The sequence below is a fragment of the Myodes glareolus genome, chromosome 17 (genome assembly GCF_982192425.1).
Source record: "Myodes glareolus chromosome 17, mMyoGla1.1, whole genome shotgun sequence".
NCBI lineage: Eukaryota > Metazoa > Chordata > Mammalia > Rodentia > Cricetidae > Myodes > Myodes glareolus.
Window position 1 is genome coordinate 1861044 of NC_142042.1, and position 1153433 is coordinate 3014476.

At 41.0% G+C, this 1153433-nt stretch overlaps 2 protein-coding genes and 1 long non-coding RNA gene across 4 annotated transcripts; 1 reads left to right on the top strand and 2 right to left on the bottom strand.

Annotated features, from left to right (window-relative positions):
* Positions 1-13208: 13208 nt before the first annotated feature.
* Zranb2 (zinc finger RANBP2-type containing 2) lies at positions 13209-26754 on the bottom strand. Of its 2 annotated transcripts, XM_085677498.2 has the most exons (11): positions 26456-26754; positions 24833-24885; positions 24632-24740; positions 23652-23734; positions 20949-21025; positions 20394-20528; positions 19555-19724; positions 18207-18293; positions 16375-16533; positions 15370-15444; positions 13209-14890 (listed from the first exon to the last, which is right to left on the bottom strand). In XM_085677498.2, the coding sequence occupies exons 1-10, from the start codon at positions 26509-26511 to the stop codon at positions 15411-15413; spliced, it is 963 nt and encodes a 320-aa protein (XP_085533624.1). In that variant the 5' UTR covers positions 26512-26754; the 3' UTR covers positions 13209-14890; positions 15370-15410. The 2 variants fall into 2 exon arrangements, with proteins under 2 accessions (XP_085533624.1, XP_085533623.1); XM_085677497.2 differs by lacking the exon at positions 15370-15444 and having other exon boundaries at positions 26456-26748.
* A 204681-nt stretch (positions 26755-231435) lies between these two features.
* Negr1 (neuronal growth regulator 1) lies at positions 231436-935878 on the bottom strand. Its single transcript, XM_048453517.3, has 7 exons — positions 935530-935878; positions 642225-642457; positions 512259-512384; positions 455906-456037; positions 380010-380130; positions 365277-365428; positions 231436-235045 (listed from the first exon to the last, which is right to left on the bottom strand). Exons 1-7 carry the CDS (start codon positions 935685-935687, stop codon positions 234921-234923), a joined length of 1047 nt encoding a protein of 348 aa, XP_048309474.2. The 5' UTR covers positions 935688-935878; the 3' UTR covers positions 231436-234920.
* Positions 696101-698154, top strand: LOC148119307 (uncharacterized). Its single transcript, XR_015735237.1, has 2 exons — positions 696101-696193; positions 697474-698154. It is a non-coding gene; the product is annotated as an uncharacterized LOC148119307 (long non-coding RNA).
* Positions 935879-1153433: the final 217555 nt, after the last annotated feature.

Here is a 1153433-nt window from a genome sequence, read left to right on the forward strand (position 1 = left end):
AAAGTAAGGGCGAACAATGCTGATTTCTAATCACGTTTGGCTGCCATTAAATTCTTTTTGTATTTGTTTTATTTAGGAAAAATAATGCTTAGCAATGAGACCCACAGCTGGAAAAGAATAGGGATGAGCTTGTGTTTTAAGTCCTCTTCATATTACTACCTTATTTACTTTGAACCAATTCTAAATTCATATTGGGAAAGTATTTTTCAAGGATAATGTCAGTTTAAAAGTTTAACAACAGCTGACCTCATTCTTGGATGTCAAAGCAAGCAAGCACATGGATGAGAGTACACACTAAATTCCATCATCGAGTGAAATTCTAGTATAAAAATTTTAAGAGCATTTTAGAATTCATTCATCAAAGAAAATAATGCCACCCTATAGTTAAATAAAAAATTTCCTATTTACTAATTAATAGAATCATAAATTAAATTCTATTAATTTATAATATTGTTTAAATATTAATATTTATATCAAATCCCACTCTATCCCCTGCCCTACCATGTGCACTCGTGTGTGTGTGTGCGCGCGCGTGCGTGTGTGTGTGTGCATGCGTGTGTGTATGTTTGCATGGAGGTCAGATTTCAACGCTGTGACTCCTGGTGACCATCTCCCCACACCCAAGCACTGGGGTTATAGCACAGCAGCTAGGCTTTTACTCAGGGGTTGGGAATCCCAATTCAGGTCTTCATGTTTTTATGGCTAGCAACTCTTATTTACTGAGCCATCTCCCCAGGTCCCAAAGCTTACTGAGAATGCCCACAATTTCTCTTCTTCACCTTCACTAAGTTTCAGTAACCCCTTTCTTGTTACAACATTTTTCCATCCCTAGTTATCTACCTTTTAGCTGTTCACCTTGCAAATAAACAACTGAGTCTCTGATGGTTGGTTTCCTGTTGACACTTTTTGCTAGCTGTAAGAGTTGGCTGAGTTCATCTGAAACAACACTCCCCTCTAGTGACTGAATGGCAACATGCACTCAAAAATTTTTAACCTTCATTGCTGTGGCTCTATAATAGAGCTTGATATCAGCAATGCCTTTATTGTAGAGGATTGTTTTGGCTACTCTGAGTTTTTTGTTTTTCCATATGAAGTTGAGTATTGTTCTTTTGAGGTCTGTGAAGAATTGTGCTGGGATTTTGATAGGGATAGCATTGAATCTGTAGATTGCTTTTGGTAGGATTGCCATTTTACTATGTTGACCCTACTTATCCAAGAGCGTGGGAGATCTTTCCACTTTATGCTATCTTCCGCAATTTGTCTCTTCAAAGACTTAAATTTCTTGTCGTACAGGTCTTTCACTTCGTTGGTTAGTGTTACCCCAAGATATTTAATGTTATTTGTGGTTATTGTAAGTGGTGATGTTTCTCTGATTTCTTTCTTTGCCCTTTATCATTTCATATAGGAGGGCTACTGATTTTTCTTTTTTTTCCTTTGAGTTGATCTTGTATCCTTCATTCAGCAACTGATGGAAGCATATACAGAGATATACAGTGAAGCACTGGGCTGAGCTACCAGAGACTAGTTAAAGAGAGCGAGGAGCGATAATATGAGTGAATGGGTCAACACCATGGTGGTGATGCCCACGGAAACAGCTGACCTGAGCTAACGAGATCTCACTGATTCTGGACTGATAGCAGGGAAACCTGCATAGGACCAAACTAGGCCCACTGAATGTGAAAGACAGTTATGAGGCTTGGGCAGTCTGTGGTACCACTGGCAGTGGGACCAGGATTTATCCCTAGTGCTTGAACTAGCATCTAGGAGCTCATCCCTATGGAGAAATACCTTGTTCAGTCTAGATATGGGGGGGGGAGGCTTAGTCTTGCCTTGAAATGAAGTGTCAGACTTTATTGACTCCCCATGGGAAGCCTAACCCTTTCTGAGGAGTGGATGGGGGAAGAGGTAGGGTGAGGAGGGTGGAGTGGGAGGAGGAGAGGGAGTGGGAATGGGGATAGCTATAGGGATAAGAAAAGTGTATTAGTCTTAGAGAGACCAATCAACACATTGAAGTTTCTACAGTTATCGAATTTAACATTAAACCCTTGATTTTCAAAAGCCCCACAAAGGGAAGGATTCAGATCTCAGAGGATCTTTGTAGAATGATTTGTTTTGTAGGTGGCATCCTATAACTTAGTGAAAATTATACATTGTAGTGACTCTGAATTGTACTTGCTTCCTACTGTGGACACTTGGCTGTCCCACTGGGAATTCTTGTCCTGAGGTTCACACCTCTTTCTATCTCTTTCCTTTTCTCAGACCTGCTTTTATGGCTGTGTTCACTGTAAATTGACTTGCTCTGTGCTTGTGTAATTTGCTGGTCAGTGATGGGGATCACATTCTCTGGTTCTGATTCTAAGGGTACTTCTTTCAATCTCCTGCCATGTCCTGAATTGCCCATGGTGGGTAGACACTCCTTTAGAGCCACCCATGCTGTAGACATAGTCACCAAGTTAACCATTTCAGGACTGGCTTGTGTCTGCTGAATACTTGTGTTTCTCCTTCATGGGGTCTCTGCTCTCTGGACAAAGTTGAGTTGTGAAACATGGATCAGGGTGTGTTCTTCTGCGTCTCTTCTGTGGCCCAATTGTGAGAATCTCTTGTTAAATCTGTGACTTCAATCACTGGCACCTTTCAACTGTAAGGCTGTGTCTTCCTCGTCCCTGCTGTCCAGAGTCTTCTCATGAAGGCTGAGCAGCAACCTCATTCTAATAACAGTTCTCACTTTCAGGCTTCCCTTTTTCTTTTAAAATTAACCCCATTTGGTCTTGAATAAAATTTAATTGAAGTGTTTTTGATATTTTAAAACTAACATTTATTGGCATCTTCAAGGCAGTGTGACATTGGCATAAAGAGACATTGCTCTTGTTAAAGTGTCAAAATGTCTTGTGATGGTTTCAGAAGTAAAGCTTATATGTATATCCCTGAGCATACACTATTCTATCCCAAATACATGAAAGGAACTAAGGTAGATATAAAAGTCAGTGAACGTTCTACAACCATACAAACGAAATAGATATGTGTGTGAACTCTTTATTACATATACACACACCACAGTAATTCAATGCTTTTTTGTCACTGGTGTTAAAAAGAACAGTCTCCAACAAATGCTATTATGAAATTTATTATGATACTGCACAATTGCAATCTCAGCACTGGTGAGGCTGAAGCAGGAGAATTTCCATGAGTTTGAGGACTCTGGTGAAGGCCACGTGACAAGATCATGTCTGAGATAACAAACCCCTGGATCAACACAGATTATCTGCATAGAAATAAAAAATAAATATGAGCCTTCCTACACATAGAATGAATACAGATGTAAATGCATGTTTGAGGGCTGGAGAGATGGCTCAGTGGTTAAGAGCACTGGTTGCTCTTCCAGAGGTCCTGAGTTCAATTCCCAGCAACCACATGGTGGCTCACAATCATCTAGAATAAGATCTGGTTCCCTCTTCTGGCATGTAGTCATACATATGGCAGAATATTGTATACATAATAAATAAATAATCTTTAAATGCATGAACTATAAATCTACACTAAAATAAAACATTTTCATAACTCTTCTCCAACAACACTAGGAGAAGCCCTGTAGCATATTTTTTTCAGCAGCATATGATCACCCCTTTTGGCCAATACCCCTGAAAATCTTTCATCCTTCTTGAATGCTAATAATCTGACCAATTATTTCTGAATGTTTGGTAATTTATTTTTACTGTCAATTTAGCTGTATTTAGTTGCCTAGGAGACACACCTTTGGGTATGTCTGCAAGGGTACTTCTAGAGGATTAACTAGGAATGGAAAACTGGCTCTGGGTGCGGGCAGCTCTACCTACTGAGGGCCCTGATAGACAAGGGAAAGGAGGAAGCTAGCCGATCAGGAGCATTAATCTGTTTCCTGACTGTGAAGTCAATGTGACCAGCTGCCTTGTACATCTGCTAGGGTGACTGCACTGAACAATGGATTGTTTCCCCACCCCACCCGAAACAAACAAAAAAGCTGTTGTGTGTTGGAGAAGCTGAATTGGAAGGTGGATCTGCCCAATCCTGTTGGAGACCAAATTAAGACAAGTTCCTCAGATGCTAGATGCTAAGATTTGATGTTTGCCCTGTGGGGTTTCAGTCCCACTTTTCTCCAGTTTCCCATATGGCCCCTTCCCCCCTTTTAGAATGCAAATGTTTATTCTGTGCTGAATATTGGAAAATATTTAACTTACATTTTGATTTTTGTAAGGTATGATGATTTGAATAGGAATGTCCCCCATAGACTCAAAAGCATAGTTTGTCCCCCAAAGCATAGTTTGAATGCTTAACCCATAGGGAATGAGTGACCTATTAGGTGTGCTTTGTTGGAGTAAGTGTGGTCTTGTTGGAAGAAGCGTGTAACTGTGGGGCTAGATTTTGAGGTCTCATATGCTCAAGCTAGGAATAGTGTCAATTTCACTTCTGCTGCCTGCAGATAAGGATGTAAAACTCTCATTTCCTGAAAAACAATAACTGTCTCAAACCAGAAGAGAACAAAATATTTAGGGCAGTATTTTTGGTTGGTTCCTGGTATAGAAAACAGACATAACTGTAAATTAGTGGAACCTTATTAAACCTGAAGTTTAATAATACTGATTTCCTGGACATTACCTATGTACTTATAAATAAAACAGGATGAGGCATAGGGAACTCTACTGTGAGATATTTTTGTACACCGTAAGATGTGTCTCTGCCTCAGACACCTTCTGATTGGTTTAATAAAGAGATGAATGGCCAATAGCTAGGCAGGAGAGAATAGGCAGGATTTCCAGGGAAAGAGAGGAACTCTAGGAAGAGAGGTCTGAGACACTAGTGAGACACTGACACAAAGTCAGACGTACAAAATGGAGAGGTAAAAAGTTACATGGCAGAACCTAGATGAATAGAAATAGTATAATTTAAGTTAAAAGAGCTAGTTGGGAACAAGCCTAAGTTAAGGGCCAAACTTTCATAATTAGTAAGTCTCCATGTCATTATTTGGGAGGGGGCTGACGATCCAAGAAAGTCCAACAAAAAAAGACCTGCTACAATTTGTGTCCAATGTACATGTAAATCCACATAGGACCTGAGAAAGCTGCAAAAAGTTCTAAACATGGAGCTAGACACAGTTTTGCAATAACTTCAGACTCTCATGAGTCTTGCTGCTTGGGGGCATACAGAGGCATGGCTTCTTTAAGAGGCTTTGCTGTTCAGCTGTGCATTTGAGCTGTCAGCTTGCTACTTGATGCTAGGTAGCTCAGACACAGCAAAATCCCAGAGCTGGGACAGTTTGGTGTGGCTGGGATGGTTAGTTAGGTCAAGTGTGGTAGGGTCAGTCACCAGCACCATGTGCTAGTTGAGCCAGGCAGTAGGTGTTCTAGCTGTTTAAGATTTGTCTTCCAACATTAATCTGACCACTTTGAACCTGATAGAAGAGAAAGTGGGAAGTAGTCTACAAGATATAGGCACAGGATACCAGTTCCTAAGCAGAACCCCAGGAGCTCAGACAATAAGAGAAGCAATGAATAAATGGGACCTCCTGAAACTGAGAAGCTTCTGTAAAGCAAAGGACACTGTCAGTAAGACCAAAAGGCTACCTTCCGACTGGGAGAAGATCTTCACAAATCCCTCATCAGACAAAGGTCTGATCTCCAAAATATACAAAGAACTCAAGAAACTAGACACTAAAACTCTAACTAACCCAATTAAAAAATGGGGTACTGAACTGAACAGAGAATTCACAACAGATGAACTTCGAATGGCCAAAAGGCACTTAAGGTCATGCTCAACCTCCTTAGCGATCAGGGAAATGCAAACCAAAACAACTTTGAGATATCATCTTACACCTGTCAGAATAGCCAAACTCAAAAACACCAATGATAGCCTATACTGGAGAGGATGTGGAATGAGGGGAACACTCATCCATTGTTGGTGGGAATGCAAACTTGTGCAGCCACTGTGGAAATCAGTGTGGCAGTTTCTCAGGAAACTGGGAGTCAACCTCCCTCAGGACCCAGCAATTCCACTCTTGGGAATATACCCAAGAGATGCCCTATCATACCACAAAAGCATTTGTTCAACTATGTTCATAGCAGCACTATTTGTAATAGCCAGAACCTGGAAACAACCTAGGTGCCCCTCAATAGAAGAATGGTTAATAAAGGTGTGGAACATATACACATTAGAGTTCTACTCAGCGGTAAAAAACAATGACATCTTGAATTTTGCATGCAAATGGATGGAAATAGAAAACGCCTTACTGAGGTAAGCCAGATCCAAAAAGAGGAATATGGTATGTATTCACTCATATGTGGATTCTAACCATAATTAAAGGTCTTTGAGCCTATTATTCGTGATCCTAGAGAAGCTAAATAAGAAGGCGAACCTGTTGAAAATCATGTAGCTATCTGCCTGGAGATTGGAAATAGACAAGAGTCCCAGGTAACCTCGGGTGCATGGGGTGGGTGGGAGGGTTGTTGGAAGGGGAGAGGGTTAGAGAGAAGGGAGTAGGGGAGGAATGGGGAAAGCTAGGTGGACTGGGATGGGGGAGGGAGGAAGGATGGATATGAGATCAGGGAAGAATATATCTCAACTAAGGGAGTCATTTTAGGGTTTACAGGAGACTTGATTATAAATGGGATCCCAGGTCCAAAGATCCCCAGACTGTTGTCTAGACAGAGGAGAAGGTGCCTGAACCGTCCTTGGCCTATAACCATACTGATGAAGATTTTGCTTATCACCATAGATCCTTCATCTGACGATGGATGGCGATACAGATGGAGACCCACATTGGAGCACCGGACTGAGCCCCCCATGGTCCAAATGAGGGGCAGAAAAAGGAAGAACATGAAAAAAACTCAGGACCGCGAGGGGTGTGATCACCCACTAATACAAGGGGACTGATCTAATGAGAGTTCACCAAGGCCAGTTGGACTCGGAGTGAACGAGCATGTGATCCAACCAGATTTTCTGAATGTGGCCGGATCTCTGAATGTGGCTGGTCCGGAGCCTTTCTGAAAAGCCACGGACAATGACACTGGGACTTGTTTCCTCTGCATATGCTGGATTTTTGGGATCCAGTCTGTTCGGATACTCACCTTCAGGGACCTGGAAGGAGTGGGGAGGAACTTGAACTTCCCACAGGGCTGGAAGCCCTGACTGCTCTTAGGGATGAAGAGGGAGGAGGAGGGGGAGGGTGGAGTGGGAGGGTGTTGGGAGGAGGGGCGGAAATGAAAACTTTCATAATTTAATAAACTTTAAAAAAAAAAGATTTGTCTTCCATGATCAGACTATAGGTGCGTGGCTGCGTACATGTTAAAAGTCAGGCCCATACAGAAAGAAACCTCTTAAATACAATGTTTAAAAATATGCTTAGGTGCTGAAGAAAGAAAATGGGTAAGACAGTGACAGAAAAAGTAAGTCTTTTTAAAAGAGAAAGTAAAGTAATATAAAAAGTCACGTAAGGATGAGGGCATCTGGGTCCTCTTTGGTGCTTTGTTGACTCTGAAGTTTTAAAATGCTAATGAAAAAAACCACCATCTGCTGATACTGGATTGTGGGGGAGAACTACTGTATTAAACCAACCTATGTATTTTAAGGAAGTCCTAACTTTAGAATGGAAGTCTGAAAATGTGTTGCATCAGGGGAGAGGTTATTCCTTCAAAATTAATAAAGATCAGATTTGAATGGGGAAAATGCCCTGAAAGTCTTGCTTACAGACATAAAGAAAAACCCAAGAAAAACAGAACAGGTGACATACATACTGATCCCTCAACATGGGAAGAGCTCAGAGGCTGAATGAGACATGATAAATCTGATTGGTTAACTGTTCCTACATGCCACTCTTTCATATGGCATGGGTGGAGATTTACATTGCAGTTTGGTTATGCACTCCAACTGGGCTTACAAAGTTGACAGATGCCCTTTACCTGTTCACAGAGCAGAGAATCTTTAGTGCTTGTGGCAAAGTTAAACATATGCAAGAAACTGCCCTTGCCTCAACTGCTGACAGCATGCTGTCCAAACTGGAAAAGTATAGAAGGCAATCACCTAATTTTCCCAAGACAAGATAGGACAGCCTTTCTAATATTCCTGCTTCACAGCAGTCTGTCAAACATTCTAGGCATGTAGGCCAAAAATGGATGACCCAACATTGTAGAGGAAACCTGGGTGACTGTCCAAGCAGCAAGATATCTCTGCTGACAATTTTTTACAGTTTTGAAAGTTGTTTGCTCTGTACTTCCTGTTTACTCAGGTAATACATCCTTGCATCTCTAATGGAGTTGAAGATTATAGTTTTACCGTTTTGTTACCAAATTCAGAAAACTCAAGAGATATAAAGTATATAAGGTTAGAGGCATAAAAGTTTAAGTTATCTAATAAAATAAGGTTTAAAGATATTTTTAGGTTGGTAAGACAAATTATGATAAAAAGTGGTTTAGGCATAAAACTTTGGAATCAAGATAGGCTAGATTTCTTCAAATTTGCCAAATACAAATCAGCCAAATATTGTAAATGTATTTTTTTTCCCCTGATAATTGTTCTTAAACAGTTTTACTGTGTTGGAGTTAAAAACCTTCCTTTTTAGACAAAATGAAAGAAGTGTTGTGGAATTGTTTTATACACTGTAAAAATATGTCTCTGTCTAAGGCACTTTCTGATTGGTTTATTAGAGTTGAATAGCCAATAGCTAGGCAGGAGAGATTAGGAGGGATTTCCAGGGAGAGAGGAACTCTGGGAAGAAGTGGGAGATGCCATTGAGACAATGAGGAAGTCAGATGTACAGAACGAAGGAGCTAGAAAGCCATGTGGTAGAATTTAGGGTACAGAAGCAGGGCAATTTAAGTTCCAAGAGCTAGTTAGGAACAAGCCAAGGCTAAAAGACAAGCATCAGTAAGTTTCTGTGTCATTCTTTGGGAAATGGCAGTTCCAGGGATTCGGATATAAAAAGACCTGTTATAGTCTGTCTTTGCAACCTTTCTGTTGTATGGGTTTGGAGCATTTCTCATTATCTTCATATTTAGTTCCAATGTTTGTATTTGTAAGGAGGGTACTAGCAACCAGTACATAGCCCAGAAATGTTTATTATATATAGGTGCTATTCTCACACAAGCATGCACAACTGTCAATGATCTGGATTGGACACACACAGTTGTGACATAAAATTTGAATTCAGTCACCAATCATTGCCTTGACTCAGAGTAATTGATTTCTGTTGGATTAGCTAAAATATGGGTTTGCTATGGTATGTTGTCAGCTCTAAAGAATCTACAATTACTTGGGTTAACAGTCCTTCTGGATGTCTATTGGGGATTAACCTGATTACAGTAACTGGTGGGCAAAGATTCATCCTAATTATGGGTGGGACAATTAGATAGGCTGGGAACCCTCAAGAAAGAAAACTAAGTAGCAGCATGCCCTGTGGCTTTTTGTTCATTCTCTGTGCTACTAGCTGCTTTGAGATCATGCTGCCCTGACTGGCTATATATTGAATTCCATGAAGCTATTGTTAGGGTATTTTTTAATCACAAAGACAGAAAAAGTCTATATTCCTAAATAAGTACTTAAAATAGTGTATAGGTCATTTTGCAGTGTTCTTCAGTAACTTAGGCCACATCAGTTGGTGGTAGTTTTCCTAAGTCGTCTGTCATTTTCTACTTAATTACATCAAAAGGAAATCTGTATTTACCTCACCTTGCTTAGAGCTAGCTTTTGCTTTATATTCTGAAGGTAAAGATGTGCACCGTGAAACGGCCTTCAATTCGCTGATCTTTTATTATTCACAGCTTCCAAATACACTTCAGAAGCTAACTCATTTTATTCTTCAGATTTTTTTCTCTTCCCTCTTACTCAGAACCCGTTTCAATAGTTTAGCAGACAGGCACAACTTTTCATTAACTGGGGTGTTTGCAACATCACTACCAATACTGTTTGGCTTTCGTTACCCATGTTTCTCTGCTGTACTTCTTTTCAGAGTATGCAGGATTACCACTTTCTCATCCACAGGTTCATTACCTTTTGATTCCATTTTGAGGCCGATTTGGGGCTCAGTATAAATTAGCTTACCTTCAAGATGAGCTGGATCACTCAGTGCACCATACAGCCCTCTTGAAAAAGTACATTTCAGCTTCTCCCTTCCTCAATGGCATGTTAGTTGCATACTTTATATGAGACCCACCACAGATTATGCTTGCTAAACATTAAGTATATTCATATAGATGTTGTCCTATGCCATCAAAACTCAATGACAAGAGTATTTCACAGGCTTTTTCAGAGACCTAATGGTGAATTCTTTTAGCTCTTTAAGAGTAGGTTAGTACCAATCTATACTGTATTTTACGTTGCATGCTTGGCTTGCCTTGCATCTGCTAAATCAGTTGTTATCCTCTGCATTGTCCTCCTTAAAGACCATCTTTCTTTATTGCTGGCTTCCTTACACTTTATTATTCCAGCAACATGAAGACTGCTCTGGTACCTGCATGTACATTAGTGACACCTGGGGTTTATCTATTACTAATTTGCCCGGTAGCTTGGGAGCACTTATCCGGGTATCTTTCATGGTCACATATAGCAACTATTGTACTTGCAGGCAGCAGGGTCCAAACTCCTGACAACACACTTATCAAGCAAGGCTTCTCTGAAGCAGTCTCCTAACTCCACTGCTACAGGTCTCACTCACACCATTTGACAGTTCTTCCACCTACTTTCCTTTCTGCTGGAAGGGGAGATACATCAATGGACACAGGCCAATCTGAAAGAATTCACTAAATATAAAATAAGTGTCAAGTGTAGGCCCATGGAGAGATGAGCACATGGAAAAACAAGTCTTTCTTAGGGCTATTCTACATTCTGGAATAACATCTCCAACAAGAGGTACATTTTGCTATTTCTTCACTGGTTAAGTACAACTATTATTTAAAAACGTTAAGGATCAAAATGCACAAACTAAATGCTGAGGTTAACATTCCCAGGGAATGTAAGCTTCATAGATCAGGAGAGCGCCTTCCCTGTGTTCTTTTAAACCTAAAGCCCTATTCCATAGGGAGAAAAACAAACCTAACCCAGTGGAATAGGAAATAGTTATATGTGGTGGTTTGAATAAAAATGGCCCCCACAGATTTACAGGGAATGGAATTATTGGAGCTATGACCTTGTTGAAATTGTCACCAGGAGCAGGCTTTGAGATTTCAGTCACGAAAGTCAGGTCTAGTGTCTGTTACCTGAGGATTCATATGGAGAGCTCTTGGCTTCTTCTCCAGCACCATATCTGCCCACACACTGCCATGCTTCCCAACACGATGACAATGGATAAAACCTCTGAATTATAAGATAGCTCCAATTAAATGCTTTCCTATTTAAGAATTGTAGCCATAGTGTTTCTTCACAGCACTAGAAATTCTAAGACAGTATGACCTGGGCAGAATCCCTCAAACTGTCATCAATGACAAAGTGAATGACAAACTATCAAGACTAGAGGAGAATAAGGTGAATAAGATTGCACTTGTGAAGCTGAGGCAGGAGCACATGGAGCCTGTCTGGCCACATAGCAATTGTCTTCAAAAAACGAAGCCAGGATTTCATAGCAGGCCAGGGTATACTGGCTCGTTTTTCTTGTCAACTTGATATGATACAGTGTCACCTGGTAAGAGGTCACCTCAATTGAAGAACTGCCCAGATCTATATTGCCTATGGTCAAGTCTATGAGATATAACTTTAATTGATGACTAATGTGAGGGGCCCAGACTACTAGGGATGGCACTATCTCAGAGCAAGCAGACCTGGGGTATGTAAAAAAAGCTAGCTGAGCACAGGGCCAGTGAGTAGACAGTTAGCAAGCAGTATCCTCCATGACTCCTGCTATACTTCCTCAGTTAAAGGTGATGCTGCATGGACTAGCAAGCAGTCCTGCCTTCGAGTTACTGCCCTCCCTCCTAAGTTGCTTTTGTTCAGAATGTTTTATTACACAGCAACTGAGATTAAACTAAAATTGGGAGCCATTTTTCTTCAGCAAGCTAGTTGTTGGTAGGCTGACCCATGCTCATGTAGCAGTGATTGGCCTGTGGGTTATTTAAAGAGAGGGCATGAAGGTGGGAGGGGATCAGGTTAGTAGGGTCCCAGGGACTTGTGGGTGGATGTGGTCAAAATCCTTGCATATATGTATGAAAACTACTGAAGAAGAAATATGAAAAAAAGAAAAAGCAAACACAAGACATAAATCACTTATTTCTTAGTCCTAACAAACATGGACCCACACAGTATCAAGTACTGGAAATGGGGAAGTAGCTTATGTATATAATCTTTGCAACTTTTCTATGTAACACAGTTATCCCAAAAATGCCGACTTAAAGCTTCTTTTACCAAGTTACTATCCAAAAAAATATGTGAACTGTAGATGTTAATTTAGTTTTTTTATGTTTTAATTTTTTAAAATTTTTTTAGAAAGTAATTTTATTAATTAATTTGTTTTTTAATAAGAAATAATACTGAAATTTGGCATTAGACCTGGTTTTTAATTGCATTGTATTTTAATCTTACATGACTGCTGTAGTCTGGCTGGTGAGATGGCTCAATGGGTAAAGTCCTGGTCATCCAACAACATAGGACTGATGACCTGAAACAGCCATGAAAGTGGAGAGAATGGACTCCACAAAGTTGACCTCTGGCTTCCACTTCCATTCACACACATGAATGACAGAAAAAGTGTTATTTTCCAAAAATAATACCATTTCCAGGTCAATAAAACCATAATGGCATTCTTATTTTAAAACGTTTAACACCTGGGTCAAAACAAACAAAAAACCCACCAAAATTTAGGAAGCAGAGTCCTCCTTATCCTCTATCAGACTCTGCAATAGTGGTCCTGAGCTCCAGGCAACCAGGACATAATAGATTGGCAGCAAGCACTCAATCATCTTCCCAACTGTGGCCTTGTACTGACACCTTGTTCTGAATCCCAGTGGAAACACAGGGAACCTAAAAACACTGTTGAATGAGTAATTCTAGGACACTGATATTCTCTAACTGACCCCAGGGAGTGAAGTATACAATGTCCTGGTAGTAAGCCAACACAGATGCAAAATTCTGAGTAACATCCCTAAGCTGTTACCATGTTTGTTATGTCTGAAAGCAAGGATGATAAAGCAATCAGAAAAAAGCAATTAACAAAAGAAAAACCGCTATAATCTTAGAAGTGAACATTCAACCAGAGATTAAAATTTTCTAGTTTATTTCTAATAACCAACACTTGATGCTTGACTCACAGATTTTATTTACATTTGTCTACATTATCATTTCCCTATGAAATGAACTAGTACAGCTCAATTAAACCAAATCAAATCATAATCATCTCAACTGTTTGCTTGTAAACTCCTATTAGCTAAATTTATAATCTTGTATCTGCCTAGTACAGCCCAAGTTTTAAATACAGAAAGCACAAGAACAAACGAAGGCTAACACGTCGATCTAGAAGATCTGGGCAACTGAGAAAGTCGACTTTTGAGAAGTCTGAGGCACAATTACAAGAGAGTAAGAGCTCGTGTGCAACCTACAGTAAATGCAGCAAGGAAAATAAGACAAAAAACACAGGAAATCTTGTAAAAATATTACGAAAATATTTCTACATACGATATTCTGTTTTTATCTTTAGATCAATTGAGGTGAAAAACACTCACTTTAAAATAAAAACATTTTGTTTCATCTGTCTCTAAACATCTTAGAATGCTTTACTTATTTAAACTGCAGCAGACAATACTAAAGGAGGGGAAAACAGGAAACACAATTCCTGTAACAAGGAGCTCCAGCACAACTGCTGGTCCCTTGTATACTTACCTTGTTTGCTGCGGGAGAGACTTGTTAGGAGAAACCTTTTAACTTTTAAACCAGAGAACAAAATGGATCTCAAGTGACCAGATTTTAATTTTAGAAATAAAACTCTGAAAGCATTTTAAGCCATATGTTTTTTCAGGTGATAAAAAAATTTTCCTTAAATCAAGCAGAAATAAGAATTCTGTTACTTAGATATCTACAGTATTGAAAAAAAAAATCAGACATCTCAAGGCAAATCACGTCTGTCAGCCTGTCACTGAGAAACAGGCTTCAAAAGCTTTCTTCAATTTGCTCATTAACTATGATTTGGCCTTTTTTAAACCTTTATCAATCAAGCACAGTGTTTGTTAACTAGATTTTAAAAATATCCATATTTCTTAAACTTTTATTTCAGAGACATTCTGAATCAAGATGGATAACCTACTCCTCTGAGAATGCTAATATCCTCCTGCATTAAAAGTGGTGCAGAGCTGGCAGAGATAAGGATTCTAAGGCACCCTCAGTAGAGAGAACTCAAAGTTCCCGGTTGTCAGCTTTGCGATGTAGTTAATTTCTGATAAGAAATTACCGGCATAAGTAAACATAACCAGGTTGACCACTCCTCCCATATGAACATGAATTGGTTATTCCAACAAGTTTATTAGCCTTGCCTGCCCACGTGTCTGGCGTCCAGGCAAGCCCAGGCAACCTTGTCTCGGTCAATAGGACATTTAGAAATGAAAAGGACAAAGAAACAAAGTACTCTGTTACAGCTGTTTTTAAACGAAGCGAATGGTTGTAAATAATGAATAGAGAGCATCTGTCTGGGGAACAGTATGGCTTAAAATGCAATTTACTTCAATTTCACAAATAAACACAGTTTACTGTTTTGAAAAGCAATAAAGGCATGCACCTCTACTAGCAGATGTAGTAGCACTTCTGACCAAATGAGACATCAACTTCCTAAAAAATATGCTTCATGCACTGTATTCAATGTTTTTTAAAGATGTAAATTTTAATACATTATTTCTTTTTTGAACTTGAACGGGAACCAGAATGAGTTGATCCAGAAGACGACCTGTGGTGCCTGTAAGACACAAGAGAGCAGCGCAATCTGTAAACAGCACCGAGCTGAGCAAACACCAGAAAAGAGCAGAGCAAACACTAGGTATCTTGATGCTGGCAGGCGTAATTAAACCTAAGATGGCTTATATACACTTTTGGATGTGAGCCCAGAACTGATGTGATTTTTAACTCAAAACTTTCTACAAGTTAAGAATAAACACTCATTTCAAGTATAGCCACCTCTCAATTATTCTAGTAACAAAGGGAAAGCCTTGAAAAAAGTCTGCAATCATAGACATGTACAAGAAAGGCATATAATAAAATCAATGTCAGCTGTACCACAAAGAGCACACCAGGTTTCTATGTACATAGCGAGGTTTCTGGTGTATGAGAAGGTACACTCAAAGCAGTGAGGTTTTGGAAGTCTAGATCACATAAGGTGACTGTAGAGTTAGCTAACGTGCTAGAGTCATGCAGCCAATAGAGTAAGTCAGTATCAACCTGGGCAAAGTGGTGGTGTTCCGCAGGGGCTGGCCCTGGGCTCAGGGTTGTTTAATGTTTTCACCAATCACCTGGCTTATGGAATAGAGAACATTTGAATTAAGTTTAGATAACAACTGGGGCGGGGGGGGGGAGGTTATATGTGGCTAAGATAAAAATTTGCAGAAGTGGTAAGAAGGCATCAGAATGAATTTCACTTAAGTACACAGTAATTTTCTTGTAAAGAAACAATGTACAGAAAGTGTCAACGACATCTAACTCTGAGTGCAGGAACAACATGATTCCCACCCACTGACTCTGGCTGTCACCAGACTCTAATGATCATTCTTTTCTTTCACAAGCTGGGAGGACATGGAAAATTTGCTAAGATACAAATGCAGCTACAAATCATAAGACACTGAGAACCAAGAGAAAATTAGTGAAACCGAGTAATCAAGTCTGTTGCAGGCTGACTATGCACATGACAAGTGCATTGTAGGTACAGGCACCCAGTGAAGGTCCTTTTCAAAACAGAAAAAATAGATCTGGACTGCAAGATGAAAGAGGTGCTAACTACAAGGAATAATTTCCAAGGGCATAAGAGTCACTTGCTATGGAAACGCACTTATATGTATTTAAATGAGGACAAATTCCAATGATCTTGCAAGTTAACCCTGACTAGGTTCCCTAGAATCCCTACCATTTTGACTATTTTAATTTAAAAAACAAACACATGTAAGTTATTTAGACACACAGCTTTTGGATTTCAATCTTTAAGAACAAAAATAACCGAGAGTTGGCTATAATATATACATGGAAATAAAAATTCAAACAATAAAATGCTCAGAGAATAGTCTGTCCTATAAGTTTTTCTAAAGTTAATAACAAGATAAAGTACTCTGATTTCTGAAGTTTAAAGATAAAAAATATAATTGAAAGAACAAAGGAGAACCTAACCCTTGCTTAGAAAGTCCATCTATTCCATACATGTAAGAACTCCCATTCTTATGCTACAGAAACCCAAACCTTTCGGGTGACCGTGATCTCGTTCGTCTTTTTTTGCGAACAGCGGGTGAAGAAGGTCTAGAGCGACTCCTCTTCCTGTCTCTCTCAGGAGATGATGAAGAACTCGAGTAAGATCTTTTTCTTGGGGAGGAAGAGCCCCTGTGGGACCTGGAGCTGGATCTTCATTGATTGAGAGACAAAGCAGACGTTTCATTAAGGGCAGAAGTGCAGACTGTCCAGTTCCCAAAAGCAAACAGGACTGTCTATGAGAGCTTTGTAAGGAGGAATACTTACTGCTTACTCAGCAGAAGACTTCTGGGTCAACCTTCAACATGTTCTATTTATGCACAACCATTTTATCTTTAAAAAATTCTAAATATTTACCCCTTGTAATTAAAAAGCAGCTTACTGAATTAAGACAGAATAATTTTATAATTGCTTATAGCTTTACAACTTAAAGTATATAATTAGTGAAATCAGACGTAACTTCAATTCGGTGACTTTATGGTCAGAAATTAGATCCTTCCACTTTAGGAAAATCCACACTATGTAAAATCTACTGAGGACAATGAACTTAACTTCTTACAGGTAAGGTGCAGCAGAGAACCGAGGAACACAGCCCAGAAAGACAGAACACTATGTTGGGAAGTAGTCAAAGAAAATGGCAGCTTTAAAACTTGATTTGTGCTTAAATCTGTGCTATGAAATATGAAGTTGTGACATTCACATTTTAGATGGAAGTAGATGTAAAAATTTATAAATGCAAATCTATCCTCATTTACATATTTTGGTTGAAGGAATTTAGCTCAAACTTCCCAAAAAATTCACCTTTGGGCTTAAAATAAAATGAGAAAGCCCAAAAGGAGAATTCTTTGGAAAGTTGTAAGCAATTAAAATGTTTGGGAAGGATCTGAAGTCCTACAGTTCCCAAAGGGACCCACCAAGACTCAAGGGTTTGAAGGAAGCCCCGACATGTCAAGACACATAAGAAAGCACCTGTGCTCTACTGTACTGGCTCAGTGAGGGCACGCACCACTCTCCTCCTCAGTGGGACTCAACGGTAGTTGCCCTCAAACGCTAGAATGGGCTCAAGTAAGTGAACCTTTCTCCAGAAGAGCTGTTAGGAAACTTCAATGTGAATTCCCACAAGTGGGATTTTAGAGGCTTTCGTGTTAATGCTGCGTGCCTGCAGTAGACAACAATACAGTGACTTAACATAAAGGCAGCATATTTTGATGAAGTACAGAAATTTTTTTCAAGAAAGCAAAAAAAACCCTAGCGTTTCAATTGCTTCTTTACCAATCATTTCCCTTTGATATCTGAATAAACCCAACTGAAATGTTTACAGCATGGCTTATATCACATATGAGCTAACATCCTATTTGACTTAAGTTTTAAGAGGGATGATTGTTACACAGATAACTTATAATAGTCTTTAAAGTCAGGGAGACTGAGTAAACACATATAGCACTCAGTAGAAACCGAGATAAAAATGGCAAAGCTGTTTCTGCAAACAGCTGCCTGTAAAAAATCTATTCTGAAACTGCACACTGGACTAGTCTTCCTTTTTGTTTTAGCAATAACACATCATTTGTATGTCAAATTTAATAATGACTGTAAACATAATTTTACTACACTAGCTACCTGGTGGCCTCACCTCCCCACATTACACATCTTGGCTATGGATGTCCTGGCACACACTCAGAGGTGAGATTGAGCTGAGGCAAGGGCACCAGCTTCCTAGGGCTAAAATACAACTGCAAACAGAAACCGTGGTGAGGGAAAGCAACGGAGACTCCAGGAGCCTTAAGGACTTTCCTCTCTGACTTACAGAGAGGGGCTACCTCATTCACCTTGATTTCGAACCACGAGATCTGGAATGTTCTCTGGAACCGGAGTGAGACCTTGACTGCGAGCTGGAAGAGCTTCTTGAACGGGACCTGGAACAACACGGAAGCATTTTTTTTCCCTAGGACCACATTTTTGAGCTCTGTGATATGAACACTGAAAAAAAGACATATTAAAAGTGCATTTTTCACATAAAAGATGTCTATGCAAGATACATATTTTTCCAAGCAAAATACTCAAAACAAGGTTTTTTATAATAAAGATTAAGCTTAAAATTTGTTACAAAACAAAAAACAAAACGAAACAGTGCTGACTTTCTGAACCAGATTAAATCTAAGGCCCCTGGACTGTAAGCAAATGAGCACCACGAGCTCAGGCGTTTCAGTTTACACGAAGTTCTCCACAGTGCTCAGAAGCAGGAAACACTAACTGCTGCATCACACCTTTGACGGCTACTCTTCACTTGTCTGTCTTAGAGAATTAAAGGTACAACAAACCTAGCAGTGCTCTACATTAATTACATTACTGGCAAGAGTGTAGAATCTGGGAAATATAAGATTTATAGTCTGAAAACCACAAGTGACATCTCTGACACCATCTTTAGTTTGTCCCCACAAATAGGAACTGTCACACTTTTATCTAAAAATTACTTTTTTAAGGAAAGGGAGGGATTTGAGTTGAGCCTAGGGCCCCATACATAGATAAGGCTCTACCACTGCTGTGTATTCCCCAGCCTTCAAAATTACTCGTAAATAATATTGTTAGACTTTACCATACTAATTACGTAGTTGGTAACACATTTTATTCTTACATATGATTAAAAATAATTAGCCATTAATTCCGAACTGTATAATACATTTTTATAAATTACTAAATACATATTTACAGAAACCTAACATCCTGCTTTAATTTCTGGATACTTGAGAAGCATTAAGTACCCAATGGCTGGATTTCGTCCTTTATTCAGAAGAATACCAAAATAAATTATCAAAAATTATTAGTGTCATTAATGGCCAGAAATCTCCAGCTAAACCTCTAACACACGTAAACAAATACCCACTTGATAACGTCTGAACACACGCTATCTACTTAAATATATCATCACTTACACAGTGCTTTAGAACTTAAGTTACTCTAGTCAAAGCCAAGGTGACACAGAACAAGCAACTTCTAAGGTTTGAAATTTCTGAAAATACAAGGCAGTATCTGTAGGGTACAAAGATAAAGTCTAGCTAAGGTGACTTGACTGAAATACTTAAAATAAAAGGCGTATTTAAGTAAAATAAGGTTTATAAGTAGAAAGTTAGATACTGACATTTTGACTGGTGTTACCCTTGGCCTGCACCCGTTTACCTGGACCTGGACCTTGAACTTGAAGGGGAGGATGAGCGTGATGAAGATCTCGAGTGAGATGATCGAGACTTTGAGCGACTCCGCCTATTGGCTTTCTTTTTGTTACTATCTTCTTCTTCACTGGCATCAAGATTATATTTTGAGAGATCAGCATCATCTTCATCCTCATCCTAATAAAATTTTAATTCTATTTAGATATTTACATATTAATGATACCCACTGAAATAGATGAAACTTCATTATACAGGACATTATCAGATGATCTGTTACCAAATACTTCAATTTAAACTTATTTTCAATTTGAGGGCTTACCTACTAAACTCATTTGATAGAACAGACTTGAGAACTGGGCAGACAGTCTAGGCAAGATCCTAGAAGCTACCCCACTGGCTCTCAGGACATAAACAAACTGTCACCAATTTTTAATTTTGGCTGGAGTCCTTGGTCCACCACTACCAGCCTTTTTCTCTTCTCTCTGCTACAATAACCATTTGCTTGGTTCTGTGCCCCTAACACTTCAAGTTGCTAATCACATTGAAAAATAGGCACCCACTCTTCCATGAGCTTGGCTTAGAAGACTAAAAGATAATATATAATAAAGAGATAGACACGTACCATTTGCTTCTTAAAACACAAAACCTTTACATTCTAAGGTCTGCACTTGAGAGCCAGACCAAAACTCATACTATGGTGCACTCCTTACCTCTTTACCTCAAGACCCCGCCCCTCCCGCCCAGGCCCAAGCAAGTAGTGCTGCAAGGGTCCAGGTGTCACCAGAGGTACCCTGTGCTTCAGAACAGTTCCAGTAAGATAAAGCGGAACGAGGGCAGGGTCCTCACCTCATCCAGCTTATACTTAGACAGATCTTCATCCTCATCCTCTTCTTCTCCCTCTGACTCTTTATCTTCGACTTCCTTTAATATAGATGCAGGACCAACTGCCTTCCCCCTGTATTTTTTCTTTTTACGTCCAAACTAGAGAAAAACAAAAAAAAAAATTTCTTTAGGCTGAAACACATGAAAATCATTTTATTTTCTAACACTATTTGTGCCCATGTGGAAAAAAATGTTGAAATTTGAGCCTGTAATCCCTGCACTTGCAGGTGGAGATGGAGGATCCCTTACTGGTCAGCCAATCCTGCCAACAGTTAAGTTCTAGGTCAATGAGAGAACCTGTCTCCAAAAACAAGATAAATATACCAATAGAGGAAGACTTCCAGTATCAACCTACAGCCTCTACAGACGCACAAGGGCACATACATGCCTACTACCATGTACTCGTGCAAGAGCATACACACATACACACACACCTCTTCTGAATTCTAGGCTATTCTATTTATTTTTATTATTTCTCTAACTTAAAATGGAGTCTGTGTACATCTACTGAGAGCTTACCTCATCATACTCCCCATCAGACTCTTCTCTTTCTATGTATTCAACATTTTCTCTTTCATTAAAACCACCGCCATATCCTTTAAAAAGAGGGCAGAAATTGTTGCAACCACTCAAATAACAAAATTTTTATGCTCATACTATTTCCAAGTAACAGAAAACAAAAACCTAATCAATGGTAGTTATTTATACAAATAATAATTAGTAATCTTTTACAAGGTAAAAATCCTGACAGAGAATAAGTCAGATCTACTTTAGTTGTAAAGCCACAGTAGAACTTACAGACCTTTTCAATTTAAACATTTCCCATGACAGGTCACTCATGAAAAATATATGCAGAACATCTTCTGCTATGACAAAGTTTTAGATGGACTTTCCTCTCCAGTATAACTCTTCAAGAACTAGGCTCATAAGAACCAGGATTAAACTTAGTATTTATCTGACAATGCAGACTTTGAAGGTAGGGTTAAGATGAACAAAGGACCAGGAAGCATTCAACTGAGGGGCACATCCTGATGTGGGCAGCACTAAACTCTTCAAGAGACCAGGTCTTAGGGGGAAATCACAAATCCAGTTAGGATATAATGAATTTGACAATTACACAACAATATAAAATAAGTAGCTTTATAGGAAGGTCAAAAATATCACATCTGGAAAAAACAAGTTTGGGTATTACAGTTCATCTAGTGTTACTTAAGACTTTGGGTTCAGAAGAAAATACACAGAAAACAAAGGCAAGAGAAAGGGTCCAAGGTAGATCTTTAAGGTGGAATACAGAATATAGTGAGAAACACAGAGCACTGACAGGAAGGAGATAATCAAAGTAGAACTTGCAGAAGGCAAAGCTGCCTCTGTGAGTTAAGAGGTAGAACCCCAGGAAAGAAGGAAAAAAACACCGAGAATGTTATGTAGTAAGTGTCATACATATTAAGAATTAAAAACAAACAAGCAAGCAAGCTAAGTGGGGAAAGAAAAGCTGGAAGAACTTGATTCAAAAGATCGATCTACCACTAGGCCCCTGATCCCCAGAAACCAAACAGGGACAGTGGTGTGAAGTTAGGGAGAAAAGGCAAACAGGGAAACAGTTTACCAACTTAAGAGCCTCTCATGCCGAGTATGAGCACTGTCTGTGACACAATCACATCTCAAGGAGATAATAGCTGTGTCAACTGCTGGCAATGGAAAATTACATTCTGCCAGAGGTTCAGCACCAACATACAGAAACAACAGTAGTCAACAACTGGCCAATACCACCTACACAATGATGAGGCTTTGGGACCCGTTCCCCAAAGCCCAATAGCTGACACACGTACAAAGAGTTTACAGCTCTTTGATAACATGATGTTCTCACAAAGGGCACCACCGACTTGAGTCACAGGACATGGAGCTATAAAGCTGGTGCTGGTCTGAAAGTTTTATTCTTACCGGCTAATTTCATAGTGGCAAAAGTTCCTACACTCACTATCCAAGGAAGAAAAAATAATTAACAGCCTTAACTCAGCTGCAAACCCTGCTAGTCATAAAGAGAGGCCTTTCCAGATATGCCCCATGGTGCAACAGGAACACAATGTTACGGGGTCGGATAGGATTCACAGTTCTTTCTAGCACACAAGCAAAAAAACACCACGGCTCGGTAGGTCACAGGACCTGGGGGGAGCCTGATACAATTACTCTGAAATATGGACACAGTTAAGGGATATATGTTGCCAAGAGATAGACATTAATACAGAAGCCAGCAGGCAGTCAATGCACAAGAGAACATGTGGAGAGCTTCCCTTTGAGCGGCACATGTATACCACATCCTTCCCGCTAAGACTCAGTGATCACCAAAGGTCGTGCAGTACACTGTGGCAGAACAGTTATTTGATGGACCCAGCTGCACAGCTGAAACATGAACTCACAGTGGCTGTGATTGCGGACACACTTAGTCCCAGCATGGATTGGGGAGGGGCTGGGAGGTTATTGATGGCCGCTAGGAAACACCTGCTCCATGTAAGCTGCATGCCCACGGGGCGTCACCAGGAGACCCATACACACAGTCAGCCCTAACGGTACTCAGTGGTTTAAAAAGGAGAGAGAGAGCACATGGGGCTGAGGAGTTAGGAGAGGAACTGGAGGTGAGGGAATGTCCGGCCTGCGAATTCCATCAAAACACATAGGCACATGTGAAATTTGCAAACAAAACCCCAACAACAACAGAAAAGAACTTACATCTTATGCTCTGTAACTTGTAGTTTTAAAGTTTTCTGGTAATTCAGAAATGTGACGAAGACTATGAATAAGTTTTACAGTATGCCTTTAAAGGTGTTTTTTACCTATCTGTCCCACTAGAACACATGCTATCATTACCAACCACCACACATCTAAACTAGGAGAGGGAGGCAGAAAAGCATTTCTGAAAGGACCCTAAGATTCCAAACGCTAGGGCAAGGCTGCCTAACACTGCTTCATAAACCCCAAAAAAAAATTGTTTTGAGTGCTAAGGGAAAAAAAATCCCAGTGAATAAATCAAGCATGGTGGTACATGCTTGTAATAGTAGCACACAGGAGGGAGAGGTCAAAGCTATTCCTGGTTATACATTAAGTTTGAGCCCAGCTAAGGCTACATAAACAGAACACATACATAAAACAAACCAGACAGATTGTGCTCTGTTGAGAAGGCAGTATTCCTTTAGAAATTGCGATTAGAATGTGGCTCTATTTTACCTGTTCTTTCTTCTAGCTTAGCATACTTTGGAGTATTACACATGTTACACTCCGATCTTCTGGCCCAATTCACATTACTGCAACTACAATTGTAAAAAAAACATCAAATCAGAAGGCCCCCAAACACTGAAGAAATATTATTAAAAGAATTATTCAAAAACTCTTTGGTGAAATAGCTAGTACCAAGCAATGTTCACTAAGTAATAAAAATTAAAAAACAAAACACAACATTGTTCTAGAGAACATGGATTCCCACAACAGCCTGAAGTAGGCAGAGAACAAATCTATTCAATATAAACAATACTCTGTGAAGTGACATAACTAGAGATTCGGCGACCCGGGGGAAAACACTAATTATCATCTCTGAATCTACCTTAAAGAGTAAGGGCTTACCTTTCAAATATGGCTACCGTTCTTATTCCCCTCTAAGGACCCCTCTGCAGCACACTAAATCCTGACTTACATTTGTTGCTCAACAACTCCTTGTACAGATTCAAGGTCTATCTATAGGACCAGCGTTTTATCTAAGATGTTTTTCTGGTCTGGTGCTTTTTCATATATGTAGGATTTTTATCTCATATATGAAAAAAAATCAATACAAAATGAAATCTAAATTTGAAAGACAAAAATATTAAGAAACATAACAAGAAACATTTTTCATGGGAGGCAATTTATGCTTCTCAAGTGACTTTCATATTATAAAGGGGCAATTATCACTAACAGGAAGTAGACTACACAGTGCCTTTACTGTCCCCATCCCTTTGGTTATCAGCTCATAAACACTCTACCACAGCAACAACTGCTAAGACCCCTGAAAGATAAACATTTCCTCTTCACTATACTTAGATGATGACCAATAAAGTTGTGGCTGAAAAGGATACAATGTTTTGTCATGTAATTAGTAAGAGTTCATCGTATTAATGAATGGTGATTGGAGGTATTTTCAATTGTGGTAACAGACAGCAATCTGAAGCACATACGTTTTGCATTGCCAGTCATTCGCACTAAACAAGCCCCGGCTCTTCTCTGCCAGTGTCTTTCCTATTTCTGTGCCCCCAGCTTTCATCATCTTGGCCTCAGTTGTTTTCTCTGAAAACAGACAAATAATGCAAGATAAACCCTGGGAAGTGAAGAAATGATCCACACAGACATTGGTAAGAGACTTGGCCATGAGCACTCACCTCGACCACATCTGTTACAGCTTGTTCTCCTAGCGAAGTTCACATTTCCACACCTGTAAATAAAATGAAAAGCACTTAAAGGAGTAATTCCTAAATATTAAAAATGTCCACATTTAAACTGTCTTCACTACATCCTGGAACACAGACCAAGCTGACCCCATCATGTTCATGAGCATCATTTGAGAGAAACAAGGACTGGATAAAAATCTCAACCTTGTATTGTCAACAACAGTAACCACTTCAGGATTTACCTTTCTAACTCCAGACTAGCACGTGTCATTAGCTACATTAAACTCCCCTGTTCCAAAGTGCCATCTGACTCTTCTTCAACAACTAAGGTACCAGAGATGGAAAAAGAACACCGAATTAATTCTCAGTTAAAGCTGTGAGGAACTTTAGAAGCACAATCCTAGGGACGGACCCACCAGGAAACACCAGGTATAGAGGCTCCGGAGAACTGATGCAGAGTCGGATGTAGGATGTTAAGAAAAATCATAGGCTATGTTAACTAAAAGTATACATTAAACAGTAATTTGAGTAGTATAGTGCTTATCAAACCTAAAACATCGAAAACCAAATCAAACTACAACCAACGGAGTCAAACATTATATTAAACACTAAAGGTTTTATATTTTATACTTACATGACCTTACTGATTACCAGTTAATGCATGTTAGATGCTCCAAATCGCATTTAATGTTTAAGTTAAGAAAAACAAGGGACCATCCGATTTAAAAAAAAAAATGAGTATGTCAATGGAAGTTTAACACTAAACTGAACGACTCCATCCAACTTTTAGGTTGCTTTTCTGTTAAAAAAAAAATATACAAGATCCAAGTAACCCTGAAAATATGTTCTGAAAAAATGTTTCCCTGAAGCATATATTCAGTAAAACTAACGTTTGTTTCTGTCAATGAGTTTAGGTGCACAGGACTACGAACGAAATATCTGAGTTGTGTTTTCAGTAAGAACACAGAGAGCACATTTTCTACAAGTCACGGAAGGCACCAAGTCAGAGGCTGGTGTCCTGATCTCTGAATGGTTCCAAAGTGTCACGCTGTTCCCTGTAATGTCCAAGAGGATCTCGGTTCTACTCTGCTAGACGGTTATCAATCAGGTGAATGTGAATACCGTCATTTCCTTGCTTTCCACTACACTACCTATGTTATTTCGGTGTTAACTGTAAGCGAGCCGAAGGGCTTCAAGTTAGACGCTCGGCAGCAGAGAGAACTGGGAGGCCACCCGGGCTTCCTCCAGCTAAGAACACGAGCTGGTACAACCAGGGAGATTTCCACTGCCACCAGCCGAGCACTCCGGCTTCAAAGCCACGTACGCGCTCGGGCCTCTGCCTCCGGGAAGGAGAGTGCGAAAAAAAAAAAAAAAGCCAAAGTCACTGGGAAGGCTCAGCAGGCCCGAGAGCGCAGCAGCCGAGCTCGGAGGAGGGCGACCGAGCGCAGAGAGCCGAGCTCCGGGCGGGGGTCACGTGCGGCCGCCCGCGACCCGCTCAAGGCCGGCGGTGACCGTCCCGTCGCCCCCCATCCCCACCAAGGCCGTAAGCCCCGCCGCCGCCCTCACGAGAGCCGCCCCCGACCCCACGCCGCCCCGCCGCCCCGCCGCGCTCACTTCTTGTCCGGGCAGATCCAGTCCCCGTCACTGACTCGGAAATTCTTGGTCGACATCTTGGACGCCAGCAGCACAGCCGCCCGCAGCGACGTCCCCCACCGGAGCCGCGGGGCCTCGCGCCGGGGCTGCCCGCGCGCCGCCGGACCCGCCCTCCGCTGTTGGGAGTGGGGAGACGAGGGTCAGACGACGAAGGCCACCCGGGCCGCGAGCCTGCCGCCGCCGTGAAGAAACGACGCCCGAGACCCCGCCGCTCGGCCCGAGGCTCTGCCCCGAGGAGGCCTCACCGCGTTCCTGAGCAGGCGCTGAGAAGACAGCCCGGCCTGGTGGCCATCGCCGCGTCGCGGGCGCGGCGGAGTGTCCCGTAGACTTAAAGGACCCCGGAGCGGTGCACTTCCGCTTCCGGGGCGGGGCTAGGGCCGCGGAGGCGGAAGTGACTCGGCGGGGCTCGGAAGCATGGGCTTTGGCGTTGCCTAGGGTTCACAGGGGCGAGCGATAAGGTGGGCGGTTCGAGTCTTTGGAGAAGATAATTTATTTTGAATTTTGAACAGTTTGAGACTTAGTCCAGGGCGCCCTGGGTTTCACTGTGTCGTCCAGGCCGACCCCGAACCTCTACCATTCTTCCGTAGGCCACGCCATCACACCAGGTGTTTCTCCTGTTAGGTCCAGCTGGCTTCGAAATTTTTGCGTAGCCAGGCTGCCTAGTATTTTACTAGAAAAGTCGTGTTAATAAACGAAAGCAACTCTCATCTTTGGGATGTTGTTTAAAAACTTAGATTTTAAAATATGTAATCTGTGTAAGAGATATGCCTGGCACAGGCTTATCTAAAGGGAGCTAGAAATATCTGAAGGTTTTAGAAATAGGACGTTGTCAGTAGTGATAACGATTACCGGTGTCTTCTGATTCCATCCCACTACCTCTTTCCAGACTTAACGCTGGCCCTTACTTTGAATTTATTCTCTCTCTTTTTAAAAGATTTAGTTCATGCACCATATGCTTACTTTTTTAAAAAAAAAAGTGAGAAATAGGAATAATTTGCTGTTAGAGAGGGTGGTTTATAGTTCATCATGGTTTCTGAGTCTGCAGGCCGTTGCACGTAGCTTACCTTTGTTTCAGTTACACATACAGCTGCCACGTCTTTGTGACAGTTAACTCCCCAAGCCCACCCACACCTTGTTGCTGTAATTAACCCTCATGTGAACATTCTTAAGTTAACTCCCAAGCCCCATGTTTTGCCACTGATCAGCACACGTGAACATTCTTAATGCACGAGTTCTGCCACTTACATGAGAAAGGTTTTCTAGCATGTAACTTATGCCTAGGAGAAAAACTTAAGCTACGATTTGGTTTTAATGTATAACACCTTTGATAATTGTAATATTTTGGTAATCTCAGTTGAAAACTGTTGGTTATCTTTATTTTGATAGTTGTTCACATCTTCCCAATTATTTTGTATTGTATAATCACTGATTTTTTTCCCTGAATTTTTATCCTGGGTAATGTGGAATTTTTATTTCCTTTTAGCAAGCAATCCTTGCGTTGGCATCACAGGCTCAGGCTTGCGTGTGAGTACTGGTTCTATATCAGTTGACTCCTCTGAGTATTACTGTGCTTTAAAAAAAACCATTTTTACATGTGTGGGTGTTTCATCTGCATGTTTGTCTGTACAACACATGCATGCTGGGTGCCCTCAAGTCAGGAGTAGGTGTGAATTCCCTGGAACTAGAGTTACAGATGACTCTGAGCTGGGAATCGAACCTGAGTCCTCCGAGGGAGCCGTCAGTACTCTGAACCACTGAGCTGTCTCTTCAGCCCGTGCTGTGCTGCTCTCTTGAGTCTGTCCTGTACCTAAGCATTGGATTGTTTGGGTACCTTAGCAGTACTTTTAGCTGTAGTTTATTACATGAATCATTCCCATCCTGCTTTGATTTGTTCTGCAGACACTCAGTTGAGATGTGAGTGCAGAACTTGAGTGAGTGTGAGTTCATACTAGAGGACACGCTTTTCCATCCATTTTTTTTTTTTCCATTCTGCTCACATACTCTGTCTTGCAGTGTTATTTTTTTCTGGTCATTTTGTGAGAAATGTAAGAGTTTAAGGTTTCCCTTGAAGTTCTGGCAGCTTGTGATAGCTATAGCATTTGACCAGGGTCCTAACATAGGGTGAAGTGGTGAGGGAAAAGAGAAAGGGGTGGGATTTTTTTTTTTCCTCCACACTTAAGACTACAGAGATTTCCTTTCCTTGCTTTTATATAGAAATATAATTTCTCCTATACTCTCACTCTGTTGATGGGAGGAGAGCTGTGAAGCAGTTTAGTATTTCCTTACAAACTGGTAGCTCACAAATGTGTCTTTCCCCAGTTCTTATGGCTAGAAAAAGATTACAGATTGTGCTGCTACTTCAGACTTACTAGCTGCCCAGTCAGCTACAACAGAGAAAAGGAAATGAAGCAACTGTCAGTGAACCCATACCACTAAGTTTCAGCCCTCTCTGCTGCTATTTGCCCCTTCTTATTTCCTTCTTGGTGCCCACAGATAAGGAAGGTCTTTGAGTATTTTATCCAGGTTTTCCTTGTGATCAATGGAAAAGAGAATTATAGTGCGCCTGCCCCATCCTCTGTTGCTGTGAGTCAGGGAATTGCAAATTAAAACCATAATGAGGTGCTAGTACCCATCTATCAAAGTGAACAAAGGAAAGCTCAGGTAGTCCAGGAGTTAGAGGATGGCTAGAGCCCCCGTGGACTGCAGGCCGTGTGGTCCTTCATATGGTTTGACTTACGCTATTTTTGTCTCATCACCCAAGGAGACTTCACAGGTTACCCTGTGAACTTTTCTTATTCTGATGGTATTTAGTACACTTGAGATTCTGGGGTAGTGACAGTGAGATAGCATGAAGGTGGAGGACTTATCTCTACAGTGTACAGTGTCACTAAGCTATGGTGCTCAGTCTGTTAGGTATAGTCAATGTGTTTTCAGCTTATATTAAATTTGTTATAGGATATTTTCAGTCCAGTGAACTTTATGCAACCTCAGAACAAGTCAAGTAGCATTTTTCCCCTTCTGGAAAATACTTGTCACACTCTACTAAAATCTGAACAAATGTATACACTATAACCCTAAAACTCCTCAGGGTGTTCCCTAAGTCCTGCAAATGTTTCTACTGAAGATGCATGTAACAGTGTTCATTATTCATGATGTTCCCAGTTGGAAGTTTGTCTTTCTCAATGGTAGCCAGAGTAAAGAAATAATCATATAGTTGTTTAGTGAACTACAACATGCAGCAGTAAGAGTGACACTGAAGCCACATTGAATACTGATTGTCACCCAAAATACAACATTGAACTGGTAAATCCATACACAAAATGGAACAACATTGAACTGGTAAATCCAGACACAAAATGGAAAAGTCTATATCATTCCATTTATGCTAAGTTCAGTAACTTCAGAGTTAGTCTCTTACAGTGCTTACCATTGAGAACTGGAAGGAGATAGTGACTGGAGCTAGTACAATGGCATGCAGTTACTTTAATAAAGGAGTGAGTGTGGCTGGTAAAGCTTCTGGGAGAGTCAAATCAGAAAAGTGGAGACGGATTTTTCTGTCCCTCCTACCAGCTCCCAGATCACAGCATGAGACCTTGTCAATTATAAAAGCCCAGCCAATAGCTTAGGCTTGTTACTAACTAGCTCTTACAATGTAATTCATTTTTTTTTATTAATCTTCTTTTTTGTCTTGTGGCTTTATTATCTTTACTCTGTCCTGCCCATGCTGCTTTCTTTTCATCTGGCTGGTGACTCCCCACTTCGTCTTTCCAGTGTCCTGTGTGCCTGAAAATCCTGCCTAACTGTTGGCCGTTTAGTTTTCTATTAAACCAATGAGAACGACACATCTTCACAGTGTACAAAAAGATTGCTCTACAACAGAAGAGTCCTTTACAGTGAGTCTGGGATAGAATAAGTACAGTTGAAGGGTATGTCTGCCAGTAACCTCAACAGGTGAGTTCAAAGACCATAGGGGGCTTTTCAGGGAGGGACATTCCTAGAGTAGAGAGTGAATTTCTTTGTATTAGCATGAAAGAAAAATCCAACTACCCATTATTTTTATTCTAATTCTTTAATTAGTAATTTTGTCCCATCTCCTGAGTACACTTAACCTATCATGGTGAAAAATTCAGAGTGAATTATCCATGCAAGTTAGTGTAGGGGTCGTCCTTCCACGCCACCCACATCCCACCAGTTCCATATTGTCCTAGGGGTTAAAACATAAGACGCACACACACAGATACAGAGTTCCAGTCATCCTCAAGAAGAGAATGCCCCTTTATTCAACTAAATCCAGGGTTAAAATACCTTTGGCCCCAGTAAAGGAAAACTCCTCCCACCCAGAGGGGGCTGGGGAAACTGGCCTCTGTGGGAGTTTTTCCCCAGGCAGGTGGTCGAGGGTTTAAGGCAATGTCAGACAGGTTAGATGGGCCTTGGCGCCTGAGCTTCTTTGAGGCAGGTTGAGAAATTACCATTTTAAAGTAAAATAGATCCCTCAGGCTAATATACCAGGCTGTAGCAGAACCAAGGACAGAACTAGCAGGAAGCTTAGCTGGTTAGTGTAAACATTATTTGCATCCTGTGTTTTGGTCTCAAGGATCAAGGAGGACAGGTTCCCACAAGTTAGTCATACATGAAGCTATATTTATTGATTGATAAATAGTCATTCAAACAAGCAAATCTTGGTCTCTAAGAGGTTAATCAGGTATGGTGAACACATTTGAGATTCTGAACTTACATAATAATAATAATAATAATAAATCTATTTTCTCTGTTAGGGCTCTCTCTACTTGCCAAGAACCAACATCAGAATATTTGCTTTAACCCCTGCCCCCAAAGCCAAACCAGAACAGACAAAAGAGCATGGACAAGTGTGTTGTGAAGAGTAGTCTCGTGGAATGCTGAGGTAGAAGCATCGCTCAGGTCTGAAAAGGGCTAAGAGAAGCTCCTGTGCTTCACTAGCACATTCATCTAAGACAACTGCTTATGTCCTTAGTTTACAAGATTCTCAGGCTGCACTATGATGCTTAGACCCGAGCAAGCAGGCTCTTAGCTTGTCCTGACCCCATGTGTGTTTTGGAAAACCTCCTTGTAGAGATCCCAGTCTCCTGTGTCTTAGCCACTCTAAACTGGGTCCTGTGTGGGTCCTATGTGATAGAAATCCTGGTGTCTTTCATTACCCTATGGTAGTAGTGATGGGGCCCTTAGGTTTTGAGGTTCTCCGGATGCTCTCTTGTGTATGGTTCCAGCAGATGGTCCGTAAGAGCTCTGGGGCTGGCTTCTGTGAGATGAGCTAGCGATGCATGGCCATGACAGGCCCTGGAGGGAGGCTTGATTAAAGTTCCCACTGACCAGGGCAGAAGTTTTTTTGTATTTGATGGGGTCATACAAGTTTAGACCACTGAAATGGTATTGATTAACTGATTGATAAGTGATATATTAAGAGGCATGTATAGTGGGCAGGCCACTATGCACTTCTGTGAAACAGAGACTGATAATGGGGTTCAACCTGAAGATCCGAAAAGCAAAGTAGCCAGCCACTGGCTCTTAGCTCAACCTCAGTCTGAAATGGCGATCCTGCCTCCAGGAATCTCAGAATGAGGCTGTGAGTGAAAGCTGTCTCCTCCCGTTTTATAGTCCTCTCAAGGTCTTAAAGGCGTGTACCTCAGTTTCAGTGGCAGACTAGTGTGGCTATTGGGATTAAAGTGTGTGTCACATTGCCTGGTCTGTAAGGCTGACCAGTGGGGCTGTCTTACTCTCTGATCCTCAGGCAAGCTTTATTTATTAAAATACAAATGAAATGTCATTATACTGCTGATCTTTGGACCTGAAGTCACCTTTGTGAGGTTGTGTGTGGACTCTCCTCTTTCCCCAAGGGAAATATAGGTAGTCATAGTCCCTTTAATTTGCCCCTGCTGCCGTTATTTCTGCATCCAGGGTTTCCAGGGTTTCAAGTGGCATGCTGGGTAGCATTTTTTTTTTTTATGGTCTTTCTTGTCTCTTCCCAGGGCTTTTCCTGACTGTGGTAGTGCAAAGATCAGTTTGCCCCTTCCAGGCTTCCCTTTTCTTGCTTTAATTGACACAGTATCTCCCTGCCCTCCCAGGTGGTTGAAAGTCTTGTTCAAATGATGGGCATTGCTTACCTAAATAAGAAAGTGCTTCCTCACCTGCCTAGGGCCCCTCACCTGTCCTTACTATTGGTAACTGTGGAGAGAGTCAGGCTCCCAGGTGGCATTGCAGTATTCAAATTCCAGGGTTGCCGTGAGTGAGGCCCAGAAGTATCAGAAGATGTGGATGGAAGATGAATTGCTCTGCAAATGTAAATGCTATACATTCTATAAAGGCCAACAATTATGTTTTCGCTCATTTTATGGGTGACACTTGTGTTTGTGGTCCTCCTCCACAAATTCCTTGACAGTGTTCTGGAGGCCATTGTAAAGTGGCTCACATACTGCACAGTGAATGTTGTGGGATATGTGTAGTGACTCAGTAGGCACCGAGCAGATGGCATCAGAGAACCAAGAGGCGAAGCAGCCGTACTGTCTAACTAAAAGAGACTGTAAGAGAGTGTCACTGGATAACAGTGCCACCATCTTCTCCTTGCAGTAAGAGCTGTGAGATTAACCAGGAATGGTGTTTCCGACAAAAACAAACAGGTTCCTTCTGGGAATGGGGAAAATTTTCATTTCCTGACTCAACAATAAATAGAATAGCCATGCAGTGCATTTTTCTTACCCCAAATATTTATCAATGGGTGGTCCCATAGCTTGTAATTAATTTTATAATCAAATTGTTGTTAGAGAGAGCTCCTTCCAATGTCTTGGATGTCCTCATAGCATTGCTGGGCAAGGCACGTCTGCTAAACAGGTCTGCACTCCTCTTCCGCCCAGACTCCAGTGCAGTATCTTGCCTGTAACTGTATATTTCCAAAGGGTCTGCTTGCTCTGGTTGGTCTCTGTGCACCCGTGACCCAGCTGATTATGTAAAGTATTCAGGGCCATGATGACTGCTAGGCAGTGCCATTTGGGAACTATCACACAGGGAGAGGTAGCTTGTTTTATTTTAGTTAATTGATCTTTGTGTTTGTGTGCTGAATAGCAACTTAACACAAAATTAGCACAAAAATTTAATCTCACAGTTTATGTGACTGAGAAGGTTGGGAGGGGCTTAGTTGGTTTTTCTGCTCAGTGTCTCACCATGCAGCTATCAAGCCGGTTGTGGCAGCTGTGCTGGCGGCGAAGTCATGGGTGAGCAGCTAGCTCATGTGTTTGTGCCCCACATTGGGCGCAAGGCAATGTACTTATCTAATTATTTTTATCAATAAAAGACCAGGAGTCAGATATCAGGTAAGAACCTGAAAGATCAGAGAAGCAGCAGAGCAGCCTCCAGTGGCTTCCTACCTCTTCCATCTCTTCCTCTAAAAAGGGCCTAAATCCTCCCTAAGCCCGGTCTTAATTTCTTCTTCAGGCCTCTAAAACCTCTGTGGTTAACCTTGGTCAGCTAGTGGCTAACTCTGCCCTCTGATTCAAAGCAAACTTGGTCAGAGTGCAATCAAAATATCATACTACAGGGTAGATTTGTAGTTGCAATCCCCGCTGAAGCTTGGAGTCTTTTTCTCAGGTATTCTGGTTTTTGGTTTTATAGAACTCTGTCTTTGAATACTGAGGTCATCGTTTTCTTTGCAGATTCTGGCCAGGGCTTTCTCGCAGCTCCTAGAGACGGACCTCAGCCGTGCGTCATGTGGCCCTCTGAAAGCATGGAGCTTATTGCTCCGAAGCCAACAGGAGAGCTGCTCCCAATTCTGCTACTACTGCTGTTGCAGCTGCTTACAACAGCTATTATCGTTGCTAGAGTCTTATATTCAATGTGACATCATAGGCGAAATGATTCTATTATGTTTGCTGTACTACATAACCCAATAAAAGGAGGAACATCCCATTATACTCCTAAGTGCATCAGGAATCTTAAGAGCCATTTTTAGGTCTCACCAGCCATGGTTCTTGAATGGGTAACTGCTGTCAGCACATGAAATCCTTCTTAAATGGATTGTCTGCTTTTTTCTTTGACATTCTTTTGGGAACAGCCACTTGGTTATTAGTGTCCTTAGTATGAATTTCCAATGTGAACTTACATTGACACTCATGTCTCACAGACTTCAAAGGGACATCTCCGAGCATGTTTTGTCACACAGAGTTTTCCATATAATTTAAAATAAATGTACTATAAGAAATGATTAAAAAGTGTGTATTTAATGTAATTTATAATTGACATTTCAAAAAGCCAGTGGTAGGAGACTGGACCGCACACATACTTCATAACCCTTCAACTTAACAGCGTTTTCTCATTCTGTAGGATTCATTGGTGGAATTTATTTGCCAGCTGGTGTTTCAGAGTCCTTTATAAATTAATTATAGTATTTACTAGCCGTGTGGAGGTGAAGAAATCTAATTAGGTCAAGGAGGCTGGCCCTGCTGGAGACCCAAAAGCAAAGCCCGGAAGGTGTCAGCTGCAGATCCCTGTTGTGCTCTCATGAGTACATGTTTAGGGGGTGGGTAGTGGAACAGCAGAAAGGATACATAAAAGTTTACAATAAAAATTGATGAAAATGATTGAAGCTGTCTACCAATAAATAAACAGACAAAATTGGAAAACCTTATCGCTGACCAAGACCTCAGGTTTTCTATTACAGTGTAAGAACTTGATGTGCAATGCTAAACGCATAGTCATGAATTTACTCCCTTGGTCAGTGAACACAGAGCTGGTTGTGGTAGGTAAAGAGGATTGTATCACAGTCTCCTAAAGGAGCGCAAAGATGGCAAACATGTCTGTATAAGCATGAGGAAACTGGGATTTAGGCAGACTTAAGGGTAGGGGAGATCGATGCATTGATGTTACTCCATCACAAGTGTTAAACAAACAAACTTTAAAGGGTTGGGAAAGGAGCTAGGTCACTAGAGCACAGCGCAGGAGTGAGCCTGGGACGCTGATCTGGAGGCCTTGCCTGGTTGCTGAGCCTTTTCCCACAGCTCCCAACCTCTGACACTTTCACCATTCTCTCTCTCTCTCTCTCTCTCTCTCTCTCTCTCTCTCTCTCTCTTATGAAAGACCTTTGAGAAAACCCATTCAGTGTTGTAAATAACCTAGTTTAGCATTTACATTCTTATAAGGGGTTTCCAAGTTACCAGAAATAAAATCTCAAAATCGGGCGTCAAAACCCTCAGAATTTACTGGGGTCGGTCGTAAATATAAATGAATGGCTAAGGGCCAGAGTAAGACACTGGGGAGTGAGGGGGACTGTGACAGACTATTTGAGAACATGAAAACAAATGAAGTTTCAGCTGAAGCAAAAGTGCCCACTGGATGATCATATCAGGCCAGTAGTTGCCCCTGTATCCTGCTTTTAGAGTTGTTTCGAATTTTGGGGTACAGAAACGGATCCAAGAACAGGAGACTGTGTGACAAACTGCATACAATATTCTTCCTTCACCTGAATCAGTTGGGGAGGTTCTGGCCAGCATCCCCCCCCCCACCCACTGTCTCACAGGCCCCCAGTATCTTTCCTGTCTGTTACTGCTATTCTTTTTCATTTGCTGTAACCTGAGAGGATCAGAACAGATATGGAGACTTTACAGACAGAAACTACAGCGAATAGATGAACTGTAGGGGTTCACATCCATCAGCGCTCTCCAGCTTCTAGTCTGTACAGGAGCTGTGTGGTCAGTCCTGCTGAGACCCTGCCTGCTCTAGCACGACTCTAGGACTCCAGGCGGTTCACACTTCTTTAGCCTCAGGCACAGTTTTGGATTTCCAGGCCCATGAAGCACAGTCAGAATATCTAGTCTCCTGATGAGGAAGAGGAAAATTAGCTTCTCCACAGGCCATTCACTTTCTTTCCTAGAAGGGCACCCTAGGGAAAAGAAAAGCAAGCCGACAGTCTGGTTGAATCCTTTGGTTAACAGAAAATCCAGCTGAATGGAAAAAAAAAAGTTTTAAAAAGGAGGTTTTGTTTTGTTTTTCCAACACCATCCTGAAGGGGTCCCCTGGAGCAAGGGTTAGTGCTGAGAGATGTTTGATTGCACTGCAAAACTGCTAGACTGTTAAAAAAGAAATTAACCTTGGATTGGGCGTGGAACTAGCAAGTAGTTGACAGGATTTAACCATAGAGAGAATGGAGGAGCCAGGAATACAGATAGAGTGATGCACAGGAAGGAGTAGGGAGGGACTTAGAGATTTCTGGTCTTTTTGGTTTGCGGTGAGTGGAGAGACGCTTCTCTTGTTGGGTCTTCAGCCAAAAAAGAAGGTCAGCCGGTAGCTTCTCGACTTCTCTGACTCCAGAGTCTTTAGAGTGATAGAGACTTAGTTAAAACCCACATTTGGGGGTCTTCACCAAACTGATACTGGTAGAACAAAAAAATCCCATCAGGGTGCTGACTCTGAGACCTTGGGGCACAGATGGAAGTTCAAATATCAGCAGACTTAGGTGTGGCTGCTCAGCTGACAGAGAAACAACAGCTTAGTTCTAGTCAGTAAGTCTGGAATCTGTTATCTCATGCAGCATGGTTTCCTGGAGGGTGTCATAGGATGTCACACCACTGTATACCTCTAAGATGTAAAATGGAGATGTTTCAGAAATCACATGCTCCAACTTTGTGAGACAGTGCAAAACCTCTATAGAAAACTTGCACATCATCATAGATCACAGGAAGGTAGGATCTGGAAGCAGCCACCTTCAACGTGCCAGAACGTTCTCTGCTCTGTCTTTGTCTCTTGGCTGCTAGCACTCCTGAAATGAGTAATAAAGTTTGAGGCTGTCTCTGTTTTTGTAAGATTGACTTGAAGGCTGATCCAGGAAATACCAGTCAGAATGTAGAATTTATTTGGGAACATTGGGAGAGTTCTGTCTTCAGTGGAATTGCTAAGCTGCTGTATGTGATTGTGAAACCTACTTTTTAGAGGGTTTGCCCACAGACGAAGCTATGCAAAGATAGTAAAGCTGATAAATGAGATCAAGGGAGAGGCACAGGAAGGGGAAGGAGAGAGGGAGGTGGAATACAGCTCTTGAATGTCTGAATTAAGCTTTGCATAAGTCATGTCTGCTCATTGGATGTTCTAGTCACACAGACCAAATTTGAGTTTTTCCTTTTGATTGAAACTCAATTGTACAGGATTCTGCAACTTGGGACCACAAGTTCTGATTAATATTACAATGGCATTTTATATTGGCTGCACCGAGAGGGTCTAAGGAATCAGGATTTGGTAGCCTGCTAGGCAGGAATGGCTCTCAGGTGTTTCTGTGATCTGAAGAATATACATATTGTAAATATTTCCTGAAACAGTGGGCACTTATCAGATCTAATTCACACATAGCCATTATTGAATTTTAAACAAGATTTCAGGCATTATAGTAATATTTTAAGCATCTTACTCTATCTACTTATGAAGGAATATTCTGCCTTATTCTTTTGCTAGATTTACTTTATGTGTAAACTTATTTGGGACTGTGTGACCAGGTCATAGGGTGTCTTATTAATTTGGCTTTGATTTAGGAAGCAAAACTCTAACAACTACTTTTTAAAAATATTTTAATTGTTTCCGTTGTCTCTGTGTGTCTCTGTGTATATCTCCAGTTCCTCATAGACAGGCAATGAGTTTTATGTCCATAATTGTGGGAACTGGAATATAGTTGATGCTCAATACTTTTGGAACACAAAAAGAGAAGATTTTTTTCCCCATAACTGACCTATCTTTCTGTACAGCCAAGGTTTCCTTCACTGTCTTCCAAATGTGCGTAATTATTTTACTTGGTTTGAAGCAAGTGGAAACATCTGCAGCAATGAGCTGGCTCGCTCACACTGTCCCATAGTGTGGTCAGTGATGAAGATCCCGGCAGTTTGGATCTAGAGAGCTCGTTCTGCCTCACGATAGCCTTGCAGCCACAGCTGAGGCCCAGGCACCACCTTTAAGACTCCTTGCCTGGCTACAGTATTGAGGACTGTCTGTAGAACTGTTGGCTGGGGATCATCTAGACACAGTCAAGGGCCAGGTGAGTGCCTGCTCTGTGGTCACAGTCATTGTTATTCCCTAGACCTCACACTCATCAAAGTGAAATGGGGACAATACTGTTTAAGTATGTGGGTTTTACATGAGTAATTCTCGTAAAATGCCTGGCAACAACACACTATTAACAATTTTAATAACCACAATAAGAGTGTTGAATATTTAGTATAGCACATACTTGGTAATAACCCCTGTAATATTTGTGTTAGCAGGAAGACATCCGTACCAATCTGCATGGGTTCTAACCCAAGCTGCACTGCCCATTGTTTGAGTGACTGATCCTGATCAGGTTATGTAATGTCTCAGGATCATCTGTAATAAAAAGAGAATAATGATAGCATCCGCTTCCTAATGTGGTTTGAGGTTTCATTGCCAAGGTCCCTCTAAAGTAATAAAGGCAACAGCAGGCGAACAGCACACAGCCAATAAACCTGAGCTGCCGGCACCTCTCTCAGCGTCAACCACTGCCAGTGGAGAAAGTGATTATGTCTGCTTGTCCGGGCTGAAGTGTGGTAAAACATGATAGGGCTCATGGAAATAGCTAGTCAGTGGTGGGCACCTGATAAACACCAGCTTTCTTCTCCTGTTTTTGATTCAGTAGACAACTCAGAAGTTTATGATGCTTTGGGGTTGCAGCATGAATGTCAACCTTATCTGTGTGTGATTACAGGACAGAAAAGATGGGTGGAATTTTACCAGTGACATGTATTAAACATTGTTCATTCAATGGACTAATTCATTGTCTGGTTTTCTTCTAAAAGTGGCTTCATCAAGAAATAGCCAATAATTATTAATTCTTTTGATTCTGGTCACAGATAGGGTGATTTACTCTCTGCAAAGGAAGATGGAGAAATAGGTTATTTTTTCAAGTTTTTGGTGGCAAACCTTGACACACAGCCTGCATGAGCTGCAGGAAGGTGCTGTCAATCACAGGGTAGCCAGGGAGCTCAGGACTCATTACTTCTGGTTTACTTCCAAGACTTACACCCGCAGCTTTCTAATGAGCGTGCCCTTTGGAGACAGCTGGCACTCTGCAAGGTGCAAGCCTCGCTGAGCTGCTTCTTGTTTCAACTAACTTGTCTTCATGGCTCTGTTGGTCAAAGTCTTAAATGATGTGAGAGCCTTTGGTTAAACTGTAATTGGCTGAAACAGTTTTTAACAGGAGCACACATCGATGGACCTGGTCTTCAGAAGCACACATTGCTGGACAAAGAATGTCAGGATTCAGGACAGGATTCAAAGAGCTTGAATGGGGGGGGGGATCTTCAAGGCATTCATTGAAGAAGTTTATAGCAGATAATAAGATGTGATAGGCAAGAAGTCCAGCAGGTGGCAGCTTAGTAACATATAATCACAGGTCGTTGTGGGTACTTGGTGTTCAAGATCATCTTTTCTTAGAAAAATCGCAAACTATGTATCTTAAACATTGCATATTTATTGTAAATTTGTGTGTATATGTGTGTAAAAGTTAGCACATACCATCTCTGCCTATGATCTATGCTAGTTTAGAAAATCAGAATTGTCGTGTGAAGTTACCCAGCTGAAGGGACATTGAAATTTTCTGGGATTTTTCTACTGTATTTAAACTAACACTACATTATTTTGAAGCACATATATGTATTTTCCATGTTCAAAGAGATGGCAGACTTGAAATCATTTCTCAATTGATCACTTTGAGAACTTGGCTGTAATTTTAGTACTTCACACGTATTTTCTTTAACGGTTAAGGTATTCAGGAAACTAAGGGATACAGCAAAAGAGGCTGAGATGCTTAGGGAAGCAGAATGAAAAGGCAGTTTTCCCAACAAGTTTTGGATATATAAAAAAGAAAGGCCAATTAGTTCTAAGATACAAACTCCAGAACTTGGCTTCTACTTATGTGCATTTATCAAAATGTCCGGGTATTGGGATCATCCTGATTCTAGAGCAGAACCCCACAGCGCCTGCCAAGACAGCATCAGACCATCGCACATGTGGTTGTTTAACTGAGCTTGTGTTACAGCCTTTGCCAACAAACCTGTACTGTACCCTATTTTACCGGATGCCAAGACCTGATAGAGTCCTCACACAAGTAAGACATCGAAAGTGCTGTGGTTTTGACATGAACTGGGTTTGTATTTTGAGAGCCATCAAACAAGGATTGTGTGCTTACACTTTTCTAATAAAACAAAAGTCCTTCTGTGGAAGGCCATTCTAAAATACATCATAGCTTTTTAAGTTTGTAGGTCTCATGATATTCGTTCCAATTTCCTGGTGACAAACACATAAGAGTTCCCTAGGAGATGTGTGGTTCTGGGTACTCACATGTCACTCAAAGTGACCAAGGTTCAGAAAAACATCACCACCGTTGTTCTGCTTTCGAGACTCAGCTATGGCACATAGTTCAGTTTTGTTTAATTGAAAAGGATAAAATTTACAAAGTCCAGTTTATTTAAGTTAATGTGACAGAAGAGGTTAGTATGACTACTAAATGCTCCTACATCAGCCTCACCCACATAATACTACAGAAGAGATTTCCATCCATTTCAGGACAATCATAGAATTTGGGGTTTGGAAGTTATGGTGGTTTTAATAAGAATGGCCCCCAAAGGCTCATCTATCTGAAGAGGAATTAGGAGGTGTGGCCTTTTTGGAGTAGTGTAACCTTATTGGAGGGAGTGTGTCACTGGGGGTGGGCTTTGGAGTTTGAAAAGTTCAACCCAGGCTTGCGGGTTTCTCTTTCTGTTGCCTGCGGATCTGGATGTAGAGCTCCCAGCTACTTCTCCAGCAGCGTGTCTGCCTATGTGCCACCATGCTTCCCGCCATGATAATAATGGACGAAACCTCTGAAACTGTGAGTGAGTTCCAGCTAAATTCTTCCTTTTGTAACAGTTGTCTCAGCTGTGGTGTCTCTTCACAGCAATAGAACATTGACTAAGAAATAACTGACATTTAAAGGTACTCAGCTCAGATTGTAGGAAAGGGAACATGCCGAGGCAAGAAAGCATGGGAAACATGAAAGTGTAAGACAGGAAAAGGCAAGAAGACATGGGTAAGAAAGAAGGCAAGGGGACCTGGGTAAGACGGGAGAAGGCAAGAAGACATGGGTAAGACAAGGGAAGGCAACCAGCTAAGATCATAGACATCAAACACTGAAGAGCTTGCAGGGCTGCTCTAGAAAATAGGGAGCTAGTGACAAGCCCTGAACATGTTTGAAAGGATATGGCCTGATACATGCATTGAAGAAGTTATCCCTGGGCATGGTGTGAAAGTTAGTCTGTTCTAGGGATGGGTAGCACATGGTATGTTCAGGTCCTGTAGCATCACCATGGAGGGATAGTGGAGAAAGACAGATGTTAGGATGGGTTTTCAGAAACTGAAATGACAAATCTTGATGGTCAGTTTCCAGGGAGAGGCAGAAATTAAGGAGAAAAGTCAAGATAAACTTAGCTAGGTCTAGGTCATACGATTAATATCGAAGTTTAGATAGGCGTTTACTGAATCACATTCAAAAGTTTCTGAAAATCATAACATGAGGCTCTCCAAAGTCATTGCCAGTGGAAATGCTGTGAACTTTTGTGTCCTCAGACCATATGCTTGGTTCTAATCCCTGCACAATGGTGTTAAGAGATGAACCGTTGAGGAGTAATTAGGCTTGAATGTTGTCATGGGTTCTCACGAGGGGATTAGTGTCTTTACAAGAAGAGGCCAGACAGACAGCTTTCCCTCTAACATGTCAGGATCCAGCAAGGAGGCAGCTGCCAAAAGCAGACCCTTGCCAGAACTGGAATGTACGCATACACTAACCCTGCATTTCCAGCCTCCAGAACTGAAGTCATGAGATGTGTGTTATTTGGTCACAACAGGCTGAACAGACTAGACATATCAAATTGTTAAGAATTTATGAAGGCCATACAATCTCTGACTGATTCTGAAATCTAACCTCTTCACTGTTCTGCATTTAGCTCTGTATCTGGTTCAGGGAATATAGAAGGAAAAGCACTTTTTCTAGGGAGGATAATGTGTTCTTTAACATCTTGAGGCTGAAGGACCTTGTGGGTTAGGCAGTAGATACATTCAGAAGCGAGCGGGAAATAACAATCCAGTTTTGAATCTCAGGAAATAAACAGAGGTCAGAAAGTTAAGGTTTAAGAGATAGTGAACAAAGTCAGAATAGCGACTCTGAAGGCCCAGGAAGTAGACTTAAAGTGAGAAGGGAAGGGAAGAAAATTGTTCTGACAACTCCTGAGGCTGTGGAGCAGGAGGGGTCAGTGGAGGATACCGAGAGGGAACACGTAGATGGGAGAAAACTCCTTGTAACTGTGGCACGCATCCACACAAGCCTGGGAAGAGTTGCTTCCTCTCCTGTGGCCACATGTTGAGCAGAAACTTGGACCAGAATCAGCTGTCTGTTGTTTCTGTAGAAGCCTTATTATAACTTAAACTTCTCATCTCTAGTCTCTCTTCACATTGACTTTCACTCCACATAGATCGTGTAGTCATTTGAGGCCGCAAGCTCACACCTCTTCCACGGTCCTCCAACCTTCCCATGAACTCCTTGGCATTATGAGACCGGTTTCACTCCCGCCATTTTCATGTCTCTGTGAAAGGTCAGCTTATGGAATGTGTTTGAAATTCCCGTGGCAGAGCGTGTATCTCTTCCCGTATCTCTTCTGCTCGCCCACAGACTTCACTCACAACATAGTCTAGACGCATTATCGATATCCTGACACTGCAACCATGCCCCTCATCAACATCTCACAGTCAAGAAGGAAGCCTGTGTCCGTGTGTGATTAGTAACACGATGGCGGCGTGTTATAGGTGCTGTGATGTGGAAAGTCAGAGCGGTTGTACCTGAGTTAAAATGGGAACCGTATCATTCAGAAGTTTCTGGTGTAAATTCTGATCCTCAGAGCGGGCATTGAGAACGAATAGAGCAGGTCTCACTGCCGAGGGCCTGTGCTGTCTTTATTCTGCAGCCTCTCCTGTGCTCTTCCTTTTCAGCCCATTCCCTCTGTGGACAGACAATCTCATCACATTTTCAGCTTTGTGCTTCGTAGATCATTTTCCTACCTCAGCAAGACAGGCAGTGTCACACCCTTTCCTTTCCATCTCTGCCTCAAGGTCGTTTACACTCATGGCTCTGCCCTTCTCCCTTCTCTCCTTGCTGGCCTCATCACTGTGACAAGGTGTACCTGACCTCCTGCCTCCTCTGAGGTGACTTGCAGCTCTCAGCATCATTATCTTCTGCCCTTCTGACACAGTCACTCTGCTTTCTTGACTTTTGCTCTTGTCCCCAAACTTCTACCCCTGGCGAGATGTTGCTTGGAAATTATGCCATTTATTATATGCTCAGCTTCTGTCTTTTTACAAGTTTCCTTTCCCTTCAAAGCCTGTGAAGTATTCTCTATCCCAGATTACATCCGTGTTCTCTCGTACCCTTTGCCTGTTCCTCCTTAGTTCATGTTTACTCCTTAACAGCCTGGCACTTGACTTCAAGTCTTGACTGAACAGTAACTGATCAGCACACACACTATGCATGTGTTCAATTTTCTAGTTGTGTGTATGTTTTCTCGTTTCCATACTGTGGTAGAGCTTTTGTCTCCATCTTACCTGTAGCGGAAGGTGGAGTGCAAATCCAGTCACAAGGAACCTGCCCTTAGAGCAGTGGAATTGGCTAGGCCATACTTACACGAGGACTGAGGCCGACAAGATGCCTTAAATTTTGAACTCTGTGGGTTTCTTTCAAAGCTCAATTGCACTTTGTTGACATTTGATTTTCAGAGACTGTGCTGCATCATGGGTCAGTAAGTTGAATATCCCTGTCTCCCTCTTTGCTTACCCCTGCTTCTTATGGTATAGGCACAGTTTGGGAGTTGTCCCACTGCGTACAAATCATCATTATTTTATGACCTGTGTGAAACATGGTGCTTAATTGGTCCAGGGGATCCAAAGACTTTTAGAGTCTAGACTTTCCCCTATGATAGACAGATTTACAAAGCAGAAACTTGGCACAGAGGAAGTGATGGGAGTTTTTTTTTATGGATTGTAGAGATGAATATTTTTATAGGTGACACAGGGAATTCCTTGCACACACATAAAATATATTTATGATATTTTTAAAGATATTTGTTATTACTTTTTAAATTTTTCTGCGTCTGACTGACCCTCACTGTATGTGACTTTCGTCTTGTAGCCTGTGAGCTCATTTAACAGTGGAGGGGCTGGGATCTCAGTCTCCCCACTCCCTTGGGAACTTGCTCTGTAATGCTGACATTCAATATAGCCAACCTGATGCTAAAATGAACCATTATCCCACAACACTGCCGTGCCTTCCATTCTCCTCACACCCCAGAGCCTGGCTGATGCTTCCTTTGGGTCGAACGTGCACGCACAAAGCACTTCATCAAAAATTCTCTGCATTTTCTGTTAAATTGTGCTTACTCTTCTTACAGGAATTTTCCCCTAGGTACTTTTTTTTTCAAATAATACATACAGTATTTGAGGTAAAGCAAAACTTTGTAATAAGAAACTTTGTGACTATAAAAACCGAAAAAAGAATATTGAAGCACAATTTGGAAAAATTATAAAGCAAAAAAAAACTAGTCTTAATATTAAAATCAAAATTTCCAAGAGCCAGTGCTACTTAAATGGGGCTTCTTTGGTGCCTACTCCATAAAGCGGCTATTTTACCATCAAAATCTTTAAGCAGAGGAGCTGGGGAGCTGGTTCTGATGGTAAAGCAAGGAGATCTGAGTTCAAATCCCTGATACCTGCATGAAGAGCTGAGCTGCTCACCTGTCATCCCAGAGTGGAAGGAGGCAGAAACAGGAAAGTCCCTGGAGCTTGTTGGTCAGCAAGAACAGACAGAGCTTCAGACTCACGGAGAGACTATGCCTCAAAAATAAAGTGCAGAAACAATTGAGAGAGTTAAACTGACATAATAAGTTAAAAAATTCCTAAATTATGTTCCTTGGAAATTTTATCTCTTACACACACACACACACACACACACACACACACACACACAACACACACACACACACGCACAAGCACACACAGTGTAAGTCATGGTCTTTAGTCCTGAACATTTAGTTTTCAAAGAAACAATCTCTTATATTATACTTGTTTACTTAGAATTCTTCCGTTTCATGTCTTTTTGGTGTGTGTGACCCACTGAGTTTAATTATGTTTCATTCATTCACTAATCAGCTTAATTAGGGTTGTCTGCACCCGAGCATGGGCAACTTCTCAGTAGCTCTACCATTGTTTCCCTCAGAGGCCATTAATTGCCAGTTCTCCTCATGGGCAGGGTGGTAACTCACGAGCCTTCCCCTCTGTGAAGACATGTTCAGGGGCTCAGTCTTGTCTGGTAACCTCAGCTGCAGTAAGTTCATAAGGGCAGAGGCCACGTTACATACAAAGACTGTCTTGCACAGTAGCCCCTCCCCTGCAGCTCTTATGCTGGTTCTTCGGCAGGGCTCCCCACTCAGTCCTCCCAGGGAGATCAAGCAGCCGTGGCATCTCAAGTTGCAGGAAGCCTAGGCACCTCCTCTCCTATTAAGGCTGGACCAGGCACCCTGTAGGAGTGGGTTCCGAAAGCAGGCAGCAGAGTCAGAGAGAGACCCTTGTGTACAGGGAGCCTATGTCAGTCTCAGGGTGACTTCTTAAAGGGTCTTAGACAGCCTTGGGGGGGGGGTCTTTGCCATTTTGTCCTTGCACTCTCCTTCAGTCCAAGGGCACCAATGATGTCTGCTTGTATTTCATAGTCATTCCCTTATCGTAGCTGACAATTTGTTGTGTGAAGCTTTCCTTGTTTGTCTCTCAGCGTGGCTTGTTTCCAGATTGGATCTAGGCTGACAGATTTGGTGTCAAGCTTCCAAATGTATTGCTGGGATCAGTGTCCTCCTGGCTTTGTCTCCCTTGGGTCGTAGCCAGCTTAGCCAAACTCCCTTCATGTGGTTTCACATTTATCTTATGATGATGAGGTCAACATTCCTCTTTCACAGAAGCCACAAATTCTAGCAGTTTGCCTTGGCTTCCATGCACACCACACACCCACAGTGTGAGCCGAGGACTGGACTTCTTCCTCTCTGCTGATCTGGACTCTGCGAGAACCACATTTCAGGGCATGTTACTTACAACACACTGCTTTTACCATCGAATTTTACGTCAGTTTTACAACAAAGGTTTACGGTTTCAAGTGGCATTAACTCACCCTAAATCAAAGAGAATTTACTGGTTCATGACCCCAAGAAATCCACAGGTGAACCTGGATTTGTGTGCTGTTTCATTCTGAGCTCAGAGGATATGCAGAGGCTCCCCTGGGCTGTCCATCTTCCCATGTTGGCTTTCCACATGAACACAAAGGATAGAACAGCTCCAGGCTTCTGAGCTTCAGGCACAAAGCAGTCAAGCCAGAGTTTCCCTTTTCTTGAAGCAGACATCTCAAGGGTTGCTTTCATGGCTGAGATGTAGGATATTTGTGAATATTACCCAAGTAGTGTGTGGAAACTGCATGCGTGTGTCAGTATGTGTGTGTCAGTATGTGCGTGAAAACCGCATGCATGTGTCAGTATGTGTGTGGAAACTGTATGCGTCAGTATGAGTGTGTCAGTATGTGTGTGCAAACTGCATGAATGTGTCAGTATGAGTGTGCCAGTATGTTTGTGTCAGTATGTGTGTGTTAGTATGTGTGTGTGTGTCAGTATGTGTGTGGAAACTGCATGTGTGTGTCAGTATGAGTGTGTCAGTATATGTGTGGAAACTGCATGAATGTGTCAGTATGAGTGTGACAGTATGTTTGTGTCAGTATGTGTGTGTCAGTATGTGTGTTAGTATGTGTGTGTGTGTGTCAGTATGTGTGTGCAAACTGCATGAATGTGTCAGTATGAGTGTGACAGTATGTTTGTGTCAGTATGTGTGTCAGTATGTGTGTTAGTATGTGTGTGTGTGTGTCAGTATGTGTGTGCAAACTGCATGAATGTGTCAGTATGAGTGTGACAGTATGTTTGTGTCAGTATGTGTGTGGAAACTGCATGCGTGTGTCAGTATGAGTCACCCACCACCACTTTTAGCAATGAACACTGGCTTCTTGTCAGTTTGTGTGCCAAGCCTTGTTGTCCAGGAGACGGAACATCCAGACTATTTCAGAATCTTCTTTCTAATCTCAAGAGTACTGTGTTGACTAATTTTGTGTCAGCTTAACCGTACCGTAGTTATCTGGGTATCTGGTCATGTGATAATTTTGGTGTGTTTGGGAGGATGTAATAGCCTACCTTTCACCTGGGGTAATAATAAAGCAGATTGTCCTGAATGCGAGCAGCCCCAATATAGGTAGCTGGTCTCCAATGGGGTAAAAGATAAACTCCATGCAAGTAGAAAGGAACTCTTTCAAGTTGATGGCTTCAGTATGGACATCAACTCCCACATTCTTTGGACCATAACTGAAACCTCGCTTTTCATTAGCAAGACTGATCCTGGTTCCCAGACTCAGACTGGAGCTGCTCTCTGGCTCTCTAGCTACAGTCTTGGGGGCGTCTCAGAGCCTATGATGTGATCCAGTTCCTCATAGTACATTTCATTATATGTGTGTGTGTGTGTGTGTGTGTGTGTGTGTGTGTGTGTGTGTGTATTTGGGAATTATAGGAAAAGTACAAGATAGATAGATACCTCAAATCCACTTTCCAAAAACATTCTATGCATAAACCTGCACCAGCCATCCACACGAGTTCTTACTGCTCTACACATTCTCATCATATGATGCTTTCAGGACTTTTAATTTTTTTTTAAAGTAAATTTTATTAAATTATAAAAGTTTCCATTTCCGCCCCTCTTCCCAACACCCTCCCACTCCCCCCACTCCCTCTCCTCCTCCCTCTTCGTCCCTTATGGCAGTCAGGGTTTCCTGCCCTGTGGGAAGTTCCAGTTCCTCCCCCCTCCCTCCAGGTCCAGGAAGGTGAGTGTCCAAACAGACTGGATCCCCAAAATCCAGTATATGCAGAGGAAACAGGTCCCAGTATCATAGTCAATGGCTTTTCAGAAAGACTTCGGGCCAGCCACATTCAGAGAATCCGGCCAAATTCCGAGAATCTGGTTAGATCACCTCCTCGTTCAGTCCCAGTCCAACTGGCCTTGGTAAACTCTCATTAGATCCGTTCCCTTGTATCAGTGGGTGATAGCATCCCTCCCAGTACTGATTTCGTTTTTCATGTTCTTCCTCCTTCTGCTCCTCATTTGGACCTCGGGGGGCTCAGTCCGGTGCTCCAATGTGGGTCTCCGACTGTATCGCCGTCCTTCGCCAGATGAAGGATCTATGGTGATAAACAAAATATACATCAATATGGTTATGGGTCACGGCCGATTCAGGCACCCTCTCCTCTGTCCAGAGAACAATCTGGGGGATCTCTCCTTGGACCTGGGATCCCATATATAATCAGCCTAGGTGCCCCTCAATAGAAGAATGGTTAAAAAAGGAGTGGAACACATACACATTAGAGTTTTACTCAGCGGTAAAAAACAATGACATCTTGAATTTTGCATGCAAATGGATGGAAATAGAAAACGCTTTACTGAGTGAGGTAAGCCAGACCCAAAAAGAGGAACACGGTATGTATTCACTCATAAGTGGATTCTAACCATAATTAAAGGTCTTTGAGCCTATTATTCGTGATCCTAGAGAAGCTAAATAAGAAGATGAACCTGATGAAGATTATTTAGCTATCCACCAGGAGGTAGGAAAGAGACAAGAGTCCCAGGTAACCTCGGGTGCATGGGGGGGTGGGAGGGTTGATGGAAGGGGAGAGGGTTAGAGAGAAGGGAGTAGGGGAGGAATGGGGAAAGCTTGGTGGCCTGGGATGGGGGGGGGGGGAGGAAGGATGAATATGGGATCAGGGAAGAATATATTTCAACTAAGGGAGTCATTTTAGGGTTTACAGGACTTTTAATTTTAAGGTAGGAAATTTGTACTAGATCTTGCATCCAACACTGTGGTTTGAGTTGGGAAGCCATGTGAACATGATAGGTGCTGCACTGGAATGAGGGGAAGGTCTGAGTTAGGAGGGCAGTTGGGATGCTCTTATGGTCAGCTCCAAAGAATAATGTGGCACTAGACTAGCTAATCAGAGGTGCTAGAAATGGCGGAGTTGAGGTATGAATTCTGTAGCATGTGTCTTCAAACAGCAAGATTGTCGATGAGCAAAGTGTGAAGTTGATGCAGTTATCATGCTTGTACTTAGGTAGCCGTCGTGATAAAGTCTTAGTTGACCTGAAAAGGTGGAGGAATGTCACTGAGACTGTTTTGATTCTCAAAGACACTACTTGACTTATTAAGCCACTTACCAGCCTAGTGTTTGAATTTTTGACCCTCCTTTTCTTCCAAGACTTATTTTCACTGCTGGTGTTGGAAGATCACTCTTGGAACATGTGGGGTCTTTCTGGGAAGGAAGACCTAGGGCAGTGATGGGCAGTTAAACCTCCTCTGCCTCAGTGAACTCGGTCTGAAGAGAAGCCTTGCTGCTACCCAGACCTGACCGTCACGGTGTAAGGAGTGACAATGGCTTGGACTCACCTGGTCTGGGAGTTCGGGGAGCCTCAGTTATGTAATTGTGAATGTGATTCTGGTCTGGGTGTTTTCTTCTTACACTGACATGACCTGTGTTTTCACAGAGCTCTCACTGTTTAGAGACAAGTGCAGGGGGAGGGGCACAGATCTGCCCCAGGACCAGCACCCACCTTACCTGAATCACATCACAGCAGAGGTGTGTTATTTCTCTGGCTGATTTATTTGTAGACACTCCTGGGTTGCTTGTCTAGAGGAGCCTATGCAATTATCCTGTGGCCGCATGTGCATTTCAGCACAGCCTTTCAGAGAGAGGCTGGGTTTAATATCTTTAGTGATATTTCATCTGCCGCTGTATCAGGAAAAGGATGGCTACTCATTAAACTGTTTATATTGCTTCTTCCAATGGGATGGCTTTGACAAATGCTTCATCTTAAATTTGTTCTTTCCAGGACTGCGCCTGTGCTTTCATAGCTCACGGGTGACGCTAACAAGAAACAGAATTAATAGTATCTTATATTTCCAGCTACTTTAAAATTTACAAAGCATTTTTTGCATCTATTATCCTCCATTGCTCCATGAGTGAGGTGTTATTACTTTGTTTCACAGATCAAGAAATGCGGGCTCAAGGACATGCACAGTATCACGGCTACTGGTTTGTGGAGATCAAATCCGATTTCCTAGTGTGAGTGAGGCTCAGTGCCATTTGGCAGTGACTCTGCCCTGATTGTCTTTTGTATCTGGCTGCCGGTTTTCCTATTATCCTTCCACTGTTAATATATTCTTGCCAGGTGAGGATTATGTGTATATTGAGTACATAGCATTTGACAACAACAGCAATTCTCAGAATTAACAGGTTAATTTACTAACTGAATGCAGTCACACATTCACAAGTTCACCTTCTTGCATAAATTGTGCCTCTTATTGTCTTTCCATTTGCTTCAGTAATCCTTGGACAGCGTCACCGTAACTCTCTGGGCAGTTAGGGTTTGGCCAATATGACTGAACACCTGTCATGGCTCCTACGCGGCACTGGTAAGAACTGTTACCATGGCCTGACTATGTCATTCAAGAGTTGGCTTCCATCCTAGTCTAAGAATGGAGTCAACACACATGCAACCATTTTTCTCAATCCTTTTTTTAAAAGTTGAAAGTAGATTCTTCTCTCATACTATACATCCTGATCACAGTTCCCTCTTCCTCCACTCCTCCAAGCCCTCCCCGTCTCCCCTCACTCCAGGACCCACTCAGTATCCATCTAACTTCAGAAAAGAGCAGGCCTCCAAGAGACAACAATGAAGCACGGCAAACAAAATACAATCAGAGATGAGATTAATTTGCTAATAGAGTCACAGGCTCAGAATAGAGGAACATTTCAAGGTGGTCCTGCTCTCCTGGCATGGGGATCCTCTCTGTCTTCCTTGGAGTAGTAGCCAGCGTCTCTGCTGTGCTCTCTGAGAACAGTCCCTCGTCCCACTCAGTAGCCCTCACTTATGATTTATTTCTGGCAGCACTGCATGGTTTTCTCTGCTGCCTGAGGCTCAGTGTGAAAGCCAGTCGAGGTCCTGCCGCACCAGCAGCAAGGGTGCTGATGAGACCTGTGCTGTTTGGGGCACAGTAGTCAGCTTTCTCCCCCGAGAGACTTTGCCTCTATTTCCTGCTTTCATATTCTTTAAATGAATCGCCTTGGCTTTTCTTAGTACCAAACTGAGTCACCATCAATTCTGCGCACGACAATCAACTGGGGAATGTTTTCAGAATGAGAATTTTCAGACAGCGCCCTCCTGAAGTGTGTAGTTTAGCCGTGTAGGGTGGGCACACGAAGCCAAATGACAGCACATTTCAGGTGACACGGATGCAGGCAGAGTCCACACTGGACTGAAAGCTCTTGTTCAGATGCTAGAACTCAGATTAAGTTAGCACTTGTTGTGAAAATTGCTGAGGGTAGAGAGGATTACCCAGTGACTCCCAAAGGTTGGAACCTCAATTCCTCCCCTCATTCAGCAAGTCACCCACAGAAATCAATATATACACTGTGAGCTCTGGGATGATAATGTCCTCAGGACTGAGGCAGAGAAATCGCATCTGGATTCCTAAGTCTTGTATATGGCAGACATTTTCAACAGCCTTCAAAATAAATGGTGCCTACGCTGTATGTCTCTATGTTCCACATTCCTCCAAAGTTTACAATTTGGAAGTTTTCTTTATTATAGGCATGTTCCTTCCTAAAACAAAGGTAAAAGCAAAACCAGTAGTCTCTGCTCTAGTTGGTTGGGTTTAGAAAAATAATAATATTGAGTCACGCTAATGTACTAGATTTGAAGGAAGAAATTCTGAGTTTTACTTCTCACTTGACTCACAGATACTCACCGATGCAGTAGGGAACCTGCGGGGCTAGGGAGGACGCGAAGAGGTTCAGAAGCATCATTTTGAGAGTACAGGAAAACAAGTTTATATGAAATTAAACTTCATGATTTTAGAAGGTTATTTTAATATAAATGACTGATCTTAAATCTGAAGATATCTTTATGTCCCTTTTATTGGCCTCTACAATTTCTCATCCTAAACTAAAACAATTGTAAAATGTACAATCTATGCAATTCCTAACACAAAAGTTTACCTTTTGAAAAGAGTCTGTTTAGGATTAATCGAAGTCCAGATTAAAGCACTTCAACAGATTCATCTCTAACAGGCATTGTATATTCCCTCTGCCTAAAAGTCCTTTAGGGATCTTCGCCTTCCTGCTGTAGAAAATGTGCGCCTATGAAAAGGAAATTAAAATCTGTGACCATGAAAATGTAGACGCTAACATTTCTTCTGAATTAAAACTTCAGTATACTTAAATAATACACCATCTAAACCACCTAAATACTTTTGAGTTCAGATAAACATAAAAGTGTATTTCAAACATCCATCCATCGTTCTGACAGCCGGGATATTTTTGTTCAATAAACATATGCCTCTGAATATCACTTATTGCTAGAAGGAGACAATGACAGCATCAATCTATTCCACTCCTTTTTCTGTGGATATAAGATCTGAGAAGATGCATTTCCATAAATAAGTAGCTAGAAGTGGAGCATCCGTTTAGCAGAGCCACTCGAGCCGTTGAGCTCCTTCCAAGTTCTATGCCCACAATCACATCACTATCTATCATCAAAATTATTTTTAATGATCTACCAGCTGTCAGCTCAATTAGGACTTCTTTCAACTTTATTAAAGACAAAGAATTGAAACAATTTCAGAGCCATTATTCAGTTATTAGAGTCGTTTTCTTTCTCAGCACAGTTCCAATATTTTGAGCTGTACTACTGTTTGCAGCTAGAGATTTTCCCACTTGCTGTCAACATCCATTAGTAAAGTGGCCAAGGGTACGATATACGCCACCCCCTCCCCCTTTTTAAGTGTGACAAAGACAGGAGCAGCCAGCATGAGTATTCTCAGGAACGCATCTTAAGTACATAATGTAGAAGTTATTTTTTGAAATTACTCGCACATCCATAGTGTACAGATTGCAGTTTGAAATATGCTGGTCTGAGAAGATAGTTATTACTCATATGTGAAAATAGAGACAACTGGGAGCCTGCAGAGGCAAGACCTCCTTCCCCAGGCTCCTCAGCATGCGCTGTTGCAAGTAGAGCCTGTCCTTCCATGCTTGGACTTGGGTGTAGGCTGTGTCTGTGATGTTGAATGACTGGCTCATGAGGCTAAGTCATTAAAGGAAAGTTCTGTCTGATCTTGGAGACATACTGCGCAACAGCCAACCTGCAAAGCAAGGATGCAAACAGCTCTTTTAAGTAATACTTTTCCTTCCCCTCCTTTTGTATTGGCTCCCTTTCCCCTCACCAATTAAAGGTCCCCCTTTCCACCTTTCTTATTCATATCACTTAAATCCTGTTATTCCCCTCTCTAGTGTTCTTCCCATTGTCCTTTTTACTTTCCCTCACAACCTACCCCACATCCTCTCCTCAGGGAGGGTAAGGCTTCCAATGAGGAGTCACCAAAATCTAGCACATTACTTTGAGCCAGGACCAAGGCCCTCCCCACTATATCTAGGCGGAACAAGGTATTCATCCAAAAAGAATTGGTTCCAAAAGTCAGTACAAGCAGAAGAGATAAATCCTGGCCTCACTACCAGTGGCCCCTCAGTTTGCCCCAGCCATTTTTGATTCCACCACTGTCAGACTAGAGTCGGCAAATTTCTATTAGCTCAGGTAAGCTGTTTCGGTGAGTATCGTTTTTATGTGTAATTTTTGAACTTTTTTTTTAGTCTTTACAGTCTGGATTTTAATCTTCTGTGGATGATACGTCGCTGATAGGAGTGTCACTTGTCCTGTGGGTTTCCTCTTCACCCTGTTGGTTGCTTCTCTAGCTGTGTCACGAGTTTGTAGTTTTATGGAGTTCCCATTTGACGGTTTGTGGGCTTAATTCCTGGGCAAATGAAGCCCTATTCAGAAGGTGCATCTGTTTCTTGGAGGGTATTACCTATGTTTATTCTAGAATTTTCAGGTTTCACATTTAGGTCTTTGATCATTTTGGAGTTCGTTTTTGTGCAAAGTGACAGATACTAGTCAAATTTAATTGATTCTACATTCACAACTTAATTAAAATGCAGCCAGAGATAGAGTTTTATATTAGAAATATTTTTTCCTTAGAATTCAGAAAGCCTTTTCTCTTAGCTTTTTCAGCTTTCTATACTACGGTCTAGGAAAGCCAAGATTAATGAACTGTGGGTGCATCCGTGGGACAGTGTCTTGTTTGTTAACTGATTTAGGTGAACCCAGCCTACTGTGGGTGGCAACATTACTATGGGTGGTCCTGGGCTGTGGACGGAAGCTAGCTATCCATGAGGCTGTGAGGGAGCCAATAAGTAGCATTCCTTCATGGTTCCTGCTTGAGTTCCTACCCTGACTTCCCTGGATGGACTATGACCTGAAGTGTAAGTCAAATCAACCCTTCCATCCTGTAAGCAGCTTTTGCTCATGGTGTTTTCACAGCAACAGGATGAAGCCAGGACACCCTGCTTTGCTAGGTTCTGCTGTCTCTTCCTGCAGTTGTTCAGTCGGACGCTCACTTGAATGTCTGATGATTAGTTTCCATGTATGAAATTTTTGTGTCTTATCCTTCATGTTTTAAAGCTTATGAGGAACTTTGATATTGGTCTTTTAATCATGTGTTCAACTTCAGGGGTACGCTTTCAGTATGACAAGTTATTTTTACTATTTCTGAAACATTTATGTTATTTTTGTTAAGTTGGGTAATTTTTTTTCTTTCTCATAAACTCTTAGTTGGATGTTGGGCCTCCAGAAACAATTACAATTGCCCAATTTAAACATATATGTTCTTCTGCTTTCCATTCCTTTTCCTTTACATTTTCAGAAGAACATCCTTAATTTACCACCTATCTTTTTATTGACTATTTTCAATTATTTAAAAATTCCCATAACTATTTCTTTTCTTCAAGCTTTTTCCTCCTCCTCCTCTTCTAGTTTAAGAATTATTCTGATGCTATGGATACACTCATTCCTCTTATCCCCATAGACATATTTAAAATTTAGAAAGAATTTCTGATTACCTCATTTTCTCTGATTTTATCCATTCTTTTTCTTTACTTTGATTTATGTATTTATTTCTAGAAACTTCCTCGTATCTCTTCATACTTTGGCATTTAAACCTGTTTGAGGTAGAAAGATCTGAATAAAAATTTCTGGTTCTCTGTGTGGAGGGAGCTTGTGGATGACTGCAGAGCCATCTGCTTTGCAGGGGGAGGAGAGCTCTAAAATGTCAGCTCAGAGGATATTTTCTCTCAGGTCTCTAAGTTTCCCTGCTGGAGAGTCTTCCACTTTTCCTGGAGGGCAGAACCCAGCTGGGTTCATTTGGACAAATTGGTTTGTTGCCCCCTGGGGTTGGGTATGCCAGTGTTTAGTAAGAAGCATATTTTATCACTACCTCCAAAACAGGCTTCATTTTTAAAGTCAATAATGCTATTGTTCTGGGGTGTGGAGATCCAAGCTCATCTCTAACAATGACACAGGCCATGTGGTACAGCAGAAAAGCAAGTCTTCTGGGGATACACTCTGCCACCATCAGTCCTGCTTGCCCAGCCACCTGGTTTTGGAGCTTCCTGAGATGTTTTGGGAATTCTTCATTTGAATCTTTGACTTCAGATGTTGATACTTAGCTGTGCCTTTTCATGGTTGATGTGGGATTCCCCTCTGTATACTGTTAATACCATTGATTAATAAAGAAACTATTTTTAACCTGTAGCAAGGTAGAAGTTAGTTGGGGAGGGGGCAGACACAGACGGACCAAACTAAGCTGAATGCTGGGAGAAAGAAGGTGGAGTCAGAGAGAAGCCATGGAGCTGCTGCTATAGACAGACTTGTTGGAACCTAAATACTGGAAATGGGTTAATTCTAGATGTAAGAGCTAGCCAGCAATATGCTTAAGTGATTGGCCAAACAGTAATTCAAATAATATTGTTTCTGTGTGATTATTTCAGGTCCGAGCTGCCAGGTGGCCGGTTAACAAACAAGCAGCCTACCTACTACACACAGTGTTGGTATCTCTTGTCTACAATCTCCACTGCCTCACTCCTTCTCCTTTTCTTTGTTTTATTTGGTACATTCCTCATTCCTTATGCTTATGCTAATGGTATTTCTGAATTAAATGTGTTTAATCATGTTTAGCTCGTATTCTGAAGCTTCTCAGAATATGAAGCCATTCCATTAATTATATCTCTGTCAGTTACTTTTTAAATCTTAGGATTTTGAAGTCTTCAGTGAGCATGTGCTCCTATGCAAAAACTTAACAGAAACACACTTCTTTATTCTTGTGCCTTGATTCATTAGCCTTAAGAGTGGTCGGAAAGATGGCTTAATATTCAGGAGCCTTTACTGTATTGTCGAGGACCTGAGTTCAGTTCCCAGCACCCACATTGGGTGACTGTAACCATGTCTTACTCCAGCTCCAGGGCATCAACACTTCCCCTAGTGTTTGCAGACACCCCTGGGTACACGTGTGCACACACGCGCGTGCGCGCGCACACACACACACACACACACACACACACAAATTTAACAAAAAAGAAAGTGATGGTGTAAATTTCTTTTCAGGAAAATGGAAAACATTTAAGGAGCTGCACTGATAACTCTAGAACGCAAGGAACAAAAGGGTGGCCGCGAGCTGCTTGGCTCACTGACAGTCTAGCTGGACTACTCAGGACTGGATCCTGCTCCCCTGTGACTCTCGCATCCCTCCCAGACAGCCAGATGCCCACACTCACACCGCAGAAGCACAGGGAGTCCTGTCACTGGGAGTTGTCACTGGGAGCTGGGACTCTCTCTGCTTCTGCTGGAGTCAGAGCCCAGAGTGTAACCATGCCTCAGCAGCAGGAGGCACCAGGTCAACATCACTGGGAAACCAACTGCCTGAGAAGGAACTCCAGCCTGCGCTTGCCCTGGACCTCGATGGCCCTTTTGTGCACCTCCCTAAGCAGAGTACATGTCCAACGCATGCACACACACTCATACACACTTACACTGACACACATAAACACATACTCTTATACTCACATATTCAAATTCACACTCATACAGACATTTACACACGCTTCCCTATACATGCACGCACTAACACTCAACCACACTTTCACACACACACACACACCACTGTACACACAATCACATACACATACATACTCATGCACACTCACACACACTAGAATGGATCCATGCTGCCTGGGAGGGACTTGTGGACTGCATTCCTCGTCATCTTTCATACTATCCAGAACACACACACACACACACACACACACACACACACATTTACACATTCACACACACACACACGTACACTCTCATACCCACTTATATGCACACTACCATACACACACTGCCCTGCCTCCCATGGCAGAGCCCCATGGGAAAGCAGCTGGCAAGGAAGCCTGTCAGATGCAGTCCTCAGGCTCCAAGTTGTGCTGTGATACAGAGGAAATTCCAGAAGGCTGGGAAGGCTTCAGGGAGCCAAATGACTCCCAGCCAAGGCAGACGTTTTAAAGGAAAAGGCAGCAACCGACTTGTGAATCTTACTTTCCATGAAGGCGAATCTACCTGGCATTTCCTCCCAGTGAGGCACATTTCTAAACACATTGTGGGTTTTTTCTTTTTTTTAATAGTCAGTGAGACTTTGAGAATAAAGTCTGAACTGCCTGTGGCACAGAGGTCTGGCACTTTTCCAGTTGTGCAGAGCACGTTACTGGTGATGATATTTCATTGATTATTTTAGCATTTTCAGCACTTTTCTCACTCGGGCTGTTTTTATTGACATTTGCAGAATTTAGAGCAAGTGTATCAACTTAGTAGGTTGCTAAATGGGATTTTCCCATTGTCTCAGATTTTAAGTGAGGTTTAAAAACTGAGTTTAAGAGTTGTTAACTTCAAGGCAGGCAGTGGTGGTGCACACCTTTAATCCCAGCACTTGGGAGGCTGATGAAGGTAAATCTAAATCTCTGTGAGTTTGAGGTCAGCCTGGCCTACAGAGAAATTTCCAGGATAGCCAAGGATTTTCTTGTGAGAATCCCCGTCTTGAAAAATCAAAATAAGGAAGAGATAAAAAAAAAGAGTTGCTAAATTCCTCACATTCTAAGATCACTGCAAAGGTAGCCAAACTTAGCTTCAGACATGGATGAGGTCCAGAGGGCTAGAACTGGGGCCAAGGCTGTCAGTATACCCTGTGTGCCTCTCCCACCCCAGAGTGTCCTCCTCCGGCCCCAGCACACAGGTGAGTGGAAGGGTGAGCAGGTTTCCTCCTTGGGTTTTGTTTTGTTTGTTTGAGGCATGGTCTCTGTGTAGGCTACGTTAGTCTTGAATTCACAGATTCTTCTATATTCACTTTCTGAGTTCTGGGATTATAAGTCCACATTAGTCCACTGTTTTCCTTCTGAAACTTTATTATTAAGGTATGTTTTTTAAATGAAATATGTGTATTTTTACTACTTAAGCAGATGGTGAATAGAATACTGATGATCCGCCTGTAATCTTAGAAAACAAGAGTGTCTGAGTGTGTTTCTCACACTCCTACCTCAGGGAATTCAGCCCGCCATCCTCCTGGTAAGAGGCTAGTGCTTTGAAAAGGCAAGGGGAACACTCACTTCTTCTTATTTTATATATTTTCTTATTTTTTGCAATTATGATTAAAGCATTTATCTGATGTGGGATTTCCCTCTGTATGCTATGAATGTTTTATTGCCATTAGTTCATAAAGAAGCTGCTTTGTCCAATGGCTTAACAGAATATAGCCAGGCTGGAAAAGATATACAGAGAGAGTAGGCGGAGTCAGAGAGAAGCCATGTGCGGAAGGAAACAGATGCCTGGGAACTTTACTGGTAAACCACGAGTCTCGTGGTAAAATATAAAATAATAGCAATGGGTTAAGTCAAGATGTACGAGATACATAGAAATACATTTAAGCTATTGACCAAACAGTGTTGCAATTAATATAGTTTCTATGTGATTATTTTGGGTCTGGGCGACCGGGAAATGAACAAGCAGTCTCCACCAACAATTATCCTTCTCCTTTCTCCCTCCAAACCCTCTCATGTACGTTTTCTCTCTCTTTCAATTTCAGGATTTTAATTTACTAAATATATCACTTCCATATCTTATTCTTATGCTCACGGCAGAGGAAAGAAGGCTGTTAAGAACCGATATCAATGTGATAAGCAGGTGGGGTTTGGCCCAAGGCTCATGGTGTCTGTGCCTTGCCTTGCAGTGGCCACCCTTCCCTTAAGCATCCACAAGTATTTGTCATACACTGGCTAATAAGGACAGCTAAGCCACACTTACCAGCTGCTTGGGCCTTATTTTCAAGTGTACAGATGAACAAAAGGGAACTAACTGGGGGCCACAGCAGTCTGTAGTTCTACAGAGCCCTAATGGCTGGGATCAAGGCCCAGGCGCTGGTTATGAAGTATAGTGAACCAAGAACTCACACTCGTTCTCACTAGACTTAGTAGGAGAGGCAGGAGAATGACTGGAGACAGTACGGTCAGCTGCCATGTGAAAGAGAGAGAAAGCCTCCTCCATCCTTACTGCAGCCAGGGCTTCTGACCAGGGACGAGAACACATGTGTGTAGACCTTCACCTCTTTCCACGCTCTCCTGTGACCCAGTTCGGAAACCAAACCTGATCACCAAGGCCAGAGGGTAAACTGGGCTCAGGTTGGACATTAGAGGTATCTTCTAAGAGACCCTGCTGTCTGCCAACCGAGCAGTGCTCAGGAGCGGTTGAAAAGTCCAGGCTTCCACAGTGCAGGGGTCGGTGGAGTGTAGTCCTTCCTCCCACCCACCATGTAGACTGTTCCCACCGTGAAACTGCTGTCTTTTCCTCAGTTGAGATGCTGCTTTGCCTGCCCAGTGGCTTCTCACTTTCCAGGTTCCAGCATCTGCTCGGGTCTGGCTGAGTGTCCTGCTGTATAGTGTGCTCTGAATTTCTAGGAACCACTGAGTCCCACTGGGCCAGGGCTCAGAAAAGCCTGGTGTTGTCTGGTTCATGGTAGATACCCATGGGCTTCACTGTGAGACTTATCCAGTATCACCTGAGAAATGAAAACTGTCTTCAGATGCTTGTTTTGAAAAGGTTCCTCAGTATTTTTCATTTTAACAAAAGCTGGTTTATTGTTTTTTAATGCAGCTTGATGGGATTTAAATTCCTGTTCCGTCCTCATCTTAGAGCTGCAGACACAGACGCATTCCAGGAAATACCCTTTCTAGACTGACATGGGATCTGACTCGATGAACCAAAAGCTCTTGTTTTGGAGAAGTTCAGGCCAGGCAATTGAAACAGGATGGCAGGCTGTGTCCAAGGAAGGCAACTCTAACCATTAGCCAGTCTCCTAAGCAGTTTTGCAGAACACAGTGAAAAATAAAGGAAAGGTTGTACGTGCTTGCAGTAGGGATGCTCTGCTGTGCCACCTCATTCTACCCACTCATCTGCTCTGTAAGGAGACAGCACTATGATCTGTAGTTCCTAGGCCACATAGCTGAGGCCCAGAGGACCTAGGGAGTCTGTGCACCTCCCCTGTGCCAGTCATGGCAGAGGTACGATGTAAACACATTGCACTCGACTCTCTGGCTCATAACCCTGATCATCACTCTCCTCTGGTGGCTGGGAAATGTCTTTGTCCAGGAGAAAAGGTGTCTTTCAGATGAATTTTTGGAAAATAAATGTCTATGCTTTGCACGGGGAGCTTACAGTTTGGCACTCTACCCTCGTTTGTAGAGGTTTAGAAGCCCCCAAGACACTCCAGGTGGCGCTGTGGATATTGACATGTGCTTACTATTGGGTCTGTTGTTCATTCTCTGGTGAGAATAATGACTCACTTGCACGTGTACATGTATGTGTGTGTACATATGTGTCTATATGTATGTGTAAATATATATTTATATATATATATACACGTGAGACCTATGATTGGCTTATTGTTGGAAACAAATTTTAAAATATTGTAATACAGCTGGGTGTGGTGGTCCATGCCTTTAATCCCAGCATTCCGGAGGCAGAGACAGGCAGATCTCTGTGATTTTGAAGTCAGCAAGGTCTAAAAAAAGTTCAGGACAGCCAAGGCTATTGCACAGAGAAACCTTGTCTAAGAAACAACACATACACACACACACACACACACACACACACACACACACACACACACACCCCCATCATGTGTTTTAATAAGTGGACACAGGCTATTTTGAAGGGGATGAAAACCCCAGATAAGGTATGCTTCTACTCCCTGTTTTACATGTATGTGTGATTTCCTCAGGATTTGTTTTGTTTTGGAATAGTGACTGGAGTTGTCTTAACTGAATGTGAATGTGGGAAGTGCCAGGTGAGAAATCCAACTGAAACGCTGTCACAAGATTCTTTTGTTTTCCTGACAGCAGGTGTCATGTTCTCTCAATTCCCGACTTATGGAGTGATAAATAGTTGGGAGATGAGGCTGTCAGTCACCATTATTACATTCAAGCAATTATCTTTTCTGATGGCTTGGGATGTTAGCCATGAAATTTAGGTTCTGAGTTGTGGAAGCAAAGAAAAAGTAAATAATAATGATAATCATCATGATGGTGATAATACAGATGTGATCAAAGACAGAATAAGGAGTAGGAAAATCAAGGGACTGCAAAATAGGAAGAACGACTTTCTGGTATTTTCGAGACTATTAAAGGAAACAGAGTGAGGGAGAGGTGGACCAGGCTCCTAACGCGATGGAAACCAAAGCAAAGCCTGCAGGGAGACTAAGGATGATGAAATGTTATTTACGGCCACAAGCATCATCTCCCAGATTTTCCGCTTCGGTTTCTCTCCCACTGTGTTTCTCCTGCACTTTTCGGTCCTGTGGGAGCTCCACGCATGTTTTGGAGGTGTAGCTAAGGACGGGTGAGTGAAGTATACATCTTATTTAAGTTCAGCGGGGTTACATCTGTGTATTTCTCATCGTTACTGCCTTCTCACTGTGGCACAGCCACGCTTCCAGACACACTCATGGGGTCAACTTGATGAGTGCAGTTACTCCCTGGTTGTGGCCAGAGATGAACGATTATGTGACGTGAGTACATATTCAGGCTCTGAGCGAGCCTTGAAGGCACGGGTGTACGCAAGAGAACCAAGGTTGGAAATGAGCAGAGCTAGCAGCTAGTCTACGGAACATCTTTCTTATACTGACACACACACACACACACACACATACACACACACACACACACACACACATATATATAAACTGTGATTGGATTCCTCAACTCCTATCAGTCAATATCCTCACCTGTCAGGCACATACTCAATAATACACCATAAAAACTTATATTCCTGGCTTTTGGAGGAGATAGGGGTTTATATGAAATAGAATCTGCTAGAATGGCTACAAGCCACCTTGACTCCAACCTGAGACAGGTGAGACAGGAGCGATAACTTTGGAGGTGCATGGCCAGGACCTGGTTTGCATCTGTGGATGGCTGTCTGCATTTGAACTTGGGATGAGCCACTGATGGAGTATTGTCAGCATGATGGCAGGAGGTGAGTTTACAGTTTTCAGAACAATGAACCGCTCCCACAATGCCTTCACAAGGAAGCCAGAATGGGGACAACAGCTTGGTGGGATGCAGAAATGGGAGACCATGAAATACAGCAGGAGGGTCATTCATATTTCCATACACTTCCGCCCACATTGACACATCTCACTACAGAGCAGTCTTCTCTATTTATCTGACACTCTATCACCAAACTCTGACTTAGTGCTAGGAGGGATTCTCCCGTGCTCACAGGCTACCTATGGGCTGGTCCCTATGGAAGCAAGGCCCAGCATACAGCACCTTGACCCCTCTACTCTAGGCTTTAAGTTTTCTTATGAAGATTTGGGCTCCATGTATACCTCAAAGCCACACCAATCCTTACTGACCCAGGGTGGGTCCTTTCTAGGTCAGGACCTTGTGGCTGAAAGCTGCAAGCCCACAGTAGACCCACAATGGAAACCATAGCCCTACGCTGTAGCCAGTTAGTTCTTTGTGGCCCCAAACTCCAGTGAATTCAAGGTCGAGCTACTCTGGAAGGTTCTGAGTTCAGGTTCCACAACCATGGACTCCAGTGTGCCACAGCATCTCCTCCAGGTCTCTGCTTCAGGATCACCCATACTCTGTCTTCCTGCAGACCCCACCAGCCCCCACTTCCATTCCTAGGATGAAGTTTTGGGGCCGACAAGTCTGTGCTTGACCACAAGATGCTGAATGACACTGGAAAACTAACAAGATAGACCTACTTAAAAGTTTACACCTATACTTTACTTGACAAAACCTATAAAACTGCCTTTTCAGAAAGCCTGGGGAGCTGCATAACAACACTGAGAGCTGGATAAAATCAGAACAATAATACATAAACACAGTGAAAAATTAAAAATGCTAAAATCTTATGACAGGACCAAATGACTATTCTGGAGCTGACGGCCGCAGAGCTTGGGATGAAACTATGCAGAAAGTGTTTGTCGCCTACTCAATTGAGCAGAAGAATCAATAACTTTATTTTAATTTTTTATTTGTATTAGTGTTTTGCCAGGGGTGTCGGGCATATGGCTGCTGGGAATCGAACCTGGGTCCTCCAGGAGAGCGGTCAGTGCTCTTAACCACTGAGCCATCTCTCCAGCTCCTCAGAATCAATAACTTTGAAGATGTATCCCTTGAAATTGCCAGCCATGAAGCAGGACAGGAGGAAAAAAGAATGAAAAGGTAAAGAAAGCCCACAGAATATATGTGGATATGGAGTGAATATAATCTGTACTATGATCAGACTCAGAAGTAAGGACAGAGACTTTCCAAAGCCAGAGGAGAAAAAGTCATCTTATCTGAGGGAGTGGTCAGCAGAAGCCTTACCATCCACAGACAGAGAGGGGTGATAAAGTGCCTAAGGGAAAGGTTGCCAAGGAAGATACTGAGAAAGTCATCAATCGAAGACCCTGTCTTAGATAAACAAAAGCTAAGGCCATCTCTGGCTGCTGGACCTGCTGACAAGAAATGCTATGTGCATCTCAAGACATGAAATGAAAACCTATGTTACAGACATTAAAAACCATGGAAACAAAGAACTCACTTCAAAGGCCAGAGTGACACAACTTCAGAGCGTCTCGATATTTCAAGGGCGATGCCTTCATTTATTCCACTTATAGCCCTAATGCATGTTGTGTAAGGAAGGAGCGGAGGGCTGCCTTCCTCTGCCCGGATCCCTGGCTAGTTTACACCTGAAATAATTACACGGAAACTATATTCTTTTAAACACTGCCTGGCCCATTATCTGTAGCCTCTTATTGGCTAACTCTTACATATTGATCTAACCCATTTCTAATAATCTATGTAGCACCACAAGGTGGTGGCTTACTGGGAAAGATCCTAACCTGCGTCTGTCTCGAAGAGGAGAGTCATGGCGACTGCCTGCCTCTGCTTTCTTTCTACTACAATTCTGTTCTGTCTACTCCATCCACCTAAGGGCTGGCCTATCAAAAAGGCCAAGGCAGTCTCTTTATTAACCAATGAAAGTAACAATAGACAGATGACCCTCCTCCATCAAATGCAAAAGGTGAGAGACGAACATGTTAAAATAACTAAAGCCACAATAACTTGTAAGTAGATTTGCAATATATAATAGGCATACACTGCTGGTTGATGCGATGGCCCAGTGGGTAAAACTGCCTGCTGCTGAGACTGACAGCCTACCGTAGATCCCCAGGAAGGAGAGCCGACTCCTGCAACTGTGTCTCCTGTAATGAGGGCCCATGTGCTAGTGAGGAGCCTGCACTGCAGTTCTGGAATAAACTGTTCCTCTTACACTAGGGTAACAGAAATATACCATACAATTATGAGGAATGCAACTTGCTATAAAGACTATGTAGTCACGTGCTTCCTGTTTTAGAAGTGTGTCTTGAATGACTGAGAGGAGTTCAAGGAGCATCAAGGTCCAGAGTTCAAACACAACAAACTCTCCCAAACTGTAAATGGAGGCTGAATTATTTAGGGCCTTGCCAATCCATTTAGTCAGGAAAACTGGATCTCTCCCTGTCACATTTAAAGAAAGACTCTTATTGAAGGCATGGTGTCCTCTTTTTTCCCCCATCTTTTGGTTGCCTGAGGAATTAAAAGAAAATCTAATTTAGGAAAGCTTTTCTGTCTTAAGGAAAATCAAACTCTCAGTATGTTGGAAAGCATCTTTGAAAAGTGATCTCTATCTGCATTGCAATTTTATTGAAAATATGAAATATTGAGATTTTATGCATTTAATTTACAGTCTACCCACTCTATAGAAATAACAGTACGATATATGTTAAACCTAGTGATTTGTTTTCTCCTAGAGATGAATAAATTATCCTTGGGCAGTGCCTAATGGAGGGAAAACACCTCAACTTTGTATCGATGCTATAGTTCAGAAGAAGAGTTCATTTTAAATCCTATCTCTAAATTTGGTAATTGGTTGAATGTTGTGATTAAACAGGATATTTCCAAAAATACTCAGGACACAGATGAGCTTCTCATTCTGTTTTTACTTAGTTTCACGGTCTACTAATGTCCCTGGGCTTCTCTGTTTATGTTCCCTTGAGATTTACAGCATATGTTGAAACTGACAAAGGCACAGTAGTTTTTCTGGGTGTGGTTGGGAGGACATGGGAGATTAGCATGATGACCAATGACAAGACAGTAAAAATGTAAGTTATAACGAGGAGCATCATATTCTCAAAGGGTCTCTTCGCTTGACAGTGGGCTTTTTGCTTATTTCAGACTCCCCATTTGGTTGTCCACTGGATGAGATTTTGTTTTTATTTTAATATTATTATTTTTTTTCTTTCTCATCTGAAATGCAGCATAGTGTTTTGTTGATCCACTTCCTGGACTGATCTTTTATTGACCCACGCCTTTCTTTATAAAATAGGGAATCTCTTTTTCCTTTCTCTTCTTGCCTGACTGATGCGATTTCTCCTGCTTTGGCTTTTATTTCGAAAGGTGGTTGAACCAAGAGGAGCATATCTGTCTTCTTTTCCCAGATTGGTCTTCAGACAGCAGCTTCCGTTCTGGCACCCTTTGCCTCCAACCCTGTGATGTAGCTGCAGTCAGCAGTGAGGTAGTCACATGCTTGTCTTCTCACTGCTCTCCCCAGCAGGGGCCATCGCACAACAGGCTCACACTTCTGCTTTGTTCCTCCAGTTCCTCCTCAACTCATCCTCTTTACCCTGCATCATCATTAGCTCACTCCTCTCTAGAGGTAATATTTCACAGAAAACACAAGCTATAAAATAAAATGGATGAATTTCTTTAAAGTTCATGAATAATATTGCTCCTTGAGAGACTTCACTCATAAGATGAAAAGATAACCCATTTGGCAAAGGACTGCTAGACATATTAACATGTTTTTAACTCAATTAAAAAAAAAAACCACAATCCAACAAGAAAGTAGACAGACGATTTGATTAATGCTTGACCAGGAAGATCTACAAATGATGTCACTAATCATAAAGATAGTGAAGATTAAGACCATGATGAGTCATTAGTGTGACTGGATATGCTTGCGCTATTGTAAAAATGAAAATTATCAAACGTCCTGAGTGTTCAGCAGGTGGAGTGGCTGGGATGCTCCGACAGTGTTGGTGGGAACACAAATTGCTTAGTTCAGGATTCAGAAAGCAGCTTGGCAGTGTTAACAAGTGCATACCATAGACTGAGAAATTCTTCTCCTCGTCTTCCATGTAAGAGGAAAAAAAGTGCATCACAAATTATTACCACTGATAATGATAGCTGGGAAAAAATAGAGTGGGATTGGAGAAGAGGAAGTCGAGGGAGACGTGGAAGGAAGACGTCTAAGGAACCTGATCCAAATAAACGTCCATTATTGCTCAGTAAAAGCGCCATTGTTACCTCCATGTTCTCCAAGCCTACTGAGCAACAGCAAGGAAGGCCCATGGCCCATCTTAGAGAATCCTGCTGGGTCCAAGAAGCCAGACAGGAATCTGTGCTGTGCAATCTCATTTACACCACGTTTTTAGAGAAGGTAAAACTGTAACAATGGGAAGCGGATCCGTGAGCCGGGAATTGCAGGGCCCAAGAGCACTAGGAGCTCTGGGGAGATGGAGTATTCTACAGTCTGCGTGTGGTTATGATCATCCACTCCATACATGTGCCAGAATCTATTCAACTGTATCTGTGAAACCAGTCAGCTTTTCTCTAAGTTTCTCCTTCCTTAAGCTGTTTTGATGAAGGGATTTTTATCATGGATAATTTGAGAAACCAGGAAATGCACTTCACTTTACTGTTGTATTTAGAATAGAATAATAGTATAATTGCACAAGAAGTGAGAGATCAGTCTGTGCTGCCCAGTGGATGCCCACACATGTGAGATGGTGACTGAACCCTAGCGTATCACTGCCCCTCCCCCCACCTGCTACCAGGTACCCCTGTGACATGGTGACTGAACCCTAGCGTATCACTGCCCTCCCCTGCCTGCTACCAGGCACCTCTGTGACGTGACAACACAACATAGCTTCTGGCTTCTTGATTTTAATTTTGTGGGATTACATGGAAGCTTCATTTCATACGTGGGGCCTTGAGCTGCATAACACTGGGCAGGGTTTGTTCATTCATTGTCTGAAAGCTATCTCTGTATTGTTCACACTATTGACTGCTGTTCAGTGCCCTTGGGATCAGTGCAATGGTCTTGCTTTCATCCCCGTAACCTCTGCTATCTTTCTCTTTCCCTTGCTTAGTGTTGTGACTAGGGGAGTGTCGATTTTACTGAATTTTAAAACTGCATTTCTGTTTGTTGATTTATTTTTTACCATTGATCTCTTGCTTATAAGGTGTGTCTTTGTTTTCATTAACTACATATTTGAACTTTTCTTGAGATTTATCATTTGGGTCTCCGAGTCAGGCAATGCCCTAGCAAAGATGTTCCCTGCATTAAAAGGGTTTCATGATGGAAATACTCTTAATATTTGATCAAAATGATCGCCACAGTGTTTGGAACTTAAACCCATATTGTTGGTGTCTCCCAGGACTGTGGTCTCTTATGTGGGAGTCTTTCTCTGTGCTGTGATTGCCATTAATGAATAAAGAAACTGCCTTGGCCTGTTAATAGGGCAGAACTTAGGTAGGCAGAGAGGACTGGCCTGAATGCTGCGAGAAAGAAGGACAGAGTCAGGAATGCCATGGATCTGCCACCAAAGATAGACATGCTGAAACTTTGCTGGTAGGTCACGACCTCGTGATGATATACAGATTAATAGACATGGGTTAAATTCAGATGTAAGAGTTAGCCAATAAGAAGCTAGAGCTAATGGACCAAACAGTGATTTAATTAATACAGTTTCTGTGTGATTATTTTGGGGCTAAGCTAGCCAGGCGACTGAAATAAACATGCAGGCCCTCCACCAACAGGTCTAGGAGCTTTCTATTCTTTTTTTAAATTGATTTTATTGAGCTCTACATTTTTCTGTGCTCCCGTCCCCCTTCAGCCCTCTCCCATGGTCCCCATGCTCCCAATTTACTCAGGAGATCTTGTCTTTTTCTACTTCTCATATAGATTAGATCCATGTATGCCTCTCTTAGGGTCTTCATTGTTGTCTAGTTTCTCTGGGATTGTGAATTGTAAGCTGGTTTTCTTTGCTTTATGTCTAAAAACCATTGAGTGAGTACATATGTTTGTCTTTCTGGGTCTGAGTTACCTCACTCAGTATGATATTTTCTAGATCCATCCATTTGCCTGCAAATTTCAAGATGTCATAATTTTTTTCTGCTCTATAGTACTTCTTTGTGTAAATGTACCACATTTTCCTTATCCATTCTTTGGTCAATGGGCATTTAGGTTGTTTTTAGGTCCTGGCTATGACAAACAATGCTGCTATGAACATAGTTGGGCACATGTCCTGTTCCATGATTTAGCATCTGTTGGGTATTTACACAAAAGTGATATTGCTGGGTCTTGAGGAAGGTTGTTTTTTAATTTTTTGAGAAATCACTATACTGATATCCAAAAAGGCTGGACCAGTTTGCACTCCCACTAGCAATGCAGGAGGATAGGATGTGGGTAAAGGGAGCTTTTCATTCTTGCTAGCCTGCATTTAATGGAGTTACCAAGTCATTTCTACCAGTGGACCAGCATGGCTCTCAAATTCCTGCCCCAGGCATGGAGATCTCAGCTGAGATTCTTCCTACCCACCTGACTCTTTATGATCTTAATGACTTTCCCTGGGACTGTAGTTTAGTGAAGGAACAACAACAAAGAAGCCCATTGACTTTTAGTCTGGGTAGCTTTTCTCTTCTAGTAAGAGTGTGATGAGGACTTTCAAGCTCAGCCTGATATGGCGTTGGAAATGAAACTGTGGTCCTCTAGAAAAGCAGCAAACATGTTTAACTGTTAAGCTATCTCCTTTTAAGAGCCTTGCCTTATTGCTGAATTTATTAACGATTAGACTTGCCATTAATTAATCTGGCAAATCCTAAGAGCTCCCTATCTGGAAAGACTGACTGAGGCCAGACCCCTGCTTTCTGTGCACATTCACTTCTCTGTCCTCCATTCTGAGAGTCACCAATGCTTTGTTTAGGTGATTTTGTGCCTTGTGGTGCAGGGGTAATGAACTCAGCTGTGCTTGATGCATTGGATTTTTTTTTTTTTGGCTTTGGCTTCTAATACTATCAGAACTTCTACAGCAAATATATTGATTATATTCCACTGCAATCTGCAAAAACACTCAATTCTCCTGAAAAATATAAACCAAATAGAACAGATGGATGAGATTTTTTTGTTGGATTTCATTACTTGCCTGTACCTGGCTAATATCCGTATTCCTACGAGTTCCATCACAACACATCACTAATTCTGACACTTCTTATGGAATAAGAACATTCTTATCTCAACCCTACAGGTAGGGAGCTGGGGATAGAGGCTGGCTGCCTTGGTCAAGGTCAGTAAGTGAACTGAAAGTGTGGTTGGCCAGGATACAGCCCAGGTCTCTTGATTTTAGGGCCCATGTGCTGGCCCCACTCAGCCATCAGCAAGTGATTGACCCCACTGTCATCATAGCTGGCAGGAAACTCCTGGTCCAATGTCATTTCTGTGACTTTTATATGAATTGTGTTGCCATGCAGCCAACTTTGCAGCAAAGCAATATTTTCAGAATATGGAAAAAAATCTTCTGTAAAATGCTTTTAAAAGATAACATAGATGGGGCAAGAGAATTCATAAAACATATCAAGTCTTACAAGGCATAGCTTCTTACAAGGCATAGCTTCACAATAACAAAGTAACTCAAATGTGCTTCAATGAGCTGAAGACACCTACGATGTACATACCCCACCGCCCATTATAGATGTGTGAGGCCAAACCAATCTTTCTTTGGAGCATGTCAGTTATAAATTCCATTGTAAATGTTATGTCCTCATATAAACTCACTTGGTTTAGTGAAAATATTTATTATGGTCCCAATGTAAAATATCTCTGCAGTGTTTGTAGTTCCTTCATGACCAGGGTGTGGCTGGAAGGAGGTGTGTCGCAGGGGAGGGCCTTTGAGGTCTGTGGCAGGCTCCACCCTTGTCTGAGCTAGCTGCTGAGATGGGGGGAGCCCCAGCCCGGAACAGGGTAGTTCTCTCTCACATTACTGAGAATTCTGCCCATCTTCACCCTTCAGTGTCTTCAAAAGTGCCACCAGCATCCTCTTTTCTTTTGGCTTCTCATTCTTTGTCACTTTGATTATTCACAACAACCCCAGGCCTGACTAAGGAGATCTACTGATCTACTGCCCCCACCTCAGAGCTCACAGGATGGACAGGGTCTACCGTCCCCATCTCAGAGCTCACAGGATGGACAGGGTGTACTGTCCCTATCCCAGAACTCACAGGATGGAAGGGTTTACTGTCCCCACCCCAGAACTCACAGGATGGAAAGGGTCTACTGTCCCCACCTCAGAGCTCACAGGATGGAAAGGGTCTACTGTCCCCACCTCAGAGCTCACAGGATGGAAGGGTCCACTGTCCCCACTTCAGAGCTCACAGGATGGAGTGGGTCTACTGTCTCCACCTCAGAGCTCACAGGATGGACAGGGTCTACTGTCCCCACCTCAGAGCTCACAGGATGGAAAGGGTCTACTGTCCCCACCTCAGAGCTCACAGGATGGAAAGGGTCTACTGCCCCCAAAGTTTCTGAAGCTTCACAGGGGTGATGAGAAAGAGCTTTAGCGAGCCACTGGCAAGGCTGTTAATCTTAACCAGAGCTCATGAGGGTCCTGGGTGACTTGGTTTAGCTCCCCAGCTAAATCAGGTGTGGTGGCAACTTGATCCAGAGATGAATGGAGACCTCATGACTGAGGACTTGTTACAACATTTCTGGGCTTTCGGAGGTTTAGGTCATAATATTCTCTAGTGGAGAAAACTGTTTTTTTCTTTAGTCTTTTCACTTGGTACTTCATGAGAAGCTTTGCTATCTCCTCTATCTATCTATCTATCTATCTATCTATCTATCTATCTATCTATCTATCTATCTATCTATCTTCTATCTACCTATCTATCTTCTATCTATCTGTCTATCTATCTATCTATCTATCTTCTATCTATCTACCTATCTATCTATCTATCTATCTATCTATCTATCTATCTATCTATCTTCTATCTATCTATCTTCTATCTATCTATCTATCTATCTATCTATCTATCTATCTATCTATCTATCAATCATCTATCTATCTATCTATCACCTATCTATCTATCATCTATCTATCTATCTATCTATCTATCTATCTATCTATCTATCATCTACTTTCTATCTATCCATTTGTTTATCTATTTATTTAGCACGTCTGTGTGGATCAACACTCGTGTGGAGACCAGGTGGCAAGCACTTTTACCTAATGAGCCGTCTTGCTGGCACTAAAAGCTTATTTGCAATGTTTTTGTTATTTATTAAGGGAAAATGGGTGGCATCTTTATATAGCATCCACATGAATCAAATAATCTCTGGATGAAGAAGTTTAGAAAATGGCCCCAGGAACAGAGAACGGTAAAGGGCTGGCCCTGAAAATGAATTCACAGGATGGCCACAATAGCATAAGCCAAGAAGGAAAACGTGAATGAAGTGTCAAAGTAAAGGGGGAACTGTACCAATTAGGGCTGACTTGGATTGGGCATCTCAGAACCAAAAGATTGATCGGACCTGGCACACCACTGTAGAAACTGAGCAGTACCAGAATCTGCCATCTACCAGCTGGAGACTCGGGGAAATCAGTGATGTAATCAGCCTAGGTACCACGACCTGGAAACCAAATATCTGGTAATGTCACCAGTCCAAAGACAGGAAAATTAGGTGGTGAGATGTTCTATCCTAGGCAAGGAGAAGGTAGAAGGTCAGTTTCTTCACTTCCCCTTTGTTCCATTCAGGCTTTCAGTGACCTGGGTGGTGCTGCTGTGGAGGAGGTGACAGTTTGGTTCTTAGATGTGCTGAAGGCTTCGCTCCTGGTCTGGTGCTATGGGAGTGAGCATGGAAGCTTTAAGAGGTGGGGCCTAGTGAGAGACATTCAGGTCATTAGGAACCTGCACTTGAAGAGAGTTTTTGAATTCTGGTACCTTCTTCATTCTGCTTTCTTTGACTTTCTGGGCATGAAGTAAGCAGATGTTTGCTGCAAACTTGTATAGCATGAAATTTAATTGGTCCTAATAATAAAAACCCGGAGTCAGATATGGGGTTAATGCTGAAGATCAGAGAAGCAGAGCAGCCAGTCACCAGTTATTACCTCTACAGAATCCTCAGACCAAAGGGCTGTCCTGTCTCTGCGAGTCCTCAGACTGAACACGCTGAGCTCCGGTCTCTTTTTTCCTTATATTTCTCTCACTTCCAAACCATATTCTTTCCTGTCTCTAATCTTTTTAGAGCTGGGATTAAAGGCATGTGACTCCCAAGTACTGGGATTAAAGGTGTGAGCCACCATCACCTGGGTCTGTTTCTCTTTTAGAGCGGATCAATCTTCTGTAGCCCAGGGTGGCCTTGAACTCAGAGATCCATCTGCCTCTGCCTCCTGAGTGCTGGGATTAAAGGTGTGTGCCACCACTACCTGGCTTCTGTGACTAGCTAGTGGCTTAGTTCTGCACTCTGATCTTCAGACAGTCTTCATTTGTTAGATTACAAAAAATCATCACCATACACTTCTGCCATGAGATGCTGCCTTTCAGAGACTTGAAAACAATAGGGCTAGTCTGTTGTGGACTGGAACTTCTAACAGTCTGGGTAAAAATAAACCTCTCTTTCTAAATTAATTACCTCAGGCATTTTGTTATAGTAACAGAAAATTAACTAAGAGAAGCCACTCTACTCTGAAGGTTCCACCAATTTAAATGCTTCTCCCACTCAAGTGTCCTCAAATATGCACACATGTAGAAATCATGTTTGATCTGGACACTCCACAATCCACTCAGGTTGATATGTGAGTTCCCAAGCCCACCATTTGTTAGCCTGACACTCTCTCTCTCTCTCTCTCTCTCACACACACACACACACACAATCTCTTTAACCATACGTAGCCTCCAAGTTAATTCAGTAAACTCATGGCATCACCCAGATGATACAACTGTCCTGCGTGAGTTAAATTTGTAGGACCCTTCTCCCAGAAGCAAAAGCAGAGACCTTACGTGGTGGTCACTTCTCTATTTGATGTCTGTAAATTAGTTACTACAGTGAAGAATTAACAATACTTAAATTATGTGGGCATAAGACTTTAAACATGCATGTTACATGATGATAGGCCAAGAGAAGACAGTAAATGCACACGGCTGTACACACCAGTAGAGCTCGACTGCGAGTTGCTGGCCAACAGAATACTGCTCTTACTTCAGGCTGTAATAAGAGAAGCTTATTACAGTTGTGTTCGGAAGTGTAAGATGATGTGTGTAAAAGGGTTGGTTGCCTTGCTCTTTCCAGAGGTCTCTCTCTTTGGCTTGCAGATGGTCACCCTTCTTCAGTGTCTGCTCTTGTCTTTTCCTCTGTGCACACATATCTGTGGTGTCTCTGTGCACTCTTACGTGCTTGTCAGATTGGGTTAGAGTCAGCCACCTTTCTAAAGGGCCTGTCTCTGATTACAGCCATGTTTGAAGTATAGGGGTTATGTCTTCAGTCTTTGGATTTGTGGGGAGTATGATTTCCTCTTTATCACAGTTATATCTTTGTAAGACAACACAGGCTTTTTCCTTACCATGGGCTATTTCCTCCTTAACTGAGAAGCAGTGATGCATCTCATCTAAGGCTGGGACTCAGACCAGCGATGCGGGTTGATGTTGGCCACACTGTCCACTAGGTTTGCATCTAAAACAAGTATCTCAGCTTCCATGTACAGAAACTAGAGGTGCCAACAATAATTGTTTCCATGGATTGTTGAGAAGTTTAGATGGTCAAATACACATAACGTGTTTGTGAAAAGCACACAGTGCATTCTCAGTAAGTGTGAAGTTTAAAAAAAATCGCAAAAATTGGTCTTAAAATCTTATACTTTGATACTCATACAGGATAGTGCTCATAAATAAGGATTTATATTCTGTAGAGTTGTCTCCATTTTTCATCAAATGTCATAATCAGAAAGAAAGATGTATAGTTCGAGATGAATACCACGGCTACTGTTTGTGCCGCTTGCTGTTCACACGCTCCCACGCGGTGTACAGCTGCCTGACCATCTGTGTTTCTAAAATAAACCCAGTGGTATTTCAGACACCTAATATTGTTAATAATGAGAGCTCTTTCTTTTGCTTCTGTGGTGATAACTCCACACTTCAGCTCCATAGGCCTCAGCTGCCTTGTCCCCCCACCCCTTATTTACTAACATACAATGTTAGCTGTGTGGTCGGCTGGCCTCTAGGCACTTTCTATATCTTAATTCATTCAATTCTTACAATAGTCTCTGACATACATGCTATTCTCTCCGCTTTACAGATGTGCAAACTGAGGCACAGAGAGGGTAAGTCACCTGCTCTTCACATCGCAAGTCAACCATGGGGCCATCAACAGACCTATGTAATCCTGGTCATGTTTTAATTCTGGGTACTCTATTTTCATTTGGCACGTAGAATACCACAGCCACATACAGCCAAAGGACATTTCGGTCAATGACAGATCATATGTTCAACAGTGATGACTTAAGATCACAGTGGACGCTGTCACCTGATGACACTGAAGTGTAATATCCAACACGGGGTGTCACTTGGGTATTAGGCTCAATGTATGGTCAGACGAGGAAGTACAGCACACGCTGGTGGTGAGGAACAACTGTGTTTCCCTTTAGGGATGATGACCAAGTCTTTATCATTTACTTATGAAAGTTTGCAGTACAAGATCAAGCCTTTTCACGTGGGGCAGCCACCCATACCTGTTCACGTAATCATTAGGTACATTGACGTTACACTGAGTGAGTAGACTACAACACTCAGGATATGTTGTTGTCTTAGTTTGGGTTTCTGTTGCTGTGAAGAAACGCTGTGATCACAGATGTGATCTGGTGATGTATGTTTCTTTTATGTCTTACTGAACTCCTGACCCTGACATGACTTGTGGATAAAAACCAACGTAATGACATTAACCTTTGACCATTCGTGTTGGGCTAGAACAACTCTGTCCTCCCGACCAGAAGCCTGGCTGCCCCTCACAGCAGACGGGAACTTCCACCCCCCACTCAGGCTCCTGGCACACGTGTTTTAATTATCATTTTCAACTCTCCAACTTTACATACTGTGGCCTGACTTTCTTTGCTGCTTCTTCAATGGAGTTTTAGTCTGAGAGTGTCTTCAGATAGGATGGCGCTTTGATTCCAGACTCAATCAACTGTGTGGACATCTCTGCCAGTTCAGAGGCCATTTAAAGAAGGGTAGCAGAACCACTTGCTTCCTTAAGCAACCCCTAGGACTCCTCTACCCAGGCCTTTCCTGTGATGCTTCTTTGTGTTGACAGCCACTGAATGCCTAAGGGCACAGCCAAAGTGAAGAACATGGTTTTAAGTTTCCTGACTCCCACTTCCACTGGGCAAAGTGCGTGTTCTTCCCGGCGATTCCTGTGTTTGTCTTAGCACTGCTGTCCATTTGAGGGTGTTGTGGTTTTCCCTCAGCCTGCCTGCACCTGACATGGTTTTCAGAGGATGCCATCAGAGGATTGGGACACTATGCCCAGAAGCCTAGAGAGCTAGAAATTCCTGGGAGTGGCTTTCATCTCAGGTGGCACTCAGCCAATGGCTGAACCACAGTGAGCACCCCCAGCTATAGGACACTGAGGTACAGGTGGATACTTATTGTGGAACTTCACTTAAAGCTTTCACGTCTCTCCTCTGTGCCCTGCTCACCTTCCATGGATGTATCCTCTCAGAACCTTCCCAATAATTTAAACACATTTGGGAGCCTTGGCTCAGGCTGGTCTTTGGAGATCTCGACCCATGATATTGCTTAGTCTCTATTTCAAGTATACTTGTTCAATCACAGAAAGATTAAGTGAATTCTGAGTACATTCAGTCAGTTCAAATGTCATAGCAGTCAAGCCTGAGTTTTCTCCTTTAAGTCCAGTTTCTCTGTGGTAGTCATGATGCTGGTGATGTTCCCACGTGTCTTGAATTTGCCTTGGTGATCCCAGCTGTCAGATGTGTCCTAAGGGCTTGCAATATTAATATCTATTTGGGGGTTTATTCTCATCATTATGAATGATTTAAAATGCCTAGGTTCCCTTTTCCTCCTCTTCAGTTTCCTTTTCCTTGTTTTTCTCCCATGTCCATCGTCCTTAATTATTCCCGCATAAGCACTCACAGAGGAATAAGAACTGGTGGTTCAAAGAAATAACAGTACCACACGGTTGTGAACCAGCAAGGCTCTGCGAGCTTCATAGGCTCACAGACAGTGAACAACTGAGGCAGAGGAAATGCTTGAATCACAAGTCCCCATCTCCCTGTGATTTTCCCCATACCACCCATCCTCACCATCCTGGATGCCATGGCTGTATCACTGTGCCTAGTATTCAGGGACATTGTGACTTGTGGAGATCTAAACCATGAAACCAATCACAGGCCCCGTCTTATGTGCCTCTTAGGCAAGCAAGGCGTCATCCACAGCCTTCATTACTGCTGAAATCAAAGCCAGCACGCTCCTTCTTGAATATGTTCACCATCCCATCTTTCTTTCACAGAGGGACTTGGCATGCTGAAGCCTTCACAGGAGGCCTTCCTAGGAGGTGTGTTGGGGGCTGTGGACCCCCGGACTCTGAATTTCCTGCAAACAACTTGTTATGTTTGCAGCTGCTCTGAGCAAAACAACTTGTTTTCCTGTGTTTGCAGCTGCTCTGAGCACGAGATGGGATGGCAGGGGAGTGGTTTCTGGTGGGTTTGGCTGGGGCGTGGCTATCAGTTAAGGATCCCTATATAAGCTGCCCTGGAACACAATAAAGGGAGCATTCTTGTTTCAAGGATGACCCGTGTCCCCGTGTCTCTGTCTGCATGGGTGTGTGTTTAAATCTCCAGCTCCTTTCCTGGCTCACGTCCAGTCCTGTAGTACAGGTCCTACAGAGTTCTAATATCATTTTTATTTGTTGGTAAGTAATCTTTGAAGAGTGTTTCTGACACAGTGGGAGAAAGAACTGAGTCTTTAGGGAAGGTATGAGCTTGTAGCTGGAATCGGCAAAAGCAGCGGATGGTTTATCCCACACTGGTGATGGAAGAGATATCTTCCATGAAGGTTTGTGATTTGGACAGTACTCCTAAATTATTGATTATCACAATGAGCAAAGGTCTCTCTCAGCCTAGTACCTATTCACTCTTAGAAGTTCAAAGTCTCAGAACAGCATTGTCTTGAAGTCTTTAAAGGGCATCTTGGACATCTCAGAGGAGAAGAGGACGTATGACCCTGTGTCCCTGCCTATGTGCAGACCCTGACCTTGTGTGTAAGTGCAGGGGCTGTGTGAAGGATTCTGGCGGGCAGGATGGAAGAAGGGTGATGGGGACGGCAGCACGGTTTAGTTACTATGCTGCTCTGTCTCTCGGGCACATCAGGGCAGGTCTTTTGTTATTCCGTTTGTTCCCCCTGACAAGGGTGTGATGGGACAGTGTGCTGGGGAACGGCATGACTGTTTAAAAGAACACTTACCATTTTAAAACTTTTTACTTGAATTAATGTCATGAAGAGTATATTTGTTTTAACCTATTGACTCTTAGCACTTAAACACGGCTGGCAAGATCCATCTGCATGTACAGAACCTGGAATCCTTCGCGGTTTCTTAATGTGCCTCACTGCAACATTTGGAATGCCATTGTGAATTAAACACAGTACTATCATCTTATATTCCATTCTGAGATCTTAAAGTTGACATTTGCTTTTTGCATATAAATTTCATTTAAAAAAACCTGGCCAAGTGCTGAGTGCTTCTCTGCCTTGCACACCTTTGCTTCTCCATCATACACATCTATGTCATTTTAATCTTTTCCTTAAAACCCTAAACAGTAACTTGGGGACAGTCCTTTCTTCATAAATATATATCAGGGAAGAGGAGATGCCTATGTTAGGAGATATTTAAAAGGTAAATATCGTTGTCACTTTTAGGACAGCCTCCAAATAAAACTTCAAGCTCAATGACAATTGGTCCCAGCTGACTTATGTGTCGCCTCTGTCTGCAGGATGGCCTTTTGTCTCCCGCCACGCAGTTAACAGAGGGTTAACAACTGTCTGCTGGAGCCTGCGTAAGAGGAGCTGGGAACATGTGCAGAGCGAGGTCCCCACAGTCCAGTTCAGCCCTTTGCTCACGATAACATCAGCCTAAGTGGGTCTAATTCAAAAAACCTTTAACTGCATTTGACACAGTGCTGCTTGATCTCATATTGAAGGGAAATTCATTGTCCCTTTAATGTGTCTCTGGCCTGCTTCTATTTTGTAAACCGGTAGAGTGACTGCACAAGTTTGATTCACATGCTGAAGGTGGATAGGATTACTACTGAAGACCAGTGGACTTTTCTTACCTGATAGCTGAATGTAGCTCTGTGGGTGTGCATGCGTGTTTACTTGTGTACAAGTGAGCGTATATATATATATATGCAGAGGGCAGAGGACAACCCCTGGTGTTGGTCCTTACAGAATTCCATCGTTTGTTTGAGGCAAATTCTTTCACTGGCCTGGAATCTCGCTGGGAAGGCTGCCTCCGATCTTGCCATCTCAGGAATACAATGTTCACCATTATATCCAGGTTGAGTGTGAGTCATAGGGCTCAGAACTGAGGTCCACACTGTTGGAGGCAAGAGTTTTGTTGCCCAGACTGAAGTTTAGCTTTTGTTCTTGACAAGTGGCCTTAGGGAGTCCTGATTCATAGATAAGCTTGATTCATTCAGTTAACTTAGAAAAGTGCCTACTATATGGTCTGAACTATCGAAGGCATTGAAGGGGCAATGACAAGCAGAACAGACCAGGTTCAAGCTCACTCAGCTCATGCTCTGGTGGGGGTGGGGACCAGGTTCAAACTCACATACAGTCATGTGCTGATGGAGCAGGGACCCAAGTTCAGGCTGCCATACAAGTCATATGTTGATGGAGCAGGGACCCAAGTTCAGACTTCCATACAGTCATGTGCTGATGGAGCAGGGACCCAAGTTCAGGCTTCCATACAAGTCATATGTTGATGGAGCAGGGACCCAAGTTCAGACTTCCATACAGTCATGTGCTGATGGAGCAGGGACCCAAGTTCAGGCTTCCATACAAGTCATATGTTGATGGAGCAGGGACCCAAGTTCAGGCTGCCATACAGTCATGTGCTGATGGAGCAGGGACCCAAGTTCAGGCTGCCATACAGTCATGTGCTGATGGAGCAGGGACCCAAGTTCAGACTGCCATACAGTCATGTGTTGATGGAGCAGGGATCCAAGTTCAGGCTGCCATACAGTCATGTGCTGATGGGCTGGGAGACTAAACACAAAACTCTGTGAGCAAAGAAGAGGGTTATTAAGGAATAGTTAAGGCAGGGTTCAAACAGAGGTTTTGAGTGTGGTTAGAGTTGACATTGGTAGTCAGTGTGACAGGATCTGGAATCACTTAGGGAACATGCCTCGGTACATCTAGGCAGAGATTCTAGACTGGCTGACTAACGGCGAGAAAGTGAGCGGGGCACCAGCCTCCATCCCTCCTGCTTCCTGACTGTAGACATGATCAGCTGCCTCACACTCTGCCTCACACTCTGCCTCAGGACTTCCCTGCCATGGTGGACGCTGCCCGTGAACTGTGAGCCAGGATAAACCCTTCCTCGTTAAGTTGCTTCTGTCAGGTTTCGTCACAGCGATGAGAGTCACCGCGACACCCACTGACCAGGGATGGCTGAGTTCAACGTAGCAGTCCTTGTTTACACGAAATCTGCTCCTCGCTAAGCCACCGTCACTAGAACTCTAGTGGTTGCAGTGTGAACTCGGCTCAGAGATCGTGGGAGAACAGCTGTGTGGATGCGAACGCAGTCTCTAAACACTCTCCCCTCACTCACACCTCATGGCAAGTCCTTAGCACTCCAGTGCAGCTGTCTTCGGCTGTTAAGAATGTCACCATCTCTGCCTCCTGCAAGCTCCTTAGATTTTATTAGGGCAAATCAGCTCCATTATAAAAACCATTTCTGTGGTTTGATTTTCCCATCTCCTGTCAATGCTGCTATAAAGGCTATTTCCACAAAGCTCATCACGTAAATCCTCACTTCTGAAGCTCATTCACCCACTGTATCCTTGGGTAGCTCATCAAAAGATGCCGTGAATTGACCTGCAAAACGATTAGTGATTCATCACACTGTTGCCTCACACTTAGAAATCAAAGCCGTTTAGAGTCAATTAGTTATGATGCGTATAAATGCTGAAGTAATCTTACATTATGCAAAACCTTCCTGAACCTTAGAAAAAAAATATAATTTTATGGGCTTTATTTTCAAGTTTATTTAAATAAGAAACAATAAATAAAGGCATATTTCAGAAGGTAATTTATTGCATGCAGCTGTAACAGTAAAGTCTGCAGATAGCCAGTTGAGGCAGTGAGGCTCACATAGAGTAGGGAAACACAGTATTTTGTGCTGAAGATGGTCAAGAAATCATCACAGGGTGGGCAGAGTCAAAGATAGCAATGCCTTCTAACTGCCTCAAAAGAAAAATATTGAATTCCAGAGCCAAGAAAACACAAACAAGGAAACACAAAGGGCAGGTCAAGCTAAAACAGTTTTCTAGGGTTATGGACTTGAGATATTTTACAATGGAATTTTTCTTAGTGAATGGATTTTATAGGATTCTTTTAGTTTAATTTTTTTGTGTGTAGTATGAACACGTGTACTTGTTCCTGTGTGCATGTGCATGTGGGTACATGTGTGTGTGTTTACAGGCCAGAGGTTTGGGTGTCAGCTGTCTTCTTTGTTTCTGTTTTCTTTGTCTTTTTGAGGCAAGGTCTCTCACTGAACCTGGAACTCAGTTTCACAAGACAGAACTCAAATCCTCATGCTTGCTTGACACTTGATAACTGAGTCATCTCCCCAGCCCCAAGAGTTCCTTTAAAATGTGCAGAAGATACATCCAAGATTATGAGCTGTTTTCGCAAGTGTAGAATAAAAATATAATATTGGAACCAAAAGGAGAAGCCCTCTCCTACCCTCCTGTCATTGAAACCACTTGAGAAAATCTTAACCAATGCTGTGGATGCGTAGAAAGGGCACTCACTGTAAACTTCACAACCTGACATAAAATCAAGGCATGGACAACCATATCAACCCAGGAAAGTCAGTGAAGACACAAAACATGATTATAAATTTCAGTGGGAGGACAAAGGGTGAACATTTAGAAAATCAAGAATGGCGCTGGTGACCCAGACTTCTATGGTGCTGGAGCAGCAAGATGGGGTGAGCATGAAAAACAGTGAGGTCAAGCAAGAGGTAGAAGTGTGTAATACTTAACCCCAGAAATGATCGCGAGGGCTTCTGTGTCCCGATGTAGCACTGTAGAATAACTGTCTCTGATGAGGACCGCATCCTGAATGTTCCATGCTGGTGTGGTTGTTCTGCAACCCAAGGCAATGTCACCCTCACCATGGAGAAGGTCAAGGGGCCAAAGAATGGATGAAGAGAATGTAAACTTCCCACTTCTGGTTGTCTCAAGTGACACACGACTTCATTTTCATTCTGTTGACCAAAGGAAGTCACAGGACTGTGCCATGAGCAGCAAGTGCTGTCTCTGGTGTCTGGGAACAATAATTTCCATGTGTGTGTTTGAGAACTAGGCTAACTAAATAGTGCCAAATGGTTATCCCTGAAAATTTACATATAAGTAATATTGTATGGACTGAGCAGATTATATTTATGAATACACACACATATGTATATATATACATATATATATATATATATATATATATATATATATATTTACACATTGGTGAAAGAAGAGGCCATGAACTTGAAGGAGAGGAAAGAGAGAGATCTATGAGAAAGTTTGGAGGGAGGAAATGGAAGGGAGGAATGTAATTGTGTTATAATCTTAAACATTACAAACCAAAGAACCAGGTTAACAGTGTGGGTGACTGAAGAAGGCTTTAGTGCAGGTCCTGGATGTGTTTGGAACAGAGTTTTAAAAGAAGTACAGTGATGCCCAGCACCTCCCAGATCAGTGCGATGTGCAGTGGCAACCATGACCCCATAGAAGTTTGATGTGTGAAACAGCAAAAGCGAAGAGTCTACTCAGTACATCTTCTGATGCTGAGTTCCCGGCCCCACTTTCTTTTGTACAGGAAGTGTGCTGACTGATTTCACAATATGACTTCCTCCATACACAGAGGTATGCACTCTAAATGATATAGCTGTATGAAAAACTTAGAAAGACCGCTTGGGACCTTGTTTGGATCTGGATGTTCTGAGAGGAAGGTGTGGTGTTTTGAATGAGAAGGGTTACCGTAGGCTGAAAAGCTTCATTACCAGGAACTGTGTTGGGAGGGGCTAGATGTGGCCTTGTTGGAGAACGCGTGTCACCGGGAGTGGACTGAGATTTTAAGAGCCTCTTCCAGGCCCAGTGTCTTGCCTGAAGATCAGGATGTAAGTACTCAGCTCCATGCCTGTCTGCCTGTCCCCACACATCTTGCCATGGTGATGATGGACTAAACCTCTGACCTGTAAACAAGCCCCAACTAAATGCTTCCTTCTGAAGAGTTGCCCTTGGTCATGGTGTCTTTCACTTTAATAAGACAGTGATGAAGACAAAGGTTTTATTTTATATTCAGTAACAACTGTCAGTTTCAAGAATTGTTCTCATCATTGGGGCACATCACAGTTGTTTGAACTTGAAAAAGCATACAGGCACTCGAACTCTACCACAATGTATTCTGTGTATTCTATCAGAATCTCAGCAGATGTGACGTGTGCACAAAACTTTGGGAAGTTTGTGAGGCACATTGTTATTGGCATTACAGTTTGACAGACACAAGTCTTTAGAACACTGCATGGATTAAGAAAGACAGAAAGGCCAGGACCACCTCAAGGGGACCTATGTTCAAATCTTCCACCTCAATTCCAAGAAAGTAGATATTGGCATATGGGTGGTGGAGAGTTCAATACGAGTGAATATGGAAAAGAACTCGGAGGTGCCTGGAGTTCCAACGAGTGGTCTGGGTAAAAGGGTAAAATCAAAGAATAGTGTTTAGCATTGTTATTTTGGTGATAGAGATAGAATCCATGTTTTTTTTTTTTTTTTTTTTTTTTTTTTTTTTTTTTTTTTTTTGTACTATAAGTCATCCTGGTTAGTCTAGAGACTAGTGAGCCGGTAGGCAGGAGAGACAAAAGGTGATTCTGTTCTCTTTGAATATGTGCTCCAAAGTTGATAGATTTTAGGTAACTTTGGAAGGTAAATGGAGACTTCTATATGCAAACTTTGGTAAGGAAATGTTAAAGGAAGCTTTGTTGAAACAGGAAGTCTTGGTGTACAATGCTGGATTTTAAATGCTTTGCTTTCCTGCCAACCGGTGTGAAGCCCAGTGTCACTGCCAACCTGGGGTAGAATGCAACTCACCTCTGAAATAACCTTCTATCTCACTGCCGTGAGCAGCAGAGAATTCCTGACAGAACCAAATGCTGAGTTCACTTTAAAGAGTAGAATCGGTCAGGAGTGTGAGCAGGACCTGCCTGGGGCTGAGAGGGCATATGTGTGGGCCTCAGGTGACCAAGAGCACCCTGTGCTCGAATGGAATGATCTAGAATGCTCAGCTCTGGGTTTGCCAGGGGCGTTCCATGCAGCATCCCACTTAATCTCTGTAATCACCCTACTGGGCCAGAGATATTAACCCCATTCTTCAAAACAGAAAATCAAAGCAGAGAGATGAAATAGATGTCATTATCCTGGTTGCTCTAATTGTCCACTTGACACAGCCACAGTCATGTGAGAGAAAATCCTCTCTTGAGGAGTGGCCTAGGTCAGACTGACCTGTGGGCGTGCCTCTGGGGGGTTGTCCTGATTATAAAAAGATTCAAGAAGGCCAAGTCCATGGCGGACAGCCCCAGGCAGGTGGTCCTGAGATGTGTCAGAAAGCTACTGGAGCGTGAGCCTAAGGGGTGAGCCCGAAAGCAGTGTCCCCTGTGCTCCGACCGAAGTTCTTGTCCTGACTTTCTTCAGTGATGGGCTGTAACCCATAACCTGGATGTGTCGACCAAATAAAGTCTTTCTCCACAAGTTTGTTTTGGTCAGAGTGTTTTTAATCACACCAACAAAATGGGACTAGGACAGTCATGAAAGGAGAATTTGAACCCTGGTCTGAAAGCCTCAGAAGCCAAGCCTTTGCTGCCATAATGCATTGTTTGGAAGAGAAAAAGAGAATACACAGAATCTGACATCATGGTGCTGTTGTCAGTAGGACTTCCCCAACACTCTATGCTTTTATTAGATGGCATCAGCATCATCAACTTAATGCAGGACAGTTCCAGCTTCAGAATTAGGTATAAATTTTCACTAATCCAGGAAGAAAATAAGGTAAATCCCCAAACCAGCTTTTATCTACATGCAGAAGTGGGTGTGACCAAGTGTGAGTAAATTGTGGAGTGGTGACCCAGGCGAGCATTAGGATGATGGGGAGCACAGGCTGGAGGTCCATCTGAGAGTTAAAGTAGGTGGCAGAAATACCCCTGCATGTTGGTAAATGGGCCTGGCTACAGACACACCAGCAGCAAGAATGTCCCTTTCTCCAGCTTTCCATAAAGATAGCATTTTTCTCACTAGACTTCTCTTGAAGGTACTTCGGAGCCTTCTGTCTTCAGAGGCACTGTATCACGGCCAGCATCATCCAAGCCCAGCAGGGACACCCTCACAGTATTGGTTGCCTTTGGCATTGATCAGCTTTCTGTCACCATGAAAAATACTTAGCATAATTAACGTTTAAGGAAGAAAAGCATTTTATGGATTTAGAAATGCCCTTAGATGGCGAGTGTTCTAGAAGGCACTCATCTCCATCAGTTTGGGCCTATGGTGCTACAGCCATCTTGGTGGGAGTGTCGATGAAAGAAGGTCTGTCTACTTCGTGGTTGTCCAGAAGCAAAGAGAAGATGAGGGGAGACTTAGGGTCCCAAATCTCCTCTTTAAGGGCATATCATAAGCTTAGGACCTAAATCATGCCTTAAACATGAGACCTAAATACATGCCTCAAACACAGGGACAGCGACTACACCTACAGCCTGGAGGTTCCACCCACTCTCGTTAACACCATGAACTGATACCTGAGCCTTCAATGTGTGGGTCCATCAGGATCAGTCCAGGTCTCACCCATATCATCTCCTGCAAAAGTTTTAACTGTCCTTCCCCTGACCGAGAGACCGAAGCTGACAGTGTCGTTTAGGTAGGGTGTCGCATGACTGGATGAGGGGCAGCCATATTTTTACCTTTGGGATAGCCTCAAATCCTCCTCTTTGACCAAGTCGCTTGATAACCAGTTGCTCCGAGGAGCTCTAGAAGCTTTGCCAGTGAGACTGTATCAGAACTGTGAACTGTATTCAAGACCGGAATGGAGGTGTGGAAAAAATGCTCTCACTGGAGAAAAATACTGTTTTTTTTTTTCTAAATAGAATCACATGACAATATGTGCATGGCTCTTGTAAGTGCTGTGAGATAGGCCCAAGCTGTGACTGCAGACAGACTTAGGTCCAACTCAACTCCTGCTTGTGCGGCATGCCTAAGTTTGTGCATCTGATCTTACACAACTGTGGTTCAATGTCTTTGGCCTTCAGCACTGGAAGACTATGGGGATGGGGTGGGCATCTCTAACACTGCGTACACTGTATCCTCCCCTGACAAAAATGGTACCCACTTTAACATGCCTGAGTGTCCTGCATCGGGTACCAGGTGGTTTTCCTGAGGCAACGCTCCTTACCTTCTCTGAGGGGTCTCTAGTCAGTGGTTGGTGACACTACTGTGTTCTCCCTAGATAACCTTAGGTTGTGCTTGCTCTGTGATGGCCATTCCTCTGATTAATGGGGTCACTCCTTTCACCTTGCCTGTGGGCGCTTCAAGTGTTCTCCCTGTTGGTGGTACATGGAAGACAAACGTGGCAAGCATCCAAAGAAATCACATTGGAAATACAGAAAAGTACTGTAGGTTCAACAGGAGACATGGTGGAAGAAGTATGTTCCTCCGTTCATATTATAAAATTTTGAACAATGAACTTAATTATCAGATAATGAATTATGATACATCTCTCTCTCTCTCAGAACTCTGGGTTAAAACCTCATCTGTGACCACCGTCCCTGGAACGAGCTTTGAGAGAGTCACCGGAAGCCAATCCTCACAGGTGGCGCGATGAACGATGGCGTTATTACATGACTAATGATGTAACCAACATTAAATAGATGGCATTGGGGAGCTGTAGAGGCAAGAAGATCTATCATGTTTCACCTCAAAAGGCACCAAAGAGTCCAGCACTGTGAGAAATAACAGCATTAGTACATTTTTCTCCTACCTAGGAGATGTGAAATTAACTTGGGTAAGAGCAATCAAAATAAGAAACGCAGGAAGTATATTTCTTGACTTGACAAAGAAGACCTGATCAGGCCTGGGCACAGTAAAGGATCTTTCCAAGCTCTAGTGAGACAGAAAGAAAGATGTTTCTTCCATCTCTGATGTTCTGAAGATAGGTAACTATAGACAACATGGACTTGTGAATTTCTAAATGCATTTAAAAGTTAGGTTGTCTTATTGTGTATGAGGAGTATTTCACAATGGTAACGCACATTTCTGCCTCCTGGATGTGACTAAATAGTCCTGGATGGAGCTAGAAACATCACAAGAACTGATCCATGGCACTAGCAAAATACACTGTGATGTATCCATCTTGTTATAAAAACAAATGCTTTTAGAGAGAATCAGTGACACCTGATCGGTAAGGTGAGGCGTGGGATGAAGAAAGCACCGCCAGTCATAGATCAGGGGAGCCAGACAGAAGCAGGACTCTCAGTGCCAGGAATAAAAGTACAACATCATTGTGAGCATTCCATATCCACAGTGCTCAGTGTCAGCAGAAAGAAACAAGGTGCAGCAATAGCCCAGACCCTGCTTACCTCTCCTAATGGGAGTGAACCACAGCACAGAAATCTGACAATGTGAGATCATTCACAATGTCGCATTAGCTTTGTGTTTTAATCTCTTTCACAACTGCCCTTCATAAACCCCCTAATGAGGGGTAAATTAGACTGACAAGTTTTACCCCAGTCTGCTTCTTGGGCTAATCTTTAGAGAAAGGGCCTAGGCTGTAGTCGTCACGGACAGCACATCATGGCAGGACGCAAGTGACTGGAGTTAGTCTGAGCTGTGAAGTCCATCATCGGTGTGGTTCTGGGCAAGGAGGGCAGATGTTCACAGACGTCTGCCAGGTGTACTCACTCCAGGTCCAGGTGGGACCAGTTAACCAGGTAAGCCCTCGAACCTTCCAGAGACTGACGTGTAAAGAGATAACTGGAAGATGTCCTGAGAAAGTCATTATAAAGTCACAAGCAAAGAACTGTGGGAGTCCAGGGCATGGGTTGGTATCACACAGAGAGAGCACTGACAAGGCAATAATATGTCCTTATATCTATAGTACAAGCCACTCAAGTCAATTTCCACTTTTTCAGGTAACATTGAAAACAGAGAAAAGGCACAGATGAGATTAGCCTCAACGTGTCTTATTAAACCTTATAGGCAATGGATACAAATTGTATTTCAATGTTTAATGTATACCAAGTTATTCATTGATGAGATAGCTTATGGTCTCAGTTTGGAGGAACCACAAGTCCTGTCAGTAGGGTCATTTGTGCACAGAGCCTCTTGAACAACACTGAATCTGCACATCTTTCCCAGAGGTCTCCAGTGCATGTGCTTGTTCTGTAAGGACTCCAGGTTTAATGTGGGGGACACACAGAGAAGGCCTGGAGACTTCAGTGTTGGGTAGTCCTGTTCCAGCTCATGCCTTTACAGACTCACTCTGGACAGACTCCAAGATCCTGGAAGACTCTATATTATGTAAAAGAACTCTTACTATTTCAGGCATCTCCAAATTGGGGACTGTGAGTCAATCAGGTCAATAGGAGTTATCTGTTGAAATCAAACCAGCCATTGTGCTTCAGGATTCTCTCAGGAGGGTGTCACACAGCTCTGCCCTGGCTGTATATCACTGCCATCTGTGCAACATGAAGGACCTCTTTTAGAGACTTTCCATATTTACTAAGCAGAAGCTCATTGAGAGGGGCCCAGACCCTAGGAAATGCCGTGTGTGGACAGACGTTTGGAAGACAATCCTCTGCAGACTCCCAGGGATGTCTGGGGCTGCTGCTTTCTCTGGACAGACTTTGTAGTTGCGCATCACCAAGAGCTGCATGATTAATGGTTTCTGCAATCCTGATTTGATATATAGGGTTATGTCTTCTAACCAAGTGTGTGGACTTGTTATTTACTATGTCTGAGTCTCTGTTTCCTCATCAGAAAAATGGAGAATTCAACACCTATCTCTGCTCACAGTGGCCTGGAGCTCATCTTTGTTCTTTCTTGTGGTCACCACTCTTCAGGAGCTCAGCTAGTCTGTGACTCTACAGCAAATGACTCAAAATTCATCCTCCCATTTTCCCTACTTTCCTAAACTGGCTGATTGTACCAACCTTTCTACATAGCATCTCACTGATGCCTGACAGGGGCTCACCTGTCATAACTCCCTCCACCCCAGTGTCTAAAGCCGGTTTATCATTCACTGCAGAAAACAGAAACTTCACACAAGTATCTGAACATTAAGGCTGTAGGCTTTGCTGCTGTCTTCAGGAGTGAGTCTCACCAGCTAGTGATGATTCCAGGATCTGCTCATGTCTTTCAGATTACACCTTCCCATTCTGTTTATTTCTTGCCTGCATTATTTCTGGAGCTCTTTCCTCTTTTCCTTGCTCTCTTCCTCCCTTCCCACACTGTCTGCTCTCAAGAGTAGCTTCAGAATCTCTGCTCTGCTTCTGATGCCTCCCTTCCTTCCCAGAGTAAAACCAAGTCCTTAAAAACATTTGCTACACAGGCTTTCTCTCTGGAGCTTTATATCCTTTTCATAGAGAGTCTGATGCTGTGTCCATTCAGCCTACTAATAGTAGTGTGTTCACCTCTACACCCTTTGATTCACCTACAGATCTACCGCACCAGGTGTGTGTCCTTCATTGCACTGGATCTTAAACCACTCAGAAAGAAAGTGGTTGCCCCCGTAACATTAGTGCAAGAATTGCACCTTTGGACATATATTGTTGTTCCAGTTGTTACTATAGCCTACAGGTTCACATCAGATTAAGACTGTTGATGACTTTTTTCTTTTGGCAGCCTCCATAGCACCTTTTCTCCTAGGAAAGCTTTGTGGTCAGCACCAACTTAATTTCATCATGTCCCGTGACCAGTGTGTATGGTGTTTTTGGTAATGGGTCTTACCACCAAATCCAGGTAGGTAACCAAGAGCAAAGGCAAAAACCTGTATTATTTGGGGATAGGGTATCTCTGGGATTAACATTTTGAGTGGAGGTATACCACACAGACAAGCAGATATCTTAAGAGAATATTTACCTGGGACATTGAATTCTTATTCCCATGGTACTTGTACTGACTCAAATTTATGCTTACATACCCATTTTCTTTCTCCTAGTAGACATTTGTTGAACATACCCCTTGATCTTCCATCTCTAGGAATGTTCCTCCTCATGACTCACATGGTTGTAAAAGAAGCTCTTTGTGTTAGTAAAGTATGATCTTAGCCCTGTAAATGTGTTGGGATTGAAGGTGAACGTCTTCATCACAACCACTATTCTCTAGAATTTTGACTTGGAGCTAAGAGAGTTGAGTCGGATATATGCAGGAACTTCTTGAGTATATGCAGGTACTGAATTGCATCTGTAGAAATAAATCCCTAACCTCTGACATCTACCAATGTGACCTAAATGGGAATTTCTCAAGGATAGTGAAATTAAATGTGGAGGTCTACAGAACACAGGAAACTCAACACAAGGAAACGATGCTTACAGGACAAGAGGAAGCAGAGCAGACCTGGTGGCAGTCAAGTTTCTTTTTTCTTCAGCCACGACTCAGAGTTCCTTTCCCCGACTTTTTCAAAAATCCCAAAGTAAGATTACAGTAAGTCTCCAAATTAGTTGCTGTTGGATTTTGTTACTTGCAATCAAAAGGATCTCAATCAATGCATGCATAATTCAGAGAGATTTCATTTGTAAATAAACTTTTCCCTGAGGAATTTTCCATATTTAAAAATATAAACCTCTTGTCTAGTTTAGCAATACTTAAGCCAAACAGCTTACATTCCAGGACCCAGAACAAACCATTTGTGTGAAACTTGAGAGAGACTGTGCTATCTGTAAATATTTTTTTAAAGTTTGTTATCACTAGAACTTCTCCAAGTAGCTCAACTTCTTCAGAGGTATTTGCACAGGGGCCCCTTCTGAGCTGTTTCTGTAACTGGCAGCATAGAAGAACTCTCTGTGGACTGGAGGAACACACACATGGATAAGGCACCAAAGCATTCTCAGGAATTTGGTGAGACATCCAAACAACACATTAAAAGTTAGGAGGAGACAGTAATGGGGCAGGTATTTGTAACCCACACACTTAGAAGGCTGAGCAGGAGGTTGCAGATTTTGAGGAAGTATGTGGTCTAAAAACAGCAAAAGCAAAACAGAATCATCGATAGCAAGACAATAAAACAAGAGAGGAGGACTAAGTGTGTGGACAGTGCTGCCTCCAGTGGCTCAGGGGAGTGAGATTACAGAGAGACACAAGTGTGCTGATTTTTGTTAGATGGAGACAGCTGGTCTACCTAACTGCAGCAAGCCTAGGTGAGGCTTCCCTGCTGAGCACTCACCTGGCTTCCTTCTCTTCTCTCCACTGGACTGTGGCGTCTCTGAGAGCAATAATCATTTTGAATCCTCAGAACGTGCCATTTGTTATGCTTGGTGGAGAGAAGCAGTCAATAAACGTGTTCCGCATGAATGGATATGTGCGGCTTTGTGAGCATGCCACACACAGGATGGAACAGGAAGGCCATTCTCTGTTTCTATGATATTAAAGGCTATCAATAGTGAATGCTCTTGCAGCTTTAGTCTTACATTAATGTAACTAGACTAATGTAACTAGTCTCATGTTTCTTCTTGATTTGATTTGACTAGCAAATTCTCTTGCTCTCTTTCTCCCAACAAAGAAACAAACACACAAAAAAGTTTGACTGACTGGCCCATATTTCCCCATTAGGCCATACAGATCATTGACTATGTGGGTGTCATTCATGCAGAACGACATGAAGGCTCTGGAGTCCAAGCAGCATGATCTAGATAGAAATAGTTTTACTCAGAATAGAGAGATAATGAATAATCCTTCTAGATTTTTCTTCCAAACAATAGCCTATGTATAAGGCTATCTCAATTTTGACTCATTAGAGTATAGTAGAGAATCCTCAGTAAATCAGTAGATAAGCTGTCCAACCGGGATAGAAATACTGGTTGATGGATCAATGTGTTCAACCTAAAACCTAGCTTTAGACCCAGCTCACTCTTTCTCCACACATAAGATAATCTTTTTGGAAGAATCCTGGCCACCAAGGGGCACTGATCATCTCTCAGCAGATTCATCATTGGGGTGAGTTTGCTCTGACCCGTGGCAGAAGCCCGACAAGGAGGAGCTCAGACATCCCCGGACCCCCTTGACTCCCTGGCCACTCTGCAGGGGCTAAAACCTCTTGCCTCCTAGCCCATCCCACTTTTCATCCAGGAACCCCTCCCTTTATTCCTCCTGTCCTCCTTCTCAGGGCCATAAAAACACCAAGCTCAGCTGGCTTGCAGACTGGGACTGGGCTGGAAGTGTAACCCAGCAGGAGGGAGTGGTTGTGTTTCAATAGCCTGCCTGCTGGTGGTGGGAAGGTAGGCCCTGCATCAGCTCAGCAAGAATCCTGGCCAGCAAGGGGCGCTGATCCTCTAGCATAAGATTCATCAGAGGGGGGAACCTGACCCAGTACCAGAAGATCCACTAGAGAACAGCTGAAGGAAGAGATGGGCAGACGCCAATGCAAGAATTCCTCCAACAATCTGAAAAACAGCATGAAAACACCAGATCCCAGTGATCTTACTACAGAAGGACTTGAACACCCTGTTCCAGAAGAAGTGGAAAACAGTGTCATTATGAAAGCAATAGAGTACCTTAAACAGGGTATGAATAACTCACTTAAAGAACTGGAAGAGAAGTATAACAAAAAAGATTGAAGAAATGAGTAAAGAAATGGAAGAGAAATATAACAAAAGGTTTGAAGAAATGAGTAAATCTGTAAACGACACCATGGGAAACCAAGAAAAAACAATCAAACAGGTAGTGGAAACAGTTCAAGAATTGAAAGCTGAAACGGAGGCAATGAAGAAAACACAAACCAAAGGCCAACTAGATATGGATAATCGAGGTAAACAAACAGAGACTTCAGAAGCAAGCATAACCAATAGAATACAAGAGATAGAAGAACGAATCTCAGATTATGAAGGCACCATAGAGAAAATAAACGCTCTGACAAAAGAAAACAGCAAATCCAACAAATTCTCATCACAAAACATTCAGGAAATCTGGGACATAATAAAAAAACCAAATCTAAGAATAATAGGGGTAGAAGAAGGAGAAGAATTGCAGATCAAAGGTCCAGAAAATATATTCAACAAAATTATAGAAGAAAACTTTCCCAACCTAAAGAACGATATTCCTATGAAGGTTCAAGAAGCATACAGAACACCGAATAGACTGGATCAAAAAAAAATCCCCTCACCATATAATAATCAAAACACAAAGCATTCAGATTAAAGAAAGGATATTAAGAGCTACAAAGGGAAAAGGTCAAGTAACTTATAAAGGTAAACCTATCAGACTCACACCAGACTTCTCTATGGAAACCATGAAAGCCAGAAGGTCCTGGATAGAGGCACTGCAGAAACTAAGAGACCATGGATGCAAACCCAGACTACTATACCCAGCCAAGCTATCGTTCACTATCAACGGAGAAAAAAAAATTCCAGGATAAAAACAAATTTAAACAATACGTAGCTACAAATCCAGCGTTACAAAGAGTATTAGAAGGAAAATCACAACCCAAGGAATCCAACATTCCCAACACTGCCTACAATAACTCAGATATCTAGTGACCCTTCACAAGCACAACTCAAAGAAGGAAAACACATACACTCTACTACCCCCCCCCCCAAAATGACCGGAGTCAACAACCACTGGTCATTAATATCACTTAATATCAATGGACTCAATTCAGCTATAAAAAGGCACAGACTTAGAGATTGGATACGAAAGCAGGATCCAACATTCTGCTGTTTACAAGAAACACACCTCAACCACAAAGACAGACACCTACTCTGGGTAAAGGATTGGGAAAAGGTTTTCCAAGCAAATGAACCTAAGAAACAAGCGGGTGTGGCCATTCTAATATCTAACAAAATCGACTTCAAACTAAAATCAATCAGAAGAGATGGAGACGGACATTTCATACTCATAACAGGAACAATCCATCAGGAAGAAGTCTCAATCCTGAATATCTATGCCCCTAATATAAAGGCACCCACTTTTGTAAAAGAAACACTTCTAGAACTCAAGGCAGTCATCAAACCACACACACTAATAGTAGGAGACTTCAACACACCTCTCTCACCAATGGACAGGTCAATCAGACAGAAACCTAACAGAGAAATAAGAGAATTATTGGAGGTACTGAATCAAATGGACTTAACAGACATATTTAGAACATTCCACCCAAATAGGAAAGAATATACCTTCTTCTCTGCAGCTCATGGAATCTTCTCAAAAATTGACCACATACTTGGTAACAAAGCAAACTTCCACAGATACAAAAAAATATTAGTAACCACCTGTGTCTTGTCAGACCACCGTGGATTAAAGTTAGAATTCAACAACAATGCTACCCCCAGGAAGCCAACAAACTCATGGAAGTTGAACAGTCAACTACTAAATCACCCCTGGGTCAAAGAAGAAATAAAGAAAGAAATTAAAGTCTTCCTTGAATTTAATGAAAATAAAGACACAACATACTCAAACCTATGGGACACTATGAAAGCAGTGCTAAGAGGAAAGTTCATAGCACTAAGTGCCCAATTAAAGAAAACAGAGAAAGCACACATTGGAGACTTAACAGCACACTTGAAAGCTCTAGAAAAAAAAGAAGCTAATTCACCCAGGAGGAGTAGAAGACTGGAAATAATCAAACTGAGGGCTGAAATCAACAAAATAGAAACACAGAAAACAATCCAAAGAATCAATGAAGCAAAAAGCTGGTTCTTGGAGAAAATCAACAAGATTGACAAACCCTTCTCCAAACTAATCAAACGGCAGAGAGAGAACACGCAAATTACTAAGATCAGAAACGAAAAGGGGGACATAACCACAGACACAGAGGAAATTCAGAGAATCATTAAATCTTACTACAAAAGCCTGTATGCCACAAAATTGGAAAATGTAAAAGAAATGGACATTTTTTTAGATAAGTACCATATACCAAAGTTGAACCAAGACCAGGTGAACAATCTCAATAGACCTATCAGTCGTGAAGAATTAGAGGCTTGTATCAAAAATCTCCCTACCAGAAAAAGCCCAGGACCAGATGGTTTCAATGCAGAATTCTACCAGAACTTCCAGGAGGAGCTAATACCTACACTCCTTAATGTATTTCACAATATAGAAACAGAAGAGTCATTGCCAAACTCTTTTTATGAAGCTAAAGTTACCCTGATACCAAAACCACACAAAGACACAACCAAGAAAGAGAATTACAGGCCAATCTCACTCATGAACATTGATACAAAAATTCTCAATAAAATACTTGCAAACCGAATCCAAGAACACATTAGAAAAATTATCCATTATGATCAAGTGGGCTTCATCCCAGAGATGCAGGGCTGGTTCAACATATGCAAATCTATCAATGTAATCCATCATATAAATAAACTGAAAGAAAAAAACCATATGATAATTTCATTGGATACTGAAAAAGCATTTGACAAAATTCAACACCCCTTTATGATAAAGGTGTTGGAGAGATTGGGGATACGAGGATCATACCTAAACATAATAAAAGCAATATATAGCAAGCCAACAGCTAACATCAAATTGAATGGAGAGAAACTCAAAGCCATTCCACTAAAATCAGGAACACGATAAGGCTGTCCACTCTCTCCATACCTCTTCAATATAGTGCTTGAAGTTCTAGCAACAGCAATAAGACAACATAAGTGGATCAAGGGGATTCGAATTGGAAAGGATGAAGTTAAACTTTCGTTATTTGCAGACAATATGATAGTGTACATAAGCGACCCCAAAAACTCTACCAAAGAACTCCTACAGCTGATAAACACCTTTAGTAACGTGGCAGGATACAAGATCAACTCCAAAAAATTGGTTGCCCTCCTATACACAAAGGATAAAGAAGCAGAGAGGAAAATCAGAGAAACATCACCTTTCATGATAGCCACAAATAGCATAAAATATCTTGGGGTAACTCTAACCAAGGAAGTGAAAGGCCTATTTGACAAGAACTTTAAGCCCTTGAAGAAAGAATTTGAGATTACCAGAAAATGGAAAGACCTCCCCTGCTCTTGGATTAGGAGAATCAACATAGTAAAAATGGCAATTCTACCAAAAGCAATCTATAGATTCAATGCAATCCCCATCAAAATCCCATCAAACTTCTTCACAGACCTTGAGAGAACAATAATCAAGTTTATATGGCAAAACAAAAACCCAGGATAGTCAAAACAATCTTATACAATAAAGGAACTTCTGGAGGCATTACCATCCCTGACTTCAAACTCTATTACAGAGCTACAGTATTGAAAACAGCTTGGCATTGGCATAAGAACAGAGAAGTCGACCTATGGAATCGAATAGAAGACCCGGATATTAACCCACAAACCTATGAACACCTAATTTTCGACAAGGGAGCTAAAGGTATACAATGGAAGAAGGAAAGCATCTTTAACAAATGGTGCTGGCATAACTGGATGTCAACCTGTAAAAGAATGAAAGTAGATCCATATCTATCACCATGCACAAAAATCAAGTCCAAATGGATTAAAGACATCAACATTAATCTGTCCACTTTGAACCTGATAGAAGAGAAAGTGGGAAGTAGTCTACAAGATATAGGCACAGGAAGCCACTTCCTAAGTAGGACCCCAGTAGCACAGACAATAAGAGAAACAATGAATAAATGGGACCTACTGAAACTGAGAAGCTTCTGTAAAGCAAAGGACACCGTCAGTAAGACAAAAAGGCTGCCTTCTGACTGGGAGAAGATCTTCACCAACCCCTCATCAGACAAAGGTCTGATCTCCAAAATATACAAAGAACTCAAGAAACTAGACACTAAAACTCTAATTAACCCAATTAAAAAATGGGATACTGAACTGAACAGAGAATTCACAACAGATGAACTTCGAATGGCCAGAAGACACTTAAGGTCATGCTCAACCTCCTTAGCGATCAGGGAAATGCAAATCAAAACCACTTTGAGATACCATCTTACACCCGTCAGAATAGCTAAAGTCAAAAACACCAATGATAGCCTATGCTGGAGAGGATGTGGAGTGAGGGGAACACTCATCCATTGTTGGTGGGAATGCAAACTTGTGCAGCCACTGTGGAAATCAGTGTGGCGGTTTCTCAGGAAACTGGGAGTCAACCTCCCTTAGGACCCAGCAATTCCACTCTTGGGAATATACCCAAGAGATGCCCTATCATACTACAAAAATATTTGTTCAACTATGTTCATAGCTGCACTATTTGTAATAGCCAGAACATGGAAGCAACCTAGGTGCCCCTCAATAGAAGAATGGTTAAAGAAGGTGTGGAACATATATACACTAGAGTTTTACTCAGCGGTAAAAAACAATGACATCTTGAATTTTGCATGCAAATGGATGGAAATAGAAAACGCTTTACTGAGTGAGGTAACCCAGACCCAAAAAGAGGAATATGGTATGTACTCACTCATAAGTGGTTTCTAGCCATAGTTAAAGGTCTTTGAGTATAGAATTTGTGATCCTAGAGAAGCTAAATAAGAAGGTGAACCTGAAGAAAATCATATAGTTTTCCTCCTGGATAGTGGAACTAGGCAAGATTGCCAGGCAAACTTGGGTGCATGGGGGGTGGGGGGGTGGAAGTAAGGGAAGATGGTCAGGGAGAGGGGAGAGGGGGAGGATTGGGGATGGCTTGGGGGAATGGGAGGGGGGAGGGAGGAAGCATGGTTGTGGGAGCAGGGAGGTTTATATCTCAGCTAAGGGAGCCATTTTAGGGTTTGCAAGAGACTTGAATCTGGAGGGGTTCCCAGTAAAAATTAAATAAAAAAATATATAAAATAAAAAATTAAAAAAATAATTAAAAAAAGAAAAGAAAACTCTTTACTGAGTCAGGTAAGCCAGACCCAAAAAGAGGAATATGGTATGTATTCACTCATAAGTGGATTCTAGCCATAATTAAAGGTCTTTGAGCCTATTATTCATGATCCTAGAGAAGCTGGATAGGAGGGTGAACCTGAAGAAAATTCAGGTAGTTTTCCTCCTGGAGTTTGGAAATAGACAAGAGTCCCAGGTAACCTCAGGTGCTTGGGGCGGGGGAAGGGTTGCTGGAAAGGGAGAGGGTTTGGGAGAAGGGAGCAGGGGAGGAATGGGAAATGCTCGGGGGACTGGGAGGGGGGGAGGGAGGAAGGATAGATATGGGATCAGGGAAGAATATACCTCAACTAAGGGAGTCAGTTTAGGGTTTACTAGAGACTTGATTATAAATGGGATCCCAGGTCCAAGGAGAGATCCTCAGATTGTTCTCTAGACAGAGGAGAGGGTGCCTGAACTGGCCTTGGCCCATAACCATACTGATGAATATTTTGCTTATCACCATAGATCCTTCATCTGGTGATGGATGGAGTTGGAGATGGCGATCCACATTGGAACACTGGACTTAACTCGCTAGGTCCAAACGAGAAGCAGAAGGAAAGAAAACGTGAGCAAGGAAGGCAAGATCAGAGGGAACCTTCATTCGACGAGGGATGGCGATACAGACGGAGACCCACATTGGAGCACTGGACTGAGTCCCCAAAGGTCCAAACGAGGAGCAGAAGGAGGAAGAAAATGAAAAAAGAAATCACTCCCGCGAGGGGTGCGATCACCCACTGATACAAGGGGACATCCAATGAGAGTTTACCAAGGCCAGCTGGACAGGGACTGAACGAGCATGTGATCAAACCGGAGTCTCTGAATGTGGCTGACATGGGGGCTGACTGAGAAGCCATTGACAATGGCACTGAGTCTTGTTTTGTCTGCATGTACTGGCTTTTTGGGATCCTAGTCTGGATGGATGCTCACCTTCCTAGACCTGGAGAGAGATGGGAGGAACTTGAACTTCCCACAGGGCAGGAAACCCTGAGTGCTCTTAGGACTGGAGAGGGAGGAGGAGAGGGAGGAGGGGGAATGGGAGGGTATGGGGAGGAGGGGAGGAAGTGGAAATTTTTATAAACAAATAAATTTGAAAAGAAAAAAAGATAATCTTTTTGTTTCACTCATCTTCCATGTTTTCTACTATTTTCTGAAAAAGAACGTTTTTTTTTTCTATATAAAAATATCCTCACCATTTTGCGTAATGATAAAAACATCAATGACATTCAGAACTCACACATTAGTGTATAGTAAGTCTTTCCTAGCTGTGTTTGGCCTTCTCCATCGACATAAGCATCTGGAGTTCACACTCTGGCATTATGGTTTTGAGTATGAGGGAGTCCATGCTTTCAGATAAGTCACTAGCAGTCTCCTCCCAAGACCACCATTGTGGGGAGGGACTCCATGTGGCTACTGACTATGTGCAAGTACCTATGACTTTTAGAGAGGCTTATCGGATGCTACAATGAGGTGAAGAGGAGGCTGGGCTGCCCTTTGACACACTGAGGAGCACTTGAAATTCATCAGGCAAGCTAATTCTGCTCCGTAGTTCTTGAGTAACTTTTATTTTTTCTTACAAAGTCTCATGTATTGTATTCTAAGTTGGCTTCAGATTTGCTATGTAAACAAAGATTGCAGGTCGGTGGTACCCTTGCCTTTAATCCCAGCACTCGGGAGGCAGAGGCAGGTGATCTCTGTAAGTTCGAGGACAGCCTGGTCTACAAGATCTAGTTCCAGGATGGGCTCCAAAGCTACAGAAAAACTCTGTCTTGAAACAAACAAACAAAGAAACAAACAACAACAACAACAAACCCAAAGATGACTTCGAAGTTTTGGTCCTGCCACCTTTCCTCCTGCGTTCTTCATCTACGATGTGTGCCATTACAGCCAGTTCATACAATGCTAGAGACTGAACATTTGCTAGGTAACCACTTGAACAACTGAGCATCCTCTGTTCCTTTGGGTGATTTTTACAAATTCACCTTGTAGGTCTACTGCCAATAAGAAAGCAAAACCAGTTTCCTTAACCTTGGCCCGAGGCAGCTTGGTCTGGGGTTTCAGTGTTTGTTTGACTAACATTTTACAGTTCTGTTTGACTATGTTTGAAGACTGCTGCTTCCCAAATCTTGCTATGTATACAGACTCAGGGTAAGATAATCATGCTGTGCCACTTCTCCTCACATAGACCGTGGCCACAAAGAAAAGAACTGAGGTGTAGAAAGGACAGAGTTAGGATTCTTCCCAGTCTACTGTAACACAGGACAGTGGCGCTGAGGCTTCGGTTAGGCTTTTGTCAGGATAATTTGACCCCCTTGACTGTGCTCTGTAACTATAGATGCCCCATGGGGACAGTGCTGTGCAATTAATATATAGTTAGTTTTTGTTTTGAGTTGCTTTCTTCTGTTTTAATTTTGAAAGATTTACAAAATCAAGGCATTTCTCTTCTCTGAGTTCCACATTTCCTTTTTTACTCCATCATCTGCACTAGGCATAAGTAAGCTGAGCAGCAGACGGGGTGTTTCTCACAGGTAGATATTTTAGCTAGTATTTATCTTTTAAAACAAGGTAGGGCTGATGGAGGAGGGTTATCTGTCTATTGTGTTATTTTCATTGGTCAATAAAGAGACTGCCTTGGGCCCTTGATAGGACAGAAAATTAGGTAGGTGGAGTAAACAGAACAAAATGCTGGGAAGAGGGCTATGAGCCAGACGCCATGGAGCCAGCCACCAGGTCAGACATGCTGAATCTTTTCCGGTAAGCCACCACCTCGTGGTGCTACAGATTATTAAAAATGGGTTAATATCAAGATATGAGAGTTAGTCAGTAACTAACTCTCTAGAGATAATGGGCCAGGCAGTGCTTAAATGAATACAATTTGTGTGTTGTTATTTCTGGGACTAAGCTAACAGTGCGGGAGCTGGGCAGGATGAAAAGCAGGCCTGCCCGCAGCCCCTCACTACATAGGGCAGAGGAGTTTTTCTATGAAAACAAGACTTCAGGCAATTTAATCTCATTTTATCCTCACAGGCGATTTTTAGTGTCATAGTCTTGGCTTTATTTTTGTACTAAATAAATCGAAAAGGAAGTATAAAAAGCTGTTTATTGAGCTTATACATATGAAGTATGTATATCATAAAGATACAGTCTGATGCATTTTCACAAATGGAAAAATCTATATAAGCAGTCCTACTTTGAACATAAAATATTAATTTGGTATGTTCAGAGACCTGTTGACATCTCTCTAATCTCTGTTCTTCTCCTCTCCAGGTAACACCAGTTCACACCCAGAATCATTAGAGCATATGCTGTTTGTGTCATGGTTTTTTATCCAGTATTTTGTGAATTTCACACATATTATTTCATGTGGTTTAAAATTGATTGTTTTTGTTGTTCTGTAGTGTTTTGTTGAATGACAATATCACAATTTCTTATCCATTTCACCTCATGCTATTTAAAACCATGGTTTAAACTTCTGGACAAATGCTTTCAAATTTGAAAGAACAAAATTCTCATGGCATAAAAGTAAGTGTGGTTAACATACGGGGAAAGAGTTCCTTACTTTGCTCTTGCATTTTCGTTTCAGATGCATGTGTATGTCAGAGCAGGGAAGGATTCATCAACTGTTTGAAGGGGTTCAGTGTAACGTCAGCATTCAGCTCCCAATGAGCATGATCAGCTCCTGAGGGCCATCATCATGGCCCACTGAGGGTCCTGTGCTAAGAAGTACCAGGCTGGTGTCTCATGCACTCTGACTTGTCTGACAGTCCTCAGCAGGACTGTGGTGATCTCTTGCTGTGGGATAATGCTCTTGTACACTATAAAGATTTGTCACTCATATTGGTTTAATTAAATGCTGATTGGTCAGTGACCCGACTGAGAGAATTCTGGGAAGAGGAAAGGCAGAGACATAGTCACAAGTCAGATGGAGGAAGCAAGATGAGAATGCTTCACTAAGAAAAGATACCAAGCCAAGTGGCTAAACAAAAACAAGAATTATGGGTTAATTTAAGTTGTAAGAGCTAGTTAATAATAAGCCTGAGCTAATAGGCCAAGCAGTTTATAATTAATATAAGCCTCTGTATGTTTCTTTGGGGCTGAACAGATGCGGGACCAGGCAGGACAGAAACTTCCATCTATTACTGTTATTATTATCACTATTATTTTGCTGTTGAGTTGTAGACATTCCACATATGGTTTTCTTATCAATCCCTGTGGTGCCCTGCCGTGCCTTTTCTCTAATATCTTAGCTGTGTTTGTCAGGTCCATGTATGAAGCTTTTTACTTGCATTTTCTTTGAGGAGTTTCACAATTTCCATTATTGTATCTAAAATTTTAATATGTTTTTGTGTGTGACATGAACACAGTGTTAAATTTCATTCTTTTGTATGTAAATATTTAATCTTCCCAGAACGCTCAGTTACAAAACAAAACAAGCTAATCCTGCCATGCTCAATATGGTGAACGAATCTGGAAGACATTATGGTAAATGAAATCAGCCAACCCCAGAAGGATGGATACAGCAAGATCCCCTGCATATGAAGCATCGGAACAGCCAAATGAAGACACAAGAAGTAGAAAGAGATAGCTGGACTGGCAGTGGAAAGCAAGGAATTCATGGGGTGCAAGGTTCAGTTGGTGAAGTGAGTAACTTGTGTAGACCTTCTGGGTGGTGAGGTGTTCCTTCTCAACAGTGAGTCATGAATTTAAAACTTTAGGAGTTGGATTTCACTGTAAGTGAGCTCACACAAAACATGTATGCTGAATGAAGTAATTAATAAGTCAATTAATTAATTATCCTCCACATAGAGATATGCATGAGGGTCTGGACCATAATCCAAACCCAAATACTGTGTTCTTGCTATAACTTGTCCAATCCACCTTGACAAATGAAAGCTATAACTCATTATGGAATTCATAGGCCCCTAGAATCCAAGAAAAACGTACCAAAGAGACATCACTGGGGTGGGGCACACTTAGAACAGAGCTTAGTTTCCAAAGATCAGAAGAGGAGTTGCCGGTGCTGAAGCATTTACTGCCGAGTTGGATTCGTGCACCAGAGCTGATGTAGCATCACCAGGCCAAGTGACATCATTTCTGAGCTCAGCCTGTTGAGACCTTCACGGTTTCTCTGTCTTTTCTCTTAGGTCTCTGAGTCCCACCATTAGTCTAGATGTAAGTGGTGGATTTACAGACGCATAGAAGCAATGCATAATAAATAAAGCAAAGTTCTGTTTTGCTTTGTGCTTCCTGCGTATTGACAGTTTATAGAGTACGGGGTAGAGCCAGATGCACACAGCTATGTGTCCAGCAGATGTCAGCATTGGGCTGCTTCTGTTCATTCAGCGGCCTCCATGTTGTCATCAAAGGACCATCAATATTCAGCGTGGAAGGTACCGAGATGCGAAATAGCAGGTGCAGCGAATCTATGGCAAGGATGCATTTGAGGGTGAAGGATTCAATATTCTATCCTCTAAGCAAACAACTGGATATAAACCCCATCTGTAGCCTTTTTAACTGTGTCCATTAAAAATATAAATTTATTTCAAAATACCAATATCCTATTTTGTAGAAGACAGCTTTATACAATTAGGTGACAAAATGGATTAAAGCCATTGACAGAAATATAAATATTTGAGTAATTTTAGATTGCATCTGCTTACACCAGAAAGAAACACAGAAGGATTCAAAAGATCTCTTTAGGATATGATTTCAATCATAAAGTGTTTGGCAAAATGGGTTTTTTAAAGTCACTCTTCCCTCCTCAGTACTAAGAATCTCGGTCATTTGGAGCAGATTAAAATCACTTCTGGTAAAACGCACCAATGAAGCCAAGTGGATTGCTGACCAACCTTAGGTGATATAACCCATATATATATATGTATAACCCATACCCTATTGGATTGTTTTACAGGTGGTCAGCACATAGAACAGACATGTCCCTGATCATGTCTCAGCCCGTGGCTGTGCAAGATCAGGCCTTGCACCAGATGTAAGCTGACTACTGCATTCCTTAACTGGAGAGTCTAATGGGCCCAGCTTATGTAGAGTCTCTGTATTTAAGCTGATAGCTGTCTATAGAGCATCCTCATATGTACACTGAGAACCAAAGAGGCAGAGTGGCTGGCAGGAGGCTCCAGAGCGGGCATGGGGCACCAGTCTGCTTTCCATGGTCCCTTATTTTGGAAAAAAAGATAAGACATGAGAAAAATTCTACTGTTGGTTACAGAGGGAACTAAAAGTTGTCCTTGCACCCAAGGACCTTAGATGAAAGGATAATTGAGTGAGCAGAAGCAGTAATAGTACCTCAAATAGCAGCCATGGTACTCCTGGGGTGTAGATGAGGAACACTTCGTTTATCCAGCACCTTTATGCCTCCTATACATCGAACTATTTCTTGTTTGAAAATTCTTCCAGAAACTGTGTGAACCAAACTCAGAAATAAAGTTTCATAGTAAATGGAAGCATTTCATTAGTAAATAGGATCTGAAGTCAAAGTGACATGTTTTATTTTTTCTTTTTCTTAAGTTTGAGGATAACGCTATCTTAATATTTGCCAAATGCTAGTAGTGTCTGTTTGTCTCAGGGATTAGGATTCAGAAGATTGGGTGGCCTAAAGAAAAGAAAAATCAACAGTAAAAACATCAATTCCAAGACACAAAACCAAAGGAATGCGGGTCTATCCTATAACCGCGGTGTCTCACCATGAGACCAGGCACATGCACTCTGTCACTGTGATGAATGTGATTTCAGCCCTGTAAGAGAACCACATTAGATAGTTCATACAGGAATCAAAACCATAACCATAACTCATTTACAGTCTGTCCTCCTGCACAGACCCTTAACAGTGTGCAGTGACTCATTCAAAGGGAGTGACCTGAGGCGTTAGCGATGTGTATATACAGCCATATTAATATGTTCAAAATGACATTAAAAGCCTGGTCCACTTCACGTTTTGTTAGGTGCATTCAATGATCATGCAATACATTGCTTTCTAGAAATGATGGCTTTGTCAATCTTTTCCTTACTTTTATCTGAATGATGGCAAAGAAGGTCCTTTTTTATGGACACTATGTTGTATTTCCAACCATCTTTTTTCATCTCCTTGGGGCACTGCCGGGAAACACATTAGGTCATAACTCAGTACTGGAGGGAAATTCTGATGATGAACCTTACTTTTGCAAAGACTCGCAGACATTAATCTGCCATATGTGATCCCTGTGTGTGAGATTGAAGATGGGTATTTCAGGTCTGTGTACTAGAACAAGCCCATCACAGGACTCCCTCAAACCACGGAAGTTATGCCTCTCGAAGCCTCGGGCAGCAGCAGGAGTGTGGTTAGGTTCCAGGGACGACAATTACCTGTCTTCCAGGTCGTTGTGCCAAGATCAGTGACAAAAATTATTTTGTATTTCCTGGATTTCTGTGGCCTGGATTTATCGCATCTGTGGGAGGAAAAAAATGTTCTTTAAGACCCAAGTATATTTGCCTTTGTATTAAGTAGGAAGCATTCAAAACGATACCTTTGGCACACATTCAACACCTCAGCGTTTGCATGCCCAGGAAGAAGAGTGTGGGCAGAAAGATGAGAGATGGTTGGTTGTGTGGTACTCGTTCCCCTTTGTGTGGTAGGCTTTAGAAACAAACCAACTTCACATCTGAATGAACTCATGTGGATGTTTTTTCAGACTTATTTTATAGGCTTTAAACATTTAACACCTAGGTTTTCTGCATCTGAGTCTATTCATTTATCCCGTTCCAATCAATATATATCAGTGTGTGTGTGTGTGTGTGTGTGTGTGTGTGTGTAGTCATGCATATTTGTGTATAGGTTCCTCTATGCACTTGTGTGTTGCATGTGGTATGTGTTTGTGTAGGCCAGAGTCAATCTTTGATGGTTGTCATCCTTCAGGAACTGCCAAACTTGTATTTTGAGGTAAATCTCTCGCTAGCACCTAGGACTCACCGATTATGCTAGGGTGGCTGACTGGCTGGCTGGTGAGCCTCATGGATCCTCCTGTCTCCATCCATCTCCCAGCATTGAGATTGCAAGTGTGTGCCACAAAGCCCCGAGGGATGAACTCAGGTCCTCATGAAAACACTTTACCAACTGAGCCACCTCCCCAGCTACCAACACGAATTATTTCAAGAACTTCACCAATCTTTAAAAAAAATCTTGTTTTTTATATAAGGCACTTTCTTTTGAGTTGGAAACTCACAAATTGACAGAATATTAGAGATTCAGGAGTTAAGACTTCTAGAAATCAAATATTTTCTTACTCGGATATAGCACAAATTCTAATTTGTATTAATAATACAAACCTAGAATCAGATATAGGGGTTAGTGCTAAAGATCAGAGAAACAAACCAGCCAGCCACTAGAGATCTTTTACCTCAACCAATGCTCAGTCCGAAGGAGCGATCCTCCTCAGACTGTCTTCTTGTGTGATGTTTTACTCTTTTGGTTTTTTGAGGGGCCCATTACTCAGCTCTCAAATAAATCACACACAGAGGTTTGTTCATAGTTATGAAGGCCTGCTCTTAGCTTGGCTTTCTTCTTCCCAGCTTTTCTTGACTTAAATTATCCAGACTACCTTTCGCCTCTGGGCTTTTATTTTTTTCCATTTCTGTATCCCTTTCTTTGCTTCTTTCTCCGTGGCTTACCGTGTAGCTGGGTGGCTGGCTCCTGATGTCCTCCTCTCCTTGTTCTCTGTTGCTCCTCATTCTATCTTCTCCCAGAGGTCTTCTATTTATAGTTTATGCCTGCTACGCCCACCTGTCCTTGCTCTGGCCTCACTCTCGGCCATTTTTCTCTTTAGTAGGACCATCAGGTGTTTTAGACAGGCGCAGTAACACAGCTTCACAGAGTTAAAGACATGCAGCGCCAACAAAAGTCACTCACCTGAGAAAAATATTCTCCAACACTGTCTTCTCAGACTTCATCCTCAGACTGCAACTGTCTCCTCTTCTGTCCCCTCCCCCTTACATTCCTCTCTCTGCCCAGCCATATCCCTCCTGTCTCCACCTCCCTAGTGCTGTGATTAAAGGCATTGGACCCCAAGTGTTGGGATCACCTTTGTGTGAGTTCTGTTTCTCTTTTAGATAGATTCAATCTTGTGTAACCCAGGGTGGTCTTTAACTAACAGACATCCTTCCGCCTCTGTCTCCTGAGTCCTAGGATTAAAGATTCGTGCCACCACTGCCTGGCTTTAGTGGCTTAGCTCTGCACTCTGGTGTTGACTGAGGTTTCTGTCCTACCGGGTCCCACAGCCATTTAGTTCCAAATAAATACAGAGAGGTCTATATTAATTATAAACTGTTTGGCCTATTAGCTCAGGCTTCTTATTAACTCTTATAACTTATATTAGCCCATAATTCTTGTCTGTATTAGCTACATGGCTTGGTACCTTCTTCGGTGAGGCAGTCACATCTTACTTGCTCTGAGTCTGAGTGACGACCACAGACTGAAACTTTCCTGTTCCCAGAATTCTTGTTGCCCTGCCTCTACTTTTTGCCTGGCTACTGGCCAATCAGCATTTATTTAAAATACAAGTGACAGGGTACAGACCATTCTCCCACAGCACTCTGGACTTCAGGCAAGCTTTATTTATTAAAATTCAAACAAAATATCACAATATTTGGAACATGAATTCCACTTTTTATATTAGATTTTGATCAGCTTCTCACGTTTTTGCTCGATGATAGATATTGATTATGAGGTTGATGGCAATGATTGGCTGTAATGGATGTAATCTCGAGGAAAATGTTGGTCAGAGCCCAGCTATCCAGAGAATGATACAGATACTGTTGTCTGTTGGGATGCAATCTCGACAATCAGTCTGTTTGTTTTTATTGTTAATCAAAGTGGCCTCAAAAGTTTTTTTTGTTGCCATTAACTGGGGAATGTGTATGCATGTGTGTCTGTGAATCAATCTCTGTGTGTGCATGTGTGTGTGTACATATGTGTGGTGTCTGCATGTGTGTTTATGTGTATATATATTGGCCTTTGTGTGTGTGCATGTGTGTGTGTATATGTATGTATGTATGTATGTTATCTGTGCATGTGTGTATATGTGTGTATATATTGGCATTTGTGTGTGTGCATGTGTGTGTGTATGTATGTATGTATGGTATCTGTGCATGTGTGTGTGTTTATGTGTGTATATATTGGCCTTTGTGTGTGTGCATGTGTGTGCATGTATTGTGTGTTGAGGTGGGGAGGGGCAGTTCAGGACATCTTTCTTATATATCCATCATAAAAACAAAAGGTACTGGCATACATTTTCATTTGGCACTAATTTTTAAAAACTTGATTTTCTTTGCAAATCTCCTATCAGTACTTCACAATAAGAACAAGTGGTTGACTTCCACATAGGAGTCCAGGTGGCTGTAGTGGTTTGGTGTGGGTGTGCCTTTATAATCCTGAAGTCTCTACTTAGGATAGCAAGGAAAATGAATAGGTTTTAAATACTTTTTTTTGCCAAGCTTTTCAAATGTTGTTTTGAAAACGACAAACGGTAAAATATTCATCTTGCTATGGCTCTTTCGCATTGTTGGTTCTGACAAGGCGCCCTCCTTCACACCCCACTTCTCTCTCTTCTCTCCCTCTGCCCCTCCATTCCCCTCCGCTTTCTCTCTGTAGAGCTCATTATGACAGCAGCCAGGAGACCTGGCTCTCAAAGCCAGCACTCTAATAAGCACCAAAGGGCTGTTCTAAGAACAGACACAACCCTGCACGGTGGATGCTGGAGTGGATGCCTGTTTTGAATTTTTCTTATGTTTGTTCTTTTACAACACCTGGAGATTGTTTCCTGGGTTTAAATGAGACCAATCACATCTCTACCTATGGCAGACACCACAGATCACTTTGGAATCATTTTAATGTGAACATGAGATAATTATTTACTAAAAGGATAAAGCAATGCTGCCTGACTGTTACTATTATTCATTTAAAATACAAAGAGTAGGTGACTTTTTCTTATTAAAAATAAAAATGGACAATTACTAAGTAGTAAACAGTGATTAGAGCTTTACTGTCAAGCGTAAGGCAACTGTGTGTGGACTGACTGCTTTCAGCCCCAGTCAGGGGATGAGCTAAAGGCCCAGATGTCATTGTTGGGAAATGAAATATATTCTAGAGTCAGTCATATGGGGTCCGTAGGCTGCCAAGAACACTCTATGTCAACTGTCACATAGGCCTTCACAGCAAGGAGGAGGTGAAGGGAGACCCCTCCCCCAGCAGCAGGCAGTGGTGCTTCTTAAATAAAGGAAGCAGATTTCAGACACCACTGTGTTTGGCTCTGGGAATCCTTCTTAATAACAACAGTGAATAGCCATTAAGTTTTTCACTTTAAGTCAGTCTTCCCATCTGAGTACTGTAAAATCCTATGGGAAACTTTGCAAGAAATGACAGCTTTAGAGGAGACGCAACTGTAAGTACCACAATTCCTTAAGTGTTTAATCCGTTGCAATAAAAATGCAGTCTCTCGAACAACATTCAGCAACACCACAGACCCATTAGAGTTCTGTTTGCCCTGACATTGTGGTGTCTCCTGCATGTTTCTTAATCGTCCACCCTCAAGCTTTATGCCAACAGACTTCACCACATGCATAGCTTCCTGAGGATGAAGCTTTATGGAGATATCGATTTTTCTCACAAAGAAATGAACAGTAATTAACTTTAATTATCAGTAATTAGTTAATAAAAATATGAAGTAATTAAATACCTTACTATTCTGTCTCTTGGGTTATTCTGAGTGTATGCATCAAATATAGAGTTTCTTAGCCCCAAGGGAGGCTCTACACCCATGACTTAAGTTAGTTCAGGGGCTATTCACTATTTATATTTTACCCATGGACCGACAAACTTGAAATGTAAGTTCTTTGAGTTTTTGAATATAAGAGACAGACTAGACATCCGTGATCCTGTAGAGAGACATGCTTTCCGTGGTACAGCAAGCAGCCAAGCAGCTCCCAGACCTTCTCTTCCCAGAAGAACGTGACACCAAGCATCAATTAGGAGTCATTTCACTTAGTTAAGCTCACAGTTTATGACACTGACCTGTTTAAAGTTGTTGACAGGTAACATACTTGGGGACTTTTCAGAGGTTGTGTGGACCTCAGACTATTACCCATACACATGTTTTCCCACGCATGTGGTGTATGATGCATGTGGTGTATGACGCATGTGGTGTATGACGCATGTGGTGTATAATGATTGTGGTGTATGACTCAGGCACTGCTGAACCCCATGCTCATTGCCATTGTAGCTGTTTTTAGCTTGGTGTTGAGGGGGTGATTCTGTGTCCTGCAGTTGGGATTCCTCTAAAAGTAACTTTCTCCAGAGCCAAAGACTCAAGGGCAATTCACTCCTCAGTGGATCCCAGGAAACACTGTGGGGATGAAAAAGGCATTGGACAAAGCCAGTGTGTAAAATCCAGCTTCATCAAGCAAGTTACCATTATTCGTAGTTGGGCGACTGTGGGGACACGTGGAACATGTACCCCAGAATTAGCCTCTCATCTGTTCTGTCCTGTAGGTCCTTATTACAGGCGCCTCTGTGGTTCATTAATTCCCCTGTACATCTGGCCAGCCCCCGTGCATAAGCCCAGGTTAGGGTAACAGCTGCTGCTTGGAGTGGACAGGCAATGTGCACCACATATGGGAGGTCACAGACAGCATCTGCCACCCTGGGTCAGAGAGAAAAGGTTCCAAAGACCTTGGCTCCATTTGGTATCAGGATAAAATCATGGTTTATATCTAGGTTAAGTCTCACAGCCAGATTATAAGGCAAATGTTACACAGAGCAGAATTACCTTAGGAAATATATAAAGATGATGTCTTTTTAGATATGGGTACATAGCTTTTCAATAGATCCAGCTTTCGGATTCACGTTCAGGATGGGTACACAGGACTGTTTCTGCCCCCGAGTTTTGATGAGGGACTTGTCTTCCATATGGGAGCAATGCTATGTGAAGAGAATGCTATATTTGAACACGAAGATCACACTCATTTTTTGAGATACCCATGAGACTCGAGACTGAAGAAACACCGTAACTCTTGTTTTCACACTTAATTTAGGATGTGATTCTTGGGTGTGTGGCAAGTAGAATCACCCTCACTGCTTAACTTCTTTCTCCAGGGGAATGAAGTTAATTAGATGCAATTTAAATATGCGTATGATGTGACTTTTTTATATATAAAGACCAAACTTAATAGAATCATCAATGGTTCACTCTGCGGATGTAATTGGAAAAAGTTGTGTGCTTGGGGGTGGAATGGAATGGATTCTAATCACATCTGCTATTAATAACAATCAATTAAAGCTATTTTTGACAACACAAGTTCAAGAACTAAGCATGTATAAAGGTTTAGCCACTATGAGGTAAACTTTAGACTCTGCTCTTCAGGATGAAGCACAAGGATTAGGAATTCAAACAGTGTTCATTTCCAGTGAGATGTGGAAGCAGCTGCAGATTTTAAGGCAAATCTTATTTCCACGAATGGACTTTAGGGGAAAGATAGCCAGACTGGAGCAGCAGTAACAGAGAAAATGAAGAGAGACAATCAAAGAGGGAAAAACTTCGTATGCTCAGCACCTCAAGAGTGACCCTGCTGACCTGCTGTTCAGAAGTGGAACTTAAATTGTTTTAAGGAGAAAGATCCTCACATAATCGCCCAATAGCTTGCACCATCCTCAGCAGTCGGTATGTATTCCGCTAGCTAATTTGTACCCTGGCTGGATTATTAGGACAATGGAGTGCACATCACATAGAGGTTGAGATGGTTGCTTTGCCCCTTGCAGTATTTCCAGGTTCCAGAGCAGTATTTCTCAAAATGTGGGTTGAGACACTTTGGGGGTTGAATGACCCTTTCATAGGGGTCACCTAAGACCTTTGGAAAACACAGGTATTTACATTATGATTCATAACAGTAGCAAAATTACAGTTACAAAGTATCAACAAATATAATTTTGTGGCTGGGGGTTACCTCATCATGAGGAACTAGGAAGGCTGAGAATCACATACCAGGGCAATGTCTGATTACAGGGGGAGTTAATAGCTTTTGACTGGTGTGCTAAGGAGACAGCTTGCTGAGTTCCCCAACCTCTGTGTTCTAGGGGCCTCTTTTTGAAAGACATCAGCACCTGGGTACAGAAAATGAGGTTCGGAGATCTTTAACCCAGTGAATTCATGCAATGTGGAAAAAGCTACAATGGATTGTGGAGAAAAAGGTTCTGTGAGAGGAAGTAAAAGGTTCAGTTTTCCAAATTCACCGGTTGGTGTTGAGTGACGGTGATTCTGCAAGGATGTGAGCCGGAACCCGAAGGCATTTTGCACCCTCTGGGTGTGTCTCCAGACCTCCGTGGTCTGGGCCATTCTAACGTGCACCACCTTTGAAAAACTGTCATTTTAAACAACTCTATCTTTTAAAAAGTCTCTTCATTTTTTGAGATTATAATTGCAGCATTTCTATCTTCATTCCCTGCCCTCATTCCCAGTTCTCCTACACACTCTTTATTGCTCTCTATCAAATTCATGGCCTCTTTTGTCCATTAATTATTGTTACATGCATATATATATACACAAATAAATGTAAACACATATATATTCCTAGATATAACCTGTTTAGTTTGCATAGAGTTATGGAAAGTCCTTCTGTCTATGTGTTGCTTTTATTGGTTAATGAATAAAGAAGCTGCTTTGGCCTATGATAGGGTAGAATAGAGTTAGGAGGGAAAACTAAACTGAATGCCAGGGAAAAAGAAGGCGGAATCAAAGAGAAACCATGTAGTGCCTCTGGGGACAGACGTGCCGGAACCGTACTGGTAAGCCACAGCCAGGTGGTGACACAGATGAATAGAAATGGGTTAAGATGTAAGAGTTAGCCAGAAATACACTTAAGCTATTGGGCAAACAGTATTGCAAATAATATAATTTCCAAGTGGTTATTTCAGGTCTGGGCAACTGGGAAAGAAGAAGCTGCCTCCTACTACAGGATAGTGTAACTTTTATGTATGTCTTCAGGGCTACCGTTTGCCACTGGACAACTGGACAACCAATTGGTATCCTCTTCTATAGAGAAGAATATTTCTGGGGAATGCCATCATTTTTTGCATTCCTACTTTTGACTTTTGAGATAACTGTCCAGGTCCCGGGCTCAAGGGAGGTGACTGAATGAGTTCTCTAGCCACTTTCTAGTTTGCACATAGATCCTGCCCATGAGGAGGAAGTGCTAAACTTCAAACAGGCTCTGTCTTAGCAGGTACCACCTATTGTGCCTCAGTTCTACCTTCTGCCTGGGGAATGCAACACCTCCTCGGTGAGGTCCCTCTGGCATAGGAGCTCTTCTTGGGCTCTGGCTGCCCAGCACTTACTGTGCTGTGCTGTGACACCATGCTGGTGCTTTATGTCCCCAAGGCTGGAGATCACTGCAAAAAATTGACTCCAGGCTCACTTAAAAAGAATATCCCCCAGTGTCTAAAACTCAGTATCTGTCTTACAGTGGTATGCAAAATGGAAAAAGTGATCTAGAACCTTGGACCTGAGTTCAGGCTTGAGTATATGCACTATCCGGGGGTATGCCTTTGTCCCAGTTCAGAAACCTGTACCCATGCCTCCTCCAGTTCATGGTATTGCTAACAGTCCTTCTGCTTCTGTCTCAGCAGTGATGTTGAGAACTGATGCTTAGAATCACCTCAGTGCCTTGAAGCCTTCACCTCACCTATAGAAATAAGGGGGGTGACTTCCTAAGACTTAAGATAGGGGAAGTTTCCTATGTTAATTGTTGTCGGGACTTAGCTATGTGTGCTTTTTTCTTTTTGAAACATGGTCATCTGCCATGTGTTACCTGGTCAATGCAAGTGACTTGTTAAAAAAAAATATATAAAGGGCAAAGGAATGTTAACAGTGTGGGAAGGACGGAGAGATTCTCTGAGTTTTCAATCTTACTGCCGGTTGGTGACACAGACAGAGTGGGCCCATGAGCTCGGCTTGCTTTAAGAAATAGATAATTAATTTTAACACTTAGAACATTTCTTCATTTCTCAACGGCTGTCAGGATTTGTTATGAGTAATGCTAATATCATATATGGCAGTGGCTGAAAGACAGGCCCAGTTCTCAATTCCACAGTGCCCTCTGGTTCTTTACTACATCCTGGCTGGGGCCGCACTGTTGGAGGGGCAGGCTTCCCTACACTTGATTGTGTCTTTCCTTGTTCAGCGACTTGCAGGTGAAAAGCCCAGTGTACTGTCCCTAAATATAAACCAGAAAGGAAGGCTTTGAAGGCTTCTGTTTCCTCGAGGACACCCACCAGCAGCACAGAAGATGTTCTTCAGGAGGAGGGACCTTCCGTGAGTCTGCACCCTCTTGTCTGACAGCAGCCTTCGGAAGTACTAGCCTTGGCAGCTAGCAGTGGGAGCACTTCTGCTCTCAGGACAAGGCAGCAGCCCCAACTGCTTCTGATCATCACAGAAGTCAGTCACTTTAAGAGTTGGGTTGGTTATGCTGGAGAGGATGTGGGGTAAAGGGAACACTCCTGCATTGCTGGTGGGAGTGCAAATTGGTACAGTCCCTTGGATATCAGTATAGCGATTTCTCAGAAAATTAGGAAACAACCTTAATCAAGACCCAGCAATACCACTTTTGGGTATATATTCAAAGGATGCTCAATTGTGCCACAAGGACATGTGTAGTATGTGGGGCTGGCTTGTTGGGGTATCTGTCCTGCCCAGTACCCCACAGCAGGCAGGCCCCAAAGAAAATCACGCACAAGACTCCATAAGATTATAAACTGATTGGCCCATTAGGTCAGGCTTCTTGTTAACTCTTATAACTTATATTAACCCATTATTCTTATCTATGTTAGCCATAATGGCTCCGTACCTTTCTCAGCTGGGCAAGTTACATGCTGCCTCTTTGGTGGTCTGCGCAGGAGTGGCTGAGGAACTTTCCTCCTCCCTAGCCTTATCCTATTCTCATTGCCCCGCCTCTACTTCCTGTCTGGTTGACCCGCCTATACTTCCTGCCTGGCCAATCAGCGTTTTATTAAAATACATGATTGACAGAATACAGATAATTCTCCCGCACCATTTCCCTCTTTTTTTTTTTTTTTAAAAACAAAGGAAAATACCCATAGTCCATTTGTTGGGAATGTGGGCGTAGTATTTCAGGCTACTTCCTGCTGGTTGGGGGCGCTGATGATCTTATGGGGACCTAAAGAAAATTTAGAATTATCATCAATTCCTGACTGGAATATCCTGTGAGTCTTGATCATCTCAGGCAGCAGTCTTGAATCTGTTCTGGATGTAGAACTCAGACATCTGGGCCATCTGTTCCTGTCGGAGATTTCTCAGGTGGCCTTCCTTGATCATACTGGATTTTTCTTAACTCAGAATGAATCCACAACCTCTCATTTTCTGTGGAAACAAAAGCAAAATCTCTTCTCCAAAGTAACATACCTTTTGACTTCAGTTTTGAAGCCAAGGTATTTTCAAAATACCTATCTTGGGTTATTTCAGCAGCATTTATAAACAAAAGTCTTTTAGCAGCTGTTGCTCCTTCCTCAGCAATCAAACAATTCAAAGAGAGCATAATAACACACAGTATCAAGATTCTCTGTGTATTTTCCATCTTTATGCGGCTTTATTTCAACCTCTATTTCTTTTAATTTTACTTTTAACTTTTGGCTTTTTGAGACAGGTTCTCTGTATATATCTTTGTCCTGGAATAACTCTGTAGACCAGGCCATCCTTGAACTCACAGAGATCCACCTGTCTCTGCCTCCCCAATGCTGGGATTAAAGGCGTATGCTACCACACCTTGAACTCACAGAGTTCTGTCTCTGCCTTCCAGGCATTGGGATTAAAGGCGTGTTCTACCACACCTTGAGGTCACAGAGGTCAATCTACCTCTGCCCCTTGAAGTCACAGAGGTCAATATGCCTCTGCCTCCCAGGCATTGGGATTAAAGGTGTGTACCATCACACCCAACTACTCTCTTTCCTTTTAACTTTAAGAACTTTAACTTTAAACCTGCATATATTTTTAACACACTGTAAACCATTTAGAGGTTTTCTTCAACTTTGAATTTTTCTTTTACTATATATCTCTCTTTTTCTGACCATATGAGCCTAAAACCGTGGTTTTGACGGCTGGATCTAGGCAGATCTCATGGCAGAGGTACTGCTGAAGCCATTTTTATTGCCACAACTCTGTGGCATTTCAAGGTCCCTGCTAGCAAGCAAGCTGCAGCATTCTGCTCACAGACCACACTCAATTGGACTGCCTGCCTGAAACGGTCAGAGATTGCCCTGGCAGGGCAGCCCAGAAAGACGGCATTTTAAAACGGCGCAGCTTTTTTTCCTGCTACGGCTGAAAACCGAAAAGCATGCGTTCAGTTTTTCACCAACACCGTTCAAGTGTTTCGTGGCAGGACCTCTTAATGAGCTACAAAGTTTTGCAGCTGAAGCTGAGTCAGGAAGCCTCCCTCAGATGAGAGTGCTTGCTTGCTCTAGCAAACAGAGCAGACCTGAGAAATTGCTGCTACCAACAAAACATGCTTTACTCTATTCTTTCCCAAGCTTTCTCAAGCTTTCTGTGGATTCAGTTATCCACGTTAGCGCCATCTGTAGTATGTGGGGCTGGCTTGTTGGGGTATCTGTCCTGCCCAGTACCCCACAGCAGGCAGGCCCCAAAGAAAATCACGCACAAGACTCCATAAGATTATAAACTGATTGGCCCATTAGGTCAGGCTTCTTGTTAACTCTTATAACTTATATTAACCCATTATTCTTATCTATGTTAGCCATAATGGCTCCGTACCTTTCTCAGCTGGGCAAGTTACATGCTGCCTCTTTGGTGGTCTGCGCAGGAGTGGCTGAGGAACTTTCCTCCTCCCTAGCCTTATCCTATTCTCATTGCCCCGCCTCTACTTCCTGTCTGGTTGACCCGCCTATACTTCCTGCCTGGCCAATCAGCGTTTTATTAAAATACATGATTAACAGAATACAGATAATTCTCCCGCACCAGACATGTGCTCATCTATGTTCACAGCAGCATTGTTTGTCATAGCCAGAACCTGGAAACAACCTAAATGCCCCTTGACCAAAGAATGAACAAGGAAAATTTACACAATGGAGTACTACACAGCAGAAAAACATAATGACATCTTGAAATTTACAGGCAAAGGGATAGATCTAGAAAACATTATATTGAGTGAGGTAACCCAGACCCAGAAAGACAAATATCATATGTACTCACTCTTAAGTGGCTTTTAGACATAAAACAAAGCAAACCAGCCTACAAATCTCAATCCCAGAGAACCTGGACAGCAATAAGGACCCTCAGAAAGACATATATGGATGTAATCTATATGGAAAGTAGAAAAAGACAAGATCTCCTGAGTAAATTGGGAGCATGGGGATCATGAGGGAGGGTAGAAGGGGAGGGGAGAGGAAGAGAGAGGAGCAGAAAAATGTATAGCTTAATAAAATCAATAACAAAAGAGTTGGGTTGGGCAGTGATTCAGTGGCAATAGCTTACAGACACATATCGGTCCCATTATTTAATATTTCTAGTTTATGGATCAGGAGACTTTGAGGCATGGGAGGCCAGACCATACGTAGTTGCAAATCCATGGATAATAGGTTTTAAGACTTGAATTCAAGCATTCTGTCTCCATGGTGAAGAGTTCTTCATTTGCCATTTATTAAAATGAATTAATTAATTAAACTAATTAGCTAAATTTAATTGTTAAGAAATTCTTTTTGATAACAAAAATAGAAAGACATACAGGATTTAAAAGTTATGTGTTCCCTATTTGAATCTCAACTCTCACACATTGTGTGAATGTTCTAACGATTGCTAACTCTTTGGAAGAATGACAAGGACATGAACCACATTGTGAGTAGTAAAGAAGTCCCACCTGTCGAACATCTGACCAGTAAGATACGGCTCTAGATGCTCACCATTCTGATGTGAGTAACACTCACCGAAACTGCACAGTCCAGAGCAAAAGCAAATGGTACCCAGCAAAATAACGAAATGGAGATGTGTGACATCAGGGTCCTAATCCACATATCAGTTATAACCTTGTAGGCAGCCTTGCAGTTCGCTTGCTTGCTTGCTTGCTTGCTTGCTTTCTATAGAGATTTGACTCATGAAATTGCAGAGCCTGAGAAGTCTGCACTCAGCCACACTGGAGGCATAGAAGAGCTGGGATGCAGTTTCCCCGAAAGCCCAAAGTCCTGAGAACAGTCACACCCATGGTGAGAGCTCCAGGGTCCCATTGTGTGAGTTTCAGCCTGCGTCTATGCTCCATGTTCCAGCTTCAGACACCATACCAGAAATCCTGCCTTACCTTTCTCTCAAGTTATCACTCTACATGATGTCCCATTGCATGGAAGAGAGTCCACAATCCAAGTGCGGATCTTTCTTGGGGCTGGGGAGATGGATCAGTCGGCAAAGGACTTGATGTACAGCTTGAGGACCCAAGTGAAGCCTTCCGAAACAGTGGCAAAGGCGGGATGTCAGTGCACATCTGTAATCTCACCCTGGGGAGGCAGAGACAGAGAGACCCCTGGAGCTTGCTGCCTAGTAGGTCTTGCAGAATTGGTGAGCTCTGGGTTCAGTCTCAAAAAGTAATATGGAAAACAATTGGGGAAGACATGTGATGTTCAGCTCTGGCTTCCACACACATGCATGGACACACACACACACACACACACACACACACACACACACACACAGGCACCAAATCCAAAACCAAAAATCAAATACAAAAGTCAGCTTATGCAGAAAACCATCACCATCACAGTTGCACGCAGAATAGTGTTTACCCTGATCCCCTGGCCTCCCTGTGGCCCATGCAGACTGGGACACAGAAGGACTCATCACTCTCCGACTTGGGAAGTAGCCAGGGGAGGCCTTCCAGAGGGAGCTGAGAGTTATACTGAGTCTTAGAGAGAACAGCATGGATGATATATACTGAGTACTCAGTAAAGGCAGCTCTCCTTCCTATCTCCTTCACAGGCCATGAGAATAAACACCGCTTACTGCCCAGCGGGAACTTTCCGGGGCACAGAGCATGGACGACTTTCCTGCCTTCTTTCTGTGACACAGGAAAGAATTGCTGACTCCCGCCGGGGGCGGGGGGGGGGTGACTTCTGTGGTTTGTTTGTAATTGCTCAGCATAATTCCACCCCAAACAGTACGATTTCTGGTGTCTTAAAATCTCCAGTTGCTTTTTACTTATGAAGAAAATTTACAGCGAGTTCTGTTATCAACTAATCCGACCTGCCAAGACGTTCCACACTGGACATTCCCAGACACGCCTTTGCTCCCCCGAGGGGAAGCTGTGAGGGTAGACTGGTAATCGCTGTAACAGGATCAGCATGAGGGAGATTGATCACACCTAGGAAAGTGACCTCTTTGAGGAACTTTGCAAAAGGCACACCTTTCCTGTTGATTGATTACACATCAGGGGGACCAGCCCTGGCTGAGAGGCTCAGTGTGTGACTCACCTTCTGCTGGCACATGCACATTTTGGTTGGTGGTGTTCATGCAAGATTGATGTAGAGCAGCTGTAGTCGGAAGGGCCCAGAAATTCATACCATGAAAACACAGCTAGCTTTGAAAGGAGAAAGGAAAGGAGATTTATTATCCACAAGAACAATTACAATAAGCTCTGTTTAAAATGATGATTAAATTTTAATAAATCTATAGAGGGTGGTCCTCTTGCTGAGAAAGGGAGTGAGGTGGATTCACGGGAGAAAGTCTACTTCCATCTACATCCTGATACCCAGCTCTAGATCCATGTCAGTGGCTGTCTTTACTCTCCAATTCTCATTCCAGACCACTGCTCCCATTTTCCTACAGAAAGTCTGTTTACCAAGGCTGCCTCCATCTCCCACGCCACATGGTCAGGGTCAGAATCTAACCAGTGGCTGCTTCCTTTTTTCTCTCTGGAAGTTGACATGGCCTCCACAGCCTCACTCACCTGCTCTTCTTCTGAGTAAAGCCATGCACACAGGTGAGTGTGTCTGGGTGGCCTGGGCACCTTGGCTCCACAGTGCAGGAATCCTTACCTCATTGGCCAGCTCCCTCAAGAGGTCATCTCTCCCTTCATCACTTAAACTGTGTCATTCTGAAATGTTAACTCTGACCACATGTTCCCTTCCTCTCCTCTCCTAGTGTCTCCTGCTGTAACTGTCCACAGATCTGGCCCGGAAGTCTTTCGGTCTACTCCCTTTCCTCATTTTCTTCCTTCCGCCAGTCCCTCCTACTGTCTTTTTCTCACATCCTCTGTTTTGCCTTCCAACACCTCAGCCACCTTCAACTTTAGATCAATCTGGTATCATTTTCTTTCCTTCCGCTCTGCTTAGGAGCTAAGCATTAAAATTAAAAAAAAAAAACAAGCAAACATCAGATCTTAATTCTGGAAATCAGCTTGGTTTCCCTGTCATCAACAGCCATTAACTCTATGTTTTCCCAGTTCCAGCGGACGGTGCCATCTAACTCCCCACCTCAGCATTTCTCTTCACCTGTGCTGGATAGTTTTATGTCTATTTGACACAACTAGAGTTATGTGTAGGAAGGCAACCTTGATGGAGAAAGCGTCTCCGTAAGATCTAGCTCTTAGATCAAGCTCAGGCTGCCACAATAAACTACCAGACGTGGGGTGGCTCGATAACAAAGTTCAAGGTTACTGCAGGAGGAACCGGGGAAAGACTTTCTCCAGGCTTGTCGACGGCTGTTGTGCCTCCCGCCCCGACATGGTCTTTTATCTAAACATAAGCACGTTTCCTCTTCCAGGGAGACATCATCTCTAGGTAAAAGTTCCACCTTCATGATATCACTTAATAACCTCCTAATGACGGCACCACCAAAGACAGTGGCACAGCCGTCTTGGACTTTAACATGTGGATTATGAGGGAGAGAGTCCAGTCTTCAGCAGACTCTAAGTTGAACCAACCAGTTGAAATGTTAAGTCCCACGTTCAATTAAAGCGAATACTTTACAAAGCAATATTACGTTTGAAAGGAGAAAGAAGAAGTTACATGTGAAGATAGAAACATCCCGTGTGTTGGTTCTTCAAGGAAGGCCCAGCTCTGAGTGCTGTCTGCCGATGGGCTCAGCCTTAGAGCGTTAGTGCTCTTTCTGCAGAAAGGCTCTTGTTCAGGGTTCCTCAGTTCCTAGGGTGGCCAAAGTTCAGAGGCATAAGGGACGGCTGTTTGGAGATGGCAGACTGCCGTGAGACAATGGTCTTTTTATCCTGTCATTCGTATTATTTTTAATAAAATGCTGTTTGGCCAGTATCCAGGCAGGAAGTAGAGGCAACGAGAATTCTGGGAAGAGAATTCAGCTGTCAGCAGTTGTGACCCAGATCAGAGGAAGCAAGATGTGATTGCCTCACTGAATGAGGTACCGAGCCATGTGGCTAACACAGACAAGAATAATGGGCTAATATAAGTTATAAGAGTTAATAATAAGCCTGAGATACTGCACCATTCAGTTTATAATTAATGTAGACCTCTGTGTGTATTTCTTTGGGACCGAACGGCTGCAGGACTGGGTGGGACAGAAAACTTCTATTGACAGCAGACGATGATGCTAGAGAATTCCCAGTGCTTTTATGATCTTCCCTCAGCCTCTGCTTTCTGAAGAATTCAGCCTACGACTGGTTTAATCCAGTGTCACGTGACTTATTGTTAAATAGTTATAAAGGATGATCAAACACCAAAGGATGCAGCCACTTCTGCATCTTCACTAACACCGGTGTTGCAGCCTGCTTCACTGGACTTAGCACTGTTTCTGAGAATTCTGCATTTCTGGTGTAAAAACTCACTGTGGTGATATTTTGTTTCTGAGAAACAAAGCTTGCCTGGAGATCAGAGGGCAGAACTAGCCACCAGTCAACCATAGAGACACAGTGGTGACACACACCTTTCATCTCAGCACTTGGGAGGGTGAAGCAGAAAGATCAAGGTCACCTTGGACCACACAAGATTCAGTCAGTCTGAAAGAGAAGCAGAGCTGGGCAGTGGAGGCTCACGCCTTTAATCCCTGCACTAGGGAGGTGGAGCCAGGAGTGGTACAGTTGGGTGGAGAGAGGACTATAAGGCAGGCGGAGACAGGCACTCAGTACAGTCTGAGGATTCATAGAAACAGGATTTTGTGCAATTTGATTTAAGGTAAGAAGTTTTTCTTGTGGTTGCTGCTCTGCTTCTCTGATCTTTCAGCTTTCACCCTTGATACCTGACTCCAGATTCTTAGGAATAATTCTAGTTAGGTCTGCACTACAACTCACAATCAAAACTGTATAAAATTTCTATGTGTACATAGCCATTTACTTACATATTTTGGTTAACACTGGACTTGTTTCTTACCAGTTAGTGCATGGTTTCATGAGATGCAGGCAGTTTCCACATTCCTTTGATTCTCCCCACCGCTTTATCAGGTCACAAACACTGTTTGTGTACAGTCAGTGTGTACTACACAACTCTCTGCTTTATGTATATGTATGTAAGGACAATCAGGTAGACTTATGACCCACCTTCTCACACTGTAACCTGTTTATCTGTGAGTGACGAGGATATTTAAGGTTGACTCTCTCAGCCAAATTCAAACACACAACGTATCTCTACTAAGTCTACACAGCACCCTGTCAGAAGTCTGCGTTAGTTATCTACCCTGGAACTGACAGCTTGGGTCCTTTGATTACCACGTCTGCACTGGCCCCTCGTCCCAAATCCTACAACCGGTTTCTCTGTTATCTTCACTTTGCTGTCTTCAGATTTCACACATAAGTGAGATCTCACAGTGTGTACCTTTCTGCTCAAGTTCCCACCCAGAGTAACACCTTCTGGGCTCATCCACACTGTTACAAATAACAGGACTTCTTTTTCTTCTCTGAGTCTAAAAGATATCCTATTGCATTCACACATATTTCCTTGTGATAGTTCCTTTACCCACTTATTCATGGACTGATACTGACTGTCTTTACTCTTGTGAACGGTATTACCATGAGCATAGTGGGGAAACTACTTCTTTGAGGTGACAGTCTTATTCCTTTGGACAGACATACACAGGATTGGGATGACAAGACAACTTGGTATTTCTATTTTCCAGTATTTGGGAAAGTTCTCTATTGGAAGCATGCATTGACATTCATTGCACACACCTTTAGTCTTTGAGGGTAGTTTAACATTGTCCTTGGTACCCTTCCTCAGGTTCTTTTGTCTTTTATGAAATTATCCACGCTGAAGAGTCTAAGACAAATTGTTTTAGACTTACATTTATACTTGTTTCTGGTTATTTCTTTATAATTAGTTAGTATTAATGGGTAGCATTGTGTCTCTTTGACAGCGTTAATGAGCAGTAAGTCTTTCCACAATAAAGACTTATTTACATGAAGCAGGTTTTGGTAAAGATTTACAAAGATGGAAGCTCGCTCTCTCACATCTGAAGAAAGTTCTTTGTTTTATCTCTCAGTTTTCCTCCTCAAGTCATTCTACCACATTTCCTGATAACGTGATGGGGATCTCAGAAGATCTGGGGACAGTGAGCTTATAAATGGGCATCCTTCCCCAATGGAAATGTTTGACCTTTAAAGTAACATCAAGTAATCCTATCTTTATATTGTGGCTGCCTTTCATCTGATGGCATGAAGTCTGACTCAAGATACTTGTACCTTTTCACCATAGATTTGAGCGTGTCTGACCTCCTGCGACCTGAAATATTGCTTGCTTCTGTACATGTCCTCCACAGTATTTAGGAAGTCAAAGCTCAGATGGGCATCCACATCACATAGATTTTTTTGTGTCCCTAGAGATTTGTAAAGCAAACCTTAAGAGGGTGAGAGATACCACAATGCAGATTGCACCTGTGACCTGCACCAAAGTCAAGGTTACAAGGATGCTACAGATGTTCAAGGAGATGAAAAATGGAGGCATGCACGGTTGCATGTGTGCCTCAACCTCCCGACCATCCCTTCCCAATGCCAGTAGTCTATTCCTTTTTTGTTTTCATTAAGGTTTTTCATTTATTTTACATCCAAACCAAAGTTTCCCCCTCCTTCTTCTACCCTAGTTCCCTCCCCCCTCCTCCCTTCTGCAACCCCAATCCACTCCTCTGTTTCTGTTCTGAAAAGGGCAGGCCTCCCATGCGTGTCAAAAAAGCATGGCATATTAAATTGAGACAGGACTAAGTTTCTCCCTTTGTATTAAGGATGGACAAAGCAACATGGTAAGAGGAATAGGCTTACAAAAGCCAGCCAAAGCAATAGGGAAAGGCCCTGATCCCTCTGCTAGGAGTCCAGCAGGTAGACCAGGCTGTACATCGATCACACATATGTAGAGGACCCAGGTCTGTCTCATTCGGACTCCCTAGCTGTCAGTGCAGAGTCTGTGAGTTCCTATTAGTGCAGGTTAGTTGTTTCTGTGGGGTCCCTTGTGATGATCTTGACCTTCCTGGCTCATTCAAGAGCTCCGGTCAGTACCTGGCTGTGTATTTCTAAATCTGTTTCCATCAATTCCTGGATGAAGGTTCTCTAATTGCAATTAGGGCATTCATCAATCAGATTACTGGAGATGGCCTGTTCAGGCACCCTCTCCATTAATGCTAGGAGAGACTGAGTTGAACTCAGTCATTTGGAATTTAAACTTCTGACTCTTTCTTTTATGGATATCCGAGGCTGGACATACTACTTATTAACTCAGAGGCTCTTTCCTCACCTCCTAGATGGGATAACAGCACCTGCACTGTGAAGCTGGAGTAGATGTTCTACTCCTTGTTCTAGTAAATATCAGACACACAGCATCTGCCTTAATTAGTATAAAGGAACCTTTCTATGGTGTTTGCAATGTACAGGTAACATTTATGTTACATCACATTTAAGTCTTGCAGAAACTACAGTGATAAGTGGATTGGTAATATTAGCAGATTGCCAAGTCATGTGCATGCAGAGGATCATCTCTGACACTCATCCTGTTCAGTAAACTCCCAAGAATTCACTGAGTCATGGCATAGTGCTATCTTCCTGCGGGAAATGGTTTACTATCCCTGAAATAGACCAATGGCTGCATACTCTATGCAAATACCGACATCACTAAAAGGAAACCATCAACTCCAAATCAAAGAAAAATAAACCATTAAATGGAATTGTAAGAAACGATATTTCTTAGATACAAACAATTATATCAACACCGTATCCCAGAAGACATGGTCCTCCAGTGTGTCTGCAGACCAAACTGTCATTCCTTTGTCTTTTCTAAGAGCTTCAAGATAGTATCAGGAACATGAGTATTGTGTCCTAAATTGGCTTGGCAGTTTTTCATGCTTATAACAGAATCAGCTGTTCTACTTGGCTCACTGGGTACTTGTTTATACAAAGAGGAATTAATTAATTATTCAAGCGATTAACTATTTTAATACATATATGTAAGTCTATACTTCCGTAAAATTGTTGTATCTACATGATTTTTAAATCTACCAAAAGCTATTATATATAATATATACATATATTATATATTATTATTAATGAAGTCTCTAACCATGTTTTTGTGTTGTGTTCAGCCTGAAAGGAGACATAGTTAAAGTGATTGCCGTTCATCAAAGAAAACACGAATAGATAAAGATGCAATTAAATGTACAAAGCACAGTGACAGAAGCTCATGACAAATGTCACGGAGTAAGATGCTCACATTGTCTCAGGACCCCAGAGCATTGGGTTGGGTAGAGAGCTACTTCTACCGGTAGCTGTCGGACTCAATAATGATGTGTCACCTCCATAACAGGGAACGGCCACTCTGTGAGGTGTGCTCACTGGGTGCTTCCCCGCCTGTAATCCTTTCTCTGTTGCTAGGAGGGAGTTTCCTCTGGAGAAAGCAGAAATGACTCTAATCCAGGCTGACGCTGCCTTGCTTTTCAGATGGGAAATTTTGGGTTATGTGACTTCTGAAAGATTCATCGAGCTGCTCACCTTTGGATTGGTACCAAATGAAATAATTGTTTTCATAGCTGGTTTTAGGTCTCTTGATTTGCTTTTCAGACAGGATAAAGATGGTGTTGGATGAAGGTACTCACTGCAAACCAGGTGCCAGAGAAGCGTGTTCTGAGGACTGGGGCTCCAGCTCCGTGGATGAACACTCAGCTTTTGTGTGCAAGGGAAGAAAGTATTCTGGTGTCTGGACAGAGGTGATCTCTTCTGTATGATTTTTGTCTCCAATCACACACTTTGATAATCTGCCAGAAAATTAGGATTGCTATGTTGAAGTTCTCAAGAGTTTATCAAACACTTTCGGGGATTTCCTAAGCTGTCTAGCAGGGAAAACAGGATGTGCAGCCTTTGCATCTGAGAGACGGGGAAATGGAGAAAAGGCTTATTCCGTCCATCAACAACTGTATAGAGAGGAGGGTTGAGCTGAGACAAACCTCACTCAGGCTCCCAAGCCCAGCTCCACACAGTGCCTCTCAAGTGCCATGGGCTCAGGGTCTCTACCCCACTTTCCCCCAACTCCTCTCCTTCCCTTTCTCTCTGCTCTTCTTTACGCCCACACTGTGTTCTCTACCCCAATGCACACCTGGCCCCATTCTTTATTCTCCTTCATGATTGTCTGCTTGGGGTGTTTGACTACATCGACACTTGCCAGATAAGGGCAGGGACCTCCATCAACCTGTCCCACCACATGGTTTCAACCAGGTCTCTAACTTACAGAAGCATGCAGGGTGTGAGGTCACCTTGTAAATAATAAATTAGCATATGGGAACCATAAGGCACCTTCTATTTCCATATCCATACTCTCTATCTCTTTAAAATCAGCACTTGTTGAGATTTGTGTCTGAAAGTATTTTTGGAAATAACGGGTGCAGGCAAGAGCTTGAATAACACGCAGACCCAGCTCTCCAGAGTTCTGGAATCCGTTCCCCTGGAGCGAGCAACTCCATTTCCCATCTGTGCATTTGGTCCCCAGACACCAGTGCACTGCCAGGAAAGGGAGATTCACTTCAGGAGCCTCCATCCCCTGAACACAAAGACACTGGACACAGAGCGAGGAAAGCATCTGGATTCTGAATACAAGGTTGTGCACCCTCAGGTCCTGGATGAACTTCTAGGTAAATATCCTGGACTAAGACATGGCTCTGAGACACTGTAGGCTCCGTCTGTAACCACAGAGCCTGTCCCTGGCCCTCGGGTAGATGGGAATTGTGTCCCTGCTTTTCCTTCATTGCTCTGGGCAATGACGTGAGAGAACAGATGTCTTCCAGGACTGAGGGGCAGTAGACCAACTTGCTATCATAATATTGCTTTACCATTCCATCCTGGGCCATTAAGTGTCGTTAAGCACACCATGTGCCTTGTGTTTTGCCTGTGCTGTGATGCAGCTTCCCAGGCACTGTTTCCTTCCCCCGACAAAGCTCCCTCAAGCCCGTCATTTGAGTCAATGGAAGTGTGAAATTTATTTCCAGGTCACTTGTGGAGGAGACCACAAAGTCATTGGCTGTCATCGAGATGCACGGCTGCGGAAGTCGAGACTCAGAGCAGAAAGAGGAGAGATGATTCCCACTACCCTCGAGTTTAAACGGTTCCCCCGTGGTTCTACCTTCAGCTCTGTTCTGCTTTTAATTTAAACATTCTCTAGCAGGCAACTGAGGTTTGCTTGTCTCTTGGGTGGTTTTCACCATTCTCTCCCCTTGTGTAGGCACTTAGTTCCCGTTAGTGATAATGGGCGCTGTTCATGTATGGTGCCCATTAACAATAATGGAAGCTCTGCCTGTGCATCCGCAGGCTGGGTGATCTCAGGGCTGGAACATCTTCAGAAAGACAACTCCTTCCCTGGCATTTGCTATTATCAGGTCTTTACCGTGGTGACAGTCCGTGCTGTCGAGAATGACCATGGCACAAGACCCTACAGCTTTTCCATGGGGAACCTGCACAGTAGAGTAAAGAATCTTGGTTTATAGTGTGTGTGTGTGTGTGTGTGTGTGTGTGTGAGAGAGAGAGAGAGATAGATAGATAGATAGAGAGAGAGAGAGAGAGAGAGAGAGAGAGAGAGAGAGAGAGAGACTAAAACAAATTTAAGCAAAAACTTGTTAAGAAATATAAAACAGATCCAAATCCCTTAATTCAGGGCCAAGAGCTGGCTGAGTCAAAAACTTTAAGGCTCATAATTAGGGCAGATAATATTGCCTCCTTCAGGGTAATAAATAGCACAGATTTGAACAGATGGAGAAAATAATCCATTAAAATATAACAGAGTGCTATTTATGCAGCAGTAACGACATCTCTGCAGATACACGTGCCTCAACCCATAGAGACTATTTCTACCACAACGCGTTGCTGAAAAATGGTGGGCCAAGGGTGATTTTACAAGGGGCATGAATCACCAGCTCATTACACTTAGAACGAGCTATGCAGAAAGAGAATGATTCATCACTGTTTGTAGGAGTGTCAGATGGACTAGCATCAAGGCATTTCAGCGGTCTCAGCGTTCACCTCTGCTGCGGGTGTTTCTCCAATGTCCGATCATAGGAAGTCTCAGGCTCCTGGTGTGGGGGCGGTGGGTCAAGCATTGGGGTCTGGGTGCCTTGGAGGGGCCCACTTGTGCTCAGATGTTGCTCCTGCCTCCAGGGACCTTTTCCCACTTCTGAACCCATGCCATCTCGTTTGTGAGGTGAGGATTTTAATTCTCAGCTTGTGGTTGTTGTGAGGATTAAATGATATCGAAAACTGCATTCGCAGAATTGTTATCAGCAATTACTTTTTTTCGGAGAGATAAACTCCTGCAGCACTAGAGAGCCAGATCACAGGAACACCAGTTGTCCTAATCTGTTGTATATTTCAAAACACAATTTTGGTTTTCAATTGTTTAACCATAGACATGCCTGTCATAGCCCCTGCTTCTACTCTCAGGGAAAGATCCACATAATATTTCCAGGGAAGACATCCCAATACTTAGGTTGATGCCTGCCTGTCCTTTGCTCTACCCACTGTGTGATTTCCAAGCTAGCCAGAGCTTAACAGTTCTGATATGTGAGAGCTTGTATCCCATCCCTCTCCTCACTGTCATTGTGATATTGAAAAGGCAAGAGATTTCTAAACAGTGAAGTTCTTGAAAATTTGTCCCATCATCCCTCAGCTCCTGTGGGGGAATGGCTACCAAGAATCCCCTCCCTGCTCACAAGGATACTCCCATCCCATATACAGAGCAAGACAAGATCTAAATCCAACACACACACAAGCTCTATATTCTGCCCGTCATCATTGGTTTATTTATAATCCTAAATACAATGTCAGCACAAACAAGAATAGTTATCAAACTGCATTGTGTGGGAACAACAAGAAAGTATCTGTGCTTAGCAAAGATGCTTAGTAAAACATAAAAAAATATGTTTTCTAGCAATACTTAGTTGAACTCATGGTTGTGGAATTTATGGGAACAGAGGGAGCTAACTTTGCATATACATGTTTTTATACACACACATATATGCATATATCACATGACGTGTCATATATAACAAGAACACATACATATGCATATATTTATTTAGTTACTCCCTTAGAGATATTGGGGTGTCATTTAAAAATATTGATTAAAACTGAGCATGGTGACACACAACTTTAATCCCAGCACTTGGGAGGCAGATGTAGGTGGATCTCTGAGTCTGAGGCCAGCCTGGTCTACAGAGAGAGTTTCAGAACAGCCAGAGTTACACACAGGAAAACCCTATTTTGATAAACTAAGAATCTGTCTATGTAACTCATGGAGATCCTCATGTCTGAGCCTTTGGACTGCTGTCACTACAGGTGTGGGACATCATGCTTGACTATTCAGTTAACTTTTGGTCACTTAGCATCTGATAGTGGGAACCTTTGGTCTCTGTAAGCCTGAGTCTCTCAACCTTTGATATGAGAGCTGTAGTATGACAGGGTTAACTTGAGCAAATTAAACTTCAGATAACACAAAAGCACCGTCAGTAGCCCTAATCATCTAAAGAAGCTCTTGAGATTGGAGCCAGCCACCTTGAGAAGGTCCCAGCTTCAGCTGATGAGGAAATAGGGGTGAATGAATAAAGGGTTGTGAATGAGAATAATTCTAGAAGGTGGTAAAGGGCAAGCATTTTACTGGTTACTTCTTTTCTGTTTGTTTAGACCAGCATCACCAGCTGTAATCAGTGCAATCTAAATTTTAGATGATGCCCCCTGAGTTTGGAAGGGTAAAGTTTATCTTCAGAACTTCTCTGCTTGGTCCCAGGATAGATGGAGAATAGATAGAGAATCACTTTGTAACCTTAAACCCCTCAGTTTCGGAGAGATGGATTTTTTTTTCCTACCAGGAAAATTGCATTTATCGGCAGTGGTTGGGTTTTTCCTTTTCTAAATGTCTATTTGTTGAACAGGAGTTATCAAGTTGATAAGCAGCTTCAACATTTGATACAGTGTCTGTTTTATAAGTTTGTAAAAGAGTTAGAGTTTTGTTTTAGGAAATATTCAATTTATACTTTTCTGTCTAATTATTGAAATAACTGAATGTAGCTTTTGCATCTGTGAGTCCAGGCTTCTGACTACAGCTCACAGATTTCTGCGTGTTTTGCTGTGTGTGCTGACCTGCTCAGGAGGAGACAGAGTCTCCCCGAGACAAGTAATTGCTACCCCATCTCCTTGTTTTACCTTTTGACTTTTTAAAATTAAATTTTGTTGAGACAAGGTCTCACTTTGTAGCCCCTGCTGGCCTGGAACTTGCTGTGTAGATAGTCTGATCTGGATCACTGACCAGCACACAGGAGGTGATCCATTTTCCGTGGGGTTGTGTCTATATCATAGCACAAGAAACCAACTCAACCTGCTAGACAGATGCAGGGGTGAGACTTGCCTCTTCCGTGAACTGTGTAGACAGGTCAGTTAAGTTTCACAACCTACTTCCCCTCCACAGCACTGACTTTCCAGCTCCCTATAGACTATGTTGTTGATCTCAGTTAAATGCAGTGAAGCCTACCTTTAACAACTGCATTTGCCTTGTTCCGGCAGCTTTGCCCAGTTATGGCTTTGCTCTAGTGAAGTTCACTGAATTCCAGCCCTTGCAGGCAGACAGCAAGTCCGGCCAGCTGCATCCGACCCCACAAGTGTGCACTGATCCTTCTTCTGAACCATTTAACTTCTACTTTCAGATCTTTTGTCACTAGAGCAAAGATATTTTTAATTAGTCACGGCACATAGTAAATGTTGAAAGCCTAATAAGTTCATACATAGTTTTCTATCTTTTGTTTGTTTCAATTTTCTTCATACTATTTAACAACTGTTTTATTTCCTCTCTAATTTATGGGTATTGTGTTGTTGTAGATCATTATTTTAGCTGGTAAAGATGTGTTACACTTGTCTATGCTGCAGAATATTACTTTAACTGTGTAAAGGTGTTTTACATTTGTTTATGCTGCATTTTTTAACGATGTAAGAATGTTTTGAATGCAGATGAGAGAATGACAGTTGCTGATTGGCATGAGACTGTAACAGGGACTGCTGAATTAAACCAGCCTAGACACTGTAGGAATGCCTTAACTTTAAAATGGAGTTTAAAATTGTATTGCTCTGGGGAAGAGGTTATGCTTTTGTTTCCACAGGAAGTGAAAGGCTGTGGGTTCATCCCAGGTTGGTAGAGATCAAGTTTGACTGGGGGAGATCCCCTGAGAATCTTGGCTAGACATAAAGAAATAACCCTAGAAAACTACAAGAGAGCTGATGTATATTTTTTACCTGCTCAAGCATAAAACAAATAATCTTTGGCTGCTTGTGTACAACTCACAACCCATATTTGTGTTAATGCAGATATGTATGTTACCTTTGAAAGTGTGAATGTTTTCATAGCAAGTAGACGACATACCAGTGACAAGGGGTGGCCTAGATGATCCATCCTCTCAGAGTTCTGCACGCAGCACAACTCTAAGGCTGCTGACTGAGATGGTCCAGCCCTACAGACTATTCCATCCAGGACTGCAAAGCCTTGTGTTTTCCTATCGCACAGAGACTGGACAACAAATGTTATAGCAAGTTTCCTTCAGAATCAGGTTTACTAAAAAGGTGCCTTCACCCACAGACGGCAAGCAGTCAAGAGAACACAATGCCCGTACTCCCATGTAGTGGGTGATTTTTGGTTATTCAGTGGGTTATGAATGTTTATCATCACTTTGTGGGAATATAAGAATATCGGATAAAAAGACAACTATTAAACTTAAATATTTTGCATTGGTTTGGATAGTGGTATAGTGATACAAATTTAAAGTTATTTTGTTTTACTGTATATATGTTTCTATTCCTGTTTAAGGTATTGTACCTAAACAATTCCTTTAAAATATATTATATAGTTAAGAACTGCAAGTTAGTAGTTAATCATCTATAATAATGAAACTTGTAGTCGTATTATTATGTTTTCAAGGTTAAATTGATATATTTAGATAGATGGTTTTCAACACTTCAAAGACCCACAGAATATGACATTTAAACTGTTTAATAACTGAGGAATTTCTATGAAAGTGAGACATGTCTGCTCCTGAAAGCACCAATTTACTTCCTAGAAGATGATGGATATCAAAGAAACTCCATATGGAATTTGCTTTCATTACGGCAAAAGCTAGCTGTTTTAGTAAGAAACTGTCCTTGTGTGGAGGAAGTGAAAATTTTGAATGGTATTATTTATAAAGCAATACAAGTTTAAAAAAAGAATTTTAAAAACTAAGAAAACATAAAAAAAGAAAAAAAAAAGAAATTGTCCTTGCCTTGACTGATGACAGTATGTTGTACAAACTGGACAAGCAGGACACAAAGGAAAAAGATGGTTGAACTTTGCCAAGATAAGGCAGGCTAGTCTTTCAAAATTTCTGCTTTATAGAAGAGTCTGCCAAATAGTGTAGACTATAGGCCAAAGACAGTTGCCCCAACATTGCAGGGATACCTTAGGTGACTGTCCAGGTAGTCAGCTATCTCTGTCATTTTGGAAGTTGTTTACAGTGGTCTTCTTGTTTACTCTGGTCTTTGATGGAGTTGAAGGCTAGGTAGTTATAGTTTTCCTTAGTTGTGATGAAGGTAAATTAGGTATAAAACTTTGGATTCACCAAGATAGAATTAACAATGGAGTATTTTCTCTGAATTTTCCAAACACAAATAGACTGGATATTGTAAACGTAATTCTTACTTGATAACTGTTCTTGTTGTATATAGTTTAACTATGTTAAAACTAAAACTCTTCTTTTTATTTAGACAAAAGGGACAATGTTGTAGAATATTCTTTCAACTATGTAAAGATGTGTTATATGTGTTTATGCTGTATTTGTTTAATGACGTAAAGATGTGTTTCATTATGTAAAGATGCTTGCAATTGTTTCACCTTGCCTGCCTAAGACCCCTGACTGGTCTAATAAAGAGAATGTCCAATAGGCAGAGAAAGGACAGGCACAGATGGTGAGCAGAGAGAATAAGTCAGAAGAGAAAGTGAGGCTCAAACAGAGTGAGAGGGAAAGAAGAAGGGGAGAAGAAAGAGGGGAGCATGGCCAGGAAGCCAGGCAGCCATCACCAGGCCAGACATGAGAATCAGTGAATGTAAGATATACAGAAGAACAGAAATGTACAAAGCCCTAAGGTAAAAGGTAGATAAGGAGAAACAGGTTAACTTGAGTTTAGAAGAGCTGGACAGAAATGAACCTAAGCTGGGCTGAGCATTCATAACTAATAAGTCTCTGTGTCATGATTTGGGAGCAGGTTGGTAGCCCAAAGAAAAAGCCTGGTCCACTGCATGTTTTTATATTTATTTATGGTGTGTTGTATGTACCACTATGTATCTGAGGACGGCGTGGGAGACTCTGCTGTCTCCTTCAACCACTGAGTTCAACTCATGAGTGGAACTCATGTCATACTTGGCAACCAGAGTCCTACCCTTGTGTTCCTCTCCAGGACTTCCTAGAGGGGTTGCACAGACCAGGCTGCAGAGTGGCGTGTTGTGGCGGGGCCTATCTTGCTTTCCTTGTGACCATTTAACTCTTTCTCTGATAATTTCCCAAATGTTTTGTTCATCTTGTATTTAACTAACAAGGCAGCCTCTTCCCCCAGGAAAGTGTCCTTAGTTCTTGATTTATTTAGATATAACCACATCATTAGAGATTTAAGAAATAAAACAAGTATGAATGACAATAATTTATGCTTTGTGTGGATTTCTTCCCAAGGTGGTGTTTAAAATAGTTCATAAAATACATTTAAAGTCATTTCCTTGGATATTTTCTTGAGTATTTCTTAATCAATCTCAGTTAATTTTAGACATGGGTAAGATGAGAAAAACTTTCATTTAAAGAATTTTTATTTACACAAAAGTAGACTTATGACAGCTGGGAGAAAAGAACTCAACATGAAGAATTAAAATACCCTAAATAGAAAGATTACCTATTTTCTAATAACTTGTTTTGGTTTCAAAATGAGCTTGTATTTCTTTTGAATTTGATCACTGGGGGAAAAGACATAAGCTGCTTCAAGGCTTTCTGCACCCTGAAGTCAGGCGCACCTCTGGAGGTGCTTCTGTCAATCGTGAAGTGGGCCTTCTTGGACAACTTATTTAATGGTCCTGCCCTGAGATTCCTCCTGTGTAGAATGGTCTATCAGAGCTGTAACTACTTTCATGTGAGATTTCCATGTTTTAAACAGTGTTAGTGGACAATAGCACCTGGCACAGGATGAGCACGTGCTGCAAACTGTAGAGAGATCCTCAAACTGTAGAGAGATCCTCAAACTGTAGAGAGGTCCTCAAACTGTAGAGAGGTCAGCCAGCCCCCAAATCTGATGCGCTTGTTTCTGCATGTTGACTGGTGCCACATCAGCAGTAACCCCTTCTGAGTCAGGAGCCGGCACCTTATTAACTGAACTGCTTCCTGGGGTCTGTAGGACTCCATGTGAACTAGGGGAAAAGTTGAGAGGTTTAGCCATAATCAACACTGTAAGGAGACCATGAACTATCTAAAGCCTTAGTGTTGTGGGCAGCCTTGCGCCGGAGTGTGGGGCAGCAGGTGAGTCTGTCCTTAACTCAGCTCCTGGTCAAAGACCCAAGCACAATATCATAACCAGATGCTGTGGATACAAGTGTCAGGGGAACATTCCAGAAGGAGACAGAAGTCTAGCACTCTTTATCTGCCGCTTATCTGTTCATCTGCCTAGGGACTGTTGGGGACCTTCTGCGGTCTTAGCACTGCTGATGCCCAGTGTACAACCTCATGAGAAGGAGCAGAATCAGCTGCTGTGGCGCTGAGATGCATCAAGACAGGTGCTCAGAAAGAGAGATGGGGGCAGGGAGGAGGGCAGAGAACAGCGCAAGGGCCTGAGGGAGCACCTTAGATACAGCCACGCGGAGTCTCTTTAAAGGAGGGTTATTTAAAATAAATTTGGAAGAAGGGGGTGCAGCTGAGTTCTGAAAGAAAGAGCCCATTAAAGTGGAGGCTGATGTGGGCACACCGGAGACGAGAGCCCCGGAGGCATGCTAATATTCTGTCACCCCCTTGGAATGGATATTTAAAAAAATGACTTGCTCAGTATTTATTTCTGTGGGCCGGGGGGAAATTGACTTTTCTATTAAGAAAAATTATATGCAAAACGCATTCAGTTAGTAATTCGCCTCAGCTGGGTCAAAGCAGGGGCGACGGTGGAGCTATTCAACAAAATGTTCCCGGTTTTCTTCTCATTCTTCAGTGTGCTTGCATTTTCAACCAGGGAACTTTTTGGCAGCTGCATTAAAAATGAACAGTTTGATAATGAAACAAATTACTGGCCACTGATAAACACCACTGGGTCACAGGTTATTTGGTTTTAAAATTCAGCTTCATGTCAGCTTTCAACAGTTACGATAGGTTTGTTTTGCTGAAATACTAAATGAGTACGTTTTGGGGGACTAGTGGGATATTTCTATTGACTTTTAGGGGTGCTGGTTCTGTTTCCAGCAGCAATGCCAAAGTCAATTTTGTTAGAAGCAAGTGGAGACTTACGTTAGCACTGCAGCTTGTCTAGGCCCTCAATCAAGGTCTTAAATAAAGGTCCTGGGTGATGGTGGGAACTGGGTAAGTAGAGCCTGGCTCTCAAGGTCCTTATGTGGTGTATGTGGATTTTACCATAAGAAGCCTGAGACCCCTGAAGGGTGTGGAACAGAAATACTGAAACAAATCCCATAGAAGGATCTTGCCTGCCTCAGAGTGGCCCAATCGCTGAGGGGAAGCTGGATCTTTAAAGGGAAGATTTCTGAGAGGATCTTTGGAATAAAGGAGGGAAGAAATGACAGTAGGTACACGAGGAGTCCAGATGTTTTGATGCAGAGGGCAGTGACCAGAGGAGGGCGTTATTGGGTGAAAACTGTAAGCTGGTAGCAAAGCTCCAACTCCCACATTGGAGTTCAAAGCAACACTCCAGTCTGTGTTGGAGGTGTGCGTGCTAAGATGATAAACCCCAGAGGGTTCTTACAGGAGGGTTCTTACAGGACATGCCAGGTGAAGACTGGGTGAGATCTAGAATTACCTGGGTGTCAGGTTCTCAACATTCTGTGGGGATCAATATGTTAACTGAAGTGGGAAGACACACACACTGAAGGTGGCACCGTTAGGTGGGCGAGATCCTAGGCTGTATAATAGGCAGGAAATGTGTTTTCATCATTTGTTTGCTTCTGATAACAGATGTAATGGGACCCGGTCTCTAGCTGCTATACCTTGTTTGCAGTGATGCGTTAGAACCTCACCCTGTGAGCCTAAGTAACCCTTCTTTTCCCAGGTGCTTTTATCAAACTCCTTTGTCATAGGGACAGAGAAGTAATTAAGACAGACTTTCAGGAGAAATCTAGGAGGAAGAGAGAGGAGTAGAGGAAGTTCTAGGTTCTGAGGGGATGTGGGTACTCGGGAATCTCTGTCTGAGGACTTCAAGGCTCACATTCCTGTATCAACAGATCGACAGAACCAGAGAGACTAGAGCATCAGGAGCAGACAATGGCCAAGCATTGTCCATACTCAGTCTTTGCTCTCCTTCACAGAGAAGCCAGAGTTGGTCAACAGCACATGATCTTTCCCGCCTGTGATCTAAATGACGGGGAATTTCTGCTCCATCCATCAGGTTGTTGAGCCGCTGTGTGTTCAATGACATCTTTACAGTTTGGTGCCACCGTAAAAATGTTCCCCATTTTAAAGTGTTCAGATGCATTGCTTTGCATGTCAGAACCCCACTCTGCCTTCGAATCCCGCCTCCTCAGGACATCCTCTACCACACCCTTCCATAGCTCTCTCCACTTTCCTTTATAACTCTTGGCCTTGTGATTAATCATTTTGGAAATGATGTCTTCACATTTGTCTTCAAGAGCAGATTGTAACCCACTCTCGTGGTCTCTTTTCTAACCCTGTGACAAATGCGATGACTGTAGCAGCTGAAAGCAGAATAGCTCCATAGCCCTGTCTACTTGCGAGCCTGGTCCCCAGCTGATGAATGGTTTGGGAAGGATTAGGAGGTGTGGCTTGTTGGAAGAGGTGTGTCACTGGCAGTGTGCTTTGGTGTTTCAAAAGCTCACACCGGTCTCAGTCTCCCTCTCTGTCTGCTGCCTGTGGATCGGGACTTTAAGTTCTCAACTCCTGCTCCAGTTCAGTGTCTGTCTGCTTCCTGCCATGATGGCCAAGGGCTAATGCTCTGAAGACTGTACCATAGGCTTTCTCTAAAGAACTGCCGTGGTCATAGTGTCTCTTCACAATAGAAGAAGAACTAAGACAGTGACCAGAAGCAACTCGAGCAGGAAAAGGATTCATTGTACTTTGCAGTCTATCGTGAAGGGAAGTCAGGAGGAAAACTAAAGGTAGGAACCCGGAGGCATGAACTGAAGCAGAGGCCGTGGAAGATGTATGTGGCTTACAGGCTTGTTCCCCACTGTTCTCTCAGTTTTCTTCCTCCTCCTCTTCTTCCTCCTCCTTCTCATCCTCCTTCTCCTCTTCTTCTCCTTCGCCTTCTATTAAAAATATGTGTCTTGGAGATGTGGAGTGGTGGCACACACCTTTAATACTAGCACTTGGGAGGCAGAGGCAGGTGGATTTCTGTGAGTTCGAGGCCAGCCTGGTCTACAGAGTGAGCTCTAAGACAGGCACCAAAGCTACACAGAGAAACCCTGTCTTGAAAAACAAAACACAACAAAATATGTGTATGAGTGTTCCGCTGTATATATGTGTATATGCCACATGTGTGTCCAGGGCCTGGGAAGGCCAGGAGAGGATGTAGGATCCTCTGGAACTGTAGTTACAGAAAGCTGTGATATAATATGTGGCTGCTATGAATTGAACCCATATCCTCAGGAAGAGTATCCAGTGTTTTTAAGTAATGAGCCACTTCTCCGGTCCCCCAGTTTGCTCTCTTATACACCCTGGAGTGCGACTATGTAGTGTGGGGAACCCTTCCACGTCAATCATTAAACCAGAAATGCCACACAGACTTCCTACAGGCGATTGACCAGCGTCATTTCTCAGTTGAGGTTTCCTTTGCCCAGATGTCTCTCTTTTGTGTCAAGTTGACAGAATGAAAAAACCAGTACAGTCACCGTGAAGGTCCTGTGTTTGCTTATTGCTGGCTTTTCACCAGTGTGGGGTATGACTTGTGTCTGTCTCCAATAAATACTTCCAGAGCGAGTAGTTGAATCCTTGGATATTTTTATATACATTGTAGCCATGACTTTTCCTTAATATTCCTTTCCCTGAAAAGGGCCTAGGTCATCATCACAAAAAGCAAGCACCTCTGGGTATGGCCTTTTCCCTGCAGACATTATTTTGAATCAGTGTTCACCCGCTTGCTTCATTTGAGCAGATTGTCTTCTCTATTTCACAAAGAACAAATGGATGGCTAAGACAGAAATGCACCCAAATCTCAAGTTACATACTGAGAAGAGAGTGGGCAAGATCCTGTATTTCTTGTTTTAAATTAGTGAAATCTCCAAATGCAGATATTCCTGAGCCTAAGAAAGATATCTGTCAGAGAGTTTATTAATATGGGTAATTTTTTCTGAGATGGTAAAGATTCTCCTTGAAACTTGGTGACTTTGTCCCTGACTCCAGCACAAGACAACTTTGGCAGCTCCTTGGCCAGCTTTGGGCCGTGGTTTGTGACTTCAGCTTCTCAGAGCTTCCAGCTTGCGCCACGTGGTCAGAGTCTGAATAGAGGTCATCAATATCCCTGTGTGAAGCCAAGAGAGATAGAGAGATAGAAGGTTCCCCATGGGGTGAAATAGGAGTTTTCGCATGATCTGGGTTCTTCCACATCCACAGCCAGCAGACAGTCATGAGGAACGCTGGGTAGCGAAGAGGAGGCCTTTGAAGGAGGTGGACCTTGTTCTGCACACCAGCTGCTTCCAATCTCTGTCACAGATGTGTTTAGAACGAGACTGTTGCTGCACCTGTTGAATTTGTCTCACATAAAACCGAGAGACGAATGGACAAAAGGTCTATTGTAAAAGTGATAGTGGAATTCTTAAATAAAATTTAAATGTAATATTGCACAGGCAATGGACCACAATCCAGTTTCCTATTACCTGTTTTGAATCATGTCTTGTGGAAAGGGGCATTGTGTATTGTAGACATTGTTCCATCTGAAATTTGTGGACTATAAAGCATTGTGTCCTATTTGAATAAATCCTCTAACTCTCTAATTGGAAAATCGCACAATGTGGCAGTACCGAGCCAACAAGTTTTTATATATTCCCATCACAGTTCATCGCCCATCCTGTCAGAGATAAAAGACAAATACTGACAAATACTCAGAGAAATGGGAAGTGAAAGGTTGGTTTTATCCAAAAGTCACAGACTTCTAATTACACAGAATGCCACATGCTCTAACTCATTAGCAAAGAGACAGGATTTCATTTGCTCTCCAGACAGTTTGTCAAGGGAGCCACTGCATAGAGAACTAGGTAGAGAATCACAGGTACAGGGTTCTTGAAGCAAGAGATGAGCTGAACTCCAAAGGAGGTTTATATTCAGAATATGGTTTTGGCTCACATCTTGTCTAGTTAATTTTTATTCTGATTAGAAATTTGTTCTGATAATTTTGCTTTAATTGAGTTCTTTCTACCAAAGAGATTCCCAAGAATGCTTCAGGTCTCCTGTCTGCCACAGGCCCCATTGAGCTTCAACCTTCTATGCTTAGAGTCTGGTTAATGTGAGGACTCACGTAGGAAGATTCTGGCCTCCCAGGGAAGGACATACTGATTCCTCAGAACTGCTTCCACAAAAGACTTTTCTCTGGGTTTCTGGGGCCCTGGCCTGCTGCCTTTTCAGACCTTGCCTCATCCACAGACTCTGTTTCTGCTTCTTCTAATTTCACCTTTCCGAGATTTTGCTGACTTGGCAGTTTTCAACTCTATACATTTCCTTTTGCTCAACAAAACCAATTTAAGCACCTTCTGCATTCGGTCTGAGAAGGAAGATGTTTAGATGGAAAGAGCCTGAGAAATTGAGAACTATAAAATTATTTATAGAATGAGGCAGGTTCCTAACAACATTGGATTGTAATGTTGTCAACATAATTCATCCACTGGGGATAAATATCATTCCCGCAGGTATAATGTTTCCAGGGATGACTCTCTTGGACTAGGCTCAGCTGAGAGAGGGAGGAGGCTGCCAATAGTCTTCTTACCCACAGTCTACAAATCTTGGGAGAATAATTTTGTTTTATTATTTTATTCACTGTTCTGTGTAATTTAGATTTCAGTGCTGAAGATGCCACTTTTTAATGGACAAGGATGAATGGTTGTTCCCTTACAGTTTGACAAATTACAGCTAAGTGGGTTAGTTGGTCTGAGCCTGTATCATGTGTAGGGGGTGGGGTGGGGGCGGCTGTGAGCTAAGTGTGAATTGTTCTCAGTTTTAAAGAAATCATACTTAGTCTAGAGGGAAAAAAGTCTACCATCTAGTGTTGTGCAGTTTGCTGACTCTTGCCTTAAAAAAACTGAAATAGGGATAAGGGCTCAGCTTAACGATGACATCTGAACCTAAATAAATCCCTACACCCCCAAGCAAATAATCAAAATCGAGAATATAAAAATTCAACAATTTTCTCTGCTTTATGGGATCTCATGCATATTAACTCACAAACTTCTTGAAAACTAATGGAAGAATTAAGAGAACCCCATTTTAGGAATGGGAAAACCAAGACAGAGGGGGTTGTGGTTTTTGGAGCCTGGTCACCAATTATTCTCTTGTCACAAATTGTTTGTTTTAGTCAGTGCAACCTCGGGCATTGGTCTTCAAGTCAAACTGGATGGTAGTTAAGTGTTGCTCATAGGTGAGGTGACTGATAAGTAGTCTTACAATCATGGGAAAGATGCCATTACCACACACAAATGGGCAAAATGATGCCCTGATCACAGCAAGGTCATCAGGGTCACACCCCTTTCCATTTCCTCACTTCTGGGAAGTCACCTGACTGGGTGGTGTGGAGTTTCATGTCTTATGGTCCTTTATGAGTCCTTGCTCTAGAAATTCATGCTTGGATGCTCAAGATTTGAAATAACTATAATTAAAACTGCAAAATATTCCCCAGAACTGTTGGAGGACTTTGGGGATTCAAGATCAACTATAGATCTGTCTGTCTTTTGAAAGGTTAAGGGCTCAATTCAGTCTCAGGCATATTCCTGCTGTAGAACAATCTTTGTGCATTGTAAATATGTATTACTCTCATTGATTAATAAAATAGCTGACTGGCCAATAGCTGGACAGGTAGAGGTTAGGCATTACTTGAAGACAAAAAGTGAACATGAAGAAGAGAAAAGAAGTCTCAGGAGTCATGAGGAGACACAGAGAGAAGCAAGATGAACTTGCCATGTTGAGAAAAGGTACCACCATGTGGCAGAGTATAGATAAGCAATATGGGTTAATTTAAAATGTAAGAGCTAGTTAGTAATAAGCCTGAGCTATCAGCCAAGCATTTATAATTGATAATAAGTATCTGTGTGGTAATTTGGGAGCCAGTTGGCAGAACAGAGCTGACCAATGGTTCAGACAGAAAAACTTCACCTACATATTCCTAAATAGCCAGGGGGCTAATCTTTTCTGATAGCATTTCTTCTCTTATTATCTGCATTAGTTCCCTTCCTGTTGCTATGACTGAAAATACCCTGGTAACAGTAACTTAAGGAATAAATGGTTCCTTTTGGCATATGTCTCCAGGGTATCCATCATGGCAGGAGAGTCCTGGAGTTAAGGTGCCAAGGCAGCTGGTCCCTTTGTATCTGCTGTCATAGAGCAAAAGATAAAAAGCCCTCAACTCCCTTTCTCCATTATGAATCCTGGCCCCAGCCCATGGGATAGAGCTGCCACCACTCAGGATCTTCACTCCTCGATTTATTAAATGTAGAAAACCCCCCAGATGTTTTCAGAGGCTAGTTTCTCAGAGACCCTAAAACCAATCAAGTTGACAAGTTTAACCATATGCGATTGATCTCTGCCTGTCCATTCAGTAAGAAGCTGAGGTTTCTCATACGGAGTCTGCACCCCTGCCACCATCTTCTCTGATGTCCCCATTACATGCCATCCTTTTCCAGGGACCCACAGTCTGATCACAGTCAGGACTCCCTTGGCAATACCCTTTCTTTCATGGCCATAAAGATGAAAGAGCTTGGAGATGTCAGGTAGTGTTAATGTGGGGGCCGCTTTCAAGTCCTTAAAGGTCTGTTCATGTTCCTCAGTCCGTTTCAAAGAGGTGTTGCCCCTGACCATAGCAGAGTACAGGGTTTGGCAATTTCAGCAAACTCAGGTATCCAAAGGTGGCAATGGTAATATTCAAGAGCTCCCAGAAATTCCTTAACTTGTTTCTTAGTGGTTGGAGTTGGGGTCTGCAGTATGGCTGCTATGTGGGCCTGGGAAAGCAGTCTTTGCCCTTCTCTCAGCTCACATCCCAAGTGTGTAACCCTGGGTGAGCACTTTTGAGCTTTATTTTTAGAAACTTTATAGCCTACGTGGGTTAGAGTTTCTAAAAAGGCCTCTGGTGGCTCTCAAACAGTCCTCATCTTCAGCAGCCAATAATCATTTACATATCGAATCAAGGTTACCCCAGGGTACTTACTTCAGAAAAGATTTAAATCCTGGTTGAGTGCTTCATTGAAGATGGTAGGAGAGTTTTTGAATCATGGAGTCATTCTGGTCCAGGTTAGTTGTCCTGACAGTCTCAGTTCAGGGTCAGCCCACTCAGATGTGAAAATGGGTTGACTTAATCCTGACAGAGGGATGGAGAAGAATGAGTCTTTTAAGACCAACACAGTGTAAACTTTATCCTTTGGTAGCAATGAACTGAGAAAAGTACAGTTAGGTAAATGGATTCAAGGAAAAATTGGGTAAATGGATTTTTCCCTCTTACTTCCGTCAAGTCTTGTCCTTGTCTAGTCTTGAGTTCTAGACTGACTGGCAAGAAGTAAGCATGCCTGTTTCAAAGGGGTATCTGATGTGAATCTTAATCCCTTGCCTGACTTTTGAACTGATGAATATTGCTTGACTCAAATGGGCATTTCCCCAGATATTAGCTGCATGGTGATGGGTGGAACATGTTTGTCAAGACAGAAGGATTGTTCTCTGCCAGAACTGTAGGAATTTCCTTGATCAGCAGAGTCTTCCTTTCCCCTTCCAGGAAATGGGTTGGATTTGGGAGAAGCAGACATTCCATTTATTTGGGCAAGTTATAGTTAAAGCCTTAGCAGGCATTAACTACTCCCAATGGTAACCTGGGAGATTCCTGAGCATGATATTATTGCCTGGAACTTGTTCAAGAGGTCCTGCCTTGAATCAAGGACATTCAGGAATAAGAATAAAAGAATGAGTTACCTGTCCTTGTCCTAGGTTAGCCGTCTGGTCAGTGGTCCATTTGTATTCTTTGACATCCACTGTTGCCCCCCTATATTTCCACTGTTTGGTTGGTAAGGGGTCCTGAGGGCCCCTGTAATACTGAATGAGTATCCCCTGTATCCACCAGAAATTTTACAGGTTGGCCTTCTATGGTGAAGACTACCATAGGCTCCTGGGGTTGAAGGCGCCTTGGCCTCACTAATCCTCCATAGCTAGGATTGGCTTGACTTGGTGGGAGCTACCTGTTTCTGGCACGGACATTCATTTTTCCAGTGACCAGTTTCTCAGCTGTAGGTGCATTGACCGATTTGTAAAGGTCTCCTCTTTTTATCATGGTGTTGATGGGCAGAGCTAAAAGTGGCTGGGACTTGTATTGCCGTCGTGGGGGCATGCTCCATGTCCTTTATCAGAAGATCTTCCTTCCTGCGTCTGACACCAAACACTTTGGGGGCTATTTCCTCATCATTCTGACCTGTTCTTTCTTGCAATCCCATCCATATGTTGTATCTTTCTACATATGTCAGGGGTTGACTGAATAATAAGGGCCAGGTTAAGAGCCTTGGGATTTGCCAGATCCTCTGGGTCTATAGGAGTGTGTAACTGATAGGAGTCCAGGAGGTGCTGTAGCAAACCTGAAGCCAATTCATCTGGCCCTGTTTCACATCTGTTAGATAGGTCAGCAGACTTTCAACCCTTCTCTCAGAACCTGGTGGCATTCGCTGAGTGACAGGCTACCTCTCTGTATTGTAGACCCTTTGGGGTCTCCTTGGCAGAGCCCAGTCCATCGTCTCTGCCTTCTGCCCTCAGCCACTGAAGCTATTCCAGGGAGTGCTTCAGCTGCTTCATGGAAATGCTTTCCCTCCTTTGGTAGCGAAGAGAGTACGGGGAGATGACTGAAAAAGAGATGAAATCAATTAGAGAAATTAAGGAATTGGGACTAGTGCTGTAAGTGGGGTCTGCTTCCGGTTGTAGAGATCTGTGGTGGAGAAAGGGGCACACAGGTAGTGATGGTCAGGAAAAGACTGTAGGGGAGCAAGGACCAAGGGGGGTGTCACCCCAGAACCAGAATCGAAGGAGAGGTCGAGAGGCCATATGGGACTCCCTGGTGAGTTCAGAGAGGGGGAAAAACAGGGAGATGTACGGAAGAGTTGGGGGAGGAGAGAAGATAATAGGCATGTTTAGAACTTGGTTAAGTGGTTTAAATCTCACTGGGGCCTCCAGAGAAAATGTTAATCCTAATGGCGAGAATAACACCACTAACACAATTTGAGTCAAATTTGAAGCAAACTTAACTTTTATTGGAATGCATCCAAGAGACTACCTTCTAAGTCAGGTTAAAGAGAGCAGTCTCACCTGGCGGTGGTGGCGCATGCCTTTAATCCTAATTAGTAATCATTAGGTTACTATCAGTCATGCTTTATCTTATTTCTTCTCTAACTCTTTGGGAGGTTTTCCCATCGTCTCAGAAATTATGACAGAAACAATATGCAAGCAGGAGTCGTATGTATAATAGAAAACATTTGAGCAAGTACTTTATTTTTTGTCCCATGAATAGGTAGAAGCCTGTGCAGTGGGAGGGGAAGAAGAGGCACAAAGAGTATACCATGATGTCACAATCAGGCCAGTCTAGCATCCCCAGTAGCTAACCCCAGGGGTTACCAGGACTTATGGCTGAAGCTTGGCGTCTCCAATCTCTAATTTAGAGTGGCGCCTGTTGATTATTTAGGCAGCTCTTCAGAGTCCCTCTGGTTCATACCCTTGAAGATTACCCGTTGGTTGCAGTCAGTGGGTGCTTGCAGATCTTTCAGGAAGTTGGAGCCCCAAGGTTTGTTTAGTTTTTAACTGATCCAGCCAGAGGGAGTCTTCTTACTTTCTTGGCCCAGAGTGGGCTCTGTCCACACGAGAGAAGAGGCATAAATATAACTGTAGATCAGTGACTGGCAGGAAACAAGTGGTTCACTTAGAAGGTTAACATTTAAAGAGTTTTACACATGTTTGAAGGCTTGGACAAGCTTAGGAGAAAGAGTTCACAAAGATAGCAACAGCAGACTTCACCATGGAAGAGCTGAAGGGTCAAGGAGCGGGGGAGGTTCCTGGTTACCTCAGGAGGGGGTCAGGGATCATGTGACAGCAGATAGTTTCAGCAATCCGCCCTCACTTCTCCCTAACCCTCTGAACTTCCTAAAGTCAGTTCCTGCCAGGACTGTTTATTTTAGGAAAGAAATATCATACAGCTATAAACTGTCTCTCACAGGCTTTGACCTAGAGAAGTCCTTCTCTGTTCTGGTGGAGAGGGGCCAGTTCTTCAGTTTTCGACCTACTGAGAATGAACGCCGTTGTAAAAATAAATAAAACCTAACAATAGAGAAGAAACAGGCATGCAAACAAAAGCCCTGAGTGTTTTCCCAGATTTGTGTGATTAGATTCACAGAGACAGAATCACTCTGAGAATATCGCAAAACACAGTCATGTAGCTTGTAAAGTCTGTTCTCAGGAACGTTTGACAGATCATACAGCAGGGCCCAGCAGTGGCGTTTAGACAGGAGACCACAGCAGGATAAAACAAAACCACAAAAAAGGGACACAAGCAGTGTCACCAAAGGCTGATGTTCACGTTTCTTTATCAGCGTTTCTAGAAACACAACAAATTCCTGGTTTGATACAAATACCACAGGCAAATCCCTTCAAAGCCCACAGCGGACACCTGCACAGTACAGGTTCTGAGAAGCCTAGCATTGAAGAATTTTTGTTTAAAGCCAGTATTTCTCAAACTTATCTAACTAATGCTTCTATTTATTTGTGTGTTTGTTTTTATGGGATTAAAAGCCATTATGAGCTTTGAGAAATATCAGGATACACAGTCTCCTGCCTAAGGAGGGACAGTGTTCTCTTGACAGTTTTCCTAATTTCATGCATCTATAAAATGTTCAGAATTAGACCTGTCATGAAAGATCGCCAATTTCTTAAAAGCAAACTTGTTTAAACTGAATTTTGCATTTCATATTCTCCATTTTCTATGCATGCTGTACTGGGGAAGAATCGAGTCAGATATTTGTCAGTGCAACAATTTCCTAATTCCTCATTATCGTTTCTTTGCATAGGAAACCTGTGATTTAAGGATAACCTCAAATATATTAGTAAAGGTTTGTCTGTTGGCATGCTTCATATGAGTCCAATTCTGAAAATTTATCTTTTTCATGACTGTCTTTGAAAAACAGAACTGTTGACATAGCAGTAAAGGACACACCATTCACATCAAGCTAGGCGTGAACCAGTGTGTGGCTCACTAGCACAGAGGAAAAGTTCTCAGGTCAGGTGGGAGTGCTCGGGCCAGGTGGGGGCAGAGGACAAACCTTGGCAACCAAGTTCAAGCAGTCAACGTGGGGAGACAGTTGGAGGATGTTTGGCTCCAGTTCTGCTAGTTACATCTTAATACCCAAATCCTCTGGGAACAGTCTTGGTATAAAACCTTCAACACATTTCATCTTAAGTCTCTTTTGGGCTGCTGCAACTGTTACTTGAGACCGAGTAATTTATGATCATCATAAATTATTTTCTTACAGTTTTGGAATCTAGGTGTGGGCAGACTCTGTATATAGTCAGGATCCCACTCTGCTTGGCATGTGGAACGCTGTACCCTTTGGGGGTTGTCACTGTTCCCCAATATAGCAGAAAGAGAAGGGAAGGAACACTCTCAAAATCCCCTCTCTTGTGACAGAGTGGGCATTAAAATGTTTTAAAATAGATTTTTCCGTTCCCTTTCCTTGCCCTCTCTAACCCATGTAACCAATCCTGCTCACTCAAATTTATGGTTTTTATTCATTAATTGTTATACACACACATGAATATATATGTACACACACACACACACACACGTCCAAAACATGTTTTAAAGTCAAGAAATTATCTTTTATAGTGGAGGCTTTATATTCTATTCACCTAAATTTCTCTTGTATACCCAATGCATTTATACTAGTGGCTGGAGATACATGGCAAACCATAGAAACCTCTTTTGTTGTCGATAGCCTAAACTAGAAATTCTATTAAGATTTTTTTTTTATTTTGATTTGTTGCGGTTTGAACCCAAAATGTTCTCTGCAGACTCATATTTAAAATGCTTGGTCCCTAGCAGGTAGCACTGTTTCGTGGGACTATGTAACCTTTTGGAGTTGGGGTGTCTAACAGGAAGAAAATGGGTCTCTGATCTGCTTTCAGTTTTCTATCCTTCATGACATGAAGCTTTTACTCCACGACCCCACTGCCATGAATTCCAGAGTCTCCCTGCTATGGTGGGCAGAGCCTTCTGAAACCAAGAGGCAGCATAAATGCTTCCCCCTAAGCTTTCCATGTCATGTTATGGTCACAGTGCCACAAAAAGAAACTGATATAGTTTCCAAAAATATCACATTGAAATATCAATTTCCCCCTTGCTCAGAAAGGCCATTTTAGGGGCATGACAATCTCTCACTTTACTGACCCCTATTAAGTAATACTCTTAGTATATTTAGGCATCTGGAAGTCTGTAGGTAGCTGGAGAAAGTGTGTTTATTTACCTGAGTATGTGACATGTAAGGATGTGTGAATCCTTAGATCAAAGGGGTGAAAGATTATATGGTAGCGATTGTTGCGGGAGAATTATCCACACTGCTACCCTACTGTGCCAATAAAGTCACCCCGAATCACGAATGGAGTCAACGATTGGCTGGCCAGGATCAGCCATGGAGTTGTTGGAAGACTGAGAAAGTCAAAGAGAGAGGGACAGGAGAAGAGAAGGAAATTTCTGGGGCTTTGGATGGGAAAAACATGGAGAGTAGGGTTAGAGCCATTATGATTCAGGTCAAAAATGAAAATTATATGCTATTCTCATGGTATTAGATTTTTCCAGAGCATCTTAATATAGTCACTACCTGTTAATATGCTAAAGAGTTATTTTACATATTTTACATAAGTTTACAGTAAACTTATTCCAGATTATTCACAATTAACTTTGTATTTATTCAATCCACAAAAAAATAACCAGGAAGAGAAATCATTTCTTATATATAACACATATCAGACCCCATACAGGCCTTTCAGGCCCTCCAGCAGAAATTCAACTGTTGGTAGGGAATGTACTAGAAGCCTCAAAATTTCATAAGAAGCACCATGTTAGTAACAAAGGTTTGAAGAAAGGTTTCTCCATCATTTGACAACAAGCCAAAGAAATTATAAGGAAATATTCTACTTGGTTTTTGTATAACCAAACTCTACTACTTACAGGAAGTAGCCCAAAGGATACTCAAACTGTATAATGAAACACATCCATTTATCAAATTTTATTTTGGACTACAAACTGCTCAGAATAATTTCAAGGCAGTTAGCTAAGTTGGTTCAGCATCATAGACTACTCCAGCCAGAATTTCAGATGAGTCTTGCATTTTCCCATCACACTAAGACTGGACAACAGCCAGCTCTCCAAGGACTTGATCTGTATATTAGTCAGGAAGAAGTAATTTTAAGAACACAATGCCCACATTCACAAAACGTAGGGTGGGTGGCTTTTGGTCATTTGATGGATGTTTGTCATCATTTAGGGAGGTTGGTTACAAGTTGTTATTGATCATGGTAAGGGAGGAAATTAAACAAAGGAAACTAGAGTCAGGGATCTCATTCTGAAAAGAAAAGGGGGGAATATAGAAATGACAGGATACAAGGGTAGATAATTGAATCTATTTTCAAACTGAAAAAGCAACTACTAGTCTCAAATATTTTACATTGCTATGGATTTTTGTATAGTGATACAAATTCAAGGTTATCATAATTAAAGGTCTTTGAGCCTATTATTCGTGATCCTAGAGAAGCTAAATAAGAAGATGAACCTGATGAAGATTATTTAGCTATCCACCAGGAGGTAGGAAATAGACAAGAGTCCCAGGTAACCTCGGGTGCACGGGGGGGTGGGAGGGTCGATGGAAGGGGAGAGGGCTAGAGAGAAGGGAGTAGGGGAGGAACGGGGAAAGCTTGGTGGCCGGGGATGGGGGGGGAGGAAGGATGAATATGGGATCAGGGAACAATATATTTCAACTAAGGGAGCCATTTTAGGGTTTACAGGAGACTTGATTATATATGGGATCCCAGGTCCAAGGAGAGATCCCCCAGATTGCTCTCTGGACAGAGGAGAGGGTGCCTGAATCGGCCGTGGCCCATGACCATACTGATGTATATTTTGCTTATCACCATAGATCCTTCATCTGGCGAAGGACGGCGATACAGTCGGAGACCCACATTGGAGCACCGGACTGAGCCCCCCGAGGTCCAAATGAGGAGCAGAAGGAGGAAGAACATGAAAAACGAAATCAGTACTGCGAGGGATGCTATCACCCACTGATACAAGGGAACGGATCTGATGAGAGTTTACCAAGGCCAGTTGGATTGGGACTGAACGAGGATGTGATCTAACCAGATTCTCGGAATTTGGCCGGATTCTCTGACTGTGGCTGGCCCGAAGTCTTTCTGAAAAGCCATTGACTATGACACTGGGACCTGTTTCCTCTACATATACTGGATTTTGGGGATCCAGTCTGTTTGGACACTCACCTTCCTGGACCTGGAGGGAGGGGGAAGGAACTGGAACTTCCCACAGGGCAGGAAACCCTGACTGCCCTGGGGGACGAAGAGGGAGGAGGAGGGGGAGTGGGAGGAGTGGGAGGGTGTTGGGAGGGGGGGGCGGAAATGGAAACTTTTATAATTTAATAAAATTTACTTAAAAAAAACAAATTCAAGGTTATTTGTATTATATGTTTCTATTTCTTATTTAAGGTATTATGCCTATGTAGCTCATTTAAACTTGAAATGCAGGTTAGTAGTTTGTAATCTATAACAATCAATCTTATAGTTATTTTAGGTATGTTTTCAAGTTCAAACGAAGACATATTTTAAATAGCCATCAAACACTTCAGAGACCTACAGAATATGACATTTCAAAATGTTTTAATAACGTAAGTTTTTCATGATAGTGAGACACTTCTGCTCCTGGCAGCACCAGTTTATTCCAAAAGAGGATGATGGGCAATGAAGAAGCTCCATAAGAAGTTGCTTTCATTTGTAGTAAAGTTAGCCACTGAACAAAGAGACTTCCCTTGCCTTGACTGCTGTCTAAATTGGACAAACAGGATCCAAAAATGGCAACTGCCAAACTTTGCCAAGATAATGTAGGACAATACTTCAGAATTCCTGCTTCACATGAAAGCTTGACAGATATTCTAAGCCAATAGGCTGAAGACGGATGCCCCAACGTTGCATTGAAACTTTGGGGTGACTGTCCAGGCAACTAGATGTCTCTCTCTGTCGTTTCTTAGTTTTGGAAGTTGCTTGCATTGCACTTCCTGTTTAATCTGGTAATATTATATCCTCAGGTCTTTGACAGAGTTGAAGCTTAGAGAGTTATAGTTGCCATTTTCTGTAACTTTGTTAGAAAGTAAAAAAGGTACAAAACTTTAGAGTCACCAAGGTAGGACAGATAGTGGAGTATTTTCTTTGAATTTGTCAAATGATAATGGAATAGTCATTGTGACTATATTTCTTACTTGATAATTTTTCTTATTGAATATAGTTTTATTGTATTAGAGTTAAAACCCTTACTTTTTGCTTAGACAAAAGGGGAAAATGTTGTGGGAGAATTGTTCCCATTGTCACCCCACTGTGCCAGTGATTGGTTGGCCAGGATAAGCCATAGAGTTTTTGGAGGGCTGAGAGGGTTGAAGAGAGAGTCATAGGAAGAGAGAAGGAGGGGATGAGGGGATATTTCTAGAGGTTTCGGATGGGAAAAGTGTGGAGAGTAGGGTCAACCAATTTCCCCTCCTCTGTTTCTTGAATTTATCAGGATTTTGTTTCAATTTCTGATTCCTGGGTTTTTGTTACTACTAGAACAGTTTAGGAAAATGCCATAAGTGATTTGATCACCCACAGCACAGAAACTGTGGTATGACACAGCCACAGTGAGAAATGACATCATTTTAGAGCAGAGTGTTTGTAATGAAGAGTATAATCCTTAGTAAGCAGCTTGTGTGTGATGGTGGGGGATGATAGCTAGTTTTCTACTGCAAATACTCTCATCATGGCTACTTTCAGAAGCAAACACAAGGCCAATGAGCAGTGTTAGGAAAAATGTCTTCCTTATCAAGGTGTTCTCTTGCCTTGAAGGAGAAACAGACTCAGAAGCTCTGACAGTGATATAGTATAACCAGATACATGGGTAGTAATGTGCTTTTAGTAGGTATTAGCAACCTTTAACTTTTTAAAGTTAGCTCTGGATGTCAGACTCAGGTCTTACAGCTAGCTACCTTGGCACACACTTTTCTACCAGCTGAGCCATCTTCTAGCCATTCCTACATTTTTTAAATATGACATTTAATTGTAAGCTTATATAATTTTTTACTAGCAGCTATGTTTGACATACAGCCTGGAGCATTCCTGAAAATGGTTGTCTGATTTGGGATTCCCCTCTGTATGATATGAATATGTTGATTAATAAAGAAACTGCTTTCAGCCAGTGGCTTAACAGAATCTAGTCAGACTGGAATATATATATATATATATACACATATATATATATATGTATATATATATATATATATATATATATATATATATATATATATAGAGAGAGAGAGAGAGAGAGAGAGAGAGAAGGTAGAGTCAAGGAGAGAGGCCACGTAGCCGCTGGAGAATAAGATACCTATGCATCTTGTGGTAAAATATAAAATAATCGAAATGGGTTAATTTAAGATTTAAGAGCTATCTGGGAATATGCTGGAGTCATTGGCTAAGCAGTGTTGCAATTAATACAGTTTCTGTGTTATTTTGGGTCTGGGCAGCCAGGGAACGAACAAGCAGCCCTTAAAGGGGTCCTTATATGTCCCTGGGTAAGAACACAATGCTGATGTTGGTTGGATATGATTGAGAGTCTGCTGTTTGGACCTATGCTGCCAGGGAAGTCTCTTTTTCTTTTTTACACCTTAGTTTTCTTGTGTGGGAGACGAGAGCAGAAAGCGAGCCTCTGGGTTGTCTTGAGCATTAAATTGCATTGATCAAACTTGTTCTCCCTAGAAAGTGCGGTTCCAATGCTAAATATTTCACATAACCCATGCTGGAACAGTGCTAGGATGCATCTTTTTCTTTTTTATTAATGAAGGACATATGTCTTCGTCGGCCTGTGCTCGGCTCTACATAATGATGTAATTTACATAATTCAGGGGAAGAGAGGTTTTCTTAAAGGGTGAAGACCGTGTTATCACTGAGAACAAATATCTTTCCTCAGGATGTGTTTGGTTTGGTCCCAGCAAGGATTTCTTTTGCTCTTAGAGTTAGAAATGTAAAGAAGGTCCTAATTATGGGGGAATTTATCATGTCTTGAGGCCAGAGACCCACAGAATCCTGGGTCTGATTTCTTCATGGACTTAGAGAAAATAGTTAAGATGTGAGCAGAAACAAAGATCACTTTAGAAAAGGAAAGGGGCAGCCTGAGGATGGTGTTAACAGGGAACAAGATGAGGAGCATAGAGTCAACACAGCAGGAACCCAGTGGAGGTTTCTGGTCCTGGGTGTTGGACTGTTTCCACAGTTACAGACTGTGCTTCGCATAGGTTTTGCACTTGGCTTGTGAAATCAGTAAACAAATATTCCAGGTGAGTCTGGTTATTTGATGATTCCCCCTTTCCCTGTATTCAGGTTTATAGCTCAGGACATAGCTAATGTATCATCATTGGAAAGTGTTTGGATATCAAGGACCTAATGGGAAGTCCTGTGATTGGGTGTGTAGCCTGGAAGGGGACTTGGTGACTCTGACACCTTCCTCTCTCTCTTTCTTCCAGGCCATGTGTTGATGTTTGTCCTGCCACACCATTGTGATCATTGCCACCCCCTCCCCTACTTCACCCACCAAAGGAAAAAAAATTAGCAGTTGTCTGACTCACTGAGCTGAAGTGAAGCCTCTATACAATGAACTAATATAAACTTTTCATCTTTATAAAGCAATTTTCACAACTATTTAATTATAATGACAGTAATTTGACTAATATGAACCTACTATGTGTTACACTTGGTGAATAATAGGAAGGACACTTGATACTAGCTAACAGAGAATGACCCTCATCTGCACTGAGCTTAAATCCACTGGGAAAAATGGATTATCCACAACTGAATTGATAAAATAATAATTGCAAGCAGCAACAGGTGCTTCAAAGAACAAAGATTTTGTAAGATTGTGAAGGACTTTATCTTCTAAGAGCAATGCATATCACTGAACAGGTTTAAAGATACCTTGAACTTTGGCATTGATTTTGAGTGAAGAACTGGCTGGAGGGAGGGAGCATTGTTGGATGCACAGAAGCATTGATAAGAAACTATTGTCATGATCCAAGAACAGTTTCACAGTGAGCTGTGCCAGTGTGGCCACCAGAGACACGAAACCAATTTGAGGGAGACTCAGACAAAGGCACTGGAAACAGGAAAGGTGACTCAGTTAGCGTCAACAGTTTTGTAAACAATTCGAGCTTGACCAAAGAAATTTATATCTAAAGGCTTATGGTGTGGGAGAATTGTCTGTATTCTGTCAATCGTGTATTTTAATAAAACGCTGATTGGCCAGGCAGGAAGTATAGGTGGGTCAACCAGACAGGAAGAAGAGGCGGGGCGATGAAAACAGGAATATTCGGGGAAGCAGGAAGCTCCCTCTGCCATTCCTGCCCAGACCACCAATGAGGCAACATGTGAGCTGCCACACTGAGAAAGGTACTGAGCCGTGTGACTAACATAGATAATGATAATGGATTAATATAAGTTACAAGGACTAATAAGAAGCCTAACCTAATGGGCCAATCAGTTTATAACCTTATGGAGTCCTGTGTGTGATTTTCTTTGTTGCTTGCCGGCTGTGGGGGTACTGGGAGGGACAGAAACCCCAACAAGCCAGCCCTCATGTTACAGGCTTACTTAAGAAGCAAGATATTTTTGTGTAGGTGCCTACCAGAAGCTTAGAAAGACATCTAGAAAAATCTCACAAGGTCTTTTATTTGTATTAATTTGTGAAAACATAGCAGCTATTTACCATACCTGACTGTACACAGATTAATAGAAATGGGTTAACTTAAGTTGTAAGAGCTAGTTAGTAATAAGCCTGAGCTATTGACTGAACATTTACAATGAGCATTAAGTCTCCGTATTATAAGGAACATTAATCTATATAATTATTTTTAGCTCAATGAAATAGAGTCATCATTTGAAAAGAACATTTTAATTCAATGTGGGGGGCTTAGTGGTAGCTAGAAACATAAATGGAAATGAGCAAAGTGGATGTGATGTCACCATTTTGAAAATTCTATCATAATATTACATTCAGTAGGAGCAATAATCTTACTGTAGAGGTTATGGAGAAAGAGAAAGAAATTGGACTGTGTACGTTTAGATGTTCGTGAGGTCATTTACTTGGGAGGCTGAGGCAGGAAGATGGAAAGTTCAAGTCCAGCCTGAGCTGTGTGCAGAGGCCTGTTTTAGAGAATAAAGAGAAAAAGGAGAGATGAAGAAACAACAAACAAAAGGGTATCTCACTAAAATTATAAGGGTTGTGAAGATGGGTCGCCCCTTCACAAAAAAAAAAGCAGGCCTCCAACCTCTCCAAATCAGAAAAACTAGTAAAGAAAAGTAGAATTTTATGATCATGAAGAGCTACCATGCTGTTTTGGTGAAAGAATCTTATTTATAAGCACAATGAGCTCTTATTATGGTGTGATTTTTGAGAAATGATTTTACTCAATCCTGTCTAAAAGTATAAACATATATTTCAAAATTATTTTCAATAACTCACCAGAAAATTAGAATCTAGATGGAAGTGCTACTCAGGCAAACATTTGCGAACAATTGTAGGGATGCTTGTGGACCCAGACTGATTCTTCCCACAAGAGGTCTCATCTATTGTGTTTAAGTTTCTTTAAAAATGAGTATTTTTACGTTTTTATGCATGTGTGCAGGTGCCTGTGGAGGCCAGAAGTAAGCAAAGATCACCAGGAGCTGGCATTACAGACTTTTGTGAGCTGCCTGATCTGAGTGCTGGGGTCTGAACCTTATGATTGAGCAGCAAGGGCTCTTAAGTCCTGAGCCCTCTCTCCACCTCCTGGTTAAGTTGCTTTTAAGGACACAGGCTAGGGGTGCTTCCTTTGAGAGAAGAGCGTCCCTATTGGATGTGTAGAACCCTGAAGGTCCCAGGGACTCTGCAGAGCACATGAAATCCGTATTTACTGGGATCACAGGTAAAGCAATCACAATGTCTCTCACCTGTAGCTTGTCCTGTGTAGTAGATAAGCAGGGAAGAGTATCTGGTACAAGGATTAACACATTCTAAAGTGGAGCACACTCTGTCCGAAGAAGTAGGAAGACTGGATTTCTTCAAATTAATAAATTTGATCCCATTTTTTAATTCATAGTTATGAAAATGTCAAAATTTAGATGTTAACACACCCTACACAATTCAAGAATTATTGCTAATTATAAAATTATATGAGGAATGAACTAGTTGTTCTGCCCAAATCCACGAAGCCCCGCAAAAGCCAACAAGGAAACAAAGAGTCCTGTATGTAAAAGCAAAAAGCCTTTATTTTAATCAAGTTTGCAAACTCGGTCTCTTCGCATGTCTAACGTATTGAAATAATCGGAGAGCCCCGAACTCAATTAGAATTGGGTTTTTATAGTAGTAAAGGTGGGGGTGGGAGGTTTCTGAAGTTCAGGACCCCTGATTGGCTGACATTTGTTTAGGGGTGTCCTGGTGAATGTGTGCGGGCAGGTGTTTCTATCTACAGTATTTGGAATGCCAGGCATTTCCTTTGAATGGGCTGCTCTTGGGTGGGGGTTGGGTTATCTCAGCTAACCCAACACACCAGGTATTGCTTCAAGGGTAAAGTACAGAGACTCGGGCTTCTTATTAAATTTATTGAGGGCGGAGTTCTACTCTGGCAGGTGATAATGGTTGAAAGTAAAGAATTTTCTTTGGGTGACCTGTCCATACTTAGCTTATCACGGCTGGCCCCCACACTAGTAAACATAAAGACACAAATGTCAGGCCAGTGTTTCAGAACTGAACACAAAACTGAACTGTAAACTCCAACTTGAATAACTTTTCAAAACTCTTGTACCTGGAAAATGCCTGTGAGATGGGTTGCAGCTTAGAAGGAGAGAGCTACTCCAGCCTGCACGGTGTGTGTGTGTGTGTGTGTGTGTGTGTGTGTAAGTAAGGGTGGAGTCATCCCAGACCAACCCAGAAAAAAAAAAAAACAGAAGAGGAGGAGAGAAAGGAGGATGAAAAGGGCAAAATTCTGTAATTTTTAAGTTCAAAACAATGAACAAACTTAGAAGTCAGCTACCAGCTATTGGGAGCTGAAGCTATAGTGGGCATCTCAGAACCTGTTCAGAGAGGTGGGGGAGTGAGGGGTAAGGAGTGGGGGGTAGGGGGGGTAGGGAGTGTGGGGTGGGGAAGGGCTGGTTCCTGAGGAGCCTGCAAGTTCACTGGCATCTGGCTGCTCAATTCCTTCACTATCAGAGGTGGTAAGATAAAGGCAGATCCTGTGACTTGGTCTGAAATTGCTGACGGCTTCAGTTTCAACAGGCATGCTTTCTTTCAGGATTTACTTCATAGATGCAGTATTTCAAACAAGGAAATGTTGAATCAGTTTATATTTTTTCCACTAAGTCTCAACATAAAAGAATTTCTGTCATTATAAAGAGGTTTGAGCTTTACATGATCGATAGTTTTTAGAATCTACTTTTCCCCCCTAAAACAAGCTGATCTAAATAGCTGATGAAGCTTGATATGCCATTCTAACCATGCTGTTGAAGGCATTCTGAAATGTTTCAATAAAACAAACAAGGAAATACAGCCTCTTGATTGGGGAGTATGTAAGATGCACCATATTTTAACATCTAAGTTTTCTTTAAAGTATTGAAATAAAATTCTGAGAAAAACTTCAAGGATTCTGACAATAGCTGAAGGATGCCATTCACAGAAGATTCTCTCTCGTACTGAGTGGAAAGGCAGAGCCCCACTGTCAGCCTAAGCCCCTTGAGGGTCTGTTGACATGCTCCACATTTGAGCCATTTCCTCTCCTCAGTTCATCTCAAATGCTGGGGAAAATGAACCTTACAGGCAATTGCCCCAGGATGGAAACCAAAATCCCCTCTTTCTTTCCAGACAGTGACTGTCATGGGCCAGCAGGACCCCCTGACACAGACTGAGGTCATAGCCATCTGGCCAGTTACTGACTGCACGTTCTTAGCCACACACTGTTGTGCTGGGGTCCACAGGAAGGCAGAACTTAGAGCTTCCCTTGGTTGACTATCCTTTATGTCACAACCCTCTCACTGCCCCTACTCCCTCCTCATGCTGCCCCCCCCCAAGAGTTCCTCCTGCTTTCATCTTGTCACTGTCTGTCATTACCTCCTCCTGCAGAGACCTCTTCCTCCCCTTTCTACTTTCTTGTCATATATCTGACTATGAAAGCTTAAGTCTAGATGCCTCATCCATGGGAAGCAGGCACGGCTTGTCTCTCAGAGTCTGACTCATTCTTGAGTTCTGGATTTCATACACACCTTCTGCTGCTAAAATGATGTGTTGAAGGACCTCCAATCTCAGAGGAAAAAGCTCTTCCAGAACATTCCATCAGATGGAGACCATACAGTCCACCAGACAAGAAGCTGCCCAGGGGCCATTCACAGGGTGGGACTGATCTCAAGCACACAGGGAATGTATTAAGCAGGGCACAGGTCAGGGCTTGAAGTAGGTTTTTCACAGCCCTCTTTCTGAGGTAGACCTTTGTAGGGAATGGCCCTGAATCTGCTCCCATCAATAAGAATAGTAAAACCTGCAGCCAGCATGGCAGGGTCTCTTGGGTCCATCTCAGTCCTCTTTGTGTGCCTGCAGCTGGGTCTCTCTCCGTCCTCTTTTGCAGGAGGCTTCTTTTGGCGCATAGTGAGAGACGCAGATTTAATAGCTTCTGTATACATGCTTCTGCCTGGTTATAACTTTATTTAATCTTTGTCAAACTAGTACCTTCATACATTCCAATGAATACCTTTTTGTATTAAACCATGAATATTTCTTCATTCTCTCAGTTCCCTTAAAATATAGCCACACCAGCAGTAACTTCTGTGTGTAAGAAATTAGCGTTTGAGGCTATGAGATTCCTCAGTGGGGTAGGAGGTTGTCACCCAGCCTGATGCCCGAGAGTTCTAGATCCACACGGTGGGAAGGGAGCCCACCCCTGAAAGCTGTCCTCTCTTACAGTGAATAAATAAAATGTAATCAGTTGAAAAGAATTTAAAAGATAGGTCAGTATTTGGGGACCAACACGGTTTTAGACCTTTCTACCATATTCTGACTCTGGTGTCACCGTCTGGAGTGCCACCACTACTTGGCAGTCAGCCCCTTGCCAATGGGCTGCGGCTCTGAATGTAACAATTTGCCTGACATTCTTTCTTTGGTTACTGTCCACCCCTTTCAGGTTAGTCAGCCTCCAGACAAGCTTAGAAAACAAGATTTATACCGTGCCCCAGGCTCATATCAGAGAAATGGGGGAGACCCTGAAGTTTCCCTCATCAAACTGAATACATGCTATATAAGTAAAAATAGCTACTGTTAATTATAAACTCATGTTGCAGTTAAAAATCAGTTCCTGCAGTATTACAGAAACCAGGGCGAATATCTGAGAGAAAGAAAAAAATAGATCAGGGACTGCCATGAATTTCACAAAATGAACATGATTCCGCAATTGAGGCCACCCCACTGAGTTCCCTATAGAGCTGCTGTCCTCAGGTCTATGAAATAATTAGGATTTCCTATGCAAAAGCATTTACAGACTCCTGGGATGCACCTGGCAGATTGGGGGAGTGTGAGCTGAATGCTTTGTTTCCTGAGTGCAGCAAAGGACTTGATAAGGAGCCTGTGCGGTGTGGTCACGGAGTGTGAGGGGAGGAGGTACGTATGGGAGAGTCTTTACAGCTTCATTCAGTCCGTCGGACACGTAGATGCTCAGTAAATACAGGTCTGTAAGTTGAACTGAGCTGTACTGATTATGCCCACATAAGAGGCCACGGTGAGATAACATGCTGTGTCTTGTCTCTCAGCACTCTGGTGACGGACAGATGGAACTCTCCGGGGCTAACTCGTCATTGAACATGCCTTCATTCAAACAGTTTGCTAGTTCTCTTCAAACCTGTGTCCCACCTCATTTCTGACACGTAACTGGTTTCTTTAATTTCACTAATTTGGTGAAAAAGTTTGCAGCCTGGTGCTTCCTGGGGAAAGGTGAACAGATGTCCATTTACCCAACACAGGGTACCAAGGACAGACCAAAGGAATGCTTCCTTTCCAATCTGCCATACTGGGCTGAGGAGTCGCTTACAGGACTACTGATGACTGGGCTAGCTTCAGCATCCTTACCTAGTCCCAAAGGCTGCATCCGAGAAGCGTAGCTTGCAGGCAGCTCCACGGAAGACTCTTCACCCTCACACGGTACTCACTGTCTGTATAACCTCTGGTGAGGCCCTCTTTAATCCTGTCTTGATTTTAGCTTCCTGGGGGAAATCTCATGAGCGTCCCTCTTCCAGAGGGAATGATTCAATTTAGAGGGGGAAAAAAAGAACAACAAAATATACTCAAAACAAGTTATATGACCTTACTTTTTTATTTAACATTTAGAATAACTTATTAAAAAACTTTGACACTGAATGCAACCCCATTTAATATTTCTGAACCCATCGCTTTATAGTTATGCAAGCCAAGACACATTTCCTAGCATGCATATATCAAATTTTTATTTGTTACATAACAAATTGCTACAAAATTAGAGGCTTAAAGAGCCCACATCCCTACGGTCCAAGTTCCCGTGGACTTCATGGAAGACAAGGATTGCCAGGTAGGGGTGTCTGGCAGGGTGTAATGAAAGTTTCCACTTGGGTTTGGTTCTCATCAACCCTTCCTAGGTAGGGATCTGGTTACAGAGTTTATCAGATTTTGATAAAACAGTGAACAACTTGTTCATAAAAATGAAATTAGGAAGAAAGGAGCTTAATGTGAACAACTGGTGTGCAGTGCAGAGATCCGAGGGGCTCAGGCTCAGGTCAATTGTTTTGCATGAGGTTACGTTAAACACTGGTTCATGTTTTCTTTTCATTGTGATAAGCAAGAGCAACTTTCAGAGAGCTTTAGGGACCTCGATGGGTGCTTCTGCCCTTGACATGCACGACACGAGGGCCTGAAATTGCCATCCCTACCTGGTGCCTACGGATTTCTATTACAGAAGTTTATCTACTCATTTATTCATCGGGTTCTTATGCTTTCCTCACGGGAGGAGTTGTCCCTCGTGATGTCTCATCTTTAACTAACCAGGACCTCAGTTCCGACAGGGGCATCTCCAACGTGTACAGAGCACTGCTCTCTCAAATTCCTCAGAATCTAAAGTCCTCTCTGTGTTATCAACAGAACAGTAGTGAGGTGGTTAGAATGATATTAGTCGTCAAAACCTCTGTGATGGAGAGCTCTGTATCTGAACCTTCTTACCCCTTCTCAAGTTCCCCAGTGTTCTAAGGAGACTGGCCACAGCTACCTCACAAGAATCTATGCAGCTGTGCACAGCCCACTTCCTTTCTACGGGCTGCTGACAACTCTCCAACGCCTCTTAGCCGTTCCTTGTCTATTCTTCCTTGGGACTCTTTGATGCAACCCTCCGCTCATGGAGAAAGGTAATCTGTGACACAAGTGTGAAGCTCCTGCCTTATCACTCTTAGTTTTTATTCTCAGTCCCGGCATAATTACAGTGACAATAGTCACATTTGCTATGGAAAATAAAGATGAGGGAGGGGGGAATCTGCCTTTGTATGATTATATGTGGATTTGACCAGTGTGTAATTTCTAAGTTACTTTAAGTTTTCAGGAACTTGAGAGCATGGCCTCCATGTTATACACTTTTCAACCCCCTTCCAAATCAGCAGAATTGCATATTTATTAACTTTACATATTTCTTATGGAATATTGTTGACCTTCTGCTACCTGATAGACACTGAATAGGTTCTAGGGCTAAGAGCTGCGGTTTGGGAATCAGGACCTGAGGTCCAATAATAGGCCTGTGCGTACTGGTCCTGAGCAGGTGTGCTCCCTTGAAAGTCAAGGTCTTTGCTTCCTTACCAGCTAAACAGTGAGATGTAGAATCATTCAGAGTTCACGTCCCACTCCCTTCCCTGCTGCTTAGCTGACCTTCTGTAAGTTAATTCACATATAATGTCTCATTTTCTTACGTTGTTATTTGGCTAATTGTTAATAAGTTTCTTATTGCTCTGTGCTTGACATTCAAATCACAGCCACTTTGGGACTCTGTGAAGATGGCTCCAGAATCCCTAGGTACCAAAATTTGTAGGTGTTTAAGTATTACACAAAATGACACACTATCTGCACATAATCTACTATCCTCGTTTGTGCGTTAACTTTATCTGTATTGTTTATAATATGTAATTACAATATACATGGTATGGAAATGCTCAATGTGCTATCCATGGCATGTGACTATTTATTATCCCATATTGTTTATGCAAAAATGAACAGAACAGATATGGACACTACACATGTTTGTATACTTTATACATGTATGCACATGCATACTTTAACTTTAATCTATATTATTATTTATAGCATGTAATACAATATACATGCTATGTAAGAGCCAAAGGTAATATGCATGGTATATGAATATTTTCTATGCCATATTGTTTATGGGACAATGTCCAGAACAGATCTGGACACTACACACATGTTTGGTACAAAATATACATGTCCACGCATACACAGTAGTCTTTGTTGAATTGAATTTCAGAACATGGAACCTGCAGGTTGGTGGGCTGTCTACGGGGTCTTCACTTTCCTTGGGGGTCATTAGCTACTGGCCAGTGAAGGCAGGGGGAGCAGAAGCAGTGAATGACAGAAAACACTTCCGGAAATCAGCTTCAGAGAGGCAGCTTATTTCACTGTTCCAGGGGTGAAGTGTATAAGATTCTTAGGTTACAGGCAGGAAGGGTCTACTAGTTATGACGCAGCACCTAATCATCATAGGGGTAGGAAGGAGTGGAATTTATGATCGAGTCATACAAGGAGTACTGTGCAGGGTCATGCTCCAAGTAAGGCCAGACATCTGGGCTTAGAAACACTCTCCAAATAAGGCCAGGCAGAGAAGGGGCTGGGAACTATCCAGATACAGTGAACTGCGTCTTAAATGCAGGATTCTCCAGCAGCCATCTACACACAACGGCTTAAAGCTAAGATCCCCATGATCTGGCTGCTCCCTGGCTACCACACTCTAGTCTGCCTCTGCTTCACTGACTTCAGAGTCTTTTGAATCTAACAAGCCAGACACTTCCTCAATCATGATCTCTTTATACCAGTGACACTGAAATGTCACCGAGATCTTCTTGTCTGACTTCAGCAGTGGTGACCCTGCTTCTATCTTCTGGTCAGCCTGTCTGTCCTTCTGACCATGTTCATTACATGACACATTCATACTTAGAATTATTTTATTTTTTTGCTTGTTTGTTTTTGTCAGGGTTTCACATAGTCCAGTCTGGCCAGAACTGACCATGGAGTCCAGGTTGGCTTGAACCTTCTGCTTCTGCCTCCCAGGTACGGGGCTCCAGTTAAGTGGTCCTTTATCTGACTGTGTGTTTATCATCTATTTCTTTTGCTGGAAGGAAAGTGTGATGTTCGCCAATCTCTCTGCTTGCCTGGAACAGTATTCAACCCAAGCAAGTGCTCCCCAAACAGGGTTGGCAACATCAGCATGAGCAAATGCTTCACAGGTTGCTGGAAGAATTAAAGGAAGTTTAGTGTCTGGAAGAGTACGTGATGATTGACGGTGGCTGTTATTGCTGTTAGTGAAAGACGGGCAGAAACATCTAAACCTCTGCCAGGATGATGTACATTCAGCAAATCAAGAACGGCAATGAAGAGGCAGAATGGGGCTGCCTGATGGGTCTCTGTGATGTGAGGCCGTGAAGACGTCCTGAGGAAGTCCTCACACAATCCCTTCTTTACTACTGAACATTGTGAGGCCGTGAAGACGTCCTGAGGAAGTCCTCACACAATCCCTTCTTTACTACTGAACATTGTGAGGCCGTGAAGACGTCCTGAGGAAGTCCTTACACAATCCCCTCTTTACTACTGAACATTGTGAGGCCGTGAAGACGTCCTGAGGAAGTCCTCACACAATCCCCTCTTTACTACTGAACATTGTGAGGCCGTGAAGACGTCCTGAGGAAGTCCTCACACAATCCCTCTTTACTACTGAACATTGTGAGGCCGTGAAGACGTCCTGAGGAAGTCCTCACACAATCCCCTCTTTACTACTGAACATTGTGAGGCCATGAAGACGTCCTGAGGAAGTCCTCACACAATCCCTCTTTACTACTGAACATTGTGAGGCCGTGAAGACGTCCTGAGGAAGTCCTCACACAATCCCCTCTTTACTACTGAACATTGTGAGGCCGTGAAGACGTCCTGAGGAAGTCCTCACACAATCCCTCTTTACTACTGAACATTGTGAGGCCGTGAAGACGTCCTGAGGAAGTCCTCACACAATCCCCTCTTTACTACTGAACATTGTGAATAAGGGTTTCTGGGAACAAGAGCAACGTAGGATCTGAGGGCAGAGCCCATTGCAGTCCTTCAAATCTGGATTTCATGTTACTTTCAGAGTTGAAGACCCGCTCACAACGGAGAGGGGCTTACTTGCAATGGTCCTTGTATTTTTGTTGCCTCCGTCTCCTGCTCCAGAAGTGTGGCCAAAAAAGAAACATGTGATGAAGATCACATCTATGATTTCAGGACCATCTGCCCTCCCTGCTCTGGTACTCAAGAAGGATTTAGGGGGCGTAGCCCTCCCATAGTCTCCCTGAGGCCTCCTCAAACTAGCCCAAATCGCAGCCAGGCTAAGTGGTGTGTGTGTGTGTGTGTGTGTGTGTGTGTGTGTGTCCTACTATGGAAGTTAGACTCATCTTCTAGCCTCTCATAGCCTTCCCTTACACAGACACAGGGCAGTCCTTCTCATCTTGGATTCATGTGCTTGGTTTTTCACATTGCATGTTTACCTTCAAAGACTGTACCATTCTTCTCCCAACTTTCTGTTGTGATAATTTTGTGCTTAGGAAATGCTTTCTTTTTAAAACTATCTGCAGGGCTCATTGTGGCAAACAAGAGTGCCCTCCCAAACTTCCTGATGAGGCCTGTAACCATAGCATTTCCATGTTGTAACTTTCAGCCGGAGCAAAACAGGTTTTACTTTTTCTTCCAGGCTCCTCCCACCCAGAGCAAGTGGCCACAGGAGCCTTTTCCTTGCTGATCTCTCTCACATGGGGCATGTGCACCAGCAGGGGCCGAATAAGAACCCGAATTGTATTTGAAAATATGGAAATTGACAAAGCAATAGTTTGGTGTTTTGCAGAGAATGAACTCCTGCGAGGGGTGTGTGTCACCTCTTGACATTTTAAGATTGTTAGCTCTGCATCCACATAAGCTAGATGATCACACAGAGTAAGTGTGATGAGACCCTGGCGGTGACCTGGCTGACCATGATCCCCTGAACTTGGAAGAGTCACTGAGAATCTGTGCCGAGACTGTGAGAGGGGTAATGGGCCACTTGAAAGAATGCAGGGAGAGGAGCGGCTGTGTGAAGTCTGGGTAAACAATGCTTTCAGTCAATTAACCTTTAGAAGGAGTGAGATCAGCCATAGCCACTAGGTCTCTTCAGATTATCAGGCAATAGATTTCCTATGAGTGACTTCACAAAGAGTTCTCCTGCCTCGGAAGATGCTTAAGAGACAAATCTCACAAAAAGAGGACGTGTATCTGCCAGGACAGATTTCAGGTGGTAATTACTACAATAATTATAACACCTCCAGGAGCAGACAGCGGACAAACAGCAAAATAAAAGCAGGCAATATCAGAGAAGGTGAGGGGCAGTCAGGCGATGGAGGCTGAGAATCACTTGGCGTGTAATGAGCACTTTCATGTTCATTATCTTATTAATTCACACAACAAATGCAGAGATAATGAGTATGTAACAGAGACAGGAGGTGTGGATCAGAGGGAGGCTTTTCTGAGGCCACATTCTGAGCCACGAGGGATTCTGCTGCTGTGATGGGGCAGCGTGGCAAGGAACTCAGGGAGTAAGAGACACCTCATCACGGAAGGTAGTTAGGACGGTAACCCGGAGGCAGAAGCTGATGGAGTGGCCATGGAGGGGTGCTGCTTACTGGCTTGCTCCTTATGGCTTGCTTAATCTGCCTTCTTATAGAACCTGAGACCAGCAGCCCCTGGGTGGAATCACCCACAGTTGCCTGGGTTCTCTCACATCTGTGGTCAACCAAAAAAATGAACCACAGGCCAATCTGATAAAGACTCTTCCTCAGTTGACACTCTGACTGTTGGGCTGACATGGACCGGGATAGCACACTATCCTGTTCCTTCTGTCTGCCTGCGGTGCTGGTGCTGGGTGAGGCAAACCCTTCCCCACTCGGCAGCTCAGAGAGCTGATGGACCGTTTATCTTTCCTACCGCCCCTGAATCCAGCAAAGGACAGGGCCATGATGCCTTGTATGTGGCCCTTTGAAAACCCACCGCCTCACATCTTCCTTCCATCTTTCAATGGCAAGAAAGTTCAGGCAGTGAAGTAAAACCCACCCACAGCAAAGAGAGTAGTCTTAAGAAAAAAAAAAAAACCCATCATTTTCTTCTCAGGCTTGCTCTGGGCTCATCCGTCCCTTTGAGGGCACTCTGGGTTCGGACGGTTAAAGGTCAAGTCATTTTCTGTTCACATTCTGGATCTCCTCGGGGTTACCTGGCCGGGGTGGGATTCCAGTAACTTTTTTCCCATTGCCTTTGCAGTTATCAAGTCTAAGACACTGCTGAGAAATCACCTGGAGTGGCGTGGAGGCTGGAGCGCTAGTCGGGAGAGGGAGCCAGCCGGTGCCAGAGCTGAGGGGGAAGGAGGTGAGCTTCTGCCAGGCGACACATTCTAGATTCCTTCTTCCTTGGTGACACATTCTCTCTCAGGGATATGGCCATCTTCCTGTATCACTCAGCATCACCCCTGCCATGCACAGATGTCTGTGTAGATGTCCAAACCGCAGCATATCGCCCGCCTGTACTACATGACAGTGCGGTGCTACTCCTGTATTGCGGCTCCTGCGCTACAGGACCATTCACGAGCAGGGCAAGGACCTGGAGATTTAAACACACAAAGACACCCAGACAGAGTCATGGGTCATCCCTGAAACAGGAATGCCCCCTTTATTGTGTCCAGGGGCAGCTTATATAGGGATCCTTAACTGATAGCCACTCCCCAGCCAAACCCACCAGAAACCACTCCCCTGCCATTGGGAACTCCTGAGGGTCTCGTGCTCAGAGCAGCTGCAAGCATAACACTCTGTTTACAAGAAATGCAGGATCTGGGGGTTCACAGCTCCCAACCCCGCAGTATGTACAGAATGGTACCGATTACAGATGTGTCTCACTCTGTGGCTTTGCTCTCCTATCTACCTTGTCATGTAAGCTACTGCAATTAGTGCAGCTGGTGAGTCTCAAGATTTGTCTGTCCGCAACGATAGTGTGAGCCCTACACACTGCACTCTCTCTGTGAGCTGAGAGAAGGTTTGGGGGTTAAATTAGGATTCCTTGAGGGAACAAAATGGAAGGGTGCCCTCCCTACTCAAGCCTCGTCCACCAATCTCTCTCCCCAGTAGCTGAGAAATTCTAGAGTCTATGACTGACAAGCTGGAGAAATAGGACAACCAATGACAAAGAAACAACCTGATCACCTGCCATCTTGGAACGTAACTGAGACAAATCATGTATTCCATTTGAGTTCTACAACAGGACACATCTCTGCCTTGACATAGTTATACAGGAATAGACCCGTTAACGTGTAGAAGGCTTAGTCTTTCTGCTCTCCTCAGGCTTTCAGCTGGCTGTTGAGGTTTGCCATAATAGAAAGGGCAAAATAGTGAATCTAATTGTAACCTTATAGTGATATTTCATTTATATTTTAATAAATATATTATAAGTATATAATAATATATTATAAAATATAAATATATTAAATAAATTAAACATACTAAATAAAGCTTCCCTGAAGATCAGAGAGTAAAACAGCCCCACTGGTCAGTCTTACAGACCAGGCAGTGGTGACACACACCTTTAATCCCAGTAGCCATACTAGTTTGCCACAAAAACCGTTTGATAGTGGTGCATGCCTTTAATCTCAGTCCTCGAGAGGAATATAAGATGGGAGGAGGCAGCTCTCACACACAGTCTCATTCTGAGATTCCTGAAGGCAGGGTCACCATTTCTGACTGAGGTAGGGGAAAGAGCCAGTGACTGACTGTTTTGCTTTCTGGTCTTCAGGTTGAACCCCAATATCTGTCTCTGTGTTTTTATTAATCATGCTACATAATCTTATGCAAAATTTCCTTCATAATATCTGACCAAACATCTGGGTACCCTGTGGTCTAATCAAACTGATTCATAAAACCAGGCATCATGGTAACCGTGAGCTCTGGTTCCCATCTTTGTACTCAGTAGCTGTCTATACCTCAACAGAAGGAAAGCATTTCCTCAAAGTCATAAAAATAGAACCTGCCACTTGGACTGAAGATGTAGGATGGTGCTCCATCATAGAATGTTAGAGCAACACAGCAGAGATTTTAAAATCAAACTAAAGCTCAGGTAAAGCATAGTCACCCAGGAACATGATATGAAGAATCAGGGCCCTTCAGGCTGTGCTGCCGTCACCACCAGGAGGCATAGGATCAGCTTAGGAGCATATCTGTGTGTTTACTGGGTGGTCACCTGGGAAAGGAGGTGATGCTCCCACTTCTAGTGTGATGTAGAGTGAAGGCAGTGCTGCTATGTCTTGAGGAAAGTTCCTGAAAGCTTTTACATGCTTCCCTTGCTGTCTGAATGCAACTGTGAACTTGTGAAAATGTAGTCTATGGAACGTGGATATAGCCTTTATCATGACCAGCAATGAGCACAGTTTAATGCCAAAGCTTCTGTTACCACAAACTGTGAGCAGGTGTTGGAGAGAAGCTAATACTGATTTTTAAGGACAAACCTGAATCCTGAGGTCATTCCAAAGAGAACTGACACATTTTTCTCTATAGTTAAGTGAATCTGTTTCTAGTAGAGGGCATTTAATGCATTTTAGTATAGAAAGATATTAATATTATAATGATTTGTTATAATATGTTGTTGTTAATGATACTATTATTAATAACATGTTATTAATAATTTATTAAATAGCTGGACACTTTCTGTCAAGTCACCGTGTGCATCATACATAACCCACTGGCCCCTGGACCACAGGAAGTGAGGAGAGACAACTGACTGAAGAAAGGGGTTGGAGTTACCAGAACACTGTGAGAGGTAATACCGATAGCTGGAGAAGAAAATAAAACCATCAACAAGATAGCGAGAAGCTCATGCAGTGAAGCCATTTAAGAGCAGAATTAAGCTAAATAAAAGACTGCAGAGAAGATGACAGAGCAGCAGAAGTGGATCAAAAATGAGCCTACACAAGGGAGGAAGTGAAGCCAGACTCAAAACTCCATTGTTCAAACAACGAAATTAGCCAGTCGCTGTGACTGGAGCCCAGAGAGAGCAACACAGGCATCCCCAGTGCAAACTACCTGATAAAGACACACGTGCCTGGGCATAGGTGGATTAAAATAACTCTCCCATTATTTGCAATTATTGATATTATTAATGATTACATGCAGTGTATCTTGTAATTATCATTAATAGCATATTGGTTTTATATAAATAAACACATTCAGGGGTTAATCAGGGTTGTACTTTAAAATGTAGAAAGTCATATATAATACTTTTATGTTTGCAGTATATTACATTGACTGTATGTTTCACACAGACACATTGGAGGATCTTTCATGTGTATATCTCTATTGAGGATTCCTTCCCTGTGGTTCTCAAATGCAGAGACTACTTTCAGAGGATTAAACCCCACTGGCCTTTTAAAAATTGTTATTATTATATTTTTCATGGTAAATCATCCAAGACTGAAAGAAACAGCTTGGAGAGTGAAATCTTGAGTCATTGGGCATTTTGTGTTGTTTTTCCCCTGATTCTGTGTCAACAGTGAGCTGCCACGCACACCCCAGCGTGGGAGATGCCTGTGTCCTGGTGGGGATGGCAACTTTGCTCCTTCCGACTCTTTGCCCTCCTACGCCTTCCTCTCACTCTCCTTTAGATAACCACAGACGTCAAGGCACATTTGTATATTTAGGATAAATAGTTTACATTTTTTATTGGCAGAAGGCATTCTGAACAGAACCTTGTCTTGAACAGGCCTTGGTGTTTTGGCTGCACCTGTCTGTCTGTGTGTATGTCATTTACTCATATGTGGGAAAATATTTTGACACCATTTTTTCTCATTTTTTTTGACTTTTTGAATCATTTTATTACTAGGATGACTGTTCTCCAGGCTTCTGTATAGCTCTTGGTGCTTGTGTTTGTCTGCTCCTGAATTTCTAAAAATTTCTTTTTGTCAATGGAAATAACATGGAAGTGATTTATTCAGTCTGATTTTCAAGGTCCATTCTGTATAGTTGCTGCATCTAAATCTTCAAGTGCACACGTTTAAAACAAATCAAATTTAGATTCCTATTGTAAGACTCAAATAAGCCAGTCATTTCCATAGCTGAATCAGGTCATTCAGGGAAGCAGACTCCATGGCCTATGAGATTCTCTAATGCATTTTTTTTTTCATCCAAAGATTTTAGGTGGGGAAGCAGTCATCAGGATGTGAACTTGTGGAGTAGATTTTAGAAGCTTCCATCTGTTCGATCATTCACATTCAGATGCTATAATCAGCTGCTCTAACCAGGGCAGCGCCCACCCCTGGAAATGTGGCATGTCCTCACTCATTGTACAACTTATGTCCTGGGCCCCATCACCGTCCATTCTGGTGAATCACTTCTGCTTCATTTGTGCGTGTATATTTTGTGTTTATGTAATTTTTATGTCAGAGGTCAGAGGCCAACTTTCAGAACTCAGTTCTTGCTTCCCCTGGGGATCCTGGAATAGCGATCTCAGGTCATTAGACTCAAAGCAAGTGCCTTGACATGCTAACACTCCTTCTTACAGGCTTTGGAAAAGCTTCTGTCTGATGGGGCATTTAAGAGTCCAACACTGAAAAGCCCAAAGACCTGTCTTGCTTTTCTTCCGGTGTGAGGAGACACCAATGACCAAGGCAGCATATTTTAAAAGTGTTTAATTGGGGGCTTACTTACAGGTTCAGAGGGTTAGTTTGTGATCCTTGGGATGGAAAGCACGCAGGAGCTGTCGCTGTCAGCTCACATTTTATCTGCGAGTTGAAGGCAGAGATAGAGAGACTGGGCTTGGTGTGGGCTCTTGAAACCTCAGCAACACAACTTCTCCAAGGTCGTATTCCTAATCCTTCTCAAACAGTTCGACCAACTGGGATAGAAAATATTAAAATACATGAGCTGATGGGGGTCATTCTCATTCGAACTTCTACAGGACCAGAGCTGTGTTAACTAGTCAGTCTCCCAGATGGTGTTCTGGGAGCACCTTGGCAGCCAGTGTTGCTAGGGAACATTCAGAGAGACCGCGGGGACAGGGTGCCTGACATTTGGCCTATAGAAAATTCAGGAAATGGAACTGCACCGAGATTTTTATCAGGCTTTACTGAAGCTGCATTTGCTATAGTTGCAAGATTTTGGAAGTATTTCCTAAGACATCGATCTTATCCAGACGAGCCCATTTTAAATTGGACTCATTAAATCATTTTCTGTCACAGCCAACAGCTGTGCGGAGGCTCGTTAACAAATGAAAAACGAGCCTTTTGGACTTGTTTACTTTATATAGATGCCTTTTTTTAAAAAAAAATTAGTTTTCTTTTTTTTTTTTTTTTAAATTGTTGTTTCTTCTTTTCTCCGATAGCACATCCGCCCAGGGATCTTGTTACACTATTACCTGTAAGAATGAAAAGTGTGGATGTTGGAGATGCTCTCCCTGTTAGCCTTTGTTTACACTGTCTTGGCAATAGTGGAGCTGACAGAGAATCTGAGTCTGCCTTCTCCTGTAAAGAAGGGAGTCAGTTGGAACCTCATTTACCTTGCTGAAAAACTCAAGAAAACACCAGATCCTTGGCACAGGAAACAAGGAATGATAATTCCACATACATGTCTGAAGTTTTTTTCCTCCAAGACCTGGGTTGGGATGGTTGCTGATCAGGGCTTTTGCTCATTACCTCCTCCATTAATCAACCCTTGTGAGATGCTTTTGGTAGTGTGGTGTTTCTCTTCACTGCCTCTGATAATATAATCTGGGTTTGATGTTTGATGTTAGCCTAGAAGTTTCTGTTGCCCTTGGGTTCTTGCTTCTTTGCTTCTTCCCCCACCCCACCCCCGCTGTTTTTTTTTTTTTTTTTTTGAAGAAACATGTGCTTACTGCCAGCTCCACTCCTCCTCTCAGCCTTTGCTCTCAGGTGGTTAGAAGGCTGTGTTCTCAACTCAGACATAGCCTCTGGTTTTCAGTGGGAAGAGAGACCTTCATCGGGACACTGGAAATTCGGAGAACCCCACTTCCTCTCGTAGCCTCTGCACTCACGTGCCCACATACAAACACACGTGCACAAAACTGGAAATAAAGCTTAAAAGAGAACTGATCACCTCCTCTTGTTCTGAAGCTCACATAGGTGGTCTTAATGTATTTGATGGTGGACATGGCTGCTTTGTGTTCGTATTGTAGGAAGGAACATCCATGCTGGTAATCTGTGCATATGGTACCAACAGCTTGATATGTACAGTGGTAGTGGTTTGTTTGCCCTGAGTCAGCCCTCCAACCTGGTGATGCCAACCAAAGGGAGGTGTGTGTGTGTGTGTGTGTTCTGTTGTGTTGTGTTTAGGGGTGATGAGGGAAAGGCACCATACCATGAGCCTCAGGAACATTCTGCAATGATTGGCTGCTTTTGTGCCCTTCTCTGCATAACCTTCTGGCTGGAGATGAGACACAGTGGTTTGTTTTCACAGTGTATTAGCCTTCAACCTTATTGTATCTCAGTCTTTCTGAACAAAATAGCTTCAAGATTTGAATCTTCTATTCAGTGGTGTTTGTGGGATGAATGGTAAGAACCTGCCGTTCTGGTTATGTATGGTGGGGTGTCTCCTACATTTGAGGAGATACATTTTCAACTCCAATATCACACAGGCCCTGATGTAGGAGAGTCTTCTGTATTTCTGTTGCTTTCATTGGTTAATTAATAAAGAAACTGCTTGGCCTGATAGGTCAGAACATAGGTAGGCGGAGTAGACAGAACAGGATGCTGGGAGAAAGAAGCAGAGTCAGGTAGACACTCTTCTCTTCAAGATGGATGCAGGTTAAGATCCTTCCTGGTAAGCCACCACCTCATGGTACTACACACATTAATAGAAATGGGTTAATCAAGATGTGAGAGTTAGCCAATAAGAGGCTGGAACTAATGGGCCAAGCAGTGTTTAAAAGAATACAATTTGTGTGTTATTTTGGGTATAAAGCTAGCCATGCACGAGTCAAGCGGGAATGCAGCCCGCCGCTCCTTCTACAAGACCCTCCCTATCTCTCTGCTCCCAGTGTTTACTAACACTTTTTGATGCAATGTAAGCTCACTGCTTGAATGACAAGTAGATCATACAGAGAATTTTTCTGTCCTTCAATATTGATTTAGAAAGGAAAATTTGTTTGAAAATTATCGTTACAGACTATCCAAATAGTATAAAAGAAGAAATTGCCAGTTAGTTCCAGCTTCTTGAAAAGGTCTTAGGAATGAAGATTTTGGCCTGTGGTTTTAAAGTTTGGATTCTTTCACCTTTGGGGTTGAAAATAAACACTGTGTTTCCCATGGCATTTCAGGGAATGAACTTGATAATTCTTGGCAGTGCTGTTTTGCTCTTTGAAGGCATTCAACAGCAAACACATGCCTGCGAATAAATATCACCATGCTTGAGATTTCTATCAGGATTCGTCGCTGTCATCAGGAGAAAAAAGACTGGAGTTGGCAGTTTCTCATTGATCTACCTCATGATACCACTCTGTTCGATTTTAATGATCCCAGCTGCCATTCTGGCCTTCTAGAGGTTAACTGCTTAGTTGAGATATTGGACAATGGGTTGATAAGGGCTCCTTACCTTCATGCTCTTTCTGTGGAAGAAAATGCAATAATGGACAACTCAGTCACCCTCAACTCACAAGTGGCTATAAGAGCGCAGAGCAATGAAGCCTAGCTCAGAGGAACCGAGAGTCTGTGGGAAATGCAGCATCTCAGACTCTGGAGAATATTGTTCCTCCATTTCAGCTCATTCTCTGTAGCTGGAGGGAGATGGGTGAAAGCAAACATGGCACAGGACACACCAAGACCAAGTTCTCAGCACAATGGAGATTGATTTGCCCCAGAGGGGAAAAGGGCAGAAAATAAGAGACAAAGATAGAGACAGAGGAAGAAGGGAAAAGGAACAATGGAGATGGGAAAGGGGTATTTGTCCAGGGAGTGGAAGGGCAAAGGACCTCCTCTGGTTAGAGAGAGGACCAACGTGGCCTACAGTGCTCTTGTACGCTGTAAAGATTTGTCTCTTGTATTGGTTTAATAAAACACGGATTGCCCAGTAACTATGCAGGAAGTATAGGTGGGGTGACCAGAGTAGGAGAATTCTGGAAAGAGGAAAAGCAGATACAGTTGTAAGCCAGATGCAGAGGAAGCAAGATGAGAATGCCTTACTGAGAAAAGGAACAAAGCCACATAGCTAAACATAGGTAAGGATTATGGGTTAATGTAAGTTGTAAGAGATAGTTAACAATAACCCTGAGCAATAGACCAAACAGTTTACAATTAATATAAACCTCTGTGTGTTTATTTGGGACTGAATGGTTTTGGGACCAGGGAGGACAGAAACTTCTGCCTACAGCTGGACTTGAATACTTTGATAGCTAGACCTTGGTGGTCACCCTCAGGAAGTGGCCAAATAATGGAGTAGACCTTGGTGGCTAGCTTTAGGAATGTAGTCTAACAGTTTGGCAAGATAGAGGGAATGGGGCAGAAGGGCAAAAGGTAAAAATTGTCAGCACTGTTTGCCATGTAAATCCTTCAATGGGCACTGCATTTTGTTGTGTTGCTGGTGTTTTAAGGATCCTTGTTCCTTCTAATATGTCTGCCTCAGAGTGCTGGGGTTGAGTACACACATCCTTATGTTGAGCTCATGGCAAGGTCTACACAGTACGTTTATCTGGATGAATGCTTGCAAAACTGATTAATAGCAGAACGGGCTCCGACTGATCTGAGCAATAAGCAACGGCTTCCCAGTTAGCAGCGGTCCTGAGGACTCACAGGTGTGTGGCATGAATCACTACAGTGTCCCTGAAGGGGCTTCAAAGCTTCTCTTACTGTCTTATTAAAAGGTACCATTTACAATTCAGTAACATAATCAGAACACTCATTAATGTAACACTTAAAAAAAAACAGAAATCAATTACATGTGTGAATATGTGGAGTAAATGATTGGCATTAAAGGGACAGGTTGTCCCTTCATCAGCTCATGTTGAAGCCAGAAAGAGGACAATGTATATACTTTTAGGTGAAAAGGTGAACAGAAAGCCTCATGCCGACACACCTGGTTCTCGCCTGCTCCCGGGTCTGCATTTCTTGCTGGGCTTTGCTTTCATAAGTGATGCTCAGGTATAGACAGGAGGCCACAGAGTGAGGGTCACCTCACCTGTACCTTGTGATTTCCTGGCCTCAAAGTTTCCCTTAAGGCCGAGCCTTCTAAGGGTGACTTTGGAACTGAATTTGAACCACAGCTCGATTCTTATATTAGTACTGTGACTTTGAGCAAAGACCTTAAATTCGCTGACATTTGGCTTTTTTTTTTTATCTATAAAACAGAAGTAATGATTACCATCTTGCAGGGAGCTTGTAAGGATTAAGTAGGATGTAAAAATTCCTTTTATATTATAAAGGTTGGACCCAAAAGAGAAACCATGGCACAGTGCATAATTACAGGAGTGCACTGTACAGGGAGTGGCATTCAGAGAATGTTCTACCGTGTAATGGAAGAGCCAAGGAGCCGCAGGAAATGTTTCTAAAACTTGGTGGATTGCATCGTCAGGCTCACACTAGATAGAGAGGAGTCCAGACTCTGAATTTCCCTGCTTTCAGGAAACCAGAACTACGACCAGCAAGTCTGGGTGAGTCTTGGTGCAGACCAACACTCCTTGAAGGAGACAGAGAAGAGATTTCCTATTTCTTCTCATCCCACCCCTAACATCCTCAGCTGGGACCCAGCAGATACTGAAACCTCCTGGACACAACTCTCTGAGCTGCAGAGAGGATTCTGAGAAGGCAGGGCCTACGGACTCTAGCCACATAGGGGCTAACTGCTGTTCACGTAGCCTTAAAGGTTGTGCCTGGTTGAGGTGACATTTCCCTCAGAGGCGTCTTCTAGATCCCCAATTTTTATTGTAGGTGCAGCAGATTCATGTGAACAGTGGGCAGCCTCAGCAGCCTTAAAGGTTGTGCCTGGTTGAGGTGACATTTCCCTCAGAAGAGTCTTCTACATCCCCAATTTTTATTGTAGGTGCAGCAGATTCACGTGAACAATGGGCACCCCAAACATTTGATTACATTGGGAGTTAGAATGCCTTCTACAGAACAGTGCCACTTAAAAATTGTGGCTTCCCAGGCCACCAACAGCTGGCGTTCATAGCTTATGTGTCTGGCTTTTCTACCTTATACAGATCATCAAAACCCACTGTGTGTCTGAGATGAGAACAAAATAAATACATGTGTGTCTTTACAGGCATGCCAGTTTTTCCTTGGTGAAGTGCACAGTGAATGTACCACGCGCAACCATAAATGTCTTTCTGATGCCAACTGTAATTCTGTGGAGCTGATGAAAGCCTTATATGTTGTCTTTGGCTGATATGTAACCTACTGCATTACATCAGCTGCGAGATGACTGCAGCCTGGCACAGTCTGTGGTAGCCTTCAGTTCCTGCCCTGGCTTATGTAGCCTGGTGTAGCTCGAATTCTAATTGATCTTAATAATAAAAATCTGAAGTCAGATATAGGGGGTAAAAGCTGGGAGATTGGAGTATCAGAACAGTCAGCCACTTGAAAGTTCTTTCGTCTACCAACATTCAGACCAAGTGGGTGATCCTGTCCCTACAATCCTCAGACTGCAAGCTGTCTCATGAAACCTCAGACTGAATCTGAGCTCCTGTCTCCTCCTACCTTCTATTCCTCTGTCTGCCCAGTCATATCCCTTCCTGTCTCCATTTCCCTAGTACTGGGATTAAATGCATTTGACTCCCAAGTACTGGGATTAAAGGTGTGAGCCACTACCATCTGGCTCTGTTTCTCTTTTAGACTGGATCAATTTCATGTAGCCCTGCATGGCCTTGAACTCACAGAAATCACAGAGGTCTGTCTGCTCTGTCTTCAAGTTCTGAGATTAAAGGTGTGTGCCGCCACTGCCTGGCCTCTCTGGCTAACTAGTGGTTTAACTCTGCATTCTGATCTCCAGGCATTTTTATCTGTTAAAATACAAACAGCCTGGCAAACCCCATGTGCTGAATACCAGCTTGCTGCTTCCAAAGGTGCCCCTTGCAGTTGGGTCCTGTGCTTGCCTTGGCATCTTTCCCTCCAAACGACATTAGACCTAGATGCCATTTTCCAAAGCTCCCTCCAAAGCCGCATTTCTTGGGGCTCTTCACTGGGCTTGTCCCCACAGTGTTTGTCCTTCTCTCTGGGCCATAACTTAACTTGGGCTGATGTTTAAAGTAAGCCCGGCTTATCTTTCTTCCTAGACTGTAAGCACCTTGAGACCAAAGTCTTAGTCAATTCTTGCTTTTAAAAATTTTCTATATATTCTAAATGTATTTCTATGCATTTAATAAGACTTTAAGAATACTGGTTTGAAATTTGAAATGCAAATCTCATTGTAAAAATTATGTCAATTATGTCTTAAAATTTGATTACATGGAATCACAACATTTTTAGTCTAAATTTAATATACACTTAACAACTTGTCTGTCTCTAAGTGAAGAAGACCCACAGTGTCTCTTTGGTTATTATTAGCATGACAGAAAAGGAGGAAGACATCTGTTTAAGAGACATTCCTGCAGAACTCAGGCTGAACTCGAAGCGGAGATCAGCAGCTGAGCAGGAAGAGAACAGAGACCGGGCCTCCAACAACTCTTGCCTGGAGGATCGTCACGTGACCAGTGGTGCGACCATAGTTCTCAATGCCCTTCTCCCAACCCCTGCCTGGCTCTGGGCTCAGAAGCTGGATCTATGATTTCTGACGATTTGACTTCTTTGAGACTAACACATGTTTCCAGGTAACAAACAGTACTTTCTCAGCATCACGAGGCTAAATGAGAATGGGTGATTTCTTCATCCTGTTCACTCTGTGGCTGCATCAGCAGGGAGTAGAATGAAGCGAATTCCCCATCCCCTTTCTGCACACAGTGCACATGGCAGGCAGCAGCGTGTCACAGATCTCCCCCTCCCCTTTCTGCACATGGTGCACATGGCGGGCAACAGCGTGTCACAGAGAAAAGGAAAATATTGGAGAAAATGGCTGAGTACCAAAGAGCACTTGTTGCTTTTGCAGAGGACCCAGGTTTAGCTCCAGTCATACACGTGGCGGTACATACTGTCCTGTAACTCCAGTTCCAGAGGATCTGATGCTATCTTCTCTCCTCCACAGGCACCTGCAATGCGGTGCGCACAAAGACAAAAATACACATAGACAATAAAAGTACAACTTTTAAAAATATACAACGATGCATGAGTAAGGGTTTTTAAAAATTAGGCAAGGATAGAGCCACATAATAGATGCTAACAAATATTTGCTTAATAGCTCATGATGATTGCATGCTAGTTCATAGTTATAAAATGACCTGAAAGAAGCATTAAGAACTAATCAAGCCCGGCAGTGTTGGCACACGCCTTTAATCCCAGCACTGGGGAAGCAGAGGCAGGTGGATCTCTCTGAACTTGAGGCCAGCCTGGTCTACAGAGAAAGTTCCAGGACAGCCAGGGCTACACAAAGAAACCCTGTCTCAGAAAAAAGAAAAAAAAAACTAATCAAAATATGTTTGGGAGCCTTCCAGAATCCTGTTCATCATGTAACATAAGTAACACATTAAGTAACACAAAGTTACTTTTATTTACAAAAATATCTATCAGGCGGGCTTTTGGTTTTCAGAATGGGAGCCTCACTTATGCTAGGGAGGACCCTGTCACTGAGGAACATGGCCAGCCCTATGTACTGGGAACTGACTGTTGCTATTGTAGAACGGCTTTGTCCAAAGACAAACAGTAGACAGCAAGACTCCAGTTCCAGTGTCCTTTGTCCTCTCACCTTACTTCTCTCTGCACTAAGCACACAGAGTGGCCCTCTGAAGCTGGCTTCACTCAGGATGCTGCACAGAATTCTCCACACATCCCTGCAAAGCTTATCTTATCTTCTCTACACTACAAGAGTCCACCTTCGTCCAGCTGCTGATCGTTGACCTGTTCCCACGGTCGTCACCACAGCACTGATGATTGCATGCTCATACAAAAGCAAATTCAGATGCTTCTGGAAAATAAATAGGTTTGATAGATACAGTGCACGGTTCTGTTTTACTTGACAGCTTTTTCTTTGGTGCTGTCGTAATGACCAAACCCTGTTCCTGAAACTTCCATCAGACACCTGGAGACCAAGGGTCACAGAGGGCCTCTCATGTGGTCAGTATACCAGAATCATGTTGTTTCAGCTAAGGGCTCAGATCTGGGTAATTACAGAGGTGATCCCTAGGATTTTAAGGAACACTATCTTCAAAATGTGTGAGAAGGTAGATCTTAATGGTTTAGCCCTTTCCAGAACGTGGCTGTTGGGTAGTGATGATTCTGGAGTTTTCAGGGACGTTGTGCCAATTGTTCCTTGTAGCTTTCATGATTATTAGGCAAAGGCATAAGAGCCATGACTTTACATTTCTGAGTGAGTCTCTAAGTGATTTAGTGTGGTTCACCGGAAGAGGATATTGGAGCTAGTTGTAAGTCTAAACAAACCGCAGCAGAAATTGAAATGGTCATCTGTGGCTCAAACTGTTCTCTGGATTAAGCTAAAATATCATCAGTGTCCTTGAGGAGACAACAAGAGAATTGTAATCTCAGATTCAACCCGCCCCCAGCGACCTCTGTAAGGAAAGGAGGGAACCGATACCTCCTGAGGAAATTCCAGTGAGCAGGGCATGCAATCCAGGGCAGCAGTAAAATAAAGGAGAGGGAAAATTATTTGCTATCTAAATTATAAAATTATGGAAAGCTGTTGTCAGGGAAATGACCCTCCTCGCAGAGTAACAAGCTTGCTTGGCTCTCCTTCCCAATTCGCGCTGCTGAGTAAGCCGAGCTCACACTGTTCCCAGACACACACTTTATTGTTTATTTCTATAACTGGTGAATAAATAACTTTTCCTGAAGTTTGTGTGGCCTTATTTAGTAAGTACATATTAATACCTTAAATTACATTTCTGCTGCATAGCCAGTGAGTACACCAATAAAGTCACAGTCTCTTCAATGACCTTGAGCCTGAACCTCAGTCCTTCACTGGCAGAACTTAAATCTGAATGTAGCACAGGCATGGGGAAGATGGCCCAGGAATAGATGATTCAAGGCATACACTTATCTCTGGGAGGATATGCTCCTGAAATGTTAATATTTAAATGCATACTTTCTGAAAAAGGCACTCTCCACTGCTCTGTCAGCTAACAGAGTTTTGCAAGCTGCCAATCTATCAGTCAGACCACTTGACTCAGCTAATGTCTGTCAGAGTGACGGCCAATCCCTTGATTCTCCAGCATGATTTCCATGTACAGCCAGAACCCTCACACAATCTTCTGAGTGCTGGGAAGAGAGGTGAAAGGTGAGACTGGGTCCTAGAGATGCAAAGGTGCACCAGGACCAGGGCCAAGAGCTGCAAAACCAAGAACCTCGTGTCAGAGACGCCAGCGTTGGTTTCTAGTACTGATGCCTGGAGCTGACAGGTGGAGGCACTGAAGCCCCCTAATGTTTGGCACTGCACCATCTGATGGAGCTATTTCCCATCCCAGGAGTAGGGAAGGAGGTGCCGAGGTTTGGTTTGTGGCTAATGCAGCACACAGTAGGTCCTGGGTTCAAATCACACTTGTTACTCAAACCAAAAGAAGAGGACCAACAAAAGCGCAGACTGAGGCAACTCTGAGGCAGAGATGGTTTTGTTTCTGCAATATTCCTTCTGATGACCCCTAAGTCACTGCCCCTCAGCTCTAAGAAAACCCTGGGAAGGAAAGAGCCACTCTGCAGAGACTCCTGCTGGCGAAGCAAATGCAGGAGTTTGTGTGCGTGTGCGTGTGCGCGCGCGCACGTGTGTGTGTGTGTGTGTGTGTGTGTGTGTGTACGCATGTGTGTAGCACACATGAATGCGTCTGTCTGTCTGCCCTTGCATTAAAGCCAGCTATAAACCACAATTTCCCATCTTTCCCCAGCCCTGACACTTACACTGGGGAATTTTGTAAAGTGAGCAGATAAAGAAACACTTTCTTGGTAGCTGGTTTTAGTCCATCTGCTATTTTGAAGAAAATGACAACAGAATAAGAGAAAAGGATGTTTTCCAATTATTTGCATTTAGCTAAAACACTAAATGCAGTAAAAAAACCTGCAAGTTATGTTCTTGTTAAGATTGAAACAGACAAGATGGAAATAGAACAAGAAATAAATTAACAAGATCTATATTTGTCAAAGAGGAAGGAGACAGAAGAGAAGGAGTGAACACTTTGGGTACTAATGTGCTTTGCTTCTAGAAAATTCTGAACTAAAACCTCACTGACTCTTTCAGACCTAAAAGGGTAGCAGAATTATTTTGTATGATAGCATCTTCATTTGACCCCAGGACTCATAACTTTTCATAGATTAAGGTTACAGATGTTGGAATTTTGCTTATAATCAAAATTATCCTACTGACATTGTCTCAGATTTATAATAGATAGTAATCTTGGGACTCATGAATGAGAAATCATAATTTCTTGGAAAGAATGATTAACCTCCTATTTTTTATTTTCCCTACATGCTGGTTTAAATAATGTTATATGACCACAATAATAAGTAGTGAATTCTTTTTTTAAATTACATTTTTTAAAAAAATTTACTGGTATCATAAAACAAGTTTGGGGATCTTTCTTCCTTTTATTATTTATTCATTTATTAGCTTTTTCAAGACAGGGTTTGTCTGTATAGTCTTGACTGTCCTGGCTCTGTAGACTAGGGTGACCTTGAACTCATAAAGTTCCACCTGCCTCTGTCTCCCAAGTGATGGGATTAAAGGTGTGTGCCACCATCACCCAGCTGACTATTCTTCTACCCAATAGAATAATGTGAGAAATATCTGTTAATCCTTTGAGGTTTTTGTAGAACCCAGAGTCTGTCTCATCCTGGGCCTTTTTCCTTACTTAGTTAGGGGATCTTTTATTTTCCTTACCTAGTCAGGAGATCTTTTATTAGTGCCGTTGTCTAATAGCTGGCTATGGAACTGTTCAAATTATTTATTGCATCTTGGTTTAATTTTGGCACATTGTATGTATCTAAAAATTCCTCCATTTCTGTTAGATTTTCTAATTTCACAGAACACAACTTTTTAAAGTATCCTTATGAATTTCTGAACTTCACTGGTATCTGCTGTAACCCCCTTCTCCTCCTCCTCCTACTCTTCTTCTCCTTCTCCTCCTCCTCCTCCTCCTTCTTCTTCTTCTTTTGATGTCACAATACTTTATTTTGTCACATACCTCAGAGCCCAGTTACCAAAACATAATGCCAGTGACAAAACACCAGACACATAGTTCATAAAGAAAATCCCAGATCCTAAAGGCACCTCCATGCCACTATAGCCATGTGATCCCCACAAAGGTGCTAAAGCAACCACAGGTGTTAAGGCTGACTGTGCAATAGGGGTCTTGGGAAAATGGTATATATATATATATATGAGAGATTAAAACTAGACCGTGAGTTTAGTATGAACACAGCTCAGCTTTACCGTTCCCTTTATTCCATTTGTTAGTCTGTTTATCTCCTTGAATCTAGGATTTAGCTCTGTTCCATTTCCTGGTATCCCTTTTTTCAATCTGCACCTATAGTACTTTTATTTGCTAAGCTTGCTCCTTACAAATCTTTCATTATAAATTTTATTATAAATCTTCATCAGAGTTAATACTAATGATCACACAATAGAGTCTACACTAGGCTGTTCTGAGATTTCCTCTGCCAAAAGAATTATATCCAAAACTCTTTACTTTCACCTCATGAAAACTCTTTGAACAAGGGTAGAAGGCAGCCACTTTCTTCACAAGAAAAATATGTAAGCAACAAAATAAATTTTCTTCTCTGAAGCTTCTTGTGTGAGTCCCCTACCCCTAGTTCAAATAGCTCTTGTCACTCCCGTCTTCCATGCTCCCACTAGTGTTGTGATGAGGCCGCTTGTTGATTCCCGGCTGCTCAGCCCTGAAATAATCACACAGAAACTACATTATTTAAATCCCTGCTTGGCCCATTAGCTCTAGCTTCTTATTGGGTAACTTTTACATATTAATTTAACCCATCTTCATTAATTTGTATATCGCCTCATGGCTGTGACTTACCAGTTAAAGTTCCAGTGTCTGTTTCCAGCCAGGGGCTACATGGCTTCTCTCTCACTCTGCCTCCTTTCTCCCAGTATTCAGTTTAGTTTTCCCTGTCTATCTAAGTTCTGTCCTATCAACAGTCCAAGACAATTTCTTTACTCACTAATGGTAATCACAACACACAGAGGGGAAGCCCACATTACACTGGCATGGCTCATTAAGCATGCCAAAATACTGAAAACACCAATGTCCCAATTTTATAACCCTAAATACCAAAGTCCCAATTCCTCCAAATAAAAACATGGTCAGTCCTATTAAAACAATAGCCCAGTCCCTGGTTCCTTGGTACCAACTTCTGTATGTGCTGGAATCCTGAAGAAGTAGACTCCAATGCCAGTGAAGAAATGGATACGCTGATGAACAAGGACAAGCAGGTGAAGAGGGTACACAACCCCTTCCTTCTTTCATCGTCCCTCTGTTCCTCCTAGTTTCTCCCACCTCCTCTCTATCCAGATCCACTCCCTTTCTGTCTCTCATCAAAAAAGGTCAGGTTTCTAAGAGATAATAACAAAACACAACAAAATAAAATAAAAATAAAACAGAGACAACCACATCAAATTTGGACATTGTAAATCAAGAGAAAAATACAACGATCCCAAGAGAAGCTACAAGAATCAGACTCCCTTGTTTACACAATCAGAATCCCTACAAAAGAACTAAACCGAAATTTATATAGTATACACAGAGGACCTGGTGTAGACCTGTGCAGGTTCTGCACTTGCTGCTTCAGTCTCTGTGAGCTCATATGAGCTTTGCTCAATTGTTTCACAGGGCCTTATTCTCCTGGGGTCCTCTGTCCCCTCTGTTTCTCCCACTCTTGCTTCCTCTTCCACGGTGTTCCCTGAGATCTGAGGGGAAGAATTTGATGGAGACAACTTATTTAGAGCTGGATATTCCAAGATCTCTCTCTCTCTCTCTCTCTCTCTCTCTCTCTCTCTCTCTCACACACACACACACACACACACACACACACAAGCAATTTATTGGAATGACTTACAGGCTGCTGTCCAACTAATCCAGCAATGGCTAGCTGTGAATGGAGAGCCCAAGAATCCAGTATTGCTCAGTCCCATGAGACTAGCTAAGTATCTCAGCTGGTCTTCTGTTTATGCTGGAATTCCAGAGTAGACTCCAGTGCCAGTGAAGAAATGAATGTGCTGGCAAGGCAAAGAAGGAAACCTTTCTTCTTCCTTTGTCCTTATATAGGCTTATATAGTCCCCTTGCTCCACATCTTCATCAGCATGAGCTGTTATTTGAATTATTGACCTTAACCGTTCTGATTTGTTTTAATTGAAGTTTCAAAGTACTTTTGATTTTCATTTTCCTGGTGGGTAAAGATGTTGAATATTTCTTTAAATGTTTCTCAGTTGTTTTAGTTTTCTTTATTGAGAATTCTCTGTTTGTGTACTCATTTTTAATTTGGTTATTTGGGTTTTTGATATTAAGTTTCTTGAGTTCTTTATATATTTTAGATATTAGCCTTGCATCAGATGTGTAGTTGGTAAAAATCTTTTCTCGTTCTGTAGGCTGCTGCTTTTTCTGAATGATAATGCCCTTTGCCATGCAAAAGGTTTGCAGTTTCTTGAGGTCCTATTTGTCAGTTGTTGATCTTAGTGCCTGTGCTATCAGTGTTTTGTTCAGAAAGTCTACTCCTGTGCCTGTGAGTTCAAGATCATTCCCCACTTTGTCTTCTCTTAGGTTCAGTGTACTTGGTTTTATTTTGAGGTCTTTGGCCAACTTGGCTTGAGTTTTGTGCAGGGTGATAGGTGTGGATTTATTTTTATTCTTCTATATGAGAACATCCAATCATGTCAGCACCATTTGTTGGAAATGCTCTTTTGTTCCATTGTGTTCCCATTGTTTAATTTTAGCTTCTTTGTAAAAACTCAGATATCTAGCTTTATCTTTGATTAGATTCCATTGTTTCACCTCAGTTTTTATTACTATAGCTCTGTAGTACAACTTGAGATCAGGAATGGTAAGATCGTCTACAGTTCTTTTACTGTTCAGGATTGTTTTAGCTGTCCTAGGTTTTTTGTTTTTCCTTATAAAGATGAGAATTGTCCTTTCAGGATCTCTGAATTGCATTAGAATTTTGATAGGGATTACATTGAATCTGTAGATTGCTTCTGGTAGTATGACCATTTTTACTACTTTTTACATTTTAATCCTACTGATCTATGAGCATGGGAGATCTTTCCATTTTCTGATATCTTCTTCAATTACTTTCCTCAAAGACTGAAAGTATTTAATTATATAAGTCTTTAACTTGCTTGATCATAGTTACACCAAGATATTTTATGCTATCTTTTGTGGGAACTGCAGCCCCGAGTTACTTATCCCTGCCCCCATTTGAGGTGCTTATCTGCAAAGAAAACATAATAAATTCCCTCTGCTCCTGGAGTTGGGAAAGGAATTTTGAATGCATGGTGATCATTCCTTGATCTCTGCTGGGGTCAGGTGACAGTCCCTTTGCAGCCCCGTTCCCTTTTGGTGCCGTGGTATAAACGCTAGCCCCAGCAGAACAATAAACAAGCTGAAGCTGTTCCACCTCAACCTCATGCTCTGTGGATTCATTCAACCTGGACACCCTCCATCGAGACTCGTGGTTCCAGCCCGCGCGAGCGTGGTAGTCTTTGGCTATTGTGAAGGGTTTTGTTTCCTTGATTTCTTTCTCTGACTGTTACTGTTTTTTGTGAGTTAATTTTGTATTCAGCTACTTTGCTGAAAGTGATTTATCAGCTATCAGAGTTCCCTGCTGGGATTCTTAGGTCACTTAGGCATACTATCATATTAAAGGAAAGTAAAGATACTTTGACTTCTTCCTTTCCAATTTGTATCTCCTTAATCTCCTTTAGTTACCTTATTGCTATAACTAAGAAAAAACATGGAGAGAGTATACAACCTTGTTTTCTTGTTCCTCATTTTAATGGGATTGTTTTGAGTTTCTCTCTATTCAAGTTTATGTTGACTATGGGCTTGCTATATATTGCCTTTATTATGTTCAGGTATATCCCTTGTATCCCTGATCTCTCTAGGACTTTTACCATGAAGGGGTGTTAGATTTTGTTAAAGGCCATTTCTGTATCTAATGAGATGATCAACTGTTTTATTTTTCTTTCAATTTGTTTATATGATGGATTACATTTTCTGATTTTCATATATTGACCCATCCCTGCATCTCTGGGATGATGCCTACTTGACCGTAGTCGTCAATATTTTTGATGTGTTCTTAGTTTCAGTTTGCAAGTATTTTACTGAGTAATTTTATATTTGTGTTCATAAGAGAAATTGGTTTGTCATTTTCTTTTTTTGTTGGGTCTTCATGTTGTTTGAATACCAGTGTAAATGTGACCTCAGAGAATGAATTGGGCAGTTTTCCTTCTGTTTCTATTGTGTGGAGTGGATTCTAATTTTTCTTGTCCCCTAGATTTGATGACACCTCTGTGGTCCTTTAGTCCCCTAAAGAACATGTGCAAAAGTGTCCATCACTTCAATCACAGGCTTTGAAAGAATCGAAGGGTAGATTCCAGTTCTTCTTTGGGCTTCTCTTAATCTTGTTTCTGAATTTTAGTGAGGCTCCATATGTTTAAAGGTCCTGAAGAGTCATGGGGAGGCCAGAAAGGCCTCTGACATAAAGTAGTCACCTCCAGATGGGAGAGAGAGTCACCCATCACAGGTCAGCCATAGCTGTGAAGAAACTTTGGAATCAACTTCCTCTTGCTGTTCTGTGATTTTCATGAAGTATCTGTACTTTTGTGTTGTTGTATTGTTGTGTGTTTCTGTGTGTCTGGACTGAATAGTTCCCTCCCTGGGGCCATCTGGGAGACCTGAGGCCTGAAAGCACGTGCTAGAGTCCTCCAACTGCTCAGGGAAGCTTCTTCCTTACTGCAACAGGTGCTCACAAACCTACACAGATGTCTCTCCCCAGTCTGCCTGTGTCTCAGAAGCCCACAATAAGCTCATCTAAATTTAGGGCTCATCATGGAGGTAGCTGATAGGCTTGGGGGAGGGACTGGCTTGTAGACCTGGGGAGGAGCAGATGCTTGTCAATACAGCATCTTTGATAGAAGCTGCATTTGGAGGGGTCGACTCAGCTGGGCCAAGGGCAGCAAGGGAGACAAATTATGCAGGAAGGAAAGCCTGAAGTTCCCTCAATACTCCCAGAACTGTGAGGTGCTCAAACCAATATGGTCTTGGCTCAATTAAACAAAAGATTTACTCAAAGAAGAGGTAGATGAACCCATAGTTAGAGCTAAGCATGGAGCAGCTACTAGGAGGCCAGGGCATGGAACAGCACTGGGGCCTTTGGGGAGACTCAGAGAACCTGAACTATGCTGGATGGGTAGATTCTGGCACAGTAGACAATGAACAGATAGGTGCAGCAGGTCATTTGGGGAGCAAGGGTGAGGGATGAGAGAGGTGGAAGGCCCAACACTGCTTTATTATTAGATAGACAATGACATCATCGAGGGATGCAGGAAACCAGACCAAGGAACATGGGAGAGAGCTGCAGTTGGAAACAGTTTCCTGGAGCAGGTTGCTGTGTTGTGTGGAATTTTATTGGCATGGGAAAAACACCCAGGGTGGTGGCAGATGAAGAGTTAATACTGTAGATGGCTAAGAACAGAAGATTGAGAATTCATAAGCCTGGGCATGGAGAGAATGAAGGAGATGTAGGGAAAAAATAAGGGGTAAAGCAGAAGGGGAGAGGTCTGGCACTGTGTGCTTTGTGCTTTGTGAAATTAGGCAATTGTATCTCAGAGATATTACCCACCGAAGGGATACCTTAAGAGTAGGCTTATCACTGACTAAGTCTATTGTGAGCAGGACAAAAAGGAGGTCTTTGCTGGTCCGTGCTCATTCACAGTATGTTGGGACACATCTGAGTATCAGAAACCATCATGCATGAGGATATTGGCCATGCAGTTGCATGTCCTAGTGGCCCATGAAGCAGGTCTGCTCTTAACACTTCAGACCAACCTGAAGAAATGAACACAATGGTTAACAAAGGGCAGGGATGACCTGGCACACCACAGCTACCCACTCTGACACGGTCTGAGGCAACTGCTTGGGGGGCTTAGGGGAGCAGTTGTGCAAGAGACAGAGATGTGTAGGTGACAAGCTCCCTCAGGAGGCTTTACCATGTATGCATCCTGTGGCTGTGACTGAGGTGCTCCTGCCTTAGCAGCCTGCAATGCAACCTGCAATGCAACTGTTATTCCTTTGCGATCACTTTAAGAGCTAGCCACGCCCACTTCCAGCCACTTCTGACCTCGTTGCCATCTTGGCTTTCCGCTTTTCTGTCCGGCTCTTGCCGTGTGCACACGTGCACACATGTTTTTTGTTTCTCTCTATGTTTGTCTATGTCTCCCTTTCTTTAAGTAATAAATGTTTAGCTTTATGTATAGCCTTATGTCCATTTACTCTGCCGTCCACCGCATCCAGCTGCCTGACTCTGCCGCTCGCCCAGGGACCCTGCACTGTCCTGGCGGCAGCCTCTGCCTGGCTTGCAGGCTGCCCGGGGCATCCCAACATCATATTCTTTTTAAAGAACAATAGCAACCATGTCTGAGATTCTAGGTGTGGGCACTCTTAGGGCAGCCAGAGACCCCAAGCAGCCAGGGGACACTAGTGACAGGCATGGCTCCCTTCATGAAGGGTGATGATCCCTTCAGCCTGACTGAGAACCTGCCAGGCATGCGGCTCCTGCTGGCTCACTCAGCTGTGTTGCTATTTGGGAAAAGACCCAGCTTCTCCTTGTTCCCTTGCCACACCCTGCATAGGACCTGCTGTGCTTCTGAGGAGTTTAGGGAGGGAATCTGGGGCCTTGTTGTGTTCTTCTGCACCCATCCTTTCCCCAAAACACATAGAAACTCGATTACTTCACAGAAGTCCCACTCTGCCCTTCGTTTTCTTCTTCCTGGGGTTTCAGGAAACAATCCCATGCTGTTGCTTCCTGTTCTATCAGGCAGGCGCACTGTAGGGAGGTGAGCAGGCTGGAGTGAGGAAGGGCCTGCACCTGTTTGTTGTTCGAATGTGGAAAACGGAGGAAAAGGCCTCTTGTAATTTCCATCATGTAGCCTTTGAGTAGCTTCGCTTTTCTTGCAAATGATGTTTTAGCTGGTTTTCAAACCGCACCAAGGCAGAATTTATTAACATTTTCTGTCTTCATTTTTAAATTAAGGCTTTGTTTTCAAATATACACGAGGCTTCTGAATCTATTAATAACCAAAATATATAGATGCTATCATGAGTACATTGTAAGCAAATTTCAAACAAATGACCCTAAAGACAGGAGAACAGTCTGATAAAAATCAGCCAAAAAAGTTCAGAAGTGTCTCTCCTGAGTGAAAAGAAAAGCTAAGTGATTAAAAAGCCTTGGGCAGAGTAAGTACCCCTAGCTGGAGGGTTGAAGTCCAGCGGATTCTCTATAGTGTTTTTAAATGAGAGAAGCGTTAGCAAGTAAAGAAGCCCTTTACTCTTCGGCATAGGAGATATGCAGAATTAGGTGGCAAACAGGACGATTTCCTTGTTTATAATGAGGAAGAGAAGGGTGGTCTTCCTGTCCGTCTCTCACATCCCTGGCTGCTTTCACTAAAGCTGAGCTGCTTTCAGCGTTTGCAAGGATTTTTCCTTTCTGATAAGAGCCCTCTTTCCCTTCTCCAGTTCACGGAGGCACAATGGAATGGAATCTTAGAAAGTGTCTGATTTTTAAAAATGATATTTTAACTTGACATTCTGTTAAATAATATTTTTTCTGTGATTTTTTCTTTTTATTTGCTTGCTTCTCTCCCTCTCTACATCTCCTCCTTTCTTGTTGTCTTTCTCCTTTTGATTTTTAGCAGACTTATTTTTATTTTTTGTTGTGCACATCTGTGTCTGTGTGTATGTGCACATGAGTGCAGTGTGGACAGAGGTTGGACGAGGGCGTCAGATCCCCTGGAGCCAGAGCTAAAGGCAGTCGGGTGCTGTCCAAGCTGGGTGTTGGGAAGTGAATGCCGGTCCTCTGCAAGAGCAGTACCTGCTCCCAACGCCTATCTACCTGTCTCTCCAGACCCCTAGACCCTTATTTCATGTTTTTAAAAAGGCTCTTGGGATAAAGCACAGGCTGACAGGACCAGGAACTCATCAACTCCAGGACTTTCATGTTCTTGTGTCTGGGACGGGTTATTAAAGGAGGAGTTTAGAGATGACCAGACCTCAAGGATAAAGAGCAGAAAATGGCTAAATGAAGACCCCAGTGACCTTTTATATGTCAGCACAACACTCCCTTCTTCAAAGTTCCTATACGCCACACCCACCCAAGCTTTTCAGAGGGAGCTGCCTTGGCTGGTATAGTGCAGGCAACCCATCCTTCCCACTAATGCTCTCTTGTTAACCTCTGGAACATTCTTCCCTACAGTTCTGGGTTCTTCTGCCTCAACCCCGCCTGGACACCCTTAGTGCTAGAGTTGTATGTGCTAGAACCATTTCATTTAACTTTTTGACTCTACAAATGTTGGTTGAGGCTTCACATTTTCTAGGCACTACAAGCAGAATTCAGTTAAAAAACAAAAACAAGCAAAATAAAACCACCTTTTTGTTCTATGCCAAAAGCTACCAGCAAAGCAAATTTCCTGTCAAAATCGTGTGAGATTATAACTTCTTTCTGTTTCTCCTGCTGAAATACTTTATCATAAACATATTTTCACTTTTGACAAAAGAAAATAGGTTTAATTCTCACTGCTGACAACTCTGGAGCTTCTTCTGAGGCTCTTGGATTTGTTTGCGTGCGGCTGCTTAGTCTCTCAGTGTGCTCAGCTCTGGAAGGAACCTCCTTGTCTTCAGCCCTCGCCACTGCCCTCTGCATTATTCTGTTTCTTTCATTTTTAGACATTTTGCCGAGAACTCACCTGACTGAAGACAGCGCTATTGATGGGCATGGTCTCAGGGTCTAAACTCTGTCGATCGCTCTAACCTTTATCAGACGCCAAAAACAGTCTCACTAGAGACTGTCTTACTCAGTATCTCAGTGAGCGGCTGAGAACTCTGGATGCCTCCTTAGAATGTGTAGAAGGAAGAAAGCAACATCTGTTACATAAGGTGGGATGTAGCATGAATAATACAAATCCAGAGACAGAAAATGGGGGTCAACCCAAAAACCAGAAAAGCAAAGCATCCAAGGCCACCAGAGAAGTCTTAACTCTACCTAGGCTGGGTAACCACAAACTAAACAGCCTAAGGCCTTCTCTCCTCCCAGTTTAGATTCCCTCTGGGGCTTAGATTCAAGGTGTGTGACTGCCTAGGACAAAGTGTGAGCCACCACCACCTGGGTTTGTTTCTGCATTGATCTTGTGTTGCCCAGGGTGGCCTTGAACTCTCAGAGATCCATCTGCCTGTCCCCCAGATCCTGGAATTAAAGGTGCATGTCACCACTGCCTGATCTCTGGTGTCTTTAGCTTTGCCTCTGGTCTTCAGGCAAGATTTATTTACCAAGATACAAATATTATACCTCTACAGGGTATCACACCCCAAGCTACACGCCAGTTGGGCATTAGAAAGGGACCACACAGCCAGGATGAGAAGGGGCTGGCTTGCTTCTTAGCTCTGACCACAGTGGCGGCTGTTGCATAAACATGAGGAAGCCTATTATAACAGAATTCTTCAGGAGCAAATGCTCCTAGGCAGCGTGGTTGTTTCCCCTCTGCAGAATACACTAGTGTTGAGTTCAATGGGAAAGGTAGGGAGGCGAGACTGACTCCTCACTTCCAGCCTCTGTTTAGACGCTTGAGGCCGTACTTCATCAGCCGGGATGGGATGGGAAGCAGCAAGCAGGCAGCAACTCCTTCTCTGGGACCCAACTTCTCAGCCTACCCCACTCCTGGAATCTCCCTTCTACCTCCTAATAATTAGCACATGTCAACATTCAGATTTTATTAACAGCCATAGAATTCGGGGTCTACTTCTAAACATTTTTGTTGTTGCTGTGGTTGATTGTATCTGCTGGATTAGGACTTTCATACCAGTCGTGTGTTCTGCCCCTAAGTGTGTAGCCTTTAAAAACACAGTGCACTTTGCTAGCATGCTGAGTAAAGGACAGGAAGTGAGGCTTCTTTTCCGTTCTGCTGGGCTTACACAGACAGTCACTTCAAAACTCTGCTAATTTTCCATCATGTCCAGCAAGATTTAGTCGTTTGTGTCATTATTTTCTACTGTATTAAAAATAAGTCAGATAGGATATTGATTTACCTTTGATGACTTGGATACCTCAGAAAATATCACAATATTCAGTCTCTCGATTCCTGGATGCGAAGTTATTCCAGACAGTGAGGATCCAAAGAAACAACCCATATGGAATCTCTGATTTTCAGGAACACCAGGCTCTGTGTTGTTCTCATTCACACACTAACGGTCCATGACTGAGAAAGCATTCTGCCCAAGCCTGAGCTGACAGATTTACAAGGCAAAAAAAGGGAAGTTGTTTTCAGCTAATCCAAACACTTTTAGAAAAGATTTATTTGGTTTATGTATGTATTTATTTACTTACTTTCTATCTGTTGATCTCTATCTATTTATCTATCACCTATCTGTCTATCTATCTATCTATCTATCTATCTATCTATCTATCTATCTATCTATTTGTCTTTCTGTCTCTCTATCTAATCTGTCTGTCTGTCTATCTAATCTATCTATCTGTCTGTCTATCTATCATCTCTTTCTCTTTACCTATCTATCATCTATCTATCTATCTATCTATCTATCTATCTATCTATCTATCTATCTATCTATCTATTTGTCTTTCTGTCTCTCTATCTAATCTGTCTGTCTGTCTATCTAATCTATCTATCTGTCTGTCTATCTATCATCTCTTTCTCTTTACCTATTTATCATCTATCTATCTATCTATCTATCTATCTATCTATCTATCTATCTATCTATCCTCTATTTATCATGTGTATGCATGTGTGCCTGTGTGAATTTATGTGCATCACAAACATGTGGATGGAGTTAGAAGGCATGAGATTCTCTAGAACTGTAGTTATATATGTTTTAAGCCATGTGGATGGGTATGAGAACTAAACCACTGTTTTCCACAAGAGCAATAAATGCTCTTAAGTACCGAGTCCTCAATCCAGACATAGGGGGTGGATTTTGAATATAGTGGATAGTAAAATGCAATATGTATTGGAGGCTATTTAAAAATGTTGTTTTACCTAAGTTTTAGATAAAAGTTGCGGGATGAAATCTAGAGAAAGGTTGCTGTACAACAGAGCCAAGAATAGAATTCATAATTTTGGTACTCTGCAAATACTACAAATTGTTCATTGGAAATGATAGCAAAAAAGTGTTCAGTCATTGGCCATGTAGCAGTCCTAAACAGAAAAATAAATAGCCATGACTTTAAGATCATTAAAGAGCATCAGAAGTCGGGGGGAAACACTGGAGGACAATCAGTACATGGTATCCCCAAACCTGTGTCCTCAGAAGAAAAGCACAGCTGCATTTTGTAGACTTTGATTTTTGGACAGGATCCACTAAGTGCACCTGTGTGATGACTGGATCCTGACTTAGCTACTTTTCTATTGCTGTGATAAAATACCATAACCAAGGCAAGAGTTTAGATGGATTTGTATACCCGGAAGGTTTAGAGTTCATGATAGAAGAGAGAAGGTAGCAGCATGATAGCAACAGGACAAGGTAGGAGCTCACATCTCAGCTGCAAGCAGAAGGTGGAGAACACACTGGGAATGACATAAGTCTTTTGAAACCTCAAAGCCCCCCACCAGGGACCACATCCAACAAGGCCACATCTCCTAATCCTTCCCAAGCAGTTCCACCAACTGAGCACAGAGTATTCAGACATATGAGCCTGTGGGAGGCATTCTCATTCAAATCACGAGTCAGAACTGAGCTGTGAGGGAAACAACACAGAGATTCAGCATGCAGGAGTCAGCTGTTGGGGTGATGGTTTGACCTCTTGACGTCAGGGCTCTAAAAACCCAAGATGACTTGCACCTGCACTGAGGTACTGCAGGTCTAGAGTGGCTGCCACAGGGCCAGGGCTCTGCTGTGGTGGTTCTAACATCTTTGTGGAGGCAGCATCTCTGTTGTGTGTTTGGGCAACCAGGAGTTTCCCCCTCAGTCTCTGCTGAGATTAGTCTAACGGAAGGAATTCTGGATGGCATTTAAGTTCCCTGTGTGGTCTTCCATGGTCTATGTTCTCTCCACCTAACTTTCTATACCAACAAGAAAGTTTCCATCCTGATTTTAAAATTTGTAATTTTTATACGTAAACATTTTAGTCTGTGTATAGCTCCTTAAACACTCACTAGATATAAATATTATTTTATATGGTGCTATTTATAGATGAAGGACAGTATCCTCTAAGTATCCACTGTCTCCTTATGTTGGTATTTTTATGTGCTTAGCTTTGCCAGCTCAAAAGGTCCCTGGGTTGTTTTATTGGACATCAGGCTGATCTTCTCTAGTGATTATCGAGGTAAACCATCGGAGAAAAATTCTTGGCAAATATCCTATTTTATCTCTCACTTTTAATATCAAGGTTGGTGTGTTTTCTTTTTGGTAATATTCTGGTAATATTTTGTTTCCTGTTACATTTTGTTGTAAATATGCCTTCCAGGTCTGAGTCAGGCTTCTCCTCTTTAAATGTCTTTTGACTCATAAAGCTTAAAAGTGATGAGGCCACTAAATTTAGCTGTAATTCTTCTATGGTTTTGTGTCCTCTAAAAAGTTTTCTCTCTTGAAATTATGATTGCCTCCCTGTAACCTTCTAGAAGTTCTACAGCTTTGGTTCTCATATAAAGTTGTATATCAGTTGATGTAATCAGAGAAGCAATGTCGCTAAAAATGTTAGAGTAAGGGGTTCATTTAGGAATCTTACCTGTGTCATTATGGAGACTGATAAAATAGTCTACATCTGATTCAGAGTCCAAAGTCACAGGGAAGCTATGGAGGGAACGTGGGACAAAGGGGAAGAAGACAGGATGGAAGGGGGCACAGGGAGAGCAAGGGAGAGGAGAGGGGCAGGAAGGAGAGAGGGAAGGAAGACAGGAGAAAAGGGAAGGGGGTAGGGGAGGGGAGAGAGCGGGAAGGAAGGCAGGAGAAAGGCAGAGGGAGGGAGGGGAGGTCAGGAGGAAGGATCAGGTGAGAGTTTTCACTGTAAGGACACATCTATCATGGATGCCTTCAGTTCTCAGCTTTGTAGGTAAGGATGTCCTAAAGGAGATGAGACAGTCACCCCTCCACAGAGTTTCAAGGAGGAAGGTGGAGGGGGGTGTCTGATGGGATTTGGGGGCCATTTCTGCTCTGCCCTTGCCTGTAAGACTGGCCAGCGATTGCAGAGCAGGGAGCATAGCTGGGCCGGACTCACGGTGTCCTCTGTTCAGGCAGTGATAAGGCACTGTTGCTTTCTTTGTCTCTGCAGTCTTTGGTATCCAGACTTAACTACCAAGAATCTACAAAGAAGGAATGCTGGGTAATAGTTCGGCTTAACCATGTCTGCCTTTATAAAACCATTCATGATATTTATCCTATGTTATTTTATGCCCCACTCACCTGCAAATCCATTTTTGTCTAACAATAACACTTACCTGGGGGCTGGAGAAATGATTCCGAGGATGAGTTCCCAAAACTCACATTAAAATCTCACAACCGAAATGGATCTGATGCTCTCTTCTGGCCATCTTAGGAACTCACATGTATGTAGACACACACATACACATACGTGCATGCGCGCGCACACACACACAAACTTTAAAAGAAAAAAGCTCACTATATTTGTCCTTCTGCATGTTTATGGTTACTTGTTGATTTCTATGCTTTTGAATCTATCCTACCTTCTTAAAAAAGATTTATTCTTAAAAATGTTTACTCATGTGTATGTGTGTCTATACATGGATGTGTGTGCCTGAATGCAGTGCTTGTGGAGGCCAGAGGAAGACAACAGGGACCCTGAACCACCTGTCCAGCCCCATTCGCGTGACCTTTAAAACACCACTACAAATGCAGCACTTTCAGTAACAAGTGCCGAGTATTGATTTTCAAATATGTGCACGACTTCCAGTATGTAGAACAGATTGTTTCAAAGATTTACTTTTACCTGATAGAGACATATGTAATAAAAAGCAACAAAACCATGTTTGTTACAAATTTTTACAAATTTTTATCCTGCGGTATACCTTCATGCACTTTAATAAACAATTTGAAAATAATTTATAGTAAAGTCTATGTTTCCTGTTCACAGCAATGACTGGATTTGGAGATTGGCCATATTTTACTAATGCCACATCATTTGCTGCTGCTGAAAATACATGTTTATAAAAGACCGTACTTTGCTTCAAGCTTGGACCTGATAAATTGTCTGTGGTCCACTCGGTACATCCTTTTAAGTGTTAAGCATCACTTTGAAAGCATGGCATGCTGACCCCCTTTGTATCTCGAGATGCAATTAAAAATAATGGCCTAAATATTCATGTCGCGGAGAAAGTTGGCAGCCTGACTCCAGCGCTACCCATTTGACCTCTTTTGTGACTTGCAGGAGTGCGTCTTGTTTTTAAATGGATGGCGTGTTTAAGATCTGAAGTCACGCCACCTCCCCCTGACAATGACTGAGATAAAGGAGGAAAGTTTCATGAAGAGAGATTTCCAGCCGAGCTACTGTCTGCCAATCAACAACCCCTAGTCTCCCACAATGTAAGTACGTGGGGAGCCCATCTCCAGGGACTGTCCTGAGTCCCTGTTCACCAATCAATACTCTCCTGTCTCCCATGATATGAAGATGCTGGACGCCCATCTCAAGGAACTGGGCCAAGGCTGGCTTTGCATAAACAGTTTTTTTTTTTAATTGAGTAGACAGTCCATGAAGAAAAAGTGTTTTATAGTTCTTCATAGTGCCTCTGGGGGTTAAAAATGAGGTTTGTAGATAGAATTTATTAAACATGTTAGAAGAGAGGACTTGGAATGTTTCCCTATAAGGACACCATACATGTTTAAGAAAGATTATGCTAATACCCTGATGTGATTATTGTTCATTGTGGATGTGAATTGAAGTGTCATATTGTACTTTGTAAGTATGTAAAATTACACTTCAATCAGAAGAAAAGAGAAGAAAGTGAAGCATGTTGGGTCATGCTTTAATCCTAGCATTTGAGAGTGGAGACAGGAGGCATCCTCAGCTATATAGTGAAATGAGGGCTAATATGGGCTACGTGACAGAATAAAATCTGCCCAAGGATTGTTACCCTAGAACCATGGAACATTCTGGTTAAATGTCATTCATCACTCACGTATCTCAAAGTTTCTGGTCATTTGTTTGACGCAAACCACTTTATGTTCTCACCTCTTTTCTCTTTTTGCAGTTCACCATGACTTAAATGTATTTCTTGTTTGGTTTCTGATTTTACGAATAAAGCTTAGCTCCAGACCAGCTTACATGTTTCCAGTTTATCTATCTAGTTAACTTCAAAAATTATCACAGTGATCGCTTAATAAATATAAATATTTATTTATAAATATTTTTTTATTTATATATTAAATAAAAAATATATTTATTAAAAATAAATATAGTGAATTGATGAAAAAGAATGAGCAAGTAACTGGTGTTCTTAACTGAGATGTAGTTTATGGTTTTTAATTGCAGCAGTACGAAACCTCACTGTAGCGGGAACCTTAGTGCCAAAGAAAGCCCTGCGTAGATGTGGGGCAGCTTCTAGGACCCTTGGCCGACTGAGCTCAGACTGGCTTAGAACTCACTCTGTAGCCAGGATGGCCTTGGCTGTGTAGTAGCCCTCTTGCCTCAGCCTCCCCATGCTGGAATTACAGAACCACAGCTTGAGACGCCATTACTGGCAACCTGAGCTTCGTAAAACTATTGTTTTCTTTGATTACCTTCTTTCATCCCTCTTCTTGTCCCCACCCTTCATGCCTCCATTTTATTTTTGAGTGGTCCAAAATTAGATCTCATGGTCCAGACGCCATTTTCCTAACTGTGCCATTGTTTGATATTTGAAGAAACAAAAAATATAAATCCACTGAATTCTGGTAGGTTCTATAGCGTCCTTACATCTCTCTTGTCAGCTTTTACTAACAGCAAAGGACATACTGCTCTGTCTTGACTTCATTCCCCTCCTTAGCTATCAGACACAGTCTTCCTACATCAGAGAAAGCAAAGACTTTGCTGAAACTGACTTCCACCGCAAGGCAGGAGCTCTGATAGCTGATATGTTTTCTTCAGTTCTTTAAGAGCCCATGCGGCCTCCTCAAGGCCATCTACATCCTTCCTTCCCGGGGTATGTGCAAATCATTGACACTGATGCTCTCCTCAAGGCCCTCGCTCTCTCAGTCCCAGCACAAGTGCACACTGGTACGTGGTGTATAGTGATGCATCTGCCTCCCAGCTTCACAGTTTAAAGCAACGGAAAATACACATTATTTTACTTCCCAGCAAATATGAAGAGAGATTCATTATGGGACAATGGAAGATCATTATTCTGGTGCTGAAAGATGTGTATTTATTTAATTTCTTTTAGGTAGCCTGGTAGGTATCCCAGGCTGGCCTCGAACTGTGGTTCTCCTACTTCAGCCGCCAGAGTATCCGTGGTAACGGATGTGTTGCTCATGCCTGCCGTTAGGAGGATAATTAAATTTCTTCTGAGGAATTGCATTATTTGTAGCCATAGAGGTATGTGAATTAGAGTGAATTATTTTAGATTCATTTTGGAAGAAAGTTAGAGAAATGCGAAGGTTTTGTTTGTCAAGAACTAGAGAGACACAGGTATTAGTCAAGATTAAACTCTTTAACTTTAGGTGAACTTTAAAAAAAAAATTGGTGTTCCTTTTGTCCCCGTGGATGGTAGATGAGCTGCTGCTGATTCCGTCTGCGTTTGCTGAAGGAAAGCCAAGCCGCAGGGATCATTTGCTAAGAACTGTCTAGTAGTTTACTGAGAGAATGGCCAGGAGTTCAGCGCAGTGTTTTTGGTTCTGGATTTGGTCATCGCAGATGAGGGCATGGATAGGACTCGGACGGTGCGGATAATCTAATTAATTAAATTTGGCGGTCTCTTTGAAGAGCGAGTGCAAGGCTGGTCTTTTGTCTCTCCCGAAGCTGAGACGCCCTGCAGGAGCCGAATAAGAACAATAGATAGTTCAGGCTCATCTCATCTGCACCTCCATCTGATGGAGCGGGAAGATTTAATTAAAGCTGGACTTCATTCAAAAGGAGGGACTATTGAAGCAGGCATAATTAAGCTGCTTTCCCAGGGTGCACGGGTCAGGCATTCCTCCCTGTATTGTGTTTTTACCTTTAATATTCCTGATTGCATATTCATAACAAACTATAAATTTTCTACCTCTGTACCAGGTGTTATTCATCAGCATCAGTGAAGATCTCTCTAATGATATTCCACCTTTAGAAATCTCCAGAACCTTTTTTCCTCCCTAATCATTCTCATTTTTTTAATCAAGTAGTAGATAAGAAATCACTTTCTTTTTTTGCAAAAAGTGTGTGTTAGGAAGTTAAATAGTGCTCTGTGTTTATTTCCCTTTCATCAAAATAAAAATTAAGTAACTATGGATGCAGCTAATTAGTCCTCTTACTTTCCCAAGGAATAGTTACTAAAAACAAATAAAAACCCTGGAGATGTATATAGCAATTTGAATTGTTTGAAGGCATGGAGGACAATTGTAAAGAAAAATATTAAATAACAATACAACTAGATCAAATGATAATGCCTTTTAATTGAGGTAATCTTGTCAGAACATATCTGTATGTTAATAACTCAATGCTATGTAGCGCAAGCTCTCTCTGGTTGCTTGTCCGGGATGGGGGCTGGGCTGCACTCCAGACTTTAACGGTAGACTGTTGGTTGTTTATTGTTTTCTTCTCTATTCCCGGGATCTCCCCCTGCAAATCATCTTCATGAGAATTTCCTAATTCAGTACTCAGGGGTTTTAATTATTTAATTTAGGGTAAAACACATGTAAAAAGACAACACAAGGTACTCATAATCTCCCCAATTTTTCTTCACATCCCCATTACTGTTTGACTCCTTCATCATCAATACGATGATGCCATCCCCAGTGAACCTGGCTGTTTTGAACTTTGTAAATTTGGCCCTACTTTTTGATTAGGAATATTTCCTAGAAGACTATAGTTATAAATGTTTGAGAAGAGCATTGATGAGAACATAGTAATTGGTCTTGTTAGTTTAAAATTGGCTTAGAAAAAAATAGAAAAAGAAGAAAAAAATCAAATTGACTTAGCATTTGATTTTAGACATGCTTCCTTGGCTGTATTAAAATAAGACAATAATTTCTCTAAAACATACATTTTTATTGTGGAATGTGTGTGTGTGTGTGTGTGTTAAACATAAAGAAAAATGGGAGAAGACATGAGAATTTTTTTTTTCTTCGGAGAGCTCTTGTCCTATTGACTCTAAGGTTTAATCAATGATGAGGCAGCAGCCCCAGATGGCTGTCTTTGGGAGCTTGGGTACTATGAGTTAAGAAGGCCCCCACTCACATGCTGAAGATATAGGACCAATAAACAGGCTTCCAGTGAAGCAAAATTGCAGCAGTAAGAATAATTCAAGCCACAGGCACCTTAGTGTCAAGGGCCAATTTTGAAAAAGTGTCTGGAACCTTCCATCAGCTTGTTCTGCTCTCTTAGTCCCAGAGTGAGCTCAGTGGCCAGAGCAGCACAAGCTCCTAGAGCCTGTAAAATAGTGAAAAATAATATTTTTTTTGTTTGAAGTTTTGTGTTTATTATATGTAAAAATTCTGTTAAAAAAGTTTATTTCAGGATTCTAGGAAGATTTCCTTTTTAACCTGTAGAAACCATTCACTCTACAAAATAATTCATTTCCAAAGTATATGAAAAACAGACGTTAAAGTGTGGACTTGAGACCCTTTCTATACCATTTCCTTCACAGAGATACATTAACTGTAATGATACCGTTTGGTAGAACTCAAGTCATTCTTCATGGTATTAATTTGATCTGTGTGAAGTGAAGTGCTATGCAAATGTCTGCATTACCTTCTCAGAATGGTCACCAAAGGGTGTATGTCCTAAACTGGAGGATTAATGCCAGGTTGTGACTCGGATCCATCAGTTAAATCCTGACCTTTTGTAATCTTCAAAAACAAACAAAAACCAAACCAACAACCACAGCAAAAACTTCTTCTCATAGAAATTGAGATTGTGATGAATAATTCTCAGATGGTGGAGGAGTCCCGAAGTGTAGGTTTGGCTACACTGGGGCGGAAGCATTCAGCTGTGTGCCCGTTCATGGTACAGCCCCGTCAGTGCCATCATATAATTTAATTGTAAACTCATGTCATGTAAAGGCCATGCATGTTAAATATACAAAAGCAAATGCTATGTGTATTTAAGGTTATACTCACTAAACACTGATGTCCTCTAGAGAGAGCAATGAAAAAATAGTGTAAGTTACAATTAGTATTTCTATTATTTGGAACAAGATTTTGTAGTGTTTTATTATGCTAAAAGAAATATTGTAGAGTTTAAAAACATGTCTCTATATCTTGGGATAACCCACTTAGCTATTTTTATCCTGTTCGTGAATAAGATTGATTACTCTAATTTGTGTCTGTTGTTTTCGTCTGAACAGTTTTCTCTACTCGGATGGTTCTCTCTCTCTCTCTCTCTCTCTCTCTCTCTCTCTCTCTCTCTCTCTCTCTGTCTCTCTCTGTGGTTCCTTGAACAGTACAACCTGGTAAACAGGTCTTTACAGATCTTTGAAAGGTGATCAATTCTTTGAATTTTAGTTTGTTAAATGACATAATAGATTCAAACTGTTTGCTTCGAAATATGTCTCTCTGTAGTTGTGGAGCCTGGGTACTGAAGAGAAGTCAGTGTATCTAGCTTGGTATTGCGTTAGGTGTTGCTAGGGTAGTTACTCAGAAAGATGCTTATTGAGGTGGGGAGGTGGTTCAGATCCTCAGCCATGGAAAAGCTAGGTGTGGTAATGTGTTTCTGGGATGACTAGTTCTATATCAACTTGATGCAAACTAAACCTGGTAAGAAGGACCCTCAGTTGACAAAACGTCTTCATAGGATTAGTCTGTGATTAAGCCACGAGGAGTAAGCCAGTAAGCAGTGTTCCTCCACAGACTCTGCTTCAGTTCCTGCCTCCAGGTTCCTGACTTGAGTTCTTTTTAAAAATATAACATTTTTATTGGTTATTTGGGAATTTTACATAGTGCTCCTCAATCACCCTTACTTCCCGGTCCTTTCAGGTCCACCCTTGTCCTTGTTCCACCCCCCCCCCCCAAAAAAAAGAGAAGAAAAATGGTTTAATTGGCGTTATCTCTATAGTCACTGGAGCGTAGTCAAACTTCCAGTGGCTGGTCCCTTAAGGAAAAGCGAGTCCTTTCCCACCCGGATGCCTTCCAGTAGCCATGGACTGTGGAGAGCTACATGTCAGAATCGTTGTCACAATTTTAAGAGTTCTCTTCAATGGCTTCCTGTCTAAGTTGTTAGTTTTGGAGTGTGGGGTGTGGGTAGTTTGTTACAGAAGCCTTCTATGTCTCTCTCAACTGTGAGTCTGCAGTCATAGATACTCTGCGGAAGAAGCTTCCTTGTTCTTCACAGTCAACAGGAGCACTGGTCATGGACTTCCACACGGTATTTGGCAACAGTATGAACTACAAACATTCACCTGGCTTCCAGCATCAGCATGTACCTCGGACCTCAGCGTAGTCTCTAGTGGCACTATGGGTCACAAATACCAACACATCTCTTAACTGCAGCGGGACCAAGACTCAACATGGCTTTCATCAGGGACAGGACCCACAGACATCAATATTGCTTCAGGTGGCAGCATAGACCATGGGTAGCCACATGGCCCTAGGTGATAACACAGGTCATGGACATCAATGTGGCCCGCAACTGCAGCAGGACATTGGATCCAAACATGGCCCCCAGTGGCAATATGAGGTCACATACATCAACATGATCTTAGGTGGCAGTACAGGCCATACACATCAACATGGCCTCTTGGTGGTAGCTCAGCCCTCAGATATCACCGTGATTTAGCCTCTCTCCACTGGATATGCACCACTTCATTTCTCCATCTTCCCAGTCCTCCATTGCAAATTCATTCATTGTGGTGGCATTGGAAGCTGCAATGTATTACTTAGTATATTGCTTGCCCACACAGCTCACTATAAAAATACTCACTGCTCCAAGTCATTGGTCTGTCTCTTGTCTCTGAAACACCATAAATATTGGACCATTACCAAAGCTTGTTTAATTACAGCAATACTTCAGGTTTTCATCTTTAGTGTTGATGAGGTGATCATGGATCTGGTTCTGCAGCACTGGCTCCTCCTTGAGATGCAGTAGCTAGTAGATGGAGTATGTGTTGGGGTTGACTGACTCCCAGTGCCCAGATGGCTGTTGAGTTGGTCAGTTCACCCCAGGTGGCTGCCCTACTTGGGTGGAGGCTCTTCTAGTGCCTTGCTTGAGTTTTTATCTTGACTTCTTTCTGTGAAGGACTGTGATGTGGAACTATAAGCAAAATAAACCTTTTCCTCTCTAAGTTGCTTTTGGTCATGGTGTCTTAACACAGGAAGAGAAACCCTAACTTAATAGTCTCCTCACCACAACACTGCGGCACAGGGCAAGAGGATCTACTGGACTCCATGGGTAAGCAGTCAGTCTAGTGAATAGGTGACCTCCAGGCTCAGTGAGAAACTCTGCCTCAAAAAATAATGTGTAGAGCATCTGAGGATAATTCGCAGTGTTGACATGTACCCCTTGTAATATGCAGATGCAGCACACATACATACATACATACACACACACAGATATTCTTTTTAAAATGTTATAGTTAATTTTTTTTGAGAAAATTGTGAAGTTGCCCAGGTGCTGATATACATCAATCAGGAGACTCAAGTAGATCAGTGACCTAGAAGATCATCAGGAGGCTGCTGGTCTCTGTGTTTAGACCATGACAGTTTTTTCAGAGTTGCTTAATGTTCCAAAGACATAAACTTTCATTTAATGGTGAACATTTTCTACCAAGCAGTTTCTTAACAAGGGAGTTCTTAATATGAACTTCTGATTCAAAATCTTAGGTATATATATTCATATCTGAGAAGAATGTTCAAAACATCATGAAACTCTCAAAGTAGATTATGAAAGTAGTTGACCTACTCAAAGTATATGAAAAACTCTCCATTTAGAATGACATTATTCTAACAATTAGGACAGCTCTGGTGGTCTGAATGATAATGACGCCTTTAGATTCATGTGTTTAGTCACCAGGTGGTGGAGCTGTTTGGGAAGGATTAGGAGTTATAACCTTGTTGGATGAGTGTATGCCACTGAGGGCAGGCTTTGAGGTTTCAAAAGTCCACTCAATTTCTAATGTTTTCTCTCTTGCATTGAGTTATGAGCTCTCAGACGACCCTGGTGCCCCTTCACTCAACCATTACGGACTCCAACACTCCGAAACCACAGCCCCATTAAACTCTTCTTTCCTAAGGTCATCTCTGTGATTTCCACGCCAATAGAAAAATAGTAAGGCAGAAAGCAAACAAGCTGAAATAAACAAATAGAGGAGAATCTTTACATCTAAACAACTTTGGATTGTTACACTTGCCATTGTTTGAGCATTATTCATGAAATTAGTGAAAAAGGTTGGAAGTGGTAGAAATATGCTCATCTACAGCGTGACTGCATTGATAATTTTTTTCTCCTTGTCTTAAATTAAAATGGAGATGAAAATCTCTGGGTGTGATTTTGTCAGAGGTTTTGTTTCACTGAAAGTATTTTACCAGTGATTTATGGCTCAAAGATCATCCCAAAAGAAGTCTCATCCATATCATAAGGGACCCCATCACTTGATCTCCTTTGGCTCTACTGCTAATGACATCTAGACACTTGCTCTTTAGCCACTTCCTTGGAGACACTCACATTTCACCACAGACCTGACTCCTGCCGTGGGTACAGCAGTATTGGTAAGGCACATACGCCAGAAACATTCCTCCTCTACCTTCACTCTGTGTCCTATCACACTCGATTGCTCAGTATGACTTCCTTTCTGGACCTTAGTGTTCAGGCAGAGACACAGTGCTGCATGCTGTTGGCTGGTGAAGCTGTCAGAAAGCATAGAAATTCTCAGCCAAGAAGACTGTTCTCTGAACACTTCTGTTTCCCCTCAATGGTCTTGATTTTGTAGAGAATCTGAAGAGAATTTGAGTGGAGGTTTTGATTTGAGAAGTCTGGGCACAGCTCTTTGGTGAGAATGACGACACTCGAGGATCCCACCATTCATGTTCCTCTAGGACATTCTAAACCAGGAGAAAGTGCCCACCATAGCCTTGAATAACTGTGGTCAAGGCGTCAGAAAGCGGCAGAATAAGGGACTACAAGCAATACCTGCACCTAGAGCAACACACTTTAGTTCCTCGCACGGCAGTTTACCATCTGATTAGAAGAAAGTCGCAGTCTGTTTTTGCACTCCTCATTCACACTCATCACATGGAGACTCTCAGGGACAGGGATCACATGGTTTTTCCAAAGTCTGAGGTCTCTGCAATGCAGTATGGCCATGGTTTGGCTCGTGTTATCTGAAAACTTGCTGTGTTCATTTGCTCTTTCTATACATTTTTCTTTGAAGGCATACTTTTAATTAAATGTAAAGATTAGTTAAAAATATAAAGGGAAAGGGATGTAGGTAGATGTTAATAATTATTCAAAAAATTCAAATCTATTATTACGTTTAAAGTATTAAAAACGCCTAACTAATGTTACAGAATACCTGCAGCCATTTTTCTTGTTTTGAAGCATCCCTCGGACATAACGCCCTAGTAGGGATTGCTGCTGGAAGTGTGCTTGTGGATGTGAAGCAGATTGGAGTTCACTCTTCTCTTCTGTGTAGCATTGTTTGTGTCAGAATCCAAGCTGTACCATTTTCAACATTTAGTGAAGAAAATATTCCACAAAATATTCTTAACTACTAAATGTTTTTAGAAATGTTTCACTAGGAAGATTGAATATTTCTGGGCCTTAAACAATACAAGGAGGCTTTTGGAGTTACTGTAGCTCTAGTAGTTGATATGAGAAAACTTATTTACATGTAACAGTAGGAATTTTGACAGAATATGACATGGTATTTTAGGGATAGACAAAGTCATCTCATGCTAATATCAATATTTAGTAGAGATCTTCCCAATAATAATGTCCATAAGTAATACATGAATGGAACTTGAAGTTTTAAGGACATTTTTCTGTGGAACAGCAGCTCCTTCGTTGTGAAGTTGCAATATCTTTTTGTTGATTTTCATGTTCTTGACATTTTAAGTCTTTGTGCACAAGCTAAACAAATGACAGTTCCACAGAGGTCTTTCCCTTGCTTGGTAACCACCCTATCTACACTGTGTACGCAGTGAGGGTCAGAGCGGTGTGGCAGCTGAGAAGGGCATGGGGTGTGTGCACTGCTGACAGAGAGATCTGTCTTAGAAGGTTAACAGTAGCTGTGAAGGTGGTGTTAAAAACCAAGGTCGATGCCTAGAAAAATGCCTTAGAGCTCTTCACATGGCACTGTGCCCTCCACTGCGCAGTCAGAAGGAAGTGTAACCTGTCTCTACACTGCTGACAGGGATGCTGTTTAAGGAGCAGCTGTCTTTCTCCTTGGTGAGGCATTTGTCCATCCTCTATTTGACAGTGCAAGGAGGCTTGCTTGTTATGAACAGTTGTTTCCATAGACAGAAAGCTCCTCCCATTGTTTATCATGTGACTGCAGCCCTGAGCTCAGAAAGGTTAGTGTAGAGAGGTATAAAAACAGCTGAGATGAAGTAAGAGTGCTTTCTGATAATAATCTTGACTCTTGCTGTCCAAGCTCAGCAGTGATATCCCACCCTCGATATAGACTGTTTCTTATACAAAAAGGTGTCAATCTTCCATGATGGCTGCCATGTAACCCCAGTTCTCAAGCCAGCCTGACTGAAGTGAATGATCCTGCCTCAAACTCTCCCCGCAAACAATAATAATACTTTAAAAAATTAATCTTTTGATTCACTAGTTGAATTGTTATAAACTTCCGGAGGAATAAATTAGCCAAGATTCTGCCTTGTGAGTTGTGAATCTCTTGGAATGGTGGCATCTCGCTCATATGAAAGCCCCTCTGAATGCATAGCATTCTCTGGAGGCCTCGGTCCTCACTGCCTTCATACATGTGGCTCCAGGTTCTGGCCTGGGGAGCTGGGTAGAGGCTTGACACTGTTTTCTACTTTCCTGATTCACCCAAATCCTGAGTCTTTGCTTTATCTTCACAGTTACCTCCTTCTTGATTCTTGGCTTTTCCTCTCTGCTCTCCTTGGCACACCATAGGTGTTCACTCTGAACTGACACACTCCCAGGAAGAGAGCACGTATGATTCAGAAAGTGAACAAACCTCCGAACCTCTGGAGGTTCATGAAGTTAGAGACTCACAGGGGTGCTTTCCAGAGCACACCGAAGAAGGAAATATAAGAGAGGAGAGTCTCTGGTGGACTCCTTGCCAGGTCTACACGGCGCTCCAGGGTGGAAGATTTTATACATTACCACCAATTTTACTCATCCGGCTGTCTGAGTCACAGGATCTCTTGTAACAACCCAAACAAGCTCATTGGCTAGCCACACTTTGTCACTGGTGCCATGTTTGGAGTAAACAAGTGTCCCTTAACATTTCTGTTCTTGTCATTACTAGAAGAATCTGACAGAGCACACTTCTAAGTAAGTCACTACCTCACTCCCAAATCTTGCATTAAAAATTCTTATGACAAGTTTATGTTTTTGCTTATCATCTTGGAAGAAATAAAATTTCGTGATGAAAAATAATAAACCTTCTTGATTTCTGTAGTGCAACTTGGAAAAATGTTGGGTGGTTCACAGGAACAAGCAAAGGTGTTTGTTACATTAAACATATCTGTAGGGGATCATGATCAAACATATCTGTAGGGGTCATGATCAAACGTATCTGTAGGGGTCATGATCAAATGTATCTGTAGGGGATCATGATCAAACATATCTGTAGGGGTCATGATGGCTTTCCTTTTTAGATCGTCAAGGAACGGCAGCCACCATTTCGGTAGAATGGGAGCATGTTGTTTAATTTTATACTTGGCAGGAAAGCCTGGATTTCAGTCTGGTTATCTGATATAAGCTATTGCAATATCCATTAAAAAGTCGTTCTGCTAATGACAAGGAGCGTGAAAACGCTCCTTCGTTTACAAATGATGAAACGCTTGTGATTATCCCATTAGCCGGGACTCTGAGCAGTTTTTATTTTGTGTTCTTTAAAAAAATAATCTACTGTTAATTCAAGACCAGTTTCTCCTGGACATCTGCGAGAATTCTGCAGAAGGAATTCTTTTATTGTCTTAACGGTGGTAATTAATCAATCTTTTTAAGGTGCTCAATTCAGACTTGATTTTTACAATGGAATTGATGAAAATTAACATTATAATTGAAACATAAAATATAACTGGCATCAAAACTAATTTGTAGCATACTGTTTCATTAGACTTTTTGTAATAATAACAAAAATTTGAAAAAGAGCCCCTTAATGCTCTTAATTCATGTGATGATGATTTTAGTTTTAAATCTGATTGTCATGAGGTGAGGGTCGTTATTGCAAAGTGAGATGATCTTTATCATTCTCCTAGCTATTTTAAAACCATGGACATTTGATACTGAGAGTTTGGGGTGTGTGAGGAAAATGTGGTGATCTAGGGTTGTGCCGTGGTGCTTCGGAAATGGTAGCACTGAACTTCCATTTAAATTCCAAAATTTACATTTTAATTTCACTTGTTGATATATTTCGCTGTATGTATAGAGACGTAACAAAGCAGAAAGCATGCCACTTCAAATGCTACATAATTACCACCTCCACCAGCATTCCTGAGAGAAGAAAGAATGGTGTGTGAGCTGACTGCTATGTATTTTGCCTTTTAGTTGTTGTGTCCAACAGTGAAAATCATACTATAGTTATGAAGGCATTTTTATAAAAATCTAAGTTTTACGTCAATTCTAAGTCATGTTTATAACAGAAGACCATGGATCTTAAAATTATATAGATGAATATTTAATGTTATAATTACATGCTATTCATGTGGTATTTATTACATCACACTTTCATTGTGTTACTTTTCTTAAAAGCTAATAGAACATTGCACACAGAATACACAGTGGCAGCTTGGGAGGAGAGCGGAGCTGAGTGTGTGCATTGGCAGGGACTTCTGTATAATTTTCCAGGTGTCAGCTCAAAATAACAAGCGTACAGTCTGCATTCCAAACTCTTTGTTTCTAAAACTTAATTTTAAGATGAAGAACCACATAATGTTTCGTTTCGAAATGAAAACCACTGGGAGTAGACTGTCCACTGCTCAAATCAACCAGAGAAACTCCTTTCTAAAGAACAACGTAAGACACCAGGGAGGAAGGAGCGTGGGAACACAGAAGGCTTGACTTGCTGTCACAGGGTGCCGGCTGTGTTGGTGTGGAATCACAAAAGTGTCTCTGCTCGCTTTCACCCATGAGTGGTTCTGAAAACAGGTAGGTTCCCAGATTTTTCCAGCCTAATGGCTCAAGATAAGGGGTGCTCATGAATCTGGACACTGCTGGAGTGAGGTCAAGACAGCTGAGCACACTGGGGTGCTGGTGGTAGTTGTGATAGTGATTGTGGTGGTGGCAGTAGCCTCTCTCAGTCTCCATCCTTGACAAGTCGATTTTGGCCCCTGGAACTCAGCTGGCCTGGGAATTGTTTGCCATCGTCCTTAATAAGGTGAGGGTAGAGGTTGAGTGTGGGCATCCATAGCACCTTAGCTTTGTGGCTAAGTCTAAAGTATGACCAGTGCGCTTTTTGTCACTGAAAAAAAAATTGAGATATTTTTAATTGGATAATTAAAATAATCGAACTGTCTTATGTAGATCTTACTTTGCATTTTTGTTTCATTTTGTAACAAGTGATTTTCATCACCTTCCAATATAGTGGCGATTAGAGTGTTGGGAATGAAGACAGAGACATAAAGAGGGAGACAGAGAAAGAGAGACACAGTGAGAAAATTCTCACCATAGACGGTTTTGAGAAGAGCTAATCCAATGCCAAACACTGACTTTCCTGGAACCTTCTAGTCGTAGTCCTAGTGGTCGTGTCAGGGTTGTCAACACTGAAACCCTGGCTGGCTGGCTTTATGCAAGAAGTTGCTATGGTAACAATGGGAGTTGCCAACCCTGTAGTTCATCACTTCTCCCCAAGCTATTTCAGGTAAAGTTTACCCTACAGTGATGCTGGGAAGTTCCCAATGGCATCTGGAGCCCCTAGTCTAGGGCAGCTCTCTCTTCCCAGCTCATCGTTGGGGCTCCATGTCTGTTGCACCGCCTGCGTAGGTTGTAGTGAAGACCAAGGACTTTCTAAGGACCTGACATAGTAAGGATGAGGAAAACAATCACATTCTCCTCCTTTCCTGGTTGAGCATGCATACAATGGTTAGAGCTGAAACTGGCTCAAATAATCCCAACTAACAACTTTTACAAATGCCAGTTTCTTTCTGAGTGACATCCTTTGGTAAAAATGCTATATTTTCTTGCTTTTTTTTTTAAAAGGCAGATTGCTGAGAATACACAACTGAAGGAAAGATCGAAATCTGTTAGACTTTTTTCCTGCTCGCTGAGCCCTACTGGAAAGTCACGACAATGGACAGGGATACTATCATAAGCTGCGGCTACGATCCCATCAATGAAACGACATGTAATGATCATGGGGCAAGCTGTGGGCTAATGATGAAGTCATCCATGCAGTCTGGAACAACCATATGTGGTGCAGAGTCACACCCTACTGCTCCCCACCTATTTATAACTCAATTATCTGGTGTTGCTGGTAAAGGGGGCTGTTTTCTGATTGAACAATAACTGAACTATGCTGATGGCAAGAAAAAGACCTGTACAAATGCATTTATTGGTCGCCTTACATCTGACTCTGCAGCCTGTGCGTTTGCTTCACCAAGGAACTAGATTAAATGAAGTGTTTGCTTTCCTTTAATGTCTGTGTATGGGAAGATGCCGAAATCTGGTGTCTCCAGTAATAAGGTGGCCGCTCCATCTGATCAAGGAATAATTAGCTCTGCTTAAAGAGATGCTATTGACTACTGTCATTACTACAGTTGACACCCCCAGAAGGGTTGGTGCTGGGCACAGTCCCCACCCACATCTTCAGTGGCTCATTGGACACGGAGGTGGGCAACTGTTCACTTCCATTAGTTCAAGCACTGTGTTTTTCTTTAGTCTATTGTATGTTTGATCACACATGTAATACAGATTTTATTTTAAAATTTTATGTAACTGTATAAAATCTAGGATCCACTAATGCTAAAAAAATTGACGTTTCTGCTTCTAATACTGAATTTGCTTAGCATCTCCAGGTGCATCCATTTTCTGACAAGGGACTTCATTCTTCTTTAAGACCGACAAACACCCCACTGTGTGCATAATTTATTTTCTTTCCCATCCTTTATTGATGGGCATCCAGTTAGGTTCCACAGCTTAGCCGTTATGAATGAGCACGTGCTCCATGGTGTATTGACTTAGAGTCTTTTAGATGAGTGTTCGGTGTGTACAGTTGGGCCATATGGTAGCTAATGAAGAAAACAAATGGCAACAAAGGCTGGGGACGAAATGAACAAGATGGAGCTCTTACACCTGTTGGTGGGGACATAAACTAGTTAGTACGGAGGATCTTCAGTGACAGAAATAGTTTTCACATATTTAACAGCAACTGAACAACAATAACTTTGATTGAGCATTAACAAATTTACTTTTTAAAAACTGCCAGTTTTAGTATTTTTCTGTCCCATAAAATTATTTGGCTATGAAGCTGAGTAGCAGCAGCAGGGCACTTGAGAGACTGGAATGCCCTGGAGAAGGGTTTTCTCAAAGAACAGGGTGGCCACTCAAGTGCCTTGTGCCGATGGCGCTCTGAGAAGCTGTTTCTCACCGAGGCACACAGTGTTACTTTGGTCTCGTATAACTCAGCTGGAGGAAATGCTGGAAAACTTGCTGTACAAACAGATCTTTAGAGGCACTAGCATCTGACCCACAGAGGAAACTGCCTTAGCTGGGCATCGGTAATTAGCGTCAGTTAAATAATGACTCATTCATCAAGCCTTAAATTAGAATACATTTAAATAATTTTGTGTCGTGGAAGTGCTTAGTACATTAAATAAACGATGTCTAAGTCTTTTAAAGTTTACTTAAAGTTCCCCAAGAAATAAAACACTAATAAGGAACAATGTTGGAAACCTGGACCCATTACCAGACTGATAAATGAATCAGTTAATCAAAAGTTTGAAGGATTTTTAACACAAGTACTTATTTATGTTAAGCTTTGGTCTGCCAAATTCAATGGGAAGGCCATCATTTGATACAACTAAAAACATCACTTGATGTACCCTACATGTTAATGAACCACACACCAAGTCATGGCCTCAGTTAGGTTGTAGCTCTGGTATCTCTGGTATCAGAAGGTTTTGCTTTTTTTTTTTTCCTTTATGCTGACAGCAAACAACTTCACAGAGGAGTCATGGAGTACAAAAGAGGTCCAAATGCCCAGTGTAGGGAATGGCCTTGATGGGGGAGTGGCCATCAATTTAGCACCCCCTACCAGCACCCTGGGTTCTTTTGTGTGTGTGTGTGTTTTGGTTTTTCAAGACAGAGTTTCTCTGTAGCTTTGGAACCTGTCCTGGAACTAGCTCTTATAGACCAGGTTGGCCTCGAACTCACAGAGATCCACTTGCCTCTGCCTCCTGAGTGCTGGGATTAAAGCCTCTGCTCCTTCTTACCCTCAATGTCAGCAACCATAATGGGACATCTGCTACAGTGACGGTGGGCTTTGGAAAGCTCACAGTGACCTGTACCCATCATGTAGCAACATACCAAAAAACGTTACTGTCCTGAAGCTCCTCTCTCTGCCTTCCCCACCAACCTGTGGGACTTACACAATTTCACGGGGTCCTTCTTCTGGAAGAAGAATCCATTACACTTGGCCTTTTGAAATGACTTCTCTCACTTGACAATTTTCATTCAACTCTTCTTTATATTTCTTCATGACTGGAGAACCTGTGTGTGTGTGTGTGTGTGTGTGTGTGTGTGTGTGTGTGTGTGTGTGTGTGTGTATTTAGAGGTCAGATGACAAAATTGGATATGGTACCTTAGGAGCTGTCTACCAGCAATGGAGTCCCAGTGGTCTTCCTGTTTCTGCCGCCCTAGGAAGGGGATTGCAGGCATGAGTCACCTCTAGTTTGTCTGTTATTTTTAAATAGATGATTGTGATTTGTTGGAATGATAATTTAGTATTGAATTTTCACAGATGCCATTGAGCTAATGATACTGATTTGAAATATGGCACACACAAAAATTTGTTCCAACTTCTTTCAAAAGTTTGCCCATGACGTCTAAACTGTAAAACCTGTGTAAACCTCGTTTTCATTGTAAACACCATGTTCATCCTAAACAAAGAGCCTGATATAGGCTGAAGTTTGCTGCATTCATGTGAAAACTGTGATGGCCTCTTAATCAGACCATGTGCAATAATTAATCGTCTCATACCTTGACTGGAAGCAATGGGATAAAACAGCATTCTGTATTTACTCTTTCATTTGCGAAAAGGTTCATATCGGGTTAAAAATGCAATTACATTTTATAGCAACGAAATGATTTCAACAGGACTGTTAAATCACCTCACAATGTAACCAGGGCACTTTACTGCTAGCAACAGCTTGTTTTGCAATTATCACATGGGGCATTTTTCCTAAACTCTAATTCCAATAGATATTGGTTTAATTTATCAGAATTTCCCATTATAGAGTTTCCAGGTAGCTCGTCAAGTTATTACTCAGACACAATGGTGTCTGGGTCCTTAAGTATTCCAGACTGAATGAGCAGAGAAGAACAGAATCATATCTCATCCTAATGGAAGCAGTGAAGCCTCTTTCATGGCTTCCTGGGGGAGGCCCCAGTGGTTCATGTTCTGCTCTCTGTTTGTGTGGTTAGTTAATCCGGAGGAAGCATTCCTTAACTTTAATTTTTAAAGTCTGTCTAACTTTAAAGTTCTCTCTTAAGATCACATAATACCTAGAACTCAAGAAGTAGAAGGAGAACCCAAAAATTCTCCTAAGAGTATATCGATAAATACCCCCAAGGGCAGAGACTTGTACATTCCTCTCTCTTCCAGCTTCTCTGCTTTCTTGTTCTGTATGTAATGCGTATAGGACAGGAAGCTTATGTGACTGCTTATAGTGCCTGTTCCATACTGATTGCCACAGGTGTTGTGTAAGTGGTGCAGGTTTGTCACTGTCTGCTATGTTTTACAGTTACAGAAGTCCAAAGTGGCAAGTTTCACTGGGCTGACCTCAGGTACAGTTAAGGTTATTCATCCCTGGAGCTCAGGGGGGAAGCTGTTTACCAGATTTCTAAACAGCATTAAAGTAAGAACATAAGACAAATTAACTGCTAGCATCTTGCCTCAAATTTCAAGTTTTGTTTTGTTTTCTTTTAACTGAAAACTCATGATCAGACAGAGTTTCAACAATTCAGACGTTGGACACTGGTGTTGTTGGTTTTAATGCAGAATAATTTTAAATTCACTAATGCGGATGAAGCCAATGTAGAACCCACTGAAACCTGACATTTTGTATCTCTGGCTTCTATAAACACTGGCCTGGAAGTCACGTATGACAAGTATCTTGTCACCTCAGGAAAAGCTTTGTCAGTGTAAGCTCCTGACATCTCTGACAGATTCCACAAGAGAGGAGCAGGTCACTCTCCATCAGAAGGTGAAGTTGCTGACAAAGACCTCTAGGGGCTGTGGTGAAGCAGCAGGTTGGGATTTAAAGGTCATCCTTGCAAGGTTCAATATTACCCCATGCACACTTGAATGAATTCTTTTGCTCTGTTTGCCCACTACAGTATGTTTCTTAGTCCCCTAGAGGTAATAATTTACAACTAACTCTATGTGGCTGAGATGCCAGCTCTCAGCAGGCTGAAGTGAACTGGGTCAGCCTCGTGATTATCTTCGAAATGTTAGGATTTGCAAACACCTCTTAGGAATGAAACATAGATTGGCGCAGGATGGTGAATTGTCTGGCCTGCTTTAAACTGGATTAGTTCACCTGTCCAAGCCTTAGAATCTTTATTTCCTATGATCCCTCTTAGGAGATTGTAGGGAAAAGTGAAAGAAATTGCCCGTGCTTTGTAAGGACCCCAGCCCAAATACTACCATTTCAATGAACAAGTCAACATTATTCTGTAACTTTAATCCAGAGTTGATGTGGGATTCCCCTCTGTATACTGAGAATACCATTGGTCAATAAAGAAACTGTCTTAGGCCTGTGATAGGGTAGAGCAGAGCTAGGCAGGGAAAACTAAACTGAATGCTGGAAGAAAGGAGGTGGAGTCAGGGAGAAGCCATGGAGCCACTGCAAGAGATGGACACGCTGGAACCTTGCCAGTAGGCCGCAAGCCTCATGGTAAAATATAAAATAGTGGAAATGGGTTAAATTAAGACGTAAAAGCTAGCCAATAAGAAGTTAGAGCTAATATACCAAGCAGTGATTTAACTAATACAGTATCTGTGAGGTTATTTTGGGAGTCTGGGTAGCTGGGAAACAAACAAGCAGCTTCCTACTACATAGAGCCAGACAATAGTCAAGCTTGTGCTCGTGAAAAAAAAAACAGTTTAAACTCTTTTTTTTTTCAATTATAGAAACTTACAAGCCAGAAGTAGCTGTTATTTTTAAGACACCAGTGTTTAGGCGGAGAACTCCAAGAAGAAAGAAAAGTAATAACCCTGATTTTGATATTAGAAGTAGGCAAAGAGACAAGATGTTCTTAAATTTCATTAACAAAATATGTGCATTGAAGAGTTCAAAATTTCAATTCACTAAACTTTGGCTTTCATACTGAAGTCAGCTTTTGCTTTCACAGAGCATAAATTTAAAAGATATTTGCTTACAGAAGTTGACTCTAATAGGCAATCTGCGTCGTTTTGATGCCAGGTGCAGATATTTTTATGGTTATTACTGCATCTAAGTAGAAAGCAAGATTCTAGATTGAATGTGAGTCTCGATGTGGTGTGAACACCCGAGTGTGAGTCTCAGTGTGGTGTGAACCCCTGAGTGTGAGTCTCAGTGTGGTGTGAACCCCTGAGTGTGAGTCTCAGTGTGGTGTGAACCCCTGAGTGTGAGTCTCAGTGTGGTGTGAACACTTGAGTGTGAGTCTCAGTGTGGTGTGAACACTTGAGTGTGAGTCTCAGTGTGGTGTGAACACTTGCAAATATGTGTTCTTAGTCAAAGAGTGACTTCAGGGAAGCAGAGGGAGACATGAGGTGGTGTCAGTCCAGGATCCAGAATCCCCTGGGGGCTTGCTCTTATATAGAAAATGGCCATTTTTCCTCACCTTCCTGCCGTAGTTTCTTTTCTGTTGCTGTGACAAACCCCTGGCAAGGAGCAATTTAGAGGAGGCAGGGTCTGTCTGGCTTCTGTTTCCAGCCCATCATTCTGGAAGTCAAGGTAGGAACTTGAAGCAACTAGCGCAGCACATCCACAACCGAGGGCAGAGTGTAATGAACTGATGCATGGATGCTTATCCATGAAGCTCGTTTCCCTTGTTTTCTAGTCCAGGCTAGGCTCCATGAAGTCATGCATCCATGTTCATGTTGATCTTCTCACGTCAGTTAAAAAAAATCAAGACACATCTCTCGCTGAGGTTCTCCTCCAGGTAACTCTAGATTGTGTCTGTATTGACCATTAAAATGATCATCAGAACTGTGCTTACTGTGAGGTGCCTGGGTGCTGTCCTGTACCAGACCCATCTCCTTTCTTGTCCTTTTGATCATAAAGACTGTTTTTCTCCATATGCCAGAGTCAGTTTGGTATCTTTTTATCATATGTAATAATGCCATGAGGGAAGATAGGATGGATCCCATGGCTAGTGGAGAGTGGAACCCTTGATACCAACAGCAAAGGCAGCTGGGAAAGGGTGGCCTGTCTGTGTAGAGCTGGGGTTTCAGATTTCTTTCTCATGATGCTGAGTTTTGCTCTTCAGACTCTGATCCTTGTGGCTAATGTAGCCATGAAAACTGATGTTTAGACAAAGAAAGGATGTGGGTGATGCCATTGTTCTTCGTGCCAATGGTGGATTGCTCTGGAGAGTCATCTCAGTATAAACACCTTTGTGGGGGGAGTGACAGGTCACTATGAGGCCACCTGTGGGTGCCTGTGAGTTTCTATTGTAGGCTTTGTAACTGTATAGTTTGACTCTCTTAAAGCATGTTTATAATTTATCTTCATAGGGCACAAGCTACACTTTTTCTGCGTGAAACATGTGAACCTCTTAGGTGGATGGAGATCCTTGAATGTGCATCCTTCTGAGAATACGACTGCTATTCATCTCAAGTTTTATGTTGTTCCCAATGATAACTTTTAGTGACAAACAGAACTTTCTAGAGAAACGTCACCAGAAATTGTGCTCAACACTGATGTAAAGTGCTTAGTTAATTAATGAGAAGCCGTAACTGCAGTGAGCATATGTCTGGTATTCCATTTTTAACTTCTGAAAAAAGTTTTATGACAAATTCTCGTTATTCTTAGCTTACTATGTAATTTCATTTAATCTGTAGTGATGTTTTCAAATATTAAACAGTGCTTGACTTGACCTGTGTCAGATAAATTTCACAACTAGTACTCTAACAATGTAAAAAGCAGGCGGTTTCAGGTTTTGCTTTATCTCCTCCTTCTGTATACTCCTTTCTGTCCTCTTAGATACTGAATCTTGCCTACTTTTTTTTGAGTTACACTTGAGTTTGTATATCTATAAATAATATGCACATATGGTCCATGCTAATACTGAAAAGTTTCATTTGTGGTAATGCATTTATCCATTCTGCAGTTTTCTGCCAAGGGAAAATCTTCCATGTTCACTTTTTACCTCATCAAAAATCAATCAGAAGATTATTAGGAACCTTAATGACATGTGTTTTCCTGTAAATAGTCAAGTTATTGATCTTGCTTTGTGTTAAAACATCTTGTCAATATTTCCATTTTCATCAACAAATTAGTATCAGTTCTTGAACACAGTCATGGTTTCTGCTGGATTTTTTTTTAGGGGTATTTTAAATCAATCTCACCCTTTCTCGTCTGCATTGATTTAAAATCCCACTTTTACATTCTACTCAAGTATTTATTTATTTATTTATTTAAATGTATTTATTTAAATTTATTTACTTATTTATTAAAAATTTCTACCTCCTCCCCGCCTCCCTTTTCCCTCCCCCTCCCCACCTCTTCCTCCCTCTCTAGTACTAAGAGCAGTCAGGGTTCCCTGCCCCGTGGGAAATCCAAGGTCCTCCCCCCTCCATTCAGGTCTATAAAGGTGAGCATCCAAACAAACAAGACTCCTACAAAGTCAGTCCTTGTAGTAGAATCAAAACCTAGTGCCATTGTTCTTGGCTTCTCAGTCAGCCTTCATTGCCAGTCACATTCAGAGTGTCCAGTTTGATCACATGCTCCATCACTCCCAGTCTGGCTGGCCTTGGTAAGCTCCCATTGGATCAGTCCCACTGTCTCAGTGGGTGGACACACCCCTCGTGGTCCTGACTTCCTTGCTCATGTTCTCCCTTCTTTTGCTGCTCCTCGTTTGGACCTTGGGAGCTAAGTCCAGTGTTCCAATGTGGGTCTCTGTCTCTATCTCCATCCATTGCCAGATGAACGTTCTATGGTGATATGCAAGATATTCATCAGTGTGACTATGGGACAAGGCCAGTTCAGGCACCCTCTCCTCTGCTGCCCAAGGAACAATCTGGGGACCTCTCTTTGGACCTGAGAACCCCTCTAGAGACAAGTCTCTTGCAAACCTTAAAATGGCTCCCTTAATTAAGACATTTACTTCCCTGCTCCCATATCCCTACTCAAGTATTTATGTGTCCACTTAGGACTGCTCCTTCAAAGTTGGCATGATTGCTTTCCATGCCACTCACAAGGTCCATGTCAGTTAACCTTAGCAGAGCTGTGTGGTTATGAGAATGCTCTACTTGGATCTGTCAGTAGGCACATGGGTACATCAGATAAAAGCAGTCACACAAGTCTAGACATTTGACCAATTGGAAGTTCATGAGTGGTAGCACAAGTGTATCTGGTACCTGCTGTCTCTCAGATGCCCTGGTGGTGACATCATCAGCGAAGCGGCTGGGCAGACAGGGGCAGTGTAAGCGGCAGAGTCTAGAATAATATGTTCTCTTGGCACCAGAAACATGCTGTTTGTATCCTTTCATTTGGAGAACTAATTACATAGGATAATTCTAGGTATTAGTTTCTAAAAGAACTTACACGTGTAGGGAACTGCCAAGCTATCCCGTTCACATGTCAGCCCTAATTAAGACCCCTTTCAAAGTTATTACAATCTGGCCCAGCTGTTTAACATTTCTTTCAATCGTTCACCTTTAGATGAAAAACATTGTGCTTTCTAATTTTTTCCATTTTCACTTTGTGTTGTCTAATTAGTAGGAACCATTAATTTGGAGAGATGAATTTAAAAACGGAATGAATAGTATAGTCTTTGTGTAAATCCCTAAAGATTTTCCCATGCCATAATCAAGGTGAAGAATGCTTATTGCAAATGTTCTGGCTGACAGAATTATGTATTTAAAACCATGAAGTCTGTGGTAGCTAGGGAGAATAAGATGCAGAATGAGGATAAGGTAAGATAGGAAGGGTTGGTACATGACTTAGATAAAATGCTTGCTGTGCAAGCATGAGAGGTGGAGTTCAGACACCTTGAACGAGATGAACAGTCATGGTGGCCCTCCTGCAGTCCCAGCACTCTAGAGGCAGAGGCAGGACATCCCCAGAGTGGGCAGGTCTCAATCAAGAGATCAACAGAGCGAGGAAACAAAGAAAAGGAAGGCAGAAAACGTGACCCTCACTATCTGCCTATAGCAAGAGAGAAAGCTGGCATGGTTGGCCAGGCTACTCAGTGAGCTCTATTGTCCTGTGCTTCTGCAGGCTCAGGGCTTCTGGACAACTGAGATGCTGTGTGCACAGGAAGCTGGATCCACATTCGAGCTTAACAGGGAGGTTTTGTGTTTAATAAGACACTGAACTTGCATCTGGTACAATTACCAGAAAGGACTTTAGGGGAAAGAAACCTATATGTCAAAGGGAAATGGCTGTTTAGTGACAGAACAGATTAGGTAAATCCGACCAAACCTGGCTCCTTCTCTCTGACCACTAACTTGCAGCCTATTTGGCAGCAGGTATTGTGTGTGTGTGTGTGTGTGTGTGTGTGTGTGTGTGTGTGTGTGAACTCCCACGGGTCATGAACAGGTCACAGGCCACACCTCTGATTCATACATGAAAAGCTTCATCCTGCTTTCTCTTCCCTCTCTTTGACTTTGCAGTTAGATGATGTCAGTTTAAATACACATTTCAAAGAAGTCAGAGCTATTTACTGGAGTCCTACAGGTCCTGCAAGGGGAGGGAACCTCTGACTTCATCTTTGATGAAGCGTTCTGTAACAGGCTATCTTAGTTTGGATTTCTATTGCTGCAAAAAAACACCATGACCAAAAAGCAAGTTGGGGAGGAAAGGGTTTATTCAGCTTACACTTCCACATTGCTGTTCATCACCAAAGGAAGTCAGGACAGGAACTTAAGTGGGCAGGAATCTGGAGGCAGGAGCTGATGCAGAGGCCACGGAGGAGTGGTGCTTGTTGGCTTGCTTTACATGGTTTGCTCAGCCTGTCCTCTTATAAAATCACCAGCCCAGGGCAGCTCCACCCGCAATGGGCTGGGCCTCCCCCACTGATCACTAATTGAGAAAATGCCTTGTAGCTGGAAGCATTATGGAAGTACTCTGTCAGCTGAGGCTCCTTCCTTTCTGATGATTCCATCTTGTGTCAAGTTGACATAAAACCGGCCACTATACAGGCACCCCAGCTGAGAACAGCCAGAGATGCCATCATTCGTAAACCTCTTTAGCTATAACAGCTAAAAACACATTGCTCAACATAGCTTTTAAAAGACCAAAGGGAAATAACATTTTTAAAGATTTTTAAAATCATTTAAAATTGTTTGTAGTGTGTGTGTGTGTGTGTGTGTGCGTGTGTGTGTGTGTGTATACATGTGGGTACATGTGCATGAGTTTAGGTTCCTGAGGAGCCCAGAGGCATCAGAGTCCCTGGAGCTGGGGTAACAGGTCATTATTTGTAAGCTGAGGGCCTGGGAGCCAAGCTAAGGCTCTTTGAGAGAGAAGCAACTAACTGTTTTTTAACCACTAAGCTGTCTCTCCAAGTCAAGAATCCCTCAATTTTAAAGTTAAGGGGTTCAGCATAGTTTATTACTGATTTTAGCTGGTATTATATTTGAAATTGTGAAACTTGGGTTTCATGACCCACTCAGCTCAATAATTTTCTTCCAAGTTTAACTGTTATTGGAAAGATGAGGTTTTTTTTTAATACCCCAATGTACTATGATCCGAAAGTTATAATCTCCTAACTTGTGTGTTGACCTAATCCCCAAGGTTATGGCGGGTGGTGCAAGACATTGGTAGATGATTGGCTTAGTGGGAGAAGCCTTCTCCACCTGCATAGGTGCATAGGAACACCAAGAGGCCTGTGCTTGCTTATTTGTTCATGAGAGGTCACAACAACAAATATGTGTGAAGAGAATCATGACCAGGTCAGCCTTGCCTGTTGCAAAGGCACGAGGAGTAAGGTTCACAGGCACACAAACTCTCCACTTTACAATGCTCTGCTGCTGCACTTCAGAAATACTCAGACAGGGCAGAAACACGGGGCTGTAGAAATGACAGTGTTACGTGCAAGGTCAATCACGGAGGTCTGTGTAATTTTTTGATTAGGCTGAACAATGCCAATTAGAGATGTGAATGCAAATGAAATGGGCGATTGATGTGGCTAACCTGAGTAAGGCTTTACAGACAGAGACTTGAGAACATCTTTCACGGCAAGAACGCTGACATCTGTAACCTCCAGGCTGGCTCTCTGCATGTCCACGCTCCACTAGAACTCCAGCCCGAGCAGACGGGGCTTGAGTATCTACATTCCAAGGACTGTGCTTGGTCATGCTATTTAGAGAAAAAGTAGAAAACATTAAGAAATAAGCAAAGAAACATTGAGGAATGATCAGAAGATAAGCATGCAGGCTCCAAGGGGGCCAGGACGACCGCTCCAGGAGAGTGTGGGCTGTGGTGGCTCCCACTGCTGACATGTGGAAGAAGGAAGTCTGAGAACTTGGATTGGATTCATCACAGTTCAGACTGGAGACAATGCTGAGTTTTTCCCAAGGAATAATGGCAGTCACCCGACTCGAGTGGGTTCCACAGGGATGAGGAAAAAGAGTTTTGCATTCAGTGACATAAGGGTGGTGCACAGGCCATAAATGAAAAGAAATATCTCTCTCTTGACGTATGTTGGTACAAATGAAGACACCAGATCAGGTTTTCCAAATATTTTATAGGTCACAAGGGCCAGGAACTGCTCCGTCCCAAGATCTAACATTTGATGTCACCTCTGCAGTGAAATTCCTCCTGTCTTCCAGACGGTTGGTTGATCATTGTTCTCTGTTCCCAATATTTCCTACACACATTTCCAGAGCTGTTTTGTGTTGGAATCATTTATTTATACACACATCCCTCTGATTCCTTACAGAGAGCCCCTCTTTACCTATCAGCCCACTGTCATTTAGAGTGAATTCCACAGGTGCGGTGTTGGAGGGGATGGAGGAGCCTCACATTGTAAGCCCGTCTAAAGGATGCAGGGTAACCGGAATGGGAAACTGATGAAGTGTTAGGGGTGACTGACAGGCACGTGTGTTGTACTCAAGATCAAAATCCAAGGTAAAAACCCCGTGTGTTAGAGAGACAGGGAGGCCTGTTTTCAAAATGTAGCTTTCCGTTGTCTTTATTGATATAAAACAAAGACAAGAAGCTACCAATAATCTCGGCTTCACATGACCACGTTCACGTCTGTTCTCTTCTCATTGTGACATTTGTCCACACCAACTCATCATAAATAACAGCAGAGAATCCAGGTGAAGCAATGGCGATCTGGAGTTTTGCTCTTACAAATGTTTTAGTCTTCTGTGTCTTCTGAATGCCCCAGCACTTAAACTAACATGTCTGTAGCTTCACTCTGAAAAGAAAATCTACAGGAATATGAAGCTGCTGTGTGGAGATACTTTTCTTTTTTCCCCCATTGGTGTTTTGCCTATATATATATATATATATGTCTGTGTGAGCGTGTCAGATCTTGGAGTTACAGACAGTTGTTAGCTGCCCTGTGGGTGCTGTGAGTTGAACCTGGGTCCTCTGGCAGAGCAGTCAGTGCTCTTAACCTCTGAGATACTTAACCCTGAAGATACTTTTCTAAGTTAATTTTTTTCTTTGTAAATTTGAAAGTTGAAAGTTTTCTTGCATGTTATTTTCTTCTCTAGTAAAAACAAGTTATTAAATTTATAGAACCCTTTCTGACCTCAAAGCCAAACTGCTCCAGAGAAAGGCCTTCCACAGCCTCAAGGATGACTTAGTGGTTAAAGGCACTAGAAACTCTTGCAGAAGACCTCAGGTTTCAGTTCCCAGCCACAAGGTGGTGAACAAACACCTATAATTCCAGTTACAGGGGACTCAATGCCCTCTGCTGACATCCACGGGTACCAAGTCATGTATGCTGTGCACAGATACATGCAGACAAAACAGACATGCATGCATACGCACACGCGCGCACACACGCGCACACACACGCACACACACACCTCTATGCTCATTCTGTCTGTTTATACATCTCTATCTATAATCTATCATCTATCTATCCATCTATCTATCTATCTATCTATCTATCTATCTATCTATCTATCATCTATCTATCATCTATCTACCTGGTATTTAACTATTTATATATTTTTACAATTAAAATATAAGTCTTTATAAGATGTTAACTTTATAATTTCTATCAGTTTTTTCAAGTTTATAACACATAAAATGTAACATTAGGATGAGGTGCTCAGTATATTTATTTGAAGAGCAAAGAATTTGTATATAGAAAACACTAAGCATATGGGCACTGTTGAATCTTTTTCTCCAATTACGGTTTAGGAAATCATCACTAAATGATGGAGAAGCAAATATTGAATGGCTTTCTGTGTTCTAGCTACTGCACATCCATGTGATCTTGGGGATATGTTATGAATAGATAAATATTAACACCGGTGGACATGTTTGGAAATGTGTGTTCATACCTTCTAGTAAGAAAGGGCTACTCTCCTCATCTCTAAAACTCCCTGAAGTCATAGAGAAATGGAAGTTTGCTCTCTTTCATTATCTCTTGTGACACAATGAACTGTCTCCGTATGTCCTTTAGAAAGAGGTACGACTGGCCGGTTAAGATCTAATTTCAGATGAATTAGCAAACTTTTAAGGAGTCAAGGAGTATCATGACATAAAACAGTGACATCACCGTGTTTACTGACTTTGCAAAGAGAAGCCATTGCTTTCACTCACACAGAGCAACGCCACTTACACACCCCTCGTTCCTCTATTCCCTCCTCCCTTCCCTCTTCCCCTTCCTCTGTCTCTGCCCCTGCCCAATCCCATCCTCACATCCTCTATCCTCCGCCCTCTTCAGTCTGTCATCTTCACTCTGTAGTCTTAGGGTGAACTGGAATGTGAGAAGCTGCTGCTTCTGTCTCCGGGTTTACAGCTGGGTCGGCGAGGCCACTGAATCATCCTTGATTATCTTTGAGTGAAGGAATGATTGCCACAAGAACATTACAAGTGTCTGAGAGGAATTAAGTCAGTTTTCAGCCTGTGTTGGTCAGGGTTTTCTAGAGGAACAGAACTGATAGGATTGATCTATCTGTCTGTCTAAAGAGGGATTTATTAGAGTGGCTTACCAGCTGTGGTCCAGCTAGTTCAACAATGACTCACCAACAAAAAGTCGAAGAATCCATAGATGTTAGGTCCACAATGCTGGATGTCTTAATTGGATTTCAGGCTCTAATGCCAGTGAAGGATTGGACTTTCTGGTGAGAGCCAGAGCAAGTAGGCAAAGAGAGCAAGCTTCCTTCTTCTATGTCCTGTACACAGGTTACCGTCAGAAGCTGTGTCCAGATTAAAGGTGGGTTTTTCCACCTCAAAAAAACTATATTAAAAGAAGATCTTTCCATCTCAAAAGATCCGGATTAAGGGAAACCAGGGATGTAGAGGGGGAGTGGGCTGGGGGAGAAGGGAGGTGGGTGGAAGCTAATAGAAGTGGAGGGAGGAGAAACTGTGGTTGGGATATATTGTATGAGAGAAGAATCTATTTTCACTGAAGAAAAAAAAGTCCCTCACAACTGTATCCAGTAGCTAGGGTTTTAGTTAATTCCAAATGTAGTTATGTTGCCAACCAAGAATAGCCATCACAAAGTCTAACAGTTAAAAGAATTTCCAGCACATGGCAGTGTTTCTGAGATACTGCTGGTCTAGGAATGAGTTCATCCTGACAACAGAGCAGTTACAGGAGGCCTTGTGTTAGTTATATGCAAACTAGAAAGCTTTGTTGCCACACTACGAGGATTGAATTGTGAGAAAACACACACTGCTTCATCTGTAACTTAAATCTTGCGTTTCCAGAAAAAAATTCCCATCCAAAATGTAACAAAAACACAAACTCAGTCTTCCTTCTCGACACCATTTCAAGGCATTTGACAGAAGACATCCTGAACATAGGCCAGTTGTCTAACCAACAAGAAAGACATATTTCCAGAAACAAAGTTGATTCCAATTTTTTGAAAAGTGTGCTTTTTTTATGTCAGTACTGAGAGCAGGTGCTGCCTTCTGATTAATTAAGTCACAAGATGCTCCTCAGCTAAAGTCTGAGAAAGGAAATAGAAATAGAAGCTGTGGTTTGCATGGTTGTGAGTCCTTCTATTCACTCATTTATCTATCTATGTATCTATCTTATTTATCTAACCTACCTACCTACCTATCTTCTATCTACCTATCATCTATCTATCTATCTATCTATCTATCTATCTATCTATCTATCTATCTATCTATCCATCCATCCGTCTATCTGAAATTACCCAGAATATCACATGTCCTGCTTGCTAGCTTGTCTTCTAGACCATCGAGGGCAGTGGGATATTTTGTTTGTGAATTTTGTAAAGGACAACAGCGTGAAATAGTTTCAAGTTTCTACCAGTTACTTCTTAAGGAGACTATTAAAAAGAGCTATTGACCCCATTTTTGCCAGGCCATTTCTCAACTGTGTCACAGGGAGATGTGGGGTTTCTAGGCAACCATTATCTCCATCAATGAAGCTACTTAGAAAACCAAACAGGAGTTCTATGGCCCTATGAGGTGTGGTAGAAGAACCAGGAAACCTTTGTTCTTTATGATTATCCTGATGTAGTCTTCAAGGACTATTTTCTAAGTTCCTTATCTGAGTTAAATCCCCACACTCTCATAGGAACTCACTGCCTGCTCTACTTGTTTAAACGCAATTCAGAGCTGCAGGAAGTGTGAATCGGCCTTGGTTAGTGTAAAGTTAACATTTTGAGTGTAAAAACGTCCAAAGTTTTAACGAAGCTGGTGAATTCCCAATTCCACCACGTAACCCCCTAATGGTTTTAGTAATCCACTTGACAGGAAGGAGGGGAGCACCTGGGTGGACCCCACGTCCTCCTGTGGCTCATGCCAGCTTGGAACACACGGGCTCATTAGTCCTATCTGCCAAGCAGCCTCTCAGCTCTTGTGAAGGAAACCTCAATATCCTCAGCATTGCACCGGAATGTGGGTGGAGAAGCTATCTCATCTGTTACTCCATGTTTCTTGTTGATGTAAAATAATTACTTCGTTAAGGACTAGATGTCCTCACACACAACTGCCCCCAAAGGAACTTACCTTCTCTCTCTCTCTCTCTCTTTTGTAAACAGTGCAGGCCCATGAAGTGATGTAGTCCCTGTAGGATGTTGTTAAACCTCTTTCCAATGACTTCCCATATGCTCCAGACCACTGAGTGGTGGCTTATGAGATATACAAACCAAAGAGTCATTAGAATACAGAGACTTGAGTGTCAGATATATGAATAACCTATATTTTGGTTTGTGAAACTGAGATTATATTTTCAAAGCTCAGATATTGGCAGTTTATTATCTGAACTGCTTTGACAAGTTTTTTTTTTTTGATTCAGAGTCTCACTATGTCGACTTCTCTGGCCTCAAACTCACAGAGATCTGCCTGCCTCTGCCTACCCAGCGCGAGGAGTGAAGGTATGTGCCACCATGCCCAGCTGTTTTAAAATGTCTTCTATCTCATAACTTTAGGGAAAATATTGTTGCTGTGAACATGCCTGTGTAATTTGGTCATCAACACCACCGCTCACCCGACTCCGATTTATGGGGTCTCTGAACCTTTCCCGACATTTGAATTCTTCTAAGTTTTATGTAAAAGATGTTGAACCTCTGTTATATGCTGTAGCAGCCGCTCCTACAGATCATGGTTCACGGTTCGCCTGGACTCTCTTCACTCCAGAAGTATCTGTTAACATTCATTACTCATGCCTGTCATAAGCACATGATCGGAATTTGACTATGAATGTGTGTGTCTTTGGACTGTCCTGTTATCTGGCTGTAACTCTCTCTATCTCCCTCAATAGAGAATAAATATGTTCACTCCATACATGCGCAAAATCATGTTTTCTATGACTTCTAAATAAAAGTGACATCTGTGGAATTTGCATCACATTCGTATTTTGAGGGGAAAGCATAAATATGTTCCCCACATTGCATGTAGGATGTGTTTAAGCCTCAGACCTCATGGGAGCTTTGGAAAATGGAAGAATAGCTTATAATCAATAGATGCATCTACAAATAAATCTATATATGGGTGTATAAATAGGGATATTTACCTAGATACTTCTGATGTATCTTTTCCTGTTTGGGTGCTATTGGGGAGGGACACACATTCAAGAAGTTTGCAATCCACACACAGCTCCAACATTCCATTTAGTAGACCGTCTGTCTCCAGCTGCATGAGACAATAATGATGTTTTCTCCCTTAGATTATTTTAAAGCATTGTGAAAGCCAAGGCATTGACGTCTGTTGAGTGTCCTTATAAGAAACAAAGCACTGTGGTCCATTTCAATATGCCTTGGATGGACTTAAAGCTTACCAGTTTGTAGGTAAACAGGAAGCCAGGTCACCTGTTTTCCCAGCACCTGGCTTGTCTGTCACTTCTGGTTAAATTTAGGGATGGAAATTACAGTCTGCCATGTGAGTTATAAAATGTGTCAGAGAGAAACGGGGGATCTAGAGCTCCAGGACACATGCTAGATAAGGCTGTGAGTTATAAGGATCACTGAACCCAGGTAAAGTGTAAACTGAACAACAGGATGGGAATTGATTGGGGGTTGTTGTGTATATGGGGATTTTCCTGGGGCTGTTAATACCAGATAATCACCAAGATGGTACCTCCCTCAAGTTCTCAGCCAATGGGTAAGAGGGATCAGAGAATTGTGATTAGGGCTTTAGTAGAGCTGGTGCCCAACCATGCAGGATGCTAAAACAAACTAACCTGATTACACTACCGAGTCTCCAGAGCTTTTACTGTGAAGTGAGGATCTCAGTTCTGACGATATAAAACACAAGATGGATATTAGGCCAGAGAGACTGTTGCTGAGAATGGGTCTCTTGTTCTTGAAGCAGACGGTGCTTCTAGAGGAGGACATTGACGACCTTTGTTGTATTTCCTGACTCCTCGGGTTTGCTTGCCAGTTTGGTACATGGATTCCTAAACACGTTCCGGAGTCTGGAGTCATTTGGTGAAAGTGTCTGTGAGCAGGGAGGCATACACACGCTTCTTAGGAAAGTCAGATAAAGGACATTGGTGTGGTGCTTGGACATCTTAGACGAACTATTCTTGGAATTATGTTCTTTACTGTCCTCACTTACATTCCGATAACTGAAGTGGGTGTTTATTTCCTGCTATGTGCAGGTAGTATTGAAAGTGTAGGTGTTCTGGACCACTGCATGCTTGACGCTGTGGTCTCAGGCTTGGTGCTTGTGGTTTCTGCTCCCCTTGCATACTTGAAATCAGGACAAACATCCAAAGGGTGAGAAAATGAATTAGAGGGAAATCAGACATGCTAGTATGCTCCACTTATTGTGGGAGGCAAGGTTTTTTTGATATATTCCCAGAACCTCAGTGATAAACATATTTCTCAGTAGCCTATAAAACCAAGAGGGGTCCTTGCCATGATTTGATGTTTTGTTTGGCCCTTTACATAGTTCCAATTTATCTTTAGTTTGTTAATAAGTATTTTAGTGTGTGTGTGTGTGTGTGTGTGTGTGCACATGCACGTGCATGTCTGTGTACATGTATGGGTATCTGCTTATAAATTCAGTACCCGAGGAGGGTAAAAGAGGGTATCAGGTCCTTTGAAGTTAGAGTTACACACAGTTGTGAGACATCCATTTGGGTGCTGGTTATCAGACCTGGGTCCTCCATAAGATCAAGTTCTTAACTGCTTGGCCATCTCTCCAGCTCCAACATTCCAGTTCAGTTTGTTGTGACCAGAGATAGGCAGACTTAGGGAAGAGGGCTTAAGTCACTCTTGTGGAATGGACTCATTTGCATATTGTAGTATTCATAGACTAACATAGATTTTTATTTTTTGTTTTTTTAGAACACAAGATGTGTAAAAGTTTTTCTTTAGATGCTCTAAGGGTGTGCACACATTCTGTTGCCTTATACTCACATTTCTTAAGAAACCAGGTGATCTCCTACAGGCATTTGGCTTGTCAGTCTGCACAACCGTTGAATTTTATCCCCAGGTTTTACCCAGAGACTTGTGTCACTTCAAATAAAAAGTCGAAAGAATGATGTATCTCCAAAAATTCTTTTTGGACAGATGACATGTGTATTGTCAGACCTTTAGGGAATCATAATAGATCCAGTGTGGAGCCTTGAGAGCCATAGCATCCAAGTTCTCATACCGTGTTGGTGTCTAGTGCAGGACAGATGTGAGACCATGGGGGAGCAGCCTAAGCTACCATGTATTCATTTCTTTAAAACTAAAAGAATTTAAAATGAGTCAAATACATATTTTAATTGATAAACTGACTTTATATTCACCTATTGGAAACAGTACAACATATTTTACATCAGATTATGAAATATGGATTTTTACTAAAGACAGGAAGGGTGTTTTCCAGTCTTTAAAGTAAGTACATTTCAGAGGATCTTAAGGCAATACCATTTATCCATATTCATATCTATTGAAATACTGTACACCCACACACTTCAATAAATAGTTAGAAACCTGACCTCTTTTTTAAATCATTTCTGGATTTCAAAAAAAACACATTTTTTTATTGAAAAGATTAAATAGGTAACTTTCAGCTGTGTTACAAAGCTAAGCACAATGGGTAAATTAACAAGTATTCAGTAATTTGACCAATATCATTGATTGATTTTGATAGTTCAGTTGCTCAGAGTGTTCAGACTTCACAGATTGGGGTACTTGTGTATATATGTGCAGTTTTGTCCTGAATTATCTGGGTACTTCTTTGCTCTCCAGTCTACTTTCTAGACATAGCATAAATATTATGAGAAGATAATTTTTCAGTCAAGTTATAAACCTCAAAATTACTTTATATTTGAAATACTCTGTCAAATCTCAGTGTCTGCACAAAGAACTCAGTAATCTGGCCTGGGCAGTACTGATCATTAAGTGAATTCTGACCAGCAGGATCTCAGGGCATAACAAGACTTAGGTTTGGAATACGGTCATTGGAAAAAAAAATTAGGCCATCTTCAGTTAAACCAAGAAGGCAGACCAACAGGTTCATCATCATCAGAACAGTCTGGCTCTCCCGCGCTCCCCCTCCTGTCTCTTCCCTTCTTTCAGTCTTTTTTTCCTTATCTCCCACTATCTTTTCTTTTTCTCCTCCTTCTTTCTCAATCACAATTTTCTTTCCTTCTTCCTTTGAAAATTTGGGGGCAACAAAAGGAATCCCACAGATGGGTATTGTGGAAAACACAATGCTCAAGTGAATAGCTAAAAAAACCGTATAGATCAAAAGAGAAATTAACTTCGTAAAACTGCCATTCTGAAATTGCAACAATCTTGTACAGTCAGGACTGATAAAATGGAGCAATCAGACATTTCAGATGCCTGTAAATGTAAAACCACCTACTTGAACATTATATGCAATACATCCACACAAAAAGCAAATACTGTAGCCTTATTTGAACAATACTGAACTCATAAATACTCATGATTTCACTCTGTCCAGGAGCCTAAGGACTATGCTGCTGTAACACAGAAAAACATAGTGGATGCCTCCTCTATTAAAATGTCACTCAAGAAAGTCTCTTCTAACATAAAGGCAAATACATGTAGCTACTGAGCTATGACTGTTCTTTGTCACACTCTATGGGAAAAACACCGGACTCCACGAATTCGGAATCATGACGACACTTAGAACTAATTATTTGGTTCATCTGTATTATTTTATACCTCAGTTTACCTCACATGTACCCTACACACCTTACAAAGAGGAGGCATTTTTATCTCTAGGGAAACGGTCACTGTATAATACGCACTCTCCATCTTCCTGTCTTCCCGCACAGTGGTGCGGGCGGCCAACACTCCGTGGTAGCACCGCTGTCTTAAGAAGTAGGTTACTGTGGATTGCGCTATGTTAAAGCTGCAATACAAAGAAAGCATTTGCTGCTCGCTCACTAATTCCACAAAGAACATATTTTTTTTTTAGTAGCAAATCAGCTAGAAATTTAAATGCCATATTTTTCAAAACTCACTTTTAATATACCAGTCAAAATGACACAAATTTATTACAGCTACTAAATTTAATTGCAGAATGCCACATTATTGCCATTTCATGGGAAGACTGTGTATTTATGTCCCCTCACTTATGATTCATTTTCCTAACTAGAACAGATTTATGGTGTCTTTTGGGGGTCTAAATTTTATTTAGAAAAAAATAATCACCATTTTAAAGCCATCCTTCTAGGGCAAAACATGAACTATCTAAAATAATCACTGTGAAATTTCTTGCACGTGGTTTTGAGAGTAGGTCTATAGTCAGTGTGTGCAGAAGGTCACCGTAGAAACTTCAGTGTGCTGAAACTAGCACCTTCACCAGATCTGAAAAATGGCTTTCAAGGCTATGGCCTTTCTTTGGTCAAAAGCAAGACCATGAGCCTATTCCTGTAATATAATAGTTAGACTAACAGCATTTTCCTCCAAAAATGTAATTTTGTTCTTTAAATAGAAAAAAATGTAATATTCACAATCATCCAGTGGCTAACATATCCCATGATGCCCTCCTTCTGGTGTGTCCATCTGATGACATCTCACGTGTGTCTCATAGGATGCAGGGGAGCATGGTTATGTCTTCAGTTTTAGCATCCATTTGAAAGGAAATGACTACCAAGATTTTAGTGAAGAATTAGATCCTTCAGGGCTGATCTGTTTTGCACCAAATGCATAGTATGTGTGAAAATGCATCTTGGGATTTTAAAGAACAGAACATGCATTTCTATCAATGGAATGACAGAAAATCAGGTGAAAAATTAGGGTTTCTGTCATCCTAACTTACTGATGTCAAAACCAGATTGATCTGAGCATTCACCACCCCACATTAGTGGGTGATAGGACCACGGGTCCATGTGGAGAAACTGTCTTAGGACACCAGCTTGCCTTGGTGCAGGAGATTGTTGCATTACTAGGGGCCTTTTGAACAGGCTGTGCTGTCCTTTTACGGCTAAGAGTTTCCCACAGTGGCCCTAACGTTTTGCCTCAACTTCAACTATGCTATTAAGCTGTTTCATCAAGAAAACTGAGATGCTGTGGGCGAAGTTCTCAGGCTTAGCTTATCGGTGTAATTTACTTTTGCTTCCAAATTGCAAGGTTTAGGAAAACATTACGTGTTTGTCAGAGACAAAGAGAGGATATTTTGAGAAGGCACACCCATGCTGAACTTAGAAGGAGAAGCACGGCGAGTTATATTACAAGGCTCGTTTCCAAAACCTGGATGTCATGCGAGCAGGGACATCTAGATATGTGTTATATTTTGAAGAAATGATTTGAAGGCAATATTATTTGATTTTTTTATCAAAAAAAGAAAAAAAATGCATCTTTGTAAATGTGGGTTGATTCTTATTGAAACTGGGCACTGAACCCTTGTATTGCGGCCTTAAAGAATTGTGTGTTCACTGCAATATTTGTCATGTAAACTACAGCCGGAAGCCTGGCAGACCACGACTGAACGCTTTTTGAAAAGTTGTAGATTACAAACATGAAATCACAATTAATATCCTCTAAAAGTAAGTTCAGAGCTTTCACATCTTATAAAAGGACAGTGTGCAGTGCTTCACAAGGTCGTGTGTCTAATCAAAAGGAGAGGAGAATGAAAGTATTTACACAACCAGCGATTGCACAGACGGCGTCACCCTCGTACAGACAGCCGATTGTATCCCACGCTGCGTCTACCCAACCGCACCAGATTGGATCCAGCATCAGCACTCTTGGAGACTCCTTAAAAGCCTTTCATGGGTCTTTAAATTCACTGTAGGATGGCGTTCTTCAGGTAGGATATACTGATGACCGAAGACAGTGTCAACACAAGGCTCCAGCAGGAGAAAAGGTCGCAGGCGCTCCCAGTAATCCCATACTGGGCTGTGCTTGGAGCTGGAAAGGAATGGAAAAGATTCAGTCAACGATAGTCCTCATCTTCTGGTATTCTTGACCATTGCCAAAACAGCAGTGAATGTTTTGAGTGTGGTGCTGGGGGCAGAAAGGGTTAGGCTCACAGTGCCTACGTGGATTAGCCTCTTGAGAGTCCCTTTCTCAAGGGCCGAAGAGTAATCATATAGCCCACCTGGCACAGCTGTGGTGTGAACAGGAGATGAAACACATCACACTGGTGTAAACTGGAGATGAAGCACATCACACAGGACCAGAACGTTGCTGGACCCAACAAGAGCTAAATGACACTCTTACTCCTCTTACATGTACTGGATTTGTATTCCTGGGCAATGCTTACATACATTTATTTCAAGAGGCTTTCATCAATCAGCCAAATGATACCATTAAATGCTAGAAAAACAAAAACAAGCAAACAGAATAGATTCTCCTTTCCAAAGACTTTGTTTTACATGTGTTTGCATGTAGACATTTAAACAATTGCAAATATTATTATAATACCATGCAATATTAGGCTTGTGTATGCAAATTCTACTGATAGAAAAAGTATCCCATGAAGCTGCCTGGGCAAGAAGAGTTGCTTTTTAAAAGTTTTATCAAAGGGAACTGCTCTTTGGATGCAGTAAGTAACATCCTAACACTATGAAGAAAGAGACTACGGGCAAGATGCTGGGGTCTCGACATAGGTAAGTCTTGCTGGGCCATGAAGCTCAAGGACCAAAGGAGGTGGGTTTGGAAATGCAGCTCCAGGCAAGGTAATAGGGCCTGTGATGACACAGCCCAACTGAATGCACACATTATAAATGGATAGGTTGCATGGATACATTAGAAAGCACAGCGTGACACAAAAGCCCCGAAGAGTCACCAGGCTTAGGGCATAACTGTTGTCGGCCAAGCAGGCCCACTGCAGCTCCCAGGAAGGACGTTGTTGTGGGCTGTGTGGATCATGCTCTTCTTGAAATGGCCTCACAAGTGCTTGGACTGGCTTGGGACTAAATCTTGTTCATCACCATATAATAGGAGAACATGCCTGCCAGCTTGCTTCTAACTGCCTTCTGATAATGAAAGCTGCATTTCAAATTCCTATGTTCTTGTTGAAATCGAATCCTGTAATAAAGATGTACATTTCATCCTTATGTCTACATCTCAAACCCAGGAGCAGTCTCCATGGCTCTGAGTTTGGATCACCAGTAGTACAGTTTGAATTAAATCTTCATAAAGGTCTAGGTTGCCACGGAACAGGAACAATTAAGTTCTTATACTTCTAAGAAATAATAGCGGGTGAGGGAGACACTGGCTCTCACAGGGGGAGGACAATGTGGAGAGTGTTGGTTCTTAGGGACCGAGTGTTGGAGGTATAAGCAGAGAACATGATGCCAAAACAGCTACTGAGTTCGGCATGTCTATCCCAAGGGGGTGTTTTTAATGAAAAGAGGAGGAACCCAAGTCTGCTGCTAACAGAGCTTTTCAGTATGTGATACTTAGGACAGCTAACATAAAATCATGGAAATCTTATTTTCACTTGATGAAGACCTAGAAGAGAATCTTAAAGTATCAATATTTAATTGTTACCCTACTTGTGAGTTTAACATATTAAGGAAGGATCCACAGAGTGTGAGTGCTGCTCAGAGGCCTGTCTGTTAACTCGCGTATCAAAGCATTCTTGTCTAACTTCTGACCAGCCTTTCTGTGCATCAAATACAATCCTTTATGGGCCCACTATCATTCTTCATTGAAAATATTTGCTTGTATATTTATTTATAGCATCTTTCATATTTCATTTATGTTTCTATTGCTCAAAAAGAATCTGGGCACATAACAGATGCCCAAGAAATGCTCAATGTGTAGTTTCAATGTGTACTTCGACCTTACAACATTTGCTCTCTTCTGAAGCAGGATATGTGCTTATGTCCTAAATCATGACTGGATGCTCCTCCCTTCATTAATTCAGTATTTTTTAACTGAATCAGGCACCAAAGAAAATACTAAGTGTCTGGGATATAATGGTAGAGTCTATAGCCACAGCCCTGGGATTAGTTAGTTCTGTGGACTCCTAAGTCCATCCCTATTTTGGTATCTATCTGTGATGCCGTCTTTCTTCCTAATACCCCATTTCTTATTTAGCTTAAATCACCTTTTTTTTTTCTTAAACATGACATGTATTTGTAAATCAAATCAATTAGTTTACAATTAAAACAACATTCTTTTACACATCCTTCATGGCACATAGCAATGCATGTTTTACTTTACTTGTGAATGAAATAGCATGTTTCTCTCTAGAATAAAACAGAGGCTGGCTGTCTCCTTGTCTGCAGAATAGCTACAACCAAAAAGGCTAAAATGGAAGGCAGTAAGCCAAGGACTTTAAGGCATCATTCCTAGCTGTTTATGATGATGTCACCATTCAAACCTTAGATCAAGCCCAAAATCTCTTTTTCTTTCTCTCTCTCTCATGCTTGGATTGACGCACACAAAAGCAACATGTAGACAAAGTATGTAGACTCAATTCTCTCCTTCAAGAAATAGTGCTTGTTCTGGCACTAGTGAGGTGGCTCAGAGCGTAAAAGCTTTTGCTGCCAAGGCTGATTACCCAAGTTCAGACTCTGAGACCCACATGGCAGAAGGAGGGGGCAGACTCCTGGAAATTGTCTTCTGACCTCCACACTTGCTATGTGGAATGTGAGTGCACGCACGCACACACACACACACACACAAATTTAAAAAAAATCAAGCTTATTGCCATTGCTCATTAATTTTAACATGTTTGCATAGAACATACCTAATTTTATTAATAATGAGTGTGGATGTGTACTAGATGCATTTGAGGGGACACTCAGGCTTAGTCTTACGTAGACCTGTGCAGGTTAGACTCCTCTTCTAGCTGACCTCTCAGTCAGCTACACAAGAAGAGACCTGAACGTCATAATAATTTCACTGCAAAAGACAGTGAGTGGGTCACGCAGGGAGGGTTGGCACTGACCTGGATTCTGTTGGGTGACCTAGGGTGCTTCTGGTTTAGCAAAGGATGCTGCAGCTTACTTACTAAGGAGAGAGGCCAAATGATCTGAGGCTGAGCTGGGCTGTGGAAAAGGCTCTTTATGTGAGCAGCCATGTGAGGGGCCAGCTGTTAAAAATCATGATTTTATCATTAGGGTTGGCAGGTTTGCTGCAGGAAGGAAGAGCCCAAGGATACTTTGACTTTAAAATCTTCATGACTCCCAGTGGGAATTCTCCTCGGGGAAGCCAAAGCTTTCCTCTTTCCCCACCTCCTTTACTTCCACATCTTTCTGCTGATTCTTTTCTTGATGGTAAACAGACAGGGCCTTACTAGGTCTAAGCCCAAGCTATGGTCCAGGATCAGGACTGTAGGCCTCTTTTTCTGGTTACATCTGGCTCAGACACACACTGAGTGCCTGTCACTCAAGTCTTTTTCTGAAGACATGGGCTGTCTTATCACCTCTTGCCATGTGCACAGGCTGCAGCATTAAGCCTGCACCCTTATGTCCTTCTCGTCATCAAATACCAAACGCCACCTCCTGTCCCCATCAGACTTTCTGCTCAGCTCCTACCCTTCCACAGAGCAAGAACATTGCACTTCATTGCTAACCTACATGTGTTAAAACTCTGTTTTAACAAAAATGCTCCCTATTGTATCCTACAAAAAAAAACAGCAACTCTTTGAGTTTGTTTTCTTGGGTTCTTTTTTTTTATTTTATTTTAATAGGTGCCCATTAGCCTGGCTAGTCATCCTTCCCACACTGCAGGTGGGGCCATCTGCTCTAGATTCCCTCTTTGCTAGAGATTCCAGCACATAGGGTTTTCAGAGAGTCACCCTAGCATGGCCACTCTCAGGCAGGGAGAAAAGTGTCCAGCTTGTATGGTGTGTGGACTTGGTGAACAGAAGGCCTGTCCTAGGTTTTAGCTCACCACAGTATATCTGACTTGAATGGTCATAAACAATCACTTTAGCTACTTTGTTTTTTTTTTTCAGCCTTAGGGGTTTTTCTATTGTATTGCTCCAGTATTTACTACAAGGAAAGAGCAGATGTGAGTGAAAAATATTTAGTTTTGGTTGAAAACTAATTTACTCACTTAGGCAATTTTCTTAATTTACGGAACCAGCTTTGAGTAGATGTTTAAGATTCACGTGGTAACCTTAGGATTACTTAAGTTACATGAATTCTGCTTCTGCAAGACAAAACTGACCTCCACTTATATATTCCTGAGGAAGTTACACCTTAGTGAGAACTGAATGATTCACACCCAGTTAGGTCTCATACAAAGGAGAATGATGAATGCTCTACCCAATGTAGAGCATTCATTAGACACAGAAAAATCAGACTCCATTGGGTAGGTCATCCTGAGGGCATGGCTCTGCCTCACCAGGCAGAGTGCAGAGTTTACTCAGAAGATATCATTCTCCTATCCTAACCCATGTTCACACCTTACACCACCGGCAGGTGCAGGGATAGCTGGAGGTTTTGACTACAGCTGGGCACCACACGGCCAGCTAAACGAGGCTTCTCACATTTCACCTGATAGTTGTGGCACCTCGACCTCCTAAACCAACAATGTACACTTTGCACCGTCGAACCTCTGGGACCTTCTAGTGAAGAAGGACACTTAAAAGAAATCCCACACTAGCCCAGAATTGAGAACAATAAAGAGTTATTTATTTAGGAGTAAACTCACAAATCACAGTCCTCTGCTGGACCGGAGAACAGCAACTGAATTCTGCAGCCAGAAAACAGGCTGGACATGCGCTTTACATCAACAGAAATAGTATAAGAGGCCACACCCAAGTTGGTGGGTAACTTAAAGGCTACTGGCAGTAGGAATTTCTACAGCATTCTAGACATTGGTGTCAGGGAATTCTACCATTGTAGTGTAGTGGCTGTGTGGTGGGGTTAAAGATGGCTACATTTCCAGGATGGGTTTCACCCAACACAACATCATTATATACCACATCCTGCTCTTGGGCATGCAAAGACTCACATACCATGTACCACTTTGTAAACAACTCTTAATTTGGTAGAGTATAGCCTAATTTACAAGCCCTAATTCACCACAGAAAGTTCTTGTAGTGTCTAACAAGGTAATGCAAGAAAGAGATTCATGGCCACTGATTCCTAACATTCTCCTCCTGTATAGGAGGAATTGGGTTGACAAGTTTGGGTTGGTTTATTTTTTTTTTTATATTAGGGGCCTTGGGTTATAGGAGAAGCTCCCAATGCTATTTTTGTTTTCAAAGTGTCCTCGTGGTCAGCAGGTAATTTTTCCTACAGAAAGCCTCAGTATTAGTCACTTTTGTGTCTCTATGGTAGAACCTGAGAACATCTTAAGGAAGGAGGGTTCAGCTCATGGTGGAAAAAGGACTAGACTCTGCTCATGGTGACCAGAGATTCTGATGGAAGGCATCCACATGACAGTGCATCAGAAAACAGAGAAAACAGCCAGAACCTGGGGAGGTGTAACTTCAAAGAGCTCTACTGACCTAGCTCCAAAGGGGACCGGCGCAACCTTCCCCACAGCCCCAAAGTCAATGACCAAGTAAGTGCTCAGGACAGAAGCCTGTGGGAAATATACAGATTCATATTGTACAGTATTCTGTATGCTGCACTGAAACAACGTGGAGAAGGTTGGGGGAAATCACCTCATTCCTCTCTATTCCTCTCCTCCTGAGCACAGAATTGTCCTCCCAGCTTGTTTCTGGCAGCAGCTACATTACTGTGTTTCAGAACACTGTCCTTGAATCCCCGTCTGCCAAAGTTCCTGCTGTGTCATCCAGTCTCTCGAGTCTCCATGACACAGTGGTTTTAAACACAAATTCATCTGCATTATTGCCCGGATTCAGAAATACGTCCATTTGTAGATAAATACTTTTATCTACTCAGAGTCCCAGGAAACTCTCTTAGTCCGTTACCTCTAATTTGGGATAAAGAGAATTTAAGAAAGCAATCAACTAACCATAGACAGGTTCTGCTTATTCTATCCATTCTAGGCATGCAAATAAAAGCTCAAGAGTTTAAATTTCTCCACAATATCCTCTATTTAGGCTGGGGTTTTTTGTTTACTCTACTTCCCCAGAACCAGAAGTAATGTATGTGGATATGCTTGCTCTGGTGTGAGGTGTCTATCAGTGTCTATCAGTGTAGGCTGCTTTGCATAATCCTAAATGGTCTGAAACTGGCATGGTCTGGTTTTGCAACCGTATGCATCTCAGACTGGCTTGCACACATTTTTGTAACTGTGCTGTGAGTATTTTGCAGTGTGTATATAAGTGTCTGAAAAGCAATCTTTATTGTGTGAAATGTGCACATACAAAATACAATATAATTGTCTTTAGTGCTTCAGCATATAGGCTTGAGTTTGGGCTTTTAAGTCATAACCTTGCTAAAAAACAAAAACAAATTAAAGAGGACTTTACAATGATGAAAATAGAAGCTCAGCTGTGTTCTTAAGGTCACTGACCATCCTGCCACCGAACTGTGTCTTCATTGCTTTCATGGGAAGAGTTCGTAGAAAATTCAAACTGGCAAAGAATTTTTTCAGATTTATGGGATTTTAAAGATTCTTTCTCTATACACTTATGGATTTTTGGATATGAAATTATTTAGGTTATTATATAGTGTTTCTGAACATGGACTCTTGATGATGACAGTGTCTTCTTTATTATATTTTGTTCTTAGCATCTTGTGGTAGGACTTTCCAATCCAAACCATGTCCTATTCTGTTATCAAGAGCTTCATAAGGTTTGATTTTGATGGTATTTTCCTTTTCAATGTGTCCTTCACCTTCTGTGTTACTTGTGGCTTGTCAAATTCCAGGAAGTGCCAGTGACAACCTGGGCTGTGGTTCTGACTTATTTAAATGGTTCCCCTCTTCACACACAAGATAGACGTGCAGGTTTTCCTAATGATTTCGCAATAGTTTCTGCATCTTTTGGTTACTGAAAACGTCCTAATACCGTCTAAATGGTGTGTGGGGAATCTAGGTCTGAACGGTGTATAGGGAATCTGCAGGCTAAATGGTGTGTGGGGAATTTGAGGTCACCTGGAACCTTTTTTTTTTAATTTTTTTTTTATTTATTTTTTTTTTAGTAAATTTTATTAAATTATAAAAGTTTCCATTTCCGCCCCCCCTCCCAACACCCTCCCACTCCCCCCACTCCCCCCCTCCTTCCCCTCCGTCCCCCAGGGCAGTCAGGGTTTCCTGCCCTGTGGGAAGCTCCAGCTCCCTCCCCCTCCCTCCAGGTACCTGGAACCTTTTCAATCCACCTCTTCAGCCTGGCCCCTGTCTGTCCCACCTCATTCTATAGGAGACACACATGAGAACGCTCTCCTGGTCATTACAGCCAGACTCTGTCTGGGCGTAGTTTCTGAATTTGGAACTAACACTGCTCTCCACTGCCACTTGCTACCATGGTTAGAATGTTCCAGAAATCTAAGGAGTTTACCTGCTACAGCCCTACAGTCTTATGGACAAGGCTGGTGGGAGTTCAGTTCTCTGTTCGTGACCCGTGGAGGTGAGTGTATTCCATGTTTCCGCCTCTGTGCATGTTCCTTGAGTCACATCCTATGACGACTGGAATCAGCCTGCTGCTCCAGCTACCCCCTGCACCATGATATGCTCTTTCTACTCCCACACATACCCTTTAGGAGAAGGTCTGTGTTTCTGGAAAGCAAGGGCCTTATTTAATTTACTTCTGATCAAGCGCTCAGTGATATCAAACATTTATTACAGGGACCAGATGCTTTAATTTTTGCATCTCGTGTAATGTTGCTATAGATCTCAAGCAACAGAGGGGAGACAGCACTGTTGAGAGCTCAGGACTTTGGAAGTAATCAACACTAAAGAGGAAAGCCCTGTTTTTTGGTTGTCTGTATGGTTGTCATACCCTAAACACACAGCAAACACTCACAGGAGAAACAGTGGAGACTCACTGTTGTCCATGAGCCTATCCGAATATGTGAGTAAGGAGTGGAGACTTTTATTCTTAACCTCTGGGCAAACCATTTCTCTGTTTTCTTGGTTGACTGTAGAGGAAATGACCAAGAATTGTGTTGGTTTGTGTTGTGACAGTGAAACCAGAAAACTAAGTACCATGGTGCTTAGGTAACGACAGCTCTCAAAATGCATCGATATTTAAACAAGAAGGATCCATGATGCCCTCTCATGACTCTCAGAGAAACATATGCTTTCTGGAACACAGTCTTGTGCAACAGAAAGGTCTAGAAGTTTGAGAAGGCAGCAGTCACACAGAAATGTCTTTCAGAACTGTCCAGATGTCTTCTGTCTGACTGCCTTGCTCTCAGGCTCCCAGGCCAGGCTTGTATCTGTGATCCTCAATGGATTCTCTGGAAGCTTCACATCCTGGTTGCATCTCTCATGGTCTCTCTCTCTGGCTGTCCCTCAGTGTAAAGTTTAAACCTTGCTTTCTTCTTATTTTCCCTGGTGGCGCTGACAATGGGTAGGCATGAAAAATATAATAACTATTCTCTGTATGTCTGCTTTTACCATTTGCATCTTGCCTCAGTCTCATTGACTGAGTGCTTTAGCTGTTGCCATGTCAACCAGCTGTGTGTGGTACGTGGGGCGGGTGTTTGAAATCAACTCACGTGGTTCTTCAGAGGCTCAAGAAGAATGGAGCCTGGTTACTACAGCAAGAACCAGTCCAGCAACACAGTTCTGGAATGGCTTTTATTTCTTCTTCATTTCACTGAGTCTAGCTTCCCGCCTGTGTGACTTAAAATCCTTCCTGAGTTGTTCATCTTGGGAAACGATGGCATAATCTCCAACTGTCAGCTCTACACAGTCACTTGAGAAGGGGGTCTCAGTGAGGGATTGACCAGACCATATTTGCCCTAGAGTGCATCTTTGGGACAATGTCTTGATCATTAATTGAAGCAGGAAAGCCCAGGCCACGGTGAGCCACACTATCCCCTGGGCAGGTAGTCCTGAGATATATACGAAACCAACAGTGTGTGAGCCTGCGTGTGAGCCAGAGGGTAGTGTGTGAGCCTGTGTGTGAGCCAGCAAGTAGTGTGTGAGCCTGTGTGTGAGCCAGCGAGTAGCGTGTAAGTCTGTGGACCAAAGATATATAAGAAAACAACAGTGTGTGAGCCTGTGTGAGAGCCAGCGAGTAGTGTGTGAGCCTGTGTGAGAGCCAGCACTACCCTCCACACTTTCTGCTTCAATCTCCTGCTTGAGGTCCTGTCCTGACTTTCCTCAATGATGAAGTATGACCTGGAAGTATAAACCAAACAAATCTTTCCCTAAACTGTTTTTAGTCAAAAGCACAGCAACAAAATGAAACTGGAGCAGGGACCCTTAGACAAAGACACCGCTCTTGCATGACAGAAAGGAAAATGGTCCATGATAAACACTCTCCGTTGCACCTTCGTATCCTACCCGATGCATGCTGCACCACACACAGCAGGGATGGAGTCAACTATTTTGTGTAACTCAATCAATTGAAACAAACAATTATCTGCCCCTTGACAAGTCTCATTGACTAACGATAATCTTCAGAGCAACCTCGTTTTTATGAGGTCTACATTAACAATGCCCTTACTGGGCCCATGCTCTCAATAATAATGACAGAGTCTTAAAATTTTAATTAAATCTTATTTTTCCTCATAGACTTTATCCCGAGAACGTTACCCACTGTTTTGCGCTGCGTCTCTTTGGTTCCTGCTACCCCAGCAACACTGAATAATGAAAAATTTTGTCTCCTCCTGTATTTCTGAAATATTTAAAGGCACTCATGGTTCTTACACTTTTTATGACTTCAACCATAAAATGCTCCTTTCCCACAACCTTCAAATGCTGGTGCTTTAAGGCTGCTTCTGCCTACAGCCATGCGACTTTTAAGACAGGAAATACAGTGGTTAGGGAGGGAACTTGGAAACATACATGGGAGCCATGTGAGGCAATTCTCATCCAAAGAGGGGGCAGAGATGAAAAGATTCACTTCCTTCAAGGCCCGCAGCACTGAGGGGCTCACACTGTGGACTGCAGCTGGTTTCTAAGTGTGTTGACAGCAAACAGAGCTTATGTGTAGCTCGTGGTTTCCATGGACGATGGTCAGGATTTAGCAACAATAAAAGGGCCTGCCTTTGTAAGCTTCTGTACTGAGAAGCCAGAACTCTGAGCTGTCTTTGTGGATATTCCAACTTGGGGGTTTCCAGCACTCTTTAGAAGGTGTTTGGCTACACGTTCTACATCGGGTCTTCCTGGCTCCTGCCTTGAGCTTTGTACCTATGATTCTTCAGCCACAGACCACTAAGAAAATCCATGATCTTTTATGGGTTTGTTTCATTGAGAGCTGCCTCTACTTTAGGGTTTATTCAATTATCATTCACCTAAATGTGTACCTTTAAACCTGAAATTCGGAAATTGGGCTTTTAGACTTATACCAGAATAATCTTCCCTCAAAAATGGCTGTTCTTGATAACTGTGATCACACTATGTGTTTGCTGGGTGCTTACTGGATGCACTCTGTGCCTGGCTCTGTGCCTGGCTCTGTGCCTGGCTCTGTGCCTGGCTCTGTGCCTGCTGTTGAATGTATAGAGACAGGCCAGATTTTTTCTTGGCTTGAAGGAACTTGAACATCGGCGGAATAAAACACTCTTCACTAGAAAAAAAGGAGTCATTTAACCCAACTCATGTGTTACCAGAATTCCAGAGTGAAGACAAACTTTGAATCTATTCTTTGTCAAAGTACAACTAAACCAGAAATTTAACAAAAAGAAACAAAACAAAACAAAAACAAGCAAGCAAGCAAACAAACAAACAAAAAAACACATTCAAGACTCAGATCCTGTCAAAGCCATCATGAGTCCTGGAGTGGAAAGGCAATCAGTGTCTGTCTGGACTTGGGGTGTGACATCCTTTCCGGTCCGCTGCACCTCCCATACTAACTCATTTAGCATCTTATTTCAGGCTTCCACAACTCTCATTGTTTTTAATATTAAATGCTAGTAAATAAATCTTAAAGTATCTCTAAATCTAATATGATCAAAGTAATTTCCATCGTGTACATTATCCATCAGATGCATCTTTAGGGATTTTAAACAAAATATAAATGAGTTTGTTTTGTATATTTATATCTTCCTGCTGAATTCAGCTTGGACCTTTCAGCATCTCAAACACAGGAAGCCAGGGACAAGTCTTTCCTGGTCAGGTAAAAGCAACAGCTGAAGCGCCATCCTAATAGACTTTTTCTGTTCTCGATTGTCAGGAAGAACTTTCTTTGTATTGGAGTAGGTCCGGGGCACTGTGCTGTGCGCCCTGATTGTCTGATTCATCTGTCTCTGAAGCCCAGCAAGACCTGACCCCCAGAGTCAGCACGGTGTGCACAGCCCACAGAAGATGCAGCTGTGTTTCACGTTTGTTGTTTTCGAGTGAAGGAGAAACTTTGTTTTATTATTCATGATGGAGGTCATGATGTGAGAAGCTGAAGAATAGGAAGGGATTAAGCGGATGTTCTGTTCTGGGGAGGAGAGAACATAGGTGTGCCAGTCTGGCTTCAGTGCAGCACTTTCTGCCTCCCGGCACAGCCGCTTGTACGGAGTGTCTAAGTGCAATCGCTCCTCAAGCCAGAGCCAAGTTCAAACACGTGTGTCAGAGTGTTCAAATGTGCTCTGCATTGCTCACTCACTTTAACTAGCCTCGTCTTTAGAGGGAGCATGTGAAATCACAATCGTTAAAAGGTATTTCCAAAGTCCCCTGTAAGATTTAGTTGCAAGACTTAAAAGAAGCAAATATTTTGGGATACTCTCAGAAACAAGTCGTTATAAGGAGGTTCCGATTACATTTTTGTATTTGACTTAGTTTTTTAAATCATGAAATTAGGCTTTTCCTCCCTTCAACCAGGAAGGAAAAAAATATTAAATGTTAGCAATCATTGCTTTAATCCTGCCCCCACCAAAGATAACAGATGTAAGAATGATACATTTCCACCCCCTCCACAGATACAGGATCTAAGAAAAGTGCAAGACACCCTGGAAATTTCTTAACAATCTTCTCGAAATTTCCTTTGATATTAGGCTGTTTGTTGTCGATGGTATTTAAGTCACTCTTGGAACAGCCTCATAGAAACAGGGCGATTGTGCATCTCTTGCAGTGTTTAAGCATCGCGGCACCTGTCTGCTTACAAAGAGACAGTGGAAATCGAGATTTTCATCAGGTTCTGTTCCTGCTTATGCAGACTAATTTTTTTTTAAATTTCAATTTAACACTGGAAACAAAGTCCAGTTTCCCCATTTCTTTGGCATAGTTTGTTGTCCTGGGCATGATGTATAAAGAATGGCATCAACGTCAATTGTTACTGACCTGGCTTACCTGTGTATAGCTCCGATCAAATTGATAGGGTTCAGAGTGTTTGATGAGATTCATACATTGACTAGTTCAGTATCCCATAATTGGCCATTATAGTTTTAGCTATTTTTCCTAAGATTTCTATAGAGCAATTCCTTCTTCCCTCTCTTTTCTTTTTGCCTTTGTTTTTTTTATCCTCCAGGATCTTACTGCCAAAAATGCTAAGGAAAGGCTCTAATATCAAATACAAAGTCTCTTACAGGATCAAGCACATCACAGGTTGAGTTTTGGCACAGCAGCTGAGGGCCTTGCTCAGGAGAGGCCTCCCTGCATTGCTGTCACTGACCCTGAAGTGGAAGGCGGTGTGAAGGTGCCTGAGAAGGGTTTTGCTGCCGAAAGTCTGAGAAGATGAGAAGAAAAGCTGAGTACGGAAAGATTGCCTTGGGAAGTTGGGAGACAGGAGGGCCATGATTGAAAGTTCCATCAGAAACAAGCACACTCATTTTTTATCCCTGTAATCACAACTTTCACGCTGGGCATTCTGAGTTCCTATCTGTTACTAGGTAGGTTACTAAGCTGTGTGAGCCTACTGAGTGTAATATCTTTGAAATCCCTTAAGAAAACAGCCCACTCTATTGAATTGTACATGGATGGACATTAAAGGTTTAGCGGAGAATTCTGGCCATAGTATAAACCTGTTTTTATATCTTCATCGTTGAATCATGAAAATAAAACTATTTTAAAGATATCCAGCTATTTTAAAGATAAAAACAAAGCTACAAACTTCACAGAAGAATAGTAAATTTTCATTTCTTCGGTGCCAGTTTGTTTGAGGATGTTGCTTCTCAGTCGCTCTACTATGGAGGAGAGACTGGTCATTTTCTAGGGGGTGAGACAGAAATGCTGGGGAAACTAGGCCCCTTTATATTTTATTCCTGGGGAGACAAATTATCTGTGTTTAGTACAGAGGTAAGACTGCTGTCACATCACGGTTACCAACTTTGAAAGCTGGGCCTGTAAAGCACCCTGCAAAACAAATCATGCTAGTTCTGTCTTTACAGACACACCACTCTCCTCATCCATTTCTCCATCCTCCTCCTCTTCTTTTCTTCACCTCCTCTTCTTTCTCTTTTTTTCTTTGCCAAAATACGCTCATATAGAAAATTTTAAATATAAAACAATTAAGAACAATAAAATGCTGAAGTATGCTGAATCACAAACTTTTACTCACACAAAGAGGTCACTGACACCTTTAAGTTGCTGTGACTAAGGACAGCCTTTGTATCCATCTTTACATACAAAGTTTGTAAAAGGATCTGATCCTAGTGTGGAATTCTCAGATGCTGATAAGCGGGTCTTTGGGTCAAGGGCATTCCTTAGGACCTGGTCCCCTGTCTCTCTGACAGCCCTTTGACTTTTACTCTCTAACTTCAGCTACCTAAGGAGGGATGGTCCATTCTCAGAGACGCCCATGTGAGGAAGTTCATCCCCTCCCCTTGTCTCAAAGTCAGCTTAGATGTCTGCAATTACAGGGAAGCCAGGACCCTAGACCCACAACCACATGGAGGAATTGGGCCCTGACAACAGCCACAGTGAGCAGGACAGTGAGCCCACAGGCAGGAGCAGCCAGGCCAGTGGAACACTGATCTGATCAAACTGTGAGCAGTTTGCCTGTGCTGATGTAAGAAGCCCCGGGCATGATGTGAGCTGGATGCACCTCTGGAGTGAAAGCAGAAAGGGCAGAAGCTCAAGGTCATCTCCAGCTATGTAGTACGTTCCAGGTCAGCCTGGGCTACACGAGACCTCATTGCCACACAGCACACAGTAGCTCTTGGCTCTCAGAAGGAAGTGTTTCCACAGACAGCCGATTCTGAGCAATTCTTCCTACACTGGGAGGTGTCAGCACCTTAGAAAGTGTGGCAGGGCAGATGTTCTTGTGGTTTAAATAATGCCCCATAGGCAGGGCTTTGTTTAGATAGCATCCCATATTTCCAGGCTGTATCTATCACTCATGTTTTCTACAAACATTTTCCCACCCATGAAAGTGATCACCATGAAGGTATTGATCAGAGACTCAGATCAAGCTGATGTTCTGCTGAAAAGAAGCAACCACCAGCCACTGACAAAGCCAAGCTTACTCTGGTCCCTCACCACACCCTGGAAGACAGAATGTTTCCATATACGCACATTCTTTGCACAGAGTTCAGAAAGGAAGCTTGACTTGAACCCCATAAACCCACACATTCCTGTTCCATGTAATAAACCCACATCTGAGGTCTGCTCAAAGAGGAACTAACTAATCCTGGTCAGGACACAGTCACGCTTGTTTTTCTAACTCCCTTTTTAATATTTTTTTGTCAGATAGCAAATGCAGATTATATAAAAAAAATACAGCGCTGTGACAAATTTGTGCAAACAGAATTGAGAAAGAATGACATAAAGGGTAGTCAAGCATGGTGCTCACAACACATAAGGCAAAAATCAGGACAGAAATAAACATTTTCCAGAGGCTCACGATTGAGTAAGAGGGTCCTGGGGATCCCAGCACTCCCTCCTCTTTCCCTAGCGATCACAAACCTATAACTAAAAGATGCTCCACTTGGAACACTTATTGTTAACAGCAGCGAAAGCACCCGTTTACGGTGTGAAAGAGAGAAGGCCCTGAGATCCCTGCACACACACACACACACACACACACACACACACACACACCCTTGAAAGACTTGTTCTTCCTGCAAAACCTCAAGTTCATCGTGGTATCTAAATCATCTCTCCATTTCAGCTGCTCTTTAATGCTTCTGGCATGAGTAGAACAGGGATGGAATGAAGGAACGCAGTTTGGATCCCAGCGTTCCTGCCACATAAAATAGCAGCACATAAACCTCACAGAGGGACATATGGAATCAACCTAAATCTTTTTATGTGGAGTCTTCTAAAGTGTGGTCTTCTTTAGAATCGTTGCTTTCGATTATAACAGTGATTTTTAAGTCACCGTGACGAATCGGCTCACAGTTTATTTTGAGAAGTTAAATTAGAAGACAATGCACTTCTCTGTAGGTGGCATTTCATCTCATCATAATAAACACTCTTCCCCAACATAAAAGATACTCTCGACAGAAGAGTTCTGTAAGCAAGCAGAAAATTATGTAAATCTGATTTTCTTACTGTGTGCTTGCTATCTCTTTAAGATTACTAAATCAGATTCAGGTCTGTAAACACAAAAGCGCTGGATCCAAGACACATTAGCTTCGCAAACACTTAGAATGAGAACAGGTATTTTTCGAGGTGTAATTGAAAAAAATCCCATCAGTTTTCAAAAGCTAACAAATCAATGGTTGTGTGAGATGAAAAAAAAAACCCAAACCAAAACAAAGCATCACCTCTTAACTTATCATAGGCTTAATTGCTTCTCTTCACGGCCTGTCAATGGGGTAATAGTAGGCACAGCACCTGCTTTGAAAGCCACCCTCAAAGGCACACCAGTCAGCAGCTGCGCTCACCTTCTCCCCAGCTCCTGCACCTACCAGCTCATATTTAACTGGGGTTCGCTCTCCTCGTTAATCTGAAATGTCACCTCTGCCTGGGCAGGGGCACATGTGTAGGATCAGGTGTCTCTCTGAGCCTCCACTCACATATGGAGTTTCCTGAAGACACCCAAGTCCCTGCCAGAGTGGAGGGGACGGACTCGGAACCAGAGACACGAGTTTACATCATTGACCACAGAGCAGAAGAGTTTATTCTCAGCCTCCCTTTGCTCTGGAGAAGAAAGCCTTTTGGTGCTTATGTTAATCCATTCAGTTTAATGCTGTTTTAGGCCTGAAACAACATATTCTAATTGATTTTGAAATTTGTATCTCATCTTTTGTATTCCTCTAACACTAACCTCTTACCATGCATTTACAGGAAGGCAGAGATACCTGTATTCTTTTGTATTCCTATGAACAGCTGACAATTAGTCCATCAGTTTAAACTGTACTGAAATTGCTAGCTCTGTTTTAGTTAATACAAATACATAATGTTTCTTTTTCCTGTGACTTGTGGGATAAGAAAGCCAATTTTCTCACTCTTGGTGTTACCAATGTGGTTAAATGTGTGTTAAGGAAAACATTCTTATTCAGTAATCTAAAGAAGCAATACACATAAACCTGGTTCCATTTTAATGAATTGTACCAACTGTAAGATGAGACTGTGACATTCTAATTTGAACATTCTGGAATTTAAATGAATAGACAAATAATGGCATGCACAGAACATGGAAAGATAGAACACGGAGCATGGTATGGTGTCAACTGCCAGAGACAGCAACCTGCAGACAGCAGGACATAGCAATGCCAGATAGTTCTCATGCATGATGTGCACATTCGTACATGGGATACAGAACGAGCAACAACAGACACACCCACATCCACACACATGCGTAACAGTAAACACACACACTCACAACACAGACACACATATACACACAGATATACACATGTGCCTACTCTTCAGATACAGGCAAGGGGTAGATTGGGACTTACAGCCATGACTGAGGGTAAGATGGATCTGGATGGTCCCAGAATATGAGTCTCTGGGTGGCTCTCCAGATCATGGCAAGAGCCTCCCATGTTCACTGAGAAAGGAAGGGTGGGGGAAAGGTCTGCCCTGGTGCATAGCCTTCTGTCAAGGAGCTTAGAATCGAGGGCCATGTCTATTCTGTGGGCTTACGATTTACCATTGGATGCCCATACAGCCTGTGTAGAGTCCCATCAAACAGGTGTATGTACACTGCCACGTTTCAAGCCACTGCTTCACAGAACAATCCAAAACAAAGGCCAGCTCATTTTCATTTGCCCATAACATTCCCTTGTGTCAGGTCAGTAAGGATAAACTCTAATAAGCCTGGGTATCAGGCAAAATTTTAATGCCTGTTCAGTGACGAGGAGATGTAGGGAGATGGATGATTGATTGATTGGAGGCGGCTGACATTGAGAACAGATCAACCAGGCAGCTGGTCTTACAGAAACTTTTACTCAAATGCTACTCTAAGAATTCTGCGTATATAGATGTGTTTATGCATCAAAATCCCATGTACAGACAGGGAAAATTGAGATATGGGGGTCGTAGATTTAATCCATCCATTGTAACGTTGAGATCTCTGTCTTTTAACCATCTTAATATGCTGGTCTCTCAAGGAGAAGCAGAAAATATAAAAACCATAAAAAGCAAGAGTAAGACTTTCTATGCGTCCCACTTCCATTTCCATTGCTGTGATACATGACCCTGGCAATGAGCAACTGAGTGGGGAATGGACTGATGACAGTGCACAGTCTGAATTCCATCCATCACTCTGGGGACCCCACAGTGACAGGGCATGAAGCCGCTGGTGACATCACACCCACAATGGGGCAGGGAGAAATGCAGGCATGCCTACCTGCTTGTGTGTGAATCAGCTTCCTCACTCTACTGCAGTCCAGGATCACCCGCTTAGGGAATGATGCTGCCTGCAGTGGACAGGATCTTCCCACATCAGTTCACTTAAGACAATGCCCTATAGACATGGCCACGAGCCAGCCCAATGTAGGGAGTTCCTCACTGAGATTCTTTCCCCCGGTGACTCTGGGTTTTGCTATGTTGACAACGACAGTCATAGTACTGGGTAATTTAGGCAAACTTTTCACAATCAAATATAATCCAGTTTTTTTTCCAGCGAACTTAAACTTGGTGAACAATGGTTTCCTAAGTAGAAGGAAACCCACACTTTGTATTTAAATTCGTTTATGTACTGTAGTGGCGCACACCGCGGCCCTGGTCTGCACTCTATGCGCTAGACCCCAGTTCGCGAGCTTCGGGAAAGGGGCTGGAGGTTGAGAATACACAATGCAGAGACAGACCGACATATGCAGAGACAGACCGACACACGGACCTTCAAACGCTGGTTCAGAAAAGCCCCTTTCAATAGCACCATGGAGATTTAAATACACTGCAGTCAATGGCCAACTGGTGAAAATCCTGTCCTCTGATCCTCTAGGCAAAGCACAGCTTTTAGTCACTTCAATTAGAAGGCTCTAGTAGGGAAGAGCAGCTGAAGGCCAGGACTCATTAGTCCCAACACTGTAGGAGATTTTCTTAGTTTGCAAAAAAGGTACAGTTAAGAACAAAAGGAAATATCTAAAAGTTGACCTCAAGATTTAAATTACATTTTGTCTTAATTCAAATACTCAGGGGATTGCAGGATGAAGTCCTCATTGATGAGAGGCTATGTAACTTCTCTTTGCTGACAGCCGGAGCCTCCACCCAGAGCCAGCGCCCTAAGTCAGTCCAGAGAGTCACCCACCAGAAGCCGGAGCCACCACCCAGAGCCAGCGCCCTAAGTCAGTCCAGAGAGTCACCCACCAGAAGCACCCATCTGTTAGGTCCTCTGTACAGTCTGGTGCAGTCCGCTTTTTTCTCACCCTAGAAACTTTCCAGCCTGTTCCCAAACAAAGTTCACTCTTCTGCAGCCAGACAAATGGTAGCCATTAAAAGGTTGCAAGAATAGCACACCATGGTCACAGCTGAGGCAGCTCTCCCATTTTAATGACCACTTCTTTGTGAGAACAGCATTTGAAGACATTTTCCTTGGGCTAAGAAGATGGCTCAGATGAAGGGGTCCTTCCCTTGCAAGCCCAAAGACCTGAGTTTGATTCCCAGAATGCCCATTTTATAAAAAACTTTCGATGAAAGCACTAAGATTATTTATTCTAGGATTTCTTGATCCACTATAAATGGATCAAGAGCAAGGAAAAATATATTAAGAGTAGGGAATATATTTACCTGAAAAAGTTTCCTCATAAAGATCATTATGAAACTTTACAATTCCTTGTCTATGAAATGTGCAGTACAAGCTAATATAGAGATAGGAAGTCAGCGACCTGTGGTTTAGGGCTATGAGGAATATGGGATTGGGGACATTTACAGTGAAATAGTTCTTTTATAGGCGATGTTCCAAATTAAATACTAGGGATGTTTGCACAGCTTCATGACTAAGTTCACCGAATTGTATTTTTTTTTTTACAAAAAAAATACAGCCCCTGCATATGGAAAGCTATGAGATGGCTCCTCTCCATCAGAAGTCACAGTGATGACACAGGCCCTTGCTCATGCCTAGTGCTTATGCAGGTTTGCTTAGAGCTCTTACGAGCTCCCTGTCCACTTGGTGTTGGTGGATTATCACGTCTACACAGGTATTCGTGTGTTCTGTAGTTGGGGAAATGTGAGTGTGAGGGTCCAGCCAAATAAGAGGTATTTGGAAAGAAAGAGGTTGTTTATCAAAGCTTTAATTAAAAGTTTTGCTGGCATGTACTCAAAGCTGCTGCCAAACCAGGGGTCCCTGATTAAAATGAAGGATGGATTCCTATCAAGTTAAAGGTAGGAGGACTAACTGGAATATGGATTTCATATTTTAATTATATTTTATTTCTATCTTTATCTATGGTACTGGGAATTGAACCTTAGCTCTGGGTATGTCAGTTAAGCACTCTGAACCGAATCATATTTCTAGCCCTGAACATCCATTTCATCAACAACAGTCTTTCAAGGCGTGGGTAAGATTCAGATCAGCAGGGTCTTCCTTTTGGAGAGGCTTTCTCACAGAGGCTGCATGCCTTGCAGCACATGGTGGCTGAGTCCGGTTCTAGTAACTATGGCCACTGCTTTGCGCTTCTAACCATGCAGCTACTAAACCATGTAACACAGTGAGGTTTACTGGTGACAAATAAAGCCATGTAAACTGTCTGGAGGGATCTGAAGGCAAGCAAGTGTTTCCTTCCAAGCCTTTAGTCAAAGATTGCTAGGCTAGCAGTGTACAAATACAATATCGCAGGTGTTCTCATATCTGGGGTTGTGCACAAATTTGGCATGGGGAAATTAAGAGATCTTTTGCAAAGATACTTCAGTTTGCATCTTATGAGAGAATCCATCAGCACCGAGACCTCTTTCCCTTGTGAAACATTTCTACCTAGTTTTGAGGGCACTTCAGGAATGATGAGTTCCGGAACCTTCATTTTTTTGCATGGTGTTGAAACAGTACTTTGCATAATAATAAGCTCCCTAGCAAACATAATCATCCTCATCCCACTGAAAGGAGTGATGAAGAACTTCTTTCAAGGCAATAAAGAAAGACTTTTATGTGTGTATATTTTCTTTTTCTTTTTTTTTTCAGGCTGAAGAATTACATAAGCACAGTAGAATTTTGTAGTGTCTTGAAGATTCAGAGACCATGGTTCTAAGTTAAGGGTCTGTTGCGAACTGGTGAACCCCAAGCTTACAATTCTGGTTGATGAGAAAGCCTAAAACTTGCATATTATCTTTCACAAGAGAAACGAGGCCATGTAGTCATGCAATAACCTGATACTAGTTAGTGAGCGTCCTCTTGAGTCCATTGGCGTGTAAGGGAATGAGGAGTGGTGATGGCCAGAGACACACGTGGATAGGTGTGGACTCCTATGTTCAGCGCCCTTAGGCTGTCACTCACAACAGCATCAAAATCCCACACAGCTTTTCAAAGAGAGCACATTCACAAATTCTTCTTTTTTCTAACCTTCATTCTTTATTGTGTTCTTACCATTTATTTTATTCTTTTGTGGGCAACAAGCAACCTATTTTCTCAGCAACATACAAGGCAGCAGGAGATTATGAGTGAGTCTCTGCGTATTCAGAGATCGACTCACTTGACAGCCCCCACTCTTCAAAAGACTCCTGGAAGAGAGAAGCTCAGGCAGGAACAAAAATGGGAGGTGTCGACTACAAACTATCAAGGGTTTCTTGTGTTCAAAAGGATGCTGAGGCATTGCCTATTCTTGGGTACACTTTGCAGTACATGAACGCATGCACCCAAGATGGCTGCACATGCTTACCTTTGAAATTTTAAGAAAAAGGGCTCTGCTCAGGGATTCTTATATCAGCCAATCTGCCAGCCCCCCACACTCACTTTTTTTAATTGACTCTCTAATACTTGCCCTTGTTTAGAACTTGTTTGAGCTTCATTCCGAAGGGATCTGTGTGTCACCCATCACCGTGTGATGTGCAGCGCTCTGTCCCAGGAAGCACTCAACATTTAACACCTTCATGCCACTGCATTGTACTTGACTCCACGAGTAAATCAATATACGCTTTTTAATCAACATAGCTGATGATTTACCGTGGGTTGAGAAACTATAAACATATTCTAAAAGTTATTTTGTACATTTGTCTAATTGACTTTCTGTATGGAATTCACATTGCTAGCAACTGAATCTAAGATAGAGAGTTAAAGTCATTGCCCTTGCATGAATAAGGTATCATTCTGATAAGTGATGTGTTTCCCAGAATGCTAATTATACTAATTATCAGCGAAGGAAAGTCTAACTGGCCTCTGATACATCAAATGTCTCAATAGTAATATACATATTGATATTAATTCTCATGTATTTTTTAAAGTGAAATCACTGTATGTCTCACTAATTCCTCAGATCTCACCATTCACATAGTCCAGGCACTAGCAGCACTGGCAGCAGATGGAGCTTGTAGGAAGGGACAAGGTACAGGTGCCATCCAGACATTTGCATATGGATCTGCATTTTAACACAATCCCCAGATGGTTCAGATGAACATCAAGGTTTGAGAGACCTGGCATTGGTCTGCATTTCTGTTATTGGAACTAGAAATGCCATATTTGTGGAGGGTAGTCTTGTGTCCATGTTTTGCTTGGCCCGACAACCTCTATCAACTTGGCTGATGCAGGTGGGCAGCTTCGTGAGGCTTTGAATATTAATATCCTCAAATGATCGGAATCATGGGAACCTGTCAGTCATCCAGGTTTTAGAACAGGACAAGGCAGGCAGTTAAAGGAAACAACTGTGGGTTGTTCACTCTGTGCATTGTGTCTGCATTGCTGCTCAGGAACCAGGCAAACGCACCTAGGATCCGCAGTTTTGTCCAGGAGATGTTTTTAGAAGTTTTCAGCAGGACTGTGTCTTAGCATGTGGCTACACACAAGACCAGCATGTAAGCAGGTCAATAATTATTTTAGGTAAAGTGAGGATAGTAACTAATTTGAAATCTATGTGGCTGAGCACACAGAAGACCAATTAGAAGCCAATAAATTCACAGACATTCACGTACCATCCTGTGTGGCAGATGCTTGTGGCTCAAGCCTCTGTTTCCCCTTTATCTGTGGTCTTCCCCATGTACCTTTGAAGACCCTTCCATGGAGAGAAGTGTGTGCTTTCTTGCCTCAAAATTTAGCTTAGCCTCAAGGCTTTCTTTGGCTAAAGGCATGATATAGAAATGAGAAAATTCATTTCTCCATCTCAGCCACATGGAGAAGCACAGTCTGGAAGGTCACCAATTCCATAAATTCATGTTTATTTTCCAGTCTCTATTGAAAGCTTATTTATTTATTCATCAAATGCCCTGTGTGTTTTTCACACTTCAAATTTCTTTTGTGAGTCGCTTCCCTACAGGAAGCCTTTGCTAAACACTTTGGGTCTTTGAGACCTGCCATCTCCTTATTTTTCATCTCGCTTATTTGACTTTTGGCAAATTTCTTGCTTTCTAATGTCTTTTATTCTAAAATCTACATAAATCCCCTTCCATTAGTTATGAGTGATTTCCTCAGTTACAGTGTGGCTGGGGGTCAGAGGTCATCCCTTATACGTCTGCCTCCTATGATCCTTTGAAATTAGTAAGTAATAGACATCAAATGCTTATCTATTTGGAGAGGGTGTCAAAGGCAAACGTGAGAGAATGTATGGATTTGTGGTCACCACCATCACTTCCTGAGTGAAATTATTAAATCACTGAGCATACAGTCACAGTTGAGCTGGAGGCCTGCTTCAGCTTCATAACTCAGATTGTCTCCAGAGAAAACGTGCTGTGGGCTGAACCTTGTCTAATCTGGATAGGAATTTTTTGTGTGATAAAGATATTTTCCTTTTCTGATGATCACAAGTAATCCCCTTCTGACTTGTATAGTTTATAGAAGGTGATAACCTATAGCCAGCTCATGGTCGGCTCTTGTACATCTTGTAGTTTTTGTTGGCACATCTGACTATCAGGATAAAAGGATCGTGAATGAAAAGTTTACTTTGATGTTTGTGTTAAAGCTGACAGAGACAAGATGCTTGTCTGAACTGATTCACATACATCTTTAATTCCACCTGTCAGCATCATTTCCGTGTTTGATTCTAGGATCAATAATTACAGGTAACTGTCTCACTAAGGAGTGTAAAATAAATATCTTTTTTTTTTCTCCAGTATCATTATCAAATTTAATCATAGAATCCACGGTTTTCCCCAAACTAGGGTTTTGTTTTTTATATACTTTGAGGATATAAGGATTGTTATGACCAGAGAATATGAAGATTCCATGTCATTTGTAGCTACTTTGTCAATACCGAACTCGACATTGAATGCAAATGTATTCATAGGCAATATGCAAATGAACAGGCAGAGCTATGTCCAGTAAAATTTATTTATGAGCACTGAAACTGTAATCTCATATAATTTTCAAGTGTCATGGGATATTATTCTTCTTTTGATTTTTAAAAAGCATTAAAATGTAAAACTTATTTTTATCTCAAGAGCCATGCAGAAACAGAAGAGGGATGGATGGGTACCTGCCTGCTTATTCATTTCCATGTTATCTGTGGCCACTTTTGTGTGACCATTTTAGAGCTGAGTCTTTGCAGAAGTGTTGCATATTTGTCACTGATGCTTTAAGACCCGCAGAGGAAAAGTGTTTGCCATTTGGCTTTAGGAGAAAAGTTTGACACTTTCTGGTCTCAACACTGATGCCCATTGGTGCTCACCTACTGTGCCGTGGGGAGTACAATGGAGAAGTAAAATGGCGGAGTATGATGGTGAGACGGTCTAGGGTCCATGACACACACACACACACACACACACACACACACACACACACAGCCCTGACAAAATTGTGATCACAAGCTCAGATGGCTGTGCTCAGAACTGTTGCATGGACCATGATTCCAGGGTTTAAGGAGTTACAGCACAGTCTGGCAACATGTGTGACTCTGCTCTCCCCCTGTTTACACTCCTTGACAGGAATATATACATATACATACATACACACACACACACACACACACACAAACACATATCCACGCAGGAGCATGGTTCATGAGTGTAGCATGGTTCATGAGTGTAGCATTCCATCAATGTGACTCCCGAATGCTCTGATGTCCGAACCAGATTGATGTGGGATTCCCCTCTGTATGCTATGTATATGTTTTATTACTGTTAGTTAAGAAAGAAGCTGCCTATAGCAGGATAGAATATAGCCAGGCTGGAAGCCTATAGCAGGGCAGAATATAACTAGGCTGGAAGAGATATACAGAGAGTAGGCAGAGTCAGGGAGACGCCATGCAGCTGCAGAAGGAGCCAAGCAGGGGAACCTTACCCAGCAAGCCACAGTTTCGTGGTGATACACAGAATAAGAGAAATGGGTTATTCTAAGATATAAGAGCTAGCTAATAAGAAACCTGAGCTAATAAGTTGAGCAGTGTTGTAATTAGTATGGTTTCTCTGTGATTATTTGGGTCTGAGAGGCTGGGAAACACAGGAGCAGTCTCCTTCTATACCAGATGAGATGACAAGGGCCCTGGTGAGGGTGTCTACAGAAACTAACACTTGCCTGCATGGTAATGGTCACATTCCTCATCAATGCCAACATATGAAAGTTGGAGAATAATCTAGAAGTTAAGACATCAGCTCATTAAATAAATAAAAATAATCTGGGTGGCCGAGAGGGTCTTAAAGCAACGATGATTAATGCCAGGTAATAATTGCAAAGTCTGGAATAGTTTGAAGAAATCAAATGATAAATTCTCAAATATTGTTCCACTCCCAGTTAGCTGAAGAATGACGGCTTCTTAGGAACAGGCTGTGGACTATAAAATCCTGACGCAGAAGTCACGCCAGGAAGGAAAGGAAGTTATCCACACAGATCATTGTCCTCACACAGATCATGGAGAGTTCTAGGGGCTCCTCCAAAGGAAACATATTCACGTCAACTGTGGCTCCTAGTGGGGAAATAAATTTAAAATGCTATGAGAAAAATACCAAGGAAATGTTCCTAAATTAAGGCAGAAATCCCTGACAGGCTTTTTCTTATGCTGCAGCAAGCAGGTTCAAGGTGAAAACCTGTGGGGATAAGTCCAGTGGCCAAGCCACACTCAGCATCCTGGAGTGGCCTCTGCTACCCAAGCCAGGAGGCAACATCTTCCTGGTGTAATCCCACAGTCCGAAGCCCCAGTCACTGAAGGTCCCAGGCTCCTACGATAAGAATCGTAAGAGAGGACAGAGACCACATCATATCTGAGTTTCAAGTTTCCCCTCACACTTCTACATATTAGATTAACCATGCATAAAAAACTGTCAAAAATGGACCTGAGATGAAGACTCCTAGTGTTTTTAAAAACCAAAGCAACTCAGAATGTGGAATTTGAATTGCACTGCCACATGACAAGCTTCAAACCCATTAGGAGACCCTTTCTGTCTCCTCTCAGAAGCCTCACCGCCTTGATGTAGGCCAAAGCCACTGTAAATCATTTCTCAGAAGCTCACGGGACGGAGTACACAGGAGGCATCCCTGTTGCTTGTGTGCCAAATGGATTCTGTTTGTCCTAAGAAAACAGACAGAACACAGCTGGGGCTCTAGAAACAGGGAAAATACACCACATTTTGCTAAATGTCAGAGGATGGTGAATTATTCCGGGGAACAGGGAGGCCATCCTGGGCGACAGGCTCATTATTTTGAGGTGAGAAGAATTGATTTTGACAACGCTGGCTTTTAAGACTTGTGGATTCTACTACCCAGGAGATGCAGTTCAGAATGGACATGTGGGACATGGGTCAGGTCTTTACGACCAATTGAAGGGGCTACAGATTTAGCTGACAGGTTTAAATTTTAATTAAAGATAAGGCCATTAGGCTGGTGTACATCTGTGAGAGAAGCTGGCCACTTGCAATCTTATATATTCAAAGTTTCTTTTTTCAAGTTTTTAAAATACACACTTTTAAATTGCAACATGACAGAAAGGTACATAGAGTGTAACAGTACGGCTTGACAATTGTCACAAAGGAAATGCTACCACAGACCCTTCAGCTGCTTCTTCCCCTTCTAGTAACTTCTATTCCAAGAAGTAACTATGGTGCTAATTTTGTCTCTGTTCAAAACTTCAGCAAATGGGACCAACCCTGTGATAGTTCGTCTACACTGGAGAGAACATACCAGCATAGTGCTGAATACATGTAACAGTAAACTGACTCTTAAACACTTAGCCTTGTAACACTAGATAAGTGAACCTCTCAGCCTTCACCAGAGAAGTTTCTATTTGTGACACAGAGACACTGGCCAAGGTGCAGAGAACAGCAGACCACAGAGTCCTCAGCCCTAAAGGGAGCATATGTAAAGTATATATACTGTATATATATATATTTGTACTGTGCCCTTTCCCAAAGCTCAGAGATCATGGCGAAAGAGGGGCTGGGATATTTGAGCAGCACAAATTACTCTTCTTGATGGAATTTTTTAAAAAAGGACATAAAGTTGGGTGGGTCAGGAAGAGGGGCTGCACCTGGGAAGAGCTGTGGGCGGAAAATATGATCACAGCATATGGTGCAAAACCGGAGACTCTCAAAGAACAAATAAAACTAAGAAAATAGTGATGTACATCATAACGATGCTTGGAAGGAATCCCTAGGTTTGTAACTAAAGTACCAGAGGTTTTCAGTGACTGGTCTGGACCTAGAAGGATTTGCACTGAAACATGCTAAATGAGTTCCTTTAAATGTGTTCAGAGAAGACGATGCCATGAAGGCACATGCCACAGCCCCGAGTGATTGATAGAGCCATGCTCCTGCCTCAGGACCATGTGATATGCATGCCCATTGCCTCCTCAATGAGATTCAGAGCCTTTTCTGACTAATATCCCCATGCAAGTATTTCCTGGTTTGTGGATTAAATTATGAGATTTTTAGGGGCTGGATAATGAATTATTAATGATGAAAAATAGATCCCATTTACACAAAATGACTTGGAAGTATACATAAAATAATTGCAAGAGAAACACAAAAGATAACAGTGCTGACTCTGGGTCCAACGCCACTTGTGCTAACAGATGCTGTAAAAATGTCTGCAGCAGATTTATTTGGGCATCACAAACACAGGAAGAGCCCTTTGGCTTCCAAGAAGATGAAATAACACATAAGCTGTGAATACCTAAGTTTTATTCCTATAATCGAAAGTATTTCACCAGTTCAAGAAGTATTTATGAGGCAAATTACTGGAAGAGTGCAGAATTAAATTCAGTTTTATATGGCACCTTTCATACCCCAAGTATCTCAATAGCTTTTGAAAGTACAGCAGCCTGGTAACAAGGTAACAATATGACCCGCAGAGGTCATTATACATCTGGGGGCAGGTGGTTCAGAGCCTGGCTTTATGGACACAGCATATTTTCTGATTCCTCCCTGAGTGTTTCTATGACATCTTTACAGGTCTGTGTGAGCTTGCACCATGGACAGATAGGGAGGTGCCAAAGCTTTGCATACTACAATCTGTAAGCGGGATTCACTTCTGGCATTTCTATGCTAGCAAGCTATTTTTATCTACTTAATTGGTTTGGGAAGTCCTTCTGTATGTGTATTGCTTTTATTGGCTAATGAATAAAGAAGCTGGCTTGGCCTGTGATGGGACAGAGTAGAGCTAGGTGGGGAAAACTAAACTGAATGCTGGGAGTAAGAAGGCAGAGTGGTGAGACGACTTGTTATTAAGGATTTACTTTTTAATCATGTGTATGTATTTGTCTGTGCATATGCAATCAGAAGAGGAGATATTTGATCCTCTGAAATTGGGGTGTACATGGTCATAAACCACAAGATGTGTGTGGATACAAGGAACTGAGCTCAGTCCTCTGCAAGAACAGCAAGGGCTCCTAACTGCTGAGCCATCTCTAGTCCCCTGAGTTTCAGTTTAGGCACTGACTTTGAAATTATCCCTTCTCTGGACCTGTGGAAAGTGTGTTATTTTGCCCCAAACTTAATCTAATGTCAAATGCCATCTGAGCCCAGAACATGAGGAAGTTCACATTCACTTTCAGGGGAAGACAATATTGGAATATCTATATATACATGGTGAAGAAATGGAAAAGCCAGATGCGCGCGTGCACACACACACACACACACACACACACACCATCTTGTTTCTCCTGGTTGGAGAAGGTCCTGGAAGAACACCGTCACTGCTGTGATGTTAATGTCTTGTGTCTGCTTGCTGGAGATTGATAGTGCAGTCAGAAGAGGTGTGGACAGGACAGATCAGACACAGTTTGCCTAGGACTTTGTCTAAAGCAACATGAAAGTCTCCTGCACTGGGGACCCACTCAGACCTGGACAAAGTGGGATGCTGGTCTCTGCCTTGCTGCTCCCATGGAAACCACTGGAACATTTTCCTCCTAAGGCTTGGAGACTTATTCCCTCTCTCCCTGTGGTGGTTTCAGTGAGAATAGCCCCCATAAGCTCATACATTTGAATGCTTAGTTAGCAGAGGGTGGAACTATATGGGAAGGATTCATTAGCGGAGGTGTGTCCCTGAGCGTGTGCTTTGAGGTTTCCAAAGTTCACACAAGTCTTAGTCTCTCTCTCTGCCTGCCTGGGGGTCAGGATATAAAGCTGTCAGCCATTGTTCCAGGGCTGTGTTTGTCTGCTCCCCACCATGATGATCACGAATGACCTTTCTAAAACTATAAACAAGAGCCAATTAATGGCTTTCTTTTATAAGAGTTGCCTTAGCTATGGTATCTCTTTACAGCAAGAGATCAGCAGAACAGGAACTAAGACATTCTTTCCCTTTCCTCTCCCTTCCTAATTGTGATAGCCAGACCCTTTAAACCTCTCATAAAAAATAATAAAAAAATAGTTCTAGGGCACTGGAAAAAGAAGGGGGATTTCATATCCAGAGAACTTTTTAGCATGCTCTTGCTTTGCAGATGCAAAAAGGGAGTGAACATTTCAGAGGCAGGAGGATAATGTTCTGTCTGTTCTATCCTACCATGTCGGTTCTTGTCAATCAAACTCATGTCACGAAACATGGACTGTAAGCATCTTTATCTGGAGACCTATCTTGCCGGCCACATAGTTTTTAATCCTCACAATAAATGTGTGGAATTGGATGTGGCTTTATTTTATGAAAAAGGAAATGAAACTTTAGATAATCTACCTTATCACCAAACACACAGACAATGCTGTCCAGTGTTTGCAGGCTGCAGAGTCGGTGTCCGGTTCTTGTCCCACTAGCTTACTCTAAAGAGTTCAGGCTCATTCCTGGCCCAGGCGCCTTAATGTCGTGGAAGAAGAGAACTCAACAACACCATCACATGGTCCAGCTACAGGTCTGGCTACTCCCAGAAGCCTTTGCATCCTGTAAATGCCCTAAGCCCCCATGTTATCTGCACAGTCCCTTTGTCTCCACGTTGTATTTTGTCTTGTTTTCATTTGCTCATGTTTTACAGGCTTTCAAGTTCTTTGATGATTGCAACTGAGTTACATGTTTAGCAATAAGCCCTGAAATCCAGCACACCACAGCACTCTATAAACAGGATCTCATTAAATATTCATTTTACTTGGCAAATGTTGCATTCTACATGTTGTTATTTAGTTTGCTACCTTATTGCTCAGTTTTGATGTGGCTCTAATCACACAGGAGTCAGAAATGTCAGGGGGTTGGGATTTGGGGATCAGGTTCCTACCTCATAGTATAGAGCATAGGGGCAGAGCACAGTCACCAAGCAAAGGAGACTCAAAGGAATGACTCCACCTTATTCCTGGTAATAAGAGACACATTTTCCTAGGGCCAATTTCAAGTGTTAATCAAATACATCTCTGTCATAGAATTATAGTAGGACCAGAGCTTGGTCATTTGTTACTTAAACGACTTTTGCTTTTCTTTATCATGCCTCAGTATCTCCCAATGTCCATCGGACCCATGTGTCTCTGACAGAGTTATCTTTTCTCTGCCGCTTCGAACAAGTCGTCTCATTACTCAAAGCCTTCCCTTGACACACAAATGTCACCAGCTCACAGACTTCAAGCCTCAAGTTCTTTATCAGCTCTGAACATTTTTCTTCTTTTTGCTTCTTACTGTTTCGGTGCTATGGTTAAATAAATTAAAAAAAAAATAAGCCCTACCTTCTTCACCTTTGAGTCATTACCCTGAAAATACTGCCTCAACTACCTGATACCTTAACTCTAAACAGCAGTTCTGAGATCTTTGAAACGATAAGGTCTTCTCTGACCCTCACTAAACAGAGCAGCAACACATTCTCCCTGCAGACCACAAGTCAACCCAAGACGGGAGAAACCTCGGTTTCTTTTTATAAGGTTTATACTTCTAAAGATGTGGTTTCAACAGCCCAAAGATGAGAGGATGCTTCCACCCACGAACCTCACCTGACTGAGGATTGGTCTGGCCTTGCTTTTGACTTCTTGCTCCCCTTTCATCCATGACCCAAGCAGCCTTTCCCTGAGCCAAGCTGAGAGTCCATATTACTCCTGTCAGAGGCCTGAACCAGCAAGACTCACTGAGAAGATAGGTTTCAGGTTGAAAGAACCTGTCTATTGATGGCAGCTGTGTTAGCGTTTGAGGAGAGCTTGGAGGAGAGTGAAATCCAGGGATGGGAAACAGAACCTGGATTTCCTCTGAATTGGTTGCTAGACATGGCCAGGCAGACTCTACACTCTTCTTTTTCTAGTTCTTCAGAGGCCCCTTCGCGGGAGGGAATCAATCTAAACAGTAGCAGAATGAGACCTGAACCCTTCTGTGATGCTAAATTCTCATCCTCCTGCTTCTCCATCCTCCATGCTGGAATTCTGAGGCATTAGGGAACAAACTTAGGTGGTGTTCATGGTACATGAAGTGAGCCCAACTCTAGCTCCCTACACTTTATTTCAGAGTGACAGGGATTGTTTACTTTCGCGTGTGTGTGTCAGTGTTTATTTTCACTGTTTGTACAGACACATTATAAACACATAGTCTGTGATAGCTTATAAATTAATACTCAAGAAGAAAGTAAGACGGACTTGTTGTCAGAAGTCAGGCATTTGGGACACACAAAAAGGTTAGATTTTTTTTCCTTCTGTCAAGGAGACAACAGACAAGCCTAGTAAGAATCTATGGAGAGGTCCCAAGTCTGCCACAGTGTGATGGTAACCTGCCTATGCCTGCCAGTTTCAGGTGTCAAAACTGAAAACTGGACACAAGATGAAGCCTGGGTGCTCTGAGGCCCATCACTCTTCATTTGTGAACTTCAGGTGACAGTGATGCCTCAGGAGTGATTGCTAATTGAGTCCCTCGTTTCTCAGGATGCTTTAGGAAAGTACGTAGTTTTTAATATGAAGAAATTTTAATGAATTATTTCAGTTTAGTAGAATTTTTCTCATTTGCATTTTGACAAACATTTGTGAGTAGCATGGGTAATCAGAGGCTGCATTTTCCAAAACCACCGGGAATCTCAACTAAGGATCAAACCATTTGTGGCTTTCGACCATTTATAAAATATTATCCTGTTGGAAGCAAATTACTTGTCAACATCATTGCAGTCTGGCCAAGGGGGATCTCCAGTGTGTCCTCAGGTTATTTACAGCATATTTGCGTTGTGGTCACCATTGATGTCCTTGTAAATCAAACTCATTGGCTTTTTACTAGTTAAATGGAATTGTATAGCAGACTGTAGGTAATACATTGTTACAATATTCCAGTAAATTGGAAGCTGTTCATACATTGTTACAATATTCTAGTAAACTGGGAGATGTTCATATATTGTTACAATATTCTATTAACCACCAATAGTTCAGAAGCTTAGTTAGCATGCCTTTTTTAAAAAAAAAACACATCTGAAAATGAACACCTCCGGTTGTTTTCTTATAGACTAAAACCAGAATAGGTTATGAAATAATATCACATAATGATAATCTTAACAACTTTAAGAAACTTGGCAACTCTTTTCTCTTTTCTAAATAACCGGAGAGGAGAAGTTGTGTATATTGCACAACTTTTTTGTGTGCTTTAAGGATTCATATTTACTATTTTCATCCTTTGCTGATGGGTGCATCTGTCTGTGACTTTTACAGTGTGTGTAGGTGCCTGGCAGACCAGAGGCATCAACCAATGTTAAAAGTCTTAATACCAAAACCAAATAAGGATTATTATTATTCTAAGATGGAGTCATCCATGACATGGAGAAAATATCTTGTGAAGAGATGTGGGATGAAAGCATGCCCCCTCCCCGGAAGGTGTGTGGTTCAGTTTGGAGGGGACCTGTGCTCTGTGTTTCATCTGTGCTGCGACAGACAATGATGCCGAAGGGCACCACCTAAGTCAGAGCTGTAAAACAGATCCACAACCCATGGCACATGAGATTTGTCTAATTTATATTTCTTATGAAACTACCCTCACATTATGTGGTTGCCAGCATAAATAATAAAGTATGTTACTTAAGCAATTTTACATTTACTGTATTGGTGAGTAAATGCAACGGCCACCCTTATTCTCAAACAATAAAACCTACCCGGCCTTCTCATGAAAGATGATTGCATATGCAGTAAAAACCATAACTCATCAAAAGTTTAGCTATTTTCTCTTACATTTTGCTTGAACACCGAACGTGACATTAAATATTCATGAAGCTGAATAGAGTTTAAAGACTCGCTGGAACTCTTAAATTCTTTTCAACTAGATTGAAGCTCTTTGAACCAGCTAGGTAAAGGCTGCTGTGAGCCCGAAGCTGGGACTGGAAGCGGAGGATTGCTCAGTGCGTTGCAGGCTCTGGCCATCAGGATCGATTCTCCTGAAAAGCCCAACATCCTTTCAAAGTGATTCATGATAACGGCCTCCGTTTGGGTCAAACAGCATTTAACCGCTTGTAAATTTTAATTAAAAGATTTGTCACTTGAACACATAGTTTGTCATCTTGCAAGTAAGCGATGGGTCCTTATCGGGAAACGACTCCGGGGAAGGCATTTGTCCAATTTGTCATCTGGACACCCATTAAGATAATTTGGTTGTTGCACAGGAATAGTTAAAATTTGTGAAATAGAGCCCGCTGTTGTTTGTAAGCAGGACGACAGCAGAAACTACTTAAAAAACATAATTTGTGCGCTAATTAAATTCTAATAAGCACCTTACTTCTGGTTATTTTTCATTAACAGATGTTTAACTTTCTCAGTAGAGAAAAATTCTTCAGTATCTGCAGGGGAACAGGTGGCTGCACAAGAAGCAAAAAGTGGAATTAGAATTATCCAGAGAGAATAGACAAGCTCTGATCCGAGGCACTCAGCCCACCGCAAACGCAGCTGAAAATCCGCAGCCTGGGACACAATCAGAGAGGATCGGGTGGCCCAAAAGGGACACCGAGCAACGGGTTGAGAAGGCGATGGAGGTTGGACTTCTTCCTCTGAATTAGTGTATATGAATATGAGGTAAAAATGAAGACATTAAAATGCACTAATTTCAAAAGTAACGTGAAAAGACTTGGAATTTTTAAGCCAGTTGGGCTAAGTCGAGTCAGCAACTACTTTATGCATAGAGTAGATGTTTTTCTCTATGCAAACGTTAGATATAAAGTATATATTTTCATGGAACTTTAAAATGAAATCACCTTTTGTTGTGTCTCAAGCGCCTGTTCCCACTCTGCACGTCTTCTCCCGTCAGCCTTCAGCCCACCTTCACAATCGGTCCTCTGCGGCCCCCAGCTCTGGGTTCTTGTCCTCCCTCTGGTTGTACAGCTTAAGCTCACTCTGCATCTGCTCGGTGCTCACTTGGTGCCCTCTCCACACCCACCTGGCACCCACTCAGGATCCACTCTACACCACCTCATATCCATCGGAACCCACTCCGTACACACTCCGCACCCACTCCGCACGCACTTCACACCCATTCCACACCCATTACACACACACTCCGCACCCACTCACTCCGCATGCACTCCACACCCACTCCGCACACATTTCACACCCACTCCATACACACTCCGCACCCACTCCACACCCACTCACTCCGCATGCACTCCACATCCACTCCGCATGCACTTCACACCCACTCCATACACACTCTGCATCCACTCCGCACCCACTCACTCTGCATGCACTCCGCACCCACTCCACACGCACTCCATATCCACTCCGTACACACTCCACACCCACTCCGCACACTCTCTGCACCCACTCACTCCGCACACACTCCACACCCACTCAGCATGTGCTCCAAACCCACTCCACATGGGCTCCACACCCACTCTGAATCCACTCCACTGGCCGCAGGTCCTAGTTCTTTCAAATAATCCTGCTCCCTGTGAGCTAATGGTGGTCATTTTCATTCAAACTACCATATGGCGGATAATAAATAATCACTGTTTATATTTACTCAAGTAAACTATTAGGTAAAGTTATCTATCTGAATACTTGTTCATTTATGAGTACAGAATGTAAACACGAGTGTGTGTTTATGTACACGTGGTGTAGGTCATGGAATCAGAAATGGAATCGATAATGGTGTGATGGCATAAATGACAATAGCCCCGTAAACTTGGTTCCTGGTCGTTGGAACTATTCAGAAAGGATAAGCAAGTATGGCCTTGTTGAAGGAGGTGTGTCACTGTGGCCAAGCTTTGATATTTCAAAGACCACACCATTCCCAGTGAGCTGTCCCTCACTCTCTTGTGCTTCCCTCATTTCCTCCCTTCCTCTCTCTCCCAACTCTCATGGTTGCTTACTTCACATGTAAACTTCATAACCATGTAAACTTCATGCAAGTTCTCAGTTACTGCTCACCATGCAAGCTCTCAGTTACTGCACCAGCACCTGACACAAACTCCTCTCCATTATGGTGATGAACTAATCCTCTGAAACTGTAAACAAGCCCCCAATAAAACATTTTCAATAGAATATTGTCTCCTCCTATAAACAGAACAGTAACCAAGACCAAAGTTGATGCCAGGACTGGCTATTGCGGCGACAGGCCTGACCATGCTGCTTCTTTGTAAAAAGGAGTGGTGGGTTTCTTCCCGCTGCCTGCCTCCCAGCTAGTTTTACCCCTGAAATAATTACACGGAAACTGTATTCTTTTAAACACTGCCTGGCCCATTATCTGTAGCCTTTTATTGGCTAACTCTTACATATTGATCTAACCCATTTCTAATAATCTGTGTAGCACCACAAGGTGGTGGCTTACCAGGAGGATTCTAGCCTGCGGCTGTCTCGGTGAGGAGAGTCATGGCAACTGCCTGCCTCTGCTTTCTTTCTCCCACAATTCTGTTCTGTCTACTCCACCCACCTAAGGGCTGGCCTACCAAAAAGGCCAAGGCAGTCTCTTTATTAACCAATGAAAGTAACAATAGACAGATAACCCTCCTCCATCACTTCTTGGTGGCATGTGGACTTGGTGACTTTGGACCAGAAAAGTGACTGAATGCTTTACATGGGGTCTAACGAGCCATCCTAATAGGAACATAGAAGACAGCAGTGTTGAGAGCAATGTAAACTATTGTTCCCAGCTAAGCAAACAATAGTGGCTGGGATAGAGATGACTCTTGTTATATTTTAGTGGAGATGTGGCCACTTTTTCTCTGTCTTGAAAAAAATGCTTGAGGCTAAATTGAAGTGTTTTGGATTGATATCATTGGCAGAGGGGATTTCAAGGCAGCTTAGTATTGATAGTGTCATGTGATCACGAGGAAGTTGAATTGTCTAGGAAGGATTAGGAGGTGTGGGCTTTCTGTATGTAACTGGGGGTGGGCTTTGAGTTTTTAAAAGCCCACACTCGACCCAGACTTTCTCTCTTTGTCTGCAACTTTCAGATTAGAAGTAAACTTCCTTCCTTCCTTTCTTTCTTTCTTTCTTTCTTTCTTTCTTTCTTTCTTTCTTTCTTTCTTTCTTTTTTGTTTTTTGAGACAGGGTTTCTCTGTGTAGTAGTCCTGGCTGTCCTGGAGCTAGCACTTACAGACCAGGCTAGCCTCAAACTCACAGAGATCCACCTCCCTCTGCTTCCCAAGTGCTGGGATTAAAGGCGTGTGCCACCACCGCCAGGCCTAGAAGTAAACTTTAAGCTACTGTTCTAGCACCACACCCCCTTCCACGATGATCATGGACCAATTAATTCTTTGAACCTATAAGCAAATCCACTTATATGGATAAGCAAATCCCCACTGAAATGCTTGCTTTTATTAGTCACCTTGGTCAGGGCATTTATTCACAGCAGTATGTGGGAAGACCATGCTTTTTTTTTAAAATAAAAATAAACATTCATAAATTATTCCTTGTATAGCCTTGTCTAACTTGAAAATAATAATTAGGTGCTGGATGGGTTTTATTTGAGTGGCAGGAAGAGAATGTGAAGAACATCCTGGAGTCTTCGCAGATAGGAGTAGCCATCCCCTCTTCATGAATATCTGTCTTTTCTACTCTCAGCTATCAGTTTTGGCAATAAAAATTAAAATTCAAGAAAATAAGATGCAGTTATTGTTGTGCCAAAAGATGTCTGGCTTTGATGTTGGGCTGTGCCAATGTCCTTAACCTTGTGCGATCCAGCAGCTCTGAGATATGGCAATAATGTCATTTGGGGGAAACTTTGGGTTACAATGTATCTGCCTGACCCACTGAAGACTGGAAACAGGTCAGCCATGCTGACAGTTATGAGACTGTTTGATGGAGTATGTAGTCATCACAGACAGGTGAGCCTCCAGCGTTGGCACAGCTCCAGGTGGGCTGGGAAGGTGACACTGGAATGACTTCAGGGGGAGGAAACAACAGGAGACTCTCCCATGAACTTTTGCTGAATGAAGCCGTCCCTGGACTGATTTTACAGATTAAATTTTGGTTCTCCATTCATGTGTCTGGGAGTGGGTATGTGCACGTGAATGCAGGTGCTGGCAAAGGCCAGAAGAGGGCAGCAAAGCCCCCACAACTGGAGCTACAGGTGGTTGTGTCTCTCATGGGGTCTGGGAACAGAACCCTGGTTCTCTAGAAGAGCAGCCAGTGGTGGTCTTTACTGTAGAACCATCTCTTCTATTCTGCCTCTTCATGTGTGTTCCCTAGCTGTAATAAACTGTACCCAGTGACTCAGCTTCCAGTGAATCCTACAAAAGCTGTGAGTGAGCTGCTAAAACAAAGGGTCAAATAGAGATCCTCCAAAATTATTCAGGCAAAAAAGAAAAATTAATAGTTTCAGCTCATGCCTAGAAGAAGGAATCCCCTCCACCCCTCACAGAGCTTGTCTGTAAGGGGTGAAGGTTTCTCTGTACTAACTTGATACGCATCATTTAATTTTAGCCAAGCTGTTGGTGAACAGCTCATATATTAAAAAATTGTTTGATTCATTCAGCTTAAGAAATATTAAAAGCAGGCAGTCCTACTTAATGGTGGTGATAAGAGCAACATTTTGAAGACTGCTTTGTGTGTTTTTGCAGTAAATTTTGTTGGTATTCACTGAAAATCCTGTCTTTAGGGCAGAGAACTTGGCAGATACTTCTGTTCATCAGGGTCCTTGACAACTGGGCATGAAAAGCTATTTTTTTTTTGCCTTTCACAGGGGCTGGTGACAGTGCCTTAATTGTCTCCCTGGAGACTGCAGAGCGCTGAAGGCAGGTTAGCAACTGTCTCCTCCAGAGTCATGCTCCTGCCCGCTTCCTCGCTGTCACTGCCTGAAGCCAACACCCTCCCTGCAATGGGGCGAAGCTTTCTCCCCACCTCTACCTCAGTCCTGTCTATAGAATGGAGGTGTCTGGTCACCTCAGTGTAATTGTTGCAACTGATGGCAGTGAGCCTCGGGGAAGGTAGGACTAGCAGGAGGCTGAGCCCTCTCGGAATTCCAGAGCTTTCTGCTTGTTCTTTGGGTCCCCTATGGGTAACTGGAGTCTCACTGCCTTTGTGTCCTGCATACATTTTGACACTTGTCACAGACATCTTAGAGAAAGATGTGGGAGTCATCCCTGTGACCAGATAATGATGGTATTTATAGAAAGTTTCTTTCGGAATCCACAGAGGTAAAGATCAACACCTGTAGGGAGCCTGAGGGTGTGAGAAGTAAAAGCCATGGAAGCTGTCAAGATCCTTGCTGCTGAATTGCCGCCTTCACAGGTCCCACAAGACTAATGTATGCTTTCTCCCTCTGTCCCGTTTTGCTTTGTTCTAGAAACCAACACTTACTCTATTGATCCCTTTCACTATAAAAAGACACAATTACTGCAGCTAAGAGGCGAATGTACAGCTTCGCATGCACATCACTGGGCTACTGCAGCTGGCCCTGCACAGCCTGGAGAGCCTGGGAGGGCGGTCCTTTGGTGATCATCCTTCCAGATCTCGGGTTTGAGGCAAACCCTAGAAAGCAAAATCTGAAAGTCCTAGCATGATGTTTAGGGCATTTCATGATCTGGCCCATGAGGTCCCTTTTCAGTCTGGAGAAAAATAATGCAGTCTGTGGGGCATCTGATGATATATTGACTTGCCAACACCTACAGCATCTGTGGATATACTGGCTTGCGCCCTAGCTTGGGATGCTTTTAGAGGCCATTAGCCTGGCCACCAGAGGAGGTCCTTGTGGCTATCTTAGTTCTGAGATCCAGTTACTCAGAGCTTTTTAACACTTGCTTGGAAACTCAGTTCTCCTGCTCAAAAGACTGTGCAGAAAGACCCTGCTCCCTATTCCCTCTGCATGTGGTAAGCAGTTAATGAGCAGGAAAACAAAGGACACCGGCACCTCACCAAGGCTGGCTGGACAAAAGCCAGAAGTCCTCCCATCCAGTGGGATCAATCTGGAAAACAAAGCTATCAACAAAGTGGATCTCACCTGCTTGTTTGTCTTCCAGGCAGACTAAATATTTAATAGGAATCTAGGCGTTATTTATTCACTTTCATTAGATCTTTCTGACATCCAACCTTGCATTGTGATGGGCAATTAAGATAAACACATGCTCAAGGAAGAGCCATTTTTACATCAACCCTGGTCAAGTTGAGCAATAGCTTAAGCATCTCTGTGTGCAAGCTTTATTTGCTGGATTTCAGTGTGGCTTGGATGATCTGTACCCTCTCACTCAGGAGAAAAATCACCCTTGTAGGTAGGGATTCCTTTTCGGTGCTCACATGCATTTAATATTGCCTTTGGTTTCCTTGTCTATAGAGGGTTTCTGCTTATTAAAGCCTGTTACCTTTCTTGATATACTGTATATATTTGTAAGTGTCCGTGGCTCATGTAGATTTATCTTGAATATAGAATGTTCCAGTGGGAGTCACTTAAAAATATTCTCAACTCTTTGTAATGATCAAAATTAGGTAGGTAAAATTGCCTAGAAATAACAAAATTGATTCAAAGGCCTTTCAGACAAATAAGCACACTGGACCCACTCAGACCGACAGCGATGACAGCCAACACCCGCCGGGTTTCTGTGCCTTGTCCACCATTGTTCTTTACTCTCTTTTGTTTACTTATTTATGTATTTGTTTGGAGGCAGGGATGGGCTAGGACACAGAGATCAGACTGGCCTCACATTCCCAAAGTTCCAGCTGCCTCCCGCTGCCAAGTGCTGAACTACAGGCATGAACCACCACACTGGACGCTTGTGTCTCTTTGAGATGGGGGTCTTACATAGCACAGTCTGTGTATTAACCCAGAATAACACTGAATGCCTGGTCCTCTTGCCTCTGCCGTCAGAGTTCTGGGATTAGAAACCTGTCCTACCACATCCAGGTTTTGCTCTTTTAACAAACTGACATAGCCAATAGCACATTAAATAAAAAACTCTGCAGTCTAATAATTGTGGATATTTATGGGCTAACGTGTGGTGGCTCAATGCATGTGTGCATGATGGAACCAATAAAACTGTGATCTTCCACACATGCCCCCTCACGCCTTCATTTCTTCACAAGCCTCTGGGGAACAGGTGTCCATCCGTCCCATTCACTACAGCATTTGCATACACTTACGAAGCTCTTCTAGGTGCATCCCTACCTTCTGCTCCTACAGCCCTGGCTCTGCTTCTGTTTCAGCAAAACTGCGTAAGCGTAAGACCACGTTGACTGCTTCATCTCATGTCCGTTGGGGCGTGAGTCACACTGCAGGTGTGAAGAACAACGCAGTGTCTGCCCCACGGTTTCTTGGTCTATTTGACCACTGGCATCTTGTAGGCTCTGTTTTGGATTCTGGAAACTTATGTGCATTTATGTGATAACAACTAAGCAAAATGGGTAAAATCATACTCCTTTATGTGATCCTCCTATTTCCTCCTCCCTTGTGCTTCAATAGTGCCTGCTGCTCTTTGCCTGAATGTGGTCCTTTTTATTGTCTGGTTATCTCTGCAGAGAGACGGTGAGGGCCAGGTCCGCATTCGCTGCTGTTATCAAAGTGCTCGGTGAGGCTGGCACAAGTGGGCAGCAATGCCTGATTGCTAACGGAATGAATGGAATTGAGGCCCAGAGAGGAAAACACCCACTGTCAGAAGCAGGTAGAGTTCCAAGAGTTCCCAGCCAGTCAGGACTATATAGAAAGCCCCTGTCTCAGAAACAAAACAAGTAAACAGCATAAAACAAACAACCCCTCCTGGTTCCCCAAATGAACAGAATCAGGAATCATGCCCACACTGGCAACAGTGTATCTTTGGTAGCAGACCACAGAGCCTCTTGGGAACAATGAGAGTGGAGTGTTTTTCCTAGATGCCGGTGAATCAAACAGGAGCTTGCAGAGGCCAGACAATGTACTTGAACATCATGTATGAGGACAGAGCGGAGATGGCTTTGTCCTTTCTCATGAGGCTCCTTCCATCACAGCTTAATCCCATCATTTCATGTAATAAAATGGGCAACATTTATTAAAGGGCCATCTTTCCCATCACTGTTTTGCGTGACGATTTCAGGTAACAAATTCTGCTTCATAAGTGAATGAGGTATGAGTTCTTATTAAGCCTTTCCCAGAAAAGGCGGTTGATGTGGCTTTGGTTGAGTTGGCAGACTGCCTGACAAGCACATACCAAGCCCTGACACAATCTCCAGCACATGTAAGCCAGGCATGGGGGGATACCCTGGATCCCCAGTACTCAGGAGATGGAAGCAGATGGATCAGAAATTCAAGGTCACCTTCAGCTGCACAGTGAGTTTGAGGCCCGCCTGATCTTCATTACACCATCTCTCAAAACAAAACAAAACCTACAATAGAAGAAACTACAACAGCAAAGCTAGGCAGGGGCACTCTTCGGGCCGGTGTCAGTGGAGTCTCAGATGATGCTTCCAGTGTGGTCCTGTCCTGCCTTTCCCTCGCCACCCCGAGAGCCTAAGCATAGAGTTGGGGTTCAGAGACAGAGCATCTGCCTGAAGTACTGAAGAAAAGTCCGATAGGAAAAGCTCACAGAGACAACCCTGTAACAATGGACATCTTTCCTCCTGCCATAACAGTCTTGGCATGCTGTGGTCTTTCTTCTATTGGTCCACACTCGCAGAGGGCCTGTCTGAGTGAGGCTGTCTTTCCTCCTGGTTTTCTTTCCATTGCCAAACGAAGCAGCGCTTGAAGCAGCTCAGAGCATTGTTGACATAACTAGTCCAGGTATCTCTACCAGTGAGCACGTTTTCTGGTGTCAGTAAACATTCTCTGTACACTCACCCAGACACTGACTGTGTTTGTGTGAAAGGGTGCTTTGTGATCTCTGACCTTCCAGCCCCTTAATTTCCATTGTTCATCTGGTGAAGACAGGGCCCTTAGCAGCTCCAAAGGTGAAAGCCATCCATGCTTCTGGCTCACAATGCCGCAATCTTCTCTCCACTTTTTTTCTTTTCACTCATCGAGGCTTATTTTCTCTCTGGCTTTGTACTTTCAGTGGGGATGGGATTTTCCAGATCCTGAAGCCTCAGATCCAGTTTCTACAGCCAACCTGAAGTCAGGACTAGCACAGTCATCCAATGTCAGACCACGATTTTTAATATGGGAAGGAAAGCACCTGCCATAGAGCATCTTTCTAAGCAAAATAGAAAAATTGTTAGGGACCGAGAGACAGCAAAGAAAGGTTTACTAAGCTCTCTGTCTCTTGTAATTAAGAAAGACTTGTCAAGCAGAAATTACCATCTTAAACAAATCTGAGCGCTGAATGATAAGCCTCAGCCATTTTTATGTTTGATTTTCTATTTTTAATTTTTATTTTCGTTCCTTTTATATGGGAATTTTTTATACTTGGAGGGTATTTTGAGGTTGCCTATTATAAATGAAAATCTTTTCATACAAACAATTTCTAAGCCTCAAGTAGAAGGAATAAAGAAGGGACATAAAGAGAAGTCATATTTTCGGGAGTGGTGGTCTGATGTTATGCCACATCCAGAAGGGTTAGGCAAAAAAGGGCCTGAAGTACACAGGAGCTGTGTAGCAACTTGGGCATGTGCTGTAGACTATAGGCAAGCGACAGGAATCAGGAGGCCACAGAGCAGAGACCCAGGCGTGGTCTATCCTTGGACCTGTGCAGAAGCCACCCTGAGTGGGAGGCCACAGAGCAGAGACCCAGGCATGGTCTATCCTTGGACCTGTGCAGAAGCCATCCTGAGTGGGAGGCAGCAGGCAAGAGAAAGCCAATGAAATGACCACGGGATTTGTTGGTTTGTGGCTGTTGCAAGGTCTCTGGCCTCTGTTCCAAGTGAAGTGAGCAGTTCTGGAGATCTGTGAGACAGGAATGGGGTGATAGATGTCGGGTTTAGAACTGGATCCTGACTTCAGAGACTCGGGGGAAGTGGTCTAAGACCCCCGTCAAGAAACACCAGAGCCACAGCTGACAGAGAGTAGAAGCCACAGAGTGTCTCAGCCTCCACTGAGGACCGGAATTCAATTCAAAATTATTTGTAGGTTGTGGGTTCATATTCATTGTGAATTGCAATCTACGGAGGAGTGTGCCAGGCATTGCTGGCAAGGAGGAGTGTGGGCGTTCAGAAGGAAAGGGCTCAGCTGTGAGGACAGTGCCACTATCTCTGTAATCTGTCAGGTGACCCACAGTGTCTGGCTTTGGGGCTTAACGGATAACCTATACCGAGTTTCCTCATCTTTAATAACAATTCCTGTAACAAAGATTTCAGATTTCACTCTCATGTAGGACATCATTCACTGTAGTTTTTACTTCTTTGTAGTACAAAGAAGAAAAAACCAGAATACTACAGATTATAATTTATATTGGAAAGTATCATAAAGTTGGAAATCATGTGGGTGCTCCTCTTTCTTTTCCTCCCTCCCTCCCTTACTTCATTTCTTTCTTTTCTTCCCTTCCTTCCCTCCTCACTTCCTCCCTCCCTCCTTCCCTCCCTCCCTCCCTCCCTTCTTTCTTTCCTTTCTTCCTCTCTCTTGAGCATTGATCAACTATTCCTGTACCCTCTAGATCATGACTTTGGACACTGACCACTGGGGGGAATGGTTTTCCAATATGAAGCATCTACCCCATCTCAGCTTCCCACATAGAGATGTGGGCACTGATTTCCTTTGCCCCTTCTTAAGATGACTTTGTTTGGACACATGGATGAAATAGGAGCCAGGTATTAACTTCTAGAACAATTCAGGTATAATTTGCCCTTCATACAATGTTTTGTTTTTCACACCCCAGTGGCAACTTATTTTATTCATGGTTATTGTCTCTAACCCTTAGACAAACTAGAATATCCACGGCTCTGTATAAAGGAGAGCCTGGAAATGCTTTTCTCAAAATAGAGATCATTTGCATTTAGTTGGCGGTGTAAATTTATCTTTCTGTATAATGCTTGCTCCATCTTAAAAAGGCAATATCATAAATGAGATTATCCCTTCAGAAAGCAATCCCAGACTGGAATAAATCAAGATCAGGAAACCTTACAAATGGCCTTTAGTATAATGGATATTACCCGAAAGTGTGTGCAACTGAAGTGTTCAAAACAAGAATTTATTGCTGGGTTTTCAGTGTGGGCTTCCCCTGGGGGAATGTGTGATTTGTCTCCACCCAGGGGTTTTAGTAACCTCCCACCATTCTGCATCTGAGAGAGTTGGCAGAGGGTCTCACAAACCACAGTCTCCCAGTTCAACTCCTTTCTCAGAGAGAGGGAGACACTGAAGGTTACGGATACTCAGAAAAACACAGTCAATGGGGAGAGGAAACTCCGAGAGCATTTTACTGCCACTATGACGAGCTCCACATTTCCCTGGGGCACTAGAATCTTTGCTTAATTCGTCCATAACTAGACATGGGAGGAGACCAAGGTGCAGGGTTAATGGACCTTGTGTAGTATCCTCCTGCCTCTGACTGCGTCCTTTGCATCTAACATCTTTCTTGATCATTTCGATTTTCTAACAGATTTTATATTTTAGAGAAGTTTCTTGCTTCAAACCAAATCAAGTGGAAAGCAGAGACATTTCCCATGTACTCATGGTACACACACACGTGCAATCCTCGCCATAGGTCTGTCTGTTCTGGTGCTTCACAGTTTATAGTTCCCTCATATATCACGGTCACATCAATTCCAAACATCCATCAGAAGTCACGCCAGTGCGGCACACATTGTAGGTCTGGGCAGATGCAGCAACACGTGTGATCACATATGTGTGGTCACATCCATCCTCTCTTATGCTTTCTCAGTCTCTGCCCTTCTCTGCAGCTCATTTGTTTTTTGGGGGGTTGATCAACAGCCTACTGTCTGGGAGTGACATAGTTTATCATCCATGAGTGGATTCCCGCTTGTCTCCAACATTGATTAGTCATGAAGAAAACTGCTTCAGACATGTTAAAGATTTCACGTGGGCAGTGTGAAAGTCTTTTGTGAGTATTCTCAAGAGATCAGTGGGTGGATTTTGATCTACTTTATGAAGCCCTGCCTAGCTGTCTCTCTAATGACCATGCCATTTGTACCCGTCAGCCATCAGTGAATGTTTGTGTTGATCTACTTCTTGTCTGCACTTGGAATAGCCAGGTTTTGAACTGTGACCGTGATAACAGGTGTGCACCCATTGTATCATTTACTCTGCATTCCTGATGACATATAGTTTGGATAATCTTTTCATACAGCTTCTTTGGTGTGTGTGTGTGTGTGTGTGTGTGTGTGTGTGTGCGTATGTGTGTGTGTATGTGGTGTCAGGCCCTTTTTTAAAAAGCTGATTCTTTTCATGGCTAAATTAAAAATAGCATTATTTTTGCAAGCATTCCTTTATCTGATATGTACCTTTTCAAAATTTATCCATCTGCCCTCTATCATATATGTAGTGTCCACCGTGTGAGGGAAGACAGCACCTACCCCATCTCTTCTGATGTGGGGAGAACAAGAGAGTGTTGGGGCATGCACTACTCCTAACTCCCTGGCCCACACTTGTCATGGACAAGCACATTGTCAAAGGAGGAGACAGACATTCAACTCAAACATACCATGTGGTACTGCAGATCCAACTAGCAAGGCTATTATTCTTTTATTTTAGCAACGAGATCATTCTTTTAAATACATGACTAATAATGCATAGACATTTTAAATAATGTCGAGGCAACAATGGGGCCCCTACTCTGGAGGGTATTTAAAAGCTCCCTACTGGTGGTTTCCCCTCTGTGTTCAAGAAAACCACTTGCAGCATGGGACCAAGATCCAAGTAAGGGTCTGTTATCCAACTCACCATTGTTGTCTAAACAGTGACCATTTATTATTATTATTATTATTATTATTATTATTATTATTATCATCATCATCATCATCATCATCATCATCATCATCATCCTGGACGCACACAGTCACTAAATTTTTGAGTCCTTTCTTATCCACACTGTGCTGAGACAAACAGTGCAGAGACAGTGGTCAGATGGACAGCATATTTATACATAAATGAAGGTGCAGCACAACATGCAACATGTTAGCTAACTTGACAGTTCATCTAGCATCTCTGTTTTTCTTGTTTTCTAGTCACTGGGAAATTAAAACAAAGCATCATTTCCTTATTTCATTGCTGTTCTGTTTCTTGGCGTGGCTGATATTCTACAAATCAAAAGTTCATATAAGATTCAAACTCAGGACTTCAAAGAGAGGTGAGCAGAGTGCTGTGTGGCCCCCTTGGGCATGGGATAGTTCTGGGTTCACAGGGATGGTTATTTCTTACTGTCTCAAGAATCAAATTAAGGAAGGGCTTTTCTAGAGAAAGAAGTTTTCCTGAAGCCTGGAGCATCCTGATGTTGTATGAGGAAGGCATGGGTGTGCCTGCTGGGCACATGGTCCTGGGGAGTGGGGTCCTCCTGGCCCAGCTTGGTACCACAACAGACCGAAAAGCTTGCCAGTTGGGACCTACAAATTGTCTCTTTCTGCTTGGGAGACAAGAGGAATTTTGTAATGATCATGCTCTAATTTGAGTTGGAGGTTCTGAGTGACTTTGGATCGTCCTAAAACTATTTTACTTCTTGGAGCCCAGTCATTCTTAAACATGACTGTGATTTTTGACCTCATTGTCATTTGGTAGATCAGAGAATCAGATGGTTCATCAAATGTTTGTCTAATTAACTAAATCCGTTCACCATCTTTACTGTGACTTCCCATGCACTGCCCTGATTCCCATGTTCATGTGTCCCTCTTGTCTTCAGACACCCTTCACACCACGTTAGCTCATCCTTTGCTTAGAGCCATCGACGCCACCAGAAATGTTGAGTTCAAGAGTCACTGAAAGTCGAGATCCTTTCTAAAGACGGCATGGTACAACTGAACGAAACTATAAAATGTAGAAATAAATGGACCCAGATTTAGAAACTGGCTTCGCCATTATCCCACGTGTGGATATTTCCAAGAAAGGGATTGAAGCTTTTCAAGTTTGTCTTGTGAGAACCACAAGCTTTTGTGAAGTTTAAGTGGCATGCTGTCTATGAACACCGGACATACTTCTGCAGGAGAATTGCTTCTCAATTTGTCTTACAGGAAATAACATTTTGTTCTGGTTTAAGCCAGTTGGAGTTGGGTTTCTCCATTGTTTGCTGTCCACAGCACGTGTTCCATGAAGCTCTGAGCTTAGTGTCTGGCCTTGGCATCTAGCCAACTGGTGTTTATTAAAGGAGGATTACATCTGGCAACATTGTAGACATGAAGAAACACAAAGGAATCCACATTTATGCATGCTTAAGATGACAATTGTGGAGGGATGTGCTGGGACAGGAGAGGAGAAGCAGGGAGTTCTGGGGCAGGAGATGAGAAGGGGGGAGGTTCAGACCCCTTCTGACTTGATCTTTGGGAACATGAAAAACTCACTGTGGTACCATTCACGGCTGAATGACACAGGCCTATCCGTATTTCCAGTTGTGGTTAAATGTTCTCTGCCCCTAAAAGATCACGTCTTCAAAATGAGAGAGTAGGGCACCCATCAAACATGGAGGAAAACAGAAAAAAAGCATATTTCTTTCTGTCAACATTCTTGCAGGTGGAATGGGTTTTGACTGTTTGTTTCACAGGACACTGTGATTTGAACACAGCTGCTCTCTGAAATTCTAACTGCTGAGCCATCATCTCCGAGGGTGAGGCCTCTGCAGGGCTCTGAGGATACAAGCTCAGGCCTGGCTAATGAACTGAAAGAAGCTTCACTTGAGCACACCACACTAGAAGAATCCACCCATAGGGAAAGACCAGCCCTTACCAAGTGCCAAAGCTGCTGGTACATTGACTCGTTCTATTTGACCTTCACCTCGCTAGTGGTATTCTGTTATAGTACAGGATCAGGCAACACACAGGGCACAGATGGAATACAGACCGTAGGCTTCAGGCTTTTCAGGTGTTACGGGTCCCCCTGAGAGAACACGACTCATGGGAGGGACTTACCTACCTCTGTGAGTGCCTCTTTGTAACAGGACACTCTAGATAACTTACAGGATCAGTTTCTATCAAGAGAACTTTATCAAAACACTGCACATCTTCTCCCCATCCTAAAACCACACTCTTCATCAGCCAGTTCTTCCATCCAGGATGCCGTCCCTCCCTCCGAGTGTCCCCAGTTTCTACAGCCCTTTCTGTTCCTTTGGGCTCTTGACTCCCTGTGCTTTTATCAATATTCTCCTGCAATAAGAGTCATGGTTTCTCTCAGATTTTTATTTTTGAATAATTTAGTACATAACATGTACTAAGCACGTGCCAGGCAATGTTTTTATATATAAAAAAGGATGTGCAAAGTTTTGTCAAGGATTTCAGAGTTGATTTTGAGTCAAACATTTAGACAAACTGGTAAAGAGCATGGTGAAAATTTTCAAAGCAGCCACCTTCACGAGGGCACAGCCTGAGCTGTTTCTCACCTGCTGCCTACCAATCTACCTTCCTTCCACTCTCACCTTGCTCAAGAAAGAACTCACCATTTGCCCTGAAAAAAATTATTCTCACTGTGACAACCTGTCTCCGCTAGAGGTTTCCTGACTAGCCTCCTCACCAGAGCGTGGGGCTGGAGGCCTTTCTGCACATTTGAACTCCTGTGAATGCTTAATTGCTTTCCTTTTTAAAAACAACTCTCATCTTGTTTGTCATTATTTTCTCTCACTTGTCTTCCAAACTGGATCAACCCATGTGCATGTTCCTGCTTCCTGCCCCTGCTATTGCTATGCTGTCCTAGGGGAGGCCTGCAACCTCAACGCCTCCTCTATCCGTCAGGCATGCCCAACCTACGCATTCTGAGATACCAATGAATTCAGCCTAATGCAAAACCATAAACTTACAACCTCATATGATATTTTAAAAATTTAATTGCATGATTGTTTTTGAGTGTGACCTTTATAGATGACAATATAATGTCAAAAGGTTGGAGACACCACAGAGAAAATCTCTGTGAATCACCCCTGTGTGGAGAATAGCTGTACACCTGAGTATTTACTGATGGGAAGTCTAGTTTCTAAAAGTTTCTCATTTACTTACAGATTATTTTAACTGGTGAAATGTCCTCATAATTGGGTAATTCTGTACCTCTCCTGCTCTGCTTGTCTCCTCAGAAGCATACTAGCTTTGCTAAAGTACTAAACTTCATGCTTTAAAGAAAACTAGTTCATGTCTTGAAGTCAAATGTAGAGGTGTCTTCTTCCCTGCTTTTCTCCTTGCTGTCTGGGGACAGAACCTCCCACTGTCCAGCTGTAGACTAGCCATTCTCCTGTCTCCGTGCCCAGTGCTGCAGCTATGGGCACCCACAGCCAAAACTGACTTCTTACACGGATCCTAGAAACTCAAACTAAGCTTCAGATTCTTGTAGGGCAAACACTTTTACCCCTTGAGCCAGCTCCCCAGTCCCGAGATAATGAATTTCAGATTTCAGTATCTGGGTTGCCTCCCTGTTGGTATTTTAGACTTGCCAGTGTTGTGAAAATGTGGCATCTGTGGGGCTGCCATGATGACTCAGGAGGAAAAGGAGCTTGCAGCTAAGCCTGACACCTAAGTGTGACACTAGGGACCCACATGGTGGAAGGAGGGAACCGAGAGAACTGAATCTAACTCACTGTCCTTAGACACACTTCCAAGATAGATGACTGTAACTTTAATTAATTAATTATTGCTGTCAGGAAACAAAGGAGCCACTTCCAGGATTCTTTACATATAACTTATCACCCTATTCCCTTCCCAAATCCAACAGTCTTAAGTGTTTCTAGGTTTTATTTCTCCTGAGCAAAACTATTTTGGCCGAGCCTCACTTGATGTCCTAAGCAACCCAGCATCCAGGTCCACTCTAGCTGACCTCACTGTCTCTTCACTAAGCACATTTGACCTTGGCAGAGGTGGGAACATCTCCTCAGCTTCTTCTTATTGATTCCCTCACATCCCGAGTGGCTTCCCTGAAAGGACACCTCTTCACAGAGCCCTGATCCCCTTTTATTTCCTTTGCAACCTCACCTGTGAAGGTAAGGAGACTTGTTTCACTCCAGGGAAAGCCAGACTGCTGCCTATGTCTGCAGGAAGACATTCTCTAGCCCTCATGTACCCCTTCTGATGGTGGTGTTTGTATCACGGTCTTTGGCCTCCAGGCTAACATATGGCTGTTAATGAGCACCCTCACTCCAGCTGTATCAGCATTGACCTTGTAAATAATCTACAGTTGAAGGCTGGCCTTTATGAGAAGTGGAAACTCAAGGGCAGCCACATGGGGCACTGAGACTCAGTACAAATGCTGGACACTGACTGTGGTATCTCATTTTCTGCATCTTTGTTCTGTAATAAATGGAGAGAGAAGCTTATGCTAGTGTCTGGAGTGCAGGGAGACTCAGTGCTAGATCTTCATGTGGTCTACATAGCAACCATCCAAACTCAGTGTAGATGCGTCATCCCACTGTGAGCACCAGATGCACCTTTTATTATCCATATTAAATTCTTCCATTATCACAGAGTATTTGCTTAAGTATGTAAAGATGTGTTGCTGTTTTACCTTGCTTGCCTAAGTCACCTGACTGGTTTAGTAAAAAGCTGAATGGCCAATAGTGAGGGAAGAGATATAGGTGGGACTTCCAGGCAGGAAGAACAGGTAGGAGGAGGAATTTAGCCAGGGAGAAGAGAAAGAAAAGAGATAAAAGAAGCAGGGAGACAACAGGGGCCAACCTGACACAGAGGAAGCAGAAAAGTAAGATATACAGAATGAAAGAAAGGTAAAAAAGCCCCAAGGTCAAATTTAGATGAATAGAAACAGGTTAAAGTAAATTAAAAGAACCAGTTGGGACAAGCCTAAGCTAAGACCAAGCATTCATAATTTTCCATGTTTTTATCTGGAAGCTGGTTGGTGGCCCAAAGAAAATTCCAACTACCCTGCATTACACATGTTATTATTAAAAATGAACAACTATATGAATCTTATTAAACATCAGAAGCTTGTAGAAGATGTAGCCCATTGGAGGTAAGTTACTAGGTAGAAATCACACCAAATGATCAACAAAGTTTAAATTTTGTAAGATAGAAAAGACATAATCTACGAATTTCTGAGCTCAGGAGTTTCACAGTTGACCTTGGACATCAACTTGACAGGATTTAAAGTCACCATGGGAACAAGCCCCTGGACATGTCTGTCAGTGCGTTTGTAGGCAGTTAATTGAGGTTGAATTACCTTGCCTAACTGTGGTCAGTACTATCCTATAGTCTGGAGTCCCAGACAAATACAAAAGAAAAAGCAAGATGAGGACCAGCGTTCATCTGCTCCCTGGCTGTGGATGCAGAGTAATCTCAGGTCCCTTCCACATACGATGGACTCTGTGAGCCTACATATCCAACCCTTCATGCTCCCTGGCTGTGGATGCAGAGTGACCCCAGGCCCCTTCACCATACGATGGACTGTGTATCTCTACACAGCCACCACGATGGACTGCATAAGTCTACACATGCAGCTGTGCTTGTGAAAACCAAGCATTATCTTGACATCTTCAATCATATTTCCCAAGAAGACCTTGCTTTAAATGAAACAGTTATTCAGCCAGCATTCACTGAGCTCAACCTACTACTCCCTGGGGATGAATGCCTGATAGATGTGTGTGAGAATCTCTTTGACACTTGTCTGTATGTGACATAAAATTATTCCAGAGACTTCATGCTCAGGAAGGGGATCTCTCTCTTTCTCTGTATCTCACAGTTGTGGCTGACTAGAGGAGTCTGACAGCTTGGGACCTGTGATTATAGTTTGCCTTGTAATTATAATTTTTCCAACTTCTTTTTCCATAAACAGAGTTTGGCTCTGATAGCAAGGGATAATTCTAAGTCATGTGACACACCCCAAAACAGCGAGAGAAAACAAAGTGTTGTATGAGCCAAGCAGAGCTCAGGACCAGGAGGGAATGGAGACGTCTGAGGCCAGAAGTGGGTTCACGCTGACCTGGGAGTAGCTGTGGGACAATTGCAACGGTTTTAAACTCCTCGGATCGGAAATGCTGACGGATCTGGGTTTGGCTTCAATGCAGCAGCAGTTGGGAGGGGAGGGGAGGGAGAGGATGGGGTGAATGTGGACCAAAGCCTGACAGCCTTTCCTTGTCAAATACATCCTGTGTTCTTGGGGTTACCCTGACTTGCTCATAGGTGATGAGTAGAAATGGATTCATAGTCTTAGTTTTTGTGTCTTAGACTATGATGATTACGACTGCATTCTTTTTTCTAATCCAAATGTAACGCTTTCAACAAAGAAAAGCATCTGAAGTAGGCATCCTGGGGGGCCCTGAAAGACCCTAAATTGGGATAGTTTTATAAAAATGAATATTTGGTTATCTTCTATTCTGTTCATATGACAGGGAGATGTGCGGTAACAAGGCACAGATTCATCATCTACCACCAGGGTCCCATGACAACCTGTCAGGGGAACCAGCACACAAGCTTCCCATTGCAGAAACTCCACATCACACCACCCTTCACAGCCCCTTAAACTGCCTGCAACTTTGCGAATATCTTGTCCTAACACCGGAGAGGAGAGCCAATCAAAACAACGTGTCAAGACTCTATGTGCTCGATCTGGATGTTCTTTAACACTAACTTCAAGGGATCAGAAAACCAAAGTATGATGTGTCTGGTTTCCATGACTCCGGCATCCCATGTTATCAAGAACTGGTGAGAAAACTTTTAATATCAAAAATGTCAATCACCAATGGAGTTCTAGATAAAGTGGTATCTGCCAGATCGTCCAACAGGGTACCAACAAACCTACTGATGCTGCCTTGTTCCTGCTCTCAAGTACACACACACACACACACACACACACACACACACACACACAGAGAGAGAGAGAGAGAGAGAGAGAGAGAGAGAGAGAGAGAAAAGAGAGAAATACAGAGAGAGAGAGAAGAGAGAGAAACAGAAAGAGAGAGAGCATCCTCTATCTGACCACAAGAGCTGTGTGAACACTGCAAGAATTATTGGTCATCTTTGTAGTTTTCTCTTCTCAAACCATCTTCTGAAATAATATAGTATACACTATATGTGTAACTGGAAATTACAAAGTTTCTGAATTGCTTTTAAGTAGAAACAATACTATTCTATATTTCTAGAACATTTTTTGGCACCAGGGTTTTGAATCTATTCTTATGAATAAATTACTGTTGGTGCAGTTGATTCCCAGGGAAAAATGATTTGTTGGTTCTCTAAATTCATCTTTTAAGAACTCATGTTCCTCCTCTCTATATATAAACTGTGGGTCATAAAAAGATAAATAAAGAATAAAATAGAAGCGTAAAATATTTGGATGCAAGAACACACGCACTGTAGGGGACAGTGTGATATACACACCCAACAAATATCTCAAGAGCCCAAACTAAATCCCTGCTGTCCCTGAGTTCTTGTGGGAGCACTTTTTACTATGTGTTAATATCTGGTTGTTTCAAGGTGGGTATCTAATACTGTATGTCTGGGTCTTGTCAAGACAGCAAACACCCACCTTCTAGCTCCATCCTTCACAGAGACAAACCATAGTTAAAACCTGTTGTTCATGAGCATGGGCTGTCACTAAAACCAAACCACAAAATACAGGAACAGAAGCACAAGGCACACTCTAACAGCTTAGAGGTGGTCCCCACCCTAGGGCCCCTTCCTTGGGAGGGTCCAGGAGGTCTCTGTTCCCATTATGATGAAGTGTATGATCTTCGGACTCACAGCATTGTAAAACACACCAGCACATCCTCCAGACTAAGAAGGTTTTAGCAAGAAAGGGTGTGTCCTGAACTGGTTGACATCCATGGGTCTATTAATTTATGAAGTGAAAACGAACATCTCGTCATCATACAGACCTGGTCTGCAGTCATCAGGGAGCGGCTGTACCTTCTCCCTGCTTGTCTACTGCCCTAAAGAGGGACAGCTGGGGTCTGCAGCTCCTGCCTGCATCCCCGCCAAAAACGAGAGATGGGAAGCACAGCCGTGAAAGGCCCAGGCTTGGCTCCCTTTGTCAGTAAATTATGGGAATGCAACTCCTCCAGCTGCTGTGGCTACCTGTCCTCTGCCAGGGCCCCCACTTTTGTATCTTCTGCCCAATGGGTCTGGCCATTCGTCTCCAAAAGCTAATGTGTAGCTGATCACGGAATGCGCCAAGCCCAATCAGTGTGCTTACTCATGGCCACTCATGAGCTCATTTTCCGTAATCACAGGAGACCCTGGGGTCATTCCTGAACCACAGGAACACTCAGTGGAGAGAGCCGTGGGTGCCTCTACCCAGCTGCCTGCCAGGTCTCTTGGCTTCCATTATTCTTGTCATTTGGATGTAGCTTGGATGTAGCTGGTCATACTCAAAGTTGTTTCAAAGGCAAATGAGTTCCTCTCAGTAGAAGTCTTCTACTGACAGCTGCTTCTGAGGCAGCAGAATAAACAAGAGACCAGAGACACCACAGGATCCAGACCTCCTTTGTTTCTCTGTCATATTCCAAAATCTATGCAGTGTTAGTTTTAAACAAGAGTTTATTTATGTTGGAGAAACGAACTTTCCTTGGGTGCCTACAAGAACAGTCTCTTAAAATCAGGGCTTGATTTGACTTCTGATGCTTCTCAATAAAAAAACAGCTGTGTTTATTCTCTCTCTCTCTCTCTCTCTCTCTCTCTCTCTCTCTCTCTCTCTCTCTCTGTGTGTGTGTGCTTGCGTATGAGAGAGTGCATGTGTCTCTCTCTCTGTGTATGAGTGTGTGTGAGTGTGAGAGAGAGTGTGTGAGTTTATGAATAGGTAGAGGTCAGGTGTCTTCCTCCATTGTCCTTCACCCTACTTTATGGGAGAATCTCTTCCTGAATCTAGTCTTGCCATGTTGGTTATACAGGCTGGTCAGTAAGCCCAACCATCTTTCTGTGATCCCCTGTCCCACAATGGCTTGCCTGACTAACTCATACCACCAGGCCTCACTTTCACTTGGGTGCTGAGGAACTGAATTCTGACTCTCCTGCCTGTGAGGTAGGCACATTATCCACCAAACTGCCATATTTATAGTTTTTAAAATTTAAAATCTCTCCAGAAATGGAGCTACTCGTTATATCTTAACCTCCATTCGAGGATCGAGGCTCAGTAATTTTGGAAATGTACAAGACCCACATTGGATAAGGCAAAGCAAAGTTTCTGCCCCAAGGCTCTCCATGTGAGGGTGGTGAGAGCCTCTCATTACAGCACCACCTCCCCGTGAGCCTTGCAGGACTCTCTGATGCTCTCCAATTTTTGCTGTAGATAATTACCGCCAATCAAGGTGTTTAGACACACAGACAAAATTTTGGCAATCTCTCATCTGTTGTCATATACTACTGAGAGAGGAATAAATAGCCCACAAAAACAAATAATGCAGTGTATTTTACTGAAATATATAAAAATGAATCAAAATGTTTTTCCATAATAAACTGCAGGTCAGCATATATGTGGACCACAACTGTCCGTGTGGCTCCTACAGTCTTATTAACTTAATGACTGTAGAATTCACAAACAATAGCGTTCTTAGAGTCTTAACGGTCAACAGAGAAAGTTGCGAATTTCAAGAATCCAGTGCACGGAGACTTGATTGGGCTGGAGTCGGGCTCAGCCTGGGAAAGTGCTGACTGTGTAAGCCTGGTGACTGAGTTTGAATCACCAAAGTCCAGATAAAAGCTGGCTTCAGAGACAGTGAACCTCCAGAACAGAAGGCCGAAACAGCATCAAGGTGGCCTGGTGTGTGCTGGAGCAGAGACCCTGCGTCACGAAGGTGAGGGTTAGAACCTGAGGTTCTCTCTGACCTCCGTGGAGAAGTATGATGTGGGATTCCCCTCTGTATGCTGGGAATATGTTTTATTATCATTGGTTAATATAGAAGCTATTTTGGTCAATGACTTAGCAGAGTAAAGCCAGGAAGGAAATCAGAACAGAGCTAGAGAGGAAATAGGCGGAGTCAGAGATGCCATGTAGCTGCCAAAGGAGAAAGACACCTACCAGTTGGCCACAGCTTTGTGGTGATACATAGACTGATAGGAATCAGTTAATTTAAGATATAAGAGCTAGCTAGAAATATGCGTGAGACATTGGCTAAACAGATTTTAATTAATATAGTTTCTGTGTGATTATACGGGCCTGGGCAGCTGGGAAATGAACGAACAGTCTCTGTTTACAGATGTGCATGGCCACATTCACAGAGCATACATCCTCCAACACACACACACACACACACACACACACACACACACACACACAGACCTGCAGAACAAAGTCAATGACCTGAGCTAATACAAACGAGACAATTTTGTAATAATTTCCTCCTTCAGTACCACTCCAAACATCCCACCAGGGCCTTTGTTTTGCTTTCCAAAGGTGAATGTTTGAAAAGTCGATGATGCGGGAAAGATGATTTTATTTAAATTTCAGGTTTATTATGAACTTGACTATACAGTGAGGTCCACACTGTGGTTATTGGAGCAGAGGTCAAGTCTTCCAGAGAAGAAGCACTGTGAGTGTCCGAAGCCTAGCTCACTGGCTCCAGGGGCACAAATTAGCTGTAAAACTCTTACAACTTGCAACAATGTTAAAATGAGTCTAGGACCAAAGTTTGGACCTGGCAGGTGATTCCAGGTAGAAGCAAGGGTGCGCTTTTGAAGTGGAGGGCAGGGAATCAAATGAAGATAGCGTTTTGATTATTTTGCAGTTATTTTTTAACTGCAGTTGACTCTGGCATACACTAAGTTCATTGCCTTCTGCAAAACTAGTGGTTAGATAATGAAAGGAGGCTTTGTACTTGCCACGTCAGTGAGCTTAGAGAATCCCACGTACAACAAAATTTCCCAGATCTCTTTATTTTTGGGTGTGAAACTTGCACCTTTAAGACACTGATGCAGAATTCTAGGCCCCAGAGTCTATTTAGCCAATAAAGCCATATTTGTTAAAATGCTCTACAAAAGGGGCATGTTTGTGAGATACATTAACTCTCATGTGCGCCGTGTGGCCTTTACTCCAAAATTGTGCATGTGCATTGCTTCAATTGCTCATTGCAGGGTCAGTCCAGCAGGGTGGGAAATGAAACTTCCATGCACGTGGCAGTCTTGATTGGCCAGTCTGTATACTGAAGCAGTATTTTAAACATTTTTTTCTATGTAGCTTATGGTTGGCTCTGTCATAATAATTTTTTTCTGATAAGAACTACAGTTATGGTTATGTTGACAGTGGCTGAAATCAGAGTGGCATGTCCTTTTCCTAATATTCTTATGCTCGCAAAGTATTAGCAGTTGTATTTTCACTGAGGCGACAGAGGCCTATCAACCCACTGTTCAATAACAACACAGTGAGAAAATTAATAAGGATTTCCCTTCTTTCTATACACTCAAATTGGCCAGATTATCAGGGTTCATATTATAACTTCATAGTATAGTATATTCTGCCAATATAGGTAAATTATTGGAAATGCATCAGAAGTTGGGATTATTAAAATTTTAGAGGAAAGCAAGTGATATATTCAACTCGCGAGGAGCTCGCTAAGGTACCACGCTGTTCTTTATTTTCAGACCCAAATGGTGAGTTCCTTCTCAAAATACAAACATTTCCTCTTCAGTGTATAGTCAAGTGTTTAGATAGTTTTTACTTACACTAAAATGTAGCTTTGCTTATGTAAAATGATTGCCACTGGGAATATTAATGTAAAAAATGGATAAATAAGACTCTGGGAATAAATGTATGAATGCTAACATTTGACTTGATTATCAATAAATTAGTCAAGTTATTTATATAGTCAAGTCAGATGAGAACTATCACATACATATTATACACTAGTAAATATCACAGACTAATTTCTTACATTAAATGTGTTTATAAATTCAATTAAAATATACAATTTAGACCCTGTGAAGTCAAATGAGTTTTGTAGAAATCTGTTTTATCACTTTTCATACTTTATATGGTGACTCTAAACTTTGAAGCTCTTTTGCCTCTGTTTTAACCGGCTGTATTCAGTTTGCCAGCTGTCAAGGGATTTTCGTTCTATTTGACTTGTACATAAACTTACCTCACCCGTTAAAGGATGTAAGTCATAAGGAAAAGCTCACAGAGTGGTGAGCATGTCTGTGTACCTGCCAGCTCCTCGTCAGTGTCATGTGTGTGAGTGTGACAGGAAGGGGAATAAGGGACAGATGGGGAAGCAGGGAGGTGGTCAGGTATGGCCGTGGAAGGAATAAGTCAGCCAGTTTTCATGTTTACCAGGCTTTGGCAGTCATTTCATCCCAGCTTGGCCAGAGCTGAAGGACACACTGGACAGAGCTAAGGACGCACTGGACAGAGCTGAAGGACCCACTGGACAGAGCTAAGGACGCACTGGACAGAGCTAAGGACCCACTGGACAGAGCTGAAGGACCCACTGGACAGAGCTAAGGACGCACTGGACAGAGCTGAAGGACCCACTGGACAGAGCTAAGGACGCACTGGACAGAGCTAAGGACGCACTGGACAGAGCTAAGGACCCACTGGACAGAGCTAAGGACGCACTGGACAGAGCTAATGATGCACTGGACAGAGCTGAAGGTCACACTGGACAGAGCTGAAGGTCACACTGGACAGAGCTGAAGGTCACACTGGACAGAGCTGAGGGTCACACTGGACAGAGCTGAAGGTCACACTGGACAGAGCTGAGGGTCACACTGGACAGAGCTGAAGGACGCACTGGACAGAGCCAAGGTCACACTGGACAGAGCTGTAGGACTCACTGGCCCATGCTCAGATGGACTGACTGCAAATGTCCACATGTGACCCATGCTTCTGAACCCACACCAGAGTAAAAGACAATTCGGGTGTGATTTGTCTTTTGTGGATATCCTAGTGAGCACCCCTGTAACATGGGAGTTCACAGAATCCTTTCTTCTCTTGTGAGCTTGATTCCAGGACCTTTGATTGAGGGTTCAGATATTTGTGTCAATCCAAAATCGCAGATTCCATGCAAATCCCTTAGGGCACCAAAGTGCTCCGGTCCATCTGACTGGAAACAGTCAATTTCAGTAAGCTCATAAGGGATACCGAGGCAATTTCACAGCTGATTTAGGCTCACAGAGCTTTTACGCCTGCTTTATAGAGCTCTCGTAGAAATTAAGAGTTGAAAGGAAACTTTAAGATTATCTAACCTCTCGTTCCCCTTTAGGATGCTGTATTCCCGGGGGAGTGGAGGTTTGCTGAAGACGAGCGAGTCACACTTTGTTCTAGTACGTTCGAATGGGTCCCGGCGTGCCTGAAGTTCAAACGGGACTGACAGGACCGCAGAACCTGTGGATGACTAAGGATCCTAATCGCTGTGCCGTATTGCCCAAGTACATCAACCTATTTCACTAAGACGGATACAAATGAAACATTAAATACAAACAGGCTGTGCGGGGCAGCTGCCTCCACAGTCAGGCAAGAGGACCGATTTTTCCAGTTTTCGTTTGGCAGCGAGTTAGAACAGTTTCAATATGTCACTATTCCATTTATAGAAGCGATCCTTGCTCAAGGGATTAGTGCAAACCACAGGTTGATGAAATAAATGTGACTGCAGAAGCCCAGATCCTTACGCAAACCGCAACTCACACAGAAAGGTCGCTTGTGAGTATTCGGCAGGAGACAGCTCAGAGGCGCCACCTAGTGACCCTGTTTTTCTGGCAGTGAAAAGCAGCGCGATACCTTAACAGACAATGAGGTTTGCAGGCCAGAGTTAAGTGTGTAACACAGTCTTTTCGCAGCTCACTCTGCCTAATCTAACTCAGAAGACGCCAGGAGCACGAGACTGAAAGCATTATAAGGACACAGGGACAACAACCAACCAACCCCACAGGCTGTGCCTCGAGTGCTTTGTGCACCCGGCTCTTCAGTGTTGACTAAATGCGGCAAATACCGCTTCTCCACGCGAGATGACGAAAAGGGGAAAACACATTCCTGACTCCACAATTACATCTTCAGATTGGTTTTTTTTTTTCAATGGCTCGTGTTTTAGATATGTTTTTATTGCTGTGGAGAAACACCATGACCAGGATAACATGTAGAAAATAAGTTTCTTGTGCCTTTAGAGTTTCAGAGGTTCGAGTCCACAACCATTGTGGCAGGGAACTTGGCAGCAGGCAGGCAGGCAGGCAGGCATGGCCCTGGAGCAGTAGTTTGACAGCTTACTTTATGAGGCACAACCCCCAGGCCAAACGAGAGAACTAACTGGGAATGGCAAGTTTCAAACTTTCCTTTAGAACCTGAAAGTCCACTCCAAGGGACACACCTTCTCCAACAAGGCCACACCTCCTAATCCTTCCTAATCAGTTTCACCAACTAGGAACCAAGTACTCAAACATATGAGGCTATGGGGCTGTTCTCATTGAAACCACCACGGAGCCCATCATGTAACACATGTAATTGTGTGTATGCCATGATAGATACTGTGTGTTTCTCTCAATTTAAGGAACTCCAACAGAAGGAGTATAGTGGACACACTCAAATTATCATCACTACCTATAAACCATGTAAGAAGACTGTCTGATTACAGTCTCATTTTAAAACCTGAGAGAAATCAGAAATCAAGGGGGGTTGGTGGTTCAAGTGTAAGAGAGGGTAGAAAAATACACAAATCCAGATCTGCATGCTACTATGTGTGAAGTAATAAGTCAAGAGCCACATGCCACACCTGAATTCACAGGTGGATTCAGTTATGTATAGAACCCAGCCAAGTTGTCATTTTCACTGGTGACCTGGGAACAAAAGACTCTCCCTGATACCCAAGCAACACAACAGTAAAAATGCACATTCCCATGGATGCATGCTCACACACACGCACACACACACACACACACACACACACACTCACACACTTGGTTGAATAGTGGTGGCATCTCACTACTGGGGTGATGGGTGTGTCTTAGGTAGGTTGGGATAGCCATAGATCAGGAATAGAAGGTCCATGAGCCACTCATCAGCCAAAAGTTTTCTGAAGACCACTAAGAATGTCTCTTTAAAACATCTAAGGTACAAGGCGTGACCTTAAAGATGGTAGGTTCTGTCTGTTGAGAAGCTACTGATCTACATGTCAAGGGGTTGTTTTTGAGCAGCGCTTTAAATACATTCAGAGTAATTTAAAACTGTAAATCCACTTGGAGTGTGGGCACAGATTCTATCACCTTCAAGCAAAGCACAGATCTGTCCTGCCTAGTTTCCTCTTTAATGTCACTCTATTATCCATTGAAAAACATCAACAGGGTAAATGCAGTTACTCCTTACAGGGGTCCAATGAGGAAGAGAGCCTGGTGATTGACGGCAACGGAGATTCCCTCCTGACCAATAAGCTCTCATCAGTTCAACACAGTGAAACTCTCACTATTGGGAATAAATAGATAACTTCTTTGAAGACCCCTCAGCAGGTACACACAGGGTTATTGTCATCAGGGCTGTTGCAGAAGCAAGGATTTGTTTAACAACTGATCAACTGGAGACTAGCTAAGCATTGTTCAGTCTGACCCCAGGCACCATCTGGCTTCGCTGCACTACAGTGTGATGTGGAGGATACTGGTAGCTGCCCCTGCAAATCACCCTGAAGTCCTAGGGGAAAGCAAAGACCCAAGGGCTCACCTAATCTTATTCTTTAAATGTAAAATTTCAGCTAGAACATATTTCTCCTTTGTAGTTTGCTTTTGGTATTTTCACAGTTAAAGCCAAGTTAGGATCTCTACACTTCTACTTAGAACAGCTACAGACAGGCATCTGCTCACTGGTGTCTAGGATCCCAAGTCCAGAAAAGAAACCGTTTCCTACACGTTCTATTGGAAAATGAGCTAAAACATCATCAACTCCAATCCTCTCAAAATTAGCTTGGTTTCTGGTTCTTTTCTCTAATTGATCCATTATCCATCTGGGATTTATCTCTTACATTAAAATTTTGTGCTTCTATCTTAGTATGGGCAGACACGTGTATATGTGCATCCATACAGTGTGTGCATGTGTGTTTATGTGTAATCTAAGCTTAGTCTATGAAATAGTATTGGAAATAATGTGGTATTACAAACATAATCTTTCTAATGTATTTTGCCTTTTTTGCAGTGAAATGACTGATAATACATACAGAATATAAAACTAAACACGTAGAAATAATCTGGTCTCTCAAAACTCATGACCTAAACACTGCAAAAATTCAAGGAGGGTTGGGTAAGCTCTGAGGCCTAGTTTTAGAACTACGCTGAGTAATACTTGTTCTATTAGGAGAGGCAGAGCAGCAGTGGCCAGAGGTTGAAGGACTGACTTGTGGAGCCTGTGATTTCTCTGCCTTGTGTGGTGAAGAAGAACAATAAGTCTACTTGGGACTTTTAACCTACAAAACACTGCGATTATAAATCTGTGTTGTTTGATGTTCTCATGGCTACAATCATTTCTTAAAAACCAAGAGACAACTCATACATTTATAAAATCACTTCTTCATTTATCCATCCATTGATAATCAGCCAAAAAAATCTTGTATATTTTTTAAATGTAAAGTACAGACACGTTTATTTCATTTACAGGGATGCTCATCCTGTTGGCTTCTTGTCTACACTGGATGGAGAGTTATCTCAGCCACACATTAAATATCTAGTCAGTGTTAGCTGAGGAGAACTGCCTTGTGTTGCCTTCATCGTAAAGTAGGAATAATAATATAAAGAATAAACTGTTTCTCCCCCAGAGATTTTTGAAGAAGTTCTACTTTCCACCTCTGAACTCTTTGCAGGAGGATCATCGTGAACCTCCCTCCCAGTGTAAGCTGGGCTGTGTGCTGGGTGTGGAGAAAATGTCTACTAAAGACAAAGTACAGCGTGAAGCACAAAGTCAGGAACTTATGTAAAATACAGACGTGCGTTCCAACTGTCTAATTCCTCACATTAACCCTCTCACAGGCAGCAAATTCGTCCTGATCACAGTCCCTTCAGCCTCGAGAGAACAACAGGAAGTGGTGAATGTACAAATCCTTGGAGGGTCCTGCAAACCACGGGTGTGGCAGGACCTCTAATTCCAGATACAAGGTGTGAAGGGCACCATGGGTGTGACATAAATGCAAAATTTCTCCCAGATCTCGGGGTACCTGGTAAGTGCTTCACTGAGATTCACCCTCACAGTCATGTGCCATTTCATGTAAAGAAAGCAGTCACGAGCAATCACTTACAACTCTAAAGCGTCTGTGCTCTCTACACACAACAGCAGTTTAACATACTAAGAACATGTGATCGTCACAGGCATATTTCATGATGATACATTGATCGATACTGTTGGTGATACTTAATACTGGACTCCAGGTATAACAGCCCTGAAGGTCTGACAGCAGGGCAGAACACAAGAGGAGAGAAGCAGAAGCTAGCGAGCACCCTGGCTTCTCATCTTCAAAACCATCATGTGCTAAATGATATACAAGATTTTTTTCTGTACTTGTATCTGGAAATTAATCAGCTAATTATGGATAATTATAATTAATATCTGAATTCATTATTTTGAAGCATATTAATTGGAATTTGAAATATATTCTGAGCTGTCTTAAATTTCTCTCACGCTAACAATCAGAGAATAATGGAAGCTTGATTGTATCAAATTAGGAAAAAACTTCCACAAATCTTAAAATAAATTTCAAAATAACACTAGGTTGGTTAATGATGCTGGAGGAACCTATCTCAGTTTGTAGGGAGGTGGCTCTTCACAGATGGCCATGTTCCTAGGAGATAGTATCAATCATTTTACTTCTGTGGGCTTCAGTCCTCTTCACGCTCATTCTTCATTTTCTTACACGTGCAGAACTGTATTTACAAATCATATCACTCCATGTCTGTTTCAGGCAGTGGTTCTCAACCTTCCTAATGCTGCAACACTTTAATACAGTTCCTCACGCTGTGGTGACCCCTGGGTTGTTTGATCCCCAGGTTGAGACCCAACTGCTGGTTTATAGCAAGACAAAGCAAAGCAAGTCTTTCCCCAAACAGAAGGATGTAGTCCAAAGTCCCTGCATGATGTCAGGATGACTGTATCGGTATTCTCACCATCTGCAGAGAGAGCTGGGAATAACCTTGGTTCACCCTGTCTTTCAGAGCTCAACAACATGATAGGTTTCTCTTCTGACAACATTCCCTCCTTCCTTCTTGCCCTGGCTCTTATCACACATCAAGTTTTCACGTGACCATCAAGGTACTGAGCAACCTAACAATCAGCCTGTGCCTGAGGTTGAATAGACCATGGTTCCAGGCAAGGTGTGCAATACCCTTTGAATCCAGTACCATGGACTTTCTGAGTGCCACCACGCTCTCTGATCCATTTACACTCTGGGTGTTCTTATAGCTCTATCCAAGCATAATGGACTGTTTTACATCTCCTTTGACTGTGCTAAGCGCTCTGCATATATGTCTTGCTCCATACTTTACCAAAGTCAGGAATGACTTTGTCTAGAAAGCCTTTTCTGGTAATCTTCAGGCAGGAACACAGTTCCCCAGTTCATGTTAGTTCTACGATATCAGACACTCATGATACAAACCTCTTCTACATCCCTGTCTCACTCGCCTACTAAAGTGTGGAAAGGAAAGGATAGCAGTGGGAAAGTCACCTTTGCATGTCTACTGCAAGGCGTGCCATGCCTTGCTCAGATGCTCAATGGATTCCTAGGATGTGGCAGAAACACAAGCTGGCCTGATTTTTTCCTATCAGTTCCAGAGACCAGCCCTATGATCCAGATGGGAATCTGTACTATTTTCATCCACCCACCAGCCATCCGCCATCCATGCATCGGTCCATCCACTTACTCACCTGTCCATCAATTATCCACACATCCATCCACCATCCATCTTTTCATCTACCCACCCATCCTTCTACCCATCCATCATTTATTCATTCACCCACCATTTACCAATCCACTCACCCATCATTTATATATCCATCCATCTATTACCTCATCTTTTAATCATTTATCTACTAATCCATCTGTTCACTTATCCATCCATCCATCCATCCATCCATCCATCCATCCATCCATCTACTCATCCATCCATTTGTCTGTCCATTCTTCCATCCATCCATCCATCCATCCATCCATCCATCCATCCATCCATCCATCCATCTATTCATCCATCCATTTGTCTATCCATCCATCCATCCATCATCCACTTGTCACAGGGCTCCTCTCCATATTGTCATCCATGGCTAGTGAGGCACACACATTCAATAGAGTCATTGCAATGTATAACTTTTATGTTTAGTAATGAAAGGGACAAATTATCTGATTTTTATACTAGACTGATTTTTGATGGAAAGATTTTATTGCTCTCCACCTCTGGATGTTTTTACTGAGGCTCCCAAGAGATTCCTTTCAAGTTCCAGCTTTAACTTTTATAAGCAACTTATTCATTTGTTCATTCCTCAAGGAATGGTAATTTCTTAATATTGGCTTTTTTCTAGTATAGAATGTGATGTTGTACCTTATAAGTTTATATAATATCCTACTATAAATGCATATAAAAATTCTAGCATTCTAGCATAAATAGTATTTTAGGAGATGGTACAAGAAAATGAGTGTTGGTTAGACTGGTAATGAATTAACTTCAAGTTTTGTTGGAATGACTACTTTTTTAGATGACTGTTAAAAAGAAGAAAGTCAGGCATCTCCCATTGTGAAGCTAAAGGTGTTAGGTCAGTCATTGTAAGAAAACCTGGGATGTTTATGACCATGTGTTAGCTCCAATACGCCATTAAAGTGGCTCACTCAGTGCTTTCATTGATACCATCTGGTGTTTGTGGAAGACAGAGCATGGGATTAGCTCATATGGATGAAGAATTCAATTATCCACCACCCTCTGCCTTCTACAGTCACCAGCCATTGGTTTTAAGCATCCCCTTTGCTTGATGTGCGTAGTAATACCCACGTTCGGCATAGCTGGTCCTAATTTGTGAGGACATCTCACACATGTGAAGACTCTCTCTAGGCAGAATCGTATGCTTTTCTCCCTGAATGGGAATTATGGAATATATTATATTACACTAGTGGTTAATAATATGCTGCCTCCTAAGCGGGCCCAACCACCCTTAAGTTATCCTTACGCTCTCAGCACTTACATTGAGCCCAGCCCAGCTGTAATTCAGTGAATGTTTGCTGTATGCTCGCCTGTGTTGTTCAGAGGAAATGGGAAATTGGGAATTCCTGGGTAACGAATAAAGGCATTTTCCCTTTTGAGAAAACTCAGCCAGCACGGAGAAGGTTGATTTGCCAAGTGGATGAATCCAACAGGAATTATTCAGTCTGGGAGTTCTTTGAACGACCTGGCATCTCCCTGTGATGCAGCTCTGCTTACAAACATCAGTTTTTATGTTTTCACAAATACTTGCCATTGTTTAGAGCTGAGCATGCGCACTTAATGGCAGAGTTCTGGGTGTTCTTAAATGTGGTTCTGCCACATACCTGCTGAGTTCCCTTTGGTAAATGTTCTCTTTCTCTCCTTGTCTGTCAAATGGAACAGTTTTCATTAATGGTTGGAAACTCATGTTTAAATACTGAAACACATTAAGCTTAGTGATAGCCATCTTTAAACAGTGACACTTCACAAAGGGGAACTGGGAGGACTGTGCTGTTAGAAATAACACACAGTTATGGCTGATGATTGTACAAAAAATCGTATTTTCACACTTTCCGGTTTGTCTAAGGATAAGTAGATTCATTTTACCATCAGTGGCATGCACTTATTAATAATAACAGTATTCATTTGATGGCTGCTAAGTATTACTTCCTGGAGCCAAGTGAGGAGAGTTTTCAGGTGGGGCCTCACTGGCACCTTGAACACACACCACCTTGTTCTTTTCTTTCTCACTAAGTGTTTGCCTGCGTGCATGTTTGTTTTGAGAGATACACAAAGCCAAGTGGATGCCGGTGTGACTGAAATTTAATTTTCGAGGGGCCATTGTGAGGCTGGGCAGGTGTGACCAGTAAGTGTACAATCTGTGTGAAGACATCACGGTGGGTTGGTTCTGGCCTGGGAACTTCAGCCTTGAGCCGTCAGAACTGAATTCACAGCGGAGAGCAGTGTGGGCTTAGATATTCAGGCTGCTCCAGGAAACCTCTCCTATTGTTAGGGACAGTAGCCTGCCTACTCATCGCACCCCACCTTATCCTTATTTTAAATAAAGTTCTACGATTAAAGTATACTTCAAAGATAAGTACAAAATGTGTTTGCTTAAAAAAAAATTAACTAGAAACGGTGTACGTGTTTGAATAGATGCTGCTCTCCTCTGCCTAATGATGGGCATGCGTCAGCCTGGACCATTACCCAGAATAACACATTCCAGCCAGGCAATTATCATAAAAGGAGACTGGATTCTCAAATTCACCGCACGTCTCCCTCATCATGAAAAATGGCCTTTACCTCTCCGACGCTGAGGCTGAGGTGGATCAAAGAAGAGTTTTCTTTTGTTCTTATTGCATCCCCTCTTTTGTGGCCTTCCCTTGAATAATGACGTTAATAATTCAGTTTCCACTCCCATCAATTGTGACACATTTTGACTTTTCAAGAATATATAAAAATATAAGTTATGACTTTGAGACCTTCATTTCTTTAGACCGTTCCGAACATGACCGATATAAATCTGTTCTCTCCAATCTACCCTCGATGTGCCCGGCATCCCTGCAACTACATCTGCTTTATCTCCGCTTTAACTCTCTCGCAGTGATATCAGGAATTATGAGATCTGCTTCAATTCTGTTTCTATTCTTTCCCCTACTTATGTAGAAGTAGCAAATTGGATATTTCTGCTGAATACTGTAGTGAGAACTTTCGCTTTCTATTGTTCTTCAGAAGGCATTCTCTTAAAGCTTGCCTCATACAGCTGGGGCTCTCAACATTCGGCTTCATTTGTAAAAATTCTTTAATGGACATTTGCTTAGGGCCAAGCATTGCCGACCTTCCCCACACCATGCTCAGCACATGCCCGTACTTTTAAGGTCAATTGTTTATTCTCTAGCGCCCGGCCAATCCTGCTTAAACCACACAACTTTTAAATCCCTGCCCAGCCACACTGGCCGTGGGAGCCTTTATTAAAGGCACAATTAACGGAAGCCAAGTTTCATTGATAGCTCTGCTTGTTTTCTGTCCTTCAGTTCATTAATTCAATTCAATTCAACATGTATTTATTAACTTTCCCTATAATGAAAATTTTTAAAGCTTACATTTTACTTCCAAAGGTCACACTGTGGGGGAATTCAATTTTACAGCAATGGCTTTAAACCCAGGCAGCTGGTTGAAATTCGATGTTCTTTAGCATTATATGGAGAGATAGGAATCTTTATACCGATGGAAACAATTTCTTTGTTTGCTTAAAATAGGCTTTTAAAATATGAGTCCCCACTACTGAGAGTGTGTGACAATGTCTGCTGAGAATTACTCTTGGCTCATTTGTCTGATGCAGTTTCCACCTCCAATCACAGAAAGGAAGTGTGCCCTTAAATGGGAATAGGCGCCACTTTTTAAAGTGGTTTGCCTCCCATGTTTTACTAGAGTGACTGAGGAAAATACCTTAAACTTTTAAATTAGCAAGTCTTCATGCAAGAAATAAGGCCATGGCTTAGGAAGGAAGCAAGTGCATTTTTTTTTTATCTGCCAAGTAGCTGATTGAACTACACTGGAATCACTTAACATCTTTTAGAACTGATAGAGAAAAGAAGATCAAAAGGTATATTCATCCAATTAATTCTAAGACTGCATACACCCCAGGAACATATCACTCCGTGAAGGTTATGGGTACCCAGAGAAATTGGATCTTTTAAAAGTTGTTATAAAGTAATGGGATGGTTAGGTTTGGATTTACTATGAATGTTATGCTCAAACTTCAGGGTTATTAGTTTCATCCAAAACGGGATACCACGATTAACACTGTCATGTAAACTTCGCCTGTATCAGTGGTAAAATAGTATCAGACAGTCTATCCAAATACGCTTCATTTTGAGAAGTTATGAAAATGTATCCTATAATTTGAGCAGAAAGTGTCGCACTATGAGATTCTTTTAATCGTAAGTCTGATCTAGCTCGTCTCCTTGTGGGGGTGGGGCATTCATAATCACCCAAGCCAATTTAAAGCATTTTTGATTGATTACAATTTGAGATACATTTTTTTCCTTTTCTAAACCTCTCAGTTTCTCAGATCAGCAAATCCCATTTTAGACTAAAATTTAGTGCCATTTATGGAACAAGAGACAAACAAGTGTTTAACTAACTTATACCTCCTCACGGAGGGCGGCATCCAAAACCCTTTCACTCAGCGGTTATAGAAGTCCATAGAAGTTTTTCAAAGCTAAATGACTTCAGTAGGTTTGATTTTCTTCTCGAAATAGCCAGCTATTTCGACAATAGACAATGTTCAGAATGAGCCACTAAATTTCGGTGTAACAGGATAAAGGTTGTTTCTAATATCAATACTTTTATCTTGATTTTTTTTGTGTCGTTCAGAAATGTTCCCAGTCGAAAACAACTCTTAAAAACACTCTTACAGCAATAGCCCATCTTCACAGATGAATGTTTGCAGTTGAATTGGGAACAATCTGAAAATAAAGGCCAACAGCCAAAATCAGTCCTTTGCCTTGACAGTTCGAGAGACCAAAGTCTCCTTCTGGAATTTAGTGGAAATGGGAGACCCTGCCTTCCCTAGATGCTTCCCTGTGGAAACACTAAATGCTTTCTTGCCTCATAATGATTTTATAATAATATAATACCAAGCTAAAGTAAATAGTTTTTAAATAGCTACTCATAAAACCTTGTAAACTCTCGAAGCTCTGTTTGTGAAGGCAGAGTGTACCTAATCAGCTTGCAAGGCTTCAGATGTAACACAGAGCCTACAACATGAAGTAACGATGTACACCACCAACTAGTCAGACACCACACACAGGACCCAACATGAGAACACATCCGAGAGACAGAACACACGACGGACACCAGAGCCACACCCATAACTTGGGCCCAGAAGCAACTGGTTGTGTTTCTGTGACAATGCAGAAATCTTGGTTGACAGAAGAAGTACCCAGACATACTTTGTAAATGTATGTGGATACTGACCTGGACTTGTGACAGGACTAGAGGTAGTAGGTTCAATAATTTCTACAAAAAGGGAAAAGGAAAGAAAAGAAAAACATTGTGTGTATTAATCATACATAGAGACAAACACCCGTGAAGACAATCAGCAAACATGCAACAGGTACTCAGCAGGACTCTGATGTGTGACTTCCTTGAGTGCAGAGCAACTGGTAAGGCCTTGTGTCTGAGGCTTACAAAATCCCTGTGATGCATTTGCTGTTAGGCCCTTTCCTGTGCTGAGCTAACATCCAGGAGACATTTCTAGCTCAGTTTACAGAACCACATTTACCATGCCAAGGGCCAGAACCTGCTCTTGGAGTTTTCAGGCAATGACGTGTGAAGGGTTTTCTTCTACTAAAATCCTACATGTTATGTTCTGAGAGGGCACACTGGCCTCTTCATAGCACTCAGTCAAGATTTGCTTAGCATCTACTGAGAACTCAAATCATGGGGAAATTCCAAATAATTCCAGTTTGTCATTTTTAAAGATTAAACCTCATTATCTCCAAGCCCAGAACATGCATTTATGTTTTGGAGAAAAAAGTAGTCCTTTATACACATACCCATTGTGGAGGTCAGTGCTGTCCACTTGACTCAAACCAGAACCAGCTGAGAAGGGAGTCTTAGTGAGGGACTGTCTAGATAAAGTTGCTTATAGGCATGGCTATTGCTATGGTTCTTATTCAAATTAATTGAGGCAGTGATACATGTCCACTGTGGGTAGCATCATTCCCTAGACAGAGGATCCTGAGTTGTATAAGAGTAGAAAAACTGAGCTGAGAACTAGCAGGCATGCATTAATGCATGGCTCTCCTGCTCTTGACCATGGATGTGTCTAGTTCCTTCAAAGTCTTACCACCTTGACTTCATCTTCATTAACTGTAATCTTGAATTGTGGGTCAAATAAATCCTTTATCCCTTAAGTTGTTTCAGTCAGCATTTTATCAGAACAGCAGAACACAAGACATCCATACACTGTGCACATACACATAAAACACATATAGAACCAGTGCCTGAATCATACGGTCCAACCGCCAGATGCATAGATAGCTTCCCAATGCAACCTCCTTGCAAGTCTAACCAACTGCGTGGCACTAAGATCACCACCACACCTCCACTCTAGATGGTTCTCCTTTAACCTTCTGTTGAATAAAGTCTTTTCAGTTGGCATGTGTTGGTGACAATGAAAATAGTTATACAAAGGTCAGCTTTGTCACTGGCAATCTAAATTACAGCAGAAGACCCTTAGTGACTACTGCTGGAGAGAGAACTCAAATATTAGCACATCTTGCATTCTTGAGGAACTGTGGCCTGAGGAAACAGCCATGTTTTATTTCCACTACAGAACTTGGTCATCACAAATTTTTCACAATATGAAGAAAACGGCACTAATCCTTACAAGTGAGTACATTGAAAGTAACGGGAGAGTAAGAGTAGAGGCCCACATTCAAGAACTTGCAGCTGAGCTCGGTTGTGCAGGGTCCCTGGGAGATGGTGCTGAACAGACAGGAAAGTAGTGTCTGTGCATGTATGTGTGCATGTGTGTGTGTGTGTGTGTTCATGTATGTGTGTGTGCATGCATGTGTATAGCTGTGTGTGAGCACGCATGTGTATAGCTGCGTATGTGTGTATATTTGTGTGCATGTGTGAATGTGTCTGTGTGTGTATATGCATGCATGTATGCATTTATGTGTGTGTTTGATCTGCCACTGTTAGTGGAATCTCTTTTTCTTATAGGGCAAAGCAAAGCAATCTGCAATTCCATTCACAATAAGCATGTTAAAACGGACAATCTCTATGGCTCTACTTTGGCTGTTGGCTTTAATAATAAAAACCTCACATGGCAGGAGATATAAAGTAAGCCTTCCAAAGAAAAAATTTTTGAGGTTTAGATACTTGAATAACCCGTTTGTGTTTGCCCCATGAGCAGGGTGACTCATCTGGGACATGGGCCATTTTCTGTCTCTGGGACAACAGATCCTGCAAGATATTCAGACAGCTCTACTGTATGATAACCAGATCTGGGAGTGTTCACACCCATCAACAGAGGTGTCCTCGGATGGTGAAAGACTGTAAGCTATGGATAAAGTGTGGAAATCCAGCCATCTGTCTGACGGTGGGAGCCGTGCAATGGAGAAGTTTTGAAATGTAAGAATATTTAACAATTTCATTAAAATTCTATTGATCATAGGAACTAACGAAACCTTACATAAAAATCACAATCGAGGAAAGATGTTCTAGTGGACAATGCTTCTTAGATGCAATGATAAAAATTAGAATACTTTCCTGAATACTATGCTTCTAAATTTAAAATATTCTCCTATGACATTTTGGAAATGCTAGTTTATCGTTATAAAACAAATTCATCAAAAGAAACTTATTGTACACACTCAGATAAAAGAATTCTTTACATCAAAAGAGAGAGGCAAGCATTACACGGGTCAGACAGCAGCCTAAAGGAGTCTTCATGGGCGAACTACATTCAGTGGGGTAGAAAAAGAGGCTTCCATGGTCAGTAATCAGGTCAAGCAGACTTCACTTTCTCTATTTGCTTTGAGTTTGTAACACCGATGAATTCGTGGAGGAAGACTAGTGACACCCAGCAAGGACATCATCTCAATGAGAAGGTGGGAGAAACCAAGTGCTATCACACTGCACCATCCCTTCGCCATGTCTGTTTGCTTGTATAAAGCCACATGGTCTCACAGAGTGGGTTTGAAAAGAACACAGGAATTTAGCTCATGAAGAAGTGTTACAGGTAAGATCTGTCCTGTGGATTCTGCTTCACAGCCAATTTGAGATTTGTTTGTTCTCAAATAGAGTCAGACAAGTTAGGTCCCCTACTGAGGCGAGTTTATGAAAAGAAATAATTACAAGCAGAGCACTTGGTTGAGTGTGAAAAATGTAGAGGTCACATGTATGCCTGGGCATCATAACCAAAGAGAAACCAGGGTGAGACAAAGTGCTAGGTGTGGGAAACCCTGCTGCCCAGGACGTGAGACCTTGGGTAGTTCCTGGGTGTGAGAAAGCCCATGAGTTATGAGGACTCGGCTCAACTAGAATCATATCTCTTACCTGCTTCCATTCTGCATGTGAGGACCAGAAGTTAATGAAACTGAGCACAGCTGTCTCACTTGTGAAATTTAGCTAAAACTCCCCATTTCATAGATCCTGGCATATGTCTAAGGGCACCGAATAAACAACCAAGCAAGAGTGGGCAGGGCGGGGATGCATTATTAGAAAGGAGCTGGGAAATGACTGGGAATCCGAAGAGCATTAAGTGAATTTAGGGGCACAAATTTGCCACCGAGAAGAGAAAGGGGAGAGCCTGAGTTGTGAGAACAGCGTACATATAGTCTGTATGTACTGCGTACCTATAGTCTGTATGTACTGCATACCTATAGTCTGCATGTACTGCGTACCTATAGTCTGTATGTACTGCCTACAGTCTGTATGTACTGCGTGCCTACAGTCTGTATGTACTGCGTGCCTATAGTCTGTATGTACTGCATACATATAGTGTGTATGTACTGCGTACCTATAGTCTGTATGTACTGCATACATATAGTCTGTATGTACTGCATACATATAGTCTGTATGTACTGCGTACCTATAGTCTGTATGTACTGCATACATATAGTCTGTATGTACTGCATACCTATAGTCTGCATGTACTGCGTACCTACAGTCTGTATGTACTGCCTACAGTCTGTATGTACTGCATGCCTACAGTCTGTATGTACTGCGTGCCTATAGTCTGTATGTACTGCATACATATAGTCTGTATGTACTGCGTACCTACAGTCTGTATGTACTGCGTACCTATAGTCTGTATGTACTGCATACCTATAGTCTGCATGTACTGCGTACCTACAGTCTGTATGTACTGCCTACAGTCTGTATGTACTGCGTGCCTACAGTCTGTATGTACTGCGTGCCTATAGTCTGTATGTACTGCATACATATAGTCTGTATGTACTGCGTACCTATAGTCTGTATGTACTGCATACATATAGTCTGTATGTACTGCGTACCTATAGTCTGTATGTACTGCATACATATAGTCTGTATAGTCTGTATGTACTGTGTACCTATAGTCTATATGTACTGCATACATATAGTCTGTATGTACTGCATAGCTATAGTCTGTATGTAGTGCGTACCTATAGTCTGTATGTAGTGCGTACATACAGTCTGCATGTACTGCGTACCTAAGACTGTATTACTGCATACATATAGTCTGTATAGTCTGTATGTACTGCATACCTATAGTCTGCATGTACTGCGTACCTACAGTCTGCATGTACTGCGTACCTACAGTCTGCATGTACTGCGTACATACAGTCTGCATGTACTGCATACCTAAGTCTGCATGTACTGCGTACCTATAGTCTGCATGTACTGCGTACCTATAGTCTGTATGTACTGCATACCTATAGTCTGTAAGTACTGTGTACCTTTAGTCTGTATAGTCTGTATGTACTGTGTACCTATAGTCTGTATGTACTGCATACATATAGTCATACATATAGAAAGTAAGGAGGTGAACTGGTCCCAATTTAAAAAGTGAATGTGGCTATTTCAGCAGTACTGAGGTAAAGTTTACATTGTAAATTTTTGATCCAGATCTAACAATTGTTTTTTTTAAAAAGTATACTTTAACCCTAAAATGGGAGTTTTGTGTCAAATTACAGGGATACATTTCAACACATATAAAACATGATTCAAAGCAATAGTCTACTTTGTATTTCTAAACATGGGAACTAGCTGCTGTTTTTAAAAGGGAAACAATTGTTTAGAAAACCTTGTTGAGTAATAGGTGAATTAACTACCTCTATTAAATCTACCCTGGATCTCTTTATGGGCCATTGATTCAATTTTTCAGCAATTATTTATTCTTTATCTGTTATAGCAACAGTAATTACTGTTATATTAGCTAAAATTGGAAAATTTATAAATTCTTAGTATAGAGCAGGCATGAATACATGACATGTAGGATCACATGTTGCTCTCCCAACATTTCTGTGAGGCAGATGCCATCCCAGTACATTCCCAGGTGAGGCAGATGCTGTCCCAGGTATGTACCCAGGTGAGGAAAAGGAGCTTAGAGAGGTTAAAAATCGGGTCACCGTCAGGACCTAATGAGATAGAGACAGGAGACATTGTGTTTTGGTTTTCTGCTTGCAACCTTCAGCTGTATCTGGAATTACTGCGGTAGAGCATTTAAAGCAAGAAGCAGGCCACCACTAGGGCCTTTGTACCACTGACTCTTTTTTTTCACCAGTCTGGAAAACAGGCAGATTCAACCCCTGCCACTTCAGGTGGCTTCCCTAATAGATTTTTGTTTTTTTAAAAACCAACAGCAAGATTTACCATGACAATCCTCTGTACAGTTGCTGGGGCTTATCCAGTTGGTATAAGGCTCAGTGCCATAGAGAGAATGTTCAGCGAGTGCAGAGCATGTTATCAAACAGAAGCACAGGGCTGCGGAAGGCCTTTGCACTTACAAGCCGCCACTCAGCTAGCAGTGGTTTGCTGAGAGTGCTTAGCTTTCAAGAATGTCGCTGTTTTTATGGGGATCAGATGGGAGCCACCGTTCTGCACCTTAGTCATCAACTTGTGAGCAGAGAGATATCTTTCTCAACGTGGAGAGTACACTCTCCTGATGAGCCTCAGAGGCCCACGAGTCTTCTTTTAGCTCGTTAGCTGTAGCATCAGAGCGAGCTGGGGAGGGTTAAGGGCTGTGTGTATCATCGAAGTCACTGAGGGACTATGGGATTGGCAGTGGCAGAGGGGCAGTTTTGATTGTACATAAAACAGGGTGAAGATAAGTTCAGCTGGACAAACATTTTAAGACAGTTATTCAGAAAACAGACAAGGTGTAAAAACAGAAATATTTTTCTTTATTAAATGTAATTTTGTCCAGGACAAGAAAAAATCTTAATTAAGAAAGCACAGAGAACCAACGAACCCCTGACAAAGAATCTTTCTGTAGCCTACGCTAATTATTGTTCACTACATACGTGGCTTGGTACCAAATTCTCTGGTACCTTCACATCTACTTATTTTAGGTCCCATTTTGATCCTAGGTTGTTTTTTTTAACGCGTATACTATGATATCGTGGTGATATGTACTCGCGCTATCTTTTGGACTGTGGAGAGATAACAAGACTGAGCTACAGAGACAAGGAAGAAATTAATCCTTTTGGTTGCCATGGTTTCACTGAAAGATCTGATTGCCGTTCTCTGTGGTGCTGAGGCAGTAGGATGAAGAGCATGCAGCTCTGCTGCATCCAAAGTTAGCACTGATGGAAACACAGAAGAAGGCAGAGCGACCATCGGGGCCCACTGTGAGCTCTGCAGTTTCCCCTGGACACACAGGTCTGCAAACCATGCACAGGCTGGACAGAGAAACACAGCTTTACCTCTGGAAAGAAATGCATGGGTGATCTACATTCACGTGGTACAGCAGATCCCCAAGAGCAGGGGCCTCTTTCCAGTACAGACTGCAGTTTGCAGGCAGCCAGGAGATGCAGCTTTCTTCTCTGGAGCTCTGAGGGTGCGACACCCTGCCAGCTCTGGGTTGCATGGTTCTGATATACCCAAATTAGGTACTAACAGTTGGCCTTCCTCCTTCCCTGGATGACTTTGCTTCCAACTCAAGGGGATTAAGGATGGATATTTGAGGGAAACTGACTATGGTCAAGTCCTACATCAAACACTCTGAAGCCTCCCCTGTATGTTTGTGTATATACAAGCACAGGTGAAGCCATTTTCCAGTCAGCCTCAGCAGGGAAAGTAAACACACACAAGGCACATAGTGCCTTGACTGCAAATAGCTATGTCATTGTGAATGGTAGTTTGTTTGTTGACTTTTGGTGTGTATGTGTGTGTGTATGTGCACGTGCACATGTGTGTGTGTGTTTGTGTATGGGCATGTGTGTGTTTGTGTGGGCGTGTGTGCTTGTGTGTGTGTGCATGTTGAGTAGTATGCATGTCTGAGTATGTATGAGTGCATGCAGGTGCATGTGTGTGTGTAACTTCAGGATTGATATCAAGTATCTTCTCCAGCTGTGCTCCACCTTATGTATTGAAGTCTAGTCTCTCACTGGACTTGTGCTTGTCACTTCAGCTCCTAAGCTAGCCTGCTTGCTTTACCCACACCTGTCTCTGCCTCTGGACTGATGGGGTTATAGGCGATCACGGTATCAATCTGGATTTGAGGTAGATTCTGGGGACCTGAACTCCTGAAGTGCCCATGCTGGCTGAGCCATCTCTCCAGTCCCATAGCTTATTATTTTTGAAATTCAAATGATAACAAATGTCTTTAAAAATCATTGTAGCACTATGAACCCCTTATGTTGTTATAAATGACTAGCACACAAATTCAACCTTAAAAATTCATTTTCTCAAGAAAACAATTTCTATTAATGAAATAAGAAGAGTATGCTAAATGTTTGCAGAATAGCAAGGCCTCTGTGTCACCCTCAGCTGATACACACACACACACACACACACACACACACACACACACGGATTTCCTGAGATTTAAAAGGGCTATTGACACTAAAATCAGCACAGAAAATTGGGCTGCAAAGCAATATAATTCCTTCTAATCTAGAGGAGATCTGAGAGAATTTCTTTTCCATAAAACTTATTTGATAATAACTGTAAAAACCAGCAAAAATCCTTCTGCCGGCAGGCCTTCCAGCGACGGAACTCAGCTGAGGCTCTGCAAATCCAGCAGGGTCCTCATCACTGCTCCCTGCAGACCTCAGGCTGTACTGGGCACTGTATTCTTTCCAAGTGTTCTGTCTCCAACATCTAATAACCAGTAGTCTTTGTGGTGTGTACTAACGAATAAAGGCTGCAGATGGAGCCAGACGACAGCCATCTGCTCACACAGAAGGCCTGACCTGGTACACAACATTCTGAACTCTTATCTAGGCGCTGACCCAGCTCCCTTTGGAGTGACTGGTTTGTCAGCTGCTTGGTGTGCTACCCCACGTGTGAGAAGACGCAGCCCCGAAGGAGAATGTTCTCCCCCACTGTACCTTGATGTGTGCTATTGCAGAGCAAACTGAACTTTGGTGGAGTTAAAAACTCTTCATGATACCGTGTCAGCCTTATCTAGCCAGACTTCTTCCCACTCACATCCAGCCAAACCTTCCATTCTGGACTGTCACTAGGTAGAAAACAATGGCGATTGTATCTTTGGTACACAATAAACATGCAGTCCATCACATTAACTATCTTTAAAATGTCCATCATGGGCCAGGGACTGTACTCAGATCTTTACAGAGATTATCTTATTTTTACAATCACCTTGAAAGGTAAGATGTTGTTTTTCTTGCTTTGTAGCTGGGCAAACTTAAGTTTAGAGGAGTTTAATCTACATAATGTCATCAGTGTGACATAAAGTAAACAGATAGGATGTGTTTTTCTTCTTTAGGTAGGTGACAAAGCAGGGCCCGAAGCATGTGTGACTTGGCCATGTATTCTAAGCAAGTGAGCATGCAAGTCATACTCACACACAGAAACATCCATATAAGACACCAGGCAAGTGGTTGAATCACAAACACGTAGAGGTGCTCGGCAAATGGGGACTTGTAAGTGGCTAAATGAAGGGTTCTTGGAGAGTACTCACTCCAAAGGCCAAGTGTGCAGCCTCCGGCCCAGCATAAATTTTATTTTCTATCACCTATGGCCTCTAGACACATTTAAATAAAAGCTGATGTTAATTTAGCAATACACATACTATTAAATGGTTCATGACAAGTGAATAGTAAGAGAAGATCACTAACTTAAAAGATATATGGCTGAACATTTAGTGACAATACAGGAGAGGAGAGTCGAGTCTGTGGTTGGAGGAAGCTTGCTGACTTTCCAGTCTGGGCAGAAAACTGTGCAGATAAAGTTGGCTCAATAGTTGCAGCCTCATCAGTCACAGCCACTAGGAAAAGGGGATTATAAACACAGTGGTAAAGAAGCCTGCCTTTAGGGATTCTGGATATCGGCTCAGTCTGTACAGCCATGCCTTTCTTTAAGGCATGAAGACTTGAGTTTGAGCCCCGAGTCTACATATGAAGTTGGGTGTGGTGGTGCACACTTGCAACCCTAGCCCCAGGGCCATTGAGTCAACCTATTGGTGAGTTACAGGCTTGAGAGAGACCTTGCCTAAAAAATCAAGGTTGATCCAGAAAAAGACTGGAGGAGGGTAGAGGTTAATGGTGGGGTACAAGTGATCTGATGGTGGAGGGGTGGAAGGAGAAGGGGGGAAAAGTAAACACAGAAGAAGGAGGGGTGGATGAAAGAACAGCAAGGACTTCTGAAAGAATCACAAGGAACCAGACTTTTAACTATTAACAAAACAAAACAATAACAACAAAAGCAACCTTATAATACATGTAACTTTACATGTATGTGTGTATTTGTAGTTTTAATGAATTTTTCTCATCTGGGCAGACAGTGCTTCCTACAAGAGTCAAAAAACCACTTAGCAAAACCCCAATAGCAGACATGAGAAGCCCTCTCTTGAGTGGTCGGCCTGGGATGTCCAAGGGACCCTAAAACTACACAGCCTATTGCTGTTGTCCTTGGCTACTCCTCAGAATAAGAAGGTGAGTCCTGACCACTGGTTCAGAAACAAGGGAGCTGGATCTGACTGGAATTCCCTCTTCCTGAGGACTAGCTTTCATGGTACTAGAGAGCTCCACACAAGTTTTTAAAGGATTGAGGCGGCCTCACTTCTACCCACCCATGGTGCCTATGAACAGCATCAGTGGCCAGTATGGTACAATAACCTTAAAGCTTCAGTATTGGCACTCATACTGTTGGGTAACCAGCTGCTATCTAATTGGATGTAAGGCTCACTCAACAGGAGGAAAACCATACCTAGAACTCAGAACCTAACCAATTACTCATTGTTAATGAAGTCAAGGTTATTGAAGGGGAATCCATGGCCAGTATTTACTAAACCAGCACAATCCCTACCAACAATCTACAAATATTTGCTCTTAGACCTACAGTTGAGTAGTCTTTAACTCTCACCAAAAACCTTCTCTTTGCAACAGAGACCACTTCAGACAACCATAATCAATCAGCATGCAGAGCTGTGAAGCACAGTCTCCATGGATGTACATACAAACATTCCCATGCCTAAGGCCCAGGGAACATTGTTGGCGAGGGTGGGGGTATAAAGGAAGATTTAGAGAGAGAAAGGGAAAGGAGAAATGTTCTAACTAAATTATAATCTCAAAAATAAAAAGGAGAGCAATCAAGGTGGACAGTTCTAGAAGAATGAGACTGAGATTAATCCTTAGCTGCCATGTGCACATAAACACATATGCCTGGTGTATAAACACATAAGTCCCTGTGCACACATATGAACACACACACACACACACACACACACACACACACACACACACACTGCTTTGACTTCTTACAAGATCAATGATCTCATGGTATTCTGAACACTACATCCAATTTACCCACTTGCCCTCAGGTCCCGGGAGTTTAATTTTGTGTACATAAGAAAAACTTGCTTCTTTGAAATATGTACTTTGGGTAAAGATAAATCATCACTGGTATTTTGCTCCAGTCAATAGTTTCTGGGATGATTAAAGGTTCTGGAATTTATGGCTTTTTCTGAAAGAATCCAGACGAATGAAATTGTAGATGTGCTGCATTTGATGGAGTTTGGCTCTCTGGGGTCCAGCTTATCTGAGATCATGTGTTTTTCCTTTGTGTCTCTACAGTAACTTTGCAATTAGAACATGTTTATGTTCAATCTTTATGGCTCCCTCACATGATCGGCCTTTTCTCTGTTATAACAAACCATTTTATAATTAACTGAAGGGGAATGGGGAAAAAAATCACGCCATGGCCAGAAGAGCAGCAATTATCTTGACTAGATGTTACCATTAGAATTTGGACAGTGAAAACTGGTTTAATCAGGTCTTTACTTTTAAAAGACGCTTAAGAGAAGCTCACATATGTGAGCCCCATGGTTCACAGGTGTCACTGATCAGCTAATAAGCGGTCATCGAGTATTACTGTGCCCCAGGAATATTTTATTCCCTGGAAATGAGATTGTGAAAAAAACTAAGTTTCTATCTTTGTGAAGTTTACATGTTGTGAGAAAGAGAATAATAAAAGCCAAAATTATTTCCTTGTCACAGAACACACGCATACGATTTCAGGAACACGGAACACGGTCACCTTCCACACTGGTGGAAAGGTGCGTGCATGGGGTGGTGGTGCAGTGTAAGGGAAAGAGGGCACACTGCCCTGTCGTTAGATGTCTCTGAGAGTCAGTGGGTCTGAGAGTCGTGGGCCTTCAGCCACGGTTCTTTTTCCAAGAACTGGGAGCAACCAATGGTATCATGGAGAGAGATGGTGAAAGCTTTAGCCCTGGTGTTTACCACGGGGACTTGGTTGCAGTTGACTTTCATAGTTAGGGTGATGTCGCTGAGTAGTACCCTGCATCATATGTGCCCCCCTCCTCTCTGCTGCCAGCAGCTTGGGAGTGTGGAGATGGAGATGATATTTCTACTTCAGTTCCGTGGCTTTCTGAACGTACAAGCGTTAACTGTATCTGCCTAAACCTCACTAGCATCATCTCTCAGAGGAAATGGTGGGATCAGAAAAGTTTCTAGAGTTCCTTTGGCACATCACTGAAGACACAGCACCTGCCTCCTGCCTCCCAGCGCCCCATACACTCCAGAGTTCTTACCAGTGCAGAATGGCTGAAGCCCGGCTTTTCAGTAGGTTTGAGTAACACCCAGTCAGCATACGTCTGCCTTCTGCTGTCTCTCAGTATAGACAAGCACATTATTCAGATACAGATATCATGACGTGGGAAATCCTGTCTATGTGTTGCTTTTATTGGCTAATGAATAAAGAAACTGCCTTGGCCTGTTGGTAGAGCAGAAGTTAGGTAGGCTGGGAAAGTTAAGTAGACAGTACTGAATGCTGGGAAAAGAAAGGCAGAGTCACAGAGAAGCCATGGAGCTTCTGGTAGGCCACGACCTCGTGGTGATGCACAGATTAATGGAGATGGGTTAAACTAAGATGTAAGAGTTAGCCAATAAGAAGCTAGAGCTAATGGGCCAAGCAGCGATTTGACGAATATAGTTTCTGTGTGGTAATTTTGGTTCTGAGCAGCCGGGAATGAACAAGCGGCCTCCTTCCTACAATACCATGATGTAGGAGGGTCAATTTGAAGAAGTCTCCTTGATGTGTGGCCTCTTGCCCTGGCGTGCCCTGAAGTCACTTCCCACAGTTCTTACTGAAGGCCAGCAGGTCACTGCTTTGCTGTTTGCACTTGGTGCCTTTCTCCTTGTGGAGATCAGAAGAAGTGCCCTAGACAGTTCTCCAGCACAGTGTCGGGATGATGGGCCACTCCCCTCAAAAGGAACAGGGATCCAAAGCCCCTGTGGCCATGCAGCTCCCCCCGTCAACCTCCTTAGTCACCCTATTGCCTGGGACTTAGTTATTTTTCCATAACTAAGCCAAGAGAACAGCTGTCCTTGGCAGACCTGGCTTCCTGCACGCTGTGTCATGGCCTCATTGCTTCAAAAGGAGCTCTAGGAGGTCTGGAGTGATACAACCCTGACAGGCTGTCCTGTTCCCATGGCTCCTCCTAGAATCTGCCCTTCTCCTCTTGCCTCACAGACACTGTCCACGACAGAGCTGAACTTTCCTGCTCTGAACCTGTGTGTCCTTGTATGCTGCCTTCAGTTAGAGAGTTCGCTGCCCAGTCTCACACTGGCCAAGAACTCAACTTGCTTTTCACAATGGAAAAGGTGTCTGTGACGTTGGGTTTATTTTGACTTTATATAGCACTTATAGCATGAGGGGGATTGGTTCAAGGTGGCAGGAAGACACTATATCAGGAGCCAGGGGTGGATGTGGCTTCACAGTTAGGAAGCAGAGGCCACTTGACACCCTGTGCTTAGCTCAGTGGTTCCTTTTTATTCAGTCTGGACTACTAAGGAATGGTACCACATGTAGGGTGGGTTTTCACAGAGTGTCCAACCTAATCTAGGTAATTTTTTAAAGATGCATCCAGAAAGTTATGTCTGAGGTGATTCTAAATCCCAAGAGTTGACATTCAAGATTAGCCATCACACTGGCCATAAGCTGTCTTGTCAAACACCACGAAAAGACGGTACCTCACCACTGCCTCAAAACAAGACCAACCTAACATGGACTAGAACTACCAAACGTGTGAGCCAGAACAGCCCCTTCTCCAGTATTTGTTGTCGTTCTAGAAACCTGACTGACACATGTAATGTATGTTTTCAAAATCATTATCTCATTTTCATTTATAAAATGGGATTTCAGTACATATGTGTCTGTATACTTATCTACCTATCTGGAATCACTTTAAACAAGATTACAGATGTCAAGTTATACAATGAAATGCATCTGTGTATTTGTCCAAAAATTAAAGACCTGCTGTGCAACCAACTATCGACTATCAATATTGTTAATAACACAATAAACAATAATTTCCTAATTTATAATACTATAATACTAGTACATATTGTTTGCCCCCTAATTATATTTTATAGATTTTTTTAAACAGGGCAATCCTGTATTTTTAATGGATGGCATAAGCTTTTTGATCTCTTGGACATAGCCTGGTTTAACTTGTTTTTCACACTGTATTTTGTACTGTGTCAGGGAGATCCAGAACCTGAAATAACACTCAGGCTTGTATGAGTGCATATAAACACACAAACAATATGGGATAGATCTGCCAAGAAGGAGTAACCAAAGAAGGGACTGGATTCACAAAGTCACTGTCTGAGGACCTGATTCTTTCAAAATCTTAAGCCTAGAAAGATAAAACTGATCACAAAATAAAAATGCTAACACGTGGTACTCAACTCTTCTTAACACTATATGAGTGGTCCTGCTTTAATCAGACGTTAAGTGAAACAGGCACACTGTGGCTGCTTTGCCCTCCCCCACCCAATCAAGTATTCAATTTGTTCAATTCAGTCAGCTGCTGCCAGACTGCATACCCTAGGTGTGGGACTTCCTCCGGCTTACCTGCCGGCCTGAAGGTGCTCTGAGAACACGAGACAGGAGCAACAGCAGGAGGGGCTGTTACAGTTGCCATACGAGAAGGACTTGGGAACCCATGGCACACAATTAAAAATAATCCCCACTATTTGGAAAAAAAAAACTATGATGATTCTTAAAATACCTATTTATCTGAGCATTTATCTTTATCCCTTAGTCACTGATAGTTCTACAGTCCCAATAGAGCCTGGAGATGGCTGCACATTCAGCCTGTTGCAGAAAAACTGAATCTAGGTCACAGAGAAAAGATACAAAAAATGCATACTGTAGTGTGTGTGTGTGTGTGTGTGTGTGTGTGTATGTGTGTGTGTGTGTGTGTTACTTATTCAGTTACTATTCTAGGTGCTTTATTTTACTTATTCATTACCAAATCAGACATTTTAGACAGTTATATAGAAAAATGAAGGGCTTTGGAAAACAAGATTTTTTTCTTTTGTTTCCTAAATGTAATTTTGCCCTGGACAAGAACAAAAATCAAAGTAATGAGGAAGTAATTTTTTTGTCTGGTGTATATATACCCTCATGTGTGTGTGTACATGTGGAGGTCAGAGGTCAATGATGAGTCTTATTTCTCACCATTTGTTATTTTGAGACAGGGATTTTCACTGACCTGAAGTTTTTGTCAACCAACCTTGTCTGACTTGCAAGCTCCAGGGACCTGTTTACTCCCACATTCCTGGTGTTGTGACATCAGCCGTCATATCTGCTCCTCAATGTGGGGGGCAGCTGACCATGCTCAGGGAGGGACTCATGTCTGCACAGCACGCACTTCACCAGCGGAGCCAACGTTCCACCCATGACCTCTTTTCCACGAATAACTCACTGCTGTCATCCGGTTCATCTCCTCTCCTCCCTTCTTCTCTTGTAATTTCCTTCTCTTATTCTCTCTTGCCTTGTGTTAGTAATATTCATCGAGCCTTATTTTTGTTTAAAATGGTATGGGTCTGTGCTACCTTGCAGACATTCTCTTGTGATGAACCGGCCTACATTCCCATTTCATGTGGAGGGAGCAGGGAAACCCAGACCCCGGAGAAAATCTCTAGCTGTATGTAGAGGCCAGTGCAGCAACCATTGTTTCACAGTGGATGAGGATGGAATTTCTGCCACTTCTTTATGGATGTGTTTTTCATTTTTGTATTCGGCCCATGCATCTGAGCCTGGCTTCATCTGCTGTGCTCCTACCAAACCGAGTCTATGGTATTCCAACCTGGAAATGTTGTTAGACCACGACGTCAATGATTAATCTTATCTGTGTAGAGGGATCTATGTCTTATAAGTACACAAGACATAAACTATGAAAGGCAAATCACTTTTTTAATGCCACAATGGATCTTTAGCCTCCAGATGTTACTAATCCCAAGTTATTTAATCCGTGTTTGGCAATACTTAGCATGGTATTAGATGGGCCAATCACTTTTTAATATAAATAAATTCTGAATTTTTATGGCAAAAGTATTTCTCCCAAATGATCACTTGTTTTACAGAGGTCAAAATAAAACCTGACATTAAGGAGTGCAGTCGCTTGATTCACCTGTAACTCATGGATGTGTAGATTTAAAAGAGAATAGAACCTCTGAATGTGGGTCCAGTACTATGTAAATGCTGGGCTGGAACCCAGCATACAAGCACCAGTTAAGATGAACTATATAATTAATAACACACACTTCTACAACAACCAGAAAGGTCATTTTAAATTTTAAAAAGATGAAGACAGTAGCGTGTGTACCATGAGGCAACATATTGAGTTACAGACTATATGTGGCACTTGAGAGGTGTGGCCCTTGGGGTGACTGGGAAGAAGGTTATGCCTTCCCAAAGGAAGGGTCTGTCCGTAGGCTGGCCACCTAATGACTGATAATTAGTGTAGGAGGGCCTCTGTCACACACTGGTACATCCTGGCTTGCTTGGCACCTCCCATGTGATGCCAGGCTCCGCCTTGTGACCCTGTGGGGTTTCCAGCGTGAGGTGTCGCTGGGCTTCCAGAGTTCTAGATGAATGAGTTTCTCTTCTTTAGAGATCACGCAGCCTTACGTATTCAGTTACAATAAAGCAAGCAGACTAAGACAAGTGGGTATTGTAGTCACACCCTCCTTAGCAAGGAAGCACAGAAAACACGCCTTGTACACCCTGACACAGGGAAGAAAAGCGTGGGCAGAGTTCACACCCCAGGGTCTGCCTCTGGAGACTCGTCCTCAGTGCTGATGCCGGGCCTTCTTAGGAGGCTCCGGGTCAGACCAGAGTTCAGTAAAGCAAGGAAAAAGACAGCCATGCAACTTGAACGATTGTAGCACATGCTAAGACACAAATCACCTGCAAGTTTCCTACAGCAAGGGAGGCTTCAGTGGCTGATGCCTTCTGGAACATTTATGACCCTGGTATGTGGACAAAGAAATAATTGAGTAGGCCTAGTGAAATTCTCTGGTTAAATATGCTTTTCCAGATGCTTCTTCTATTTTTGGCACAACTCCTCTGAGCAATTTCTAAGGCTGATATAAACTGGTGGGTAGATGTGAATCAGAACTTTTATCTTTTTCGTCTTGACCATTTTGGTGTTTTTGATATATTCAACAGCTAAAGTAGAAGCCACTTCTACATGAGAATTTGTTTCATTGGCTGCGCCTTGTTTGATGCGGCCCATATAACTTGTTCATTGGTCCACATGGTGGACTAGCCCTGGAGGGATTTATCTGAGGGTGAGATTGCGAAGGAGAGTACATGTAGACAAGACAGCAAAGTCACCGGAGAGGAAGTGATTGGCTCTTTGGACAATGGCTTCTAAACCCCAGACTCTGTGGTCTCACCATTGATCATGAAGAACAGAAGGAAGAAGAGTTAAAGACAGAAATGGAATATACAGAAAAAGATGTGTCTATGATTTCAAAATTAAACACAAAAGATTAATAAATGGATATTTCCCCATAGCCCATTCTATATAGAAATGAGGATGGTTGTACATTTTACAAAACTTTATCTTGGGGTTGAAGGGTAAAGTGTTTGTCACATGTTTGAGGAGTTATGATTAGAGGCCCACATCTGCTGGACTTGGTAGTACACATCCTCCATCCTAGCATGGGTGGAGGAAGACAGACAGATTGCTTAAAGTGCACTGGGCAGCCAGGCTAGCCAATTGGTGGGTTCTGGGCTTAGTGAGAGACCTTGACTCAAAAGATAATGTGAAAGGACATAGTGGAAGACACCCAACATTGACCTTTGGCTTCCACATGCATGTACAGATGTGTACTCCCTACCTCTGCACCTAAGTGTACATGCACACACACACACACACACATTATACACACACACACACATTATACACACACACACACACACACACACACACACACACACACACACACGAGAAATCCAGCTCAGACAAAGGGAAGGCAGTGGGCAGACACCATCTTGCCTTGATAGCCTTGGCTTCTATGACAACCTTCTTTCAGCATGGGTCCCAGTGACCACAACTCTTGCTATTTATGATGGTGTAATAGTGTTGGTGTGTTTGGTTGATAGGACAAAGACTACGGCTTGTTACTCTGCTGGGGTAAAAGAGACATCACAGCCTCTTATGTCCTGTTGTCTCACCCTCTGATCACTCCCTAAAGCAGTATATTGGGGAAAGGCGTCCCATGATCAGCTTTATTATCATGGAAGCATGTCCTCCAGGATTGTTTTATGGCCCCTGCCCCATCTGCCATTGTGATTGCAATGTCTGTGTAAGACCCTAGTCCAGAGCCACCCAGGTAAACACTCCTGAAATTCTGACCGAAGGTAGATGACTATAGTTTGAAGCTACTGCATTTGAGACAATTTAGCATGCCGCAAAATATAATGAATAGGGAATGGAAAAATGACTCAATGGTTCTTGCTGTGTAAACCTAAGTTCAACACCCAGCACCCACACCAAAAGCTGACTATGGCAGTGTATCTCTGCAAGCCTAGAAGAGGGGACATAGGGTTAGGAGGATCTCTGGGGCTTGGTGACAGCTAGTTTTGCCAAATTGGTGAGCTTTGGGTTCAGGAAGAAACCCTGTTTCAAGAAATAAGGTGGAGAATGACAAAGCAAGACCCCTAATGTTGACCTCTGGCTTCCATGTGCCTATGTACACATGTGTACATGAACCTCCATAAACACATGCACACAGAGACATGTACAAATGCATACATAAACCTAAGCACATACATGCATGTACACATGCATACATGGTGTGGGGAAATTGTCTGTATTCAGTCAATCATATTTTAATAAAACGCTGATTGGCCAGGCAGGCAGTATAGGCAGGAAAGCCAGACAGGAAGTAGAGGTGGAGCAAAGAGACTGGGAGTATTCTGTGAAGCAGGAAACTCCCTCTGCATTCCTGCGCAGACCACTGAAGAGGCAACATGTAAGCTGACAGCTGAAAAAGGTACCAAGCCATATGGCTACCATAGATAATAATAATGGGTTAATATAAGTTACAAGGGTTAACAAGATGCCTGAGCTAATGGGCCAATCAGTTTATAACCTAATGTAGACTCCGTGTTATTTTCTTTGGGAATTGCCGGTTGTGGGGTACCGGGCGGGACAGAAACCCCAACAAGCCAGCCCTCATGTTACACATACACTAATCAACAATAACCCTACCACATATACATTTTAACATCTCTTTTCTGGAGTTTGGACTGCATCTACGGACACCATTAGTTTCTCCACAGTAGTGACTTCTCTGAGCAGCAGCGTTCTGTGGCCCTATGCCCGACACTTCGCGGCCACTGTTCACCATCCAAGGGCCACAGCGTGTAGAGGACTGCATCATGGAGGACTTAGGGGCTCAGCTTTCCAAGCTCCACATGGTGCCCTGCACATCTCAAGTTTCAGAGAAGACGACAGCTTTTCAGGGATCGAGCTCCCGTCTGGATTTGACTTCAGCTTTCTGTGGCTGTTGCAACGGCATCTTGCATTCTTGGATATTTTTGACGTTTGAATCATGTGTCAAGATGTTGTTGATTCTGGTGATGGCAGCGCTTCCCCTCATATGCAGAGCAGATTGTTAAACATGCCCAGGCTGGGTGCTCCCTTCATTCTGCTGCTCCCGATTTTATTGTCACTTCAGAAATAAACCACAACACATACAGGCGCCCCGAGAAGGCAGCTTTAAGAGCCCTGGGGTAGAGCTAAAAGCGGCTCCTTGATTTTATGTTTGAGCATCTGGTGCTTACATCAGCTACCACTTGTTTTCAAATATATATTATTTGTGACTTTGTTGAGCTGAATAACATGAGCCCCTTCGGTACAGCAAATATTGTCAACGTACAGCGATTTAAATAAAAGAAGTAGCTAGTCATTTCTTATGAGTCTGCAGATCTAAGGAGAAAGCTTCTGTACACCCAGAGCAGGAAAGCGTGGACACTCACAGAGGCAGCTAAACCTCTGCTCTCTGGCACAAGACACAAGTTAAGTCCTCTTAGAGAAGGCACTGTGTCTGAGGTCAAGGCTAGCATGTGTGGAGTTCTTACTATTTCCCAGGCCTTCAACTTAAACACTTAAAATGTTGTATCTAATCAGCCTATGTTACCATAAATCAGACAAAATGGATCCTGAATTTTCAGGAATTAACCTAGCAGACATTTACCTATTTAGGTATTGCTGGACATAAACATTGGTGTACATAGAAGCCTCCTTCAGAGGTCCGATAGCCCATGTTGCTACTCTCTGCTGTGGAAAATATCACATTTCTGTCTTGTCTGGGAGAGTAAGGGGGCCCTTGCCATGCCTTGTTCATGTTTCTGTCTAGAAATTCCATGTGTCAGAATTACTCAAGCATTATTGGTCAAAAGAGGTCACTGGATCTCCTCTAACATCTTCCTCAAAGTCTGGAAGACTTTGCAACCAGAGAATGGAGAGTTTGGAGAAATCTTTTAGTAGACTCATTTACAAGAGCTGATGATACGGTGAGTTTTTAAGGTCATGATCACCATTTCGTACAGTTTGTCCCACAGGCTCATGGGTTTGAACAGTTGGGACTCTTCTTTGGGGTGCTGTGGCACCATAGGAGGTGATTTTTGCAGGCATAAATGGGTCACGGAGGGGTTCCTGATCTACTCATATGTGACCAGTCATAGACAGAGCTCCAGGCTCCAGGTTTTCCCAGCCACGATGGACTTTATTCCTTTAAACCATGACCCAAAATAAACCTCTCTTCTCCCAAGCTTCTTGGGTTTTGGTCAAAGCAAGAGGAGTAATTAACACCCGTGTTTAACTGACATGTGCCAGAACTGAATTAACCTAAAACACAAGGCTGGCTGGGCAGTGGCTCAGCAGCTAAGAGTGTGGGCTGCTATAAAGAGGGCCCAACTTCAGATCTTAGCAGCCACATCAGGTGACTCACAAAGGCCTGTCACCCCAGCTCCAGGGTGACTGATGTCTTCTTCAGGTCTTGATGGGCATCTGTACGCATGTTCACAAACCCACACACATGCGTGTGCACACACACACACACATGTGCGCACGCACACACGCACAAACACAAATAAATTATATCTTTGAAAATCTCCACATCCAGGGCTGGAGAGAAGGCTCAGGGATACAGCAACTGGCTGCTCTTCCAGGAATCCTGAGTTCAATTCTCAGCAATCACACAGGGGCTCCCAACCATCTACAATGAGATCTGGTACCCTCTTTTGACATGCAGGCATACATGCAGGCAGAACACTGTATATATTATAAATAAATAAATCTTTTTTAAAAAGTTGAACAGTATTCAAATATATTTTTTAAAAATTCCAGATCTCATGTTCTCCTCTTGATTGATTTGTTGTTATTAATTGTTTTAGTTGGGTTTTGAAATAATGGGTTTCTAAGACATTTCAAACATACATATTATACTCTGCTCATATTCTTTTGGTACCCAATCCCCGATTCCTACTTCCTCGTCTGGGATGTGGTGGACCCCAGGGAATCTACTGCACCTGAATACATGCTCTCTTCGAGTACCTCGGGTACTTATTTCACAGTCCCAAGTGAGAACAGGGTCCATGGCTACCACAGGAAGCCCCAACTCCCAAGGTAGTGCACGGACTTTGTCAAGAGTTTGGTGAATTTGGTTGGAGTTTACTGGCTGGATGGCGCCCTTCTGTAGTGTTACTATGCAGTACCGTGCACAGCAGGGTACACAGCTTCTTTGTGGACAACCAGGGTGCTTTTAACGATAGACACTTCACTTCTCGCTTACATGGCACAACAGTAAAGCCAACCTGCACGACAAATCATTCTCTTCTTATGAAGGCAGGGGCACAGTGACAGCCATCATCTGTGCTGGCCCAGGAAGGATGGCGGAGTCTCAGTTTGAACCACCATGAGTGGTGCTGGCAGTTTATCCATGCTCAGTGCTGTTGAATTTACCCGTCTGTGACATTTTCAACCCTTTTCACTGACGTGCTATTTTGCAGCCTTTCACAGATCTTTTCCATTTGTTTTAATGTTTAGGTGACATAAGATTTTAAACATGAAGTTGAAGCTCCCTCTGTCCTTCTAGGTCCTGGTGTGGCTTCTCCCTAGAGTCACTGTGCCAGAAAAGGGGCCTTTCCAACTCCCTCTTGCTTCATATTCCTATTATCTACCTGGCCTTTCCCTATTTACTGCTGTAGACTTTTATTAAACCTGACTCTCCAAGCAGAAGTGTTGTGACCACAGGTATGGGGCATCCACACTGAAGTTCAGGCTGAGATACACAGCGTACCATGTCTTTCCCCTTTCTGTAAAGGACTCTTCACCAATCAGCTTCTCGGACTGCAGTATAGACCATGTGTAAGGGATGCCTCACAACACCCTGATCACATCCTAAATTCTGCATCAGAAAATTCAGACTACAGAGCAGCAATCTGCTTGTCAGAAGGGATGTGTGAAGTTGGTTCTTCATGGAATATGGAATTGTACTACCTGATGCTGAGTAACGCCTGCTTGCCCAGCTGCTCTCTATGGACAGAACAGCTCTCTGAGAATGACGGGAAATAGTGACATCATGAGCATTTATTCTGACTCAAAGCCCAGTGTTATGAGAGAATCCATCATCCCTCAGTGTTGTTCTCTACACTTCATACATATTGTTTATAGGTTTTTCAATAAATAATATCACACTTCCCACCTCCACTGCCCTTAGAAACATCTACCTTGAAAGAGAAATTTCAAGCATCATTCATTTATAGTATGCAAATGTTACCCCATATATTGACAGGCATACACATGTGCATGCATGTTCCTGGTGTATAGGTATGTGTATAAAGACAGTTTAGGCAGTTTTTGGCGTGGTATACAAGAGAAAGATTGTAAATCAGTCACCCCAGAATCTTGTCTTTCTGTACATTTTTATTCAAATTCTTAACCAAATGACTTTGTACAGCAGCTCTTGAAAGTTAATCAGGAAAAAATATGTTTGTTGAGTAAAACTCCCATACCATTGATTAGTATGAGTGCTCATTCCTACTGGCTCAGATGCTGTTCTCGAAACATTGTTGAACTTTGGACTTTACACAGGTACTTCAACTGATTTGAATTTCTGAGGAGGAGTTTCTTACTGAGTCTGGATCTCAATCATTCAGCAAGGTTGGCCAGTGAGCTCCAGCCACCCACCTGTCTATGCTGGCCCCGTAGACTTGATTGCACACCTGATCTAAAGTTCATCAGCTGGTTCAGATGGAGATGACATTGGATATTTTCCTCAAGCTCTCTTTGAAGTACACACATCAGGCTGGGCGGTGGCGGCGCACACCTTTAATCCCAGCACTTGGCAGAGGCAGGTGGATCTCTGTGAATTCGAGGCCAATCTGGTCTACAAGAGCTAGTTCCAGGACAAGTTCAAAAGCTACAGAGAAATCCTGTCTCACAAAACAAAACAAAACAAAACAAAACAAAACAAAACAAAACAAAACAAAACTAAGCAAATAAAAAGAACACACATCAAAACCAAAAAGATTCAGGCCTGGAAGGACCCGTTCCCCACGTGTAGAACAACTGAACAAGTGTGCAACCTTTATTTGCTGTCTCTGTTCTTCTCCTCACTCTAGAATACAGCATGTGTCTGTGAAATCTGGCTGAACCTTTCTGGTTCAGGCTGACACCTTCAGGTCTCCACCTTGGCATTTGTCATTGCTGCAGTGGCACTGGTAGCAAGACTCTTCGGCAGTGCTGAAGATACCTGTTTGTGCTAATGACTTTCCATCCCTGGCCAAGTCCTCACACTCTGGTGTTATCTGGCCATCCCTGCCTACTTTCACTATGCATTCTGTGAGGTCAGCTTAACCAGAATGGTCCGACCCACCTGCTATCCCTGATAATTTCCAGCTATTACTATGACGTCCCATTTAAATGTCTGTGAGTCCTTGTGCTCAGCAGCCATCCCGTTCCATACTGAGGCTTTGTTCATACTGCCTGGGTGAGATCTGTTTTCATTGCTTCAGCAACTGCAAGCTCTGTTTTTTTTCTACCCTTTGATGTATACGTAAGCAAAAATGCATTTTGCTTTACAGCAGATTCTCAGGAGAATTCAGCATCGGAGCCCCCAAATCTCCCCACGCAGCAAGAATCACATTGCCAGGAAGAGGCAGTTCATTGCATTTGACCTGAATATGGGATTTGCATTGGGCTTTCCATTTTTAGGTTTGTATAGCACACAATTTTATTTACTTAGCATATATATTCCCAGATGAGAATCATGTCAGCCAGCTTAAACTCCATGTACTTACAATGTGATTTCTCTCTTCTTTTTCACCTATTATTAAAAATTATTAGTATATACTTTCTAGAAATAAGACTACAAGAAATTCTTTTCCATGGTATGTGTTTATCAATGTATGTACCCAAGCATATGAAATTATGATTTTTACTCATTATCCTTAGAATGACCACTCTCATCTCTATGTTTTCCTGTCTTTAAATAAGACGGCTATTTAAAGCATGTTTGAATGAATAATTAATCACCTAGCCTGGAATCTGTCTGTTACCAAAGTATTAATGCCTGAATTAATTCTCAGCTTATAACTGTTTTCATTTACACCTACTTCCTCAGTAGTTATTTAAGGCAATTTCATCTCCCCTGTCTGGGGCTTATATGTTAATGCATTTCATTTTAATGAACACGTTTAAGCTGTGGAAGTAGGCCAGACGCAAGCAGACTGTCCTACGCGGTGTCTCTGTCTTAAAGTTAAACCCTTTAGATGAGAGTTCTCAAAAGGAACCATACAATGGAGATATTTTAAATTAGTAGCTGAGACATTCCTCATCTGACATAGATGGATGTCAGAGCTTCGTCTATTTTTTGGAATTAAACATAGGTGAGGATTTGTGTCTCTTATATCTGAGACTCTGGCAGAACTCAAGCAGTCTGTGAAAACAAAATAAAACAAAAAACCATTTTCTACCTTGAAGATTTTTCAAAACACCCATTTAACTGAACTTACAGTTTATCTGAGTGTATAGTGAGGCTCAAATATCTTAACACACTTAGCATATTAAAAATTATTATTATGAAAAGCTTAACTAGTACAAAAGGCTTTCCATAGTGAGCAATCTCACTTTTGTTAATACTGAGTATCTTTCTCTTAGGACGTTGATTTAATAGTAAGCTAGGCTGTGGAGAAGAGTACTTCCCTGTACAAACTAAGTCAGCATCCTGCATGAAAAATGCATTGTTTTGATAATATTTCAGATGATTAATAAAAATAGTTTCACTTTTTGGTTTCATTCTTTAAGCCCTTAAATTATTTTAGGTACTAAGAAAATAAAAATGACTTATTATAATAGTTAACTTTTTAGCCTTAAAGGAATTTCATTTTCACAATATAACTTTTTATTATTGAAACGTTGTTCATTAAACGGACACAAATGCCAAACAAGTGCTAATTGCATATATTATTTTGTTAATTAGACAATATTACTTGGCCAATGAAATATAACTCTATTGGGGTGGAATGGAGATATGAAAATCAAATGATAGTATTACTCTCGCAGGAACTGACACCACTTAACACATCCAAAATGAGGTGCCTGTCAAGCTTAGGTAGCTTTCAGTTGCCAGACAGCTCCTCCAGATGGAGTAGGATCTCCTCACAGGTGTGCCGAGGATGAGGCGTTTGTGATTACAGTCAAGCCCTGTGCTGCAAGTTTTTCCCCTGTATCCTCTTCTTGCTCTGAAGTGATGAAGACCCTGCACTGGGCACGCTTCTCTGCCCCTGGACAGACATTACCAGAGACCCCACTGTGCTCATGTTTGCTTTTGCTAAGAAAATCTAGAGAATCTAGAAATCTGGATAATAGAGAAATCTAGAAATCTGCTGACCTGAGAAATGACCACAACATCGAACACTTGGTTTCTTACCTTCAGTCACACACAGGCTGCCTAGGCTGTGGATGGAGAATCTGCTAATGGGAACAGTTGGCATATTTCAAGGGGAAGCTTTGGACTTGCAGGCCATCCAGCCAGGACTGCTATCAATGAGCCCAGCACATGGCAGATGACATCAAACAGCAAGGTCAAAAGTTGTGCACTCCTGAGAGAGTATAGTCCCAAATGACCAACAGAGGCTCTCTCCCAGGTGAATAACTGAAGAGGCTGCCTCAAAATATTCAGCTGTCTTGCTTTTTTCCACTCCTGCCCAACATAGTAACAGGAATCTTTTCTTTTCTCTCCAAAGGTGACTAGTGGCTGGCATCATAGCTCTTTAAGGGCAGACACTGAATTTCCTTTCAGACTATTATTAAGTGACAACGGCAACAGAACGTCCATTTGGATATTCTGCCGCTCCCATCTCTCCAGTTACATGTTGTTGATGTTTTATGTGGTGTCCCAGCCCAGCCACTTTCAAAGCTACCTAAGCAGATAGGCATTGCATAAAGAAATGGTCCGGTTGTTCTGCAGTGAATATAGACACCTGGACAAAGTAGAATACAGCTCAGAAGTTTTAGCAATGCCTGCCTGGGTTGAGGCGCAGGAGGAGGCTGTCCCCATGCTGTCCTCTCTGCCTTTGAGAGTCCCACTCTTCTCTTCGAATTGGGTTCATGATATAATTTGTAACCTAAACCTAGACAACTAAGACACTGCTGTTTGTAGAGAACACAAAAAAATGACACAGATGTGGTCTCTGCTTTCAGGCATGAAGCACAAATCTCTGAACAATTGATAAAAATGAGAAAAAGATGTCCTCCCCCCTTAGCCATTACCACCTGTGGCAGTTGAGAGAGTTGGCCCAGGGCTCACAAGAGTGGGAGACTCTAGTCTTGACCCTCACTGGCTGCAGCACACAAGAGAGTGGGCTCTGCACCCTGTCTGGGCAGCACACGAGAACTGACCCTTATTTCTCAACCTTAGCAGCTGAGACCATCTTCAAATGCCCTTCACTTTCACTGAGACACTAGCAACAGATGGGCTTGAGGAAGGCAAGCCTCTTTTTTCCTTTATTTTCTTTTCTTGGATAGTTGTGTATCTGATAATATTCTTACCTACCAGCCAGAAAACTCAGAAAGATTTAAGTCCTAGGGAGAATACACAGCCCATCGTGTGTGATGCTTTGAGTTCTATTCCCCACACTGCTACATAAATAATTAAATAACAAACAAGCAAGAACATATACTTTCTGTGATGTTACCTAATGCAAGAAAATGGGAACACTGACAGTTAAGCAGTGACTAGATCATGAAACATAAAACAATTCTGGCATGTTTACAAACTATGAAGTAAACTATAAGATGTCATTTTTCTAGGTCGTTTGTCTTTAAATGAAAATCAACTGTTTTTGGATGAACTCTGTGAGCTCAGATGCATAAAGCTTTAGTGCATGATATCAGCCCCATAATGATGAGAGGTTTCTCTGCTGGGCTTCGGGTTCTGGAGCAGAGAGTTAGCATGACCGTGAAATACACCTGCACACCTTTGCACCATGAGTGTGTAATAAGGGCCATGACAGTGTGGCTTACCATTCGGCCTGGATTCTGACAGTGTTATAAAGTGGGTTTCCGTCCACTTTCTACAAGCTCACAGACGTATATTAACTCGTACACAACAAGCAGCGGAAACAATGCACAGAGGCAGAGAAAAGGAAAAGTGGCTTTTCCAAAGCCAACCTTGCTGCAGAAGGAAGGGTATGTGTATTTTGGAAGCAGACAGGAGCGTTCAGTTCACTCATCTCCTGTGCCTGTGTGTGTGTGTGTGTGCGCGCGCGCGCCTGTGTGTGTGTGTGTCTACACATGGTGATAAATACAACCAATCAGAAGGGCCTCGAGACAGCAGATGTGCAGGAGAGCAGAACATGCACGTCTTTTATTCTAATGAGCAGTATGTGAAGAGAGCAACACACTACAGAAACTTCTTGCACTGGGAAAAGCATGGTTTGGAATGGTTTGTACAACACTGTATGGATTCCTTTAAAGCATCTAGAGAGGGACATCCCTGAATACAAACCCTCAAGTAGTCTGAAGCTGGGCAGTTTATAAAGAAGCAGTCACTTAAAGGAAGTGTAGTTCGTTTTCCTTTTGGGGCACACATGCTTTTGGCAAGGAGGTGCATGAATATCCCAAGAAATCACAGGAGTTGTGGGAAGCCAGGGAAATTCAACTCAGCTCCAGAAAAAATTAGCTCCGTGATATGTAGAATGTGGAGAGGAGGGGCATCAGATGCAGAATGATTTCCAGATTAAAGTTCCCCCACCCCATACATTTGAAGGAAATAAAGAGAGGGAGAAATCCAAATCTGGTACTTCTTATTTAGTGTTTCTTATTGTGCTAAGCCAAGCTGATCTTTTGATATGACATCAGACACCAATGCCAGGGTGCTGGTTGGTTGGGTCGTTCCTGGTGTGGCAGTGATTCTGGGTGCTTCAGCAGACAGTGTCAGGAAAGGTGTGTATGAGCATTAGCCATGAATAAATGTGTCCTCTCATCACTACTCAGACATATGTATATATATATGTAGACTCATAAGATTCCATATTTCTGTTTCCAACTTGAATCAAGTTCCCTTTGGTTCGTTCTAGCATATTCTATTGCTTATTTATAACTCTTATCACAGTAGAAAACCAGATCTATACTAGTTATACTATAGTTAGCTTATTTATTTGTTCCACCTAATATATAGTTGATATTACTATCAAGCTTGGTATGGATGGGGCTGCAGAAACGGCTCAGTGATTAAGAGAACTGGCTGCTTCTCCCAAAGACACAGTTTTCAATCCCAGCACCCACATGTATAGTGGCTCACCGGACACTCTTGTGTCCTCTTCTGTCCTTTGTGGCCACTGCATTCACATGGGGACGCAAACATAAATGCGGGCACTCACATATACACATAAAATAAATCTTTAAAAATTGCTGGCCTCAATTCTATAAAAATAAATTTATCAACTACGACGATATTTTTGTCTTCAGTTTGACAATATCAAAATTAAAGAGAATTCCATTAAATTGCTTAGGTAAGCTCCCACCACTTTTTTTATCTTAGTGCTACACAGCAGGGCAAACTTATCAGGGTCTCCATTCTACTCTTGTTATTCTGAGATCCTGCTTGATTTTTAAAATTTGCATGCAATAAGTTTCGCCTTCCATGGCGTCCGTGTGAATGGGGTTTGACAAAGCAGGGTGTTTTTTATCTACCGTCAGACTACAGCATTGGTTTAGTCTCCAGGAAACACTTCTGAGAGAGAGATAATGCAGACAGACCCACAACAGTACCCTTCAGCTTTCACCACAGCCTGAAAGAGTGAAGAACGTGACGGCATTGACTTCTGTGATTCTCACAGTCTAGTAGCCCCCAAAATACTACCAACACACAGTTACCACTGATACATCTTAAATCCTAAGATCACCATTCTAGGACCTAAATGTGTCTATTTCTTGATACTTAAAACAGTCACAAGACCTAGGGTTGGATCTACTTTACCAACCTATTGTTTTAACATCACTCCTCATTGTCTAGTCTTAGAACTGTCAATATTATCCTCCAAACAGCTTCACTGCCTCCCGTGAAGTCTGGTGTCCATGGTAGTCACCTATGCAGCTGTCAGTCTAGTGACTAAGGTCTATGTTGTTGACAATGAAAATACAATCACACCTATGTTCGAAAGTCTTCAGTCATAAAATACCATTACAGGCTTTCAGTCACGGCTACAGTGATCTTAAAAGACACCAAAGGCTCTTACATTTCAATCTCTAAAGGGAAAGATGAGGAAATTGAGCTCCAGGTTAAGTCACAGCTAAAAATGTTAATATCAGAACTAGAATCAAACCCAATCCTCTCTTTCAAATTTCTTACTCTGTCCATCATGTATGCTGAAGGTTTCAGTGTTTTTACGGAAAGAATACATTTATGACCCCAAAATGTCCTAGATAGTGTCATTTTTCCCACTATGCTTCTCAGCCAATTTTCTGTCATTCTTTAAGAAAAAAAAATCTACCTACTCAGAGACAGAATTGTTTCTCACATCTCTAGCCTTCAGATCCTCACTCTTAAAGAACAAAGGCAACTTCTTCCCAATAAAGCACCCATTTTTGGTCTTTGGTAAGGTAGTTAGTGTTATATTTTTCTCTCAGGACCAGTGATGTTTGTTGCATGAGGTCTTAATCCAGACCCTAACTTCACTAGCTGAGTATGGGCATGACAGGGAAAGTGTGCTGAAAACCCACCATCTCACCTGACGGGACTGTCTCCTGAGATTTGCTTTCAGCCCTTGAAATCTCCTAAATGGGGCAGGGGAGCTTTAGTGAGGAATAGACTTGACTCCCCATCCTGTGTGTATATTGTACACAGGTCATTTCATGCTTTGAGGCTCAATAACTATTTAATGCAAACAATGAGAGCCTATTTCAGGGACAGATTAAGGATTAAGCAGCAAGGCTCATGATGTCTGCAGTACATATCTGTCCCCATCACGAAAGCATGCCTGAGAGCAGTGACTTATATTTGATCTTCCTGTTAGCCCACAAGGGGTCCAAAGCAGTTTTGCTTGGTGCTGGGTAACACGGGCCTTGAGCATGCTAAGCAGACATTACACAGGTGAGCTACATCCTAAGTTAGTGCTTTAAATTTTGACTCAGTGTTAAAATTCTACATTCTCCTACAGTATAATACACAACCACCCAAATACTGTAAATGTACTTATTAGTGGGGGGTCACACCATGACGCATGAGACAATCAAAGAACAATCTGCAGAATTTGGCCCTCTCCTTCAACCATGTGAGTTTTAGGTCAGGTCTTCAGGCTTCCTGGCAAACACTTCTACATGCTGAGTTATCTCACTGGCCCCATATAAATTTTTATACATTTTTAATTAAAATATAATTATATCACTTTTTCTCTTACCTTTCTTTCCTGTTTCTTCCCTCTCAGGTACCCTTTCCTAACCTTCCCACTCCTCCACTCTCATTGATGGTTCCCTTTCTTTTGATAATTCTTGTTACATATGTATGCATGTATGGTTAAACAGATAAATACAGTTTACTGAATCTGTTTTTGTTGTTTGTGTCTACGGTTTAAAGGCTAATCAATCTGCACTGGGACAACCAATAAGGGAGCTCTGTCCCAGGAGAGCATAATTTTTCCTTTCCAAGCAGTCACTTGTTACCTGCAGTTCTTTGTCTGGGGTTGAGGCTGTGAGATGTTTGCCCTCCTCGTAAAAATTTTGTTGGATTCTCATTTCCTTCAACATTCTTCCCAGTTGGGATGATAAACTCCAGGATAATGCAATTAAACGGGGATGTTTTGACCCTGAACTCACTATCTCCATCAAATTTATCTCCTTAAAAGGAAATTAAAAAACTTAATGCATAAAGTTGTATGTATGCTCACACTTACATAATACTAATCTTAAGATAAACTTGAATGGATAGTGCTCATTTTTTTTGTTTAAGGAAAATTATACAGTTAGAGCAATGGTTATTTGAGACAGAAGCATCTAAGGCTGGTGCATGTTTGCATCATGATCCTCTGCACAACAGACACCCCGGAAGCAGAAAGCATGGTGTGGACCTGCAGGCTGAAGCCCAGAGTTTCCAGCATTAAACAGATGGCAATGGGGTACTTTTAGTTTCTGTTCTTCCTGCATCAAAAAGCAGGTGGGGGGTGGATAATCAGGGCAAAACATTCTTTTTGGGCCTTTCTTTCATGAACATGAATAAATATGGCAATGTGAATCACCCGGTGTAGGAGACTAATTGCATTCTTGTTAGAGTCTTTTAAACGCACGAGTAACCCTACTTTTGAATCTAAGCAGTTTTGCTTCCATCTTTGAGGTCATGTGTTTTGATCAGTTGCATTGCTGGGTTACAAATGGAAGGGAAGGAGAGGTGTGAAGACGGGCTAAAACGGATTCTCGCACTTCTTTCTGTTCTGCCGCGGCTGAGAAGCTTCCAGAGATCAGGTAGGTGCTAAGGCTTGATTTATGTTATTAATAAACATCAGGCAGAATTTGGTGTGATAACAAGAATAACGGGAGATGGGAAAAGGAAACAATTTCTCCGTAGAACCTGCCCTGCTCTGTCACCTCCCTGTCATTATCTTGACCCCCATTTTGCAGTGTGAATTGCAGGAGGCAAGGCAGAGATCTTATTTCTCTCTTCAAAATATTGTGCACACGGCACCATGACACCTTGTGGCCTTTCTTGGATATAAGGCAAAAACGTCAAGTATGCTGCACCATTTACCATGACCCCACCACAGAAACACAGATGTTAAGCAGCTCTCCTGTTGTGTTGACCCATAGTGATCTCCACCCCAGCACCCTGTCCTTCTGACCCATGGTTTACCTCACCCCAGCACCCTGTCCTTCTGACCCACGGTTTACCCCACCCCAACACCCTGTCCTTCTGACCCACGATTCACTCCACCCCAGCACCCTGTCCTTCTGACCCACGGTTTACCCCACCCCAACACCCTGTCCTTCTGACCCACGGTTTACCCCACCCCAACACCCTGTCCTTCTGACCCACGGTTTACCCCACCCCAGCACCCTGTCCTTCTGACCCACGGTTTACCCCACCCCAGCACCCTGCTACAGACCCACAGTGTACTCGACCACAGCACCTACAGGCTCTTCCATAGCTGTACTCATATCTTTATGAAATGTATATCCCTTCCTGAATGTTGATTTACACAAGCAGAAGCCAGGATGTGACTTGGGGATTCTCATTTACTTTAGAAGTCGCTGTTGGGAATGACTTAATAGTGAAATAATTCACTGTATTTTCTGCAGTTGAAAGACTCCCACTTCCCCTTCTGTAAAGCTAGTTTATACAGACAAATACTGATTCGCCATCTGTAGCCAGATCGATTTGTGCCACCAATCAGAAATCTGTGTGTCCAACAACAAAATATACTTTTTGTTCATCTAGTCTATGTATATATATGTGTGTGTGTGTATGCATGTGCACATGTGTGCGTGTGTGTATGTGTGTGTGTGTGCATGTGCACGTGTGTGTGTGTGTGTTCCAGAAACTGCACTCAAGATCTCACACATGCTGTTCAACTGCTCCACAATGGAGCTCAGTCCTCAGCCCTCTTGCACCTCGGTGATCACTGGTCATGTGCAGCTTTGTCAGGATTCTGGTCATTTTGCTCTGGACTCACGTGCACCTTGTCACAACCTTCTTATGGTGGAGAGGAAGCATGACACACACCGTTAGGAGTTCTGATGCCTTCTGCTTAGACAGGGCATGCCTCACTTCTGTCATCTCATTGGACAGAACAAGTCCTCTGACCCCTGTGGCAGCAGGAGATCATGCCTATGTCTACAAGTATATGGAGATACACTTACAGTCCTCTTACAAGGGATTGAGTGATTCTTGTTGTGTAAGAGAGTCTCACATAGAACATATGTGTTTGTTTGTTTATGGGTAGCTGTGCTTCAACTGTGGAGCACAGAGATCCTTTGGGGCTTCCCTTCTACTCTGGTTCAGCACGAGAGGGTAAGTGAGAGATTCTACATCCTCTGGACATTCCTATTTGCAGATCTCTGCTCTGAACTGGTAGATGAACGGCCTGTGTGTGAACTCACAGAGGATTACTTCCCATCAGTGTGTGTAGCTTTGCACCTGGACTCTGGGCTGGATCAGCTAAAGCCTGTGAAACATTTTGCAGGATAATGTCCTAAATGCCACATAATTTTAACTACAGACCAAATGCAAATGAATAATTTAAAATATGTTCCAATCACCAAGGGAGAATAATTTATCATCAATTATTGACTGAGAAAAATGTTTACTCAGTCTTTGCTATTATTTAGAAAAAGAGGGTTTTAAAATGTAGTAAAATTATGAAAGATGGTAGCAACAGAATTTTTGTTGTTACATTTTCTTTAAGACTTAGTGTGTGTCTGTGTGTGCATGTATGTGAGATATATGTGTGTAGGTACACACAGAGTCCAGAAGAGGGTACCAGGTTCCTTGAAGCTAAAGTGAGTGTTGGGTGCTGATTTGGGGTACTTTACAGGAATAGCCAGTGCCCTTAAACACTGAGTTTTCTCTCTCCAGCATCTGCTATATTTTTTTAACAGAGGAAAGTTTGAGACAAAGAAAAGATAATTTTACTGGAAAATGCCTGACTAGCATATAAAGAAATGTGGAATTTAACCAGTATTTTCAGTCTTTCAACCTGGCACTGATGGCTAGAGAAAGAAAAGACAGTGGCCTGTGTTAGAGCCTGTGAACCAGAACTGACTCTTGTAAGTTGTAATCTGACTGAGCTTTGGAGCACACACACACACACACACACACAGACACACACACAGACACACAGACACACACACACACACACACACACACACACACACTACCACCACTGTCGCCGCCACCACACACAATCAGCCAACCAATCAATCAGATTTAAAAATTCTAAGGAGCAGCTCAATCAGCGGCTGTTTTGCATGGTATTTTATAATGCGAAGACTAGTCCTGGGCTCCTCCTCTCAAGGCAGCCAACAGTTCTCTGACCACTAGGAATTGGGCAGCATGGAGGGATGGCACAGGCCCTCACGGCTGTCAGGGAAGAAGCTGCACTGCTGCTGTTTTGAGCTCTTCTGTGGGTTTTATCCACATGCATGGCTGGATCAGATTTCTGCTGTGTTGTCACTTGACTTAATCCTTGGCTTGGGGTGACTGGAGGTTTAAGGCACATTCAAAAAAGAAAAAAGGAAAGAAAGAAAGAAAGAAACAGCTGGAGTGTGTGCTTGTGCATGCATCTCTGTGAACACAATCATCTAAGACTTTTATAATTCATGTCATTTCTTGTAAACAGACCCAGTGGTTTGAGGATTAAGCCACATCTTCCACAGGGAAGCAAGTGTCTCTCCCTGTGGTTTCCCATGTTGTGTTGCTCTCTGTATGTAGCACTGTTCTTCCTTGAGAGCACAGGCTTTCTGCACAGGACAGAGAGGCCAGCACGGGCATGCAGACAGGACCCAACGGAGTGGTCGCTAACACTCAGATTCTTCGCCAGGTACAGAGGAGAGGCAGAAGTGGCTGAGCTCAGTGGTGGGGCACAGGACAGGACAGAGGACTTAGTAGTTGGTGTGGGAGAATTGTCTGTAATCTGTTAATCATATTTTAAATAAATGCTGATTGGCCAGGCAGGAAAACCAGACAGAAAGTAGAGGTGGAGCAAAGAGAACGGGAGTATTCTAGGAAGCAGGAAGCTCCCTCTCCATTCCTGCCCAGATCACCGAAGAAGCAACATGTGAGCTGACAGCTGGAAAAGGTACTGAACCACATGGCTAACACAGACAAGAATTATGGGTTACCGTAAGATGTAAGAATTAGTTAATAAGAAGACTGAGCTAATGGGCCAATCAGTTTATAATCTTACGGAGTCGTGTGTGATTTTCTTTGGGGCTTGCCAGCTGTGGGGTACGGGCGGGACAGATACCCCAATAAGCAAGCCAGCCGTCATGTTACAAGTAGTCAGACTGGAAACAGAAAATAATGCTGGCATGAAGAAGCCACTTTAGGCTCAAGGGGTTGATAGTTTTGAAGGTAGGAGAACCATCTTTAATGACTTTATACAATTCTTCAATTAAGTATATGTTTATTTTAAAAGCTCTGTATCATTTAACCATCTGCTTGCTGATCTGCTCCCACACAGGTGATGAGTTATAAAACTATATGCTGGGCGTTCACCTTGTGTCTCTCACACGGAAGGGAAGGCAGTATGAGGAGAGTGGTGGAGAGAAGACTGGTGCTGGCACGAACCAAGGAATGCCGGAGGTTGTTGGTGATCCCCATAAGCCAGGAAGCTTTGAGCCGGTTCCCCAGGGCTCAACTGTGAAAGATCCAACTGTGCTTTCTAGCACTGCCACTTAATTTTAATGTTTCTAAATTTTCATTATGCTACTTCCCCATTAAAAAGGGTTATGGACGAAATGGTGCAGAATATCCTGCATGGTTTTGTAGACATTAGATACCAAGGAGGCAGCAGCTGGTTGGATCATTCTTAGACTACTTTTAAAAAATTACCCACTTAATGCTGTCCTCCATCTCACTGTGCTGGAGGCATTCCTGGACCTTTGCTGGATGCCCGGGTGCTCTCCTCCGTGAGATGTGATCTGTAAAGTGGACAGTTGCTTGGAATAGACACTGGGGGAATGTCACAGGCACAGCCTGCAATCATCAAATCGAGACACAGTTGTGGAAGAACCAATGGGCACAGGAAGACAGGCTTTAGAAAACAGAAGGTAGGTGGATGCTGGGGAGAAACCAAGGAAAGAGAAGCTGGCGGCTTCTGTGTCAAGTGGATGGAGCTGTGCCCTCAAATATCTCCACTGTAACACAAGCTAGGGGGTGGCATCCACCAGCAGGAAGGAACCCCACTTCCTTCCTGATGACGCATGCTACACTCACACTTAAACCATGAGTTCATGAGTTTCCATAGTTGTGGAGACTCCATGGGCCTGAACTAGGCCCTCCATATGTGGGAGAAAGGGGTGAAGCTTGATTATCTATGATGAACCTGGCAGTAGGACCAGGATCTAACCCTGGTGCAAGAGCAAGCTTATTGGAGCCCATTCCCTATGGTGGGATGCCATGCTCAGCCTTAATGCAGTGGGCAGAGGGGCTTGGTCCTACCTCAACTTAATGTGTCAGACTCTGTTGACTTTCCATGGGAGCCCTTACCCATTGGGAGGAGTGGGTGGGGTTAGGGCTGCGGGAAGGTGGGAGGAAGGAGGAATGGGGGGGGACTGTGGATGGAATGTAAAATGATATTTAAAAATAAGTTAAAAAAACTTTAACCATGAGTTGATCATTCTCACAGTAAGTCTTTTTAGCTGACACACAGAAGACCATGATGGAGTAATACATTAAAGGTGTAAGCACTGGGGGACTGTCTTAGTCTATTTGGCTGGTAAAACAGAACCCTACAGACTAGACATTGTATAAACAGCAGGGTTAACCTACTGCCATCCCACCAGGAGATGAGTGAGCAAGCAAAAGTAGAGGACTTGTAAGGGTCACCCTGACAGGCAATCCTGACTGTGGGGAGGGCAGATAGGGCCTCTTTCAAAGGGGGCGTGGATTCCATTTAGTATTTGATTGCCCACCGGTGGTCAGAACTCCTGATATTGGTGCCTTGGAGTTGGGATTTTCACACGTGAATTTCAGAAGGACATGAGCATCACATGAGTCTCAAGAGTGTTCTGATTCTTGGAGGACAACTGAGGGAGGGAACGCACATCTTGATCTTACTTAGGCCATGTAGACCCCCACTGCCCTTCTTTACTCTCTGTCCTTTGTCCCTCTTATCTGTCCGTCTGTCACATTCGCCAACTATGAGCTTGAGTTAAAACTGATTCTGTATTGTGGAGTTTGGTGCAATTTCAGAAGTGTGTTTTTATAAAGTGTGCTTTAAATGTAGTTGCTGAGTTTTAGAAAAGTAGCTTGGGGGAAGATTGTTCTAAAAATAATATTTCTAGCAAAAGGCTGAAATGATACAGGAATTGATAAGCCTTCCTACTGCCTACACTTTAATCTAATGACCCTCACTTCTTTGAATTCTTTGGTAATAATGCTTATTTGTGACTGTTTTTCTGGTTGTTTGGTACTTAGAACAAATTTCAAGTAAGCTGTGCACATACATTTCACAAGGTGGCAATATGTATATAATACACATTAAGTCTATGTTTATGTAGAAATGTACTGTTCTGTATGATGCTTTCTAGATTTTTCCATTGCTGATCACTTCACAATAAAGAGCATCAGTAAAATAAACATCAAACGCTTGCATCACTCCACATTTATGCATTGAAATCTCAAATCCCAATATAGAGGTTAAGAGGTGTGACTTGGGTGAGTAAGGAAGCCCTGAGTGTGGAGTCTCAGGATCGTGATCCCTGTCTTCCATGTGTCTGGAGAACTACAGACCAAAGGCAGGGACTAATGCACACCAGGAAAGCACTCTCCAGTCTCAGGCATCAAGATTGTGTCTCTGTAGAAGAAATCTTGGAGGTTTCTGTGTCTTCCTGCTGTGTAAGAACCCTTCATCAGACACAGCCGTGCGGCCTCTGTCTTGGTCTTGTCTCGTTTCTCACTCAAAGTTACAGTCTTTGACAGAGCATCTCAAAGGAAGGTAATAAATTTATATAATATATAATTGCAAAGACTCACAATATGAGAGCATTCCATCCCACCTGATCAGCTGCATCGGACACCTAAAGAAGAGGTCTCTTCTGGTCACTATCAGGTGAATTATTGATTTCTTTAGGTGTGGAGGGGGAGGCACTTTCTTCACTGGTCTGTGAAATGGGTCTTATTGTGGGAATGTGCCTCCAAATCAGTTCTGCTCCATGTCCAGTCTGTGTTTCCTATTCTTTTCCCTCGAGAGACCATCTGGAGACAATACCCTGAGTAAACCTGGAAAGTAGGAACAGACCTGGGCTCCCAGGGTCACAAGAAGGCCTTGACAATCACTTTGTCCTAGATGAGCAGGGTCAGAATGTAAGCAATGTGCTCATTAGTCATTTAATGCCTACTGGAGTGCCTAAGGGATGATTTCCAGACAGTGTTAAACATTGTGGAGGTGAGTCATCCGTAATAAAATAAGAAAAACACATGTGTGTATAAACACACACACATATATAGTATAGCCCCATACAAACATATACATGATGTGTATATGCACATATCGATATTCAAATTATATATATGGTTATTTACATAGAATACCTTTGTTAACTTGTTGGAGGGTAATATACACATTTTAGAATCAGAGAGAAGTTAATGGATATGGGAGTTCCCTCTGTGTGCTGTGATTACCATTAATGAATAAAGAAACTGCTTTGGACCTATAGCAGGGTAGAACTTAGGTAGGCAGGGAAAGCTAGGCTGAAGGCTGGGAGAATGAAGGAGTCAGAGAGAAGCCATGGAACCACCAAAGACAGACGCTGGGAACTTTACCTGGTAAGCCACAGCCAGATGGTGATACACAGATTAATAGAAATGGGTTAAATTAATATAAGAGTTAGCCAATAAGAAGCTAGAATTAATGGACCAGGCAGTGATTTAATTAATACAGTTTTTGTGTGATTATTTCAGGTCTAAGCTAGCCAGGCGCCTGGGAACCAACAAATGGCCCCTCCTCCCACAGTTAATGAATGACTTCATATAACAAATGAATTGATAGGTGGAAACTTCCAATGATCCAGTGGTGAGAGAAGAGGTGAGTGAAAAGGAAACCATGGATTATTGAGCCCAGAGACTCCTTCAGTCTGAAAAAAAGCCATATATAAAAGGACATAAGGTTTGGTGTAACTTGGGAGGAAACAGGTGAAATTTATTTCTGTGGCCAGAATAATTTAGCATCTCTCATGCATCCTGCAAAGCTTCACTAATAAAGTAGATTGTGGTTTAAGGTTTTTAATGTTTAGATAAAAGCAAAATAATCCAGCTCTGCTGGGGTGACACATTTTTGTCCCCCTCACCGAATGCAGAGGGAAAGCAACAAATACCTGGTACCTGAGCTTTATCCTGGCTGTGTACTGATTCTGGTTATTAGGAACGAGATGCAGCGCTCTCTCTTGGTACACGACAAAGAAGGCATCATTGTAGAGACCACTCCCAGCAGGGGTGTAGACTTAACCCTCATTTTAGGTGCTGAGTAAACACCTGAGCACAGTGTCAACACTAGGGTCTTCCCTTGCACACTATTGTAGGGTTCTTTCCAGCGGGAGGGGGCGAGGATCACACTCACCAAACAAGTTTCCACTTCACGTTCTTGCTGGTGAGTTCCAGGACATGGACAACTCCTCAAGAAGCAGTGCTCTCTCTCTCTCTCTCTCTCTCTCTCTCTCTCAATGTGTGTGTGTGTGTGTGTGTGTGTGTGTATGTGTGTGTCTCCAGGTGCTCATGTGTTCTCTTGTTCATAGTGTATGCACACATGTATACTTGTGGAGGTTAGACGTCAGCCTCCAGTGTCTCTTATTGATACGGAGGGTCCTGAGCACGCTAGGCTTGCTGGCCTTCCTAGGTGGGATTATAAGCACATGCCACTGTGCTTAGCCTTTTATGTGAGCTCTGACTGTTGAATCAGTCCTTCATGCTGGCATGGCACACATTTTTCCAGCTGAGCTACCTCTGCAGGTCAGGAAGCTGTGTTTGTTGCTATAGACCTGGGCTCTTTAGACATAGGTGTTCTTTTTCAGGTGACACCAATGGCACCAGGTCCCATGGAACAGTTTGCTCATCCTCAACATCTCAGGCCACAGCTTGTCAACAGTCTGAGTTTATGCTTCAGTTCTTGGCCATTAATTGGAGTGGTGTCTGATATCTATATTGCTTCAAAGTAAACAAAACTGTCTACATTTAAAAACTGGGAAATTACATGTAGCTACCTCCTGGTAGCTTCTTATTTTACAAAATATAACACAAAGTCAGTATACAAACATCTTTCTTATTTAAATACATACTCTTCTGTAGTTAGTTTCTTATTATTACACAGTAAAATATTTTAAAATATTATAAACTTTGTTTATAGTATTTATTTACTATTTCTCAAGGAAAATTCTCTGAGGTTTTTGTGTATGGTTTTAGCTACTTCCTTTAAAAAATATATGAAGATGTTATAGTTAAGTTTGATAAACAAGCTATTATGGGCCTCTAAGGAAGCTAGCCTAAAGTTCAATCAAACTGATAATGATCCAATAGAATATTTGGACAACAAATCACTTCAAAACTCCTGTCATTATTCCTTTGCTGTCAATGTCTTTATGTGATTTTCATAGTTCTATTTGCTTTTTTCCCATTATTTTCTTTTTTTGAAAATAATTATTTTCATCCAATATATACTGTACAGTTTCTCCTTCCTCATCTCCTCCCCACCTCTCTACCTCCTGACCCAAGCAACTCCACGCCTTCTTTCTCTTGTTTTCATAATTTACATAAACACCATGAGGTGATGTCTATTGTCTTATTTTCTTACTTATTTTTGATGCTGGGGAACCAGCTGAACCCAGACCTGAGAGGTAAAGTCCACAGTGCATCATTCCCAGAGCTGTGATACCTGTCATTCTGGGCAGGGACGGTGACCTAATTGCTAGACTAAACTGATGGAGTGTCAGATAGTCAAGGGAGGCTTCCGTTTTAGGTCATGCATTAAAGAAAATGAATTATTGTGCTAAGGCCTCATATATCTTGTGAAAATTAATAACAAGTAGGATACATTCTGTGAACAGAATTTATCACCCCGTCTTTTTCACTCATGCATATATTTCAAGACAGACTTATCTGAAGTTTTCTGAAAGCCAAGACGAGGGAGCCCTGTGTTTGGTTTTGGGGCAAAGCAGCAAGGCAACCTGGCATCACATCGTTTAGCTCATGCCCTCCAACTTTGTAATTCCCTGAGGCTCAGTCCATCCACAGTTAATCACACTCTGAGCTGGTATCACAATTTGGCATTCTAAAAAATACAATTAAAAAATTCAGCAGGAGTTTTCTATACGATTGATCAATTGAGTCTGCCAAGATCCAGGTTAAAGTAATTGTCTAAAACACACAGAACTACCAACAACGGTGAGCTTCAGCATCCGAAATGGGCACTCGTTATACACGGATGGCATAATGCATTTGCATTTCCCAAAAGTCAATGGTGTGAAAACAGCAAGCGCTCTACTGATTAGTCTCTCTCACAGCTGATGGTCACATGATACAGGACAGGGCAGGGTGAATGATCACCCACACTAAATGATAGGGACAAGTCTCAGCCACACTTTGGGGGCAATTCTGTTGCAAAAGAACTCCAAGGATCAGCCTTTTCCTTTTATATTTAAATATTGATCATTTCTGGGTTTCTATAGGCATGATTTCAGCCCTTCTGCAAGTTATTCATTAGGGTCGAAAGCTCTCACAAGCCATGGCCGCACTGCTGGCCCCTCCCACCTCCATCCCATCTCCTTAATCACAGCCACTGAAGGAGCCGATTAGGCTCAAGACACGCAGTAAACTTTAACAAAGGCGAAAACGAGCCTTTGAGATTCTGAGAGATTCTAATTGTTCCTAGGGAAGAAGTCAGTAAACATCCAAAACATGGGGCTCTGCTTGGACCCCGACCCGAGAAACCTCTGCAGTGTGGAACGCGAGGACCAGCTTGAAACGCACGTGACCGGAGTGTTCTGAACGGGAGGAGCAGCGCTCCACAGTGCTTCTGCCATCGTGCATTAACTCTTTCTCATGACGGATAAAAGCAAATCCGCCAGAGCTTTTCTACTGCCAGGTGTTCTAAATTGCTGCCAATCATACGCATTGATTTTTTTTCCCAACATAGAGCATGTATGTTTGAGGTCGGATAGCTTTACCTAGCAGGCTTTTGAGAGGATGGTTGCTGAAATACATCTGTGTGTTCAAGCTTGTTTTGCAAATGCTAAGCACATTAAGCTTCCTCGGTGTTGAAGTTATTGCCATGGAAACACTGCCAGTTAATAACTGTGCCTGACTTCTTGTATTGCTGCGAGAGATACTAGTCAATGAATAGAAATGGCACCTTCGTTTTTGCTGTGTTCCATCCTCAGAGGGACCCTGGAGCAGAAGCTAGTGCGTACCTGATAAAGAGTGACCACGTTGGTCTGTTGACTGATATCATCTTAAAAGCAGTTTTCTATTACTGAGAAGCTGGGCAAAGAAAGTACCTTGGAGGAAGCCTGGGCTAGAAATACTCAGAGGCCATGTTCTTACAAGGAAAAAGAGATTCCAGACAGGTCTCAAGCCCTCCTGTGTATAAACATCACACAGCGATTCTGCCTCTGATTGAAGGGCTCTGGGTGTGTTTCATTGGCTATGTGTTTCATCTGCAAAGCTGGTCATGGAGCCATCTACAAAGAAGGAGCAGCTCAAGCCTTGGGTTCAAGTTCTGTCTCTGAGAAAATGACCTCTCATGCAGAATCATGGACCAATTCACACCATGGTGTGACTTCATCTGTGGTTTCATTTTACAGAAAGAAAGAGCCGATGGTGCTCATATGTGTATGATACTCTGGGCTGAGCACCCTAAATCATCAAAGCAGTGCTCTAGGATGCATAGTGCTCCGCATGCATGCTTTGCTCTTATTTACTTTTTCAGGCTGGGTCAGCTCACCACTGTCTGCTATATTCGAGGTAGCAGACAAATAGAATCCCTGGATTTTTGACAAACATATTCAGAATGTCAGAGTATGTGCAAGCCTTCCTGAAGAGCCTGACTGTGTGACTCAGTGTGGCTCTGGAACCTGCAGTGTCTCCTTCCCCAGGACCTGAAAGGTAGAGCCTCCAGCTCCCACAAAGAACTGAAGCTTTAGTCTGCCTTTTTCACACAGGCTCCAACACATTGGAACGAGCATTAGAACTTGAGAATACAGCCACTGTCTTTAACTCCTCTGACCACAGGTGGTTGGGAGCCATTCGTTCCTGGTTCTCTGGCTAAATGTTTTATTGTTACTGATTTTGTTGGAAATGTCAAGTTTAAAAAGTAGATGGCCTGCTTTTCAGGCCATTTCTTGTAGGATGAGGTAGTGTCCTGAAGACAAAGAGAAGTCGCCAGTTGTTGCCCAGCCCTGGTTCTCTAGATTCTGTGTCCCCTAACAGAACCATCAGCCTGGCAAGTGATCACCTAGGAAATCTTACTGCTCCTTTGACATTTGAAACTAATGCAAAAGGCTCACTCTATTGCAGCTGCTTCTGCATTTGCTGTGAGAAACAGTCTTGTATCTGACCCAAGGGTCTTGTGCTTTCTCAAGTATCTATGGGCTTATGTCAAGAAGACATCACCATATGGGAAGGGAAAACACTTCAGAGACTTCACAGACACAGACACTGACACAGAATTCTGTGGTCTTCTTAAAACACAGTTATAAAAAACAAATGTTAGGAGAACTGGATTCTTATTTAAGTTCTACCGTAGATGAGTTGCAGCAAGAATGGTTGATAATCCTTCTCCCTGGAGTAATTTCTTCTCATTTAAAATGAGGGGAGAGCCTAGAAGGTGGACTCAATGATGGAGGTCTTTATGGACAGCATCTTATGGGCAACATTCATGTCTTAGAAATTCGTTGTTGTATCCTCTCTAAGAGTCAGTACATTTTTAAAATCTCGGCAATATAAATTTCATATTCTACTTAGCCTATGGGACTTGGGAATCTTTTAGCAAACTTTAATAATTTATTTTCCCTAGCATGCTCCAATTTTACATCAAAGGCTATGAATATGTTCTCTATATTGCAATGCCTTATTTAGTGAGGATAATTTCTCAGTGGATTCAAAATTCGGGACTAATTTTGACTATCTCTAGAGTTAGTTCAATTTTGATATTTTTCAGATCCTGATATTTGGAATACTATATACTGCAGACATGTTTAGAAGAAGGGCTGTGTCCTCTATTTAATACAATATCCTCTGAGATTAAGTCTATGGTGGGATAGTTTTTGAAGAAAAAAGAAAAGCAGAATTGAGAAGACTGATGTGTACCCTGCGCTATACTACTTTCAGTGCCGTGAGCTACGTGCTTGCTGCTCTTCAGAGGTGTTTTCCTCTAAGGCAATGTCACTGCACTCTACAGTCTATGCTGATGGGAAGTCTGGTCATTTCTATCTGGAAACAATCAAAAAGTAATTATTTTATCTCCACTGAAACAATAAAGACATGTCCATAACACATAAGGCTCAGTATAAAATAACACCAACATATGTTCAATGCAAGCCTGTGGGCTTTGAGGACACAGGCAAGACCAAAGTCATCTTACCCTACCCTCGTTATCCATGGATTTGTTTTCTAATATTTCAGTCATCCCCAGTCAACCATGGTCTAAAACGAAATTTCTAGAATGGAAAAGTATTGAGAGAAACAACTCACACATTTTAAATTGCATATAATGCTGGGAGGGTTATGTAGATTTGTGCTCTCACCCCATCTTCCCAGAGGAGTATCCGTATTGTATCCAAACATCCAGAAGTCACATAGATTCTGTTGGTTCCCAGATCTCAAGCAGTCGTCTTCCATTGACCCCTAGTTTAACTCATGATGTTCCTAAGTACATTAGAAGTGATGGAAAGAAGGCACAAGGCACTTCCGAGCAGCTAAACACAGTCATGCCCCTGAAGATCAGAGACATCAGTGCTGACTGGAGAGTGCAGATTTTATTTACAAAAGAAGGGATGGAGAACTCCCCTCTTTCCTCTTTAGCAAGAAGCATAGAAACAACATCCGGACTGTTATGTCCTTCTTCGACCTTGGTGTGACCTTGGGAAGGGATGCTTGCTAATGGAATAGAAACGTGGAGATGGGAACTACTGACTATATAGTGATGCTATTCTTGCATTGAGCTATCAGCTGTAGACTTCCATGTATGAGGGACACAGAGCTGTGTTTTCTTAGGTCATTATTACTTTTGCATTTCATTGCTTGTGATTCTTGTTAATCTCAAGAAATGCAGATGCTTTAGAGAAATGGTCTACCATGTTCTTCACCGAATTTTAACTTCTCTGTCAGTTCTTTCCTATCCTCACAGGATTTTAGTATTAATGAATAAAAATGATGAATTAGGTTTGAGAAAATCCCTGCCCTTCTGCTTTGCTTTGATGGAATCTTAGTGGTAAAATAGAATATCCATAGTAATTTGCCTTTTATTTCTAGACCTTTGGTTTTGACATTGAGTGTCTTAAAATCATTTTAAAGAAGACAAATGTCAGAATTTTAAAGCTGTACAGGATCACCCATGAAGAAGCCTACAGCATGAAGCAACCATCTGAGAGCTGTGTCTGCACTTGGCCCTCAACTTCGCCCCTGTGAGGTGAGGTGCTTGAGTGAGTCGGGAGGTAGTGTGGGAAGGGGTGTTTTTGGCAGTGCAAGGCTGTCATCAGCATGGGGGACTTTAGTTCTTCCGTGTGCTCTCACAAACACATGCATGCATATACTGCGAGGTTGTTTCCCTTGGTGTGGTAATCGGCCCGCCTTGCAGCTAACACCGTCTAAGTTTGTCACCCTGCTGCACTCTCTTCTGTAAACAACACTGACACAACAGCATGACCACATTGCATCTCATGCTGCATTCAGTTACTGGGAAGTTGCAAGTGCTGACTCACAGTGCTTGGGTGCAGCCATTTGCTCCCATGTGGCTGTGCACGCCTTGACCTCCTGCAGCCCTGGCTAGCCGACTCCAGGCTGCCTCGTGATTCACTCAGTATTGCCTCATTCACTAACTGAGATTAGATGGTGAAGCTGACTCGGCACCAGGTCACCTTAGCAGAGCCTTTACTTTCCCCACCTTGGTGTGTCCACACAGGCATCTGCATTCTACTTACTAACAAAGCAAAGCAAAAGAAATATCACAACAAACATCCTTTGGCCAACTTAAAAGTCTCTCTTGGTCTGGATCTGGTGGCAGTACACACTGGGCCAGAGAATTCTTTGGCTACCATAAACTGTAACTAAAATGATAAATTATCTTTATGGACTATTTGCTGAGAGACATAAATAACATTTATTAATCAGCTATATTCTTGTCATTATTAATCAGAGAATTCTTTAATCATAAGACAAGGTGTTATAAATCTACATATTGAGGTTCTCTCTTGATTCGTTCAGGGTCAAAAGTATTGAGTTTTATTACATCACTCAGAGATGAAGACTTTTGTGCTTAAGTGTCTTCAGAGGGTTTTTTGCCACATCCTATATCATTTGAAAGCAAGAAAGATTGCCCCCAACAATTATGGTATGGATTAGTGAGTGGACTCATGGCGGACTTCAATAAAAGTTGAAGAAGCATACATTAGTAAAAGGTTACATAGCTCATTAAGTAATGAAGTATTAATTAAATCACTCTTTGATCAGCATAAGAGTAATATAATTAATTTTACAAAAGAGTAAAATGACTGTTCCGCTTTAAGTAGTGATCAATGGAGGCATACACACCCCTAGACCACCACCCGGCACGCGTGAGAGAATTGCCAGAGTGGGACAGAAACGAAGGCAGGGATGCCGTGCTTTGGGAGGGTCACAGCAGGAGATATCTTAGGAGCCAAAGTATTAGAATATTCTAGCAATTATGTATTTCTATATGGCCACTCACAGTTTGAAAGCTCTTGATAGTGTGTGAATAGATGTTTAGAATGTGAACATTTTCATAACATTGTTAAAAGCATCATTTCCTCCCAAGGTCATTCACTGCCTTCCTTCCTCCTGGGGCTAGGGCTAGTGTACATTTAGTGAGAACCCTGCTGTGCTCAGGCCTTACAGGGTTTCCGTCATTCACTCCTACAGAGAAAATTCCCAACGACACTGGAATGGGGAAGTCTATTTCTGGACAGAACCCCGAAAACACAGGAAAGAAAGGAGAAATAGATTTTTTGTCAAACTAAAAACCATCTGTCAGCAAAAGAAGCAACCAACAGAATGAAGAGACAACCCACAAAAGAATGTGTTTGCAAACGATTAGTAGCTAGACCCAGGGGACAATGTGTGTGTTTCAGGACATCAGTGCAGACGAACTGAACCTGACCACTGTGACAGCGGTAATGTGATGGGGGAGGCAAATATTCTTAACCCAATTGAAACATCGATGTTTAAAATACTCTATGGTATCCTATAAACACACATGACATTTATCAGGTAAAAGACACAGCCCTGAAGCATCGAAAGGCATAATTCAAGCCCACTTGGCTTTGGAGGAGTGTGACTGCTCACTGTGACACCCTGACCACACATTCCAGTGGAGGGTTGCTATGGAGCATGCTTCTGCAGAGACTCCTGGGAGATCCTCTTGCTTCCATCACAGTAAAAACAATTGCACTCTGCTTCTTGACCTACAACCTGCAAGGTGGTATAGTGTCTCCACCTGTGTGATAATTGCACTGTCTTATTTCCCACAGATTTTCTTTCTCCTAAATTTTGGCACATACTTGAAAGGACTAGAACTCATTTTCTCTAAGTCAGATAATATTCTCAGTGGAAGGAAAGTTTTATTCAATCCAAACAAACCAATATATATATATATATATATATATATATATATATATATATATGACAAACAAAATACCCTTTGGGCAACCAGCTTCATGATGAAGTGAACGTTTTTGAACTTATGAGAAAACCTCCTAACACGTTTGAAATAAAACCTAGTCACTTCTCAAATTGGCCATTTGCACTCTAGGACCAACACTGTGAAAAATGCACGGATTGTTTGGGAAATTCGATTGCGTGTGGGATCGATGCAGGTGTGAAGAAAGCTGGTCAAAGGTTGGCCCTTAGGCTGTCACTTAAATCAATTCAGGGTAAGTCAAGTCTGATTACATTTTCAGTGATGAAGCTTCCAAAAGCAATTTTGAACTTGCCTATTCTGAGGCTGTTTGGTTCTCCCCAAATCTATACTGCTAGTTACAGAGGCAGTTGCCTACCTGCCTGCCTTCTTTGGAGTTGATTGACTCTTGGAGTTGAGAGAAAAAGAAAAAAAACTAGAACAATGGGAAAGAGCCCAAAAGTAAAAAAAATTAAACAAACAAAAAAACCCAAATAGATGAAGCTTTGACTAATGGTATCAGAATGAGGGATGTTTTCATCCTCACCTCATTTTTTTTTTATTAATTTAAACAATGAGAATAAAGAGAAAGAAAAGGGAAAAAATATACTGGCAAAGAGAAGTCTGGGGAAGAGTCTCATGAGGGTTTGATACAGTGACACACATTGATCTTGGCAAAACAATCCTGTTTCTTCGGGTGTAGCTGGCAGGTGGTTCTGAGTCACAAACAGTGTCAGAAACAAGCATCAGCAGGTGCCCTGCTCTCTACACAGAGATAAAACCGCTCAACATATTCTTCCAGGTAAGCAAAGTTTGAAAAATGTTGCTCCTAAAACTTTAAGTAAGCCAAATTTGTGCTAACTCATAAAACGCCACTGGATGTGTGGCTTAAGATTAATTTGTTTTGTTTCTATGCATGTGCGAGTCTGCTCACATGTGTGCAGGTGCCTGGAGAAGGCAGAAGGGGGCAGTGAGCCCTCTAGAGCTGAGCTGGAGGCTGCTGTGAACTGCCTCATGTTTATGCTGGGAACCAAAGTCCTCGTAAGAACCAGCAACACTCTTCACAGCTGAGCATCTCTCCACCCCGTGACAACAGTTTTTGTATATCGAACACCACACATACACCCATACGCTGCCACACTCCTAAAGGATCACCAGTCATAGAGAAAACACAGGAAATACAAATGTCGCTGGAGTTGTAACTGGTGATTCTTAAAGCGTTGACCAGATTCCTGCCGGTTTCCAAGAACTATGTTGTTCGTTCTTCCTTTAAGAAGTTTCAGAAAACTATAATTCCCTCCATGTGGCTGACAGCGACCTGCTTGACTCTGGCAGGAATCTCGGTCTGCCTCACTAATTAGGCAGTTCCACATGTGTGCTAATTGGATTGAGTCTTTAACAAAATCAAAGGAAGGAAGAGTAGGAAACGATCTAAAGCCATGTCTCTGAGCTAGGAGCTCAGTTGCTTCTTTGCATTAAAATTGTTGAACACTGAAGCTTGCTTTTTCTTTTAAAGGTAAAATTGGAAAAATTCCAAGCTATCTAAATGCTGGTGATAGCAAGGATGAAATGGCATTTTTTTGTTTGATATATCACATCTCATTGAAATGCAAACTGGGCAGGAAGTTAACGTGTGTCTGTAGAGAAATTCCAATAGCACACTTTTGCATAAGGACGCCTCAGCCATGCTGGATAGGCTCTCAGGGAGGAGCAGGGGTCTCCAGTGGCCACCCTAACAGCTGGAGGTACTACAAATGAATTCACGGTGTTTTGGAGAAAGGGTGCCCCATGGATTACAATCACTGCTGCAGTCATCTCCCCCTTTCCCTTTATCTGGAAATTAAAAAGGTCTAAAGAGAAAACAAAAAGTGAAGCCAATTTCCCTCCACTCTTTTTGAGGGATGTCTGATAATTATGCCATAGACTAAGCAAAGTAGGGGCTTGGTTACAGCGGCCCCGACAATGTTTTTGTTGGCATATATGCCTGGGTCTCTTACTAGGGGGCCACATTTCCATTTTCCCAGAAAGAAATGAAAACACAGGGGTACAGGTTGAATAGCTGTGTATCTGCTGCCTGCTGCATGTTGCCATGATCTTTAGGCCAGGCTTCATTCAGGTCTGGTCACAGCTGTGGGAATATGGTGCATTTTGGGTTATGGAGGTGTGGTTGTTAGAGATCTCTCAGAAATAATAAGAAAGAAATATGGCAGTGTGCTCCAGAAGGACACCTGGAAATGCTTGGCTATGGAAAGGGTCTGGTCAAGCATTGACTGTGGACTCAAAAGTTGTCATGGCTTCATTCTGCAAGAGGTGTCATAGCTCCAGCCCTCGTGTTCACAGGGATGCATTTGGCTCTCATTGTCCACAGGACTAGGACTGCGTAAAATGACATAGAAAACCATTAGGTCCATAGCAGGTCTTTTCAGAGGCTGTAGGCTGGCAGAACATCCCAGCATCCCAGGGAACAGAATTCTCTGGAGATGACAAAGCACTGAGGCCAGTGCTCAAGCTGTCCTACAAACCCTGAAATCCACCACAGAATCTAACACATTCAAATGTAAAATATTTTTGGTCAATAAAAGTAATTTTGAGTTCACTGATAAAAACAGCGGGGAAAATATTAGTATGAATACATTCTGCTCTTTCTCTATATTGTTCAGTGTCCATAGGACCTTAGAGCATTACGTCTGATGAATGTGGAGATTCACATAGCTTTATCATTTGTAGACGAGGAGACTGAGAACACATAGGTGAACACAAAGACCTCTTCAATGTAGGGCAGAATATCTCAACAACAGACCTCTGGGATCTGGGTTTATGGTATGAATAAAGTTTTACTTTTTATGGTCCTTAATTCCAATAAGTTTGCAGCATTTCAAGATTCATGGATAACAGTGCAAATATCAAAGTTCCTTCTCCCTCTCCCTCTTGATTCTCGGTCAGCTCTGGGCAGCATGTGTTGTTCACAGCAGATTGAAATGCATTTGTCAAACTGCTTCTTAACCCAGAAGAAAGACAATGGTAGAGTAATTAATCTCCTCAGCCCCTCTAATCAACCTGCCCACTCCCTCCACTCATTACAAGTGAATACTTATGTGCATGACTGATTTAATTAATAATTCTAATAAGGATGATATCATAATTATATGCATTGGTGCATTAAGAAACAAAGTAAAGGGCCAGCTTGTTTGCTTGGATACCCACAGAGACAAAGTCACAGCTATTCAGCTTATTCAGACTTTAGTCTCCTTTATGATCATCCCTACATATTTGTATAATTTATAACAAGAGATGAAAAAGGAAGTGGATGTTTCATGTATACTTATTTTCCAATAGGTAGTATGAGGGCTATTGTGAGTGTTCTGCTTACTTTTATTTATTTTTGTGATATATGTAGTGTGTGTGTGTGTGTGTGTGTGTGTGTGTGTGTGTGTATGTGTGTACATGACCATGTGCAGGTGTGCATGTGCATGTATGTTCTTGTTTATAGAGGTCAGAGGTTGACCTTAGGTGTCTTCCTTAGGTTTTATTTACACATCAAAACTTAACCAACTGAGCCATCTCTCAGCATTGTTCTATTTAATTTTAGAACCCTCCATAAAAACAAGTTATTCTTTCCTCTTTCATAGGTGAGATGTATGAGACTCAAAGATTGAGAGAACTGTCCCAAATCCTTCAGTTCATATTTGCTTAACTCAAAGCATTAGATGCTCCACTTGGAGAGTGTGTGAGCTTTGGATGCTTATGTGTGATCACTGGTTCACCTCCTTCAGTCTCTTCTGTGAAGCAAAAGGTTTGTACTAGAGCACAAATTTTCAAATCCAGTTCTTTGGAATTTCTTGCATTTTGGCAGGCTTCACTGTCTCGGTGCCTGTGTGAGAGATCAAGAAGGGAAAAGTCTCCCAGGCTTCATTCCACATCAACCAAACTAGCTCCAGTTCTCTTTGCTATACACATTCGACACTGTGACCTTCAGCCAATGTTGGACCACAAGGGAGATGACTGCCCTGTAATTCTATTAACAGTGCCAAAGTCTAGTGATACCATGGTTGTCATAGCATCGTCACAGTTATGCATTCTCACTGGCTTTTATTGATACGTATGGAAAGGACCCTGTTGCAAAGTGACATAAAAGTGTCACAGTATAATGACAAGCATCATGTAATCCTTGAGAATGTTAATGAATGATTATGCTTCCTGATTTCTCTCCATTAAAAATGCAATGCATATTGGTGTCTTGCCTGTATGTGTGTCTATGCACCATGTGCATGCAGCACCCACAGAGGTCAGAAGAGACTTTTGGGCCCTCTGAGAATGGGGTTATTATGGTTGTGACTCGTCATGAGGGTGCTGGGTCCTCTGCAAGAGCAGACAGTGTCTTTACCACTAAGCCATCTCTCCTGTTCACTTCTATGCTTCTTAACCATTGCTTAGAATTTATTCCCCTCTATCAGGAAAAATGACCATAACAAGAAATATTCTATAGTGTTAGTCTGTCAGGATTCTCATATACATCTCACAGTAACTATGTCTTGATTGCAGTCTTGAGTTCTTGAGTTCTTCATGTTTCCCTTGCTTGATTCAATTTAACCTCATGCTTTGTTTAGCATAGTCCTAGGAACAACATGCTTAACCACACAAGCACAACATAGCTTAGATGTGTGGTAGCTTACATGACTGATATTTGTGTGAATATATCCTGTGAGACTGATGAATCATGATGCCTTTCTCAGAATTTATCCCCACCATTAACTTATTTATTACTGGACACAGCAAGAGTTTGAAGAAGACATCATTTGGGAGAAGAAGGGATTCCCTTCTTCACCAAATGAAATCTGTGAGGTCTGACCTTCCTTGTCAGCATCTCTACAGTTCTACCATGGGGACAAATGGTTAAATGTTGCCAGAATCTATGCTTGCTTCTGCTGGTAGCTATCTGGTAGCCCGGAGCACCCCAAACTCCAGCAGTCTCTTCTGTTGCCTTGGCTCAGGAGGGGCCATATTTTTGGTGTAGTTTGGGATGACTATCTTTACCCATCTTCTTGAGAACTCACCCTAGCTCTAGCCATCACCTGGGGAGGGAAGGTCTTCTTGTCTCCATTCCCACAAAGTCAAGTGCTCTCACTGTGTATTGATCTGACTATATGAGTCCAGATGCTACGCCATTGCATAGACTCTTGTTGCTATATCCGAATCTGTGAACAAGCTCCAAACTAATTCTTGTCAACATTGACTTTGAGAACACCTAGAAAAACCTTCCTATTAACATCTCAAAGCCACAATGATAAAGGCCTTTGGGGGATCACACATCACAGTGTGTCCTCAGAAGTAAATTGATGGCTTCATCTTTCAGCAAAAAAAATGAAATTCTACCCTTTTTAAGTAGTAAAAGGGAAGATCAGTCTTGATCTAGAATCCAGTGCTGTCCTTGTCTTCTCCAGGGAATCAGCCACCTATAAGAGGCTAAAACAATAGGAGTCCACCACAGCTTACTATGGATATTTCAAGCTGGCAGAGAGTGTCATTGGTGTTTACTCTTTACTCTTGAGAAGCCCTCCACCCAACTCCCAAATAAACCACACATGGAGAGACCTATTATTACTTATAAATACCCAACCTTAGTTGGCTTGTTTGTAGACAGCTTTTCTTAAATGATCCCATCTACCTTTTTGTCTCTGGGTTTTTATCTTTCCCCAGCTTCCGTGTAGCTTACCTTCACTCTTACTCCATGGCTGACTGGGTACTTGGTGGTTGGCCCCTAGCGCCCTCCTCCCCTTGTTCTCTCATTCCTCCTTCTTCTCTTGTTTGTTCTTTCTGCCCGCCAGCCCTGCCTATCCTTTCATCTGCCTCGCTATCAGCCGTTCAGCTCTTTATTGGACAATCAGGGATTTTAGGCAAGCAAAGAATCGCAGCTTCACAGAGTCAAACAAAGGCAGAAAAAAACATTCTACACCAGGAGAGCAGAAGCATTAGCTTCCAGTGAAGCATAATCTGAATCTGGCACCCCAGGTGACGAGAGCAGCTGCCAGCACCATCTAGACCTGGTTGTCACACTCTGCATCCTTATGGCTTCTCTAGAGAAGATACGATGGAGCTTTTCATTTCAAAGGAAGACATTTCCCATAAAATTACATAGGCGGAGAACAAATACTCTCTTAGAGGTTTTCTGGAGAGCGGAAAAGTAATTCTCGTGAAAGCATTTAATATTGGAAATTCATTACGGTCTCTAGCAGGGTAGTCAAGGTTGGGGAGTTTTGTTGAGTCTTTTGAGGTTTTAATGTACAATGTTTCTAGAGAGAACACTGTGTGTCTCTGAACAGATGTAGGCACATAGGCAAGAAGGCCCCACCACATTGTCAGGGCTTATCTTCTAGCAAATGATCCACAGGATACATGGGAGCATATTGGAATGGGGGTTGACACCCACATGCCACAGAGATGTTCCTGGTCTGTAAACATTTTCTCTGTTGCTTTTCAGACTGGACTTGCCCCATGCATGGCCACACGCTGGGCCTCAGAGAAAGCTGCATTAATGCAGAACCATGAGGATCATGACCGCATTTCCTTCTGCAGCTTTCTTCTGCCCCAATCAATTCTTTCCTCAACTTCTGCACAGATGTTGAACTCTTGCAAACACACACCCTGAAGCCAACATGCTTTTGGTGAAAGCAAGGAGTAAAGTTCTTGCCATGGGCAATCCTCAAAGACAGAATTATGGAATGGAGTCCCTTCTCACACACAGCAGTCAGCACTAGAGGAATGGAACCCATAGATGGCAGGGTGAGATCACTCAGTTTTCTTCCTTCAGGGAGCAGACACAGAACAATTCTGCATTTCTCAGAATACAGGTGAAAGCCAACAATAAAACATGCAGTTTTGAGTCCCAGAGTCTGTACTTAATAAGAAATTCTATGATGGATAGCTGTCACCAGTCATCCTTCGTGAATTATGTTAAAACGCTGAGCTATACAGGACTGCAGAGGGTTCTCTCTCTCTCTCTCTCTCTCTCTCTCTCTCTCTCTCTCTCTCTCTCTCTCCTGCTTTCTCATTTTCTCATCGTCTATTTTTCCTCTCACTTGACAAGGAGTACTCTTAAAAGTTTAAAGTAATTTTATTGACAAAATACTAAAATCTCTGCTAAAAATTATAGTTTCCTTTACAGTCGCAACTAAAGCCTTAGGAGAAAGGGTTCCAAGGTGGCAACATGTGGAAATCAAAGCCCTTCTTTGTTTCTTTCAGAACTCAAATAGGAGAAAGAAGCGTCAGGTGAAAGGGGGTGTGCAGAAAACAACGCTGACGCTGACGTCTGAATAGGAAACTCACTGAGGTCAGGGCAGCAGCTTACAGGTCAGAGAGCAACTGATACACACTGGGCATGAGCCTATGAACCTCAGCAGAGCAGACGCTCTGTGGAAGTGACCAGAACAATGGCTCTGATTCTCCTTCATACAGTCTAACCTCCAGAAACTGAGCGTTTTACCCATCTCACCTCCCACATCTCTATGTAACCTCAGTCTATAGAGACTTGCCAGCGACTCCCGGTTTCCCACAGAAATTGCTCTAGAGAAACCGCTAACCACAGTGGCCTATCATCCAGCCTTCCTCTGGTCTGAACGGTCGACGGCTCAGCTGCCCCTGGTCTTCCACGGTTCTCCTCTGCCGGGTGCTTCTTCCTGCTGTTCCTGCTTCATGGGGATGTTTGGATATCTTCCCTTCATGTAGTTCAGTGTTCATGTGTTCTCTGACTCTTCATCCTGTCCTGAAAACTTCCAGAAGGTCTTTTCCTGAAACTCTAGTCTAGCTGCCTACATGACATTATCTCAAACTAAAATGTCTGAAAATGAACTCCTAATCTTCTCAAGGGCTAAATGTGACACTCCTTTCTCAATTCTCAGCTGCTGCTTAACGTCACCACACTAACCGCCGGGAGTCAGCTAGAGTCCTGCTGCCTACCTGTTCCTGGTCTCAGCAGATTTGGTCACGCCCTCCCACCAATTCATTATCTCTGAGTTTGCATGTTGGCAACTTTGTTCTGCAGTACTTTTCTTTATCCACATTATTTAAAGTTTATGTGTGGCTTTAGAACTCACACTGTCTAACGAAGTCTTTGATACAATCTGCTTATATAATTCCTTTCTTACAACCATCCAGTGACTCCAAGCATAGCATTGAAATGCCTATGCAAGCCTGTCCTGGCGGTCGTCAGCTAGTTCAGACATCCTTCACAGCCTCACTGTTCCTACCCTTCACCACAGTGCCTGGAAAGCACGAGCATGCTTTCTAAGTGGTCCGGTTGTCTCATTCTCCCTGCCATCACATGAGCTGTTCATCATGACTCCATTGCCTCGGGCCCAAGACCAACCGAGTTATACCCCAGCTCTGGGAGCACGGACTCCTGTCTGGTCTCCAGTCATCAAACTATCATTTGGGCCATTGTACTCTATGCTCCTGATTATTGTAAGTGAACTTTTGAAAATTCTGCCTCGGACATGAGAAAATGATGGCTCAGATGGTGTTTTGAGCTGTATATTGAGTGCTTAACATTCAAATAGTGATTTCAGCTTCTCTAGGGGGACAGTCCCGCCAGGGCCCTTGAGACTGGATTGAGAGCCCCTTCTCTACTCCGAAATGGCACTGTTGACTGTTCTGCACTGGACTCAATTTTCCTCCTGGTTCTCTACTCTCACTTGTCTGAACTCCTTCGGTGGACACTCTCAATATAACCTTAAGCGGTAAGTATACTCTACTCTCTCCAACATGTGTCCTATGGCTTTGAACACGGCAGGCTGTCAACATATGTATTTGAAAAGTGGTTGCCACGACTGAATCAGCCACATGAGAGCCACACGAACTGTGTGTTACTCCATCGTCACACTTTGAAAATCCCAGATGCCTGACCTGTTGTGCTGTGGACAGGTCATTTAATGATGATTTAACATCCACAAATCCTCGTCACCGCATTAAGAGAGCATGAAGCAAGCTTATGAATTAGATTTAGGAGATTATCTCAAGCCTGCTTTCCTCCACCTTCTGCACAAGTGGATTGTTTACCAGAGAAGCCCTCGGGCAAGCAGAAGATAGACAGCCATCAGATAAAGTCATTTATCGCCAGGATGTCATAGTGTTCTTTCAGATGCACTGAACTAAGAGTTAGTATATATAATGATATAGTAAACAATGACTACCTACTATGTTCCAGGCAAAGGGACTTTAAAGACATTATCTAAATTTTTACCCTGTGAGGTGGGAACTATGATTATTCTCAATTTTAAAATGAGTTAACTAAGGATCTGAAACCCATGTAACTTACACAGAGCCACACATATCCAATGTGTAATAAAACTTAGATTTGAATAAAATCTGTTTGACCCCCAGGATATAACACACATGCACACATTCACACATATTCTGTTCCTCCTTCCCTCCCCTCCCTTACACATGTTCATGACCCAGTGCACTGGCTTTCCTCCCACAAAGTCTGCTCTATGGCTCACCCTGAACTTACAGCTTGTCCTGGATCTCTTTCATGATCTGGAAAATGAGAGATTTTGCAAACCAAAGGTAGACTGAAACAGTCTCAAGGTTTATCCTAAAGACTGCAGACAGTAGCTGACTAGACCTATAAGAAGAACAGTTATACACAGAGATTGTTTTTAGGCTGTGTTTACAGTGACCACGATCCTCTTCCAGTCTGTGGGTAGTTTTATGCTCGTAGATTTAGGTAGCGAGGTAGCATGGCTCAGCGCTTGAGTCTGACAGGCAGACAGCAAGATCTCGAGCTTTAACTTCATTGTGGTTGAGTCTGACGCTCTTGCCCATCTAACGTACTCTTTCTAAGTTTCTTTATCTGCAAAGAGAAGATCGGAGAACCCCAGCTTTGAGTTGTGTGAGGATTAAATGGACAAATCCCTGTAAGAAATTAGGGTAGAACCTGGCGGGGGCCAGAGTACTAATAAATGTCATGGGTTGGCATCTCCAGAGGCTCACGAGGAAGCCCACATCTACACAACTGCTCATCTGTTCGTTTCCTTACTCAGTGCTTAATTTCTTTCTTCATTAAAAATTCACTAATTATCTAATAAATAGTAGGCACTGTGCTTGATGATATGGCAGCTAAAGTGATTGATGGAACAATGATGTGGCTGAAAAGACCACAGGGTTCCACAGAAAGATACAAAAATGGGTAAAATAGCTATAGTGGCTGGAGGTGTTGCTTCCTAGTATGTGGAAATCATGGATTCGATCTTTATTCCCACACAAAAATGAAATAAAAGTTGAAACAAGAACAATAATTCTAGTGCAGAATAGAAATGCTTAGTGCGGAAGAGTTTCAGATATTGCAGGGAAGAGTTCTACAGACAGAGTCCCATCATCAGTTTCCAGGATCAGCTCACAGCGACAGACCAAGTCTGTCCTTTCTGTCTTTCTTAACAAATTATTAGAAACATGCTCATGGTTAGGAGTGAGAATGAGAGATGTGAGAGAGAGAGGAAGAGAGAGAGAGAGAGAAGAGAGATATTGATTCTAGCCTCATTTCCATATTTGAAACACTTTTTAAAGTCACATATATTTAAATGAGTGACATTTGTTCCTAATTTGTCAGTGTTATTATTACTTCGTTTTTAAAAATAGGCTGTGATTTACAAATTTTGGTAGCAAGTTAATGTGCTGTTAACCCTCAAATTTTCTTTGCTTTTAAAATTCACTTATTCTTTTCAGACTTTTGAGTATTTGAGCCATATAAAACATTTACAATATGCCACAGGAGTGTGACGATTTACATTAAATCAGAACTCAAATGGCTCCTGATATTTTGTTACTAATCGTGACACCATAAAAATTGTCCCCCGGAGAAAAACCTAGGAAGGATTTTACAGAACGCCATTACATGTCAGAGAATATTTTCCTTTCAAAATCAACGCTAAGGAATATTAGGAAGTACTGAGTCCACAATCATAACGTAAGCACACTTCAATGTGGTTCTAAGTGAGATGGAGCCTCTTCATCCCCTTTTGGTTTCTGCAAAGGCGAAATGTCCTTGCCTGTGGTTCTCCCAGGTAAGTTGTCACGCCAGACTAACATCAGTGTGTGTGCCATGCTACAGTCAGAAAGCTAACTTTGGAAGGACAGGAATTCAGATAACCTTGTGGAGCCAAGGAAGCCGTGGGTCTGCATTCTGCTATGAATATTTTGAAAATGACTCAGTTTTAAAATGAGTGGATTTTATGGCTGTAACGGCTTGTAAGTCACTCAGGTTCCCAAAGCTACTAATCGCAATTGCTGAGAAGAGCATTAGTGTAGTTTTTGCCCTCCTGCTGGTCCCCAGGCCTGCTGCTCATTCACGTCTAGTCCCTGAGATGCATTAGTGTGAGCTCTGAAGACAGGCAGACACCTTGAGGGCAGATACACTAATATAGTTTCAAAGTATCCCTTCCTTTCATCTGCTACCTTATGGAGAAAATGGAGCATGCCCTAAGGTGCTCGTGTCTGCTTTTCAGTCTTTGGAACAGAAGCCACTGACCCCAAGCTAAGCACATCCCGGATGGGCCCACCACCTTACCTTTAAAATCTATGACCTTAAGCTGAACGTACTTAAAAGTATTCTGCTCAGACATGGCAAGCCTCAAATTCCTACCCATGTACATGAGTACAGACTTTTAAAATAACAACCCGCACTTCCTTTGTTAGCTCGGAGATGCTGTTTTGTGAACGAGCCCACACTCTCTATCGGCCGCAGAGTAAGAGAGTAAGAGTAAGAACATCCATGCTCTTCCTGTTTTGACTGCTTGGTCCTGCTTGCTCTTGGCTGAAACTCACCAAGAGACAGCCCACTGCGTTCGGATGTGTCTACAATGTAGCATTTATCTCAACCAACCCCTACATTGTATTTCATGTTATAGTTTTGACTAAACATGCTGTGTAGGCAGACTGAATACTTTCTCCATGCGTGTTTACCCATTATTCCATTTTATTTATAGCATGTGAACTTTTGGTGACCACACAATGAGCGCCTAAAGAACAATCAAGAGTAAACTCAAGTCATGGCTTATTCCATGCTTCAAAAGAGAAATTTTAAAAACAAAAACAAAAACCAGACAAACCCTATTAACCATGTTCAATCAGATTTGTTTCAGCTATTTCTGTGACATCCCCTAGGGCAGATGTTACAGAATTCTAAGACAGTTTTATATGTAGAGGTTTACAGGTATTATAAGGTTCTCAAACACCCAGATAATTTCAGAACAAACTATCAGCTTCTAAGATACTTGTTGCATTAGGATAAGGCCTAAGGTGAGCACGCTTCATTCTTGGGCTTCATTTCTGCTCATGCAGAGAAGCCTTGCATTCCTGGAGTATACTTTGTTACTTCATTACTTACGGTTGAGGGGCAGGCTCGCGTTTGTTGTGCCCAGTTTATTGGCAGCCACACAGGTATAGTTGCCGAAATGCTCCTGTGTCACATTGGTCACTGTGAGGATGGACCTTGTGCTAAAATTCTGAATGATGATTCCTTGTTGGCCATTGAAGAGCCTGGAAGACAGAATACACTCTAGTAAGGATGGATCTTGAACATCAGTTTAAACCAAGTTCAGGTTAGGCAGAGCTGCTATGGAAACCTGTAATCTACAGTGTAACCACTTCTACATGGCCCTCAGCAACACAGTGCTAGCTCTGTTCTGTGACACTTCTCTTACTCTGGTGGATTTGAAAAAGGCAGGCTTAATAGCTGTCCTTTGGTCTGATGGATTAGCTTGCTACATGACAAGCCAGACCGTGATTTTCATGTGTACTCTCCCTAGTGTATGAATTAACCCAGCAGAGCAAATGCTTCTCACCTGTCAAAGCCCAGGAAGAAGAAAAAGGACATAGATACAGACATTGGCCCAAAAGCTGGGTCAATCGCATCTGTGTAAGTTGACTGGTTTATAGGAGCTTAAGACATTTTGGATGACATTCATGGGTAACTCCTCTGAAGTTATATGTTACAACTGTGATAGGATTCAAGTCAACACTCAGCACTGTATAGCTGTTGCCCTGGACAACCATGGCAGAGATGATTTCCTTCAACCTAGAGAGAGAAGTATAGCAATGCAGACAGCATCCGGAAGCCAGTAGCACACCCGTCTCATTTTAGGGTTGACTTCTACTTGATACTACTGACTTCCTGAATGTGTCTTGCCAAACCCAGCATCTCATGCCCTCATTCAAGTGAGCTGGCCTGGCTCCATGTTTTAGTAACAGGTCACATCTTTCTGTTTCTGCCTCTTCCTGATTCAACCCTTGATGCTCACCTCCTGTTGTTCCTGTTGCCCAGACCTGGTCTGTGTTTTTCTCTTGTTTCTTAAAGGACTCTCTTCCCTGCACAGCCTATTATTTCGTTGTTCTTCAGTTGGCACACATATGAGGTTTTCTGGACAGACAATTTTTTGAAGCTCCTAGAAAACTCCAGACTACAAGGGCATGCTTTGAATGACGTTGGAATTGTGCGCCATTCACAGTGGTGTCCTAAGTACATGGAGTATTGTATAGGTCAGCGGAATCAGGGTACACGAGATGAAGCCAAATGGAAGACCTTTGCTTTATAAATATAAATTCTGCCTCAATGAAGATAAAACCAGGTTTTACCTTTTGTTTTGTCAATCTCAGACTTATGTTAAAGAGACACAGTAAAACAGGGTGGGTAATTTCCCCCTGCAAATGGCCAAGTAGATTTTCCTCTCATGTATGTTTCTGTACCATACATGTCTGATCATGAAGAAGCTCATACATGGCCTCCACGGAATATACACTAACTCATGCTTTCTAGCTTGCACTGAATCAGGACAAACCATTCTACTTTTAATAAAAATCAGAAGTAGCAAGATATGGTTTCTCTGGGCATTACTTCAATTTCCTTAATGGTTGAATTTGACTTATTCAAAGTGTAAACTTTAAATAGATTAACAGACCTTTAATAGAATAAATATTAAACAAAACTTAAACTTCAGCAGTAATAATGATTCCCAATTCTAAATAAAAATATAGGACAAAAATATTTCAAAATGAAAATGTGTGCTAAATTTCTAGTGCTTTATTATATGCTTTCATGCCTCTCATTAATAACCTTTAACCAACTGATTAATTAATTAAGTAATATAATTGGATGCCTGAGATTGAACCCAGGGCTAAGTGAACACTCTACCAACTGGGCAACACCTACATGCATCCCTTTAAATACTTTATTTGAAAATGATTGTTTATAATACATGTTCAGATCAGTTTCATTTCCCCGCCTGCATTGGTACTGGGGTTTAAGTCCCTGTGACCATGTTGGTTATAGATACATTTTCCGAGGGCTCTGAAATTTCCTGGATTCCTGAATTCCCAATGTGCCCCATACCAGAACTGTCTTGTTGCTACAGAACTGAGAAGAAATGAACAGAATCTCCTGCTTGAACTTCGAGATGTTCTCAAGGGAGTGCATTCAGAAGCTCTTTTGCTTATCTTTGCCACGGCTTTCTCTCTGGTTGCGTTGGCTTTCCGTTTCCTGCTCTACAGATATCACTGAGTCATGCGCACAGTGTGCCCACGCTCTGTGCAACCTCTGCTAGAACATCCCAGCAGTAGCATCTGCACCATTATCATAGCAGCACTGGAGAGCACCAGCCCACCAGCCGGGAGATGATGAGGATGCTGAGAGAGAAGCGTCTTCCCTCAGGACTGTCTCTGGGGGAAGCTGCTTTCCTGAAATTAATGAGGTCTATAGCTAACTTCCTTCTGCAGCTGAAAGTTGGAGAACTGTTGATCCTGTAAACACCCTTTAAGACATGCTCCTCCCCTGGAGTGCTTTGCAAAGCTGTCTTTGAGACAGTGCAACTACTGAAGTGGTTTGTGTGAACAGAGGATGCGTTTCTGTGATTTTTATCACAGGGATCTTGGCCTGAGAGTTTTATCAAATAGTCAATCAATTTTGAAAACATTTACAAAGTCATCATGGAGGAGGGGGGCTTCTATGTCAAGTGGTCAGAGATAGATTATCATAAAGTCTGGCTTTCTAAAGGCTGAAACCAAGGAGAAGCAGCAGCTCTGGCCACAGATGAATCCTACCCTAGTCACTGAATGCCACAGTAAGAGCCTGCCTGTAAGCTCTAGCATGTATGACATGACTGTGATCAAAACCAAATAGCGAATATTTTAACTGCTGACTTATTTTTCTTTTTGAAGATTTGTTTCAAGATGATTCTCTGTAACTATGATTTTTTAGGAAGAGATTTTCTTGGATGAGAACCTAGGCACTGTTTGAGAATGCAAACGTGGGTTTGATCCCCAACATTTTATAAGAGGGGTGTGACAACACACACTTCTAATTAGGAGGTGGAGACCGGGCAAGCCCTCTGAAGCTTCAAGGTCATCCTTAGTCAAGTAGGAAGGTGGCGAATAGCCCGGCCAGGGGAGGTCCTATAGATAAGGAGATACAGTCAGGTGGTGGTGGCACACATCTTTAATCCCAGCACCTGGGAGGTGGAAGCAGGTGGATCTCAATGAATCTGAGGCCAGCCTGGTCTACAGAGTGAGTTCCAGGATATCCAGGACTGTTATACAGAGAAACCCTGTGTAAAGCCGAAAGAATAAAAAGAAATGACATAGAGATAGAAATATAATAATTTTTATATTGTTTTATACTGACTGATGGTTTCTTGTACCCTTTCCCTACCAGGAAGAGACTCTCTGCTGAAGCAGGAGTTAATATTGTGCATCAGACTTCCTGTTCCTGACAAGAACAGCCAGAGCATGTGGTAGTTACAAGGAAGTACCCATCCATTTATCCTTGTTGATGTTCACCAGAAGAACTTGGGTATAAGATCCTTCAACTACACAGACCCTGCTGTCCTCCACTCCTGGTACCAGACGAAGTTTGCTTCAAATTGAGGCCCATGGCTCTGATTCTCTGTCTTTTGCCAATGCCTAATAAATCTGGGAGCTTCAGGCTGTTTGCTTTGCCAGCATCTTCTGTGGGCTACTGAGAACACAGCCCCACAAGGAATCACTGTATTAGATCAGAGTCCTGTAGTTTCCAGCACTTGGGGTAGCACATGGAAACCAGGGGTACTTAGCCACCAAGTGATCACAAATTGTGATCATTATCTCCTTTGGGCTATAGCTATTTAAGGTGACCAGGAGAGCCAGTAGCAAAGTCACCAGAGAAAATTCAACAGCACAGTGTCAGCATCAATTGTTAAGATTATAAACATAACTGGGCAGTGACATTGTGCCTCGCTCAATCTCAGGCCTCGCTCTGCTTTTGGGATTCTTGCCTGCTCTTTCTTTCCAGGTCAATAAATGCCATGGGCCCAGAGTCATGACTGTATTTCTATTCTCACCATGCATGGGGATGCTTCACATATATGTGGAAGGTGGTAATTGTTCTCAATACATAACCGAAAATCTTCAGCATTTGTACATGAATGTGTGGTGTCAAGATACTCATTCAGTGAACACTCTCTGAGAATAGGAAAGGACGTTCTCGGCAACCGTGGGAGAGAGGTGTTATTAGTCCTAGTTCAGAGAAGAGGAAACGGAAGTGTAGAAGGATTAGGCTAATTCATCTTCTACCGATGCTGAAATGGGGGTCCCCCCTGACTGTAGAAATGCACCCAGCACAGCAGCTACTGTTGACCTCTTCAAGCAGAAACTGGGTGCTGTGTTCGAGTCCAGGAGACAGATACTTCAGGAAAGCTGGGTTGGGCCATGAACAAAACCAGCGGAGCGAAAGAGCGGGCTGACATTCTGCCACCACACCAGGAAAGCTGGGTTCTCTCCAGGTGGAGAGTCTAGCGGGGTAGAAAGTCACTGCACAGCAAGCTTTGATTCTGGGAGCTTCCTGGATTTCTTTCTGGGCCTTGGGACGAATTCTGGGACTTAGTTCTGCCGTGAGTGAGGCTCTGCGCACAGCCGCCATCGGCCTCCCCTGGAGTCAGGCTCTCAGGCTGCACACAGCTTGGGATGAGGAGCCACACATGCTCTCTTCCTCCCTCCGGGAGCCGTGCCCCAGCACACACCCCACTGACAGGAGTGACTGCTTGTGGTTTCATCTGTATAATTGGAGGGGGGAGGAAATAATCCCTCTTTGTGCAACGTGGTCAAGAATGGCAGCAAATCAGTCATGGAGCAAAAATGTGACTTCTTTAGTTATTAAAACTGTCCCCAGAGTTCAGGTTCTAGTAGAGCTGTGGTGTCACTGTGCTCAAACCTGGCCTGGCTGTGTTACCAGCTGAACGCCAGTCACCTCTGCTCATGTGGACTTAGCAAAACATTTCTTAGTGCCTTTATTGTTTATTGTAACCTCAGCACGTTGTAGGAGAGTGCTGGCCAGTTAAAGCATGGGCGCACCATGATTGTCACGTGCTTATCTACGTGAATTAGGCCGTTACATCTGTATAAACCCCATGTTTTCATCTGTGAAATGGGAGAAACTAGCCCAGTAGCCAACCATGGGTGCAAAAGTTGGTTTTAAATGACGATGTGTACGCAAACGTGTACCTCAAATCTAGCAGCACTAGACTAGGGCAGGTGAACCATTGTTCAGTTACAGGGTCTGTTCCTTAGAAAGGACACACTGCTTCTCAGACCACAGCCACATATTAGATATTGAATATACAGGAAATTATTTATTTTTAAAGCCAGGTAAGCGGTGGTAAATATCACAGTATTGTGACTTCAGGACATGCCAAACTCAGTCTCAGTCGTGTGCCCATTATCAGTCTCATTCAGGATTTTTGGGGGACCCCCAGAGCAGGCAAAAGAAAGCAAAAGTGAAAAGGAGAAGGAGTGAGAGCGGTGAGAAACTGGTGGAGAAGGGAGTTCCATGGCCCTGCTGCTGTAGCCACCTTTTAGTTTACTGTGAGGCTTGACACTTGAGGCTGGAGAAGAGCAAGGCAGCGTTTATTCCTGGGAGCATTCTGAAGACTATTATGCATCACTGTCTAAGCCCTAAGGGATATCTATCTTTAGTTGTGCATCTGAATACATTAATATTATTATAATACATTAGGATACTTTAATGATTTTAGACTTTATTAAGCTATTTAAAATATATTCCTTGTTTACTCTATCAATTTTAATGAAATTAATAAATTTAGATCAGAGACTTTTGGGCTGCCTTATGAGGGACAGTTTGATTTACTTTGGGGGGACCCTTGAAGCCCCACATGGAATAAACAAAGGCTACAATGTAGGGCCACCTCTCGCCAATAACAGTGGGTCCTGTACCCCTGACAACCTTGGCAATGACTGAATCTCTCCACTCTGCTTGAACTGTTCTCTTTTCTTTTTTTAATTGATTTTTATTGAGCTCTACATTTTTCTCTGCTCTCCCCTCCCCCCTTCAACCCTCCACAAGGTCCCCATGCTCCCAATTTACCCATGTAGATTAGATCTATGCAAGTCTCTCTTAGTGTCTTCATTGTTGTCTAATAGCTGCTGGCCCAAGAGTTTAATGCTCAGTCTTTAGTACAAACATATTGTCGAGATGACAGTCACACAAAAGGAAGTCACAGGTGAGCAACAGAAGCACTTCCTTTTTTCTCATCATGCTGGGGTTGGGTTGACATTGACTAAGGCGAGAGGATCAATTTGGATGTACTCTCCTTCCCATTTAAAGGTGACTTTTGGGAGATAGATCACTGGGTAAAGTGTTTGCTTTATAAGTACCAGGTCTTGAGCCTGATCTCATAAACCTGTGTTAATAAAACCAACAAGCCAAACAACAACAAAAGAGAAATAAAGCCAGGCATGGTGACATCCACTTAAAATCCAAGTGCTGGGCATATGGAGACAGGAAGCTTCCTGGGGCTTGATGGCCACCTAGACTAGCCTATCTGACAAGATCCAAACCCCCAAGAGACCTTGTTTCTCAAAAACAGCATGGACAGTTCCTCTGGATTGATCAACCCAGGTGACCTCTTCTCCAGTCACATATGTACACTTGTCTACGGAGAACCAGACAAATGTGAGCTTACATACACAGAGACAGGAGTGGGGTGGTGGCCTTAGAATTGCTACACCCATAACTCACTCCTGCAACACATAGTTGCACACACAGCATAGCAGGTGCCAGGAAGAGGGCAAAGACAGAATCCTCACTCACATACACTGGATCTTAGAAAGAAGTTAAGACACTTATAGATCTGAGGATGGGGTGAACATCCAAGAGACCATTGGAGAACCTCCTCCTGGGGCAGAAGGCGTTGTTCTGGAGGTATCAAGGGAAAACGGCTTACAGTAAAACACAGTAAGGTCTGAACCATAAGAGAAGGAATAAGAGGCCTTGAGTGTTGTGGTGGTTTGAAAGAAAATGACAGCCATAGGGACTGGTACTATTAGCTGTGACTTTGTTGGAATAGGTGTAACCTTGTTGAATGAAGTGTGTCACTGTGGAAGAAAGCTTTGAGTTCTCATATATGCTCAAGCCACGACTGGTGACACAGTTCACTATCCATTGCCTGCTGATCAAAATGTGGGACTCCCAGCTCCTTTTCCAGCATCATATCTGCCTGCATGCCACCTGTCATGTTGATAATGGATTAAATTTTTTATTAAGAATTTTTAATATAATCTTTTCTCATTTTACATAGCTATCCCTGTTCCCACTCCCTCCTCTCTTCCCATCCTGTCCTTCCCTCACCCCACCCCCATCCACTCCTCAGAAAAGGTCAGGCTTCCCATGGGGAGTCAACAAAGTCTGACACTTCACTTCAAGGCAAGACCAAGGCCCTTCACCCATACCTAAGCTGAGCAAGGTATCTCTCTAAAGATAATGTGACTCAAGATGCCAGTTCAAGCACTAGGAATAAATCCTGATCACACTGCCAGTGGGCCCACAGAATGCCCAAGCCTCACAATTGTTCCTCACATTCAGTTGGTCTAGTTTGGTGTTATATAGGTTCCTCTGCTATCAGTTCAGAGTCAGTGAGCTCTCTCTAGCTCAGGTCAGCTGTTACTGTGGGTATCACCATCATGGTCTTGACCCCTTTGCTCATATTATAAGTCCTCCCCCTCTTTGACTGGTCTCCAGTAGTTCAGCCTAGTGCTTCACTGTAGATCTCTGTATCTGCTTCCATCAGTTGCTGTAAGAAGGTTCGGGTAGTCATCAATCTGATTACAAGAAAAGGCCAGGTTATGCACCCTCTCCACTGTTGCTTAGAGTCCTAGCTGGGGTCATCCTTGTGGATTCCTGGGAATTTCCCTAGTGCTGTGTCTCTCACTAGCCTCCCTCAATCAAGGGATGTCTTTCCTTTCTCCCCATCTCTGTTCTTCTCCCTTCTTGAGCATCCCATTCCCTCATGTTCTCCTCCTCCTGGAGAGAAGGGAAGTGAGGAGGACTAAATCTCTGAAACTGTAGGTCAGCCCTAGCTGAATGTTTTCCTTTCTAAGAGTTGCCATGGTCATGGTGTTTCTTCACAGCAATGGAAATCCTAAGACATGTGTAAACAAAGCTTGCACCTATATGTGTGATAACTGTGCAAGACACACAAGAAGAGTCTCTCAGTTTCTCTGCTGTAGGAAGTCATACAGTCAATAGCCTTTAAATTAACGGCCCACTGGGGCGTGGCCTTTTATACTATTTATGCCAATGTAAAGCATGTATTCAGCTCTTTTCCAGTGGCAGAATCCAGTTTCTGTTCTCTGTTCCAGCAGAGGATTCTGATCTGTGAGTCTATCCCTAAATAAATAACCGTCTATTATCCTCAATTCTGAGCCAGTGTGGGATTTCTTTTAAGCATCCTTCTTCATTTCTCCCTTGGGAAATCCAGCTCTTAGGAGCCTCTCTCACTTTTCCCTTTTTTTTCCTTATTGTGATTTATCTTCAATTTTTCTCTTTTCTGTGATATTCTTATTAAAGCCTGTTTCTGCTCTATACACTCCCACAAGGGTACAGATCACTAATTTTCTTTGGCATAACATAATCAATTTGGAAGTACTTTCTAGACTGTTTTTGATTATCTTGTGTGTCCAGCATCTTTGGCCCTTGGGTCATTCCCAACTGGGCATTGGGGATCCTGCTCCATTCAGAAATCCTGCAAAATTCCAATAATGAAAGATTCTAGAGGCTTTGCTGGAGACAGGGGTACCTGCACTGGGGCTAGAGACTGGATAGTGAGAGGGAACATGCAGGAATATCAGGGGACAGGGTACGTTAGTGTGTGCACACGTGTATATGTGCCTATATGTGCATATATATGCATACGTGCATGTGCATGAGTCCATGTGCAACTGTTTGTATCTGCATGTGTGGATCTATGTTTGCATATGTGCATATGAGTGTATATACATGCATGTGAGTGCATGCACATGTGTACATGTACATACAAGGGTCTTACCAGCAAAGGTGTCAACTAAAGGAAATGATTGTGTTGGCTCAGGTGGTGGGAGGCAGAAGTGTTAGGTTATGGAATCGGAGAAGTAAAGTGAAGCCAGACTGGGATGGCCTGTCATGTAGTGGAGAGAACACTTGGGGGAAATGTCGTCACATCAGAGCTTGACTTGGAGTTGATAGCACAGACACACTTGTTGAATGGTGGACTCCGCACAGTAGTGACACCTTGATCAACTGTGTCTCTCTTCATCCCATGGACCAATCGCAAGCCTCCTTCCTGTGTCCCAGTCTCAGATAATGACACCAAATTGTTATATGAGTAGGAAGCTGTTCTCACTCTTACATTTTGTCCTTCAATCAAATTGTCCACTGAAATGTTTCTTCACGCATTCTCAGTGTGCGCTCTCTCTCTCTCAGCTGTGGATCAAGATGTGAAATATCCTTTTGTTCAACCATCATGGACTCTAATCCTCTGAAACCACAAGTCAAATTAAACACTTTCTTTTATAATTTGCCTTGGTTATTTGTTTTATCACAGTCAGATAACAGTAAGACACTGACCCTGACCCTATAGGGTCATCATTTGTGATAAGTCATTTAAGTGGTTTTCTGCATTTTTTCTACACTGATATCTGTACACGTATATGTGAATCTCTGCATGCATTTGTGTGAGTCTTTGTACACATGCTTTGTGCATGGAGGTGACTAATCCTTTACATAAATGCTAAGCTGGCCGCAATAGTCATTTTTTATTATTTGTGTGAAAGTTATAAATAGTACTTACATCTGCACAGACTAACTTGGAAATGTGTTGTTTAAAATACATAATGATATAGTCCCTACAGTGTTAATTTCTAATAATACAATTTTAGGAGCACATTATTTTTTAACTTATCAACTGATAAGTTTTTAATGTTGCACTATGAATTTCTTTTGAATTCATTGGAGTCATTTGTTTTGAGTTCATTTGTAAATTTTATATTCCTATCTTAAGTTATGGTGATTGGTTAGGAAGGACACACTCCTAAAATTAAAGACCTTACCAAAGCATGGGTAGAATTAACTCCTGTGCTACATAACTGCAATTATATCTTTAAAATGTATTTATTGATTTACCATTGTTTTTATTGGTAGATATAAATTTATGGAGTACAGTAGATATTCTGACACACACACACACACACACACACACACACACACACGTGGAATTAACTAATAAATATACCTATCATCTAAAAGCCTCAGGCAGACTAACTGATCAAGAGAAATCAGAAGGCACAGACTTCTGGGCTTCAGGCTTGAATTTTAGGAGATGTTGAAAAAGAGGAGAAAATTATGCCATGCAATCATGCAAAAAGTTATGATCTAACACAAGACGTTAATGCTGTCAAGACAAGGAAGTTTAAATGCTTGATACTTTATATCAATTATCTCAAACCCTAATTTTCCAATGCTAAAATGTATGTAGAATAAAATTAAGCTATTTAGGATTGTCCCTGGTAGGTGTGTGCTGAGAGTAAGCTGATTAAAGATGACCACCTTATACCAATGGCTAATGATTTGATAAAAAGTATATAAATATAGTCACTCTCATGCTAGTTGCTAAAACAGTTCAATAAATGAAATTAAACTGGCAATATTTCTAGTATAAACCCAATTAGATTACCAACGAGACACAGTGTGTGTGGGAGCCATCCTTGAAGATGGCAACTGATGATATCTCCTCTTGATGCCATTGCCTGAGAGTCCCCTTCTGTGGACAGTGGGGCTGTCCCACGCAGTTAATAACCACTGCAGAATGGACAATGCCAAGTCTAACACAAGGTGATGAGAAGTGTGGTAAAGGTCATGAGAGGTATGGTATCACCACTTGATTCTGGAGAAAGCCTGTTGCCATGGCGAGAAGTCACTCAAGTAGTCCTGTGGAAATATTATTCACATGGCACAAAACCAAGACCACCTGCCAGGAATTATCACCAGCATCCTCTTCCTGGCCATGTGAATGTATGTGTGCATGTGTGTGAGTGTGCATGTCTCTGTGCATGTATGTGTATCTGTGTGTGTGTGATTGTAAGTGTCTACATGTGTGTGTCTGTGTCTGTGTGTATCTGTGTGCAGGTATCTATATATGTGTATGTTCATGTGTGTCTGTGTGTGTATGTGTTTGAGTGTGTGAGTGCATATATGTCTGTGCATTTTTGTGTATTTGTGCATGTATGTACATGTGGGTATATATGTGTGTGTGTGATTGTGAGTGTCTGAGTGCATGTGTGTATGTATATATGTATCTATATACATGTATATATATACATGAATGTGCATGTATGTATGTGTGTATATGTATGTTTATCTAAATAAAAAATTATCTTTGACAGTCTTGGAGAAAGAGACATGGACATCTGTAAGCATTTTCTTAATTACAAGTAAAACCTTGTGTAGATTATTTCTGAAAGTTTATAGAAGGGTCACAGATGAAAGATTTCTGAGAAACAAAGAGCTTGCAAGAACTATTCCATGCTGGTGGAATTTCTGACAAAAACTTCCTCCTGGATAGGGTCCTTAGGGCTCAAAAGAAACTCTGAAACCTGATATATCTTTCCCTGTGGCATGTATACCAAATCTCATTTTGTTTCTGGGTCCTTCACTACAGTCATTGGGAGTTACAAGTGAGTGTTTCTCTGAGTCATCCTTTGTACTGCAAATCAGTAATCAACCTGAAATGCTATTTCTCTGGGTGTTTTGTCTTTCCAAACCAATTTGATAGACTACAGAGCTATTCTGAGCATCAGAGTAAAGGGGTTGACTCCATAGACTCTGCCTGAAGATTTATGAGACCCAAGTTCTGCTACCAACTGCCCCAACTTGTGTGGACACTGAGGAAATGCTTTGCTTTCTGCAAGCAGAAGGAAGGGCATGGGCACTTGTTGACACTCTCTCTTAGGATCTAACATTTATCATCAGTTCAGAGTGCCTTCTCCATACAGCAATGGGTGAGCTTCACTCTGATGAGGTGAACATCTGAACAGCCCAGGCTGTCAGGGCAGATCACCTATGTACAGACAGGTACTGTAAGCAAATTCTTGACTTGCCTGAGTTCCACATAGAAACTGCTTTATGGTCCTTTGAGAGGAAATTATTGTAGCACTCTTTGGGAGTTTGAGTATTTCTTCATCTATAGCTCAAACAGTGGTAGGCATGCACTACCTTCTGAACTGACTGTGTTTCTACCTTTCATATATGTGTATGATTATGACATATTCCATAGGTGTATGAGTTTTGGAAACATTGGGGGGACTGAAGCCTCCTGCCTGCATTGACTACATCCCACTGCTACATTCGCTACAGGCTGCAAAGGTCCCCGAGGATCACTGGAGCCTTTTGGCTATGCTTAAAGGATTTGGGAGGGGGCATGACTCCAGAGAATTACAGGTGATTGGAAATGAGGTGAGCACTGGACCCCATATTTGGAGGACAAGAGATTCTTACTGTTAGCTTTTAGGAGCTAATGGCCACAGATCCAAACCTGAGTTTGAAAGACAGGTAAGACTATCTTAATCAGTGTTAAGCTACCTTTTATGGAGAACAGGAGGCTCAGGGCTCTGGCAGAGATGTCTTAATGGAAGGAAGAATTGAGGCTCCATTTACTACAGACGTTGACAAGATTGCCTCATGCTCATCGATATTTCTTGGGCAACCAAATGAGATTGTATCTGAGCAATAGGCTTTGTGACTTTCAGTGCCGTGCACCGCTGCCCCGGTCTGCACTCTAAGCGCTAGACCCCAGTTCGCGAGCTTCGGGAAAGGGGCTGGAGGTTGAGAATACTCATGCAGAGACAGACCGACACACAGACCTTCAATCACTGGTACCAAAAGACCTCTTTAATAGCACCTTGGAAGCTTAAATACTCTGCAGTCAACAGCCAACAGGTGAAAATCCCATCCTCTGATCCTCTAGGCAAAGCACAGCTTTTAGTCACTTCTGTTAGAAGGCTCTAGTAGGGAAGAGCAGCTGAAGGCCAGGAACCCAATTGGTCCCAACATTTCAGAAAGCAGAGCAACACTCTCCAGGATAACAGTCACATAGATCACCACAAATGAACTTTCCAACCCGGGTTTCCAGAACCATACACAGGCTATCTCGGAGGACGCACCAACTCAGAGAGTGGATTGAGGGGAACTGCACACCACCGTATCTAACCCTGCCCAGTTTAAGCCATGAAGTCTCCTAGGAAGTCATTAGGAGGAAGATTTAGAATTGTGGACAGCGTAAGTTAATTAGCGAAATGATTGAGAAACTGAAACTCTCCCCATTACAAGACGTGCATATAAAACATTTCCAAACATTGAGGCAAAAACCTGGTAACTTAGAACAAAGCATGCCAGGGACAGCCTTCGTCATTGAGCGGGGAGGCTGTTTTCAGCACACCAACTTTGATTCTGATTTCAAAAGCAGAAGGATAAGGAAACAGTTAAGGGGTAAAGTGCCTGCTGGTCATTAGGGTCCATGTTCACTCCCCCAGGAAAAGCCAGGGTGGTGGGAAATGCCTGGGAAGACAGGGGTAGGAGGTGTCTATCAGCCCAGCCAATATTGCAGATTCTGGTTAGGTGAGAGGCTATGTCCCAGAAAACAACGTGGAGAGTTCTCACTGTTCTGTGGAAAGGGAATGAACCTTGGTATGGGTATTTTTTAACTTCATATGTACACCTACGGGTAAGTACACCTACCCATACATGAACATGCGTAGAGTATTCACAAGTAAATACAATAAAGCCAAGACAACTGTTTGCATCACGCTCACGCTCATTCATTGTGACCATATGCAAGTTCTTGTATGGTTTCACAGATTTCCTTTACAGATGTACAGCTGAGTAGTTATGATTGTGATCTGAGTGTGTAAATCCCACACACTGTGGTTCAGTAGGATGGCAGATAGTATTTAGTTGAATATTTAGGCTTAAAAATGGCAGCTTCACAAAGTCTCACTTAGCATTTTTCTTGGTTATACTCTTTAGATTTGGAGGAAAATACAAATCTATAGAGATAATATGCACTCCCTTCTGTATGTCAGCCTCCAGTTAACTCACAGCGGTCTTCACTTCTGGCTTGGTAAGAGCTACTGAAGAGGCCTGAGTGAGTCTACTACTGGGAAATAAAGTGAAATCTCTTGGCTCATATCTTTCCTTGCTCAATAGCTTTTGGCAAGATTTCTGAGACATCCCGAGGGCACAGCCATATCAAGCAGAAGTTAAAGAATGGTGTTAAACCCTTTGCTCAGCTCTCCGTTTGCATGCACGACTTCTCCTCTACAGGCCTGACAACGAGAGAATATTAACACACAAGCCTATAAAACAAAACGTTAAACTTTCACGTGGAAGAGTAAGGCTTATTAAGGAAGCAGAGTACAGACTGCAACCCCTATTGCTTTTTGAAGTGTCCTCGCGTAATCCGTGCCCATGCCCTTGAGAGGCATGTTGCCTCTCAAGTAAATATGGTTTCTAGGAAGAGAGAGACAGAGAAGGGAGAGGTATCAGCAGTGGAACATCTGCAAGCATCTCTGAGATCACAAGAGACAATGTGGACCTCTCTCCTGGAAAGCTAATAGCTCCTCAGTCCCCACGAGGGCCCTCCAGCCTGCTTGCCCATAGGGGATGCTGAGCTTCATTCAAGTCAGTTACAGAAATTGCTGAGAGTTAGTATTGGCACACAAACATTAGCACAAAGTGCTGGAAACACAGTGATGCTCACAAGGCCCTTACTTCTTCTCTCCTTTGTACCATTCGAAGGCTGGCGGTGGCACACCTGCACCCTCGCATCTTATCAGTCCACTGCGGCCGGGGGTCACGGTGCCAGACTTAATTTCCTGAATCGTAGGCGCAACTGAAAAAGAAACAAAAACACACCTTGGTGGGTAAAGAGAAGTAATCTTAGCAGAGATGGCGCGTGCGCGCGCGCGCGCGCGCGCGCGCACACACACACACACACACACACACACACACGCACGCACGCACGCACATGCACACACGCATGCGCATGACTCAGTGCCTTCTGAATTCAAAACAATCCCATGCTTGGCAGTCCAGTGCATACCAGTCCTTTCCGGCTCCATTTTTTAAGCTGGACAATAGATGAATGTTCTCGGGAAGTACAGAGTAAATGCAATACATTTTGGCTGGGTTTCTATTGGAAAAATAGCACAGTGAGACGACTACCTCATCTGTATCCCAGTCAAACCGCACTCCATCTAATCCTCCTTTATTGAACCATCACAGGCAGCTGGCACTTGCCGGCTGCTTCAGGTTCTTGATTTCCTCACATGATGCTCTGAGCTTGGATGACATTATTCCCATTTTACCTACATGAGAACCTAAGTGCAGAGACATTAAACATTGAATGAGGGTGAAACAGCTACTTCGATGCACAATTTGAAGTCAACCACGGAGGATGAAGCTGGGGATCCCTTCCTTGTGTTTCATAATGAGTGACGTTGTGATGCTGTCTTGTGTCTCCCGGTGCCCTCCGTTTCCAAAGCTCTGAAGTCCGTTTTGGATGCTGTGTCCTCCCTACTCCTCACTGTGGCTCCAACAAAGCAACTTTCTCTTCACTGAGTGATTTTTTGGAATTTCTCAAACCACAGACTTTAGTCTCTGAATGGTTATTGAGCCTTCAACATGTGGCAGACAATTCTCAAAGAGCGACAAAGTCAAATTCTTCACACAAGTAAGCATGAGTCATAGGTAGGGTGGGTGAGTCAGAACGAGACTACAAAGAGTAAATGTCATAGCTAAATGGCTTAGATAAAATGCTCAGTGTTAGGAAGTGGCAAATGGACTGTGGTATGTGTCGTGCATTGGTAGAGCGCATGCTAGCATTTCTTGGGCCCTGAGTTCACAGCAGCATCACCAGAAAGATATTAAGAAAGGCATCACAGCGTCATCTAGACATCTCAGGTGTTCTTTCTGGTGTGTGTGATTGCAGAAACTGTGAGTTCTCCCCGAGAAGAAAGAATCTTGAAACAGTAGATGGGGATGTGTGTACTAGCTTTGTGGATATCTAAAGAAAGCCTCCCAGGTAAAGAGAATAGCTAAGCTGTGAGACCCTGAAGCCACAGTAATTCTCTTTTTGGTAAAACAAAGAGGGGAAGGGGTCAAAATGGGTGCAGGAGGGAGGCCAGGAAGGACCCCATGGGGATCTAAAGAAATGGCTCACTGCGACACAGGGATATCACCTGACTTGTGCCTCACAAGGGTCATGGGATGCTGCACTGAGGAAGGGCCTGTCTGAGGTCAGAAGGGAGGAGAAGGGAAGCTCTGGGGATGGATGTGAGGGGGGCACACTGTGCTGACACACGAGGATGGGAAAATAGGTTTGGTGCGAATTTTCTGGGTTCCTTCGAGAAGTTGGGGCCAACAGAACTTCTTGACAGAAGAAAATAAGATGTGAGGACAACAGGAGGCAGGGGTGATTGGCTTAGAACACTGGAAGATTTTCCAGGATAGCTGCTTGGTGTGATGGGAACAGTCAGGAAGAAGAGGATACCCACGCAGTATGATGGACAAGTCAGGCAGAAGGGGACAGTCATGCAGTATGATGGAAATGGTGAGGAAGAAGAGGCTTAGAGGCATCTTAAGAGTTGAATGAAAATATCTTTTCATGAGTACCTGCATTTAGAGCAAGGTTTGGATGTAACAGATTCAAAATGACACCACACAGAGGAATCCCTACAACTAAAAACTTGATGTACAGGTAACTTAAAAGTATGTCCTGGGTAAGTGTGTACTAGTGATACATTTGAGGTTTCTGTAGAAAGCAATAAAGTGTGGAGACTTTAATGTTTGATTCCAGAATCTTGTGACTATGGAAACAGTAAGCACTCTTACAAGAGAATATTGTCTTTCCTTTAAAATATCTGCTAAATTCATCATTTTCTGTTTCTGGTACTTCATTTTGAAAGAATAACACCTCTATTATCCGCAGTAATTTTATTCTCAATAGTAAAATATAAGTTATACTCTAAGGGAAAAAATGTAAGGTCATAATTTTAATTGCTTTAATAACAGTGAAAATAATGAAAGAATGTTTATCAGAAATGTTTGAATGAGAAAATAATATGAAATAATATATGTGTACATGTAATTAAAGATATGAATGTACATGTAGAGGCAGATATACAATATAAGGAATGATTCAATTTTATTTTGAGTAGAGATGCGTGCTGCCTTGATGAGCACAGCTGAAGACAAATGAGGCCCCTGCCACAGCATCAGTAGCTCTGTGCCTGCCTGCTTGAGAGAGCTGGAGGTAAGGCATCTTGCTTAGATGCTTTTCCGAGCCACTCATGGTCATGATAACAGGCTATAGTCTCTTATGACTTCCAACTATCACTGAAGACAAAATAACCATATTCAGAAGCGACCAGAAGCTTCTGCTGATGGTAGAGTTAAGGAAATTAGTCTCCCATTTGTCAAGGGGGCCATGACTCATTACAAACAAATGCATGAAATCCCAAACATTGCCTGAAAACCCAGGCGTAATGAACCAAAATAAGAACCTAATTCACCATTGAAAGGCTTTTATACAGTCCAGTGTGCAGATGGCTGGGCACTGGGTGCTTGACAGTCAACGTTAAAGAGACAGTACCCTATCTGGGATCATGTAGACTTCTCTACAAAGACACTCACTGTGGCACAAAAATGCATCCATAATGAATAGAAATGTACATTAGGAAATGTCCGAAGTATTATTGTGTGGTTGAGAGAGTCAGAACTGAGGGCTGTGGGATCCTACATGTGGAGAGAGCTTCTCATGGGCTTTCGTTTCATGCCTGCAGTTAAAAAAGGAGCTAAAGTCTCTATTTTTCTTTGGAAAATGAAAATTCATATTATATTTTAATGCTATTGTGCATCTTTTGCAAAGGCTTTGTGGGGAACATGATTTACCGAAATTATTCATTTTCCCATCAGTATTAAATTAAATTAAATTAACTTCTTAAAACAATAAATGATAAAAGTCCCCTTGTACAGCTGGACAGAAACTCCAGTGCATGTGAAAGCCATTTGAAGGACTTTTATAAGTAATGGCCGAGCTCATTACTTGTGTGGGAAGAGTTGAGTGGAGAATCAAACTTTGGGGAAAGTAGTCATGAGTGGAGTCTACATGTAAGTGAAATAGGTCTAAGAGTCGAGATTGTCTCCTCAAAAGCCCAGAGAATGGTCAATGACTTAAGGGGAAATTTGAGAGGACGCGGTATGCATGCTTCTGTGAGCTGGGCCTTAGAGCATGTGAAAGCCCAGCATAGGGACATAGATGCTGTGTTATGGAGACGAAGCCTTGGCAGATGTTTGAGCAGAAGAGTGGCATTTGCTTAGATCCATGCAGAGTCATGGGCTGCTGGCTGGAACAGCGAGTCAAGGGAAAGGGACAGAACAGCAGACTTGTTGGGAGCTGCCCTGAAATCCCTCAGAATGACAAGAAAGCCATGGGCCACTCCATAGAGAAGGTAGGGTTTGTGAAAAAGAGTTAAATAGATCATTGGCTATAGGTGGACCTTATCAGTTGGCCAGTGGCAGTTAGATGATTTAGGGAAAGTCCAGCTTCACAGTGCTTCCAACCCCAGGAGTTTGTTTAGACCCCAGAAGCCAGGAAAGATTCATCCCCACAGTGTTTCTCAGGGATCACGCTGGCAACACAGGTATGATGGTCATTCCAGAAGGACGTGTATGGGCTACTTGTGGATTTCTTATTAAGACATATTCTGGTCTGTCAGGCCTATACCATAGGTTATTGGAACCATAACTTGTAGCAGAATTGCCTTCCACAGGCTTTGAGGTTCTTAGAAGCCATATGACCTTTAGTGACTTTGAGTAAGGAAGAAGTTGTAACTATTTGCATTGAGGTGGTAGGGTTACCCACTTGCTCGACAAACCTTATGCCCAATTAAATTTCCAACTGAACCTGTAACCGCTAAAATCATAAATATGTTGGGTCAACTTGTGCAAAATAGCAATTCTACACAAAAATGTTCTAAGTTTAAGAAAATGGATTGGTCTCTGCCTTGGAAAATGATTAAATGGGGTGACTGCTCTGTGAGTTTCTTCTCTGTGCCAGCCATGAATACAGTGTCTAAAGAGGGGAAACACGTATTGTCAAGTGCTTGTGTTTGAAAACCATTCTTCTTTTCACAGAAACTCTTTGGATCCATTCAAATGTAACATTTCTAAGACACTACAGTGGCAAAGAAAGCCAGTGCTTGAGCCCTCAAATGCTATGAGTACAATGGTGTTTCTTGTGACTGCATTGGGCACATTTGAGCACAATGCTCTTTGCCAAGTCTTCCATGCCTGTAAGCTGGAGCAGAAGCACAGAGAAAAACAACTGATTTCAGAACAATGTCATCAGACAGATGTTAGGTATGTGCTAAGAGCAGATGCTGGGAAAGCCAGCACAAAAGTCAACCAGGGGCCGTTCAACACTTGTATGATTAGATGTTTCACAAAGAGGAGTCTTTCCTTTTCATTGTCTCTGTGGGGTTAATTCCTTGTGTTGTGAAGCCAGTCACTTCAAAAAGACGATAATGAAAGGTTCTTCATCAGAACTCCAGGCTGTGCAGGTGCAGGTGCAGAAACATTCTACTCAGCTCCCCAAAGCCTAATCAGACTCATTTGTGTAACATGAGGGCCGGCTTGTTGGGGTTTCCGTCCCGCCCGGTACCCCAACAGCCGGCAAATCCCAAAGAGAAATTACACACAGGACTCCATAAGGTTATAAACTGATTGGCCCATTAGGTCAGGCTACTTATTAGTTCTTATAACTTATCTTAACCCATTATTCTGATCTATGTTAGCCACATGGGCTCAGTACCTTTCTCAGTGTGACAGCTTACATGTTGCCTCTTTGGTGGTCTGCCCAGGAATGGTTGAGAGAGAGCTTCTGCTTTCAGAATACTCCCAGTCTCTTTGCTCCACCCCTACTTCCTGTCTGGCTTTCCCGCCTATACTGCCTGCCTGGCCAATCAGCGTTTTATTAAAATATGATTGACAGAATACAGATAATTCTCCCGCACCATTTCCCCCTTTTTTTTTTTAAACAAAGGAAAATACCCATAATCCATTTGTTGGGAATGTGGGCGTAGTATTTCAGGCTACTTCCTGCTGGTTGGGGGCGCTGATAGTCTTAAGGGGACCTAAAGAAAATTTAGAGTTATAATCAAGTCATGACTGAGTATCCTGTGAGTTTCGATCATCTCAGGCAGCAGTCTTGGATCAGTTCTGGATGTAGACCTCTGTCATCTGGGCCATCTGTTCCTATCGGAGATTTTTCAGGTGGCCTCCCTTGGTCAAAGGTGATTATTCTTAACTCTGAATAAATCCAGAGCCTCTCGTTTTCTGTGGAAACAAAAACAAAATCTCTTCTCCAAAGTAACATACCTTTTGACTTCAGTTTTGAAGCCAAGGTATTTTTAAAATTCCTATCTTGGGTTAGTTTAGCAGCATTTATAAACAAAAGTCTTTTAGCAGTTGTTGCTCCTTCCTCAGCAATCAAACAATTTAAAGAGAGCATAAAAGCATACAGTATGAAGATTCTCTGTGCATTTTCCATCTTTATGTGGCTTTATTTTAACCTCTATTTCTTTTATTTTTACTTTTACTTTTTGAGACAGGATCTTTGTATATCTTTGTCCTGGAATAACATTGTAGACTAGGCTGTCTTTGAACTCACAGAGATCCTCCTGTCTCTGCCTCCCCAGTGCTGGGATTAAAGGTGTATGCCACCACACCTTGAACTCACAGAGATCTGTCTGTCCCTGCCTCCCAGGCATTGGGATTAAAGGTGTGCACTACCACACCTTGAAGTCACAGAGGTCAATCTCTACCTCTGTCCCTTGAAGTCACAGAGGTCAATATGCCTCTGCCTCCCAGGGCATTGGGATTAAAGGTGTGTACCACCACACCTAACTACTCTCTTTTTACTTTAAGAACTTTAACTTTTATCCTGAATTTATTTGTAACACACTATAAACCATTTAGAGGTTTTCTTCATCTTTGAATCTCTCTTTACTGTTTATCTCCCTTTTCTGACCACATGAGCCTTTAATTTACTAAGCAATATGGAGAGCAATGGCTTTGACGGCTAGATCCAGCTCATTTTTTAGCTTTCCAGACTCATAGCTGAGATACCAGCCACAGCTGTGTTCACTGCCACAACTTGTCGTGTTTCAAGGTCCTTGCTAGCAAGTAAGCTGCAGGATTCTGCTCACAGACCACACTCAGTCAGACTGCCTGCCTGAAAGAGTCAGAGTTTGCCCTGGCAGGACGGCCCAGAAAGCCGACATTTTAAAACAACACAGCTTTTTTTCCTGCTACTGCTGAAAACCCGAAAAGCATGCGTTCAGCTTTTCATCAACACTGTTTAAGTGCTTCGCGGCAGGACTTCTTAAAAGAGCTACAAAGTTTTGCAGCTAAAGCTGAGTCAGGAAGCATCTAAGAGCATTTGCTTGCCTCTAGCAAGCAGAGCAGACCCGAGAAATTGCTGCTACCAAGAAAACATGCTTTATTCTTTCCCAAGCTTTCTCAAGCTTTCTGTGGATTCAGTTATCCACGTCTGGGCGCCATATGTAACATGAGGGCCGGCTTGTTGGGGTTTCCGTCCCGCCCGGTACCCCAACAGCCGGCAAATCCCAAAGAGAAATTACACACAGGACTCCATAAGGTTATAAACTGATTGGCCCATTAGGTCAGGCTACTTATTAGTTCTTATAACTTATCTTAACCCATTATTCTGATCTATGTTAGCCACATGGGCTCAGTACCTTTCTCAGTGTGACAGCTTACATGTTGCCTCTTTGGTGGTCTGCCCAGGAATGGTTGAGAGAGAGCTTCTGCTTTCAGAATACTCCCAGTCTCTTTGCTCCACCCCTACTTCCTGTCTGGCTTTCCCGCCTATACTGCCTGCCTGGCCAATCAGCGTTTTATTAAAATATGATTGACAGAATACAGATAATTCTCCCGCACCACATTTGCCTAGTGACGTGACAGCAGCCCAAAGGCCTCCTTGTCTTTTGCCATCCTCAGTTGGTGATCTGGCTACTTATAGCCTTGCCATCAAAAACACATGCATGCCAAATCATCACTTTAGTAGATTTCCTAAGCCAAGGTAGGTGAAATGCACCTTGGGAGACTCAGTGCCCAAATGCTGCCAACTCTCCACATACCTCAGAATGCTGAGCAGTGGTAAATCCAGAGTCTTAAATAACTGCAATAAGGAAGCATGCCCAAGGAGGAATGGGAAGTGTAGGTTCACCAAAGAACAGGACACCAGGAAGTATCATCCTGACAGAAGCTATGTACGCAGGAGAACAATGATGCCTTTGACTTGGATTCCAGAATTAATGAATTAAAATAAGGCAGTCTTTGAAACCAAAGTTTTCAGAAATCACTGTATAGAAGACATGTTCAATCCCCTCCCCGTGTGTGTGTGTGTGTGTGTGTGTGTGTGTGCGTGCACACAGTTGTGGAATTCTAGCCGAAGGTTTAGGTAATTAGAAATGCAGTTTAACACATAGCCATACCATAACCCTTCACTATTTTACCATCACAGACGAGGAGGATAATAATTGTAAATATTTTCTCTGAAGACAGTAAATCTCAGTGCATAAATACCAACAATATTTCAGTGTCTATTGATCCACAGAGAAAAAACAGGTCAGAAAACTTCAAAAAAAATGCATTTTTGGTTTATAAATGAATTTAACTTCAAGGGGAGTCAAGAACTAAGCATGTTATTGCTGCTTAATGGGTAAAGGGTATAAAAAAATTCATATCATCATAATAGTCACAAAAATCAGATCAAGATGCAGTTGAATCATTAGCTGCATGATCTGAGGACTTTAGCATTATATCCAACCTCTGGTCAGCATTCATATTCAGCTTTCTACAAGATTAAACTTATAGACAGTGGTGAAGTACGTGACAAGAAGGCTCCACTTGCAGACGTATGTGGCCCTAACCCTCATTAAATTAAATGCTTCTAAAGCTCAGTTTCTTCATCTAGAAAATAAGAGCTACCAACTCCCCCCAAACTGCTGCATTACACGACCACGCCTAAAGAGTTTAGCTTAGTGATTTGCACTGAGTTAGAAGTCAATAAAAAAAACATCCAAAGCAGGATTTATCTCAGGGGAACAAGAAACATGGCCACACTCTTTCACTGTGTCAAGATACAGACAGGAAGCAGAGCTGATTTGTAAAGGTTTTCTTATACACCAATTAACTCAACTGGAAGCTGGTCTAGGATATTATTTCTTACTCTACCAGAAATCCATATACATCTTCTTTTTAGTAGTTGGTCTACTTAGCAGTCAGATAAGGTAGACTTTGCCTTACATTTATTTGGCCAAGGAATAAGAGATTTGGCTTCAAAATGAGACAGAACATGAAAAAAATACATGTAGCACTAAAGTACACCATTTAGAAAAACATGCACGGCGCTGCGGAATCCTTTGCTTGGGCATTTCAAAATCAATGCATTGATTAAGTTAAATATTTGATGAGGTCACTTTCTTTTCCACAGGTTAAAAGTTTGGCCCTAATTAATACATTTACAACAAAACCCCTACACGTAAGCTTTGGGGAATATTGTGGAAGAGGAGGTAAAAAGGTCTGAAGAGCATAGGACCAGGACACTCAGTCAAAAGGACACTAAGGAAGGGAGGAATCTCTGAGGATTTGGGAGGGGGTAAGACATGGAATGCTTAAGAATGAACAAAAGTGTTATAAAAAGAATTTCTGCTTATTTCTCTAAATAATTCTATATTTTTAATGAAAGACCAGTATCAGTTTCAAAATGAGGTTGGTGTGGATTTCACATATCTAAGATTCTTTCTTGCTATCAGTCTGAACAATGACACCAGTAATATTGGTGATGAATGGACTCTTTTGAGCTCCTCATGGAATCATTTTCCTTCTGACCTCAGCTTTACCCAAAACTGCAAACACAAAATATCAGGGATGGAACTGCAGGCTGGAGTGGTTTCTGTCCTCACATAATAAGGACAGAATCAGTTTCTTCGTTGACTGAATGGTTTATTATTTCCTCTGGTTGCTGTGGCCTTCAATAATCTTAAAATAGAACATTAAGAAGTTGATTAAAATTCAGTTATTAAATTGTTTAATTCTGAGAAATGAATAATTCATACTGCTAATGCATTCTAAAGAATCTCCTTCCACACACAGTCTTACAAGAAGAGAAAAAAAAAGCCCTCTGAGTGTCTAGAAAGAAAAAGAGAAATTAAAGAAAAATGCAATTTATATCATAGGAAGGGGTTGTAAACTATTCATTTCTCCCTTCTGCCCTCTACATTAAATGCCTGAGGGAAAAGAATAGGAATCTAACAAGATTACAGAAAATGTGTTCCATGAAGAACATCTCTTTCCACAAAAGGCACCAGTTCCTGAGGGTATTTGGTTACTTTCCTCAGTTCTGTGATCAGACACTTAACGAAAAGTCACTCTGGGAAGGGGAGATCTCTGGCTCATGCTTTGAAAGATCACCGTCCATTAAGTGGGCGTTGGCACGGCTGTTGGCGGTAACTACCACTCACACGTGCGGGAATCCAGAAGGAGGCGTAGACCGTGAACACTGCAGGCATGAGTTCAAGGCCAGCTCCAAAGTGGCACAGGGATCTGGCCCTAGTAAGAAAACAATCCTGTTAACCAGAACCACATTGACTCCTGTATGTTGAGGGCTAAACTGTCCATCAGTTCATCTCTGTCTTCTGGGGGAAGCTGTGTTGTGGTGTTTCCGTGGGTTCAGAGAGCAAAGACCTGTCGTGAACGCACAGACAGGAACCTGGTAGGAAGCGGCATCAGCTATAGAACAGAGAGAGATTTTTTTATTCTCATTTCAAACATCATATGTTTGCTGTTCTGTTCATATAGGAAGAGACGCAAATGAGAATAAACTTAGGGAGGAACGAGAAAGCAGAAGACAAGCAGGAGGAATGTCACCCGTAAATACTGAGTCACAGGAAACCAGAAGCTACCAGAGGATGGTGGGTAAGAACACTAGGATTTTCAAAAGAGGTGAGGTGAGTTTATTTGAGACTAGGTATATTTTACAAGGGAAAAAAACCCCACTCTTCCTACAGTGATTAAATAGAAACATGGCATGACAAAATCCGCCTGACTGCAGAGTAATTTGACAACTGAAGAGTGTGTCAAGAAAGAAAAGGTCTGACTGACAAAAAGAAACCCCATGTCAGCAAGAACAACACATAAATAAACTGCCGGGAAGTGCCCAGGCGCTGCCTCTCACAAGGATCTGTGTAATACAGCTGACACCCTCTCCCTGATCTCAGTCTTATTCTGCACCCTCACTACAAATCCCCAGGTCCTTTGTGTTCGTTGTTCCAGCTCTGAAGTTCACTGTTACCCTCAGAAAACATTGCCAAGTTCTGAGAGACTCGATTCTTGTATTTAAAATACAACTGTTTTAGGCACAGAAGGGCAATGGCAAAGGAATGTTCTTCTCAGGCCAGAGGATTGAGTTAGGACATCTTCCTGGCCGACATCAACAGAGCAAGCATTTTATAGAGCAGAGAACTGGGTGGCTACTTTTTAAAAAAAATCATACAATGATCATAAAGTATTAGGATTTATCAAGGTCCTGATTTCAACCGTTGCTATAAAAATCTGAGATTGAATGAAGGGTCTCTTTCTGTGGACTACATATTCTAACAAGGGGTAATAACTACTAATGACTGTGATGCATTGATTATTGGTTTTGGGAGTGACTTCTGAGACAGAAGAAGTCATGGGTAGAGGTTATTGGGGTTCTTATTACATATGAGGGTGAGGGTCTTAAAAGGGCAGAGGTTACAAGGAATGAGGAAGAAGGCCACCATGCAATGAACATTCCAGACTGAGGAGTGTCAAGAATAAAGACCTTGTAAAAGGCTTCTCAAATATCATAGTTTAAATGCAAGAAAAAGGACACAGTGTGGCCCTGGGGACAGTGGGCAGCACAGCATTGGGGCTGCACAGGTCTCTGTGAACTGAACCCGAGTTCCGAATAACGGAACAATGTCATGAGCTCACGAAGAAGGTCATGCTCTGCAGGGATGGAGGATTTTACACACGTTAACAGAAAACCTGGGTATGCTGTGCTGAGAACAGCATGTAGACACAACAAGGTTGAAAGTGTGAGGGCCAAGGAGAAGCCAACACTTCAAGCTGAGACAGTGTAATTGGGGAGATGCAAATGTCTGGGACACCGGGCTCTAAGCAGGTGGAGCTGTTAGCGTACTGTGTCCAGTTCACAGACACAAACTTTGTGTCAAATAAAGTTTTAAATAAAAACAATAGTGTTAGCTTTCATGATAGTTTTAAGTATCGAAGTGGAAGGCATCCTAATGGCAGTCCTCTAGCCTTTGACAAATATTCCTGCTACATTGTGTGCTTAAAGCATCCAGTGTTAGACAAAACAAAAACCCACCCTTTCTCAAATTCTATAGCATTGTGGGCCTCAGGAAGGACCAATGCAAAATTTACATTTTAGTAAGTCTTACTGTACAATAATGTCTTATGTTTTAATCTCTTCACACACACACACACACACACACACACACACACACACACACACACACACATAATTTAACATATTGAACATAGCACTTAGGAATGACATGAAACAAAAGATTTAAAACAAAACACCTGACATTAGACTCTCATTATTGTGCTTTATATGCTATTGTATGGAACACTATCAACAGGGATGTTAGAACACCACACCCAGGAAGCAGAAGTCTAGAAGATTCTTGCACTTTGGTTTTATATATGGCTCCCACTGATATGTTTCAAGAGGAAAAGAATCACAGACAACCATGTGGCGAGAGATGATCTTTAGTCAGTCATGGCTACAGTCATGTGACCTTAGTAGCAGATAATAACCAGAATTTTCCTCTCACTCGGATGTCTGTGCTCTGTTGCTGTGATGCTGTAGCTAACACAGTACCATGACCATCATCTGTGGAGCTGGGCAGGGAACAACTCCTACATGTTTGTGTGTGTGTGGGGGGGTGGTGGTGGTGATATTTGCCAAGAAATTATGCAGACTGTTTTCTGTAGGTAGAGGCTTCCAAAGGCATTCATGTTCAGTGTCTCTTCTACACCAAAGGCAAAGAGATGTGTGCATCTGCCCTTAGAGTTTGTTTTATTCTCTGTTTCGGTGAAATATCTAAAAGAAATAGTAGACTCCGGAGTAGTTCAGAGTGGAAAATATGTATGTGAAGACGTACAAAGAGAACAGACTGGCCCTGGCATCAGGAGTGACAGTGGGTGGTTTGGGAAGCAGGGATGGTGAGGAAGAGATCTTGAGGTCCTGGGCAGACACTGCTGAAACCCATCATGGGGCATCTTCAGCTCCCCAAGATCGAACGAATTGCACTTGCAATGTAAACAGACTTTTATTTCCTCGTGTCTTCCAGTAACTCCAAGTTTATTATGCTTATTCTTATTGCTTTTTTCTCTTCACTTAATTCCTCTGTGGCCAAGGACTAAAGCCATGGCAACTGTAGCGAAGCTGGAGGTGCTAATGGATGAGGGGCTTCCTGGTGTGAGCGACGGCTGTGGGGTCCTTCAAGGCCACACAGTGTCAGGAACACTGCAGATGCTGTAGATTTTTTGCTGAATAAGTGAACGATGAAGGGAATCATCGTCTCCATGAAGTGCTGCCTGCCACTCTGGCTCATTTTTATAATTCATCCTCCCCAGAACGTCCCTTTTAAAAATTATTTTACATTGAAGTGTGTGTGTGTGTGCATGTGTGCGTGTGTCTGTAGGTAGACATCACATACTGTATGTAGTATGACCTTTACAAAGTGTGTGTGTGTGTGTGTGTGTGTGTGTGTGTGCGCGCGTGTCTGTGCATGTGTCTGTAGCTAGACATCACATACTGTCTGTAGTATGACCTTTACAAAGTGTGTGTGTGAGCATGTCTGTGCGTGTGTCTGAAGGTAAACATCACATACTGTATGTAGTATGACCTTTACAAAGTGTGTGTGTGAGCATGTCTGTACGTGTGTCTGTAGGTAGACATCACATACTGTATGTAGTAAGACCTTTACAAAGTGTGTGTGTGAGCGTGTCTGTGCGTGTGTCTGTAGGTAGACATCACATACTGTCTGTAGTATGACCTTTACAAAGTGTGTGTGTGAGCATGTCTGTGTGTGTGTCTGTAGGTAGACATCACATACTGTGTGTAGTAAGAACTTTACAAAGTGTGTGTGTGAGCGTGTCTGTGCGTGTGTCTGAAGGTAGACATCACATACTGTATGTAGTATGACCTTTACAAAGTGTGTGTGTGTGTGTGTGTGTGTGTGTGTGTGTGTGTGCCTGGATAGACATCACGCATGGTATGTAGTATGACCCTTACATCACACTGTCCGTAGAGGTCAGAGGATGATTTAAAAGAGCCAATCCTTTTCCTTCCATGTGGACTCTTGAACTCAGGGTGTCAGGCTTGACTAACATGTAGCTTCACGGTTTGATCCACTTTGCCAGCCCCCTTTCCAGATCTTTTCAACTAAATATATAGCCCAGTTCCCAGAGGAGTTCTGATTACTGTGGGAGTAAAATAATAATCAAAGATATTTTACTGTATGCTTTAATACGTATAACAATGCCATTTTCTAATAATGTACATTTCCCAAAGATGTTTAACTAGTAAAGATGTAGAAATGGAATTCCTTTTTTATTATTAGCCTATAATTTCATCTAAAGCTAAAGCTTTTCCTGGCAGTGCGTGTTATAGACACAGGGAGCAGTATTGCAATTAAATAAATGGATATGCTTGTTAAAGACCTAAAGTTCATTTTGACCAAAAAAGTTCTTTTATTAACTGAATCTGAATTGTATTTGAATTTGTGGAATCTACTCCGTGTGTAAACTGAAAGGTGGGGCTTAAGCCCCATCTGTGTACAATGAGGATATTAAAAATAACATGTTCGCTTATCCAAGAGACCAGGTGGAGGATCCTGAAGCAGGGTGAGCCGTGGTGCCCTCCCCTTGGCACTCTCCTTATGTCCCCAGTGTAGGTGTTCTGTCAGGATTCGAGTTCACCGTATTTTAATGTGCAGTGTAGTTCACAGTGGAAGAGATGTGTGACTGTGTTGCAGACAATGAAGTCTGGCTCAATGACGCTCACAGCAGACTTCATCCACAAATACTTTTCAATGTGCCCCATGGTATGCCCATAGCCTAGCGGCACAAAGCGGTTTGACATTATCTTCTTGAAGAATTATTTTATTTTAAAGATTGTGCATGTGTGTCTTTCTGTGTTTGTGCACATGTGTGTGGGTGCCCATGGACATCAGAAGGCATTGGCTACCGTAAGCTGGAATTTCAGGTGGTTATGAGCCATCTAGTTCAGAACTTATCTTCAGGCTTCTGCAGAAAGAGCTCGTAACTGCTGGACTGTCCCCAGGCTCTAACTTTACATTCGTCATACTAAGGGAACCCTATGAGGTGGACTGGCCATGATATCAGATAACACATCTTACTGTGATCTAGTGTAGTGTGTGTGCATGTTTGTATGTGTGTATGTGCATCTGTGTGTGCACACTTACTTGCATGTGCGTGTGCACAAATGCCCACACATGTCTTCTTTTTATTTCAGAATGTAAATAAACCTGTATTTGATAACTGAACTAAGTGTCCAAATGTATAATTCATAAGAAAAGAAAATTCAGATTACCCAGCGCTGACTTACCTATACAGAATAAGCAGGAATGTTGGGTGGAGCAGCTTTTGTCTTTAGCACTTTAATGAGCTTTGGGACTTCCGTGCATACTTGTTATGTTGCCCTAATTACTCATAATAATTCTAATGTGCATTTTATATTTAATTACAATGCTTATAAAGATTTGGTATGGACAGTAAGTTATTACAGCGAGCATGTACATAATGATTATGAACTGAATTTATTAGCTTTTACACCAGCACTCAGTGTTGGTAACTTCCAATTTTACCTCAGCGATTAAACACATTGTCTGATTAAGCAAATATTTGTGTGAAATTAATTACAAATGCCAAAGCAGTGTCCACATATTTTTGCTTTTGCCAAACTTCATCAAGCCACATTTTCAGTTTCCAGAATATTCCATTACCAGAAAAACTCATTTCACAATATTAAATATCATTTTTCTCAATTATTTAAAATATCATAGTCTTACACTATTTCAGTAGGAAGCCTGAGATCAGATGTGTAACACTTTGTGAGATTAGCTATTTATATTCCAAACACAAAGATAAGCAATTAAACAATCCTCCCATTTGGTATGCTTTAAGAATAATTCATTTCTATCGATAAGAACTCTCTTTCCATCTGGCACAATGCATTTCTAGAAATCAGATGGGATTTTTTTTTCCTTGCAAAATTGTTAACATGACAAAGCAGAACAGAAGCCAACACAGATTCATTTTCTGCCCTTGCAGGTTAGTGCAGAGCATGAGACCAGTGGACATTCACGACATGCTCTTCATAACTAGGATTGCCGTAAGAGTTACTTATGACAAAGCCAGGTTACACAGGAAAAGAACTCTGGCCGAAACTAACAAGCAAGTGTGACTGCAACTTCCCTCAGGTGAGGTCTGTTTCTTTTCTCCAGATGGTTGTGTTTGACTCAGGCAATAATTAACGTCACTGTGCAGAAGGACATGCAAGAGATAGGAAATAATACCAGAATTAACAAGCAGATTTTATCTGAAAAAATCATGCATATTGATATCTATATAGTGTATCAGTTAGGAGCTTTTTTGTATTAAAAATAAGTCCATTAGAAGGCTACCTTAGTGTTGGGAATGCAAGCTTGTAGAGCCCCTTTGGATATCAGTGTGGCAATTTCTTAGAATATTAGGAAACAACCTACCTCAAGACTCAGCAATATCACTTTTGGGTATATACCCAAAGGATGCTCAATTGTGCCACAAGGACATGTGCTCAACTATGTTCATAGCAGCTTTGTTTGTCATAGCCAGAACCTACAAACGACATACATACCCCTCGATTGAAGAATGGATAAGGAAAATGTGGTACATTTACACAATGGAATACTAGGCAGCAGAAAAAAAATAATGACATCTTGGATTTTGCAGGCAAATTGATGGAAAACATCATTTTGAGTAAAGTAACTCAGATATAAAAAGACACTTATAAGTGGGTTTCATACATAAAGCAAAGAAAACCAGCCTACAAATCACAATCCCAGAGAACCTAGACAACAATGAGGAGCCTAAGAGAGATCTAATCTACATGGGAAGTAGAAAAAGACAAGATCTCCTGAATAAATTGGGAGCATGGGGACCATGGGAGAGGGTTGAATGAAGGGGAGAGTCAGGGAGGGGAGCAGAGAAAAATGTAGAGTTCAATTAAAATAAAATAAAATAAATAAAAAGGCCAGCTTAGGACACAGGAAGGAATGAGACACAGGCGATCATGTCATTTTTAAAGTGTTTGTGTGTGCACGTGCGTGTGCGTACAGGTGCACACTCAAGTGGAGGTCTGAAGACCACCTGCAGGAACTGGTTTTCTCTGTCCAGTGCATGTATCCTGGTGATTAGACTCAGGCCTTTTGGCTTGGTTGTGAGTGTCCTACCTGCTGAGGCATCTTAATGGTCCCAAGTATTTCAATAAAGTTTTGGAACTTTAACTCTTTCCTCCACAACACAAGAATGATGAGATATACCCTAAAGACCCGTGGAAGTGGATGAGAGTGTACAAAAAGCAATCATAGCATGTAACGAGTACCAACATCCTGCAAAAGTTCAGTCACCTGTGTGCTCCCAACAACCGAATCAAACAAGCCCTTGCTGGTTTGACAGAGGTCAGACGACACCTTCCTAAGACTCCAAAACAGTCTGTGTTGGGCTGGGTGTGATGTGTGTGAAGTGTGCTTGCAGGTCACACGTGGAATAGTCATATACGTACATGAGTGTGCATGCAGGCTACACACGAATGTTCATATGTGCACACAAGTGTGCACGTGGACACATGGTTATTGAGGTTCACTACCTGCCACCACTGGGTATAGCAGTGTCATATATGATGGGCGTGAGTTGCTAGGCCACCCTTCTCATTTTTTAAGACAAAAACCATCTATAGAATCATCCAATGCTTCCTGACCTATGCATCGAATTTCTATAAGGTTTTTATAGTACCCCAATAATAAAATGTTGTAGATAACTTATCCTATAGAAATTATATTCCGGAATTATAATCATTACTGTAGCATATCACTGCAGTACCATTATCAAAAATTAGAGCAATTGTCTCCTTAAATGCATTATCACCTCTGAGGTTTTAAGTCCTCATTGTCAAGTTCTGACAAACATTTATTGGACATTGCTGAATGTCGATTACACAGAACAGGTCTTGCAGCTGTAATCCACACATACTCGCCATACAAAGCACACTGATGAACGTATTTTGGGCTTTGTGCGATTCATTCTACTGACTTAAGAAAGGATTTTCCATGGTTATTCTGTCTTTTGGAAAGCTATGTCTGTGGTAAGATGGAATAAGGAAGGTATCTGGCAATACTTCCCTTCAATGCACTCAATATTGTTACAAAAACATTCTTTGACTATTCATTTAGTTTCAGCAGATGGCTAAATGCGTGTTTTTATGTTACTCTACTCATATTAGTGCTGCATCCAGCCTTCATCAGAGAGGCTTCTCACTGTGGTGGGTGGGGTTGATGTGGAAACTCACTAGCCAACACGCTGACAGTAAGTGGTGGTAGGGCACTAAAATAACCCCTCCAAGACTAGGGCCATCACAGAAGACATGCTAGGATGAATCCAGGAAGCAGAGGTTGGGATATTTGCAACAAAATGAGGTCTTTTGAATACGACATAGTCATCACGTGTATTGACTCAGTACAGCTGTGGTTTCTTTCACACGACGTGCTCAAGACTGGGAACCTCAATGTTTCCACGCGGAGGGGGGAGGTGTGGAACCACGCACACCTCCATTGAAACCATGGGTAATTAAAAGCTGTTGGGGAGAGTGTCTTTTTTTCAGTGGTGTAGCCTTGGTGAGTTGTCTGAGTTGCCTTTACTCCAGGAAATAACGTTCCATCCATGGTGGGCCAGGAAACTATAATTAAACTCAGTGACTCATGCATTTTTTTAAAAAATGGGAAAGTAGGAAGAGGAGAGAAAGAGAGATAGGGGCTAAAAAGTGACAAACATTGTATAAATGCATGAAGCTGTTAAACAGCCGAGTAGCTGTGCATCTCTGAAAGCATCTCTGTTGAGTTCTGTTTTTAACTATTTCGTTGACATTCATGAACCCAATCCAACACCTCCAATCCCAAGGGTAAACTACCTGTTTCCATGGTTTGTTTGTGCTTCCTCTTTTCTCACTGTCAGGAAATGTTGCTAGGGTCCTTGCCACCTCTTCACTTACTATATGGTAGTCCCTCAGGGATCAGAGTGAGTTACCGCAGTCCCAACATTCACTGAGTGCTTTGAAAGTCCCATTGAGCTTACTGCTGATTCTCCTGTGGTGGTCTAAATTTAACTCTACTGAGCCTGCTCAGGAACCCTGACAGTCTGAATAAAAATGGGAGCTACCAAGGAAAGTGTTTGCTGAATCTGGGTCTAAGTACAGCTCTATCCCACTGTATCTGAATAAGTCATGAGAATTTGATTTCTTACGGCTCACTTCCTCACTCAAAAAGGAGAATGACTGATGTCTGTAAGCACAGGTCCATAGATGGGCCCCTTTATTACCCTCTCTCCTGGGAAGGAGAAGGGCACATATTGTTTCCTTAAGGGATAGAAGTGCCTGCATCTTGCTAGAAGTCAAATCCACCTGGAAAGGGTGGTGCAATCTGGTGCATAGGGCTGGGAGCCACAAGGCATACTGACAAGTTGATGAATTATAACAGAAAATTAAGAATGTGGAGATGGAGATTGGAGGGAATACTGGGTCACTCTGACTTGGGTTTGCAGGTGTCACATGAGGCATTCCTTCGTTCTTTGCCTGTGCAAACAGCTCCGAGCACAGCAGTGTGTGCTCCCCATAGGATTTTCACGCTATCTTCTGACAGCTTGTGTCTATTTTATGGGTGGACAGATGGAGTCATTTTGTCCAGGAGTGGCCTGAGCAAGCCTGTGGGCCATGCCTGACCTTAAGCAAACAGCAGGTGGACCCAGTGTGTGACTTGGCAAATGACTCCTGGCAAAATTGTCCTGGCCAACTGTTTGTGAACACAGACAGCAGGGGGTGGTGGTGGGCACCATTCACACTGACTCTGATGTGTGGGCAACTGAGGGTTGGCTTTGAAGTTTTCTGGCACCTGCCACCTGGTGGGTAGAGGAACTGGGATCATCCATGTTGTCATTGTATTTTTTTCACCCAAGTCTGCAGATTGAAGGCCAGGTTCTTTGAACCACAGTGACTCTGTGTCCCCCAAGGGCAAATCCTACAGTTCCCTCGCAACCATTTCTGTTTATATTGCGCTTTGAATCGCTATGATAATGGAAAGAGGAGATTACAAAAGAGCTAAGCTAGAAACATGAGACTTTTTACAGATCTTAAAGGCATTGCTACCGAGGTCTCCCCTTCCTGAACTATGTGAGAAAAAACTTAACAACAGAAGAATGCAGATAGCAAGATTTACTAAAACAACAGCATTTCTGAAATCTCTGAGAGATCCATGGAAGGGAGGAGCTGTCTGTCTTATGCCAACTCGCTCATTACTAGTGAATTTAAAATGTTTCCTTCCTACTGTATGCTTGCTCAGAGCCAATCTGAACTAGAAGCTGTCTTCTCCCTTTAGACAGTTCCTTGTCTCAGGTTAGTCCTATCACTGACTGTTGGTTAGGACATTGTCACCTCACTGTGAAAGCATCCCATTATTTTAAAGTGGAGGCTTTACAAGGAAAGCTAGGACTGGGGATTCACGAGTTTCTCAGGTACACAAACAGGAAACAGGGCTTGTATTGTCTTGCAGGTACCTCGTTCCTTTCTCCCAAATCCACCACTCGTACAACTTCTACCTCCCAACTCCATATTATTGTGGTCTCCAGTTGGGTCTGTACTTAATCTTGTAAGATGGATTTTGATTATTGAGATCCAAATTCACCTTTATTCACTAGTTGGTCTCGATTTCACTAACAGAAAGAATAAGGATCCTTATTACAAGGGGAATATTTTATGGATGTAGAGAATCTAATAACATTGCTAGTGAGTTAAAGATGTAAAAGTCAGGCAGAAAAGACTTGGCAGAAGGAAAAAAATCAGATTGGTTCGAGGAGTTGGCAAAGAAACGCTAGATCTATCATGTAACTTGAGGAGCAGTAGATGATGAAAACATAGAGAAAGCCTGGAGGACGGAAGAGGGAAGAGACTCCGAACAAGTGTGGCTGAAACTGTAGCAGGTAGTCCAGGCAGGCGTTAAGGGAACAGAAGACACTGGAAGCCAGAAGGCAGTAAAGATGAGGAGAGAGTATCCAGTTCCCACTGCTGCTGCTCTTAATCAGGAAAGCAGGGATGGGCAATGCACTGGGGCAGAACAAAACAAACAACCACCCACAGAGAACAAAAAATAAACCTGCAGAACAGCGAAGATAAAATGGGCCTTTGGCTGAGCTCAGGAGTGCTCCTGGAAGGGAGGCTGGGAAAGAGCTAGAAGCAGGAACACTGAAGCAACAAGCTTAGGGTAAGAAGCAGAGGTCTAGAGACAAGTGTGCAACATGAGAGAGGGCTTAAAGGAGTCAATGAACAGGAAAAGGGAAGGAAGTGTGTAAGAGGCAGGATGAGGGGAAAGGGAAGCCGCAGGTGTTATGATCACTCCTGGGTTTTCACTTGGATGCTCATGCCAGCTCACTGCAGAATACTAGGTTCTCCATGACACAGCTTCAGCTTGGAGTCTGACATGGCCTTGAGACACCAGGAGTCAATATTAGATGAAGAGATGTAGAAAGGTCTGGAGCCCGGAGGAAAAGTCTGTCCTGCTGTTAAGAATGTCTGAGTCACTAGTGTTAATTGAAGCCATGGGTCAGATCTCAGGAGTGACACAGAGCTTTTAAAATGGAAAAAAAGCATCTTCTATTTATTGGACACATTTAGACTGTCTCATAGTATGTGATTAATTCTTAAAAACTGACAAAGGTTTTAGATTCTTACACTGTAAGGCATATGATTCTATAAAATCAGAGAATGGTAAAATTTTTTAAGTAAACGTGTAAACACTCAATGATGAAGCAATGTAAAGATGGAATTTTAAAGTGTTCTGAACAGCTTTCACATAGTCATAATGATTCTGCTAGACAAATACTGGTGATTCGTTTTCATATCTTTTGAGCTTTTTAAAATAGTAATACTTAGACTGTGGGTATTATGGTAGAATTGTATTACTGTAAGTTTTGAGTAAGATATTGGCTTTGATAAAGGTGACATTAAATATGGAAGTATCTTTAAAAAGAGGTATGGAGACAAACCATTCTTATTTCTAATTAGTGTCAGGGAAATTTATCATCCAGATATTAAGCCCACCCTACTTCCATATTAAGAAACGTTCATTCATTTAGTTTTTATTTTTAATCATTAAAATTGTAGAATTGTTTTTGAATGGGAGGGCAAATAGAATTCCATAGGACAAGAAAAACAAAACCAAAACAAAAAACTCTTGAAAGTTAAGACTCTTTCCCAGGGCAAAGATTAATCACCGTGTGAGAGACTGAGCAACTGACAGGAAGTGCCACAGTTGTTGCCATCAAAAGCAAGTGCTTCAGTTATGAGAGGAAATCCATACCAGTCTGTAGATCTGAATGGCTATTTGCTAAGAAATATCACTGAATAATATCTTTCAGACAGTTAGGGTCCACTTTAATTCAGTTTTATGAAAAGCCCATACCATCTTGAGTAATCACACTGTCAGCCATTTTTTAACTTGCAGAATGGTTATTTTCATAGATGAACGCTGCTCAGGGGGAAGATTAATAAAAGCTATAAAACATTGCTCTGAAAGGAGCACATTCAGCGGCAAGCTACATGGTGCTCTTTTACATGCCTTAGGTCACCAGTTTTCTGACCATATTCCAGTAGCTTGAAGTCAAGGGGAGAACGGAATGAAGCCGGTGTGGAGACCCACACAAGGATTTGTACAGGAAAAGGTGACAAACAGGGAGAAATTCACGTGTGACATTCATAGCATAGAGAACACAAGAGTGATGTGTCTCCTCCTGTGCTATGATGGCAAGCTAGGCTTTTCAGACCTTACCATACCTTGGGGTCATGTGGCTGTGGTGTGTAAATCCCATGTGTCCTGTTGTTAAGCAATATCTCACTTCTCCTGCCTCTCACGCTTATGCAACAAGTTCATGTGTGCACTCTTGGAGTTCATGTTTGCTTGCTGTATATTCAAAGAGAGGCATACATGTTTAGAACTTTCGGCCATTTATGGATAAATGAAGCAGGTTTCCTCCTTCTTCAAAGACCCAAGATTTTCCCCATTGTTCCCCAAGTTACAATTACACCCATCATAGAAAGCTACAGTTCCCTATTCTAAGCTGGCAGCCATTTTGCTTGTCTTATGAAATTCTATTTACCCTTGACATACAAAAATGTCTCTATAATTTCAAATAAAAATAAACACCAAATATGCAAAAAAATTTAATAAAACTTAGTAAAAGTAAAGGGTGCTTAATTTAACCAAGGCAGACAATAGAGTCATGACTGTCTCCATGCAGTGTGTATTACACAATGGGATTTCTGTATACTCCAATGTAGCAGTCATAGGATAAAAGTCTAAAGGGTTTTCCTTATTGAAGTCATATTGAAATTCCAACACTATGTGTTGTGGAATTACAGTCTTACTGTGATGACCCTAGGAAAGCTGCCTCTCATATGTCACAATGGCTGGTCAGAATTTACCATGCATATTTTTCTCTAAAAGCAGAAGAAAGGAAGAGAATGAATAAGGAGAAGAGGAATCAGAGATTCTTTAGTTACAGGCTTGGGAGAGGTTACCACAGATTTCCACACGAGCACAGCACACTGTCTTTGCCCTCACTGATGTCCCAGCTGAGCAGCAGTACTGGTGACTAATTACATGTCAGACCCAGTGCTAAGTTCCTACAATGCACTTTCTTACTTAGGAGCCCGCGTGTCCCATGCTGCTTATTTCCAGCTTTATGAGACACTAACGAGGTTAAGCCACCCAAGTTTCCTCTGTTGGAAAGATAGATTCACATCCAATCTTATTTCCTCAATATATTCTCGCAGTCCTGACTAATGTGATGCTTTTAACACAGGTGCATTTGACAGGGCAACCTCTGCACAGCCAATGCCATCTTGAGAAATATTCTTTCCACCTCACTTAAGAGGCCATCATTGCTTGGAAGCCCATCTAGGACCATCCACAAAGCTGCACCCTCCTTCCAGGGTAGCTTATTTGAAACTTTCATGCTGATAGTCTGTTAAGTTTTTGTTTTAGTTACTTTTCTGTTGTGGTGAGAAACAATAGGACCAAAAGCAACTTATGGAAGAATTAATTTTGGCTTACGGTTCTGGAGAGATAGAACCCACAATGGCTGGGATGGCATGATGTGGTAGCAAGAACAAGGAGCTGGCTGACCACATCTTTATCAACACAGGCAGCAGAAACATAGAGGACAGGAAGTGGGTTGAGACTTTAAACTCCCAGTGATGTACTTCCTCCAACACGGCTTCATCTCTTAAACTTCAGGACGTAAAAGGTTCTGTAATCTACCTAAACAATGCCACCAACTAGTCACCCAGTGTTCAAATACATGAATTTATCAGGGATATTTATCATTCAAACCACCACAGTTTTAGAAAGGAATTGAATGCTATTGGATACTCCAAGCCTCTTCTATAACTACAATTCTGTTAATTCATCTAAGTTCTTTTAAAGAGTGATAAAGATTATAAAGCAGGGGATGAGACATTTGAAAGAGCAGGGATACAAGGAACATACCTAAACATAATTAAGGCAATATACAGCAAGCTAACAACCAACACCAAAACAAATGGAGAGAAACAAACAGCAAATCCGCTGAAATCAGGAACAAGACCAGACTGTCCTCTCTCTCCATATCTATTCAATACAGTTCTTGAGGTCCTAGCTAGAGCAATAAGATAACAAAAGGAGATCAAGGGGTACAAATCAGAAAAGAAGTCAAACTGACACTGTTTGCTGATGATATGAGAGTTTACATAAGTGACCCCAAAAATTCTACCAAGGAACTTCTACAACTCATAAACACTTTCAGTCATGCAGCAGGATACAAGATTAAGTCAAAAAATTAGTAGCCCTCCTGTATACAGATGATTAAAGGGCTGGGGAAGAAATCAGAGAAACAACACCCTTCACAATAGCCACAAATAGCATAAAATATCTCGGCGTAACCCTAACCAAACAATTGAAAGACCTGCATGACAAGAACTTTAAATCTTTGTCTGACTCCAGAAAGAACCCAAATGAGAACAATATCTGTTAGCGTTGATGCTCTAGGTGGGATATGAGCTACTCCATAGGAACACGGAGTGAGTACTTAGTCTATACCATAGATCTATGTCTTTTCACTTGCCAACTCATTTAGCCTTCACAATCTGCTAAGCACTGTCATAATTTCCATTTTAGCTGAGACACAGGCATGTTCAGTGTTCAAGCTGGACTCTTAGCCTCTACTGCCCTATGGATGATAAAGCTTTGAGTTTAATAACTTTATATTCCCTGAGGATAATTTAGCTAGCCATGTCTGTAGGGATAGCATTTGTATTTTCTAGAGCCCTCCTACCAAGGCATCCTTTCCTTTTGTATTAAATCATTCAGTAATAATGCCATAGTGATTCAATGTGGAGAGAAGACTCCTACCTCTTAATAGATACACTAATATCCATTTCATGCGTCCAAAAGAAGAACAAAATGAATTATCATAGATGAAAATAGGCCTGTGCTCAAATGTGGAACCCTGGTAAGTGCCTAGGCTGATTCACATAGCCAGTGTTTCTATGCCCCTGTTCAGCTCCTCCACCACGCGTGCTGACGTCAGGGTAGACCCTGAATAAATACACACATCAGCCATCTCTGTGTAGATGAACAGATGTGCAGAAAAAAATAAAAAGGTCAGCATGCAAGTCCCCTGTGCCCAATCACAGGCTTTGTCACTAGGTGAGTTCATGCTTCACGGCTCTCAGCAGCTGTGATTACCGAGCGCTTCCCAATTCTTCAGTGTGCAGCTACAAAGAGCTGGCTCAACAAAGTCCCTTTTCATCACAAATGTTTGTTACTGGGTCTTTTGTTGCTGCTCTTGCTGAAGACATTCTGTCAATATTTTTTCAGCAACTGTGTGTCAGATGGCTTGCAAAAGACAGTATATGATGACCTGGTGACATAGTGGCAGGAAACACACACACACACACACACCCTGTATATGTCTTTCTGTGAGTACTCAGACATGTGCACCTATGGAGTGAGTTGGAAGATGGGGTCAGACCTTGGACACTAGGTATAATATAATATTTTTCAACCAATACAGTGCTCTGTTAAAGAGGGAGCTAGAGTCACTGACCATTACTCCCTTGTGTTTGGGCTCCAGGTGTCTAGGATCCTCTAAATAAAGTAGTGTGGTCCTAACAGACCTGTGTCATCCATGAGTCTTGGTACAAAAGTCAGCATGAATGAGATTCATGCTTTTATTCAAGGTGTCTTTATGATGTGCAGAGGAGTGAAAGGAGGAGATGAATAGACATGAAGTCAACAAAATGTCCAAGGAGGAAAATTAGGTCACTCATCATAGCATGTGCTTCCTCTAAGTCCCAGGAACCACTGCTCTTCCATCTCTAGGCAAACATTATGGATCAAAGCTGAACAATCATGCTTCTTGTTCTGAGGGATGATTCCAGCCGTATGTGTTAGTGGCTTCCGTTCACATTGTGTTTCCATTACCAACTGTGAATCGAGGATATTTCCTCTACAGTCACTCTAAGAAAGAATAAAGTCTGTTTTGCAAATAGTTGCTGTCTAGCCAGGAGTTTCCATATGGGTTGCACTGCAGGTATATTATATGATAAATGCATTCTGCTGGGGATTCACTCATGCTTGATGTGCAGTCTCGCCCTTACCGTTGTAAAAGGAGGATCTCGGCCATCGAGAGAGCTGTGCAGTGTGCAGAGTTTTGATTCTGTGGAGACTTGTGGTACAGACTCACAGCTGCCTGGAGGATGGGGCCCCCTTAAAGTTGAAATAATTTTGGCTTCCAAAAATTCTTGGTGACGGAGAAGATTTTTCAGAGTGTCAAAGTGAATTATTCTTCTACACAGCCCTTGCTAGCCTTCCAGCCAACTGAAGTCAGGGGAACAACCTGAACAGAGTATCCTGGCAACAGTGAAAAGTAGGAAGTCTCTCTCTTTTGAGAGAGTGGTAGAACACGACGAGCCATTGGTAGTGCCAAGGGTCTGAATCGGGTGATGTCATTGCTTTAGGTCTTTCCCAGGTTGACCACTACCAAGAATTTCCTCAGTAATCTCAGACTAGAGGAGTTATCTCAGGAGCTGAAGGTAGGAGAACATAAATGTCGAACTTAAGCAGAAGAACAAAGCTGTCATTTATTACATTTGAGAAGAACTAAGTGGATTTTGTGGGTTATGAAAAAAAAACATTAAGTTGGAGAGTGTGTTTGAGAGCTATGTGGTGAGTCAGAGGGGGAAATGTGGGGTAGAGATGATCATAGTCCTTGTGCTAAGTACTTAAAATAAAAGACACTTCTTCATAAATAGAAAAGTGGAATTTCTGACCAGACAGTGTCTAACCACTGTGGCCTGGGGTGTTCAAGTGTGTGCTCTGTTTATGAGGCCAATGGGTGAAAATAGACATTTTTATTTCTCAGTATCCATGTTTCCTAAAAGAGGGTTGCGTATGTCACATGAGCTCCATCCAGGATGGTGGGGTAGATGGCAGATGATGGCTCACCTTTGGATAATTAACCCAAGTGTCCACAAGAATGAAGTTCACCCAGAGTCTCCCCGGAAAGTCATTGTTTCTGCGTGTTTTCATTTTGCAGAAACCTTGAAACAAAATCTGAAATTCGCCACCTGAGATGCGGCTTCTCAGGACACTGCTCATTCCCACCATGTTATAAATGCGAGCACACAAGTCGTCATTAGCACAGAACAGATTGTGTGCGTAGCAAAGACAGCAGCTGCTGTGGCTTGAGAGTGTACTTGCTAGTGAAGCAGCTTTACTGACAGACGCTTGATGGAAAAACCACTGTTCTCTGACAGCGTGCTATGGTCAATGTATATACACATATATCTAAGACAAATCAGACAGCTGCTGAGCACCCAAAAGTCTGTGGAGTCACAGCTCTGTGAATTATGCAAGAAGGGTGAAGTTCACAATCAGAAGGATGCTGAGAAGCACACACACATACACATACATTAATACACATGCACACACATATGGACATACACATACATACACATACATGTGCACACATACACACATACATACACATATACATGTGCACACATATGCACATACACACATACACATATACACACATATATAGTGGCAGGAGAGATTGTACAGCAGTTAAGAGCACTGCCTGTTCTTCCAAAGGTCCTGAGTCTACTTCCCAGCAACCACATGGTGGCTCACAACCATCTAGAATGAGATCTGACACCCTCTTGAGAAAAAGACCTGGTCAGTCATCCTCATCAACTTAGACCATGAAACCCAATATAGACAAGTTCAACAAAACCACCATACACGGACTACCTAGGTATGCTTCAGCATTGTCAGGGCATAAATTTCATTCAATTTCAGATGTACATGTGAACATATATACACACATAAATATGTATGCACATATATGCACATGGGTGCACATACGTCTATACATATGCATACATAAAACCCCATGTACCCACATATACACATATGTGAAGACACATGCATTTACACATGCTCGTTCACGCATACATGTGCACACACAAATATGCACACATGTGCACATACACACAAACTCCTGCATAGTCATACACGTACATGTACCTTACCCGTGCCCCCCCCATACATGGATACATGTGAGATTGTAGCGTGTGGTGCTGTCAGCTTTCTGTGTGTGCTCTAAGCTGGCCTTCTGTCACAGGGGCTTTATTTGCAACCAAGCTAGGCTGAGGTGAACATGAACCCTCAGGAAAAGAAAGCTCATCACACCTCTTAAATCTGCAGACTGTCACACATGAATCTAGGGGGCGGAGGAAATGTCACTCTCAGTATTAATTCTGGAGTGGAGGAGCAAGGGCTTGGTGTGTGTGGTGGGCGGCGGGTTGACATCAGGAAGCAGCTGGTCCTTTGGAGTGCAGGCAGGTAGCACACACTTGACAGGGCCCTTCAGCGTGGAGCAGCTTTTGCAGTAGCAGCAGCCGCAGCAGCACAGGGCCTCTGCCTGAGCGGAGCCCTGGGGATAAGAATAGTTCAGATGTTCTTGGGTTACTTGAAAAGTGACAGGATGACATGCCACAGGAACAAGCTGGCAGACTTGCTCATTTGGGCTGCTCTGCGAGGTTCACTAATTTGTACTCCCTGAGCTCTTCCTTAGAGTGATCCATATGGTCTGGGCTGTAGGAGACACAGCCAGCGAATGTGGTGCCTGGTCCAGGCTCCTATTTGTCATCATCATATAATTGGCAGTGTTTCTGGCCTCTATTCAAATGAGAGGCGTCCGCGGGATAACCAACCTGCCTGAAAGCCTGTGAAGGGCTTCAGGAAGACTGGCTGGGGCAGCGCAGGGCTGGGCGCTCAGTTCTGGCAAAGCCAGCCTTCCTTAGCAGGCGCTGCTGCTAATGACTGCAGCATGGCCCAGAGAACAAGTGTTTGCATTGACAGCAAACTGCTTCAGCGGTGGGGATAAAGCGGAATGATCAAGCTCCACGGGCTTTTGTTAGTGGGGAATGAGATGCCCGGACTCTATATGCAGATCCCTGGATGTTTGCCTCCGTTTTCCTTTGACCTGACCTGACATTTCCTCAGCTCTTGCTATGACATGAGGTTGTGAAAGAATTGCGAGAATGAGACACAGTTGGCAACACATATTAATGCCATCGACCCAGGCAAGAAAGCCTTAGGTCTTTGACCACACAGTCTTTGAGGTGACATTGGGCATGCAGTGGGTTCAGAGACTAGCTTAGGTTAGAAACAACAGAATGTTCAGAAACTGGTAGTAGAATTTGAGAATATAGTTAAAATTTAGGCTGCAAAAATATAATTAGACAGACAAATATTGCCCCAACTTCTCAGCTCCACCCTACCACTCTCTAAGAGACATCCATCACAGTGTCTGGTATGCTGCTGCAAGGTGTGGCCAAGACTTTGTCTAGGAAGCAGGGTTGGCACAGGAGAGAATCAGATGACCGAGAGGGAAGACAGTCTTGTGTTTGAAACGGCCACTTCTGCTAGCATGTACTAAATACAAATGTCTAGGCACGTGGGTGGATGCTGTGGATTATAAACTCTGGGCTTCTTGAAATTGAGGCTCAAAAATACTGAAACTTCCCTAAATTCAAAATGACCTCGTAGAATCCAGAGTCATTTGAGGGTCAGCTGAAAGCCTCCAGGACTGACCCTTGATGTGTTTGGGAATAGAAAGTCAGTAGAAATAATTCCTTAGCTTTCCTATTGAAATTTTGTGGAAAATGAAATCAATAAGAGGTAGCAGTTGCTGCTACAATATGGAAACAGAATTTTAAGTTTCCTGATAAAAACTATTAACTAGCCACAAGAAGTAGCAGCAAACAGTGGGGTGTCCTTTTCCTCTAAGACATAGGGTCCTCCATTTGTTCAGCACTCACGTGCTCCCAGCCACCCAAGTGAGTGCTGCTTGATGCTGGGAACAGAAGCTGAACAGCCACACACAAGCTCCCAATCCAGCACTGGGCCACTTGTGATCGGCAGCCTCTGATGTTCTTTAGACCTGTTTCAGTCACGTAGGTTACCATTGGATCTTGGCGGTGGAATATACTTGGAGGGAATGGCCTCGCTAGACAAGCCACCAGCTGCCTCACCTTGTCCCCACTCACACACAGCCCGTCTCCATGGTTCTGTGCTGAGTAGTTCATGGCAAACTCTTTCCTTCTTCTTTTGATAAAGTGAATGCTCCAAGAATCTAGGTTGAGGCCGATTTCTTATTTTTACCCTAATCTTCTACCAGTTGGTTACTAAGAGCTTGTTGAGTGAAAATAAGGGGTGTAGGGTCTTTAAAAATGTACTTGAAATCCAGGTCTCAGTGCTTACATTGTTTGCATGATAATGGTGGACATCAGAGTGTTTCTCCTCAAGTCCTGGTCACTGTTTTAAGGACTGTCACCAGGGCTGATATTCTCATGCCTGTCCACCAGCGGAGAAGTCCTTATCCAGGGGCCTTTCTGCTGACTCCCATAGAAAGCATGTATGTAGACACTGTAAGTGAAGAGTTCTGAACAATCCCCTATGATGTTCTATTCACCCACTTGTTTTCCTGCTGACACTTGAATTTGTGTGTAGCTCTGGTTGCTCAGTTTGCTACCTTGACAGTCAGTCCAACTAGAGGGCTCTCTCAGGTCCCAACCCTCGTCCCAAATTAGGAACCACCAGATAGTAACGAGTTTATGTGGTACCCAAAAATTTTTCATTTTTTTTTTAGCTTGAGGAGATGGCTTATATTCCAATTGGGAATTATTTTTAGAAAAAAATCATATTTTATTTTTTTTGGGAAAAAAATGTCGTAGAATGCTTCACACATCCCATACAGGAATGTTCCCTTGTTGAGGGTTACGTAGGCTTAACCCTCCATTTTGAGCACAGCTTGGTGTCCTAAATACCCAGGACAATGGTAATTCCTCAGAAAACTGTATCTTTGATGCGGAGAGCAATTGGGGCTTAGTGAATCAAAGTTGCCACCAATAACTTCCTATTCCAGGCTGCCTTCTTCAAAACCCAAGATGGTCCTGAACACCCTGGGTTTCCTGATTCTGAAAGCCTGAAAAATACTTATCTTTCAAGAATTATTTTTATAATGCAGCAACACATGAGGGGAATAAAACTTTACCATAGGACTTACTCTTTTTTGTGTGTTTTTAATATACAGAAGACCCATTTTGAAACCCTTGGTAAGATTTAGTGTCTTTCAGAGGAAATGGCGATATGATGCTTTTGACTGTTTGAAGAATGTACTAGAAAGAAGAAGCTTTCATATATCCACATGATATCCTTAGTCCTCTGACAGATTCCACCAAGCAGGAAAAATAGATATTCAGTTTCCATCAGTGTCAATCAGCTGACACCGTGCTGTGGAGAAGTGCAGTAATGACCGTGAACTTCCATGCTCAATCATTGCCTGGCTGCCTTGTGCCGCATAGGTCACGAACTTTGAGTGTGCAATTCTGGAATGCAATATTAATAGGAAAGAAGAATTATGTCCCAGAATTTTATGATATTCTTTTATTGCATCCTCACTTATATGGTGAAAATACAAGCAATGGTTTGCTTGTGGATGGGGAAAGTTTGCCATGGCAACATTTTTATCTTTCTACACTATTGCTGTATTCTTTGTTACTTCACATCACATGCATGTGTGTCCATGTATGTATGTGATGAACATACATGAAAATGATTATGAATGATGTGTGATGACAGCTGAATCTTTTGCAGAATTTATTTTTTCTCCTGTGTTACTTTATCAGGTCTGTGACCACGCATAACTTCTTATCCAAAAAAAGGAGAAGTACTAGTAACTCACCACTTGGAAACTTATCACAATTCCTTACTCTGGAAGATCTCCCAGAAGTATTCAGCATTAACTGATATCCCCAGGTCCGATGGATCTTAGGGCAGACATCATGATGCTGGTCTGTGCTGTCTCTTTCATTATGATGCAACAAGACAATCTAAGGAAGAAGGAATGGTGACCGAGGGGTTTGAAGAGTCAACTCTCTCATGATGATGGGAAATGCCTGTTATTCCTGGAACTAGTCAGCTGCTCATTGGCCAGAGGTGGGGACAACTCCAGCGAAGAAGCTCACCTGGTTACAGCTGCATCACAGAGAGGACAGAAAACAAGAGCTTACGGCGGCCGAAGAAAGCAATTTCTAGACAATTAGAATACTTTTTGAACTTGTAACATAGTCACTGATACATTAATAGTTTAATAATAATAGTAATTATAGAAACAGACTTGCTGGGTTTCATTTAAGCATGAGCTAGCTATGGCTATGATGTTCAGTGTGGAGCAAAGGGATCAATTTTAGAATATGTTGGTTTAGCCTTGTCATCCTAGTGTCATGGGAAAAAGATAACTCAAGGGCATGGCTTATCTGACAAACAAAAAGCTAATGGAATTATCTGTCAAACCTTTGTGTTTAGGTTACTGTTGATCGATTCACTCTCTTCCTGAGTTCCACCCAGTCTCACATCTCTGCTAAAGGAGGTTGTCTTTAGAGCACTTTATCTCCTAATGTTCTTAGAACACTTTTCTGTCTTCAGAAAATCTCTGCTGAGCGTTTGAATGTTCTTACCAAGTCATAGTCTTTACCCAACCATGGCCCATTTAGCCTATGTTGTGGATTAGTTTAAGATGTGTTACATTCCAAAATATACAAACAAATCAAGAAATTGGTTATCCAAAGAACAAACAATCCAATAAAAAATGGGGTACAGACCTAAATAGAAAACTCTCAGCAGATGAATCTAAAATGACTGAAAGACACCTAAGGAAATGTTCAACATCCTTAGCCATCAGAGAAATGCAAATGAAAATAACCCTAAGATTCCATTTACACCTGTAAGAATGTAAGAATGGCCAAGATCAAAAACACTGATAGCAATTTATGCTGGAGAGGTTGTGGGGTAAAGAGAACACTTCTGCATTGGTGGAATGTAAGCTGGTATAGTCCCTTTGGATGTCAGTGTGGTGATTTCTCAGAAAATTAAGAAACAACCTACCTCAAGACTCAGCAATCCCACTTTTGGGTATATACCCAAAGGATGATCAATCATACCACAAGGACATGTGCTCAACTATGTTCATAGCAGTATTATTTGCCATAGCCAGAACCTGGAAACAACCTAAATGTCCCTCAACTGAGAAATGGATAAGGAAAATGTGGTACATTTACACAATGGAGTCCCACATAGCAGAAAACAAATAATGACATTTTGAAATTTTTAGGCAAATGATGGATCTAGAAAACATCATATTGAGTGAGGTAACCCAGACCTAGAAAGACAAATATCATATGTACTCACCCATAAGTGGTTTTTAAACATAAAGCAAAGAAAACCAGCCTACAATTCACAATCTCAGAGAACCTAGACAACAATGAGGACCCTATGAGAAACATACATGGATCTAATCTACATGGGAAGTAGAAAAAGACAAGCTCTCCTGAGTAAACTGGGAGTGTAGGGATCATGGAAGATGGTAGAAGGGAAGAAGGGAGGAAGGAAGGGGAGTGGATAAAATATATATAGCTCAATAAAAACAATAAAAAAGAAAAAATTGTTTTATATTTATGTCATGGAATATTGTTTAATGGTGCAAAGATGTGGTGCATTCTCTATGCTGCATCGGTTAACTCTGTAAAACGTTGTTACTGTGCCTGCCTAAAATGCCTGACTGGTTTAATAAAGAGTTCAATGGCCAACAGCTAGGTAGGAGAGGGACAGGCTGGGCTGCCAGGCAGAGAGACTAAATAGAAGAGAGAAGAGGGAGGCATGAGAAAAAGAAAAGGGGAGGATGCCAGTGGCAGCCACCCAGCCACCTGGCCCCACAGCCACACAACCACTCAGCCACCCAGTCACACAGTCACACAGCCCCCCAGGCACACAACCACCCACTGAGTAAGAAGGAAAGAAAGGTATATAGACTAGAGAAAGGTAAAACTCCAGAGACAAAAAGTAGATGGGATAATTTAAGTTAAGAAAAGGTGCCTAAAATTGCACCAAGCTCAGGCTGGGCACTCATAAGTAAGAATAAGTTTCCATATATTTACTTGAGAGCTGGGTGGCAGACCTCCAAAGAGCAAAGAGTAAAAAAATCAAGTCTAGCTTTGGGGACAAGTTTCAGAAGTTTGATCCTGGGAGAACATCCTGAACTTGCAGAATCTGCACTGAGGAGAAACCTCCCACACACACATTTGAATCATCCGGATGTAATGAACACTCACATCACACGTGGTACAGAAAACTGCCTGTTGCCCCTTTCCTTGTTTCTACCAAAGCCCCTGACATTTTACAATGATTGCCTCTGTTCAGAAATGAATGAAACCAAGGACAGGCCCTGAATGGCAGATAGAAGCCAAGTTTAATAGCATCTTAAGAGGAGCAACATGATTATGTCTTCTCTACAAATAAACCATCAGCCTCTGCCTGGTATGGGCACACAGCACACAGGACCCTGCGGTGCACTGACCCAGCTCCAGGAAAACGAGTCTGTGGGGCTGACTATGTGGCTCAGAGAGCAGAGGAGACTGACTACAAGTGGTCCATCCCAGATCCCACAGAGAGGCAGGAGAGAACTGACTCACGAGTGTTGTGCTCTGAACTGTATGTGCTTGCACACCCCCAGCCCCCCACACACTAAAATAAAAACCTTTTGAAATTAAAGTCACATTTTTATGGCAAGACTCCTTCAAATATTATCAACAAAGTATGGGCTGAAGAGATGTCAGTGAAGATCTTGTTTTGCAAGAACGGAGACCCGACCTCAGTTCTTAGCAACTGCTGCTGCCTCATCGCTGGAGCGGCAGAATAGGAGGCTCCGGGAGAGGTGTAGGGGGGAGTTCTGTAAGCAGAGTTAAGTGCTGAGCTGCGGGCTTCAGTAAGAGACTCAGTCTCAAAAAACAAGACATGTAGCTACCGAGGAATAGTGCCTGGGGTTGATCTTTGATCTCTACATACACATGAATTCATGAGGGTGTATGTGTGTGTGTGTATATGTGTGTGTGCACGCATGCGTGCGCACACGCACATGTGTGAATGCACATATGCACACACATCTACATAAAAATAATGAGGTAAGCTAAAATATAAGACATACATAGATGTGTGTGTGTGTGTGTGTGTGCATGTGTATTCACAGGTGTAGGTATAGACACATACTTTTAAACTTCTGATATCTATGTGGAAAAATAATGGAGGGCCATTCCATTCCAATGAAAAAATGGCATTTAACATATTCCACAGGATTTCCTAGAGATAGAAAAATATGTAGTCAGCTGGCACTGTCCCCATTCACAGATGTTTATGACTTTCTTAGAATGATTTAGGGTCTAACATACCTTATAAATCATTTTGGCCAAAAAATCGTTTTGTTCAGAAGATTCAATTTAGACACCCCCCACCAAAAGAATGGTTTCTGAATCACCTGACGGCAGGGTGGAAGAAAGTGGATCAAGTGTCTGAAGCTGCACATGCAGAGAAGCCCAGGTTTTGTTTCCCTTAAAGCAGGATCAGCATTGCTCTAGAGGCAGATAATTTGAGGGTGAAACTTTACACAGATGAAATCCAATATTTATGAGAGCAAGACGGTCCATTTATTTAACTATTCTCCCATTTTAAAGATGACAAAACTGAGTTTCAGAGAATGTAAACAATTCATTCAGGTGACAAATGGATTCTGCTCAGCCTTGTAAAATTTTGGCTGGAGGAGACCCCAGGTGGAGTACTCAGTGTCTGGATGTCTCTGTGGTAACTGCACAGCTGAGGAGGAGCATCTGGCTTCCCACTGAAGACTCCCAGGGCACAAAGGCCTGGGTGTGCCTTCATATGCTTTTCCTAGTTTTGTTTTGCTTTCAGACTGGGTCTTGTGTAGATCAGGTCTCAGATTCACTATGCAGCTGAAGATAATCCTGAATTTCTGACCTTCCTCCTTCTACCTCCTGACTGTGAGGGTCACTGTTCACTTGGTGCTGGGGGTCAGATCCAGGTTTAATACATGCTATTCAGGCTCTCCACAAACTGATGACTGTCCAGAGACCCTCTGCGTGCCTTTAGTGCTGCTGTGAGCCCAGCCTTTCCTGGTTATTCTACTATGGCCTTTCCTTAATGAAACCCAAATCTCCTTTTCACTTCAATTTGCTTTTCCCACCCTCATGTTTTGAGCTGCAATCAATCATTTTTAGTATGTCATATTGTCATATATATATATATATATATATATATATATATATAGAGAGAGAGAGAGAGAGAGAGAGAGAGAGTAAGAGAGAGAGAGGCAGAGAGACAGAGAGAGGGAGACAGAGAGAGAGACAGAGAGAGAGTTATGAATTATATTAGGAACCTCACAATTATTAGGGTTAGTCAGGATTATTTTCTAAAGGCCAATTTTGCAGTTCAGGTGGCAAGGGTTAAACTGCAGCTCTGGTGACCCACAGGTTCCGACCAGAAGGACCTGCCCTGAAGACATAGACAACTGCATGCCAAGCAGCAGTGGCTAAGGCTTGTCATGAAGTGGCAGAAGCAGATGGGAGGTGACCTTCAGTTTACATGGTGAAAAGCACTTGTAAATTCTAGTAGTTACACAAACACTTGTTAGCCACTGGAAAACCCTTTCATCTGTGAACAGGATGTAAATGCCATCCAGGTAAACAAGGTACCAAGCCTCATGCATAAATGTGCAGGGTCGTAAAATCCAAAAACGTCTATAGGGATTGTTTGGAATAATCTTTTTTTTCTCTTCACCCTCTACTTGCTAAGATGGATAGTGAACTTGCAACACTACGACGTGAGACTATAAAATGGATGCTTTCTTTTTTCCAGCAAATTTTCCTCGTCCAGACAGTCTATCCATTGACTGGGGACTGGGCAGTTTGCACTCCTGGGCCTCCTCCGCATGAGCCTGAGCAGTCAGACAGCCTCCCTGACCTTCAGTCTCTGCTTCTTAAATCGGCTTAGTAACGGATCCTGAATTTTACCTTGATAGCATTCTTAATTCTATTGTGAGAGCCAAAGCTACATTTTAAGTTTTAATGACTATGCCTTAGAGATCCATGGAACAAAAATGCCTCTGATCTGTAAGCCCCTTGCTCAAGGACAGACAGTTCCTGAGATGGTGGAGGATATTATTTATAGAAAATAACAAACCACATGTTTTCACTCCCCTAAACGAGTTTGTTTGACCCATCTACACTGGATGTCCTTGATCACATTGTGGGCAGGAGGTTCACAAGCAGGAAATACATCAGCACATATGTTTGCCCCCAAACTGAGTATAGGCTGTGCATCAGGATATATGCTTGCCCCTGACTGGGACTGATGGGAAATGCAATGAATTATGGGGTTTCCTTCTTAAGTTGCTGCAAACCATGATACAAGGACATTTCCCAGGAACCTGGATATAGACCTGGCCAGAGAGCATCCACCTGGCCAGTATTTAATTAAAGCTTATGTCATATTTGGTTTTAAACTATGGTAGTATTCTTAGTCTCAATCCATGGGATTAAAACTATCAATCAGTTAAAACTAAGATGTATGATGCAAAGAGGAACATCAAAAGTTACATATGTTCCACACAAGGCGTGAAACACACTAATAAACATGAAGGTAGGAGTTGGTAGAATTTGAAAATATGTGTTCTTAAATTCAGTAGTTCTGTGTACGGGTGCATTGCACATGTGTTTGAAGGCCAGAGGTCAACTCTCATTTGTTAGTTTCTACTGCCCTTGCTTTTTTAAAGATACGGTCTTTCCTTTCCTAGCCTTGTTGAGTAGGTCATCTGGCCCGTGAGCCCCAAGCATCCTCCTTGTCTTGGAGTTATAAGAACATTCCACATACCCAGTTTTTCCTGGTTCTGGGAATCAAAACCAGGTCCTTATGTTTGGGCACCAAGCACTTTTCAGACTGAATCCTCTCCCTATTCCAGCACTTCACACCTTAGCCAACTTCAAACAGAACAAATAAACAGATGCACAGCATGAAACCCTTGTCTCCTTCTTCGGTGCTCACTAATGAGGAAACTTGTACCTGGGAGTCAACCCAGGTACAAGGCTAAGGTGGACAACAGAAACATCAGTGACCCTGGACAACAAGATCTGTGACCCCCAGGATTTCTGGAGCTGGCTGGAAGTGAGGGCTTACACTATTTATGGTGAAATGACTCCAGACAGATGGGGAAGTTGGATCAAGTGGAGTCAGAAATTTGGATTCTAATTAGACCCAGCTGTTCCACACACACACCAGATCTTTATCTTCAGGACTTAATACCAGTAAGAACAAGTGTCACATTTTAAAACTCAGTTTGAACCTGTCAACATGGAGATACAGCTGACAAATCTTGACGCGTAGCTGTGACGATCTCATTACAATAGAACCGGTGTTCTCATCTCTGTTAGGGAGCAGAGGTCGAGCAAGCTTTCTGCCCGCAGCGTGCTCAGGCCTGTGTTTATTTTCTTTCCTTTTGGGCTTTGAATTTTTCAAAAAACAAACTTTGAATAACAGGGCTTTGTTTTTTAAAGGTCTATTTCCCTCAGCTTTGATTTAAATAAATGTCCTGTTATCGCTGTGTTTTCTAAAACAAAATCATATTTGGGGTAAGAGGGAAAGGCCATTTAAAGAGTGGATCTCAGCTAACAGCAGCTGTGTGTGCTCAGGGTGGTTCTTAATGATTCGAGTCTTCTCTGCTTAATATCTTTATTTAGGGAACTGGAGTGATAATTAGGTAAGAAATGACTTTGTTCCTCCAAGGGAAATATTAACATTGTTTAGCTAATGCGTTTTTAGCTTGATCTTAAAAATACTTTTCCAAAAAACAAACAGAAACCAATAAATGTGTGGTAAATATCCTTACCCATTTCCTTTATTGAGATATATCAGTCCCCACACAGTGCCTGGTCCACAGTTGGTTCGGAAGTACTTTGGAAATGACAAAGAAAATGAAATTTAAGGCTATGCTTTTGTTGGGGGAATGAATTTGGGACAAATATGTAGAGTAAATAGAACACTTGAGCTCCTCATAGGGATAAACTTCGCTGGGTTCTGAGGGATGCTCTAATCTGCATGGCTCAAATCAGCTTCAGGAGGAACTGACTTTTCTCAGTCTGTTCATCCTTCACATGACCTCAGCAAAATCAGCTGACCCTCACATGACCTCAGCACAGCCAGCTGACCCTCACATGACCTCAGCACAGTCAGCTGACCCTCATGTAACTTCAGCACAGTCAGCTGATCATTCACATGGCCTCAGCAAAGTCAGCTGACCCTCACATGACCTCAGCACAGTTCCTAAGCAGAGTTGTTTTAAGACCGCATAAGAAATCTGTGAATCCCCTAGACCAAGAAACAGGCACACCCTTGCACACTCAGAGTGACTCCCTGCTTCTCTTGCCTCCGCCATCATTTGGTCATTGTAGCCGTGGTTGACATCCCTGATGTCACTTCCCTGTGTGTTCTTTGCTTCCTGCGTCAAATGCATTACTGTGTCACTGAGTTTTGGCATTTGTTGCATGCCAGTACTAGCCATATAGAGTCCCTCATGCATACCTCTGCCCTGCACACTTCTCTTTTTAGTAACCGGCGCATGACAGTGGACAGCATCCAGGGGTCATAGCAGGTGGTGCTAGGTGTCACCTACACATTACCTTATCTAATATCAACAAGGTAGAAACAACACTTTTGATTCCCCTTTCTCTGTGGAAATCTAAGTCCTTCAACAAGTGAATGATTTCCTGTAAACTCGTGGAGTAGGGAAGCTACATTCCAGAAATTCTACTGTGGTTCTTAGAAGTTCTCGCATTTGGAGTCAATAACACTTTCGCGATGTCAGCTGTTTTATAGAGAGTGAGATGAAGGCTTAGGAAGATAGCACTCTTAGACTCCAGATGAAATAAGACGTAAAACAAAGCCTTTCTAGCCTCAGATCTAAGCCTGCACGCTTCCACTGTGCAAAAAGCAGTGCTATCTTATTTCTACCAAGTTTTAAAGAAATAGTTATTTATGAGGTTTTATTTCTGTTAGGCTGAGTGGCTCATGGCTGTCATTACAGAACTTTGGAAATTGAAGCCAGAGGACCAAGAAGTCAAGGTCACCCTACAGTACAGAGTCAGATTCTGCTTCAAAGAACATGATAATGAAGCCTACCTATGTTTTCATAGATGTAACTCTCATTATATGCCATAATACTATCTTTGTCATTATTTACATAAATAATTTGTTAGTCTTTGGTAAAAAGTACTGTCGTTTGTCATTTTTTTGTAGAAAACCAAACAAAATATTTCCTGGTTAATTCTGCTTTTTTTTTTTTAAAGTTCTAGATCACAAGTCAGCTTTTGGTCACATGCAGTGTTTGACAAATATCAATAAATTTTTACTGAAAAACAGCACTTCCATCTCAGCTTTTATGCTTTTGTGGGTACTTTGCTAAATAGTTATGAATTTACCATAAAGCATGTAACACATAATATTGTTAACCATTTGGCCTTTGAGATGTGGACCAACCTCGGTTCTAAACTATGCTGGGTTCTGTCTTGAGATTGTTTATGTAAAGTGTCCCTCGTGTAAACTCAACATTGGAAGTTGTGATGTCAGAGTGGGAATGAGCTGAGTCACAGTCATCCCTCCTACCTTTCTGTCTATGTGAATCCATTGACTCCAGGTCTCAGAATGCAAGACTTCACCTCAGTTGCTCTAAATATTATTAGATTGGTGAAAATGTAATTATCGTTTTTGCATTGTTGAAACTTGTCACTTTGTATGAGAATATATACTAATTAAATATGGTCCTGTTATATAACATTTAATGCATATTTATGGCTTCATGCAGTTGTCTCATGGATAATCACTTGCTGTTTATTATATTACTTATATTATATTACAGAAATGATGCTAGAAATGAAAATTTGAGTGATTTTCTAAGTTCAAAATGGGTCTTATAATAGCCAAGCCATCTCACGACATCAATAGTGCATGGCCCAGTTGGCCATGGGCAGTAGACAGTAACAAACTGAGAACCATGATGGAAGCCAACACTCTTACAGCTACAGGAGAAGTTGCCCAGAGTTCCTCACCAAACATCAATGGTCATTCAGCATTTGCTCTAACAGAGAAAGTCTAGAAAGCTCTATGTGGCTTTGAACTGTTTTCCTCTTTTGTTCTACAAAATGATGAGCCATTTATCAGTTGGATTGCAACATGTAAAGTTAAATATATGTGATGGGAATATTGGCAATAACCCACCCAGTGACCGGACTGAGAAGAAGTCTTTTAGCATGTTCCCAACCAATTTTCCTGAACAATGGTCATGCCTGCTTTTGTTGTCTGCTGCTGGTCTGATCACAACAGCTTTTGGGATCCTGGTGAAACCATTACATCTGAGAAGTAGGTGCAGCAGACTCATGGCCAACACTGAGAACTCCAACAACTAAAGCTGGAAATAGTCAACAGAAAGGATCTACACCTCCACAGTGACACCCAAGCACATGTCATACAACCAACACTCTGAACACGGGACACGCTGGGTCTGAGATTTGCCTCACTCACCGTATTTACCTGACCACTCACCAACAGAAGGCCACCTTCTCAAGCATCTTGACATCTTGCCAGGAAAGTGCTTCTATAACTGACAGAACGTGCTTTCAAGTGTTCATCAAATTCTGAAGCTTAGATTATTTTTAGGGGCATTGTTTGTAATGTCCCCTATTTATATCAATAAAGTTGTGCTTGAATATGAGTATCATGACTTACAGTTTACAGTCCCAAACAGCATACCTCTTTGCATTAACCTAATAGAGAAAGAACTGAAGTGCTGGGAACTCTGCTTAGGTAGAACACTTGAAGACTCTGTTGGGATATTTGATCATGCTGTGTAAAGATCGGTCATTGTGATTGGTTTATTATAGATCTGGACAACCAATAGGTAGGCAGGAGAGTTTAAGTGGGACATTCAGGCAGAGAAGGGAGCTCAAGGGATAACTCAAAGTATGTAGATTTCATCAGCGAGATGTGGAGCCAGCCACATGCATGATACTGAGGAGAGGCAAAGAGTCACATGGCAGAACATAGACTAATAGAAACAGTTTAACTGAAGTTACAAGAGCTGGTTGGAAACATGTCTAAGTGAAGGACAAGCTTTCATAATTAATAATAAGTCTCTGTGTCATTATTTGTGGGTTGGCGGTCCAAAGGAAATCTGACCAGAAAGCTGGCTACAAGACCCTGAGTTTGATCCCCAACACCAGAAGAAGGCAATACAAAGGCTTCAGAGTGTTTTTCTTCTGTTGACTTTTTTTTAATTTAAAATCTCCTGTGTTTTTCTAGTTCCTTACATATAACCTCTGTTGATGTGGGAGGTCCTTCTGTCTATGTCTTACTTTTATTGGTTAATAAATAAAGAAACTGCCTTGGCCAGTTGATAGGGTAGAACTTAGGTAGGTGGAAAAAACTAAACTGAATTCTTGGAGAAAGAAGGATACAGTCAGAGAGATGCCATGTAGTCTTGCTGGAGACAGATGCCAGAACTTTAGCCAGTAAGCCACAGTCACGTGGCAATACACAGATTACTAGAAATGAGTTAAATTAATATGTAAGAGTTAGCCAATATAAGCTAGAGCTAATGGACCAAGCAGTGATTTAAATTAGTACAGTTTCTGTGTGATTATTTCAGAGCTAAGTGGCTGGGAAAAAACAAGCAACCTCCTTGCTACTAATTGGCACCCAATCTGCAGTCCTAATTTTTTTTTAGCATCAAGCTTTTGATTCAATAAAAACAGAACCTGGGGTGTCTGTGGAGACATGGGCCTACAGTAGGAAAAGAAGGTAAAATTAATAATTTAAAACCTAAGTGTACAAACTTTTTAGCTGGACACTTGAAACCTTCCACTTCAGAAACTCTGTCCGGCAAGCTATAGTTAAAAGGACACTTTCCCATCTTGCTGCTTTTTACTGCTTGATTGTCTGTCTCTTATGATTCTTTGAGGTATTCTAAATTTTCTTTATTGTGACTGTGTAGGCTGACCATACAGCTTTGCCTAACTATGAGTCATTGCTGGTCCAATCTATGCACACCATAATTGATCTTTTTAACAATGGGCATTTATCAGTCAGAGGCAGCACCCTTGAATGCTTCATCTGGTGTTGCATCCATACCCTTCACAGCTGCCACTTATGCTGCTGCTTGCAAGGTGGCTTCCCTAAGATTTTTCATATTAATTTCTTATCATGAACATTAAAGTTAGATAGGAACATTTTCCATTTGATAGGTGACAACTTACAGGGCTAAGATCTTCAGCAAATCACCCAAACCCACACTGCTAAAACATGCCAAGCCATTTAAAAACCCCTGAACTATCACTTAAGATTTTACTTATTCTAGTACAGGGCACGGTAGCCCCTCTTTCTTCACTGTAGAACATTATTGACATGGACTTAAAAAGGAAGATACACTGTGAGACAAAAAGACAGAACAAAATTAAATACATGCCACCAACTGCAAGGAACTGGTCTTAAAAGACCGTGTGTGGTTCATGTTTGTCGAGAGTATGTTCTTCAACACCCAAAGTGATAAGACTATAAAAAGAACTGAAAATGGCATATATGTGACTCGCAGAAGCATTGATGCCATTCTATGCTCATTGCTTCTGGAAACCAGCATTCTGCCTTCACCAAAGCCTTAGTAAGTACACTACTAACCACGACTCTAAAGTAGATGTGGGCTTAGCTAACACGAATGTACGAATGCCAGTTGACTGATTATGATACATGATACATATGCCACAATGATTTGAGAGCTAATATGCTGAGAGCAAGGAGATGGGATGGGGGTGAAGAGGTTTGCAGAAATTCTATAGTTCTGTAAGACTTCTTCTAAACTGAAAACTGCTAAAAATAAAGCACATCCAAAGTAAAGTAAGCAAGTAAATCACAGATAAACCGAGTCTCCCCTTACAGACTGATCACACTGCTCTGTCTATTTTAGGTGTTCTGACTGTCGTTTCTACCCCTCACCATAGCCAGTATTGCGTGGAAAAGCAGAGCAAGGCTCAAGTTGGGACAGGGGACTTATGGCAGATGATGTCAAACAGGTCACGTGTTAGACAGTTTTCAAACTGGACCTGACCAGAGATGACACGTGACCCACTTAGAGCAAGTGGGCAAATTCTAAGCGCTAGTTGTATAAATTCTCAGATTCTGGCTTTCAGTGAAACAGAAATTTCAGAGGGTTCCAACGGGAGTGTTTAGAAGTGGGACGCTAAAGCTTTTCCTGCTGACAAAATGCTCTCTTGACAGGCAGTGATTAGGGAGTTTATGGCAGATCCCATAGTGTGAAGTCTGATCTTAAAGGGGCAGTGAAATCACCCATCAGCGTCAGTCCGTGTAGACTTGAATTTGGGTATTTGTCATCTTCAGGTGTGTTTTTGAGTAGGTGCAACTGAAACTTCACCCATAGAGGATAACGAAGGTCAGCTCTACTCAAGGAAGTGCACCAAGTTCACTAAGGATGCTTCTGTTCACCGGTTCCAGATTATTAACTGTCTTCATTAAGGCAGAATCCAGAACTAATTACTTTAAAGAAAGCATTTGGAACCATTGATTAGTTTTCAAAGGAAGCCATGGATCTTTCACAAACAAAGAGGTGATAGATATTCAAGAAAGTGTGTGTCCAGGAGAGGGACACACCCAAGATGCTGAATACGGGAGCATATGAAAATGAAATCATCTCCAGCTTCTTCAGTCTGTGTTCAGAAGCACACCCAAAATCTCAGGCTCACTGGGAAAGGAGGTCAGAGGGCAGGAGTCCCAGCTGAGGAGCTGCTGGAGAAGCAGAGGGAGAGTCGGCTTCCTTCAGGGAGACAGGCCAGGTAGGTTGAACATGCTGTAGTGGGTAACCCTACACCTATGAATATATGACCAGTACTAACTGGATTTAGTGAGCTAAAGAATGGGGTTGGGAGGGAGTCTCAGTTGGGTCAATATGTGGGAGGTGTTGAAGTGGGAGAGCAGCAGGGCTGAGTATTCAAAAATATCCAAGAAGGTCTATGCAGTTCTCAATAAATGTAAGATGTACTTTTTTTTTTAAAGTATACTTTCTAAATGAAAACTTCATGCAAACATCTTCCACTTTAAGAAGCTTGATTATCTCTTTTCTTTCTATGGAGATATTCCTTTCATATTACAAAGCCCCCGACATTGCTGTACACAATATGGAATTTAAAATCTTCAAAGAAAACACATAGATCACCTGCATTGCAGAACAGTCTGCCTTCCTTACGAAGGAGGCACACCTGCTGGACACCACTCCCTGATTTGGGTCTTGGGAAGGCTTCAGACTGGATGGAATCAAATTCCTCTGCCTAACTGACCCTCAGGTTAGACGTGGCTTTCACTGAGAGTTGGAGTGTGTACCCAACTACATCTATTCACTGAAGCCACTGTCATTGCCATTTCAAGGGTTTGAAGGAAGGATAGACCATATATGTACATAAATTACCATATATATGTATAAATATACAGGCACACATAGTATATACTTTGTATATACCTATATATATGTGTATATATATATACACTTGTATATATATGCATTTATACTTACACACACAAACACACACACCTATTTGTACTATGGTTGCTTTGGGAGGAATACAATAGTGAGCAATCCAGGTCTCTGATCTTGTGGGGTTCAGAGACTTCAGTACAGGAAACACAGGAGAGGATCTCTCTCACAATTAGTTACAACATGAATCACACCAAGAGTGGGAGAACTAAGAAAAATTCTGCAATGGTTTATTCCAGAGATCTAGGCTTAATCCTATACCAGATTTGTTACAGGGAATGCTGGAGGAAGCAAGAGGGTTGAGCAGGGCTCCTGTGGAGCAGGGCAGTTTGATGAAGAAGATCTGAGACAGCGGTCCACAAAGAGAGTCTTGAAATAGCTTCACACTCAGACAGTGAGTCACAATGGTATAAAGAAAGAGCGAATTCGTCAAAAGGCAAACACAAGCTGATGCTTCTTCACAGGGACCAGAGCTGAGATTGGGCTTCAACAATGGTTCAAAGGGATTCTGTCTTGACCTTTACAAAAACTGTAATAAGTGTGGGGAAAGCCTAAAGATCAAGAGCAAAATGACATTCTCTGCCAAACATCTGTTCTATAGGGAGTTAAATACTCAGCTTTATCTATAAACACCACCCGAGTAAGCAATGTGAGTACACACTCTTTATTGTCTTGTGTTTCTGGAAAAGCAAATTACAAGCTGTGAAGATGTCCCTAAGTTCTCTGTCCATATTTAGGAAAATACACTGTGTTTCATTCTCAGAAAATGTTCAACATGAAAAGCTCACGCAGGAAAGCAGATTTGAATAATGGCAAAGATAAAAAATCATGCTATCCTTCGGGTCTGGTTTACATCAACAAGTGGGAAAACTAGTTTAGCCAGGAGGGCCAGGACCCTGTGCATGAGCTTTACATATTCAAGGTAGAGCTCTTGATCCTCCAAGGTGGCTGGCCTCCTTTGGTAACTGATAGCAAGGGGAAAGTTTGCTACCAGCTATTTGTACTGCTTAACCAATGCTTTCCCTGTAAAAAAAATACAAAATGTTTTCAAAATCTGTAGCTGAGTTTGAAGTATGTAATTAGAGCCGCGTGGCTGACGTTAACCAGAGCAGTCTAGAGTTCTGTCAGCAGACATAGCTCCTTGATTGTCCTTCCCAATCACAATTCAAATGTCAACCCTTCCATGACCTCTGCATACCCTGTTTAGTGCATAATCCATGCTTCTTACTCTCTGCATCGAGTACATCACCGGCATGCCCCCACAGTCCACTGAAAGTTATCATTGGCACCCTTCCGTCCACGTTGAGAACGGGACGTTGGGAACAATAACTGTTTATTAACCATTGAATCCACATAATATTATATTTCAAGATGCACAGAGCATTAGGTAAGTTGAAGAGATAGTTGGTTTGCTTAAATAAAGTGGAGATATGCTGAATGCTTCACCAAATACACTGCTCTGTATTGGTCTGTTCGATAATGTGGAAGTAATTATCTTCCCTGTGCAGGAATAAACCACGTCTCTCTTCCTGTGCTGAAAACTATACAAGCCTGCATTGTCAAGACTGCCAGAAAGCCCTTCCAACTGTGGCATCTTTTCCAGTCACTTAACGAGAGTTCAGGCTGAATTATTCACGAGGCCCAATGGGAGATCATACTTTCTATCTCTCCCATGGACACAATTTACTTTTATTCTGAATAGAACATTTTAATCCTGATTATGTAAGTCTACTCAATAATTTCCAAATGATAATAATCAGCAATTAGAATAGAACAGAAAATTAAAAGTGTAAAATAGCCTGTGTCTCTAGAAAAAGAACCCTCACTTTATATATGTATGTATATATGTGTATATATATATATATATATACATATATATATATACACACACACAAAGCAAAAACAAAACTTGAGAAAGTTTTTGCAGAAGTTCTGAGCATATTTCACTTTTCTGAAAGTTTTACACTTTGAAATAACACAAAAATGCTATATTTTTTAGCTATAAAAATACTACACAAACTGTTTGTTGAAATAAAACCACAAATGTGAATTAACAACTCTCATTTAGGAAGGAAATAAGCAACAGTCTTTGGAACCATTTCTTTAAGTGCTCAAGCTTCTACCTCTTTAGTTTTTCTGCAGTTGACTTGGCTGTTCTCAGGCCCCATGGCTGTGGCTGCAGGTCATGGCAAGACACCGGCCTGCAGACGCTGGCCCTCTCCTCCAGGCCATCTTTCTTATTTGCTAGCAGTTTGACCCAGGTCAAGCCTTGCTATAAATTCCCGGAGACTTGTAAGCTTTAGTGTCATTACAGCAGGTCAAACACTGTGTGCTCCGTAAGGAGGATAAGCTATTTGAACAGCAGCTCGTTCTTCAGTGGCCAAAGCACCCTTTTGGACTCCCCCACCAGGCACAGAGGACTGGTTTATTCTGTTTCCTTCTGCCTACTGACACTTACACTGAGGTCTGTGTCTTTGCAAATGTCAGCATCACTACACTGGCCAGCTGATGCCCTTATTACGATAAAGACAATAAGAAACAAAAGATAAGAGAACCTCCCTGTCCCCAGAAACCATGACTGTAGAATTCTACACATATGGCACAGCTTTAAGCATCTTCAGCTTTCTGGGACAGTTCTTCACAGTGAGCACTACACACACAGAATCAACACAGCGTGGAGCAGCTGACCAAGCTTTATCCTCATTGAACAATGTAAGTGATGGTAAGCCCATGGCTACTGCACATTGCCTTTTCTAATTCTGTAAATCGCTGAGTGAACGGTCCAGATGTCTGTCCAAATGATGGGTCAGCAAGAATGCATGACAAGCTGTTACTATGTACCAGGCATTTACGATGCACAGCAGGATTCCGTGCAGCCCTCTCCAATGCCTATGGATATCTCCTTGGGTAGTGCCACTTTGTTCATCTAAGACGGGAACTGAGATCAAAGAAACAAAGTAAATACTCACAGGCAGATGGGCTGCGTGTGAAAATGAGAACAAGAAGATACTTGATGCCAGGTTCTTGCCTTTCCACCCTGACATCTCACCAAACTGTTACTAGATCTACAATGTTTGCCCTTCCTTTCTGCTTTTTCTAAGCTCTATCGACTAAGGCTGGATTTGTAGAAGGAATACAGCATGAAGCTTAACATTTTAGCATCAGGAATAACAAAGATTTAGATTTAAAGTCTATTAATCAACTGTGGCCGTGGGGAAAAAAAAAACAATCGCTTTCTGTAGCTCAAGGATGAGGGGGACATTCGCAGTTTAGATTTGTTGAAAAGAAAAAGAAAATAAAGTATGTAGGGTGGTTAGCGTCCAGTAACACGCTAGCCATAGTAGCTGGTCACAGGAGGTGGTCAGTGTACGTGCAAGAAAGATCACAACCTGGGGTTGAACTGAGAAGGTTTGGGAGGTGCAAATAACCTCTGCTTAAAATCCACATCTGACCACTGACGTTGTGAAACCCCAAACACCTCTGCGTGCCCCACAAGACCTGATTTTCCTTCTCAGGAACTGAAATACCCAATGCACCCTACACACGACTGCTTGTGTCTAGGATGCTCCAATCCTAGACACTTTGGCCATTTTCACTGGGGTTAGTGGCATCAGGAGGGATGTAACAACAGCCATGTCTGTCACGTGGAACTAATTAAACCTCAGCTGAGAAGGCCTCGCCCTATTCCTGTAAAGCTGCAGACACTATGGGACATTCAGTTGTGACACGCCCCAGATTGACAGGCTGAATCTTTCTTCTACCTCTTCCTAATAACGCTTTAATCTTTAATTGGACAAGTGCATTAATAATGGGAGTATCATTGTAATTAGTCAATCACAAATGCCTTTTAGAGCTTTTTCATTTACAACATGAATGTGATTATCTTTATAACTTATGAAAATGTAAATAATATTATATATCATACAATAAACAAGAAATGTTCAAAGCCATTTGTGTAAAGTGGCATTTATCAGAAGTCTCTCAATAACTCAGATATTAAAGTATAAATGACACCAGCTTGGTATCACTAAAAGTATATATAAGCGTGATAAATTTCCTATCTATATAAAACCCCTCATAAGTATCAAAACTGTAACCTAGTGCTATTTGCCCACTATCTGGAATTAGTAGTAACATCTTTTTATTTTTATTTTTCTAGTCACTATATAAACTACATTAGTGCATTGCTTTATGCATCTATACTTAAAGTTTACATACCACATAAAGGGTGAAATAACCTTTTTTCCCCTTTTCATTCCCTTTTTTCTATTCTGCTTATGTGTTTGTGAGCATGTATGTATGTATGTGTGGATGTCTGTGCCTGTGCATGCATGTGTCGATGTCAGAAGTTGAAATCTGGTGTCTTCCTATACACACACCTTATTTATGTGTATGTCATATGTATGTGTGTTGTGTATGGCATGTTGTGTGTGTCCTTGCTAGTGCAGATGTGTTCAGGGTCTGATGTGTGATGCTTCTGAGCTTTGAATGTGTGGCCACCTTCTTGTGCTTATAACTTCATATTTTTTACTTTACCTTTATTTTCTCATTTTCACTAAGATTTGTTTGTGGCCTTCAGCTGCTTCTGTCCTTTTCTTCCTGGGACCCTAATGATTACCACAAGTTAGTGTTATATGTTACTTCATTTCTTTAATACTTTCTGTGGGGATTTGAAGAAGAAAGAAGGTAAATTGTGTTAGATTTGCTACCTTATACAATATATGAAAGACATTGCATGGTATGCTAATTTTGCCCAAACTAAAAATGTTTAGGTGTTTTAGGTGGCATCACATATGATTAAATCACATAAATTAGTGCCATCCTCAGGCTAATGGAGGAAACCCAAACATAATTTTACTTCAAAATTAGATAGATAATTCAGCTGGAATCTTCACTGGACACAACACCGATGTATTTCCATATTCCCCTCACTCTATAAACATAACCAAATAGCATGCAAGATGATTTAGAAGTATTAAATCTACTGAATTTCCTTTGGTGTATATTTTAAATGAAATCTTGTGAGAATTTGTCAACTTCCCTTTTCTTCTGTGTATCAAAACCCTGCCTGTGTTATTTAGCCTCTTAGGGAACAGTGAAGATCCTATCTTTCTGGCAGGCTTGGGTTTATTGTCCACAGTATCTCTTTGTGTTTCTGATACTCCCCTTGCCTTGATCTGTCTAGCTTGATCCTATTATTGCCACAGAACAGTGGCCTGCCATTTGGACTTACTTTATCTAGAGAAACGCAAGTTTCTAGGATAGATAACCTTTAATAAGAAAGCATAATCACAAGTTTTCTGTCAAACCCTTCTTTGGAATAACTACCGCAGTGTGGAAATGAATGAAATCCAACAATATCAGGCCAAAGTAAAATAACTGTCAAAGGTTAGGTCAGTAAAAAAAAATTTAATAACAGCATATCAAATATTTACCAAAGCTATTTGCAAAGTTAAATCATTCATGAAAACGTATTAAACACTTTAAGATGGGCTTCCATGTGACAAATGAGGACCACTTAGCGCAGAATTCGGTGATAATAAAACTAATTTTTATAAGCCTATGCTGTGTGCCTCAAGTATGATTTTTATATATCATGACTATCTGGAGGCAAAATATATATGAGTTTAGTTACATTCTTAGCTCAGAGGACTTGTGCTACTTGTCTGAAATAGGGCGTTGGTGAGGCTCCTGGAAGCAAAGCAGATGTGCAGGTTAAGCAGGGGCCAGTGAGGGGCGCTACAACCACTAGCAAGGCTCCCTATGGTCAATGCCTGACTTACACCACATACTTGGTTGACCCTTTTCACGCTATCCCATAGTTACAGAGGCAGGATATTTTGTGTTCTTTTCCTAAGAGGAAATCACCTTCAGCTTACCTTGAAAACCTATAGAAAAGAGATAGTCGGCTCTGGAGTGGAGCCTGCTCCAGTGTGGCACAAATCTAATTTAGCATATTCCTTTTCTTGTAGGTGGAACTCTGTTGTTCTCTGTTACGCTTGTGTTCTTGGTTCTGACTCTTCTTGGGATCTAAATAGATTATTTAGTCTTTGCTTCTTATAGAAGAACCACATTTATTTGGAGACCAGTTATTATTTTTAAAATGTTTGTTTTTCTGATAAATTATTCTGTGAGATTAAATTGTGCCCCCTCTGAATGTGTCTTCTAGGAGTTTGAAGTTCATGCTCAGTCTTGACACATCCTACTTCACTTTTGTATGTCTATGAGCTGCGTTGCTGGTGCCTCTGAGCATTCAGATTCCTACGCAAGCTTGTCATTTCAAGTTACTGAGTGTGTTTATTTTGTTGACCCTCTGTTCTGAGTGTTTCAGACAAAGCAGTGAGTTGGAGATAGTTTTGTCCTCAATGAGTCAACAGTGGTGGAGCTAGTTGCGTTTCTTGTCACATTACAACTCCATGAAGCAGTAATCCCAGTCCCCCCAGGAAACACACAAATATATCTACAAAAACCTTGTTTTCTTCAACATCTCCACCCAGGGACACACAACAGCTCTATCTTTTACACTAGTTTCCTATTCTGAACACACTGAAAATAATTTTAGAGTTTCCAGTACTACTTCTAAGAATATTCATTTGCACTCAGATCATTGTATTTAAGCCAAAATAATTCCTTTATAGTCACATGCTGAAAAAAAATCTCCTCAAGGGAGATTCATTTGTCTAACTCTGATCATAAGGAATAGGAAAAAGACTCACCATGTATACAGAAATAGCCAATCTTTTTAGAAGCCTAAGTATAAGGACCCAATCAGCAATGGAAATGGAATGTATCGACTCCATCTGGAATTAGTGATGGGAGGCTGTACATGTGCACATGTGTGTTTTTAGGAAGACATCCTGGACTCTCACAAACATCTGCTCTGGACCAAACACTGATGTGGGATTCCCTTCTGTATGCTGTGAATACAATTGGTAAATTAATTTTTAAAAACCTGCTTTGGACCTATAGCAGGGCAGAACTTAGGTAGGTGGGGCAAACTAAACTGAATGCTGGGAGAAAGGAGGCGGAGTCAGAGAGAAACCATGTAACTCCTGTTGGAGACGGATGCCAGAACTTTGCTAGTAAGCCACAACCTCATGGTGATGCACAGATTAAAGGAGATGGGTTAAATTAATATGTAAGAGTTTGCCAATAAGAAGCTAGAGTGAATGGAACAAGCAGTGATTAATACAGTTCCTGTATGGTTATTTTGATGCTCAGCGGTCAGGAAGCAACAAGCAGCTCTCTCCTCCTACAAAAGCCAAATTGTCATTACATTAGAATTGACCTCAAATCTACCTACTTAGAAGTCAGAGTTCCAATGTCTTTTGTTATGCAAATCTATTTAAAATTGGTAGCTCTCAGTGTGGTGTTATCAGTTCCTCAGGAGGGATATCCAATCTCTGTGCTTCATCTTTCTCTAAAACGTAACTTTGAATGGTTTTCTTATTTTAAAAATAAATTTATTCATTATATATCTACATGAAAGTTTCCCCTCCCATTCCCTCTCCCCCACTCTATTCCCCCTTTTGTTCCTGTTAGCAAAGGGCAGGCCTCCCTTTGAGATCAACCAAACATGCATTTGAAGTTACAGTAAGACTAAGCACCTCCTCATGTATTAAGGCTAGGCAAGGTAAGCCAGCATAAGGACTAGATTCCAAAAACTCAGTCAAAGAGCTAGAAATAGCCCCACTCTTACTGTTAGGAGTCCTGCAAGATGGCCAAGATACACAGCTGTAATATATATGTATAGGGCCTAGATCAGTCCCGTGTAGGCTCCCTGGTTGTCAATTCAGACTCTGTGAGGTTAGTTGATTCTGTGGACTTTCTTATAATGCTCTTGACCCTTCTGGCTCCTCTAATCCTTCTTCTCTTCAGTAGGATTACTTAGCTCAGCCTAGTGTTTGGCTGTGGGTCTCTCATCTGTTTCCATCGGTAACTGAATAAAGAGCCTCTCTGATGATGATTGGGGTAGGCACTAATCATATTTGTCTTTCTGGATCAGGTTTACCTCATTCAGGATGATATTTTCTAGGTCTATCCATTTGCCTTCAAATTTCATGATGACATTGCTTTTAACAGTTGAGTTACACCCCACACATATCTAAACAGAGAATTCTCAGCAGAAGAATCAAAAATGACCAAGAAACACTTAAATATTCAACGTCTATAGTCATCAGGGAAATGCAAATCAAAATGACTCTGAGATTTCATCTTATAGTTGTCAGAATGGCTTAGATCAAAAACCCAAGGGACAGCTCATCCTGGAGAGGATGTGGAACAAAGGAAACACTCCTCCATTGCTGGTGTGCATGTGAACTTGTACAGCCCTTTCATAAATCAATATGGTGGTTTCTATAAAAATTGGGAATTTATCTACCCCAAGATCCAGCTATACCACTCTTGGGCATATACCCAAAGGATGCCCAATCATACCACAAGAACACTTGCTCAACTATGTTCATAGCAGCATTATTTGTAATAGCCAGAACCTGGAAACAACCAAATGTCTTTCAGCTGAAGAATGGATAAAGAAAATGTGGTGCATTTGAATAATTTTCTAATATTGACTTGTAAACCACATTCCATTATGAGATTTAGTTTGCTTCTGGGACTGTTCCATCATATCTTAACTACAGAAGCCAAAACAATATCTTATGACCTCATATTTAAGAAATCCATTTGCAGTATTCTGCAGGCATCTGTCTGCAAGTGTTAACAAATACTTGATCCACAATTAGCATGTGTAGGGTTATCACACAACACCAATGAACAGCAGGCTCTTCATTATCATGTCTGGCCATAAGTGAAGTACACAAAGCAAAGGGGATGGGCATGGGCTCTTCAGTGTCCACCAGTCGAGTCATGTGCCTGGCAAACAGAAGATTAACAGATCCCAAGAATGCAGAATGCCTTCCAAGAAAAGCCTTTACTCCTAGGGGCAGAGGAGCTCTGTCTCTGATGTGACCCTTGGAAGTCTGCTGACAAGAGCATACTGAATGTTGTGAGTAATTGATCATGATGACTATTGAAACCGGGTTCTCAATTTCCATGACAAATTTAGGACTTCTGTATAACTATGCTATAAAACCAAGCTCTGTGAAATGCAAGGGAGAATGTGACTATCAACTTGAGAAATATTATACCAGATGGAAAAATTACGACTGCTACTTGGCTTGATGAACAGAGGTTGTGATGGGGTCAGGACATCAGAGTTTAAATTCTGGTTTACATATCCAAGTCTGGGGCAGAGAGAAAGCTGTCTAAATCTAAGGAGTGAGTCCAGGAACACTATTCAGAAGATCTTAAATAAAACATTATTTTATTTAAAATTTTGTTCATGGTAGCTTTTGCTTGGAATAATGTGTCTTGAGAGTTTATTTGACAAAAATTTTACAGAAACTTTTTAATTTCATCAACTAAGATTGTGGTACTCAAATCAGACTACCAGATGAAATGTGTTATGTTCACTACTGTGGCCACCAGAACAATTCATTTGCCTTATCTTAGTGGCACCTGTAATGTAAGATCAGCCTAAAAGAAATGAGTATCTGCTCCGTGCTCAGGGAAATGCTGGGTGGGCTCAGACATAAATAAACTTTAGCTGTTTTCATTATGATTAAGAACATTTAGGAGATCACAGTGGGCTATTTTCAATACTGTGCTTCATTTATTTGTTGCTGAGTTTTTAGATTCAATTTTTATTTATCTCTTATTTATTTATACATCTTTAACCTTTATGGTAGGTATCAACATTTCAATTCATTTTTTTTCAACTGGGGTTAACTCATCAGTCTACCCAGATAGAAGGACCTGGGGATATGTCTTCTGAGCCCTACAAAGACAGGGCTCAGAACACCACACACAGGTTCATGCTGGTGGTCTGCTGTCACTTGCTCTTCTTTCTCAAAGGAGAACAATGGATTCTCACTTGACAGAAGAAAGGAGAAACAGGCTTTGCTCTCTTTCTTGGAGGATGAGTACTTTTTCTCATCTTTACTCTCTGGCACCTCCCTCCTGCTTGCTACTCTGCTCAACTCTTTGGTTGCATTCTTAGTCTAGTAACCTTTTAGTGCTCCATGAAGGACTTTAAAGTCTATTTAACTATAATCACTGAATTTATTTTTCATTTTTAGTTTTATAGGGAAATTTATTTCTGTTTTTTGTTTATTTGAACACTTCTTTGCAGTAAATTTTTCGCAATGCCCTTGGGCCAGTTGATAAACATACTCTATATTTTCACAGAAAGAGGCTACAACAATCACATATGTGTACTATCCTCACATGTTAACACAGGCTTATCTGGTACTCGACTCTAAAGTCTGTTAGATATCCACTGAGCTTACTGCTAAGTTCAAGAATACTGTAACCATGTGTTGGAAACAAACGTATAGATAGGGTTGACTTGAGGGAGCCCAGCATACAGGACTCTTCCCAGTGTGGTATTTACTGTTCAACACTTTGACAATATGGCTACCCAAACAAGACCTGAACCAGTATGCTACCAATAGACATGGCATTATCTTTTTCTACCAAATACAATATAAGCATCTTATTAAAATGGCTTATTTTAAATTCTCTGTGGCCCTACCTGTGATGTAACATTCTTAATTTACTGAAGCAGAGGTGAATAGAGGGAGCTTTGCATTTCCTGTTTACATGTGCAGCTTTGGACAAAGGGAAAGGCAGGCCTAGTCCACTCAGTCAACACAGATGAACACTGAATTTCAAAGTCTTTAGACAAAATTACATGCTTGAGTCCAGTAGCACACCCATCCTACCACCTGATTTACATGTGAGTGTCAGGAATGCCAGGCCCAGAAGCCCCTGAAGTGAATCCTCCCTCCTGTCCTGAGCCAAGATGAGGGAGCAGTATGAAAAGCTTGGATTCAGCACCAAGCTAGCGCCACAGGGGGCTCCTTACCAGGAGCAAAGCCTCTTCTTGCTTCCTAACTCTCCGAGTTTGAACTTGGGTTGCAGGTTAAAATAAAATTAGTAAAAGAAAACTAATGTTTGCTACTGGGAAAACGGCTCAGACACAATAAATACATCCCACGATGCTATTCGACCCAGATTTGAGGGGAAGATGGCTTCTAGTTCTCTGGAGTCTCAGCACCAAAGCTAACAGCTGGCTCATTTGGAGTCGAGTTCTCCTATTCATAAAAGAAGAAAGCATTGCTTACAACAAATCGCTTTTTTGTGAGAATTAAAATAGGTTAATATGTGTGAAAATGCTTTGTCAGGTCTAAATTTTAATGATTCTTATTTTTCTACTTGAGCTAAGTGTCCCAAGTCGCCAAGAATGTCTCTTGGACACACCATAAATCATTACAGGCAGGAAGATTTGTAATGATAAAATTTTCAGGCCTCAAAAGTTTTGTCTTTTAATTATGAAAATACGGGTAATAGATGTACTGTAAGTCTTGTCTCAAATAAATGTGCTGGCATCTGATCAGATAAGTGGCCTTGGGGCTTCCAGTCCTATTTTCTCTAAGCCTATGGCACCAGTGAGCTATGGGAAGCAGTGACAGCACCAGGAGGACATCACTGTCAGGCAGGGACAAAAGCAAGATGGCTGAGTCAGCTCAGGGCAAGCAGGAATCCTCCTCTACCCGCAGCAAGCCCTGCTAACTGCCTGCTGGTGAAACTCTGTCTCCCCTGCCCTAACAACATAGACCAAAGCATAGGAATCTTGACTTTCTTGGACCACCCTGTCAGTCATGAGAGAGAAAACAGACTTGAGAAAGTCCTCCATTAAGGAGGGTTTTCTCAGCAAGTGACTCTTGGTGATGAAGAATGCCATGACTGGAAGAAACCCAATGAGCCAAGAAGAAGGGCGTTTGCATCTGCACCTCCCCCTCAATGACGCAGGAGCAGGCTTGTTCTCTCTGTCTGCACACAGTTCCTGCTCCTGCATGTGGTTTGTGCCGGGTGGTTGCTTCATCTCTCAGCCCTTCCTTCCCTTCACCTGTGAGAAGCAGATGCGGTTTTGACTGAAGGCCGCACTAGAGGTGCTCACAAAGGTAACACACCTCGTGATGCGCTGGCACGCCATGAGCCTCCCGGGTCCTGTTGGTGACGCCCACACGTGCTTCCGGGGAAGCCTTTGTCTTCTATCCCCATTCTACTGCTGGCTCTCCCGCCCCCAAGATGCATTGCTGATGGTTCCTGCTTAGTCAAACTTGAAACCTTCCATCATGTGGAGGCCTCATCCTTACCATACACCTTTCAAAGATTAACAACCAACTTCAATACCATCTTTTAAATCCAACTCATGGCACTGTCAAATGATTATGTTCTATAATTAAATTAATGGTATTGAACTTTCGTTTTTGCTGCATGGCTGCCTTTATTTGGTGCCTGCTCTTTAATTGAGTGAGTGAATACTGGGTACTGGTATGAAGTCACCGTATTTGTTTTACAGCTGCAGGGGAACAAGCCTTTACTATAGTTTTAAAGGTACCTATAAACAGTCCCCTCCCCCAAGATCTTATTTGGGAGTTCAGATTTGCTATTCATTAATTAAGGGTTAGACAATTTAACATATTTTAAAGTAAAAGCCTGTTTCACAGATTGCACGTCTTACCGTTCCCTATCTCAGCTGAACCACATTGTCACCGATGTTCGCTGGTGACCTCGGACACCGGTGGCAATCTGCAGAGCCAAGGAGGCCTATGTAGCATGCAACTTTTTGTCCTGTGACATTAACATCTTGTGATTCGGAGACTAGAGATGTGAAGGAAGAGGGATTATTCAGAAGAAATCAGAATTTGTCTCAGCAAATGTAACCAAAAATGCTAATGTGATTTCCTGACAATAGGAAAATGGATTTTAAATTTATCTATTCAAGTCAACTTGAAAATCACCCCCATGACTTCTGTTTTGACATGGACAGGGCCAGGCGCTCCCAGACCCTTCTCACAGAGGGTGAACATGGGCAGGATAGTTGATTTATGAAGCTCAGAAATGAAATTATGCACACACCTCTAAAACAGTTTATGTTAACAAGTGAGGAATATGTATGCGTTATTATATTTCCACCATAAAGAAAGACAAAGAACCGGTTATTTATATCCAGCTGGGAATAATCAGGAGATAAAGGGAGCTATAAGCCAGATGATTTTTGTACATGCCCCTGAAACACCGAGGGGCCGTGGCATGGGCGAAATGAACCCTCACACTGAAGGTTTTCCTCTTTAGTGTATCACTCCGAGACTCAGCATGAATTTCATTTGTCAATTACATGGTGTGGCAAGAATGTGATTTATTCCATAATGAAATGAGTATAATGCAGGAAGGAGGGAAGGGCTTATTCAAATGTGTTAAATGCCACACACGAACACCTTCGGAGTGACTGAGAATCAACACGTTTAATAACAGCCCTCACTCCCTGGCTGTCAGTCTGCCCACAGCAAGTCGACAACAGCCACATCAAAGTTGAGTTGAGTACACACTGTGCCTGCATGGCAGGTCTTTCCCCTCTGAACCAACTGCCAGGCATGAACCTCTTTGGACTTATTACTTCCCTGTTTCACTGGAGAGCTATTTACCAGTGCTAGGCACAGTGCTGAAGGTGCAGTACAACAGGGAAATAACGAAGGGGATTATTCAGTCAAAGGAGAGCTTAGCCCAGGGCAGATGTCTAGAGCACATCAGGAGCAAGGTGAGGGGACAGGGAAGGGCTTGGAGCAAAGGGTCAAGCCAGTCAGGGATTCCTGTGTCTCTCATGAAAAACTATCTTAAAGCTAACAGATAGGAGCAGGCCCAGAAAGTAAGTAGTAAATAACACTCTGCAAACCGTGTTGAAGGGGTTGGAAATCAAGCCAAGTCCAATTTTAGTTTCTGTTAAAATTCCTGCTGCTAGGTTTTTGTTTCGCTTTACTTTGACTACTTTTGAAACAGAGTTTCATGCATTCCAGTGTGGCCTTAAACTTGTGGTATAGCCAAGGATGAGCCTGAACCCTGGACCATTCTGCTCTCACCTTCCGAGTGCTGGGACTATAGACCTTTACCATCCAGTGTGATTTATACGGTGTCTGGGATCCTGCAGTGAAGGGTTTTGCTAATGGAGCCACAGCCCTGAGCACCATGCCTTGCTTTTCTCCCTGTCTCTGTTCCACGGTGCACTCCACTGTGCCTTCTACCAGTGTAGAAAGTCTGCTGACACGAGGCCACTCCTGACTTCAGTCCACAGCTCTTCCTTCTTCCTGCTGCCTTTAAAGGCAGTTAGTCAAGCTCAACAAAAATACTTGCTGAGACCTTCATTCAAAGCATTTGATTTGCAGATTATTCTGACAATCGATCATTTTGGCATTTCTATCAAAAGATTTGGATATACCCACTGTGAAGGAAAAGGTTGGTGGCTCCCTTGTGGACTTCATGACACAGTCATTCCCCTAAATGCTCTCAGTATCAACACTGCCTCACGGGGACTATGTCTGATGTGCATTTTGCAGGGCCATAAGCAAAATAAAGACATTTTTTTCTTCCCTTTACTTGTCTTTTTCTTTTTCTGAGAAATTCCACTGAATTATTGTCTATGATGATGGACGATTCTTTGGTTTCTTGATGTGAAAGGAAAACTACCCAACTCTTCAATAGTAAGCAACATATTTGATGTAATTCTTTTGAATGGGTCTCATCAGGTTAAATTTTATTGTGTTTACACTTCATGAGTTTATTGGGTATGGAGTTTCACCAATCCACCCATTGAATCTGTTAAAATCACCTGTGTATTTTCCTTTGATCTGTAATATAAACCAATTGTTCAACTCCTAGGACAGCATCAGGATCATGATTTTCTTACATTGCTGGTACCAACATGCTGTCTTGGGGCTAGTTAATAGTCTCTGCTTTCATTTTGAAACAGGTGGATCTACAGTGCCCCTGTCTCCTGCCTTCCCTGTGTGATTCAGCCCTGAAGAGCTAGTGAGCTTTTTAACCATCCATTTCTTTTTGTACTGTCTCAAACTCTTTTATGCACAACCGAATTTCACACTGTCATTTAAGAAAGAGGCCTCAATGACCATCCTGATTTGGGAAACTTACAAATCTCTCATTATTGCAGCTGTTAGAAAATGAGATCTTTAGGAGTCTATCCATTTCAGCGTTGCGTGTATTCTCGAGATGTCCTCAGGGGCAGCCACTCCAGACCTTCAGAAACCCAGTGTGCCTCGGACTGCAGCTTATATCGCCTCTATATCAATACACACATTGATCATATGATTATCAGCTTTGTTCAGGACAGGGCTGGACAGGGGACCCCAGCATTTAACCAATTCCATCTAGAGCAATGTACGCCACTCGTTTTCCTTCAGTAGGGATTCTGCTCACCTGAGGGAGGCAGGATAATCTTCCCTAGAACTGCCTGAAGTATTGGTGCTCAATACAAAGGCTCCTGCCAGATGCAGGGTCATTTCATGACAGTCTTGGGGATCTGCTGCTCCTCAGCTTTCTCCTGTATTGGGCGTTGTGGGTCCTGAACCGTCTTCTGGGACAACAGCAGCCCACTGTTTGGTTGCTGTCTTCCGGCATCTATTGCTACTCAGCATCAACCATCAGTCAGCGTCCTGTTCCTTTGTAGTCATCAGTCTTCATTTCCTTCGCTTTTCTGCGGCTTCCATTGCAATGTCTACGCACAGAGATGTGTCTTATTTCTCGTTCGTATTGACTTACATTTCCTCAGACAACACCTCCACTCCTGCTTCTTTAATGTTACACCTGGTAATTTTCACACAAAAGTCCCAGATTTACCTTTTTGTCTATGTTGTTAATTCTAATTTATTTATGATCTTTCATATAAAATACGTGCATTCTGACTCTGAGATTTTCCACGGGCTTTGCCAATAGAGAGTTTGTTATAATTATAAAATTACACTTCCCTAGAGATTTATTTATTTACTAATCTCCGATGGGTCCCACTACTTAAGGGGAGAATCAGTTCAATTAATCATTGTAGAATTATAGAAAAATAAAAGCAAAATGTGACTCCATGCTCATTTGGGATTTAAGCTTCAGATTCCACGTCCCTGCATTTTCCCATGCGAAATCAGAGCCTGGCTTGAGACAAGACACCTTACACGCCCCACCCCCACCCGACACACACACCACGGGGAGCAGTTGTGGCTGCAAGGGGTGCTGCTTTCTGGAGCAGGGTTTCAGGGTGCGCGACTTTGTGTGCCTGGTCATGACTGCCCCTGGCTCCCTTTGTCCTTCACTATCATTAGAGTGAGTGCTTGGGTCTCAAGCCCCTCCCAGTGCCTCTTGAGGAGGAAGGCAAAGTCTTGCAGTGCTGCACCTTGAAGAGATTTCATGCTGATTAATTTCAGAGCTCAGTGTGTATTTTGTTTTAATTCTATAACTGCGAGACATTTTCACACATTTTAGTCATTTTATCCAGCTTCCTGGCTGCTTCAGGCCTGGGGACCTAAATTATCAAAGGAGAAAAAAAAATTCTGCAGGCTTCGGTTTGGACTTTTCAAGATGAAAACAGGTTGTTTTCTAGAATTCTTCACTTTTTTTTGATATGAAAAGCTAATCAGTTTACAGTCCTGCTTCAGCGTGTTCCCTATAGCACGGCTGTGATAGGTACCAAAGCACCACCCCCACTGCCCACCGCCGAGGGGCTCCCTCTTTTATTCGGGTATGTCTAGTCTTTGTCTCCGTGGTCCCACAGTTGCAGGCTTTCTTACTTCCCTGTAGCTGGTGTGCTTTATCCCTCATGTATGAAACTCTTGATTGAGAATTCACGGTTCCTGACTTCTCTCTGCCAAAGTCTTGGATCCTGCATTAAAGTGTAGCATATACAGCCTGATGCCCTCTCTTCTGTCGAACATGGAGGGACCAAGGCCGTGGGATCACCTTTCACCATAACTGTGCCCTTGGTATCCTTACATTCTGCAAACGGTGCGAATCCAGACCCAGCGAGCTTCATAACTAGGAACCTGCAGAAAGAGTTCCCCTCATACAAGTCCTCTTCCCTCAGCCTCATATGTCACGGTTGGAATGGGTGAAGTGGGGCAAAACATTGATTTCTACCCTGTTTTGCTACTACCCCTCTTTATGACAGAGGCTGACTAATGTCATCTTTCTCTCATAAAGGGCCAACATTTTGTCTCCAGTCTCTCAAGACTGATGAGATAGCACCAAAACCTGCACCTCCACACAGAACAGCAACTGGAAGATGACTCTCCCAGTTTGTGTGCTGTCCTGGGAGAGATATAGCCCTGACCCAATGCAGTTCTCAGCAGTGTGTGTTTAACCACGTGAGACTGTTGTCTGTATTTCCATTATGGACGGTGTCAGGAAAAAAAATATCAGCTTTCTTACTACCACAGTGCATCATTTCAAATATAATGCACTCCTGAGTATTTCTGTAAGACTTTGATCTCAGTTTCATTTTCCCCCCTTCATCGCTCTGTCATATTTCTGTGGAGGAAATATCCCCTTTGCTTAATACTGACTTTTTTTTAATTCTAAGAGTCCTTCCTTTTGGTGCAATTAAATATGATACTTCCAAGCTCTGACGAGCCACCCCCTTTCACTGTTTGGCATGCACGTGTGCATGTTTCCCTTGTTCCCGCCCTTTGCCTAGTCCTAGCTTGAATGGATACCTGATGGTGAGTAGATCTATAGTGTATAAATGCACCACCCTGCATTTCCCAGGCCCAAATACAGGGCAAGCCTGTGGCCTACAGGCTCCTCTCTTCTGTATCTAACAAGATTAATTAAGTAGAATTCACAGGACCAACTCAGTTCCTTATTTATCTGTGTCTGCAATGCACGATCCAATGGAAAGTCCCAATTCCCAGCATGGTAAAAGCATTCCCCGTGGAACACAAAGAGACGGTTGATAAAGGAGCTGGTGACAGCTGGACTGCCTTGGAGGCTGTGGTCTCACACAGGGGAAATAGTCTGGTTGGTACCTTTTGGAAGTTTCTTAGGCAAAAGAAAAGGACCTGATGGAGGAAAGTGAAGTCTTCTGTCTTTGTCAGGGGCAGGGCTTTCTTCCAGGAGGTAAATCAGGGTGGGCGTTTCTCAGTTAAACTCCTGAGCCTTTTGCAGTTTGTCTAAATTCCTCCTGGACTCTGGCTCTGTAGGTTTGGTGTGAGCAAACACTATTCTGTCCCCTGCGCTTCAGTTTGTTTTGTCAGGAAGGTTCACAGAGGCTAATAGTCAGATGTTATTTTGAATCCAATTGTGCTTTGAACAAAATCATACTTGGCTTCAAAGGCTTCCAACGACTCACAAAATCTGCAAACAGAAATTCAGTTGGTTCTGCTGCTCCTGGGAGGCGGAGGGACCTGTGCTCCTCGAAGCTTTTATGGTTTCTTGTAGGCAGAACGTTTGAAGTAGGACAAAAAGCATAAATGTTACATTTTATTCAGGGTGTTCTTGCCTGTATCCTCCATCACCTTAGTCAGAGGAAGCTACATTCTTTGAACAAAGAGTCCCAGGCAGACAATCTGTTGGGAAAACAGCTTAGGGCTCACTCGCCTGAAAGTCAAAAATACTTTGTCTCAGCACAGGGAGAGAAGAATGATAGGTGGTGAATAACAAGAACCCACTTCTCTGTGTACTCAGAGCCTGGAGAGTGGTCCAGTGTAAACTTCAAGTCATGGCTGAGGTCCTTGATATCAGGAAGGGTAAAGTATCAGGGCAGCTCACATAGGAGGTAAGGAGGAGCCCTGCCAGGAAGTGGCCTCCATGTGTCTGTTCAGGCTGAGGGTCAAAGGTCCTGCAGCCTGGCCAGACCAGGTAGAGGGCGGAAACAAGACTCCGAAGAGCCATGCGGTGTTTTCTCGTCACTGCAAGCCTTCCTTCACAGTTCTGGATTCTCAGTGTTATACACACTGAGCAGCAAACACTCCTGACTGTGACTCCTTCTCTCTGACTAGGCAGAAGGGTTAATGAGACAGTTTAGCCAAGAGTGCATGTGCAGGTGGATTATACAGTTTCCCAAGTCCATTCCCATCACCAGAAAGCAACGGAAGGATTAGTAGAATCAGTTTCCCCATGTAGATGAAACGGCATCATTAGCAAGGCACTGGCGGACTTCTAAACACCAACAGCCCTCCACGGGCCTGCTGTGCAGTACGGGCTAGCAGGGTGCAGTACATGCCCTGGGGCGCTGACCTGCCTGCCCTGGAGTGTGGACTGCAGGAATGAAGTACATGCACGGACACACTGACCTGCCTGCCGTGCAGTGAGGGCGAGAGGGGTGTAGTCCATGCACGGGACACTCTCAACATGGTTTAGGGTGTAGAGTACTCATTTGTTTAAAGTCATAACAGGATTATTGCAGAAAAACTCACTTGTGTGAAAGGAATAGATTCTGTTTCATTACTTAATAACTTAAGAGATTTTATCCAAATGACTAGCCCTAACTTTGAAACACTTGAGAGTAAACCCACTGTTCTACAACCACCTCCAATCCACTTCTAAACAGACGATGCCTTGAGGCCACCGAGCAGAGCAGCACATTCAAAACACCCCACTCTGAACCTGTTAAGCAGGGCTCTGTTGTCTTTCATTTTACCTATGAAATCTACAACTGCTTTATGCTCCTGGCTCAGTGGGAATTTTTCTAAAGTTTTTGTTTTATTTTATTTTATTTTTCAGCACCGCTGTTAATTTCACTGCGAGGCAGCAGGCTGCATGGGGTTGAGACTCCCTTACGCTCCCCATTATACAAAGGCTCTCATTTCTGGAGGTACGGGAACAAAGCTTTCTGAGTGCCACAGGATTCCTAAGGATTATTTATTATGATTGTTTTCTTTATTCATGAAAAATACTCCTTTTCTCTCCACAGTTTTTTTTTCATCCCCAACCATTCCAGCAGCACCTGTGCCATTCAGAGTAATAAAATCTTCCTCTTGCTCAGCAATCCCGTCTTCTCTCCTTCAACCTTCATCTTCCTAAAAGTCTCCAGAGTTAGCAATTTGTAAGAAATAATTAGGTTCTTTTTTCAATTTCTTTGGAGTTGGGAGTTACAATGAAGGTAACCACAGCCTTAAAGTCAGGCTTTTAAGGCTTGGTTCCAAATCCTTCTGTACCACCTGAGCTGTGGCTCAGAAAGCTATCAGACTCTAATTGTATCCATCCATTCGACGGAAAACCTTAGCTGCTTGTCAGGAATGTACTTTTTAGGCATGTATTTTTATTTGTCTAATTGGCCTACAGGCAATGCCTAACTACATGGTGTTAATATTTATATTCGCCGAGTCACTGTGCATGAACTCAGTCAATCCCCACGACCCCAACATCATAGTTGAATAAATTATCACATGAAAGCATCCGTTAGTTCACTTGGTTCCCACAACAGGCAATGACAGGACTTGGATTGAAGGCTGGGGTGACCAGCCAGAGATCCTGTGTGCGGAACCCTGTGCCTAACTGCCTCGAACTTGGGGAGGGGGCATGGATTAGAGCGGTCTCTTTTGTTTTCATATATTTTGCTATTTAATCCTCAAGAAGTTTCTAAGACTGTCACAATTACTTCCAGGTTTTTATGAAAGGAAGTCACTGGCTTCCTGCGCACTCCAGTGTTTGCAAGCAGCCAAGAGGTGTTGGGTCTATGTGCTTGTGACTCCAAATTCTGCCTTTGTCACCTCACATGCCACTACACTGAGAACTGTCATACTAATTGTATTACTCTGAACTTTATTTCTCCTTTATTTTCCTTGCTCCTCCCAGGAATTAGTACTAGGGAACAAACAGCCTGCCTAAGTTTCCTGACAAAACATCAAAGAAGCAAATTATCACAGTTAATTTCTCTATAAAGAGGCACCAAGCAAAATTACAAGGTTAAAACACCATGAAGTTGAACAGTGTTCTTAAAGCTTTGACTTGCTACCTGTTGGGTGCCTGTCCATGCTTCCAGGAGTGAATTAATGAACATCAAAGGAAGACATCAAAATCTCAGTTATGGGTGAAACCAGAAAAGGGCTCCATTATTTTATAATGGAAGAATGAATTCAGACCAACATGCTTAAATATCTCCTCCAAAGTTACAGTCAGTTAAAATACTAAGGTAAAAATATAACTCAGATGCTTAATTTTCAATTGGATCTTAATCTCTTTATCCTGAAATCCCCAAACTTAAGACTTTATTATGACTTAGTCAATATTCAAAAAGCAATTGTACCCATTTAGTCATAGTAAATATAATAGGATCAATAATGCAGTAATTAAAATAATGTATATTAAATATATGGTTATTCCTCACAGAGAAAATTATTTCCCAGTGTATTTTAACTTTTTTTCACCCGTGGGAAGAATGAGAGAAAAGGAAAGAGGAAATTTTTAAGTGTATAATCAAAAAAGAGTGTAATTAGCTAACGGTGAGGGAGAGAGAATAAGAATAAATAAATGCCCAAATAAGTGGGGAAGGAGCATGCCAGCTTATGTGCATAAAGGATGCTCCCCACAATATGGTTCCTATTGTACGAGTTTTAATAATAAAAGCCCAGAGTCAGGTATTGGGGAAAATGCTAATCAGAGTCAGATATTGAATAAAATCACAGCCACCTTACCTACCCAACTTCCCAGGCAAAGGAGAGACTGAGCTCCTGTTTCCTCTTGCCTTATCCCTTCCTCTTCGCCTCGCTGTACCACTTCCTGTCTGTTTGTACAAACCTCCAGACCTCTATGGCTAGCTAGTGACTAGCTCCACCTTCCGATCTTCAGGTAAGCTTTATTTGTACAAACAAGGTATCATCACAAGTCTCTTGGCTCCAATTTCCCTTCCAAACCTTTGGGCACATTGACATTCCTGCCACACACTCTCCCACTGGCCATTCATTCACCCCTTCACACACATTCACATACTCTCAAACACAAGAATGTCAGCTATTGTTACAGTGTTTTAATCGTGTCAATGTAGTGAAGACTCAAGGCTGACTTGGTATCACCTTAGTCTACCAATGCCTTTCAAGTGTTGAGTTAAAAGTTTCAGTGTACTGAATTATGTGGTATGATATACATGCAACCAGAGGGAACTGCTGATCGGACGGATTTAAATACGTCCAGGTTTATAAACTGCTGCTTTGTATAGGTTGATGTAAAGTCTGAGGCCTGTAGGTCTTTGAAGAACTTACAGTGAGGTCATTGGTAGTTTGCAGACTCTGGCCTTCTGGCAGTGCACCAGGAGATCGTACATCTAGATGAGAAGCCCATGCTGTTATTATTTCTTTCTTAACTTAATACTTCAATTTAGTATGGAATAATTTACAACCTCAAGCATCTCCCTCCTGTATGAAATTGTGTTCTTACCGCACGTGTTTGTTTGATGCCGTTAGATCTACAGCTTTTTTTCCCTGACTTACTTATGTCAACCTAGAAAGAACTAGAAATAAAATTGAATACACGTAATCTTCATCAAGAAAGATTTGCTCTTTACTGAAGCAATAAAATGACTCTAACTTTTACTTTCAGAAAACACATATTTAATCCTCATAGAAGTGTTCTGATTACAGCTAAGCAGAGAAAATCCTTCACAGGCCTTTATCACTAGAACCCCTACCAAAATTCACTAAAAGGCTTGGGAGAACATGTTTGAGTCCTGGACTCATGTTTTCAAAGTCTCCTCATGTTTAACTGAATATTTAGCTGCATTGCAGGAATATATGCACACAATGACCTTGGACCCTTCTCACAGCGACCTCCACAAGGACAAAAGAGAAAGTTCAGCTCTAAGTTCTTTTAAATATTGTTCTTTTGGGGGAGATTTACTGCTAACAATGTTCCCTGTGGCTGATGAACCACTCATTGTCAAACCTTCTGCAGTTTGTCCCAGACCCCTTAGCGGCTCTTATCTTGTAGCCCTGTTTTCCTCTTAGTATTGCAATTTTACTCAGCTCTATCCTTGCAATGACAAACCAGAAATCTCTCAAGCCTTCTCCACAGATGTAGGGAATAAAAACATGTAAATATACTTACTTAATATGCAGATGTTTCTCTGAATAGTTAATCACCCCAAGTTATTCTTTCTTTGATAGCTGAACACTGGATCTAAGCATCCCTACTGAATTCACAAACTCCCAGCTGTGTCTCTGCTGAGGTTCCACGCTCCTCAGAGGAATCCATCCTCTACTAAGGTACACTTCCTGTGAGGTAGCCATCCTGCTCTCCTCTGAGATTTCCCGCTCCTCAGAGGAACCCATCCTCTACTAAGGTACCCTTCCTGTGAGTTAGCCATCACGCTCTCCGCTGAGATTCCATGCTCCTCAGAGGAACCCATTCTCTACTAAGGTCCCCTTCCTGAGGTAGTGATCCTGCTCTGAAGGAGCAGTCTTCCTCCCTTCTCTTGGCTCCCTTCTACACTACAGCCAGGCTATTGCAATCTGTCTGAAAGGGAACTTCCGGTTTCCTGCCTCCTGTCAGGCTAAGCACACGCTGCTGTTACTGTTTTCATGTAGTGGATCCTCTATTTTGTTCTTAATAATAATAATTTATTTTAACGTTGAGTTCAGTTTTGCCCTTTAGGGTCAAGGCCCCTTAGACACTCCAAAATTGTGTGGTTTGTTGCTAACAGTCATGCCTAGCATCTTAGGATTGGTATAGTAACACACTTGCCTTGAATTATAAATAACTATTATAATTGTAAATATACCCCTCTTTCCTACATAATTAGCTTCTTGAAGACTTGGTCTTGCCCTCAGTCCTTGACTGTATCACAATAACTAGAAGATAAAGAATTAAGTAAAAGCATAGATATATAAAGGTGCTGAAAAGTTCATAATTCTTCTGGAGATGATACATGAACCTGTACTTTTATTGGGTGATATTCCTATTTTTCATGCCCCAAATTGTTACTGTTAAAAAGTTGGAGTTTACTAGCCATAAATATAATAATGTAAAATGTACATTCAATTTGGCCCTAATTATCATCAGATGTAAAAGAATGGATAAACAATAGGGGCTATTCTAGAGGAAGAAATAAAAGTCAAAGGACTAACTAGTAATTCAGTGTCCTGATGCAGGTATCTGTAGTCTCCTCGCTCCTGTCAACCACTGAATGTTGAGCCCTCTCTGTATCAAAGTGATGGCTCTTGACAGCTCCAATTTCTTCCAGCCACAAGTTTGACATCTGCATCAATTGCCCAAGGTTGTGGGAAGAACTTTACGACTAGTCTAAGATCACTGGTTGCATTCCTCAGAGCTTCTTCTACTGTCTGTTCCCTGTGGCCCCTCACTTCCAGCTTTGGAGCAACTGTACTAAGTCAACCTAATTGGAACATTCTAGTCCACATGTTTGGAGTTAGTTATATTGGAAGATAAAGTGCACATTTGCATAAATGAATATGCAGAAGATGCAAAATTATGCACAAATATGCACCTTTGAAATGTTGGATAAAAGCTTGGTTCCCAGCGTACCCAAAAATGTCTTTACTATTTATTTTGCCATAGGAAGGACCACTCGATTCTAATTACTGCAAATTGTGAGATAAACCATTCTAATACTGAGTGAAACGGTCAATGCATGAATCCATCTTTGCCAAAACTGAAGTCATAGACAGATATCTTTGCACTTTGATTTGGCTGACTTTTGTATGTTTATAGTTAATTATTGTATTTCTTTACACATTATATATTTTGTCCTTGGAGATCAGGAAAGGCATTAGATATTTAAATTCTCTATACTTCAACTGTCTTATCTTTATAAAATGGAATTAGTGTCCCTTCCCTCTGAACAAAAGCATTGTGTGAATATCAGGGTATCTTTATTGACCCCACTTGAAAATACTGATATAAAAATGGTGTTAGAAATCCTTGGTATTCTTATGTGAAGCCTAATCCTTCAAGTGGGATTGCCTCTGACTCTTTCACCTGCTCTGGGGGCCCTTTTTCTTTCACTGAGACTTGAGATGGGGGTTTGTACCTAGACTTGGTATAACTTGTTATGCTGTGTTGGGCTGATCTCCCTGGAAGGCTGCTCCTTTCTGAAGGGAAACAGAGGAGTGGATCTGGGGTGGGGCAGGTACAGGAAGGAGCAGAGGGAGTGGTCAAGATGTAATGTAGGAGAGAGGAATGAAAAATAAACAAAATAAAGAAATACTTGGTCCCTATACTATCTATGTAAAAGGTTCTAGGAAAGTCTGATAATTCTCTTTTGTTGGTAGAATGATTGGACTGGGAGAATCTAGACTAATGATGCAGTCACTCAGCAGCTTTGTGCAGGGTCTTTTGTTGGTTCTGTGCTGCGCTAAGTGAGGGAAGCACTTGCTTTCATAGAACAAGAGACTCTTGTCCACATAGACCTCACTTTAACAATCAAACAGTCATTCTTTCTTTTTTCTTTTTTTCTATTTTTCTTCCTTCCTTTCTTCCTTCCTTCCTTCTTTCAGTCCTTTCTTTCTTTCTTTGTTCCTTCCTTCTTTTTTTAGACAAGTTTCCTCTGTGTAGGCCTAACTGTCCTAGATCTCAATCTGTAGACCAGGATAGCCTTGAACTCACAGATAACCACCTGCTTCTACCTCCCCCACGCTGGGATCATGGACCACCATGCCTGGCTCTACAATCAAACTCACACTTTTCTTTTTTTAAAATTAAGTTTTAATTTATTTTACATACCAACCACAGTTTCCCCTCCCTCCTCTTCTCCTTCTCACTCCTCCCACCTCCTTCCTACCCCCACATCCATTCCTTCTCTGTCATTCAGAAAGGGTAGGCACTCCCATGGGAGTCAACAAAGCATGGCATATCAAGCTGAGGCAGGACCAAGCTCCTCCCACTGCATCAAGGTTGAGCAAGGCATCCCACCCATAGGGATAGATGCGCCAGGGATAGATCCTGGTCCCACTGCTAGGAGTTTCATGAACAGAACAAGCTTCACAACTGTCACCCACCCACAGAAAAGCAAACTCTTATTTACAAAATATGCACGTAATTTTATAGTACATATTTGTTCTTATAAGTTTTGTGTGTATAAAACATGAACTACTTATTACAACACATATAAAATACGTGCCCTTGATTTTCTAGCAATGGAATTTGAAGCTCAGGTCAAATAAAGCTTTCCTATGGGGTCAGAGGTCAGCTGGTCATGGGAAGGCAATTGATCTGATAATGTTCAATCGTAATGAAATTCCATAAACTCTACTGGACTGTGAGGACCTCATTTCCAAGACCCTCTCCACTAGAAGTTCCCCTTCAGAAGGACAGAGATTTGGCCGTCCCTGCCCTTGCCACTCAGTACCAGCATGGCCAGTGAATAGCGGGTCTTGGCCTTTTGCACCCTGAGATCTGAGACCCAGCTTTTTTTCCACCAACTTCCATTGCATTATCAGCCTCAACTCCTCTCTATTTAGGAGATCCATTCTACTGTTTTCCACATTCTGTTCTCTCTTTTCCTGGTCAAAGCTTCCTGCTTTCCTCCTTGAGGTCAACCCATGGGCTTTCTGAAATTCAGTCTGCTACTACGTAATAATTAGTAAACATGGGCCTTGAACTTGTTAAGCTGTCAGTGAGAATGGAATGCAAATGCCAATAAGAAAACAAATCTGTCCACATAGAAACTCACTAGCTACACCTAGGTTAACAGTGTCTCCACTCTTCCTGCCTCCCCAGTGGTGTTCAGTGTACACGTGCAGTATGTGTGTGTCCAGGGTGTCACCGCATGTGCATGTGCTTTAATGTGTGTATACAGAACTCCTCCCGCATGGCCAATGTGTGTGAACAATCATGCATGAGAGGGCGCCTGTTGCCCATGCTTCTAGGGGCATCTGCCTCTTATCAGGAGTGTGTGTTTCTATGTCTGCCTGCCATACAGCCCTGCTGGGTCTGCGATTTTGTGAAATGGGCGGCTTTGGCTGCTTTCCTGTGTGAAGTCAGCTCAGTAAAATCCACAGGCAGCTTTCCGGCCTTGGCATTGGAAGGGACAATTTCACGAGATTACTACTTTGAAATTTTATCACAACCAAGAGACACAGTGCACATATGATACTGCACACACCTGCACCTCAGACGGTACACAGATCTGTGCAATGCTGGCTCGGAAAATAGTGAAATTCAACCAAACTGAGGTGAAGCATCTTGTTTATGGGACGTCTGCAAACGTTTGAGCGACTGAAACTATGATTTAGAGAGAGCTAAAAGATCAAACTTCACAAAGACAGCAAGGATACAGGAAAGAGGATCCCTATCCACACTCCCATGCATGCAAACCGTTTCCTGTCTCTGCTGTGGAATTTGGTGCAGAAGCCCCTCAAAAGCTGAAAACAGGTTGACCTGTGACGCAGCCACCCCACACATTGGCCCAGGCCCAAGTATTCTTTGTCTAATGTGAGAGCCACTTACTAATCCATGTTCACTGCTGCTCCGTTCACAACAGCAAGGGCATGGAATCAGACTTGAGATCCATGAGTGGATTATGAAAATGTAGCTCAGATACACAATGGGATTTTATTTATAAGTGATAAGGAAAAAAATGCTTTTTTAGGTAAACGCTGAAAGCAGAAAATAAATGTCCCATATTCTCTCATATCCGTGGATCTTACCTTCAGTTCTTTATATTTGTGTGTTTTACTGGATTGTCAGAAGATGGTAAAAAGCGTTAGGGGAAAATGATGCCTTAAGCAATGGGAGATGGAATGATGCTGAGGGGCCTAAGCAGAGTTAACCAAAACTAAGGATGCATGAACAAGTCACATGGAAATTTAGTTTACTTTATATTTAATTGCTTTGTAAATCAATAAAAAATATATGTTAAAAGGAATCCTGTCAGTTGTGCTCCAAGGTGAAAGGAAAAAAGTATTTTCTTAGTAAAAAGTCGACTTATAAATCAGTGTGAAATTAGCTATTTTAAAAGGAATTTTTGTTACTAATTAAAAAAAAAGTTCCCCATCTTTCTTCCCGGTTCTGTTTTTCCATCCTGATGGGATTTTTTTATGGGATCAAAGGTTTTTAATTTTTCCTAGCTGTCCCGAGATCCTTCACACACTGCTCAGCTTCCTTGAACCCATGGATTTTTGCACAAATTCTCCCACTTCCACCTTGTGCACAGGAAGACGGCTTTTCATGGCCTTGTCACTTCTTAATGCATTAGAACAGAATGCTGGTTTACAGTATACTTCCTGTAGCCATATAATCTGGAGACAGTGCTGCTGTCTCTGTCTCGTGAAGGGCAGACCTGCTTGCACTCTGGTGTAATAAGGACATGACTCCTGGCGCATGGGAGGGTTTTTTTCGGTGACCTGTGATCAATCCTGTGTCCCAAATCCATTGCCATGAAGTGCAGTGTGCTTAGTAATAACCCAGTCTTCAAATTAGTGGTGGTTACCAGAACCAGGGCAAATGTCACGCACTGTCAATACTCCTGCTATCATAGTGTGGTGGGGAAGAAAGTGGCTTTGGTTTCTGCTTCCTCCAGCACCCTTGAAGCTGTCAAACAGCCTCAGTCTGGGTTGTGACTCCTGAGTACTCGTATCTGCTCTTTTGCATGGACTGGATCCTTGTCCCCACACAGACTTTTAGAGGGTAACATAGTTTAGTTTCTCTCTAGGCCTAAAGTTTCTATTCGTCTAGGAAAATACAGAGAAGAATAGAAGAGTTGAGTCACAATGAACTGGAGTTAGAGTGGGACAGACAGGACCGTGTGAGGAGAAAGGAGGAGATTATCCCGGGGGATGGGATCACCCTACTCCACATAGTCACGGGCCTTCCACATCCTCATCAGAGACCCAGTGGACCAGAGGATGCATCGAGGGCTCAGCGTTTATTTGCTGACAGGTTTGACTGTATTTTCATTTCTTAGTGTTCACTCCTTGCTTGCTTCTTTCATCCCAACCCTGTAAAAATCAAATCAGCAAATACAGCTGATGACTTAATCACCAGGATCTCTTGTCTGGTTTGTTGTCCTCTACTCCTGGATTTCAGAGGGATTAAACAGCAACTCTCTGCAATAAAAGTACTGAAAATCAGTGGGAATCTTCTGTAATAAGAGTCTCAAGAATCTGGGAACTTGTCAAACAGCTGACCTCCATGCAACAGCCATGGGATGCTGATTCAGCTGGGGTGAGGTGCTGCTGGGAGCTGGGAGCTTCTCAAGGCCTGCTCGAGTGGCTCTGCTTTTTCTCCTCACAGAATTCTGAACATTTCCTCCAGAAACTGCCTCCTGGTCAAGCATGGTGCTCACTTGCTCTGTCTCAGTGAGGTATTTCACCCAAAGCGTGCAGATTAGCGGCTGACAAATGCTGGCTAATGACAGCGGTCTGTTCTGGCAGGCAGCTCGATGCCAGGAGTGCTTGAGAGTTACTGTTGGCTTCACGAGACTGAAAGAGTCTTGTTCATATAAAGTAACTGCTGGTTGGCATTAGTGTTTATTGATACATTTAGAACACTTCCATGTGATCTGATTGGCAATGCTACACAGACATTACCAATGGTCATATATAGAAAAGTACATAAATGGAGGAAAAACAGATAGAAGATAAACCTTGTGTGTATTTTGGTTAAGAAACTCTTATCCTCAAAGTACTTTCTTTGAAAAATTAAATAGAAACAAACCTGAAAGAAAGACTTAGGGTTTATTGTGGAGAAGAAAAGACAGCTTTACACACAGGTCAAGAGTACTGACAGCTGTTGGTTTTATTTTTTCATTTTGAAAAAGCATGTGGTGTCACAGTGTTGGTGACTGTGTACATCCTGTTCATGCTTACCTTCACAATGATAGCATTTGTGGGAGAATGATTTGTCAATTTTCCCAGTATTTCCAAGCAAAATAGAATTCCATCTCCACCTGACCCAGCCTTACCACCCTACTCTTGTCTTTGTGTGAAAGGCTTCCTCCCTGTGCCTACCAGGTCAGCTCAAGAACTGGACCCTGGAGCTCAGGACTGGTGTCCAGCAAGTGAGAGCCAGGAGGAGGGCACAGCATGTGTGTACAGTGCTTTAGAGACAAGAGTGAGGCCACTTAGAGGGAAGACAACTTTGGACGACTGCAGTCTGCACAGCCTCCAAAATATGGCTGGGATCTGCTGAGGCTATTTCTGCGCGGATGTCTGGCCTAGGTAAGGACAGTCACCAGGAGGACACTGTGAAGTAAAGCAGTCCCAGCAGTCCCAGACATTCCCCAATAGCTGTGGCGATAAGCGGGAGAGACTTACAGTTCACGACCACTCTGACTTTCTTCACGTCGGGGAACGAGACGTCGTTCTGGGCGCTGCACTCGTACTCCCCAGCCTGGTCCCTGGTGATGCCATAAATGTCCAAATACTGTCCGTTCTCAAATGGTTTTGCTACAACAACAATAACAGAAAAGAGACGGCACATTTAATTGTTGCTGCCACAGGCTTAATCAAAGGAAGCAACAACCTTAGCCTACTAGACATTGCTAATCCGACAATTCCGAAGGGGATGGTGGGGGAAGCAACAGCAGATCAAGGGGCCCTAGAATAGGGTGACCACGAGTTCTCCTGAATCAGTGGTAGCCTCCAAGCTCCTCACACGGCATGGTCCTGAACCATGTTCTTGCAGTGTGGACGGAATTCACCAATGGGGCTCGGTGTATGCCGACTCACATTCGTACAGTGTAAAATCGCAGCAGGACACTTCACCTAACTTCACATTACTTTTCTCTGGGGGAGCCTTCTCTCCACTCGTGGTTTCCTGCCAGATGGTTCGATGAAAATACGCAGGCCTATAATGCCAGTGCCAAGCTCCCCCATCCAAAATTGCCAACGCTCCCGAGCAAGTCACCCTGTAAATGCTATATGCAAATCATTCAATGAATCCCAGGAAAAAAATCTTAATGACTTTCAGCTAAGAGTTAAGTGGTTACACAAACAAACCAAATTATCTTTATTTTTTATTATTCTGGGGGAAAACATTCTGTGTGGCTAAAAATAACAGTCGATTAACAATATAAAGTCATAATCACAGATGGAGGAATATTCCCAAGTTAGTGAGATTAGAAATCAAGACTCCTTTCTTCAGTAAAAGGATCTGTACTCAAACAAAAGCAGAGTCATTGGGCAGCCAGGGTCCTGACAGTTAAGAGTCTCACCAGAGAAGCTGTGCTGCTTAAAGTGGGAGTCCTCCCTCCCTGTTCTTGAGCTGGTTGTGAAATACATTCACGTTTCAGTGCCCACAGACGAGGTTGGCAATCAAGGATCTCTCCCACTAAACAGCGTTTCCCAAAGTCAAGGCTGCCTTTGTTGTCATTTTGCCATCCTTTCAGAAACACAATGATCCAGAAGTAAGAAAGTTAATGGGATTCACTTTCCATAAATCTAAGGAAATTCAGTTACAGCCTTTCAAATCTGGAATGCATGTCAATTAACGTATCCCCCTGTGGGTTTTGCCCAGGGCAGTATTTGCCATCAGTGTGCCCTCCGAATGATCACGACCGCCTAGAAGAGAAAGGAGTATTTTGAATAAACACAACTCTTCCTCTGTTTATCAGGTTGCTCTCAATTGGCAGAAGGTGAGGCTTAAACCGCTGAGATGGTTGGTTGGCTGACAAACTATTTGAGGAGGTAAGATTAAAAAGCAGTAGTTAACTTCACAACCCAAACTGCTGAAATCCAGGCATGGTGAGCGTTTGTCATGAAGGCTGTAGCCTTGTCACTCACTCTGTGCAAGGACACAGTGCCCTTTCCCATGGCTCCTTTTCTGTCCTAATCTCCCAACTCCACTCTGTCAAAACAACTGAAACTTGGAAGATGAATCCTCATCCACACCAGGCACACATCACCACCTACACGAATGGCCAAGGTTCATGCACTCATTAACCAAGCAATTAAACATGGAGTCTATACACACATGCTCTTTGGTTTTTGCTGCTTAACCATAGCAGAAATAAGAACACTAGCCTTTAAAGTGTTGAAGGTTAGGAATAAACGCAACAGACCTTTGATTTTCATTTTAATGGTTTTATTAGCATATATCAATTATACATGATAATGAGATTCCTCCACATGCTTTTTTACATGTATTTGATATATTTTGATCACATTCATCCTGTTATCCTTACTTGCCCCTCTGCCATCCCTATATGTCTCCTTCCTCTTTTCCAGATAGCCTCTCCTCTGCTTTCATGCTCTGTGTGACCTAGTGCCCTTCAGTGGGGTTGTTTATAGGAGTGCAAGCGGCGGTTTGCTTACAGCAGCATGTGCACGTATCAGGGGCTGTGCCACTGAAGAGAACGTCCCTCGCTTCGTCATTAACTACTATCACTGTGTAAATTCTCATGGAACGGTATATCTTTTGAGCTCATCTCCGTCCCAGGAGAAGATAGCATTATAGTTTTTTTTTTAAAAAAACAAAACATACCAAGATCAATAAATATAATGAAATGTGAGAAGCAGCAGGTTCATAATACGTATTACAAGCTGTGAGAAGAAATATAGGATGCTGTGTGTGGAAATGCCACCATTTCATGAGCTGGCTCTAGAGATGCCACTCAAACCTACTGTGTGTATGTCCCTGGCACGGGCATGGATGACACAGTCTACAGAATCACCTTGGAGTTGGAGATCTTTCTCCAACCTGCCACAGAGTGAGATCTGAGCTGACAGCAGCCAGTGAGTGGATGCTACAGTTAGCCCCCAGTCAAGGGACCCCAACATATTGGTGGCTTCCAGGAGGAAAACATACCACTGGGGCATCGTGAGATTCCCACCTGACTACTGGAACTTTATTATTTTTTTTATTGGTTTTATTGAGCTCTACATTTTTCTCTGCTCCCCTCCCTGCCACTCCCCTCCCTTTCAGCCCTCTCCCAAGGTCCCCATGCTCCCAATTTACTCAGGAGATCTTGTCCTTTTTCTACTTCCCATGTAGATTAGATCTATGTATGTCTCTCTTAAGGTCTTTATTGTTGTCTAGGTTCTCTGGGATTGTGACTTGTAGGTTGGTTTTCTTTGCTTTATGTTTAAAAACCACTTATGTGTGAGTACATGTGGTAATTGTCTTTCTGGGTCTGGGTTACCTCACTCAATATGATGTTTTGTAGCTCCCTCCATCCAATTGCCTGCAAATTGCAAGATGTCATTATTTTTTTTCTGCTGTGTACCACTCTTTAAATCTGATGTTGCTCCTAATCTTCATGCCATGAAAGATAGGTACAGGGCATCTGCCTTACATGGGTAAGATGGCCTTTCTGAACTCACCTTAGCTCAGTTCTAGGGCTGATCTTTCCAGAACTGAATTCCAGATTGGAAAATTAAGAGCTATGTTTTTCAAGATATAAGCATTGTAGAGGACATTTCAGTTCATCAATATAATTCAGCTCAACCTACTGGCCGGGTGCAATACTAGTCCCCTGGTCCTGGTGCCTCCCGTCCCACCAGTGAAGCTCCTATTCTGCTCATTCTGTGTGCTGTCATGTCATTCCATGTGGCACGTACTTGACAAACATCTATTCAACCAGTCCTTATAACAGCAACTGAGAATTAAGTCCTGTGCACTAAAAATCCACATTTGAAGAACTCCCCACTTCACTTTCACCGTCAAGCAGAAGGTTAAGAATCTTCAAAAGAGCTGTCATGTTGATTGACATCCTGACATGACAGAAAGTGACCAGTTCAGAGCGAATCCTGTAGAGTTATTGTCGGTCCTTTGTAAGATCACAAAGACAAGCAAGACATTAAACCCCTCACTGTGGGATGAAGATAAGAACTGACTGTAGGGGAGAAGGTTTACTTAACATATAATCTCTTCCAAATAGGGACATACTTGTCTAAATAATAGATAAATTAAATAATGAATGAATAAATAAACAGATAGAGGACTGGAGAGATGACTAAGTGTTAAGAACACTGGCTGCTCTGCACAGGAGCCAGATTTATTTCCCAACATCCATATAGTGACTCATGACTTTCTTATTCCGCCAGCTTTACCCCTAAGAAATTCTCAAGTCTCTTCTAATAGCCCCTGACTCATAGCTCTCTAAATACACTTAATATCGTAATGTAACAGTAGTTAGCAAACAATCTCCAGAACAACTTCAAACAGTTTCCAAAATCTTTTCTCAGAAAGACTTATCACACTTGTTCAGGGTTTCTTGAGGAGAGATATATCTATCATTAGAGTCTCACAGTCACCAGAATTCAATGGCACTCCCCCATGAATTTGTAAAATATCTTTAGAATAGTTCATTTGCCCATAAAGAATTAGTTATTTCTCAACTGCCTGTTATCCAACCTCATATTTGAGGTCATGAAGTGTCTCTTACAGACAACATCTCACGCTGTATAGTCAGGGATGTGGGTTAATATCCCAGTTCCATCGTTCCTGAGCTTTGTAACTCCTCTCTGGATTCTTCACTATTGGTTAACCCATGAACAGTGTGTGAGGACAGCGATGAAGCTTGCCTTGTCAGGTCATTCTGTGGAGTGACTAAGACAAATAAATCACTTCCATCACTGCATGACACTCACTGAGTGTAAAATACACATTATCTCTTATGATAACACACAGCATTGGGTATGCAAGAGAGTTTAGTATGGAGATTGTTTCCTCACTGACGGGTTATTGTATTTAAGGATTGACTTCTGCCTTATCATGGTCTTTAATAGATGTGAGAATTAGGAGGCTGAGCAGGAGACACTACAACAAAGACCAGCAATGAGCAGCCCTGCTCTGCTCGCCTGTCATCTCAGCAGTTAAATCAACACACACATCTTGTGAACCATCTGTTAATAGGACTGTAGGCTTACCCGTCATTGGAGTTACTTCTCAGGGACAAGGTAGTCTTCCCCATCCTTTTGTATGTGTGTTTGTGAGTTTGCATATGTATACACACATATATGATGGCCTGAAAGTTTCTAATACAAAAACAGAACCTTGAAACAAAACAAGTCTGGAAGCATTGCTTTTCTGATAAGACTAATAGAATGATTTATCAGTCAATAGGGTCCCCACTGGAAACCTCTGCCTAACAAATAGCAATCCCAGTGCCAGAAATTGACTATGTCATTTGCTGTTATTGGCCAGTGAGATCCCGTTGACCATCAAATACTATAGGCTCTTGCCATCCTCTTAGCTTCCCCCCAGATCTGAATGGTAGCTGAAGTTGTTATGTCTTTAAGTCATAGGACACGGAAAAGAATCAAGTTGGAGCTCTCCTGAAAACACCATCCCATAGTGCTGCGAGGTGCTTTGCTATTTGTGCTCTTGGAAAAGAGATCACCAGTCTTACATAGCTGTGGGCCCTGTGAGCCACAGTAGGGTTTAGATTGGCAGGTTAGGCAACAGTTGCATTATGGAGTAACCAACCACTTCTGATTGGAACAAAGTCCGGTTTCACAAGATGGAACCCATACCATGCACCAAGAACTTATGGCTACACAGGTCATAGGCCCTAAGGGAGAAGCTAATTATATTATTCAGCCGAATGGACATGGTTTTAAACCAATTCCTAAGGATTTATCAGATTATACTCATAGATAAATGCATCTCTCAACCTTCATTGGAGAAGCTTCTTTTTACAGTTGATGGTGACTGACATGGATCTATAACTGGTCAAGGTGATGAAAACATCAGACCATGGAATGCTGAGCCCTCATTCATGAAACATCTATATCACACAACTACTCAACAAGGCTCAGAGACCATTGCATAGAGGGGCATGAAAGACATTAAGAGCTAGAGGCAGTGGATGACTTGAGAGAAATAGTCTTAGAGAATGCACAAGTCCTACACAAGCTCAAGCCAGAGAAAATGCCAGCGTGGAAAGGAGCGGCAGACACAAAGTCTCATCTCTAACTCAGGAGATATTGGCAGCTGGTAGCTGCTGGGAGAGGAAGAGTTGGGTTTCATTGATGATTGTGACCCCTGGTGAGCGAATCTCCATTGGATGGCCCTACATCCAAGAGTATATGGGCAGCACAAATTGGTATTGATAGTTTAAAAACAAAAGAACAAATATATGCAGGGGACACAAGTTGGGTGATTAGGGAAAGGAGAGATGGATCTGGGAGGAATTAAGAAGATAAATATGATCAAAATACATTGCATTAAATTATCAAAGAATGAGTGAAAATGAAGAACAGAAGACTAAGATGGATGCTCATGGCCAACCTCCACGCAGCCTGCCTTTCTTTGTTAGCACCCTGACTTTTCTTGTTCTATTCAACCATCTGCCTTTCCCAACCTCAGTTCTCCAAAGAGACTAGCAAGGTACTCAGAGGAGCCTTTTCTGATTTATTGTCTAGTTTCACAACCCACATTGCATCCTTAAAAAGCAAAAGTAGCATAGAGAAACACAACTCAACAAAGGTCACTTGGAGCCTGTGTGCCAAAGAAACATTCACCGCCGCTTAATTAACTCTCAGAAACTTCATGTGTATTTTTCATGGTATTATACTGTTTATCCATAAATTAAAAGGCTGTCTCTGTTTTATTTTTTTAAAATTAGTTTATTTTTAAAAATGATCTTTTCTCTTACATACCTATTCCAGTTCTACTTCCTTCCCTCCTCCTGTTCTCCACACCCTCCCACCACCATTACTGCCACTCTCCAGAGACTGTAAGGCTTCCCATGGGGAGTCAACAAAGTCTGACACATCACTATGAAGTAGAACCAAAGCCCTCCCCTGTTGTTGGAGGCTGCTTGTTTGTTTTCTGGATGACTGACAGCTCAGACCTAAAATAATCACACAGAAAACTATGTTATTTAAATCACTGTTTGGCCCATTAGCTCTAGCTTTTTATTGGCTAACTTTTACATCTCAATTTAAACCATCTCCATTAATCTGTGTATCACCACGAGGTCATGGCCTACCAGCAAAGTTTCAGCACGTCTGTCTCAAGTGGCTCCATGGCTTCTCACTAACTCTTCCTTCTTTCTTCCAGCATTTTGTTTAGTTTTCCACATCTAACTCTGTTCTACCCTATCACAGGCTCAAAACAGTTTCCTTATTAACCTATGGTATTCACAGCATACCGAGGGGAATTCCACATTACTCCCCTATATATTTAATCTGAGCAAGGTATCCCTCACACACCCCCAAAAAATGAGCTTCAAAAAGCCAGTTCAAGCACCGGGGATACATTCTGGTTCTACCACAGTGGCTGCTAAGACTGTGCCAACCACACTTCTGCCACCCACATTCAGAGGGTCTAGTTTGGTCCTATACAGGCTCCCTTACTGTCAGTCCAGAGTCAGGGAGCTCCCACTAGCTCAGGTCAGCTGTTTCTACAGGTATCCCCACCATGGTCTTGACCCCTTTGCTCATATTATTACTCGTCCCTTTTTTGGACTGGTCTCTGGAAGCTCAGCTCAGCGCTTAGCTGTGGATCTCTGCATCTGCTTCCATCAGTTGCTGGATGAATGTTCTATACTAACAATTAAGGTAGTCATCAATCTGATTACAGGGGAAGGTCAGTTTAGTCAGCTTCTCCACTATTGCTTTTGTCTTAACTGGAGTTATCCTTATGGATTCCTGGGAATTTCCCTGGTTCCAGGTTTCACACAAAGCCCCATAATGGTTCCCTCAATCAAGATATCTCTTTCCTTGCTCTCCCTTTCTGTCCTTCCCCCATCTCGACCATCCTGTTCTTTCATGTTCTCTTTCTTCCCCGTCTCCCCTACCCTTCTGCCCCCTCCACGCTCCCAATTTTCTCAGGAGACCTTGCCTATTTCACCTTCCCCGGGGATACTTGTATGTCTCTCTTCCATTTCTCAAATTAGGGCTATAGTTATTGACTATGTTTTCATGGGAAAACAAGAAAATGGAAAGTCCTGAGCAGTTATCATTTCATTTTAAAAGATGTTAACATCGTTATTAAAAATATTGTGAAAATCAACCAGGGCATTCTGGATTAAAGCACTGGCATGCTTGGTGGCCAATGTTCTGGCAGAGTTTTCATGACACCTTGGGAACCCGCTTCCACATCCACACTGTACTTTCTCTATAATTCTCAAAGACAGTAGGAGATAGAAAAGTTCTCATGGTGTAATTTATGAAGTTGCTGAGGTCATTAATCCTTCCGAATAATACAAGTGGGTTTCGGGGGAAAAAATGAATTCAAAGAGAACATTCTTTTTGAAGCAAAAACCTTTATGAGAATGTACTAAAAATATATCAGTTAATACAATTTCTGGGAAGTGTTGTTTGAGCAAAGAAATAATGGAATTTGAAGGTGCAATAAGAGAAGGGTTATTAGGAAAGATGAAATTATGGAAGTTACCCCCCGAGATGATTCTAACATGGTTCAGAAGCAAATAAAACAACCAGTAAATAAAAAGCTCAACTTTTCCAGGTTTTTTTTTTTTTTTGACATTTTCATAGTCTACCAGACAGTGGTGAGGGAAATCTCAGGGCACAGTCACTACTTTGACATAAATGCAGGGTGCTATTTGTCATCATCATGAGAAGAAATTGTCCTGAGCAAGGCACTGGAAACTGGATTAAGCCTGAATATCAGCTTCATGAGAGTGGGCAGGGGTGAATCTCAAGCAGAAATCATAGGCCAGAGGGACTTAAACTCTGCAAAAATAATTCGCATTCTAACTGGGAGAAGTATTAGATCTGTAAGAAAAGGAGTGCTTAATATATTTAAATATTCTGATTTTAAAATTCTACTTCTGGATTTCCATTCCTTACTGTGTTTAGGATCAATAATCAAGTGTACCAGCTTACTATTTACCCCTCCATGAATGATCAAAACCTGAAAACCAAGTCTTTCATACTTTAGACAACAGAAAGCATCAGGTTAGGATTCTTTGGCATACAGAGTTGTCTTTCTGGAGGCGAACTCTTCTCTATGGAAGCCTCATTGCCTTATTGAGGAGAGGAATGAGAGGAGAAATCAAGCAGCAGGAGTAACATGAAGGTTATTCTGTCCATCAAATCAGCAATGTCTGTTTGTAAAAGCTCATCATGAGGCCTGATGACCGCTGACGCCCACTTACGGAAGTGAAGACTATGACCCTTTGTCCATCCCAGTCATTCATAAGTTCATCCCCTCCTGCTTTTACTTGGCCTTTGGGACTTGGGAAGTGCTATGCTAAAAAGCTGAGGATGTTAAACAAGAGGGGGCTCCATCTGTGCAGCTATCTGGAGGCCATAATCCACATTGATGGAATCTTACTTTGGGTTATTTTTGAGACCTTTAGGAAGAAGTAGGTATTGTTTGTATCTCCCTAGGGAAGGGATTCTCATAAGTTCTAAGGGAATGAACCTACACAGTCAAAAAGTTTGAGAAATCAACAGATCCTATATATTTTTAATGAAGTGCTGTGTAATATAGTCACTGGGACGAAATCTTCAAAGCTGAGAAAAGAGAAGATTGTGTCTTTTTGTAGGAACACAAAAATAGGAAAATCTCCCAATTGTTTGTCTGAAACTGTGCAAGTCAATGACAATGGAACACCACCCCACAAGGACAAGATACACTGTCAGTATGGTGAATTACAAATTAAAACAACAACAAAACAGATACACTTCCAGGCAAAACAGATTTAATAATGAAAATAATGAGAAGTAATAAATAAAATTTAAAGGGACAATCAGCAGAAAATCAATGAAACAAAAAGTTGATCCTTTAAAAGATCACTGAAATAAATGATTCATGACTAGACTGTCAGAGAATAAAGAGAAAGACAGTCAGGTTATGATCACTAACTATGAAGGAAAACAACACTGATGATCCAAGAAAGTTTGCTCCTGAACAAACAGATGCTGGTAGACTTTATGGGCCAGATCAAATGATAGACTTCTTGAAGGACAAAGAGGACATAGAAATCTGCATATTTAACAGATTTCAAACATAAGAAACCAAATTTCCTCTTAAATGACTTCAGGTTTTCAAAAGAAGTAATACATAACTTACAGAAATTCTTTCTGAAAGCCTGGAGGTCCACTCTCTAACTCATTATATGAAAATATTTTTATAGAAACATCACAACAAATGACATAAGATGCTAGTCATGAACACAGGCCTGAAAGCCTTTGAATAAATATTTAACAACAAATACAATACTGAGAAAAAATTATGTGAATAGACTGTGGATTATCTGAATGAAAAATTTAGACAATGTGATCCACTATACCACCACCACCACCACCACCATGACCACCACCACCACAAAACAACCACTACAATAAATTTTGTATTTTCATATAGATAAATCATTGAAAGAATTCAGTACTTAAGTAAAGAAAATTTCAGAAAATGGAACAGAGCTTTCTGGAGTTGATGGCTTCTATGAATAAATAACCCTTCCCCAGGATGAGATGACCAAAGGATAAATGCTTCCCATCTCCTGTGATCAGTTACAGAGGTCTACGCCAAACCCACTCACATTCCACTTCATAAAGAAAGTGAGCATTCACCATTGAACTGTGACTGAGAACCTACTAGGAAAAAATGAAGGGAGATCACTATGTCTTTGTGATGGACAAAGAGATCTCACATAAACGTTAAATGCATAATCCACCTGAGACATATTGATAATCTGAATTCCATCACAATTAATAAAACTTGTTTTGGAGAGGACTCAATTAGATTAATAATCCAAACCACATAGGAGAGAAAACATTGGTAAATCACAATGTCAGACAAATGTCAGAGAAATCACAAATGTCAGGACTTGTATTCACATATGTTAAATAAAAAGTCACATAAGAAACCTTCAGGCCAGATGGTGGTGATTAAGCTTTTAATCCAAGCACTCAGGAGGCAGAGGCAGGTGGGTCTCTATGAGTTGGGGTGAACCTGGTCTACAGAGCAAGTTCCAGGACAGGCTCCAAAGCTACAAAGAGAAATCCTGTCTCAAAACAAAACAAAACAAAACAAAATAACAAAAACCAAACAAACAGACAACCCCCCCCCAAAAAAAACAAACCAAACTAAACCAAACCAAACCAAACCAAACCAAACCAACCAAACGAACAAAAAAACCCTTCAGAACTCAGTAGAAATAATGTAGGCTTAGTAATATGGCCAAAGTGGAGCCTTGTGTAAGTTACGTGACCTCACTAGCCCTGGATGGCAAGCTAGGTTTCCAGTACCAGGAATTATTTACCTCCCATTGAGTAGGTCACAAGTCCTATTAGACAGCTGCTAGTTCCCACCATCATGAACCACTTTTTTCTCTTTGCCAGATATCTTGCCATGCTGGTCACTGCTATGGTTCATAGGTATTGCAGCTGGAATATTGGCTCCTTCCCTCCCTTTGCTGTTTACACAGTACTTTTTAAGCTTTCTCTATAAAAGCAAGACTGCAGGAACAGGAAGAAGGCTTTCAGGTCAGACTCAGCTAAAGGCATGCATGTCCTGTGTCTTCAGCAATAGGGGACCCTCCTCAACACCTGAAAGGCAAACAAGGGGAAAAGACACTGTCTACATTACTTTGGAAGTCGCTTGAACTACCCGACTAAGTATTCAAATGGACGTTTTTCATGCCGGATACTTGGGTTTTGTTAGTCTGTGGCTTTTGGTTAGAGCATTGTCAACTCTAGTGGTTTAACTTTCTTTGTGACACACACACACACCATGCATAAATTTGGACCAGCATATTTCTTTACTACACTGTTGCTCTTATCTTTACCTCACAGGTGAGTGTAACTTCCAGTCCTCACTAAAGCAGCCTCTCTTTACAGCAAATAGAGACAATCACAGAAAACCTCAACGGGATGGAATGCAGAGATCAAGATAATCTAGCTCAGCGCCAACAGATACATCTACACCACAGTTACTGCAGATGTGACTCAGAGAGCATCTTAGAAGAAAGATATTGTAAGAGCCATAACACCAGGAAGTCTGTTCTGAAGCAGTTTATCCTGTCCTTGTCTGCATAAACAGGGCTGGAACAATGGCAATAGCGATGGATGTGGTAACACGGAAGAGATGAAATTCTGTGGGGTCTCACCTTGAACAAAGAAATATAGGAAACTACTCCTGGGTGAGAGAGAGAATAGTCTATTTTAGGAATGAGCCCCAGTTTTTTGGTTACCCAATGCAGAGTGACCAGCCCTGATACCATGTTCACACAAGCAACAAAAATGGATTAAGCAGATTATATTTACATGTTTATACATATTTATATGTGTAACGACTATAATGAAAGAAAGAGAGGCTGTTGATTTAAGAGTGAAAGTCTTAGGAGGAGTTGGGGAAGGGAACCTTCGAAGTCTGGGAGCATAAAGGCAAAGGAAAGTGATGTAATATATTTTAATTAAAACTGTATAGAAAACTCAATCTTTAAAAACCTAAAATAAAAATTTTAAAGCCTCGATAGAAACACAACCCAGCCAAGAAATGGATAAAATATTAGAGTAGGTTTTTATTAATATGGCACTTATGTATAGGTAGTAATTAGTTTTATCAGTAGACATTAGGATGACCAATCAATCACTCTGAAATCAATCATTCAGAAATCTGATGGTATTCACACATCACATAGTAACTGACTAGGTTTATCAATAGACGTTATGATGATTAATCATTCTGAAATAAAAGATGGCATTCACATATCACATAGTAACTAGGTTTATCAATAGATGTTAGGACAACCAATCATTCTGAAATCACAATGTCAAGGACAAAGAAATGCTACCGCAAATGATTTTGAAAGACTCAAACAACAGACAAGAGGACTAATGCCCCAGACAATTGAAGTCTTCTACACTATTGAGTTGAAGTCACCTTGAAAGGTTGTCACTTAACAGATCATCTAATACCTTCATTCCAGTATCAACCAAAAGCTTTAATAGTTAAACAAAACTATATGTGAATGAATAATAACATGGTTGCTAACAGCACAAACAGCCCCAGTACCCTTCAACCTGTAGGTACTGAGGGAACTATGTTGCCTCCTTTTCCCAGCTAACACATTATCATTTAGCTATAAAATTATCCACGCATATACCATGGATGAATCACAAACATACTTCACTAAATTGAAGAAACTAGACTCAATGGACTACATATGATATAATCTCACATTAGAATTTGGAAATTAGAAGAGTATCATGTTGAAAGCATTAATTTTCTGTCAGGTGCTGGGGTGGGCAGGCTGACTGACCCTAGAAGGGGACACATGAGGGGGGCTTCATGACAGTGAGACTTGTGTGTCTCCATCAGAGATGTGGGTGCATGACTGCACCTCTGTTGAAAGACTCAAACCCACTCACTTTAAAGATGACTTAATCAGACAAAGGTTTATGGCATCCTAAATCGGAAAGATTTCAAACTTCAAATGTTGGTGAGGATCCTAAATAACAGGACATCCCCCTGCCTCAGTCCCGTTGGTCCCGCAGGCAGTGAGGGGAATTTTTAATATTCTAATTGGTTTTTGGTTAACAATGCTTGAGACGGTCTACAGAGGCAATGTGAATTACAACCCATGTCGGTATCTGTCGCCTCAGGATCCGGGGGTTTCATGGTACTGTCCTACTGTATTAGCTTTGTGACCCAGGGCTCTGTGTGAGTGATGTGCTCTGCTCTTCGTGGTATGCCTACATAATGGAACCCGTCCCTCTGCTGGTCTATTTGTATCGTAAGTTCCTGTAGAGAAATAAAATCACTGGAGATTGCCTGTAGGAAACCCACTCACTTCTTTACCTATTTTAAATTTTCTTTTCCGGGTATTAGAAAACTGTGACCTTAGAGTGCCTTACTTAAGGACATTTAAAAATTATCTTTAAAGGGCTGGGTCTGTCGGCACGCACCTCTCAGCCCAATATCCAGGAGAAAGGACAGGATTATTATAAGGTCAGTCTGTACATAGCAAATACAAGGTCAACCTGTGCTACCTTGTAGCAAGATAGAAAGACACTGTCCTAAAAACTAAATAAACAAAACCAAGAGCTGGGGCCATAACCAACTCCCCGCTACACTGCTTGTGCCACATGTACAGAGCTCTGGGCACTATGACTAGCACTGAAGCAGGTAAAAAAAAAAAAAAAACCTCTTTTTAAACAATTATTTCAACAAAGGACATCCCTATGCAGCCCAGGTGAAGCCCAAATTCTTGCTCAGCCTGGCCAAGAATTCACGTTAATTTTTTGAGGCAGTTTCTATCACTGAACCTAGGGCTATCCAACTGAGTAAGGTTGGCGTGCAGGCTCAGGATACCCTTGTCCTGATTTCATCCCACGGTACGGGGTTACAAATGTGTACTAGGACCATTGTACCTGAGTTCTTGTGTTGAAGCCGAGCATCAGATTCAGGCTCACAGGCACTTCACGACTGAGCCACCTCTCCCACTCGTCAGTTAACATTTGACCTCCTATGGCCACTTTCATCCTAAGGACAAGGTCAACATCTACTTTATAGTGTCATTGTGAACATGGAACTTGAGAATATTATAAAGCCCTAATTAGAATTTTTATTGATATAAATATATTGATAAAATTAATGGTGTACTTAATGCCGTTTTGTGCGTTGGCTAGGGCATCTGCATCTAGTAGGTCAGAATTGTGTTGCGGAAGCACCCAATAGAATTTAATCTGTGTCAACCAAACTGGAAAAAACAGCTCAATGGCTCTCAACTCATGCCAACTCCTTCTAAGTAGAGAGAACCCTCTAACTCCAGGTCCTGAAATCCCACTGTGTCAACTTCCTTCGTGCTGAGGTGATGGGCATGAAATGTGCACAGGTCCTTCTCTGGTTTGGCAAGAGCTTCTGATTTGTAAACTACATCCACTGTAAGCTTTTCTGCTCCTAAAATCCCTGCTGTTCAAGCGTACTGTGGCTGGAAGCAGCTGTTGTTACAAACCCTCGTGTAACATGTACGGACAATGACATGAACTCTATAAGCCTGCTTGTATGCACTTCCTGTAAGGCCTGGCCAAATACTCTGTGAGGTAAGGAAATTACTGACTTTATTCACCAGCCAGGATGTTTATCTTTGACACATTTGTTGTGCCCAAGGATCTGTTCATGAGAGAAAACATTTGACAAAAATAAACTAGGCCCATATTTCCGATGTTTTTGTTTGTTTGTTTTACCAATTATATGTTTGGGTGTTTCCTAAAATTCAGGTTTGTTGTGATTTGTATAAATGTGAGCACAGTTATTCACAGTCTTTCTGCTTCTGCATCTTTTTGCTTCAAGAAATCAACTTTTAAAACTATTTCTGTGGACCTGGGAGATGGCTGTTAATAAAGTACTTTCCATGAAAGAGGGAGGTCTGGGTTCCCCAAACCGAATAAAAATCCAGGCATAAGAGCACATGACAATAACCCAGCACTGTGAAGCTGGAGATGGGTAGTCCAGCAGGCGACTTGTCAGAGACTCTAGCCTAATTGGTGAACTTGAGGTCAGAAAAATACCCTATCTCAAAACATGTAGAACAAACAGAGGAGAAACCTGTCTGTCCTCTGGCTTCTGTGTGCACAGAAGTGCATACATGTATGCGTACACACATGTGTGTGCACAGGTCCCCCCCCCCCCCCCACATAGAAACAACAGGGAAGATTAAAATGTAGAAAAAGTTCCCCTTGCTTTTAGCAATGGGGGTCGGCAATTGGTTGTACAAAGGAAGAAAATCCTTTCGCTGTTGGAGGTGAAAGGAACCTAGGCAGGGTGGGGAAAAGTGTTAATTTATTTATGGATGACGGAAGAAAATCAGAAACACTAATATCTTACTAATTTACACAAAAACCACTGATCCTCTCAAAGATTTAAGTAATTCTATTTATCTTTTAAGCTGTGAAGAGAATTTTAGTAACAAAATGTGTGTTTATAACCCCCATCTTGCAGACTGCTGATCCCAGGATCTGCACCAACTTTCCTTTAAAACCGTGTCCCTTATTCTCACACCATACATGGGGATTATGCGGTTCAGGGGCAGAGGAGAGCTGCACAGACTCCCTCTAGGTTGTACCTGACTCGACATGGTAGGTGTCAGTAAGCAATCTCAAAACCCTTATCGATAAGCAATCTGTCCCAGTCATTACTGGGGAACTTAGGTTGGGCAAGATCCCTGAATGCTGTCATCATAGGCACAAAACAACCAAGTGAGAAGCACAGGCTCTTTACAGGGATCAGGGACATGTTAATGTGTGTCCATGTGGGCACAGGCCTGTGTTCTGGGTAAAGTGTGTGTGTGTGTATAGGCATGTATGTGCATGTGAATATGTTTGTGTGGTTGCCCGTATGTGTATCTGCTTATATTGTGACTCTGTGCGTGTGTGCCATTTGTGTGTGCATGTGTGCACCTATGTGTATATGTGTGTGCACTGACCTGCATATTTCAGCCTCTACAGCATTTTTGGCTACAATCCACTAATGACCATCTTGCCTGTCTCGAGAGTTCTGTCCTTGGTATCTCCAGTCCCTGGCCTCCACTTTCCTCACTTTGTTGGAGATCCGAACATCAAGGTTGGGGTACCTTGTGAAGACTGCATGGAAAGGGGTCAGAGTCAAACTGGGGGCTTTGTAGGCTCTGCAGAAGAGCAAGAAGGAGCATTGGGGGCAGAAGAGCCATGAGTGGGTGGATGGCCATTCACATGCTGATTATACCAGGGTAAGAAGTCGTTTGTGTGCACAGTGTTTTCATTGGGTGACATGCACTGTGGACTTTGATGGGCATTGTTTTCAAAGCCTAAGATCTTGGCTTTTAAATGCATTTAAGTTACTTGAAAATCGCCTTTTAAGATTTTTTTTCTCCAGTGGGACCAACATAAAGGGAAGTGACACAATTTAGACCCTGCTGTGCATTTCTTCTGCAGTCGTTGTCAGTGAAAGGGGTCACTCTGCAGGTGTCCACCTGTCCACCTTAACCTCGCTCCCCACCTCTGTCCCACTGTGTCTCTTCTGTCACTGTTATCTGAAGTCTGCTCCCCCTGGATTCTGCTTTCCCCTGAGAGAGCCTCAGGGGTCTGTCTGGATCGCACTCCTCGCCTCATAGGCTCTCAGTACAGGAAGCTGTGGCCACAGGAGTCTCCTTTCTTCCCTGCTTCTGTGGAATCAGCATCTTCCATTACTAAGTCTCCAGTGTCTCCCATACTGGTATTTTAGATACTTGGCCAACATTTTGGTTATTAGATTGAAATGCTATATATGGTTTTCGTTATTCCTTGGCTGGGAACACAGCAGGGTGTTTGGAAAGACACAGCCTAGGGAGGCTTCTCAGCCAGTCACAGAAGCCTCGCTTCAATATGGGTCAGGTCCGTACGCTTGGTCCTGGTCTAAAGGACACTAGCCTCTTTGTATGCACAATATTTTCCCCCAGTGTCCCATTTTCAGTGATTCATTCCTTACGAATGCAGCCCCAGTATGAGGGTCCTGACGAGAGCTCAGGAAAGGGGCTGGCCACTGGTCACTTGTCAGCTATTTCTGTGACCCTTTTAGCTTTCCACATAGTCTTTGATAAGGAACATGTAATTGCATTATGAATAAATCGACTATGTTTAGCTTTAACAATAAAAAAAACCCTTTGGTTTAATTGGCTTTTCTTTGGAATGAAATCAAAACAGACATCCTAAAGCACACTGGAGAGCTGGCAGTGCGGCTCTGGCAGAGGACCAGAAATGTGTTCCCAGCACCGGATCAGATGGCTCTTAATCTCCAGTAACGCCAGCTCCAAATGACACTGGCCTCTGTGGACACCAGGACTCACGTACAGACACACTGAAAAGTAATTTAAAAATTAGCGTTGTGAAACACAATGGTGGTTTGTTCAGGATCTCTCAAAACCTCACATGGAGAGCCCATTCTCTGAGATCCAGAGTTTGGGTTTTGCTATTATTGTTATTGCTCTCTCCAGAGATAATTGCTGTACTGGTCAAAGTTCATCCCCCTTTCTTTCTGATACATCCCTTAATTAGTATGGGATACAACACATTTTTAATAGTTGCAAAGCTTAGCTGGGCAGTGGTTGCACATGCCTTTAATCCCAGCACTCAGGAGGCAGAGGCAGGCAGATCTCTGTGAGTTTAAGGCCAGCCTTGTCTACAAGAGAGCTAGTTCCAGGATAGGCTTCAAAGCTACAGAGAAACCCTGTCTTGAAAAACCAAAAAAAAAAATATTGTAAATCTTTGGAGAATATGCCAAAGGAAGTCAGTGTCTCTGTTGTCACCACAATGATAGGGGAGCTGACTCTATCTGTTCAATGCCCCTCTTCTTCTACTAAATGGCATTTGGTCTTGTGTCTGTTACCTTCTAATTTGAAAAAAAATATCAGAAGGGCTGTCATCAGCAAGTGGACATGTGCTGGAGAATGTATTGAAGTCAGCATCTGAGTACTGATGCTCAGTATAATGTCTGTGGCTTGGAGTGGACTTGGGAGACGCAGAGAGAACTCACAGGGTCTGTACTGAACTACAGTTGTTTCTGTCAGGCGTTAGCTGGACTGTGCTTCTGTTCCTATGAAATCCAGACTCTGAGATTCTCTTGTGTTTTTTTGTCAGTAATCATACAGAATGGGATTTCTTTTTATTCCCCACTGTCTAGTTTTGGAGTGAGCAGAAAGTCCTTTTCTGAGCCTCTCTGTGCCACAGATAAGGCGAGTGCTTCCGTGGAGGGTGTGCTTCTGTGGAGGGTGTGGTCCTGGGAAGTGTGTGATGCAGCAGCTGCTCAAACTACAGTTTTCTTCCTTCAGAAAGATGTTATTTTCATTTTGCTTATGTGGGTCTGTGTGTGTGTGTGTGTGTGTGTGTGTGTGTGTGCTCACCTGTGTGCAGTGCCCATGGAGGCCAGAAGAGGGCGACTGATCTCTCTGGAGTGGAAGTTACAGATGAGTATCCTGAAGCTTGTGCTGGAGACTGAACTGCACAAAAGCAGCATAGACTCTTACCTGTTGAGATGTCTCTCCAGCACACATGTGTAGTAATAGGGAGCGGTGGACTGTGTTCCCGCCTGGCTCCCACATGACTAGCTTTACACCCAGAAATAACAACACACAAACTGTATTCATTTAAACACTGCCTGGCCCATTAGTTTCAGTCTCTTATTGGCTAATTCTCACATCTTGCTTTAACCCATATTTAGTAATCTATGTAGCACCACGAGGTGGTGGCTTACCGGGAAAGATCCTAACCTGTGTCTGTCTCAGAGAGGAGAGTCATGGCAACTGCCTCACTGCCTTCTTCCTCCCAGCATTCTGCTCTGTTTTCTCTGCCTACCTAATTTTCTGTCCTATCAAAGGGCCAAGGCATTTTCTTTATTAATCAATGAAAGTAACACATAGACAGATGACCCTCCTCCATCAATGATGCTCCTTTTAGGAGACAGAACCTCAGTTTAGACTACTTAATGGAAAGGGGCATTTTTGTCTAGTAACTGAATCAGAGTCAGAAGTTAGATGCTCGCACCAGGAACTCAGACACTGGCCAGAGTTCACAAGTTCTTTTTGGTAATGACTTCTATGTGTTACCCCTATGCAGGTTCTGTTTGTGGAGTGGAGTGAAGAGAAGATCCCAACCCTGAGCTCTCCTCTCTTCTCCTGTAATGGCTTTGACTTGAGAAGGACTCAGTACTTACCCCTTTATATTCTCTCTCTCTCCCTCCTTTTTTTTGCATGTATGTGTATGAGCATGTGATGTACATGCAGTATGCATGTAGGTGTGTAGGCCTTGTGGATCTTTACATTCAAGATATGTTAAAAGATACACAGAACCAGTAAATTGAGGGTCCACTTTTCTGAGGAAGGATTGGCTCCAACCTCACACTGTAGGTACCTGGTAAGAATTTAGGAGGATCTAAACACAGCACTGAGCCAATGGTGGGAGCACCAAGAGATACCACTACCCACCTCACCCTTAGCATGATCATGAACAGATCTGAAAGATGCATAGGTCCCAAATGAAGCACAGGAACATGAGGGTTCTCAGTACTTTCTTGGTGCTGTGGTGTAGGAATGGCCTGCGGTAAATTCATAAATGGATGCAATTCTCATAGTGGGCCATCATGGTAAGCACAACAAGGCGTGTTCAGCCTGGAAGACAGAGGGAGATGCGCTCACGACACAATAGGGACCAGTGGTTCTGCTTCACTTTTGCTCATTGGAAGCTCTGAGTCTTGAAGAGAGAATTCTGGGTGCTTTTTAGTGTGTGAGGACCACACAAAGGGCTTCCAATAGAACATGAGCCCTTGTTGGTATGAAAGCCTTAGAAGTGACAGGACTGGCCAAGATTAGAAAGAGATGCAGTGGAAATAAGTGGAGACAGGGAGCCAACAGTCACAGTCTGCTTCTCAGGATTGAAACGTTCTCTTAAGTCCAAGCAGTGAACTAAGCATAGACTCTCAGTGCCCAGTCAGAGCGGTTACAGCCAGACTGGAAGCACCTAGTGAAAAGCAGGCATTGGCTATGGGTTCTTACAGAGGCAAGGATCTGAGAAATCCACAATTGACCCAGTTTATCAATGGGGTAGCCAGGTTCTGGAAGGCACAGAATTGTGAAGAAAGCCTGGAGATGTTAAGTATGACAGAGCAGGACCCAGGCAGAGTAACCCAGAGAGGAAGGAGAGCTGAAAAATACAAGGCAAGACTGCTGTTGCCGTGGAGCAAACTCTCATTCCTATGATGTTTCCTCTTGGTTCCCTTCTTCAGAAATGACGTGGCAGTCCCTAAGGAGACCACAGATGTCCTACACTAGCACAGATCTGTGTTCGATGGCCTAGTTTTTCACACATGTTCTCAACATATTTTTATTGATGTTTTGTATAAAAAAACTACTATTATCCATCTATACCACACCTACCCACACTCACTCCTTGATTTCGAAGTAGCTGACTCACTTTGGAGGAGTGGTGCAATCTTCTCTGGAGGGATGAAAACCTTGTCGAAGAGAGATGTTCAGAGCAACAAAGCCACGCTACGCCCTAGTGCACAGCACCAGGCTGCAGACAGCGTCCATTCCCTCCAGCTCTTCACCGCTGTGCCATCTCCTCCTCACTTCCACTCACTGACACCGAGTTGAGCGTGGCAAGGGCCACTGAACCCAGCTGCCCTTTTTATGAGTCTGTTCCTTCCCAGAATGGAACCCGATGGAGAGATTACCTGGGAGCCAGGCGAGTTTTGAAGTGACAGCCTGGATAAGATCTAATGCGAGAGAGAGGGGAAAGTTTTCTCCAAGGCCCAAAGTCTCACCATCAGCCTTGTGCATTCTCTTGGATTGCCGCTGTTCAGACTCTGTCCCTTTCCTTCTACTCCAGCCTCCTCAGCATCTCCATCCCTTCCAAGTGTGAGGCTCCTGTATCATGGTCCAGCCTTGCTGCTGTCTCTGTACTGAATGCTTCCTCAAACACCTATGTGCCCGAGTCTGTTCCTTCACATGGTTGGCCAAATGTCACCTCCTATGCCATGCAACCCTAGAGCCATGTTTAAACAATAGCTCTCTCACCCCTGCTCTCAGTTGCCCTTCAAGACATCATCACCTCCATTCCTTGTCCCTTCTAACATAGCATGATTCACTAGAATACTAAGCATTATCAACAGTCTTCCCTACAACTGTGAAATTTCCATGAGGAAGGGAGCTTTGCCCATTGTGTTCACTTTACAGACTGGGCTTTGACCGTATGTTCTCACACACTTCTTGGATTAATGGGAGGTGTGATTGACCAGAGAAAGATGAGACCTTTATATTAGCAATTTGACAAAACCCATTAAGAGAAGAAATAAACAGTTTCAACAAGAATTAAAATTTGCTTTTATTGATTTGGAGGTTATCCTTAAGAGAGAGAATCCAACACTAACTTTGAAATCAATCTGATAAAAGCCAACTGAGATGATTTCTAAGTGACGATATCGCTGTAGCAGAAGGCCCAGGAGATGCTCTGGGAGATGGGTAGAGACTCTGAAGTCGAGGGTCGTGGCTTTACTATAAAGTTGCACAAGCAGCTCTCCATTATCTGTTGGAAAAGGGACTGCATTGTGCACAGTTTAATGCATATGGTTTCCGTAGAGTAAATACGATGTAGTCCAATGATGTGGTGCTGATGGAAGATGCTAGGGCTTGCTTTCCACACTCACAAGGGAGAAAGTTGACGATGGCGCTGTCATACTAAGGTATGATTTTGGCAAAGAGATAAAATCACAGCCTGTGGATGTGGGGCTACACAGCTACGCTGCAGCTCCTTCTGAAGGGGTAGTGGTGGCTATGATTTTCAGTACTCTTGTGAGTGAAGCTTGCAGGCAGATTCTGTCTTCTGCTTTCATCAGATGCGGATTTCACACAGCCACCCTTTTTGATATATATTCAAACACTATCTGGGAAATGTGTAAGGCTTCTCAATCTTTGAAGGTATATTTGAAAAACTTTTTAAGTTCTTCCAAAATGTTATGCCATAGAAAAATTTATATATTGTTATTATGATATGTCATTAAAAATAATTAAATGTTCTCAATTTTCAAAGATGTCTTAATATAGTTTATTATTTAATTATACTTAAATCTCGGTTTTCTTGACGTGTGTGCAGTGTATGTGATTATGCCTCCGCATATGTTTTGGTGTTGATTTATATGAGATTGTATCTATGCAAGTGCTTGTGTTTTGAGTGTGTGTTCATGCTTGTTGCATAGTGTAGGTGATTACACCTGTGCATGTGTGAGTGTTGAGTATGTCTTTATAATCTAATTATATAAAAATAAATTACATAAAAACTTGATCATGAAAGACAAAGATCAGCAGCAATTAAACATGCTTTTCCCGTGATTAGAGTTCTCACTTCTGCGTTTCTAAGAAACACTGGGGACCAGAAAGTATGAAGCTGTTGGATTTTGTTCTTTAGAAGGATTAGTAATTTCAGGAAATTAATGAAGAAAAGATCAAGGTTACATTTCATGTTAATGAAGCCTACGCCAGGAGGTGACTTTGCTGTTTGGTCTTCATGTGGTTTTATTCCCCAGCCTCCCTTCTGGTTCTGGAAACGACTTTGGTTGTTTGGTAGAAGAGGGCAAACATGCCCTTCCAGGCACCCACTTGTTCTCAGCCCTGGGGCACAGCACCAACACCTGCGGACCGTAGACCCAGCTCTGACAACTGAGATCTGAAGACACCTGCCCTTGAAACCACTCAGGGTCTTCTCTAAGAAGCAAATAAAACGCAACAGCTATGCTTTTGTGGTTTCTTTTTAATTTAATACAACTGTTGCTCATTAAGGATAATATTTTTGTTAGAACAATAATAGAAATAAAGAAGAATGTATTTGTGTTACAGACACATAAGTTCTTGTTTTTTTTCCTTCTCATTTTTAAATTTATATTTGTATTTATTTTTAGGAAGAAATTTCGTTTAAAAATTACAGTGCTACTTTCTTGGCTCTCACCAGTGGAGCAAAATTGGATTTCCCTCTAACAATTGCTGCTGGAGTCCTCTACAGGGACAGGTGGCTATGACATACTGTTTTCATATACAGGGTCTCCCGGAGGCTTCTGCTCTGCAACACACACAATGAGATAGCCCTAAGGTATCAGCTAAAACTTCACACCAGGGTGGCCTGGAGGTCAAAGCTATAACTTCTTTGATATTTCAGTGTTTTATTGTGCTTATATGTGAACAAGGGTGAGGAAAGGGAGATTCACTTTAGACAATGATCAGACGTCTGCTCTCCACCAATCATGAAGGTATCAATAAATCAAGCTCATGTCTCCAGTCCTCATGATACCTGGGTATCTATCAGTAACTGTAAAGAGTTTAAACTCCACAAATGTCGTGCAATGTTCAGTTCTCCATGGACACCACGTGCTCTCCTCCAAGTCTCAAGGACCAACATAAAAGCATCAATAATGCATCAGGTCCACTTTACTAACTTCCACTCTATCTGCGCAGGCGACACTTGCAGCTCTCGCATGCGAGGCCTGGCAAAGAATAAAGGCATGTCTGGACCAGGACACACTGTGCTCAGAAAATAGACTCTGGACATGGCAGGGCCTCTCAGCTCACACACACACACATCAGCTGTCATTGTCTGCATGTGATCAAGCCAGTCAACATTCTAGCTGCATTTGGGAAGAGGCATGACTCTTCGCTGAGACACTGCAGACAGTTGATAACTTTTGGGGGTGGGAGAGTCAGTTTTCTTAAGTGGTACAACTTCTGGTAGATTGATCATGCTCCAAAGGATGACCTCATCTTCATGTATATATGGGCAGCACAGATTGGACTCAGTAAGGTATAAAAATATAGGGAAGACATGAATTTTGGAGAGGGATATGAGGAGGGGGTTCAGAATTTAGAGGGGGGAAGTAAGGAGGGGAAAATGATCTAAATACATTGTTTGTGTCTATGAAATTCTCAAAGCAAAAACAAAAGCAGTATAAAAGAACCCCCAAGGCAAAATAATATAACCATTCAAAGCATTTCAGAATTCCATATGAAACTGATGATATCTGGGTTTTAAATTAATTATTTATGATTTCATAAATGTGCGATTTACAAATATGATGTAGAATTGATGAGTCAACTTTCTTCTACTTTTTTTTCAGAGGCACAGGGTCAGCTGACATATTGGTTGCACGCTTACCACTTCCTGCTCTCTTCTCACTGGCACCATGTGCAACACACAGTACCGACTGCTTTGCGTGTGTGAACCAAGTTCTGTGTCATATGCTAGAGACATGAGGCATGGTGCATTGCTTACTAAGTAAGTTAATTGATAATTTGGAAATGCATGATGGGGACAACCTAATGCAATATCTCCCTATGAAATTAAAACTTTCTGTTTAAATGTTATTAAAGTTTCTGCTTGGTGTCTCTTTATTTTGTTTTCACAATATGGCTTTTTCCTCAGGGCCCTAGGATGCTAGTCCAGCATCTGCACCCCCGAGCTGCACGGCCTGTCTATGAGCTTCGAGAAAAGCTCCCGTGCCAGCACTGACAGGCTGCAAATAAACTCTGGCTCACTGTCCTCACAGGTCTCTGGGGATTTGCTGCTTTTTAGGAGAAATCAAGTTTAGGTTTCTGACAGACACATTCCAAAGATTTATCCATATTTTATAGCTAAGGGTGTGCATTGGTATGTCTGAGAAATAATACTGAGGGCTGTTGGGTTTCTCTTCAAGACCAAAGACTGCAACAGGGTAGGCAGTATGAGAATACCACCACCAGCAACAGATTTTATAGGATGCTTATATCAAGTACACAGAGAGCAATTCCCAGAGACCTGAGAAACAGTGGATTAAGGAGAAAAAAAATTCACACCTCCTTATTGCTAAACTTCCAAGACCATATGAAGCTGCTGAGCTATGTGCATCTTGAGGACAGATATGTTCAGTTTCTCAAGTCCAATGTGTCTCAAGACACATGTGTCTCCTTATTTTTCTGTTTTGTACAGGGTTCCTGTTGGAATCATGGCTAAAAGGATTCTGAAATGCTGTCGAGTTCTTGTAGCGTTAAAGATTAGACAAGGACTTAAAAGGCCAGTGTACTTCCATTTAATACTCAAACATCTGATACATCTGGTTTTCTTTAGAAAACATCATCTTTGGGGAAAATAATCAAAATCAACAAGAGTTCCGCAGCGGGGTGTGGACTCCACGGGCACAGTCTACAGATGTGCATTTTAACATCTAAGTCTGGATGTTTTGACTGTGAAGCTGAATTGCATACATTAGGCAGAAGAGAGAGAACATTTCCTTGGGATTTTAGTCTGTCTTCTGAGCACAGTTTGCCCTGGTCCAGACATGCCTTTATTCCTCGCCAGGCCTCGCATGCGAGAGCTGCAAGTGTCGCCTGCCCAGACAGAGTGGAAGTTAGTAAAGTGAACCTGATGCATTATTGATACTTCTGCTTCAAGCCACACTGCTACCAACAGGCCCAAGGCTCTGAGAACTTTGCAATAAAGCAAAATTCCTATGAATTGTTTAGATGGAAAAATGATGAAACAGTCAGGATCCCGGAAAAAGTTTAGTAACACAGACAAGTCTATCAGAATTCATAGGCTAAAAACCAAATGCAGCATCCTCTTTACCTATCTGCCTCTGCTCTCTCTCTCTCCATTACTTTAATCTGAGGATCTCTGTACCCTACATCTGACTGCTGGGGTATCAATGGAAGAGTCTAGTAAAGTCACCAGCATGCACTTGACTTCCGGCGCAATGGCCCAGAGCAGTCCTGTCCCCAAGTTTCAGATGGTCGGAGGGCACAGCCATGCATGTTTCTCTTGTTCTCATCTCTTTTTTTAGTAACACCACCCAGCTTTTTCCCATAATTTCCCCCTTTTAACAGTTGTTTCCCCAAATCACCCTCAGAATCCTTATGTCTAATGAATATACATTCTACCACCTCAGTCACCCTCTCGGTTGTACTTTGTCAGCTTTTGAACTTGCGTCACCAGACGTCACATGCTTCCTGCTTCTTGGCTTTCAGTTAGATTTCCATGAAGTTTCCCCACTGACACTTGACTGCTACCTCCAACTCAGCATGAGTTTATCCATTCTGGATATTCTGAGTTATTCACTATAATGATAAATCTATTTAGTTATCCATGTATGTTTCTATTTAATCTGTGTGATGTGTATAGCATGCATACACTGTATGTGTGTGTACATGGTATACAGACATGAATGTGTGGGTGTGGGTGGACACTATGTGTGCACGCCTGTGCACAAATATTCAGAGACCAAAGGTGGATATTGGGTGTTTTTCTTTACCATCATTGCTCACTGATCTGAAAGCTTACAGCATTGACTAGGATGACTTGACAGTGATTTTCCCATCTTCCCCTGCCAATATTAGGACGACAAACACACGGAATCAGGCATGACTTCATACATGGGTGGGTAGAATTTGAACATATCTTTGTGCTTGCAAAGAAACCACTCTTAACTACTGAGCCATCTAGCCCAGTTCTAATGGTATGTCTTATTATTTATGTTTCAAAACACATTTCATTTTGAATCTCCATCACAAAGACCCCTCAGTTTCAAGTTAAATATTATAATTACTACAAGATTTGCTTATTTATGGTTATTTTTACCTGTGCAGTCATTTTAACCACCGGTAACTATAAACTTTTGATAAATCATACATATGATGTAATTTCCAAAATGCTTAAAAAAATGAAGTGAACGTAACTTTGATGTGCAATGAGACGGTGCTGAATTAGACGAATGAAGGAGACACCCTCTCCTGCAATGATAGAAAAGATGCTCCAATTACGTGATTTGTGCAAAAAATGCACTGGAGCATGATAATTGCAGATATTAAAGTAAAAACGTAAGCAAGATTTTAGTGAAGACTGCCAAGTGAATATTTTACATGGCGTATCTACATAAAATTAACCATAAAGTAAACAAAACACCAATTAGCAATACACACGCATGAGTGAATACATGTAACATTTAAAGTTTACTTGAGGTTACTTAGATCCAGCCTGTGTGTTGCTTTTGTGAGCACAGTGCCTGGGGGCAGTAGCTGAATAGAGCTTACTATACAGGAATGCTTTGAGCTCACAGGCATCTGAGAAAAACTACTTCAGGATTGTTGCTGTGAATCTGGGGACTTTGTGAAAGATTGGAAAGACTCATTCACTTTGGGTTTAAAGTTCTTATAATCTATCCAAATGACCAAATCGGAAGGGAGAGTAGCCACAGAATGTCTGTCAATACACTTAGCAGACTACCTCTGCTGTTACCACTTAAATATTTCTTCATTTTCAGTATAGAAAGCTCTGAATTATCAAGAGCCATGGTCAAAGCCAGGTTTGCTAATATACAAAGTATCTTCTATATCATATCAGCTTAGCTATCTCTTATAGAATGTTTTCTTCTGTTTGTACATCTACTGAAAATACGTTGATCCACCACAGGATCTAGGTTCTGATATTTCATGGTCTACATCTTCATGAAAGTTATTTTTGTCTTCTTTTGTTTGCATAAAAATACATAATCAACAATTTCCCTTGAGTGAGTACAGCATTTCATGTTTCTCTGACTCACACCAGCAGTGATCCTGGGAAGGCCAGGACGTCTTCCGGGATGAGCGAAAAGTGACGTAATTAACACAGTGCACAGTTTCCCGACGACTTGGATTTCCTGTGTGGGCTGATGGTAGCTGCCACCTCGCTGAGCAGGCTCACACAATCCCTAGAAGGAGGCTTGAGTGGAATGGAAGGTCCTACTGGACCTGGGGTTCCCCAAGACACAGTCGGCCATGAGGAGCCCCACTTTCGCCCACACAGTTCTTGCCAGTGTCAATTGGAGAACTGGATATTTGTTGAAGAATTAAATGTATGTTTAGACATGAAGGAGAAAATAAATATGGATAAATATCTGCCTCTTTCACAATTAAGAGATACAAAATTCTACATTTCTACGCCATCCATGGTAAAAAAAAAAAAAAAAAAAAAGGAAATCCAAATGATGTTCGACATCACAGAGGTGCATTTTGATTGGACTTTGTCAAAGGGGTCAGGTGGGAAGGGCAGAGGAAACAAAATGATGAAGTTGGATGCTTCCTAAAAGTGCCCCTAAATACAGGATGGGGAAAACCAAAAACCATTCATGCATAAGTTAAGAAAAAAAATTGTATGTAAAAGCTAGTTATTTGGCTGTAACGATTCTTAAGAGACATGAGGAGAAACCTGAATTTTAAAAGAATTTTCTTTTGATTTTTCAGTTTATGAAAAAAAGAAATGAAACAGCCTGGACCACATTACAACCCCAAATGACTGCTAAATCCTATTCTTTTATTTAACCAGCTTTTCAATCATTTTAGAACTTAAAATTCATGTCTTGCTTTCCCTGTGTATTTCACAAACAATCTCGCCCTAGGGTGGAGGTGAGAAAACTGCTGTTGTTTTTTTTTTACTTTCTTGGAGGCCAACACTAGGGAGGTTGTTGTTCCTCCCTTGCAGTGGACGTGAAGTCACAGGATGCTCCTGGGACAGAACCACAGAGGCGCGCACTGCGGGCAGTCAGAAGAGTCCCCCTCATACTGTGAGGGGCTCATCTATCATGCCTTCAGCTGGCTTTTCAGTTTTTAATTGGGAGGCATAAGCACACCAGGACGAAAAGAATGTAAACACATTTTTATACATGCCAGTCTCTGTCCCCAAGGGTGAAGAAAAGACAGAAATAATTTCCTTATGGGCCTGTGACTCTGGAGGTTGCAGCTGGATTCAATCACAGGCTGGTAGCTGCTCTGTACTTTTCTGCCCGGTTTTAGGCCCTTGCTGGCCCCGATTCCCGCAGCAATGGGTGACAGGGACTGTAAGTCACTTAGCCAAAGCTGAGCTTGCTGAACAGAGTGGTTGCCTGGCAGGCTCACAGTCACTTCCCAGCCACTGTGGCCACTCACTCTCCTCTGAAACAAACCTCTGAATAGCTTGTCCGGGTTATCTGTTCCCTATATGGATTTTGGGCTTTCTTTACTTAAAATAGTTATGATGGCATGATGCAATCTCTCTGCCTTCTTCATACCACTCCAACTGTAATCTGTGTTTATAATTGTTGGGACCAATTAGGTTACTGGCCTTCAGCTGCTCTTCCCTACTAGCGCCTTCTAACAGGAGTGACTAAAAGCTGTGCTTTGCCTAGAGGATCAGAGAATGGGATTTTCACCTGTTGGCCATTGACTGCAGGGTATTTAAGCCTCCAAGGTGCTATTAAAGGGGGGATTTTGGTACCAGTGATTGGAGGTCCGTGTATCGGTTTGTCTCTGAGTGTGTATTCTCAACCTCCAGCCCCTTGTCTGAAGCTCGCAAACTGGGTTCTAGTGCATAGAGTGCAGACACGGGGGCGCGGTGCGCGGCATGTCCCCTGTATGAATTTTGGGCTTTCTTTACTTAAAATATTTATGATGGTGTGATGCAATCTCTCTGCCTTCTTCATTCCACTCCAACTGTAATCTGTGTTTATAACTGGGGATTAAAGCCAGCAGCACACAATTTAGCAGAGCACAGGCTTTCTATGATCGTTCTCCGTCCTGTTCACACAGCTGGCGCTTCCCTCCACCTCTCCACAACTGCATTTCTCCCATGATTTATAGTTATATCTCAAATAAAAGTTGACTTTCCTTCCACGGCCCTCACAAAAGCAGGAAATTGATTCATCCACTCAATAAGGATTTTACCGAGCGCCCATTGAGCTCTAGGTGACAGGAGAACGGGTGGACCGAGCTCGGAAAAATCACCGCCTTTATGAAGTTAATAGATTCTTGTCTTCAGGTACCCATGTCTCTGCAGGTTAGATCTCTATAAAAGCGTGGTTCTGCTAATACTCTTCAATGCTCAGAAACCTTTAATGGCTTTCAATCTTCACTGCATAAAAAAACAAAGTCTAAAATCTCCACTGAGTACTAAAACCCTCACGCGGTTCTCTAAACTCTCCTTTATCACTGATCCTTGTGCCCAAGCTCCAGACATTTTGCCCATCCCCATTACCATGTTAGCAAATTTTATGATGCCAGACTTACACGTGCCCTATCTGGACAGGGTCCTTTCACCTGTTTAAGACTTGGAACATTCATGGATATGAATGTTCTTCAATGCTTACGCCCTTATCTTGCTGCTGAAACAGTCAGGTGTGGCTTGTTTTCTTTCACATTCCTTTTCTCTGGGTCTCTGATGGAGAATAATTTTCAGCAAATTAATTTACTATTACAATGTAATATCTGAAGTATGCCTTAGGCACTTTTGCCCATCTGTGCCTTAGTTATCTGACACTCGGGTGAACATACACTTTAAAAAGAAATGATGGGAATTGTAGAATTTAAGTATCTACTTGAAAAGCGTTGGGGCAAAATTGCATTTTGGACACATGATTAGTGTGGCTCAGAGGCACAGTGCTGGAGAGATTTTCCTCTGGGAAATCCCACATCAAGTCTTACTCGTGTTTGATTAGAGGCACGTTTAGAGGGAACTGTGGACTTTAGGCTTAAGAGTTCACCTTGGAACAATGAAGTCTTTGGACTCTGTTGAAACGGAAGAAATGAATGTGGCTTCCAAGCATGAAAGACATTGGTATGAACAACACAGATGGGGTGATTTCATACCCAGATGTTCACTGGTGAGGTTCTGAAGCCCCCAGGGGGGGGCATTTCAGAAGCTGTAGCTCATGAGCTACAACTAATCCTTGAAAGTAGTGAACAAGAGTCAGGGGGAGATGAACCCCCTCTATAGAGCGTGAGGATCTAGCAAGAAGGTATCCTTGGGGAATCAGGAAGATTCCCCCAGAAATCCAGCCAGCCACACCTTGATTGAAGCTTCCTGCTCTCCCCAACTCAAGAAGTATTCGTGGCTGAAGCATCTAGTCTGTGATGTGTTACTGACCACGGCCAAGAGGGGCGGGGGCCCATTGCTTCTGAACCAACAGCTAAGAGGAAATCAGAATTACATAGTATAGGGCTACTTTTCCCTGAGGGAAATGCAGCTGGATATTCACATAAAAACACAGTTGCTGGCCAGCCTGAGCAGCCCCAGTGGCTCTTGTGACCTGCCCTCCAGGGAGACTTTGATGTGAGTTGTCTTCAGCACTCAGTGATTCTCCCAAAGGCTTGAGGAAAATTTCACCTAGAGTTTTCACAGCATCAGCCTCTTTGCTAATACAGGATTTAATTTTAACAGATGCTGAGCACTTTGGATAGGAAAGTGTCTGTGAGTATGTTGTTTTCAGAAATAGTTTCTTCCAAGCCGAAAACAGAATCTTATTTATAGAGTGCCTCGAACGGGCATGGTGGCATTTCTGGGTTCTGCTATCGGGTCCTCATACTCTGCAAAGGGGCCCTCAGTGGCTCGACTCTGTTCCCCATCTCTGTGTTGCTGTGGTTGAAGCTGGAGGCGGAAGGTCTTTATTGACATTGCAGGTGCCCTTTGGTCTTAAAATTGGCCTTATGGCTGAGACTCTCCTCTACATAATCACTATGAAAACCTCACGAATTGAGTTCTCCTTCAGTCAGAAACTGAAGGCTTCTACAGATTCTGTTGCTCCTTCCTTATACCAGGAATTTAGTATAAAATGAATATCTTTTCTGTTAAAAGTTGGGAACATGTTTGGCATGATGCAGATACCTCTCTTCTTAGCTCTAAAATCTGATTTTACATTTAATTTTTGTGGCCTAAAGATTAATTATCAAAAAAGTGATGATGGTGTGTGTTTTCAACTGTAGATCCAATGCTGTCAAAATATGGCAGGGGGCATTTGGACTTTATTATTTCATTTTCTTTCTATTCTCAAACTCTAGCATGGAGTTTGAGAACATTGCCTTTATACCAATAAGACTTAGGGTCCATCACAAGGCATAGTCTTTGGCCTTAATTTTCTTTCTCCAAAAGGAAACCTTTCATTGTATGTTCCAGGCAGTTAAAGAAGATGTCAGTACATCATTTCCGCAAATGTGGCCCCACAAAATACTGGCAGTGGAAAGGTGTTCTGCAACATAAAACCATGCAAATAAACAGCAGACATTCATATTCATGGCACACAATTTAGTAGGTCCATCACATTCTCGTAGTTCATCCAAATCTTTAAAATCCAGACCTGAAATTTCCCATAAAGAGCCAGGGATCAAATATGTTAAAATTTGAGTTTGTGGGGTATGTGGTCTCCGCTGTACTTGAATAGGTAGCTGTACAGCAAGAGTGGGTTGGAAGAATATCCAGAACTCGCCATAGATGCCCCCTTGTGGAAGTGGGCAGGGCACCCAACTTTTCCTTGTCGGTGAGCCTCCAAGACATATTTTGCTGATCCTCTTCTAAATCACTGGGCAACGTCTGCAAAAACCTCTAATCCACCAAATGTTCCTAGATCCAGGATATAAAATGGCTAATGCTGGTCCATTACTCTTCAATTACAGAAAATAAGTGAGGTGAGAAATATATAATGATTCCCTTCGAACATAAGATTATTTTTTAGCATTTAACAATTGACCTCTGATAGATTCTGGGAGAGAGAAGTCGTCTTCACGTGGGATCCTGCCGCTGAGCCCACCAGGCACTAATTGATAACATTATACCCAGGGCCACACAGGCGGCACTGGTGAGACAGTGGCCGAAAAGACCAAAGGGATGGACAGAAATACGAGAGAGATTGGTGCGAGACACTTGAGATAGGAGAAGTCAGGTATAGTGGGGGAACTGGGGAGGGTGGGGATGTGACGGCCAGTGTGTGTTACGTAGTACATGTCAACACAAAAGACAAACTAAGGAAAAACATGTTTGGGAATGATGGGCAGGAGATAGGACCGATGTGGATGAGAGCAAGCAGGCATGAGAGCAGTCAGAATGCATTATATACGCATATGAAACCCTCCAAGAACAAAGGAGGTTAATAAAGATGAATTTTGTAATATTTTCTTTCCTCTATCTTCTTTCTTTTCCATCCTGCTTAGTTAAAACATTTAACTGAAGAACTGCCGTGGGTTATTTTGAACAATTTGACTTGGTCCCACAAACTCTGCCCATGTAAACATCATTGTTGGTAAAAACAACCCATACATACAAATTCAGGACCCACAGAATACAAATGAATATCTGACTCTGAAAGAAAACATTCCATTACTAGATGGTAGAATTCTATTCCGGCACTGGCTAGAGCCTCGAAGGACTTTCAGTCCAGCTTTTGTGTACAAATGGCTGCTCTTCATGCGCCCTGTGTCACACATGAGTGAGTTGCTCACCTGTATTAAGGGCATTAACATAGAGGAGTGTTAAAGACCAGCTAAAGGAGTGGCAACTTCCACAAAGGCTGGTGAAATGGGATAACATGTTTCTGAGAGTACAAAAATAATTTCTATCTACTAATCTGACTGTATCTGAATGCTATAAAAAAGCCCAGTTCATTTTTAATGAAAGGAAATGCCCTTGTGTCTGTCCACCGCTCGTTACTGAAGACCATTGGGGACAGCCACCTGACATTAGTCGGGTTTCAGCACAACACAGACTCTAGTTTCCCGTCTCAACTCTGTCCCTTCCGTCAAAAACAAACAGTGTCACCCCCCCCCCCCAAAAAAAAGGAAGGCGCACATGCAAACACATCCCTAAGTTTCCCAGATTTAAATGTGTGAGCAACCGTTTCCTACAGTTTCATTTCCCCTTTAATTGCACAGCAAGTTCCGCCTCCCACGTGCCTCTCAGGCAGCCTGGATATTAGTCATGAGGGATGGAAGAGCCCTTGTCTCAATTACAGGGAGAGCTTATCTGATTGTAAGGGTCACTGGAGTTTCCAACCCTCTTCTGAAAATACAGGCTACAGCGGTGTGAAGATTCCAGCCACACCGCTAGCTCTCACGTGACTATCAAATTGAGCGTGGGCGGGAGGATCCTTCCTTAAGACTAATTCCTCCAGTGAGCAGTGAAATACCTAAGCTTTTTATCATAGCAAGGGGCAATTGACTCGGTGACAAATAGATACTCTGGAAGAGAGCTATTCAGAAGTCAGGCACATAAATCTTAGCAACTAAGAGAGTATGGAGCATTTCCTCAGTGGGCAGATATTTACTGGACGGGATCAGGCTCAGAAAGCAGATCAGTCAACCTTCTTCCATTAAACCCGCCTTATGAACAGAATCGATAGGAAAACAGAAACAAATACCGGAGTTATTTAGCGTTTCTTTAAAGGCCAAAATTTCTCAGAGAAATTTCTTAATAATCGTTATAAAATAATAGAAGCAGTGCACCAGGAGTGACAGTAGGCTCTGTCTGTCCACAAAAGGGTCTTGTTTTGTTTTCTATCATCCTGTATTCTGTTGTTATTCTATATTTGACCAGGAAAACAATAGTTTACAAAGTTTAAGGGGAGAGACCGAGGGTTGGCGAAATTAAAGGCATGTGCTATTATTCAGGGCCTTTTAACATTTAAATGCCATGATGAGTCTACTGGCAATGTTTTTAAGATAGTTCAAGCCTCCTAGGTCTGGATGTGTGGTAAATGACTGCACTCCTGATTTTACAAATGTGTCGTGTCTGTTATGCCTGCTTGCCTTTTAAACAATCCGGGGAGATAAGTTTGACTTAGAATTATCAGAAGATCAAACCTCACAGATTGACACCACAAAGATCCCCATGAAAACCCGAAGGAAGCTGCCTTCAGCGTTCTCTTGCTTCCCATCATTCCTGGTGAACAACAATGTATTCTTTTCAACCTCTCCAGTAACACTGATAAAGATTGTATTGATTCACAATGGAGTTTCCTTTCTGCAGGAACTATGAACTTCATTATTGATTAAAACTACATGAGAGCCAGCATTACTGAGCCACTAAGGTGTGTGTGTGTGTGTGTGTGTGTGTGTGTGTGTGTGTGTGTGTATCCAAACTCACTCTTGTTCTTCTACAGATTATTAACTTCTGGTGTTTTAAACCAATGCACATGTGCAGTTAAAGAGAAATGAGATGGTTGTATTCTCACGTTATCAGTGACTTATGGCCTCTGTATTCTGAGAGGGAAATAGATGCAAAGTTCAGAGGCCATGTGCATGGTTTGAAATTTCTGCTTCTTAAGTAGCTACATGATATATATTTTCCACCTCTTAAAATATTTTATTATCATTTTCAGAAAAAAAGTATCTATGTGCTATTTTATGCTCATGTGATGATATAATTTAAGACAAATGAAATCAAATACGAATTCTCTTTGGCATGAAGAATGGACAATGGGCCTGAAGCTTTGATACACAGAGAGACTGAGTGGTGCAAAGTCGGTAATCTGTTTCTTACGATTCAAGGTTGGAGAAGCAAAGAAAGCCATTTAGAGTCTGATCAAAGAAAATTATCTAAAAAAAGTAGAACAGAAATATCGCATGTGGAGATGGAGGCAGTAGGAAGGAGGTTTTTGTAAACAGGGCAACAGGCTTATAGCATTCTACATTTTCTGAAAATCAAACAGATTTGTTTAAGATAAGAGTAATACTTTCGTTATAACCCCACAAACACACATGCTTCCACAACCAAAAACTAACAGGATAATTTTGCTTATGACCCAGAATCAGGGACTGAGTCCTCTGAAGCAGTCTGTGGGGCATATTTAGTCTTGGGTATGGGGTGCCACAGTGTTCACAGAGAGCTGTTTAATTTAATCTCGGGTAAAACACTGAATGCAGTATAGGTTTTTCTCAATGAAAAACTTATTGAAAATTTATGCAGACAAGTGCTACATAGTTTCTGAGTTTAATATTTTTACTTAGATTTTTTAAAAATAAATACAGCTTATTTGAGAGTAAAACGGACAGGATGATAAGCCACTACACTTGTGTACTAGCCTGCGGTGTATAACATTGGTAGCTACCTACAGCTTGCCTCTTCCTTTCCCTCAGCACAGGACTCTGCTGTGTGATTAGTCACGAATCCTGCCTCCTAATCTCTGTGTCTGATCCCATTCTCTCAGCTTGGCCAACATTACTGAAGCAGCTACCCTGGGCCGGAATTCCCAGCTCCTGCTTGTGTTATGGAGTCTCCAATTTCACCTCTGCTCAGAGCTTGCTACAGACCACTGTTGTGTTAGCTCTTTATCCCGCAATATATCAATGTATCTAGCTGCTCACCCTTAGCATCTACCAGTGATTCGAACAGCACACTCAACTACGCTTTGCTGACTGCTGAGTGTCCCTTGTGAAATGCCTCTGATACATTTCAAAAGTTACACAAAAACCCATCTTTCCTGATCAAATGGACAATACCCTATTGCATAATTCTGTGCTCCATGGACCAGTGTTTCGTACTGAGCTTCTGAGTATCCTGGGAAATGAAATGTTATTTAATTTTGTATTTAAAAAAAATGTTTACATGCACTAAACCTTAGATTTCTTTAAATGTCTGAACTTCTGAGCATATATACATACAAATATAAATATAAACCCAAGTTTCTATGTTTAGGACAGTCCATTAAGAAGTGATGCTGTATTTATAGTATGAATTATTTATTATCAGAGTCACAGAATTAATGGATTTCTAGGTACCTTTAAAATTGTTTAATTTCTTTGTTTTAGGTGTGAGAATGTATTTGCTATAAATCTACCTATGTTTGCTTTTTTCTGATATCCTGGGTAGGAAGCAGCACCCACCTGACTGCATTTCAGGTTCAGGTTTATGCCCTCTCCAGAGGAAAACTCGGAACCGAGGTCAGCCCTGGATCTGTCGTATTAATCTGCCAGTTCAAATTTATTTATACAGTTGATTCATTTCACCCCCAAAGCACGGAGACGGTGCTTCCCACAGGTTAGATTGCAGTATAATTTGAACACATCAAGGGGAGTATCGGACTTACGGGACCGCGAGTAATGAACATTTAACACAATGGGTTCCTGCGAAGGGTGTAAGCGGCTTTGCCGAGGACATCACTGAGGATCAATACTATTAAATCACACATTTTTCCATTGTTTGACTTCCCAAATCCCAGGCAGAGACCCTATTGATTTTATTTGACAGTTTTTCCCCCCTGCTGTTTGTTTCTTGTGCTTTCTCTAGCCAGTGGGTGTTGATCAAAGAGTGACTTTTATCTTACTTTGCAGGAACTCTCCAGCCCAGTGCTGCTTTGGTGGCTGTCACTCAGTGGAGCCGGCAGGCCTCCTGGGCAAATGTGCTAGTTCTCAGCTCCTTCTCTAGGAGAAAAAAAAGAACCAAAAGAAACAAAAAACCCTTCCTAACTCATAAGAGGCTACATAAATTGGCTCAGAGCAGCACTATTCCTTGAGAGAGGTTCAGTGATACATTTTATCTATCAATAGAAAAATACAATCAATGATGTATCCCTTCAGAATTGTGTAATAAAATCTACCCCTGACATAGGCATGGAGAAAAGTATATGAGAGAAATATTAAACATCATTATAATAACAGGAGAATATGAAATCAGATTCAGAGAAGTGGAGAGAAGTGGTCATTATTATGAGGTCTGCTAGTTAAGTTGAACTTGGCAAAATAAAATAATGATTTATTTAGTGGATTTGTTGTATAACACTTGGAGAAGTAGATCTTTGCTGGAATTACAAAATACAGTGGCAATTATAACCATCCAAATATTGGCTTTGTCAGATGCAGTGGGAGTTCAAATACTATGTAAAACCCAGATGGGAACAAACTGAGAAGAGGGGTGGGGACTTTGGTTATCTGCAGGACAAGTCAGCGAACTATTTTTGGAATTGCAGGACAGTGTATGCCTTGAGATGAGCAAGTCCAAAGTCCCTGTTGTAATACCAACTAGCTGCTGTAGCCTGAGTTCTATAGAGACCAGGGACCTGAGGGTTTCACCCAGTGAAACTGTTTATAAAGCAGGCAAGACAAGGGATTTGTCTCAGAGACAACATTGTCCCCAGAATACAATACACAGCTCTTGTTTACTGGCTAGCTAGACCAACAAGATAAAGGGAATTATCTCCCTCTATGGCCACTCCCATTTTTCTTTGGATTTTCTGAATGCAAGTCCACTTCTCTTAGTCCTGCTGCATCCTTTATTCTGAAATGTCATAAGCTCATGGAGAATTTTTGTTTAATAAATGTCTTTGCTTGCTACTATGAAGGTTTTGGCTTCTATAGAAAAAATTCCAGACACATAAGTCAAATGCCATTGAGCCCATCACTGATGGACCTTCTGAGTTTCCTAAGTACCAGGATTCAAGAAGGCAGCAGTCCAGAGGGCACATGCAGGTCTGCATTTCCACATAATGGTAACGGCCCCCAAATTAACTGGATTGCAAATGTATCTTGCACTATCTCTCTTTGTTGGAAAGTAAGAAATCTTGACTGCTCTGATGTCAGCATCAATTCATAATATGAAGTCCACATGCAGAGGCTCTCTTCTGCTGATCAGGGTTTGGATGAGATTACCACCCCAATAAAACTCAACAGTACCTATTGTACTTTGGTGTAGACAGTGACTCACATCCTATAAGTTCCTCAGTGGTAGCTAACAGCTTGTGCTGGGATCCACCAGGGATGAGTATGAATTCTGACTTCTAAAGACAACTGCTGTCCTTGGGAAAATTACATGCTAAAAGCTTCAGATTATTTGGCTTGAAAATAAATAATATTTTCTCTATTACAGCTTCAGGAAATGAATATAAATTGTCCAGGGAATAGGAAGTACTTACCAAAAGTTTTGTAAAGTGTACTACTCTTGATTCTACATTTCCTGGTGGACATTGAGAGAGATCAGGAGATAAATTATACAAATCCACAAATGTGTTTTCTGGGTTATTTTTCATTCACTGGTGGACTATGTGAAGAAATCAGAATAAAGATTAGGGATTTTACACTATTGCAGAAATAAAGCTGTGTCCTTGGAGTGGAAGTTCAGGGTGACTGTAGTTAACTCTCTGGTGTTACTTGCTCAGGTTCGAATGCTTGGTCCCAAAGGACAAGGGTAGTTCTTATCACAATTGCAGAGACATAGTCTTCCTTTCCACCACAGCTCCAAGACTCACTGATCCTTTGACGGGCCTCTATTCTAGAATCATAACATCTACCTATCCAGGTACTGTTGTGGGATTTTCCTCTGTATGGAATTAATGAATAAGGAAACTGCTTTGGACCTATAACAGGGCAGAACTTAGGTAACAGGGAAGACTGAACTGAATGCTGGGAGAAAGAAGGGCGGAGTCATAGAGATGTCAGAGACAGATGCAGGAGCTTTAGCCAGTAAGCTACAGCTACATGGCCATACACATATTAATAGAAATAGGCTAAATTAATATGTAAGAGTTAGTCAATAAGAAGCTAGAGCTAATGGTTCAAATAGTGATTTAAATAATACAGGTTCTGTGTGATTATTTCAGGACTGAGCAGCCGGGAACCAAGCCCTTCCCCCCACAAGGTACCTTATTTTCCTCTTTGTTTCTAGAATTTGCTACATTTGTAACTTCAGCATCCTTTGCTGGGTACATTTCAGATCTGTGAATGTTTGGAGATATACATAAAATAAAAATGTTTCAATAATGAGTGTGAAAACCCATCTTTAAGAAAACTGACATTGAAGGACAATCTGAATTGCATCGTAATCTTGCTTAATGTTTAGTCTAGACACCATGATTAAAGATGATTATGTCAGGGCCTTAACAAGCCTAACATGTGTCCTTCAATTTTGTGGGTTTGTAGAAATCACACTCTATTCAACCCCATCACATCTGATTACCTCCATCTGTAAGAAGGAATCCCAGAGAGGACAATTTACAAACTGAAGCCCAACAAGGGTTGAAATAGGATTCTATTACCAAACTACTCATATCAGAGTTTAATTTTATATTTATAGTTTCAGGCATTGTCATAGGCCTGACATAACACGTGGAGGAAAACGTTGGGACTTTCAATAACACTTTAAAGGTGGAATGGAGACATCAGGTACACTGAATTCTTTTTTTTTTCCAGGTATGAGTGAATTGTATTTGGCTGAGCACTTCTGTATTAGGATGTGTAACTTTTCTTGTACCTACGCACATGTGATTTCATAGGTGTGAGGCTGGTTGGACACATCTCACCTTCGTATTTATCTACAGGCACCTGTTTCTTTTCCTTCTTTCTATTTAGAATTTTGGAGTATCCAGGGGAAGCTGATGGCTGTACTGATGGCTGTAGATGACAGAGAAAAGTCTCTTCTTTAGAAGATGTCACCTCTCATCACAGATCATAGGGACAGAAGAGACAGAGACTCATCTTAGTGGTAAACTTACAGATGAGATGTGGTGACACCCCAGGGCTATGAGTCGGGCATAAAGTATGCACCTTATCTAAAAGGAAAGAACAGGGGTCTGGAGATGGTTCAGTGGACATGAGCCATTACAAAGGTCTGGAGATGGTTCAGTAGTCATGAGCCCTTACAAAGGACCCAGGTTCAGTTCCTAGAACCCATAGGGTGGCTTATAACACTCCATAACTCCAGTTCTAGGGGACGTGAGACCATAATAAACTAAGTGGCTCACTAAACAAGACTTGGGTGGACTCAGTTCTATTGTCTGTCACCAGTACCCTATCTGATGTCAGTACCATGTCTGTTCAGACCTCCCCTGGAGAACTCACAAAACAGGTAAAGAGAAGCCCTCAAAGCTGTCCTGTTTAGAGTCTGTAGTTAATGTGTAGGTGTCTCGATTTTCTTGTCTGAATCTCAGACATTGTAAATTCTTTGAAAACACTAGCTGATTTTCTTCTTAGCACTTCATATCCCCTATGGTTTGAGGCATGTATTTGGTAGATAACTTTGGAGGAGAGTAGATGTTGAGAAATTGTCTATGATGTAACCTCTCTATGATTATTTTAATTTTTTTAATAACGTAAAGTCTTTTCTCACAGACTTGTAAATTAGATGGAGAGCTGTTCACTATATTTGTATCAGGATGAAATTAAGCCTCTCTGCTTTTTAATATACCAGAGGCATCTAAGAACAATTTTCACAAGCAACAGGAGTTATTGATCAACCCTGACAGCTCAGGCTAGAATTAGCACATGGTTGGAGAGTACCTGGAAAGAGCTGGTTGATTTGTTATGGTGGATCACATTCCAGTCATCTTTTGTCTCTCTTTCCTTATGTCTAGATATTGTAAAATGTCATCCAGGAATTTACTTTAAAAGATTTCAGTCCTTTCAGCCCATCACATTTGTATACAGTAATCTGCTGGGCAATCGCAGAATATAGGTTTATATTAAATAGGTAGAATTGCTCATATGCCCTTTCTCTAAATCAATCCAGTGCCTCAAAGATGTGTCAGGCCAGCTCTGAGTTACAGGCAGAGGTCTGGAAACAACATTTTATCTTTCAGATGTGTCTTTAAAATCCACAATTATTCCTTATCATGCCGCAGAAGGAAAACGGAAAAGAATTCCGTGAGGCGCCCAGCTTCACAGAGGCTGTTGCCGGGTGGTCTTTTCTTCCCCTGGACTGGCTTTTTTGTCATGTAATTGAGTTGAATTTGCTTCTCAAGCCAATCCTCCTAGACAGCTTCTCATTTGAGAGCTCTGGAGATGTATTGCACTAATACATCGTCCGGATGATGATGTTACAATGATGCATGGGAAGGATCCATCTTCAGAGTTCCAGTCCAGAGACAAACGCTCGGCACCAGAGGGCTTCAAGTTATTGCAGACAGAAATGTTTAAGACTGGCGATGAGAGAAAGGGGGAGGAACTTTAAAGAAGAGAATTCTTTTCATGAATCTTATGATCCTCTGCACTGACCAAGGCCAGTTTTCAAGACAGTAATGTGGCTTGCTACTGATTGGTGACTTTATGAAGGAATGCTCTCTACGCACTCCTGAGGTTTGTGATGAAATGCAGCTATAGTTACACACAGCACTGCCACCCTACCAACCCCACTCGCCCTGCTCACTCACTCACATCCATCCCCACACAGTACCCATCCCATTTATGTCCGCACCCATCTCCCACCCCACTCTCACACCCACACACTCATATACCCCCACAGCCCACACTCACTCAGACACACACCAGAAGTAAGAAATACAGATTTTGAAGTCATATTATCTCAGGCAAGATTTACATACAAACTTTAATAATCAAACTGAGGGCTGAAATCAACAAAATAGAAACACAGAAAACAATCCAAAGAATCAATGAAACAAAGAGCTGGTTCTTGGAGAAAATCAACAAGATTGACAAACCCCTATCCAATCCAAACTAATCAAAAGGCAGAGAGAGAACATTCAAATTAACAAGATCAGAAATGAAAAGGGGGGCATAACAACAGACACCGAGGAAATTCAGAGAATCATTAGGTCGTACTACAAAGGCCTGTATGCCACAAAATTGGAAAATGTAAAAGAAATGGATATTTTTTTAGATAAATACCGTATACCAAAATTAAATTAAGACCAGGTGAACAGTTTAAATAGACCTATAAGTTGCAAGGAAATAGAAACTGTCATCAAAAACTTCCCAACCAAAAAAGCCCAGGACCAGATGGTTTTAGTGCAGAATTCTACCAGAACTTCCAAGAAGAGCTAACACCTATACTCCTTAATGTGTTCCATATAATAGAAACAGAAGTCATTACCAAACTCTTTTTATGAAGCTACAGTTACCCTGATACCAAAACCACACAAAGATTAAACCAAGAAAGAGAATTACAGAATTCACTCTTGATGATCGATGCAAAAATTCTCAGTAAAATACTGGCAAACCGAATCCAAGAACACATTAAAAAAAACATCCATTATGATCAAGTAGGCTTTATCCCAGAGATGCAGGGCTGGTTCAACATATGAAAATCTATCAATGTAATCTATCATATAAATAAACTGAAAGAAAATAACAATATGGTCACTTCATTATATGCTGAAAAAGCTTTGACAAAATTCAATACCCCTTTATGATAAAGGTATTGAAGAGATTAGGGATACAAGGATCATATCTAAATATAATAAAAGCAATATATAGCAAGCTAACCAATAATATCAAATTAAATGGAGAGAAACTCAAAGCTATTCCACTAAAATCAGGAACAAGACAAGGAGTCCACTCTCTCCATATCTCTTGAATATAGTGCTTGAAGTTATAGCAATAGCAATAAGGCAACAAAAGGAGATCAAGGGGATTCGAATTGGGAAGGAAGAAGCAAAACTTTCATTATTTGCAGCTGATATGACAGTGTATATAAGTGACCCCAAAAACTCACCAGAAACCTCCTACAGCTGATCAATACCTTCAGTGATGTGGCAGGAAAAAAAAATCAACTAAAAAAATCAGTAGCCCTCCTATACACAAAGGATAAAGAAGTAGAGAGGGAAATCAGAGAAACATCACCTTTCATGATAGCCACAAATAGCATAAAGTATCTTGGGGTAACACTAACCAAGGAAGTGAAAGATCTATTTGACAAGAACTTTAAGTCTTTGAAGAAAGAAATTGAGGAGGATACCAGAAAATGGAAAGACCTCCCATGCTCTTGGATGGGTAGGATCAACATAGTAAAAATGGCAATTCTAACAAAGGCAACCTATAGATTCAATGCAATCCCCATCAAAATACCAACAAAATTCTTCACAGACCTTGATATAACAATAATCGACTTTATATGGAAAACCAATAAACTCAGGATAGCCAAAACAATTTTATACAATAAAGGAACTTCCAGAGGCATTACCATCCTTGACTTCAAACTCTATTACAGAGCTACAATAATGAAAACAGCTTGGTATTGGCATAAAAACAGAGACATTGACCAATGGAATCACATTGAAGACCCGGATATTAATCCACAAACCTATGAACACCTGATTTTTGACAAAGGAGATAAAATTATACAACAGAAAAAAGAAAGCATTTTTAACAAATGGTGCTGGCATAACTGGATGTCAACCTGGAGAAGAATGAAAATAGATCCATATCTATCACCACGCACAAAACTCAAGTCCAAATGGATTAAAGACCTCAATATAAATCCAACTATACTAAACCTGATAGAAGAGAAAGTGGAAAGTAGCCTGCAATACATGGGCACAGAAGACCACTTCCTATGTATGACCCCAGTAGCACAGACAATAAGAGCAACAATGAATAAATGGGACCTCCTGAAACTGAGACACTTTTGTAAAGCAAAGAACACAGTCATTAAGACAAAAAGGCAACCTACTGAATGGGATAAGATCTTCACAAACCCCACATCAGACAAAGGTCTCATCTCCAAAATATATAAAGAACTCAAGAAACTAGACATTAAAATTCTAAATAACCCAATTAAAAAATGGGGCACTGAACTGAACAGAGAATTCTTAACAGAAGAATTTCAAATGGCCTAAAAATACTTAAGGACATGTTCAACTTCCTTAGCTATAAGGAAATGCAAATCAAAACAACTTCGAGATAACATCTTACACCTATCAGAATGACTAAAATCAAAAGCACCAATGATAACCTATGCTGAAGAGGATGTAGAGTAAGGGGAACACTCATCCATTGCTGGTGGAAATGCAAACTTGTGCAACCACTTTGAAAATCAGTGTGACAGTTTCTCAGAAAATTGGGAGTCAACCTACTTCAGGACCCAGCAATACCACTCTTGGGAATATACCCAAGAGATGCCCAATAATACTACAAAAGCATTTGTTCAACTATGTTCATAGCAGCATTATTTGTAATAGCCAGAACCTGGAAACAGCCTAGGTGCCCCTCAATGGAAGAATGGATAAAGAAAGTGTGGTACATCTGTACATTAGAGTACTATTCAGCAGTAAAAAACAATGACATCTTGAATTTTGCATGCAAATGGATGGAAATAGAAAACACTATTCATAGTGAGATAACCCAGACCCAAAAAAGATGAATATGGTATATACTCACTCATTAGTGGATTCTAGCCGTAAACAAAGGACATTGAGCCTATAGTTCACAATCCTAGAGAACCTAAGTAATAACGTGAAACCAAAGAAAAATATATGTAGACTCTCCTGGAAACTGGAATTAGACAAGATCACCAGGCAAAAGTTGGGTGTATGAGGGTGGGGGTGGGGTTGTAGGAAGGGGAGTTGGTGAGAGAAAAAGGAGAAGGGGAGGGTTGGGGAGAGCTTGGGGGAGAGGGATTGTTGAGATGGAGGAATGATGGGAGCAGGGATATCTTAATTAAGGTAGTCATTTTGGGGCTGACAAGAGCCTTGGCTCTAGCGGGGTTCCCAGATGTCCATGGGGATGCCCCCAGCTAGGACCCTGGGCAATAGAGGAAAGGGTGCCTGAACTGACCTTGTCCCGTAGTCAGACTGATGACTATCTTGAATATCACAATAGAACCTTCATCTGGTGACAGATGGAGAGAGAGACAGAGACCCACATCAGAACACTGGACTGAGTTCCCAAGATCCAATTGAAGAGCAGAAGGAGGGAGAATATGAGCAAGGAAGTCAGGACCACGAGGGGTTTGTCCACCCACTGAGACAGTGTGTCTGATCTAATGGGGGCTCACCAAGGCCAGATGGGCTGGAACTGAAAGAGCATGGAATCACTGGACCCTCCGAATGTGGCTGACAATTGGGGCAGACTGAGAAGACAATGATAATGGCACTAAGACTTGTCTCTACTGCATGTACTGGCTTTTTGGGATCCTAGTCTATTTATATGCATACCTTCCTAAGCCTGGATGGAGGGGGGAGGGATTTGGACTTCTCACAGGGCAGGGTATCCTGCCCTCTCTTAGGACTGGAGAGGGAGGAAGGAGGGTGAGTGGGGGTGTAGGAGGGAAGTTGGAGAAGGGGAAGAAGTGGAAATTTTGAATGGTATTATTTATAACATAATAAAAAATAAAATAAAACAAATGAAATTACTGCCTCACATTGATCTACTTCATCATAGAGGAACATTGCATTTTATTGCTCCTCCAACAGCTTCGAGAGAAAATGAAATATATGAGAAATGCTAACAGTGAGAGCTAATATCATAGATTCTTAGTTGGTCGAATTTTATTTACGTTGATGCGGTAAAAAATACTGACAAGCAACAATGTAGGGAAAGAGGCGACTTATATTCCGGTTTATAATTCCAGGTTACAACCCATCTGCAGTCAACAGAAGAGTGAAATGAATTCATTAGCTTGCTTGTGCTAAGTTTATTTCTGGCTTTCTCCACTTCTGTACCCTTCAGCAGATTTCTCTGCCTAGGGAATGGTGTTGCTCACAGTTAGCTTGGTCTTCCTACACTATGTTAATTACAATTAACATAATCACTCATTGGCCAACTCAATATACAGAATTATTTATTGAGACTCTCTTCCCAGATTAGTCTAGGTTGTGCCAAGGTTGATAAGGTTGACATTCGTTTGGAATGATTGTTTTTTAGAATTCTTTTTCTATAATATCTCTGATATAATCGTTGATTTATGATATTATCCTCTCCATTTTGTAGATGAAGAAACTAAAGATACAATCTACTTTAAAATTCTTCTTAAGTTAAGCCCTGTGGAGTGGCATGGGAGGGAAATGAAACTAGGTATCTAAGTATTAGCAAGGTCCTTCTGAGCACTGAGTTATGCTGCCTCTTTAAAAACATCTGATAATTTCAAAGAATGATGTTTGCTCTTTGTACAGTCTGACTGGGAAGGATGTAGTCACATATGTGATAAATGCAAAATTAGCTCTCTGTCATGTTAGCTTTGAAAATATTAACCACCACATGTAAGTTTACAAATAAATGGTAAGACTATGGAGTCCTGAATTTTTATCACTTAACAAATTCAATCAACAAATATTTATTAAACGAGTTCTCTGCAACTTCCTGAACCATATCCACAACTGAGTATGAAAAGGACAACAGAGAAGAAAGGTCTATTAGAGAGTCAATGACCCAAGATGATTAGAGTCATTCCAATTCCCTAGTACTGATATTGATTCCTAGTTGTGTTTAAATAAATGTGTCATTTAAAACATGTCAGCGTGCAGTTAAAATTCAGAATTGATGTGTGTTGTTCATTTGGAGAGAAGGAAAATGAACTTAGTCCTCTTTTCAGGAGAATTGCTCTAATAAAATTCTTGATCCAAAGTGATCATATGACCTTTCTACCATCTATTGTGTACTGATGACTGCCTACTGTTCTATTGTCATGATCACTTTCGGTCTTGAGTTTTTTAAAAAATAAAAATGCTTATTAAAATACTATATCTTTCTTTCTCATGAAAATCTCAGTGTAAAATTAGGAACACTGTTGATTTCCCTGACAATTCCATTGTTTCTTTACTAAATGCGCCTTTTTTGAACCCAGTCTTACATTTATGAGGGTAGAGGATCAAACTGTATTTTCTCTCATTGTAGTTTGTATTGACCAGTGTATCTTTGGGTCAAATGAACAGTCTAGGTTCTTTTCTTTGTGAATATGGCCCACGATTTATAAGACTATATGAAAATCAACGAGCAGATGTTACGCCTCCGTGTTAGAGCTTTTCCTGGAATCAATGAAGTAATGAATAACCACTGTTAAATATCAGCACCGTACACATGCTTTTTGTAGGGTTGCTCTGTTTTCTCCAGTTCTTCCTGGATCCTTAGAATGTCTTTTCCCCATGTAATCTGAACTCAGCTTGAGTTAAAATAAGATAACTCACAAAAAATAAAATTTAACCAAGTTAATTACTGCTTTATACATACTGACCTATGACCTAAACATATAATTTTGAACGCATATAATATGACATTGAACTATCAATGGGAGACTCTGGCAAATGCTTAATTTTCGGCTGCAATTTCCCATTATCTCCTTTTCCAATCCAGGACATTGAGGGGAGACATCACCTCTGATGTCTCTTTCTTTTGTATTACCCCGCTCTTTCAGCCTAGTACAAAATCAAGTTCCACAAAAGGGAAGAGAAGAAAAAAGAAGGGAAAAGAAAAGAATCTTCTGCAAAATGCTTGATGGGTTTGTTTTCTTGTATCATGTGGATAAGCATTTTCCTCTGAGAATGGGAAATTATTTTTTATATCAATTCATTGTATCATCAGGCCCATTGTTTGGTCTTATATATGTGTTAAAATACTAAAATTTTCCTGCCTTCTATATTTAAATAGCAGGCATTAACAGTTCTGAATACAAACAATCTTGCACAACCCACCAATAACCAGAGGAAAGTAGTGGGGCCTTTGCAAACAGACGAAGTTAAAATTATAAAGAAAGTCTCAGAACAAAGAGGTAATTTTAACTGCATCTATGAATTATTGGTGTGCAATCTTATGGTAAAAGTTTAACTTGGCATCATTATGCAGATTCATTCTTTATATAATTATCCATTATGCAAAGCCATTATGGAAATTCAGAGAAGCCCCACATCCAGGCTACTCTACAATGGAGCTGGAGTCACAGCCTGCAATCTGAAGATCTAGTATTGTTGAAATATCATCAGCATAAATTGCTAGTTTTACTGATTTTTTTTCTCCTTCTTTTCGAACATCAGCCAGCAAAGTGCAATGTCAGGGCTGCAAACCTGAAGCGGTGTTTGGATGACGGGCTGCAGCTTGTCAGAGCACACAAGGCTCGGAAGAGTGCAGCTTGCGTGGTGTTGGCCAGGGTTCTCTCCCACAAAACAGAAACACTAATGAAAACTAACACTTCTGGATTGTGCCTGTGGTGACATGAGCTAATTTCACAATTATTTTAAATAAGAGATTGCCATAGTGTATATGGCTTTCATTTTTTAACAGCCTTCCATTTTTTTCTGATAGCTAGTAATTACCATCTTCTGTCCTTGGGTTTTATATTATACAACTTTGGAAACTAATATAGGAGAAACTAGAAAATAATGTTTCATGTCCAAGTGTCCTGTGGCATGGGAGCCAACAAATCTTTAATTATTTTAAAGATTTATTTTATTTTTTAACCATGTGCAGGTGTGTGTTTCTTTGTATGGGTGTATGCTGCAGTATTTATGGAGACCAGAGGTGTTGGATCCCTAGTGGTTGTGATCTGCCGACTTAGTGCTGGGAATCAAACTCAGATCTTCCTCAGGAGCAGAACATGCCCTTGACAGCTGAGCCATCTCTCAGCCCGGACCTTTTCTTAAAGCCTACGACAGTAAAGGTTGCTGCTTCCCAAGTGTTGGCTACTCCAGCACACACAGTTGCCACGGTCACAGAGAAGGTCAAGAGCTACCTACATTTTACCAGGAGGAGGAGGGCAGGGGAGGCACAGATAGGTGTCTCACCGTCTCTCACACACGGGAATTCATTCATGGTTTATCTAGAAACTGCCCTCGATAGTACTTCAGCCTATTCAGTAGGCACTTAGTAGGTTCTATGTGCTACTCTGCTACGCCATCCCAACTTGACACACAAACTAGAGTTACCTGAAATGAAAGAACCTCAAATGAGAAAATACCTCTATAATCTGGGGCTGTAGGCAAGTCTATAAGGCACTTTTTTAAATTAGTGATTGATGAGGCAAGGCCGTAATGGGTGGGATCACCCCGGGACTGGTGATCCTGGGTTTTATAAGCCATCAGGCTGACAAGCTATAGGTTTCTGCCCTGTTTGAATTCCCATCCTGACTTCCTTCAGTGATGAACACTTCCAGATATGGAAGTGTAAACCAGATATTCCCTTTACTCCTCGAGAAACTTGGGTCATAGTGTTTTATCACAGCGATGGTCACCTTAATTAAGGGCAACTGTATGTTCTCTGCAACAGACTCATTTAAAATACCATGTCCAGATTGAAAAATAAACACAGTGCTTCATAGACTTATTTTCTATGTGCAAAAATGCAAAAGGCAAATATTCTGCGATAGGTGGTTAAAAACTGAACCTGGAGTCCGTGATTCATCTGGGCAGGCTGCTGAGCACACCCTTGGTGAGCACACCCTCGGGGCAGCCCTCCCCGGCACCTGTATCACATGCATGACCGCTCGGTGACACTTTCTTTGGTTCTCGTACGTTCAGGGCATCCCAACCCACATCCTCATGCTTGAACAGCAAGCATTTCACTCCTTGACCCACCTCCCAGAACTAAAAGTAACTTTTGAGTTTGCAGTCTCATTTGGGTGAAGCTGTGGGAATTACACTCAAGACCCACCAATTGGCTCCTCATTTTTAGGGAGCTGATGGGAATTCTGTGTGGCCCAAGCCACAAACACATTTCAGTAGTGTGTTAGCTATCAGCCCTGAGGAAAGTTTCCTAATCATGCCCTCTGTTGTTGTGTTCTGAACTGGCCATTTCACTGTATACTGTGATTTGGGTAAAAGTATTACCAACATTTTATATAAGGAACATAAACAAGTTCACTCATTAGCCTATAATGCTAGTGCTGGTCGGAGGAAGTGCTGGCTCTCAAGCTCAGTGTTAATGTGACAAAGTGCAGAGTCTTGAGCTCCATGCTGCATGCACACCGCGGGGTCCTGGAAACTCTCCAGGAAAGGAATTGGCCAAAGAGCAGAGGAAGCAGTCACATCATCCACATTCGTTCACATCAACTTCTATAGCACCAGCAATTACTTTCTCATGTTTTCTTTGCCTTCACATACTGCTTTTGCTTATGATTCCATGCATGCTTACACACACACACACATGCACACACCCTAAGGACCCTCTTTAGGGCTGCTCTATTAACTAAGAAAAATGCTTTTCTATGTTTTCTTCCTTTTTTATACTTCGATTTTTTTCTTCCATAGCCTTCCCTTTCCCCTTCCTTCCTTCCTTCCTTCCTTCCTTCCTTCCTTCCTTCCTTCCTTTCTTCCTTCCTTCCTTTCCTCCCTCCCCCCTCCTCTCTCTCTCTTTCTCTCTCTCTCTCTCTCTCTCTCTCTCTCTCTCTCTCTCTCTCACACACACACACACACTTCTCTCTTTCCTTATCTCTCTCACACACTTTTCTTTCTCTTTAGTTTAATTAACTAATTATTTTTTACTGAAAGAAAAAGCAAATGCTTGATTTGGTTGCCCTCCTCCTACCTCCTCCTCTCCCTATTTCCTTGACTCCCAACCCCACTTAAATCCTCCCTTCTCCTGCCTTTTCATTTCCTGTCCTGAAGTCATTTACATTGTGTGTTGTACTAGAACTTCAGAGGAACTCATCTGGACAGCTGATTCACTGATTATTTTACCATCGCAGATCAACCATGCCCCATGTGTATCCTGTCAGTCGGAGTTAAGTAAGTGATTTATCCCATAGGTGGGCCAGGGCATAGACAAAAGCCCAGCACTCTGCAATGCCAGGTCACACAGACATATGGCAGGCACATCATATAAAATCATAGACACACAGACATACCCCTCAATAGCTAAGTTAAGAACAATTTGAACATCTAAATGATTAAACAGTGATGAACTATAAATAAACATGAACATTTTTCTAAAAGTTGCTAATCTACCAACAAAAGTATTTTTAATAAATAAGAAATTGGGTACCATGAGTTTCTTGTTGGCAGCACACTATCCGGGACTAACTGGTACAGAAAGGAGGGTTGGTGAGCTACAAAGAAGCCATCAGTTCTACGAGCAGAGGAAGGCATGAATGATGAAGGATTCACAGTAATGTCACCAAGAAAGGGATGACTGACAACAGAGGACTATTTCCTGTCGTCTCGTGAATGCTCTCCCTGCTGCTTAGTGGAAGCATGGGGTGAGGGAAGGAGAAACTCCAGAGTGTAGGAACCAATTAGCACCCTGATTGGTAAACTGAAATTAAAGCTGCCAGTGAGGGAGGATTGGATGCAATGTACTCTAAAGTAGATCCCCTGGGAAAGGACACAATCTACTTAGTTCCTGATGGCCACAGCTATTCCATAGCCTGGAGGAAAGAGGTTATAACTCTGAAATAGAAACATGTTTTTAAAAAAGGGATCATAACAATGTCAGGAATCAAAGAAAGCTTGAAGAACTCACCTCCTCCAAAGTGGAAGGTACTAACACTAAACTTGGGGTAAAAACAGTGTGTGGAACTTACTCCTTCTATATTTGACAGAAATGTTTGCTCATGAGCATAGTGCTGTATCAGGGGGTCAAAACGCATCATGGATTCAGTGACTGGTGTGAGATTCAATGTTGAGTTTTCTGGCACTGAAAAGCGGTGAAACTCACTATGTAGAACAGGCTAGCTTTGATCTTATGGCCACCCTCCTACATCAGCCTTCTAACTGATGGAATTATAGGCCTGCACATCCACGTAAGGCTTCATGTAAAGACCCTTGAGATTGTGTAAATTCTCTATAAACACAAAGTGAAATATCATGCTACATAGAAAACCAAGGAATATTCTCAAATCACCTTATAATATATATATATGTATATATGTATATATGTATATATATATATATATACACACACACATCCCCTGACTTAATTACAGTTCAGTAGTTCAGTCTGGGAGCTTTGAGGATACCTTGCTGCAGAAATGATCCAGGCTCAGGGGAAGTAGCTTGGAGGTGGATATGTAGTGTATATTCTCATGAGAATGTACCAGAACAGGCCCAGGGCTGCCACACTGTTGAGCTATGATGCTGGGTGCATTAAGCGTACGTGGATGTACCATGTGCTCTTCCTATGATGGGTGGATCTGGGTGTAACGCTCTCATAGGTATCAAGTCAGCTAGAATCATCTAGGAAAAGGAAATATTGAGGTATTGCCTCCTCAGATGGGCCTGTGGCCAAGTCTATGGGGCATTTTCTTTAATGATGATTGATGTGGAAGGACTCTTAGTCCCCTGTGGGCGGCACCACCTCTGAGCAGGTGTTCCTGGGGTATATAAGAAAATAATCTGGGATGGGGAGCAAACCAGTAAGCAGAGTTCCCTTGTGGTCTCTGCTTCTGTTCCTACCTCCAGGTTCCTGACTTGAGTTCTTTCCCTGCCTTCCCTTGGTGATGGAATGCTGACCCAAATGAACTCTTTTCTCTTCCAAGCTGCTTTCAGTCATAGTGTTTATCATGCCAGAGAAAGCAAAATAGGGCATAGGCTGAGCAGCTTGCAGAGAAAGAAGCCATGGTTATAAATGAGTTAAGAAATGTATTGATCTAAAATCTCAGTGAAGCACACAGCAGATGAAGGTACAGGAGGGTGGCGACTCCTTCTGCCTATAGGGCTGCCTGGGGCATGATCATACCAATACACAGCTATTGATCAGGGAAGATCCAGAGGAAGCCACCATCCTGAGACCTGCGAGGAACCCTTCAATCAACCACTGGGATGAGACACTGGGAGTTATCTAAAAACTAGTAAACAGAACAAAACAAGTACATTGCATGTGTACAGAACCCAGTCATGGCTTCTGCAGAGAGCACCGGAGCTGGTCATGGGCTGACGGCTGTTTTCAGGTGTGTACTCTTCCATTACACAGCAAAGCATAACAGCAGATAAAGCAGGACATTGATGTTTTCCAGGTTAAAAAAAATGAATAAGTGAAATCCACTTTTGCCTTCAAGTATAAATACATAAGTTAAAAGAATTATCAGGCATGCTTCCTGAAGCAGCATTAGAATATAGAACCCTTAACACATTATAATTCTAAATTTATGAAAATATTCTCAGAGTCCATCTATTCGTAGATAATTATTAATGTTTATGCTAATTTCACTCATTTTCTTGGTGTGCCAGAATCGGAAAAATGAATCTGTGCTGGTTAATTTATAAACCCAATCTGTCTTCCTTTCAGTTTGTGATGCTATCTGCAATCTTTATTCTAATAACTTCAGTAACTGGCATTCTTGTTATTTAATTAAACTAAAATATTTCTAAGGATATATGAAAAGGCAAATGTGCACAGCAAGCAAGCGCAGCGAAATGGGAGCGTTAAGTCCAAAATACTAATCTAAAATTAAATGTAGATAGAAATTGTGTACTTCATTCTTACAAAACTCATAGTGCCATCAGATTTTATCCATGGAGAGATGATTAAGAGTCGTTTGTACATTTGAATATCACCTTATAGTTCTCAGGGCACATTTACATCTGTTCCTTCCTTCCAGTCCTGCCACATCTGAGATGCTAAGCTGGAAGTAGAATGTTGGGTACTGTGAGACGTGAGGACAAATACAGACACATCTACTGCACACTGTGTAACATATTAATGTTCTGACATCTTCTTTTCAATCGTTCTTTCTTACTTTAAAGTGTATTTACTTTTTAGTTTTATGTGCACTGGTGTTTTGCCTGCAGGTAAGTCTGAGTGAGGGTCTTAGTTCTTGGCGTTACAGACAGTTGTTAGCTTGCCATGGGGGTGTTGGGATTTGAACCTGGGTCATCCAGAAGAGCAGTCTATGCCCTTAGCCAATGAGCCGCCCCTCCAGCCCCGGTACTGTTACATCTTGCTCTTAGAAAATGCAAAGGGAATGGATGCTGAGGTTCTCATGATGAAAACAATGGCAACACACTTATTAGCCGGCTGGCTGGTTCTACCTGTTTGAGAATGCATATGCTTCAAGCTATCACATCCATGATAGATACTCGTGACTCTTGTCAGTGCAAACAATAACTAGAGATCTTTGCTATGCAGATTTGGGAAGTAGGAAACACTTGAGGACAGCAGAGAGCCAGTCAATGACTAGCTGAATGCAAGCATAAACCTCTCAGGTTAGAAAGCAGTGCATTTGACACTGGGTCTCAGTTTCTGTGCCCACTTCCGGCCTGTAGAGAACCTGCCATGTGTTCAATGTTCACATGTCCGTTTTGTGGCTTCTGTCAAGGGAAGTCTTGGCAGTCGACGATACCCTCGAACTTCAGAACTGTTACAGGAGCTTAATGCACACCTCAGAAGTGTGTGAAGCTAGCATATTGATTTTTCTCTCCCATTAATAGCAATACTTAGCACCCGGTGTGGGTGATTCTCATTAGACCCACTGCACAAATGAGGCAACTGGAAGACACTTAAGGAATGAGCGATGTTAAATAAAGCATTAGCAGATGAAGTAGATGTTCCAAGTGTGCTCTTTTCTACGCCTACATAAAATGTTCCTTTCTGGTTTTATTAAGAGCAGTCTCATTGTTCGTGCCAGCTTTGTGGAAGTTTTTTTCTTCCAAAAATAGAAGAAAAACAACTGAAGTAAAATTGTATTAATCTAAAAATGTGCTGTGTTCCTAGACAATAGAATAATATTGTCACTTTCAAGAAATTCTCAAAGCTACAGGTGAAAACTTCTCTTTCTTCATTTTGTAGTATTTATTTGAGGTGGGGCTGTATGCACAGGCACATGTACACACTGAACCCAAAGACCGAGTTTTAGGGTCTTTTGGTAAAGGTAGAGCTGGGCCCTTGCAAGCCTGGGGCTTCTTCTATTACTCCAGACTCGCAAACCGCACTCATGCTTTGGCATTCCAAATGCAGGACCTATTTGCATGATGATTGATTGTCACTAACTTGCTAGAATTGACTTCAAGTCTTCTTGTAGTAGGAAGCATGGGCCCTTTGTTCGTCCTGCCTGGCTAGCTTACACCAGAAATAATCACACAGAAATTGTATTAATTAAATTACTGCCTGGCCCATTATATCTAGCCTCTTCTTGGCTAACTCTCACATATGAGTTTAACCCATCTCCATTAATGTGTATCACCACTTGACTGTGGCTTACTGGGATGAGTCTAATCAGTGTCTGTCTCAGGCAGGAGAACCATGGCATCTGCCTGACTCTGCTTTTCTTCCCAGCATTTTGTTCTGTCTTCCCCACCTACCTGAGTTCGACCCAATCAACTAAGCCAAGGCAGTTTCTTTAATAACAAATGAAAGCAACACAAATACACAAGGACCTGCTGCACCATTTTCTGGATGATGTGCAAAGTGTAGTTGTAGAAGTCATGGGTGCCTAGAAACAGCCACAGACCTCATGCCACCAGCTACGTGATCTCTGCGTATAAACCACTCCCATGTGAGGACTTCTGGATCCCTTCATCAGGTAAAGATAATTCTAACTCCCAAACCTTTGATTCTGCACAGCGACTTGGAATCAGGCTTAGCAACTCACAGTCTGTATAATTCCACTCTCTCCTGATTTCCTCAGCTCTGCCTGCTGGCTATCAACAAGTGATGTTGCTGAATAAGTCCCGCACACATTTAAATGAACAGTTTTTTTTTCTGTAGTAATAATTCCATTCTAGCCTTTTCTATTGATTTGTGATTACCCAGAATGTTAAAATGAAAACATCGTTGTCTAGAAATCAAGAGGCCTTATTACTGACGGACTTGGGCGGTTCATCCCTGCAGTTTCCTTGAGCCTGTCTGTAGGCATAATCCCATGAAGGATGAGGGAAACGAAAGGGGTTCACTCACTCTCTGAACTGCCCACGCTGCATGTCGACACTCACCTGATGGGGAGATATGCCTCCAGGAAATGGCAGGCTCTGGCTTCCCGGTGGCCAAACAAGTGAGGGTAACATTGGTCCCTTCATTGATGATCATGTCATTTGAGATGTCATATATTTTCGGAGGAACTGGAAAGACAAACAAATACACAGAGGTGAGATTCAGTATCCATAGGGATTGTTGAAATACCCTTGAGTAACCCTGAGAGGTTACTGGTCACCATTCTTCAGTCCTCTGATCTTGTCTCCTGTAGAGCTCTGTAGAAACATTGGTTAGATTTATTTTCTCTAATTTTTGACATTAAGTGCTTCAATACAAAAACAATATTTAATCATAAAGTTTTAGTATCCACTAAATGTTTACTATGAATGACTTGTGCTGAGTGATTTAAAATATGGACCCATCTCCCTAGTCTACCTGGAATCGTTACCATCATGAGGGCTTTGCTTTGAAAATGGTTCACAACAGACCCACTGTGCCTACTTGCTAACCTCTGAGCTGCGTGGAGCAGTGTGGGAATGAAATGGAGGGTTGCCTTAGGGCCACAGAGGCGCATGCAGCTTCTGCTTTGTACTGAAGATCATGGGGTTGGACATCCTCGGAGCCCAGTGTTCTAGGGAGCACAGGTAGTGTAGTAAGAACTCATATGGGTAATAATAAGACGGTAGGTCATGGCAGGGTTTGCCTGCCTGTCATGCCCTTATACATGGGGTCTTTACAAGGGTGAGGGGGAAGCATACTGGGAGCTTTCTGATGCATTAGACTTGGGAAACTTTTATCCCAGACTTTCTTTGTGAAATACAATTTATTAAATGAAAAGAAAGAAACTTTAACTAAAACATTAATCAAAAAATAAAAGAAATCTCTTAGGATTAAATTGTCCTAGTCTGACAAGCCAGTTGGTCTGACAAGCCAGTTGGTCTGATTTAGGACTCTACAGTATAGGTCTGTGGTCTGTGATAATGTCTAGTCTTGCAGAACAAGCACTGTGAACTGTCTTAACTTCAGAGTCTTCATTGAGACACAGAGACAAAAATTGGACAGATAGTCCACGGCCACGATGGGAGCACATGAGTCAGCACAGTTACAGAGGTAAGAAAGGAGCCTGGCATCAACATTCCTATTCTAATTGAATGGTGTGAAGCACACACGTGACAGTGGGGTTTATCTTCAGAAATATTCTCCAATATCACCATCCTGGAAGTGATGTCATCACTCTGACAATGATGTCATGGCTCTGACAATGTCATCATTATCACTTTGACAATGATGTCATTGCCCCGACAATGTTATCATTATCACTTTGACAATGATGTCATTGCCCCAACAATGCCATCATTATCACTTTGACAATGACATCATCACTCTGACAATGCTGTCATTATCACTTTGACAGTGGTGTCATCACTCTGACAATGATATCATCGCTCTGACAATGACATCATTATCACATTCACAACGATATCATCACTTTGACAATGCCGTCATTATCACTTTGACAATGATGCCATTGCTCCGAAAATGTCGTCACAACTTAGGCAATGCTATTTTCAATTTGACAGTGACATCGTCTCTTTAATAATATGCACAGCTATCATGTAGAACTTAGCTTATGCTTGACTTTAAATAATTGCAGTATTTTGATGATGCCAGGGAAATTTAAGTAGGAAAGAATTAGTCACCTGGATAGATTAAAAAACTATCCCTTCCTGAAGGGTCATTTGAGTTATTCCATTTTGGTCTGTATTTTTCAACAGTTACTTTAAAGTCCAGTAGCTAAACATTGCAATTTTATAAGCTACCCATATTTTTATATGATACTTGATTACTTTTTAGAGAACCAGAGCTCAATCACAAGAAAATCAAGCTGCTATATTTGTAACCATTGGTTCAAGTGACTGAGGAAGAACATGGCTGCTGAGCATATACTATGTGAGTGTGTCCAAATGACACATATTAAATACATTATCATCAAGATCTTTACTTAGCTCTTCTAAGGCAAACAACAAAAATAACAACAGTTCTAAACTAATTTTATTTTTGGTTTAACTGGAATGAACACAAATAGAGAACTTAACATTCTAGAAAGATGAGAGACAGAAGAGTTACTGAAAATAAAGCTATAATACCAAAAATATATTGTTTGGGGTTCTAGAGATGGCTCAGCTCTAAAGAGCTTGCTGTATGAACAGGAGGACCTGAGCTTGCATCTCCAGTACCCATGCAAAACGTCAGGCATGGTGGTGCATGTCTCTAATGCCACTGCTGGGGAACAGGAGACATGGGCTCCCTGGGGTTTGCTGCCCACTGCAGCTGAATTGTGAGCTGCAGTTACTGTGGAGAGGGAGGGAAGAGGACACCATAAACAAACTGCTGGATTTTTCTCTCTCTCTCTCCATCTCTCTCTCTCTCTCTCTCTCTCTCTCTCTCTCTCTCTCTCTTTCTCTCTCTCTCTCACTCACACACACACTCATATATACATATATATACATATATATATATATGTACACACAAAGAAGCAACACACATAAAACACATACACACTATATATAACATGTAGATATATCAGATTTAGGTATAAGTCTGCTAAACTATGAGATATTTGTACATATGTAAACATATACATACTTACATATAGGCATATAATGCCACTGCCCACTACAGAAAAATGCCAGATAGTACTTACACAGGGTTTTAATAAACTATGGATATATTATTTTACAAAGTCAGATGTGTTAACTGATTCAGTTGGGCCAGGGTCTGTATATTTATTAAAAACCCTGCTACCCTGTAACAATCATTCACTCTCGTCCTCTACAGCATCCCCTTTCCGTCAGTGCCATCTGAGCCTGTATCACCTGCACCTCTGGTGTTCATCATCCCACTGAGTTCACGCCAAGCATTAGGGTTTGACTATCTGGGAAGCAACCCAGTCTCTTAGTCACACACTTTGACTCAACAATTCCCAGCTAGATGTCAGTGCTGAGAGGGGGCGTGGACCCACGGAGTCACCTGTTATTTCAGAGATGGTGATCACCTCCCAGTATGTGCTACAGAGAAGGCATATCTGCAAGGTGGATACTAAGAAGAAAATAATTCTCTAGCTGAATTCTTTCCCAGGATGTGTCTAAAGCCAACAGCAGGTGCCTTGTGGAAATACTGGTGACCCCTGTCTGTGCTGGTGCTGGTAGAGGTGAAAACAAGTGAAGCATTGTCGCTGAATATTCAAAACCATTGCACATTCAGCTTCCAAGCGTTACGGTTTCTACTAAATTCTGTGGAGAGAATCATTCTAGACCTACAGAAGATACAGGAAGTTAGAAAGATAATCACCACCCCTAAGACATTTAAAGGAGAGAGCAGATAAGGACGTTACTGAGAGACTGGCTTCCCACATTGCCTTCCACATCTTTGCCAGTGCTGGTTTTCATAAGTAAGTTGTATAACCATTCATGTAGCTCAAGCTCAGCCTGTAATGGAGGAAAATGTCCCATTCCTATGCTAGACAGCTAAGGGGAATGTGAAGGACGGGTCAAATGAATGAAAATCATAGTGGTCATCTCTGACAAAAATAAGATGAGTGCAGAGAAAGTCTCAGGAACTTTACAAGATGCACCAGCTAAAGAGGAGGAAGGGAAGGTAGCTAAGGCTCTACCCATGACCAGAACAGGGCAGGATAGCACAACCCTCTGAGGCCCAGCTGTGAGAGATGATTCCTCCAGCAGCTTGTGTGTCTCAGTGATGGAGGCCGCATGTGGGAGGAATCTTGAATATTCAGAATACTTGTGTGGCTCATAGTGAGCCCAGTATTCTAAGTGTTTACATACTGTCACAGAAAACTACAAATAAAAGACACTTCATATTCTGTATATGTTTTCTTTTTGTTAGAATTTTATTTAATTTTTATTTCTTGTTCTTATTTACTTAAAAGTATTAACAATTCTCTGAGAATTTTACAGCATGTGTTTGCATCCTATGTACCTAGTTTATACTAACCTAGGTTCTTTCCTACAGATGCACCCAGTCAATGAATAATTTCAAAAACATTAGCTACATAGCTGTAGGTTTTAAGAAGTATCTTGGATTGCTATGCACATTGTTTCTGGATTTATGATCTGGAGCACAAAAATAATTTATTTTTGCAAAATTTATTCTTCTAAATGTGACCCATCAAAGCATGACAGGCAAGAAGCGTGTGGGGGTGCACACCAATTACTGAGCGATGTAGAGATTCGTGGGCAACTTGTTCTTCCTCCGTTTAAAACTGAACTCAGGTCAGCAGGCTGAGGCAGTATCTTTATACATCTCTTGGGTCCAAGGTTAAGTATGTTTAAACTCACATCCATTTACAGTAACATAACCTGTCTTGTCCTTATGTTGTGTGTGGTCCTGGAACTCAATTGTTCATTTACACCCCTTCTTCAACCGTTCATTGGCCCTCAGACAGGAGATGAGTCATGTTTAGAGGCCTCTCTGGATTTAGATTCTCTAAAGGTAATTTACTTCCTGTTGTAGGTTTCACTTTACCAAAGGGGGGAAAAATAAAGAGTCCATCTGACCTGATGCCACCGAGTCATCTGTCCGTGTTCTTGGCAGGGCATTTGGTACGGAAGAGTTCCCAGCATGCACATTCAAACTGGGAGGTCACATGCTCCACACAGAGACTTAGCATTAACCCACTACTTGTATCGAATTCGTGAATAGATGTTATTTCATGTAATATACACATTTTTAAAATTTTATCTCTTGGGGGTTTGATACAGGACACTTTTATTTGTGACAATGGATACAAGTCATGGCGTTCATCCTCATTGTCCCTCTTATACCACTCACCCTCCTGAGCCCCTTCCCTGTGAGTCTCTTCCTACTTCTTTGTTCATTTTGTGAGCAGTTGAGCTTAATTTGACTGCTTATATAAACACGGGTGGGGGCTTCTTGATTGTACACAGGTGTTTCATTTCACACGCTCGGGATCACTCTGTCACCACCTGTACTACCAGCCCACGCTTGCTGACACATGAATAATCTTTTATTTATTTATTTATTTTTGTAATGACCATCCTTCATGGATTTAATGCAAACTTCTTCCATGAACTCAAAACAGATTACTAGTGATTGGAGAACCCCCATAAAGGCAACATAGTCTGTGGATCAGTAGAGTGTTTGTGTGTTTGGAGATGACATTACAAGTCCATGCAGGCATTTTCTAGAAGGAACAAACTAAACATTTTGCTCTGAGGTATGGTTACATTACACATGGAGCTGAGTCACGCATGATGCTGAGAGCTCTTACTGAGCACATGAGATGGAGGTTTTGACTGTGGGTATGTCATGGGGACTTCCAGGGTCTGCCACAAAGTGCTGGGTAACTAGGGACAAGTCAACGCCCCATCAGTCTTGTGCTGTGAGGTCACAGCCCTCTGCATAGCTTCATTGAAGGATGATGACTTTGTAAGTCTCGTGACTACAGATTATCCAGGGCACTGTCCAGTGTTCACAGCAACAGCCATATCCTTGGCATCAAAACTGCTCCTCCTACTATTATTTTATATCATCAGGGCATTGTTTCATAGACAAACACACTTCATCTTTCAATTCTCTGAAGTTACAAGCTCTTCTCCAAAATCCTCAGGGTCAGGATCCCAATGCCTCTGACGGGACTGCCAAAAACACTAGCTAGCTCCTCCTAACTTGTTCACCAGAACAAATAAGAAATATAAATACAAGTGATTCTGTCTCTTGTCACCATAATTTATTTCATTCTCTCTACCTTTACATGTTCTACCCTCAAAACATGAGTGACATGAATTCCTGAGGGACTTCTGTTTATTGAGACAGGGTTTCTCTATGTAATAGCTTTGACTATCCTGGAACTAGCTTTTGTAGACCAGGCTGGCTTTGAACTCACAGAGATCCGCTACCTCTTCCTCCTGAGTGCTGGGGTTGCTGAGTGTGTGCTCCTGCCTATGTGTTTCCACCTGTCTCAGATTTGCACAGTGAAGTCCTAACTCCACAGCTGATGGGGAGAGGAGGCACTTTGGGATTAACGTGTTCGTGAGTGTGATGAGGGCCACTATAAAAGAGACCCTGGCAGTTTACACCCTTGCCCTCTAAAAAGATGCCACATATGGGGAAGGGGCCCTTTCTACTATGTTTGTCAGCATCTTTGGTCTTCTGAGCCTCCAGAGAAGTAAGAAATAAATTTCTGCCACTTACAAGTGCCTCTTTGCTTTCTGTTTGTGCCAATGGTATTCATTTTGTTTATTTATTTATTTATCTATCTGTCTATTTATTTATTTATTTATTTACATCTTCCTTTAGTAGAGCAGAAGTCAAGGCCTAGAGTAGAACCCTCTTTATTCATGTGTAACTGGAAAAGCTCTGGCACCTGTGAGATGAATATCTGTATTTTTCACCTGTATAATAAGCTAAAATTTCTTCAACTTTTCTGTGAAAATTCTCCATGAAACTCTTAGCAGAAGTTTCCAGTCTGCCAAAAGCTCCCAAAATACCAACACAGAGGCTTATATTAATTATAAGTGTTCAGTCAATAGCTCAGGCTTATTACTAACTAGCTCTTACTACTTATACTAACCCATTTCTATTCATCTATATTCTACAGGTGGCTCGTGGCTTTAGCTGTCCTCCAGCATATCCTACTCCTTCTATGCCTCCTGGTGACCCCTCTGATTCCATCCTCAACTTCCCAACATTCTCTCTGTCTCAGGCTGTCTCTCCCAATCTCTTCCCACTCAGTAATCGGCCAATCAGCTTTCTATTAACAATAAAATCAATACATATTTACAGTGTACAGAAAGATTATTCCACAGAAGAAACTCTGGTCATCATGAGAAGGACACAATATAATTTTGAGAAGATGGTGAGGAGGCCAGTATTTCTTATCTTGTGGATGAGCTGAGCACAGGGTCCCCTTTCAACTCATGTATTCACATGGCTTCTCCTGCTCCATGCCTGTCATATCTTTGTCTCTCAACCTCTGAGATGCAACTGGACAATAACCATACATATTTACTTTAGCTGAATGGGATGTTGAATTGTAGGTAGTATTATCTCCTAGCTACAGTGATTTTTGTTTATTTGGTGTGTTTTTGAAGCTGTGCAAAGGTAGACTAAGCAAACAGGCTTTGGGCTGGGGAGATGGTGGCGTGGGTAGAGTGCCAGCTGAGCATGAGGATAAGAATTTGATTCCCGGCACTCGTATGAAAAGGGTGCGGTGGCATGTGCTTCTATTCTCAGAGCTGGGGTAGAGATCAAAAAACCCCAGGAGCTTTCTGCCCAGCCAGTTTATGAAATCAGTGGGGTCCAGATCCAAGTCAGAGACCTGTCGCAAAACACCAAACAGCCAAATTCACAAAGATATTGGTTAGTGGCAGAGGAAGACCCTGACACTGACCTGTGTGCCCCCACATGTACACACAAGTTCAGAGCACATGCATGCCTCCATGTAAGAACACAGCTATCACCTGTGTTGTGTATACCCCGCACAGTGTAGAGGCTGTTAGTTCAGAAACTGTATTTCTGACGCTTTTCCAAGCCTCTTGAGTCAACAAGCTAGACAGAACCATATATCTTGGGAAAATTGAATTTTTCTTTTCACTCTTATATCTGGCAACGGCTGGCAGTATCAAAAGAACATTCCTCCTTCCACAGGGTTGGCACCTCCCTTTCCCTCTTGGCCAGTCCCCAGAAGGTGCAAGCCCATCTCCGCTTCACAGTCAACCTTCTGGAAAGGTGTTGTTCTCAAACTGAGAGAAGAAATTGCTTCATGACTTCTTTTCAAAATGTGCTTGCGGGTGCTTGATGGCTTCATGGCCCACATCTAAGCAACAAAACCACTCTCCCAGCTGACAGACTGAAACTGACTTTATAGTTTATGGCATTTCAGAGATGTGTGTGGCTTCTCTCCTCATCCCATCACTCAAAGATGGTGAAAAGAAAAAAAAACACCAGAGCATAAGTTATAGATGTAAGCTCGCCAGATTCATGAATTGCCTACTGATGGGATATGCCAAAACAACTTAGGAGGTAAAGAACATGTTTGAGAGAAATATGTCTACCTCCTCCAGCTCCAACTTTGAATCATGTTGCAAACTTTAGTATTTTCCTCATCTAAAAGTATGCTCCACTATTTCTCAACCTATTGTATTCTTCAGGACACAGGCTATTAAAAAAGACAAAACAGCAATCATAACAGCACCCAGATGGCCACTCATACACTCACCAGAGGATATTTCCTAGTACCTACAGCATCAGAAATGGAGTCTCAAAAGGTCTATCTCTGTGACGTTAGAAATTCATATCATTCATAATTATAATATTAAGCCACAACACCTACAAAGAGGTGCCAGCAAAATGTTTTGAGACTATAAAATTACAAACTGATTTTTTCTGAAGGTGAGAATAGGCAAGGATGCTGATATTTGACCACATTTTGAAACAGAAGAAAAAGTGAGGAGGATGTGCTGATTAAACTGTATTGTCTTATATCCAGGTAGTGAAGGGGTAGAATCTAGTGAGCTTTCCCAAAACCTGAGTGGGAGGGGGAGCAAACGGAGAGATCTGAGAACACGTGTATGTGGTCTAGGTAATGAGTGTTTGATGCAGTCAGGTGGTTCCTCCTTAATATCTGTCCTATGGTTGGAGACTCGTTTCTTTATGATTCCTGGCACTGTTCCTTGTGTCCACGGTCTAGACGGGAGGGAGCTTAGGTGCTTGCAATTTGTTTTTGTTTGTTTGTTTGTTTTGTTTTTCGAGACAGGGTTTCTCTGTAGTTTTGAAGCCTGTCCTGAAACTAGCTCTTGTAGAGCAGGTTGGCCTCGAACACACAGAGATCCACCTGCCTCTGTCTCCCGAGAGTTGGGATTAAAGGTATATGCCACCATCACCAGCCTGGCCCTACAATTTGTTTTTTAATGGTAAGATTAGCAAGGTACATGAGGAAGTGCAGCCACCTGAAGACCCTTGGCAGCTTTTCCCATTAGGTTATTTCCTCCTGAGCAGTCAGGAACCGGTCTTCAGAAGCAGTACAGAAGGTGTGGGTGAGGATGGGAGGGGTTGGGCCCCATGGAGCGTGGAGTGATGCATAAATCCAGCATGAACATCACTTTCTCTTCCTTTCTTGCCCTTGTCTCTTCCCAGTTTAACGTGGGGGCAGATAAACGCTGGGATAAGAACACGAAGAATCTTTAAATTTTAAGACATATTTCTTCACCGAAAATGTTCTTAGATTACAGCTTTTCAAGGGCAAATGGAAACAAAACAGGCTTAGAAGAAAGTGAGTATACATGAACACTAAACATGATCAAAGAATTTGAATAGTCCTTTGGCCTTCAGAAGATTAGAAGCAGTTAAGTAACGGTTTTCATATTTTTATTGAGAGGCAGACTTTGTACTTGCTTTAAAACACTCAAGAAGTAAAATGAAGCATTGCCGCATTAGAGTTTTCATATTTGGGTGGGTATAGGATTGTTATTCGTGTTTCATTTGGGTTTTAGCATCAGTAGCGGCTGGTTCCTCCAGGGAATGTTTGTCCACTGGAGTTCAGACCCCTAGTGCACCTCAGGGTGGCACCAGCATTAGTAGTGTCTTGGATGTTCAGACATAAATACAGGATTGGAATTACAGCAGCAGCAGCAGCAGGAAGGGCAGGGCACACTGGGCAGAGCTGGTATCACAGGCTCAGGGAATAGCCTATGAGTCTGGGTTGCCACTGAGACTGCCCAGGAACCAACCCCATGTCTATAAACCTGCTGAGGCGGTAACATTTTATTAAGAATTGATAATGAGCATTTTCCTGGAAACCCTTTGGCAAAGTATTTTAAGAACTTTAGAAAAAACTAACTGGGTAGCTATGATGTGTCCCTTTCCAGGAATTTAGATCAAGGAAAGAAGGTGCCTGTTTTTAGTATGGTTATTCTTCCCATAAACCTGCTGACCAGTTTTGGAGCAGGGCCATAAAGTGCCCTCTGCATCAACTGAGAGGACTTCTTGTTTCCTCCTTGGTACTTGGAGTGAACCGTTTTCCTAAACCAGAGAAAACAGCAGATCTGTGTCAACCTAGAACCCAGATGCCTGCTTTGCAAACATTTCCCATAGCAGAAAGCTTGCTACAGGCTTTTTAGAACCTAAGGGTCCAAATGCACCCTTGGAGCTGTGGGGTACTTACGTACCACCTGCCTTGATTTCATGAAGAATGACCACTCTGCTTCACTGGGTTCAATGTGCACTCCTCACATGCCCAGGGCTCGGTAGCTGTTTTATTTTTACATTTCTTTTTTATCAGATTTTTATGTCTAAAAGCTGCTGTGGTGTTCTTGTGCTTGCAAAGCAAAGGTGCCATTTCAGCACCATTAGACAAATAATGTCTTCTTTGAAGTACACTCGTTCCTTTGTTCTTTGTAAATAATATTTATTATCCTAATTATGAAGATGATACCCATTTGCTGAAATTAGTGGGTGAAAAAACATGTAAAGAACAAGAAGGAAAATATCATAGATTGTAGCATCTGAGATGCACTTTGGTTGTTAAACAAAGTAGTGTTGCACTGTCATGTGACGGAATATCATACCACCATTAGGGGTGATCATTATTAGTAGCTTAATGTATTTTATGTAGGTCCTTTCAGGGATCCAGTTTTACATAGCTCCTCAATATTTCCATGGGGTCCAAAAAGCTCACTGGGAAAGAAGCTTTGGGTGAAAATAAATAATGCCTCCTCTGACTGTATAGTTTTGAAAGTGAGCTGGAATGGTATTGGGTGGAAATTGAAAATGTTTGCCTTGGCTCTCTGCCTTTCGTTTTGTTGGCAAAGCTCCTGACAGAGGGTGCCTACAGCAAGGGTGAAGGGCTGGTAGCTGGTGTAGCATGTGTCACTGAACAGAGTTCTCAGTGCCCAAGACCCTACTCCTTCTATGCACTCACAGGCCATGGATTCCTAGCACCCCTCCCCTAAGGATGGGCTCCATCCATCCCCACTCTGCTTGCTCTGAATTTGGTTTGCTACCGATGATTCCAAATGGAGAGCTGGAAGTGGAATGACTTCCAGCTGGGTTATAAAGTAATGGCATTTGTCTCCTGCCCTGGTCTCCAAGAATGCTCATTCCTGGAGGCTTGGGAGACCGTGTAGTTCGTCTGACCACCCTGGAGCTGCCCTGCTAGAGACAGCACATGGAGCTGCCACATGTGAGATTCTGAGACATCAGGGGTATAGCCCAAGATGGTTTACAGCTTACTGAGGTCAGAATTAGCCAGCTCAGCCTGGTGAGACTGTAGATGCTGGGTCCAAAGAGCTCAGACTGTAGCTTTGTGAGCAAGACAAACTGTCCTAGCTCTTTGTACGCATTCAATTTTAGAATGGTTAACGGATTAACACAGGTTACTGCCTGACTTCATGGCACATGAAACTACTGCAGAAGAGTGCTTTCTGGGAGTATAGACTGAAGAGGAAAGACTCCAGAAACAGATGCTCAGAGGTAGCTTGGCCAGAGCGGATCACTCACACTGGGAGTTAAAAGCACTGCTAGTGAAGTAGGGTAGACAGAACTTGGCGGCGCAGAGTTCATCTTCAGACCAAGCTGTAGCTCGCCAGTGAAGAATGCTACATCACAGAACAGCAGCCGCTCATGATTTCCATCTGAAGACAGAAATCTAACTAGGTCTTCCTGCCTGGTTTTGATTGTCACCCTGACACAACCTCCATCACCTGGACCATTGTTAAGAATTGTCTCCATCAGAATGGCCTACAGACATGTCTGTGTTGAGGTGAGTAGGAGGACCCAGTCCACGCTGGGTGGTACCATCCTTAGGTACCCAGTGCTAGACTACACAGCAAGCTGGCTAAGCATGAGTCTGTTCATAAGGTGGAGAGACAGCCAGAAAAGAGTGTTCCTCCTTGAACTCTGCTTCCTTTAGGCTTCTGCATAAGAATCTGCCCTGGCTTCTCTTGGGGATAGGTTGTGACTTGGAAATGCCAGCCAAATAAACCCTTTCCTCCTAAGTTGCTTTTGATCATCACAGCAGCTGAGAGCAAACTAGAACCCTCAGTGCTCCTCTGACTTGAAACTTTGTGCCCTACAAACCCCATCGCACTATCTGCGGGATTAGCCTGGCATCAGCTCAAACTGTACCTTCAATGTCTACGAGAAGAACTTTGCTGTAACAGAAGACCCTCAACCGTCACACCCTAGACTCCTCCACCTTGCAGAATCTTCCTGTTTTCCGAGAATAAACAGTACCTATAGAGTTATGTGTAGAAAGGGTTCATCATATGCTGTGTGCCCCCTAAGGTCTAGATGCAGCTGGGAAGTCACAGTCTTCCCGTCTCTCTTAAATTCATAGAAGCGTTTAGCAGCTTTCACCCTGGAAGGCCTAAGGACCCACTTCCACATCACAAATGTCTGACTTCTTATAAAAGCAACACGTTCACTATACATTGGTGTGTGGCTCACCTGTCAGGGAGTGTGTGACTGGACCCCAGGAATGACTAGAGCATCACCTAAGGAAGTGTTAGGGAACGGAGTTTGTTCAGAAACATAAGTGATAAAACTATGATTCCAGTTAATTTTCTGCTTCCAAAACAAATATTCCTATACCATTTTCATGATCTTTCTTATCTCCTTTTCACAAAGATAATGAGTTGTATTTTTTTCTTATGTTACAACCAAGCGTTATCAAGCAACCATATGCCCACAGATAGCAGTGCTGATGGCTATACGCACAGATCCTCTATGAAATTGGGTTAAAAGGTAATTTTCCATGCTACTGGCCCCCAGGTCATTAGCCACAGTGTCCTAAATGCGTCCTCTTATAATTCAATATCAAAGAAATTGCTTTTCTGGCATTAACTGTATTATATTCAAAATTATATAAATTATTGAAATACTATGCCTCTGCCAAGATATAAGACAGTTCACATGGGAAAAAGAAGCTGAGTTCTAAATTACTCATTGGGGAAAAGTCAGTCTCCCGACAGAAATTGTTTTATACCGGGGCCAGCTTCTGGGACTCGCTTTAGGGATGAGTCACACAGCTGCGAGATTCTGGAACTAATGATTTTGTTAGCCTTAAACAGGAACTTGTGTGTTTGAAGCCTTCGTTTTCCTGTGTGAGACAGCATGACACAGAGTGTCTTGTGTCTCAGGACACTTCTAAGAGCATTTTCATTGGTCATATGATCTCTAATGCAATCACTATAAGTAGTGATTCAGTACAGTCAGGGATCTGTCCAGAAATACTGAAATTTGGTGATGTTGCTTTCGTATTTTGACTGAAATATAATTCAGTTGTGTACATATGCCTATATTATTAATGAATTAAATATGTACACATAATTAATACAGGCTTAACATATGTATAGTTCTGTGGACACATGTGTGTGTAGTAGTAACACAGTTGAACATTTATTATATACTTATGACTTTGAAGTTGGTCTTTGTGCTTCTGTCTGATAAGAGAAGTATAGTTTAGAGATTCATAAATCATAAACAGTGTAACCTCGAAAGGGCTCTCTCCTTTATACTTGTAGCACATTCATTTGGGTTGAAAATTCTCATTTATCCCTTGGTATGCACTGAGGATTGCTCTAGATGTTAGTGATTTCAAATTTAATAACAGAAAGTTGCTGTTTTCTGGCAGGATACAGACTGTGGGAGGAAACAAACACAGAAATAGATTAAAATATAATTATAGCAAGCTTTGGGAGATAAAGGCATGTGAGCTATCCTCCTCTTAATGAAAATTCAACCAGACCATATACAGATGGAGGCACAGTTATGGTGGAGACACATGGGGCCATTTTGGGAATAAGATACTGAAACCATCTCAATGTAGATGCGTACCTTGAGTGGAGACACCTCACTGCTGAGAGATGTCAGACAATTCAGTGACCCCTAAGATATACTTAGGACCTGACACTCTTAAACTTAATTCTTTTTCTACTATACTACTATAGAATTATAACCCTTTCCTAAAAGAATAAGTTTCTTCTCTTTCGGCCTCTCTGTAGAGAGCAGATGAACAGAGAAACCACTGTATGTTGATTCCTGAGGACGTAGTAGGGCCACATACACTGTATGTTGATTCCTGAGTACTTAGTAGGGCCACACTTTGCACACAGTAGCATCATTTCTAAATGGTCCTATTTGAGGATTTGGCTATCAGTGTGATGCTAAAATACAGTTTCCCCTTTTATTCACTACATTAGGAAACACAAAAGGTTTTAACAAATTTTCCCTTCTGAATTAAATGCATAACATGTGTGAGGACTCCCCAGGGCAGTGGGATGCTTGGGTTTTCTATATTCCAATCTCATGGGTGCCCAACCACAGGCTCTGCAGCTGCCACCCTAGTGAGAAGCTAGGGAGGCAGGAACCACATAAATTTAGGGTTTAGGGTGAGGACAGGAGAATGTCAAGGACTATGTCAGCACAACCCAATTTACCTTTTTATGGGTTACTACTTGGCGGATAAAAGGGATTATGTGAACACAAAGAGTGTATCTGATACCAGGGCATTGAGCAGCGGTTCCTGATTGTCTGATGGAGGCCACACAGCAAATGGAGTCATTTCTGATTTTTTAATTTAGGCAGCAGTGGCAGTGGGTGTTTCTTGGTGCTGAAAAGATCTTAGAGGCATTCCAGGGCAACTGTGGGTGGTCTCTCCTCCACTCAATTATAACCTGTGCATGGATGTGTGGGAAACAGATTAACAGGACTACCCTAGGTGTTTGGCAATAACCTGTTTTTTAATGAGAGGCCATCCCCAATGTTAAAGGGTTCAGAGACAACAAGACCTATCAAGGAAGTGGGGGTATTGAGAGAAAGCAATGCTCAAGGGTGACAAAGGCATGGTTTGTTCTGTGCTGACCTGGTGGACATAACAAAGGTAGATAGTGGGGCATCCTGAAGCAGAAATGACATTCTGGAAAGAGAGAGTATTTACAGAGGATGTAAGTTCCTTGTGAGTTTCAGACATAATGGAAGATTGTGTAAGGAGAGAAGGGATGGCTAGATGCGTCCATGGACAGTGATCTTGGAGATTTTCCACTGCTAGGTCCTGGATCCTGCTTCATTCTCTGGATGTATAAAGGAGGAAGGAAATTGGAATAAAATGTCACAAACACAAGGCCAGGAAGACGAAGTGACTGAGAGTGTGACATGAGAGAGGTAAGTGATGAGAGACAGGGACATAATTCATCGCAGGGCGGCAGAGTGGTGGGTGAGGAAGAAGAAAGAGGAAGAGGGAGGGAGGGAGGGAGAGAAAGAGGGAGGGAGAAAGAGAAGAAGGGAGGGAGAGTGGGGCAGAATATAAAACTGAAACCCTTCACACACCCCTGGTTCCTGGCAGGTCCTGTCCCCTGCTGTATTCCTATCACACTGACATAGCCCTGCAATTCTTCACCTACAGCACACTGAATGCAGGTGACACCTACATCAGGAAACTAATGCTTCGATTTTTAGTAATTTTGTGACTCACATTTTAAGCATAGCCATTACTAGACATTAAAATGATATTATATTAAACTTTATATATATATGTGTGTGTGTGTGTAATATACAAAAATTTTATTAAGAATAAGAGTTGTAAACACTCAACAGTTTGGAGCTAGAAAGATATTTCAGAGGCTACGAACAATGGGTACTCTTGTAAAAGATCAAAGTTCAGTTCACAGCCCCCAACATGATGGCTCACAACCATGTGTAACTCCATTTCTAGAGGTTCTGATGCCCTGTTCTGACCTCCCTGGGCAGCAGGTATGGATGCGGTACACAGACACACATGCAGGCAACACACACACAGTTAAATAAGGTGAAAAGAAGTTTTGAGAAACTGTTGCAGGTACCACTCCTGACACTGTTACATCTAACTTTGTGTAACAGTGTCCTCCACACGTGTGGGAACTACCGGGTGGGAGCCACTCCACCACTTCTCTATTCTCAGCTGTATATCAGTGATGCCATGGTGAAGGCTGTGGAATCAGGGAGTGAATTAGTAAATGCTACACTTCAGGACATTTGTTGAACTGCTTCTTAAATATTGATCAACAGCCTAAGGACCTTTACCTATCCATATGCAGAGGCTTCACCTATGACGGAGGTTGTTTATGGAATAAGAATTCAAATGTCTTATGGTTAGAATATTCTATAGTAGTGTTTCCTCTCTTTCTTTCTAATACTGAGGTGATAAAATGGAATCAAAGATACACGGTCGCCCTCAAACAGCTCTGGGCTTAGCTAAGAGGGATGAGGATGCTAGCATCTGTATAACCAAGTATGAAAGCCCAAGATGATAGGGAAGTGCCAGACACAGAGAAGAAGACAGGAGCAGCAAGACTTTATGGGTAAGAAGAACAGGTGGGGTGTATGATGGGACAGACCTGGAACAGGATTCGAAACTTTGACTCGACTTAGAACGATGGAATCCGTTTCCAAGTATGGGAGCTATGTGACCACATCTGGGATGAAGAACAAGGGTCACATTATGGAAACAGGGAAATAAGGATGGGAACATCTTGGGGACAAGATGGAAACATCAAAGAGCAGAGGAATCACAGAGGAGTTTGAGGTAAGCATGACTAAAACAGACAAGTGCAGATGCAGGCGTTATACATGGTGATTTACTGTGTTCTGTGAGAGGTTAAAACTCAACCGCCCCACAGAAGTTCCTGCTTGATGCCTAGACTGGAAATAACATCTTAAAACTGAATTAACAGATTAATCGTCCAATTAATTAATTTCTTGTAGTGACATTTCAATTGTATTTTAATAAATCTGAAGATCTGAGGGTGAAGCAGTCCCACTGGTCAGCCTGACAGACCAGATTATGGTAACACACACCTTTAATCCCAGTAGCCACCCTGGTTGCCATAGAAATCAGTTGGTGCCTGCCTTTAATCCCAATAAAACAGGGAGATAGTCCTCAGACACAGTCTCATTCTGAGATTCCTGGAGGCAGGATCGCCATTTTTGGATTGAGGTAGAGGTAAGAGCTCGTGGCTGGCTGTTTTGCTTTTCAGATCTTCAGGTTGGACTCCAATTGCTGACCTTGAGTTTTTATTAATCGTGTTTCAGTTGTTGAGTGTGCCCGTGTGGGTGTGCCATGACACAGGTATGGAGGTCAGATGACCACTTTCAGGACTTGATTCTCTCCTTTAACAAGTGGTTCCTGGGAAGGGATGAGGTCGGTGGGTTCGCCACAGACACTCTTATCTGATCAGCCGTATCACTGGCCCACAAATGACAGTAGATACACATCCATATAGGGGATTATTTTCTGTCCCGTGAAACTCCACTGGCCACTGCCCTTCTCATTCATCTTTAACATGAATCTCTTACGCTGTGTTTATGCCTAAGAAAGTTAGGATTCATTGCATAGCTCACACTGTATGGATCCAGATTGACGTGTTAGCATAAACACAGAGATGTGTTCCCCTGCCGATGAGCAACACACAAGGCCTTCCGATCCCGCTTCTCCAGACGCCGAGCCCACACACTTTCTGTTCATCCCTCTTTTCCTCCCAACTTGCCTCTGAATCATTTTGAGTCTCCAGGGGTGGGCGACAATCCGCCTTGCAAGCATCTTGCAGAAACGGCACTGACCGCAACTGCTTTCAGTCAGTTGCTCACTGTTCTGAAGAAAACAGTAAGCGGAAGAGAGCCAGGCCCTAGTCAGAGGGATCTGTTACGTCTGACAGGGAGTGCTTTGCATAGGGAGTTGGCAGAATTGTGCTGTGAGGGTTCTATCTAGCATCACCCTCAAGCTGGGGGCACGCACAGTTCAGGAGGGCCTTTGGGAAGGGAGTTCTTTGCTCGCTACTGACTGGTATTTTATTTTTAAAAGGATTAAATAAGTTGCGGGGAAAGCAAAACCTTCTGTAGTAGATTTAGAAATACAGTCTGTTCCCTTTGGGGTAAGCGTTCAAGACCATTCCCTCTCCTGGTGCACAACCAGATAGCTAGATTTTGTTCTTCAGAATTCTTTGTAATCTCTCCAGTCCCAGTTTCAATCAAGGGGTTTTGAGCAGAAGTGTTTTGTGATTCCCCAAGCTAATTGCCACGAATTGTGGCGTGTGAGCTTGGAAACCACATACTGAGGAGAGCAGAAAGCCAATGTAGAAGGCGGTCAGTCCGGACAGCAAGCAGGCTGCCTGCAAGGAGCACTTGTTCTGAATGCTCGATGAGTGAGAAATATGTGTTGGAAATGTTGATAGAACTAGCTTATTGCACATATTAAATATATGTATCTATATTACAATTCATGTGAAAAGGGGTCAGAATTCAAAATTTACGGCAACATTTTTATCTTCTTATCCTCTTTTCCAAAGTATAATGAGGAGCATACTGCCAATTTATCTGAGATAAAATATGTAATGTGATATTAAATAGGTAAAAAAAAAGACTGTAAAAGAAAAGCAATTTCATTTGAGAATACAGAAAAGTTATTTTTCTGACCAAAGTCAGCAACTGACTCCAGCGAGGTAGATAAGAATCCAGTCTAAGTCAGATGCCTCACGTCAAGGGTGAGAAGAGTCTTTAACAAGTCATTAACTTAATGCTTTATAGAAATCGATCACAGGAGAACTATAAACATGTGATCATGTCACATGTGCTTCCCACAGCGGGAAGCATTAAATAAGAAAGAATACTGTCACTCGTAACGAAATGGAAGATTGGCAGTAAAAAGACCTTATTGTGTGATAAAGAGATATAAACTATACAATGCCTGTCCCCTGGGGTTGTGGTGGTGGGGAGACGACATTAGAAGAAAGGCCAGCCCATACTCACAGCTCATCTGAAGTTTCTAACCAATGAAAACTCAAAAGCAAGTCAGAAATTAAGGGTCGGAAGTTGAGCAGACCAGCCACTCAGTGCATAATGTAATTTCAACAGAAACCTCAAGTCATCGCCAGGAGAATTCACTTAGATTAGGATGTTAATTCTGCACAAAGTAAATCTATGTGTTTGATCTAATTATGATAAAAATGAATTTATTAACAGAATCAAACAAGAATAATTAATACTGTAAGAAGAAAGAAAAGCTGAGACTGCCCTAAGGAAGAAACCACAGAGAAGAATTTATTCTGTGATATCCTGAAGACTAACACAGAATCCCAGGCAGGGAGGGGAGCAGAGAAAAATGTAGAGCTCAATAAAAATCAATAAAAAAAATTCCAGGTCTGGGGCTGGAGAGATGGCTGTTAATAGCCTTCGCTGTTCTTGCAGAGGACCCGAGTTCAGATCCCACTACCAAATTGGGCACCTCACAATAGCTGTAAAAAGGACAGGAGATTTGAAACTCACTCTATCCTCCACAGCACCCATATTCATGGACACATACTACCGTTTAGACATACTTTTAATTAAAAATTAAAAACAACAACAACAGCAAGGTTCCCTCAGGCTAAGCACTCAGACTAGAATTAAAAAGGCACACACACACACACACACACACACACACACACACCACCCAGTGCTCACAGAACATAGCTATTCCCAAGTTGACAGCAATGGTGGAATACCAGGCAGTAGAGACCAAATATTTGATCAACAGTACTAGAAAATAGATTGTCCTTATGGAAAATTGCAAAAGTGAATTTTAACTTTAAGTTACATATACAATAAAACAGCCCATAAAGGCCCATATATCAAAGCACACATGTAAACTTTTAAGTAGAATTGCTTCGTGATACTGAAGTTAGTAAAGATCATGACACACAACTTAAGTCAAGTTCAAACCGAAGCACAGGACTGTATTAAATGTAGCACAGATGCACTTGTGCACACGGGACTGTATTAAATGTAGCACAGATGCACTTGTGTGCACGGGACTGTATTAAATGGAGCACAGATGCACTTGTGGACATAGGACTGTATTAAATAGAGCACAGATGGACTTGTGCACATTTGAGACATTTGGTGAAGACACAGATTTGTGTTCATTGGTTGAATAAAGATAGCTACCTGGGAGCGAGGTGGGATGCAGCCAACCCCCCACCCCCTCCTTATAACAAATATGTGAGCACCACAGACTCTGCAATACAGACACAGGAGTTCAACTCTCAGTTGTTGAAGGGAGGAGCCGCTTGTTGGTTCCCGGCCACCCAGCTAGCTTAGACCAGAAATAAACACACAGAAAATGTATTAATTAAATCACTGCTTGGCCCATTCGCTCTAGCTTCTTACTGGCTAACTCTTATATTAATTTAACCCATCTCTATTAATCTGTGCATCACCACGAGGTCATGGTCTACCAGCAAAGTTCCAGAATGTCTATCTCCGGTGGCTCTGTGGCGTGTCTCTCTAGCTCTGCCTTCCTCCTCTCATGCTATAGGCCAGCCAGTTCTTTATTCATTAAACAATAAAAGCAACACATAGACAGAAGGACCTCTTACAACACCCAGTGTCATCAGATAAGGCCAGCCCACCATGGATGGGGCTGCTGTTGACATTATGATCAACATGTTTGTAAATACAACGTCCACAAATAGTGAACGAAAGTAGAGGATGGAACACATACACAGGGTGGGCTCCTCTCTTGGAGTCATCAGGTATGATGAAGCACCCTGCACTCCTCTGTAGGTGTGGTTTCATCTGGCGGGCAGGCTGGGAGGTCTGATTCCTCACCGTGTGTGCCACGAGGCCATTTTCCAGCCAGCACAACTTAGTCTCACTGTGGAGACAGAGACGCGGCCACCCTGCTGGAACCTTGCAAAGCCAGTGCCATCCGTGCAGCTTGTCCTTGGGACAGATGGCCACATGGCAGAGATTGCACGCTTTGCAGAAACTGACACCTGCCCGGTACTAAGCATCTGTGGAGCTGCACGGTGTCAGGGTCCACAACCAAATCCCTAAGCGGAGATGAATACAACAATTGGATCTCTGTGAATCCATGTCAACTATTCTAAAAAGAACTCTGAGGGCCGAAGCCAGTTGGGGTTCCTGAGTGTAATGTGTGACACCATTTATGAAAAATGGCGCACTCTAAACTCTATGATGAACACCCAATCTCTTTTCCTTCCCTATCCACCCCCACCACAGACAGCTTTTCTAGTGATGACTGTGTTTTTCTGTTCACACAGCAGGGGGCAGCACAGAGCCTCGGCATGAGGCTGGACAGTCACACCATTATCAAAGATGGATAGAAAGAGGGGACACTCTTCAGTGTACTGCAGATGTGATCCACGAGGTGTTTGGGCTTTGAAGTCTTGCAGGTGCAGACAAAGTTATTTTTTAAACGGCATCGGAAATACATTTCACTCCAGTGTGTTTTCACGATGGTCTAATATCAGAAAACAGCACCGTGTCAGAAGCTGAAGGGTCAAACCATGTGCATGCATGATAGACTTTGATGGCCAGATTGCTCTGCCATCCCAAACACAATGCCATGTAGATAATATGAATGGCGGCAGTTTTCAAAGTGAATTCAAGAATGACAACCTCTCAACAATTTTCTCCAACAGAATGCTGACAAATACCTATGTGAACAATGCCGCCCAACAATGGAACGGGTCCAGTGTCTTGCTCTTTCACTGTCTGCCTTAAAGACTTGGGAGATGTGCCTGTAAAGAGAGGCATCAGGAAGAAGCCAAGATATTCAACAACTAAAAAGCAAGTGGGGAGTTTCTTCTGAAAGAGTAGAGATGAAACTTTTGCTTGGAGTGTCAGGAAGGTTCGAGCTGGCATCGTGAAGATGCAGTTGTGGGGTTTTCGCTCTTACCACAGGTGCTTACAAAACTGCCCGTTATTAAATATTTGTCCAGTGGTAAAGAAAGGATGTGTATCATCAAGGAAAAGAGGAAATAGTTTCAGAGAAATCCCCACAATGTTCAGCCACAAACCTCACAAACTGTTTTCATGTTGTAAAGGAGGGATTATCAAAGCCATTCTAAGACAGGAAGAATGTAAAAACAAACCGATCCTGTGCGGCATGGTCCGGCCACACCTGGACTGATTCCCAAGGATGTGCTTGGTATAACATGCATGTAATCTCTCGTGGGATCCTGTTTCCATCCGACGAGGTTCCCAGGGAACATGTACTGCTGATCCAGAACTAGGTTCCTTGAAATCTTATTACAGTGCTTTGATACAGGGAAACCAGGACCCCTTTTCAGGGACTCCTTCTTTAGGTTCATGAATAAAAGAATTTAAGAACAGAAGTAAAAACACAAACCCTATTTTTTTCAGAGTTTGAAAGGAAAAACTCCAGAGCAAGCAAACAGTATGCCTCAGCCGCTTCCCCCAGGAGGCAAAGGAAGGCAGAGGGAAAAGCTAATTCACTGAAGCAGGCACGGGGGTCAGAGGCAAACAGAAAAGCAGCCACACTATGAGGTGTGAGGGAGACTTCAGAGCATTGAGTCTCAACCCGAGCAATGCGACCCCTTTGATACACAGGGTTGTGTATCAGATATTTACATCACGACTCATTGCAGTGGCACAATTACAGTTAGGAAGTAATAACAAAATAATTTTATAGCTGGGGGTCACCACACCATGAGGAGCATTAAAGGGTCACAACTGCAGGTCGGTTGGGATAATAGTCTTTACCCAGACTGTGGATTCTATTCTATTGAGAAAGAATTTCTTTCTACCCCAATATCATTTGTGGCTTATATTTTCTGATTCTTAATCTAGTTTGTAAAACACAGATAATTGCAAAATATATCATGACACTTTTGCGAAAATGTGTAATGTAAGGACAGAAATAGAACGTTACCTGACATGAATTATAGCCATGATAAATGATAGCTCTGTGGAGGCAGAACTTAAATACTCTTGCATTAGACATCTCTAATTCTTTTCTGGTTTCTATTTTTTTTAATTCACAGCAATTCTGAATAACCTATCTATTTCTCTTCATCTACGCAGTTGTTTTTCTTTCAGTCACACTCCTCAGATCCCAGTCTTAGATTTGTCATAAGTAGGCACTTTCTATCTGTACTTTTATCGTTTTTATTGAACACCAAATACAAGCAGAACTTACTTTGTTTAGCCCAGGCCACTAGGACCTGGCTGCAGAAGCTGTCTGAGCAGAAAGTCTTTGCTGCTGCGTTGGTATCTTTTCTTTTCAGAATAAAAAGCCCGAGGTCCCCAAAATAGCCAATCAATAGATGATGTCAAGGGAACAATAGACAAACAGCTAGGAGATTTCTCCTTTCAGAGAACAAGCAGCACAGCTGGAGAGGAGAAATCGGCTGCGAAGGCAGGCGCTGAAGCTGCAGTTAGCTTTTCAATACTGCCACTGACTCTAGTAGAGACTCATGGATTGTCAGAGACGTGAGAACAGGTGACTATTGAGGGGTTCAGCTTTAGGAAGGACACGCATGGAACCCTGCTCCAAGGCTCAAAAACACTGGACGATGCAGCAGAAAGACCACGGGAGCAGGCTAAGGTGGAGGAGGGGAGGGGAATGCGGCTTTAGGGACATGGTGTCACCATGGAATGCACAAAGTTAGGGCAGCTGTGGCCGTTTGCACAGGCCATGCAGGAGACCAAGGCTCCACACATGGCATTATGATACTATTAAATTTCAAATACTTAATCTGTTTCACTGATTAAATTGAATCTGATCTCAGATCAGGTTCTAACTAGTGTCTTGCCACCTCAAAATTAGGGTTTATGTAAATGAAACATTGAATTTAGAACTGATGCTAGCTAGAAAAAGATGATGTTGGTGTTGAGATGGGGTAAATGCCTTTCAGTGTAAAGCACATGGTTTTGGTGAGGGGTGGGGGGCTGTGGGAAAGGTTATAGACTCAAGTTTAGTACTTACTGAGTCTACGTGCTAAGGCTCCCATCCTCAATATATTTTCTTTAATTTTTCTTCTTTCTTTCTTTCTTCCTTCCTTCCTTTCTTTTTCATCTTTTTTATGTTTAAAGACAGTTTTACTGTATATCTCTGGTTGTCCTAGAACTCACTCTGTAAATCAAGCTAACCTTTAACTCACAGAGATTGCCTGCCTATGCCTCCCAAGTGTTTGAATTAAAGGCATGCACCACCACCACCAGGTCCCAATATAGTTTCTAGATTAAGAACAAAGAGAGAGAGAGGAAAAAAAAAGATGAGGTTACATGGGTGAGAACCTAAACAGACCATGAGTGGGGATCTTAAGAGATAAGGAGGGGGTGTCAGAGCTTTTCAGAATGCATGGAGGATGTGCTAAGCAAAAACTCGTTAAGAACAGGATAGCATGAAAGACCTAGAGAGGAGCACCAGGGTCCGTCTCTACATCCCTTTGGTCTTAGAACTCTCTCCTCTAGAACTGCAAGAAAACAAATGCCTGTAGTCATAGTCAATACTGAGCAGACTTCTGCAGCACCATGGTCAGAGAGAAGGAAGTGCTCCATATAATGATGGGCTGTGTCTTCTCCCATCCCTGTTACCACCTCATAACAATATTTTCTGCTTCTCACCAGTCCACGGGTATCCTGTGCTTCTGACAAGGCCTTTCCATGGCCAGTAGCATTTCCATAGCTAGGACCCCTCTTTATGAGCCATTCATCTTTTCGTCTTTCAGTCTCTCAAATGTCATTTCATCAAAACCCAGTTCCGGGATCATGCTATGTGTGCATGTGACCTGTCTGTGTTCCCTGAGAGATATCATTTTGAAGAACTCATCAACTTCTAATGTAGCATAATTATTGTTTAACTTTTTTTTTTACTTTTCTTTCCCACTCATCAAAATAAAAGTTTCTTGAACCATAAATCTCAGCAGCTTGGCTGCTGTTAACCCCATTCCACACACCACAGTTTCTAACGTATGTCGGGTAAGATGCCTGTGTAAATCATTGTGATGCATTCATTTTTTTTCTTAATAAAGAATGACAATCTTCACATTAGCATTCATAGCACTTATATGGTAAATATAAAATGTGTTATATTTGTTAAATTTCTTATGTATTTTAAATATAAATGGATTAACATGAAATAATAAACCATTAGCCTTAAATATTGGTGGTTCATAATATGAGGGAGAGGAACTAGGAGTCTAAGACTCAACTCTACCATTTTAGCCATTTTTTATTTATGTGAATAAGCTTTTTTCTGAGACAGTTGGAAATCATTGCTAGGAAGGATGACACTCACCTTAGGCTGTGTTTGCATGTACATGTGCTACAAACCTGGTGACAGACAACAGTCAAGTCCTGCTGCCAATACCCCACCACTGGGAATGCTGCAAAGTGAATTAATTAGTGAGAACAGATGTCAGAACATGTTCTAGTCGATGCTGGCAGGGGTCCAGTGTCTGGTCTCAGAGTATGTACATTCTATACACATAGATGCCATCAAATTCACACTCACATGTGAACTGTAGAGAGGCTGCACACACAGATGCCATACGATTCATGGTCACATGTGGATTGCAGAGATGGCAACACACACAGATGTGTTCCAATTCATGCTCATATGTGACCTGTAGAGAGGCTACACACACAGATTCCATCCAATTCATGCTCACATGTGGATTACAGAGATAGCAACACATATAGATGACATCCAATTCATGATCACATGTGGATTGCAGATATAGCAACACACATAGATGCAGATGGCATCCAATTCATGGTCACATGTGGATTGCAGAGTTGGCTTTGCTCTCTTTTAAGGCTTCACGTTCTAGGATAATAATACATAGCAAAGTCTCAGCAATAACTGCATGGTGTATATCGTTAGAGATCTCACTGGTGCTCATCAGGGTTTGCAAACAAGACTTCTAGTTTCTCATGTTTTGAAATGTGTATTCACTTGGTGTATTTAAATAGCATTTTTTTAGTCTATGTTCTAAGTAGCAGGCATTGGATAAACAACCAGAAATTTAATGGCTAGTGACAAATGAATAACAGAGGAATTATTGGAGCTAATATCTCAACTTCCCTTTAGTCAAATAAAATGATAGAAAATAAACTCATTATGATAAAAAGATATGAATTTATTGCATTTTTCACACAGAAAGTAGTGAAAATTATCCACACCACATTTATCAAGAAATTTCCACTGTTGTTTCAAAATAAAGCAAGATATAAAAAGTCAATAACAGCAGTGGTGTGGGCTACGGATAACCATGTAGTTTTGTGAAGCATCAGGTAGCAGCAATGAAAGCTTTTGTGTTCTATTGTGTCCAGACTGAGTTCTCTACTCTATAGATTTTAGTCAGTTGTTGATTTAGTCTGGTTACAATGATACTGAAATTCTTAGATAGGATATTGCTTTAAAAAAAACTAAATTCTAAGTTTCATGGGAGTTATTTCATTTTGAAGTCCTCTCTTCACTGACAGAGCAGCCAGAGACCCAGTGCAGAATCTTTCCAGTTTTGCAAAGACCATTGAAGTTGTCTCTCAAGTTTCTTCTGCTCCACCTGAAAACATCTCCTATTCCATTGTGCACAAGTGGCTGAATGTTATCCTTTGAAATATTTTAAAGGTGTCACTTACTTTTTCCAAACAGATCACGACTTAAGCGATTGTAAGAAAAACTTTTGTCCCCTAAGATATAGAATTATGAACAATGTGATGAAACTGAACACCCACCTGAGCCCCAGGAATATGCCGGTAAACACTGAAACTAAAACATGAAGTCTTTGAAAAGAAATTCACCATGAGATCATCCAGATCTGAGGACCCAAGTCACCCAGCAGAGAAGGCTGACACACGTCATGACTTTTCAAACTTCATGAGACTCATTAACACTTTAAATTCTCCATCATCTTTGGAAGCGTCTTCAGACCCTGCTAAACAGCTCATCACAGATACATTCTCTGCTCCCTGTCACCAGCTGGTTATGGTGGAGGCAGCATACATACCCTCCATTACCTGGGTGATTTATGTCTTCCCATGAGTGTACACTAAGCCCGAGGAGAGCGGCAAGCCTGTCAGCACTGTACTCTGTTCTGTGGGGACATGCTACAAAGAGCGTTTGTTATCCATGGGGTCACACGCCTTCTGGAAGACAGGTGAATGCACTGCCTGCTAACATCCCAGGTGACGCCAATCTTGAACTTCCAAAGCATGAAAGTGAAAATGAGCAGGACTTTGTCTCCTTATTACATATTGTCAATGAGAAAAGAGAGAGATTTCCTCAGAGTGGTAGATACCCAGAGAGAATATGTGATTTCCCCCTCTTAAACTATCTAAAGCTTTTAAATCAATGCTCAGCAAATTAGCTCAAAGCAAATAAAGACGACAATAACAACCCCTGTCTGGCTGTCGCTCGCTTCCTGTATGTGCCAATTCGGCAGCGGCATGCAAACCTAATAAGAGTCTGTGTTTGGTTTTCTCCATTTCCATAATGAAATCTTTAACAGCGCCGTGATTGAAGAGCATCCTTTGCGGAACTGCACCTATTGCTTATTAAACACACATCTCCATGTGTGCGAGGCTGCAGCAGCAGGCCCCTGACGAGATGACTGCTGGCTGCACAGAGAAGAGAAACAGCAGCACCTCCCCTCTCTCGTCCACTTCCAATTTATCGGTGCTGTGGGAGCCCGTGGGCCCAGGTACAAAGTTGTGCTTCTAAGAGGTTCTGGTTAACCTGTATCATCTGGCTTCTCCTGTCATCATTACACAAGGCGCCTAAGTAAACAGGTATAATAGGCCTCAGTTTCATCTCTAGGAATTTACTGCCATGGAAATCCACCCAGCTCTCTCTCTCATTTGTCTCACTTTTCAAAGAGTGATTTAAGGGCCACCCACATGGCAAAACAACATAAGCTAAATTGCTTCTATCATTCATTCATTCATGAAAGGGTTCCCCCCACATTGTCTGTCTGCCAGGTCTCGTGCTAGGCACCAAGGCTATAAAGATAAACGTGCCTCTCAATTCCTTACAATGTGATAAATCTAGATCATCAAAATATACTAATTAAAATCTGAAAAATCATTTTATTTATTGACGGCATCTGTAGCAATAATAAGTAGTAATAAATCAATACATGAGAATGCCTCTATTAAACTCGCCCCGCTCAAATGTACTTCATCATTGCATTTGGCATGTAGCTTTCTCTTAACACAAAGCCAAAGTGTAGAACTTGGTGTGCGTGTACATGTGTGTGTGTGTGTATATGTGTGGGAGTGTATGTGATTTCTGTGCAGGCCCAAGACATAGAAAGTATTGAGTAATTTGTATGCAGGCTTGATACAGGGAAACAACCTAACATAATTTTCTAAAATAATTTTTCTTCTTGTGATCATGAAGTGGTGCTTGGTTTGAACAAGCCAGGTAAGAAAACACAAAAGTGTCCCATGTTGAGAAACTTAAACCTTCTGAGATACAATCTTTTAAAAGATTTCAAAAAAGGTTTTATTGTCAGTTAACTGGGGTAGCTGAGCCAAGCAGATTGCTCATGAACCAAGAGCCGCTTTATATCAGAGGAAACAAAAAAAAAATCTTCACTTATCCAAACTTCAACACACCATTATTAGTTATCAAACACAACGGGAACCAGCAGCAGGAGAGAGGTGGCTCTTGGGGGAGGGGAGAGGATCCTGCACCCGTTTTAGCTTTGCTCTGCATCCTAGGCCTTCACAGCGGCTCTCTGACTCACTTTAGATAATATAATGTCCAAGTCCATCGTAGGCACAATTTTAAAATTAATTTTCCTTCTCCTGGGAGAACACAACTGTCAACACAGCGCACACCTCCCTCTCCCGCTCTCCGGCTTCCTGTCAGTCAAACACCTGAGAGTGAATTTAGGTCCTGGCCATGCTTAGTTCCCACCACAGGAAAAGTATTCTCATTGCAACACCATGTCAAAAATAGAACAAGGAAACGTTAAATACGTTATAGGAAAGACTATCATTGACATTCTGTTTGTTTGTTTCACAGCAACAGATGCACTGGATAAAGATTCTGCTCTTGGCCCTGAATCTGCCCCATGGAAACCGCAGCGATGAAGTAAGCAAGTAGGCAACTCAGATCTGTCTTAAAACTTCCCAAGAACCTGACACGCACAAGAATCCAAATGCCAAGGAGCCGGGTCACATGCCTTTCACCTTTTATAACACATTTGGGGGCATACAATCACCATTTATTAATGAATGAACAAAGGCACAGAAAATTTAAGTTCGTCATTAGGGAAGGCAGATTCCCCATGCTGCAGCACCTGTCGGCATTGGAGGCTGCACACTGTCAGTCAGCTCTAAGCACCGCCTTCTCCTCTTTAGAGTCAACATGGCTCTGCCCTTTGAAGGCATCTTGTTCCAGCTCATTCAGTATGGAGTGTGTGATGGCCCTGAGGCAACCGGTTCTGGCAGGGTTCACAGGTGTGGCACTGTGAGAGGTCTCTGTGGCCAGGGCTCTTGAGTGTGCACAGTTGCTATGAACTTGTCACCCCACGTGATGCCAATGAATGCTGCCTGCAACACCTACATCAGGTTCAAGACTACACAACGCTTGCTACACACAAAAATTGTTTCTCCTGTGTAGAGGCCCACGGTTTAGCTCTGAAAAACAAGGATTTTACTGTTTCCCACACTCACTTCTCAGCACTTAAGTATTAAATTATCGTATCTTTGTATTGAATTATGACAGAATTCCAATTTTAAAAATTGTTGTTGGATTGTTGACTTGATTTTCAAACAAAATTATTAAATGAATTTGGGCATGAGGTTGAGAAATAATTTCCAACTATTTGTGAAGTGGCACTAAACACACGTGTTATTTTATACCACAGATTTACATAAAGTGTCATTCCCAGCATGACAATTAGAAAATGGAAATATCAATCAACCTAAAAAATACCGAAGATGTTCCGCACCCTTCAGCACCAAAATTCAGCCGGGAATTAATTCACTATATAAAAGTAATTATGCATTTTTGCCCTAAGAATTCAAATGCCCTTTCATATTTAATAAATGGTAAGTTTATACATGTACTAAAGAATTGTTTCAAGGTAAATTTATCCATGATTTATTGTCAGCCAATATTTGATTTGCATATCTATGATATACTATTTTAACTGGGCTACATGAAAATGTCTGGGTCAAAGAAGGATAGGTAACCGAAAATTGTGAGCCCCTCTGCTCGACACCGAAGACTGACAAGCCATGTTCTCCCACACACTCCTGGACATCAGCTGCCACTTGCCACTTCATACCTCTCTGCATTCATCAGCACTTTCATGTCTTGCTCTGGAAAGCCGCTCCTGTGTGGAGCACAGCGCACAGACTTCTCTTCAGGGCACACACGCTTTCTAACTTCCTTTTACCAAAAACACAGCATCTTTTTTTTTTCCCTCTATCAAAGTCCAGCTTTTAATCCTGCTTGTACTACATCCCCACGTCTTCCCAGAAATGCCTTCTGAAATTGCTTTTACATCAACCAACAGAACTGTTTCTTTTTTTTTCTTATTCTTTAAAATTGACAAAACTGCCTTGAAGCTGCCTCCTGTCTTCTGTTCCTGCTCTTTTTATTTGCCAGAGTAAACTGGCTTTCTGAGTTCTCTGTTCCTACCTCTCCCCAGTCCACTACTCATGCCTGGGCTTCCTTTCCTCTGGTGGACTCCACATCTGAAGATCCACTGGCCTCAGAGTCCACATGGGGAAGTCCTGCCTCTGTTCTGCAAGTGTGGGCTCTCAGACTTCACAGGTTACATCAGCTGCCTTCCTCAAACAGCCCACGGCTCGTGACTGAGGGAGGTGGGAGTATAAAGTCCCAGATACTTCACGCACATGGACTCATTCCGATGTCCACCGTAACTCTACACCTTTAGCAGCAAATTTGATGGAACCTCAGCAGACACTGATCACAACTTGACACCTTCCTCTTTTCTAACTTCCTTCTTTCTTCCTCTCATAATGAACCTTCCTACTATGCATCTTATACCCACACTGATTGTCTGCTTCCAGAAATCAACCCGAGTCAGTTCCAGAGGCGAGAAGATTGGTTTTATTTCTGGGTTGAGAGAGATGGTTTTATTTCTGGGTTGAGAGAGACTGTGTGCTACCTAGCAGGTAACGATGACCTCGCTGGTAGGGTCGGCCGCAGAGTGTACCTGTGAACTGTGGTTGATCATTGAAACCTCCACCTTTGGAGTCTGGTGAAGTGCAGTCACAAATTTATAAAAAAAAAATCCCCTGTTAGCTGGAATGGCTACTCTTATCGTATATGGAGAAAATGGTGCCCACAGGATTTCAGGAGTATGCGGCCACTGCAAAGTCCTCTGGTCCTTCATAACAATGCAGAATAATACAGTGGTCACTAGTGCAACTGACTGGTGCCTACTAGCAATATTGTAACTTTAAAGTTGAGATGCAAAATATGATGAAAGTCACAGTAGCTATTACAGAATCGGGACAATAAATGCAAAATATTTCATTACATTTTATTTTATGTGCCAAAACGTTGTGGAATAAATAAATATATCATCTTTTAAATTTTGGTTTTTAAAACATTTGGACTTTAGAAATAATTGAATAAAAAAAACCAAAACAAAACAAAACAAAAGAAATAATTGACTATACATATATGGCTAGTAACTGATTTCTAATGTACAGATTTCTCTATAGTAAAATAAAGGAAAGAAAAATAGAGATTGGCTAATGGGCCAGATATAAAACTAATGAGCTCCATAGGTTTTAAGAGGTTAACATCAATAATGCTCTATTGAGATGCTAAGAAGACATGGTAGCCCAGCTATGAATTTACCTGCCCAGTGTGAAAAAGGTTTAAATACCAATGGTGGTCATGATTAGGATGGAAACACTGTGGTACTTACTGCAAGAAACTCTGGTTTCTTGAACCCTGGCTTCTCTAAGCCCATGCTTAAGTCTCCTTTCCCTGTCCACAGCTTGTGTTTATCTTGCTCCTGGGTGAAAGACAGTGCAGAGTTCTCCATCTTCTAAGGTGACCAGGGTCTGATTCATATTCTCTGTGTTCTAGGGCAGTAGGTCATAGGTCATACACATTATGGCCTACTCTCCCCTCTTTGAGCATCGGCCCAGGTGAAACAGCCCAGGACGTCTGAGATGGTTTGTGTTCAAAGACCCCCAGACACAGATGGAATATATTCATTGCAGTTGGATAGCTGGTTTGCCACTGGACTCCCAAGACTATTTTTTTTTTCAAATGCAGTAGGAACATAAAATAGAATAAGAAAAGATTTATTGACCTGGGTGTCTCTTCTTAAGGTACCAGAGTTAAATAGTCAGGATCTACCCTGAGGGATACTGTGAATTCCATGTCAGGATGACTCCTAGAATCTTGGCTAAAATGGTGGTGTACACTGAGCAGACATAAAATGCTGATAATGTCACGTAGTCTACAGGGAAAGGAATCAGACGGTCATGGACCAGCTGGGACAGATATCAGATGCATCCTTGATAGACCAGCAGGTGATTTTGTTCCACAGAAAGCTAAAGGACAGACCGAACAAGGGGATGCGGTATGCGCCAAGGGACGGCACCAGTGTCAGCATCATGAGGCAGCTCTCTGGACCAGGAATACAAGAAGCTGTTATAGTTTGAATCATTAAATTCACTGGGAATTATGACTTCAAGATACAAAGCAATGAAGTTTTCGTAATGAAAGTTATATCTGAACAATAGCCAAGGAACTCTGACCCATACTAAGTTATGAAGCCTTTAGCAGAACACAGCACCCACAGGGGAAATCGCCAGACTGCCAACAGAGCACTGTTCAGCAATGCCAGCAAAAATCTCCAGCCTGTATGACCAGAACGGTGAGAACTGTATCAATAAAGTTCATCAAACTTTGCCAAGTTTCCAGAAGGAGTCAGCTTTCAATCAAGTCCTGCTACATCTGGCAGGAGAAAAAAAAATTCCACAGTCTAATCAGCACAGGAGTGATTCCTACAGTCTTCCCTAAGTGGACTTGTCATTTGATTTCAGAAGGTAAATACATAGTTGCTCATGGGACTACTGGGCACAGGATGGAAGCTGGTGTTAATAATCCAAAGACAATCGTTATGGTCTCTCTCATAGCTAGGGGACGTAAAGGAAGCGGAGATGGATAGAGCACACTGGATGTGGAGACTACCAATCTTACAGCTTGTATACTGGTGGCCACTTCTCTAATCTTTGCATATGCAAACAGGAAAAACACTGAGAAGTCAGTAAAACAGCTGCAGTGTTCTTAGTGATAACCATGTAAGAACTATAATCAGACAGGACATGATCAAGTAAAGGTCTTCAACTTCTTCCCTCCTTGATAAGTCAAGATAGAGAATCAAATTTAGCAATACACCCTGGGAGTTGGAGACAGATTGGACATTAGTATTACCTTCACAAATAGAAATATTCCTGAGGTATTTTTCTTCTCATTGTATCAATATTTAATTCACTATTCTGAACTCCAGATAAACAGGTTCAGCCTAGGAAGATAGCTGCAGGCTTGCCCCAGTTAGTGTCCCTCTGCAGCTGCTGTGCCAGATGTGGTACATTTACTGGAGCAGATTCATATAGCCCCAGGATTTTTGGATGAAGCCATCTTTCTGGGAAAAAAAAATCTGTTCTTTTCTATCTCAATCAGGAAAGACAATCATAAGCAGTTCACATTTATATGGATTCAACAATATTAATTTACAGTTCTGCTCTGGGGCTATGTGAACTCTTCTTCCCTCTGCCGTAATGTAGTCTGAGGAGATCTGTACCATCTGCACAGCCTGGCACTTCTCATCAGTCTGTGCCACTGCTGGAGGAACAGGCAGTAGCCAGCACTCTGGAGGCCTTGTTAGAACATGTGCATTCTGGAGGGTAGGAGACAAACCTGTGAACGTTTGAAGCATGCCAATCGTGGGTGAAAAGTTGCTTGCGCCAGTTTGTCCAGCCATGTAATCATGGTGTTCTAATAGGTCCTGTTAGGTCCTAGAAATGAGCCTATTGATCCCATACCTACAGGCACGCTGCTTAGTATGGCAATTTGACTCAGACTCTAGTGAAGCTCAGAGCAGAAATTGTTGGGGTTGTTGCATAATATCCCCACAAAGTAGTCACATGATTGGATATAATTTTGTGATGGGGATCTATCCGAGGTTGGGAAGGATACAACTTGGAGTTTGTGGCAAAACCTACTGGGATTATCCCAAGGCAGACTCCCAGTGTTCTGCTGGGACACCACATCACTTTAACAGAAGGAAGACCACTACATTTCTTGCTGTTTTATAAGGTTCTAGTATGAGCAGAACACTTGGCCATGGTACACTAAATGATGCTGACAGGAAATGACATGATTATGAATTTAGTTCATCCAGACTCAACATGGCTGCTGCATTCCTTCCCACGATCTTTATACGGAGTAGTTCATTTCAGATAGAGGAGTAGCAGGGCTGGAAGACACAACCAATCTGCACGAGCAGGACCAGAGTCCAGGGCAACATCAGTATGCCTTCCGACCCAACATCTAGGCTGCTTAGGAGATATTCACATAGGGGAGGAAGCACCAAACTGATTTCTTCCCATAAGAATTCTAGCCCAGGATTAACAGTCTCTACAATGTGGTCCTGTCGCACACCCGGAAAAACAGTATTAAGAAAATATTTGCTGCCTTAATGAGTATAGCCTTCAGGTAGAAAGTGTGGCCATTCACTTCCTATAGGAAAAGAACTACTCAAAAAATGGAGAAGAGAAAACACAGAGAAAAAAAACCTAAAAGTTACAAACTAGGATGGTTCTTGGAGAAGCATGGAGACACAAACTCTCAAGGACGCTATGGGAATCTTTGAACAACAGGCTAATGTCCACCAAAGGACTTATTAGTAGAGAGACACTTCAGAACACAGCAGATAAAGTGATCTGGCCAGATAGTTCCAGCCAGCTCCTAGCATTAAATGAGCATTGGCCTGAGGAGCTCACAAACCGAGGATCACATTGGCAACAGGAGTGTAACATAGGTCTATCAGCACCACAATTAATCCAGCTCGTTTACTGTCAAGAGCTCAACAGCCCACAACAACTAATGCTGAGCCCTGGATCTGATGTCTTGCTTTCAGAGACTACTCATGGCAAGGATGGGCTACAAGGATGCCCTTGTATCCTGAGAAATCAGTGGATTATTCTCAAAGAAACAGACACATGTTCCTAGGCATATTGACCATTTATTGTGTGTTTAGTGTACTTCCATGGAACTCTAGTGAACAAGAATGCTTCTAATGGCAAATGGGACATGACCTCATCCTTGGTTAGGACCTATTGGCTTTTCAACTCCTTTATTCAGACCTTCTGATCTGTTGGGACAGCCTACTGGGGCAGAGGAGAGGTAACAAGTTATAGGAGAAGAAGCACCATCCCCCAGGACCCAAGATCTGGTCTGTCTTGAAATCATTTGGTGCAGGATCCCATATAGAAAGAATACATGGGTCTAAGAATCAAGAAACTGAATACTTAATGTTATTTTGTGAGAAACTACAGTTCCCTGTGACTGTTATTATGTATCTTATAGAGTAGAACTCAAACAGTATAGTTCTACAGAGTAGCAGAGGGCTAAGGGTACAGCTTATGGATACAGTGTTTATACAGCATGCCTAAATCTTTGACCTCATTCTCAGGCACCACCAAACTTAATTAACTAATTAAAAATTAGTTGAGACATTTTCTCCAAAATCCAAATTTCCATGACATTTCTAGCACCATTACTATTTCTATATAGGACAATAGACAGTAAATATATATAAACATATTATATGATATACATATATTACTATTTCTACATAGGATAATAGACAGTAAATATATGCAAACATATTTGCACCCATAATATTATCTCCAAATCATCTAATCTTGCATCATCCCATCCTGTATATAAGCAATTATGATAGGTAATAAGAGTTTGAGTATAAATAAATTTTAATATTTAGGGGCTATTTGTTTTTCTGTGAATAGAGAAAAAAATCAGACACTGTATTTCAAGGGTGATTTTTTTTTTGCTGTAAAAACTGGTATAAAATGAAATTGACCAGTTTTATCTGCTCTTCCTTCTGTCCTCAACCTTCTGTTTTTTCCCCTCTATTTCATAGCGTCTGACATCTCAGTCTACAATACAAGAATGCACAACCTGAATTTTAGAAAGCTTACAGCTTGAGTTTGCAGGCTGTGTTTTGTTTCTTCTACAATATTTCCAGAATTTTTATTTCCTTAGGAAAAGGCTGAACAGATAAAGTGTTGAAGAAACAGTCACAATGATAGCAGACTTCCGCCTGCCCACGCTCGACTGCAGATTTATGGCCCAAACAGCCGATTTTGCCATCTGGGTCAAAGTCATATGTTCACTGGAAATATTTTGGTAAGTTATTGCTGGTGTTTTTCCACATTGCAGGTGGTGATCACATGGGTTTATGGTACTTTCATGGTGGTGTGCCTGCCTGGGGTGCTCGGAAGTCGTGAATGCTTACTGAAGCTATCTGAGTAGATGAAATGTGTTCTGTTCATCCTGTTAAGCCTCATGAGAGACGCTCCCTAAAATGTAATCCTGCTCAGGATAAAATGTAATCCTGAGCAAGGTGCCAAACCATTCTCTTTGGTTATTTTCAGAAGCAGAGGGTACTCAGGAACAAAACAAAACAAAACAAATAAAAAACAAAACAAAGCAACAGCAACAACAAAACCACCAGTTACTTGGTATATTGAAGAATTTATCCAAGAGAAGAATTCAGATAGGACCCTGTACATCTGCTAGTACAGTGAGACACAACTTGTTAAATTTCTCTCTCTCTCTCTCTTTCTCTCTCCAGGGCCTGCCCTCCCACATGCACTGAGGTCTGTCACTTACAGTCATTTCCTTATCATGTCTGCCTGTGAGACTTTTTTGTTTTTTTTACAATTTAATATTTACTTATCCCAATTACTGAGTTGTATACTGATATAGAATATGCAAGAATTTGCTCATCCTGTCCTACTGGTGGGAATTTGAGATGAGCTGTTTGAGTCTCTGTTATTGTGTTGGTATTCACCTGTAGTGCTTTGTGGATACGAATTTTCATTTATCTTCAGGTAGAGTTCATGGAAATTCTAGGTTCCAGGGTACATGTCTGATTGATGCTGTATGATACTGCCAGGCGGCCTCCACAATGATTGACAGTATTTCAATTACTGTGCCTCAGGTTTCCTCTGCTCCACTCTGGAATGTATGAGACTCTACCTCCTTCTGCCTTGCAAATGCATCTCCCAGATAACTGCGAGACAGGAGCTTCTTCTCACGTGCACAGCACAGAGTAGACACAGGATAAGTGTGAAGGAAGCAGCCCATTCTTTTCCTCTGTTCTGCTTTTCCTCAGCAATTTACAATTGACCCCTGTGGCTTGTGAAGCCCACAGAGCTTCAGTTGCCCTTTACAATTCAGAGGACCTAAGGATGGTCTTACTTGATGAAAGATTCTGATTCAGAAATGAGCCATAGTCTTGTCCCATAGCTATTCTGTAGGTTTAGGACTAACATGCTTGTTGAATTAAGGAATGGGAGCATGGAACAGTTGTGAAAAGTACTGATTTAAAGATAAAGAAGAAAATATCTAGTTCGTGTTGAACCTTCAGGAGATTTTGGGATGAACATCTTTGACCTTCAGCCTCTTCAGTTTCCTCAGATGTGGCTATAGGCTTACAAGGGCTGTCTCTGCATTTAGTCACACAAACTCTTGCCTGTACATCTAGTGTACACCACAAACACCTGCCTGTACATCTAGTGAACACCACAGATCCCTGCCTCTGCATCTAGTACACACCACAGACCCCTGCCTAGTACACACCACAGACCCTGCCTGCACATCTAGTGCACACCACATACCCCTGCCTCTGCATCTAGTGCACACTACAGATCCCTACCTCTACATCTAGTGCACACCACAGATCCCTGCCTCTGCATCTAGTGCACACTACAGATCCCTGCCTGTAAATCTAGGGCACAGCACAAACCCAGTGCAGATCAGAAGAAAGGGAAAATGAAGGAATCTAATTCTAATATATGAATACATTTAATTCTAACATATTAATATATTTCTAATTAGGAAAATGGTTGTCACATGAGAGTTTAATTGTAATATATTAATATATTTCTTTTAAAATTACACCTGCTTTGGATTTTAAACTATTCATGGACTCTGACCAGCTCGCAGCCAGCCTTCCTTACTAGTTTTGTCTGATTTGTTCACCCATAGTGTTTTCCTAGGTCCAGAACTTGACATTCTCAAACTTCACAAACCAATGGGTGAGAATAGGTAGTCTGACAGCTTTGTGAAAACGGGGATCTTAGGATGATCTCTGCCTTCCCTTGGGTGGCTGATCTAATGTTGTAAGGTATCTGCTGCTGGATTCTCAGTGACCCTCAGCTGCTTCTATCTGTTCTGCATCAATCCTCATGGTGATAGTTTTGATTATGAACTTAATTTTTTTTTAATGCAACACCATCCCTCTACCTGCTCACCATTCTTTTTACGGAAACTTTCCTCAATATTGAAGTAAAAAGAAGTCATTAGAGCTTCCCGCAGAATTTCTCTTTTCGCTCCTTCCTGCTCTGTGATCAGCTGCAGGCTCTGAAGCAGACCTCCCATGCTTTAACGGCTCTTCAAAAACATCGCCATGCATGCTCGCACAGAAGAGGAATGGGTACATTTCTGTCGCCTTCTCATTTCAAGAGACTGCAGAAGTCAGGAAGCAAAATGTCTCAGGCTTCTGTCTGAAAAGGAGGGATGTGAGGCGTTGGCTATAGCATCACAAGACAGTGCACACTCAGTCATCCTCATTAAAGGGATATACCTTGAAATATAAATTGGTTTTGAGTTGTTGAAACTTCTGCTCATTGACAAGGAAAGGGTTAGCTCGTCTCTAATGTAACTGAATTCCCTCAATGTCAAAATAAAATGAGTCTTTTCATAGAATATTTTGACACATTTGTGAGACGAGGGATAATGACAAAGGTAAAGAGAACACCAATTAAACTAATTGGACATTTGTCTACAAATAAGCCTTTATCATCATGACAGTTAACATCCCTTCAGTGAAGAAGGGTGCAAACATCCGGCTTTCATTAGCGGGGACCTGAGCAAGCCTCCCCTTCGAAGCCCATATTTCTGCCCAGAGCATTCGCTGTCATTGGCTTTTCTCTTTGGACAAGGCTTTCTCAAAACACAAGCTGAGATGCATGGTTACTTATAGCAAATAACCAATGGTTACACTAAAAAAGGAAACAAAAAACAAAGAATCTTCACTTCTGTGCCCTATTGTATCTGATTTTAAGGGCAGATAGAGCAGAGGAAATAAAAGAAAATCTCCCCCTGGAAACACAGGAAACCTTTTGCTCCTGATGGACCCCACCCCCATTTCCCCACATTGCCCATGAGGGGTGAGACCCTATAGGCTGTTGGGAATTCTCAGGAGAATGGCTGCCTTTTATTTCATAGGTGAGTTGTGGGGCAACAGCCATTCTGCCATGTAACCCTCTCACTCAGTGAAGGAGCTGGGATTTTAAGGCAATTGTCCTCAGTTTCTTTACCAACCGTGATTCAGGTTTGGACCAGAACCCAAGAGAAGACTGGGGCTAGCACTGACCTAATGTTTCTTTAATTTCTGTTGTTTTTATTTCAGGGAATGTGTGTGTGTGTGTGTGTGTGTGTGTGTGTGTGTGTGTGTGTACAAGTGTGTCCAAGCATGCACAACATGTAATAAACAGTTCACATCCATTCATCCTTTCTCAGGTACTCCACACCTTCTTTTCTGAAACAGGGTCTCTCACTGAACTTGAGCTCTCTCATTTGGCAAGAATGGTGGTCAGCGATCCCCAAGGCCCTCCTCTGTCTGCCCCTAGCACTGGGGTTGCAGGCATTAGCAGCAGACCTAACTTCCTCCATGTGTCCTGGGGACAGAACTCAGCTCCAAGCATTTGCACAGTCACCACTACCCTAAGGAGTTCTTTCTCCAGCCCCTGGTTCGTAATTCATAACTCAGAAAAAAAACAGAAAATGAATGCAAAAGAAAACATTTATTTCAAGAGTAATTATCTGAAGATAAGTGAAACAACAGAAACCAAACAAAAGCCAAACAAGACGGATACACACAGTTCTTCCCTTCTTTCCCTCAGATCAGAAATTTTATGTAATCAAACCCAAAGGTAAACAGGTATTTAAAAGGTTTTTTTCTTTGTTGCAACTAACACAGGTTAAAAATAGAAATTCTATTTCAACTCTAAAGATACAAAAAGTAAAGAACAACATCTACAGGGTCAAATTAAAGCTTAAGTAACAAAGACAAAAATGGGTATTTTACTTTTGTCAGCCACTTCAAGAAATTCAAATTCCTTTGTCACACACCGGACATCTCAGCATCAGACAAAGGACAAAGATTTGTGTAGTCAGAGGGCTGTGTGTGTGTGTGTGTGTGTGTGTGTGTGTGTGTGAGCATACACATATATATGTGCAGTCAGAGGGCTACTGGATGAAGGGGAACAACCTTGAAAAAGTGTAAATGAGTATGAAGATTCTGTGAACTGACATTGTGGATGAACAGAAGGAAGATAAATTCTACTGCCCCATTTATTGCTATCTTTTCTCACTCCACCATGATGCCAGGGCTGCTGTACACACACACACACACACACACACACACACACACACACACACACGTGCATATATATGTTTGCCTTTGTTCTATTTTCACTGCTTTCTTAGTGATGCAGAAGGCAGGACTACCAAGGGAGGAAAGGAAGGAAGAGTAGTCAGAGCTGTACTTTGACGTCAGTATTGAGCACCATGGAGCACTGTGCATTGTGACACAGGCTGTTGATCTTCTCTAATAACTGACAGCTTCCCTGCCCCTCTTCATTGTCTCTCTCTCCCTGGGGTCTCTCCCTTTCTCTTTCTCTCCTTCTCCTTCCCTTCCCCACTTCTCCTCTTTGTTTTCTCCTTCTTTCCCTCCCTGTTTAGTCTGCAGCCTTCACAGCTCCTTGCATCTTTGCCTCTTTTTTCCTTCTCCCAATGTTGGTCATAACTGGGTGATATAGTGAACCTTCCTAGTGTTTCCCTGGTAACCACGGCTGACTGGCACCAGGCACAGAGTGTCTGGGTTTCTAACTTTCTAGTGCAGCTCTGCTTCTCTGCCAGCCACAGTAGCTGGGGCTTCTCCCAATCTGATGCCACTATTTACCACAGTGGGAACTGTGCTCCTTCAAGGAATAAAAGGTGTTAGGTCTATGTCTCCTTCTCTGAACAGAGTGACAACTGATGAGAGAAGGGTGAGGACAGAGAGGTCTCTACTCTACTACTGCAGAGAGGGAAGCACGGTCACAGCAGGACATTGTGTGACATATGACATTCCCACCTCGTATCTCTTGCTGATACCTGAAGTCTGAGCCTCAGGGAAGTTGGAGCAAGACTCAGTATACTTTGTGATTCCTCCCTCTTCCCCTTCTCTCTCTCTCTCTCTCTCTCTCTCTCTCTCTCTCTCTCTCTCTCTCCTTTTGATTAATGATTCCTGAGTTAGTTAGACACAGGAGTTTTTTTGACTTGGCAATTCGGTGGATTCAAAATGAAATCAATTAGTATTAAATCCCCAAAGATTTTTTTTGTCATATCACAAATTCCTTCTGGTTTTTCCTGAAAAATTAAACTACAATCTCCATCTCTTTTGAGGTTTAAGAGATATTGGATCCAGTGAATCTCTGGCATCACCAACCAGTAAGTAAGACCCGAGACATTCCCAGTTGTCCTCCAAATCTCAACGCAATAAGCTCCTATCAACTTGACGAGGCAGACAGCCAGGCCTTCTCGGAGATAGCACACTCCGGTTATTTCAGGCAGGCTCTGGTATGTAATCAGGACTGCTGTGTGCGGCTCCACAGGCCCTCGGCTTTGAGGTCTAAGGTTCTGAAGATCCTTTCTGTCTCAACCTCGACACTCTAGCCCAAACATCAATGATTTCTACCTAGACCAGGAGCCATAAAAGCTTCCTCTTCTCTGTCTATCAGAGATGTCAGAGAACAGACTCCTCACGGTTGCGTAGGATCTTCTGTGAAAAGTCAGAAGTTCTCCATCTTCCTCAAGCTGAGAGGTCAGGGATATATAAGCCCAACCATCTCCTCTGTGGGCTCGTCCCCCTTTAGTCTAACAGAAACAGGCACATTCAGTTAAGAGAATTTTATTGAAGGAAGGTAATTAATCACTTCCTCCAGGCTAATCATTAGGTCACTAGGACATTGTGAGAGGTTTATACAAATCAATCTAAGTATAGGTTAAATTCTCTTCCATAGCCCTGGCCTGTATACCTCAGGACAGGATAACATCTACCTCAGCATTTCTGAGCGTTTCCAGATACAAAAGACACCTGGGACATAGGTGGTACAGTATCTGCTGAGGTTTCTCTGACTTATTAATTGTTTTATCTCATCCATCATTTACCGAGTCTACAGGTGTGAGAGATCGCTTGACCGAGACTTGAAGATTATTTTCTTGAAGTGATTAATAATAAGTATTTTCAGCTCCACGGGGCATAAAATCATTGTTACAAGTGTCCAATTAGATCATCACTGAGGGAAGCAGCTGCAAACAATATCTGATATAGGAACAGTGATAATGGTCAGTAAAACCCTAAACGAGGCCTTGGTCAGAGCTGGCCCATAGTATCCTGCATTGGCCTCTGCTTTCTACATCAGTGGCAAAGAAAAAACACCCATGTGATGTGGGCACTTGGTATCAGTTAAGTATAAAGAAAAAAATAGTCACATCACAAAGTTCTTGGAACCACGACTTCTCCAGGGTGCCCTATGCTTTGTTCTGTGCTGACACTGCCTTCTCTCAGACACCACAAAGTTTTGCTCTTAGCTGCTACAATTTTCCCTTTCACTCAGAACACATCAACTTTGTATTTATCATGTGCAAGGTTCTTTTATTACGAGAAAACATAATTACATGAGCCAAATCCCCAGCCTTTAAAAGACCACATCGTCAGTGTAGCAAACAGTCTGTGTACCACCAGCATAATCTGGATACACATCTAGGGATTTGTGAAACTGCTGAGTTAGGAACACTTTCTAAATGTCGACGTCTGTGCTCCCTAGTGTAGCTTTAAACCCACATCCATCACATAGAGTAATAGAAATAAAACATACTATAGTTTCCTTTGATTTGACGAATCCACAAACATAAATGAAAAGCCTCGCTGGCTCTCCTAGGACCTTCTGTGGGCGAGGCTACTCTCCTTTCTCCCCCCTAGGCTTCCCCATTCCTTCCAGGGTTCCTTGAGAAATCTGCTGCAAATTTCATGCCTGGCGCTCAGCCCACAGACTAGTCATAGCAAGAGATCAAACTCATTCTCACCCTCCCTCTGCTTCCCCCTACCTAGGGATTCTGTTCATGCCCTCAGCTCTATGACATGGGATCTCCTCATCCCACTTTGACTTAGGGTATGCTGCTGCTTCCCACAGGGAAAGGCAAGAGAGCTACTTGCTTTAGTTCTACCCTCACAATATCCCCAAACTGCCCACCCCACTGCCCCAGAACAGAGTCCTTAGTTATTCATGGGATCCTGGCGAGAAAGATCTGTTCGCCTAGCTCCAATACTTTGGGGTAGCCTGTCACCCCACCTGATGATTCTGATATGATAGTTTAAAAATTCATATCAAAAGACATAACCAGCAGCCCAATTCTAGACACCTGAATAAAAGACAATATGTAACTACTAAAGACCACAAACCAAGTAGTAATTGTCCCCAGCTGGATCAACTTTGAAAGACATTGATTTCAAAAAACAGTTATAAACATGTTTGAAGAATTAAAAACAAATCAAAGAAGACATGAAATAACATCTGAATGAAATAAGAGAAGACAAGAATAAACTGAAGCCCAGGAAAATACAAATAGATGGCTGAATAAATAACAGGAATAATTCAGGATATAGAAAAAAATTTGATAAAGAGAGAGAAATATTGAGAGAAACTCAAACTGAAAGTAAGTTTAAATGTGATATATTGAAAGACTCAGTGGAAAGCCTCACCAAAAAATAGATTATGTAAAAGATAGAGTATCATGTCTTCAACCATGTCATTCAAAGACAATGATAAATTTAAAAATATCCTCCTGGAACGCGCAGAAATTCTAAGATACCCTAAAGAGATAGAATCTATAAATTATGGACATGGAAGGAGAAGAATTTAAGTCTAAGGCAAAGAATGAACAGCCAATGGAGACATAGAAGAAACCATCCCAAATCTAGGGAAATGGTGTGGGAGAATTGTCTGTATTCTGTCAATCATATTTTAATAAAACACTGATTGGCCAGGCAGGCAGTACAGGCGGGAAAGCCAGACAGGAAGTAGGGGTGGAGCAGAGAGACTGGGAGTTTTCTGGGACACAGGAAGCTCTCTCGCCACTCCTGCGCAGATCACTGAAGAGGCAGCATGTAACTTGCCCAGCTGAGAAAGGTACAGAGCCATGTGCTAAAGTAGATAAGGATAATGGGGTAATATGTGTCATAAGAGTTAACAAGAAGCCTGACCTAATGAGCCAATCAGTTTATAACCTTATGGAGTCTTGTGTGTGATTTTCTTTGTTGCTTGCCAGCTGTTGGGGTACTGGGAGGGACAGAAACCCCAACAAGCCAGCCCTCATACTACAGGGAAAGAGATGAGGTGCAAGCATTACATATAAACATATACTCACAAACACCAAGTAGTAAGACCAGAATATAAACTCCTTATGAAACATCACAGTTGAAACACTAAATATAATAAAACAAGGATAGTATTGACAACAGCAAGAGGGAAGTCCAAGTCACAAATAAGTGTATTCCCATCAGTATAATTCCTGATACTTCAATGAAAGCTTTAGGATACAGAGGAGCATAGAGTTTTCAAATTCTGAAAGAACACAGATGCCCGCCCAGACTGCTTTGCCATGGAAAGCTACACATCATGATTGGTTAGAAAACCATTGTTCTGTGATAAATACAGGCTAACAGGAGTTTACGGACACCAAGCCAGCATTACTAAAACTTCTAGAAGGGACACTCTAGACTGAAGAGGAGGGTAAGTAAGTGCACCCAGGAAGTGCGGAGAAAGAATCGATGCTAAGACAGACTATATACCAAACAGGACTGTGAAATCTCAGCAATCATTAGAATATTAATGACATCAATTTCCAACAACAGACACAGGTTAGCTAACTGAATCAGAAAGCAGAGCCCACATTTTTGCTGCCTATAAGAAATATGCTTCACCCTCCATGACAGAGGCTACCTTGTAATGAAGGAAGAAGGAGCAGTAACTCTAAACCAATGGGAGCTGCCAGCAAGCAGGTGCCACTGTTCTAATGCCACTCACAACCACTTACTATTCTACAATATGGAATATTGTAGATAGATGTACAATAGATATGGAATAGATATGGAAGAGAAACTTCCCAACTCTTTCTCCAGAGGGTGAATTACTCTAATAATAAACCAGAGAGAGGCACAGCACAGAAAACTATAGCGAACATCCTCGAGGGATATAGATGCAAGTATTCTCAACAATACACTTAATAAAAAAAGATATGCAGCATCATAAAGATCATTTTTATTATTATAATGGCTTCTTCCCAGAGATGCAGGGATGGTTCAATATAAAGAAATCAGTAAGCAATAATAAATCATATACGTGGACTTAAAGACAAAAATCATGATTTTCTCAGTAGCAAGAGAAAGGTACTTTGACCAAAATTCAACATCCCTTCATGATAAAAGTCCTAGAGAAAACAGGATTGGAGGGAGCATATCTCAACACAATACATTGATAGACGACAAACCCAAATTCAGCATTCAATTCTCCAGATGCCGGGGTTCATTCACACAGCTAATTGCTACCAATAAATCAAATCACAAAACAAGGTTTCCACCCCTAGACAGCTCTAGAGACTACTCCCTCAAGTAGAGTGAAACTTTGCTTGGAAGGAAGCAACTTTCATCTGAGGTCATGCATGCTGACTATTGCATTCATTATCAGTCACACAACATAAAACAAAGCACTTCTATTCTCTTCCAGGCGTCAGCATTTACAAATGGGGAAACGTACTAACCATCCTGATGTGTTTGTAAGGAAACTATTCTGGGACTCAAAAGGCCTATTTTGAATGAAGGACACAATTCTGTAAGGAAGCATTCAAGGATCATGGAGCATGGCTTGTGGAAGGCCAGCATACCACCAGGGCAGAGTGCTGGGATCCCACACAGCTCCGTTCATAGACATGGGGAGGAAAAGGGCATGCTTCAGTTGCTAAGCACACATAAGCTTCTACCAAACAGGGAAGACAAAGACAATCTGGAGGTGTTGAGAAAGCAGAACAGAAGAAATACAAGAGAGGTGAGCATGCTGCCTTTGAGTGCAAGAAATGCAGCAGAGGTGAGCATACTTGCCTTTGAGTGTAAGAAATGCAAGAGAGGTGAGCATGCTTCCCTTTGAATGTAAGAAATGCAGCAGAGGTGAGCACGGTTGCCTTTGAGTGCAAGAAATGCAAGAGAGGTGAGCAGGCTGCCTTTGAGTGCAAGAAATGCATCAAAGGTGAGCACACTTGTCTTTGAGTGTAAGAAATGCAAGAGAGGTGAGCATGCTTCCCTTTGAATGTAATAAATGCAGCAGAGGTGAGCACGCTTGTCTTTGAGTGCAAGAAATGCAAGAAGGTGAGCAGGCCGCCTTTGAGTGTGGCTGGTGGCATCAGACGAGTAAGATCCTGGCATGCAAGGACTAAGATACCAACAGAGATCAATTTTGGCAGAGTACATGGTTCTGGGTGGCAGAAGTGGGAGCGGGCAGGAGGAGCCCCAAGACTCTGGACTGGCGTGAATGTAGAAGTCGGGCTGCAATCACAGAGCACCGTGAGAACAATCGTTCAGCCACCGCAAGCCTCCATACCTGTGACCACAGAGGGAAGAGAGACGTGCGGGGACTGAAAGACAGTTCAAAGGCAAAATGACGGGACTCGATGACAGGCTGAACGGCAGGCTTGAATGAGAGGGAAGAGCATGAGATAGTGTGGAAGCATGGTGACAGCAGTGACAGAATCCACACAGCGCTCTGAGCTGACAAGCTGATGATCAAAGTGACAGAGTGCTCCCTCCTGCCATATGTCAGCGCGCCGGAGACGCCCAGCTGAAAGGAGGTTTTTCCTCCTAGATTCTTCTTGTTGGGGAGTGCATGGGCGAACGACAAACTCTTACAAAAAGAAGCTCTCTCAGGTACTTGCTGATGTGACCTCGAGTGTCAAAACAAATTAAAAGCCCACAGAGCGAGGGTCAGCTCTGATGTCCACACCGTTTAGAACTGCAAACGGCCGTCACTTTCCCCTGGCGAACTTTCCCGAAGCTCACCAGCAAGCCATAACAAAGGATCCAATAACATTTGGTTGCTTCTCCATGAAGATTTGCTGAATGGGTGTAAGGATGAGGGGGTTAACAAGAGGCCAACGAAGACCTGCTCTCCACTCCTGTGGGTCACCATGTCAACAGAGTGGAGAAGGTATGTAGCAATTCACAAAACCAAGGTGTGATCCTGCAAATGGGTCAGCTAGTTCTGAAAGTCCCACTCCAAGGATGGTGAAAATACCAAAGAAACCTGACTGTCACCTGACGTCATTTGAAGACTTAGTGCGAGCCCCTATCCTGTGCCTATCAATACACACAGCTACAACAAACTTTCAGTCCTTGCCATGGGCAGATGGGCGCAGTTAACCTGGTGCAAATTGGCTGCACTATAAATAAGCATTCCAAAAACAAACATCCACTTTACCTGGGGTTTGTTTCAATTTCCGTATCAATGGATGACCTCCCTGGAGCCAGACTAAGAGCATGACTATTAGTAAATAGCTGTGTGTCTACTTGTGAGAAGAACTGAAAGGAACCAGCCCTACCATGGGCCTTGAAGTTGCAAGGATAATTCGTGAGAGGCTGACCTGCGTGTCAGCAGAGGTGACTCGCAGAAAGGCATTCTGACCATTTCAGCTAACAAGGAGCACACCTGATCTCCTCAAAGCAGAGAGAAGCAGAAGGCAAACGTATTGTTTGCTGTGCATTAACTCCAGTAATATAACTGGAAGTCAAATACTGATCAAATTTTATTTTATTTTTTATTTGAAAAACGTACTTCTGTATCTGTCGGTGATGAGGTGCTGGGAGTTTTAACAGAGAAATAAAATAAGCCTCATAAAGTTCTGAGCCAGATACTATTGTCTAAAACAAACACGTCTAAGTCTTCTCACAGACTCCTTCCCTTTCCAGGGCACCGGGAACATAGCATTACACAACACTGTTTTTCCACTGTTGGTCAAGCCTGGTTCTCTAGAGTGAATTTTTTCTGGAGGAAACCTGTAATTGTGTGAGCTGGAGGCAGTGAAAAAGAACCTGACACTGAGGCCAGATTCCATGACCAAAGTCACTCTGCACTAATCCCATCCTGGTACTTAGGGTGAGTCACTCTGGAGCCTGTTTGATCTTTGATCTCTTGACTCCAGCTTATAACAGAACAAGGACCAGAGCTATCGACCAGTAGCTGATTTGTAGCTGGCCTCAAAAGGGTGCCTGAAGAAATGGGGATCCACGTGTCTTTTCCCCATGCTCTGTGAGACTAAAATTTTCCTGGACCTTTGGATTCATTTCCCTCTAGATCTGTGTTCCCCTCACTTTGGTACGTGCATAGATAGCATCTGATCCAGGCTTCTGCTTAGTCTGTATTCTCAGGATGAGATGATATCCCCGTGTGGATGAATCAGAGTAAAGATGTTCCTGAAATCTTAAGGTTATTTCTAAATGAACAGCATCTGGGAACAAGCACTGGGCTCAGCAGGTTGCAGATACAACAGGCCTGTGGTGGATAAGCATGCGCCTTTGAGCTCACAAGTGTGAACCTCACCCACTGCCATGTGTTTGGTGTGATACTGCCTTCACTGGTATCAACATTCACTTAAGACTTGTCTTGATTCAGAGGTCAAGACTGTTGACTGGCAATGAGATATGGGTTGAAGCCATCCTTTCCTGATCTCATGATTAATGGTTTCTCTTAAGGCAATAGGACTGAGTGATACACAAATTAAATAGTCTAGGTGTATCAATGGAGGTGTTTGGGAAGAGATTGGCACTCAAACGTGGGGATTCAGTTAATGAGCTGGTTCGTCCCAAATGTCTGTGAGGATGGTCCAACCCATCTGAGGCAAGCATGGAACCAAAGGCGGTGGAAGGAGGAATTCACTCCCTTTGCCTTCTCTCCTGCTTGAGCTGGGGCAACATTTCCTATCTTCTGTTCTCAGCTATAGTTGAATCACGAGTTTCCTTGGCTCTCAGGCCTTCATATTCAGGGATTCTACTGTTACTTTCTATTACCGTGATATCACACAATGACCATGGTATCTTATGGAAGGAAGGGCTTATTTGAGGAATGAGATTCCCAAGGGATACTAGTCCACACCATTGTGAGAGTTAAAGCATGGCAGTCAGTAGGTATGGTGACCTGAGAAGAATCCAAGAGCTCACTTCTTGGTCCACAAGCATGAGCCAGAGAGAGCTCATCGGGAATGGTATGGACTTTTAAAAACTCAAAGCTGCCCTGGCAATACAGCTCCTCCAGCAAGGCCACATATCCTAATCATTGCTCCCAAATTCCACTAACTGAGGACCAAGTATTTAAATATCCAAGACAGTGGAGGGCACTCACATCTCAACCACCACAGGCAATACTGTGACACTTGTTCTTCTGGCCTCCAACATTAAGAATCAGGTCAGCTAACGTCTCAGATGACAGCTGTGTGTGCCACCCTGCACTTGTCTCCTTGTGAAGTCTGCCTTTTGGAGGACATTGACCATGACCAAGCAATTGTTTGACCATTCTCCTCCAATCAGGACAAGACCTGGACTTAAGATTCAGGTCACATGGTACTAAATATAGAGGCCACCCATTGCGGTTAGTCCAGCAGTGTTTGCTTGTTTGATGCAAGGGCGATCGTAATTAACTTCTGTGTTTATTTATGACTTCATGAGATAGTAGACACATCTGATGTTTGTTCCTAAAGGAAAGAGCACCCAGCAGGGCCACTCATCTCTGTCTTCTCAAAGTTCATGGCCAGCTTTGTAACTCTGCAGGTCTGATGTTCTGGAGCAGGCTGGGTGACTTTAGCAAGGGTCCTCAGGGTCTTTTCTCATTAGCCCTCTTACTCATATGCCATGTTTGGGGCTGTCTACTAGATAGAGTCATGGTGCTAACAGAACTATTCGTTTCTGTATTACTTTTTCATGATGTATAAGCGATCATTAAAGAATGTGTGAATATTCCTGACCTCCAAAAACCAAAGGGAAGTTGCTTCTGCTGCCTTCTGTTGGTTAAAGCCAATCTCACAACAGGCCGGATGAAAGGACTGGAGGCAGACCCATGCTCTGAACAGTCATATTGCAGGGAACCAAGGATAGAGGGGACAAGGAAGAGTGCACACTAATGCCTGTCTGTCACTCACCCTGGCGGAGCACACAGGCATTGAATACATAGCATTAGTTATTATCATTGTTATCCCTCACTTCACTTTCATCCCATTACATTCATGTGCGCAGCACCAAAAAGAGGGTGGCTAGGCTGGGCCTGGTGACACCAGCTGTCCCAGCACTCTGGAGAGTTAAGCAGGAGAATTGCAGGTTCAATGCCTGCCTGGGCTACAGAATGAATCCCATGACTCTGTAGCGAGATGTAGCGATGGGATACTCATCAAGACCCTGTCTCCAAAGAAAAGAGAAGAAGGAGCATCATCGTTGGCTACCTCGCTGTGGTAGAACACTGGCTTCACGTGTGAAGGTCCAGTTTCTATCCCTGTGACTGCAAATGGGTCAGAGCCGCTTAAAGACAAAGGTCTCTTCCCATCAATCAGTCCCCCAACAGCCAATTTAAGGAATGATGACCATGGATTGTTTTTAGAACTTCCCTGAGTCCTATGTTTTCTGAATATGCTGGCTGATTATTATAGACAAGGAGGACAAAAAGTTCTCGTGGTTGGAAAGGCATTATCTAGCACGATTTGTCTGAGTAAAAATTTGCCCAGTTAGAACTCTAGTACAGGCTTGACGGCTTGTGCTTTGGTCAATAAGTTATTTGTTTGTTTGTTTGTTTTTCCCTTATATGCAGTTGTAAGACACTACAACTTTAACATCCATGCTGGGCACACACTAACTGTTTTTATGTGTCATGTGTGGGACAGCATGTGCTGTGGTAGAGTTCATGTCAATTTTTGTCCAGTACCCATCATTGTCTCATCTCTTAACTGTGCATTGCAGGCTACTGACTTCCGAGTTACTTTACGTGTGTGTGTGAACGTGTGTGTGTGTGTGTGTGTGTGTGTGTGTGTGTGTGTGTGTGTACCCATGGGTGCCAGAAGAGAGTATCAGATCCTGTGGAGATGTAGTTACAGGCATTTGTGAACTGCCCTGATGTGGACACTGGAAAGAAAACTTAGGTCTTTTTGCAAGAGCAGCAAGCAGTTCCTAACCACAAAGTCATTGCTGCAGCCCCTTCTAAGGCACTTTCAAGTGGAAGCAAACCATGGATATTAACTCTATTAACCTTTTAAAGAACATTCTGGGTACACGATGAACTTACTGCTTTGTTTTGTATTATAAATTATTTTGGTATCTCTTATTGTTCAGATGCTGTTTTGGTTTTTATATCCATGGTCTTATATAACTCCTCTGTAAAACCACGGAAATAGATTAACTGTATAATTAAATAGCACATAAATATGTCAGCCCAGCCAAAGCAAAGCAACTTTGAGCAATTAATTAACTTGTAGAGTAGCAAAAAAAAATATTTACCATTGTTATCTGAAATAAACTCTCCTTTGGCACAGAGAGTCGTAGAAACAATGTGTGTTGGGAAATTATGATTTCTCCTGGTTGCCATCACAAGTGACAGTGGCAGAGTGTTGGTGGGCCACCAAAATCCAATACTTGGGAAGTACAACCAGCCCAGCTACACAGAACCCAGAAGCCAGTCTGGACTACATGACATGCTGTTGCAAAACAGAACAAAAATCAAGAAAAAACATTGGAGAAAAGGAATTGTGGGACTTCCAACTTAAAAAAAAATTTAAAAAATTTTCTTTGAAATATCTCACTTTTGTCCAGTGCACGAATATTTATGCCTGCATGAAAATGTGTACAGCACTCCTTGCTGTCGGTCACACAGAGCAATAAATAAAACAGAACGAGATGGAATTCCTGGTTTGTTGCCTTAACTGCACATCTTAGAAAAGACAGAGTGTGAAGTTAGGATTGATAGCTCAGTGCCCTGCTGGGTCACATAACTGCATCTAGCAACGTTTCTAAGGAGGAAGGAAGGAAGGGGCTTGGTAAGTAGGAGAAAATCTAGGATGCAACACATGATTTTTCTTGGCAAAAATCTGGACTGTGTTTAGTTCACCATCGTTTCTGCCTCTTCTGTTTCTCTGTTTTTCTACATCCATCGGCACTAACTTACTCGTGGGAGACCCATGGTTAATAATCCCCCAAAAGGGCTCTTGGAGTTGGCTCTGAAATTGCTTGTTCAAAAAGTCTGATAAAACCACAGGATAACTACAATGTAGATGACAATGTCCATGCCAGGAATGCTATCCTGTCACCCTTGCTCCCAATCATCATAAGGCAAAGAGGATCCCTATTATTCCACTTTTCAGACAAGAGAGGCCTGTGTTGGCCCAACTGGGAAAAGGATCTTGTGTCTCCTGAACTTTGGTTATTTAGCATTTGGACATTGGCACCATATCTCCCCTCAGCCTCATTTTCTAGTCTTACCTAGAGCACTCAGTCAGGCTCGGTGCCTCCTTAATACTCTCTACGTTTTCTGCTGTAATAAAGATTGCTCCAATACTTTGCTACCCATCTATATTAGTGGTGGGGAGATGACTCAGGCATTAAGAGTACTGACTGCCTTTCTAGAAATCCCAGTTTGATTTCTAGCCTCCATAACGTAAGGTGACTCACAATCACCTGTGACTCTAGTTCCAGGAGATTCAGCGTCCTCTTCTGTCCTCCACAATAATACAGATACATGAGCAAACACCCATATACAAAAACCAATGAACATTGAAAAAAGTAGATAAAATCTCCTGAGAAAATTGGGAACATTGGAAGTGGGGAGAGAAGGGAGGGCAGAAGAGGAGGAGGAGGAGGGGAAAAGGGAGTGGGGAGGAGAACTCGGGGGAATGGAATGGTCAAGATGGGGAAAGAACAGGAATGGAGAACAAGGAGGGGGATATCTTGATGGAGAGAACCATTACGGGATTAGCAGGAAACCTGGCACTAGAGAAATTCCCAGCATTCCATTAGCATGACCCTCGCTAAGACCCTAAGCAATAGTGGAGAAAGGTTTTGAACTGGCCTCTCCCAGTAGTCAGTTTGATGACTATCTTAAATGTCATCATAGACCCTTCATCTATCAACTGATGGAAGCAGATGCAGAGATCCACAGTGGGGCACTGGGCCGACTGCCCAAAGACCAGCCAAAGAATGTGAGGAGTGAGAGTATGAGCAAAGACATCAATACCGTGATGGGGACATCCACTGAAACAGCTTACTTGAGCTAATGGTAGCCCAGCAACTCCGGCCTGACAGTGAGGGAACCAGGATAGGATCAAACAAGGCCTCTGAATGGTACAGCTGGAGCAGACTATGGGCCACTGGGAGCGAGACCAGGATTTATTCCTACTGCTTGAACTCTCTTTTTGGAGCTTATTCCCTTTGGAGGAATACCTTGCTCATCCTAGATATAGTGGGGAGGGCCTCAGTCCTACCTCAAAGCAATGTGCTAGACTATGTTGTCTCCCTATGGGAAGCCTTACCCTCTCTGAGGAGTGGATGGGGTTGTGTTGAGGAGAAGGTGGAGGAGAGGAGGGAGTGGGAACTGGGATTGGCATGCAACATGAGAAAAAATAGTTTTAAAAAATAAGTAAATCAATTAATTAAAAAGGTATTATTAAAAATAAGTAAACAATTAATTATGTTTTCTATGTAAGTGTAGTTTTTAATTCATTCACTTTACATTTAAATTAAAATATATATTTTTTCATTTTTTCAAACTAAGAGGACTGCACAGTCTCTAACGTCCTACAATAAGTCTTCTGTTTAAGGCTCATTCTTTTAAGAACTTTGCACTCTAGATAATGCCCTACGTCTACTTAGACTACGAAATACATTGAGTAAACTATATCAGTTTTCAATTGGTAGGGACCGTGCTTTTCTATTTTCACCTAAAAAGAGTATAACTTTAAACTACTCATTGTGAAAATAAATGTCATCTGGAAAAATCATAAATTTATGCTTTTGAGAAATAATCTGAATTTCCAAGAAATAAATTTGGCACCAATAATCCAGGAGCTACATACCCAGGGGAAAACAGACCACACAGAGGTCAGATGTAAATTATTGCTCAAGAGCCAGCATGCAGGAAACGTGGGGCTGTGCACTTTTGGGAGGGCTGCAGACTCATTTGAGAACTAGCTATGAAACTGCGAATAAACTCTTTCCTTAAAGGAATGCTCTCCCCTCTCCAAACTGTTATGGAGACATTGCTATATCACCAAATAAGGACCTTGTAGCTTTGACTAAAGGAAGCATATTTATATCAGGAAAATGAGGACTGAAGTCGTATAGAACTGAGGTCGTGACAGGGGTTATATGTGGTGAGGCTGCAGGCCAGTTCTGTGGGAAACACAAAAGGATACTAAGAGTTTATGTCAGTGAGCCTGGGGTGTTTTGTTTTGCTTTTAAAGGTTCTCAACTCTACTGTGCGAAACATCATCACATATGGCATGCATTTTGCTTGTTAGTGACATTAATTAAATTCTTAGATGAGATAGAATATCAAGTGATGAGATATCAAGTAATTGTACAGATAGCTTGGGAAAACGGTTTGAAATTAATCAAACAAGATTTAATCTTGAACTTAAAGGCCGGTTTTTGATTAAAAAGATCCAATAAAGGCTGAGGTCGCAATAAAATTGATTTTGATAATAATATATTTCCAATATCTAATATAAAATTGATTTGATACTCTGTAATGGGATTGAAGAAAATGCAGGTTCCTCTAAAAACAACAATAACAACAAAAAAAGGAATTTGAAATCCTTATGATTATTGATTACTCAAAACAGCTCTGGTGGCTGGTTAACCAGGTTTTGAAAGGTAAAATGCTGTAGACAGATTTGTATCTTAAGAGACTATGTTGTGGTTAGATGTCCATCTGATAGAGGGACGAGACCTGCAGAGAAGAGTAAACAGGACTGGAAAGGGAGTGCAGAGGTGGGTGAGGAGAAAAGAGACTTGACGTGGGATTTTCCGCAAATTCTCCACCTAAAGAACAGTGGTAATTAAAATCATGGGACACAGAATGAGAACAGCAAAGCTCTGTCTCTTGGATGGGAGGAAATGATTATGCCTGTGATCACACAGGTGCTGTGTTAGATTTGTTTGTGATCTAACAAATAAAACTTGCTCAAAGAACAGAGTGTAGAGCTAGCCACCTGTTAGCCATAGAAGTCAGGCAGTGGTGGCGCACACCTTTAATCCCAGTACTAGGGAGGTGAGACAGGAAGAGATAAGGTTGGGCAGAGAGAGGAATGTAAGGTGAGAGGAAACAGGGGTTCAGGATTCAGTCTGAGGATTCATGGAGACGGAATCTTGGCCCCTTTGTTCTGAGGATTTGGTAGAGTTCTCTCTAGTGGCTGGCTCCTTTGCTTCTCTGATAATTCAGCATTTACCCCAATATCTGACTCTGGGTTTTATTACTAAGACCAATTAGAATTTGCGCTACAGGCTGCTTCTTCACAGAACTCACCACATTTTTAGACAACAAATCAGAGGATTTGATTCTAACCAGGGCATTTAAACTTTTCTCACAATGGAAACTCCATCCATATTTCTGCAAAACTGATCTATTCTCACAGAAAATGTATTTGGAAGGTTCTTCAGTGTGCATGCTTCGCAACCACCATTCCCAGAGCCCTGCATTGTTCTTTGAAGGAGACGCTGAAACTCAAGTTACATAATTACAGTTTGCAAAATAAGGCCGCTATTCTGAGATCCTTGCTGGCGATTTCTTCCTACTGGTATTAGAAAAACGGCAGCAGAATTTAGCTGCAGGTGACGATGTAAGAAGATACCAAACAGGAATGTAATGAGGCTTTTCCATTTTTAGCAAATGTGATTATGTGTATTATCTCTAGAATGGATTTCTCTTTTTTTTTCTGTAAATATAATTCCTGGAAGTGCTCGCTTTGGGGAAGGGCTATAGAAGCAGCTGAGTTGAGCTTCTCTATAATGCCTGATTTAAGAAACCCAGGAAACACTGTGTGTCAACATCTACGGGATGATGCCACTAAACAGATGCAAGCTTGTTAGGCATTTGCTTGGATGGCACTCAACGATGTTCACAACTATCCCATCACGACAAAATGTTAAAATTCATTACTGTTACATATCTCAAGTAAAGAATGCATTTTCATCTGTTCGCTCTGGTGCTGAAGAGGTATAGGTCTGTTCTCAGCGGCACATGTGTGCCTTTGTGATCCTGTGTATGAAAACAAAGGCCTTGTCTTTCTGTTCTGTTGTATTGAAAAACAAATGCTTTGGTATTCACAGCCTATTTTGGTGGAAGAATGTGAACCCTACTAAAATACGTGAAATGAGCTCTGAATAACACCACGGAATTTAGAAGACTTGTATAGTTTGGACATTAACTACAAATCTGCAATAGTTAATTTGCTAGGTCAACTTGGCTGGGCTGTGGTGCCTCCATGTTTGATGGAACAGTTCAGATGTTTCTATAAGAATGTTTTAGATGAAAATCGGATTGGTGAACTTTGAATAGTACACATGCTCCCCTTGCTGGTCACGTGAAAGTCTGACCAGAACGAAAGACTGACACTCTTGCTCTGGAGGGAAGTCAGAACATCTCTAAGACCCAAATAAGTGCAAGAACTCTCTGCTAAGTCTCCAGTCAGCCAGCAGCCAGTCTCTATAATCACGTGATCAACCACAAAAAGTCTTTCTGGATATATGCAGACTCAACTGGTTCTGTTTCTTGTTGAATCCAAACTTCCAAATTCTGTATAGCCACCAGACATCTGTACAATGGAGTGAGCAAAGGTTTAACATAGGTTACCTGGCTGGGACATTGATCTGGTCCATTAATCAGTAACAGTGGACAAAGTCACCCAATCACTTTGTTTTTTTATAACATATGGCAAACTTCATCGGGTAGACTCTTAAAATTATCACAAGGTTGACCTGAATAGGTACCAATGTCCTCACCCGTAGGAGGAACCTGAGGAGACTTTAAGAATCAGCACTGGAACGGTACATTGGGTGCCACAACAGTGATCTCATTGGACATCATCTGAGGCATTTCAAGGGACGCATGAGGAATCTTTAGTGGGGTGAAAAAAGACAATCACTCTTCTGCTTCTGCAGAGTGACAGCACTTCAGATGTTAATTTACACTTCAACCTCATGTCATGTTCAAAACACAAGGCTCTCCATTGGGTGCGGAGGTAGGATTAGTTATGACAATTGTGATATCCAAGGAATGGTTTTCAAAGTTGCAACTCACACTTGAATTCTGTTCTTTTGTTCAATGAATAGAATTGTATCAAATCTTGCGTTGATTAAAAGATATTTCCTCATTTATTATCCTTTTCAATAACTTTATTACCCTTTCAATAACTTCAATACACACATGTATATATACACACATATACTATATATATATATATATATATATATATATATATATCCACACACACACACACACACACACACACACACACACATATATACGCAATTGGGAACAAAGCACTATTAAGTTAGTATAATGTCTTGGCTCTAAGGAACTATTCTGAGCACAAGCAATCCCTGAATGCCTAGGGTTCATCATCTGCAGAATACAAACAAGGCACCATCTTGACAGGGCCAACATAAATACACACACCACACTCAGCATCCCCCACTGCAGGACTATAGTCCCTGCTGTTATCCCCCTTTCCTGGACATTTTCCAGCCCACACACCACCTAGTTTAGGGATATTTATCTGTTTAATTTGTTGATAGCTGTTGATAATAGTCCCCAGCTCTTGTGTTCTTATAATACATGGAGTAAAGGAATACTGTCCCCAACTGTTTGGAAATAGTCACTAGTACACTGCTTTTGATTGAAGAATTTGAGGCTATGACCTACAATAAAGACAACACTGAATTCAGGACTATATTGAAACTATTTGAATTTTACTCTGCCCATGATTGCCAGCTTTCATTGTTTGATTTGTTGCAGGCATTTTCATCTGGATAAATTCTACATGCAGGCACCCTTTGTCATTGTTAATTTTCATTGTCAGGATGGAAAGATCTACTCTGCATGTGGCTGGTACCATCCCACAGGATTTGGCCCTGGACTAAATTAAAAAGAACCATGAAGGACTCAAGCTAAGCTGCAGAATTCATCGCCCAGCTTCCTGGGCACAGACAAAGTGTGCCCCCTACGTGCCTGTGGCCACACCATCTTCCACAAGAGATTGAATCCACAAATATGAGCAAAAGCAAACTCTTCCTTCCTTCCATTACTTTTTGGATGATTCACCAAGGCAACGAGAAAAGTCACGAACACATCACTGACCACAATGCCCCAGCCTTTCTTCCCTCTGCACACTGCTCAAGGACCTCCTGTTGTCAGAGTCTGGGGGCCAGACAGCAACTGGTCTGGTTCCTTAGATAGTAGAACAGAGTAAAATTTAAGGTTATGAAAGCCTGGTCCCCGCTGATTCTCGTGAAGGAAAAATGACTCCCTACCCCTTAAGCTCAATTTGAGATGCACCATGGACCAGTCATGGATAACATTTATCTCACCATGCCGGTTTCCTAGAAAAATAACACGAACTGTTCTCAAGAGTCATCCAGCCCCTTGAGTTGGAGAACTTAACCAAACAGGAACCACCCAAAAATGTGTTCAAAAATTGAAATATATTTTATTATAGGTGATAAAATATTTCCTAACATATGCTGACAACATTTCTTTTTGTTTACAGCAATAAACGTGTCTTTCATTTTTACATTACATCTTCTTGGATGCGGTTTTATTCATGGCATCATCAGAAAATTCATGTAAAACAAAAATACTAAACTTTCGCTCGATCTCCATTATTGTAGTGTGGAATGACTTCATACATCATCAGATACCCTCCATTTGATTTCTAGGATGTACTTAACCTTGTGGTCGCTTTGCGGCCATCATTATCCTCTGGCGACTCAGGACAAAGTGTTGTGGTATTTACAGACTGATGCTTTGCAACCCACACGATACGTCATCCTCGAATATGGAATCATGCTGCTAAGCTAAATGTGAGATGATCCTAATATCATTTGTGAGATGGAGGATTATTGCATTTTCTGAAAACTGGCCTAATACTGCTATTTTTAAAACGCCATGACTATGGATAGAAATTCTGCCATTTTTATTTTATAAAATTTTTGATACTTTTTTTTCCTTTTAAAGAGAAAGCAACCCGAGCATTGCCTTGGGTGTCACACCAGGGGGTGCACATATCAAGTGGATTTTAGCGGTGCCCATTAGGAAGCTCACCCTGACTAGAGCACACGCTGAGGTACTGCAGATGTGGCTACGGAACATGCAAAGCCCTGTCCTACAGAATGCAAACATGTAAACATGGGCTGTCTAATCATGGGACTCGAACACTAAAATGAGATGCCAAACAATGAGAGCAGTGAAAGCAAACGGGAAGGAAGTCTGCGGCTGGCGGAGAGTTCCAGATAAATCAGTTTACTACAAGACAGGACAAGAGCAGACACTGAGGACATTCATTACCTCCCAAACCCTGAAATGGCACCAAACAAGGAGACTTTGGCGCTTTCAAACCAAATGACATACAAGACAAGAGGGTGCCCATGACCAGCTGTCTACCGCCTGTATGTTTGAGAATAAAGAGGACTCAAAAGCCTGAGGTAACAGACCATAGCCACCAAAGGTAGAACATCCTTAAAAATAGGTTCAAGCCCAAAAGAAGAGAGGGGAATCTTACTGGTGAGGTCCAAAGCCAATTTGAAAACTCCAGAAACTTCTTTATATAAATTTAGGTTTGACATTTGAAAGTTTGGAATTGGCCTATTTTCACACCTCATTGTTTGTCTAATTGGAAAGACAACTTAGAAAGCTACCAGGGATGACACCGTTCTGTTAGCACAATATTCTGCGGGAAGCAGGACCTGTCTAATTGACAGGAGACTCGGGGTTGAAAAGCGGTGGCTGTGGTCCTGTGCAGGGATTTTCACAGCCTCTCGCCGCCTCGCTTCGGTTTCTCCCCAAAGTCAGGCCATCTTTTTAATTGAACTGAGAGGGAGGAAAGACGCTGTCTGGCTGTCTTCTCTGATGAGTTTCCTCTGCGGTTGTCACTCTTTCCATGCGGATGGCAATGGGGCTAAGGGGACAGGTTCAGTATTTTAAAAAATTACCTGCCATGTATTTTTTCCCCAAATGTCAGGTGGCGGCCTCTATTAGAATTATACCATTCATCAAATTAATGAGAGCTATGGATGTAACCAGCTCCCAACAAAGACACAGTACTGCAGTGGGGAAAGGCAGAAAACGGAGGGGCTTTCTGCGGCAGCCTTCCCTGGTGGCCACTTAGGCTTGAGTCACGCCTCTGTCCATGGGGGGTGCGTCCCTTGATTTTGTAGCAGTTCAGTGTTCTCTAAAGGGCAAGGAACCATTACCAAATCAAACTCAATTTTACTTATATTTAAGGGAAGACCATCCAAATGTGCCTTTGCCACATTTGGACATCGCAAAGCCAATCATAATGATCAGCGCTCAGTGATCATCAAAACCTTAGATTCCACAGAGTCCTTTAGAAAGAGGGGGAGTCTGAAAGGAACCATGAGGTTATCCTTCAGTACCTGAACATGATCAACATGTTTGAATTCTACCTAAATATTACATATAGTCGAACAGGGACAAGTAAAATGTTTTAAGATTGAAAAGGACCAAGAAGTTCCTTGACAGTCTTTTTGGGCATCTCGCAGTAGCTTGTGAGGGTTTGGGAACGGCTGTCCCACATCATCTTATTTTGTTCAGCCTAGCATGCTTGCATATGCCTGCAATCACAGTACTAAGGGAACTGAGATGTGATTTCTAGGGCAACCTGGGCTACATGTGAATTCCAGGCCAGCTTGGGCTATAGAGGGAAATTTTCTCCAAACAACCAAATAAACAAACAGAAAAATAAACACACACACACACACACACACACACACACACACACAGAGTTTCCTTAATATAATTACCTTTGGTTCAACCCATATAAAGACTCGCTGTTAAGAACACTATAGAATGGATATCTTATTCAAAGAAATTATAATGGAAATTGTTCCTATGAAATAATCATATTATTTTAATTGCCGAGTATTCTGCCATAGAGGAGCATGTGCTGAATGTTTCCAGATAACATTCAGAGAGGGTAGCTCAATTTCTATCCTATGTTTTGATAATTGATGATATGGTTTCATATATTTGCACAAAATAAATTTCACTCCATAAAATCATTTTGTATATGCATAAGAAGCTATAAACAATAATCAGATTAGTTAATAACTGAAGTGAAAATTACTGTTACTATAAAATCAGATATGGGGGAGGGGCTGAAAGAGCATATAAGAAATGAAATCCTGTGTTGGCGAGCTTGTAGCTCAGGGGAAGTAACTAGACTCACCAGTTTCTTCATGTTCTCGCCAGAACTAAGCGAAGTACTGAGAAATAGTATGGGCCGTATTTGCCCTACGCCTTACTCTGCCTCAGCTACTTGATATTCAACAGTCCCTAACCTTCACCAGTCCCACAGTGCTCCTGGGAACAGGCCTTCTTACGCTTTGTTGATTAGCGAGTGAGGAAACTGAGGCACAAGGAGATGAAGCTGACCCAGTTCTCACAGCAAAAAGGCAGGAGATCAGATTCAGACAACACTGTTCCACAGACTCATTCTCTTCGCTGGAGCTGGCACTTGGAAGAGTGATTTCTCCTTTCTCTCCGGCTCTCTCTGAATGTGCAGCTGAGTGGAAGGAACATCTCTCTTCGTTGGTAAAAAATTCTTCCCACAGAGATGATTTCTGATCCTCAGAACAGAAGTGTTCCATCAGTCTTTCTATCTAATTCAACAAGGACTCTTTAGAACTTGAACACATAATGACCGAAGCCATACTGCTGGCTATAGAAAAGGCTGCATTCATGGATCTTTTATGAGGGGAATAATCTTGAATAAGAAATGAGGCAGGTCACTATTTATTTGTTATTTCTTTTTGTTTAAATTAGAGATTGTGCTTATTCACATAAAACATTGTGTGTATGTGTTTGTGTGTGCGGGGACACACTCACAAGTGCAGTGCCCACGGAGGCCAGAAAAGGACGTCAAATCCCCCGGAGCTAGTGTTATAGGAGGTTATGGACAACTTCATGTGTGTGCTGGGATCTGAACTCTAGTCCTCCGGACGTCACCATCAAGCCATCTCTACAGACCATACTTCCTCTTTCTTATGTGCTTCTGTATCTCTCTCACCTTGACACTGGGTCACACAGTCTTGAAGAACCTCGGACAACCAGAGACAAACTAGCTGCCCATGCTTCCTTATGGCAACACACTTCATCATAGTCTCTTTGGCCTGTGATAACAACAGACTTGGAGAGATTTACAAGTAATAAATTTCTCACAATTCTGAAATCCAAAACAATGCAAGGTCAAGGTGACGTCAAATTCTGCATCTGGAGAGTCTGTTTTTTGTGCCACCATGTTGGACCCTAACACAGTTCACCAGGACACTGAAGCACCTCTGGGCTTCTTAAAGGGCTTCAATTTCTTACCCATGGACAGAGCCCTGACGCTTTGAGCTCCTTTAGAGCTCAGATTTTGAAAGTAGGTTTTCACAGCTGGGCTTTTGGAAAATGCTTCTAACCGGGGAGACTACATTCTGGAACACCTCACACCCAATGTGTTCCCTTCATCCAGTACTCCACTCTCAGAAAATGAATCCACTTCATTATCCCACACCCCTCTTTCTCCTCGCGACTTTTAGCATCAACAAAATCCTCTAATACTTAGGACAAGACATATGCTTTAGATCCCAAATCAACAGCATAAAGCCAAGAACATTTAGCTACCACAGGGAATAATATTGTGACCTCATTATGTCTGTTTAGATTGTTACTGAGAATTTATTGTCCTCTTATTTTGGGAAGATTTTTCTCCCTGGGGAAACATTTAATCTCTCTTCATATGGCCCCAACACTAAGCCAACATATGATTTCACCAGAATTCACCTTGGGTCTTATTACAGAGCATAAGTAAGGTGGATGGACAGGAGCATGGGGGACCCCAAGGAGCTACATTGGAAGATCTATACTCAGGATAGATGATGTTTCCCCAAAGCCACATAGATGGAGCCCTACCCCCTATCCGTTCCCAACATATATACTGAAGCTTTTCTCTGAGACAGAGAAACATGTGCAATTAAGATAGTCATGCCAACGACTGGGAAGAGAAGCTGGGTTGTAGGTGGTCAGGGTCCAGTGAAAGAGACAATGATATCAGTGTACACATCCACAATGAACTCTTAAAATTAGACACAGATCATCTCCTGATTATGGTCATCAGTTTAGTTCACAGGACAGCACCAAAGATCACTGTTACATCGCAGTTGACAAAGATTTGCATACATTCAAAGGGCAGAACAAGACATCCCCACACCAGCAAACCCAGAGGAAGAACTGAGTCAATCTAGTCAGCACCAGCTGCCGCGTGTATGGACCACTTATTTGCGTCTGATGAGAACACTGGCAGTATACTGTTAATTATACAAAACAAACTCCCACACTCCCCAGCTGGGGCACTCTGTACACAGCAGTTTTTAGGGAGCTCACGTGCAGAAGCCTACGTGTAACTTATTTACCTCATTCACGCTGGAGCAAAGCAGAATGATGTCGATTTATTTCAGTTCTCATGCATTTGCTTTTATAATGATTTCTCTGTCTCTCTCTTTGTCTCTGTCTCTGCCTCTCAAGTGAGTAGAAAAGTTGGAAAGATTTGGCATCTGGCATTCAGATGTTCTGGCAGTTTGACTTGAGTACACCTAGGGGGTGTAATCTTCCTTATTATCTGGGGTAAAAACCATGACAATAATCTGGAGACTTTTCCTGTATAAAGTATACTTCAAAATCACTCCAGTTCTGAAGACCTCAGGCTGAGACTTCGTAAATACTCAGGGTACAGTTTAAAGTCACTTGCGAGTCAAGGATTGGGGCAGTTTAAGGGCCCAGGGGACAACCAGAGCCTCGGTTTATCCTAACATCCGTCCCTGAGGGTTTGAGATGAGCCTGGTGTCTCGGGGACCCTGAAACTGCAGGTTGTTATTCCCAAGGAGAAGGGAGCCCCCCTGACAGACAGGCTGGCCATCTGCGTGACAGCAAAGGAGGCTTTGGCAGCAAACAACACAGCACAGCAAGGCATCCTGGTTGGAACAAAATGTTGTCAGGCAATGTGTTGCCATGGGGACCGTTTGGCGGTTGACATTACCGCCCAATTGTCGGCCTGGGTTTACTTCCTGACCAAATGAAGGTCTTTGTTTTTTTTATTCCTTCTTAATATTTTAGAAATACATGGTGGGTCTGTTTTCTTAATGACTTAATGAGCAATGTTGATGGATTATACTAATTAAGACTTTCAGTCACAGTCCTTCAGAAGGGGCTGAGGATGGGGCGTTTTCTTTAAAATGCCCTTTATTTTTAATTAATATTTTTACAATACTTAGACACAGCGCACTGCTTCTATCAGGAGGCAGAAAAATGTTTGAGTCTTATGCATTTCGTCGATCTCATTCACTACCATTTTGTCAGGGGCTGTGCACAAGTGTCTGTCCCTGGGCTGAGAAGCTGGGTTAGGTATGCCATGCGGGTTTAACAGAACAAACAGAGAAGTTCAGTAATGTTAAAAAAAAAAAATAGGCACGGGGAAAGGGGGAGAAACATTGAAACAGATGCTGTTGACTGATTTTACAGTCTTGAAATCCAAGCAACAGCAAAAGGTCCAGGACCACACACCCTAAGAGCTGGCAACCTGGTTTCCACATCCAGCTACATATGGACCACAGTCTATCTCTTCCAAATGACACTTAAAAAATTAGAAAATTAAAAAATAATATTAAAAGGCATTTTACAAAAAAAACCACACACACAACTATATAATTGAATGCAAAAGCAATCAGTGTGAACTCATCCCCCACAGAGATCTGCGCTGGCCCATGCCTGTGTGGCTCTGCTTTTCCCTGCCGCCTTAGCTTTACCTGATTTCAAGCATTTTGTTACCAACATGGCCCAATTAGGTTCTCAACAATGGGCCTGGCCTGATTGCTCAGCATGAAAAGCGCAGGTATTTTCAGAAGTGTTGCTCCTGCGCTGGGTGGATTAGGTCATAGAGGAACTGGAGTGGGCAGGTAAACACAGGCTTCGGGTTAGCACAAGCAATGCCAGAACAGGCGGTAGAATAAAAGCCGTTTCAGAAAAAGGCTTGAGAGGGAGAGACAATCAACTGCTCAAAAAGATGGGGTCCCATAACGGTGAGAGCATAAAGATGCGGAGCCCATAACACAACGGCATCATCCAGAGATTAGGCATCTCTGTCTCCTTTTAAAAAATAAGTAGGTTTGTTACTTTACAAATTCACACACGTATGTGAGGCTTTTGTATTACTCTCAACCCACCATCTCTCATTGGCCTGCACCCTCCTCCCTCCAGACCTTGCAAGACCAAGTCCTCTTGCTTTGCTCCATGATCATTGAGTTTAACAAGGGGAGTGTAGGGTCACGCCCTGCTCACAGCCTATTGCTTTTTTATCTTTTATGTGAATGCAAGAGCTCCATTAAGTCCTCACAGTGACTGAATAAGGCAGGGATTGCACGTTGGGGTAGAGTCAAGTTGCGCATATCAACTCGAGAAGATTTCCAGGAACCATGAGTCATGATGGTAAAGCTATGCTGACCTCTCTGAGACATCTGCCAGTACTGATCGATAATGATAAAATGTGAATCTTAAGAAGGAAGATGAAAATGTGTCTATTACTGTAATTGCAGAGCAGGGTAAAGATGCTCTCCTTGGTAGATGCTCCCAAGGTAAACTTGGGGGACACAGATGAGCGGCAAAGCTGCATCTCACAGATGACTTGGAATGACTTGCAGCTTCCAGAGCTTAATGACTTGTCTGGTATTGCTGTTCTTTTGTTAATTATTCCAAATCAGTTAAATAATGGGAATTTAATGTCACTTTGGTGAATAACAACTCCTCCAATACCAAGCCATGTTTAGAAGCCATCTAGAGACACGCTGGTGTTGAAAGTTCATGTCCACCATAATGGGGTGCACCTCCCCCAGATTCTGTCTTGGAAGTTCTAGGAGGCACAAAGTATCCCAGAGATTTACTTCCTACAGAGTAGCCTGGAAGGAGGGGAACAGAGAGGCATTCTCTAGAGGAGATGGATGGCTAACTGCACACCCTGTTTTGATTCTCTTTAGTTCATTCTTTGTGTCTCTGAATTTATTGGCTTTTGTGCAAAAACAGCCAGATCCATAAAGGGCTTATGACTTTGTAGAAGAAAACAAGTAGGTTTATTAAAGGAAATGTCCTTATAGAAACTACCAAAGGCTCCTGTGACTTCTGGAGAGGACTCCTTGGTAAGCCCATTCCTCTGGGCTGCTACCACTGTAGGGGCCATGTGAATGCAGGAGCCGCGGCCAGTTGTACAAAGGCAATGGCTAAGCAGGGGTTGAACTGGTGGACTGATCCCTCAGCATGAATGTCTGGCATGGAGCTCTTGAAAGGAGCTGAGGATTTGATTTTTTGCTGGGATGCTTTCTGGGAAAGCTGATCTATCCTGGGACTCTTTGTGCAATCACGCTGTGCTCATTCTGCTTTGGCCCATCCTGTTAACCTGGAGAACTCTTACCCACCCGTTAAGGACAGGATCTGAGACCCTGCTTTTGTTATGAAAGTTCCCTTAACTATTCCTACCAGCATGTGTGGGCATTTTCCCTATGCCCTTATCTCTATATTTAGTGTGCTGAATTCTTGACTATTAACCATCTCTCTTGTGGGCTCTAGAATTACTTCTAATTTTGAGCTTCCATTGTTCAGTCCAAGATTTTTTTTTGTCTCTATATTATCAAAATGGATAATCCTGCCAAGAATATATTCTCTTAGAATAATTCAGTAAATCAAATAAAAGCACATATGCATACAAGCTTCATGTTTCTTTGCAGCACCCGATGTGCAGCAGATATTAAATGTATATGAAACCCAATAACATACGTAATTCTCTGAACTGGATCCCCACTCTGTAGCCCAAGTTCTAACAATTACTGTATGGTAGCACAGGATCCCTTTCTGAATCCTGGAACCCACAGTGTGCTGGAGCTGGGACTTAGGCTCTTCCACACTTTCCTTTTGAATCCTCTGAAGTGAATACACACTTAAGCACATAGAAGTTCTGGAAAGAGCTTTCCTTGCATTAATTCCCCAGCAAAAAAATGTGACATGGATGTATACTTCCTCCTGTGTAGCCTGTCAGGTCAGATGGCAACCCGTTTCATTTTCTCTCAATAAACTCAAACCCCTGACGTGCCAAGTTCCTCGTAGGGAGGAGCGGCCATCAGGAAGCAGACGGGGTTATTCAGTCGATACACAGTTGCTGACAAACAACATTTGGACAATCTCTGGCTTTTCTGGGCAGCCCAGGACGGAACTTCATTTTTTTATCCAAGAGTGAAACTATTAGGAAGGCCCTCGAGTCTAAAACTGAAATGAATGAATCTGAGGACTCCTTTGGTCCTAGAAGAGCGGTTGATTTACCAAACAGAAATAGCCAACTCCAGTCTGGAAGAAGGTGCCACAGCCATTTAACCTCTAAGGAAAAATAAAATGTCCTTTATAAGATATGTGTATTGACATTTGAAAAAATGCTAGAAATTAATTGAAAAGAAGCCTAATTCTGGACTTGAATGTTTTAAGAACAATAAGGCTGTGATTTTGATTATACCAATCATCTTTATGGTACAGTAACCACAGCTCTGAATTATTCATTCTTAGCAGTCCTGAAATTAATAATGCTCTCTTAAATTAGCATTACACTTTTCTGCTAAGGTCCTCTAAGCAGTTTAGAGGACGCAGGTAATACTTGGGACACCATGAAGAAAACCAGCTGTTCTAAAGGTGGAAAAAAGTGTCGGAACTCACAAGATCTACTGCCAGGAGTCTCCTGCAGGGATGCGCCACTGTCCTGCACCTTCCTGTGTAATAGGGATCCTGATTTGGTACCCAGGCCTCACAGCAGCAGGTTCCAGCCTCAGAGGTGCTTCACAGCTCCATGTCCTGGCTGCACCTGTGATCCCAGTCAGCTCTGACTTCCAATCCCACAGGGTTCTCTGGCTATGACTAAGCTGGGTCAGAACCAAGGCTGATGTTTATGAAGTATCTGTATTCAGAGCACTGAACCCCAAACCTGAGAGAAATGGTTATCTCTAGTCAAAGAATGCTTGATCTAACGGGGAGTCTGTCTCCTCAGGGGACACATTGGTGGGTGAAAGAGCAAAGCACTCACAGCCATAAGGAAATGCCCCCAAGAAGTTTCTGAGGGAGAGAACAGAGATTGTAATGATGGCCATAGATAGAAGGGACACACCTGTTATAATGTCCTTCTCAGTCTCGTTACTTTATCTGCTAACTTGCAGATTCAACCAACATTTCTTGACATGGCCAGTGATCAGCAAGATTTAACTCCCTGTTGAAAGGAACTGACAGAGGAACAGCCCTCACACCGTGGACACAACCCTGAGGCTGTCAGCTGCTGGCTGCTGCAGGGGAGGTGGGGAGGCAGCAGTGAGTTGGACAGAATCCCCCACCTGTTAGAGACACCACCCCACTCCAGTCATTTACTCTTTTGTGCATTTAATGATCTTTTTCGACAGTGTTCCAACTCTTGTAGAAAACATATAAATCTACATGATACAGTTTTGGTTTTATTGAGGGGGAAATGTGAGGCATAAGGGAGACCTTCAAAGTAGTAAAAGATGTTTTATATTTTGTTAAAGTTGGTATCTCTTGGATCCCTGCCATACATGGCAGGCATCTTGGGAGAAGTAAGCAGATATAGTAGGTTTGTGTGTGTGTGTGTGTGTGTGTGTGTGTGTGTGTGTGTGGCTTTTCATGGTGCGATAGAAGAAGCTGGGCCTTTGAAGTCAGAAAGCCAGAATTCAAAACCTCAGTGAATATCTTGAGATAGAAGAGGGAAGAATTCAAGAGTCGGAGGATGGGGAGGAGTGCTGAGAGATGTTGTTTTCTGGACTGAAGTCACAGCAGCTGGACGTGGTCTAGCCACTGAACCCACAGCAGTTGATGTGGCTTAGCCACTGAAGTCACTGCAGCTGGACGTGGTCTAGCCACTGAACCCACAGCAGCTGATGTGGCTTAGCCACTGAAGTCATAGCAGCTGGATGTGGCTTAGCCACTGAACTCACACCAGCTGGACATGGCCTAGCCATTGAACCCAAAGAAGCAGCAAGATGTGGCTTAGTCACTAAACTCATACCAGCTGGATGTGGCGTAGCCATTGTACCCAAAGAAGCTGGACGTGGCTTAGCCACTGAACTCACAGTAGCTGTGGACACCTGAGTAAGATCAAACAAGATAAGCCAACATTCCAGCAGGAAACACTAACTAGACTCTCTTGGTTACAATAAATAAATAAATAAATAAATAAATAAATAAATAAAAGATAGGACCTGTAAGTGGTGTTGGGGGTATTGGGAGAGGCTAAGGGAGTGTCAGGAGGAATTTGGGCTCATATGATCAAGATGTGTTCCTTACATGCTTAGAATTGTCAAAGAATCAATAAAGCTATCCCTTCAAAGGTTAGAGTTGGAGTCCTCTGTACTCCTGACTGAGCACCAAAGGCATCTTCTCACATTGTAAAATGGAGAGAGCCCAAGACTGGGAACAGCGTGCCACAGGATCCAGGGCACTGCTAACCCATTGCTTTTGGGAAGATGCAAAAATACAATACTGGATATTAGCATAGCCAGCTTCTCTGACAGGGTAGGGAACACAGTACTGGAGATAACCTAACGGGGTATTTCAGGTTCTAGGACTCAGCCCTAAGCTATGCCACAGTTCCCTGACACATAGACGACAACTCCTGTAGAAAACACCCTGATGCACAAATGTCTTTGGACTCCCCAGGTAACTTATATGAAAAGCTGAGTAAATTATAGAGCTCTGTAGGAATACACGGGATGACTGTTCGTCTCCTGGTAATGACATACCATCTCCACGGAGCTTAGTTTCCACACGGTATATACTCTCAGCCTATCTCAAATGTTTGTAAAACTCTGCACCACCCTATAATTTCAGGAGAATAACTGATGGTTTTAAGGATTTCTGGGTGAAGTCTTTCCCTCCTTCTTGGAAGACGGGCGAGTCTGTGCCACTAGGGCTCCGAGTGTGGCAGTTTTCTTTGATTTTGTCTTTTTCCCACCTAGCGTTGTTCTTGGCTTCTACTTTCTTGTGGCTGATTATCATCTCTGTAAACATTTCTCCCAGTGCATGACTGAAGTAACCTTCACAAAGGCCACTCCGGCATTCCAAACACACTACTGCCTGGTTGATGCCTCACCGGCCACAGTCTGCAGAGCACAGCTGAGGTCTCCTTCAGTTTCTCAAGATAGAAGATGGTAGTCTCCCCTTTCATTTCCTTTTTAAAACATTCTTCTGTGGAACTCAGGACCCTGCTGCTCAGACTGAAGTTTCCAGTAATCCTTGCAGGTAAACACTGAACACCATGGCGTCTTCCATATAGGATAGTTTGGCTGATCCAGAGCCACACCTATGTATAGCCCATCTCTGAGACCATCATGCAAACCCTGGAGCCTGTGGATTCTAACAGGAAATTATTACAATGCAGCCTTGTTAATTTATGCCAGTGATGGAGACTCCTACTCCAAATTGATGAACTTCTCAGTGGTGACTGAAAAGATGGAAAGAACCTAAAGCAACTGAGCCAACGCTTCCTCCTTTTCCAGGTTGCCTGAATCCCACAGTGTGTATCACTATCCCATGATCCTTAAGGAAAACAAATAAACAATTTTGAAGCCCTGATTAGAAATGCCTGATGGTTGGTCCAGACATGTGTGTAAATACACATGCAAATATATGTGAAAATATATAAAGAAAACTATATGCTAGATACATTACATTAAAAAATTATCACATTCAAAATGGCATGATTTAACTAGCGGAGTTGAAGAAAAGCAACATTTAACTAGTTTTTTCTATTTATCTTTCTGTGTGTGTTCAATAAAAAAAAATACATCTAAAATGTAGCATTTCTCACTATGTGGGTATCTACTCCCAGGCCAGCATCATCCAGGACCTTAATTGCTTAGACTTTTGCTACAAAGTCTCCTCTACTCAAGCCTCCAGCTGGACACAACCCTTCAATAACTGCACAGCTAACCTGGCAGCACAGACCCAAGAAACTGATGACCCAGAAGGCCCAGCTGCAAAAGTCTGACCCTTCCTCCTCATCTCGATGTCTCCACCTCCCACCCTTTCTGTTTCAGAGACGCTGGCCTTTCTTCTGGATATATAAGACTCTGAGCATTCCCCTGTCTCAGAACTGTGAGCGCAGCTTGCCTCCTTTGTGGTTTACAAAGTCTTAGCTCTCAGTGGCTTGCCCATGGGCTATCCTGAAGCATTGCACTCTTTAGGCGTTTTCTCCTGACGTTATTCCCCATCATTGCATTCAGAGGCAAGCAGAGAACACAGATGCAGCCATGTGCTTGCTTTTGGTTATGCACTAATAAATTTCCCTTAGTCCTGCTTGGGGTTTACAGATTTGGTCCACGATTATATTTGCTGATCTCAAATCTAACTCAGATAACTTCTTTATCTGTCTTATTGTAGTCACATGTTTAATGAAGATTTCATAAGAAGGGTTTGGTTCTCTACAACAGCACCTATCATAGCTGCTATGCAACAAAGTGGCACACACAGACACAGACACACACACATACACACATATATACATACACACACACACACATCAGGACATGTTTTAAAATTTGTCCTTTTAATATCAACACTATGGACACACTGCAGAGGAGAACATTAGACAGGCCCCACCTCCACAACCTGCACTGGCTTTCCCTTGGAACACAGACAGGGGCCATCTGTCACACTCACACTGACTAACAAAGGAGGATGAGATGCCAACAGTCTGTTTTTAGAGCCTTCCTCTTGCATGATCACGACTGAGACTACGCTTCCAAGTTCAGGTCAGCCCCGCCGGGACACACATGGTCCTGGTATCCTTACAGATAAGTCAAGAAATCCCAAGGAGATGCACTGAAGTGTAGAGGGTGTGAAAGACTCGTCTCCCAAACAAACAGCCCCTTATGGGAGAGAGAGCATGCTGCATTGCATGGTCATAGCTGCCTCAACCCTGCGTCCTGAGGTTCGCATGCTGGATTCATGCTTGTTTCCCATTATGTTCTCTAGGCCTCACCAGTGAACATGGGACACATCAAGAACAGGAGAACAGACCTGCACACTGCCCTAGCCTTAGCTTCAGTAGCATAATACAATAAGCAATGTGGAAGGAATAACTCATGCTCATAAAGATGGCTAACTTTTTAAGTAAAGTCATAGTTTTCAAGCATAAAATGAAATTAATTTTGTTTTATTGCAGAGGATACTTGAGTAAACTGGTTATTAGGTCTTAAAGAACCAAAGTAATTCAAGCTAATAATTATTACCACTCACCCCCAACTTTCTTTTCACTATGTGAAGCTTAGCTGGATGGGGTGAAAGAGACCCCACCCCATAAGGAGAAGCTATCTGTTTGGATGGAGGAGCCTTTGCTTCCTCATCAGTACCAAGCGCTCCTCACATACTCTGGTACATTCCATGAGTTTACAGACACAGACATAAAAGACTGTAGAAATAATTTAGTTATTTTAGACAAGGGTCAGAACACATTTATATCTTAATACTTCAATAATTTTTTCTTTTACATTTTTGTGTATTTTATGACAACTTACATGTAATTCATGATGTTGCCTTATTTTTCTCTCATTATAAGCAATAGTTATCTTTTCTGAATCATTATTTTATGAGAGTCCTCTTCTGGTCAGAAAAATAAATAGAAACTGTAATTTAAAATTTTTGACATTCTAGTTAATCTTTAGTAAAAAAAAGCTGAATCAAAAATAAAAGACAAACAAAAAAAATCTGAAAATGGATACAAGTAGGAAGTAGGATCACCCATCCCTTGCCCTCCTGACATTCTTCTTCCCTGTCTCTCTTTCCTCTACCACTTAGCAACGCTGGCCTCATGAGTGTGGGAAGAAGCTTCCCCAGGAAGTGGGTGCCATTCTCTATGGGGGCTGGTGGCTCTCATCTATGATCGGTGCACTATGAATTATATTTCATTGAACTCAATCTATGTCTCTCTGAGGAGGGGCCACTGTCTCCATTTTTGAAACCCATCATTTGCACCCACAATTATATTTGATTATAAGTGACTAAAAGACAGACTATTATTTTTATTGTCTCTCTCTTTTCAACTAGGTATCTCCCACACCACACATGGATGGAACCCTTCTCAACCGAGGTATAGAAGTACCAGCCTTCTAGAGCATCCTCAGCAAACACAGCGTTGAATACACAGGACTCAAAGTGACTGTTGCCCATAGTAAATAGAGACTATGAGTTAATAGCACGTTAGAATACCAGTGTCACATTGATATACTGAGAATTTTATAGCTACAATAATTTTCTTTTAAATTTGGCATTTTATTTTGTGTGTATGAGTTTCTTGCTTGTATCTATCTGTACACCATGCATGTGTCTGTTGCCCATGGAGGCCAGAAGATGGTTCTGGAGCCCCTGGAACTGAAGTTACAGATGGCTGTGAGCTTCCACATGGGTTCTAGGAAGAGAAACCAGAACAGCTGGTGCTCTTAACCATTGAAACACCGGTCCAGCTCCCATATCAACAGTCTTATATAATATCCCCCAGTGCATTAATGTAAAATTGTTTTGACTGACATGATTAAAACTAAGAAAAAATAAGTGACTTTGCTCAACAATACAGAGCAGAGCTCAGAAGTCATGCCACATACTTTTGGCAAGAAAGTTTGGTCAAGAATCACTGTATTCTGTCCCTTCTCAGTGGTCAGCACCAACAGGTACAACCTGGCTGTCAGTAGGAGAGAACACAGATGCCTCCGGGGTGCATTGGATCCAGGAGTCTTCCTCGGTGTCACTCATGTTAGTGACTTAAGTCTGTTGGATTGCACATCAGCCCATGTGGAAGACAAGGCCATGCATCTCCTTCCATTGACCATTGGAATCAGGTTTATCCCTTCCTCTCTCTCAGACTGCCCACCACTCCAGAGGGTGTTTTGTCATATTCCAAACGGCTTAGCATGTCTGGATCTTGAGACACCATGTGTGTATTTCAGGAAGGTCTGATGACACCCAGAAGGAGGTCTGAGTAAAATGACCGCTCCCCATAAACCACTGATAGACGTTGTGTTCCAGGCAAAAAAGTGGCAGGTAGCATTTTTCATATGTTAATTTAATGACTGGTGCCCTCCAGCCTCCACAGCACCTCATTTGACAGAAGCTAAAAAAAATTTCAAAGCAAAGGGCAGCACAAGACTGGAGCTGTTTTCAGTCTAAGCAAGAACGGCAGCCATAAAGACAAAATTCCCTCCCAGAAAAACACAATAAATAAAACATCAAAAGCACAAACAGAAGAACTCAATTAAAATATAAAAGTGTTCAGCCCTTCCCTGAAGGACACAGGCATTATTATTTATTATTTATACGTTGTTCCAGGTATAAGTGGCTTTCTGTTCCACGATGAATGTCGTACAAGAAACAGAACAGTGTCTTGAAGGGCTGATAGAGGGAAACAGCCAGGACAAGATTTGACTATTTTGCGAAAAGATGGGAAAATGCATACAGCATTTCTGTTTTTAAAAAGCTTTGTCTTTATTTATAATCAGGTGTATTTGTCCGTGTATACATGTGTATATGTATGTGCATGTGTGTATGTGTGTATTTGCATGTGTGTATAGTGTGTATGTGTGTATGTGCATGGGTGTATGTGTGCATGTGTGTGTATGTGTTTGTGTATGTGCATGTGTGTATGTGTGCATATGTGTGTATGTGTTTGTGTGTGTGTGTGTGTGTGTGTGTGTGAGACTGCAGTTGCCAGCAGAGGCCAGAGAGAACTTCGGACCCACTGGAGCTGTGGCTACCATCTGGTGTGGGTGCTGGGAACTGAACTGAGTTCTCTGAGAGAGCAGTGCACACTCCGAACAACTAAGCCATCTCTCTAGCCTCTTTTCAACACTCTTTTGAGACGGTTTTTAGGGATAATATTCTCTGGCCTAAGTTCCAGTGAGAGATGGCCATAGTCAGATCAGGCTTGGATGTCTGTGTTACTCTAACAACTCATCACATGCAGAATAAAAATGATTAACAAGGGCTAAGGTTTTTGACTGCCACTGTGACTCCTGATATTCAGCTCAATTATTCTCAGCTTTATCTGTCTGGTGGGTTAGATTTGAAATGTTCTTCTAGCCACGTCTGGAAGGCAGTGTAAAATGTGTCCAGCAACATTTTGAGCACTGAGGACCTGTGTAAGACCCTCTGAGTGGCAGAGTGCTTTCCTCTATGCATGATGGACACTGAATGTAGTACAACTCATACAAACCCAGAGACAGATATTGGGGTTCAACCTGAAAACCAGAAAAGCAAAGTATCCAGCCACTGGCTCTTGCTTCTACCTCAGTCTGAACATGGCGATCCTGCCTCCAGGAATCCTTAGAATGTGATTGTGTCTGAGGGCTGTCTCCTCCTGCCTTATAATCTTCTCTAATGCTGGGATTAAAGGTGTGCACCACTACCACCAGGTTTCTATAGCAATTGGGATAAAAGATGTGTGTCATCACTGTCTGGACTTTAAGACTGACCAGTGTGGCTGTTTTACTCTCTGATCTTCAGGCAAGCTTTATTTAATAAAATACAAATGAAACATTACTACGCATGAGGCCCTAGATCTATTTAGAGCAAAACCCTCCTTGCAAAATAGAATTAAAGAATAGCTTTCATTAAAAAGTACCTTAAACAGTTTCTCTTACCTTTCTCAACAACACACATGTACATCTGTAAGTAATTACTACATTGTTTTTCTTTACTTACATACATATAGAGGTCAGAAGACAACTTCAGCTGTTATTCATACATCATAGTCAATACTGGTATTTTGGAACAGGGTTTCTTACTTGCCTAATGTTAGCCAAGTAGGCTAGCTGACTGACCACCAAACTCCAGGGAATCCATCCATTTTGCCCCACAGCACTGAGATTACAAATGTGCTATATGGCACCTACCTTTCTACATGGCTCTGGGATGTAGAAAGAAACTTAGATCACCATGATTGTCAGGAAAGCAGTCAGCTCAGTGAGCCATGCTCAGATACCATTGTTTCTATTCCATCAGTGGGTAGTGTTCAGGAGGACAGCATTAAACCACCCCAACTGCTATAGTCTGCCCACCAAAACCATGTGGACTGATAGCAGCATTAAAAAGTCAGTCCTAATTAGAAAGAGTAGTCCTCTGAAGAGGAATACATTGATTCTCAAGAGAGCAGGATATCACAAAGCTAAGACACCCTCAGTGATCGAGTCTTCTGTGCCCTTGGCATTTATCTCCACATACCTCTGCAATCTTTCGATTCAACAAAGGAAACTTCACCAAAGCCAACAAGCAGCTAATCTGATTTTAGGCTTTCAGCTTCTGAAAGTCTGAACTATACAACCCCTTTCCTTACAAAGTGACAAGCTAAGGCATTTTGTGACAGCTACAGAAAATGGACTAAATTGACAACCTGATTTGAAATATCTCCATTTTCTGCCATGGAAGTGTGTGTGTATGTGTGTGTGTGTGTGTGTACGTGTTTGTGTTTGTACATATATATGTCTACAAACTGGAGCCTGTCATTCCAGTTAACATAAAGAAAGTTGAGAAAGAGAAAATGGCTAAGGAGAAAGTCCATTAGGTACAGTAGTTCTGGAGCAAAAATTAGAACCTGAGGTCAAATCCCAAGACCCAATAAAACCCAAGAATGCTGGGTATGGGTATCTTGTGCACATAATTACAACATAATTACAACTGATATGCTTCATGTTCATAGAGAGACATTGTCTCAAAAATAACATGGAGAGCACTTGAAAAAAAAGACACTGACATGGACCTCTGGCTGCCATACATGTGTCCAGCTGTGCATTCTCATTCAAAGAGGCACACAGAAACATGAATGTGCACATACAATGACACATGTAAACTCCCATAGAAATACACATACATATATACCACGCCATACATACACACCAAAATAAAACGAGTAAGATACCTGAGATACTCAACTATGTGTTACAAAATAGACTGGGGCCACTTCTAGATCTGCACTGAATAATAACTGAAACCAGCATAATAAGGATAACAAAATATCTCCTAAGTTGTTCGCTGGCAACTGGGAACGGGGCTTCAGCCAATGGCGCATGGTTTCTGACATTGTTATATCACCGTTGTCAGTTCTGGTGACAGATAGGATGGCATAATCAAATCATGACAAGGAGAAGATGTGCTCCCACCTACTCAGTTCTTTTAGTATCTCAATGCTTGAAAACTGCTAAGAATCCACAGCTGCTGTGACGAATGTCAGCTGGACTTTTAGTGTCACAAAGTTTCACATATCTTCACTAAGATGACTGCAATGCTATATTATTTCACCACATTTTTCTGCAATATTATTTTAGAAAGACTCTTATGAAGCCCAGGGCTATGTAGACTTCTTCATATACCTTGGGCCTCTGCCATCACACTTGGTTTTGCTCAGATAATGATCAACTCCAGGACTTACTCTTCCTATTCAATCCCTTTTTCAAATGAACCCTTCCTCCACCCCATCCTCCATCATGCTGACCTTTAAAATATCTCACAAAGGGAAATTAACTTTCTTAAGGTTATAGGGAGACACAGGTCTGACTTGAGAGGAAGGAGTGACCTTGCTCCCTAGTTCACAGGGGATTTTCTGCAAATAACGGGGTGTCCTTTCAGAAGATAAGTCAATGTGTCTCATCATTCAACCTCTCCACATAGCAGGTATGCTCTGAAAATAGAGATAGATCTGCCCAAGATGTGGGACCAGGGAGCATCATGGCAGAAGTCAGAAGAATGCCAGAGTCAGAGGAGGGAGATGAGTGATCTGAACACTGCCTTCCAGACATGGCGTGACTGTTGTACACATGAACTCACAGTATGTGTGGTTAACTGCACAATACCGATACAAGATCAAGCCAGTCAAAAGTTCCAGCATGGAAAGCAAAGGAACTACTGAGGTTGCATCATAGTGGAACTACTGCCATCTAAGAGAGGTAGAGTCACTTGTCTTTGGGGTTTGGCCACTGGTCGGTTGATCATGCCTTAGTGGAAGAAGTCACACCCATGTGCACACAGGTGAAACTAATTGGACTTAGTAGATTTTTTATAATTAAACATGCTTATTAAAGAATTGGGATAAAAATGCACAAAATTCAGTAACAAGTTTATATACAAATGACAAACATACTAAGAAAGAAACCTGGGAAATAACGCTAGTCACAATAACTACAATAAACAATACCCTGAAGTAGATATAACCAAACAAACTAAAGACTTGTATAATGGAATTGGAAAAAGACATTGAAGAAAATAGAAGATGTAAACACCTCCCATGATTGATAGAATTAATATTGTGAAAATTGTTATTCTACCAAAAACCATCTACAGATACAATGTAGTCCTCATTAAAATTCCAACACAGCTCTTTAAAGAGATTGAAAAATATGATATTTCCTCCATTTTAACAATAAACTATAATAAGATAAAACAAGAACTATCACATTGGAATTAGACAAAACAAACAAACAGCAGGAAGACAGCACAAGAGAAGGCACAAGAAAGAGGTCCAATTGTTTACTCACTAAGGAATCCCATAAGCACACTGAACTAGAGCCATAATATTACATGCAGAGGACCCAGTAAAAACCCATGCCGTCCCCGTGAATGCTACCAGAGACACAGCTCAACCATGCTCATGGCTGCTCTATTCACAGAACAGAAACTGGGGTCAACCTCAATGTCCCTCAACAGAGATCATCTTGCTATTGTCCTGTGTTTTTCGAGGACTTTTTTTTTGAGACTTATCTTATAAGTGGGTGGGACAGACTTGGAAGAGGGGAAGAATATGATCAAAATATATTTAAGTTTATAGAATATTTTAAATAATTAAAGTGGTACATTCACACAATAGAGTATTACTCAACCATTAAAAGATAAAATCATTGATTTTTTTTTAGGTAAATGGGAAGAAAAGTCATCCTCAGTGAGGTAGCCCAGACCCAAGAAAGACAAATATGGTATATATTCAGCTCTATGTAGATGTTGACTTTTAAATCAATGAAAACCAAGCTACAATCCATAGAACCGCAGAGGTTAGATTAAGAGTAAGGAACCATGGGGATGGATATAGAAGAGATAGTTACAGATGATGGGGGACTGATGGAACCAGAGGATCAAATGGAGAGTGGGAAAGGAGAGCAATATGGGGGAAGCATGGCTAAACACAAAAGCCACTGAAGTAACCATTTCAGATGGTCGTTCTTTAAAAAGCAGAACAAAATTTGGAGGCCCCGAGTTAGGAAGTTTGGGTAGAATTGGATTTAGGATTTAGGAAATAGGCATGATCAAGTTATGGGATACATAGATGGCATTTTCTACAAATAATAAAAATATAATTATAAATATCTAAAGGAATGTCAGTCAACTTCATATAACACGGTTCTACACCAATCGATTATGATTAAAAAGTGAAAGTATGTCATTGAAGGAAAATGAATAAAGCTGAGTAGTATCATTGTGTTAAGAGCAACAAGACATAGGAAGACACCGACCACATTCTCCTTCATGAGCAGGGTGTGCATTGTATACCACATAACCAGGATACGGAAACAGAAGGGGTTTGGAGGAGCCTAAAGAGAGGTGACATGGAGAACAATAAGAAAAATGGGATTGAAAAGAAAGACAAATGTTACATTCTTTTGCACAGGTAAAATCTAGAACTATCTAGACAAACAATATATTAAAGTTAAATGAAATGAGAGCAGAGACAGAGGAAGAGGAGAGTGAGGGTAGAGATGAGCTAATTATTTGAGCGGTACCTATGAATGCTTCATAAGGAAGTCACTATTTTGCATGCTAAAATGCTAATTAAAAAAGAAAACATGATTTTTTTTACTTGTTTATTTTCAGTATATAAAAGGGTCATTAATCTTTTTATATTGACCTCTTATTTGGAATAAACTTGGGATCTTATGTCTATCTATCTATCTATCTATCTATCTATCTATCTATCTATCTATCTATCTATCTATGCTACCCATGAATAAAAACCAATTAACTTCTTGCTTAAAAATAATATAATTCAAATTTCAGAGTTTTACATAGCCATGAAGTTGAACTGATGTTATTTCTTATATAGTTTTTGAATTTCACAAAGGATTAAAGGGTTCAGAACTCAGCAGACACACGTGGGAAGATGCTGCCAGCTCAGAACTCACAGATGGAAGTTCAGCCTTGGGGAGCTAGGGCTAAGTAGTAAGGCCCTTGTTAGACAAAGAAGCAGTAACATTACATTTTCTTTGAATATAACTGATGGGTAAGCCAATCTTAAACAGCATTTTAAGTGCAGATAAACATAGTTTAAAAAACAGGTGTGAGGAAAGCATATGACTGACTTTGAGATCTATCACCTATTTATGTCATCTATCAACGCTCTATCATCTATTTTTCATCTTCTAGTCAACCATTTGCCCACCCCTCACCTATTCATCTGCACATCCACCCACTTACCTTCCCACCTATTGTCTGCCTGTCTGTCTGTCTATCTCCCTATCTATTATCTATCTATCTATCTATCTATCTATCTATCTATCTATCTATCTATCTATCTATCATCTATCTATCTATCTATCTATCTATCTATCTATCTATCATCTATCTATCTATCATCTATCTATCTATCTATCATCTATCTACCTATCTATCTATCATCTATCATCTATCTATCTATCTATCTATCTATCTATCTATCTATCTATCTATCTATCATCTATCTATCTATCATCTATCTATCATCTATCTATCTATCTATCTATCTATCTATCTATCTACCTATCATTTATCAATCATCTTTCTGTTTGTCTCCTACCTACCTGCTTATCTGTCATCTATCTATCCATCAATCATCTGTCAGCCAGCTCTCTATTATCAATCCTCTCTCAACCATCTACATATCTATATGCCCACACTGCTACAGTCAGCTCAAGGGCCTTGGGAAGTTGCTCAGAGCACAGTGTGCCTCTAAAGCTGAGCTGTCTGCAATGCCACTGTAATTCCAATAGGGTCTTGGTTACAATGGGGGTTCCTAGCTCATTGACCAGTGTACTTACTTCTGGTTCACTGTGTTATCTTTCCGCACACTGGTGTATGCCCTGCCCATTCCCCCTTCCTCACTCCAACTCTTCGCCCCTCTCTCACCTCTCCCCACTCCCCACTTTGCCTTTGGCTCAGTCTATCTCATCCGTCATATTTTAAAGCAGACATCTGTTCTGCTCAGACTGTCCCTTGGGTTCTCTAGTTAGAACATCTGCTGATGCTGTCAGCACAGACTTTTCTGGTGCCCAAATCTGGGTATTTTTTCTAAAACTTCCCTCCTCCAGAAGTTCAAATTCTACTTGAGCAGGATTCCTCTGTGTCTTGTTCATAGATAGTATTCATTACTGAGTGTTTCTCTGGGATTAGAATCCATGTCCAGGGAAATACATTCTAAAAGAGCAGATCACTGACAGGAAGGGATGTTCATGAAAATGAAATAAATTAATATTAGGTAAACAATTACAAATTCTCCAAGTCTTGATTATATGAAGAGTTAAGTAGATATACATTAAAAAGGGTGAAGCCACAACTTAATCTTATGCTAAAAATAATTAGTGATTGCTCATAAAATAATAACTTGTAGGATATGGCTAATAGTTTTAAAAAGTTATCCTGATGGGAAATGTTGCAGGCAAAACTGACCGCCTGATGGAAAACTGGAAGATAGAGAATAGTCTGCAAGGGAAAGGCAGGTACTCTCCGTCTCAGTGTGAAGGACACTGACTCCCTAAGGGCAGGATCACTATTTTAAAGTATTTCATCCTAGAAAAGGTGGATAAGTGGAGCAAAGGTTGGGGATTTTCCCAGATCACATTTGTGTAGACAGAGACCAACATTTGATTAAAAAAATATATGGATTTAATCAGAAAATATTTTCTGTAAAGAATAATTAATCCTTCTCCTGTCTCCTAACGGTGTTGAAAACAGTTAACATCCTTACAATACACTGTTATATGTCACCGTGACCTTGCATGCTACTGCATTGCTTAGGCTCATTCACCGAGTTTTATAGCATGCTTATATACTGCATTTTTTACTTATTAAAACCCAAACCATATATCTTTCTGGACATAGCAATCATATTGACAAAGTTTTGCTTGAAACACTATGGTTTTATAAACATCAATTTTTCTTGCAAGGGAGATATTATTGATACATTCTTTCCTAAAAACGAGTGAAAAGCCAACATCAGTCTGAAATCGTCACCCGTGATCAGAGAAAATCTTCCTAAAATTTAGAAATCTGTCAATGAGACTAAATACCACAGTCTGAAACAAATTCATACTTTATTTGGGTCCCAATTAAAACTAAGGTGGAGGCAGGCAGGGATTGCTATTTGATTCCTAGTTCTAGAATTTGCTATTGTAAGATATGAAGGATTAGGTGATAATTTTATCATCCATTCTGTTACACAGTGTGAAACTATGTTGGCCTGGAGCGAGGATGAAGAATCAGCCTATGAATGTGGCTATTACCTGGCTCGGCAAGTCCCTTTTTATTCATTCAAATCTGCGTGCAAAGTGAGCTCATCTCAGGCTCATGAGAGGTTTTGTAATGAATTGCTAACCTGGAGGGGTGAATGCTAAAAACACTGCAGAGGCAACATGCGCCCAAAACGCAATAAACTAACACATTTGTGTATGTGCCTTGCCTAAGCAGGATTTTGAAAATTCACCCTGGAGGCTGGACTGTTCTGTTTATAAGAATCTCAGATTACCAATGAGACCTGGGGGTAAGAGACCGGAGACAAGTACGGCTAACAGGAGCTAAATTCTATTTCAGGGTTGCCTTGAGTAGAGGGCCCTTGGAGAAGTTGCATTTCTGCCTCTTTTCTCCATTGTGTTACAAATATCAAGTACTCTATTTATCATCAATGTTTCAGTAACTCAAGGGTGAAGTAATGTCTTCTAAAAAGTCATTTTTTTTTCAGGCTTACCAATGCAGGTGATACATTCGTTATACTGAGAAAAGAAAACACAGTCCTGTAGGAGTCACTCAGAAGAGAACGACAGTCATTATCAGATCTTCTCTAAGTCTGGGATCCCTGCATGAACGGTCAGTGTCTCTGTACACGCTACATCGACGGAGCAGTGTTTTGGTAGATTTTGTGATGTTGTTGGAAGGTTGATGACAGTTCTGCCTTATTGAGGAGTTTTAATGGCAGGATTTTTAGTATCACGAGAAAACTTAATATCAGCATTACTCATAACCAAGCCCTTTCTCTTGTCACTCCCAGGGGTAAAGGTCACTTAATGTTTATTTCAGGGCCAGAATATGACTATCAAAGGTCCCATCACTGCACAGCCTGAAGCCTGGTGGCGTAGCATCAGAGGAAATAGCATGCTTTATATTGGTGTGTCAAGATAAGTTAAACCAATCTGTTCATGGGAATAAAATCCTATCTGACTTTCAAATGGGCAAGGAGGGATTTAACTTGCATGATGTTCACACCGTTATGATAAAAATATTTTATTGAGATTCATATGAATTTTTGTTTATTTATTTCATGTACTCTACCACTTAACCCGGTTCCTTTTGTTGCACTGGGGTTATTTATTTAGCTATGCACTTAGGTTTCCCCTCACTACCTAAGATGGTCTATATTTAGGGATAGCAGAGATAACGACTTCTCCTGGAGAGGGGCATCATGGGAAACATCTCATCAATGCTCGGCTTTGCTTACAGTGGATCCTCTACAGTTCTTGAACATTTGGACTGTGAAGTTACTGCTTGGGCCAAGTAGCAGAGAGAAATCATGGAGGTCCTAGGCAAGTTTAGAAATGTTTCTAAGTAATGTTACAAATGATTCTAAAAAAGTTACAATAGAGTGCCTGAGTGTTGCCTGAAAGTCACATCAAAAGAGAGACATTTTCCTGAACATTCACCCCTGTGGTGATGGCTTTTAAGTCCTCTGTTTAGGCACAGGGGTGCCTACTCTATTCACTAACGCTGCATCTCAAGACCCTCCCTGTAGGCTTCAGACTGTCAGGGGTCCTGACCTGCCACACCATGCTTCTCGTCCCCACTGGGCACTGGACACACTCAGATGTGTGCATCTGGGGGTATGACAATCAACCTAACACGGATTATTTTTTGTTCCTCCTGATGTCGTGAAGGACCACCATTACAGATGTTCTCTCTCAAGTTCTCAGAATATGCTCGTTCTTCATTAAGTGAAGAACTTGCCTTTTTTCTGTGACAGGAAGCCATGCCTCACTTCTCTTGGTAAGCCATGGATCACTAATGTATCTACTGCTGTGTTTGGAGTCATTGACCAAGGGAAGGCTGACCTGAAATAACTGTGGTGACACCATGAACAGTCTGTGAGCTGAGGGTGACAAGTGGGGGCAGACTCCCCTGGCAAAGGCTTCACCCTGCAGGCTGGACAGAGATGGGCATCCAACCTAAAAAGCAATGAACTCTGTATTTCTGATATCACAGAAAACAAACTTGAACAACCCCCACCCCACCTCATTTTTAAAGCTCTGTGGGTTCCAAAAAGCTTGTACCCGCTGTTCTGAGAACTACAGCGGCTCTGCTGGGCTGTGGTTACTGGCTCTGTGTGCATATTCTATATTAAGTTGGTTACTGGGATGGTGAGATTAGACAACACAGGTGAGAGATGAGGGCCTCCTCCCTTTCATTGGAGGAGTCTAAACATTCCCTCCATTTCTGACAATGGGGTGATGGTTTTCTGGCACCCAAAGCTTAGAAACACTCAGGAATGAAGGTCCTTTGTGCATCGTGGTCCCGGCACACCCCAAGTAACACTGAGTATGAGCACAGACCATCTATGAGTATCAGACCATGTCAAACCTCAGTGCAATGCTCCTTCTCATAAGAACGAGAGCAGCATTGGGGATGATGGTGAACATGGCAGATGGCCACACGCTCTTTTCTGTGTTTCTCTGTCTATACTCCATTTTGTCTTGATCTTTTATCTTGTTGAGAGTTAATGGTGACTGCAGCCTCCATGGGCTTCAATGATGCTTTATGTTCAAAGCAAAATCAACTTCCTCTAGCAGGTCAGATTCTACCATTTCTTGCTGTATCTCTGTCCCTGTAATTTACAGCTGAAGGACTGAAGAACATTGAATTTCTAAATGAATAAAGAATACAGGATGAATTGAAAGTGCTATTTTTTAAAATATTTTTTTCCAATGCAAGAGTTCACACATCCACTTCCACAGAAGAACAGCTGGGCCCACAAAGTGATTTGGGCTTATGTCTGAAGAATATTTAAATATTTGAACAAATACACAAAGCTTATAAAGCCCACGGCTGAACATCATACCTGCATTTTGCTTTTCATTGTAAAGTTATCAAATACATGCTGGTAAGGAAACACAGCTGCTAAATATTTTTAAAAAGAGATTTCACTGGACGCTGTTTTATTGAAATGTTTGGGGTGCAAAGGCTTTGTTAAATTTTTACATGCATTAGCAATTGGGTCACTTGAGGGACCTTGAACCAATTAATCAAGGCATATAAAACGGTTTCCTTCTTTGTATTATAAGGATAATATAACATCGAGATATTAATAAGCATAGCTAAAATGAAGGCTGCGTATAAACTTTTTGTTCTAAACAACCTGCACAGCCTTGTGCAAGTGCTTCCGTGCGCTGCTGCTGTGTGGGGCTGCTGTTTCCACATCAACCTTCTCACACATCTTCCTCCTCCCAAAGCAGCGGCAGTGCCTGGGGAGAATGCGATGGGCGAAGCCAGCAGTGAGTCAAGTTGCAGTGGGTGTTGCTGTCGCTCCGCGGCGACGGCATTCATCATCATCGCTATGGTTGAAGATGTGCATTTAGCTGTGGCTGAATTGTTCCCATCAAAACAAAACCTCATTTGTATTACAGAAACTCTGCTGTGTTGGGCTTTGAACATAATCCAAGACACTGACGATGGGAGCAGAATTGGGCATTCGGAGAAACCCGAGTGAGGAAGGCGTTCTTCATTTGCTTCAAAGGGTGCTCTGATTTTGCTAATTGCTCAAAGAGCGCTTCGATTTGCTATTTTCTGCAAACAGTATTCTAATCCAGTTTAGCTTCTGGGTTGCAGCTGTGTTCAAGTGGCCTAATAGGTTTGCTGCATGCCGCACTACACCGCAATTAATTCACTTGGGTTCTTCATGTGAAATGATTTACACCTATTTAGAAGTAAATTGGAAGCCATTCCACTATTGCATCTGAAGTCATTAACACAGCTTTTAGGCAACATTAATATGCACTTAATCCTTTTCGGATAAGGATCTCAAAGCGCTCCGAGTTCATTATCATTAATGTGGAGAGAAAATTGAAAGCTGTCTTCAGAAGTGACTTGAAAGGTAGGAAATAAACAGAAATTCATTTTTAAAGGTATGACAGTTATGGTTAATTTTATTTCCTGCAACTCCCAACTTCTTGCTTCCTTGAAACTTGATCATTTAAGTTTGTGAGTCTGCTTCTTCAACCAACTTTTAAAGCTCACATCAAACTTATGGGCCCATATTGCATGAGTTTTGAACCTTATATCTTCCTCAATACCACTTCCTGACTTATCTCCGTCCAATATTATAATACTATAATTTCTGTGATGGCACTGAGTAGCAACAGGCTGAGAGAGGCTGAAGGGGACCAATCTGTTGCCTATGTGTGTTACCATGACAGCAACTGTTACTGACATAATCTAGAATCCCCGGCAGACGAACTCTGAATATGTGTCTGACAGTTTCTAGGTTTTGATTAGAAAGGTTATTAAATGACATAACTCAAACCTTTGAGTAAGGATTCTGGTGCATCCTGCATCTTGGAATGTAAGGGGCGATGGGGGGACGCTTAGAGCAAGCAGGCCCTGCAGGAGGGGTCTTACAGCAGGCTAGAATGCTGGAGTGTGAGGGGCAGGTGAAGTGTGAGGGGCAAGTACTATCAGAACATCAAAGAGCTTTATAGGGATAACAGGATGTACGTCAGAAACAAGAAGCCTGGCTAGGCGGTGGTGGCACACGCCTTTAATCCCAGGATTTGGGAGGCAGAGGCAGGCAGATCTCTGTGAGTTCAAGGCCAGCCTGGTTTATAAGAACTAGTTCCAGGACAGGCTTCAAAGCTACAGAAAAACCCTATCTCAAAAAAAAAAAAAAAAAAAAAAAAAAAACAGAGAGAGAGAGAGAGAGAGAGAGAGAGAGAGAGAGAGAAACAAGAAGCCTGAGAGTAAGCTAGAGAATAGGAGAAAACCTTGCATAGCCTAGACCAAGAAGAGACTCCAGGGTGCAAAGTAGAGAGATGATTGGTCCACTAGGGCTGACTGACACATAGCACATTTTCATTCCATCTTCTATAAGGTTACACATCTGAGATTAGGACATGGAAACAGACTTGGGCAGAGGACTGTCTCTCAGGCATATAGATGTATATATTTTTTCCTTTGTGCCACATAGTTGTCCCTCTGTGTTGGTGTATGTCCTCTTATAAGCTCACTGTCATACTGATTAGTGTTCACTTGTATAGGCATCTTAAATTAAAGCTAATAAATATTCTATTTCCAAACACAGCTATATTAGGACAAAAAGATTAAGACTTTGCAGTATAAATTCAAGGAGAGCACAATTTACAGTGGCCAACAAAATCAAATGGAAAAAAGAGGGGTTTGTGGTTTCAGTTTTATTAGTATTATAGGAATGACAAGAATCATACTGGGTTTCTTGACCAATGGTTCCCATCTAAAGATGGTACTCATTCTGTCCAGTGGGGAAGACCAACTCCTTTGACCTAGATTGATATCATCCTGTCTATTTTATATTATAACTTAAGAACTGCAGCAAAATATACTCCTGCCTCTCTGGTCCAAGCTCCATTCAGAGAGGGCAGAATAGGGCAGAAGGACTGGAAAATCTCACCTCATGGAGATATTTCAGGCAAACGAGAAAAAGCCTCCTCTTGCCATTTGAGTTTTCTATTTTGAATGCAAATTTTCTTGGGTGCTTCAAAGTGAAGTTGATGAAATCGACGAAATACGTGCATCTCTTAGGGAATTTTTAATAATATATCTGGAGAACAAATGGCTGCTCCTAGATAAGATATGTGATTTTAAACAAAAGAAGCAGAAAAGTTGAAAACAGAAAGAATGGGGGAAGGCACCTTACCAGTTGTCCATCCTTCATCAGACAAATAATAAAAAGTTCAGGATGATAGTGAGAAGTGCTTTATGGTCTCTAGCTAAAGACAAAGGTGAGGTAACTAGATATCCCTCCTAACCCTAAATACCTAGGACAGGGAGGGCTGGAAGCATCCCCTCTGCAGGCAAGTGAGTCTGTGTATGAAAGGGGCAGCATTTCCAGAGACTGAGGTGCCTTTGGGAAGTCAAGGTCTACCAGTTAGCTAGGCTGGATGAGCTGAGTGTGTGTGTAGCTGCTAATTTGCTGACCAGATAACATCAACACTTATGGAATACACCCTGACAGTCACACAAGAAACTCCCAGGTTTAAGAGTCTAAGATCCCTAAATTTTCACAGACTTCTAATTCATATACAAGCTATGAAGAATATCTTTTTTTTTATTTTTGGAAAAACAATTTCACTCTTTCTTGCCTGAGGAAAAATAAAAATCACAAGAAAAGATCTTAGAATTGCCAGTGTTTTCATGTGACATTTGCAATTTTCCTTGAGACTGATGCCTTTGTCTCTGTCTACATTCAGGTGGATCATTGAATAAGGCTGTTTTTTAAACCTAAACATTGGTTTATAGGCAGTAGAAGCATAAAAGCATTAAAACTTTCTTTGCTAATGTCCCACTTAAGAAACAGTTTGATAACTAAAACTCCAGTGAGGACCCATGTTGAAAAAGACGTTTTAGAGCTGAAGCTGTCATGGAAGTTCTGCAGGAAATCTTACCAGGGTAGAGAATGACGTCAACACATTTCCTCCTCGGGAGTTTCAGACGTATACGCTTTCCTTAAATGTAACCTCAACATGAAGAGATACTTCAGGGCTTATGTTTGAAAATACCCCATATATGAGGGAGGAAATCTTGAGTATAGGCTTCAAGCTCATATAATAGTTTTACGAATAAGATTGTGTATAATTTTAAACATTTTATTGATATATTTTCTGAAAAGTAGACCATTTATATTTCAAGGAAGAATCCTGAGTTTTAAACTGACATTTGGTGCTACCCCCTTATGATTTGATAAATATTATTATTTTTAGTATGTTTAAAGAGCTATTTTTTGACAAGCCAGCATCAGTGGGTGAAAAGGCACTTTTGTACTATTTTATTTGTTTCTTCATGTTAAAATATAAGACATCCTTTGCTTCTCTTCTGTAAATGTTTTTAACTCCTTTGAAATGAACTTCAAGCACTTTGATACAGAAACAGCCTTATACTTGAATGGACCTTTGCAAAAATAGTCTTTACCCTCTGGTAAAATATTATTTTTCTGGTTTATATGATGATAACCCACTGCCTTCAATCCCGGCTGCATGCATAAATATTTTTTCTTCATACTATTAAATGCAACATTTCAAAGGGAGTGAAGAGCGGTCAGGACAGACCGCTTGCCTATTTGCAGCTGCTGCAACTCTCATTAAGATGCACGTATCCCTGAGTGAGGGCTACATAGGTGGAGAGGATTAGTATTTATTTAATTATTGACTAGTATTTTTAGATTCAATTTATGGCTTGGAATTAAGCTTCCTGGAATTCTGTAAGAGTGATAGGCAATTTATTTAGTCAGTGCAAGAATAATGTCAAGCATGGAAGCCAAAGATGAGTTGCTGCCAGGTCCTTATGTAGGAGAAATTTATTTCCCAGACTCGCACCCGCCTGGAGTCTCGCTCACAGTTCTTACCTAAGAAGGATTTTTCAAAGGAGTTCTGGTTAGTCAGAATCCCTCTATAGTGTGGCATATTTCAAGCCTCGAGGGGATCGTTTCTCTAGAAAATTTAAGGTAATGGGATCTTGAAGTATGCAGATGTTTTGTGAGGAGCTTTTGTCATGGACAAAGGGTTCTGATTCAAAAAGGAGACATGAAAAGGAGAGTGGTGGTCCAGGGGAGAGAGTGTCTGCCCTGCAGCAAATCCAGCTTTTGATAGGAATACTATTGATGATTTCTTTCTTTCTGTGCCAGTGACGTCACCAGCTCTTTTGACACTTGCACACAGATTCCATGAACAGTCTTAAATCTCGCTCTAAAGTACATCTTGTCTGCTAATTACCAGGCAATTAGTTCTTCCGACCAATTCTGCATCTGTATTTCCCAGCTCATCTCAGACCATCCTCACCTGTTTGTAGAGTTACAGGATGCTTCAGGGTAGTGTCATGAGCAAACCACTTCAAACAAAGTTTCTGCATGACGGCTTGCTCCACTTGTATCCATTTGGTTAGCCACTGCTACATAGTTTGATATTTTCCTGAAGATGCTGTCATGTGACTTTTCTCATTTGAAATGATGTCAGACTACTCTCTCTCTCTCTCTCTCTCTCTCTCTCTCTCTCTCTCTCTCTCTCTGTGTGTGTGTGTGTGTGTGTGTGTGTGTGTGTGTGTGTGTGCATATTAGGTCAGATATTTTCCCTAAGTATCTGTTCTCCCAACTACTTTTCACTTGTGCTTTTAAGGGCACATGCTTATTCTTGCTCTTTAGGCTACATCTGTTTACAACATGAAGCAACAGACTCTTGCCTGGCTGATAAGCTGGTGGACTACTGTAATCTCCATCTTAGAGAAGTGCATTTCAGCTGTAGATGTTTCCAGAGGTAAGAGGATGTGTGGAGAAAATTAATCTGTACCAAACACATGTGCTCCCATGAACACAGTTGAGAATGCGCTTTTAGAAATCCATGCCTCCCTGTGTAACCCGACATCACTGCCCCTCTGTGCATTAGACTCTATTCTTCTGCCCAGCACAGACATGAAGAGGGTGTGTCACCAAAGCAAGAGGATGCCCGCCCGACTGCTTGTTGGGGATACTTAAATCTACACCCTCTTCTTTCTATTTAGCAATGTAGCTGATGATGAAATCTTGGTCATTCCTTACATAGTGGATCAAGTTGTCTATATCTAAACCCAGCGAAAAGATAAACCTTGGCTGAGGATTCCATCCTGAAACAGCATCTTCGAAATAGCCTCTTTGGGAATGGTTTCTCCCACAGGACTTTTATTATTAATGGGAACTGCCCACGTGCTATGAGGGAAGAATGGACTTCCTCAATCAGAAGACCTTTTGAGAGCATTAACAGGGAATTTATTCTTTCATTTAGGGAAGAGAATGCTTCCCACGAGAACCCTGAATCTTTCATGGCTGGCGTTCTTGCAAATACAACGTGTAAAACTTTCAGTACCTTAAAAATTAAACAGACACTGTGAAATTTAATAAGGCTTAAAGGGGACCTGTCTTTAGCATCCCTGTGTTCTCACCACCCAATATTCTTGATAACAGGTTGTGGGTTTCACAGAGTGAAAGATCTTCATCTTCGGGGGAAAGGATGTTGAACACTCCTAAAGGATTCAGCCAGAGTAGGTCAGACTAGTGAAGGATGTGGGGAGGGATGCTTTTGGCTTGGATTTACTAGCTATGGGATTTGTGTACAATTTCCTTTGCTTTTAAAGGTTCTCAAATTCCATTTGGGAGGCAAGCTACCTGTTCTGCAGGCTGAAAGATTAGAGAAAATATATGTGAAATACCAAGCACATGTGTAGGTATTTACATGAACACTTTGCAATCATGTGCTTATTGGCACAATGTTTCCTTATATTTAATATGATATAGCATATGTAAACAAATACTATAATATGTTCTTTTACTATGAAGTCTCAAGGTATTAGTCTTTCTGGGCCTCAGTTTCCCTGCTGATAGAGGATTACTGAATGGTCAAAAATCACAGATGCTTACCTGGTAACCATCACTGTTGTCAGATTTACTAATTACAGACATATATTTTCTCACCTATGTTCTATTTTGACACAAAACTCACTTCTTGGTTCTGTAGTGTTTAATATTATAAAAATCAAAATAATTTTGACGTTGTCTCAAGCAGTGGAAGGCTCAATGTCTGTAGAATTGATTAATATCCTACCACTGTTGATAATCTTCATGTTTACAAACCCTGGATTTTTTGTTAATAGAAAAAAAGGGATAATTTTGTGCTTGACAAGAAACTGTGTTACAGGCAGATGCCTCACATGGAAAACCCCAGCAATGGCATTACCTGACTATCAGAGAAATAATGACAGGCTAAGGTATAAAACCATTTTTTTTTGTAAAGCAACTTCAAAGAAAAGTTTTCTTAAAGCTCACATCAGATTAGTTTGATTAGCACAAACAATGCAGAATGAATGGCTGCAGGGAGAGAAGGTTCCAGCAAGATCAATGTTCTGAAAATACTTGGCAAAGGAGTTAACGAAATTAAAATGATTTTCCTTCCTCTCTCAGGTTCCTAACTCTTGTGTGTCCTCAACACCAGCACACCTCTCTCTTTATGTTTTTCTCTGATCAATGAAATCAAATGGCTCAGACTGTCTGCAGGGCCCCCTAAGTTTCACAGAAAGTGTTTGAGCCCACCCCTTCCTGCTCTGCACCGTTCTATAACACTGTCTTGGTTGACTACTGTCCCCTCTTCCCCTGGGTCATCTGCAGACTATACCTTGCTTTTCTTCTTTACTCTTATCTTTATTTCAAGATTGATATTACCTAGTGAGAGATGAAGCTTGAAATTTCTGTTGTTTCTGAAGTGACCATGCCTACAGCACATGCTACATATCCATGTAGACACTCATAGTCTAGACACAGCTTTGCAGACCACTAAGCATGCAGCAACTCAGACCCTAGCTCATTTGGTCAATTTGGTTTTAATTTACTTAGTTTTGGTATTTCACTAGTAGGTCTATAGAGCTACAAAATAAATACTAATTAAAAGTACAGAACTATATGTGAGGAGGAGCAAAATTAAATGTATCAACAGTATATGTCTCCCCACATGAAAGGCTTACTGAAGGTCTCTGGTACCCGACATATTGGCATGCGAACCTGCAGGCAGAGTGACTCAGTCTCCACTTTCAGGACGATCACTCACCAGAAGAAATGGAATCAGAAAGGACATTTAATGACATTCATCAGGGACAGGAAACTTGCCACCAGCCATGATACTTGAGGATTCAAGGAAGTTGTTGTAGGTATTTTAAACGCACATAGATAAGGTCTAAAAATCTTCCTTCATTTCTTCCCATCGACACTTCTTTTTGTATCTGAGACAAATACACTTCTTTTTGTATCTGAGACAAATTTGTATCAGGAATGTGAAGGACTTGGAAGCAAATTCCAGAGGCTACCTGATTTAACAAGGCGTGTCCCTCACCAAGCATTAACCTTAGCCCTTTACTGTAAACCTAGGATGGCTTTGAGTCCTGCCTTAGTCCAAACAGACTCGCAGGACAGCAATGGGAATCAATGAAGTAAAGGTATTGGTGATTTCAGTCTGAAATTCCCCACCTGGGTGATTTGAAAGATGTCACCGAGTAACGAGCACAGCAAACAATTAGCTTCATCCAAGAAACAATCCTCAAATAGTCCACAGCATCTGTTCGTCCCCAGCTCCGCAGCTAATCAGAGCCAGGACTCCCCAAGGCATCTTCCTTCTCAGCTTTGCGTCTAATTACGCTTCCTGAATTCTAAGCCAGCGAGGTGCTTGCGGCTCCAACTGGAGAAAATGTCCATTATTCATAGTAGAAAAAAAATTGAGAATCCCTGCCTAAGTGAGAAGAACGCCACTTGCAAAATCTCCCCAAAGAGCTGATGCACAGCAGGCACACTTCCCGTGGGATTTCTCCTTGTTCGGAGCCCCCGCCCCAGTCAGTGTTTTTATCATAAGAAAAATCTGCACACTAGCTGTGTTTAAGTTTCTATAGTTAAAAAAAAATAGAAATTTAAGTAAGAGAGTTCCAGTGAATTAAAAACACATGCAATTCACACATGAAAACTGAAATACAGAATAAAATGCATAAATGTCTTAGCAAATGGTTCACAAGAGATTAAGTAATCTCACGAACAGATTGTTTCCTATTCACACACAAATACCAGAGAATAGAGTGTTCATATTTTAGGGAATTTTTTTTGGTTGATTACATATATGAGCATTATTGCAATTTATCCAAATATCTGGTGAAATAGTATGGTTTTCTTTTCATTTGTGTCTGTTCTGGAGTTGTATGAAGACTTTTTTATTTTGCAAACCAACATCTTATTTGTAGTCATTGTGGAAGTAGACAAACCATGTTTAAAACCATGTTTTTTCACAAAAATCTTTATATGATAAAGCATGTAGTATATAGAAAGGCTTTTAATAAGGAGGTCAAAGACTCAGATGAAAAGATTTAAACTTAAAATGCTAATTAAATCTTGACATAGATTTCTATGTCAGAAGCTGACAACTTCTTTTACTTACATGCTTCTGGGAAAAGACTAGCAAGCATTAGCAGTCCCAGGACAAGCATGAACCCTAAGGTCTGTAAGCTTTCAAAACAGTTGATAATTACATATCAAGCAACTAAAGTTATTGAGGTTGGGAACAAAAGGGCTCAGGGTGGTCCAGGGACACTTCCTGACTTCAAATTCAGCTAAACATCTTCTCCCCAGAGAATCACCACTGTTCTTTAGACTCCGAGAAGAATAGCCAATGAAAGTCTGTGACTTGAGCAGTACCTAAGAACAGGAAGACACAACAATTATATCTTCGTTTCTTCCCGTAGTATTAACTTGAGATTCCTATGATAATAATTGTATATTATTCTCATTGGAGGCCTCAGATTGCAGCATCCACATTAAGTTAAAACTTACTGAAAAGTAAAGAAGGGAAGGAAGATATGGAAACAGAATGTAGTTGTCAGAAGTGGATTGGTCCTTATTTCTTTACATCCAAAGAAGAAAAGATTTTATTTTATTTTTTCTTCTTTTATTATTATTATTATTATTATTATTATTATTATTATTATTGTTGTTGTTATCTTGTCATGTCTCATGTTTCCCAGACTCCTTCAAACTCACTATGTGGCAGAGGATGCTCACGAATTTCTGAGTACTGACTGAGGGAAGAAGACTAACCATGAATGCAGACAGCACCATCGTCTTGGCTAAGGTCCTAGATTAAAACAAAAGGGAACAAAGGAGAAAAAGGCGGCTGAGCATCAAACATCCACTATATCCTTGACCTGTGACAATGTGAGCTGGAGGTCTCGTGCTTCGGGCACTACAGTCATGAACCAGGCCCACTCTCAGCTCTCCCCACTGTGATGGACTGCATCTCCTGAACTGTGAGCCCGAAACTACCCTTTCCTCTTTAAGGTGATTCTTGTCAGGCATTTGGTCAGAGCAATGACAAGACTAACTCATGATGTGTGTAGATTTCCTATAAAGCAAGCTGGTACTATTAATTAGACTGGCACTACTCTGGTTTTCCTTTTAAAAAGCTTGTCCCAAAGCAAACACACACACCCTCCTCCCCAACATGAACTGCCTAGAAGGAAGCTCAACGTGACATAAGCATCAGAGGAGCCTGTGCAAACAGAACAGAAGCATTCTTGGCTGGGCACAGAATGATGAGGATAGCGCTCTAATTACAGTCACGTGTCTGTTTGTCCTGAGATAAATTCTTCAACTCCTTTCTCCTTTTTTTTTTTCATTTGGTTTTTCAAAACAGGGTTTCTCTGTGCAGCTTTGGAGCCTGTTCTAGAACTCGCTCTGTAGACCAGGCTGGCTTCAAACTCACAGGCATTCACCTGCCTCTGCCTCCTGAGTGCTGGGATTAAAGATGTGCACTGCCATTGCTCAGCATTTTGTTTTTAAAGGAAATGTCCAGGGAATGGGGAATAACATGTTCAGTAAGATGCACACAATGTGTGGAAGTTTCCATGAGAATGGCCATTATAGGCACATATGTTTGGATACTTGGTCCCCAGTTGGTGGAACTGTTTGGCGATGATCACTGGAATGAACATGTTGGAGGAGGTGTCACTAGGGGTGGGGTTCGAGGTTGCAAAAGGTCATGATATTCCCAGTGAGCTCTTGCTGCCTCGCAATTGTGGCTCAGAGGTGAACTCTCAGCTGCGGTCGTGTACTCTGGCCCTCTCAAACTGTGAGTGCCCGCCCAGACTCTTTCTTCTATAAGTTTCCTTGGCTAAGGTGTCTTAGCACAGCAACAGAAAAGTAACTATGACATCATGTAAACATGAGGACCTAGAATCCTCAGGGAGACAGGGAAGTTGAATTCCTGGAGATCAATGACCGGACAACTCAACCCAATCTGGAGATGTAGGTCCATTGCGAGACCCTGTATCAAACATAAGTGGATAACACACAAGGAAGGAAGCTTATGGTGACTAATGCCCTCTAGATGCAAGACGCATATGTTATAAATTCACCCCCACACACATGTGTAATACCAATTTGAAGACAAAAATATCATAGGTACACACACACAGAGACACACATTATACTGAAATATTTAATGCCTACTCTTTATTTTTAACCATAATTTGAGAGATATTCTAGTCAATCTTATAAATTTATATTTAGACATTATCTGACATAGAGACAAAAGCATACTAGCCCTACCATGTTAATGGGATTGATTCAGACCTTAGATCACAGAATGGTTGCATTGTCCAGGGCTGACAACTGTAACTGACACAAAGAAAGGTGAATCTACAAATGAAGACATACTAAAATACATGAAGACATAAAGGATTAAATTACCTTTTCCTTTTTACCCAAAATTTTGTCAAACATTTGTGCTAAGTCCATATAAAAGTTGTAGGAATGTTTATCCACAGACATATTTAAGTAAAAGTTTCATCTGGCAAATTTTAGTAATACTAAAATTCCAAAAACTTTAATCAATATTGAATTTTAAAGAACTAGCCACAGTTTATCCATGAATCCAGGTGGAAAAAGATTTCCAGTGTAATGTCTTTAAGTTCACAGTACTAGTAGGAAGTCAGTGGACAGCGTTTGATTGGGAATAGCATCTTATCAACACTATGATGTGTAAGTTCTGAAATGTCAGTCTTTATTGACTCCTGGCCCTTGATGCAGGAGACTCACTAAGTAGGTCTCACTGACACTATGCGTAGATGAGACACTCGGTCTGACATTGTAAAATCACCCTGGTTTGTTCACAACTTCCATTTTCAAGGATGTTAATAAGTGTCCTCTCAGTAGAATGGTGATGCCTTTTAATTTTTCATCCCTTGATGCATTTTTGCCCAGTCTGTCTAAAATGGGATCATCTCATAAAATGTTTATATTCATCAAAATCATGGGCTTTCCTCAAAGAAAAACTGTCAGGCAGCCTTTGTAAAAATAGAAGTCTTCATGTTCTAATAAGTTCTTGAACATTGTAAACATTTCCTATAATAATTGAGACTAAAAGTTCTTTTATAGTGAAAAATAAAGAGCGATCTCCTCTCTAAATGCCCAGAATACACAGAAAAGTTGCTGGTGATCCTTTACACAGTCCCTTAGGGAGGACATTCGGCAGCTTTCAAAAAAATATTTAGACATTAAAGCTTTGTCTCTTGCACCAGTGCCTGCTAACAGTGCTAAGTGCTGAAGTATTTCTCACTGCTTTGTAAACGACCTATACAGATGTGATACAGGTAACAAATAGACATATAGATGCTGCATGTCCTAGAGATGGGTGATAAATGATAGACACATAGATTGATAGCATGATAGATAGATGAGCAAGAGGTAGAATACATTTATGAATACAGTATACAGATTCCAGATGCACAGGAGAAAACATGGGTTTATGGTTTAGGTGACACAATGAATTTCAAGATATGGAGGGTTCAAGTAGGTAAATGGTACATGTAGGGAATCTTATATAGGATAGGTCTGTGGAGGGGATCTAATCTTAGGAGTTCTTGTACTAGGCAATATCAGGAAGACTGGTAATCAATGGCCAGAAATTCATTTGCAAAGATTCCATTACTATGTTACTCTCAAAATAGACTGAGAGAAACACTGTGATATATATTATCAGTGCACATGCACTGCAGCACACATGCATCACAGCACACATGCATTGCAGTGCACATGCTTTGCAGCACAATGCTTTGCAGCACACATACATTGCAGCACACGTGCATCGCAGCACATGTGCATTGCAGCATGCATGCGTTGCAACACACATGCAGTGCAGCACACATGCAATGCAGTGCAATACACTGCAGCACACACATATTGTAGCACACATGCACTGCAAGCTCCAGCTCCTTGAAGGGTGTGAAATGCATTTTAGACTTCAGTATCTGCAATGAGCCAGATTTACCTAAATTAAGAGCAACGTTTATAGTCTAATTAAATGTTATACAGTTTCATTTGTAGAAATGTTTTTGAATTGTGTGGGGATGTGCCTTTTCTAAGGTTAGGCTATATATAATTATAAAGGACAAAATACAGTTGAAGCAGAAAACATATCTTCACAGGATATTGGTTCAAAATGTTTCATTTTGGCCTTCTAATCTCATTCCAAAATTAATAAAGATGAAGGATTTTACTATATGCCCAAATGGTCAGGGATGCTGGTTCGGGAGCCTCTCAGTGACTAATGATCACTTCCCAGTCTGCATTTCTCCCTGTCCTTCAGTTGGAGCACTGGTGGAAGTATGCACAGTGCAAACATGGCCAGGGGAGGAAAGCACTTGAGGTGCACACAAGCATTAAACCCTAAGACTGATCACGGGCTGCTCAGAGTTTCCATTTCTTCTCTTAGAGACGAACAGTACATTGGTTCACCGAGTGTGAAATCCTGTGTACAGAGGCCGTAATGTGATGTGGCTTCTTTGGTTTGATACATAGGAATTTTCTCACGTGACACATGGGGGATTTGTGATCATATGTGGATGCCAAAGAGGGACTGAGCCGTCCGAGCTACAGTAAAGTGTGACTACCCCTGACGCAGAAGCTTAAAAGCATAATAATCCCCCCATTAGTCTGTTTGGTATTTATACAATCTACTCTTTATCACAACCATGCAAATAATTCCATTACTTATTGTTATTATGACTTTAAATTATTTATTTTACTCATTTCATTATATTGAATTGTCCAATTATTTGTTGAGGCAATTTCACAATGTTAAAATCCCTCAGCATATTTATTTAGTTTTTTGAAACAGAAATAGTTCATTTTCATTTAATAATATTCAAATCATCTTAATTGCATTCACTGATACATGTAATGTTTTGAATCTTAATAATTAGAGTTATTTAACTTGCAGGGTAGCTGACTATGCGCTGGAAAATGAGGGCAGGCCTCTAATTAATGGAGGAGAAGAATGTTTGCATGTTTTAATAACTTTTAAGAGGAAATGTAAGATTTAAGCTGTCCACTCAATTATAGATGCTAGAGACAGAGGCACATTTCTTTGCTTAACTTGTCTTTAAACATGCACAGAATTATTCCATATAAAATAAGGTTTTCTTTAATTAACATTAGTTAAATATTGTGCCAAGGAAAAATACACTGGAGAGAAGAACTCTGTAAAACACTGAGGAAGATCTATAATGGGCTATTGTTGTACTTAGGTATGCAATTAAAATTAAAATAAAGCAGATGCCCACTACCATAGTCATTGTATTGACTAGCTGAGCAAAGTTTTAGTGATCTAAAAATTTTGTTTTGTCAAGTACTGGGCTGGTACATGATTCAGTTATATATCCATTTGAGATCAACACTAAATTTTTATAGGATAAACTCAACTGTGATGAGAGCATTGGCACTTACTAAGGATTTGCTAAAGATGCATGTGGAATCCAGCAAACATGTTTCAAATTGTTTTTTTTTTTGAGAATAATAGAGGGTTTTTTATTTAGGGGTAGACTCACATGTCACCAATCCTGCGTTGGAACAGAGAACAGCAACCAAATCCCACAGCCAGTAAAGAGGCTGAATGCTTGCTTTACATCAACATAAATAGTATAAGAGGCCACGTCCAAGTCGGCAGGTAACTTTAAGGCTCTTGGCTGTAGGATTTCCTACAGCACTTACCCTTTTTGTTTAAATAAGGGAGTTTTAAACCTAATACAAAATTATATACAATAAGAACAAATATATCAAGCAAGAAACATGTGATAAATGTTTCAATAATTATCCTATCCTAATGAGTTTAAGTCTTATATAATAAATAACTTGGCCAAGTCATGAGGGGAAAGTAACTACAACTATCTAGTATTCAACCCCATCGAAGATCCAAGAAGGGAAATAATATTGCTTGAGTAAGCAGAAAGTGCAATCAAGCAACTTCCAAAATTGTATAACAAAAGACAGAGAGAACAGGCAATCTGGGCAATCACCCAAAGTCTTATTTGCAATGTTGAAGCAACCAACTTTGGCTAAGGCCTAGCATAACTGACAGACCATTTTCAGAGGCAGGAAATTTTTCAGAACCATCTTATCCCGTCTTGGCAAGATTTGACAGTCTTTTTCCTTGTGTCCTGCTTATTCATTTCCAGATACCATGTACCTTGTCAGTGGTAGAGGCATGGGTAGTTCCTTACCCAAAGGCCAATTTTGCCAAGAAGAATACAAACTCCAAGTGGAGTGTCATTGGTGCTCAACATTCTCTTGGGAATAGATTGATGCTGCCAGGAGCAATCGTGTCTCATGTCAACAGAACCTTAAGTTATACAAATGCCATGTTTTACAATTCTTTGAAGTGGTTGAAGATTACCTATTTGTGCAGAATACAATCTCTATGTGTCTAAAGAACCTGATTAGTCTAACTGTAAATATGGAAAACATAGATGACTGTTGATCTATAATTCTTAATATCTATATAACTTAAAGACTAAGACTTCATATTGAAAGATCATACAATAAACAACTGTGAATCAAATGAGGACAATGACCTCAAAATGTAAACAATGTATAAGTATAGAAGTTTGAAAACAATACCTGTGTTCCAGAAAAAGTAGGTAGAACTAAAATGTTCCAAAAACAAGGAGCAAACTCTGCACTTACTTCTTAGACTGAACATCTTTGACATTGTTGGTACTGCTAACCACAGTACCAGAATTCGCTACAGGAGGAGGATCTCTGAACATTTTAATAACTTTTCAGAGAAAAGAAAAGATTTAGGCCACCCCCACAGATACAGATGCTAAGTCAGAAGGAACATTTGTTGGCTTAACAAGTCTTTAAATATGTACAGAATTATTCCACTTAAAAAATTCCGGCATCTTGAGGCAATGCTAGAAGCTGATTTCCTGTTTGTCCTACATCTATTGCTGCTGGAATGTACATCCCACGTAAGCAGTCTCCTGGGGTTTTCCTGTAGAATGCTAAATTAACAGCTCTCACCATGTACTGGGTAATAGCAAATGATAAATGGGTGGTTATTGGTAGCTTGGTGGATCTATAGCATAAATGACTGGATTACCGAAGATCATCAAGATGTCTCATCAAGATCACCATCCCTGCTAAATAGAACGTGACAGTAGGGTTCTGATGGCAGCCTGTGCATAGGTTTCTTCCCTAGATATGAGATACAGATATCACACATGTGATTCTTGAACATAGCACACAAGAATGGAGAGAAATTCAATAATAATGAATCTTTCTCTACAATAATTTTTTATCTCGATAATTATATTTATAGGAAAAATTAAGCAGGAAAAACCTTATTTTATCTCATAGACTCAGAAATGTGAATCAGACAAAGGGTTGACCAATGTTCACAGGCCCAGAGGATGATGGACCACTACCACCACCACCCACCGTTGATCTCCTCAATGATAAATAGTACCACAGTGCCTGTATCTGTACGGTGTGATGTTGGGCAGGCATCAGAACATATGTCAACCGAAGCTTGTTTGAATACAAGACACCTGTTAGCTCATGGATGTTTATTAGTGCTAAAAAGTTGACAAATCAACTAAGTTGAAACATTTTTTTCTATAAGGTTTGTTTCTTAAGCTACATTTCAAATCACCTCAATATAATTGTACTGTGAGTGATCCATCATACATCATAGCCAGAATATTTATGTCCACCGGCATATGAGTGGAAATATTGACAAATATTTTCTAAGAATTTATGCTCATTAATCCATGTCTATTTAGTATCTACACAAATTTTCAGTTAAATTTGAAATAAACAGTGTAAATTTTAATTTTATTTCAGGAATGCTTTATTGTTCCCTGATAGGTTATCTAATACTAAGCAGTCAGCCCTAAACACATAAACATACAAGTAACACTAAATATACTCAACACGTTGTATCTATAACAATTTTTATCTATATCAATATCTAGCTAATCTGTCTCTCTGTGTGTATGTGTTCCTGTATGTGTGAGTGTGTGTATATGTGTGTGTGACAATATCAGGTATAGAAGAGGTCATAAATTTGAGATGGAGTAGGAGGGTAATGGAAGGAATTGGAGAGGGAGAAGGTAAGATAGAAATCATGTAAATATATTACTGACATATGAAAATCAAAAAAATGAGTCAATAACTTCAGCATTGAAGTTAACTCCTATGTTTTTGTTCAGTGCTCACAGGCTAAGTGTGGCAACTGTGAGTAACTTTGAAAGTTTTCATGGCTAGTTATGCAAGTCATATAATTTACAAATTATTTAAAGAAATCTACCTGTTAAATAACATGGCCACCAACTGATATTATTGCTAATTTAAAAGTATACTTTTGCGGGAGCATGGGAACCATGGGAGAGGGTAGAAGGGGAGGAGAGAAGAAGGGAGGGGAGCAGAGAAAAATGTAGAGCTCAATAAAATCAATAAAATTTTAAAAAGGTATACTTTCAAATATAAATTAAAGTTCAAAAAGTTATTACTATTTTCTGGGTTAACTTCACACAAGTTGTGATTTTTTTAAATCTTTTTTACTCATTAGCTAAGTTATCTGATGATGAATTACTGAAATATTGGCATTCCGTCTTCTTATGTCCCATTTTTAGTTTATCTATTTGTGATCTCCAGGTTTTAAGTGTAGGGATTTTCAGATTTTATGAAAATGAAGACAGTTGATCAGAAAACACATCTTTCTTCAGGTCACTGCGACTCAAGCCCACGCAGCCCTGTCTATCAGCACAAGTGTGACTGACTTCCGAGGCCACTGTGATGGAGTCCAACCAATTTTTAATGTCTGCTTAAGTCATTAGTTTGCTTAGTAAAAAAAGAAAATATTTATATGCTTTTGTCTGAAAACCTATAGAGGGGACTTTAGCTTTGACACAATTTCTATGTACTTCACACTGCAAAATATTCACTAAACTCAATAAAAGAGTTTTCTACATTAATGGCAGCTCACTAACTTAGTATGTCTGATACTATTATCTTCAAACCAGCCACTGAGCATTGGCGTGAGTTCAGACTTTCATGTAGAAAACCCCTAGAAGACGGTGCTAGGGTGAAGATTTAATCCTGTAGTAAAAGTCATCAGCTATAGATTTTGGAGTGTCCAAATTTATTTCATATATATATGTATATATATATATTCATATTCTTATGTTTTGTTATGTAGAGTCAGATCTCTACATAACAAAACATAAAATGTGCATGTATATAATCTCCAAGTATACTGGCATATGAAATGTTCTAATTCCCAACTCTCTCTCTCTATGTCTATCTATACATTTATATTTATGTCAGCTTTCTCAATGTCTTCTCACTGTCTCCTGTATGCCTCTGTATACACAGCATTTATTTTCTTTCCATTAGTCAGGGATACCTATAATCTGCATGCTATTATTTATTGACTTTAATGTTAGTCCACAGAGCAGATTTCTGCACTTATAATTTGTATTGAGTTTCATTCTTTCATTTACTAAAAATTGATTTATTCCTTGGCTGTTCCTGTCTGCACAGGATGAGAGCTCACAGCGATCCCTCCATGCCATCACACTGCTGTGTGTTATATTATAGTCCTTTAGTGTATCTTTTATCTAGCCAAAATGAAATCCACTCCGAAGCTGTGCCTCAGGGAACAAAAGCAATTGTGGCTTTGCTGAGGGGAGCAATTGTATCCATCAGCATATACAAAACCAGGGAGATGGAACTTGTTTTTTTTTTTTATTAATAACTGGTTCTGCAGTAGATACTGTTTAATGAAATTAATTTATATTGTTAATCAAAAAATGCACTATAACTCTGTAGGCTGTCACTATTAATAACTCTGACATGCCAATTTCACCCAATGGACAACAATATTTGATATTTTTAGTCTTACTTTCAAAACACAGTTGCTTGCTTTGTGGTTTTCAGCATCTGTACAACTTTAAATTAAAGATAATGTGGCTGCCACAGATCAGAGTCTGCTGTCAATTGATATGAACTTAGAGAAGCAGAAATCTTCCTAAAACTTCTAACTGCTGTCCCTGGGGATTTAGCTTCCCTCTTTTTAATATGGGATCTGGCAAGAGAGGCGAGGTGTCTTCTCCAGAAGATATGTGAACATCTGCCCCATAAAGGGGGCGGAGTTCCAAAGCAGCGCTGTACATGCCATGACTGATAGTTAGCTGGTACTGCAATGACTCCCTAGAGGATGGTCATATGTATTGGTAGCTCAATCCTTTCGCTACCTATCCTTTTGCTCTCCTTTATAAAAAATTCGACACCAGGATACAGGTAACTACAACCATTTGCTACTGAGACACACATTTCACAGGACACAGAAAAGAGATCCAACAGCAGATAGCATGCATTTTAGTATTTCTTGTGCCCAGTCTCCCATCTTGGAAGTCCTTCCCTTCTGGTTTTAGTTAGTGCCTCTCTACTGCTGCCAATCAAAGAACAATGCTCTGGACAACTCAGTTCTCTACAGAATGAGAATGTTCTCAAAACACTAAGAGGACTTTCCTTTTAACCAACACATTTTCAGATTCACTGAAAGGTGTTTTCCATTATCTGTGTTCTGAGTATAAAGATACAAAACCAACTTTTTGCTTGAGATGTTTGAGAAGGTGCTCATGTGGATCAAGTATCTCAACTCAGGCAAAACGTTCATTGATGGACAACGCAAAATGTGCCTCAACTTTTCTTTCTTCTGTATATGTACAGAAATACTTCTTTCATTTTAAAGTATATTTTCAATGAGATAAGTAATATGAACCAAAAAAATAGAACTCCCATGTCATAATATTCTAGGTAAATGATTTTACTCATGTTTATATATCATTCAAACTAAGGAAATTGTCTCATGGTAATTCTGTTCTCTCACTGGCCCATCATAAATAGAATCAATAGAAGTGAAAATCAGGGCAGTTATTATCATTACGTCATTCACACTGTTTGATGTCCAGCCGAGAAAATCTGTGATTCAAGCTGCTCACGGGGAACTCTGAAACCTCATAAAGCTGCTGTGGTGACGAAGCCTTCTCTAGTCAAATAAGCACTATCCAATTTAATTTGTCTAAGGATTTCTCCTTTAAGCATTTTCACTGGAAGTATCTGTCCTATTAACTCTTTCCAGTTTACCAAGAGACATGAGATCAAGAGAAGTGATTATTTCACATTCTGCTCCCTTGGTTGCTTAGATTCAAATGGCTTTGGCTATGAGCTCAAACCAGCTTTTCTTTACACCCTCTCCATCCCTATCCTTAGCGGCTCTCAGTGAGGACACTCAGGAGGAGGCCAGCTGGGTGTATGAAGATGCTGATTTTCTGTCAATGTTAGGAGCCACCAGTCCTGTCCTGGCACTTACTCACACATTTAAATTGATATGAATCACACGGCCCAAAGCTGGCATTTCTATGAAGATTTCAATATGAAGTCTAGATCTGGCTTCTGTTTCCTTGCTTCTTAGTCTAGAAGGCATAGGGCCCTTACTTAACCACAGTCAATATGTTAGTGTTATTGCTAAAGAATATTGAATTTGATCATTATTAGACACATCAAATGATATATTTGGAAGATATATAGAATTATGGGCCGAGAGCACTTGAATGAGCTATCAACTGGTCCCGCAGGGAGCACTCCCCTGCGGGAGCACTCCTCTGTGTCATCCATAGAAGCTGCCTCAGCTCTTCTCCAGAATGACCAGCACTCCACTATAATGTGACCTCTTCAGAAAAATGAACCCAAGCTACAAACCTGAATTATGACAAAAATATAAGACGCTGAACCAAGTTTAGGAAATGTGTCACAATTAAAAGATGAAATTCCAGAAAAGAAAACACAGAGTAACGGGAACTGCCTGGAGTTAAAGGGATTGAAGCAGTGTTTTATGGACTTTCATGGCCTCCTCCAAATGCCTTGGAGAGGTGAAGACCAGGAAATGACCACATTCTCAGCTTCTTGTCTTGTTAACTCTGCGAGCCTCCAAAGTCAGTTAACTGCAATGGGGACTCCCTCCAAGTTAAAAATTGTCTGTTCCAAACCTGTGACCACACAATACATTATTACAATTATTAACTACTGTGGAATCATATAAATGATTGGTACTCTCTATTCTATGGACATTCATGTGTGTTTTTGTGGTTATTAAACAAAATGTTATTTTCTTAGACTGTATTTCTATTATTTTCTTTCAGCAGGTAAATAAGCCAACTGTTTTTTAATGAAGTATATGTGCATTCGCCTATGTGTGTGTGTGTGTGTGTGTGTGTATGTGTGTGTGTGCATGTGCACATGTGTGCATGTGGGTATTTGGGGCGCATGCATGCAACAGCAGAGATATGAAGATCACAGAAGCAGCAGGGTTCCAGACAAATGCTTTGACACACAACTGTTTACGTGTGTTCTGGGCATTAACACTCAGGTCCTCAAGCTTGGACTTAAAGTATTTCTCATATCAAGTCATCTCTCGGGCCCCCCTCATTTATTTATTGTATATTTTTTTGATTTAAAGAGTGTTAAGTTTGAAATTGTTGGTGACAGGGACAATTCAAGTTTTAAAAAAACATACAACTCTCAGTAGAGTAACTGGTTCAGGACTCTGACATGGAGGGACACTGGAGCTCCCTCTAAAGAGCTTGCAGGGCTCTCAAAAACCATCAACTTTTGCCTCAAGGCTCTAGTGGCACAGTCCTAGAGGAAGTAGTCTGCTAACAGAGAACTTTTTAATGGCACTGCTCTGTGCTGTGCAACACGCAAGCACGATCTCCTGTGGGTAGATGCTTGCTTTTCTCCCTCAAAGAATTTTCCAGGAGCCTAGAAGAGAAAGGGTGTGAAGAAAGTGACCAGGGTCTTGAGTGTCCCATTTTCAACACCTTTGCACACAACCCAGCATTAAAACCACATTTAATGCTCTTCAGCTTCATCGATGATAATAGTTTTGTTACTGGTTAATTGCTACAAAACACTTCTGAACTTGGTATGGGAAGTCCTTCCATATATATATTGCTTTTATTGGTTAATGAATAAAGAATCCCCTTTGGCCTGTAGAAGAGCAGAATTGAGCTAGGCAGGAAAAGTAAACTGAATGCTGGGAGAAAGTAGGCAGAGTCAGGGGAGGTCATGTAGCCCCGCCTGAGACAGACACCTGACAGAACTTTACCTAGTAAGCCCCAGTCACGTGGTGATACAAAGATGAACAGAAATGGATTAATTTAAGATGTAAGAGCCAGCTAGAAATATGCTTAAGCTATTGGCCAAACAGTATTGCAAATAATATAGTTTCTGGGTGATTATTTTGGGTCTGAGAAGCCGGGAACAAATGAGCAGCCACCAACAACATGAACTCAAGAGAAATTTCTTTTCTTTCTTTCGTGTTTTTCCTGTTGCTGTTCTTTTGAGGTTGGACAGGACTATGGCTGTAGCTAGAACAGGTGGGTAATTTTATAACCAACACTGACATCATGTTCAAGAGCTTGCAGTTTAAGAGCGTGGCTGCTGTCAGTTTTAACTGGAAAGGGGGATGCATGCATTTAAAAGTCCCTTGAATATTTATTTTGTTCCACTTTGCACCAATGTTCACATGATTTATCTAGTTAGTTCTAAATGGAAGTCTCCCTTGGTTTGATTTTGAAAACAAATTAGACTTCACAAACATTATAAAGACTGAATCAATATATTAATATTAAGGGGGCATTTGAAGGATTTAATAACTGTAAACAGATAGTAAATATTGTATCTGAAATCTTAAACATGCTTGAGAGGGATGATCAGCTGTTGTTCTGTCCAGAGGTGGTTCAGTGGTTTGCCACGAGTCAAGTCTAGTCCGTCGTGAGATCGGAGCTTAGCGAACAAAACAACCGGGGATAGAAAGTGAACTCAATGGATTGAAGAGGGCAGGATCGTGTTTTGAAAAATTTCATTCCTTCATCATTGACTTTATTCCATGTAACCCCGTGAACTCAGACACAAAAAGCTTCCCAGCTGACACTCAGTGGAGGCTCTCATTCATTCTGTGATAACTGAACAGGCCCTGGAGACCAGACACCACGGTAAATTCTGATGCGTCTCTTTAAATACAACATCAGTCTCAATATTTCTCAGGCATTGATTCTAGTGCTGAAGACATTTACAGCAAGGATATCTTATACAGGCTTTTAGTTCTAACAAATTTTGTAATCTAGGGTCAATCACGTCCTTATATCTTCATGGAGGACCATCAGTCCACGGTCAAGCAGATTATTGTCATTTTACAGAAGAATGAACACATTTGATTGATGGTGCTAATTCTAATTGTTTGCGCAAGATGATGGTGTTAGCCATGGTAGAACGGAATTTCAGTCCAGACATTTTAAGTTGCAAAATTAATTATAAAGTTTGACAACAATGTCTACCATTCAGTTCGCTGAAAAGTTATATCCAAAGTTGTATTTGGATTATCTACCAAAGTACTAAGAATCCAGAACAGGTTGAGAGATCTTACGAAGACTTTCTGGAACTTTGGACAATGGTCAGGAGTTTCTGTCAAACTTTGAAAATATGTACGCAACTTTAAACATCACTCTTGTGGGAGAAGTTTATTTTGCGACTTTTTTAATAGAAGAAAACCATTGTGATTGATATGTGAAGTTAATTAGTTATTTAAATAATTAATTAATTTAAAGAGAGTGGAGAGAGAGAGAAGAAAGCATAGGTCTCAAATGTGTCTCATTGAGTTGAATGCTGCCTGTTGTATACTACTATCCTTCAGCAGACAGAAATAAGGCCTTAGTAACCACTGTGTACTCTGACCTGATTCTCATATAATCACATGGAGCACAGTGAAATGAGCTGCCTGGGAGGAGGAGGACACACAGACCAGGCTCCTCTCTGCTACTTCCTATTTCTCTGTCTGGGCAAAAAGTCCAGCTTTTCCACACATATTCTTATCTGAAAAATGGAAATAGGATCCTTACTCAAGACAAGTATAGATAGAGGATCTATAGACAGATAGATGATTGATCATAGATACATCATTGATGATAGATGATAAATAGAAGATAAATAGAGACACGGTGCTTAGATGATAGACCAATGGGGAGAAACTTAAGTAGATGGATCAATGATATATAGATTCATATTTGAGAGATTAATGATCAATAAACAGGTATGCTATATGCTATGTGCACATTTCTCTGTATCAATTTAATCTTAGACTGAACATCTTTATATAGTTTATGATAATTTTCATTTCATTTTTTTCTACCTAAAATCATGTTTTCTAACCTTTCGTTAAAATATATTAACTATTTGATTTAAAAGCATGTTCTCTAACCTTTCATTAGAACACATTTAACTCTTTTATGCTTTATAGTTCTCTTGTGTGCTGGTTTACATGCGAATGGCTCCTGTAAGTTTCCCACATTTGAGGATTTGGTCTCCTTGGTGGCTGTTTGGGAAGGATTAGGAAGGGTGGCCTGGCAGCAGCTGTGTGTCACTGAGGAGGGGCTTTAGGGTCTAAATGAGTGGTGCCGTTCCTGTGTGCCTTCTCTGCTTCCTGTCGTCTACCAGATGTGATGGGTGTTGAGTTCCCAGTCACTGCTCCAGTGCCATGCTTTCCTGCCCACTGCACCATGCTCCCTGTCATGATAGTGATGGAATTCTTCTGGGGCCATAAGCCTGAATAAAACCTCCCTGGTCTAAGGTGTATGAGTCATAGGGTTTTATTCTAGCAACCGAAAAGTAACTGATACACTTGTGCGCACCGGAACCTACATCCATGCATTCTCACGACTTTTTCCTGCATATCCTGCTGCTGTTTACTCTCCAAAACAAAAGAAAGGCAACTTGCACGCTGTCACCTCCAAACTCATAATTGTGTCTGACATTCCCATGCCGTTCTTGCATTAATGGAAGGAAGATCCAAGGCCAATGGCTTCCTTGACCTATTAGACTTTACCTTCTATTATCTTATCCTGACTCGAATTCTAATTGTTTTCTTTTTAATTGTTCAGCAATTTCTAATCTTCTAAGAGAAATGAATAGATAATACACACGCAAAGTAAAAACAACAGAAAGGAGCTGGCATTCCTAAGGCTCATTGTTCGTGAGTCATTAATGCATGGTTGCAGAGCCCAGTAACACAAAGTATTTCCTTGGAGGAAACAGAAATGAAGGCAGATGGAGCCTTCAACTGCACCCCCAGTGTTTACAAGACGGTATTTTCCCAGTTTGTCCCAGGGCCTCTAATCCCTCAGTGCCAAGTGATTCTTTTTGAAGGGTTGATCACAATACCATCATCCTCTGCCATTAACATAAGAATGGCTAAATTTGAAACAATAACATTCTAATTTCAACAATATAAGAAGACTGTGAGATATTTTTGGCTCTGGGATTAGTGCTTATGGTCAACCTACTGCATAATTCGGAAATGCCAAACCTGAGTAGAAAATTAACTCTTTCTGCGCCAGACAAACCACGTCACATTCTGTGTCCAGGGATGACAGAGGCAGAAATTACGAGGACAGCGGGAATATACTGGTTTCCTTTCTTCAGAACAATCCCGGGTCTAATCTCACCAGAAAAAGGTTACATCCAACCTTGATTTCAGCCATTAAAATTGAGCTGATGTGTTACTAATTTTGCTAATTAAATGAATCGCTTTTCATTTTGCTCCCACACTGAACAGAAATGAAGGGAACCTGAAGCTGTTGGCTCTAAGGGAGTAAGTTAACTGGAAACCCCACTTACAGGAAGTCATAGAGTCAACAGAAGCGGCAACTGCTGACATTCATCACAAGGACACCTCAGAACCCACACCAGTTTGGAAAACACACGCTTTTGCCATGATAAGGAAGTTCATGAAAATCAAGCTTGTGTAACTGCACATTTTTATATTAACTGCATGTATACTTGAGCACACTCTACTGTGGTTGTACATGCTCTCTTCATCCATAAACTTCTCAGGATCATTTGACACCTACACGGGTGTCTTTCTGGCCACTAAGTACTGCTACCCTGGGGCCATCCCACCATTCATGAAACTTGCCTTAGACAATTCTTGGTAGCAGTGCTCCCGCTTACTGTTCAGGCAACTTACAGTTCATGCCCATCATCCTCTTCACAGAAGTATGGAGGGGTCCTCTTCCTCAGGTCTAAGTCAGGACCACAGCAATCTATTAACTACATCCAGACCCAACAATCAAATCGTAACACATTTTAAAAGCAGCACAATTGAATACTTAGGAAGACCTTTCTGCTGTGTAAGTTAAAAAAGAAGCACATCACAGATACAAAGTCATTTGGGCCTTGAGCTTATACCATATAAACTTTAGCCAGATCTAAAAGAATAGGACCTTTTCTGCCCTAGAGACCAGGAAAACCCTTCTAGGAGTGTGGAGCAGACGATGCTCCGGGCAACAGGTGAGTCCTGAAGTCTGCTGCCTGCTGACAGTTGTTCCAAGCACCACAAGGCCTCTTCATTAGTTAAACAAATGCCTTTGAGCAAAATCGTTTCTGTTTTTTTTCCGTTTGTCTAGACAAACTTTCGAGGGAACTATATTCAGGAATCTCAGTAGGTCAAAAGCTTCAAGGATGACTCTATGGCACTTTGAAAGAACACACAGAATTTCTGGTAACGCAGTGTCAGAGTCCTAGCTGTATCATCCAGTGAGTTTTATGCTTCCTGTTGGCCTGACGTTTCAGTCTTTGTAACTCGAACCCCAGTCCACTAACATACCCAGAGCCAAGCTCACTACACTTCATTCTACTGTTTGCTCAGTGCAGATCATATGACAGACAAGGGCGCAGGCCAAGCTGATCGATTAAAATTCACAGCATCTGCATCTCTAGTAAGCTAGGGTAACTGACTCCACACAGTCTAATCCAGAAGAAGTTTTCTAAATGCAGCAAGTTTGACAAAAATCATTATCTTTGCACAATTTCAGAAAATTACTAGGTATAATTGAGACATTAGTGCTCTTTTTTTTAAAACAAAAGTTTTATATGTATTTTTCATCTACGATGTGTATGCAGACACATGCATGCCATAGCAGGACACACACGTGAAAGCCAGATCACTGCAGCAGTCAATTCTCTTCTACCACGTGGGGCCTGGGATAAACTTGGCTTGGCAGGCTTGGCAATCAGCATGTTCAGCATGTTTCTGTACCTGTTGACCAACATCCCAGTTCATCACCCCACGTTCTCCTTCAGAAGTTACAAGTCTCTGCCCCACACCCGTTCCTCCACTTCCAAGGTCTGTACACTAATTCTCATACTACTGTGCCAGTGGTTGGCCAACTGGGACCCTTTCCTCAGAAATTTCCACCATGGACTTATTCTACCCACATCAAAACAATCGATACACTGTTTCTTTTCTAGGCTCATGCGGAAAAAAATGCACACTCTTTATCAGAGAGCTGAAGCAGGTAGTGACCTCCCTTGTCGAGCTAGCTCTTTATACACATGTAATGCTGTGTCTCCTTGATAAGTTGTTTACTGTTACCAAGTTCTCACTAGGCCTATACTTTCTTCTTCCTTCTTAGTGTAGAAGATTTAAATTGAATTTATTGCTGGAAGCTTAGAAAGCATCTCCATCATCATCATCATCACCATTAAAACCATAGCCACTTATTTATGGAGAAAAAACTATCAAAAAAAGAAAAAGAAAAACAAAACACTGAAATTTACTTATACTTTAACATACTTTTTGACTAAAACAATCTATTAATTTCAAGTTAGATTTCCTTATTTGAACCAATATGGAGCTTTCTTTGTAGTAAATTTTTTTTCTCATTATCTGCAATAAGAGATACAGCAGCAATCAAGGAACTTCTATTTGGATTTGAAAAAGTTGTTCAGAATCTCAGGTTTACATTGTCGCCCTCATCCGAGTCCCTCAGACTCTCTCTGGCATCATGAGGTCCTGGAGCTACGTGTCTGGGCATTCCTCTTGCGGGGATCTTGTACACACACCACTAGCACTGTCATTCCCCATGGCTGAAGAACCTTCATGGTCCCCAGCTGTCCCCAAGTCCCCAGCCCCCATCAGTGTGATGTCACGCTTCCAATGGTTCCTTGGCACCTTCAGGATATTAAAGTCATTGCCTATTCAGCTTTGTATCATTTATTATCTCTAAGGTTGACTTCTAAGAAGGGCCTCGACTTTCATTTATTATAATTAAATTTCTCTCTCCACCAATTATTTGACCGCAAACATCGGTGATGATGCTGTGATGAAAGACCTTGACCAAAGGAACTTAGGAGAGACAGGAGTTTATTCCTATTACGATTCCAGGTTACAATCCATCAGAATGAGGGGAGGGAAGGGGTCTCAGTGGCACGGTCTTGAAGCATTCAGTCACAGTGAAGAGCAGGGAGAAACGAATATAGAAAGGTCTACTACACTGATGGCTTCTATTCCTGTAGAGGCCAAGGAATGCTGCTGTGGCCTGTGTTCTATCCAAGTGTTCTCGCACTGGTAAAGAGAGTTAAGACAATTCCCTCAGGTAGGTCCATAGGCAGGCTAATCAGATCTACACCATCTTCTTGGAGACTCTCCTTCCAGGAAATTCTGGGTTATTTTGAAACTTGCAATTAAACTAAACATCACGAAGACCCTGCACCAAATGTGGTCTACTGCTTGTCTCTGTCCTGCCGTTACACCACCTAGTCCTCTTCACATCCATTCATTCGCTGATCTCCAGCTCTAGGAATTATGCCTGGGCTTAAGCGCCTTGAAAAGAAATATTCATTCTGTACGTTGTGTTTCAACACCTGCAGCAACACCCAGCACGGGAAAACATCCAGAGAATGTGCTGTGGTGACACAGCTCCTGCCCAAATTCAGTTAGTCTCTTTGCCAGAGAAAAGTCCCCAATTGCTCTTCAATGTTTTACCCAGAAGGCACAGGTGCAGCTGTAAAAAATCATGGGCCAGAATATTTCTGGTCAGCCCCAGCTTCCAGGTAGATAACAGACTTACAGTCACACTGTGTTGGCCTCTTGGGGGATTTTTCCTAAAGTTGCAGTCAGGGCATATAATGGAAGACTTCTTTTTCTATTCATACCACATTGTATTTGTAGCTCAAATATTCATTAAAGAAGCGACTGAAATGCTAATGATAATTACACCCAGAAAGGTAATAAACAGAAGCCCAAGGCTCACATAAATGCCAACATTTAATAATTATGCATACTTTTAACTTTCCTCCTACATTTATCTTAATTTCTGATAATTAGTTTAGTAAATCTGAGTTCTCAACATATGTGTACTTAATTTTGAGATTTGTTTTTAGGTTTGCTTAGTAGACCTAGGAACAATGTATACTTTTCTTTAATGTGAAAAATTTATCACCTTTACATAGAGCAGATGCCTGTATAGAAGGTTTAGTACCACGACTGTAGAAGACAGTGACGGAAAGGAGATACCGAAACCATCAATCACTACCAACCAGAAGTCATTTAGCCAAATAGAAACAACCCAAGTATTAATCAAAAGGGAGCTGTTTCTCAACGGAAGCAAACCTCCAATGGCCATGCAGGAGGGAAAGACAGCTTGGGCTTGCTGACAGGAACAGTTGATATTCCTGAACATAGGCAACCCTGAGTTCATAGGGTAGGTCTGCCCAGGGGCTCTATCCTTAGTCCAGTATGAGTTGTGCCTGAGGCAGGATGGACTGTCCAGCCAGCACTGGGGCTCCGCACAGTCATACAGGCGCAGGAGCCCTGTTTCTCAGGGAGGAAGCAAGAACTGGCCTCAGAGTTTACTTCCTCCTGCCTGCCTGTCTCCTCTCTGGGTGAGACTTCCCCAAACCCAGAAAAACACTGTAAGCTGGGGTCTACTCTTGTAGAGACACAGAGCAAGAGAAGAGCGCAGGTGAGTCTGAGAAGAAGACGGAGGTCAGTGCACAATAGCTTTCTCTAATTTTAGAAGAGTAATTTGAGTTCAAAATATGGAATTATTTCTAATTAGTCTAGCTCAAAACCTTAACATTAGTATGCATTTATTATATCCACCTTTTACATAGAATTTCCCCAGGAGAAAAGAGAGTAATTAACTTTACTAATATTTTAGTTTAACTTTATTGTCTATCCTGGTAAATGGAAATCCCTAGGAATCAATGGGGGCAATAACAATGGCGTCCTAATTCACAGAGAAAGAGGAAAGGGCTTGCTTGTACAAGGCTCACTCTCTGGACAAAGGAAACTCACAAAGTTCTCTGAATGTGTTTGGTGAATGGGAAGCTGTAAGAAATGTCTTAATGTCCAGCTCTTCCCGACATTTCTACCGCAAACCCGAGCACTGGCTTGTGTTTACACCTTGGAGAGACAGGTGCTTCCAGGCAGGAGGCTGGCATGCCTGTTGCCTCACACAATGTTATTTGTGTTTTCAGAGAGCCAGATGAAGAGGTGTGGCATAGGTGCTTACTAAATTAAAACCATTTTCTGGGGTACTTCTTGGCAGGAACAGGACGCAGGTAATCACAAAATGAACTGGAACTGGGGCCTGGTGATGAACGTCACGGCCCTTTTTCCAGTGAGGCTCCTGGCCTTAAAATTCTACAACCCTCACACAGCAGCAGCAGCTGGGGACTGAATGCCCAGCACGTGAGGTCATGGGGACCCTGCTCAGTTAAACCATAGCAGTAGGCTGCGCTCCTTTGGAAGACCCTTAAGTAGAGCAGACACAGGCCGCAGTGCAAATTTGACAAATGGATTTCTGCGGTGACAAATGGCTGGGGATTCTGTCCCTTTTGTCTTCAGCATCCTGTCCCCGGCTTTTTAATGCATTCTGCCATCCTTGTGCTTAAACGAAAACTGCGATAATGAGTAGAACCGAGAGAAATTTTAATTGTGTGTTTTTGGCCCCTTTCCAATGTAAATCGCTTCTTGTGTTTGGTTCTAAGGCCCTTGGCTATGACCTTTCAAACTAACTCTGTTTTATGTAAAGCATTTTTTTTTCCACCCAAAGAAAACAGCATTGCTAAGACATTTTGCCAAATGCTGGTATCTCATTTATTATTATTATTATTATTTTTACTTCAATGTGCAATCACCAGTCTGTATTTGTGAATAGCTAAGGATTAGCAGGGGATAAAGATGCAGGACCCGGAGTGAAAATAAGCAAGTCAAGTCATAAATGCAAGGCTAATCCCTTGAATTTAAATTTTTCTTGTTATGTCAGCATTCCTGGTACTAATGCCTTAAAGATAGAATCTCTACATTAAGACAGATTAAGCAAGCAATGGGCTGGCATAAAGCCATCCAGGGAGGAAAAAAATGTACCTGTGCCCAATCAACAAACGTGGCTGAATCTTCGTCCTATCCCAGGTCCTATCCTACATGTTTGTGAGTTAAAAAGGCTCAGAACCCTGGTTCCTACGCAACAGTTCAGACAAAAGCCAGAGCAGGCATTCTAGAGCTGCGTGGTGATGCAACATTTGAAATGTCTGCTAAGAACACAGAGACAGGAGGCACAGGTCTAGCACTCTTTAGATTAGTTCATGACCACAGAGGGCCTGGGGCGCCCTGGGTGGGAGAGCCAGCAGCTGGGTGCCTGCACAGCCCACCTTCCCCAATCCTTCCACTGCTCTGTCCACATCACTATTCAGAAGACACTGAGGGATAAGAGGGGACACGAATGGGGCTGCAGACCCTGAGGCGAAGGTCACCGTGACTCTCCAAAGTAAACTCTGACAGTGGATATCTGTGCACATCTTCTTTTGAAAACGGCACACGGTAAATCCTTATTTGTCACAAACCACAAAGATACACTCTATATAATTAACAGATTCAGTTTTTCTCCTCTCCTGTATTTAATCTTGCCCCCCCCCCAAAAAATCAAGGTTATAGGAGGCCTGACGTTAAAGATTTAACTAAAGAAAATGGCAAGAGTCTAATCGCCTCCAGTAACAACTTAATTACACATATGAATTGAGAAAGAAAGACAGATAGTATTTCAGAGATGAAATCATGTTACAATGATCCTAGGAGAAGGTAATTTATTCTACTGCCTTTGATTTTATTTGCAGAGTTTCTTGAAATAAGGGCAGGTAATGTTTGGTAATGTTTTATTTATGCAGAAATTTTCATAGCAGTAGTGCACTTTGCATTGGGATTTGACAAGTATAACATGGTTATTTTTCTCCTTTTTAGGAAAAAAATAAGATATTATAAAATGAGTGGGAAAAATAACCATTGTAGAATAGAAATGCAAAACACAATCAGTGTTACCACACATAGAGACATACACACACACATGCACTCAGGTACACACACAGACACATAGACATACACATACATGTATGCATGTACACACAGAAATATACATAGATACACACATGCATGCATTCATGTACACACATATATACAGACATACACAGGAAGATACACAGCAACACACAAGAATGTATATATACAGACATATACACATAAACACATACACAAAAAGACACACATACACACGTGAAGCCATGATCTAAGCATAAGAAACTTTCTAAGCCACAAGTCTCAAAAATTGTCATAAATATCCACTTGTCATTAAAAGGCTTTAATGGCAGAAAATATTTCTTGAATGTTTCATTTAAAATTCATCGAAAATTTTATTTGAACTTGATGTTATTTTGTGTATATAAGTGTGTGTCTACATGAATGTCTATGCTCCCTGTCCATCCAGTGCCCATAGAGGGCAGAAGAAGCATGGGATCCCCTGGGACAGGAGTTAAAGACAGCATGAACCATCATGTGGGTGCTGGTAACTAGGTCTTCTATAAGAGCAATAAGGGCTTTTAATTCCTTGGTTCTCTCTCTATCCCAAGTGTGACTATTTTAAAATATGTTCAAATGCTACTCTGAAGTATATGTCATCAGAAACAACAGCACTGTTTTCCTTGGTCTCTAGATGAATGAAGGCTGCATCATGATCCCTCTCTCTGCACACCCGTTCCCAGATACTGTCACTTCATTCTAGTGGAGTGACCAAAAACTTAAAGAGAAGGAAGACACAGGCATAACTTCTGATCAGCCCTAATTACACATGATACAACCCACTGGCCTCTGCCTCTGCCACTTCCAAAGTCTATTATCCAGCTCATAAAGGTGTCAAGGCATTGAAGTGTGACCTTTCCTATTGGGGCAGTTCCTAGTTAGCAAAGTAATGTTGGAGAATGCCCTTGTACACTGTAAAGATTTGTCATTCATATTGGTTTAATAAAATACTGACTGGCCAGTAGCCAGGCAGAAAGTTTAGTCAGGGTGACCAGACTAAGAGAATTCTGGAAAGAAGAAACACAGAGATGGGAGTCATCAGTCAGAGAAGGAGGAAGCAAGATGAGAATGCCGCACTGAGAAAAGGTACCAAGCCACATGGTTAAACATAGACAAGAACTATGGGTTAATTCAGTTGTAAGAGCTAGTAAATAATAAGTCTGAGCAATAGGACAAGTAATTTATAATTAATATAAGCCTCTGTGTGTTTTTTTGGGGACTGAATGGCTATAGGACTTGGCAGGGCAAAAACTATGCACAGCAAAGGAATTACTTTCACATATTTTGCATTATCTCCACTTCCTTCTATAAAACATCATATGGAAGCTGTACTATGTGTTGTCTATCCATACAATTTGGATAGCTCCATTCCAATATCTCTTGCTGTCAAATGAGCATGAACATTTGTAACAGTTTCCTGCACTCTTTATACCACCTAGGGAACTTTCTGACAGTTTTGGATAAAGGTTTATTAATTAGGTATATAATTAAACATTACTGACAACAAATTACAAAGAAATTCACTTTAAAATAATATTAGTGTGACTATAATTTCATCAGTTTTAAGGACTAAACATCATATACTAATGAGATAGATGTGTTTCTTAGTTTTGCATAAAAAATTAAATTTCAACTGAACATTTTATATGCCAGGATGTAAGTGTGTTCACCTTTTGTCAGAGGTGACCGATACTTTGACTCTGAATATGTTATCCTCCTCACATAAGTATGTAGTATAAAATGGTAACACTATACTTAAAAGATTTCAGAAGTTGCTGGAGATTCTATCCAGATTGAAATCTAATATTCATCTATTTAATGGTTGTTTATGAAGCTTAAGCAGGCAACAATAACAGCACGTTTGTAATCAAATATTCTAACAAAGTCCAATCCACAGATACACTAATTTAGCACTTATATTCTGAAGCACAGGGTAGTAGACCTGGTCTGAGCTGCATGTTGTGTGCTCACAACAAACGCTGAGATGAACTCGCATGATGCAACACAGGCAAGAGCTGCCTCAAACCCTAGAGTCATCATGAGACTTTCTCCAGAATTAAGATTTGGTCACTGCACATTCAGGATCCTTTTGAAGGTTTTCTCTGCCCCCACATTCAGCTACATGACTCGAGATGGGCCGTGGAAGCTAAACTTATAAGAAATCACACCAATAACATGCACTTTACGTACTGCAGTGGTTCCCAATCTGTGGGTCACAACCCCTTTGGCAAACATCTATCTCCAAAAATACTTGTGATTAGCTACAATTCATAACAGTAGCAACATTACAGTCATGAACTAGTAACAGAAATAATTTTATGCCCAGAGTTACAACAACATGAGGAACTGTATATACTAAAGGGTCACAGCATTAGGAAGGTTGAGAGCCACTGGTGTATGGTGATTAGTATATTATAGATTTTTAGCAAAAGTTTTCTGATATCAGAGCTTTTGCTAGTATTTAAATTTTTACAAACTAATTTTTGAGTGGGGAAAATGATTACGGCAGTTACAGAAGAAAAATTTTTGCAAAAGAAAAATATCAGCTATTGATATAAATTCTCTTTCAATTTTGTTCTTTTATGTCAATTATAGAAAACTAATGCTTAGTAATCCTACTTTCAAAAATATAAAAGAAATAATACTTAGAAGAAAATTTATCTTGTGGATAAAACCAATGTTTGAATAAGGATTTTACTAAAATAGCTCCATTAACTGTTTTTTTGTGGGTTGTTCTAGTTAAACCAACAACTTCAATGATGTAGGTGCACTTGAATAGATGGAAGAGAATATTTCTTTGGAGCGGATCTGGGCAACCTGCCTTACACGTATAGCTATTCTCACAGGGAGGACTGTGTGAAAGGGAAAGCCATAAATGCCAACCAAAGAGTTTTACATTTTACTAGTTATGCAACACGCCATTGCCTAAGAACACGAGCTCTTTCTAAGTGCAGATGACAGACCTGAGTTAACTGGGAGGGGTTTAAGTGATGGCTCTGCTGAAGTAGAGTTCACAAAAGGAACGAAAAGATTCTACCCAAAGATTCACAAGTCAGGCATCATTTATGAACTGTATTGGTATCCGAAATGACCCCAACAACACAGTCCCAAATATTTCATAGGAGTCCAAGTACCTCAGAATGGAGGTGGGGAGGCCATCATATTTTACTCTAGTAGTTTACCTTTTTAACTAAGCTGTAAAGATGAGGATGTGATCTCATTATGGGCAGAAGGCATGCACAGACCGTCACCAACAGTTACTGGTACAGAGTAAGCTGTGTACAAATACCAGAGTGCCAAGGCAGATGCATCCCCAGTGTTCACTTACAGTTAATCCACAAACCAATAACCGTTTCTTGTGTCTAAGAGCCTATTGGGTAAGTATGTCATCTTTTTGGCACGGCATGAGAGTATAATGCTCAAAGGTAAAGGATCTGGGGAAAACAAATAGCATTCAGCAAATTTATGAAACAACTGATATTTTTAACTTTTAGCTATTTGACTGTTTGCTTTTACACTGAACATACTGTCTTGTCTGAGGAATATTTGCCCATTTCTTTGTGTTTCAAGTCATATCTAACCTGGGCTCCTGGGCATGAATATCCTTTTCCCCGTGTATATAAATTAGGCTTCAGAGTGGGGTCATGTAAGTGCCATCCACAAACGTGGGGACTCCAGTATGCTTTCCTTGTGCTGGTAAGCTTTTTCTGTTTCTTCTTGTTACTTGGAGAAAAGTTTGAGATTTTGGCTGCTACAGAGGACGGGCTGCCATGACCTGATGCACCCACTGTCCATACCTGTTGTTTCAGTGCTAGGATTTTCTTCCCAACTGAACCTCTCGAGAAGGCTGGCCATGGCACTGGGTATCCACCTGACCTAGAACCCACGTGTGCTGTGCACAGCCAAGCTTTTCACAGTCACGAAATGTCATTAGCATTGAGTTAAGAAGGGCTAGTCTTTATACACCACGGGTTTACATCCAGGTCCACACTAATAGTGCTTTTCTGAAGCTCGATGGTTAAGGAGAGTTTTAAGACACCTGCACATGGTACATGGAAGAATCACCAGGTAAATGAGCTGCTGGCAGGTCATCTGGAGAGCACTAGGTTCGAAGATTTATTTCTAGGTGAAGACAACAACTGAAAGATATCTGTGTGCTATTAAGATGGCATCTTATTGAATTTTACTTATTCAATTTCTCACTTCCCTGCTGAGAAGGATCCAGCGAGGGGGTGACACTGGGCATCCTGCATTCCTTACTGCTGAGATGGTCCTGACTTCATGAGAGTCTGGAAGAGTCTCTGAGACACTTCTTTCTCTCTGAATACCAGGATCAGGGCACCAAGAAAGTGTTTAACCTTATGGACCATGAAATGAACAGTTAGTTGATTTTGTTTTCCTCCCTGTCCGGACTGCTAAGAATTTCAGAGCTAAATATTTTATGACACTCTAATATATATATATTCATAATGCATACGCATGCATATATATTAAATCACACAGATATTTTACTATGTAGGCGCAACTCTGACTACATCTCACTCTCACTTTCTTTATCTTGGCTCCTATTTCTTCTGTTTGTTCTGGAAGAATAAATACTTCTTTATAAGCCACTTAAAATCCCTTCCATAATAAAAGTGTTAATAATGCATAGTATTTGAATTTTCTATCTTCCCAAATGCATTTGCCAAACATTGTCTCAGCCAAGCACAAACCTCACAATTGTTATAGTTTTGGATACTGGTGTAGACCTCTCTGAAAGAAGAGAGAGCCATGGTATCGAATGGGAAGACCCTTGCACCTGACCACTGCGACAAAAATGAAGACACAGACAGAGCTGCAGAGACAGGGAGTAGAGCTGCTCTGTGCACTGGACACTCGCCAGCTGCTTCAGAAGGCGCTCAGACTGGCACTGCCAGGATACTTATATCACAGTGTGCTCAGGAAAAGTGTATTGTGCTCACTGCCTTAAATCCATGAATTGACTCCTGGGCCCTCTAAGCAGGCCCTGATGAATCTGAATTGGAAATGATCCTCAAAAGTCCCCCCCCCCCGTGCTGTCTGCTGCCTGCATTCCAAAAACCCAGATATGTCCATGACAAGTACCTTATGCCATTCTAACAAAGATTTACATCTTTTCACGAAGACACTTAGATTATATCCTCCAGAAAGGGTTAAGAGATTATTAATATTTTGGGACAGTTTGATCGGATTGACAAGTACCCAGGTGCTTAGTGAAGCCCATGTCTGGTTGTGGCTGTGAAGGCATTATTTAGAGATGATTAGATCGTGAGAGCTCTGATCTAATGGATGGTTCAAACCATTGATGATTTGTACCATTATGAAATTCTTGAAAGATGATGAGACCTATTTGGTGGATACAAGTCACTGGATGTGTCTTGGTAGAAGATATCTTTCAATTCCTGTGTCCTCTGTTTCTTGAATTCCATGATGGGAATGGTTTTGTTCTACCAAGACATCCAACAGTGAAAGACCCATCAACCTTTGAAACTAAAAACCCAAGTGATTTCCCCCACATGTTTCTCTTTGGCCGCAGAGATGAGTCACTAATGTGAAAAGCTGGCTCCAGGAGCTGGGTCATCGCTGTTTCAGAAGCTGCAGAGTGCTTTGTTAGAAGGATTTTTAAAAAGTTTAGACAGGTAAGACTTAGAATATTGTAAGCAGTGGTAACAGGAAAATTCTAGAAGACTTAGAACCCAAAATGCTGACAGTACTGAAACCAGTAAAGGTTTGTGCTAACAGAGGACAGAGAGACAGCCCAGCGGTTAAGTCATGCACTGACCTTGCAGAGACCTAAACATGATTCCCAGCACATGTGGGGCAGCTCACAAACACCTGTAACTCCAGTATTAGATCCCATGGATCTAATACTTCTTACCTCTATGGACACCCCACTCACAGTTTTAAAACTTTAAAAATTAATGTTTGTTCTGATAGAGTTTTGGTCAGCATAAAACCTTACAGAATTAAACAAAAAGTCCATATTAAAATGAGGATCAGAAACTATCTTTTTTCCATGTCATAGGTGGGTTTTTTTTAATTAGACTGAATTTAAATATATAACTCAAGAAAACATCATTTTGAATAGAATTTGGGACTTGGTATAGTGACTGCTCTTCACTTTCAGACATGTCTATGGTGATAATTGGGTTCGAAAAGTAGACATAAAGTAAATAGCAGTGTGCCCAGAAAATGGGTGGCTGGAATCTGTGGACACGGGATGATGGCTGACAAAGAAATTAGTTCTACAGAGGAGGATCCGTGTCCTTTTCTTGGGAGTACATCAGAGGTGACTGAGGTGCACTCAGAAACTGATCAGACCCCATCTAAATGCAGGCTGTAGGGTGCAGAATTGTCATCGCATGTGGAAGCCTTTCCCTCTGCAGCAAAGACAGCCTGGAGTGCCTTTCATGACAAGCGACTGCTTTTACATGATTGTTCTGGGTCCTATACTCAGGTATTCAGAAACCGACATAGCCTTCATGCAAGCTGCAGTAAGAAGATGTCACACTGGCAAAAGATTTTGACATTATCTTCATGAGGTCGGCTTTGCAGATGAGAAACATGTCAGTGCTGTGGGGTCACAGAGGTTTTAACACAGATTTCAAGGCAAGATCTAGAAGCCTGATCTAAGAATGGCAGGTTTTGTGTCCAGGTAGACAGACTTTAAGATAGTTATATATATATAACAGCAAGGTGAATCGTTGGTGGCCAAGGCAACTTCAGGGAGTTAGGGACACTGGGAACCAAAGTCCTTCCAAAGTATGTAGAAAGTACAGAAGCCACGTAGTCTCCACATACAACACCACAGAGCAAGAACTCTCTGTAACCAATGGGTCTCATAGTATCACACCATGTATCCAAGATGCTAGACACAAAGTTAAAGGAAATAGTGTTTGCTCTTCTGGATCCAAATCTAGCTTGTACTATTTTTTGGGGGGTTATTCTCTCACCCATCCCATATAAAATAGAAATATCTATTTTGTGACAAGCATATAATTACATTTTTATTTTCATAGGGATTTACAACTGAAAATTTTCGTCAAGTATCACAGAAGATGTTGGACTCTGTCTTAAATTGGAGTTACTATTTCATGTGATAAAACGACATGACCCAAAGCGGGTTGGGGAGGAATGAATTTGTTTTGCTTACAGTTACACACCATAACCCATCTTTGAAGGAAATCATGGCAGGAACTCAAACAAGGGTAGGAACCTGGAGACAGGAAGGGAGTGCTGCTTACCGGCTTGCTTTCATGCCTTGCTTGATTTACTATAGATCCAGAAGCACCATCCCAGGGATGTCACCAGCACAATGGGCTGCACCTTCTCCCATCAATCACTAACTATGAAAATGTTTTAGAGGCTTGCCTGCTTACACACTGATCTTCTAGAGGCATTTTCTCCATTGAGGCTCACTTCTCTGAGATGACTCTAGTTTGTGTCAAGTTGGCATGAAACTAGGCAGCACAGACTCCAATTTTTGAGTAACTAGAAAAATTATCAAGAAATCAAGGAAACAATACCCTTCATAATAGTCACAAATAATAAAAAATATGTTGGAGAACCTAGCCAATGAGTGAACGACTTGTATGATAAAAGCTTTGAGTCTTTGAAGTAGGAAATTAAAGAAGATATCAGGAGATGGAAAGATCTCCCATGCTCATGGATTGGTGGGATTAACATAGTAAAAGTGGCCATCCTATCAAAAGCAACCTATAGATTCAGTGCAATCCACATAGAAATTCCAGAATAATTATTTACAGACATTGAAAGTAAAATACTAAACTACACACAGAAAAAAAAACAAAAACAACAGGAGAGCTAAAACAATCCTGAACAAGAAAAGAACTTCCAGAAGTGTCACTATTCCTGATTTCAAGCTTTACCACAGAATGTAATTAATACTACTACTACTAATAATAATCAACAAGACTCATGGCATTGGCATAAAAACTGATATTTTGATCAATGAAATTGAATTGATTGCCAAGATTAACTCCACAGAGCTATGGACACCTTATTTTTTAGTAAAAGAGCCAGAAATATGCAATGGAAAAAAGAAAGCATCTTCAGCAAATGTTGATAGTCTAAGTGGATATCTGTATGTAGACTAATGCAAATAGATCTATATTTATCACCTTGCACAAAACTCAAGTCCAAGTTGTTTAAAAACCTCAACATAAAACCAGATACACTGAAACTCACAGAAGAGAAAGTGGGAAATAGCTTGCATGCATTGCCACAGGAGACCACTTCCTAAGTTGTAAGGATACTGAGAGCAATGATTAATAAATGGGACCTCCTGAAACTGAGAAGCTTCTGCAAGGCATAGGACATGGTCAATAAGACAAAGTGGCAGCCTACAGAATGAGAAATGATCTTCACCAACCTAACATCTGACAGAAGACTGATATCCAAAATATATAAACAACTCAAGAAGGTATTTAACATGGAATATCTTTGTGCATCATTTTTGCACCATATACAATCTTCTCTGTGTGTCACAAGGATAAGGGCAATTGTCTAGAGGATTACTGAATTAATTCCTTTACATGAAGAACTGAAATGCTGTGAAAAGAAGAGATCACACTAGGGAGAAAGGGAAGGTAATAGTTCTATTGCTCCAGCATAGGAGAGGCCCAAGACTAGAAAGTCCTCTCAATGGGCTGTACTGGCTGGCTTGGATATTTTATTTGGGTCCCTGGGTCTTCCCCTCTTCTCCTTTACTCTTTTGGGAACCAGAAGCCACCATTTCAGTGAGTCTGCTTTCACTTTCCTGTGTAACTGTGCCGTGCTGTGACTCCTTTATTTACACATTTTGGAAGTCTCAAAATAGAGTATATTAAGTCAAATATTCAAAAAAGTATGATTTAGATTTCCTATCTCCCATCATCCAGAATCATCACTGGGATTGTGACTCGAAGCCACACTTTCATTCCTTTGTATTTTTATTTTATTTTATTTATTTTATTCTTAGTCAGCAATGACTAGAGATTTGAATTTATCCTCATTATATTGTGTATAATCAATAAAAATTAACTTCCTATGGACCACATTTGCTTATTTTCTATATTAATATCAACTATGACATGCCACATTCTTTGAATTTCATGGGTGTATGAATGTAACTCAAGTGACTTGAATAGATTTTCTAGTCAGAAAACAAGTAGTCATTCAATTATCCACTTTTTAAGGGCAATTTGGAATTAGAATTCAGATGTGCTGAGTTTTACCTCTGTGCTTGATGTAGGATTTCCCTCTATATGCTGTGAATACCATTGGTTAATAAAGAAGCTGTTTGGGGCCTGCAATAGGGCAAAACAGTGGAGTTAGGTGGGTAAAACTAAACTAAATGCTAAGAGAAAGGAGGCAGAGTCAGAAAGAAGCCATGTAGTCCCACTGGAGACAGATGCCAGAACTTTACCTGGTAAACCACAGCCACATGGTGGTATACAGATTACTAGAAATAGGATAAATTAGAATTAGCCACTAATAAGCTATAGTTAACGAGCCAAGCAGTGATTTAATTAATACAGTTTCTTTGTGGTTATTTTGGGAGTCTGGGCAGCTAGGAAACAAACAAACAACCTCCTACAACAAATTGGTGCCCAATGTGGGGCCAAAATGTGCTCATTACTCTATTGTTCTATTGGTTCATATACATAATTTAAAGGTAGAAATAGCAGCAATAAATTCCTCATGTAGTTTCTGTGTTTATAAGAACCTCTATTTTTTAGTTTACTTTCTAAAATAATGTTTTAAATCTAGGTCTCCTAACTACAAGGCTACACAATGAAAATGAGGTTTGTTGACAGGTGTGTGACAGAGGAAATGGATCCATTCTTGCCTCAGTTGCTCAGTTTCTTTATCTTGGTGGGTGAAGGGTAGATCAATCATTTGGCAAAGGGTATATCCTTCAAAATTATCCAGATAAGCCTGAGTGTCTATGACTCTCCATTGATTTTTGCTCATTGAGAAGAAATGTAACTTAAGTAGGATTAACATTTTATGGCATTTATTTAGTTCTTGAGTTGACTGACAAGCCTATTAATGTATTCCATGAGCTTTATTACTGTAATTGAAAAATGGCCCACATGCCAATCAACTTATAATAAGTAATTATGTTCATAAATACTGTAAAATTATTAACTTTTAATTTGATCTCATGACATACCTTCAAAACAGTTGCATAGATTTTCTGTTTCTAAAAGGAATGGGATACACTGACAGACAAGCACTCAGCAGACTCATTCTTAAATGCTCAGAAGTTCATGATCATCAAATGACCTACAGAAACTATCTGAGAAGGCAGATTATCTCTTTAAAAGTGCTTAACTGTGTAAAATAGTCTCTGCAATAAAAAAATGTTGAAAATAAACAGCAAGGAAGTTAGATGGGTGCTGGGAAAGGGCAAGAGTCCCCTTGCCCAGTTTACACACAGGCATGTAACATGGGAAGACAGAGAATAAAATCAGGATGCATTTCATATTGAGAAATGCAGCCTGGAAGTCTACAGGTTGTAAAGGACAAGCCAATGTCACATCTTCACTGCCTTATGCATTGTCATCCAAATATTTACTCTTTTTTCCCCTCTGGAATAAGCTGAAAGGTGACAGAGGAGGGAGAGTCAGGTCTGGTGGGAAGACAGAAAATGGAAGTCACACAGATATCTGGAGAAGCCAGCCAGACACGGAGGAGGCAGGAAAGCAGGCCGGGCAGTACATAGACCAGTAGAAATGGGTTAATTTACGTATATAAAAAAAGAGCTAGCTAGAAACAAGCCTAAGCTAAGGCTGAGCGTTAATAATTAATACGAATTTTCTATATCATGACTTGGGAGTTGGTAGCCCAAAGAAAAAGCCCACACATGAGTAGACCACATCATCATTCAACCCGTTACTGCTTTTACTCGTGATCATCACAGCATCATTTTGAGATCCAGAAAGCAAAATGTTTTCATGCAGCCAACACATACAAACTTAAGGAAAAGTACGTTATGTAAGGTACAAAATATGCAAATTTCACCCTCTCTGATCATGGTCCTCTGTTTTCTTGAAGGGTGTTTGCATTGGCGAACTTGGGCTCTCACAGGTAAGTATGAAAGTTCGAAACATATGTATTTACAGATTATTGGTCGACTAGCACTGTTATCCGTTGAAGTCCAATCAATCAAAAGGCACCAGGAAATATCTTTCCAATGACTCTGTATTTACATCTAACTTGAGTTATTCCAGAAAGCTACACCTCACATTGTCACTCAAATGCAAGCAGAAAGGCAATGTGCAGGAAGGTTGAGGAAGGTGACTTTTAGAGTTACCACCCACAATTCACAAGGCTTTCACTTTTCAACTTATCTGCTCTGGGTTTTTAAGAATTCATTTTAATGTACCAATTACGGGTTCCCCAAGATTTATCTCAGAGATGACTCCAGGGAGGATCTGTAATTTATCACATACAAAAACCGTAATGTGGCATTAATGGCCGTTGCTTGTTCTTGTAAGTGGGGATTCCTGGATCTAAATAGCCATTATCCTTTAATGGAATCTAGAAGATAATTCATAGGATAATGACAACATTTTGAATATTGGTAGCTGCTTCTGAGTCATCTTGATATCAATGTTAAATATTTCACACATCAAGTTTCACAGGGCAGCCCTCCTGGAAACATATAAGATACACGTTTTTGGTATCTTAACAATAGACATTTCAAGCTCAGCCCTCCACAGCAGCACGTCAGGAAGCACTGACCTTGCACAGTGAGGTGGACCTGCATTGTCCTGGGCGTGTGCTGGGTCTGCACAGAACAGGTGTATGGGCCATCATCCGTCACATCCACATTCTGTATCTGGAGGCTGTAGTCTCTTTTATTCAACGTGGAAATGGAAACTCGAGGATCCACGGACCACTTGTCACCTCCAGCAAAAATGATACTTGACCTGTTGAGCCAGGCACCCTTTGAAGCTCCATCCTCCAAGTAACACCTAAACAGGGAGGGATGGGGGAAGGGTGAGGGTGACGGAGGGAGGAAGGAAAGACGAGGGCGGAGGGAGAAGGGAGAGAGGGAAGGGAGGAGAGAGAAATGGAACTGTTATTCAAAATGAGAATGGATAAGATCATCTTTGTTATGCATGTCCTTTCCACGCAGTGAACAGCAACAGAGCAGCAGATGTAATATCATATATTTAGGAGATGTGAAGCTGCTGATGCTCACCCATCCTGGATGCACTGTGCACTGATGCTCAGTACAACTCTCCACGTTTATAAAATTTATTATGCACGTGTATGCCTGTCCTTCAGTTCAGAGCCAAACTCTCATTCCATTCCCTCTGTCTCTATAATGATTCTGAAATATAAGCAAAGTCCACACACATGAAATACTGCTTCTTTGACATTATAGGAGGAGAAGAGATCTGAGTGTGAAAGCTCTGAGCTGGTCTAGCTCTAAATAAAATATACCATCTATAGAAAGCCAAAGAGCACCACAGAGCTGATAATCCTAAGAAAAATTTGCTGACTAGCAAGCTTGTAAAAATTTACTATGACCTTCAATTTACAAGATATAAGCTGCTTTTACCAAATGGCTGCTGTCATCAGTGTGCGGCTGACTTTAGTGACAAAACTGTGTTTTATTTTCAGTAAAGTGTCAACAAGGTTGATTTTTTTCCCCTGTGAGACATTTACTTATCAAAAAATCACTATGTAGCTGGGAAGGTGCATGGTCCTTGTTCTCTAGAGGTTGGCACCCGGTAACAAAGACAGGCTTGTGGTCTTTAGTGACTGCACAGAGGAGAGGAGGTATACATGAAATCAGACAAGGTACATGAGAAACCCACGGTTCTCAGGCCCACAGAGGGTGTCGAGAATGTTTATAGCAAGACTTTCTGGAAGGTGGGATGAGATGTCCAGAGGGTATGGAAGTCATGGTAGCACAGATATCGTTCTGTGGACCTTAAGGTGGGAGAACCAGCTTCACAGAAGCAAGAGGTGTGGAGTAGGAGAGAGGAACGATGGGTCTGTGGAGACAATCTGGAGATGGCTAATGAGAACAAGCTTAATGATGGAGCATCATACAGCCAAACCTGATGCTTGCTACTCAAAATGAGATTCTAGAACAAATGCTTAGAAACCCAATCCCATGTTCAATAGAAGGCGGCAGAATGAGACAGGAACAGAAGGCTGGGGTCATACGCCAGTGATTTTGCTGAGGTCTGAAATTCAATGTTTCATTTTGAAAAAGTTCTGTTACAAATTAAAGACTAGGTTTCTTAAATGAGTACAAAACACTGCTACAGAAGGAGAACACATTCATCTGAACAGTCTGACAGCATTTCCAACGGAACACCTTGGGGGATTGAACACAGAGTCTGAGATTGCTACAAAATTGCAAGCTGAAGGCAACTGGCAGCCACTACCAAGTTTATGAAACTAATCAGGGGGTGAACAAAGAACAAGGTTCCAGAAGAATCTAATTTGCAGCTAGCTTCCCCATCTACAGAATCCAAAGTGGTGGTGTTGTAAAGGTCATTTTTAATTGAAAAGCTATTCCTTATGTATTTAATGAAGAAAATAAAACCTCTTTAATGCTATAATTAAACAATTGCAGTGTGTTATTAATTCTTAATAATATACAGAAAGAAGATAGAGGGGACATATTTCTCATTAAACAAGATCATATCCATGCTGCTGTCAAGTTGAACTCTCTATATTTATTAAGTGAGTCCTTCAAGTGCTCCTTGTGTGACCTCTGCATTCCTGGCATTTTATATAGTGAGGTGCTTATCATGGCCCTGGAGGCCATGGCTTGCTGTGCCGTTTATCCCTATAAAATAAATAGAGATGTGGAGGTTATGAGTTCCCCAAGACCCTCCATTGTTGGGTGGCAGGATTGCATTTACAATCAAGTCTTTTTAAAACCCCCATCTGATGCCCTTTCCTCAGCAATGCAGATCAAAGACTTAAACATTTTAGATATGGAAAGATGATTAGGATTTTGCAGATGTTACTGCGAGTAATTTCTTATTTAGTGAACATAACAGATTACTTAACCTGTCTATTCTAAAGGAAGCAGAAAATTCATTAGGGATGGGTATTTTGCCATGAGATTTGGAGACTCTGCTGGGCAGTTCTCTTTCTCTGGAGGCAGGCAAAGCTTTGCTAGCATCTGGGGTCAAGAGGACTTTCCACATTCGCTAGCACAGCCAGACATAAACTTCATCTTTTGTTCTGGAGCTGCAGAGGACACCACAGAAGAACTGATTGGCCTTTGCCAAAGAGAATAGCGAAAAAAGGTTCTGTTATGGATCCTTGGTTGGAAGGGCAACAGACCATAACTATCATTGGTCTTTGAGGCACATGCTTAGAAAATTGTTCAAATGAGAATCAGACAAAAACACAGCTTTTGATCAGTTCCATGTATTTCTACACCTTTACTCTCAATTACACGTAACAGACCTTCATAAGCTAAAATTACTGTATGTGGAACTTTACAAATTGAGGATAATCAGGCTGGCCAAGGCATGGGGTTTTCTAAAGCAACAGGCTGTAGGTAGTGAATGCATGTAGCTTTAAAGGCAATGGCTGCATGAAACATATTAAATAGGCCAAGTCCACACACTCACTGTGTGTGTCTTGTTTTTTTTTCGGCATTATTATATGGAGTCCTTGCAAATAGAGGCTTTTCATGGTCACGCTTACTTGTGTTCCTCCTCCACCATTTTCCTTTACAACACAGGGATCTATGTATGAGTTAAGGAATTCACTAAGGAGTTGAAGTACACTAGTTGTAGTGGGATGGGGGTGACAGCCACATAAGGAACTGTTATAAATATCTATTTTCTGAACTCTAGGTGCTTTAATCCTTTGATGTTGTTGTTACTTTGTTTTATTTTATTTGGAATCCACAAATAAAAGTCTCCATACAACCTGATCTATATAGGATTTATAATGTGAATGGCACAGCACACCCTGAATTGTGAATTGTCTAGAACACGAAGTGGGAAATGTCATTCTGACTGTGTATCCCTGACCCCAACTGACAAGCAGCCTCCTCCACACCCAACACCTGTAACCAGGGCCCTTTTGCCCCTACAGGGGGAACTTTTTAATACTTAAGTCAGGCCGAGTGGAGGCTTCTATTTCACCTTAAAGACAAGCACAATTGCCTGTGATATCCAAGACATTCTGCGTAGTGAGGTCCTCCATGTATTTCTGACCTTACTGGTTGTGATGGTTGTTTCTCTGTAGCTGTTCTTTGCTAACTGTAATTTTGCTATCATGAATTGTCGTATAAACAATCTGATATATAGGCTATCTCATGTGTGAACCCGGAAGGGGTCATGACCCACAAGTTGAGAACTGCTGTTCTAAACTGATGACAAACTTGCAAATATACACCAATGCACTGCTTGACTTAAGGAGCGTTTCCAAACCACAAGACTCTGTGTGGAACATTACAGACACTTCACACCATCAGATGTGTGAGTTCTACCATCTTTGCCTCGCAGATGTGGAAAGAAAGAGACAGATGGTTTGTGACCTAAGCAAATGAGCCATGAGCCACAGTGCCATGCTTGCCCTGTGACTTTGTGAACAGTTTGGTTCATTCTGCAGGGACATTCTTGCAAAGGACACACGGCAAAGTGAAAGCACTAGGGTGAATAAAAAATGGAGTACAGACCCAAAGAGAACTCTAGAGAAATCCAAAATGGCTGAAAGACACTTAAGGAAATGTTCAACATACAGAGAAATGCAAATCAAAACAACTCTGAGATTTCATCTTATATCTGTAAGAATGGCCAAGATCAAAAACACTGATGACAACTTATACTGGAGGGGTTGTGGGGAAAAGGGAGCAGTCCTTTATTGCTGTTGGGAATGCAAGCTGTTACAACCCATTTGGATGTCAGAGTGGCAATTTCTCAGAAAATTAGGAAACAAACTTCCTCAAGACCCAGCAATACCACTTTTGGGTATATATCCACAGAATGCTCAATCATACCATAAGGACATTTGCTCAATTATGTTCATAGTAAGTAGCATTATTTGCCATAGCCAGATCTGGAAACAACCAAAATGCCCCACTACTTAAAAATAGATAAGATAATGTGGTACAATTACACAACAGAGTACTACACAGCAGAAAAAAAGGAAATAAAATCTTGAAATTTGTAGGCAAATGGAAGGAGCTAGAAAACATCATATTGAGGGAGGTAACCCATACCCAGAAAGACAAATATCATATATACCTAATCATAAGTGGTTTTTAGACATAAAGCAAAGAAAAACAGCCTAAAATCCCAGAGAACCTAGACAACAATAAAGACCCTAAGAGAGACATACATGGATATAATCTACATGGGAAGTAGAAAAAGACAAGATCTCCTGAGTAAATTGGGAGCATGGGGACCATGGGAGAGGGTTGAAGGGGAGGGGAAAAGAAAGAAGGGGAGCAGAGAAAAATAGATAGCTCAATAAAAACAATTAAAATTACACATTATGGAAGAGGTTAAAAAACATCAGGGTTTTAGTGGGATGAGGTAAAGCCCATCCTCTGATCAAAACCTGTCATTTTACCTCTCTGGATTGTAGTCTCAGAATCTCTTTGACATATAGATGAGTAATCCAAATAAAATACTTCATACTGAATGTATATTTTACTGAGTACAGGATGTCTTTTCTAGAAAAAAAAATCTTTGTTTTTCATTTAAAAGAAAACTACTAGACTACTGACTTTGTTGGGAGATGAAGAAAGAAGCTCCCAAAATACACTCAGCAGCACAAGCTGTGTTAGGGTACACCAAACACCACATAGAGGCTTACATTTCCAGTCAGTCACCTGTGTATTTCATATTCACAGTGACAAATATCTGGATATTTGGATAAGTACAAAAACCAGCTTGAAACATTTCCCTTTGCCTCATGGTTGTTAATTGTTCAAACCCAGTCTATGCTTCCCCCCTCTGAATTCCTTCAGGAAGCTTCCTTGAAGCTGTTAAGATAGGAAAGATAGGAATCTCCAGGCTGACTGGGTGTGAAATCCTAGCTGATTCCCCTAATGTAGGATTCTAGCAGATTCTTCAGGAGATACCAACTTTGGAGGGATCAAATCCTGAAGACAAACATCAGGGAGCTCAGAGGACACTAGCTTAATGTGTTATTCATGGCTTCCTAAAATTCTGCTAAAGAACAACTTTGCAAACTAGGTCTTTTCTTTAATTTCTGTATCACGTCATGATGAGGTTTCCCATCACACGATCCCATGTAGGAAGCTGACCAACTCTGGGAAGACAGGTCAGTTTCCTCACAATGTGTTGACTAATGAGGTCATCTATTAAAGACAATAATTAATGAAAGAAGGAAGGAACAATTCCCACCAATTCAGATCTAAGCTATGTGAAAATGACTTTCTAATGAATGGGTATGCCAGGTAGCTAGACTGTTCTCTTCCCCCTACCACAAACGCCTGCCACATAAACACTTCCCTGTGTCTGTATCACAAAACCCATGTGTCAGATAATTTTCAAAGGCATACCAAAAATTTCAGAACCCTATACAAACTCCATGGAACTTTTCTCACATGGAATTATATTTTAATTAAAACTAAAGTAAATTAACGAAAAAATACCAAGATATTATTACAATTAGGTCAAACTGGAGAAAATGAAATAAAAGGGAAATGAAATAAAATAAGTTCTAAACTCATTCCTCTTCGTCTCCATTTTAAAGGTAAACCCTTTTTAATGTCTTTCAAAATCACATATCTGCATGTATAAATTGAGTAAAAGATTGAAAGCCACCATCTACAAGCAAAATCCAATTTCTAAACATCTTAAGGGTTTCCCATTGTGCATTAGAAGGGACTGTGAAAAAAATAAAATGTTGCAGGGTTTTCTTGATTTATAACTCTATATCATTAACTTAAAAATGATGAGAAAATAGATTTGTAATCTTCTGCATCACTGAAATGTGCATATATAGGTATTTTGTAGGTAATTCTTTGTTTCAGCACTTCATAATTTTCAATACTTAGAGAAGCACTGAAGTTTTATTATGAACTAAACCATATTCAATCCATGTTTAACTAGAACAACCCACATGCTTATGCAATAACACACAGTGATGTATTTTACTTTAATTTTTCTGTATTTAAAAGTGATAAACCAATGTTGTAGAGGTTGTCATGCATAATTTGCAAATAATTAATACAGCATTAACTTCTCCTAAGTGAAATAACAAGAAGTGCTGGGAAAGTCTCGTGTACTAAGAAGAACGAACTCAGGAAACTCTCCCTGAGCAAATGCATCTTCTTTCATTTCCAATAAGTGACAGAAGAAACCATCTTGTCCTGACAAGGATGTATTTCACCAGGTGCACTGTGGGCAAAGATGCATGGGAAAGGCCTTACATATTATCTCATTTGATGCTTGCAAGCAACCTGAGAAGTGACTCCTAGCACCCCAGTTTTTAGGTCTGTGTGCACGAGCACACGAAATGATCTTCTAGAAGGGGAGGCCTTACATACAGAGAGACCCACCACTCACAGCTTCTTGTTCTGATGGCTTTAAACATGCCTCATGTCAGAAACACCTGTCATTTCTACACTTCAAATGTTGGATTCGGCAAAGCCAGCTTGCTTTCTCCCCACGTGGACTCAAACGTGAGATATTCAAATCTGGAAGAATGTCTAGTCTTTTGCTAACTGGCAGGTGCTCCAAACCTCTGTGGGGATTTTTGTCTGCATTGCTGTCTCCCTGACAGATGCTTCCAGAAGAAATTGGACTTCCACCTCACGAGCTATAAAGGGGATGAATGCTGCATTCAAAATGCCTGCAGGAGGGTTTGAGGTATCAGGGACCGGCAGGAGAGATGGAAACTCAGAGAAGGACTGAGGATTAGTTGTGGGCTGCAGGGCAGCCTTGCTGTTCCTGCAGCCTTCTCTGTTGACCTCATGACAGAAGCAAAGACAAAAGCAGGACATGCGCTTGCAGCAGCTTCTCTCACTCCCATCAGCCACCTTCATATCTAAACCACTAGATGGGCTGCAATTGCATATAAACAATGCCGGTAAAACAAGCAGTTTATAGTACGTGGAAAGCCAGACACTAAAAACCAGCAAGAAAACGCTATGTTCCAGTATCTGTGAATACTGATGCTTGGTAACAAAATGAATTTGTTTTTCTTTCCTACAATTTTTTCAGGTAAAAAGTATTCTGAGTACAGATTTCATTTTTTAAACAAGAATGGCTCATAGCACACGTGATTAAGGCCAGCCTTGCAACTTCTAACTAAAGGGCTGCTAATCCATATTTTTCTGTCCTTTCAAGAAAATTAAATAAGCCATAATTCAACATGAGTTTTGTCTTAACATAAACCAGGGGTATTACCCAAATGAAAGAGTGAGTGTGCTTTTTTTTCCTATCATCCCAGGCATCTTCCTGGAGACAGTTCTAAACTGAGTTTATCCCCTCCCAAATAAAATAATAAAAGTTGGAAAAAATTCCAAATTTAAATTTTATTAGGTATTATTTTTTGACAATGGCAAACTGTACTGTCTTTAGTTAACAGAGAGGCTCAAATATCTTTCCTATGTTTTAACGTAGAGAAGCTAATTTTCCCTAGTTTTCTCACGCATGCAATGGGGGAATGATGCATCTCTACGAGATAGTATTGTCATGAGGACTAAGTATATCAGGATTGAGCCAGGTGTATGTATGGATACAATTAACTATTATCATATTGTCTTACTGTTGCCAACTTTAGGCTTCAAAACATAATAAACATGACTGTGTAACCTACAAGAAAAATGATATAAATAGCATTAGAACAAAGGAGCCCACTTACAGAGCAAGACGTGATTCCAGGACATTTGCTCATTTCTGCGGGGCACAGGCCTGTCAGGTTTACATTTGGATATGCTCCTGAAAGCACTTCTTGTCCTCCAAATTCCTAGAAGAGTATTTTTGGCGCTTTTCTACTTTCTATGATAGCTACGTAGACAAAGGCACCATTTTAGCCTCCTGTAGTTTAATACTTGCATAAAGGAAACAGCACCTGGTTTATAAGCAGTTGTTTGGGGCAAGTACTTCTATGTCTGCAAAGCCTTTATTTCTAAAGTAGAGATAACATACCATTTAGAAAATAACTTTGCATTTGGAATGGGATTAAATAGTATGTAAAAGGAGTGTGGTTCTCACAGTCAGGAAGTCATAAAATGAGTTATGAACATACGTATTTTATCAGGTTTTGTGGTTTAACTCTTTTTAAACCTCAGGCTAAAGTTAGGAATCTCCATTTACAGAGGGGATGGACAGACAAATCTCAAGTACCCTGATGTAGGCTCATGAGTTAACTGTTCTTTCTCTTGCTTCTATGATACATGACATACCCTGATGTAAGCTCATGAGTCAATTGTTTTTTTTCTTGTTTCTATGATACATGACATAAGTCTGCAATCTGTGCACAACTATAAACTTGACATCTGGAATTCACCCCATACTTTGGTCTTTTCAAACCCATAACTTCATATTAATATAACTATGCCCATTTAAAATTTATTTTTCTCACTTTAAGTGAATCCAAAGAAATCTGAATAACTGTGATTTGATGTTTATTTAACAGTTATTTTAAAAAGTATATAGATAATTCTTATTTGCAAAGGAAATGCTAGATGTTTTTTTTTGCCTCAAACTAAAATGACTTCCACTCTTAGCACATAATTCATTACTAAGTTAATTCTTTAGTATTTAACATCTTTTATTGATGTCCTATCTTCTCCTCTCTAAAATTAAATACGCAAGCCAGCATAAAAATAACTGATCAGAAAAACTAAGACAATATTGCAAGTAAAATAAATGTCTTATTATTAACAGTATATAACTAATCAAAGCACATATATTATGGTAAATATTTGTTAAATATATCTGTGCTTTAAGAAGTTAATACTATTTGTATTAATGATGACATTTATCTAGATACACAGAAAAATTTCTAAATTTTGCTTATGCAAAAAAGGGCTCAGAATCAAAGCTTCCTAGATTTTGCATTTGTTATTTGGAAACTCAGAGAAAACCTGTTTTCTAAGGGTACACCTGCCATGACGCTCCTCATACCTTCTCCCTCCTAAGAGCAATGAAATAATAGCTCTGTTGGTGGTGCCCCCTGCAGCACGGGTGCGCCCTTCCAGCAGAAGATCCCATTTTATTTCTAAAGGGATTCTTGCTAAAATTACCCATAGTACAAAACTCCTCACAGTCTCGGGTATTTACCATATTCTTTTTTGTTGGTTGGTTTTGTTTTTCTTATTCTTTTTCGAAACAGGGTTTCCTCCGTGTGGTTTTGGAGCTGGTCCTGGAACGCTCTCTGTAGACCAGGCTGGCCTCAAACTCAGAGAGATTCTCCTGCCTCTGCACCACCACCCGCATTTACTGTCGCAGTCACAGTATCTTCAGTAATCTCTGTTACATATCGATCTGTTTGTCTGGCTCCAGAATCTTTTAGACCGAGGTTCATAAAACCTCTTCCTGCTCCAGAGGTTTTATGAAAAACGACTCTGAAATAGTATGTGGGAACATGAGCCACCACGTACAGGGGGATTTCCAGGCAGGCAGTGCATCTTAGGAGCAAATCTTCCCTTTGCAACTCCCACAGTCAGCAGGAAGCCTCCCTCACCAAGGAGCTGTTGGCACTCCATGCATACCTTCTTTTTCTACATTTTTTTTTTTGCTGTCTATATATTTCCCTCCATATGTTCCCCTTCTAGGGTATAGTTTGAGCCTACACAGGGGGTTAAGAGTCATGCGAGGGAATCACCGTGATGTCTACCCACAGACCAAAGCCGTGCCCAGGAACACTGTGAAGGAGAAACATGGTAGCTCACTCCTCACACCGTTCAGAGCTAAGTCTATGTTGAAAGCGGCATTTCTCAAAACTGAAACACAGAAAATGGAATATTGCATCCTGAGCTGCAATTGTCCATGCGCCAGCTACTAAAACCTAATCTATTGGGATTCATATTTGATACAGACAATGTGATATTTTTATTGTTTTTCCCATGACCTCAAGAAACTGCATCTTGGTAGAATAGTCTTAATAGTGTGTCTCTCAGGGCTCCTACTTCATGGGTCAAGGTTCAGTCACTCATGAGAAAAAGGTAAGTTAGTCACTCAGTGTCTTCATCTTCACCCACTTTCCTTGCTAAACACACCAGTAATCACTTTAGCATAATTTATAATTAGTATTACACATATCTGAGCAATGTAATTAACTGTAAATTGGCAAATAAATGATGTTAGGAAAGAACAATAGACTTTTTAAAAATTAAAAACCACAAAACATCATTACTTAAATTTCAATTCTTTTTCCTTTGAAATATTCTTATCCCCAAATGCCTTTTTATTGTTGAACTGGTTTCCCATGTAAAAGGCCCCGTACTGTATTTTCAACAATTCTCTAACTCAGCCATTAATCTCTCCCGGGAAGCTGTCAGAATCCTTTATGAAAATCGAAATGTACTGTATCCACTTTTCTTATCTTTCACAGTGTGTTATTTTGAGCAGCCTGGCAAGTTGGTTAAGCACAAACCACAGTGTAAAATCACGTTAGGAATACAGCCACACTCCGATTCTGTTACTACACCCATGATGGTCTCTACGATCGATAGCAAGCATGCGGGTCTATTGTTTCTTGCCTTTCTTGTCTCCTGGGCTTCTTCATTCATGATTTTGTTTATTTCAAAGGACTCCATGGATGTTAAACTGTTTAGACACATTCATTTTTTTCTTTCTCTAATTGGCCTCTGTAATTATGAACCCTTGGAAGAAACAATTGTATTTCCTTCTGTTTTTTTCATTAAATAATTAGTTGATCATTTCTATGTGTTCAGGATTTCAGATCAACTGTGTCCAGTTCTTTCAAGGCCGATCTCTTTTGTGTGTGTATCAAGTTCAAAGAAAGGGAGAGAAAGGTTATAAAATATAGGCTTTATGGACAGCTAATATATTTTAAAGTGGTATTTTATTGAGTTATAAATAAATGGATGGATAAAATTTTCATTTTTAAATACACACTAGTCCAATAATTAAAGGAAATGGATTTTGGCAGATTATACTTTTGATTTTGCCAAATGCCAAATTGTCTGACACATAATGAGAAACATTTGCTGCCATCTTTAGCAATGGCGGAAAGTCATCATTATCTAGCAGATGCGGGGAGGGCCTGGCGAGATGGGCTGCTCATCATCACGAGGATCTGTGGACAGAAATCCTCAAGCTCCATTTTTACATTTAAACAGAGAAAACAGGGTAACTCAGATGCACTTTTCTTGTTTTACAAAGAAATGAAAATATTCCAAATGAATTTGCTCTCTGTATCCATTCCCATCTCAGTTCCCTCAAGTACTTTCTTTGTGAGGTCTATGCAAACAAACCAGAAGATTAAAAGTTATAAGAACACACTTTACTTCCAATGTACCGGCAGTCTTAGAAGATCCTAAGCCAGATATCCCATACGTCCACCATGCCACATAAAGCATCCTAAGACACTCCATGGTTGATGAGCACCAGAAAGACAGCTCATGTATCAAGGCAGCAGAATGAGAAAAAAACTAACTAGAGAATGAACATGAGAGGTGGCTTACGGTAGGTAGGAATCACTTCCAGAAATACAGATGGGCGTGGAGGGTGAAAAACGGGCAGGAGCACAGAGTGCTGGAAGAAAATAGGAGGGACAGCTGTTTAATTGCAACATGACTGCACAAGATGGCGAAGAATGGGAAAGGAAACAGGGTCCAGGACACTTCTGCGGGTGAAAGCTGGATGAGCGCACATGCCACGAGCTTAAAATGCTTTCAGTGGGGACTGTAGGGCCAGTCTTGAAAAAGCACTTATGAAGACAGTTTTTAACACGTATATCACAGAATGGGACAGTAAACTAAATGAAATTTTAAAATTTATAAAATCTTTTTATAAATTAAATTTTATAGAATCATTAAGTGTATTACCCTTGTTTGTTTTCTATGCTTACAGAAAACAAGTCTCCAGAGCTGGAAGGAACTTCCCCATTATAGGAGAACCAAAAAACATTAAGGTTGTGGATGCTTTCTTCATCCACATAATCTAGTCATTCATCTATCCATCACCCACCCGTACATATATTCATGGCCACACCTATCCATTCAGTCATTAATCCACCTATCACACATACATCCAGCCATCCACCCACTGATTCATCAATCTTTACTCATTCATTCTCCATCCATTCAACCACTCATCCATCATACATGCCATGTATATCCATCCATCTAACCATCTATCTACCTATGAATGTATCTATTCACCCATTCATTCAGTCATCCATACATCTACTATATTATTATTTTTACCCAATTCCTGTTTACTGAAGTGGAAATGGATCCCAGAAAAACCAGGAAGTCAAAGAATAAGGAGACGCATATGCATAAATGTTTCATAATAACATCCCACTGAAGCAGTATAATCACACAGCTTCACATACAGCCTATGATGAAATTAGGATTTTTAAAACAGAATACTGACTTAGAAGAAAGTCCTCTACCTGAAAGCAGGTAGAGGTCTTTCCAATCAGCAAAGTGTAACTATGCAGACAACACCAGTGCTCCTTAAGTCAGAATAGGCCAGTGGGGTGGGTGCCAGGCACAGACAATGGCTTTCTTCTGAATCATGACCTGTGAGTTCTGAAGCATTTGGTGATGGGCAGCATCACAAAAGGAAATAGTTATCTAGTAATTATGAATCCAGTGTTCAGTAAAGAGGAATGTGTGGGATTACCTAGGGTAGACATTAGTACAGCGATATCATACACTAGAAGCCTTACAAACAGAAACATGAAGATCCAGCAGGCTTTATGTTGAGAACAGGACATATCTTTCAACACAAAACCTAAGTTTTAAGCAGGCACACTGTTCCTCAGGCAGAGGAGCCAGGAGATTGATGGCATCAGTCAGAAGGATCCATCGTGTGCAGCTTCTCAGAGCACTCCCAGTGCATGGGTGACGGAGTTAGGAGGGAGACTTCCAGGGAGGAGTATGGAAGGCAGGGGCAGGGACAGGAATACCTGTTTCCATCACTCATCGAGCTTGGTCTTCCTAGGAAGGAGCAGAGTTGTGTACAGTAGAAGGTATTAACAGTTTTCCAACATCGGGTGGTCTCATTGCATTCTAACGAGTCTAAGTTTGCTTCCTGTGCTGTGTTAGTTGCATACAACAGGTATTATTTACAGATAAAACCAGCTGCTGAGATTACCTGTATGGTTTGTAGTATTTGTAGTACTGAAATCACACATTACAAATGTCCTGCTTGCCTTTTGTTGAGTTGGCAAATATCATTTGATTCCTGAGAATTTCATGTTAAAAATGTGTTTACAGTGTTATCTTCCACACCTGATATTATTTGCACTAATTGATGCTTTGTTATCACAACACAGTTAAGAAATGTTTTCCTTCCCCATCTCTTAGATTAGGTGTATGGAGGCATGAAGCCACCTGATACCATGGGATCTCTCTGAAGAAGTTCTGCATTTTGACTGTTCTACTTTTCAAGCTGGTTCTTTAAGTCTTCCTGTCTTCACTCTGCATGCAATACTAGGATTGCAGGTACCCACAGCCAGGTGACTGGAGTAATCAAGATGTTTAAAACAAAATCTATATCAGCACATCCCTGCAGGTACACCGTGCAATCATAAACCAATTCCAATAATAATAATAAAAAAGCTTCAGTCTGGTAGCTGTCAATCACACATGTTGTCTGAATAAAGATTACCATCAATTTTTCTACCATTTATCTTATGAAATGTACTTTGTAATGCTCTAAACTTGGCATTGTTGCTAAATTTTACTAAAGAACACATGCCTCTCAAGAGAATTAATAGCTCAAAGTAACAAACTGGGTAGATCTAGAACAGGGGCTTAAATGAAAGGACAAAGGAACGTGTTTCCTATCACTCTACAGAAGAGACCGGAAAAAGAGAAAGGAACCTTATCTATCTTCATGCCACTGAGAAATTCACTGCCCTGAGTCAATGATTCTAAGGATGAAGCCAGAATTTTCCATAGTGGGGTCAGTTCATGAATGCCATGAAGACAGTCCACAAAGGACCGGGAGAACACAGCTCAGCACGGGAGGCAAGCTTTGAAGTCTTCAACATTCCCTTTCCAGCTGCAGATGTACTTATAACAGTTTCAGAAGCACCTCTGACCCTGAACTCGAGTCCTTTCTAAGGTGACAGATCTCAGACTCTCTGAAGCCCGGACAGAAGCATCACTGGCACCAAAGAATGAACATGCCTACCATGTGCAGTCACATGGATGTGAAAGTTGCTTGCCTGTTCACCTGAAATCTAAGATACCATGGGTAGTATCCATCCTGCATCCTCCCTGAGGGACAGCCATCAGCATAGAGGTAGCCTAGAGGTCTGGCTTCAGTTTTAGCATTGAAAGAACAGAATTCAGACATCTATAACCACACTTTTAATTTATCACTAAAACAATCAGTGTTCTGTCTGTCAGAACATTCCAGAGGCATATCAGCAGCCACACTGGCCAGATTCCTCAGGTCCCTTTGTGGCTGAGGGCACAAAATTATTTTTCACAGAACACTCCACCTGGGTCAGTCAACCGTGGGCACACCAGGCATGGTGTGGGGACCTATGCATACAAACACTGAGCCCCAGCCACGCACTGAGAGCAGGTAAGTGGAGGACACACTGAAATGGGTCCATCAGTTCTTTTCAACAGTTTTTCCCAATGAAACAGTGTTAAAGACAGAGCTGGGGCCTCACCGTAGGCTCTCTAGGGCAAGGTAAATCTTCTCAGACATAACAATAATAAACGGACATAAAGTGGGTAACAAGATTTGATTCATAAACTTTGTCATCAAGTCGAGGTTAGAGGTGAAGATCAAGGTCTCTTGATCTTCAGGATCCACTGTGAAACCAGCGGCATGTCCTGCTGTTTTACCTTCTGTTGATTTTTATGGTCAAATAAAGCAGGAGGTCTAAGGTACAACTACAGGGAAGGGGAACCTCCAGTAACACAGCCTGCTACAAAGCAGCTGAAGAGTTGAACCCGAAGATGGGGACACTGTGGAATTCTCACTACGGGCTTTGCGGATGCCAACCCTCCACAGCTGACCAGGACAGGTCTTCCCCAGAGGATGCCCATGGACCAGCAAGCATCACTTTAAATTATCCCTTCAAGTAGACAAGCGAATTGATGCTTCCTCCTTACGGGAGTACTCTCTTCATTCAATAGGAGAAGATCCATGTGGTCTGTACAAGAGAAAGGAATGACAGAAACATACCCTCTTACATCCTAGACTTCACACTCAGCATCTGAGGTTAATCTAGGATTAGTTGCTGGGGTGACTGTGCCAGCACACATTCTGATTCCAGTCTCCCATTGTCGGTTACACTTCATCTAGAGATTCAGTCTGGAGAGAGGAGTGAGTGGAGTCAGTGCTGCACCAGGACTAACCCAAGGTCAGCAGCACGTCATCCCATGTGCTGCACAGGCCATTGTCATCCGTGTGCTGCCCACAGACCTTCTCATCCCGCGTCCTGCCCACAGACCTTCTCATCCCGTGTGCTGCCCACAGACCATCTCATCCCGTGTGCCGCACACAGACCATCTTATCCCGCGTGCTGCCCACAGACCTTCTCATCCCGTGTGCTGCACACAGGTAATCCCATCCCGTGTGCTCCATACAGGTCATCCTAAGCACTGACATCCCAAGACACTTCCAGGCAAAGCATTAGCTCATGATCCATGAAAAAAGACCTGAGCCAAAGTGTGTGCTATTGCTTGTTTTATTAATTAATGTAAACTGTGTGTTATTGCTTTGTTTTACTAATTAATGTAAATTACTATAAGGATTTATAGTAAAAAATGTAAAATAGGCTTAGGCAAATCAGTGTTCTTGTAAAGATGAGCCCTTTGGTTCAATTCTATGTACTCTGTGGTACTCATGTGTATGTGTGGTATTCGTGTGTGTGTGTGTGTGTGTGTGTGTGTGCATTGTAAGGACTAAAGTTATGTTGTAAGTTTAAATTACTGTGTTTAGGAGGTGTATAAATGTATAAAAACAAGATACCGCTAAGCTGTCAGCCCCATTTGGCCAAGGGTAAATATTTTACTGGAATTCTGGGGGCTGTTGCTCATGTAAGTTAACATACCACATTGTTTTCACATCTGGAAACAAAGGACGGTAGCCCAACTGCACAGAACATGTTCAATCACATGTAGGAAGGAGGTTTATAAGCAGGAAATATGCCAGGATGCCTGCTTGCCTCCAGTGGACAAAGACAGGGAGTACGGAGCCTTCTCAGTTTGCCTTTATAATCAAAGCAATGGACTATAATAATTCAGGGCCATTCTCTGGGAGTCCTGGGTATGGACCTGGCCAGTGTCTATCTTCCCAGCCAGGATTTAGTAACTGCTACAAATTTGGCTCAAGAATTGTGGAAGTCATCTTATTCTAACCTTGTGGGATTCTCAGTGTGTGTGGGGTGTGTGTGTGTGAGGGCGGTGTGGGAAGGGGGCAAGAACAAAGGTGCAAAGGTGTAGAGTCTGTAATTCACGTGTCCCCGCATCCCTGCATCCCTCCCTGCCTCTCCTTGTCAGATATGGCAGCAGACACCTTTGCTCACAGAGCCATATCTCCAGCCCCAGATTCTATGTTCCAATATAATAGCTGTGTAAGAGCAATATATAAGTAGGAAGTGCTCATGCTTCTGCAATTGAGCAGAATAAAGTATAGACTTTAAAAGAGACTTAGAATGCTAATATATTGCCCCTGTCTGTGGTTAAAACTGTTCTCCATAATTATGCTCACACAGTAATCACATTGAAAATGTTAATTGGGTTTGAAACCAACTGAATATATCTACTTATCTCATTGTTAATACAAAATTATTTAGCATGGATCAAATGTCCATGTGAATAAACTATTTCTGGCAAATCCTTGCATGTCTGGACAAAATGCTACGCCTGACTCTGCCGAGCTCAAGGGGAAAATTCACAAATAAGACACGATTTCCACAATAGTACCCCTCTCTCGCCACCGTTCTGCTCGCTGATTAATTGTCTCGAATTTCTACTCTGGTTACACAGTTACTGCTGTCCATCAAACAACCCCTCGTGGCATAGAGAATCAAATTCAAGGGCATTGTCCTGGAGTCGATGCTATTTTATGACCTGACTTCTATTTACTTCTGATCCATTTTACCTTAGAACCTTTCCCAAGGACCGTTCCAGAATGGGCCACTCAGTCCTGCACAATTACCACACTGAGCCACTAACGACGGGTTTACCTGAAACACCCTCATCCTATTTGCCACACTTTCGAGTTTCACAGGCTCCTTTAATGTCCATTTTTAATTCCTCTTTGACGTTCTCCTTGCTTATTTTGCCATATGGACAGCCTTTCTGCTGAAGTATGTGTAATTAGTGCAGGTCATGGAAGACTTTCTAGAAAGTTTCTCTCCGCCCACATCAACGTAGCATACATAACCAGGACATTTTAAAAACGAAATCGTGAGATGCGTTTAATGCTTGCACACTCCTTCCTACCACGATTCCCTTAGGGCCTCCATGCTCTTAGCAAACAAATGGCTGTGGTTTGAATGTGAAATGACCTCTACAGACTGGAGTGTTTGGACACTGGTCCTCAGAGGAGAGGATGGTTTAGAAGGCTGTGGAACCTTTCAGGGGCAGATTCTTGCTAGAGGAAGAGGATCCCTCGGGTGGGCCTTGAGATTTTATAACCCAGCTCCACCTCCTAGTCACTGTCTGCACTCTGACCAAGGGTAAATGTGACTGGCTTCCAGCCTCTCCTGTCATCAAGCTCAGCACACAGTGGGCTACTTCTCCTTGAGCTGGGAGCCAAAGTAAGCCCTTCCTTCTTCCAGGAGTTTTATGTCAGGCAGTTTGTACAAGGAAAGTAACTAAAACACAAGTCTTCTTTTTCTTATCTCTTATGAGTCTGTATGTTAGCCAGATATTTGCTGTTTACGCTTAATGTGAAAATGGAAATATTGTCTGAATGGAAATAAACATTTTGGGATTCCTTTCAAAGGTCTAGATAAAGAGAAGCAGGAAAATGAGAAGAAATAAAGAGATTTGGGTTCCAGGGAGTCCTAGCACTCCAATTGTGGTGACCTAAGCATAGCCCTGATCCATCATTGCTAGCACCTGGGTGCGCAGAAATTCCAGGAGCTTGCATTCTCCCAGCATGGTCTTTCCCCCAGGGCTGCTCTCAGCTGACAAGCTCCCTTTGTGCTTTAGATGCAGCCTCTTGGATGTGAGGCTGTTATCTGTGTGAGGCCATCTTTGCCCTCCACTCTTGAATTAATTCTCAGCTGGCATTTCCACAACACCGTTAGTTTTTGTCAGTACAATAAAAGTCAGTTCCGTTATGTCAATAAAAATATCAAAACTCTCACCTCTGTTACTATTGATAACATGTTGGTCTCCAGTCCATGCTTGCAGCTAAAATCCCTTCAAATCTAGAGCCCTAGAGAGGGACTCTCAAATCACAAGCAGAGTTAAAGATCTCACCCATTGTTTCTGCCTTCTAACCCTTCCCACCTTCAAGATTCTGCCAGCTGCTATGAAAGCCCACCATGTTACATAACACTTTTTTTTTTACTGGTTAATTCTTAATAAATTACAAATATCAATACATCTAAATTCTAAATATTCTTTTTCTCCAAATCTCTTTTTTTGGCAATATTCCTTACTGGAGAAAAGCATTTTTTTCTTGGTGAACAACAAATTATTTTAATACAACCCATTAGGTAAGAAGGCACTAGACAGAGTTCTTTTTTGTTTTTTGTTTTTCTTTTGTGATCTATTTTACGTTTAAATAAATTGAAGTGACCATTTAGTTTTATGAAGATTTTTAATATTTATTTTATGGGTGTGTAAATATGCCTGACGGTATGCCTGTGTACCATATGCATGCAGAAAGTGTGCAGAGGTCAGAAAAAAGAGGCCGGATCTCCTGGAACTGGAGTTACAGGTGGTTATGGGCTGCCTTCTAGGTACTGGGAATGCATAAAATGTTTAACTGAAAGGGACACCATGAGTGGATTCCACCACAAACTTCTGAGTGAATCTACAACAGATTTTAAACAGTTTTCAAAACCCTACACTCCCACGATGACCTTCATTATTTCTCTCCTACCATGTGGATCCCAGGCACTGAACTTGGGTCCTCAGGTTTGGATGTTGGTGCCTTACCCACTGAGCCACATCGTCAACCCCCCATCAGTCAGTTTTTAAATTTATACTTGTGCAAAATGTCACTATTAACAAATACCTTAAATACTTGTGACTCTATGAGATGATGTACATGAAAACCTCTGGTAAACGACACCTCCACTCTTAATAGAATGTGGTGAAAGCAGGAGTTTGAGTTCAGGAGATCCAGATGGAGATCTTATTTTGCCAATTATCATTCTATGCCTTAGAAAGTCATATGGCTTGTCTGAGCTCCATGTTGTTGTTTTTTGAAACCACACAGTTGGGCTAACTTTGCACCATGCTCCTGATGTCATGTGATCTCTGCTTTGGGGATGCTTTGATCCTTATTATCCACAAGAAAGTCATGAGAACAGAAGCCACAAAGCTGATACACCAAGTCAGAGCAACTGTTCCATGAATACAGCGACGTGTCTCAGAAAGTGATGGACGCCAAAATGTCAGAAACCAACTGAGGGAAGCGTTTGTCATTGCCACCCCTTTCCTGAAGTCAGAGACCCATGTGCACTTGTCAACATTAAAGGTTAGTGAGAACATGGGCATCCTGTAAAAGGTTATTAGAAACAAATGAGAAAGTGTGAGTTTGCCCCGGTTCAACATGATTACATCACAGGGTTTTGGTGGGGGAAGTATGTAATCAGTATGACAGAAACCCACAGGGTTGCCTTTATAGACTGTCTCTTTAAGATGATTTCTTCCCTTATTAAACTACCATTTTGCATTCTCTTAAGTAAAATGATCAGGAATGAACATTTACAAAGGAAATTAAACCCTCTTGATCTAGCCTGGTCAGTGGTCAGGCTGCATAAGTGGGGAATTAGCCTGCAATCATAGATATAATGATACTGCACTATAATGAAAATCTGCCCTGGTTGGCTCCATTCAATATACTTGAAAATCCTTTAGAAATTAAGTTGCACCTATCTCTCGGATAATGATATGTTAAATCAGAACTGATTATTGCATTTACAGATGCTAATTTAGGAGAATAAAAGTGGCTTCTATGTATTTTTCTCAAAGGATCTACTGTTAAAAAGCCCAGATTTTTAGTCTGCTCTTTCCAAATTTTCCACATACTCTTTCTAAGCCTGTCTTTTATTACTCTCCTCTAACTTTTGAAATGTGTTGCCTCACTAACCCCAGTCCTGAAGGGACATCAGAATCACACATGGTTTAAATAACTGCTGCTGCAAAGTAGCCAGTAGAAGGTCTGGTTAAAAAATGAATGCCTGGGGCTGGGGAGATGGTTGGCAGACCAACCGTCCATGCTGTCCTGGCAGAAAACCTGAGCCCTGTTTCCAGTACCAAGTCAGGCAACTCCCAACCTTTAAGGAATCTTCCAGCCTCCATGGGCACTCAAATGCTGTTATAGACACACACACACACACACACACACACACACACACACACACACACACACGCACGCACATCAATTTTAAAATCCTTTGAAATGCTGAATGCTCATGAGAAGGAGAAACCATGTAGGCAGAGCCATCAATTAAAACTTTTAGTGTCCTTTCAATGAATTGCTTACTATTTCTTGCATATATTCCTAAAAGTTATGTGAACAAAATATTCTTCCATGCGCACGCTCATTTTAAAACGTTAGCATAATAAGAACATCTCATGTGTAATGGAGGGTAAACAGCTCACTTTTCTCCTTGGTACATCCAACCCAATGGAGATGGCCATCATTCTGAGCCGCCTGTATGTAGGGGTCCTTCCTTTAATGTGTGTGAGTGCTCAACCACAAACCAAATGCGGGAGCTGACTGGGATAATCCACTTATTGAGTAGGGGGCACTACCAGGAGGCAGCTGCCTCTGAGGTTATCCAGAATCATTCTGGCTATGATGAGGAATGAAAAGCACCGAGAATCTGCATTCTGTTGATCTGAGACTGGTTGATGTCCGATCAACAGTAGCCGTGTGGCGGCCCTGCGGTCTAGGGCAGAGGGGAGCTGCAGCTCTCTGAGGCTTTGTAAACATTTTCCTCTCTTAACTGACTTCTCAAACGGTATGCTAGTTAACAGTCTGGACACCCTGGCACTCTTGGAGGAAGTTATGTGTTTGTTTTATGGAGCTATAAATACACACAGATATACTCCATTACAAGTAAATACTTTTGTAACTTATTGCCTGGATATTTAAAAGTGTGTGTGTGTGTGTGTGTGTGTGTGTGTGTGTGTAACAACAGTTGCAGAGGAAGAGGTAATGAATCTGAGAGTGAGTGAGGAATGTGGAAGGCAGGAATTGAAGGAAAAAGGGAGGGAGTGCTACAAACACAAATATGATGGTTCGAATGAGATTGCCCCCCATAGGCTCCTGTATTTGAACACTTAGTCCCCATTGCCCATGCTCTCTGGGGGAGGCTTGGTAGTTGTGGCCTTGCTGGAAGAAGTATGTCACTAGGGGCTGACTGTGAGAGATTCAGGTCCTGCCCTACCCCAGGCTGACCTTCTGCTTTAGGCTAGAGGTTACAGATGTAAGTCCCTGTTAATTGGAATTTTGCATATAACTCTCTACGCTATAATATAACAATTCACTTCAAATAAATAAATAAATATTCAATGCTGTAACAGAATCCAACATAATAAATAAGGGAGAATTTGAAAACTTGCCTTTGGGAAATGACTTGAGCTCAGCTCAATATATGAAGGAGAGTATATCAGGATAGTAATAGTTATTTCTGCATTAGACATCAGTTCCATTTGATCATAAAGAAAGACAGGGAGAAATCTAATATATTTGTGGGGGAAAGGTCATGGCAGTATGGACATGGAAGGGTTATGTATATGTCACATGATAAAAAAATTCCTTCCGAGAAGAAGGCATTGCACTTGTTGACATATTAATTCAATAGCCATGTACAACACTGATGCAGAACACTAATATGATGCTACCAGAAGCCAGGACTCAATATCAGCCATCCAAATAATAGATTGAGAGAGCAGAAATAGTGTTCCCAGCCCATGTATGTGTGCTGGGTATTTTAATCTCAAAATGAATGCTTCTCATAATCCCCAAGCCAGTAACCCCTTGCAGCCTGTCAGGGAAACAACTTATTTGAGTGACAGCTACATTTGTGAACTTATGCGAGTCAAGATGTAAATATGAACGTATTAATACATACTCTCTAACGCCATAACTTAGATCGTATATGTGCGTAGGACTGGAGAGGCAGCACAGTGGTCAAGAGCTTGGTGCTTACGCATGAAGACTATGTTTGATCCTAAAACACACGTTAAAAAGTTGGATGTATGGTGGGTACTCGCAGTCTCAGAACTGGGGAGGCTTCTGGGCTGACCGTAGCCAAACCAGGTATCCTGAGAACCTCAGACTCAAAAAGCACAGCGGGAGGTGTTCCCAAAGAGGACATATAAGGCTGTTCTCTTGCTTCCACATATGTGCGCACACACAAAGACACACACAAGCATGAAGATACATATGCAAATGAACATGTGTATAGTCATGCACACATGCTCACACACACACACACACACACTGTGTTTATAGATGAAAATTTCTTAGATATCATGAGCAAATTATCAAAATAAGCCCCATCTCCTCCCCAAGTCAGACCAAGAGTCCTGTTTCTGCCATGGGGCTCCTGGACCGTAATTCCAGTTCTTCAGAAACTGACGTTCAATTGTGAATCCCCTGTTCGGATGTCTAAACATGAATTTGCCTCCTGATTCCAATCATAGGAATCACAGGTGCTGCTACCATACCCAGATTTTCTGCATGTGTTCTGTGCAGTCAAACATTTACAGACTGAGTCATTCCCCCATCCATGTGTGTCTATACAAAGCATTTGGCAAATTATAAATATCCAGTTGTTTCTAACTTACATAAAATAATCAAGTGGGTATTGAAGAAGCCAAGTGTGAACACAAGATCTTTAGGCTAAACTTCATGTGGAATAAAGACATCTTTTACAGCATGGTGAAAGTCAGCCCTGCTTCAGTCCCATGAGAGAGAAAGTCAAAAGTTCCTGCTAATGATGCCTGTGATGCAGGTGGTGCATACTCAGTCTGACATTCTGCACTGTGGCAGAGAAGCAGAAACTAATGCAGGAAAAAGTGACATATGGTTTGAAAACATAGAAACATGGCTGGACATGCATAAAGGACACAAAAGCAAACAGTCATTTAAAAACATACATAATGGGCTGGCAAGGAAAGATTCTTGTCCCCAAGTCTGACCTCTTGAGTTCAATCCCTGGGACCCACACGGTGGAGGGAGAGAACTGACCCCTGCAAGCTGTCCTCTGATTTCCGTTTGCATGCCATGGCACACACATTACCACACACTGTGACACCCATGTGCATACCTACATACATATACACTCAAAAAAATGAGTGAATAAGACCCGCATAATGCTTAATGTGATTATGCTAGCAGAGACTGTGTGAGTGATTTTTTTACTTTATTTATATTCCATAGGCTAAATCTAGGCTCAACCAGCTGGGTTATTAATGCAGGTCTTGAAATAATTGGTTTCATTTGTTTATCTTTCAGGAAATCCAAATGGAGTTGGGAAATGTTTGGGGCTGAGAAAGAAACAAAAATTTCTCCACTGGTGTAAGAGGGTCTGACTAAACCCAAAAGCAGAGAGTCGCAATCGCTGTGCTGCAGTGCACTTATAAAGAAGTGATGGATGGATAACTGATATCACTCTAGAATTCACAGAGATGCCACAACGCTGCCAGAAGTGGATTGTGATGGCAGGGAGAAGCCACAGCGGGGTTGCTCCCTATCACAGTGCATTGTCAGGAGGAAGCAGAGAGCTCAACCATTCCCCTCTCCCGTGCCACGCACAGGAAGATCACATTCACGTTCTCCACCCGCACAGAGCTGTGTAGGAAAGAGAAACTTAAATTTTTTAATTTTGAAGAATATGAACATATTTTACTTTGCATTAATTTAAAAGATGAGCCAGTGTCAGAAGTGACAGATGTGCATAATTAAAATTTTGCCACACAGAAAATTAATAATAGTTTATAAAATAAATAATTGTGTTTTCTCAGTAACTAATAAGCCTAGCTTGGTAAGTTCCCAACGAAACAAAAATATGCAAAATGGTGCTCCATTCTGAGGATGTGCTTGCCAATATTCCTTCTCTGTGTATGCAGTTCATTTCAATGTGAATAATTCCTAAGTTTTCTGAGTGTTTACATCACAACCATTTGATGGTCCATTGTGCGATTATCCTCAGGTCTGCGCTGGTGACAAGAGGAGAAATGGCAGTAAGGACTACATAGGGTGTAGACGGCCAGTGTTCTCAATACTACATAGCACATTGGTGTCACTCCGAGATCCGTAAGCTGAGACGAAGCCACTTTACAGGACAAATGGTGGCTAGGTGCGTAGATGGCTCAGCCAATGGCTTTAAGTAAGGAGAGTGGCCTCAAGCAAACACGGCAGATTTCTCAAGTTGTTATGATCAAACATGTTTCCCACAATATCTGGTTCCTTCACCAGCCTAACGTTTTACTACAGTAGTCTGCTGCCCGTAGTAACCATGGGACTTTACTGGCGTCCCCTTCAGAAACTAGGTGAGTATGATCATATGTTGCACAGCAAGGGACTCAGACACACATCATTGAGCCCATTAACTGTCCATTTTAACAAAGACCTACAGAGGAACCCACCCATGTCACCCTCAGAAGGACCCTCCCATTTCCACTCATAGGTCAAACGAACGCACAGACTAGTTTAAGTAATGCACAATGTATGCTGAATAATAATATGAAATGATACTGGAATATCAATTCACTGTGTTTCTGAGTGAGTTATAATTCCAGTACATTTATTCCATAATTATTTATTTAATAAAATATTTACAGGGGTTCATTAAATACTTAGTGTGGACACTAGAGGCAGAATTATTGGGACAACACATATAAACACAAAGACATTGATCTACTCAGAGATTTCTGATTCATGTTATAGGGACATAGTCTTTGATGTGTTCCTTTATATTTATTAAGGTGAGAGACCTACCATATTGAAAGCTATTATGTAAATACAAATATTGTGCTTTTTGTTGCTGGTGTTTGTTTTGTATAGAGGAAGCTTTATGAATTTTAGTGCTAACACCAGACAAAATATTCCTTAGATAATATTTAGGAATATAGACGTCTCTATCCAAGCTTATCTGCTATTTCTAATTGGAAACAGCTCACTTTCAGTACATGTAAAATTTCCTGTTAGACTTGTGGCCACTTTGCAGAGCAGTACCATACTGTGTCTGCCTTCATATGACCTCAGTGAATACTCCAAGCATATGCTGTATATGGTCGGGGCTTCGGCACAGTGGGATGTGAGTGACTCATGACCAGCAGACTCAGCCAGTCAAATTCTTCCCTCACTGCTCTTTCCTGAAGATCCATTTCTCACCTCTAAGCTCTGGGCTTGGTTTTTCAAAACGTGCAGTTGGAACGGAAATACTCGGCATGAGAAAACACAGCGTTGTCCCATAATTCCCACAGCCTGATTAGGAGACTCGGAGCTTGTGAAGAAGCAGTGACTGGTAGATGAGCCTTTGGTTCTCAGTTGCTCCCTGGGAAGCCCAGATGTTCCTTCCTTCTTGAGGAACAGGGAACCAGAAACTCAAAATAAGCCCCTTCGGCACCAGATGACGACGTGAGTCACGCTAGGAGCCACGCTAGTTACTAGGAGCATATATAGCAATATTATCCTGGCGTCAATTGGTCTTTCATTCTGATCATTCTTTATCTGGTATGTATTCTGGTGGCAGCTGCCGCTCTGTCGCACAGTACGTATTGGAATGTATAGAGCAGCTATGTTAAGGAGGCAGCTGAGATCGGAGGCGGGGCAGGGGTTACTCCCATGCCTTAGAAGGCCATTGCGCATGGCGGGTGACCACAATGGTCAGAATAGATATTACCGTCACTACTGTGTGAGAACAAAAGCCAGTCATAAGACATATTGCAAAACACCAGAAGAGACAGTCCTGTTGAAGGCACAGTGTGAAGAGACAGAGCGAAGGCAAAGGGAGCACCATGGGAGAAAGCTTGGAGGCCAGGGATGGCAAATCATAGATGATACTTAGGACGGACAAAGTATAGCATGGGAGGCCAGCAGGAGCCAGGTCCTCCCGGGTTCTAATGACCACCCCATGCTAAAGATGGTCCCGGCACAACAAACAGCCCAGTCAGGGAGCAGAGGTTATGCTTTGGGAAATTTGACAATACTGCCCAAGTCACATGATCTTGGACATTCTTACATTCAAAGGGAGCAGAATCACCTGGCTCACTGGAATAATTTTTAAGTGAAATGTATCCTGGAGCAGTCACAAATGGAGAGGGAACAGATTCCGAGATGCTTCTTGTTTGAATTCGGAGCGCATATTCACCGTGGCTGTGACGTGAAGCAGGATGCCAACCTTCACACTAAACTCTACTTAGATCTTTAGATTGGCACTTGGTATAGAAACGGGTTCTTATGAGATGTCGTTGTTTACATTTGCTGAGATAAAATGATTCTGGTTTTCCAAAGAACAGGTACCAAAGTACAGATGCATAAAAACTAAGGGAGAGATCAGAGTTCTGTTGCCAAGGGAGGGGAGCCTGGGACCACAGAACCAGAGATACAAGGGAATGTTTGTTCTCATGAGCCTTGGGGAGCCACAAGGGTAATGGCAGATTTGTGCCCTGTGGATCTGAAATAGAATAGTGCATTTCTGCTTGTTCAGGTCTTCTGATGGTAGTATTGTGTTCCACAGACCTCAGAACCTCAAGGAAGCCAGATACTCTTGGTGTATGTTAGAATAACCTAAAACCTTCTTTGTGTCACATTCCCTACTTGGTAAACTAGAAAATGAATTAATCCCCAGTGAGTGGGGCGATTTGTGAACTACACAGGGCACGCGTGTGTGGCACAGCTAAGCAAGGTGCCTTATTGCACCTGGAGTCGAATGCACAGGCAGGAAGTGAGCAGGCATGATCAACAATGGCGCTCGATCCCAGCCGAAAGGCCAAGGAGTAGCAGAAACGTCCAATGATTCAACACATTGTTGCTTATCACATCTGGTCTGATACTTTGTAATTAAGTTCATTTGCCAAAGACACCTTCCATATTATTGAATGTGGGAATATGCGGTTTTATTGTTAATTTAATAGATAAAGTATTTCCAGTCTTTAATTAAAACATGACCATGCATTTTTAGAGAGAATCACTGACCCCTCCCAGCAGTGTATTGAGCCTCTATGGCCACACTTCCCAGGATGTCTGCTAACACTGAGTCAGTCACCCCTTTTGCCCTCCCCACCCCATAAGGACAGTTCTATCCCAATATCACACGTCACAGAAATCCTCACATTTCTACGCAACCCTCTTGAGGCTGTTTTTAGGGAAATAATAGCATAGATGACAGGAATGAACTACCCACCGCAGCACAATTTACCATGGAGGGTTGCATGTCATTACCTCAGGAACACGCAGTGTGGCAATCACCCTGAGCAGTGATAACGCATAATTGTATGCTAGTCATAAATTATAGGTGAATGGCAGCTTGAGCTAAGGAGTGCCAAGCTGCAGAGTGGGCGCTGTAGTGATTAGAGGAGATGTGTCTACGAATGCATTAATTGCTGGTGTATTACAAAGCTTTTCAAATATAAAATGGCAGGTTATATAAGTAGACACTAGGCTGGGTGGACACTTAGATCGACAAAGTATCACACCCTAAGAAGCCTTGCCGTCTTGTGGCTCGGAGGGGCTAACAACGTAAAGGAGGGTGGATGAGACAGAACTATCAGATGAGACCCAAACACCCATCTGTGGAGAAAATTTCCTCAAAAATTTTCTGCCAGATTTAATTTATTTTGAGTCAATATAGAAAAAAAATTGGTTATATTTAATCTCACTGCTGCTTTCACCTTCTTTTACATCATAAATTTTATTTATGTTCTTCTCTGGTGAGGAAAATAGCGTTCTTCACTGACTGGCAGTCGGTACCTGTTCCTCTAGAGGAGATTTCAAAAATCTTTTTTTTTAAAAGCTGTAATTTTATCATTTTACTTTCTGTTTCATAGATATGGTATAAAACTGGCACGCTCAGGGTGCTACAAAATTTCTGTTTATCCTTCAGCAGCTGAACTCTGCAGTAATTTATGAGTTAGAACTGAGACTAACGATCTCACGACTAATCTCTCCTCCCCAGTAGACGGATCATTGTAAGATACATTGCAGAGTTTAACATCTTACTGTTTGCTTTTTCTTCAGATTCAGAAATGCAATAACTGCATATTCCTAACGGTTGAGACTTTAAAATGTTTTCTCCAAACCCTCGTAGTAACAGCTATCACAAAATGAGTCAAATCTGGACACAAACAGAGTCAGGCACACAGAGTGCTGGTAATGTGTAAAAGTTTCTCTCTTGTTGTAATAAAATAGAAAGTATTCATAGCTATATTTAATCATTCTGAGTTGTCTGACATCAGGTAACATTTCCTATCTAATTCTCGTAAACTGCTTTTCTGGGATATTCAGAGTCTCTCTAGTAATCATTTGTGAAAATAAAAAGACAAAGAAAAGGTATATGTCACAGTAATAATGGCTTTCCTGGGATTTCCTATGCCTGTAAGTTAGCCTTAAGTCATGACCTCACTGAAAATTCTGCTGCCATGGGTCGTGTTTTTTTTTTTTTTTTTTTTTATCAAAACACAGTTTGGAAACTTTTATTCAATGTTTTCTTAACTATAAAATACACAAGAATTCTATCACAAAATAACCGATTTTAAAACAATAAATTGATTTTTGTCTGCTTTGAGTTTCTGTGTGCCAACAGATCACGTCTCCCTGTGTTCTTCTCTGTGAAATGTCTCGTCACCAGCCTCTTAAGGACAGAGCTTTGTTACCAGAGTGCCTTTTCAGGTTGAACACAACATTTTCAGCATCAAATATCTCATCTTATTTATAGAATAAAACATTTAAAGTACAGTTAACTTTTAACAGACACAGAGCTCCCCAAAGCTGACATCTCAGGAGACTGAAGGTTGTCCCCTCTTTTCATCTCCCACCACACAGACTAATGTTTAAAGTCCTTGCTATCAAGTCAACATACACTAGGGGTCTTGTCTTCTCCAAAGCAGAGCAGGAGAAAGCAAGCATTTATGTAACCTTCATAACATACACTCAAGACCATATATGAAGGTATTTTGAATGGTTTAATAGAAATTACTATACTGGTGCTAGTACATTCATAACGAATACTATACCTTGAGATATATTTTAATGATCAACTTGTCTAGTAGACACGGTACTAAGATCTTTATATTGGCTCATTTAATGTTTGCAACTGCTTTATGTTATGGGAAATTGAATACATCCAATGTCAGACCTTTATCATGCCAGATCACACATAGGGAAAATACAGAAACTTGTGTGATCAAGAAATTCCTTGAATCCACCACAGCAGGTAAGAACTGCAGGAGTCTGCAAGTGTGTGCTGGTGTTCTAACTCTGCAATGATTGTAGGTGATAACATCACTCATAATCTAAAATGAATGTTTCCAGTCATTTTGCACCGTTGCCTCCAAAGGTACACTGACAGCATCTTATTAGCTTGGATATGAGAGGAAAGATTTTAAATAAAAACCCAAATGTTGGTCCCTTAATTCCTAGACTATCGGGATAATATCTCTTTTGGACAAAGATTCCTTGCAGATAAATTTAAAGAGTTCGAGACACAAAGATCTACTCTCAGCTGATCTGGGATTTCCCTCTGTATGCTGTGATATCTGTTAATGAATAAAGAACTGCTTTTCTTAGGGCAGGGAAGAACAGAACCAGGAGGGGAAAACTAGGTTATATGCTGGGAGAAAGAAGGACAGAGTTAGAGAGAAACCATGGAGTCACTGGAGACCAGATGGCAGAACTTTAGCCAGTAAGTCACAGCCACATGATGATACACAGATGAATAGAAATGGGTTCCAATAAATGGGTGCCCAGTGTGGGGCATCTAATGGACCCAGGATGGAAGGGCAGCACTTTATAGAGTAGGTTCTCTCCTTGTACCAAAGTGTAACTGGAGAAAAGCAAAGAAAAGACTGAATATTTGACAGAGCAGAGGAAGGATGTTCCAGGGAGGCAGAACCAATGTAGAGAGGGCCCAGGCCAACTTACAAGGAGAGCAGCAGAAGGAAGAGGGACCAGAACAGCTTGGGGAGGGAGCAGTGCTTGGGCTTCGCTTTGATTTTATACAAAAATACCCACACAGTTTAAGACAATAGTGGCCTCGACCAAGGCTTCATTAGTAGGAGGACTAATAAGGAAATACACTCCGTAGCTCTTCTCTCTTCCTCTCTTCCTCTCTTTCTCCCCCCTTTCTCTTGCTCCTTTCTCTGACTTCATTTCTCCCTTTTCTCTCTCCTCTACGTAGTAGGTGATTCTAACCTTCATGCTAGATTTTCTGTTGGTTTGCTTGTCCAAGTTTTATGATAAATAAACTTTACTATATGAATTTACCCTTGCCCGGAAGGCAAATGCAGCAGTGAACTTAGCAAATATGTCCTCTCTCCGCATCAGGGCATTTTATCTCTTCCCTGCAGACACTCACACCTCCTCCTAGGCAAAACCTCCTGAAAAACATGGCCCAAACCTTAGGAAGGTTCCCCAGAATATCCAAAGTATGAGTTTCCACACAGTGATTTTTCTCTTGAAAATTACCCATTATCTGTTTTGCTGTTCAATATAATTTTGGAGTTTTCCTATCTTATCAATATTTCAACCTAATTACAGGACCCCCTGATGCATAACATATATTCTTATGTGAAAAAATAAAATGAATAAAATAACAATTATGTTTATTTACTTTGAGGATTATAAATACTTTTGTATAGATTCTGAACAGCATTATTAAATTTGTTTTTCTTAGTATTTTAATAACTATTAAATAAGACTACTTTAATAATAGTGGTATTCAAAATAAAAAATATATTCTACATACCGATGAGGTTTAAATTATAAGCACATACCATTTCTTAGTTTTGTATACAACACTAATGAAATAATCACTAAAATTTATAAACTTAAGGGTTGCATATCTCAATCTGTTAGCAGTATTTAATAATTATTCAAGAGCAAGATACTTCTCAATCTTATATAATTAATAGTTCTTTTAGGAAGAAATTAGCCTGTTTAGTATGCAATGGCAGAAAAATCATTTTCATGAAGTTCTACAACTGATTTCATTACAGATTAGCATCTCTATGTATTCTATAAATATGACAGACTAATCCTGTGACACATTGAGCGTGTACACCTGGTTCATTCTGCTCAAATTCTCACAGAATTAATGGCTGCTGCAGTGAGCATCAGAACAGCACTGGCAGAGATGCTGCCTTCATGATGTTCTCGATGTTCAGGATGGAGAGCAAAGAAGAGACGTCAGATTTATGAAGATCTGAAAGGATGCCTGACACCAGAGACCGCACTTCCTTCCTTCACTGTCTGTTATTCCCTAAAGTGCTGCTTCCTAGGAGATTTAAGTTGGATCACTCATTACACAAGAATTATGGTGCTTAGTTAAAAGAGATTTTATAATTTTTCCAGAAAAGCAGCTAAAATGCTTCAAATGTTTTTGATGGCAGGGTTGTAGGACGTGGTCATCATAATTTCAAAAGCTGAAAACTCGTAGTACTTTGTATGGAAGGCACTGGGAGGCCATGGAAAGTTCCTGTTTTCTCAAGTCTTATGCCTTCATAGGTACATCTCCTTGTTTCTGAGCCACATCATTAGGGTGTGCCTACAGACCTTAATGATCTAGAAACCCAAGGAGTGCAGGGATCCTACTGACAGGAGAGAGGACAAGGTAGTCTGTGGACTCAGCCTGGAATTCTGTTAGAACCATGAACTGTCCCTCTGTTCTGAGCCTCGAGCAAACTGTGGTAATCTGCACTACTCTGAAAGAGAATTCTGGGCTTTGCAGAAACCCCTGAGCCTAGAGGGAGTATTCTGGCTGTCCCCGTGTTCTGTGCACTAGAGTGTGTGAATTGTTGGTCATGTTCTTTCTGTCTTAGTTTCTTTCCTATAAAACAGATATATTAGGAGGAGTAATTTTTAAGATGACTTGCAGCTCACATATTTGAAAACACACACACAAACATGAACACACACACACACACACAATCAAGATCACTTGTTTAGGGATAAGAAATGCCATTGAATCATTCATCTGTTTTGTTTTAAGAAAAACTAACAGTTCTAGGGGCAGAACTGTAAACTTGGCTGGGAGATCAACGACAGACACATTGTACCCTTCCCTTAGCCCATTGCCCTCCTTCAGTCCCAGGACTGGACTCATTATACCTTATGAGATTAGAATGGATATCAAAAAGGACACATGTTGGATCACAAAACCCGAAATAACTTCAAATCTTCCAGAAGGAAATTGATATTTTCTTTTTCCTACCTTTGTATTTGTTTGTTTGTTTGTTTTTGTTTTTCTGAGACAGGGTTTTTATCTGTGTAGCCCTGGCTGTCCTGGAACTCTGTAGACCAGGCTGGCCTGGAATTTAGAGGGATCCTCCTGTCTCTGCCACCCAAGTGCTGGGATAAAAACATGCATCATCACCACGACCCAGCAACCTTTAAGGATTTATAAGAAATATGTGGCCTTCAAGTTTATTTTTTCTTGGTATGTTTGGCATGTTATACTAGAAAGTTTTTTGTTCCCATCATGGGTTTCTCTGTGTAACAGTCTTGTAGACCAGGCTGGCCTCAAAATCAGAGCGATTCACCTGCCCCAGCCTCTCATGTGCTAGGATTAAAAGCATGCACCACCAGTGCCTGGCTTTAGAAGTTGATACTTTAATTCAAACATTTTTTTTTATTTAAGTGTTCTCTTATACTGTTTCACTTCAAGAACTCACATGAACTCTGTATAAACCCCCAAACAGTCAAGAGTTAGCAACTCCTCCACCCTTATCCACCGTGGGAGGCGTGTGGGACCTCAGAGAAGAACGGTGTGTGTGGGGATCCTTCTCACTCTGAAATCCCAGCTCTTTGGTTTATAGATAAATTCACTGGAAGATTTCCTGTGACTATGCAAAATCTAGACACGGGGTCTCCTTGTTCTAATTTTTAATACCTGATAAGTAAATTAGGTGGAAGGAAATTGATGGTCTACTGGAGATGCTGGCAGAATTGGGGGCGAGGTATGCAGACTATTTGCTAATGGGTATATATGTCTGTATGTGTATATGTGTGTATAGTATGTGTTTGTGTGTTGTGTGTGCTTGTATGGTTTTGTATGTGTGTTGTTTCTGGTGTGTGTGCTCCTTATGTTATCTCAAGTGCAGACCACTATTTCTCTTTCAGTGTTTGGATTTAGGCTGTTTTAAAAAAGTTTCTTCTCAGACAGAATTCCTCTATGATTTGATGTAAAACGCACCTGCTTCCAGGCCTGTGTCTGTGGTGGCTTCTATTTTGTGCTGTTTTTCTGGGAAGCCTTTCCCTCTAAATGTTCTAACTGCATCTCCTCTGAGAGCAACAGATATATTTTGAGTGAAAAGTCACTAAAATAAAAGGAAACTTTCAATACATTTTTAAAAGATTTGAATGGAAAGTTTGTGCAAATTACTTCAAAGTTGAGGGATAAGGTTTGCTCAGCTTCCTGTTTGGTAAACTAATTCTGAAACCAGTGCTAAAAATTGAGTTTACTACAAAAAATTTATAAGATAATTATAGATGCCAAGGCCAGGGAGATATAAAGGCTAAAACTAGAAAGTTCCACTTTTCCCCTGAATTTCAAAGTCTTTGGGATAATGTAGGCACATTCTGCTATCACTGAGATAAACCCACTGCCTGAGGGGAATCTGTGAACCTTTAAAATGGTCCAAGAGAGAGTGTCACACCCTTTGTAGTTGATCTCTTAAAAAACTCCCTGAAAGAGCTGCACCTAAGTGACCTTCACTTTGTAGTTGTCTTTGTTTCAGGTAATGGACAGATGGCTTCAGCCACATTCCCCATCACCACACAACAGAGCATTATCAGGTCGCAGAATTTTCCTGTCTTATTAAAAACGTAAAAGAATATTTACTTTGTAAAAATCGTAGTGGAAAAGATTATAAGAAACAAATGCAAGGTAAAAGAAAAAATAAAAACAATTCTTAACACTAGAATACAACAGAAGAAGAACAACGGTGTCAGAGCGTCCTCAGACCACACAGCCAGTGTCAACCTCTTTTAAGCAGTTTCTCTTGGCTATTGCTTGGAGTGAAGTGGGGCAAGCTTGAGTGGTTAGGAATGACAGGACAGTCCAGGAGAACTATCTAAACTAGCCTCATTGGCCCTTAATAACCTAGTAAGTACCTTCAGCTTCAGTAATCAGGGCTGCATCGTCACGGTAATGGAGAAAGGTCCAGGTGTATACGTGATTTGAGAAAGTATATGAAAAACAATAACCAGGGTATACAGGACAGAAACATTTTGTGTTGTTTCCTTGAAGCAATGAGGATTATGTGTAAAATTTAGATGAAGTAGATGTTTCTTTGCATTTATGAATCTTTTCCTTTCTTTCTGATGCTAAATTCTTTTCCCTCATTTATAACTGTTGTTTGGTGATGAGTTCCCAACAACATGTCTGTTTTCTACCCTGGCTTCTGCGACACACTTCAAAGAGAAATGGAGGTGAGCTGAAAAGTCAGTTCTGAGTGAGAATCTAATACCCACCAATCTCAGCCTGAGAAGCTGTTTCCTCGTTCACCACAGAGACAGTGTCCACTCAGTGTGCCAAGTAGAGGTGAGCTTCGCAGCAGACAAACCCAGCAAAAGAACTGTGAAACTTTTCAGGTCAGAGTTAAAACGCTGGATTTCCCAAGGATGTGTTTCTAATGAGTCTTAAAATAAGATGAAAATGTTAATAAAACAAAAAGAACAAGAGTAAATAGAACAACATGAGCAGGACAGCTCCATGTGACAGCACGGTGGCAAAGCCTCATTGATACAACGGATAAATTAAAATGAAAAAAAAAAACATGCTCTCAGATTAGGAGGAGATTTTGCATCCATGATGAAAAGTTAATGGATGATAACAATACAGTGTTTCAGAAAAAAAAACCCAAAATATGCATAACATCAGCAGAACAGGCTGAAGACAACTTAGAATACCAATTTATATACAACAATGCAAGTGAATGTGGAGCATTTATCAAATTTGAAGATTTAAAAAGTTTTAGTTTAGTTGTGGTATCCTCTGCTTATTACAAGTGGTTTATAGCAGTGATATTGAGGATGCTGGCATCCGACAGAAAATGGGACAGGACACGGGAAGAGCTAACTGCAAACAAGACAAAACCAAAAGGGCCATTGGAAGAGTAGATATGTCAATTCTCATAGTTGTAACACACAAGAAACGCTAGAAATAGAAAAGTCCCTAAATAGCACATATGCTAATTATTTAGAACAAGGTGTCACAAGCAGGAAGAGACAGAAACAGGTGTTACAAGAGTAACTTCTGAGGAGCCCAAAGTAATATTGGAAAGGCTTTGATTAATCGTTGACTTTTGAGTAATGTATGTGAATTGCTTTAATAAAAGGAAAATTTTATCTAAAAATAAAACAAGAATTCAGATGTAAGCTGTTACTATTTGAGACTGTTCATCATGGGAGCTGTGCTACTCCACAGAGACTATGGTTTATGAAGATTACTGTAAATGCTCCATGTGTTAAGTGTGTGAAGATTTGCTGCAAATTATAGCAGGAAGGATGCTAAATACCAACCAAAGCATGCTATAACCTCTGTGTAACCTCATTCAGCTGAGTGAAAGTGAGTGAAAGACCATGAAGTGTGTTTGAAAGAGAGTCACCTCTTCACCCCCAAAACAGAGCATATGGAAAGATAGGACATCAACATACCTGTCCTTTGAGCCTTGCATTGTGATTCCTGGGCATGTCAATTACAAAATGAGGTTCAAGTCCCTTAACTCACAAGAAAGTGTGATGAGGCTCAACTTCCGTAATCCAAATGCCCAACTCTGTGCTGAAACTTTAATGTACTATGATCCAGTTCCTCCTCAAAGTACCAAGCATCCCATCTTGATTCCAAGGCCTCTGCACTCCAGAATAATCTTATGACATTCCTCACTCTGAAGTTATTTGCTGTCCTTCATTTTGCTCTTTCTCCAACTCTATAACATTTAGACATCCCTTCCAAGATTCTCCTGACTCTCCCACTGCGTTTCCCAACCTGTTTCTTGTAGCAGCAAAAGATGTTAAATTTAGTGTTTTTCCCCAAGAACGTCTGTGTACAAATTTGGCTTGTTCTTTGCTATAGAGAAGTTAGAAACCAACAGAGAGCACAAAGATCACAGGAAAGCATCTTATAGATAGCTATAAGAAGTCCCACAGGAAATGGAAGGTTCTCATTCTTAGAGAATGTGTAGGAAGAGACTATTGCATGAGGAGATTCCTCAGGAAAGCTTGGGGGTTTATGACTCAGTGAAACCAGAGGATGCACATCTCTGTGAAAGACACAAGGAGATCTCACAGGGGGAAGATTAGCTGCCTTCTGATACTATGTGAGGTGGAGGAATTGACCTTCATGTCCTGGGGTGTCATTCACAGAGCTGGGCATCTGAAGAATTATTCAGAGGGTATATAGTGGATAGCAATGGAGCCAGTAATAACAGAATTGAAAAGATGATTGTGTGCAATAGCAGCATATCAGATGCAGCAGAGAGAATCAGAGGAAGACTATGGAAGCCCCTCTTACTGGTGAGAGACTTCTAAGGTTTGGAGAAAGCAGGGGATGGAGAAGTTACCATGACTACAGTGCCTTAAGGACACAGCATGAGGCTAAGAACTGGGTCAGTGTCCAGCAACTCCAGTCTCAGTGGAGCAGGAAGTAGAAAGTGTCATCTGGACGGTGCAGAAAGTTTTGTAGAACATGGGGGAAGATGAGTCACACTTGTGTGTTTGCTTCTGGAGCACACCTGGGACAGGACCATGCAGTCTTCAGTTGGGTTAACAAATCATGTATGGGCCTTCTTTGCACTGTGGGTCAGCAATAATATTTATATATTTTTTATGAAAAAGTACTATTATATAGTGAATTATGATATTATTTAAAATCTAGCCCTTTCAGTCATAAAATGTATACTTTTAAACATTAATAAAAAATGTAAAAGAATTTCAGGATCAGTCAAATATTCAATACTTAAAAACTTGAATTCCCAAAGTGAAACCTTTGTTTCTTCAAGCACTAAAACTAAATTTCAACTTGCAATATGGGATTATTATCCAACTTTGAACTTCTAAAGTCAATACTGAACTCACAAATACTTCTGTGCTTTTTTTTCTTTTGGGCAACTTCCATCAAGCAAAACAGTGCTCTCCTGCACTCCCATGCCCTTAATCACAGAACCACAGTTTCTTCACCCTGATACATCATGTGGGCAGTGAGCAGAGTGTCTTTACATTCCGGAATAACCAGTCTAGAGTTCTGACTCTGTTCACCTCAGTTGAACATTCCATGCCTGAATTCACACAGCTATTAATTTTAAAATGTCTGGCTTTTGTTCCCCTTTGTCTTTCCAGCTTTGTAAAACTAGCCATGGCATCTTTGACTTCCTTCTAACAATTCCCAAATTCCTTCGTCAAGGCTGAATGTTTATCTGAATTTCACAAATGGTGATTGATTCGCTTGGAACAGACTGCACAATGTTTGGATACAGTTAAACCTCCAAGTGGTTTCAGACACTCAAACAGAGGGACAGAAGGAACAAGACAGAATTAGCTCACTGAATTTTGTTCAGTTAGAAAATGTCTGCCACTGAGATTAATTTAGGAAGATAACAGCAATTATAAACAGTGTAATTTACAAAAGTGTCTTTTAAGGGGAGAAACCCTTGAAGGGATTAACATCCAGCATGAGAATATTGTCATCTTCTATTAGTACAGATGGGAAGATGAGTGTTTCTATCTTGCTTGTGAGCAACTGGCTGGCACACTGCCTCCAAAGGACATTCATTTATATCTGGGGATATACATGCAGTTATCATGAATTCTGAGAATGCAACAAAATCCTGTGCAAGCTACAGGCATTTGGTAAATCTGCTAGAACTGTTCCACCATGCAAGAAACATGTGCCATGATCCACTCATGAGCCTTAAAACACTTTGCAGAAAAATGAATTTTTCCTGTTCTTCTTAGGAAGTGTCTATAAAATTCAGGCAAAGATGAATTCAAAATTAGAATTGTTTCAAAAAAATAAGTCACCATTTTACATTGATGAAGATACAGATAATTTGACATATGTAGCCTGAAAGACAAAATAGCAGAAAACACTTATTACCACTCCAAAGCAGCAAAACAAACTATTAGGATTTAAAATCTCAGTAGAGACTCACGAGAGTCTTAAGGACAGGGTTTGTCCCTTTGGGTCATGGGTAAAGGGTGCTCTTTCTACATTTGCAGGGCACAGTACAGTTCACTGCCCCCAAGAATCTCTGCGCCTGGAAGTTCAGTCAAGTGTTCTATCCAGCAACACAATGAAAAGCAGTCACGCCATCCCCAGTTGCTCTCACAGAGGTTTATCCTGTACATTGAACACATCATGCTTCAGAAACAAAGATGTGGACAGAAGGGTCACAGTGGAAAGTGAACAGTGGAGACCATGTGCAATGACAGAAGTGACTCCACACATGGAAGATGCTGGTCTCAGCAGTGGCGCCAACACAGCACACAGATGCAGTGGGCATTCACAGTGACTCCACACATGGAAGATGCTGGTCTCAGCAGTGGTACCTACACAGTACACAGATGCAGTGGGCATGCACAGAGAATGGGCTGCACTTCCACCATGTTTGTTTGTGATCAATTAGCTTTTCCTCTCTCTGTAACTTCCTCCTACCTATAACTTACCCTAAGAAACTTCCCTGTCTGTCATTTATTTAACTGAAAATAACCAACTATTCTTCAAATAGTTGTCACTTAAAGCATTCATGAAATTATTCTGTGAGTGATGGACTCACAATGTCAAGACTTCTATAATGCAGCCTGGTTGACTATGCTGTGCTCTTCCTCTGGGTACAAGTCTAGCTTACAGGAAAGCCTTTGAGGGATCAGTCATTGCAGCAACCACCCGTGATTTTTACATCTTCCTCTTCATCCCTGATTCATCCTGTTTCTACCCAGTAATCTATGTCATCCTTTTGCTCCACAACTGAGCTTCTCTAGAATGGCCCAAGTCCCTAGAATTCTTTTGCCTAGCAGAATAATCAGCTATATTCATGCACACATGTGAGTGCACTCTCACATACAATATACGTACATATACAGACATACACACATACAAGCACACATATATAAATATACAGACACACACACATACACACATGCAAACATACACACATGTGCTTTTAAAACTAACATATATCCATAATTAACAGCTCAAAGGGCAAAGAAAAAAACAACAAAATTAAGATTCACACAATTCTAATGGCTGCTTTGGACTTAGACCAGTTTGAATGGAATTTTGGGAGCTTTGGCAAATGTTTCGGTCCTTTTCAGTCTCAGTGGGATTAAATGAGCACACTGTCTCACCTCACATATCTTCAAAGAAAAGACATCACAGGATTCACAGAAAACACTTGAGAAAATGCCCAGTGTGAACTGAACATCCATTGAGTGTTCCATGATCTTATGAGGGAAATTTCTGAACACAGAGATTATTCAGAGGGAATAATCTGAACATTAATATTTTTCCTGGCAAGGACATGGTTTAGATCTGCCTTAACTATGCTCTGCTAGTACTAACATAATTTTGCTAAATGATAACAGTAATCATATCAAATTAACAAGTACATTCTAGAGTAACCCAAACATTACTACAAGCCTATATTATGTTTTTTTTAACTATTTATACTCCCCTAAAAACCACAGAGATGAAGCCTGTCTTCTCCTAACATTGTACAGGACACCTCTAGGTAGAGTAGTTCGGTCACCCAGAACTCCCATTTAGTGAGTGTATGGCCAGAGTTGGACCCAGGCAGTTTGTCTACTGGAGCTAAGCTCTCACTACGTGTCAATACTGTGAGAGGCTCTTGGGCTCTTCTTCAAAATATAAGAATAACATTTTCTTCATGAGAGAAAGTATAACCCTACCTACACATCAGCATGAGTCCTAATTGTCTGGGAAGGACCAGCTCTGCTAATGTGTTCGGAACACTACAAAACACAATGCGTGCTGAGTTTCCCCTGAACTGCCTCCATTCCTTCTCCTTTTATGTCTTGAAAATGTTTCCTTATGAGTCTATGAAATAAAAAAAAATGCTCACATCAGTGTGGTGAGCACTTTTTGTGAGGAAGATCGTTTAATCTTCATAGGGTTATTATGTAAGGAAACTGGGGGCTATGGAGGTTAAGTAACTTGCTCAAGGTAACACAAACAGACATCCGTTTAATTGCAGTTTAAATATGGACAGACTAATTCTGGATTTCACATGGCTGATAAATTTCCCAGATTTTTCACTGTGGTGAGTAAGGATGCTCATTCATGAGTTTATTAAAGTGGCAGCTTTGAAAATGTACAGATGAATACAGTGAATTACATATATGCTCATCTGTTAACAACTTTTTTTATTTCCTATACATGAATGACCTGCCTTTGTGTATGTTTGTATATCACATATGTGCCTAGTAATTTTGGGGACCAGAGAGGGAGTTGAATTCCCAGAAATGGAGTTACAGATGGGTGTGCACAACCATGTGGGTGCTGGGAACTGAACCTGGGTTCTCTGCAAGAGTATCCAGTGCTCTTAAGTGCTGAGCCACCTTCCTAGCCATATGCACAGTCTGATGATGTCTAGACAAGGTCACCATGGTGGAAAAGACAAAGTTAAAAGCAGCAAAGATGGTGTTGAAGCTATCAAGGCTTCCATTTATTTTATACCAGCGACTCCCCAGACGCTCTAGGAATACGGGTATTTAGAGATTGCTTAATCACTCTCTAATTGGTAGACAACTGGCATTGTTTTAACATCGTTGTCAATGTGATATACTCAATAAAATACATTTCTTTAGCCATCAGTTTCTCGTGGGAAACAGTTGGAACACATTAGCTAAAGAGGAATGGAAAACACTGCAAAAGAAGAAGGTGGGGGACCTGCAGTACACAGGAATCCTGAAATACTCGTGTATACTTCTATTCTTTCACCTCAATCTTATCTGAAGAGACACAGGTAATTAAATTTGGTTTCCGTGTGTGCGAGTTCTGTATGTGGAAAAGGTAATTGTTTTTTATCATTTCATAAAATATAGCTCAGCTACAAAAACATTTAATCCTCTAAATCCAGGATATTTATCACTGGCTTAAAGTTGGGCTCCAGGCCTTCCCCGCAGCTGGCCATTAATCTCCCAGATATGCTCCACACAGCAGTGCATTATGGGACTTTAAAGAAGCATTTGTCTTGGCTGAGGTATCGCTAAAATGAGACTCTCCTCTGCAGTTCTTCTCAGCCCCCCTTGCATGTATTCTACTCCCATGTCACCTGGCTTCCACTTTTTTTTCCACTTTTATTTTTAAATTTCCTTCCTGGAACATATGCCATGAAGGGTTTTCAAATTCCAGACACAGGCAGAGAACTCCAGGATTGTGATGTTTGCTACCGAGATGTTATAAGAAGGATGCTTCAAAATATCCCATCCTCTTAATTTCCTGAGCTACCTCTAGTATGAAAAAGATCTCCCACAACACTCTGATGTTCCAAAGATGCTTCCCTGGAGAATCCAGATTCTAAAGGTCCACTCTGTCTTGGAAGCATTGCTTTCTGGTATTAGGATTCTGCCACAGAAACCTCAGAACCCTTCAGCAGCTTCAATGTCTGAGGAGCAGAAAGGGAAGGATAGACCCGTAGCAGTGAGTGGCAGGAAGAGTCTGTCAGTACAATAATCTGTATAAGTGAAATCCACAATATATGTTTTGATATTATTATCATGAGGCAGAAATACCTCACGAAGAAAGTTTAGTGCAATAGGAATAGAAGTTTTCATGTTTTGGGGTCATGGAATTTCCAGAAAAAAAAAAAACGATTTCACTGTCTGTGAGTCACACTGGAAGCAGCAGCCCTGCCATTTTAGTAAAGAAGTCTTGTTAGCCTCAAAGTCTCAAAGAGTTAAGGTCCAATTCTCCACTGATCTGCTCCATCCAATATGTTCTTCATTCTTAAATAGCTGAATCGAGAAGAAAGAAACAAGACAGAGAGAGGGAAGGCATTGAAAGAGGTTCTTGAGGGTCTCAACTGAGGCTACTTTAGCTTCAAGTTTGACACAGGAGATAAAGAGGCAGAGGAGAGAGAGACAGAGACAGAGACAGAGAGGGAGAGACACGGAGAGAGAGACACAGAGAGACAGACAGACAGCAGGGACTCTGAGGAAATGCAAATCAATCACATGGCAGTGGTCTGGGGATAGGTTTGGGAAGGGAGCAGTGTGGACATGAGACTGAATAAAGATAATTGATGAGTATACAACTGACCAAAGAAGGAGGTGCAGAAGACACGGAGTCAGTGACCTCTACTCTCCTGCTGCAGGGGCTGAGATGTGCCTAGAACATTCTGCAACCCCCTTCTGATTGAGCAGGGACAGCACATGTTGGAGAAGACACCAGCTGAAGTAAGTTCCCCACAATGATTCAACTACTGTGTACCAAAAAAATAAACAGCCCTGTTTGTGGCACAAAAGGAAAGAAAATTACATCCATTCCTGGCCAAGGGAAAATCTTGAATGTGGGGATGAATTGGAAAAATCAGGAGATTTCTATAAAATCTGGTTTATCAGAGCCATTTATTTTCTGAGTCTCTTAGCTGCTTTTCTGTGTAATTAACTCTCTGTGAGTTTCTTTATAACATAATCAGCTTTGCCACATGGAACTTGAAAGAGTAGTTATTCATTCCAAAAGCATGCATCTTGGGTATTTTAAAATCATTAGAAGATTCTTTTCCAGTTCTAAACTGCTAATGAGAAAAGACTCGTGTCTTGTTCACTAAGGCCACTCTGTTCTAGGCCACAGATAAACATGAACAAAAGAGCAGTTGGACTCCTGTGGATGATGCCCTGGATTAGCAGAGGCAACTGTGGTCCACCCAACATAGCATGCTGGCCACCCAGGCATCAAGTGTCTGCTGGCCACTGAGATGCTCTCAGGTTGGCCCCAGTACTCACAATAAATCACAGAACACACAGAGGTCAGAAGTCACAACCTCGTCTGTAAAGGAGAAATTGAAAGCAAGCAAGTATAATATGAAAGGAGAGAACAAGAGAGAAGGAGAAAGGAGATGACATTCAGGATAGGATGATATAACAGGGGAGGGAGCACAAGATTAGGAGGATAAACAGGAAGGGTCAACAGATACTACTACACTTAATATATGTACAGATCTTGATATGCAGCACACACAAAATGTGTCCATTGTAAATTTCTGAGCGTCTAGGGAAAACAAAGGAAACACAAATCTGTGGTAAATGAAAATAACAGAACAAATGTCTTAGGTTAGTGACATCATGGTATCAGGGGCAAACCAATAAGTGATATAAACCACAGACTTCTTTACTAGTTTCTGAACATGTGCCCTTGTACCCAAAGGTGTGGCTCCTCACCCTTCATCAAGGAATCTTCTCTTTGCAACAGATGGAGATCATTACAGAAGCAGAGCCAATAAAAATGCAAAACTGTGGGGCCCCAGTCCCAGTGGATACGGCTACAAAACACTCTTACACCCAAGGATTGGGGATCCTCGCTGAAGAACGGGTAGAAAGATTATAAGAGCTCAGGGGTTGGGTAGTTTTCGGTTAGACTGTGTCTCTTAGCAATGTCAGAAATTATCTCACAAAATCTTACAAATTGCCTACACATGAGCTGAATATGGACAAAAGCCATCATGTTCACAAGACTGGGGAAGCCCATCAGGCCTCAACCCTGGACAAAAACTACAGGCATCTAAGGAATGCAGAGAGTGGGGGAAATAGTCTGCCCCAGGGAACAGTGTACCAACTGGTTTCCAACACCAAATGAAAGCTTGCATGGTGGAGGAAGTCCTTCTGTCTATGTGTTGCTTTTATTGGTTAATGAATAAAGAATCTGCATTGGAGTGTGATAGGGCAAAGTAGAACTAGGCAGGGAAAACTAAACTGAATGCTGGGAGAAAGAAGGCAGAGTCGGGAGAAGCCACGTAGCTCTGCTGGAAACAAACACAGGATGCTGGATGGAACTTTACCCGGCAAGTCAAAACCTGTGGTGATACACAGATGAATGGAAATGGGTTAAATTAAGATGTAAAAGTTAGCCAATAAGAAGCTAGAAATATGCATAAGCTAATAGGCCAAGCAGTGATTTAAATAATATAGTTTCTGTGTGGTTATGTTGGGACTGAGCAGTTGGGAACAAACAAGCGGCCTCCAACAACACATGCATACAAGGAGATATATATATATGTATATATATATATATATATATATATATATATATATATATACAATTTTAAAAGAAAAAGAGGACATTAATTTGGTGGAGTGGATATATGAGAGGATTTGAAGTGAAGAAAGATAACAAAGAAATAATGTAGTTATTGTTTCAAAAGCTAAAATGTTGTAATAAGATAATAAGAGAAAATAAGGAAAGGCTACATGACCTCCTGTCAGGCTACGCTTGAGATTTGAACTCACGTGAGTCACTGCTGCAGTGATTTCTGCGTCTTTTGGAGTTCTTAACTATTTCAACGATTTATAACATACATGAAGGACTCAAATGCTCAAGCATGAATTGATTAGGGGCAGAGAATTGAGTTTCTGAATTCAGAAAAGAAAGAAGACAAGCGTGGCTAGCATGGCAGAAGAAAATGGCATTTAAGAGTTTAACATCCCTAGAACAACACCGTAGCTCCCTTCGGTGAAGCTGAGCCCTGGTCCTCGGTCCTGCTGCTTTATGAAGACAGCACTGACTGCAGGATGTGGACCATCAGCCAAGGCCACACACTCTACCATGCTCAGTAGAGAACCGTTTCCATTCACTATGGAAGACTTCTTTCTAGAAGGCAAAAAAAAAAAGCTATAACAGTTTTCTTCATTTCAAGAATGAGAAAAAGTCCAAGGGTCAGGAAGAGGAAGATAATCAGAATTTGTGGGTCGGCTCTGAAAGAGAAGGCAGTGGATGGAGATGGCAGAGGCACCAAGCACTGCCTCACTGTCTAGAGATGTTTGCCTGAGCTGTTCTGGGAGGAAGTTCCCGGAGGTGGACAAGTCCCCAAGTGCACACGAGCCTCAGCCCTTGTTTGCCGGCGTTCCACTCACAGCTGTTCAATGAGAACAACATAAATTAGATCCGCATTTTAAAAATGCTCCCAGTAGCTGTTTGCAGCGGGAAAGCAGACAAGCGGCTGTTTCGAAAGCTGATAGACTGGGTCAGAACCCTCAACATATGATAAAAATTAATGAGCCGCTAAGATCCAGCTGCAGGTTCGATCAATCCAACAGCAGCGTTTTGTTTCCTGAGCGGGACAAATGAGTAATGACAGCCCCTGGCTGGCATGTACAAGACTGCAAATGTTATTAATTATTTTAATACATCTTTTTAAAATGACCCAAGTCCATTAAATACCCTACTAGCTTGCTCCTTAAATTTCTGGAAAAAAAATGAAGTTTACAGCTGACCATATATTGCACCAGTAAATACATTACAGAGAACATTTAATTGTATGTTCAGTTGATGAGTCAGTATATTTCCCACCAGCCTAAAAAGAAGCCTCTACACAAAACAAAGACAAATTGGAACCATTTTATGATGTAGCAACTACATTGGGGTTTCTCAAGCAAGGTTGGTTTACTCACTCTTATATCTGAGACTGTTTTTTCTAGATTCTGGAAATCTAGAAATCCTAACATATGTCTAACTCTCCTGGCTGTTTTCTCTGACCCTTTCTGATCTCTGATGTATACCCTGATGCCGATTCTCCTAAGTCGGACTCACCATTTGATGCATGCATGCTGTGTCTGCACAGCATAGTCGTGCCCGTGCTAACAACTGGGGTACCGTCAGCATGAGTCTCCAGTGTGTCTGTTTTCTGTCAGAGCCAAATAGCTGTGATGCAGTTGCAATGACTTTGTTGACATTGGCTATCCAGAAGTTTTTGGTCTCATAAAGGAAAATGAAATTAAATCTGTCAAGGATACTGAAATACGCTGAATTTGCAGGGGAAAAGACATTACTGCTTAACAGAGATAAACAAAACTGCTACCCTTGCCTTGTGGCTTGTGTGAAATAGTTTCATTCGTGGAGTTTTGGCAGCAATGGTTACAACATGAGTGGTACCCCCCCCACATACGCTTCCAGTGAGTCCATCGTCTCTCCCGCTTGCTTTTATAGGCATCATCATAAGTGATGCTCGTCTCCATTATGGTACTCTGCAAAAGCATGTTGGTCATAGACTAAAAATTCCTGCCAAAATGTATTTTTATAGTTGACTTATACAATTTGGAATAATATTGTGTTTCTTGTCATTTATCACTTCTAAAATGATGATAATTTAGTGAAATTATATTTTAAAATATGTCTTTTATGACAGCCCTGTTCTTCAGGGTCAGAGCTTAAATCGGTAATTTGGTAAGATAGACAATAAGAGTTCTGACTGGATATGTCATTAATAGTCTTTTTATTTTCACCAGAAGATTTAGTTCCCACTAGGGTGGCTGACAGGAAGATCAGTGACAGTCTCAGCTACATTGCCTATCTTGTCTACACAGACCCTGCCTGAAAAACCCAAACAAGGAAAGGAAAGTTGAGTTCAAGGCTGCTTAGTTCTCTCTATTTTGTTATGACGGTTAAAGAGTTGTGAGTGTTCTCGTCACATCGCCTTCATGTGACTTCTTCTACAGTGATGATGCTCCCCTTTGGCATGACCAAGCCATCTTTGGAATTCACACCCAGATGGTGTTCACAGATTCTGCTGGTTCACTTTATACCCCCCAACAGGGTTCCCTGGAATCAATATTATTTATTTCCTTGTGCCTATTATCTTTAGAGCTGTTGCCATATTAGAGAGACAAAGAGCTGGATACCCTCTCTATTACAGTGTTTGTTCCTGCCCACTCCTAACAGAACACAAGCTTCAGAATTGCTGTCTGAGTTGTGGTAACCTCCTGAGGAAGCTGTTCACCTCTACACCCCGGCCTCTCTCCTACTCTTCAGTTGAGCCAGCAGTCACATAGCCAGCCTCATCTCAGCTGTGGTCTCTGCTATCATCTCTGTCCTCCTCTGAGGACCAGAACAACCCTGTTTACACCACATAGCACATCTCGCTCCCCACACATCATGTTCAGACATTCTTCCCTGGCACCTTCCATACCTGGGCTGCCTTCCCTGCTCATGCGATGGTTTCCAATTGGCCTCAGACCTCTAAGGAACTGGGTTCTGCTCTTTTGAGTTTCTTGCTCACTGCGTACACTCTCAGGATGAGTTTTGTAGGACCGAACGAATTTACCTGCACTCTATTTACTCATTCATTTAATTCAATAGATTACAAATGATTTTAAATAATAGTCAAATATCTAACTTTATATTCCAAAATGTACCTATTAATAGCTGTTTACTGAATGGCAATAAATTAAAAAACATTAGAACTACTATGTTTATAGCATTATTCTTCATTTACTACAAATATAACTGGCTTAGGTTTCATTTTGGGGAAGAATATTAAATTCATAGGTTCTATTAGTTAAATATTATAGGAACATACCTCCTAATTTTATTTTAGAAATTGAATTGCATGTGATGTTTTGAAAACATTAAAAATAATATAAAATTATGAGATTTCATAAACTATTGCAGAATCCAAAGATTTTACCATGAGAAACAGATTAAATATGTGAAGGATACACTAATGTGCCTGTAATTACAGGTAGAGAGTCTATTTATATAGACTCATGCCTATATAAATGGCATGAGTCACACTTGTAATTTTAAGATTTATAGTAGTCTCAGTTAAACCACAGACAATGAAATAATTCAGGTGACATTAACTTTCAACAATACACTTTCTTTAGCTCACTATATCTAAAACATTATTTCAGCATGTAATGACATAAGATTATTAATGAATTAATGAACTAATGAAAAACCATTTTTATATTAGTTCTGTAAAATGTAGTGTGAATTTTACTGACACCACGTAGTGTAGCTCTGAAACACACCTATTTAGCACTCAGTCATCACAAATAGTCAGTGGTGTTTCAGAACACGTGAGCAAAACAGTATTGTCAACTACTTGAGGTCTATAGAGTGTTTAAACAATAAACAAAAGTCATTTCGCTCAATTGTGTTAATGTCTCAACCCCTAAGTCTATTTTTCTCCAAATTGTTCAGCGCACAGTGTGCAGAAAATTTTTCTGTTTTTACTGAGTTTGGGGTGATTATTTTTCCAAGGTGGCTTCTGTCCACATCCTATGGAGGGAAGTACAGCGTCAGAAGGGCCCCAGAGTCAAGTCCAGTGAGACTGAGTGCCTAACACAGTGCTTGGGATTTTCTGCTTCAGAGTCAGGTCCTCCCCGAAGGTGAAGTCCTCAGGACCTGCTCTCATGTTTTCACACCTGCCTGTGACCTTGGTATCTGGCCTTTTTCTCACTATGCATGTCCTGTATTCACATGTCAGAAGGCATCCAGAACAATGTGAGAACTGGAAAGACAACGAGACACACAGAGACATCAAATTTATAAGAACAATCTGCTTGGATCATTGGGGGCTCCCCTGAGAGGATGGTTGGTGTCTGGAAGAGTATCATTAAAGTCAAAACCAACACATGAACTCAAAGGAAGGTAGTGCACCCTAAAAGGCCATGGCTTAGGATAAAGCCATCTCTGTTGACAACAGAGCCACACCAGATCAGACCCAAGAGCTAGGATCAAGTCTTTACAATAGGGCACAAGTGGATACCCCATGAGGAGGCCCTGTGACTACAGTGTGAGAGATGTGAAAGACTGTAAAGACTCAACAGAGAGTCCAGAGTGCCACAGATCCAAAGACCATGGGGGCAAGAAGAGCAGTAGGCATGCAATTTAGCCTAACTGTAAGAGAGTGCATGTCTTCTGAAGCAACAGACCATGTGTAGGGCTATCCACGTGCACTGAAGCCCAGTTCACACTACCATGCCCTGTATGCCAAGGATGGGGCTTCACAGTGGGTTGTTTTTCCTATTGCGTGCCATGGTTGTTTATTAAGATGTCTTTGCTAACAATACCCCTCATGCCTTTCTTTACTTTGTGTCAGTCTACAATGTGGTTTGATTTTTATAGGGCTCACAGTTAAGTGATAATATCTCAAAAGACACTGAAATTTAAGCATGACCCAAAATGTAAGAATATGGATACTTAAATTTGGATGTTAAGGTTGGTAACAGGGAAACTTGTGTTGGTTGATATTTATGGTCAATGTAATGTGATTGGGAACCACCTGGGAGACTAATGCAAACCTCTGGCTGTGTCTGGGAAGCATTTGAGAGATTAACTGAGCTTGAGGAAGATCCACCCTACAAAAGGTGGCTCCATTTCATGGACTGGGGACTTAGTTATAAAGAAAAAATGAAAAAGAGTCAGTCAATAAAATATATGAAGCTGAGTCCAAGAGTGTCAGGTAGGTGGGAAGACAACCATGGGCATTTTCATCAGAGTGTACACTTTCTTGATCTCCAGTCAGTTAATGGGGAATTGATGACATAAACCCTTTTGGGAAGTATCCCCAAAGAGTAGCCCAGAGAGGCTGTTCTTGGGAACACCCTATGTTTGATATCACACTAAGAATAACATTGCTGTTACACACATCTCAGAGGACGGTTACAACCAAAGAAATATTTGAGATTAATATTTTGAAGAATAATCAGGATATAAGCAAATATATCTGTTAAATAATCAAGTAATTATGTATCTGAAGAGGTGGGGATTACTAGATTTATAACCTTTTCCTATCAATTGGCAGCTTTGCCCAACAAAACCAATAGAAATCAGTTCACAGCACCAAAAGCCTTAAGATGTAAATCTGTGTGTGGTATTGCCCATTTTCCAGCATTGAAAAGGAGTAAGGTCATCCTCTACCACTCAGTGAGTCAGATGCCAGCACAAGCCACATATATGACCCAACTATAAAAACCAAAACCCACCAACAAAAATGTAAACACTTTATCTTGCCTTTTTTGATCTGTTGAATCTTCCATGCTTAAGCATTCTCAAAAAAAAAAATACTGGAAAGATATAAAGCCTTCTTCCTCTGTGTAACTAGCTATACAAGAATGCTCATCTCATCTTCTAATGCCATTGACAGTCAACCATGTCTTTCTATGGTCACTTCATCAGCCACCAATTTCAATTCCAGTGTAAGATTTTAGAACAATTTTCTAAATGAAATTAAATTGAATTTGTGTCTTAATGGTATTCATGAAATTCTAATTTTATTTCCTGTACCTACTAGCTAGCTTTAATCTTAATGGTTTGGCAGTGAATTTTTTAAAAATAAATTTCCTTTATATTAGGAATATCTTTGTATGTACATCAGTCAGCTTTGAAAGTTATAAAAGGAGATGGGGATCAGACACTAACCCGAGGAAGGGATAGTACCCAGATGAACCATCAGAGAAGCCCTGTGGACAGGAGGCTCTTCTGTTCGTCTTGGAAGATGGCTTTGGTTGGGTGTGTGTAGTAAGTGAGTGAGCAGAAAGGTCAACAGCAAGACAAATGCAGGGAGTCTTTGGACAGCAATCGGTTTGCTCTACTCCAAAACATGTGCTGTGCTTGTTTAGGTCAGGATGTGAGATTCTACTTTCAGTCAACTTAGCTGTAAAAGGTACAAGACACAATACTGTTTTTTCTGAGATGTGAAGACCATGCTCTGCTGCAGGACTGGGTCTGCACTGTTTCTCTGAAGCCAGTAGCTTTCAACCTTCCTAAAGCTGCCCCTTTCACGCAGTTCCTCTTATTGCAGTGACCACAATCCATAAAATTATTACTGTTGCTACTTCATAACTGGAATTTTGCAACTGTTCTGAATCATAATGCAAATATCTGTGTTTTCATATGGTCTTAGGCAACCCCTGTGAACCTAGAGGTTGAGAATCAAATACTCTACAGAACCACACCCCCCCTTAGAATCTAAGGCTCCATATTGCTCTTCCTCACACCTCACAGTGACGCTTTGAGGCTTACCTAAGACTCTGGTGACCCGAACCATCCATCACAGAAAATGTTGTCATCCTGATGTTGACGACAACTCACTTTCTAATCACCTCAGAAACATCTTGCATCCCCCCCCCCGCAAGCTCCCCTCAAGCAGCTACCACCCTCTTTTCCAAGGTTGGGGAAATTTCGCCCCCACTATCTTTCTCCTCCTCACCAGTCTTTCCCTGGGTGACTCTTTAATCTTTTATCCCCACAAAGTTCCCGGAACTATAAAAGGATCAAGAGACAGAACAATAAATAAGAGCATCTTTGCTTTCAGACGGGGAACCTGCTGTGCCACACACATCCTTCACTTGTGAGCTTTGACCCCGTGCATTCTGGGTAAGTGCTTTCCAGAGCTGAGGCTGGGCTCCCAGCGGACCTCTCTCCACTCTTTGTTTTCCTTGATCCTTTTAAAAAAACCTGTTTCTCCTTTTAGTCTTGTAAAACTGCATTTTTCTAAATTATCATTGCTTGTTTCCTCCAAGATGATCGTGTTCTCTTTCCCACTCACTCTGATTATTCCTAGAGTTTACCTGCCTGGCAGCAAGGCCTTCTCTACTTGATGTCTCTCAACACAGAACCCTTCTGTTCTTCAGTTCTATGTTACAAACAAGTTTCCATTATCAGACAATATGGCTAAAACCAAATTACTCCAAAATTTCTTAACTTTTGAGGTTTCCAAATATCAATACAGTCCTAGTCACCCAACCTGGAAATTTTGATGCATAACATGAATTTCTGGACTTTAAATCTAAAAGTTTTTTGTTATTGTTGTTACTGTTTTTTTTTTTTAAAAAAACTTATCACCATCAAAACTGTTGCAAAATGAACAGAAGAGATGCCAAGTAGAGGAGGCCTGGCTGCCATGCAGATATCATCTACGAACAGTCTGATAATCTTTACATAATCTCCGACATCATGCCTTTACTTCTCCACGGTTATATCAAGATTCCTCTTTAATTATTATTCTTACATTGAAACATTTATTTCATTTGTAGAACTTAACAATTTCAAAATAAAGTTTTAATATCCTCAAATTTAGAAATGAATATCAGGGCTGGAGGGGTGGACAGGTGTAATAGAGTATGTTAATTTTGAAGCAGACATCGGTTCTGTTCCCAGCACCCACATGGTCGCTCACAACTAACCGTAACTTCACTTGTGGGATCTAACACCTTCTACTGGCTTCTCCATGTTCCTGCATGTATGTGTGTGGTGCATGTATATTTAGAACTCTCTCTCTCTCTCTCTCTCTCTCTCTCTCTCTCTCTTTCTCTCTCTCTCTCTCTCTCTCACACACACACACACACACACACACGCAATACAGCTTTTAAAATGCAGAAAAGAACTGGGTGGTGGTGGTGGCAGTGCATGCCTTTAATCCCAGTGCTCGTGGGACACATGATGGTGGTGGTGGATCTCTGTGAGCTCCTGTGAGTTCGAGGCCATCTTGGTCTACAAGAGCAAAATCCAGCTCCAAAGTTATAGAGAAACTTTGTCTCGAAAACAAACAAACAAACAACAACAACAACAACAAAGCAAATTCATATTGTAGAAGGTTTCTGTCCGAGGGGTAAACACGAGGATGTATTTTTCAGTGGTGTTTGAGCCGATATCTATATTTAATCAGTTCATATTCAAATATTACATTATAAAGTATATAATGTAGTCCATATGAAATATAGTTTGTGATTGCAGTATAGAACATACGTAAATGCTATGTTTACTAAGTGCATACATATTATATATATATATATATATATATATATATATATATATATCCAGTATTACGTATTAATCCATATGTCTAAGAAGTATATCCACTTGGAATGATAAAGCTCAGAGGGATGACTCTTCTGTTTCCGTGCTCTGTGAGACAAACATTTTGATTCAGGATCTGAAATATCACATGATCAGGACCATTTTCTCAAATGTGGAAAACATGATTAAATGGGTTGGGTCTTGTCCTTCCCATTCAGGAAGTGCACAGATGGCAGAATTTTATTTCCTTTTCAGTTTTGCGTCAATGGCGGAAATAAATTTCTAAGACACTCTTTCTGAGTTCCAATTATTTTGACATCACAGAATTACAGTGCTAGAAAAGAATCTAAGAATGCCCACTCCAGGATTCAAGGAGGCCATCATTTCTCGTGGAAATCTCTTCTATTCTTAAGAATTCAACTTTGTGATCCTGGTATCTCCCCTGCCAGGTAAGTATATAGGGTTTTACACCCCGTTCTATTCCCTCAACTTTTCAAGTTTAATAATGCCCGTCATTATTTCCTGCAGACAGTCTCCAACACCTTTTCTCCCCTTTTCTTTTCCAGAAGATGACACAATGCCAGAAATTCTAAAAGATGTGTATTGGCCAGAATATGCAGCAGGGACAAGTGGGTCTCAGCTCCAGCTCTAAGCTGTGGCTGTGTCTAAAGCATCTGTTTTGCTCACAATAATTCTTTCTTCTGAAAATGTCTAAAGTTCACATTTCCAATTTCCATGAGCCAAGTATATGTGTACCTTGAGCCCATGGCTTCCCTTTCATCTCTAGGCTGTGGATTCATTCCTCTGAGGTCACGTGGTCAATAGACACTGGCAACTTCCTTGTGTATGGAATCCAAAGCCTTCTTCCTGAGCTTCAGGCCTTGGCTATAAACCTGGTTTGCTGTGGGTTGTGACTAGTGAATGTGTTTTCCTTGTGTCTCTGTGTCTGATTCAGTCTGTTCTCTTACAAAGTCCTCTGTTACAAATGTCAATGTCATGACTGAACCCTGTGGTGTGTTGGCCACTCTTCTGTGAGTTGTGTGTACTCTGCGTGCCTTAGTTATGAACCAGGCGCTGAAGACAGCACTCCCAAAAACTGCAGTACAGCCTAGGTCTTCAGTGTGCATTCCAATCCCAAGCTGGAGCCTCGGACTCTGTGTCTGATTCATTCTGAAAACGTCAGCATCCTGCTGTCCCCTCTTTGAGAATGGTTGTGACTTGTGGTCATTTTCTTCATAAATTGTCTTTAATTTCCATGTCAGTTTGAACCTTGTATAAAGTTAATTAAGTATTAATACAATTAAAACAAGTATCATTGATTGCATCTTTACTCAATATTAAATACTCCTACTAATTATGTTTGATTCTCTGTAATAATGTTTTCATTTACAGATACAGTAGATCTGGGGGAAATTGTTGAGAAAATTTACACCTTTTAAGCTTTATCAACTTACTGTAACTGATAATATAATTTGAAACTCCACTTCCTCTTAAATATATTCCATTGCTTTTAGATTTAAAAGCACTTTTTGTTTAAGGTAAATGGTTACCACCATACATCAGAAGGGGAATTTCATTTAATTTTATCACACCTAGAGTTTGAAAAATTACTTTATTAATTTTTTAATGCTATATGTCACAAAGCCCATTTTCTATTTAAATAGCACCTAACAGGGAATCGATGAGAAATTTGCCAGACCATGTGAAGGTGTTTTTTTTTTTTCTGCAGCATTTGCCGTTTGCTTTTCTGTTTGCTTTATTCCTGGACTCTATTGGTTTCAGCACATCCAGCCTCTGAGACCTGATCTGCTCTGAGAACAGAACCTGAGGCTGCATTCTGGAGCAGAGTCTGCATCACAGGAAATCAGTGTGCCTGCTATTACTGAGTAAACCTCTGGAACTCAGTGTGCCTTTTAACACTGAAAAGCTTCCTTTCAAGCATGGTGCTTTGCGAGATCCCAGCACATGGCGTTCTACAAACACAATCCACGGAAATGTTGAAAATAGAAATATTAGTAGTGTATTATCTAATAGTAGACAATGGAAATAAGACTCGATGAAAAGCAGGTACTGGGCACTGGCCAGCTCTTCGGCAGTGAGGAAGCTGCAAACACTGATCACAGTCCCTGCATGGAGCTGTCAGATAGCCAGGGCCTTGAAGGGATGGAAAGCCAGTTTCTAGTGACAACAGGGAAGAGGGAGGGAGAAGTTCTGAATTCCATGGACTCATGCTCCATGGAAGATGTGATCCTCAAAATACAAACGTGCCTTTTCCCCAAAAATCCTCAATGCAAAATCAACACTAAAATCCACACTGCAATTTTTCTAGTTGCAGAGAATACACAGTTTTTTAAAATAAAATTTTTGACTTTGAAATTAGGAAAGTAATAAAAAATTCTATTCTCTTCTTGTTAAAGGTTTTTTTCCTTTTTGTCAGAGATTTCCTAAGATTAACATGATGTTTTTTTCCTGCCTGCATTAAAAATTAGCTTTTTTATAAGAAGATTAATCTGAGCCTGCACTTATCCTCTTCCTGCCCTGACTTCACATCATTTTACGTGGGAGATAAGCCACATTAGAAATTGTCAAAAGTCATTTTTATCGATGACCAATAGTATTTTAGTGAGACATTTTTAAAGATGTGGAAATTGTTATGAAATCATAAAAAAAGTGCATCCCCGGTATTTTAAAATGAGCTGGTGGGATGGCTGCCGACAACTTTACCAGTTCACAGCATCCTGCCATTTCCACTGAGTTCCGAGTAGTGTCCACCTTGCTGTGGACGAGCAATGCCACCTCAACAAGGAAAAATCCTGACTGACATGAGGGAGCGCAAGTTACACATCTCCTCATGCCGTCTCCAGGGGCCTGCGGTCCAGTGAAGATGCAGAGATGGATTCTGTTAGAGACTGGAGAAGGGTGCAGAATATCTACCTTGGAATGAGTGCTCCTTCCATAGGGGCCTGAAGGGTTGGGTGGCAGAGTGCTGGAGTCACAGAACCACATAAGATAAGGAAAAAATATAAAACTTTCATGGTTTTATTGCTAATCAATAATGCCATATTGATTGTCTACTCTTAAATGCAAATCAATACCAACTTTTAAAAATGCAACTCAGCAATTCATTAATTATTCTTTGCAAATGGCAACAGAGAGTTTACCACAGATCTCTCGTGGCTTCCTCAAGCCAAGGCAAAGGACGCAGCCCAGAGCTCTATGTCCCTAGGCTTGCTAGCAGTAATGGCTGCTAATGGGTCACAATCTGAAAAAGCACATGAAGAAAATATATTGAGGAAGTTGTACCTGCTATTCACCCATAGAGTGGTTTGAAAGTAGCACTTAGGAAAAGGCAGAGTTCAAATAGCTGCAAGTCTCTCTCTCTCTCTCTCTCTCTCTCTCTCTCTCTCTCTCTGTTTCACACACACACACACACACAGAAACACACTCTCACACATCTCACATGCACACACACTCAAGCACATGCACACACGCTCACACACACATGCTCTCTTTCTTTCCCCCCCCCCCTCTCTCTCTCTCTCTCTCTCACACACACACACACACACACACACACACACACTCACACACTTGCACTGTCACATGTGCATACAGACACACATAATCACACACGCTCACAAAATGCTCTCTCTGTGTCACTCTCTCTCTGTGTCTCTGTCTCTGTCTCTCTCTCTCTCTCTCTCTCTCTCTCTCTCTCTCTCTCTCACACACACACACACACACACACACACACACACACACACACACACATCTCAGTGATGCCGAGACAGAAACTCAGATCTGCACTCAGATAGTCACATGCACAGAGCTATATTTGCAGAACACTAAAAAGGTAGAGGTTCTTTCCTTGGTGTGGGTGTCAGGCTGGCAGGTCAGGCTTGACAGCCCGGCCTCTTTTCTGCTCTGCTGGGTACAATATTGACTTTTGCAGGGAGCCTTGTAAATATCACACTTGTGTACCCGAATCCACATTGAAGCAGTGTGGCGGCATTCAGACTTCCAGCAGACACCAGAGCCACTCAGAGAGCACCCAAGTAACACTTAATTAGAAAGCCAAATAACGAAGGGCTGGCGGTGGTTGTAGACAAAATAAAACACAAGGAAAGAAAGCAGGGTCAGTGTATCAAACAACCTTAGCAAAATCTGAAAGCTAAGATTTGGTGTTTTTAAGGAGGTGGAAAATAGGAGGCTTAGGAAAGGAATAGTCTAACGAGAGGCAGTGATGGATGTTCTGCAGCACTAAATTTTCACTTGAGCACATGAATCTCTCCTTCATTTGGGGCAGGTTCATATAAGCTTGGTGCAGAAATGACCTAAAACCAGCATACGAATAGATACATAAATAAATAAGTAATCCAAACCATGTATTCTGTGGAATTTCCCAGATTCAGTTTAGCACAGAGGAAACTCAACTGTAGGAATACCAGAATGGAGTGTTTTATTCTATTTCATGATTGTCATAAAGCCTATGATTGACTTTTAAAAAAGCATCTTATCTCTATTCTGGAGCTCGAGCCCCTTTCATGGGGCTACAGGTCAGTTCACAGACCAATGAATCAGAAAATAATGGGTAGGAAATAAGGGCATCCTTTATCTTGTTTATTGATTTCTGGGTGACCAAGCAAAGCTGAGACACTGGGGAGGAAAGAAGCAGAGGTGACCATTGGGTGACCAAGCTTCCCATAACCAAGGGCGGCTTTACACAGCAACTTCCGTGACCATTTTCTATCCTTTCTTTGCCCATTATGCATTATATTCATAATCATTTAAGTTACGGCTTATTACATATACAAGTTTTATATATACACATATATTATATATGCATGCTTTATATATACATATATAAAATATAGAGATGTATGAATTCTGAACAGCAATAAAAAGATGACAATTTATAATAACTGGAAGCATTTAAATCTGCATTATAGAAATTTTATGACATTTATGCAGACAATTGTGATATACACATATACCATCACCTACTTGGTATGGTAAAATTTTAAAAATGTTTTAATATCTGGAAAAATCTTCAATAGTGCTTTGGTTTAGAATATGGCAACTAGAAAAAATGTGATTCCATAATCATTTCAATCCCTTGGAGATCAGTGTACTTTGAGTCTAAGGACTCAGAGCTGGATTCATACGAAGGGAACAAAGACAGCTTACAATGACTGCCCATGGCACACCTAGAAATAGACTCTAAGGTGGTGATATGAAGAAGAACTTGCAACTCCTTCTTCATCCTGGATCCTGGATTACATGGAGACTGAGATGAGTGGATTCCTGTTGGCCTCACTGACTGCTCTTTGCAGGTCAAGCCCTGGCAGCTAAGGCAGCCATCATTATACAGCATGGTCACGCCAGGACACAAAAACGGATCTGAGTGCTGACAGCGAGTCACTGTGCTTCTCAGCTCTGTTTGCCAGGCTGTGATACCGGTTTCCTATGGAGAACTAAGAAGAGTGGGAAACAAGCAAGATGATATGGGCACCGTGAATTCAGGATATCCCACCTTACGCCAGGACAGAAGGAATGCTGCAGTCATTACGACCAGGACGGCCGCTGCGGGATGCTGCAAACCTAAGCCTAACTCACATTCTCAAGGAAAAGATGCTCTCTGTCCTTAAATTACAACTATTTACATGCTATTAAAGACCATGGCAATTCGCATTATTAATGATTTTTAATTTGGTAATTCATATTTTAACCTTAGATAGATCTAAATTTCCCCTTTTCAGAAACATATAAAGGGTGGTACTATTTTGTTTGTGCTATAACAAATAGAGTTTGATTGGAGATCTGAGGGTGGAGCTGGTCATCAGTTAGCTACAGAGGCCAGGCAGTGATGACACACACCTTTAATTCCCACACTTGGGAGGCAGAGGCAGAGGCAGGTGGATCTCTGTGAGTTCAAGGCCATCCTGGGCTACAGAAAATTGATCCAGTCTAAAAGAGAGTTGGGCAGTTGTGGCTCACATCTTTAATCCCAGTATTTGGGAATCACAGGCCTTTAATCCCAGCACTAGGGCGGTGGAAACAGGAAGGGGTATGGCTGGGCAGAGAGAGGAATATATGGCAGGAGGAATATATGAGGCAGGAACTCAAGGAATTCAGATTGAAGATTTGTAGAGGCGAAATCTTACCTATCCAGTCTGAGCATTGGTAGAGGTAAGAACTAGTGGCTGGCTGTTCTGCTTCTCTGATCATACAGCTGTCAGCCTTTAATATTTGACTCTGGGTTTTTATTTAATAAGAGCAATTAGGATTGTGTTACAATAAATGGCTACCTTAAAAACACAGAATCTGATTGTTTTGATGAGTTATCTTCCATGTAGTTTTGTAAAGCTTGATTGTGATGAATGTTGAGTAAATCAGGATTACATATCACCTAAAACAACTTAGCGACCTGTGAGATGCTTTCAGTGATATCTGTGATGACGTGATTTTGGTCAGGAAACAATCACACATATAGATTCAGGAAAGCTATTTGGAAGGAAAAATCACTGAGGAGACCCAACTGCATAATCAAGTGCCTCCATTTTCACCACTTCCCTGTACCTATTGGACGTTCCCTTGTGAGTGAGTGCTGCGTGCCATTTTTATCAGTCATGTCTTCCTGTTCCCCAGCCATCTCCTGTGCCCTGGCACTCATTCTCACAGGGTAGGTGTCATTACCACCAAACATATCAAAGGTTTAAATTCCTTTGGAAAGCTAAATTCACAATGGGCTGTCAGGTTTGCCATTATTATGTCTGCCGTTTAATCATGTCATTTATTTAATTTCAAACCTCTCCCAGCGAACTCACATATATTGAAATAAAATATGCAAATGAATTCTATCTCTGGAGAAGAGTAAATTCACCCGTGAAGCAGAATGGATTTCCATTTCCCTAATGCACATTGGCACTTCTGGGCGTCCACTTCCATTAGCCTATAACAGTGTCCCAGCTCTGTCAGCACCAAGAGCCTGTGAAGAAGATAAGCTAGCCCAGTAAAGAACTTCCAAGCCTCACAGGCAAAGAAGGAACACCCAGTGCATTTAAAATCCTAGAATGAAAATTCTCTTCCACAAATGTGATACATGTTCTACTAAAATAATTACTTTTCTTCCTGAATGTTAGCACCACAAACCAAGTGGCCTGCTTATATTCAGTCCTGGGCAACGCATGGCTCAAGAGGGTCACCTCTATGTCAGGGAGGAAGGACAGGGCCACATGTGTCAGATAGGTTGTCTGTTTTGACATCAAGCTCCAGGTAATTAGCCAGGAGTCTAACTGCATAATGAGATGGGGAGTGGGCATGGCAATTACTCTCAGGAAGCTTTTCAGAAAAGTTCCACTGAAAATGGTAACATCTCTACTCCAATCCTGTGTGGTGAATCCAGTTTCTATTGTCCTGACTTCCTCCAGACAACCATGAGAAGATGTGTAGTGGGGCTCCTTGCCATAACTGGGCTAGGCTGCCTTTAAAAAGTTCCTGCAGACCTGGTCTCTGTAGCAACCTTACCATCACAGAGGCTTAAGCATGAACATGGATGATGGCTCCTTTATGAAAGGGCAAAGTAAAACATGGTGGTAGAGGGTTGTGATGGCCAGTGTTGGTTGTCAACTTGATTATATCTGGAATTGATAGCTTGACTGTATCTGGAATCAACGAAAGCCCAAGCAGCTGGGCACACATGAGAGGGGATTTTTTCTTGATTGGATCATTTGAGGTAAGAAGACCTATACTAAATCTGGCCACACCTTCTGGTGACAGCCCACACAGAGGACATGGGAGAAGAAAGAGTTTGTATTTTGACTCTTTGACCTCATTCATGTAGGCAAGTTAATCTATCCTGACACTGAGACATGCCTTTGCTGGAGTTAGGAGCTAAGACATTGAAAAATTCTACTACAATTGACTGAACAACTACTGGATTCTTGTCCTATCCATCAAATATGATCATTTTTGGACTAGTTGGACCATAACCACCTATAAGTCACTCTAAAAAAATCCCTTTTAAGACACACACACACACACACACACACACACACACACACACACACCAGAACTAACAAATATAATAGACCTAACATATATAGTATGATATATATTCTGATAATAGCTTTATTATTATTATTAGTTTTGATATATTTTATGTATGTTAACTAGAGGAACAGAACTAATATATGTTATATAATATTATATATATATATATCATATATATAAATGATTATACAAGAGTTAGGGCACAAATTTTGCTTTAGTTTTATGTTTTAATGAGTTCCTGCATCTCCAAGTTTCTCTTTCCCATCATGAGACCTAACTCTAGTACCTTCAATGTTCAAAATGTTTACTCTAAATAAATAACAAGTTCTTTACACTAAAATGGACTGGAGAAGCTCATGTTTAAGGAAAATGTATGTTATTGCAGAGGAACTTGCTATAGAGATTTGCATTGGTATGAATTTTGGTTTATTGATACAAATTTAAGATCAATTTTGTTATACTGTGTATATGTATTTATGATCTTGATTAGGGTATTGTATATGCAGCTCATTTAAAAATGTGATGTATAATTAAGAAATTTAGGCTAATAGGGAGTCATCTATAATAGAGAAGCTAATATTCATGTTAGGTTTTCTAAATATATGGAGATATATTTCAGGTAGTTAGGTATTCTTCAAATCTTTCAGAGACCTTCAGAATATGGCATTTAAAATGTTTTAAGAATTTAGGACTTTTCATGACAGTAAGACACAACTGCTCCTGGCAGCACCAATCTACTTCAAGAGGATGATGGGCATCAAAGAGGCACTTTATGGAGTTGTTTAGTCATTTGGGCAAAAAAAACTGTTCTTGCCTGTACTGCTTGATGAACTGGACACACAGGACCTGCAGAGAAATGACTGCTAAACTCGGGGTTCCTGCTTCATGAATGAGTTTGCTAGACATTTTGCAGGACACAGAAAAAAGTGACTAACAAACTGCCACTATAGGTGGAACTGTCTTTGAAATTTTCTGCTTCGTGAAAAAATCTGCTAGATACTATGGGCCTGTAGGCTGAAGATGGGTGCCCCAATGGTACAAAAGAACTTTAGGTGACTGTCCAGGCAACGAGATGTCTCTGTCAATTCTAGAGTTTCGGAAGTTACTCACAATGTACTTCCTATTTACTTAGGTAATATTATATCCTTCTAGAGTCTTTAATGGAGTTAAAGAATTTATAGTTATAGTTATCATTTCCTTAGTTATGATTAAAGATAAAGAAGATATAAATATTGTAACTGCAATTCTTGCTTAATACCTGTTTTGTTATATGTAATTTTAGTATGTTAAAGTTAAAACCTTCCTGTTCATTTAAACAGAAAAGGGGAGATGATATAGGATTTCCCTCCGTATGCTGTAAATACCATTGGTTAATAAAAAAACTATCTTAGGCCTACACAGGGAATAGGGGTAAGTGGGGAAAACTAAACTGAATGCTGGGAAGAAGAAGGCAGAGTTAGTGAGAAGCCATGTAGCCCTGCCAGAGACAGACACTGGGAACTTTATCTGGTAAGCCACAGTTACATGGCAATACACAACTTAATAGAAATGGGTTAACTTAATATGTAAGAGTTAACCATTAAGAAGCTAGAGCTAATGGGCCAAGCAGTGATTTAAATAATACAGTTTCTGTGATTATTTGGGGCTAAGTGGCTGGGAACTAACTAGTGCCCTGTAACAACAGGACCTAAGGTAGGCTGACAGCACTCTTATGATGATTCACAACCAGTGATCCACCACCCTCTTCAGGCCTCCGTAGGTACTGCTCGCAGATGGCACACAAACACATACAAGTAAACACCCACACATGAAAAAGAATGAAATAAACAACACTGGGGTTTTTTTTTTAAAAATGCAATTTTTTAAGACAGAAGTTTGGACTGCACCAGATCTCATTTACATGGGTTCATGTCCTGGAGTTTAAATATATGACTGGCCATTTCCTTCATAACTTTTTACACATTTTTAAAGTTTGGGGTTCCTTTTTGAAATGAGTATCTCAGAGTGAAGACAGGCATTAAATCCTTTTAAAACTTCTTCTGCTCTTTCTAAGTCCAAAGAGTGAAAAAGTGCACACAAGAGCAGGGGCCAGCAGGGGGGCAGGAAGAAATTTTCTCTTTTCCCGTGTAACCGATTTTCTGGGTCAAGCTCAGTGTGAGCTTTGCTGATTGGCAGCAGGGAGGCCAAGGTGCTTGGAGGAGGCTCTGGTCTCCAGCCAGCACAGGTTTCTTCTGGCTGGGCCATGTTAAGCTACCATTGTCTGTCGCCACTGGCATGCAAAAATCAGGTATTGTAGGCGGCAGGAGAGAGGGGAACAGGGCAGAGCTGAACAAGTTCCTACACAAAAGTGAGGTTTTGAAGAATCCACTATTATTTCTTTTTGTTAAAATCCTGTATGTTTGGAACTGATACAATAAGAATAATTCTGTTTAATTTGTCCAGGGCATATTCTGAAGATCCCCATCATTATCTATCTATCAAGGAATATTTCTGGTTTATTCTTCATAAAACACACTAACATCCTTAATTTGATACTCTGTGCCTTGTCAGCTCTTTTTTTCTTTCTGAGGCTGACAAGTCCAGTGGACCATTTATCATCGAGTCATAGGAGGCTTGTGTGACAGAGGGTAAGCGTTTCAGTGTGGGGGAGAGAGAATGAAGGAAGCCCAGTACGTAGGTAAATGATCTAATTGTATAAATAAATGGAGACATTTCACCTATAATTTCACTAAATTGAACTACAACCTCACTGTATGCAAAACTGGGGTGCAGATTTCTGAGTTCATTGGTGATTTGAACGGATGCTGACTGTCATGAACCACCTCCGTAAAAGAGAGTAAACTGAGTTCATCAGACTTACTGTACCCAGGTCTTAGCTTAAAAACAGTCTTGTTAGAAATATTTTTGCAGTGTCCCCAGACCAAAGATGAAAAATGCAGAGCATCTCTGCTTCCGTATTATTAGCATCTTTCTGTTCTAACACATCACTTTCGTTTCCCTCTCATGAGTCGCCAGTACATGTCAGCACACCCCATGTGTTCTGTGTAAGAGTCTACGGCCCAGGCAAGCGACTTGACTGCAGAAGGCTCTCATCTGCCCACAGGGCCAGATGAAGGATCACAGCTCATATACAGAAAAACCGTGGCTTTGGGTTTCTCTAAGATGTGCCACTGTGAAGTGGCTAAGGCTGAATGCTGGTCTGTATGTTGTATTGTGTGCAGCTCCGTAATTAACCTGGTGCTTAGTGTAGCTTGTCCGGAGTGAGAGGTTCATGGTAACTCTGAGAAGAAACTATTTTGCCCTGGGCCATTTTCAGTATCTGCCAGGGACCTGCTGGGTTGAGTTTTGTACCCTCAGGAATCACTTTGGGTAGGGTACAGAAGTGACAGATCTTCATTGGAACCTTTTCCTCAGGCACACCACTGCCAGGAATTGCTAAACCCACCTGCCTGCCGTGCTGTGTAACAGAACATCAGCTGCTTTCACAATTCCCTGTTGCTGCTGTAAGAAAAACAACCAGGACTCAATTACACAGGCCCTTCCTCCTCCTCATCACCTCAGCCATCAAGGTAGCACGTCATCCCGTGTCCCTCACATGTTAGGGATGCTGCCTTTCCTGGGTGCTCTATGCTCTTGGGAACACTCACATATGGATTCTTACATAAGATTCTAATTTTAGTTTCATTTAAATCCAAAAGAAGCATACTTTTTCCAAACTTCTGTTTTTCTTTTTTCTTTTTTAAAATCATTCCACTTTTAGATGCTGTTTTTCTATATTTATCAAAAGCACAATCTTCAGATTAAAAATAAACTCTAGATAGCATACTCTTCAGAGTGCTAACCAGCTGTCATCTGGGAATGGACATGTGTGTCCTAAAGTCTGAGGCACTGCGAGCAACCCACGAGGCTCTCCATTCAAGACCCCGGGATTCTGCTCCCCACCGCAGCCCATTAAAGCTTTGGATCTAGGAGGCATTACATGCCAAGACACTCAATAGTGGCAATCAGGTACTTTCCCTGAATTTTTCTCCAGCATCTGCCAACACAGACATATCAAAGGCATTGTGATCTTAGGGGATTAATGAAACAAATCCAGGTATTGTAATTTAAGGACAGATCTAAATGTGAGGTCAGACACAGCAAGCTACTGCTAGTTAAATCAGGTAAGTGAAGAATTCCTGTCTCCTAAAAGCACAGACTGGATATACAATAAGAATCATCTTGGCTGTCAAAAGGACACATAGAGGAAAGACAAGAACAAAAACAAGAACAAAAAGCCTGTGTGTGTGTTTGTGTGTGTGTGTATGTGTGTGTGTGTGAGAGAGAGAGAGAGTGAGGGGGGGAGGAGGTATTTAAAAATATAATGACTGAGAATTCGTGATGCCACTCTCCTGCTAACCTGTCAGTTGCATTTGCCACTGGACAAAAGAAAGGAAAAAAGGTCAAAACAGGTGTTTTTCATTTAATGGCAAAAAAATCAGATGAAAGCCAGTCTTTACAGCCATGAAGAATTCTGACCACGTAGGTAGGCCCACATTCCACACTTGTAAGTCAGGTAAGATGTAGTTAGAGAAAGATGAAAAAAATGATGTTCTCCTCCTGTATGTAGAGGGGGAAGACAGGGTTGCTGGGCAGTAGCAGAAAAGGGGAAAAAAGGAAAAAAATGGTGCCCATAAAATGTCCAATTACAGAATGCGTATTTTTGTCTCTATCTTTTTAATTAGTATAAAGTCATACTCTTCCTTTTTCCTCCTTCTGTTCCCTGAAGAGAATGTGATGGAAATGGGTAAAAATGCCATTTCTGCCTTATGCGCAGTACATAACTCTATGTACCTGCCAGGCTCAACTCAAGCCCTGTGAAGTTCTCCCCTGGCTATTTATATCCCCTGTCTCAGAGGATGGCGGGGGATTTTCTCTGCAAGCAGGGCTGTCTGCAACTCTAAAGAACCTTAGCTTAGGCTAAGAGGGTCAGTCTTAGGCACAGAAGGGGACTGAAGCTTGGCATGGCAAATCTTGAAAACACATCCCCAGCTTGCCATAAGGAGGCACTAGACACAGAAACCCAGTGCAATGGATAAAACAAATAGAGAAGACCGTGGAGTCCTGAGACAATAGTGAGAATTCAGAGGAGCTCAGCACATCCTAGATGCTCATTACAGGCAAGGGCCTATGTAGCATACAGTGGATATTAGAATAATTGAAAGAAACAGTGGAGGGAGGAATAGCTCCAAGAATGGAGAGTTTAACTTTATGTAATAACACTAATTTACTTACTGATGACTGAGCAGATCAAACACAGATCTAGGTGGTAAACCCAGAAAGCTCTCACACCTTCAGGCTAATCCCCTGGATGAAATACTTCCTAATACACAATGAGGTCATTACAGCCAATAAAGAAGCTCAAGCAAGAATCCGCAGACATGCCAGGAATTAATGAGCTGCAGTGTTTGCCCTCAAACATCTGACACTTCCAGGCATAGAAAGGAACTCCCACAGATGACTGTATAGACTGTGTGCTCTGCAGACTGTAGAAATTAGAGCTTGAAACACGGCATCGTGGAACTCTATGGCATCCTGGTTTACGTAAGGACAAAGGACTTATGTTCTGTAGACAGGACCATGGGATTCAGAGAAAATCAACTTTGGCTCCAAATCTAAGGAGTTTGGAAGCTTCCAGAACTAGCAATGTTGAAGTGGGACCCTGAGTGGGAGATCAAGTACATGAGCGCTCACAGAGGAATAGATGTAAATAAGATGTCCTGTAACATGAGGGCCGACTTGTTGGGGTTCTGTCCCACCCAGTACCCCACAGCTGGCAACTCCCAAGGAAAATCACACACAGGACCCCATAAGATTATAAACTGATTGGCCCATTAGGTCAGGCTACTTATGAGCTCTTATAACTTATGTTACCCCATAATCCTTATCTACGTTAGCCTACGGCTCAGTACCTTTTCCAGTGGGGCAGCGTACATCTTTCCTCTCCGGTGGTCTGGGCAGAACTGCGGAGGGAGATTCCTGATTCCCAGGATACTCCCAGTCTCTTTGCTCCACCTCTACTTTCTGTCTGGCTTTCCTGCCTATACTGCCTGCCTGACAAATCAGCGTTTTATTAAAATATGATTGACAGAATACAGACAATTCTCCCACATCAATGTCCTGGAGTATGTAGGGATACACAGGAGTAGGAATTTCAGGACTTTGGTGATGCTTTAGAGCATAGAGTGTGCCCAAGGCCTTACTGTGTTAAAGAACTTGGAGTTATAATGAAAAAAAAACAACCAATAAATCATCAACCAACCAACAAATCAACCAATCAATAAACAAACAAGCAAACACACAAACAAACAAGCACTACTGTCTGTACTTTTGCTTTCAAAGAAAAGAAAGTGTATTTTCCAAAAGTGTAGATTGCAAGACCCACTAAACCAAAAACAGGACAGATACAAGCAGGCTTGCTGCTATGAAGCCCAGAGGAAAAAGCAATGAGAAGAAAGGACACCACTTCGGTTGCTCTGAACATGGGAAGAAAGACTAACACCTTCAGCATCCATGGAAAGACTTTGACCCAAAGAGAATGACTTATGATCTAGTACGTTCTTGAGACAAAACAGACTTGGATATACTTTGTTATTAACCTATCTTTCCCTTATTTAATCACTTCTTGTTCCCATCACCCCCTGAATTATTCTTGAGGTAAAAGACAAGCATTCTTTAACCATGTTCCCCTATGCAGAGATTTTTTTTTCCGCAGCTGTGAGTTAATAAATTGGTCTGTCTTTTCTCATGTAATCTTTGTCCTTTTGTCCATAGTGGGAGGTAAATTTTCTTGTGTAAATGTCCATGTTGAAGTATATGTGTTCTTGATAATATACAGTGTTTGCAATCAAACAGATCTATAAAAGCAACAGTAGCAGTAGGTGAAATTATAAGTTATCAGTTAGAGGTTAAGTTAGAGCATCTAGAATGTCCTGAGATACAGTGATTTTGATGTAGTTAAAATTTTCCCTAAAATAATCTGCCTGCCTGATTGACATCATCATGACCACTCACTTGTGAACCATCCTCCACTCTGATATTTGATAGCTCGCCTGCGTTTTGTTTAATTCAAGCACTTAAAAACTAAGCATTCTGAGTTTTGCATGCATGGTGATAATAGTTATAATTTTCTTAAGAAATCATTTAAAAATTATGGGGGGGATGCCCATTGCAAGAGATGTTCTGTGGGCAAAAAATGGTGTAGGGTTTTCATAGTTAAGTAAACTTAGACTGTAGAATTTCAAGAGAGTCACAATGCACGTTAACATTTTTAAAGCTTCAGGAATCACTGAAGGTGGTTTTAATAAGCAGTTCTACTATCCCGTAGGCAGCGTTTCTTAGATGTACCACTTACACAACATCTCCCTCGGAAGTGGTACTTGTCAATACTGTCATCGTGATAACTGGTGTTTATTGATTGCTTAGTGTGTGCTATTCAGTCTGTACTATAAACATTACACTGGTTCCATTTCTGCTACATTATTATACCTTGTCTCATCTAAGGAAGACTTCGCTATAAAAGAAACTACTAGAAAGCTCCTAACTTGAAAAATGATAAAGTTTGACTCTGTTAGGAGCTCCAGGTTTTACCTAATAAATACCATTATCATTTTACACATTCTCATTTCTTTTCTACCTTACCAGCACATTAAAAGATGTGGAAGGAATGATATTAAGTCTCAAAGACAAGGCACGAAAAAAAGATACTTCAGTCAAAGAAAATATTAAATTAAAAAAAATCAGGCACGAAACATCTTGGAAATCTGGAACACTATGAAAAGAATAACTCTATGAATAACAGATATAGAAAAAAAGGAGAAGAAACCCAGGTCAGAGATACAGAAAATATTTTTAACAAAATTGTACAAGAAAGTTTTTCCAACCTAAATAAAGTGATGAATATCAAGATGCAGAAGGCATACAGAAAAGCAAGTCAACATGGCCATAAAAGAACTTTTCCAAAATTCAGTATTAAGAAAAACCACTAAATGTACAGAAATAAAAATATTTAAAAATGCCAGGGAAGAGGCCCAAATAACATAAAAGATAACCACTAGAATAATACCCTGACTTCTAATGGAGACTCTGAAAGCTAGAAGGGCCTAACTGGATGTTCTACAAACACAAATGCCAGTTCAGACTACTATACCCAGCAAAATTATTCATCTTTAATTAAAGGAGAAAGAAAAACATTTCACAATTAAAACAAATTAATTCCCTTGGAAAGAAGGTATTCTTAGACACTGATACCGTAGTCTTTAGCTATCATTGTTAGTCCTTTCTTGACTTGAGTTTAAGCTCCTCTGGAAGCAGAAGAAGGATTATTTTCAATTCACATACTTGATCCTAAGCCAAGGCTATCCAGGAAGACCCCATCTCCAAAACCCCCAAATAAATATTAAATAAATACTTGTATTTTTAGGTTAATTGTGATGTCATCTTTGCACAGGAATATCTACTAATTATAGGGGATCTGACATGTAACAGCTCTTCCTATTTGCCTGAGCTTAAGCTGTCTAGAACAAGTCACAAGGATGGATTCTTTCACAAACACAGCCCCAAAGCACTGGCATTTAGCTGTCGTTTACACGGCATTACAATGCTGTTTTGTAATGATGTATTCTGAGAAGTTCAAGTTAGACTGGGCTGCACATAGTACTATGAGTTCTCAGCATTGCTGATATCCACTGAGCAATCTCAGACAACCATACTAGCAATTTTTGCTTTTCCTTTTTTAAAAGAAGGAAACATGATTATATACACATGTATGTACATATGAATATAATGTGTAAATGAGAATTTGTCATATGAACATATTCAGAATCTACAATTACTGAATGTAATTACTCATTGGGAACTTTTAAGTGAAATCAGAAATTTATTTTGCCTTAAAAACAGTATGAAATATGCAGTGCATTAGTGTGTTTATCCTCTTTTAAAATAAACACATATTTTTAAAATATGGTGATAAAATTTGTCTTTTATTGTCCTATCAGCCTGAGTGTTCACATCTAGAATGTTCTAAAAGCCTGTGATGGGCAGCCAGCACACTGCAAGCACTGCTCATCCTGTCTTCCCTTCCCCATGGCCAAGATGACTAGGGGTTCACAACCGTAATGTCGGAGAACTATGGTGGTCTCCTACTGAATTGTACAGACCAAAGCTGAGAAAATGTCTGGTTCACAATAGAGCAAAATCAGCAACTGGGGCTTTTATTTTAAGCCAATTTCCTCAAATTATGGAATTCGTCTTCATTCTGGATCACTTTTATGCTACAGTTTTATATTTAATATCTGTTTAAATTCAGCAAGTTTCTTAACATTTCCCTGGCTGATTTGGTTTTGTACTTACAGAAATAAACAAGCTGACTTGATGAGAAGAAGGAATTTAAGCTGAAAGGTAAGGAAATAAAATCCAAGGAAACTGAACATGAGTGGGACTCGCACTGGCTGCTTGAAAGGCCTGGCAAATACTTTATTGCAATTGTTAAAGATGTGTCAGTGCATGACTGAGTTACTGAATCACTGCTCACCATATGCATGCCCCTCTCACAGATAGAGAAAGTGATCTGAGAAGTTGGTTTGACTGGGTGATCCAAGTTTGAGAGTGATAACCACGCTACCCTCTGCAACCCCCTCTCCCTCCTACATCTGTTGGCCTGCAAAACACAAGAGGCTTGGTAACCAACCACCTGGGAGATGACACACACGGGTAGGGTGTGAAATTTAAAATTCACAGAGCTGTCCGTAACACTATCAAGATGAAGGCAGAGTAACCACGATATATGATGCTTTGACATCTAAGTGCGTTTACCTATGGGGACATTAGCCCTAACACTGGGAAGTTGGTAACAACTACTTATAGAAATTTACACTCCTAACCCTGAGGTGTTTGGGTTCAACCAAAGAGTGTTTACTATGTACTATAAGTGGTTTGGTCTTTCTAGAAATTCCATTATTGTGACCACTTAACTCTAACTTATGGTTTTGTTATTTTTTTATTGTTGTTTTGTTTTCCTTTTGCAATTAACTAAATTATCAACACAATTATTCATAAGAGGATATAATTAGCTTCTTTTTCAGCTTTAAGTGTGAAGGACAAACTAGTGATTTATTGAATGAAGCATTGCATGTCATATTGCTGTAGGCATAAACTCCCAAGCTATATGGTTTCATTTTATAGGGAGAGCATGAACACTGTGCTATGAGTCATGGATACATACAGCTGTAAGTTCAGCATATACATTGACGTACATATGTAGAAGTCAAGGGGATTTAGAGGAGCGGGAAATACAAACAGATAGATGGCGAGAATGAAAACAGCGTAGGTCAACTGGTATGGAGCAGCTTGAGCATCATCGAGCCTCAAGGCATGCTGGGAACTGGGGAGCTGCAGGGCAGACAAGAGTCCGGCTTTGCTAGCCTGCTACATTGTACCAATCATCCATCAAAAGGCCTTTGACTTGCATTTGTCACCTAGATAGCTATGCTAGAAAATGCTCCACAGTGTCACCAAACATGTGTGAATGCCTTAGGGCTTGACAGGGTACCTGAAAGCTTTTCACTTCGAAGAATATTTACTGAGAAAATGAGTTAAAAAATAAAAACTGAAGAATCGGTTTTTTAAAATTAAAATGAAGTTTTATATGATCCAATATTTTTATCTTCTAAGGTACTTTAGGAGTTTCAACTCAGCAGGATTTTTTTCCCTGTGGAAAAGCTCACAGCAAACAGATGTAGTGGTTATTTCTAGTGACTCTATCACAATCTAGTTATTCTCTTTTGCACATAATTGGTTTTCTATTAATTAGTCATAGTCTAAAGAAAAAAAGCGTCTTCTGAAGTGACTCTGAGATGTTATTTTAAATATCTCCACAAAAAATTGAAAAAATAAGTTTCAATTATAATGAATTAAAGAACAGGGATTACTTAATTTCACAATGATTCCCAGATTGGCATGGATATTCCTATTTACAAAACCACAGCAATCTATAGGAATTCACCACTGTAGTGAGAATGGAAGCCCCTTTAGGATAAAGTTATTTGTTGATCCCTGAGCTTTTGACAATTCATATTTGTGTCTAGCTCATTTAATGCATTTATTTCTATAACACATGAAGAACTGGGCGTAGAAGCACAAACTTCAGAGCTTCTCACAGCCACTAACAATGCCACATTTTTTTTTGTTTGTTTGCATTCTGCATGGAAGGGAATAATTGAGGGTTTAAAATTGTGAATACTGTAGAAATTCTACTTTTACACAAACAATGTTCAAGCTCTAGGAATAGAGAACAAACATTCACGAACATGGTTTGCTGCATGTTGAAGAAAACAAACCAAATCGATCATTGATCTGTACTCCAGAGCCTTTAAACAAGAATTAAAGGCTGAGTTCTCTCTATCTCCTTTCTATTGAAAGGTTATTATTGAGGTTTTTCTGGACTTGGGTATTGAAATAGTCTACTGTGTTATGTGCACACACACAAATACACAAACATAATTTTTATTAAGTCCTCAGGCAATTGTGACTTACAGTTAATCTGTGAAACATCTAAAATAAACAATGTCAAAATGATAAAACAAAAATACCAAATACGGCAACTCCCATGAAGAAGGTGATGCAGAATAAGGGAAAACTTATCCTGGGTGGCTGAAGAGCAGGTGGAAGCTGATATTATAGAGAAATCCTGGAATCCCATGAGGCTGCATGGCTGACTGGGGACATGTTTTGTCATGATTTTAGGCTTTCATTGGGCATGATAAGAAAGCAGACAGAATCTAAGTGGAGAACAGTTACAGTAGCCTCAGTTCCCAACAGTGTTAAGTTGCAAAGAGCATGGATTGGGAGTGGAAGCAAGAAATCTCCTTGGAAGGCAGAAGAAACAGGCGTCAGTAAGTTGTTTGAGTACAGAGGGATGCCTGTCGTCATGGACCGGATATGACGTGGGAAAAGGGGAGGCACTGATGTCGATACTGGGGTCTTCACTCTAAGCCAGAGATAGTGGGCGGGAATGACAAGGTGTGTCTAACTGAAGGGACAGAAATGGATCTTGGCGACTATAGCACGCATGGCAGTCACATGTGCAGATGCTGCATTCATCACAAGGACACAGGATACCTACCCGTCAGCATCACCAAGTGCTAAGGTACAAATCACTCCTACACACTAAGAACAGAGAAAGCAGGATGGAGGGCAGTGATCACACCTGTATCAAATTAACTAAGAATAACAAAGCAGGATTCTTTTACAAGTAAAAGTACCATTGATGGAAAAAATAAATCTAAATGAATGCATCTCCACCAACAGGGGACTTTCAGGAATAAAAGTCATCTCCGAGCTGACTCTGTCGTAAAGCTAAAGTTGGCACTTCTTTCGGGAGACTTGGATCAGTGGTTCTCAGACTTCCTGACACTATGACCCTTTAATACAGTTCCTCATGATGTGGTGATGCTCCAAACATAAAATTATTTCTGTTGCTACTTCATAACTGTAATCTTGCTACTGTTATGAATCATAATGCAATTATTTTAGAAGTTTTGAGAGGGGCTGCTACTCACAGGTTGAGAACCATTGATCTGGACAGCCGTTCAGATTCATCGCTAAGTTAAGAGGCCGTGTATCACATTTCTGCACATGGTCCCACAGCTCACTGCAAATCTGAAGGGGAACACATGTGTTTAAACTATTTCCAGAGCTGTGAGATTGCTTCTTTATGAGAGTCATTCTTTGCCTAACTACAACAGGCTCCCCGTGGATGTGAGCTCACCACTTCAGGTACTGAAGCTGAGTCACAGACTTCATGCCGCACAGGACTCATGGAGTCCCTGCTTTTCCAGTGAGCACACTGAGGGACTAAATCAATAGGAACCAAAGCAAAGCACTTACAAATATCATTTGAATGCGATGCTATGTTACTTGAAAGACCTTTTCAATATTCCCTATTTGTTTCCAGCAAAAATTATTACAGATTGTGAAGAAAATAATACCCAGGTAGAAAAGATAAAATATTTTAAGTATAGTTTAGCAGGAGGAAAGAGAAGGAAATCCTCAGAGGCCAAAATCACAATGCTGTATAAAGCAAGGGAATTCCACGTATCACAAAATTCCTAGGACCTGGGAAAAAATGGGAGATCAAAATGAAAATCAGCTCCCATAATTCTAAAAGGAACACTTTTATGACATTGGCCAGTAAAACAAATGTCCTTCCGGATGAAGGGATTGTGAGGGTGTTTTGCAGCGTCACCCATAATCAGAGGAAACAAAACTATAATAGATAAAAATATATTTGTACATATCCCAACCTTACATTATCACAAACGACAGACATAAATGTGGAGAAGGGGGAGCCTTAAAGACATACTGAGGGATGGAAGGAGGGGAGGGGGAAGAGGAAGGAACAGGAGAGGGAGAGAGAGAAAAGAGAAACCATATAAGGACTTCAGTAATTAAAGTCAAGATTAGAAAAATGTTATATAAATTCTTAAGAATCTGCCATAACTAATATCAAGTAAATTGAAGTTCAAAAGTAACATATCAAGCCATCACATTACCACCAAAGAAGCCAGAGAAACTGAGTTTGTATTTTTAGGTCTGCACCACAGAGAATATACAAAAGGTCTAACTGTGTGCGGAACAAAACACAGCGGGAGCACATTTCAACATCAGCTTGGCCCGGCTCCTACAATGCAATCATAAACACCATGAAAGCAGTGGGTGTCTCCACACTTATTCTGATAATTACCAAATTAATCAGATTTAAAAAAAAAACAGGTAAGTACACAAAGATGTGAACAAGTTAATTAATTAATGAGATTTAGTCAGGGGTTATAATTGATCAGTGCTTCAAACAGAAATAAAACGAATCCCCAAGAGCCACTGAGATGGTCACAACTTCAGTACACCCTCTCCCCAGGATGTGCACAGGAGACCGACAATGGGAAACAAACTGGACGCTGAGCTCCACAGATGTCCAAATCTCTTCGATAAATGACATCACGTTTGAATATAACCTGCTCACACCCCACAAACAGCTCTACTTCACGCAGTCTACAGTGTAATTGTTGTGCAAATATAACCAGCCCATAACATTCTTGTTCTGAAATCTACCATTGATCTTGCATACACAGATTTGCAAAGTAGACATCCCCAAGAGTTTCCAGGAAGAATTAGGGACTCCACTGACGTCAAGTGAGTGCAGCTGTGTAACGTAAGAGGCATAAGATTCTGTGCTGCAATGGTCAGCAGCGTATGCTTAGGACAAGCACAGCGCCACAGAGCATGACACACCATTCTCCTGTGATTCCCCCAAACAATACAACATCCCAGCAACTTACAAAGCATTCATGTAGCAGTATATATCGAGTAATTCAGAGATTATCAGGGATTCATGGGAGAGTGAGCAGAAGTTGTCTGATAATATCAAATTATTATATATGTGAGGCTTAAACTTTGGAGTTTGGCATCCACAAGGTTCCTGAGGTCCCCCTTCCCTGCACAGCAGCTGAGAACCCTGCAGTGAATGCACTGGACATCTCCTCTTCCGAGCACATATAACCCTTGTAGGTGTAACTGGACATCACACTGAAACTGCAGCGCCAAGCTTTCTTTCCTTGCAGTGGCACCATGGAGCTAGCCTGGTGCTCAGAGGGTGGCAAATTTACGTTTGGTGTGTCAGAACCATGTAGGTCATAGTTTCTCTGGAGATTTTAACCCACAATTGGTTGAGTCAGTAGTGTGTAGCGCAGAGATATTAAGATCTGACAGTACTAAAACTTCCAATGAATCCTTGCAATGTAGTCTGGCAACAAATAAATCTTGAATAAAAAAAAAAGTTACATTTGTAAAACCACCTTTGCAAGGAAGTTTTATAACAGAGTTCTAACAATATATGATCGAAGAAGGAACTCTAATGGGAATTTAAAAATAAATAACTGAACTCAGTAGCCAAACAAAAACCTGATTGCATCTGAACATCATATTATCAAAGAGAACACTTTGAGAAAACAATTGTTCACTAATCATAACTGAATACTGAAAAGGGATGGCCCAACATCTATATCCATAAAGAAACATGAGATAATAAATTTGAGGGAAGCAGAGACTGATTTCAATAGGAGCAGAAAACGAAGTATTAAAAGTCAGAAATAACAGAGTATTGTAACATTTCAGAGCCTAAGAGACACATGAATCTCCTGAAAGGAAGAAGTTATCAAAACCATACTGCAACTGAGAAAGAAACAAAGAGATACTATTAAAAATAAAACATTTTTGGCAACTTCAGGAAGACTTTAAGTGCCTGTTTAAAACAACAGTTGTCCTATATTTTTTAACTCCAAAAAGTTCACTCTAAAGGAAGATGAAGAAAACTAATAATTTTCATTGAACTGGGGAAATTAAATCACAATCTAAGGTCATGCTACAAGACTAGCCGGCTCTCTGATTTACGAGAAAATTCTACCCCTTATTTGAAGAACTCCAAACCATTGTTAAATGAATTCAACTAGATATAAGCACAAGATTATGCACTTGTGCTTTGATTAACCATAATTTGGATACCCACACCAAACAAGGAAACAATAAGAACAGGAAATTATAAATCATTCTTTTTATAAATGTAAATTAAAAAATTTCACTGCAAAGTAAATCAAGCACTATAAAAAACAAAATTCAGATATTTATAACCTACTTCCAGGATTCTTTTTAGATTAGAAAAGTGTTGAAGAAGAAAACAAAAAGGAAAGGATGCATTCAACAATTTACATTTATTTATAAGAAAAGATGTGCAAACTTAGAGGAGGCATACTGTTGATGGACAAAGGCCTTTTCTTCAGAGAATGGCATGATATCTGCCATTGCTTCTTAAATGCTTGGAGTATTTCAGCCATAGCAATATGGCAAGAAAAGGGAATGGAGACTACAGGCATCCTTAGTATGCAGTTTGTTGTTAACGATTATCTATTTTGAGGCACTATATAGATATATACTTTCAAAATTAAATTAAATGATTACTTCATAGGGCTGTTGGCTATGCATTCAGTGCAAGAAAATCCAAATAGCTTTTATACAGTTGCAAAAATACATAGATTAATGCTAAAATGTGACATAGATATTAACCATGATACAAGGCTTCTGAGAATAATTTCACAAGATATCTAAGAAACGATGTTCTTCCTTTTCAAGGCTAAACACTTAAACCCACTGATCTTGCAAGATTCTTGAGGTCTACCAACCATACCTAGATCTTTAAATTTTATCCAAATATTTGAAGACAGCAGAGATGATATAAGGTAATAAAAATACATAAAATTGTAAGAATAAATTGCTTGCATACCCATTTTATTAACCACAATTTCATGTCCACAAATCACTTCCTCTGATTTCTAATATCCTGAGACAATAAAATACCTAGAGATGTAAGAGTGAAATAAGAAGTAAAATGCCTTCTGCTGCTTCAGGAATTTACGGTCTGTCACGTGTGTTCTGCCCATGTGTACAGCAGTTTCTCTGCTTTGGAAATCAGCTGTCATACCAGGCCCTGCGCAGAGGCCACTGTTTTTATCTTTTTTCACAGTGGTATTGGAGCCTGAGCAGAGCTCAGCACATGTCTGACTCATATTTAACCCAAGCCCTTCACACAAATAGAATTCCCTCACTTTATTTGCTCTGTTACCTCAGAGCTAAGAGCTCACAGCTTCTCCCCATGTCTATCAGCTGACTGAATCCTAAAAGTTGATGTATCAGGGGAATATTAAAGAGGCTTAGTGGTCTTTAAAATGCAGACTCACATTTTCCACACGGAGAGGCGAAGAGACTTGTTTTCGAGTAATGAGAGCCATAGCACTAAATCCCCCATAATGAGATTACAAACATCTTGTAAGTTAAAGCAGTTTTTTAAAGTTACTGTAAAGCTTGCATGATAGATTCCACTTCATATCTAAAACACTAAGATGAAAAAAAAACTTAATAAATAACAACAATAGTTACTTGAATAACAAATGAGAGTTGAACCATGAAAAGCTTTGATACACACAGAGGATCAAGAGACATTAAAGTGAAAGAGAAAACCATTTAATGAAGCGAGGAAAAGAGCATCTTTGGGGTATTCGAGTACACTACACGCTGGTACGTGTTATTCTATCCTCCTATAAGATCATGCCATGCTGTCCTGCCCTGACACACTGAGCTGAGGAAGAGGATGCGCTCAGTCTGAGACAGAGGCAGAGTCAGGAGGATGTTGACTGACAACTAGGGTGCAGCCTGCTTACCTTTTCATGTTACAAATGATCCTAGGTTCTCACAGATGTCTCGGTAGATAAAGCCACTTGCTGCCAAATCTGGCAACAAAGTTCAATCCCTTGGACCCATGCAGTAGAAGGAGAGAGCCAAGCCCTGCAAGTTGTCCTCTGACCTCCCCAGACACTCTGTGGCACAAGCATGCTATCTACACATCTGCATGTCTACAGACCTACACACACATGAAATAAGAAAAAAGAAGGAAGAAACAAAGGAAGGAAGGAAGAAATGAAGAGAGAGGATGATGATGTTAAAAATAATCTTTATAAACACTAAATATGTGCTGGGCGGTGTTGGTGCATGCCTTTAATCCCAGCACTTGGGAGGCAGAGGCAGGCAGATCTCTGTGAGTTCAATACCTGCCTGATCTACAAGAGCTAGTTCCAGGACAGACTCCAAAGCTACAGAAAAAAACCTTGTCTTGAAAAATAAAAAAAAAACACTAAATATGCTAACATATAACCTAAGACATATTTATAATGTGCTCTCATGAATGTATTCTCTTTCTGTGAGAAATTACCATTGCAAATTTAAGATTAAAATATTTTATTTACACAGGTGATTCTCAGATATACCTGTCTGGCTACATGTGTTATGACTGAAAAACAGACTAGCAAATATTTAAGGAAAAAGCCCAATGTCCAAGATTGAACAATGAGCCGCATTTACTTGTGGTCACTCAATTTTGAAGCAAGTTCTTTTTGATAAACTACCAGTGAACAATAGAAACAAAGCAATAAAATACCAATAAGATACAAATGAACTAATTAAATAAAAATGTCTTGGTACATGGTGTCACAAAAGAAGACAACACTGTAGTCCATTAAGGATATATCCTTGGGAAGATTTTAATTTACTGGTCCACTTTCAGACTGTACAAGCACAGTGCTTCTCAGTTCATCTTTTAATGACTATGTTTCCAAGTAATTTCCCCATGTTGTTATGAACTTTATATTTTAAGTAAGTAAATAAACAAGCAAACATCAAGATCCCTTCTGGAATGTTCCCAGAGCCTTGCTGAGCTAAAATGATTATAAGCAAATACAATAAATTATTGTTTGACTCAATAAATAAATAAATAGGGAATGCTTTTCTGTTTTCTGGTTATATGATTATCCATAGGAATAAAAAGTTAACAGAATTAGGCAAATTAAGTTCAGAATCAAACCCAGACCAGTCAGAGCACCTTGCTCATACGTTACTGAAGTTCGTCTGTGTTAGTCATGGTTGAAACCTTGGGAATGAGTCCTGGTCTGATCCCCTCTGTCTACCTGCAGACATCTGCCCACTTCTGATTCCTATTTAAAAAAATCTTGTAACGAATTACTGATTAGAAAACATATTTAGGGTCTCATAACTTTCTGCCAAAAATCATGGTTCAGTCCTAAGGCCCAATCTCCCTGCATGTCCTGATACACAATTCCATGCAGTTACCAAACGCTTCTAAGTCTTCAAAACGCAGCGAGGTGATCACGCGGCCTCCAATTGCCCGCCATCCCCGCCATCAGGACAGCACTCAGATCCACCTGTACCTCCGTTTATTCTAGATTATCTTCCACACTCTCTGCAATTGTTTCGAAGAAAGCCTGAATCTTATTTTTATTCTTTTGGAGAAAGGATTTTGTATACAGGATCTATTCTGACAAAGCAAAAACAGCATCCACATAAAATGTGCAATTGGTCTACTCAGAGGCTGGAGAGCTAGCTGGGCCCGAGTACATGAGCACAATTATTAGATTTCTCTTCCTATAGGATAAAGGTGAAATTACAATCCTTCCCTTCACCCCTGTCTACCACTCTGACCCTTCACCCCAAATTACAGCTTCCTGAACACATCACGCTGAGTTCATGTCATTAAGTGATTTCGGGTCACTGTCCTTATCCACACAGACACCTTTACCTAGAGGGACTTCTGCCCTCTTGCATCTGCAATGTCTACATAACCTTCACAATTCTCCTCAAAGAGCTCCGACTCTGCCCTTTCACTGTGATGACCTTCTCCTCAGCGCTTTCATCCTGGTACCTCACTTTTCCTGCATTTCCCTGTTAAACCAGTTTGAAAACTGCCAGAGTTTCCAAGTTTCTTCCTTTGACTGAAGCTGTATTTAAAGGTATGAGTCATGTCTATCTCTAACTCAATGGGTTATAAGAGAAATATTTAAAAATAAAGTAGAATGAAGAATCAAATAAGCATTAAAAATATAAAATGTTACCATGAGCCCCTCTGAAACTGCCAATAACAAGCAAAATGAATAAAATAATTGACTAAAGAGAACCCAGATATTTACATTGACACACAAAGATTGATGCTGATAATTCACAAATATAATTTGAAAATACAGAAAAGAGATAGTGATGAAGATTTAGAGCATGAAAACATTCATTGGGGGACAGATGAAGAAAAGAAAAGGATCAGAAGCACTTGGGGTCTGAACCAAGGCGGAGAAAAAACAGAGGCCACAGTTTGGGCACCTGCAGCAGGTATGTGGCGGGCATGGCCCTCAGAGCAAGGTCTTAGTGATCTACTACAGAGTCTGCCTATTAATTGACATATTAATTGGCAAATAATGCCATCTTCTACATGAGCACATTAGACAAATTGGTTATTTCAATAGAAAAAATGGATCAAATTGAAAAATTATTCAAACCATTACTCAGTATAACAAAATGGAAGAGAAAGTGGCTATGAAGGTATAGGGATTGTAAGGTTAGTTGGTGTCAAGAGATTGTCAACAATGTGTGGAAAATTAAGGTGGATTACCATATTGTTAAGGAATTAAAAACACCTAAGAGATGAATAAGTAATAAAGTGAAATTTGAACAATTCTAGTCCACCTCTATTGTCTATTTGTAAAATAACATATGCAAATAAAAAAGTTTTTTTTTTGGAAAGTGTAAACTCCTTTTAATAATTGATACTAGCTGCTTTCTTATCCCTGAGAACTATGTAATAATGTGTACTCCTGAGTCAGTGGGAGCAGTACGGGGAGAGTGGGAGGGGTAGGAAGTGGAAAAGAGGAGTGGGGAGAAGAACATGAGTGACTGGGACTGGGAAGGTTGAGTTGGGGAAGGACAGAGACAGAAAGCAAGGAAAGAGATGTCTTGATAGAGGGAACCATTATGGCATTAGTGAGAAACCTGGCACTGGGGAAATTCCCAGGAATCCACAAGGATGACCCCAGCTAAGACCCTAAGCAATAGTGGAGAGGATGCCTTAACCGCCCTTCCCCTGGATACAGATTGATGACTACCTTAACTGTCATCATAGAACCTTCACCCAGTAACTGATGGAAGAATATGCAGAGATCCAAGGTGAAGCACTGGGCCAAGCTCCTGGAGTCTAGTCACAGGGAGGGAGGAGTAATAATATGAACAAAGAGGTCAAGACCAAGATGGGAAAATCCACAAAAACAGCTGACCCAAGCTAGTGGGAGCTCATTGACCCTAGACTGATACCTGCATAGGACCAAACGAATTCCTCTGAATGTGGATGACAGTTGTGTGTCTTGGAAAGATTTGGGGGGTCACTGGCACTGGAATCAATATCTATCCCTAGTTCATGAACTGGCTTTTTGGAGCCCATTCCCTATGGAGGGATACCTTGCTCAGTGTAGATACAGGAAAAAGAGCCTTGGTCCAGCCTCAAATAATGTGGTAGACTTTGTTGACTCCCTATGGGAGGCCTTGCCCTCTCTAAGGAGTGGATGGGGTGTGGGGTGAGAGAAAGTTGGGGGGGGGAAGCAGGTGAGGGAGAGTGGACTGGAATAGTATGTAAAATAAAAATGATTGTTTTAAAAGTTTTTTTTAAAAGAGTAAAAAAAAGTGTGGAAACATGGTATAGCCAGGCCCAAGTCACTTGGGAATTCCTGCACTGGGGAATGAAGAAAGAAAGGCAAACACAGCAGGGGTCAAAGAGCTTTGGCTGAAGTCTATGTACATTCTAAGATAGATACCATTGTGTAAAACAATAAGGAAGAATGGCTAAAAAGTCTGCATACATACTAGGAAAATAGCCATTTTGTAAAACCCTAAGAGAGAAAGTAACTTGTCAAAAGATAGCATTATTCAAACTTTGTGTATAGCTTCATAAAACTGAGCCTTTTTTGAAAACTCAGGTGTGTTCATTATTGCAACAAGTTACCTGAAGGCTCTTCTAGACGACTCTCGACAAGTCACCAGAGTCCTCAGTTCTGTCCACAGTGCAGGCTTCCCCTGCATGGACAGGACCTTTTCTGCCTTGAGCTGCTACAGAGAGGTGCTTATGCCACTTGCCGGAGTGATTGCAAGATTGTCCTTAAGAAGTAGGACTTGACTTCCTGCAGTGGTTTTAAAATTACATCTGTGAATTTCAAGTCTCCATGGAGCTACAGGAAGGACCCCTGGCAACAGCAAGTGTTATGGGGAGAATGGACCTGATATCAAGGAAGAAGGAAAGACAGGTCCTCAGACTGGACCCCTTAGTCCAACCCTTTTTACTAGGGGGCTGTTCCAATCCATGAGTGTTACTTGTTAAAATTGTGCTTAAAATTTCATTTGAAATTGAATGCATATTTTACTGGAATCATGATTTTTAGAATTGTCTGCCTAAAGTAACTCCTGACATTAAATGACATCAAAGTTTGGAAGGGAAATTCCTAGCTGCATGAACATTACTTGCTGGCAAAATGGGAAAGACTCCAGCCAGTAAGTAAAAAGCAACCCAAAATTTCACATATGAGAAGAGGCAGAAGAAGAAATCTTATGAAATCTATTTCATCATTTAAAGGTTGACCAGGGTTTGGAGTAATTTGGCAATTTGGAAAGGGCTTTGTAAGTCAGGCCCAGTTGGATACAGAGGTGAATGAGGCACAAGAGACAAGACCTGGACAAGGTTGGTAGAAGGGAGAAGCATGTCTAAGAATTCTATGGGATGTACTTTTAATAGAAAGACCTAACTCACCATGTGGCATTGCTTCCATCGTAGGAAATATTCAAGAAAGCTTGGAGGATTTTTTTATGGAGCATCTGTAATACATCGGTAAATTCACATTCAGCTTTAACGTTGACGTTCACAGATCAATTAGCTGTGGATTTGTCTTCATTCTTCATATCTAACTTTATGTAACTGACTAGAGCAGTTTTAGCTACCTAGATATGAGAACTCTCAAACCTCCAACATCAAGATTCAGAGTGTGAGCTAAGTACAGTGGGCCATCCTAAATACCCCAAAGAGAGGAAATGCAGGTGATGAGGACACCAAGATCTGACAGAAGGAGGAAGGACTGAGGAAAGCTTAGTGTGGAGAACAAGAAGCAGAGTATGCAGCTGGAAATACTATACACAATACCTTCCCGCTTCAAAATCACGCCTATCCACCTTCCAAGTTATCCCCAGGGTACAATCTCAGAGAAGAGGCTACAGAGAACACGTGTCAGCCATTCTTCTGCTTCTCCAACTCTACTAATCATTAAAGAGTCTTTCATTGACCCCACAGAGCCTGGTCTGAAGCAGAGTACCTGGATTTGAGTTCACGGCTATAACTTTCTCCAGTTCTTTTAGTGCCGTGGATAGGTAGGGAGTGCACAGGCCACACACTGTCCAAAGTAACATAACTTTTGACATACACATACACACACACTCACATTATATACATACACATCCATACATACACATACACACACACTCACATTATATACATACACATATATATGTATATATATATTTATATATATATATAATATTTGGTTATTTGAGACAAGGTTTCTCTGTGTATCTTTGGCTGTTCTGGAACTCACTCTCTAGACCAGGGTGGCCTCAAACTCACAAAGATCTGTATGCTTTTGGCTCCCAAGTGCTGGAATTAAAAGTACGTGCCACCACACCTACCTTGACTTAAATTTTGAACTGAATATATTTTTAGAATATGTAGTTTGGTTTAATCCAGTGGCACTTATAATCAAATGATTTTTTAGAACCTGTTGCTCCTTCCTAAGCAGTCTAACAGTTCAATAACAACATAATAACATATAACATCCAGAGTCTGCGTATTTTTCATCTTTACTTTTTTTTAAAACTCTAATTCTTTTATAAGGACTTTATCCTTTTTCTTTTCTTTCCCAAAGATATGCATATTTTTACACACAATGTAAACTGTTCAGAGGCTATTTTTAGTCTGAATCTGTTTTTACAGTATATCTCCATATTTTTCTGACCACATGAGCTTGAATCTGCCAAGCAGCATGGCTAGAATTAAACCTGTGGCTTCGGTGGTTGGCTCTGCCCCATTCCTTAGATTCCCGAGAGTCGAGCTTCAAGGCAGAGATACAGGCAGGAGTCACATTTATTGCCACAACTCTGTGGACTTTCTAGGTCCATGCCACCACCAATGAGAAAGCCACTGGCTGCTCATAAACACTATTTCAATGCTTGGTGGTCGCCCCTCTAAAAAGAGCCACCCTGCAGCTTTTGCTGCTAATGCTCAGTCAGGAAGTCTCTATTAAGGGAGCCATGCCTCTACTTGTTGCCAGCAAATACATCCTACCAAAGTAAGACAGTTACCCAGAAGTTGTACTCAACTCTGTTCTTATCTGTCTAGAATCCCTTTCTTGGGCTTTATATGGAAATTCTTGCCAAATTTTGGGTACCATTTGTAGATAGAAGTTTCTGTCCCACCTGGTCCTGCATCCATTCAGTCCCAAAGAAACACACCGAGGCTTATAGAAATTATAAACTGTTTGGCATATTAGCTCAGGCTTGTAACTGACTTGCTCTTACAACTTAAATTAACCCATAATTCTTGTCTCTGTTTAGCCACATGGCTCAACACCTTTTCTCAGTACAGCCTTCTCATCTTGTTTCCTATGCCTCTGCCTGGTGACTGCATCACTGCTTGTCCTCTACCCAGAATTCTCCTAGTACTTCCTTCCTGGCTACTGGCCAATAAGCATTTTATTAAGCCAATATGAATGACAAATCTTTACCATGTACAAGAGCATTATTCCACAGCTGACAGAATCTCCCTTAAAGTCTTGTTGTAAGGTATTTAAAGAGAGCCTTGTATATAATGCTCACTGTGTGTTCGCACTCTTATTGAATAAATTATTCTTAAACTTGTATCAGTATTCCTAGAAACCACAAGGAAGACTGCGCAGTTTCTGAGGGTAAGCAACTGGCATAATAAAGATTTTGTTACCACCTAAGAGAGCCTGAAAAATAATAGCAAGGGTATTTCCATAAGCACCAAATTAAACTCCAGGCTTTGACTCCATTATAAATTAATATATTTACTTAGCTTAAGTAACTATGAAATCTCTTAATATATGTGTGGGGCACGGCTGGCATGAAGAGAGGAACGTCGCTTTTCAGAATCACATATTTTATTGAAGAGCCTTTAGGCTATTTTAATATTCAAATCAGCTGCTTATTAGCAGCAATAATGTAAGATGAATATTTGTGCAGGCACCTGTTCCTCTAACAGTATGCATTACAGCTATTACCCTGTGATAACGCAGGGAGGTTTAAAAGCTCTGTTAAAGGGAGATCTTGGTGTAGGTCGGACTTTTATTCTGTCATGAGTGTTGTGCTAACGACACCTTGTCTTCAGGTGAAATACACACATTGCCGCTTTTTTAGTACTCCAGGTGCCAGTGGATTCACACCTCTTACATTTTAACCACATTACTGGAGATAATCACTTCATAATCAATGTTTTAGCTTTTATCTTTTAATTGGTTGCAAGAAGTCTACCAAACTTTTGATACATCAAAAATAGACGGCATCTAATTGGGTTTATGAACGAAGTGGCTTTCAAGAGCTGGTCTTTCAAGACTCTATTGACAGTGCTGAGTGTGCTGCCTCACAAAAGCCTAGACCAATTCAGGTCTCTCTATTTGTGAACTCCATTTCAAAATAACTAATGCAGCCGTTTCAGGCAGCGCATTTCCAGACTGTCTCATACCTCAACTGTGGAAGAAGTCACTTGGTCTCATCTTAAAAACATCCCCCAAGCTGTGCTGTGATTAACCAATATTATTGACTGCCCAGACAGTGAGATTTTGTTTGCATTTTGAGACAAGCTTTCTCTGTGCATCCTTGGCTGTCCTGGAACTTACTCTGTAGACCAGGTTGGCTTGGAAACCAGAGATCCACCTGCTTCTGACTCCCAAGCAAGAGCATTACAGGTATGCACCATCATAAACCATGCTGATAGTTAGTGTCTAATTTTCACATATTTTTTACTTTAAATAAGAAAAACAGCAAAATGAATTTCCTCCACTACAGAATGCATATTTCGATCACAGTGAATATCTCAGAAGGCTTAGTTGAAGCTGAGTTCCCTCTCCGTGCCCTTTTTGCTCTTTAGCTGTGAGGCTGGGGGCCTCCGAGGAGCATGCAGGTTGGAGAGGCTGGCCTTGGTTTATATATAAAGATAGATTCAGAATACTCCTGTTTGGAACACTTGGCCACTGAGTACACAGACGTCACGGCCGAAAGCACACAAGTGCACTGCCTCCATCTCTTACTGTTTGATGTCTTCCAACCTCAGAAAACACTAGAAGGACTCTACTGTGCATGCAGGTGTGACCACCCACCATGGTGTACAGACTGCTTCTCTTCAGCCTAGCAGGACAGGAGATGGAAAACGTTTTTCGATATTTACATTTTGCCTTGTTTCTAACTAACTGGACACTCTGGAGAAACACAAGCTGTATAACCGTTTCTCTCCTCTCTCTCTTTCTCTCTCTCTCTCTCTCTCTCTCTCTCTCTCTCTCTCTCTCTCGGGATTTCCCTCTGTATGCTGTGAATATGTTTATTACCATTGGTTAATAAAGAAGCCACTTTGGGACTATAGCAGGAAAGAATAAAGCCAAGCAGGAAATCTGAACAGAGATATAGAGAGTACGTAGGCGGAGTCAAAGAGATACCATGTAGCTGCCGAACTTACCCCAGTAAGACACAACCTTGTGGCCATACACAGAAAAATAGAGGCAAGTTAATTTAAGATGTAATAGTTAAAATAAGAAACCTGAGCTAATAGGCCAAGCAGTGTTGTGATTAATATAGTTTCTGTGTGATTATTTTCTGGCCTAGGCGCTGGTCAATGAATGAGCAGCCTCTACCTACATCTCCCTGTGAAAACTTCTTCACCTTCTATGTTACTCACCAGATCTTTCTATGTGACAATGTTAGACATAATAAGCTGAGCATCGCACTGGTCAGGAAACTGAACACTTGAAAGCTCATGCTGCCCCTTACATAGCTAAAAAGGCCTTTGGAAGAGTCAGTACAGGCACTTACCATACTGGGCCTTACTGCAAAACAAAACTAAAAAAACCAGGTGGGTTACATTTTACCAGCAATTTCCCCAAATAACCAGCATCACCACCTGCTTGCTCTGATCACCTCCCTGGCCTTCAAGTTACGTTCTCTTTTCCAGAGGATCTCAGTCTTAACAAGCCCAAACAAAGCCTTTACTTCAACTCGGGTCGTCAGAAGATGTAAAGTTCAAACTCTAGCGGCTTACGGCTCCACCACGTCGAGACATTTTCCCACAAAACCTAATGCTTAGGTGAGGATGGGTGACCGTGATGGGTACCCATGGACAGACAGAGGAGAAGCAACCTGCCCCGTCACAGCATTTGATAAAACAGAAATCATTGCAGGGCTCAACAAGTCCATGTCCTCAAACCCAGTGTATGCTGGGCAATTTGTTAATATTTCTTCACAAGCCTCAGCCCCTTTTCCTGTTTCTGTTTTAGCCTAGAGCAGAGACAGAGCCTGAAGGTAAAACAAGGGCTGGACACAACCACCACACGACCACGGAGCCTGTGGAATCAGCCACACCTTCATCACCACGTCCTAGAAGCTTCAGAAGTCACACACTTTTTGAAATGACTTTGAACGGAAGAAACCACATTGCAGATGAGAATATTCAAGGTATCTGACTCGAGACTTGCTCTTCAGGGCCCCAAATGGTGAGGCTCCTTCAAACGGCCAGCCAACAGCTTCTTATTTTCAGACGCTGTCAGGGTTAATGTCCGTGCGGAGGAGCTGTGAGAATGGAACCGGCCCCTGGAGTCTGTCTTCCCTGACCGATGCTATGATAGTCTGTGTAGCTTCTTCATGTGCTTGGGGGCAGAGTTAACTTTGTAGCTCAAATGTCCACAGAAAAATCGGGAGAATTCTTAATACATATTTAACATTTGTGGATTTCACAACTGTTCAGATGGCCCTGTGCCCACCTAGGCTATGATAAAAAAAATACATATCTATGTCAATGTTAAAACGATACTAAAGTAAAAAATGTGAAAAAAGTTAAAGATCGTATTTGAAAAACGTGTCTAGTATGACATTATAATATTTAAGGAGAAAATGTAGGTATTTCTAAATTGATTGCTCAGCTAGAAAACTGAATACTCGAAGATAGAGCCTCCCATACGTAGGACAAATAACTGTAAGTAATTAATGTGACCTTTTATCATTCTAATTTCTGTAATAAGATGAATTGAAAGTGGACATAATTGTGAAAGACCATAGAAAGCTGAGGCAGAAACAGGAAAATAAAAACCTTCAAACAAGAATGATGCTATTTGTACTTGAAGGGATCTTCCAACCAGAGCTGCAAAACCCACTGCTCACAGCCCTGCCTCTTGGAGGAGTCCCTGCAGCCGTGGACAGCATCTGCCTGCCACAGCACTGCCACCACCACCTGTGCGGAGCAGCTCTCACACTGGGCTCTGCCCACATTATAAATTAGATTAGGCTGGAGTCTTTTACCTCACGTCCCACCTCTACCTCCGACATTTTAGACTTAAAATCTAATAAACAAAGATCAGGACTGACTTTGAGTACACAGGTTGTAAATATACCTAGGAATATATGTATATGTATATATATATATATTTCATATACTAAATATATATTTCATATATAAATTATTATTATTTCATATATATATATTTCATATAGTTAATATGAAAAATGCAAAGACATTTGAAGAACCCATTTAAAAAGAATAATAGTCACATTTTATTCAGCGCTTTCAAAACCCTGGCACTGCTATCAGGGTATTTTGTAGTTTCCTCACTAATAGCTGCAATCCCATCAGAAAATCAATAGCATTGTTATTGTTACTTCTCAAATGAGGAGCTGTGCCTGAGCCATACATCCAGTAACGAATTCACCAGGAGATGATCGGAGACCCTTGCACAGTAGGCCAGGGTCCTCTGTACCCAGTACATCTTACTGTGTTCTGTCAGCTCTTTGGAAAGCTCCCAGCTTTTCCATCTCTCCTTTAACTGCTTAGTGACACTCATTTGCTGGGGTTTCTGCTTCTTACTCACATCAGATACAAAGACAATAGGATGAACTAACTGAAACCAGCCCACCAGTCCCTGAATTTGTGAAAGACTGGCCCACTATGGAAGTGTCTAAAACAGTCTCACTATGTGAGGCAAGGATGTTCAGCACTGCATAGCAAACATCAACAAAGCAGAACCTCACCAGCAAATACACAACGAGAATATAAATTCTCCATGTCATTAGTTGTATTTACTCCCTAGATACTCTGTAATCAACTGTGCTTTCCTGTGTTCTGGTGGCCCCACAATGTCACCACCATCTGCTCTGTTCCTCATCGTGTTTTCCGTCATTAAAGAATACTGGTCACACTGATCATTTTCTAGATACTAGGGCATGCATACCTAGTTTGAGCAAAGGGGTCGGGTAATTGGTAAGTAGTCAGATTTAAGTGATTTAATGAAAATTCAAGCAAAATTGCACCCCAAGTAACTCAGAGGTCTCCTGCTGTGAAACTCCTTTCATCTCATTGGCTCCCAGGCTTTCCGATGCTCCCTCTGAGGGCAGGAGCAGGCTCTTCACACAGCTGTGGGATGACTGTCCTGGAGCATCATTCAGAGAAGACTCCAGGGAGAGATGTCTACTTAATTCAGCCATGGTCACCTAACACACTGGGGGATTATACGCCTGGATCTGGAACAAAGACCTTTCCCAAGTGAAGATGAAGTGCCTCTCACTAAAGCCCAGTGCCTCAAAGTACAATCACCAAGGTCAGGGAAACAGTTTGTGTGTGCCCAGTGAGTCTACACGCAGTGAATCTGCATGAAGTGAATCTGCACACAGTGGGTCAGCATGCACTGAGTCTGCACAAGTGGGTCTGCACACAGTGAGTCTGCACACAGTGGATCTGCACACAGTAAGTCTGCACACAATAAGCCTTCACACAGTGAGTCTGCACACAATGAGTCTTTACATAGTGAGTCTACAAACAGTGACTCTGTACCCAGTGAGTCTGTACACAGCCCGAATACTGTGCTTGACACAGACAGAAGATACATTATTCCTAAATCTCTTTCACACAGAGTCATCATTTGAAAATTTTCCCTGTTTACAAACCATCAAGGACAAAGATAAGAGAGAACATCCTAGCCTCCCCAAAGCTTGAGACCTTTTTTATTTTATTTTTTAATTATTTTATTATTTAATTATTCAGGGAACCATCCTGAGGTGACAGAAGAAATGGCTGTCTTCAATGGTCAGCAGAGAGTGAGGCTGGGAACCCACAGGGAACAGATGGAGAAGTGAGGAAACAATGAACCCTGTGGTGTGCTTCTGACTCAGTGACTACCCAGAGGCCAGTGGGCAATACCATGCCAACTGCTCACTGTGAAGGAAGGGGAACTTTAGTCTCTGAAATCTTCCAGAACAACACACTGGGGTTTCTGGTAAGGACATAGGCCTGGGCAGTTCCAAGACTCAAGACTGTGAGGTAAACAAGGTATCAGGTGGACTATCGACAAGGCATGCCTCTGCTTGGAAGCACACATAAGGCTCCCTGGCAGAGAGAGATGAAGAACGAGCAGGAAAACAAACACATCCACCTTAGTCTCACATAGGAAGCAACAGATGAAGAATTATGATTCTCTGGGCTGTATATTCTAACGTTAATCTGCTTTGTGCCAACAGTAAGAACACAGTGCACACTGGGGAGAAGAAACATGGAAATCGTATGTGTTACCAGGCACAGGCCAACACTGAGATCAAGACAGCGAGGAAGACTGGGACTGGGACTTTGCAGAGAGCCAGAAGGATGTGAAGGACGCAGGACAACTGCTGAGAAGCTGGGTAAGGGGAGCAAACACTCAAGGCGGATCCTGTGGGGCAGGGAGAAATTACACTGCTATGCAGAACACAGGATGTTCTGCAGCTTCATTCATGGCCCAATATTCACTAAGCTTTCACTAAAACAGATGCCTGCTGGTATTTCTAAAGTATTTAAGGATATGTATCATGAGATACAGTTTTGATACAGCACTTCATTAAAAAGAACATTTTTCACATATTCCAAAGTGAAAGAAACAGGCACACAGATGTATAAAACAGTAGTTTATACCTTTGCTGCAGCTGAGAAGACATTGAAAGATGCTCAAAGCTTCTGATAATTTCAAATTTGAAATTATAAAAAAACTATTTAAACATCTATGTTGCATATTACTTAAAGCTGTCTGGAATATACATGAGCCTTTTTTCTGTTACATGTAATAGGACATTTCAAGCCCCAAAGGCAGTAGAAGACCCTGATTGCAAAGACTTTGTCACAGCCATCACCTAAGTGCCACATTGGAGCTTGCAAAGTGCTGGGTAACACGAGCCAGATAAACACTTTTCACAGGAGAGGTAAGGGAGTCCCTGACGAGTCTGCAGCAGAAATGACAAGAGCTGGAATCACTGGAGAGGACTGTCCTCAGCATTCACACGGGGCAGAGCCAGCACTTAAATTCCACTTAAATAAAAACACTTTCTTGAGTGAATTGACGACAATAGACCCTGAGTATGAGATGGAAATGGAGTAGACGCTGATTATGATGAACTTGTCAGCCTGCTCTAACCCTTGGCAGTCAGACCGAAGGAAGAGCTCTGACAAGAAATCAGAGAACAAAGCCATTGGCTGGGAATCTTCTTGAAAGGGAGGAAATAGAATGTGTGTGAGTGTGTGTGTGTGTGTGTGTGTGTGTGTGTGTGTGTGTGTGTGCATGTGTGCGTGTGCTCGCCTGCCCATGCATGCACAATTTGTGCAGGAGCCTTACAGACAAGAAAAGGAATACCTTATTATCACAAAGCTCTTGCTGTAAGATATGCACCTGAGTAAAGCCTACGATGAATATCAAACGAATTCCCATGGTGGAAACTATGAAAATGCATGGTAAATTTGGTCAAGCGTAAAATCCAGACCCTATTACAGCTGGGAACCATCTCCAGGACATGAATTTCGCAATCTTTAATGTAATATTTTTCTACTAAAGACTATGGACTAAAGGTAGATACTAATGGTAGGGATCCAGCCCTCTCTTGACATTACATAATAAACAGGGTTCTGTTTGGGTTTCTCTATATGCAAGGACCATGTTCCATGTACCAGAAACCAGTGATGCCTAAGTGACACTCACTACAGAAGAAAAATGTGGTTGCAGTGATGAATTGCCCCACAGACGGGGTATTACTAATTGAATATAAAAGCTAACTCATCCATTGGACATTTTAAGCATACCTTGAATATGCCATCTTGGCTTTGGTCCCTAGATCTTTCTCACACTCATTTGGGATGTGTTGTTGACTCTTGTGCCTAACATCCTAGTCCTCTGTTCCTGGCTTCTTTCTTCAGGCCCTGTAGGTCTCACATAAATGCTTTTCTTTTTTAATTTTTTTCACACATGGTTACAAAGGCTAATTATATCAGCAATGCTTGCACTTTGATTAAAATCTCTCAGATTAGTAGGCTTTGCTTCTTTTTATACATTTCCTGTCCCATATCTTCTTATCCCCTCCGAAAGACATCCTTCATTTTGTCCCCTGAAGCACATACACTAATGGATTTTTTCCTATATTGCAGCTCTTGTGTGATCAAAGTGTGAAGACCAGAACCTGGCTAGTGAGGCCACCCCTGATTTCCACTGTGAAATGCTGACCTCCCCCACTCACCAGGCAGATTTCCCTAGTGAATAGTCTAGAGATGCTGTTAGACCTTGTCACATGCCTAACTGAGAGTCACTAAAGGGTTGGTGAAGATAAAGCCTGCAGTGGGTGTGGAAAGAGACAGTCTCCACTACAGGTCAGAGGTTAAAGCCTTCGCTTCTCAGAGGGCAAGGGCTGGGTCTTCAAGTCACAGAGATGAAGGATTGCTAAGTTGCTATTCTGTCCCTCAAATACAGCAACCTGTGAGGTTAGACTAGGAACTCTGTGCACTTATTCAGGTTGAGTTTACTTCGGACAGACCTCTTGCAGACTGGATATGGACAAATACAGCCTGGTATAGCAGTTAAGTTCTCCCTCAGAGAACTGCCCACTGAGTCATGCAGGAGGTATAGAAACTTCATGATGTAGAGAAGCTGGAGGAACCCAGCCAAGAACATTCATTCTGCACACGGAGAAAGGCAATTGGGTATTTCCAGCACAGATATGGCCAATAAATCTGAAGTGTGAGCTTTCATTGCCTGCGGAGAATGGAGCCCTCATGTGCTGCACAGAAGCACAGATTTTAAGCTCTTGCCCCTTTTCCCTTCTCGACTTGACTTCTGACCTCTCCCCTGGTAACTTGGGGAAGTTCAGATGCTATGAAGGTGCCAGTCACCAAGAGGAAAAGAAATCAAAGCTGTCTCCCTTCTTAGGCACACTGCAGATTTTTGAAAGAGGCCAACCTGGGGATAGAGATGGGAATTTAGCCCATTGAGCCTTGCCCTGCTTCGTGTTGCTGGCACATTTGATATGTCCAGCTGCTACCTGCTCTCATTGTCCTACACTGTCTAGAAAACTTTACTCCTGCTTCCCGTCATGGTCCCGATTCCTCTGGCACTTATAGCCAGATGCAGACAGAAGCTTGTTTTCTGTTTTGGTCTACAGACACTGTCTCTTTCCAAGCATATCCACTTATATACAGAGATTAGCTTTTCTCATTTTGGGTCAACTGCACAGAACTCATACCTCTTAAAACTGGCATTAGGCACCAATCTACCCTGAATCAGTGAGTACGGTGCCTCCTTTTAAGGGTCATAGGCTAAGGCCACATAAATCCCCATGCTTTCTTAACTGCTTCACCTGGAATTAATTATCCTTGCTTTTCTCATCTGCCCCTCTTTCCTGCTCTACTCTTTTGATAATTTTATAAAATATTAAAAACCACCAACTTTTTCTCTGCTTCTGCTTTACTGTGGCTTAAATGATGGTGCAGAGAATACAGTTTATAAGCATGTACTGAGACATTTTTCTTACACATTATTATTCACAAACAATTTAAAATGACTTCAGGATAAATATCCAAAGACTAATTTTAATTCAGCCTAAAAATAAATAACAGTCACATCATAAGCTACACCCTCTGAAATGACCTATAGAGTCTGTAATAAAAAGATGGAGTTATTGTGTTGGCATTACGCAGAACCAGATGGCTATGTGTTTTCAATTACATATTATTTGAGGCTTTTAAATGTGGGTCTTCCATCACATTCTGAAATGATCTGAAAGGCACTGGATAAATGAGCCCTGTATTGACTTCCAGGGCAAGGTGCCTGTAGCATACAATGGGATGTGCTTTGTTCAGCTACGCGAGCTGCAGGTATTAAATCTGGCAGGGTGACCTAGCCCCGAGAAGTCTCTGTTGAGTTTGCCGTGGTTCTTTCACCACAGATTAACGTAAACCACCTTCTTTGGAGGATGGGACAATCTGTTTCAAAAGTACCTAAAGCTAAAAATTAAGCTTGTAATAAGAAGAGTTAAAGATAATATAAATGTCTTGTACCTGTGTGTTGTGAAGTCCCTCACAGTGATTGGTGCACAAGAATGGTTTCATGACACTTCAAAAAAATATTGAATCTCTCTGTGCTTCAGTTAATGCACTTTGTTCATAACTACAGTGCTCACTCGACAGATTCAGATCACCTGATGTACAATGACTAATATGTACAATGACTAAGATTTGACTACTGTGCATAGACTGAGAAGAGAATGGAAAAGAACAATGTCCTCAGAGGACAAAGGAGGGCTATGGTTTTCTCTGCAATGTAGGCTGGTCCACAAACACACACTGATGGCATCTGTGCCCTCAGCACTCCATGTAGGTCTGGATTTCACTTCGGCAACATACAGCAGTGGGCATAGATGAGTTGTGTCAACGACCACTCAAACAATTCAGTTATTATGGAGCAAGTCACAGAATCATGATCTCACTCCCCCAAAGAGCAGAGACCAGTAGTGGCCCCTGAGCAAATTCCTTAGGTTCCAGAGAAAGCACCTCCTTGTGGTCATCACTGATTAAGCGCTGTACTGCTTGGTCATAGAGGGAAATTATCAGACGCATATGGGTCTTTCAGTCTTCCAATGAATAACTTCTGAATAACGTCACTCAATTCAGGGTTTTCCACCAGAATGAAAAGCAAAAATGAAGAACTGTTTCCTAAGAACATGTGATGTACCATGCCAGGGTACTTAGAGTCACGGTAGGCACAGAAATCTGGAGTCCTACTGTTCCTCTGACAAGAACCAACATCATCAATGTCTCCACAGTACTTCCTGCTCAGAAGGATGTGTAGCCTTGTCTAACACAGTTCTGGCATCACACCACATCATGTAGCTCTTCTGGGATCCTGTAACTCTGACATTATTTCATTTCATAATCGAGCGGGGAGGTCTTCAAAGTCTCTTCAGTAGTTTGTAGGTAAAGGGAGCTGGGAGCTGGAGTTCCCATCATGGTTTGCATTGTGGGGTCTCCATCAAGGCCCTGCGATGGAGGAGGGTTACCTGTCTATGTGTTACTTTCATTGGTTAACAAAGAAACTGCCTTGGCTTTTGATAGGACAGCAGCTTAGATAGGTGGAGTAGACAGACAGAATGCTGGGAAGAAGACAATGAGGTAGTCGCCATGACTTTCCTCTCCGAGACAGCTGCAGGTTAGAATTCTCCTGGTAAGCCACCATCTCGTGGTGCTACACAGACTATTAGAAATGGGTTAGATCAATATGTAAGAGTTAGCTAATAAGAGGCTACAGATAATGGGCCAGGCAGTATTTAAATGAATACAGTTTCCGCATAATTATTCACGGGTAAAGCTAGCTGGGAGGCGGGCGGCGGGAAGCGGCCCACCGCTCCTTCTACAGCCCTGACATCATGGTGCTCCAGGAGGGGTCTCGGATTTTCTGCTGGTTTCAGAGGCTAAGCACCCTGTCCATGGACCTCACTTGGGTGCAGTCTGGGCCCTGAGGCTGAGGTGAGGAGACACATTACGGCAGCTGGAGTATGTGGAAAAGCCCACTCGTAGTGGCCAAGAAGCAGAGACAAAAAGAGCCTGTGAACAAGACATTTTGGAGGATTTAGCCTAGTGACCCAGTGACCCACCTTCTGAAGTTCTTCTGAAGTTTTATGTCTTGAAAGACATAAAACATTATTTTGTAGCTGGAGATTTTGTTTTGAGAACACAGACTTTGCCCAGAACAAATACCATACGTGAGATATAAGCCTCAGCCTGAAGCCCACTCCTAAAACATGAGTGCACAGATCTATAGTTGAAAGTATTTTCCACAGGAGATATAAATCAAAACCAGAGATTGACTCCAGAGATAACAGTCTTTACATCAGCTCAGTGACACTGAGACTGGAGCGTTCAAACTCCAACACAACAAATAAATTATGGGGTCAAAATTGTCCCCTGATACATGACTTGAAGCAAAGGCATCTATTTTAGTACAGATTAAAGCAGGGAAGGGATTGATTCATGTATTCATCAGAAAATGACGTCATCTTAGTTGTTCCAAAGTTTTGGCCACTAAATGAAGTATATCAGAAGAGGGTAACGAACACACCTGCTATGAAGGAGAAAGTGCGTTTACAGAGGTCTCTATGTAGTATGCCTGTTTCTGAGTTATCTCTGAGGTTTCTGGAAGTTGGTCAATGAGAAAGTGGGCCACTTTCAAACCCAGGCGTGCCATTCAGGTACAGGAGGAAAGGTGTCCTCTAGAACAGTGGTCCATCTGTGGCGCCCAAACACAGGACTTGGTCATCCAGGAAATACACCTTCAGCATAACTTTCTAGTAGTTTGATAGCATCATTACTGGGATATTAGTGAACCGAAATTTCAGTTCACTAAATTACAAATAAGCAACTAAAATGTAGACACTGTAGATTGTAATAGTAAATCTTCTGGGGACCTGGCTGCATGTTTCATCAGGCATAAGTATCGTCCCCCAAGCCAATGGTCTCAGTTTGTTCTCCAGGACACACATGCTGGGAGGAGAAATGATTATCTGAAAGTCCTCTTCCACAGCCACTCAACAGGATATGTGCTTCCCCCACTCTACGTCTTCCCCATTACACACAAATAAAGGAATATCATGTTTTTAAAATGATGAAATATATGTCATAGTTCTTTTTGAACGACCGGTCTTGGTCACTGTTTGTTTTAAATTCATAAGCAGTTATTTCTGTGCTAACCATTACTAAAATTCATGAACTAGCAGCATTACAAAAAAATTCAGAAATAAAATCTTCACCCTGAAAAGTCTACATTTTTTTTACTGTGTGAAAAGTTCTTCTTTATTGGCAAGGATTTTTCTTCATATTTTGAAATCATTCTTTATCAATTCATATCACTAAGGTTTTATTACCCTTTGGTGTGCGTAAAATCTTTTATTCTTCAGCAGGGAAAGTAAAATGTAGGATTTTATTTATACATAAAGAAAATAAAACCTAGTCTTCTGAGCTTGACAGTCTCTGTGATCCAGTGTTGTATGTAACACAGGAGCAGTGAGACAGCTAGGGTTTGGGCTCCTGCTTCTCTCATATAAGTTTCTGTCATGGCACGAAATGCAAAGTTGGAACCAAGTTCAAAGCTCATGACAACTAGAAAAGTAAATTGCTAAAGCATGCTCATAGAAAAAAAAAGGGACATTCTATCCAATCCATTTGCTCACAGTCCTTTCAGAATTGTTCTTAAAGTAAAAAAAAAAAAAAATCTATGGGCTCATGTGCTTGTGAGGCTCATGCGCATGTGTGTATGTATGAGTGTACACATGACTGCAGCTGACCATGGAGGACAGAAAAAGGAGCTAGACACACTAACGCTGGAGTTACAGGCAGGTGTGAGCTCCATGTGGGTGCTGAGAACTGAACTCATCTCTGCAAGAGCAGTGAGTGCTCTTGACTTCCTAACCATTGAGTCATCTCTCCAGCACCACTTCTCCTGCCTTGAGTGTTGAACAGAATCTTCCTGTAGTCTGTCACTGTTTTAAAAGCTCAAGCTCCTTCGGGTTTCATAACACCTCAATACATGTTTACAGAGGGACATTTTCACAGAAAGACAGCAGTTGATAGAGTGGAGAGAAACTACACCAGGAGCCAGTGCTGAGGGTGAGAGACAAGATGCTTTCTCAGGCCTCTCTGAAAACTATGGTCCTAAATCCTAGGACATCTTCAAAGTGAGCACTTAGAAGTTCTTTTCTGCCTTGACCATTTTCTGTACACACTGAAATTTAATCAAGCAAGTAATTAAGTTTATAAAAGCAAAACAAGAAATTATAGAGTAAGGGCATGCCATGATAAGCATCTTCATATGGCATGCCCCAATCCTATATGCTGGTTTCACTCTCTGAGGAAGAAACCAGCAAAGTGCTCAGTAACAAAACAAAAGCACAGTTTATATCATTTTATTAAATATACACCTGATAATTAAATAATACGTAACTATGAGTCTACGTTAGATAGAAGTTTCACTAAATGACCTCTGAGTAACATACTTCAGTGGACACTGGAATATGAAATTAACCAACCTCAGGGCACAAATGGGGAAGCCATGTCAGGGAGGAGTTAAAAAATGATAGTTCTGGTCAGGCAACCATGGGAGACTGTGTGGTTTGATCAGAACCGGAGGATTTCCAGAGTCTGAGATGAAAGGAGAAATGCACGCTCTCTCACTCGAAGGCAGAGACAAGCCTTTCCTCCATCCCCCGTGTGAACAGGCAGCCTGTCAGTCTCCCCACTGAGAATGAACTCTTGCAGATAAGCGCCATCTCTTCCTGCTCTTTGCAGCTCCAGTCTTGGTAGATTGTGTCATTAATAAAAGCTGAATTGCTTTACTCTTCATGTAATGTGGTCTATTAAATACAGACTGGTTGAGCCTTTCAAAATAGCAGTTTTGAAAATCTAAGTCAGTATCAGCTTCTCGATAGGGTAAGCTGAAGGGAAGGCCTTCTATGTCTTCTCTGCATCTTTTGTTAACTCATATGTAATTGGACTATTTTCATTGAGATGAGGAAAACTGCTTGTTAATATAGGATTAGAAATTAAATGATAATACTTACTCAGATAAGATAATATTTTCAATACTAAGATAAAAAGTAATAGTTTCAGAAAGTAATAAAAACTCAAAATTAAATAGTATGCACTAAGTGAGAATAAATTTGTCGATAAGGCTTAATAAGGCTTAATATTAAAAACCATCTTAGTCAGGCATGGTGCTGCACACCTGTGATCCTGGAATTTTGGAGTCTGAGGCAGACAGACAGTAAGGTCAAGGCCACCCTGAGCTACATGTTAACTGAAGAATCATCTGAAAAATACATTAAAGTCCTTAGCACATTGAGCTATTGCAACAGAACTAGCTATACACACACACACACACACACACACACACACACACACACTGAGAGGCATTATTTTATAATAGGAATATTTCAATTTTTCTGTTAATAAGCGAGAACCTTGCCCATGTGATGCAAGCCTTTGTATACCGAGCTCTCAAGTAAAGAATGTCATTTAAATTTATTTAAGTCACAACTTGAGGTCAACCACTCTGTCCACACATCTCCATAATACTGACCAAGTAGTTACTTGGCTGCTCCTGTCTCTGCAAGTTCTCTAACACTGACTTAACCCGCAGTTTAAAAAATTAGATTATCCTCTGGGGATGCATCTTCTGTCCATTTCAATTGCAATTAACTTGGGCAAAAGAGCATTTCCTACCTTCCACCCTTTCCTCTAGCTATTGGATTGTATAAAGGCAGCTCTGTATGTCAGTCACATGAGCCAGACTCCCAAATCTCTCAGCAATACTTGCCTTCTGAGTTCATGGCTTTCTATCTCACCCCATCTCAGCTAGCAAAGCTGACAGGGACACAGCAGGATATCAGGGCAAGGACCACAAGTACCTTTGGAGGTGAGAATAAGAGACATTGAGTTCTGCATCGCTATGTTGAGTTGCTGATTGCCAGGGGGAAGCAGGGGCCATGGAGTTGCACAAGCAGTCATGAAGAAATGTCAGCACAGAACAGACTGTGTGCCTTCTATGAAGATAGCAGTACAGTCATGAAGAGAGGTCAGCACAGAACAGATTGCATGCCTTCTATGAAGACAGCAGCACAGCCATGAAGAGAGGTCAACACAGAACAGACTGGGTGCCTTCTATGAAGATAGCACCTGCTATGTATGAGTCATTGCTTCAGATCCTCAGACCAGTTAGACTTTGAGCTTGGAAACTACACAAAACTAGCTATTCTCAAAATATACAATACAAAACAGAATCACATGCTTGAACAATAAAAGCCCACTTTACCCAGCTAAGGGAAGTAAAAAAAATATAGGCTTCATGAATAGACTGTTGGTTCATGGATTTCAGAAACCTTTTCACTGAGTTCTGATTCTCATATTTTCACTTTTGTCCATTCCCCCTAAGATGTAATTTTCTACTCCATCAGTCTCCTCACTGTCTTTACATTCCCAATGCACTTTCATTTCTCAGTATTGATTGTGATGTTACCTAAGTTTGTCCATCTTAGGTCTACTCTGACCAGACATTCATCTGTCAACTTTAGGGAATGTATAAGCATCAGTGCACAGCAAGGTGAAGATCAAAGATCAGACAGTGCTACCACACCTTTGCTTGTTAAGAGTCTATAAATAAAATCATGAATGCTATCAGAACTGCTTTGAGAATGGTGTATTTATACCTGAATTTGCTTTTTTGATTTTTAGGATCTAAAACATTTAGTTCTCAGCATTATATTCACAAAAAAAGGAGGAAATAATTCCTCTACTGTGATCATGACAATGATGTAATTCCTGCTTGTTAGTTCATTTTATTGAAGATTTCATACTTTCTAGGGACCCTTTGAAAATCATCCTTGAGCATTTAAGAACTTTCCTGGCCAAGGAATGATTGAGCTTGGAAGTAGAAGTCCTATAACCTGGAGCTCTAAGTGCATTGTTGAAGTTTGGAAAGATCTACAGCTCCCAGCTTTGGAGAAGAAAGGAACTTTCCCCCAGCATCAGAGAATACTGCCAACAACGCTCAGGCACTTTGGCCTACTGTCCTGTTGGTTGTCAGTGGTACGAGAGTCAGGCTGTAGAACAGTGACCGTTCAGGAACCATTTCAGGGCTATAGAAAGAGAATACAGAGTACTCCTGTCCTATGTAAGTGTTAGCATCCTGACAAAGGCTGTGGTTCACCTTCAGCAAAACATCCAAGTCATAAAAATCACTTTGGAACCATCTATGAACCTGTTTGTGCCAGGAGCAGAAGTGACTCTGTGAGTAGTGAACAGTGTTTCCTAGATAGAAGCTGCTACTACCAAGGCCAAAGGACTAATTACAACATCCATGATTCTTCAGGGTCAGAGGGTTCCAGAGTGAAAGCATCTTGAGCTATTTTTAGGCCCCTACAGAGCCATATAGTCTGACTCTGTGTGTGAGTCATTGTCCTTGTGACGACTAGGCAAGTCCTTTGGAATATATGACAGACACTTAGCTTTCAGCAGCCCTAAATCTAAAAACTTCACCAGTTAACAACAGAGGCCCAAAGCAGAGACTGTCTGCTTTGATAAAACATCCTACCTTGTGATCGTGCCAACATGCTAAGAGTGTGGATTCCTGAGCTTCTATGTTATGAACTGTAAAATCTTCAAGAAATATCTGCCTCTCTGAATCACGGAGGTAATAACAAAGTAAATCTTTATTCTAGAGCTGTGGTGACTCCAAATTTGACCCAGAATAAACTATCTCCTATATTCTTATCTCCTTTGAGGTGAAAGTTGTGTTTCTTTTTTTTTAAAGTTGGCAAATGCCTTCTTGGCATGCAGGGAGCCTTGGGTTCAATCTCTAGCCCACACTAACCAGGTCTGAGATTTTCATTACCAAACTCAACAGGTGGAAGCAAGAGAACAGAGGTTCGGGCACAAGAGTGAGTTCTCATAGTAGCCTAGACTGTAGGAGACCCAGCCTCAAAATGCACACATATACATATATTCACTAAACATATACATGCATATAAACATTCATATGTATATATGCATATACACACAAGCCTATACATGTATGAGTGTAGATATATAAATGAATAAAATAAATAAAAATCAAGAACTTCTTGCTGTTTTAATTTACTTAAAGGCTTTGCTATATTTCACAAAGATGAGTGATATCATCGGGCTCAATTCTGACCCTAGTCACTTGCTCAATGAATACAAAAGAAAATAATCTTAGAGAATGATGTGTCCTAGAGAGACAGCTAGCTGATCAGAGACACAATCTCCTTCAGGAGAACTAGCACCTGGGCATGTCCTCCCAGGCTCACACATTTCCAGTCCAGAGGGACAAGCACACAGATGTCAAGATGATGTATGAATTACCAGTGCCCACAATAAAGCAGAGGCTCAAATATGTAACCAAGCAGCCATCTTATAGAGAAGATTAACTTTAAGCTGAGTTATCGTTTAATTTATTTTTAATTTGCACGAGTTTGACTTCCTGTGTTTTCATCTTGTTTTTAGAATTGGGCCATTAACGTTTCCAGAAAATAGTGTGACAGTATTCAAATAGTTTAACCTGGTGTGGAGCTAAGCTAATGCGTGTGCTAATCCATCACACAGATTTCATCATGGTCTTGCCCTTTCACTTTGGCTTCTTCCTCTCTAGTGTGGGTCTCCACAGTGACTCCACCAGTCCTGGTGGGTTTGGTGGTGGCACTAATTAAGAACATCTATCTTATGCTTTGCAGCGTTTGCTTTCTTCCTGGGCTGAGCCTACACGGCCTATCTTTATATGGCCCTCACTTTCTCTCTTACTGTGTTGTGGTATTCCTTTTTAGGCCTCAGGACTGTGGTTTATTCAGAACTAAAAGGGCCTAGTTCTGTTTTGGTTCATGCACATACTAATGAGTGTTTCTTAGAGATGGTGAAGGCTCACACAGCCAGCAGGTGGATAAACACAAGTAAATAAGCTTACTTCTTTGTTTTGATATTTTGGGGGGAAAGCTTGTGTGTGTGAGACAAATGGTTTAAAGCAAGAAGCATTTTCCATTTCTTGTTTAGTGAAAAACCATTCAACTGCAACTCAGGTAGAGCCCATATTTACCTGCAAGATGCTTGAAATAATTTAGACTTTCAGGACATAGTACCAGGCAAACCACCACTTTTAAGTAAAAAATATACTCAACATAAATTTTAGGCTAGATCCAATGGCTCATATCAAAGATAAACAGTGATTTTACTATTGCCAATTGAATTAGGACTCTGTACGGCTTGAAGGTTTTTTTAAATCATCTTTTAATTTTAACATCATATAAATCAAACTTGGCTCTGGATATAGTCAACTTGATCAATTCTTTAAAAGCAATTGCCAAGAAACATACAAAGTAATTAACATTAAACTCAAAGGCCATGCACACTCAGCCAAATTCTAACTAAAATTAGGGAATGTAGACAAATTAGAGAAAAAATAGAAATGGTTATTTTCTGCCTTCATCCACTCAGACTTTTCCAATCAGATGTTAGTTCTGGGCTTCCTCGTCCTATTTACACCCGCGTTCAGAGTCAAAGGATGTCAAGTGAATCTCAAATTAACATGAACATTTTTCCTAGTTTAATTTTACTTAAGGATTTCTCCACCTGAAACATATTATAACCTCAACTAAATGTTTGCTGAACAAGATTGAACAGTCCAAATATTCAGAGTGAAGCCATCTCTTTTGACAGAAGGCGTTGTTCAAGCAATTAGAAGAATATGAAGCCATAAGGTGGCAGGCTATGATCTAAGCCTACTGAAGTTAATTAGCTCTGGGGAATAATTTGGAAATAATAGGTACATTAGGTACAGAAAATTACAGTGAAATATCTTCGGGATAAAAATAAAGCTTCTGCCCCAAAAATAAAACTAAAGAAAACTGCCTTTCTGTCTTCCCGCTGATATGGGAGCCATAGTGTTGAAACTGAGGTCGACAGAAGCCAGGGCAGGACCTTTGGAGGCTAGCCTCTACTTAGGCATTCAGTTCTAGCTCCAACTTTCAGATCTTCACCTCTCTTTTTTCTTGGTATTGCAAAAGATATTTTGGAAATTTTAAGTTTTAGACAACAGATTCTGGAAGAGATGATAGATGGTTACTTCCCTGGCTGAAGTCTACAAATACAAATTGCAATTCTAGACATCTTATCTGTCTGCCTGTTTTTTTGCAGCCCAGGTAGGTCTGAAACTCTTTATGTGGTGAGTCAGTCTTGAACTCCTGGATCTCTTCCCTCCAGCTCCCAAGTCATGGCACTGTACGTGTATCTTATTATGCTGGACACACAACTAATTTTTGAAAGAGAATTTTGTTTTAAATACATTTAATCTATTGCTGCAATGTGTTGCATCAACACAAATGTACTGCTTTGAAGACAGATTTGAACAAGTCATGCTACTATGAGCTCATGTTCACATTATCTTCATGGCGAATACCCTATTTATCTACATCTGATATCTGACTTCTCATCTTAGCATGCACGTAAAATGGTTTTGAAATACTGTCCCTTTTCTTATCCATTTATAAAATAAAATTTTCCCTACTATCCATGCAGAGAAGAATACACACAGAACATAATCTCTATACAATAGAGCATTGGACTACTGCTATAAACTAAGAAGCTATGGCTTACAATTTCAAGAGAGGGCAGGTGGACACTAATTATCCCCTGAGATCAAAGAGATGGCCTCATCACTGCAAATTCAAGGTGGCCATAGTATACAATAATGATAAAGCATATGGCAGCCTTCATCTTCAAAGGCTTTTTTCAAACACTAAGCAATTAGCAAGATTGCACATTCTGGTGGTGACACACAAATTTCATAGTTTTCTTCATAACATTATTTGGCTATGGTAATCAGTGTATATAAAAATTTTCATTGCTCAAGACCAGTACTTGCTAAATATTTTATCTCTGTTTCCTGTTGTGAATAGATGTGCAAGCTACATAAATTGTAAAAATATTTAAAACTTTAAATTTAGAGATTTATACTGAAGACAATGTTTGTGTCTTATCTTTGATGATACAGACTAGCTATTTTGAAGGAGAAATTTGCAGTCATTTTTTTAGCTATTTGAAAAGATAAAAAAAAACTTTCCCATGACAAACAAGTGATTATCACCTTTGTCCATGTCTGTCTTTCCCCCATCCTGATTTCCATTGCTGCGTAGCTTCCTCTAGAATTCATGACTGTTTCAATACATTCTTTCTCTCAGTGTATATTGGAGATGAATGCAATGTTTTTGTAACTACATGGGAAAATGAGAATAGGCAGAACATGACTGATTATATACCTTGTTTTCTGAATTTATAAACAACACTTTCAAACAAATCTTGGATAAAAGTGTGCTAGCCTATTGCTACATGCATGAAAGGCGTATGCAAAACACTTGGAAAATTGGGAAACAAATACCAGTTTGGATGGATTGGGGAAGTTTTCAATACAATTGGGTCAAAACCTATTCTTCAGCAGTATTCACATTATACACAAGCCCTCTCATTTTTAAAAGCCCCGCTGGAGACATAAAACACAAGTACAGAAAGAAGGATTAGGAGCTCACTCATGCCCCTGTGCCTTCTGGGTTCTCGTTCTGCAATGGCTGTGTGCCGTGCATTTTCACAATGCTATCCTGGTTTCCACTCCCACTGGTCCTAAGATTCTGAGTAAATTCTACTGGGTTCTCATTGCAATGCGTGTAACATTTCAATAGGTTTTATGCCTGTTATTCTTGGCAACTGGGTGCATCAAAGGGTTCTTTGAGGCCTGGGTACAGCCAAACCTCCTGGTTCTGTTTGAACAAGGACCTGTCCCTGTAAGACATCCATCACTTTTTAGAGTCCACATCCACAGACCAAGAGATCCGGCCACACATCTGAAGCTCTTTCTGGGGTAGAGTCAAGAAATCATCTGTGCTGGAGCCTGGCGGCAGGTCTACTCTGTGGACCTAACCAGCACCTGGCTGTTCCGTGCTTTACTTTCCTGTCATATAGACTCTGTTAAATTACATCATGTGAACAAAACTTCCTGCTAACCCAAAACTTATAGAAGACGATGATGCCCATGTTATTTGGATTGTTGAGGATTTCTCCGAAGGCTGATTCCCTCCCTGCACGGGTACATTTTCTGTTAACATAAGAAAGCTGAATTTGCTGATGACCATGCAGAATTTGGTTGGGTTGGGATAAGATTCTAAAAGGGCAATTTCCCCATATCACCCTCCCAGTTTTAGTCCTGTCAGCATCCTTCCCGGGGCCTGTGTAAACCAGGGTAAAGCAGCTGTTTGTCACTAAGGCACTGCAGGACCCACAGCGATGGGGTCAGGAAGTTCAACAGTATCGATGACAACGTAAGCTTTTCACTGTATTACTATATTAAGAAACAAGTATTCCCATTGTTCATTAATAACATTATTCTCACTGATCTATATCTTAAGATTATATTTAAACTATAGCTCAGTAGCTAGTAATTTGTTTTTAGTAAATTAGTTCCTTTTCATTACACACAATACTGTTTTACATATGAACTAATAGATTGTCAAAGTTAACTTTGTTTTGAAGTCTATTTACACCCTACTTCCTCTATTTACCACTAATAAGTTCAATCAATCACAGGTTTCTCCTGCCTGTCTGCACACTGATGGTCTGATTCCAGTCACATGAGGGTCTTTCTATGTCCACGAACTACAGGACTCACAGGCCGTTCTGTACTAAGCCTCTCACAACCCACCATAAGAAAGCAGAACCACATTTCTTTATATCCCAAAGATGTGGACAGGGAGTGTTCTTACCAGCAGATTCTATCCTGATCTGAAAACTGTCCTGTTTTCCCTCAATTCCTAAGATTTCCCAGCAGCCACACCAGAGCATTGTCAGCTTACCACATGCTCTGGGAAAGAGTGTCCTTGGTGTGTAATTCAGTTATTTAATGATAAAATGAATGAGAAAATAATGAGTGGCACCATCCATGTTAGAAGCAAATTCCTATTTAGGTGGAGCTGGAAGGAAGGCTCATTGACTGAGAGCACACGTTGTTCTTTAGGGGTCCATTCCACTTGCCAGCAACCACACGGCACTCCCATCCATGTCACTCCAATTCACGGGATACGATGCTCTCTCCTGGTCTCTGTGGGCACTACATGCGTGCACTGCATTTATGTATACATACATACACACATAATACATGAACTGCAAGCATGTGGTACACATGTATGAATACATACATCCATGCATACATGCATGCACTGTATGCATGTGGTATCCATACATACATGCACATATACACACATGGACTGCAAGTATATAGTACACATATATATGTGCACACAACATGCACACACATACATGGATGCATAGAATGTATATGGTACATATGCATAATACATAGATACATAAATGCATACATATATACACACAGGCAAACCCTCATACATAAAAATAAAAATAAGCAAGTCACTTAGCTGTGCCATTTAGATGGTACATTATTGGAGCATCTCTCTGCTTCTATCTACTTTTCCCATCCTTGAGATTGGCAAGGATGCCACACTGGTATCAGACTTCCTCACAAACTATCCTTACACCCATCATGACTTCACAAAATTCTGAGGTCCTGATTATGAGTAAGAAATTGTTTGCAATTTACTTGTCTTAACATTTGGAAGAAAGAAAAGGATACATGTCATTGCATCCCCAGGCTCCTTCACTCTCTGGCCAGCCTTACAGAACGAGGGCAGAGGAACAGGAGAGACGGCATTGTTGTGAGGGTCTCAGCTCTGAAGCGGGCCTCTCTGCCTTGGCAGCTCTTCACACAGTCACAGAGTCTCTGGACTGGGTGGGGTGGAGCGAGAGGTTTGACACTGCACATTTATTTTCTCCCTGGGAACTGGAAGGCTAGAGCACTGTCTAGTGCCTTGGGGACAGGTGCCATCCCTCAGTCGGATGGCCACTGCTTTGTTTGCCTGCTCACGGCAGTCAGATCTCTTCTGTCTTCCTTGCGATGTAAGGCTGCCATCCTCCTCTGCTGACCTTCTGTGAAGCCACCTCTTCAGTGTCTCACCTCAGCAGTCATACCGGACCAGAGATGTACAGTATAGATTTTGTTGACAGATGGTTCCACAGATAACATACTACATGTGTCTTCCTGGATAATCCCGATTTCTCTGGATAGACCCCCACACTATCAGCCTAAAGAACACAGATTCATTTTTCCCAAGATACCTTTCTCATCAAAGCTGGGGTCTTGTGACTCCCTTCATGTGAGTTTACACCAGGCCCTCTCCGGCAGAAGTTTCTCTGTGATTTGACCGTCTCTAGCCCGGTGATAACATAGCTGGATCATGGCAGCAACATTATCCATGGTGCAGGTGATGTTTTACTGTGGGGCCTGGCCTGGTTTCACATGGGGATATGCTGAGGCCGCCCTGGGCATCAAATCTGGAACTGAAGCCCTTCTCGCTGGCCCAGCTACGTGGATTCCGCCCTCGTGATACCTGCTTTACATCAAGCTGAAAAATTCAAGATTCTCAGTCTCTAAGAACAACCCAATAAGATTTTAAATTCACTGAGCTTAGAAGGAACATTTCAGTGGTGGGTTTCGTTCTGTCTGTCTTGATTCCAATGGAAACTTTAAGGATGATGCTCACATCAACATCCTGTTATTATTCTCCTGACCTGGGTATGTCCTGCAGCCCTGCTTGTGGTTTTGTTATTAGGTTTGCAGCTGACTTAACCATGCAAGGTGAGCTCTGCCCACCACCCCCAGTAACACGGCCTGTTTATTGTTCTCAAACAAATCAGTATATATTTCAAGTTACAGATATAATTGTTTTGTGTTGTGTTGTCTACCTCTTCTCCTTAAAATGCATGAAAAAAATTAAAATGTTTAAATTGTTTCCTTTAATTCCCTCTATGTACTTCAGTGGGAGGAATTAACCTAAGCACTCTTTAACAGGACTGCATGCGTAATATTAAAAAACAGACCATTTCCTTTCCTTTTTATTTCTGCTGTGGGGATAGTGAACACCAGAGGTTCTAATGAAGACACTGTTTTCACAGCAGCACGGAATGAAAGAGGCAGATTGGGAACAAAACGGGAAGCTTGTCTTTCGATTGGTCCCAAGATCTCCTGCAACACACTTTCTTCAGCCTTCCTTTTTCTCTTTGCCTTACTCTCACCTCGGAGGTTGGGAGCAGAGATGCCAAGGCAGTAGCCTAGAGTCCAGCATCTTCCTCCACCCTGGGGCTTCTTGGGTGTCCTCCTCTGATCTGTGGGTAAGGGGGTGGACACAGCTGAAGTCAGTTGACTAACTGAAGGCAGGATCAAGTTCAGAACGTGGTCTGAGCATCATGGTCACCGCGGGTTGTATGAGTCTGTAAGCTGGTGTTCTAAGAGGGATTGAATCAGCAGAGTGGATGTATCATCAAGGGGATTGTTTAGCTTCCACACTGGGGCATCCACCAAGGGCTGCCACACATGACAGAAAGCCAAGACACAGGGGCTACTCAGGCCAGAGCAGCCCCAGCCTGACTTGAACTTGGAGGACTCACAGGGAGCTAAAGGTCTTTATTTCAGATTGGGGACCCAAAGGAGCTGAGCTCTGTCATCAGAGAGGGGAGGCTGTGGCATCAGGGGAGACAAGTTGCCAGCTGGAGTGAGGACAGGCAAACAAGGAACATGGAGGCTTTTTCTACACTTTGTTTCCTTTGGACTTTGTTGTGTCTTTCTTTACTTCTAAGAACCTGATCAAGAAAATCTCTGACAAGAGTGCCCATGGCTTGTGCTTCAGCTGACCCCAGATCTATTCACGTCATCCATGGCCTGTCTGTCCTTCAACTGACCCCAGATACAGTCACGCTAACAATCATGGATAGGTTCCACTATCTCTTTACTTCCCTCCATCCTTCCTTACGTCTCCCTTTCTTCCTCCCCTGCATCTCTGAGATAGGGACTAACTTGGTAGGGCAGTCTGGTTTAATAATATTGGCAATCCTCCTGCCTCATCAAACCAGAGGTGTCATTGCAGACACCACTTCTAGCCACACAACCATCCTTTATCGCTTTGTTTCCGGATTCACAGAGCTCTCCACGCTTTGTGAGAGGGGATCAAATGTCATTTTCCAGGGCAATGTGTTATGTATTTGATCCTCTTCAAGTGAAACCTTACTTTCTGGAATTTGAGAGCTGTAGAATTTAGTCAGGTATTACGGACACAGTAGAACATTCTATGTATTTTTATAGCTTATATGACAATGTACAGAACCACAGAAAACAATAGCCCTCTCTGTTTGGTCTTTTTCTCAGGCACAAACGAGGCAGAGTTTCCAACTTGACTCTAAAGCAGATTGAAAACTCTCATGAATATTCATTCAACAAGCAGGCCTCAATCATCATGAAATCAAGGACAAATACATTCAGAGAGTATGGATGGTAATTTCTAAATCATATTTTTATCAATGGATGTTCTAAATACATAAAAGAATCTGAAAAATGCCCATGATGGAGAAGAAGGGATATTCCTACTAGATTTTAAGTCTTTGTTTCCGTGTGGCCCTGTGATCTCCTGGACAGCACCTTAAGCATTTTAGATTTTATCATGATTTGGTCAGAAAGTCAGATTTAAAGAATCCATCTTGTAGTCCTCTGACAAAGTAATTGGCTGGAAAAATTATAATAAAATTTTCATAAAGTTCACATTCATGAAGTGGCAAAAATTGCTTTTAGGAAATTACAATATTAATAATTTACATCCTTGTCAATAGCATTTTCCAGATAACCCCCAGCTCTCTGCCTTCACGACTAGCTGCTTCCTCGACCCCGACACAAACACAGTAAAATACACCGAGCACACTGAGATCCGCGTCCTGATTACTCACTTAAGACAGCTCCTTGTTTAATTAGAGATTTATCATTTTAAATAGCCATATCACTGCTCTGAATTAGTTTTCCAGGGTTTGCGGAATTAAGGATGGTAAAAATTGATGAACACTGACTGCATTTCCCCCCAAAGGGTACAAACTTTTATTACATTTCAGATGCAAAACACTGTTAGCCTGTAACCTCGCCCTGTTAATCTCCTCACGTTGGGCTTATGTGTTTCAGTTTGTCTCGAAATTTTTAATGAGAGATCTGTGACTTTTACAGGCAATTTTAATAACCTCTTTATTCACACCGCTACCCTTGTTGGGAGGAATTAACACAACAAGATCCTGGATTAGAGAAAACTTTTAAAATCGGGCATAAGTCAAACACCGTGACATTCAATTGGGGAGTTGTACTCAGCTCGAGACAGACATGCACAATGAACACTCCGTTTTCAGAAGTTTCCATGTTATTAACTAAGAAGGACAGAGGAGTACTTCTGTTATGCTCCATCCTGCAGACTGCAGATGTCTGGTCAATAAGCTGGACTCATGATACAACTAGATTCAAAAAGAGAACGAATTCATTTCCAGCATTAGAAGCTCCTTAGAGGCTGAAGCTTCCTTTCTTTCCTCAATTACAGATTAAATGCAATTTGACCTGAATATTTCCATAGAACAATACACCCCACTCACAAACTGTCTCTCTTTTCTTTTTTATTGTTTATGTTTTCGTGTGTGTGTGTGCACCTACCTGCTTACCTGTTTTGTTTTGCTTCTTTGTTTTTTTGTGGCAGGGGTCTTTACATTGCCTGAATCTTACCAGTGAGCCCAGGATCTTCCTGTCTTTGGCTTCTCAGAGCTGGAGTAACATGCATTTTATCATGCAGCATGTTTCACATAGTTGAAGGACTGTACTGGGGTCCTCATGTTTGACAGGAAAGCTCTTTACTGACTGGCAGCTCCCCAGGATTTTAACTCTACTTTTCTGTTGAACAGAAACTGTGTTGAGCCAAGAAGAACCTGCCCAAAAGTGGATAAAGTCGCCTGTGCATGTTCAGTCAAGGTGGGATGTAGCACATCCTTGCACACAGTGAATTGTCAGAATGTCATCTTGGGCCATTGAGTTTTATCTTTTAGAAAGGATTTAATTCAAAAGAAAGAAAAGAAAAGAATCCTTTCTCTTCCCATCCTAGATTAGTTATTTCAAAGTTGGCTTCTGTGGTCCAAAACTGCCTAAAATATAGGAACACAGTGACACATGTAACCTCTCTCTGACTGTAGGGATGGGCTAGTAACAATAACAGCTTCATTAGAGCTTACATCTATATCTACATATTACATAATCTAATAATATGAATACAGATATAATATTCGATATCAAATAATATGTTTTTAATATAAATTAGTAATAACAACATCTTCACTATAAGCAGGGTAAGAATATTTAATGAAATTAAACCCAGAGACTCTGCCTCAAAATTGCATTTACATGGATTATTTTTGGACATTCAATGGAGATTTTCTTCTCCTGAAATGTCGATTTTAAAAATAGAACCACTATGGTTTATCTTAATATAGATCACCCTTTCTATTCTCCTCAAAGTGAGATGGTCATAGGCAAGTTGAACCTTCAGCACACAGTGAACAAAATCAAATACATGGTTGAATAGACAGCTTTACCCACTGACATCCATGGAAAAGAGTAACTCAAGGAGGTACTCACAAACCATTGAGTGCTCAGCCATGAACTTAACATTCAATCCACCCTTTCTAATACTCACAGAGAGGGCACACAAAGAATAAAGGACAGGGCAGGGAGAAGGGCTGTGAATGCTGTGTCCTGGGCATGGCACAGCTAGTGACGTCATGCACGCAGAAGCTGTGGACGCTTGCACAAGACTGTGCTCATCAACAACTCATGGGGCCCTGATGTGGGAGTCCCCTCTGTGTGCTGTGATTACCATTAATGAATAAAGAAGCTGCCTTGGCCTGTTGATAGCACAAAACTTAGGTAGGCAGAGAGTACTGGACTGAATGCTGGGAGAAAGAAGGGCGTAGTCAGAGAGACGCTATGGATCTGCTGCCTGAGATAGACGTGCTGAAACTTTGCTGGTAGACCACGACCTCACGGTGATATACAGATTAATAGAAATGGGTTAAATTAATATGTAAGAGTTCACCAATAAGAAGTTAGAGCTAATGGGCCAAGTGGTGATTTAATTAATACAGTTTCTGTGTGATTATTTCAGTTCTGGGCGGCCAAGACGAACAAGTGGTTCCTTGCAACAGTCCTCCTTTCTCAGAATGGTTTAGGATTTCTACCGCCAGGGTCCTTTCCCCTCAGTGTCTGCTTCCCAGTGTTTTCAGAGGTCATTTTCTGCCTACTGGACTCAGCCTCGCTGTTTCCTGATGTCCATTTACAAACAGCACCCATGTCACTGCTCCAGAAACAAAGTTCAAATTACTGTGTGTTATTTGATGTGGTTTTTCTCCAAATAGCTCCTGGGATTTTCTTCTTGAATTACCACTCCAAGTGAGACATGTTGTGTGCTTACAATGGCGTGGCCCAAACCATGGCATTGCCATGACACTGTTCTACTTTTGATCTGTCTGGGAAGCATTTTTTTTCTCTTTTATATGCTGCAAACCTCTTGCAAGGTCATCCAGTCTTTAAAGCTTCTAGAAGATCACAGCCAGAATTCACCATTCCTTAATTCTGGGATGCCATAGTACACACCAGGTCCATTCATTTATGAGCACAACAGCAACCTGCATTGTTAGCTGGATTTGCTGGGTGTTACATTGTATACACTATGTCTTTCTTTCTTATGGACATGAAAAGTATGTATTCATTTTACTTTAAACATCCAGCATGCAGAGCAGTGTAAGGAAGGAAGCAGAATTAGTGCGATAAATTCACACAGGGAATGAAATAAAGTTGCTCCAGAGAACTTTGGGGACTGGAGTGACAATGCACCCAGATATTTGTCTCCCCATATTCCTCCACCCCAAGCACTGGGGCAGAAAAGCTTGGCTCAGGTCTCCTCAGATGCTCACTGGGACATTATTTTGATCTAATGTGAGCTTAGACTTGCTGATACTTCTACATCCAGGGATGGCTGATGAAAGGAAGTCAAGAAGGTGGACTTTGCCTGCCTGTGAGATTCCATGCTGTTTTTTTAATGACCATAGACATCAGCCATAGACCAGGATATATTATTTGTTTATATTATTTGTTTTTAAATAAATGTCATCTATTTACTCTCAGATCACTTATCAAACTATATCAGTAGAAATCATTTAACAGTATCAATTTGTGCATTTTGAAGATAAACACCTTCCTTTGCAGGTCCCTTCTCCCAGTGGCATGGCAGATAATATTTTACATGCACAGTCTCTAATCCTCTAAAATTTTGTAGGGTAGATGAGGATTCGGGGCTCAAAAAACATAGGAGACATGTCCTACACCGATGTCTTATCTGACAAGCTTCACTGATTTTTGAAATCTTTTCCCCCCGATACTTTTTAAAGTAAAGCATAGTAGCTGTTATGAATTTAGCTGTCTAGACCTGAGACCGTATATTAGAATGTCAGCTGCTCCTGAGAGCCTCTCACAAGCCTAGGGGTATGCCTCACCCAGGAAAGTCCTACCTTGCAATTCTGAACACCAGAACCCACAATGAAAAGCTGGCCATGGTGGCAGACACTTGAAATCCAATTACTGGAGATGCAGAGACAGACGGGTCCTTGGAATGCATTCTGCAGTCAGCTAGACTACATGGTAAGTTCTAGGTGTATTAAAAATCCTGTCTTAAATATCAAGGTAGATACTGCTCTAGAACTGATGCCTGGGGTTGAGTTCTTTCCCTGTGTATGTGCAAAGATGTGTGTGTGTGTGTGTGTGTGTGTGTGTGTGTGTGTGTGCGCACAAACACATGAACATGCACAATAAGTAGCATATATACTGTTCCAAAGAGGAACCCAGAACTAACACACCTTGCATACCCCTGTATGACTTTTCCTCTTCTCTGAACTCTGTCTGCAGTGTTCATCAGGCTGGTTATGTGTTTTTCCTAAGACTTAATTCTCACAAAATCCCCATAGAAGATGGAGTCTGCAGAGTGTGAGGTTTAATGCAGTTTTTGACAGCTACTATACTGTAAAGTAAGGCTTGGTGATGAAATGGCTTATAGACTCAATTTCAGCTTAAAGAGCAATCCAACAGGCACATTTTTATAAATTTTTCTATATTGGAACAAAAAGACATATCTGAAAAGTATATAAAAAAGAAAGGATCATTCCTTCTTGCATTTGTTTTACTCGAAGGTGAGTTAGATAGAAGAGCAGGGCTTTGAGCCGATGCTGAGAACGGGTGGGTAATTAAGGTTCTTCCACTTACTTTGTGGAGAGAGGAGTTTATCAGAAATCACACTACCTTCCCAGGCTCCAAGGAAGAACAGTTTTACAATGCCTCGTTCTCTCCATTTATTAAAAGTAAACCTTCCGTGTAGAGAAACCAGACAGCTACCAAAGACAGAGAGTCATCGAATCCTTTCCCTGGGCATGTTGAAGAAGCAAGGGTACTTTACCTTCCAGTTTTGAAACTTCACCAATAACTGGAGAAAGACAAACTCAGACTGAACAAGGAAAGTATAGACAGTGTCTAAGCCAACATCTTCTGGCTCAGCTGCAGTCGAATCACAGTGCCCTGGCCTTGAGCTTCAACAGTGCCCTTCATATTGCTCCTATTTTTCATCACTCATGTCAAAACATGGGCATTCTTGGAAATGTAACAAGAGAAGTACTTACTTTAAATATCTTTTCAGAATATACTTTTAATAGGCTCTGTGTTGTCAAAAGATAAGTTCTATGGAAAAAAATAGGGTAGACACCAATTCCCAGAATAGGAAACAGGACAATATTTTCTGCTTGAAACTGAACCTAACACAAGATACTTGAGCCATTCTTTAAATTTGGCAGATCATTTTCTTTCCATCTTGCCCGATTCTACAGCCCATGTGAGATTCTGAAGGGAAGGACAGCTCTTGTTTTCATGCCACACAGAGAGCACACAAAGCCGGGCCTAGAGTCACGGCATTCGTTGTCATCATTGACTCCAAGTGTCATTACTGTTAACATTGTTGTAGCATTCAGAGCAAATGATAGATAGTACTTCCAAAATTCCCAGGGAATACAAGCCTCAATTATCCCAACACGGTCGCTGTTACTTTGTTGGTCTGTGTATAGTGCACTCCATGTCCACACATAATGCAAACAAGTGTACAGAAACTACCATTTTGTACTAGGCTTCCTCACACATGAACTCAGAGTAGTTGTGGCAGCACACACCAGACGTGTGCAAGCCCAAGACAGACCAAGTCCCAGCACAGAGAGAGGAAGTGGGCACAAAATCCCACTCTAAACAAGAAGAGTCATACTGGCAACTGCTATGGACTGGTAGAAGGAGAGACAGGTATTTTTCCTAAGAATATGGCTCTGATTCCACTCTCCAGCGGAAGACCACAAATATGAGAATATTGGGGATAAACAAAAACAAAAAGAACAAAAAATCATGGACATAAAGTTCGCTGGTTAGGGAATGGGAGGAAATCTGGAAAGAGATGGCCATCTCAAAGAACTAATAAAAATTAATGTGAAAATAGCTATAGTATACATTAAATTGTATATATAAGTAGAAAACACTCTCTACTTCATTAATAATAATATAATAATAATAATAATAGTAATAATAATAATAATTTCCAAGGTTGGAAGAATAATTTTCAAGGAACTAAATCTTTCCAGGACACTTCTGACTCATGGATCACTTTCTAAAGCTTGATTCTAACAGGTTTACACATAATTTTCAAGGAACTAAATCTTTCCAGGACACTTCTGACTCATGGATCACTTTCTAAAGCTTGATTCTAACAGGTTTACACATAAGACTTAACAACCACCAAGTCAGTCACTTTTCCCAAGGTCTCTCAGCCAGTCCTTGATGTAGCTGGGGTACGAACTGAGGCACCCTCACCTTGATCTGTATGTCTGCCCTTGCTAACATTAACTTCACTAACTTCTATATACAGGGGCATCTACAAAAATGATGTTTCAGTTATACAGCAAATGCCATTTGTTGCCCCAGTTCCAGACAGGGCACACAATCAGCAAGGCTGCGGTGAGCAACTTTTCCACAAGTATCCTCAGAGCTGCTCTGAAAACACAGATCCTGAACATGGTTATAGTATGAGGAAGAGTGACTCCGAAACAGACAAACTTCTTGAAGAAGCTAAGCCATGGTTGGGGATGATGGTCCTACCATTTTCGATGGACAAGAGAAATGGCAAAGAGTAATTCACTGTTTTGGAGTGAATTGGGTCCTTCCAAGATCTATGTTGAAAATCTAAACCCAGTGGAACAACAATATACATACAGTCTTTGGGAAGTAACAGGATAAACAGGATCATAAGTTTGGGGCTGTGATCCAATAGACACCAGGAAAGCACACGTGCAGAGATGGGCCTGGTGGGAACACAGCAAGCTCCCAGCCAAGCAGAGAGATCACAGGGGAACTCTGCCTTGCTACCCTGCTAACCGTCAGCCCTAAGCTCCAATACATGGGCTCAGAGCTGTGGGAGGCATGACCAGAATCTGCTAAGCACAGACAGGAGACTTTGGCAGGACACAAACCAGGAAGTTTACTGAGAACAGTAATCTGTGTTGTTCAAAACACTCAGTCCCTGTAAATGACCCAGACATTGACAAGCACTATGTACAATTGCATTTTAAAAAAGGCAAAGGGCTAGCGACACAGCTCACCTAGTGGAGATGCTTTCTGTCAAGCATTCAGACCTTGTAAATTGATTAGAGCCCAGAATCTACATGGCAGAAGCAAAGTACCAACTCTCATAGGTTGTCTCTTAACATCTATACATACACACATCATGGCATCTGAGAATCTGCATGTATACACACCTGAAATAAATGAACACATATCAAATATATGTATGAATGAATATATGTACTATGTATACATTACTTATGTATTCATGATGCATGTATGGTGTATGCATTATGATATATGTGTATGCATGTGTGTACCTGTATGTGTATATGCACACACTTATTTTTTTCCAAGATGGTGTTTATCTGTGTGTAGCCATCTTCGCTGTCCTGGAAATTGCTTTGTATACCTGGCTGGCCTCAACTCACTGAGATCTGCTTGCCTCTGCTTCCCAAGTGCTGAGATTAAAGGCATGCACCACTACCACTGCCCTGCATTTGTGTATGTTTTCAGAAGAGGTGTCCAGAAATAACAAGTAAGGCAAGATACAAAGCAGATAAGGAATTCATGAGCATGTGAGACTATGCTTTTAGTTTCCCCAGGACCTGCTCACGCCTACAAAAACTGTTCATAAGGCTCATCCAGTGCTGTGTGGTTGGCACCTATTAGAAGTAACAAATGTTACTTTGTGAATTGAAGCAACTTTTGTGGCAAAACAAACAAACAAACAAACAAACAAGAAACAGTTCCTGCAGACACAGAAAATATTGGTTTGATTTGTAAAACAAATTGTGTACCTTTTTAATTTTAAGATCCTGGTTCATCTATGAGTCTTTGATGTTCAGTAATATGATGCATATTAGAGATTTACATTTTGCTGTGGTCTAACAGCGCTTGGGTATGCTCAATTCCCACTACCCTTAATGAGGGTGCAGCTCAAACTGGTTTGTAAAAAGTTCGCACTGTGAACTACATTTTGATCCCATGAAAAGATAAGATTCATCTCACTGAACCTCTGCCATCAATCAGAAGACAAAACAATATTTTAACAGCAAGATTATTTCTTACTGCATGAAAAAAAAACTTGCTTAGATGTCAACTCCAATTTTAAAAATTACAACTTACTCAACTTACAAAATTTTGAAGATAAGGTGCTACAATTTACCATTGATTTACCAGCTGCAGATCCTACATGAACCAAGGTTTTACACCCAGTGATTTCTCCTCATCTTGTCTCTAGTTTGTCAATTTTGTTGTCCATTCTAACAAAAAACATAGTCAGTGCTGCATAGTAATATCAGCTTGGTGGATTTGATTAGACTTCACATCGGAGGGGGAAACTGTTCTTAAGATACTTTATTTCCATAGCCCGGTTAACCTGTGCATTTCCTCAGCACAGGAACAAATAACTGATAGGTGCTTTTGAATTATTGACATGGATATAATTGCAATAAGTAATTATATTATTCTCGACATTATAGTCATCACAAAATGTTTGGTGCACACATCTTCATGGGGAGCATGGCTTCCTCTTGTCTTAGGTAAACATCTTGGCATTTTGGCTGTAAAATGGATATGGAAAAGTTCTTTAAAAGTGAACAATGCAAAGGGAATGAGCTTTTCCTGGGAGGATTGTCTCTTGGCAGCTACTTTAGAGGAATAATTAGGGGCCCCCTAACTGCTGTTCCGTGGGCTGTGGAATGTGGATGGACAGGTGAGCTGTGAGAGAGATGGCCTGAAAAGGGCAGGAATATTTAGCACCATGCATGCACATCAGTGTTTCAAAAAGATCCCCTATCACAACACAACTGCTTGAAACAATTCACTTTAAGTGAGCAGAGCCTACATTAACAGCATGGCTGGCCAGTGTGGGAAGAACAACCAACTTCACCTGCACTGGTCAGGACCGATGGCCATGTACTAACAATTATACAGTCATTTCTTATCATTTTCTTATCATCAAACCCTAAAGTTCCCATTTGGGATTACCATTTAAAATGTTTATTACAATAATTTGGTTTTTTTTTTGGGGGGGGAAGGAAGCGGCAGAAGGAGAAGTGAGGGGAAGGGAGGGGAGCAGAGAGAGAGAGAGAGACTGATTGACTGAGAGAATTTGTGGATAATTGCACACAGGCCATGACACAAATACAATTGTGGAGGTTACAGGACACCATTGTTATATGGCTCTATTTATCCATATAACTGGTCGCAGGGACTGAACTTAGGTCTGAAGGCTTCGCAGTGAGTGTCTTTACCTACCGAACCATCCTGTTGGCTTCCATTTGGGATTACTCTTGAGCGATTCACTAACTGTCAGCATACATAGGCATCTAAATAATTCCAGCTGTGAAACAATACATGTCTGTTATCAGAATCATATTACCTAACAGTTAAAGCTAAAGATATAGTATTTCAAATAATGATTTTGCTTGAGAAATCACCATATTTCCTAATAGAGAAAGCTGAATATTTTAACCATTATTTAACCATTTTTACCATTATTTAATTACATAATTAGCCTAAATAATCTCCCCATTTCATGTATTGTTGAAGGGCATAAAATATGTTTGTCTTGAGGAGAAATATTAACTAATGAATTAATGTGGTACTGAACATACAGTCCATCCAATGGAGCTCCTGACAATGCATGCATGCCTGTGCCCTTTCTTCTAGGACACACAGCACACACCCACCTCCCTTTCTGGCACCTATGCTCGCTTTATTGAGAAGCCTTTCCCAGAACCCACAAAAGTGAGATCCTGGAGCCTAGGAAAATGATGTCCAGTTAATACTAGCTGTGTCTGTGCCTGTGTCTGACCCCCCTGCAGTGATCCTGAATCTGCTGAAGAGCATGTCTTTGATACTCTGGAATTCATGGGGGAATACATGGGCCAGAACAATCCAGGCATGTCAGAATTAAATGTGTATCTTTCCACATTTACCTCAGCAGTTTTGACCAACTATTCTCTCTCTAGACAGGATTTCAAAATTAGATGATAAGTTCAAGAACCTTTCTCTTTATTTTTCATCCCATTCAAAATAGAGTCTTGCCAATTTTTCATGACCATATGTAATTCTTGGTAGTAATATGATTCATTTATTTCAGAATCTACATTCGGTAACAATTAAAACTGAGTCTCATGCCACAGATATAACTTTAAGGTTCTTTTTTATCTCAGGAAAAAAATACAGAGGTTTAAAAACACACATTGCAAAATACCACAAATGCTGAAAGTTGATTCTCAAGTTATGGATTTTTCCCTATTAAATATACCAAAAAGTAGATCGAATTAATTAAATTGGCTTCAAGCTTTCTAAGGCCTCTAATAACTTCTGTAATTATCACTTGTGTGTTTTTCCTTGCACTTGCAAAATTAAAATCCTACTCCTGGTGGCTGCTGCTTGAATTTGGCCTCAGTTTTCCCCAAAGAGTAACCCCCTTCCCCAAACAGGACTCTCGTACCAAGTGCTGTCGATATTAGCTATCAGTGATGATTTACTCAAATGTGTTTCTCTGTTTTAACACTTCAATTTCCTGTGCTTTCATTTTATTGCTCTATATGGTGGGAGTCTGGGATGTGATTTAAAAAAAAAAAACTTCATTGTAAGTAATCAAATATACAGGCTCAAACATCAACAGCTAAATATTGAGTTGGGAACACTAAATCATAAGGTATTTTTATTAAGTTCCATGCCTCTGTGAAGTTAAAAACAAGCTAGAACTGTGTGTAGACGCTGGTGTTGGTGTTCATGGACTCCACCGGGAATGAAAATAATTGCTCTCACTTACCACATCCAACCACACTGCAGTGTAGTCATTTTGTTCAGTCATTTGCAATCTTCAGAAGATACTGGATAAAAGAAAATAATTTGATAGCAAAGCTAACAGCATATTAGAAATTAGCATATCTCCTCCAGAGGCTGAGTCAGAAAGAGCTCTGTGAAGTGATATCTGTCTGTTCTACACAGTGAACTACAGGGCAATCAGGGCCACATAGTGGAACCCTATATACAACAAATTTAAAAACTAAAACTTAAAGTATCTCAAAACATAAAATCATATTATTAACCTAAACATCTGATGTAAAAGTCATGATATCTCCATCAACAAAGTGTTCTTCCTAATTCTCTCAAATTTCCCCTCCATGTGTTTCCTAACAAGTAATTGTAAATAATCATTCTCTTAAGCACTGCTGACATAATGTGAGATTACTAGGGAAGTTGCTTTTGTTAAGCAGTTGGGAGGAGCACCCAGTGCTTGAAGATATAACATATACATATGTCCACATTGTCATCAACATCATGAGAAACGACCAAAATTGGAGAAACTATGGAGGTCTGACTTCATTGTTCTTTCAGGATAAGAGTACTAAAGTCTAGCATTGCAGTTATTAAAGTGAAGATGAAGACACGCACTTCACATATTCCAATACCATATTAAATTCAGCTGTAGAAAAATTATACAAGTTAAAAATATAGCTCTAAAGAAATTATCCAGTGATCATCAAGAAGAAATCAATGGAAAACATTACAGAGAAGCTCAAAGGCATGGCAGAAAGGGATACAAAATCCAGGAGCCTAAGAATGAAAGGCGAGAGAGGAGAGGCAACATTTGACCAGATAATGATCTTTTCCTCATTGGTAAGCAGATCATTAACTCCTAAGTTCAAGACACACAACGTTTCCCAAATGAATAAATAGATAAAAACACATCTAGATCCAACACTGTCACACCAGAAGACGCCGCACATTTCAATGAAAACAAAAAGAGAAAAATACCATCAACTAAGATTCTGAGGATCATCCGTATTCATAAAATGTGGCAAAATAACCCCCAAAGCCTGACAGAGCAAAGCAGTACTTTACAATTCTAAGTACCAACTCAGAACTTACACCAAGAAAATATGACATAAGGACCGTTTGGGTCCGGAGGATTTAGCATAAAGTGATTTTGTTAAAAAAAATCTACAAAGGGTGATCTTCAAGAAGAAAATGATTCTAAAACTGCATTTATCTTTTGCTTCTGTCTTGTTTCAGCTAAAATAATAAGAGACTCCATATCCTACCAATTCAACATTCTACCATCCACATCAATAACTGACTCACGAAAAAAGAAAATACAGCACACACAAACATTGACATTTTATTTAGCTAAGAAGAAAAATGAAAGCAAAAGATGCGCTGGAAAAAATTCTTTCCACATAAGGTGTCTTTGTTAGGAGTTGGATTTTTCCCAAAGGCTCTTGAGCCTGAGATTGGGCTCATGGTGGGGTTAAGAGGTTTTATGACCCTTCAATAGAAGCGGCCAGGAGCATGGAAGCATGGCCATGGGGGGGAATTGTAGACCCTGCAACATTCCATTCTACCCCACCGTGTTCCTGGTCCTGAGGTGACCCCATCTGCTATGTTCTCCTCGTTTTTTGATGCTAATGTCTCTAACTACGGCAAAAACCTCATCATGGATGAAATCTCTAGAGCTGTAAGCTAGGAAAACCTTTTTTTTTCTTTTGAATTAATTGTCTTAAGTATTTCAGTACATTAATATAAAGCTTGATACCTAAGGTAAAGCTGGGATTTTGACTTTCATTATTTGAGATTTGTGTGGTTAAATCTTGTGAAACCAGTTGAATGACAATAACCACCAATTTTATTCATTATAACATATGTTATTGGCTCTTTTAAGATACTTTTATTTTTTTGATTCTATAATTTCAAATTATTCAGGGCTTTGTGTATAGTAGGCAAAAACTACATTTTTATGATTATAATACAATTACATCTTTTCCTTCTTCCCTTTCCTCCCTCAAATCCTCCACAAATTCCTTCTCACTTTCTTTCAAATTCATGTCCCCCATTTTCATCAATAATAATACTATTATCATAATATAATAATAATAACACCCTAATAATCAAGTGTTATTTACATGTATATATGTACTTATACAATTCTATATACTTAATATATGTACATATAGAATTCTAAATGTAACCTGTTCAGTCTATATAATGTTAATCTGTATGTATATTTTTTCAGAGTTGATTGTTTTTTATTGGAAAAGCAATGAGTGTGTTTTCTCCTGCAGAAAACTATTTCTCTTGCTCCCAGCACTCCTCAGCTGTCTAAAGTACTTTGTGTAAGGTTGATAGCTTATGGACTTTCTTTCCTCCCACCACTTTATCAAGTCAATTGGCAGCATCCTTGTTCAGTTTACATCTGTGCACTCATGCTGGTGAGACTGTACGGGTGTAGAGTCTGACCTTACAAGGATATAAAACCTCACACCAAACTCCCTGACTCTCTTGTTCTACAGTCTCTGCATCTCCTTTGTGTAACGTTCCCTGAGATCTAGACATGGGAGTATTCATATGTGTATCCAGTGGGACTGGGCTCCAAATCTCTATAGCTTGATTGGGTGTGGTTTTATGTAACGATCTCCATATTTTCCAAAGGGAAGTTTTCTTGATAAGGGTTGAGGACTCTACTCACATCTAAAGATCTGAGGCTAGCTTCTTATGTACTATGCAATTTACAAGAGGGATGAATATCTACATATTGTAAAATTCAACAAATAAGATTTCTCAGCGGTAAAAAACAATGACATCTTGAATTTTGCATGCAAATGGATGGACATAGAAAATGCTTTACTGAGTAAGGTAAGCCAGGCCCAAAAAGAGGAATATGGTATGTATTCACTCATATGTGAATTCTAGACATAATTAAAGGTCTTTGAGCCTATTATTTGTGATCCTAGAGAAGCTAAATAAGAAGGTGAACCTGAAGAAAATCATGTAGTTATCCTCCTGGAGATTGGAAATAGACAAGAGTCCCAGGTAACCTCGGGTGCATGGGGGGGGGGAGGGTTGTTGGAAGGGTAGAGGGTTAGAGAGAAGGGAGTAGGGGAGGAATGGGGAAAGCTCGGGGGACTGGGATGGCGGGGAGGGAGGAAGGATGGATATGGGATCAGGGAAGAATATATTTCAACTAAGGGAGTCATTTTAGGGTTTACAAGAGACTTGATTATAAATGGGATCCCAGGTCCAAGGAGAGATCCCCAGATTGTTCTCTGGACAGAGAAGAGGGTGCCTGAACTGGCCTTGGCCCATAACCATACTGATGAATATTTTGCTTATCACCATAGAACCTTCATCTGGCGATGGATGGAGATAGAGACAGAGACCCATATCGGAACACTGGACTTAACTCCCTAGGTCCAAACGAGAAACAGAAGGAAAGAGAACATGAGCAAAGAAGGCAAGACCAGAGGGAACCTTCATCCGACGATGGATGGCGATACAGACGGAGACCCACATTGGAGCACCGGACTGAGCCCCCCAAGGTCCAAATGAGGAGCAGAAGAATGAAGAAAATGAAAAAGTAAATCAGGACTGCGAGGGATGCGAGCACCCACTGATACAAGGGGACAGATCTAATGAGAGTTTACCAAGGCCAGTTGGACTGGGACGGAACGAGGACGAGGACGCGATCCATCCAGATTCTCTGAATGTGACTGGCCCGGAGTTTTTCTGAAAAGCCATTGACAATGACACTGGGACTTGTTTCCTCTGCATATACTGGATTTTGCGGATCCAGTCTGTCTGGACACTCACCTTTCTGGACCTGGAGGGAGGGGGGAGGTACTTGAACTTCCCACAAGGCAGGAAACCCTGATTGCTCTTAAGGATGGAGAGGGAGGAGGAGTGGGAGTGGGGGGAGTGTGAGGGTGTTGGGAGGGGGGCGGAAATGGAAACTTTTATAATTTAATAAACTTTGAAAAAAAATTAATAAACTCTGAAAGTGGTTAGAGATGCTGTAAGTTCCTGAGCCAAAATTTAAGCATTTATGTAAAATTAAAAAGCACATTTATCTACTAGTGTACAAATTTGCCTCAATCTTTAATAAAATGATAACATTACCCATAGAAAAAACAAACAAACAAACAAACAAAAACCAAAAAAAAACAAAAAAAAGATTTCTTCATTTGGGGGGCTTACAATACTTTCTTCTAAATTAATTTATTTATAATTTCCATGGACGTCTTCCTGTTTCTGTAAGAAAATAATCTGATAAAAACAACTCAAGGGAGAAACATCTTGTTTAACCTTACAGGACGAGAACGCAGCCCGTTGTGGTAAAGAGGTCAAGGCGGCAGGAGATTGAAACGCTGGTCACAGGGCACCCACAGTCAGGAAGTAGAGAATGAGGAATGGAGGTGCTCAATGGTCCTCTATGCATTTCATAAAGTCCAGTGATCCAACCCAAGGAATGGCCCCATCCATCTTCAATTAACCTACTCAATATAATGGTTCCAAGCAACACTAAACTGACTCATGGGCTGTTTTTATACATTTACACACACTCTCTCTCTCTCTCTCTCTCTCTCTCTCTCTCTCTCTCACACACACACACACACACACACACACACACACACACACACACACGAAGAAAATGTGGAAAACAGCATGCAATTATCAATTTGAGAGGGAGTCTGGGGGGAGACTTGAGTGGATACGGGGAAGAGGACAAGGGAGGGGTTGGAAGGAGGAATGGGAAGGAGGAAAATGCTATAATTATTTTTTAATTAAAATGAAACTTTAAGAGATAATTCTATGCAACCACCAGAGGTTAACATTAATCTAAATAATCACTCCCATGTGCGCCTGGAGGCTTGTCTCCTGGGTATGTCTAGATTCTGCCAAAATGAGAATAGGTGATAGTAATCATCTCTTAGTGTTTCTAACTTAGGTGAGAATTTATTATTTCCAGTCATGTACCTGAAACACACATTTTGCCTGACATCCTTATGTTTACCTTTAAGGACATAAATACAAATGAACTTCAGCATCAAACATTGTAGTTGGTTCCATCCCTAAATATAATTCCAAACCACTAAGCATGATCATATGTTTTCTATGGATTATGTTAAAACTCTGGATATTCTTGAAATTATTATCATAATCTAAGCAACCAAATAGTCGCAGGAACACTTAACAAGCATTTAGTTTTGCACATTAGAGACTATATGATTGCAGAAGCAGCATCTAGGCAGCAAATGGGTTTTCCTGGATTTATAGGAAAGTTTGTGTTCTAGCTGTCTGCCTATAGCATACCTAATTCAGACAAGTGGTTTAGGTGAAGTAGACTGTGTTCATTTAAATTCTGCCAGACACATTTTCCATTCTCCTGCACCTAAGGCTCAGAGAACACAACAGAAGAGAGGGGAAATACTGTAAGAACCAGAGGATTAGGTCATTTGGTGTGAGGCTGTGGTTCCTAGTAATTTCAAAGGCTACACCCCCAAAGTGTCACCAACATGACTACGAAACCTGAGCTGGACAAAGATATTAAGAGACATGACAAAGTGAATGTGGAAAAGCCATGAAACCCAACCCGATACAGAGAACAACAGGAATCAGGGAATGCCAAGACTGAACAAAATGGTTCCCCATAGAAGAGATTACTAATTGGCTGTCCAATACCAAATGCTCATCCCCGAAGACAAATATATGAATAGCCTTCAACAGATTGAGCAGGTCACATGTAGAAGTATATGTGACAGACATACATACATGAAAGCAATAGTGATTAATGAAAAAGAAGGTCATAGGAGAGGGTTTGGACAAAAGATTCAGAAGGGAGAAATGATACAATTATAACATAATTTCAAGAACAAAAGCTTCCAATAATAGCCTACTAAGCATTGTGCAAGGAAACCACGAAGAATATTTACTGGAACTAAAGAAAATGTGTAGTAGACTAGCTTTTCTCTGTTTCAAAATAATAAAAACTCTGAGCTTCAGGCATGATTTCTGAAATTACTTTTGCAGTGTCAAGCTGTGAACCTTGTATAGATCATCTGCATATTCTAATTTTCATCCAGATTTTTATGATGCTGACCATCTGGAGGGATGAACACGAGAGGGGACCACCCCAGTCCTTTACACAGAGGCTAAAGGCATGCCTCGTACTTGTAACAATCTACTCTGTTGAGCCATAGGAAGCGTCCTCATCAATATGATGGAATAGGGGAGCACGGTGGTATGCTCTGGGCATCTTCCTCCTCTCCATGTTAAATCCCATCAGCTGCTTGAACAAGAGTGACAGTTCCCAATCGCTAACAGAGAGAGCAAGAGGCCAAGATGGGGGCAGCGTGCCAGATTTTGGATGATGTTATATGGTTTTCCTGATATTGGGTTTGTGAATTTTCATTTTCACGAACTCTTGTTTTTTTTTACTCACTATTATTACTTATTCACTCACCTATTCATTATCATTATCACTTGTACGTGTGATAACTATAAAGAATTAAAGTGACTTATTTTAAAGCATAAACAGAGAACATTATAGGCAAAGTTATTATCCTGGAGTGGCTATGAAACTTATATTAACTGTCAAATATTCACACTTGCTTAATGTTAGATTGTATGCCTCAAGTATAAGACATTATTTTTGTTTAATTGGCTACATAATTTAAGCAAGAGTAATATGTAGAAGCGAAAAGAGCTACAGAACATATGAGCAGCTGAAACAGCCATCCATCCATAGACGTCTAAGTTGATTTGGGGTGGAAGAGTCATAAGCAGCGGACCTCACTATCTAGGTCTAATGTCTACTCTCCCTTCCTGGGTAACACACATAGGTCCAAAATTTTATGGACTGGGTCCAAAATACAAACAACATTTTTTACATCTTTCTCTCTGAGAAAGAGAAACCCTACCAATTTTTAGAAAACAGAAATCATACGGTAAGAAGGTAGGACCCTTTCTTGTTAAGGATATAAAGCGATTGGCTTGACAGACCCCAGGCACGGCAAATACTGCACCACTTTGGAGAGGAAATATAGAATGAAAATGTAAACAGAAAGAAAGAAAGGCCCCTCACTCCCATACAGCACCATTGAGGATTGAGCCTTTTGACTAGATACCAGTCTGTAGGCTTCTTGACTGATTCCTTTTCATTGGGAACCCCTAAATCAGTATCATCCAAGGAGCACCTACTGCATTGGTAACTTCAGGCCTCTCATAGGGTGACATAATTAACAATCTTTGCAAGGGGCCCTGATCTGCATTATTGTAGTATTGTTCATGATAAATGATTTGACAAAAGTCTGTCCAGTGGGACCTTCCCTGTCCAAGTGCATCTAAATCACTCTTCCTTAGTGCACCAGAACTGAGCCCAGTGACAAGGTGTCTGCTTACCCAAGCCCCTTAATCCCAGTGAATAGGGGGCTGGTGAAATCACTTCCTGGTTTGGGCTGCTCTGTGATCTGAGAAGAAACCTTCTTCCCTGTCTGATGGAATCCTGGATTTGTTTCCCTCTATTAAGGCCAGCACAGATTCCACACACTCCCATTTCTCCCTCACAGTGGTTAGCAGAATGGTTAACTAACCCTCACCAGCACATAGCCCTACACAGGGTCCACCAGAAGACAGGCTGTGGCCAAGGAAAAAGAATCTTTTGCTGCTCCCCACAACTGTCACTCACCCCACTTCCCCACACTGCTTTTTCTAGCTTTTTACTCATTCCCACTAAAGGGAGTCTTTTGTCTACTTACATGTTGAGATGTTGGAAGGTTTAACAGCCTGTGTGCATTTTGCACAAGTCCCTAGACTTTTAGGAAACGGTTCACATCGCCCTTTGTAATGATCATTGGATTATCCAAACCTGGGCCTGCCTTTCCTCTACTGTCTGTCACCGAAACCGCCTTCTCCCTTCCACGTCGCTCCTTTTCCTAGGACCTCTACCTGTGAAGTTTGAAATTTAGTCCACATTTCTTATCATCTCTTATAACCAGCAGCATCAATAGAAAATGGATTGGATATTTATAGTCTCATAACTCTTACAATAAAATTTAATCCTCAAGCTGAAAGTATAAGGTGGAAAAAGAAACTATTGGGAGGTCATAAGGTTATGAGAGTATGGGTCTCATTATATAACAGGGCCCTTTTTAGAAGACACCAGGAACTAGGCAGCCTCTTCCACCTAAAGAGGAGAAACAAGGCAAAATAGAAAACAGACTCTTACCAGATAAAAAATCTGTTGGCATCTTGAATCTGGATTTATTTTTTGGTGTCCAAAATCGTGAAAATAAATATCTTTGTTTTTACGATAGTTTATGCTATTTTGTCCTAGCACATCCAATACAGAGTAAGAAATTTGACCTGCTTTCCCCTCTCCCATATTATGCTCAGACATGATTGACAGTGGCAGCTATTCCAGATTTTCATAATATTCTTCACTCAATAAATAATTATAATAATTGCAAAAATATTCCATCATTCATAAATTACACAGAACATATACATAGATTCATATTTACAGGCTATACATGTAAATATATGACAATCAATGGATAATAGATGATTGATATATATTATGTAGGTTGATAGATGGATTGATGATAGGTAAATAGATTTAAAATAGCTTGAGAGGTGATAGATGATATACATGATACATGGATGATAGAAAATGGTAGATGGATAGATAGATAGATAGATAGATAGATAGATAGATGCAGACAGACAGACAGACAGACAGGTGATTGATAGTTCATATACAGACAATAGATAGACTATATTTATTCCTTTTCTTTGGAAATCAAGACTAACACATGATACAACAAATCCTGGATTATGAGAGCTAGGCAAAGCTGGTATTCAACATCCAGACACTATGAACCAAAGGAAAAGTGTACTTTTCTCATATTTTCTTTTCTGTTGTTGTTCACAGTCCCAGAATGCAATGTCTGCAGTTGGAGCAGTCACCCTGGACACCAAGATGCATTCCCTGTGTGTGCACAGGGAGGCAGGACAGAGAGGATGGAGTGAGGCCCCAGGGAGCAGAACTAATGCTGTTGGCAGCACACCATTTCAGCTCTTCCTTCCCCACATAAAATCACCACTAAACCGTTATGAAGAAAAGAATAAATCAAAGTGCCTATCACCTCAGGGTAATCTTACTCACTCATACTGAGAAAATAATTTTAGAACCATTCTTTTTCAAGCTGAGTATAAAGCAAAGAAACGGAAATGATCTGAATGGTGTATGGTCCTTAGAAATTAAGATAAAGTGGCAGTTCTTTTAAGTCTTTTTCTATAGTTCTGATGTGGCAAATGATTTCAAATAACCACAGCTGAGAACAGATGTGGGGCAGACACCTGCCCTGTTGAAAAGATGAATTGCTTATTAGCTCAAAGTTACATGGTCTGGTTCTAATAATATAATCCTGACATCTCTATCCATTATAAATTGTTTGTTTTTGTTTAGGAGACATGGTCTTGTAACACAGCCCAGCCTGGCTTCAACAAATCTTCCCCAGCCGCCCAAAAGTTGAGGGCAGGACCATCTCTACATCTGGGAAATTTTGATCGTTAAAGTGAAATCTCATTATAATGCACATACAGTTATTTTAGAAGGTACACATGTACAAATACAAATACACATATTTGTGTACACAATTGTGCACATATATACATATGCATATCCTAATATGTGCAAGTTCATAGTATATATACACATAGACACTCTTGCTACACTGAATGATATATATTTAGAACTAAATGTACATAAATTACGATATGTCATTCATTATGGTATTTGAGATTATAACTGATTTCTGTGTGACATTTAGTTTGTTCATAATCAGAGTTAAAATTCACAAACAACTTTACCCTGTCATCTCTAGACTGCAGAATCTTTACCTAATCATTGTGTCAGTGAGAGAAGAAATCCACCAATTAAGTCGCTGTCCCAGTGATTAGAATTCATATAAAAACAATATGCCAGGTGACTTATTAGTATTTAAACCAGTATCAGATATGAGTATAAAGCTCTTCTATTTCAAAGTCTAAGTAAAAAACACAGGAGAGAGAGAGAGAGAGAGAGAGAGAGAGAGAGAGAGAGAGAGAGAGAGAAAGAAAGAAAGAAAAAAGGAAGGAAGGACTCCAGAAAAGTACAATATTTTCCTAAAGACTGTGAAAGCATAACAGAATCAGATATTATAATAAATATGTATTTCATGTCTAGTATTCAGTCAGTACAGATATAAGTTGAATAGGTCACCTGTGAGCTATTACAGAAATAATCAAAACTTGTTCTGCCCAATTTTCTTTTACATTTAGAATAATGCAAGAGAAATGGCCATACTATATACCCCTGTGATCTTCTATTATATTGAGGAGAATCCTAAATTTTTCTTTTTGATAAGAAAATATACTTCTGTATTTTTTTATGCAGTCCTTAATGGCTTAAAAATTAAACATGAAACATTTGAACTATGTTACTTATATTGATGAATCAATATCATCCAATCCCTACTATGGTTCCTTTCATCAAACAGAAAACAATTGCTTGTAAAAAATCAATAAAATTGAAGGTTTCGCTGTGTTCACTGTTGAGCCCAGTTTCCAGGGTACAGATGACTGTCCTCCGAGGCACCTGTGGAATCTCTCACTACACAGGATGGGGGGGAGGGTCAAGGAAAGAGAAGGAAAGTGAATTATAAAATAGTCTTTCTTGGAAAGTGGAGGTGATCTGCATGTACGCTCACTGTTTGCCGCTGATACAACAGTCCTAAGAGGAACACAATGATGAAAACCATCAAGACATGTGATCAGGATGACAATAGCTTTGGTAGCACAGACACGGGGACGTCAGCTGATAAACACAGGTGTGTTTGGGGACACTTATGAAGGCTCTAGCCCATACCACAGAAAAAGTCCTGATAGTGTAAATACACTCTCTTCATAAAAGGGTGACCCAAGATAGCACCATAGCCTTTGCATGCCTACATCTAAGTGCCAGTACCTGCTATGGAATGCCAGCTCTCAGAGATTGTACTACTTCACAATAATACCACCCTCGGCACCAAAACTCTAACATATGAACTTTGGGAAGACATTCACAGTCAGAATTGCTATCTAGTTGTTGGGATTCAGATATTATTAATTTATGCAACATCCACATGCAGATTCTCATTCATAGTAAAGACATAGCCATTATTCTCAAACAACCCTACCTTAGCTAGAGGTTACAGCCACAGAGATGGCTCAGTCGGCAAAGTGCTCGCTATGCAAACAGGAGAACCCACGTTCTAGTGATCAGCACCCGCAGAGAAGCCTGGCTCAGCCTGCATTTATGATCTCAATTCTAGGTGCACAGAGAAAGGGAGTGCCTGGTGGTCACTGGACAAGAAGGTTCCATTTACAGAGAGGGAAATGTAACAGTATATCTACTCTTAGTGTCTGGTATTACCATGAGCAGACATCTACACAAAGGTATGCATGCACACACAAGCACGGGCAGCCTTCTCATCTGAGGACATACCAAAGGAAACTCCAGAGCAAAGGAACCTCACATCTATAACATCAGTGTTTCATGTTCTCAATGAAACTCCTACCTGGGTTAACCTCATATAGAAATGGATGCAGGAACTTATATCAGACAAATACAATATAGAAAAACAATATAACTGAATAATCACAGACAAGAGGCATGCCGTTAAAATCAAGCATGTGAACTGAAGGTAGAAACACAGGTTTCCACACTGGACTGGGGGAAAGTGGGAGAACTCCTTTGAGGAGAGTGACCATTGTTTCTCTACCATAAAGTTCACCACAAATGCAGAACAACTTCAGTGTTAAAAATAAAGTAAAATCAATTGAAATATCAATATTGCATGATTTAAATTTCTAGGTTCAATATTTCTGTGTTCTAGAAACAAATCAAAAGTGTTCCCCATGCTATTAATTATGGTTAGCATAGTTCTTGTGGATTGACAGTCAAGCAAAAAATTTACAGAATGACAGATTCTGTACATTTTCTTAATAAAATCTACAATAAAGATCATAATAAACTATTGAACCAGATTGAACAAATATAGTCTTGTCTTTCTTTATTTTAGCAATTACCATGCAAGGATTGCTTCTGTGTCTCCGACCTCAATATGTCCCACTCTAGGTGCCACAGTGGAGCATTCTTTAGACTCCACGAACCCACCATGTTGTCCTTACCTCTCAATGACAGCTTCCTCACTAAGGTACACTCTTGGTATATGTTCTCTGGGTTAAATCCACACAGACAAGGTTCATTTATGACTGCTTTTCAGATGATTGTGCAAAATGATAATACATGCACAAAAAGTTTACATCAGATAATTTTATTATTATCAAAATGTTTTAAATAAACATTGTACATGCTACTAAATAGCATGGCATGGTTAGTTGGCAAATCATGAGTGTGTGCACATATTCACAGATTTTTAGATGAATAGTATTTATTGGTAGTACTATTTATTAACAGTATTTAGATACACATGTACTTACAAAGGTGTTAGAGGTCATCTTTCAGGAAAAATAGAATAACTGAGCAATGTAACTCTTGGTGTATGCTTTCAGTATGGTTTTAACTGACTAAATCATGAAAAGTAACATATCTCCTACAGTAAAATGTCTAGTTTAAAATTAGTGGAGCAATAAATTTAATTCCTTTAGGGGAACTGGTTTGACTTCAAATGCAAACTACATGTTCTTAGCTCTTAACTCCATATCCATCAACAACAATGTGTGAAATTTTCATACACCCCTCTTACTTTTCCAGATATTCTTTTCTATAATTCTCATTAGTTTTTTACCTGTGACTACTTTGAGTGATTTAAATAATACCCTACCCCAGAGACACATGATTAAATTATGGACTATTAAATATATGTAGCTAATTAGCCAAGTAATTAATTTTAAATTTGGTTGAGATAAGAAACACCAAATTATATCTAACCTCAGGGATATGTGCTATGAAGATTATCCTAATTTCTTAAATATAAAATGATTAGTATCACATTTTGAGGCCAGTTTCATTGTGGGATTGGTGAAATTGTAAATTAAAGTTGGGTTGGCTAGAAGACCAACAGCAATTAGGTTTCAATTTCTACCAAAAATTAGAAATGTAAAATGGGCAATGATTTCTCCAAACAACTGACCCACATAGTATTACAAAGATGTTTGTGACACAGACATGGAGAGTTACACTTGTAAGCCCACTGCTTGAGAGGATGAACAGGAGTTGATGCTATTCTAGAATACAAAACGAGTTCCAGACCACACTAGGGTAGACAGCAACACCTGTCTCAGCAACACCCAACAAAGAAAGAGGGGGGATGAGGGGAAGGAATAGGAGAAAGGGCAAAATGAGATGGGTAGGAAAGTGGGTGGAGGGCCTGTGCAATATTCAAATATATCTATGCACAAAAGACCCAAAGACTCAGTCTGTTTGCCAGGACCGTGCCATCAAATCCTACAGAATGACAATAATTGTTACTAGGATGCCAACAGCTGAACTTCATCAAAGAGTTCTGTAGCTGAGGCCAGACAGGGCCAAAACAAGAGGAATATAGGTATTCACAATTTACGTTTTTTTATTTCTCGCTGAAAAGCACAGGCTTCCATGATGGATAATGTAGAGAAAGCTTATTCCATAATTAATATGCACATTAATTTACACCTGCATTTACAGGAATTACCTCTGGCTTTCATATTGACAGAAGAAGTTTCTTAGTTTTATGAGCCCAAGAAACCCATCTATGTGTCTAGTTTTTCTCCACTGCCTTTAATTAAAATAATTTCAGGATCATCTACCAGATAATTTGGATGATATTTAAAAAAAAAAACCAGGAAGCAAGCATACTCACTGCACATACTCCTAAGCTTTCCTGACACCAAGTCATGGTCCTTGAGAATAAAGTAAGCTTGCTCTCAGTAGGCCAAGGCCCCACTCCAGAACTCTGCACCACTTAGACGTCTGTGTTTCTTTGGTAGACAAGAGAACTGCAGGGATTTGGGAAAGCTCTGCAACCCCAGGATCTAGTTCTTCTAAGAGAGAAATTCCTCCCTGATGTGGGATTCCCCTCTGCACACTGGGAATACCATTGGTTAATAAAGAAACTGTCTTGGGCCTGGCAGGGTAGAACAGAGGTAGGCAGGGAAAACTAAACTGAATGCTGGGGTAAAGAAGGCAGGGTCAAGGAGATGCCATGTAGCTGTTGCCAGGAATAGATGAGCTGGAACCTTGCCGGTAAGCTGCAGCCATGTGGCAATACACAGATTAAGAGAAATGGGTTCAATTAAGATGTAAGTCTAGCCAATAAGAAGTTCGGCTAATAGGCCAAGCAGTGATTTAATTAATACAGTTTCTGTGTGGTTATGTTGAGTCTGGGCAGCCAGGAATGAACAAGAAGCCTCCTTGTTCACACACCTCCCTGGACCCAGGAGGTCCAGGCCTACTCACAAGCTGAAAATGAGTTCCTGCCATTGTCACACATATTGTGTCTCCATGGAAGGTGATGATGCTCACGACCTTCCCCTTCTCATCCCTGTTTATTATCCTCTACTCCTTACTTCCCCCATTTTTCCTCTCTCTCCTTTTTCCCATTTCTTCCTTCTTTCTTTGTTTATGCCTGTGAGAATGACTATAAGTTTGATATTGTCAAGGATATCACATGAGGAATGAATAAATAACTACAGCGATCAAAGTGTATCGTCACACTATGCTTGCATGGAAGCTCCATAGCGGTGTAGAGCACAGAAGAGTTCCCCAGATTAACCTCACGGTGGGGAAGGGTCTTTAATCTTTATAGAGAAGTTTCATTTCATTCTGTCCAGAGATTGAGTTATGATATCAGTCCCTGTAAGACAACGAGCCACAGACTGCGTAGATTAAACAAATTTAACTCTGTTCTCTCAGAGATCAACTACGTGATGTTTTGGTCTGGTGGGGCCTTTACAAAGTACTATAGATTGAAAGCTTCAACAACAGAAGGTACTTCCTGAAAGTCAGGAGGCTGAGCAGTGCTCTGAAAGGATTGACTAAAGTACTTTGGTTCAGAAGGAGCTTCTGTTATTTTGTCATTGACTGCTATCTCCCTGTGCTCACAAAACCTCGTGTGTGTGTGTGTGTGTGTGTGTGTGTATGTGTGTAAGCATGTGAATGTGGACATGATCAAGAAGTGCAAATAATATTGTGGGTTTTTGTCTCATATTCACTCCATAACGAATGGATCAACGTCCACTTTTTCTACTTTTGATCCCACAATGCACCGTTCCCTCAGATTCTTATCATCACAGATGAGTATTTAATTTTATTTGGGATCACTGAAAAGGCTTGTTCCACCACTAAAGTCTGTTAAAGCAAGTAACTCAAATGTTAAAGCAAATATCTAAGTATCTAAATATTATGCATGTAACCATTTTCCATCTTCTCATAAAAACTTAAAAATTGGCGTCTAAGTCTTCTGGATTTGGGGAAGAATTTTTTGCAAGTCTTATTACCCACCATTCAGTGTTTATAAACGTGCAAAGTCAAGATTATCCTGTGGTCATTATGTTTTATAATGTCAGGTATTTATTATTCTGAATACAAGCTATATTTACATATCAAAACCTAATGAGATATGAGAACGTCCTGACATAGAGTTATATCAGTAATGTGTTTTTTTTTTTTCTACCTAGAAAGATGCTTAGAAATGGGAATCTCATTTAGGCCATTACTTATAAATCAGGATTTTACTAAAACTACAGCTTGGTTAGATCAAATTTATAAATCTTGTCAGTAAATATTCTCAGCATAACCTTCTGATTTCTTAATGAGCTCCTTGCAAAAGAAAGGCTTGGATAATTAGCATGCTGCTTCTCAGGCAACACACATCCCAGCATTTCCAGGATGATAGACTTCAGGCTCTAAAGTAGAAAGGGAATCAGACATGTGGGTAGACCATTAAACCAAAAAAATTAACAATATAATGCATTTTGTACAAGTTTGCTAAAAGTCGGTATTCTAACTTGTCAAATTTTAAGGATTTTGAATTCTTTCCTACATTTGCCTTGTATTTAATGATCAGTGGTTACTTCCCATTAAATAAAGACAAGACAGTACTATAATTCAACACAGTATGCGCTTCATTTCTGGTTCTCCCAGCGCTCACAATCCACATTTCTAACGATTTAATAACTACAGATTGAAGTTATAGGATATGGAGGACAATGTCAGAGTACTGTAGAAGAAAGTACCTGATTGACCTGTGGTGAGGTAGGTATTAGTGAATGGACAGTACTTGGGAAGGGGCGAGTGCTTGCCCGAAGGCTCTGGATCCAGTCAGTGAGGAGGCTCCTCATCCTTCTATTTCAGAGAAACCGTTGTAGGGTGCAGAGACTGCATATGCTGCGGGTTTCCACAGTGTGAGCTGGCAGACACCCCACTGATTAATTATGGAGTGTGTTCCCATGATGGAGTGTAGCCCTCATTTAGACTGACAAATGAGAGCCCCAGACAAAGTGATTAGGCTGGCATCTCAATTACTTTGTCTGGATAGTTGCTTATTTATTAGGGATATGGATTTTAAGAGAAAAGGAACTGATACACTCTAGGACAAAGACATGAGGGGATGAAAGGCCATTGCACTGGGGTCTAGGGAAGCCATGCCTAGGCAGTGACTTGGGCCCTTTGTTACCAGTTCTAGATGCATGCTGTAGTCTCTTTGTCTCCAAACTCCACAACAGCAACTCAGAGTCCATAGATGCTTTCTAATTGCATCTTCCTCATTAAGACAATAGCTTCTGTAAGTTTTGATAACTTAGATTCCTTAATTCCTTAGAAACATGAGCACACTTACTTATGATTGGAATTCAGTCTCCAGATTACCTATCTTGACTCAAATGACACACCAGAGTAAGATCCAAGATGCTTCCCTGGATGAGCCATGCTTCCTACTCACTGGATCCTCCCCTGCTCTCCAGAGAATCTGGAGTTCATAGTTAAGAACCATGGAGCATCCACACACGAGTCATCTGCTCCTCTTAGCATCTAGTTTTCAAGTATTCTGTGCTCCTGGTCCCTCCTCCTCTCATCCCAGGAAACTGTAGGTGCTCCACCCCCACCCTCCCCTCCCCTGACCAGTCCCACCCCTGCTCACATATACCTTATTTGGGTCCTTGTCACTGAGCTGAGAACTCTTTGCAATAACTACTTTCTAACTCCTGACAGACCATCTTTTTCCTGACAGAGTCCACCACACCTACGCCACAGCAAATGTCAGCATGAATTGTTGGATCAACTCTTGGTAATTTTTAAAAAAAAAATCAAAAACCAAAAAAGGATAAACATAAAATGGGCTTCTCAAGAGATATAAGAATTCTCTTTCTTAATCAAAATTAAGTCAAACTGATGGCAATAATAGTAGCGATATTTTTGCGGCAGAATGCAAATGTGTTTAATCACAGCACACTGCTCGCATCACTGCAACAGGATAAATGAGCAAAGCAAGCAAGGCATAATTAAAACCTGATGTCATAAAGTACACACTTTCATAGTGCCCACGACAATGTCGTACACCTCTCCTGAACTTGTCCAACACTGGCATGAGATTTGATCACAATGTCCCAGAACATCTCTAGCTGATGTTTATTCTCAGTCTTTCTGTGTTTGTTCCATGCCTTATGTGGTCTTACAGGGTTACACCTCATTAGCCCGGGTGGTTTCACAGTTGCTCGGTGCCCCCAGGCTGCTCTTTTTCTTAAGATCCTCTTACCTCAGCTCTTAGAATGCCAAAATTGGTTCAGTAATAATAGTTTAATAATAATTCGTTTTTATTTTTACTCCAGAACATAAATGCTGCCTTGAAAATCTATTTTCTGCTGCTTAGAATAATTAGACTGTAGTCATATTTTTCTTACTTCAGAAATGATTTCCTACTTGATACTTTACTGGGCAAAATTATTCAACTTTTCAGAGTGTAATTACAGTAGGAATCAAAAGGAATATTTAAGAACACTTCTCCTAATTGAGTAGAACGGTATATTTCCTTTAAATACTTCAAATTAATTAGCAGTCTCTTTCTCAGTACTCACCCTGCATTAACAATACTTTCTATCTACTCCTGGCATTCTGTGAATGCTAACTTTAGTACCTTGGTTGTATTTTCCAAAATCAGAATATGTTTACCTATTGTTGTTTTCCAGACTGTTGGTCATAATTTTACAAATAGGGTTTAAAAAAGAAGCTCTTGTTTTAGGTTGTTGTCTATTTTCTTGGTTGTTTCTTATATAAATTTTCATATACTAAAGCATGTTAGGATGATACTGCTTTGAATGCTGTCCCCAATCCCAGCCAGCCTCAACAAATGACGTCTATGCAGGTTTGGTTTTAAGCAACAGGACTTGGTTCTTTCTAGGCCATAAAACTATTTCTATTTCACATTAGTCTTACACGTCTCATTCTCTTCCTATATTCTCGCACTTACTTTTAACTCCCAAAATAATGTATTTAAATGTCTGTTTATGTATGCTTTGATCTTAAGTGTATGATTTTCCAAGTGTCTGGTCATTTTGTTAAGAGAACACACAGCACAGGACTTTTATGCCTCTGTGGATCTTATTTATTCACACTTCAAATATGAGCTTTTTGTGTTTTGGTTTTTCAAGACAGGGTTTCTCTGTAACTTTGGAGTCTGTCCTGCTGTCCTGGAAGTAGCTCTTGTAGACCAAGCTGGCCTCCAACTCACAGAGATTGACTTGCCTTTGCCTCTGGAGTGCTGGGATTAAAGGCATGCGTCCCCACTGCCTGCCTCAGATATGAGTCTTAAGTGATCAGTTTTCCAGTAAAGGCTGAAAATACTCCAAATCAGTAGAAATGATATTCCAAGGTGATGTTCCAAGGTGAATCTGAATGTGTCATTTTAAATATTTTTAAAGAAGCAAATGCCTCCAACAATTTCAGTTTCAAAACCTTCAAATTATTTTACACTGAACTTTTATAGGATCAGAGTTTGGACAAAATAAGAGTGGATAAAAATGACGCAGTTGGCTTTCTCAGGGCAGTTATCAAAGGAGAAGAATAACTCTAAAGTCAGTGTCACTAGGAGCTTGGGAGGTGGCTCAGTGAGTAAATTACTCACCCCGTGACTGGGACTTCACACTCTTTTAAGCGTATGCATAAAGAGCTGGGCAGGAAGAATGATCCAATGTGTCAGAGTCCTTGGGAGTTTCAGCAGGTGACAACTAGTGTTCAGATGTCAACCCACCACGTGAAGGATTCTCTGATGGAGGAGAATCCTATCCAGGAAAGGCTAACAGGGTCACTGACTCTGGAAACTATTGGTCATTTCTGTAATTCCACATGTGAAAAAGCAGCTCTGGAGTTTCTCCAATATCTAAGCTGTAGTGTGTAATTTCATATGATATGTGTATGTAATCTCATGATTGCATCTCAATCATATTGGCACATTTATCTGTGGATGGTCAGGAAGATGACTTCTCACTAATCTGTATGATTTTGATCTATAGACAAATACTAGGATATGCTTCATAGCTAGATCTATTGTCTCACAAAGACTGTAGAATATTTAGAAGTCTTCTTTATTCCTTTTATTCAGATTAACCCAAGAAAACAACAATTTCTCCCATGTCTAGGACAAGTTACACACAGTTAGCTCATTTTCACCTCAGAGCAAGTTCAAGCTAGACTGAATGTTTCTGTAAATGGATAATTAGTTAAAAATTTCACAGATAGGCACATGGTCAGAGTTGTAAATGCCTAACTGAGGCTACAAACACAAAGCAACTTTAAAAAAATCAGACCAATTTTTGCTTACTAAAATCTGGCTGAAGAGATCTGATTCTGGGCAGATCTTTTTGTAGCTTGTCTCACCAAGCACTGTGCCCCAGCTTCTGGTCACAGTCTCACAACTGGAACCTTGATACCTTGCATTGCCATGGTAAAAAGCTTGTATCCTTGTCATTTACCAAAGGAATGTGCTAGAACCAATGAGATGATGCTCTGGTAACTTTTTTCTTTTTGCCAAGCTTCCTGTAAAGAATGCATTGAAGCCAGGGGAATGGAGAGAAGAGAGCAAATTGAAACAGAGAATTTGAATCAAGGATTTAAGATAGAGAAAAATAAAACAGATAGAACAAGGAAGAATTAGAACTTTGAAGAAAATTATAGGGCAGGAGAAAAGATAGAAGAATAAAGAACACAATTCGAACAGCATGTGTGTGAATTTACTCCATGACCCCTCAGATAAAACCCTAAGCCTGGTTTTGCTTCATTGTGGAATTCTTCCTTGAACCCTGGAGGCTGCCTTAAGAACTGTACTCTCAAGCTACCTATGATTCAAGCAGGAGAGGCAGAGGCAGGATGGTCCCTAGAACTTGCTTACAGTCTGGGCAGCCAGATCAGTGACTTTCTCCAAAACTAAGTAAGATGGACAATGTTATTAAAACTTAATACTGAGCTCTGGCCTCCACATTCACATACAAACATCTACATCCATACAAAAATGTGTACACACATCACTGTGACTGTACATGTTGTAAACTGTTACTTTTATCTAGGAAGGCAGGGACCACAGCAGCCTCACTCTCCTAAGGGTTTTGTGAGGATTGACATGCAGGAACCGCACCTACATCCAGTGGGAGCAGTGGACCTGGCCAAGTGTCACCAATGTGGCAGCCAACTCCAGCAAGACTGGGGACAATTTCTGTGCTGCCCCTGACTCCTGATACACAGGTCTCCAAGATCTACCACTGGAATACCCGATCTTAGACACCTATACTTCAACTCATCAAGTCTCTTCTCAGAAAGTCAGTCTCAAGTACTTAATAGGAAGGGAGGTGAATTCAGTCAGAAGTTGAACTCAGTAACTTCAATCACAGAAGGAAATTTAAAAATGGCCTCTTGGCTCCCAAAACGTGCTGCCTTGTGCTCTACAAAGGGATCACAAAGCGGGGGAGTTGCCACTCGGTTTTTTGCAGGGAATGTCAAGGGACAGTAGATAATTCCTCTAAGACCAGACAAAACATCCCAGAGCCTGCACTCAGATCCACCAAGCAGCTGTACATTTGATGTGAGGTATACAAGTTGACTCTTTCTGACAGCAAGGACATTACCCAACCATCCTAAGAAGAACTCTAGGATCAAATACATGGACAAAGAATGAAGACTCCCTTGGACAGTATGCTGTTTCTTCATAAACTTTGCTCTCGGTAACAGGGCCAGTGTGTCTGCTCATTTGGAGCAGGTTTTACTGGTCTGTGGCTCAGCCTACCACTCTCTTCTCCTCTGCCTGTACTGTGGGACCACTGTGACTCTTATAGACACCACTGTTGTGTTAAGGGAGGGCATATTCCATCTGCCTGTGCTGTGGGAAAATGTGATTCCATTTATAGACACCACTGTCTTGTGAAGTGGGGGTATAATTGCTCTTTTAGCAGGAGAAAGAACAGATGGGGAACACAAATACCTTTAGAAAGTCACCTTTCTGGGACACTGATATATCAAACATCAAACATACAGTACCTGGGTGTGTCCTATGTGAGACCTGATTGATTCCTTATCCACTTCGTTGGCAACCTGGAAAAATCATCACTTCTACATGCAGGAATTAGGGAGACTTGACATTGATCCTTTGTACCCACCAAGCTACAATTTTATATCAGGGCACCACCTGACCTGAATGGTTAACTATTACTTGAGATTTAATTCTCAATTCCCTCAGATGAGACTCCTTTTAGGCCCTTTCTAATTTTCTTGTTTGGAACAATTCTTGTTCATATTTGAATGAAATGTAAACTTTAGCTTTACCAGGCTGTATCCCTAATAATTCAGAGGACAAAACTTTATGGACATTAAAATGTAATAATTATGGATAAGTTGAGAGTTCTACATGGATTCTAGAGATCTGAGCTCCATTGGTCACACACGCATATTAAGCAGCTCACTCTCCACACCATCTTCCAGCGCTATGCTTTGCTTTAAAACCATTCTAGACTATAAGGCTGTCTTACGGATGCTTAAATAATCTCCAAGTGCAGACATAGGGCAAAGTTCATCTTTAGTGGAAGAGGTAGCATTTTATTTTCATGTAAATCAAAATCTGAAAATTAAAACTAAGATAACTAAGTATTTTATTAAATTCTCCCAAAGCATTTCATTTTAAAAGTGGCAGCAAGATAATAATCAAAATTTCAAATCTTATCATTCTCTCCAACTCTTTCATACTATTATATTTATTATAGAACACTTAATTACATAATACATCTTCACTATTACATTGATTCTGAACTAGAAAGTTTGCAATGATAGAATGATGTCTTTAATTTTATCTTAAATTTTAAGTATCAAAGTTTTATCAGATAATTTGCAGGAACCTTGGGATATTTTGAATAATGAACGTAGCATTTTTTTCTATCCCTCCTCATTTCTCACTGCAGCAGACTTTAAAGTTCTTTTGTTATGCTTAAGAATGATTTTTCTTTCAAAGTAAAATTGCTTCTTAATCTGACATACATTTACTGTATAGTATGATGCAATTTGTCTTAAACACTAGTGAGAAGGTTAAGCTGTGTCTACTCCACCATTTGTAAAGTTTCGAGATTTTTCTTTTCACGTGCAATGTGTAAAAGGCAGCTGAGTTTAAACTCAGGCCAAGCTTTCCTAACTCGGCGATTTCAGAGGATGCCCGAATAAGCCCTTTCTGTACTCACGAGCTCTCCTCTTTGTTAGCGTAGAGGATGCTCTTCACCACTCATTGTGCTCTTTATTAGCAGAGTTGGGGCATTTTCAATTCACTTTATAAATAAAATTAGCTTTTGCTTTTGCTTTCTTCTTAAGCAGGGATTCGGAATTCCTATCCTTTAAACTTTCATTTTCTCACATAATTATTGTTGATAAAGCTAGCATTCAACTGCCCTTTACATTTAAGTTTATTTTAAAAGATGATCTATTGTTGTATTTTTGAAAATAGTCCCCATCTCTTTTGGTTGATATTGCCTTAAGTAAACAAAAAGACTGAGTATCTATATGCAGCCATAACACTAGAATTGGGTGTGAAGTTGACAGTGTTTGTGTCTGTAACTGCATGGTAATGAAAGATAAATAAAACAGAAATAGTGATCTCTGAATTGCCAATATAGAATAATAAAATTTAAGCAGTATAGTGCCAAAAATAAAGCAATTTTATTTTCTTCTAAGGACTATAAAAACTTTTAAAAATACACTTGTAATTTCCATCTCATTGATTCTCGATTTTGGAGAAATATAAAGAGTGATTTGGAGCTATGGCTATGAAAGGACCCAAGAACGAGCTAAACGCCAAATCAATACTTAATTTCCAAACATCCACGGGGAAAGTTAAAAAATTCGACCCAAACTTTCCACCGTGGCCGTGGCAGAGAAAACTACACGCTGGTGTCCTTGTTCAACTTTAAATCGATTCTCGCTGACTTCACGACTCCCTTTCTATTACCACAATTACACCACAGCCTTGACTCACTATACCTTAAACCCAGACAAAACATCTCCAGCTCCACCTTCATTCAGTGATTCAGGGCTTGTGTAGAACCCAGCTAGTACATCTGCTTTCTTCTGAATCACAGTTCACTGAACTCCAGTTGTCTACAGTCTGGCATGGTCACCACCATACACACAGATGAAACAACTCCAGGCTACTGTAAACACACCCATTAATGGTATTTCATATGATGTGTACATGCTCTTCTGAGAACCAAAGGGGCCAAGGAAGGGAAGAAGGGCCACTTCTGGGTTCGTGTGTAGCCACACACAAAATGGTTACTGTCATAACAGGGCTGCAGAGACTGAGCTTCTTAATAACAATATTATCTTTTCTCAGTTGGAGCTTGTACACACAAGGTCCTGATGCTCTGCTGGGCTTGCAGAGGCCACATTTCTCTGGCCCTCCTTGGCCTTGTCACTGTTGACATATCTACCAATCTCACTGTGGCTGTCCAATTCCTGTTACTTCTCCCAGGATCTCTTTTATGGCTAGCACAGGCTTGGGGCTTAGGACTTCAGCCTGTGGAATCTAAGCACACTTTTCATTCTGTAATAGTTCTTTTTTAATTAATTAATTTAAAATTTCCACCTCCTCCCATCCTCCAATCCTCCCATCCCTCCAACTCCCCCGCCCCCTTGGTCTCCAGTCCTAAGAGAAGTCAGGGTGCTCTTAAGCACTGTGTATGAAGGTTTTATTTTTGTGTTTGTTTTTTCTGCAGTGATGGGACTTGGTAGTTACCCTGAGTTGCATATTGAGGCCCATATTGAAGAAAAGAAAGAAGAAAGGAAAAACAGGAGGGGGAGTGTAAAAAGTGGGGAGGGAGATAAGAGAAAAGTTAAATGGAGCTAAAATTTCTTCAGCCCTAAAGCCCGACTTTTTTTTTTTTTTGACAGGTTTCTATGAGTCCTGCCCTATGATGACACCCAGAACAATCTCCCCACAGTAATCTCGGGGGGAAAAAAACAACTAAAAAATTTGATGAATCTGATGCCAATGGTGGTATTTCAAGCTCCCTCTCAATTCAATTATATTCTAAAATATTCAGAACCCAATGGTAAGAAGGTTCCATGGTCTTTGTGATTATGACCTTTAAAATTAGCATGCTAATTACAAAAGAAAGCACTGATTTGCATAAATATTGCAGTCTAGCTATTTCATAAGGACTTGGCAGCAGGCGGCAGCCTTCCATATAGCTATGGTCTTTGCAGCTGCAGCATGCAAACACCTCAACTTCGATGTACACTCACACGACTGAGGTCAGCTTAGCTTTATGGATAGCCTGCAGGTGGTGAGAGCTCAGAGAAGAGGTGTGCTAGCAAGGGTTTTGGGTGGCTTCAAGCATTCCCAAGCAAACTAGACTGTCCCAGGTTATTGGGTTGATATGATTTAAGATGTAGTCAAAATACCATCTACTGATATTTCTCCTACTGATTCTTGTAGCTTGATTATGAAAAACTGTATAGATGTCTATCCACGGGTAATGGAGGTAGGCTACCATCTGAAAATCACATGCCAAAGGCTCGCCATGAACATTTCCGAGGCTTAAATTATTTCTCTTCTCTGCTCCCCCAGTGTGTGTTCCAGTCTGAGAGAGGTGCAGCTGTGTGGAGAATTACAGAAGAAGGCAGGGAAAGATTCTCAAAGCAATTTGACCTCTGGGAATACGGATCACAACCACAAATCAACAGACAACTGTTTGACACCGAAAAGATTTGGTGAAATTTTATAGATTATGTATCCTAGGAAGGAATGCCATATATTTAATTTTTAAGTCACAGCATATTATTTTCATAAAGGACTAATAATGACTCTAAATGTCTTGGTGGTCCCCAGACCTGACATTATTTGGTCGACAGATTCCATTCTTCCTTCCTTCCTCCCTTTGCTGGAACCTTTCTTCATTCCTCCTTCCTTCACCATACCCTCCTCCCCTTCTTTCCCTTCACTTCTTCCCCAGCCGTACTCACTCTCATTTTTTCCTTTTAAAACCATGGCATAACTGCAGGAAAATAAGGTGTTTTGATAAAAAAAAACTCCTTAAAATTTGGATTTGTAATTCCAAGGAGGATCAATAACCCTCCAAAGAGATATGTGTTTAAATTCTCTTAAATTATATGTGCATACAGTAAATGGCAGATGTGATTAATGCGATAATCTCCAAACCTGGAGTTACTCTTACATTGTGTATTTGACCCAGTGTAATTATAGAAGTGTATTAAGTGAAAGGCCAGGGACAAGACATGGAGGAGCAGATGTGAGCACCAAGCAGAGGTGCAGAGACTCAGAAGGCCTGGTGGCTTTGAAGATGAAATGAGACCATCTGACAAACACATGGGTAATTTTCCAGCATTAGAAAAGTACCAGGTCTTTCTTGGTTTCTTAGAGAAGTGTATCCTTCTGACCTTGACCTCCCCTAGGCCTCAGGCCTGACTAAGGATCCTGGTGGCACAACTGTACCTTTTGTTCTGAAGTCACACACTTGCGGTTGTATAACGAGGGGACTTACCACCCGCAGCCAGACCCACAGTCATCACAGCTGCAGCAAAGCTGATACATTCTTGATGAAGCCCTGAATTCATATTTCTCAAGTGTTTCATTTAGTTTTATAGAACAACACTCTGTCTCCTTTGTCTTTCTATATCCTCGTTTAAGATTATTTTAAATTAAGTTTCCTAATTACAAAGACAATTAAATTGGCATCTGTAAACAAATGCAACTGTTCTTTATAAACACAACTCAACCAATAGAAAGAAATATGTCTGAACTCATTAGGAAGAAGCTGTTTGCCCAGGGATAGTACCACAGCGACACCGAGGATGTGGATAAGCATTGGGGCTACCACCCCACCCACGGGAAGACTTTGCAACAGACTTGTCTCAAGATACACCACTAAGAATTAATAATTATGAGACAATTGATGCTCTATTTTGCTTCTCTCTCTCTCTCTCTCTCTCTCTCTCTCTCTCTCTCTCTCTCTCTGTGTGTGTGTGTGTGTGTATCATCTACCTATCTGTCACCTACATAGTTATCTACCCATTCATGTGTCATCTGCATCTATTTACAAAGCCTCCCATTTACCTTCTATTTTTCTTTTCACCACAAATCCCATCTTTTCAGATTTCAAACTCTTTCCCACACTTTCTCCAGAAAAGTCTTTCTCGACATAGCTCTGATCTGTTTTGTTGCCATCCATCCCCAATCCCGTCAGTTAATCCAGTTTCTTTGGAGGCTACCATTGAATTTGGAGTTTAAAAAGAAAAAAGCCTGTCCTCCACAAACACACTATGTTCCAAGTCTCCCCTGACACACAGAGCCTTGTCCTTGCTGGGTTTTCTGAGCATCTCAGAATGGGCCTCTTCTTACAATGTCTTTTAATCCTGTATATTTTATAGCTGATGCCTTACTCCTCAAGTTATGTGTCTCTCATATAGAGGGTATTTCTGGTTTTCCTTCTAAAATCTTTAGCCAACTGGACCTCATGCTGATCCCTACTATTAGGCTTCAAGTTTACTTGCCACATTCAAGGACAGTGAATTTCAGGGTTGGTATGGCAGTGTTCCTGCTTGTGCTCAGGACCAATCCAGCTGTCAGTCAACATTTTTATCAATATATTAATTCAGCACATTTATATGAATACAAGTATGTTCCACTAGATCTAACAAATATTTGACGATTTTCATTCAAACACTCTAATTGAAATAAGTAAATATGTATTCTGCATATTTCTTAATAAATGTTGGCATTATAATTCTGCACCCTTCAAAAGCATTCAGTTTCTCTAGAGAAAAAAAATATTCTCACTATGCCAGTTTCTGTTTCTGAACAAGATAAATACTATTTTTAAAACTCATAATTTCTCCATAAATAATTATTTCAATACAATTAATTTATTTTCATTAACCATGAAATGTGTGTAACACAGAAGTTAGAGCACTGGGAACATTTCAAATTACATGCAGCGGTTTCCTTGTCCATGAGATGGTGGCCATCACTGTACGTCAAGCATTCACAGGAGGGGAACACCCACAGGCACCCAGCAGTTAACCTGGTGACAAGGCCAGCTTCTGTTTGAATTTTCTCTTAAGGCACAATTAGCCAAACCCAAAGCTCTCAGAATATAATATCCCAAATTGCAAAATAGAGAAATAACAATTATGACCACAAAACCCCTCATTGTGATATTTGATAGTTGTTTTTTTTCCACACAGTCCTTCCTCACTCATGGGAAGAATGTACTCACTCTCTGAGTAGGAAATACTCAAGACAAATTCATTATCCGAGAAAAATGCTTTTATCTATATGAATTTCCAATAAAACAAGCCTATAAGTTAGGATTTTCAAATATGACCTTCTTAGGCCTTTTAAACTTTCTGATGGCAATTTTGCCAAACACTGTATATAGAGTTGGGGAATTGACACAAAGATGTTCCTTTCTTCACATTCAGCCTTGCAGTAATTTAGGAACACAGTCCTTGTAACAGAGAACAATCAAAATGCCTTCAGTCAGTGTAAATCATAGTAATAGGACTGTTTCCTTTTACCCTGGCAATGGTCAGTTCATACCTCTGGCTTTCCCTTCAGGCCAGGTCCCCGGGCCCTCTAGATGTAGAGCAAGATGGTTGAAGGAACATATTAAAGGGCAACTCTGTCAGAAGAAGGTTTGGGGTTACCTTAGAATTGCACTGGTGAGGTTATAAGGTCTTGAACAGGTTGAAGAGTGCAGAAATGCTAAGAGAACCCTGGGTACTCATTGCAGATAGGAGAAGGAAACCAGGAAGGAGCAAACACATGTTGCTTGATTTCTAATTGGTCTTAATAATAAAAACCTGGAGTCAGATATTGGGGTGAAATCTGAAAGATCAGAGAAGAAGATCATGCAGCCACTAGTTCTTACCTCTAGGAAACACTCAGAACGAATGGGGTGTCCTGTCTCTCCAACTGAATGCCCTCTCTATGAAATCTCAGGCTGAATGCACTGCTGAGCTCCTTTCTCTCCTGCCTTAAATTCTTCTTTTTGCCCAGTCATATCCCTTCCTATCCCCATGTCCCTAGTGCTGGGATTAAAGGCGTGTGACTCCCAAATACTGGGATTAAAGGTGTGAACCACCACCGCCTGTCTCTGTTTCTCTTTTAGAATGGCTCAATCTCATGTAGTCAAGTTTGGTCTTGAACTCACAGAGATCAGTCTGCCTCTGTCTCCCAAGTTCTGGGATTAAAGGTGCCACAACTGCTGGCCTCTATGGCAAGATAGTGGCATAGTTGTGAACTGTGATCTTCAGGAGAGCTTCGTGTATTAGATCACAAGCAAAATATCACCACATAAACATTCCATAATTATTGTATATCTCAAGAGCAGTGGCTACATGGCAGGCAATATGACTTTCAGGTAAAGTAACTTGCCACCAAGCTCAGAACTTAGGTTTGAGCCTTGAGACCAATACGGTATAAGGAGAGAATTGAATCCTCTAAGTTGTCCTCTCAAGAGGCATGTTCTGTCTGCAGTAAGCATGGATACACATGCACACACACACACACGCATGTGCACACATGCACACAATTAAATACACAGACGCATGCACACACATACACGTACACAGCACATGCACACACATGCACATGCATGCACACACAATTACACACAAGCACACACGTGCACAATTAAATACAAACACATTCACATGCACAAACACAATAAAATACACACACATGCATGCATACACACACGCATACACACAATTAAATATGCATATACTCACACATGCGCGCACACACATACACACAAAATTAAATGCACACACGTACAAACATACACGCGCACACACACATGCACACACACACAATTAAATACACATGCACACATAATTAAATACACACACACACACACACACGGACACACACAGGCAACCACAATTAAACGCACACACACATACATAAATACACACACCATTAAATGAAATGGAAAAATGAAAAGAGTAGCAACTATAGAAATAATTCCACTATTCATAGTTTTCTGAGGCAGAGGTGGTCACACACACCAACCAGAGATATAACGAGTTGTCACAGTAGTGATATATTGACAGAGTGGTGGACTGCTAAGATAGCAACTGCTCAGACCACACCCTAGGAATGTGCACTGTAGCACAGGAAGGCTCCGAGCACACTGACCATGGCTGCTCTACCTGCGATACAACTCATCGAGCATTCCATGCGCTCTTCACTCCTTTTCAACAGGTGAGGTCACATGATCTCAGCAGGACCGCAGATGTCTGGCCTTGCAGAACCCCTGGCTGACATTGTTAAAAGCTGATAGCTAAGCTCCAGGGTGTGTTCTCAGGCATCAACCGATGTGTCTTCTGTGTCAGTTGACATGACTGTGTGGTGACAGATCCTGCTTCAGCACGGACGCAGAGCAGAGCACGGCCAACCTCGGCAAGAGAAGCTGAAAAAACCTGTGTCACTAACGCCAAGCCAGCGCCTGAGATGGCGGCTTCTCTCCCATAGTGGTTTTTATCCTAAAGGAAAGCATGTGTCAGAAGACTCATCAAGTCTTAATTTGATAGGAGAAGATCCTGCCAAGACTGTACTAAAGATGAGAGGGCACATAAGGATGAAGGAGGCAGCATCTGGTACCCAGAAGAACAAACGGCAGAGATTAAAAGTGAAACCTGACTGGAGATTGAGCAACTGCAGGGCTTTGTAAGAACATGGGTTTCTTGATTTCAAAACTCTTCAAATGAAGGAAATCCTCACCAAAAGAATAACTCTACTATTGATATCACACAGCCAAGGAAGGAGAATACTGTATAGGCAGGTCCGTGTTAAGATCTTTTAATGCCTTCACGGAAAGCGCCTTTTCATAACTATAAGGGGGTAGGTGGTTTTACATGTATTGAGGACAAAAACATTCAGAAACATTTAGAGAAAACACAATCTAAAATTTGCCAGAGAAGCCAGATGGATGTTAAAACCTAGATGCAACTAAGAAAAATATGACTGCTCTAGAATAGTCCGGAGCTAAACTTAATTTCTGAGCAAAAGAAAAACAAATTAGTTCATTTCTTTTCTAAAGTTATTTTATTGTTTTGAAAAAAAATATGTTAAGATGGGTGAAAATGAATAATTACTGTAAACTAGTTCCAGTCAGAAGCAGTTCCCAACAGCAACGCTAAGAAATGTTTGTGAAACAAGATCCTTGCCTAGAACACTGTCAGAACAACCCTCCTGATGGAGCATATCAAACGCTGGCTACCAGGCAAGGACAATGGACGTGTGGTGTCTGGGCAAAGACTGGACTTCACAGTCATTGTTCCTCATTATACTGCTCTGTAGTATGAAAAGGAATAAAGGGACTAGGATCCAATTAGGGAAATCACTGACCTGAGAACCTACAATATGGAAATTTCACTGTCTACTGCCCCCAAGTTCTTCGCTTATACCTCATTGTATAGGAAAAAGTTCAGTAGACGTTGCTAACTACATCCCCTTAAATGACTCATAATACAGTTGAGATAGAAACTTTTAATCACAACTATGAAATAAGGAGGAGGTGAGAAATAAAACAGTCATAAATAACAAGCAGTTGGTTTTCAGGATGGTTGGCTTACTCCTCTGTACTAACAGGTTATAAGTGTCTTCCCGGGTCCTAGAATGGAAAAATTCAATGGAAATGTGACCAAGGAAGATGGGGATGACATTTGAAGAATAAACCTATTGAGGTTTTTAATGGAGAAGAACTGAAAACCATGGTTATATGAAATGGCAGATTAATTTATTGATTTTAAATTTTGGATAAAGTCTTAGATATAATTTGTAAGCAACCAGCACTTATCTAGTGAACCAGGGTCTCCTGATATGTTTGATGAGGTTAGAGTGGTCTCAGCAAGATGGAGGCTTTGATACATTAATTCCAAACAATCAGACATTCTACAAACTTATCAAGGCAGCATACCACGGTCCTCGCCATGCTAGAACTAGACGGGGCACACAAGATTAACGTCCAAGACTAACTGTGCTGCCAAGCGTCTACATGCCTCACCAACCTCAATGGAGCACAGAGCAACACAGATGGGCTGAGTGCTTCACTACTTGTGGGAGTACCTCAGTTTCCCCAAAACTGTAAAACACACAGTGCTCTTGGAGCCTCTAATCTTCAAAACCTCTAACACTTGCCTCTCAGAGCAGCTGAGCAGGACAACTTGATTCCCTGCAATAGCTGGCTGCTTTCACTAGCACTGCAGTGTGCTCTGCCTAAAGTTAGATGCACAAAGATTCCATATGTCCTGTAACACCAGCTGAGAGACTCACAGAGACTTAACAGAGACCTACAGATGTAAAAGTTATAAAGAGTTCAAATTTATCTGTAACAGTCTCAAGGAACAACTTTTCAGATAAGAAACATTCTTTTCTGAACTCTTGGACCTAATGGTAGGATTCAGGCTCACAATTAGTCAGTCTAACGCACAGGAGCATGAAAGGGAACACACACACCATGCAGTCTCATGACACTTAGTCATGCTATACTGTCTCCTGTGTTTTTAGTTTTCCAGCTTTCATTTGCTTTATAGGGTAGAGCCAGAGGCTGATATGCAGACTTTCTGATAATGCACGTCAGTACACAGACTTGTCAAGCTCCAGGATGTGCTAAGAATCAGTGAGGACTTGCGGGGTTTTGACCTCCCCAGCCTGATGTGTTTGCCACAAAACAAGGAGTAGCCATGATTAGTAGTGAAGATTAAGTTTCCTAAGACATGGAAAGGCTAGAGCAGGAAAGTGAAAATTACTAATATTTTATTATTATTATTTCAGCATCATCATTATTATTGTTACCTATTGTAAAACATTGCAGATTATGGAGATACATGCATTCTTACATATTCCAATATTAAAATATTCTACAAATATAATTAAAATATTCCCATTATGATTTTAATTGTCTCTATTTCATTATCTCATCCTAGGTTTTAAAGGAATTAACAAATTATCTGGGTGTTCTTTTAACCCCTCAAAGTGAAGCAGTACAGGAAGTAAAACCATGGGAAAATAACCAGAGTGTGATGGTGCCAGCAAGGATACATAAGACTCTGTTTATTTTAGATAACGCATAATTATTAAGCTTGATGTTTTACACAGCGCAACCTGTAAACAGAAGCTAAAAGGACACAACCTGGGGCGATGAGACTTTCAGGACACCCACTTCCTTTCTTAGTCTGGAAGTCCTCTTGTTCTTGCTTGAAAGGACCCGGACCACAGGAAGTGAGAGGGTAAACAAGAATTGGGTCCATAAGCAAGAACCTGGGAGAGGTGTGGGGGCTGGGAGAGACCATGGGGTGCGAGGAACTCTGTGCACACAGCATGCAGGGCAGTAGTAAGACATGAGCCTGAGGGTTTGAGTGCACATGGGCTGTGGAAAACAGGAATTTGTGTCCATTTTCTTCCACATCCCAGGGTATTTCACAGCACTGGGAAGCCCAGGCCACTTCTTGGTCTTCCTTCCCATCTGTTAGGAGGGGCAGTCTAATTCCTCACACCTGCCCTTTCTGTCTCTACTCACCTGTCTTATTTTTCATTGTATTATAACCTATAAGTACGTGAAAATTCAAAGCAGTTATGAGAGCCCATTCACATTATGTCTTCATTATAATGTATCTCATCTTACTCTTGCTCCTCATTCATAATCATCCTGTATAATGGACTCGTCCAGGTTTTATTTTGTGGTATTGCTTTCCTCTCCTGCAGACTCACCTGTCCCTCATAATTAACTGACTCATTTGGGTCTGATGAGACAGTATGATAATGAGGGCTGTTTTCCACCTTTTCTGAAGGAATTATCCAATGACTTCAAGGAACGAGAGACTTGGTCCACAACACAGGGAGGTTTCTTTTTCCAGGTTTTGAAGTGTTTTTCTCAGGGCTTTCGGAAGTTAGGAAGTTGGAAAATGATATACAGAGTGAGGGGTCTGTGGTAAATAAAGATAATGGTTCCTCTGCCTTCCTAAAGGCAGGAAATACCAGGACTCCACCTCTTGACTGTAAACAAAACAGATCGCATCACCTTTGTTTCCTATCACAGGGTCTGAGACTGCTTTTCAGACCCACTTCCCTCACTCCTCAGTCTTGCACCAGAAAGATCCTCTCACAGGAGGATGTACTTTGAAACTTATGCAAGGGTTTTAGATCTCAGCTGTCAGCATACATTCTGATTAGTGTTACTGACCCTTCACATATGGACTTTCTATCCTGTGGCTGCAATGGGGGCCACACTTCGATCCTTTTCTTATCTCCCCACCCCAGTGCTACTGTTAATGGTTGCAAGGTGCACGATGCTGCAGGCTTCCTCCAAGATAGGTCTAGCATTGTCTTCACAAGCCCTAAGGCATGAATTCCTCCTTTTAGGATCTGCCTTGTTCCTCTCTTGAGGATTTGTTTTTGGTAACTCATCTCCACCCTCATTCATATTTCAAATTTGAATAGACTTCTGGCCAGCAGTCCTGGGATTCTGCATTGTGAACTCAACCATGTCCCATTATGCATCAAGAGAGGTAGTGACAAGGTCAAGAGTCAACCCAAAGTGTCAGTCTTGTTGTGTCTGTAAGACACTTTCTTTGGTGTTATCCACTCTCAAGCAGAGACGATAACCCAAAAGAACAAAGAGGAACTGACCATGCCCAGAAAACCAGGGTTCAGTGTCTGCCCAACCCTCTGAAACTGTGAGCCAACTCAAGAGCTACGGTATCCAGGGAAGTTGTAGGCCGGGATTATTGTTAATAAGGTTGAATGGAAACTCAAAATCTGAAAGAAGTGGAAAAAGAAAAGAGTAAAATTGTACTTCAATGAGGTGTTGTTGTAACAGCTAATCAAAGCAAGAGGGGCTAGGAAAATAGGAAGAAACCTTCATATGAAAAAACATGGATTTGTAAATTATAAAAATTATGTAAATATAAAGTTGTTAAGAAATATATGTTTAAAGGAATATGGTTATATTTACAAATGTGTACATGAGTGTTGTATATACATGCATGTGTGCATATTTGTATATGTGTGCATGTGTATACATACACATGTATATTCATGTGTTTTGAGCATGTGTTATGCTTTTTGTGTTTCTGCGTTTACATATATATTAGTGCATGAGTGTGAGCATGTATAATGCATGTGTGCATTTGTGCATGTGTGTACATGTATATGTTTATGGTTTTGTGGATGTTTGTATGTAGATGTATGTATGAGTGTGTTCATGAATGTATATATGCTTGAGTGTCAGTTTGTGAGTGTGCATGTATGTATTCATGCACATTTATGTGCATGTGTGTGTGTTTCTGAGGGCTGTCAAGAGTAAGAGAAGCAACATCAGAAGGGGAATAGGAGGTGACAGACAGGAAGTAAGCGGTGGGGAAGGGTGGAGAAAGGTGAGGACGGCAGAGGACATTGACCTACTCTACAGCGTATTTCAAACGACTCTTCCTGATCTGATTCAGACTGTGATATTTCTCTCAGTAATCCTGGATTTTGTGTGGAATTTGTCCTCTCGCAGTGAGGTGGCTTTCATTTTCCTCAAATACCACCAGACTGACAGTTTCTCAGTCAGATACTGCATAGTTCAATTCTTAAGATGGTATTCGACTCTTCACTGTTATAGCTCCACACGCTGCTTTATCAACCAACCCCTGATGCTCATGAGTTCTCAGGGGACCCGCTAAGCTCCTTGTTGTTCCTGTGCATTAACACTGTCTACTATTGTCCTCTCACAGGCTCATCAATACAATACAATGTGACTGTCTCTGACAAATGCATCACAGTGTTCACTATTGTCTGTTGAAGCAGGTGTTTGTGTAACAATATACAAGGACACACACATAAGCACATATACACACGCATGCACACACATACATTCACACACAAGTAAACTGCAACACACAATAGCATACACACCTAGTTACATGTAGGCACACACACATGCATACACACTCACATACACAGACACAGGTGAACAAGCACACTCATATGTGCATGCACACAGTGCACACACACATGCTCACACATATAGGCACACACATACATTACTTCTGCTTCTCTGGACCATCTTCCCTAAGATGCTGAGGATGATGCGGAGGACTCAGAATCATTACCTAGATAAAAATAGTCTTTTGGTTGGCATTTTAGAAGGTCCCCTCTGTTTGCCTCTCCAAAGGGAAATCTGGAAAGGTGAGACCATGCCCTTTATTTAGCTCTACCTCCCCATGCAGGGGAAGGACCAAGCACACATTTTCTTGGAGCAAACTATTCACACAAGTCAAATTTCGAGTTGACTTTACTGAACCTGTAATCTATAAAGATTAAAATTATTTGTGTGTATTCATGAATGTGCTGTGCTTCTGAACAAAGTCAAATCTTTTTAAGGGAATATTTATTACTCTTGATTTTTGTGTCCATGTGGGTTGTGAGCTATTATTTATAGATAATTTACATTGGTATAGATTCTTATATATTGATACAAATTAAATTATATTGAATATGCTCCTATTTCTGTCTATAATATTTACATACCTAGACAAAGTTATTTTGCCATATTGTATGCATAGATGCTTCTACCTCTGCTTAAGACATTTCGTATATTGATACAATTTTAGAATACATTTATCATATTGCACTATACATTTCTACCTCTGATCAAGATACTTATACATTGCTTACAATTTGAGGTCATTGTCCTCATTTGCTGCACAGTTGTTTAAAGATTGTTTAATATTCTAATATGAAGTCTTAGTTTTTAAGTTATTTAGGTATTAAAAATTACAGGTCAATAGTCATCCATGTTTACCATACTTATAGTTAGACTAATCAGGTTCTTTAGACACACAGAGATTATATTCCACATAGATAGGAAATCGTCAGTCACTTCAAAGAGCTGTAGAATATGGCATTTAAATAACTTAGGGTTCTGTTGAAGTGAGACACAATTTCTCCTGGCAGCACCGATCTATTCCTGAGAGAATTTGAGCACTAAGGAGATTCCACTTGGAGCTTGTTTTCTTCTTGGCAAAAATGGCCTTTGGGCAAGGAAATGCCCATTCCTCAACCACTGACAAAATACATGGTGTCTGGGTAGGACAAGCAGGACACAAGAAAAAAGACACTCATATCTTGCAATGACAGTGTAAGACAATTTTGAAAAATTTTCTGCCTCTGAAAATGGTCTGTCAGTTACTCTAGGCCTTAGCCAAAGTTGGTTGCTCCAACATTGCAAATGAGACTTTGGGTGATTGCCCAGGTAGCCAGTTGTCTCTGTCATTTATTGCACATTTTGGAAGTTGCTTGATTTCACTTTCTGTTTACTCAAGTAATATTATTTCCCTTCCAGAACTTCGATGGGGTTGAAGACCAGATAGTTGTAGTTATTTTCCACTTATGACTTGGCCAAGTTGTTTCCAATGCAAGACTTAGACTCTTTAGGATAAAATAATTATTGGAACATTTATCACATGTTTCTTGCTTGATATTGTTTATGCTGGTTGTAATTCTAATATTTATACTTGATATTTGTTCTTATTGTATATGGTTTTGTATTAGGCTTAAATCTCTCTTATTAAAACAAAAGGTGGAGTTGCTGTAGGAACTCCTTCAGCCAGTAGACTTTAAGATATCAGCCCACTTGGGCATGGCTCTTATACTCTAAATGCCAATGTAAATTATGTGCTTGCTCTCTCTTCTGGCTGCTATGTTCAGTTCCTGTTCTCTGTTCATGTAGATGACTGTGATCTGTGAGTCTTCCCCTAAATAAATAACCTTTTATTATACTCAATTCTGAGCTAGTGTGGGATTTCTTTTTAGCATACATCTTCACGTGGGGTCCATAGAATCATGAAGTAGTTGGTTTCCAAGCCTGGATCATTTTATTATGTTTACATAACTCATCTCTGAAGTGGGTCCTGAGAAAACCCATCAATCTGGACATTAAGAATGCTTTTACATGCTTCCTACGTTTAAATACATGTGGGAATTTATCAGCCTCAATAAAACACAAATATATAGCTATACATATATACATACATCTATGTATATGTATGCAATGAAGTCTGGGGAGTTGATGCTAATCCATTAGCATGGAGGGTCAACAACAGGGGAAATGAATGTTTCCATTCTCAAAATATAGATCAGAAATCCCCTTCTGGGAAGTATGTGGAGGTGATGGTAAGGGATTTTTCCCCTGGCTGTGATGGTACACTCCTTCAATCCCAGGATTCCAGAGGCAGAGGCTAGAGGATCTCTTTGAGTTCTAGGCCAACCTAGTCAGGAGAACAGACAAGGCTATACAAAGAAATCCTGTCTGGAAAAACAAAACAGAGAGAAAAAAGGATTTATTCAGTTTATTTTATGTGTGAGTGTTTCTGTGCATTACTAGCATGCTGGGATGTCCTCACACTGCAGTAGCAGACGCAGTGAGGCATCTCCAGGGTGTGGAACTGAACCCGGGTCCTCTGAGACGACGCCCAGAACTGCTGAGTCATCTCTCTAGCCCAGGATTTTTACTTTTTATGTGCTTTTTACATTCTGTGATCTTGTGTGGTCCTAACTGTGAACATTAAAAGATACAGAGGAGGTGAAGCCATAAACCATAAGCTAAAATACATATGTTCATCTCATCTCTTTGCTAAGTACCTGTGATCTGCAACATTATATACACATTGGAGCTGACATTTGAAACTTCTCTGCAAATGAAAACCCCTCTCAACTGTGAACAAAACCATGCAATTTACAATGGCAGATTTAACAATCTGGATTCCCTGAAAGCCATAATGATTTAACTTTGTACTCATTAGCACAATTGTAGTGCATATACAATATAATCAATAAATATTTGTTGAATAAAATGGGCAGAAGTGGTTCTCAGCTAATTACAGCTAATTTAATCCCTACTTAATGAAAATAAAGTTTCCCAACATAATTTCCATGGTGCACTTCCTACAAAGTTGTTTTAATTGGTTTGCTTTATGCAGAATATTTATGCTGACTTTTAGATAATAGCTTAATTAAAAACACATTTAAATTACATAAATAGAAATAAACACTTAAATCTTCAAATGAAATAGTTTTGAAAAGTGGTGTTGTATTATTTATTTTTATCCCTTTCTTTTGAAGAAAAAATTTCTAACACTAACTCTACTCCGAAATTTATATTTGCAGATTTTTTCACTGGTTTTTATAAGAATATTAATTTAAGTATATTAAGAGACATTAAAATAGTTCACTAATAGCTGACCTCTGAGATCATGTTTGATTGTTTCAGGGCTCAATGCAGGGCTGGAAGCTTTCGCTGTTTTCCAAGAACTTTGGCTCAAACAGAAGCAAAGAAAAGCCATTTAGTTTAATGTTTTTTTTCTTCTCTCAATCTTTGTAGTTTTATCTCAATTAATGAGTCTAATTAATACTTATTAAACATGGGGCAACAATGGATACCCATTTTTTACGTAGTATAACACATGCTCCTAAAACATTGTATTTCCTCTTTATAAGAATTGTCTAATTAAATCTTTCTTTTATTAAAGCTGAAGCTGTTTACACATGACATCTGAAACATAACAACCACAGGCACAAGGTTTAAGGGACATATTTGTGCCTCTGCTATTCATATCAGCAGGCTTCAAACACACACCGAAAAGTTACTGCTTTGGAACTAAAGCCTGAAGGAAGGGAAAGCAGAATTTAGCAAGGCAAGTGGTTAGTTCTGTCTTGAAATTTGTCAGCTTTCAATGCACAAAAAGAAGCATCCAAGATATGTCCTCACAGGGAAGTGAGACAGAAAAGACAGGAATACATGAACAGACTTCACCCCCAGACGACTGTAGCACTGGGGACGGACCGTCTGCTTGACACAGGGTGTCCTTGACTGGGGACAATGTAAGGACATTTCTCTTTGCTAAGGCCCAGAAACCAGAAGCACATTCCCTGAAAGCAGGAAAATTCTCCTGGGGAGGGAGCTGAAGACAGGATGTGCTGGGCATGGACACTTGGCGGTTTTATGTTAATACAGGCCAGGCTGTGAGCAGGATGCTCACTTGCCTTGAGGTATTTTTGATCCCCAAGTACCACCTGCTCTAGAAATTGCGGCCAAGTGTTATTTAAGAGACATGGCAGAAGGTACAGCAAGGAAACCTTGAGCCTCCACAGTAGTGTCTAAACACGGTAGCTGCTCACACAGAAGGACACCTGCTCTCTTTTCTGGGACTCGGGTGAACAGGGTGCGGGGCAGGCATGGGACAGAACTGGAGACTGTCTTGAGTAAGAGTTTCCCTTCTCCTCTCCTCTCCTCTCCTCTCTTCTCCTCTCCTCTCCTCTCCTCTCCTCTCCTCTCCTCTCCTCTCCTCTCTTCCCCTCTTCTAACCTCGTTTTTCTTTTCCTTCCTTCTCCTACCCTGCTCTACCTTGCTCTCCCCTCACCTCCTCTTCTTCTGGAACTCATGCCCTTAATAATCATTTAACCCCTCTGCAATTGAAGAGTTGTAAAATGCATACTAAACACAGTGACTGGTTTTTTTTTCCCTCCCACAAACTATAAACCATGAACTAACCAGGCAACGAGTTATTAGATAGGTTAGCTGAGGAGGTCACCAGAAAGTTGAAAGAACATAAGCATTGTTCCTGGGACAGACACCAGTGCCAAGGTAACTTATAGAAGGAACTGTTCCTTTAGCTTAATGTCCATCCTGACAGGGAGGAGTCACAGCAGAGGGCAGACACCATGACTGGAGCAGAAGTTGGAAAGTCATATCTTGAACCATAAGCAAAAAGCAGAGAGTAAACTGGGAATGGTAAGTAGCTATTAACCTATAACCTGTCCCCGGTGACATCCTTCTTCCAGCAAGGCCACATTCCCTAATATCCCCAGATATTGCCAGTATCCAAGAACCAATGATTCAAACACTGGACTCTATTCTACGCACTAACCAAGAACCAACAATTCAAACACTGGACTCTATTCTACGTGGGAATGTCTCGTGCAAAACACCACGTATATCAATTGCATTTACTCCTTTATACCCTGCGACTATCGACTGTCATTTATGAATTGATTCAGATTTGCCTCGATATATAATAGGGTCTGTAGCAGGAAATGAGGAATAGGGAATATATCTCATCTTTGTGTGTTTAGTCTAACATTAAGAATGTTAGAAAAGAAAAAAGATGAAAATGTGTCCTTGGAGTACAGAGGAAGTGATTATGCATTTCTCTACAATGTGTGGTGGATGGGATAGTGATAGATTTGAAGGATGGGTGGGGGTGTGAAATAAGTGAATTACAAGATGAGAATACACATCAGTTTAGAAAAGTCAAGAATACAGAAGTGCAGAATAATTAAGTGCATGAATTCAGTACAAATTTTAATAGATCACCATCGGGTAAAACTGATGTCCAGATACTGACTAAATAATTCAAAGCAAAAATAATTAAATAATTATCATATATTGTTCATTTACAGTGATGAGCTAAATTTGTTAAGAAATAAAAGACAAAGATGCACTAATAGATTGATGTAGATTAAAATGCATAAATAGCTTCCAAACTGCCTTTTAAGGAGAAAGGAAGACACCACCTCAAACTGTAATAAATATGTGCCTGAAAATACAAGGGTAAGAAAAAGTAGTAACGGCAAAGAAGCCTCTTTCTGTTTTTTCAATCAAAGAGTTAGCCTAGGATGTCATCTAAGAGATAGCCTGGGCTATCTATCATCCTAGAGCTAGCCTGGGATGTCATCCTGGAGTTAGAATGGAGTATAACTTGGAGTTAGCCTGGGTTATCTATCACCCTGGAGCTAGCCTGGGATATCATCCTGGACTTAGAATGGGGTATTATTTGGAGCTAGCCTGGGATATCATCCTGGACTTAGAATGGGGTATTATTTGGAGCTAGCCTGGGATATCATCCTGGACTTAGAATGGGGTATTATTTGGAGCTAGCCTGGGATGTCATCCTGGAGGCATGTGTCCCTGGGCTCTGTTTACACTGCTGTGGGTCTCAGGATATTCCCAAGGTCCTCAGCATGTTACAGTGAACCCTGTCATACTGGGGGCAAACATATGGAGGGTTAAGCTGCTCTAAGTGGATGTCATTAACCATTCTATAAGATCCAGGACAACCCCCTAACTAAAGCTTTCCTGTCTAAGAGACAGCTAAGATGAGGCAGCCTGGCAAGAAGGGTCCTCTGAATTTTATATAATTTAAACACTTCAATTTTGTTTCTTGTGTTACACAAAACCAGAAGAAGACTGAAAATAAATAGTCCAGATGAGGGAACACTTCATGTGGTTCTTTGGAACCAAATTCATAAACATAATAGAGTTCAGGAATATTGGGAAGGGTGGTTAGCCGTAAGTTATCCATATACAAAGTCTACTAGCTGATTTTCAGAAAGCAAAATCTAAGGTACATATGCATTGTGCTGACAAGAATGGTTTGGTTTGCTGATGAAAGAAAATCCTTTAGGAAACTGTGCCATTCAAGGGTAAAGCTGGAAACATAGAAAACATGTGCTCTGGAAATAAACTCAGCGCTCACAGGTGAAATCCGCCACTGCGCCAAGACTGTGTTAATGCTTCCTCTACCTGCATGCAACTTAGCAGTTCACAAGATGCCCCATTAACAAGATCCATATTTTAAAAGATGAATTAAATCATTATAAATTCATTCCGCTTCCCCCTCACCCTGGGTAGCTTTCAGTGCCTGCAGTATTATATGGAATCTGTATGGTTTAAATAGTTACAGTTCGCTGTAATGTATGATGGTGTAATACAAGTTTTTGTTTGTTTTTTAAAGATAGGCAATGAAGGTGCCAACCTTGAAGCCCTACTCACTGTAAAGGCTTTAGACAGGCTCCTAAGCCAGTGTGGACACAAAAACTACACTTCAATCTATTTGGTGTGATGGGATCGCTTTGTTTTCTTATTAAAGTCATTTTCTTATATTTCATCTATATAAACTGCTCCAGGTCTGCCCAGTGCCGTGAAACATTCTCATCTTGACATTTACAAACAAACCCCAAGTCCTACCTGTACCTTCCCAACGCAAAGGTCAACCTTTGGGGGTGTCATCACACATCTAAATCCTTTCCAGCTTTTTTTCCATTTCTGAAGTTTTAAAATTAATGGCACACAATTCTCAGTTGACATTTAAAAATATAATACAAGCAGGGTTGAGGTGATTGCTTAGTTGTTAAGTGTGTGACTTCTGAGCCTGAGACCCTGCATTCTGATCCTCAGAAACCTACTTAAAGGCCAGGTGGGTGTGGCAGCCAACCTGTCACTCCAGACTAGGAAGGCTGAGATGAGATGTCTGGAGCAAGCTGGGTGTCACAACACAAGTCTGCCAGCTCCAGGCTGGATTGGGAGAGCCTGCCACATTGAACAAGCAGAAGAAAAACAAATTTTTTTCTGATATCAACTCTATCCTCCAGGTCCACACACAGGAGCCCCACACATGTCATGTGTGTGTCATACATGTACATCACCATACACACTTTCACAAAACATGGGAAAATACTGCAAGCATATTAATTATGCTCTAGTACACTCAAGCTTGTACATTAAGCAAATACAAAAGTATAATAATATACTTTCCTGACACATAGTGCTCCTTATCCATTTACCAGTGTAGTTGATGCTGGAACTTGATTTTCCCCCAGTGCTGGTGGGAAATATCTTTGAAGAAGGAAATTCCCCGTGACTGTGACCATTAGAAGTTCACAAATGCACAAAGCAAAATATGTTGGTTGTTAAAGTACAGTAGGCCTTCCTTCCAGAAAACAAAACAGTTCTTTTCTAAATATTAGTTCAAAATCTGTCATAGTGTAGAAAAAAGATTTGGAAATTTTTCAAATTGATCTTCAGTGATCAAACACTTATTATCTTGGGCTCTTTCAAACCAGGCATTGAAGTCACAGAATTGCGTGTAACTGTTGTTCACAAAAGTGACAAAAGAGAGCCCAGTTGTGTCCTGAGGCTGGTTTGCTGGAGCCACACAGAACTCTCTGCAACGGAGCAGCCATCCCTGGCCAATGGAAGAAAGACAACAAAGATATGAACCCTCAGTGTCCTGTATGAATCAGCACCTGATTGATGAAATGAACTGAACACATAGTCATCCATTTCCAGAAAGTGAACCACAGCCTCTTAGCAGCAACTCTTTGTAACTCCGGATATTGGTGGTGCCAACCAGGGGGCTCCACACACGAGATCCATTTAGTGTTACACTTCCTGTGACTTTGTGTGTTAAGTAGCCTTTGTACCAATAGCCAAAGTATATAAGTTTCAAATTCAAGAGAAATAATTTGTGAATTTCACTCCCAATGCATTCAGTAACTTCTCGTGCTTTTACAAGTACAGGTAAACAGAGCCTATGACCTTGATTGCAACATGATCTGTGTGTACCTGCGTGTGTGTGATGTGTGATATGGATATATATGCAATAGATTCAATTCTATGTAAGCCTGTGTGAAACAGTGAAAATACACAGGTATGCTATGGCAGCAGCTTTAGAAGACTACAGTTCCATGACCCTGACAGACACACTGGGCCTAACAAACTCTTTTTGATGCAAAACGACTCAAAAATCCATGAGGGAGATGTGATTTTTAGACATCGTTTCATGGTCGCTAAGCATAGCCCTTGACCCCTCCTGAGAATTGCTATTTAAAACTTCTACCAGTTGCTCCTCATGTCATTTAAGAAGCCTCACACGAAAGCATTTATTTTGGGAACACTATTCAATCTCTGTGTAAAAATCAGTAAATTCATGTAAATTTGGAATTAAAGATCCTATGGCCTTTTCTTAGATTGTTTACTGTCTTGAACATGTACATCCAACTCATTACAATGAAAATTTTAATTTAAAAACCAGTGTGACACCAGACAGAATCAGTTACACACTGCTGTACAAGATAGCATTGCTAGAGCCCCTGAGACCACAGCTCTTTCAAATTCCCCATGCAGCCAAGAAAATACAGAGACGCATTGCTATTGAATAAATGAAATGCCTTTATGCATAACATGGACTTGAGCATCTAAAATGAGTTCCTCTCCCCATCCCTGCTGGGAGTTTAGCTGGCTTTGTCTTATGAAGATTTTGTACACACAGTCACAGTAACTGTTAGCTCACAAGACAACATTCTTGCCTGTTGTGGTTGACAACCACTGTTTCCTTGTAGGGTCTTGCTCATAAAATTTCTCTAACCCTCTTTCTCCAGTGATCCCTGGGGGAGGGGGCTGAAGGGTATACGTGTGTGTGTATGTATGTGTGTATATGTGTGTATGTGTATGTGTGTGTATGTGTGTGTGTGTTTGTATGTGTATGTGTGTGTATGTGAGTGTAAGTGTGTGTATGTGTGTGTGTGTGTGTGTGCCGTTTAGAGCTGAGCACTCTACATTCTCTCATTGTCTGCACGTTTACAGCTCTATGTATTAATCACTAACTATTGCAAAAAGAAGTTTCTCTGATGAGGGTTGAGAGACACAGTAATCTATGTATATAATTTATATGCCTTCAAAATATACTCAGAATGTAATCACTTTTTTCCATATAGCAAGAACCAATTGCAAAATGAGCCAAGATATTAACCTTGCCGACAGTGACCTGGGGCAATCTTCAATAGAAATAAAGTCACCAAACAATAGGAGCCATTATTACAACAGCCACCCCCTTGCTTCTCCATGCCTTCACAGACTGTCCTCACAACCTAGTTCCAGAATATCCAGTGACTCAGATGTTCTTTCTTCTGCTTAAACATCCGGTGTTTCCCAGTTTGCTCAGACACAATTCCACATTCCTACGCAGTAGTGGGTGGCTGGTGCCCATCCCCAGATTAACCTTGTCTTCTTTGTTCTAAAAGGAGAGTACTGATTATCTGGTCTCTTCCATGGCCCTGCAGGCTACACTTTTTCCCCTGAAGATTGATCCCCTGAAGACCCGGACCTTGACCATTTCCTCTGCATGGATGACTCTGTCCGAGCTGTTGTTGGAAATGCTGAAGGATCAAACTGTCAAATACACAGAAACTTGACTTAACCTTACCCAGCATCCTTTCAGCTCTATATAGACCATACATAAGAACATATTGGGTACAGCATCTTCATTCTGTCAGAGGGCCTTTACCGAACACTTTAGACAGGTGCTCAGGGACCCCAAATTGGGTGGTTAGGGGAGTCTCTTATAGAAATCATTGTGCTATCATTTCCCTGTTGACAGCAAAAGTCTCGCAACTAAGACTGAACTCCTCAATCTGCAGGGCCTTTGCTCTCATGATCTGATCCATTTAACTGCTTTGATGTCTCCAGTATCCCCCAAATTCCCTAAAGACCCCTCTATTGTTCCCACCATGGCACCAACAGTGTGAACAAATCTCCTGGGTTGCATCTCAGACACCCTGCTGATTTCTAGAAATGCCACACAGTTACTGCTGGGTGCCACGGCAAATTCTTGCCACCCACGAAGTTGAGCATTTGAAACAGATGAATCATGAGTTTTGAGAGTTTGAGGCCAATTTGGGCCACATGGTGAGCTTCTACCCTGCCTATCTATAGAGAAAGTCTCTGTTTCCAACACAAAATAATTGATAATTAGCAAATGAAAAAATCCAAACATTGCAGAATAGGAGGCAGGATGAGTGTAAGAGCCAGTGGACTAGGACATCTGCTACTAGAAAGGGTCTTCTTGACATGACACTGATGTTGCACACATTAGGACTCAACAAAACAGTCATGTAAACAAGACCTGAAACATGACCACACCAGTTGGCACAGCGGTTCAGTGGGAAGCCTCCCAAAGCTGCATTTCTAGATGAAGAGCTACAGTCAATGGCTGCTGAAGGGAGGGAGAATCCATCTTCTCCCAGGAATGGGCCCATGATAAGTGTTCCAAAACGGTCAGTCCCAAACATGTGGAAGTACAAGCAACAGAAAATGGGTTCAGCAGATTTTATTTATGTGTATAACAATAACTGTAGAGGACTATGCCATGAACTTGAAGAAGATTAAGGGAAGGTGAGAGGAGCTGAAGGAGGGAGACAGAAGTTTACAGATGATGTAATTATGGTATTCCTGTATGAAAATCTCAAATACTTAAATAAATAAATCACAAAAACATAAACCCTGCATACTTAAATCTTATTTATATTCATAGATTGAAGGAAAGGCAGGTGGATCATAAATACATGAGTGACAGAGGAAAGAAGGAGAGATAAAAAAATAGAGAAGTAAATTGAGCATGAACTACACAACCACAAGGACCTGAATGAAGCTGTCTATCAAACTGTCATCTCCTAACTGGCAGACATTTAGGTACCATAAACCCTGCCTTCCAAGAGTGGTAACTGCATGGGTAGAACTCTGTTCCTACCGTTTATTATGCTAAGATTGACATTGTATTATTTTACTTCTAGAAACAAACCCATGCATATGCAGGAATACACATTGGTGTGTTTGTTATACTTTGTCAGAACACCCTTTCTTTGGCTTTCTCATAGTACAATAGGGAGACACACATGTGCATATGTTGTTAGACAATGGTCTTGTATTGTTTTAATAAATCCCTGATTTGCCAGTAGCCAGGCAGCAACTATAGGCAGGGTGACCAGGCAGGAAGTATAGGCAGGGTGACAAGAACAGGAGAATTATGGGAAGAGGAAAGGGTCAGTTTGCAGTTGTCACCCAGATATAGAGGAAGCAATATGAGAATGCCTCACTGACAAAAGGTACCAAGTCACACAGCTAAAGAGACAAGAATTATTGGCTAATTTAAAATGCCAGCATTAAATAAGAAGCCTGAGCTACTAGGTCAACCAGTTTATGATTAATGCTGACCTCTGTGTGTTTCTTTGGGCCTGAAAGGCTGCAGGACTGGATGGGACAGAAGCCTCAGTCAACATGCATAGATTCAGAAAGCACAGTGAAACAACCAAGAGAGACAAGATGTAAACGCCATAATGAGTTCATTTAGATGTACCAGAAAGGGAAGTCAGAAAATGCAATATTCTGATTAAAATCTGATTTTTCAAATGCCATATTTAAGAATGTATGGATTTGAGGGACTAAAGAAAACCAAGTATGTAAATAGAGACTGTGCTTTCATTTCCTGGCCACCCAGACACAAATAATCACACAAAACTGTATAAATTACAGCAGTGCTTGGCCAATGTCTCAGGCATAATCCTAGCTAGATCTTACATCTTAAATTAACTTATTTCTAATAATCTGTGCTTCGCCATGAGACCATGGTTTACTGGTAAGGTTCTGGCATCCTCCTTCATTGGCAGCTACATCGTGCCTGCCTAACTCTGCCTTCTTTCCTCCTCTATCTCTGCTTGGATTTCCCACTTATCTAGCTCTTTCCTGCCCTGCCATAGGTCAAAGCATCATCTTTATTAACCAATAGTAATAAAACATATTCACAGCATAAAGAAGGAATCCCACAACACAAGGATGTATGAACTACCCATAATTTTTATTCATAAGGAAGAATTTCAAAGAATGCAGAGTAATTAATTTTTCTCAGGAAACAAAAGTACCTGATTTAAGAGTAATGCACCTTTAATATATGTATTTTTCAACACAGTCTTATTTAATAAAATGTGATAAACTGGGAATATTTCACACCTATCTCTTTGTTGTGGTATGGAGGGCAGGATGTGTTCTATATTAGTAGCTGCCCTGGTGAGTTCACTTGACTTATGCACATAAAGAAGACACACCTGGAACTGTGGTATCCACAGGTCAGACCTTGACACAGTTATTATGGAGTTAAAATTTATACATATCGCATTGGCTAATGGTTCACTGGGTTAAGGGCCTTTCCCACCAAGCCAGATGATCCTCCTAGTCAGAGCCTGGGTATCCACTTGGTGAAAGGAATGAGCTCACTCCAGAGAGTGATAACCATTTACGATATCCACAAGTTCAGTGTGGGGTTCAGGGTTACCTGTATGAATAATAAAGAGATAATATACTAAAAGTAATCTCTAAAATTATATTTATTGACTGTATTTTACCAAGAATTACAAGTAGAGAGATCTGAGAAGAGAAACAATGAGGGGGGAGAAAGGATTTCACTTACCAATTCCCGGAATATGAGCCTTATTAAAAATCTTTGATTTATCCCATAGCATGTGCTGAGCACCTGGAATATGCAAGGAATTCAACACGATGATCTTGTGATCACAGGTCTAGAACTATGTTTGTTTAGCTACTATTATTAAACTCCTAGGTGCATTTTATCAATGTGGGACAAAATTAGTTCCAAAGAGTAAGAGTCATTATTTTCTCATTTTGATGATAATCAAGAATAAAATAAAATATATGCCATACACTAAGAATTTTCTGCTTTAGCTGTGAGTGGTAAATGTGAATTGGTGGTTTGAGAGAAAATGAGCTCCGAAGGGAGCGGCCCTATTAGGACGTGTGGCCTTGTCAGAGTAGGTGTGATCTTGTTGGAGGAAGCATGTCACCTGTCACTCTGGATATGGACTTTGAGGTCTCATATATGCTCAAGATATCTCTCAGTGTCTCACTTCATTTCCTGTTGCATGCAAGATATAGAATTCTCAGCTACCTCTCTGTCATCATGTCTTCCTACATGTTGCCATGGCCCACCATGATAATGGACTGAACCTCTGAAACTGTAAGCCTCCACCTCAATTCATTGTTTTCCTCCATAAGAGTTGCTGTGATCATGGTGTCTCTTCACAGACATAAAAACACTAACAAAGACAGGGACCACATTTCAAATGTGATATTTTTAAACTAAAAGAAGAAGACAGGTATGTAGTGCTTGGAAGTGATTCATTTATACAGCCATCAGCAAAGAGAAGAAAAGAGAGGTGTGAAGGTACTTGGGTCAGTTCCTTCTTTGAACACTTCTGACATCTGCTTCGGGTTGGTGTCAAAAACACAGTTGTGACACTTTGTACAACGATTCTGCCATGAACAAGGGCCATTTCAAAGAAGGACTTTGTGACTACAGTCACTAGGCAATCCATCTCTACAAATAATCTCATCTGTCACTCAGAAAATTGTAGGGAACTTTTATAACAAATGTGTTAACTTGAAGTACAGTGTCCCCATAAATCTATAATTACTATTCAAAACCACAATATTTTGGTGGACACTAATCAATTGCTGTGTTTCTTTCCTTCAAACTGTACCTTCTGAAGTTTTATGACTATCTGCAAATAAATCTTAATAAATATCTATATAAAAGTATAAATTACTATCTATAGGTTTTCCTGTGAACTATTTGCTAATGTTTATCAATTGTTAACTTTTTAAAAATAGTTTAATTTTTAATTCTACAAAAACATATGTTTACAAAACAGAAAATTCATCTTAAAAAATTCATTCCAATTTCTTCTTAAGAACATATGTGATCATTAATTGTCAGTATAAAACCTTATGAGTTGCCTTGAGGTACAAGTGAATTTATCAGCTATTTACCTTCATGAAAATATATACTTAAGATTTGTTAGTGAAAATGTGACTTACACAACAAGGCCAATGTCATGGCCATTTTAGTGTGTATAAAAAAATATCATCAGGCAGCCTGTATGACAATGAAAATGTTGACATTTCATACATAAGCCAGTTTACAGGAAAGATGGCAGATTTTTAATTTTTGCAAGAATGCATATTTTGTGTACATACATACTTATGTTTGAAGCAGGAACTATTTTCCCACAGGAAAGAGCGAGCCGAGAGAAGACAGAGAATGAAAACACTACAAGAAGGAAGTCACTCACTGGGGTACAGCCATCTGTGTGGGTTGGAAACCCAAGTCCATGCTGCCTGACTACCACAGACACTCTCTGCTGGTGCTGAAGGAAGAATAAATGGGAAGATCTCAGAGAACTCTAGGCTGAGCAGACAGAAGTCAAACAAGCTAAGTTTGTGAGATGAAAACTGAGAGGATGCAGCGATTTGCACTGATGTTTGTGTGCAAATCTTCTCATAGTTTTAGAAAAATAATGGCCAACTTGAACAACTCACAGAAGGGCAATGGAGGTCAAAGAATGAGCATGCCTCTGCTTGGTGAAACACACATGTTGCTTTCACTTCTAGCATAGAAACTCAACCCCCAGAAGGTGCAAAATAACCAGCTACTGTATTCAACACACAGAAAGTGGAAGTCATAGAAGAAAAAACAATTTTTTTAAGAAAATGGGGATCTTTCCATTTTCAAAGATTTAAAGTTCTTGTCATACCGGCCTTCCATTTGTTTGGTTAGAGTTACTCTGAGATGTTTATAGCTATTGCGAAAAGTGATGGTTCTTTTTTTTTTTTATTTCTAAGTCCATTTATCATCTGTGTAAAGAAGGGCTACTGATTTTTTTAGTTAATCTTGTATCCTGCTACATTACTGAAAGTGTTTATGAGTTGTAGAAGTTCCTTGGTAGAATATTTGAGGTCACTTATGTAAACTATCATATCATCAGCAAATAGTGAGAATTTGACTTCTTCTTTTCCAATTTGTATCCCCTTGATCTCCTTCTTTTGTCTTATTGCTCTATTGAGAACCTCAAGAACTATATTGCAGACAAATGGATGGATCTAGAAAACATCTTATTTAGTGAGGTAACTAAGGCCCAGAAAGACAAACATCACATATACTTACTCATAAGTGGCTTTTAGAAATAAAGCAAAAAAAAAAACAGCCTACAATTCACAATTCCAGAGAACCTAGACAATAATGCCGACCCTAAGAGAGACATATATAGATCTAATCTACATGGGAAATAGGAAAAGAAAAGATCTCCTGAGTAAATTGGGAGCATGGGGACCATGGGAGAGGGTAGAAGTGTAAGAGAGAGGAAGGGATGGGAGCAGAGAAAAATGTATAGCTCAAGAAAATCAATAAAAAAGGAAAAAGGAGGGTAGGGTGTTGCAAAGTTTGAGAGACCTATAAACCCACAGCTCCAAGCAAATCAAAGAAGTAAACTAAAGTAGTAATAATATTCTTAAGACCCAAAGTACAACTCTAAGGGAAATAAATATAAAGAGCCACAGTCAGACAGCCAGAGGCAGAGGAAACGGGAACTCTCTTACGGAGTAGCATGTGCCCTAAAGAACAGTGGACATCCTTCTGGAACTGTAGGATACAGGAAACAGAGAACCCAAACCTTTAAGGTACACAAAGTCACCAGACTGGATAAATGTATACATGGGTCTGAATCAGCATCCCTGTCCCGGCTTCCTGAATGCTGATGTCGTGAGCAGAGCATCTCCTGTCCCCATTCAGACAGTCTGTCTGTCCCTTCACCCCACTGTGTAAAAGAAACAAACCTGATTTAAAAAATAAAAATAAGAAAAGAAACAAAAACAAAAACCTCACGTGTTGCTTTTGTTCTGTATCTTGCTGCAGGAATGAGACAAGTAAAAAACACTTTGTAGTCTCGGAATGATATGGCATTTTACGAGGAAATTAAAATAATAGGCATCAAAACTTCACATTCAATAAACAGGATCTTCCATGCAACTTTATGGCATGCAGCCTCCTACTCTACATTTGGGAAGGTTATTAAAATTTGAATATGTTGCTCAATTAAGTTGAAATTACAATCAGACATAAATGTCCTTCAATATATTGGTACATTTTTATTAAGCTTCACTTTATTAAGTCACTAACAAGAACACTGGTCAAAGTGTGACAGCTTAATTCAAGCACCATAGTTCTCCAAGAATGACGAGCTAAACTCTGTGCACAAAGGATGCTAAAATACCCCATACAACAACAGCATCCTCTTGAGCTGAGTCCACAAAAGCAAAGAAGCTGTTTCTCCAAGACACTCACTGCTCTGTGTAGTTTATGGCCATCTACCATGCTAGGCTTGTAGAAGCAAATCCTGCTAACTGCTAGTCAAACAAGGACAGTTAATAGAAGCTTCACCAGAACCATCAAGGACATAATTAACAATTTACAGAAGAGAGAAAAAGACAGTATAATTTTAAGAAAAGAAACAGTCAGCTGCTAATTAAAAGGAATGCAGTAAGCACGTGGACAGCACATCCTGAAGAGACCACCATGAGTACAGAGACCCCTCTTAGAAAGCATCCCTGGGGCTACAGAGTGCTTACTGTTCCTGCAGGAGAACCTGAGTCTGGTCCCCAGCACATAAGCCTATAACTCCAGCTCCAGAAGGTCTGACACCCCCCTCTGGTCTCAGCAGGTACTGCATTCACAGGTACACAGTCTGCTTTTATTGACACATGATTAAAAGTAATGTAAATAAATCTTCAAGAGAACGCTCTTTGATAAGGCGCCCACTGCAGATGGGAAGAAATGTATTCCTCACTCACTCTACTTCTCCATCCTCCAGCCCTGGGCCTTCCTGTCTGAGGAACTAATTAGTACTTAGATTTTATAATTTAATGGTTCATTAGGCAGGGTTCTAGTCTGTCAGGATATGCTATTTTTTATTTCTTTCTAAGCAAAAAAGCAATTCTGAATGATTATCAGAGACATTTAGAAATTAAAATACATGACCATAAAAATGTACCTCTTTTTCCAGCATTGGCAACTGCTATTTATTCACTGAACGGTGGGTGGCAAACGTCCACACTACCAGGTGAGGCCTGTATTTCTGCAAAAGAGAGAATTTTCCAGGACAGACACTGTAGTTAGACCAAGAGCCATATGCATTAGCTCGCTGGTGTGTGCCATGGTTTGGCAGGGTGTTCTTCAAGATGTATTTGTAGCAGAGCCAGGTAGATGTTTCCTGCCATGCTCTAAGCATCTCCATGGTGTTTCCATACCCCTTCTTCTTCTCTTTTGCTTTTGGAATAATTAGGCCATTTCTGTCCAGCCTCCTGTAGATTGCCATGAGAGGCCCACTTTATCCAAGTCCAAAATCAAAGAGGAAAATCAGTCATAAATCTCCAAAGTTAGACAATTAGATATCAGAAGGGTGTGCTGTTTTATTTATAGTTATAACACATAACGGTTTGTTTTAACTGGCTCTGTATTCAGTCCAAGTCTGTACACATAGAGGTATACTAGTTATATACGACCTCTGCATGCCTTCCTGTACAGTGTAAACCATCTCTAGATTGCTTCCAGTGCAAAGTCCATCATCAGTGTATATAAGATTATCACCATTGTATTCTTCAGAACACAATGATGATCATTAACTTCCTAGATTCAGTATCAGTGTGATCAAACCACAATGTTCCATCCACTTAACATTCTGACTGTCTCTAGATCATGCAGGAGACTGAAGTGGTAATTATAATTTGGTGTAATATAAGCTCATTCTTTAAAATGAAGAAATCCCAGTTCTCTGTATATTTTCTAAATCTTACAGTACAGGGCCTCAGGACCCTTCTTTGCCCACTTGGCCTGTACCTCAAACACTAACACATGGCCGACAAGGTGAGCAGACTGAGAAGAATGTCTGCAAAAGCTGGTATTAGGCGGCTCCGTGAAGCTCCCTACTTGGGAAGCAAATGCTTCTGTATTAGCCATTAAAGAAAATCAAAAGAATATAGATATCCCTAAACAAACAAACAAAAATGAAAACAGAAACAAAGAGACCATTCCCCACCCATGATCATGACCTTGTACTCCCAAAGGCTCTTGCTGGCCACTGTGTCATCGAGTTACAGGCACCAAGTCCAGGTTGCTGGCCCTGACAGTGTCCCAGGATCAACATTCGGTGTTCTGTGAGGCATGTCAACTTATTGACCTCAGTGTGGCCTCTGCTTCTCTAGTACAGATTAAGAGAGTGCCTAATTTAAAAAGGGGATTATGATAATGTCTGTCACAGATTTTCCGGAGGATTATAGAGATAATATGGAGGATTTATGTTCAGCCAAATAAAGATTTATTCACAATGCATGGAGGATAAAATGGAAGCTTTACCAAGGTACTGGTGAAGCCACGGAGCTTCAACGTGACTTCACGTTGAGTGACTAATCAGCACTTTGCAGCTGATACGAGTTAATTCTCACTGGATTAACAGCAGAGTAAACTTTATTTGTAAATTATTTGTTAAAAATATACTTTCATAGACATGCTGTCTTTAGGTTGATAGAATTGCTTCCACGTAAGAATTTAGAAACATGACCAGTGAAACAGAAGATAATATTCCCATGTACAATCCTGCGGGAGAAGTGGCAGTGTAGTGGGGTAGCCTCCTGTAGGTAGCCCATGTGGAGCCCTTGTCAAACACGTATTCAGTGTCTTGTCATGTCATTGCTCCCATAAACAACCCATGGCTTACAAAAGTGTTGGGAGTCGTCTTACCCTGTTATTAAACAAACATATAGTGATGACTAATCATGGGCCTGAAACAGAGAAAGCATTCTGTCCACATTTTTAAACAGCCTTTTAGATTTTCATCAGCTCAGCTGCACAAAGCAAATGAGAAGATATATTGTATACTCATTCCCTACAGTGAGAGGGGGTAGTTTTGTGAGACATGAAACCAGGAAGCTGCAGAAAGGCAACTTTCCATATTTCTCTCTGGCCAATGCAGCCATGACCACTAGCACCCGAGGAAGATACAGGCACACCTCATGCAGGAGATGCAAACCTGAGCACATGTGTGTGTTTACTTTGAAACCCAGTAAGTAACACTCATAAAACAAATGTTTAATAAAATATTCAGAACTTAAATTGAAATCAATTTGCTAAATTTGCCCACAACTATATTCTGATTAGGAAAAAAAGACGAACCATTAAATTCTTAAAATTAAACCATTTGTAAGTGTTGGCAGAAGTTTTTGTTGGGTGTTGATGGTCCTATCACCCTGATTAAGTTTAAATCACCAGACCATGGTTATAGTCATGGCTTTAGATCAAAAGCTCATTTTTTAAGGCCAACTTTGAAGAAATGTTTGCTCATATATAACAGCCATATACTTTCGATCTTAAAGAGCCAGCGTCTTTATATAGCTTCCCTCCCTGTAGGACACAAAGACCCCTTCAGCTCCCCAAATGCAGTCAGACCACCTTGTATGAAAACAGAGGCAGGAATCCACAGTGGTCTCGACCTGGAGGGAACAAGGTAGATGAGATTTCAAATAAATGAAAAGCCATTTCGCTTTTAAATTTTGTATAATTCTTAATAATTATACTAATGTGTGAATTTTATGACCAACTTACTTACAGGTCTTTTTAATATTATGATTAAATATTCACTTTTTTCATATCCACAAGAGAATACTCTCTGACGAAGATATTTTTCATCTAATGGAAAATATACTTGAAATCATTTCGGAAAGGAGTAAAAACATCATTCCTTGCCAACATACACATATACAGACAAGTACTCAGTAACTCTCGATTGTAAATTGAGGTCGCTCTATCTTTATCTATACAGATGCCTTGACAACTTAGAAAACCATGTTAAATGCCCATAGTCAGTTATTCGGGGGGGGCAGGTGGCCATTGGGGGACTTGCAGACAGACTTAGAGTTTTCTCCACTCTTTTCTTTTTGCATCGGCTTTATTTTTGGTGGAAATCATATTCCTCGGTGTTCTGAAGATTTAAACTAAATAAAAGGCCACTGCTACCTAAACAAATGGGATTCTGAGGAGGCAGAGTGTGTTATGAGGGGCAGTATCCCTCAGGACAAGCCTCTGGAGAGCCTGCAAGTGGGGAGGTCATCCCCTAAAGTAGGTGGCTCAGGCAACCGGGGTGGGGCTGACGGAGGAAGTGAGATCAGGGATGAACTGTCTACCAGAAGCCTCTCTCTTCTCCACCTCAGACTTGAGGTGACCGGAGACACCTAGCTGCTCAGAGCTCCTGTCCTTCCCTGGGTGGCTTATCAGCATATTTTGTCACAAGCACAGGAGTTTATCAGAGAGTGTAAGTTATGACCTGTTCATTTATTGAGACGACAGACACACACCTGCCCATGGGGAAGACACTGTATTTTGTGGTTCTAGGAAAACATGATCATTCAACAGGACCTTGAATTTTCAGCATTATTTGTGTTTGGGCTTTTTTTTCTCCCATAAAGAAGATAAAATCTCAAAGCTTTAAGCAACACTGTTATAAACAGGTTAGCAGTTAGTCATATATATGAATGAAGAGAATCTGCCATGGGATATGGGTGGGAAGTTCAGAATCCAGCACTTATACACAGAGCAAAGGCTCCTCTTTACACAGACAGACATTTCACACATGGCAGAATAAACAGTAATGTTGTAGAGTTCACTCAACTGGCGACCTGTAAGTCCTCGTTGTGTGACTAACGCACACAGCTGGACACAGTTCTTCACGTCAGCCTCAGCTTTTCCACATTAAATCTCCTCTGGATTCTCTCACTGCTCTCCACCCACCTAAGAACCAACTGCCTGTCTTTTTTTCTGATTTTTGTTGTCAGATCTCTCCCCTTAGCAAATTGCAGCAGATGTAACTCTGCTCTTGGGTGGTCCTTTTCTGAGTGGTCATTCTATTAACCCACAAGGTAGACAAACTCCCATAGAAAACAGGCACCAATTATGTGGTCACAGAGGGGGCAGAGTCACTAACATATCTCTTGTGACAGTGACTCTTGGTTTTATAAAGAGACATAGGGTGTGTCTGGGGCCTTCGGAGAAAGAACAGAGAGAATTAACGCAAGACAAGAATCTCTTCAGTCTCATGGGATAATGGTGAAAAAAACACATATAAAGGGCATCTCCATGTCAACACCAAAAGGCCATGCCATGTGTTCCTGGGTCAATGGCTGTAGCCATGTGATTCCCGTGTTATTCTGAGCACTTTAAGCATCCACATTCAGCCCAGTAGATGTGAGGAAGCAGCATCTACCCCTGTTAGAAGAACAAGATGCAGAGTGTGCAAGGTCTCAGGGAAGCACAGGGTGCTAGGCAGGGAATGGAGAGGTCATGTACACCCTTCAGATGGCACACACGCTGCTGTTCCAACATGTATGTTTCCCTGCTTCTGTGATGCAGTGGATGGCTTTGATGTCATGTCTGGGTGTGAAAGGGTTGTACTGTGTATCTATCTGTCTCCTAAGCAAAGAGGCATTTTCAAAGTCATATTCAATACACTTGAGTTCATTATAAATAGTAGTCATTTGAGAGATATTTAAATTTAAAATTGACACAAAGAAACAGTGTATTTTCACCACAATATTCTTTGTGAAACAGGAATCTATTCTCTCAAGCTAATGGGTTTAGCCCACTCTGAGACCAGTCAGTTGTCTGCCGGTCACCACTGCTCTTCAAAGGCCTAGCACATCTCTCTGCGCTATTCACTTCACACAGCACTGCTCTGAAGGCCCTCGTGATTTACCTAGCAATAATTCATTTTTATGATCATTAAAGATCCAGGACTGAGTGTCTTCGGCCGGCAAACTTTGCAGACTTCTGCTGCCTCCCCTTTATTGCGTTTTAGTATTCATCGGAGCCACCACCAGCCCTGACAGCTGTCAGGAGCCAGAGTCTTTCAAGCTATGAGAGCACTATGAATTTGTATCTGACACACATTGACTTGGAAGGAAGAGCCATTAATCACTTCTTTTAAAGGAATTTGTAACAAGAGTTGAAACTTGGTTGAGATTTCCCATTAGCCATGTGAAGTTGAGGAACTACCAGAGAAGGCAAGCTCACGTACTGCAAAAATGAACTGAAAGAACTTGGAAATATTAGCAGAGATTTTGGAAGATTGGTGAATGAAACCAAGCGAGATGACTAGAAACTGATGGCAAGCCAAAGACAGGCATCAGAATAAATGGCTTATTTAAAAATCTTTAAGTTCAGAATAGGACATTTTGGGTATATTTGGCTAGTATTTAGATCATGGAAAATGGGGTCATGGTTTTAAACATCGGAAAAAAACAAGAAAGTTGGGCACATGAAATCAGTGTCTAACTTAAGAAAATTCAAAAAGTCTGACAGGAAAGTGAATCTACAAAAAGATAACAGCGACTTAAAAGGATAAAAGAGAACCGAAGACTCTGTGCAGACTGTTGATGACACCAGCAGGTCCCTCAGAGGTTTGTCCAGTGGACACACTTGTAAGGACTATTAGAAAGAGTGGAACATACATCACAAGAAGTAAAGACGAGAGCCATATATTTCTGAGAATACACGTGACATTATTTTTAATCTATTTTACGGTACATAATATTGTCAGAGAAAAATCAAGTTCTGAGACAAATGAAGGCTGAGTGCTCAGCCCTAGAAAGGATACTCATACCACACCCTCTAAGGCCGGGGGAACATCACAGAATACTGTGGAGCAATGGTTTGTACCCTGTCAATTGTATTTTAATAAAACACTGATTGACCAGTAGCCAGGCAGGAAGTAGAGGCAGGACAACCAGGCAGGAAGTAGAGGCAGGGTGACAAGAACAGGAGAATTTTGGGAAGAGGAAAGCTTGGTCCACAGTCATGACCCAGCCGCAGAAGCAGTAAGATGTGTCTGCCTCGCCAAATAAGGTACCGAGCCACGTGGCTAGTATAGACAAGAATAATGGGCTAATATAAGTTATAAGAATAAATAAGAAGCCTGAGCTAATTGGACAATCAGTTTATAACTCATGTAGATCCCTGTGTGATTTCTTTGGGACTTAATGATTGCAGGAATTGGGAAGGACAGAAACCCCGACAACAACAGAAGAGACAGAGAAGGAATCCAAGAGCCACAAGAAAGAGGAGATGTGAAAACTGTTACCAGGATGTAATTGCCCTTGCAACCAAGATCCCATAGCTCCCAAGCTTGCCTGCTCTGCCCTGCCGTGCAAGAGACAGAACTGTCAATAGCCAATTATGGATCTGAGAGGAACTCACAGCGATTCACCTCTCCTTCTGAATATTGGCTATTGAAGGATTCTGGGAAAAGAGCAATCACTGGCCTCAGTGACATGCCCACAGGTGAGCCCACCAGGCAGTTCCAAACCCATGGTCACGTAGACATGGAGGTTAAACTCAGGGGGATCAAAAATAGCAAAAATGCACTGATGTAGGAAAGTGGTTGTAAGGAGGAGGGGGCTTTCTGTGGAGAAGGAGGGGGTTAGAGCACCAAGGATGCATGATATACACATATGGAATTGTCCAAGATCACATTTAATAAAACATTATAATTATAAAATCAGTTTCTGAGGACATTTTACTATCAATGTTTAGATACATTTAGAATGATGTTTTGATTTGAATGAATATTTCAAGCACCGTTAGGCATATGTAAATGGAGGAATACATTGAGATAAAACATAGAGATGACAGATGACCAGTGACCGCAAGCTTGTGTGTGTGAACTGAGAAGTGTGGCTGCAGGTTTCACGTCGATGTGATTATGCCTTAGGGTTTACAGTAGTCATTCAAGTAAGGAAAGAATTTGATGTAGCATAGAGCTGATGTATATCATAGCTACTAAAAGACAGGTTAAAAAAATTTAACAGACAGGAAGAAAACCATGGCCAGAGACATCGCGAGTACCCGAGCACTAAGCAGAAGTCACAGGATAAGCCTACTAGAGGTCAAATATGTGAGTGATTGGCAGTCGTCCATCAATTCACAATGGTAAAGAGAGTGAGGTTATAGTTTAAATAAGTTTCTGTAAACTTATAGATGTCATCTTGTAAAATCTTTATTCCCTGGGCTGAATGTGACAGAAAACTGAAACATGTTATTTCTGGTCCTGTGGTTGGGCTCTTGCTGAGACCGAATAGGTGCAGACTGAGAGAAGACTGGGTGGGCAAATTTGGGATGTTTATAATTTTGGCAAGGGATGGCCATCAAACACGGCATTGATGCAGTGGCGAGGCAGAAGGCTCCGACACAGGCATAGCATTCTTAAGGGATCGAGGGTACTCCTGAAAATTTTGCTTCAACCAAATTTAGCAGCCACTCCAACTAGAAACTGCTATGTTTTACCTCCTCGCCTATAACCTCTGGGTCCCACTCCAGACACAGCCTCCTGATACTGAGCTTTTCCCCAAGGGTCTTCCAGCACATCTTCCCATCATCAGCTTAACATGGGAAGCTTCCCTCAGGACCCAGGGGATACAGACGTAACAGGAAAACATTTGAAAAATGATTCCTTAGAAATTATTTGTATATATGAATGTATACATGCATGTCTGCTTTCTTTATGTGCATAATACATGTGCAGTACCCTGAGAGGCCAGAAGGCAGCACCAGATTCTCCCACAGCTACTATGAATGAGCTGGGAACTTAACCTGTGTTCTTCATAAGACTGGCAAGTTCTCCCAACCGTTGAGCAATCTCCCCAGGTCCTATGAAAATCCTTCTCATGAGAATATTGCAGCAATGCTCAATTCAGGTTAAAACTCATCAAATTTTAAGTAAATTTGCAGCTGGTTAGGACATCAAAATAACACTGGTGTATTTTATGAAAAAAAAACGACAATATTCAGAATCTGAACTTTCAAAGTGACAATGAACGCTTGCAGTAACATTGGAGTCACATCCTAAAAGGACCTTTAGGATAACAGTTCTCCACAGGGAAGATCTGAGCCCTGCTGCTTTAACAGTTACCATGTGTCTACAGGTCACGAAGTACATTAATGCATTCATAAATTAACCTTGGGATGAATGTCAGCAGACCAGGTTCGAACAGGAGAGATTAAAATGAGGCTGTTGGAGGAGGACAGACTGAGTTCTGCATGGTTTGTGTGTGGCGAGAAATATAAACTATATCACATGCAAGGACATGAATCCTCTAGAGGAATAAAGTGCCATAATATAAAATACTAAGACTTAATTTCACTTTGGATTTAAATATCTTTTCTCTGTTTTTGAGTGACATATTCATGTGTACATGAGTGTATATGTTCCCATGTGTATTGGTGCACACAAAGCCCAGATGTCCACATTGCATGTCTTCCTTGGTCGTTGGCCAACGTCTGTTACTCCACCTGGAGTTTTCTGATTCCATTCTCCGGCATGACCCCAAGAATTCTCCTGACTCCACCCCAGCACTTGAGTTACGGATGAGCACTGAGCATCCTCCCCAGCTTCTCCTGTGGGTGCTGGTGTCTAACCTCACCCTCTAGAGTGGCATTATTCTGACTGAACTTCCACTATCCTTTTTACAAACTATTCTACTTCAGCTACAGTGGTTTAAAAGTTTCAGGATGTTCTAGAAGAATCACACCTCTCAATTATGCCATGAGACCTCTCTAATTGTTCTACCCTTTCCATCATGGCTGAAGCCACAGTGACTTCTTGCCACTGTGGCTCTGAGAGCACCTCTCAGGACTGAAAGTGCTCGCTTCAAACGCGAACAGGCAAAGGATGCTGAGAGGTGAGCTATCCGCTTCAGGGATAGACTCCATCCCTAATGAAACCTCCAAGTCACCATTTAAGGGAAGAAATGTCAGAAGCACCCAAAGCACGTCACCTAGTGGTTCAGTCAATTAGCCTAAAAATAATCCAATTTCCATTTTGAAATAATTAACATTTTGGCAAGGATGGTGTCTCTTTATAGCTAGGCATTTTATTGTGACTCAGGTTATTTAAAAAACGAATTGTTAACTGTGTGGCAATTTTATGGAGTTTGAGTACTGTCACTAATTCAGGGTATAATTTCAAAATACAAAATTTATCTTCATCTCTCTACTCTATTAAATACTTTAAGTATAGTTGCTAAGTTGAGCATCACACCTAGAGACCTGGCTCAGTCATTGACTCTGCAGTAAGACCTGGCTTAGATGTTCTATGTACAGTAGGAACAGTTCATCGGAAACATGAATATAGACTTCTGCAAATCCCATGTCTGCTCTAGCCCTCTGTTTCCCTACATACCTGGTAAAGAAAACAGAACGGGTTTAACATACAATGAAAGAAGAACAAAGCTGATGTGCCTGTGGTGTCTAATACAAGAACAAGTCCGAATGAACAGGACTAAGCTAGAACCTCAGACATCAACTTGGCAGAGAGTCAGAGAACCTATGGGAAAACAAGTTCTACTAAATGGCCACACTTAGTCCATGCAGGAGTTGGCCGAGTCCACAGCAGCCTTGGGGGGATGTGCATGGAGCTTCCAGTGTAGCTCCAGCTCATGGCCTGGTCTTCTGCACTCTGTGTCATTAGGATCTTCACTGACAGAGAAAGGGAAAGGGCTCTAGCTTCTTCCGTTCTCCAGCTCCCAACAAATTCTAATCCGGAGCTAGGAATTTCATTTGTGTCAATTTACAAATTTAGGATATCCATATCCTAAATATTCAGTATGTTTAAAAAGATTCAAACGGTGCGTGTTTTACTATACAATGATGTATGGAGAACAGAAAAGTCTGTGTAGATACTCAAGGGATGAGCATAAAACTCCTGGAAGCAAGAACTATTCTAACTGCAGAGGATTTGGATGAGTGGTCTTCAGTCTGATCTGTTTTGTAAAAGTCTGCAGGGCTATGTGAGGCAGACATAGCCATAATCCTTACCTTTGGCTCTTAGGAGTTTATGTGAATCGCAGTGCATCAGTGTACCTTCATTTTCACCCCTCCTCCAAGGGGAGATAACTTAATCAACACAGGCTGCACTAAGAGCATTGGGAAGGAAAAGGGCTTGACAGGTTGAAGTAGAACCAGAGGTCTCTTCAAGAAAGAATTTGACAAGTAGGAAAAGTACCTGCAGTCTGCCTGAGCCATCTTACATATACTCAGAGACTGCACGACACTGGAGATGCTAGTACTACTACGGGGTGAGTGTCTGAAGGACCTCAAAGATAAGGTCCAGCACTGCTTTTATTCTGTCTTATATTCTGAAGAATCTGAGTCACACTGTAAATTTCCATTAGCATAAAAACCACTCTTAAGCCTTTGGCTATTTGGGGCTTTTGGAACCAAAGAAGTCACTTAACTCTGTTGTATAAGCCTTCCAAGGAATTGCCTAACGTGTCTGAAGCAGAACAAAGACCACATTCCATTTGCTTATTTATTTTATTTATCGAAAGCAATACTATCTTCATCTTATTACTACTGAGTGTGTAGTTTTATATTTCAAATGGACTTCACTGTTGGTAGAATGTCATTTATTCCTAGGGTGAGTTTGGCTTTTCTAGTTAGAACTGTGCACCATGGAGATGGACAAGGTATAGACCAGCTCTCCAGGAAACTCTCCTGTGCATTGTGTGTGTGTGTTTTTTCTCACTGTTTTAACTGTAATATTCTTATTAATGAAGGACTGCAGCAAATCTGTGGAAACTTTACCCTCATTTTATAACTTGTGTCCAATATGAACCAGCAAAAAACAGCAGCATCAAAGGAAAACAAGGTGTAGGGGTATAAAATCTTACACTTGTAAGGAAACATCATGGAAGTATTTCCCCTTTCAACTCTGAACACTTTTATTTCATTTCATTTGAGTGATTTAAAAAGGATTTATAATGAAACACTTTCTAAACTTCAATTCTTGGAAAATGTTCTACCTTTCAATGGCTTATTATTCTCCGTGTTACAAAGTGCTTAGATGTGCATTTGTTTTTATATTGTACTGATAAATAACACTGGCTTCCAAAACAGAAAGATATTAGATCCACATATCAATGGTAAAAATGTGTGTGTGTGTGTGTGTGTGTGAATGCGGTTATGTAAGTGTATGGTATTTAAGGAGGTCAGAGAACAACTTTCGGGAGTAAGCACTCTACTTCCTCCTCATTGCCAAGAGTCTCTCTTGTTTCTACTCTACTATGTCCTCTGTCTGGTTCGGGAGAATTATCTGTATTCTGTCAATCATATTTTAATAAAACACTGATTGACCAGGCAGGCAGTATGGGCAGGAAAGCCAGACAGGAAGTAGAGGTGGAGCAAAGAGACTGGGAGTATTCTGGGAAGCAGGAAGCTTTCCCTCCGCTACTCCTGCGTAGACCACCGAAGAGGCAGCATGTAACTTGCCCAGCTAAAAAAGGTACAAAGCCATATGGCTAACGTAGATAAGGATAATGGGGTAATATGTGTCATAAAAACTAATAAGTAGCCTGACCTAATGGGCAAATCAGTTTATAACTTATAGAGATCTCTGTGTGATTGATTTTCTTTGGGACTTACCGGCTGTGGGGTACCAGGCAGGACAGATACCCCAACAGGCCGGCCCTATCATGTTACATCTGTCCCCGAACCCCTCACTTACTCTAGGAGTGCTGGTTACAGGTTTACAGGAGACTCCTGGACTGGAAATCAGACTGTGAGGGTTGAATTTCAAGCACTTTGCCCACTGCACTATGCCAACTTTCTGGACCAGTATTAGTCTCTCATAAAGAACATTTAGTGGCCATGTTCATCAATCCCAGGCTTTGCTGCCACATCACCAACTGTGATGTGATTGCCATATTAGGATGTATGGTTCTCATGCTTCCCACACATGGATTTGCACGACAGACTAGAAAACTGAGCTGGTCGTCCCTCTCTGCCCTTACCCTTCCAGCCGGTGTACGTTACACAGAGACGGTTCTCTGAATCTGAGCTAGACCAGTGACATGAGCATGTCAGCTGGGCTCTCAAGATGGAAACATTGACAAGGAGGCTGCGGCCCCTGGGCAAGAGTAACTGCGTGCCACAAATCCACGGTGTTGTGGGGCTGTGGCTTATTAACACTGACATATGAGCTATGAAATTCTGTGTGAAAACAGTTAACACTGACACACACTTAAGAACAAAGCTGCACACACACCAGGTCCTGAGAGTACAGAAAGTGGTCACCTAGGAGTGAATGTCAAGGGTAATTTGCTTGCACACATCTCTCTATTTACGCTGTCTGATCATGGCAGCACTGTGAAAGGAGTTAAAGTCTCCTCAAAGCCATAGGAGGGTCAACATATGGAAACCATACAGAAGTAGACAATAGAAATGACTCGTGATTTTGGAATACTGCTCCAGTAGCACATTTGAGAAACCACTAAAACCCAGACATTCTACATTACCTCAGAGACTGGGCTGCTGTCCTTGGTGGAAATTAGGGATTTATGGAGACTACAGGGTTAAATCTATATCTAAAGACATGTTAGGAGTATTTTAATAAAGGTTACACACTTCAACATTGGTAGCGCTGAAGGATTCATGATGATGATGCATTCCAGGAAAGAGCATATGTTGGTGCTGGAGAATTGTCTGTAATCTGTCAATCATATTTTAAATAAATGCTGATTGGCCAGGCAGGAAGTATAGGCGGGAAAACCAGACAGGAAGTAGAGGTGGAGCAAAGAGAATGGGAGTATTCTGAAAAGCAGGAAGCTCCCTCCACCATTTCTTCCCAGATCACCGAAGAAGCAACATGTGAGCTGACAGCTGAAAAAGGTACCAATCCATATGGCTAACATAGATAATAATGATGGATTAATATAAGTTACAAGGGCTAATAAGAAGCCTGACCTAATGGGCAAATCAGTTTATAATCTTATGGAGTCCTGTGTGTGATTTCTTTGGGACTTGCCGGTTGTGGGGTACCAGGCGGGACAGAAACCCCAACAAGCTGGTCCTTCATGCTACAGTATGTGTCGGACACTGATACTTCTGTGAGGCTCTGAGATCTTAGGGACACTTCTGCCAAACGCTCCTAAGCACACAGTGAGACAGAAGCCACCTGGCTGTGCTGCTGTTGAGGGGCATGGTGGCCCAATGTATGTGAGACCAATTTGGTGACTCCTGCCACCATGTTCCATCTGTCCTTCCTCTGATAATCCATTTGCCTCTAAAGTTCTGGGAAACTGCTTCCAATAAGGCACACAGAAATGTTAAGAGAGAAATCTCTAAAACAACAAATAGGAAGCCTGAGCTCTGTCCAGGTCACTGCATTCCAGATTGGAAAATCATTAGTATAATACACAGAGCTACTATTCAAAAATGAACGGCAGGAAAGATATTAAATGCACCTTGACTGTATCACAGTACATCCTTTATCTGTATGAAATGTGCGGTGATCATCACAATGAAGATATTGCTGGTGTTAGCACAGTGACCTGAAGTGTCTGAGAATTCAACTGATCATAATGAAGCCTAGAGAAACTTCTGTCAAAAAGATAAACGAACCTATAATCAAACAAAACACAGGTGTAAGATGTGTACAGGTCCCTGTGTGTGTCAGGTCCCTGTGCAGGGGGAGAAAACCTACTGTGTAATGTAAACTCAGCCTAATTCCTCCTAAGCATCTCCTGAAGGTCAGGCAATCACCTCCTTGAGCACTCACAGCCTCCAGGTCCACTGGTTTGCTGTAAAAATCTATGAAGTTATAGGCACAGTCGTAATTTCTTATTCCTGGCAATGATCCCGAGGTTTAAGACACTGAAAAGTGCCCGAGTCCCCTTAGTGGTTTTTCACTTTCCATCCTTCATAGAACTCTATCTCTCAGAAAACAAAGGCTGAACGTGGTTGATTAAACACAACGCTTCGAGCATTGCACTAAGGTACAGCAGGTGCACAGAGCATGGGTGCAATATTGGGGTCACATCTGTAAGTACATGGGTCACTGGATTCTGCACCACACAAAAAGTTTCCTATTCACTTCAAGGACAGTTCCAGGCATCAAATGTATCCAGTATTACAGAACTACTGGGAGTGGTATCGCAAGCAATAATGTGGCAAGGCCATGTACCGATTCTCTGTAAACTAGACACATGGTGTTCACAAGTTAAGATATAATGGATGAACTCAAAGTTTGGACTTTTTAATGTTCTCTCCCTGATCCTTCATTTGAATATATTTCTTATATTTTGAATAAAATTTATGATTGAATGTAAGTCTGATTGTTTGCATACAACTTATTTCCTGCTATATTTATTTTGTTTTATTTTTCATTGTTTTGGTGAGATATTATTGGGGCAAAAGTTACGTAATGATGCAAAAGGAAGAGATGAGCAAATATGCCTTATCCATGGGCAGGATGTACATCTTCTATGTCTGAATAAATTTAGTTTGAGAATTAGAATAAATACATGGTAAACATCTAGAGCCCTTTAAGTCTCAGAATATCAGGCTGGCATGAAATATCTGGAGTCTAGCATAAAGTCCTTTAAAACCATATTTGAATTGTTTTGTAATCTATTTTTCTTTTTTTTTTATTTTGACAACTTACATTCATGTTTGTGGTGGCTTTTTAAACAAGTGGCCAAAATTTCTGCAAGTGATGCTTGTCCTCTGAAAGACAAGCAGGGCTCTCAGACACGGGCTGAGCTGTTCACACCGCAGTGTAAGGTATAAAGGTTTCATTCCCCTCTCCAACTCCCGCACCTGCTACCGTCGCAGAAGGAGCAGGTGTCCAAGAGGGAACAATATTAGCACTAAAAAGATCAGGCTGTTTGGTGATGGGGACTCTTCTCAACGGAATGATATATCAAAACACTTCTAAATTCCCTAAAGTGCCAAAGTGGGAAGGCAAATTAAACTTTAAAAAGTCTAGAAGTATAACTGCTTCTGAAGTTCGATTAATTTACATCCACAATACAGATCCAATATGCAATTGTGAGGCATTTATAATGGGAAGTTGGATTCGTACAGGACACCACATGAAATATTTTTAAAGAAAAATGTTCGCTTCAACAGTAATTAGAAGCAGCAGAGACGAGGTAGATAATCTAACTACTAGAGTCTAAATTTTGAACTTTTAAATAACCCAAGTTTTAATGATCTATTCTGAATTTTTTAAGGCAGAATCACTGAAAACACTAAGGAAAACAGATTTCATTTGAACTTTGCATTCATGCAAGAGGTGCTTGAAAATCCACTTAGGGGGCTGTGGGGGAAGGCTCAGCATCTGAAGGCAGTTGCTGCCATGCCTGATGACATGAGACCACATCCTGGGATCCATAGAACAGAAGGAGAGACTCAGCTCCTTCAGTTGTCTCCGTCCTCCATACATTTGCCCTCCCAACACACACTGGCCAAAACTGCCATGATGCAGACACTGTACACGTTGCTCCCAGGGAACCGTTCTGCATTTCGGGGCAAGTGGAATTCTGGGTAGGGAGTGGAACAGCTGTATCCAGTGACGTCAGCGTGGCAGGCGCTTCTGTGCCATGTTCAGAGTTGCCGGCTTTTGCTCTGAGCAGTGCTCTGGAAACTGCAGGACTATGACCAAGGGTGACGGGGGAAGGCTGTCCCCTCACAAAAGACTGCCCACCTTTGATCCTCAGACTGGTGCTCAGAGCACACACTCTCGGTTCCACTTTTTGCAAGCTTGTACCTACACATGCAGATGTGCATGTGTGTGGAGCAGCCTGAGTGGCCGGGATTGCCCCAGGGGGAGTTTGGAAATGTCTGAAGACAGTTTCGGCTGACATGACTTGATGTGTACAATGGGCATCTAGAAGGCAGAAGTCATGCACACACCTCTGCACCCTGCAACATGAATCACATTCACCTGTTCAAAGAATGAACACCAACCACACACGCAGCATTTCAGATGCACCACAGGTCTGGATGCCCCTCCCTCATCGTCTTCGAAAGTTTTTTTTTTTTAATTGAACTAGGGTTATATATTAACGATTTGCCTCAATGGTGGCGTCAGAAATTATAGAACAGTTAGCCACCACAACCAGGCATGGGTGATTTAATTTGGTTACACTAAACAGTATACTGGGCATGTAAGGGGAAATCAGAGAAACAGGAAGGCATTCTGCAGTGTCCCAAGTCAAGCAAGAGCTCTCAGTAAAATGCTTTACTCAGCAAACTAATGGCACCCTGTGTGACTCAAGCAGGAAGCACAGCGTTATGGCCACCGAAGATGAAGTAAAGAGCATAGGGACAGCTCCAGGACATCCCAGAAATTATGAGGAGATAAGTTGAGCCCTTTAGACGAGCGTCTTGACTAATAATTCAGGGCTACAGCCCCATCCAACGTCATCATATAATCTTGCATATGGTGCAGTGACTACAAGCTCTTGGTCATACTACACTTGGTAACTAATATTTATACACATATTCCTACAATATGGAGCAAAATAATAAGAATGGCAATCCTCTGAGCCCTGAGAACACAGTGGTTTAAAAATCACCGTTTCTGCTCTCTTAAAGATAACATTAACAGGCCATTGCAATAATGAACACCTAAGTGTTTTAACAGCTTGTCATACTTAGCGAGGAAATTATTAGTGAAAATCATTATTGCTCCAGGAAGACACATTTTCCTGATAAGACGGGAGGCCGCAATTTCCTAGGAAGGTTACAGGGAGTAAGTGGCGAGGAAACATGGATTTACATTGCCTTCGATTTTGACATTCGTGAAATATAACCAAATTATAATGTTTAATAACACCTCACTTATCTCTGGGAAAGGATTAGAAGGCCAGTGTGAGAGCTCCCGTGGGGCTGCGATGCCCAGCACAGTCTTGTCCTGACTGAAACTGGATGCTCACCATTCCGAGCATGTCGTTTTCCATCGCAGATGAGGGTAAGCACCTCTCCTGGGCACTCGTGAAATTATCATTTAATTACTGAGCTGGACAAACACAATGAGTTAGTAGGCGAAGCCTGTGTAGGGTTGAGATGGAGGCTCATCTCTAAATCTGCAGGTCCAAAGCAAACCACACATGATGGGAAGTTGACTGTAAAGGTTTGTGTTGAGTGTTTGCCATTCCTCATATTTATGCACATACTTTTGTTTGCTTCCCAGTAGTTTGCCATTCCTCATATTTATGCACATACTTCTGTTTGCTTCCCAGTATGTCTGAACCATACATACACAAACATACTTGGGAGAGATTAGCTACTAATATAATTAAGCTAGAAATGTGAACAAAATGTTAGCTAAATAGAGATAAGAAATGTAATTGCAGGAAGATTAAATTCTTAAGGGAGGATTCACCATAGAGGTGGAACATTTTATCTGATTTAACTACAATACCTAAATGGGCTGCTTGAAAAATCCAGGTTAAATTTTCCTGAAATACAAAGCCATATGGAAAGATACCATCTTATAGCCAAATATAAGAACACGATTTTTATTTAAAAAAAGAGTTTGGAGGGAAATACCACGTGGGGCTTGAAGAAAGAATTCCTAGGTTATTGCATTAAAAATACAGTTCCTTATGCTGGATGCCTCCTGGTGCACTGTTGGTCACAGAAGCCCTAGAGGCCTCCAATAGTTCAGGCCCCTGCCATTCTTCTCGGATACCCAGCAGAACAGGATGACAGGACCCCATTGTTGAAAATGCCACACTTCCTGGTTATATAATACAAGATATCAATTGGAACAAGCTGGACGCTTCCTTGCTTCTAGCTAGTTTTCACTATGTCAGAAAATGCAATTCAGGCTGCTGGGGGCAGAGGCATCACTCGCCAGTCCTGTCCAGCTCTGAACTCTACACACTGTGATGCCAACTGGCCGGGCAAGAAGAGTCCATCTGAGCAATGGTTGAATCTGCACTGCAGGGTGACCAACCTCTTTCTCCACCAGAGGGAATGTATGCTTGGTCTTTAAAGCCCCTTATGGGAAGGGCATGGGCTCCACAGGGGTACTTAATTCTTTCATTTAGCTAAATTGATATAACACTCCAAATATGTGTTTAGACAATTGCCATTCTCGGCCATAATCAGAGAAGTCCCTCGTTCCAGTTAACTAAAGGAAGGCAAAAAGTTCTGATTGCACGTGTTGCTGAGAAGAGGTGGTTAATCCCAAACAGAACATTTATCACCTCTGTGTCTGCAGAAAATAAGGCGGGGGGATGGAAAGACTGCAAACCGCAGAAGAGTAGGTGTCTGGGAATGTTACCATCTGGGTTGACGGAGGTAGGAGGAAGGTGAGGTAAGGTTGTAGGGGAAGAGATCAGAATGCCTTGTAGACACATCTGAGATTTACAAAGAACTGACTTAAAAATTACTTTCCAAAGCAAATTCTGTCCTCTGACATCACATTAGGACAGAGGACACGGCTGTTTTCTTGACTGAAGGTGGTAAAGAAACGACAGACGAAAGATAAATGACAGCTGATAGGTGATAGATTAGAGTTCTGCAGATAGATCAAATACGGAGCAATAAAGAAACAAAGTACGCATATTGCTTTTGAGAGATGACAGATGATAGATTGCAGGTAGGTATACATATGGATGACAGAAAGATATGGATGGATGATTGATAGTTATATATTAAAGACAGATATATAGATGAGTCATAGATGGCAGATTATAGATTACAGATGATCTATAGATGATACATAGGTTGATAGATACATAGGTAATAGGCAGATGATAGATGGTGCATGATACACAGATTAATCAGTATTGACAGAAAATTTGGAGATGTACTTATGGATGTGCATATAATCATAAGTTGAAATAAAATGTGTTAATTAACTGTGGCTTCCTAGGTCCTCTTTCTAACAGAAGCTGGCAAACAAGGACTATAAAAAAGTAATCACTATATATATATATGTGTGTGTATGTGTATGTGTGTGTGTTTGTGTGTATATGTGTGTGCGTGTGCGTGTGTGTACTTACACATATAAACACTTAAAGCCATGGATTAGAGAGAAGATACATGAGAGGGTGCATGAGAAGGGCTGGAGGGAGGAAACAAGTGCTATAAAGGTAAAAATGACTCTATAGAAAATGAGCATTTTCTTTCAATTTAAAGAAACACTTTTTATACTCAGACCATGAACGTGCCAACTCTTAGGACAAAGGAAATACAGTAACTCACTCATCAGCCTAGGGCAACATCCCTTAAAGTTTAAAGCTATGGACAAAAATAGAAGGTCTTGTCTGAAGAGGCTTCTGTCTGCAACTGAGAGACAAGCAAACAAGAGTCTTAGGTGGCTTCAGGGTGCCGATTTGCTCTTTAGCTGAAGTTCACTGTGTGCTGAACTGCTGCACTGAGACCCGAAGTGACCATTAAAAAGAAATAGAAAAAAAAATCAAACAAAAAATAATCTAATTCTGAAAGAAAATAGCGTCCATTTGAAGCATAGCCAACTGGAATCATTTTTCTTTATTTATCTTCCCCATCCTTGGCTACAGCAGGCCTCTCCTCGCCTAACCTAAAGCAACCCGTCCATCTTCTTGTCTTTTCCCTATCTCCAACTTCAAGATCTGCTGGCCTCCAGCACTTGTCTCACACATCAGACCAGACCTTCTATTTCACTAAATGTCTCCTTTATTCTTTGTTCTCCCAGTTCAGATGGTAGCCTTCTTTCTTCAACCTTCTCTGACCTGCTACTATCAGGGAGGCTTGAGGGTGAAGTGAAATCCTCGGGAAACCAGGGATGAGATGCAGTTAGGGAATAGCACTTGACTGACCACACATAACAAACAAACAACAATGAAAACAAAACAAAACAAAAAATAATCGACCTTCTTTAGAGTATTTCATAGTTAACGTTTTTGAATGCCAGCATCCTGGGTGTTTGCATTCACAGCTGTATTTATTTTCTTGTCTCTCCTCTTTGTACTACAGAAAGAAAACCAGGCTTGAGAAACCAAATGAAGTTTATCTGCTTGGATTTTTCAGGCTGAGAGAGCAGTTATGTGGACGGATACAACACAAACAATCTGAGAACGAAAGGCATGCTGTACAATTATTCCGGGCTTGGCAAGATGGCTAGGTAAGGAAAAGCACTTGCCGGATAAGATTGACAACCTGAATCTAATCTCTAAGAACAACATAAATCATTCGCAGACATCTGTAATCTCACACTGATATGAGACGGGAAAGGGAGACAGGAGAATTGAACGGAGGCTGATGCGCCAGCTAGACTGCAGTTTGCAGCACTGTGGCCAGAAGGAAAAGAGACCCTGCTTAGAACAAGAGTAAAGGAGAAAGCAAACCATGCACAATTGTCCCTTACCTCCAAATGCTCACCATCACACACATAAGTTCACACACACACACACACACACACACACACACACACACACACAAAGAGAGAGAGACAAATAGACAGAGACAGAGAGACAGAGACAGAAACAGAGAACAATAACATGTAATGAAAAAATCCTGGAGTGAGTTAAATATCATTAGGAAAACATCCCAATCAAATGCAATCTAATCTTTTCTCTACTAAAACACCTCTTTCCTGGGTCCTTCATCTATTATATGTTTCCCATAGTTCATCACATTAAGCTTAGCTCGTGGCTGTTATGAAGTAATTACAATTTATCAGAACATCTCTCTGTAAAATCTACCATTAAGAAATCAACCTCTATAAAGGGAATGAGGGGACAATAACACTTGTCTCCAACTATACCATTAGAGCCCGGCGGGGTGAGTTCTCTAATTAGAAAGCTCAGCCTTGTTCAGAAACCGTTCAGAGTGAACCATGTTTTGATAAACAGAAGATATCCTGTAGGTAGAGAAAAACCCTTGGTCCTAGCTCTTGTAAATACACAGACTGATATGAGTGAGATTTCAGAGACAACAGCAGGAGAGCAGGCACAGTGTTCAGGACTCTACTGCAGCTGTCCAGCAGCACCCAGAATGTTCGGGAGTGCACAGCAGTCCAGAAGGTGCACCTGTGGCGCACTGTGTACGTGTTCCTGCAATAGTGTAGGTGTCACTTCCTGTGCACAGCACACCGACACACCCCACTTCCTGTGCACAGCACACCGACACACCCCACTTCCTGTGCACAGCACACCGACACACCCCACTTCCTGTGCACAGCACACCGACACACCCCACTTCCTGTGCACAGCACACCGACACATCCCACTCTGCCTTCTAGCCTGGCCATAATCTTCTCGGTCGGCTCCAGCTCCTATCTCATTCCTGACCATATACAGGCGCCGCTCACCGCAGCAGCCCCAGGTTCTTGAAAGAAAGGACATACATTTGTGTCCAGACATAGTTCCACCATGGAACTAGCCCTCACACTGGCTTTGTGAGTAAGGGCTGTCTCTGCTTTGAGAAGCATCCCTTCTCCTAGATGCCAAGGCATCAGTACCCACAGTGACCTGGCTGTTTACTCTGTCTGGGTGTCTCAGGATACCTGACTCCCAGAGTCACAGACTCCATTTGGACAGTCACGCCAAAATGCCCACTCTGTATGCTCAGAGAAGTCAACAGTGTGTGGAGTTGAGTGAAATTAGATATGTTCTTCGTACACTTATTTCTTTTCTCTGGACTTTGCTTTCTCAAATGATATGTCACAAAGGAGGACTAGCCTCAGGTATGAATGTTGTGAAGGCATGAGCTTGTAGCATCAGAATTCCCACCAGAAAACTGGACCCCTGTCACCAGGTTTTAGGTTAAGAATTGGTGTCTGCTCATCTGTAAAAATCATTATGGCTAAAATGCTGAACAATAGGTGTGGCTGAGGGATGTGAATTAGCAGTCACCAGGCAAACTTCAAGTATCTCCTCAGGAAACGAAATCGAGAACAACTGTCAACCCAATCTACTCTGGATACATAAATATATGTGTGTACATACATACCCATATACTTACAGACAACAGGGTAAGCACATGCACATATATATGCATGTATATATTGCCTCTATGTCTATATTCATATCTACATATCCTAAGGTGTCTTTAAAGAAAAGATGGTTTGTGGGTCTGGAAAGATGACTCAGTGGGTAGGAGCACTGGCTGCTTTTCCCGAGAACCAGGATTCAGTTCCCAGCACCCATGTGTTGATCCAGATAATCTGATGCCCTCTTCGTGTCTCCACTAGCGCTATGCACACGTGCACAGAAGGATCTGAGTTATTTGAAATGGAATGAGTAAACATGGAGATTACTGAGCGAAGAGAAACAAGGCAGGAGAGAAAAAGTCCCATGCAATCTCTCATCTATGCAGTATAGGGAACAGTTGAACTCACAGACGTAGAATGATAAGAATCCACCCAGACAGTTGAGGAAGAACTCACGGAAGAGAGAAATGTAAAACTATTTTTTAAATACTAATAATATATAGCCGGTTGGAGGATGGTTGAAACCAGTATGGGAACATTGTAAATTTACGAAACCATGACTAGGGACTGAGAAGTAACATGTTTACACGTGTTCTGTGTTTTCTAAATATACATGTTTAGAGACCATAATGAGGTAGTTCTACTTTCAGTGATGAGCTCATGTTGGCTGTACTGGTTCAGTGCACGGCCTGCTATTACCACCACACATGTGTCTAGTCTGGCACATTTCTGCCTAGATCCCTGTGGCCTAGCTCCTTCCTTGGTCCCTAGAGCCCCTTAGTTTCTTCCTTTCCACCAGACTTCCCAGGTCCAGTGCACATTAAAATCGATAATTTCCAAACTCTAAGGTTTCTGGTTTTGAGCCTAGCCTTTAATGACTGAGTCATCTTCATACAAGGGAAGGCACTTAGCCTTACTATATGCCTTGTTTTGTTGATATCCATGGGAGGCCTGCCTTTTTTTTTGAGGAGAAATGGAGGAGGAGTGAATGGGGAGGGAAGAGAGGTAGAACAGAGGGACTGGAAGGGAAGGAGGGGGAGAAAACTACACCTGAAGTCAAGATGTAAAATAAATAAATAATAAAAAGGGGAAAAAGAAACTACTGGTCCCAGCTACACGCTGGGAGGGTGTGACTGTGGACAGGACACTAAACCTCCATAAACTGAAAGCCCACACAGCAGTGTTTCCATTAAAAACAAAAAGTAGATAACTTCAGGATGACACACGTGGTGGCTTAGTAAATATGAGAAATTCCCCCAATACTTTTGAATCTCTAAAGCAAACAATACAAATTCAAGTATTTTTAATTTGTTTGTTTCTTCTCTCTGTATCTTTGCATCTTTTCATTAAGTTTTTTTTTTCTTCTCAAAGCCACAGTTTATTTTAATTTAGCTTTCTGGATAAGGTAAAATTGAAATAAACCTTGACAGAAGGAGCTCAGTTAATATTTTTTTAATGAAATGTCAAGGGTTCCATGTAGTTCTCCTGAGTAGTTGGATTATATGAGTTCAGTTCCAAGGCATCGACGTTCCAAGTTTACAAATGAAGTTTAATAAAAGGTGTTATCCAAACATCTGAACTGGAGATAAACAAAAATGTCCATCGCTGGGGAGCAGGCTGGAGGAATAAAGGAACGTTGGCTTCGTTTTCTTTCGCCTTTCTTCTGTTGGAACACAGTTGATGCATCCACAGGACATGGAGGATGGAACAGACACTGGCTGGAAATCTGCAAAGCTCCCACAGGCTGGGGAAGAATAATTAACAACATATTTCCAGAGACGGAGGGGTGCACATCTGTCTAGACCGCAGGTCTCTTCAGAACACTGACAAATTCACTCTCTGTAGGAAGACTGATAGAAACCTAAGAATTTTAAAAAGATTTAGAAGATCTGTGAAAAGGTTTTAGAATTCAGAAACTATCAAATAAGAGAAAAATTCCCATGAATTTGGGTTATAAGAGATGAAGAGAGCAGAGTGGACATCAAAAAACAAATTTTAAAAATCTATCATAAGAATAACTATTAATATTATTCTTTTCAGTCAAACGCTTGAGGGAATTAGCAGGAAAGAGTTTGACTGCCTTGCATAGGGAGGATAGTAACTGTGCACTTCTCATCCACATTACGAAGGTGATGGATGTAATGGGAGGGCGTTTAAATATCATTTACATTTTCACATCATCTTAAAATAGTCTATTCTCACAAAAATGATCAAGGTGTGTCTGTCAGTACATTGTGTTCAATATAACCACACTGGATTTTTAAAATATTAACAATTTATTAATTAACAATTTATTGTACTGCATACTAATTCGCTCATACATATACTCCTTAAGTAATTTTCATTCTGATTTTAGTCTCATCTACTATATGTTATCTTGCCCCAGGCCTAAACTTACTATATAATCTCATAATTTAGGAATTAAGCAAATTATCTCCACTGAGTACTTTATGGTTTTTAATATTATTTCTGCCTCTGACCTTTTCCAAGATTCAACAGGTTAATGAAGTATAAATTCTCCAATGGTAACCCTTATGCAAATACGGCTTTGCCTCCTGCAGGGCCCAGCATGAAACCAGCTCTCCTTTGAGTGGACAAGTCCTGATAGCTCCCTTCCCCCACTGTTCTTACCATAAAATTACGCCTGAAGCTTCTCAATCCTGGAGAAGAGTTTCCAAATTTAGTGAACTTTAGCAAATGTCAGATAAAGGTTCACTGACAAATTAGAGGCGAGAGGAAGACAAATTAAATACTTCCACAACTGTTCAGCCTGAGAGAGCTGGGCTGGGGCCTGAGTCCAGTCTTCTAGGGTGTGTAACCACGTGACCCATTCCCCAGATTTCAGGATTCACAGATTCCAAAGGTCTGTTTGTGACTATCCATAAAACAACTCTCAGAGACACTGAAGACTCAGGAATGAATTGTGTGTTTACAGCTTTCTAAACTTGCTACCCAGACACAGCCTAGGCCTTCCATAAGGCAGAAACACCCACCCAGGGCTCAGACAGATGCAATACTTTTTGTTCAAGCTTTGTTTTCCCCAAATGTCCAAACCTCACAGGTCAAAGGCATCTGGCTATTTTTCTAAAAGAATGGATGTTTTCTACATCTTTGCGGTTGTGTGTGTGTGTGTGTGTGCGATATGTGAATCTACTTTTTCATAACAATATTTTAGTGCAAGCACTCCTGGTGGACGGACCTCTTTGGGATTACAGTGCCACGATTATTCTTCCGGACTCACTTCATAACAATATTCACTACTCTCTGACATGCTGGGTACTGATGTGTCTGTCATTGATTTCTCTCTTTTCTGTCTCCAATCTAGAAGTCAAGCTCCATGAGGGCTCGGGCATGGAATGTTGTGCTCTGCAATAAAGTCAGTGTCTAGTGCTGAGTAATTATCCATGTTATTTATCCAGGGATGGGATGAACGTCCAGAGTGGAAAGGATTAGGGAACCCATAAATCTTCCAGCTCCAGAGACTGCTGTTATCAATTGAGATCATCCAAATTATTTAACAAGATAACTAATAACTCCAGATCAATCTATTTTACTTATGCTGTTTTCTATCCCATTGCATCCACATTTTCAGAGCAGAATATGTGTCTCATGTCACTGATGTAGATGTTCCAGATCACATCCAAGACATACTCATCTTACTAGTTTGAAAGTCTTTACATCATCAGACTAGCTGTGAAGAAAAGAGAAGGCACAGGCGATTCTCTGAGGATTTCCATCAAAGTAAACAAGGCAATGAAACTGTCCTCTGTTGAAAGAGGGAAGCAAGTCTCTCCCAAAACTTTTTATAGTGTCCCACATGAGAAATGTTTACAGAGAGATTAGTTATGCTTGCTTTATTTATTTTTCTTTTTACTCTTTTGAGACAGTCTCACGTAGGAAAGTATTTTTATGGATCCTATTACCTTGTTAATAGGACCAGAATCCATGACTGCATTTTTTACAACAAGGCTGGGTACTTCCTGCAATAATGTGAGGTATAAAAATTTGTTTATGAAACCATTAATGTAAGAAAGTGCTAATTCTTGGGACAAACGTCACTATAGCTGTAGAGGTCACATCACAAAGGTATTAACCATGTTGTATCTGTAAATCTGAAAGTGCATGTTGAACATCAACACTGACTTCTGCTTTACACATGGAAGCACCTTAGCGTGTGCATGCGTGTGTGTGTGTGTGCATGCGTGTGTGTGCGTGTATGTGTGTGTGTGTGCATGTGTGTATGTGTGTGTGCGTGTGTGTGTATGTATGTGTGTGAGATTTTTGACATTAACATGCCACGCAAGTATATCTTCAACTGAGAGCAAATATACATGTCACTACAAAATGGTTTACAGTTCAGTTTTAGAGACAAAGTCTTACTCTATAGCCCAGATAGATGTCCAATCATAGCAATCCTCCAGCCTCAGCATCCTAAATGGTAGGGTTACAGGCATGAGCCACCACATCACTCAGCTTTAAGTAAATTTTGACTTAGACCGAATATACTTTTCTCTTCTGTTTTCTATGAATAAAAGAATAAAGATAAACTATGTATAAAATGCCAACACTCAAACCTTAACACATGTTACAAGACATCAGTTTTGTACTTCGTATTAAGAGAATTAAAGATATCTCTAACACTTGTTTAAGGCTATTTTCTGAAGTTTTATGAGAAAATAGCGAAGTGGATGAAACGTTCACTGCCTTTGACATTAAAATTCTGTTTCAAAAACTGAACATCTTTTGCCAAGTTACTGCAACCTGGATTGCTCTGAAATACAGCCTAAAGACAAGTTAAGACCTACGTTGTCAGACAATGAGCTTGGGAGTACGACTGTCTCAGACAGACACTGTTGGGAAAAATAATACTAGTGGGCTGCTGCTAAGGACTTTCAGAGTGGAAAACAGTCACCGGGAGTGGGCAGCGGGAGAAGTGGTCACCGTTTGTGATTCCGTCATTGTTTACAATGAACCAAGGTGATTTATTTTCAATAAAACCATCTCACATGTGCCCATATACTAGATTTCCAGTGTGATACCCACACTGGGTCTTCCTTCAGACCAAGGATTTCAACTGTTGTATCACTATAATCAAATGTCTCAAGTGCCTGTCATTCAACCTCCAATAATGTCTTAGTTTTCTATATTCAAGCAAGCACAAGGAATCAAGGGGACACCACCCTGAAACTTCATAGGACTCTTTCTAAGATTTCCCAATCAGCTGCAAGGTAAATACCCACTGCTGAAAACCTTGGTTCTCCCCGCACCCCTGACCTGTCATGGTGTTTGTTCCTTCCTTTCCTGCTGCTGTTGAGGCCACTGACCAGCTTCCAGTACAGCTAAGTCAGAAGCCTGCAATCCTTCTTGCTGGACATATTGCTTCCTGCATAGTCTTTGGAGAAACCTGTTTCTTCTTCCACCCTTGCTTCTTGAGGCTCCCTACATTTCTTGTTCGTGAATCCTCTTCCCATGTTTAAAAACAAATCCATGGGCTGCACCCACCCACAGCCCCCTCCTTCTCTCTGTTTATCACCTGGAGGAAGTTTCCTAATGAGTCCATGGACTACCCTGCATCACTAGGTCCCTTCACCCTGACATAAACTATTTATTTACACTGATACCATTACTAGGCCCTTTTGTTAGCAAAACTAACATATTTGTGTGGTTCGGGACTTAGATTTATTTCAAGAGAATTTAACACAACATTCAATGTTTCAAGGAAAACTGGAAAATTTTTCTTAAATTATGATTTTAAAGGTTATTTTTTTAAAGAAAGAATATAGAGGAATTGACTTGATTCCCTTCTCTCTTCAGGCCACTCACGTTCTAGTAGGTTCATCTGTAACTCTAACCCAAATCTTAATTATATTTATTATTTGTATTGCTATTCTGATTCTGCTAAATAATGAAACACAGGTGGAAAGGATCAAATAGTGGAAATAATAATAACATTGGAGTTCTCTGGAATGCCTCTAATCACCAAACTATCTCTTATTCTGTAATTGTTTTAAATAATCTTCTAACTTGGGTAACATGAACTGTTTTAGGAAGACTTTCCGGTAGGGAAGTTTTAAACTCAGAAGAATTTGAGTGGCTAGGCCAGAAGTTTCCCACGAATTCCCTGCCCCACACACAGAGCCCCTTTCCCTGGTGACACCCACAGAAGGAACACATGGAACTGATCAGTGCCAAGATCTGCTCCTCACTGCCACTCAGACTCACGGTCCCTGTCACTCACTGTTGCCATGGTGACAAATAGATGACGCCCCATTTCACCATCACAGCATCACAGGATGGCCTCCAAAGGCTTGCAGCTCTGAGCCTTGGCCTTCTTCCCCCTTCTCTCCTTACTCCCGTCGTCCATGACTTCTGCTCTCTCTAGAGTTTGCTGTGCTTGATGATTTTAAACCCCGTGACAAGCGCATTCATTGGCCTTTCCCAAGCCACCGACTCAGTCAAGTGTGGGGATCTGAGTTTAAACCAAGGATTTTCTAACCCCTCATGCATTTTAAAATCACCATCATCCTCTTCGCCATTGATTTCCTTGCATCCTTATGTTGATGGATACAAAAGCAAGAGACTTCTCTTTTTTAACGGCGTACACAACAGAAGGAAGAGTTGTCGTGCCTTAAGCCGCATTTTGTTGCGGACTATGGCCTTAGAGAGGCAGTGTGCAAAGTGGGGAAGGGGAAAAGGGAAAATGTCCAGAGTTAGAAGAGATTGCACATTATTAAGGGAATGTGATTACAGGCAGGACTTAATCACCCCATCTGTCAGGTGTATAATATTATCAGCAACCAAACACCCTGAAGGCTAGGCTCAAACATCGCAGACCAAAATCATGCCCACGTGACAAACTTCTTCCAGCTGCAACAGGGCCCTTCAATCACCGCGGGCCGAGAAGAAGCGACTTAAAGGGATGAGGGTTTATTTTGACTTACAGTTTAAAGAATCTGCAGTCCATTGAAGCAGAGAAGACAGAGAGGCTGTGTTTACCCACAGTGAGACATCAGAGATCAGGCAGGGGAAGTGGGAGGGGCTTATTTAATCCCCATACCTATCCTCAGGTCTCTCTTCCTCCACCAATGCTCTGACTCCAAAAGTTCTACAACAGCGCCACTATTTGGGAAACAGATACTCAAGCATTTCTCATTCAGCCAGAGTTGAAAGAATGCATGGTGAGACCATCAGGTGTCAATCTTTATCTGAAGTCTACCACGATAGAAGCTAATTCCTACCTTGAGCTTCCCAGGTTCTCCTAATGCCAGAAAATGGCAGGCCCATCGGCTGTTCTCTGTCTGCAATAGGGAATACACTAATAGTCTAATTGGACTTTCAAATGCAGTTCTCAACTACCACTTAAGAGACAAAAACCTTTGTTCTTCTCTTTATAAGGTTCAAAATTTCATACAAAAGCAATGGATTTCTGTGCTCTCATAATTGAGATATCTCAGAGAAGCATGACACTGTAGCATTATTTTGAATATACAATCTAAAAATGAGCAAGGAAATAGAGGTTTTTGTAGGCTCTAGGGGGAGTTTGTGAGCATTAGAACATAGCCATTCAACATAAGCCAGGACTAAATCCCTTTTAAAGATTATCTAAGAAAACACATGAACTGTGCTAGCACTGAATTCATATCAGTTATCTCTTACAAATATTCAAAAAAATAATTTGATATTTAATATAAAATTACCCATAAACCAACTATTTTCCACACTTCTATTGATGATATGTGGAACTTCCTATAAAATTTTTGTCTCATCTGAGTCATCTCTTAGAGCATCACAAACATGGTATTTCATAATCATCCTTATAATTTCCCAATAGTGTACCTACTCAGTGTTTTCATTTGTTTGTTTAAAGTACTTGTAGGGGAAGCCAGCGTGTTCTGAGCACTATGCCAAGTCATCGAATGCACAACCTATATCCAACACCAATGGAGATGGCTCTACCGCAGTCCATATGAGGAAACTGCAGGAGCAGGCACACACTCACAGTCAAGAGGGCAGTGCGTGAGTGTCCACAGAAAAGACATCTACGGAAAACTGTCTCCAAGGAAAGCCAGATTCACCAGGGTAATGTGCTAATGGGCATATAGTCAACACGTTGCTGATGTGCTTCCTGTACACTGTGAATATGTGTTGCTCTCATTGGTTGATAAATACAGTTGCTTTGGCCTATGGCAAGGCAGAATAGAGCCAGGCAGGAAATCCAAGCAGAGATACAGGAGAAGAAGGGCAGAGTCTAGGAGACAGCAGTCAGCTGTTGAGGAAGAAAGACATGTAAAAAATGAGGTAGCAGTCATGAATCACGTGGCAAAGCATAGATTAAAAAATATGGGTTAAGTTAGATGGAAGAGCTAGTTAACAATAAGCCTGAACTATAGGCCAAACAGTTTGCACTAATTAATTAACTGTATCAATCAATATATAAAACTGCATATATTATATGTAGTATATATTTTATATATAAATAATAGCATATAAGTTAATATAAGTTTATGTGTGATTATTTGGGACCATGTGGTTGGGACACAAAACAGCCATCTCTGTTTACAATATATTGTCAGTATTAGCAGGAGAGGATTCCTTTGCCCATTTGACAGACTGCAATGCTGGTTTAGGAAGAGAAGATAAACTGCCATTTTAAAAGAGAAAGAATCAACACTTTAGGGTGGCAATATGTGAGCTGGAGGCACACTAATGGAGAAGCTTGCATTGGCAATTGGAAACAGATCCTGGAAAGAGAGGCATCTTCACAGGGAGACCTGACAGGCCACAGCAGGGAGTGAACGAACGGGTCAGGTTACAGAGAAAGGCCTGGATGTCAATGGAGACAGAATGCTGCACAGGGACAGTGAGAAGCCTCCTAAAGATAAGTCAATGGACATTTTCTCCTGTACCAACGTCACTCCTGATCTCTGAGAATCTACAGTTTATGTCGCACGTGTGAAGCTCACGTGGTCATGGCTAACTATGGTGATGGTGTCCCTTCTTACTACTTCCCAAATAAAAACTGTTGCAAGAAGGTGAGGAACTTTCGTCATGCCACCACTTATTGACAAGTCAGGATTCAGGCACTCAGGAGGCTGCAGGAGCAGCACCCGGCCATCACTCAGTGTCTCCCTCTGATGCAACCCAAGATGCTCTTCTCCGCCATGCAGCACGCACAGCACACGCTGAGCTTCCCTAGGACCGGGCTTTCACTTCATAGTCTTGAATTTAATTTTTCTAACACTGCATTGAGAATCACTGTGTATATTCATTCCATGTTTAATCTCAGTATTTAAATGTTTATCTGGACAATAGATCTGGTTAATAATTCTTCAAAACCCTTTCATTCAGTGACTACTTCTGTCCTCCCCCAAAGTGTTAATATTCTGACTTCCTAGAAAACCGAAACAATGGTTTATTTCTTTGTTTATTATTTTTGTTTTGTTTTGAGGTCCAAGTTTTCTAAGACCTTCAACGTACTCACGGATTATTTTCGCACCTTACAAGTGTGTCACAGAGAGTGAAAGGGCCAGTGAGCCTCTGTCAGAGAAGTTGCCTGATGCATGGAAACCAGGCTGTTTTTTTCTTCCTCTCCAGGACCAAATTGTGGGCTTTGATAATTCCACTTGCCAGAGTGTTAGAATATTACAAATGAATGGAAATTTTAGCTTATAATTATTTAAAATAGAAAGATCATTTTAGCCTCCCATGCAAAGAACGAGACAAGAAAGCTGTAGCGGAGGATATTAAATTACGTTTTCCTCAGTCGGTTTTCCTTTGTTTGGCGAGAAAGGCTTCAGCTCCAGGAGACAGCTTCTCCGTGTGGTTGAAATGAAGGCCACTGCTTCCCTTTCTGTTTTATCCTCACTTAACTTTACCCTCAGAATAATTTTACTAAAAATATCGCAGCTGCTGGACGTGTGTCCTTACCCTCATCATGTGTGGTGACTTGTATGAGTCACTCCCACGCCATGTTACCCTGCTTGCTGTTCCCTTCCTCTCTGCCTCTCAGGCGCCCACTGGGTGACCAAGGCCCAATTAGCTCTTCTCAGAGGTGCCTGTCAGGGCCCTTCCTTGTCCTCTACTGATTCTGTCTGACAGTTTCTATGACCCAGCAGGGTGAATCAGGACAGCAGCGACTCATGGAGGCCTGTTTTAGCTCAGACTGTGTCTCTAGGAATCACAACTCGCCGCTTTTCCCGAGGCTAAAAGAACTCTAAGATCTTGGTATCACCTGCTCATTAACCTTGGGCTGCATTTCTGATTTTCCTTCCAGATGCAGTCTGTGTTAAAATTTTCAGATACAAAAAAAGAATGCTGTGAAAATGCATTGGATACATAATTCCCTGAAGGTTCAGGAGCCGAATGCAAATATTCCCATTCTTCTCAACTCTTTGTCTATGATGCAATGATGGTTTCTGAGGACTGCTTTCTCTTGTGGCATGCTGCTTCCACACTGGGCTTACGCTGGAGTCACATTTTGCAATGTTTTCAGCCAGGCATAAGATGGAAGACCTCAAACACATGCCTTAGTTTCTTATCAGAATGAGACGTGACTCTTCTCATCACATCCGCATGTCGAGTTGCTGCTCCTCATGGATCGTCCTTCCTTCTAGATCACCACTTTCAGAAAACCCCAAGGTGGACACGGCCTCCAGCACAGCACCATGACTGCATTCCCTTGCTCTGGTCCACGGAGAGTCAAACATGTTACACTGTCAAGTCTAATATTTAAATGGACTCTAGTGCTCTGATTTGGAGTCTGGTGATCTTGAGATCACTAACGGAACCCCATTCCTAGCTTACATTCTGTAAAATGCCCAATGAAGCAACCTCAATCAGTTTCACATCCATGATCTAGGAATAAGCCAAATTAAATTTGCTTATTATAATTCCTAGTCAGAGCGCAGTTGAGTATTGTGGATTTAAAAACACGTTCTGAAGGTATGTGGCCTAAAGATATGGAAATATGGAATGTCTCTTATTTTTGTTTTGTGTGGTTTTGTAGAAAAGCTATTTTCTGGAAATGGTTATTGCACATGGTATTTTGGGAAAAAAAGAAAGAAAAGAAAAGAAGAAAAAAACATCTTTCCAAGTTTACTACGCATAGTGACACTAGGTTCATGGAGCACTGGGCCGGCAGCGCATGAAAGCATAAATCTATTTATAAAGTACCTGTCACAGAGTTTTGGAGATTCAGTTTAATTTCTGCAACCCACATGGACTCCTGCAAACAGTGTCAAGTGTTTGTAATCCTAGTGCATGGGGGTGGATGTTGGAGACAAGCATGTTCTAGGACTCTCTAGCTATCCAGCGCAGATGTCTTGGTGAGATCCAGTCAGTAAGAGTCCCTGCCTCAGGAAGATTGAAAGCTCAGGAGAATCAATACCCAGAGTTGTCCCCTCATTTCTACATGTGTGCACACAACCTTCTAGTCAACGTCTGGGCATAAGATACAGGTTTGGACCAGAGTTGGTGACAATATTCTGGGTAATTATGGAAATTTCAGGCAGGGTGCCTCACCTGGAGAACTGGGTCACTGAGGGCATGCTCTTCAAGGGTCATTTCATTTCAGGCCCCTCCCTCTCATTTCCTCTTCTCTCTATCCATGTGAACTGTGGAGCCTCTATGACAGGCTCCAGACTGTGTAATGTTCTGATTCCATGCATACCTCCAAGGTCAGTGGCAGAATCTTCTGAGCCCAAGGGTCGGAGTCAATAATTCCTCTTTGTAAGATGTTCGTTTTGTGTTTTGGTGACAGCTCTAGAAGGCCTGTGCGTTGTCTGAGGTCACCCTAGTCATCCTCCTTAACTTTCTCTAAGTTTACCTACAAACCTTCTGCATCTTATCCCTGAATGATGACCAAATCTTCAAAGATCTACGCAAAGCAGCCACAAATGATCAAAAAGTGACTGGATAATGCCAGGGGTGAAGTGTGTGACAGTAGGACCACCTCTAATTTCACGTTTCAAGATCACCCTTGGTGACGGCTGCATCACCTCCAGTGCACGTCTTTATGTCCTGTGATTGAGAGATCTACAAGGCAGAGAAGAACATGACAGCATGCTACTTATTCTACCAGAGGAGAAACTATGAATGATTTTACACATGAGAAGGCATTTGGAATTAGAGTTCAACTCTTAGTAATATACTCTGAAGTAAAAAAATAAAAAACCAACCAAACAAAAAAACAAACAAACAAACAAAAAATGAAGGAGAAGGAGATTGGCAGGTGTCATTCCCAACAGCAACATCAGAATGGAGATAGGCAAAACTGAGCAACATTAGAAGAATGTTCAAGGGATCTCCTGATACCATAAAAGTCTGTCCTATTGCAATTGAGTCATTGCATAGATGACACCTCTGGGGCTAAACTTGGTCGATTCTCTTTCAACATTTCTTTAATTGTCTTGACAAAATAAGTATACCTCCTTTCTGCTGAGCATCCTTCCAGTCTGGGATAATGAAAACCGCCTAGACTTGTTGGGAGGAGACAGCATATAAGACAACACTTACAGAGATGTCAGAGCTTCTCATGCCATGGTTGCACTGACAGAAACTATAACAGAAGACATTTGAGTTCCTTGTGCTCATGGAGTTGGGAAGCAGCAGAAAACCCACTGGCAACATCAGAACACCCAGACACTGAACACGGATGCTGTTAACAAGGGGCAGGGGCGACAGAACACCAAGAGGATGAGATAGCAGACGAGCAAGCTGCAGAGAAGAGCAGAGTCAAGGAGGCAGTGTCCAAGAGCTCCAGCCTAAAGGATCCAAAAACAGGCAGAAAAAGTAACCACTGTGAATGTTTCTGAAAGGGTAAAATTGTTTCTGAAAAACAAGTCATTGAGGAGCCAGAACAGGGGACTGGGCACCAAATGCCAAGTTCATAAGCCTCACACGGTGCTCTGAAGGGGAAGAGACCTGGTGGCTTACCCTGACCATGGCCTCAGCCAGAAAGGCTGAGTTTGCCGTCTTTGTCTGTATTTCATACACGGCTACGGTCATTTTCATTGGTTTCATTTTATCAAGGGCACTGGAGTAGACATTCTAATCCTCCTGTCCATTTGACCCGTATGCTGAGGATTCTTCGATGGACACAATTACTGAGTTCATGCTCCTCCTTGGAATTCTGTCGATTCCTTGCCAGTTTGTCAAAGCTGTCAATTCTCAAAGTTGTCAATTCTTTAAACCCTTGACATGGTGCTTCTTTACCACGGGTGTATGGAAGCAACACCTCTTCGCTCAGGAAAGTACTATCAGTACCTCTGCAATGCTTCACAAGTATGTCTGCAATCTGCGAGAGCTGGACTCCACAGGCCAATCGATCAGAAGCCAGTACACCTCACACAACTGGCATCATAAATGTAGCCATTACAGGGCAACTCTGGAAATTGAGAAACAACAGGCTTCCTTCCCCAGGTGAATGGCAGAATGGCAGAGTGCTAAGTCAGGGGAAAAGGAAACGGCACAGATGGAAATGGAACTCACTGGAACATTTCCATGCATTAAATAACATTTCATAACATTAAAATGATATTTTCTACTCTGGGACAGCAAGATAGGGGAGAGACAAAATGAAAAGTTTGAAAATATACCTGGTATTTTATCAGGTCAGACACTGAGGAAAAAGGATGCATCTGGCAGAATTAGTCTCTAATGCTTCTCAACCTTCCTAATGCTACAGCCCTTCAATACAGTTCCTCATGTTGTGAGGACCACTCAATAAAAAATTATTTTGTTGCTACTTCACAACTGTGATTTTGCTACTCCTGTGAATCATAATTTAAATATCTGATAATCGAATATCTGATATGTGACCTCAAAAGGTTGAGAACCAGTACTCCTAAGGGTGTGTGTATGCATCTCAGTCAGGTGTTCAGCTTTATGTGTAGAAGAACAAAATTTATGCTGTTTTTCTGAACACAAGGCAATTGAACAATAAATACAATGAGAAAAATACATAAAGTCTTATATCTGTGGTCAAATAAAATTCATTGAGGCAGGAAAAATCATGACTCTTCAGCTTTGAACTTGGATATGTCATGGTCCTCAAGATCTTATTTTAAAGAATAATTTTAAGAATCACACACAAGAGCGTTTTATTAAATGTGTATTACACAGTATAACCTTCAGAATAATCCGATATAATTAGCTATTAGTCTCTGTAACTCCTCAATCCAGGGATTCTAAGAAAGGAAGACAGCAGATGTCCCTTCATATAATAAACAGAGGTCTTTCCTATCAAGGCACATTACTATTACATGTTGGGGTGCTCCCTAACAAGATTCATCCGCCTTGATACCTGTAGGTCCCTCCCAGTACAACACGTTATTTTGACAGCTTCCTAGATTGTTTTCAAACTTTAACCATAATCATTTTCTAGGAGGTAACTATGCAGATGAATGTTTTTTTCCTGAGGATCACACATCCTTCCTGTGCATATAGTCACTTTCTTGTGTCTTTGTTTTGTCCCATACTCGTATGCCATGGATAGTTCATGACTCCTCCTCACCTCAGGTGCTGTGTGTGTATCCTAAGCATTGAAAATGGCCAGCACAGTAGGGGGATGAGACGGTGGGACAACATGGCGCAGGTGTGTAAGCCTACATGCAGATGCTAACAGAGTGAGCACAGGCTGAAATCACCTTATAAAATAATGGGTCTGAGAACAGCACCCAGACTCGTCCATCTCATTTACTTCACCTCGATAAACTAATACAATTAGTCCTAATCTTAAATCCTATATCTGAGGCTTCCTGCCACTTAATGAATTACTCATGGCATTGTGCTGTGGTCTGTCTTAAGAATCTGACACCTAATTTCAACTCAGAAATGACAAACTCTCAACGAGATCTTTGAGAGTGCAACAAGATTTACATTTACTAGATTTACAAGATTTACAAGAATGAGCAGACAACTCTGAAATACCTATCGAGATCCACCCAGCGACAGAACTTCACGGCAACTGCAGGAGCTTGACTCGCCACTAGAGGGCAGTGACACGCCCAGTGTTCTTTCTATCAGGGCTGAGTGGCAAATTTTCTCAATAAGAAAAAAATCTGGGTGAGTTTCCTCTTTTCTCCACCCCTTAAGCATTCACCTCCTCACGTAATGGACTTCTGTCTTTTAATGTAAGTTCAGCTTGAGCACCTGATGAACTCTTAACTAGGGCCAGGTTTATGCTAAGACGGCAGAGGCAGCTGCCAGGGAGAATGGACAAGCCTGTTAGGGGAGTGGGAAGCTGTGCTGTTTGGATCCCTACATGATGTTTGGGGGTTGCTTAGAGCTTGTTTTCACCTCCCTGCTGGAGTTCTTTAACCCTTGAAGGTTCATCTGCCCTGTCTGGAGCTTTTCCCACCTAAAGATCACATGCTTACTTGACATTTCTGTGAGACTCTTCCCAGAAACAACTTTCTGCAATGGTGGAAGAAACACAGCATAGATAGCACTTGGAAGATTTTCAATATCAAATGTTCATTTTTAAAAACTAAATTCTAAATATTTTTGCTTTGACCGGTTGAAACAAAGATTTGACCTCGGGCCTTTAGTGACTGCTACTTAAAATATCCAATTACTTATTGATTTAAGTTATCATATGCTTTCCCTATATTTCTCTTGGATCAAAATGTAAGATTTCAAATGCTTTTCACTCTTTTTGTTATTGTTGTTAATTAATATCCAGAACCAAACAAACTGGGGGGGGGGAATCAACCAAACAAACAAACAACAATAACAAAAAAGCCATAAAATTAACAAATGAAAACTTGCATATGTTATTCTTAAAACCACCAATGCAGCTTATAATCCTGAGCTAAGTACATTATTATTTTTATATCTGTGTGTGTGTCTGCTTGCCCATACGAGCCCCATATGCACACCAATATCTTCAGTGATCAGAGCATTTGTCACAGGTACTGTTGAGAAGCCATGTAGGTTTAGGTAACCAAACCGCAGTCCACATTCAGCAGGACTAAGCAACTGCTGTGAACCACAGAATCATCTCTCTAGCTCCTTTCCAAAGGGGAAAAAAAATAACATCATAAGATGGGTGGAGCTTTGTGTGCATTATCTTAGCTAATCTGCTTCTAATTGATTCAGCATCATCTTTAATTTCTAGTTTGAGGATGAGTTAAGGGAAGATAGAGCCTCATATCAAAGTCAATCATATCTGGCTGTGGCATATTAAATGTGTAGGACTTGCTTACATGTGTCCTTTGGGTGGTGTTGTTTGTATTGCCCCAGTGTGGCCGATGTAATAAATGCACAGGACAAAGCTTAAAGCCCCCACACATATTTGAGCTGTTTTACACATTAGAGTTGTGTGGGTTCATGAACCCCCTGAAGCACTAAGTGGTGTGAAATGCTGACTGACTGTCTTGAGATGAATTGGAGTATCGGGGTCACCTCCACAGTTCCCACCTGCATCTGGATCTCAAAACAGTCAGACTGGCTCAAAGTCAGATTATCTGAGAAGATGGAAACTTCAAACTAGAAGTGGGGAAAGCTGGATCTCTCTCATCATCTCTGGCATTTCCCATTCATTGTGTCCATCAGTGTTCCTGCTTTTAAATCCCTGTGCCACCACAGCCTGCAGACACTAACCATTAGAGGATGGGAATTGTTTAATTTTGGGCAATAGTTAATTAACTGGAGTAAAATAAATCATATTTTTTTTGCTTTTAGGGCTGCTTGCTTTAAAAATGAGTTTTCTTTCATATTTCTGAATCAATAGAATTGATTTCTGTTGAATATCCAAGGTAAGATTTATAGCTTATTCCTAATGAAGTGTCTTTTATAATTATTATAACTCTCCTGTTTCTAAACTGTGTGTTATTTGCACATAAAACACAGAAGCCTCAAGACACCATCTGGTCAGTATACAAAATAAGATTTTGCTTCTTGCCTTGCACCTTTTAACAGAATAGTTTCTTTTTAAATGGTATAACCTTATTTAAGCAAAGCTCAAATAGCAAATCAGGATAGGATCTTCAGTCTTGAATGGTTCAAAGGTGGCTGTGGAAAGCAGACACAACAAAACAGGAAATAAATTCACCCACTTCTGATTTTGTACCAACATCTGCTCTTAAACACATTGATACATTCTCATTAAGCACATTGATACATTCTCATTAAACACATTGATACATTCTCATTAAACACATTGATACATTCTTATTTAACACATTGATACATTTCCATTAGTACAAATTGCTTAGAGTCTGAATCCTTTGCTCACACTTGAGACATACTCAGTATCTGACATTCATTTGTTTATGTTGAAGAATATTTGTGTAACTATGTAAAGATGTGTTGCATTTGTTTAATTATGTAAGAAAGTCTTGATGTTTTCCCTTTCCTGCCCAAGGCACCTGATTGGTCTAATAAAAATCTGAACAGCCAATAGTGAGAGAGCCGGGATAGGTGGGGATTCTGGGCAGGGAGAGTAAAGATGAGGAGGAAATCAGGCTGAGGAAAGAAAGAAAAAGAGACATCAGGGAGCTACCAGCGGCCAAGGCAGCCCGTCATGGGGGTCTCAAGAAAGTAGGAAATACAGCTTGAAAGGTAAAAATCCCCGAAGCCAAATGTAGAGGACTAGAAACATACTAAATTAAGTTACAAGAGCTAGTTAAATTAAGACATAAGAGCTAGTTAAATTACGATACAAGAACTAGTTAAATTAGGATACAAGACCTAGTTAAACATGTTAAATGAAGTTAGAAGCCCAAGCTAAGGCTGAACATACGGAATTAATAATAAATCTCCATGTCTTTATTTGGGATCTGGCTGGCATCCCGAAGAAAAGCCCAGCTATTCTTATTAAACATTAATTCTAAAGTAATTTGATTTGACCAATTAGCGAATTTGGCCTCAAGAACTTTGTAAATGCTGCTTAAAGTATCTGGTCACTTTTGATTTAAAGTAAGTTACGCTTTCCTGGGCTCTCCAGGGCTCAGACTGTTCAGAGAAGTTCTGAACACTTCTTGACTATTCTCTAACAAGGAAACATAATATTTTGCTGACACAACACATTGCTATATTCATTTTTCACAGCTTTCCAGAAACCAGCTTAATTCCTGTAATCCCCCAAGACTCTCCCCTTCAAATGAGAAGCTGTACTTTCATTGCATTCTGAAAATCCATGATTGTGATTTCCCTTTAAATATATACACATCTTGTCAACCAGGAATTAATCTTGGGAATATTCTCTCCCTTCCATTAAAGGGAAATACTGAATATTCAGGAGAGTCACATATGTGTGTCATTTAAGCGATGCTCAGGGACCGGTCAGTGACTGGGCTGGTGACTCCGTGTGCCGTCGCTCACATAGAGCAGGTTTGACACTGTATCAGAGGTATTTCTACATCTGATGCTTCCTCCATTCAACAAGGAAACATCACAGAGGTCCACACACAAACACTGTGTGACTCTCGGCTCTTCCTCAGCTATTCCTGAGGGCCATTCCTCGGCTCATTTCCTGACCTGTGCACAGAGTTGAGGGGTAGAAAAGCAATGGTCGGTCACCTGGTGCAAGGGCCTTACTCACAGCTGAAATGAGCAGGACACATATGTCTTTCCCCTCCACTGAAACTTCTCTCATCTCCACAACTTTCTTCCATTGTGCATTAGCATTAAGCAGCCACTTCCTTGGAAGGTGCTGGTCTAGTAATTACCTGTAATATTCTACCGAAAGAAACCTGGCACAATAACCAAACAACGCGTGGATGAGTGGGGAACGTCACTTCTGTTTCAGGAATAGCTATATTAAGAATATATGATTTTGCACTTAGTATTTATTTTGTTACCTTGAACCTGCTTCTTGACTTTTATACTTCCAGTTTAGACTGGATCAATTAATTGTATAATGCTCTGTTGTCTGTTGGCGTATTTGGAAGGTACGATAAATAACCAGACCAGCTCAAGAACAACAGTTATAATTTAATAACTGAAAAGGGGGGAACTCACGCTACAAGAGTGGGAGGTCTGAAGTCCAGAAGGGTCCAGCGAGCACCGCGGTGGAGTGGAGGGGGGGAGCCCTGCATCTCCAGGTTTTTCTACCTGGGCTCCAGGCGGCCACACCCTAACCAGATGTGATTGGTTGAGCTTCCCCATCCGTTGTCTTAAGAAATGGTTTGTTGAGTAAAATTTCGATGTGATGAATCAAAAGCCGTCAGCCTTCCTGATGCAGAATGTCTGCTGTGGTCTTTTCAAATCATCAGTACACAGGCGGGTTCCCCACACCAGATTAGCAAAATCATTCTAATAACTTGAGATCACAACATCCCTGTATTCACTCAGACTCTTTTAGCAATGCGCACATATAGAACATGGGTTTGTTTGCCTTATACTTTTAGGGATTTTCTTTCAGTTTTCACAAGTACTTTTAAAATTTTACTTTATTTGTTTATTGTGTGGGTGGGCATATGTTCCTGGGTGCGCACAGTGTGTCTAGAAGTCAGAGGACAGCTTCAGGAGCTGATTCTCTCCCTCCACCAGGTGGACTGTAGGGATAATGCTTCGGGCTTGAGAGTGGCCGTCATTACCCACTGAGCTTTGTCTAAGATCATTTTTAGCTCACAATAATTTTTCTCTGTGGCGAAAAGTTCAACAGCTATGTCTTAAAATAAAATGTTATCATTATGAAGCGTCACGTGATGATTCTGTTGAGAATCTACAAAAGGACTGTTTTACCCATTCCAGCAGCCTCATTTCTCCTGTTTACACTTGGACTCAAACTCAGCGATCACTTCCTAAAGAATTTTCTTTCACAGTGAGAAGCAAAGGCCACATTTAAACAGAATATTGATGAAGAAAAAACTTTTTACCAAGTTTGTATCCACTGTCTTGCATCTCAGACTACCTTGACCACAGGAGATGAGGACAGAGGGTCTCCATGAAAACCCTAAGGGAACTGGTGACAGGGGTAGGGGGGGTGGGGGAGGTGTGGGGGGATGCTGCCCTACTCTGCCAATTTTCAGGAGCCTCTAGCTAGCCCCGTGGTATCTTGGGAAATCCTCCGTGAAGATGGCCCTGCTTATCAGTCAATACAGATACGATTTTATGACAGTTGAACTTATAGAGTTTACTTGTTTTATCTTGAGAAGGTGCATTTACAAAATAGTTTTCGAGCACTACAGATATTTTATTTAAATGAGTGACTCAAGCATGTTGGTTTAAATTAAACCACATGTCTGGGATATTTGTGGAGCTGAGCACAAACTATATTTTATGAAAATGCTGGGTGCTGAGCAGAAAAATTTAATCTGGAGGGCACTTGTCCGCAGTCACGCGCAACAAGATGTATTAGCCCTGAAAGACTGCGGCTGCACACTTGGGTTTCTTTAATTTTCTGAACTGAGATTGTAAAAGTTGCAAAACAGACTCCCACCGGTTGTGGCAAAGATGTGCTCAGAGACAAAGAACAATTAATCTTCCGCCGTGAAAGAGCAGTTTTGGCAGATAGTAAAACGCATTTCAGTATCATATACTTAAGGAAGAGTATTACAAAATATGGATTTTTCCCCTCTTAAAATTTTAAGAGAACTGAATAAGTATACCTCCCCAAATAAAAGGTAATGAGAGTGCTAATTGCAAATTACAAAATTTAAAAATGTAAATTACAGTCTAGGAGGGCATATGCATATGTCTCCAAGAGATATTCCCTAGCAGTGATTCGGTAAGGAGAATAATATTTCACTTAGGGAATTAAAATAGTAATTAAGCTTCAGGTATTCCAACTACTACTGCTGCTGCATTAGATGGGGCCCTGCCAGATAAAAGCAGCGTGGAGATTCTCCAGGTCCTTCTTCTGAGCTAAGGTCTCAACACATCTAGGTTTTCCAAAATGCCTGGAGACTCCATCCTTGCGTAGTGGGATGGTTTTCACACAGTTGGGAGTCCTGATCTCACAGCATTCTGATTTCTACTCTGCCTATAAAGAATTAATGTTTTGTTCTGTGGCTCTCAGTACACTTTCTCTATTCCGCATATTAATATATTTTAACTTTAACATGCTGCAGGAATTTTCTTATCTAGCTGTTTTCTGTTTAGATGATCTGTGTGTCTCTTGTATCTGTACGAATGTCTTTTCTTAGTTTTTGGGAAGTTTTCTTCTGTGATCTTGTTGAAGATCTGATCTACGCCACTGACCTGGGAGTCTTCTCTCCCGTCTAGCCCATAATTCAGAGGTTTGATCTTTTCATGTGGCCTTATGTTTACCGTTTGTTCATTTTCTGTGTTTTCTCATATTCCTTGCTTATTGGGACTAGATATTCCATATCTGTGACTAGATGTTCTGTCTTCCACTTGATTCATGCTACGTGTGAATAATTCCTTTGAGTTTTCTAGTTGAGGTACGGGATTTTTCAATTCCATCTTCATTTCGTCTGGAGTCCGCTTCCATGTTTCTACCCCATTACCAAATTTCATTCACAAGTCCTGTGTTGTCTTTGTCATTGCCGTCAGCCTTGTGTTTGTGTTTCTTGGGCACCGTTCAGCTGCGTAGACTCCTTAAGCTCGGTAATTTCAGTGAACTGTTTCTTTGTGTCTTCTTTAAACTCCTCGAATTCTTTGATGAATTTTGTGAATGCCCTTTTAAGTTCTGTGTCCCAGAGTTCATCTAGATAATTCTTAATGGTAAACATTTTTCCGAGACCGAGAGGCTTCAGAGAAGAGATATTGGACTGATCTTTGCTACCGTTTTGTATTTTTAGGTTGAGATCTGGGCACATGGACTTCTTTCCTCAGTTCTAAGTCTGATATGAACACCAGATTGGGACAGAAGAGGGATGCGCTAGTGGATTGAGCCTATTTGGAAACAACTGGAAATGACTTGTATGGAATGAAGTCAATTGGGCAGAGAGAAAGAGGGTACTATGAAGGATGTGTTTCTTGGTCAAAGCTTGGGTGTGGGGGAATATCTGTCTAGGGGAAGAGAGAAAATGTGGCCTGGGAAGAACCTCTTGGTTGGGAGTAAGGCAATGCAGGTTCTGAAGAAAGCCCAGTGGCTGGTTTCAGACTGGGACTACACACTGGCTATGGAAACCCAGGACAAATCTGCCAGGTTGGAGAAGGTATGTAGCTGGACCAGACTAGACTCTACAGAAGGATGTGGGAGACTTGGTTGGATGGAGAAGGGGGATATGAATCAGGTATTTATCCTAGTATGCTCCCAGTATCTTGTGATTCAAAATGAAAAATACATGGACAATCTTACTCTATAGAGTTTGCACTGATATCGTAAAGTTACCAGGAAGATAACAATGGATATTCATGGTAACATGGGCATGTTTCTCATCAAACAGCCATGGAGTTGAGATTAATGAACAAGAGGGCTTTTATAAGTTAGGTCCTCAAAATGTAAAAATGTATTTTAAAGACATAAATGTTATTTGATTTTATATTTCAATTAATATACTTCAGTTTTATATAGAACAGTTTATTCCGGTTACATATTTTTGAAAATAGAAAATATGTTTGTGTTCTAAAATATTTTATGTTTCACTATGTTCTCATGGATCCCATGTCAACTTGCAACTGTGTAAATATAATATATTCTAATTCCTTGAGATTCAGCCCTAAGCACCAACTCTGGGGATCCATATAGTCATATACAGAAAGCATAAAAGCCAGGTACAATCTAACTTGATTATGATACTAATCTATCATTAAATGACTCTCATCTAATGAGAAATATTCCCAGACTAAATAAAGGAAACAATACAAATAATAAATATAACTATGAAAGTTAGACTAGAGTCGAAGGATCCGTGCAAGTAAGAAAACTAAATTTTAATTTATAAAATTGTTTGCACACAATTAAAGGCATAGTCATGATTATATATGCATTTATAAGAAGCTCATATCTTTGGGATAACGGCAAAAATATCAGCTGGCTAACTGTGTGAACTCTCATTCAGAGCAAGAGCTTGTGAACCACCACACAGAGACAAAAAAAACCCAAAAAACGAAAGGCATATATGTATATGCATAGATGTAGACACATCAGATGGATGCAAATACTCAATGATAAAGGGTGAGGTCTGGGTAATATATGTGTGAAAATCTACATAAAATATTAATCAGTGAAGCAAGAAGAAGGCTTTCTTTGCTAATGTTAGTGGTTGCATATCGTTCTAATTAAGTGTTCCATTTAACATTCAACCAATGGTCAACAAGAAAAAAAAAAATCCTTCTTTAGTTAAAGCAGAGAGTAAAGGTTCAGGGAAGTTGCCGAGAGACCCTAGCTGGTTCTGTCCAAACTCAAGCCACATTACTATAAACAAAAATTCCAGCCCATGGTATGAGATTTCTCCAATGAGGAAATACCAGGGGTTCCCCCAAAACTTAGGCTTTGCTAATGCTGTAGGACACTCACTAGAAGCAGACAGTAGAACGCCATTACTGAAGACATCACAGATTTTGGTTCCAGCACACAGATACATCAAGGTGCAATTAAGCTGGAAGTCTCCTCCACAATGGCTAGTATCTTAGGTAGGGTTACTCTTGCTGTGATGAAGCACTATTATCAAAGCGACTTGGGGAAGGGGAGTTTTTTGGCTTACACTTCCATGTCACTGCTTGTCACTGAAGGAAGTCAGGAGAGGCACTCAAACAGGGCAGGAACTTGGAGGCAGGAGCGATTGCAGAGGGTGCAAAGGAGTGCTCCTTACTGACTTGCTCCCCTTGACATGATCAGCTTGCTTTCGCATAGAATCCAGGACCACCAACCCAGGGATAGCATTACCCATAATGGGCTGGACCCTCCCTCATCAATGAATAATTAAGAATTGCCTTACAGACTTGCCTCATCTCATGGAGGCATCTACTTGACTGAGGTTCCTCCTCTCAGATGACTTGAACTTGTCAAGTTGACAAAACTAAACAGCACAGCTGGATCTCACAGTGCTGCAGGTGATGTACAGACTACTGGGGGTCAGGGTGGGGGACATACTGACAATCACCCCATTTCAGCTCTGAAATCCTACAACACTAACTTGTGAGGCAAGATGATCCCACCACTGCAATAGTAGGAAAACAGTTCTGGGGGTAACCAACTACTTTCAGAAAGGATGTGAGGCTTGATCCATAGGAAGAATTATGTACCTGGTCACAGTATAAAGCATACTACTGATATTAAGCTAAATAAAATGGTAGTCAAACTGCCTTCACAATGCTTATGTTTACGCCCTTAGACTAGAGCTACTCTCTCCCTTGGATGAATAATCTTTCAGCAGCACATGAAAGTCAGTACAGAGATTCAAACCTGGTCAGAATGCTGAGGATAGACGACTGATGAAGGATGAGCCTGAAACAAGACATCTATGCAACACCCAACCCAGCCAAGAGCAAGGAAACTTCATTAGACAATGAGGTGGGAATATCCTAAGGTCTGAGGTTTGGAAAGTTCTGTGAAATGTTGTCTTTTGGGTACAGTAGCAATGACTGCCTTCACAAACCTGCATACTTACAAGCAATCTATGAGAGTTGGGAGAAGACTAGTTAGAAAACAGGTCTGCACATTTTTACAAGGCATAAAATCAATTTTAGCTAAAGTTATTCTTCCAAGATACAATAATCCAGCTTCCTTTCAATTACTACGTTATCTATTCTCTTAGTTAAAACAGTAGCCGCCCCCGTAAAGCCAAGATGTAAGTTCTAAAAACAATGGATTTTCCAGGAGTGAGATGTTTGTTTTCATTCGAGCTCAGCTTTCCCTTTTATTCTGCATCATGATTCCCAAAGCTAATGTCTCACCACAGCTGACTGTGAAATTCGGGGAAACATAAAGAGAAGAAAGAGTGACTGACAGCTTCCATTGACACTGTGTGACATCACGGCTCAGACGTAGCCTTAAATTACACTGTGCTACACACTCTGTCCTGAAACGCAACATGAGCTGCTGTTCGCTCTGTGGCGTGGTGATGATTTAATTTGAAAGATCCTGAAAGCAGTTGCATTTCAGACATCCACTCCCAATAAATTAATGCTTTCCTGGCATTCCAGCCTCCCCTCGCCTTATCCTCCCATCAAACAATTTAGCTGAATATTAGAAGAAGTAACATAGCCTGTTAAGAATAAAGGTCTCTGAGCACTAAATGCTACCTCTGGGACGTAAACGGAGCCACAGGGAATTTTTATTAGTGACATGTTTAAGGTATGAGCCTTAGTTTTATCTTAATGCATGCTGAAATCCTGAATATGCATGCTTGTGAACACGATAAAGAAAGAGAATTCTGTATTTAGGAGTGATCAGTGTGGGAGAGAAAATGACACACATGTAACTACAAGGAAAGGATTTCTGGCAAATGGAGACAACAAAACATTGTCCTACTGGGAGACATTTTAAAAATTGGAAATGAAATTAAAAACTTAATGACTGTTTCTCAGTCCCTGTGTGCCATATAAAAGCGCTAAGGAACAAGGACATCCTTACACGTAACTGGAAATAATTAATCAGCAACCTTAGCTGGCTTCAAATTTCCATTTCAGTAGAATAGTCAATGCTATTGCTTTGTCTATGCAGTTAAAATTACTAAAAATATGGAATACATTCCTCAATCATTGGTAGATAAAAGAAACAGAAAAACACACTATTGAGAGTCAGCATTTTATTGCTCTTCCCCCTAAAGAGGCAAGGTAACCAAATATGAGAAGGCAAGAACTCACATTAATTTAACCACACGGCTGTTAAAAATAGAAACCAATTATTAGTACATAATTCTATGTTCGTTATTAAAAATTTCATACCAGGAAACTCCATGTAGAGCCTTCATTCATTCTGTTTAATAATCACCAAGTGGAAATGTTCAAAGCTAAACTTTAATTAACATACACTGAGTGGCCATCATTTTGCTTTTTGAATTCAATGTAATATATGGCATATACTGAACCTTGTAAAACTGGTCTTAATCAGTGAACTAAATCAATAGCTAATGAATTATCAGTTACTGAAAATATAGATTACTCTAAGCTGAAAATCAAATTCTTAAAAATGTTTCCGTAATGATCAACAATTTAGATGCAACTACTTCATCTACACAGGGACAGTGTCCTTCCCATCCTGATTTCTTGACCCAACCACTTACAATGAAGATTAACTACCAGAGCACATCTTGCTTAGGTAAAAATGTAACATAAACTACACAATTACAATGTGTTTTGAATATTTAGGAGATACAAGCAGATGAGGATGTTGACGTCGGTATAAAATCTAAGTGCTGCTATGAGTTATATGACCTTTCATTCTAAAGTCAGCAAAGAATAATTTCAGTAGTTCAATTCATTTGATAAGTCACATGAATTTTCTAGATTATCTTATTCATAAATTCTAAGATGACTTTAATTATAAGATTTAAACCAATGGTAAAAATTCTTCCTGTGTACCAATAGAGAATTAGAAAAAAAATGTATTGGATACATTGATTGATTGGCCAATGCATTCTCTACTTTCTTTGAACAAAATTGGTATCTATAATTGTTTCCGACTTGTATTTCATGGAAACAATAGAAATTATGATAGTTTTGATAAAATGGCTGCCCAGGCCCAGAAGTATGATTCGGCCCACTCCAGCATCCTCCCTATCTATGATCTGCTGGAACACATGAAGGGACCAGTCCTGTAGACCCAAAGATGCAGGATTTCCACAACAAAGAATTGCAACAGGATATCCAAGAAGAGTCCCTGTCAGGGCCCAGCATCATATCCAGAACCAGACCAATAACTCTTTGCAAAGAACATGTGCAACTAAAGATATGTGGACAAAAGGGTTTACCATGTGACTCACTGTGTCATACTGCAGCTTCCGTGACAAGATTTTTAATTTTTTCCTGTTTTTTTTTCTCTCAAATTTTGTTTTATTTCTTTTTTGGGGGGTGCGGGCATGCCAAAGACAGAGGGAGGATGCAAAGGAATGGGGAAATAAATGGGATCAAGAGGCATGATGTGAAAGACACACAGAATAAATAAAGAGAAAGTTAAACAAAAAGCATGTCTTTATCTGACAGATTACCCTTGGCTAATGCTGCTGCCACCCACAGTGAACATTTGCTTCATTGATGTCCAGGTTGTGGTTTAGTTGTTATTTTCCCTTGGAGTGTCCAGAGAATGAGATTTTCCACTTTTATTGACCTATCAGTTGGACATTTGAGGGGAATCTGTGAGTTCTTAGCATGTCCTTTTTCTCAGTCCTGGAGATTAAACCCGGGACACTGCTCTGGGACTCTCTTGCTGGGCTAGAACCTGCTAAGTGGAATTCAAATAGCACTTAGCTCTCTCCTGCTCAAAAATGCTTGTGATTCCAGGAAAGGGTTAAACTACACAGCACTCCAAGGAAACCAATCCACATCCCTGCTGTGCATCAAGGCCATGGTTTTTGTTTGTTTGTCTCTTGCTTGACTTAGCAGAAGAGTGAGGTTGCAAGGACGGCAATGTGTTAAAATTTCCAAGATATTTTGCTGGGTTTTTCTTTTTCTTATTTTATGTCCTGACTGAAGTTTCCCCTCCCTCCTCTCCTTCCAGTCCTTTCCCCAACTACATCTCTCCTCTACCTCTATCCACCTCCATCCACTCCTTTTCTATTCAGAAAGGAGCGAGCAGGCCTCCAATGGATGTCAACAAAACATGGTGTACCATGTTGTAGAAAGACTAAGCACCTCCCCTTGTACGAAGGTTGGTATTTTCAAACGGAAGAAGAGTAGAGAAGTTTGTTAGAACTGATGAAAGCCTGAGACTAACTTTTCACAAAATGGTTGCCTCATTTCTTGCACCAATGTCGACTGAAAGATTCTGCTGAGTCACCCAATTATCACAGAAAGGTGTGGAAAGTGAAGTGGGAACGGACAAAGTCATGAGCTTGCTGGCCTTACTGTGACCCTGCCACGGTATTACAAACACTCATAAAGATAAATCACAGGGAAAAAAATAACCAGATTTCCAGACTGTCAACTGTATAAAGCAAAGCCACACAGTGAGCTCTGTGATTGCTTGGGTAAGTGTAGGACCATATAATACATTTCTGCACTAGATCACAAAGCCCAGTTGGTTTGATGCAAAGATCTAAACTCATTTCGCTCTTTAAAATTTTTATTTATTCTTTTCTCATACAATACATCCTGACTCTGGCTTCCCCACCCTTCACTTCTCCCGGTGCCTCCAGCTCTCCTCTCCCCCAGATCCGCTCCCTTCCCATCACCCCAAGAAAAGAGAAGGCCTCCCAGAAAAATGAACCAGACACAGCCCTACAAGAAACAGTAAGAATAAGCACTACTGGCCGAGGCAACCCAGGAAAGGGGAAAGGGTCCCAAAAGTAGGGAAAAGAGTCAGAGACACCACTACTCTACTGTCTGGAGTCCCACATGGACGCCAAACTACACAACCATATCATACATGCAGAGGACCCAGCTGAGACCCATGTAGGCTCTGTGATGGCTGCTTCAGTCTCTGTGAGACCCCAGGAGCCCTTCTGTGGGGCTCTCCCAGTATCCTCAACCCTTCTGGCTCACAGTTATTTTCCGGCCAACCATTTCCATGTTTTCCCTAGCTATATACACCAAATGAAATTTTAAAAAAATGATTTCTAAGAACAAAAGACTCATTAGAGAGGAGAGCCATAAGCCAAGAAACGCTTATGCATCCAGCCCTTTTAGACGCTTGACAACTTATCAGTAGAGCCCTTGTGTTTTTTGGTTCCTTGGACAGTGATATCTTTTAAAACTGAAGAATACTGGACTTCAAAAGGGAAAACTGCTGATGCCTGCCATCTTTCCCAGTTCTGTGGATCCCTTGGAGTTCGCAGCACGAGAAACAAGGCAATCTGTTTTCATACAGCCACACTAATTACATGTTGACTTCCTTCCAGTATTGTTACAGCCTGGGTTACAAGGACAACGAAAAAGCAATATAAAATAATTGAGACCGTGTTAATGAGCTGTAATTTATACATACAACCGAATACGGATTCTCTTTTCTCTTTCAACACTATTGTACAGAACAATCAAGAAGCTATGTTTAATTCTCCAGTGAGAATACGTGTTACATAATTAAAAATGTTGGTGGGTGACAGTTCCTAATTCAGATTTGTGATCAACACAAGAATTGTCTCCAGGTTCCCTTCTACAGCTTATTGTGATAAGCTAAATCAAATGGTTAGACCTGTAAGGGAGCAAAGTGCTGGAAACGAGATGATGCACTTTTGTGTGATAAAGCAGAGAGCAGTAAGCAAGTATGAAATGGTGTTGATGACAACGGAAGGTTTGGGAAAACTCACTCAAGTATATTAAGGTGAAATTTACTTTGTAATAGAAAAACAACCTTGTGGGGGAAATTGCTAAAGAGGATTTTGAGTCTTACTCAGTGCGGAGGGCCAGGCGATTCCTTTAACAGTCTATGGTTCTCATTCTTTTGGTTTCTGTTTTTTGAGACAGGGTTTCTCTGTAGCTTTGGAGACTGTCCCGGAACTCACTCTGTAGACCAGGCTGGCCTTGAACTCAGAGATCCACCTGCCTCTGCCTTCTGAGCATTGGGATTAAGGACATGCACCCTCACTGCCTGGCTATGATTCTCATTTTTACCCAATCTAAACAACAGAATTGACTCCTTCTCTGGGTAACCACTACCTATATGGGTTTTTCAGGATTAGAGAAAGTGAATGAGGTTGATACTTAGTAAAATTCTAAGAGCCAAGAGAATGAAGGACTTCCTCTAACCATGATCTACGCAGTGCTTCTATATATTTACCCAAATCCATGCTAAAAGCACAAGTTCGTGGTGCTTCCAGTAGGGAGTCCTAGAGTTTGGTTCTCATTAGCGTTCTGGGATTCTCTTATATCCGCAATCCCATGGGGCATTTCAGTAATTTAAGCACTAGAGCCTGATAGGTAACAGGTGAATTTTGTTAATTAAAAGCTACTTCCATTCATTTCCTTGATTGCTTTTCAAAACAATACGGATTCTGTCTTACTGAATGCCTGCGACATGTCAAATACGATGTCAGCTGCTGGGGATATGGAGACGAAGGAGACATTTCTACTCTCGGGGGCTTGGGGTTTGGTGGAGAAGACAAAGAGTTACAGAACAGATTCTAATAGGATGTGATATAGTAAATGTTATACTAGATGTGTAATTAAATCCTATGTGAGCCCAGATGGGATGATTAATTCTGTGGGGAAGGTTAGGCAATTTTATATGAGTGCGCGGAAAATTCTCTCTTTAAAAATATCAAACACATTATTAACAGATGATTTTATCGGTATCTTGGCGCAAGTGCATTTCAGAATCCACAGAAAGCTATAAGAAGAGTGCAAATAACCTCAACATTTATGACACTATCCTCACCAATGACTGAGCCGGGTATTGAAGAAACCTCCGTGTCCCAATGCTCACAGCAGCGCACAACCAGACAGGAACTGCACAGCCAGCCAGCAGACTCTTGTAGTTAATTCTGCTATTAAGCTGACCTGGTGTCTTTCCACACTATAATCTATGTTTATACAGCATAATTTGTGTGTGTGGTGCTGAGGATCAAGTCCAGAGCCTTATGCATGTTCGACAAGAGGTCTACCATTGAGACACAGTCAGGGTCACTCACTCATGACCTTGATATATTCAGTTAACAGTCTTCAATATACCAACCTAGACCTTTGTCCATGTTCCTGCACACCATTATTTTGAGACAGGATCTCGCTATTTAGCCTGAGCCTCTCCAAACCTGAAATTTGTCCTGTCTCAGCTTTCTGATCACTGGAACTGCAGGTATGTGACACCGTGGCTGACTAAAATAGCTTCTTTCCTCAGCATTTTGGACTGATAACAAGTGAGAGGCTGGAGGCCCAATCCCCATTGTTACAATATTTATTAAATCTGGAAGTGAAGTAAGTTGCATTGTTTTATGACACCAGTTCCACTTTTTACACTTGAGAACTGTAACAGTCAGGGAACTCCAGGAAAACAGAATTAATGGAACAGATATAGATGCACAAGAAGAGATTTATAGGAAGAATTGGCTGCCATGATTGAGAAGCTGACTGAATCTAGGATACACTATGTGTGAGCTGAAAGGCTAAGGAACTTAGTATAATTTAGCCTGAACCTAAATGTCCAAGATCCTGAGTGGCCAGAGGCATAGAGACATTAGACCTAAACTTACTGATAGTGTACACAAGATTTAAATAGTGAACTTGGAAAAAAATTGACAAGTTACAAAAATAGGGTTAACAATTAAGTTGAAGTTAGTCACTAAAATGTAAAAGTAAAAAAAAAATAAAAATAAGTTTAGAGTGAATACTTTTTGTTCATTATTCAAAATGGTTATATTAAAAGAAAAACATTAATATGCAAAAGTTTTAATAATAGTAAAAGATACAATAATAATTCAACAATTAACATAATATAATGAGCACACTAGTAGATTATGTTTATATTAACCACAAGTTATTAGGCCAAAATAAAAATTCTAGAAATATGTATTTGTATTTTCTGGGTGACTCCATCCATGAAATCTGAATTAGAAAAATATTTTATGTTAAACTAATATTAGCACTTTGAATATATACTATTTGAGTCTATGTAAATTTGTGCACACATTCATTTTCTTATGAGATTTTAAAAATATCAATAATTTCAACGTGCATTCTTAATTCACCTTAAACACTAAATATATTTATATAGAAAGCAAGAGATTTTGTAAATGATACCAAATGACATATTTGTTTTAAAATTTGTGTCCAGCTTTACACAAATGTCCAGCCAGCAGGAACAAAGCTCCAGACATCATGCTCCTTACTATCTCATTAATTTTCCTGGGCTTCCCAGTGTCTCATCATTGGAAAGTGAGAATGCAAACATCCTGGAGAAAATTATTTAGACATTTTTGAAGACAATAGTGTCATTCACTTGGAATTGAGTACTGTTTAACAAAATAATTACATTTCTCCACAAATATAGAGTTCCTAAATAGTGATATGAAAGAGAATTAAAAAATGACTACTCTGGTGAAGGTGGACATAAGGCTAAATATGGGAATTTGGGGACACCTAGGTTAAAGGTAGAGGTGAAGGATAATATAGAACAGAGTGAATATGGAAAAAAACAGACATGGAATGAAGCCAGGAAGAACTCATGACATTAATGATAAAGGCATCCAAGGAATATGAAGAAATATATCCAAGAAATATGAGTTTACAAAGTGTAGGCACCAGAGGAGCAAGTCCAAGAAAAATTGAAGACAGGTGTTCTGAAAGGCAGTGAGGGTCAGGCTATGCATACAGAAGCAATAAGAGAGAAACATCCAGACAACCAGGTAGCAAACAGGGAAGGTGCAAGCTGAGCAACGAAAGAATAAGCATAAGAAAAGCAAAGAAAGCAAAGAAGCAAACAAGAATAGACAACAGGGAGCATCTTCACTGCCCTTATTATAGAGTGGAGGAAGAAAGAACAGCTTAAAGAAGGAAATGTCACAGGGATGAGACCACATCCTAGACTGCATTCACACAGAATGTAACACCAGCAAGTGCAAGAAAGGGTGCTCTCACACAGACGCCTGTAATCCTATCTTTAAAATCAACTCCTTTTATTTAAGACATAAAATTTGGAAAAATGTGCTAAGCTGGAGAATGAAGATTTTGAAGATGTTCATAGAAAGAAACTATGAAAAGCAGCAAAACAAAATTTTTATCCAAAGCACTGATAAGCAATGATGATAGAGACCTCACCCATAGTATGGTGAGGTATTCTACATAATATTTCATGCAAGAATTTTACAGATACTCAAAGCCAAAGGAGTGCAAACAGGACAACACACCCATCTAACACTTGCTTTGGAAAGTTGGCTGTTGAGGAAACAATAGGACAGAAAGTATTGATGGCTTATGCTGCTAACGGGGGGTCAACCAGAACAGAGGACATAGGACAACATATGGAACATGTACTCCAAAATCTAATTTTAAAAATCCTTAGGAATAAAACCATAGCCAAGAAAGATATAGCTTCCAACTATGAGCTGCCATGTTTTATAGAAGCAATTTTCTATTCTGTCTCCTTGGTGTGCTTTAGAGAAAGCCTAACAATTTCCTTTATTTAAAAACAATGAAAAACAAAAATCAAAACAAAACAAACACCACAGTAATTTTTTTGGATATATTACTAACTCAGCAATAGAAGTTAAACCAAGTATGGTGGTGCAGGCCTTTAATCCCAGCACATAGTGGACAGAGGCAGGAGGATCTCTGTGAGTTTGAGACCAGCCTGCACTACAGAATGAGTGCCAGGACAGCTAGGGCTGCTACACAGAGAAACCTTGTCTCAAAAAAATGTATAAATTTAAAAATGTAGTCAAAAGAAAGCTAATTAAAAGAAAGTTTATATCACCTAAGAGTAGAAATAATTTTATATAATCTCTGGATACATTTGACTCTTCCTTGTAGAAAAAGATGTGGTTACCAGTCTGCAGAGACCATTTGGCAGAATGCAATAACGTGATAATAAGATGGATGTGTGCTTTCAAAAATCTCCACAAACTACACAACTGATATAAATTCAAAATATTAGTTTATGAAAATTTAAAGTTCAGGTACAGATAAGTCATATGAAATGTACCTATAGCTTTGCATGAACTTATTCCTCATAAGCTGTGATGAGGTTGTTGCCATTGACTAATTAAGAAAGAAAAGGGCGTACACTCACAGACACTGTGCTCAGCTCAGTAACTAACATCAATCAAGGTTTTAGCATTTATTTGGAGGGATTTTAGAATCTAGAAAAATATTAGCAAAAAGAGTTCTTTAGAAAGATAATTCCAATGCATTTTTAAAATTAATTTATTTTGTCTTATGTATATGAGTGTTTTGCCTGAAAGTATACACACACACACACACACACACACACACACACACACACATGCACTACATATATGCCTTGGATCCTCAGAAATCAGAAGAGGACAGTGGATCCCCGAGAACTGAAATTGTCATGCTTCTGAGCCACCACGTGTGTTCCGAGTAATGAACCCTGCATGTGCTGTGAACCCTCATACCCACTCTCCAGACCAAGAGAGAATTCTAGTTTTTACAAGTGATACATTTGACACAATAAAGATTGTTATTTTTTAAAGAATAGTAAGAAAAATTCTGTTTAATTTGTAATAGCTTTCGGAAGGTGATCTTATTTAAATGCAAACATAAATCTTATTTTGATCCTCTGCAAAAATTTACAGGATTTTAATCTATTTTATGTGATCATGAAATGTAACATATTGAGGTATTACTTATAGTCAATATTAGCCTATAGGCACAAAATCAAGCAGTCAATTTCAATTTAATTTTGAAGTACATATTGCCAGTGTGTTAAAATGACTATATTTTTTAAGGTTAGGTTTTTGTAACCTGGAATTTTTTTATCTGCCCCCAGTTTAAAACTATACCAAATCATTTTTCTTAGGCTGACACTTAACATGCAAACTCAATTGCTATCCAAAAAGTACTCCTAAAAATCTCATTAGCAAAATCATGATAAGACAAGGCTATGAGCTTCCCCACCACAACAATGCTTTACTGTTAAGTGGTTTCTAAATGTTTCCTTCAAGTTGAATCTTCGCATCAATCTTGTGATGCAAACGTCAGAAGAAAGTAAGAATGCACTCCTGCAATTAGACACTTGGTTTCCGTCAACTGTGCTGAAATGTCACCAGTCATTGGGATCCAGGACCCTGTTGTGTGCCCTTCTCACTTCCATCTTGTGATTCTACTTAACTGTTTAATTTTCATCAAGGAAAGTTGGAAGATGTGTGAATTAGGAAAATAGTCCTTGACATTTTTTCTCATAAAACATTTATAAGAAACCATCCTCAAAGTATAAAAATGCCTGTGATTTTCATAACTCCCAGAGTTCATCAAAGTCTTCTCATCCTTTCTCTGCTTCATTGACCAGGATCTTCTCCACTAATGTTATAGTCACTGCCAGACTTCATAAGAGCCTTCTAACCACTGTCCTGAGCATTCTCCTCCTCCTATTCTATTTCTTGGATGAGTTTTCTCTCATATATCAATCAATCAATCAAAACACAAGTATTTCTAAAAGTTTGAGCATATGCTCCACCAGTTCAGCGAAGATCAACTATAGCAAGGAAGGCAGGAATTTTTCTTCAACATTCCTTAACATGTAGAAACAAATTGTATTTTGATACTTGTATGGCATTTTGACAATAGTTAAGTATTCACACATCAACTGCCTTAAATATGTTTTTAAGATATTTTTAAGAAAATAGTGAGTGTATGGATTTCTGAGATAATCTCTCTTCTTTAGACTTCTACCTGTCAAAGTGGGATAATGGTGATTCTTGTGTGCAGGGTTATTATAAAGAAACATTGACTTGATAGTATCAGGTCATGTGTCAGACATACTAAGTTCTCCATTTAAATAGGCACAGCTGTTATAACTACTTGTTCTTACTTAGGATATTACCCTGTATTAATCAAAACATATAAATGTGATACTTAGAGAATTCCATTTGGTGTTTTGATCTTATATTTACTCTAAGAATACAAAATTAAGATAATGAAGAATTGAACCAAGTTTGACAATATGTTCCTAAACATATACTATACATTATGTTTATAAGCATATACGTATAAGTGATGTAGCATTTCTAAAGTATAATCCATATTAAATGTCAGGGGGCTGGGTATCATTTACCTAATAAGTAATTTTACTGACATTCTTTGTGAATGATGGCTTCATGACATGGCTGTCACAGTCACGAACTCATAGTAGCTGTGGTTACTTGTGCACAAACTGCATGAGATCAGATCAAGCCAGCCCAAATCCTGGTACATATTAGGTTGTTGAATTCCTGACCCCACCCCTTACTGGCAGCTTATCAGCAGTGGATAGCTGGGGGAGGGTATTGCCATTGGTAATTTTCCAGTGCTCAATAGATGTACCATACCTATGCATATGTGGGTAATTGGTTTTAGTGAGTTATCCAAATAATTTAATAATAATAACAATAATAATAATGAAAGACAAAGTTGTGGGGAGTGGAGTATTACTGCCATATTTTATTACATAATATGTGAATTTTTCAAAAATGAACAAAAACTAGTGATTTAAAATTAATAATTTCATTTACTTACATTGTATTACTATTTACTTCATAACAGTATCTATATTGCCACAGAAATCTTTTATTTTTCACTATGTTGACATTTGTAATTTTTCAGTAAATAACTCCATGACACGGGTCTCTCTGGTGTTGTCACTGAATATGACAGCAGACTAGCACCAGGCAGTGCACGTTTCGCTAATGGGCAAAGCTCTTTATTTTACTTACTTTTCTCATCTTCTGACAAAGTATCTGATAGAAATATCTTGATGAAAAAGAAATACATTTTGGCTTGAATTTGGAAGGGTGCAGTTGATATTGGCAGGAGAGCCTGGGAGTGGGTTTCTATGGTGGCAGGAGGTTGCATCTCTACACATTTTTGCATTATGAAACAACATGCCACACTGGAAGCTGGACCAGTCTGTAACCCTCAAGCTTCATGCCTAGCGCCCAACAGCTGTCAGCAAGGCCCTTTGACCAAAGGGCACAAGAACTTCTGCAGTAGCACCAGCTGGGGACCAACTGTACAAACTAGAGACACAGAGGGGGGTATGTTCCCTGATAAACACTTCTTTTGTGTATTGATGTGCCATGACGACCCCAAAATAGTCCCTGGGTGATTGAGACAAAAGTTGAATTAGCCACATTTTGCAAAACAGCGGTTTTCCTTGAAGGAACAACTGGAAGAGAATATTTAAATTAAAGGAGGACAAGTGCTTGGGCATATTGTTTGGAAATAAACCTTCCATGAGATTTCTCTTAATATTTTGTAAACTGGTGACAACTTACATCTGATATCTTATGACTATGAGCCAGTGAATTTTAAGGTTACAGAGCAGAAAACAATTATTAATGGGTTTCACATTCTAATTGACCATTTAAACATCATTGAACATTAAAGCTGGATTAACTTATCACCTTGATAGAGAAGACAGGGTCAGAGATGTACGCATTTCAAAATTCAGGGAGTGGGATCGATTCACTGTGTGTAGCTTTTTTAGTTAAAATATCATTACATAATTTACCTCTTCCCTTTCCTCTCTCTAGCGCCTTCTGTCATGGCCTCTTTGTCTTTGGTTATTATTGTTACATATATATGCATAACTACATATTCAAAACCTGCTGAGTTTGTTTAGTGCGGCTTGCATGTCGAAGATGTAACATGTGAGTTTTAAATGTATCAACTATACCTTGATAAAGCTGTGAAAGTCCCAACAAACCTTCACAGTGATCTGATAAAGCTTGTAAGAGACTCCTCTTTAAAACCTGTAAACTAGAAGGCAGCGACTCCTTCCTGTGCTCAAGTCATTACTGCATCATCACAGGCAGAATGCAGATCGGGGCCACAGGAGAATCCAGCTATCTCTACGACCATAAACACTGGTGGGGTGGACAAGAAGTAAGACAACAGCACTGATGACAGATGTGCAAAACTGTGTTACATGTTACAGAGAAACTATTTTCAGACTAGTGGTGGATACTTTTCAAAGTCTCGGTTCTGATCTCTCATAAGCTATGCAATAATAAACAGAAGCTATCCAACTTTTTCATGCCTAAATGTGTTTTTAAAATGTGAGAAAACCAACAGAAGTTGCTCCGCACAAACTGCTCACTCTAGGTTGCACAGGCAGTGAGGGACAATGCCTCACAAAAATAGCCAGGGTTTCTCACCACCTCCTAAGGAAGGTGTTTGTTAAATGATTCATCTGATGAGGAGCGGCAGATCGGCCTGACTGAGCTTGAGGACTCTTTTTTCAATCAACCACTGCTTTAGTGGGAAATAAAAAACCAAGGGATCCTCCAAAGACATGTTTATACCAAAAAGGCATGGCTCATCAGACGCGTGTTATGATGGCTACCCTGAAGCAAGTGGGGACTTTGTGAAGATTTTTATACAGTTTTGACTCATCAAACTTTAATTGTACTAAAGAATCATGGTAAAAATCTACAGAGAATAAAGATTAATATTTTTACTGGAGTTTTCTCTGCCAATTTGTCACTGAAAATCACAGCCATGCCACATAACAATGTTTTATTCAAATGTCCTGCAAATTCTATAATTTCTCTTCACAGTGTTATGCTTTGAAATAACTTCTTCTCAGCCTTTCTATGTTCAGAGTGGCAGATGGCACACTGTGTAGGTGCTATCCTGAAATGGACAGGACCAACTGAACACATTTGGCTGGATTTCATCTCAGGAAGCTAAGTTTGGTTGTGGGCAGCTGGACACAAAAGTTATCCAAACTTTGAGAACACCCTAAGCCAAAACTTTATCTCAGGACACAAATGTTCCATTTCTAAGGATGGTCTCCTGTTTTGGAGCACTACTTACAGTATGCTTAACTGCCATTCAAATTCAGAGAACATAACTGTTTACAGATTTTCTTATCTCACTACATGGAAATGTCACAAAGGAACTGGTAACCAGTGCAGCATTACAAGTGAGGAAGGATTAGGAAATATGTAGTACTACTTCTGATCTCTCTTCACACACAGTAGGATAAACAGTTTGCCACGTGCGACAAAAAAAGAGAAGAAATGGAAAATACCATATTGCTTGAAGCTCAGAACAACACAATGTGAAGGATAACACACACTTTCTATTGAAAATATAAAGCAAGCAGTCTGAAAGAAAAAGAAAAGACAAGAAACCAGGCTGTGTATCGAGTGTTGAGTGCAGTACAGGTATTGATTGTCGAACGCCCAGAGAAGAGTGCATGAGAAAAGCCAACTGGGAAAACAGAAGAAGGCAAAGGAGGATTGATGGAAGGCCCTGGAAGTGGTGTGGATGAAGATGTAGACATGAGTACTTCTGGGGGAAGTCAATACCTAAGTACCAGACATGTCTTTCTTGACACATTGTTGAGATATGGAGGACATGTATGCAAATTTGTCACACCTTTGACTGGGAACCAGTGTTCACACTGTACAGGACCACATTTTCAATCACCACGAAAATCAGCATCCTAAGAAAGTGAGGCATAACTGGCAAGGGTTAGTAAAAAGTGTACCCAGTGTTTCTGGAGCCAGATATATATTTATCCTGTTGATTTCTGTAAAACATTTTGTAGAACTGACTTGGCCCTTCCATGTGCCTGGAGGATTTATTTTTCCCATTTTTGTTCTTCCTAAGGAAAACATGCATAGATTTGATATGGTGGTAAATCATGCACTTCAACAAATCCTTAAGAAAATGTTCATGCTGGGTGGTGGGAAGATAGCCAATGAAAGCAATTCACAGGAGTCTGTTCACAAGCATATCTCTGAGGCACACCTCATCTTAAGTCATTTTTCTACTAGCAAGAATCAGTTATCGCTATAGTTCAATATGTGCGGGGTGGGAGGAGTTAGCTAGTCACATATTTAGTATTGATTTGTAAATTGGTTTGCTAATGAAGCTTCATTAAACACTTTAAAACAAATAATTTATTTGCAATAATTTATATATATTCTCCATAAAGTTATGTTTCCAGATAAAACAGTAACCTCAATTTTATGGATATGACATCACATCTTTTGTATATATTTGAATGTGATTAATGATAACTTTTAGGTGCTAAGAAATCATGTTATTATTACGTTTATGGCCAACAAACTCATGTAGCTGTTTTGGTCTAACAGATATAAAACATGATTCTGATATTTTAAATACTGCATTTAGTTTTCTAAACTCAAAAATCATTTGGACACTTTTTCACATTTCAAACTAAGTATTTTCAACATAAATATTTATAATAAAAATACAACTCCTCACTCCTGAGGGGTTATTGGTAATTATTAAAGAAATAGAATTAATACAAGTTAAGTTTCCTTGGAGATAGGTTAATGGCAATGGGATTATTTGGACCACATTACTAATATTCAGTCTTGAGGGGAAACAAGGAAAAATTAAAAGTTTTATTACCAACTATTTAAGATAAAGCAATTAGTTACCTATAACAATTGAACCTGTAATAATATTAGTTATGTTTTCAGGGCCAAGTGGATACACAGGTCATCTTCAAACACTTCTGAGATCTACAGAATATGACATTTAAGATATTTTAATACCATAGGTTCTTTCCTTTTTATGACAATGAGACATGTCTGCTTCTGGCAGCACCGATCTACTTCAGAGAAGATGGTGGTCATCAAAGAAACTCCACAGAGAGTTTACTTTCTTTGTGGCAAAAGTTAGTCACTGAGTAAGAAAGTACTCTTGACTCAATCAACTGCTTGCAACAGGATACAAAGGAAAAGATTGCTGAATTTTGCCAAGACAAAAGAGAACAGTCCTTCAGAATATCATGATTCATAGAAAAGTTTATCAGATATGCTAGATTTTCAAAGATGGATGCCTCAATGTTGCAGAAGAACATTGGGTGACTGTCCAACCAGCCAGCTACTTCAGTTACTTTTTTGGAAATCACTTCCTTGCACTTCCTGTTTTAGAGCTAATATTATTTCCTTCTTGGGTCTCTGATGGAATTGAAACTTTATAGTTATACTTATAGTTTTCCTTGTTACCAGATTCATAAAAAAATTTACTAAAGTATATAAGATTGAGAGACAAAAAGATAGTTTTGGTAATGAGAGTTAGAGTAGAAAGTAAATTAGGTACAACTTTTGGACTCACCAAGATAGGATGTATATGGATTTTTTTCTCTGGATTTGTCAATTGTTAATGGACTAGACATTTTGATGTATTTATTACCTGTATATATTGTATATAGTTAATGTACTTATTATATAGTTTTTCTTATATTATTTGTAACCTTTCTTTTAAAAGTTTTAGACAAAAAAGGGGAAATATGGTGATATCTTGTTTGTACAAATAAAGCTTGCCTGAAGATCAGAGAACAGAGCTAGTCACTAACTAACCATAGAAGTTTGGAGGTCTGGAGGTCTCTACAGACAGACAGGAAATGATATGGCTGGGTAGAGAGAAGTGATCAGGTGGAGGAAACAGGAACTCATTCTCTTTTTGCCTGGGATGTTGAGTAGGTAAGGTGGCTATGATTTGGCTCCTTCATCTCTCTTAATGACTCTGATCTCTCAACATTTTTGCCAATATTTGACTTCTGGTTTTCATAATTAAAATGTATTAGAACTAAACAGCGAGAGTCTTTGCTTCTTTCTCCTTGGCTTCCATTTTTCGACTTTCAACTCTCTCTCTCTCTCTCTCTCTCTCTCTCTCTCTCTGTTTGTGCATATTGTATATGTGTGTATGTTTGCGTGTGCACACATGCAGGAGGTCTTTTAGGTATAAAACAGTTCACATAAATTTGAAATAATCATGCATTGTTTGATCTGTTTATGTTATAAAAATCTTGATACTCTTATATTTTGTGTAACACAATGAGAGTGAATGGAAGCCAGCTCCTGATTTGGTTGATCATTTTAAATTATGATTTACACACACACACACACACACACACACACACACACACTGAATTTTCACACCCCACCAGGTTGCTGCCTCTCCCCCTCGGGCTTTCATGTTGCTGTTGTTTTCTCCCATTGAGTTCAACCACAGTTGTTCACATGACGTGACTTGAGTTATTTTCTGGCATGTCGGTTAAACCTTAATGACTTGACTTTGTACAAATAGTGAAATAATCTGGATAATAACAACTGAATTCCCTGAGGGTGGCAAAGTTTTCTTCCAACACTTAAGGAATAAGCACATATTTGTTTTATAAAATGTTTTCTACTAAAATATATGACAAGAAAATATGATTATCTTTTAGCCTCAAATTTCTACAGCTAGATATAATCATGTGAAGAAAATCAATGAGGAAGTGTGTAATGATTTTCTTGAGATATTTACAATTTAGCTAAAATAGAAGAATTTAGTTACAGAGAATTGCTGAATTTTAAAGCCTAGGGATCTTCCTGATGTCATAAGATAGTACAGAATAGTGTTGGCATCATCAACATTTTGTTTGGACAACTTACTTTTTAAACTTACATTTAAAAAAGAAGTCATGGTTTGAGAATTTTAGTTTCACTGACATGACTTAAAACTAAATTACAATAAAATTAATTGCATTAAAACTCTGTCAAGTTTAATTAAGTGAATTCTTTTTCTTTGGTTAAAGACACAGTATTTCACAGAATATAAAAGCAGAAATGAAAGTTGACAGAGAAACCCGTTTCTCAGGCATCCTTCTTCATCTCTTATAAAGGAATGTGTGCTTACGTCTCACATAAGAGAAAGTGAATGCCTACTTCTTGTGTAATAGGACACACTAAGTGAGCAATGGCTTACTGATATTTTAAGAATGTGCTAAGAAAATGCTGGGAGAACATTATGAACACAAATATCAACAGTGGTCATGACTTTTATCAGTTTTCAATACAATATTTACTAATTTAATCTAGATATGTTATGTTGTGAATTTTAAGAACTATTATCACAGTATTATGAGATTTGTGTTATAAAAATAATTGGACAATAACCCAGGAGTTCAGAACAACTAGATTTACAATCAGAAGATTATTAAAGCTTCACAGAGGAGAAGTATGAGAATCAAGGACTAAGTCTCCTTTATCACACATTCTACGATTTTCGGTTTTTCTTTATTACTGAAGAACTCTATCAATTACATTCTAACTTGAATTTAAATTAATTTACTTTTATGAAAGATTGTCCTATCCCTGTGGATCCACACATGCTCCATAGATTCTGCTTCTACTAAGCAAGGATTCACCCAGCAGTCGTTGGCCACTGTCCATCTCATAAACACAGGTTCACATGTATATAGCCTTGGTCATCAATACAGCAGGTGAGAGCATAGCCTTCTGTCTGACCTGTGCAGATAAATGTTACTGACCCAATGCTGGACCAGCCCTTGGGCAGCCAATTAACCCAAATACAGAAGTCCTTCACTCATACATCTGCAGACTCATGAAATAGGCCAGTTTTCCCAAGCATTCCAACAGCAATTCCATGAAATATAGGTTCTGGTGGCATTGCTGCTAAGTTATTCCATAAAGAAAGGCAGTTTACAGTGGCTAAAATAACCTATTCTTCAAATGTTCATGCATAACTACACACAGGGGAGATGGACAAGCTGGGAAATATGACACGAGTTAAAAGGAAACAAGAAACAGCAGCCGCCACCCCAACAACAGTTGATAAGGGTGATCTGCTTGACAAAGAATTCAAAAAAATACTTATCTTGTAAAATTTAGCACCATGTTTAAAATGGGGTTGATATCTACTATGCCACATGTTGGGAGTAGTTTTATTATTATATTCATGGGTAGGTATGTTATTTGTTCGATAAAGTATGGTGAGATAGCTTTGTGTGCCTTTTTAAGAGGAAGAGACCTGGTCAGTCATCCTCATCAGCTTAGACTATGAACCCAGTATGGACAAGTTCAACAGAACTGCCATACAGGGACTTCCCAGGCATGCTTCAGCATGGCCAGGGCATAAATTACATTCATTTCACTAGTGAACAGATCATTCCAACGTACCTTTCTCTTGAAAGACAGGCTGATGAGTTTTCCTCTCTTATATCTGTTTTTAACACTCTCCAGAAGCACATTCTGCAGTGATAAAACTCCCCTGCCTATTTTACTCTGACTAGGCATCCCCCTATATGCTCCTCTTGAGCTTTTAAACTGTAGATGGCAAGACTAAATGTCTTAGGCTCTCTAGTGCTGTAATAAAATGACATGACCAAAAGCAGCTTGGGAAGGAAGAGGTGTGTTGCATTTTATAGCTTGTAGACCATCATCAGGAAAAGTCAGGGCAAGAACTCAAAGTAAGAATCTGGAAGCAGGAGCTGATGCAGAGGCCACGGAGGGTTGTTGATTACTGACTGGCTTGTCATGGTTGCTTAGAACCATGGACCACATACTACAGCAGCCTGAGTCCTCCCACATCAATCATTAGTAAATTAAACTCCACAAAGAACTGCCTACAAGCCAATTTTATTGAGACATTTTCTTGATTAAGATTATGATTTCTCAGGAACGTTTAGGTTTGTGTTGAGTTGGCAAAACCCAACCACTGCACTAAAGAATTACTGTATTTCCGTTTTACTCCCTCCACAGCTGTCTTGGTCTCTGTTAATTTGCCATGACTGAGAAGCAAAGGCGAGCAGTCCTGCTTTGCCTTGTCCGGTTTCATAACCTGGAGCTCTTATAGGCATGATCGCATCACTTCACAAGGTTTGGAGCAATTTCTTACGCAACAGCAGCCGACTACAAAAAATTCCAGCCTCTTAAAATTAAACAAATGAGCTCCAAAATTGTATGCTTGGTGCAAAGGTGTCTATAAAATCTATAGAAAATATACAATACAGGAGATGGTTGAAAAATTCCGACAGATGCTTTGGCAGGCTTTTTGGGAACCTATTCCTAGCACTGGGTTGACTTACCAAGCCTTAATATGAGGAGAGTAGCTTAGTCCTACCTCAACTTGATATGTCATGCTTTGTTAATGCCCATTGGAGGCCTGCCCTTTCTGAACAGAGACAGAGGAGTGGATCAAGTGGAGGAGGGAGAGAAAGAAGCGGGGGGGGAGGAAGAGGGGAGGAGAAAGTGCAGTCAGGATGTGAAATAAATTAATAAATTTATTTTTGAAAAAAATTCTGTCAGAAAAAGATTCTTCTTGCAACAAAGTATTAAATTTAATAACGGAAAGCACAATGAACATGACATTTCCTTCCGATGTGATTCATCCCTGGAGGATGCTCGTTAAGTGGCCTTCAGAGTGACTAATGCTATAGGTCAAATAAAGATTCTGCGTACTTTATAATACTGCCAATGGTTAAAGTAAAAATTTTAGGAAAGCATTACTTATACATGAAATTCCCAGTGGTGTATATTTGTTAACCATTGACAAAAAACATAACAATACACCATCTCTTGTACTTACTAATGGACTTCTTCTCTCCCTCTTAAAAACATCACTTGCCCTGTAGTCAGATTGATGACTATCTTAAATGTCACCATAGACCCTTCATCCAGCAACTGATGGGAACAGGGGCAAAGACCTGCAGTGGAGCTCTAGGCTGAACACCCAAAGTGCAGTTGAAGAGAGGGAGGAGTGATAATATGAGCACAGAAGTCAAAATTTTAATGGGGACACCCACTGAAACAGCTTAACTGAGCTAATGGGAGCTCACCAACTCCAGCTGGACAGATTTCGGGTCTATGGCAGGGCACCAGGATTTGTTTCTGTTGCTTGTACTGACTTTTTGGAACCCATTCTCTTTAAATGGATACCTTGTTCAGCCTGGACATAATGCGGGGGGGCTTCATCTTTCCTCAGAGCAATGTGCCTTGTCCTCTCTGGGGAGGGGATGGGTTGTATGGGATGGGAGGTGGAGGGAATGGGAGGAGGGGAGAGAGTACGGACTGGGATTGTTAAATAAAATGGAAAAGGATAGCTCGTTTTCTTTTGTTAAGACATAAAAAAATGTGATTCATTTATCAATTAAGTTTTCAATATGGTTTGTTAAAATATCCTTTGCATGTGGAAGCAGTCACTGAGTAAATTAAAGGTATCAGAGAATGAAGTAGTAACATAAGCGGAAGATCGGTATCATAGCCTTGCATCTTAACAGTGTTGTTAAGGCATGGAGTCCCCGAGGGAAGCCTCATCCCCAAGATGCTGATAGGCACCACTGCGCTTTCTGAGGAGCTTCTAAGGATGCTATTCTTCCAGTTCATCAACACCCTCTCAGTAGGATGTGCTTTCAGCTGTAGTTCCTTAGAGTGACAAGTAGCAAGATCACAGTTGCACGACAGTGGCTTCAATCAAAAATAATTTTTTGGCCAAAATAAGAGAATGATTGTACGATTAAGTATGCCAATATGACTATAGAACTGTCTGTGCGTAGAACTCTTGCTCTTACTGAAACATGTAGTCCAACATTTTTTGCATTCTGAGGAGGAGAGCTCCCTTCCAGAATGTTTCTCCAGAGAACTATGCCAGCAGAAATGGCCCTGTAGGAAAACTGAGGAGGGAAGCTGTCAAATGCCTTGATTCTTTTTCCTAACAAGCAACCATACTATTTGAGACGGAATGAGAAGAGGTGGGAAAGAGGTAGATGTTATTTTAAATGAGGTTGGTAAAATTCTTTCTTATGGATATCTCTGGAGGCTGTGGATATGGAAATGCAAGTGCCTCAAATGATCTGTTCTTTGCATTCAGTGTTTAAAGAAACTTCATAACTTGTGGTCCTACTGCTATTCCTTATTAGTAGGTATATGTCCGGGGGATATTGAGGCCTATATAATTAACCCGAATATTACCCAAGGCTACATAGGTAGTGTATGTCAGAGTCTTTCAACTGAGTACACTCTCTTAAATTCAGAATAGCACAACCAGAGGGTCTGTGGGGCTGACTGCCATATTCTATATATATATTTTAACATTTTGACCTAGTCTAAAGAGAGATTTGTTACTAAAAATGTGACAGAATTCACATGTTCGATTAACTGTATCACATAATAAGTGTGTATTTATTTTGTGTATTGAATTAAAATTTTTCCTTATATCTTAGGTTATAAGACATATGTAAAATGCTATTCTCTGGATACGACTGAGATATCACACTTATGATCTCAGTCTCTTTGTTACCTTTGAAAAATCCACTAGCCCAAATCCTGGTAGAGGGTAGATATTCTCCAGGCCTAATCCTGTACTGAGGAGCTATTAATGTACATAGTAGCAGGAGGAGAAAGAGTCATTCTTTTGTAAGGATTTGTCCATTGGCAGGCTTCCCATATTCCAGTGGCTGCCCACACCCATGCACTTGTGTGCAGCATGAATTGGATTCAGTGAGTTAACAAAGCAAACAAAAAATAGGCATGAAGTTGGGAGGTGAGCATATTTGAAAGAACATAGGAGGAGTTGGAGGCAGGAAATGGGGGGAGGAAATACAGAGATTAGGAATTTTCAAATACAAAGAAAGATGTTAGAAAACAATTTTAATTCATTTTAAAATTTATAGTCTCCAGCAAGTGAGTGAATATTTAAAGATATGAGCAACGAAGGGAAGACTGGTTAAGGAGAATCTCTCAGGCCGCAGATGGAAAAGAGATATCCATTGTAAAATAAATGATCACTCACATAGAAACATACTATTGATATTTAACAATTATCTCAGGCCAGAGTCCACGTATAACAACTTGGAAATCTAAATGCTTCTTATTGGAATTATAAGAATATTACTAAATCTTTTGAACAAGATTACATGATTGTGTGGTAATAAAATGTATAGCTACTGTATCGATAAGTATGTATATATTCAAAAGCTTTAATCAATACATATATTTTTGTCTGAAAAACTAATAAATTTTAATGAATAATCTAACTGGAGTACAGGTATAAACCATGACTCCTAGCTTAGAAATTCACATTTTCATCACATAAACAGCACTCAAGTCTGACTAAAGTACAACTACAATCTGGAAAAAACACTGAAACCACATTTTAGGACATTGAGTATTGAATACATAGTAATTAAAATGCATTTTATTTATTTTGAAAAGTTGATTTATGAAGAGAACTAATAAAGTTTCTAATGTATTCTAAAAAGTGCAGAATTGAAATTGGTTTAGGGAATTAGACTCATTCTCTCATTTCAAAGATGTTTTCCCAAATAAGTAAAAGCTGTTCAAACAAGTGATGAAAATTATGCTTCTAAATGCCACATTCTTCTCGGACCCTCTGCTGCCATCAGAAAGCAGATTTTGTACAATGGATGGAGGACTGTGTAATTTCTCCACTCAGTCCTTTCGAGAAGTTAGTGAAATGAACAATCAATACACATGATCTTCGCACAGTGGCCCAGTGTGTTAGAATATATCATACGGATAATCACTAGGACAGTAGGGGTTCTCTGATTGCAGAGGACTGAACTGTCTGAGTGGGCACATTGGGTAGACTCCTCTGCAGACCTCACTGCTGGATATGGTACTGATAAGTCACTTCTCAGTTGGATTCTAGAAAAGAAGGCAGGTCAGAGTTTATGTTGAAAGTCTTGTCCTTAAATGTTATTTATATTTATATTTCAATAAGAAACTTTATTAAGTTTAATATGATCCCTGATTGCTAAAAATTACTTGAACCTAATACCTAAGATGAAGAGAAAGGTAGGACTGATTGGTCCAGTGGGATGGATAAAGTGATTTTTTCGGCCTTGTTAGAAATAGAGATTATTATAGAAGTAAACCTGGATAGATTTCAAATGCATTTACAAATTGCCAAATATGTAAGTTAAATTATAATAGTCTTCATCACAAATGGAAATCTCAACTCCCACCTGATACACATAAAGAAATTACTAACGACCACGAGGAGTTGCTTAGCCTCAGATTTCTTTATAAAACTTAGCTCCTAGAAATTTTCCACCTTTCCATTTCTCTTATTGCTGAAGTTGACCAGTCTGGTTTATCAAAGGTAATCTGAATTCTAGCCATATCATGTGAAGAATTCTACCAGACATGACCAGCATTCTGTTATCCAAAATTTAATAAGCCCACTCTTGCTGAACCATCTCCACTGGTTAAGTACATGAAATAAAACAGATTCTGCAGCAAAATATTTCCAGCTATCAGATAGCATGGTCATTGGGTCAATGCTGAGTTGTCCATAAACATACATGTATTCAGCAATTCTAGTAATTCTTAACCATCCTCCGGTTTCCTGAATTTTTTTCTCTGTCATTTGTAAAGGTCATGGAAGGAGCCCAGAGGTAGCCAGCAATGCTTTGTGTCTGCCTAGCATTACACGGTAAGTTCCAATAAATGCACAGATATTGCTGGTTAGAGAATCAGCCCACAGAAGTCGTAGTCAGAAGAAAGGGATGTCTTTCACAGTGTTTATTCCCAGTTCACATCTATCCCTTCAGAAGAGTCTTGTCCATCTCTCCCACAGATTCTTTTCTCTTCATATTCTATACAGCTGTGAGGCAGACACCTGTCTTACACACCCAACCCTCCTTAGAAAGCATTAATAACATATTTACATACAAGAAAATAAAGAAACATAAAATAGAAACCCCCTACTGTTTCTCCCTTTTGTCTCACGACTTTTTCATTCTTTTCTCTACCAAATTAAAAAAATTGTATTTTCCATGAAGCAGTTTGATTGAGTACTAGTTCAAGACTAGGGTTCCTGGATAGTATGCCTTTTCCATAATTAAAGAATTATGACCATGTCCAAGTGTGTGACCTATCTTAGCTCCTGTGTCTTCAATTGAACTAAGTTCAAAGGCACTCTGCAAGCTGGCAACTTCTGTGTGAGAATGGTTTTTGAAGTTTTTAGGTTATTTTAAGCCTATGAATGCTTGGTCTCTGAACCATGTGTGTACCTGGTGCCAAAGATGTCAGGGGACACTGTCTATTCTACACGAATTGGAGTCAGAGATGGTTGTGGGCTACCATGTGTACCCTAGGAATGAAACCTGGAGTCAGAGATGGTTGTGGGCTACCATTAGTATCCTAGGAATGGAACCTGGGTCCTCTGCAATAGCAAGTGAACTTAACTCAGCCATCTCTCCAGCCCCATGGCTGCTATTATTGCAATTACTGAAAACATGTGGTATTTTCTCTACCTTGACAGAATTCTCTATAACCTTTATTGACAAATGACTTTTAATCTATTCTGGAATACACACTTTCATAATTGTTGCTAATTTGTGTGCTTCTCCGCTAATGACACGGTAAGAACAGTAGCCATATTACATTTATGGCATGACCTTTGAATGTCAATGATGCTTATTTAATCAGCTAATTTCTTTTTTTTAAGAATGGAAAGTTTAAGAAATAAATAGGGTAGTGTTTATCAAGTAATTCAGAGCTTAGCCTTGTTTCTGCAATACAGTTGGGAAGATTCTCAGCTAACTCACCACAGTTCTTTCTCACTCACAGATGCACGAATAGCAGTGTGTAAAGGACCTCTTGGCATTTATCTTTCAGCCTTTCTTTGAATAAACCCCCATGTGTGTGCTGTGTGCAGTCTCACACACCACATATCTCCTCATGTTAACCCTTTCAGTTTAATACATTTTGATTATTTGTAGGGAAGAGACAGGAAAATCATTTTAGGCTGATATTGAGCTGTGGTATCATGACTGTAGCTGTGTTATAATTTGGCCCTGACAGGCCATGCCCTAAAACATGTGCTCTGAGAGGCGACAATGATAACTTTCCTGTAATGTAATAGGAAGTGGCTTCAATGGCATTATAGGGTCCCATTTATCATTTTTATCAAGTGCTTCCGTGTGTGTGTGTGTGTGTGTGTGTGTGTGTGTGTGTGTGTGTGTGTAAAGACAAGCAAAATTCCTGAATTTTTGTCAGCCCAGGCAAAGGAAACACAGGGAACATAGTCAACTAAATCAGTGCAGATCATTGCAGATCCCCAAATCTACAAGTACACCATTTGTGCCTCACAGGATCGAGATACATAGTTCAACCTCCTTTATACCTTCCAGCGAAGTCACTCAAAGTATCTGAGATACCTAGAAAGGGAGGAAGACGGTGTCGAACTAAAGTGGCGCACGGTAAACTAGCTATGAAGCACCATTTTCAGTTCACATTCTATACAGCTACGGGGCAGATGTCTGTCTGACACACCCAGCCCTCTTTAGAAAGTATTAATAAGATATTTATATACAAGAGAATGTAGGACCATGAAATAAGGAAACACATAATATAGTCTACATCTCCAGAGTACTGGAAATCTACAGAGAAAACAAAGCACTCACAAGGTTATATACCAATGTGCAAAAGGCAATCTTTAAAGGCTGAGATGGCATGGGAAGATAGGAGCATCCCTTCATGACTCCTGCAGCAGAAAAACTTTGATGGATGAAGCTACTATTGCTCATGACCTGGAAGAGTATGTTGAATACGAAGGATAAAGAGAAAGGGTGGAGGCAGAAAGCAACCAGCACACTTTTCAGCAGCTAGAAGACGGCATGCAAACTGAAAAGCAAAGATTTTTCTGTTTTTAGAAGGAGATGGGAAGTGTGTGAGCCCGAGTACCAGAAAGTCTGCTGCGAAACAGTCTCTCTTGGAAATACGCATTGACAAGACAGGACTATGATGGTAGCAATGGACATAGTGATGTGGGAGGAGGGACAGTTGTAGATTGATACCTGGACAAAGGCACCTAGTGACTACTGGGAGAGCAACAATTAGCCTCTCCCAGGGACGAGTCCCTTTATTGGTTGGTCAATGCAGCGTTGTCAGGTTTGAACGAGTATACAGACTAACTACAAAATGGACTCAGCATGGTGACATGTGTATGTGTGTCTGTCCCATGCATGTATTACTTATACATGTACATAAATATATTTGTGCACACACATGTATGTGTGTACAACAAGTAGACTCATAGGGAAGGAGACTATCAGCTTGGGAATGATGGAGGGTAAATGAAACACCCTGGAGGGAGAAAAGGGAGGACAAGGAGAAGGGATGACAGTGTGAAATGAGTTATTCTAATTCCATTTCAATTGCAAACATTTTACAAAGGAAGTTCACAGCCAGCACTTGAGCTGACACTCTGGAGGGTGTGTGAGGGCTACTTTGTGAAGACAGATTTGGCGAAGCTGAGGAATAGAGGGGAGGATCTTTGCAAGAATAACCTAAGGAAATGTGTATCTTGTCAGACAGTGGAAACTTAGTAATATTTTATGAATGAGAAAATAACAGGAAGAAGATGGAATTTTAAGGAAGTCTCTGGAAGGAGGAGTGAATTTGAAGATGAATAAAGAATACACAAATTGCAACTGTATTTGTGGATGCCTGTGTTAAATATGAAGCACAATGTACAAATATAATTTGCTCATTTTTATAGTAAGGGGTAAAGAGTGAGCATGACCTAGAGGCAAGAACTTTGGTAAACAGAACTGTAAATTACTTATTGAAGATGAATATGGCAGCAAAGAATGCTGGGAGACAAGAACAAAGTAAATTCTGAACCCATGAATCATTTTATTCATAGGAAAAAAGCCATTCTAGTTCATGCAAAAATAACATGGTTAATATTATCTGTTGAGAGAAAAAGTTGAGTGCAAACAAAAAAATCCAACTTAACCACTGAATAGAAAATAGTTTCAGGGCAAGAGAATTTAAGACAACTTAAGCCTCAAAGGCCAGTCATGGACACACGAACTAAGGGCAATCTCAATGTGCCACAGGGTACCCAGAGCATCCCTGGAAATATACTATTGGTTTTCTATTTGTTTCAAAGTATGTGCGGATATTATGATCTTCATATTCCAGTGTCAACTCTTGGCTATGGGCCATGGCTTTCCTCAAAAGTGTCATTTGTGCTGTAGAAGCAGATGGAGGGAAACAAAGGTATTAATAAAGATATCGCTGTATTTGTTTTCCCTCTGAGGTGAGGAAGTCTGAAGGAGTCCCTCTCAGTAACCCGGGTCATCTGTGGAGAGATAAGATTCACTTCTGTAATATTTCAGAGCATACTAAGTATGTAAAATAATCTTAGGAGATTAATGTTACAAAAAAAAGGACTATTAAGATTCAAGTAACACTGTGTGATTGAACAGTAAGCCTGGGCTGAAATATTTTATTAAAGTTTCATTTTCTGTTTGCTCAGGAAAGTCAGAAAACATTCTCTATATTATAGGATTTTTCATTTAAAGTACATTATTGACTTTAATTAGAAAGTGAGAGAATGTTTTTCTTTGCTATCCACATTTTCTTTTTCCTTGTCTTCAATTTCAGAGAATTCTTCACATTGTCACACATTATATGTTTTAAAATAGGGAACATCATGGTTAACATCCGTGTTTATCACTGTTCTGTTCTTCAGTACCAAAGAATTGCTGGGATTCGAGACACATGTGGAGATTCAAAGAAAACTGCAGGATATTAAAGCATGTTCTAAGGCAAGCATTCTTTTTCCCTACAGAAGACTTGCTTATGGGATGCAGGGTTAAGACTAGCGTTACAAATGTTATAAAACAAGTGTAACTTCATCATTTCCCATAGAATTCATGCTTTCTCAGATTATCCTAGTCTCTCAAATCTGAAGACTTTTGTATAGATCAGCACGTCTCAACCCCTTTGGCAAGCCTCTATCCACAAAAAAAATTTACATTGCAATTCATAACAGTAGCAAAATTACGGTTATGAAGTAGCAACTACTGCAATTTTATGGTTGGAGGTGACCGCAATATGGTAAGGAAGCACAGCATTAGGAAAGTTGAAAACCACTGGGATAGATAAACCAGCAACCAATGAAGATATAAGGCTAGGAATGCAAGAACTGGGCTTGTAGGGAGGAAGAGGGGTGGCCATAGGAGTTTAAGGAAGGCTAGAAAGGGTGGAAGTTTACAGAGCTCACAATTTACATGTAAAAAGATGTCTTAAATCCATCTAAAGCAGACTAATATAACTTTCTGAATGTATCATTGGGTGGATTGGATTGGTCATTTGCTATCATAGAAGGAAGAATCAAGAAAGCCCCAATGGAAAGACAACCGAAAACACATTACAGACCCTCTGGCTTGGCCAGTGGAAAGCTGGTCTTGAGATGTGTGCATCACATTCTTGGATACATGCAACATCTTATTTGTATTGTTTTCACGTGTTTATTTAGAATGATAACCACTACACTTCACAAACATGCTATTATATAACTTACTTTTATTATCATGTTATTATTGACATTAATACTGTAGTTATGTGAGTCCTTTTGTCTGACTTGACCCTCTTCTACAGGTGAGCACAAGTGAGCCTAATGTCTGTAGTGTGTTTTGGGCTTTCTCATAGTGAGTATCACAATATGTTCATCAGAAAAAAAGCACATCTCAGGTTCATTATGCTTTCAGATAAAAAATATTTACTCCTTAATTTAAATAATTTCAGGATCAGCTCAGCAGAAAAGCTTTTATTGTTTTTCATTCTTGGTATATCTAAGAACAACCCCTCAAATCAATTAAAGATATTATTCGTTACATAAATTCATCTTTTGGGGCTGCTAGGGCAATAAGAATCATGACTTTGCTTAAACATTTTGTAACTTCAAAGATTTATCTGATACAATTTTGAAAAGTTTAATAAGTGGAGTTTATAAAGACAGAAAATCGCATCATTAAAGTCAGAACCAATTATTCTGTGCATTTGGACAGTATAACAAAATACTATAAACTGGATAGTTTCAGAACAAAACAATAATATCAAAAACTTCAGCATTTAACAAAAAAACCTGACATATATAGCCTAATACATCAAGTAGCAAGGTGGCTGCACACTTAGGACAGCAGGGTCTAACTTACACTTGGAACCTCCTCAACTCCCCTTCTTTTTGTTACTTGGCAACATTGCTTTTTGAAACTTTTGGAGGGTCATTAACCTCGTTCATAAGAATCCCACGTTCATTGCTTTGGGACCTTCAAAAAGGATCCACCCTAATACCATCACACTCAGGATTGGGATTTGCATGTACTGGCTGTGCACAACCAATGCACCAATTGCAGAATGAGTGTACTCAGAAAATGTGATTCATACATATTACAGAATGACATGTGGACCCCTGATTTATTTCTGCAGGATTTTTTAAAAAATCCACAAAAGTTCTTTCACATACTAACTCAGACTAAAGCTTCCTGTGTGTTAGGAGGATTCTGAAAATATACCTTGGTTAGCTATCTGAACCAATGTCAAGGCATGACTGTCGAAAGGAAGTTATATGTTTGAACTAATGTGAGTGTCCAAATCATTTCCCCTAAATATATTACCTTACCCAGATTGGACTCAGCATTATAAATCCCTTTCTTCATTAAATGCTGAAAAGGAAAAATGAAAGCACAAATCTAATAGGACATTAAATTTTCAATCGAGAACCAGTTAGTTACAAATATTTAATGAAATAAGAAGTAACTAGTTTAATAATCCCGGGATCTACAAGTTTATTCTATCAATGAATTACAAAGTAACCTGTGACATGGGTGTTTACTGTGTTCTTCAGTCAATGACAGACAGTTGTATGTCTGGTCTTTCTCCTCCTTTTTTAGGGATTTACATAGTGAAAAGATTCCAGGTGCCTAAAGCACCTCAGTGTTCCCTGTTTATGGGTGACACCAAATTTGACAACTTCCTTGTGGAAGGATGCCCCTATGGGTGTGCACAGCAGCTGCAGGTAGATCACCTCTGTTAGCTGGAAACATCACATGGCCTCATTACATCTTTGTCTACCTGTTGACATTTTAATGACAGCCAATGGGAAAGCCATTATAATAGACAAAGACGGCCCCTGGAAGTACTGAGAACAGTACTGGGCATGCACTAAGTATTCAAAATACAATCGAACAAACAATGGTGAGAACGGTTTTATGTGAAGGATTTGCTTATAGGTAGGGCATCTGATGGCAGTAATAAAGAACATGATGATTTCCACCCAAATGGACAGGCAGTATAATGATGTATTTTAACTCCTAAGGTATTATTACAGAGGTGGGGATAGAACAATTGCCAATACATGATATCTTGCCACCTTATTCTATATATGACACTTGTCAATCAATAAATTGATTTATGAACTAAATGTCCGTTCTCTTGAATATCATTCAGTTATAAACCATACTTTTCTACATCATTATTTCTTTAGGATAACAAATAGATCCTCTCAAAGCCAAGGATAACTGTCCAGAGGCCAGAGATGACAGCAAGAAGGCCCTGACTTCCAGACACAGCAGGACAGCTGTACTTGTGAATTCATGATGGTTGAGAAAATGTGCACAAGGCTTGTGTGATCCCTGGCAAGACACAGTTCCAGAATGGAAGGAAAGGGGGAGGGGATCACAAATGCTCCATTCCTAGCCAAGGAGCTATGGTAGACTGATGCCTGCTGGGAGGGAGAGAGTAGGTTTTCTTTAAGAATGTAGCCCTTGGTAGGTTAACCACATTCTAGCTGTAGGCCACACACCCAAAGGTATATGAGCAGCATAAAATAAATCTGATAGGTTTCAAAACAAACTGTGTGAGTGGGGAAGGGGAGGTGGGTATGAAAAGGAATGTGGGAGGGGTGATATGATCATAACACAGTGTATTAATTTCTGATAGGTCTAATAAAGATGAGGGATAAGAAGCTGAGGTGTGAAATCCATTCTGTTATGGGAATATTAAACTACAATATATTTCTTTGGAATCACATACAGCCAATAGAATTCTGTGCATGTTTAGACTGATATATCTCATCTTTTTTGACTCAGAGTTTAAATAATAGTGCTAAAATAGGAAAGGCTAGATCTGTCTCTCTGGGACTCAGTGATGCTCATTGCTCTGGACAGATTTCAGGTGGATAGGATGGTGGAGGCATTTATTTCCTTATTCCAGAAGCTCTTCATTGATAAGTCTGTTTGTCTCTACTCCTCCCGACTCACGCTTTCAGGCAGGTGGTCTCACACTGAGTACTTTACTCTGTCTTTACACTTTAGGTATTCTCTTTAATTCCCAGTGCAGAAGTATACACTACTTTATGATTTTCAGTGCTATAATGACCAAAGGTACAGAAAAGCTAATCATATTAGTGAAGACATTTGATTAGTGATAAAGCCGAGAATTGAACTTAGGCTCTTTCTTCTTCAGACTGCCCTACAGTATCACAGAATACAGAAAAGGGACATTATCCATTCCTGCAGGGACACCATGAAATAGATATGTAAATACTTTACAATACATTGCTTCCTGGTAAGTTATTATGTTCTATAAATGAAACTCAATTTCAATACAAATAAAAACTGCCTTTCTAGTAATACATTTGAAAACCATCATACAATAGGATTCCTAAAGGTTATGTTTGGGTAGATATAGTGGTTTATGCCTGAAATCTCAGCAGTAGGGAAACAGGGACCTGTGGATGTTCAGTGAGTTCCAGACTAGCCTGGACTACAGAGTGAGATTTTTTTGTCTCAAAAGCAAAATCAAACAAGACTGAGTATCTGTCTCAAAAACAAAATCAAACAAAACACACAGGTATTCTACTCATAGTCAACATGATTTAAAATTTAATATATAGTCATAAGCTAAGATAAATAATAAAAGTAATATATCATTAATGGATTATATTTATTAAAACACCTCAGTAGCAAGATCTACATGTTCGTAGTTCTGATAATATTTAATGATTAAGGTTTATTAATCAGCATAAGTCATAATATCATTCAAAACATTATCTATACAAACTAAATGGGCACATTTCATCTTGGAATCACTGTGTCCTAAAATACTAAAAGTAAGAATCTACTTTATTCCTGTTCAAGTTAACCATTTCAGGTAAGATGAATCTATCTTTCTTCTCTTGAGAGAGAAATTAGAATCTTACCTTTCTTGTGGGATTGTTTTGACACTTAAAGAAACAATAATATTTAATTTGTGCCTTCTTAATTCATCTATTTTTTATTGACTATAAGTCAGGTTTAACAGAATGAAATTCCTATATTTTTGTTCAGGCAGCTGTGAGCCTGTAGACAGTCCACTCTGGGTAAAAAAACTAAAGATCTAAGATCAGAATGATATGTACGGCACATGCTGTAATCTCATGCAGCTTGTAAAAAATATACAATCTTAAGAAGAACAGAATACCTTGTGGGTGTAAGGACGTTCTCCCCACAGAATGATGTCAACATAAAACTGCACAGGCTAGGAAGACTCAGTAAAACAAATAATGAGACAGAATTTCCTCGGGATCAAGGACTAAACTTGGCGAACTAGAAAATCTGATTAGGTTTCTATTCTTAGATAAATCTGAAAGAATAAATCTGGCTTTCTCTATAAATCACCTATTAACCCAAAACAAAGAGAATTTGATTTCCAATTCAAATTGAAATTTAAAACCTTGTTCAAATATATTCTAATGGAAAACTGCTATTTATATAAACTGCACATGCCACAGATAAATTAGTGTGTATAGTCCTGAAATAATTTCATTTAATGTCAACTGACACTATAAATAATATAAAATTTTAAGTAAATGGGTTAATAATTGTAACATGAATAAACCAGAAAATGGAGATATCCTAAGTTCCATTTGTCTAGGCTGTTATGACTCAGTGACTAAGGATATTTATTGTTATATGGTTTCTCAGGAAAATAATATGTATGCATTTAGGAAATACCTACACTGTTTCTTTGTGGCCACACTCCCTTACTTGACCCTGGGTAGGTCTTGCTCGTCTCATCACAGCTATTGTGAGTCCTTGCACACAACTGCCCTGTCGTATGTGGAATACACTATCTCTCTGTTTTTATTCACTGCCTCTGCATCTTCTCTCTCTGTTATGATGATCTCTGAGCCTTGGAAGTGTGTGTGAGATAGGTATCAAATTTAGGGCTGAGCACTCTATAATCTCTTATACTCCACATACTGAAAAGCCATGTATTTCTGCCTTAATTTTCACCTACTACACACAGAGAGAAAGAAAACCCACCTTGATAGGGTTTGAGAGAGATGTAATAATGTATAGGTATAACAATAAGCCATTGGGAGTTGATTTAATACAATGGCCAAGTAGGAAAATAACAGTACTGAGCTCTCCCCTAGGAGTTAGGACCTATGTAGCCACAGGTTCCTGGCTCTGATACCAGCACCAGGCTTGTGCTTCTACATTGTGGAATGGACCTTAAAGTATATCAGAAAGTGATTGATTGCTTCAAGAATATGTGTGCCACTACTGTCCCAGTCGGCATCTCTTGCTAGGCATGTTTGTTAGCTCACATGGTTGACAGCTACATGATACTGATAATTACTTTTCTTTCCAGTAGTGTGCATAGTGCCTTCCAACACTAGGCAGACTAGCCAGAAGGGATAAAGCTTCCATCTCTGCTGCACCGTGTTTTCTCCATGTTCTACAACTCAAATATGTAGTGTACTCAGCAATAGGGCATGTGTGTGTGTGTGTGTGTGTGTGTGTGTGTGTGTGTGTAAAATATATGTGTGTATATTTTTAGGAACCTTTTACAGAAGGTTTCCTTGTAGCATTTCCAAAGGTCTTTAATGTGAGCAACCCTTCCCCAATTCTCCCTCCTTCTCCATGTCCCCCATTCCCCACCCATTTAACACACCTTGCTCTGTTCCCCTTCACAGCACTTCCATTCTATCCCCCACCACTCCCTGGTTGTTATTCATTTCCTAACTTCTCTGCCTGAACCCAAAATAAACACTCATATCAAAAGATTCGAATCCAGCATCCACAGACGAGAGATCATGATGCATTTGTCTTTAAGAATCCTGGTAACCTCAGTCGGGATGATAATTTCCAGTTCCATACATGAACCTGCACATGTCATAATTTTGTTTCTCTTAACAGCTGAATAAATCCATTTCAGAAATAAACATTTTCACGATCCATTCCTCAGCAGATGGACATGAGGAATGTTTTTATTTCTTGGATAATGTGGATGAAGCTACAGTGGGCACAACTTCTGGATATGTCTGTTTGATATGGAACTAAGGTTCAAGGTTTAATATGAAAGTGGGGGAACTGACTATCTACGTCTCTAACAACCTTGTTGTTACAATTTTTCAAGCTTTTTTTTTCATTTTAAAACATTTGCATGCCCTTCTGTAGAGAGTGTTGCACTTACTCCAGTAAAGTTGAGCCATATAGAGCTGATCACTGTCTACTAGCTATAATCTGCAGGGTTATCAATCGTGCATCTTCAGGGACAGCAACCATGCATTTGCTGGGATAACAACCGTGCATCTGCAGAGACAGCAACCGTGCATCTGCAGGGATAGCATCTGTGCATCTGCAGGGGTAGCAACTGTGCATCTGCTGGAATATCAACCATGCATCTGATGGGATATCAACTATGCATCTGATGGTGCATCTGCAGGGATGTCAACCATGCATCTGCAGGGACAGCAACTGTGCATTTATGCAGGGATATTAACCGTGCATCTACAGGGATATCAATTGTGCATCTGCAGGGATATCAGTCATGCATCTGCAGGAATAGCAACAGTGCATCTGCTGGGATAGCAACCGTGCATCAGCAGAGATAGCAACTGTGCATCTTGTGACTGCTCACTTTTTCCCATGCCTCAATTTCCACAGCATACTCAACCTGATTATCTTGGTGCTGGGATGATCCGTGTCCCACAATGAAACACAAACTGTTTCCACTTGTCTTAGCCATCACTGCACTACGTCCTTCTCCACTCTTCAGGCCCTTCCTCTTCCCCATGGTAGACACCACCATTCACACAGCTGTTTTCATTCCCTCCATGCCCAGCCTCCACATTTCCCTCTCCTTAACCCCATGCAAAAAACCTTACCACTTGTTCTAACATCTCCTGTGTTCTCCCCTTTGGGAAGCATTGATTATTTCTGCTTTAAAACATTTAACATCCATTTGTTGTCTCCTCATTATAGTGGAATAAGATATCAAACAACTCACAGTACCATATTATTCATTAATATCCTTCATTCTGAATTACACATTTTAGAATGTAGTCAGCACTGTCCTAAACTCAAAGCTCATGACTATTAATTTCTTGCTGAGAGTCAAAAGAAAATCGAAAGGTTCTTTTGCTTATCCTATATTCATTGCCAGTCTTGCTTAATATATAACATAACATCATTTGATAATTCTAACACTTTAAAGCTCAATGATTATACTGGAAACAGGACTTAGTTTGGTTATGTGCATTAGCAATCTACAATAAGAGAACTAAAACTATTGACAATTTGATAAGAAGTTCATTATTATATATCATTGAACAACTTCAAAATGTATATTTTATTTTGGGTTTTTCCACTTTCTGCTTTCAGAACTCTTGAGCATTGAGCCACAAAAAGTTATATGCAATTCAATATGAGACAGACACAGTCATGGGTGAGTGTTTCTCTCAGCTAGGCAACCCAAGTCATTGAGCTATATTAGTTTATTGCTCCTGGCATGAAACAGTGTTATTATCTCTATGGATATGAGAAGTAAATATATTAAAAACAAGAAGTTAAAAAAGGTAGACAGTAAAACACTTTTTCAAATTATTCTGCAGCATGGAGTAGCCATTATCTATACCTTCCTGATGTCAGGTGAGAGATACCAGACTCTTACAAAACAGCCACTAGACTTGAGAACAAAATTGTACTCTCCCTGATTTTGATTCAACTACTTTCAAACTGGCTTGTTCAATCTAGATCCTCCTAATCTTACACATTACATTTCCTTTGAAGTCTTTATTAACTTTTCTTAAATATATAGAAGTTATGCCTTCCAGACATGATCTTTTCTACATGCATGGACACAGAAAAAAATATATTTCTGTGAATTTTTCCAATCACATTTTTTGATTTATATAGCATGATTTTTTCTGATAAATATCTGAAAAACAGAATTAGACAATAGATAAGGTGAGTGACAGATGTGACAGCTAATAAACGAGATGGACAGGTAGATAGGTAGGTAGGAAAACAGATACTGACTTTGCAGAATATTAGAAGGGTCGATTGAACTTATTAGCAAATCTCATAATCTGCATAGTATGTGAGAACATTCAAAGATAATCTCAGCAAATTTCAAGATCATAATTCATGGCTATGAATCCATCATTGCATCATGAGGACATGTCTATAGATCTGGATGACAGTGCTCACCTCAGCAGCACATGTACCAGATCTGGATGACAGATCTCTTGATTATCGTGATTTGCTCAGTTTATTTCTACCATCTGTACTTCCTGTAACTAAATAGAAAGCCCATAGGAGATTATCCACCAATATTTTAGGATAGGTTTCTTAGTGTTTGAGACCAAATACCTCTTTCTGGATCACATTCAGAACTGATACACTGAGTTACGTTCTTTTGGTGATTGTTTCAACTTGGCCTGGTGCGCACAGGGGCTTAGAAAAGCATACTTAGGTATTAGTGACATCGCTCACTCTTATGTTAGGGTTTTCCTAAAACTATTTGTGGATGACTAAATATGATATGACCTTTCAAACATTTTGTCAAGAGGAAACCCGCCTGTAATTACAGCTCACAAGGCTTGCAAAATGTGTCACGTTACCAAGGCTGGTGATAGGCCTAAGGGAGTTAGCTACATTATCTTTAATATTGGAAATATTACCTCAAAAAGGATAATTATTGAATATGAATTTTAAAAAACGAAGTGTTTGAGAAATACCTTCTGTTGTAATTCAAAATAATATATTTTAAATCCTTAGTAATCTGATGAAAACGAATGTTAGGGTTAAAAGCATGAGGACCAGAGTACCAGGAGGCAGATAAAGCTTTCAGTCAGACAGGAGCAGCAATGCCGAGAGATGGCAGGAAGGGAGAGGCTGGTACAAATAACCGAGCCAGCCGTGGCTGGTTCTGACTGGTACTAGGAAGAAGCCCCTGGGGTCTCTCCTGGTAATCTCAGCTCTGTGGGCAACTACATCTTTACACATATTCTCTCATCTAATTTCAGCAGACTGAATTGTGGGTAGGATGGTATCTAAGGAGATCTCTGCCCATTCCAGGAAGGAAAATCACCCTAAGGGAGCACACGGACAGAGAAATGGTAGACCAAGATGTGCAAGTCCAGACGCTAGAGGTATCTTTCAAAGCTGCCCCTCAGTGTGGTGCCATTCAATGCTGAGAGGTGTACTATACTTTAGCTTGCTAGCCTTGAACTATTTTGGAGGTACTTGTCCTCTGTGTAAATTCTCCCCTCACAAGCAGTCCACCAAGAGTTCTCTACTATGGTTGAGAGGGAAGGGAACAAGGTAGGTTTGTCTCTTCTTCCATAGTTACCAGGACTGTGTGTGTGTTTAAAGAAAGCAATAAAGAAACCTATGTTAGCGCTTAATTTTAAATCACAAAGGAATAAAAGTCCTCCAGCAAAAGTATCAATGAAACAATCTGTAAAAATACACTGAAATTAACCCTTTTTCCATGAATTCACTAAGTGAATGATTAACCAAAGAATCCAGTCTTAGTGTTTCTGGTCTACAATGTTTAGATGTAAGCTTACTGTGTCTGTACATCTTGAGGTTGGACAAAGGAGTGAAGGGATTTACCACATGCAAGAAAAACACATGTTCTTCAGTAGGTTACATAGACTTCCGGAAGGACAAGTATCTTATGTATTCTTTTACTGATACTCACCCATGTGTTGTTCAAGGGCATGCATGCTGGTGGTTTTTATTCTAGTTTGTTAGTACTTCCTTAATTTTCTACGGTCTCTGTGGATGAGCATTAGGAATAGGTCAAGGGGTCAGCACCATCTCTTCCTCTGAAGGTGCTTACAGACGGATCTGCTAATCCTTCGTGCAATCCACTTTGGCTCCTCTAGGTCACCTTCTGCATGCTCATTCATAGTCTCCCTTCTCACTGGATAGCTCACAGCAATATTGTCACTTACCTCAGTATCAACCGGGTAGGACCCATGTCAACACACAGGCTTTTCAGGGGATCAGAATTCAACCCATGAGCATACTCAAGACTCTTCCTGACAACATCACAACTAACATGGAGGATGCTGTCACCCTGTGATCACACACACCTGTGAACAAACTTCTCATGGTGGGTGTGGGGGCAACACTGTATGAGATGGCTTTGCTTTCTCTCAGCCCAATTTATTAGGCCATTCCCTGGGTCCTTTGACATTTGAGAGGAGAGAGGTGGGTATAAAGTAAAGCCTTATAAAAATGACATTTCATTAGTGCTACAAAGCTTATAGGAGCAAAAAGGATGAACAGTGATTTTAATTTTTATTTTCTGTAAAGTTATTCTGGATTGCTTCCTTATGTGTTGGGACCGTTTGAAGTCCTGGCCTCCAGCCGCCCATCCCTGCTAGAGATCTTTACTTTCCTTCTGATTTGAGTTACTGAAAGCTGTGTCAAAGTTGTTTACCAGCTCTGCTTCATGTGCACATGTTGCCTTGCCTTGAGGATCAGAGGATAAGATTTTCACCTGTTGGCCCACCTGACTGTTGGGTATATAAGTCTCCATGGTGCTATTGAATAAGGGCTTCTTACCAGTGACTAGAGGTCCGTGTCTCTGTCTCTCTGTCTGTGTGTCTTTGTGTGCTTCAATCTCCAGCTCCTTGCCCGAAGCTCACGAACTGTATTGTAGCGCATAGAGTGCAGATGGGTGCTGTGCGCTGTACTCATGAACTAATGTTAATACAGCACATTCCATTGCTAAGACCTGAATGCTAATGGATCCCAAATTTCTCATTTTGAAACCGAACAACAAATGTGGTAGTGTTGTAAAATGGGGTCACAGAGGGAAATGGCTGAAGAAGAGATCTCTTCCTCCATACCACAGACCTGGCCGAATTCCTCCCTGCGTGTGGTGCGGTCCCTCCATACCCCTCCCTGTGTTTTATATGGTCCCTCCACACAAGCTCCCTTTCCAGGCCATGTGAGAACACATCTTCCTCTCACTGAGAACCAAAAAGCCAGGAACCAAACGCCTGGCACCAGGACATGAAACTTCTTGCTCATCTGACCTATGAGAAGTAAATTTCTATTGTGTTTGTGTTTGTTTGCTTGCTTTGACTACTCAGTTCATGGTATTTTTACCATACCCCAACTGGACTGAGAAACGACATTTTCTTGCAATTAGCTTTAGTATCCTAAATAGGTAGGTAAAACTCTAACACATTTACCACACTGATTTTCTGGTTTCTGGTTGTGAACTTGGGGAAACCAAGTACTGTAAGGCTCTAGAAAAAGAACGAAATAGAGATCGTGACATGAAGAACTTCTTATTCACCCGGTAGACTCTACTGTATTAACATTATCTATTTCTTTCATTTTTTTGAGATTATAATGATATCATTTCCCCTTCTCTTTCCTCCCTCATACCCTTCCATCTTCCCCTCCTTGCTTTCTTGTAAATTTAGTCTCTTCATTCATCAATTCTTGGTACATGTGTATTCCTAAATACATAAATACAATGGATTCTGTAACATTATCTACATAAGATTATACAATATATAGTATATGATGTATATTATATAATACTATATATTATGACCATTTGTTAGATAATATTATTTAAATGATTTATTCTATATTTATATATAAATCTATTTTATATTTATATAAAATTCTATATAGATTTATTATATATTTATGTATGTAACATATACATGATTGTATATAACATGACATATTATAGATATTTAATTATATATGATGTACATGTGATATATCCGATATAGGATGAAACTATATATGATATTATCCATATATGCTTTCAGGGATGACCATTTGGAAAAACCATAAGAGTCAGAGAATGTCAGAAGCTACACCCATAAAGTCTCACTAACACGACTGCACGGATGTGAGCTGGCATGCTAACATGGGCTGGGAAAAGTGCAGGAGGCCTCACCCTACACAAATAACTAGAACTGGAAGCAATTGATGAGAGCTGAGAGCAGGAGAAACGGTCTTCCTCAGGAAAGACCACACTAATTGGCTATCCTGTGACAAATGGTGGGTAAGACTTAAAAAAAAACCCAAGTGCTGAGGATTGAACTCTGTGGCAAAGAGTGTGGTTGTCACCTGACTTCCGAAAGAGATGAATGTGAGTAGAAAACATTAACTGAAACTCAACATTTACACTGAGACTTAAATTGGGTTGAGCTTACAGAATCTCAGCTACAGGAAGGAAGATGCAATGCTCTTCCAGACAGAACCAAACATGAAAGGCTTGGAAGGATACATGGCCTGGGGAGGAGCACTCTGTTGTCTTCTTCCACAATTGCATCTTAGCTCTGACTTTCCCTTGATTAACCTCTTATAAACACAACAGGTTCACTTCCATGCTTAGGGAATCTGCAGAGATGGCAGTAATGATGTCAAAGTGGCTTTTATTAGCTACTGGCAGCTAACTCCCTGTCACCTTGACTGGGAAGAACCTCCCAGACACCAGCAAAGCAGCAGTCTGGGCTGTTGTGGTGGTTTCTCAGGTTTATCCCCTCTTAAACTGCTAGAGACTTAGCATAGTATGCATGGACCTCCTCAGTCACCTCCCATCAGTTTAAGGCCTTAGCAGTTAACACAGAAGTGTCCTGGAGAGGGAATCCTCCTCAGCACTGTTGAGGGTCCAGCCTGCCTGCCACACTGTGCACTGTTGACTGGTTGGTCACAATGGACACAATCCTTCAACAAAGCCCTCCTTTCTGTCATCCCCCTAGTGTGCCTGTGTGTGTACATAAGTGCATGTATATGTGTACAAGTGTGTGTGCATGCATGTGTGTGTGCTTGTATATTATTGAATCAGTTTTCCTGGAGAATTCTGATTAATGTGTCTCCTTTATATTCCTACCTAAATACCTTTCTACTAGCTCCTAAGAAAAATACTTCTTAAACCTTCCCAAGTACAGGCACATTGAAATATAATGACAAATTATTATAGAAATAACTCAATACAGCTACATTCTAAACTGGGGACAAGGAAATACACAACATTCTCGTTATATAAAATCATTCAACATAATAGAACTATGTAAGATTTGGTGAGGACTTCCCTTCCATTTGCTTGTTTGCCTACAGTGCACATAGCGTGAGCCACTATCTGATAGTCTCAGGACCCTGTGATGCCTTCAGATGCTGAAGGGCTTTAATAGGAGCAGTCTACATTAGCCTATGAAATCCCTTCCCTTTGTCCATTTTTATTAGAAACTTAGTAATGATCACATGCGCTCTCTCGACATAATTAAATAAAATCATAGCCATTGAAACACATTCAAATGATACAGAAACCAGAAAGAGTGTGATTTTCTGTGCCAGTAGCAAGCTGTAACAGGCCATTATCTACGGTCTGAAGAGCTCTCCCCACTGGGAAATCACCACTGTCCAGATATGGAGACGCCATTATCTCCAGGATGACCGGCTCCTTGTACTGTCGTTCAGCGTGTTGGTCAGAACTCTCAGATAAATTGGAAGGACCTAAAGATTTATGAACTCACAAATTCCTTCATTGTGGAAAACCCTGGTTGAAATACTGGATGGTTTCACACATACGAGAAAATACTTCTGCAAAAATAGAAAAAGTATGTGGAGTAATGGGACATTAAACCTGACCCTTATTTATTAAAAATTCTCCTATAAATGGGTCTAAAAGCTGAAATCTGAGAGCACATTACACCTTGTGGGGTCGTACTATGACTACAAAGGGCATTTTTAAGTAGCTGAACACCATACACTGTCTACAGTAATTCATATTTGTGTATTTAAGCAAGGGCTTGTTTTAGACAAAACATGCTTTATTCATCCTAAAGAATTTTACTAAAGAAATATGTTTTCTATGAATGCTAGTCCAGTATAATTGTAGATTATCACAAAATATATTTTAAAAATATATGTTCAAAAGACAAAACCAAATTCACACTCCTTTGAGTTCATTATATCTGTGCAATAAATTGTTTTCCTTAAATTATTCTACAAATTATTTTCCTTTTGTTTAAAATGATACATCTAAGCCAAATGTAGTTAAAGAGACTTAATTTAGAAGATTTTCATTAATTCATTTTTATTCAACAGACATAATGGGAATTTGTCTGTAATAATTAACTTTACAAGTATAAAAGTGTGTTTTTCTTGAAGATCCATGGATTTTTAATCTTTGTAGAACAGCAGTTTCTTATTTTTTACAGAGAAACTAGCTACTTCCTGTCTTACAGATTTGGCTAGTACAGTCAGAGCTCATTCAGTGAATGGCATGCCACATTCCTTTGTCTGGTCTCAGGTCACTTCCAGAGTTTAAAGTACATCAGCTTTAGCATAGTGATGTGCACAGCTGTGCACTATGCAAAGATATCAATAATTGATGCAGGATGTTCTTCTGTATATGTGGTGCTTTCATTGATTAATGAATAAAGCTGCTTTGGCCTATAGCAGGGCAGAATATAGCCAGGCTGGAAGAGATACAGAGAGGAGATGGATGTCGGATCCTTACTAGTAAGCCACAGCTTCATGCTGATGCACAGATTAATAGAAATGGGTTAATTAAAGATGCAAGAAGTAACAGAGGGTGGAAGGTCAGCCATGGTGGGAGAGGTGAGTCAGAGATAAGGATGTTTTAACTTGAAATTTCTGTGGGGTTTAATTATTTAAGGAGGATGCTCACTCAGGGTCTTCGTGTGTTCATTCCTGAAAGTATTCTGGGATTTTAGTGATGATTGATTCTGAGTACCAGTAGAAGACAATACAACTTCACATCCATCACGTTGCTGGCTGAACATGAATGATCAAAGACATTTTCCAAGAAATCTTTATGTAGCTATGAAACAATTAATTGGTGTTACCTATCTAAGAGGTACATATATTTTTAGTTTTTTTGTTGCTGTTGTTGTTGATGCTTTAAAGACCTTTCTATTTCAAAGTAACAAGCAAATTACTGAAGTTTTTCGAAAAGGGAGCCTGGCAAGGGAGAAGACGAAAAATGTAGGAATGGTTCAACTTATTAAATTCATTTAATTGGAACTCTCGCCTCAGAATTTACATTGAACTTGACAGCAGTGAATTTTGCTTACGATATCGAGCAATGCCATTCCATTACTCATCTGCGTTCATTTTTCTCTCTTTGGGAAACACTTGAAGAATTAGGAGGCTTATGTTAAGACACTAGGGGACTTTTAGGAAATAGTTCCATCTCATTAGGCGAGATGCCCAGAAGTTCAGGCAGGAAAGTCAGACAGTGAATTTGAGATCAAGCCACAACAGTAGGATATTTTTATAGAATGACAATGAGCCTGCAGAGGGGCTTCATGATAAATCAACATTCATCTTTACTTCAATATATTAATCTTTCTGCCATCTCTTGGGTCATAGCCAAGAGGAATCTTTTTCATTTAGCTACAAGAGAGGGTGCTATGAAGACCCATGGGGAACACAACAGAATACGCTCCTCCTGTGAAGTGGAGAAACACACCTCGGGAAACTGGGAAACTGTGGACGTTCACACCCCCTGTTGACCAAGGGAAATGGGGCTCAGGAAACATTAACCCAGCTGCCTGTGTCCTCATGTTGATTTCAGAGCACGGCAGTGTTGACACGCTGGGCGTTTTCAGCAAACTTGAACTGCAGCAGGGAAACTTATTATTAAGGCCTGAAGTTGAGAGTCAAGATCAATTCAATAAGAAAACTTAAAAGATAATCTTAATTTCCCACTGCTTGCTGTTTCTTCTATTTAAATTTAAATTTTGACAATTTCACATATAAGTACTGTGTCTTCCTTATATAAATGGAGCAAAACATGAAATGGTTGTCGATGAATACTCATGTCTGAAAAACTGATATGCCCTGCGTGGTTTTTAAGTAACAAGTAGGTGTGTAAAATTCTATATATTCTGGGGAGCGGGGTCTCTTTACTTCTGTGAGGAGGGAAAATGACTGTGAACAACTGTCCCAAGGCAGTGTTTCCAAAGCAGGCTTGGATAGCATTTGTAAAATGTCCTAGCTTGACATACCTTCCACCCTAAACCAAGTTCTTTACAGGACCCACATTCCACCCTAAATCTTCCAACTATCGAACTGTATCTTCCTACCATCGAACTCTACAACAATGTCAAAAACAACTGAAAACATAAACACCTCTTCAGTATGTAACTCCAGTTTGTTGTTAATTCACAACATAAATATTTCCTAATATTGAAAAAAGTCACTTTGCCTTAACTATGAAGACGCCTACTCATCAGGGTGACTTGGTGACCACGAAGTTGTATTATGTTCTAGCAGATATGCACATCAATGGTTAGGGAAACCACACATAACTTTTGGGGAATGACAAGTGAAGACCCTTGAATTGTCAGAGTTCATCCTTAGGAATTTAAATTCCCAAAGAGCGTCCTGCACACTCCAGTTAGCATATAAGAGTTGTTTGCTACCTTTAAAATCTATTTGATTCACCGTGCAACTCTTGGCAACTCTTCCCCAGAAATATTTGCTGATGCTCCAATCATGTTGTCTTTTAATACCAAAATCTTTATAATTTTCCCTCAATACCTACTGGAAATGAATGATTTGGGATACAACCAAAGGAAATTCAAAAATGGGAAAAATGTGTGGCAGATAATGCTTCTGCCCCACTCCTCAAGCAGAAGTCCTGAAAGCAGCTGCATTTTCAGAATGAGTATCTTATTTCCTCCTCTATGCACAGCATGAGAAAGCATTTTATCAACAAATAAAATATTGATAAATTTCACAGATGTGCTGAAGTCAAGAAAAACCCTTTCCTCTTTAATAAATTACTCTCTTTTATGTCTGAATTCTCCAAAGTCTGACTTCCAACGACTTGTTAGTGCAGCTCTACAAAAGTAGAAACAAAGGATGCAATCTTTTAGAATGTTTACCCCATTATTGTCATTTATTTTTCAATCTATGGAGTTCTAGGTAAACTTTCATTATGCCATATGCCAATACTACAGGAGGGTCATCACAGCAGCACACCCCTTGTGAGATTACTCAACAAAGAAAACAAGTCAGTGAGTGACCAGAGCCCCTTCTAAAGAGAAAGCAAGTTGAAACCTCCCTGGTACAATAATACAGGTTCCAGTTTTTATGAAGGTCTCTACACTGACTGTGGGGGTAAATGTCAGTCAACAGCAATTAACAAAGAACCATCATAGTGAGCTTTGGCTGTCAACTTGACATGAACCTACAGTCACATGGGAACAGGGAAGCTCAGCTGAAGAACTGTTCCAGCGGACTGGTCTGTGGGCATTTTCTTGATTGCTGAAGAATGGAAGAAGGGTCCTGCCCACTGTGGGTGATGCCACCCCCTAGGCAGGTGGGCCCCATCTTTGCAAAAACGTAGTTGAGGAAGCTAGCCTGCAGCATTCCCGCATGGGCTCTGCTTTAGTTCCTGCCTCCAGGTTCCCCTCCCTGCTCCGTTTGATGTTGAACTGTAACCTGGAAGATGAACAAGCACTTTTCTCCCCAAGTTGCTTTTGGTATTTATTATAGCAACAGAAACCTAACTAGGACAAGAGCATTAGTGATGATTTGGATCATATTCACAAACACCTGTTATTTTACTTCCAGCAACACAAAGGGAGAGTTGAAATGGCTAAAAAAGAATAGGTGCTGGATTGATACTGAATAGAAGAATAAATAAACAGGTGTTTAGGGAACAATGAAATCAGGCCATCATAACTTGCCCTGGATACCAACAACATTGCTGAAATGACAACAGCTAGGAAATGAGACAATCAATGTCACTCAGCCTGAATGAGAAAGCAGAGAAACATGTGCTCCTCAACAAAGGGTGTTGATGGAGCGCAGAGACAACCTCTGTCTCTGGTTTCATACAAATCTGAGGTTTGATTTGCTGCTGGCAACCATACTGCGCATGAAAGACATCTTGGAAAATGAGCTCTCCTCTCACTCATTAGGTGTTGTGTTCAGCATGAGCCGGTGCCGTCTCTGTGCAGCTCTGTGCAGTGCTTACAATTTGCTGATTTAAGCCCGCCTGCCATCACTTCTCAAAAGTACATCTCAAGTTTAAACACTGAAACTTCCACGGAGAAGTGGCCAATGTGCATGGTCTTTTCTCTAAAGTGAGAACCCAAAGTTACCTTGAAAACCAACCTAGACATATGTACGCATGTCGCATTTCAAATAGCAGTCATACAACTATATGAACTGTAAGGAAGGTCAGAAGATGAACTCAATAAAAATGTAGATATCAGAACCCCATCACTGGCTCATTTGGTTTAGAGAAGAACATGTCACAATCTTTGATGCAGCTGTCCTATCAAACACCAAAAGCACTCAGGCTTGGTCGTTCGCTTTTTTAGATTAACAGTTACATGCACATTGCACACACTGAATTGATTTTCACATTTTTTTTAAGTGAAATGTTGGCCAGATAATAATTAGTATCTGCTGAGTGCTCTTCAGACGAGCATGATATGGTGAAGAAACACCCCATGTTGACATTATGTTCTTCCTGCTGAGCTCCCAACAAGTCTGTTCCCACTTCCCTTCACTAAGAGCTGGAGCTGTACAAGCACTGCCCGGCCCTTTTCCTTTACCCACACCCACCACGAGAAAACAAAATTGTGCATTCATTGGTCTCTTTATCTAGTCTATCTAGCGTAAATTGATGATGAGGTAGAAAGAACGTATTCAGAATTCAAATCAAATTATGAATTGTAATGCCTCCAACTATGGAGTATACAAATATACACATTATATACAACAAACAAAATGTTTCCCATCTTCTATTTCACTGTTATAGTTTACAGAAGAAGAAAAATAATGATATGTAATTTGTGTAAAAAACTAGACTATAATATTCTGTGGAAACACAAAATTTTATTTTTCAAGGGCCACGCATCAAATTTTGATTATATGGTTAAAGAAGCATGACAGTTTGGCCATAAGATTGTATTTACCTTAAGTAATAAAATGTAAAGTGAAATTGGTGTAATAGAGTGATTAACAGAGCAGTGTGCAGGGTAGAGTCGTGATCCAAGGTCCATGTGCGAGTTCTGTGCTTAATTTTCCAAACAACTAGGTGCGGTGCTTACAGAGACCCTCATAGGACAAGGTGAGGACTGAAAAACAGCAAGGGTTCAGATGGAATACTTAGAGAACTCAGATTGTTGCATTTTGAAATAAAAGTCACGTGAGAGAAAGAAGCCATGTGACAGAGCTCAGGTAGAAATTGTTTTGGGGGAGGGAAGTGAACAGGAAAATGGGAAGTGAAGAGGGGAGACAAGCCTCTAGGGACAGAAATGGCAGAAGAGAAGAGAGAGGAAGAGAGACAGAAAGACAGAGACAGAAAAGGAGGGAGAAATAGGAGGTGGGCACGGCCCTTTTAAAAACAAAGTCGGGGATGTGCACAGGTGGTGCTCTTAGTGGCTACAGCTGGGGACAGGCAGACCCCAAGGTCAGGCCAGTCCAGATGCCCGAGGACTCAGAGATAAGATGGGAAAGACTATGAATACTGTTGACATGCAGAAGACTGCCCAAAGTGAATCAAATAAATTGAGAAGCTGAGGAGGCGTTCTGTGAGCTTGAGCATCCCCCAACATTCTCATTAAGTCTATCCAGGCAAGGGTGTGTCTTCCCAACGGCTTAAATATAAAGGTCAGCAGGGAGGAGTGAGGTTGACACTTAAGCCGTGGTGTCTACAAGAATACATTAGTTGGGGCCATGACCTTGAAGCCAGCATCAACCATGGGTTTCAGTGAATAAAAAGAATGTCCCTAGTATGTGGAATTCACCCCCAAAAATTAAGAGAAAAACTCTTCCATAGATTAAAAAAACTACTCTTTTAACTTATAACTAAAACATCTACTCTAAATACAAAACTGAAAATAATCTCCCATATGAAATGCATTGGCTTATTTTGTGTTTCATGAGGACAGCAGTGTCCTGGGAGCGTCTCTGGGGGTCCTTAACAGTGCACCCTAATATGGGAGGCTTCTCTGCTGACCTCAAGGCTTTGATTTACACTCTTGCCCATGTTTAAATTGCTTTTTACTTTTCTTTTTGAATCAGGTAACCTGAATTAAGGAGACAAAATAAAAGGTTCTAAGAAGAGGTCCCAGAATGCCAAAGTTCCCACAGCATAGCTTGTTAGTGCTTACCAACTTGAACAAAATGACTATGAGAAAATTACCAAGACCCAAAAAGCATTGTGTGCTCTAACCCGTGATCAGCCAAGTTCACCTTATTTGAGATCTGACAACGCCAGGGCCCTGAGGATGGCTGGGAAGTCATGGCATCCCATAGCAATAGCCACAGAGACCAGGACTACAATCAAGATAACACCCCACTGGGTCAGGCCGTCTACATTCCCTGTCTTCTCTCACAACTATAAAAATTTATTTATTATTTGTTCTGAAAAAAAATCCTGAACAAAAATCCATGTGACCCCTGAAGACATGGTTTGGGGACCAGTAAGCCATCACCTTAACTATGGTTCTAGTCTGTTCTATAGTATTTAAACTCTGCACCTCAAAACTAAGTTCATCCATAATGAGACCAAAAGTGTTTAGTCTGCAGTTATTTGTTTTATCATTCGGAGAGGCTGGTCTCCTGCTGTATTGAGTTTACCATGGAAAGGGGGAATCCAAGCTTTCTTTTACATCTTAAATCTTTCCTAGGTTTCTGTTTGCTTATTCTTGAAACACGGGCAACCTTGTTTTGTAGCTGAGGATGTTCTGAACTTTTAATCCCCCTGCCTCCACCTCTAGGATCCTGCGTCACTACACCTTGTGCATGAACTTTCCACAAGCTAGTTAATCAGCCAACCCACTGAGCCACATCCCAGACTTTATCTTTCCTTCTAAGGGAAAACTTTTGTCCCCACTCAGAGAGCATCTTCAGACTGTGATGGGGAACAGCCTAGGAAGCATCGCTGACAATAAGGAAACACAAAGAACTTTATCACTGTATATGAATTGTCTCAGGCAAACCTGAAATATTGTGAGTCTATCCTGAAAAGTCACTTATTTCATTTTTATTTTCCATTCCTTCAAAACAATTATGCATACAACTATTTCAGTCATCTATTTAGTCAAAAATATTTTAGTCATATAATATTCTTTGGTACACATGCTTCCATTTTAAAGGAGATTATTTATAGAATAGTTATAGTGTAAAGTTTTGCAATAACACATGGACTGTTTTCCATGTACTGCTCAGAGGACTTAGTTAAGTATCCAGACCACTTTTATCCTCGGGGATTCCCCAGTCTCATGTCTGCTTTGTGGATGACTTGTTTTGAGAGGCCAAGTGAATGGCCTAAGGTCTTAATGTGTAGGAAGGAACAGTACAGCCTTTGCTCCTTTTTTAGTTGCACAGCAACTAAATCCTGAAAAACCTCACCCACAAAAGATGTTTGTGTGATAAACAGGTGCCTTTCACCCAGATCCTACACTTGGTTTCTATTGCTAAGCCTGGTTTGCTTGACAGATTTTTTTTAAAGCATACTTTACACGACTTATTAAAGTGAGTCTGAGCTCAAACACATATTAAGGAGCCAGGCACTGACCTTCAGAGGTGCAAACTATGTGATACTAGCCAAGTAGCAGAAAGGCGACTTGACTGGAGCCCATTTGTGAGGAAGCAAACAAGACAGAATAGAAAGCATTTCGCCATAGAGACACAACAGGCATACTTGTCTCGTCACCTTTGTAAAGTTCTCTTTGTACTAACTGCCCCAAATGAAAGGCTCCGAGTCTACAGCCAGGAATGGTACAAAGTAATTGATGGAGTTAGGGAATGTCATGTTGAATGAATTCTAAACAGAATTCAGTAGACCTCATACTTGAGTGAGTACTCCACCATCATGTGAGGGAACCGGTGGAGTTCCCAAAAGATGGCATTTATGAACATATTGTGTGACTACTGCCTGTTCTAAAAATTAATACACGCATTGTGTGTTTTGAAAATAAAATTTTAAGTAGAAGTTTAAACATAAAATGTTTGAGCACATAACACAAATCTTCCTGATTTGAGATATGACTGTATTTTATCTGTATCCTACAGTGAGATGCAGTTTAGAAGGATCACTGATATAGTAAGAAAATATCATTTCAGTGTTTTAAATCAAGGAGGAAAAGTGTATACATTAAGCATAATTTCCATAAGTATATATTATATAAAACATATAGTTCATTTATATTACCTAGGATATAAAAAACCACAGGAGTGTTTCCAATCTGAAGGTAAAAAGAAGACGAGAGAATGGGCTACTCTTGGGTCAGTAGTAAGTTGAGGATCAGGAAATGCATACCCTTCTACACATTTACATCCATGTTCATTAAAATTCACTGTTGACTTCAGAGCACAGATACTGAGGATCCGAGATTGTGTGTTATAGACATTTTGCTTTTATGCCTTAAAAATTTAGAAATTAGAAGCAAATATTCAAATGTATGTATAATCATTCTATCTTATTACTATTGAAGATATAATTTTCAGATAAAAATCCAACACAAAATGTGTTTGTTAAAACTATGTATTTATTCAGCTATATTTGGCAAAATGAATATTCAACATTTGTCATATTGAAGGTGGAGAAGTCTTACAATTAAACATTTTTTCCTGAAATTTAACTTATTCCTTCAATAAAATTTCATTGGCCACCGACAGTGTGGTAAGCCTCAAATCATTCCTGGTCTCTGTAGGGACATAAACAACAGGAAGAGTCAGGCAAGGAGTAACTGGAAATAACATGACCGTGATCTACCTGGCTGAGACACCTGCGGAAAGCCACTGATGTTATTTAAACAAGGATGGCATGCAGCCCAGGCTAGCCTAGAGCTGCTGACCTTCCTGCCTCTGCCTGTCCAGTGCTGGATCTTGAGTGTTAGCCTCCTGCCTCAGCCTCTCCAGAGCTGGATCATGACTATGATCCTCCTGCCTCAGCTTCTCCAGAGCTGGATCCCAGGTGTGATACTCCTGTCTCTGCCTCTCCAGTTAGATCACAGATGTGATCTTCCTGCCTCAGTCTCTCCAGTGCTGGGTCTTACTAGGTTTTTTTTTTTTTTTTCAGCACAAAGGGTCTGGCTGAAGCAGGGGTGAGACTAGCTGCTCTTGCCCTCCTGGCTGTTATCAAGCTTGTGTTCTCTGCTTTGGTTTCCTGTCACTGTCAGTTTACCTGGCAGTTTACACTCTCTAAGGGCAAGATGATTTTCACGTTTGCCTTTTCCTGATTTCCAACGGTGTCCTATAATGTGTCCATATGTTTGTGTTCAAGAACATTGATTATTACAATTAATAAACCCTATCACCTTCCCCCAAAGAACATCAGGCATTCAGTCTTTTTAACTGTTGAAAGCCTCAATTATAAAAGAACATTTTAATTAATCTTCATGAAAATTATATGTATTTATGGAGAATTATTTAAAGGTAACAATATCTAAAGTGGTCCCCACAACTTGTTAAGGTGCGTTTTGAAAGATTAGATGATCTAGTAGAACAGTTATAAAAAAGTAAATCGCTATACCCAGACTATAAAGACATTATTTTCACTTAAATGTGTAAATGCATGCTCACAAGCCCACTATAAAAGGTCTGGATATCCTCTTAGTAAGTAAGACTGTGAGTGAAATCTTGCACCGTCTTCCTTGTACTGTGGACTCCTTTCACCAGGCTTTTCTCCCAGACGCAGAGCTACAGGCAAAAAGCGGTTGCAGAGTGGGAGGATCCCTCTTCTCCAGGGACCAGGACTTGGATGAACCAATCGTAATGGTCAGTTTTAAACACAGGTTTGTTAGTAACACTGAATGGACTCCACACTGTGCAAGCATGCACGTATGTGTGTGTGTGTGTGTGTGTGTGTGTGCGTGTATGTGTGTATGCATGTATGTGTGTGTATGTGTGGGTGCGTATGTGTGCATGTGCATGTGTGTATGTGTGCGTGTGTGTATGTGTGTGCGTGTATGTGTGTGCACGTGTGTATGTGTGTATGTGTATGTGGGTATGTGTGTGTGTATGTGTGTGCGTGTATGTGTGTGTGCATGTATGTGTATGTGTATATGTGTGTGTGTAACAGTAACAATTCTAGAGGAAGAGGAGAGTGGGTGCACAGAAGGTGTTAGAGGGAGAAAGGGAGAGATGGACATGATGTAAATAAAATACTCATGTATGAAATACTCATGTATGAAAAAAAGTTTCAATGACATTAACCAGAAGAACAGGTTTTCAATTTCCATGCTTCAAAGAGAACTAAAAACTGTTGATTTAAACAGAATCAAGATCAGAGTGCAACTAGATTGTAAGTATTTTCAGATAAACATTTTAGTCACTGCACCCACATCTGCCTAGACATTCATTCCAAAGGCTTTTCCCAAATGTCTTCAAAACATTACACTTCATTTTTGCAAAGACATCTTTCTCATCGTACTCAAATGTTCATGGAACAACCTTAGCACTCAACTCGCAGAAGTAGGAGGCCAGGGGCTCATTAAAGAGATGCTTACTTAAATGCTGTAGGCACCATCAGAGTTATTAATAGGAAACAGAAAATAATGGATCAAATGTAGTGTTTGGTTCTTGTTTGTCTTGTTTGGTCTGCTGTTTTATAGTGGTATCGTACTGATAGGTTAGTGTTGTATGGATGGAAAATATTTTAATCGTCCATAGAAGAATGGTGGAGAAAATATGGCATGTGTCTATGATGAGGTTCTAACTAGCTGTAAGGAAGAACAAATCTATATCATTGGGAAGAAAAAGCACAGAAAAGGTAACCGATGCTCTTACAGACACAGTGATATATTTATCCTTTGTTTGTCATGTATCCATGTATCTATGCACATATCTATCTACCTAGCTACCTATATCCACATATGTCATGAAAGTAGATGGGTGCTGTGACAGAAGAAGCTGCGTCTAAATAAAAGAGGAGAGAGAACTAAGAGAAGTGGAAAGTTAGATCATATTTTCACTCACATGCAGATCTACACACACACATATGCACACTGAATCACACACATAAGAAAGCATATATGACATGGAAACAAGATGCTGGTTGAAGGGAACAAGAAGAAACAGTGAGAGGAAGAAGGAAGCGGGGATGGCAGCAGCAAGGTGTATCAGCTCTGTCATTATTGAGTGAGAATGGCGTTTAAGAGTGCATTTACTCATTCATAATCCCTCGCCCTGTGTTATTATAAACCTGTGATATTTAAGTAAGACACCTCGAACATATAACATTAAAAATGAAAAAATTTGACAGTATGAATGAACTATTAAGGTTTCATATTCACAGTTAATGAGACATGAACCAGGCTGTCTCCACATTCACTTTTGTGTGTTTATCTACGGTTGGCTGCTGAGTAGTGAAGGGTTTCCCCAGAAGGGTGATGAGAACAGAAAAAGAAGAGTTGAAAGGGATTGAAAATATTTTAATAATTGTGTCACTTTTTGTTGTGATTATCCTAAAATAAATGCAAATTATTCCATGTAGAATATATATGTAAACTAAATAGTCATCACAAAATTTAAATAGCATGGACTAATTGAACAATATCCTGAGTTTCACTGTGGCAACATTATGAATGCACAGAACATGTTTACAACAATTTATTTTAATTATAACTTACGTTCTACTCAGATTCAAAAAATTTTGACAATTTGAATTCTTTCTCATCAATGACCATTTTAATTTCAATATTTTATTTCTTACAAAAGTCTCTTCAGCATAAAGAAATATTACATTATGGCAAAGGTCAGTTCTGCAACTGAGGAACAGCAATATACATTGTGTACATGTTTGTTCTCCATAACGATAGCATGCAAATGTATAGTTTGGGCTGGAGAGACAGCTCAGCAGTTAAGAGGTCTCGCTCTCTTCCAGAGAATAAGCGCTTGGTTCCCAGTACTCACACCTAATGCTCATAATGCCCTGTAATTCCAGCAGCAGAGAATCTGACACTCTCTTCTGGACTCTCCAAGCACCTGAAATCATGTGCCTTTGTCATTTTGTTTTGTTTTGTTTTGTTTGAGACAGGATTTCTCTGTAGCTTTGGAGCCTGTCCTGGAACTAGCTCTTGTAGACCAGGCTGGTCTCGAACTTACAGAGATCTGCTTGCCTCTGCCTCCGGAGTGCTGGGATTAAAGGCGTGCGCCACCACCACCTTGTGCCTTTGTCCATTTTTGAGTGTGCATGCATACACACACACATACACATGATTTTAAAATAATACAAATAAATCATAAAGATTGAATCCTCAATTTCTCAGATACCATTAAGTGCCTATAGCTCTTCACTGATAGGCAGGCCTTGCTCTATACATATGGGTATATTTGTAACAATACTTGCTAAAAAGGAAGAGGTAATCAATTTGGGAGAGACTGGAGAAAGAGTGGAAGAACTTAGATGGAGGAATGAAGCAAGTATGGTAGCCTTGTGTGAAATTATCAAAAAAGGTAAATAAAAAATTTTAATACCAGACATGTGAAATTTATTATAAACAACTATGATGAAAGAATTTTAAGTGAACATTCAGTTTTTATTTTTTCATTTAAATTACTGCACGACATGTATGTGCCTATCTATGCATATGTGTGTGCACATCCCACCACCTCCTCCTAAATGAAGCATTTATATTAGCGTCATGAAACAATATGTATTTCTATGCTAAGTTTTTTTTTTACTCTCCTCCCACTAGGATCCCCGGCAATCATTTGCTCTAATTATGCAGGATGTGGGAGAGCTGTTTGCTTGTTTGACCACCAACTTATTTGCTGATACCAAATGAAGATAATTTAAAATTGATAACAAATTGAATCTTTCATTAAGAAGGGAGTTTTGTCGTTCCTTAACTGTAATTAGTTTTGTGGTTATAATAGGCATTTCCACTTAATCTTCGAGCACATCCAACTTCCTCCTTTGCATTTTTCTCTAAGGGAATTGCTTGAGATGCAAATGCCAGTTTTAATTGGACAACTAAGAATTCATCTCCATCTTGCAGCCTGTCACCACTTGCTGTTCAACAACAAGTCAGGGGTTAAGAGTGGTTCAAACATTCAAGGAAATTCAAAGCAGTCAATCATAGACTTGTTCCCTGACTGTCTTACAGATCAGCAGCACACACAGGAGGACACCCAAACAAAAATATTCTTTGTCTTTGAAACTAAACTAAGGACATTTTGTTGCTCGAGCCGCTAAAACACTTAGAATTAAAATGCCAATCAGAAGGTAAAACCTACAATGAGATGTCTTTTGCATGTAAGAATTTCAAAATAATTTTCTCTTAGGTTACAGGAAATGTACATAGGAAGACCACTGCCAATTCACATTATTCAAGATAATTCTTCCTTCTAGAATGCATTTGGCCATTCCTTTCAGATATGAGCTTACATTTCCCTTCTTATACATGGCATCTTATTGTATGACCCTCTACTCAAAAAATACATACAAATATGATCTAATTCTAGGAAATTTATTACTAAACTAAGCCAGAAATAATGGAACATACTTGCAATTCCCACCCTTGGGACGATGACACCAGAGTATCAGAGGTATGGCCTGCCTGGGTTAAATAGACAGAAACAATTCAACAAACAAACAAACAAACCGCAAGGAAAAGTGCACATTTATCAAAAACTAAGAGGGCTCATATTTACCATTTAATAAACAGTGCACTGCAACTTCTTGACATCATCCTTGATAAGAACAATTCGAATCCCCGTTGCAGTGTCCTAAGATTATTGACATTCATATTTTCTTCTACATTGGAAGGAAATTTGAAAAGAATTTATGCCCCCACCCTTATAAAAGATGATGTGTGACCTCCAGCATTCCAGAATTAACTGGCAATGAGGGCACATGCATTCAGAAAGACAATCTATGTAAAAATAATGAGCACTTGTCATAAGCAGATGCTCAAACATATGTATATGTTGTAGGATGCTTTCTGGAACTATTGAGCGAAGGAAGTCTGTTTAGGTTCCTTGGCAGTAGGTCAGGGAGATCTTTCTAGGCTTGTGACAGACGCCTGCACCCTCTGCAGATAAAGGAAAGCAATGTATTTAAGAGCTGTTACTGCAAGTTTTCAGACTAACAAGTGGACTGTGCAGTGTACAGTGTGGGTCCACGGAAATCAAGGAGTAGGACGGGGTGAACGGTCATGACACTGTGCAGAGGAGTGTAGCTTAAAGCCTGTGAACTGCTTACTTCTGGAACTATTCATTGATGTTATTGATCCGCCACTGGTCATATACAGCTAAAACCACTTACAAATTGTGGAGTAGAGGTTATTAATAGATACCATTATCCTCTAATATAATATTAGATAATAATAATAATAATATAGAGATAGCCTTCACTATCATTGTTCTAAGCATAGAGCAATGACATGACCCAAATCTAGGTTTTGATGACTGTCAGTTAAAGAAATACCAGTGAGGGTTTATTCGTTAAAATCATGATGATCTACAAATACTTACTGTTTATTTGGGGCCAGGTATGGATGCCAAGATGTTCATAATTTTTTTTCTATTTTTATAATACATAGGTTAGAGACGACCATCAGTTCATTTTACAGTGAGGTAAAAAATGTTAGTCCATTTTTCAAGACATTAAAAGACATTTCCAAGAAATATGCAACTATTTCTAAGGGTTGTATGTCAACTACATATGGAGGTACATGGCTGGAAATAGGAAGACAACGAATTCACTGGAGTTTTGATCCATGATTTGTAATATCACAATTTTCTTAAAGGAAGAAAAGCAAAATGGATACATTAACATGAAAACATAACTGGTATTGACTTTGCACAGTAATAATAACCCTATCAGAGTTATATGAGCACTGCTGGTTAAAGGTGCAGTGGTCCAGAAAAGGCTAAGTGCTGCCTGGCAGAAACCATGTGAACACGTGCACTCAATATGAAAGACACTTTAGAAATGTCAGAAACTCAACTCGCCAATGACAGTGGTAGGAAGAGAATACTTCTCATCGCTCAGCAGAGTCCAGAACCACGGTGACAAAGGTGTGTTCTTGCTATTCCAGGGAATTACTGTTTACCCAAGAATTGCAAATTCATTTGCTTGGTAGTTCAAGGAAGCATGGGGTGAAATCTGTGAGATCTGCCTCATACTGACCATTATCTCCACTGGGTAGAAAGATAACCTATGTAGACAGGGTAAGTGCAGGGTTTTAGAAGAAGCACATCATGCAGGCAGAAGATTTTAGTGCTAACAGAAGACATAATGAGGATAGAAATAAACTCTTCACAGACATTCAGAGAAGATCGCCGTCTGGAGATAAATGTGTTTGGAATCTATGGAACAAGTTAACCACAGGGCATGTAAAGGTACATCCTCCCGGATATAGAACAAATGGAACCAGGAAATGGAAATAGGGCACAGGCAAGGTCACCACATCTCCAAAGGCCTCTGCTTGTCTCACCAGCAAGAGGAGCTTTGGGTGTAAGAGAGCTAAACCTCATTAATTATCACAAAGCAGATACATGCCACCTGAGGGAAAAAAACCAGATTGTTCTCGATAAACTCACCAGGATTGGGGAATGGATGTCCTAAAGAACATGTGAATCTATGAAAGTAGTATTAAATGGGAGCAAAATTAGATTCCCAAATGAAGAAACCATACAGCAATGTGTGATTTTGCTGAGGATTTGCAACCAGTTAGCTGAAACACCTGCTGTGGGATAACCCTTCTGTCCACTATAAATATATGTTGCTCTCATTAGTTGATAATAAAAGCTACTTTGTCCTATAGCAAGGCAGAATACAGCTAGGTAGGAAAGCCAAACTGAATACAGTGAGAAAGGACAGAGTAAAGAGATGCAAGCCAGACGCCTCAGAAACAAGATGTCAGCAGATCAGTAAAAGCCATGGCCACATGGTGATGCATACATTAGTAGGAATGGGTTAATTTAAATGTAAGAGGTAGTTAGTAATAATCCTGAACTATAGGCAAAGGAGTTTGTAATTAATATTAAACGTCTGGGTGATTACTCAGAAGCAGACTCAGAAGGACAGGGGCATGACCGAGAAACCTTCATTTACCCGTGCCATCACGTGAAGATGATAAAAACACAGAAGAAAGGAAGAGCGCACAAATACAGACAGAGAAGATCTGTGGTCGTACTCAGAAAGATTGGGAATGTTCTCAAGTAATATGAGATTTTAAGACAGGACTTTGAACCCATTGTGCCTTGGCTCTGCAACATGGCATGGTCAATGACATTGTGCTCCTCTTCAATGCATGTGATCCCTAGTATGTAGACATGAAAGTACAATGTGTGACAAATAGCCCCAATATAAGAAAATCTGAAAAAGCAAGTTTCATTTGATCAGTTCAAACAAGGAGCCTTTCTTTCACTAGCTACTAGAAAAAGCATGTTGGTTTGATGTTACTCATTGACAGCAAACAGTAGAACATAAAACTTAGTAAACTATTGTGTGCATGCTAATTGAAACCAGAGTATTCAGGTTTTATAGATCCGAGATATTGTTTTACCTTTTCATCTGTAGTAAAAGCTCAGAGTGCCTGAGATGCCCTCTGTGATGATTCAGTTGTGAGTGCTACCAGAATCAGCTTTCAAAGAACTGGAACCTGGCATCTGTATCAGACAAAGACTGCTTCTCCTTCAAAAGCTGAGCACAGATTCTGGAGTTCTGCAGGCCGAACATGAAGTCCATCTTGGGCAACTACTTCCCACAGAATAAATCTAGAACATTTATTGGCATCCCTGTGGTCCTTTTCCACACCATAAAGCAAAAGTGGATGCTTTAGCAATGATGTGTTGAAGTTTCTAATATATAACAGTAACAGATATGTATAAGCAAACTGGTAAATGTTAGAGGAACGTCCTATTATTTAAATATTTATATACATATATGGATACATGGCTCAGAGGTTAAAGGAACACTGACTTCTCTCCCAGAGGATTCAGGTTTTATTCCCAGGCATCCATGTGATGACTCACAACTGTTTGTAACTCCATTTCTAAAAGGATTTGGTGCCCTCTCTTGGACTCTGGGGTCACTGCAAACAGAAGGTGCACAGATACGCATGCAGGTAAAACACCCAACCAAATAAATAAACACATCTCAAAAAACTCATTTACATACATTGTCCTTTTTGCAAACACATGCCACCAACACAAACATCAACCATACTCCAAAAGTAAAATGCTTTAAAAACAAACATAAGTGGATCTGTAACTTGGAAGAAGGACGTGAACCCTTGTGGGAAGCATAAGTTTATAGATTCCGCGGAAAGCACAGACTCCACGCCATCAAAAGGGGGTGGAGACTTTGGATAATTTACAGTATTAATTCATTACCTCTCAGCTTAGCTCGAAACAGCACAACTGCCAAGCTTCATTTCATGTCATTCCACATGACCTAGGTTTTAATCAGTATGATTTTAAGCACATTAAAATACAAGGTTGCATTTTCCCCATTTCATGTCTTTCTCCTTCCTTCTGCATCTCCCCTTGCATTTCTTCACCCTGTGTTCAGAGTTCATGCATAAGCCATGGGGCAAAAGACGTGATCGCTAACAGAGCTAACAACTTTAAACAAATGATCCATTACTAGATTGTAAATTTCAAACAAGATTCTACACAAATCAAATATATTTTCCTATGGAAAATATTGTATCTATAAGATCAAAGAACAGTGACTTGAATATCCCTTGGAAGAGTGCGGTTTGACAGGACAGACAAGCATGATATTTTATCGAGCCCTTACATTTACAAATAAATATTTATTTAGAAAGCCTGGCTAGAGGGCCTCAGATATTTACAACAGCCAGGGGAATGTTATGACAGACACACTGGCAGGCACCGCCAGCTCTGGCACTGCAATTCAAGGCCAAGTTCCCTTGACTTCCTCCCTTATTCCAGGTTCTTTCTTTAGCCCTGGTGCTTTTAAGCAAATCCAAGACCTCACACTATATCACCAAGACCACCTGACTTAATAACAGTTCCTGGATTGGAGCTTACAATGGAGCAAGAAGGAAAACATAGCAAGAGGCTAATTGAAGAGAGACAGAGACGTTTGCCTTAACAGTTTGTTAAGGCCTCTGCCAAGAAGAAAGAGATAATATGTTCATGTAGACCAGGCTAGCCTTCAGTTACTATGGCTGTTCTCTGGGAAATAGGCTATTGACAGAGTTCTAAATAATGTCTCTTAAGCTTTTTCACTATGATTAAATTTAATACAGCAGCACAAAAGAAAAGGATTTCTGAGACAGGACCCTTTCCCACAAAGTGGTAGTGAACCAGAATCACCAAAATCTATAAATGGTTCAAAGAAGTATCTCAAACTAAGTGTTTTTTTTAATCAAATTACAAAGCATAAAACAACAACAAACAAACAAACAAAAACTTCTCAGTCCTGGAAACTGAACACATGTCCAAAGACATATTTATGAACTTACATAAATAACAATTTATTTCTGGACTGAGAAGGGTTAAAAAAAAATCCTTCCTTAAATTGAGCGAATTTACTAGCAATTTGGAAAGTACGGTGTGTTGGCTTCCATTCAAAAGCGCAACACTTAATGTTACCAACACTGCCAAGTCCCTTCTTTGCTCTCTCCTGCTTTCAGAGAAAGTGATTAAGACCAATTCCCCTGCCAGCTGGATGCTGGAGAACATCAAAGGTTCTCCGCCAGGACGCAGCACTTGGTGTGGACTGGGAAGCACAGTGCTGATGGATAACCCCTTGGCATCATAATCAAACCGTGTGACCACACTACAACCCTATCAGCGCCTATCACTGCCATGTGGTTTACAGAACTGTCAGCCTACCTCTGAGAAATGGCTAGCGTCGTGCAAACTGCTGGTCTTTGGGGTGCATAGCTATGTTTCACAACTGACAACTATTCACCTATTACAACCGTCAATTTGCTTTGCTTCTGTTGTGTCCACTAACCTTATTTAATTGTTGCCTTAGGGGAAAGAAAGAGGAGGTTCCTTCAGACATGGTACTTCTCAACTCTGAAGAGTTCCTGCTATCTGCATGGTGTGGTGTGAGGGTAAGGGACATTCTTCTTGTATGTGTAGTGTGGTTATAGGGAATGAGGGTAGAATGAGGGTCATCTGTGTGGTAAGTGTTAAGGATAAGGAGGCTTCCTAGGTCACTCAAAACCACAGATCTTCTTTAGATTAAAAATACAGCTTAAAATCTTAAAAACCAGACCCCTGTAATTTAAGATTTTTTTCTACTGAAATGTACCTTTGAAAATACATATCTTGACAGCTCACACATCAACCAAAGCACAAATACATAATAAATTTGTTATTATGTAAAATTATTTAACATATATCTTACATCGGCCATTTTATCTGAAACATGTGGTAAGCAATTCCACACACTTTTCTTTAGAATCCTCTTGTAGATCTTTCCTTGCAATTAAAAAACCCATTCTGTGAAGTGCTGTGCAAGCGATTGGAGAGGCGTGCCATCATCAGTCACCCAGATTGGAAGCCAACAGGCGACAGAGATGACTGTCTTGAGAAGTCTCAGCACTGGTGCAACAGTGGTATAAACATATCGGACAAAACCAAACACATTCTTACTGGATTTAAGGCCCACACAACATGAAACCCATACCTGGTAACTATGTTGAGCCAAGAACCTATGGCTAGATAGGGCATAAGAACTAGGCAAGAACCTGCTACTATTATTTTGCTAAATGGTCATAGTATCAAACCAACCCCTAATGGTTTATTATTGTACCCATAGATTAGTGCATATCTCAACCCTCATTGAAGAAGTTTTTATTTGCAGTAGGTGGTGATTATCACAGAGACTCACAACTGGCCAAGATACAGAGAACAAGATATTATAGAATATAATACAGTCCTATGGGGAACATCTACAACATGATCTTCCCTTTAGAGGATCTAGAAATCATTGCAGAAGAAGCTACAGAAAGTACCAGGACCAGAACTGATGGGTGACTCCAAGGACACAGCATCTTCTTGATACAGCAAGGTAACTGTAGATATGAACCCATGGTGATTACAACAGAAAGCACTGCAAACCCAAGTCAGACCAAATCACAGCATGAAGATGGAGTTCAGCACACAGTGCCACCCCAGTTTTAGAGATATTGGGAATTGTTAACTTCCAGGAGAAAGACAGTCAGTTTTCCCTAAGAGTGTAGACCCTGGTGAGCTAACCATGTCCCAGTAGACGACAACACAGATGAGAATATTTCACAGCATAAACTGTTCTCCATATCTTAAGAGAAAAGACACAAAGTTCGGTGTGTAAGGAAGAGGAGTGGATTTGGGAAGAGTTGTGGGATAGGAGTGAGTATGAGCAAAACATGTACAAACTCTAATAACCAAAGCCAATAATTATTTTAAAGACTTTGAATTTTAAAAGCTAACACCTGCTTATAACAGAAAATGTGCAATATGTGTTTTTATGGACCTGGGTTACCTCACTCAGGATGATTATTTTTTTCTAGTTCCATCCATTTACTTGTGAATTTCATGATTTTATTTTTCTTAACAGCTGGATAATATTCCATTTTCTAAATGCACCGTATTTTCCTTATCCATTCATCAGTCGATGGACACATAGGCTCTTTCCAATTCCTTGCTATTATGGATAGAGCATCATTGAACATGGATGAACAAGTGTCGTTGGGATAGGGCAAAGCATCCTTTGGATATACGCCAATAGCAGTGTGGTTGGATATGGAGGTAGGACGAGCGCCCATCTTCCTGACTAACTGCACATTATATCCATAGTGATTGTACAAGTTTTCACTCCCATCAGCACTGAATGTGTGCTCCCCATATTCCACACACTCACCGGCCTGAGTTGTCACTTGTTTTAGTGATCTTGGCCATTTGGCTGGTGTAAGATGAAATCTCAAAGTAGTTTTGATTTGCATTTCTCTGATGACCAAGATGTTGAACATTGCTTGAAGTGCTTCTCAGCCATTTGTGTCTTTTCCTTTGAGGTCTGTTTAGCATTATACCTCATTTTAATTGGGCTACTTGATTTCTGGATGTTCAGTTTCTTAGTTCTTTATATATTCTAGAAACCAACCCTGTAGTAGATGTGTAGTTGCATAAGAAATTTTCCTGACACTCTGATTGAATAATGTCATCCTTTGCCATGCTGAAGATGCTCAGTTTCATGAGATTCTGTGTGCTGTTTGTTGGTCTTTGTGCCTGTGTTCCTGGTGTTCTGCTCAGAAAGTCCTTCCCTGTACCAGTGCTTTCAAAGCTACTCCTCATTTTCTCCCCTGTCAGACTCAGGGTATTCAACTTTACGTTGAAGTCTTTGATCCATTTGGAGTTGAGATTTGTGCAGGTTGATAAGCAGGGATCTGTTTCATTCTTCTTGTCAGCTAGTTTGATCAGCATCATTTGTGGAAGATGCTGTCTTCCAGTGTGTGTTTCTGGCTTCTTTATAAAAAACCAGGTGTCCGCAGGTGTGTGGAGTTACGTCTGCGTCTTCATTTCTATTACACTGATCAACATGTCTGTTTTGTATCAATATTGTGCTGTTTTCATTACTGCAGCTCTGCAACACAATTTGCTTTGTGGGACAGTGATACCTCCAGCGATTCCTTCATCATTCAGCATTATTTCAGCTATTAAGCTTTAGGTATGAGTGTTTCCATAGCTACATAGGTTAGGTAACTGGTAAAGAAACGTCGGCAATGACAGGTTTTCCAAGGAAGGAGAAAGATGATATAGCGTCATAAGAAGATAAAGTAGGAACTAGAATAGGGATATTAAATGGGGAGGGGAGAGGGGAGAGCACAGTAGAAGAAGGAATAAGGTAAAGAATAACTAACAGTAAAGGTCTTGTGAAAATCCATTTGAAAGCCAAGAATGTAGAAGCTTCTGTCACTCTTACGGACCAGTATTCATGGTACTGAAGGTACTTATGTGTATGACTGGAGGAGAAATGTCATCAATATCACCCTGAAATAAGCCTTGCCACACATAACTGTGGCCAACCTGTAAAGTAGACTGCTACAGTCATGCCACAAGTGTCATGGGAGTAACTAACCACTCTCTAGTTGGGCTTAAGGCCCACTCCTTGCGATGGAACGCATACCCAATACTGCTAAAATGGCCAAGAATTGGACCCTGGAGAACTCATGGGCCTCAGGGAAAACCTAATACTAATAATATTCAGCCAAATGAATGTAGCAATAAAATAACTCCTCTTGACAATCTGTACTACACATCAATCAGTGCCTCACTCGGCCATCATCAGAAAAGCTTCTTTTTTTAGTAGACAGCAACTAACACAGAGACCCACTGCATAATGGGAGATTTTGGAGACAAAGGCCTAAACTGAGTGTCTTTATCAAAGCCCTCCCCCTTTAAAGTTCAGGGAACTATTTAGAAGAGGAGGAAGAACTATCGTAAGAGCCAGAGGTGATGGATGACTCCAAGGAAACAGTATGTTCCAGACACAACTGGACTGGAGCATCTGTGAACTCACAGAGACTGTGGCAGCACCATCATTTGCACCAACTCAAACCACACTAAACTCCAGCCCTGAGAAGAGAAACTGAATGCAAAGTCCCACCACTAAAAGCTATTTGCAACTCATTCCTACTGGGGAAGGTAAAATTGGTTGTCTTCTACAGAGAGAGAGCGGTATACCAACCACTCTCCAGGATGGGCCCCATGGCCAGGACTAACTAAGCCAACACAAAATGTAGCCCATGATCCTTGTGTGTGTATGTTTGTGTGTGTGATCATTATTTTTTTGTGTGTGCTTTTTATTTATTGGTTTTGTTTGTTTGCATTTTCTTTTTTCTTAATATAAAGAGATAAAGAACATGAAGTTTATGAAGAGGTAGAGAGGAGAATCTAGGAAGAATTGGAGGAGGAAAAAGAATTTGACCAAAATATGCAACAAAAAATATAACAAAAATAAAATTCTGAGTTTTCCCAATGAGCATGTGACAAATTATGAAGATGTTCGCAGAAATTAACTAAGACAAAGACTTTTGTTGGTCCATAGATTCAATATGTGAAGCATTTGCTTTCTCTCACCAGGAAAGTCCAATAGCATTAAAGATACTGCTATGGCTGTGAGGTGGGGGTGCACGCCTTTAACCCCAGCACCTGGGAGATAGAGGCAGGCAGATCCCTGTGAGTTTCAGGACAGCCAGGGGTACACTGAGAAACCCTGTATGGAAAATCAAAAACAAACAAAATTAAAAATAAAAAAATAAAGATACTGTTACTAAAACCTGACATGACTCACTAAAACATAAATGGGCTCGTTTTTTACTTATTAATTCCCTTACTCATTAATTTACATTTCCTCTGTGTTGACCTCTCCTTCACACACAAAGAAGAGAAGAGGGCACACAGAGTCACAGATGACTAACACAGACCATGCTGTAACCATTCGAACACACTTTTAAAATCAAATTATAATTAACTCCTCAAAAAACCTGAATAATAAAAACCAGTATTTACAATAAGTTCATTAGTAGCCTTATATGCAAAAATTATACAACCAAAATAAATTCTGAACTATTCTGAACTCATTAGGTTAGTCAAAAACAATGACCTGGACCTTTTTCAAGGCACTCTACTGTTCTGTAGTTAATGCATTGTTTAGGCTGCTGTGCCGTGTGGTGTACCTAGGCATGGAACATCACCACACATGAAAATCCACCACTATTCAGTTCTGTGCTGGGGACCGGTTTTCCCAGCTCATTAGACAATCCATTATCCCGGCTGTCCTAGTTTCGCTCTGTTGCTATAACGACAATCAAAAGGAACTCAGGAGAAGATATTTTGCCTTACCAGTTGCAGTCCATCAACAAGGGAAGCCAGCAGAGGGACTCCTGGAAGGAACCCGGTGGCAGGTACTGAAGCAGAGACCATGGAGCACTCTTACTGCTGACTTGTTCCCTGGTTTGCTCAGTTACCTATCTTATATACCCCAGGCCCACCGACCTGGGGATGGAACTACCTCATGTGACTTGGCCCTTTCATATCAGTTCCCCACAAACACTCCCTTGGGACAATCTGATAGAGGCAATTTCTTCATGGGGTTCCTATTTCCAGATGGGTCAAGTCAACAAGACCAACTTCCTGAAGAAGAAATCATCATAAGAGCTTTGAAATTATGTTTTACGTACTCTACAAAGTCAGAACATAGCCTTTAAACAGTATCTAAATGTTATGAATTGATGACCTGTATACTGAGAACACGGTGCTTTGGTGTACAGGAAGTGCTTGGCTTACAAGGAGACATTCCAATCGCCTTCCCAAAGGACATTTAGTTGAGTTATTTATTGGTGATTCCACATCCTCCTACATAAATCATGTATTACAACCAACAGTATGTGTTCCAAAGGAGGTTACTTAATGTGAAATAAAAACAGCAAATGTGTTGGCCTACAGGAATAAATACTAAAGGCACCATTTCTAAATCTACTGGCAAGACTGTATGTTTTGGGCAGAGCTGTCCTCTGTGGAAGCATGCATTCTAGTACAGCTGCATGGCCCACTCTACTCATCAGAAGTCTTAGTGTGTTACCCAGTGACTGACAGTCAAGTCCAGAGCATGGGATAGCTGAGTTATGTTCGTTTTGTTGAAGTAAGAAAATGGATCACTTATCAGGGAAGACTTTCCCCTTCCTTTTTTTGATTAAAAGCCATGAAAAACATAGACTAAGTTACCTTGAATTAATATCAGGAAAGTGGTTGAAAATATACAAAATTCATGCAGAATGGTTGAATGAGAAACATACTGGAGAAAAAAGAGTTGAAATAGAATATAATTTTAAAATGCACTGTTCAGAAGAGGCTACAAGTGAGGATGCTGTGGGACTGCGTACAAAGACCAGGAAACATCTTCAACCTGTTTACCCAGCAAGACTTGCCAAAGAAGCAGGAATAAAGCAATTGGTTGCTGTTTTAGTTAAAAGCAATCTGAGTGGTATGTAAATTTCAGAAGGGTGTCTCAGTTCTTCGGGTCTAGCAGCCCTGGGACCTAATGCAAGTTCACCAGACTTCTTGCCTTGATTGCCCTCTACTTCCTCACCAAATGACATCACAACTCAGATGTGCCACACACAACAAAATGCAGCCAGAAGACTGGAAGGAAAGTACCCCATTCCATTTACCAACTGACGCAGTTTCTTAGGAACAGAATAACGTGGTTAAATTTCGTAAGGATTGATGACTGTATTGGCACAACTGGAGTAAATATCTATGATAGAGATCTACAAAGGACCAGAGAAGACCACGTGTTTTTTAAATCCGAACTTTAGGTAAGAGTTACTCTGCTAAACACATGCATTGAGAAAATCCTTACAGGAAGATCTGAACAGTTCTACCTAATCTTCACGGGGTCTGCGTTGCAAAGCCTTCACTGGCCTGAAAAGGCAGAGGGAAGGACGGAAACCTTGGCAGACGACCCACCCTATAACCCATTGTATCTCCTGTCGGTGACCTAAACGGTGATGTCAAATATGAGGTGGAAGCCGGTAGAAAGCGGCAAGGTGGATGTCCTTTGTGTTATAGATCCACTCAAGGGAAGTTTCTTCTCGTTTGTTTACTTTTTTGTTATTCCCTTCCTAAAATGGACTCCCTGGCACTTTGGAGGTGGAAGGGAATCAGCTGACCTTTGACTTTATCCTTTATTAACAGCCGCAAGATCCAGCATCACTGACTGACATGTTTGAACTGCCAGGTTTTTAGCACTTGAAGACATTGGATGGCTGTTTCTTTACTGTTCTCTCTCTCTATGAGATGCTTTGAGGAATAGGCGTGACAAAAATAGAATAAATCGTCACCTCATCCTATTAGGTGTTGTCTTAGGTATTCAGTTCACAAACTTCCCTGAACAGAGGCTGTGTGTCTGCAGGATAGAGTTCTGTTTTTCTAATGACTTATATATAGTCTCAAGAATAATTTGAAACATATATCTCCCGAAGGGTTTACTTCTAGTGACAACATGGCCCCCAAGTCGGCCCCATCTGCTGGTTGCCCAAGGCCACTGTATCCGCTTATGAGCCCATCATTGCCAGAAGAAGTCACAGAGCACTGAGAACAATCTTCAGTTTACGATTGTGTCTAACGCTGCTGTTCAAACTTCTAAAAGAAACCAAGAGCCAGAGTAAATGGGGAAGGTTAATCCACAACTGCTCCATGATAAAACATCCATTACCTTTGTCAAAAATAAAGTCACTCTACTATAGTGTGACAAAAATCCATTACGTTTGTGTTCCCAGATTCATAACAGGAATGATGCATTATTAAAACATGACATTAACATGTATTAGAATGTATCTGACTTATTCAGATAAATTTATTCAACTGAGAGCAATTTTAATGAAGATGCAATTTTATGTAAATAAATAAATCATCCCCAAAACTTGCATAATCTAATAGTTCAATAATTGGAAAATTCCTATAGAGTTATAAAATTAATATTAAAAAGAAAAGCAGATAAAATGTGCTCCAAATGACAGGGAAAAGATGGCATTGAGGACCCTGGAGCTCTACACTGCCCGAGTAAAGGTCTCCAGGAAGCAGAACGTGATCCCGATACTGTAATCGACCACACCACTTATTAAATCGCTCATTAGGAAAGGAATTGCCAAGATAGATCACCAGGGTGAGTGACAGCCCTAAGCCTTCAGGCTGAAAATGGTGCTGCTTGCCACAGGTTAGACATTTGCTACTTCAAGCACAAACCTTTCAGTGTCTGTCAACTGAGACTGTGTCTAAAGCTGCGGTTCAAACTTCTCAAAGAAACCAACATCCCAGTCAAGCGGGGAGGATGGCATGTCTGCTCCAGGAGAAAACACCCACCACCCTTGTCAAAAAAAAAAAAAGTTATCCTACTATAGTGTGACAAAAATCCATGACTTTTGTGTTCCTTGATTCATAACAAGAATGATATATGATTAAAACATGATATTAACATGTACCAGAATGTATCTGCGAAACTGGCCTCAAGAACACGTAAAAAAACTTTAAGTCATACTCCAAGTTCACATTGTTAAATTTAAAACGTCGCCCGGTTAAGCAGAAATAGACGCCACTCTTCCCCACCTTCGATGTGCATCATACTGGATCTGTGCAATCTGTACTCATAAGCAAACTACCACCCAGTGGAGAGAGCGAAGATCCTTCAGGAAGATTGGAGAAGCAAACCAGGTGGGGGTGCCCGTGTAGGTCTATGTGAAGTGAAGGAGCAAGGCCGGTTAGCGAGCCCAGTTTAGCTCTAAGCAAGACCGGTCATCAGTTATTTATATCCAATGGGAAAGGAAATCTTTCCCAGGCACATTTGGCAGTGTGGTTTATGGGGAAAACCGGGGCTAGGATATCCTTTCCAGACCGGCAAGCCGCTGTTGGAGCTTAGTGAAAATAAGGGGAAGAAAAGAGGTAAAACTGAAGAGAGAAGAGGAAGGGAAGTGTGTGTGTGGTGGGGGGGTGGTGAACGTGTGTGGTGAGTGCGGAGTGCATCTTTAAATGCTGTGGGAGCATCTGAATGTGAAGTGGTCCTTACAGTATGGAAGTGCCAGTGTGTGAGAGGACCAGAGAGCTGAGACGGAGTGTGCTCCTGACACCGAGGTTTATGAGGGTTTGCAAATGGTACCAGAACATGATGTGGGTGTGACGGAAAAGTGCACGGGAGATGAAGCTCTGTATGAGAGTCTTGGAGGGGAGAGATAAGGGGGGCTATGGTGTGGACCAGAGATTGGGGAAAAGGGAAAGCTGGAGAAAGGGGGGCGGCATCAGAAATGACAGCGGTGGAACTAAGACCGAGTGTTTTACAGAGAAAACAGAACAGAATGGGGATAAAGGAGAGAGTGAAGGCAATGAGTGGTGAGTAGAGAGGAGATAGAGAAATGGGGAAGGCAAAGAGGAAAGGGAGAAACGAAGAAGGAAAACCATTAAAAGAAAAAACAGAGAGCAGAGAGCGGAACGGGGCATATTTGGATCATACTATACTAGTGAGAGGGAAAATAAATGGAGCATAGAGCCAGCAGTTGGGAAAAGTAGCTTACGGAGTGAAGCCGAAACAACCCCTGTAAACTTGTCAGACTCCAGGAGTATCGCTGGCAGCAGCACAGAGATCCAGATCCAAAGTGGCACCTGCCCCTCCTTCAAGCACCACACTCCTCGCCCCGGACTGCCCAGAAAGTGTCTTCATCCCTCCCCAACCCGGCCAGACTCCTGCCCCAGGGTCCGAGGAGCCCACAGAAGGGTCATGCGTGGGTAGCCAGAGGGGTGGTGTTTTGCTAGTGTGCAACAGCAGGATTCACGTTAGGTGTGAAACAAGGCGGAGAGAGGGAAGGGGGACAGAAAGATAGACTGAGGCAAGTGTGGAAAGGGCGCACGGTCCCTACCTGAGCACCGCCGTGTCACCTTTCCTCACCAACATGTTGTCCACGGCCGCCCAGGGGAAGTCCACGCTCTGCCCAACCGGGAGGCAAGAGCACAGGCTCAGAAGCACCGCCGCCAGCCACTGGTTCGAGCAACAAGCGCCCTGCGCCAGGAGCACCATGTCCGTGCCTGCCAGGCTGCTCGCTCTCCGGCAGCGTCGGCTCCCACCCCCTGCTGCTGGCGAGGCTGCCCGGTAACCAGGCGGCGCGCCACACGAGATTTTTTTCCTCTTTTCCTCTTTCTGAGTGGGTGGGTGGGTTTCTTCTCTTTCTCGCCCCCTCCCTAGTTGTCGGGCGTAGTTTCCCTCTTTCCCCGGCCTCGCCTCCTTTCTGCTCGTCTGCAGCTCGCCTTCCCTCCCTCCCCTCCCGCCCCCTGGCACCGCGCTCCACCTCCTCCGGGGCGCCGGCCGCGTCCGGAGCGTGGCTAATCCCCGGCGGCCGCTCACTGTCCTGCGAGGCGGCGAGCAGAGCGCGGGAGGCGGTGCAGGCAGCGCGGGGCGCAGCAGCGGCCGGCGGCCCCCGGGCTCGCGCGCGTTGCCAAGCGGCCGTTTCCGTAGCAACCCCGCCCGGGGATGGAGGACCAGGCAGGGAGGGGGGCCGGGAAGCAAAAGAGATAGATCAAAAAGAGGGAAAGAGAGGGACAGTGAAGCTAGGGGCGATGGGGGCTAAGCCGAGGTCTGGTCCGGCTTGGCAGCACCAGCGAGAGAGCTGTGCGAGCTGCTTGGCTGGGAAGTCAGGGCAAGGGGGCCCGGCCTGCTCTCCGGTGCGTTCAGCTCCGGGGCCTCCCAGGGCCCCAGACTTTAAAGTGCTCAAGTTGGGGTCGGCGCCATCATGACGCCCGAGACTGTGAGTGAGTTGGCTTTTTGTTGTTGTTGTTATTGTATGTGTTATTTTTAATCCTGACTAGCTAATTGCGCTGTTAATAAACTGCTGCCAGCTAGTACTGTTCTCTCTCTCCTCTCTCTCTCTCTCTCTCTCTCTCTCTCTCTCTCTCTCCCTCTCTCTCCCTCTCTCTCTCCCTTCTTCCCTCCCTTCCTCGCTCCTCGTCTTTCTCCGTGCGTCTCTCGTTCCTTCCCTCTGTTATTTTTCTTTAGGGGCTCGTCTTTTCACCCTCCTTTGGAGGTGGGCAGGGACAGTGGCGGCGCTGCTGCTTTGCGGGAATAGTAGAGCAATCTGGGCCTGACAGCTGAGAGCTAGCCTAGCGCGTCTGTGGGTCGCCTTTGCGGACTGGAGGACGCCTGCCCTTTTCTGTGCGTCTTGATACTAACTTGTGCGTGAGTGTGTGTGCGCGTGTGCTGTCAGCACAGAGTGTGCGCGTGTGAGAGGGAGATGGAGTGTGCTGGGCGCGTGTGAGACCAGGGCGCGCGCAGCACGCAGGCGCACTGGGAGGGATGGGCGGGCCTTGCTGGGATGCAGAGTTACAGGAGGCTGCAATCAAGTGTTTTAATTGTGTGGAGCTAGGCGGTCCTGTTATGTAAGAGGCAGTTTAACCCATTTGAGCCTATTGGGTGGAAGGCTCGTACATTCGGATGAATTCAAGACATTCCTCGGCTTTAAGGATTCCCAGTTGTATTTTCCTCACAACCTTCCAGCTGGAGTGGACCCGCATCTTTGAGAGGCGACCTCAGCTCCCCAAGCTGCAGCCCCGCATCCGCTAGCCCACGCCCAGGTCAGGGTAGAGCAGGGTCCTTGGCATGAGTCACCCACAGTCCACTCATTTTTTTTTTTTAATTTTCTTCTCTTCTGGCACTCATTTTCAGCCTGCTAGAGCTCTTCCGGGCGACTTGCAAATCAATGAGAGAATCTGAGCCCAAAGCAGTGGTTCCAGTCTCCGTGACGAGTTTAGGATGGAAGTTGGGAGGGGGAATGGGTAGATAGAAACAACTGACCCTTCCCATCTGGCTCCCCCCGCCCTCCGCCTGTAATGGTATTTTAAAGATAAATAAATAATAATTAAAAAAAACCGCATCCGTCTTGCACTCTGCTCATTTGAACTCCTTTTTTTCTGAACGCCAGCAGGGCCCCGCGGCAGAGCGCGCTGAAGCAATGATCTCTGCAGGGGTCAGCATCCGGCTTCCTCCCCAAGCTGAGCTCTTGACGAGGCAGGGAGGGAGTTGTAGTTGTCGTTGGTACCCAGGGCAGCTTTTTAATTTTTATTTTTATTTATCACCATGTCTAAGGATAGATGGGATAGGGTCAGCAATTCCCACCGCCCGAGATTATCCAGACTGACTTATCCCTAAGCCTCAAAGCAACATCACCTCCCTGTGGAAGATTCCCTGCGAGGCTCAGCAATTAACCGCGGGGTTTGCAGCAGGAACTACTGAGGTGATTAGTATTCAGGCTTAATTCTCAGAACCCCGCTCGGGAATTCAAAGTGCGGTAGTATTCAGCCGCATTTCGAAACATCAATAAAATGTTAGTCATTTGCGGATGAATGAAAACATTTTTCTTTACCGTCTGTTGTGCTAGAGAAATAATTGTCAAATGGCAGCCTCTCGCTAATACTGATGCCAGACACCTAGAGAACGTTCTCCTCTCGTTGACTTCATTTAACATTCTTGGCGGTGCACTCCAGATAAAACCTAAAATTATCGAGAACAAACGAGGTATTAGAAGACCTGACTTCCCACTACGTGGCCAGCCAGGTCCATGCGGTATTATTTCGCTATCGATAAACTAGACGCCAATGAAAAGAGGCAGAAGGATCAGCTTCTGGCTTTGAGCCAAAGTTTAACGATATTGTATGCCAGAACAGGAGAGCCAGCGCCTTGGTGTACAAACCACCGAAAAGCATCTTTTCCTAACTGCCTTCCCCAGAGACTGACATCCTCGATGCTCGCGGGTGGGGGCGTGGGGGTATTTCTGTGGCCAAGGACGGAGCTCTGCAACAAATTTAATATGTACAACAACCCTACAGGCTTGTAAACCGAAACTGGAATCACTTCTATTTAAAGGCAAGAGTTTCTTTTCCGTGTTTCTGGTTCCTATCTCAGCTTCTATTCGATGATCAGAAAATATTTAACTCTTACAGAGCCGATCCAAATAAAAGCAAAAAGGACGCCCGGGTGATAGGTGCAGGGTGTTAGAGTTGCATATAGGTCTGTCCCAGTTAAGGAGTTCTTGGCCCCTACATTTTCACAGTCCTCAAGTCAAGAGGGAAATAACTTTAACAGCTTATTATGGCGGGCTTTCCCCTTGACCCTTTTGAGAGTTCATACCTGAGTGCATTTTATATGGTTTCCAGCATTTGCTTCTGAGGTCCCAGAATTCCTCCCAGCAGAGATACAAATCCTGGAATTCTTGGCTCCTTTTGAGGGAACTCTGGAGCAAAACCAAATAAGAAAACGAGAACGGTAGGAAATCCTACCGGTAGAATAAATAGTACCTCACACTGTCTTAAACATTTTAGGTGGTGAAGACCCTATGGTTGTAGTGGGACACAGGCTTGATCAGAAGTCTTAGAAAGTGACAGAAATTGTATGTCTTACTTTGTAACCATGTGTTTTGCTATTTATAAATCTCAAGTTCTCATATTTGAAGGCTCATCATGACCAATATGAAATTGATTTGGAATAGAAGAGGTAGAGCCAAAAAGCAAAGGCAAGTAACTTTCCATTAACTTACACTTTTTTTTTCTCCTAGTTCCCTCTGACCTATATTTTAAAACACAAAACTGTATTGGAAAAGAAGCTGTTTGGAGTTTTCCTCTAGAATTCAGTGGTGCCAATGAGATTGCTACCATGAGAATATTGGATAGAAATTCACCGTTTTATTTGCTTTTGCTGATTATGAGTAAGCCAACTTCAACTTCCACCTCATTACTCCCTGTGCATAAAAATGTTTAGGCAGGACAGGACCTAGGATCTAACTGAAAGAACTGAAAATAAGAACACCTTTGTAATTCCTGCAGGAGTCAATCCGAGCGCTGTCTGTCCAGGAAATAGGCCAACAGCTCTCTAATTTGCCTACTGATTCATTTTGAGTTAAATCAGTTTAAGTATGAAGCATTTTCAAGTCATTGTGAAACATTAAAAAAATAAAAAATAAATCTTTAGGAAAATTTTTAAAGAGATTCTCAGCTTAGCTCCTAATATTTTTGTTTGTATATTTTTCTTTTTATTTGTTTATCCAAAAGAAAACAAACCATCTTTTTTCGTTTTACTTACCAATCCCAGTTATCACTCCCTCCTCTCCTCCCATTCCCTTCACCTAACCCCACTCCTTCCCCTATCCACTCCTCAGAGAGGATAAGGCCCATTGCTTTGGAGAAGGTCCAAGGCCCTCCCTTGTAGTAAGAAGGGGCCCGGCTTGTTGGGGTATCTGTCCCGCCCAGTACCACACAACCGGCAAGCCCCAAAGGAAAATCACACACAGGACTCCATAAGATTACAAATTGATTGGCCCATTAGGTCAGGATTCCCATTAGCTCCTACAACCTATGTTACCCCACCATCCTTATCTGTGTTAGCCACACGGCTCAATACCTTTCTCAGCTGTCAGCTTACATGTTGCTTCTTTGGTGGTCTGCGCAGGAGTGGCTGAGGAAGTTTCCTCCTCCCTAGCCTTCTCCTATTCTCATTGCCCTGCCTCCACTTCCTGTCTGGTTGACCTACCTATACTTCCTGCCTGGCCAATCAGCGTTTTATTAAAATACATGATTGACAGAATACAGACAATTCTCCCACACCATTTCCCTCTTTTTTTTAAACAAAGGAAAATACCCATTTTTTTATTTTTTTATTTATATTTTTATTTATTTTTTTATTTTTATTTTTTACTTTTTAAATTTTCTTTCTTTTAATTTATGTATTATGTATTCAGTGTTCCGCCTGCATTTCTACCTGCAGGTCAGAGGAAAGCACCAGATCTCATTGCGGAAGGCTGTGAGTCACCATGTGGGTTCTGGGAATTGAACACAGGACCTCTGGAAGAACAGCCAGTGCTCTTAACCTCTGAGTCCTGTGTGTGATTTTTCCTTGGGAGTTGCCGGCTGTGGGGTACCGGGAGGGACAGATACCCCAACAAGCCGGCCCTCATGTTACATATGGCGCCCAGACGTGGATAACTGAATCCACAGAAAGCCTGAGAAAGTTTGGGAAAGAATAGAGTAAAGCATGTTTTCTTGGTAGCAGGAATTTCTCGGGTCTGCTCTGCTTGCTAGAGGCAAGCAAGCGCTCTCATCTAAGAGAGGCTTCCTGACTCAGCTTTAGCTGCAAAACCCTGCAGCTCTTTTAAGAGGTCCTGCCACAAAACACTTAAATGGTGTTGATGAAAAGCTGAACGCATGCTTTTCGGTTATCAGTCGTAGCAGGAAAAAAGCTGTGCCATTTTAAAATGCTGGCTTTCTGGGCCATCCTGCCAGGAAAAACTCTGACTTTCAGGCTGACTGTGGTCTGTGATCAGAATGCTGCAGCTTGCTTGCTGGCAAGGACCTTGAAACACCATAGAGTTGTGGCAGTGAACACAGCTCTGGCTGGTATCTCAGCCATGATGCTGGAAAGCTAAGAAATGGGCTGGATCTAGCTGTCAGAGCCACGGCTTTAGTCCTACCGATACTGCTTAGTAAATTAAAGGCTCATGTGGTCAGAAAAAGAGAGATATACAGTAAAGAGAGATTCAAAGATGAAGAAAACCTCTAAATGGTTTACAGTGTGTTAAAAATATATGCAGGCTAAAGGTTAAAGTCACTAAAAATAAAAAAGAAAGAAAGGGAGATATAGGGTGTGGTGGTACACACCTCTAATCCCAATGCCTGGGAGGCAGAGGCATATTGACCTCTGTGACTTCAAGGGGTAGAGGTAGATTGACCTCTGTGACTTCAAGGTGTGATAGTGCACACCTTTAATCCCAATGCCTGGGAGGCAGAGACAGACAGATCTCTGAGTTCAAGGTGTGGTAGCACACACCTTTAATCCCAGCACTGGGGAGGCAGAGACAGAGGATCTCTGTGAGTTCAAGGACAGCCTGGTCTACAGAGTTATTCTAGGACAAAGATATACAGAGAACCTGTCTCAAAAAGTAAAAGTAAAAATATAAGAAATAGAGGTTAAAGTAAAGCCACATAAAGATGGAAAATACACCAAGAATTTTGATACTGTATGCTATTATGCTTTCTTTGAATTGTTTGAATGCTGAGGAAGGAGCAACAACTGCTAAAAGACTTTTGTTTATAAATGCTGCTGAACTAACCCAAGATAGGCATTTTGAAAATACCTTGGCTTCAAAACTGAGGTCAAAAGGTATGTTACTTTGGAGAAGAGATTTTGCTTTTGTTTCCACAGAAAATGAGAGGTTGTGGATTCATTCTGAGTTAAGAAAAATCAGGTTCGAAAAAGGAAGACCACCTGAGAAATCTCCGACAGGAACAGATGGCCCAGATGTCTGAGTTCTTCATCCAGAACAGGTTCAAGACTGCTGCCTGAGATGATCAAGACTCACAGGATACTCCAGTCAGGACTTGATGATAATTCTAAATTTTCTTTAGGTCCCCATAAGACTATCAGCGCCCCCAACCAGCAGGAAGTAGCCTGAAATACTACGCCCACATTCCCAACAAATGGACTATGGGTATTTTCCTTTGTTTAAAAAAAAAGAGGGAAATGGTGTGGGAGAATTGTCTGTATTCTGTCAATTATGTATTTTAATAAAACGCTGATTGGCCAGGCAGGAAGTATAGGTGGGTCAACCAGACAGGAAGTGGAGGCAGGGCAATGAGAATAGGAGAAGGCTAGGGAGGAGGAAACTTCCTCAGCCACTCCTGTGCAGACCACCGAAGAGGCAGCATGTAACTTGCCCAGCTGAAAAAGGTACCAAGCCATATGGCTAACGTAGATAAGGATAATGGGGTAATATATGTTATAAGAGCTAATAAGTAGCCAGAGCTAAGGGTCAATCAGTTTATAACCTTATGGTGTCCTGTGCATGATTTTTCCTTGGGATTTGCTGGTTGTGGGGTACCGGGCGGGACAGAAACCCCAACAAGCCGGCCCCCTTATACTTCACTCCCTACTATATCTAGGCTAAGCAAGGTATCCATCCAAAGAGAATAGGTTCCAAAAAAGCCAGTACAAGTATTAGGGATAAATCCTGGTGCCACTGCCAGTGGCCCTACACTCTGTCCCAGCCATATAACTGTCACCCACATTCAGAGGGACTAGTGTGGACCTATGCTCTTTTCTTCCCTGTCTGGCTGGAGTTGGTGAGCTCCCATTAGCTCAGGTAAATTGTTTCAGTGGGTGTCACCATCATGGCCTTGACCTCTTTGCTCATATTCTCACTCCTCCTACTCTTCAGCTGGACTTTGGGAGCTCAGTCCAGTGCTCCAATGCAAGTCTCTGCCTCTGTTTCCACCAGTTGCTGGATGAAGGTTCTATGGTGATGTTTAAGGCATTCATCAGTATGACTACAGGGCAAGGCCAGTTTCGGCACCCTCTCCTCTGTTGCTTAGGGTCTTAGCTGGGGTCATCCTTGTGAAGTCCTGGGAATTTCTCCAGTGCCAGGTTTCTTGCTAGCCCCATAATGGCTCCCTCAATCAAAATATCTCCTTCTTTGCTGTCAACTTTGCCCTTCCTCCATTTCAACTATCTCATTCCCTCATGTTCTCCCTCCCCCACTTCTCCCCTCATCTTCCCCTTCCACCCTTTCTACTCCCCCAATCCCCAGGCTTTCAATTTTGTCAGATGATCTTGTCTGTTTCTCCTTTTCAGGTGGATCTATGTATGTTTTTCTTAGGGTTCACCTTGTTACTTAGCTTCTCTAGGATCATGAACTATAGGCTCAATCAATACCCTTTGCTTCACAGCTAGTATCCACTTATGAGTGAGTGTTTGCTTATTTTTCAAGACAGGGTTTCTCTTTGTAGCATTGGAGCCTGTCCTGGAACTAGCTCTTGTACACCAGGCTGTCCTCAAACTCACAGAGATTTGCCTGCCTCTGCCTCCTCAGTGCTGAGATTAAAGGCATGTGCCACCACTGTCCAGTGACTCTTAACATTTTGAAACCGGGTTACTGGGATTGTCTTGGCAGATACTCAACAGCACCACAGGCTCAGAAGGTAGTAGCTGACAGCACCAGGGGAGGACTAATGTGCTATCATTCCCAGACATTACTAAATATTCTGCTATACAGGACCATGTCATTCCCAGGTAAGAACTGACCCTTAGAGTGGGAGTCATTAGTATAAATACCTGTCTACATTCTTCCTCCTCCTCACCTATATTAAGGAGGCAGAGCTGTGGCTTTGAAGTCTACAAAATAGAAGTGGTGGGTCTGGAGAGATGGCTCAGTGGTTAAGAGCTTTGCCTGCTCTTCCAAAGGTCCTGAGTTCAATTCCCAGCAACCACATGGTGACTCACAGCCATCTGTAATGAGACTTGGTGCCCTCTTCTGGCCTGCACTCTATATGTAATAAAAAAATAAAATAAATCTTTAAAAAAAATAACAAAATAGAAGTGGCTCCTCGTTAAGTTCAACTCCTCACTTGGTTCTGATTCATTGAGGAGACCTGGTTATTACAATTGGGGTTTAATAGTTATCACAGAAGGATGTAAAAACTAGCTCTAACTGAACAGCTTCCCGTGGGAACACATGTGCTAGGCTGTGTCATACATAGTGACCAGCTCTCCTCAATGCTTTGCTCATGTATGAGTCTGTGGCTTCGGGAGAGACTCTTAGATTTAGGTCAGAATTGAAGTAACAAGTCTCAACTTTCAGAGAAATTTTGCATTTTGTGACTTCTTAATAAAAGTATATTTGACGTGATGAGCTTGCTTCCAGGGGCAGCTACCTCAGGCTTCTGTGTTCTTTACATTGGATCAACAGCTACAGGGCAGGCAAGCCGGAAAATCAACATTGAATAAAGGTGAGTGTAGTTACTGACCTGTGGATTCATTCAATCTAAACACTGAGTAAGCTCACCGAGGTCTCTGTGCTGCAGGGCTGGGTGGGGACGACTCCTAGGCTGTTCCCAACGTGTTCTCAAGCATTCCCCAGAGAGATTCCACAAATGTCACCCAAGAGTTAAACAGGAATCCTCATAGTGTGAGAGGAAAAAAAATTTTCAAATACTAAAATCTTTGTTCTTTTGACTTGTAAGATGGGAGATTTAATTAACTATATGTCATGACATATTTTCATGGGTTCTACAAAATTGTAACTTTCATTTAATAGTCTCAATGATAATCTCATTTCCAAAAGTCTGTAGGCACATTCAATATATGAACTAAAACAAAAACATCAAACTTGATGTTTTTATTATACTGTGAAAAGAAAAAAAAATCCCCAAATCCCAAATTAGCATGTTATGCTACTCTGCTTCTTGATTTGTTAAAGGCTCTTCCCCAGCACAGTGAGAAGGCACTGATGCTGCCAACGACTTCTCCTTTTCCTCTTCTACAGCACCCAGGTTTCCAACCCACGGATCCTGCCACCCACATTCAGGATAGGTCTTTCTCCATCAGCTGACTGTCTCTGAAATACCTTCATAGTCCTATTCCTGTTTCTCATGAATCTGTACCAAGTCAGTTGACAACAAGATTAAACCATCACAACGAATAAACGTTGGGCATGGAAACCAAGTCAGGTCCTGACACCTTCTGATTGGAAGTTATAGAGCCGTGCCAATGAAAATAGAATGATGCATTTAATCGTATTGAATAATGTAACAATACAATGTCTAGAAACAAGTATAAACAAATACACCAAGGTAAATATCAACAATGGTACCCCTAAATTAAATAGATACTGCTGGAAACTTTGACTTCTGACATACAGCAGAATATAGTTGGTCTTTATCTTACAGTTTGCAAAATATCAATTCAGAAGGATGAAATATCTAAACATAGAACCTGAACCCATCTCTCTTCTTAGTAAAGAACATGGAGGGAGATGTCTTTGGAAGTGACATTGACATTGATCGAGACAGCACACCAAAGTCTTAGGACAAATCAAAGCTACACAGTGCCAGCATGTCACTCTAAGGGGCTTTCATACTGAAAGTTATCAAAATGGAAAGTAGCCTAGGAAATAAGGAAAATATTTTCAAGTTGCATACTTAATGATAGATTGATATTCTAAATTTAAACTCTTCCAGTACAACAGCAGGAAAACAATAACTGGATAAAACTGGTCTCAGGGTGAGCAGAGCCAGACCTCTCTCCAAAGGAAACCTAGGATTGACGCTGTCATTATCATTTACTACTCCCTGTTTCTGTCACTCTTGTTGCTTGTTTTGTGTCCATCATAATAGTCCTAGTTCACTGCAACTCATCTGTAACCATGGCTACTTCAGGAAAGACCCATACCAGAGAAAGATGAGGAAGTACAAGTTCCGAGTGGCTAAGCAAAGTCAAGTCAGGACCTCCAGGAGGAGTGTTCTCCACAACTGTCTGTGAGCTAGAGGACCCATGCACTGAAGCCTCTGGTCTCATCACACCCACCCACTCTGCAATGAAGGACCAGGGATCACTACAGCTTTGGGCTCTCCTTTAGCTCTGGCAAGGTGAAAATAGGACACTGTTCAAAAGGATACTGTACCATCTCTAGAACTTCTTCCAGAACAATCTGATGCACCCTATATTTAATTGCTGAATGTTTAGGTTTGCTACTGTAGGTCATGGTCAGTACAGACCTCATCAACAAAGGAGGTTCATTCCTGGGATGTCTATAACAACTCTCTAGCTTCTTATTCTTATGAACAAGGCTCCTCAACACAGGCAATCCTGACAACTGTTTCCTGTTTCATTACTACAAAACATTTTACATCTATGTGACTCCTGAATTTCTTCTTTCCTGGTAATTAAAGGAGACACTTATCAGAACAGTAACATGGGTTTGTATATAAAACATGGATAAGTTAAAAATAATAAGAGAGTCAAAAACGTTGTCAGGATGAAAATACTTAGAATTTACCTACAGTTTTAATTTTGGTAGAAAACATAAAGCTTTGCTTTATCTTGTCATATTTTCTTGTATATTCACACATGCTATTTATAATATGTAATACTTAGACTTATTATTTTGGGCTCAACACATTTTTTTGAATTATGTTTACTGTGATAGCCTCACATTGGATGCAAGCACACGCTTTATGCAGGGTTTGCAAGAACTCATAATTTATGCATAAGGCATATAAAGCATGATTTTGAACAAAAACTAATGATATTTATTTCTGTAATTATCACCTTGAAGTCACACTCTCTCTGGCCTGCCAGTGTTATTTAGACTTAAGAGTTATAACTGATCTTCTGTCACTCGTGGGTAATGTGATTTGCTGTTACCCAGAGAGCAAGCCCTGGCGCCATCAGAACTCCTGATGCTCTTCTGTCCCATGTCCCAAGAGAAAGCAGAGAACGACTCATTTTTATCACACGCTCTTTCTGTTCCAGGTTATTGTTTCAAGACCAATCTTGGCTTTCTCAAATGACTCACTTAGCTGGGAAATTCGTATATAATTGTGTTAGTTTCCAGTGTGGCCTCATGTGGCTTTTGAAGATGAGAACCAAATTTTCGGGTGAATTATTTCCGCAAACTTTTCAGTGGCGTGTGGAGGGACAGCAGGGAAGTAGACAATAATCTTCTTCCTCACCAGACCTTTATTTATGTTTTCATGATTCAGTATCACCTGTGTACTTATTCCAAACAGATTTGTTGGAAATGGCCAGCAGATTCTTTAAATCAACGTGTGAGCTACAGAACAAATGTCACCATTTGTAGAAGCAATTAGAAGTATTCAAATCAGGTGACAAGTAAGGAGGATTTAAGCCAAATCAGGTGCAAATGTGTGGAAATATTTCAAAACCACCACCTCCTCTGACAACTTGTGTACCAAACTCTCTAAGTTTTAATTTTATTAACTCATTTGAAAGATGTTTGCCTTCAATAAACATAAGCACCAAAAGCGTTTAAATGAATTTTCTAATCCAGTCTATGTTATACAGCCTTTTAAAGCAACTTAATAGACAGGACTTGGCATGACATCATTTTATACCCTACTCATTTCTTCCTGTTGAAATCAAACATTAAGTTATCATTATTTGATTTATCTATTAAAAGTAAACATATTTCAAAACACTGTTTGAAATTTTTGAGGGTGGTAATGTTGCCGTTAGGTCTCATGTGAACAAGGCTAGCCCCCAAGTAACTGTGTAGTTGAAGATTACCTTGAACATCTAACCTCCATACTTCCGCCTCCAGGGGAATGCTAGAAGCACAAAAAGGTACAAGGAATCAAACCCAGGGTTATGTGTCTCGGTAAACATTCTAGAATCAAGCTTATCTATCCCTAGCCCAAAGTTTAGAAATACTTGATTGATAATATGTTACATCCTAAGATGTTTTAAGTTGCTTTCACTTGTTTATTTATTTTGATGTCTGCATGTGAATGTGAATGGGTGGCACTTGGAGGACAACTGGATGGCATCAACTCTCCTCACCAACCAAGTGGGATCAAATACGGTTATCCACAGTACCATCTAGGTAACCCACGTTCCAAGGTTTCTTCTTTAGGAAAAAAATAATAAATCGTTTTCTCTCTCTCTCTCTCTCTCTCTCTCTCTCTCTCTCTCTCTATATATATATATATATATATATATATATATATATATATATATATATATATATATATATATAACCTCATTTTGGCAAGGAGGAAATTTTAAATTCAGCATTGCTTTTAACTAGAGATTTATGTCCTAACACCGTTTGCCTACATACAGTCTAATACTTCAGAGAAATCCCTCAAACACACAAAATTATTCTACTACATATATATCTAGGCCCACACAATACTGGGAGGAATGACCCAAATCCTCAACATGGGTCAGAATCCAGGATCTGACTTCTCTCACCCTTATTAGGCCCTCCACCATGAGGTAATATAGTCATTTTCTAGGGTGACTGGTACAAAGTTTAAGAAACAGAGACATGTATTTTTTTTTTATAGTTTGGAAGCTGAGAGTCAAAGATTCAGGCCTTACAGGGTGAGTTTCTTCTGCGTCTCCTTCATTTGCTGGCAGGTAGCTGCCTTTGAAATACCACAGTGACAGATCATATTGCTTAAGAACTGCTAATTATTTGGAGCCCTTTGGTGGCCCTGTGGGTAAATGCAGACATTGGAGTAAGGCTTCAGCATAGGGGTTTTGGGAGGACAAGTTTCTAACCATAATAATCTTCCTCCCTTAAGACCTAAGCCATATCCACATCCCCCAAAATACATACAGCGGAGTGGCTGGTGATACCTGTTGAAATAGCAAAGGTAATCAACATGCCTCATGTATGTCTGAACATTCTGAAAGAGTTCAGAAATGGCGAAGGCACAGCTCCTGTTCCCTCTGTGACCCGTACACACAGCGTGGTTTCCTTCCGGCGCTCCTCATGCTACAACTCTTCCACGTTCCCTCCTTCCATCTCCTCTTTCCTTTCCTCCTAGATTAAACGTCTATATTTTGTTTTCATGGCATCTTTGGGTCACTTATTGTTCCTAACATTTAACAAACATAGTTACCTACCTATCCATTTTTCCTGAAATTATAAGATTCATTCCTTCTGTAGCCTTTAAAGCTACTCCACCATGCTGGTGCATCCCATGATCATTAAGGATTTATCTCCTATGGGCACTATGGTTGGGGGTTTCCTGAAAAACGTGCCTAGGCATTATTTCATGTACATAGATTCTGAATATTTCCTGAAGGATTAGTCCTCTTATGGAAATGAAGTGATGTGTTCTCTTCTAACTGAATTTGGCTTGAGTTCTGTCTTACAGGTTATGGGCATAGCTGCTCCATATTGCTTTGGATTCCATTATTTGCTACAGCATTTGTTATCCTTTTACTTTCTGTCTAGGTGAATTTCTTGTGGGCAGCATATGGTTGGGCCACTAAAAAAAATAAAATCGGCCAGGGTGTGTCTTCCTTCCTCCCTCCCTCCCTCCTCTCTCTCTCTCTCTCTCTTTCATGTGTTAAGGGGCTGGAGAGATGGCTCTGTGACAAAGAGTGTATACTGGTTTTGTGGAGGATGAGAGTTCAGCTCCCAGAAACTGTATTCCACAGCTCATAACTATCTACAACTCCAGCTTTCCCCTTGTAGGTAAATTATGGTGCATCACACAAAATGTGGCTGATTGTGACCTAGCTAGTTGTCAACGAACATCTATTATTATTATTATTATTATTATTATTACCTAGCTTGTTGTCAACGAACATCTATTATTATTATTATTATTATTATTACCTAGCTAGTTGAAAGCGAACATCTATTATTATTATTATTATTATTATATAGGAATATTCTACTCAAATACATAATGAAGATTTACTCTTAGACTATATGTAGGGCACCAGGGAAGGAACTGACAAGCTCTATGCACTTCCTGTATACCAGGCACACTCCAGCTCTGTAGCAAGAGACAATTCATTTAATTCTTGTCTAATATTGACTCCTTTGTCTTGTTTTAAAAAGAAAAAAAGTGTTAGATACAAATGATAGAAAAACTCACTCAAGTCCCTGCAGAGAGGAGCAGAGCTTCTGGTGGGAAGCTGGGATTGTCTCATGCTGAGGAAGTTCTATGTCCATTTTGTCCAGAGGAAGGCTGTACTGGAATTGGGTATCTTGCTTGGATTCTGAAACTTCTGAATCCAGTGTGGGAAGTCAAGTGTTGAGACAATTGTCAGAAACCAAAGAGCAGGAAGTTCCACAGGGTGAGATTTAAACATGTTGTAGTTCTCCATGTCCTGTGTGTTCTGCCAGTAGGTTTGTGTATTTTGATATGATATCTTACGTTAGGAGCATCTGTTACTTTTAATAGCACATCTCACTTTCTCTCTAGGGAAAACAGGATGCATTCTGAAGGGCTGCAGCAGCTGCTTTCCAGGCATCACCGAGTGATATTGGTAATGTACTATTTCAAAACCCAAGCAAAGTCTCCTCAGAGTCTTGATAATTGCTCCGCAGGATTAGAACAATGCTTTCTCACACAAAGCTCTTTTAAAACAATGCATATTTTATGTTGCCGTATGTATAAATGAAGCTGTCCAAGGCATATTAAAACCTGATGACTTTGTTAATTACATATTGGGATATGGCAGAACTCAAGCCTAGGAATAAAGCCAGGTCTCAGTCAGAGACACTAAATTAGAAGGTGGGACGTGATCAGCAACTACTCTTTGCTTTCTCTTCTGGTATTTATTTTATCAAATAACTTTCTACCGAGATATGGCGGCCAAAAAGGGCATAAATGTATCTGTCGTATTATGTAATAAATAAAGCTTTCAACGCCACCCATTTAAAACTGGATACTAGTTCTGAAACGTCAGAGCAGATAAATACTTCACTGTGCACGAATATTCATTTGGTCATCACTGTGAGTTCAGGTGAGATATCAACCATCGGAGCTGTGCCAACTTTGGCCGGGGGATTCCTCACGATGTAACAGGCACCCCAGACTTAAAAAGGCCCCCAGCCTTTAGTGCAACTAACTCCACAATGGAAGTATCATTCAAGGCATAAAACTTAGCACGTAGACTGCACCACCTGCCAAAATGAAACAAAGAGTTAATCCACCAAGCCCATAGTTCTGAGAAAATCTCTAAATGTACTCACCTTGCCTTTTGGCTTCTATAGTTCTGCGTCTGGCTAACTGTTCTTGTTAATTGAAGTATATGAACTCAGGATATGGTTTCTGTGCTTAAGAGCTAACCCTTAGAAAGGCTCATGGATACAGTGGAATCCTGAATATCCACTGTATTTGCTAGTCTCTAGTCAGATAATAAATATGTTCTATTGGCTTAAACCTGTGTCCAAGTAGTCTTCTCTGATGGATACTTCACAACAATAAAAGGGGAATCTCCTGAGATGAAAGCAGTCTACAACCAATGTCTACACATCATGCCTTACATATCCACATTCTAGGGAGATTACTACCTATTCATATGTTCAGATTAGAAATAGTTTTAAACCTCCTGTTCTACATAGGTGTATCTTTTCCCACAACTATCTCCTCCCCATCAATAATTTGTGTCAATTTGTTAAAGTGGGATGTGTTGCGGTAGGTAAAGGAGGGCAGAACATTTGCCCACTGGAATGCACCTCGCATGCACATTTGTGTTGTTCTGTACTCGGAGCTCGATTGCCCTCAACACAGCCATTCATTTGAAGGCAGCCCCACCCTGTTTGGCTTTGGTGAGCACACGGGTGCATACCGTGAGCTGTGAAGTGGTAGGTACCAGAGATGCGGAGTAAGGGTGGTGACTGGCCTCCCTATTAGAACCAAGCGAGTACCTTCCTCTCTGGGCTTGCTAACGGACAAGGATGCCTTATAAGGATTGGTGATATCAGTTTGATCCAATCCACTGATTTCAGACACATCCCCTTCTACTAGGGTATTTATACACAAGTCTACAAAGTACTGTTAGACAAGAAGGAATTATATATATTTTAGAAATCAAATTCCTGGAAATGTTTGTTTGCTTTTCTAAATTAATAAGTTTTATTATTCCCTGCAATTATACTGGAGCTTTTATGTCAAAATACTAAATTACTAAAAAGTAAATTACTTGTCACATTAAAACCTAAAGTGTCATATTTTTAATGCTGCATATATCACAAGGGCAAAATTAATTTTATGAGGGTAATGCTCCTGATATTTCCATGAAGTTAATTTTACTCAACTACTATACATACAAACATATATAATTTACAGATATACATGAAAATTTAGTTTGTAGCATAAATAGATGCCAGACTTCTTGTTTATTTTTTAATTATGAGTTAATAGAGACATTTGCATATAGACACAAATTTAACTAGGATCCTGTACAGTTCAACGTCTTTAACAGGTTCTAGATTTTAGAGCAAAACTCTAAGTTTTTCCTATCAGTCACACTGATAATCTCTGAAATGGTTTCTCCAACTGCTGATGACAGAAGTGTTTTGCAGGAATGAAGAGTCATCACCACATACCTGACAATAAATGAACATACTAAACAATTCATACATATACACAGTGCCTCTTGTCACTAATAAAACTAATAATGATCATATTCAAAATGTAAAATTAGGGATGGTACTAGCCAATAATTGGTGATAAGTTAATAACACAGCCAGTAATAAAGTAATCAGAAAGTAATAATATATTTTAGAGAGCTATGTTCCTCCAGCTAATATATTCATTTCTATGTACACCTCATTGCCTAACTGCCATCTCAAAATTAAACTAATTATTTTACTAATGAACATATCTAGAATCTGAAATAAGGATATCTATCTTTTGTAAATTAGGAATGCTTGCAGTTTGAATAAACAAAAAAATCTTGTTTTAGAAACAGCCCATTTATCCTAGAGATGTTTAATGAAATTAGAGTCAGAAAAACAAGAAACGAAATTGATTTCACATAAGTGTAGGCATTTTAAAAACAGGAATAGAGTTTGTAGTTTGACTTCTACATAACGATATATCATTTTGAAATTTGTTTTCTTATCTCGAAGAGAATGGCTAGTTAAAATGATTGCTTTATTGAAAGAAGAAAGTAAAGATTATTCTAAGAGTATAATAATGAACCTTGATTTTTTTTTCCTGTAAAAGGACAGCGTGAACTGGAAGTGATTACATCACTAGAATGTGTAGTTAAGCCACTGACTCTTCTGTGAAAGCAACAGTAAATTAACACAGAATTTCAGGGTCAAACAACTCACGACTGGACCAGTAATTTGTTGTGATGATCTATTCATTGACTTGACTGTCCTGAAGGATACACAGACCGTTGGGAAAACGTGATTCTGAATGTTTTTCAGGTTGCTTGTGGAAGACCCTAATGCCTGGATCAGAGGGGTGAGTAAATATAACCAACCTTACCATCATGGGTGAGCATCACCATGCCATGGAGGGACCCCGACCAGCAAGAGGTGGGAGGAGGGATTTGTTCTACTTCTGGGATCTCTTCTTCTGACTCAAGATTTATGCCAGCCCCACATACTCCCATTCCAAAAGACTTTCAAACCTTTGACCTTAAAATTATGATCAAATCACTGACTTCCCTGGTTCTCGGGGCTTTGGACTTTGGCTACCTTATGTTGGTAGTTTTCCTGGCTCACCAGCTTGCAGACAGTAGTATGGACTTTTCATACCCTGTAAGCATGGTGTTAACTTTGTAGTAAATCCTCTCTTCGTTGTCTGTCTGTGTCTCACCTACTTATCATCTATCATTCTCAGTCCTTATCTATCTACTGATCCTATTTCTTTGGAGAAATATGATAGCAGTCATACACAAGGAAAAAAATATACGCATCAAAATTCAAAATTATTTATTGTGTTTCAGCATTGTCACAGACTCTTGGATATCCTCTGTAATCATAATCCTTAAACACCAAATGACACAAAATTCAATTAAATATTGTGCCAAACAAAAAAGAATTTGATAGCTGCCCTCTATATGCAAAAAAAAACAAAAAAAAAAACAAATTGGGAAATCAGTAAGGAAAGACACTTGCTACCACACCTGACCACTCAAGTTCTATCCCTTAGACCTGCATGACTGAGAAGAGGGAAAATTCCCAAATGGTTTCCTGTGGTTTCCACACAGCCTCCATGATGTGCACTTGTCCACACACATACACAACAATTATTAGTTGGTTAATAATTAATTAATTAAATTATAACAGAAGAAATTAGCAGTGAGCATGCCATAAGAGCAATGTGAGCATAGAATTGCTGAGGGTCAAGGCTCAACCTCAAAACTGCCCATAGCCGTGTACATGGGTCTTCATGCCATATTGGCAAGGTATAAACTTGGGTTATGACACAGCATTTCAGAGATGGTGGTACCAGACATGTGCTGGGAGGTGGGACTGATCTACCCGAGTAGTTCTGTTCAAAACCAGAAACTGGAAGGGTCTGACCCACTTTGGTGAATTTGAACAAGATTTCTCTGAGAACCGTAGGTAGCCCCATGGAGAGCCTCTGCCACTACTTAAAATTGAATAGCTAGTTAGAAAAGAAGAAATAAAACTTTTGCTTGATTATGGCATGACAGTCAACATAGAAAATCTGAAAATATCAACAAAAACACTATAAAATTTAAGGACAGGTGGTTAACACTCCTAGGGATGAATAGGTATCATTTTATCTAAAGATGCAATATCATTTATATTAGCACCTTCCAAAGTGAAATACTTAGGCATCAATTTGACAAAGCACATATCACAGCTAATGAGAAAATCCATGAGATGATGCAACTATTTAAAAAGGAAAAATTGAAGGAAGTTCATCTTCACAAATACAAATTTTTGATATTGCATCATGTCTTCATGACTTAATCTATAGATATAGATGAAGTGATTTTAAAGTTTACATGCAAAAGCAAGAGGTTGGAATATTAACATCACATGAAAAGAGGAAACAGTCTGGAAGCTGAGCTGCTCAACATTGAGAGATATTTGGGTAACTGAACATTAATATGCAAATTAAAAGCATGTAAATGAATTTTTAAAATCAACTCAACATTTATACAGATAAGTATCTGAAAACTTAGATATAACTTCAAAATGAAAAAGCTAAAATTTCTGGGTCTGCTTTATGTTTTGTATACCTGTTTCTGTTGAACTTGGTAGAATTTCTCCCCCTATCTTAGAAACAACTTGATATGAGTGGTGGGATAGTGACTCATCGTGCCCTCGAGCACCATGGTTTATACTGGTTTAATTCTCCTATGTAACTCTAGTTGGGTCTGTTATCATTCCCTTGCCAATCAGTTAAAAATAAAACAAATCTTTAAAGTTCAACTTGGCAATTCTTTCTATCTCCCTCCCTCCCGTTCTCCCTCCCTCCCTCCCTTCCTGCCTTCCTTCCTTCCTTCCTTTCTTTCTTTTCTTGGAAACTTAATATAACTCCTTTAAAAGAAGAAGCTGTAAGCCACAGATAGAGTCAAGGATTGGGAAAGCCATTAGAAAGCAATAATCACTATAGAAACGACGACATATTGAGCCTGTCCCCTGCATAGTGGATCTCATAAGTGATTTCTGCTTACACTTATTTTATTTAACCCACAGAGTGGGATCCGCAAGATTTCCACTGGGTGAACAATTATGAACATTTTAGTGGAAGATTTGAGCCCCATGCTTACACACCACTGGTAGGTTTGCCTGGCTAGTGAGTGACTTAGAGACAGTTCCAACTAACACACCCTGATTCCAAGGGCAAGGTCGTCCCCACCTCCCTCACCTTGGCTTCTGATGGGAAAGGTAGAATTATCTTGAAAATAGCAGAGTTTGTGAAGAGCATTTGTAGGTATATGGATTCTTAAAAATATCAACCTCTAAAATACGCCTCTAAATTGCATCTTCACAAACTACATTGTACACTTTGGCCGAGACAGACATGGGACAGTTTCCCCTGAGTACTAAGTTGAGACACACATGGCTGTATTTTAAAGGGTTGCTCATTACGGCAGAATCTGTCATATCCAGACAATTTCAAATGACAAATGTAGCATGTGGGCCCAATCCCACAATGCAAAATGGGGTAATTTGGTCCTTACCAGCTAGAATTTTGCTTAACCTAGGATTTTCCCAAAAACTATTACTGAATCCAATGATAGTAATTTACCTCCTTTCTGTATATGCATTATTTAGAGTATGACAAATGCAAATCAGAACAAAGGTGAGTGCTTCGTGTTCCAGCCTTGACTCCTACACACAAAGCATATCAATCACAAGTAATTACACTGTCAGTTCCTAATTTAGCAAAAACTATTCCATTCTAATCCAGCAAATGCAAATATCAAAATAAATGAAGTTTTGGGAAACAGAACACAATGAAGACGACCTCTATCTGAGCTGTCAGTCAGGGTCCCTGTTCTCTTGTTTGTTTTCAAAGGGGAAGAAGCAGGGACTGTATCAGCTGAAAGAGGGAATGTGTCTTGTGCAAACCATTTGCACTGGCCTGGGAAGGCTTATGTCCAGCCCTGCTTGGTGCCAATATGATGTTGGTCCTTGGAAGCAACACATCGTAGACCCTGGCCACACACTTGAGCTGATGAGTCAGACAAGTGGAATAGACATACACAGTCACTCAATTCGATATGGTGCTTTTTGGACTAGTCACATTATAGAATTACTTTTATTGACTTAACAACTTTCAGGTTAGAGCTTTGGGAGAGTCTGATTACTCCATATGAAGCTGCTAATTACTTCTGTATGGTTGTTTATGCCTCATCAAATGACAAGCGTAGGAAGCCTCACTAAAACCCCCTCAAAAGCACCTGAAACAAAGTTTGAGGATGTTAGAATTTTTTTTTATCTAAGTGAACTTTAAATGCATGTATTTTTTGGAATTATTTACTGAGAAAGGCAGGCAGGCAAGGCACAGTTTCATGTTTCTGCAATAAGGGAATGAGCATGTTTTAGTCTGCTATCTAGAATAAGCAGGATTGGAGATAACACAATTCTCCCAAATATGTAAAGGTTCCTCTGTTAAAATGAACCTGTGTCTGGGGATGGGGGGGTCTTAAATCTCTCTCTGTGGGGAGGGTCTTTAATGTCAAATATTGATTCTATATTGCAAGTGGCGGTTGGAAAAATGAAAGGGTTCAAGTCAGGTGAGAAGTTGTTTGTTTGGAGGCATTTGTTAAGAGCGAAGTCATCACTTCTGAAGGATATTAACCAAATTGAAGGGAAATTAAAACATGGAAAGCTTGGAATGGCAGAAACTAGGAAACCTGGTCTCTGTTGGAATGACAATTGCTTGTTCCCTTCACGAAGAAGGAAATGCCCAGAGGATCACAGTCAGGCTATGGAGATGAGGCTGAACAATGTCTAGACTTTAGAGGAACTGAGGCAGAGCTTGTCAGAGCCACACAGAATTTCCCTCCATTTTACTGGAGCTAAGCATCCACAGGGGCCTTGAAGACTCCTGTATCACATACATGGTCTCTCTGTTGCTAAGGATAAAGAAGACGCCAGAGGCTTCTGCTTCTAGTTGTTTTCACCCAAGGAGATTTAATTTTTTTCAAAACTGATGAGATTTAATCATCAAGGCAAAGAGTCTTCAAGTTTTTGCAAATGTTATTTCAATTGATTTACCTGAATGAGGCAGCAGAGAAATAGGAGACCATGCCTCCCTCATGAAAGCATGTAGTACTAATTTACAGGTGTGCAGGGAAGCACATATCCCATAGTTACTGTATAACACTTTCTAAGACAACATTTTTATGACAAATTCATCTGGTCGTCATAGAAAAATAATGATGACTGAAAGTCTGACATAAAGATGTTCCTTGCTTTATAAATCTGTGTGAAGCTTAAGTATCTTTGAACCGAAATCAAGAAAGCAGCATCAGCTCAAAATGAACCCAGAAATATGGCCTTCCTGTTGTAGTTCTAAATCTGAGTTAGCTAATCTCCAGAAAAAGTCTGTCTGAGTCTCGAGAAACTTCAATAGTTATGCCTTCATAACCATCAAAACTCATATTTGCATTTTATTCAGGACATACTTGTTAAACATAAACACATATAAAAATCTATGAAAGACTTAAAAGTTGTGTGTGTTCATGTGCATGTGTGTTCAGGTGTCTGTGTGATCATGTGTGTGGGCGCATGTGTGACCCTTAGCTGCCATTCCTCAGGATCTATCTTCTTTATTTTGTGAGACAGAATCTCTCAGTGGGACTTGGGGTTTGTGACTCGGGCTAATCTGGCTGGCATCTTCCAGTCTCTACCATGATGGTATCAAGTTTTCAAGTACACAGTTCAATGCACAGCTTTGACATGGGTTCTGCGGCTCCAACTCAGGACTTCATGCTCACATGGCAAGTGCCTCACCAACCGAGCGATCTCAACAACACCATTGCAGTTCTCACGGTGTCCCCTCAAACATTTTTAGTAGGTCTAATGGCATTGATGGAATCAGGACTTGCCTCATAAGTTAAGGGTCTCAAGGACCTAACAGTTTGAATTTCAGACTCTGCTTAATTATGGGCAACATTTATTGACTTTAAGAGGTGAGGAGTAAGATCCACATGTGGGTATGTACACAAACAAACAGAAATCCTTGAGTTTTTCCATTCTTTTTAAACTTTAACTTTCTTCCTTCCCACTGAACAACTGGTTGTGTGAACACCAGTGTGAGTAGGGCAAGAAGACTCTATAAAGTGACAGACTGATGAGAAGCTGGATTGAGGTGGGAGTCCCCCTGCTGTGTGCTGCGATTACCATTAATGAATAAAGAAACTTCGTTTGGCCTGTTGATAGGGCAGAATATAGGTAGGTGAGGAAAACTGGGCTGAATGCTGGGGAAAAAGGGTGGAATCAGAGAGATGCCATGGAACTGCCAGAGTCAGACATGCCAAATCTTTGCTGGTAAGCCACTGCCATGTAGGGATATACAGATTAATAGAAATGGGTTAAATTAATATAAGAGTTAGTGAATAAGAAGCTAGAACTAATGGGCCAAGCAGGGATTTAATGAATACAGTTTCTGTGTGATTATTTCAGGGCTGAGTAGCTGGGAACTAACTAGCAGCTTCCTCCAATACTGAATTAGTCCCAAATCTCAGTTTCAAATGGATATTGTTTAGGTTCACAAAGGATATCCTTTATCTAAATATGTATATTCACGTGTTAGGCTGTGCATGTGGGGCTCTCTATATTTATTTGTGAGTTTATCTTCTTTTTAGTCATGCTATTTTCTGCTCAATACACTGGCAGATGTTTACATTAAACAGGGAAAATAGGGCTGGGTATTGGTATGCAATTATCTGTACCGATTATGTATCTAGTTCTGTGTAAAATACTGAACATCAAAGAGTCAAAGACTGGTGTGGACACTGGAGATTAAAACCTCAGGTCTAGCTGAGACAGACAATGCATAATGACACCAGCAAGGAAATTCATGACTATAAATTGAAACACATGGTACAGATACAGATGGTGAGTCTGGAGCATGCAGTGCAAAGGTATCAGCTAAACAAGTGTGGTCAGGGAAACTCTTAGCCTGAGAGGGGATGGTGTGGAGATCTGTCTACTCTGTGGCTCACTAGTCATTACACAACAGATGTTCTGTTCATAGTGGGCACTCTGAAGAAGAGTTTGAGAAGGGAAATGACTGTTGTGTGGAGACCTGAGAGGCAGACTCTGCTAAAGCAATGGTGATGAAACCTATGGAAGACTCTCTACCATGTGCTCTTCAGTTCTTAACCACTGAAAAAAAAAATTCCCGTAACTTACGAAGCAAATCATTTTCACTAATGCATAAATTCATTAAAGTGTGATTCTCACATCTATAGATGCCTCTTTTTCTCTTCATTCTTAGCATACTTTGGACTGTTTGAGGTCTTGTAGTAGAAGGTAGAGTGTGGGAGACAGAATTCTAATATAGCCCATCAAGGCTCCTGGGTCCTGTTTGTTCATTAAAACATCAATCCAGCTGTTCCTCCAAGGAGACCTAGCAGGTGTGATTACAGCCCTCGCTCAGTATAATTTCAGATTATCTCAGCGGGCTGTGCTGACTGTAGGAGGTGTTTATCAAGACAGACTTCTTTGTCTGGTTGCAGAAAGAAAGATTTTTGAAGCATAAAAGGACTCCAAATTTCTCCTGTGTTTGAATATGGACTTGAGGGTAGACTGTAGGCTTAGGAGTGACCGCCAGTTAACATCAACCAGGAAACAGAGCCTCCACTGAACAACCAAAGAGAGCGTCTTTTGCCTACATCAATTACTTAAGCACAAAACTGCAGCACTGCCACCCAGAACTTTTCCACAAGCTAGTCTGTCCAGATCCCAGATTTCCACCTTGTGATGAAGAGCAGAGAACTAATCATGGTCAGTGTCAGACTCTACAAAGCACCTTGAGATAACACAGGCATCGCTGCTGAGGTTGTATGGACAAACAGCCTGCTGCTCTTTCTTTGAGGCAACCTTTAACTTTCTGACTTCTCTGGAGTATACCACTTTTGCGTTTTTAGGTATTAGATCGGGGAAAATAAAGACAAAAAAATTCCGAAATAGATGAATTATTTTAAAACTGACCCTGGTTTAGATACCTCAAAAATGGCAAAAGTCACTGTTTTTTCTGCCAAGTAGTGTTACTTTAGCTTTTCAAATGAAGTGTTTCTCATTGTTACCTCTCAGAATGAGAAGAGAGACTGTTATTATAACCTGTTCTTGCTGTGGATGCCCTGCTTTGTAACATGAGGGCCTGCTTGTTGGGGTTTATGTCCTGCTTGGTACCCCATAGCCGGCAAGTCCCAAAGAAAATCTCACAGAGTCTACATTAGGTTATAAACTGTTTGGCCCATTAGCTCAGGCTTCTTATTAACTCTTGTAATTTATATTAACCCATTATTCTGATCTATGTTAGCCATATGGCTTGGTACCTTTTTCAGCTGTCAGCTCACATGTTGCTTCTCTGGTGGTCTGGGCAGGAATGGAGGAAGCTTCCTGCTTCCTAGAATACTCCTGTACTCATTGTCCTGCCTCTACTTTCTGTCTAGTTGACCCGCCTATTCTTCCTGCCTGGCCAATCAGCGTTTTATTAAAATACATGATTGTCAGAATACAGACAATTCTCCTGCACCATTTCCCTCTTTTTTTTTTAAACAAAGGAAAATACTCATAGTCCATTTATTGGGAATGTGAGCATAGTATTTCAGGCTACTTCCTGCTGGTTGGAGGCGTTGATAGTCTTATGGGGACCTAAAGAAAATTTAGAGTTATAATCAAGTCCTGACTGGAGTACCCTGTGAGTCTCGATCATCTCAGGCAGCAGTCTTGAATCTATTCTGAATATAGGGCTCTGTCATCTGGGTCATCTTTTCCTACCGGGGATTACTTGGGTAGTCTTCCTTGATCAAATATGATTGTTCTTAGCTCAGAATGAATCCACAGTCTCTCATTTCCTGTGGAAACAAAAGCAAAATCTCTTCTCCAAAGTAGTATACCTTTTGACTTCAATTTTGAAGCCAAGGCATTTTCAAAATATCTATCTTGGATTAATTCAGCAGCATTTATAAACAAAAGTCTTTTAGCAGGTGTTGTTCCTTCCTCAGCATTCAAACAATCTAAAGAGAGCATAATAATATACAGTATCAAGATTCTCTGTGTATTTTCCATCTTTTAACCTCTATTTCTTTTATTTTAACTTTTACTTTTTGAGACAGGTTCTCTGTATATCTTTGTCCTGGAATGACTCTGTAGACCAGGCTGTCCTTGAACTCACAGAGATCCACTGTCTCTGCCTCCCAAGTGCTGGGATTAAAAGTGTGTGCTACAACACCTTGAACTCACAGAGATCTGTCTGTCTCTGCCTCCCAGGCATTGGGATTAAAGATACATGCTACCACACCTTGAAGTCACAGAGGTCAATTTACCTCTGCCTCCCAAGTGTTGGGATTAAAGGTGTATACCACCACACCCAACTACTCCCTTTATTTTTTCTTTTTTACTTTTACATAATTCTCCCAAAACAACCTGCTCAGGATGTCATGTCCAATATCCAAGTAACAACTTGTCTTATGGCTTTTATTGCTGTGATTAACTCCCTAGCAAGTGGTTCTCAATATTCCTAATGCTTATTTCTTGTCTTTTCTTGAGCACTGATAACTTTTTCAGGTCGAAGTTTTCCTTCTAGTGCTTTCTGTAGGGCTGATTTTTTAGATAGTACTGCTGGACATTGATTTTTATTATGTAATGTCTTTCTCCATCTTCTGTTATTGAAGGTTTTGTTGGGTATAATACTATGTGCTAAAATCTGTGATCTATTAGAATTGGTAAAACATCTGTCTAGGTCCTTCTGGCTTTTAGAGTCTTTGTTGTGAAGTCAACTGTTATTCTAATTAGTCTGCCTTTTATGTTGCTTGGTAATTTTCCCTTGCAGTTTTTACTATTCTTTCTTTGTTATATATATTTAGTGTTTCAATTATTATGTGACAAAAGAACTTTCCTGGTCCAATCTATTTGGTCTTCTGTGTGTCTCTTTTACCTTGATAGGCACCTCCTTCTTTAGGTTATGGAAACTTTGTTCTATGATTTTGTTAAAAATATTTTCTGTGCCTTTGAACTGTACTTCTTTTCCTCCATCTATTCCTATTATTTGTAGGTCTTTGTATTTTCATAGTGTCCAACATTTCCTGCAAGTTTTGGGCTGGTGTTCTTTTAAAAAGATATATTCTTTGGCTGGTGTATCCATTATTTTGTCTTAATTTTAGTGCCTGAAATTCTCTCTGCCATTGTTTGTATTCTGCTTATCAAGTTTGCCTCTGAGATTCTTGTTCAAGTTCCTGTATTTTCTATTTCCTTCCTTATGTTTTTTAATTGATTCTGTTTCTACTTTCGGATTTTAAACTGTTTTATTTATTTTCTTCCACTGTTTGAGTTTTCTTAGTTTTCTTTAATGGATTCATTCATTTCCTCTTTAATGGCCACTGTCATATTCATACAGGCTATGTCAAAGTCTTCTATCTTGTGCTTCAACTATGTTGTATTTCTCAGAGTCTACTGTAGTTTGATTGCTGAACTCCAGTGGGCACATACTTTACTGGCTGTCACTGATTATGTTTTTACTATGATATTTATACATTTGTGTTTGGGATCACTTTCATTCTAGGTGCTGGTGATTTGGCTTTGTTAGGTGGGTTCCTTGTTTTCTATTGTCCTCTCTCGTTCTTAGGAGAGTGTGGAGATTCTATTTTCCCTGGTAGGAAATGCTTCTGGAACCTTAACTAGGTGCATCCACTGGGGTTCTGGATGCAATATTGGGAGCTAATACCTAGGAGTGGAAATGGGCTACGAGGCACTAGGAGGGGACCGAGGATGCCTACAGGAGGAAGGAAAGCTGGGTATGCCACCAAAATCTGCTTAGTCACTGGGAATAGGGACAGAGAGTGGGGAGATGCCAAAACAGGAAGTCTGCTATAAAGCTGAGGATGAGACTGGGGGACCAGACTTGGAGGAAAGGAAGAGAGTAAAGATCTGAAGCTTGCTTACCTACTTCCCTGACCTACTTACTTCTCTGGTTTGCTTGGCAGGCATGTTCTCAGGGAATTTCTGCTGGGATTGGGACCTGAGACAAAGGGATACGTGGGGAAGAAGGTTGGAGGGAATCTGTGTGATTTGTTGGAGATGGGGGCACAGAGGCAGGAGAGTCTGCAGGTTGTCTGCGGCAGGGCTGTGTAAGACGAAGGGGACTGGTGACTTCCGTTTCTTGTTGGGTAGGGTAGTGGTAATGTCCATGGAGCTTCTGAGATAAAAATGTTTGGTTGAAACTAAAGAACAAAAGTTGTGATTTGGCTGCAGCAAACTAAATCTGCAGGACAGTTCCATGTTGTGTGCTGACTCGCCCTTCTTCATGTTGCCACTTCTCTTTCCCTTTTCCATTCTCTGCTTTTGCTTCACTGAAGAAAATATGGTTTCAAGTTATTACAACATCTTAATGAATCTTCCACTTTTGACTTTTTATAATTTTTAATTTATTCTTTGAAATTTTATACAAGTATTCAGTATGTCTTGGTCATATCCATGCCTTACTCCTTTCCCTCCTCTAGATAAAGATGTAGCTTGAAAAATCACTTTTTATTTATTTTTTTCTCCTTTCCAATTTACTACACTAGTGTTTAGCTGATAGTTATAATTTCTTTTCTTTTTTTCTTTCAAAGTTTATTAAATTATAAAAGTTTCCATTTCCGCCCCTCCTCCCAACACCCTCCCACTCCCTCCACTCCCTCTCCTCCTCCCTCTCCATCCCTAAGAGCAGTCAGGGTTTCCTGCCCTGTGGGAAGTTCAAGTTCCTCCCCCGCTCCCTCCAGGTCCAGGAAGATAGTTATAATTTCATCCATTGCTTTGTCATCTATAAAATAAAAATACTTCCCAACCTCAAAAAGACTGTTGTAAAATTAACGTTTAATGAGTATTTTAATTTTAATAAGAAAATAACCAAGTTATTAAAAAACAGGCAAAGAAAGCAAAATGGAAACCAAGCCCTCTGTGTCACCTGTAATCTCCATTTTCAATGCAGACTCAGAAGCAGGAGTAACAACACAAGACAGTCCTAGATCTGAAAGGGTTAGTTGGTAATTTGCAAATACCCACCGGTGAATGTGGGCGACCCTCTCTAATTGGAATATATTAGACTGTACATCTTTTTAATTGCTATGTGTTTTCTGGCTTCCTGGTCAACAAAGCAGAGACACTGATCTAACACCCAATGAACAGAATCCATCACCATTGCCAGGGAGATGTCACTGAGATGAAGCCCCCAGGCAGGGCATCTTAAAGATTTGTGATTTCCGTGGTGACTGAGGGAAAATTAAAAAGAGATTCTCTAAGGTGGGATGAGAAGGCTAAAAATGTTATTAAAGACTCTGTTCTGTATGCAACATTTTATTAATGCTGTGCCTTTAATGAGCTTTTCTCTATGGGCTCGGCAGCCCTTGTTTAGACGAACAACACAGATGGTAAACTTGGCTTGAATAAATTGGCCACAGTCGGTCATGATTTAATACATTAAATGGTTGCATTCAAAGACAAATTTTAAAGCTTAAACACTGTAGCATCTGATATCCATAAAAGTATTATTTGTGTCCTAATCTTCAGACAGGTAAACAGTTTCAACGGTTTAATCACCTTTGTCGAAGATCATCGCATAGAGAGGAAGCCAAGTTGGAAGTGAAAGCCTCTCCCCCTGCATCCTCCCTCCAACCATCATTCCCTCCTCACTCCCTCATTTCTTCCTGTCCTGTATTTCCTTCTCTCTTTGTCCCTCTTTCCTTCTCTTTGTATTCTCCTTCTTTCCTTCCCCCGTTCTCCTCTCACATCCTGTCTTCCTCACAACCTCTCTCTTGTTCTGCCTTCACAAAGCAGGTACAAAGTAATTTCACTGCCATTACAAAATCTTATTCCTTTAGAAATGTGCCTTGATTTGCATGTCACATTAGATCAATTTTCATGATTATATGTCTTCCTGTCAATCTCTCTTCTTAGCAAGGCGACATGCAAATACATACAGTTAGCACACTTTGAAATTATGTAATGAGGTCTTTGCTTGTGTTCATGCTTTAATGATTGTAAATAACATTTATGGCCATTGCCTTAGAACTTTATTTTTTGATTAGACGCAATAAAAATCTCTGCAAATATTTTGGCTGACGAATCTCTGCCTTAATTATTACTGCATCTGTTGTAGCGAGGATAAAATATAGTGATTCCCGATAGTTTGGTACAGTTTTTCTAATTTGCATCATGTTTTCTAGAACTCTTAACAGTAGCATATATAGCCTGGTTCATTCCTATCAAGAGAAGCTCCTTGGAATAGTCACTGAACTTAAGGACTGTTTTCTCTCTCCTAACCCTACTCTGCATTCAGTCCTCCAGCAGTGTTGCACTGGGACAGATACCTAGCCTGCACACAGGGCAGTTACCATTTGTATTAGTCTGGCTTCTGTAGACAAACACAGCAGATACAATAAATTTAGACATTAATCGAGGAGTTATTGTGTTACACAACCTATCTGGGTAGTCCAACAATGATTGGTTTCACACTGGAGAAGCCAAGAACCCAGTAGCTACTCAATCCAAGATGCTGGATGCTCAGCCTTCCTGACCAGGGCTGGAAGACTTGGGAGATTCCTGAAGAGCCACTGTTCTTTTTTCTTCATTCCACATTGGGAGCCTGGAGAAGCTGGACTCTGGTGTCTATAATGAACAGTGGCCATAGTAGTCACGGGAGTGGCAACAACCCAAATAGCATGGTAGAGGATCTCACAGGTTAGACTGGAATGCAATGAGGTTAAAACCAAAGCTCTCTGGTCACTAAGTCACTAATGTCCTCTCTCTTTTCATTCTTAACACACACCAGACTAATTCACTCATTTCACAGAAAACTTTCACAAAGGAGAACAGGCTATGAGATTTAAAAAGAAATGAAAAGAAAGTAGCACTAAGCCGCTTTGGTCTGCAGGATTTGTGCTGACAGCCACCTTTGGACTGCAACTTCTTTTCTTTTAGCTTGTTGTGATACGAGAGGGTCAATGAAATGTTGCATTGCTTTAGAGCCACAACAGAATCCACACTGGGCTCTTGCCCATTTCTTGTCCAGGCATCTGGTAGACCTCCTCCCCTGTGTGGGCCCCTCTCTGGAACTGTTGCAGCTACAACTGATGTCTGTAGATCATTTCCAAGCAAGAAGACAGGGAAATATGATTCTTATTAATTTGCTTAATTCCTATAATCAGAGCAGAGTGATTATTTGAGCTGTAAATATTTTCATTTGTGTTTTGAAAAGTACAGAAGTCTCCAGTTATATTTAAAGCCAAATCCTTAAAACACAATATATTTCTTAACAGTTCTGAAATTATGTGTGATTCTAGGTGTGGTCTTTCTCACGGTGAAATCACCTTGGACATAGAACTTAAGGCACTTGCTGTTGATATATTTTATATTAATATTATGAGACAATGAACCAATATTTCATCAGCTTGAACTACCGCTGAGTGCTTCTCCACTTTTTGTTGTGGTATGTTTCCTTCTGTTGTTATGAATCCTGACATGGAGTCAGGGGAAGAGACTTATGTTCAGAATATATTCTACGTTTGAAATATGTGGATTTGTCTTCAGACTTCAGACTCGATGTGCAAATATTTCCTTCTATGGAACCACTCCTCTGTCTTGCACTCATCTAATACCTAATATGTAACTAATATGTCTAAGTCCCATGTAGAAAACATGTACACAGGCCTGCATCAGATCCACCTGACTTCACTACTTGGTTTGGAAAGGTACAGAATTCTTCAGAAACAAACTCTTAAAAAATAAAGTAATGATGATGCTAGGAACAAATTGCTAAAAGAATCTGCTGTTGTTGAGGATAAAATGCAATATAGTCTGTATATTTCCCAGAAACATTAATGATTAAATAGCTTTTAAAATTAGAGTTACCTTACAACCAGAGTCACCTCCTTTAAAATATTTTTATTATAGAGATGGAGATATGGATTAAGAGTCAAGAACACTGGGTTTGGTTCCAGCACTCACATGGCAGCTTACAGCCATCCATAACTCCAGTTTCAAGAAATATGAAACCCTCTACCAGCTACGCATGGTATACATATATACATGCAGGCCACATACTCATAAATATACACTCTGAGAATGTCCTATAATGTCTTTGATCATGCTTGACTCTTTTCCAATCCATCCTATCCACTTTTACTTTTCCACTCACCCAACTTTGAATTTTACTTTTCCCTCCATCCAGTCTCCTTTGCATCACCCAACTACACTTGGGAGCGGGGCCTGCCTGGAGCTTTGCCAACCTAGCGGGAGTCACACCGTTAAGCAAAACTGATCGTCTCTTTCTCGGGAGCAATCATATGTCAATAGTTTCTCAGTTAATGTTGGGACTTCATGCCCACTTCCCCAGACTCTCTTCGCCAGGAGTTTGTCTGGCGTGCGCTGGAGCAGGTCTTGTGGACACTGTTAGGATCTCTGTGAGTTCACATGGGTAATTGACTCTTAAAATCTTTCCTCCCCCTCTTCCATGAAGATCCATGAGACTTGACACTACGGGTTGGAGTTATTTAGGTCTATTTAGGGTTGAGCACTCCATATTTTATTCTCTGTAGTTGGAGGTCTTTGTGTTAACTGTCAGGTTAACTGTCAGAGAAATGCTTCTCAGCCGAAAGTTGAGACACGCCAAGCTATGGGTGAAGCCACCTCTTCAAAAAAGTTTTGACATGCTCCCTACTTGAAGGTTTATTTGAAACCTAATGATGTGAAAATCCAGCTTATAAAATGTGTTCGTTGAGATGTGTTCATACTTTGTTAGTTTTCAATTGCAGGGAAGCAGTTGAACTTCTAACAGTAGTGTCAACAAAGACTTTATTAGATTGCTTATTTCATGTATTACGGACAAATCTTTAAGTACTTTAGGAAATACTTTAAACCAGCATCATTAATTTGTATGAGGATGTATGATTTTGGTAACACTGCTTTATTTTTTTAACTTTTAAAGAATGACAGCCATGTTCCAGATATTGAATAAATTAATGGGAATTTGTATTGCTGTCTGTTCATGTTCTTGCTAAACCAAATCTGTGAGTACATCAAAAATCAGATGGTGCTTTTGCCATGAGAGGTGAAGTTGTCCTCTGTACTCAGTGATATTCTTGCCCTGACCTTGGTTTCTGTGGCTTATCCTCAAACTCTTCACATGTCAGTACTAAACTTCGCTGTAGATGTTGGCCTTGTTCAGAGCTGTTTTCTTCTAACCGAGTGAGAACAAACACTGGCATCATCTAAGGGTTCTCATACAAATCACCAGCCTCGTTTAGAGGCCTCATGTACTTTTTCACAAGGTTTCTTGGGACCATAATAATACTTTCACCTTCAGTGTATTTTTCTGTGCCAGGTACACTCACTTACACCTCTGCCACCACCAATGTGAGCAAAACTGGATAGTCTCCAGAGTCTGGGACACGTTTTATCATGAAAGGACCCCAGGGCATGACCTACAGTAAGATGCTACACCCTGGCAATGAAAGCTATTCCTCAGCTAGCCTGAAACAAGACCATTTTCTAATAGCATTTCAACTTGAGACTGGCCTACTGATATAACTAACTTGCATGCTTGGTGGTTTAAACGGGAGACCATACAAGGAGGGGATCATACAAGGAGGCGTTAAAAGGAAGCAGTAGTCATGTAGGCTGCTACTGCTACACTCTAGTCCTTAAGCCTGGGTCCTTTAAATTGGAAGTAGAGCTATTTCCTACAATTTTAGGAGACAAGAGGTCAAGATCAAGAGACCAATTGGTGTGGGACGTCTATTTTCATGAGAATATGAAAAGTGTAGGCAGGGGAATGCCGTGGGTTATGTTCAGTCTTCTACTTTCCTGTATTGCCTAACCCTATCATTACAATTCTACTCTCAGGACCAGTTAATACTAATCACTTCCTCAAGACCCCCGGCTCCAAACACCAGCAAAATATGAATCTGGAGGGGTAAATTTCTAATGTAAACTTTTAGGAAGTCCATTTTAAGAACATCAGAAGGAGAGCAATTCCTCGGGTTTGGGAGAATCGAGTTTTGGAGTGCATCAGAAAAGGGAGAGTTGCAATGACTGATGAGCCTGGCTGGATGCCCCAGAATTTATACTTCCTGAAGGGTGGTGGACTGGCCAGAGAGTCGTATCACTGTCCTTTCTTAGGCTCAGTTCTTTCCATACTGTTTTATAAGGACTCCTTTGTATAATTCAACCACTTCCATTCTGTCCTATCATATCATCTGAAATCTAAACCAAAAAAAAAATACTACTGTATATTCTATTCACAAACATGAGTTCTTAAAGCTCTGTCTGTTCAAATGCATGTGAGTTCACTGCAGGCCTCAGGACTGCCTAGATGAATGACTGTGGTTTCCCCAACTCATTTCTTAGACTGACTTCACAGGTAACCTTAAATTCATAGTCCTGAAATCTTTGTACTTGGAACCGAAGGTTTTACTTTCTTGTTTTACATAAATATTATCAATCCAAATGCACAGATCAATAAAAAGATATTTGTAGCTAATATGATATGGTACACTTCATCTTTAGTAAACTCAAGTGTATAGGTGAGGTTTTGCTCTTTTCAAGTAGACATTACCGGTAGTCCACTTGCCATTCTGTCTGTGACACTCTACTCCCAGGAGAACCACCACAAAACCTTGTAGAGGAAACAACTTCTTGTCATATAGAGGCAACGACTTCTTCCATCCTTGCAGGAATTTGATTCTATACTTAGAGAGTATGGAGGGTCTCAAGATGTCCTAATTGGGCAGGATGGCACAGGACGTAGTACTGAACAATAACCTCTGTTATCTCTTTGTGCTAAAGCAGTCAGGCTCACTGTGTCACAGGCTGAGTGGGGTGACAGGAGTTCCTCAGGTGCTAGATAGAATTCCATCTCTGGAGTCCATTTTCTAGGCTGCTGCAGAGATGAGTAGGTTTCATGGAAAACCTTCTAGGCTATTGTTTAAATAAAAGAGCAACACAGGGTTAGGGATTTTTCACAGCACTTCTAGTTTCAGACGTTTTATGTTATTTTTTATTTAATATAATTTTGTCTTTTGATGGTCAGTACAACCTCAGTCATAAAACAAATGAAAATTTTTCATTAATTTGCAAATATTCATGTTGATTTGAGATATAATAATTATCTGTGTTGGCAGTTTCTTTGCTAGGAGGTTCCCATGTACCTGTTTAGGAGGTACCCAGATATTTGGTTTATTCTTCCTGAGTGAGTGTCAATGTTCATTTTACATACAATTTCAAATTTATAACATCATGATTATCCTGAGCTATGCTATTTTGATTTGGTGTCATGCTGTACCTATATTTATTTCTTCCTATCTGTGATATGTTAAGCTCAAGGTTTTTTAATTTAATTGGCTAAAAGAGAATTTAGAATTTTTGTTTATTTTCTATGTTCTTTAAATTCTCTGACTTCATCTCTTTTATGCTCCTTTTGTCTCTAAATATTACTGTGAGATTTAAAGTATTTTCTATGTTTCTCATTAACATTTTAAGCAGGTGGATAACAATGACAATTCTCTGTTATTTATTCTCTCTACCACCTGTGTTTGTCCTGGGTGGATATTCTCCTACTTTTCGCAGACTTTATGAGTGTTCACCCTCCCTTTAGGAGATGGGCTAATTTCATATTCCCATAATTGGTTTTGAACTCTTGTCTAGGACTTAGTTGAGTTACTTGAAGCTTTTCCAGCTCTGTTTTTAAGATTTGTTCAGAAGATTGGGAGCAGGGCTCAGTCTAGGGTTAGTGAAGGGTCTGCAATTGACTGGCCCTCTTGGACATTCTACCTTACTACCTCATGCTGCTTCTGTTTTTGAATTTTCTCCAACAGTATCATGAAAATACATTTATAAATCTGAATATATATTCATGTAATTTGCCATGTTTTAGTTAATGACAATTGACTATTTTTCCCTTTATTTTCAGGTTTTTGAAAAAAATCAATGTTTTTTATACTTTATCTGGCATTCTTTCAGCAGGTAGATAAACCTGAATTTTGCTAATTCATCTTGGTTAGAAACAAAATACTGCATCATATTTAAAATTATACTATTTATACAAATTAAACTCAAAGCTTTAAACATAGATTCGGAGCTATTTAGATGTTTATAAAGGGGCACCTAGAATAATTAAAAATAGAAAAATGTGTAAATCTTATTCATTCTTCAAAGGAGCCTTCCGGTGACATAGTGTTTTGAGTACTTGAATCACAGTTTTGTAACAGGTTTAAATAAAGTTATATTACAGTCAATTAAATGTCATTGTTACTATTAAATTATATGTTAATGTGAAAATTTGCTTTGATACTTTTTCTTTATGTCCACCTTAAAAAAATAGTAAAAAATAGTTCTTTGATAACATCATACAATGTATATTGATGATATTCACCCCTCCCCCAACACTTCTCAGATTCATTCATCTTCCCTAACACTGCATTTTGTGTCCTTCAAAAAAATAAAGTCTATTTTTTCTTCCCAATTGTCCTTGCCTACATCTACTAGAGCTTGGTTGATCGATCAAAGGGATCCTACCGTTAAATAAGAAAAAAGAAGTAGAAAGAAAAAAAAGAATAAGAGAGATAGAGAGAAAGACACACACACACACATACATACACACACACACACACACACACACACACACACACACACACACAGACTCTCCTCTCCCAGAAACTATCAGTTTTCATTAGCTCCACAGCTTGGGGTGGGATTTCCACCTCGCCTGTCCATGCTGAGATTTTGCCTGCCTTAAGCCCAGACCTCATACTTGGTGTCACAACTGATGTGTATTCATATGCATAGCTGTCTAACTGTGTCCAAAAAGCGCTATTTCCTTGGAGTCATTCACTGCCTCTGACTCTTACAATCTTTCTACCTCCTCTTCCACCGAGTTCCCTGAGTGCTGAGTTGAGGAGATATGACATAAATGTCCCATTTAAGGCTGGGATTCCAGTCTCCTGTTATCTGCATTTTGAGCATTCATGAATAGGTGTTAATGGCCAGCCACTCCAAGGCGAAGCTACAGTGATGAGGGCAGAGACAGGCATGGATCTACATAACGACAAATCAATCCCACACCAGTTATGTTTTAAGAGGTTATTTATTTTGGGGGGTAAAACTTACATACACCATAAACCGTCAGGAAGGGAGCCTAGTCGCTGGAGCAGGAGCCGGGAGCAGGAGCCGGGACTAAGCGCCAGAACAAAGAGGCCTGAGCCGAGATCTGTGGCTCTTTTTAAAAGAGAAATATACCACACCCCAGTGGGTTGGTATTTCAGCGGCTATTGGCTGACGGAGCGGAAGGCCCTTCCGCAGCCCCGTGGGCTCGTGCTTCAGCGACATATATATATATATATATATATATATATATATATATATACTCCCGCAGCACCTCCCCCTTTTGTTTAAGTAAGAGAGTTCTAAGCCTACTACAAAATTATGTGCAGTAAGTACAAACCTACACAATTATATACAATAAGTACAAATATCCTATTCTAACTAGCTAAAGTCTTGTATAATAAATAACTTGGCCAAGTCATGAGAGGAAAGTAGCTACATTTATCTAGTCTTCAACCCCATAGAAGATCCGAGAAGGGAAATAATGTTACCTAAGTAATTAGGAAGTGCCATCAAAGAACTTCCAAAACATGCAACAAATCACAGAGACAACTGGCTACCTGGGCAATCACCAAAGACCTGTTTGCAGCGTTGAAGCAACCTAAGGCCTAGAATAACTGACAGATTATTTTTAACAGGCAAGAGATTTTTCAAAACCATCTTACCCTGTCTTGGCAAGATTTGACTGTTCTGTTTATCCATTTCCGGATACCGTGTATTTGTCAGTAGTTGAGGTATGGGCAGTTCCTTACCCAGAGGCCAGTTTTGTCAAGAAGACAAGCTCCAAGTGAAGTGTCTTTGGTGCTCAACAATCTCTCTGGAATAGGTCGGTGTTGCCAGAAGTGATTGTGTCTCACTACACAGAACTCTAAGATTAAATTAAATGCCATTTTCTACAGCTCTTCGAAGAGGTTGAAGACTATTTATATATAATCTCTATGTATCTAAAGAACCTGATTAGTCTAACCATAAATATGACAGACATAGATGACTATTGATCTACAATTCTTAACATGTATCTAACTTAAAGACTAAGAGAATAAAAAACTGTGCAATAAATGAGGACAATGACCTCCAAATGTAAACAATAAATATCAATACATAAACAATATATGGGTATTTTAATAAGAGGTAGAAATGTACACTGCAATATGGTATACATAAATCAATACAATATATATCAATACATAAAAAATGTTTTAAACAGAAAGAAGCATGCATACATACAATATTCAATATATGCCGATGTAATTATCTATAAACAATAACTCACAAATACCATTATTATCTATCCAATTATTCCCCCCTTTTTTTCCCAAAAGATCCCTGAGCTTATAAAATTCCTTTCCCAACTCTCAACCGTATACAAATTATAATCAATCTCTAAATATTGTTCCTAAACCCGAGGACAAACTTTGCTGAGAGGGGGACATCGTCCTCTAGAATTCTTCCAGCTGTCATGGGGGTATGGTTCTTTCTGGAGGATCCTGTGAAACTAAAATGATGGTTAAATTTCAAGGTCAATGTCTTTTAAAATTGCAAACAGTCTCTGAGTATTTGGTGGAGGTCTGGCCAGAATGTTGTACAGAATGTGCACCATTTCAGCTAACCAAGTTGGAATCATCTGTGCAGCTTATACCCGAAACAGGACTTATAGTAGCACTATCAGTATCATGATGTCATATCAACCGAGTGGAGTTGTTGTTATGTTGTTATGGGGGTCCCTTCTTCTTCCTGAAAACTTCAAATGTCAGTGCAGAAAGAAGTCATTGTTCATTATGGAAAACTTCAACATTAATTATATAGACATATACAAACATATATTCAATGAAAGGTATGATAGACATATTCAATGAAAAGTATGATAGAGATGAAGAAAAGCAAAAATGTTTTCTAAACTCATATTTTTTTCTGTCTCATATCATGGCTCTTGACATAAGACAGAAACTCCAGAAACTCTGGGTTTTTCTCCTAACAACAGGCTTGGAATTAGAGAGGGACCGAGCCAAGAGTCCAACTCCAAAATCAGCTCTATAAATTCAGAAATACAATTTAGCATATTCCAGAGCTTCATACTCACAGAACCTATTCAGTTTTCTTGATAATCCATATTGGGTAGTTATTTTTCCATCTGTCAGTATTCAAACATCCAGGGTCCTTTGAATTTTTCAAAGACGAGTGTTTTCCTGTGGAGACAAGAACAGAACCCTGCCCCCATTTTATGTTTTTCTTACCACCTGTATGGTCATCATCATTGTAGATGCTGTCATTTCTCCATTCCAAGAGGTTTCTTCTCTTCAGATCTAACCTTTATTAATTTTGATGGTATCCACAATTTTTCTTCTCCTGTGGAAACAAGAGCAAAATCCCTTCCCCAACGCAGCACATCTCCTGGCTTCCACTGTGAGGTCATCACATCCTTGAAATAAATTGGTTGATTTAATTCAGCAGACTTTTCCAATATCCAATGTCTTTCTGCAGCCGTTGTCCCTTTCTCATTAGCACTGAGAAAATTCAACGTTAATAAAGCATTATGTCACCTATTCCTGGGGGTATTTTCCACCCCTTTCTGTTTGTTCAACTTATCTTTTATAGTTCGATTTGATCTTTCTATAACTGCTTGACCTGTAGGGTTGTATGGTATACCTGTAACATGCTAAATATTATAATAAGCAAAAAATCATGTCATTTTCCTCGAAACATAAGCTGGACCATTATCCGTCTTTATCTGTGTAGGTATACCCATGATGGCCATAACTTCTAATAAATGAGTGATTACTGAATCAGCTTTTTCTGAGCTAAAAGCAGTTGCCCATTGGAAACCTGAGTACGTGTCAATGGTGTGATGTACATATTTTAATTTGCCAAATTCTGGAAAGTGGAACACATCCATCTGCCAAATTTCATTCCTTTTATTACCCTTTGGATTAGTCCCTGCAGGCAATGGTGTTTGGTTATAAAAAGAGCAAGTAGGGCATTTCTTTACAATCTCCTTAGCTTGTTGCCATGTAATAGAAAACTCTTTTTTCAAGCCTTTGCTATTGACATGATGTTTTTTATAAAATTAAGATGCCTGCACCACACTACCAATCAATAATTGATCAATATCTGCATTACCTTGTGCTAGAGGACCTGGCAGCCCCATATGGGATCAAATATGCATTATATACATAGGGCAGAGCCTGTTTCTGATCATGTCTTGTACCTGGATAAACAATGAGGTCAGTTCTGTATCAGCAGGTATAAATACAGCAGTTTCAATATGCAAAATAACTCTTTCTGCATATTTTGAGTCAGTAATTATATTAAGAGGTTCTTTAAAATCCCTAAGCACCATAAGGATGGCATATAATTCTGCCTTCTGGACAAAATCATAAGGACTTTGTTCCACTTTACTCAGTTCTTCTGATTTGTAACCTGCTTTCCCTGATTTATTAGCATCAGTATAAAATGTACGGGCTCCGGTTATTGGAGCATCATGGACAGTTCGAGGGAGGATCCAAGAAGTTCTCTTTATAAAGTTAAATCTCTTGCTTTTTGGGTAATTGTTATTGATTTCTCCCAAAAAATTAGCACAAGCTCTTTGTCATGGTTCATTGTCTTCCCACAACTTTTTTATCTCATCAGCAGTGAAAGGCACTATAATTTCTGCTGGGTCTATACCTGCTAATTGACGAAGTCTCAATTTTCCTTTTATAATCAATTCAGAGACTTTTTCCACATAAGTTTTTAATTTTTTACTTAGTTTGTGTGATAAAAAGATCCACTCTAAAATAGTATCTTCCCTCTGCATCAAAATTCCTGTAGGAGAAATTCTGGAAGGCAATATGACTAGAATGCAACGAAGATTTGGATCCACCCTATCTACATGTGCCTCCTGTAATTTTTCCTCAACCATTGTCAGTTCCTTTTCTGCTTCAGCTGTTCACTCTCTGGGACTATTCAAATCTTTATCACCATCTAAGGTTTTGTTTAAATGAATTATTAGATCAGGTGTTATCCCAACAGCTGGTTGTAGACTGGAAATGTCTCCTAATAATCTTTGAAAGTCATTAAGAGTTCGTAACCGGTCTCTCCTGATTTGTGCCTTTTGAGTCTTAATTCTTTGTAAACATATTGTATAACCTAAATAATTAACAGAATCTCCTCTCTGAATTTTTTCAGCAGCAATTTGCAATCCCCATTTAGGTAATACTATTTTTACTTCTTCAAACAGCCTTTCTAAGGTACCTTTGTTTTGATCAGATATCAGGATATCATCCATATAGTGGTATATTATGGACTTAGAAAATTGTTTGCATATAATTTTCAATGGTTGGCTTACAAAATATTGGCACAGAGTGGGAGAGTTTAACATTCCCTGTGGGAGGACGGTCCACTGGTACCTCCTTGCAGGCTGAGAGTTATTATAAGTAGGCACTGTGAAGGCAAACTTTTCTCTATCTTTTTCTTGTAATGGTATAGTGAAGAAACAATCTTTCAGATCAATAACTATAAGAGGCCATCCCTTTGGTAACAGGGAGGGCAGAGGAATTCCAGATTGCAGAGGGCCCATAGGTTGAATAACCTTGTTGATAGCTCTAAGATCTGTCACCATTCTCCATTTACCAGATTTTTTTCTTAACAACAAATACAGGAGAGTTCCAAGGGCTGGTAGATTCTTCTATATGTCCAGCATCTAATTACTCTTGTACCAGCTGTTCTAAAGCCTGTAACTTTTCCTCAGCTAAAGGCCACTGTTTAGTCCATATTGGTTTCTCAGTCAACCATTGTAGAGGCATGGCTGTTGGTACCTCTGAAGGGCCATCAATTGTGTTGTGTTCTTGTATAGCTCTAATGGCTGGTTTCCGCCATTTGTAATATCTTGTAATATTGTCCTTAGAAATATAGGCTCTGGAAGCAGCAGGAATGTTAATTTGGGTGTTCCATTGCTGCAATACGTCACGGACCCATAAATTCACTGCAATATTTGCTACATATGGCGTTAGTTTTTCTATTTGTCCATCTGGAGCTATACAATTGACCCATCTCGTGCTTTGTCTTACTCGAGATAGGGTTCCAATTCCTAAGAACTGAATATCTACCTCCTGAAGAGGCCAATGCGGATGCCAAGATTCTGGAGTAATGATGCTTACATCCGCACCTGTGTCCAGTAAGCCAGTAATAAATTTGCCACTCTTAGCTGTGGTCTTTGTTCATTTATAGAAGTCTGCCAGAATATTTGTTTACTTTGTCCTCTTAGATTTCTTGATTCATTCACCACATTTAACTCATCCTTCAGGCCGTTATTGCTTTTAACAGCAGGCATGGGGCATTCTAATTTCCCTGAAGAGGCATGTTCTTTGCAGTGATCAGAAATGACTGGACCACGTTTGCCATGGGGGCCTTCAAGAGGCCCCCTATTGAGTTTCCCGATGGCAACAGGTTGCCCTGTTTATCTCTTGTTGACCTACACTCATTCGTCCAATGCCTGCCCTTTTCACATCTCCTACATAAACCTGAAGGTTGAGTCCTCCTATTCCTGTTATTCCTAGAAGAGGCATTATTCCTGGAATTCCATTGTCTGCAGTCCCTTTTCATGTGTCCCATTTTGCCACAATGAAAGCATTTTGTAATCTGATGTCTCCTTTTACCTTTGGAAATTGCTTCTTGCACCCATGTTTCATTGCCATAATCAAATGTATCAACATTCATTGTATGTAAAACCCATTCATCCAAAGGCGCTGATCTGAGCTTTAAAGGCCCCAGGATCCTTTTGCATTCTACATTGGCATTCTCATAAGCCAAAGACTCAATTACTATATTTCTTGTTTCCGGATCAGGAATCCCTATTTGTACAGCCTCAGTTAGTCTTTGTAAAAAGTCACTAAAGGGTTCTCTCTGACCCTGTTTGACCCTGATATACGATTCTACTCTCTGACCTGAGTCTTGAACCCTGTCCCAGGCCCTTAGAGCTGCTGTAGCACAAATGGATAAAATGTTTTCATCACAAAGAGCTTGTTCCTGAGGGTCAGAGTAAAGTCCTTCCCCTAGAATTTGATCTAGGGAAACCTCAATTCCTTTTGCTGATTCTTGTTGTTGTAAAAGTCTGGCCTCTTGTTTGAATAGGCATTTGAAATGTCATAAAGGTCCGTTCTCTAGAACAGCTGACGTGAGCTGGTGCCAATCTTGAGGGGTGTCCCTGCTGCTCAGAGCCCAGGATTTTAACATCTCCCTAACAAAGGATGAATGTCATCCATAATTCACAATTGCTTGTTTAAATTCTTTCAGATCATTCATACATATAGGCTCCCATGTATGTTCTTTAATGACCTTAGGGTTTTTGGAGCCCGTTATCTTATCTGATGTTATTACTGGAAAGGCAGGTATAACTCTATGTAGACTGAGAATTTTTTGAGGTGAATGTTGCCTTTCTACCTTTTGCTCCTGTTCATCAGAGTCTATGATTTCCTCAATCTTAGTAAATCTGCTTACCATTGCAATTCTGTAAGTCCTGAATCTCCTGTCCAGTATTATGCTCCAAAGCCTTCATTAACGATTCTAAGGCATGGAGCTTGTCTGTCAGAGACACCATTTCCTCCTTGGACACAATCCTCATGGCATGTACTGTGCCTTCTTGTATGGAAATCCTGTCAATTAATCTATCATACCCTTTTGATAAAGTTCGATTTTCACATTCAATGGTTATAATCCTCTCAGCTAATGTTTCAGTACTTAAAGTCATGGACTGGAGGTTACGAGTCATTTTGGTTGTCTCCTCCTCCAGAGCAGTGAAGCTCCCTTCTAAAGAAGCAATATCAGACTGTACCTTCTTGATATTTTGGTCAGTCGACTGAGTCATATCAGACAAATATCTAGTCTCCTCCTTGAGAACTCCAAACTCTGATCTAGTCCCCTGCTTGAAAACTCCAAACTCTGATCTAGTCTCCTCCTTGAAATCGCCAAATAACGGCGAATCAATCCCACACCAGTTATGTTTTAAGGGGTTATTTATTTTGGAGTGTAAAACTTACATATACCATAAACCATCAGGAAGGGAGCCTAGTCGCTGGAGCAGGAGCCGGGAGCAGGAGCCGGGACCAAGCACCAGAATCAAGAGGCCTGGGCCTAGATCTGTGGCTCTTTTTAAAAGAGAAGTATACCACGCCCCAGTGGGCTGGTATTTCAGCGGCTATTGGCTGACGGAGCGGAAGGCGCTCCCGCAACACCTACACATACCTACACGGATCTACACATAATGATAAGTCCTTAGGAGTGGATTTAATATTCTGTCTTTTAGCAGAGTAACAATAGTAGGACCTCCCTGCATGGAAGATGGTTCAAGTAGAGGCTCTTGGGGCTATAACCACCATTATGGGAACTTCAGAAGAATGTCTGTGATCAGGAGAAATACATGTAGTTATATGCTTACTGAAATGTTGTTGCTACCAAATGGAGAACAAAATTCACATATAACAATTTTGAAAATGCTTTCTTTCCATTTGGATGCCTTTGTAAGTTTGCTTTTCTATGGTAATTTTTATACTAATAATGAATAGTTTTAATACATGCAGAAGAACTCAGTTAGTAAGGGACCTCCCTTTCAATTCCTTGGTGACAGGTAACATATAAATACTTCCTCAAGTGTCGACAGTTAGCCTTGTAGATGTGTACCTGTGCTTCCTGTTTGAAACAAGATGTTGCTCAGAGATGTGTTTGCTAGCTACAGCAGTTTGATGTGTGTGCATTTCTTTTCTGTCTGCAGTAAAATAAAGCATTGAATTTAGACAGGTAGAAAGTGACATCACAGGAGCAAAATATGAGAATGAGCATTCTAATAAAAATACCACATTCGTCTCTCATTTTTATTAAAAAATAATGCCAACAACTTTCTCCATTATTTTGCTCAGATTGAAAGGCACGAAGTGAAAAATGCTTCCCCAAACAGTCCTATTTGGGAGAACAATATTGCTGTAAGTGAGAAAGCCGAAGGTAACTGTCAGATTCTGACAGCATATTTTCTAATATATCTCTTCAAAGGCGAAATCTAATCATGCCCTCTCTTTCCCCTGCTATTTAATCCCTCTCCTCAATGCTTCCTGCCTCCCAAAAGCTGTAATGAAAACCCTCATTCCTGGAAAAGCTCTCAGCTCCCTCACCTCTCATTAGCTGAACCCAGCTTTGTCAAGTTTTATTTCTTCAGCTCTCTCCCATGGCCAAAGTGAAATATATATAAATTTTTCCTATGAAATATATAGGAAATAGTGGGCTATTTTTTCTCAAAGGAAATATATTGCAGCTTAATAATATGTTGGGAACCAGTAGCCAGGTCAGTGTGTTATTTATCTTCTTGGTTAGGGTGTTTTGTTTAGAAGTCAGCAAAATAAAACAACAGTATTCTGCATAGAATCAACTGACCCATTATGACTGTCTATATTATCAAAAGGAAGAAGGAAAAAAGAAAGCCTCGAAGAAATTCTTTTACACTTTTACAATTTGATATTACTTCGCCTCTAATTTTCTTGATAGAAATTGGGAATATGATGAAAGTTATTTCTCTAACAACTGAAGTCAGGGCTCACATAAAAGAATAAAATATACTTTCTAACAAATAAACTTATCCACAAACAGAATAAGTTGTCTACCAAGAGTAATATCTATCAGAAGAATTCTTTAACAACTGCCACGGGTTCTATGCTGGTCAATTTGACACAAGGAACAGTTACCTGGGAAGAGAAAACCGCAGCTGAAGAATTGCCTCCAAAATTGGCCTGTGGACATGCCTGGGGGCCCAGCTCACTAAGGGTAGTGGTAGCCCTGAGTAGTTAATCATGAGTTGTACAAGTACAGCAGCAGAGCAAGCCAGTACCAAGCAGAAGCAGCGTTACTCTGTGGCCTCTGCTTTGGTTTCTGCATTCAGGTTCTTGACTTAAATTCCTGCCCTGATTTCCTTCCATGATGGATTAGTGGGAGATGAAGTACAAACTAAACCCTTTCCTTTCCAAGTTGTTTTCGGTAATATTTTACGACAGCATCTGAGAAACTAATCTAAAGTGCAGTGGTCACCAACCTAAGTGGTCACGTCTTCTTTTCCCCCCACCGTTTCTCCAGCATACAGCCTTCCTCAATCTAGACACTCAATACAAATATTTAATTTATTAACAACAAGATTACTGTGTAGAATTTAACAAATAATGTTTAATATTGATTCTTAATATGTATTAATGATTTTTCTCATTGAATATTTGCAGTATCACAACAAAACAGTACAACTCTCCCTATGTTCATTAAAGAAAATTAGCATAGACTTTTTAACTAAAGGTGTGCATGTGTGCATAATAAACATACATTAACCAATGCGTATAGAAGAAATAAATATAAGGACAAACATATACATATATATATATATATATACATATATATAAGTTGGACTTGGTAAAATGTGGAATGTGTTCTCTGTCAATGACTCTAGGATATTTAGTACCTACTATGTCTATATATTTATGATATTAAAGATAATAAAATTATATTTATTACTGTTCTGGCTTGCTTTTGTTAATGTGACACACCTGGGAAAAGGAACTTTAATCAAGGAATTACCTTCATCGTGTCGAATTACCTTCATCATTTTGGTCTATTAGCCTGTCTGTGGTGTTTTCTTAATTAATGGTTGGTATGGGAGAGCCTACGAACAGACTATGAGCAGCACCACCCCTGGATAGTTTGGTTCTGGGCTATCTAAGGAAGCAGGGAACAAGCCATTCCGTCATTAGGAAGCATTCCTCTGTGATCTCCGCTTCAGTTCCTGTCTCTCGCTCCCGGCCACAGCTTTCCTCAATGACGGACACGATGTGTAAGTGTGCGCGAAAACGCCCCTTTCCTGCACAAACTGCTGTTGGTCAGTATTTTCTCAAAGCAATAGAGGAATAAACCAGGATAGCTGCCATCAGCAGCCATTTAACTGTTCTCTAGGCACCTTTTGCCTTAATTTTCTCAGGTAGCACCCATCCGTCATTTCAGTTTCGTTGCTATGAATACAAGAGGCAAGAAAAAAGATCTATTGTGTAGAAACCTATTCATTTGCAAATTTAATTTATCAACAGACTTTGGGTTCACAATTAAACTTCTTTCAGTAAATAGTCGGCCTCAGCATGACCAAGGAACACAATGAAACATTCTTATTTCTGGGATAAGTAGGCCATAGACTCACTGAAAGGGCTTCTTCCTAGCTGTATGTGACATCAAGTGTCCCTGCTGATATGTTTTACACCAAATTGCCAGTTACATGGCATTATTAAATAGCAAGGAAATGACTATCTACTGAGACCAGTGTGATACAATGGAGAAAATACAACATTGTAGTGTGTAGATCTGCCCCGAGGAGATTTAGATGTTATATTTTTGTTCTATTATTAAGATTGCATTTCTATGGTTTTATACGTAGGGATTGAATTACATATAATTTTTGAAGGTTGTATTTTGGACTTCAAATATTCCCTACTTATTTAATCCCAGAGCAAAATAAGATTGGAGAAAAAAATATAAAGTACAAGTTATAATTAAAACAAAGGCATGAATTGTTAGGACGCCAGTATTTATGAGTAAACATAGGTTTTATATAGTAAATTCTGCAGTATGAGATCCACAAGACACTAAGCACTGGTTTTGAATCTGTCCTGAAGTCCTTAGTGAACTTAGTTTCATGGCAATGTAGGTGGCAAACACACAAGCAGGAATGAAGAAACAGGGTGGAAGAATTAGGCAGGAAATGAACTGAAATCGCTAACTACTTAGCCCTGGGGTCCCTTTAATGTGTCCTTTACCACCTTCCTAGGGACAGTAAGGTATAGTTTGCAAGGCTTTGCAGCTCAGCCTCCAAAAGAAAGGCAATACAAAGAGCCTGTGGGTGGGAAAAGAGTGGCCCCATCCTCCCTCCTCTGTCTTGTGTAATTGTGCTCACCTTGAACTCTTTTCTGATATATTCTGTGATGAATTCATGCATGTATGTAATACACTGTGGTCACATTTATTCTTTTATCTTCTTCTCTTTTTCCCTCCTACTCTAGTATCCCTCCATCTCTTTCCAACAAGTCCAAAACCCTGCCATGTCTTTTGGTTTTGTTCGATATTTGCTTTGTGAGCACAGTTTGGTTAAACCTGTGGCATGAATGTGGAGTTTCTGAGGACAATGGCTTTCGCTCCTCTATCTGCTCTGCCATTGGTTTCTCTGAGCAAGGTGAAACCACATGAATCCTTCACCATTTATGACTGTGGTTTTGGATCCAGTCTCACATACACCCTATGCAGTCAACCACAGCCACTGTGGGATGTGAGCGCCATGGTCATATCAGGTACAGAAGACAGAATTCTGCAGCCGTCTTCCACACTGTCTGCTGTTTGTTTGTGTGACCTTTTCTCATCCTACCTTCTGCAGGGTTCTCTGAGCATGGCATTCAGCAAGCACTTGTTATTAGCACTTTGGCCAACCACGAGTCTCTCTGATAACCACTGAATACTTTCAATAGACATTTCTTTGATCAGAACAGATGTCAGCACTGCTATGAAAAAAACATAAATATTTCAGAACCAGCTTGGCCACACATCCATTCAGCAGAACAAAACCACTCACAACTCGTACCCCAGCTTGCTTTTACCTCCATGTCGCTGCCTATTAACGCCTAACTAATGTTGTCCCTGGACTCTCTCGAAAGCCATCAGTAGAGAATAGCTTATATAATGCCTGAAAGATGCCAACTGAAAGTTAAGTTTTGTGCTTTTGACAAAGTGGTTTTAATTAGAATGCTGGGGGAAATGTAGAGTTCACCTTGAACTCTTTTCTGATATATTCTGTGATGAATTCATGCATATATATATATATATATATATATATATATATGTAAAAGAGATGTCCCTTGCCATAATTTTAAATAACTGTAGACATCAAAAGAATAAGGGGTTACTAGAGTTTAATAGAAAATAGTAAGTACATTAAACTTGATTTCTTCAACTGTAGTACTGAGTTTATCTTGTAAAATATATGTAATTAGTCATTTCAATGAATATATCATTATAAGAGTGATATCTACATTTTTGTAATGATGATTGTGATGTTGTGACTCATTAGTATTTATGATTGGTTATAGGTGGGTAGTTAAATAATTGTAAAAGAAGTATGTATAACCCCCAGTTTTAGAAATGAGCCTAGCTTGCAAACATCACAGAACCCCCCCAAATAAGGTTGTTGAAATTATTTTATTTGTATCAATGATTGGTCAACTTCCCTGCTCATATTTGTACATACTTTCTAGTTTCTCATAAATCTTACATATTCTGGTCATAGTACTATTATTTTATATTATTGTTATTAGAAATCAATCTGGATATTTCTCAAAACAATAGGAAATTAGAACTACTATATCATCAAACTATTCCACTCCTGAGCAAATACACAGAGAACTTCATATCCTACCATGGAGATATATTGATAGATAGATAGATAGATAGATAGATAGATAGATAGATAGATATAAATGCTTACTCCCTGCTTCTACTTTCTGAAAACCTTCCCTTTCAAGTTATTTATGAGGCTCTAAGGATGTATATATACTTGGTTAAAATTGTCTCTGTCTTTAGAACATCCCTTTATCAACCTTGTGCTCTATACCTAGTCTCCTTGCTGTGTTTGAACCCAACCTCCTGGCTCAAGGCCTCCATGCTCATCTCTTCTTGTTGAGTGGCTCTTTGTAGTGCTCTTGCTATTTGTGTGGTTTGCCCATTGTTTCTTTCCCCTGTCTTTCAGCTACTACCTTTCCAATAGCTTTTCAAGGCATCATAAACCACACCGATAATGAAGATCATCCATTATATATTATGATTATTTAGCAACAATTTGAATTATGCACCTTGTATGAAAATATATAACAAGAAGCTGTATCTTGTAACAATTTTATTTTTGTAAGTTTTATTGGCAAGAAACATTCCTTATGTGGCCCGTATTTGTCTGGAACAGTAAAAACTGGAAACTTCTACAACAACTGTCTGCCCTATGCTGATATCCTTCATCCATTTCACTACATTTGACTATTCTTCAAATTTCTTTTCTCACACAGTTTTAATTGCCTCTTCCTCTTCCTTCAGAGTGTGTGTAAGTTCTATGTGCCTGGACTCCTTCATATTTAGTTGCAGCCACGTTGCCTGAAACATCAGCGTAGGAATGTGGTAATGTTTGCTGAAGGGTGAGCAACTTTCTTTGATCGCCCTGTGAGGTCTCTATTACAGTGACATTATCCTGTTTCAGTTGCTTCAATTGCTAATCCGTCATATTTTGAGAAACTTGCACATTTTCTTCCTCTGTTTTAAACATAACGCCTGCCCCAGAATACATTCGGTCTCATTCAGTTTACGTCGGTGCGCACCAGTGCCTCAGCTCCAGAGAACTTACCACGCTGTGGGTGCTCCACAGTTTGTCCATGTTCACGTCAGTGTGCACCCGTGCGTCAGCACAAAAGTACTTACCACGCTGTGGGTACTCCACAGATGCCCTGGGACATCCCATCGCTCTCTCTGCAGTTTGTCTGTAAGCAGTGTCTTCCCTAGTAGGTAAGTACTCTCTCACAGATAATCAAATGGATAATTTCTATTAATAAATGAAAGAGGACCAGGTACTAGGGAAAGTTTGCCCTAGAACATTAAAGTAAATTGACTATTTGCTAGAGAATTTTTAACAGAATTTTTTAAGTGAAATTCTTAAAATTTTTAAATTTAAAAATTAAAATTCTTCTCAAGGAGGGTGCAGCAGGGATATTGGATAAACAGATGAATAAGAAATATTTAAGGAAAAGAAAACAGACTTCAAAAAATTCCTCTTAAAGCTTTAGGGTACATTATCTCTGAACAAATGATTAAAATGCTTATAAAATCCAGCAGGCAGGTTTTGGTGTTACTATCTCACAAACATTTTTTTGTGTGTGTGTTTCTATGTGTCAAATGGAATTGGATTGATGGTATTATTTTGAATGGGTCTTCATTCATTAATTTAAAAGTAATTGAGTAAGAGTGTTCCTTGACCTCTCGTGAGCTGGTATAAACCATCATTTCAAGGCTCAAGGATCACTGAGGAAGGGGAGGTTGAAAGTATGCAAAAGTCAAGAGTTATGGGTGACTGCAATAAAGTGGTGTTTTCCAGACACAGCAGGGAGGCTGCACTATGAAGCCACAGCGGTGGTGACAGCATGCACAGGACCTGTGTGAGCATAAGCCAGACAGATACCAGCATGGAGAAGAAATGTGGATCTGAAGTCTTGTCCCTAGCTGAGGGGGTTTGGGCAGCTAAAGGCTGCTGGGAGGTGGACCGTCAGGTTCATTTAAAGATATGGCCTTGCTAGTTCAACCAAACTCCAACGGAAGGTCCCACACTTGTGAATATGTGGGCAACATTCTTGAAAATTTTTAAAATTAAAAAAAAAGAACAAGACAAACAATTAGCTGTGGAGAGATGGTGGATCTGTGAGGAATTAAAGGAAGAGTGGCAAATAATAGTTGTAGCATGAGGGCCGGCTTGCTTGTTCGGGTATCTTTCCCACTCGGTACCCCACAACCGGCAAGTTCCAAAAAAAAATCACACGGAGTCTACATTAGGTTATAAACTGATTGGCCCATTAGGTCAGGCTACTTATTAGCTCTTATAACTTATGCTACCCCATTACCCTTATCTATGTTAGCCACACGGCTCAGTACCTTTCTCAGCTGGGCAGGTTACATCCTGCCTCTTCGGTGGCCTGTGCAGGAATGGAGGAATGCGCTTCCTCCTTCCTAGTCTCCTGTTCTCATCGCCCTGCCTCTACTTCCTGTCTGGTTGACCCGCCTATACTTCCTGCCTGCCCAATCAGCATTTTATTAAAATACATCATTGACAGAATACAGACAATTCTCCCACACCATATAGTCAAAATACAGACTTTTCCACAAAAGTCTCAAAGAACAGATAAAATAATATATAAATGAATGAAACACTAACGTGTTATATAAAAAATACTAACAGGAAGCTGCTTTGCACACTGGGCCTGGGCTGTAGGCGCATCCTGGCAGGAGGCAGTTCCTGTGTTTTAAAAGCCTGCCTGAGGACAGGTGGGCCCTTTGTCAGCTCAACAAAATTCCTGACCAGCAAAGGGCACTGATTTCTAGCAGACAGCTATCGGAGTGGTGAGTTTGCTTCTGGCCCATGGCCAGAGCCTGGCAAGGAAGAGGTCAGACTTTCCCCGACCCCCTAGACTCCCAGGTCAACCTGCAGTGGTGGCTCCCCCTTGCTAAGCTCTCCCGCCTGCCATCCCAACTTCCATCCAGGCACACCTTCCTATATTTCTCCCTTCCCACTGGGGCCATAAAATTTCCTCAGCTCAGCTGCCTTGGGCACTGGGCTTGGGATGTAGGTGCAACCCAGAAGGAGGGAGTGCCTGTGTTTCAATAGCCTGCCTGAGGAAAAGTAGGCCTTCTGTCAGTGAAGTCCCTGCCCAACAAGGGAACCTGACCTGGTACCAGAAGATCCAATAGAGAGCATTTGAAGGAAGAGATGGGCAGACGCCAAGGCGAGACATCCTCCAACAATCTGAAAAACAACATGAAAACACCAGATCCCAACGACCCTACAATAGAAGGATTTGAACACCTTAATCCAGAAGAAGTGGGAAAAAGTGCCATTATGAAAGCAATAGAGTCCCTTAAACAGGATATGAATAACTCCCTTAAAGAATTGGATGAGAAGTATAACAAAAAGTTTAAAGAAATGAATAAATCAGTGAATGATACCCTGGGAAACCAAGAAAAAGCAATCAAACAGGTAAAGGAAACAGTTCAAGAATTAAAAACTGAAATGGAGGCAATGAAGAAAACACACACTGAGAACCGGCTGGATATGGAAAACCTAGGTAAATGAACGGAGACTACAGAATCAAGCATAACCAATAGAATACAAGAGATAGAAGAATGAATCTCAGATTCTGAAGATACCATAGAGAAAATAAACGCTCTGATCAAAGAAAACGGCAAATCCAACAAATTCTCTTCACAAAGCATTCAAGAAATCTGGGACACAATAAAAAAAAACCAAATCTAAGAATACTAGGGATTGAAGAAGGAGAAGAACTGCAGATCAAAGGCCCAGAAAATAAATTCAACAAAATTACAGAAGAAAACTTTCCCAACCTAAAGAACGATATTCCTATGAAGGTTCAAGAAGCATACAGAACACCAAATAAACTGGATCAAAAAAAAATCCCCTCACCATATAATAATCAAAACACAAAACATACAGATTAAAGAAAGAATTTTAAGAGCTGCAAAGGAAAAAGGTCAAGTAACTTATAAAGGTAAACCTATCAGGCTCACACCGGACTTCTCTATGGAAACCATGAAAGCCAGAAGGTCCTGGATACAGGTACTGCAGAAACTAAGAGACCATGGATGCAAACCCAGACTACTATACCCAGCCAAGCTATCATTCACAATCAACAGAAAAAACAAAATATTCCAGGATAAAAATAAATTTAAACAATTCGTAACCACAAATCCAGCCTTACAGAAAGTAATAGAAGGAAAATCGCAACCCAAGGAATCCAACATTGCCATCACTGCCTACAATAACCCAAACATCTAGTGACCCTTCATGACCACAACTCAAAGAAGAGAAACGCACAAACTCTACTACACACACACACACACACACACACACACACACACACACAAATTATTAATAACCGGAATCAACAACCACTGGTCATTAATATCACTTAATATTAATGGACTCAACTCACCTATAAAAAGGCACAGACTAAGAGAATGGATACAAAAACAGGATCCAACATTCTGCTGTTTACAAGAAACACACCTCAACCACAAAGATATACATCTACTCAGAGTAAAAGGTTGGGAAAAGGTTTTCCAAGAAAACAGACCTAAGAAACAAGCGGGTGTGGCCATTCTAATATCTAACAAAATTGACTTCAAACTAAAATCAATCAGAAGAGATGGAGATGGACATTTCATACTCATAGCAGGAACAATTCATCAGGAGGAAGTCTCAATCCTGAATATCTATGCCCCTAAAATAAAAGCACCCACTTATGTAAAAGAAAAACTTTTAGAACTCAAGGCAGTCATCAAACCACACACACTAATAGTAGGAGACTTCAACACACCTCTCTCACCAATGGACAGATCAATCAAACAGAAACCTAGCAGAGAAATAAGAGAATTACTAGAGGTAATGAATCAAATGGACTTAACAGATATCTATAAAACATTCCACCCAAATAGGAAAGAATATACCTTCTTCTCTGCAGCTCATGGAACCTTCTCGAAAATTTACCACGTACTCTGTGACAAAGCAAACTTCCACAGATACAAAAAAATATTAGTAACCACCTGTGTCCTGTCGGATCACCAGGGAATAAAGTTAGAATTCAATAACAATTCGAACACCAGAAAGCCTACAAATGTGTGGAAGTTGAACAGTCAACTACTGAATCATCCCTGGGTCAAGGAAGAAATAAAGAAAGAAATTAAAGTCTTCCTTGAATTTAATGAAAATAAAGACACAACATACTAAAACCTATGGGACACAATGAAAGCAGTGCTAAGAGGAAAGTTCATAGCCCTAAGTGCCCAATTAAAAAAACGGAGAAAGCACACATTGGAGACTTAACAGCACACCTGAAAGCTCTGGAAAAAAAAGAAGCAGACTCACCCAGGAGGAGTAGAAGACTGGAAATAATCAAACTGAGGGCTGAAATCAACAAAATAGTAACACAGAAAACAATCCAAAGAATCAACGAAACAAAAAGTTGGTTCTTGGAGAAAAGCAACAAGATTGACAAACTCCTAGCCAAACTAATCAAATGGCAGAGAGAGCACTCAAATTAATAAGATCAGAAATGAAAAGGGGGACATAACCACAGACACAGAGGAAATTCAGAGAATCATTAGATCTTACTACGAAAGTTTATATGCCACAAAGTTGGAAAATGTACAAGAAATGGATTGGTTTTTAGATAAATACCATTTACCAAAGTTAAATCAAGACCAGGTGAACAATCTAAATAGACCTGTTAGTCGCGAAGAATTAGAAGCTGTTATCAAAAAACTCCTGACCAAAAAAAGCCCAGGACCAGATGGTTTCAATGCAGAATTCTACCAGAACTTCCAAGAAGAGCTGATACCTATACTCCTTAAGGATTTTCACAATATAGAAACAGAAGAGTCATTGCCAAACTCTTTTTATGAAGCTACAGTTACCCTGATACCAAAACCACATAAAGACACAAACAAGAAAGAGAAGTACAGGCCCATCTCACTCATGAACATCGACGCGAAAATTCTCAATAAAATCCTGGCAAACCGAATCCAAGAACACATTAGAAAAATTATCTATTATGATCAAGTAGGCTTCATCCCAGAGATGCAGGGCTGGTTCAACATACGCAAATCTATCAATGTAATCCATCATATAAATAAACTGAAAGAAAAAACCATATGATCATTTCATTAGATGCTGAAAAAGCATTTGACAAAATTCAACATCCCTTTATGATAAAGGTGTTGGAGATTGGGGATACAAGGATCATACCTAAATATAGTAAAAGCTATTTACAGCAAGCCGACAGCTAACATCAAACTGAATGGAGAGAAACTCAAAGCCATTCCATTGAAATCAGGAACACGGCAAGGCTGTCTACTCTAACCATACCTCTTCAATATAGTGCTTGAAGTTCTAGTAATAGCAATACGACAACATAAGGGGATCAAGGGGATTCGAATTGGAAAGGAAGAAGTTAAACTCTCGTTATTTGCAGACGATATGATAGTATACATGAGCGACCCGAAAAACTCTACCAAAGGACTCCTACAGCTGATAAACACCTTTAGTAATGTGGCAGGATACAAGATCAACTCCAAAAAATCAGTTGCCCTCCTATACACAAAGGATAAAAAAGCAGGGAGGGAAATCAGAGAAACTTCACCTTTCATGATAGCCACAAATAGCATAAAATATCTTGGGATAACTCTGACCAAGGAAGTGAAAGACCTATTTGATAAGAACTTTAAATCTTTGAAGAAAGAAATTGAGGAGGATACCAGAAAATGGAAAGATCTCCCCTGCTCTTGGATTGGGAGGATCAACATAGTAAAAATGGCAATTCTACCAAAAGCAACCTATAGATTCAATGCAATCCCCATCAAAATCCCACTAAACTTCTTCACAGACCTTGAGAGAATAATAATCAATTTTATATGGAAAAACAAAAAACCCAGGATAGCCAAAACAATCTTATATAATAAAAGAACTTCTGGAGATATAACCATCTCTGACTTCAAACTCTATTACACAGCTACAGTATTGAAAACAGCTTGGTACTGGCATAAGAACAGAGAAGTCGACCTATGGAATCGAATAGAAGACCCAGATATTAACCCACAAACCTATGAACACTTGATTTTCGACAAGGGAGCTAAAGGTATGCATTGGAAGAAGGAAAGCATCTTTAACAAATTGTGCTGGCATAACTGGATGTCAACCAGTAGAAGAATGAAAATAGATCCATATCTATCACCATGCACAAAAATCAAGTCCAGATGGATTAAAGACCTCAACATTAATCTGACCACTTTGAACCTGATAGAAGAGAAAGTGGGAAGTAGTCTACAAGACATAGGCACAGGAGATCACTTCCTAGGTAGAATCCCAGTAGCACAGACAATAAGAGAATCAATGAATAAATGGGACCTCCTGAAACTGAGAAGCTTCTGTAAAGCAAAGGAAAAGTCAGTAAAGCAAAAAGGCTACCTTCTGACTGGGAGAAGATCTTCACCAACCCCTCATCAGACAAAGGCCTGATCTCCAAAATATACAAAGAACTCAAGAAACTAGACACTAAAACTCTAATTAACCCAATTAAAAAATGGGGGTACTGAACTGAACAGAGAATTCTCAACAGAAGAACTTCGAATGGCCAAAACACACTTAAGGTCTTGCTCAACATCCTTAGTGATCAGGGAAATGCAAATCAAAACAACTATGAGATACCATTTTACACCCGTCAGATTAGCTAAAGTCAAAAACACTAATGATAGCCTATGCTGGAGAGGATGTGGAGAGAGGGGAACTCTCATCCATTGTTGGTGGGAATGCAAACTTGTGCAGCCACTGTGGAAATCAGTGTAACGGTTTCTCAGGAAACTGGGAGTCAACCTCCCTCAAGACCCAGCAATTCCACTCTTGGGAATATACCCAAGAGATGCCCTATCATACCACAAAAGCATTTGTTCAACTATATTCATAGCAGTACTATTTGTAATAGCCAGAACCTGGAAACAACCTAGGTGCCCCTTAATAGAAGAATGGTTTAAAAAGGTGTGGAACATATATACATTACAGTTTTACACAGCGGTAAAAAACAATGACATCTTGAATTTTGCATGCAAATGGATGGACATAGAAAATGCTTTACTGAGTGAGGTAACCCAGACCCAAAAAGAGGAATATGGTATGTATTCACTCATAAGTGGATTCTAGCCATAATTAAAGATCTTTGAGCCTATTATTCGTGATCCTAGAGAAGCTAAATATGAAGGTGAACCTGAAGAAAGTCATGTAGTTATCCTCCTGGAGATTGGAAGTAGACAAGAGTGCCAGGCAACCTCGGGTGCATGGGGAGGTGGGGGGGGTTGTTGGAAGGGGAGAGGGTTAGAGAGAAGGGAGTAGGGGAGGAATGGGGAAAGCGCGGGGGATTGGGATGGGGTGGAGGGAGGAAGGATGGATATGGGATCAGGGAAGAATATATCTCAATTAAGGGAGTCATTTTAGGGTTTACAAGAGACTTGATTATAAAGGGAATCCCAGGTCCAAGGAGAGATCCCCAGATTGTTCTCTGGACAGAGGAGAGGGTGCCTGAACTGGCCTTGGCCCATAACCATACTGATGAATATTTTGCATATCACCGTAGAACCTTCATCTGGCGATGGATGGAGATTGAGACAGAGACCCACATTGGAACACTGGACTTAACTCCCTAGGTCCAAACGAAAAGTAGAAGGAAAGAGATCGTGAGCAAAGAAGGCAAGACCAGAGGGAACCTTCACCCGTTGATGGATGGAGATTGAGACAGAGACTCACACTGGAGCACTGGACTGAGCCCCCAAGGTCTAAATGAGGAGCAGAAGGAGGGAGAACATGAACAAGAAAGGCAGGACCGGGAGGAGTGCATTCACCCACTGATACAAGGGGACTGATCTAATGAGAGTTCACCAAGGCCAGCTGGACTGGGACTGAACGAGCACGTGATCCAACCAGATTCTCTGAATGTGGCTGGCACAGGGTCTTTCTGAAAAGCCATTGACAATGACACTGGGACTTGTTTCCTCTGCATATACTGGCTTTTTGGGATCCTAGTCTGTTTGGATGCTCACCTTCCTGGACCTGGAGGGAGGGGGGAGGAACTTGAACTTCCCACAGGGCAGGAAGCCCTGACTACTCTTAGGAATGGAGAGGGAAGAGGAGAGGGAGTGGGGGGATTGGGAGGAAGGGCGGAAATGGAAACTTTTATAAATTAATAAACTTTTATAAATAAAAAATACTAACAGCATAACTTGCCAAACTATGTATGAAATGGTTTCTTTCTAGTCTGTAGATTCCATCTGTAGAGCAAAGACCGTTGCTAAGAGAGTTTTGTAAAGTTCTTCTTTGATGATTTGTTTGAAATTGCTAACTCAATGCAGGTGAAAGAAATTCACTCTTATCTATGCCTCACATCCTATGAACCAAGTATACTGATCTATATTTAACTTCAAATACGTATGAATTGATATTGAAGAGTAAGAATATTGAAATTACAATTATTTGTTTGACTACTCAGGGTTAATAAAGACATAGTAAAGACATAATATTTTCTCCTTCTTAATAGTATTTTTCGATGAAGTACATTGGAGGTAATAGCTGAGATTTCTTCACTGAGGCTGCAAAGCTTTACCCCAAGGCAAATGGAGAGGGAAGATGGAACAATGAAGTCAAATATAAAATACCAGCAGAAACAAGCAATAGACGGCAGCTTGGCTCCATTCCCCACATCCCTATCTGCACAGAGAGGGCCCAGTGCAGTGTGGTCTGGATTCCAGTCTGCAGTTTCAAGCGGCTCTACGTACTGTTCCTCTAGGCCACTCTGGCATGCTCAGCAGGACTCTGTATGTAGCTGAGGCCATCAGAGAAATAAAGGACAAGCTGGTGACCCCAAGCATAATCCCAGATTGGCATCTCCTGTTTTCATTTTATCTTGGTTGACGACCAAGTTATTCTTTTCTTTCTCCATCTCCCTTTTCTGTCTGGATTCAGTCAAAGATGTCTTTGAGCAGATAGACACTGTTGTATTCTGGCACTTGGAGACTGAAGTTTTCTGCTTTTCTACTTTTTTCCCCCAGTGTGCCTTGTGGCTCTGATATCACACTGCAATCTCCAATCCTTGATTTTAGATATAGGATACAGATCAATATTTTATATGAAGATCCTGCAATGATTTGCTCAAAGGACTCCCATATTTAGGGATAGATGTGTCTTAAATAAATTTGATGGTACTTGTTTGCACTTCATGAGAGGTCAATGTTAGGACTTTGTTCTCCATCTAAAGAGTTTTTCCCCGCTAATTATACATGGTTATTGAATATTCACAATGATAAACACATCATTACCAACACTGCCAAAAGTATGTCTATAAAGTATAATATAAATAAATCAACATAATCATACATGTAGAATATATTAAAATATGTATTTTCTATATTATTATATAATATATGGCATGAATTACATGTTTTGTATATTCTATATGTAATACCACATAATTACAGACACACATAATGCAATTCTAGAGTTCAGAAGTTATTCTACATAAAAGAAGAGACATCCAGGTAGCTGGAAATGCACCAAACACTTCCCAGACTTCATTTTAGATGTAGAATGATTCAGCAAAGGAAAAGAAAAACAGCAGCATCAGAAGACCACAAAGGAACTCATAATAAAAAATGAGTTTGGGGTGAGCATCTAGTGCATATAACTGGACTCACTTCAAGGCTTGAGTTGATTATCATTTTGGAAAAGAAAACTCAAACTTGGAACTTAGTGTTGGACGCAGAAGCCACGTTAACTACTATGCCGTCACTAGTTAACAGGTTTCAATGGAAGCTGTGAAGATCATATTAAAATTCAGAACCCAGGGCTGCTCCTCCTATGCCTGAGGTCATGAATAGGACAATATACAGCAGTACAAAGGAATCAGTCACTGTGAAGCAACAAAGCTCCCAAGAGGTGCTTTAATTAACTGTCATTTAATTATTATAATCAGACTTAGAAACAATTTGCAGACTAAGTCACTGTGAATTCAATTGGCCAATAAATGCAACAATTTATATAAAAGTAAGCCAAAGATTTGCTTCGAAATTATCTCATGGTCTTAATTTCAAAAAAAAAAACCTTATTCACTAGTGTTCACGTTTTATAAATTATTTATACAATACCATACAGACCATTTTGGTGTGGTGCACTTTGTAAGGTTCTCTTGTGCTTGTTAACTTAATATGACGGGGGATATTGTCAAGCTTTTGAACATATTTTTTTCAAGACAGGGACAGGGTTTTCTCCATTAGCTCAGGCTGTCCTGCAACGAACTCTGTAAACCAGGCTTGCCTTGAACTCACAGAGATCAGTCTCCCTCTGCCTCCCCAATACTGGGATTAAAAGTGTGTGCCCCACAGTTGAACCAAACTTTACTTGTTAATGTAAGTTTTCAGAAAGTACTTTCATGATTGAGATAGATTTTCTTAGAAATAGGACCTTAAAATGCCTTGCAAATAAGTCGACAAATCCATTCAGAATATGTCAGCCAGATACAAACAGCAATGGGGGTAAAGTTTGGTAAGGTAGCTCTCAGGGAACATTAAAGTTTGGGAGACATGCTCTGACACACTCAGTGTCTAGGTTCTTCTTAACTCTCTTTCTCTTACAGGTTCATGAGATGGACTGTTACCTGCCCCATCAATCCCAAAACACAGGCTATAAGTGCAGAGGGCATGACCATCCCTGAATATAACCTAAATCTGGGCAAATTGTGGGAGATGGAAAACAAACTCTATTTTATGTTTTAATAGTTCTCCCCTACAGCTTAGAATATTTGATTATAAATAACACTAGAGAAAATTGCTCAAAAACAAAATTTGAAACTCTAACCATTGGTTCAATTCAGGTATTAAAGAGACACCCATGTTTTGTCAAACAACTTTCAAAACTGCAATTCCCTCCTAGCACTAAAAGTTTCCTCTATATTCTTTTTGCTTGTTTGTTATTTGTCTTTTTTTTGAGAGAGAGGGAGAGAGAGAGAGAGAGAGAGAGAGAGAGAGAGAGAGAGAGAGAGAGAGAGATGGTTTCTCTGTGTAGCTTTGGAGCCTGTCCTGGGACTCACTCTGTAGAACAGGTTGACCTGGAACTCACAGAGCTCCACCTGCCTCTGCCTCCCGAGTGCTGGGATTAAAGGTGTGCGCCACCACTGCCTGCCAAATCTCCTCTATATTCTGCTATAAACTTTTGATTTTATGTTGCCGAGGCTACTGTTCTTCCAGAAGGTTATGTGGAGGGTGTAGCATCTTTTACATGTAATAACACAGAACTTACTCACCTGCTGCACTTCCAACGATAAATTTGCTAATATAGAGGTTTGGGAACATGAGGAGGACTCTAACCAAAGTTTTCTTGCCCAAGCAACATAACTCTTCTTTACCACAGAGTTAACTAATACATTTACAGGTCTCGGCATCTTCCAAGAATGCCCATCTAAAGACAATGATTAAGGATACGTTGTGTATATTGTAAGAATACATGTGTATTGTCTTCATATGCATATACGCCTCCCCAGTGCTGATCTTACACTTTTCACGGGGCACTGAACTCAGATCTTCAAGAAGCCAGTACTCTGCTCACCAAGATCTTTCCCCAGCCGGAGTATTTGTTTTGTATACTTACATCAGACTTTAATGACAGACTAAAATGAAAATACTATGTGACCATGAAAGTAATTTTTTCTTGTTCTTAAATTTTTATTTGTTATTTAAAATGCATTCAGATTTAAATTATTTGCTTTTGCTAAATCAAGTAATTGTTCTGCAATCATTGATGTGATACATCAATGATTTACATTCAGGAAGTAGCAATTGGCCACCAATATAACATAAAGCCAGTATACAATAGTCAGTTACTGAAATGGTCATACCAGGTTGAAGCTATTGGTCTTCTCTTATTCCTGGAAAAAGATTTTGTTTGGCTCAGTATAATTTAAGAATCAAGATTGATTCTTAATTAGATTTACTTCATGGAAATTCCTCTTTCCTCCCTCTCTTTTGTTGAGACCAGTCTTATTGCTAATTCATGCAGGTTCTTCTTGAATTCTTGCTTCTTCTTGTTACCATGTAGGGCCAACATACTCCAGCACAAATAACTTCTGTCATGAAATTTAATAATAAAAATGCATATGTATGAAATTAATAAATTCTGTGCTATTGTTTTCCTCAGGTTTCTACCAGCATACTGGAAGGACAGGTATTGTATCTCTTCAGGTGTTCTCAACATTCAGAACAAGGTGTTTTTAGTTTGGGAGTATTTACTGCATTTTGATTGGGCAGATTAAAATCTAAATAATAGATTATTTTATTATGGTTTTAAATATTTTTACAGAAAGTATTTTTATTTTACCTTTACTATTTCAAATAGATCAAAATAGTCCACATTAAGATTAGCAGACAGTTATGAATCCTGCTAGGAATGCTTTCTTCAAACAGTGTTAACGACCATCCTTAATCAAATCTGTGTCAGATTTAGGAAAGTCACGTCTATCTCTGTACCTGACAGTGATGTCAGGATTACAGCCAGATATTTCTCCTAGCATCTCTACCATTCAACTGTCTATAAACATAACCTCCCCAGAATTTCTTGGCGACTTAATTTTATTTAAATATGTCTTCTTAAAAGAAAATCTTGGTTTCAGATCTTATTTACTATTCACCTTAGGACTGTAAAATGTGTTTGGATATTAATATGAAAGAGAACGTTGTTCCTTGCCTCATGGAAACAAGCTGGGAAAAGGGGGCTATGAGGGGAGTGGATCACATCGTAAGTGATGGCCATCAGCCTTGCTGCCCCAGCTCTGCCTGGCAGACAGCGCTCCATCATGATGATGACCTTAGCTGCTATTCTGAAAAAATAAAATAAAGAACTAAACATACTAATGTCAAATGCATGCCTCTGCCTTGAAATTATTACCAGCAGATAATCTATAAAACTTTCGTGATGCGGAATGTACTGTCTGCTTTCCCTAGAGTGATGAGGACCTAAATTTAGCACTTTGGTACCTTTTATATGAATGCAAGATAAGTGTATGACATTGCATGTTTGTGATCTATGGGTTTTTGTTTAAAATTATACTTGTTTGATACTGAATGTCTTTCCATAAAAATGTGATTTCAATACTTGTCAGATGCATATTCAGTGAATATTTTGCCCAATTCTGTAGGGCTGTCGCTTTGCTTGAAAGATGGCGTCCTTTGTCATACAGAAACTTTTCATCTTTATGAAGTCCCACGTATAACTTATTCATCTTAGTGCTGTGCTATCAGTGTTCCTTTCAGAAAGTTTTTCTCTTGCCAATGACTTCAAGGCTATTCCCACCTCTTCTATCAGACTGAATGTGTCTAGTCTTATGTTGAGGTCTTTGATACATATGCAGTTGAGTTTTGTGTAGGGTGAATGTATGGGTCTATATTCATTCTTTTCTTTCATTCATACAGCCATCCAGTTGGACCGGGATCATTCGTTGAAGATGTTGTCTCTTCTTTTTTCAATGTGTTTTGTTGGCTTCTTTATCAGGTGTCTGTAGGTATATGGACTTAAGCCTGAGGTTTCAGTTTGATTCCATGGATCTATGTGTCTGTTTCTATGCTGACACCGTGTTGTTTGTCTTGGTATGGCTCTCTATTACAACCTGAAATCGAGGACTGTGAAACTTTCTGCAGTTCTTTTATTATTCAGGACTGTTTTAGTTAGCTATCCTTGGTTTAATTTACTTCCATTTGAAGTTGAAAGTTGCTTTTCAATTTCAGTGAAGTATTAAGTAAAATTTTTGATGAGAATTGCATTAAATCATAGACACACACGAATTTCAAAATTATATATATAATTTCAAAATTATACATAGGAGAATGTCTATACAACACTATGTAATGAATATAACATATTTTATTTTGTAGAAGAGAGGAAATTTTGAATTTTGATTACTCAATTATAGGTCTCTCAATACAATTAATTTAGGCTTTACTAGAATCCTAGTTTGTAATATTCTATACTAGTTATTAATCTCTAACATTTCAGCAGTTTTCAATCATAATTTGAATTTGTGTCATTATTATTCCTTTTTACAGGTTTCCTATTGCCTACTGCATCTTAAGTATTACATACAGGAAAATATTAAATTCTAATGAATAATTACTTCAATTTTAAAGTATACACATCATGTATAATAAGTCTTACTTGACAATTAGACTCTCATTAGTGGTTCCTATAGTGTCTAATGTTTGATGTCTTCAATACAATAAAATCCCTATTTCTTTGTAGATTTTATAATCTTGATCTTATTTCTAAAGTCTGCAGATTTCCAATGCAGAAGTATTCCATATGGGCAAGAAGAAAATGATCTTGTTCGCCAATTATACAGCAGCTAAAGATAAAGATTTCATTCTGTTCTCTTTCCAGATTTAGATGGCACCTGCCTTGCCCGTTGTTGTAGCCACAGTCACTACATTTTCTCCCAGGGAATTTTGGGAAGCCATTTGTGCTCATTCTGGAGACAAAGAAGACTGTAACTGTGTATTTGTAATAACAGATCTACATATTACATGCAAATTAAGTCACCCAGATTTATTAAACAAAAATATGAATATTGATTAAGTAGCCAATTGTGCTTTTCATAACCAAATAATACAGAGAGAGAAAGGGACACAGAGAGCACATGAAAGATGAATGCCAATTACCACCAAAAACATCAAGCAGAAATTTCAGAGTGTAATGTACAATCAGGAAACCAGAACAGAATGTGTTTTCATTATAGAGGAAAAATGGAAACCCCTACATTTACATAAGCAGGGGCGAAGCATGAAGCTGATTGACTCAGAGCAGTGGACTGTCTATGAATGAGGAGGGCTGGGGGATTGTAGTGACTCATCTCCTTCCTCTCTAATGGGCTGCACTGATGTGTTTGTCTTAACAATGGAATGAATTCAGGGAATCTGGAACTCAAGTACTAATTTTAATTTCTTGTGTTTATGTATTAAATTGCACTGTGTGTCTATATAAACATACTATATTTTTCTACCAATTTTGTGCCTGCATTATTGGAATAAGTAGAGCATGATAAATACTATACAAATAGTTCACGATCCATATATTTATCATGCTCCTCTCTGGGGCATAGGATATTAAAATACCAAGGCTGCTGAAGCTTGGTGTGAAGGTCTTTCCAAATGCACTCCAGATATTTACAGAACTTTTGAAGTCCAGACATATGTATGAGGAATTATTTAAAAACCAAGACCTAATGGTTGTATGTGCAACCTGTAATCCCTACAATCAGGAGCTGAGACAGAATTGTTGGTTTGAGAATACCCTGGACTATATGGCAAATGGGAAGACAGTAACAAGAGGTGGGCTGTAACTCAACAGAGTGCCCGCTTAGTTTACAGGAAGCCCTAGGTTCAGTGTCAAGCATGGCACAGCAGGTACATGCCTGTAATCCCAGTTTTGGGGAGGTAAGGTAGGAGGATCAGAAGTTCAAGACCATTCTTGACAATACAGTGATATTGAAATCAGCCTAGAATACATGATAGCCTGCCTGTCAATTAATTGATTAGTTAAGTAAAAAAAAAAAATCAAGCCATGCCACCAATTAACTATCTAAACTGTAAAAACATTTGAGGGCATACAAGTTAAAAGACAGATGACACCGACTTATTCATGTGAAGACTCCAGGTACTTTGCATAAATCGTAATAGTCAGATTTCTGATTCACAATATTGTATTTAAATTGCAAAGCTGTGCTTATCAATTCAATCTTTGTCAACATGCTCAGGAAACAATCCTAGCAGACCGTGCAAACCCAACACCAAAGATAAAAAGAGTTAAACTCAATGCAAAGAACTTAGAGTCACAAAGTCCCTATGACACTCATGGAAGCTCTCATGTGTGACTTTGAGAGCTTTCGATATCACGAAAAACTGTTTATATTTCCAGGGCCACTTATTTTCTAGCACACAACCTAAGTGGTACAAGCTGTAAATATTGTTGGGGTTCTTGGTAGAATTTAAAAAACTTAAGACTAAGTAATAAGAGAAAAAGAATCCTTGTTACGAACTTATAAAATTTCCCCGACCTTACCCCAGTGCCTATGGAAACAGGGATATCCCATTTCAAATCTGAGACTTGGGATGGTTCAGTTGTAGATAGGTTGTTTTCAGGAAAGTGAAGCTGAGATTTTTATCCTCATTAAAAACCAAGGAGCATACAGGACCATTTTCCACCTTCTACCCTCTGACACATTCACAGTATCAAAACAAAGCCATGTCTCAAATTACAATTCTCCCTTGGAGGAGACAGGAAGTAAAAGGAATGCTCAAAGGGTTCTCAGCTCTTGGTTGAAATTTTCTGGAAGCAGAATGCTGTCAGTACCGAAGGCATATTCCCTGCTATCCCCAGCTGACTAACAGCGGTAGCTTTTGATGTCAGTCCAAAGACTTTTTGATCATAGCGCAGATCTCGCTGGTTCTCACAGACAACAGTCCTCTAGAAGAGCCGATCCAGCACTGGCGAGGCAGCCAGACATTCAGTGTATCTCACTGACAGCCCTCTGGATTCTCTCCTCTGTGTATCAGTTTGCTGTCGCAGATGAGTGATTTGGTTAGTACTACATGTTAAAACACAGGTTCTTTTCGGAGAGATTAGGTTGTCAGTAAATCAACTGAATTGATCTTAACAGACTCTTGCCCAGATCATGGTTTAAAAATGGTTCTGGAGCCCAGTGGTGGTGGCACATGCCTTTAATCCCAGCACTAGGGAGAGAGGGGCAGTGGATCTCTGTGAGTTTGAGTCCAGCCTGGTTTACAAGAACTAGTTCCAGGTCGAAAGCTATGAAGAAACCCTGTCTCAAAAAAAAATAGTTATGGAAATTTATATTATAATCATGTTTAAAATAAAAAGCAAAAGTTTCAACTGTCATTTGATTTAGGGTCACAAGAGGTGATAGGATTACCTGGAGGGCTAGGACATGTTTCTTTAGTGGCTGTCATAGATATAACAGAGAAAGCGCTATGTTTCATGTCCTAGTATAAAAAGGATTGTTCAAGGACTGAAGAGATCACTCAGCGATTAAGGACGCATTGCTTTTCAAGAGGAACAGAGTTCAATTCCCAACACTAACATCAAGCAGCTCCCACACTCCAGTAACCCTAGCTCTGGGGATCCAATGACCTATTTTGGCTTCCCTAGGTACACACACTAAAATCTTCCTATAAAAATATAACACTCATTCGTTAAGACTGTTTCGTGACATTATTAACATCTTAGTTACTAACTAATCTTTACAATGATCAGATTTTTGGTGAAGGTTGGAACTCATTTCATATTGCTGACACTGGATTGTATAGAAATCTCTAGCTTAAGAAGATGTTCTATTTTGTATATACATATTGTTCTTAATTACTTTTAGACTTCCTCACCCATTGCATTCTGAATTAACCTTCCCTTCCGTTAAATGTTATAAACATGGACTAGAAGACCTGTGTTCACTGCTTCCCAGTCTCTGTCATTTTTTTTCTCCTTTTCTCCCCTCGTGGAGGCATCAGGGATGATCTGCTAACAAGTAACAAGTGGACCGGGCTTCTGTTTCTGAGCCATCTGGCCATCGTCTCTCAGGCCTTGTCCTTTTCCATCCCAAGCTCTCCCCTCTATGGCTCTCCAGATTTTCCTTTGCCACATTCTCTGTAATTACTCAAGGCCTACAGGGATTACTCTGGAGAAACAGAAAACCCTTCAGTGAGCCACCTGAGCACACTCCCTTAGCCATGTAGTGTAAATTATCTATAGGTTTCAGCAGGATGTAGACAGTTTGTGGGTCCATCATTGTACCTGATCAAGGGAGGGAAACATGAAACAAAAGGCCTAATGAAAGAATGAAGATGCAACAGCTTACAATTTCTTCTGTAGATTTTTATCTATATTTTATAGAAAGTATTATAATGTGAATTTTTAAATGTTTCCATTACCTGGCTCACAATCTTGTTTTTTTTTTTAACAGTTCATCTACTTACTTGATTGCGTCATTTTGTTGATTTTCTCAACAACTTGACATTTGTTTATGTTTAAAGAAAGGGCACATCCAGTTTAGTCAGAAATGTAAAAGATTCAGATAAAAGTTAACTACAGATACTTTGGAGATTAGCTCTATTTCATTTCATTTTCACAGTCTTTGAAAACTTGGATAAGTAGTGAAAAATATGCATCTTTCACATATTTGATTATAATTTTTTCTGGGGTGATAAGCTCTTGTTCTTGGAGCTATGGCTTTTTTTGTTAAATAAATTTCCTCTTGCCTTGACATGTTGTGGTTCTATGACTGTGAACAGTACTGTTTTAGTTTACCACAGCCATTACTTCACTCTTCACACAGCAGAGAGAGGTGAATCTCTATCAGCCTCTACACCAACTGGGTCTTTACACCACAGTCTACATCTATCATGTTCCGACCACAGGATAAACAATGGGAGTTATGTCAGATGATGAGTGCTGTCAAAGAATGCCCAACTGTTTATAGTTCTTTTTCCTATAAACTGTATTGTAGAAGGCCGCAACCACACTCTCCACCATAGATGGCGCTGCACCGCCAGGTGAGCTAGAAAGCTCACACGTGTTGGTAACTTTCCACTACTCCCACGGTATCACCTGGGACTGGGAGCAGTTGACCAATCCAAGAGTGACACGTTCCGAAGCAGGGTCTGTTTCCTATATAAGGGATGGGTTCCATCTTATCTGAGTCTCCGCCATGTGGCTTATACTCTAGCTCCCAAGAGGATTAAAGCTATTTCTGCAGAAGAATCCTGTGTCCCGCGTGGTTCTTGCTGGCGAGACGGTAGCGTGGGACACTGTATGTTGGTTTCCCAGCTTCCCAGACCCTAATAATCATACAAAAACTATATTAATTACAGCACTGCTTAGTCAATGGTTTAGGCATACTCCTAGCTAGCTCTTATATCTTAAATTAACCCATTTCTGTTGATCTGTGTATTGCCACGAGACTGTGGCTTACTGGGTAAGCCTTCACCAGCAACTTCATGGCATCTCCTTGACTCCACCTACTCTCTCTATATCTCTGTTCAGATTTCCAATCTGGCTGTACTTTCCTAAGCCATTGGCTGAAACAGCTTTAGTCATCAATCATTAAAAGCAACACATATACAGAAGGGCATCTCACATCATCTCCCTTTTTCTGTCTAATTAAAAAGGAAGGTTTTAACTTTAAAATAGTAAAATTACATATAACAAAATAGGTATCAAGCAAGAAGTACAGTACAATATTTCTCCGTGAGTCTGAGGTTTTGTATCTAATTTATCTTTTATCATAACTTAGGAAAATTATAACTATCTGCTTTCAACTCCACCAAGGACCCCAGAAGAATATAATATTACTTAAATAAACAGAAAGTACATTGTAAACAACTCCAAAACTCTAAAATTGATACAGACATCTTGCTACCTGGACAGTAACCCAAAGTTCTTCTGTAATGTTGGGGCAGAATTTTTCATGGCAGAGGAAATTTGAAAGACTGTTTTGCCTGTATTGGCTGTTTGTTAGTCACTTTCTTCTGTGTCCTGCAGAATATCTGGCAGACACTTTCATGAAGCAGGAACCCTTAAGGAGAAAAGTTTGTTACTTTTCTGTGAGTTTCACATATCCAGTTTATACCACATACCATCAAGCAGTCCAGGCAAGAGCAGTTCATTGTGGAAATGGCTAGCCTTCTCATTTTGAAGGCAAATCCCATAACAAGTTTCTTCAATGCCCATCAGCCTCTTTAAAGTAGTTGGTGCTGCCAGTCGCAGACATGTCTTATTGTTGAGAATATCTAAGTCACTAAAACATTTTAAATGCCATATTTTGTAGGTCTTTGAAAGGTTTGAAGAGTACCTGTCCATCTGAAATATATCTCTATACATCTAGAAAACCTAACATGACTACAGTTAACTATGATAGGTGACTATCTATTAATCTGTAATTTTTGATTATATATTACTTTATTAAATGAGCTGCACAAACATAATACCTTACACAAGAGCAGAAATACATATACACAAAGGTGACCTATTTGTATCAATACAACAAAGAGCATACCAACAAAAAGTATTCATTTCTACATCGTATCTCCCTGTAAATGGAAACAAACATTTATAAACAATCATTTTGGTAATTTGGGCATTTTTTTCTCCAAAATGCTTCCTGTGATTGTTGGGTAAAGTATTTTTAGGGTTCATAGAGACCTTTTGGGGAGTTCTTCTTCCATCAAGCCACATTAGCCTGGAAAGAATCCACAGGTTCTCATCTGTGAAAACAAAAGCAGAACCTCTTTTGCAAAGTAACATATCCTGAGCCCAAAATTTTAAAGTCAAGATACCTTTAAAACATATATGTTGGTTTAGCTTGGCAGTTCCCAGAATCAAATGTCTCTCTGTAGTCAAAAAATTCCAAAAAATACAATAATATACATAATCCAGACTGTGCATTTTCTTCCTTTATGTGGCTTATTTTTTACTTTCTTTATCCTTTAATCTATGACTATCTGCACTCTTTTATATTAGTTTTACTGTCTCTTTAAATAATTTGTTTTATTTTTTAGAACCATTTCTTTTTATAACTGCCTACACCCATTTTCTATTTTTTAAGTCTACATACATTTTTCAATCATACTGTGACCCATTCAGAGGTTTATTTCTGCCTGAATATGTCTTAATGGCATATCTATAATCCTTTTCTGATCACCATTGTAAACTGTAAGCCACCATGATGATGACCAGAGCAGCCATGTTGGCAACTGGGCTTTCTAACATGGCAGAGGTCTGTTTACTGTCAGCTCTAGGAGCCATGTTCACCACCCCATCTCTTGGAAGCATTTGGCCCATGCCACCACCAAGTAACTTAGAACATTATGCTCACAAATTCCATTGAAGATCTCAGCTTTCTGAAAGCGTCAGAGCTGTCTGTGCTGCTATCACAAACCAGGAAACTGTCTCTCAAAGAAGCCAAACAGTTGTTGCTGCTAATACTGAGTCAGGATGCCTTCTCTTAAAGGAGTGTGCCTCTGCTCATAAGCAGAGCCCATCTGAAAAATATGCAGGTACCAAGAAGCTGTGATTTTCTCCTGTTTTTGTGGGTCTACAAGACCCCCTTTTAAAGCTTTTTTAGCTAATTTGTGGGTCTATGCCCCTGACAGTAGGCATCATTTTGTAAACTGACCCTGTGCATTGTTTTCCCAGCATACAAAACTTGATTAATTACAGCACTGCTTGCTCAACATCATAGGCATATTCCTAGCTAGCACTTATATCTTAAATTAAACCATTTCTACTCATCTTTGTATTGCCACGAGGCTGGTGCCTACTGGTTAATGTTCTGGTGTCTTTCTCCTTTGGCAGCTACGTGGCATCTCCTTGACTTGACCTACTTACTGCTGAGAAAACTCCTTCAGCCAATGGCATTTGAGATGCTGGGCCAGGTTGGGAGTGATCTTGGGTACCAAAAAGGTGTGCGTTCACACACCTGCTCTCTCTCTCCTCTCTTTTCTGGCTGCTGGATTTGATTCCTGTTACCTGTTTGTGCAGAGGACTGTGATCGGAGAGTTCCCCCTAAATAAAGAACCCTTAATTATATTCAGTTCTGAGCTAGTGTGGGGCTGCTTTATTTGTGTTCACCTATATCTATCACCCAATGTGGGTACGAGCCCACACCTACTGGGACTGGCTCATTCTTCCCGCTGCTGTGTTCCACCTGCAGCAAGTTTCTGCAACCTCTCCAGCTGACCAGGCATTTTTCCCACCCTGATCCCTCACCACAGCAAGTCCTCCTGCTGCACACAGGCCCTGTTCATGGCTTGAGGCTACTGATAAAATTTGGGTTTCTTAATAATCTGGCCTCCAAAAAACTCTCCCAACATATGGAATTGTTTTAATTGTTATTAATAATTACTCTTAATTTGTCAAGCAAACCGTATTTGTCAGTATTTAAGCAGGCACCAATGCACAAACCAAGCAAGACTGTTCATGCCACCGCTGGTCACGTTTCTCAGCCACGTGGCCACAAAAGTGACACTTGCTGGTCAATAAAGACTATTACACCAATAACAATTCAGCTGACTTTTGATGGGGCCCCACAACAATGACTCCATCTGGATAATGTGATGTCATGATGTTGATAGTGCTACTTTAAGACCAGTTTTGGGTACCAGCTGCTCAAGATGGTTCCTACTTGGCTAGCTGAGATGGTGCACCTTCTTACAACATTCTGACCAGAACTCCAAATAAAAACATAAAAAAAAACCCTATCAACTACTCAGAGACTGTTTGCAACTTTATATATCTCTGCTCAGATTCCCCACCTGGCTGTATTCTGCTAAGCCATTGGTCAAAACGATTTTATTCATTAATCAGTAAAAGCAACACATATACAGAATGACATCCCACATCAATTTCCCAAATGTATCAATTCTCTATGTCTTATCTTTGCATAAGAAATACAGGAAATAAGTAGATAGATACAAATTTTGTCAGTGACATGGGATAACAAAACTCTCTCTACATGCTAGACCATAATATTTAGAAAACTCTTAAGCAACCATCCACTCAAGTTTCAAAATCAAGCACACAGGGTAGACTTTCTCTTTCTTCTTTTTAAATTTCTAGAAATTGGGATAAATAGAACTCAAGAAACTTTCCTAAATTCACATTAGTTTCCTATAGACACAGAAGAATGATTTGTGCCCAGTCACCCAGTTTTTCACATCCAAACTCACATCTTGGTATCTCTGTCTGTTAATAGGCATACTCTAAAGAATTTTCCTTCTTATATTCTGTCAGTTGGCCATCACAGTGACACATTTTGTCAGGGCACCAAACTCTCAAAGTCTGAAATAATCACTTTTCAACAGAAAGCACAAAGAAATTGAGATGTCCCTAAGAATTGCCTGAAGTTTAAAGTCAACATGTCATCGTGACATTGCAGAGACTGCAACTGTTGCAGCCCACTCAAAGGCTCAGAGCCGAGCAATGAACAGTGAAGGAGCGAGTCCCCTCATTGCTGCTTCTCCTTTAAGAAGCCCCCATGTTCGCAGGTCTGAGATAAGTCATGAAGGATCTCTTCATAGTACAAAATGATTTTGTTTATAGTGATTATTTCCAGCATTTCATTGTCCAAACCATTGTAATTCTTATTCATTTCACATAGAAGTGAGGAAAAAAGGGGGAAAATTCTCTGCAAAAGCTATGGGACAAACCACATAAATCCCTTATTGTCTTGTACTTATGTATTTTTAAATTGATCTTTTAGTTTATGAATAACTAAATAGATCATGCAAGGATGACTCACTGGGCAAAGGCTCTCGTTACCACACCTATTAACTTGAATTCCATTCCTTTGGCCTACATGTAGGAAGTAGAGAATCAGTTCATACAGATCTTCCTCTGACCTACACACACACACACACACACACACACACACACACACACACGCATGCATGCAAGCACACATGCACACTCACATACATACGTAAAAAGGTAAATGTGAAAAAGCAAAATACAAAATAAATTCCTAGAGATGAGGGGTTCTCTTCAGTACTCCTGAAACCCGAGAAGTAGAAGAGTGGTCTGATGTGAGATACTGCTCTGTCATGGGCACTTACTGCTATGGGCCCTTGATTGGCTGTGCTGTCTTGCTGAGCACTCTCTTCTGTGAGTGGTGCCATTGTCTCACAGTGTAACTGAATGCAGCCCAACCAGCATTTCCTGAGTGTAAAGTAACATCACCTGCCCCATGGTGCCTAAGTGCTGACTCCTTGTTTATGTGCTGTGTGGCACAGATGCAGTTATTAACCCTATGTTCTGGTTTGCTCATCGGTACGAATACAGCAGCAATCAGGAGAAAAATAAGAGAACTGGTACACTAAATGAGGCAGATATAATCTTATACAGGCCCAAAATTTCTACAGATTCACACAACTTCTCTGTGGTGTTTGTTAGAATCTGGCAACAGGAGTCTCTTGTCTGGCCTGATACAGGACCCAGAAATATGTTAAATCACACAGGACAGAGAGGAAGACAGTCAGTGTTGGTACTGAAACGACAATGTTGGGGGAAAACATAGATAATGGTGATGTGCTCAAGATACTTGTCAAAAGAAGAAAAGAAAAGAAAAAGGCAGGGTAGGAAGCCAAGTTGAGTTACCAACAAAAACAGGTAAGAAGCCCCAGTTGAAGAATGAATAACTCGATCTACTGGTGGTGCCGGCTGACAGCCTTGCCTAGAGCTGTTTAATAAGCCTAGAGATCATGACTTTGGACCCTTCTGTCAGGAGCCAGTTAATGTGATCTCCTGCATCATACAGAGTCAGGGTGCTAAAATCACGGATGTAGAGAGAAGGTCATGAAACCATGGAAACTCTTGCATTTTCCTTTCACATTGATGCTCCCACTTCTATACTTCAGGGACACATTTTATTTCTTGAATGCTGATCATTCTAAGACCTATTGAGAGACATAAATAAAGGAGGAGCTTTGATCTAGGTACCATGACTTAGCTGAGATACATTTTACCAACAAACAAGAATGGTACATTTATTTCTTTCTTCCTTAAAATTTATTTATTTCTTTTTTAAAAAAATAAGAAACAAATTCCTGAAATATAAAAGAGAGAGGCATTTTACAAAATGGCTTTGATTACAAATCACAGAAACAGTGTCAGAATCTTATCTTATTGGGTAAAGATCAGATGTTCATTTTATTAATACCAATAATACCAGTTTTAGACTGTGAGCATGTGACTTCATCTTTTATCAAAAGTATAAAGAAGAGATGTCAGAGTTTAGTTTAAAATCTCGCCACTCACATGCGGCATTCAGGGAAAAGGGTGGTTTGGAGCAGTGAGAATAGGTATGAGGGTTCCCCAGAATCACCTTAAAGTGTCAATGTCAAACCATACAAGCTTTATGAGCAAGCAGCTCCCACTATTTCTGAAGGCTACCCAAGAGTGCATAAGGCAGTCAGCTTCATTCAGGACTCTGTTTTATCACAAAATCAAGTAAAATATCCATGCAGTGGCTGGAGTGTGGGACACATTAGGCGTGATTAGATGTATTCATGAATCCACAATCACACCTGCAAATGAGGAGGGAATCTATAGAAATAGGAAGCTTTTCAGGGCCATGAATATGCATGCAGCAAGTACTTCCAGAAATATCATAATAAAAATAGTTTGCAAGTCTTCAGGATCCAGCAAACTGCTTTTATTTCCCAGATGTTAGAACTCAACCATTTTGACAAAAACATGATAGAGCTGAAGCTCGGTGTTTAGAGGTCAACACTCGTCATCTTCATTTCAGGATACTTTGTTTTAGACGGGCCTGAGACACTCAAAAAACCTCAGGTAACTGTGTAGCCCCGAGGGTCTGTGAAAGAGATGAGGTGAGAGGAGAAAACAATGTAAGAGAAGACTGGGGAGAGCAAGGGAAGGAGGCGGAAGGAGCATGGAAGCAAAGAGTAAAGGAAGGAGAGAAGGAAAGGAAATAGGAAGGAACCAAGAGAAGATGGAAAGGAAGAGGAAAGGGAGGAGACAGAGAGGCAACAGAGGAAGGAAGGCAGAAAGGGAGGGCGATAGGGACTGAAGGGAACAGAGAGGAAGAATGAATGGATGGACTATATGTTCAAAAGCGCCTGGGCTTCCTTCATTATTGCTGTAAGTTTATTATTGCTTAATTTGGGAAGAAGTATACCTCCAAATTGATTTAAAATAATGATCTAAATCCCCATAAGTCTTTTATTCTTTAAATAAAGGAACTACAGATTTGTTTTCAGAGAGATTTTCCACTGAGAGAGGCAGATGTACCTAGTGTGTATAGTACCGGGACGGCAGTCAGATGTCAGTTGGCAGTATTGCCATTCTTTCCGAGCTCACGTCCTACAGATTCTTGGAGACCAGTCGCATCCTCCAGACCCTCCACAGTCCATTCATAAGACTGCTTAATATCTCCACCACCTCCCGATTAACAGTAACAGAGATTTGAAAATGTGGGGAATCCTGGGGCGTTTTCTGAGATGAACAGGGCGGGCAGTTGAGACAACAGAGACATTGACAAATTGATTTTATCTTTGCTAATTGCCTTGATTTCTTTTTCTAGATTTAGGGCTTATATTACCAGCTGATTTGTGCACCACACATCCATGTCATCCATAATCATTAGCATTACAAACCTCCATGGCAGAGTGGTAGCAATGATGTCCGGGATGCATGCTAATTTCTGGGACACTGATTAACTCAATAAACAGAAGCCAAAGGGGAAGGTTTCACTGGTTTCATTACATGTTGTCTCATTACATCTGTACCTTGTAATCTATTGCATCACCTCGCAATCTGGAGAAGACATACTAATTAAAACAATAGGAACTATTTCATCCCCTTAGCAAGTTACCTGTTTCTAGAGAAGGTGTGACAGTGTGTGTGTGTGTGTGTGTGTGTGTGTGTGTGTGTGTGTGCATACCTTCATTTTACTTTGTCTAATTTAATTAGTGATAAAAACTTAGGTAATGATAGAATGTGATTCAAACATTGTAATGCTGAGATGTTGGGTGAACCTTCTCAAAATGACATCACAGGTGAGAAGTATGAGGTACTGGTTAGTTTTAATCAGTTTGACACAAACCTAGATATATCCTTCTGGGAAGACAGATTGTCTCCATCAGACTGCCCTGTAGAAACATCTGTAGGGCACTTACTTAATTAAAGATTGATACGGGAGGATTCATATGGATAGTAACACCTTAGAGGTGGGGGTCCTGGGGTGTATATATAATAAAGCAGACTGAAAAGCCACAGGGAGCAAGCCAGTAAGCAATACCCCTTCATGGTTTCTGCCTCTATGTTCCTGTCTTCAGCTCTTCCCTGACTTGCCTGCAAAAGGAACTGTACGTTGAAAGGAGCCCTTTCCTCCCCAAGTTGTGTTTGGTCATGGTCTCTAACACAGCAATGCAAAGTGAACTAGGAGAGATGCCAAGCAGTTTAAGGAAAAGACATTATTAAAGACCTAATCTGGACTGTTTTACTTAGAGATGTGCTAACACTGAGCATCAGTGACGAAGGGAACCTGATTGCTCACTGCATGTGGGGAGAGATGGCCTGTGCTTGCAATCCTCTGTTTTCTGATGGACACCCATGAAAAGACCAGTCTCTAAATTCCTGATCAGCTGGGGAGTGATGCAGGTACTGGGCGGGAACAGATACCCCAACAAGCCGGCCCTTCATGTTACAGGGGAGAATATGAAAGCAAGGCAGGAAGATTTCCAAAGGATTTCTTGAGTGCAGTAATTTCAAAGGAGTTTAGTGATATGAGGTGGATCTTTTAGAATATACTTTGTAGATTATTAGTAAATTAAAAGTACATTTTGGGAAAAGGCATCAAGAATTTGGAAGAAAAACATGGGGTATACTATGGATAGTTTCCAATAGGCATATTTGACTGATCAGTTCATGAATACATGACTCACGTAGCAGATCCCATGTGTTCTCATGACCACAGAAACTGACTCAGAAAGCTGGATTTTCTGCCTAGTCTGGCAAGAGCAGTTGGCAATATGTCTCCGGCAATGCTTTATTTTTGTGAGTTTAGGCCATCTCCTGGGCAGTGCTGACAGCTTCACCTTTTTCTCTGAAGTGGCAAGAGTACTTAGGAGACTCCAAAGCTTGTGATGACCATACTCATAGAGGGTATAGCTGAGCGTGCCCTACTGTGTTAACCTCACACATGTTATGCCAGATCAAAGCACACACACCAGGAAAGGCCAAGATGTACATGAGAAAGGTATCCCTGGATCTTGCTGCATGCCCTGTAGAAGAAAATGGTCATCTGAAGGTCAGAGTCTAGTAAAGCCTGTAGAAAGAACTCCTTACATTTACATCGGAGGCCAAGGGCCAAACAGGTTATTGCTTTGCTCGTATCAGTGGACGAGGATATGTCTCCAATGGCTATAATTTCAACATATACACAAACTGATGAAATCGGGGTGTTAGTCACTATATAAAATCTATGGTTCTAATACTTTTGTTATGTGACATCATTTAAAAAGTTCTTACGAACACAAATTCCACCTAAAAATACCTTAATCTTCATGATTATTTTCAATAGTCCCTGATTTTTACTTATTTTGAGGAATTTACTTATCCTGACAAATGTATTCAGAGCTCACTTGCTGTGTATGAAGCATAGGGACCAGTTATAAAGCATATACCACCATATACTTGGTTCCTTCAAGGAGCCCACAGTTCAGCATACAGTAGTTGAGCCTGGAAGAGCATGCCCTCACTGCCTCTGGCGTCATTCAGAATGTATTCATATAGCATTGACATGCTGACAGTAAAGGGGTAACAGTTCCAGAGCTAACTGACAAGGGGCAGAATTAAATATTACTTATTATTTCACATTAATAAATAAAGATGCAAGACACTCCGGTACAAGGCACAGGTACTGATCCTCGAGTAAGACTGTAAAACTGCAGATTACATCAGACTTTGACACGGCTTCATTTGCTGACTGCCCCAGTGCAAGCCTGTCTTTAGCGTCAGAGACGGCAGGCTCATCTCAAGAGTCGTGCCCATCAGTTATAAATGGCCAAACACAACAGGGAAGAAAGCTAACCTACCATCCTTCAAATTTAACCTGCTGACATCTGCCAAATAACATACCATTTAGTCCAATTAAATACAGTGTGACTGCTTTCTTCTTTTCTATTTTTTTTGAAGTAGAAATAATATAGAGAATGATTGATTGGCTTCAAATGGAAAAAATGAAGAAAACAGTTCAATCTCAACTTGTGCCACTGCATAACAATTTAAATCACTAATATGCCTCAGCTGTGTTTCTTTTTAAGTGTACCGACAATCGGATTTTCATAAAGGAAAGAGTTTCCACGATCCAGACAGTAACTATATTCAGATGGAAAAAAAATCAAGAATATGTAAGTATTTGCACTATTTTGTGCTGAATTACAAAAACAAATCTCAAACTGATCCTACATATGAACATTTATCACTTACAGTTAATTAAAACCTTCAGAGTCAGAAAGAACAATGGCAAATTGCATGCATTTGTGAAATTCTCAACAAATGAGATACTCATTAAAAACGTACATTCAGAATTATGTTGTGATTTGCATAAAAGGAAATAGCCAATAGCTTCTTTTTTCTCAAACCTCATTGTGCACTGTGCCCATCCATGTCTCAGTGCTTTACCAGCACACACACGGACATTTCTAGGGACGTGGAGGGAAATTATCCCTATCATCTTTATCTAGATGGTACGATGAAGCAGGGACCAGGTGCTGGATCCACGGCCTTGACCATAACCATGGTGCTCAGTGAGTTTTGTTTTTTCTTGGGTTGACTACTTTCTCCATGTTGTTCTGACTCCTAGGAGCACAAACCCACAGCAGCTATGTGGTTTCCAGCTGTAATCACTGAATGTGGCTTCTCCATTTCATGATAGCCAACCCCATGACCATAAGACATCCAATCAATGCAGCACCTGTGTAAGTCTGGACATTCTAGAATAACACCTATGCAAAGAGTAAGCCTTACAGGATCATTTTGAAATTTTTTAAATATTCAAAGCTACAGTCTGACTTGACTTTATTTAATCATTTTAATTAAATATGAACTCAGTTTCCTTAATCAATTTCCTGAAATTAATTGAATTATGATGAATTCACATTCCGTGATTACGAAGAATTCACAGCTTCTGCATCTTTTCATTTCATGTGTTTAGGAGACAGAGTGGCTACTCTGACAGCTGGGCCACAACTCTAGCTTCCTTGGCGCTCTGACTCTGTCCACTATGTTTTAGAACATTTTGAGGTCTCTCCCATCGTTACCATTTGACCACCGTATCTTTCCCTATTTTGTTAGAAACCAAACCTTATGGTCTGTATCTCTAAAACTTTACATTTTGAAAACTTGGATATATTCTTTTATATTTTAATAATTAAACATATATTATAAATTTAAATGATGGCTACTATACTCTTATATTTAAAAAATTACATAATTATCATAGAGAAACATGTGTATTGCTAAGCATAGCTACTTCTAAATTAATTTTTAACATGAAACCAACAAAAAAACAAACAATAATTATCTAATTTTACTTTTGTTTGAATATTTTAACTTAAATTTACACCCCTATTTACAATGACTAATGTTTAACTATATTTTATTATCTCATGTAATTATATCTAAGTTGCATAATACATGATTTTCCTTCTTTAGTTCCTAGTTACAATTCTTAATATGAAATATATCATGAATACTGTTATTTTTACAAATTCAATTATCTCACATTAATTTATCTTGGATATTTATATTTATTTCATATTTACCAGTTTTTTTAAATGCCAAGCATTTACTAAAATTTATAAATAATTCTAAATTATTTTCTGGGTTAGGCAATTTAAAAGACTAGCAATGCAGTTTTAGTGAAAAACATTTGCAATAACTTAGGTCAGTAAAGAGTATCAGCTTTTGAGAAGGCGACTATGAGAACTGACAATTTGCATTCACAAATATATCTTTACAAATTACTCACTAGTCAGTTGTTACGAGAATGGTGTTGAAAGCGGTTGAGTACTTCATTTCTGTTTGTTTTTTGAGACAGGGTCTCACTTGTGGCTTGGACCCTAGAGATCCCCCTGCCTTTGCCTTCTGAGTACTGGGATTAAAGGCATCGTGGCAAGCCTGGCTCTGTACACTTTTTCTAGCATCATGCAAAGGTATCTCAGTGTTGTAGGGTGAACTGCTTGTTTGTCCCGGCCACCTGGCCATCTTAGCCCCGAAATAACTACACAGAAATTATATTAATTAAAACACTGCTTAGCCTATCAGCTTTTACATTTTATTGACTAATTCTTACACCTTGATTTAACCCATTTCCATTAATCTATGTATCGCCGCATGACAGTGGCTTACCAGGAAAGACTCGACATGTCTGATTCTGACGGCTCCATGGTGTCTCTCTCTGACTCTGCTTTCTTTCTCCCAGAGTTCAGTTTTGTCTTCTCTGCCTATCTAAGTTCTGCCCTATCAAGTAAGCCAAGGCAGTTTCTTTATTCATTTACCAGTGAAAGCAACACACAAACAGAAGGACCTCCTACACCATCTCAGGACCTGCTAGCAGGGATCCTAATGCAGTCACACGTGGCATGATATAAGAAACTATCTGGAACCTTGCTGTGATGTAGGATGGTCTTCTGCATATGGGTTGCTTTTATTGGTTGATATATAAAGCTGTTTTGGCCAAAGGCTTAGTAGAGTAAAGCCAGGTAGGAAATCCGCACAGACATATAGAGAGTAGGCAGAGTCAAGAAGACGCCATGTAGCTGCTGAAGGAGACAGATGCCAGAACCTTAATGGTAGGCCACAACCTTGTGATGATACGTAAATTAATAGAAATGGGTTGATTTAAGATGCAAGAATTAGCTAGGAATATGCCTAATCTATTGGCCAAACAGTGTTGTAATTAGTATAGTTTCTGTGTGATTATTTGGGTCTGGGCAGTGGGGAAACACACCAGCATTCTCCTTCAACATTGGTGTAAGACTTCAAGGTCTTCATGCTTGTGAACTTTACAAAGTCAGTCTGTCTCTGCTGCTGCTGCTGTTGGTTTTTTGCTGCTGTTGCTGCTGTGGCTGTTGTTGTTGCTGCTGCTGATGCTATTGTTGTTGTTTTTTGTTGCTGCTGTTGCTGCTACTGTTGCTGCTGTTGCTGTTGTTGCTGCTACTGTTGCTGTTGCTGTTGTTGCTGCTGCTGTTGCTGTTGTTGTTGCTACTGCTGTTGCTGCTATTGTTGTTGTTGTTTTTGTTGCTGCTCTTGCTGCTATTGTTGCTGTTGCTGCTGTTGTTGTTGCTGCTGCTGTTGCTATTGTTGTTGTTTTTTGTTGCTGCTGTTGCTGCTACTGTTGCTGTTGTTGTTGCTGCTGCTGTTACTGTTGTTGTTGCTACTGCTGTTGCTGTTGTTGCTGTTATTGCTTTTGTTGCTACTGTTGCCTTAGCTTAAGAGCCTGTTTCCCTTCCAGGATGTCTGTTATGGCTGCTGTGTGCCTTTCCTGCTGGACCTGGAAATCATGTCCCTGGGCAGCTGTTTGCAAGGAGAGAAAATCGTCTACTGAATTCAGAGCTCAGGTCTCTCGCTCCAAATGAATTTGCATTTTTTTTAACTGGGCTTTTATTTGACGGATCTCATTCTCGGGACACCAAGGTATCAGGTTGTTTTTTTTTGTTTTTTTTTTGTTTTTTTTTTTTTTTTTAGCTGTGCTAATTGCCTTTTGATTCAGTCCAGGGCCATGACATCATCCTGATGATCAGGGTGCCTTTAGAATGGATCTTCTCCCCTCATTAAGACCTCTCTACAAAGAGCCTCACAGCTCCACCCATCCAGAGGTCAGTTGTGATTATAAATTGTCAAGTTCACAATGACAATCAACCTCCATTTTTAATGTGCTGTGCTGTTTATCAAGGTCAGCATGTTATAAACCAATAGTCACATGCTAGTAGCTACTTATGCAATTAATAAGAGACAGACTGAAGAAAACTGACAGCTGTTATTCACAGGGCTTATGCATAATAACTGAAGATTTCTGTGATACTATCTTTACTCTTTGAACAGGGGAAATAAAAAATCTTTAGTTGTACAATATTTATTTTCTGAAAATAAAGAATATATTTTAATACACTGGTATTTCTATTTAGGGAGAGTTTTTTAAAGGCATGTATTTCATAAAATAGCAAATCTCTAACTTCTACATGTGATGTTACAGTAGTAAATTTAGTAAAATTAGTAGTAAAATAGTTGCCGAGGTTGTTGATAATTGCTGGTTCATTTCTGAAGCATATTGTGATTGAGATATTAATATTTGGGGGGACATAATATGAGAAATTGCTCGTAAGTGAAAAACAAGGGAGCAGAATATTGTCAGATACATATTGCTGTGGATCCACAAATGTTCCAGGGGGAAGGGCCCACTGGTTCATCTCGGCTGCCTGGCTAGCTTAGCCCCAAAATAACCACACAGAAATTGTATTCATTAAAACACTGCTTGGCTCCTTAGTTCTGGTTTCTTATTGGCTAACCCCTATATTAATTTAACATATTTCTATTAATCTGTATATGGCAATGTGGCTGTGGTTTACTGGGTAAAGTTGCTCACATCTATCACCGGCCGGGGATCCATGACTTCTCTTGACTCCGCCCTTCTTTCTCCCCATTCAGTTCCCTCTCGCTGCCTAACTAAGTTCTGCCCTTTCAACAGGACTAGGCAGTTTCTTTATTCATTAATGTTAATTACAGCACACAGAAGGGACTCCCACATCACACAAATGTCACATGACCTACGTAAATGTAGGAAGCTCAGCATGTGCTCAAGTGTATAAAACATTGAAAGAAGAATGCACTCACAGAAAAACCTATGTTCTTACACATCTTATATGTGTAGGTGTTTATGACCTGCTAAACTGAATTTTTTTCTTGAAATAATAAATATTCCCTCAGTCTGACTTTAACATCTCTAGCCTATTTCACTAGTATCTGGAAAGGGTGCACACACTTGCTTTGTTGGAAGACACTCCCTGACACATGCACACGTGCGCACATACAAACATACCACACTCACAAGCACTCAGCAAGCTCATGAAGTAGATTCTCTCAGCCAGGCCTTTGCTTAGGACCACTGCACCCTTTGATGACAATACATAATTATTTATGCATCACGTTCATGTGGTTGTGAAGTTTGCAGGCTTCTTTGTGGTTGAAAATACCTGCTAAAAAATATTATTGTTATTTGATTTTATAGAAGATTACAATTAATAGATTGCAAGACCCTCAGAAGTGACTTCACAATTAAGAAGGAATTAAAATGGCATTTGAAAGAATGTTGAACCTTAGAGGTTTTTCTTTATGCTAAACATCACAGAAATTGGAGAGTTAAATTTGGGGAACATGTTAAGTATTGACCTTTTATATTCATGATTTATTTAGTTATCTTGTAATGATCAGTAGTAGTTATAAAATTTGAACCTCTTTAATTTTTGAAATTGGGAGTTCAATGTCAAATGTTCCAGTGTCATAACATAAAAGTGTTCCCCTAAAGTTAAAAATAAACAAACGAAAATAAAGCCCAACTTTTTTTAAGCACAGATTTCTTAAAAATCTAGAGTAGTGTTCATTGTTTTATCTAAGATTAAGGTGTGTTGCATTCTGTAGTGAGGGGCTGCGGGCAGGCCTGCTTTTCATCCTGCCCAGCTCCCGCACGGCTAGCTTAGTCCCAGAAATAACAACAAACAAATTGTATTCATTTAAGCACTGCCTGGCCCATTACCTCTAGAGAGTTAGTTACTGACTAACTCTCATATCTTGATATTAACCCATTTCTAATAATCTGTGTAGAACCACGAGGTGGTGGCTTACCGGGAAATATTCAGCATGTCTGACCTGGTGGCTGGCTCCATGGCTTCTGCCTCACTTCCCTTCTTCCCAGCATTGTGTTCTGTTTACTCCTCCTACCTTATTTTCTGTCCTATCAAGGGGCCAAGGCAGTCTCTTTATTGACCAATGAAAATAACACAATAGACAGATAACCCTTCTCCATCAGCATTCCACTTAGGAATAGGGCTGTGTTTATCCTGGGTTAGGGTTAGGGTTAGTTAGGTTAGGGTTAGGTTAAGGTTAGGGTTAGAGCTGATTTTATTTGGGTCGGGTTAGGGTAAGAGTTAGTACTGTGTCTATCCTCGTTTACAGTTAGGGTTAGTGCTGGATTTTAGTTAGGGTTAGGATTTAAGTTAGGGCTGTGTTTATTCTGGGTAGGGTTATGGTTAGGGCTGTACCTAAATTGGTCTACCAGTTCCTCAGATCGGCCTACTGCCATACTCATTAATTTATTGTAATTTAAAACATTGTTTTATTTTGTTTTCTGTATTTTTCCCTAACAGTAATGAGCTTTGGGGACAGTGTTTTGAAATGACCTGTTTCTGGTATTACATATGCAGCTGAGGGTGAGCACAATTGCATATAGAACCAGAACTCGTTTATCTTACAGAAGATGTGAACTCTCTGTGCCCTACAGGAAAGCATTAGTTGAATAGTACAAGTAGAGAAGGAAGGGGAAATCACAAACAACAAGTTAATGGATTGTTTGGTGTGAAGCAACACCATTATTTTCTGCCTGGTAACAGAGGTGATTAAAGCTACCTTATCAGATGGAAGCAATGCCTCAGCATTTACTTAGAAATGGCAGAGGTGGGGTCTAAGAATTGCATCCCAGTGAATGTGCCTCAAAGACTCAAAGAAGTTAGAATACTTTAGGAAGAAAATATTAATATTGAAAGAGAATTAAAAAACAGTCAGATAGCGATATGGAACTCACTGCAGAGAGGACAGAGGGCCAAACAAGACATGAAATTTTGAACGTTTATTGGAGCCTTGAGTTTTTTATCTGTTTCATCTTGACTAAAGGTCAGATGGTTCAAACCTATTCTTTCTCCTTAAGGACAAATGGCAGGATATTTGGCCAAAGGTGTGGTACTGGATGTCTTGCTATTCAATGACCAGAAAACAGGATGTTTGTGTTAGGGCTTGGTTATTAGGAATTTTGAGATATAAGGAGGAAATTGGGTTTGTTTGTTCTTTGTATCATGGGAGGAAAGTCTTTTTTGCCCTCCCTTTTTATTATAGTATATAAGGATTATCAATAATAATCTTAAGGCTGTTACAGTACCCACTGGAAGCTCTTCCCACTCTGTGTTCTGTCTCTTGTTGATTACTTTCCTCAGTCTTCACTCCCCTTTTCAAGATTGTGTGAACAAGGCAGACCGGACCAGGCAAACATTTCCTAAGCAAGACTTCTCATTGAATTTTCAATTGCAATTCATCTCTTTGTGCATGGTATGAACAGATGGACAGTTTTGCCTGTTATTGTCTCTCCCACCTTCCTCGAGTGGTACAACCACAGTAGATTGGTATTACTGTTCATACTTTTGTTCCTGGTAGCACTGATCCACAGCAGCCTTCTAGCACTAACACTTGGTACCGTTCTCGCCTTTTCTCTCCACCCACTTGGAATGATCAATACTCTATTTGCTTCTCACATCATAAAACTTTACTAATTATTCTAGACTCTATTCATCAATTCTTTCTTCAAACACCTAAAAATTGTATTTGTTTAGTGAACTTAGATGTTCATAGAAATTATGTATTCCTATGTCTGTTACTCTATCCCACCAATTATCTATCATACAGTATCAATCTGTCATTTATCACTCTATTATTTCATAATCTATTGTCTATCATCAATATATTTATGTTCACAATGCATTTTAATCATTACCTGTCTATCTGTCTGCCATCTATCACCAATCCCTCATACACATATCATTAATTTACGTGTCATCTATCAACTGTCATATATCTACACTTATCTATCTACCATCCTCTTATATCTATCTATCTGTATGTATATATTACCTATCAATTATTTATTTCTCTATTACCTATCAATCATGCATCAGTTTCTATCATCCTTTCTTTATCAATCTATCATCTATCTACTATTTACTATCATCTATCTATATCTATATCTATATCTATCTATCTATCTATCTATCTATCTATCTATCATCTATCTACTATCTACTATCATCTATCTATCTATCTATCTATCTATCATCTATCTATCCATTTATCTATCTCTATCACCTATAAGTCTATCCTTTATCTATGTCTATCATCTATAAATTTATCATCCATTTATCAATATGTATTATCTATTTATCTGTCTATCATTTCTCTATTTTCTATCTACATATTCATCATCTCTATCACTATATCATCTATCTATCTATCTATCTATCTATCTATCTATCTATCTATCTACCATGTATCTATTTCTACCATATTCTCTATATCAATATTTTCTATCAGCTATTGGGCTACCATCATCTATCTACCTATCATCTATCCTCTGTTCATCAAGCACCTATCATCTTCCTACTCATACCTTTGCCATTAAAATAAACTGATTTTGGTGAGGGAGAATTGTCTGTATTCTGTCAATTATGTTTTAAATAAAACGTTGATTGGCCAGGCAGGAGGTGAAGGTGGGAAAAACAGACAGGAAGTGGAAATGATGCAATGAGAACAGGAGAAGTCTGGGAAGCAGAAAGCTCCCTCCACCATTCCTACCCAGACCACAGAGAAGCAAAATGTAATCTGCCCCGCTGGAAAAGGTACTGAGCCACATGGCTAACACAGACAAGAATTATGGGTTACCATAAGATGTAAGAATTAGTTAATAAGAAGAATGAGCTAATGCGCCAATCAGTTTATAATCTTATGGAGTACTGTGTGTGATTTTCTTTGGGACTTGCCAGCTGTGGGGTACTGGGTGGGACAGATACCCCAACAAGCAGGCCCCGTCATGTTACATGATTTTGTGTCCATGGCAAGGCTGTTCATATTCATATTAAGATACAGAATGGATGTAGACAAATATGCCTTGGGGGATGTATGCATATACACTTGAAAGAGAATATTACTGATTGACCTCAACCCCAAACTAATGACTTGAATAAACCATTTTCCTAAAATTAAATCGACCATTTTCCTAAAATTAAAAATCATATTTATATTAAATCTACTGATGCACTGGACTAAGATGCATTGCTTGGCATCTGTATCCATCCTTTCAATTTTGATGCTTGATTGGACACATCTAAAGAGGTGAAGACAAAGACCCTCATTAAGGCCAAATTAGTGTTCCTCTAAAGCTTTTCCTATTTTATGATATTTTGATGCACTTTAAAATGGAGTAAATTTGAAGAGTTCTTCAGTGTTTCTGATTCTAAAGATGGATAGCTAAAGCCGGTTCTCAACAGAATTATGGCGGTGAAATAATCGAGCAATTATATACTGCTTGCGTGCATGTATTTCCATGTTCTTCACAAAGGTTGCCTCTGAAAAATAGGCACTTAATGAAATTCTTAGCTCAGGCCACAATGACTTCTTTGACAGAGTGAAGCTGTTAGGGAGATGTAAGCATAGCCATTATAAGCTGGTCATGATTAATAACAGTGTCTGATGAATACATAGCGGCTCTTTGCTGAACTGATGGTGGGTGATTATACACTGGGACTGTTGTCGAACGCTCCCGTATAAATTAGATGAATGGATTCCTTGTTAAGAATTTTAAAAGGCAAATGATATTGACTACATTTATATGGCTAGAGGCCAAAGATATGTTATTCAGATTCACAGCTAATGGGATATTCTAAGAACAGCACGTTCCTAGATGGGCATGTGAATTTTGAACCAAGTTTTATTACTTTTTTTCCCTTTGAGGCATCAGACAGAGATTTTGTTCTGAGTCACAAGCAGCACATACTACAAAAATCTCTGAACATATATTAAAATGTCAGTCATATGACACATGAGCTTACAAAGTGCCCTTCTTTTTTTTTTTTTTTTATTCCTTTAACCTAACTAACTTTCTCAATTTAGCAGGAGAGCAGTGAACTTCAGTGAATCTTCATACTCTGATCTTCTTCTTCCTCATCTCTCTCCTCCATGGTCTTCTCTTTTCTGCAGCCCAGTCTCCTCTTACAGCCCTCACCCCTGTAGCTTTCACACATATAATTTCCACCATCTTTTCCCTTGCTACTTGACCTTCTGATGCTTTGAGAAAACACCATGACCAAAGAAGGCCTTGTATCTTAATGTTCAAAGGAAAGGAGTCAACTATGGTGGGCAGCAGAGCCAGGTGGCTGAAACATAAAAGAGGAAGTAAGTGAAGCTACCAACCCCCACATCTCACTCCTATTGATGCACTTCTTCCCTTCAGTCCCAATGACGAACTTCTCCTGTCTGCCTCCACCTCAATGGAAGAGTTCCATAACCTCCCCCAACAATGCCATCAACTGAAGGCTAAGAATTCAAACTCTTGAGCCCAAGGGGGACATTTCTCTTTCAAATGGCTCACCCCTGCCCCTTAGATCAGATCTTTTCTTTCCCTCCAGTGGTCCTGTGTAGTATGTGGGGCTGGCTTGTTGGGGCATCTGTCCTGCCCAGTACCCCACAGCAGGCAGGCCCCAAAGAAAATCACGCACAAGACTCCATAAGGTTATAAACTGATTGGCCCATTAGGTCAGGCTTCTTGTTAACTCTTATAACTTATATTAACCCATTATTCTCATCTATGTTAGCCATAATGGCTCCATACCTTTCTCAGCTGGGCACGTTACATGCTGCCTCTTCGGTGGTCTGCGCAGGAGTGGCAGAGGAACCTCCTTGCTTCCCAGAATTCTCCTGTTCTCATTGCATCACCTCTACTTCCTGTCTGGTTTTCCCACCTATACTGCCTGCCTGGCCAATCAGCGTTTTATTAAAATATGATTGACAGAATACAGACAATTCTCCCGTATCAGTCCTGAGAACATGATTCCTGACACACACAATTACACACATAAACTTTCAAAGGTTCAAAATAGTTACTAAACCTTAAAAAGATAATATTAATATTGAAAGAGAATTAAAAAAACAGTCAAATAGAGATATAAAACTCATTGGAGAAAGGACACCGAGCCAAAAAATGTCATGAAAAATTTGAACATTTGTTGGAGTCTAGAGTTTTGTTCCTCATGTAAGCAAAAAAATTCACTATTGTCCAGAATCCAGCTCAATCCAGTTGACATAAAGATCCTAAGTTGCTCACATATCACAGTAATGATTTCATTTTTCTTTGTAGATGAATAAAATTCCATTTTGCATATGCCCCATTTCCTTTATCCAAGGATAGAAATCTGACTGTCTCTGTTCCCTATCTACTGTCAGAAGCCATGGGTGTACATGTGTAAATAAATATCTCTGCCATAGACTTGCATTCTTTGAGGAGAATCTACAACATAAAATGATATGGTAGTTTTATTTGTAGCACCTCCAGAGCCTCCAAACTGGTTTTCCATAGTGTCTACACCGTTAACATTCTCACCAGTAGTGAACAAAAATCCTCCCTGGCCAGTTCTTTACCAGCATTTGCCATCCTTTGCTTTCTTGGTTTGAGCCCACCTGAAGTGAGATGGACAATCATGGGTGTCAAAAACAAAACCATGGGAAACAATGACACCACCATCCCCAACCTGGGAAGACTTGGTATCCACATGTAGAATGAAATAAGGAAACTAACCATCGTGAAGAAACAGCCCACAGAGGGGAAGAAAAGTCATTGCAATTACCCACATGGCATCAGGTTGAAATCTGGTCTCTATATAGAACTGCAAAGATTCATTACTAAAAAGAAAAAAAAAATTCTAACCCCCAACACCAATGAAGTTGATGAATTCCAACCTCCAACACCAATGAGGTTGATGAACTGAGTATACTTTTTCAAAAGAAGAAACACTAATGGCCAATATAATACTTGTAAACAGTGTTCACCCTCTCTAGCGCCAGGGGAAAGCAAATTAAATACAGGTATTTCTTAAGGTGATGACTGACTCTAGGGCTGCTGAGTCTCCTTGTTGCAGAACGTTAATAAGAACTTCCCTCACAGATCAGATACGTGGGACCTCCTGCTGTTTCCCAGCAAGCTAAACAAGAGAGAGGCCTTTCACCTGGACATGGCAGACTCAAAGAAACCCCATGGACCTGGCTTCAGGAAGAAAATAACTAAATTCTTTACAGGTGTGATCGACACGAAGGAGGTCGGAGGTCGCTCTGTAAGGCATCATAAGCATGAGCATCTCGCATACTCTTCTGATAACGCGCTCTGTCTTTGGGGATAAATGAGCACCAAACTATTCTTAAAGACGGTTCAGTAGGGAGAGAGCAAAACCCCAAGAGAAGAACCTGCACCCTGTGGGTAGAGGTGGTGCATAGACTGAGCAATGCGCACTGTAAAGACGGTAAACCATTAACATTTCAAGCTGTCCTACGTGCTCAAGCGTTCCTGCTTCCAACACCTTGGCCTTTCAAGAAGGGAGATAAATTCTAAGACTAGTTCTCTGCTACTGGGGAAGCCTGAGTTCCCTGCAGCCGCACATGCGCAGATCCACAGAGAGTGAGCTGGCTCTTAGGCACCTCACAGGCTCTTTTCCCCTCCCCAGGTCTGTATGTCTAGCTTGTGTCATAAAAACAGCTCTGAAGCCCTCTTCTCTGAAGTCAGTGTTGCCAGGTGTTAATCCTACTTCAATAGCTACCAAGGTTGTTTTATTTTTCCTTGAAAATGTTTCCTGTACTTTTCTGAAATTCAATTTCTGTCAAGTGCCCTGATGTAAAAACAGTTAATCTAATGAGCTTTAGCAACTTAAAGTAACATTTTCCAGCCGGGTGGTAGTGGTGCATGCCTTTAATTCCAGCACTCGGGAGGCAGAAGCAGGTGGATCTCTGTGAGTTTGAGGCCAGCCTGGTCTACAAGAGCTAGGTCTAGGATAGGGTCCAAAGCTACAGAGAAACCCTATCTCAAAAAAAAAAAATTGTGGTTGGGTTCTCAGTAAGCAAGTAAGAGTGGCAGTTTCTGTAATGCTGGGAGGTCATGGGTTTATCTAGCTTATAATCTGAGTTTAGAAAAGGAATAGAGAAATAGATACTAAATCTTCCCTCCATTTATTATATAAGAAAGTTCCCAGACTCTGTTAACATTTAGATGAAATGAAGGAAACAGAAGAGAATCGAAGGTGAAAAGCCTGCTGGGTAACCAGGGGCAAGCATCAGCCCGAATTCTGCATTATCTTTGTGTTCACTTCCTTTACAAATGAAAATTCCAGACATAAAGAAGAGGAATAAATCAAGGGAAGAGTTTAAGTTTCATTATTACATAGGAACGAGGCAGGGGTTTTATTGTGTTTACCACTAAACGGCAACATTCGTCTATTACTTAATATCATCCTTGCTAAATTGTGTGGAACCTAATTGCAGCCGTAGGTAGGCTGCCTACCTCTTCTTGTGGCGCTCATGAGTAATAGTTAGATGGTTGAGCAGATCCCATCACTTTGTTATTTTCAATTTCCTCGCCTACTTTTCCTCTAGTATCGTGACTAGAACACTCATTGTCTAATCTGGCCTTGATGACCTGGTGCACCTTTGCCCTGTGCGTGCTCAGGACAGAGAGAACATGCTATACTGTGTGAGCAGATGCTCTGTGTGGGAGCAGAAGAGCCTTGTTTTACCTCATAGCCCCTTTCCCCGTGTTTGACCATAGATATGGTCTCTTCAACAGCTCTAATTGAAGGGGTGACCACCCTCTGGCTCTAAGGACAGGTAAACTTAGTTTATAATCGGTCTTCTGTCTTCACGGTTCATTAAGTACAACGTAGAGTCATTTCACTGTAGGTAGTGACCCTCAGAAGGGTCTGACTATGCCATGGATGCCGAGACTGGGCATTCAAAGCAGTGCCTGGAAAGGAGACTAGGTCTGAGCTCTCTGTGCTAAACAAATAAATATAAAGAGTCCCTGAAACCTAGAATAGAAGGAATGGGCATTTAAGTATCTGTCTAGACAAATAGAAGCCAGAGGTAATAAATCTATAATGAACAGCTTTTAAGAATTACAACTGTGTTTTGCATAATAGATAAGTGCTAGAGCTGCCTTCCTGAATTGATGAGGACGAATTCTGATAAGCCACTTCAGGAAGCATGGCTACCGAGGATTGAATTGGCAAGAGGAGCTCACCAAGTCTAGGGCGTTCTGTATCAGAAGTGTAAAGAATGAGAGAGAGTGGCTCTCTTTGAGTATTCTTACCCAAAAGCGAGGAGGAAATGGATGTCTGTTTTATTGATGGTATGTTTTTAAATTAACATGCCCACTAATAAAGTACCTTTTAATTCAAAAGCACTTTCTTTTCTGTTATCATTTAGTCCTTCTAACTACAGGAATCAAAATTTGTTTTAAAATATCACTGTAGGTGAAGAAAGGCCTATATTAATAGTCCCTATATAATTTTGCACATGCACTCTGTATTTTCAGTTACACGCCTCTACAGTATGCTTAAGAAAACCATGTTGAAAACTCCCTTCCAGGACTCTTAAGTAATTATAAAAGTCGGCTTTTGCTATTGTATCTCTCTGGGTCATACATTCTTCTTCATGTTCATTCAATTTACAGCAAATACAATCTACCACTTGCACTGCTGGAGGAAGAGATCATGTGGAGGAGACACTCCTGCTTCCATCACTCAAATGAAGGCTTATAACTGGCAAAGACCATCTATGAAAGAAATTGCACTGCCTTTTACATTTCTTCAATTTTGATAAAATTATTTCTATAGATTTTATTTGTTTTTGTATGCATGTTGGTACAGTTTCCTTTGGTGGACATAAGAGGGGTCAGATCACCTCAAGCGGATGCTAGGACCTGAATGGGGGTACTCTAAAAAAGCAGGAAGTGCTCCTAGATACCAAGTCTTTTCCAACTTTTGGTAAAATTATGCCAAAGGAAACATCAATACATTTGGAATGCATAAGTGTGAATAAGATGTAAGAAAACAGTCTAATTTAAACTACATTTTCAGGCTTTCATTTTAAAGAAATGCCTGGAGGAACTTTCTTAAATATCCTGTGATTATTTAGGAGAATGTTCACTACTGTTCATTCTTCACAGTCAGTCCCAGAGTCTCCAGAGCTCCGATGTTTGAGGGCAGCAGCATTGCCCCACAGGTGCTTCCCATGATTGATGAGTTCATCACCAGAACCCTTCCTGGTGACGGCGGAGGTCACAGTTACTGAAAAATCCGGGCATGTCTGGAGGCACCTACGGTGAGGATTTCAGTTTTATTGATTATAATTAGTATAAATATAAATGTTGGACTGGAGCAATAATTCAGTGGTTCAGAACACTGGCTGCTCTTGCAGAAGACCTGGGTTAGATTCCCATCATCCCCCAGAAGCTTGCAGTCATCTGTATCCCCAGTTCCAAAGTCGCTCTTTTCTGGCCTTCATGGGCCCCACGGACACACATGGTATATGGATATTCGTGCACACAAAACACCCTCCACATAAACTAATGTTTAAAAAATTAAAAAATAAACGTAAATATTAAGCATCACATATGTCTAGTGGGCACAGTATTAAACAGTGCACATTCAAGCTGTTTATAGACCTCTGATCAAGGTAGAGTACTTCACATGGCCTACTTCCAGCTAGTCGTCAGGGTTGCTTTGTTCTGATGATTCACGACTTGAAACCACCCTAAAATGTTAATGTCATTCTAAAATTTCAACGTCACTCAAAGGGTTATTGGCTGACTTAGCCAATTGCCTCCTGCTACCTTGTACTCAAAATACTCCATGAAAATAATGTGCCATACTCAGTACATTAGCTGGGGTCTCTGAATACTTCCTGACAATGCCAACTACTAAGTGACTTTATTTGTATGTGCGTTGGACACAGATGTACACATTACATCTTTGTAGCTGGACTTGGCCTTGAGGCCATTAGAGAAAGCAAAGCCAACAGCAACAGTGCCTGGAGCTGCTACCAGCACAGCACTGAAAATATACTTCATATGTTAAAAGATAAATGATATAAAATAAAAGTCTAGAATGGTCAATGTGTAGACTAATAGCATACTTATCATTATCGCCATGGGCAAGCATTCCACACTGTAAGGCATTGCATGTGTTGTACTTTTCTTACATAAGGGCAGTTCAGTGGGCTTGCTCATACCAGCATCCACACTAACATAGACAGGACTAATACATACAGTGCTGTATGATGACTTGTACTCATATCACAGAGTTTCACAATAGCCTGGAATGGAGTATAACAAAGGTTTATTTATTTGGGGATAAACTCACAGTAAGGGTAGCGATCTAAAGTCCTCTATGTGTGCTGGGAACTGGAACCGAATTCAGCAGAAAAGGGGACCTACATTATCTGCCTGTATAGTACATGAGACCACGCCCAAAGTGGGCCGGTATCTTAAAGGCTATTGACTGAAGGAGTTTTCACAATGATGGCTGTATGCCAACTTCAATACCACAGCATGACAACAACCTTTAGCTGATTATTATCTACTGGGACCCAGCATTAAGTGCACACTCCATCACTGTCCAACATGTCATTATGTGGCTACACAGATGAAGATATGCATGATAAGCCTCTGGTTCACAGGCCACAAAACTAAGCATTTCGTTATCTGCCCTGGACATCAGAGAGGAAGAGGAAGAGGAAGTCGCTCGAGTTCAGATCGGGACCTGAGTAGCAGGATTTCTATGGGTTTAAATCCACTTTATACTGAGTCCTGAGCTAGAGTGGTTGAAGTCCTAGCCAGAGTAGGGCGAGAAAGGCAGAAGGAGTCTCCCTTATTCAGCTTGTCATTCTAATTGGTCCTTTCAGGGGTTTGATGAATGAGAGAGACTGTGATCTTCATCTGGTAACAGCCTCACTACAGATGGAATATGTCTCCAACCAGGTGGACGCTCCATAACCAAGTCTACAGAATGTTTACCATTGCTCCTGCCATTAACAGTTTTTCTCCAAATATATGCACACCCCTCCCTGTCATGTCCAATGACTAATACTCAAGCTGAAATGTCCTATTTATTTATTATTATTTTTACTTTTCATTAATTAATTTTTTAATTTATTTTACATCCCATCACAGTTTCCCCTCCTTTCTCTCCTTCCGTTCCCCCCTACACACACACACACAACTCTTCTCTACCTGGACCCTCATCTACTCCTCCTCTGGCTCTTTACAGAAAGGAGTAGGTCACCCATGGGCATCAACACAGCATTAGACATCAAGTTGAGGCAGGAACAAGCTCCTCCTCCTGCATCAAGGCTGGGTGTAAAATGTCCTATTTAAACCCGTAAAATTTCTACTAAACCAATTGAATTTCACCAGCACTTTTCCGTTATGATCTGATGTGGGATTCCCCTCCCTATGCTCTGATTACCATCAATGAATAAGGAGACTTCTATAGCAGGAAAGAACTTAGCTAAGCGGAGGGGGGGGGGGACTAAACTGAATGATGGGAAAAGGAAGACCAGAGTCAGAAGAGAAGCCATGGAGCTGCCGCCAGAGACAGACATGCTGGAAAATTGTCGGTAGGCCACGAGCTTCATGATAAAATATAAAACAATGGAAATGGGTTAAATTAGATGTAAAAGCTAGCCAGTAAGAAGTTAGAGCTAATAGACCATGCAGTGATTTAATTAATACATTTTTTCTGTGATTAATTTGGGTCTGAGCAGCTGGGAACAAACTAGCAGCCTCCTACTACAATGAACCTTTTTTTCAGCATTTAAAATTATTTGAAATTAAAATCAACATGCATAATTTCACCCCTTCCTTTCCCTATGTCCATATCCTCACAAGTAACTTCCTTGCTTGTTCCCTTCTGAAACCATGACCCTCTTTTTCTTAATTGCTATTGTTACATCACACACTCACGTTAATTTGTAAAACCTTCAGTGTGTGTGTGTGTGTGTGACATACAAAACAAGAATTTATAACAGGTATTAATTCCTTTTCTTGTTACTGCTGCAAAATGCCAGACTGAAGCGGCTTAATGGAGGTGGCTTTCATGTAGGCTCATGGTGAGGTCATGGAAGAGATCCAGGAGAGGGTGATGGATGGAAGTCTCACTAAGATCTTCCTGGCATCAGAAGAGAGCATGACCTTCAAGCTCACCCTCAGAAGCCTCCTTCTTCCAACTGGGCCCAGGTCCTGCAAATCCCCCAATCTCCCCAAATAGTACCACCCATTGGAGGCCCACTGTTCAAACATTTCACACTGGAGCTATCACAGGATCATAGAAAAAAGCTTACCATACGAGAAGATGAATAGCTTAGACTTACCTAGAAAAGGTGACATCAAGGTGCAGGCTCAGGGAATAGCAGAGTCATGTGACATACTCTGCTCCTTTGTGAACTGGAATAAGGGCACAGTCTTATCTGATGGGGACAGCAAAAGTTGTAAAGCCGGTACAGCTGCTTGACAAAGACCCAGCAATGCTGAGCTCCACAATGGGTGCAGAGTCACCTGTGTTTCTGATCCCCATATGTTGCGTGTTTGGGGACTTGTAATATTTATACAGCCTGGGGATATTGGATTGATGGGAAATTTCCTGTGAATCCTTTATGCCTTCTCCCAGGAGCACTGCTTCTCAGCTTTCCTAGGAAAGTCTTGAGGACACCGCCCCTCCTAGTTTTTGGGAGATTCCTCATCTTGAAAATCTTCCTTACTCGTTGGGGGTTGTGACACACATAAAGAAGCAGGAGATCTCTTTATGAGGCTTTGAGATATTATTGAAACATCTGCTCCTGTTCTTACTCAGGAACAAGATAATTAGAACAAAAGAAAAGTCTCTTTCTTCTATATCTCCAGGCAATTATGTGGTATATACAGCAACAAAGTTAGATTAGCCAGAGTTTACCTCTGCCCTATGCGAGAATTTATACCGATGGGCAAAGAATGGTGTGGAAAGCTGATAGAATGAGATGACAGGGCCTCCTTTTCTTAGAAAAGTTAACTTGGGCAGAACCACTGTGGTGTCATATAACCAAGGAACCGAAGAATGACAGAATTAGACATGTAATTATATTCTATAAAGATGTACAATGTAAATACTGTCTATGCCAGAAATAGTACAGTAACTACAACACCTTCAGCCTGACCATTAAGAATTGATAATTCACTGTCTTCTCGGGACATGACAATCTACTCAGGCTGAATCGGAGAGTCTTTCTAACATGCTTGAAACAGCAAGAGCTACCTAGAAGTTGGATTATGGCTTGGTGAGTAAAAATTACTGAAAACATAACTCTATTTTGTCACATTTTTTTAAATAATGGCGAAAACGTATGAAAGAGGAAGCGAAACACATGTTCAAAAGTAGAAATGATATGACCTATGTTTGGGAGCAACATGACTATATCCCTGTTTGCTGAATTCTGTAAAAATAAGAAGAGCTCTGTCTGTTAGTCAGTCAGATGTGAGATCCTCCAGACCACCATGGCCTGATTCAGTCTCCCTTACCAACTCCTGACCTCCACGCTGGACCTGGCCATTGCCAGGGCTGAGCCCCAGCAGAGAAGCATTGATGAAACATTTGCAGAGGATGAGACCCTGAAATTGAATTTTAGTTCTAATTGTCCATTGCTGTTAATTATCCACTATAGCATTCTCTTGACTCTTGACAGGATTTATATAAACAAAAGGAAGAAAGAAAGAAAGAAAGAAGAGAAAGAAAGAAAAAAGGAAGAAATAGAGAGGGGAAGGAGAGGGAGTGAAGAAGAAGGAAGGAAGGAAGGAAGGAAGGAAGGAAGGAAGGAAGGAAGGAAGGACGGACGGAAGGACGGAAGGGAGGAAGGAAGGGAGGGAGGGAGGAAGAGAAACAAGTAGACCTGTCGTGATGCTCAGGCTCCTCGTGATGAATGCCGCAGCAGTGAGCTGTCTTATTAGGCCTCGTGCAGGAGAACGGACGTGACACATGCTGGGAAACAATTGTAATGTGTGAAGACTTTCATCTAGTAGTGAGAAATGAGTGTGTGAACTGGGCGGTTGCAGCACACGCCTTTAATCCCAACACTTAGGAGGCAGAGGCAGGCAGATCTCTGTGGGCCTAGTCTACAGAGTGAGTTCTGGGACAGGCTCCAAAGCTACACAGAGAAACCTTGTCTTGAAAAACCAATAAACAAATAAATAAATAATAAAACAAAGAAACGAGCTCATGCTCACCTCATTCATCAGCTGAGCTTCCTGACTTCCTGCATGAAGCTCCAGCCTGAAGCAGCAGTGGCCCTCAGCCATTTCTTCTCTTTCTTGAGACATTCCAGACTGACCTCAGACTCATGCTTCACTATTGATCTGAGCCATGGCAGCCAACTTTCTCTTCCATCTGAAGAAAGAATAGACAGAGTCACAGCAAGCTTAACTTTCAAACAAGTCATGTTCCAGAGCAGAGGATCCGCAGGCCTGGGATGCTCGTGCAGTCAAGACTCCTGATCTTCTGACAACTCCTGCAGATTGATACTTGGGGTGGGTATTTTTCTTAAAAAAATTTATTCATTCTATTTTACTTCAGCCTAATTTCAATTACTACAAGACCCCTCCCAGCCCCCCTTCACGCCGTGTATCTCTTGAGCATTGGTACTCGATGTCCTTTAAAGTTGTGTAGAACTCATTTCGGAACCATGGAGTTTTTAGGCCATGTGTACTTTTAGGCACTGAGATAAATTTAGCAATTGTGTGAAGTTTGTGTTCCAAGCTTGCTTACTACATTCCTGGCAGGCATTTATAGAACTAATCGTGCTTTCGCACATAGCTCGTGTGGAAAGCCTGGATTCCTTGACACAATTCTCGCAGCGCTCTCCAACACGGAGTCAGAGTTAGACTCCAGGCCGAGCATAGAATGAATGCCCCAAGAAGGTAAAATGCCAGAGAGAAGCATAGCCTTTCACAAACATTTAGACAACGCCACATTTTCTCAGCAGCAATTTTACAAATAATAAAAATAGCATAAGATGCTTGTGATCACAGTTGTTCTTATAAAAGTAAAAGGCAAGTATTAAAAATAATCCAGTATTAGACACAAGGCACAAGAAAGAATTGAAACAAGATGAGATCAGCAGCTTATAGAGGTGGCCGAGAGGGGAGGAAGATCATGTGAGCAGCTTGGGAGAACTGGAGACTTTGGAACACCAGACAAAAGGCAAGATGGAGTATGCCAGTGTAGAGTTCAATGGGCCTGAACAGTAGAGGGTGGAGGCAGAGGTGAATGAGAGATGGAACAACCCAGAGAATATACATATCCTGGTACATCCTGTGTAGAAGTGTCCCCAGGTTACTGAAACTGGCACCTGCTCACGGCTGCACCAGGGGGCGCCATCATTCTCTGAAGCAGTTATGTGGGGGTTGGGGACACCATGAGCAGCTATGTCTAGAACTGATGGTATGAGAGTCTTAGGTCTCAGCACTCTTCTCTCTCAGGAGCCTTTAGAAAAGGCCAGGGAACCAAGTAACAGTGAGCCAGTGGGCATCTGCTCAGGGAACTCTAGGGACCATGGAGAGAGTTTCAGAAACAAAATCACCAGGGTCTCCCATGCTAGAGGGAGCCAGTCTGATCCATTAGAAAACAAAGATCACTTTCATTTTAAGACAGAGAACTGTAGAGGCAGGGGAATGAGCAATCTATGTTTCTGAAGGTGATAAGACAATTTCTGTTAAATTTTGATAATCGACACCCCACGTCTTCCTACAGCATCCCCATGCAGGCAGACATTGCCACAAAGGATAGAGGGTCAGACACTGTAACTAATGACGGGTTCTCTCCTTTGGGAATGTGCAGAGAAAGTAAACCCCAAGAAAATTGCTGCCAGGGAAGATGAATGATGTCCTCACTCACAGTGGATAGTGTGGAAGGTCAAGCATTTGTAAAAGCCTCAGAAACAAACCCAAGGATGAGAAATGGACAGCCCTCAGTTTGAACTCATCAATGGAGTAGCTGTTCAACCTGTCCGAGCATTGAGAAAAAAACTTGCCAGCTGCCATTTGTCTAAAAGAGAGTTAATACCCAGAATGTATAAAGAACTCACATTTTACCATTAAAGGAATGACTCAGCTGACAATTCACTGGCTTCTCATAGATATAAACGTCTGAAAATGCATTTAAATTGCTCAAAAACTAGTCAGATTTTGGAGAACTCAAAATCAAAACTATATTGATGTTCAGTCTCACACCAGTCAGAAGAGGAATCACACACAATGCTACTGAGACCATACACCAGCACAATCACTATGGGGAACTGATTGCCTGCCCCAAACTATAGATTCACCAGGAAATCCATCTATAACACTCGGTTATAAGCAGGTGCCTGCAAGTTGTGTTCATCGGGGTTCTAGAGGACGACAAAGTGCATGGACTGTAAATACATGGTGGGTTGGCATATCCAGCCGTAAGGAGGAAGGAGTAGTGTCCCGTTCTGTGAACAAATGGAACTGCAAGGCACCATATTAAAGGAAATATGCTAGACATTGGGAACACATTTACTGTTGCAGCAGGCTGCTTGTTTGTTCCCAGCTACCCAGACTCCCAAAATAACCACACAGAAACTGTATTAATTAAATCACTACTTGACCCATTTGCTCTATCTTCTTACTGTCTATACATCTTCATTTAACCCATTCCTATTAATCTGTGTATTGCCACGTGACTGTGACTTACTGGGAAAAGTTCCTGCTCATCTGTCCCCAAAGGTGGCTCCATGGCATCTCCCTGACTCCACCTTCTTTCTCCAGCATTCAGTTTAGTTTTCCCAGCCTAGTTCTCTCCTGCCAAGCCACTGGCCAAAACAACTTCTTTATTCATTAACCAACAAAAGCAACACATATACAGAAGAACTTCCTATATTAATTTCCCAATCTTCTGTCACGTGTTTAAAAAATAATAAAAAAGAGAAAAAAGAAACAAGGAGGAAAACGATGCATTGAAAATATAAAGGGGTAAGGATTTTAGGGATGGGGAGGGGAATAAGTTCAGCCACCAGAGAGGATGGGCTGGACCCACGTATAACACATGCGTATCTAGAAATATCACTAAGAAATTTGCCAATCTGCACTTGTAGCATAAACTAATAATTAAATAAAATACCAAGCAAAGTTTGTTCTAATTGATCTGTCAGCATCCTCTCTTTTCCTCCTTCCCTCTCATCCCATCTATTTATTTAATGCTTTGAAGTCTCAATTCAGCAACTATTCTGTTTTTGTTGAATCTTCATTGTACTCCAATCTAAATAACAAACTCATTCAAGATAGGAAAGAAGCTAGAGAATATCTGCTATAAAAATAGACTCAAAGGCAGATCCTGCATGTTTCTGGACACGATTTTGATTAACAAAAACATTTGTCAGAGGAAATCAGTGTCAGAGGAAATTTGAGAACCATGAAGAAAAACGCAAATTAGGCATTTTTTTTACTCGATATTGACAAAAATTGGCTAAACAGTGCTTCCCCTGTGTTGCAAGGATTATACTCCAAGACCCCAAACCACACACAGTCCTGACCCTATGATTAGTTCCTGTTTACCTTAGACATCATCACACATAACATTCCTGTCTTCTGCTATATGAAATGAAACCTGTTTGTCCTTTTATTTCTTTTTATAATTTCATGAATGGATTTGTGTTGATTACAGATCATATCAATTTAATTAGGCATGGGTTCTGCTTCTTCCTTCCTCCCTCCCTCGCTTCCCTCCTCTCTTCCTTCCTTTGTTCCTCTTTAGAGACAGCAGTTTATTGCCACATTTCAATCTGGCTTTGAACTTGTGTTGTAACCAAGAATAACCTTGAACTCCTGATCTTCCTTCTTCTACCTCCCACGTGTTGTCAGTAGATGTGAGAGCCTCTGTGTCCCTTCTTTTCTTTATTAAGAAGACAAGTTTCCTCTTCTACTTTAAACGAGAACTTCAGCGCTCCTTGCAAGCATACCTGAATTGATCCCACTGCCTTCTGTGGTCATTGAAGGAGTTTTTATGTGCAGAAGAATTTGCACAAACACCATCAGAGTGAAAGGAGGACTGCCGATTTGGTTTGAGTGTGGACACTCTGTAAAAGGACTGATTTGTGACCTCAGAAGGAGAGGCCAGTGGGGGCAGGATGAGATCGTTTTACAGCAGACAAAATGAAATGGCTGATTGATGAGATGTTTACATAAACTGTGGCTAGAGGGGCTATGAGTAAAGAGAGACTCTGCTCAGGTATACGGGCAAGGAGGGGCTGTGTTTCTGTGTCTGTGTGCTGTGACCAAGCAAAACCAACCAACGAAGGCTTCACCAGATCAGAGCCCTTTCCTTTCCCAAGCTGCTTGTCCTGTACTTATAGACCTCATTTTGCTTTCAGGCACAAATTCCTTCCCCGCAAAGAAAACACATTTCACAGCCCTGCCATATTCACAGATGAAATGTGAGTAACAAAACATCTGCTAGTTGAAAACAATATTTATGTAGTGGGGCAATTATCCGCACACCGTTTAAAACTCCTGCACTCTTATTTTACCTGTCTTCAGCGTTTCTGTTATTACGCCAAATCTGGATGTTGGCAGGCTTAGGAGAGAGCTCTGTATCTTTCATACCTGAATAATTTTAATTTCCTTTCACTCTCTTTCCTTACGTGTGTGTAAATAAGAGAGACATAGTTTTATAAAATGTTAGAATATTAATTCGTTTGTTAAGCTCAAGACTCCAACACTGAATAATTTGGTGGAGATATATTTTTGTCTGATAGATTCTAGTCAAATGCCTCACTGATAAGATAAAAAAAAGTATGTTTTGCTGTTTAAAATACAGCATCTTTCAAATTAATATGAGTGTCTTTCATGTGGCCTAAGATCTACAGCAAACAGCTAGAGCTGTGGAACCTTCCCACAGCATGGCCCTCCCTACAGCATCTTTGATAACAAGGTCTTGAGTAGAAAGGGTTCTGAATCTGCCTGCTAAGGTGTGGTAGCACTGGACCATGAGCCAGATACCCTTTGAGCTCAGACTGTCACACTGGGTCTCAGTGATAACTAAGGCGCACACCTTAGAGAAGGTTCGAGTACTGAGGCATTTAATTTGTAACAGTCACTCACCTGTCTCTTGGTACTTGTAGAAACATATTTAACAGTGCCATGGTTTACTCTGTCCTAACCAGGGTCACTATTGGTTACAGGAAGACAGAAGGCAAACAGGCACATGGTAGAATGTCAACATATTTTTGTGGCATTGCCTTCTCCTCAATTACAAAAGAGGAATGTTAGATCTGGGCACTAAGTAAACAGACCCCTTGTGTTGCATTGGCTTTAATGTGAAGCAGGGTCACCAGGGGACTTTGTATAAACAACCTTCATTTTGGAAAGTGAACTTCTTGAAACACTATTTACGAACTGTAGAAATGATTTCCCCACAAAAGAAAACACGTATGGTAAGATTTTGCATTACACACAGACAGACACGATTGCTTACAATGGAATGTGATGTACTGAAGGCATCCAAGACATGAGGGATGTCCTCCAAAATTGTTTTAATATGGAAGATATTTTCTCAGCACTTCTTTCTTACAGGTAATTAATAGAGTTTCCAGATCTAAATACTTACACACATTACTTTTCTTCCGTAAGTTGACCTCAGCTTGCAATGTCCCTGCCTCTGCTGGGGTTGCAGGTGTGTGACATCAAATGGAGCCACAGTTTACCTTGACTTATATGTGTTTTATCTATCAATATGAAAAGTAGGCTAAAGGAAGAGCCCAAGGCATGTGTTTGGCATTAAATAATAAATATATTACTGTTTATTAAAGAGGCAGTTACCCTGCAGTTTCTGCAGGGCACTTGAGAGGGTCATTCAGGAAAAGGAAAACAAAGAGCAAGAACCAGGTGCGGGGTGTCAAACTCATGGCGTCTTTGTCTCCCCGATGGCTGCACAGACAGAGCCGCAGTCAAGTTGTTGGATTAAAAAAGCATAAATCTCTTCTACATCAGTGAGGTGACAGACACTTACAAGCAAGTATTGGCAGGGTTGCTCTTCCTCAGGGAGAGGCTTTGCTAAGTTCAACCTATGATTTATGAGAGAGCGCTGTCTAGTTTCTCTCCTCTTACAGAATCTCTTGTGTGTCTTTCTCTGTGTACCCCCCAAAAACTCACTCTTCTCGCTAGAGTGCCTTCTAGATCACAAACTTCATTCATAAGTTTATTTCTGGGTATTTAACATGTTAGATGTGAAAATTCTCTACTTCAAATTAAGGTCACACACTGATTTCTGATGAACTCTAGGTAAGGATGGTACATCTGCACAAAAAGTGTAGTTGAGGTGGCCTATAAACTAGAAAGGACCTGCATTTCATATTTTATAAAGAATTATATATATATATATGATGTCACACATATAATATATATAATATCAAAGCACATTTAAGTGATTTCTTTTCAATGTGATTTTACTTTTTATGATGGACATATGGAAAGCATATTCTGATTCTAGGAAATAAAATAAATAATACCTTCATTGTGGCCATCTGGGATCAATGTCAAGCGATCATGATGGCTATTGCTAAGAATGGAGTAGGGTGAGACTCACCATTCGGTTTGAATTAGCAGGTTCTAGACACAAAGGACATTCCACAGCTCCTGTCACAGCACTGTCCCTACGGTGGAGGTTGACAGAAGTTGCCAATGGAGAGTCGTGGTGGAAGCCTGTCTCGGAGCTCCTATGATGAAAACCTCACAGGAACATATGCCAAATAGTGCAGTGTCTCCTCAAGGGTGAGTTCTGTGCGCTGCCCCTTCAACAACTTTCTGAGTCATAGGGAAACTGCCATCATCAGCTCTTCAAGGACATATATTAAAAGACTGTAGCCATTTTATTAGGCAATAGAATTAAATTACATCCTTAAAAAGGTGGCTTTATTATCTTGAATTTGATATTATATATATATATATATATTGCACACACACACATATATATATCACACACACACACACACACACACACGTATATATATATCACATACATGTGGAGTTGATTGAGCCAAAACTGTGACACAGTCTTCAAGCAGGGACTCACCACTGATACAAGGAGTGTCTATCTCTCTTAGGGGAGCAACGGACTTTAGGGAGAGAAACCTATTTACTACTATGTTTCTTTCTCCATAGGAAAGAAACATTTTCTAATTTTCCCTCCATCTTCCTAACAAAACATCAAGGATATAGCTAGATTATTTGTTGAAAACATTTATGCAATAACTGTGTCATTTTGTATGCAGAAATGGTCTTATTTTGCTAAGCACACAGTAAAGAGGGTATATAGAGGTTTGATAAATTGTAGTAATCATGTCAACCCTTTTTGAGACAGAAATTTTGAAGAATGTGATACTGGAGTACAACGCTGGTTTCCACAGGGAAGCAGCCATCTGATATTTATGGCAGATATCTTTGGATTATACACAGATCTCTTATTCTACAAGTTCAACAAACAAAACAGAATTTCAGCATTTTGTGATTTCTATTTCGGCCTCTTACATAAGACAAGGGAGTTTATAAAATATTATGCCACCAGAGACAAAAGCAGCTGTTCCTTTTGCTCATCTAATCCACGCAGCTAGTATTGGCACACAAAGTTAAGACCAGGGAAACAGAAGGTACCATGACCGTTTTTTCCTGCCCAAAGTGAGAGAGGATCAGGGGTGAGGCTACTGGAGACAGAGCTTGCGCTGGGGCCTGGGCTTCTCTGGGTTTTTAACAATGATGGGGAGGCTGACACACTCCCCATTGGCTAAACAAAAAGTAATGTGAGAAAGGGGCACTTTTCACTTGGTTCCAATTAACAGACGCAAAATAGCAGGGGAAGCATATGATGGGCAGTCATTGACAGCTCCGAACACTTTTTCCCTGTCAATAATAAACACTGGAGAGATGTATCATGTGACTCATGATAATGGTAATGACAGATGCATCTAAAGAGATAAATTTGTAGTGATGCTTATGCAACTTAATTGAGATTTTCTCTTTCTTTTTATAAAGAGGGTTATTATCTTAGCTGTTTTCCCATTTATATAATAAGACACCATAGCCAAGATGACTTACAGAAGGGTTTCTTTGAGGCCTATGGTTCCAAATGGCCAGTATAGTGGGGAGCAAGGCAGCAGGCTGGCAGTCATGGTGCTGGAGTAGTGGCTGAGAGCTTAAATCTGATCCTCAGGCATAAGGCAGAGAGCAGAGGGCCTGGCAGGGGCTTTTGAAGTGTCCATTCCCCTTCACCCACAGTAGCACACCTCCTCCAACACGACTGCATTCATAATTCTTGTCAAATGTTTCATCAACTGAGGACAAAGCATTCAAATACATGAAACCATGAGGATCATTCTTATTCAAACCACCATGAGCATAACCAAGTAACTGCTACACATACTTATCACATGGCCGCTACATGCAGACTGCTGTGTCTTCCCTTTGGGAAGTAAGGTATATCATAATAATATTTCCACCCAGGCGTGATACCATCCACAATTGTTTGTTAATTAGACTGGAAGCATGCTTAAACATAAACGGATGAAGAATAAAAAAGAAAGAGAGAGAGAGAGGGAGGGAGGGGGGAGATATGATATCTCCAGGTACACATTAACTAAAATCAAAAAAAAATTTTCTAAAAATAGAAGAATGACATCGTAATACAAGCAATTATGAGGATTATCATATCACAAACACAAAAGCATTTTTGCAGGCCTCACGATAAAAAAAGAAAAATACTGTTGGAGAGAGAGAAACCGAAGCTGGAAGAAAGAGACCAAACAGCATACAGTCACTTTAGAGGAGGGCCAGAAGAACATTTGGCAGAAGACCTCACCATAAATTGTGTTTCTACCAATAAAGGCACCATTTTAATGGAAAGACAGACGATGGGCACAAATAGTTAATGTCAGATGGTCATCAGCATTCTGAGGAAGAATAAAATAGGCCATATGAAGAAAGACTGAACAGTAACAACAAAAAAGAGAGTAAACACGATCTCACTCCTCGACTATGTTGTGCAGGAGTCACCAAGAGCCTAGACAGAAGTGAAGTGACAGGCCCTTGAGGGGCCTGGAGATGGAGGGTCCAGGTGTAGGGTGTGCAGTGTGACTTGAGGGTAAGCTGGAACCATAACCATGGACAGTTCACTGAAAGTTGCAAGAGATCATCTCAGAGATGCAGGGATTTGGAGGGTCAAGAGAAGTGCGATGAAGAATTATAGTCTTATATTTGCCTTTTAAATGTGCCTGAAATGCCCAAATGCATGTAGATGTGTTGGAGAAGAAGTTAGGAAATAAGACACTATAGGTTCACAGAAGGGTCAGGACTATGACGCTAAGTCTAGCTTATTGTAACATTGAGAGTTATGTGCTCTGGAATTAAATAAATGAAACAAAGCACCTAGGCTACTCTGCAACTTTTTCAGTTCAGCCAAGGATTCTGCTTAACCGCCTGAAAAATGAAATTAATTTTCCCTGAAAATGAATCAGACCAGGTAAATTAAGTAAAACACTTCCCATTGCATAGTGGTTATGATTTTTATTATTTATTATTATGAATAAGCAGTGATTGAAACCATTTCATTAGATGACAGAAATCTAAAAATTGAGGACAAGCAAAAAAATCATCTTGTAAATATCAACATCTTTGATATTTGGAAATGGAGGAAAGGTAAAGGTGAGTGATGGGTGTTTAGAAAATAGGGAGGAGAGTCGGGATGCATTGCCTTTGCAAAGGTAAAGGACCCTTCCTTAGATGAAAGGCAGATCAGCACTGAACGGATGGGCAGGAGGGTGTTCTGAAGGGTGATAATATTGGATGTTGCTGCAGGGTCAGATCGACTTCACAATCTCTGTCTCAGAGCCTTTGGGTTATGTGTAGTGACAGAATAGAGGCAAGGCTGTGGGTGTGGGGGTACCTATGCTTTTCCTGATGCTGTGTGACTTAAGCCACTTGAGGGGAGGAGTTTATTTGGTGTCAGGTCCAAGTTTGGGGTGGCTGGTTAAGGTAATGGCTGTATTTACAGTTAGGAGTAAAGAGTGATTAACACTGGGGTACAGCTCACATCCTTCTTTCCCTTCAGTCCATTCATGGAATATGATCTTTCCACCTCTGTCAACCTAACCCAGGTAATGCCTCACCTGCATGCTGGAGGCTAGCCTAATCTACATAATTTCTCACAGTCTTGCTGGAGGCTAACCTAACCCAGGTAATGCCTCACCTGCATGCTGGTGGCTAGCCTAATCTACATAATTTCTCACAGCCTTGCTGGAGGCTAACCTAACCCAGGTAATGCCTCACCTGCATGCTGGAGGCTAGCTAATCTACATAATTTCTCACAGCCTTGCTGGAGGCTAACCTAACCTAGGTAATGCCTCACCTTCATGCTGGAGGCTAGCCTAATCTACATAATTTCTCACAGGCATACTGGAGGCTAACCTAACCTAGGTAATGCCTCACCTTCATGCTGGAGGCTAGCTAATCTACATAATTTCTCACAGGCATGCTGAAGTTAAACCTAAGCTAATGTCTCACAAGCATGATGGGATCCAAACTAATTTAGGTAATCCCTCAAAAGTGTTCCTGGTAGTTTATATCCTGAATAATTCTACATCCTATCATTTGACAGTCAATATTTATAATCCCAAGATGCCCCTAAAGGACAGGTTGGAAAGTGGCCTGTTGTTTAGCTCTTTCTTTCCTTTGAAGCTGTGAACAGGTCTATGGTAGACGTAGATGGTGTCTAAAATAACAGAAACAAGGTTACTGGCATGTTGATGATTAAATCAGACCCAAAATTCAAATAGAAGTCTGAATTTTTAAGTAGAGATGTAATGTATGTGCTGTGAGCTTGTGAATGTACATAAGTGTGTGGATACAGGCATTGCTGTAGTAGAAAAGTAGAAAAGAAATGTTCCTTTTTTTGTTCATTGCTTATATTTTCTTAGTAAAATAAGGATTCAGACAAGAACCAGAAATTTGAATCAAACAGATGATAAGAATAATAGGTTTTCTTTTAAACTGAGCCTAAACACATTCCCATAACTCTCTTGAGTAAGACTATTATTTTCCTAAAATGTCATAGGGTATATGGGGAAACCTAAGGGTTAATATGCACATGCAGATAGCATGTTAAAACGAACACACACGTTACTTTGATGAGAGTGTGGAGTAAAGAGAGAGATGACATGGGAACCGTGTCAGCCAGCTCCTACACGCGGTGGATCTATCCACGGATAGGATGTCAAGAGAAATGAGGCGAGAGCTGGATAAAGCCTTGGACAAACACAACCGAAGAAAAGAAAAGTGAAGCATGGTTAGGGTGTGAGAGCATAAAGCTCACGATGTTGTTAAATCATAAGTCAAGAAAGAAATTTCATATATGGCTCCCTGACATATCGAGCTTCTAAAGTGGGTCAGACAGTAAAGACAGCGCACAAAGTCTTATTCATGCCATAAAAAAAGTCTGAAGATGAGTAAGATCAAGTCACATCACCTGCATAGTTTGCTGGAATTTTCAGTAGTCAGAGAAAGTTGTCAGTTGCTGAGCTTCTGTGAGCAAATAAGGGAAAGAGAGGTGTCAAGGAAGAATCATTAATCAACATGATGGATGGCTGTCGGGTCTTCAGTGAAGGCCATGGTCACAAATGTGCTCAACAACAACTTATATGAATAAAGGCATAAATTGTTTGGCATTGCCATGTAAGTATCACATTCAGATTTACTTGCTGTCAAATCCTTGGGAAGACAACTTTTACAAGTAATTCTGAAATTAATCAGAGTTCACAACTATATCTAAAAATGTCTTCTGGCCATAAAAATTTAGAATCACTCCCTGGGAGAAGTACTTGTCTACTTTCTTTCTTTTAAAATTAATAACTTAGGTTGACACATGAAACAATGGGTTCATCATGGCATCTTTATGCGCATGCATCTCATGTTTGTCCCTCTGTAACTGGAAACCTGTGCCAATAAGAACAGCTAAGAACAGTCTGGGTATTGATAATATTGAAGAATAGAGACAATTAGACCCTATTCAGGAAAGGAACTCACAGAAATGTGGTTATTATAATTCACCCTTAAAATAAAGGGGACATATAAGGTTAAATATACTTACATAGTTCAGGAAAACATAAAACCAGAAAGGTATTAAAACTTCCAGTAAAATTATAAGAAATACTGATTTGAGCTAGCCTGACCTTATAAATTACTTCCTGAAAACTCTGTGATAAAAGCTGCATCTTAAAATTAAATGATGTTCCTAGCTAAAAGGGAATGGCTTGAATTGTTACATAGAGGCTAAGTGCCATAAGCAAGCATGATGGTTTAAAATATGTATTCCAAAGAAAATTAATAGAATGCCATAGATTATTTGAGCTGCTCTCTTCTATGGAGTCTTAACTCACAAACATGAGATAGATAGATGATAGATAGATAGATAGATAGATAGATAGATAGATAGATAGATAGATAATAGATAGATAGATAGATAATAGATAGATAGATAGATAGATAGATAGATAGATAGATAGATAGATAGATAGATAGATAGACAGACAGACAAAGAATGTGATTACAGCTAATTCAAGCAGAGTGAGAATGCGGAGTACAAACAGACTTCTACAAATAAATTGAGAATGTATAACATATTGTCCCAGGGTTGTGTCATATATTTTTGAAGATGATTAGAGCATTCTGAGTTCACATTAAATGACTAAGCTTTCAGGATAAGATTTATAATATGTCATATATTGTGGTCTTCTCACTTTTGTGTTTATGTGGAAAGCCTATAGAGAGGTTTGTGAGTCAGACCCTTTCAGTTTCCAGAGCGGGTAAGTATGGATTGTTGAAAGCGAGCTCTAGTGAAGCGTATGCTTTTGTGATTAATATATTTACTTCAGGTAACTGGTTTTCTATTGCAAGATTTTTGACTCATCATTTTACTAACTGGTCATAAACAACTATTGAGTTCTCTGCCAGAATAGGACGGTGGTGCCACTAATCCCTTCAAGAATGTGGTGCATCTTGGAAGAGGGCTGAGGTGATGAGAGTGGTGGATATGACTGGCGGAGAATGTGGAGGTTGTTGCAAAATGTCTTTTAGACATGACAGGGTCATTACAATAATGAAAAGATCACAGCTTTGGACTGCCAGGTAATTGTAGTTACACGGGAGGGGCATGTGAGGCCATACCTGTCTCTCCCTAAGGAGTTTTGATGGTTAATAGCTGCTGGGAGAGAGGTAGTCCTATATCTCAGTCACATAGCTACCATGTTCCAGTAATAACCCCATCCTTCCTCATACAAGTGTTGGATTTTAGCTAAGAGCTAAAATTCCATTTTTGTTCTAGTATGCTGGGTTCTGAGCTGTTACCCAGAATTTTTTGCGAATAAACTACAACTCCCAACCTTACATAGGTATCAGTCCCCTTCTTGGAATAATGCCAATAAGTCCAAACCACAAATGTTCAACCCTCTTCTTAGTGAGCAGCCAAGAACCAATTCTGAGCCACCAAATCACATGACCCCTGATGGGATAAAAATGTACCACTATGGGAATTACCCAACCACTTTCTCCCCTGTATTACACTATGATTTTGGATGGGAATTTGGAACTGCCTTTTAAGTTTATTTTTCCCTTTAAAACTGACTGCTGGCTCTCCATTGAGGGTGTGATTTTGAACCTGAACCCTGTCACCTCCTTGATACTGGTTTTTCTACATAAAACTTTTTGCTTGCTCAAACCCAGTCTATTTTGGAGTGGATTATTCCAGGATTTTTGGACCCTAACAAAAGTAATAGTACTTCAGTAAATTTTTTTCAAAAGAAATGAGAGTAAGAAGGGACTGGTTATGGAGAGAAGGGACAGTAAGTGTGGGAGGGTGGGAGAGACAATAACAGGTGGAGGACATGGTCACAATGCATCACATATATTTATGAAATTGTCAAAAATACAGGAATAAGAAACAGAGAAAGGAAAGGTGTGTGGGTTCATCAGTGTAGATAACTACATATCCACTGATCTGAACGTATCTCTATATTATTGGAATATTGTTTTGATTTTCATCTGACTAATGATAATGAGAAGTAGAAACCAAGACTCTCTTAGGAAACAAAAAGAAGATCTGCAATAAGCAGAAAGGAGAAAGGCAAGTAAGGAAGAAAATATGCATCATGCAGTCAAGGTTAAGAGACTTTCCATGAAGGGTGCTGTAGTAAATGTCCACGGCCAAGAGCTGTGCACTGTGTCCCGTCTGTGTGAATCCCTGTCTCAGCTAAGTGTGCAGGTGTCAGGGACGAAAATCATAGCAGGGAGGATTTAGCGCCACAGCATTTGTAGCCTAGACATTGATGAATTATCCACATTATTTTCATTAAAGATCATAAAAAAATTGTGAAGAATGCCACAAAAAGATTACACTATTTGTTCCAAGCTACAGAAGAGATGATGAATTTCAAGACCTTCTTGATACCACAGAAATGAAAATTAAAACACTGGAGATCAGCTCAGCTCCTTATCCTTTACAATAACCTACATAGAATGCTCAGGTTTGTTTGATGTTCCATCATGATATATAAATTATTTCTAATAAATTAAAGGCCCTGTGGTGGTTTTGACTAAAAGTGACCCTGAGAGACTAATATGGAGTGACATTATTTGGAAGGATTAGAATGTGTGACCTTGTTGAAATAGGTGTGGCTTTCATGGAAGAAGTGTATCACTGGGGGTGATCTTTGGGGTTTCAAATGTTCAAACCAGACCCAGTGGGGATCTAGATGTAGAACTCTTGGCTCTTTCTCCAGCACCATGTCTCCTTGTGTGTCACCATACTTTCCAATATGATGATAATGGACTAAATTTCTGAATGTTAACTGTTTCATGAGGGGCTGGCTTGTTGGGTTATCTGTCTCACCTGGTACCCCACAGCTGGCAAGTCCCAAAGAAAATCAATCACACAGAGATCTCTATAAGTTATAAAGCTGATTGGCCCATTAGGTCAGGCTACTTATTAGTTTTTATAACTTATGTTACCCCATTATCCTTATCTACATTAGCCACACAGCTCAGTACCTTTCTCAGCTGGGCAGCTTACATCTTTCCTCTCCTGTGGTCTGGGCAGAACTGCGGAGGGAGCTTCCTGCTTTCCAGAAAACTCCCAGTCTCTTTGCTCCGCCTCTACTTCCTGTCTGGCTTTCCCGCCTATACTGCCTGCCTGGCCAATCAGTGTTTTATTAAAATATGATTGATAGAATACAGACAATTCTCCCACACCAGTTAGCAAACCCCATAATTGCTTTTCTTTAAGAGTTATCATGATCATAGTGCCTCTTAACAGAAGTAGACAAGTGACTGAGATAGAGCTCAAGTTCTTAGCTAAAGACATGGGAAGGTTTGTGGAATTTTGATCTCTAATTTTATGCTTTCTGCTATTTCAGAAGTATTGGTCTAAAGCAACATTTGTGAGTATTTAAAAATGCAGTTTATTAATCATTGCTCTTTCTTTTGGTCCTGTTAAAAACATCAGGCAAAATACCAGCTTAACTGCCAGGAGGAAGTGTGAGTGTGTGATTTATAAATATGCTTAGTACACATACATACATATATACAAATATATTCACACACATGTAGATAGATAGATAGATAGATAGATACATAGATAGATAGATAGATAGATAGATAGATAGATAGATAGAAAGATAGATAGACAGACAGACAAAGAAACTGTCTAAAGACAAAGAAATATGAAGAAAGACTCTGGAGCTTATCACTATTTGGAAAGATGTATAGATATTTGCTATATCAGACTTTAGACAAAGGTTTCTAGTTTGGGGAATTTGTGATTTATATGCATATGAATAAAAAAAATCTAGAAGAAGACACAGAGCAGTAAACTGGAAGGGTGTCAAAATATCTCAGATAATATTGATATCCCTGACCAGTTGTAGCAGTACCTATATAGTAAATGGGACCCTCCCACATCTGTCAACAATCATGATAGTTCTCAACTGCCACAAGACAACCAGATCCAGGAAATCCCTCAGCTGATATTCCCTCTTCCAGGGTGACTCTTGGTTCTATCAAACTGACAATATGAACACAAGTACAGAAGTCCTAAATTTGAATTAAAAATCTTCAAAAGTAAGGAGCTCTTTTACTAATACAGCTGGATTTTTACAGATAAGTCATTTTAAGTCCTTTGTCATATCTGCATACAGGAAGAGATCTTCAAATGCTGTCATCCTGGTCCCCACTGAACCCACCATATATTAGGCCAACTTGTTCCTTTTCTATCAATACAGTTGGCTAATGCTCATGAGCCCTCATCACCAATGACATAAACCCACTGCAGCAATCATGATTGCACTGTTCTAAGTCTTCAGAGCAAGTTTTAGGTAGAATTGATTGTTGTGCCAGTGCACAAATGAGATGTGATCATGTGATACCTGTTACCTCACTGGAGTGCAGAGGATGGATGGACCCAGCAAGAGTAACAGAACTGAGGTCACAATCTCTTGTAGCCTTAAGAGTAGAGCTTGTGTTTGGCGAAAGCAAAATTAATGACAGCTGCAGCAGAGTTACTGAAGAATCAATGTTGTGTGCCCACTGTGCTAGCTGGTTAAATATAACTAATATGTTTATATTTGTAATTTATATATCATACTAGTAAAACAGAATAATATTTAGACAAGAGAAAACTCTACAATATACTTTTATGTGGAAGAAATTTATCTGTTGTGGGAGCTCCTTCAACCAATAGCCTTTAATAACCAGTGCACTTTGGCGTGGTTTCTTATACTATAAATGCATCTGTAAAGTTTGTGCTCATTTTCTTGCTTCCAATTGCTGAATTCGGTTCCTATTCCCCATTCGTGCAGAGGGTTATGATCTAGGACTGTGTTTTATGAGTCTACCCCTAAATAAATAACCGTTTATTATACATAAAAAATAAAAAAATTAAAAGGAGAAAATTTAATTAGATAATAGGTAGGTAAGTATGAACTTACACTAATAATAAGTAATAGAGTAAATACTTGTGAGCTATTGTTTATGGACAATTTACATTGGTAAAAATTTTTGAATTTTTATATATTGATACAAGTTCAAATTATATTTTTATATTGAATATGCTATCTCTATTTACAATATTTGAACACCTATACAAAGCTATTTTGCATTCATGTTTCTAACTCTGTTTAAAACATTTTGTATATCGATACAACTTTAGGATATATTTGTCATACTGCTTTATAAATTTCTACCTCTGATCAAGATACTTACACACTGTTTACATTTTTAGGTAATTGTCCTTCCCTTTTACTGCAAGTTGTTTAAAGATTGTTTAATATTCTGATATAAAGTCTTAATCTTTAAGTTATGTAGGTATTAAGTATTATATCTATTCATGCTTGTTATACTTCTAGTCAGACTAATTAGGTTCTTTAGATACATAGAGATAGTATTCTGCATAGATAGGTAATCTTCAACCACTTCAAAGATCGATAAAACTTGGCATTTAAGTAACTTAGAGTTCTGTTGACATGAGACAAGACTGCTCCTGACAGGCAGCACAAATCTATTTCCAATAGAATGTTGGGCATGGAAGACACTCTACATGGAGCTTGTTTTCTTCTTGGAACAATTTGCCTTTGGGCAAGGAACTACCCATGCCTTGACCACTGACAAAGTGCATGGTGTCCAGACTGGACAAGCAGGATATAAGAAAAAAGACTGCCAACCTTGCCAAGACAGGGTAAGACAGCTCTGAATAATTTCCTGCTTCTGAAAATGGTCTGTCAGTTACTCTAGGCCTTAGCAAAAGTTGATTGCTTCAACATTGAAAATAAGAGTTTGAGTGATTGCTCAGGCAGCCAGTTGTCTCTGTCATCTACTGCACATTTTGGAAGCTGTTTAATTACACTTCCTGCCTATTCAAGTAATATTATCTTCCTTCTCAGGCCTTCGATGGGGTGGAAGATTAGATAGTTGTAGTAACTGTCCTCTTATGATCTAGACAAGTCATTTTCAATACAAGACTTAGAAAATAACTAGCATGTTTCTTAGTTAATATTGTTTATGCTGGTTATAATTCTATTCTTACCCTTGATATCTGTTCCTAGTATATAGTTTTATATTAGGTTTGGAGCTCTCTTATTTAGACAAAAGGGGGAGGTGCTGTGGGAACTCCTTCAGCCATTAGCCTTTAAGGTACCATCCAATGTGGGCGTGGTTTATTATATTATAAAAGTAGCTGTAAAGTGCATGCCTCCTCTCTTGCTTTCAGCTGTTGGATTCAGTTACTGTTCCCACTTTGTGTAGAGGACTATGATCTAGGATTTTGATCAGTGAGTATACCCAGAAATAAATAACCCTCTATTATACCTAATTCTGAACTAGTGTGGGATTATTTTGTGACTTCCATCACCATCTATCTTAGTTTAGAACCTCCTGAATGTGATGTAAAATATAACTACTTCCGGGGAGCCTGTGGGAAAGCCTGATATTTTTAGCTATTATGCAGTTTTTATGTATAGGGCTTGTTTTGATTCAATATAAATACATTATCTTAAACACTAAAGAAAGTTGGAATAGATAATACTGACATGTTGTGTGTTTAATCAATGCTAAATGCCTTCTTAAACACTTAGCATGCGTGATCTTTAATTTTAAAAGAAGTTCTTTATGATCCTCATGACATTCATGATCTTAGCCCTATAGACTCCTGGGGATACCAGTAGCTTCTGTTATAGTCACACAACTCCAAGGAGAATAGAATTCTGACCAAATCAGTGCAGTTCCCTCTCAGCTGATGTGAATGAAGGACAGCAGTGAGAATTTATTTATGCAGGTATCATAAGTGGTTATAACTGAAATTTAATTTTCTACTTGGTGAAAAATGCATATTTCTAGAAAAACCTATTAAAAGATGACTTATTCACTAGGATAACATTTTTTCCTCACTGTCCTCTTTTAGCAAACTGTCATACTAAACTTAACCGTTCTCCAAAACATGAAACTAAGCCTTTTTGAGCAATTTCAAACATTTCCACAAATGAATAGACACAGCAACGTGTCATGAAATATTTCCCGGTTACGATGCCTACTCAACTTCACAATAATGTATTTCTTTATTTAAAAGCTATTTTATTGCCTCTTTACAATGTTCAACATGTCTTTCTCCCCTTGTTATAAAGAACAGTAAAGTGAGGGAAGATGTGGGCTGAAGCTCAGACTGCAAGGCTTCCGATTCCCAGAGAGCCTGACAAACCACACTGATCACAACCTTCTTTGGGGGAAAGGCTCTGTAAAATTACTTTTTTGCATGTGTTTAAATATTACTCACAATGAAAATTTTTTTTCTATAGAAATGCTTTAAAATAATATGCCTGCTGTTACCATGTGGCTGCTTATTTATTTTAACAGAGGCTTTTATAATCCCATATACTCTTTATCCCTTTCCATTTCAGTTCTATCATGGCAGAAATGAACAAAATAGAAAACTCAGTACAATTTTACCACTCGCATTAGCAAGAGAACAATGGTGAGGGACTGTGAACTGCTCTCCCATCTGGCGTCTCTGCAACTGTTCAGATTAATAGATACAATAGCAGTTGAAATTTTCTGGGCTAGGGTTCAATGAGGTTCAACACCCCCTTGTGAAAAGACTCATCCACCTGTGGACAAAGAATCCTGCCTGTTACCATGGCTTTGACCAGAGGGCATGATATGGCAGAGAGTCTGATTCAAGTTGCAAAAGGAAGGACATACAATCCAGTTAACTACACTGTCTGCTTCTGGCACGCACTTTGCCAGCAGAGATAATCAATGGCTTAGGAGCTTGCAGGGAGCTCCTTAGCATGCTGTTAGCTTGCTAGCAATCAGTGGCAGTATTCTAGAAGATGAGAAACTTAGTATATTCAGCTCAATAATAATAAAATAATAATCCTTGTCTCGCAAGATATTAGATTGATGCTCATTAATGTTATGATTTATGAAATCTACTTTACCAGTAAAAATAAAACTACATCTTGTTCATCCTTGATAAGGAACATCCAGAGGGACTAACAGCAATTATTACTCCTTGGGGGAGGGGTGCTATTTTCTTCAGTGATAAGCGCTCTTCTTCATTAAATAACACCTGCTCATGCTCAGGTAAGCAACTCTTATTAAACTCAGAGGGTCACACAGAGAAGGAAGATATGGAAGTGGAAGGGGCCTGTACAAGAACATTTGAGAGGTAGAGATGAAATTATTCTGGGATGAAGAAGTAGGTATGGCGAGGGGCACAATTTCTCTTCTAATCTATTTTCTGTTGCTGTGATAAAACCTAAAACCAAAGCAGCTTAGGAGAAGAAAGGCTTGATTTGGCTCAGTCCAGGTCACACTCCTCACTAAGGGAAGTCTGGGGAGGAACATATGGAGGACCTTCAAATGCAACTAGGGAGCCGATTTACACCTTAGGACTGCAATGAGATCCTGCAGGACGCAAATAGTATTTGTCTTAGTTAGGGTTTTTATTGCTAGGAAGAGACACCATGACCACAGGAACTCTTTCAAAGGAATGATTTAATTGAGGGTACTTGCTTACAGTTTCAGAGGTTCAGTTTATTTTCAGGAGCATGTTGGTGTGCAGACAGATGTGGTACCGGCTACATCATGACATCAGAAGGCAGCAGGAAGTTGACTAGCAGTCACACTCAGGGAAACCTCAAAGCCCGCCCCCACAGTGACACACTTCATCCAACAAGGCCACATCTCTTAATATTGTCTCTCCCATTGGGGGCCTGTTGAGGGATAGCACTCTTGTACCCTGTAAAGAATTGTCACTGGTGTTGGGTTAATAAAGTGCTGATTGGCCTGTAGTTAGGCAGGAAGTAGAGGTGGGATAACAAGACTAGGAGAATTCTGGAAAGAGCTCAGTCTGCAGTCACGAGCCAGCTACAGAGGAAACAAGATGAGAATGCTGCACTAATAAAAGGTACCAAGCCATGTGTCTAACACAGGCAAGAATTATGGGTTAATTTAACTTGTAAAAACCAGTTAATAATAAGCCTGAGCTATTAGGCCAACCAGTTTATAATTAATATAATAAGTCTTTGTGTATTTTACTGGGACTGAATGGCTGTGGGACCAGGCAGGACAGAAAGTTCTGTCTATAGGCGTTATTTTCTTTCAAGCCACCATAGCATTTTCATGGAATGGTGAACAAAAGCATATTTTTAAATAAATTCTAGGGATATAATTCTGGAGAAAAATGTTATTAAATCATTTTAAAAGTTATGAAGTTATTGAATCTAGACTGTTGATTTTCGTTAATCATAAATAAGAAAATCGCACAGTGACACGATGTCTGTCCAATTGGATGTATCCCTCCATGACAGGAGCAGGGTTTTGCACCTGGCATTCAGATATTCACTAAATTTTTTACTTTCTAATCCTGATGTGCAATTCTGCTATGTTCCACCTTAAGATAGAACAGCTGAGAGAAGTAACAGAATGTGTGTCTTAGTCTGATCCCACTCTGGGATGGGCGCGTTGCATCTGTGGGATTAAATGTTTTCAGAAGTTGTCAAGTTTAATTGCTGAGTTTGCATAGTTCTGGTTTACTGGCGGCATCACACTACTGAGATCTTTCCTCTTATCACTTCATGTTAACTCTGTGATTTAAATATTGCCATCTGTGAACAAAGCCTGCAGAATTAAGAAAACAGCTTCAGTAAATTAAAATCCTAACTGATGCATAATTTGGAGATTGCAGCCATGCCTGTTGGACGTTTGGTGTGTTTCTTGTTTCTCCCTACGGCATTCATCCTGTTTGGGGTGTGCTCACTAGGAGGGGGCACCTTCTACAGGTTGAGAGGCTTAAGGATAACAAAGAATGGCAAACCAAAAGCATAACAATTAAATAAAGTCATTTTAAGAACAATAGAAACAGCTCAAAAGATAGGCCCTGAAGTATTAGGGGAGGCCACTTGTTGGTTCCTGGCTGCTCAGACCCAAAATAATCACATAGAAACTATGTTATTTGCAATATTATATAACCAGTAGCTTAAACATATTTCTGGCTAACTCTTATATCTTAATTTAACCCATCTCCATTAATCTGTGCATCACCACAAGGTCGTGGCCTACCAGCAAAGTTTCAGCATGTCTGTCTCTGGCAGCAGCTCCATGGTTTCTTTCTGACTCTACCTCCTTTCTCCCATCATTCAGTTTAGTTTTCCCCGCCTACCTCTATTTCCTGTGCAGGGCCAAGGCAGTTTCTTTATGAACCAATGGTATTCACAGAGAGGAATCCCACAGCACTGAAGGACTTGATTTTGCCATTGCACACCAAGTTCTCTTCCAAGACACATTTCCTTGCACTTCCTGTCATATACAGAATCTCCTGTCCATTGTTTATTTTTCTCTTTATGGGGCTTTAAAATGTTTCTTTAAAAGTCACAGAGGGCCTTTCAAAACATGTTGAGTTTCCCCACCCCTAGTAGTTTTCTCATTTTTTCCTCCAAAATGTCTCTCCTTGAAATAGTTATCAAATTAATACAACTATTTAGCAGTGCAAAGAACACATCTCAAAGCTAGCATTTCCTAAGCTATACATCTCCACCTCCTGAAATAAACTGCACAGCCCCTCACTTGTTCTTAACATAATCCTTGGTGGGAGATGCTACTGTTCCCTGAGATCAGCCTGCCAAGGACTGAGGCACAGAGCTTAAGTAACTTATGAAGTCACAGAATTAATTACTTTGGTGGCGGGATTGAAATCTAGACTATCCCACTCCACAGCTCAAAGAAAAAGAGCTTGTTAGAAAGTATTATGAATAGGAAGGAGTGGAAGAACAAGGGAAGGGTGGAATGTGTGACCCATGGGAACAGGTGATAGGGAAACACCTTTATTGTATTGCTGGTCATTTCCCCTTCAGTGATTTAAACCTAACACTGCGTCTGTTAATACCTTGGAGCTATTTCTCCAAATGGGATCACAGGTCTGCCTTTCCTGATATCCTACTACGTGACTAGATACAGGACTACAAGGCTACAGGACAGCAGGACTTCATTTTGGATTCAGATGGAATCCCACACTTTGATCATGTGGCTCTTAGGTCTCCAGTGGCCATGGGTCATCTCTGAGAAAAGGTCTAAACAGTGGAGCTAGGAATAGGATGCACTGTGGAATGCAGAAGAGTTTGTCTTGTTCATGGGTTTGCCCCAGGGGAATTCTCACAACTTGAGACTTCTATATAACAAGTGGAGGAATGAAACACATACAAGCTGCCTGAAAATTTAACCAGCTGGCAAATGGAAGGATCAGGATTTGATCTCAGGTTGGCTCATTGAACACCAAAGCCTTCACAGGAAGTAGATCCGGTCTGTGCTTGATGCGTTTTCTGGATGCATCGTCTGAAGGCAGTGAATCTCCACATTGTTGACAAGATTTCTGCAGAACTGTATTAGGTTTGTTAGCTTGCACTTGGATTAGTGATTGCTTTCTTACACTCAACATCTATGTGTTAGGAGCTGTGATATGACACCGGGGTCTCAACTGATGACCCTGGGGACTATCTATGTGGCAGGATGTCAGGTTGCACCTGAAATGGGTACCAGAGCTTTTTCTGAACAAAACGATACCCCCAAAGGCGTTGAAGTGTGGCAACCAAATATTTGCCCATGACTGTCAACCAAGCACCATGGGCTTGTGGTATGATTGAGTGGACATACCAGTCCTAGAATAAACAATGAGGTTTTTTTTTTCAGTTGTTTATAAGATACTCTTTGCACAATGACTAAGTACAGAGACCCAGCCTTTCATTTTCTCACTGACAGAAGGTACCAAGCCAAATGGTTAACACAGACAAGAATTATGGGTTAAGATGTATTAGTTAATAAGAAGCATGAGCTAATATTCCAGTTTATAATTAATGTAGGCCTCTGTGTGTTTCTTTGGGACTGAACTGCTGTGGGACCAGGCAGGACAGAAACCTCTGTCAACAGAGTTAAAAGCAGATCTGATGAGCAGCTCCCAGCAGCCCATTGTGATTCTAAACCTGGAAGGGCTTTGACTTCAGTCATTATCCTCTTATGCAAATGGAGAACTTCGATGCTGACAGTTCAATGTCTTCGGCTATTCTACAGAACAATGTAACCTCACAAAAAAGATTGGCATATAGCCAACACTCAATTAATAGAGAAGCTTATTAAAAGTACTTTGTATTTTTCTTCTTTGAAAACTTTCTAGCAGTATGAGAAGTGAAGACAGAACCCTTGCTTTGTTTATCCCTGTACTCTCGTGTTTGGAGAGTATCAGAAAGTATTCAATATAACTTTGCATAGTAAAGTTAAACCAGGAAAGAATTCAATGAAATTTGGAGTCCAAGGTCCAATGCGGCAGTATTCTAACCTTCCTGCAGGCCCAACGCTCACTGGGAAAAGTGGGTATGTTTTAACTAGTCATGCCAATTTCTTTAGAGTATATCTTCTTTCTGGAGGTCAAGGAGTCAGACAGTAACGTATCTGCCTTTCTCCGGATGCCAGCAAGTGAGTTTTGCTCTCTCTGCAACTAAGATGAGGAAGCAAAGGGAACTCTCAAACACTTTTCCTGCATAAGAAATTTCCTGCATAAGAAAAAATTCCTGCTTCTCTTTTGTCCTCTTGGCTATTGCTATAAAGATGGAGAATCCTTGATAATCCTCTTCTCCTGCCATTAATCTTTCAGATACAGGTAGACCTGTATCTAAACTATGTTTCATTTCTTTTTTCTTTAGACTAACTTTCTTTCTAGAGACTGTGTAACCTCTGCAACTAGCAAAGAGCTATGATCGTCAAGCTTGCTGAAGGGAACACAACACAGTACAATCAGAGGAGTTTCAAATCTGGGGTAAAGGGGAATGTTCTCTACAAAGCTATTTGAGGTAGGAAGGTCTTTGAAGTCCCAGGGAGAGTGTAAAAAGAATTTGCATGGTGGCCTTTAGAGCAGATATTTAAAAAGAATGTACCCATCCTTCGAAGGGAGGAGTGGAGCACAGCTTGCTAGTTTACACCAACTAAGCTCAGACATGCAGATAGAATCAAAAATCTGATAGAGAGGAGAGAGGTTGGTAGAGATGGAAGAGAGATATGAGAGGAAGGGAAAAGTTAAACAAAATGCAACATAGGCATGCATGAAATGCAAGAAGCATAAACCTAAAAAATCATTTATAAACTTAAAAAAAATTAATTTGTGGCTCAAGTCATCTGCAACGAACTCTTCTGAGGCCGTCTTAAAATTTATTTGAGAGTAATCAGGCTTAGTGGCTGTGCCTAGAATTCCAGTACTCCGAGGCTAAGAAGTGGTAAAAGTTGGAAGTCATCTTTGACTACATAATACGTTCCAGGTCAGTCAGGGGTCACACAGTGAGACATTTTCTAACATAAAATAAGCAGGAAGGACTTTAGTCTATGTAAATGATCAACCTCATCATCTGCTTTTCTCCGTCACATACAGATGTTCTTAGCGTGGTCGTATGTTCTTAGCGTGGTCAGGAACGTTAGCGTTTTGGATCCTCCAGCTCATCTGAAAATGACGATGACAACAAGAAGTGTCATATTTGCATGTTCTTACCGTTTGCTTTTTGCAAATCTTCACCAAGATATGAAAGAATAATTGAGAGTTGATTTGGCTTGTGTTGATAATCCCTGTATTAGAACATACTTACTGGAAACAGGAGTGAGATGAATTGCATAGTTTCTGGTTGTCTCTTTCCCTTCACGACTCTTCTCATAAAACAGAGGAACATAACTGCTAAATCAGAAAGATTTGTGCCTGGTGAGATCCTGGAAGCCAGATTCAATAGGGGACACGTCTATCTTCACAAACTTACCCATAAGTGATTCGTCTCTTAGTACCAGGGTCAGAATATGTCCCCAGGATCCAGACCTCAACTCCAGAGGCTTTGAGGAACTGTAGTGACAGAAGAGAATCTGACTGGTTATCCATACTGAGAAGCGGGGCTTGCTGGGTGTTTCTCTTCCCTGCCACAAGGATTGTTCACTCAGCCTTCTTCCACCCCTCCCCAGGCTAACCTTATTTTAGCAATCAAAAGCATGACTTGAGAGAGGGTATACATGGAAATGGCACGGTCTTTAACCTGTTTGTCGTTTGTGACAGGCTTGTGACATGTCCAGACTAACCCATGAGAGAGGAAAATATCTGTGGAATTATAATATGACAGCAATCTTTACACTTAGTCAGCCATGTGCTTTGCTTCATTCCTTCCAATTAAATGCAAATTGCTAGAACAAGAAAGATGTCCAAGCCAAATACACGTATTTGCTTAAAGTAAAAGGAATATTTCTTGTCAAATGAAGTATAGTAATAGCCCAAATAGTGTTTAAAGTTTTAAATTGAATCTATTAGAATAACTCTTTTAAAATTTAATCATGTTTCTGTTCAGGAGTATTGTGTGTGTTCATGTTTGAAAAAGTGTGTGGGGGGTATGAGAATATTGTGTTATCACTGAGAGAGAAAATAGTGTAAACCACCTATGGAATTTAGAAAATTTCAAATATACATTGAAACAAACAAATAGATACTCTCATGTCTCTATCTATAGGCTCTCAGCGATTCTCAACCTTCCTAATGCTTTGACCCTTTCAGACAATTCTGAATGTTGTAGTGATGCCCAGCCATAAAATTATCTTCATTGCTACTTCATAGCTTTAAGTTTGCTGCTGTTGAGAATTGTAAGCATCTGTGTTTTCTTTGGTCTTAGAAAACCCCTGTGAAAGGGTCATTTGACCACAAAAGGGGTCACTACTGAAAGGTTGAGAACCACTACTATAGGTGAAAATGTTCTCACAAATGAAAAGAGTTTTGGAGTATTTATTCTTCTATTAATGTATATCTGGTATTAATGCAGACCCATCACTCATGTAGCTACCAATAATTTCAGAATATGGGGGAGATATGAGGTTTGCTTAAGTTGACACTATGCTCTAAGCAGAAAATGGTTGTTTTAGAATCACTATGCCCACCTTTGGGAGCTTTCACTGATTGGATAATTGAATAAGAATAATTATAATGCAAACTATAGGATGTTTTGTGTAAATTCAGCACAGTTATTTCTCACCGAAGAGGAAAATGAATCATTTTCCCTCTACTAGACACCAGGCATCCTAAATGCACTGGTTTACACTGGCATAAGACTTTAAACTTTGAAGCTAAATCCCAGTCTCCTGCATAATTAAACAAGAACACTTGCATCCTTTCCTGCCTACTTCAGGTGACAGTCTCTCTGAGCTTAGTGTTCATGGGAGTGGCAGGGTCTCTCTCCCTCACACATTGTGAAGTTAGTACATATGTGTTTATAGCTGTGACTTTATAACCCTCTGAGTGGTGAGTGGATGTCACATGCAAGCCATGTGCTATCCCGCAGTAATGAAGAAATAGCATTTTTGTAGAGATATTCTACCTGGCTAAAGCAAATCATGGCCACATTTCTTCCGACAGTTTCAAACAGATTGTCTTGTTATTGTCTACAACAGATTTAATGGAGGTGCTCTTTGCCCTGCTGACTAAAAAGCTGGATTATCTTTGAAGACCCCTCTCCACCCATTTGTCTGACATTTATTTGGATACAGGCTGAGCCCGTTTTGTAATTCAGAGCCTTTGCTCAGGTGTAAAGAGGTTTTAATGAGTAATTACTTTAGACCTCATGCCTTGCCATTGACATTCAAATGGAGGCTTTGTTTTGAGTCTGATTTTCACCTAATATCAGACACCTGTAAATTATCAGCTCAGTGCATGTTATGATTTCTAAACTAACATTTGATTTTTCAGAGGCTTTTGCTTTAATTTATTTGGAATTAATGTATAAAATTAGGTACTACTTTCTAACGACAAATGATTTCCTAATTATAGAGTTTGAATAGTTGAGTTCTATAATACAGTGATTAATATCTGTTTTTTAGCTAAAGTTCAGTTAAATTCAAAAGCAATTCTGTAGAATACTGGGAGATTCTACTTGTTCACTGTATCCCTTAGGGATGCTCTTAGAGACATGTAGGTTCTTAACAGAGAACATTCTATGGAAAACAGAATGGTACAGAGTGTATTTCCAAGGACAGAAACACACACTGGCATTATTTATAGCTCATTCCATGAAGGTTTCAGAAGAAGAATGGAGCTGTGCTTCTTTCTCATGCTGAGTCACGCGAGTTATCAAATGGACTCAGGCTGCAGACTGTACAATGTCTAGCCCTTCAATGTCAGGTTTAGCTTTACTTTGGGGAAATTCTACTAGCTTCAGTGAATCAACTAACCTTTTTTACCCCACAGACTTTTTTATATTTCCGTATGTTGTTTTAATGGAAATCGAATATAAACAAAATAAACTGGGAAAATAGTTGTTACAAATACTTCTGGAAAATCAACTTTAACTTATTAATTTTTGAAAATTTTGCAAAGTATTTATTTATATAATTTCCATCTATTACTCCCCTCCAAGTTTTCCTGTGTTCTCCTCACTCCCTCTCAACTTCATGTCCTCTTCTACTTTAAATATTTACACAAAGAGAGCATTCACACACACACACACACACACACACACACACACACACACACACACACAGTCTATATAAATTCAACCTACTGAGTTCATTTAGTGTTGTTCCTGTGTTTTATGACTGACCACTTAGGACTGGATGAACTAGCAAGAATCTGGTCGCTGGAGAGCACTGATTGCCTCTCCCTCAGAAGGGAGCTCTTTATCACCTGTAGCTCTTAATCTAGGGGTTTAGCTTCATAAGATTTGACACGTCCACACTGGTAGGGCTTTTAAGTGCTTTTATAAACTGGTAGCTTACATCATACGTTCTGGTCTTGTGAAAATAATGTTTTGGGAGAAGTGTTGGATCCCAGGCTCTCCCCTGCTCCTCGAGGTGCTAAACAGGACTGTTTACACAACCAGTCAAGCTTCCTGTTTCTCCTCTGCTCGATTCTACCAGTGTGGGGATTTAACATAGAGCCCTATTCGTCTTTTGGCATGGTAATTTCACCTGCAAGGAAGGGTTCTCAGGGCAGCGCCTGATCTGTCTGCCACTGCTGCTAGCTTGGTACCCCCTGCCTGAAAGAACCTGTCACACGGGCACCAGGCTCTTGTCGCTTTGTTCCCACTCCTGGCTGAGAGGGGGCTCTCCTCTTTTGGGCCCTAGTATATTAACCCTGAATTTCGCTAAATAAAGTTGGCATTTACCCTTTGGGCAAATGACCCAGGTCTCTCTCTCTCTCTCTCTTTCTTTCTCTCTCTTTTTCTCTCTCTCTGTCTGTGTGTGTGTGTGTGTCTGTTTTTAACTCCTAGGACATTGTCCCAAGCTCGCGGCTTGATACGGGAAGCGTGTGTCCCGTATCAGGAGAAGGGTAACGCAGAATTGGGTGGAAGAAGAAGTTTTTCCAATTCAGTTTCAGCTTAATTCTTCCAAGTTCTGTGTCCAATGCATGTGGTGTCTTCAGCAATGGCAGCTGACCTTCACATTCTAGGAAGCAACCAAGTAGAATGCCAATGACCTGTATTGTTTCTGAAAAGGCTTAGACTCCTCTGACAGTGATTCAAAGGGAAGTTTCTCATGCCTGGTAGTTTTTTTGTTTTGTTTTGTTTTGTTTTGTTTTGTTTTGTTTTTTGTTAAAGGGGCTATGGATCTTGGGGGTAGTATTGACACTGTAAATGGTATAATTTTATTTAAAATATTATATGTATATTCACAAATGCTATCTATGTATTTTAAAGTAAACCTAAACTAATATGTCTCCTGTAGTCCTTGGTTTTGGACACACCCTATGCTGGCCTGAACCATTGTTCTTGGTCTCTGAATCCTGTCCGGAATTTCATACTGAATCATTACCACAAGTTTCAGAAAGGGGTAAAGATTTAGTATTGCACCAATGTCCTCTGTAATTCCTATTACACATTTTGGAACAGCCTAAATAAATAGAATAAGTAAAAAAAGGGCATTTGACCAAGCAATTTGACAGTGAATATTCATATTTAGATCAAAGTCTCCTTCATGAGAGCTCTAAATCTTTCAATATTGCTGCATAGTAGGCCAAGAAACATTTGTCAGTCCCATAAAAAATGTAAATAAATGTGTAATTTGGTTGTGGGCCAAACTTCCAACTCTTCATCTGAAATATCTACTGTATCTACTGGGATGTCTCAGTGGTCTGCTGCAAAGGTAAGAGAAGCAATGGCTCACTCACAACAAAGGAAAGGCAATGGCTCACTCGCACGTGTTTCAACAAATGAGTAGCACATGTCGGCTCACGCATTTGAAATGAATTAGTAGGTATGGGTTCATCATGCTCTTGGTGATACAGCTGTTTGGATGTCATCACAAAGGAGCCCTGAAGGTTGGACATGGGAGACAGAGGTTAGTGTCGCAGGTTGGCTGAGGGGAGACTGAGCTGGATTTGAAAATTCTAACATTCTGTCATCAGAATTCCCTAGAAAGAAGGTAAAGAAAACAGTGCCTGGTGTGGGAAGTCTTTCTGTCTATGTGTTGCTCTTATTGGTTAATGAATAAATGTGTTTTGGCCAGTGGCTTAGTGAAATAGGGCAAGGCAGGAATTTGAAAGCTAGAAGAGGAGAAGATAGGTGGAGTCAGGAAGAAGTCATGTAGCCGCCACTGGAGACGGATGGACGGGAACCTTGCCAGTAGGCCATGACCCTCGTGGGAAAATATAAAGTAATGGAAATTGGTTAATTTAAGATATAAGAGCTAGCTAACAATATGCTTAAGCTATTGAATAAACAGTATTGCAATTAATATAGTTTCTGAGTGATTATTTCATGGTCTGGGCAGCCAGGAACGAACAAGTGGACTTTTACTACTGGCATGTACAAGAGGAAGAAATAGCATGCTATTAGAAAAATGTCCTTTTTATAAACCATAATGATAATTTTTTGCGTGTTTAACAGAAATGGAAAGTAGGAGTGATAATCTCTCATTTTGTAACATTCTGGAACTTTTACTTCTTTCTTCTTGATTTGTCTTGTTTGTTTGTTTGTTTTTTCCAGACAGAGTTTCTCTATGTAGCCTTGGCTGTCTGGAATTCACTCTGTATACCAGGCTGGTCTGGAATTCACAGAGATCCGCCTGTCTCTGCCTCCCTGAGTGCTGGGATCAAAGGTGTGTGCCACCACCACTGGGCTTATCTTTGGCTTGTTGCTTGAATAAGTCATCAAGGCTATCTTAGATCTGTTGTTATTTCTTGAGGTTGGAGCAGTTCTAAATGATCTCACTTATTTTTAACATAAATGTTTGGTATGAAGGTTTCATTTTCTGCTCAAGTTCCCTCCACAGTGTTCTCTAGAGGCTGCTGTCTGCCTAAGAGCGTGAAATGATATCAGTGCGGTGTGCTTGTGCTTCAGGTTAGAACACTGGAGTGGGAGTGGAAACTCTGACTTCAGGTCTAAAGGTGAATACTACAGAATGGTATTAAATAATTCTTCACTGGGTTTCCTATGGTCAGCCTCTTTAGATGTCAGGAATACTACAAGGCAAGTTAATTCACTTTGCAATGGTTGAGAAACAGGCTCTAACACAATCTGCCACGATGCAAGCATAGACCCTGCAAAGGTCAGTGCTCACTCCATGCCAGTTTAGTTTACCTCATAAAGACGAAAGTATTTTCTCTAATTCTGCTATTAAAATTTCCAGTCAACATTTTATATCTTGCAGCTCTATGCAAAGATGCGTTGACACCAGACTCAGGATGTTTACGTGGGTTAAGTCTCCGCAGAGCTGTTTTTTCAAGTTTTATTTCTTGACACACCTACCACAAAGCTATGCGTGTGAAGTCCAATGATTCGAAATCCCTTCCATGAAGTGTTCTTGAAAATTGAGTGTGTATTTCATTAGAAAGTTAAAATTAATGAATAAGGACTTGATGGATATTGAATGATTTTATTCATTTTGTTTCCAGTGCAAAAGGGAAGAGATGAGGGAAACAAGGGTTGCAAACAGGAAAGGGAGGAACGTCTCTTCCTCATCCTCCTCAAAGCCTCAGTTCATAGAGCTACTGCTGTTCACAGAGTGTTTGATAGCCACCTCGAGCCACTCACGGGACACGCAGACTTTCATCCTGTTTGAGTCCTCCTCTAAATGACTATGGACCAGCTTCAAAACGCATCCACTGTCATTTGGAGTTGTCTCTCGGGAAGAGAAACTCCGAGGTCCGTGAGACCCACCCTTGAATGGTGGGCACAAGGCCACAGTAGTCTTCTGAACAAAAGACACAATTGAGAATAATTCTTACAAGATTTTATCAATGATATAAGCGGTGTTTATCAAGTGAGGAGTTGGCTCTAGGCTGACGGGAGACTTAAGCAGTCAATAGTAGGAAAAATGTTAAAATCAACTTTAACAAAGTTAATCCCCCCCCCCAGAAAAAAACAAAGATCTGTTCAGACATAAAAATTTATAAATCAGAATAGAGACAATGTTTAGAATGCAAGTTTGGCAAAAACAATTTAATAGTTAAACCCAATAGTGGGTTTGTTGTGGTTTTCTCTGTGTAGCGTCTCACTATCTGCAGACGCTGACTCTTTGACCTCTTTCCCAGTTCACATATCCGACAGGCATCTCCGCCTCAGGACAGCTCTGACTTTTACTCCAGAACCTCCGGGAAAGAAGTCAGTGAAAATCAAATCCTTCCCTTGTTCCAGACGCTAGACACAGAGTTTTAGCTCTTTCTCACTTTGAACAATGCTCTCTGTTGACACAGTGGAGGCAATCTTTCTTAGGTACATTTTTTTTTTCTGTAAATTGCTAGTTGAGACCTTTATTTTGAATGGATGCTGAATTTTCTCAAATGTGTTCTTATTCCATCTACTGAGATGTTGGGATGGTCTTTATTCCTCATCCTGTTAGCGTGGTACCGTACTGGTGGATTTGCATATGCTGAACTTTCCTTGCATTGTTGAGATTAAAAGAACTTGACCGTGTTAAATGACCATGTTTACTGTGCTACCTGATTTAGTTTATGAACATGCTTGCTCCTCAAGGATATAGGCACAGATGGGTTTTGCTTCCTTCCTTCCTTTTTTTCTTCTTTCCTTTCTTGTCATATTGTCAGTTTTAGATTTTAAAATACTTCAAAATAAAAATGAAAAAACTAGTTTCATATATCAATAGCAATTCCCTAAAATTGGAATATAAACATATGGATTATAGTTGCATCCCAAAGTGAAATATTTCACAATTAAAGTTTACAGGAGGGATACAATTCCAAGACAGTGAGGAATAAGGCGCAGGGCAGATGCAGGCACTATGAGTCTGTGCATTTCTGGGAGTGACCAGCACTGGCAAAATGCTACACTACCAAAGAAATCCACAGCTGTGTAATCTCATCAAAATGTCAATGCTGTTTCTCACAGAACTACAGAAAGCAATTAAGAATGTCATGAACCATAAAACCAACCCCTTTCTAAACTAAAGTACAAATCAAAAAGAATATGAGCCGAAAGAACAAAGTGTGGGACTTGAATTGGAGCCTGGCTACAAAAGGTGCAACCAAAAAGCTGTTAATCCCAAAGACCTGTAGAGAAAGAAAACTGACCCAAATCATCATAGCCAAATTAATCAAAGCAAGCATTTTTAATTAATTAATTTTTTATTTGAAAAAGAAAACAACAATCTTTTTTCATTTTACATACCAATCCCAGTTCCTACTCCCTCTCCTCTTCCCATTCCCTCCACCTTCTCCCCCACACCACCCACCCCCACTTCTCAGAGAGGGTAAGGCACATTGCTTTAAGGAAGATCCAAGGCCCTTTCTACTATATCAAAGTTGAGCAAGGTATCCATCCAAAGAGATTAGGTTCCTAAAAAGCCAGTACAAGCAGGAGGGATAAATCCTGGTGCCAGTGGCCCCTCAATCTGCCCCAGCCAGACAACTGTCACATTCAGAGGGACTAGTTTGGTCCCTAGACTTGTTTCTTTCCAGTCCAGCTGGTGTTGGTGAGCTCCAATTAGCTCAGGTAAACTGTTTCAGTGGGTGAACCCATCATGGTCTTGACCTCTTTGCTCATATTCTCACTCCTCCCACTCTTCAACTAGAGTTTGGGAACTCAGTCCAGTGCTCCACTGCAGGTCTCTTCCTCTGTTCCCATCAGTTGCTGGATGAAGGGTCTACGGTGATATTTAAGATATTCATCAGTCTGACTATAAGGCAAGGCCAGTTTGGGCTCCTTCTCTATTGCTTAGGGTCTTAGCTGGGTTCATCCTTGTGAATTCCTGGGAACTTCTCTAGTGCCATGTTTCTTGCTAGTCCTATAGTAGCTACCTCAATCAAAATATCTCTTTCATTTCCCTCATTTCTGTCCTTATTCCATTTCAACTATCCAGTTCTCTTAAGTTCTCCTCCCCCACTCCCCTTTTCCTCTCATCTTCCCCTTCTGTCCTACCTACTCCCTCCACCCCCATTCTCCCAATTTTGTCAGATGATCTTGTTTGTTTCCCTTTTCCAGGTTGATCTATCTATAATTTTTTTTAGTGTTCACCTTATTAATTATCTTCTCTAGGATCACGAACTATAGGCTCAATATCCCTTGCTTTATAGCTAGCATCTAATTATGAGTGAGTATATACCATGTTCATCTTTCTAAGTCTGGGTTACCTGACACAGGATGTTTTTTTCTAGTTCCATTCATTTGCTTGCAAATTTCAAGATGTCATTGTTTTTTACCACTGAGTAGTACTTCAGTGTGTAAATGTGCCACATTTTCTTTATCCATTTTTCAGTTGAGGGGCAACTAGGCTGTTTCCGGGTTCTGGTTATTACAAATAATGCTGCTATGAACATAATTGAGCAAGTGTCCTTGTATTATGATTGAACACCTTTTGAGTATATGACCAAGAGTTGTATTACTGGGTCCTGATTACCAATTTCTGAGAAACCGCCATACTGATTTCCAAAGTGATTGCAGTATAGAGTAAGGGGAACACTCCTCCATTGCTGGTGGGAAAGCAAACTTTTTAAAAAACAATTTGTGTACATATACTGCCTCCCCCTAAGGTGGGGCTCAAGAGATCAACATTGTACATGGGGAAGATGAAGTTTTTATAACTCAGGGGTAGGGGTATTCAAATGGAGAATTTGGCCAGGAGAGAGATGGAGTTACAGAAGCAGTACATAATATTGTCATAACAACGGGTAGTCATAATCATCTTTTGAAACAAAGTATGGTTGCAAGGTGGTCATAACAAGTTTTTGAAACAAAGACTTGGTTACTGTATCCTGGAACAGGCAGTACAGAGCCATTTGTAGTTAAGGTTACAGGTAGGGCATAGCCCAATCCTTGAGAAACAGAGATTTAATCATAAATGGGAAAGAACCTAGTCTGTCTTTACCGTAAGATAGCTTTCATGTCTAATATGGAGGCACACTGGCTTGTCAAACCCATGGACTGACATTTAAACCAGCAACTGGAGAAAGGGCTTAACTTTCAACAAAGCTGCAATAAATACAGGCTGGGAAAAGGACAGAGTTTTCACTTAACGGCTGCTGGGAAATTGATATCTATGGGTGGTAAAATGAGATTGGGGCTCATACCAGTTTCATAAATCAGTCTTCAATATGTTATAGACTTAAAGTGAAAATCTGTATGTAATAGTTTGAATGTAATCAGAGAGTGATACCACAGGAAGTCTGGCTTTATTGGAGTGGGTGTGGCTTTGTTGAAAAAATTTTGTCACTGTGGAGGCCAGGCTTTGAGGTTTCCTATATTCAGGATACTGCTCAGGGTCTCAGTTGACTTCCTGTTCCCTGCAATGCTGTGGGATTCCTCTCTGTATGCTGTGACTACCATTGATTAATAAAGAAAGTACTTTGGATCTATAGCAGGGCAGAACAAGGGTAGGTGGGGAAAACTAAACTGAATGCTGGGAGAAACAAGGCAGAGTCAAGGAGAAGCCTTGTAGCTTCTCCAGAGACAGATGCCAGAACTTCTCTTGCTAAGCCACAGCCTCATGACAATATACAGATTAATGGAGATGGATTAATTTAAGACATGAGTTAGCCAGAAATACACTTAAGCTATTGGCCAAACAGAATTGCAAATAATGTGGTTTCTGTGTGATTATTTCTGGGCTGAGCAGCCAGAAACAAACAAGAGGCCTCCTATAGTACTGCAAGATGTAGGATTCTTAGTAATTACTCCAGCACTATGTCAGCCTGCATGCTGCCATGCTCCCTGCCATAGCGATAATGGACTGAACCTCTGAAACTATAAGCGAGCCACCCCAATTAAATGTTTTCTTTATAGAAGTTGCTGTGGTCCCTTCACAGCAATAGAAACCTAACTAAGACACTGTATGAGTAGACTGCAGAAACCCACAAGGAGGATGTCCCAGGGGATGTTATAGCTGAGTTTTGGAATAGCCTCCAAAAGCACAGGAGACAGAAGGGAAAACAGATAGCATACACATTTGTGGAAAGCAAAGGAATTGGGTGACAGCGGGAAGAGAAGCTACAGGACGGCAGAAAACATCAGCAAACTGCTTTCAGGGCATTTTTACCCACAATATAGAAAGAACACCAGAAACTGGACAGCAAGAAGACCAAGCGACCAAGGATGTGGCTGAATGTTATAGCTCTTTCCTCACATCTGTCAGTGTTTGGTACAATCCACAAAGGTTCAGGGAAACCTCAATCCCTTATAACCTCACTAAAGTGGGCAGTGGATGGAATATCATTCATTAAAAGAAGACTAGGAGATAGTCAACACATATAGAAAATACCACCACATTGCTGATCATCCGGACATTATAAATCAAAGTCACAATGTGACCATCTTTTTTCTCTCCTTTTTTTTTTTTAGTAAAAAATTTTACTTTTCATTTTATTTGCCAACCCCAGTTCCCCCTCCCACCCCTTCTCCCACCGTTTACCTTCCCTCATCCCATCTGCCATCTATTCCTCAGAGCGGTAAGGCCTTTCTTGCTTACCAGCAAGGAGTCAACAAGGTCTGGCATACCAAATGGGGGCAGGATAAGCTCCACCCCCAGTATCAAGGCTGAACAAGCTATCCCACAACGTGCTTATCTTAACCCAGTAGGAGTAGCTGCTACAGAAGCACAGGAGAGAACAAATGCGACAGAAAATGCAGACAGGTGTTGAGTGAGTTTTCTGTTGCACCTGGTTCTGCAGCCATTCAGTCCCAAAGAAACACACAGAGGTCTACATTAATCATAAACTGGTTGACCAAGCAGCTCAGGCTTCTTACTAACTCGTATAGCTTATATTAGCCCATAATTCTTGTCTGTGTTAGTCACATGGTTGGTACCTTTATCGACAAGACAGTCACATCTTGCTTGCTCAGTGTCTGACTTCCTCTGTGTCTGGGTGATGATTGCAGACTGAATTTTTCTTCTTCCCAGAATTCTCCTGTTCTCATTCCCAACCTGTACTTCTTCCTGCCTGGTAGTCCTGCCTATGCTTCCTGCCTGGTAGTCCTGCCTATGCTTCCTGCCTGGTAGTCCTGCCTATGCTTCCTGCCTGGCTACTGGATAATCAGCATTTCATTAAAGTGTGATTGACAGGGTACAGACCATTGTCCTACAGCACCCTATGTATTAATAGTAGTAAACAAAAGCCGGTCAATACAGAGAAAATAGCTGAGCTTGTGGATGGAAGTTACTGTCCCGCTCAATTCCACAGCTGTTCAGTCCCAAACAAACACAGAGAGTCTTATATTAACTGTAAACTGTATGGCCTATTAGATAAGGCTTATTATTAACTAGCTCTTACACCTTTAATTAATCCATAGTTCTTGTCTATGTTTAGCTGAGTGACTTGGTACCTTTTATCTAAATTTGTCATATTCAAATGGACTAGACATTGTTGATATATATCGCCTGTATAGATTGTATACAATTATTGTACTTATTGTATATAGTTTTTCTTATATTAGTTATTGTCTTTTTATTTTAGACAGAAAGGGGAAATGTAGTGCATTTTATTTGTATTTTAATAATAATAAAGAAAAGCTTGTCTGAAGATCAGAGTGCCAAACAACCTCACTGGACAGTCTTAAAACCCAGGCAGTGGTAACACACACCTTAAATCCCAGTAGCCACCCTGGTTGTCATGAAACCTGGGCATGACTTGAATTCCAGTGGTGTACGCCTTTAATCTCAGAACTAGAGACCATTGTAATTTGGGAGAAGACAGCTCTCAGACACAGTCTCATTTTGAGATTCCAGGAGGCAGGATTGCCATTTTCAGACAAGAGGTTGAGGTAAGAGCCAGTGGCTGCCTGTTTTGCTTTTCAGAAACTCAGTTTGAACCCCAATTTCTCTCTCTGAGTTTTTATTAACCTTCTTCAGATATGATACTGTTTTACAGGTACAAATACTTTCCTCTCGTGACCTTTTTTCAATAACATAAATTCTTTTTGTGATATCCCTCACAAAGTCAAACAAGACTTATTTTCCTATATTTCACTCATTTATTCTTATGTGACAATTACTGTATAAAATGTTAGCACAATATTATTTGAAACAAACAACACAAAAAGATTCTGTCATTATTAAGAATTTCATCTGAGCCGCGTGGTGATGGCACATGCCTTTAATCCCAGCACTCAGGAGGCGGAGGCAGGCAGATCTCTATGAGTTCTAGGCCAGCCTGTGTAACATGAGGGCTGGCTTGTTGGGGTTTTTGTCCCTCCCAGTACCCCAACAGCTGGCAAGCAACAAAGAAAATCACACATAAGACTCCATAAGGTTATAAACTGATTGGCTCATTTGGTCAGGCTTTTTGTTAACTTTTATAACATATATTACCCTATTATCTTTATCTATGTTAGCCACATGGGCTCAGTACCTTTTTCAGTGTGACAGCTTACATGTTGCCTCTTCGGTGGTCTGCGCAGGAGTGGCTGAGAGAGAGCTTCTGCTTCCAGAATACTCCCAGTCTCTTTGCTCCACCCCTATTTTCTGTCTGGCTTTCCCGCCTATACTGCCTGCCTGGCCAATCAGCGTTTTATTAAAATATGATTGACAGAATACAGATAATTCTCCCGCACCAAGCCTGGTCTGCAAAAGCTAGTTCTAGGACAGTCTCCAAAGCTGCAGAGAAACCCTGTCTAAGAAAACAAAACAAAATAAAACAAAACAAGAATTTCTTCTGATGACCTATTAAAAAGACATAAAATAAATAAGCAGTATATTTCATGATAAGGCTGTAATAAGCATGTATAGAAGGCCTTTGTGGCTGAGTATCAGAATGGTTGGTGGCAGTGGCCTGTCATTTTAAAGAAGCAGAGAGCTGTGAGGGAGAACGGGGGCCAATCTTTCGAAGACAGATTGAAACAAACAGTGTTACACACAGGGACCAGAGTAAAGGCCAGAGTGGCTGGTGCAGCTGGATGCAGAATGTTTTGAGATCCAGTGGGGAATCAAATAGTGGAGTGGGTCTTACAGGAGCATAATGGAGAGCTTGGATTCCTTCTGTCAGAGAGATTATGGCAGCTCGGAGGACTGCTTAGGCAGGATGTTGACACAATCGGACTCTTGTTGTTTAATCGATGATTCTTCCTGCAGCTCGCAAAATTGGTGTTGGGAGGGTGAGTGAAATCAAAGGATACTACAACTGAGGTGACCGCTGTGAGGCTTTCCAGTCTCTGCGTGAGGACGCGGATCGAGACCAGCAGCCCGGTTTGTCAGAGCCTTGGGAGCTGGAACGGGTAGGACGCGGAAGGATCACTGTGTTTTAAGTTACACAAACTGTGGGCAGAGGAGCGACTTTAGATGGGAAGCAATGTGAGGTAGAAAAAACTGGGGGTTCTGCTCACAAAGTCGGTACCTCAAGTGTCCTTCAAACAGACTGAGTCAGAGGGAGGATGAGGTGTGCTGGGCACCACGGGTTCAGCTTCCCACGGATAGGAGTCAAAACCTCAGAGGGAGGCACTGACAACTGGGCTGTGGGACGATTCCAGTAGGATTCAAGATGAACACTGATTCAGATGGTGAGGTGGAAATTAATCCAAGTAATGGGGACCCTTAAAGGTAAACTCAGGACCAACAGCATGACCATGAAGACAACTCTCGCAGTGTTCCTCTGGCAGGAAGCTGTTTCCGGGATAGGGATGACATTTTTTAAATATGTCCCTCCCTGTGCGTCAGCAAAAACACGTGTGCCGCTCATGTTACCCCCTTCCGTTTTTATTGGACAACACAGTTGTATACTTTCCCTTTACACTATCAGAGTGTATTTTAAATCTTAATTTATTTACTTTTACTTCATTTTGTATCCCAACTGCAGTTTTCCTTCCCACCCTTCTCCTGTCCCACCTCGTCTCCCCCCATAGTCCACCTGCCATCCACTCCTCCCAACCGGTAAGAGCTCCCATAGGGAGTCAAAAAAGTCTGGCATATTAAGTTCAGGAAGGACCAAGCCCCTCCTACCTGCATTAAGGCTGAGCATAGCATCCCACCATGGGGAACGGGCTCCAATAAGCTAGCTCATGCACCAGGGATAGATCCTGGTCCTACTGCCAGGTGCCTCACAGATAGTCAAACTTCACCAGTGTCTCCCACATATGGAGAGGCTAGTTCAGTACCATGGAGTTTCCATAGCTGTCAGTCTAGAGTTCCTGATTTCCACAAGCTTGGTTCAGCTGTCTCTGTAGATTTCTCCATCATGGTTTTGACCTCCTTTGCTCATATATTCCTTCCTCCCTCTCTTTGATTGGATTCCAAGAGCTCTGTCTGGTCTTGGTTGTGATCTCTGTATTTGATTCCATCAGTTATTGGATGAAGGCTCTATGATGATAGTTGGGGTATTCACCAATTTGATTCCAGGGGAAGGCAAGTTCACACACCCTCTCCTCTCTTGCTAGGAGTCTTAGTTGAGGTCATCCATGTGGAATCTTGGGAATTTCCCTAGCACCAGGCAATTACTGTGGGAATTATGAAGGCTGAACTCCTTGAATGCCTTTGTCCCATCTCTGCAGGTGTCCTAATGTGAAGAACTGCAGAGTTATATCATTCGGGAAATTCACGTATCGTAAGTATGCTTGGCAGTAACCTTTTTAATATTTTCTGTCCATACAACCTCCTGTTTCGAAAGTTGTACTTAGGTTAACCAATCTTAATGGTTAATGGTCCATTATCTTAGCTTTCCCTCTGGAATCCAGACAGGAAGTGCAATTCTTCATCGTGGCAGGTCAGCAAATCTTAAATTTATGTTAAGACACCTGCATCTAGTATGTAACCCAGTCTGAGCTACCACAGTGGATTATTTAGAGTTACTCTATCACTTGTGAAATTTCTTTTTAAAATCTGTCTATCAAAGAGAGAGTGGAGGTAAGAGAGAATGTCATGGCCCCTTCCTACTTTCAGGGAAAATGTCCTTCTGGTCATGCTACTGGACACAGGAGGGTGATGACCATGAGAGCAGTGACGACAATGTCTGTGGAGACAGCGGAGATGAGCGACTATGACTGCATGTCCACTAGAAGTCGTAGATGGGCTCTTTTTGTTGTTCTATTCTCATTTTTAGGTGACATAACTCAATCCGTATCCTTTTAAACCTCCCAATAACTGTAACTTTGCAGTGGGCTGTATCCGAACAAACATCTCTGGACAGGAGCATTTGTTCCCACCTTAGATTTGTGAGCTGACTTTATCCACGTTGGCCTTACAGATCCCATACCCAAGGTTTCTTGTTTTTTACCAATCCCTGATTTAACTTTCCTTGCAAGGTTGTAAGTGGTTGGGAATACCTCCTCTTAGATTGCTAGGAAAACCTGGCTCCAATGCTTCTTAAGTAATCTTGGATGAGTCAGTTTCTACATCTGCATTTGGTTTCTTCTTCTGTCATATTAACGTAAGGAAATGAAAGCCCAACATTCTTAAACCACTCGGATCCCGTGTTTCTCCATCAGCTCTACAGTGGCACAAGCTGTGAACTTGTAACCAAGGAATACCTCTTTTGCCCTCCTACCTCACCAGCTTTCCGGCTCGATGTACGAGTGCTTTTTATTAGTGCCTGTCCTTAACTTACTGCTGTAGAATTCCTTTGACATTATATGATACCTACATTGCCAAGTGGCAAGGTATGCATTCTGCCTCTCTGCCCCAGGACTAAAGAAAATGCCAAAAAGAAATGGTTCACACCTAGCATCCATGGGGAGACACGCTATCATATTGGTTTTTCAACTCAAAACTAATTTAGCATTATTACAGTATTGGGACAGGGGAAGAAAACAAGACAAGAAAATCAAGTCAAGGGTTCTAAGTCAAGCCTTCCTAATCTGAAACTCTCACTCTCATGCATGACACCCAAAAGGGGTACTGCCCCACATAGGCTGGCAGTCCAACAGATGCAATGGAACCTTGTGTTGATACCTTTACATGTTAACTATGTGAGAATGATAACCATATTATATACGTTCTATAGTCACTTTACATGGATAATGACACTCTGTAGATTTTGAGTCATTCCCTGGATCAGAACCTCCCAAATCTCAGCTGCTTTGTCTGTTAAGTGTGGTCTATCATGTTGGTCGATCATGGAGTCCTATCTGCAATGGTTTTTGACAGCCCCCGTGCTATAACAGGAAACAGTCTTTCTGCTAGACTCTCTCTGCTTTGAATCTAGAAAACCAGTTGCGATATTGTGTATCACGTTGGCCCAAAAATAGAAGCAAAGGGTTGACATCTAAGGGGTTTGTGTGGAAAGCAGCTTGTCACTGTTAAATCGAGGCCCTTCTCCACCATTCATATTTTTGTTCCACGTCTATATTATAAATAAACGGAAAGATGTTTTTTCTTACAAAAAAATGTTTCATGTCAAATTCTTCCAGCCGCATTTGGGAATGTCATTGAATAAAATAATAGTAGGCTTCCAAGCTAAGAGTAATTATGTTGCATTGCTCTTTTTTGGCAGGCAGCTATTTTTCCTTGTAAATGAGGCACTTTAACACAAGCTCACGGTCTCACAGAGAAGTGGAGGAGGGTTTGATGCAGATGTCGTTCAGCTAGGTACAAGAACACATTCTTTCCACTTCCATTTAGTGTAACAAAGTGATCAATTGTCTCATTAATCAATCACTTGCTTTGGAGATGATCTCTGTAGCTGATAGCAATTGGCATTCTTAAGCAAACACAGACTTAAAGTGGGGCCCACTCTTGATGCCTGAACATTGTACAACATTTTTATGTAGAAAGTACTTTAATATTGGTCTTACTAGCATATTCTAAAAACAAAATTTTGAGAAAACTCTATTTTATTCACTGTCATTTTTAGAGACATGAACTAGTTCACCTCTTTGAGCAAAGGCCTCTATAAAAGATGCACTAACTTCATTTTGAATTTTTTAATAACAGAAACATTTAATGGCATCATGTATCTTATGGAATTTAATTTAGACAATCTGAGAGTCAAGAAAAGTTGATAATGTAAACTGATATAATTTTAAGGTTTAAACTATAACTGGAAACATCTAATCTCTATAGATTAGGGAACTGAGCATTTTCAATATGTATTTCAAATATAAAACTCCTTTGAAAACTATGCAGAAGAGGAAATTCATAGATTCTCTTCTATGAAGACTTGATGAAGCTAACCCATACTGACAGTTCATGAAGCCTACTGCATGTCAAACACTCAAGTCTCATTTGTGTCCCATTAAGCACTAAAGTAGTAACATCATGCCTCCTGAAGATGAAGAGACCAAGGAAGAATATGATTTCCTAAGAGTCATATAGAAGAGGACTTGTAGCCAGGGCACCAGGAAAGATGTATTCATTGCTTTAAAGATTGCACATTTAAGTCTAATGTGGTGTGTGTCTCCCTGCAGTCTAATTTGGGTAAATAATGCTCTTTCCCAAGGCCAACATGTATAAAAAAAGGTGAGATACAGGTTTGTTGTTCCTGAATGAGTTTTTAACAATATGAAAAATAGCAAAGTATATTCCTGGCAAGAATGTATTCAAAGCATAGCATTTAAAACACACACACACACACACACACACACACACACACACACACACACACACACATATATATATATATAGTTGCAAAATAACACATCAGAAGAGGGAAACTCTGAAATCAGACCTAACTCATTCAGGAAATGTTGGGCATAGCACTACACACTCAATATTTAACTCCATCAGTGGAGACTGGAGCCTCAGGAAAGGTGTTCCCTCCCTGCTACAAAAACATTTCCAGTTCTTCTGTGGGAAGAAGACAGATTCCCATTCAGGGTTTTCTTTATGGTGCCTTTTCCTGATTCCCGGCGTATCATGGGTGACTAGATTCCCGATTCCTAGCACATCATTGGTTACCAAATTCCTGATCCTGGCACATTATTGGTGACTAGATTCAAAGACAATTTTTACACTTTGTGGTAAAATTTTTACAGTTGTGGTAAAATTTGGAGGTACATTTTGTAAAAGTTTTCTGTGGAGATTCTGAGCAAAAAAAATTAATCCTTTATGAACCACATTGAGTGCTTAAATTATCCTGAAGCATGGGATGGGTGGTGAAAGCCAGCCATAGCTCAAACACTGTGAGCTTCATGCCTGCCATTTCATGTTGTGTGTGGTTTCCTGGGTTATTGACAGTTGATGGAAACTGGAGATAAGCATACTCTTTGGAGCAGACAGAAATGCCCTCTGACTAAGTGAGACCCTTCACAACAGTTTATTGTTTTATAGGTTTCTAGAAATCTTTCAGTGACCAGTGTTGTGAAAAGTAATGCTCTACAAAAATCCCATTGTAAGGGCTGGAGTGCCTTCCTCTGGCCAGGGAAGCTATGGAAGCTTTCACAACAGTATAGGCCAATGATACTCCCAATTGCATTGTCTGCAGCCACTTGGAGAGTCCCTGGCCCTGAAGATGCCATGTGCTATGGCTGTAGAACATGGAGCATTGAAGTTCAAGCAGACTGAATAATGGCTCCTCCTCCCTGGTGTCGTGTCCTCATGGGACTTGAAATCGACATGTAAGTTGCTATGGACAACTGCTAACAGCTGCCAAGTGATGAATCTATGTGTAAAAGACCAATGTGGAAGGAAGAATAAGCCCACTGTGAGATAATGGAAAGTCTGTTATGGGAACAATGAAATGCTTTCTAAAGAGATTCAAGACTCCATCCATAGGAATTTACATTTGGTACTGCAAACACTGACAGTAGTCCATGACAGGGCAAGTCAAAGAGGCAGCTGGAAAAGTTGTTGTAGTTTTGGTAAACAGACAAGGTGTGGCTAACAAATTCCCCTTTAAAAGTTACGCGTATGGCATAGAACAATGCTGCTCTTAGTTTTGGTTGGAGGCATTTTTCCTTATTCATTCATTCACTCATTCATTCATTCATTCATTGGTAGCAGTCCACATTGACTGAGAGATATAACTGTTCAAAGCACAGTAATTCAATATCTGTATACTCCACACACATAAAAAAGATACCTATATCTCCGTACCCACAGTACAGGGAACATCACAGAACCAAGGCCAGAAAAAAAACATAAGAATCAGAGGCAAGGGGAAAAGAGGGGTAGAACACTGACATCAGTCATGCCATGATCTTTGAAGGCTTGAGTTCACAGCAGCCATGATTGCCTCTATAAGATCTGACCATAGCATCTGATTGGGGAGGAGGGATGGGTTCATGGACCCCCCCATACTTCCTGAGGTTTTATACACAGATACAGATGGGGAGGGAGAGGCATTTTCTTCAGTGGTGCAGCCACTGGCAAAGGGGTGCATACTACCATAAACAGTTTGATGAAATGGGATGGTTCACATACACAGAATAAATGAGGCAGAAGGGAGGCTGTATGGGAAAAGGAGGAAAGCTAGTGAAGAGGGACAGGAGTCCAGAGAGGGCAATGGTGGTGAATGTGATCAAAAAATACCGTGCACACGCTTGGAAAAGTCAACAAAACCCATCATTGAGCATGCGTATCTGCTGAGAAAAGCGTTTCAAAAGATTCATATTGAGGGCCACTTTCTGACATTTTTTTTCATATTCAGAGAAGAGGAAATAAAAGATGTACTAGAATCGTCATCGACAGAATTAATCTGATGAATCTGTGTAGGTGCATATCCTCAGCAATGTTCATCTGTCTGATACCAAGGCAAACTCCAGCCGATACCTGATTGCTTTCTTGTTGATTCCAGGAACTGAAATCTCAATTGGGATTCATTTTTCTATTTAAATGCAGATGTGACTTGCCACCTGAAGGAGAAAGAATCATTTTTTGAATGAAATACTAAGGGCCGTATCATTTACATGAATACTCCTTCCCCACAAGGGAGGGCCTTTCCTTGTGCTATCTCGAATGTTCTTTGCAATAATTTTAACACCTTTTTCTATTTGTTTCATCATTATACATTACAACCTTATGGAACTAAATACAAATCAAGCTTTCAGTAAGTGACAGAAAGATGTAAGAGAGTTTTAAATTAGAGGGGATAAAACAGCATCAACCAGCTTAATCAAAATTGAAAAGGGGTGACATATTGTCAGGAAAAAAAAATATAGGGAGCTGTCTTATATCTCTCCTTTCTGTTGCCTTCTTTAAAATTGGAATCCTACAAAGAGTGTTTTAAAATATAGAGCTTTGAGCTTTAGGCTACACACATTTATGTCATGTATACCTGAGAGGCTGCTTCCCTCTCTGCATTGTGGATATTTATAACCTAGCAAATCAGAATGGGCATACATCACTGCTAAAGAGCAGGGCAGACCCCTATTAGATGATTCCATTTTTAGTTGATTATTAGTCAATGATAACTCCATCTCAGAAGAAATGTGTGGCATTTTCAGTATGTTCAAATGCTATGGTAATCTATCATAGTATGGTTATGTGTGTTGAATTAAGTATTAATATATAATAACCACACTGCTTGGACAATACACATGAACAAAATTTAAAGTTAAAAATGGATATTTACTTCAGATCTTTAAGAGAAAATACCAGAAATTTATTTAAGATTTTGAAATTATCCCTTATCATTTCTGATAAATAACACATCTTATCATTACTGAGACTTAAGCATTTGCACTTATTTGTCAAACAAACAAAGTCAATATAAACACACAAAGAATACATGTTTTCTATGCCACATATTTGAGACTTGGAGGCTAAGTAGCCAATCTCTGAATCTCATGGCCTTACAACTGAGTGGAGAAGCAAATATCCAGAGTGTTTTATAAACGATAGTTCGGAACATGTAAACTTGAAGAATACTGTCCCTGTTTTGTCTGATGTGTTTCTTGTTGTTTTCAGGAGATTTTTTTTTCCTGGAAGTTCCTTCCTTGCCTCCCTAGAGATCTGAACCCTTTTGTTAGCATCTGTACCATCCAAAACCTAGCCGCAGTCATCCTGCCTGCCCTGAGTGGCACATCCCTTACCAACCGTCTGTCAGGGATTATCACAGGTCAGCATGCTAACACTGCACAGGTACTCACTTGTGATAAAGTCAGACTCAGCAGACAGCCTGGCTGCAGAGATTTCAAAGGAATTCCTAGTAGTCTTGGCATGGGTCATCTGGAATCTAACTTCAAGGAACATTCACACAAGAGCCAGGGAGATTCCCTATTTATTGCTAAGCACAGCTTTCAACCACATGAAAATGACTCTAGGTTGTATCGAATGTTCTGTATTCCCCACATCGCGAGTATAAGTCCTTGACAGCCCAAGTAAATCACTCTCAAGGTGGTGCCTCTGACTTTTCTCTGAGTTTATTCCTTTTGTCTGTTCAGATACCAGCTCGACCCCTCTCCTTTTATCACCTCCTCTACTAACCTCACAACCACTTCTTATCACACAGTCTTCAGGTCTTACTTACTATTTATATATTGATTCAATAATTTGTTCTGATCCACCTGAATTAAATTTCCACTCCACACTGTAATTGAGTACTATTAGTATAACCCTATCCCAAAGAAATATTGACAGCATCCTCACTGTGCCTACATCTCCACCTTGCCATATTGCCTTCCCTGCAGACCTGTTAAACGTGGTATAGCCATCAAAATCCATTGAGAGTGAAGAACAGGATGCCAGGGCAAGAGTGTCCTAGAAGGAGACACTGGGTTTGTGGCCCCTCCTTCCTTTTTGCTTCTTGGTTCCCAGTTGGTTGGTTTCTTCTTAGGCCAAGAATCGCGGCCTGACCCCAGGCCCAAAGTCAACAGGAACCAACCATCATGGCCCAACTCCTCTGTAAGCGTGAGCAGAAAACATCTTTCTACCCTTTGGTCGATTTCCTCAGGGGATTTGCTATGATGGTGAAAGGCTGAGGAAGGCCAGAAAATACTTTGCTTGTCTTTCACTCACTAACCTGATGACTTTATTGTTGCTGATACTTTGATCTCTTCCCTCTCTTCCCATTCATTTTTCTGGGTTCAAACTTCCTATCATTTCTCCCCTGTCCTTTCTACATTCTCATGTCTGAGAGCACCTGGTTTCTTCATTGGTTCCCCTGAGCTGAAAAGTGCTTTGGGTTCTTCTTTGTCTGTTGATGTCCTTTGAGACAAGCTTCTCATTACAGTTTCTAGCTGCCAGTACCCGACTTGGGATTTCCCCTTTGGATACTGTGAATGTGTTTTATTTCCACTGGTTAATAAAGAAGGTGCTTTGGCCTATGCCAGGACAGAACATAACTAGGCAGGAAAACTAAACTGAGTGCAGGGATAAAGAAGGTGTAGTCAGTGAGACACCATGTAGCTGCTGAAGGAAAAAGATGCCAGAACATTACTAGTAAGACACAGCCTCATGGTAATACTCAGATGAACAGAAATGGGTTCTTAAGATGTAAGAGCTAGGTAGGAATATGTCTGAGCCATTTGCCAAACTGTGTTGTAATTAATATCATTTCTATATGATTATTTGGGTCTAGGCATCCGGGAGACAAAAAGCATAGTCTCTGATTACAAGTACCTGTGCTTCTTGGAGTTCTGTAGAGCCATTTTCCTCTCTGGATAGACTTCTGTTCTTTAGCTCATCTCTTTAATGATGGTCGACTAAATGCCTCACACTGACCTTGCTATACCAATCACATTGGCTTCTTGCCTCTCCACTCCCCCTTGACCTTTTGTTTCTCCCTCCTTTACCAGGGCTCCACACAAGCTGTATTTATCACAAAGCTTTGCTCACAGCTCACTTTCTCCTCCATGGATAGTCTATGTATTCAACAAGCTGCATCCATTTGTAAACAATAATTCTGTGGCTTTCCTACGCCGATGGCATCACTTGGGATTTACCAAAGGCATCGTGATGTGCACCTCATGCTCTCTCCCTTCTTTATAATAGGAACTCTCTCGGACAGCAAACACATGAGTGACAACTGGAAACAGGTTTATTTAGGTCTCTCCTGTTTCCACTCCCATCACTCTACTCCGTAACATGTTTGCCACTAAATTCCCAACACACCCCGGGTTTCGGCAGTGAAGGGTTCTGCTTGTGTAGCATAAACCTTCAGGAGCATCCTTCAGAGCAGTCAATGCTCTGTTGTAAAATGACCAGTGGACAATCTTGCTCACCTGTCCTGAAAAATGAGTGTCCCCAACACAGCTGTCCATTAGCATCCACTGGTGTCTGTGGGAAGTTACTCCAGGGTTTGCCTGTCAGCTCTGCACATCTTCCGTGCACATAAAGTCACAGCTAAACTGCATACAACACTGTATACACAGTTGATGCTAAGCGCAGAGTTTTCAGATTGTATTTTTAAGGGGATATGGGTGGGGACTTCACACCTGTGCTCTGCACACTCACAGTTATCAAAGGTGTCTTTGATCTGCACCCAGTGGAACCCACAGATGTGCATTTCATGAGCACATGATGACTGTGTTCATGACATGAATCTTTCTGGAAACCCTGAATGTCCTGAGACCTTCTCTCCAGTTGGTCTTCTCTGGATCACCATATGTGATTCTACATATATATGGACAGAATTAAGGTATATTTTAGTTAAAGATTGTTATCTTCACGCACTGTGTAATTAATAATTGTAGTATACCACTAAGACTGAATAACACAGGTGTAATATAGAGAATGAATAATATGGGTATGACACATAAATGGCTGATATTATTCATATGTGTTCCTATAACCTTAATATTTCAGCATTATTAAAAAAGTTAGCTGGATCAGTGTGAAAAGGACCTCTTACCAAACCTGAGGATCTGAGTTTGGTCCCTGGAACTTGCATGGAGGACGGAGAGTACTGACTCTCAAATGTCCTCTGATTTCTATATACATGTGCTCATGCATACATCCACATACCATCACTCACAAAATCATTTTTTTTAAAAAAAAAAGAATGGTGTCTGCCTTAGTTTGAGACACTAAGCTGTTTCTGTTCTTCAACTCGCAATTCAAATGACTTCTTACTTTTACTACTTAATTCAAGTCTACATGCCAAGATAGAACAAAATGTGAGAAATAATTGACAAATATTTTAAAGGAAGAAACTTCTCATGTTCATGACATTTTAAATGACTCTTTTCTTGCAGAATATTTAAAATGCAAAGTAGATAATACTTTTCAACATTTTGTTTTAAACCAAATACATTTTCAGAGAAGTCTCAGTATGTTTATATTTTAATGCCTCTTTCTCCATCAACTAATGCTGTTTTTGTAGCCCAAAGCAGCTTTGGAAGAGTGTAGTGTGGTAATTGCATTCTTCCGACAGCAACTCCCATATGCTGAAGATGTGAACATCTCTCTATGATTGGCCCACTTGAATGTGAACATGCCCAGCGGGAAAAGGAACTCAGCCTGTTAATCATTTTGGAATATTTGTTGTTTGTGACATTGTTAATGAGGTTTACAGTTTCTCTCCCCATGCCTCTCAGAGATACCTCGTCAAGGTCTGATGAAACTGTAGGATAAGTCAGTTCCTCCCACTGCTAACCCAGGGCAAGGGGGCTCTTTGTCAACTTTTGGAGTCATTGCCTTTTCTTCAGGGCACCGTCAGCAGAGAGGTTTCCAGGACGTCTTGGCGGTTGTCATGATGGACTTCTCAGACCCAGAGGCTTTGGGAATGAACTCACATTTACATCCAAAAGGCTCCTTCATCAAATTCTCACTCTGATTTTTCAATATATTAAATTTGTGTGTTGCACAAAGCAATAAAATGATTTCTAGCGTTTTTTAATTGACTTTGTTCATATAATTATTAAATTAAGATTGCCACGAGTGTTTCTTCATCTGGAATGATAATTTCAAAGATGGCATTTCACAAGCAATTTCAGAAGAGTGGCGTTTTAAACTCAATTTTGTTAAATAGGTTTTTTTTTTTACTGTAGGATATAGTAAAGCTGTATTGAATAAATAAAGTCAAAATGAACTCATAAAATGTTCAAACTCTTGGATATTTCAAGAGAACTAATTTGAATTTTAAATATAAACTGAGGGAGCTCATACCTTCCTAGGCACCAACTGTGACACTAGCAAAATATTATGGCCAGTTGAAGGAACTTCACTCAACTTCAGTGTGCCCTGAGCACTGTTGGGACCAAGCACTACTTTCTTTTATAAGTAAATGATCCCTATAAATGGAAAAAAATGGGGTCTTTTCTCTTAATTAGGTTTCATGAAGCAGATGCTTCATGTATTTTGAATTACTAAAAAGACATCTTTTCTATGTACCAAGAGCAATCCGATTGTGGATCCCAAACAATTGAAAGACCTAAGAGTCTGTTTGGGTGTTTATTGTGGCATTTCAATAAACACAACAGGAAGTAGAGTTCTATAGTTTAGTATATATTGCAATATTTCCATTGATAATACATAGATTACAAAAGCAAATAGATTAAATTTATAGCCAAAAAAAGCCCTATGATCAATTTAAATGTTCATTTAGAGGGAACGTTAATGAGGTATACAAGGTCTGTCTTCCACTATCGCTGAGATGAGCAGAGTTTTGACCTTCGAGTTCCTCAGGAACCTGAGATAAAATGGTATTCTTCAAGTATGCAAGATAAAAGGGAGCAGCTTATGTTTCCCAATTCATCTTCTGTGACCTGTCAGAAGTGGTCAATTCAGGATTATTAAGGACTCATTTTAATCTTGATTTCAATTTCTTTTCCCAGATGCATTTGCCACAGAAAGCATAAGTAGCAAAGATTCCTGATAGGATTTGCAATTTGAATCTCATTCTCTCTCTCTTTGCATCCAGACTGAGGACTAAATCTAGAGATCCTTGGAATGATTGCTCAAGGCTTTCCATTCCCAGTGTCCTTTTGACATGGAAAGAAATGGAATAGAAGATCACCAGGAGACTATGCTGCTCTCCTAGGTAAGTCAACTCAACAACCCCAGGCTTCTGTTCAGAAATCAGTTATTTGTAACTTTGAGGCCACTGTGTGTGGCTTTTATTACACACAGCACTCCGTTTGGGAGCATCCAGTGTGCAGGCCCTCTTCCTGATGACCTCAGTACTTAGTGTTGCTGACTGTGGTTGTGCTGACAGTTGGAAGGTGACTGGGGTTATCCCATGGATGCCCTCCTGGTGGTCTTTGGCAATCCAGAACACAGGCCTGGCAACTTTGTCCTTTTTTTTTCCAAGGAAGATTTTAAGGCAAGTTATTTGCATTTACTTTCTAGCTTTTGTGAAAGACTAGGGAAATTGACCCATTTACTGTACTGCCTGCTTCCCATTGCTGTTCTTGAGTTGACCTGAGGGGCTCTGCCTTCACACTAAGACCAGAGACCTCTTTAACTAGAAACCTCCCACCTTCAGCAGCTCTTATAGGCTGTACCACGGCCCTGTTGCTTCACAGTGAAGGATTGCCTGTCCAGTCTTCCAACTCCATAGATGATTCACTGACTTTTGCTGAAGTTTGTGTTTGTGACTGTATGCTGTATGCTTGTGTGTGTGTGTGTGTGTGTGTGTGTGTAATCATGTCTGGTGTCTGTGTTTCCATTCTGGTTACACACTGCCTTAAGATTTAGAGCCATCCTTAAACTATTGTTGTTTATAAATTTGGGACAGTAGTCTGTGAACTCCTGAACACTTACCCCGGCACTTGGACTAAGAATTTTCAGCCTACTCATTGTCTTCTCTCCTTTCCTGCCCCACCTACTTTGCATTTAGCGTTTGAGCTGTGTTTCCCTCTGCACTAACTTGCTCTTCCTGGCACTTCCAGTGTTATTCAGGTCTCTTAGTGCTCTTGTCTCTATTGTAAACTGGAGTTTGCACAAATAAACACCTACCTTACCAGCACCTCCTGCTCTACTGGTTGAAAACAATGGCAGCAAAGACAGCCATGGGTAGAGCCTCCCCAACTGTGTCTGAGCACCAGCATGGCATTCCTTGATGCAGTTTGTGTACTAGCTAGCCTGCTACTGTGTTTAGCCGTCCTTTGTCCTTTCCCCATGAGTACCCTTGCTCCTTCAAGTACCTAGTTCCTTTCTCATCTCCTCAGAGATCCTAATAGTCACTGTTAAAAACAGACACTGCATTCTTCGGTGCATTTCTTCCCCCAGGTCTGGCTTCATCTCGTCCCTCTCAAAGCCAGTGAATCAGCATCACCCAATACCACATAAATGTTCATCGTGCCTACAAGCTGTTAAATTCTTTCAGCATGGGTTCCACCATAATTTTTTCATGACATTGTTCTTTGGGTTAAACCAATAACTCCATTTTCATAAATCATATCCGTATTAAGAAGTATGTGTCACATTTAAGACACTGTAGAGTTTTGTAATTAATATGGCTCTATTAAAGTTTTTTCTGCTTATGTTTTTTTTGACATGACATCTTCTTGGCTTTTCGTCCCATATCTGACTTCTTCCTTGAAATTTTTTGTAGCTTGATAATTGTAAATCTCCTCAATTTCCAACCCAAATCTCTCTGTCCTCTTATTTCATATTATTTTCCTTAGATATCCTCAGCAACACCCAAAGGTCTACATAAACTATGCTCATTTTTGTCTCATTTCTCCCTGAGTTAGGCCTGCAACTTTCAATCTCCAATCTCTTTCTTAAAGAGATGTAGGAAAGTGCCTTCATTAAGGATAGATATTGTCAATCTCCACACCACAGATTATTTGATTAGTAACTGTTTCCTCCTAATACTGTTACAATTTTTTTTGCTTCTTTATTTTTTTGAGGGGTTGGGGAATAAATCCCAATATCTACACAACACCTAATGTAAGAGCAGATCAACACAGATGTATGGTGCAGGAAGGCATAGTTAAGAAACTCCCTTCCTGCTGTACTGACAGCCGCATTCCAGGGGAAGGGGCAAGCTGTTGAGAATAGTACCACTCTGATTGAATGACAGTTGAAAGAAAATAAAATAGAATAAATCTGCAATTTAGAAAAACACGTTTATATCCCATTCTACTCTGTACTTGATTCTTTTCAGACTGTTTGATCTAGCATTTGAACGAGCCAGGGAAATGCGTTTTCTTTTAGATTAAGAGATATGGCGTGTTGTCCTGCAGCTCATGTATTCAGGCCTCTGATTAGGGCTGGCTATTCTAGTTTCGGGAGAAATTGAAATGTCACTTGGTTGTACACTTGTGTCTGACCCAAACTAAACAATTATTTACATTTTGCACTATTATCAGACTCTGGATGCTTGGAATTGAAAAGTTCTTCCTGTCTCGGGAGTGTGATACTGAGAAGTATATTTTCCTTATTCCACACAAAGAGAAATGGTTATACATAACATTCACTTTTCTAGGAAATTCTACAGCCACTTGTCGAAGGTGGCAGGCAAACAGAATCCCAAAAAGGTTGTTTTTAAATGACGATTCATTTTAACACATTTTAAAGTTATCATTAGTTTGTGGCCTGTCATTATTAGAGGAGATTAGAAACCATAAGCGTTAACCACTAATCACTAATTAAAGTCACTGATGGGAGAAATTTGGAAAAAATACTGGGTGTTTTTGCTTTGGAAGAAAACTCAAAAGTATGGCAAGCCTTTCATTAAGGTCCCACATTTCGTCTGGTTCAGGATGACTAACACCCAGATTGTACACTCTGTATTAATTACCACTTCCAATTCAAACTTGAAAATACATCATTGCCTTTTTATTAAAAGACACTGAATGCCAATCCCCATTAATTAAAAGAAAGCACATTATCACAGGATGGGATTACAGAAAGCCCTTAAAAACTGCCACATTGATTCTGAAATAAATATTTTAGCACAAACATCAATGAAATTATATTAAGTAATTAAAAGAGAAATTGAGAACTACAAACACTGCTCTCCATGTTGCTGTAGGGAAACCGTCTCTGGACTCATCTGCGCAGCCCCCATTCGGCTGTCAGAGCTTGGAGTCTTCGGCCTTTCACTCTCTCTGGAGCATTCAGTACCTGGTTTCTTCCGTCAAAGGCAGCAGTCACCCACTCGGGATCAAGATAGGCCTGCCTACTGCTCTAGCTTTTATTAACGTAATTAATGAGAAATAATTCTCTTCGGTCAATCACGATGACAAACTTTTCACCCCACTCCTTCCAGTCATAGACCACAATATAACATTCACAGATTTTATTTTGTTCTCTTTTCCTGGTGGGCTAAACTCCTGCTTGCAACCTTTGAGCAGGTTTAATCGTTTCTTGGCTGTATTTCTAGTTAGTATTAAAAGGGCTCCCAATATTGAGCAGAATTATAGTCTGTTCACTACCAATTTTGACCGGGTACTGACTTCTGATATCCCAATTTCTTTAAGAACTCAGAGCAGCTAGCAGCCAACCCTGGCCACAGATCATGATCATACTCTCTGCCTCTGGAAGATCTTTATTCTTTGAGAAATAAATTTTTTGTAATTACCCACTAGCCCTATCATATTGGATTCCTTTTTCAAATATCTACCTAGTCATAGGCACAATGTCATTGCCATATCTGGCAGCTACGGACACATCGCCTGATCCTGAAGGAGTTGAGTTAGATATGAACAGAAATGAGAGATAATAAACAATTCCTCATTCAAACAATATAGAAATCTCACTTCAAAATTACGGGTGAAGAAAGCTGAGGTCAGCAATCACAAACTAATGGCGGCAATGAAAACCCTCAGTTGACCCCTTTTGCCTTTACTTCCTTTTGTATGGTTTCTGTTATCATAGTTGATTACAGTCCCAAAGTAAATAATTTCCAAATTGAAACTGTGCATAGTCTGGAAGGTGTCGATAGCTCTGGTACAGACCTGCTCTGCCTGTGAGCAATGGGGGTCATCAGTTGGTCATGAACCCTCAGTATCCATGTGAGCCTACTGTGGGCACTGAGCATCTGTCTAGGTTACCTAACAGATGGAGGAGTTATGTCACTTGTGGTGATGTCACCGTCGTATCTCGAGGGCTGCAGCTCCCACTTCACTCAACACAGTGTAAGAGCACTATGCTGCTTTTCAACATTGCAAGAACAATGAAAACTGAGAGAGAGAGTGAGACAGAGACAGAGACGGAGAGGACATAACTTTTACAGTAATGTGTGATTATAATTTTGTTGTATTATCAGTTTCTTACTGTGTTTTATTTATAAGTCAAATTTTATCCCGAGTATAAAATTTTGTAATTTTACAAAAAAATATCTAAGATTTAGTCCTATGTAGTATTTTAGGCTTCTCGGAATGCATGCTCCATGAGCATAAGAGGCCATGGTATTATAGTTTAATGTGTTGCAAAGTGTGTGCAAACTGTGCTTTGCATCTTACAGGCTTAAGATAATTCTATGGACCAAAAGTAAAGTTCAGCCCCTTTTCCTCTCTGTCCAGTGTCAATTTTGATGACAATATAGCTCATGAACTACATGCAACTAATTGCCTAATTGCAACTAATACCTAATTGCAACATAGGTTTCAAACAGTAAGACACAACCAGTTACTTTGATAAACTCATGAGGCATTTAATGCGGATACACTTTCTGGGAAGGAAATACACAGCTAGGTGGCTTAACTGCTTGTGAAAATTAGTGAGTATACAAGCACAATCCAATCTCCTGGTGTTATAGCGTACTTCACCCCTGGCTATATACTACCATTGTATATGGGGTCCTCTCTGTACATGGAAGGAGACTCACTACTCAGAAGCCATTTTCTTGTCTACCAAATATTCTTATATAGCACAAATAATAAAAACTCAGAGACAGATATTGGGGATCCACCTGAAGATCAGAAAAACAAAGTAACAAACCATTAGAGAGACCTTTTACCTCTACTAAATCTTCAGACCAAAAGGTGAGATCCTGTCTCCATGAATCCTCAAATTCCACACTCCCCTGAGTTCCTGTCTCTTCCCCTTTATATTCCTCTCTCCAGCCATATTACTCCTGTCTCCACCTCCCTAGTGCTGGGATCCCAAGTGCTGGGATCACCTTTGTGTGAGCTCTGTTTCTCTTTTTTAGGCATATTCAATCCTGTGTAGCCCAGGGTTGCCTTGAACTCACTGAGATTCTTCTGTCTCTGTCTCCCTGGCCTGTATGACTGACTAGTATGGCTGCTTTGCTCTCTCTCATCTTCAGGCAAGTTTTATTTATTAAAACACAAATAATATACCACTGTACTCAAGACTGAAGTTTTATTTTTAGAAAAATAGAATCCCAGGAGACATCTGCAGCATGAAAATGTCTGCTTGAGGGTGCAACTCAGTGGAAGAGGGGAGAAGGCTCTGTGAGTGCTATCTGGTTAGTCAACATCATCCATTTCCTGTCCTGGACTAGAGGGGAAGACATTTGATTTGGCCCACAGCTTCCTCTAGAAGACCACTGATGTGATTACATTGCTCCAAAGGGAAAGAGATGTGCTAATGTGTCATTTCCTAAAGTCGTATCAAGTTCAAGGTAATTTTCTCATTATGTAACTCAACTCTAGCAGGTTCTTCCGTCATCTTGTTCAGCTGACTGAGCACGGGATGCTTGAATGGATTTCTTGACATACTTTAATACACAGCTGCTAGAGACAGTCAGTGTTCAGAATGATGCTCTTATGTTGATATTTTATAAATTTGGTGCAAATAGTGTCTTAAGAGAAAATTAGCTTAGAAACATTATTTTTTTCCTACAAATCTCATTCCTTATATGGGATTTTCATTGAAATTTTGAGAGTTTTTTTTTTACATACTTGTTCATTTTTGGATGGCAAGGACTGTTACAACATGAGGCTTTTTTGAACTTCCTAATCCATTATTATAAAATTATTTTAATCAATGTGTCTGAAGAATATGTCAAAGGGTGTTAAGGGCACATAGTTGAATAAGTGCACAGATGAGGCAGATCCTGAATGAAGGAAACTCTGGGACACTGTATTTCCTGAAAATCTGGTGTTGTTCCTGGACTTCTGGCTTTTATTCTCACTTATAAGATTCCCCAAGATAGATAAAGAGTCTCCATGGCAGGCCTGTCAACGGATGACTTAACTCACACAAGTGCTGAAATCTCTAGTTGAACATTCTGGCAGGAAAAATCTTCATGCTAGGGGACGATTATGAAGAAAGCGAGCAGTAAGGAAGAGTTGAGAGGAAGTTGACATTTGAACACTGCACTGAGCACCATTGCAGGGGTGTGACTCCAAGGCACGCTCAGAATTATTTCCGGAGAAGGTCTGTCTGATTTTCAGCTAGCAGTTGGCAATCACCCTGATAAGACAACCACCTCTAAAGACAACTCTTTATATTTTGAGACTTTGAGTTATTCAAATAACATACCAAATATTTTATTGCACTTTATGGCTGTTGAAAATAGCTCAGTTGGAATTTCTAGCTAAACTGAAATGAGCTGTTACTAGTTTTATTTTCTCAAGGAGAAGCCTTAGGCCAATTAGGAAGTGCACAGGAATCTCTAACATCTAGGTACGGAATGTGCCCCAACTCCATCAGCCTATGAAGTTAGATCTACCTTATATATAGATATCGATATATAAGATGTCTCAGTTGATCTCAATTATTTATTTAGCTATGAACAAAGGATCCCTTTCTCTGACTCCCATGTTCTGGAATAACAGTCAGGGATAGTCACCTGCCTGGTATTTGAATGGGTGTTGAGGACTTGGACTCCAGTCCTCACCCTTGAATGGCAAGCTTTTTACAAGCTGAGTCTCTTCTCCAGCCCAGGAGTCCTATACTCCCATTACTCCCTTTCTACCTCATGAGTGACTCTTTAATATGGCTGCTTTACCACCAGTATATAATTTCTCACATTGGATTTGTATTGTTTTTTTATTACTTGTTTCAATTGGATAATAACTTTCAAAAGATGGAAATGTTGGATTACATGGAATTTTAACTCATAGTATTTCACCTTGTATTTTAGTAGTTTTTTGATGAGTGTTAGTGAAGGTATACATGAGTGTGTACAACTGTTATGGAAATAGCTCTGGTTTGGGATGTCTTTCAGTGTTTGTATACTTGTCTGCCATGTGTAACACTTGGAGCTGATGCCACGCAATACACAAAAGCAAGAAGAGACTATCAACCCTGATTTGTATTTTGTACTTGAAATAATACCCTTGTTTTGTACGGTGAGACAAAGCAGTTGAAATTGAATATACAATTTTAAAAATAATGATTTCAATATATTTACTGAATGAAGAAAACTTAATCATTATGAAGTGACCATTTAAGCACTCACTGATACTTGTATAAGCGCAACATATGTGTTTATCATATATTTATATATCATATATACATATACCAATCAAGCATATGTACTGACATGTGTGTATGTCTGATTGAGCCATATTTTATTTTATCCTAAGATTAAACATAAAAGTTTCTAAAGATGTGCATTTAAAACACAAATTTTTATCCAACTAAGTCAGAAGCAGTTCTTTAAACTCATCTTGAGGCAAAACCAAGGGGATTTGATTGTTTTCTTTGGAGATTTTTGCTGTGTGAATGGAATGTAAAGGTAAATACGTCTCATTTTCTCCCATCTAACACTGACATTTTTCCTGAAAAATAAAATTTATTTTTGCAGCAAAGGTTGTAGCATCGGTCAGAGCATATCCAATAATTCCTGAAAGCATCTTGGTAGCCCAAGTTTACACTGTTTTGAAATGTTGGGAGGGCACTTGGCACGAAGTGTACAAATATCATCTGCATCCCACTCAGCACCCAGAAATATGTGTCGCAATGTTGCCCACTACAAGTGGAAAGCAATAAGTTTCTCTCCCAATGTCTTCCGTTCCCTTGGAAGCGTCATCTCAAGTCATTTAAAAAATATTTACTTTTAAAGACCACAGTTACTGGTGATACTGAATGTGCTGAAGTGTGATCAGAAGAGGTGCAAGACATTTATTTAACTCTGATTCGCTCATTCCTGTAGTGTTCAAAGTAATGTCTTTTCCAGAACCAATCCCAATTATGCATTCATCTGCATGTGTCACATGTTTTCAAGTCAAGGTCTTCATTGCTCAGTGAAGAGTCTGTGAGATAACAAGATGCGTGTGCAATTCTAAGAACCTCTAACTACTTCAGGTGTGATTTACTATTGTTCAAACTTGAAAATACATGCCAGTGGTAGCTTTATGATATAATTGTTCTTTCTTCCAGGCCTTTTCCTTTCCTGGCAGTCTCTTTGCTAGTCAAGTAGATCCACAATGGCATAGATGCATTGTGCAGACTTCAGGTAGAGGTACAGGGTGTGGTGTACTTAACAAGATTGGTCTTTAAAACTGAAGACATCTGCACTTTGGGATGCATCAAGCAGTAATTTGTAATTGACAGTTTTCTTACCTAAAGCCTTCTCAGTCAAGAGATTGTTCTCCAAAGACAGTCAGCTGGGTAAATGTCAGAGGCTCAAAAAGTAAATTATAGGGCAAACAGCGTTGATATTTCTATGAAATGGAAGAAAGGCGTATTTATTTTTAAAATATAGAATTTTATTTAAAACAAGTGAAAACCTTCTCTCTGTGACCTTTCCAAGATTCCAAACAGTGACGAATTTGGTCATTACAAATAACCTTTTCCAAAAAGGACCTAAGTATTCAGGACTTCCATTTGGTAATGTACATGAATTAATTTCTTTTCTACAATATGACTCTTGACATTAAATTTTTATATTCTATCCCTGATAATACAGTTTTAAATAAACCTTGAAAGGGGAAACATGTATGAAAACAGCTACATGGGAACCCATTGTTTTAACTACTGTAAGGTAAATCAGTCATGTTCGTCAATGTAGATGGTTCTGTTTGTGTACATTTATGGGGCTTACTGCTCCCCAGTTTTCCTTGCAGATATCAGAATTCTGCTACGTAGCTCCATGGAAAGTAGTTTCCAATTCAACAAACAGTTTATTCTGAGTTTGTTGATTGATCATTTGCTTGAAATCTAAAACTCTTTTTTTATATAATATGAATAATATTGTGATTTTCAAATTACAAGTAAATCTTTACTGGTTTTAAGCTTTTGGGGAATTAAAAGAGAGAGTGAATATAATATTCATGTCATACATAAAAAGGACTTCTGATTGTTTATATAAGATTATGAGGATAGATTAAATGACTGGAAAACACTGTTGCCCAGTGGTGAATGATGATGGTCTTGTGTCATGACATCTCTATTGGAATATAGTCTCTAAACTTTAGCTTAGAGTCCTAGGCCATACCCCATTCTAATATATCTGCCCAGAATGCTTTCTTTCTAATCCCACATTTCTGAATCAACAAAAGCCAAGAGAACCCAGACTCCATTTTGCTCATTATAGATTCTTGTGCCTTTTCTGAATATGTCTGAATGACAGGATACTCACACAAGCCACAAAGGAAGTTGAGATTAGGAACTTTCTTAGGTTATGCATGACTGAGAGTAAACTTGCTTGATTACATAATAAAGCCACAAACTATTTTTCCATTATATGTAAAATTTTTGAATTAATAATTTTATTACATTGTAAGTTCTGTGGAACAATCTTTGTACATTGTAAATATGTATTGCTCTTACTGTTAATGAAAAACTGATTAGCCTATGACTAGGCTAGGATTTTGGGACAGAGAGAATGATCTGAAGAAGGAGGGGAAAGTCAGGAGTCGCCAGACATACAGAAAGGAAGCAGGACCTGCAAAAGAGGTAAAAACCACAAGCCTTAGGGCAGCACAGAAATTAATAGAAATGGGTTAATTTGAGTTGTAAGAGTTAGTTAGTAATAAGCCTGAGCTATTGCCTGAGCATTTATTATTGATAATAAGTCTCCGAGTGATTATTTGGAAAGTGACTGCTGAGACACAGAAAAACTTGACCTACAATGAGGTAATGGGATTACTGACATTTCACACAAATATGTCATCATACTCTACACTCATTTGGTAGCTGTTACCCCCATGAAGCATGTACTTCATCCTGGACAAAGTCATTTACCAGGTAGTGTTTTTTCAGTTTTCACTACTCCACTGGAGTAAATGCACATCTGATGCAAATTCATTTCCTGTGTTCTAATCCTCAGATGCTAGGTGCCACACCAACTCCAGTGTCATCTGTGTGACATGACATATGTCATTATGCCAGACGGGAGCTACGTGTCCTATGGGACTAGGCTTCCTGGAGGTCAATGGCAGATGGCCCAGTATTGGCAGCCCTTGAGGCATAGACAGGTTTCTCAATTAGTTGGCAATGCAGGATATGGGCTTTGCACAATCTCTTTCATAATAATGATAGTCTTTATATATACAAGACTAGGATTATCTCTTCAGGAATAGCTCTGGGATAGGGAAGCACGATATGGGAATGTATAAGACTACAGCAGAACCTTTGTCATACACAGGGTGTGTGATGAGCAAGAGAATAGATGGGTTAATGTTGATGGACAAATACTGTTATATTATACTTTGAACTTTATGGATAGACTTGCTAGATCCCAACCCCCATGGTGTCTGCTGCACTAGAAGGTCCTAAAAAGTATATTTCAGCAGATGATGTAGGTGGGCCTTCTGTCTGTGTTATTTTCATTGGTTAATAAAGAGACTGCCTTGGCCCTTTGATAGGACAGAAAATTAGGTAGGTGGAGTAAACAGAACAGAATGCTGAGAAGAGGGCAATGAGGCAGACGCCATGGAGCCAGCCACCAGGTCAGACATGCTGAATCTTTCCCGGTAAGCCAGTGCTACACAGATTATTAGAAATGGGTTAATCAATATGAGAGAGTTAGCCAGTGACTAACTCTCTAGAGATAATGGGCCAGGCAGTGTTTAAATGAATGCAATTTGTGTGTTGTTATTTCTGGGGCTAAGCTGGCCGTGCAGGAGCTGGGCAGGATGAAAAGCAGGCCTGCCCGCAGCTCCTCACAACAATCAGGTGCAGAGAGCTGATTAGGCATATTTGGTCACTAGATGAAATGAAGAAAGGGTTAGAAAGAGGAAGGGCCATGATAGCGATAATGAGACAGAAACTTTCTATTCATAAGAAGAAACCACTTGTCTGAGGTTTATGTTCCCAAGGACAAGATTTCCTCTTCTAAGGATGCTTTATGTCTAATACCTGTTCCTGATAATATACTTTTCTTAAATATCGCTGATGTGACTAAAAGAAGCTTTCATACGGTGTCAATCAATGATACATGCATGACCTTCTGATTTGTTCTTTGTTTGAATACTATATAATGAAAACATGAATTCAGTAAAATCGCAGCAGATTGCAACCACTCTCTTGTGTGTTGTGTCTGTCTGTCTGTCATTCGCCGAACTTGTGCCTTCCTGTGTACCAAGACCCTGCTTCTCCCACGGTCTGAGTGGCTCCCCTGAGCTGGTTCATGGCAGCTAGGATTAAAATTGGCCTAGAGAAGGTATCTATCAAGGTTGGTATTTTTAGAAGAGTGAAGCAAGAGATGTATGACTGAGTGCTAAAATGATGACTTGATTTGAATTTGAAGCATGCTTTACACCAAAACGATGTTTATATTCATTTTATCTTACACCCTGCGAAGAACAAATGAATACTTTTTCAATTGATGAACATTTTAGAGTGCTGATTAATGATTGGTAAACAAGACATTGATGATCTAAATTAGTATTGTCTTTTACAACTCTTTATTCGGAGGAAAATATCTGTGTGTCATCTCACACTGTACCTGACTAGAAGGCTACTGCTCACATTTCGACCTCCTGCTTCACAAATCAGCAAACACAGACAGGATTGGTGTGCGGGGGGGGGGGGGAGAGATAGTGAGGTAAAATAAACTGAAGAGAGGAAAACTATTGCAAAGCCTTTCATTTGCATTGCCATGAGAAAATGTCTCAAAGAATAAAATTAGAACTGTGGAATAAACTACAAAACAAAAGGGGACTGTCTTACAAGAGTGGAGAGTAATCTAAATATGTTAATTAATGCCTGAGTGTGTCAGGAAGGACAGGGTAAGCTGTGAAACATTCTTTTTTGGAGGTGATATGCTCCCTAAGGGCTCTTTGTTGAATGTTTGGTTCCTCAGCAGGATCTACTTAGTAGGTAGGGCCCACCTAGGATGTGCCAAAGGTATGTGACTTAAATCTTGTTTAGTTTGCAATCTTCTGTGTACCTCCTTGGAGACTCTCACTACTAAGTGGTCTACCCTATACAAGAGGCTAAAAGCCCAGTGCCTAAAAACTAAAAGTCGTGAGCTAAAAAGGCCAGGTAATAAATACAGAATATGAACTGAACTCAGATTAGTTACAAACCTGAAACATTTATTAATCACCAATTACAAATAAGAAAGAACTCAGTGGAAGCATTAATTGTTCTGGAATGTTCTAGAGCATGTAAAATGTTTTATCCATTAGAACATGACATAACATGACACAAAAGTTCATGAAAACTGCCCCATGACACAGAGAAATGTTCCTACAGGGAATATTCATCTTCTGTGTGATAATTCTTTTCTCCTTCTTTGAGATGATCAGTTTGTTCTTGTACTGTGAAATCATTCTCTAGCAGGGTGGTGTTGGACATGTTTAGTGTCATATACTGGCTGAAAAACTCCATGTCACACACAATGTCACAGTTCTAATTTAATTACACACATGTGTAGTTTTTGCAAGTAAAATGATTTAAACTTAAATTCTAAAGGTATCACATAGTTTGGGATGTTTTCTGCCAGTCTACTTTCCCAGTCTCCAGTGAGTACAATGGGGCTGTAGAGATAGTCAGTGGGAGGCTAACAAGGAAATAATGGTGTTTGTAGGCCACAGATATTTTCAGGGCAAATACCCAGTACGCCAAACCTCACATGGTTGGGTTTAGACTGGGAATAATCAAGGAGTACTTCTCAATGGGAGTTAATTTCCTCTCAGTATATTCAGTAGATGACTGAAGTACCCATCTCCAATCCCATAGACCTTTCAGAGAATAAGTGGTATTATTTACGCCTATAGAACTTCGATTACAATTAGGGGGGTTGGACATTTCTGAAATTGGGGAGACCAGCAAGTTTTACACTTAGTACTATGGGTGTCTTCAGTAGTCTGTAGTCTTTCCGCAATACTATGCACACACGCATGCACACATGCACACACTCCCAAGTAGAACGGTAATTGCCTCCTTTGATTGGCTGTCATAATCACAAAAGTACAACAAACCACCATGCCCCTCATTGACAGCATCTAGTCACTTAGACATAGAGCAACAAGACAGGATTCAACAAAGAAAACAGACACGGGGTAGGCAGAGATGGAAAACAGTGAACAGTGACAGTATGGGATGGTCTTGTTTGCGGAAATTAGGAGCTGGGATATTTTAGAAAAGCTGGAAAAGAGAATGAGAAGAACGAAACGACGAGAGAACTAGAGAGAGTCCTGAGGTCTCAGATGATACCGTCATACGGATCTCGTTTTCTCTGATGATTTATCATGGTTTGCTCCCTGGCATGTGTTTAGTTAGCTCACTGTGAAGGTTGAAACATCAGCACAGGAGCCACTGCGTAGAGCTCTAGAAACCACTGTTAAATCAATGAAATAATTAAAGTCAGGTAAAAAATCCTGCTGCTTCTCCACGGGTGCTTCCAGAAGGACTCGGCACACATGCTCGTGTTTCAAGTCCTACGCGCTTTCTCGTTGGCTTAAAATTACCCCTCTCAAGAAAGTTTGTATTGACTTTTTTCTTTTATAAAGGAATTAAAATCTATATAGGCAATTTAGTAGAAACCTGCCTTTTAAAAATACCAATCTCAAATAGGGAATGGATTTTATTAGGGCAATTCCTGCGCAATGCGCAGCCGCGATACGATATGTCACTGCTGCTCATCACCATGAAAAAGAAGTAAATCTACCCAGGAAAATCACCAATAATGACGATAAAAGATGAAGGTGCCCAGCCCAGAGCTGTCTCACATCTGCCTCCTTAATGGATGTGAATTATTGGTTTCAATGAGTGGGCTTTTCTTTCTATTAGTTTACACCTTAGTTTTTGAATTAGAGTTAGCTTGGATTCCTTAAGACAGTTCTAATACCTGGCCTGACAAAGGCAATTAAATGTGATTTTTGTGTGTTTATGGGTTGGTTGGGTTTTTTTTGCTTATTTCTTTGTTTTTGTTTCATTTTTGTTATTGTTTTGTTTTCCAATCCCAGAGGACAGAATCCATTTTGGCAAGGAAGTTATGCTAACCAATGGGGAAGGAAGAAACATGGCAGCAGGAACCACACTTCTTTTATCCACACCCAGGATGCAGGGGAGGTGGGGAGAGAGGGAGGGAGGGAGAGAGAAAGTGTAGGAGGGAGAAAGGAGAAGGGAAGAAAGGTAGCTTCAAAGCTGTGTGGTGGTGATGTCCACCCTCCATGTCCGCTTCTAAAGTTTCTATAACCTCCCATAAAACATCACTGAAGGGACAACTGGCCCGCAGGCCTTACCCTTCTCTTATTCCCTCTGTCTTGCTAAAAACCATTCCTAAAGCTACCCTATCTGCTTTCTTATTTGGCCACTTCCTCCACCTGAGGCTGTCAACCAAGGTCAAACTATTAAAGTGTGTCCAGCAACTAAAAACCCCCTTTGGTTCATGAAATTAACATGCCCAATTAAAATTAAACAGCTCATCCTAACACAGAGTTTCCCTCTTTGCCTTTCTGAACCACTATTTGCCTATGAGACACATCTGTCTCCCTCTATCCAGAAGCCGTCTTCTGTCCCTCAAAAAATACCCTTTTTCTCTTTCTCTTGATCCCATTTTCTTCACCACAGCAGCATCCTGGCCCATTCCCACACAGTCCTCACCTTTCCCCCTCTTAAAAATCACACCGGTCAGTCATTTGCTGCGGTTTTCTGCCTGAGTCAGAAAGTAGTCACTTTAACTTTTCTTCCCTGCTTAAGAAAGGATCTCTCTGTAAAAACATGTGTTTGGGTGTGGTTTGTGCCTGATCTGGGGTCTGGGAGGAAGCTCCCACTGCACAGGGGGCGACTTCCACCACCAACTGTGGGCCACACCAACTGGGAACCAGTTTTTCACACATGTGAGCATACAGGAGACATTTCTCATTCAAACCACTACACCCACACAGGGATAGAACTTGTCAGAAAGAATTGGAGATACAGTAAAGTATTGAGCCTGGTCCCACTCTTGCTCAACAAGAACCTCTTGTGGGGATTCCCTGTAATACCTACTTAAAGCTCGAGTCCATTCAAGTCTGAGAACCACAACGTCAACCATTACCTTCTTATTTATCTCTAAAGATATTTTCCTTCAATGTCCCTGAGAATGTCTGACTATTATAAATACCCCCCCAGAAGCTGGGGTGACTGTTCCCATTCTACTAAGAAGCTCTAGGCTCTTTACAGTAGTAGTTGTGTATTATTTTCCTTAAAAATTCCACCCTGCAGAGAATTTCCTTAAGCAGGAAGGTAAACAACTCACAATAGCTTCAGGAAGTCCCTGAAACTGACCAGATTCACTAGATCCCTCCCTGACATATTAGTAAAGAAGGACAAGAGTCCCTCTCAGATGCCATTTAACCACACTGCAAAGAAGACCCTCAGACCAAGTGTCAACTGAGGGGGAGGAACAGAAACCAGCTGAGCTGTTGGAAGAGGTTTAAGGACACTCTCCAACCTGCTGAGCAGTCTGCTGGCTGGGCAGTGCTCTCCAAGTTTGGTTTCCCAGGTTTGTGAGCTGGGGTGGGCTCTGTTGATGCTGCTGTCTTTGAGTCATTTCTGCTTCTGTAAGAAACCCCTTACCCATACTCCTGTAAATACCCCAATCAAACTCATTGGTTCATCAAGTTGGACTTTGGTGGTGTCCATGCTTTGATCTGCCATGGGTTCTCTGTCTGGTGAATGTAAACATGTGTCTTTGGTCTCACCAAGAAAAGTTTTGACATAAGCCACATACTGTGCCTCTGCAGATGTCCTTAGTAGTGGCTTCTTTGCTCCTTGCTTACAGACATGACTTTGGACTGAAACCACATTACACTATATAAATTTATACCTTTGAAAAATGAGGTATATAGCCTATGGACATTTTCTTTGCATAATTTGTTTTCAAGTAGCAACAAAAAGAATATTTGCTTGTGGTACATGGGATATGTACCAGATGCACCATGACATTATGGAAAGCATGATTCTTGCACATGAACTAGTGTAGGGGGCCCTTGATTTGAATGGGTGAGTGGCAACAATCCAGTTATATCATTTTCAGGATTTAACTCGCTATTATGGACGGACGGAGTTAGTTTGCTTCTAATTACTAGAAGAACTATATAAGGAAACTGGACTTCAGAATCAATGCAGATTTCAATAAATAACGTTGACTACCGACGTGACTTTCTCATTTTTTTGGCAAGGAGAAGCAATATGAATCTACCATTAGGCAAATGCCTATGCATACACAGATGGAGGTGTTCTAGTGGAAAAGGCAGGCTGAAAAGCTGTGTCTTGCTTTGCTCAGATCTCTTCGAGCCTTTTAGCTGGAGAAATAATAAGAACAATTACTCTACAGGAAGATTTCTTACTTTGTTTACTGACAGCTGGCTGGCACTAGGTAACCAGACCATGCCTATTTCAATTTTACTCCCAGTCTCTTCAAACACATCTCTCCAACCTGGCAGCAGTGTGTAGACCAGAGGTTATTAAAATATCTGGAAGAATTTCCCATTACCCCGTTTTGTTACCAATTGGTGCTCTTGTTAGCTACGTATTTAATATTTATTTAAAAAAACACAAAATTATTTAAACGTGGTCCCTGCCACGGTTTAGAAGTGTGTCTTAATTTGACATAAACTTACGTTTGAAATGCAGTTTGGTAAGACTCATGTTTGTAGCATGTACTAAATTTTGCTGGTGACTCAATAGCATCATGACAGCTACGGGAGAAGGTGTTCAGCAGACGTAACTCAGTATGTTCTTGTCAAGAAGAATACAATCATTTGTTAAGTTTCTTTATTTTTCAAACAATTTGGTGCAATTTAGAAATTAATTGAAAAAAACAATGATCTTAGGATCTTAGGTTCATCAACACCCACCATAGCGACAGCCCCCACAGAAAACCACAGACTTGTTTGTTTATTTTAAAGAAATTGGGATGAGCAGGTCAGTTCTTTCATTAAATGTGTAATATAAATAGGAAGTATTCTACCTGCTCTTCTGTTGTCAACCATGGCATGATGAAAAAAATAGGAAAGTAGGCATTGCATTGTAGATTCTGATATAATCAAAAGACATGAATTAATCAAAGCAATTTACCAATTTGTTTGATTCTACAGGCAAGAAGCTTGAAGCCTTTTACACAAGAAGTTTTTCAAATGTTTCTGTATTTGTTGCATTGAGCGAGAATGTTTTGCTTACTGTGGGGTGCTGGCTTGTAATCCTAGCACTCGGGGCTAAAGCAAAAGGTCATGGAATTTATGTTCAGTCTGTGTTACACTGAGAGTTTCCTGCTAGCTAGGGCTATATTGTAGCATTCCCAAGTCCCTCCTCGACAACAAAAAGGGAGGGGGAGAGAGAAATAGGGTGCTAGCATAGTTCTCTGGTCAAAGAGTTGAAAGGGAGTTAACCATAAACTTCAATTTATAGAGAAACGGTCCCACAAATACTGATTCCAACAAAAATTGAAAATCATGAAAGATCTAGCCTGGGGGTGTTACGATAAAACTTAGATGTCTTACTGTTGAAGCTGAGATTCCTCTCTGCCTAAGAAGACTGCCGTGGTGAGGACTATATGAATAAGATGTATCAATAATACTGTGTGTATGTATCAATAAAATGGAAGATAGTCCATCCCAAGAGATGGTACACATAGTCATACTGAGTTCACCTTTATCTTAAGTCAGCCTCCAGCAAGGATACCAGTGAGCAAGTCAGTGAGCTTTATCCCTAAGGGCAGACAGGTAGCTGAAGTAAGGGGCTTTTAAAAAGAAAAGGAAATTATTACAGAGCCGAGCTTGGAGATTTGCAAGATTATGGCTTATTTACTTATGCATTCATTATTTATCTTCTAATTCATGTATGTGTGCATGCATATGCATGCATATGCATGCATACATGTGTGTATAATTGTATCTGTGTATTGGTCAGAGACCAACATTTAATAGTTATTTCTAACCTACCTGGTTGAAGCAAGGTTTCCCTGTGCTTACAGTTGCACCATAGCTGGCCTGAGAGCTTCCAAAAAGCCACCTTTTTCTGTCTTGCATTCCTCTGTAGGAATGCTGGCATTGCAGAGGTCCACCATTGCATCTGGTTTCTTACATGGGATCCATGGATCCCACTCAGGTTTCCAGGCATAAGGGGCAAGAGCTTTTGTACCCTGAGCATTTCTCAGGCCTGGTTTGCATGGTTATTCAGCACTTTTGCTACTGGGTCTGTGGAGGCTGTTTAGAACATCAGGGCTTTTATGGCAAAGGGAGCTAGATTAGCTTATGACGGTGAAGGAGAAAGGGCAATCTGATAGTGGGGTCCCAATGCCTCCTCTGTGTTCACTTTGGCCTGACTGCTTTCTCCCACATTCCCTACCTCTTCAATGTTTCACTACCCATCGTGGCTAGAGTCAGACTCCAACACAAGCCTGTGGGCATGTGGTAGCTAAACTGCCGTAGGCAAAATCCAATACAATAACCTGTTATCTAAGCAAACACAAAGTTTCATGCCCAAGATGAAATCGTTGAGTCTTTCTAAACTTTATTTTCCTCTAACTCTGAAGTTTTCTTTCTTGCAGTTTTTATAGCTTTCAGAGAAATGTCTTTGACTCAAGTGAAGACTGTTCCCTGTTTTCCTCAGCTCCGTCAGTATTCCTAGTCTCTCTGAGCCAGCTACTTCAGAGGCAAACATCACTACGTGTTGTCTTTTTGTCTCAGCTCTGTCTTGTGTTAGCTCTGGTCCTGACTTTTGTATGGAAGGTATTTGAGGAGATGAAGCCTACATTTAGGGGGTGTGTCAGGAGAGCTGCATCCTGATAGGTCTCTGAATTTGTGACACATTCTAAGGCCATGCGTCTGCCTCTGGTAGCTACACATTCCCCTGCCTCTTGAGGCATCTCCTTAACGATCTCCCCACCTTCTCTGCTGAAAATTCTGGTTGCTTTATGAGCAGAGAAACTGTGCAGTTTTATTTTCCATGCTTGCTTTCTCGGCACTTGTCACTCCTCTTTACTGTTTATAACAGTAAACTGGAAGCTAAGCCGACCAACAGCAAAAGGAACCTTAATACAAGTGCCTGCTTTGCTACCTAAACATCTCCACCAGGAACCAGCACACCGCAGTCAGAACCGCTTGTCTGGGTTTTTGTTTTACATGGTACTCTCAAATTCAGGCAGGGAAGAGCCCAGCACTCTGAAAGAATCAGTGAAAGGGGAATTCCCAGATACACAGTATAGTTTCATTCCCTACAATGGTTAGAAAGTAGTATTCATCTGTTATTTTAATTAAGAAACTTTATTAATAAATTTATCTGACACATCACAGAGTTAGTAGCTAGATGAACTTCAAATTACGGAGAAATACAGAACCATTTATTTTCTGTATTATAGGATGTTGTAGGCAGCTGCAGAGGCAAAAAAAAAACCATACACGCATAGGGAGACTTCAAGAATATTTGGTAATAAAAACGTGAGGGCCTTCATATTGAAACACGAAGACACATCATCCTTTGTTCACTATGATGGCAGGAATGGAGGGACAACGTTCACAATGAGAACAAACCATAACACCTTCCTTTCAATTTGCTGTGTCTCATGCCTGCTGCTTTCGTGAAGCAGAATAAGGAGACTGGCAGGCAACTCTGCTTTGTTATATGTGGACTTCCTCTCTCCTGTCCCAGCACCTGGACCTTTACAGAGATTAAAGCAGGGTTAGCACCAATACTCAGTGTGTGCCATCCACCCAGTATGTAAACTCACACACGATCAATGCACTCGAGCTAACCTGCTCAACAGTGTTTCGCCTTCAGTATCTTAAATCCATCTTGTATCCCAGGCAAACATTATTAGCCTAAAGTACAAGAAACAAACAATGCACAAATCCTAGCATCTTGAGATCTCGGGAAGTAAACACTACTTACACGACAGCACTGTGTTCTAAATACTGATGATAATGATAAAATACAGCTGGAACGACACAACTAGGGTGAGTTACAGCGGCATCTGTGGAAGCAAAGTGAAGCCATCAGTACCTGTCAGGGACACTTGCTTCTCTCCTCCAAATGTAGCAATTAATAAGCACCCTGCCAAGATGACACACATCAGTGTCGGCCACAGCAACACATGATAGCAGAAAAGGAGGCCCAGGAAGCCAGCTGGTAGGGGCATCAGGGAGAGACCAGTCCATCTTACAATCAGAGAAGCCCCTCGGGTCCCAGAGAAAGAGAAGCACAGCTCCCTGCGGGGAGCAGTGACTTGATTCAACACTGCAATGCACAAACAACACATCTAGGCTCTTTAAGTTCAGACTAGTTCAGACTCTTTAAGTTCTTTAACTAGTTCAGTTGAAGAACTCAGACAGTCTGCACTGGGCCTTTTCCTGCTGGAGTTGAGCTGGTGCCTACTCTCTTGTCTACAAGTATGGTGGTGTGAATAAGAAATGTCTCCCAGAGGCTCATGTACTTGAACACTTGGTTCCTAGTGAGTGGAACTGTTTGGGGAGGTTATGAAACATTTAAGGTGTGGAGCTTTTCTGGAGAAAGTATGTCAGTTTACTGTCTGTACCACCATGTTGAAGATTAACCTCTCAGCTTCCTGCTCCTTTTGCTTCTGTACTTGTTACTTGCTGCCATGATAGGCTCCTATCCCACTGGAACTTAGACCTAAATTAACTCCTTATTCCATGGTTTGCTTTGGTCATAACATTTTATCACAGTCACAGAGAAGTAACTTGTAGAGCATATGAGTTTCCCACACAGCACCACTGCAAGGACCTAGTAGAGTAGTGATCCTGGCCCACAAGCCTTCTTTGGTACTTTCCTTCTCATAAATAAGGCTGATCAAAAACACAGTGTCATAGGGTGTTGTGATTGTTAAATGACTGACTGGAAGGAACATCTGCTATGGTGCATAGTCTTTGGAATATGCTGACATTGCTACCAGTGTGGAGGCAGGGCATGCTTACATAGGAAGTAAATATAGTGTGTTATTTCTCTCTGAAAAACTCCATGTCATCTTGTGAAATTAACATCTAGGTAGAACAAGACAGTGTTACTCAACTACCCTCAAAACCATCCTTCTCTGTGGTAAGTTAAAAGGGAATTGATACTTTGCAGTGTAAGTTTTGTAACATGCTCAGAAAAGTACAGAATCACATGGCAGAGGATTACTGATTTTCTTATATATAGATTGAAACTATTTGAACATAAAGCAAAATTTTTACCTATAACCATATATTCAGACACCAGTCAGTAACTGAATGAGTATGGGCCATGTCTGAAAGAATTTAATACAATTCATAGAAGGTATTATAGACCCTCATGTATAATATTTTGGCATTACTACTAGTTGATGAAGTTTAAATTTTCATTTTATAATTTATTTATAAATGTCAAAAAATGGTAGCAATGTGGACAACTAAATCCACTTAAAACCAGAGAGAGTTTGGGAAGTAATTCAGTTAAACATGGCTTCATGGTAGCAGCATTTTCTCAGGTGGGCTCTGTTTGTTAGCTACAAGTGCATATCATTTAAGAGAGGCTTCCTGACTTAGCTTTAGCTACAAAAACCTTGTAGCTGTTTTAAGAGGACCTGCCAGCAAATGTTTAAATGGTGTTTATAAATAGCCAACAATATGCTTCTTGGTAGTAGCAGGGACCTTGAAACTCCATAGAGTTCTGACAATAAACATGGCTTCCTCCAGTACCTTCTCCATGAAGTTAGATTCTCAGAAACTTAAGATATGGGGTAGACCCAGCCATCAAAGTCATGGCTTTAATCCTAGCCATATTGTTTAGCAAATTAAAGACTCTTGTAAAAATCGAGTAAAAATAGAGTCAGATAAAAAAAACTCTAAAGAGTTTGCAGTGTGTTTAAAAATGTATGTAGGAGAGAAAAAGAGAAAGGATAACTCCTTAAAAAGATTGAGAGAGGAAGAGAAAGAGAGAGAGAGAGAGAGAGAGAGAGAGAGAGAGAGAGAGAGAGAGAGAGAGGGAGAGGGAGAGAGAAGAAAGAAGTTGGGTGTGGTGACACACACTTTTAATCCCAGCACTTGGGAGGTAGAGGCAGGCAGATCTCTGTGAGTTCAAGGACAGCCTGGTCTACAGAGTGAGTTCCAAGACAGCCAAAGATACACAGAGAAGCACTGTCTCAAAAAACCAAAAATTAAAAAGAAAAGTAAAAGAAATAGAGTTTAAAATAAAGCCACATAAATATGGAAAATACACAGAGAATCTGAATACTGTATGTTATGTTGTCTTTGAATTGTTTGGCAACTGAGTAAGGAACAATAGCTGCTAAAAGACATTTGATTATAAATGCTGCTGGATTAATATTAATATATATATATTATTAACCCAGCATATATATGTATATATATGCTTTGACTTCAAAATTTAAGTCAAAAGATATGTTACTTTGGAGAAGAGATTTTGCTTTTGTTTCCACGAGAAATGATTTATTCTGGGTTAAGAAAAATCAGGTTCGATCAAGAAAGACCCCTGAGAAATCTCTGATAGGAGCAGATGACCCGGATGTCTGAGTTCTACATCTAGAACAGATTCAAGACTGCTGGCTGAGATGATCAAACCTCACAGAATATTCCAGTCAGGATTTGGCCATAAATCAAATTTTCTTTAGGTCCCCATAAGATTATCAGTGCCGCCAATCAGCAGGTAGTAGCCTAAAAAACTATGCCCACATTCCCCAAAAGTATATTCTAGATGTTTGTCGTGGTTTAGAGTGTTGGTTACAAGTTTTTGTGGATAATGATCAGGAATAAAAAGCTAAACAAAGGAGATTAGATTCACAGTTCTTGTTTTGAAAATTGGGGGGGGGGGTGCAGTGGGACAGTGGTCATGCAGCCTATCACTTGCATTACTTTAATAAAAGACTGACTGGCCAGTAGTCAAGCAGGAGGTGGGGTGACCAGAATAGGAGAATTCTGGGAAGAGGAAAGGCTCAGTCTGCAGTTGTCACTCAAATGCAGAGGAAGCAAGATGAGAATGCCTTGCTTAAAAAGGGTACCAAGCCATGTGGCTGACACAGACAAGAATTATGCTAATTTAAAATGTAATGAATAATTAATAAGAAGCCTGAGCTAATAGGCCAGGCAGTTTATGATTAATGTCGACCTCTGTGTGTTTCTTTGGCACCCAACGGCTGCGGGACTGGGCAGGACAGAAGCCTCTGTCAACAGTTACTTAGTCATTTTTTCATAAACTTTCAATACACTCAATATCTTTATAAATGCTTCATTTATGGCTTAGTAACATGTTTTGTAAATTACCACAACAGGTGGCCAGCATCTAAGTCTTGCCATTTATAAGATAAACACCCCCAAACATTCCAACCCCGTCAATGATCAACCAATCTCAGAGGTGGTCACTTTTCTTATTTCCTCTCATGTATAAGGTTCTGATCACATGTCGATGAGGGTGTTTTTTGGTGTTGTGTAGTAGTTCATTAGAGGATGCTTCTTGTTCCCAGATACTAGGAAGTGTACTGGACGAACACCTTCATAGTTCTATACTATATCTACCAGCTTTTTTTAGGAATGCAGTATACAACAAGGAGCCATGTGGTAGGATGTATTTGGTTATGGGTTCACTTCCCACCACTTTAAATGCTGGGTAATGAGTTTTCATCAGTGTCTGGTGTGTGCATAGTGAGTTTTATTAAGCTCTGTCTATTTTAGTGGTTGGTTGGCTGTTAATGTCACTTGCTATTGTTTTAATTTGCATTTTCTGGTGATTGTAACATTAAGTTCCCTTTCATATGCTTACTGGCCACAGCATTTCTTTTCATGTGAAATCCCTGCCAAGGTTTTCCCTTCCATTTGGAAAGTTGCCTGTTACTTATGAATTTGCTTTATTTGTTGAATATGATTTGCAATATGAAGACACTCTCAGGATCAAAATTGATGCCTTTTGGGTGTCATTTAAATTTTGGATCCCTTAAAAGCACATTTTAATAATTAGGAGTTTTCTCCTCTGAAAAGAAAAAACCATAATCTTTCAATATTTACTATGCTGTAAGTTGAGTTTTTAAACTTTTTATGAGAAACCCCTGCAAGAATTTATTTATATATTTATGAATATGTACATTAAAATATATGTGTATATACACATATATTCACACACACAAAAACAATTAAAGAGGTTGAGAGAGGTAGGCCCTTTGAAGAAGGAAAGGAAGGTGGGAAATGGTGTAATTATATTATAATTTCAAAATATAAATAAACAACTTAAAAAAAGAACCCCTGTCAGTATCAAAGTCTTAAGGACTGACACATAATGCTTGCCAAGAGATTTCTTCATCACCTTCCACCTTCCTCCTAGAATCTCCTCTTAACTGATTCTCCAGAATGCAGTTTCCAGTATTGATTGAGGTTCACTTTCTTCCATGAGAATACAATTGTAAAGGGTTTATCAAAGTCCAGGCACATCTAAAGGCATACCCCCTCTTTCTTTTGATGAGTCTGTCCTAAATTCTTTTATGGTTTTAACACTATCATTTCTGCAGATCTTTCTATAAATGTGCAGTTCCAATTACTAAGATTATCAATTTAAGATATCGTTAATTTAATATACTCATAAAAATAACTTCATTCGGGTTTGTTAAACAAATTCAAGGAGGAGATAAAGAATTATTCATGATGATTGTGTTATCCTTTCAGCTCAAATGGTATAATAATTATATCATAGGGCTGGCCCAGCTTTCCTCCAACAGGAGACATAACTTAATCAATCCTGGTTATATATGTACTTTATTAAACATTGCTAATCACTCTTATTGTGATCATTTGTCTGCATTTAAAGTTGGTAGAAGGGTGTACCCTGGCCTTAAGCAACAAATGTTTTCTGGCGTTTTGATTTGTTATTACCTTCACCTGAGCATTGACTCCATAAACACATTTTAAGCACTGGCTCAGTGTAAGACTCGCATACATTATACAGAGGACACAGTACTGCTTTGTGCTTCAGGAGATTACAGACTACAGAGTTCAATATCTCTGAGTGGCTTATCGTACATAATTTATATATTACCTTCTTGCAATCTTTAACTAGCCAGAAATTGGCCTTCTATTTTCATGTAAGTTTGAAACATAAATAATTAATGAACCATGACATAGCAAATCAATAGCATCATGAAAATTTGATAGCTTTTTTCTTGTTATTGTTTGTTGTTTGTTTGTTTCATTTTTTTGTCTTTAAAAATCTCTCCCTTTCCTGGGGAACAAAACCTATAACTTGGAAATTTATAAAAGTGGCCTGGTTAGTCTTTTGTCAACTTGACAAAAACGAGAGTCACATCAGAGACAGGATCCTCAGATGGGCCTGTAAGCAAGATTTCCGGGGCATTTTCTAGATTGAATATTGATGTGGGAGGACCCAGAGCATGATGAGTGCCATCCCTGTATGCGTCCTTGGTCCTCTGTGCCCCGAGTAAACAAGTTGAACAACCTATGAGGAGCCAACCAGTAGGCAACATCGCTCCATAGCCTCTGCTTCAGTTCCTGACTCCAGGTTCCTGCCCTGAGTCCATACACTGGCTTTCCTGAGTGAAGGATGGCGGTATGGAAGTGTAAGAAGATGTAGACATTTTCTCCCCAAGTTGGTTTTGGTTCATGTTCTTTTTTTCACAGTGACCAAAGAAGAAATTAGGACAGAAAGACCTGCAGGGTCTGGAGCAATTCTTTGTTCACGTTTGAGTTCTCTGTCTCATGACAGAGCTGTACTGTGCAAACTTGCTGACATTATGTATGAGAACATGGATGATGCAGAATCAGTTCAGGAATGGAGAGATGCAGGATTCCTTTGAACTGTGATGTAAATGTGATAACAGCTTCTCAACTGTGGATGTGTAATGTCATCTAGTGAGTGATGCTGCTGTAATAAGAAGGACTGGAGAAAGATGCTTAAAATTTATATGCAAAACAGAGGCAATAATAAGAGATTAGTTTAATATTGCAGGGCATATTGCAACAAGATACTTAAGTAGGTAAATCTCAGCTTAATTACAGCTTAGCCAGTAATTCCTCTTAGCTTAACCAAATAATATAGCTTGAGGAAAACTGGAAATATTTATTCAGTTACTTATTTTTGATTTGCATGTATTAATTGTATATATTAGTAGGACATAGTGCATTAACTCAGTGTATGCCTGCTGCATGCACTTGTAACTCTAGCCTTCTTTTATCTGACATTGTTGCCCCTCACCACACAGCAACCTCTGCCAATTATTTGTCTGATTTTAGGTTGACATTAATCTTTTTAATTTTCATACAGAAGAAGTGAACAAGGATTATTTTTTTCTGTGTCTGGCTCATTCCACTTAATGTAATGCCTACAGTTCCCACTTGATGCAAATGGCAGGATTAGTAAATACCCCATTGTGTAGAGACCACATTACATATGAGAATGGGGGCATTCCAGTCATTATGACCATTTGCCTCACAAAAGGCACCATGAGAGAGAGTGGTTTCTTTGATGAGCGGTGAGGACTGTACTTATTGGGTAGAAGGACAACTATTTAGACTGCAGCTGCTAGGAATTGTGCTACGTTAGTAAGTAGTGTGCAAGTTCTCCTCCAAGATCCACGACTTGACTGGTTCTCTGTGACTGACTAAGTTTCCCCACAGCAGGCGTGGTTCCCTCCTGTTGAACAAGTCTTGAGGCCAATTAAAGAGCAGTTGGTTACTGAGGTATGTGTGTCATTTGCACCCTCAAGGATGTTGTTTCGCGTTGGTCGTTGCTGTGGTTCATAGGCCGTCTAGCAGGATAGGACTATTGGCTGCTTCTCTCCTTCACGAGTTTGCAAGGTGCCTTCTTGTATCATGAAGGCTAGTCATCAGGGAGGAGGCTTTCAGGTCAAGTCTGTCTGGTTCTCCAGCAGAGAGGGCTGAGGCAGAGCCTGGCCTGCTGGTCCTTTTCTGGGGCTGAGCAGGATGGTGAGTGTCATCGAACCAGACCTCCCTCCTGGTCACTGGGGAGAAACACACTGAGTCTGGCGTCTGTGGAAGCTGGATCTCTCCTTATTGCATCAGGCAGGAACTTATATAGGGCTGAAATAGGGTGGGAGTCTTGTGATGGGGTGAGGTGGAGTAAGGAATAAGGGCCAATAATATCCTGCCACATCTGTGGTGGCTGGGTAGAGGCAGGCCTAGGTCAGACTATGTTGAGTCATTTGCAGAAGTTATAGCCAGAGACAGGTCACCAAACTTGGGTTAGGCTCAGGAAGGTACACTAGGCTTCACACCTGGGCCTCATGAAGCCCAACAAGATCCACCTCAAGGGCCTTCTGGGTTCTGTGTCTGAAGTGTATGGTGTCTTTATCAGTAGGGACTTACCTTCAACTTCTGAGGGGTAATGAGGGGCAATAGCAATAGGCTATATGTTTTGAGAATCTCAAGTACAACACTGACCCACAACTCAAAATAGGGCATTCCATGTCTGCTATTGTGATTTTGTTTGATGGCCTGTGTTTCTTTAGAAGCATTGTGGAAAAGGACAACCAATCAAAATGCAGAGTGTTGGCACTTATTCCCAATGCATACATGTACAAAAGAACCCCACACCTAAGGCTGAGACCTCATGGCAGAAGGGGTGGGGGGCGAAAGAAAACTTTTTGTAAGTGGAGGATCAGGGAGTTTACAGTAAGATGGTGTCTCCTAGTAATATAACAAGCTATATGGCATGAAATCTCACCACCATGTCTTCCCTAAACATGACCTGAACAAGGATACAAACAATAGACGTGCTAACGTATACTGAAGAAAGCATGTGAGGCCTTAACCCTTACATGGAGAGCTACAGGCAACTAAAGAATGTTAAGAGGAAAAGAAATATATAGCATAACTAATAAAAACTCAGAGGTAGAAATTGGATTCAACCTGAAGACCAGAAAAACAAAGCCATCAGGCTCTTACCTTGACCTCAGTCCAAAGGTGGCGATCCTGCCTCCAAGAAACTCAGAATGAGACATTGTCTGAGAGTCGTCTCCTCCCATCTCATATTACTCTCTAGGGCTGGGATTAAAGGTGTGCACTACTGGGATTAAAGCAAGTACTGCCTGGTTTCTATGACAAAGTGTGGTTACTGAGATTAAAGGTGTGTGTTATCCCTAAGGCCGACCAGTGGGAATGTTTTACTCTTTGATCTTCAGGCCATCTTTCTTTATCAAAATACAAATGAAATGTCACCATAGAAATAGTCTTCCCTGGGAAATAACACATCAACGGATTATTGTCTTAGTTACTGTTCCATTGCTCTGATAAAACACTATGATCGAGGCAACTTATAAAAAGAAGCGCTTAACTGGGGTTTGTGTAGAGTTCAGAGAGTTAGTCCGTGGTCACCATGGCAGAGGTGGTGGCAATAGGCAAGTATGATGCTGAATCAACAGCTGAGAGCTCACACCTGGCTTTCATGTTACAGGCAGAAGGAAAGACAGACTTGAGACTGGTGTAGGCATTTGGAACATCAAAGCCCACCCTTGGAGGCACACCTCGTCCTGCAAGGTCACACTTCCTGATCCTCCTCAAACACTTTCTCTCTGGTGACTAAGCATTAAAATATACAAGCTAATGTGCACCATTCTCATTGAAAACATCACAGTTTTCTGATACCAAATGGTCATCCCTGAAAACATCTATACAGCTAACATTATGTACAGACTGATTTGGTTGTCTTTATGAATGTATATGCAACAACAATTAAAGAATAAAGGAGGTAATGAATTAGAATGAGAGCAAGGAGGGGAATATGGGAAGGTTTGGAGGCAGGATAGAGAAGGGACAAATTATTCAATTATATTATAATCTTGAAAATGAAAGAAATGGTGAGAGAGAGAGAGAGAGAGAGAGAGAGAGAGAGAGAGAGAGAGAGAGAGAGACACGTTTATTTTGATCCACGCTTCAAAAAGATGTTGTCTGTCATGGAGGGAAGATAGGGTAGGTAGGGGCAGCATGGTCCTCAGTCCATCAAGGAAAGAGAAGAGCAGATGCCAGTGAAAACCAGGCAAACAAGCTGCTGTGTTTCCTCTTTTTATGCAACCCAGGACTCCAGCCACATCCAGGTGTATTTTCCCAGCTCGGTTACATGTCCCGGGAGACCCCTTCACAAGCACTTTTACACCACGTATATATTAGCAAGATTACTGCTCTATTTCAAACAAATGAGAGAGCTTTTCAATTTCCGTTTCTGTGGTGTCTTCAAGCTGTTTCATTAGAACATTGCCATTTCCGTTGCAGAGGTCACAGGCATCTTTGAGTAAATGTATACCCGGATCTCTTATTGCAGCATCCATGGACAGGATTCGCGTCATTAATTTTTTTCTTAGCAATTCCCTGTTGGTGTATAATCTGCTTTGAGTTTTGAATTTTGTCTTAGAAGCGGTGACATTACTGAATTTGTTCATTAGTTCTATTGACCTTGTGGTGGAATATTTCGGATTTCCTTGACATTGTGTCATACCTTCTGAAAAGAGAAGGCTTGTCCAGCTTCCTTTTTTTTTTTTAATGAACTATTTCTTTTCCTGCTCTGACATCCTTCACAAAACTTCCAGTACTATCTGGACAAGAGTGTTTAGAGTGGACATCTTTCCATGTTCCAGAGCATGTATAAAATGGGTTTAGCTTTTGCACACTGGGTAGATGGCAGCCTTTGTAAGATGTCATGTGCTATTTCAACTCATGGATAGCCTGGCCCTGAATGTGCCTTTCCATCCCAAACTCAGACCTAAGAAAGCTCCTCTCAAAGTGTCATCCAGGACTGCCTAAGGAGCAAGGGGGCAAACCAGGAAAAAAAAAATCCTGAAAGCAGTGTTACCAACATTGTGCAACTGGAACCGACCACAAGGTGAGCAATTTCTAAAAGATGTTACTGAGTGCGAAGAGAAGCTGGAAGCTCTCCTGTGCTCAGAACTCTTCCTCTGGCAGCTCCTGGCAGGGAACTCCAGTGGGACTGGTTCTGGGCTTCCCCTGTCAGTTTCTGCTCTTGTGACCTTTGTTGACTCCTATCTGCTAGACGCTGTGGAGTCCAGTTGGCAGCCGCTTAGCTGTCTACTGGTTCTGCCAGCATCTACTTGATGTTTATTCTGCTACTTTGCTTACTCTATGCCTAATAAACTCTATTGACCTAAACCCACAACACAGTGATTATAAATCATTTTCTGTACCATCTAGAGCAATGGCTGTGGACTATTGATATCCATATGTGATTTCTAATCTTGACTGTAATCGTGACATAATTGAGAAGAGAGAGCCTTAACTGAAGAATTGCCTCCATCAGATTGTTAGATTGATGATTGATAATGCGTTTATGAAATGCTTCTCTACATCTAACGCAGTGATCACTTGATCACCATCTTTCATCCTGTTGACATTGTGTGTTATAATTGTAAATTTTCTGCTGTTAAACCATCAGTAAATTTATGGGATAAACTCATAGTTTTGAGAATAATCCTTTTGACTTGTTGAGGGTTTCAGTTTACTAGTATGTATTGTTTCAAAGTTCTTTTTTTGTTGTCTTGTGTGTGTGTGTGTGTCCAACAGGGATGTTGGCGCCTGGTTTTTGCTTGTGTCCTTTGTCTTTTGTCTTAGTTTGGTTTCAGGTAATATTAGCCTCTCAGGATGAGTTTGCAAGAGTCACTTCCCTTTTAATCCCTTGAGTAATTTTAGGAGACTTGCAAATTCTTCTGTTTTGACTCTTTCTGCAGTGAGGACAGCTGGCTCTTTCCTTTATTGGAAGACTTTTATAGTTGCTTTAGTCTTGTTCCTCATTATTGGTCTGGTTAGGATTCCTGTGTTGCCCTTTCTCTATTTCAATAGGCTATTTGTATGTAAATATTCACCCATTATTCCAGGTTTTTCGAGTTGGTATGAACTAAGTGTCTTTAATTGTCACTAATAATCCTTTATATATCTGTGGAATCTTTTGTGACATTTCTTTCATCACTGATTGCCTTTATTTGAGGTTTCTCTTTCTCTCAGTTACTCTACCTAGAGTTTTGTTGATATTATATTTTTAAAAATCAACTTATTTATTAGTATTTCCTATATTAATTGGTATTTTGTTCATTTCTTCCCTTTGTCATTTCTTCTACTTTTGGGTTTGCCTTTTCTAGATAATAGAATGAGCAGTAAATTTTTTACTTTAAAATGTTTTGGTTTAGGGACCTTTGAGATAACATCTCATTTTATATCCTAGGCTGGCCTCAAACTCCCAGAGATTTTACCTCAGCATCTCATCTATCTCCCACATACTGGAATTACCTAATCTATTTTTTGGCATAGTTGTTTATTACTACAAACTTACTGCAGTTGTGTTTAGTTTTGCAGTTTTCTGTAATTTGGGGGATTTTGCTTTTACACTTGTATTTAACTGAATAATCGCTTAGTTTTCTCTTGTGTGGCAATGACTTGCTATGTTGTACAGGATGATCATGACCTCTCAGGTTCAGACAGGACTCCTGTCTAAGAATCCCTCGCTGGGCACAAAGTTAGCCTTTGTTTCTATACCTAGTTTGTTTTGAGAAAATTTAAATTTTTTTCTTTGGAATTCTCTCAAGTTATCATTTCTTTTGTTCATGAGAATGATCTGAAGGATCCACGAATCATAGATTCTAGTGTTTTTATGTTGTTATCTTCGAGTTTTATCCTACTGTGATCAGAGACACGATTTTGTAATTTATCAAGACTTGTTTTTAAGCCTAATATATGACCTTTCCTTCAGCATGTTTGATGAGCTGTAGAGAATGTTCATTCTGTAGCCATTGGATACAACGTTCTGCAATACTGTTGAGCCATTTGATCTACTGTAAATGTTAACTGGTCTTTTTTCATGAACCAAGGGCTTTGCCTTGTCAACTTACTATTTAGTTCCCACCAAATGTGAATATCTCCTTTCTCAGCAGATCATTACAGGGAAAATGGAATTTGATCATTTTTCTACATTATTTTAAACTAGCCTAGACAATCACACTTAATATAAAAAAAAATCTGACTCCAATCTGGAATTATTTAGGAAAGTTAGAAATTCTGGAGACTACACAATGAAGAAATTGTAGAGAAAACAACAAACAAGTCAATTGCTGAATGACTTGGCTGAGTGTTCTCTGAGTCAACCCCTTTCTCCTGCTGCTGACTAATCTTTAAACCTTGGTAATTTCCAGTTTTTGTTCTTTTACGGATCCCATCAACAAGTCATATGCGAGGCTCTCTGGAAAAACTCTCTACCCTCTAAGGAAACCTCTGGTTAGCTTGGCCCTTGTCTTTTGCCATTCCCCCTGATTTCACAATGCTTTGACCAAGCAATTATCTTGTCACAATTTTAAAGGTTATTTCTCAGAGGAAGCAATTGTCATTTCCAGTCCTACTTCTGGAGTCCCCACCTTTCTTTCTTGTTTTATTTTACAACAACTCTTCTGACTTTGCTGACACGTGATTTCTATGAAGAACGTGGTTTCCTCTGCATCATTCATGGAACTGATCAATTTTGCTATGGATTAATCTGCTGCCTTCAGGTGATTATGGTGCCTATTGATTCCCCCTAATAGCATTTCACTGTGAAATGTATTTTTCCCCAAACAAATTTTGTTTTATAATTATTCAAATATAATGTTTCTTAAGTAGGCACTACCGATTATTCTTCAGTACAACATTTTTATTGTTACATTTTCAGAAATAATAGCTATTGATTTCTTGTGTAATAATGTATCCAGGTCCGTTAATGCATCTTTATTAGATTTCCTGCCCTATTTCATATGCAACTCTCCCCTTCAGTCTTCATCATTTGTAGACTTCAGGTTTGTGTTCATTCATTTTACTGGAAGGTCAGAATAGATTATCAGATGGACCAAGGCTCTGTAGCCATAAGTGGAGCTTCACTGGGAATGTCATAGGTGACTCACAGAACAGCCACTCTCATAAGCACACAGTTATGTTGTGTTCTTTTCTTATGGTTTCCTCAACATAGCATGTCACAGCAAATAATAGCTAAACAAAATATGTCATTTATGAAGATTTGAATACTATTCATATAAAAAATAACGGAATCTTATTTTTTGACATGATGAATATGAGATGAATAAAGACTGGTCCCCCATGATCTCACTCAGATGAGAAATCTAAAAATGTTTATTTCACAAAATTTGATAGTTGGTTTGTGCTTCTCAAGAGCTGGAGAGAAGAGTGGGAGGGCTGGGGAGAGGTTGATCGATGGGAACTAAGATGCGATTAGATGGAAGCAGGAAGCCCTGTCCACTACTGCACATCTGCACAGTGCCTTCTTTATAGGATAGCAATGTAGTTTTCAAACAGCGGAGGAAGCTTTGAAAATTTGCATAAAAGGAAAGGGAAAATATTTGAGGTGATAGACATGTTTGAGATGATTCTAGCATTGTGTGATACACAGTATCTAAACCTAAACTGGTTCTCCCTGAAATGCTCATACTTGATCTTTTAGATGCAATTTACATCAATTAAATTTTAACCATCTAGACAAATAATAAGCCAAAGCACAAGTTTATTTCAATCAAATTTATGTGTGCTCAGATACAAAGTGGTTTAGCTGGGACTTTTACTGATGTTGCCACAGAAAAAAAAGCCAAAGGATTAACAAGGCCAGACCAGTTATACTTCTAGCCTCACTCAAGCTGTTCTGATAATTCTACTACTTGGAATCTTTGAATAAATTTCCCTTTCTCTTGGCACTTCATCTTTAAATCGACAAAGCATCGAATTCTTCTGCTTCAAACATCTGAGTTTCTTTTACATTTTCATCCAGAGAAATCTCTGCACTTCTGTGGATATTTGCACTATACTAACCCCACTGAAGCGACATGAAACTATCTTTCTAATTTAGGCTCCTTCGTTTTCCTGTGCAAAGCCGTCTGTGGGCAACGTAACACATTCAGGGAAGGATCACAAAGGGGCAAATACCACAGGATATAAAAGTCTGCCTCACACTCTAATAAACCTGGGAGTCCAAGAGAATATTCAGCACATCATTGGTTACAAGAATAGGAATTTAGAAAGAGCACAGATACTTACATAGAAGAAAGTTGTGGCATTTGGACACCAGAAAATGCTGTCCTTAATGAAAACTAAAACAACCAAAGGACAGCAGCAAAGGTGCAGAGGTTCAAACCCGGATTGAACTAGAATTAAAACTAAAAGTGATGTAGTCATTAAGAAATAAAAATGATGAACACGATATAGGACAGCAGTAAAGAAAGTGACAAGACCCAAACGGAAAAAGGACAAGGACAGATATGGGGCAGAGTTTTTTGTAAGATTTTCAATACTTTCCTTAAACAGACACCAACAGCTCCTGAACAGGGAAAGGCATCTGAAAGACCATCAGGGCCTCGTAATGAAACGAGTGAAAGCATGCATCATACAACAAAAATTCTGACTCCAGAAGTACCTACAAGTAGTCTGTGTCTGTATTTAAAGTTTACAGCAGAAATGTATAAAAAGTGTATGTGGTTCAGAATTAATTCACGAGAATGCCAGGGTAATGGCTGTACAATAATGCTCGGGATCGTGGACAAACATGAAAATGACTTCCAATTATGAATTTGAAGTTTTGTTCCCGAAAAAGTTAGAAACACAGAAATTAATTGCATGGCTGGTAAGAGATGAGACAAAATGATAGTGTGTTTTGACAAAAAGTTGGGAAGATGGTGCCATAATTGAGGGCTCTTTCTGCCTTTTCAAAAAACTGTTACTTGGTTTTCTTAATCTTGTAGGAAGTGTGGGAGAAGAGTGGTCCTCATCTTAAGGCATCTTCTCTCAGGAGGGAAATGGTCTCCTCACAGAACTAGGAGTACATGGATGTACTGGAAGTAGATGCAGTTAAACTGGAATATTAGTGTGTGCACAGATGTGCGCTTGTGCGTGCACATGCATGCGGGAGTGTGCATGTGTGTGGCTGTGGAAACAGGCCATTCTGTGCAAGCATTGGAAAGTGTGAGGCTATTGGGCGTCTCCCTCTGCCACTCCCGTTCTCCTTCACTTTAGACATGCTCTCCCAATAAACCCTGCACACAGTGTCCTCTGGCTGGCAGCCTGCAGCCTTGCTGCCTCTGCACAGGTATTAGAGATCCTCACTCATGTCCTCATCTTTTCCCCACAGAATCAGTTCCCAACCCTGTATATTTAGTTTTGACAGCATTGATAAATCCCCACATTTTAATTACATTTTCTCTAGTATATGAGTAAACCATAAAAACCAAAAGTTGCAATATCAAGAGTATACTGGGAGTTTGAGGGACTTCTGAATGGGAAGAATGGGTAAAAGCAAAATTTATTGGGGAGCTATGTTTAGGTTTCCCAGTGGCTTTGGGGGGTTTAGTTGTGGCCAAGATTATTTCTAACAAGTCACAGGTTACACTGTGCCAACTGATAATTCCGCATCAGATCTCAGTCATGTCTATAATTTCAAATTATGATGTTGATTCTTAAAATGTAATCAAAATCAGAAAATGACACTGTCTGAGAGAAGAGGGAACCCCAGGTATTTTGTTGGTCCTTTAGGAGCACCCCCAAAGCCAGGTGACAGTGTGAACTCCATCCTCTTCAGTGACACAGATGACGTGGGAAGTCGGAGTTGGGCACATTGGATTTTCACCATCTCCATTGTTAAACAGAAAGTGCTGCTCATTACTCTGAGCTTTGCCTCATTCCAGGCAAGATTTCTGGGAAGATGACCACGCTAAGCCTTAGATGGAACTGAAGCAATTTTCCACTCTCTGCCTTCAAATCCAGGATTAAATTGACCACCATTGTGAACCATGAGAACCCAAGTATATTTAGGGGGAGCTCCATGGTGACCTTGATCTTCATGTATTGTCCTCACGGTCAGGGCAAGAAGACTGAGCATCCTCAGAGTTTCTTCTGTGTGTCTTCTTTTTATTTGAAACTATGTCATGACAAAATCAGAGTGAAATCAATCTAAATTGTAGATTTTGCCAAGGCACTTGGCAAAAATACACCAAAAGGATGTTTGTGATCGGATGCTAACTTTCACTGTTGCTTCTTCTCTGATCATGTTCCGTCTCTCATCAACTCAAGTTGCTGTAGCTGGGTACCGTGGCCTGCGAGCCCGAAGTGACAGATGCTATCCTCACAGCACGAGAGGCCAAACTACTAAATGGGGACTTTCTCTGTGTTGGGTTAGCATACTGGTCGTGGTTTACAAACAGCTGCCTTCTGACTGTGTCCTCACACAACAACTTACTTTCTTCTGACAAAGGTGCCTTCTCCATCATGGACTCTATCCCTGTTTTCTTTGCCAATTCCTGTACCTCCCATCACTGTGAGATGTGCCTCCAGCCTATGGTTTTGGGGTGCTCTGGTTTCTTATCCTGCTGCTATCGTATGATACCCCACAGAAGCACCCAGTGGAATGATGCCTGTATTCTTTCTCATAATTCCAGGTTACAGCCCACCACTGCGGCAAGCTCCAGTAGCAGGAACCTGAGACACCTGGCCACATCACACCTCAGGCAGGAGCAGAGAGTTAAGGGATGTTTATATGTTTGCTGCTTAGCCAACTTCACTGCTCTAATATAGTTCAGAAATAGTACCATTCATGCTTCTTCCCACATCAGGTAACTGGACCCCACCCCTAACGTGGCCACAGTCCAACCCAATGTAGACGACCCTCCACTGAGAGTCTCTTACAGGTGTGTCTAGGTCATGTCTAGATGACAGACAACCCAGGTGAGTGTATAGTGTTCAGTTTCTCAGACTGTTCTTGCTTTCTTCTCTAAGACTCAAGCCACCGGCTTTGTTTCCTGTGGTTAAGATACCCGTGTCCAGAGCAGACTTCTTCCAAGTTTTTAACTGAATTACAGAGGTTTTCAGCCTACGTTGATAATGCAATGTGGTAAAATTTTATAGTGCTTATTGGAAAAAAATCACAAATGGAAAATACAGAATTCTTTGTGTCTTTTCCAAGAAAGAACTTTACTGTTGTCCATTATTCAAGGATTTTATTGGTCTTCATTATCCACCAAGAGATGTACTTAGACTGACCATATCTGTGATGGTTACAGACCCCAGCAGGGAAGATAAACTTCCCTGAATGCCTGTTTATTTTTAGGGAAACAACTCAGTAGACTCTAATTGAGTTATGTAAGTGGGATCTTACTTGCCAGTGAGCCTTTGGCACTGAGCCATTGATCTGAGTTTGCCCTTCTTCTGGGATGGCTAAAATCCGTCTTCTGTCAGCAAGCTGCCTCATGACAGACTTTAGATCTACTATTCCCTACTATGTAAACACAGTCACCAGGCCAGGAGTGTGGCCCTTGCTTCTAGGGAGACTCAAGATGCCCTTTGGGACTGTGCTCAGTGAGGCTGGGGTCAAGACTCTAAGCCATGCTTTCTGTTTTGTCTCCTGGTTACATAAAGACAGAAGAGGGAGGAACACTTAACTTTGTTCAGATTTGTGCTTGTGTGTTCCTAGAATGCTTCTCGTTTCTGTGGATTGAATATTAATGACATTGGCAGTTTGCCTCATAGCAGCAATAGGGCATATGGTAAGGTTTCCAAAATATGGCACACCAAACCCTAGCCCTCAGCTAGGTAATACCAGCACCTTTACCAGGGTCTGTCCCTCGGGTTTGAATCACAGACTCCAGGTGTCTCTCAAATTCAGGGTGCAGGCACTATCCCCACAGCCCCACATTAAAATCTCTGTTCTTGAGGCCTAACCTCAGGCTTCTAAGTCTGATTATTCCAAACTTCTCTCTTATTCCTTTGACCCGAATTCTGTTATCCTGCTTGCTGTGGGGAACATGTCCATATCAAGAGTTTGTTTTTGCTATTTTAACTCTTATTTTATTATTAAAATGATGGCATGGGATTGAGGTCAGAATTTGGGGTGGAAATTCATTCAGTCCAGAGTGAATTCTAGTATAGATCTCCCCTCTCTTAGTAAACACTAATGGAGCTGCTTCAAATTGAAAACAAAAATGTAGGCTTAGTTTGCATTAATGAGTGTTTACATGTATGTGTGCATACTATGTGCATGAATATTTGCAGATGAGGATATTGGATTGTTGACAGAGCTTTCTGTCCCACCCAGTCCCGCAGTTGTTCAGTCCCAAAGAAATACACAGAGGCCTACATTAATCATAAACTGGTTGGCCTATTAGCTCAGGCTTTTTTTTATTAACTCTTACACCATATATTAACCCATTATTCTTGTCTGTGTTAGCCATGTGGCTTGGTATCTTTAATCAGCAGGGCATTCTCATCTTGTTTCCTCTGCATCTGTTTGATGACTGCAGACTGAGCCTTTCCTCTTCTCAGAATTCTCCTGTTCTGGTTGTCCTGACTATACTTCCTGCCTGACTACTAGCCAATAAGCATTTTATTAAACCAATACAACTGACAAAACATTACAGGGTACCAAACCATTGTCCCACATCCCCCCCCCCTTTCAAACCAAAAACTCTGAATCAAATCACCTTTATTTAGCTTTTATCCTCATCATTATCCATAAAAACTTGTAATCAACACTCTAAACAAACACAAACTTCCATAATTCATTTTTTGGGAATGTAAGCACAGTTTTCTAGGCTACTTCCTTCTAATTGGAGGCACTGATAATCTTATGGGGAGCCTAAAGAAAACTGAGAATTATGGTCAAGTCCTGACTAGAATATTCTGTTAGGCTTGAACATCTCAGCCAGCAGTCTTGAGTCTGTTGTGGATGTAGAACTCAGACATCTGGGCCATTCACTCTTATTGGAGATTTCTCAGGGGGTCTTCATTGATGAAACCTAATTTTTCTTAACCCAGAATGAATCCACAGTCTCTCATTTTCTATGGAACAAAAACAAAACTTTTTTTTCAAAGTAACACATCTTTTGAATTAAATTTTGAAGTCAAAGCATTTTCAAAACATATATGATGAATTAATCCAGCAGCATTTATAATCAAATGTCCTTTAGTAGTTCTTGCTTCTTCCTCAGTCATCAAGCAATTCAAAGACAACAGAATAACACAGTATCTGGATTCTCTTTGTAGTTTCCATATTTACATGGTTCTATTTTAAACTCTATTTCTCTTATTTTTCTTTTTAATTTTTTGTGACAGAGCTTCTCTGTGTATCTTTGGCTGCTCTGGAACTCACCCTGTAGACCATGCTGCCCTTGAGCTCACAGAGATCTGCCTGCCTCTGCCTCCCAAGTGCTGTGTATGCCACCATACCCAGGTACCCTCTCTCTCTTTTTTAAGGACTTTATCCTTTTTCTTTTCTCTCCCAAGCCTACATACATTTTTAAACACACTGTAAACCATTTAAGTTTTTTTTCTTCCTGAGTCTATTTTTACAGTATCTCTCTCTTTTTCTGACCACATGAGTCTTTAATTTGCTAAGTGATATTGCTAGGATTAAAGCCATGGCCTTTATGGCTGGATTCACTCAATTCCTTAGCTTTCTGAGAGTCTAGCTTCATGGCTGAGGTACTGGAGGGAGCCATGTTTTTTGCTACAACTCTATGGACTTTCAGGGTCCCAGTCACCACCAATAAGCATGCTGTCAGCTCTTCATAAACACCATTTAAGTGTTTGGTGGTGGGGCCTCTTTAAAGAGCTGCAAGACTTTTGCTGCTAAAGCTGAGTCAGGAAATCTCACTTGAATGAGACCCACTTACCTCTAGCAAACAGAGCCCACCTGAGAAAATGCTGCTTCCAAGGAGCCAATCTTGACTCTATTCTTTTGTGTCTAGAATCACTTCCCAAGATCTCTTAGGTTTTATGTAGATGTAGTTGGCCATGTTGGCACCATTTGTTGACAGAGGTTTCTATCCCACCAGTCCTGCAGCTGTTCAGACCCAAAGAAACACACAGAGGTCTACATTATTTATAAACAGGTTGGCCTATTAGCTCAGGCATTTTTATTAACTAACTCTTACATTGTACATTGACCCATTATTCTTGTTTATGTTAGCCACATGGCTTGGTACCTTTTATCAGCAAGGAATTCTCATCTTGTTTCCTCTGCATCTGGGTGACAACTGCAGACTGAGCCTTTCCTCTTCTCAGAATTCTCCTGTTCTGGTTGCCCTGCCTATACTTCCTGCCTGACTACTAGCCAATAAGCATTTTATTAAACCAGTACAACTGACAAAACTTTACAGGGAACCAGACCATTGTCCCACAGGATTGGATCACCTAGAACTGCAGTTAAAGGCAGTTATCAGCTTGATGTTGGTGCTAAGAATCAAACTCTGGTTCTTTGCAAAAGCAATCAGCTCTTTTGACCATTGAGTCATGATTGGGAAGTTCTTCTGTCTGTCTGTTGCTTTTATTGGTTAGTGAGTAAAACTGTTTCAGCCAGTGGCTTAACAGAATAGGGCAAGGCAGAAATTTCAAGTAGATAGAGGAGGAGAGAGTAGGCATAGTCAAAATAGACACCATGTAACTGATGCCAGAGGAGACAGACAGTGGAAACTTGCCAGTAGACTACACCCTCATGGTTATGCACAGATTAAAAATAATAAGCTGAAGGAAGGCCAGCTCCTTTGTAGCTGGCCATTAGTAGAGATGTGCATCTGGAAAGGCCACAGATCAGCATTTTGAATATACCACCCTGAGTAGAGAGCTTCCTCAGTGTTACGTTGTTTGATGTTATGAACCAACATATACTGTTGTTTAGAGAATTGCAGAACAGAACTCAAGCGACCTGGCTCTGCTTCTTTTAACTGAGTGGGCCTTCAAATGTGTTGGTAAAACTTCAGTAACATTTGAATTATGAATTGCAATACTGCTCATCATTGGGTTAATGGGTCATGGGGCAGTCATTTGATGAGGAGTGGACACCAAATTAAGCCTATGAGGAATTCAATCATGAAAAGGAAAAAAATGAACTTGGGAGGACTCAGTGAAGGAGAAATAAGTTAAAATTGTTTTACTTTTTTTAAAAAGCAGATGATTATGTCTTCCCTGAGAAGGAGAAGAACCATTTGGAGCCATTACAATTGTACACCATAGAGCATAAAACAAGATGCATTTTCTCACAGTTTGATAGCATTGGGAGCAGGCCATGCTGACTGAATATGATACCTGTTCATGTTATGAGGTTCAAAAAACCCAGAATGCTGCTCTCAAAGAATTTTTATTCTTCTTTCAGTATTCTTTATGTTGTGCTTTTAAAAAGTTAAAAGAGAAATAACACCATTGTAAACATCTGTGACATCAGTAACCAAATTACTTACTTTGTTACTCCAACTTCCTTTTCCATTGGGTTGCCTTTAGATGGACCTATGTTAGAACCCACTCTTTGTTGTCATAGCCTGGCTAGTGCTGGACACAGCATCCTGCAGGGTTAGATGCACCTATGTTAGACCCCACTCATTTTTGGCATAGCCTAGCTAGTGCTGGGCAAAGCATCCTACAGGGTAGCATGTGTGACTGTACTTCATTCTGTGAACTTTTTACAAGAACACACTTAAGTCATGTTTGATTTTAAAGGCAGAAAATGTGGTGATCAAACGTTGATGCTGATGGTATTGGATGTGCTGCTACTGTCTGAAAAGGTAAATGTTTAAGCTAAATGACTATAAAGTAAGAAAAATGCCTAAGAAATTAGAAAAGCATGCAAGTCAAAATAATAAACAAAAAGTGGCCCACAACAAAGGTTATTCTATGAGATTAGCAAAGCCTTCAAAAGTTTTGCTATGCCATTTGTATTTAAGGTGCACAGACTGGTAGTATGAACAAGGATGTACATGACTTTGTTTATTAAATCCTTAAAAAATATTGTTCCAAATTAAACTGAAAAGGAAAATGAATATCAATCTTTGATATTTATGTGTTGTGTGCTATAATTGATGGTTTACATAGTATAGCATGAGCCCCAACATTTTCTCAAACAGGAAGCCTAGAGACCATATGATAGATGAAAACAAGCTTCTCAATTTACTGTGCACCCTTCATGTCTAAGAGTCACAGTTCATTGCTCAAGAACAAACACAATGCTTTGTTTAACATTGCTTTGTACATTGTAAAATTAATACAGAAAGATGAGGTACACATTGATTTACGTCCACTTTCCTACTACTCATTTTCCATGGGGGTGTTCCAGAACACAGTAGAGGACCTTGGAGTGAAAGTCGGATCTGTGTGAGTACAGAACTGATTGCCAAAACAGTATTTTTATGATACAAAGATAGAATGCGAATTTTGTGTTTGTATCAGAAACAAGAATTTCATCTGTGCACCATGAATTTAGTGTACACTGAAAAATCCCGATTTTCAGACAAAGTACTCATTTGTAGAGTCATGCCCATTCAATTAGCTAATGCTGGGTAATGAAAGCATATTCTCCACAAATTCCGCATTTCAATTATTTTCAGAGATGATTAGGTGCTAGATTCTCTCCTGATAATGACTCAATGGACGCCCTGCTTTGTCCGCGTGATATTATCAAATCTGTTTATGTTGCTAGAGCTTCAGAGGCACATTTGTTCTCGGTGACTGGCAACATGCCCTTCTTGTGAGAGGAGCTGTGAAGTGGTACCGGGACGGGATGCCCTTGTGTAGAGCTGGGTTTTTCCACGGCGATGAGGGACACAGTGCCCTAATGAAGAGCTGAGATGCAAAGCAAACACGGTGAGGAATTATCGAGACGCCGTGGAGAGCAAAGGAAATAGCAGCAGCTCTCCCCCAGTCTACTTTGCTGAGAGTAACGTGTAAGAAAATACTTTGGTTTGTCTCCTGGACTTGCAGTGAGAAATACCCACGGTGCCTGGAGAAAATCTACTCTGAAGATGTGTATAAAAGTTTTTAAAGGCTGTAAATTCAGATTCAGGAGAATGGCTATTTTTTAAGAAGCAGAGTTCAAACCTGCCCCAAATTAGCTGTGGAAATCAGTATGGCAAAAGTCCCCCACAGGCTGATATGTTCCATCCCTTGGTCCAAGTTGGTGGCGCTGTTTTGGGAGCTTATGGAGCCTTTAAGAGGTGGAGTCGGCTTGAGGAAGTGCATCACTGGAGACAGATCTTGGGGGCTTATAGTTTTCCCCTACTTATGCCCATCTCTATACTTGTGAATGAATGTGACCTCCATGCTTCTGATCGTCAGACTGGCTGACTGTGTTCCTGCTACTTTCCCCCATGACCCGCACTCCGTCTGGAACTGTAAACTCAAATAAGCCGCTTCCCCCTCTAAGTTGCTTTTAGTTATGGTACTTGACGATAACAGAAAATTGGCTAATGCCTAATCCACGTTACATTTTAGATCATAAAAGAAATAGATCTGTCTATTTTGTGGCATGACTTCTTATTTCTGTCCTCAGTTGAAAACAGTTTTAATTAATTAGAGAACAAGTCCTTTTCTCTAGGGTGCTAAATATTGAGTTTTATGTCTAAGTTAACATTGATATGTATCAGTTCTGCTGTAGTATGAGGGCTGGCTTGTTGGGGTTTCTGTCCTTCCCAGTACCCCAACAGCCGGCAAGCAACAAAGAAAAATTACACACAGGACTCCATAAAGTTATAAACTGATTGGCCCATTAGGTCAGGCTTCTTGTTAACTCTTATAACTTATATTAACCCATTATTCTCATCTATGTTAGCCATAATGGCTCCGTACCTTTCTCAGCTGGGCAAGTTACATGCTGCCTCTTCAGTGGTCTGCGCAGGAATGGCTGAGAGAGAGCTTCTGCTTCCAGAATACTCCCAGTCTCTTTGCTCCACCCCTACTTCCTGTCTGGCTTTCCCGCCTATACTGCCTGCCTGGCCAATCAGCGTTTTATTAAAATATGATTGACAGAATACAGATAATTCTCCCGCACCATTTCCCTCTTTTTTTTTTTTTAAACAAAGGAAAATACCCATAATCCATTTGTTGGGAATGTGGGCGTAGTATTTCAGGCTACTTCCTGCTGGTTGGGGGCGCTGATAGTCTTAAGGGGACCTAAAGAAAATTTAGAGTTATAATCAAGTCATGACTGGAGTATCCTGTGAGTCTCGATCATCTCAGGCAGCAGTCTTGGATCAGTTCTGGATGTAGACCTCTGTCATCTGGGCCATCTGTTCCTATCGGAGATTTTTCAGGTGGCCTCCCTTGGTCAAAGGTGATTATTCTTAACTCTGAATAAATCCAGAGTCTCTCGTTTTCTGTGGAAACAAAAGCAAAATCTCTTCTCCAGAGTAACATACCTTTTGACTTCAGTTTTGAAGCCAAGGTATTTTCAAAATTCCTATCTTGGGTTAGTTCAGCAGCATTTATAAACAAAAGTCTTTTAGCAGTTGTTGCTCCTTCCTCAGCAATCAAACAATTTAAAGAGAGCATAAAAGCATACAGTATGAAGATTCTCTGTGCATTTTCCATCTTTATGTGGCTTTATTTTAACCTCTATTTCTTTTATTTTTACTTTTACTTTTTGAGACAGGATCTTTGTATATCTTTGTCCTGGAATAACACTGTAGACCAGGCTGTCTTTGAACTCACAGAGATCCTCCTGTCTCTGCCTCCCCAGTGCTGGGATTAAAGGTGTATGCTACCACACCTTGAACTCACAGAGATCTGTCTCTGCCTCCCAGGCATTGGGATTAAAGGCGTGTACTACCACACCTTGAGGTCACAGAGGTCAATCTACCTCTACCCCTTGAAGTCACAGAGGTCAATATGCGTCTGCCTCCCAGGCATTGGGATTAAAGGTGTGTACCACCACACCCAACTACTCTCTTTCTTTCCTTTTAACTTTAAGAACTTTAACTTTTAGCCTGCATATACACACTGTAAACCATTTAGAGGTTTTCTTCCTCTTTGAATCTCTCTTTACTGTATATTTTTCTTTTTCTGACCACATGAGCCATTAATTTACTAAGCAATATGGAGAGCCGTGGCTTTGACAGCTAGATCCAGCTCATTCCTTAGCATTTCAGCCTCAAGGCGGAGGTACCAGCCAGAGCTGTGTTCACTGCCACAACTCTATGGCGTTTCAAAGTTCTTGCCAGCAAGCAAGCTGCAGCATTCTGCTCACAGACCACACTCAGTCGGACTGCCTGCCTGAAAGAGTCAGAGTTTGCTCTGGCAGGACAGCCCAGAAAGCCGGCATTTTAAAACAGCACAGCTTTTTTCCTGCTACGACTGAAAACCGAAAAGCATGTGTTCAGCTTTTCACCAACAGCATTTAAGTGTTTCGTGGCAGGACCTCTTAATGAGCTGCAAGGTTTTGCAGTTAAGGCTGAGTCAGGAAGCCTCCCTTAGATGAGAGTGTTTGCTTGCTCTAGCAAACAGAGCAGACCTGAGAAATAGCTGCTACCAAGAAAACATGCTTTACTCTATTCTTTCCCAAGCTTTCTCACGCTTTATGTGGATTCAGTTATCCACGTTGGCGCCATATGTAACATGAGGGGCCGGCTTGTTGGGATTTCCGTCCCGCCCGGTACCCCAACAGCCGGCAAATCCCAAAGAGAAATTACACACAGGACTCCATAAAGTTATAAACTGATTGGCCCATTAGGTCAGGCTTCTTGTTAACTCTTATAACTTATATTAACCCATTATTCTCATCTATGTTAGCCATAATGGCTCCGTACCTTTCTCAGCTGGGCAAGTTACATGCTGCCTCTTCAGTGGTCTGCGCAGGAATGGCTGAGAGAGAGCTTCTGCTTCCAGAATACTCCCAGTCTCTTTGCTCCACCCCTACTTCCTGTCTGGCTTTCCCGCCTATACTGCCTGCCTGGCCAATCAGCGTTTTATTAAAATATGATTGACAGAATACAGATAATTCTCCCGCACCATTCTGCTTGTTTAGTTTTCAAAATATCTAATTTCATTTTGGGGGAGTGGGGCAGGAAAAATGTTTACTTCAAAGTCTCCGTGAACTTTGAAACTTTCATTTGCCTAACACTGGAACAAAACATTTTAATAACTCAGATTTGAATTTAGTGTCTCTAAGTTCATTTTTCCGTGGAAATTTTTTAAGTTAAATATATTGTCACAAATTAGTTTGTATTTTGATTAAACTTGTCAGTACATAAACATTAATAGTATCAGGTCATTCCCAACAGGTACTTTAATCAAATAATGAATATGCTTTAGAAAACCATGGCTTTTAGCACATTATCTAAAAATAAATCCCAGCAAAGGCAGTGTTCAGTGATGTTTTGACAACTAAAGTAAGAAACAATGTTATATTCCAAAATATATATAACAAAAGATCTGTGCAACATTTTCTATTTGAATAACAGTTAAAAAATAATTTTTCTCATATAACATTTCATGATTCCAGAAATGGACATTGAGTACTCTCTTAACCATGGAGCAGTACTGCTAGACCAACTCAACCAGGTCTACCAAGGTTTTCCCAAGTTAGAGCTCACACAATTCAAAGTACCATTTAAGCATCATGGACTTAATATGTCAAAAATTATACTCAAAGATATTTCTAAGATGAGTAAAATTTTAAAATGTAGCTTAATAGAAATAAATTTTATCTCCACATTCGCAAAGCTATCAAGACCAGGATGCCTAAATGATTCTTTTGTTGCATTTCTTTTGTCAATATTTTGACACCTATTTTAAGTTTCCACTGAACTTAAGTAGCTGTGTCAAAGAATCCAAGACATCTCCTTTGATTAAAATTTGGCAAATATGTCCTTCCTTTTCCATTTTTGCACATTTTTCTGTGCTAGCTTCTCTGGCTGGACCATTTTTTTCTGCCTCAGATTGTCACATCTTTTAATCATACTTCAAGACATAATTTCCATGTGACCTCCTGCGTGAATTCTTTTATTTCAGCATCCAGGTCAGCATTGTCCCCACTTCACTATCTAGTCTTTTCTGTTCTGTCTCACAGCTTGAATGAACCCCAGCTCCTGTAAACCCTCACATAGTGAGTTTGGCAAATGAGTATCCACCAGTATTGAAAATAGCTGTGTAAAAACCTAAAGATGGAAGGGCTGGGAAGTGTCCTTACACAAGCATTGGCCTTTCTTTTTTTTTTTTAAATATTTATTTATTTATTATGTATACAATATTCTGTCTGTGTGTATCCCTGCAGGCCAGAAGAGGGCACCAGACCCCATTACAGATGGTTGTGAGTCACCATGTGGTTGCTGGGAATTGAACTCAGGACCTTTGGAAGAGCAGGTAATGCTCTTAACCTCTGAGCCATCTCTCCAGCCCCCTGAGCCATCTCTCCAGCCCCAGCATTGGCCTTTCTTGTAATTTTTGTTTTCTTCTGTTTCTCTGTCACAGAGAAGCTCAGAATTATATCCAAGCTTCGTGTCTGCAAGAGGACAGAAAACTTTCTGAACGTCTGAAACATTGGGAGATGATTCAGTCTTCACATTTTCATCTTCTCCCCCATCCTTGGTCTCCCTTTAGTGCAACTGATTTCATTTGTGTTTCTATAGAGCAGTATTCTTCCAATTTCTCTCTATGTCACCTTAAAATACCTTTAGGTTAAGTAAAATATAAGTAAAACAAGAGTAACTTTGTGAAAATAGTTAAGTTTACTTGGAGCATGAAGTTCTAGGTGCTACTTCTTGGTAAAGCCATGACAGTTTTTCTGGTAACCTTCTCTGGGTTAAGTAGAGAACTGTCTCTAAGTTCAGTATCTTAGAGTCCATCTTGCATGTAGAGCTTGGGTGGAGGAATGTTATGTGGGAGAGAGCACTTCTCTGAATCCAACGTGTTCTCACTGTAACTGATGGGAGCCAGACTTTCAAGCAAAGTGGCTTCATAATGGCAGCAGAACCTGAGCAGGCACTTTCAAGTCGATATTGCCAAGTACTGGGCAAAATGAACAAACCTCCTTAATCTTATGTCTCTCTTTTCAGTGATTTGCCTCTGCAACATGAGGTAGCTGCATACAGTTTGGATCCTTTACTCCATCATACATCAAACATGGGACATTGGTGCACACATGCACTCCCAGTGCACAGAAGGTAGATGCAGTCGTATCAGCATTCAATATCATACTCAATTCTGTATGCGTTTGAGAACAGCCTGGGCTATACTACACTGTCTCAAAGAAAAGAAATATTGCAACATTCTATTAGAACTTTTATTCCTCTTTGTTGTTTTCAATTCTATTACCACAATGCAAATTTCTCTCTTTTATTTTGTAAGTGTGCTTAAGATAATCTATTACCCTACATACACCCTCCCCCTGCTTTCAAACACTGTCTTTTTAGTTGACAAACAGTGGAATATTACTTTTATCCAAATCCTCTGCATAGCCTGGTCAATTCTTCACTGAATGAGATGAGATGAGGTGAGCTATTTTGATCACCTCTAAAAATAAATAAAACAAAAGTCATATGAGTGTTTTTCTCTTGGGGTCTGGAGAAGTTCACCTTGTTTCTGCTATAACTATTTTAAAGTAGAGAGGATGCATATGTCAAAGCAGAAGAAGATATGAGTGCTCTACACACAAGGGATAGTTTAGTCTTCTTTATCACAGAAACATGTGAGGATCTTTTTGGAACAATGCAGCCAAGATCACCCCACCATAATAACTGAGACACTGCGACAGCTTAAGATATTACACTTTCTCCAGGGCGGAAATGAAGTCACATGACCACCGGCAGTACATTGGTCTGCAAATTAAAACTTTACCCAGGGACACTGGGCCCAGTAAGTATCTCCCATGTTTTAAATGGAAACATGTGTAGATATAATGATACAAACAAAGGGAATTATTCATTACATTTTTTTTTCTATGGAAATTAATGTTTGAGATATTTATTCGTGTGATGGAGGGGATAGTCTTTCAGTGTATTTTCTTCACAAAGTCTCAGCACACACTTTTAAAATATCACTCAGTAGACATTTCTTTAAACAATAGTAGGCAGGAGATGAGAATTCTATTAAGGGAATAATGGCATTTTAATTTGTTATAATTATGTATCACTCTTGTTTTAAACCAGCCCATCTTTATAAATGAATTCAAAACTACAAATCTGAAATCTGAAGGCGTTTGGAAGGAGTCATTCACACACTGAAATCTCTTTGAATTTTGGTTTGACACCTGTGGAGAAGTAAGTGCAGTTAAGTACCACTTAGGAGAGTTATCTTCTGAGTCACGGGTGTTCAAGCTTCACCAGTATCTTCTTCAACTTTTGACACTGCCGTGTTGTTAGGTAATGCCCGTGACCATGGGTTGAACAAACAAGAGAATTCACATATCCAGTATGAGACAGACACATTGGCAGTAGAAGAGAAAGGCTTTTTCAGGAACACAAGTTAATATGGCACCCCCACTAAAGGAACTCAGCAGCGAATGGGAGACACCTGGGTATTGAGAGTGGCCTTTCCTTATGCAGAAAAACCTACAAGAAGAGATGAATGTTAAAAGTATCTTGAGAATGTTTGGCAATTTCTTTCCTAGCTTCCTTCTTACCTTAAATTTTATTTTGGTGGTTGGGACATCCCAGTGATTGATCAGCACTCAGAAGTGCGAGTGTTCAGGTGCATTTATGATCCCCTCTGTCGGAGAAACCAGGTATTTTTATGAGGAACAACGGCTGCACTCTGTCTATAATTGCCTCAGAAATTTATGGCCTCTGACAAAGACTGAAAGTAACAGGTACAAACCCCAGCTAGTGAAGACAAAGACATTCAGTGAGCACATCTTCACCAGGGTGTTCCGCTCAGTTCCTCTCTCTTACGGATTTCTAATTTCCTAGAATAAAATGCGTTTTCCCATAGTGCTGTCCTACTTTGTGTTTTCTGAGCTCCTTGTTCAAGTCTTGATTGTAGCATCTATTGTAGCACCTATTGTAGTACCTATTGTAGCACCTATTGTAGCACCTATTGTAGCACCTATTGTAGCACCTATTGTAGCACCTATTGTAGTACCTATTGTAGCACCTATTGTAGCACCTATTGTAGCACCTATTGTAGCACCTATTGTAGTACCTATTGTAGCACCTATTGTAGCACCTATTGTAGCACCTATTGTAGTAGCTATTGTCGGACCAATGTAGTACCCGTTATTGTAGTACCTAGCCAAATTTATTGGTCACCACAAAAAAAACTCAAATAGACTGTTAAGCTAGTAACACACAACTGTTTTCTAGAAAGAACAGCTTTGTAAACATTCGTGCTTCTGTGAAATTGAAATATCAGTTCTGTGCATCATTCATACTTGTAATTTGGGGGCAGATAACTTTTCTATTTCTCTAAGTTTGGCATGACTCCAGGCAATGTGTGGACAATTGTTTTGCTTATTTGTTTGTTTGTTTGTTGTTTTCATCATGTGAGAACTCATGTAAAGCTAGAGTGGGATCATATCACATTCCTATATAAGAAGGCAGCCATCAATACCAACTGGCAGCAGTATACGCCATCAGGGACTGACAGAGGTGTGTGTCATTTAGGAAGTTCCAATGTGGGAATTGGATCTGAAGCTGTTACTTGACTTCTTCCTGGATTACTTTTTTTTTTTTTGAAGAGGAGAAGTGGACTATCAGATATGATCCCTCCATTTTATTTTGTTTGTTTGTTTTTTTTTACAGAATTTGTGTTCTTTATGATCATTTTGATAGACTATCTTCTCTACCAACTCTTCAGCTGCCCTAAAGTAATTATTGGTTAGCTTATTGTTGGGTCCTTACAAACACAGGAAAGAAAGTTGTCATTAAAAATACAGTCACACTCAAAAGATTCTGAGTTCTCTGAATGAAGAAATAATACCATGTGCTTGACACTGCACGTTATAATTTAACACCTCAGTGATTTTAATGTAACGAATGGCAGATGTGTAATTTCTACTTTCAACTTCAGTAAGAGATGGGATTTCCTCTGCCACTTAGAATTTGCATTCATGTCTGTTGGCTCCAGGAAAGCAGTTCTAATACAGGAGGCATGCCAGTCATCAAAATATTTCAATTTATATGTGATCGACTGCGTAATTTTGTTCTATTTAGGGTGTTTATTTTCTTGGTCAATGTCAAATTGTCATCTAAAGCTCCAAAGACATTCTCCTTAATGTTGATTGAGAGGATTTATTTCAATACACAGAGCAAGCCACTTTTCTTTTTATTTAAAAATGATTCACTTTATTTAATAGTTATTACCCACAAGGAGTAATACTCAAAATGTGGTCCATAAAATCAGCAAATTCATATCAGAGGATTTGTAAGATGTGACAATTTCAGGGCAGACCAAAAGTATTGCCTCACCCATGTGGAGGTGGGCTACAAGGTTGGGATTTTAGTGAGATTTCTGGGTAATTCTGGCCCTACTTTGGGAACAACTAGTATACGAATACAGTACAGCAAAAATTAGTAGTTCAAGAAGCAGATAATACAACAAGAATAAGAAGATGCCAGGCCATTATATTATTATTATCTGCACCATTTTAACCATATAATTTTTTTTCTGCCTGTTGGTATATGCATTTGTAGTCTGTTGAAATTCATAAGATCTTTCATCCAATAGCTCTTTCATGAGAACCCTCAATTAAATGCCATGACCAACTCTAATCTTCTATACAACATTAGAACACTCAAGAATTTGAGTGATTCCCCCTCCAAAGTCACTCAACTGTATATATTACTTAACATTATTTTTTGGCTATGGATTATTCATAAAATTATAATATATCTTGACATTATTAAAAGACCCATGCAAAAGAAATACTAATGAAAGGTATGGCATAGGGGCATGTGAAATGGCTCAGTGGGTAAGAGCACTGGCTACTTTGGGAGTGAACCCTTACTTAGTTTCCAGGAGCAACATGATGGCTCACAGCCATTCAAAACTCCAGTTACTTTGGATCGGACACTTTCTTTTGAACTCTTCAGGTACCAGTCACACACATGGTACACTAACATACATGCAGGCAAAACCCAGAACACTAGCACACATCAAGTAAATAAATTCAATTTGTTAAAGCACGGTCTGTTGGTTTCCTCTGCATCTATGCTGTGGCTAACTCTTGTCATTGTTCTAGTGAGGCGTTCGGAGACAAGACCTCCTTCTGCATTCACACCTCCAGACCTGTGCAGTGTGAAGCTGTTTAATGTAGCCTTCGCCATTCAGTGCTGATGTACTGAACTGTTGTAAAACTAAATTTAAAACTTTCTTGCTTCCTCACATTTAAATTTTAGTCAGAGTGTCCCTCTTTTGTTTACTCATGAAGTCATTTATGGTCCCTACTCTTGGACCAGTTAAGTTATGAGGAAAATAACCATTGTACCTTTTAAAGTTGGATACTTTTTTATCTAAAAATAGAAGCCCATCACCTTGGCCTGCAGTACAGAAGCGGCCTCCCCTCTCTCTGCAATGCCCTTCCCTTTGTTACAACATAAAGCCTTCCTTTGCTGTTAGAAAAGCAGTCATATTATTCCCCCGCAAACCTCCTAGAAGCTCATCATTGCATCTAAGGAAACAACAGTCTTAAATCTTTCCCACTCAGGAGAAGTTTCAACACTATCAACACCTGCCACTCTGGCAGGCAGTGCTGCAACCGTCTGCTACAGTGAATTCAGCACGTGCACTGTGTGCTCTCCTCAGGTCCTCTGTCCTGGATGCTTTACCCCTGAAGTTTGCATAGTTAATTATGTCATTCTATGCTTCTGTATTCAAATTCACATCATCAGTAGGCTTTGCTGATTGCCGGATTGTAAAACAGCAACACATCCTCCACAACACTTAATCCTTGTACCCCTGCCAAATGAGAAGTTCAAAGTACTGATCAATACATGAGCACACGGCATTTGTTCTATGTCAGTTATGATTTCCCTTTTTGTTTCATGTTTCACTGTACCCATTATTAGATACTAACCTTGTTTGCACCTGTTCTCATTATCTCGTTCAACTAGAATCTGCAATGTTATATGTATTTTTGTCACTATAGTTTGGTCACTTAGAATTAGAAGTTGGGGAAATGCCAAAACATGCATTACAACAACCAAGTTCTTCTGTAATGAGGGGCTTGATAATGCACACAGCATAGCTATCACTTAAGTAGCTTTGTAAAACGTATGTATGACGCATGGATAGGCTTGAATAAGCAGCCAACACAGCATTACATATCCACAGAGCAGGAGATCGTCGCATTCAGTTGCGGAAGTTGTATACATACATCTGGTAAGTACAGAAAATATGGGGAGGTGAAAATAGGGCAACTAGACTTGGGAAGAAGTGAATTACAGAAGAGTTGACAGCGCTGCTTATTCAATGCACCTGTGCTCACTGGATGCTGATGGAAACGTTCAGCGTTGAGATAAACCAATGTTCACGCTGTTTTCATGACTGAGAATGAAGAATGGAATAGGGTTTTGGATGCTGAGGAAGACTGATGAGTTTTGTGGGTTCGCCCCAATTCTATGGTGGAATATGTTTGTATGATCCATGCCAGGAAGCAGAGTTTTTCACTGTTCCTTGCTATATCGCTACAACATATAGCAGGCTGTTTTTCATGGTATGAAGCACTTACAACATAGATAAGTACGCAGCCCATAGGTGTGCACCTCTTCCACTTAGCTCTAAGTTCTTTTTCACTTTGCTCTGTGAAGTTTGCTACTGTCTATCTTTCTTCCCACCCAGGCAGTTCTCACTGTGAGCTTCTGGAGCTGTGAGTTTTCAGTTTTCCTTCGTCATTGTTTTAACTTTGTTACAGTGACGCAGTGTGGGTGTGTACCCTGCAAGGATGAACACGAGCCTGCTCATGGTAAGTTGGGGAAGAAACTTCCAGAACTCTCACACCATGGGGATTTCCTCTATAAAAAAAATGGTGTGCAAAGAGGCATCTCCTGGCACAGCTCAGCTCTCTTTGGAGAATCTGTATTTCCTAATAGTCCATGAACATGAATCAAGGAGCATTGATTGAACTGGTTTGTGAGAAACACGGCACCACACTCAGCATCTCTCATTTGTGTGTGGATACAGACACAATGGATACAGTGATCATGATTTCTGGTAAACTACATGGAAAATGAGAAGTCAAATTCATTTTAATTCATGGTGAATAGAAATAGAACATGGATGTTGGTGTCTTTTAAAGGGATGAGAACCCATGCATGTGAACACAGAAAGAGAACAGAAAAAGATATTTATATTTTTTCCTCTTCTAGAGACATAGACATATTCATTAATATTGTCAAAGATCATAGTATGGACTAGTAATGTGAAGTATGCATTCAAGTGTTCAAATTCATGATATAAAACAGAGAAAACAGAACAATGTCTCAGTGAGTGGTGGTGATGTTTATAGGTTAACTATTTGTGAATGGGTTTGAGATATACATTTTCTGACTCATCCTTTAGTGTAATTACCATGGTCAAAATTTAATATGAATGGTTTTACTTCAGTTCTTGATTAAGTAGTACATAAAATTTATCCTCCCCCTGCCCAAATCCTGTGAAGTTAGAACATTGTAAACAATGAAATGCAACACGTGGAAGCATAGAAATCAGAAAAGTAATCATGTTATCTTTGAAGGAGCATTTCGATAATTTTATCATCTACTTGGTGTGTTGTAGTCAGACTTTCTTTGGCTCTCCAGCTCCTAAATAAGGCCATGGAGACTCTTATTAAGTGTGAAAGCTTAGGCTTGTTCCCAACTATCTCTTCAAACTTAAATTAACCCATTTATATTAACCTACAATTCCGCCATGTGGCTCATTATCTCTCCTCCGTACTGTATGTCCTGCTTCCCCAAGTCTCACTGGTGAAACTGCTCCTCTCAGAATCCTCCCCTGAGTTTTTCTTTCTCCCAGGAAGACCTGACTATCCTCTCCTGCCTAGATATTGCATATTTGGCTTTTTATTAAACCAATCGGAATGTGCCTTAGGTAGATAAGTTACAACATACATATCTTTCACAGTGTACAAAAGATTCTATCCCACAACATCATATCATTTTCAGCACTACAAGTCAGTGCAGCCTTTAGGGTTGACACACATAGGCAAAAGACCCCAGTTTGCAATCCTTGCTATTAATATTGGCAATAGTTTCTGTTATTGGATGAAGACGATGCATTTTTCAGTTAGGCCAGTGATTTTATGTGTGCTATCACATGGGTCTTTGCTGGCCTATGATCTGATTACTGTCAGCTTCACTACATCACCAATAAGATTTTCATGGTGCTCAGAGTGGTAACTCGACCCTGAGGACAGGCAGGTGAAATGGGAGAACAGCTTCGGTCTGTCTGTCACCAGTTCTACGGATTTCATATAGTCAGGCTGGAGGGTACCATAAAGACTCGCTGTTAGGTTAGCAACTTTCATCTCTCTCTTTGTTTCATTGAGTGATTTATTGTACCTTAAAAACTCAGAGGACCCCCTTGCCTGTTGTTGTAAGCAATAAGGTAGGATAGTAAACCTATGTAGTCATCTTGCTAGGAGCTGGCTCATAGCTCAACTCCAGAGAGCCTAATGCACCGTGGCAGCTAGGAGGGAAGAAGGCTACTTGGGCATCCTGACAGAAACTAGTTTAGCATTGAGTAGCAGCTGCCTGGATGAGAAATAACACACCAGCTATCCCTAGGTGCTACTTAGTGGGCACCCGAATGGGAAATGGAAACTGAGGTACTGCCTTGAAATTGTCTTTACCTGGGTATAGAATCCAAAGTAAAGGACTTGAGGTGGGGGAGGATGGTCTTTTTCTCTACACTTTACCCACCTGAATTCTTCAAGGTAACAAGGGAAGTTTCCTGTATCTTTTTTATTTCTTTAGACAATTATAAGTCTTCTTTCTTTTGCCACCAGAAATAGGAAAGTTGCTTATATAATTCACCTGTTCCCTGATGGTAAAATATGCGCACGTCCCCAGACATACCTGTTACCCAACGAAGAGGGAGCCCTGGGTAAACACCACTCTGCCTGCTGGTCCAGTGTCATGATGTTACCTACGGGTACACAGGGAGATGCTGAAGAGTCTCAGGAAGATGGAGGTGCCATTGGCCTTGTGCACACAAACCGCAGTTCAGTACCTCTGTGTGTTTATTGTTCTATTGACAAAAGCAAGTGGAACAAGCCTAGATGTCAAGCTGAAGGTGGACAGGGATAGTATTTCTTTCTCTTTGTTAGGCCTGAGTGTCCATATTTGTGACGTTTTAACTTCTCCTAACTTCCACACATTTATAAACTGACTTTTAAGGACTTACATGTAGAGGTGGCTCAATGTTTCGAGCATGAAATAGCTTCTCTGTAAATGGTCATTCTATATTTTTCACTTGCTTTTATTTTTCCCGTTACCTCTATGAAAGTTGAGTTAACATTGAGAGGATTTAATTTGGGTCATTGCATCTGCTCCCAAGGAGCATGGTTTTTCTGACAACATGATTAGTGAGACTTCTCCTGAAAACAAGCTTTAGGAACCACGATGGCATGGGTCTCCACAAAGATATTCCTATGAGCTTCTTCTTCATATTTGACCGCATTGAAAAGAGTTATGGTGTCCTGAGCATGGTATTCTGTTGGCCCGTTTTCTTTCATGGAACAAGTATTTCTCCTTGAACAAATAAAATTCCAGCAATAAAACTAATACAGGAACCTTGGTAATTTTGTTAAAATAAAAATTCTAGAGTTCATTCCCCTGAAAGTAAAGCTGTATGTATGTGCATTTGCCTGTAGGTCATGCACACGAGTACATATAAACAGGGAGACAGGAGAAGGAGTCTTCAGTGAAATGAGTCTTGAAAGCCAGTGGGCCCTGAAGTAAAAGACTTTGTGGTAGACTATATAAAATAGCAGTAAGGATTTAAATACTTGCCTACACGACTCACAATTTGAATTCCGTTTGTATTGTGAAGAATCATCTACAAATAAATGCATTTTACCTGTTGATTATATTTATCGGTGAATTTCTTGGTCACTCTGTTCTTCCCCAAAACAGATGAAAACACATACTCAGCACTGTTGTAACGAGGGTCAAATCTCAGTTCTGATCTAAGAGGGAAACTGGTTTCTAGACAGTATTCCAGCCAGCAAAGCCAGCACCCAGTTCCCAGCCCCACCCCATCCCTTTGAATTCCCCTCTGGTGCTTCACTGTTTCCTTGGCTGAAAAGAAGTCTTGCCATTAAAAACTCATTGTCTGTGCTTTTATTAGCTGTGCCTCACTCTTTTTTATCCACTCAGTAAAAAACTATGACAAAATCTAATCAAAAGAGTATTAAAGGGAAATCGTTGTCCTCTTTTCTATAAAATGTGAAACAATTGCTCCTGAGTTGTGCAGTGATTTATGGTATATCTAAGTGAGTGGGCGCACTGGAAGAAAGATGTGTAAAGGTGATAAATATTCATGAGCATAGTTAACACTAAAGCATTTCTTCTCTGCTATGAACCCCACTTTTCTTATTTCCTCTTGCTACAGTGGGAGACATATTAAAATATTAATTTTCCGCTTTGCTGGAATGATTTCAGAGTTGAGCGCCATTAAGATTCTGAAAGTAAATATGAGAACTCCGGGATTGCTCACTCTAATACTCCTCCGTGCTTCTTAAAACTATTTATTTGCTTTTTTAAAAGGAGTCATTTCAAAAGTTCTGATTGCTCGGTGAGATGTATACCCAGGCCAGAGTAAGCACCAAAGTCCCGTGAGAGAGTATGCCACTCGGCAAGCAGCACCAGCTTATACATCAAAGGCTGTGTTCTGCAGGCAGGGCAGTGTGTGGTGGGCAGGCCCTGTTCTACAGCCTTAGAGAGAGTCTCTGCTAAGTTAGTGCGCACTTCTGTGAGAGGGACTAACTGCTGGAAATGGCCACGGAGGTCAGGGCTGTGTGAGAGAGGCAATTGCTCAGGCTTAGCAGGAGATGGATACACAGCAAGTATAGGGTTAACTGCTCTGAAGAGGTTTATGAATAATAAACTGTGAATTTGCCAGAGTGTGTGAGAAAGACACAGAACTGGTTGTTCTTTTATTTTGATTTTTCTTCACTTTTAAACCTGGCTTAATGATTTTTGAATTTAATTACACATGGAATTAATTGCTTTTTTGGTAAGAGCATTGGTAGAGGTAAAAGGTCTCTCTAGTGACTGGCTGCTCTGTTTCTCTGATCTCTCAGTTTTTAGCCCCTAAAATCCATCTGACTCTATGTTTTTATTACTAAGTACAATTAGAATTCATGCTACACCTGGCTGAGGAATGTCTTAACAGGGACAGACAGGGGGGCATACTAGAGTGAGGGCCCCAGCTCCCTGGTTTTCCTCTGTGTACCAACCAAACTTGCATCCATCTGAAAATAGGCAGCAAAAACTTTCACATGGTCATTCTAAAATATGTTAAGAGATCATAAGCTATCATTTAACCCAATTCTCACATCTAGCTTGTAAGACAGACCCCGTAGATATAATTTAATATTATACACGAAGCCTAGACTTTATACAGTGGACTAGATGGGTTTTGTAAATGCAACTGGGACCCAAGAATCAGAAACCCAGCAACCTACACAGTAGTCTTTTGTTGAGTTGATCTGTTGGAACAAGTGTCTAAGGAGCTTTGTAGGGAAAGGCAAGCCTAACTTTGCTTTGGGCAGGATCTGGGAAGTCCTCATAGCAGCCGTTTTGGGCTTTCTCTGCTAGAATTTCCAAAACACGGGAGATAAAAAGGAATTCTCCATGCAAGAGATTACTGGAAGAATTACTAGAGAGAGAGAACGTGGAAGACAACCTGGTAACAGAAAACCACAAGGGCTCAATGCATGCTTCCAGGGGTGGAAGACAGAAAGACAAGAAGTCACAGAGGTTGGAACAGGGAGAGAGGGAACAAAGGGTGCATGCACACAGTGGTGGCTCCTGCCTGTAATCCCAGCTTCTGAGGGGGTGAGGCAGGAGGGTCTGAAGTTCAAGAGAGAAGATGCTGTGGAATGAGTAAGCCCTGCCCGCTGCTGCACCCCAGGACCCAACAGAACAGAACTCTACATCTAGCGTGTAGTAGTCCTTCTGTATTTGTGTTGCTTTATTGGTTGATGAATAAAGATGTTTTGGCTAGTGGCTTAGTGGGGTGAAGCCAGGCAGGAAATGTGAACAGAGATAAAGACAGAGAGTGAGTGAAGTCAGAGAGATGTCATGTAGCTGCCAAAGGCGAAGAACAGACATGATGGAACCGTAGGAATCTTACCGGTAGGCCACAGCCTAGTGGCAATACACAGATTAATAGAAATAGGTTAGTTAGGAATATTGACCAAACAGTGTTGTAGTTCATATAGTTTCTGTGTGATTATTCAGCTCTGGGTGGCTGGGAAACAAACAAGCAGTCTCCTACTATGTATACCATTTTATCATAGTGGCCAAGCTGAATTGTAGGAAGCTCTGTAACCAGTTCACTAATTAAGTTGTGTCCAGGCAACTGCCTTTACCTGTCAGGGCTGTTTTCTGCCAGTGTTGGGGGATCTCACTCTGGTTCTATGACTGCCTGATTCTTAAATTTGTTTTCTTCTGTTTCAACTTTTATGTATGCCATTACTCAAATGAACTATACTAAATTGTTCTAAAGAATTTTCTACTTAGCAATGCATTAAGGAATTAATAATCATTAAGTAAATAATAAATAGCTACTATTATTGCAATATAAACTCATAACCAAATTTGCCCATCTTTTCCTAGTTACTGATATCTCTTGTTAATGAAAATTCTAGAGAACCAGAGAAACACCCAACTGCCTGCCTCAAGTTCATCGGTATAGAAATAACATTGTTTCTATGCACCATCTTGCCATACAATGGGGCAATGTAATTAAACTTTCTGTTAAATAGTTTATTAATACTGTGAAAAATGTTCCTGTATTATTAAAATAAGCAGTGCTTTGAAAGACTGCTACAAAAAAATCTTTAAATACTGATTTTTGAACAGAATATGAGAGAGCAAAAAGATGCAGGAAATGTCACAGAATCTTAGATTTTGAATCTGAAAATTTTTAGAAATATGTTGAAACTCTTAATTACCTTACCAAAATGAATTAACCCCCATGAAGGGTGCTATAGTTTTCTCTGTGAGGACAAAACTAAAGACCCTAGCAATCAATGTTCCAATCCTCTGCCCCAACGAAACACCTTCACTTAAAATCAAGTTTTGATCTTATGCCCTGTTTTGTATTATTATTCATAGTGACAAAATATTTTACAGTTGTAGTTATTTATATAATTGTCGTGTGTGGTTTTCATTTTGATGTCTATCAACATAGTAGCTCTGTGACATTGTTTATGAAAGAGTTTTGTAAACTTGCAGTGAGTCAAGACTGTCAGTGGTAGAGCTGACTGCCCCGGGTGCCAGAGTAGGGTTCACAGAAAGTGTCCATCTAAGATCACACTGATGTTTGGGGCAGGGAATGTGTGCAAACTCATCTTTGTTGTGATTATTCCTTTCATATTATACCTCTTTAATATTTTTCACCTTCCAAAGCGTCACACCACATTTGTTTTTGTCGTCCATTCCAGATCTCTCACCATTATGTTCAAAGCATTAGCAGAGAAAGTTTAGTTTCTCTTGGAATTTAATTTCCTGCCTAAGTAGCTGTTGACCCTAAGGACAAACTGATTAGGTCAGACTGGGATAGTGATTCACCATTTACTTTTTTTTAAATGAATGTAAACAATTTATTTATTTACTGCTAGTGATTCAATAATTTCACACTGTCTGGTAGGATGGCTCAGTGGATAACAATGTTTGCCACCAGACCTGATCATTGACTGAGATTTCTGTCCCAACCAGTCCTGCAGGCATTCTTCTCAAAGAAGCACACAGAGGCTTACATTAATTATAAACTGGTTTGCCTATTAGCTCAGGCTTCTTCTTAACTCTTAATCTTAAATTATCCCCTAATTCTTGTCTGTGTTAGCCGTGTGGCTCAGTACATTTTATCAGGGAGGAATTCTCATCTTGCTTTCTCTGTGTCTGGGTGATGACTGCTGACTGAGTCTTTTGTCTTTCCAGAATTCTCTTGTTCTCATTGCCTCCTTCTACTTACTGTCTGGTCGCCCCGCCTATACTTTTTGCCTGGCTACTGGCCAATCAGCATTTTATTAAAACAATACAAGAGACAAGGTACAAGACCATTGTCCCACAGCACCTGATGATGTGAGTTTGGTTACTGGGACAATCATGATGAAATAAGAGAACCAACACCCACCCATGAATTCTTTGTCTTCCACACCTGAACTGTAGCAATAATTTGTGAGCACATGTATGAACACACACATAAACATATGTACATATATGTACATGCACATATATGAGAGATAAGTTTATTAGCACAATAAAAATGATTTTAAAATAATATAGAGATTCAAGGCTATTTGTTGGTGGATTTAGGGAGGTAGGCTATAGAGCATCATTAATTATATTTTGTCTTTAAAAATATATAATTTAAGTAATCACCTATATTTATTAAGTCCTGTTTGGTAGCCCAAAGCACTGCTTTAGCAAAAAATTTTAAAATTAATAACAAGTGTGATTTTATAAAATGTTAACACTTTTAGAACATCCACACTACAAGTTATTATCTAGGTTTGAACAAATCAGGTCCTTTCACAACCTCCTCAGATAACTGACTGAGCACTGACATTTGACAAACTTGAATTAATCAGTACTAAAACATTTTACAAAAATCATGTTGAAACAGAAGTATCTGGAAGGAACTCAGACACTCGGGTCAAAGAAAACAAAGCCGCTCATTCTGGCTGTGGTCACATTACTGAGATATATTTGGTCATAAACGCTTGGCTGTCAGCAGAGATTGTATTTCCAGTGCATACAAGAGGCTTTTTCTGAGCTAAAAAATTCTATCATCTTATATAATAAGGGTCCTGTATGAATTTTATGGCTGATTAAGATGTATTTATGTGGGTTATGTGATTGCATTAAAACCATTGTGTGTAGTGATGGCTTGAGCATTTTAAAGGAGAAATTCCCCAACGATTAGTTTATCCAAAGAGGTGTGCTGCCGACAGTTTTAGCTTCCAAGGTGTTGGGTTCCCATTGCAGTTTGCCATTAAAAAACCATTTTCTTTCTATGATTCTGGGGTGCCTAATAGACAGATATTGAGATATTTATCTACCTGGCAATTTCAGAAACGCGTGTCTGTCTTAGTCTGCACAATCCCAACATAAAATGATTAGAAAGGAAGGAAAGAAAGAGAATAGACGCCCAGAAAAGCAGCTGGGAGGTACAAAATGGGATGTTTCCTGTGTCCTCTGCTTTTTTGCTTACTTCAGGTGTTCCTTTCACATGGTGATATTTCTTACAAATAACCGCATAGCTCCTTCACTTGTGTGCAAGATTGTTTTCTGAAAGGCACCTCACATCTCTGCTTGTGACAGGGCAATAGAATAAGAATGAAAGAGAAATTATGTGAATGCAAGATTTCAGAGAATTGAAAGACTGTCGCTGTCTTCAAAAGCTGCCTAGGCAGATGAATGCTTCTGTGAGCAGAAGGAAGTTGGAATGAGTCAGTGGCGTGTCTTTCGGAGCTCTCTCCTGCATTAAACTGCAGGTCTTGGAGGTTGAGGCTGTGGAAAGGGACGCGTTCCTGACTGTGATTGTGGTTGCTGCTACTATGGGGAAATTTTGATCGTAAGTGTCATTAGCAGAGCAGTAAAACTGCTTAGATCACACAACAGTCAGATTTTATGATAGCGCAAATGTAAAATACCCGTGAGAGAATAACTTAAAAAAGGGAGGTTTTCTCTTTAATTTTCCATAGTTATGTGGGTTCTGACCATGGTTTTCTGGGCCTGTGATGGGGTACATGGAGATAGTTCTTCACCTCATGAAGATGGGGGTGCAAGAGCATCAGGAAAGGGTGAACACTAATGTATCCTTAGTGGGAAACACAAACAAACATCTGTTCACCACAGAAAGCCTTTGTGGGAGACCAAAGAAACTATCCATCCAGATCTAGTGTCCGGGTTCAGAGTTCGTTGAGGTCCCTTACAAGAGGGAATGACTCAATGCCGGCTGTATCACCCAAGCCCTACTGCAGTGTGGTGAGGATTCACTTGTCTGCATCCCCCAAGCTTCAGGCCCATCTTTTGAACAACCCTATCAACAGCTTGAGCTTCCTCTCTCCAGCAATTGTTCCCTGATTTTATCCTCTTGCAGAAGGGGCCAGTGAGTGGCTTAAGTCTGTCAGTCCTAGAATGCTCCTGTGCTCTATGAGCATCTCCGTGCCTCTATCTCAGCCCATAGAGAGCCTCCTTTTTCTCTTCTGCAGGGCACAGGGTGTTTCCAATCCACAGGAGATTGTTACACAGCTCAACCCTAGTGGCTACAAGCTCTTAGTTCTGTGAAAGGTCACACCTCCTCCCAATGTTGTCATGGGCCAGTGACCAAGTGTTTGGTGTTATTTCCTTTTAGGAACCTTAGCCTGACCTTACAGGATCTGTCCATTTAGAGGTATTCAGCATAGAAACTCACTTTTTAAATGGGAGATTTAGAATGAAAATATGCTATGTAGAATGTTAAGGTGAAAACAGACGTTAGAATTAAAAGGAAGGTCAAGGTTGAAACCACAAAGCCAGAAACAGCTGGGAGCATAACTGGTTTGAAATGTCCAAGCTGATCGTGTAAGTGGATGTGCAGGACTATGGAAGAACAAACCAGTCCTTGTGAGTTCTGATGAGCTCCTGAGAAGTCTCCATCTTAGAAGCATATGTAAAGCAACACTGAATCTTCCTTGGTCTTCCTTCTAATTTCAGCTTATTAACTCACAGAGCTAATGAACTTCCATTAACCTGACATATGGCCAGAGAACTGACTAATCCTAAAACAAATTATCTAATCTCTGTCTAGTTTCTGGCATGGGTCCTATAAAAAGTTGATGTGGGAGTCCCCTCTGTGTGCTGTAATTACCATTAATGAATAAAGAAACTGCCTTGACCTGTTGAGAGGGCAGAACTTAGGTATTCAGGGAACTCAGAGCTGGATGCTGGTAGGAAGAAGGGCGGAGTCAGTGCAAGATGCCATGGATCCGCTGCCAGAGATTTGCCGGTAAGCCACTGCCACGGAGTGATACACAGATTAATAGAAATGGGTTAAATTAAGATGTAAGAGTTAGCCAATAAGAAGCTTGAGCTAATGGGCCAAGCAGTGATTTAATTAACACAATTTCTGTGTGGTTATTTTGGGTGTAAGCTAGCCAGGTGACCAGGAAGAACAAGCGGGTCCTTCTCCTCCTGCAACAAAAAAATCCCTAGACTAACATCTGGATGATATCTCTCTAGAGGGGTCCTCTCATTTTCCACAACATTCTACAGTCAGTCTGATTTTGGTTTTCCCAGCCATCCTTCGATCATGTCATTCTTCAAAGATGTTAGGCAACAGAGTTAAACCCATATCTTGGGTTGGTGTCTAGGAACCTCAGTCTCTGAATCAAGTCATCTGGGTTAAGAGAGGTCCTTTTATTCTCAAAGATCTGCATCATAAACACAAAAGAATTCCCCCTGCCCTGAATGATTTACCTCTTAAAATGAAACAAATCTACCCAAATGATTTTAAATAGTTTATGGAGATATGAATGTAAAAAAAAAAATCATCAAACATATATTGTGCTTCAAACCATCCCCAAATAGAGGAAACAACTTAGACATTTGGGAAGATTATCCTATTACATTTCTTAAAAACAATTATTTCATTTAATTATTCATGTGGGTTTGTGTGTGCTGATTGCTAGCATCCACATCTAGCTGCTATACCTCTGGGTAAATCGGCTGCAGGGAACTGACATCCTCTCCTGGCCTCTGTGGACACTGACTATGTATGACACATTACACATAAAGACACATAAATATTTATAACTAAAAAGTTCTAAGTCTTTACAAGTTAAACTTGGAAATATTTGTAAAGAATATTCAAACTCTGAAACTATTGCTCTAATTTTGATGTTCTTGAAGCAGAAAAAAGCCATGTCACTGTATAGGAAATAACAAACATTTTGGGATTTTATTCATTTCACGTCCCTTTTCCATGCTTTTAAAGTGGAATTTTCTAATCAGAGTTAAGTGGTGTGTCGCAGGTGTACATAATATTTTTGGATGAAGGTGTTTAATGAATATGGCATTTATTAAGACACAATTCGTTAAAAGTGTTGTGCACAATTGTATCAATTCTTCCCTTGGTTTTTATTTCATGTGAGAATTAGACTAAGGATTATTGCCTGCAAGAAATCCTCTCATTTCTACTCTTTAATTCTATGAGAGAGACCTCGTTTATTCTTGTCTGTTGGGATATTTTCTGTACTTAATTTTTGTGTGACCCCGTGTAGACATTAAAATTTAGAAATGGAGAATTAGGGTTATCATAATAGAATATACTTAAGGGTCTCAATGTGAAAACATTTGAAATTCTCTTGTACTTTGTCTTTTTGGTTCAAAATTTAATTTTGTGACAGAAAACATACATGCACATATGCACAGAGACACATTCGTGCACACACATATGTGCACACTTACACACACATGTGTAGGACCCCGCCTTTTCTGTGGATACCCACACCCGATCCAGGCGCGCGCTTTCCTGAACTCGGGCCCATGAGAATGGACGATTGTCCTGAGGGTTTGAACAGACACACACAAAAGAGACCTTGCTCACTTACCAAAGAGTAAATTGTAGTAAGGAGTTGCAGGCAGGCCTGCTTTTCATCCTGCCCAGCTCCCGCACGGCTAGCTTAGCCCCAGAAATAATAACACATAGGTTGTATTCATTTAAATACTGCCTGGCCCATTATCTCTAGAGAGTTAGTTACTGGCTAACTCTCACATCTTGATTAACCCATTTCTAACAATCTGTATAGCACCACGAGGTGGTGGCTTACCGGGAAAGATTCAGCATGTCTGACCTGGTGGCTGGCTCCATGACGGCTGCCTCATAGCCCTCTTCCCAGCATTCTGTTCTGTTTACTCCGCCTACCTAATTTTCTGTCCTATCAAGGGGTCAAGGCAGTCTCTTTATTGACCAATGAAAATAACACAATAGACAGATAACCCTCCTCCATCAGTAAATGGCCACTTTATTAAACTCAAGTCGGGTATTTATACCAGTGGGCAAGGGAGTTCAAAAGGGCAAGGCCTCCTCCCATCAGGAGCAGAGAAGGAGATTACAGGTGCCCAGCGCCTCAGGCAGAATCAGCTGGGAGGGGCCAGGCATATGGGGCCCACTGCTAGAACCTTGATTACAGGTGGAATCACCATAACAAAGAGAGCCAAATTCTTCGCTATCCCCTCAAGCCAGTGCTAGTGCAGAATCTCCAGGGAGCCAGAGGTCCTGCAAATCGCCAGGAAGGAGGGAAAAAGACCTTGGTACCTACACACATGCATATTGCAACATGTGAAATTCCTGTGCAAGTAGGAGAATGTCTCCACATAAAAGTAAAACTGCTGAGTGACTCAACGGGACA

Excerpts from the sequence above, each read along its gene's own strand:
- Zranb2 (XM_085677497.2), bottom strand. The coding sequence starts at position 26,511 with ATGTCGACCAAGAATTTCCGAGTCAGTGACGGGGACTGGATCTGCCCG. Across the intron at positions 24,741-24,832 it reads CTGTAACAGATGTGGTCGAG|AGAAAACAACTGAGGCCAAG; the intron begins GTGAGTGCTCAT and ends GTCTGTTTTCAG. Across the intron at positions 21,026-23,651 it reads TAAGCTAGAAGAAAGAACAG|GATATGGCGGTGGTTTTAAT; the intron begins GTAAAATAGAGC and ends CTCTTTTTAAAG.
- Negr1 (XM_048453517.3), bottom strand. The coding sequence starts at position 935,687 with ATGGTGCTCCTGGCGCAGGGCGCTTGTTGCTCGAACCAGTGGCTGGCG. Across the intron at positions 642,458-935,529 it reads GGTGACACGGCGGTGCTCAG|GTGTTACTTGGAGGATGGAG; the intron begins GTAGGGACCGTG and ends CTCCCTGTTTAG. Across the intron at positions 365,429-380,009 it reads TGGTACAAAGGAGAGAAGAA|GCTCTTCAATGGCCAACAAG; the intron begins GTAAGGGCCTTG and ends TCTGTCTTCCAG.